The following is an 854,888-nucleotide window of genomic DNA, read 5'->3' as shown; positions in this document are numbered from 1 at the left end:
ATTTGAGGCCTGTATTTAGGCGCTGGGTGACAGGTATGGGTTTAGTGACAGAATTAGACTTGGAAATACACAGTAGCGGGTGTGTGTGAAGTTATTCTGAATGACCCTATGTGCACCTTCAATATTATATACCCTTTTTGGGATAGATTTCAAATAGCTCTGATATAGCAGGAACCACTAAATTATGAAATTGCTAAATTGGGAATTGTACTTCAACCCAGAACAAAAAATGTGCTTTGACGGACACTAATATCTTGCCCAGCAACAACAGTACAGCGGTGGGTAACGAGAGATTTAGAGGGATTTAAATTTGAGGCCTAGTATTTAGGCGCTGGGTCACCGGTATGGATTTAGTGACAGAATTAGACTTGGAAATGCACAGAAGCGTGTGTGTGAAGTTATTCTGAATGACCCTATGTGCACCTTCAATATTATATACCCTTTTAGGGATAGATTTCAAATAGCTCTGATATAGCAGAAACCACTAAATTATGAAATTGCTAAATTGGGAATTGTACTTCAACCCAGAACAAAAAATGTGCTTTGACGGACACTAAATATCTTGCCCAGCAACAACAGTACAGCGGTGGGTAACGAGAGATTTAGAGGGATTTAAATTTGAGGCCTAGTATTTAGGCGCTGGGTCACCGGTATGGATTTAGTGACAGAATTAGACTTGGAAATGCACAGAAGCGTGTGTGTGAAGTTATTCTGAATGACCCTATGTGCACCTTCAATATTATATACCCTTTTAGGGATAGATTTCAAATAGCTCTGATATAGCAGAAACCACTAAATTATGAAATTGCTAAATTGGGAATTGTACTTCAACCCAGAACAAAAAATGTGCTTTGACGGACACTAAATATCTTGCCCAGCAACAACAGTACAGTGGTGGGTAACGAGAGATTTAGAGGGATTTAAATTTGAGGCCTAGTATTTAGGCGCTGGGTCACCGGTATGGATTTAGTGACAGAATTAGACTTGGAAATGCACAGAAGCGTGTGTGTGAAGTTATTCTGAATGACCCTATGTGCACCTTCAATATTATATACCCTTTTAGGGATAGATTTCAAATAGCTCTGATATAGCAGAAACCACTAAATTATGAAATTGCTAAATTGGGAATTGTACTTCAACCCAGAACAAAAAATGTGCTTTGACGGACACTAAATATCTTGCCCAGCAACAACAGTACAGCGGTGGGTAACGAGAGATTTAGAGGGATTTAAATTTGAGGCCTAGTATTTAGGCGCTGGGTGACAGGTATGGGTTTAGTGACAGAATTAGACTTGGAAATACACAGTAGCGGGTGTGTGTGAAGTTATTCTGAATGACCCAATGTGCACCTTCAATATTATATACCCTTTTTGGGATAGATTTCAAATAGCTCTGATATAGCAGGAACCACTAAATTATGAAATTGCTAAATTGGGAATTGTATTTCAACCCAGAACAAGAAATGTGCTTGAACGGACACTAAATAACTCGCCCAGCTACAGCACTAGGGACAGATTTAGCTGGATATAAATTTGAGGCCTAGTATTTAGGCGCTGGGTGACCGGTATGGATTTAGTGACAGAATTAGACTGGGATATGGCCAAAAAATGAACAGACTATTGCTGGTTAAATGCACTTGGTGTGACAGCTTCACCCTGATGTAGGCTTTAGCCAAAAAACAACCACACCATTGAGGGTTAAATGCACTTGGTGACAGGCGCAGCTTGCCCCTGATTTTGTATATGGCCAAAAAATGAACAGACTATTGCTGGTTAAATGCACTTGGTGTGACAGCTTCACCCTGATGTAGGCTTTAGCCAAAAAACAACCACACCATTGAGGGTTAAATGCACTTGGTGACAGGCGCAGCTTGCCCCTGATTTTGTATATGGCCAAAAAATGAACAGACTATTGCTGGTTAAATGCACTTGGTGTGACAGCTTCACCCTGATGTAGGCTTTAGCCAAAAAAACAACCACACCATTGAGGGTTAAATGCACTTGGTGACAGGCGCAGCTTGCCCCTGATTTTGTATATGGCCAAAAAATGAACAGACTATTGCTGGTTAAATGCACTTGGTGTGACAGCTTCACCCTGATGTAGGCTTTAGCCAAAAAACAACCACACCATTGAGGGTTAAATGCACTTGGTCGCAGCTTGTGCTGGCGCACCACAAGACACAAAATGGCCGCCGATCACCCCAGAAAAATGAGACTGACAAACGGTCTGTGCAGCCTAAAAACAGTGAGCAATTGAGGATCAGCAGCTCAATGATCCACAGCTGCAGATCGATCAGTTAATCAAGTCCTTTGGAGGAGTTAATCTGCCTAATCTCGCCCTACTGTCGCAGCCGCAACCTCTCCCTACGCTAATCAGAGCAGAGTGACGGGCAGCGCTATGTGACTCCAGCTTAAATAGAGGCTGGGTCACATGGTGCTCTGGCCAATCACAGCCATGCCAATAGTAGGCATGGCTGTGATGGCCTCTTGGGGCAAGTAGTATGACGCTTGTTGATTGGCTGCTTTGCAGCCTTTCAAAAAGCGCCAAGAAAGCGTCACAAAAGCGCGAAGAAAGCGACGAACACCGAACCCGAACCCGGACTTTTACGAAAATGTCCGGGTTCGGGTCCGTGTCACGGACACCCCAAAATTCGGTACGAACCCGAACTATACAGTTCGAGTTCGCTCATCCCTACCCATAACTTTTTATATTTTCATGTACAGAGCTGTGTGGCTTTATTTTATGTCGGGTGAGCTATAGATTTAATTAGTACTATTATGTTATATGTACAGGATGAGGTAATAAAAAAATTGCATTTTCTAAAAGCAACAATACCAAATATGTCTATTTTTTATTTTGTGTTTATTTTTAAATGTCAAATTTAGAAAGATTTAAAATGCTAATATTGTTGGGTATTTTTATATTTTTTAAACTTTTTTTTTTCCAGCCTTTCCCCTTAGGGTACTTGAACATGTGATTGCTTATACCAGGGGTGGGGGAGCTTTTTGCTGACAAGGGCCATTTGGATATTTGTAACATCGATCGCGGGCCATACAAAATTCTCAACTTGACTGCTAAATTTGTTCTAACATATACAGTCAGGTCCATAAATATTGGGACATCGACACAATTCTAACATTTTTGGCTCTATACACCACCACAATGGATTTGAAAATGAAACGATCAAGATGTGCTTCAACTGCAGACTGTCAGCTTTAATTTGAGGGTATTTACATCCAAATCAGGTAAGTGGTGTAAGAATTACAACAGTTTGCTTCTGTGCCTCCCACTTGTTAAGGGACCAAAAGTAATGGGACATAATAATAATCATAAATCAAACTTTCACTTTTTAATACTTGGTTGCAAATCCTTTGCAGTCAATTACAGCCTGAAGTCTGGAACGCATAGACATTAGCAGACGCTGGGTTTCATCCCTGGTGATGCTCTGCCAGGCCTCTACTGCAACTGTCTTCAGTTCCTGCTTGTTCTTGGGGCATTTTCCCTTCAGTTTTGTCTTCAGCAAGTGAAATGCATGCTCCATCGGATTCAGGTCAGGTGATTGACTTGATCATTGCATAACATTCCACTTCTTTCCCTTAAAAAACTCTTTGGTTGCTTTTGCAGTATGCTTTGGGTCATTGTCCATCTGCACTGTGAAGCGCCGTCCAATGAGTTCTGAAGCATTTGGCTGAATATGAGCAGAAAATATTGCCAAAACACTTCAGAATTCATCCTGCTGCTTTTGTCAGCGGTCACATTATCAATAAATATAAGAGAACCAGTTCCATTGGCAGCCATGCATGCCCACGCCATGACACTACCACCACCATGCTTCACTGATGAGGTGGTATGCTTAGGATCATGAGCAGTTCCTTTCCTTCTCCATACTCTTCTCTTCCCATCATTCTTGTACAAGTTGATCTTGGTCTCATCTGTCCATAGGATGTCGTTCCAGAACTGTGAAGGCTTTTTTAGATGTCGTTTGACAAACTCTAATCTGGCCTTCCTGTTCTTGAGGCTCACCAATGGTTTATATCTTGTAGTGAACCCTTTGTATTCACTCTGTTGAAGTCTTCTCTTGATTGTTGACTCCTGGAGAGTATTCTTGATCTGGCCAACTGTTGTGAAGGGTGTTTTCTTTACCAGGGAAAGACATCTTCGGTTGCTGCTGAGCTCACCAGTGCGTTCCTTCTTTTTAAGAATGTTCCAAACAGTTGTTTTGGCAACTCCTAATGTTTTTGTTACCTCTCTGATGGGTTTGTTTTGATTTTTCAGCCTAATGATGGCTTGCTTCACTGATAGTGACAGCTCTTTGGATCTCATCTTGAGAGTTGACAGCAACAGATTCCAAATGCAAATAGCACACTTGAAATGAACTCTGGACCTTTTATCTGCTCATTGTAATTGGGATAATGAGGGAATAACACACACCTGGCCATGGAACTGCTGAGAAGCCAATTGTCCCTATACTTTTGGACCCTCAACAAGTGGGAGGCACATATGCAAACTGTTGTAATTCCTACACCGTTCACATGATTTGGATGTAAATACCCTCAAATTATAGCTGACAGTCTGCAGTTAAAGCACATCTTGTTCGTTTCATTTCAAATCCATTGTGTTGGCGTATAGAGCCAAAAATGTAAGAATTTGTCCTAATATTTGTAATGTGTAGTAAGTAAGTTACATAAACTGCTGTTTAATAAATAAAAAAATCGAGCGCTGTATTTCTGGAGCACAAAATGGTGCCTGCACTATCTATATTATATATAGTACAGGCACCATTTTGACCACACATAGCAGTCTAATTTTTAAGTTCAGAATGTTATGTATTTAGTTCTTTATTTGGCATTAATGGCAGCCAAGCTAAACCCAGGGGGGTATAGAAAGAGGCTTAACGAGCTTTGACGAGCTTTGACTCTCTCTGCCACCGTCCCTGCCTCTTCCTTCACAACTGTCCCTGCCTTTGTCCCTTTCTCAGCCTCAGATCTGCACCCCCACCTCAGCCTCCTATCAGACCTACCAGCCTACATCAGCCTCAGATCAGACCCTCATCAGACCTCCCAGCCTCAGATCAGACCCCAATCAGACCCCCCAGCCTCAGATCAGACACCCAGCCTCAGATCACACCCCTCAGCCTCAGATAGGAATCCCATCAGGCCTCCCAGCCTTAGATCAGACCCAGATTAGACCCTCCCCAGCCCCTATCAGATCCCCAGCATCCAATCAGATCTCAGATTAAACGTTTAAAGCATAACTGTCATATTTTCATTCAAAATTCAATTTTCATATATGTTGTTGCTGCTGTGGTGATAATCACTAATTATTGTGTTCACATACCACTTGTTTAATAAGATTCCGTCCATAGCAACCGCTCCTCACAAGACTTCTTTTTTGACTTGACTATCTTCTCAAGATGGCCGCCGATGCCCTTACCCTAAGGCTTAGACCTCCCTCCTTAACTACCCAGAATTAATTCGGCTCATCTCGGGAACGAGCAGCCTCACCCCAACCAATCGGCTTTCTCCAGACTTAAACACGCCCTCTTCCTCTTGAGTAGTGTTGATCACGAATATGCTAATCGGGAATTTTTATCGCGAATATCGGCACTATCCTGGTTCGACGGGAGCGTGCACGCAGCGTTTGGGACTGCCCACTACTACATTCTCCGTCTTCTGTATATAGAAGATAGGAGATGAGGACACCTAACAACGCTGTTTTAGCCGCACCACTGAAATTCCTGAGGGAGGAAAGAACATGCTGCAATAACTAGGTAATTCAATACCTGTACAAAAGTATTAACTTAAACTTAGTCAGACCAATCCAATTATATTTTTTTTTTAAAGACAGTTACCCTTTAAAAAAATAAAATAATAAACTTACCTCTCCAGCCCCGAACGGCGCTGCCACTCGGCAGATTCATTTACCCTCCCTGGTCGTCTTCCCGCTGCGCTGTACTGTGACCAGATAGCGCACAGCGTCAGGTCATAGTGCGCGTCTATATACACTACGTCCTGGCACTATATGTGTCAGGACATAGAGCGGGGCCGGAAGAAGACCTGGGAAGGTGAGGACAGCCAGTAGAGTGCTGTTCTCATATCCCTGTGCCTCCCGCCTGCTAGTGACCGCTTCCATAAATGAAGCGGTCATCAGCATTTTCATTGTGTTCTGGCAGGGAGCCTGGGGCCACATGAGATGATCCCGCGGGCCACATACGGCCCCGGAGGTTCCCTACCCCATACTTATACTATAGACTGCAATAGCATACAACTGCAGACTATGGGGATGATGCTGTCTTACTATTAAGCCCTGGGATACTCAGTGACTGACAGCCTTCCCCTTGTGAGTGAGACTTTCATTCACTGAGTAAAACCACTCATCCGGCTAGTAAGCCAGGAATGATCAGAAGTTTAAATGAGAGAAGGTAGGTTATTGGTGGCTCACCTGATCAATACAATGTGTAGGTGCTCTGGTTCTGGACTGATTCACCCAATCAGAAAGGAGGTTTATAACAATAAAGGTATATAGTGGAAAACCGGCACTCTACATCTATCAGTAATGCTAAGGAGGCAATATACACGTAGGATAGTAAAATATGTATTTATTTTTATAAGGGTACGTTTTAAGAGTGGAGAATAAAAAGGTAGAGGTTCTAAAAATGTGGAAGTCCCAAAAAATGAGGTTCTCAAAAATAAAAATGATGTTTTGCAATATACAGCATTGAAGGTGCACAATAACAAAAATAAAAATATGCAGAGTGGAGATGTGACAATGCAGTGATTGTCTGGCAGCAGTTTCCACCTTCAGTGGGTGCAGTAAATGGCTGTGTCCATTTGTGTACAGTCTATAAAAATTGTCTGTCTGTGACCTGGTGACCTCCCTCTAAAACCTGCTAAGAACCTTATCCTGGAAGTGCTTCCGAATAACGAATTCCATCTGAATCCTCCGGATCGAAAAAGACCACCAACGAAAATCTCAAAACCAAGTCCGGCAAAGACACGTGAGACGCCGAAGAAGTGACGTCATATCCACGTGGCACGCCGAAAAGACCGGGAAAACAAACACTGCAGAGCGCAGCAAAGCTGCTCCAACAGCCAGGACACCTCGCAAAGAAGGTAAACAGTCAGGGTGCAGTCTTCTTTAATGTGTGGGACGCCACACTAAGTACAGCACCCGACTGACATACCACCTATATATATTTTTGTATTTTATATTTTTATCCTTTTTACCTTTTCATTGCTCTATCCATATACTATATACTTTCTATGTGACCAACACCGGTGGTACAGACAGACAATTTTTATAGACTGTACACAAATGGACACAGCCATTTACTGTACCCACTGAAGGTGGAAACCGCTGCCAGACAATCACTGCATTGTCACATCTCCACTCTGCATATTTTTATTTTTGTTATTGTGCACCTTCAATGCTGTATATTGCAAAACATCATTTTTATTTTTGAGAACCTCATTTTTTGGGACTTCCACATTTTTAGAACCTCTACCTTTTTATTCTCCACTCTTAAAACGTACCCTTATAAAAATAATACATATTTTACTATCCTACGTGTATATTGCCTCCTTAGCATTACTGATAGATGTAGAGTGCCGGTTTTCCACTATATACCTTTATTGTTAGAAGTTTAAATGAGTATGTTCCAATTTATAATGAATCTTCCCCCCCCCCCCCCCCAAAAAAAAAAAAATCTCTGCTCAGCTCTTCCTCCTCTACAACATGCTGCTAGCCACATGGACTGCAATTTCAATGTGTCAGGCTCCCTTTAAAGGAGTTTTATGAGATTTTTAGTTATGCAATGTCTCAAACGAAATGAAAAGCTTTATTTACTCACCCCTTTCTCCATTACTGTTCTTTGTGACTCTCTTCTGGTATTCCCACTGTGGCTTGTTTTTAAACAGCATGTAACTAGAGCTGCAGCCAATCCGTGAGGACAGCGATTGGCCACAGTGGTGAGGTCATGGTGCCAAATGAAGGCACGTCACTGTGCACATAACAGTAGTCGGTGACATGTATAGTTATGTACCTGGATTTGGCACCTCATCACTGCAGCCAATCATTGTCCTGGCTAAGGCAGTCACGTGCCGTAACCAGGCATGTCATCACTTCTGTTTGAAAAGCGCTGCAGAGAACGGTGCTGGAGTAACGAATGAGTATATGATGTTTTTATTTTAAGACATTGTAGGGTTTGTCCAAGATTTTAAACCCTTTAAGAGTTTGGAAAAAGCCCTTTTTTCCCTAATTGATTTCTAAGTTTCTTATTAGTGTTGAACGAAGCGAGCTTCGGATGCTTCATACGAAGTCGCTTCGTTCAAAACTTCCGAATAATACTGTACGGACTGGTTGTCTCCATACAGTATTAGAATGTATGGGCTCCGTTGAGCCGAAGTTAGTTATTCACGAAGTTGTACGTGACTTCGTTGAATAACTTCGGTAATTGATTTTTAAAATGGAAAACTCCTTTAAAACTTGAAACCGAACTCGGATTTGGGTCCGAGGTATTAGTTGGAACCGAAGCCGCGTTCGGTTTCAAGTGTTGAAGAGGTTTTCCACTTTAAAGATCAATTATCGAAGTCTCCGTACAGTATTATTCTGAAGTACAGAATTATTCTGAAGTTTTTAACTAACTGATTTTGGATGAAGCAGGCTTTGCTCAACATTATTTCTTATCCTTTTAAAAGTTATACATGCCCAATTCATTAACCATAATAAAAAAAAAAATTCCCCTGGCATTCTTTGCTTATGTTTTCCCCAGTGTGTTTTCTTAGATATGGGTGATTCCATGGGGCAGCATTTTCAGATTATTAATTCTTGCGCTTGCTACCCAGTAGCTGAATTTTCAGTTTGAGTGGAATTTAGTAACTGAAACTATATTACACAGCATTGCTTTGCGGGGGTTCAGCATTCTTTCTCAGTTGGCAGGGCTCATGATGGTTTTAACATCACTTTCCTCGCACCCTGCTGAGGCAGGCAATGTTCACTGGAAAATTATTATTCTGATACCAGTGGCTCACAAGCCGTATTTGCTGGATTCAGACGATGACTACTGACCATAACATGCCTTATAATATATTATAATATACATTTATAATATTATAAGAAATGCAGAAGCCATTCATTGCAGATTTCCTCCTATACCCCATGACTTATTCTAGTGGATCCCCAATGGACAAGTGTAATGGATGTGGAGTTTTTACAGATTTGTATATGGCGATATACTCGTTGGTAGAACACGAAAGAAACATCAGTTGCATATCCCGATACCCTGATAGAAAGTAAAATATGAATTTGTTTAGTGACTGGTAGTCTGTATGATGTAAACTACTTCACCTCCACATCTGCTTATAAGGCTACTTTCACACGTTTTGGCTTTCCGTTTGTGAGATCTGTCATGGGCTCTTACAAGCAGTCCAAAATGGATCAGTTTTGCCCTAATGCATTCTGAATGGAAAAGGATCCGCTCAGAATGCATCAGTTTGCCTCCGTTCAGTCACCATTCCGCCCTGGAGGTGGACACCAAAACGCTGCCTGTGTCCGTCCTGGCACACAATGTAAGTCAATGAGGACGGATCCGTTTTCTCTGACACAATCTGGCACAATAGAAAACGGATCCGTCTCCCATTGACTTTCAATGGAGTTCATGACGGATCCATCTTGGCTATGTTACAGATAATACAACTGGATCCGTTCATGACAGATGCATGCGGTTGTATTATTGTAACTGATCCGTGTTTGCAGATCCATGACGGATCCGCCAAAAACGCAAGTGTGAAAGTAGCCTAATTCTCCAGGTCTGAGGGCTTTTGTCCTCAGTCGTAATATTAGGCACTGTTTGCCCTTCATTCACTGTAGCTATGGAAATTAGCAAAATGTAGGCAGTAAAGGCAATGCCATTGTGCAGTACCCCAGACCTGAGGCTGCAAAGTTTGGTTTGTTATATAATGTTTGTAATTATAATGCTATGTACTGCACACTCAGTTGTTCCAACATGAGCCAGGAGTGTGGGCTGGCTCCTCCCCCTACTTCCAGAACATTCCAGTCAGAGTAGCTGTAGAGAGGGAGAAAGAAGGAGCAGTCTTCATATGCTCCTCTCCCATATACTCCAGCTTCAGGCCCTGGAGCCTCCGTCACCTCGATGAGCTCCAGGAGATAAAAGCAAGCAAGAACTAAAGGAGAAGGATTTGCATGGCTACAGTGAGAAAGAGACAGCAAGATAACCCAGCTTAAGATGATCCAAACCCTACTGCTGCAGAGGGATAACAAGTTAAGACACCCCAGAATAGTGGACACTACAGCCATTGTTGCCATAGATCCCTATAGCAGCTAGCCAGAGTAATCTGATGGCCAATGCCTTATTCATCTGCTTAGCTCATGCTGGGACATCTGGGAGGACTTTACATTGTATACAGACTACTGCTGGATGTACAATTGTAATCCTGCATACAATAAAGAGAGACTCTTGTTAAGTTTCTCTGGACTGGTATCTGACTCTGTTAACACCACATGCTGGCCATTGTATCTCCTACATATGACCTGCCTAGAAGTCACATGGACATTAACACCATGAACACCCCAAAACCACCATCAGGCAGGGGCTCACAGCTACAGGGAGTGCCCAGAGGGCGGCTTTGGTTTCAGGCTTGTGTGGTAGTACATGTCACTCATGATATACTCTCTTCTTTTTTTTTCGTCAGAGCGCATTGAGCCAGATGTTGTAAAGTGTGATTCTGGATGGCAGAATTATGGCACAAACTGCTACCGTCTGACTAGAGAGAAAAAGAGCTGGCAGGAAGCAAAGAAGACATGTGTGCGGAATGAGGGCAACCTCATCAGCATCCATAGCCTACTAGAACTGGAATTTGTCACCAATCAGATAAAACAAGGTAATTATCCTGAAAAATGCAAAACTTAGTTCTTTGTTAATCTGCAACAGTTAGTTTTTTTGCAGTTATAAATGCATTTTTAGGGGGAAATTTCACTCTTTTAAGGGTGTTTTTCATCAGAGACAATCCCATTAATCTGATAGCTGGCTCGCTAATACCGTTTTTAAGGGGGCAGTTTAACCAGTTATGCATTTTCCCTGCAGCGGAAATGTAGTAATACATGGAGGCCATTCAGATGAATAAGCGTCCAGGTTGTTCCTGGAAGCCTTAAAGATGCATGTAACCTCTCCTGACATGTCTGTTTTAGAACAACTTGAAGGTTACCAGTTGGGGTGTGTCTGATATTATCCAATCAGTGCCGCCAGTGGCGGACTGTAGAAGGACACTCCCCCAACTGGTAACACCCATCTTGACTGTTAGAAATTCTTTCATAACGTCTAGCAGGAATAATAAAGAAATAATCCACCATGGAGTGATAAGAATAGATGCTCCAGAATTGTTATTACATGGGGAATACAAGTAGTTAATAAAACAGATGTGTCAGGAGAGGTTACAAGTTCTAATGAAAGTCCACCAGGATAAGAGCTGCTGTTGTCAGCAGTTCTGTACTCTGGCTCATGCAGGGGGAGTCACATGAAGATAATAACTTACTTTTGATTTCAGATGTTGAAGAGCTGTGGATTGGACTCAATGATATCAAGCACCAGATGAATTTTGAATGGTCAGATGGGAGTGCCGTCACCTTTACGTCATGGCATCCTTTTGAGCCTAACAACTTCAGGGATAGCATGGAAGACTGTGTTACCATCTGGGGACCGGTAAGAAAGAATATCATAAGGAAACTTACTTCACATGTGGTGTGCAGTGAAACAGAATGATTCACAGTTCTCCAGAATTTGCAACAATTGCTTTTAGTGTTTTCTCTTTTGCAAAATCCAGACTAAACAAATGCATTTGTGTCTGGTATTGCTCCATTGAAATTAAAGGGGTTGTCCGGGCTTTTACTACTGATGACTGAGGATAGGTCATCAATGTCAGATACTTTGAGAAGATGAAGAACCGCACTGTACTTGTTGGGTTCTAGTGCCAATATCAGATAGGCAGGGGTCTGACACCCAGCACCCCCACCGATCAGCTGTATGAGGAGACGGCACGCACAGTGTGCACGTGCCATCTCCCATCTCTCTTACTGCTGCTGCTATGTCTACGGCAAAGCAGCAGTGAACAGGGAGAGAGACAGGAGATGGTGCCGTCTCCTCATACAGCTGATCGACGGGGGTTCCAGATGCCAACCCCCCATCTGATATTGATGACCTATCCTGAGGATAAAAAGAGAGCGTTATGGCAGGATCATTTAGGAAAACGGTGGTCTTGAGATACCTGTGCCAATGCACTCGCCTTGGTCTGTTCTTGCACTGAGGTGAGTTGTGCCAAATTAATTAAGGGGTGCATACATTTTAATAAATTTGTTGCATCTCCAGCTGTTTGCGCGCCAGAGGGAAGACTACACCGAAAGCTGGAGTAGATTTCAGGTGTAACATATTCCTGTTTTCTAGCACAAAGGTTATTAAATGAGTCTAGCAGCAGAGCTCCTGCCCATGGCCAGCTTCCTCCCGTATCTGCCCTGCCTCTTCAAGGTCATCAGAAAACTTTACAAAAAAATCACAAATGTTGTGGCAAAATGGCACTTGTGACAAGGTTTGTGAGTTTTCTACACCAGAAAACTCTATGTAGAACCATAATAAATATATGGTTTCTGTCTTGTATAGACTTACATTAGAGCTTCAATGATACTCAATGGTAATGACACAGCAGGTTTTCCAGACAAAAACAAGTTTCCAAACATAACAACATGGCTAAAACCAGACATTTAAAAGGCAAGGCTGTCTGCTTTTTGGTGGTAAACAAGTTTGGGGTTTTCCCTCCAAAACATGGAGGTGAACACGTCTGGATTTTTCCATCCAAAACATGGTCTTCTTTAAACCCTATGGCAGCTTTGGAAAATTACCAGCTTCTCAATCAAAGCCCTAACAGTCTTTTAGTATTCATTAGCCCTTTCCACAGAGCCATGTAAATACAGTGATAATGATGAACAGGATATACAGACGTGGACAAAATTGTTGGTACCCTTTGGTCAATGAAAGAAAAAGTCACAATGGTCACAGAAATAACTTTAATCTGACAAAAGTAATAATAAATTAAAATTCTATAAATGTTAACCAATGAAAGTCAGACATTCTTTTTCAACCATGCTTCAACAGAATTATGTAAAAAAATAAACTCATGAAACAGGCATGGACAAAAATGATGGTACCCCTAGAAAACACAGAACATAATGTGACCAAAGGGACATGTTAATTCAAGGTGTGTCCACTAATTAGCATCACAGGTGTCTACAACCTTGTAATCAGCCATTGGGCCTATATATATGGCTCCAGGTAATCACTGTGTTGTTTGGTGATATGGTGTGTACCACACTCGACATGGACCAGAGGAAGCAAAGGAAAGAGCTGTCTCAAGAGATCAGAAAGAAAATTATAGACAAGCATGTTAAAGGTAAAGGCTATAAGACCATCTCCAAGCAACTAGATGTTCCTGTGAGTACAGTTGCACATATTATTCATAAGTTTAAGATCCATGGGACTGTAGCCAACCTCCCTGGACGTGGCCGCAGGAGGAAAATTGATGACAAATCTAAGAGACGGATAATCCGAATGGTAACAAAAGAGCCTAGAAAGACTTCTAAAGAGATTCAAGGTGAACTTCATGCTCAAGGAACATCAGTGTCAGATCGCACCATCCGTCGTTGTTTGAGCCAAAGTGGACTACATGGGAGACGACCAAGGAGGACACCATTGTTGAAAACGAATCATAAAAAAGCAAGACTGGAATATGCCAAACTACATGTTGACAAGCCACAAAGCTTCTGGGAGAATGTCCTGTGGACAGATGAGACAAAAATTGAAGTTTTTGCCAAGGCACATCAGCTGTATGTTCACAGACGAAAAAATGAAGCATATCAAGAAAAGAACACTGTCCCTACTGTGAAACATGGAGGAGGCTCTGTTATGTTCTGGGGCTGCTTTGCTGCGTCTGGCACAGGGTGTCTTGAATCTGTGCAGGGTACAATGAAATCTCAAGACTATCAAGGAATTCTAGAGAGAAATGTACTAGCCAGTGTCAGAAAGCTTGGTCTCAGTCGCAGGTCATGGGTCTTGCAACAGGACAATGACCCAAAACACACCGCTAAAAACACCCAAGAATGGCTAAGAGGAAAAAATTGGACTATTCTAAAGTGGCCTTCTATGAGCCCTGACCTCAATCCTATTGAGCATCTTTGGAAGGAGCTGAAACATGCAGTCTGGAAAAGGCACCCTTCAAACCGGACACAACTGGAGCAGTTTGCTCATGAGGAGTGGGCCAAAATACCTGCTGAGAGGTGCAGATGTCTCATTGACAGTTACAGGAAGCGTTTGATTGCAGTGATTGCCTCAAAAGGTTGCGCAACAAAATATTAAGTTAGGGGTACCATCATTTTTGTCCATGCCTGTTTCATGAGTTTATTTTTTTACATAATTCTGTTGAAGCATGGTTGAAAAACAATGTCTGACTTTCATTGGTTAACATTTATAGAATTTTAATTTATTATTACTTTTGTCAGATTAAAGTTATTTCTGTGACCATTGTGACTTTTTCTTTCATTGACCAAAGGGTACCAACAATTTTGTCCACGTCTGTATATCACAACATATTTATAAAATGCAGTTACACAGTATTAAACATTGCAAGTTAACCCTTTTAGGAGAAATAAAGTAAGAAGTTTTAACGTTGCATAGGAGAAATGTCCAAAAATGTCCAAATGTCAAAGTACTCTCCCTGTTCCAGGGCACTACACTTTAAAATGATGTTGTTCTGAGAGATCTCTGTTTCAGGCCAAAACCAATATAATATTTCATCAGATCTCAAATAGTATGTACAGCTTGTTATTCTTGAATATTTTTTCTAACAGGAGGGTAAATGGAATGACAGCCCTTGTAATCAGACCCTTCCATCTATCTGCAAGAAGCCTGGACAAGCCACACAAGGGACCACTGAGGACCACCAAGGTCTCTGCCAAAAGGTACAAACAAAAGTGCTGTTATTTATTATAATAAAGAGGTATTCAACTGTGCAAACTGCCTGCATTGTTCATACTAGGATTGTAGATTCACTTTGGATGAGTCACACCTCATCCAAATGACCAGGAAACATGCCAGTCTTTCTGAGTACCAGCCGCTTACCACAAGCACAAAGCATTAGTGATGTATTAGGAAGTCTGCATGTGTTGAATTGTTTAACATATCATTCCAAAACCTTGGACAATAATATGGAGTTATATTCCCCCTTAGGACTGTATGGGAAGGGTCTCCAGTAGATAATATAGCATTGTTACCATCCATAACCACTTATACAGTAAGGCCCGAATTTTTTGCTTAAACAATTCAGGAATGGTATCTACTGGCTTTGCAGCGATGCCTAGTCTTGAATGTTACAGTGGAGTCAGGGCCGCACTGGGGTTCCTTAGGTCCACCAGAGGAAATTATACTTGGGGCCCAACCCCCGTGTCATCAATAAAGTCTAATAGTTTTTTATATAAAGAAATAGACCCTAGTGGCAATTTATTGTCTCTAAAGGCAGCTCCAAATGTTTTTCTTCTCCTGGACCTTTGGAGCCCACTATAGTATCAGATCCTGGGCCCACCTCTGGTACCTCTGGTACTCTGGTGGGCTAGTCCGGTGCTGAGTGGAGTTGAGTCCGGTCAACCAACTATAGTCTCTCACAACTGCTTACTGTCTCTCTGCTATGTACAGAGGTTCCGGCATTTCATTTCACAAGTCTGGCAACAGCTTCCTTAATGTGAACCCAATCTTTCCTCAGTTTCACAGCTGCTCTTCAGGCAGGCACAGCAGACACATTCATGTGGTGCTGCACCCCAATTCTTCCCCTTGGCGAAAAACACAGGCAACTACATCTGTCACCTCCTGGACTCCTCCTAGCTGGGTAATGTGGTACATGTGCCACATGCCCACTCTGGTGTGCCAAGTCTGCAGTAGTTCCCATAGTGCCTGCCATTGCAGCTAACTAGGTAGCTAACACATTAGAAATGTACTGACTCATCTCACTCCTCCATTACTTTTCACCACTGCATCTCCTACAGGAAACATAAATTAGAGATAAAATTACATGTGGAGACTTATTAACACTTGATCAGTCTTGATCTTGTGTGTGGTTGAGTGAAATTTGCTTAATTTATTAAGAAATTAGGCACATCTGTGGCCCTTCCATGTGCCAGAAACTTGATCTACGTCAGCTAGGGGCTGGCATAGACTTGAGCTTTAACTTAATAAGCATAAAACATATCTAAGTTCCAGTGTGCCGATGTCCAGTGGGCAACCCCACCCTCCAAGACCGCCGGTGGGTACATAACAATCTGAAGATGTCCTGAGAAGTTCTGCTGGGGCAGTGTATTGTACTGCATTGTAGCATTTGTTTTCGCTGGTACACTATATTTTATTGCACTATGGTATTTGGTTCTGGTGGCGCAGTATATTGTACTGCAATGTGGTGTTTGGTCCTTCTGGGGCAGTATATTGTACAGCACAATATCAAAGTGTAGCACACTACACTTCCCCTCTAATCTATTGCTAGTCTCACCTACTTGAGTTGACCCCTCATACTCAGCCATCTTATGTCAATTTGGGCATGCCTACAACATGGTTCCACTTAAAATTTTTTCCAAGGCCACTTTAAATTCCCAGTTTGCACCATCTCAATAGTAGTATAGATAGCACACCTTACGACTAAGTATCCCTTCCCAAATAATATTCCTCGATCTCCTGTTGCCTAGCAAACAACATCCAAGCACCCCAGGTATCCATTCCTTACTGCTGTCAACAGTGGGCAAATGGACTGGCACCAATTTCAGCTAAAATTAATCTTCTTTATTCCATCATGTTAAAACATATGAACCTGGCAACAGCACAAATTAAAATAAAATAAAAAACCTTGCTTATTTTACGCATTTATATAGCGCTACTACTGTATATTCTGCAGCGCTTTACAGCCATTAGTATAAAGCTGTCCCCAGTGGGGATTACAATCTATGTTCCCTATCAGTATGTCTTTTGGAGTGTGGCAGGAAACCCACACAAGCATGGGGAGAACACACAAACTCCATGCAGATGTTGTCCTTGGCCGGATTCGAACTAAAGAGGACCTGTCACCACTCCAGACATACCTGTTTTAATGGCTACATGCATTCCCCATGTAATAACAATTCTGGAGCATCTATTCTTATGTCTCTATGTTGTGCCATTCCTTTATTATTCCTACTAGAAGTTATGAATGAATTGCTAGTAGTCTGCAGTAAGGGTACACAGGGGTGGTAACTACGGATGAGCGAATCGACTTCGGATGAAACATCCGAAGTCGATTCGCATAAAACTTTGTTCTAATACTGTACGGAGCACAAGCTCCGTACAGTATTAGAATGTATTGGCTCCGATGAGCCGAAGTTATTGTTCGGGAAATGTTTTTTTACAGTACAAATTAATTTATTAAATTATTTTGCGAAGTCTCTCGAGACTTTGCAAAGCAATAACTTCGGCTCATCGGAGGCAATACATTCTAATACTGTACAGAGCTTCTGCTCCGCACAGTATTAGAACAACGTTTTTTGTGAATCGGCTTTGGATGTTTCATCCGAAGTCGATTCGCTCATCCCTAGTGGTAGCCAGTTGGAGTTGTGTACCTGCACAGACTCACTCTATCCACTCAGTGCTGCCATTTTCAGACTGTAAGGTACGCACCCCCAACTGGTTACCACCCCTGTGTACCCTTACTGCAGACTGCTAGCAATTCATTTATAACTTCTAGTAGAAATAATAAATCTATGGCACAACATAGAGCCATAAGAATAGATGTTCCAGAATTGTTATTACATGGGAGATGCATGAATCTAATAAAACAGACATGTCAGGAGTGGTGACAGGTCCTCTTAAGGACCCCAGTGCTGCAAGGCACCAGTGCTAACCTCTGAGCCACCGTGCTTATGCCTTTTAGACTGAAAGGAAGTCTGTCACCTCCAAAATCAATTGCAAAGTAAGCATACCACCATCTAGGGTAGATGAACCAAAACATAATCATACATTTCTTGTGAAAATCTGGTCCCCTAATCCTGAGAAAAGCTTCTTTCTATTTTTATGCAAATAAGGTTTTTGGTGCTCTGTGGATGGGGCCACTCCATTCGCTCCACCTGACCTCATAGCTACCAGCTCATGTCAATCAAACAAGAGGAGGAAGTACGGAGTAGGTCATATGGCGGAGCAACCTGAACACCTAAAATTATAAAGAAGGATTCATCAGGATTAGCTGACTAGAAAATAAAAACATTGAAGCAGCCCTTCATAATGTAAAAACCAGATGTAAAACTGTGGTGCCAGAAGTATAAGGCAGCTTAAAAGAGGCACAACACTGGTAACGGCTTGTAGCTAATAGAACCGGTAATGCGCCTGAGCTGCTCTCTTCTGGGTCAGTACGGTCAACAGACCCCTGGAATTTTTGCTTGCAGATAGTAGAATTAGGATCAAGCAGGGCACTCAGTCCAGCAAAACGTATTAAAACAGATAGAAGTACAGTACAAGACAACATCAAAACACATAAGAGAAGTGCGCGCTACTGGTAAATTGCACTGTTGTAATTTACCAGTGCAGCATACTTCCCTTATGTGTTTCGTATTGTTTTATACTGTTCTTTTATCTCCATTTTAATACATTTAGCTGAAATGAGTGCCCCGTTTGAGCCTAGTTCTACTAACTGCAAGGATTACAAGACTGAACTGTACCGGAGAAAAGTGCGGCTATGTTTTGGGGCACAATCGATGAAATGAGGGCAGCACTCCGGTCTTATGGTGAAAAAGGTGGATTTTATTACACCCAACAGCAATGCAGCATTTCAGCTCTCTCAATGGAGCCTTTGTCAAGCTAGTGAATATAGTGCTCACAACATATTTAAACAGGTAGATCTCATCAGTATTACATAATTGGTCATCAATGAATAAATGTAAATATACAGTGAAAAACATGATTAAAAACATAATTTCCAAGTGCTACATATATACAAAGTACAGCATTATTGCAAAGCCATCGTGATTACAATAAATAATCTTTCATATCCATAATTCCGTGTCAAATACATAATTGCCAATAATTCATATATACAGTCATGTGAAAAAATTAGGACACCCTTTGAAAGCATGTGGTTTTTTGTAACATTTTTAATAAAAGGTTATTTCATCTCCGTTTCAACAATACAGAGAGATCAAAGTAATCCAACTAAACAAAGAAAACTGAAGAAAAGTCTTTTCAAGATCTTCTGTAAATGTCATTCTACAAAAATGCCTATTCTAACTGAGGAAAAAGATAGGACACCCTTGCCCCTAATAGCGAGTGTTACCTCCTTTGGCTGAAATAACTGCAGTGAGACGGTTCTTGTAGCCATCTACCAGTCTTCGACATCGGTCTGAGGAAATTTTACCCCACTCCTCAATGCAGAACTTTTTCAGCTGTGAGATGTTTGAGGGGTTTCTTGCACGTACAGCCCTTTTCAAGTCACCCCACAGCATCTCAATGGGATTCAAATCTGGACTTTGACTTGGCCATTCCAGGACTCTCCATTTCTTCTTTTTCAGCCAATCTTTGGTTGATTTACTAGTATGTTTTGGGTCATTGTCATGTTGCATGGTCCAGTTCCGCTTCAGCTTTAATTTTCTAACTGATGGTCTCACATGTTCTTCAAGCACCTTCTGATACACAGTAGAATTCATCGTGGATTCTATGATGGTGAGCTGACCAGGTCCTGCTGCAGCAAAGCAGCCCCAAACCATGACACTTCCACCTCCATGCTTCACAGTTGGTATGAGGTTCTTTTCTTGGAATGCTGTGTTTGGTTTACGCCAAACATGTCCTCTGCTGTTGTGTCCAAATAATTCAATTTTGGACTCATCTGTCCAAAGAACATTATTCCAGAAGTCCTGGTCTTTGTCAACTTTATCTCTGGCAAATGTCAGTCTGGCCTCGATGTTTCTCTTGGAAAGCAAAGGTTTCCTCCTTGCACACCTCCCATGCAAGTTAAACTTGTACAGTCTCTTTCTGATTGTAGAGGCATGTACTTCTACATCAACAGTAGCCAGAGCCTGCTGTAGTTCTCGAGATGACACTTTAGGGTTTTTGGAGACCGCTTTTAGCATCTTGCGGTCTGCTCTTGGGGTGAACTTGCTGGGGCGACCAGTCCTGGGCATGTTGGCAGTTGTTTTGAAAGCCCTCCACTTGTAGACTATCTTCCGGACAGTGGAATGGCTGATTTCAAAATCTTTTGAGATCTTTTTAAATCCCTTCCCAGACTCATAGGCTGCTACAATCTTTTTTCTGAAGTCCTCTGACAGCTCTTTTGCTCTCACCATGGTGCTCACTCTCACTTCAACAGTCAGGAGCACACCAAACTAAATGTCTGAGGTTTAAATAGGGCAAGCCTCATTCAACATGCAGAGTAACGATCTACTAATTATGTGCACCTGGTGTGATATACCTGTGTGAGATCTGAGCCAATTTAAGAGGGAATACATGTGAGGGTGTCCTATCTTTTTCCTCAGTTAGAATAGGCATTTTTGTAGAATGACATTTACAGAAGATCTTGAAAAGACTTTTCTTCAGTTTTCTTTGTTTAGTTGGATTACTTTAATCTCTCTGTATTGTTGAAACGGAGATGAAATAACCTTTTATTAAAAATGTTACAAAAAACCACATGCTTTCAAAGGGTGTCCTAATTTTTTCACATGACTGTAAAGTGCATCTGTGCTTAATCATATATCAATAAAATAGGACAAAGCCACGTCATGAATCCTCACATGTGTATCGTAACCTCAGCGTCTCATATTGGATACTGCGCCTGTGCCGGCATATATCCTAGGAACACGAGATTTCCTCACGTCCCGTGCATGCGTCCCATATTGAGTACTGCGCATGCAGCGGCATATGTCCTAGGAACGTGAGAGAACCCCACGTCCCGCGCATGCGCCCCATATAACCTTGTCCGTCCGTACTGAATATATCAGCTTATGTGGTATACAACAACTGCGCATGTCCAGCAGAGGGATCTCACATTGTTATCATCAAGTAACCATGGTAACCATTATCATGTGGGGCAAGGAAAAAATACACTGGATCGAAGGATGTCTGTTACGGGATCAGCACTAAGCATGAACTTAAGTGCAAATCCCATCGTGGTCGGGGATCAGAGGCAATCCATTGACCTTGTCCCCAGCCACTACATCACTGATGTTGCACGGAATAAGGGGGTGGTGCAAGGTCGGAAATGCTCCACATCGGTGCGTACAACCCAATCAAGGATGTGAGCCTCCGTGCGGAACAGAGGAGAGGGGGGCTTCAACGTCACCTCTCCCCTGCTCCCTCATTCAACAACCAATACACAACTCCCCAACAAAGTTCACGTATCCATGCCATACCACACAATGGTAAATATATCAGTGTCAAATCCCCCAATTCTCTGGTAAATTGCACCCTTTTAATAGAAAACTAGAGCAAAGGAGAAACAGGTTAAAAGGCCTTTTTTGTGGGTCATATTCACATGGAGGCTTTATGTTGGGCGATGTCCTCATGCTCAAGACAACAACTTCCATCCAGATATCCTGAAATAAAAAGAAAAACAGTAAATTAAGATCACCAATCTTGACATACACATTCAGATATAAGGCAGGGACCCCACATGTCTATGATCATACCACCCTAAACTCAACATTCAACCCGTTGGGTTTTAAGGTCTGTAACTGGTAAATCCAGTAAAGTTCACGTTGCTTTAGCATCATTGACCAGTCACCACCCCGGCGTGGCATTGCAACCTGGTCAATGATCCTGAAACGTAAGTCCCTCTCAGTATGTTTTGCTTCCGTGAAGTGCTTTAACACTGGTAGATCCAATTTCTTTTTCCTAATGGTGTATCTGTGCTGATTCAATCTTGTTTTAACATCCCATGTGGTTTCACCCACATAGAAAAGATGACATGGGCATTCCAATAAATACACAACATACGAGGAGTCACAAGTCAGATAATGTTTGATCACATATTCGTCTCCTGTCAGTGGATGTGAAAAAGTACAAACCAGATTCCCAAAAAGTTGGGACACTATACAAATCGTGAATAAAAACTGAATGCAATGATGTGGAGGTGCCAACTTATAATATTTTATTCAGAATAGAACATAAATCACGGAACAAAAGTTTAAACTGAGAAAATGTACCATTTTAAGGGAAAAATATGTTGAATCAGAATTTCATGGTGTCAACAAATCCCCAAAAAGTTGGGACAAGGCCATTTTCACCACTGTGTGGCATCTCCCCTTCTTCTTACAACACTCAACAGACGTCTGGGGACCGAGGAGACCAGTTTCTCAAGTTTAGAAATAGGAATGCTCTCCCATTCTTGTCTAATACAGGCCTCTAACTGTTCAATCGTCTTGGGCCTTCTTTGTTGCACCTTCCTCTTTATGATGCGCCAAATGTTCTCTATAGGTGAAAGATCTGGACTGCAGACTGGCCATTTCAGTACCTGACCCTTCTCCTACGCAGCCATGATGTTGTGATTGATGCAGAATGTGGTCTGGCATTATCTTGTGGAAAAATGCAGGGTCTTCCCTGAAAGAGATGACGTCTGGATGGGAGCATATGTTGTTCTAGAACCTGAATATATTTTTCTACATTGATGGTGCCTTTCCAGACATGCAAGCTGCCCATGCCACACGCACTCATGCAACCCCATACCATCAGAGATGCAGGCTTCTGAACTGAGCATTGATAACAACTTGGGTTGTCCTTGTCCTCTTTGGTCCGGATGACATGGCGTCCCAGATTTCCAAAAAGAACTTTGAATCGTGACTCGTCTGACCACAGAACAGTCTTCCATTTTGCCACACTCAATTTTAAATGATCCCTGGCCCAGTGAAAACGCCTGAGCTTGTGGATCTTGCTTAGAAATGGCTTCTTCTTTGCACTGTAGAGTTTCAGCTGGCAACGGCGGATGGCACGGTGGATTGTGTTCACTGACAATGGTTTCTGGAAGTATTCCTGAGCCCATTCTGTGATTTCCTTTACAGTAGCATTCCTGTTTGTGGTGCAGTGTCGTTTAAGGGCCCGGAGATCACGGGCATCCAATATGGTTTTACGGCCTTGACCCTTACGCACAGAGATTGTTCCAGATTCTCTGAATCTTCGGATGATGTTATGCACAGTTGATGATGATAGATGCAAAGTCTTTGCAATTTTTCGCTGGGTAAGACCTTTCTGATATTGCTCCACTATCTTTCTGCGCAACATTGTGGGAATTGGTGATCCTCTACCCATCTTGGCTTCTGAGAGACACTGCCACTCTGAGAAGCTCTTTTTATACCCAATCATGTTGCCAATTGACCTAATTAGTGTTAATTGGTCTTCCAGCTCTTCGTTATGCTCAAATTTACTTTTTCCAGCCTCTTATTGCTACTTGTCCCAACTTTTGGGGGATTTGTTGACACCGTGAAAATTTGAATCAACGTATTTTTCCTTTAAAATGATACATTTAATCGGATTAAACGTTTGATCTGTCATCTACGTTCTATTACAAATAAAATATTGACATTTGCCATCTCCACATCATTGCATTCAGTTTTTATTCACAATTTTAGTGTCCCAACTTTTTGGGAATCCGGTTTGTAGCACCCCTCAACATAAATGGGCAAATCACACATCCATGGCAAGGAAAGCAGCCCTTCCTTGATGCACCACAATAAGTACTAAACGAGACCTTATTTGTGCCAATGTCTGCCCGCACCAACTGATCCTTAATGTTACATGTGCGCCTATAAGACATCAAAGGAGGATTGACCAGCTCAGGAATATGTTTAAAATTGCTGCCCAAAATGGGCCAGTGTCTCTTCAGAATACCACTGATCCTATCACTGAACGGTGAAACCGTGTAACAAAGGGAATGCATTTAACATCATCTACCTTTGTTACCTCTTTGTCCAGTAAGGACTTCCTGGATTGCAATAGGGCCCTCGCTATATGTTGTTGTATAAGTTTTCTGGGATAGCCTCTCCTGATAAATTTGGTTCCCATCTCTGTCAGTCTAACCACAACATCTTCTCCCCCTTGTACTATCCTCTTAACTCTAAGCAACTAACTATATGGCAATGACCTGACCATACTCCTGGGGTGACAACACAACTGTCATACCTGAGCAAAGTATCTTTATCAGTTACCTTAGTGTATAGATCAGTATACAAGTGATCACCTGATCTGCTCACTGTCACATCCAAAAACTGGATGTCCGTCTCTGAGGCAACAAGTGTAAACGTCTGGGTCAATACTATTGAGGAAGTCACCAAACTGGTTTAGTTCCCCCATAGTGCCGGTCCATAGGAGGAAGATATCGTCTATGTACCGCCCTCACCCCAGAACTAGTCTGAAGTGGTGGCTAACATAGACGTATCTCTCCTACAAGTGTGTCATAAAAATGTTAGCATAATTTGGCGCTACATTTGAACCCATTGCGGTCCCGTGTAATTGAATAAGATATTCATCCTGTAATATAAAATAATTACACGTGAGCACAATCTGTAGGAGTGTGATCAAAAACTCCCTACATTGTATGGAGTAAGATGAATCAATTAGACATCCCCTTACCGCATCAATGCCCCTGACATGTGAGATCGATGTATACAAACTAACTACATCAAAAGATGCCAAAATTACATGTGCTGGAAGATGTATTCTGCTTACTTCATTAAGGAAATGTGTGGTATCCCTTATATATGACTTGGCCCTCTGTACATACGGTGACAGAATCCTGTCTAAGAAGATGGCAACCTGAGAAAAAAGGGAACCATGCCCGACACTATGGGGCACCTACCCTACATAGCGGTATGCTTATATTAAAACTGATTTTGGAGGTGATACAGTAGTGGTGAATACAACAGTAGATCTGAGATTGTGCACCTTCTGCAGGCTTGACGTGGTATCAAAGAAAAATACTGTAGTTTACGGAAAAAGCATTTGCATATTCGGGGTAGTGAGCTTTGTCATTTACACCATGCACTTCTCCTTCTTCAGGGCTGGAGCTGGCACAGTCCATCTTGTTACTGGCTCAGCGATGAGGAATTGACATACAATGAAGCTATTAAATCTTGTTCTGATCGTGCCTCTAGAGTGGTCGTTATCCAGAACAGGTGGGCCTCATGTGATAAAGTTATATGATTCATAACACTAAACGTTTTGCTTGATGTATTTGTATGCATATAGTATGTTTATTATGTCTTAAATCCTTCTTTCTCCTTCCATAGGTTTGACCAGGCTTTTGTTAATAGTCTTCTATATGAGTCTGATGGGAAATATTACTGGACAGCGCTTCAGGATATGAATCGCACTGGAATTTTTCGCTGGTATGGTGGGGAAGAAGTGATTTACACTCACTGGAACAGAAATGAACCCGGTAGGTAACAACATCATGAGAAATCCTATTGATGCCCAAATCCCAGTGGATCACTGGTAATGGTTAGCACAGCTAGTAGTCCCTCTGCTGCTGCCACCATTACGTTGTTTTTGTAATGCTATACAGACTTCATCTTAATAATATGTTCTTCTTCAATTAGGTTACGATAAAGGGGGATGTGTTGTGTTGGCTACTGGAAGGTCTCTTGGTTTGTGGGAGGTAAAGGACTGCAATTCATTCAGATCAAAGTACATCTGTATGCAGACTCTTCTCCCAATGGTCCCTCTGTTACCTGCAGCCCGGCCCACACCTAGCGTTAATGGAAGTTGTCCTGATGACTGGAGCTCTGCACCCAATCTAAGGCATTGCTATAAGGTGAGACAGAATGAAGGCTCTCGCAAAATGGAATGATACTTGAACTGCTTAAATAACTGGATTCGAATAATTGTGAGTACAAGTACAGGGTCGGATTATCCTACCAGGGGATCCTTCAGTGACCCTACTACAAAATGCCCATCAAGCCCTACTGCCATCTGCCCCTGTCACCCTTCCACGTTGTGCCATGTATAATACTGTCTTGATAGGATGCAGGGAGAATGCAGGGCTTCATAAATTACCTCCTATGACTTTTTAGGCTAATTCACAAATATCCCATTTCAGTTACTAATGACAGACCCTCTTTTTCCCATCTAGGTCTTTCATTCAGAGAATCTGAGGGATAAAAAGACTTGGAGATCAGCTCAGCTATCTTGTCGGGAAATTGGGGCTCAGTTGCTTAGTATCTCCAGTGTTGAAGAGGAGCATTATGTTGCCCATCTACTGAACAAAATCTTTGGGTAGGTGTTAACTATTCTGTATTTTCTCCTATTTGCCCAAACTTAGAAATGTAGAGCTTTTTTTGGGGGGGGGGGGGGGGGGGGGAGTTGGTTCACGCCTTTCCAGTGGTTGTCTACAGAATGTGTGCAAATACTGAGTCCGGCCAGCCACCCCTTTGTCTGCATTGTACGGTTTCAGACTGCCATTACCCTACATGCAATATACATTAGCTGCTAGTTTGTGCCAATGAAAAATACAGGGAGTCTCTGAACTGTACCATCCCTGTATTGCATGCCCTGTTAGAGTGTATGGATATGACAGAGGAGGACCCCTCCTCAGCATTCTCCCTCAGCAAAGAAAGGCAGAGGAGCTGCTGCAACTAATGGCATCCACTGTATTGCATAATTTACTCTTCTTTTGACTGTTTTTCATGTACTCATATTCCTCAGATCAGACCCTCAATCTTCATCAAGCCCCCAATTTTTAACAGACCTCAACTCAGACCCCCAATCTTCATCAGACCTTAGATCAGACCCACAATCTCATCAGACCTCAGATTAGACCCTAATCTTTATAGACATCAGACCCCCCAAATTAGACCTTTAATCTGACTCCCAAATCGGACCTCCAATCTTCGCCAGACCTCAGATCAGAAAACAAAATAAATAAAACGTACTTCTTCTGATCTGGACGGTGCTGCCACCTGCGCTCTTCCTGCTGCTTCTGCGCACTATGTCCAGATGCTGTATGCTGTCAGTACACAGCATGGTGCAGTGCCCGGAGAAGACCAGGGAGTGATAAGTAATACCAGCGCTACCCTCACCACTTCCCTATCCTACTGTACTAATAAGCGCTCTCATAATGCACAAACGCATTGACATTTTTCCCTCACTTTTCTCTCCTATAGAGAGAACAATACGGTAAGTCTCTGTTCACACTTTTAGGCCCCATTCACACGACTGTAGTGCCACTGTACCCATATTGCAGACTGCAAACCCTGCACCATGGTGTCGACCCATTGACTTCAACGATTCGGCAATCTGCAAGATGCTGCTAAAAATATGACGTGTTCTATCTTTTGCTGTGTTGAGGCTTGGACACGGAAACACATGGAAGACCTTCACGCCGCAAGAGATAGAATATGTCCTATATTTCGCCACATCTTACGGATCGTGGACCCATTCAAGTCAGTGGGTCCACATTGTAATGTGGAGTTCAAACAGCCGGTGCCCATGTTTTGCAGACCCGCAGTTTGCAGTCTGCAACACGTACACAACGGCACCATGGTCATATGGGGCATCATTCACATTTTCAGTAAGTTTTTTTTTAGCTTTTTGAACAGAATAGCATACAAGTCTATTCTGTCCATAAAAACAAACAGAAACCTGGCCTGTTCGTGCTAAGTCCATGGGATCTATTAGGATATGTTACAAATCAGGTCATAACGCAATCATAAAATTATTCATGGACTACTCCTGGCAATGTCCACTAATCACTGTCTTAAAAGACAATGCTGTCCATTTTGGACAATGACAACCACTTTCATTTTACTGTCCACACTGTGGCATTTTATAGATCGTTATTATAGATGTTACGATCTGCTTTCTCTCAGGGAATCAGATTCTGAAGTCCATGAACAACACTGGTTTTGGATTGGCCTTAGCCGAGGAGATCCCAGTGGTGACCAAAGTTGGGTCTGGAGTGATGGACAAGGGGTAAGTGACTATAAGGATGTTTGTGTGTGCTATTTTGTCATCTTCTTTTTTTATCTTTGATCTGATTTACCAATGATTTTTGTTTAAGCTTTAATTAAAGCTGAAGAATTACTTAAGAATGAACAGCTCATGTAAGAGGAATGTTAAAGGCTATATTCAATGCTACAATACAGTAAATCTAAAATGAAAGTAGCTTGATTCAAAATCTTCAGCTCCTATGCAGATGCATATGTATGATATTGCAGTCATATTCGGTTCCAAATGTCTCCTACTTCTTGCTAAACTATAAAATTGATGTTAGCAAGATGTATTGGACAGATGGTAAGGATGGCAGCAAGGTTAGACTACACAGGGTTGGTGTGTAGTCTGTTACCATGGAGACACAACAGTCTCCTTAGAAGGTATAGATACAAAACTGTTGCAAACTTTAGAAAGTTGCTTGAGCTTTCATTTAGATTAATTTAGAACAGGGGTGGGGAACCTTTTTGTTGCCGAGGGCCATTTGGATATTTGTAACATCATTCGTGGGCCATTCCTTCTGAGGAAGCTGGTTGACCCAGAGATATGCGTGGGGTGTTGTTGTACCTATGCACCATGCCGGCCTATATCTTTTGGCGGCTTACATTTGTCCACATTTAGGACTTGGTAATCATAGGTATGTGTATTGGACGTATTACTTTGTTCTGACAGATGCTTGCAATTGTATACAATGTTTTTAACCTTTGCTTTGTGTTTTTGCGGTTTTGCTTTTTCTATTATTTTTTTTGTTTCATACTAATACCGCGTTTTGCACTATAAGGCTTCTATTTGTTTGGTGTGCCCCCTGATTGTATTCTTTGTCTTTCTTCACAACTGTCCCTGCCTTTGTCCCTTTCTCAGCCTCAGATCTCCCCCCCCCCCCCTCACCTCCATTATCTTCAAATCAGCCTCCTATGAAACCCCCAGCCTACATCAGCCTCAGATCACACCCCCATCAGACCTCCCAGCCTCAGGTTAGACCCCAATCAGACCCTCTATAGCTTCAGATCAGACCCCCAGCCTCAGTTCAGACCCCAGCCTCAGACCAGACCCAGATCAGACCCCCAGCCTCAGATCAGACCCTCATCAGTCCCTCCCCAGCCCAGCCTTAGATCAGACCCCCATAAAAACCCCCAGCTTAAGCTCAGACCCTCCTCAGACCCTCCCTAGCATTAGATCCGGCCCCCAGCCTCAGATCAGACCCTCATCAGACCCTCCCCAACCTTAGATCAGACCCCTAACAGGCCCCCAGCCTCAGATCAGCCCCCCACCCTCAGATCAGACCTCCGCAGTCTCAGATCAGACCCCCATCAGACCCTTTTCCACCCTCCATTAGCCTTAGATCAGCCCCAATCAGACCTCAAATCAGACATTTAAAATAAATAAATAAACTTCTCCATCTCTGGACGGCGCTGCCTCCTGGAAGATTCACTTTCCCTCCCTGGTCCTCTTCCCGCCGTGCTGTACTGTGACCTGGTAGCGCACAGCGTCAGGTCATAGTGCGCATCTACGTGCACTATATCCTAAAGGTGTATGTATCAGGATGCAGTGCGGGGCTGGAAGAAGGCCAGGGAAGGTGAGCACAGCCAGTGCAGTTCTCACCTTCCTGTGCCTCCCACATGCTAATGACAGCTTCCACATGAAATGATCCCGTGGGCCGGAGGTTCCCCACCCCTGATTTAAAAAGATAAAAATGCTTTTGAGTGTATATATACTTCAGTCATTGTACAGTATTAGAGATCTGAAAAGTAGAGGGTAAATGAAACAAAACATAGAACTGTATTAATTTTTTCATTATTTAACTGAACCTGTGCTATCTGTTTAATACAAGGTAGCAAAATTATTAGTGAGCTACACACTAGAGCAGGCATGCTCAACCTGCGGCCCTCCAGCTGTTGCAAAACTACAACTCTCATCATTCCCTGGCAGCCTACAGCTATCATCCTACAGAAGGGCATCGTGGGAGTTGTAGTTTTACAACAGCTGGAGGGCCACAGGTTGAGCACCCCTGCACTAGAGAGAGAGAACATGTTGAGCCTAACTTGTTGGGACTACATGTGGATGATATGATACTTTCTCCTGAATGTTGTTCTAGTCTATAAACTGGTTTACTAAGTAGGCAGCAAATATTACAAGAACTCTTGTCATCTAGTTTGTTTTTCCTTTTAGTATGCGTACCATAACTTTGACCGCAGCAATCAGGAAAATGATGACATCAGGAGATGCGCAGTGTTAGACCTTTCAACCCTGCAGTGGGTGGCTCTTGAATGTGAGTCTCAGACAGACTGGATTTGCAAGCTTCCTAAAGGTACTATTTTATGAATGAATCACTTACATATGTTTTATGTTTATTAGAAGATAATGTATTATGTTGTTGTTATTATTATTGTAAGAGTTATTAGAAACATTTCCCTGAAAGCCTATTCACTTATGAATGCATGTAACACATCTCATCTTTGGCTATTAAACAAAAGTAGCAGGATTACAAAACCATGGCTGCATTCTTAAAAGAACAGTGTTATACCTGCCTCCAGATTATGAGTGATGAGTGGAGATGATCTGCAATATCAGACACAACCCATGAAAAGGTGTGGTGCTGATCCTGGAAGAAAGTAATGACATTTTTCTAATCCTGTACAACCCCTTTAACCAATGCAGTCTAGCATTGCAGTTAAAGGGATTCTGTCACCAGGTTTGGGACTATAGAGCTGCGGACATGCACGGCTAGATCGCCGCTAGCATGTCCGCAATATATGTGTCCTATAGGGCTGTGTGGTTTTATTTTCTTTAAAAAAGGATTTTATAGATATGTAAATGAGTGTTGAATGTGTCCAAGGGGCTGTACGAATCTTACTTGTGTCCAGCCGTGCCCAGCCACGCCCGCCTGTGAAGGAGCCCAGCACCACCTATGTCTCCTCCTTTCATCAACGATAGATAGCCGTAATCTCACGATGCGCGAGCTCGCGCATGCGCAGTTCTTTCCCTGAGGCTGATGCCAGCACAGGGAAGAAACACTACTGGCACTGCGCATGCGCGAGCTCGCGCATCGCGAGATTACGGCTATCTATCGTTTATGAAAGGAGGAGACATAGGCGGTGCTGGGCACAAGTAAGGTTAGTATAGCCCCTTGGACACATTCAACACTCATTTACATATCTATAAAATTATTTTTTAAAGAAATTAAAACCACACAGCCCTATAGGACAGGTATATTGCGGACATGCTAGCGGCGATCTAGCCGTGCATGTCCGCAGCTCTATAGCCCCAAACCTGGTGACAGAATCCCTTTAACAAAGTGCAACATGACTTACACCATGATTTTTCAAACTATAACTCTCCAGGTGTTGCAGAATTACAACTCCCAGTATACCCGGACAGCTGCAAGGTTAAATAGGACTGAGCTACACATAGGCCATGTAACTGATGAACGTTATGTCATTGGCCTAGGAAGAGGCCTCAGTGCTCACCGGGGTGCCACAGCTAATCAGCGGGGGTGCTGGGAGTCTGACCACCACTGATCAGATATTGATGACCTACCCTGAGGATAGGTCATCAATATATCAATCTTTAAATCACAAGGTGGCTAATGGCTATTATCCCTTTTAATATCATTTTTTAATTTCTGCTACCTCTTTTTTTTCTAGGAACAGGTATTAAAGAGCCAGATGTTCCCAAAGGTGAGCTTTGCTTCCTTTCTTATTCTTTTTCCCATATATTATTTTTATTTCTCTTTGTGCTCTACTTCGCATTTCTTCCGTAGTTGCTGGTATAACAGAACTTTTTGCAATGTCTTCCCATCAGGAAACACAGAGTGGGTCAAATTTGAAAGTGCAGAGTATAAGTTTTTCGAGCATCGCTCCACATGGCTGCAGGCTCAGCGGATTTGCACGTGGTTTAAGGCTGAGTTGGTGTCTGTTCACAGTCAGGGAGATCTCGATTTCCTGGGGCAAAATCTACAAAAGGTACAGAAAATATAATGACCTAGAACTGGGTTCAAATGATTTGTACTTTAATGTTACTACTTAAATCTATGTTCCTACATAACAAACACGTCACAGCCAACTCCAGTGGGTAAACCAGAGCACGGAAATGGTGTGGAAACCAAATAAGCAGCAAAGAGAAGTTCCAGCTCCTGGATAAACTCACAAACTCCTTTACTGATACTTCAGAAAGTCCAAAGTTAAGGAGGAAGGACACACAGCGAGAAATGTATCAAACTGGTGTAAAGTAAAACTTGCCCATAGCAACCAATCAGATTCCACCTTTCATCTTCCAAAGGGGCTGTGAAAAATGAAAGGTGAAATCTGGGCAACTAAGCCAGTTCTACTTTACACCAGTTTGATAAACCTCCCCCACAGTGTGGAAAACAGGGAAGCCACTAACAGGTTTCGAGTGAACAACACACGCCGTTCCTGATTTGCACACGGCGCGTCCTTACCTTATCAGGATTAGTAAAGGAGTTTGTGACTTTATCCAGGAGATCTTCTATGTTCCTAGATAGGTGCAGGCAGCGTTGTTCTGAATTTGAGGGCCCACCCAGGGCATAAGCACGTTCACGTTAAGTAATTTTTTTTATCATTGCACATTCAGGTCTTTTCATTAAATGGGGTATTCTGATTACCTAAAGTTATTCCCTGACCACAGGATGACGGATAACTGTTAGATCAGGACAGCTGGGACCCCCACCGATCACGAGAACGAGGGCCTCGTACCCAGTAGAGCCCCCCTAAACAGAGTGGCCATTTGGGCATGCACTCAGCCTCTCTATTCATTTCTATGGGAGTTTCAGAGATAGCAGAATGCTATAATTCACTGTTAATTTTATTTTTGCCCTCTTGGGACTGTCCGGACTGCCCACATTCACCATACAAACCCAACACACAGAAGTTATGCCCCCTTACTGCCCCCACACAATAGTTATGCCGCCTTAGTGCCCCTTTCGTGTGATGTATGGCTCCATAGTGCCTCTTCACAGTAATTATGTTGCCTTAGTGCCCCCAAACAGTAATTATGCCCCCCTAGTGCCCCCACACAGTAATTATGCCCTCATAGTCCTCCCACACACTAGACATTCTTCTTTGGTGCCCCCACATCTCTGGACCACCCTGCCACTGCGGGCTTTGTAGCAGCTTCTACGGTGGCAGTTCTGGACATGTTCTTTATATGTCTTTCTAGTGGTGGCTCCGTTTTCTGATAGATTTACAAATCCTTTAAATAGACATAAAATGTAAATATAAAATGTTGTTACCTGAAACCACCACAAGAGGGAACTTGCTGAATACTATTTCATTATTGAGTTAAGTTTCAGTGTACAAATGTTATGCAGTGACCATGTAAGCTCTCCCTAATAGTGGCTACAGGCATAAATGGGGTTCTCCAGCAACTTCTAGAATGTGAGCAGGACTGGTTGCCTCCATTTGCGAAGCTGAGCAGGAAGACAGAGCCTCACTACATTCTGGCACTTTTATATACTACCTATTGATGGGTTGTCCTGTAAGGCTGCTCAGTCATGATGGCATTTTGTAGACAGTGTAGTGAGGCCTCAACGCTCAGCCCCCTAGGCAGCTTTGCAAGTCCTGGCAACCAGTCCTGCTCATATGCTAGGACAGGCGGCTATTATAGAGCTGGAGAGCCCCTTTAAATAGTTTTTTCAGGGATTCAGGATAGGTCATCAATATCAGATTGGACTAGCACCCGGCACCCCACTGTTCATCTGTATAGGCCAATCACTGGTGCCAAAAATGATACAGTAGACAGAGCAAGGACCAGAGGGTTCCACCCACCGTGTATTAGCTGTGTTGGGGTACTGCAGCTCAGCTGAATGGGAGCTGAACTGCAGTAGGTTAGCGCTGGAAACTACACAGTGGACAGAGCCTTCCATCCACTGTAAAGCTTCCAGCACTGACAGTTGCCCGAAACAGCTGATCGGACTACATCTATGACTGAGATATGATTTATGTATGCCTTTATGCCTTTAATGTGTACTGTCCTGTTTTCTATTGACATGTGCGGATTTTATTCTCATTTCTCTGTCTTGTTTTTTAAAAGTTCTCCCGGGGACAGGACCAGCACTGGTGGATTGGGCTACACACTTATGAAAACGATGCAAGATTTAGGTAAATATTTTTTTCATGTGTAAAGAGTTTATACAGTTTCCATTGTCTGCTATGGAAGCTGTAATCATCTCTTTGTGCTGAGCTCCCCCTAGTGGTGGCTGAAAGAAAATACAATGTTTCCGCTTCGAGAACAAAAGGATTTCAATGCTGGTCCCAACCCCCTGGCCCCCATAGCAGATGCATGGTCCGCCTCCATTTAAAGTATGCCACTGATTATTAGCCCAAAATGAGTAGACGGCTCCATAGTCTTTAAGTTTTCATTGTACGCTGCAGTGTGGTAATGTTATGCTAAGGGTGTCGGGTGTCGGATCCAGCGGAACAGCAGACAAGGGTCTGAATGTTGCAGTCTTCATCAGATCATGAACTGGCCTTTTACGTTTTTATAATCTTGTTTCTATTTTTTTTCAGATGGTCAGACAGGTCTGTGCTCAATTTTGTAAATTGGGCTCAAGGACGGCCAGGTCGCATTACTAGAGAGAAGAAATGTGTATACACAATGGCCAACCGTGGTAAGTAAGGGTGTAACACTCCTTGTGTGACACACATGTGTATAAAATAATCTGTTACCATATACTATAATGTGACTATATTGAAAGCTAGTCTATGGGTATACTGAACAATATACGGCCAATCAAATTTAGCTGTCATCCTTTAGAGAAGTCAGATATAAATTTTTCATAAATGATATTCCTGAACCGAACCAGTCGAGAACACAATGACATGACATTAGATGCTGAACGCACATGCAGTGTTATGTGCTGTAAAAATATCCAAAACCAATAAATACATCCATACATATAGTATATGTGTAAGATTGTACTTAATAAACTTTATTTATATAGCGCCACCATATTCCACAGCGCTGACCTTCGGTCAAAGAAAAAAAGGCCATTATAATGTCCAAAAATGTCCAACATATCACTGACACGCAGGATTATGTTTCTAAAACAGAATGGGGTGATCAGAAATGCATCACTGCCCTGCCCTATATCTGTAAAAGGAGCAACGGATCGGCAACGCCACTACCCACCCTACCACCTCTACCATCACCCAATGCTGGAGGATGCCCGAAGGGCTGGCTGCCATTTCTGAACAAGGTGAGTTATGGAGAACATGAAACCACATGGTTCTCTGTCAGTCTAGTCTAGTGGTTGTCATCTCGCCTTCCCAGTAACAAATCTAATTAAGGAATGACTGGATTTTGAAGATGACAGAAGTGGAAGACACAAGAACTTTCACTGAATCAATCTTTGCCTTGTTTTTATGGTGTGCTTTATATTCCAACTGTAAATGTGTCCCATCTTAGTGCTCATTTGTTGACCATATCCATTGCAGTGTTTTGGAGTGAGGGCAGACAGTAAGGTTGACATCAAGACGTGGCAACAGGCTCGAGATTCCTGCAAAATTCTTTCTGCTGAAATTGCCACAATTGACAACTACTTGGAACAAGGTAAATAGCTCTTTGCTTGTCAAGCAAGTGAGTTCATTGCTCGGGACTTCTAAACAGGTCTTAACAAATATATTTTTCTTTTTCGTCAGCTTTCATTACATCCATTCTTCCAAATATTACCACTGACCTTTGGATTGGCCTTCATAATGGTCGACAAAGATTCCAGTGGGAGGAAGGCCAGCCATTGTCTTATGTGAATTGGGCTCCAGGTGCCCCATCCAGACAGAGCGCATCCAATGGCAAGATGGTCAGCACTATTTTCTTTTCTATTGTGTCTACAGATGGTAGTATGAGATGCAGTATTGTCCATGGAAAGCCTTCTCATGACATGGGTTTTCTCACCATCAGAAGTGATGGCATAATCCTAGGATATATATTTACCTCCAAATCGGTCAGGGCCTGACTTCTTGGACTCCCACCGCTCCTCAGGATTGGCACTGCAGCTTCACAATAGCATCACAGTTCCACTTGAATGGAACTATGCTGTAGTTTCCATCACAGCAGGTGACCAGAGCACCAATATGCAGAGAAAACCTGAAGGAGTCTTGGTTCTCTAGAATATTGAGGTCCAAGAAGTCACACGTCTTAATTTTATGGCAAATCCATGCAATGTTATAACATTATAATATGGTAATAAACATTTTAAAGTTTTTGATATACATTTGGTGGTTTCCCCCACCAATCACTAGAATGATGAGAGAAAAGCGCTCGCATATCATGCTCTGTTTCCCCACTGCAGAAGAAGAAACAAGATGGATTTAATAGAAAGTCTAAAGGCCCGTCTCCATTCAGTCTCCTGCAGTGAGGAGAGAGAGCATGAAATGTGAGTGCTTTTCCCTTCTCGTTCTAGGAATCAGCACTCCGATCACCAGTGATCAAAACTTTTAATATGTCTCTATGACATATCAAAAGTTTTGTGAAAACTTAGTGACCCTTTAACTGTGACAACCAATATTGGGATTAGAAGCTGGCAAAACATAAATGCATTTGTACATGTGGTACTAGATATCTTCTTAATGTGTTTGCAATGTCTTTTATGTGCAGATTAGCTGTGCCGCAGTATGGCATGGTTCACCACCTCTGTTTACCGGACGATGGGAAGACAAACTCTGTCTGGAAAAGTATGGCTACATCTGCCAGATAAACAAAGGTTTGAACTAGTTATTACCTGTTAATGAAATGAAGCATAGAGGTGTATGCTGTAAGTAAACATATCCCTCTCTTTGCAGTGGCCGCTCTCAGCCCTCCTGCAGAGCCATTTCCATTTCCAACTGGCTCTACTCTGCGCTACAGGAACAATTCTTACCTGATTCTGCAAAAACCAATGACTTGGTCAGATGCCCGACTCCTGTGTGAGACTCGCAACGCTACCTTGGCCAGTATCATCGATCCATTCCAACAGGCTTATTTGACCTTGGCAGCCGTCGGTCAGAAAACCCCTCTGTGGATTGGGCTATCAAATGAAGATGTAAATAAACCTATGTATCATGGATTTAGATTTAGTTCCTGTATTTATGTACATCCCAAATTACTGCATATACTTAAGTGACTACATTTAATAAATCACATGGGTCTCTTGTTCTATTTGCTCTTAAAGGGGTTGCCCGCGCCTTTTATATTGATGAGCTGTCCTCCGGATAGGCCATCAATAACCATAATTGGCTAGGGTCCAACACCTGCACCCCTGTCCGTTTAGTTGCAATGACAAAGCTACTGCAGAACTGCTGATCGGCAGGGATGCGGGTGTTGGACCCTAGTCAATCAGATATTGATGGCCTATCCTGCGGATAGGCCATCAGTAGTAAAAATGTTAGAAGACCCCTTTAAAAGGTCACTGAGTTTTCAAAATATGTTTGATATGTCATAGAGGAATATCCAAAGCTTTGATTGGTTGGGGTCTGAGTGCCGAGACCCACACCGATCACTAGAACGAGCAGAGGAGAAGCACTTGCAAAGCGCACTCTCTCCTCACTGACTCTCTCCTCCCTGACGGGCTCAATAGAAGTCTATGGGCCCATTTCAGTTCCGTCCTCTGCATCATGCTATGTGAGCTCTTCTCATTCTAGGGATCGGTGGGGTTCTTATTAGCACTCAGACCCCCACCAATCAAAACTTCTGATATTCCTCTATCTCTCTATAACATATCAAAAGTTTTTGGAAAAGTCATTGACCCTTTAATTAAGGGTCAGTTCACACAGAATTTGCAGTGTACAGTATACAGTATAGCCATACACTGACAAAATTCTGTGCAGACGTATTTCTTAATATCTTGATAATGGTCAAAGCAGAATTTTTCTGTAACTACTACTAGGGGACGCATACTAACTCACTGCATACAGTTCTATTATGGTGTACAGAACTTTATATCTAACTTGGTCTATCCAGGGAATTTGGATCCCTACATCAGAAAAACAATACTCCAACTGTTTAAAGAGATCTTCCGTGATTTTGACACTGATGACCTTACCCTAGGATAGGTCATCATTATCTGATCAGTGCGGGTCTAACACCTGGGACCCCGCCGATCAGCAGAAGGCAGATGTGGTGGCCTTCTCTATGCTTACCAAGCACAGTGCCGTACATATTATAGCGGCTGTGCTTCGTATGGCGCTCAGCTCAAAGTCCGTGCTTGGTGAGCTGCGAGAAGGAGCTCACAGGAGCGCCACAGCCTTCTCATACAGCTGATCGTCAGGGGTCCCAGGAGTTAGACCCCGACCAATGAGATACTAATGACCTATCCTAGTATCAGTATCAAAATCATGGAAAACCCCTTTAAGGATGTTTTCAGTATATGTGAACTTATTGTATTGTCTCTCTATGTTTATTATAGGGTAGTCGAACATACTCTTGGCTCACAAATGATGGGTTATCGTACACCAACTGGAAAGAAGGAGAACCCCAGTATATAAGTAGCTGTGTGTATATGGATGAGCAGGGAACATGGAGCCTGGCCAATTGTGCTCACAAATTGCCTGGAGCTATCTGTAGCTTCAATACTCGTGAGTTTTCCTTTTTTTACGTTATCACTCTATTTTAGTGTTTTATTGTTATAATTTATTTTTTGCTAGTTACAACAAGGAAGGTGTATGTAAGGGCACAATAGGTGAACTAGGCTGGAAGCTAAAGAATTATCTATTATCCTAGTGTCCTCACATTCTCTTTTTCTGGACAGCATCATCCAAACCTCACAAGTGGAGCTTGAATAGCACTTGCCCTAACTCAATAGGTGACTCTGATTGGATCGCATTCCGTGACTACTGCTACTCCTTCCACATGGAGGTTAATGTGGGTCAGAAGGATGCAGCCAAGAGATGCCAGAAAGGTAATTGGTCATTTATACTTCCAGTCTCTCAAGTATTTGAAATATTTACCTACACTGAGCATCACCACATCCGTTATATCTATTTTTGTTAGACATGGATCTGTCAATATCTAAGGTAATATACTGTATGTTATTTCCAGATAATTATTTCTAAATCCTTGCAGAGGCTTACAAAATCCCTTTGGCTCTGAACCACAAAGCTGTAGGCACTCCAACTGCTGTTTTATGGTATCTCTGCATGGCACTCTCCCCTGTTCTTCTAGAGAAGAATACTTCCATAGAACAGAATTTCGAGAATCTAGAGAAAGTTTCTAGAGTCCAGTAGATCTCAGTGACATTATTGTATAGGATTGTTAGAGTGGTGTAGTGAATTGCTGTTTACTGTCTTACAGTCGGAGGCGAGGTGCTGACCATTGTTGATGAGACGGAAAACTTATTTGTATGGGAGCACCTGCAGACATATGAGAGTCAGTCCAAGGGGGCCTGGCTTGGCATGTCCTTCAGCATCAAAGGTATGAGTCTTTTAAGTATCCTATACTGTAACTCTAACCAGGAAAGTAGTAGGAGGAAGAAGGGGACTTGACATCAGCACTGCCTCGATCCACACAGAGGTAAATTGAAATGCTTTATTAGGACACTCACAACAAATTTCGGGACCGGACTAGTCCCTTTCTTATGTACACCAATATATTGGTGATTACCTGACAAAGGGACGGGTGCAGTCCTGAAATGTATTGTAGGTGTACCAATAAAGCCTTTTAACTTACTACTGTCTGGATCGAGGTGGCAGCCCAGTCAAGTAGCTTCTTCATCCTACTAATTTCCTGACTGCATCCAGACCACCCTTGGGTCCTGGTGTGGATCGCAAGCTGCACCTTGGGATTTGACTGAAAGCCTTCTAGGTTGTTGTGTCCTCTATGCAGCTGACTCAGTTGAGCGGCCTGGTTGACTGTTTATCTCCTCCCATTGCACCTACGGTCTATGTTGCACCCTCCCTTGCAGTCTTAAATGTGAATTTTGTGAATGTAGGGATGGAAAGATACATCTTAGTGCCAAGAAGAAAAGATGCATGTCTATGTACCTTCCTATTTTATTTAAGGATACTTAGTTATGCAGCTGACCATGTCTACTGTCAGAAGTCTAGAAGTGATGATGGTCAATGTAGCCAGTGAAGCAGTTGATCCAGATGCTGAAGCAGCCACACAACAGAAACTGCCTTCAGTGTCATATAATTTCTTATGCAACCAGACCAGTGACATCTCGCACTTCTGGCCAGAGATGCAGTCAGCTGCATAACTAGAGATACCCTAAAATAACATTATTGCGCAGCTTTCAGTAGGTGCCTTGGAGAACAGCTCTGTAAATCTTACTGACTAATTTGGACCTGTGTGCCTTTGTCTTTTGCTATTGCAGAAGGTTCCCTTGTATGGAATGATAACACTCCAGTAAATTACTCCAATTGGGGAAGACAAGACTCAGGTCCCAGTCTACTGAGCCCAAACTCTTGCTACTGGATTGAAGGGAGCAATGGAGTGTGGAGCCTGGGTTCCTGCACCAACATCAGCAAGGGGGTAATTTGCAAATTATCTAGAGGTAAGCTAAATGTTTTATTACTACAGAGCTCATGAAGGCCTGATTTGTCTGTCTACTCAATTGGACCATCCATTTTGGGGACTGCTGATGGGTGCTTCTGACTGTTATCAATTAAAACAGATTAGGGGCTCAATACTGGAAAAAACGCATCAGTTTTATCCCAATGCATTCTAAATGGAAAGCAATCCATCTTACCTTATCTCTGTGTAGCCTCCAATCTTTGTTTTGGCTCACAATCACTGGTGTGTGAACTAGGCCTTACCCCAAGCAGAGAACAGCTTTAAACAGTATTACTCTTTGGAAGTCCAACAGCTCTTAAATTTTAGCCCAAACCACAGATTACAACAGATAGTTGGGGTATCATCAGTGAGAACCCTGTTATCAAGTTATTGACCCTTCTAAGAAAAATGGATTATCCATGATGAGAAGCTAAAACATACATCCAAAATGACCTGCATAAATGTTGAGTCAATGTAATGGATCTAAAAAATTCTGCACCACAATTTTTCTCTAATAGACCTGGAGCAAATCTTATACTCATTGTTATACCTGGTGCAAATGCTTTTATGTATAATAATCAGAGACATATTTTGTGCAAAGTATATAATGTATTTAGCAATTATTTAACCTGCTAATTAAGCAGGAAATAATTAGTGATAAGCGGAATATTTTGTAGAATATTCATCATATATTTGCGAGTTTGCTATTATTTTCTTGATTGCGAAAATCGGCAAAGTAATATTTGCGTAATGCGCGCGCAGTACAGGCGTGGGTCACTTTCGCTACATTTTCCAAGCTGCTAGAATTTTCCTGAGACTGGAGAAAATGGTTGATAGATTGCTCCAATATATTCGTGATAGGGCTAATCAGCAAATAATTTTGGCCCAATACATGAAACTTCCCATTTTAGCAGGTCTGACTACATATTACTGATTGGTGCACTAAGTATTGTAGTGACATCATAGCACTATGTCTGTAGCATGTATGTACGGACAGCAGAGAAACAGTAATTCCTATCACACTACCTAACACCCTGCACTGGAACCTATCAGCTACACTATATCAGGATCTAACCTACACTGACTATCTCCCACTAACTATCTGTGTACATATATATATATATATATATATATATATATATATAGTTAAGATATCTAACTATCCATCTAATGCTGTGTGGAAAGCACAGAACACAGCAATGACACTGCTCTCTCTCTCTCAGAACTTTAAAAAACTGCAGAAAATGGCTGCTGGGGAGTTTCTTATATAGTAAGGGGTAGGAAACTTTCCTATTGGTTGCTAGGGATGTTGCTAAGCTCAGACATTGCAGCCTTCTCATTGGCCCACAAGCAAGAAGCATGGAGGGATTATGGGTTCAGATGAAAAAAGAAATCTACAATTTTCGAAAATAAGAATACCAGTATATATCACTATATTCTAAATATTTGCAAATTCTCAAAGTGCCAATATTCACAATTAATATTCTCTATTTGAATATTCGCGCCCAACACTAGAAATAATCAGTGTCTTCTGTATCACTTTTTAGCAGAAGAAACCAAATTGGACAGATCTGGTAAGTAATATATCTGCTTGATCACAATGCATAGACACATTAAAGTAAAAGTTCAGATGTTGTCGCTAATTTCCTAAGAAAGTTGCACACCGTAAGCTGTACATAAAGTATATTTTATTCGACCAGCACAATGTTATTCATATCTCCACCCTCATTACACTGCTCCATATAATGGTAAGAAAGTATAAGCGTAATTCTGTAAAAATCTCCACATGCCACGTGGTAAAGTCCACACATTGTCCAGCACCAGGTTCAGGATCGTGTGTGGACTTTACAACATGGCATGTGGTAGGTGCTGGTGTCTCAATATGTGATGCTTATATATGTTTGTTAGAATTATTGTCGTGACTGCGACCCCACATTTTTATGTATAATTTGCTGACCATGTTAAGTCCATGTCACATTGGTTGCTTTTAACTGGTGTTTTGAAGAAAAAAAAAGATTTTGTACAGCTGCGAATTAATAAACATAGTATAATTGATATTCTGTATATTGCAACAAGAGAGAAATGTGTTGCACATTCGTTAAGTGATAGGGGCAGGTAGTAAATCCAGATGTCTAACTAGTTTTTTATCCTTGCAGTTCTACCACCGCACAGCACTGCAGTGGCGGTTGTAGTGCTCTCCACCTTCGCACTGTGTATCTTAATCGTTGTCATCATCTACCTGTACCGCCGCAGGAAGCTCGCAGCTCAGCAAGGAGCTTTCGAGAGTGCCAGATACAGCCGCACCAGTACCGGCCCAGATGGATCAATCGACAAAAACATTCTGGTGTCGGATATGGAAATGAATGAACAACAAGATTAATAAAGAGGGAGAACAGCCATCAGGAAAAAAAAACTTTTCATTTTTTCAACCACTGAGGTGGTGTTTGATAACAGAGGGTGCAGGATGCCCCCTTCCGAAATTGAATGTGTACATTGTCAGTGTTATTTGGGGGCTGTTGAGCATTGCTGAGCAATGTATTGCAAGTTACTCCGACATCAAGAAGCCATAATTATGGGCAAGAACCCTGAAAACAGTCCCCTTGTGCCATCTCATATCACCCCACATAGGAAATCTAGCTCAAGATGCGTTCACTCTTAGAAGCAAAAGACAATAAATATGGGGTATTGGGGTAAGTCTCACTGGCAGTGTACATGTGTACTGTTAGCTTAGGACCAAAATGACTGCCATATTGCTCTCTATATCATTTTGTAAATTCTCTGTATTTCTTCTCGTCTGTTTACTCTGCCTGTGACATGTCATTATCCAGTAGATTATTCTCTTTATCGTAAGCTTTTTTTTTTGTAAAATACAGACCAAAAATGTGCCTGGTGCCCGTGCTGGGTGGGAAATTTTATACTACACTTTGCCAGCAATTGTATTAAATTGCTCATAGAAGCTAAGAGTGAACGCACCTTGATAAAAGCTCATCTCACAAACCAAATGAAGTGTCTCAGGTGGTGTACGGAGCATGTAGGTTATCTCCTCTCTGCGGTGATGCCATGGCGAGAGAGAGAACGTTTTTCCCCAATACCTCCATCTCCCATTCATGTGCCAATGTTTGGACATCTTCTGGAACAAAGGATCGACATAGTCCAGGGTCCCATATGCAAGAGCACTATGTGCTAAATTCCAGGGGCTTTAGACATAAAGAGGACTATATATGTATGCCCATATGTCCAGGCCTGGCATATAGGTATATGGCCAATGACAATAAACGTGAACGCAATTACTTGTAATATTATCTCTTATTTGTTTGATGCGTGGGTGAATTTATATCCTGTTGCTTTAGGTCTTGTGTCAGCAATGTGACTCACACTTTGCAACATTTTTGTCTCTTCTGGCGAGACAGTGAATCATTTCATCTGAGTATAAATGACCACATAAACATGCTGAAAACTGAATTTACAGCTTTATGTTGAACAGAAATGGATAATACTTTGTCTTAATTTAGCACACAATATTAAATAGAATTACCAAGAAAATAGAAATTCCACAATTCAATACAAGACGCAGTCGGATGTTCATGTTTCACAAGCCACATATCATTCACAACAGTACATTGTTATGTACATAATTAGAATAATTATTCTAACATATATACCATAACAACAGCTTGTGATGGTTTCTAGGCAGCAGATCTGCCTAGAACAGCCCCATTGAAGTGAATGGGTCCGGATTCAGTGCAGGTGCAATGCGTTCACCTGCACGGAAAACTCGCCCGTGTGAAAGAGGCCTTATAAGGGTGCCTTCACACGCTACGGATTTCGTTGCAGAAATTTCTGAGACTGAAAATCAGTTCCATTCATTGCTGAAATTTCTGCAACAAAATCCTCAGCGTGTGAAGGCACCAAAAAGTTCTGCCTTGTAGATACAACATCATCAGTGACCTTGCCTCTCAGGGCGGTCTTCTGCTCATTATTCTGAACCCTGCCAGCTAGACGTGACATCAGCAATGATTAGGGCTCATTCACACGAATGTGTGAAGCCCGTGCCGTGGACCGCAAATTTCAGTCCAAAATGCACGAGACCGTCCGTGGGACAGGCACATGGGGATCGCAGACCCATTCACTTGAATGGGTTTGCGATCCTTTCGTTCCGCAAAAAGATAGAGCAAGTTCTATCTTTTTGCGGTGCGGAAGCACGGAACGGAACCCCAGAAAGCACTCCGTAGTGCTTCCATAGTGTTCTGCATCTCCGGATTTGCCATTGAAATGAATCAATCAGGGGCGTACATAGAAATCACTGGGCCCCATAGCAAGAATCTGAATTGAGCCCCCTAACCCATCTCTGGTACCTTCCACTACTTGTGCCCTGGCCCCTCCCCTGCTCCACCTATGAATTGTGCGTTCTTCTGCTTATTATATAGTGTACCGTACCTCCCATGTACTGTCTGCTGCTGCGTACTATATAGTGTGCCATACCTGCCCAGAGACTATGCCTTCTGCTGTGTATTATACAGTGTGCTATTCCTGCTTAAGGCTTGTTTAACATCTGTGTTAAAACAGATATGCCAAGGGTGCCCAGACAAATAACGCTGCACAAAGCAGTTTTTCCGTCCGGCCGCGTCTTGGCATATTTGCCAGGTTGTGGCCAGATCTCCACTGGTCCCCATTATAATGAATGGGGCAGGACTGAACCTCGGCACCGCATGGTAGCACCCAGTATTCATGGATCTGATGGGCTGTTCCTGGCCGGAACAGCCTGCCGGATCTGTTTTAACGCAAATATGAAACAGGCCTAAAGACTATGCTTTCTGCTGCATATTGTAAAGTGTGCCATACCCTTCCCTCCCCCATGAACTGTTACTTCTGTTGTTGCTGATTTTTATGTCTGTCTGTGCCCACTCCCTCTTGTGACTAAAGTGTGCCCTGGATTCTCCATCTTAGCACCACAACCCCCATGGCACCCACCAGCCCCCATGCACTTTAGTTGTCAGTCTTGACAGATGACTGCATAACACAGAGATCGCTCTCCTGTGCTTCTCCTTCAGCGCGCAGAGCTCAGCAGTCAGGGTCCTGACACTCTGCAGATGACGGAGCTGGAGGTCACGCTAGGTCAGGGCAGGTCACAGGCTCTGCGTGCAGGCAGACAAGTGACATGTCTGCATATCATTCTGCAGCTAAATTGTATCTGCTGAGCAGAAGGACAGAGCGTTCATCAGTGGCCACTGATGGACTTGCAATGAGCAGGACACTGGGTCAGTGGGTTGCTATGCAGTGGGTCAGTTTATATGTGTAAGTTCGTGACGCCAGTTGCAGCTTGCGCAGGTACTGTAGCAGGGCCCTTTAAGATGGTGTAGCTCATAAACTAGGTGAGGAATGCCAGAGGGGGATAATGTCTCTGTATAGCAGATATGGTAGTGTCAACGGTGTCTCCTACCTTGGTACAGCTGGACGCCTGTATCCGGGCTCACATGCAACAAAATGAGTGTTGTTAATAGGAGTTTTGATGGAATAATTAAGATCCAGACAGGAAATATCGTCCAACTCGTCTCTACTTAATGCAGCTTTAAATCCGTACAAGTTACAGCTTTAGTCTTGGGTCCCAGCAGGTTTTGGCAATATGTGGCAGGAATTTATATCTATTCTGCATCTGGTACATACGCCTATAGATCTGGCAGATATCTATCTTCTGCTCTATCTGTATTCTGCTTGGTAATGGGCCTGACTAGCTGAGGAGGTACTTATCTTCTCCTGGTCTTGGGATCTGTACTCACAGGACAGCTCGCAGGGTATGGTGTCTTCTTCCTGGAGATCTATTGTTCTGTGGATGGTGCTTCCCTAGTCGTCCAGCTGAGGTAGATGACTCAGGCTGGGAAGGTGGATCTTGAACCTCAGCCGAGGTTGGATCCAGGGTTGGGATCCCTTGTTCTGGGAGCTCCTATCCACACAACCTACCCCAACAGGGGTGGCTGGTACACTCACTAGACTTCCTACTCCTTCTCATGATACAGGACATGGAAAGGTCCCACTTCTGCTCATACAGGGGAGCCTAGACTGGAATGGACTATTCCAGTCTAGATATACTAAACTGTCCTATAGACTGTCTATATATTGCCGCCACCTACTGGTGTACATAAATAATTACAGCAATTTACATAAAACAGTCATAGAAAATCCAGATAATGCAAATGTAATGTCAGATTACACAGGATGACAACACATTTACACTTTAACATCATGTAGCAGGGTGAACAGAGTTTTTGTGACATACTCTGGCATGTTACAGACTCATTAGGGAGGGGGGGGGGCGATTCATCCACAGCCGGGCCCTCTCCAACCACGGGCCCCATAGCAGCTGCGTGGTCTACGCCACGGTTGCAATCATTATGATGCTGGTTCTCAGCAACCACTTACTTTTAGCTCATAAGTGACACACCGCTGAAATCAGCATTTCTGTCACTAATTTATTCTGCCCTCACTACGGTCAGCATAAAGTTGATGACAGGTTCCCTTTAACCGCCTCCGGACCGCCTAACGCAGATGTGCGGTCCGGAGGCGGCATCGCTGCGCAGACTGACGCATATACGCGTCATCTCGCGAGACGCGAGATGACACGCTATGCCGGCCCGCGCATGCGCAGTTCGGGCCGGCATTTCGTCAAGGAGTAATTCGTCATCAGCTTGCCAGCCAATGATCGCGTCTGGCAAGCTGATGATTTTTAAAAAATCCAATCAGAGCGCCAGATAGCAGATCATATTAGTAAATATGATCTGTTATATGGCTGCCTGCTCCTCTGCTGGTTCTTTTCGTCGGTTGGATCCAGCAGAGGAACAGGCTACACAGTGAGTACACCAACACTACACACTTAGCCCCAGATCACCCCCCTGAACCCCAATTAACCCTTTGATCACCCCTTTGATCGCCCCTGTCAATCACAAGTGAAAGGAGAAAAGTGATCAGTGCAAACTGTCACTTTTTTTTTTCACTGGTATTGATCGTTAGGTTTTAGGTATAGTTTAGGCCCCTTGGTTAGGTAGTTTAGGGATCAGTTAGCGCCCAGCCCACCGCACCGCAGTCCGTTATTCACTGATTAGCGTATCGCTAATCAGCATTTGTACTTTTATAGTATCTGGAAGTGATCAAAACTGATCACGGTCAGATCTATAATTGTATTAGTGTCACTTTAGTTCTCCCTTCACCCAAAACGCAGTGTTTGCCCGATCAGGCCTGATCGGTCGCCCACACGTGCGTTCGCCCACGCCCACCCCACCGCAGTGACAAAAAACAATTTTTTTTTGATCGCTGCACATTCACTTTACACGCACTGCGGCGATAAAAAAAAATCTGTTTTGATATTTTTTATCAACCGCAGCGGCCTCCGGTACTTCGCTAGCCTCCCCTTTGTAAGACAGGCTTGCTTTTTTTTCTTGGGTAGTCTCAGGGAATACCCCTAAATTTAGTTGCCCACATGTCAAACAGGGGGTATTCTTCTGAAGAGGCCTACAGGCTTCTGACCCAGTCGGATGAGGAATGGGAACCCTCATCTGATGAATCTAGCGGGTCAGAATACGAACCTGTAGAAAGCAGTGGCTCTCTGACCCAAAGTTCGGACAAGGAGGCTGAGGTCCCTGATAGCACCAGGCGTATTTGGCCCCGTGTCGCTAGACCACAGGTTGCGCAGGATCCGCTTCAAGAGCAGCAGAGTGGGGCTGGTGCTGTCGGATTACGTGGTGAGGCATACACCAGCAGCCCAGCCCTCCCTGGACCTAGTACCAGCACTGCCGTAGAACATGGTGAAGTAGCGAGCACCAGAAGGGCAGTTGAAGCTGGTACGGTGGCACGAGCAGTAGTGACCCCGTTGCAGCCACCGCAAAGACGTGCCCGTAGAGCCCCTAGAATCCCAGAGGTGCTGGCAAACCCTGATTGGCAGTCCCCAACTTCAGCCGCACCTGTAGTTTTCCCTTTCACCGCCCAGTCTGGAGTTTGGGTTGAGACAGCTCAGATCGGTTCGGCCCTGGGATTTTTTGAGCTGTTCTTGACTGCGGAGCTCTTAGACATAGTTGTGGCCGAAACAAACAGATATGCCACACAATTTATAACCGCCAACCCGGGAAGCTATTATGCCCAGCCTTTCCGGTGGAAACCAGTCCAAGTTTCCGAAATTAAAACTTTTCTGGGCCTCCTCCTCAACATGGGTCTAACTAAAAAGCATGAATTGCGTTCATATTGGTCCACGAACCCAATTCATCACATGCCCATGTTCTCTGCTGCTATGTCCAGGACACGATTTGAGGCCATCCTGCGTTTCCTGCACTTTAGTGATAACAGCACCTCCCGTCCCAGAGGCCACCCTGCTTTTGACCGGCTCCATAAAATTCGGCCCCTCATAGACCATTTCAACCTGAAATTTGCAGATTTGTATACCCCAGAGCAAAACAGTTTGGGACTTGGTGTCACCCTTATTCGGCAAGGGGTACCATCTTTATGTGGACAATTTTTACACAAGTGTGGCCCTCTTTAGGCATTTGTTTCTAGAACGGATTGGCGCCTGTGGTACCGCGCGAACTAGTCGCGCGGGCTTCCCCCAACGGCTCGTTAGCACACGTCTTACAAGGGGGCAGAGGGCCGCACTGTGTAACGAAGAACTGCTCGCGGTGAAATGGAGAGACAAGCGTGACGTTTACATGCTCTCCTCCATTCACGCAGACACGACAATACAAATAGTGTCCTTAAAGGGGTTGTTCAGTATTACTACAGGTAATGTGTGTCATGGCCGCTCAGCCACCAGTGTAGTTAGCCGTCTACACGAGCGACATTTCCCCAATGTCGTTCCTGGTACCTCAACCCAACCGTCACCCCGAAAAAGATGTCGTGTCTGTAGCAGGAGTGGAATAAGGTGTGACACCCGCTATTTCTGTCCTGACTGTCCTGACCACCCTGCCCTATGCTTTGGAGAGTGTTTCCGGAAGTACCACTCACAGGTACACTATTAGCATAGGGATCAGGGCCGGCGTCAGAACCCGGCAAACCCGGGCAAGTGCCGGGGCCCACTGTAAGTTAGGGGGCCCACTCGTCTCCGCGGCGGCCCCTTTAAAATGTTTGTCAGAAATATTTGCGCAGCGCAGCGCAGCGCAGCGCAGCGCAGCGCCTGCTCGCCGTCCGAGCCATAATTATTCATGTTGCGCAGCGCAGCGCCCGCCCCCTCTCTCACGTGATCCTCTTCTCTTCTGATTCCGAGTCCAGGCACCGCACGCCGCACAGATCAACGAATCCAGCGATGATCCTCATTTGAGTCTGACTCACTGTAAGCCCGCCCCCAGCCAGCAGCAGGCCTGATAGCCGAGCCCAGAGGAAACCTGGCGCCCAGCCCAGAGGAAACCTGGAGGAGCTGAATGCTGCTGCTGGACTCGTTTTACATTTAGAATTAAGGTGAACTAGTAACAGTCACATACCAAGACCAGTTCATGAATTTTTGCCAATAAACTGTATAATTGATTTCATGTGTTCTGGTATTTTCTTATAGGAGTTTATATTGTGTTTTAGGCCGAATGCACACGTCCGCATTCCACGGCTGTGAGCGGTCCGTGGTATCCCGGTCTGGCATCCTGCTGAGAGCAGGAGCGCACGGCGTCATTGGTTTCTGCTATGACGCAGTGCGCTTCATGCCGCCGCTGCACTACAGTAATACACTCATATAGATCATACGAGTGTATTACTGTAGTGCAGCGGCGGCATGAAGCGCACGGCGTCATAGCAGAAACCAATGACGCCGTGCGCTCCTGCTCTCAGCAGGATGCCAGGCCGGGATACCACGGACCGCTCACAGCCGTGGAACGCGGACGTGTGCATTCGGCCTAAAACACAATATAAACTCCTATAAGAAAATACCAGAACACATGAAATCAATTATACAGTTTATTGGCAAAACTTCATAAGAGGAAATTTTCCTCTTATGAATTTTTGACAATAAAGTGTATTATTGATTATCATTTTCTTATAGGAGTTTGTTTTAAGCCTCATTCACACGGCCGTTGTGTGCCCATGGCTGTATTGCGGCCCGCATACAGCAGGTCCGCAACGCAATACACGGGCACCGGCCCATGTGCACTCCGCATCACAGATGCGGACCCATTCACTTGAATGGGTCCGCAATCACAGAGATGCAGAACGAACGCATGGATTGGAACCCCATGGAAGCACTATGGAGTGCTTCCGTGGTATTTCTGGCCGTGCCTCCGCACCCCAATAAAATAGAACTTATTCAATTTTTTTGCGGGGGGCGGACGGTTAACGGACCCATTCAAGTTGAATGGGTCCGGATTCGTCCCGGCCACTGCATGGACGTTGCCCGTGCATTGGGGACCGCAACGGATGCACAACGGCCGTGTGCATGAGGCCTAAGGGCTCTTTCATACGAGCGGATGCCGTGCGGGTAATCCGCTGCGTGAAAGAGTGCCAAGCCTCGTCCAGGACAGCAGAGACACGGAGCAGTAACATGATTGATAATGCTCTTTGCCTCTCTCTGACATTTTTACTACAAAATGACAGTGAGATACAGTTGTCACTGTGATTTTGTAGTAAAATTATCACAGAGAGGCAAAGAGCATTATCAATCATGTTACTGCTCCGTGTCTCTGCTGTCCTGGACGGGGCTTGGCACTCTTTCACGCAGCGGATTACCCGCACGGCATCCGCTCGTATGAAAGAGCCCTTATGCCCCTTGCAGACTAGCGTTCCTCCCGCAGCAAGTCCACATCGCAGCACCCGGCCCAACCTCCCAGCGCTGCCGGAGGTCACATAGCATTATATTGATTGATCTAACCCTTAAAGTTCTGGAATGTATTGGATAACTGGCATAATGCTGTTAGTGTCATCTAATACATTCCAGGACTATAAGGGTTACATAGCATCATAAATCAATATAATGCTATGTGAATCCCATCAGTGCTGGGAGGTCAGGCCGGGTGCTGCGATGCGGACTCGCTGCGGGAGGAACGCTTGTCTGCAAGGGGCCTTAGCACAGGGGGGCCCACTGAGGCTTTATCGCCCAAGGGCCCACATGAACCTGGAGCCGGCCCTGATAGGGATCATCTCACCAGGACAGGCACACAGGGCTATTAGGGCCCATTCACTCACACAGCTGCTGCAAACCTCTCCTTTCACCTGGGACAAAGTGCATAACGCACTTCGCCACATCTTTGGGCGATTTGCGCTTTGCACATTGACCCATGGGGAAGGAGAGGTTTGTTCTATAAAGGTAAAAAAAAAAAAAAGCACCAGTAAGCAAAAAGGTTAATGTTCAGTGAAAAAAGTTAAAGTTTATATATTCTGTTCCAAACGTAATAAAATTATTGCGTTGCGGCCTGTTTTTTTTTTTTTTTTACCTTCCAGGTGGACCAACCGATCGACTAGCTGCAGCACTGATGTGCATTCTGACAGAAGCATTGCGCTGCTGTCAGATTACACGCAAGTCGGTGTATGCGGCGCTGCAAGACGAGATTTCTCCTCTGCAGTAACAGATACGTTTGCCAAGGCATACGAGCTGAGGAGGAGGCGGCGTTCCTATGCTTTGGCAAACACTTTGTATGTAAAAAAAAATAAAATCCCGCCAATGATTTATTCATCCACATCGATTGATGTGAATGGAGAAATCTGGTTTGCCAGGGCATACGAGCTAAGTGGGTATGGATGTTGGGCGGAGCTCCTATGTCCTGGCAGACGCCTTTCCCCTCCTTTTTTTTTTTTGGTAGAGATTTTTTCATCCACATTGATCGATGCAAATGAAGAAATCTGTGCCGTTCATTTTTTTCTTTCAGCCCAGAGGCTGAACGGAAGAAAAAAATCTCATTACCCGTATGCTCAATATAAGGAGAATAGCAGAAACTCCTAATGCTGGCCATACATGTAATGATTGCGGAGACCCTCAAATGCCAGGGCAGTACAAACACCCCACAACTGACCCCATTTTGGAAAGAAGACACCCCAAGGTATTTGCTGAGGGGCATATTGAGTCCATGAAAGATTTACATTTTTGTCCTAAGTTAGCGGAAATTGAGACTTTGTGAGAAAAAAAATAAATAAAAAATTTCCGCTAACTTTTTTTTTTCTATAAACTCGCCAGGCCCCTCATTGAATACCTTGGGGTGTCTTCTTTCCAAAGTGGGGTCACATGTGGGGTATTTATACTGCCCTGGCTTTTTAGGGGCCCTAAAGCTTGAGAAGAAGTCTGGGATCCAAATGTCTAAAAATGCCCTTCTAAAAGGAATTTGGGCACCTTTGCGCATCTAAGCTGCAAAAAAGTGTGACACATCTGGTATCGCCGTACTCAGGAGAAGTTGGGGAATGTGTTTTGGGGTGTCATTTTACATATACCCATGCTGGGTGAGAGAAATATCTTGGTCAAATGCCAACTTTGTATAAAAAAATTGGAAAAGTTGTCTTTTGCCAAGATATTTATCTCACCCAGCATGGGTATGTGTAAAATGACACCCCAAAACACATTCCCCAACTTCTCCTGAGTACGGCGATACCAGATGTGTCACACTTTTTTGCAGCCTAGGTGGGCAAAGGGGCACACATTCCAAAGTGCACCTTTCGGATTTCACCGGTCATTTTTTACAGATTTTGATTGCAAACTACTTCTCACACATTTGGGCCCCTAAATTGCCAGGGCAGTATAACTACCCCACAAGTGACCCCATTTTGGAAAGAAGACACCCCAAGGTATTCCGTGAGGGGCACGGTGAGTTCCTCGAATTTTTTTTTTTTGTCACAAGTTAGCGGAAAATGATGATTTTTTTATTTTTTTATCACCGTGCCCCACACGGAATACCTTGGGGTGTCTTCTTTCCAAAATGGGGTCACTTGTGGGGTAGTTATACTGCCCTGGCAATTTAGGGGCCCATATGTGTGAGAAGTACTTTGCAATCAAAATCTGTAAAAAATGACCGGTGAAATCCGAAAGGTGCACTTTGGAATGTGGGTCCCTTTGCCCACCTAGGCTGCAAAAAAGTGTGACACATCTGGTATCGCCGTACTCAGGAGAAGTTGGGGAATGTGTTTTGAGGTGTCATTTTACATATACCCATGCTGGGTGAGAGAAATATCTTGGTCAAATGCCAACTTTGTATAAAAAAATTGGAAAAGTTGTCTTTTGGCAAGATATTTATCTCACCCAGCATGGGTATATGTAAAATGACACCCCAAAACACATTCCCCAACTTCTCCTGAGTACGGCGATACCAGATGTGTGACACTTTTTTGCAGCCTAGGTGGGCAAAGGGGCACACATTCCAAAGTGCACCTTTCGGATTTCACCGGTCATTTTTTACAGATTTTGATTGCAAACTACTTCTCACACATTTGGGCCCCTAAATTGCCAGGGCAGTATAACTACCCCACAAGTTACCCCATTTTGGAAAGAAGACACCCCATGGCGAGTTCCTAGAATTTTTTATTTTTTGTCGCAAGTTAGTGGAATATGAGACTTTGTAAGAAAAAATAAAATAAAAAAAATAATCATCATTTTCCGCTAACTTGTGACAAAAAATAAAAAAGTTCTATGAACTCACTATGCCCATCAGCGAATACCTTAGGGTGTCTACTTTCCGAAATGGGATCATTTGTGGAGTTTTTCTACTGTTTGGGCATTGTAGAACCTCAGGAATCATGACAGGTGCTCAGAAAGTTAGAGCTGCTTCAAAAAGCGGAAGTTCACATTTTTGTACCATAGTTTGTAAACGCTATAACTTTTACCCAAACCATTTTTTTTTTTTTGCCCAAACATTTTTTTTTATCAAAGACATGTAGAACTATAAATTTAGTGAAAAGATTTAAATATGGATGTCGTTTGTTTTGCAAAATTTTACAGCTGAAAGTGAAAAATGTCATTTTTTTGCAAAAAAATCGTTAAATTTCGATTAATAACAAAAAAAGTAAAAATGTCAGCAGCAATGAAATACCACCAAATGAAAGCTGTATTAGGCCTCATGCACACGACCGTTGTGTGCATCCGTGGCCGTTGTGCCGTTTTCCGTTTTTTTTTTCGCTGACCCATTGACTTTCAATGGGTCCGTGGAAAAATCGGAAAATGCACCGTTTTGCAGCCGAGGCCGTGATCCGTGTATCCTGTCCGTCAAAAAAATATGACCTGTCCTATTTTTTTGACGGACAACGGTTCACGGACCCATTCAAGTCAATGGGTCCGTGAAAGAACACGGATGCACACAAGATTGGCATCCGTGTCCGTGATCCGTGGCCGTAGGTTGCTTTCATACAGACGGATCCGAAGATCCGTCTGCATAAAAGCTTTTTCTGATCTAAGTTTTCACTTCGTGAAAACTCATTTCCGACAGTATATTCTAACACAGAAGCGTTCCCATGGTGATGGGGACGCTTCTAGTTAGAATACACTGCAAACTTTGTACAAGACTGCCCCCTGCTGCCTGGCAGCACCCGATCTCTTACAGGGGGATATGATAGCACAATTAACCCCTTCAGGTGCGGCACCTAAAGGGGTTAATTGTACTATCATATTCCCCTGTAAGAGATCAGGGCTGCCAGGCAGCAAGGGGCAGACCCCCCCCTCCCCAGTTTGAATATCGTTGGTGGCACAGTGTGCCCCCACCATCGCCCCCCCTCCCTCCCTCTATTGTATTAAATCGTTGGTGGCACAGTGTGCCAACCACCATCGGCCCCCCTCCCTCCCTCTATTGTATTAAATCGTTGGTGGCACAGTGTGCCAACCACCATCGGCCCCCCTCCCTCCCTCTATTGTATTAAATCGTTGGTGGCACAGTGTGCCAACCACCATCGGCCCCCCTCCCTCCCTCTATTGTATTAAATCGTTGGTGGCACAGTGTGCCAACCACCATCGCCCCCCCTCCCTCTATAGCAGTAACATTGGTGGCAGTGTGCGGTCTCAACAGTAGAAGATTCATACTTACCTGCTTGCTGCTGCGATGTCTGTGACCGTCCGGGAGCTCCTCCTACTGGTAAGTGACAGTTCTTTAGCAATGCGCCGCACAGACCTTTCACTTACCAGTAGGAGGAGCTCCCGGCCGGACACAGACATCGCAGCAGCAAGCAGGTAAGTATGAATCTTCTACTGTTGAGACCGCACACTGCCACCAATGTTACTGCTATAGAGGGAGGAGGGGGGGGGCGATGGTGGTTGGCACACTGTGCCACCAACGATTTAATACAATAGAGGGAGGGAGGGGGGCCGATGGTGGTTGGCACACTGTGCCACCAACGATTTAATACAATAGAGGGAGGGAGGGGGGGGCGATGGTGGGGGCACACTGTGCCACCAACGATATTCAAACTGGGGAGGGGGGGGGCTGCCCCCTGCCGCCTGGCAGCCCTGATCTCTTACAGGGGAATATGATAGTACAATTAACCCCTTTAGGTGCCGCACCTAAAGGGGTTAATTGTGCTATCATATCCCCCAGTAAGAGATCGGGTGCTGCCAGGCAGCAGGGGGCAGTCTTGTACAAAGTTTGTAGTGTATTCTAACCTGAAGCGTCCCCATCACCATGGGAACGCCTCTGTGTTAGAATATACTGTCGGATCTGAGGTTCACGAAGTAGCTCATATCCGACAGTATATTCTAACATAGAGGCGTTCCCATGGTGATGGGGACGCTTCAAGTTAGAATATACCATCGGATTGGAGAAAACTCCAATCCGATGGTATAAAAGAACTCCAGACTTTACATTGAAAGTCAATGGGGACGGATCCGTTTGAAATGGCACCATATTGTGTCAACATCAAACGGATCCGTCCCCATTGACTTGCAGTGTAATTCAGGACGGATCCGTTTGGCTCCGCACGGCCAGGCGGACACCAAAACGACTTTTTTTTCATGTCCGTGGATCCTCCAAAAATCAAGGAAGACCCACGGACGAAAAAACGGTCACGGACCCACGGACCCCGTTTTTGCGGGCCGTGAAAAAAAACTGTCGTGTGCATGAGGCCTTAGTGAGAAGTAAAGGAGGTAAAATACATTTGGGTGGTAAGTTGCATGACCGAGCGATAAACGGTGAAAGTAGTGTAGTGCCGAAGTGTAAAAAGTGCTCTGGTCATTAAGGGGGTTTTAGCTAGCGGGGCTGAAGTGGTTAAAGGGGTTGTCCGAGTTATGAAAAAAAATATAGCACTGAAAATCTGATATATAACTGTGCTAAGCAAGTTTTATGCAAAAAAATATATTTCCTCAATTCCTTGATTCTTTTCTGGCCCTTTGTTTACATGCAATAAAAACACTCTCTGCCCCTCCCCCTGCACTGCTAAGGGAGTGGATATAAGAGCTGCCCTGAGTGACATGTCTGCTGGGAGACTCTGCAGCATGTTGTGTGTGTAGGACTACAAGTCCAAGCTGTATAATGACACTGCTAAGGGAGTGGATACAAGAGCTGCCCTGAGTGACATGTCTGGCTGCTGGGAGACTCTGCAGCATGTTGTATGTGTAGGACTACAAGTCCAAGCTGTATAATGACACTGCTAAGGGAGTGGATACAAGCGCTGCCCTAAGTGCTGGGAGAATCAACAGCAACTTGTATAATGACACTGCTAATACACGTCTGACGTCACTTAGTAACGCTCCTGCTTCCTGAAGTGAGAGGAGTGTTACTTAGTGACGTCAGACACGCGCCGGCCGGATCCGCACCTATAATGCAAACGATGGTATCAGTTCAGAACGGATCCGTCTGCATTATATTTCTGAAAAAAATCTAAGTCTAATTGTTAGTCAGACGGACGCGTCCTGACTTTGCATTTAAAGTCACTGGGGGACGGATCCGTTTGAAATTGCACCATATTGTGTCAATGTCAAACAGATCCGTCCCCTTTGACTTACATTGTAAGTCTGGACGGATCCGTTTGGCTCCGCACTGCCAGGCGGACACCAAAACGCTGCAAGCACCGTTTGGGTGTCCGCCTCCTGAGCGGAACGGAGGCGAAACAGAGCCATACTGATGCATTCTGAGCGGATCCTTATGCACTCAGAATGCATTAGGGATGTACGGATCCGTTCGGGGCCGCTTGTGAGAGCCTTCAAACGGAACTCACAAGCGGAACCCCGAACGCAAGTGTGAAAGTAGCCTTAGACGGTCATTGGATATAAATTTTACTACAGGCCAGTACAAATACATGTCAAATACATATGATTTAAAGAACTAAAAATATACAATTGGATTAAAAACATGGCTAACGAAATCCCCCGTCTTGAAAAAACTCCAAATGATAATAGTTGAAATTCCATAACACGTGGTCATCACAGATGTTGAATTCCTCCATGGCCCCAAACATTAGGCATTTACCGGACAGAAAAGGTCTGTTATGTTGCTGTATTTACATAAGCCCACTCAGAGGGGGGGGGGGGGGAGATATATTAATAAAATATAACTTTTAATTCAATGTGCAGTTAAAACATGTCACAAAAATGCATCGACATAACATACATAAAGAGGGGTCCACGCCTGGTACCCCAATGCTGGTAGAGAATAGAAAAAATCTGCTCCACCTGTGAAGGTGCAAGCAGTCTTACCAGACCACGCAAGCTACTGGGATCGACACGGAGGGACTATCCGCTTCAGTCAGGTATAGATCGGATTGGAAGTTGTCCTGTGGGGGTGTGGCGTCTGTAGTGGCGATATGAAGCTGTACCCTATCTGACCCTAGGATAAGGGGAAGGGGGCTGTTTCCATTCTGCCTATCTATACAGAGCACCAGTCCCAAAAAGGGCGACCCGGTCCGGATACCTGTCCCTATCCAGGACCTGATCCCTAGTGCTGAAAAAAAACAAAGATTGCCAGTTACAATTCCTTTAGACCTCCCGACGTGGCACATTTCTTTCCGTGTCGACTCTTCAGGGGAAAAAGATGGTACAAAGAGGAAAAAATAAAACAGATAACCGCAGGTAAAAAGCCGCAGCAATAACTGGTACAAGTAAAAAATCTTGTGTACTGTGACCCCACGATGTTTGGATGCAATTGTGCAGAGGAGATGATGCTCCACTGCTGGTCGGTCTATGAGGGTATGATAATCCTCAATTAAGTAGTGTCCCTAGTTTGGGGAGATAACGTAACAATCTACCAGCCTCAAAGATACATTCATCTGTGGGATTTAAATAGTACCTAAGCGCACCTTTCCTAGAGGGACCGCCCTTCGATCGTCGGCTCCGGTGTCTGACGTCACACGCAAGTGCCACGCGTGACGTTAGACTCAGGCGCTGCGATCACATGATACAGGCGGACAATCTCAGATGTGGGGCGGCGGCTATAGTGGTTGCCTAGAGACCAGCAAACAGGAAACCACACAGGGCGCGCTAAATCTAACGCGTCCCTAGTAACGCTGCAAATAGAATCGCAGCATGATTATATTGACATTTCTTGCAAGACAACTAAGAACGGGGCTCACAGAAGAGAGATCTGGATACATGAAGTAACGCACCATCCCAACATCGTGGGGTGACAGTACACAAGATTTTTTACTTGTACCAGTTATTGCTGCAGCTTTTTACCTGCGGTTATCTGTTTTATTTTTTCCTCTTTGTACCATCTTTTTCCCCAAAGAGTCGACACGGAAAGAAACGTGCCACGTCGGGAGGTCTAAAGGAATTGTAACTGGCAATCTTTGTTATTTTTCAGCACTAGGGATCAGGTCCTGGATAGGGACAGGTATCCGGACCGGGTCACCCTTTTTGGGGCGGGTGCTCCGTATAGATAGGCAGAATGGAAACAGCCCCCTTCCCCTTATCCTAGCGTCAGATAGGGTACAGCTTCATATCGCCACTACAGACGCCACACCCCCACAGGACGACCTCCAATCCGATCTATAACTGACTGAAGCGGATAGTCCCTCTGTGTCGATCCCAGTAGCTTGCGTGGTCTGGTAAGACTGCTTGCACCTTTACAGGTGGAGCAGATTTTTTTCTATTCTCTACCAGCATTGGGGTACCAGGCGTGGACCCCTCTTTATGTTTGTTATGTTGATGTATTTTTGTGGCGTGTTTTAACTGCACATTGAATTAAAAGTTATATTTTATTAATTATATTCCACCCCTTTGGTGTTGAACCTTGGAATATTAATGAGGCTTATACCTTTGAGCCTCAATTGCATTTTTGTGTATTTACATAAGACAGAGACCAATATTTGTTCTGGGTATTGGCAGATATGTGTGGGCTGGCATGAGGAAATTTAATTAAATGTGGTCGTCACAGGTGTTGAATTCCTCTGAGATCCATGCCTCAATCATTTTTAGAAATGTGAGGTAGTCCACACTGTCATGAGCTAGGCGAGTGCGCTTATCGGTCACGATTCCCGCTGCTGCGCTGAACATCCTTTCGGACAGGGCACTCGACAAGGAGCAAGCCAAGAGTTCCATGGCAAATTGTGCCAGCTCTGGCCACAGGTCAAGCCTGCACACCTAGTAGTCAAGGGGTTCCTCGCTTCTCAGAGCGTCCAAATCGGCCGTTAACCTAATGTAGTCGGACACCTGTCTCTCTAGTCTAGGCGTTACCTGAGGCTAGATCCGGAGGGCGGCTGTCGATGGGTTGGCTGCTAGAATGATCTCATATCCGAAGTGACCAACACATCTTCAAACCGCCCTCTTCTTGCAAGCGCTGTAGGATTGGTACCCGCAACTGTTTCTCTGTGTGTGGAAATTCCTCTGCCAGCGCCCGCAACAGCAGAATGCAGCATCTCTCACAGCAAGGCCTGGAAATGCTGCTTTCTGACAGACCTCTGTGATGCTGGTAACAGGTCCGCCATTTTGTGTTTGTACCAGGGGTCAAAGTACGTTGCCACCCAGTACAGGTCCTTGCCCTTTATGCTTTTTATACTGGGGTCCCTCTTTAAACACTGGAGCATGAAAGCCCCCATCTGCACTATATTGGAGCTGTGGAGCGGCCTGGCTCCTGCTCATCAGCCAGGAGAATGTCGCCCTCGGTCTCCTCCCCCCACCCACGGACAACACCAGTGATCCCAGAAAAGTTTTAAGCCTGCTATTATTGCTCCTCCTCCCCCAGGCACCATCCTGTTCAGACTTCTGCTGACCCCTGGGAATTCATTCAGCATTGCGACTTCCTCATCTTCCTGCTCCTCGATGGCTTGATCAATAACACGACGCAATGCACGCTCCAGAAAGAAGGCGTAAGGAACAATGTAATTGATGGCACCTTGGTTGCGACTGACCAGTTTGGTGATCTCATCAAATGGCCACAGAAGTCTGCATGCATCGCGCATGAGCAGCCACTGGTGCGGTTAAAAGAAACCAAGCTCCCAGAACCTGTCCTGCCACAGAGTTCGTACAGTTAGTCGTTAATGGCACGTTTCTGCTGGAGCAGCCTATCAAGCATATACAAGGTGGAGTGCCAGCGCATCGGGCAGTCACAAATAAGACGTCTGACGGGCAAGCGATTTTCTTCCGCAAGACGTCCTGGACCCCGGGGTATTTGGCAACGAATCACTGCACAACTAAGTTCAGGACGTGTGCCAGGCACGGCACCTGTGTCATTTTGCCCTGTTTCAGCGTGCTCAGAAGATTGACACCGTTGTTGCACACCTCTTTACCAGCTGTCAAATTGAGCAGGGTTAGCCACTGATTGGCCTGTGTCTGCAGAGCTGAAAGGAATGCAGGACTGGTGTGGCTCTTGGCTTCCAGGCCCAACAGCTGCAGCACAGCATGGCAACGTCTCACCTGGCACGTCGAATAGGTTCTGGGGAGCTGGGCTGGGGGGGTGCAGCAGAAGAGGCGGTAGCAGTGGAAAAGGAGGAGTCAGCCGAGGAGGAAACGGAGGCCTGCATGCAATCTGTGGCAGTAACACCAAATCCACACGGGTGCTACGGGTTGCATGCTAGCGACTGATGGCTGACTGCTGCTGGAGGTGGAAGTAGAGGAGGAGGCGGAGGAGGAGAAGTGGGGGTTGAATCCAGTAACATAGCTGCTGGCGGAGACCCTGATGGATGTAGGGTCCGCAATCCTGGGCGTGGGTAGCACCTGTGCCATCCCAGGGTACTACTCACTCCCGGCCTCCACAACATTCACCCTACGTCGATCGGGGTTTCCACCAGCACCTACGTTAGTGGCTCCAACCCCCACTTCTCCTCATCTGCCTCCTCCTCCACTTCCACCTCCGAATTATCCGCATGCAGCACCAGTCAGCCATCAGCCGGTAGCTGAAAGCCACTGCAGTGGGGAAGTGGGCACTGCCGTTTGGAAGCATCAACAGGCTGTGCTGAAGCTGATATGCTTAGGGGACAAACAGTACACCGCCGCAGAGCTGTTGCAGGGGATAAGAGACCAGACTGAGCTGTGGCTCTCGCCACTTAACCTACAACCAGACATAGTTGTATGTGATAATGACTGTAACTTGGTGGCGGCTTTTGAGCTCGACAAGCTCACACACATCTAATTCCTAGCCCACGTCTTAAACTTAGTGGTTCAGCGGTTTCTCAAAACCTACCCCAATTTGCCTGAGCAACTGGTGAAATGCGTGCACATGTCATCGACAGCTTCAAAATGTAGAAATACAAAAAGAGGATTACGGTACAATTTGAACTCTCTGGTCTTAGGAGCGGACCAGGAGTCGCAAAAAAGGTACCTAGAATAGAGGCAATCAGAGGCGCCAGGGGGTGGAGATGAGTTCTATAGAGAACAATATATATATACAGGTCCTTCTAAAAAAATTAGCATATTGTGATAAAGTTCATTATTTTCTGTAATGTACTGATAAACATTAGACTTTCATATATTTTTGATTCATTACACACCAAGTGAAGTAGTTCAAGCCTTTTATTGTTTTAATATTGATGATTTTGACATACAGCTCATGAAAACCCAAATTTCCTATCTCAAAAAATTAGCATATTTCATCCGACCAATAAAAGAAAAGTGTTTTTAATACAAAAAAAGTCAACCTTCAAATAATTATGTTCAGTTATGCACTCAATACTTGGTCGGGAATCCTTTTGCAGAAATCACTGCTTCAATGCGGCGTGGCATGGAGGCAATCAGCCTGTGGCACTGCTGAGGTGTTATGGAGGCCCAGGATGCTTCGATAGCGGCCTTAAGCTCATCCAGAGTGTTGGGTCTTGCGTCTCTCAACTTTCTCTTCCCAATATCCCACAGATTCTCTATGGGGTTCAGGTCAGGAGAGTTGGCAGGCCAATTGAGCACAGTAATACCATGGTCAGTAAACCATTTACCAGTGGTTTTGGCACTGTGAGCAGGTGCCAGGTCGTGCTGAAAAATGAAATCTTCATCTCCATAAAGCTTTTCATCAGATGGAAGCATGAAGTGCTCCAAAATCTCCTGATAGCTAGCTGCATTGACCCTGCCCTTGATAAAACACAGTGGACCAACACCAGCAGCTGACATGGCACCCCAGACCATCACTGATTGTGGGTACTTGACTCTGGACTTCAGGCATTTTGGCATTTCCCTCTCCCCAGTCTTCCTCCAGACTCTGGCACCTTGATTTCCGAATGACATGCAACAGTCCAGTGCTGCTTCTCTGTAGCCCAGGTCAGGCGCTTCTGCCGCTGTTTCTGGTTCAAAAGTGGCTTGACCTGGGGAATGCGGCACCTGTAGCCCATTTCCTGCACACCCCTGTACACGGTGGCTCTAGATGTTTCTACTCCAGACTCAGTCCACTGCTTCCGCAGGTCCCCCAAGGTCTGGAATCGGTCCGTCTCCACAATCTTCCTCAGGGTCCGGTTACCACTTCTCGTTGTGCAGCGTTTTCTGCCACACTTTTTCCTTCCCACAGACTTCCCACTGAGGTGCCTTGATACAGCACTCTGGGAACAGCCTATTCGTTCAGAAATTTCTTTCTGTGTCTTACCCTCTTGCTTGAGGGTGTCAATGATGGCCTTTTGGGCAGCAGTCAGGTCGGCAGTCTTACCCATGATTGCGGTTTTGAGTAATGAACCAGGCTGGGAGTTTTTAAAAGCCTCAGGAATCTTTTGCAGGTGTTTAGAGTTAATTAGTTGATTCAGATGATTAGGTTAATAGCTCGTTTAGAGAACCTTTTCATGATATGCTAATTTTTTTAGATAGGAATTTTGGGTTTTCATGAGCTGTATGCCAAAATCATCAATATTAAAAGAATAAAAGGCTTGAACTACTTCAGTTGTGTGTAATGAATCTAAAATATATGAAAGTCTAATGTTTATCAGTACATTACAGAAAATAATGAACTTTATCACAATATGCTAATTTTTTTAGAAGGACCTGTATATATATATATATATATATATATATGTATAGGAGTTATGCTCGTCTGTCGTTATGGAACAAGATAGGCAGCTCAAGTGTTTCGGTGGGTCAAGGGGTACCCTTGCCCACTTTTGAAGAGATATAGGCGGTGTGGAGAGGAAAAAGAAAGAGAAGCACTTCACACCGGTGGAAAAAAGTATGAAACACGTACTAGGCGCCAAATCACTAGGTCATTAATCGTGATGAAGATACAGATTGATTCTCGTTTGTGTATAAGATATAAAAAAGACCTTCACCTAGGTCTGGTGAAAGAGCTAAGAGTTTAGAAAGAACACCTCAGCTCTATAGTGGTGATGTTAGAGATCATAAAATAATAATAATAATAATAATAAAATCAAATGCACTCACTTCACAGGGGGGGCAGTCATCAGGATAAGCTCAAGACACCTGTGACTATTTCCCCCCCCCCGGCCAGGATCGCATGTAGAGATATAAATAATTGAACGCCGCCTACACACGTGGCTTCTGGTCAATCATTTTAATAATAATTAGGGATGAGCGAACTCGAACTGTATTCGTAAAAGTCTGGGTTCGGGTTCGGGTTCGGTGTTCGTCGCTTTCTTGGCGCTTTTGTGACGCTTTCTTGGCGCTTTTTGAAAGGCTGCAAAGCAGCCAATCAACAAGCGTCATACTACTTGCCCCAAGAGGCCGTCACAGCCATGCCTACTATTGGCATGGCTGTGATTGGCCAGAGCACCATGTGACCCAGCCTCTATTTAAGCTGGAGTCACATAGCGCCGCCCGTCACTCTGCTCTGATTAGCGTAGGGAGAGGTTGCGGCTGCGACAGTAGGGCGAGATTAGGCAGATTAACTCCTCCAAAGGACTTGATTAATCGATCGATCTGCAGCTGTGCATCATTGAGCTGCTGAAATTCAATTGCTCACAGTTTTTAGGCTGCCCAGACCGTTTGTCAGTCACTTTTTTCTGGGGTGATCGGCGGCCATTTTGTGTCTTGTGGTGCGCCAGCACAAGCTGCGACCAAGTGCATTTAACCCTCAATGGTGTGGTTGTTTTTTGGCTAAAGCCTACATCAGGGTGAAGCTGTCACACCAAGTGCATTTAACCAGCATCAGTCTGTTTATTTTTTGGCCATATACTACATCAGGGGCAAGCTGCGCCCTTTACCAAGTGCATTTAACCCTCAGTAGTGTGGTTGGTCAAGCTATCACACCAAGTGCATTTAACCAGCAATAGTCTGTTAATTTTTTGGCCATATACTACATCAGGGGCAAGCTGCGCCCGTCACCAAGTGCATTTAACCCTCAGTAGTGTGGTTGGTCAAGCTGTCACACCAAGTGCATTTAACCAGCAATAGTCTGTTCATTTTTTGGCCATATACTACAAACCGGATTCCAAAAAAGTTGGGACACTATACAAATCGTGAATAAAAACTGAATGCAATGATGTGGAGGTGCCAACTTCTGATATTTTATTCAGAATAGAACATAAATTACGGAACAACAGTTTAAACTGAGAAAATGTACAATTTTAAGGGAAAAATATGTTGAATCAGAATTTCATGGTGTCAACAAATCCCAAAAAAGTTGGGACAAGGCCATTTTCACCACTGTGTGGCATCTCCCCTTCTTCTTACAACACTCAACAGACGTCTGGGGACCGAGGAGACCAGTTTCTCAAGTTTAGAAATAGGAATGCTCTCCCATTCTTGTCTAATACAGGCCTCTAACTGTTCAATCGTCTTGGGCCTTCTTTGCTGCACCTTCCTCTTTATGATGCGCCAAATGTTCTCTATAGGTGAAAGATCTGGACTGCAGACTGGCCATTTCAGTACCCGGATCCTTCTCCTACGCAGCCATGATGTTGTGATTGATGCAGAATGTGGTATGGCATTATCTTGTTGAAAAATGCAGGGTCTTCCCTGAAAGAGATGACGTCTGGATGGGAGCATATGTTGTTTTAGAACCTGAATATATTTTTCTGCATTGATGGTGCTTTTCCAGACATGCAAGCTGTCCATGCCACACGCACTCATGCAACCCCATACCATCAGAGATGCAGGCTTCTGAACTGAGCGTTGATAACAACTTGGGTTGTCCTTGTCCTCTTTGGTCCGGATGACATGGCGTCCCAGATTTACAAAAAGAACTTCAAATCATGACTCGTCTGACCATAGAACAGTCTTCCATTTTGCCACACTCCATTTTAAATGATCCCTGGCCCAGTGAAAACGCCTGAGCTTGTGGATCTTGCTTAGAAATGGCTTCTTCTTTGCACTGTAGAGTTTCAGCTGGCAACGGCGGATGGCACGGTGGATTCTGTTCACTGACAATGGTTTCTGGAAGTATTCCTGAGCCCATTCTGTGATTTCCTTTACAGTAGCATTCCTGTTTGTGGTGCAGTGTCGTTTAAGGGCCCGGAGATCACGGGCATCCAGTATGGTTTTACGGCCTTGACCCTTACGCACAGAGATTGTTCCAGATTCTCTGAATCTTCGGATGATGTTATGCACAGTTGATGATGATAGATGCAAAGTCTTTGCAATTTTTCGCTGGTTAACACCTTTCTGATATTGCTCCACTATCTTTCTGCGCAACATTGTGGGAATTGGTGATCCTCTACCCATCTTGGCTTCTGAGAGACACTGCCACTCTGAGAAGCTCTTTTTATAACCAATCATGTTGCCAATTGACCTAATTAGTGTTAATTGGTCTTCCAGCTCTTCGTTATGCTCAAATTTACTTTTTCCAGCCTCTTATCGCATCTTGTCCCAACTTTTTTGGGATTTGTTGACACCGTGAAAATTTGAATCAACGTATTTTTCCTTTAAAATGATACATTTACTCGGATTAAACGTTTGATCTGTCATCTACATTCTATTACAAATAAAATATTGACATTTGCCATCTCCACATCATTGCATTCAGTTTTTATTCACAATTTGTTTAGTGTCCCAACTTTTTTGGAATCCGGTTTGTACATCAGGGGCAAGCTGCGCCCGTCACCAAGTGCATTTAACCCTCAGTAGTGTGGTTGGTCAAGCTGTCACACCAAGTGCATTTAACCAGCAATAGTCTGTTCATTTTTTGGCCATATACTACATCAGGGGCAAGCTGCGCCCGTCACCAAGTGCATTTAACCCTCAGTAGTGTGGTTGGTCAAGCTGTCACACCAAGTGCATTTAACCAGCAATAGTCTGTTCATTTTTTGGCCATATACTACATCAGGGGGCAAGCTGCGCCCGTCACCAAGTGCATTTAACCCTCAGTAGTGTGGTTGGTCAAGCTGTCACACCAAGTGCATTTAACCAGCAATAGTCTGTTCATTTTTTGGCCATATACTACATCAGGGGCAAGCTGTGCCCGTCACCAAGTGCATTTAACCCTCAATGGTGTGGTTGTTTTTTGGCTAAAGCCTACATCAGGGTGAAGCTGTCACACCAAGTGCATTTAACCAGCAATAGTCTGTTAATTTTTTGGCCATATACTACATCAGGGGCAAGCTGCGCCCGTCACCAAGTGCATTTAACCCTCAGTAGTGTGGTTGGTCAAGCTGTCACACCAAGTGCATTTAACCAGCAATAGTCTGTTAATTTTTTGGCCATATACTACATCAGGGGCAAGCTGCGCCCGTCACCAAGTGCATTTAACCCTCAGTAGTGTGGTTGGTCAAGCTGTCACACCAAGTGCATTTAACCAGCAATAGTGTGGTTATTTTTTGGCCATATCCCAGTCTAATTCTGTCACTAAATCCATACCGGTCACCCAGCGCCTAAATACTAGGCCTCAAATTTATATCCCGCTAAATCTGTCATTACCGCTGTACTGTTGTGGCTGGGCAAGTTATTTAGTGTCCGTCAAAGCACATTTTTTGTTCAGGGTTGAAATACAATTCCCAATTTAGCAATTTCATAATTTAGTGGTTTCTGCTATATCAGAGCTATTTGAAATCTATCCCTAAAAGGGTATATAATATTCAAGGTGCACATAGGGTCATTCAGAATAACTTCACACACACGCTACTGTGCATTTCCAAGTCTAATTCTGTTAGTAAATCCATACCGGTCACCCAGCGCCTAAATACTAGGCCTCAAATTTATATCCCGCTAAATCTGTCGTTACCGCTGTACTGTTGTGGCTGGGCAAGTTATTTAGTGTCCGTCAAAGCACATTTTTTGTTCTGGGTTGAAATACAATTCCAAATTTAGCAATTTCATAATTTAGTGGTTTCTGCTATATCAGAGCTATTTGAAATCTATCCCTAAAAGGGTATATAATATTCAAGGTGCACATAGGGTCATTCAGAATAACTTCACACACACGCTACTGTGCATTTCCAAGTCTAATTCTGTCACTAAATCCATACCGGTCACCCAGCGCCTAAATACTAGGCCTCAAATTTATATCCCGCTAAATCTGTCATTACCGCTGTACTGTTGTGGCTGGGCAAGTTATTTAGTGTCCGTCAAAGCACATTTTTTGTTCAGGGTTGAAATACAATTCCCAATTTAGCAATTTCATAATTTAGTGGTTTCTGCTATATCAGAGCTATTTGAAATCTATCCCTAAAAGGGTATATAATATTCAAGGTGCACATAGGGTCATTCAGAATAACTTCACACACACGCTACTGTGCATTTCCAAGTCTAATTCTGTTAGTAAATCCATACCGGTCACCCAGCGCCTAAATACTAGGCCTCAAATTTATATCCCGCTAAATCTGTCGTTACCGCTGTACTGTTGTGGCTGGGCAAGTTATTTAGTGTCCGTCAAAGCACATTTTTTGTTCTGGGTTGAAATACAATTCCAAATTTAGCAATTTCATAATTTAGTGGTTTCTGCTATATCAGAGCTATTTGAAATCTATCCCTAAAAGGGTATATAATATTCAAGGTGCACATAGGGTCATTCAGAATAACTTCACACACACGCTACTGTGCATTTCCAAGTCTAATTCTGTCAGTAAATCCATACCGGTCACCCAGCGCCTAAATACTAGGCCTCAAATTTATATCCCGCTAAATCTGTCGTTACCGCTGTACTGTTGTGGCTGGGCAAGTTATTTAGTGTCCGTCAAAGCACATTTTTTGTTCAGGGTTGAAATACAATTCCCAATTTAGCAATTTCATAATTTAGTGGTTTCTGCTATATCAGAGCTATTTGAAATCTATCCCTAAAAGGGTATATAATATTCAAGGTGCACATAGGGTCATTCAGAATAACTTCACACACACGCTACTGTGCATTTCCAAGTCTAATTCTGTCACTAAATCCATACCGGTCACCCAGCGCCTAAATACTAGGCCTCAAATTTATATCCCGCTAAATCTGTCGTTACCGCTGTACTGTTGTGGCTGGCAAAGTTATTTAGTGTCCGTCAAAGCACATTTTTTGTTCTGGGTTGAAATACAATTTCAAATTTAGCAATTTCATAATTTAGTGGTTTCTGCTATATCAGAGCTATTTGAAATCTATCCCTAAAAGGGTATATAATATTCAAGGTGCACATAGGGTCATTCAGAATAACTTCACACACACGCTACTGTGCATTTCCAAGTCTAATTCTGTCAGTAAATCCATACCGGTCACCCAGCGCCTAAATACTAGGCCTCAAATTTATATCCCGCTAAATCTGTCGTTACCGCTGTACTGTTGTGGCTGGGCAAGTTATTTAGTGTCCGTCAAAGCACATTTTTTGTTCAGGGTTGAAATACAATTCCCAATTTAGCAATTTCATAATTTAGTGGTTTCTGCTATATCAGAGCTATTTGAAATCTATCCCTAAAAGGGTATATAATATTCAAGGTGCAAATAGGGTCATTCAGAATAACTTCACACACACGCTACTGTGCATTTCCAAGTCTAATTCTGTTAGTAAATCCTTACCGGTCACCCAGTGCCTAAATACTAGGCCTCAAATTTATATTCAGCTGAATTTGAATACAATACATTGGGCCAAATAATATTTTTGTTGTTGTGGTGAACCATAACAATGAGGAAAACATCTAGTAAGGGACGCGGACGTGGACATGGTCGTGGTGGTGTTAGTGGACCCTCTGGTGCTGGGAGAGGACGTGGCCGTTCTGCCACATCCACACGTCCTAGTGTACCAACTACCTCAGGTCCCAGTAGCCCCCAGAATTTACAGCGATATATGGTGGGGCCCAATGCCGTTCTAAGGATGGTAAGGCCAGAGCAGGTACAGGCATTAGTCAATTGGGTGGCCAACAGTGGATCCAGCACGTTCACATTATCTCCCACCCAGTCTTCTGCAGAAAGCGCACAGATGGCGCCTGAAAACCAACCCCATCAGTCTGTCACATCACCCCCATGCATATCAGGGAAACTATCTGAGCCTCAAGTTATGCAGCAGTCTCTTATGCTGTTTGAAGACTCTGCTGGCAGGGTTTCCCAAGGGCATCCACCTAGCCCTTCCCCAGCGGTGGAAGACATAGACTGCACTGACGCACAACCACTTATGTTTCCTGATGATGAGGACATGGGAATACCACCTCAGCATGTTTCTGATGATGACGAAACACAGGTGCCAACTGCTGCGTCTTTCTGCAGTGTGCAGACTGAACAGGAGGTCAGGGATCAAGACTGGGTGGAAGACGATGCAGGGGACGATGAGGTCCTAGACCCCACATGGAATGAAGGTCGTGCCACTGACTTTCACAGTTCGGAGGAAGAGGCAGTGGTGAGACCGAGCCAACAGCGTAGCAAAAGAGGGAGCAGTGGGCAAAAGCAGAACACACACCGCCAAGAGACTCCGCCTGCTACTGACCGCCGCCATCTGGGACCGAGCACCCCAAAGGCAGCTTCAAGGAGTTCCCTGGCATGGCACTTCTTCAAACAATGTGCTGACGACAAGACCCGAGTGGTTTGCACGCTGTGCCATCAGAGCCTGAAGCGAGGCATTAACGTTCTGAACCTGAGCACAACCTGCATGACCAGGCACCTGCATGCAAAGCAAGTGAGGCTGTACTGGACGCAGTTTGGGGAGGCCGACATGAGCGGTTTTTGGCGGGAGGGGGCCGGTAGTGGTAGGGTTAAGTGGAGGTAGGAATTGAGGTGGGGTGGAGCTAGAAGTGGGTGGACTAGGGAGGTTATATTAAGGGGAGCGGGGTCGGAGCCATTTTAGTTTAGAGAATTGTGAAACGGAGAAAACGGCAGAGGCTCACTTACGTGATGGAGGTGGAGGCATTACTTCAGCAGTTGCGGGCAGCGGCGGAGTCCCGGGGACCCGAATGGCTGCAGGATCAGGTGGCTGGTGTGCTGCAGGGGGCGGCGGTGAGTAACGTTAGCTCACCGCCAACTGTTAGACGGCCGCGGCGGGTCCGGCCGCCGGCGCGCCTTAGTCCGGATGTGACCCCCAGGGCTCGGCGCCGGGTGCGGAGCCCCTCCGGGGACCCTTCGCTGAGGGAGGGTGGCGGTGTGCCTGCTGCCAGCTCCTCCCGACACGGGAGGAATCCTTATGCACGGCGGAGCTCCAGAACGGGCGGGCGGATCCCTTCCCCGCCTTCGGCAGTGTGCAGCGGGGATTCTGGACCTGGTGCGGCGGGTGCCCCTAATCCAGGGGAGGCCGCCCGGCGTGGGAGGACTGAAGAGTCGGTCGGGGCTGTGTGCAGGGAGCTGGCGCTGGCACACAGGCCTCTGGAGACGGTTGGGCAGCATGGCGGAGGCTCCGCCCATCGTGTGCGGGATGAAGAGCAAGGGCCGGTGCAGGGCGCATCCAGCAGGCCAGGTGCTGGGATGTTGGTGGCGCATGGAGAAGAGGATCGTGCTGCGGCTGAGGATCATCAGGAAGCAGGACCGTCGGCTGCGGGGTTCACAGCCCCCCGGCAGCTTGGTGAGGCTAACTGGGGTGCTATTAATGCGTGGGCGGGTGGCCCAGGGGGGGTAGGGGTGTCACAGGGGGACCTGGGTAGGGGTTTGGGGCAGCTTTTTCAGAGTTTGGCTGGTTGGGTGTCTGGTAATGGGGCGGCGAGTTCTCCGGTGCCGGCGTGGGGAATGGGGGCCGGGGTTAGTGGTGGAGCGGCCAGCGTGGCGAGCAGGGCTGGGGAATCGGTGTCCGTGCAGACGCAGGTCGGGGGGGAAGAGGATAGGTCAAAGGTGGACGACACTGCGCGGGGGGAGGTGTATGTTTGTTTTGAGGGCCCCTTGGGTGCGCACTTAAAAATGGAGGTGCGGGAGCGCATATGGAAGGGGGAGTATGTGGAGATATTTTCATTGCTCCCCCTGGAGAGGTTTAATTTGGATAAGAGTAGGAAGGAGGATGGCAAGAAGGAGGAGGAGGAGAAGCGGAGGTTTCGTCTGATTCCTCGGACGTTTTCTAATTGGCTTCAGGCATTTGCTATTCTGGCCAGTGTGATAGGAGAAAAGAAGCCGGAGTGTTGTTCGGCTCTTTTTTGCTATATGGATGCGATTGGGGAAGCGTTTAGGGTGTACGGTGGGACGGGCTGGTTGCGTTACGACGAGCAGTTCCGGCAGAGGATAGCGGTGCGTAGTAATATTAGATGGGATCACAAGGACATTGGTTTGTGGATGAGGGTGATGGCCCCAGTGCGGTCGGGGCAGTCCTTTCGGGGGGAGGCGGGGGGAACAGGGCAAGGAGCTTTGTCGGCGGCATCAGCAAAGGGGCTTTGCTTCCTCTTTAACGAGGGCAACTGCAGGTTTGGGGCGAAGTGTCGCTTTAAGCATGAATGTTCCGCCTGCGGCGGGAATCATGGATTCAGTCGGTGTTTAAAGGGGGGGGGGAGGCCGGTGGAAAAGGGGCTGACGCCGGTGCGAGTGGCAGAGATGGGCCCCTTCCTAAGTAGATATCCTGATCAAGGGATGGCTGAGTTTTTGAGGGTTGGATTTACGGAGGGGTTTCGCATTCCCTCTTCTCCCGGGCCGGTGGTTATGGGGGGTAGAAATTTGCGTTCGGCACTTGAGCATCCCGAGGTGGTGTCTGAAAAACTGGCGAGGGAGGTATCGTTGGGGCGCATGGATGGCCCCTTTGCGAGTCCGCCTTTGGTCAATTTGAGGGTATCACCTTTGGGGATTGTCCCCAAGAAGGAGCCGAATAAGTTTCGGCTGATTCATCATTTGTCCTATCCGAAGGGTGCGTCGGTCAATGACGGTATCGATCCGGACTTATGTTCGGTGGGATACACTTCATTTGATGCGGCTGTGGATTGGGTGCGGAAGTTGGGGGCGGGCGCGTTGTTGGCTAAAACGGATATCGAGGCTGCGTTCCGGTTGTTGCCGGTGAATCCGGATAGCTTGCATCTGTTGGGGTGTTACTGGGAGGGGGGCTATTTTGTGGATAGGTGTTTGCCAATGGGACGTTTCGGGTTGTTCATCCATTATTCATTATCTGGATGATTTTCTTTGTTTGGGTCCGGCGGGGTCTAGGGTTTGTGCGTTGTTACTTAGCACGTTGGAGTCGGTTTTCGGTTCATTTGGGGTACCGTTGGCGGAGGAAAAGACGGTGGGTCCCACTACGGAGTTGAGTTTCCTGGGTATTGTTATTGACACTGAAAGGATGGAATGTCGGTTGCCGGAGGATAAGGTGCGGGACTTGCGCTTGGTGGTGGAGAAGGCTCGGCAGGCGGCGAAGATTAGATTGAAGGATTTGCAATCGCTGCTTGGTAAACTCAACTTTGCGTGCCGGATTATGCCGATGGGACGGATTTTTTGTCGTCGGTTGGCGGGGGCTACGGCGGGGGTTACGGCCCCGCATCATTTTATTAGGTTGGGGAAGGAGTTAAAAGGGGATTTGGCGGTGTGGGGTGACTTTCTGCAGCATTTTAATGGACGGAATTTGGTTTTGGGGGCAGCTGTAGATAGTTTCGACTTCGAGTTGTTTTCGGATGCGGCGGGTGGTTCGGGTTTTGGAGTGTACTGTCATGGGCAGTGGTGTGCGGGCAGGTGGCCGGTGACCTGGGTGGAGAGGGGTTGGGTTCGTAATTTGGCATTGTTAGAACTTTTTCCGATTGTGTTGGCCATGTTGTTGTGGGGTGACCGGTTTAGGGATAAAAAGATCCGTTTTCATTGCGACAATTTGGGGGTGGTGCAGGCCATTAATGGTATGACGGCGTCGTCTCCGCCGGTTGTTCGTTTGTTACAGCATTTGGTGTTGGTTTGTTTGTCCCGTAATGTGTGGGTGGTAGCGGTACATGTGCCGGGTGTTTTTAATAATATTGCGGATGCCCTTTCTCGTTCGCAGCTGGAGCGGTTTCGGCAATTGGCGCCAGGAGCGGACGCCGAGGGATTGGCGTGTCCGGAGTCCATGTGGGAGATGTTGGCGGTACCATAGACGTACTCCTTCGGGATTCGATGAGTTCCGGGACATGGTTGGCGTATGGTAAAGTGTGGGGGGAGTGGCTGCGGTGATGCGAGGAGCTGGGGGCTCGTACTGCGGAGGGGGAGGTTCCGTTATTGTTGTTTCTGGGGCATGTGAGGGAATTGGGGTGGTCGGTTGCGAAATTGAATAAGTGGGTGGCTGGGCTGGCTTTTGGCTGCAAGTTGAGGGGTTTGGAGGATGTGACGAAAACGTTCTTAGTGAGGCAGGTTTTGCGGGGCTGGCGGCGCGGGCAGAAAGTTTCGGACAGGAGGAGGCCGGTTTCGTTTGACTTGTTGTTGAGTCTGGGGTCGCAGTTGGAATACGTTGGTAGTTCGGGTTGGGAGGTGAAGTTGTTTAGGGCAGCTTTTTCTTTGGCGTTTTTTGGCGCGTTTCGGTTAGGTGAGTTGGTGTGTCCGAGTGTGCGGGCTATCGGTGGGGGGTTGTTGGGGGGAGATGTGGTGTTGGCTGGGGATAGGGTGGTGATTAAGATTCGCAGGTCCAAAACGGATAGGGATGGTAAGGGGTGTTTTGTGCGGCTGTTCGAGGTGCCCGGCTGTTCGATGTGTCCGGTGCGGTGTGTGAGGGAGTATGCAGCTGCGGGTATCGACGAAGGAAGGCCGTTGTTGAGGCACATGGATGGGTCGTATTTATCACGGTATCAGTTTCTGGCGGTGTTCAGGCGCTGTTTACAGGAGCTGGGTATGGCGGTGGAGGATTTTGCGGGACACTCATTCCGGATTGGGGCGGCTACGGAGGCGGCTAGGTGGGGCATGAGTGACGAGGTTATCAAGAGGATAGGGAGATGGGAGTCTGCGAGGTTTAGGTCCTATGTGCGGGTGGGGTTGTTGTAGATGTTTGTTGAACTAACGTATTGTTGTGTTTGCTTTATCCTATCTTTCAGGTTCCGGTTCGGCGTTGGTTTGGATCATGGGGCACTCATTCGTGTTCTGAGGCGCTTTGAGGGCGGATGTTCGTCGTGAGGGACGGCAGCTGGGGTTTGACAGGGACGTCGCGGTCGTTAGATGGTTGGGGGTGAGAGGTATGTTGTGGCAGGGGGTGTTGCGGGAGGTTCATCGTTATGTTCGGTTGAGTAGGGCGCCGGACGTGTTGGTGCTTCATGTGGGGGGGAACGATTTGGGGGTGCGGCCTGTGAGGGAGTTGTTAAGGGATATTAAGTTCGACTTCCTGCGTTTATGGTCTTTGTTCCCGGGTATGGTTACGGTGTGGTCGGACATCGTGCCTAGACAGGTGTGGCGCGGGGCGCGGTCGGTGGAGTGCCTTAATAAGGCAAGGATCAAGGTGAATAGGGCGTTGGGCAAGTTTATGGCCAGGAATGGGGCGGTGGCGGTGCGGCATTCGGAGTTGGAGCCTGGTGTGGGGGCGTTCTGGAGGGCTGATGGCGTGCATTTGAACACGGTAGGTATTGACTTGTGGTCGTTGGGGCTTCAAGGAGGAATTGAGCGAGCGTTAGGGGTGTGGAGGAACGCGCAATCCTGAGGGTGTTGAGTCAGGTTGCGCGTTGTTGGCGGTGGGAGGTCCTCGAAGTTGGTGGTAAGGAGGCTTCAGGTGAAATGGGAGGGCCTCAATGGTGGGGCTGGACTCCCATGGTTGGACAGTTGGCTCGGATGAAAGGCGTCCGTCAGGTGGTCTCCGAGCTGGTGCTTTACGGCTGGAGGCAAGGCGGATGTGCCAGTTTTTGGGGACTTGTGTTTAAACGAATTTGGGGCTTCAAGGACCTCCCTCGTCAGGGGTAAAAGATGGTAATGTTATTTATGGTTACTGTATTTATGTTAATAAACGGCTGCTGTGGCCATTATAATCCAAGCTCTTGGTTTCTGTGTTTTATTTGGGGGGGAATTCGGGGGTTAAAAGGTGGTCGAAGCAGCAAGTAGGTGGGCCCCCGAGTATATAGCCAATAACCCGCTCATGAACTGCAGTGGAGTAAACACCTTAAAACCAAGGAAGTCACTCAGGCTCCCCCTGCTACCTCTTCTGCTGCTGCCGCCTCGGCCTCTTCTGCTGCTGCCGCCTCGGCCTCTTCCTCCGCCTCTGGAGGAACGTTGGCACCTGCCGCCCAGCAAACAGGGGATGTACCACCAACACCACCACCACCTCCGTCACCAAGCGTCTCAACCATGTCACACGGCAGCGTTCAGCTCTCCATCTCACAAACATTTGAGAGAAAGCGTAAATTCCCACCTAGCCACCCTCGATCCCTGGCCCTGAATGCCAGCATTTCTAAACTACTGGCCTATGAAATGCTGTCATTTAGTCTGGTGGACACAGACAGCTTCAAACAGCTCATGTCGCTTGCTGTCCCACAGTATGTTGTTCCCAGCCGCCACTACTTCTCCAAGAGAGCCGTGCCTTCCCTGCACAACCAAGTATCCGATAAAATCAAGTGTGCACTGCGCAACACCATCTGTAGCAAGGTCCACCTAACCACAGATACGTGGACCAGTAAGCACGGCCAGGGACGCTATATCTCCCTAACTGCACACTGGGTAAATGTAGTGGCAGCTGGGCCCCAGGCGGAGAGCTGTTTAGCGCACGTCCTTCCGCCGCCAAGGATCGCAGGGCAACATTCTTTGCCTCCTGTTGCTACCTCCTCCTTCTCGGCTTCCTCCTCCTCTTCTTCCACCTGCTCATCCAGTCAGCCACACACCTTCACCACCAACTTCAGCACAGCCCGGGGTAAACGTCAGCAGGCCATTCTGAAACTCATATGTTTGGGGGACAGGCCCCACACCGCACAGGAGTTGTGACGGGGTATAGAACAACAGACCGACGAGTGGTTGCTGCCGGTGAGCCTCAAGCCCGGCCTGGTGGTGTGTGATAATGGGCGAAATCTCGTTGCAGCTCTGGGACTAGCCAATTTGACGCACATCCCTTGCTTGGCGCATGTGCTGAATTTGGTGGTGCAGAAGTCATTCACAACTACCCCGACATGTCAGAGCTGCTGCATAAAGTGCGGGCCGTCTGTTCGCGCTTCCGGCGTTCACATCCTGCTGCTGCTCGCCTGTCTGCGCTACAGCGTAACTTCGGCCTTCCCGCTCACCGCCTCATATGCGACGTGCCCACCAGGTGGAACTCCACCTTGCACATGCTGGACAGACTGTGCGAGCAGCAGCAGGCCATAGTGGAGTTTCAGCTGCAGCACGCACGGGTCAGTCGCACTACAGAACAGCACCACTTCACTACCAATGACTGGGCCTCCATGCGAGACCTGTGTGCCCTGTTGCGCTGTTTCGAGTACTCCACCAACATGGCCAGTGGCGATGACGCCGTTATCAGCGTTACAATACCACTTCTATGTCTCCTTGAGAAAACACTTAGGGCGATGATGGAAGAGGAGGTGGCCCAGGAGGAGGAGGAGGAGGAGGAGGAGGAAGAGGGGTCATTTTTAGCACTTTCAGGCCAGTCTCTTCGAAGTGACTCAGAGGGAGGTTTTTGGCAACAGCAGAGGCCAGGTACAAATGTGGCCAGCCAGGGCCCACTACTGGAGGACGAGGAGGTTGAGGATGAGGAGGAGGTGGAGGAGGATGAGGATGAAGCATGGTCACAGCGGGGTGGCACCCAACGCAGCTCGGGTCCATCACTGGTGCGTGGCTGGGGGGAAAGGCAGGACGATGACGATACGCCTCCCACAGAGGACAGCTTGTCCTTACCCCTGGGCAGCCTGGCACACATGAGCGACTACATGCTGCAGTGCCTGCGCAACGACAGCAGAGTTGCCCACATTTTAACCTGTGCGGACTACTGGGTTGCCACCCTGCTGGATCCACGCTACAAAGACAATGTGCCCACCTTACTTCCTGCACTGGAGCGTGATAGGAAGATGCGCGAGTACAAGCGCACGTTGGTAGACGCGCTACTGAGAGCATTCCCAAATGTCACAGGGGAACAAGTGGAAGCCCAAGGCCAAGGCAGAGGAGGAGCAAGAGGTCGCCAAGGCAGCTGTGTCACGGCCAGCTCCTCTGAGGGCAGGGTTAGCATGGCAGAGATGTGGAAAACTTTTGTCAACACGCCACAGCTAACTGCACCACCACCTGATATGCAACGTGTTAGCAGGAGGCAACATTTCACTAACATGGTGGAACAGTACGTGTGCACACCCCTCCACGTACTGACTGATGGTTCGGCCCAATTCAACTTCTGGGTCTCTAAATTGTCCACGTGGCCAGAGCTAGCCTTTTATGCCTTGGAGGTGCTGGCCTGCCCGGCGGCCAGCGTTTTGTCTGAACGTGTATTCAGCACGGCAGGGGGCGTCATTACAGACAAACGCAGCCGCCTGTCTACAGCCAATGTGGACAAGCTGACGTTCATAAAATGAACCAGGCATGGATCCCACAGGTCCTGTCCGTCCCTTGTCCAGATTAGACATTAACTACCTCCCCTTAACCATATATTATTGGACTCCAGGGTACATCCTCATTCAATCCTATTTTTATTTTCATTTTACCATTATATTGCGAGGCTACCCAAAGTTGAATGAACCTCTCCTCTGTCTGGGTGCCGGGGCCTAAATATATGCCAATGGACTGTTCCAATGTTGGGTGACGTGAAGCCTGATTCTCTGCTATGACATGCAGACTGATTCTCTGCTGACATGAAGCCAGATCCTCTGTTACGGGACCTCTCTCCTCTGCCTGGGTGCTGGGCCTAAATATATGCCAATGGACTGTTACAGTGGTGGCTGAGGTGAAGCCTGATTCTCTGCTATGACATGAAGACTGATTCTCTGCTGACATGAAGCCAGATTGTCTGTTACGGGACCTCTCTCCTCTGCCTGTGTGCTGGGCCTAAATTTATGAAAATGGACTCTTACAGTGGTGGGTGACGTGAAGCCTGATTCTCTGCTATGATATGAAGACTGATTCTCTGCTGACATGAAGCCAGATTGTCTGTTACGGGACCTCTCTCCTCTGCCTGGGTGCTGGGCCTAAATTTATGACAATGGACTGTTGCAGTGGTGGCTGACGTGAAGCCTGATTCTCTGCTATGACATGCAGACTGATTCTCTGCTGACATGAAGACAGATTCTCTGTTACGGGACCTCTCTCCTCTGCCTGGGTGCTGGGCCTAAATATATGCCAATGGACTGTTGCACTGGTGGCTGATGTGAAGCCTGATTGTCTGTTACGGGACCTCTCTCCTCTGCCTGGGTGCTGGGCCTAAATTTATGACAATGGACTGTTGCAGTGGTAGCTGACGTGAAGCCTGATTCTCTGCTATGACATGCAGACTAATTCTCTGCTGACATGAAGCCAGATTGTCTGTTACGGGACCTCTCTCCTCTGCCTGGGTGCTGGGCCTAAATTTATGAAAATGGACTCTTACAGTGGTGGGTGACGTGAAGCCTGATTCTCTGCTATGATATGAAGACTGATTCTCTGCTGACATGAAGCCAGATTGTCTGTTACGGGACCTCTCTCCTCTGCCTGGGTGCTGGGCCTAAATTTATGACAATGGACTGTTGCAGTGGTGGCTGACGTGAAGCCTGATTCTCTGCTATGACATGCAGACTGATTCTCTGCTGACATGAAGACAGATTCTCTGTTACGGGACCTCTCTCCTCTGCCTGGGTGCTGGGCCTAAATATATGCCAATGGACTGTTGCACTGGTGGCTGACGTGAAGCCTGATTGTCTGTTACGGGACCTCTCTCCTCTGCCTGGGTGCTGGGCCTAAATTTATGACAATGGACTGTTGCAGTGGTGGCTGACGTGAAGCCTGATTCTCTGCTATGACATGCAGACTAATTCTCTGCTGACATGAAGCCAGATTGTCTGTTACGGGACATCTCTCCTCTGCCTGGGTGCTGGGCCTAAATTTATGAAAATGGACTCTTACAGTGGTGGGTGACGTGAAGCCTGATTCTCTGCTATGATATGAAGACTGATTCTCTGCTGACATGAAGCCAGATTGTCTGTTACGGGACCTCTCTCCTCTGCCTGGGTGCTGGGCCTAAATTTATGACAATGGACTGTTGCAGTGGTGGCTGACGTGAAGCCTGATTCTCTGCTATGACATGCAGACTGATTCTCTGCTGACATGAAGACAGATTCTCTGTTACGGGACCTCTCTCCTCTGCCTGGGTGCTGGGCCTAAATATATGCCAATGGACTGTTGCACTGGTGGCTGACGTGAAGCCTGATTGTCTGCTATGACATGCAGACTAATTCTCTGCTGACATGAAGCCAGATTGTGTGTTACGGGACCTCTCTCCTCTGCCTGGGTGCTGGGCCTAAATATCTGACAATGGACTGTTGCATTGGTGGCTGATGTGAAGCCTGATTCTCTGCTATGATATGAAGACTGATTCTCTGCTGACATGAAGCCAGATTGTCTGTTACGGGACCTCTCTCCTCTGCCTGGGTGCTGGGCCTAAATTCATGACAATGGACTGTTGCAGTGGTGGCTGACGTGAAGCCTGATTCTCTGCTATGACATGCAGACTAATTCTCTGCTGACATGAAGCCAGATTGTCTGTTACGGGACCTCTCTCCTCTGCCTGGGTGCTGGGCCTAAATTTATGACAATGGACTGTTGCAGTGGTGGCTGACGTGAAGCCTGATTCTCTGCTATGACATGCAGACTGATTCTCTGCTGACATGAAGCCAGATTGTCTGTTACGGGACCTCTCTCCTCTGCCTGGGTGCTGGGCCTAAATTTATGAAAATGGACTCTTACAGTGGTGGGTGACGTGAAGCCTGATTCTCTGCTATGATATGAAGACTGATTCTCTGCTGACATGAAGCCAGATTGTCTGTTACGGGACCTCTCTCCTCTGCCTGGGTGCTGGGCCTAAATATCTGACAATGGACTATTGCATTGGTGGCTGACGTGAAGCCTGATTCTCTGCTATGATATGAAGACTGATTCTCTGCTGACATGAAGACAGATTCTCTGTTACGGGACCTCTCTCCTCTGCCTGGGTGCTGGGCCTAAATATATGCCAATGGACTGTTGCACTGGTGGCTGACGTGAAGCCTGATTGTCTGTTACGGGACCTTTCTCTTCTGCCTGGGTGCTGGGCCTAAATTTATGACAATGGACTGTTGCAGTGGTGGCTGACGTGAAGCCTGATTCTCTGCTATGACATGCAGACTAATTCTCTGCTGACATGAAGCCAGATTGTCTGTTACGGGACCTCTCTCCTCTGCCTGGGTGCTGGGCCTAAATTTATGAAAATGGACTCTTACAGTGGTGGGTGACATGAAGCCTGATTCTCTGCTATGATATGAAGCCTGATTCTTTGCTGACATGAAGCCAGATTGTCTGTTACGGGACCTCTCTCCTCTGCCTGGGTGCTGGGCCTAAATTTATGAAAATGGACTCTTACAGTGGTGGGTGACGTGAAGCCTGATTCTCTGCTATGATATGCAGACTAATTCTCTGCTGACATGAAGCCAGATTGTCTGTTATGGGACCTCTCTCCTCTGCCTGGGTGCTGGGCCTAAATTTATGAAAATGGACTCTTACAGTGGTGGGTGACGTGAAGCCTGATTCTCTGCTATGATATGAAGACTGATTCTCTGCTGACATGAAGCCAGATTGTCTGTTACGGGACCTCTCTCCTCTGCCTGGGTGCTGGGCCTAAATATCTGACAATGGACTGTTGCATTGGTGGCTGACGTGAAGCCTGATTCTCTGCTATGATATGAAGACTGATTCTCTGCTGACATGATCCCAGATTGTCTGTTACGGGACCTCTCTCCTCTGCCTGGGTGCTGGGCCTAAATTTATGACAATGGACTGTTGCAGTGGTGGCTGACGTGAAGCCTGATTCTCTGCTATGACATGCAGACTAATTCTCTGCTGACATGAAGCCAGATTGTCTGTTACGGGACCTCTCTCCTCTGCCTGGGTGCTGGGCCTAAATTTATGACAATGGACTGTTGCAGTGGTGGCTGATGTGAAGCCTGATTCTCTGCTATGACATGCAGACTGATTCTCTGCTGACATGAAGCCAGATTGTCTGTTACGGGACCTCTCTCCTCTGCCTGGGTGCTGGGCCTAAATTTATGAAAATGGACTCTTACAGTGGTGGGTGACGTGAAGCCTGATTCTCTGCTATGATATGAAGACTGATTCTCTGCTGACATGAAGCCAGATTGTCTGTTACGGGACCTCTCTCCTCTGCCTGGGTGCTGGGCCTAAATATCTGACAATGGACTGTTGCATTGGTGGCTGACGTGAAGCCTGATTCTCTGCTATGATATGAAGACTGATTCTCTGCTGACATGAAGCCAGATTGTCTGTTACGGGACCTCTCTCCTCTGCCTGGGTGCTAGGCTTAAATTTATGAAAATGGACTGTTGCAGTGGTGGGTGACGTGAAGCCTGATTCTCTGCTATGACATGAAGACTGATTCTCTGCTGACATAAAGCCAGATTCTCTGTTACGGGACCTCTCTCCTCTGCCTGGATGCTGGGCCTAAATATCTGACAATGGACTGTTGCATTGGTGGCTGACGTGAAGCCTGATTCTCTGCTATGACATGAAGACTGATTCTCTGCTGACATGAAGCCAGATTCTCTGTTACGGGACCTCTCTCCTCTGCCTGGGTGCCGGGGCCTAAATATCTGAGAATGGACTGTTCCAGTGGTGGGTGACGTGAAGCCAGATTCTCTGCTATGGGACCTCTCTCCAATTGATTTTGGTTAATTTTTATTTATTTAATTTTTATTTTTATTCATTTCCCTATCCACATTTGTTTGCAGGGGATTTACCTACATGTTGCTGCCTTTTGCAGCCCTCTAGCCCTTTCCTGGGCTGTTTTACAGCCATTTTAGTGCCGAAAAGTTCGGGTCCCCATTGACTTCAATGGGGTTCGGGTTCGGGACGAAGTTCGGATCGGGTTCGGATCCCGAACCCGAACATTTTCGGGAAGTTCGGCCGAACTTCTCGAACCTGAACATCCAGGTGTCCGCTCAACTCTAATAATAATATTAAATAATATTAAAATTATTGACCAGAAGCCACGTGTTATTTATATCTCTACATGCCATTATTTATATCTCTACATGCGATCCTGGCCAGGGGGGGGGGGGGGGGGGGAATAGTCACAGGTGTCTTGAGCTTATCCTGATGACTGCCCCCCCTGTGAAGTGAGTGCATTTGATTTTATTATTATTATTATTTTATTATGATCTCTAACATCACCACTATAGAGCTGAGGTGTTCTTTCTAAACTCTTAGCTCTTTCACCAGACCTAGGTGAAGGTCTTTTTTATATCGTATACACAAACGAGAATCAATCTGTATCTTCATCACGATTAATGACCTAGTGATTTGGCGCCTAGTATGTGTTTCATACTTTTTTCCACGGGTGTGAAGGGCCTCTCTTTCTTTTTCCTCTCCACACCGCCTATATATCGACAGCTTCAGACGGTCTGTCAATGCTGCAGCAGCACTTGAAATTGCCAGCTGTTGTGCGACGTGAGCACGCGAAGGAACTCCACGTTCCATATGTTGGCCAGGCTTTGTGAGCAGCAGAGGGCAGTAGTGGAATACCAGCTGCTACATGGTCATTGCATTTCCAGTCAGCTTCCGCTAATCAGAAGCGAGGAGTGGGCATGAATGTCTGACCTCTGAGGTTTTTAGAAACTTTGAGGAATCAACACAGATGGTGAGCGGCGATAATGCTATTATCAGCATAACCATCCCACTTCTGTGTCTACTCAAACGCTCGCTGCTCACAATCAAGGCTGACGCTTTGCATGTGGAAATGGGGGAAGAAGACATTACACAGGGTGATAGACCACCCTCCATCTGTCTTTTCAGCGCGAATTGCATGATGAAGAGGAGAAGACGGTTGCCTCTGCTACAGAGGGTAGTACCCATGGAAGTTTAATTACATCTGTTTAGCGTGGGTGGGCGGAAGAGGATGAGGAGATAGACAGTCATCCTCCTGATGACGACAGCGAAGTCTTGCCTGTTGGTACTCTGGCACACATGGCTGACTTCATGTTAGGCTGCCTTTCCCGCAACCCGTGTGTTATACGTATTTTAGACAACACGGATTACTGGGTGTTCACCCTTCTCGACCCCTGCTACAAAGAGAACTTGCCATCTCTCATTCCTCAGGTGGAGAGGACGAGCAAAACGGTGCAATACCAGAATGTCCTTGTTGAAAAATTGCTCCAAACATTTCCATTTGACAACGCCGGCGGCAGAGTCCGTACTTCCTTGGGCAACCGAGGAGGGGAGACAAGGGGAACACACATCAGAGGCAGGGCAACACTGTCCAAGGCCTGGGACAGTTTCATGACACCCCGCCAGCACCCTCACCCTGATGCGCGGCCTAGTGTCACAAGGAGGGAAACGTTTTGAAAGATGGTGAAGGAGTATGTAGCAGACGCTTCAGCGTCCTCAGTGATCCCTCAGTGCCTTACAACTACTGGGTGTCCAAGCTGGACACCTGGCACGAACTGGCGCTCTACACCTTGGAGGTGCTGGCCTGCCCTGCCCTGCCACCAGCGTTTTGTCTGAGCGGGTATTTAGTGTAGCTGGTGGCATTATAACAGATAAGCGTATCCACCTGTCAACTGTAAATGCGTACAGATTGACGTCTCGACTCCACTAGAGGAAAGCGGAAGAACATAAAGGCACTTTAAATGTCTTGTTTATAATGTACTGAATATTCTGTATTACCATGCACACCTTCCACCACAAAAAAGGGTATATGTTTGAATCTTCCTTTTCTCCTCCTCCTCCTCTTCCATCATATCAACATGCTTGTTCGTCGCATATAATGTCCTCGTATATGCCTTCACATATAATTTTTTACAGGGTCAGCTCATCCACAGGCCCTCTCATTCAATTTTTTACAGGATCAGCTGACCCACAGGCCCTCAGCGAAAATCTTTTAGAGGGTCAGCTCACCAACAGACCCTCACCCCTAATGTTTTTGAGGGTCACCAGCAGGCCATCAATAATACTTTTTCCGTAGACGGTGTTCGCTGCAGACAGTTAAATTATCAACACCACATCCGCTGTGTAAAGTGTGCGGATATAAAAAAAAAAAAATCTTTTAGAGGGTCAGCTCACCAGCAGGCCCTCAGCAGAAATCTTTTAGAGGTTCAGCTCACCAGCAGCCCTCATATATCTGTGAGATACAGTGTACCTTGACCTAGGACATTCACTGTAATTTTTTAGTACTCATTCCAATGACAGGGCCTCTTAAGTGTCCTGTATTATTTATCGTCACTACCTCCCTGAATCGGGAGTGGGTAACTTGCGCGCCCCCGCCTGCCTTTCTTGGAAGTGGTAGCCGTAGCCTGCCTGATTCCCCGATACCCATGGTCACCATGGTAGGCGCATAAAAAAACATCGAAAGTTGATAGAGCAGACATCCAAATGGGGACGTGCAATCACCCAGAAGTTATCTAGAGTCAACAAAGCAGTAGCAGGCCCTTGCACATAATGTTTGAGAGGGTCAGATCATCAGCAGGCCCTCACCTACAATTTTTTACTTGGTCGACTCACCAGCAGGCCCTCACCTACAAGTCCAGTCTCACTATCCAAGAGTCTGGTCAACGCAATCCTAATCACCGGGGGTCACGTAACTACTTAGCAAGGAGGAGTATCGTGGGTTATCGGAATGAACCACACAAATCGTCTCGATCCACCAGCTCACAACGGCCATGCACCACCACCCACAGAATCGAGAAAGAGGTATCAATCTGTCAATCCTTTCCGTGTCCGGGCTGGGTGAGGTTTCCCGTGCGTAGTACTCCTGGTGGTGCCCTTCCGTCAATTAGTTTAAGTTTCAGCTTTCAGCTCAAAGAGTTTGTTTTCCCAGAAAATGCTCAGCCGGTAATGGGAATAACGCCGCCGAATCGCCTATGGGATCGTCTTCGAACCTCCGACTTTCATTGTTGAAATAATGAAAACATTCGTGGCAACAAATGCTTTGGCTGTGGTTAATCTTGCGCTGGTCCAAGAATTTCACCTCTAGCGGTACAATACGGATGCCACCGGCCGTCCCTCTTAATCATGGACCCATTTCCGAAAATCAACATTTTTGGCTGAACTTGCACTTTATATACAAGTAAATATACAGGAAAGAATGTTTCCTAACAATTTTTACTACAATTGATTTTATATTTTGTTTTGTGCGTATTGTCAGTCTGAAAAAGTGGCATACTACTCGGACAACATTACTCCCAGCAGCGAAAAGGTCCAAGATGCATGCAGACATCCTCTCCATGCTGTTCCCATCAATTTCTGAACTTTTCATTTGAACCAGGCACCCTCCCCTCTTCAGAGCAGGGGGTGCCTGGTTCCTCTTCAGAGCAGGGGGTGCCTGGTTCCTCTTCAGAGCAGGGGGTGCCTGGTTCCTCTTCAGAGCAGGGGGTGCCTGGTTTAATGCTCGGGTCCTCCCATTGACTTCCATTATACTTAGGTGCTCGGCAGAGCACCCAAGCATGCCGATGTGTCACTGTTAAAGGGGTGGTCAATCAATGTTAAAGAGGCGGGCACTGTGGAAGTATCTGTTAAAGGGGCAGGCACTGTGGAAGTCACTGTTAAAGGGGCAGGCACTGTGGAAGTCACTGCTAAAGGTGGCAGGCACTGTGGAAGTCACTGTTAAAGGTGACAGGCACTGTGGAAGTCACTGTTAAAGGGGCGGGCACTGTGGAAGTCACTGTTAAAGGGGCGGGCACTGTGGAAGTCACTGTTAAAGGGGTGGGCACTGTGGAAGTCAATGTTAAAGATGTGGTTACTTTTAAAGGGTCTGGCACTGTGGAGGTCACTGTTAATGGGGCGGCCACTGTGGACGTCAATGTTAAAGGGGTGGCCACTGTGGAGGTCATTGTTAAAGGGACCAGTACTGTAGAGGTCACTGTTATGGGGGATACCGTTGATATCTTTTTATGACACATGGAAACATAAAATGAAATAGACGAAATATACCCGTGCAAAGCCGGGTCCTTCTGCTAGTACACTAAATAGACTACAATTAACCTGTACTAATACAGTATATACTACACTTACCCTATACACACATTACATTTACCCTATACAATAACGTACCTTATTCACAAACTATATAAAATCTACTTACCCTCTACCAACACTATATAGAATATAGTTACTATATACAACCACTATATACACACTAAACTTACCATATATACACTATATAGATTACAGTTACCATTTACAATCTTTATATACAGTAACTTACTCTATTCATAGACTATATAGAATATACTTATGTATACAAACAGTATATAAAACTACACTTACTCTTTGCAAACACTATATAGATTATACTTATCCTATACACACATTATGTAGACTACACACACCATGTACCAACACTTTATATAGCATGTGGATAAGGTAAGAGTAGTCTATAGACTATACTTACCCTATATATACACTTTATCGACCACTTACCCTAAACAACCACTATGTAGAATACATTTACCCTATACAATCACTATATACATTATAAAAACACTATATAGGCTACAGTTACCATATACAACCACTATATACACTACATATATATATATACAGTACAGACCAAAAGTTTGGACACACCTTCTAATTCAAAGAATTTTCTTTATTTTCATGACTATGAAAATTGTAGATTCACACCGAAGGCATCAAAACTATGAATTAACACATGTGGAATTATATACATAACCAAAAAGTGTGAAACAACTGAAAATATGTCATATTCTAGGTTCTTCAAAGTAGCCACCTTTTGCTTTGATTACTGCTTTGCACACTCTTGGCATTCTCTTGATGAGCTTCAAGTGGTAGTCACCTGAAATGGTCTTCCAACAGTCTTGAAGGAGTTCCCAGAGATGCTTGGCACTTGTTGGCCCTTTTGCCTTCACTCTGCGGTCAAGCTCACCCCAAACCATCTCAATTGGGTTCAGGTCCGGTAACTGTGGAGGCCAGGTCATCTGGCGCAGCACCCCAACCCTCTCCTTCATGATCAAATAGCCCTTACACAGCCTGAAGGTGTGTTTGGGGTCATTGTCCTGTTGAAAAATACAAACCGGATTCCAAAAAAGTTGGGACACTAAACAAATTGTGAATAAAAACTGAATGCAATGATGGGGAGATGGCAAATGTCAATATTTTATTTGTAATAGAATGTAGATGACAGATCAAACGTTTAATCCGAGTAAATGTATCATTTTAAAGGAAAAATACGTTGATTCAAATTTTCACGGTGTCAACAAATCCCAAAAAAGTTGGGACAAGATGCGATAAGAGGCTGGAAAAAGTAAATTTGAGCATAACGAAGAGCTGGAAGACCAATTAACACTAATTAGGTCAATTGGCAACATGATTGGGTATAAAAAGAGCTTCTCAGAGTGGCAGTGTCTCTCAGAAGCCAAGATGGGTAGAGGATCACCAATTCCCACAATGTTGCGCAGAAAGATAGTGGAGCAATATCAGAAAGGTGTTAACCAGCGAAAAATTGCAAAGACTTTGCATCTATCATCATCAACTGTGCATAACATCATCCGAAGATTCAGAGAATCTGGAACAATCTCTGTGCGTAAGGGTCAAGGCCGTAAAACCATACTGGATGCCCGTGATCTCCGGGCCCTTAAACGACACTGCACCACAAACAGGAATGCTACTGTAAAGGAAATCACAGAATGGGCTCAGGAATACTTCCAGAAACCATTGTCAGTGAACAGAATCCACCGTGCCATCCGCCGTTGCCAGCTGAAACTCTACAGTGCAAAGAAGAAGCCATTTCTAAGCAAGATCCACAAGCTCAGGCGTTTTCACTGGGCCAGGGATCATTTAAAATGGAGTGTGGCAAAATGGAAGACTGTTCTATGGTCAGACGAGTCATGATTTGAAGTTCTTTTTGTAAATCTGGGACGCCATGTCATCCGGACCAAAGAGGACAAGGACAACCCAAGTTGTTATCAACGCTCAGTTCAGAAGCCTGCATCTCTGATGGTATGGGGTTGCATGAGTGCGTGTGGCATGGACAGCTTGCATGTCTGGAAAAGCACCATCAATGCAGAAAAATATATTCAGGTTCTAAAACAACATATGCTCCCATCCAGACGTCATCTCTTTCAGGGAAGACCCTGCATTTTTCAACAAGATAATGCCATACCACATTCTTTCACTGGTATAACTGATATATGGTATACGTTCCACCTATCAAAATCAAATCACTGTCGTTTGGAACGCTACATTTCTGTTAAAACTGTTACTTTATTAATCAGAAAAACAAAAGGGAAGGGGGACTAACCTATATTAAAATTCTAGGACACCATCCATTCAGTATAGGGTCGATATGAGGACCTATAAGCCGCATACACGGTAATTGCAGCTGCGGATGGGGTCACTAGAAATGCCGCAGGCTAGTGCTATACTGCAAGTGAAAGCAGAGGGCCATGGGGCCATGCTAATTGATTCCACAGAAGTAAGCACTAAGGTGCGGTCAGTGTGCTCTGAATCACTACCAGCTCATGGATCCCTCGACTAAAGTTATGGATAGACTAATCCAGTGATAAACATCTGCCTGCAGAAGCCGATCTCAATTGAATCCATCCGTTCATGTGAAACGGATGTCTAAGAATCGGCCCTGCAGACACGAATCACTGGATCTAAGCTAAGCTGGGTGAAACAGGCAGATCTGGATTGCTGTTGCTCATCTAACTGCAGAGGGCTGAGAACCGCAGACCTCAACTGCAGTGTGAGCGCAAAGCAGATACAAATGAACATTGATTCATCCCCACACCACACTCAACGCGTTTCGCCATAAGGCTCGTCAGGAGCGTGTATCTGTGGTTCGCAGGATAAATATTCAAAGCTGCTGAGCCTCCATTACAGAGGCTGCAGCTGTAAGTACGAGGTGGCCGAACGCGGCCGCTCAGGTGCACAGAATATGAGGAGAGTCCTCCTCCCCTCAACTGAGCCCCGCCTGCAGAACGGCCAATGAGGACGCAGGAGGCACGGCATCGCCGCATCATCCATCCCGCCCCCATTGTGCCGCCCCCTCGATGAGACCGGCCCAGATGAATGTAATAACATTCTACATTAAAGTTAGAGTAAATATATACGGCGACTTACTACCCTGGCAACGTTTGTATAGCTCCGATCGGGACAGGGATCATGAAGTGGTATGAACTACATTGTATTTTTTTTTTTATTTATTTATTTATTTATTTATTTATTTATTTATTTATTTTTTTATTTATTTTTTTTAATAAGAACGTTAGAACGTTATGCTGGCCAGCCTGGATGTTGAGGCCTTGTACAGCTCCATACCCCATGATAGGGGGTGTGGAGTTGTGGCCTCGTTCCTTAGTCAACGTGGCACCCATTGCTGGCAGCATAACGAATTTATTCTTGAACTAATGAAATTTATCCTTGAGCACAACTGTTTTATCTTTGATCATCGCATGTACCACCAGCTCAGGGGAGTGGCGATGGGGAGCCCCTGTGCCCCGACCTTCGCCAATCTCTACCTGGGCTGGTGGGAACGTGAAGTTGTGTTCGCGGATAATCAGAGATGGGCTGACCACATTAATTTGTGGTTACGCTTCATCGATGATGTATTGATTTTATGGTCTGGGAGTGTTGAGGACTTCAATCGGTTTGTTTCAGACCTGAACATAAACACTATGGGATTATTTTTTACATCAGAGATCCAGGAATCTCAAATCAACTTTCTGGATTTAACCATCTTCAGGGACAGGATGGGCAATATTGGCACACGGCTGTTCCGCAAGGAGACTGCAACAAACAGCCTCCTTAGTTGGGACAGTTGCCACCCCCTGCCCCTGAAGAGGGGAATTCCAAAAGGGCAATACCTTCGGGTAAGGCGTAACTGCTCCAGTATGTCGGATTTCAGAACGGCATCCAGTGATCTACGAACCAGATTTAGGAGTAGGGGGTACCCACAACATGTACTAACTAAAGCGTACCAGCATTCACTGGCACAAAACCGGGATGCCCTCCTTACCCCTAGGTCGGGATCGGCTGGAATGGACCAGTTGCGCATCATAGCCACATATGATGAAGCACACAACACAGTGCGTGACTTGCTGACGACCTACTGGGGTATTCTTAAATCAGACCCAGATATTGGGGATATGATAGGCGATGTACCTCTAATCACGTACAGACGTGGACGTAGTTTGAGAGATCGCCTGGTGCACAGCTTTTTTCAGGGCCCGACTACATCCACATGGCTGAGTACAAACCTCAAAGGGACCTTCCGCTGTGGCAGCTGCGTGGCTTGCCCTGCAATCCAGACTGGCGCTACATTTATCTGTAGCGTCACTGAACAGAGATTTACTATCAGATCATTTGTCAATTGCAAAACAAGAGGCCTGGTATATTTGGCCACTTGTGTTTGCGGAAAGCAATATGTGGGTAAAACCACAAGAGAATTCCGTAGAAGAATAGCAGAACATCTAAATGACATCCGCAAAGGGGCGGATACCCCGATTGCTAGACACATATCGACCATGCACAACGGTGATGTGGATGTCATCAAATTTCAGGCTGTGGAGGTGGTCAGAAGAGCGCCAAGAGGAGGCGACTTTGATAGGCGGTTATTGCAAAAAGAGACACAGTGGATTTACCGCCTATGTGCGCTCCAGCCCCAGGGACTAAATGAGTATAATTCCTTTGTGTGTTTTCTCTAGATCCCTGGAGCTGAGGTGCAACGGGGGAACATTAGGGGTGATGACATACTGCCCACGATCCGTGTGTCTCAGCGGCATGGACTACTAATGACTCTATGTCATTAGATCACCTAGGCAATTGAGGGGGCTAGGAGATACCAGGGGTGTGATAGTGTAATTATTGGTTGTGGATTACTTATACCACATTATACCATACACTGCCCCTTTAAATCAGCCTGATCACAGTATTGCCGTCTAGTAAAAATGCTGCTGGGTCCTTCCTGACCCTCCTGTATTGTCTCCACCACCACCGATTGATGTCCTCAATTAATTAAATTAAAAAAAATAAATAAAAAAATAAATAAATAAATAAATAAAAAAATACAATGTAGTTCATACCACTTCATGATCCCTGTCCCGATCGGAGCTATACAAACGTTGCCAGGGTAGTAAGTCGCCGTATATATTTACTCTAACTTTAATGTAGAATGTTATTACATTCATCTGGGCCGGTCTCATCGAGGGGGCGGCACAATGGGGGCGGGATGGATGATGCGGCGATGCCGTGCCTCCTGCGTCCTCATTGGCCGTTCTGCAGGCGGGGCTCAGTTGAGGGGAGGAGGACTCTCCTCATATTCTGTGCACCTGAGCGGCCGCGTTCGGCCACCTCGTACTTACAGCTGCAGCCTCTGTAATGGAGGCTCAGCAGCTTTGAATATTTATCCTGCGAACCACAGATACACGCTCCTGACGAGCCTTATGGCGAAACGCGTTGAGTGTGGTGTGGGGATGAATCAATGTTCATTTGTATCTGCTTTGCGCTCACACTGCAGTTGAGGTCTGCGGTTCTCAGCCCTCTGCAGTTAGATGAGCAACAGCAATCCAGATCTGCCTGTTTCACCCAGCTTAGCTTAGATCCAGTGATTCGTGTCTGCAGGGCCGATTCTTAGACATCCGTTTCACATGAACGGATGGATTCAATTGAGATCGGCTTCTGCAGGCAGATGTTTATCACTGGATTAGTCTATCCATAACTTTAGTCGAGGGATCCATGAGCTGGTAGTGATTCAGAGCACACTGACCGCACCTTAGTGCTTACTTCTGTGGAATCAATTAGCATGGCCCCATGGCCCTCTGCTTTCACTTGCAGTATAGCACTAGCCTGCGGCATTTCTAGTGACCCCATCCGCAGCTGCAATTACCGTGTATGCGGCTTATAGGTCCTCATATCGACCCTATACTGAATGGATGGTGTCCTAGAATTTTAATATAGGTTAGTCCCCCTTCCCTTTTGTTTTTCTGATTAATAAAGTAACAGTTTTAACAGAAATGTAGCGTTCCATACCACATTCTGCATCAATCACAACATCATGGCTGCGTAGGAGAAGGGTCAGGTACTGAAATGGCCAGTCTGCAGTCCAGATCTTTCACCTATAGAGAACATTTGGCGCATCATAAAGAGGAAGGTGCAGCAAAGAAGGCCCAAGACGATTGAACAGTTAGAGGCCTGTATTAGACAAGAATGGGAGAGCATTCCTATTTCTAAACTTGAGAAACTGGTCTCCTCGGTCCCCAGACGTCTGTTGAGTGTTGTAAGAAGAAGGGGAGATGCCACACAGTGGTGAAAATGGCCTTGTCCCAACTTTTTTGGGATTTGTTGACACCATGAAATTCTGATTCAACATATTTTTCCCTTAAAATTGTACATTTTCTCAGTTTAAACTGTTGTTCCGTAATTTATGTTCTATTCTGAATAAAATATCAGAAGTTGGCACCTCCACATCATTGCATTCAGTTTTTATTCACGATTTGTATAGTGTCCCAACTTTTTTGGAATCCGGTTTGTAAATGATGGTCCAACTAAACGCAAACCGGATGGAATAGCATGCCACTGCAAAATGCTGTGGTAGCCATGCTGGTTCAGTGTGCCTTCAATTTTGAATAAATCCCTAACACTGTCACCAACAAAGCACCCCCACACCATCACACCTCCTCCTCCATGCTTCACGGTGGGAACCAGGCAAGTAGAGTCCATCCGTTCACCTTTTCTGCGTCGCACAAAGACACGGTGGTTGGAACCAAAGATCGCAAATTTGGACTCATCAGACCAAAGCACAGATTTCCACTGGTCTAATGTCCATTCCTTGTGTTCTTTAGCCCAAACAAGTCTCTTCTGCTTGTTGCCTGTCCTTAGCAGTGGTTTCCTAGCAGATATTCTACCATGAAGGCCTGATTCACATAGTCTCCTCTTAACAGTTGTTCTAGAGATGTGTCTGCTGCTAGAACTCTGTGTGGCATTAGATCTCTAATCTGAGCTGCTGTTAACCTGCGATTTCTGAGGCTGGTGACTCGGATTAACTTATCCTCCGCAGCCAGGGGCGGGCTGGGCCGGGGGGCAGGGAGGCAATCGCCCCCCAGGCGGCCCTAAAAAAACGGCCGCTGGGCCGTCTTTAACAAAAAATTATTATTTTTTTTTTAATTCCTCAGGGCCACACCGACTATCACCACAGGCGGCGCGGCCCTGGATGTAATTGCGGCTGTGTGCTGTGGGGCAGGGGAGGGAGAGGCGTGTCCCTCCCCTGGTCTTCTGATAGGCCGCAGGCACTAATGCCTGCAGCCTATCAGAGGCCGGCTCAGGCAGCGCGATGACGTCATTCATCGCTGCTGATGGAGGTAAGTATTAGTGTTTTTTTTTTCTTTGCGGGGGGAGCTGGCACTTTGGGGGAGCTGGCACTATGGGGGGGCTGGCACTATGGGGAAGAGGGCTGGCACTATGGGGGAAGAGGGCTGGCACTATGGGGGGTTGGCACTATTGGGGGGAGCTGGCACTATGGGGGTGGCTGGCACTATGGGGGGGCTGGCAATATGGAGGGAGCTGGCACTATGGGGGAAGCTGGCACTATGGGGGGCTGGCACTATGGGGGATCTGGCACTATGGGGGGCTGGCACTATTGGGGGGCTGGCACTATGGGTGAGCTGTCACTATGAGCCGGGCAGCACACAGCAGGGACACAGGCCGGAAGAGGCCTTCATCGCTGCTGATGGAGGTAAGTATTAGTGTTTTTTTTTTCTTTGCGGGGGGATCTGGCACTTTGGGGGAGCTGGCACTATGGGGGGGCTGGCACTATGGGGAAGAGGGCTGGCACTATGGGGGGAGCTGGCACTATGGGGGGAGCTGGCACTATGGGGGAGCTGGCACTCTGGGGGGCTGGCACTACGGGGGGAACTGGCACTATGGGGGAGCTGGCACTATAGGGGGAAGAGGGCTGGCACTATGGGGGGTTGGCACTATTGGGGGGAGCTGGCACTATGGGGGTGGCTGGCACTATGGGGGTGGCTGGCACTATGGGGGGGCTGGCAATATGGAGGGAGCTGGCACTATGGGGGAAGCTGGCACTATGGGGGGCTGGCACTATGGGGGATCTGGCACTATGGGGGGCTGGCACTATTGGGGGGCTGGCACTATGGGTGAGCTGTCACTATGGGGGGAGCTGTCACTATGAGGGGGAGATGGCACTATGGGGGGAGCTGGCACTAGGGGGGGCACCATGGGGAAGAGAAGCACTATGGGGGTATCTGGGGGCACTAAAGGGCCTTTTTTTAATTATTGGCACAATATGGGGGCACTATAGGGGTGAGAGGCACCATGGGGCATCTGGTGTCACTATAGGGGCATTATTTGGGGGCACTATGGGGAAGTGGGGGCTCTAAAGGGGCCTTTTTTATTGGCACATTATGGGGGCACTATGGCATTTGGTGGCACTAAGGGGGCATTTTTTACTGGCACATTATGGGAGGCACTATGAGGCATTATCTGGGGCACTATGGGGGAGTGGAGCACTATTGAGGCATATAGTGGCACTAAGAAGGGGCATTTTTTACTGGCTCATTATGGGGGAGAAGAACACTATAGGAGCATCTGCTGAGGGCACTAAGAAGGGGCATTTTTTTACTGGCACATTATGGGGGACACTATGGGGAAGGGGGAGAGTAGCACTATGAGGGCATTTACTGGGGCACTATATAGGGGTATTTTTTACTGGCATACATTATGGGGACATTAGCTCAACTGCGGGCACTAAGCGGGGGTATTTCATGTACTGTCATATTATAGGGAGAATTAGTACTACTAGGGGGTATTATGGGGAGCTTTACTACTACTGGGGGATATGAGGAACATGATTACTAGTATGGGCACTATAGGGCCATTATTACTACTAAGTGTGCTCTGGCAGATAATTATTTCTATTGGTGGGATTTTGGGGAGCACTGTTACTTTGGGGGGCACCCTGGCATAGTATCAGCTTAGCACAATTATTTTTGGGGGACATTATCTTTATACTATTAGTGTCTGGGCTCAGTTATTTTTTAGAGCACTGTGTGCCAATAATTGTTGAATGGGGCACTATCTGTGTGGTAGTAGTATTCCCAGGGGTACTGTTTCTGCAGTATAGTATTGGGGGCATAGCGGGGACAGTATTCGGGCACTATCTGTGTGGTAGTAGTATATCCAGGGGGACTGTTTCTGCAGTATAGCATTGGGGGCACTATCTGTGTGGTAGTAGTATTTCCAGGGGGACTGTTTCTGCAGTATAGTATTGGGGGTGGCAGGAAAGGGTGTTCAGAAGATGTGAAGATGATGGAACTGTGGGAAACTAATGTCTGTTTCTCAATCTCTGCAGAGATGGGAGATGGCAGAAAAATCATCATGGCGGTCTGGTCTGAATGGAGAAGATGAGGAAAGAGAACGTCTACAACAAAGGTGACATCACTGGATGTAAGAGGTATGTGGCGCTATGTAGGAGAGGAGATGCTCCGGCTCCTTCCCCTGCCATTTGCAGAAGGAGGATTCAGAGCTGGGTGAGGACGGCCAAAGGGTGCAGCAGGCCACAGGCGGGTGGCAGATGGTGAGGGGAACCACAGGCCTTGAGCAGGATCTGGGGAGGGAGGAGAGCGGAGGAGCTTCCTGGCTGTAGCCTGCTGTTTATTGTATAATGTGAAGCAGGCAGTGCAGCCAGGGCAGACCTCCCCCTCTCTCCGTATGATGTGTAGAGACAGGCCGCAACTATAGAATGTCAGCTGTACAGTGTTTGTTGGGAGTGGCCTATTATATGTAGGAGGGGCTTTTAATAATGGGCGGGGCTAAAATTGGGCCACTTGACTGGATTTGCTCCCCAGGGCTAAGGCTGCCAGCCCTCCCCTGTATGTTGGTATTATTTTTTATTTTTTTGTAGAATTCACTTTTCAGCGAATGGTAGCATTGTAATTGTAAAGAATAAAGTTAGACTAAACCCGACAGACCCCAATATAGTTCATTGGGCTCCATTGGGCACTGTTTGTGTCTGTCATATAAAGGATCTGGCACTGCCATTTTTCTATTATTCTGTTCCTAGAATGGAGCAAAGAAACCCCAAACAATGAAGATGTGACCACAGCCTTAAAACATCATTTATGCAACACAGTGAGTGAGTTGATAAAAGTTAGCCAATAAGTTATATGTAGCCCAAGTTGTGGCATTGAAGAATGTAATTAATTCGGCAAACAATAAGAAGCCCTAGTACAGCTATGAAAAAAAAAAAAATTACAAAAAAGTTCTTGCTCCTGAAATACAATGATAAAAAGAATAAAAAGCACTGCTAGGGTGTTGATAAAGTCACTATACATGGCCCAAATAATACCGCCACAGTATGACCCACTACCATTTCCACTAAATGGTGATTTAACAATTTTACCATACTGTTACTAAATAAAAAACACTATACAGTATAGACATAGGGGGTCATTTACTATGCTTAAATACACCCCGCTCTACACCACTAGTGTGTGTTTTAGGATGTGTTAAAGTTCAGCCAGGAATGGCAAAGAAGAAAACGGCCATTATGCGTGTTTTATATCAAGCCAGGAAAAGTATTGCACAACATTGGATAGATCCAAAATCACCTACATTGCAAGAGATAGTAGATAGGGTTCACACCTTGGTAAAGTTAGAAAGGTATGTCTATCAGAAGAGAGGAGCGGTCAAAATTTTTTAAATAGTATGGTTCTCCTGGTTGAGATATTACAACATTATTTAACAGTATATTGGGTGGAATATGTCCAAAATATTGTATGTTGGATTAGTTTATTTCCTGCCTGTTAGGAAGTATGGTGACCATTTATATGTTGGATGGATGAAAGATGAATATGTGGTCTGTTGAGGACAGAGGATAGAATGGCGGTCACGGAAGACATATAGGAGAGAGTATGTTAATGGTGTATGGTATTACAAAGTGTATCACGGAGATGATTCTGGACTTTAATTGGTCGCAGGACTGGAAAAGGGGTGGGAGGGAAGAGGGGGTGGGTGGTTGTAAGGGGTTGTTACTTATTATTGTAATAATATATTGTTTTTATGAAACTCAAATAAAAATTATCTGATTAAAAAAATATATATATACACCCCGCTCAAGCCAGGTCTAAAATTGTGGGTGGGGAATGGGATAGGCCGGCAGGCCCATCTGATTAGCCTTTTTTCAACGCCTGTTTTAGGTGTAGAAAAAGGTCTAAATGTAAGACCACTTAGAAGCGCCTATTCATAACTTCAGCGGATCCACCACCAGTTTAGGGGTTTATTAAGACCGGCATCTAAAGTAAATTAAAATGGAAAAATGAACCAATGTTAATTTCCCACATCTGAGGTGCAGTTGACATCTAAGCACAGAGATGAAACTGCTTTGCAGTACCTTAGATCTACCACAAGATGGCGAGTTAATTACGAGCATCTCTTCAGCTCCTGGGGTAGGTTTGTCACCTTACCAGTCTCCTCTACCTAGATTCATTCAGACTAAACTAGCTCCTCAAACAAATGGCACATTCACGTGTCTAAATTGTGCCCAATGCACTCATGTTAAAAAAGGCAATATTTTCACACATCCTCACTCAGGGAAAACGTATAATATTAGGGGCTATTATACTTGCATATCATCATATGTAGTCTATATGATTAAATGTCCCTGCGGCCTGGCATACATAGGTGAAACCTCACAATGCATTTGCGACAGAATCTCTAAACATAAATCGGATATTAGATGTAAAAAAGCAGAACTCCCAATACCATACCATTTTCTTCAGATGCAGCATAGTATCAGCCAGTTGCAATTCCAGGTCATAGATCATGTTCCCATGCCCAGGAGGGGTGGCAATCGTAAGCTTTTATTACAAAAAAAGGAGTCCTTCTAAATCTATGAGCTCAAAACACTATCACCACACGGGCTCAATCGTGATTTTGAATTATTATTGTGATTGGAATTGTCATTAGAAGCAGACCACATTGATTGATCACCCAAGTACAATTAATGTTCGTCTGTTCATACATATTGACTGTGAAATCAGACTGTTTCACTAGGTAACTTACATTGCATATTGTTGCATTTCAACCATACCTTCTTTCTGACTGTTTATTTCTATTTTTTATTCAGACACGCTGATGCACAGGTATAGGTATTTAATAATTTCTTTATTGTTATAATTGTACTAATTTGATTATTTTCTATTTTATAATTAACATACTAACATAAATATTGTAAGTAACTTTTTATACAACATGACACATATGATAACCTTATGGAATATACGGCGATGCCTTTTGGCTGTTTGCTAGAATACTCCATATGAATATGACCCCCTCATCAAATACCTTGCTGGAAATATACGTTTTTGTTTCACTGAAATAGTGACTATTATGCTCGGTGTTGACATAGAGAAAAGCGCTGCGCATATTCCATACGCTTAGAGACAATGACGATACATATTCCATGCGCATCCCCCTCATGGAACGGCTTGCGTTCCACAACCAACCAGACACATACTAATGACGTCAGACGCCGACACACGAGGCAGACGCGATATAAACTGGCGTCCTGTAGCCAGTCTCTCTCTATGCCACCAACGAGTATACACTATTTCCTTATGATAAGGTATGTCTATGTATTGTTATTAGAACTTTTGTTACAGGATATTGGATGTTCAGTGGCGCGGGTGGTCATTTCGTTAAGGCCCCATATTAGATCTTTGCAAAGCTTCTTATTCAAGTGTCCGATATGGAGATCTCCATTATGATATTCTTTATCAATGAACTTTTTGAAGCGCTCTGAGAATCTAACAGATACTTCCTTTCATGTATTACTTATATAATTTGGCATTTACCCTCTTTATTTTTTGACTAAACTGTGTATGCATGGGCTTATTGTTTCAATTGAGTACCTTTGAGATGTACCCTAAAAAATACAGGATACACTTGGTTCTATATATACTGATTCCTATGAGACATTTCATTAGATTACTTTGTATGTTTTATATTATTCTTTATTGTGAACCAATATTCTACTTATACCATATATTTATTTGTATTATTATAGGCGGTGATCAAGGTCCCGGGTGGACCGAAACGTTGGCCCTGACTTTTCATGTGATGGCTGTAGTTGGTATTGGCAAACACAAATAAAATACTTATATCATTGAGCAAAATTTATGAGTGTGCCGTGAATATAATTGATCCTCTGCCCAGTACACACAAATTTAGCAGTCATTTTGGCAGGTACATAGCGAAAAGATGAGGGTTTATCGAGTCATACAAACAACTAAACTACTACTCACCTCAATCCCACAGTGACAACTGCTGTCTGCAATATTAGGACAATATTACCTCAGGAAAAACAGCAACAAGTAGCAACAGTATTAATAGTCATAGGTTAGAGGGCCACTAAACTCAGAATCCAAGCAAAGAAAAAAGAACAACCAACAAAACGTAACACAATCCTCTTATGTGTCTTTGTTATTCGCTCTTATTTCGTCAGATATCACAATTGCAGACAATGAAAATTAAACTAGAAAAGCAGTGTATTGTTCTCTCAGGCTGTAGCAATGTCTTCTATCCTATCTGATACTAGTGCAGGCGAGCCAGGAAGAGGGGGCTAGGTTTAGTCTGGATCATTTTTGTCTAGCTGGATTTTCTAGTCAGGAGCCTGGAAAAGCTGAGAAAGAATCCCCATGGCACTGCAGCATATCTAGACAGATTTGTCATTCAGGGTTCCGGGAAAGCCTGGTAATAAAATTAAAGGGGTTTTCCAAGATTTTAAAACTGAAGACTTATCCTCAATATCTGATCAGTGGCAGTCCGACACATGGGACCCCCGCCGATCAGCTGTTTGAGAAGGCACCGGTTCTTGTGTGAGTACCATGGCTTTCTCCATACTAACCAAGCACAGCTCCGTACACTACATAGCGGCTGTGCTTGGTATCACTCTCTGCACTATTTACTTAAATGGGGGTGAGCGCGATACCAAGCACAGCCACTATACAATGTACGGCGCTGTGCTTGGTAAGCTGCGAGAAGGCTGTGGCGCTCACAGGAGCATCAGTGCCTTCTCAAACAACTGATCGGTGGGTGTCCCAGGTGTCTTACCCCCACCGATCAGATTCTGATGACCTATCCTAAGGATAGACATTCAAATAGTAGACGACGGCAGCATCGTTCTCCATTAATTATTTTTGTTGTTAATCCATGAAATATGTACAAAAAAGACCAATAATAGCAGCAACGTTTAGACTACGATGTAGTCTTTGTCAAGCCTACTACGTTGCTGCTATTATTGGTCTTTTTTGTACATATTTCATGGGTTAATGACAAGTAAAGCTCTAAACGTGTGTAGGCTTATACAGCACTCCAGTGTCAATAGGCAAATAAGCCCCCTAGAGGGGGAGGAGTATCACTGTCTAAAATGTAACTTTTAATTCAATATGCAACTAAAACATACCACAATGATGCAATATCTAAAAAACATATGGGGTCCAGGCCTGGTACCAGTACTGGTAGCGAAATAATAAACCTGCTCCACCTGGTGAAAGGTCCGAGCAGTCTTACCAGACCAATGGAAATACTGGGATCAGTGAGGGTGTCCAGGCAGATCTATCCAAGGACATCAGGTATATACCGGATACGAGGTCACACTATGGGGTGGCGTCTGTAAAGTTGATGCAGAACTGTGCCCTAAAAGACCCTATGAGAGGGGAAGGGGACTGGTTTCATTCTGCCTATCTATACAGATCACCCGCCCCGATAGGCGCGACCCCGTCCGGATACCTGTCCCTACTTCGGGCCTGATCCCTAAATCTAAAGAAGAACATGGCCAGTTAATAAATTCCTAGTGACCTCCCAACGTGGCATGTTTCTGTCTGTGTCGACTCTTCAGGGGAAAATTGCAAAAAGGAAAAAAGAACAAAAAAGCCGCAGGTATATACCCTGCTGCCGTCATCTACTATTTGAATGTCTATCGTGGGCGACCGTGGATCTGGTGCCTGAGACAGGCTGATGCATATCTCCTGAATTGAGTCAGTAAGGTACAGAAGTGCTGCTCTACATACAAAATTACCTGTAAAGCTCTACAGTATAGGTTGGCACTATGTATGTGGGTAAAATAAATAAATTATACAGACCTGTAGTAGGGACTGCTAAATAAGAAGTCTACCTAAATAAATTATTCTCTTTATTCCCAAATAGTGACATAGCTAGGCAGATTCGCTTTCCAGGATGCTGGGAAAGATGAGTTACAACCATGTGGAGCGGTAATAGACTGAAAAATACTAAAGGTACCAAGATAAATTCCCCTCGCTCTACTAAATAGTGCCACAGAGACAGATTTATCTTTCAAGGGCTAAAGAAAACTGGGTTACCACCATGTGGAGCTGTAATAGAGTCTGAAGAATACTAAATCTACCTAGATAAATCCCCCTTCACAATCCTAAATAGTGCCACAACTAAGCAGATTTGTCTTTCAGGGTCCTAGGAAAATTGAGTTACCATCATGTGGAACTGTACTAAACTGCGGAACACCAGGTCTATTAAGATAAATCCCTACTCCTAGCCATGTAGGTGGATTGGTACTGTCTAGTATCCTTACACACATACTGGGGAAGTTTTGCAAGAAACTGCTGATGTTTTGCAGCTTCCTTGTCTTATACAGAGCTCTAAATGTCAATTGAAGTGAATACATTGTTTTAAACCCTTTCCTATTCCAAATTTCTTGTTTGCCTGTCTGCTAATGCTAGAGTCAGTATTCAGCTAAAGATGGAAAAGGAGGGGAAAAAAAAGAAACACTTCAAAGACTGCAGGATATCTGTTTAACTGCTTCCTGCAGCCGTTTGCAGATTTCCATAAAGAACTAAAGACAATAGTTCCTGAGCAGGTTATGCTTTTGTTTTTCAGGGTTTAGTGTCCCTTTAAATTTGACAGAGATAATTCCACAGAACATGGACGTTTTCCATGGCGTCATCTGCATTAAAAACGCCACCAACAGCTTCCCATTGACTGCTATAAGAAAAACAAGATCATGCACACATGGACCAGCTTCAAACATTCTTGTTAGGACGAGTTAACACTTAAATTATTTGGTCAGTTATTTCCATCAGTTATTGTGAGCAAAACCCAGTAGTGAAGCCTACCCAGAGATAAGGTATAATGGAAAGATTTACACCTGTTCTGTGTTTTTGAAGCAAACCTGGTTTTGGCCCATAATAACTGATGGAAATAACTAGGGTGGCCACTGACTTCACCCCAGAAAGCCAGACCTTACCAGCCACGCTCCCAAACTTCTAAACCACGCCCTGTTCTTGGCCATGCTCCATTAAACCACTCCCCCGCCCTGTTAAGCCACACCCATTGTTGGCAAAAAATGTGGGGGGAGAACTTTCAAACCGGAAGGTGAGCTGGGGGTAGCCCGGGGTGCTGCTCTCACCCTCAGTCAGCCACAGAGAGCCATGTCTGTGTGCTCTAGTGACTGACTGGGGGTGAGAGAAGCCGGTTAGTGAGTCAATTGTGCTGGCAGCACCCGCTCAGACAACACAATGCTGCTGTCTAAGTGTGAGCTACTGAAAAGGAGGACATCCCTGCATCCGTCCATGCCCTGCGCCAGACGGAGGACAGGGAGGCTGAAAGCCGCACTGTCTGGCCTAAAACCGGATGTCTGGCCACGCTAGAAATAACTGACCAAATAACTGAAGTGTGAACTTGGCCTTACTTCTTTCAAGCCGACGGCATTCCCCATTAAAGTCAAGGACAAAAGTCTGCATTTTTTTATTCATTTGTAACGTTGCAGATAATGGCGACAATAACACTAAGGCAGTTGGTGCAATTTAACAGTTCTTGATTCAACAAGTGAAGTGTCAGATTTATCTCGCACACACTTTAAATGTCTTTTTAAAGTTCTGATTTTAAACTAGACACTATTCCGTTGTCAGGGGCAACCACAGCAATGTAACTCAGTAAATATTCTCTTTGGGAAACTGTTCAAAAGTTCTTACACCGGATGCCCTTTATACCTGATGACTTAGACTCACTTTGAGTTGCAATCCAGCGCTTATGTTCAGACTGAACCTCTTCTTCTCTGGTTCTGAGGCTAGCATATAGCTTATGCTCAGCTCTGTGTCTTTGCTCACAGCTCTTCCTCTCTGAATTCAGCAGGTCACACTTTCTAGGTCTGTAGATACTACTATACTAGAGTTGAGCGAACACCTGGATGTTCGGGTTCGAGAAGTTCGGCCGAACATCCCGGAAATGTTCGGGTTCGGGATCCGAACCCGATCCGAACTTCGTCCCGAACCCGAACCCCATTGAAGTCAATGGGGACCCGAACTTTTCGGCACTAAAAAGGCTGTAAAACAGCCCAGGAAAGAGCTAGAGGGCTGCAAAAGGCAGCAACATGTAGGTAAATCCCCTGCAAACAAATGTGGATAGGGAAATGAATTAAAATAAAAATTAAATAAATAAAAATTAACCAAAATCAATTGGAGAGAGGTTCCATAGCAGAGAATCTGGCTTCCCGTCACCCACCACTGGAACAGTCCATTCTCAGATATTTAGGCTCCGGCACCCAGGCAGAGGAGAGAGGTCCCGTAACAGAGAATCTGTCTTCATGTCAGCAGAGAATTAGTCTGCATGTCATAGCAGAGAATGAGGCTTCACGTCAGCCACCACTGCAACAGTCCATTGGCATATATTTAGGCCCAGCACCCAGGCAGAGGAGGGAGGTCCCGTAACAGAGAATCTGTCTTCATGTCAGCAGAGAATTAGTCTGCATGTCATAGCAGAGAATGAGGCTTCACGTCAGCCACCACTGCAACAGTCCATTGGCATATATTTAGGCCCAGCACACACACAGGCAGAGGAGAGAGGTCCCGTAACAGAGAATCTGGCTTCATGTCAGCAGAGAATCAGTCTGCATGTCATAGCAGAGAATGAGGCTTCACGTCAGCCACCACTGCAACAGTCCATTGGCATATATTTAGGCCCAGCACCCAGGCAGAGGAGGGAGGTCCCGTAACAGAGAATCTGTCTTCATGTCAGCAGAGAATTAGTCTGCATGTCATAGCAGAGAATGAGGCTTCACGTCAGCCACCACTGCAACAGTCCATTGGCATATATTTAGGCCTAGCACACAGGCAGAGCAGAGAGGTCCCGTAACAGACAATCTGGCTTCATGACAGCAGAGAATCAGTCTGCATGTCATAGCAGAGAATGAGGCTTCACGTCACCCACCATGTCCACGACCATGTCCACGTCCGCGTCCCTTACTAGATGTTTTTCTCATTGTTATGGTTCACCACAACAACAAATATATTATTTGGCCCAATGTATTGTATTCAAATTCAGCGGGATATAAATTTGAGGCCTAGTATTTAGGCGCTGGGTGACCGGTATGGATTTAGTGACAGAATTAGACTTGGAAATGCACAGAAGCGTGTGTGTGTGAAGTTATTCTGAATGACCCAATGTGCACCTTGAATATTATATACCCTTTTAGGGATAGATTTCAAATAGCTCTGATATAGCAGAAACCACTAAATTATGAAATTGCTAAATTGGGAATTGTATTTCAACCCAGAACAAGAAATGTGCTTGAACGGACACTAAATAACTCGCCCAGCTACAGCACTAAGGACAGATTTAGCGGGATATAAATTTGAGGCCTAGTATTTAGGCGCTGGGTGACAGGTATGGGTTTAGTGACAGAATTAGACTTGAAAATACACAGTAGCGGGTGTGTGTGAAGTTATTCTGAATGACCCAATGTGCACCTTGAATATTATATACCCTTTTAGGGATAGATTTCAAATAGCTCTGATATAGCAGAAACCACTAAATTATGAAATTGCTAAATTGGGAATTGTACTTCAACCCAGAACAAAAAATGTGCTTTGACGGACACTAAATAACTTTCCCAGCTACAACAGGACAGCGGTAACGAGAGATTTAGCGGGATATAAATTTGAGGCCTAGTATTTAGGCGCTGGGTGACCGGTATGGATTTAGTGACAGAATTAGACTGGGATATGGCCAAAAAATAACCACACTATTGCTGGTTAAATGCACTTGGTGACGGGCGCAGCTTGCCCCTGATGTAGTATATGGCCAAAAAATGAACAGACTATTGCTGGTTAAATGCACTTGGTGTCACAGCTTGACCAACCACACTACTGAGGGTTAAATGCACTTGGTGACGGGCGCAGCTTGCCCCTGATGTAGTATATGGCCAAAAAATAAACAGACTATTGCTGGTTAAATGCACTTGGTGTGACAGCTTCACCCTGATGTAGGCTTTAGCCAGAAAACAACCACACCATTGAGGGTTAAATGCACTTGGTGACAGGCGCAGCTTGCCCCTGATTTTGTATATGGCCAAAAAATGAACAGACTATTGCTGGTTAAATGCACTTGGTGTGACAGCTTCACCCTGATGTAGGCTTTAGCCAAAAAACAACCACACCATTGAGGGTTAAATGCACTTGGTGACAGGCGCAGCTTGCCCCTGATTTTGTATATGGCCAAAAAATGAACAGACTATTGCTGGTTAAATGCACTTGGTGTGACAGCTTCACCCTGATGTAGGCTTTAGCCAAAAAACAACCACACCATTGAGGGTTAAATGCACTTGGTGACAGGCGCAGCTTGCCCCTGATTTTGTATATGGCCAAAAAATGAACAGACTATTGCTGGTTAAATGCACTTGGTGTGACAGCTTCACCCTGATGTAGGCTTTAGCCAAAAAACAACCACACCATTGAGGGTTAAATGCACTTGGTGACAGGCGCAGCTTGCCCCTGATTTTGTATATGGCCAAAAAATGAACAGACTATTGCTGGTTAAATGCACTTGGTGTGACAGCTTCACCCTGATGTAGGCTTTAGCCAAAAAACAACCACACCATTGAGGGTTAAATGCACTTGGTCGCAGCTTGTGCTGGCGCACCACAAGACACAAAATGGCCGCCGATCACCCCAGAAAAATGTGACTGACAAACGGTCTGGGCAGCCTAAAAACAGTGAGCAATTGAGGATCAGCAGCTCAATGATCCACAGCTGCAGATCGATCAGTTAATCAAGTCCTTTGGAGGAGTTAATCTGCCTAATCTCGCCCTACTGTCGCAGCCGCAACCTCTCCCTACGCTAATCAGAGCAGAGTGACGGGCGGCGCTATGTGACTCCAGCTTAAATAGAGGCTGGGTCACATGGTGCTCTGGCCAATCACAGCCATGCCAATAGTAGGCATGGCTGTGATGGCCTCTTGGGGCAAGTAGTATGACGCTTGTTGATTGGCTGCTTTGCAGCCTTTCAAAAAGCGCCAAGAAAGCGTCACAAAAGCGCCAAGAAAGCGACGAACACCGAACCCGAACCCGGACTTTTACGAAAATGTCCGGGTTCGGGTCCGTGTCACGGACACCCCAAAATTCGGTACGAACCCGAACTATACAGTTCGAGTTCGCTCATCCCTATACTATACCTCTGTTTCTGCTGTTTCTCAGTCCACCTTACAAATTCTCTCTCTGCTTCAGTTAAGTTGCTGTGGTGCGAACCGTAAAAACTTCCCCAACTGTCTCCTGAACTTTGATTTCACCTCCTTCTTGCTCACACACAGACCAAGGATGTCAAACTCATGGCCCTCCAGCTGTTGCAAAACTACAAATTTCCATTATGCCCAGTCTACAGCAATCAGTGCATGCTGGGAGTTGTAGTTTTGCAACAGCAAGAGGGCCATGAGTTTGACATTCCTGATGTAGACATTTTGCCAGGCTATGCATGCAGGGGGAGTGCAGCTTCTCTAAGCGTTAGATGTTTTTGGCAGTATTTCCACTGCCAAAAATGCAATGTTCTCAGAGGCAGATCAGCCTACTCCTCTGCCACTGGCTTGCTCACACAGATTTTATCAGATTTTTATTAACATGACTACGGTAATTTTAAAGGGGTTGTCTCACTTTAGCAAATTGCATTTATTATGTAGAAGAAGTTAATACAAATCACTTGCTAATGTATTGTGATTGTCCATATTGCTTGTTTGCTGGCTGGATTTGTAATACCCCACTACTGTCTCTAATGGTTAACATACCGTATTTTTCGCCCTATAAGACACACTTTTTTCCCCCCAAAAGTGGGGCGAATGCTGCATTTTGCCGAATTTTCAATGATACACCTGCCGCGATGCTGCGCGGCGGGTGTATCAGCTAAAAGGGAGGAGGGGCTGGGGGCTGGCATCTGCTTTTATAATGACAGCGGGGCCCATGCAGTGACTGTATTCTACTACACGTATAGTATCTGTAATAGTTAATTTGTTATGTATATAATTGGGTAATCAGCGCCTGTATACTTACAACTACAAGCGCTCGGTAGCAGAGAGGAGGGAGGAGGCAGGCCAGGAGGACGGGTGCTGGCAGCGTGAGTCATACGTCACACGTCTGTGCCGCCCACTTTATGAATGAAGCAGGCGGCGTGGGCGCATGACATAGTGACTCACGTTGCCAGCGCCCGTCCTCCAGCCCTGCCTCCTCCCTCCTCTCTGCTACCGAGCGCTTGTAATTGTAAGTATACAGGCGCTTATTACCCGATTATATACATAACAATTAACTATTACAGATATGATTATATACAGTGAGCGGGGCCCGTGTAGTAGAATACAGTCACTGCACGGGCCCCGCTGTCATTATAAAAGCAGATGCGACCCCCACCCCCTGTATTGAGGGTTATTCACACTACAGGGACACTATTATGGAGGGGATCTGTGGATGACAAATAGCATAAGATGCTATATATGTGTCATCCACAGATCCCCCCCCATAACTGTCATACACAGATCCCCCACAGATAACAGTGCCATCCAGAGACCCCAATAAGAGCCATCCAGAGATCCTCATAACAGTGTCACCCACAGATCCCCCATAACAGTGTCAGCCACAGATCCCCATAACAGTGTCACCCACCAGTGGCGTAGGGATAGCCATAGCAACCATAGCAGTGGCTATGGGGCCCTACGCCACTGGGGGCCCGTCCCGGACTGCATTCATTTTTTATTTTTTTTTACACAGCCGGGCAGCCAGGTGGGCGGGGCTCACCCACAGATTCCCATAACAGTGCGTCACCCACAGATCCCCCATAACAGTGCGTCACCCACAGATCCCCCATAACAGTGCGCCATCCACAGACCATCATTAGTTCAAAACCCACCAAAAGCACAAAAGCACACCTTTTGGTTCAAAATATTTTTTTTCTTATTTTCCTCCTCAAAAACCTAGGTGTGTCTTATAGGGTGAAAAATACGGTAAATGCCATCTGTGTATTTATTTCCAGGTCCTTCACATGGTGCATTTAATAATCTTGCTATGTAACTGTTATGTTTGTGTACTGTGCCTGGTTTGCCAGCAGGTGGCAGCGTATATAGCAGATAGATCCTTAGATAGAATGGAACTTACCATTCCATTCTCCCCCTTTTGGGCAGAAGTGGGCTAGTCCTGCTTCCCACCAGAAGGAAGGGTTGCAGTCCTAGTTTATTCCAGTTTAGACTCAATAGTGGAGCTGAGAAGACATAAAAAGATGTAGCAGCAAGAGGAAAATGTTCTCTGGCTGTGGCAGGAGTCTCTCCAAAGAGAAGTAGCTCATATAGCCCCCTGACTCCTTGCTAATTTACTTACTGAGTGTCAGGAGGGGGACAACAGCCAACGGCACCCCAATCCAGGTATACCAGAATCGACCGAAAGTCCAGTAACCAGACCCAGGCTGAGTTTAGCACAGCAGAGAGAGAAAGCAGAGTTATTAATTGTGCCTGCCAGTTTATGCCAAAGTCTGCTGGGACCAAAGAAAGCCTGAATATAAGAAAAGCCTGAATATTGTCTGGATGCAAGTTTACCCAAGTAAAGCTGTTGAACTTTTTAAGTGTCTGGACTCGACTTATTCTCCACCATTAATCATCCCCTTTTTTTTTTTCAGAACCTAACCCTGGGGAGCGATGGTATCCATGTAGGAGCACCGTGACACACACAGAAAACTGTTGGGGCTGCACCACACCACTCGGCATTCCTATAAACCTGGGACACGATCGGCCCTGGGGGGGCGGCACATTGCAGATTCATTTTTACGTCATATTACACATTACTCGTTTTCATGGTTGCGACCACCCTGCAACCCAACAGCGGTGGTTGTGCTTGCACACTATAGAAAAAAACAGTAGCATATGCCCACTCCCACGGTCCCGGCCACCACAGAGGCTATGTTTTTTCCCTTTAGTCTGCAAGGATGACCACCACTGATTGCAGGGTGGTAGTAACCATGGAAACAAGCAGTGTATACTTTTATGGAAAAATGAATCAAGCCAGCAAAGGAAGCAATATGAGACAATCACAATACATTAGTAAGTGCCTTGTGTTAACTTTCTCTACATAATAAATGCCACTTGCTGAAGTGAGACAACCCCTTTAAGCACTTTACATTCTATGGTTGGGTGTCCCCTTAGGCTTCTATATATAATAATTAAAACCACAAGTACAGAGACATTGTACCACACAATATTTCCCCACTAATAGTAAGGACATTTTTTCCTGCAAAAATCTTATCATGGATGTTCTCACATTACAATATTTATATGGATACCTTATATTAGGGAAGTGTGATTTATGCCGATGGTGAGATCATATTTAGCCCATTCCTGTCAATGGTTATAGTCTGTGAGCTATACTGTATGAGAAGAGAGCCTGTAGTTTGTTTTTCTATGCAGCAGACCACAGGAAAAATAATAAAAATGCACTACATGATACACACAGTTTTTTTTTTCTTTGCATGTCTGTGCCATGATATATTCAAGTATAAGACATTCACCTGGCAGAGCTTTATTTTTGGGGTGCATGCCAAACGTAGACCCATAACTCAATATGAACACAACCTAACTAACAGGAGGGCTCTTTTCTTTGTGGACATCCTGAACTGTGGAAATGGTGTACATGGTTTCTAAAGGTCACATTGAATTCTGTAGAGAATGGGTGTTCATGTTCAAGGCTGAACCATTACAATCTATGTACATCAATAAAGTATAAAACATTTTTTATCATGAGACAACTCCCTGAACGTTCTTGCTGTCTGCAGTCACCCCTGATGGGAGCTTACTTTATATGATTTTAAACGTGGTTGTCCATGGGGATACTTTTTTTTAAGAACAGAATGGGTTAAACAATAAAAGAAGCATTACTAACCGATCCCCAGCTACTTGTGACCTCTATCAGGTACTTGCCTCAACCAGTGACTGACTGAGTAGGCATCTCCTGGCATTTGCTGTATGTTGAGCCAGGACCAAGAAGCAGCAGGGCATCATTGAAATGAGTCATACTGCTTCTTTTTGAACAGTACTCGTTCATATCCCTTATCTAAAAAAGTTTTATTCTGCCAAACAACCCCTTTAAATATTGCCCGCTCAATAATAAATTCCTTTGCTGTAATCATGTAAGTTTTGGCTGGTGATGGCTGCAGGCCCCCACAGTGTTATCATTTAAAATATTTCTGGGGCGAAAATTGATGGCCTCTACAATATCAGATTGATGGGCCCGATTCCAAGTGAATGGGACTGAGTTGCAGATCAGGTACATCCACTTTTCAATATTCAGAGTTATGCCTGGTAAATCATGAAGGTGATGCACCATTTGCTTCAGCCCTCTCAATCAGAGGTGCTAGGAGTTGGACCCCCACCAATATACAGTCATGTGAAAAAATTAGGACACCCTTTGAAAGCATGTGGTTTTTTGTAACATTTTTAATAAAAGGTTATTTCATCTCCGTTTCAACAATACAGAGAGATTAAAGTAATCCGACTAAACAAAGAAAACTGAAGAAAAGTCTTTTCAAGATCTTCTGTAAATGTCATTCTACAAAAATGCCTATTCTAACTGAGGAAAAAGATAGGACACCCTTGCCCCTAATAGCGAGTGTTACCTCCTTTGGCTGAAATAACTGCAGTGAGACGGTTCTTGTAGCCATCTACCAGTCTTCGACATCGGTCTGAGGAAATTTTACCCCACTCCTCAATGCAGAACTTTTTCAGCTGTGAGATGTTTGAGGGGTTTCTTGCACGTACAGCCCTTTTCAAGTCACCCCACAGCATCTCAATGGGATTCAAATCTGGACTTTGACTTGGCCATTCCAGGACTCTCCATTTCTTCTTTTTCAGCCAATCTTTGGTTGATTTACTAGTATGTTTTGGGTCATTGTCATGTTGCATGGTCCAGTTCCGCTTCAGCTTTAATTTTCTAACTGATGGTCTCACATGTTCTTCAAGCACCTTCTGATACACAGTAGAATTCATCGTGGATTCTATGATGGTGAGCTGACCAGGTCCTGCTGCAGCAAAGCAGCCCCAAACCATGACACTTCCACCTCCATGCTTCACAGTTGGTATGAGGTTCTTTTCTTGGAATGCTGTGTTTGGTTTACGCCAAACATGTCCTCTGCTGTTGTGTCCAAATAATTCAATTTTGGACTCATCTGTCCAAAGAACATTATTCCAGAAGTCCTGGTCTTTGTCAACTTTATCTCTGGCAAATGTCAGTCTGGCCTCGATGTTTCTCTTGGAAAGCAAAGGTTTCCTCCTTGCACACCTCCCATGCAAGTTAAACTTGTACAGTCTCTTTCTGATTGTAGAGGCATGTACTTCTACATCAACAGTAGCCAGAGCCTGCTGTAGTTCTCGAGATGACACTTTAGGGTTTTTGGAGACCTCTTTTAGCATCTTGCGGTCTGCTCTTGGGGTGAACTTGCTGGGGCGACCAGTCCTGGGCATGTTGGCAGTTGTTTTGAAAGCCCTCCACTTGTAGACTATCTTCCGGACAGTGGAATGGCTGATTTCAAAATCTTTTGAGATCTTTTTAAATCCCTTCCCAGACTCATAGGCTGCTACAATCTTTTTTCTGAAGTCCTCTGACAGCTCTTTTGCTCTCACCATGGTGCTCACTCTCACTTCAACAGTCAGGAGCACACCAAACTAAATGTCTGAGGTTTAAATAGGGCAAGCCTCATTCAACATGCAGAGTAACGATCTACTAATTATGTGCACCTGGTGTGATATACCTGTGTGAGATCTGAGCCAATTTAAGAGGGAATACATGTGAGGGTGTCCTATCTTTTTCCTCAGTTAGAATAGGCATTTTTGTAGAATGACATTTACAGAAGATCTTGAAAAGACTTTTCTTCAGTTTTCTTTGTTTAGTTGGATTACTTTAATCTCTCTGTATTGTTGAAACGGAGATGAAATAACCTTTTATTAAAAATGTTACAAAAAACCACATGCTTTCAAAGGGTGTCCTAATTTTTTCACATGACTGTAACACTGATGACCTATCCTAAGTCTGCAGCATTCACAACTGCATTGTTATTTCTGCTGGTCTGATCTCCAATAGGAGCAAAACGAAAATAATGGCGCTAGTGGATCCATTATACATTAGCTGACAACTGTCCCAAATTTGATGGGACTGTCCTTGCAAATTCGAGCTGTCTCGAGCTGAAAATGTGCATGGCTAAAGCTAACCTCGCCCATAAGTGGATGTTCTTAGGCAGAGTCGTGGTGTTCCCTGGGAGGGTTTTAGATGCTCCAAATTTACCAACTTAAATGTGGATAAGTATGCATCATATAACAGACACCAATGGTGCCGGAAGTTCCCCTTGACTACAATGGAATTTGGTTTCCGCCCTGATATCAGTAATTTTGCTTACAGAACAGCACAGCACGCATATTTCACAGAATCTGAGACAGACGGTTCCAATAGAGCCTCCACGGTAGATGGGGATAAAGCTTTAGTCTCTGACTATACTGTGTATACGGAGCTTTCTATCAGAACTAATGAGCTCCATTCCATACATAAACCATAAATTATAACATTGTCAACCACAGAATGTTGGTTTTAAAGACTTAAAAACAAAATATTGTTGAAATGTGATGAAAAGTGAAAGTAGTGACCTGATTGGATGCCATGGGGAACTACTCCACTGCTGCTTTGATACAGTACATTCTATCCAGCATGAGGCTAGGTGTACTTGACTTTGGAGACTATTCATATTATCACCACTAGATGGAGATATACCTCTAGCATTCAGAGACCTGTAGCATAACATTTTAAATAATGTCTATCAGGTATACCTATTACTGCACCAACACCTTTTTACTTAACTTACAATTAAGTGACCATATTATACTTCAACCCACATTCATTTACATATCATTAACAGCGCTTATAGTAGTTTAAAAGTCTTGTCAGCTCAAATGATTTCTATGGGATTGTTGGTGTGTATTTATATGCATAGGAGCAAGTTATTGGAGGGGGAGATATTGGAGGGGGGGTGGGGGCGTTTTATCTCTGCATATGCGTGGACATATTTTCTAGGCATTCTTTTACGCAGCTTGATTTTGCTATTGCCGACCATATTAATGAAATAGCTGCTGGCTGAACACCCACGTAGCCAACCATTATGGGGCAGATTTCTAAAGACTGGCGTTTTAGACGCCGGTCTTAATAAACCCCTAAACTGGTGGTGGATCCGCCACAGTTATGAGACGCAGGACTCTACATCAGTGTTTCCCAACCAGTGTGCCTCCAGCGGTTACAAAACTACAACTCCCAGCATGCCCGCACAGCCAAATGCTGTCCGGGCATGCTGGGAGTTGTAGTTTTGCAACAGCTGGAGACATACTGGTTGGGAAACACTGCTCTACATAACTTAGGCCAATCCTTCACCGCTTCTAAATGTAAGAAACATTCCTTTCTGCCTTACATTTAGACCATTTTATAGGCCTAAAACAGACGTAGAAAATGGTAAATGAGACGGGCTTTCCGGGCCCTTTCCCCCCACTTTTTAGACTTGGTATGAGTGAGGAGAAGTTGCAGATTGTCCCGCAAAGAACCGTTTCGTCATAATCTGTGCCAGAAATACACCTAATTTAGGTGTATTTCTGCTTCATAAATGACCCCCTATATCTCTTGAGTGCCTCATAAACACACATGCAGGGATCTGCCAAATGTTCTTCAATGAGCCCTTTGCAGTGAATAGAGGAAACAGCTGTGCCACTTCCTCTATTGGACCTGTGTCTTAGGGCTCATGCACACGACTGCATGTATTTTGCGGTCCGCAAAAAATGGATCTGCAAAAAATACGCATGACATCCGTGTGCATTCCGTATTTTGCGGAACAGAACAGCTGGCCCCTAATAGAACAGTACTATCCTTGTCCGTAATGCGGACAATATTAGGACATGTTCTATTTTTTGGCGGAACGGAAATATGGACATACAGAAATGGAATGCACACTTCAGTTTTTTTTGACCCATTGAAGTGAATGGTTCCGCATACGGTCTTTAAAAACAAAAACGGAACGGACATGGAAAGAAAATACGTTCGTGTGCATGAACCCTTAGTCATAGGAGCGCTCCGTAGACCATGATCAGCTCTGCCTATGTGCATGCAATGCCCCCAGAGAGGGCTGTTTTCTTCTGTAACAGGGCCTTTAGTGGATCCATAGTGGAAAAGTGCAAAATAAAAAAAGCTTCTGTGCCGACCTGAGTTTTTTTTTATGACTTCTTGGGGAGCATACACTACATGCAGAATTATTAGGCAAATGAGTATTTTGACCACATCATCCTCTTTATGCATGTTGTCTTACTCCAAGCTGTATAGGCTCGAAAGCCTACTACCAATTAAGCATATTAGGTGATGTGCATCTCTGTAATGAGAAGGGGTGTGGTCTAATGACATCAACACCCAGGTGTGCATAATTATTAGGCAACTTCCTTTCCTTTGGCAAAATGGGTCAAAAGAAGGACTTGACAGGCTCAGAAAAGCCAAAAATAGTGAGATATCTTGCAGAGGGATGCAGCACTCTTAAAATTGCAAAGCTTCTGAAGTGTGATCATCGAACAATCAAGCGTTTCATTCAAAATAGTCAACAGGGTCGCAAGAAGCGTGTGGAAAAACCAAGGCGCAAAATAACTGCCCATGAACTGAGAAAAGTCAAGCGTGCAGCTGCCAAGATGCCACTTGCCACCAGTTTGGCCATATTTCAGAGCTGCAACATCACTGGAGTGCCCAAAAGCACAAGGTGTGCAATACTCAGAGACATGGCCAAGGTAAGAAAGGCTGAAAGACGACCACCACTGAACAAGACACACAAGCTGAAACGTCAAGTCTGGGCCAAGAAATATCTCAAGACTGATTTTTCTAAGGTTTTATGGACTGATGAAATGAGAGTGAGTCTTGATGGGCCAGATGGCTGGATTGGTAAAGGGCAGAGAGCTCCAGTCTGACTCAGACGCCAGCAAGGTGGAGGTGGAGTACTGGTTTGGGCTGGTATCTTCAAAGATGAGCTTGTGGGGCCTTTTTGGGTTGAGGATGGAGTCAAGCTCAACTCCCAGTCCTACTGCCAGTTTCTGGAAGACACCTTCTTCAAGCAGTGGTACAGGAAGAAGTCTGCAAGGTAAGAAAAACATGATTTTCATGCAGGACAATGCTCCATCACACGCGTCCAAGTACTCCACAATGTGGCTGGCAAGAAAGGGTATAAAAGAAGAAAATCTAATGACATGGCCTCCTTGTTCACCTGATCTGAACCCCATTGAGAACCTGTGGTCCATCATCAAATGTGAGATTTACAAGGAGGGAAAACAGTACACCTCTCTGAACAGTGTCTGGGAGGCTGTGGTTGCTGCTGCACGCAATGTTGATGGTGAACAGATCAAAACACTGACAGAATCCATGGATGGCAGGCTTTTGAGTGTCCTTGCAAAGAAAGGTGGCTATATTGGTCACTGATTTGTTTTTGTTTGGTTTTTGAATGTCAGAAATGTATATTTGTGAATGTTGAGATGTTATATTGGTTTCACTGGTAAAAATAAATAATTGAAATGGGTATATATTTGTTTTTTGTTAAGTTGCCTAATAATTATGTACAGTAATAGTCACCTGCACACACAGATATCCCCCTAAAATAGCGAAAACTAAAAACAAACTAAAAACTACTTCCAAAAATATTCAGCTTTGATATTAATGAGTTTTTTGGGTTCATTGAGAACATGGTTGTTGTTCAATAATAAAATTAATCCTCAAAAATACAACTTGCCTAATATTTCTGCACTCCCTGTATTATGTGCCAAAAATATAAATAAAAAGTTAAAAGAATATAATAAAAGAAATCAAAAACACCAACTTCAAACGAAACAGTCAGCATAGTCATGCAAAACTATACATATTATAAAAGACTAACAGAAAATAGGGAACCCATATAAATCATTTATTTGTGTGCCAGTTTGTATATTTAAAAAAAATAAAATCTCTAAGTGTCATGTAAAAAATGTCACTAAAATGATTTCGGTAGTCCGCAAATAAAAAAAGTTAGGGTTATTAAACCACCATGTGCAGTAAATCACAAAAAAAGTGTCTGGTCATTAAGGCCTTTTCACACCTGCTCATGAAAGGGTTAAAACCCCATGTTCAAAACTGTCAAAAATAAGAGGAGGGAGGCTCTTGGCAGCGTTACTGGTGAAACAACGGAACAGTCCCTCCTAGGGTCCACTGAAGACCTTATTTGCATACAAACTTTGAAACCAATTTTGGAGGTGACAGACTCCCTTTAAAGGGAAACTGTCACCAATTTTATGGTGTCCTAACTAAGGGCAACATAAATAAGTGACTGATTCTCTTAGCAAAATGCTGGGTCACTTTCTTTAATTGACCCAGTCAATCTGCCAACATCTTGTATTGAAAAGCTCCAGCTGATAATGATGAGTCATGAATATTCATGAGCTCCTGACTCTCCCCGCCCACCTGCTGCTGAATGACAGTTATTTTCCATATGAATCAGCAGCAGTTGAGCAGGGGAGTGGCTATAGCTCTGAATTAAATATACGCTGGACTTAATGACATCACGCCGGACTCCAATCAGCTCATTAGCATGCGGCATGCGGCATCTTTGTGTGTATATTATGAGATAACCATCTGCCACACCAGTAAGTGAATATATCTAAGGCACTTTTTAGTACTTAATGATTGTATATAATTAGTTAGATTATAATCAAATATCCACATGACAGGTTCTCTTTAAGTCATTGGACAGATGCATCCAACTCTGTCACGTACAGCTGCAAATGATTCTTTTGCATTCTGTTTATTGCTTGTCTGCTGGAAAGAATGTATACCTCACATGCCTAATATAGGGCCTGCAGCCATTTATCATAGTAATTTCTACCATAGTAATTTGCTCTAATAAATCTCTTCCAGATGTCTACGGGTGAGGTAAGTTATATAGCGCTATGTGAGACATATTGTACCACATGTTGCTGACATTCTTGAGGTGTGTTTTTGGTAAACAGATTACTATGGGACTATGTATTAAAGACTTATAACATGCAGTGGTAATTTCAATACATTACATTTACGTTTTAAAAATGTAGAGGTTGTGTCTACATTTGTAGCCATTTTAAGGCTAAGGCTACTTTCACACTCGCGTTTCACGGAAACGGATCAGTCGCACAAATGACAAAACAGAGGCGACCGGAACCCATTAAGATGGATCTGTTCAAATGGATCCGTCTGCAAAGCGGATCCGTTCTTCACATTTGTTTTTGTTTTCACTTCCGTTTAGTGGATCCGTTTTTTAAGGAGGAGCCGTGTCTCAAAGTTTCCACCCACTTTTACAGTGTATTTAAGCAGGGAAACCTCCATTCAGGCTCTTTTGTGTTTTGGGACCATGTTGCCTGCATACATACATCTGCGATTGAGCTTACTAATCCACAATTATATGCGCATGTGTAACATCCCAGACTATGTCACTAAACTCTGTCTCCCTGCTACCATATGTTAGGTGTGTATGTATTATCATCTTGTGTAATCTAACACTGCATTCTCCATTATGTGCATTTCCTATGCCTGTTTCATATAATTGCTGTGATTTCCATGTACACCAGCAGGTGGCAGCAATGTGTTTAGCATAGACTTAGACGGTTTAGCATAGCTAGACTGGAATAGTACATTCCAATCTAGCTCCCCCTCTTTGAGGAGGTGTGGAATGTTCCCACTTCCTGCCTCATGGGGAGGAAAGAAAGTTCTAGTCAGTGTACCAGCCACCCCTGTTGGGGAAGGCTGTGTTAGTAGGAGCTCCCATAAACAGGGATCCCAAGATAGGATTGAGTCTCGGCTGAGGCAAAGATCACCCTTCCCAGCCTGAGCCATCAGCCTCAGCTGTTTGACAAGAAAAGCAGCCACCTCCAGCCTCCAGGAAGAAGCATCACCTGTGAGCCAAGCTGTGAGTACTGTGAGCTGTTACGCCTTCCTGCGGGGTTGTTTTGGGCCGAAACAGGTACACTGACACCTTTGTAGCTTGTGCGTCACACTGTTGCTAGTTTATTTTGCAAGTTGCTCAAATTAACAAACAAAACCAAAAAACAACAACAGCCGTCTGGCTCCTGCCTATCTCACTCGGCAGCCCTAGCTAAACTCATAACACAAAACACAAAGAGCATTTTCAAGGGGAAAACAGAGCAACTTACAGTTCAGTAGTTAGGTGGAGAAGCCAACCGCTCTCAGAGCTCCTGGGCTTGCAGCTTCTCAAACAGACTGCCAGAGAGAGAGCTCCTGGGTCAGGGCTGCTGACTTAATTAGTACATCTGTGTGAGCAGTCCCCCAGGGAGGTAAAACCCGGACTGGCTCCGGGTGGTCAGGGAACCCACCCAACTCTTCCCTGACCGGCTCCAGGACCCTAAACTGGTTTTCTTTTTCCCAGAAAGCTTCTGGATACAAAGAAAACCAAACCTTCCTGGAGCCTTTTAACACATGAAGTGCTGGAAACTTGGTGCAATGTACACACCATCCAGAACTTTCTCTGCAAAACATTGTGACACCCTGTCACATACCCCCTCCCTCTGTTCGAACCCGTGGGTACGGACACTTTCCGAGAACATACAATGAGTTCGGGAGAGAGCGTCAGCATTGGCCTGCAGCTTTCCTGCTCTGTGCTCCACTGAGAAATTATAGTCCTGTAGTGACAGGAACCAGCGGGTCACCCTTGCATTATGATCTTTGGCCCGTGACATCCAGGTAAGAGGGGAGTGATCTGTCACTAACTGAAATTGACGGCCGAGCAGATAGTATCGCAGAGTCTCTAAAGCCCACTTGATGGCCAAACACTCACGCTCCACAATACTATAGTTTTTCTCAGCTGGGGTTAGCTTCCTACTCAAATATATCAGTGGGTGTTCTTCTCCATGCACCAACTGTGACAACACGGCCCCTAGGCCCACATTGGAAGCATCTGTTTGAACAACAAACTTTTTTTTGAAATCAGGAGCGATCAAAACTGGCCTACTGCATAACACCTCCTTGAGTTTACAGAACGCAACCTCAGCATCTTTGTTCCAAGAAATTCCCCCTGAGCTTTTGCCCTTGATTAGGTCCGTAAGCGGAGCAGCTATGGTGGCAAAATCTGGAATAAACCTCTGGTAATACCCTACCATGCCCAGAAACGTCCTCACCTGTTTTTTTGTGCAAGGTTGAGGCCACTCCTTAATTGCCTGTACCTTTTGAGCCTGAGGCTTGATGAGGCCTTTACCAATAATGTACCCTAGGTATCGTGCCTCTTCAAGGCCCAGGGCACATTTCTTGGGATTGGCCGTCAGACCAGCCTGCTGAATTGAGTTTACCACCGCTTGGACCTTGGGAAGATGACTTTCCCAATCCGAACTGAATATCACCACGTCGTCAAGGTAGGCCGACGCGAAGTGCCGGTGTGGCCTAAGGACTTCATCCATCAACCTCTGAAAGGTGGCAGGGGCCCCATGAAGCCCAAACGGCATTCTCACATACTGGAATAGGCCCTGAGGAGTAGTATATGCTTTTCCCTAGCCGTTGAAGTAAGTGGAATCTGCCAATAACCTCTGGTTAGATCCAGGGTGGTAATGTACCTGGCTGGACCTAACCTTTCTATCAACTCATCCACCCGTGGCATGGGATAAGCGTCAAACTTTGAGATATCGTTTAATTTGCGAAAGTCGTTGCAAAACCGCCAGGACCCATCCGGTTTTGGTACCAACACCACAGGGCTAGACCAATCACTATGGGACGGCTCAATAACACCTAGATCCAACATTCTCTGGATCTCACCGGCTACTGTCTGTCTGCGAGCTTCAGGAATGCGATATGGCTTCAAGCGAACCCGAGCTTGTGGATCTGTAACAATATCATGCTTAATTACATGAGTGCAACCTGGCCACTCTGAAAACACATCAGCATTCCTAAGGAGGAATTCCTTTACCTCTTGGGCTTGTGCCCTTGACAAAGTCTCCGAGACCTTCACCTCAGTAACTTCCCCCTGAAGTTTAGGGCTGAGAGGCTCAGCTGCCATAGAAACTAACGGTTCCTTCCAGGCCTTTATTAAATTGACATGATAAATTTGCATTTTTTCCGTCTGTCAGGTTGGTGGACTTTATAATTCACCTCCCCTATCTTCTCTACAACCTCATAGGGCCCTTGCCATTTCGCTAGGAATTTGCTTTCGACGGTGGGAACCAGAACCAGGACCCGGTCACCCGGCTGAAAAACCCTGAGTCTGGCTCCCCGATTGTATATGCGACTTTGGGCCTCTTGAGCCTGTCTCATATGTTCTTGTACTATGGGCATTACAGCTGTGATGCGATCCTGCATCTGTAGAACATGTTTCACCACGGAGCGGTGGGGAGAGGGCTCCTCTTCCCATGACTCCTTTGCAATATCCAAAAGCCCCCGGGGTTGTCGCCCATACAAAAGCTCAAACGGGGAAAATCCAGTAGACGACTGAGGCACCTCACGAACAGCAAACATCAAGTAGGGGAGCAGGCAATCCCAATCTCTCCCGTCTGCCTCAACAACCCTTTTTAACATTCTCTTGAGGGTTTTGTTGAAGTGCTCAATCAACCCATCAGTTTGAGGGTGATAGACAGATGTCCTTAACTGTTTTATACCCAGCAGCTTACACAAACCTTTCATTACGTTTGACATAAAAGGCGTTCCTTGATCCGTCAGGATCTCTTTTGGAATGCCTGTTCTAGCAAACATATGAAACAGCTCCCGGGCAATTGTTTTAGCTGACGTGTTCCGCAGAGGAACCGCCTCGGGATACCTAGTGGCATAGTCTAAAACCACAAGAATGTATTGATGTCCCTTTGCAGATTTCACCAGGGGCCCCACCAAATCCATTGCAATCCGGTGAAAAGGTACCTCAATGATGGGTAACGGTACCAAGGGTCCCCGGTAATGAGGCGCAGGGGACGTCAACTAACATTCTGGGCAAGACAAACAGAATCGTTTGATTTCTGCAAATATGCCAGGCCAAAAAAACCTCTGGAGTACCCGTTGCTGCGTTTTCTCGGCTGCCAGGTGTCCTCCCATGGGGTTTTTATGAGCCAGGTCAAGTACCACTTTCCTATGCGATTTGGGAACAACTAGTTGCTCTACGACTTCACCCCTTATATTATCAACACGATAGAGAAGATCATGCTTGACAGCAAAGTGAGGGTACACCTTCTCCAAGCCCGTACTGTGGTCAACCTCATTAACCACAGCCACATTTTCCCAAGCATGAGCTAACGTTGGGTCCCTCAGTTGGGATGTGCCAAAGTTATCTTGAGAGCAGTTTATTTCTGGCATAGGTAACTCTTCCACAGACTCTTGTGGTCTCTCGGATTCCCCCACTAGCACAGAGAAGGGGAACTGGTCAGGCTCAACTGGGGTCAGTCCACCGGCCGGTGCTTCAGAACCGGAATCCCCAAAGTTAGGCAGGCTAGCCAGAGTTTCATCTCTCGCACTTAGGGAAACTTGAGGTGGAAAGTCGACCGCCCACAGGTCCCAGAACAAAGGAAAGTCCCGCCCTAGTATGACACTATGCATCAGGGATTTAGACACTCCAACCTCATGGGATGTCACACCAAACTGAGTCTCAATGGGGACCACCGCTGTACCATAACTTTTTTAATCACCATGTATGCACACAACACCCATGCACTGGTTTTTAAGCTGGTCTGGAGCTACCAGGTCTGAGTGTACAAGCGTAACGAGGCTCCCAGAATCCAGCAAGGCCTGGACACTCCTTCCATCCACTTTGACTTGTGCCATGTGAGCCAGCGCAGATGTCAGACATGCTGGATGAGCAAAGAAGGAAAGGCGCCGAGAGGCTCCTCACTCCATAGGTACTGGGACATCAGGACATTTAGCAGCCACATGCCCCCGGGCTTTGCACCTCCAGCACTGGACACGGGAGCCTGGTAGGGTCTCTTTAAGCAGCCTAGTATCCATGTTGGTCTTCACCCACGTTTTCAAACCAGGATCAGCATTTAAGGTTGAGGCGCCTCTCCCCGCCACTGCGGGCAGATGCCGCTTTACAGGCAAGTTCTCGGGGTCAGACCCCCCCTGCCAAAAAACCCTCTGCTGCGAGGTAGCGTTCAACCATCTCAACTAACTCATTGGCAGACTTTGGATCAGCGTGACTGACCCATTTTCTTAATTCATACGGCAGCGCCGTCAGGAAGCGATCCATTGTGACCCTTTCGACAATCTGGGGTGCCGTGAGTATCTCAGGTTGCAACCACTTTCGTACCAGATAAATTAGGTCATGCATCTGTGACCTGGGAGACTTATTAGGTTGGTAATTCCAGCGGTGCACGCGTTGGGCCCGCACAGCAGGAGTGACCCCCAAACGGCAGAGAATTTCTAGCTTTAGCTTCTCGTAGTCCTGGGCATCCTCGGCAGACAAATCAAAATACGCTTTCTGAGAGTCACCAGTTAGAAATGGAGCAACCAACCCCGCCCACTGAGGCTTAGGCCACGCCTCCCGATCTGCGGTACGTTAGAAAGTATTCAGAAACGCTTCCACGTCATCGTGTAGGGTCATTTTCTGAAGAAAATGGCTTGCTTTGATCAACCCACTATTGCTAGGTCGATCCGGATGCGTATTCGCCAGCTGCTGCAGAACCTCTGTAAGAGTTTCTCTGTCTTTCCGAGCGGCTTCAGCTTGCATTTGCCTGTCTCTGCCCGCATCCTCCACCAATTTGTGAACTGTTACGCCTTCCTGCGGGGTTGTTTTGGGCCGAAACAGGTACACTGACACCTTTGTAGCTTGTGCGTCACACTGTTGCTAGTTTATTTTGCAAGTTGCTCAAATTAACAAACAAAACCAAAAAACAACAACAGCCGTCTGGCTCCTGCCTATCTCACTCGGCAGCCCTAGCTAAACTCATAACACAAAACACAAAGAGCATTTTCAAGGGGAAAACAGAGCAACTTACAGTTCAGTAGTTAGGTGGAGAAGCCAACCGCTCTCAGAGCTCCTGGGCTTGCAGCTTCTCAAACAGACTGCCAGAGAGAGAGCTCCTGGGTCAGGGCTGCTGACTTAATTAGTACATCTGTGTGAGCAGTCCCCCAGGGAGGTAAAACCCGGACTGGCTCCGGGGTGGTCAGGGAACCCACCCAACTCTTCCCTGACCGGCTCCAGGACCCTAAACTGGTTTTCTTTTTCCCAGAAAGCTTCTGGATACAAAGAAAACCAAACCTTCCTGGAGCCTTTTAACACATGAAGTGCTGGAAACTTGGTGCAATGTACACACCATCCAGCACTTTCTCTGCAAAACATTGTGACACCCTGTCACAGTACTTATCCAGAGTCCAGGAGATGCCAAATCCCTCCTCAGCTAGTCAGGCCTATACCAAGCAGAAGACAGACAGAGCAGAAGAAAAATACCTGCCAGATTCTCCAGGCACATAGTATAGAAGCAAAAGAGGCATTAACCCCTGCCATACATTGCCTATACCTGCTGGGACCTAAAGACTATTGCTGTACTCATATGGATTTATGCTGCAACCATTAAGTAAAGACAAGTTGGATCATATTACCTGTTTGGATCTCATTAATTCCTCAATTACTCCTATTAACAACACTCATTTTATTGCAAGTGAGCCAGGATCCAGGAGTCCAGCCGTACCAAGGTAGGAGACACCGTTGACACTACTATATCTGCTATACAGAGACATTATCCGCCTCTGGCATTCCTCACCTGGTACGTGAGTTATTACATCTTAAAGGGCCCTGCTACAGTACCTGCGCAAGCTGCAATTGGAGTCACAAACTACTGCACATATATCCTGACCCACTGCATAGCTGACCCACTGTACCGGTGTCCTGCTCATTGCACATGACTGTCGAGAGTTATGACCAGCTACTGCAATGCATTTTAACACGCATCGAAAGACAAGATACCCGTTACAGAAGGGCAATTTCTCTTGCAGAGCGGCTAATGGTAACAATAAGGTAAGGCTTGTCCTAATGTTTTTTTTGTACAGCTGTATATATATTTTTTTTATATATAATCTTGATGGCCATTGCATATGCTAATTACCGGTTTGTTGCCGTTGACATTGGCACTTATGGGTCGACAAATGACTCCATGGCCTTCAAAAACTCAGCAATGAGACACCTCCTGTGTTCAAAGGACTTTGGATTGCCACCTCAGTGACCTTTGCCAGGTACTGATGGACCTCCATTGCCATTTGTGGTAGTAGGGGACGAGGCGTTCCAAATGTGTGAGAATCTCATCAAGCCATACTCTAGCCATGACTTGAACACTACAAAGCGCGTGTTTAACTATAGACTGACACAAGCTAGACGACTGATGGAGTGCGCCTTTGGCATTTTAGTTTAGTTGTCATCAAAGCGATAAATCTGAAGATTGAAACCATACACAATGTAGTTAAAGCTTGTGTAGTTCTATCTTTTATTGGAGGAACCATTGCGCCTGGACCCGCAAGAGGTTGATTGCACACTCACCAGGCTGCAACATCTGGGGTACCGTTCAACCCTTGCCGTGGCCGAATGAGGGATAGTTTTGCCGAGTATTTTGTTTCTGAAGCGGTGAGAGTGAGATGGCAGGATAATGTTGTTTATTTGTTAAACTGTTTGATCTTCTATTAAATAAAAATTTTATACACCTTGTGTTGTCTTCTTTTTTAATCAGCCCCAAGAATGCTTGTGCTACACTGGTGATATATTTTATTTTTTTCCCACAAGCTAATGCCACGCATGATGTCTGGATTTTGTGCATGACATAGTTCATGTTGCAGCATCACTATTGTGAACATGTGCAACAAACCAGCCACAGGGGATAACTTGTGAGGTGACGGTGTACCGAGATCATTGGTGATTGGATCTAAGGTTCTTCTTAACATTAGTCCTTTTTGCATAAAGAGTTGCTTTCGGTGTCTCCATAGCTTGAATAACTCTGGGTCTGCATTTCTCCTGCGTTCTTCCACTAGTGAAGAAATCTTGTAGTACACCTAAGACTCTGCTTTCTGATTGCAACTTAATCCAATTTTCTTTCTCAACTTGGGATTTTGGATCTGTCTGTTGTTGGAAGTGGAGGTCTTTTTTACCCTTAATGGTGACGACATTGTGGGGCAAAATTTCGGTAGAAGGGGGGCATCTCTACTTCTTCCCATATGTCCATCTGTTCAGTGGAATCTTCTCTGGTAGGCAGTCGGGATAAAGCATCCGCATTTTCATTGGACTTGCCTGTCCTGTACTTCACTGTGAAATTGTAGTTGGTAAGACGTGAGGCCCCTCTTTGATCTAAGGCTCCTAACTTGGCTGTGTTGAGATGCGCCAGTGGGTTATTATCCATATAGGCCACAAACGGTGCTACTGTGAGGTAGTCTTTACATTTTCCAGTGACGGCCCACACAAGTGCGAGTAATTCCAACTTGAAGGAACTATAGTTCTGGTCACCTCTAAGAAATCTGCTAGCATAAGCAATTACCCTCTCTTTACATTCTTGTACTTGAGACAGGACAGCTCCCAGGCCTTTCTTACTGGCATCAGTGTAGAAATGGAAGGGTTATTGATAATCTGGATAGCCTAAGATAGGTGGTTCTGTCAACCTCTGCAGGAGTTGGAAAGCGATATCTCTTTCTTCATTCCATTCAATCAGTATCTGGGATTTCTGGTACTTCTTAGGATGTCCTCTCAGGAGTTCTTGTATCGGTTCAGCAATCTGGGCGAAGTGAGGGATGAAACGTCTGTAGTATCCTGCAAAACTAAGAACTTCTCACCTCCTTTACTGTGGAAGGAGTAGGCCAATTCTGGACTGCAGTTATCTTTCCTGGGTCTGGCTTGACACCTTCGGAACCGACAACATGTCCCAGGTACTTGACATCTGATTTTAGTAGGTAGCACTTAGATGGTTTGATTTTAAGTCCATGCTTGATGAGGACTTGTAAAACTTCTGCAAGATGTTTTAAGTGGTCTTCATAGGATTTTGAATAGATGATTACATCATCCAGGTATAGCAGGACAGTTTCAACGTTTTTGCGGCCTAAATATCGTTCTATTAGTCTTTTGAAAGTCCCAGGGGCATTGCAAAGTCCAAAGGGCGTGCAGTTAAATTCAAATAGGCCCATAGGGGTAGTAAATGCTGTTTTTTCACGATCTTCAGGAGCCATACTGTAGGTACCTGCCAGTACCCACTGGTTAAATCCAGGGTAGAAAAGTAAGCTGAGGATCCTAATGCTGTGAATGTCTCTTTGATTCTTGGTAAAGGATAGGCATCCTTGTGGGTGATTTAGTTAATCTTCCTGTAGTCCACACAGAATCGAATGTTACCATCTTTCTTTCGGACAAGGACTAGAGGTGCAGCCCATGGACTATGGCTGTCTTTGATGATGTTTGAATCTTTCCTCTCTTGGATCATCTGTTTCACAGATTGGTACATTGTCGGTGGTATAGGCCGGTACCTTTCCTTGATTGGGGGGTATGAACTGGTAGAGATGGTGTACTTGATTACACTGACTGTGGCGAAACCAACCTCGCCACTGGGTTTTGGAGGGGGCTGTTTGAAGGCCTCTTGCCTCAGGATTATGGCCCATGCTAACTTTTGAACCCCTGAACCTATTCCAGGGAATTTTGGATAGGTTTGTCCCCCAAGTTATACTGTTTAAATTGATGTAAGTTATATGTATGGACAATGTAACCTCACAAAGTTATAACAACTTATAATAAGTGTAACTTGTCAGCTTGGGAGGAATATGCTGGGTGTGGTTCTATTGTCCCATTGTGTGTTTAAATGGTGATGTCTGCCCTGTTGTCTCCACATGTGTATTGGTGATCTCCCCTTTGTCCTGAGAGATAATTGGATTGTCTTCGGTCGTCTCCCAGGCAGAGAGGAGGAAACCATGATGCATTGTGGGGATATGTTGTATCTGTTCTGTGTCGCAGTCTCCCTTCTGGTCCTCTAGGGGGCGGGAACGATTGGTTGCTGTATTTACATTGTGTGTTGTGAATTACTGATTGGTTGGATTTCAAAACCCTGTGGGCAGTACTATGTTTGTTTTTTTATCAATAAAAGAGGCTGTACTTGACGTACAGTCAGAGCACTGCTTGACCCTCAACACGGAGCCTTGTCTCGTTATTGGGGGGATTCCCTGTATGCTGTTGGAGACTGATTGCCAGGAGTGTAAGCTGACTGAATGCTTTTCCTGTTCGTCTGCCGGCAGCTATCCGCGAGGTTCCAGCTTGGAGTGCTATTTTGTATCCAGTTCGGGAGGTTGGTGTTCTGCAGTAGCTGTGCCTGTCTCTCGGAAAGGGGCATATCGCCTAAACGGATTTTAACCCCTTGTCTGCTGAAACGGTGCCGTTACATTGGTGGCAGCAGTGGGATCGTTCCTACAGCCAGAAGTACAGCTACAGGAGACACCATTTCTTTGGATTCTACAATTTAAGGGCAACGCATGTCCCAGTACAGCGACCCTAAAATCACCAGGATGGAACCAGCAGTGTTATACGAGGAGGAGGACCTGGATGGCCGGGATGCATTAAGGAAAGGCATCTGGTACCAGGCCCTGGATAATGTACAATACCAGCGAGGTGAGAGTCTCCCCAGTGAAGAGCAGCGGTTGCAGAAGCAAGTGGCCCTGCGGATGTCCTTCCTGGGAGAGCAGCCCCTGGAGGAATGGGTGAAGGAACTAGAGCACCGGGTATGGCAGGAGCTATGGCTGGAGGATGCCTACCAGGCGCTTTGGTGGTATGTGGCACAGTTCATACCCTGGACAGCTGAGCATGACAAGCCAGAGGGAGAGGAGTTTGATGGTCCTGGCTTGTTATGGGAGTCCATTGCAGAGCCTGACTTCGGGAGCCCTGCACAGTCCAGACTTCAGGACATTTTCTATGAGAGGGAGGCTAGGCATGAGTGGGATGACCCCCATGAGGTAGAGCAAGACCTGGCTCACCTAGCAACCCTGGAATGGGAACTGGAGCAGGACTACAGAGATCTCTTCCACTCCATTGGGAAGGCTCAGCAGGACAGCAAGAAGTCAGACCCAGGTCCAGAGCCCTTCAGCTGGGAGGATATTGTTGATGTTTACTGGGAAGAACCCCAGGTGGCCGGTGGAGATGGGACCGAGGTCTCTCCACCGGTCCTGCAGGGAATTGGGAGCCTAGTCTCCATTCCCCAGCGGCAGGCTGAGTTACAGGGGGCAGAGGTAGTTGTTCCTGCCCCCCAGCAGCAGCATGATTTTTTGGGAATTGGGAGCCTAGTCTCCATTCCCCAGCGGCAGGAAGAGTTACAGGGGGCAGAGACAGTCAGTCCTGTCCCCCAGCGGCAGAGTGTCCTACCGGGAATAGAGAGCCCAGTCTCCTTTCCCCAGCAGCAGGACACTGTATTGGGAGCGGAGGCGGTCGGTCACCCTCCCCAGCGGCTGGAAGTATGTATGGGAGAGGAGCTCGTTACCCCCTCTCCCCAGCGGCAGCTTAACGCACCAGGGGGAGACAGTAAGCCCCACAACTGTGCAGATGGGACCGTGGTCTCTGCACTTACAGCACAGGGGGTAGGGACAGTCGGTCCTGTCCCCCAGCAACAGGGCTGTTTAGACAAAGGGGAGACAGTCGGTTTCCCCCTCCAACAACCAGACTCCAACCAGGCTTCTTCCATGGTAGCGCTGGTACCAGGGCAGAGTCCCGCTGATCCCTGCCCACAAAGCAACCTCCACTCCAAGCCAGGGAGCAACTCAGAGACCGGGAGTACCAGCTACCAATATAACCTTGGTGGATTCACTGGACAGAGACAGCCTACTAAATTCAACAGGTCCAGTATTTTTTTGTGGGTGGGCTGCCAGACTAACTCAGGTACCGACCGGCGTGAGGTCAGGTATCTGGTTAGTCTTCCCTGGGGGGGGGAGATGTGTGGCGAAACCAACCTCGCCACTGGGTTTTGGAGGGGGCTGTTTGAAGGCCTCTTGCCTTAGGATTATGGCCCATGCTAACTTTTGAACCCCTGAACCTATTCCAGGGAATTTTGGATAGGTTTGTCCCCCAAGTTATACTGTTTAAATTGATGTAAGTTATATGTATGGACAATGTAACCTCACAAAGTTATAACAACTTATAATAAGTGTAACTTGTCAGCTTGGGAGGAATATGCTGGGTGTGGTTCTATTGTCCCAGTGTGTGTTTAAATGGTGATGTCTGCCCTGTTGTCTCCACATGTGTATTGGTGATCTCCCCTTTCTCCTGAGAGATAATTGGATTGTCTTCGGTCGTCTCTCAGGCAGAGAGGAGGAAACCATGATGCATTGTGGGGATATGTTGTATCTGTTCTGTGTCGCAGTCTCCCTTCTGGTCCTCTAGGGGGCGGGAACGATTGGTTGCTGTATTTACATTGTGTGTTATGAATTACTGATTGGTTGGATTTCAAAACCCTGTGGGCAGTACTATGTTTGTTTTTTTATCAATGAAAGAGGCTGTACTTGAAGTACAGTCAGAGCACTGCTTGACCCTCAACACGGAGCCTTGTCTCGTTATTGGGGGGATTCCCTGTATGCTGTTGGAGACTGATTGCCAGGAGTGTAAGCTGACTGAATGCTTTTCCTGTTCGTCTGCCGGCAGCTATCCGCGAGGTTCCAGCTTGGAGTGCTATTTTGTATCCAGTTCGGGAGGTTGGTGTTCTGCAGTAGCTGTGCCTGTCTCTCGGAAAGGGGCATATCGCCTAAACGGATTTTAACCCCTTGTCTGCTGAAACTGTGCCGTTACACTGACTTTACCATAATCTGTAGGACGTTTACTGAAGGCATGATGATGCTCTTTCACAACTTTTAAGACTCCTTCAATTTGTTGCTCAGGTGTAAAAGTATCTCCCATGTTGAGTTCTTTCCACCATAATGTATCTGAAGTAATGTTTTGTGAATTTAGCTTCTGAGCAGACTGTTCAGTGATAGTTGTACGTACACTAATAACATCTTGGAAAGTGACTTGTAGCAACTGAGCCACAGGGCAGTGCTTTTTCAAAGTTATACTGTTATCACTTAAATTCAGAAGATGAATAGGCACTTTACCTTGAGATACAGTCACTAGGCTTCTTGCAGCTCAGACTAAAAGATGGTCTTCTAGGGTGATGGGTTCTCCTAGAGCCTGGTAGTCTTGACCTTGGATTCAGAGAGTAGCTCGGCACCACAGGAGTGTTTTAGTATTTGGTTTAAGGATTACTGGTTGGTTACCTCAGATGCAGGTACAGCAAATCTCTCCTTTCTCATTGGCAAATTTCTGTTGTGCACTTAACACACGGATAGTCTGTTGTATCACCTTTTTGGAAGCAGGTGCCGCGGTAGGCATAGATTTGTGCAAAGCTTCAAGCACTTCAGTATAACAGTTCCTAAGGATGTCCATTCCTAGGACTACCGGAGGGTTGTTGTCTTCCCTGACCTGCACAACAATGATACCTTGTTGGGGTAGTGTAGTTCCTCCCACTAGGAGAGTTGGCTCCCAGTAACCATGCACTGGCACGGGTTTGCCGTTGCTGGCTATAAGACTCATCCAGTATTCTGGTGGTTGTGTAAACTGGTTCTGGTCCCAGTATTTCTTAAATACAGTCTGTTGAATAGTTGTGACTTGAGACCAATAAGGCAACAAAGGGAACCCCATTTATTCGAAGAACCATTCTGGACGGGATCCTACATATCTGGGCATCCAGCGGGGATATTCTGGACCTACTGGTTTACCTCCCGAGGGGCGGTCCTTGGCCTCGAGGGTCGCCCTTTTAACCCCTTAAGGACACAGCCCTATTTCACCTTAAGGACCAGGCCATTTTTTGCAAATCTGACCAGAGTCACTTTAAGTGCTGATAACTTTAAAACGCTTTGACTTATCCAGGCCATTCTGAGATTGTTTTTTCGTCACATATTGTACTTCATGACACTGGTAAAATGAAGTCAAAAAAATTATTTTTTTTGCACCAAAAAAATACCAAATTTAACAAAAATTTGGAAAAATTAGCAAATTTCAAAGTTCCAGTTTCTCTACTTCTGTAATACATAGTAATACCCCCAAAAATTTGGATGACTTTACATTCCCCATATGTCTACTTCATGTTTGAATTATTTTGGGAATGATATTTTATTTTTTGGGGATGTTATAAGGCTTAGAAGTTTAGAAGCAAATCTTGAAATTTTTCAGAAATTTACAAAAACTCAATTTTTAGGGACCAGTTCAGGTCTCAAGTCACTTTGCGAGGCTTACATAATAGAAACCACCCAAAAATGACCCCATCTAAGAAACTACACCCCTCAAGGTATTCAAAACTGATTTTGAATACGTTGTTAACCCTTTAGGTGTTGCACAAGAGTTATTGGCAAATGGGGAGGAAATTTGAGAATTTTATTTTTTTGTCTAATTTTTCATTTTAACCCATTTTTTCCACTAACAAAGCAAGGGTTAACAGCCAAACAAGACGGTATCTTTATTGCCCTGACTCTGCCGTTTACAGAAACACCCAATATGTGGCCGTAAACTACTGTACGGCCACACAGCGGGGCGTAGAGTGAAAGGTGCGCCGTTTGGTTTTTGGAAGGCTGATTTTTATGGACTGGTTTATTTACACCATGTCCCATTTGAAGCCCCCTGATGCACCCCTAGAGGAGAAACTCCCTAAAAGTGACCCCATCTAAGAAACTACACCCCTCAAGGTATTCAAAACTGATTTTACATACGTCGTTAACCATTTAGGTGTTGCACAAGAGTTATTGGCAAATGGCGATGAAATTTGAGAATTTCATTTTTTTGCCTAATTTTCCATTTTAACCCATTTTTTCCACTAACAAAGCAAGGGTTAACAGCCAAACAAGACTGTATCTTTATTGCCCTGACTCTGCTGTTTACAGAAACACCCCATATGTGGCCGTAAACTACTGTACGGCCACACAGCGGGGCGTAGAGGGAAAGGTGCGCCGTTTGTTTTTTGGAGGGCTGATTTTTATGGACCGGTTTTTTGACACCAAGTCCCATTTGAAGCCCCCCTGATGCACCCCCAGATTATAAACTCCATAAAAGTGACCCCATCTAAGAAACTACACCCATCAAGGTATTCAAAACGGATTTTACAAACTTTGTTAACCCTTTAGGTGTTGCACAAGATTTAATGGAAAATAGAGATACAATTTCAAAATTTCACTTTTTTGGCAGATTTTCCATTTTAATTTTTTTTTTCCAGTTACAAAGCAAGGGTTAACAGCCAAACAAAACTCATTATTTATGGCCCTGATTCTGTAGTTTACAGAAACACCCCATATGTGGTCGTAAACCGCTGTACGGGCACACGGCAGGGCGCAGAAGGAAAGGAATGCCATACGGTTTTTGGAAGGCAGGTTTTGCTGGACTGTTTTTTTTTACACCATGTCCCATTTGAAGCCCCCCTGATGCACCCCTAGAGTAGAAACTCCAAAAAAGTGACCCCATTTTAGAAACTACGGGATAGGGTGGCAGTTTTGTTGGTACTAGTTTAGGGTACATATGATTTTTGGTTGCTCTATATTACACTTTTTGTGCGGCAAGGTAACAAGAAATAGCTTTTTTGGCAGCGTTTTTTATTTTTTTATTTACAACATTCATCTGACAGGTTAGATCATGTGGTAATTTTATAGAGCAGGTTGTCACGGACGCGGCGATACCTAATATGTATACAATTTTTTTTATTTATGTACGTTTTACACAATGATTTCATTTTTAAAACAAAAAAAATGTTTTAGTGTCTCCATAGTCTAAGAGCCATTGTTTTTTCAGTTTTTGGGTGATTATCTTAAGTAGGGTCTCATTTTTTGCGGGATGAGATGACGGTTTGATTGGCACTATTTTGGGGTGCATATGACTTTTTGATCGCTTGCTATTACACTTTTTGTGACGTAAGATGACAAAAAATGGCTTTTTTTACACCGTTTTTATTTTTATTTTTTTACGGTGGTCACCTGAGGGGTTAGGTCATGTGATATTTTTATAGAGCCGGTCGATACGGACGCGGCGATACCTAATATGTATACTTTTTTTTATTTATGTAAGTTTTACACAATGATTTCATTTTTGAAACAAAAAAAATGATGTTTTAGTGTTTCCATAGTCTAAGAGCCATAGTTTTTTCAGTTTTTGGGCGATTATCTTAAGTAGGGTCTCATTTTTTGCGGGATGAGATGACGGTTTGATTGGCACTATTTTGGGGTGCATATGACTTTTTGATCGCTTGCTATTACACTTTTTGTGACGTAAGATGACAAAAAATGGCTTTTTTTACACCGTTTTTATTTTTATTTTTTTACGGTGGTCACCTGAGGGGTTAGGTCATGTGATATTTTTATAGAGCCGGTCGATACGGACGCGGCGATACCTAATATGTATACTTTTTTTTATTTATGTAAGTTTTACACAATGATTTCATTTTTGAAACAAAAAAAATGATGTTTTAGTGTTTCCATAGTCTAAGAGCCATAGTTTTTTCAGTTTTTGGGCGATTATCTTAAGTAGGGTCTCATTTTTTGCGGGATGAGATGACGGTTTGATTGGCACTATTTTGGGGTGCATATGACTTTTTGATCGCTTGCTATTACACTTTTTGTGACGTAAGATGACAAAAAATGGCTTTTTTTACACCGTTTTTATTTTTATTTTTTTACGGTGGTCACCTGAGGGGTTAGGTCATGTGATATTTTTATAGAGCCGGTCGATACGGACGTGGCGATACCTAATATGTATACTTTTTTTTTATTTATGTAAGTTTTACACAATGATTTCATTTTTGAAACAAAAAAAATGATGTTTTAGTGTTTCCATAGTCTAAGAGCCATAGTTTTTTCAGTTTTTGGGCGATTATCTTAAGTAGGGCCTCATTTTTTGCGGGATGAGATGACGGTTTGATTGTTACAATTTTGGCGTACATGCGACTTTTTTGATCACTTTTATTACCTTTTTTTGGGAAGTAAGGTGGACAAAATTTCAATTTCATCATAGTTTTTTATTTTTTATTTTTATGGCGTTCACCGTTCGGGTAAAGTAACATGACCGTTTTATAGATCAGGTCGTTACGGACGCGGCGATACCAAACATGTGTAGGGAATTTTATTTTTTTAATTTTTAATCAGTGATAAATGTGTTTTTTGATTTTTACCTTTTTTTCACTTTTTTTTTTACCCAGACCCACTTGGTTCTTGAAGATCCAGTGGGTCTGATGTCTGTATAATACAGTACAGTACAATATATATTGCACTGTACTATATTTTACTTACACTGAACAGATCTATGCTTTCAGCACAGATCTGTTCAGCACCATGGACAGCAGGACGCCTGAGAGGCGTCCTGTTGCCATGGGAACCTTCCCCGTCTGCTCAGTTATGGTCAGAACTGCGCAGACGGGGAAGGGTAAGGACGGGGCTCTGGGGGGGCTGTCTGGGGGCTCTCTCCCTCTCCATTGGGGGGCTGCAAAGGCACTGCAGCCCCCCGATCGGAGAGGGAGGGAGCTCCCTCTTACTGTTAACTTTTTCCATACAGCGGTCCGTACGGACCGCTGTATGGAAAGGGTTAAACGGCTGACATCGCATCACCGATGTCAGCCGTTTATACCAGGGTGCCAGCAATGTGCTGGCACCCTGGTATACCCACTGTACACCAACGATTATGCAATAGGAGGCGGGCGGGGGATCGCGATCCCGCCTGCCGCACCGCCCGCCTCCCGCACCGCCCCCACCGCCCGCAACACCCCCCCTGCACCTCCCACCGGGCTAAAATCATTCAGAGGTGCAGGGGGGGTGATAAATATATATTTTCGCCACACTAAAGTTTCTGATCGCCGCGGTCAGGGACCGCAGCGATCAGAAACTGCAGAAAGCGCAACAAACCGCAGGTCTGAATTGACCTGCGGTTTGTTGCGATCGCGGACATGGGGGGGTCACGGGACCCCCCCGCGCATTTAGCCGAGGTGCCTGCTCAATGATTTGAGCAGGCACCTTGTTCCGATCACAGCCGGCCGCACGGCAGTGATCGGAACAACACATGACGTACCGGTACGTCATGTGTCCTTAAGGACTCGGGAAACATGCCGTACCGATACGTCATGTGTCCTTAAGGGGTTAACGGCCAGCACATCATTCCTGTATGGCCTGGCTTGTGACAGTATGTGCAACTGTATCGCCTCTGAGCATTGAAGCACTCAGGAGGGCGTCCACCAGAGTTTTTGGGATATATTTTTTTATGATCAGGAGGGAAATGCTTCCTTGGTAATGGCGTCTCATCCTCCAGCACTTAGGGTTTTCAAACTGTTCTAGTTTTTTACATACTTTCAACTTACTTTGACTTTTGGTCAGGAAGTTCTCTGTCAAGGCAGCAACTGCATCAGGAACTGGAGCTTGGGTTGCCTGACTGACTGTAGGGCAACATTTTGGAGATACAACTGGCTTATCCATATATATTTCAGCAGGCCTAGTAGGCTCTTATTGTGGGTTTCTTCCCAGAATACTGATGGCTAACTCTTTGAAGTCTAGGAAAGTAGAACTTGAGTGCTGAGCAGCTAACATCCTTAACTGACTCTTTAAGGCTTCTGTACTAACATCTTCAATGAATTGTTCTTTAAGTGTCTTATCCTCGTTTTCTGCCTCACGGGGATCTACTTATACAACAGCTCTGAGGGCTTCCTATAATGATAATGCAAAGTCTCTGTGTGACTCACCAGATTGCTGTTTCTTGCTAAAGAATCTCATCTTGACCTCTGACACAGTCTTGGGTTCAAAGGTTGTGTAGAGTCATTCAAATATCTGCTCCAACGTTTTCCTCTCTCAGCTTGGCCAGGATTTCACTTCTCTGAGGGCAGCTCCTTCCAAATGCGCAATAAGAATTTCCATTTGTTGTTCTACTGACACAGGGTACAACCTGAATACAGCAAGATTTTTTCTTTAAAGTCTCTTAAAGTGTGAGCTTCCCCAAAGTATCATGGGAACCAGGGTGCCCCAAAGTAGTAAGGCATTGTTAAAGGCATCATACTTGGTGCTGCAGCGGCTGGTGATGCTTTAGGACCGGCTGAGGCCACTGCGGGGGACATGTTGAGGTCAGGCTGCACATTATCTTCCTGTACCGACATAGTAACGGCAGGTGCTCAATAGAATGTAGGTTAAACACGGCTTTGCACACTTGTTATGTTACGTTGCTATGGGCCACCTTTATTTTGTGGGTCTATGGCCCTTTAAGAATCGCAGTGCCGGCTGAATAGGGTGCTCGGTAGGGTAGCTTGCATTCCAAACAGTCCCGACTAGAGTTAATCTCTCCTAAAATCACTACTTTAGGTACCTGGTAGGTCCTTAGGTTTGCAGGTGAGTTGGAGCACTATGATATGCTCATTCCATGGAGGATGGCTGGTATCCGTCTTCCCTTTACTTTACTCCCACTTGGTTACACGCGTAGTCTCGCGTCTTTTTCGGGCGTGTGCACGCACGTCACGCTCCCCTCTTGCGCCGGCTCCTCCCTCCAGTGCGTCTGACAGACAGGAGAGGTGGCGCAGTGTTTTGCATACAGAGTCGGCCTTCCCGGATCACTACAATGGAGGTGTAAGGGGCCGTCTAAGTTATTTTGCATATAAGGGTGGCACTTAATTTTCCCACCAAGCGGGGCATTTTGCAGAGTAATAGGGCAGCAGTAATTAGAAATATACTTCAGGCGGCCATTTTGGGTGCAAGGAAAAAGCCAATTCAGTCACAGCAAGCAGCTTTAGTGACACAAAAATCAGCGAAAAATCCAAAATCCTGTTCATGTCGCCAATTTTTGCAACACACCAGCCACAGGGGGATAACTTGTGAGGTGACTGTGTACCGGCCAGGTGGTGATCGAGGTGCCCTTGATGGTGATTGGATTTTCTGCGGCTGGGCCCCTGAATTAGGTAGTATCGTGATGCCAGCACCTTGGTGGTGCAAAATGATGAGAGTGGTGGTAATATGCAGATGGAAAAATGAGGCAGGGTTTGAATCCAACTCTCTCTCTCTCATATATATGGAACTTGAATACTGTAAATCCAGGTAACAGGCTGTATATGTGGCTATATCTCAGGCTATGGTAGGAGGTTGTGTACTCACAGGTATTTAGTCCTGAATCTGGTCCTTATTCCAGCTTATTAATGGTGAGGCTGCCGGAAGCTAATAAATCCTTCACCTTGAATCCAAAGGTCCTTAAAGCCTGGTAAAATGACTATTGTCCTTTGTAACTTTATCCACTCCTTCTCACTTGAGCTGACTTCCACTATCACAGCTATCTACTGCACTCTCACTCCTTCAACTACTACTCCTCTGCCTCCAAAACTAGGCCTGAACTGAGGTATATATACTTTGGTGCTATCCCCATCTAGTGGTGGAATATGTGTAATGCACCTAACAGCCTGTTAACAGGGATCTTTATACAAAAGTGCAATACAGCATGATACAACATATAATATAACAACTTTGCAGTACCCACGTACACGAGTGGGACACTGCACATGCACACGGTCCAGATCCTCCTGGGCAGCATTAGCTTTTGTGAAATAAACGTGAAGGGTAGTAGCCACACATATAGTTATTAAAGGGGGTGTCTCCTCTGAGACATTAGGTGCACTAGGATATTCCCTCCTTATAGCTGTGGGTCCCAATGCTGGGACTTGCACCTATATCGGTGACATGGCCACACAAGTTAAGTGTGCTGGAGGAGTCCGGTCGGGCCACCACCAAGCACTTTCTCCATTGAACTGAATTGGAGAGCACAACACATGACCGTCCAGTGCTCCCATTCATTTTTATGGGCCCGATGGAAACAGCCTATACAGCGCACAGCTATTTTTGGAGGACCCATAGAAAAGTAAGGGAGGGGATGATGTGCTTGTGCAGTGCGCTCACCAGCACTTTCATGTTCTCAATATAGGTGCATGTACATGCGCTGGTACGCAACTATAAGCTATAAGTCAATGTTGGCATATCCTAGCGATATGCCCCTATCGTCTTTGTTGAGACAACCCCTTTTAAGCTTTTGGCCCTTCCTCAATATTGCAAGGCACATTTGTGTTTTTGTTGTTTGACAACTTCACACAATCTGCCTTGTCACGAGAAATAATGCTAGTTAAAGGGGTTATCCAGGTTCAGGGCTGAACCCAGACATACCCATATTTTCACCCAGACTACCCCACTAAGCTCAGCGGAATCGCGCAGGACAGAGGCATTTTTGGAGATTCGGTAACGTACAGGGGTCTCCATTGTGTTGCCAGGCGGAGGCTTGCGCCCATCATTGAGCCCCGTGACGTCACCAGCACTGATGGGCCGGCTTTAGCTCTGCCCTACCCTGCAAAACAGCTAGGGCAGCGCTAAACCCTGCCCATTAGAGCTGATAACGTCACAAAATACACTGGCAGAATTCTCCACCAATTCTCCAATGTTCTCTAAGGGAGGACATTGGAGCTTGAAATGCTCCGTTGCTGACATCAGGGCGGCTGCCCAGGTGCAATTCTGTCTATGTCTGGCAGGGCCGGCGTCAGCATCTGGCATACCCGGGCAACTGTCGGGGCCCACTGTTCCTTAGGGGGCCCACTTGTTTCCGCGGCCTCTTTAACCACTTCAGCCCCGCTAGCTAAAACCCCCTTCATGACCAAGCCACTTTTTACACTTCTGCACTACACTACTTTCACCGTTTATCGCTCGGTCATGCAACTTACCCCCCAAATGAATTTTACCTCCTTTTCTTCTCACTAATAGAGCTTTCATTTGGTGGTATTTCATTGCTGCTGACATTTTTACATTTTTTGTTATTAATCGAAATTTAACTATTTTTTTGCAAAAAAAAATGACATTTTTCACTTTCAGCTGTAAAATTTTGCAAAAAAAACGACATCCATATATAAATTTTTCGCTAAATTTATTGTTCTACATGTCTTTGATATAAAAGAAAATGTTTGGGCAAAAAAAAAAATGGTTTGGGTAAAAGTTATAGCGTTTACAAACTATGGTACAAAAATGTGAATTTCCGCTTTTTGAAGCAGCTCTGACTTTCTGAGCACCTGTCATGTTTCCTGAGGTTCTACAATGCCCAGACAGTAGAAAAACCCAACAAATGACCCCATTTCGGAAAGTAGACACCCTAAGGTATTCGCTGATGGGCATAGTGAGTTCATAGAACTTTTTATTTTTTGTCACAAGTTAGCGGAAAATGATGATTTTATTTTAATATTTTTTTTTCTTACAAAGTCTCATATTCCACTAACTTGCGACAAAAAATAAAAACTTCTAGGAACTCGCCATGCCCCTCACGGAATACCTTGGGGTGCCTTCTTTCCAAAATGGGGTCACTTGTGAGGTAGTTATACTGCCCTGGCAATTTAGGGGCCCAAATATGTGAGAAGAACTTTGCAATCAAAATGTGTAAAAAATTACCGGTGAAATCCGAAAGGTGCACTTTGGAATATGTGCCCCTTTGCCCACCTTGGCTGCAAAAAAGTGTCACACATCTGGTATCGCTGTACTCAGGAGAAGTTGGGGAATGTGTTTTGGGGTGTCATTTTACATATACCCATGCTGGGTGAGAGAAATATCTTGGCAAAAGACAACTTTTCCCATTTTTTTATACAAAGTTGGCATTTGAATAAGATATTTTTCTCACCCAGCATGGGTATATGTAAAATGACACCCCAAAACACATTCCCCAACTTCTCCTGAGTACGGCGATACCAGATGTGTGACACTTTTTTGCAGCCATGGTGGGCAAAGGGGCCCACATTCCAAAGTGCACCTTTCGGATTTCGCAGGCCATTTTTTACACATTTTGATTGCAAAGTTCTTCTCACACATTTGGGCCCCTAAATTGCCAGGGAAGTATAACTACCCCACAAGTGACCCCATTTTGGAAAGAAGACACCCCAAGGTATTCCGTGAGGGGCATGGCGAGTTCCTAGAATTATTTTTTTTTTGTCGCAAGTTAGTGGAATATGAGATTTTGTAAGGAAAAAAGAAGAAAAATGAAAAATCATCATTTTCCGCTAACTTGTGACACAAAAAAAAAAATTCTAGGAACTCGCCGTGCCCCTCACGGAATACTTTGGGGTGTCTTCTTTCCAAAATGGGGTCAGTTGTGGCGTAGTTATACTGCCCTGGCAATTTAGGGGCCCAAATGTGTGAGAAGTACCTTGCAATCAAAATGTGTAAAAAATGGCCTGCGAAATCCGAAAGGTGCACTTTGGAATGTGGGCCCCTTTGCCCACCATGGCTGCAAAAAAGTGTCACACATCTGGTATCGCCGTACTCAGGAGAAGTTGGGGAATGTGTTTTGGGGTGTCATTTTACATATACCCATGCTGGGTGAGAGAAATATCTTGGCAAAAGACAACTTTTCCCATTTTTTTATACAAAGTTGGCATTTGAATAAGATATTTTTCTCACCCAGCATGGGTATATGTAAAATGACACCCCAAAACACATTCCCCAACTTCTCCTGAGTACGGCGATACCACATGTGTGACACTTTTTTGCAGCCTAGATGCGCAAAGGTGCCCAAATTCCTTTTAGGAGGGCATTTTTAGACATTTGGATTCCAGACTTCTTCTCACACTTTTGGGCCCCTAAAAAGCCAGGGCAGTATAAATACCCCACATGTGACCCCACTTTGGAAAGAAGACACCCCAAGGTATTCAATGAGGGGCCTGGCGAGTTCATAGAATTTTTTTTTTTTTGCATAAGTTAGCAGAAATAGATTTTTTTTTTGTTTTTTTCTCACAAAGTCTCACTTTCCGCTAACTTAGGACAAAAATTTCAATCTTTCATGGACTCAATAGGCCCCTCACGGATTACCTTGGGGTGTCTTCTTTCCGAAATGGGGTCACATGTGGGGTATTTATACTGTCCTGGCTTTTTAGGGGCCCTAAAGCGTGAGAAGAAGTCTGGAATATAAATGTCTAAAAATGTTTACGCATTTGGATTCCGTGATGGGTATGGTGAGTTCATGTGAGATTTTATTTTTTGACACAAGTTAGTGGAATATGAGACTTAGTAAGAAAAAACAAACAAAAAAATATATATATTTCCGCTAACTTGGGCCAAAAAAATGTCTGAATGGAGCCTTACAGGGGGGGTGATCAATGACAGGGGGGTGATCAATGACAGGGGGGTGATCACCCATATACACTCCCTGATCACCCCCCTGTCATTGATCACCCCCCTGGTAAGGCTCCATTCAGACGTCCGTATGATTTTTACGGATCCATGGATACATGGATCGGATCCGCAAAACACATGCGGACGTCTGAATGGAGCCTTATAGGGGGGTGATCAATGACAGGGGGTGATCAGGGAGTGTATATGGGTGATCACCACTCTGTCATTGATCACCCCCCTGTAAGGCTCCATTCAGACGTCCGAATGATTTTTACGGATCCATGGATCGGATCCGCAAAACACATGCGGACGTCTGAATGGAGCCTTACAGGGGGGTGATTAATGACAGGGGAGTGATCAATGACAGGGGGTGATCAGGGAGTGTATATGGGTGATCACCCGCCTGTCATTGATCACCCCCCCTGTAAGGCTCCATTCAGACATCCGCATGTGTTTTGCGGATCCGATCCATGTATCCATGGATCCGTAAAAATCATATGGACGTCTGAATGGAGCCTTACAGGGGGGTGATCAATGACGGGGGGGGGGTGATCAATGACAGGGGGGTGATCAATGACAGGGGGGTGATCAGGAAGTTTATATGGGGTGATCATGGGTTCATAAGGGGTTAATAAGTGACGGGGGGGTGTAGTGTAGTGTGGTGTTTGGTGCGACTTTACAGAGCTACCTGTGTCCTCTGGTGGTCGATCCAAACATGGGGACCACCAGAGGACCAGGTAGCAGGTATATTAGACGCTGTTATCAAAACAGCGTCTAATATACCTGTTAGGGGTTAAAAAAAATCACATCTCCAGCCTGCCAGCGAGCGATCGCCGCTGGCAGGCTGGAGATCCACTCGCTTACCTTCCGTTCCTGTGAGCGTGCGCGCCTGCGTGCGCGCGTTCACAGGAAATCTCGGGTATCGCGAGATGACGCGCCGATGCGTCCAGGAGGAGTAAATCAACCACCTCCCGGACGCATTGGTGCGTTAGGCAGTCGGGAGGTGGTTAAAGGGAACCTGGCATGTGGATATTTGATTATAATCTAACTAATTATATACAATCATTAACTACTAAAAAGTATCTTAGATGTATTAACTTACTGGTGTGACAGATGGTTACCTCATAATATACACACAAAGATGCTGCATGCTAATGAGCTGATTTGAGTCCAGCGTGATGTCATTGAGTCCAGCGTGACGTAATTTTTTAAATTCAGAGCTATAGCCTCTCCCCTGCCCACCTGCTGCTGATTCATATGGAAAAAAACTGTCAATCGGCAGCAGGTAGACGGGGAGAGTCAGGAGCTCATGAATATTCAGGACTCATCATTATGAGCTGAAGCTTTTCAATACAAGATGTTGGCAGATTGACTGGGTCAATTAAAGAAAGTGACCTAGCTTTTTGCTAAGAGAATTAGTCACTTATTTATGTTGCTCTTAGTTAGGACACCATAAAACTAGTGACAGGTTCCCTTTAAACATTTTGACATACTTTAACTTTATGCTGCTGCTGCGCTGCGCTGCCATCTCACAGGATCTCCAGCAGATCGGAGGAGGACTGGAGGAACGTGCACGTGAACACAGCAGGGGCGGAGCAGAGGCGTAGCTGATCAGCAGCGGGAGAGTAGCTGAAGACACTGAGCGCCGAAGAAACCAGGAGCAGGGCAGCCGTCAGTGTGAGATGTGAGTGACTCTGACATGTGACCACTAACACCACACACCAGTAACATGAGGGGGTGGCTGCAGGGCTAATGCATGGTGTGGTGCTTTAATGCATGGTGTTGTGTTTTTGGGGAGGGACCCCCCCCAAACCTCTTTGTGGGGGAATTCTTTAGACCCCCCCCCCCCCAGTATACCTAACCTCAGGCTACCACATCTAATGTAATGTATATGGATGGGAAATGCACAGCAAGCAGTAAAGCAAATATTCCTAAAGGCTCAGTCAGCAGCATGTCCAGCCTTAGTCAGCGGTGAGTGAGTCTGTCATTACTGATAACTTCAGTGATAAGTTATCAGTAATGACAGACTCACTCACTGCTGACTAAGGCTGGACATGCTGCTGACTAAGCCTTTAGGAATATTTGCTTTACTGCTTGCTGTGCATTTCTTTTCCTTGTTCATATACATGAATTTACATAATGTGGCAGCCCCACTCACTATGCGGTGCTGAGACAATGGATGGAGCAGACTGCGGCCGTGAGCCTGCCCCATACACAGCAGGTTCTGTGGTGATCTCACCATCGTATAAGTGTCTGTCCATATGTATGTGTCTGTCCCTGTGTGTGTGTGTATGTGTGTCTCTCCATGTGTGTGTCACCATCACCATGCCCACAGTGTTCCTATGTCTTGACGCTGCTGCATCAGGACATTCTGTGCGGGGCAAGAAGAAGAAGGAAGAAGAGGCAGCGCTACCAGCATGGAAGTCCCGTGGGAGAGGCACAGGGAGGCACACTAAGGACGTAAGTAACACTACCCCATGATCTACAGTAGTGTTATCTGTGGTTTTACATAGGACTGCAGGTAATACTACCACATTATCAGCTCTAGTGTTAACTGTGGTTTTTACATAGGACTGCAGGTAACACTACCACATTAACAGCACTAGTGTTATTTGTGGTTTTACATAGGACTACAAGTAATACTACTACATTTTCTGTACTCAGATAGCATCACTGTGTTGTCTGTGGTTTTACATAGGACTGCAGGTGATATCTACTACAATATCTGTACTCAGAGAGTTATAACTATGTAAGGGGGCCCACTGAGACTTTATCGCCCAAGAGCCCAAATGAACCTGGAGCCGACCCTGATGTCCAGCTTCAGCTCTGAAACCCGGACAACACCTTTAGGGTCTATTCACACGTCCGTTGTTTGTTTCCTGATCTGTTCCGTTTTTTGCTGAACAGATCTGGACCAGATCTGGACCCATTCATTTTCAATGGGTCCTGAAAAAAAACGGACAGCACAATGTCAGATTTTTTTTCAGGACCCATTGAAAATGAATGGGTCCAGATCTGGTCCAGATCTGTTCAGCAAAAAAACGGAACAGATCAGGAAAGAAACAACGGACGTGTGAATGGACCCTTAACAGCAGCATGTCCCTTGCGTGTCCCTTGTGCTAATCACGCTAGTTATGTGAGAGCGATATCTGGAAATCATTAACTAAAGAATGAAATTTAAATTTAGCGCTCTGTAGTTAAGGAATTCGTGATGATGCTGATTCACATGGACCGTGGCTCATGTGAAAGGGCACAAGATTGACCGATGAACAAGCATTTGCTTGTTCATGTGCCAATCGGAGGGAATACGATCAATAAGGAGCTGAAAGATAGCCCATTATTGATCGTGCAACATGACATGTTCAGGGTTCAGCCACCTTTGGCACTATTGCCGTTTTGAAACTAAAACACCCAAGGGCGTTTATAATAAACGCAGTGTAGTGATCCGATGGGAGATTTACTTTCACAGCAGCTGGAGTGCCCAAGGTTGCTGATCCCCTGTGCTGGACAAAAAGCACACACACAGTCAAGTAAACTCATTTTTTTTATTCCTATAAAAAATAACAATATGTATATATAAATAACAAAAAAATATATATATATAACTGCTGAAACTTTGAGGGGGAGGTGGACCGTCGCGGTGTGGCCTGTCTTGAGCTGGCAATGCTAGCCCTCTGTGTAGGCTGAATAAAAATGACGGGCCTCAGGAAAGGATGCAGGGTGGATTTGTAGGGTGTGGAAAGAAGAACGGTCTGATCTAGAGTGTTTCCGAGCATGTGTGGAGGAGGGAGTTTGGAAAGAAGTGGAAGGAAAATAGTGTGGAGGAGGAGAAGAAGAAAGAGAGGCAGGAGGGGACACATGCTCAAGGGTGTGGAAATGGGATGGTGTTCGGGAATAGGATGGTGTTCTGGAATAGGAAGGTTGCCAGGAATGGGAAGGTTGCTGGAAAGGGGAAGGTTGCTGGAAGTGGGATGGGATTATGTGTGGTATAGAGTTAGGTTTGGGATGGGAGGCAGGGTTTGGCTGGGGACAGGTGCAAAATTTCCCACGACCTCTTCTTGAAGTAATGCAGCTGCTTGGGCAACATTTGGTCCATCACAGGGACAAATGTTAGCGCATAATGGTAGTTGGGGTTGAGATGATGCGCTGACTCTGCCCCCTCCCAGCGGCAGATCAAGTCCTCCCTTCCTACCTTTATTTCTTCTGCAAAACCTTCTAGAGCGTCAGACATGACCTCTACAAGGTTCACATAGTCTTTGTGATGGCTCCTACTAGATCTCTGGCTGCTCAACGGGGCTCTCAAATGTGGTCTGAAACTTAAGAGCCTCTGTTGAGCAGAGGGACCTAGTAGGGGACCGGGACTGTCCTGAGTAGGTGCATGGCAGACAGGAGGGCTTGTGTTGGTGGTTGATTCTGGGTCCGCCTCAAGAGGTTGTTCAGGCTCTCGAGTGCTGCTGGCAGTTCTGTAGAAAAAAAAAGTAAATAATTGACCTTCAAATACTGCATCTAAGTTCTATGCTATGGCTGCCTCCAACCATAGGGGGCTGCCCGAAACAGAGGGGCCAAACGCTCTTCTGTCTCGGACAGCCCCTTGCACTCAGAGGGAGAGAACTGCTGTCCCTCTGACCATAGGGGGCTGTCCAAAACAGAAGAGCCAAACGCTCCTCTGTCTCAGACAGCCCCTTGCACTAAGAGGGAGAGAACTGCTGTCCCTCCGACCGTAGGTGGCTGCCCGAAACAGAGGGGACAAACGCTCCTCTGTCTCAGACAGCCCCTTGCACTCAGAGGGAGAGGAAAGCAAATGCTTTTTCCAGGACTTAAAAAAAAAAAAATTACCTTCTTAGCAGCAGCGTCCTTCTTAGGAACCCCAAGGCCGCACTATACATATAAGGCGGCCTTGAGGTTGCTCTGGATCCATTCGGTGCCTGAACCTCCTGGATGTAGTCCCTCTTGAAGCGGTCCTGGATAGACCGCCACCGAATGACAACAGTTTTTACTGTGAATTATTTTATTTATTTTTTATTAGCATGATGTTAGGTTTACAACAATAGGAATGTTCATTAAAAAAACATATTGCTGTACTGACCACATTGCCTCTGAGCCGCCGCGGTCAAATCCCCCCATCTAGTGAACAACCTCACACTAATCTCCCTCCAGAGCCGCTGGGTGCGATGATGGTCGGCATGGTGGCGGTCAGTGTGGCATATAAAGCGGGACGCGGCTCCACCAGTTGGATGAGAAGTTTGTTGTCGATGTGAGGGACAACGAACTCCTCATCTTCCCTGGCGGAGCCTCTGGAACCCTGAAAGAAAAATAAAAATAAAATTTAGTTAAAAGTCCAAAAACCAAATGCAAATTAGAAGTACTTATTCAATACTTACACATCACTGACTGCCACGGGCTCTCCCACGAACTCTGGAGGAGACTGGGGGATCCTGCCTGGCGGCTCTAGGTGCTGGTTGCTGAAAAAAATTTATTAAAAAATTGTAAACCATAATTTTATTTTTTTATTTTTAAAAGATATTTTATTGATGCAGCGAAAGTCACAACACTTTATGCATTGTCATTACACAATACGGAGAAGCATACATTGGAATCATCATATAGAGATGTACAGTACAATGGAATATTGTGTCAGATGTTAAACAGACAATATAACAATATTTTAAACAAATTTTCATGTCTTGAGTACCTTCTTCTGAACAAATAACAAAACATTATAATAACGTAAACTGATGCAGCCTGGTGGAAGGGAGGGTCAGGTAAGTACTTATACACTGTTAGAGTAAGTAATTAAGTGAGGTTCCTACATTTTTTCCAGGCACCCCATGTACCTTCAAAGTGAGGTGTTAAATTAGACTCCCAGTGGGCCATTTGTTCCATACGGTAAACCTGGTCACATCTGTTGAGCCAGTGTGAGATATCTGGGAAAGCGGTTTATTTTCAGTGCGCTGCAATTAGTATTCGCGCTGTCGCTTACTTGTGTTGGCACAAGCATTCCTTCTGTTTCGAGTGTGTGGTGAATGGGATAATCCCCAGAAGGCAGAACTGTGGTGATTGGTTTACCCCATTTTTGAAGAGTTTAGACAGAGTCTCACATACATGTGTCCAATAAGGGACACGACCACCAAATGTGCAAAAATTTACCTGTGTCTTGGAGGCATCTCCAACATGTCTGTGGAGTTGTCGGAAATAGTTTATTTATTTGTTCTGGTGTGTAGTACCATCTTGTGAGAATTTTGTAGTAGTTCTCCTGCAAGCGCACGCACCTCAATACTCTAGGAGTGCGCGTCAGTAGAGACCTACTGTCGTCTTCTGAAAAAGGCTGTTTCAAATCCTTTTCCCAGTTTGTAATAAAAATGGATTTCCCAGCCTTGCTCTTGGAGAGAAGGGCCGTATATATTTTAGAGATTTTCTTTGAAAGTTCATTAGCACCCATGGCCATCCATTCAAAACATGTGGTTTCCATCTCAGTAGGTGTCTGAAGCTTTCTAAGAGCATGGACGAGATGTGATTATGAATGGTAGATAGGCTCTGAAGTGGAAAATCTTCTATGTTGGGGTCTGCCGTACTAAGGTCATTTCTTAGTATGTCCCATATTACACCTGCGTTATCCTTACAGGCCACTGTCAGTGTGGACCTAAACTCTGGAGTGGAGTCCCATAGCACATCCCTAACTTGGAGTAATGGGGATAGGGGGTTTGTTAGTAGACACCTTTCCAAACTTATGTGCCAGAGCTTAGCCGTGTTGCGTGTTAGCGGGTTATCAACATTTTTGAGAATGTCTTGTTTGTGTGTCGTAGCTAGAATTAGGGAGCGCAGGGGTATTTTGACATGGCTTGTTCAAGGGATATATCCAGTCTCCCTGGGATATTTCACATCCACTTTAAAACGCTAAGACCCTGTATAGCTCTGTAATACTGAAAAAAGTCAGGAACCCCCACTCCCCCTTCTTTGGTTGATTTAATTATTTAGGAGCATGAGAGTCTAGGTCTGCGCTTGTCCCAGAGGAATTGGGCTATTATTCTTTTCAGTTGTGTGAAAAAGGTGCTCAGTAGGGGTATGAGTAGGACCTGCAAATAGTATAGAATTTAGGGAGGATGATTGTTTTACGTAGTGATCTGCATCCAAACCAGGAGGTGAATGGGACATCCTATGATTTAATAATATTGTTGTTTTTGTAGTTTTCCTGGTATAGGTTTTGGGGATTTGGTTAAGGTTTATGCCTAGGAAGGGTATACTATGTGGTGCCCATTTGAATTGAGAGCTTCTTTCTATTGCTACCTGGGTTAATGGGTCTAAAGTGATATTTAGGACTTTTGATTTTGATAAGTTCACTTTAAAATTGGAATATGTGCCAAATTGTTCAATTATTGCATGGATCGCAGGGAAAGCCTCTGTAGGGTTTGACACTAACAGCAGATCATCTGCGAACGCGGCTTGCGTGTGAACCTCCCCCTGTATTTTTATCGCCTGTATCCTATTATCTAGTCCAGTGTTTCCCAACCAGTGTGCCTCCAGCTGTTGCAAAACTACAACTCCCGGCATGCCCGGACAGCCTTTGGTTGTGCGGGCATACTGGGAGTTGTAGTTTTGCAACAGCTGGAGGCACACTGGTTGGGAAACACTGATCTAGTCTAAAGGCCTGCAGCAACAACTCCATTGAGAGGACAAACAGGAGTGGGAATAATGGGCTCCCCTGTCTGGTTCCGTTCCCTATTTTGAAAGAGGGTGACAGGGTACTTTTTACTAGTACCCGGGCAGTAGGGTGTTTGTACATAGCCAATACCACCTTTATGAAATTTTCTGGGATTTTAAAGTGGAGCACGGCTTTTGACATGTACGCCCAATTGACCCTATCAAAAGCCTTCTCGGCGTCGGTGCCGAAAAGGACTAGGGGTGTGGAGGTGCGATGTGCGTAGTGGATCAGGTAATCCGACTTGTGTTCATTCTCCTTTCCCGACTGCTAATAAATCCTACCTGTTCTGCATGGATTAGCCTAGGGAGGAGCGGTTGTAGCCTTAGGGCCAGCATCTTTGCCAGCAACTTTAGGTCATTGTTGAGATATTGGCCTGTAACTTAAGCAGGAAGTAGTATCTTTACCCTCTTTTGGTATGATAGTAATTTGAGCTGTCAGCATGTGAGGATGTAGCGTTTTTCCCTCCCAGGTAGAATTACATGCTAGAAGGAGTCTGGGAAGCAACAGGTCAGGAAAGGAGTCATAATATTTCATAAAGAGGCTGTCTGGGCCCGGGCTTTTGTGTAACAGGGAGGTTTTAAGTGCCTGCTTAAGCTCTATAAGTGTTAATAGTCCACTTAAGGAATCTGTTTGTTTTTTGTTAATCTTAGGGAGATGGAGGGATTTGAGCCAGTCTGTCATTCCCAGGATCCTTGTCTTCTCCTCTCGCTCGTCTACGTGTGGTCTAATATTATAAAGTTGAGAGTAATATTCTGTGAATCTTTTGGCTATCTGATCTGTCTGTTGGAGTGTCTGACCTGCAGCCGATTGAATGCTATGTAGGTATGAGTGGACTTTCCTCTTTTTTAGTTGGGAGAGCATAAATTTTGACGCCTTGTCTCCATGTGCGTAATAACGAAATCTAGCTGAAAGGTATAGTTTTGCAGTTTTTTTGTTGAGTATAGTTTTAAGTTGCGATCTGAGGTAACTGGTGTAGTGTGGAGCTCCTTTTATGCAACAACTCTAGTGACTGGATTTGTGTTTGTATACTTTGGACCTCCGCTTCTCTTTTTCTTTTGGTATATGCACCTAATGAAATAAAGTGACCCCTCATCACTGCCTTGTGAGCGTCCCAGATCACACTTGGAGAAATGTCTTGGGACTCATCGAATGTGAAATACTCCTCAATTTTCCCTGCAATATGTTTCAGATTGTCAGGATTATTTAGCAGCATCTCGTTCAGTCTCCAAATCATCTCCCTCTTAGGGGAGTCAGCAAGGGTGAACTGTAGGTAAATAGGGGTGTGATCAGATAGCACGATTGATCCAATTGAGGCCTGTTTGCAGCATGAGAGGAGTAGCGTAGATACGAGAACGTAGTCTAGCCTTTTGTACGTGACGTGGGCTGGAGTGTAGTATGTAAAATCTTTTTCTCCCGGGTGAAGCGCTCTCCAACTGTCTACTAAACCTGCTTTAGTACTTTGAATGCGCAGTAGTGCATATTGAAGATTGGAGGATGTACCATTGGATCTGTCTATTTCAGGAAACAGTGCAACATTCAAGTCACCTGCCAGAACTGCCAACCCCTCTGTAAATTATTAAAAGCTTCCAGTGCTTTTTTAAGCCATGGGGCTTAAGCTGTGTTAGGTGCATACACACATCCAAAGGTGTATAATTGAGAGCCCAGGGTCCCTTTGATGTATTTGATGTATCTGCCCTCGTCGTCCGTAAGCATGGAGTGCAGCGACCAAGGGAGTCGTCTGTGGAAAGCAATGCTCACACCCTTTGAAGCAGAGTCAGGGGATGTGCTATGGTACCATTGGCTGTATATAAGGTGTCCCAACCTTGGGACATGCTTAGTCTGGAAGTGTGTTTCCTGTAATAACAGGACGTCCACCTTTTACTTATTTAACATGTTGCAGATCTGACTCCTCTAATCGTCGCCATAGTAAACAAAAAACAAACTGAGCACAGCTCTAGGTTGAAGCTGCAACCATGTCTCATACATATAACTATGCTACGGGCGTAGGCTCCCACCAAGAGGATCATATTGGGATGAACGGGCAGATTCAGTACATGGCTAAACCTCAAACGTAAATCTTACAAAGAGGGATGGTTATGAGTAGGAGAAGAGTAATAGAATATCTGACAGAATAAAAGAAAGAAATGTTTGTTGCTGGTAGTCCAACATATACAATAGCATTTCACCCATCCCTTTGGATTCTGAGGTAGGTATGGATTGGGTGTTCAAGGAGAATCTCAGTCCTTTTACGTAGCACTTTTTCGGTTGACTGGTGTCCCATATTTTCTCTGTTGCCTAAAGCGTCTCCCTGATCCTGCTGGGGTCCAGGTGGAGATCATGGGTAGAACAGGTAACTTTGTTAGCTCTTGTACCTGGTTCCAGTCGTGGATTTGCAGGTCTGTCACTTCAAGGAAGTCATACAGTCATTTAAGATCAACATACACTTGCACCACCATTTTCCTCTCTGGTGTGTTGACAAGCAGGCCAAAGGGGAATAGCCACTTGTATGTAATTTTACGCCTTTATAGCACATCTAATAGTGGTTTAAGCGCCCTTCTCTTCTTCAGCGTTATTGGCGAGAGGTCTTGATAGATTGAGATAATCTCATTTGAATATTTTAAAGGTGCAGCTTTCCTAGTGGCTTTGAGTATCATTTCTTTAGTTTGGAAGCTAGTGAGCTTACAATATAATGTCTCTCGGCGGTTCCGTTGGGCTTGGCAGAGGCCTCAGGGCACGGTGCGCCCTTTCCATCTTTATTTTGTCTGCCATGTCTGCGCCTAGCAGTTCAGCAAAGAAGTCCCGCAGCACATGTAAGAAGGAGTCCACTGTTATAGATTATGGGAACCCCTTCAGTCTTAATTTATTCCGCCTACCTCGGTTATCTTGGTCCTCCAACTGATTGTAGAGGTAGTTCAGGTGGGCTTGGGTATAGTCCATATTGTGAGAAATCACTGTCTCAAACTCCACTATGGCCGCCTGGGAGTTCTCTAGTGCATCCACTCTATCCCCCAGCTGTTTAATGTCCTGCTTGAAGTCTTTAATCTCCTGCATGAGAGGGTCTAGTGCTTCAGCTAAAAGCTGGCGCATAAATGCTCTTGAAACAGGTTGGTGTTCCTGTATAACAGGTGCTGCCGCTACACTTCCCTCCTCATCTTCTGAATCAGTATCTGCTGGAGGCTGGGTCAGCTCTGTGCGCGGTGCCATATTAGCTGGGGTCCTTGCGGTAGGTGTACTCGCTTTTGTGACGAATCTGTCATGGTCTCCTTGCCCAGATGTCCCTTTAATTGTGCCCGGAGTGTCTCTGGATCGCTCCTTGTTGATTTTACCCATGTTTATTGGGTTTTGATATTTTTTTTATAAGAATATAACTATATACTGTATACTTGCTTCTTGCAAGCCTTGGTCCCTGCTCGGTCCACCTCCCCTCGGTGACACCGAGGCCCCAGGTGGTGAGCCGGCCCCAGCAGGTGAGCCGGAGGATGTTGAAGAAGACGTCTAGAATAAAAGCACATACTGATTAGCAATGAATCAAACAATATTACAAACTCCAAGCGTTGCTTATTATACTTACCGGCTGCCTTATGCGACGGCGCCTTCTGGGTGGGCTTCTCTGTTAAGATGGTGAAGACATCTGTAATACTAGACCAAACGCAGATTAAAAAATGTTATATGAACATGTTTAGAGCAACATTGACAGAGATATCAAATTTATAACATATTTATTTAAAGAACTTACTTTGGAGGAGATAAGCTGGTGCTTGCCCACCACCGAAATTTCTTATAATTAAGGTTTTTTGGAAATGCTAAAAAAAAATATAAAAAAATCTATTATTCCAATGATCATGTTTTTGAAGTACAAATAAAAAAAAGGAGTGTAGATGTGAGGCAAGGAGGCAGATGTGAAGCACGGTGGCAGATGAGAGGCACAGTGGAAAAAGTGAAGCATGGCGGCTGAGGAGAGGCATATGGTGGCTGATGAGAATCACAGTGGCCATAAGTCTCCCCACAGTGCCATAATCTCCCCCACAGTGCCATAAACCTCCCCATCCCATAAGCCCCCCAAGTGCCAGCAGCCCCTCCTCGGTGCCATAAGTCCCCCCAGTGCCATCTGCCCCCAAGTGCCATAAGCCCCCCAAGTGCCATCAGCCCCCCAAGTGCCAGCAGCCCCCCCAGGTCCAGCAGCCACCCAAGTGCAATAAGCCCCCCAAGTGCCAGCAGACCCCCAAGTGCCAGAAGCCCCCCTCAGTGCCATAAGCCCCCCCCCCCCTCAGTGACATCAGCTTCCCCCATAGATAGATATATAGAAAGTGTCACGGACGTTCCCGTGGCAGGTACCAGGAGATCGGAGAGACTGGCAACTTGTGGGTTAAATTGACAAGTTCACTGTGGATCTTATTGTGTCTGTGTTTTGGTGAATGCCACACCCCTTGCTTGAGGTGTTGCTTGTTGGTAATTTACTTTTCCCATAAGTAGCCGCTTCTCACTCTTGGAGGTGCAGTTTATAGATTTTCTTCCTGCCTTCTAACTAGTGCTTCTGGAATTGACAGTTTTCTACTTTCAGATAAGTCTTGTCTTTTCTTATTGTTTTGTGTTTGTTATATTCCCTGTTGTTTGTATCTGGGCCTGAGACAGAGACTTCCATTCGTCTATCTGTGGAGGAATGGGTTGTCTCTGGTACTAACCTCCTTCCAGAGTCTTATAGGGATATAAGGGCCTAGGTATGCAGCATATGAATATTCCTACCTTCAAGGTCTATTCATATTGATAGGTATTTAGGGCCCGGATTAGGGTTGTTTAGGAGGTGACCTGTTCCTTCAATAGTTTCCAGGCCCAGTTACTGTTCCCCTTCCCTCCTGTGTTTAGTGTGGAGTTTTTTCCCCAAACTGATCGTGACAGATAGATAGCGGAGATAGATAGATAGAAAGAGATAAAGAAAGATAGATAGATAGACATTATAACGTCCTATACTTACCAGTTTCTTTCCAAAGTTGCTTATCCAAGATTGCCGAATCAAAGATGGATGCTTGGGGAGGGGACAATTCATGAGCATGCTCAATTAACAAAATGTTTTGAGACGGATCCGCTTTAAACGGAGCCATTACATACGGATCCGTCCCCATTGACTTCCATTGTGTGTCAGGACTGATCCGTTTGGCTCCGTATCGTCAGCCGGACATCAAAACGCTGCAAGCAGCGTTTTGGTGTCCGCCTCCAGAGCGGAATGGAGAGGCAAACTGATGCATTCTGAGCGGATCCTTTTCCATTCAGAATGCATTAGGGCAAAACTGATCCCTTTTAGAATGCTTGTTAGATTCCATGACAGATCTCACAAACGGAAAGCCAAAATGTGAGTGTGAAAGTAGCCTTAAACACATCTAAATTGACAAAGAAATGTTACAAATTACTAGTATTTTAAGTCTACAGCTCTTCAGATTTAAGTATTTTATGGTTACAGACTTCAAACATACATGCAGTAGGTTAGCAAGATTTTAAAGAAAAGTCTAGTCAGAAAAATCCTGAAAAATATATACTTGTTTTAAACAATTGGTCATTTTTTGATGACACATTCCTTTTAAGCAAACAGTACTTTCAGAGCTTACTGAGGCATATTGGCTAAAAACCGGGATGGCCACAGACCTAACAGGGAAATGTCCCGGTAGGCCCAGCAACAATATGGGGGCCACTTTTAGTCTGCCCCTGGCTAAAAAAGAGGTTATCCAAGACTAAAAGAGTGGCCCAGACCTGCCCGACTCAGGGTTTGGGTGATGCTGACTTGATCCCGCTACTGCATCACGTCTGTTGGGCTCCCGGGCTAGCAATTCTGCTCCCACGTGTGCTGAAGACAACAACCATTGACTGGGGCACACGTGAATGTTGCAGCCAAATCCAATCACAGGTCACAGTAGTGACCTGATCCTCCTATATCACATGTGACATCTCGCTTTACGCAAAGGAAGCAGGTCACCGTTGTGGCCTGTGATTGGCTGCATGTGTGTCCCATAGATAAATGTTGTCCTTGGTGCATGTGGGTGTGGAACTGTTGGCCTGGGAGCCCAACAGACCAGATCCAGTGGTGGGGTCCAAGTGAGCATCACCCCCACCCTGGGTCGGGTAGGTCTAGACCACTCTTTTAGTCCTAGATAACCCCTTTTAACTTTCATTCAAAATATTTTTATCCCTTCCAATATAAAAATCTCTTCAACTAGAATGTAGAAATAGTTTGTTAACTTTTATTTAGCATTTCAATTAATTTTATTTGCCAGGACAGAAGTAAAGATGATTCATGTTGTGTTATATATATATATATATATACGTATATATTTTGATATACATATACAACAACCTGTTCTCTTCTGAAATGTTGGACTATTGACCCATGTGTAGGTTAATGGATGCAGATGGATGAAGCTGTATCTTGCTCAGGCCTCTGTGCACAAAAATTATAGGTAGATAGATACGTACACAGATAGACATTAATTCACGTAAAATAAAACTTAGGAATCCTGTTCGTTGTCTCTTGAATCTGAAGAGAGAAAATTATTTAGAAATTTTAGAATTTACAGAAGTAGTCTTCTCGAGAAAGAAGATAATGAAAATGAAATTGCTTCACTTACGTTCACGTGTTCCTAAGCTTAGATGTAAAAATCTTCTTGAAAGCTATAAAATAAATAGAGCTTATTAACAGAATGATATTGTTTCCCAACCAGTGGCTCACAAGCTCTGGTATTGGGCTAGTAGCAACTGATTGGCGTTCCCTACTCTGTGGAAGTCCAAGACACACCCAGAGACAGAACAATACAGAGACAGAGTCATACAGAAATAGGTCGGAACAGAGCGGACAATACAGCATCAAATAGCGAGACGGGGTAGTCAAACAGCCAAGCCGAAGTCAGAACCAGACTAGAAACACAGCACCAAAACACGAGACAGAGAGTGGTCAAAGGCAAGCTGAGGTCAATAATAGAAGCAATCCAAACGAACACAGAAACGGAACCAGGAGCAAAGCTAGGGAGTCAATGACTATCACTGGCAAAGGTGTATTGCCAGCAGGGGATTTAAATAGAGTGCTGGGTCCCTGGATCAGAACCTCATAGGTCCATGGACTAAGCGCTCTATAGGACCAGAGCACAAGTTGCATATCCATAGGATGACTGGGCTGTCACTCGGCCCGCAGAAATACCAGACACACCTAGAACCAATCCCCTACTAATCTCCCCCAGCATACACTGCGGGGAGAAACAGAGCATTGTGCTCCATAGCTATGGAAGCGACCGTGTCACCGGGGTACGCTTGGGGCTCGGCCGGGCAGCACGTCACTGGGACATGGCACGGCCACAGCCAGAGACCGCAGCACTGGAGTCCAGACTGGTAAGTTCATGACAGATAATGTCTGTGTAAAGTCTGTGTTGCATCCATTTATTATTTTTTTTGTGGACCCTTTGACGTCTATGAGTCCATGGTCCGCTTTTTAGAAAGGACATGTTCATCTTTTGCAAAAAGATAGAACATGTCCTATACTTGGCCACTAAATGCAGACCCCACACCCACAGAAGCCAATCAGTCCGCAAATAAAAATGGATACCACACGGACATCACATAGATATCATGTGTATTTTGTAGATCCGCCTTTTGTGGACTATAAAATACATACAGTCGTATGCATGAGGCCTTAGTCTAAAAAGCGCAATTTTGGCTTCCTATAAATATAAAACTGGCAGCGTGCACTTCTAGATTAAAGGGGTTGTGCAGTTACAATACTATGAAAAAAAGGGGCATTGCTGCAGTGATAATGAACCATTAAACATCTATCCGCTGGAAGATATGGGTCCATTAGAGTGAAAGACCTGTCATTTGGGACCCCAGTATATTACATCTTGATGCTCTTTACACTTACAGTGCACTTACTAGTAGACACTGCACGGTTCCACTGGAAATTGTCATCTGTGCATGTGACAAACTGCAGTTTTACTGGTACTACCTGTCTGATTGCTATCTGTCACCGTGCTCCTTTGGTTCCTGAACTGCTCTCTTGTACCACTAGACTTCATCCAGCTCTTTACACTCCTGTGTCTACACTCAGGCATCTGCCATCCATGTTCTTTGTTCTGGTTTTTCTGACCCCCTGTTCTCTACTTTTGGAGTCTTCTACTCTACTGTATAGTTACAAACTACACTGATACTCCACCCATGGCCCTGCTGCGCCTTCCATGTTTGTTCCTGGACAGCCTGATTGTCTTACTGTTTGTTCCTGTGTTCACACTTCAGTCTCCTGTTTTGATGTTGTTGCATCTGCCAAAGGATTCACATTCCTCATCTTGTAATGTTACTTAAAGGGAATGTGTCAGCAGAAAATGACCTGCTGCTTAAATCATTTTTTTATGTTTAACATATTTTTAAATAATTTTGGTGATGTTATTTTTATGTAAACAAACAAAATATCCTGCAGTTTTTGCACTTGCCACTATGTCTAATAATTGGCGCCACTTCTTGGTTTGTACAGATTACTGCAGTTAACTTGTTCTAATACCACCTCTGTGTATAGATAAGACAGGATCCACCATTTACACGGAGATTGTGAAAGCTTATCAATTCTTTCCCTGTACAATGACCTCTGCACAGGTCACAGAGCATGCCTAGAAAACTCTCCCATAGAAGTCAATGAGTTCCCCTCCTGACCATTGTGTCTATGGACCATGGGGCTGCCGTAAAGCAATTTTGTTAATGCTTTGTAAATGCTGTTAAGAACGGCTCAGGCAAGATGGCAGCCCCCATAATAATGTTCAGGAAATACAATTAAAAAAATCTACAAACAAAAATATAAAAACAGATTAGGAAAAAGGATGTGTGTTACGCTCTGATTTTAAGGGAGCAGATACATTTTTTAGTAATATCTTTCCTTTAAGCTAAATCTTAACCTCTTGCCTTATGACTGCATGTTCTATCTGCAGCAAAGTAATGTTTACCGTAACAGTGTATAACTGGTTCCAGGAATATTTTATTATCATTGGCACCAGAGTATGGATCAAATTAGTCAGTGGTGTTTGGTTCCTGGGCCAAAATCATACATCATGAACCTTAAAAGAAGGCTGAGAAGTTTGGGGTTGTTTGTTCTAATTTTGGGGTTGTTTGTTCTAATTTTAATCAGTTACTATTTACTAATTATTTTGGTCCAAATTGGTGAATACTGATCCTAAATTCATTTCTTTTTAGGAACCACACTCCTTATGTAGTCATTAACCACCTCAAAATGACAACTGACATGTCATTAAATCCAGGCTCTAAATATTTCACTTTGCTGTGCAATCAACTCTCAGATACACAGTAATTAATGCTTCTTAATATTTTGCTTTCTAATGTTTGGTATTGAACCCCGTCATTTCCACAGCGTCTTCTGCACTCAGGAAGTATATGATTATGTAGTTCAGAATGATCAGAAATTAGCGGGTAATGTCTATTTTCACATTGTTATTACTGTTCTTGTGGGAAATCTCAAGCTATACTTCTGTTACCTGGATGATTATTCTGCTATAATTGGTAGTAAACTGTACGTTTATATCTCAAATAAACTGTAATAAATGAAGTAAACTGGTCTTACTGTGTGAAAATAGCATTTTCTAGATAGAGTGCTGTAGGAGCTAGTAAAGCATGATACAGACATGTTCTGCAGAATTGCTAAATCCATCACTCACTGTACATGTGGATCTGCAGAGTAGGTTACTTATCGTTCTTTTTATGCAATGTACTAGAATTTCTCTACCAGTACTGTTTTTTTTCCGCCCCATAAGATGCACTTTTTTCCCCAAGTGGGGGGGGGGCATCACTGCGTCTTATGGAACGAATACTATTGAGCGCTCATTAGTACCGGAGCCCGCTCTCTGGGCTCTGTACTCACCGCTTCCTGTTCCTCGGCCATCAGCTGTGCTGTGGCTGCGGACAGCGTGAGGACGCTCTGTGATCTCACGCTGTGCGCATCATATCACAGCACAGCCGACAGCAGGAAGAAGAAGAGCACTGGAGGTGAGGAGAGGCAGAGTCCCGAGAAGGAGAGGTAAGTGGATTTTTTTTATTTAATCGGATCTGAGGCTGGGGGCCACTCTGAGGCATGGGGGCTGATCTGAGGTCTGAATGGGGATTTTATTTATACTGGGGCTCTTATATGAGGTCTGATTGAGGGTCATTCACATTGGGTTCTGAGCTGAGGTCTGATTGTAGTTCTGATCTGAGGTCTTATTAACATTGGGGGTCTGATCTGAGGTCTGACTGAGGGTCTTCTTAATATTGGGGGTTTGATTGGGGCTGTTAGCTGAGGTCTGATTAACATTAGGGGTCTAATTGCTGGTCTGATCTGAGGTCTAATTAAAAAATTTTCTTCTTATCGCCCTCCTTTAAAACCTGCGTCTTATGGGCGAGAAAAATATTGTATGTGTTATGGCATGTCATAAAACATTGATCAATGGGCTCTGACTACTAGGATTCCCACACAGGGCCGGAGTCAGCACCAGGGCAAGTGACGGGGCCCACAGCTCCGGGGGGGGAGGGGCCCACTGTGCCCGCTCACTCCTGCAGATGTGTCCTGGTCTTCATTAAACTGCCTGTTCTTAATTCTAGGGCAGCTTACCCCAGCAATGCAGAACAGGGTAGATGGAGTTTCCTACCAGGCTAAAGGACCTTCCTGATGTCATCTGCCCATGTGACCAGTAGGGGAGGAGCCAGAGGAGCAGAGAGCTGTATTACTGTACAGAGAAGAGCAAGGCTGGAATGTGGTGAGGCCTAGCTGTATGTGTGTGTGTCTGTTTGTCTGTCTGTGTGTGTGTGTGTGTCTGTGTGTCTGTGTGTGTCTGTGTGTGTGCAGGGCCGTCTCTAATATTGATTAGACCCTGGGCAGGAATTTACTTGGGCCCCTTGGATCCCGCTTTCCCACACCCCAGCATGCAGTCACGCCCTCCACCACAACACACACGCGCACACAATTTCAGTCAGTTTTGTCTGTGATTGCATTGCGTTGTTCAGTTTTTTCCATGCGAGTGCAAAACGATTTCCACACGCGTGATAAACTGAATGTTGGTACCCAGACCCGAACCCGGACTTCTTCACAGAAGTTTGGGTTTGGGTTCGGTGTTCTGTAGATTTTATTACTTTCCATTATAACATGGCTATAATGGAAAATAATTGCATTCTTTCATACAGAATGCTAAGTATAATGTCCATTGAGGGTTAAAAAAAAATAAGGATCAACTTATATTTGATGACTAGATTTGCGTTATGCGAAATTCTATACCATTGATTAACTGCCTGAATAAATAGAACGCTTAAAATACCATTTTTTTTAATACTACTTTTTAAACACTAGATTTACAAAAACAAGCTCAATGTGAGAGGGCGGTATTTGTCCACAAATTATAAGGACACAGCAACCATTTCACTGTTATCTCTCACACATTAGTATATAGTTGTCCACTGTGGGAGATGTGTGCCAATATTGTTTATTTACAGTGTCGGTGTATATCAACACACAATGTATTACTTTCCCTTTAAAGTGGTGTCTATAAGATACTATGTTGTCCCAGGATCACTCATTCATATGCAAGCGCTATTGTTTTATGTGCCAAATCTGGCCACCAGCACCATACATCCAGGATGTGACCAGGGATCTGCTGAATGAAGATAGAAGGATCTTGTATCTTCATTCAGCAGGACCTGCGCTGACGTTACCGCGCTCACCACGCGATCAAGCGGATGAGGTGAGTAATTATTTTAGTATTTTTTAACCCTCAATGGACATTTTACTTAGCATTCTGTATTAAAGAATGCTTTTAAACAATGTCATTGGTCATTTGTGGGCAGTGGCCAGCGGGGCTCAAGAGGCAGTTGCCTTTTGCCCCCACGATCAACTGGGCCCGGGGCAGCTGCCCCTTTTGCCCCGCGTTAAAGACGGCCCTGCGTGTGTCTCTGTCTGTCCCTGTGTGTGTCTGTCTGTCCCTGTGTGTGTGTGTGCCCCATGTGTGTGTCTAAGGAATTGCTTAGACTCCACACCACAGTCTATAACCAGTGCCTAATGGGTTACAGTTTAGACCACCTTCTGGTACATGTTAATAATTCCTTTTCAAAACCCCAGTCCATGTTCCCTGAGTAATGGGAATCAGTGGGAGTCATATTAAAAGGTAACAAAAGGTTAGAGCATAACTAAGGGTACTTTCACACTTGCGTTGTTGGATTCCGGCAGTCAGTTCCATCGCAATCCTGACGCAAACGGATGCATTTGTGAGACGGATCCGGATGCGGATCCGTCTCACAAATGTATTGCAATACTGGATCCGTCTCTCCGGTTGTCATCCGGAAAACGGATCCGGTATTTATCTTTTTCAAATTTTTAAAGGTCTGCGCATGCAAAGACCGCAAACCTGGATCCGTTTTTCCAGAACACTTAGGGCTGGATCCGGCATTAATGCATTTCGATGGAAAATAATGCTGGCATTCCGGCAAGTGTTCTCGAATTATGGACGGAGAAAATACTGCAGCATGCTGCAGTATTTTCTCTATCCAAAAACCATACAGTGACTGAACTGAAGACATCCTGATGCATACTGAACGGATTGCTCTCCATTCAGAATGTATTAGGATAAAACCGATCCGTTTTTTTCCGGTATTGAGCCCCTAGGACTGAACTCAATACCGGAAAAGAGAAACGCTAGTGTGAAAATACCCAAGGTGGAATTCCCTTTTAATGTCCCCTAAAGGTGGCCACACACATTAGATAGAACTTGGTTGACGATCTCACCATCGCATAAGTGTCTGTCCCTGTGTGTGTATATGTGTGTCCCTGTGTGTGTGTGTCCCTGTGTGTTTATCTGTCTGTGTGTGTGTCTGTCTGTCCCTGTGTGTGTATCCCTGTATGTGTATCTGTCCCTGTGTGCATTTGACCATCCCTGTGTGTGTGTGTGTGTGTGTCTGTTTGTGTGTGTGTATTTGACCATCCCAGTGTGTGTGTCCTTGTGTATGTGTGTGTCCCTGTGTGTGTCTCTTTCTATGTGTGTGTGTGTCACCATCACCATGCCAACAGTGTTCCTCTGCCTTGACGCAGCTGCATCAGAACGTTCTGTGCGGGGCAAGAAGAAGGAAGAAGAGGAGGCAGCGCTGCCAGCATGGAGTCCGTGGGAGAGGCACAGGGAGGCACACTAAGGACGTAGGTAACACTACCACATGATCTACACTAGTGTTATCTCTGGTTTTACATAGGACTGCAGGTAAAACGAACACATTATTAGCACTAGTTTCATCTGTGGTTTTACATAGGACTGCAGGTAACACTACTACATTTTCTGTACTCAGATAGCCATCACTGCTATCTACTATATTATCTGTACTCAGAGAGTTATCATTGTGTAAGGGGGCCCACCGAGACTTTTATCGCCCAAGGGCCCACATGAACCTGGTGCCGGCCCTGCTCCCACATTTCCAAGAATGGGACAGTCTTCTCTGGTGAAACAGCCTGCCGGAATTTAAACACTAGTTATGAAAGTAGTCTTATAGTATTTGAAAACTGCTTATTTTAATGTATCTATGTAGTAAATCACTGATGCCATTTCCATTGCCACGATATAACCATTTGGGAATATAAAACACAATTCCCAATCACTCACCACATATCGCAAATATTATATAATGTTTCTCATTTAACCCCCTAACAACCAGAAACATTTTTTGTGATTTAGTGCACACAGTCACAGTTTACAGGCTCTAACTTTTTCATATGTAAGGGTATCAAAATACAGGTATGTCATGGCTTTCCATTCCTTTTTAGTTTTATTTAGTAAGAAATGTGTAAAAACATAAAAACGCTTTTTTTTTTTCAAACTCTTGCTCATTGTTTTTTAAATATCCAAATTGGTACAAAAATAAATGATTCAAATGGGTTCCCTATTTTGTGTCTTTCATTTTTTCATTTTGGTATATAATAAGTATAGTTTTGGTATCTAATAAGTATAATTTTCTGTTTACAAAGGCAGGCAGTGGGAATTAGATATAAAGTAAGTATTCCTAGAGGAGCTTACACCCTCACAAATCATACATTCATGGTATATCATAGTGAAAACTCAGTTCCTAAAATAGTAGAAAAAATAAGATACACCTGTGTGCACAGGGGTATTGTGAATCAAATAGCCTTGCAGATTTTTTTTAACATTAGCATTTGTCTCACCTGTGTGACATTCCATCAATATAATGAGATTACAGTAGTGACTAAGACTTAGATGTGTATTTGTTGCTGTCAATTTCCTGTAATTTTTTATTGGTGCTTACACAAGTGATTTACTCACCTCAGATACTCTGGAGTCTCGAGTGTTTGACAGTCGCAGCAGTTCCTCATATCTTTGCTGATATAGATGAAGAAGTAACGCCAGATACAGACTGGGATTTAGTGTGGCCTGTATACATGGAGAAAAAATTAGATTGTGTCTGGCCATGTCTGGGCATCTTTAAAGAGTCACTGTACTTTCATATAAATTCATTTAATATAGAATGGTGTATTTAGCACATTTCACTTAATTTAAAAAAAATCTGCCTGCATCCACCTAAAAAAATGTGTAAAATCATGGCCACTAATTGTTACACTTCCACTTGTAGTCCACTACCTGTTAGGCTAGATTCATCTCTAGTAACAGAGACGGAAGACAGTTCACAAGAAATAGGGGCATGTCAGAGCTAGCTGAGCTCCTGAACCTGATCGAAGAACTGCTTCTATACTGCTTCTGGGGGGAATGTGGCTAGCAGCAGAACAGCGAGGACGCCATTCTCTGGAGCTCCCACCGGCCGGATCTAATCCTTTGGCATCTAGCCTGTAAAGGCTGATGAGGGAACACCGGACCCCACCAACAAGCCTCTCTGCTTTGTGGCCTACGGGGGAAGCCATCTTGGAGGCTCTGAAACACTCAGGGACCAGAGATACATCTGAGGCCTGGCACCACACTCACGATAAATGGCTACAACACCCCCTACTTAGATATTTTTAGGGGCACCAGACAAGATTGCCCTCTTTCCTCTCTCCTTTTTAATATCTCCTTAGACCCCCTTTTACATCATCTACAACCACTTAACACCTCCTTGCAAGATAGCTGTTCTCCAATCGCCATAGTCGCATTTGCCGACGATATACTGTTAATTGTCACAGATCCTGAAACCACACTTCCACAAACATTACAAGACCTCATAGATATCGGACAGCTTTCGGGTTACACCCTTAACCTGGATAAATCCGAAGCTCTGCTCCTCAAAGGCCTCACAAGGCCGAGATGGACTGCTCATTTCCCCTTTCAATGGTGCTCCCACTCTATATCATACCTGGGGGTACATTATATATGTACACTAGAGGACACGCTAGCAGGAAACATCTCTCTTTATCGTACATGGGACGGGCATACCTTCTTAAGATGGTGGAATTTCCCCGCCTGCTATATCTTCTGCATTCCCTACCAATATACTTACGCCCCAGAGACGAGAAAAAAATTAACTACTTATACGTAAACTCATCTGGCATGGTCGTCGCCCCAGGATACCTTACATTATTTTACAACAACCTAGGTTGAATGGGGGGCTGAACGTTCCCAACATCAGGGCATATAATATTGCAGCTTTGATGAGAATAGCAATAGACTGGATACACCACACATCCATGTTCTCAAACAGATGTCAAGAACAGGCCTTCATACCTAGACTGGCTCTGGCCAATTTACTCCATGCCCCACACAGCGAGATCCCAGAGCGAGCCAGAGAGAACATCCTGCTGATGTCGACCTGGTGGGCCTGGCAAAAGATGAGGCTTCTTAAAAACCTACATCCTCACTGCTCATTACAAATGACCCTCCTGGGACACCCACATTTCCAAGAAGGGTCACCCCATAGGGATTTCTATGATTGGCATAAAAGAGTACTAACTCTGATCAGTCACTTGGTAGACCACACCACACACAAGACCCTGGCATTGGATTCGAGATGGATTTTTCTGCAACTGGTGGTGCAACAAAATGTTGTGCAACAAATGTTGCAGTGCAGTTGTGCCCTATCTGTCGCATGACAAATGTCGTCGTGTAGACCTAGCCTAATTGCTTTAGTGTTTTTTTTTTCTTTCTTTCTAGAAATGGTTTGTATGCACTGCATCTGGACCCTTAAACCCCCAGGCACCCTCTCTCAGCTTATGTTGCCAGTTTACCTGAGTCTCCTGATGTCTTCTGTAATGCTCATTCAAGTTAAATCCTTCAATTTCGAACTCCACCTTTTGTTTGCACATCTCGCATGTTCTCACTGTGTTCAGCTCTGCCCCTGAAATAGACATGCGTGTGTCAAGGGTTTTTTGCCCAATAAAGAGGAACCTGTCAGCCACTAAATACTTTCAAGCATCCGCTCTTAGAATACTACATTATGGTATTCCTCTGCCTTTCCTTTTGGAAATATAGAAATAAGGCTAGGGCTACACTGCAACTTTTTGTAGCACTGCTGATTGATTTGAACTATGGAGTCACATCTGCTGTCTGAAGGAATCCATTAGGCTGTATGAAATCTTGTGGACTGCAGCTGTCACTCAATAGTTAAAATCAATAAGTAGCACTACAAAAGTCTCCCAGCCTAGGCCATAATTGACAGCTGAGACTTACTTTCCCTAAATAGCGTGTGCCCCTACACGGTCTGACACTGTCAGCACTTATAGGACAAGGTCAGGGTAAAACATATGGTCTGGCTGCTGTGTGCGGCTGAAACCCCCCCACACCTGTAGTGGCCAAAGATCACATGATTTTGAGGGCTGTTACGAAAGTTTTACCTGCAAAGTCATGCAGCCACTACAGGACGGTAGATTTTTGGCCATGTGCACAACTGTGTAGTTACAATAAGAGCAGGGAGGGATATGCGCTATTGTCAAGGGAATGGTAACATCTAGTTTATACATTTCAAGAAAAAGTAAGGCTACTTTCACATATGCGTTTTTGCCTGATCCGGAGGGATCAGCAAAAACGCTTCTGTTTTTGATAATACAACCAATGAATGGGGAAAAAAACGGATCTCAACACTGGAAAAATAAAATGGAGGAACATCAGAAAGCAGAATTATGAGAACAGATGTTCCCGCATTGGTATTTATGGTAAAACATCAGGAAAGCTGACATATCCTCTGATCATATGCTCACATCATGTTTGTAATACAAGTCTGCCGTATACTTGCTTTGCTGTACCCATGGACTTTCATTGGTCACATATGGAAACTATGCCAAAATAGTGACATTTAACTAGTATACCTTTTTTGCTAAATTTTCAATATTTTGTGCAAAAAAATCAAGAAGCATATGAACAGGGACAGAACTATTTCCATAGTGGCTGCTTCAGGGCCCACAATATCAGGTTAGGCCCAGCTAACACCTGCCAGCACACACACAGCTAGGAAGATAGAGTATAGCCTGACTCCCATAGGTGCTGTATTCTGTCTTTTATGTCTCTGGTGAGCTTGTATGGAACCATAATATATTTTTTTTCCCACGAGCCTTTAGCAAGGCTTTTATTTAGGAATGCACTGTGGTAGCTGTATTTTCTCACCTGATTTAATTTTAGCCAGAAGCCATTTCTTCATGCATTCAGTGTGAACACACTTTAAACTCCCAGAGCATTGACAAGGTGCAATGAGATGGTTTTCTGTGGTTTCACCTCCCATGAGACAGATCCTGCAAAGATCCCCTTCTTCTTCTTCCGAGTCTTCCTGTAGTATACTACAAAGTGTGAAAAGAAACATGTTATCTGACATTAGCTACATGTAGTTCTGTATTGAAGTCTACTCAGCACAAATTGTTTCTCAGTAACAGATAATTAACTGGGGTTGCCCCAGTTAATTAAAAACTTCTCAAAAATCTCTTAGGCCCCTTTCACACGAGCGAGTATTCCGCTCGGGTGCGATGCGTGAGTTGAACGCATTGCACCCGCACTGAATCCTGACCCATTAATTTCTATGGGGCTGTTCACATGAGCGGTGATTTTCACGCATCACTTGTGCGTTGCGTGAAAATCGCAGCATGCTCTATTTTGTGCGTTTTTCACGCAACGCAGGCCCCATAGAAGTGAATGGGGCCGTGTGAAAATCGCAAGCATCCGCAAGCAAGTGCGGATGCGGTGCGATTTTCACGCATGGGTTCTAGTTGACAGTCTATTCACTGTATTATTTTCCCTTATAACATGGTTATAAGGGAAAATAATAGCTTTCTGACTACAGAATACATAGTATAATAGTGCTGGAAGGGTTAAAAAAATAAAAAAGTTAACTCACCTTATCCTCTTGTTCCCGTAGTTCGTTCCCGGTCTGTTCTTTGCTAGCTGTGGGCTTGGGCTAAAGGACCTTTGATGACGTCAGATCACATGCTCCATCACCATGGTGATGGACCATGTGATTGGAGCATGTGATCTGACGTCACCACAGGTCATTCAGCCCAAGCCCACAGCTAGCAAAGAACAGACCGGGAACGAACTACGCGAACAAGAGGATAAGGTGAGTTAACTTTTTTATTTTTTTAACCCTTCCAGCACTATTATACTATGTATTCTGTAGTCAGAAAGCTATTATTTTCCTTTATAACCATGTTATAAGGGAAAATAATACAATCTTCAGAACATCAATCCCAAGCCCGAACTTCTGTGAAGAAGTTCGGGTTTGGGTACCAAACATGCGCGATTTTTCTCACGCGAGTGCAAAACGCATGACAATGTTTTGCACTCGCGCGGGAAAATTGCGCATTTTCCCACAACGCACCCGGCTCTTATCCGGGCAAAAAACATGACGCCCGTGTGAAAGAGGCCTTAATGCCTTTAAAAAAAAATATATATACTCACCTGTTACTCCCCTGTGATTTCCAAGGCCGCAGCTTGGGTTCTCCTTGAAGTGTTTGTGTATAAGGCTGCAGCAGTAACAGTGCCATATAAGAGCACATGACTGCTACAGCCAATCACTGGCCTCAGTGATATATGGCATGAGACCACTGACGACAGCGACTGGCTGCAGCGGTCATGTGCATTTTACAGTTATGTCACAAGCACAAGGAGTGGGACTAGAGCTGCAAGGCTGGAAACAACAGGCAAGGAACAGGCTTTTGGTAAGAATTTGACATTGCGGACAAGTTGCAGTAAAAAAACTGATCCATTATAAAAAATTTATGTATTTTTACCTAATTTGCTGTGGCTATGCAATGTGGTAATTAAAGGTGAAAAATGTAAAGTGGTACCACCTACACATGTATAAAAAAACACGTGGAGATTTACTGTATGGCAAAAGCTAAGGTAAAAATGCACACATGTTGTTTTTGTCGCAGTTTTTACCACAACTCACCCACAATGTGAAAACCTAGCCTAAGGTGATTTAAGGACAGCACACATGCCCATTGACTTTAATGTGTGTATTCACACATCAGTGGTTTTCCATGGACCATGGATCCATGGTGATTCCATAGAAGCATGCCCTATTTTGTCCATGATTACGGATCTCTCACACACTTTATATTCTATGGGTCAGTGAAATCCACAGACACAGCACAGATGCCATCTGTATTCTGCAAGTGGTTTTTATGGACCATTGGTAGGAGATGCTCTGGAAACTATCATTCAGCTTGGCAGCGTCTATGGAAGCGGAGGGCATAAAATGGACACGTGTAATCTTCATAGACATCTTCACGAATGTCATCACAGACATGGGCATGTGAAAGAGGCCTAGCACAAAATAATGTTACCATCACAAGTGTTTTGGCCACTGTATATTTACTTGCCTCTCCTTTAGCTTCTTCAGCTTCTCTGGGTCCGTTTTTGGCTTTTCAAAGTCTTTATTTTGTGATATGGGTACAATATTTTCTAGATTTCTTCTTTCAGATTGTCTTTGCATTGAGAGAGTGTGAAAGACCAAATCCAAGTTTTCACGTAAAAGTATAATGTTGGGAGCTATAGAAGTCATACTAAGTCTCGGAGGGGCAGGAATACTGGAATTAGCAGAGTACTCCATGCTAAGTTGTCTATCTATCTCTCTGCCCCCAAAATCTCTAAACACGTTTTGGGGTAGTTCAGGGTTTTCACGGTTGTGCATATTAGCATTTGGACTAGCTTCATGAATCTGGGACAGTGTTATTGATGTATTACTCCTTGGGACCTCTACTGTATCCCTCAGATTTAGAGGAGCAGATGGGGACTGGTCTGATACGGCTGTCACTGTTGTACTGATACCTTGCAACTGTCTTGATGCTTGCAGTGGTCCTAGGTTGGGTCCTCCAAAATAAGAATTATTTGCTGTGCTCACATCCAAGCCATGTGATGTAGAATGTAAAATCTCTGTGCTGACTTCATCTTCTTGTCTGAGAGTACTTGAATGTTCTTCATTGTCACTGTTGTTCTCTTCAGTTGAGTCTGTATCCTCTTCAGCTGAGTCTGTACAGTCAGAGCCTACAGTGTACAGGGACGTATTAGGTGTTTGTGCTCTTATAGGTATTGGCAATGGTAATGTAATATCAGAAATACAAGACAGTTCATCTTCATGAAAAGTGTCATCGTCTTCATTTGTGCTTCTTTGTGTTTGGCCATTAAATTCATCTTCAGTTTCCTGTAAATGAGACCAGCTAAAACTTGATGGTCTTGTATTTGTCTGAGGTTCTTCTGTTAATTCATGTGAATTTAATAGTAGAGAACTTGGTGGACCATGGTGATCCACATGGTGATCATTCTGTGTGGAATTTAAGTCATTAAAGGCTACATCTGTGAACTCTCTTTTCTTTAGTATTTGTTTCTGGTTTTTAACTAAAAATAAAACAAACAGTAATTTTTTTGACCCAATAAGAACAAATGTATTCTTCACAGTAAGGCTTCATTCAGACTGTGTATTCTACGTGTGTTTGGCTATGCATTTTATGGCTGTAACAGCATAATTTGTTAAATAAGTTCAGTGAGTGTCCAAGTGTTACATCTAGACTTCATATACAGTACATAAGTATGTTACCTATCTGAAAAAAGACTAAGAGGTTTACCTAATTAAACAGAAATACGCCTACATTAGGTGTATTTCTGATGCATATATTGGTGCAAAGGTCCTTTGCACAGCAATCTGCGACTTTTCCCCGCTCAAGCCAGGTCTAAAAAACTGGGCGTGGTGTGGGTGGGGAAAAGGATGGGTTTGCAGGCCCATCTCATTTACCATTTTCTACGCCTGTCTTATGCATAGAAAAAGTTCTAAATGTAGGACAGCCAGGAAGCTGTCTTACATTTAGAAACGGCAGTGGATCTGCAAAAGTTATGTAGAGGCTGGCGTCTCTACATACCTTCAGCGGATCCACCGCCAGAGCAGGGCTTTATTAAGACCGGCGTCTAAAACGCTGGTCTTAATAAATGTGCCCCTAAATGCATTTTACACAGGCTGATGATCAGCTGAACAAATTTTTGTATGAATTTGCATTCCCGATCATTGGCCAGTGTAAACATGCCTTGCAATCAAACGACAAATGAGAAAATGTTCAGTGATTACATCTTTTATGTAGACATAAAAATGATTGCTTGTTGGCAGGACTTGTATAAACAGGGGATTTTTTGCCATCAAACAATGTAATTCTATGAGAGTAGGGGGTTGAACAAATGATCGAAAGAATGATCATTCGTTCAAACACCTGCCAATAATTTGCAAGTGAAAATGAGAGTACAAGAGCGCTGATTGACTTTCTATATTGTCATTCACCACCAGACGTGAAAGGACTTTTAGCCATTAGATAGCAAGATGTAATAAGTGATTTTCAACTATTTAAGCATGCAAAACATCAGAATCAGAAACTAAAAGTGAAAAATTCCATGATTACAAAATGACAGTTTGAGAAAAATGTCTGTACTTCCTGCTGCAATTTTTTGGTAAAATGGCCACTGTGACAAAACAGAGGTAGCATGCTGGTTTAACTACTTCTACTTTACTGATATATGTGCACTTTTATTGATTTGGGTGGAAATTCCTTGAAGGAAAAATTTTTTATGTGAACTGTTGTTAGATATTACCACAGCTAATGATATCTTAAGTACTTGACTATGTACACCTTTGGGGGTCATTTTTTATTATCGCATTGTACTGATTTAGAGCTAAAAATCATCAATTGCTTTATTAAAAATTTTGAGCTCCCTTCTCTGTACAGCCTTGTGATTCTCTATTGCCAAGCTCTTTATTTTTAATGTTTCCCCGTCAGTCAGCTGAGCTGATGGCTCCTTATCTCTGAACTTATAAACACTCATTATAGCTCAGTTCTATCTTACTGATAGGAATGTGGCTTAAATAAGTGTTTATTAACTTTTAGTAATTAAAAAATCTGGTTTATTAGATGACCTGCACAAAGTGAAAGCAAAAGTATGATTCACACAGCTAGAAAAACAGTTAACCCTTTATGACAGAATGGCTGAATAAAAAATAAATAAATGATTTGTAGCCCAAAATGAGCAAAATGCAATCATTAAAAAATTGTCCCCGAAGGTGTACTTAGCCTTTAATAGCTGAAAACATATATACTCAGAGGTCTTGTATCAGAGCTTTAACTCAATATACCCAATATGGAAAAAAATATTGGGGCACCTACACATTACACCTACGGGGCCTTTTATTGCATTCAATTATGAAACCGTAGGATTTAATTTAGCTGACAGCTATTGAATGTGTATGGCAAGCCTCTAGTTCAATTCTTCAAAAACACACCACAGCATTATCTCTTACCCACCAAACCTTACAGTTGCATGTCCATCAGACTGCCAGATAGAGAAGCATGATTTGTCAATTCAAAGAACACATGGACGGATTGGCCATAGACCTTACTGGGAAATTTCCCGGTGGGCCAATACCCAGAGGGCCGCCAGGGCCCTCCTCACAGCTGGCCAGTAGAGGTTTTTGGGGATGCATTTTGTGCTGCTGGCAGTATTTTGTGATGGACTGTGGTATTTGGCTCTGTTGGGGTGGTATAATGTGCCACAATATGGTATTGCTACCACTGCCTTCCATGAAGCAAGTTTTAGTATTTTTTCCAGGGCCACTTTAAGTTCCCAGTCCGCCCCTGACAGAACACGTTGCCACTGCTCCAGAGTCGCTCCTGGCGCACATTTTTTTAATCTTAATGCCAGAGGAGGTTTGTAACTCTACACTTATTAAGTCAGCAGAGCATTGTTGACTTTTACGCACACCTCATCAATAGTGTTGATCACGAATATTCGAATTACGAATTTTTATCGTGAATATAGGTACTTCGAAAATTTGCGAATATTTAGAATATAGTGATATAGTCGTAATTTCGAATATTCAATTTTTTTTAATTGCTTATTTTTGTAATACAAATTTTTAAGCGAATTTTTTTATTGCCGAATAAAAACATGATTCCTCCCTGCTTCTTGCTTGTGGGTCAATGACTTTAAATGGGAAAAATGATGAATATTCTAAAAAACAAATATATAGCACTATATCGAATATATTAGTTTTTTTTAATATTCGTAATATTCTAAAACAAGAATATATAGCAATATAGCGAATATTCGAAAAAAACGAATATAGAGCAATTTAACTAATATAGTGCTATAATATTCTTTGTCTAATAGTTGTAATTTTTTTCTCATCTGAAGTTCAGATTGGAAAAAAAATTCAACTATTGAAAAAAAAGATTATAGCACTATATTAGCTAAATTGCTCTATATTCGTTATTTTTTCGAATGTTCGCTATATTGTTATATATTCTTGTTTTAGAATATTACGAATATTCGAAAAACAAATATATTAGTTTTTTCGAATATTCTTAATATTCTAAAACAAGAATATATAGCAATATAGCGAATATTCGAAACAAACAAATATAGAGCAATTTAGCTAATATATTGCTATAATCTTCTTTGTCTAATAATTGTAATTTTTTTCTCATCTGAAGTTCAGATTGGAAAAAAAATGTAACTATTGAAAAAAAAAGATTATAGCACTATATTAGCTAAATTCCTGTACATTCGTGTGTTTTTTTGAATATTCGCTGAATTGCTATATATTCTAGTTTTAGAATATTACGAATATTCGAAAAAACAAATATATTCGATTTAGTGCTATGACTCTTTGGCCCACAAACAAGAAGCAGGTAGGAATCATGTTTTTGCTCGGCAATTGAAAAATTTGCGATAAAATTTTGCATTACAAAAATTTGCATATTACGCGATAATTACCTTGACGATTATTCGAGTAAAAAAATATAATGAATATTCAAATTCGCGAATATTCTACAAAATATTCGCGAAATATCGCAAATTCGAATATGACCCCTTCCGCTCATCACTACTCATCAATTTAGGAACATGGTCTGCAACTTCGTGGCTAAGTTGCTGTGGTTCCTAAACACTTCCACTTTGCAATACCACTTGCAGTTGATGATGGAATATATAGGAGGGAAGAAATTTAATGAAACTGACTTGTTGCAGTGACATCCTGATACAGTACCACCTTTAAATTCAGTGAGCTCTTTAGAATGAGCCATTCTTTTAAAAAAATGTTTGTAAAGATAGTCTGCATGACTAGGGGATGGATTTTATACACTAGTGGCAATGGAACTAAATGAAACACTTGGAATTGATTATTAAGAGGTATGTCCCAATACGTTTGTCTGTTTTTTGTTTTAAAAACAATACAGGAAAAAAATCTAATTTAAAACAATCACAAACTAACCAAACACAGAAACAACAACGAAAGTAAAAGATCTTTAAAAACTGTAGGATCAGAGCATTTCTTGGCTGCATGTTGAAAGGAAAGCAGACTGATGAGATGTAGACAAGTAGACACGTTAACCAGTAAGAAACTCACCTGGTTTCTTAGGCATTTTAGCTTTTGACTGCAAATTAAGTGCATTTTTACTCACTGCCATTTCTCCAGCCATACGTGTAACACCAGGCTTGGCAGAAATCTGGTGGACATGTAATCTTTTCTTTTCCACTGTGATCCGAGGCTGTGACACTAGCAATTTGAAAATTGTACAGAAACTTCAATGCTAATGATGCTGCTATGTCACTATATAGTTACATCCCTAGGCCAATCACATTATACCTCCCGTAAATTAGAACAGTGACACATGTTCTTTCACTTACATTACTAAAGTGTCACTTGCCAGAGGCTAATTTAAAGGCATTCTGTAGTGAAAACACATGAAATTCATTTTAATGACCATTTATCACCATGGAATCTTAATTTAATATATAACATTCCTCACTTCCTAACAGTTCTTAACCTTGTCAACATACTGGTGCTTCATGGAAGTGGTCAAGCCTAACGCATCCAGTCATGCAATTAGCACTATAGAACTTTTTCGCGTCTTGATTTTACCAGCCTTGCTATACCCATCATCCTGCTATGTTATAGAAGCAGCGCAACAAAAATGACCAAAGTAACAGATGCAGCATATGACTAAAACCAACACGGCTGGACAGACCATGGTTCATCGGTCTTCTGTTATAAGAAAGATAGAGCATAGATATAGATAGAGCCGCCTGCTAACAATTCTTTGATCCTTCGGTGATCAAAGCCTATGAAGATTGTCAGGGATAGAAACCTGCATTGAAATCACTCTATTATACCGTTCCATACGCCAGTCTTGTTCTAAAGTCCGTGGGACTGAAATGTGCCAAATTTATTAAATTTCCTAATAAATCTGGCACATCTTCTGGCGGTCTATGTGCCAGAATATCAAATCCACACCAACTATGAGCTACAATTTACTTGAGCTTCTGAAGTAAATTAAAGCAAATCTGCCAGGCAGCGGCTGGCTCTGTTTCTCCCACTAAGCCCCGATACTTCCATTAACTTTTGAAAAGTAATGAGAAGTTTAACAAGTATCAAATGACAGCACAATATGGCATGCACTATAACTATATGTCATAAAAGTCGTAATTTTTTTTAAAAATCTGCCCCACTGTCCGAGCATTAAATACAAAGTGCATTGATTTCAATGGGCACTGTGCAATTCTTCACTTCCCCATGGTCTATAGCTTCTATGGAGTCCTATATGTCGCCATAGTTACAGACAACATCCAAACCCTGTGGTCTGATCCTGAAGTCATACCCTCTTTCATCTATCCTTTAGGTCTTGCCAACCTACCTAAGCATCATATGTATATATGTAAGTCCTCGTAAAGGGGTTGTCTTTTGTCACAGTCCCGACCAGCATCCACATCCTTTAAAATCTTTTTTTTTTTTACCTTTATTCATCCTATGTTCCATTCTGGCCTGTAGTCACATGATCATGTCCATGCAGCTCTTTCTTATTTCCTGTTATGTTATGTCCAGGGGTGGGGCAGTGATAGGGGAGTGTTTATGTAAATAGCTGTGTGGGAGGAGCTATAAACTAGCTGGGTGTTGTTAGGGGCGGTGCTGGAGCTGTGGCAGAGAAAGGAGAAGTGCATCATGGGTTCGATTGGATGCAGAAACAGGAAGTGCCACATACAGGATGGAAGTGAAAATGTATGGTACATGAGCATATCTGTTGAAAACCACTGAAATCCTGGAAAATCCCTCTAAAGCTAGGGCTAAATGGTGATGTGTGCAACATCAAGTCTTAGAAAAGTTGTGCAACCAAAAACATATGCGTGACTTGTCTGCAACTTGCCGCTGTGCGACATTTTGGGTTGTGCTTTGGCTTTAAGAGAAAAAAAATCCAAATTGCAGGCAAGCAGTGACGGACACAACTTGCATTATGGTCTGTGACAACAAAATCATGTTTAACTTGTCACCTGCTAACAAAAATCCAACAGTATTGAATTTTTAATTATAAAACATGTCGTAATGTAGTCCCAGGCTAATACAGTAGTATTTGAGGACTATTGAGAAATAATTTTTTCCAGTCCGCCGGGATCTGTCCCGCTTTTTGGTTTATAAACAAATGAAAGATAATATGAACCTGACATATACTAGTGAAAACATAGTTACTATTGATCCACATATCTATTTACCTGTCATCATTGTGTGTGGTTCATGCGCTGTTTGAGGGTTGTAGATGGCCCTCTTACTTATTATGTACTTGTCCTTCTTTATAGCAGGAAGCTTGGACACTGTGCTTTTATACTGTCGTTCTCTGTTTTGTTTCTCCTCAAGTCCTGACACTGCTGATATCTTTTCAGAATAACAAGAAAAAAAATTATGAATAATAGTTGAGTAATAACTGATATTAATGTCTCTTCACGGCTGGCCTGGCCGACAGTAGAACATAATGGCTGTAGCACAGCAGACTCGAAGGTAACCATGTATAGTTAGGTATTTAAAGAACACTTGTTCACACTGCATCATTGGTGTGACACTTTCTATTAGAGATGTAAGAATCGCTCAAACTTCAATTCAGGTTCGATTGAAAATAGTTTCTACTCAAATTGAAAGTGCTCCAATTGGCTTGAAGATTTGTGTATGACACTCTGAGGTCCCTTAGGACTTTTTTTTCGCTCTTGTTTCTGACTTTTTCTTTTTTTTGTGTTACAAATTTTTATATCTTACCCTCTCCCCATCTCCAAAATTTGCCCAAACTGAAATCAGCAAAAAATTAGGTTCAGATTCACCTTCAATTTTTACAGAATTCAGGTCAAATTATCAATTTCTAATTCCTATACATTGAATAGATCAGTGTTTCCCAACCAGTGTGCCTCCAGCTGTTGCAAAACTACAACTCCCAGCATGCCCGGAAAGCATTTGGCTGTGCGGGCATGCTGGGAGTTGTAGTTTTGTAACAGCTGGAGGCACACTGGTTGGAATACACTGGAATAGATCATCTGTGTCAGTAAATTAGTTTTTGCCAGCCCTCTTTTTTTAAAGGAATTTTCAGAAAAAATGTTTTTAACAAGTTTCTACAGTATGGCCCCTGAAACAGAAGATTCATACTTACCTGCTCCATGCCACTCCGGTGGTCCATGCTGCCTCTACTCTCTTCATCTTCCAGTCCCAAAACTTTTCACATCACATGCACGGGTCCAGCCAATGACTGGCTTGAGCAGTGATGTAGCCACAAGCAGCAAATCACCACTGAAGCCAGTCATTGGCTCTGCAGGGGCCAGAAGTTGTATAGAGACGAGGCAGCACAGAGGACCAGAGTGGCATGGAGCAGATATGTATGAATCTACTGTTTCAGGGGCCATGCTACAAGAAATTGTTAAAAAAGTATTTTTATCAGAAAACCCCTGAGTTATCCCAAGATTATTGTAAAAAAATTAAATCTGAAACTGTATCGTACAAGACAATCTCTTTCTAACAAAGCTAGAACCATCCCTGAACTTCACATGGATCCAGAGGTCTCTCCATTAATTGCTCCAAGTGTTCTGCTAGAATTATTTCAAGTGGCAGTTCAGAGGACATGTCCTTTCTGAGAGGGCACATTCCTTTTTGCTGCAGCTCTCCCTGTAAATGTCATAAGATCTAACAGCAGATCGGCAGGTTGAAGTAGTAGGATGGAGCTGATCATGTGCGTCCACCTGACCCAGGTGGACAGAAAAAAAAGGAAAATAAACAGCAGGTGATGCTATACAGATACATTTTACAGAAAAACTCAGTGGCTACACAAAATTTTTCATTACATCCAGTATTCCGATCCAGGTGTTGGTTTGAAAAAAAGTAGAATACTTTTTATGGGACAACCCCTTTAAAAGAAAATTGTCCATGTGACAGTCTTGCATTCTGATGGACTAAGCAATAGATTCTTAATTTCCTTAGGGTCTGGGGAACAGGACAGCTTTGGAGATGGAGTAATCATTAAAAACTATCTGTCATCAGAATATGTTGCCCTAATAGCTGCTAAGAAGGAACATAGTAGACTCTCCCAACCCCTTCATCAATGATTGACGGCCACTATGCATATAAGCAGATGGATAAGCGGTGATCAATCATCATTAGGTGGGAGGGCACTGGGTTCATAAATACATGGAGGTTGTAAAAAATTTAAATTTGTAGTTTCGGTTAACTTTTGTGTCATATCTGTGCCAACTATAGAGTCCACCATCGTGAATTTAAACAGGCGATCTGATGCTTCATAAAATATCTTATTGATTTCTTAATAATTTGTTAATCTGACAAACTCATCTGTGACAGGTTTCTATAAAACTCACATCTATTTTAGTCTCATGCAGTTATCACAAAGAATTTACTCCAACTGTGTCACTAAAGTTCATTTTATTTAAATTTATACTGAACTGAGTTTACCTTAATGAAAAATAATATGTAACTTTTATTTTTCTCTTGTTAAAATAAGTGAGACAGTATTAATAAGAATCTTCTGTACGCACTACTGTACATATTTCTTTTGTTAATGGAGGGGGGCTCATTTGCAATTGGCCCTGTTATCTTGTAGTTGGTTTGCCATGGGGGTAGCTTAGCAGGGTACAGTTTACTTGGAGTGCTTTCTGGTCTCTGCTCAAATCCGCCAAGTTTTACTGACCCTCACCATCTGGTCTAAAGCGGATAAAGACTGACAGGCTGTAGTTGGAGCACTCGCCCTGAAAAGAGCGACCCCCAGCCGCTGTAACCTCGGGCCTGATCTAGTAATCCCTCTCCTCTCTACTACTTACTAACACCCTCCAACGCGTTTTGCCATGATTAAATGGCTCATCAGGGAACGATTTGTGCTGTGCAGAACGTCTGTGCAGTGGCCACGCTTCTGTGTTTGAAAACAAAAACAGGCATCTCTTTAGAGCCTAATAAAGAGTTCTATTTTCTACCACGCAATAAATTTTTGACTGCTAGCAATCACAAGTGAGGTTGTGCGAATCTCCTTTAAACAGGGAGGGAACAGATGCAAATGAGCTCTTAACAAGCTCTGCCTCTAATGCCCCCAGATGTAAGGCAGCTATCCTATAAGTCAATGTTCAGCTCTTAAAATAAGCCTTGAGTCATGACTTATAGGCCATACATGCTCCTCTGGAATTCTGGGAGGGAAGGGATGCAAATGAGCTCTTATCAAGCTCTGCCTCTAATGCCACCAATGCTAATGTTCTGCCTCTAATGTCTTGAGACATGACTTGGATATTAAATAAGCCAGCACCTCATCTGCAGGGGTGATTGCCCCTCATCAGTGCAGAGCAGAGAGTACTGGCTTCCCTCCCAGAATTCCAGAGGAGCATGTATGGCCTATAAGTCTCCTCACACTGATTAAGGTGCCCTCTCCCTATGGAGAGTTAATTCCCCCCTTACCTGGACACAGGCCTCTCACACAGTTAAGCCAGTACTCTCTGCTCTGCACTGATGAGGGGCAATCACCCCGAAACAGCAGTCTGCAGATGAGGTGCTGGCTTATTTTATATCCAAGTCATGTCTCAAGGCTTTTTTTAAGAGCTGAACATTGACTTATAGGATAGCCGCTTTACATCTGGTGGCATTAGAGGCAGAGCTTGTTAAGAGCTCATTTGCATTTTGGAGGCGGACCCCAAAATGCTGCTAGCAGCGTTTTTGTGTCCCCATGGCCTTGCGGAGCCAAACGGATCCTTCCTATGGAGAGTTAGTTCCCCCCTCTCCTTTAAACATGTATGATTGATGCAGCGCACATGCTCAGCCATCCCTCCATGCAATTCCTTCCCCCTACTGTCGTCCGTATGAGGAAGGACAAGGTTTCCCATTATCTATTGATGCTTCCCAGCAATGGAACCCCCAATGATCTAACACAGGCATGCTCAACCTGCGGCCCTCCAGCTGTTGCAAAACTACAACTCCCAGCATGCCCGAACAGCATACAGCATATCAGTCTACAGAAGGGCATTGTGGGAGTTGTAGTTTTACAACAGCTGGAGGGCCGCAGGTTGAGCATGCCTGATCTAACATTTATTGCCTATCGCATAAAAACTGCATATGTAGCTTAGTCCTAAATATTGTGAAACCTCTCCAAATGACCACCTCCTTGATCAGTTCCACCATATATTATATACATACTGGCCATCGTCAATGCAATTTTTGTTCAAGCAAATGAGAGAATGTATGCAGGTTTTTCTTCCTTTGTAATTTATCTATTTGGATGTGACATGTAGTGATTCAACTGAGGTGAATCAGCACATTTGGAAAATGATAAAATCCTCTGGAACAAAGAAAATTAAAATAAAAACCTCTTGTTGACTTCTCTGGAATAAATGTGCCCTTCACTACTTTCTTTAATAAAAGTTCCTCCTTTTCATTTCCATTAGCAGTAGATTATTTGTCCTCCCTCTTTTGTGCTACTGTCTCCATCTATAAGTCAATAGTTTATCTGTAATTATTATATTTGGCACAGTGGTTGTTATCCTCATGCATTTGCATTCACATATAAAAAGCAAAATCAAGAATATACTAAATTACACAGTGGGGAAGACTGAAGTACCTTAAGTGCCCCCAGGAGATGACTGATAGCTCATTTTCTGGTTATACAGGAAACATCATTAAATATGACTAACATAATAAATGCAAAATAACCTAAAATAGATATAAACTAGAGTTGAGCGAACACCTGGATGTTCGGGTTCGAGAAGTTCAGCCGAACTTCCCGGAAATGTTCGGGTTCGGGATCCGAACCCGATCCGAACTTCGTCCCGAACCCGAACCCCATTGAAGTCAATGGGGACCCGAACTTTTCGGTACTAAAAAGGCTGTAAAACAGCCCAGGAAAGGGCTAGAGGGCTGCAAAAGACAGCAACATGTAGGTAAATCCCCTGCAAACAAATGTGGATAGGGAAATGAATTAAAATAAAAATTAAATAAATAAAAATTAACCAAAATCAATTGGAGAGAGGTCCCATAGCAGAGAATCTGGCTTCACGTCACCCACCACTGGAACAGTCCATTCTCAGATAATTAGGCCCCGGCACCCAGGCAGAGGAGAGAGGTCCCGTAACAGAGAATCTGTCTTCATGTCAGCAGAGAATCAGTCTGCATGTCATAGCAGAGAATCAGGCTTCACGTCAGCCACCACTGCAACAGTCCATTGTCAAAAATTTAGGCCCAGCACCCAGGCAGAGGAGAGAGGTCCCGTAACAGACAATCTGGCTTCATGTCAGCAGAGAATCAGTCTTCATGTCATAGCAGAGAATCAGGCTTCACGTCACCCACCACTGTAACAGTCCATTTTCATAAATTTAGGCCAAGCACCCAGGCAGAGGAGAGAGGTCCCGTAACAGACAATCTGGCTTCATGTCAGCAGAGAATCAGTCTTCATGTCATAGCAGAGAATCAGGCTTCACGTCACCCACCACTGTAACAGTCCATTTTCATAAATTTAGGCCAAGCACCCAGGCAGAGGAGAGAGGTCCCGTAACAGACAATCTGGCTTCATGTCAGCAGAGAATCAGTCTTCATATCATAGCAGAGAATCAGGCTTCACGTCACCCACCACTGTAAGAGTCCATTTTCATAAATTTAGGCCCAGCACCCAGGCAGAGGAGAGAGGTCCCGTAACAGAGAATCTGGCTTCATGTCAGCAGAGAATCAGTCTTCATGTCATAGCAGAGAATCAGGCTTCACGTCAGCCACTACTGCAACAGTCCATTGTCATAAATTTAGGCCCAGCACCCAGGCAGAGGAGAGAGGTCCCGTAACAGACAATCTGGCTTCATGTCAGCAGAGAATCAGTCTTCATATCATAGCAGAGAATCAGGCTTTACGTCAGCCACCAATGCAACAGTCCATTGTCAGATATTTAGGCCCAGCACCCAGGCAGAGGAGAGAGGTCCCGTAACAGACAATCTGGCTTCATGTCAGCAGAGAATCAGTCTGCATGTCATAGCAGAGAATCAGGCTTCACGTCAGCCACCAATGCAACAGTCCATTGTCATAAATTTAGGCCAAACACCCAGGCAGAGGAGAGAGGTCCCGTAACAGACAATCTGGCTTCATGTCAGCAGAGAATCAGTCTTCATATCATAGCAGAGAATCAGGCTTCACGTCAGCCACCAATGCAACAGTCCATTGTCAGATATTTAGGCCCAGCACCCAGGCAGAGGAGAGAGGTCCCGTAACAGACAATCAGGCTTCACGTCAGCCACCAGTGCAACAGTCCATTGGCATATATTTAGGCCCAGCACCCAGGCAGAGGAGAGAGGTCCCTTAACAGAGAATCTGGCTTCATGTCAGCAGAGAATCAGTCTGCATGTCATAGCAGAGAATCAGGCTTCACGTCACCCACCACTGTAAGAGTCCATTTTCATAAATTTAGGCCCAGCACCCAGGCAGAGGAGAGAGGTCCCGTAACAGACAATCTGGCTTCATGTCAGCAGAGAATCAGTCTGCATGTCATAGCAGAGAATCAGGCTTCACGTCAGCCACCACTGCAACAGTCCATTGTCATAAATTTAGGCCCAGCACCCAGGCAGAGGAGAGAGGTCCCGTAACAGACAATCTGGCTTCATGTCAGCAGAGAATCAGTCTGCATGTCATAGCAGAGAATCAGGCTTCACGTCAGCCACCACTGCAACAGTCCATTTTCATAAATTTAGGCCCAGCACCCAGGCAAAGGAGAGAGGTCCCGTAACAGACAATCTGGCTTCATGTCAGCAGAGAATCAGTCTTCATATCATAGCAGAGAATCAGGCTTCACGTCAGCCACCAATGCAACAGTCCATTGTCAGATATTTAGGCCCAGCACCCAGGCAGAGGAGAGAGGTCCCGTAACAGACAATCAGGCTTCACGTCAGCCACCAGTGCAACAGTCCATTGGCATATATTTAGGCCCAGCACCCAGGCAGAGGAGAGAGGTCCCTTAACAGAGAATCTGGCTTCATGTCAGCAGAGAATCAGTCTTCATGTTATAGCAGAGAATCAGGCTTCACGTCAGCCACTACTGCAACAGTCCATTGTCAAAAATTTAGGCCCAGCACCCAGGCAGAGGAGAGAGGTCCCGTAACAGACAATCTGGCTTCATGTCAGCAGAGAATCAGTCTTCATATCATAGCAGAGAATCAGGCTTCACGTCAGCCACCAATGCAACAGTCCATTGTCAGATATTTAGGCCCAGCACCCAGGCAGAGGAGAGAGGTCCCGTAACAGACAATCTGGCTTCATGTCAGCAGAGAATCAGTCTGCATGTCATAGCAGAGAATCAGGCTTCACGTCAGCCACCACTGCAACAGTCCATTGTCAAAAATTTAGGCCCAGCACCCAGGCAGAGGAGAGAGGTCCCGTAACAGACAATCTGGCTTCATGTCAGCAGAGAATCAGTCTGCATGTCATAGCAGAGAATCAGGCTTCACGTCAGCCACCACTGCAACAGTCCATTTTCATAAATTTAGGCCCAGCACCCAGGCAGAGGAGAGAGGTCCCGTAACAGACAATCTGGCTTCATGTCAGCAGAGAATCAGTCTTCATATCATAGCAGAGAATCAGGCTTCACGTCAGCCACCAATGCAACAGTCCATTGTCAGATATTTAGGCCCAGCACCCAGGCAGAGGAGAGATGTCCCGTAACAGACAATCAGGCTTCACGTCAGCCACCAGTGCAACAGTCCATTGGCATATATTTAGGCCCAGCACCCAGGCAGAGGAGAGAGGTCCCTTAACAGAGAATCTGGCTTCATGTCAGCAGAGAATCAGTCTTCATGTCATAGCAGAGAATCAGGCTTCACGTCAGCCACTACTGCAACAGTCCATTGTCATAAATTTAGGCCCAGCACCCAGGCAGAGGAGAGAGGTCCCGTAACAGACAATCTGGCTTCATGTCAGCAGAGAATCAGTCTTCATATCATAGCAGAGAATCAGGCTTCACGTCAGCCACCAATGCAACAGTCCATTGTCAGATATTTAGGCCCAGCACCCAGGCAGAGGAGAGAGGTCCCGTAACAGACAATCTGGCTTCATGTCAGCAGAGAATCAGTCTTCATATCATAGCAGAGAATCAGGCTTCACGTCAGCCACCAATGCAACAGTCCATTGTCAGATATTTAGGCCCAGCACCCAGGCAGAGGAGAGAGGTCCCGTAACAGACAATCAGGCTTCACGTCAGCCACCAGTGCAACAGTCCATTTTCATAAATTTAGGCCCAGCCCCCAGGCAGAGGAGAGAGGTCCCGTAACAGAGAATCTGTCTTCATGTCAGCAGAGAATCAGTCTGCATGTCATAGCAGAGAATCAGGCTTCACGTCAGCCACCACTGCAACAGTCCATTGTCATAAATTTAGGCCCAGCACCCAGGCAGAGGAGAGAGGTCCCGTAACAGACAAGCTGGCTTCATGTCAGCAGAGAATCAGTCTTCATATCATAGCAGAGAATCAGGCTTCACGTCACCCAACATTGGAACAGTCCATTGGCATATATTTAGGCCCCGGCACCCAGACAGAGGAGAGGTTCATTCAAATTTGGGTAGCCTCGCAATATAATGGTAAAATGAAAATAAAAATAGGATTAAATGAGGAAGTGCCCTGGAGTACAATAATATATGGTTAAGGGGAGGTAGTTAATGTCTAATCTGGACAAGGGACGGACAGGTCCTGTGGGATCCATGCCTGGTTCATTTTTATGAACGTCAGCTTGTCCACATTGGCTGTAGACAGGCGGCTGCGTTTGTCTGTAATGACACCCCCTGCCGTGCTGAATACACGTTCAGACAAAACGCTGGCCGCCGGGCAGGCCAGCACCTCCAAGGCATAAAAGGCTAGCTCTGGCCACGTGGACAATTTAGAGACCCAGTAGTTGAATGGGGCCGAACCATCAGTCAGTACGTGGAGGGGTGTGCACACGTACTGTTCCACCATGTTAGTGAAATGTTGCCTCCTGCTAACACGTTGCGTATCAGGTGGTGGTGCAGTTAGCTGTGGCGTGTTGACAAAACTTTTCCACATCTCTGGCATGCTAACCCTGCCCTCAGAGGAGCTGGCCGTGACACAGCTGCCTTGGCGACCTCTTGCTCCTCCTCTGCCTTGGCCTTGGGCTTCCACTTGTTCCCCTGTGACATTTGGGAATTCTCTCAGTAGCGTGTCTACCAACGTGCGCTTGTACTCGCGCATCTTCCTATCACGCTCCAGTGCAGGAAGTAAGGTGGGCACATTGTCTTTGTAGCGTGGATCCAGCAGGGTGGCAACCCAGTAGTCCGCACACGTTAAAATGTGGGCAACTCTGCTGTCGTTGCGCAGGCACTGCAGCATGTAGTCGCTCGTGTGTGCCAGGCTGCCCAGGGGTAAGGACAAGCTGTCCTCTGTGGGAGTCATATCGTCATCGTCCTGCCTTTCCCCCCAGCCACACACCAGTGATGGACCCGAGCTGCGTTGGGTGCCACCCCGCTGTGACCATGCTTCATCCTCATCCTCCTCCACCTCCTCCTCATCCTCGTCCTCCTCATCCTCCAGTAGTGGGCCCTGGCTGGCCACATTTGTACCTGGCCTCTGCTGTTGCCAAAAACCTCCCTCTGAGTCACTTCGAAGAGACTGGCCTGAAAGTGCTAAAAATGACCCCTCTTACTCCTCCTCCTCCTGGGCCACCTCCTCTTCCATCATCGCCCTAAGTGTTTTCTCAAGGAGACATAGAAGTGGTATTGTAACGCTGATAACGGCGTCATCGCCACTGGCCATGTTGGTGGAGTACTCGAAACAGCGCAACAGGGCACACAGGTCTCGCATGGAGGCCCAGTCATTGGTGGTGAAGTGGTGCTGTTCTGTAGTGCGACTGACCCGTGCGTGCTGCAGCTGAAACTCCACTATGGCCTGCTGCTGCTCGCACAGTCTGTCCAGCATGTGCAAGGTGGAGTTCCACCTGGTGGGCACGTCGCATATGAGGCGGTGAGCGGGAAGGCCGAAGCAGCAGGATGTGAACGCTGGAAGCGCGAACAGACGGCCCGCACTTTATGCAGCAGCTCTGACATGTCGGGGTAGTTGTGAATGAACTTCTGCACCACCAAATTCAGCACATGCGCCAAGCAAGGGATGTGCGTCAAACTGGCTAGTCCCAGAGCTGCAACGAGATTTCGCCCATTATCACACACCACCAGGCCGGGCTTGAGGCTCACCGGCAGCAACCACTCGTCGGTCTGTTGTTCTATACCCTGCCACAATTCCTGTGCGGTGTGGGGCCTGTCCCCCAAACATATGAGTTTCAGAATGGCCTGCTGACGTTTACCCCGGGCTGTGCTGAAGTTGGTGGTGAAGGTGTGTGGCTGACTAGATGAGCAGGTGGAAGAAGAGGAGGAGGAAGTCGAGTAGGAGGAGGTGGCAACAGGAGGCAAAGAATGTTGCCCTGCGATCCTTGGCGGCGGAAGGACGTGCGCCAAACAGCTCTCCGCCTGGGGCCCAGCTGCCACTACATTTACCCAGTGTGCAGTTAGGGAGATATAGCGTCCCTGGCCGTGCTTACTGGTCCACGTATCTGTGGTTAGGTGGACCTTGCTACAGATGGCGTTGCGCAGTGCACACTTGATTTTATCGGATACTTGGTTGTGCAGGGAAGGCACGGCTCTCTTGGAGAAGTAGTGGCGGCTGGGAACAACATACTGTGGGACAGCAAGCGACATGAGCTGTTTGAAGCTGTCTGTGTCCACCAGCCTAAATGACAGCATTTCATAGACCAGTAGTTTAGAAATGCTGGCATTCAGGGCCAGGGATCGAGGGTGGCTAGGTGGGAATTTACGCTTTTTCTCAAATGTTTGTGAGATGGAGAGCTGAACGCTGCCGTCTGACATGGTTGAGATGCTTGGTGACGGAGGTGGTGGTGGTGTTGGTGGTACATCCCCTGTTTGCTGGGCGGCAGGTGCCAACGTTCTTCCAGAGGCGGAGTAAGAGGCCGAGGGGGCAGCAGCAGAAGAGGCCGAGGCGGCAGCAGCAGAAGAGGTAGCAGGGGGAGCCTGAGTGACTTCCTTGGTTTTAAGGCGTTTACTCCACTGCAGTTCATGCTTTGCATGCAGGTGCCTGGTCATGCAGGTTGTGCTCAGGTTCAGAACGTTAATGCCTCGCTTCAGGCTCTGATGGCACAGAGTGCAAACCACTCGGGTCTTGTCGTCAGCACATTGTTTGAAGAAGTGCCATGCCAGGGAACTCCTTGAAGCTGCCTTTGGGGTGCTCGGTCCCAGATGGCGGCGGTCAGTAGCAGGCGGAGTCTCTTGGCGGCGGGTGTTCTGCTTTTGCCCACTGCTCCCTCTTTTGCTACGCTGTTGGCTCGGTCTCACCACTGCCTCTTCCTCCAAACTGTGAAAGTCAGTGGCACGACCTTCATTCCATGTGGGGTCTAGGACCTCATCGTCCCCTGCATCGTCTTCCACCCAGTCTTGATCCCTGACCTCCTGTTCAGTCTGCACACTGCAGAAAGACGCAGCAGTTGACACCTGTGTTTCGTCATCATCAGAGACATGCTGAGGTCGTATTCCCATGTCCTCATCATCAGGAAACATAAGTGGTTGTGCGTCAGTGCATTCTATGTCTTTCACCGCTGGGGAAGGGCTAGGTGGATGCCCTTGGGAAACCCTGCCAGCGGAGTCTTCAAACAGCATAAGAGACTGCTGCATAACTTGAGGCTCAGACAGTTTCCCTGGTATGCATGGGGGTGATGTGACAGACTGATGGGGTTGGTTTTCAGGCGCCATCTGTGCGCTTTCTGCAGAAGACTGGGTGGGAGATAATGTGAACGTGCTGGATCCACTGTCGGCCACCCAATTGACTAATGCCTGTACCTGCTCAGGCCTTACCATCCTTAGAACGGCATTGGGCCCCACCATATATCGCTGTAAATTCTGGCGGCTACTGGGACCTGAGGTAGTTGGTACACTAGGACGTGTGGATGTGGCAGAACGGCCACGTCCTCTCCCAGCACCAGAGGGTCCACTAACACCACCACGACCATGTCCACGTCCGCGTCCCTTACTAGATGTTTTCCTCATTGTTATCGTTCACCACAACAACAAAAATATTATTTGGCCCAATGTATTGTATTCAAATTCAGCTGAATATAAATTTGAGGCCTAGTATTTAGGCGCTGGGTGACCGGTATAGATTTACTGACAGAATTAGACTTGGAAATGCACAGTAGCGTGTGTGTGAAGTTATTCTGAATGACCCTATGTGCACCTTGAATATTATATACCCTTTTAGGGATAGATTTCAAATAGCTCTGATACAGCAGAAACCACCAAATTATGAAATTGCTAAATTGGGAATTGTATTTCAACCCAGAACAAAAAATGTGCTTTGACGGACACTAAATAACTTGCCCAGCCTGAACAGTACAGCGGTAACGACAGATTTAGCGGGATATAAATTTGAGGCCTAGTATTTAGGCGCTGGGTGACCGGTATGGATTTACTGACGGAATTAGACTTGGAAATGCACAGTAGCGTGTGTGTGAAGTTATTCTGAATGACCCTATGTGCACCTTGAATATTATATACCCTTTTAGGGATAGATTTCAAATAGCTCTGATATAGCAGAAACCACTAAATTATGAAATTGCTAAATTGGGAATTGTATTTCAACCCAGAACAAAAAATGTGCTTTGACTGACACTAAATAACTTGCCCAACCAGAACAGTACAGCGGTAACGACAGATTTAGCGGGAAATAAATTTGAGGCCTAGTATTTAGGCGCTGGGTGACCGGTATGGATTTACTGACAGAATTAAACTTGGAAATGCACAGTAGCGTGTGTGTGAAGTTATTCTGAATGACCCTATGTGCACCTTGAATATTATATACCCTTTTAGGGATAGATTTCAAATAGCTCTGATATAGCAGAAACCACTAAATTATGAAATTGCTAAATTGGGAATTGTATTTCAACCCAGAACAAAAAATGTGCTTTGACGGACACTAAATAACTTGCCCAGCCACAAGAGTACAGCGGTAACGACAGATTTAGCGGGATATAAATTTGAGGCCTAGTATTTAGGCGCTGGGTGACCGGTATGGATTTACTGACAGAATTAGACTGGGATATGGCCAAAAAATAACCACACTATTGCTGGTTAAATGCACTTGGTGTGACAGCTTGACCAACCACACTACTGAGGGTTAAATGCACTTGGTGACAGGCGCAGCTTGCCCCTGATGTAGTATATGGCCAAAAAATGAACAGACTATTGCTGGTTAAATGCACTTGGTGTGACAGCTTGACCAACCACACTACTGAGGGTTAAATGCACTTGGTGACAGGCGCAGCTTGCCCCTGATGTAGTATATGGCCAAAAAATAAACAGACTATTGCTGGTTAAATGCACTTGGTGTGACAGCTTCACCCTGATGTAGGCTTTAGCCAAAAAACAACCACACCATTGAGGGTTAAATGCACTTGGTGACAGGCGCAGCTTGCCCCTGATATAGTATATGGCCAAAAAATGAACAGACTATTGCTGGTTAAATGCACTTGGTGTGACAGCTTGACCAACCACACTACTGAGGGTTAAATGCACTTGGTGACGGGCGCAGCTTGCCCCTGATGTAGTATATGGCCAAAAAATAAACAGACTATTGCTGGTTAAATGCACTTGGTGTGACAGCTTCACCCTGATGTAGGCTTTAGCCAAAAAACAACCACACCATTGAGGGTTAAATGCACTTGGTGACAGGCGCAGCTTGCCCCTGATGTAGTATATGGCCAAAAAATGAACAGACTATTGCTGGTTAAATGCACTTGGTGTGACAGCTTGACCAACCACACTACTGAGGGTTAAATGCACTTGGTGACGGGCGCAGCTTGCCCCTGATGTAGTATATGGCCAAAAAATAAACAGACTATTGCTGGTTAAATGCACTTGGTGTGACAGCTTCACCCTGATGTAGGCTTTAGCCAAAAAACAACCACACCATTGAGGGTTAAATGCACTTGGTGACAGGCGCAGCTTGCGCTGGCGCACCACAAGACACAAAATGGCCGCCGATCACCCCAGAAAAAAGTGACTGACAAACGGTCTGGGCAGCCTAAAAACAGTGAGCAATTGAATTTCAGCAGCTCAATGATGCACAGCTGCAGATCGATCGATTAATCAAGTCCTTTGGATGAGTTAATCTGCCTAATCTCGCCCTACTGTCGCAGCCGCAACCTCTCCCTACGCTAATCAGAGCAGAGTGACGGGCGGCGCTATGTGACTCCAGCTTAAATAGAGGCTGGGTCACATGGTGCTCTGGCCAATCACAGCCATGCCAATAGTAGGCATGGCTGTGACGGCCTCTTGGGGCAAGTAGTATGACGCTTGTTGATTGGCTGCTTTGCAGCCTTTCAAAAAGCGCCAAGAAAGCGTCACAAAAGCGCCAAGAAAGCGACGAACACCGAACCCGAACCCGGACTTTTACGAAAATGTCCGGGTTCGGGTCCGTGTCACGGACACCCCAAAATTCGGTACGAACCCGAACTATACAGTTCGAGTTCGCTCATCCCTAGTATAAACTCCTGCATCAAGTTGCCCACTTTTTTCGCATGGGGTTTCCACTACTGGACGTCTGGACTTCATGTCCTGGCGGACCAGTCTGAGGCTGATTACAGGTCATTGTCATTTAAAGGTAACTACAGTTCAGTTCTTTAAAAGGAATGTGTGATAATAAAAATGACCTATTGTTTAAGTTATGTTTTTATGCTAACATAATAAAAAAAAAAAAATTGGGTGAATTAAGGTACTTTCACACTTGCGGCAGGACGGATCCGACAGGCTGTTCACCATGTCGGATCCGTCCTGCGTCTATTTCGCCGTGCTGCCGGACCGCCGCTCCGTCCCCATTGACTATAATGGGGGCGGGGGGGGAACTCCGGCGCAGCACGGCGGTGCACGGAGAAAGCCCGCCGGACTAAAACTACTTCATGTCAGGCTTTTTAGTCTGGCGGCTTTCTCCGTGCACCACCGTGCTGCATCGGAGCTCCGCTCCCCTCCCCATTATAGTCAATGGGGACGGAGCGGCGGTCCGCGGGCACGGCGAAATAGCCGCAGGACGGATCCGACACGGTGAACAGCCTGTCGGATCCGTCCTGCCCCAAGTGTGAAAATAGCCTAAAGAAAAATTTCCATGTCACTAAAATCATGCAGCTTTCACATGGACGGTTAAGGCATGTTTCACACTGCTGGCAGGTTGTCTTGGCATAAAATGGCGGGAATCAGTCAGACAAAAAGCGCTGCACGCAGAGGTATTTGTCCTGACATTTCTCAGCATATTTGCCAGATCGTTAATAGGGTCGGACAGCATTCCGGCAGCATCTAGCAATGCCAGATGCCACAGGCTGTTCCCCGCCGGAACAGCCTGCCGGATCAGCAGATGCAAGTGTGAAACAAGCCTAACTTTTTCAGTAGTCATCTCATTATCATCACAGGCATAATTACAATAACATATACCACCTTTGTATAGATAACACAGGAACCACTATTCACACTAGGTGATACAGCATGTCTAGCAAACTCTCCCATAGAAGTCTATGAGGTCAGCTTCCTTTTATTGTGTCCATGGCCCACATGGCTGCTTTCCAAGAAAAGGAAGTCTTGATATATTATAGGTCTAATGGCCAGTGCAAAAACTGCATGATGTTAGGATCTTTTTTAAATATAAATAGGGACATGGCCTATTTTTGGCGTATTTCTGGCACTGCAATCTGCGGCTTTTCTCCACTCACGCCGTCTAAAAAAGGGGGAGTGGCGTGGGTGGAGAACGGCCGGCAGGTCTTCTCATTTATCATTGTCTACGCCTGTTTTAGGCGTAGAAAATGGTCTAAATTTAAGCCAGCAAAGAAGATGGAGTAGATTTAGACCAGCGGTGGATACGCCAAAGTTATGTAGAGGCCGGTACCTCATAACTTCGGCAGATCCACCATCAGTACACGGGTTATAAAGACCGGCATCTAAAAATGCCTGTCTTAAAAATTAACTCCCTTAATTTAAACTATAGGTAATTTTCTGATGACACATTCCCTTCAATAGAAAACTACATTACCTCAGTTTTTGTAGTCATCCCGTTCTGCCATGGCTTACTGTAACTTCTTGTGGAGTAAAAGTTGAGAACATTTGGGGTGTGTTGGGAGGCAGCTCGTTTATCTCTTAGCCGCTCAGTATTCTCTCTCACCCGCTCCTGGTGGCGTAGGTGGGCCTGCAATGTAAATATCTGACATCGTTGCAGTAAATAAATTTACTGATATGCTCATATTACTTCAACTAAATGATAAAATACACATTAAATAAAGTTTAATTGGCTTCTTACAAAATTTATGTTGCCGGTTGATAATTCATAAAGAAGTTTTGGGGTAAAGAATGAAGCCATCCATAGACATTAGCTTTATTTCAGCAGCTCCAACCACTTTTGGTTGGATTTGTTGACTACTTGATGTCCAGGTCCACTGCCTCACTCCTCCCATTGGGTATAGCTACCAGAACACTGACCTGCTCTCCCCTGGTGTCTGTCCAGTGGTCCATGCTCACCAGTATTTTGCTACTTCTTCCCAGTGGATCAGGCTCCTGAAGCAGCACTATTCTGTCCACTACACACACGCTGAGGCCTGTTTCTCACCTGCTCTGTCTCACTGCCAGTAGGGAGCACATCGTCTTGCTCTTAAAAGGCCAATGCCTGTGTACTTTCACAAGGAACTGACAAAAATAAGCTATTGCTTAGGCGCCCTCCTAAAGGGAAAGATGCCTTAAATACCATGAGGTGGCCAACCATAGGCATGAGAAGATTAATCTTCCCATGCCTATAGTTGGCTTCTTCAGAGTAAGAAAATGTGTCACCTATAAATGTTATCTGCCAGTTAAAACCAGATATCCTTTTTTCTAATCTTTTTTAATTTTCTGATTGTAGATTTTATGTTTTTTTGTTTATATATTGACATTGACATGGAAAATTAAAAATAACATTAAAAATTATTTAAAAATATGTTAAATATAAAAACGTGATTTAAACAATAGATAATCTTCTGATGACACATTTCCTTTAAGGCACCGTTCCCAGTTGGAGGGGGCCTAAGCAAAGGTGAACTATTGTTCTGTTTGATCACTTGTTTGCTGACTTCTGCTTGTTATCTGGATTTGGCCCTTTGCTGCCTTATCTCAGGGCTCCACACAGGTTTCTCAACTCCAGTGGATCAGCAGTCAATAAACAGAGACTACTGCAGGAGGTAGCAGCCTGGTGGTTCACTGCAGTGGAGTCCAGATGCCTGTATAATGGGTTAAATGGTGGAGATAGGGGGCCTTGGAGAGTGCCCTTAGAAGTAGCTTTAAGTAAAATCTGTACAGTGGTACAGAAGATCCACATGCACTTCCATAATAGTTTGCTCAGACCATGGATCCTGTCATGATGACATGCAAAGTGATGTGCTGGAATCAGGCACATCACTGCGGCAGCCAATCACTGTCCTCTGTGGTTGACGGCTGATGACAGTGATTGGCTGCAGCAGTCGTTTGCCACATCCAGGCACCTCACTACTGTTGTCTGTAAACACACAGCGGCAGGAGAATCTGACCAGCACCACAGAGAATGGAGCTGGAAAAAGGGGTGAGTACAACATGTTCTTTATTTCAAGTAAGTTTAGGGCTTGTCCAAAAAATTTATTATCTCAGACCACTCTGATTTTCAATGGCATAGTATTGCCAAATTGAAAAAATAAAAACAGCTATAAACTGCTAAAAAACATGAATATTGGGGGAGATTTATGAAGGTTTCTGTACCACAAAGTTATAAATTATGGCACATGTGAAAATCTACGCCAGTTTAAATTATGGCTCAACTCTACGCCAGTCTGTAGCTGGCACAGATTTAAGTTTCTGGCACAAAGAAGCCCAGAAATGCACCTAATTTATTAATAGGCATTACTTTTAATAAATAAGGTGCGTCTCAGGCCAGCGCACAAGAGATCAAGACTGGTGTCAGAAAAAGCTGAGTTTTAGAAAAATACCCCTTTCTGATGGAAGTGCCCCTTTAAAATTGTCACAGCATCAAACTGTATGCCTGTAATAAGAAAAAGTGTATGAGATACTGTATACGCTATGAAACTGTTTTTTCCCCCAGCCTACATCTCTCCCTAACTCCGCCAGTAACGGGTGGAAAAAAAAACACGCAAATCACTCAAGATCTGAAGCCCTAGATTAGTTATTCATCTTTCTATTATTCCCAAATAGAAAGTAATGTAACAAAACATTTAATGCTAACATAGGCCCTTATTAGCCATCTAAGGATACATCGCTAATGGCCGAAGATCTATCAGATGTCAAGGTCCTCATCGAAAACGATGGACAAACAACAACATTCCCAAACACCAGTCCACTTGATGTGTACTTTAATAACAGATTTTCTCATAATTCCTCGCTATTTTACCAAGTTTCCCCAAGCAGTTGATTGTCCTATATCCGCAGAAACAAATCCCATATCATCTGTTAAGCATTAAGTTAACAGGACAGTAAAAGATGCATCATTCATAGGAGGACATAGCCAGTTAACATCTTCTGTCTTACTTGCCTGTGCCAAGGTAGCAGACAGCTTGTGCTAGTACAGATATTTGCCAAGCAATTATGGCCTTATTTATAGCTGACTCACGGTTAATGAAGTCCATTATACAGGAAAATGCAAAAGCTACACCTACTGTAGTTATTTTACAATGGAGCATTAAGTGCATAAGCAAATACCTCCTAATTTGCATTATGTAGGGTTGCATTGGCCTTCGCTGTCTTTATGGATCAGATGGAAAGAATCCATAAATTACGGTACTAAATTATGCTTTGGCACCTTATTCCTTCATTGACTCCTACAGACCATGGTGTGCTCCATTACATTCTATACCTTATCACAGTTATTACCCTCTAAATGCATTACTTCTTAGGCTACTTTCACACTGGCATTTCTGGGTCCGTTTGTGAGATCCGTTTCAGGGCTCTCACAAGCGGCCCAAAACGGATCAGTTCAGCCCCAATGCATTCTGAATAGATAAGGATCCGTTCAGAATGCATCAGTTTGGCTGCGTTTGGTCTCCGTTGTGTTTTTTAGCCAGCTTGCAGTGTTTTGGTGTCCTCCTGACTATACAGAGCCAAACGGATCTGTCCTGACTTACAATGTAAGCCAATGGGGACGGATCAGTTTTTCACAAACACAATATGGTGCCATTGAAAACGGGTCCGTCCCCCATTGACTTTCAATGTAAGTCAAGACAGATCCGTTTTGACTTAGACTTTTTTTTTTTAATGAAAACGGATCCGTTATGAACAGATACAAGCGTTTGCATTATCGGTGTGCATCGGTCTGTGCAGATACAAGACGGATTTGCAACAAACGCGAGTGTGAAAGTAGCCTTAGGGAAAATATGGTGTGATACATAAACAGGACCTTACCTTATACTCTGAATCCATCTTTTGTTGCACATCCTTCATATGATGTCCATTGACAAGGGATCTATGTCTGTCCCAGTTCTTATCCATCACTGATTGTAATTTCAACCTGTCAGTACAAAATGAAAAATTCTGTTTTCACTCACTTATGAACTTGAACCATGACCATCTCTTCTTTTGTAAATTTTTCATTGTACTATGCTGCATATAGAGCCCAGTCCAAAGCCTGCTAGGTTTACTATGTTGGGATGCAATATGTTTTTTGAGCATAGCAGAAAATCTATGCAGACATACAAACTCCGTGGGGAAGGGGGTGTTATCATTTGTAGGTGTATTGGAGGTTACTTTTTAGATTGGGGTTGCTGAGTGCACCCATGTCAAATTTATGAAAATGGTTGCACCTATTTCAGTAAAAGTATGCCTGAGAGATGCTTGTGACTTACATAAATGTGTCACAAAAGTGATCTACTCTGAAATTCTGACCAAATTTCCATTCCAAATCTGTAGGTGGTGCTGTAAATCTAAGTGCTCAAAAAGCCCCAAAAAGTCTCAAAGCCCCTACTTTTGGGGCTTGAAAAATTCCCCCACATTTCTAGTTACTGCCTATGTTGTTTTCTAAGGGTAGATTCACATAATTTCACTATTGTCCCACTGATAGTCATATGCAGTTGTCTACATCTACCGTTGACAGCTATTAAAAAAATGTTACACGTTTTTTTTAGATAAAGCTGCAAAATCGGCTGGCTAATGGACACTTTAGAGACAAAGGGGGTCATTTTACGCTTGTCTTTGATATCCCCATGCTGCCGGAGGATGCACTTAATTTATGACGAAATGCAGGCTTAGTCATAAATAAGGTGCATCCTCCGCTAGTCTGTGCGCCTAGATTGAAATCTACTCCAGCTACTGTCTGGAGTAGATTACAATCTTCATTTATGCCAGTTTCCTGGCATAAATGTAAATTATTTTATTGGGCCTGATGGCCCTGCCCCTGCCACACTCTCGGCACACCCCCACACTGCCCCTGCCACTTCTCAGTGTCAAGGGTGGTGTAAAAATGATGTGTAAGCCTAAGTTTATGCAACTTTTTTTACACCAAAAACTGGCATAGATGCTCATAATAAATAACCCCCAAAATGTGATGTGAACCCTGCCAGGATATGCTGCAAGGCAACAGTGCTAAAGACTAAGCCACTACGGTGCTTGTAACCAACTAGTTAATCTTTTGCGTACAAGAGCTTTCATTTTTTCCTGTCAAAAAATTGATAATGGTGTGATATCCTTAGGCATAAAAGAATATTGTTAAGACTGCAGTGTCCTGACAATTTAATTTGTTACATAAGTTGGACATACACATAAGACAGTTGCCAACCAAAAAGTCATTTGAGGGAATTTACTAAGACCAGCATTTCATACACCAGTCTTAATCCATAGGACGCTGGAGTAAAATGCACCAAATTTATTAAGATTCTCCCTGACATGCACATTACCGGGGTTGGTCACCTTATTACAATTTTCCAAAAAGTGCTGTAAATAGCGCTGTAAGCCACTTAACTAGCCTGAGGACCTTAAATTTCAAGTTCCACCCCCTTGTTTCAGTACAGTGTTTTCATTGACTCTATGGTGCTCCAGTCTGAAACATGGCCGCTGATAGAGGGGCACCTGACCAGACCCACAAGTCAGTGGCCTCCATTGAATAACACTGCATTCGGGCATTACAAACTAGCACATGCCGTCCCTCCTTCATGTCCACCTTACGATGGGCTATTCTGATGAATATCCCCCTGTGATTCTCACCTATGTTTTCCATTTTCCCCTTGCTGCCCTTTAATTAAGGGTTCCACTCCGATGCAGTGATGAGTTTTATATGTTGCAGTCATTCCCGCAGAAGAGATTTCCTCTTGACAGTTTCCTATTACTCTCCTTCCCTCCCTCCAGGAGTGCCACACAGTCAATAAAGAAACTGTACTGAAACAAGGGGGTGGGACATCCCATGAGGACAGTAAAGCAGAGTCCCTTGTAGCATCATAGGAGTAGAAAATAAGAAAGTGAGAAAATTGTTATACAGTGGCAAACCCCTTTAATGCTACAGTATAACTGCAAATCAAATCAATGTCCCGGAGCTCCTTATATAACAGAGTTACAGGGCCATAAAAGTTTTCCCCACTGCCCTGGTACGTTTCTTCAGTATAGCAGGCAGTGTACGTTCCTAGAACTTTATGCAAGTGGTCATCTTTATTCTGTGTCCCTCCACTCACACATAATGGGAGTTGTTTGGCGAGTACTAGCAGTACTACACCACTTCTTCCTCTGCTCTTGCAAACTCACTCAAGTTCAACACAGTCTCTGTCTTTGGTTCTGCCTTAATCTGCATTGAAAAACAACAGTCACAGAAAACACATAGATTTGCGTTCACATTTAGTGATCCTATGTGATGGGAAGTACCCTATATAGCAGTGGTGGTGAACCTTTTAGAGACCGAGTGCCCAAACTGAAACCCGAAGCCCACTTATTTATCGCCAAGTGCCAAGCCAGCAATTTAACCTGAATAGCAATATAGTATATCTTCCATGTATCATTTAGCTATAATAGCCTGCCTACATTCAATGCACTGCCTGTGCCTCTCATAGTACTCACTGCGCTGATGAAGGACAGGAAAAATCTAAGGCATATTAGTACGTCAAAGACTTTTTCAAGGGTACAGGTGCCCACAGAGAGGGCTCAGAGTGCCGCCTCTGGCACCCGTGCCATAGGTTCGCCAACACTGCTATATAGTGACATACCCACTCAGTGTACATAAGCATACACGAACAAAGGATAAACTGAGACTAGATGGGTATAGTAGCAAAAATGTACATATACTTTATTAGACAATACATAAAAAAAAATATATATATTTTGTTGTGTGATATATCACATCAGATAAAAAGGTGGACTACACCTGAGGGGACATATCATGATAACATACAAAAAAGGGGCAATGAGGTCAACACTCAAGATTCACAAATAGCCAGAAAAAATGTGCAAGTGCATGTCTCGAGATTTGTACACATATATATACATACACACATAGGACCTGTTTCACATGCAAAAAAGGGTTCTCTATATATATCACAAATATCCACAGATTATACTGATATACACGTATGTATCTCCACTGCCTGTGCATCAAATTAGGACACACACGTGTAGAGCACAGGGACCCATCCCCTTGTGGGAAGAAAGGACTAGTGCCTTAAACTCAGCAAAAAAGTGCATATGTGCATATTGTCATCCGTTATAAAAAATAGAAATACAGAAACAGAGTCCCATGAGGATGCATGAACATGCATGTGCATGTCACCTCAGGGGCAGATGAAATAACTACCAGTGCCCCAAAGGTGGAACCATGCAAGGATATGCACATACGAATACATGCACCCTAGGAGTCGATCGACTGACTAACTATATCTGAGTAGATACAATCAAGACATCAAAACATCACAAAGATCGATTCCTGCACTAAAAAAGAAGTAACTGAAACATGCTACAGAAACATTAGCTATCAGAGCAAAGAGTAGCCTCACACTATGAAATTACAAACCCATATGATAGAGACAGTCCAAACTCAGGAGAGCCACGTACCCCGACGCGCGTATCGGCTGGGATGCCTTCTTCTGGGGGATCTAAACTAAGTATACAGACATGGAGAGCGGCACCCAGGGATCTCCCTGCACTTACTATTATCCTTGGGCGCCGCTCCGTTCTCCCGGTATAGGCTCCGGTATCTTCAGATTTTCAGCTCAACTGGGAGGAGCCTGCTCTTGATCTCCTGGGCGTCTCCTTCTCTCAGGCTATGAGCTGAGCGCTGCGATTGGCCAGCACTCTAGCCTGGGAGAAGGAGATGCCCAGGAGAACAAGAGCAGGCTCCTCCCAGTTGAGCCGAAAATCTGAAGATACCGGAGCCTATACCGGGAGAACGGAGCGGCGCCCAGGGATAATAGTAAGTGCAGGGAGATTCCTGGGCGCCGCTCTCCATGTCTGTATACTTAGTTTAGATTTTTTATTGTGATGAAAGGTCCTCTTTAAAAAAATGGCATAAAAAACACCTAAACAGGTTTTAAGTGTAGAGTCACACATACTCAGTAAATTTGAGGCAGATTTTCCTGCAGGTTTTTCAGCCTAAGGCCTCTTGCACACAAACGTTGTGTGCCCGTGGCCGTATTGCGGCCCACATACGGCAGGTCCGCAATACACGTTCACTGGCCCGTGTGCACTCCGCATCACGGATGCAGACCCATTCACTTGGGTCGGCAATCACGGAGATGTGGAACGGAATCACAGATTGGACCTGTTCGTGCCTCCGCACCGCAAAAAAATAGAACTTGTTCTATTTTTTTGCGGTGCGGATGGATCACGGACCCATTCAAGTTGAATGGGTCTCGATCCGTCCCGGCCACCGCACGGTCGTTGCCTGTGCATTGGGGACCGCAAATTGCGGTCTCCAATACACGGTACGGATGCACAACGTTCGTGTGCAAGAGGCCTAATTGATTTGTAAGGAACTAGAAATATAAAGGAAGGATTTATACTTCTACTTTCTGCTGGATCCACTTTGGGCTTTGGCTCAAAACCTGCAGGAAAATCTGCCTAAAAAATAAATAAAAAATCCACGTGAACCTATCCTTAGGGTAGGTTTCATACAGAGTTTTTTGGAGAAGGTTTTAAAGCAGATTTTCCTGTAGATTTTTCAGCCTAAAGCCTCATTCACACGACCGGATCCACAAAAAATACGGATGATGTCATGTGCATTCCGTATTTTTGCAGAACGGAACAGCTGGTCCCTAATAGAACAGTCCTATCCTTGTCCGTAATGCTTTTTCCTTGTCCGTAAGTTTTTTTGCGGAATGGAAATACCGAAACGGAATGCACACAGAGTAACTTCCATTTTTTTGCGGACCCATTGAAATGAATTGTTCCGCATAAAGTCCGCCAAAAAACTGAACGGACACGGAAAGAAAATACAGTGGATTCGGAAGGAACTAGAAATGTAAAGGAAGGACTTTTTGGTTTTGGCTCAAAATCCTGACGGAAAATCTGTCTCTAAACGTCCTCTAAAAACTCCATGTGAACCTTCCCTTAGGGCTGTTTCACACGAGCGGATGCCGTGCGTGGCATCCGCTCCGTGAATGACAGCTAAGACCCGATGCAGACTGCAGAGGCACGGAGCAGTAACATGACTGATAATGCTCCGTGCCTCTCTGTGACCTCTTTACTACGAAATCACGGTGACAACTTTATCTCACTGCGATTTCGTAGTAAAGAGATCACAGAGAGGCACTGAGCATTATCAGTCATGTTACTGCTCCGTGCCTCTGCAGTCTGCATCGGGTCTTGGCTGTCATTCACGGAGCGGATGCCACGCACGGCATCCGCTCGTGTGAAACAGCCCTTAAGGTGCTGCCACACAGGTTTTTTAAGGAAGTTTTTGAAGCCGAAATCAGGAGAGGATCATAAAAGGAGAGAGAGAAATTATGAAGGACAGATACTGAGACTATTTTTTTTTTAATCTATTCCTGGTTTTAGCTTCGGAAACTGCATCACAAAACTCAAAAGTGTCGCAGCGCCCTAAAAGCTTGTGGCCTGTTAGCCGCAGCTCTGAAAAAAAAAATCATACTGTACAGTATTCCCATAAATTGGTGCCGTTTTATATACATTTTCATGGACTACATTGATCGCTTCATATTATTACATGTTATCCACATGACTTTATATATATTATACATTATTTGTGTCCTAATTGAAACTAGTAATCTATTCCAGCATGTACTACATTGCCATCGCTATTAGTTTTACAAACCCAGATAATTAGATTTATAAAACACTACTATAAAATTGCTTTACTACATTACAGACACACACTGCACCATGCTTAGACAAGTAGTAAATGGGGTTGCTCCTGACCATAAAATCCACATTACCAATGCATTGTTCCCATATGCCAGCCTGGCACTTACAGTAGCCGCTGTGTGCACCTCAGCTCTTCAGCATGATTCTGTGCTACAGGTTTTGTTCAGCAGGAAAACACAGCGTCCCTGAGTCTCCATGACAATGGTAGGGGGAGCTAGAAGGAATGGAAGGAGCTATCGTCTCTATAGCAACGAGGCCTGGCCTGATTCGTGCACACAAACAGCCTGTCACAGAGTGAACAGTCAGGGCTGTGTCAGCTCCATTACACTATCACATATCTTATTTGTGCATGCAAATAACCAGAGAAATACTAATGCATGTGTAGCAGCTATTATAGGTTTAATTATGTCAAGTGTCTGAAAAATAATGTGATATTCCTAGTGCGAAGAGAAAAAACACAGGACGTTTTCATCCTGGCACCATGTAACTGCAATTCTATACCGTATTACATTATCAAGCTATATGGGAATGCTGATCATACTAAACCAGCATTATCAGCCATACCAAATAGCTTCATACAAAATAATTGCCTTACTTAAAGAGGACCTGTCAGCAGGATCAACCCTAGTAAACTAGGCATACTGTCTGGTAGGGTTGTTTCCTGATGATTAAAACAATACCTCTATCTATAGGGCTTCAGTGCACTGCCCCTAGTCCCGTGGTGCACCTCAGCTACTCCATTTTCCAAGCCCCTCCTTGATTGACAGCAGTAATGGCCAGTTTGCCGTGTTCGCCCGCGAACACATGCGGGCTGCCATCTTAACTCACAAGTCCAGCGATGCACAGGTAAGCTCTTACCTGTGCCTGCACCGTGAGCCGGTCTGAAACAAATGCGGTCACCGGGAGCAGGCAGTTCCGAGAACAGCCCGATGAAGGCCCCCGGCGGCTGTTCACGGAACTGCCTGCTCCTGTTGACCGCATTTGTTTCAGACCTGCTCGTGGCGCAGGCACAGGTAAGGGCTTACCTGTTCCTTGACGGACTTGTGAGTAAAGATGGCAGCCCGCATGTGTTCGCGGGCGAACACGGCGAACTGGCCATCACTGATTGACAGTGCCAAGCATCACTGTCCTTTCACCTGGTCCTGTATTAGCACGCCAAGCCCTGTGCACCACAGTTTAACCCCTCCAGCCCTATTGTACTATGCATTCTGTATTAAGAATGCTATTATTTTCCCTAATAACTATGAAGGTTGGCTGTTTGTGCCTGTAAACTTCAGGCTCAGAGTAATACAACAGTTGACATGATTCTAAGTCGGTCGGGCATTATCTGGGGATAAAAAAGACCATGTCCCTTTGTAAACGTCATGTCTGGTGGCCTAAAATGTTTTTTTATATCAAAGCCTACATTCAGGCATGTAGCATTTGTGCTCGATGTAAACCGCCTCGGTCCACTCCCTCTGGTACTTTGCTTCAGCTGCCTATTTTTACGGCCTCATGGACCCATGTGTCCATGGACTTCATAACAGATCTGCCTAGGTCTTCTGGTTGTACAGTAATTTGGATAGTGGTGGATCGTTTTAGTAAGATGGCCCATTCCCCGTATTGCCATCGGCTGGAGAGCTGGCAGATCTGTTTGTCAAACATGTCTTCCGATTACATGGGGCGTCGGAGGATATTGTTTCAGATAGAGGAGTCCAGTTTATCTCCTGGTTTTGGCGTTCTTTCTGTTCTCGGTTGGGGATTAGGCTGTTATTTTCATCTGGTTTTTACCCAGAGCCCAACGGGCAGACAGAGAACGAACCAGACTATAGAACAATATCTCCAGTGTTTCATGTCAGACTGCCAGGAGGAATGGGCAGCTTACCTCCCCTTTGCGGAGGTGGCTTAAAACAACTCCGAACATGCCTCTACCAAGATGTCTCCGTTCAGGTGCGTGGGGGGCAGGAATCCAAGACTCTCCTCTCTGGTAGGGGCCTCCACTGACTCACCTGTGGCGGACCAATGGTTCCAGGATAGGCAACCCATTTGGTTGTTGGTGCGGCTGAATCTTCGTAGTGCGGTGGCGCGACAGAAAAGATTTGCTGATCGTTATCGCACTGCGGAGCAAGAGTTTAAGGTAGGAGATCCAGTGTGGTTCTCCACCCAGAACATTCCCTTGTGCCAACCATCTGCCAAACTGGGGCATAGATTCATTGGTTCATATTCGGTGACACAGAAGATCAATCCGGTGACTTACAAGGTTGCTCTTCCTCCATCGATTCGAGGAGTGAACACCTTAAATGTTTCACTGCTCAAATCAGAAGCCGAGTCAGCTCCCTGCAGTCTTCTGAGCTGCCTGCTAGGGGGGGTTAATGTAAGACACTCTCCTGTTTCGAGGGTCCACTGGGACCCCCAGGAATTTTCCTGGGGCTCGGCCTGCAGGGGACCCTATTGGAGTAGCAGGACAGGTCACGCATATGCCTGCGGAATCTTCGGTTCCGACTTCTTTGCGGGCGGACGCGGTTCCGGTGCCCCTGCCTAGGCGATCGCGTATCCATGCTGGGAGGAGGTTCGCAAAGGGTTACTCAGCCGAACGTACGCGCATCTTATTCGCTATGCCGGACACTGACGGGGATTATACCTGTACATAAACTCTAGTAGATTAGAGGGCAGGCATGGGTTAAGAGAACAATGACCAGCCAAGGCCGCACAAGTGTCAGGGATTAGGATAATCATATGGCCTATGAGGAATAGACACATGGCACTCTGTGACTGGCTAGCAGGTGTTTAAGAGGTGATCTCCCTGGCTGGTCAGTGTCTACTGTTGTTTTGACAACCCGGGTGTATGTTGCTGTTCACATTCTTCCAGACTACCTGTGCATGACCTCTGACTTCCTCAATCCATCTCTAGAGACTGCTTGTGGGAAACTTCTATGCGGAACAGTTTGTCTCGTGTTGGACCTCGGATCGGACCCTGGAAATGTCTCGTCCCTAGGGCCTATGTTACACTGACTATTTCTGTGCATATGAACTTTGGTCTGGCTGTCCCTTGTGAGTTTTCCTGCACAAGTTATTATTTGGATTGATTACCTGCATAAACTGGTCTGGACTGTACTGCCGTCATTTAATAAATCCGCCATTGTTTAAACTCTGTCTGGTTGGTTGGGGTTCTGCACCATTACACAAACATCTCACAGATTGTTTGGAAAAGTTGAAACACAGGCAGGGGTGTAACTAAGCCTATGGACCATAGTACAAGAGTTCAGCTTGGGCCCCCCTTTCCTCAGTGCTTTGTGGCCAGGGGCAGGGAAGCACATAGCCTTTGTGCTGTCTGAGGCAAAAAGTGAAACTGCACCCCCCCCCCATGCCAAATTCTTGATCTAACCCGTTGCCTACCTCTGCACCCCCTATAGCTACGCCCCTAAACCTGGGTTCACCAAACCTTTTGGACCTCCTAGTAACTGGCATAATCCACTGAAAGTGAAGTGTATTGCAACTGTAAATGCTGACCACTAGTGTTGATTGAGCATACTCGGCCAAACACCAGTTCGGTTCGAGCATCTCGATGCTCAGCACATGGCGGTATTAGGCCGAATACCGCATGTGCTCCAGCGCAATGCTCGAGTCTACTCCCCGCATGTTTGTTGGCAGCCAATAAACGTGCAGGTAAGTACTGCCCTTCACTGTAATGCCGTAGCTATGTTGGTTACTGGCATTACAGTGATTGGCTCGCCGAAAAAGCGTCATCGGGTGCTATACAGGTATAGCATATTGTGATAAAGTTCATTATTTTCTGTAATGTACTGATAAACATTAGACTTTCATATATTTTAGATTCATTACACACAACTGAAGTAGTTCAAGCCTTTTATTGTTTTAATATTGATGATTTTGGCATACAGCTCATGAAAACCGAAAATTCCTATCTAAAAAATTAGCATATTTCATCCGACCAATAAGAGAAAAGTGTTTTTAATACAAAAAAAAAGTCAACCTTCAAATAATTCTGTTCAGTTATGCACTCAATACTTGGTCGGGAATCCTTTTGCAGAAATGACTGCTTCAATGCGGCGTGGCATGGAGGAAATCAGCCTGTGGCACTGCTGAGATGTTATGGAGGCCCAGAATGCTTCGATAGCGGCCTTAAGCTCATCCAGAGTGTTGGGTCTTGCGTCTCTCAACTTTCTCTTCCCAATATCCCACAGATTCTCTATGGGGTTCAGGTCAGGAGAGTTGGCAGGCCAATTGAGCACAGTAATACCATGGTCAGTAAACCATTTACCAGTGGTTTTGGCACTGTGAGCAGGTGCTAGGTCGTGCTGAAAAATGAAATCTTCATCTCCATAAAGCTTTTCAGCAGATGGAAGCATGAAGTGCTCCAAAATCTCCTGATAGCTAGCTGCATTGACCCTGCCCTTGATAAAACACAGTGGACCAACACCAGCAGCTGACATGGCACCCCAGACCATCACTGACTGTGGGTACTTGACACTGGACTTCAGGCATTTTGGCATTTCCCTCTCCCCAGTCTTCCTCCAGACTCTGGCACCTTGATTTCCGAATGACATGCAACAGTCCAGTGCTGCTTCTCTGTAGCCCAGGTCAGGCGCTTCTGCCGCTGTTTCTGGTTCAAAAGTGGCTTGACCTGGGGAATGCGGCACCTGTAGCCCATTTCCTGCACACGCCTGTACACGGTGGCTCTGGATGTTTCTACTCCAGACTCAGTCCACTGCTTCCGCAGGTCCCCCAAGGTCTGGAATCGGTCCTTCTCCACAATCTTCCTCAGGGTCCGGTCACCTCTTCTCGTTGTGCAGAGTTTTCTGCCACACTCTTTCCTTCCCACAGACTTCCCACTGATGTGCCTTGATACAGCACTCTGGGAACAGCCTATTCGTTCAGAAATTTCTTTCTGTGTCTTACCCTCTTGCTTGAGGGTGTCAATGATGGCCTTCTGGACAGCAGTCAGGTCGGCTGTCTTACCCATGATTGCGGTTTTGAGTAATGAACCAGGCTGGGAGTTTTTAAAAGCCTCTGGAATCTTTTGAAGGTGTTTAGCGTTAATTAGTTGATTCAGATGATTAGGTTAATAGCTCGTTTAGAGAACCTTTTCATGATATGCTAATTTTTTTTAGATAATTAGGGTTTTCATGAGCTGTATGCCAAAATCATTAATATTAAAACAATAAAAGGCTTGAACTACTTCAGTTGTGTGTAATGAATCTAAAATATATGAAAGTCTAATGTTTATCAGTACATTACAGAAAATAATGAACTTTATCACAATATGCAAATTTTTTGAGAAGGACCTGTATAGAGTCAAAGGGCAAATTACGTGTGACAGTGTACGAGTCGTATTCATGCTGGAGTGCCCTTGGGGTCTCCAGTATGTAGGTCGCACAATGAGAAAACTAAAAATTCGGATACAGGAACATATTAATAATATCAAAAAGGGACTGGAGACTCATGGGGTATCCATGCATTTTAAAAAAGTCCACCCAAAAAATCCTAAAGGGCTTGCATTCACTGGATTAGAAGTGGTGAAAAATGAATGGCGGGGAGGAGATGCGGTTAAAAGGATAGATCAGCGGGAGGTCAGCTTGATCTATGAGCTGAATACTATCCAGCCACAGGGACTTAATGTCGAATTGGATTTAAAATCATGCCTGGTGAAATAAAGTACCCGATTCTGAAAAAGTAAAAGATCGATCGCTGCTAACCAATTAAGTGAGGGAGGTGTTTCATTGAAAGAAGGTATGACAATCTAGACCAATCAATATAGGGAGGTGTGTATTAGGGGAGTGATTAGAACGTATTGTCATAGGATAGTAAGTGAATGACTAAGAGCGGATTCATAAATGAATGAACCTGAAATTGAACGCAAGTGGAAAGTGAAAAAAATATACAGAGGATGTGACTATAGGTGCTGATGGAAAAAGTTTTTAACTGGTTATAAGTGTTTTACGAATTTGACAGATTTGAAAAAGACAGCCTTGACTGCTTTATTTTATCTTATGCTTGTGAGTATAATAAATATTTTATACAACTACTTGCTAGCGGTGCTTCACTATTGGAGTAATCCTTGTTTTAGTGGTGGTGAAGAGACGTGGACAAAGGAGAGCCGTGGAGCTATATCATATGCCTACAGTGCTGCCCAGAATTATTCATACCCCTGGCAAATTTTGACTTAAAGTTACTTTTATTCAAGCAGCAAGTTATTTTTTGATGGGAAATGACATAGGTGTCTCCCAAAAGATAATAAGACGATGAACAAGAGGCATTATTGTGGAAATAAAAAACATTTCTCAGCTTTTATTTACATTTGAGCAAAAAGTGTCCAGTCCAAAATTATTCATACCCTTCTTAATAATCAATAGAAAAGCCTTTATTGGCTTTTACAGCAATCAAACGCTTCTTATAATTGCAGACCAGCTTTTTGCATGTCTCCACAGGTCTTTTTGCCCATTCATCTTTAGCAATTGCCTCCAAATCTTTCAGGTTGGGGGGTCTTCTTGCCATCACCCTGATCTTTAGCTCCCTCCACAGATTCTCAATTGGATTCAAGTTTGGACTCTGCCTGGGCCACTCTAAAACATTAATGTTGTTGTCTGCTAACCATTTCTTCACCACTTTTGCTGTGTGTTTTAGCTCATTGTCATGCTGAAATGTCCACTGGTGCCCAAGGCCAAGTTTCTCTGCAGACTGCCTGATGTTGTTGTTGAGAAGCCTCATGTATTGCTCTTTTTTCATGGTGCCATTTACTGTGATTAGCTTCCCTGGTCCATTGGCTGAAAAACATCCTCAAAGCATTAGGTTCCCACCACCATGTTTGACAGTGGGGATGGTGTTCTTTGGGTTGAAGGCTTCTCCTTTTTTTTTACGCCAAATGAAGGAAACATCATTGTGAACAAACAATTTAATTTTTGTTTTATCTGACCATAACACAGAAGACCAGAAGTCTTCTTCTTTGTCCAGATAAGCTTTTGCAAAGGCCAAGCGAGCTTTTGTGTGCCTTATCTGGAGTAGTGGAGTCCTCCTTGGTCTGCGTTGTGCAGTGTCCATTGGATTGTCTGCCTTGAGACATTGCCACCAGCAGAGCCCAGATTCACCAGGATGGCCTTGATGGTGATCCTTGGATTCTTTTTCACCTCTCTAACTATCCTCCTGGCCAGCACAGATGTCACTTTTGGCTTCCGACCACATCCTCTTAGATTTTCCACAGTGCGGAACATCTTGTATTTTATGCTGAAATGTAAATAAAAGCTGAGAAATGTTTTTTTTCCACAATAATGCCTCTTGTACATAGTCTTATTATGTTTTGGGAGACACCTATGTCATTTCCCGTCAAAAAATTACTTGCTGCTTGAATAAAAGTAACTTTAAGTCAAAATTTGCCAGGGGTATGAATAATTATGGGCAGCACTGTATATGTCAAGCTGCGCTTGTGAGTACAATCACACAAGGAATTGTTTGGTGATCTGCAGTGCTTCACTATATGCAAACTTTCTGATATCCCACAGGTGCCTTAGAGTGTTGGCAGTGGGGACCTGATTTATTTGCCTGTGTCACAAATCTTGGATGCCTCAAGATTGAAGAGGTGTAACCTTCCGCATAGGGAACGCGCGGTCCCTCAAAAACGCATGGTCTGAACTGTGATCTGTACCTACTTCACAATTGGGAACCGCTGTGATTATATTGTCATACGTATCTGGACTTTTTAAAACATTTTTTTGCTATATAGCACCCGATGACACGTGTTCGGCTCAGTGTTAGTCAGGGAGAGCTGTGCTGAAGAAGAGAAAGATAGAGTAGAGAGTGAAATTTTCTTTTTTTTCATTACAAAATTTTAAGGACTATTGTTGTGTGTGGCAGCAGCAATATATATTTTTAGTGCAACCTGTGCTAATTTGCTAAAACTTTACAGACCCAAGAGTCCTTTTAAGGACTATTGTTGTGTGTGGCAGCAGCAATATATATTTTTACCGCAACCTGCACAAAATTTCTAAAAGGACTGTTGTGTGTGGCAGCAATATCTATTTCTAGTGAATCCTGCGCTAAATAGTGTGCAATAGTTAGGCTGCTGCAGACAGCGACATTATCTGTGCTACATCTCCTGTGTAACGTGTGCACATCCAAAAAATATCAGTGACATCCAGTGTACTTTTTCCGCAGACGGTGTCCGCTGCGGACAGTGAAATTAGCTGTGCTACATCTCCTGTGTAACATGCGCACATCCCAAAAATATCTGTGACATCCAGTGTACTTTTTCCATAGACAGTGTCCGCTGCGGACAGTGACATTACCTGGGGTACATCTCCTGTGTAACGTTTCCACATCCAAAATACCTGTGACATGCCCTGTAATTTTAAATTAGCCGCTGCTGACATCAGCAATAGTTAGGCCACTGCAGACAGCAATATTATCTGCGCTACTTCTCCTGTGTAACGTGTGTGCATCCCAAAAATATCTGTGACATCCAGTGTACTTTTTCCGTAGACGGTGTCTGCTGCAGACAGCGAAATTTTCTGCAGTATATCTCCTGTGTGACGTTTCCACATCCTAAATACCTTTTTTAATGTTTTTGCGCATACACTTACAAATCCTACGTTACTGTACGTGTGACATACTTTCAGGCATATATAACATTTAATATGAAGAAGGCGAGCAGTAAGGGACAGGGAAGTGGCAGTGATGCTGATGGTACACGCAGGGGCCGTGGCCCGGGGAGCGTTGAAACTGGGCCTGCTGCCAGAGCACAAGAAAAACAATCATCCACGATACCTAGCTTCATGTCCCAGTTTGCAGGGCAGCACAGGACAACGCTCCTGTCGGTTAAGCACCACCATGTCTTCCACCAAGTTCAGTCTCCGTAGCCAAGAGTCTGGTCAACACAACCCTGATCTTCCTTCCTCCCACCATGGAGAGTCTTGCCAAACAAGTGATCCCACACTCTGATATTCCGAGGAGCTCTTTTCTGCGCCATTCCTTCATTTGGGCCTCTCCACAAGCCCGCTTGAAGAGGGACATGAAATCTTGTGCCCTGATTCCCAAACTTTTGAGCATCCACAGTCACAAGAAGAAAGACTGTGGGGAACGGCAATTAGTGTTTTACGAGGTGGATGACAATGATGAGACATAGTTACCAATAAGTCAACGGCAATTAGTGTCTCGAGGTTGATGATGAGGATGAGACACAGTAGTCAATAACTGAGTGTTAAGACCTACAGTGGTTATGGTACTGCGGCCTTCTATTCCTTTCCCAATAGCTGAGCATATGTGATTATAGCTACCATAGGAAATAGGGGACTAGGGTCGATGAATGCAGCTTCCAAGATGATTCTCCCCAGCAAATGGAATATTTCCCAACCATGAGCCTAGACTTCATGAAGGGTGTAACAGGACCACTTTTTATTGATAACACACTGGCTTTTATGAGAAATCCTCCTGCAAGAGGTTCTCCCACAGTAAACAAAGGACAATAACCAATTAACATATAGAGTTACAGTAACACCCGCCCTCTCTCTGCCTGGGAGCTATTGAGATAAGTTAAGGGATAAATCAATTATCTCCAGGCAGAGAGCACACAATTCTCCCAAACGCTGGAACACCCTTTTCCCCACAAGTTATCCCCACAATTTACATATCCCCTGATAGCCCCGATCTGGGGGACCAACATATCCAAATTTTACCCAGATTGGTTCAGGGGTTCTTAAAAAACATGGAAGTCACAAGTTACCGACCCCACACGAGGCTCCTGCCCAAAACAGTTTCATGAATTCCGCGTGTGCGGTCGATCAATTCACAAAAAGGTAAAAACCGAATAAAGTCTATTTTCTTCACACTGAGGTTGTTGTTAGGTCAACAAGTCAGGAGGATGAGCAGAGTGAGGAAGTGGAAGAGGAGGTGGTGGACGATGAAGTCACTGACCCAACCTGGGAAGGTGGCAAGCCGAGTGAGTACAGCAGTACAGATGGGGAGGGATCTGCAGCACCGCAACAGGCTGGAAGAGGTAGTGGGGTGGCAAAGGGGAGAAGGCGGGCCACACCAAACAGGCTCACAACTGTTCCCCAGAGCACACCCTTGCAGAAATCTCCCTTGCCAAGGGGTAGGTGTTCTGCAGTCTGGCACTTTTTTGAGGAAAGTGCGGACAACAAAAGAATTGTAATTTGCAACCTGTGCCTTACAAAAATGAGCAGGGGCGTGAACACTATCAACCTCACCACCACCAGCATGATCCGTCACATGGCATCAAAGCACCGTAATAGGTGGGTCGAACGCCTGGGTCCACAATCTGTGTCTGCAGGTCACACCACTGCCTCCTCTTCCCCTGTGTTACGTGCTGGCCAATCCCCTGTCGAAGGCGCAGGCCCAGTTGCCTCACGCCCTGCACCTGGACCTTCGCAGGCACTATCAGCGACCACATCTACTTCCGTGTCCCAGCGCAGCGTACAAATGTCCTTACCCCAGGCATTTGAATGCAAGCGCAAATACCCAGCCACCGACCCACAGGTCATAGCACTAAATGCGCAACTTTCCAAATTACTGGCCCTGGAAATGTTGCCATTTAGGCTTGTGGACACTGAGGCCTTCCGCAGCCTGATGTCGGTGGCCGTCCCTCATTACGCAGTCCCCAGCCGCCACTATTTTTCACGGTGTGCCGTGCCCGCCTTACATCAGCATGTGTCTCGTAACATCACCCGTGCCCTGACCAACGCAGTTACTGGGAAGGTCCACTTAACCACTGACACATGGACAACGGCACACTGGTTGAACATTGTGGAGGCCGGGAGCGAGTCGTACCCTGGGATGGCATAGGTGCTACCCATGCCAAGGATTGCGGACCCTACTTCCATCAGGGTTTCTGCCACCACCTACGTTAGTGGCTCCAACCACCACTTCTCCTCCTCCGCCTCCTCCTCCACTCCCACCTCACCACCTCAGAATTATCCTCTTGCAGCACCAGTCAGCCATCAGTTGGTAGCTGGAAGCAGTGCAGCACTGCAGTGGGGAAGCGTCAACAGGCCATGCTTAAGCTGATCTGCTTAGGTGACAAACAGCACACCACCGCAGAGCTGTGGAAGGGAATAAGAGACCAGACTGAGCTGTGGCTCTCGCCACTAGTGTTGAGCGCGAATATTCGAAAAGCGAATTTTTTTCGCGAATATCGCAACTTCGCGATTTCGCGAATATTTCGAATATAGTGCTATATATTCGTAAAAACGAATATTCGTGTTTTTTTTTTTGTTTTGTTTTTTTTCCCCCCCACAAAATTACAGTACACATATAATTGATTGTTTCCCAAAGGTCCAAAAGCTCAGATCTTACTCACATTGCCTAGAAAGTGATTGAGGCGCGAATCTTCGTAAGGCGATTTTACTAGCGCAAATGCGAATATCGGCACTTGTCCCAGAACAGAGGCAAAGGGCTTTGCATTCATACATTAGTGAATTGAGTTGCGAATCTTCGTAAGGCGATTTTATTAGCGCACATGCGAATATCTACACTTGTCCCCAGAACAGAGAGGCAAAGGCCTGTGCATGTATATAGTATAGCACCATATTCGCGAATACTTCGAACTTCGTAAAATTCGATTTACGAATATTCGTATTTTTTATTTTAGTTTCCACCTTACAGATTACATTGATCTGTACTCTGTCAACTACAGTCATCACCCCCCACTGTATCTCGATTTATTCACAAAAGTCCAAAAGCTCAGATCTTACTCACATTGCCTAGAAAGTGATTGAGGCGCGAATCTTTGTAAGGCGATTTTATTAGCGCACAGGCGAATATCAGCACTTGTCCCAGAACAGAGGCAAAGGGCTTTGCATTCTTACATTAGTGATTGAATTGAGTTGCGAATCTTCGTAAGGCGATTTCATTAGCGCACATGCGAATTTTGCATCTCATAATATGTATTATGCGATGCGAAAATTCGAATTATCGCATATGCGAAATAATAACGAATTCGAATATTCGTGAATATTTTACGAATATTCTTTCGAATATTCGCGAAATTTCGCGAATTCGAATATGGGACATGCCGCTCAACACTACTCGCCACTCAACCTAGAACCAGGCATGGTTGTATCTGATATTGGCCTTAACTTGGTGGCGGCTTTGGAGCTTGGCAAGTTCACACACATCCCATGCCTAGCCCATGTCTTCAACTTAGTGGTTCAGCGGTTTCTCAAAACCTACCCCAATTTGCCTGAGCTACTAGTGAAGGTGCACCGCGTGTGTGCCCATTTCCGCAAGTCATCGACAGCTTTCCCCACGCGCTGGAGCTCCACGTTCCACATGTTGGCCAGGCTTTGTGATCAGCAGAGGGCAGTAGTGAAATACCAGCTGCAACATGGTTGTCACCTTTCCAGTCAGCTTCTGCTCTTCACAAGCGAGGAGTGGGCATGGATGTCTGACCTCTGTGAAGAAACTTTGAGGAATCAACACACATAGTGAGCGGCGATAACGCTATTAGCAGCATCACCATCCCACTTCTGTGGGATCCCACTTCTGTGTCTACGCTCGCTGCTCATAATTAAGGCTTTGCATGTGGAGGTGGAAATGCGGGAAGACATTACACAGGGTGATAGCCAGACCACCCTCAGTTCATCTTCTCAGCGCAAATTGGATGATGATGAGGAGAAGGAGGAGCAGGAGACGGTTGCCTCCGCTACAGAGGGTAGTACTCATGGAAGTTTAATTCCATCTGTTCAGCGTGGATGGGCAGAAGAGGAGGAAGAGGATGAGGAGATTGAGAGTCATCCTCCTGATGACGACAGCGAAGTCTTGCCTGTTGGGACTCTGGCACACATGGCTGACTTTATGTTAGGCTGCCTTTCCCGTGACCAACACACATTTTGGACAACACCGATTACTGGTTGTTCACCCTTCTCGACCCCCGCTACAAAAATAACTTCTCATCTCTCATTTCTATGGTGGAGAGGACGAGCGAAATGGTGCAATACCAAAAGGTCCTTGTGGAAAAATTGCTCCAAATATTTCCAGCTGACAATGCTGGCGACAGAGTACATAGTTCCTTGGGCTACCAAGGAGGGGAGACGAGAGGAACACACAGCAGTTCCAACAGAGGCAGGGCAACACTCTCCAAAGTCTGGGACAGTTTCACCCTGATGCGCGGCCTAGTGGCACAAGGAGGGAAACATTTTGGAAGATGGTGAAGAAGTACGTAGCAGACCGTGTCAGCGTCCTCAATGCCTTACAATTACTGGGTGTCCAAGCTGGACACGTGGCACGAACTGGCGCTCTACGCCTTGGAGGTGCTGGCCTGCACTGCCACCAGCATTTTGTCAGAGTGGGTATTTAGTGCTGCTGGGGGCATAATAACTAATAAGCGCATCCGCCTGTCAACTGAAAATGCTGACAGGTGGACTCTTATAAAAATGAACAAGGCCTGGATTGCCCCTGACTTCTCTACTCCACCAGAGGAAAGCGGGTGAACATAAAGGCACTTTAAATGTGTTTTTTTATAATGTACTGAATACATTGTATTCCCATGCACCCCTCCCACCACAAAAAAGAGTATATGGTTCAATCTTCTTTTTCTCGTCCTCCTCCTCTTCCATCATATCAACATGATTATTAGCCTGCCCCCGCTCCTAATGTTGTAGAGGGTCAGCTCACCTGCAGGCCCTCACATATACTGTTTTAGAGGGTCAGCTCACCAGCAGGCCCTCACCTACAATCTTTTAGAGGGTCAGCTCACCAGCAGGTCCTCACGTACAATCTTTTAGAGGGTCAGCTCACCTGCAGGCCCTTGCATATAATGTTTTAGAGGGTCAGTTCACCAGCAGGCCCTCACGTACAATCTTTTAGAGGGTCAGCTCACCTGCAGGCCCTCGCATATAATGTTTTAGAGGGTCAGCTCACCAGCAGGCCCTCACCTAAAATCTTTTAGGGGGTTAGCTCACCTGCAGGCCCTCACATATAATGTTTTAGAGGGTCAGCTCACCAGCAGGCCCTCACCTATAATCTTTTAGAGGGTCAGCTCACCTGCAGGCCCTCGCATATAATGTTTTTGAGGGTCAGCTCACCAGCTGGACCTTGCCCATAATGTTTTACAGGGTCAGCTCACCAGCAGGCCCTCGTCCTTAATTTTTTCAATGGTTAGCTAAGCAGCAGGCACTCGCCCATCATTTTTTCAAAGGTCAGCTCCGCAGCAGGCACTTACCCATAATTGTTTCAATGCTCAGATCAGCAGCAGGCACTTGCCCCTAATATTTTAGAGAGTCAGCTCTGCAGCAGATCCCCACCCCTAATGTTTTAGATGGTCAGCTCAGCAGCAGGCCCTCGCCTGTAATGTTTTAGAGGGTCACCAGCAGGCCCTTGCTCCTAATGTTTTTCAGGGTCACCAGAAGGCCAGCAATCATAATTTTTCAAGGGTGTATGATGCCCACCTTTATGTGTAATAAAGTACATAGGCTTTATGAGTGTAGGAGTCCCACTACCTGAACAATTGTACCACAATGTGAATGAGGCCCTCCATTATGTAATATACAGGTTGTATGGGAGTGCCTCTTCCGTGTAATTTTTGGCAGCACTTGCACTTTATATACAAGTAAATATACAGGAAAGAATGTTTCCTAACAATGCTTCCTCTAAAATCGATTTTATCTTCGGTTTGGTGCGTATTATTGTCTAGTCTGTATAAGTGGCGTACTACTCGGACAACATCGTTCCCAGCAGCGACCTGGGAGTCCAAGATGCATCCAGACATCCTCCCCATGCTGTTCCCGAACCATTTCGGTGGTGTTTCCATCAATTTCTGACCTTTTCTTATGAACCAGACACCCTCTCCTCTTCAAAACAGCGGGATCCTTGTTTAATGCTTGGGTTCTCCCACTGACCTCCATTGTGCTCGGGTGCTCGGCAGAGCACCTGAGAATCCCAAGGCCTTCGACCCGAGCACCCGTACACCCGAGCACTTTGGTGCTCGATCAACACTACCGACCATTTATGCCCTTTTCCCTACTGAAAAAGGCTGGGTCTGTATGATGACCTTGGCCGTGACTCCCACTGTGCGACCATCAATCACTGTATAGCAGTGCAGCCACTGAACTGAATGGATGCGTAGCGTGAATTTCAAGTTGCCGCAACCCTAAAATCACAAAAGAACAGTAGTGTTTTATTTATAATACATCAGATTACCATAAATCTCCAGAGCAAGCTGTGAAATGTGAATGCAGCTTTGGGTAAAGACAGACATATTTAAAAAATATATATATACTTCTATCAATCATCTCAATAGCATTTTTTACTTTTACCGATCACTACAATCCTGTGACTTATCCATAACATTAATGCTCTCCAAAAATTAAACCTTCCCCCATTCATATGCTTCTGGTTTGCAGTCCATTATATATTCTACATTTGCCATAAAAATAGTTAAAAAATTAAGGTTGTTCATCCTTGGTCTCCATTGCCGTGATCACCATGGAAACCAGCAATAAAATGGGATACCTGTATCACTTGGGAATCTTTTCCAAACTAGAATCTCTTATCCAGTTACCTAGCAACTGCCATCCATGTGGTTTCAAGTTTAGGCCGTGTTTAGCCTGTGCTTAGAGGCCAAAATTACATGGAAATATAGAATATGAGAACCAATAATAACGATGCGAAAATGCTTCTAAATAACCTGTAAACATGATTTTGTTCCCGAGAGTTTAACATGGCTGAAAGATATTAATATTACAGACTCACACACTTGGTATATAAAGGTTACCTGCTAATATGAAGAGTGAATACTAGAATGGAGGCAAATTATGAGAATACTGCACTTTGAGCCCTTGAATTGGACAGATTCTCTCCAACATGATCCATTTCCTTTGCCTCTTTCCCCTTTTTTATCTCTCTTTTCCTCTCTCCATTATTCCTTTCTTGCTCTTGCTTTTGCAGCAAACTGGAGGGAAAGCAAGGATGGGTGGTGTGGTAGTTCACAGTAGCTTTCTGCACCCTGGCTCTCCCTACAGCCATGCAGTGACTAGAGGTTCACTGCATGGCTGTAGGGAGTTCTGAACTAAGTTCTGAAATGATTTACCTTTGCCTCATTTTTTTACATCACAGAAACCTGACATTTTAACAGGGGTCTGTAGACATTTTATATCCACTATATAAATATATATATATATATATATATATATATATACAGTACAGACCAAAAGTTTGGACACACCTTCTCATTCAAAGAGTTTTCTTTATTTTCATGACTATGAAAATTGTAGATTCACACTGAAGGCATCAAAACTATGAATTAACACATGTGGAATTATATACTTAACAAAAAAGTGTGAAACAACTGAAAATATGTCATATTCTAGGTAGCCACCTTTTGCTTTGATTACTGCTTTGCACGCTCTTGGTATTCTCTTGATGAGCTTCAAGAGGTAGTCACCTGAAATGGTCTTCCAACAGTCTTGAAGGAGTTCCCAGAGATGCTTAGCACTTGTTGGCCCTTTTGCCTTCACTCTGCGGTCCAGCTCACCTCAAACCATCTCGATTGGGTTCAGGCCCGGTGACTGTGGAGGCCAGGTAATCTGGCGCAGCACCCCATCACTCTCCTTCATGGTCAAATAGCCCTTACACAGCCTGGAGGTGTGTTTGGGGTCATTGTCCTGTTGAAAAATAAATGATGGTCCAACTAAACGCAAACCGGATGGAATAGCATGCCGCTGCAAAATGCTGTGGTAGCCATGCTGGTTCAGTATGCCTTCAATTTTGAATAAATCCCCAACCGTGTCACCAGCAAAGCACCCCCACACCATCACACCTCCTCCTCCATGCTTCACGGTGGGAACCAGGCATGTAGAGTCCATCCATTCACCTTTTCTGCGTCGCACAAAGACACGGTGGTTGGAACCAAAGATCTCAAACTTGGACTCATCAGACCAAAGCACAGATTTCCACTGGTCTAATGTCCATTCCTTGTGTTCTTTTAGCCCAAACAAGTCTCTTCTGCTTGTTGCCTGTCCTTAGCAGTGGTTTCCTAGCAGATATTCTACCATGAAGGCCTGATTCACACAGTCTCCTCTTAACAGTTGTTCTAGAGATGTGTCTGCTGCTAGAACTCTGTGTGGCATTGACCTGGTCTCTAATCTGAGCTGCTGTTAACCTGCGATTTTTGAGGCTGGTGACTCGGATGAACTTATCCTCCGCAGCAGAGGTGACTCTTGGTCTTCCTTTCCTTGGGCGGTCCGCATGTGAGCCAGTTTCTTTGTAGCGCTTGATGGTTTTTGTGACTGCACTTGGGGACACTTTCAAAGTTTTCCCCATTTTTCGGACTGACTGACCTTCATTTCTTAAAGTAATGATGGCCACTCGTTTTTCTTTACTTAGCTGCCTTTTTCTTGCCATAATACAAATTCTAACCGTCTATTCAGTAGGAATATCAGTTGTGTATCCACCTGACTTCTCCACAATGCAACTCATGGTCCCAATCCCATTTATAAGGCAAGAAATCCCACTTATTAAACCTGACAGGGCACACCTGTGAAGTGAAAACCATTTTAGGTGACTACCTCTTGAAGCTCATCAAGAGAATGCCAAGTGTGTGCAAAGCAGTAATCAAAGCAAAAGGTGGCTACTTTGAAGAACCTAGAATATGACATTTTCAGTTGTTTCACACTTTTTTGTTATGTATATAATACCACGTGTTTTAATTCATAGTTTTGATGCCTTCAGTGTGAATCTACAATTTTCATAGTCATGCAAATAAAGAAAACTCTTTGAATGAGAAGGTGTGTCCAAACTTTTTGTCTGTACTGTATATATATATATATATATATACATACATATATATATATATATATATATATATATATATGTATATACACACAGTTGCAAGAAAAAGTATGTGAACCCTTTGGAATGATTGAATTTCTGCACAAATTGGTCATAAAATGTGATCTGATCTTCATCTAAGTCACAACAATAGACAATCACAGTCTGCTTAAACTAATAACACACTAATAATTAAATCTTACCATGTTTTTATTGAACACACCATGTAAACATTCACAGTGCAGGTGGAAAAAGTATGTGAACCCTTGGATTAAATAACTGATTGAACCTCCTTTGGCAGCAATAACTTCAACCAAACATTTCCTGTAGTTGCAGATCAGACGTGCACAACGGTCAGGAGTAATTCTTGACCATTCCTCTTTACAGAACAGTTTCAGTTCAGCAATATTCTTGGGATGTCTGGTGTGAATAGCTTTCTTGAGGTCATGCCACAGCATCTCAATCGGGTTGAGGTCAGGACTCTGACTGGGCCTCTCCAGAAGGCGTATTTTTTTTGTTTAAGCCATTCTGTTGTTGATTTACTTCTATGCTTTGGGTCGTTGTCCTGTTGCAACACCCATCTTCTGTTGAGCTTCAGGTGGTGGACAGATGGCCTTAAGTTCTCCTGCAAAATCTCTTGATAAACTTGGGAATTAATTTTTCTTTCGATGATAGCAATCCATCCAGGCCCTGACACAGAAAAGCAGCCCCAAACCATGATGCCCTCACCACCATACTTCACAGTTGGGATGAGGTTTTGATGTTGGTGTGCTGTGCCTCTTTTTCTGAACACATAGTGTTGTGTTTCTGCCAAATAATTCAACTTTGGTTTCATCTCTCCACAGAATATTTTGCCAGTACTGCTGTGGAACATCCAGGTGCTCTTGTGCAAACTGTAAACATGCAGCAATGTTTATTTTTGGACAGCAGTGGCTTCCTCTGTGGTATCCTCCCATGAAATCCATTCTTGTTTAGTGTTTTACGTATCGTAGATTCGCTAACAGGGATGTTAGCATATGCCAAAGACTTTTGTAAGGATATACCTGTTTTTGCTATTGATTCCACTCCACTTTCTCAGAAATCGTTAAAGGGCATAGTTCACAATATCCGTTTGATTGTGAGTAATACTCATGTTGAGGATGTGTCATGTTTCGTCCTAAGCGGGTTGCCTACTCCTCTAGTGTTGAGGCTACCCTGGCTCACTAAACATAACCGAATAAGCTTATTTTATCTGTATTTTATTTGTACTTGCTCCTGAAGAAGGGGTCTGCATACCCCGAAACACGTTGAGCCTTTTATGAAATAAAAAAGAAGCCAAAGTCTTCAAACAATACCACTGAAGTGAAGCCTTTCCTTTTCCTACTGGGCAACTTTCAGTGTGGACAACTCTACAGGCACTCCGGATTGGGGGGTATTGGTCCATGCTGGTGTCTTGAGCTTATCCAGCCGGCCACCCCCCGTGAAGTGAGTTGATTATTATTTTTGGCTTTTCTAATATACCCTCATAGGGTGATTATATGTGAATACTTTTACTTATTGTTGACTACAGTATGCTATAGTGGTCTACTGTCCACTGACCTCACCTTCTTCTCCTAGTTACCCTGATCTGGGTATATGACTTACCACACCTTTATTGCATACAAAAATTTATCTCCAATATACCCTGTTTTTTTGGGGGCGATTCTCATAGGGGTGTAAGCTTTATGACTTATTATGACTTTATGAGTCACTTTCCTATATCCTTTCCCACACACCGAATTCTTTCAGTGTGAACACCCCTTCCAGCTGCCTCCCCTTTTACATTCTTTTCTCCTGCCTCTGCCTTTTTACCTTTTCTTGTTCTCCATCCACTGGCGCCTCTAGTTATATCCTGTCTCTTGGAGTCTTCCACTAGATTGGAATAACCCTCGCCTTTTTCTTTCTCTCTATACCTGCATTTCAGGGAGCTGAACAGTATCACAATTCGTGACCCTTATCCGCTTCCGCTGATCCCGGACCTGTTTAACCAGATTGTTGGGGCTAAAGTTTTTTCCAAGTTGGATCTAAGAGGGGCATACAACCTGGTCAGGGTCTGAAAGGGATTTTCATAATCTTACTTTTGATACATTACAGATTAGACACATATTATACAAGCCTCCTCTCTTGTCAAATGCAGTACCTCGCATTAACATATCTCACACCCTCTGCCAGTCCTGGACACAATAGCAGCCTTCCTGACCAAAAGGCTATTTAACATCTCACCTCACATACATTGACAGGAACCTGTGATTTCCTATTTAACTTGTTAGCATGGAGAGAAAAACCTGTTCAATGTAAAATAACCCTTTCATGTATTGTATATAGCAGATGTCAGCATTGTTTAGCAAAGTTTCAACTGTATATTGACAAACACATGTTTCCCAGGGCCTGCTGGGTTCTAGGAGGATTGGTGCAATTGGATCTGGAAGGACACTATGTTCCCACCCCCAACAAGCCCTATAAACTATGTGCTGGGAGAATAAAGATTTCAGATATTGACAACCTATGTTGAATCAGGGCTGTCTTATCTCTCTGATCAGAAGCAAATGGGATATTCGTTGCACAGGGAAATATTCATGGGTTTGGAGGTCTGAAGCCTCATCATATAACCATCATAACCTGCCTGAGAAAAACCGCTAACAGTTTGGTGTCAGAAGGTGGGATCCGCCAAAGCAGTATCGGGAAAGTGATTCTATATTTAAGATATATATTATTACTGCCCTATACTGTAAGAGTGGATTATTTGAACCCGGTAAGCGCTTCTGATAAGCGTCTCCCAGGAATCTGATATTCCTAAAGTAATAGAGGGATCTGAAATCCCAGAGGAATCTGATATTTCTAAAGTAATAGAGGGATCTGAAGTCCCGCAGGAATCTGATATTCCTGAAGAAAAAATGGGGTCTGTATTCCCCTAATTTGAAAAACAGTATTGTGTGCAACGAATATCCTTTGCTAAACTTGTATATAGCTGTATAGTTGCTTAAGCATTTTTAGTCGTTATATATATGTATAAGGTTGAATTTTACTGTATAGACTGTGTATAGATTATGTATAGATTGTATGTGAGTTCATGCTGAAATTGAAGGTATAAAATTGGCCATCAATAGTTTAAAAATCTGCCATAGATTCAGGAGTAATATGAGCCTGAATTAGAAGTAATACCATCCAGAATAGTTAAATATCTGCCATAAATTCAGGAGTAGTTATGAACCTGAATTAGAAGAAATAGGATAAAAAAAAACACATAAACTGATAAGCATAAGGTTTATCAGTAAGTATTTTCGCACTGAACACAAACATAATTATCCTTAGATAAACCTTCAAATTCAGCTGATCTCACTGTATATTTTAGCTAAGTAAAAAATGGGCAATTCTTATGGTAAGAAGGATCCCATAAAGAAACAGAATTTTAAAATTTGGAACTGAAAATCATGTACCCTAAGTCTGCTGCAAATCTCTATGGTGAAACTGTCTCCTAAAAATGAATTGGGGGAAAGTCTAAAAAAAAAAAATGTTTGTCCAGAGGTGTTTAGGTCCATTTTATACTGATCCTTGGGTTGATAATATGTGTAAATGGACAGAAGGAATGAAATGTACTGACCTGTTCCCAAGAGAAGGGTCTTTTTCAGACTTTCATATGGCCATGATCAAGAGCCTGTGTCTGAATGACATAGACACTTTTCCATGGTACAAAGGAGACCCTCATTGGAATAAAATGTATATGAATACTTGCGGTTAAGCATGGCTATGTGCAAAAGTTTTGGACTGACTTGTGCAGTTCAAATACAAGACAGCAAAAGTGAAACCCCCTTTGTGACTCCAACTCCTGCCCCACCCCCATATGTGCCATTGTATCCCGTAGCAACAAAATTAACAACAGAATCAGATGATGAGAAATGCGCACACTTGACTCTACCACAGGTTTCTGGCTTTACAGAACCTGGGGAACAGGTTTTGTCTGAGCATACTAGTCAGCCTATTGTACAGTCTGCACAGCCCAGTAGAACAATATATGCAAGGGCATCAAAGATTCAAGGGATGACCAAAGACGCTAAATGGTCTATGCTCAAAGGGAGGAGTAGTATGGGCAGACCTTTCCCAACCCCATGGACAATGAGTCCATTAATTCTGATGCCTAGATACTTGCAGCAGATACAAGAGGAATATATGACAAAACTGATTGAAAAAAAAAAACATTGATTATGATGATATTTCGCTTTTGTTTCCCTTGCCAACAGGTGCACCAACCCAACCCTCGTCTTAGAGGAAAACATGGCACTGGATTATCTTTTAGCTTCTAAGGGGGGGTTTCTGTGAGTTTATAGGAGAGGACTGCAGATACCAGGGATAAAGTCCAGGCCCATATGGATAAGGTCACTGTAATTCAGGGCATAGATAGGGCTATTACTAATGGGAGATAGAATCCTTTCACAGCTTTGGGTGGTTTTGGAGATTTCCTGATTTCCATAGGTAACTGGTTGAAGGAAATAGGAATATATATCCTCATGTTGTTGTTTTTCTCTTTATCATGTATTATATCCTGGTGAGATGCTCCTGCTGTTTGATCGATCGGATCGCCCAGTCACGTGCGGATAATCACATCCTCATCGCAGCTCCCAGATGCACCACGGATCAACCTATGTCTTTGAGGGAAAGGATGTCCAACTAAACGTTCATCACCACGTCACACCTTACCACATCAGGGCTCAGAGTCAACTCCCTGAAGAATCGAACCGAAGGATGGAGCATCATCATGGAGGCAATAACACCCAAGGAGCACCACAATCGACGAGGGCAAGCTGAGGAAACCGAAGATTCAGCAAGAGATTCAAAGAACACAGGGAACATATTACAGAGAGGAGGGAATTGTCGTGGAAAGTTTTATTAAGTATAGGATGACTATAGTAGACTTTCTTTTTAGCTTAGGAATGGTATGTAGGTCTATCGATCAGCACTCTGGTTCCTACTTCCCATGTGAAAGCCGCCACCGTTGGTTTGAGAGGTATCTAATGGCTGCTAGCTCTGAGAGCAATGTTCTTAGTGAAAGCTACCAGCGGGTCCTCATCAGCAACGGTGGGGTATGGCACGCTGATGCCAGTCTCACTGAACCATGGGTGCCCCAACATGAAACATTGGTTGGTGAGACTGGTGTCCATGTGAATGCTATATCACCTTTCTTGGTCGACCCTGTTTTAAAAGAGCTTCCTCAGGGACTGATCCCCCCTTTTGGAACCATGTCTAACAGAGATTCACTGTGGGTTAGTGGCATCTTTGTGCCAGATTGAATAGATGCTGTCCGATTAGGGCCACATTTGTTTAAAAAAAGGGCTGATTCATTTGGGAGCATTTGCGCATGTGCTGGGTGTGGTGGTGGATGGTGAGTGTTTGAGCGCCACCCACCGTCACTCTCGGGAAATGTGCGAATGAGTACCTTCCAGGTCTAAAAAGAATTTCATAGGCATAAGGTGGAATGTACCTGCATATCTGCAACTTTACTGGGCAGCCATGTGCCATAGAGGGCGGGGTTAGCCCAGTAAAAGGTCTAACCTGAATATCCTATCTATGTGTAGAACTTGCATGCCTTATGTTTTTTCTTACTTTTCTTTCTTCTCTCTTTTCACTATGCAGGAGATTTTTTCCTACTGTGCGCCAAATTACACAGAAGGTTTTTTTCATCTCCTTCATAGTCTTTATTGTCTTCATGTGTCACACACACACACACACACATATATACATATATATATATATATATATATACACACACACATACATACATACATATACACACACACACACACACACAGCCTTAGATGGAGGAAAACATACAGTGATCCCGTTTTTATATATATATATATATATATATATATATATATATATATATATATAAAAGTTGGGATCAATGGTTGGATTGAAAGGGATTTTCATAATCTTACTTTTGATACATTACAGATTAGACACATATTATACAAGCCTCCTCTCTTGTCAAATGCAGTACCTCGCATTAACATATCTCACACCCTCTGCCAGTCCTGGACACAATAGCAGCCTTCCTGACCAAAAGGCTATTTAACATCTCACCTCACATACATTGACAGGAACCTGTGATTTCCTATTTAACTTGTTAACATGGAGAGAAAAACCTGTTCAATGTAAAATAACCCTTTCATGTATTGTATATAGCAGATGTCAGCATTGTTTAGCAAAGTTTCAACTATATATTGACAAACACATGTTTCCCAGGGCCTGCTGAGTTCTAGGAGGATTGGTGCAATTGGATCTGGAAGGACACTATGTTCCCACCCCCAACAAGCCCTATAAACTATGTGCTGGGAGAATAAAGATTTCAGATATTGACAACCTATGTTGAGTCAGGGCTGTCTTATCTCTCTGATCAGAAGCAAATGGGATATTCGTTGCACAGGGAAAATATTCACGGGTTGGAGGTCTGAAGCCTCATAATATAACCATCATAAACCTGCCTGAGAAAAACCGCTAACAGGGTCAGAGAAGGAGACGAATGGAAGACGGCCTTCAATACCCCTGAGGGCCGTTTTGAGAATTTGGTTATGCCTTTTGGTTTGATGAATGCTCCAGCCGTCTTTCAACATTTTGTGAACAGCATTTTTTATCATTCAATGGGGAAATTTGTACTAGTGTATCTAGATGACATTTTGATTTTTTCTCCTGATTTCAAAACTCATAAGGACCACCTTCGTCAGGTCTTGCTCATCCCGTGGGAGAATAAATTGTACGCTAAACTGGAAAAATGTGTGTTTGCGGTTCCAGAAATTCAATTTCTGGGGTTTCTTCTCTCCGCTTCTGGTTTTCGCATGGACCCCGAGAAGGTCCGCGCTGTGCTTGAGTGGGAGCTTCCTGAGAATCAGAAGGCGCTGATGCGTTTTTTGGGTTTTGCCAATTATTACAGGAAGTTTATTTTGAATTATTCCTCTGTTGTTAAACCACTCACTGATATGACTAGAAAGGGGGTAGATTTTTCCTCCTGGTCGGTAGAGGCGCGTAAGGCCTTTTCTAGTATCAAGGAGAGTTTTGCTTCTGCTCCCATCTGGGTACAACCTGATATCTCTCTGCTCTTCATAATTGAGGTGGACGCTTCTGAGGTGGGTGTGGGTGCGGTCTTGTCTCAGGGTCCATCTCCTGCCAAATGGCGACCGTGTGCCTTTTTCTCGAAGAAACTCTCCTCCGCAGAGAGAAATTACGATGTGGGAGATAGGGAGTCGTTGGCCATCAAATTAGCTTTTGAGTAATGGCTAGAGGGAGCCAGACACCCTATTACCGTGTTTACCGACCATAAGAATCTGGCCTACTTGGAGTCAGCCAAGCGTCTGAACCCGAGACAGGCCAGATGGTCTTTGTTCTTTTCAAGGTTTAATTTTGTTGTCACGTTCCGCCCTGGGGTTAAGAATGTGAAGGCGGATGCCCTGTCACGTTGTTTTCCGGGAGGTGGGAATTTTGAAGACCAGGGTCCCATTTTGGCTGAAGCTGTGGTGGTCTCTGCTCTTTATCCTGAATTGGAGGCAGAGGCTCCTGATCTTTGTCCTCCTGGGAGGTTGTTTGTGCCTCTCGCTTTAAGACACAAGGTTTTTAAAGAGCACCACAATACTGTCCTTGCTGGGCACCCGGGGGGTAGAGCCACAGTGGATCTCATCGCTCGGAGATTCTGGTGCCCGGCGCTTCGTAAGTTGGTTGAGGGTTTTGTGGCAGCCTGCGAGACCTGCGCTCGTGCCAAAGTCCCTCTTTCACGGACATTAGGTCCTCTTCTTCCGTTACCCATTCCTTCCCGTCCTTGGACACATCTGTCTATGGACTTCATTACGGACCTGCCTTGTTTCTCTGGGAAGACTGTGATTCTGGTGGTGGTGGTGGACCGTTTTAGCAAAATGGCGCATTTCATCCCTTTTCCTGGGTTGCCCAATGCTAAGACGCTGGCGCAGGTATTTATTGATCACATTGTGAAATTGCATGGTATTCCTTCAGACAGTCTCTGATAGGGGCACGCAGTTTGTTTCCAGAATCTGGAAGGCTTTCTGTTCTCGCTTGGGGGTTCGGTTGTCATTCTCTTCTGCTTTCCACCCGCAGTCGAATGGCCAGACAGAGCACGTCAATCAGAATCTGGAGACATATCTGCGCTGTTTTGTGGCGGAGAATCAGGAGGATTGGTGTTCTTTTTTGTCCCTTGCTGCGTTTGCTTTAAATAACCGTCGTCAGGAGTCCTCTGATAAGTCACCATTTTTTGGTGCATATGGGTTTCATCCGCAGTTTGGGACATTCTCTGGAGAGGGGTCTTCTGGTTTACCTGATGAGGACAGATTCTCCTCGTCTTTGTCATCTATTTGGCAAAAGATTCAGGATAATCTAAAGAGCATGAGTGAGAGATATAAGCGTGTGGCGGATAAGAGACGTGTGCCTGGTCCGGACCTGAATGTTGGTGATCTGGTGTGGTTGTCTACTAAGAATATCAAATTGAAGGTTCCCTCCTGGAAGTTGGGTCCTAAGTTTATTGGGCCTTACAAAATCTTGTCCGTCATTAATCCTGTTGCCTACCGTCTTGATCTTCCTCAGACTTGGAAGATCCATAATGTTTTTCATAAGTCCCTATTAAAACCTTATGTCCAACCCATTGTACCCTCCTTTTTGCCTCCTCCTCCGATTGTGGTTGATGGTAATCTTGAATTTCAGGTCTCTAGGATTGTGGATTCTCGAGTTGTCTGCGGTTTTCTCCAGTACCTCGTTCATTGGGAGGGTTATGGTCCTGACGACAGGATGTGGGTCCCAGTGACGGACATTAAGGCCACTTGTCTCATCAGGGCTTTCCATAGGTCCCATCCTGAGAAGGTGGGCTCTGAGTGTCCGGAGTCCACTCGTAGAAGGAGGGGTACTGTCACCGCCAGACATCTGAGAAGCTCTGACAGACGTTCTTCAGAACCTCCTGCTTGAGGTTCTTTTGTTTTGCTTTCGTTTTGTCATCTCATTTCCCTCTCTCAGCTGTCATCTAGTTGCACTGATTGCATCCCTTTAAATCCCCTCCCATACTGCATCACTTTGCGGTTTATACAACTTCCTGGAGTGTGTACATGCTAGATGCTAAAACTGATGCTTCTACAGATAACTCTGTGTCTTCCTGTTTGCTTGATCCTAGGTGACCCTGACTCCCTCCGTATTAAGTGTAGGGAGCCGGTGGTCGTGTCCCCTTACTATTATAGGGTGTTCAGGTGTCATACAGTCGAGGCACGAGGGCATGCAATTTTCTATCATAGAGACCTTTGCATGGGCTGAGAAGACAGGGAGAGTTTCAGGGCTTAAATAGGGGTCACCCTTTTGTTCCTTAGTTTCGGATCAAGCCAGTCGGATCCTTATTTTTAACTTCTTGTTTTCTGTTACACCATCCGTGACAAACATTTAGGTTGGTTTATAAATCTGGAGAAGTCCCGGCTGCAACCAAGAACGCATCAATTATTCCTAGGTCTCCTCCTGGATTCCAGATCCCAGAGGGTGTTTCTTACAGAAGCAAAATTTTCAAGGATACAGGGAAGCTTCAGATGTTAAGATCTTTAAATCACCTGTCCATTCGGAAGGCCATGTCTCCGCTGGGGTCACTGACATCTTGTATCTCAGCAGTAGCGTTCGCTCAATACCACACTGGAGCCCTACAAATGGAGATCCTGTTCGCCTTCAAAGTCCGGGGAAACTCAGAGACAAAAATAAATATCTCATCAAAAACTCTGAAGAGTCTGGAATGGTGGCAGGAGAAGTCAAATCTAGATCAGGGAGTCCCTTGGAATGTCTCCACTCCCATGGTACTGACCACGGACGCCAGTCCCCTTGGGTGGGGGGCTCACTGTCTAGACCAGGTCTTTCAGGGGACATGGTCTCCAGTTCAGCAGACTTTCTCCTTAAACAGGAATGAATTGTTAGCAGTCTGACTTGCCCTACAAGAAGCAGTCCCTCTAATCTATTCAGATCACCTAAGAATATTATCAGACAATCGTGCAACAGTGGCATATATAAATCACCAGGGGGGCACAAAATACAGATCCCTCATGAGGGAGAGTTCCCATCTGTTTCAGTTTGTGGAGGGGAAGATTGGACAGATCTCGGCTCTCCACATAACGGGGAAAAACAATGTCCAGGCAGATTTCCTGAGTCGCCATCAGCTAAGACAGGGGGAATGGTCTCTAAATCAGGTTATCTTTGGAGAAGTAGTCAGTGCATGGGGCCACCCGAGCAAACAGGAAAGTGAAATGCTTCTGCTCGCTCAACCCAAGGGAATCCCCATTTGGAGTGGATTCTCTTCTCCTGAAATGGAACTTCCCCTTGGGCTATGCATTTCCTCCCTTTCAATTAATTCTGTCAGTGCTAAAAAAGATCAGGGACGATCATGCGACAATCATACTCATAGCCCCATTCTGGCCAAAGAGAGCTTGGTTCTCTCTCCTAAGATCTATGTCGATTTCCGACCCGTGGATCCTTCCGGAGATCCCGGACCTTCTCAAACTAGGGTCCTGTTTGCCATCCAGACGTCAGAGGTTTAAATCTGACGGCCTGGAATTTGAAAGGACGCTATTGATTAACCAGGGGTTTTCTGAGGCGGTAGTGTCCACCTTGCTAAAGAGCAAGAAAGAGGTTACCGTATCCATTTACGCAAGAGTCTGGAGGAAATACCTTGAATTTCTAGGGATCAAATCAGGCTCTGTCCCTTCAGAAATATCTATTCTCCAGATTCTGGAGTTTCTACAGAAAGGGTTATCTGGAGGGTTAACTAAAAGTACCCTAAAAGTCCTGGTTTCTGCACTTTCTGCCCTTTTTAATAGGAATTTTGCTTCCAACCCTTAGGTAATCAGATTTATTTAGAGCATTAGTCAGGATATTGCCATTAAAGTCGCCTAGTTTTGCTCCATGGGATTTGAATTTAGTTTTAAATTCCTTAACCCATGAACCCTTTGAGCCATTATCCTCCTGTTTAATAAAACTTCTCTCGTTCAAGTTGGTTCTGTTGGTAGCCCTTACTTCGGCCAGAAGAGTAAGCAAAATACAGGCCCTGTCTATTAACCCTCCTTTTATGTCCATCGCTGAAGGTAGAGTAGTTCTGACACCAGATCTGGCCTTTTTGCCAAAAGTTCCATTTAGAGTTAATAGGCTTCAGGAAATTGTACTGCCTACCCTTTTTGCTGACCCTAAAACTCAGGAGAATTGATTACACTGCCTGGATGTCAAAAGATCCCTTTTTCCGTAACTTGAAGTAACAAGGGAGTGGAGAAGGTCTGTTATATCTCTTGCCTACACATTGTCTGGCAATCCTCCTCCTATCACACTCAAGGGACATTCTACTAGATCTATTTCTACCTCCTGGGCGGAAAGATATAATGTTTCCATTGAGCAGATTTGCAAAGCTGCCACCTGGTCCTCTCCTTCCACCTTCTATAGGCACTATCGTTTTCAACTAAATTCCCCTCCTTCTTCAAGCGATGTCCCCACCCATAAGTAAGGGTGTTCTCTGTAATCTCTTTGTGGTGCTGTCGTGGGGGAAGGGAAAAATGATGATTACTTACCGGTAATCGGATTTTCCAGACCCTATGACAGCACCCTTCCTTATTCCCTCCGTTTGGGTTCTTCCTGGTTCTTCTTGTGCACTGGGTGTAGCAGCAAAGAAAAAAAAAGTATTATATATGTAGATATTATTTGTGTTGGATAAACAAACTTGGGTTGGAGTCTCTCTCATGCTCTGTATACCACAGAGGTGGGAGAGGGGCTCCTCCCTTTTATTTCTGCAGGTTTCCTGTCCCTGGGGGTGGATCCCCTCTCAATTGTGGTGCTGTCGTGGGGTATGGAAAATCCAATTACCGGTAAGTAATCATCATTATCCTTAAGCCACTTTGTAACCAGTTTGGCAGTATGCTTCATTGTCCATTTGGAAGGCCCATTTCCGCCCAAGCTTTAACTTCCTGGCTGATATCTTGAGATGTTGCTTCAGTATTTCCACATAATCTTCTTTTCTCATGATGCCATCTATTTTGTGAAGTGCATCAGTCCCTCCTGCAGCAAAACAACTCCACAACATGATGTTGCCACCCCTGTGTTTCACAGTTGGGATTGTGTTCTTAGGCTTCCAAGCTTTTCCCTTTTTCCTCCAAATGTAACGATGGTCATTATGGTCAACAAGTTCTATTGTAGTTTCGTCAGACCACAGGACAGGTCTCCAAAAATGTAAGTCTTTGTTCCTGTGTTCATTTGCAAACATTAATCTGGCTTTTTTATGTTTCTTTTGGAGTAATGGCTTCTTTCTGTTGATACAGTACTCGTTTCACTGTGGATATTGACACAATCTTACCAGCTTCCACCATAATCTTCACAAGTAGGGATGAGCGAACTCGAACTGTATAGTTCGGGTTCGTACCGGATTTTGGGGTGTCCGTGACACGGACCCGAACATTTTCGTAAAAGTCTGGGTTCGGGTTAGGTGTTCGTCGCTTTCTTGGCGCTTTTGTGACGCTTTCTTGGCGCTTTTTGAAAGGCTGCAAAGCAGCCAATCAACAAGCGTCATACTACTTGCCCCAAGAAGCCGTCACAGCCATGCCTACTATTGGCATGGCTGTGATTGGCCAGAGCACCATGTGACCCAGCCTCTATTTAAGCTGGAGTCACATAGCGCCGCCCGTCACTCTGCTCTGATTAGCGTAGGGAGAGGTTGCGGCTGCGAAAGTAGGGCGAGATTAGGCAGAATAACTCCTCCAAAGGACTTGATTAATCGATCGATCTGCAGCTGTGCATCATTGAGCTGCTGAAATTCAAATGCTCACTGTTTTTAGGCTGCCCAGACCGTTTGTCAGTCACTTTTTTCTGGGGTGATCGGCGGCCATTTTGTGTCTTGTGCGGTGCTGCGACCAAGTGCATCCAAGCTGCGACCAAGTGCATTTAACCCTCAATGGTGTGGTTGTTTTTTGGCTAAAGCCTACATCAGGGTGAAGCTGTCACACCAAGTGCATTTAACCAGCAATAGTCTGTTTATTTTTTGGCCATATACTACATCAGGGGCAAGCTGCGCCTGTCACCAAGTGCATTTAACCCTCAATGGTGTGGTTGTTTTTTGGCTAAAGCCTACATCAGGGTGAAGCTGTCACACCAAGTGCATTTAACCAGCAATAGTCTGTTCATTTTTTGGCCATATACTAAATCAGGGGCAAGCTGCGCCCGTCACCAAGTGCATTTAACCAGCAATAGTCTGTTCATTTTTTGGCCATATACTACATCAGGGGCAAGCTGCGCCCGTCACCAAGTGCATTTAACCCTCAGTAGTGTGGTTGGTCAAGCTGTCACACCAAGTGCATTTAACCAGCAATAGTCTGTTCATTTTTTGGCCATATACTACATCAGGGGCAAGCTGCGCCCGTCACCAAGTGCATTTAACCCTCAGTAGTGTGGTTGGTCAAGCTGTCACACCAAGTGCATTTAACCAGCAATAGTCTGTTCATTTTTTGGCCATATACTACATCAGGGGCAAGCTGCGCCTGTCACCAAGTGCATTTAACCCTCAATGGTGTGGTTGTTTTTTGGCTAAAGCCTACATCAGGGTGAAGCTGTCACACCAAGTGCATTTAACCAGCAATAGTCTGTTCGTTTTTTGGCCATATACTACATCAGGGGCAAGCTGCGCCCGTCACCAAGTGCATTTAACCCTCAGTAGTGTGGTTGGTCAAGCTGTCACACCAAGTGCATTTAACCAGCAATAGTGTGGTTATTTTTTGGCCATATCCCAGTCTAATTCTGTCACTAAATCCATACCGGTCACCCAGCGCCTAAATACTAGGCCTCAAATTTATATCCCGCTAAATCTGTCGTTACCGCTGTACTGTTGTGGCTGGGCAAGTTATTTAGTGTCCGTCAAAGCACATTTTTTGTTCAGGGTTGAAATACAATTCCCAATTTAGCAATTTCATAATTTAGTGGTTTCTGCTATATCAGAGCTATTTGAAATCTATCCCTAAAAGGGTATATAATATTCAAGGTGCACATAGGGTCATTCAGAATAACTTCACACACACGCTACTGTGCATTTCCAAGTCTAATTCTGTCACTAAATCCATACCGGTCACCCAGCGCCTAAATACTAGGCCTCAAATTTATATCCCGCTAAATCTGTCGTTACCGCTGTCCTGTTGTGGATGGGCAAGTTATTTAGTGTCCGTCAAAGCACATTTTTTGTTCTGGGTTGAAATACAATTCCCAATTTAGCAATTTCATAATTTAGTGGTTTCTGCTATATCAGAGCTATTTGAAATCTATCCCTAAAAGGGTATATAATATTCAAGGTGCACATAGGGTCATTCAGAATAACTTCACACACACGCTACTGTGCATTTCCAAGTCTAATTCTGTCACTAAATCCATACCGGTCACCCAGCGCCTAAATAGTAGGCCTCAAATTGATATCCCGCTAAATCTGTCGTTACCGCTGTCCTGTTGTGGATGGGCAAGTTATTTAGTGTCCGCCAAAGCACATTTTTTGTTCTGGGTTGAAATACAATTCCCAATTTAGCAATTTCATAATTTAGTGGTTTCTGCTATATCAGAGCTATTTGAAATCTATCCCTAAAAGGGTATATAATATTCAAGGTGCACATAGGGTCATTCAGAATAACTTCACACACACGCTACTGTGCATTTCCAAGTCTAATTCTGTTAGTAAATCCATACCGGTCACCCAGCGCCTAGATACTAGGCCTCAAATTTATATCCCGCTACATCTGTCGTTACCGCTGTCCTGTTGTGGCTGGGCAAGTTATTTAGTGTCCGTCAAAGCACATTTTTTGTTCTGGGTTGAAATACAATTCCCAATTTAGCAATTTCATAATTTAGTGGTTTCTGCTATATCAGAGCTATTTGAAATCTATCCCTAAAAGGGTATATAATATTCAAGGTGCACATAGGGTCATTCAGAATAACTTCACACACACGCTACTGTGCATTTCCAAGTCTAATTCTGTCACTAAATCCATACCGGTCACCCAGCGCCTAAATAGTAGGCCTCAAATTTATATCCCGCTAAATCTGTCGTTACCGCTGTCCTGTTGTGGATGGGCAAGTTATTTAGTGTCCGCCAAAGCACATTTTTTGTTCAGGGTTGAAATACAATTCCCAATTTAGCAATTTCATAATTTAGTGGTTTCTGCTATATCAGAGCTATTTGAAATCTATCCCTAAAAGGGTATATAATATTCAAGGTGCACATAGGGTCATTCAGAATAACTTCACACACACGCTACTGTGCATTTCCAAGTCTAATTCTGTCAGTAAATCCATACCGGTCACCCAGCGCCTAAATACTAGGCCTCAAATTTATATCCCGCTAAATCTGTCGTTACCGCTGTCCTGTTGTGGATGGGCAAGTTATTTAGTGTCCGTCAAAGCACATTTTTTGTTCTGGGTTGAAATACAATTCCCAATTTAGCAATTTCATAATTTAGTGGTTTCTGCTATATCAGAGCTATTTGAAATCTATCCCTAAAAGGGTATATAATATTCAAGGTGCACATAGGGTCATTCAGAATAACTTCACACACACGCTACTGTGCATTTCCAAGTCTAATTCTGTCAGTAAATCCATACCGGTCACCCAGCGCCTAAATACTAGGCCTCAAATTTATATCCCGCTAAATCTGTCGTTACCGCTGTCCTGTTGTGGATGGGCAAGTTATTTAGTGTCCGTCAAAGCACATTTTTTGTTCTGGGTTGAAATACAATTCCCAATTTAGCAATTTCATAATTTAGTGGTTTCTGCTATATCAGAGCTATTTGAAATCTATCCCTAAAAGGGTATATAATATTCAAGGTGCACATAGGGTCATTCAGAATAACTTCACACACACGCTACTGTGCATTTCCAAGTCTAATTCTGTTAGTAAATCCATACCGGTCACCCAGCGCCTAGATACTAGGCCTCAAATTTATATCCCGCTACATCTGTCGTTACCGCTGTCCTGTTGTGGCTGGGCAAGTTATTTAGTGTCCGTCAAAGCACATTTTTTGTTCTGGGTTGAAATACAATTCCCAATTTAGCAATTTCATAATTTAGTGGTTTCTGCTATATCAGAGCTATTTGAAATCTATCCCTAAAAGGGTATATAATATTCAAGGTGCACATAGGGTCATTCAGAATAACTTCACACACACGCTACTGTGCATTTCCAAGTCTAATTCTGTCACTAAATCCATACCGGTCACCCAGCGCCTAAATACTAGGCCTCAAATTTATATCCCGCTAAATCTGTCGTTACCGCTGTCCTGTTGTGGATGGGCAAGTTATTTAGTGTCCGTCAAAGCACATTTTTTGTTCTGGGTTGAAATACAACTCCCAATTTAGCAATTTCATAATTTAGTGGTTTCTGCTATATCAGAGCTATTTGAAATCTATCCCTAAAAGGGTATATAATATTCAAGGTGCACATAGGGTCATTCAGAATAACTTCACACACACGCTACTGTGCATTTCCAAGTCTAATTCTGTCAGTAAATCCATACCGGTCACCCAGCGCCTAAATACTAGGCCTCAAATTTATATCCCGCTAAATCTCTCGTTACCGCTGTCCTGTTGTGGATGGGCAAGTTATTTAGTGTCCGTCAAAGCACATTTTTTGTTCTGGGTTGAAATACAATTCCCAATTTAGCAATTTCATAATTTAGTGGTTTCTGCTATATCAGAGCTATTTGAAATCTATCCCTAAAAGGGTATATAATATTCAAGGTGCACATAGGGTCATTCAGAATAACTTCACACACACGCTACTGTGCATTTCCAAGTCTAATTCTGTCACTAAATCCATACCGGTCACCCAGCGCCTAAATACTAGGCCTCAAATTTATATCCCGCTGAATTTGAATACAATACATTGGGCCAAATAATATTTTTGTTGTTGCCGTTCTGCCACATCCACACGTCCTAGTGTACCAACTACCTCAGGTCCCAGTAGCCGCCAGAATTTATAGCGATATATGGTGGGGCCCAATGCCGTTCTAAGGATGGTAAGGCCTGAGCAGGTACAGGCATTAGTCAATTGGGTGGCCGACAGTGGATCCAGCACGTTCACATTATCTCCCACCCAGTCTTCTGCAGAAAGCGCACAGATGGCGCCTGAAAACCAACCCCATCAGTCTGTCACATCACCCCCATGCATACCAGGGAAACTGTCTGAGCCTCAAGTTATGCAGCAGTCTCTTATGCTGTTTGAAGACTCCGCTGGCAGGGTTTCCCAAGGGCATCCACCTAGCCCTTCCCCAGCGGTGAAAGACATAGAATGCACTGACGCACAACCACTTATGTTTCCTGATGATGAGGACATGGGAATACCACCTCAGCATGTCTCTGATGATGACGAAACACAGGTGCCAACTGCTGCGTCTTTCTGCAGTTTGCAGACTGAACAGGAGGTCAGGGATCAAGACTGGGTGGAAGACGATGCAGGGGACGATGAGGTCCTAGACCCCACATGGAATGAAGGTCGTGCCACTGACTTTCACAGTTCGGAGGAAGAGGCAGTGGTGAGACCGAGCCAACAGCGTAGCAAAAGAGGGAGCAGTGGGCAAAAGCAGAACACCCGCCGCCAAGAGACTCCGCCTGCTACTGACCGCCGCCATCTGGGACCGAGCACCCCAAAGGCAGCTTCAAGGAGTTCCCTGGCATGGCACTTCTTCAAACAATGTGCTGACGACAAGACCCGAGTGGTTTGCACGCTGTGCCATCAGAGCCTGAAGCGAGGCATTAACGTTCTGAACCTGAGCACAACCTGCATGACCAGGCACCTGCATGCAAAGCATGAACTGCAGTGGAGTAAACACCTTAAAACCTAGGAAGTCACTCAGGCTCCCCCTGCTACCTCTTCTGCTGCTGCCGCCTCTGCCTCTTCCTCTGCCTCTGGAGAAAGCGTAAATTCCCACCTAGCCACCCTCGATCCCTGGCCCTGAATGCCAGCATTTCTAAACTACTGGTCTATGAAATGCTGTCATTTAGGCTGGTGGACACAGACAGCTTCAAACAGCTCATGTCGCTTGCTGTCCCACAGTATGTTGTTCCCAGCCGCCACTACTTCTCCAAGAGAGCCGTGCCTTCCCTGCACAACCAAGTATCCGATAAAATCAAGTGTGCACTGCGCAACGCCATCTGTAGCAAGGTCCACCTAACCACAGATACGTGGACCAGTAAGCACGGCCAGGGACGCTATATCTCCCTAACTGCACACTACGTAAATGTAGTGGCAGCTGGGCCCCAGGCGGAGAGCTGTTTAGCGCACGTCCTTCCGCCGCCAAGGATCGCAGGGCAACATTCTTGGCGTCCTGTTGCCACCTCCTCCTTCTCGGCTTCCTCCTCCTCTTCTTCCACCTGCTCATCCAGTCAGCCACACACCTTCACCACCAACTTCAGCACAGCCCGGGGTAAACGTCAGCAGGCCATTCTGAAACTCATATGTTTGGGGGACAGGCCCCACACCGCACAGGAGTTGTGGCGTGGTATAGAACAACAGACCGACGAGTGGTTGCTGCCGGTGAGCCTCAAGCCCGGCCTGGTGGTGTGTGATAATGGGCGAAATCTCGTTGCAGCTCTGGGACTAGCCAATTTGACGCACATCCATTGCTTGGCGCATGTGCTGAATTTGGTGGTGCAGAAGTTCATTCACAACTACCCCGACATGTCAGAGCTGCTGCATAAAGTGCGGGCCGTCTGTTCGCGCTTCCGGCGTTCACATCCTGCTGCTGCTCGCCTGTCTGCGCTACAGCGTAACTTCGGCCTTCCCGCTCACCGCCTCATATGCGACGTGCCCACCAGGTGGAACTCCACCTTGCACATGCTGGACAGACTGTGCGAGCAGCAGCAGGCCATAGTGGAGTTTCAGCTGCAGCACGCACGGGTCAGTCGCACTACAGAACAGCACCACTTCACCACCAATGACTGGGCCTCCATGCGAGACCTGTGTGCCCTGTTGCGCTGTTTCGAGTACTCCACCAACATGGCCAGTGGCGATGACGCCGTTATCAGCGTTACAATACCACTTCTATGTCTCCTTGAGAAAACACTTAGGGCGATGATGGAAGAGGAGGTGGCCCAGGAGGAGGAGGAGGAGGAGGAGGAGGAGGAAGAGGGGTCATTTTTAGCACTTTCAGGCCAGTCTCTTCGAAGTGACTCAGAGGGAGGTTTTTGGCAACAGCAGAGGCCAGGTACAAATGTGGCCAGCCAGGGCCCACTACTGGAGGACGAGGAGGACGAGGATGAGGAGGAGGTGGAGGAGGATGAGGATGAAGCATGGTCACAGCGGGGTGGCACCCAACGCAGCTCGGGTCCATCACTGGTGCGTGGCTGGGGGGAAAGGCAGGACAATGACGATACGCCTCCCACAGAGGACAGCTTGTCCTTACCCCTGGGCAGCCTGGCACACATGAGCGACTACATGCTGCAGTGCCTGCGCAACGACAGCAGAGTTGCCCACATTTTAACCTGTGCGGACTACTGGGTTGCCACCCTGCTGGATCCACGCTACAAAGACAATGTGCCCACCTTACTTCCTGCACTGGAGCGTGATAGGAAGATGCGCGAGTACAAGCGCACGTTGGTAGACGCGCTACTGAGAGCATTCCCAAATGTCACAGGGGAACAAGTGGAAGCCCAAGGCCAAGGCAGAGGAGGAGCAAGAGGTCGCCAAGGCAGCTGTGTCACGGCCAGCTCCTCTGAGGGCCGGGTTAGCATGGCAGAGATGTGGAAAACTTTTGTCAACACGCCACAGCTAACTGCACCACCACCTGATACGCAACGTGTTAGCAGGAGGCAACATTTCACTAACATGGTGGAACAGTACGTGTGCACACCCCTCCACGTACTGACTGATGGTTCGGCCCCATTCAACTTCTGGGTCTCTAAATTGTCCACGTGGCCAGAGCTAGCCTTTTATGCCTTGGAGGTGCTGGCCTGCCCGGCAGCCAGCGTTTTGTCTGAACGTGTATTCAGCACGGCAGGGGGCGTCATTACAGACAAACGCAGCCGCCTGTCTACAGCCAATGTGGACAAGCTGACGTTCATAAAAATGAACCAGGCATGGATCCCACAGGACCTGTCCGTCCCTTGTCCAGATTAGACATTAACTACCTCCCCTTAACCATATATTATTGGACTCCAGGGCACTTCCTCATTCAATCCTATTTTTATTTTCATTTTACCATTATATTGCGAGGCTACCCAAAGTTGAATGAACCTCTCCTCTGTCTGGGTGCCCGGGCCTAAATATATGCCAATGGACTGTTCCAATGTTGGGTGACGTGAAGCCTGATTCTCTGCTATGACATGCAGACTAATTCTCTGCTGACATGAAGACAGATTCTCTGTTACGGGACCTCTCTCCTCTGCCTGGGTGCTGGGCCTAAATATCTGACAATGGACTGTTGCAGTGGTGGCTGACGTGAAGCCTGATTTTCTGCTATGACATGCAGACTGATTCTCTGCTGATATTAAGCCAGATCCTCTGTTACGGGACCTCTCTCCTCTGCCTGTGTGCTGGGCCTAAATATATGCCAATGGACTGTTGCAGTGGTGGCTGACGTGAAGCCTCATTCTCTGCTATGACATGCAGACTAATTCTCTGCTGACATGAAGCCAGATTGTCTGTTACGGGACCTCTCTCCTCTGCCTGGGTGCTGGGCCTAAATTTATGAAAATGGACTGTTGCAGTGGTGGGTGACGTGAAGCCTGATTCTCTGCTATGATATGAAGACTGATTCTCTGCTGACATGAAGCCAGATCCTCTGTTACGGGACCTCTCTCCTCTGCCTGGGTGCTGGGCCTAAATTTATGAAAATGGACTGTTGCAGTGGTGGGTGACGTGAAGCCTGATTCTCTGCTATGATATGAAGACTGATTCTCTGCTGACATGAAGCCAGATCCTCTGTTAAGGGACCTCTCTCCTCTGCCTGGGTGCTGGGCCTAAATTTATGAAAATGGACTGTTGCAGTGGTGGGTGACGTGAAGCCTGATTCTCTGCTATGATATGAAGACTGATTCTCTGCTGACATGAAGCCAGATCCTCTGTTACGGGACCTCTCTCCTCTGCCTGGGTGCTGGGCCTAAATATCTGACAATGGACTGTTGCATTGGTGGCTGACGTGAAGCCTGATTCTCTGCTATGACATGCAGACTAATTCTCTGCTGACATGAAGCCAGATTGTCTGTTACGGGACCTCTCTCCTCTGCCTGGGTGCTGGGCCTAAATTTATGACAATGGACTGTTGCAGTGGTGGCTGACGTGAAGCCTGATTCTCTGCTATGACATGCAGACTGATTCTCTGCTGACATGAAGCCAGATCCTCTGTTACGGGACCTCTCTCCTCTGCCTGGGTGCTGGGCCTAAATTTATGAAAATGGACTGTTGCAGTGGTGGGTGACGTGAAGCCTGATTCTCTGCTATGATATGAAGACTGATTCTCTGCTGACATGAAGCCAGATCCTCTGTTACTGGACCTCTCTCCTCTGCCTGGGTGCTGGGCCTAAATATCTGACAATGGACTGTTGCATTGGTGGCTGACGTGAAGCCTGATTCTCTGCTATGACATGCAGACTAATTCTCTGCTGACATGAAGCCAGATTGTCTGTTACGGGACCTCTCTCCTCTGCCTGGGTGCTGGGCCTAAATTTATGACAATGGACTGTTGCAGTGGTGGCTGACGTGAAGCCTGATTCTCTGCTATGACATGCAGACTGATTCTCTGCTGACATGAAGCCAGATCCTCTGTTACGGGACCTCTCTCCTCTGCCTGGGTGCTGGGCCTAAATTTATGAAAATGGACTGTTGCAGTGGTGGGTGACGTGAAGCCTGATTCTCTGCTATGATATGAAGACTGATTCTCTGCTGACATGAAGCCAGATCCTCTGTTACGGGACCTCTCTCCTCTGCCTGGGTGCTGGGCCTAAATATCTGACAATGGACTGTTGCATTGGTGGCTGACCTGAAGCCTGATTCTCTGCTATGACATGCAGACTAATTCTCTGCTGACATGAAGCCAGATTGTCTGTTACGGGACCTCTCTCCTCTGCCTGGGTGCTGGGCCTAAATTTATGAAAATGGACTGTTGCAGTGGTGGGTGACGTGAAGCCTGATTCTCTGCTATGACATGAAGACTGATTCTCTGCTGACATGAAGCCAGATTGTCTGTTACGGGACCTCTCTCCTCTGCCTGGGTGCTGGGCCTAAATTTATGAAAATGGACTCTTACAGTGGTGGGTGACGTTAAGCCTGATTCTCTGCTATAACATGAAGACTGATTCTCTGCTGACATGAAGCCAGATTGTCTGTTACGGGACCTCTCTCCTCTGCCTGGGTGCTGGGCCTAAATTTATGAAAATGGACTCCTACAGTGGTGGGTGACGTGAAGCCTGATTCTCTGCTATGACATGAAGACTGATTCTCTGCTGACATGAAGCCAGATTGTCTGTTACTGGACCTCTCTCCTCTGCCTGGGTGCCGGGGCCTAAATATCTGAGAATGGACTGTTCCAGTGGTGGGTGACGGGAAGCCAGATTCTCTGCTATGGGACCTCTCTCCAATTGATTTTGGTTAATTTTTATTTATTTAATTTTTATTTTAATTCATTTCCATATCCACATTTGTTTGCAGGGGATTTACCTACATGTTGCTGCCTTTTGCAGCCCTCTAGCCCTTTCCTGGGCTGTTTTACAGCCGTTTTAGTGCCGGGTCCCCATTGACTTCAATGGGGTTCGGGTTCGGGACGAAGTTCGGATCGGGTTCGGATCCCGAACCCGAACATTTTCGGGAAGTTCGGCCGAACTTCTCGAACCCGAACATCCAGGTGTTCGCTCAACTCTATTCACAAGGTCTTTTGCTTTCGTTCTTGGGTTGATATGCACATGTCAGACCAAAGCACATTCATCTCTGGGACACAGAACCCTTCTCCTTCCTGAGCGGTATGATGGCTGGACATTCCCATCTTGTTTGTACTTGCATATAATTGTTTGAACAGATGAATGAGGCACCTTCAGGTATCTTGAAATTGCACCTAACATTGAGCCAGACTTGTGCAAGTCCACAATTTTCTTCCTGATATCTTGGTTGATTTCTTTAGACTTTCCCATGATGCTACATAAAGAAGCAGTGTGTTTCAGGTGTGCATCTTCATCTAAATCACAACAATAGACAATCACAGTCTGCTTAAACTAATAACACACAAAGACTTAAATGTTACCATGTTTTTATTGAACACACCATGTAAACATTCACAGTGCAGGTGGAAAAAGTATGTAAACCCCTAGACTAATTACATCTCCAAGAGCTAGTGGTTGTTGGTTACAGCTGCCCTGCCCTATAAAAAAAACACATCAGTTCTGGGTTTGCTTTTCACAAGAAGCATTACCTAATGTGAATGATGCCTCGCACAAAAGAGCTTTCAGAAGACCTACGATTAAGAATTGTTGACTTGCATAAAACTGGAAAGGGTTATAAAAGTATCTTCAAAAGCCTTGCTGTTCATCAGTCCACGGTAAGACAAATTGTCTATAAAAGGAGAAATTTCAGCACTGCTGCCACTCTTCCTAGGAGTGGCCGTCCTGTAAAGATGACTGCAAGAGCACAGCACAGACTGCTCAGTGAGGTGAAGAATAATCCTAGAGTGTCAGCTAAAGACTTACAAAAGTCTCTGGCATATGCTAACATCCCTATTAGCGATTCTACGATACGTAAAACACTAAACAAGAATGGATTTTATGGGAGGATACCACATAGGAAGCCAATGCTGTCCAAAAAAAACATTGCTGCATGTTTACAGTTTGCACAAGAGCACCTGGATGTTCCACAGCAGTACTGGCAAAATATTCTGTGGACAGATGAAACCAAAGTTGAGTTGTTTGGAAGAAACACACAACACTATGGGCCAGATTTATCATTACTCTGACAGCTCACTCCACTTTCACATATGGCTAAAGTCAGTTTTAGCCAAGTCAGATTTATGATCGGCCCTTTAAGACTGTAATAAATGTGGTTTGACGGTAGCAGTTTATGTGTCAGTAAGCAGCTTTACAAAAGTCGCACATCCTTACAAAAAAGTCGCATGTTCTATTAAAAAGTCTCATAAGATAAGCATGGTCCTCACTGGAGTGAAATTGAGCATTTGTTTGCGACTTTTTTGCGACTTTTTAAATAGTCCCAATAGTAAATCTGTCTAGAGATTCATTTACATAAGAAAACACGCCCACTTTCAGAAAACTGGCGAGCATAGTGCAGAGCAGAAAAAAGTCGCAAATTTGTGAGCAGTTTTAGCGTTTGCGCATTTTTTTTAGACTTTTCACACATTATTCTGACTTGAGCTAATGATAAATCTGGCCCTATGTGTTCAGAAAAAGAGGCACAGCAACCCAAGATCAAAACCTCATCCCAACTGTGAAGTATGGTGGTGAGGGCATCATGGTTTGGGGCTGCTTTGCTGCGTCAGGGCCTGGACGGATTGCTATCATCGAAGGAAAAATGAATTACCAAGTTTATCAATACATTTTGCAGGAGAACTTAAGGCCATCTGTCCACCAGCTGAAGCTCAACAGAAGATGGGTGTTGCAACAGGACAACGACCCAAAGCATAGAAGTAAATCAACAACAGAATGGCTTAAACAGAAAAAAGTATGCCTTCTGGAGTGGCCCAGTCAGAGTCCTGACCTCAACCCGATTTATGACCAATTCGTGCAGAAATCCATATCATTCCAAAGGGTTCACATACTTTTTCTTGCAACTGTAAATACATCCACAGGTGTGTCTCTAATTAACTCAGATTTTGCCAACAAAACTAACAGAAGCTTTCAAACACATGACATCATCATATGGGCAGTCCAGAAACTTTTGACATTGCAGAAAGTAATAAAAATGCCTTAAAACTTTCTCTCTCATTATTCTGGCATTTGGCAAATAATAATTATGGTGATCCTAATTGACCAAAAACAGGTAAGGTTTATTCAGATTTCATGTCAGATATTGAGAAAACATGCATATTTATCTTTTTATATAGTGTATGTAAACTTCTGGTTTCAAATGGCTATACATATATATATATATATATATATATATATATATATACAGTCAGATCCATAAATATTGGGACATCGACACAATTCTGACATTTTTGGCTCTATACGCCACCACAATGGATTTGAAATGAAACGAACAAGATGTGCTTTAACTGCAGACTGTCAGCTTTAATTTGAGGGTATTTACATCCAAATCAGGTGAACGGTGTAGGAATTACAACAGTTTGCATATGTGTCTCCCACTTGTTAAGGGACCAAAAGTAATGGGACAGAATAATAATCAAAAATCAAACTTTCACTTTTTAATACTTGGTTGCAAATGCTTTGCAGTCAATTACAGCCTGAAGTCTGGAACACATAGACATCACCAGACGCTGGGTTTCATCCCTGGTGATGCTCTGCCAGGCCTCTACTGCAACTGTCTTCAGTTCTTGCTTGTTCTTGGGGCATTTTCCTTTCAGTTTTGTCTTCAGCAAGTGAAATGCATGCTCAATCGGATTCAGGTCAGGTGATCTGCACTGCGAAGCGCCGTCCAATGAGTTCTGAAGCATTTGGCTGAATATGAGCAGATAATATTGCCCGAAACACTTCAGAATTCATCCTGCTGCTTTTGTCATCAGTCACATCATCAATAAATACAAGAGAACCAGGTCCATTGGCAGCCATACATGCCCACTCCATGACACTACCACCACCAACCTTCACTGATATCATTTGGCAAACTGTAATCTGGCCTTCCTGTTTTTGAGGCTCACCAATGGTTTACATCTTGTGGTGAACCCTCTGTATTCACTCTGGTGAAGTCTTCTCTTGGTTGTTGACTTTGACACACATACACCTACCTCCTGGAGAATGTATTTGGTCTGGCCAACTGTTGTGAAGGGTGTTTTCTTCACCAGGGAAAGAATTCTTCGGTCATCCACCACAGTTGTTTTCCGTGGTCTTCCGGTTCTTTTGGTGTTGCTGAGCTCACCGGTGCGTTCCTTCTTTTTAAGAATGTTCCAAACAGTTGTTTTGGCCACACCTAATGTTTTTGCTATCTCTCTGATGTTTTTTTTTTTAGCCTAATGATGGCTTGCTTCACTGATAGCGACAGCAACAGATTCCAAATGCAAATAGGACACTTGAAATGAACTCTGGATCTTTTATCTGCTCATTGTAATTGGGATAATGAAGGAATAAAACACATCTGGCCGTGGAACAGCTGAGAAGCCAATTGTCCCATTACTTTTGGTTCCTTAACAAGTGGGAGGCACATATGCAAACTGTTGTAATTCCTACACCGTTCGCCTGATTTGGATGTAAATACCCTCAAATTAAAGCTTACAGTCTGCAGTTAAAGCACATCTTGTTTGTTTAATTTCAAATTTATTGTGGTTTTGTGTAGAGTCAAAAATGTTACAATTGTGTCACTGTCCCAATATTTATGAACCTGACTGTATATATCTATAGTGACACAGTGAGAGGTTTGGTCTGGGAAAACAGGTATTTTCTTCCCAGCATGTGCGGCTGGGCTGATTTACAGACAGGTGAGGTCAAATACCAGGCCGGATTTTAAATGCTGGTCCGAGTTTTGGCAGCACCTGGCTGTCCTTAAATAGGCAGCTAAGCTCAGAAGCCATGTCTCTGTGTAGAGATCTGGGAGCCTTGTGTCTGGATGAAGGCTTGCTACCTGTTTGCCGTGAAAACAGGTTGGTGCAGCTATCAGCAAGGACTCTTTGAGGCAGAATTCCCGCATGGTGTGAATTACCACCAACACTGCAAGGTGACTTTTTGTTTGAATATGACTGCTCATTTTGTCACTTGCCAAAAGTATGAATAAAACACTAAACTGTTTGATCCAAAGAACTTGTTGTTGCCTCTATACTGTGTCCGCTAATCCTGTCTACCAGAGCGAGTCCCCACTATATATATATATATATATTATATAGAGTGTATGCGTATCGTGCCAGGTCAACGATGAGTATGCTTCACAGCCAGTTTGGTCTCCAGCCTACCTCCACATTTGAGAATATTTTGCCTTTATGTATAAAAAAATCAAAAATTTACCAAAATTTGGTAAAATTCTCAATTTTCAAAATTTCAATATCTCTGCTTTTAAAACATAAAGTGATACCTCATACAATATTTATTACTTAACATATGTCTACTTTATGTTGGAATCATTTTGAAAATGTCATGTCATTATTTTAGGATGTTAGAATGCTTAGAATTTTAGAAGCAATTCTTAAAATTTTTAAGAAAATTTATAAAACGCGCTTCTTAAGGACCAGTTCAGTTCTGAAGTCACTTTGTGTGGCTTACATAGTGGAAACCACTCATAAATGACACCATTTTAGAAACAACACCCCTCAAGTTATTTAAAACTGATTTTACAAACTTTGTTAACCCTTTAGGTATTCCACAAGAATGAAAGGAAAATGGAGATTACATTTCTAAATTTCACTTTTTTGGCAGATTTTTAATTTTAATCTATTTTTTCTGTAACACATCAAGGGTTAACAGCCAAACTAAACCTATTTTATAAAATATAAAATATCTATTACCCTGATTCTGCAGTTTACAGAAACACCCCATATGTGGTGGTAAACTGCTGTAAAGGCACACAGCAGGGCGCAGGAGGAAAGGAGCGCCATATGGTTTTTGAAAGGGAGATTTTGCTGGAGTGGTTTTTAGACACCATGTCCCATTTAAAGCCCCCCGATGCACCCCCTACAGTAGAAATTACCAAAAAGTGACCCCATTTTTGAAACTAGGTGACTGTTTTATTGATACTATTTTGGGGTACATATGATTTTTGATCGCTCTATAATACTATTTTACAATGTTCATCTGATAGGTTAGATCATGTGCTATTTTTATAGAGTCTACCTTTTTTGTTTGTTTGTTTCAGTTTTACATAAAAAAGCTTTTTTGAATAAAAATTATGTTTTAGTGTCTCCATTTTATGAAAGCCATATTTTTTTATTTTGTGGACGATTGTATTATGTAGGGGCTCATTTTTTGCAGGATGAGGTGATGGTTTGATTGGTACTATTTTGGGGTACATATGACTTTTTGATCGCTTAGTATTACACTTTTTGTGATGTAAGGTGACAAAAAAATAGCTTTTTTTGCCAGTTTTTATTTTATTATTTTTACAGCGTTCACCAGAGGGGGTAGATCATGGGATATTTTTATAGAAATGGCTGTTAGAGACACAGCGATACCTAATATGTCTACGTTTATTTTATTTATTTTACTCCTAAGCTTCTGTAAAAGACAGGTCGTGATGCCTCTGCAAGGCATCAGGCTGTCTTCTCACTGCAGAGCGGGGACCCGATGGAAACCCTGACTGACCGCAAACACCTTCTATGTTGCGGTCAGCTAATCCAGTGCCTGCTCAATCCGCATGATGTAGTAGTACATCAAATTGCGGGAAGTCACTTCCCGCTATGACGTATTATTACGTCATATGTCGGGAAGGGGTTCATTTGTAATGAATTATTATTAATTTTTTTTTATTAGTTAAAGGGTTATTTGCATCTCGGAAATCCTTGCCAAAATGAGTCAGTGAGGGGGCGCATGCGCGCGGCTCACGAGGAGGACATGCTTCAGTGAGCTCCGCTCCGCACATCGAGAAAACCCTAATCAAAGCGCCTATTATCGGGCTCCATTTATCCTGAAATTTGATGCAGGGGTCCCCGAAGATGACCCGCACCAAGGGGAAAACTAAAATACCGGGCACTCCGGTCCCGTCACAGACTTTGCCGGAGATCGTCCGAATGACCAGGCAGACTGTCATGGCGGACGCACCAGCTACTCCTGTCAGCCCAGCTTCGTCGGATGGTGGTGATCCACCCCAAGAAACAACAGACCGACAGGTGGGTCAGGAGGACTTATACAAGAACACTGCGGCTCTATTTAAAGCTGAGTTATCCCAAGCTGTCTCGGACTTTACGCGCCAAATCCAAGATCTGGGTAACAGAGTCTCAGACCTGGAGACGAGAACAGACGACTTGTCTGACGCACTGGGCCGTGACCGGGAGGACATTAACTCCCATGAGAGTCAACTGACAGAGTTGGAACTTAAAATAGAAGACCTCGAGAACAGGTCCCGGAGGGGTAACCTCAGAGTTAGAGGTCTGCCTGAATCGTTTACCGATCTGCAATCCACTCTGTCTGTGTTGTTCGCCACCTTACTCCCTCAGTCAGAACCGCATTTTCTGAAAATGGATCGCGTCCATAGATCTCTGGGTAAACCGCGGAACCCGGACCTTCCTAGGGACGTAATCCTTAAGTTCCACCATCCTGACACAAGGGACAAGGTGCTCGCAGCAGTGAGGGACAATCCTGACCTACCTGGTCTTCCACAGTCAGTCCACCTCTACACTGACCTAGCGCCATCCACTCTCCGTAGGCGCAGGGAAATGAGGCCGGTTACGCAGGCCTTACAGAAGAGTAATGTCAGATACCGGTGGGGGTTTCCCTTCAACTTGTCTTTCCAGCTGAACTCACGCTCTCACACTATCCATACAGTGGCGGAGGGCCTGGAAGCACTACGGAGGGCCGGGATCCCATATGACCATCAAGACTTACCGTCTTCTTCGCCGAAACCGCAGAGACCAGCAAGAGTCTGGACAAAAGTTCCATCCACCTCAAATGGTTCAACCAGATTGCGGAATACCTGACTTTTCAACTTAGCTCATCTAGAGAGCGGTAACAGTTATGTTTATCTGCAATGATCGCTGACGGGGTCTTTAGTTCTATACCCCCTAAATATTTCATCAGGCCAGTTTTACTGCTACAGGGTCTCGATATTGCGGACTTTCATGTTGTCCTTGATTATGAGATATTGCGAGAAGGTGATGCCGGCCGTTAATAGGCTGACTCCTTTCTCCTATTTCCCGCCTTGTTCAATTTTAAAGATGGGGCCTTTTGGTCCCACTTTACATTTCCTGTTCACTCAGGATGTTATGATGTTTTACTGTATTGATGTTTTACTCTTGGATTGTACTGTCATGAGTGTCAATGTAAGTACTGGAGTGAGAGGGAGGGCCAGGGTGGAGGTATCTCGGGGAGTAGGTGACGTCAGGAGATACCACTATGGAGATTTGTTCCTCATAATACTATTATGTGTAAACTAATAACTCACAATGTAAGGGGTTTCAATTCCCCTAGGAAAAGGAAATCTGCCTTTGCAACTTATCTTAAACATGCTGTCACGACTGTGACTGATCCAGACAGGTCTGGGAGGAGAAGGTTGCAGCTACTTGCTACTCGCGATAGCTTGTGAGTTTGCTCCGTGGTTCAGGGTATGTCATCCGGGTTTTGCCTTGTGAACCTTTTTGTCCTGACTGGGAGTTTGTAGGCATCCTTCTCAGGTGAGTCCTGTCTGCCACTCCCAGCTACTATATTAGTTTCAGTTTCACTTGCAGTCATTGCCAGATATAGTCCTTACTTCCAGTGCTATTCTGACCTTTGAAGGAGATTGTTTGACGGTATTGCTGTGGAGCTCTTGTCTGGCGTGGACTGTCGTTATTGGGATCACCTGCTCTGCTCGTGACTGGATAAGTCTATCTATGTTATAGATTGTTTGTTTGTTTGTTGCTGTCTTCCCCTGTTGTTCTCCTAGACATGAGTGATGGTGACTAGTGCTCCCATCTGCCTTTCCCCAGTTTAGTCTTGTTAGGGTGACTGAGGGTTTAGGCATCCTGCTCGCCGCACTGGTTCACACCCCGTCTAGGGTATCAGGGCAGACAGGTGCCAGCTTAGGGTTAGTCAGGGGTGACTGTTCTATTTCCCATCTGTAGATAAGGGTCCCCCTTCCCCTCCGTCTGGTGCGACACGACTGCTGCTGGGATAGCGGTCGTGACAGTATATCTGGCCTTTTAAAAAAAAAAAATGACATTTCTTTTTTTCTTTTTTTTTTTTGCTTTATATTTTTCTGTTCCACTATGGATCCGGTTACGGTTTTGGCGAAACAATTACAGGGGTTATCCCTTGAAGTGGCAGGATTAAAAGCAACAGTGCTGCAGCAGCAGCGGCAATCCTTGGGTTCCACCGTTGCTACGGGAAACCAGGGTACTCCTGAGCCAAAAGTGGCTTTACCTGATAGGTTCTCAGGAGGGAGAGACCAATTTGTAACCTTCAGAGAAGCTTGTAAATTGTTCTTCAGGTTACGCCCTAGATCCTCTGGCGGTGAGGAACAACGGGTGGGCATTTTAATTTCGCTCCTGCAAGGAGATCCGCAGGCTTGGGCTTACTCCCTACCATCAGACTCTCCGGCCTTATGATCAGTGGAGGAGTTTTTTGAAGCCCTGGGTCTCGTATATGATGACCCGGACAGGGTCTCACTGGCTGAGTCTAAGCTACGTAGACTTCGGCAAGAGAACCGGTCTGCTGAACTATATTGTTCCGAATTCCGTAGGTGGGCTACTGATACATTATGGAACGACTCGGCCCTTAGGAGTCAGCTCTGCCAGGGGTTGTCTGAAAAATTAAAAGACGTGCTGGCGGTATACGAGGTCCCTGGGTCTCTTGAGGCTGCTATGTCTCTGTCCATAAGAATCGACAGACGACTCAGGGAGAGACTATTCAATTCTACAGAGGCCTCTATAGGGCAGGGATCAGTTTGTTATGATCCAGTCGAACCAATGCAATAGGGGGCGCCACTAGACGGGTGAATCCTCCTAAGGTCCGCCGTAGGTCAGAGGTTTGCTTTCGTTGTGGGGGGAGGGGTCATTTTGTAAAGGTATGCCCCTCAGAACCCAAGAGACCACAAACAAAGGAGCCGCCGGAAAACTAGAGTCCCCAGATTGTGCGGAGGATAACAGTCTGGGCGTATTCGTTTCCTCCATACGCATGTCTCAGTTTTTGTTGTCCGCTACCGTTGAGGCGGGCAATAAGACTGAGATCTGTTCCGTCTTTTTGGACAGTGGGGCAGGGGTCAACTTGGTGGATTCACGGTTTGCTCAGGCTCTGGGTTTTACTCCGGAACCGGTACGCAGAACTATTCCTGTTTTTGCCATCGACTCCTCCCCTCTTACTCAGAGAGAGTTAACTCAGATCATCCATAATATCCATCCGCAGGTAGGGGACCTCCATAAAGAGCATATGTCTTGTTATGTCCTGGACGGTCTTCCGGCTCCTATGGTATTGGGGCTTCCCTGGCTGGTGACTCACAATCCAGTGGTGGATTGGCAGGCCGGGGAGATAGTGGAGTGAACATTGTAAGGACAACTGCTTGAGTAGTAGGTGCGCTACACTCTCTGTAACATCTCTACCTGCCTTTCTGTCAGATTTTATGGATGTGTTTTCTGAGAAGGGTTGTCAGGGGTTACCACCTCATCGTCCATATGATTGCCCGATTAATCTTTTACCTGGGGCAAAACTACCTAAATCCCGGTTATACAATCTTTCCGGCCCGGAGAGGAAGGCTATGAAAGATTATATTTCGGAGAGTTTGGCTAAGGGACACATCAGACCCTCTTCTTCACCCGTGGCTGCAGGGTTCTTTTTTGTTAAAAAGAAAGATGGGGGCCTGCGTCCTTGCCTGGATTTCCGGGAAATAAACCGGATAACTATCCGAGATCCCTATCCTCTTCCTCTCATTCCTGACCTCTTTAATCAGGTTGCTGGTGCTAAATGGTTCTCCAAAATGGATCTCAGAGGAGCCTATAACCTGGTTCGCATCAAAGAGGGGGATGAGTGGAAGACGGCTTTTAATACTCCGGAAGGGCATTATGAAAATCTGGTCATGCCATTTGGTCTTACTAATGCGCCTGCGGTGTTCCAACATTTTGTCAACAATATTTTTAGTCACCTTATCGGGAGATTTGTTGTGATATATCTTGATGACATCCTGGTCTATTCTCCGGATCTGGAGACACATAAGATCCATGTGAGACAAGTGCTGCAGATATTAAGGGCCAACAAATTGTTTGCTAAATTAGAAAAATGTGTGTTCGCCGTAAAAGAACTGCAATTTCTGGGGTATGTGTTGTCAGATTCAGGTTTCCGCATGGATCCAGAGAAAGTCCGGGCGATTATGGACTGGGATCTGCCTGAGAACCTGAAGGCATTGCAACGCTTCCTGGAGTTTGCCAATTTTTATAGAAAGTTTATAAAGAACTATTCCTTGGTGGTCAAACCACTGCCTGACATGACCCGAAAGGGATCCAATTTTTCCAAATGGTCACATGCAGCCAAAACTGCCTTTACATCTCTGAAGGAGAGATTCACCTCTGCCCCTATTCTCGTACAGCCAGATGTCTCGCTTCCTTTTATTGTAGAGGTTGACGCATCAGAGGTGGGGGTGGGAGAGGTACTTTCTCAGGGCCTGTCCCCTGGTGAATGGCGTCCGTGTGCTTACTTTTCGAAGAAATTGTCTACTGCAGAAAGGAACTATGATATTGGCAACAGGGAACTTTTGGCTATTAAGTTGGCCTTTGAGGAGTGGCGTCATTTTTTGGAGGGGGCGGTTCATCCCGTCACAGTGATTACTGATCACAAAAACGTATTATATCTGGAGTCTGCTAAACGTCTCACTTCTAGACAGGCTCGGTGGTCGTTATTTTTTACTAGGTTTAATGTTGTAATAACCTATCGCCCGGGGGCAAAAAATACTAAGGCGGATGCATTGTCTCGAAGTTTTCCTGGAGGGGGTGATGTTGAGGTACCAGAGCCTATTTTGCAAAAGGGGGTGGTGGTCTCTGCATTACACTCAGGTTTAGAGGGGAGGGTGTTGGAAGCTCAGGGGGACGCCCCGGCCTCCTGCCCCTCGGGTAAACTGTTTGTGCCAGAAAATTTACGCCTGGAGATACTAAAAGAACACCATAACTCCACACTGGCAGGACACCCAGGTAGTAAGGCAACCTCTGAATTAGTGTCTCGTCGGTTCTGGTGGCCTAAGTGGCGCCAGGAGGTGTTTAATTTTGTGTCTGCATGTGCTACCTGTGCTCGTTCTAAGGTAGATCATACTCGTCCAGCAGGGCGTCTTTTACCTCTGGCCATCCCCAACAGGCCTTGGATGGATTTCAATGGATTTCATTACGGATCTACCAGTATCAGCTGGGAAGACTGTTATTCTTGTAGTTGTTGACAGATTCAGTAAAATGGTGCACTTTATTGCTCTTACCGCATTGCCTAATGCTAACACACTGGCTCAGATTTTTATTGACCAAATCGTGAAGCTTTACGGGGTCCCTTCCGATATTGTTTCGGATCGTGGTACCCAATTTGTTTCTAAATTTTGGAAAGCTTTTTGTTCTCGTTTAGGGGTTCATCTGTCGTTTTCTTCATCTTTCCATCCACAGTCCAACGGTCAGACTGAACGTACCAATCAAAACCTAGAGACATATTTGAGATGCTTTGTTTCCGAAAATCAGGAGGAATGGTCATCTTATTTACCATTAGCCGAGTTTGCCATTAATAATCGTCGTCAAGAATCCACCGATAAGTCACCATTTTTTGGTGCGTATGGTTTCCATCCTCAGTTTTGTACGTTTAGTGAGGGGAGGCCGTCTGGGATTCCCGAGGAGGAACGATTTGCGTCTTCACTTTCATCAGTGTGGCAGAGTGTGCAAGAAAGTTTGAAGAGAATTGGTGGTAGATACAAACGTGTGGCTGATAAGAAGCGCTCTGAAGGTCCGGACCTTGGGGTGAATGACTTGGTGTGGTTGTCTACCAGAAATATCAAGTTGAAGGTTCCCTCGTGGAAATTAGGTCCGAGATTTATTGGTCCTTATAGGGTAATTAAGATCATTAACCCGGTGGCTTTTCATCTGGAGCTACCTCAGACTCTAAGGATCCATAATGTCTTCCACAGATCTCTGCTTAAGAGATATGTAGAACCTCCTGAACCATTGCCACTACCGCCTCCACCGGTGGTTGTTGATGGCAGTCTTGAGTTTCAGGTAGAAAAGATTGTTGATTCACGATATGTTCGCCGCTCTCTTCAGTACCTGGTGCACTGGAGAGGTTATGGTCCCGAAGAGAGAATGTGGGTGCCAGCATCAGAGATAAAGGCGGACAGACTCATTCGGGCTTTTCATAGGTCCCATCCGGAGAGGCCTGGTCTTGAGGGTCCGGTGGCCCCTCGTAGAAAGGGGGGTACTGTCACGACTGTGACTGATCCAGACAGGTCTGGGAGGAGAAGGTCGCAGCGACTTGCTACTCGCGATAGCTTGTGAGTTTGCTCCGTGGTTCAGGGTATGTCATCCGGGTTTTGCCTTGTGAACCTTTTTGTCCTGACTGGGAGTTTGTAGACATTCTTTCCCGGATGAGTCCTGTCCGCCACTCCCAGCTACTATATTAGTTTCAGTTTCACTTGCAGTCATTGCCAGATATAGTCCTTACTTCCAGTGCTATTCTGACCTTTGAAGGAGATCGTTTGACGGTATTGCTGTGGAGCTCTTGTCTGGCGTGGACTGTCGTTATTGGGATCGCTCTGCTCGTGACTGGATAAGTCTATCTATGTTATAGATTGTTTGTTTGTTTGTTGCTGTCTTCCCCTGTTGTTCTCCTAGACATGAGTGATGGTGACTAGTGCTCCCATCTGCCTTTCCCCAGTTTAGTCTTGTTAGGGTGACTGAGGGTTTAGGCATCCTGCTCGCCGCACGGGTTCACACCCCGTCTAGGACATCAGGGCAGACAGGTGCCAGCTTAGGGTTAGTCAGGGGTGACCGTTCTATTTCCCATCCGTAGATAAGGGTCCCCCTTCCCCTCCGTCTGGTGCGACACGACTGCTGCTGGGATAGCGGTCGTGACACATGCGCCTGACGTCGTCTGTCTCCAAGAGACGCATTTCACACCAACATCACACCCGAAATACTTCCACCCACAATATTCTAGCTTTCATTCCTCCTCCTTTACATCTAAATGTAGAGGAGTTATCACTTTACTAAGAAATTCTTTTTCTTTTACTGTGACTCAGACATGTATTGACCCCAACGGGAGGCATGTGATTTTGGTTAGAACCCACCAAGAAGAATCCTACTGCATTGTTAATTCCTATGCACCCACAGATGACCCTATCCACTTTTTTGAGACTGTAAGCAAGGTAATCGAGACACTTGCATTCCAGAAATTAATATGGTGTGGGGATTTTAATTTCACACTCCATCCAGTATTGGACCATTCTGTTCCCCCCGCTGCTCCTCGCCCGGCAGCTAAGGTGAAGCTGATTGATCAGGTTATGCATTCATTATCTTTGGCTGACACGTGGAGGGAACACAATGGTCCACAGAGGGGATATACATATTACTCACCTGCTCATCAGCTCTATACTCGGATTGACATGATATTAGCATCCACCTCCATTTTGCCATACATGTCTTACTCTAGGCATGTTGTATCGTCATGGTCAGACCATGATCTAGTTATTTCAGAATTTATGACATCCTGTCAAATGAAGGCCCCTTACCACTGGAGGTTGAATGAGTCTACCCTTACTAACCCGACCATATTTTCCCAGCTACAGGAAGATCTTGAAAACTTCTTCACTGAAAACAATACCCCTGAAATTAACCCTATGACACTTTGGCTGACTCACAAAGCCTTTATGAGGGGGAGGTTAATAAGAGTTGCCTCCAAGAGGAAGAAGGAAAGGACCCAAGTGCAGTTAGGGTTGGAGGCCAAGATGAATAGGTTGGTCTGGGCTCACCAAAGATCCCCTACGTTATACCTACTCAAAGCAATAAAAGATGTTAAACAACAACTGAATATGGTTCTCTCGAACAATACTGAAAAAGCTCTTAGGTGGACTAACTCCTTTTATTATAAGTATGCGAATAAACCGGACAAACTACTAGCAAACCAACTTAAGTCTAAACAGAGGACCAACCAGGTTTTTCAGATACGTACCAGGCCGGGACAGATCACCTCTAATCCAGACACCATCTATACAATCTTCCAAAATTATTATAAATCCCTTTACTCTGCCCCGGAGAGTGGCTCCAGCACTCAAATTGACAGTTTTCTATCATCCATTCGACTTCCCTCGTTAACCCCAGAAGCTCAATCTGAACTGAGTAACCCTATCACTGCAGAGGAAGTGACCTATACCATTAACTCCCTAAAATTAGGCAAAGCCCCAGGTCCAGGCGGGTATTCTGCATTATATTATAAAGAATTTAGCCACCATCTTATCCCCCATGTAACAAATTACTGTAACCAACTAATGCAAGGTTCCACTCCCCCAGAAGAGTTTCTAAAAGCGTCAATCACGGTTATCCCCAAGCCAAATAGAGACCCACTACTCCCATCCAATTACAGGCCAATTTCTCTTTTAAACATTGACAATAAAATTTTCACCTCTATATTAGCTAATAGGCTTAAAAATTTCCTCCCATCCCTTGTGCATAAGGACCAGGTTGGGTTTATACCAAGAAGGGAAGCCCCTGATAATATCAGGAAGATCCTGAATGTCATACATTCATCTAACAAGAATAAAACCCCTTTAGCACTCCTAGCACTTGATATTGAAAAGGCCTTTGATACTGTCACCTGGACCTATCTTTATAAAGTTCTCTCAAAAATGGGAGTCAATGGTCATTTCTTGGCTGCTATTCAGGCACTCTACTCTAACCTGGAGGCCTACCTTAAGCTCCCCACCACTAGACCCTTTCCCATACCCATTAACAGAGGTACGAGACAGGGGTGCCCTCTTTCCCCAGCTTTATTTGCCCTAGCCATAGAACCCCTGGCTATTCATATTAGAACACATTCTGACATAACGGGTTACTCAATTGGGGGATCGGAATACAAACTTAGTCTGTTTGCAGATGATCTGTTATTAACTATTACTAATCCCATAGTTACTTTCCCCTCCCTCTTAAAACTACTGGAATCTTTCACTAAAGCATCAGGCCTAGCTATTAATCACACCAAGTCCGAATTACTTCTGTGCAATACCCCTGACTCTACTAGGTTGGCGTTACTGCATAGTTTCCCCTTTCAATACAGGCCTCAGCACCCCACTTATCTAGGGATCCAGATGCCAAGTAGTCTGGACTCAGTCTACAAAATTAATTACTTGCCCATTTACCGCAGGATACGACAGGACTTATTGACATGGCAAACCTTACAGACATCTTGGATAGGTAGAATAAACCTAATCAAAATGGTGATTCTGCCTAGGCTGCTATATCTATTTAGAACCTTACCAATACCAGTCCCTATAAGGGACCTTGAGTCCATACAGAGGGATGTGCTGAGGTTTGTGTGGGCAAATAAACGGCATCGTATATCTTGAGCAACGATATGTAGACATAGATCCCAAGGGGGCTTGTCTGTACCTGATTTTGTGAAATATTATAGAGCAGCGAGATTGGCCCAGATGTTTCTGGCCCTTCTTAACCCACGAGAGCACCCTATCTGGATTGGGCTGGAACTTAACAATTTTAAACCCTACACTTGTAAAGCCTTAATTTGGTCAACCTCTCCCATCCCTCAAGTTCTGCATGTTAACTCTATACTGTCTTACTATTCTATACTGCTTTGGAGGTCGGTCCGATTTAAGTTTACATTGCAGGCCAAACCTTCGCCATTGGAAAACCTGTTGGGAAACCCTGCTTTCCTGCCGGGTACTCAACCTTACATTCTAGATTGGTGGGTGAACAATAACTTATGTTCACTGCTCAAGTTTCTGACTAAAGGCAAACTGATCTCAATTACGGATTTTAAAGAGAAGTTCTCTCCCCCCACTAGGGAATACCTTACCATGTACCAAATTTTTTCATTTTTTAGATCAATTCTGCCATCGGACCGCCCTGTAGAACTAACATCATTTGAACGTTCAATTAATTTTTCACTATACAGACAGGGGTTATTATCCAGTTCCAGTAGATCATAAGATGCCATACATGAGGGCTTGGGAAGAGGATTTGAACCGAGAGTTTACACCCTCCAAGTGGTCTGAACGCTCCATAATCCTTATGAAGGGTTCTTGGCCGGTCACTTTGGCCGAATCCTCGGTAAAGGTACTTCATAGGATTTATATGATTCCTGCCCGCCTGCACTGTATATACCCAGAGGTTTCCCCACTGTGTTTTAGAGGTTGTGGTGAGGTGGGGTCTATGCTACACACGTGGTGGTCATGCCAAGTAGCTAGGAGGTTTTGGAGCAAGGTGACTAACCTAATTTCATCTGTTTTAGAATGCTCCTATCCCATGACAGTGACCTTCTGTCTACTAGGAGATAAACCTCACAGACTTTCCTATGCCAGATTCAAACTCGCCCAATTCATACTTATGGCAGCCAGGATTCACATCGCCTTTAAATGGCGCTCAAACTCATTATCCTTTCAAGCTGTTTTGGACAGGGTCAATAAAATATTATTATTTGAAAAGCTCTCAGCCATTCGCACTGACACATTCGCCACCTTTGAGAAAGTGTGGGAACCCTGGATAGCTTCCCCTCACTCTCCAGATATCCGATACAGTATTTCCCTCTGATTTTGTGTGATATCAGATTGACTTATGAAAATGATGCTCTTTTCTCACCACATATAATTATTTATGTATTGTCTAAAAATTCATTGCTTACTGCGATGCATACCATGTATAACTCCAAGAGACATTCTTGTTTTATGTTCTTTGTTTTATCAATTACCCATGTAATTGCTTTTTTGCTCAATATTCAATAACCCAATAAATGCTTTTTGAAACTAAAATGAGTCAGTGAGGTACAGCTGACTGGTGTTACTGTGTGTACTACTACTGATACTGTTGGTACTACGGTTGGCAATGTATTTATTTCATATTATTGGTAACTAAGAGATTATTTCCAACAAAATGGCCACATTCATTGTGTATACAATGTATAAAGCCTAAACCGAGCCCCCTCCCAAACTTCCTGGATCACGTGCACTAGTATCAGAGGAGGGAGAGAGAAGACATGGCTGCAGCCTTAGAGAATAATACACTGGTTTTCAGAAAATGGTCCATGGCAATCAGTGCTGTTCACCTTCAAGTGCCATTTTAGATTGGTATATAATTTACATAATAGGTTGAGTAACTTTGTAAATGCATTAATATATCACCTGCAAAAATGTAGTAATCTGACATGACTAAGGTCTGTAGGGCAGACTGACAGTTTACTGTATTGGAGGAAAGGAAGATTGAGCTTGATGGATTTCAAAGTATGAACTGCTTTATTCTATTGGTAGATACACAACTGCCAGAATGCATGTATTCCAGGTGTCATAAATTGTGCTATCACTCTCTCCTGCTATTCTCTCCCGCTGGCTCAATGCCTTTTGTCACTGATGGCTTAGATCTGCTCTACCAATTAAATGGGTTATCCAGGAAAATATATTTATGACTTATCCACAAGATAGATTATCAGTATCAGATCTGTGGGGGTGTGACACCCAGGATCCCCACCGATCAGCTGTTAGAAGGGGCCTTGAGTCCGATGCACTGATATTATACGATGTACGGCGCTGTACTTGGAAAACTTCCGGAAGCCTGCATCACTCACCAAAGCTTTGGTGAGCTCAGCGGTTCCCTGAAACAGCTGATTGGTGGGGGTGCTGGAACTTGGACCCCCCGCTGATGTGATAATGATTACCCATCCTGAGGATAAGTCATCATCATTTTTTCCAGGATAACCCCTTTAGGCTTTGCTATTCTGGCTATATCCAGCTCTGCTATGTCTTAACCCCACACAATGCTACACCAGGAAAGTATTGAGTAAACTTGTCCCTGGTTCTGCCACAACGCAGTTTCAAATGAGTTTATCAAGATCTTTAAGATTTACTATAAATATCCAATCAGTTCCCTCATTCAGGGCTTGAGGATCTATGTACATTTCACACGTATATTCTTATGCATACTTGCACATTGTTTCCTTTTGTATACTATTATCTGATATATTGCAACTCATATAGCTTTATATGGATAAGTCAGGGATAAAAATCCTGACTCTGCACCTGTTGGAAGCTGTGTGAGGGGCTTACGTCTGCCCCTAGATTGTAGAGTTAGCTGAGGAAGTGAAAAGAGCTACATGTTCTCACTCCTTGGAGCTTTGTATCAAGAAATCCATCTCTACTTTACAGTGGTCCACAAAAAGAGAGAGAAAGGAAGAAATAGAAGGTCCAGAATCTGCAAGGCGAAGCACTGGAGTCAGTGAATAAGGTATTCCCTATATAAGGCTGGTAAAGACTTTACAGCAGTGAGAGGGACATTGCTAATACACCTTACACACTTTGACACGGTCCTGGCCAGCCGTATCTTAATTCTGTACACCTGAGGTGGGAATTATAGGCAAGTTTGCTAAAACCTTATTGCCAGCCTTAGAAACTACAAAGAGAGTGACTTTGGAAAGCTAGAGAAGTGACCAGTCACCACAGACAATGGCATATCGACGGCCAGCTTTAATTACTGGATGTAGTAAAGAATACAATAAAACTTGCAGAATCATCGCAGGAACTTTGCCATCTTCTCTTTGGTTAAGATAAATGCCTATGACCATTAGTATTGGGTCATTTTTGCATAAACAAGTTTGCTATGATGTTCTCATTGCAATAGATGACACCACTGATCAGAATTTCCAGGGGCGGATTGGCCATAAACTCTACAGGTAAACTTCCCAGTGGGCCAATGCCCATGGGGCCGCTTGACCCCTTCTTTTAGCGAACCATTGGCCACTTTACGTTCCCAGTCCACCCCTGAGTATTTCTATGGGGTTTTTTTCCGTTTGCTTTGTTAATGTCTTTAGAAAAAGCTTTTACTCCTTATGCACAGTCAGATTTCTTAACTATTTAACAAAAATGTTCTTCTCAATCATGGAACAGTTAGACTTTAGCTGCTATCAGGTACCTTGTATGGGTCATGACTGAAGTGGTCAGAAATGAAAAGTGTGAGCTCTCTCTTGACTCTCGATAAACATGTTCATTGAATAGTGTATGCTTTACTGATTAACTGACAACCAATTCCTGCAGGTTTACAGACTTAAGTCTTTACAGTTAATATAGTCAGGTATTCAAAGCTAAATATCAGAAGGGACTGCCTATGAGCCCACAGGGATCTCCAATCATAAGTAGGCATTTAAGATATGTAAAGACCAATATTTACCGAAGCGGGCAATCAGAATGTGCATATTAATGGTGTTTACAGTGATATGTAATTAAGGATTAATCATTGTTTAATGAGAAGTTCGGCAACTTTCAAACATTCTTTGTTTTACATCCCTAGGTTGAAAACTTGGCCTGAAAATGTTCTTAAACAAGAGCATAGTTTATTTCCCTGTATCAGAGCGCTCCCTTCAGGAGCCCAGCCGCTGCAGGAGCAGAACTAGGGCAGGTCCGGTTTTCAGCCTCTAAATGTACGTGATTCTACACTTATTGTGCACAATTATTAAAGTTTTAAGAGGTTGAGTAGTGTGGACACCCTCATAGCATAAACCATACTGTATATGATAATCAGGATCACACTCTCAGGATCATATAAAAGAAAAACACCGGGCACCACCAAAATAATGATGGGTGCAGTCTCCGTGCCAATATAAGACTTAAATGCGAAGAGATAAAATCGTATGCCCAAAATAGACGCACACCAAAGATAACATGAAATGTATATTAATCAAGATCGTCAAAGGGGGGGTATACGGAAAAGATCTCTACATGCATCGCAGTCCATATTGAGACAACTACTGAGATGCAATAAAATACATGACTGAATATTACATTATACACAACAAATCATCAAAATTTCAAATCACATAATCACCAAGAGTCAAAAATTAAAAGAAAATTGTGCTAAAAACATCTAATTGCTAAATTCCATGATTACAGAATAGAAAACTGTTTGTAAACATGATTACTAAATATATATGGGTCAATCACATGTGCAAGTAACCAAATAAAGTGCTAGTTCAAAAACTGATAAATGGTGCAACTACTTGGCAAAATAGCTTGAAGGTATACGATGACCTGTACAATGTAAGCATCTCAGTAGCGTTGCTGCATGTGCTGATTCCCCACACATATCACCATCATTAGATTAGGCAGCTTCTGCTGGGGTTTATCCACTCAGGTTGATCCACTCTGACTAAGGTTAGTTTCATATATGCTGCAAAAAATCAGGCAGAGTTCCAGCAAAGAACTGCCTGCTGGAGCTCTCTGGTTGGGCATTGTCAGATGGTACCGGAATGGATGCCAGCCCCATTAATTATAATGGGGTCAAGCAGAGATCTGGCCACTACTGGGAAAATATGCTGATAATCAACTCGTCAATAACCGATTCATGGAAGTCACTTCACCGAATTAGGTCCCCTAAAAAAACGTAACTTTTACCAGGTTGTAAAAACAATAATATGTACTCAGCACCAGAGACTGCACACAAGAAAATTAATCTAGCCAGGGACAAACAAATCTCTGATTAGAGAACAGTGTAGTAATTGTACTGTTTTACCACTTCCTGCATTGACTTTTCAACAGTCCAATCCAGAACATGTTGCAGATTTTCAACCAGTTAAAGGGTTGTGCTTCTGGATTCTACTATTTACAGGAATCAGGTATTTCAATAGTAGCAATATTATACAGAAGGGGGGTGAGGGTGACAGTACTCTCCAGGGCTGTGGAGTCTGACTCACAGCAAGTTTTGGGTGTAGTCGGAGTTGATAGAAATGTATTGACTTCAACTACAGCTTAAAAAAAAGTATCTGTTACTAATATTGTGTAATTCTATTTTATCAATATAAGGCTCTTTTTTAAAATCAAAAATAATGATAATTCAGGGTGTTCTAGTGGTGATTGAAAATCAATTCTTACCTCTCCTGTGTTCTCCCCTGTCCCTATACTATAATCAGTGATAAGGAGGGTGTTCTAGTGATGATAGAAAATCAGTTTCCACCTCCCATGTGTTCTCTTCTGTCCTTATACTATAATCAGTGATAAGCAGGGTGTTCTAGTGGAGACAGAAAATCAGTTCTCACCTCTCCTGTGTTCTCTTCTGCCCCTTATACTTTAAACAGTGATAAGCAGGGTATTCTAGTGGTGATAGAAAATCAGTTGTCACCTCTCTTGTGTTCTCCCCTGTCCCTATACTATAATCAGTGATAAGCAGGGTGTTCTAGTGGAGATAGATATTCAGTTCTCACCTGTCCTGTGTTCTCTTCTGCCCCCTATACTATAAACAGTGATAAGCAGGGTATTCCAGTGGTGATAGAAAATCAGTTGTCACCTCTCGTGTGTTCTCCCCTGTTCCTATACTATAATCAGTGATAAGCAGGGTGTTCTAGTGATTATAGATAATCAGTTCTCACCTCTCCTGTGTTCTCTCCTGCCCCTTATACTATAATCAGTGATAAGCAGGGTGTTCTAGTGTTGATACAAAATCAGTTCTCACCTCTCCCATGTTCTCTCCTGTCCCTTATACTATAAACAGTAATAAGCAGGGTGTTCTAGTGGTGATAGAAAATCAGTTGTCACCTCTCTTGTGTTCTCCCCTGTCCTTATACTATAATCAGTGATAAGCAGGGTGTTCTAGTGATGATAGCAAATCAGTTCTCACCTCTTCTGTAATCCCCCCTGTCCTTATACTATAGGTATACCAGAAGATTCAGTCCCAGAAAAAGTACCAAACTGAGGGTGAAAACCATATGCGCCAAAAAATGGTGATTTATCAGTTGACTCCAGTCTACGGTTATTCAAGGCAAACTCAGCCAAATACAAAAACAAGGACCATTCTTCCTGATTCTCAATGACAAAACACCTCAAATAAGTCTCCAGGTTCTGGTTAGTGTGCTCAGTTTGTCCATTCGACTGAGGATAGAAAGCCGAAGAGAAAGACAACTGAATACCCAGACGAGTACAAAACGCCTTCCAAAACCTGGAGACAAATTGCGTCCCCCTATCAGACACCACATCAGAGGAGATGCCGTGTAATTTCACGATGTTATCAATAAACACCTGAGCGAGAGTTTTAGCATTGGGCAAACCTGATAATGGTACAAAGTGAGCCATCTTACTGCAGCGGTCCACCACCACCAAAATGATAGTTTTCCCAGAGGCACTTGGTAAATCAGTGATGAAGTCCATAGACAAATGCGTCCAAGGACGAGATGAGATGGACAACGGAAGAAGAGATCCTGATGGCTGAGTGTGAGCCACCTTAATGCGTGCACGGGTCTCGCAAGCTGCTACATAGCCCTCAACACATTTACATAAACCTGGCCACCAGAATCTCTGGGAAATAAGATCCACAGTGGATCTACTCCCAGGGTGCCCAGCAAGGACAGTATCATGATGTTCCTTGAACACCTTGTATCGCAGTTCTGAAGGATCAATAATACTTGTCTTAAATGATCCTGATGAGCCTCCTGTCACGGACGGTGTACAGGAAACAAGACAATGCAACATGCATATATGACTCAGTGGATCCAAAGCTAAGGAACCAAAAGGGAGACCCCTGCACAAGACCTAGCACTTTCCCTGGCTGCTCAGCCTATGCAAAGATCCCAAAGGTGGATGGTTGCATATCCACGTACCTCGACTATATAACCCCTGAACACCCTACAATAGTGAGGGGACACGACCACCGGCTCCCTACACCAGACACGGAGGGAGTCAGGGTCACCTGGGATCCAGCAAACAGAAAATAACAGATAAATGTACAGCACTTAACTTTGTAGCAGACTGGGAAACAGGATCAGCATGCACACACACTCCAGGAAGTAGTATAAGCCGCCCAGTAAAGCATTATGGGGAGGAATTTAAAGGGAAGCAATCAGTCCAACTACATGACAGCTGAGAGAGGCTAACGAGATGAGGAACTGAATACCACAACAAAGAAAACTCAAGGAGGAGGTTCTGAAAGGCCTCTGTCAGAGCTTCTCAGCTGTCTGGTTGTGACAGTACCCCTCCCTCTACGAGTGGACTCCGGACACTCAGAACCCACCTTCTCAGGATGGGACCTATGGAAAGCCCTGATGAGACGAGAGACCTTAATGTCCGTCACTGGGACCCACATCCTCTTCTAAGGACCATAACCCTCCCAATGAACAAGGTACTGAAGAGAACCGCGGACAAGACGAGAATTCACAATCCTAGAGACCTGAAATTCAAGATTCCCATCAAGCATAATCGGAGGAGGAGGCAAAGGCGAGGGTACAATGGGTTGAACATAAGGTTTCAATAAGGACTTATGAAAAACATTATGGATCTTCCAAGTCTGAGGAAGATCAAGACGGTAGGCAACAGGATTGATGACAGACAGGATTTTGTAAGGCCCAATAAATCTAGGACCCAACTTCCAGGAGGGAACCTTCAATTTGATATTCTTGGTAGACAACCACACCAGATCACCAACATTCAGGTCCGGACCATGCACACGTCTCTTATCTGCCACACGCTTATATCTCTCACTCATGCTCTTTAGATTATCCTGAATCTTTTGCCAAATAGATGACAAAGACGAGGAGAATCTGTCCTCATCAGGTAAACCAGAAGACCCCTCTCCCGAGAAAGTCCCAAACTGCGGATGAAACCCATATGCACTAAAAAATGGTGACTTATCAGAGGACTCCTGACGGCGGTTATTTAAAGCAAACTCAGCAAGGGACAAAAAAGAACACCAATCCTCCTGATTCTCCGCCACAAAACAGCGCAGATATGTCTGCAGATTCTGATTGACGCGCTCCGTCTGGCCATTCGACTGCGGATGGAAAGCAGAAGAGAATGACAACCGAACCCCCAAGCGAGAACAGAAAGCCTTCCAGAATCTGGAAACAAACTGCATGCCCCTATCAGAGACTATGTCTGAAGGAATACCGTGCAATTTGACAATGTGATCAATAAATGCCTGCGCCAGCGTCTTAGCATTGGGAAAACCAGGAAAAGGGATGAAATGCACCATTTTGCTAAAACGGTCCACCACCACCAGAATCACAGTCTTCCCCGAGGAACGAGGCAGGTCCGCTATGAAGTCCATGGACAGATGTGTCCAAGGACGGGAAGGAATGGGTAAGGGAAGGAGAGGACCTGACGGCCGTAAATGAGGGACTTTGGCACGAGCGCAAGTCTCGCAGGCTGCCACAAAACCCTCAACCGACTTACGAAGCGCAGGCCACCAGAATCTCAGAGCGATGAGATCCAGTGTGGCTCTTGCCCCGGGTGCCCAGCAAGGACCGTATCGTGGTGTTACTTAAAAATCTTGTGTCTTAAAGCGAGAGGCACAAACAACCTCCCAGGAGGACAAAGATCAGGAGCCTCTGACTGGGCTGCCTGCACCTCTGCCTCCAATTCAGAAAAAAGAGCAGAGACGACCACACCTTCGGCCAAAATGGGACCCTGGTCTTCAAAATTCCCGCCTCCCGGAAAACAACGTGACAGGGCATCTGCCTTCACATTCTTAACCCCAGGGCGGAACGTGACAACAAAATTAAATCTTGAAAAGAACAAAGACCATCTGGCCTGTCTCGGGTTCAGACGCTTGGCTGACTCCAAGTAGGCCAGATTTATATGGTCAGTAAACACGGTAATAGGGTGTCTGGCTCCCTCTAGCCAATGGTGCCATTCCTCAAAAGCCAACTTGATGGCCAACAATTCCCTATCTCCCACATCGCAATTTCTCTCTGCGGAGGAGAATTTTTTTCGAGAAAAAGGCACACGGTCGCCATTTGGCAGGAGAGGAACCCTGAGACAAGACCGCGCCCACACCCACCTCAGAAGCATCAACCTCAACTATGAAGGGTAAAGAAATATCAGGTTGCACCAAGATGGAAGCGGAAGCAAAACTCTCCTTGATATTAGAAAAAGCCTTACGCGCCTCTACCGACCAAGAAGAAAAATCTACCCCCTTTCTGGTCATATCAGTGAGTGGTTTAACAATAGAGGAATAATTCAAAATAAACTTCCTGTAATAATTGGCAAAGCCCAAAAAACGCATCAGCGCCTTCTGATTCTCAGGAAGCTCCCACTCAAGCACAGCGCGGACCTTCTCGGGGTCTATGCGAAAACCAGAAGCGGAGAGAAGAAACCCCAGAAATTGAATTTCTGGAACCGCAAACACACATTTTTCCAGTTTCGCATATCATTTATTCTCCCGCAGGATGAGCAAGACCTGACGTAAATGTTCCTTATGAGTTTTGAAATCAGGAGAAAAAATCTAAATGTCATCCAAATACACTAATACAAATTTTCCCATCAAATGATAAAAAATGCTGTTCACGAAATGCTGAAAAACGGCTGGGGCATTCATCAAACCAAAAGGCATAACCAAATTTTCAAAATGGCCCTCAGGGGTATTGAAGGCCGTCTTCCATTCGTCTCCTTCTCTGACCCTGACCAGGTTGTATGCCCCTCTTAGATCTAATTTGGAAAAGACTTTAGCCCCAACAACCTGGTTAAACAGGTCTGGGATCAGAGGAAGCGGATAAGGGTCACGAATAGTGATACTGTTCAGCTCCCTGAAATCCAGACAAGGTCTTAAAGAACCATCTTTTTTCTTAACAAAGAAAAAACCAGCGACAACAGGTGACTTCGAGGGTCGTATGTGTCCTTTTCTCAGACTCTCAGAGATATAAGCACGCATAGCGATCCTTTCAGGTTGGGAAAGATTGTATAAACGAGATTTAGGCAGCTTGGCGCCTGGGATGAGATTAATAGGCAATCGTACTCCCTGTGCGGGGGCAAATCCTGAACTCCACTCTCAGAGAAGACATCCGAAAATTCAGAGAGAAAAGATGGTACAGTCTTAGTAGCAACCTCAGAAACAGATGTCGTGAGGCAATTCTCTCTGCAAAAGTCACTCCAACCATTTACTTGCCTCGCTTGCCAATCAATGGTGGGGTTATGTTTAGTGAGCCAGGGTAGCCCCAACACTAGAGGAGTAGGCAAACCGCTAAGGACGAAACATGACACATCCTCAACATGAGAATCACTCACAATTAAACGGATATTGTGAACTATGCCCTTTAATGATTTCTGAGAAAGTGGAGCGGAATCAATAGCAAAAACAGGAATATCCTTTCCCAAAGTGCACACCTGGAAACCATGAGTTATTGCAAATTGATTATCAATGAGATTGACCGCTGCTCCACTATCCACAAAAAATGCTCTTGCCCTCTAGCGCCACCCTAGCAGGCAGGACAAAACGGGAACTACAAGCAAACGGAAAACCTTCAATTTCCGTCTCAACCCTGCCAATAGTAACAGACGGAACATTTTTAAAAGATTTTTTCCTCTTTGTTTCTTTATTACTCCCAGAGAACTGCCTGAATCTCCTAGAGGGACAAACATTTGCCAAATGATTTATACCTCCACAACAAAAACAAACCCTCCCATGCGGGCTGAATATTCTATTGTCAGAAGCAATCAACCCCAGCTGCATGGGCTCCTGCTCAGAAGGGGCTGACAGCGACTGAGACCCCTGCGCACAGAATGGGACCGCTGCACTGTCCTGGGACTGAGTATGACAGGAAGGAGAGATCTCTCCTCTCTCTCTAAGACGCCTGTCAATACGAACGGACTGAGACATAGCAGAGTCCAAGGAAATAGGCCTTTCATGAAAGGCAAATGCATCTTTCAATCCCTCTGAAAGACCATGGCAAAATTGACTTCGGAGTGCAGCATCATTCCAACCAGTATCAGCTGCCCATCTCCGAAATTCTGAGCAGTATATCTCTGCGGATTGTTTACCCTGGCATAATAGACGTAGTCTAGACTCAGCCAGAGCAACATGATCCGGATCATCATATATCTGACCCAGGGCTAAAAAGAATTCATCCACTGAACGGAGGGGCTGTGCCCCCTCCGGCATCGAAAAGGCCCAGGACTGAGCGTTACCCCTGAGCAGCGATATAATGATCCCCACCCTCCGTTCCTCATCACTAGAGGAATGGGGAAGAAGGCGAAAATGGAGTTTGCAAGCCTCTCTAAAACGCACAAAATTCTCACTACCCCCGGAAAACGTATCCGGGAGCGAGATCTTAGGCTCAGAACAAACTCCATGAACGCCAGCTGAACCGGTCACTTGAAGCTGAGAAAAAGTCCTGCGGAGATCAGCTACCTCCAATGAAAGACCCTGAAGGCGTTCAGCCAAAAGTGAAACCGGATCCATCTTGAGACAGTTTTGGCGGCTTATAATGTCACGGACGGTGTACAGGAAACAAGACAATGCAACATGCATATATGACTCAGTGGATCCAAAGCTAAGGAACCAAAAGGGAGACCCCCTGCACAAGACCTAGCACTTTCCCTGGCTGCTCAGCCAATGCAAAGATCCCAAAGGTGGATGGTTGCATATCCACGTACCTCGACTATATAACCCCTGAACACCCTACAATAGTGAGGGGACACGACCACCGGCTCCCTACACCAGACACGGAGGGAGTCAGGGTCACCTGGGATCCAGCAAACAGAAAATAACAGATAAATGTACAGCACTTAACTTTGTAGCAGACTGGGAAACAGGATCAGCATGCACACACACTCCAGGAAGTAGCATAAGTCGCCCAGTAAAGCATTATGGGGAGGAATTTAAAGGGAAGCAATCAGTCCAACTACATGACAGCTGAGAGAGGCTAACGAGATGAGGAACTGAATACCACAACAAAGAAAACTCAAGGAGGAGGTTCTGAAAGGCCTCTGTCAGAGCTTCTCAGCTGTCTGGTTTTGACACCTCCATATTGGGTGAGTAAATCAGTATGTCATCGAGGTAAATAACGATAAACCTCCCCACAAAATGATGAAAACTTTCATTGATAAAGTACTGGAAGACTGCCGGGGCATTAGTTAAACCAAAGGGCATAACCAGGTTCTCAAAGTGACCCTCAGGGGTATTGAAGGCCGTCTTCCATTCATCTCCTTCCCTGATTCTTATCAGATTATAAGCTCCTCTTAAATTCAACTTAGAAAACACCTTGGCACTGACAATCTGATCAAATAGATCCGGAATCAAGGGAAGGCGATAAAGGTCGCGGACAGTAATGAGATTGAATTCCTGGAAATCTAGGCACAGTCTCAGGGACCCGTCTTTTTTTTTTACAAAAAAGAAGCCCGTTGCCATAGGTGATTTAGATCTAATATGTCCTTTTTACAAACCCTGGGCAATATACTTCTGCATAGCTACTCTTTCAGGTTGGGAAAGATTATATAACCGAGATTTGGGCAATTTAGCTCCAGAAATAAGATTGAGCGGACAATCATACTCTCGGTGGAGAAGGAGCAACTCCTGATCTCCACCCTCCGTGAATACGTCCGAAAAATCCGAAAGAAGTGGAGGTAACACCTTAGTGGATACCCCAGAAATAGATGCGCCGAGACAGTTGCCCATACAAAAATCACTTCAATTACGGATTTGTCTAGTTTGCCAATCAATGCTATGGTTATGTTTGGTCAACCATGGTAAACCCAGAACCAGCAGAGCAGGCAAACCTTTAAGAACAAAAAAAGAAATGGATTCAACATGAGAATCACCCACCCTCAAATGAATATCCTGCACAATATGAGTTAGACATATAGCAAACACTGATATCTTTTTGCTTAATGCGCTAGTTCTAAAACCTTGACTCTGAACAAATTGATAATCCACAAGATTAACCCCTGCACCACTGTCAACAAATACTTCTAATTCAATAATTTCAGAGTCTAGCACCACCATGGCAGGCAGGAGTAATCGGGTACTGCAGGTAGAATACAAATATACCTGTTCTGACTCTTCATTCACGCTACAAAAAGTGAGGGAACTTGTTTTTTCTTTGAAAGAACCCTCCTTTTGTTTTTTGTCACCCCTTAAGGCTTAATAAAAGATAAAAGGACACACATTAACGAAATGTCCTTCTTTACCACAGAAATAATACAGTCTTCCTTGCACTCTAGGGTTCCTATTACCAAGGCAAGAAGAGACCTGACCTAACTGCATAGGTTCCTCTCCTGTCGCTGGTTCAAGTGTCACTGTACCCCGAGGGACAGGAGGGACGAATTACCCAAATGACACTGCCTCCTGCCTGAGGGGAACCTTGCACCTCTCTCTCAAACGTCTATCAATCCTTACGGCTAGAGCCATGGCCGCCTCCAAAGAATCAGGATTTTCATGAAATGCAAGGGCGTCTTTTAGTTTCTCAGACAGCCCCTGACAGAACTGACTACGGAGTGCAGGGTCATTCCACTCCGAGTCAGTCGCCCATCTTCTAAATTCAGCACAATATGACTCAGCAGTATGTTCCCCCTGACACAAGCTACGCAGCTTATATTCGGCCAGAGAGATCCGATTATAAATCAGAACCAGGGCTCTGAAAAATTCGTCCACCGATCTGAGGGACTGCGAACCGATCGGCAGAGAAAAAGCCCAGGACTGAGCATCACCTTTTAGCAGAGAAATGATAATCCCCACTTTTTGATTTTCGTCTCCAGATAAAATCGGATGCAGACGAAAATATAAATTACAAGACTACCTGAACCGAACAAAGGTATTACTTCCCCTGGAAAACCTATCTGGGAGAGCGACCTTTGGTTCAAGGCTGACCTGGTTCCCACCAGCGGTGCCAGACGGCAGAGATTTCTGACACAGTGCAACCGAATTGCGGAGGTCAGCAACCTCCAAAGACAATCCCTGCATGCGATCCACCAGTGCATCAATAGTTTCTATTTTGCACAGAGCAATGAAAAAAAATTACGGTATAGGCGGTTTATAATGTCTGGGTAGGTGAGGGAAGGGAAGCAAACAAAACACAACAAAATCAAACAAAACAGCAGGCTAGGCCCCACAGCTAGGGAACAGGGAAAGGTCACCTCCTGACAATCCCTGAGCCTTTCCCTGACTGCTACTAACATGAACAAATCTCGATGGTAAAAGTGTTCATGCACACCAACCTAAGCCCTGCTGCAACTGACAAAAACCCTCAGCTAGGGAGCAGGCGAAAAGACAACCGGTTCTTTGCACAAGATGAAGGAACCAGCATCTACCTAGGGCCTAGCCAAAACAAACAACAGAAGGGAAGGAGGGAGGACTTAACTGAAGACGAACTGGGAGCAGGATCTCCACCAAACACCAGCAGAGATCTCCAGGAGAAACTATAAACTGCAAGGGCTATAGTGAGAGGCAGGTATAAATAGCATCACTAACTTACTAATAAGCAGAACCTGTGAAGAGGTGAGATCCTGCCCAAAGCCACAAAAAAGCAATCTGTCAGATATATTCATGTGCAGCAAGTCTGACAGATCTTCTCAAATCACTCACAGGGCAGGGTCCGTGACACCTGTGTTCTCCCCTGCCCTTATACTATAATCAGTGATAAGCAGGGTGTTCTAGTGGTGATAGATAATCAGTTTTCTTTAAAGACCAGAGGAGGAAGTTCACTACTGGACATTAAAGGGGTTGTCGTGGAATTAGTAACTTTTCAAAGGAGCCCGCAGCCTGCCTTTGATATGTCAAGAATCATACTTTCCTATTCCCTGCCACTTTGGTCCTGTGCGCCGGCTCCCGTGTGTCCATCTTCCAGTCCATGTCTTGTTTAATTTGTACCTGGCACAGGCATGATCATCCGCTCTGCTGCAGCCAATAACATATGTCATCGCTGAATCCAGTCATTGGCTGCAGTAGGACAGATGATCATGCCCATGCAGGAGAGGAAGTAAACAAGCAGCAGACCGGAATATGGACACATAGGAGCCAGTGCGCAGGACTGGAAGACAGACACACGATGGCTAGTACACAAGACCGGAGTTGCAGATAGCAGGTAAGTATGAATATTTCCATCGCAGAGGCAAGCTGCATCACCTCTGAAAAGTTACTTATACCCAGACAACCCTTTAATGGCAGCACAGAATATAGCAGCTGCCTCTATTTATTTATTATTTTATATTATTTTTTATCTTATTCCCATTTAGGGTATTTTCACACTAGCATTATTCTTTTCCGGTATTGAAATCCAGTAAAGGATCTCAATACCGGAAAAAAACGAATCAGTTTTGTCCTAATGCATTCTGAATGGAAAGCAACCCGTTCAGTATGCATCAGGATGTCTTCTGTTCCGTCCCTTGTACGGTATTTGTCCGGACAAAATACAGCAGCTTGCTGCAATATTTTTTCCGGCCCAAATCCCAGAACAATACCACACTTGCCGGATCCGGCATTAATTTCCATAGAGATGTATTAATGCCGGATCCGGTACCAAGTGTTCTGGAAATTGCTGCATCGCCGGATCCGGTTGTCCGGTCTGCGCATGCGCCGGGATATAGGAGGAACTACTTTAGCTTTTGATCTTTGAAAAAATGTAAATACCAGATCCGTTATTCCAGATGATACTGGAACTGCCTGCCGGATTCTAACAACGATAGTGTGAAAGGCCTTTAGATGAGCACATGATTCTCTGCATTTCCAGGACGTACATACAGTATATAGTTTTTCTAAAATTTTCTAAGGACAAATTCATAGATTTCTTACAATTATTAAGCGTATAACAGTGATTTCCAGTTATTAAATGCATAGTGCATTGTATAGTTACTATTTCAGGAATTTCAGAAATTAAATTTCAATAAATGTGGTTTAAGTTCAAAGTAGTCTGATTACTTAAATGATTGTAAGAAAAAGCCCAATTTCACTATTTTACTATTTGTTCTTACTAAACTATTGGCCATTTCTGAAGGAGTCAGAGACGGAACTGGAGTTGCAGTGTGAGGAAATGCAGAAGTTGGAGTCAGAATTTGGCTTACCAACTCCACAGCCCTGGTACTCTCCCTGCAAATGGCCCTTTGCATTGTATGCTTATTTAGTAGAATATTTGCCCAGAGAAGAGCAACCCCACTGGCGCACTTCCCCTTACTATTGTCTGTTCTACCCTAAATCAGTCCACCATCCCCCTTCCCCTTGTAAAACAGTGTCATGACATAACAGTACAGAAAATATTGAACTGGGAGGACCTGCAGCTTCCACTCTGATGCAGGAGGTCTGACCCTCCTCCTTTAGAACCAAATAGGGTCCTCCGCATAATTAGGGTCAATGTAGAATAATAGTACCAGCATTCTTACTATCTATCTTGCTACTCGCTATCACTCTCTACTTCTTCGCGTGTAGTCACGTATATCACTCTGCTTGATAATGTTAATCATCAAACATACAATATAATATGGCAATTACCGTATTTATCGGCGTATAACACGCACCTTCATTGGGAGATTTCAGGAAAAAAATTAAAATTTCAAATAAAGAACTTTGAAGCAAAATAAGGGTAGCTCAGAACTTTTTTTTATTAATATTATTACCACTTAATTCGTTAAGTTGTTACGCCGTACATAAAACCCCACTCCAGTTTACTTCACTACTTTACTTGTACCTGACGGGTACAAGTTCTCCTGCCTCAGACAGCAAACTCTCGCGAGTCTGCAAACTGTCGCAGTGCAGAGCATTACCGTGGTTACGCTCCGACGGCCGCGAGAATTAGACGTGAGGCAGGCGCGGGTTGCCTGGGCTTGCCGTTGCCTACTGATTGCCGTTACTCACACTCCACACGCTGCTACTGATCCACTCGCTGCTGTGCGGTATGTACATTATATACGGTATATGTTGGACAATGGCAAAGTCGTAGCTCAGACGAGATGACAACCCTTGTTTAAGTATTACCATAGTACATAGCTGCTGGGATTTAGTGGCTGCAGTGTGGTGCCCCCTAAGATTGTATTATGGAGATCCTCCCCTAGAAGAAATCTGGCATCTGTTGATATTTGATAACATTTTTCGTCTGTTGGATTCCTTTGTATAAAGTTGGAGATGTACAAAATGGCCCATTTACTGCTATGGCTGCCATATCAAGAATCTGTTCAACTCAGACGCAGACCACCCAAGTGTCCTTCTTTTGGGGGGACAGTCCCTATTTTTTTACCTAAGTCCCTCTGTCCCTCTTATCGCCTTAAATGTCCCTCTTTTAGATCTGAGGTATAGATTTGCATTGCTTTATTTACAATATTGATCAAGAAAGTGTTTGTCTGGTTCCTGTCTTTAAATTTGACCCCACCTTGTATATTATTTCATTACTTGATGCAATTTTGATTTTAGAAATATCTATATATAATTCTTATAATTCTTATAAATTCATATAATTCCTGCGCTATTGTGCGCTAAGAAAACTATTTACTGTATTTTCATTTTATAAGATGCCCCCCAGTGCATCTTATAAAGCAAATACTAGTGATCGTGCTCATGTAGCATGCATTAGGTGCCGCTGGTCTTCTTGCTAGGGCCTGCGCTCCACTGTCCTGACACTGTACAGCGTCAGGACGTAGTGAGCACACTATGACCTGATGCTGCACACAGTCAGGTGACAGTGCAGTGCGGGCCGGAGAAGACAGGGGAGCATGACGCCAGATCCATAGCGGAGCAGCGGCGCAGGAGAGGTAAGGACATTTTTTTATTTTAGTCTGATGGGAGTCTGAAAGAAAAGGGCTGTTCTGAGGTCTGATGGGGGTCTTAAAGAAAAAGGTCTGATATGAGGTCTGATGGGGGTCTACAACAAAAGGGATGATCTGAGGTCTGATGGGGGTCTAAAACAAAAGGGCTGATCTGAGGTCTGATGGGGGTCTACAACAAAAGGGCTGATCTGAAGTCTGATGGGGGTCTGAAAGAAAAGGGCTGTTCTGAGGTCTGTTGGGGGTATGACATGGAGGGCTGATGGGGTTCTGACTTGGAGGGCTGATATGGGGTCTGATGTGATGTGATGATATTTATGGGGGTCTGATCTGAGGATCTGATATGAGGTCTGATGAAAAATATTTGGGGTTCGTCTTATCATTGGGGGCATCTTATAAAGCGAAAAATACGGTAAATGTATAAATATGCAGGAAAAATTTACTTTTACACAATGAACCATAACTGACCCTCTTTGAATGTCTAAAAGGTTGGGAGGTATGCAGACGTACAGTGCCTTGAAAAGGTATTCACACTTTTCCACATTTTTTCACGTTACAGCCACAAAGTTAAAAGTATTTTATTAGGATTTTATGTGATAGACCAACACAAAGGTGTAGGTATATGTCAGGGCTGGCCAACCTGCGGCTCTCCAGTTGTTGTAAAACTACAACTCCCACCATGCCCTGCTGTAGGCTGATAGCTGTATGTAGACTGGGCATGCTGAGAGTTGTAGTTTTGCAACAGCTGGTGAGCCGCTGGTTGGCCATCCCTGGTATATGTGAAGTGAAAAAGAAATGATACATGGTTTTCAAACTTTTTTAATAAATAAAAATCTGTGTGGTGTGCATTTGTATTCGGCCCTCTTGATTTAATACTTTGTAGGACCTCCTTTCAATGCAATTACAGCTTGAAGTCTTTAAGGGTATGTCTCTACCAGCTTTGCACATCTAGAGACTGACATTTTTACCCATTCTCCTTTGCAAAAATAGCTCAAGCTCAGTCAGATTCAAGGGAGAGTGTCTATGAACAGCAATTTTCAAGTTTTGCCACAGATTCTCAACGGAATTTAGGTCTGAACTTTGACTGGGCCAGTATGCTTTAATGTAAACCTTTCCATTGTAGCTCTGGCTGTATATTTAGGATTGTTGTGCTGCTGGAAGGTGAAGCTCCTCCTCAGTCTCAAGTCTTTTGCAGCCTCTACCAGGTCTTGCTCTAAGATTGCCCTGTATTTAGCTCCATCCATCTTCCCTGTCCCTGCTGAAGAACAGGTGTGTTCAGGGTGATTTGCAGTTTTAGTTTTCCACCACACAAAGCATTTTGCGTTTAGGCCAAAAAGTTTAACTTTGGTCTCATCCAGAGTACCTTCTTCGAAATGTTTGCAGTATCCCCCACATGGCTTGTGGCAAACTGCAAACGGGAATTCGTGTGGCTTGCTTTCAAAAATGTCTTTCTTCTTGAGATTCTTCCAAAAAGGCCAGATTTGTGGAGTACACGACTAATAGTTGTTCTGTGGACAGATTTTCCCACCTGAGCTGGGGATCTCTTAAGCACCTCCATAGTGACCATACGCCTCTTGGCTTCTTCTCTGAGTAGTGTTCTTCTTGTCTGGACTGTCAGTTTAGGTGGACGGCCATGTCTTGGAAGGTTTGTAGTTGTGCCATACTCCGTCCATTTTCGGATGATGGGTTGAACAGTGCTCCATGAGATGTTCGCAGCTTAGGATATTTTTTTATAACCTAACCCTGCTTTACACTTTGCCACAACTTTATCCCTGACCTGTTTGGTGTGTTCCTTGGTTTTCAAGATGCTGTTTGATCTCTAATGTTTTCTTACAAGCCTCTGAGGCCTTCACAGTACAACTGTAGTTATAGCAAGAATAAATTACATACAGGTGGACTCTATTTACTAATTAGGTGACTTCTGAAGATAATTGGTCACACTGAATTTTATTTAGGGTTATCAGAGTACAGGGGGCTGATGCACACCACACTTTTCAGATTTTTATTTATTAAAAATTTTGAAATCCATGTATCATTTTCTTGTCACTTCATACATACTTGCTACTTTGTGTTGGTTTATCACATAAAATCCCAATAAAATACATTTAGGTTTGTGGGTGTAACTTGAAAAAAGGGGAAAAGTTCAAAGGGTTGGAATACTTTTTCAAGGCACTGCAAATACAGTTGATATGCATTATATTTATTGCAATAGATACTGGGGGGAATTTAGCAGTCAACCCACGCTGGTTTTTGGGAATAATAAAGAAGCAAAGCCGGTTTTCTGCTTCAAAAGAAAATTTAAATCTATGGCAGTTTGCCACATCTTCCAGCAGTGCAGAGTATATCAGAGACGAGAGTAAAACTGATAAATTCCCCTCACTGTGTATTAGGCATGCACAACAAGGAGTGACACATCATGGTTATCCCATGATTAATACAAAAGACTAAAATTAAATATCATACATACTTGTACCGCCCAACTTTTTGGATTGTCAAAGAGGGACATTTATAGTTCATTGTGTGAAAGTCCATTTTTCCTCTATACTTACACACTTTAATAATTGTATTAGCGTACAATAGCACAAAAAATATCTGAATATAGAAATTTCTAAAATTCAAATTGCATCAAATAATGAAATAATATACACGGTGGGGACAAATATACAGATAGGAACCAGACAAACACTTTCTTGGTCAATATTGTAAATGAAGCAATGCAAATCTATACCTCAGATCAAAAAGAGGGACATTTAAGTAGCAAGGAGGGACAGAGGGAATTGGTTCCAAAATAGGCACTGTCCCTCCAAAAGAGGGACATTTGGGAGGTCTGATCATATAGTACATGACAATCTTTTTTCAACAAATCTAGAAACAGTCCTGTATCTCATATTGATCCACACATTAATTACTCTAATTGTTTTGCTACATTTATTTCAAGCTGACAACTCTGGGGGCGTATTCTATCTACTGCAGCCACCTCCCTATGACAGTTGAAAGAGGCATGTCCTGTCTGCTTCAGCTCTCTACCTATCACAGCTCAGGGGGCGTTTTCTTTCTGTAGGAGCTCTCTTCCTGTAACTTGTCACATCTTCTAACAGAGGATACAGCTGTTGGCAGTTAAAGGATGAAACTGAGTATGTGTGACCACCCAAGCACAGTTACTAAGGAGGACAGAGAAATAAGAAAAAGAACAAACAGCAGATGGTGCTGTAAATATTTTATTGAATATCTTAGTGACAATACAACATTTTGAATTACATGCAATTACAAAAGTATTCAGATCCAGGTTTAAAAAATATAGTATTTTTTTTTTTTTTTTTTATGGGACAATCCGTTTAAGCTATCATTGCTCCTTTTTAAATAGGAGTCGATGTAGTATGCCAGGAGAAGACTTACAGTCAGGTCCATAAATATTGGGACATCAACACAATTGTAAAAATGTTGGCTCTATGCACCACCACAATGGATTTAATTTGAGGGTATTTACATCCAAATCAGGTGAACAGTGTAGAAATTACAACAGTTTGCATATGTGCCTCCCACTTGTTAAGGAACCAAAAGTAATGGGACAATTGGCTTCTCAGCTGTTCCATGGCCAGGTGTGTGTTATTCCCTCATTATCCCAATTACAATGAGCAGATACAAGGTCCATAGTTCATTTCAATTGTGCTATTTGCATTTGTAATCTGTTGCTGTCAACTCTCAAGATGAGATCCAAAGAGCTGTCACTATCAGTGAAGCAAGCCATCATTAGGCTGAAAAAACAAAACCAACCCATCAGAGAGATAGCAAAAACATTAGGTGTGGCCAAAACAACTGTTTGGAACATTCTTAAAAAGAAGGAACGCAACGGTGAGCTCAGCAACACCAAAAGACCCGGAAGACCACTGAAAACAACTGTGGTGGATGACCGAATAATTTTTTCCCTGGTGAAGAAAACACCCTTTACAACAGTTGGCCAGATCAAGAACACTCTCCAGGAGGTAGGTGTATGTGTGTCAAAGTCAGCAATCAAGAGAAGACTTAACCAGAGTGAATACAGAGGGTTCACCACAAGATGTAAACCATTGGTGAGCCTCAAAAACAGGAAGGCCAGATTATAGTTTGCCAAATGACATCTAAAAAAAAATTCACAGTTCTGGAACAACATCCTATGGACAGATAAGACTAAGATCAACTTGTACCAGAGTGATGGGAAGAGAAGAGTATGGAGAAGGAAAGGAACTGCTCATATTCGTAAGCATGCCACCTCATCAGTGAAGCATGGTGGTGGTAGTGTCATGGCGTGGGCATGTATGGCTGCCAATGGAACTGGTTCTCTTGTATTTATTAATGATGTCACTGCTGACAAAGGCAGCAGGATGAATTCTGAAGTGTTTCGGGCAATATTATCTGCTCATATTCAGCCAAATGCTTCAGAACTCAATAGACGGCGCTTCACAGTGCAGATGGACAATGACCCAAAGCATACTGCAAAAGCAACCAAAGAGTTTTTTAAGGGAAAGAAGTAAAATGTTATGCAATGGGCAAGTCAATCACCTGACCTGAATCCGATTGAGCATGCATTTCACTTGCTGAAGACAAAACTGAAGGGAAAATGCCCCAAGAACAAGCAGAAATTGAAGACAGTTGCAGTAGAGGCCTAGCAGAGCATCACCAGGGATGAAACCCAGCGACTGGTGCTGTCTATGTGTTCCAGACTTCAGGCTGTAATTGACTGCAAAGGATTTGCAACCAAGTATTAAAAAGTGAAAGTTTGATTTATTATTATTATTCTGTCCCATTACTTTTGGTTCCCTAACAAGTTGGAGGCACATATGCAAACTGTTGTAATTCCTACACCGTTCACCTGATTTGGATGTAAATACCCTCAAATTAAAGCTGACAGTCTGCAGTTAAAGCACATCTTGTTCGTTTCATTTCAAATCCATTGTGGTGGTGTATAGAGCCAAAAATATTAGAATTGTGTCAATGTCCCAATATTTATGGACCTGGCTGCATCTTATTGTTAGAAATGAATTGCAATTTTTTTTTAAATACTATTAAAGTAACAATATAATGTCTTGCGTGTAAAGAGGACATAGGCATCAGGCATATGCACACCTATTTGTAAAACTCATTAAAAAGATCTAATGTTTTATTGTCATCCTGGCATTTCTTTCATCTGACTGTTTAATATTACAATATGTTACAGACTGACTTTCTGGTCTATAATTCAGCTGACTCTCACATATGTCTGTCGTATTTTAGGAAGCTGTGTGCACTGGGTCCTGCTTGTGGTCTATGATGAATTATGTATACAGAGGTTAAACCATGGAACTTTGTGTTTTTTCCTTTTTAGAATACGGAAGTTTAAGCTCTGTGGGAACAAGCTTCAGAGACCGAGATGTGAAACTGGGCAGCAAAGGATAGAAACACCACAACAAGCTGTCACAGGCACTAAATAAAATGAAGAAGACAGGCAATGACAGGGGCAATTGGTCTGTGCCGTTGTGTAGCGTCTAAACTATTGTACTTTTTCCCTACTGGCTGGAACAATTGATTTGGTCTTGTGGTTTATTCAAGGCCATTAATCAGTGGTGGTGACGCCTGCCCCTGCCATCTCTACTGTGAAGCAGCTCACTTATCACACACCCTGTGGGATGATGTGTAAGTGGCACAGACTGAAAAGACAAAATATGACATGTTCTAAACCTACATTATTCCACGTACAAAGCTAAAAAAAAATCTTTGTGTATGCTACCGTTACAACTTGCAAACTTTTTTTTCCGCTGAGTTGCTATATCACAAGGCCTCACAGACTGTTTTAGTAGCAAAAAAAAAAATGCCAACCTTGCTTATATTTGCTTTGTATTGAAGGTGTATTTTTTTTTATTTCAATCATTATTTTTGAAATTTTACAAGGTGCATCTTACAAAGTACTGAAACATTTCATCTGTTAGGCTTCACATAGTATGAGAACAATGTACCGGTGTTTACAGATGGTTATATAATAGAGAAGTACATTGCTTTTAAATGCACCAAAAAAAACTAAAGAAACCAAAATTAACAGAATAAAACAGTATAGAACAAAAGTCTCAGATGCTGTTAGATTGACAGACTCTGTTGGTTAGACGTGTTCTGGGACATAACTGACAACCAGGTTCCCCAGTGGCAGGCAAATATATCCATGTGGTGCTCACTGTATGCCATAATCTTCTCATACAAGAAATTATTGTGTACTCTAATTATGATTTCTGATTTCTGCTGTCTTAGGAATGGTATTGGATTTCCAGTACCTGGTGATTGCCATATTTGTTGCCAAAATAAGTGAGCCACAGGCCCTCGGCTATTTACGGTATAGTGTGCATACCCATAAAAAGGAGGGCCCAACATGGAGATATTTCAATAGTGATACCACAAAATCAAATATCTCTGTGCATAATTGTAGCACCAATGGGCATGACCATAGCACGTGCAATAAGGGGCCTCTATTCCCGCAACCGCGCCAACAAAGATGTGTGGTGCTAGAGTAAATTCTGCTAAGCTTATCAGGAGTATAATACCATCTTAAACAGGTTTTAATGGCAGCTTTATATAAAGAAGTACTACAGAAGATAACGGTGAGGAATATAAATGTTGTTACCCAGTCCACTTCAGGGATGTTCACTTGTAATTCTTTGTCCCACGCAAGGAGTGGAGTGGTTATGGAGACGGTTAATTTAGATCCCAGAGCCATTTATAATGGTCTGATACCCAGTTTAGTATAGGGCTGTGTCGGAGTGACCCAAAGCTCAATAATCTCTTTGTTGGCTATCACCTGGTATGGAGATTTTGATTGAAGCAGGTGGCGTACCTGCAGGTACTTGAAAAACTCCCCTCTGGAAACACCAAACTTCTGTTGGAGGTCAGTAAAAGATTTGATGTTGCCATTTTTATACAATTGGCTTATAAGTTGGATTCCCAGTGAACGCCACTGGACTAGGTCTGTATCTGGGAGGTAGAACTTCACGAGCTGTAATGGGGACATATCCATCAAAGAGAAGGGTTGTTGTTTGCTCTTTTGATGAAATGTGCACCAGTGATGGACCGGGGCCGGTAGCATAGCTGGTAGAAGAGGTGTTTTGAGTTGGGAACTTTAATAGGGACAGAAGGAATAGAAGTTTTGGTAGGATTAGCATTTCAAAAGTCGCTATTCGACCTAACCATGAGATTTCCTATTTGTTATACATAGTAGTATCCTGCTTGATTGTATCTAGTAAAGGGATATAGTTAAGATATTATAATCATGACATCACCGATGGAATAGCAATTCCTAAGTATTGTATACTGTCCTGTCTCCAATCAAAAGAGAAGTCCAGTTTTAAGGAATTTAAAGTTTGGTCTGGGATGTTCAGTGGAAGGATTTGGGATTTAGTCTCATTGACCTTGTAATATGATAAGCGCCATATTCCTTGAGTAGGGAAATGGCTGCCGGTAAGGTTGTCTGAGGGGAGGATAGTGTCAAGAGTACATTATCCGCATATAAGGATATGCAATGTTGTTTACCCCCTATGTGGATATCGGGTATATCCGGGTGAAGTCTGATTGCCTCGGCAAGGGGCTCGATCGCTAAAATGAAGATCAGGGGCGAGAGGGGGCACCCCTGGCAAGTACCATTTGTTAAAGGGAATGATGGTGACAAGGCTCCATTTACGAACACTCTGGCTGAGGGCTTAGAATAAATAGCCCATATGTCACTGTCCCTTCTTTGACAGATGTTAGGAGATCAAGGAGACTGGCAGATTGTGGAGGAATCTAACAGCCTCTTTGATTACTCTTTATTCAGTGTTTATTTGTGACCTCATCCTCTGTTTCAGGTGTAGCTTAGTACTCATTACTATACCCTATTTAGTGTTTCCCCACCCTTCTGATGCGTTTGTGTTTTGTTTTCCCTTCCTTGCTTGTTGTTACTAGGCCTCAGGGAGATGCCTGTTCCTTCATCGGGGAAGGAACGGGTTGTCTAAGCCCTGACAATATTCTTAAGGCTCTCTAGGGTCTCCTGGGTCCCAGGTTCCAGGGTATGGGCATTTCTACCTTCAAGGGGTGCCGATACGGTTAGGACCAGGAGTAGGGTTACTAGGAGGTGACTTTTTCCTGTCCCTAGCGTTAAGGCCTAGTGGCTTTCCCTTTCCCTCCTGGTTTTGAGTTTGGTGTTTCCTCCTATACCTCATCCATGAAACCATTTAGTGGTTATAAAGGCCCCTCCCAGGCCCATAGTCCACAGTACCGAGAAGGCGAACGACCAGTTCAGTCGGTCAAACGCCTTCTCGGCATCAAGGGTCACCAGCAAAGCCTCATCTCCCTTACAGTTAATTAAATCAACCAAGTTTAGGGCCCGACGGGTGTTGTCTGTAATTTGTCGTCCTTTGACAAATCCTGTCTAGTCAGTATCTATTAAGGAGGGTAAGATGTTTGCCAATCTAGTTGTGAGAATCTTGGCGTATAATTTTAGATCCGTGTTTAGGAGGGATATGGGTCTAAAATTCTGGGGTCTATCAGGGGGTTTGCTGGGCTTCGGTAGGGCCACTATAGCCATGAGCATCTCCTCCGGGAAAGACCCTTCCTGGAATGCCTTGTTATATACTGGTAGTAAGTGGGTTGGTTTTGGAAAGTTTTGAAGTATAAATTACATAGACAATTTGGGCCCGGGGATTTATGTAGGGGGAGGGAGGAAATAGTATTAACAATTTCAGAGTGAGTGATAGGATGGGATAATAAGTCCCTCTGCTGGGAAGATAGGGATGGAAGGTTCAGATTTTTCTAATAGGTATAAATATCTGAAGGGAGTGTCAGCAGAACCTTGGAGGTTGTACAATGCAGAGTAGTACTCTACAAATTGGTCAGTCACTGCTTTCGGGTCATAGATCTTGCTGCCACTGGTTGGGTGCATGAGGTGGGGAATTCTAGACTTTGCTGCGTGCATTTTAAGGCGGCGAGTGAGCAATTGCCCAGCCTTATTTTCCTGAGAATAATATTGAGCTTTCACAAGTGAAAAGGAGACATTTCCTAAGTTGTGTTCTCAGAGAGTGAATTTGAGTGGCTCTTTCTGGAGAGAAAGAGGTCTTTTTTAGGGATTCCAGGGAGGTCAGCTGGGAAAGTATAGCTTGCATCTTCTGTTCCCTATGCTTTTTTGCCTGATGGCCTAGTTTGATAAATATTCCCCTGACAAAAGCCTTATAGGCATTCCATCCATAGGCGATAGGGGCTAGAAACCGAGTCTCTGTTTAACCGGAAATACTCAGCTATAGCCTCTGCCAATTCAGCCTTATAAACTGGGTTAGAGATAATATAGGGGCTTCAGTGCCAGAGGTTGTCCCTAATGTTGAAAGTTTCTTGTATTAAAAGAAATATAGCGGTGTGGTCAGACCACTTAAAGGGGTATTCCCATCTTGCTAAATGAGCCAGAGCCGCAGTTACAGCAGAATTAACTTCCTGGTTTTCTGCAGCTAAGGCTGGGCGGACAGGCAGCTAGAGTGAAGGCCGGCCACGCCTCCTTATGACATCACACTGAAAGCTGAGTCCTGCTTGCTAGTTCATGTGAAAATTATGACTCATCAGTCTGGCAGCCTGCAGTGTGTGTGAGGGGAACGGTCACTCAGAGAGCCATGTGAAGTGAGCTCAGTGCACAGTAACACGTGGCTGTTCTGCAGTTTTACACACAAAATCTCTGTCTGATCTTTTACAAACCCATTCTGTGCATCAAAAACTATAATTCCATATTATACATTAGCTCAAAAGCTTGACCAACCCCCACCCACCAGCACTGATGCAGATTTGTTTCCATTACAGCTGTACTCCAGTTGTGTATAAACCTTACACTATGTATCTTTATAGATGCATATACAGCCCAGCTACATGTGTCTTCTCCAGTCCCCTAACATCACTTTGGCTGAATGGCTTCCTATACAGCCCTGCTACATGTTTATTCTACTCCCCCGCTAGCACTGGGTTTGAAAAGCTTCATATACAGCAGCTCTGCTACATCTGTCTGTTTATCTCTTCAACCAGCACTGTGTCAGAACAGCCGCATATTCAGCTCTGCTACATCTGTTTCTCTCTTCCACCAGCATTGATGCTGACCCGCCACATATACAGCTCTGCTACATCTGTCTATTCCCTTCCCCATTAGAACTGTGTCTGAACAGCAGCGTATTCAGCTCTGATACATCAGTTTCTCTCTTCCACCAGCATTCATGTTGACCCGCCACATATATAGCTCTGCTACATCAGTTTCTCTCTTCAACCAGCATTTATGCTGACCCGCCACATATACAACTCTGCTACATCTGTCTATTCCCTTCCCAATTAGAACTGTGTCTGAACAGCAGCGTATTCAGCTCTGCTACATCAGTTTCTCTCTTCCACCAGCATTCATGTTGACCCACCACATATATAGCTCTGCTACATCAGTTTCTCTCTTCCACCAGCATTGATGCTGACCCGCCACATATACAGCTCTGCTACATCAGTTTCTATCTTCCACCAGCACTGATGCTGACCCGCCACATATACAGCCCTGCTACATCTGTCTATTCCCTTCCCCACTAGAACTATGGCTAAACAGCAGCATATTCAGGTCTGCTACATCCATCAGCCCCCCCCCCATATGCCTCCATCAGCCCCCCATATGCCTCAAACAGCCCCCATATGCCTCAAACAGCCACCATAGTGCCTCCATCAGCCCCATAGTGCCTCCATCAGCCCCATAGTGCCTCGATCTGCCTCCATTGTGCCTCCATCTGCCCCCACTGTGCTCCATCTGCCCCTATTGTGCCTCCATTAGCCCAAGTGCCTCCGTCTGTCCCGATTGTGCCTCCATCAGCCCTATTGTGCCCCCATCAGCCCAAGTGACTCCATCAGCTTCATTGTGCCTCCATCAGCCCCATTGTGCCTCCATCTGCCCCCATTGTGCCTCCATCTGCCCCCATTGTGCCTCCATCTGCCCCCATCAGCCCCCATTGCACCTCTATCTGCCCCCATTGCGCCTCCATCTGCCCAATTGTGCCTCCCTATGCCCCCATTGTGCCTCCATCTGCCCCATCATGCCTCCCAAGTGCCTCCATCAGACCCCCATATGCCTCCATCAGCCCCCAAGTGCCTCCATAAGCCCCCCAAGTGCCTCCATATACTTACATGTGCTGTGACCCGACCCTCTTTCTTCTTGTAACTCACCGGTCTGTGCGGTGCATTGCTTATGCCTATAGCAATGCGCTGCACAGACCTGTGACGAGTTACAAGAAGAAGGAGCACCCGGCGGCCACAGCGCATGTAAGTATGCTTCAGAGTAACTGACTATGGCAGCCAGGACTTCAGTAGCGTCCTGGCTGCCATGGTAACCGATTGGAGCCCCAGCATTACACTGCTGGGACTCCGATCGGAACTGCCGCTGCCACCAATGATTTTGTTGGGGGGAGGGGGCGATCCCTAGACCGTAACACTGCCACAACCAGCTTGTGTTCGTTCAGCTTTGGTTGCTGGGTATTTGTTCTCTGATGTCTCTCGCCTGACACGTTCAGGCGCTCAATGGAGCAGAAAACGTGACTGACCAGAGAAGGCAACCCTTTGCCAATCAGCTAAAGGTCCAAGTTCCATACTGCAACAAAAATTGAAGCTTTTTCTACCGATGCAACTTTATTAGCAGAGGTGCGGTGATCATCTCCTCTGCTTCGGAGCTCAGAGGGCTCACTGAACTGTTTTGGACACACGTTTGGTAGCCCCGTGGTTCATTTTGGTGATCATTTGGTTCACCTCATTTTGGTGATCATTTGGTTCACCTCCCATATCAATTCCTGCCACCTTTTCCCATCTATACCTCTTTTGGCTGGTACTTACGGCCAAAAATGAAATACATAATAAAACAATTTGAAGATACCTCCAGATCTATGGTACTGCACACATGCGACAGCAAATCTGTTTACACAAGGGAATGGGCTACTGACAAACAATAATTTCTATGTCTTCATAAAAGATGCGATCAATGATAACCGAATAAATTACAATTGTTCATTCACTTGACATGTTTATAGTAGCCAATTATCTGGAGGAATCCAGAACCAGTATCATTGTTTGGGTGATAATTGCCTTGTGTAAGACGTATTATCCATTTTTCCTCTGTCATATTTAATGAGACGGTAGTATCAGTCACGTACATGTGATCAAAAGCTTTTCAAATTCTTTATTTATTTATTTTTTCCGTAAGAATTCAGTGCCCTAGATATTTGCTGAATTGAATGGCAGGGGTCCTGTACTGTAGAGCACATGGGGCAGCAAGCAGAGACCTCCTTTTGATGTATGTGTATAGAGAGATTCGAAAGTAGGCCAAACATGACGACCATTTAAAATTGTCTTTGAAATTATTACTAGTATATGAAATGAATACGTTCTGGTGGCTAGAGAGATCATATACTTTACACTGTCTAATTAAGCATTGGAACATACTGACCAATTGTTAATAACCAAGGCCATTCAAACAGATGGTCTGTGTCATTCAGTGAGAAGTCTGTCAGTCTCAACATGGCATCCAAGAATAGCATGCAACAGTTACGCTAGGTTCACATTGCGTTTTAACATACTGATAAAATGCCCTTTTTTACCATGTCAAAAAATATGAACACAAGATTTAGCATACTATTGCCAAAAAAAAAAAAAAAAGATAATATTGCACTAACAAAATACAGTTGTGTTCAAAATAATAGCAGTGTGTTTAAAAGTGAATAAAGCTCAAAATCCTTCCAATAGCTTTTATTTCCATACACACAAATGCATTGGGAACACTACGCATTCTATTCCAAATCAAAACATGAAGAAAAAAATATATCACATTTGTGTTGTTCCTCTAAATAAATTTAAGAAAAGTGAATATTAGACTGTTCAAAAAAAATTGCAGTGTTTGTATTCTTCTTTTCAAACTTAAACATTATATAAACTATCACTATATAAACTGAAAAATGTTTGAAGATTTAGCTTTCCTTTGAATCACTTTACTAATATTTAGTTGTATAACACTGTTTCTGAGAACTGCTGTACGTCTGTGTTGCATGGAGTCAACCAACTTCTGGCACCTGTGAACAGGTACTCCAGCCCAGGAAGATTGGACTACATTCCACAGTTCTTCTCTATTTCTTGGTTTTGCCTCAGAAACTGCATTTTTGATGTCACACTACAAGTTTTCTATAGGATTAAGATCCAGGGATTGGGCTGGCCACTCCATAATGTCAATCTTGTTGGTCAGGAACCAAGATGTTGCACGTTTATTGGTGTGTTTGGGGTCGTTGTCTTGTTGGAACACCCATTTCAAGGGCATTTCCTCTTCAGCATAAGGCAGCATGACCTCTTCAAGTATCCTGATGTATTCAAACTGATCCATGATCCCTGGTATTCGATAAATAGGCACAACACCGTAGTATGATAAACATCCCCATATCATGATGCTTGCGCCACCATCCTTCACCGTCTTCAGTGTACTGTGGCTTGAATTCAGTGCACAGGAATGCTACTCCCAAGATAAGAGGAGTGCATTCACACTTGAAGGTGCCACTCCCTCAAGCATATACTACATAATAAACAAAAAATCACTGAAAAAACATCCTGCACTGTATGATAAATAAATATGCGGATGTCCCTGGCCACATTCACACAAAAAAATCACTGAAAAAAATTATAATAATGCCCTAACAAAATAGATGCAAGCATTATATATGGACCAAGCCCTCACTCTGATGTAATAAAATCCTTAGCCTTGACTCTTAGCCAATATATTTTGATCAAAACACATCTTTGCCCACCTACCCAGCGCCAAGGTGGTGTCAGGTCAGGCGGGTCCTACGCTAAACCTTGAGGGAGTGGCACCTTCAAGTATGAATGCGTTCCTATTTTATCTTGGGAGTAGCATTCCTGAGCACTTTTGCCCTTCCTAACAAACAGACCACCTCAATTAGGTGGTACATATAGGTGTTCTTGTTCCTCCTCTCATTGGTTGCTTGATGCACATAGAGGTGACTAGGAGCAGCACACCATATGTCCGGAGTCTGCGCTCCTGAACATAGAAGCCCAATGGCTTAGGTAGGTTTAGCGTAGGACCCGCCTGACCTGAGACCACCTTGGCGCTGGGTAGGTGGGCACAGATGTGTTTTGATCAAAATATATTGGCTAAGAGTCCCAGATTTTATTACATCCGAGTGAGGGCTTGGTCCATATACACTGCCTGTCCAAAAAAAAGTCGCCACCTGGATTTAACTAAGCAAATAGTTATGAGCCTCCTATTGCATAATTACTGCATGGGCGATTATCTTTCAGCAGGCAACAAGTTATTTAACCCCAACTGATGCAATGAGTTGCTTCTCATTTCTTAACTAACCATGTCGAAAGATACATCTCGTGGTCGTGGAAAAGATGTTAATCTGTTTGAGAAGGGTCAAATCATTGGCATGCATCCAGCAGAGAGAGAGCATCCCATCGTATTCAAGGAAGAAATGTGGCGGGGAAAAATCCTGAATGATCTTGATCGGCGATCACTTAAACGTTTGGTGAAATCAAATCGAAGAAAAACAAAAGTAGAACTCAGGGCTATGTTTAATAGTGAAAGTAAGAGCATTTCCACACGCACAATGTGAAGGGAACTCATGGGATTGGGACAGAACAGATGTGTAGCTGCAAGCAAACCACTAATCAGTGAGGCAAACCAGAAAAAATGGCTTCAATTTGCTAGGGAGCATAAAGATTGGACTCTGGAGCAATGGAAGAAGGTCATGTGGTCTGATGAGTCAAGATTTATCCTGTTCCAGACTGATGGGCGCATTAGGGTAAGAGAGGCAGATGAAGTGATGCACCCATCATGCCTAGTGCCTACTGTACAAGCCTGTGGGGACAGTGCTATGATCTGGGGTTGCTGCAGTTGGTCAGGACTAGATTCAGCAACAGTATGTGCTCCAAGAATGAGGTCAGCTGACTACCTGAACATACTGAATGACCAGGTTTTTCCATTAATGGATTTTTTCTTCCCTGGTGGCATGGGCATATTCCAAGATGACAATGCCAGGATTCATCGGGCAGCAGTCAGACTCTACCATCATCAATGCAAGATCTTGGTGAAAAATTAATGCAACACTGGATGGAAATAAATCTTGTTAAATTGCAGAAGCTTATCTAAACAATGCCACGGCGAATGCGAGCCATATTCAAAGCTAAAGGCGGGCCAACCCGATTGAGATGCTGTGGCATGACCTCAAGAAAGCGATTCACACCAGACATCCCGAGAATATTACTGAACTGAAACAGTTCTGTAAAGAGGAATGGTCAAGAATTACTCCTGCCCGTTGTGCACGTCTGATCTGCAACTACAGGAAACATTTGGTTGAAGTTATTTCTGCCAAAGGAGTTTCAACCAGTTATTAAATCCAAGGGTTCACATACTTTTTCCACCTGCACTGTGAATGTTTACATGGTGTGTTCAATAAAAACATGGTAACATTTAATTCTTTGTGTGTTATTAGTTTAGGCAGACTGATTGTCTATTGTTGTGACTTAGAGATGAAGATCAGATCACATTTTATGACCAATTTGTGCAGAAATCCATATCATTCCAAAGGGTTCACATACTTTTTATTGTAACTGTATACACTAGTGTTGAGTGAACTTGTGGTTTCAAGTTCAGCGTACAAGGTTTGGATTATCTAAGAATTCCGTTATGGATTCCGCTACCACAGACTATAAGTTATGGTCCGTGTTAGCGGGATCCATAATGGAATTCTTAGGTAACCCAAAACCGAACATTCTACGCCAAACTTGAAACCACAAGTTCACTTAACACTAGTATACACCACACATGTATTATATGTACTATATACAGTATGTATACACCACATGTATAATATATATACACCAACTACGTATATACAGTATATATACACCACACTGTGGTAATGTGAACAGTGCTGGAAGGCGTGTATATCCCACTCAGGTACCTCAGATGGGTGAGACAACTAAAATCCAGAGAGTGGCAGTGGTCTCAGCAAAGCATAGTTTAGTGAGACAGTTTTGTTTATTAATTCTGGGCTGGATTTTAATGGATTGGCTGTTAGGCTTGGCAGTGGGATCTGCCAATCCACACCCTTCCGGCACGGGTATTCCCTTCTACCTGAGGTGATCGCAGGTGAGGCCTGCTGTAATCAGGCTGGCATAAAGCACCTCCCAGTATGTCAGTCTGGGGAAAATGTGTGTGATCCTGGAGCAGAGGCTCTGTGTGAGTGGTCTCAGATGGGTTGTCTGAGGGGCCATTAAGCTAGGTGATGACTAAAAGCCTGAATTTGGATGACGCAGTGACGCCTATAAAACAAGGATCACGAGGCCAGAGTCGGGAGGACTACTGGGCCACAATTCCCCAAAAGGTATTGAAGTGTCATAGCCTGGAGGTTGCTGGACTATATGGCTGAGGAAAGCCACATTTGTGTTCCATGTGTGAACAGGGCTCTCTAGGTGAGTCAGGGATACGTTTAAGTGTTTGGTTAGAGCCTAGCCGGGCAAGGGTTTGTTATTTTCTGTGGAAGTCACAGGTGATAAGTTGAAGCTGCGACTTCGTAACCTGTGCTTTGCTGAAGTGCATGAAATAAAGCAAGAGTTTGTACATTATAACCGTGTCTGCGAAGATGTCTGTGAGTGTGACCCCCTGAAAAGAGATGATCCCTTACAACATGTATAATATATATGTATACACCATGTACTATATGCAGTATATAAACACCACACATATAATATATATGTATACACCACACATGTATATACAGTATAAATACCAAATGTATAATATATATGTATACACCAACCATGTAGTATATACAGTACATATACACCAAACGTATAAAATATATATGTATACACCATGTACTATATGCAGTATATAAACACCACACATATAATATATATGTATACACCACACATGTATATACAGTATATATACCAAATGTATAATATATACAGTATGTATACACCAAACATGTAGTATATACAGTATATTTACACCAAACGTATAATATATATGTATACACCACACACAAACTATATACAGTATATAAACACCACACATATATTTATACACCACACATGAACTATATACAGTATATATACACCACGCATATAATATATATGCTGTAGAAATGCCAAACATGTATATACAGTATATATACACATGTATAATATATATGTATACACCAACCATGTACTATATACAGTATATAAACACCACGCGTATAATATATATGCTGTAGAAAGGCACAAGGGACCATCATAGATGGAAGATATGTGTCACCGAGGTTCCTGGCCTCGGTGAAGTAGGAGCCAGTAGTGTATATGTCCGCAGCAGTTGCTGATGGACACTTTGATAGTTAGCATAGCTGTGAAAAGCTAATCCGGGCCGGCTCTTACTGGGAGCAGCCAAAGTGCAGGGTGGGTTCGCTGTTCCCCATGGTCCAGGCCGGGTTTTGACAGGCTTACAAAAAGTCAGCCAGCAGGGTCAGTGGTGTGATTACCTGGCTGATGGTGGAGCTCTGTGTAGCTGTGTGTTTTTGGAGCCGAGTGAAAACCAGAGGGTCTCTGCTGAGAGACAAAGGACAAAGCAAGGTTCCCATCCACTCCGTGGGGAGTACGGTACTGTGCCCTAAAACTTTCTATGTGATTTTTCAGATTCAAGACTGAATTGTTTTTCTTTAAGTATCGGCTGAAGTAAGCTGATCACTACCACCTGTTGAATTGTGGTGTGCCAACAATAAAATACATTTAAATTACTTTGATTTCCACAACTAAAAGGCTACTGTGTATTTATCTGAAGGCTACCATTTGGGAAATCCCTACAATTGGTGTTGGATGCGGACACACCCAGGATTGCTTGAAGCAGCAACAAGTTAAATGTCAGAAGCAGTTTTTTTTCTCTCTGGTTGGACTCTTAAAGGGCCAGTAGCCTAAATTACTGAATGGATTTTTGTTGAAAGGAAGTTTTTCAATTGATGTCCTGGGTTAAAGCAGCAGCGGAGCTTCAACAAGAGTCAATTAAAATGGAGGATCTTATCAAGCAGATGGTGCAGAGCAATCTACAGCAACGGCAGGCTAATGCCCATCAGCAGGAGACGAACCGCCTACTGGTGGAGCAAATTGCAACCCTAAGAGAGAGGGTGGCAGCACAACCAGCGGGGTATGTGGCTGAACAGAATGTGGGCGGAAGAAAAAACGTGCTATCTGCCTTACAAAAAATGAAGGCAAAGGATGACGCAGAAGCCTTCCTCACCGTCTTTGAGTGGATCGCTGAGCGTGAGAGACTACCAGCTGACCAATGGGCCGAGGTGCTGGCCCCCTTCCTCTCAGGCGAACCCTAGAAGGCGTATTATGACTTATCATTGCAGGATGCACGGGAATACTCCCGACTAAAGGCAGAAATATTGGCACGTCTGGGGGTAACCATCACCGTCTGAGCTCAGAGGGTGCACCAGTGGGGGTTTCAGAGAGGCAAGCCTCCCAGGTCCCAAATGTTTGATCTACTGCACCTCGTCCAAAAATGGCTACAGCCAGATGTCTGTTCCCCAGCCAAAATGGTGGAGCGAGTCGTAATGGACCGATTCCTGCATGCTCTCTCTAAGCCGGTACAGTGCTGGGTAGCACAAGGAAATCCGCAGACTGCAGATGACTTAATAGGCTTGGTAGAGAGGTACTATGCTGTAGAGCCAACCATAGCTGCCTCAGGATCCTTGAACTCCCCCTACTGGAAGGCACGGATTGACACTGAAGTGCAGAAAAAGGGACTAAAACCCCCAAGGGGTGGACGTTATGAGGCCAAGAGTCTATCAGAACCAACGCCACTGCCGTCCTTAAGAGAGGTCAGCTACTGGAGGTGCCGTGGCCTGGGACATATGGCAGCCCAATGTCCCACCAGCCCAGAACAAATGGACTGTTCTGTGGGGAGACGAACCTCCCTGTTTGCGTGTAGTGCGGTTCCTAATGTTGAGGGAGGACTCCCTTTTTGTACAATTAATGTGAATGGCAACCCCACAAAGGGACTTCTGGACTCTGGGAGCTTGGTCACGCTGCTAACGGCCCGTATTCCTCATAAGTTGGTTCCTGAGAAGACCTTGGTAGTCACCTGCATTCACGGTGATACCAAGGTCTACCCAATAGCCCAGGTGACCTTAAAAACAGAAGAGTGTACGGTATACCACCAGGTAGGGGTAGTGCAGGGGTTGATGCATGAGATGATCATTGGCCAAGACTGTCCTGTGTTCTGGGACCTATGGGCCAAGGCAGTACCGCAGCAACGCCCTGGTGCTGCAGACAGCCCCGTGCTCCTTGACCCTGAGATGGACCCTGGCTTTCCGTTCTCGGCCATGGTAGGTGAGAATGAGAAAGAGTCTGCCCTTGAGACTGTCCCTGACTTATAGGTGTCTCGGGGAAACTTTGGGACTGCTCAGTTTCGAGATGAGACTCTAAAAGGGGCCTTAAACAATGTGGGGGTAGTCAATGGGGCACCTCAAGAGCCAGGGGCAGACGAAAGGTACCCTCACTTTGCAATGAATGAAAACTTGTTGTATCGGGTGACTAAAATCCGGGAAGAATTAGTTGAACAGCTCGTGGTTCCTAAAGCATACCGACGCATGGTAATGGACCTGGCACATAGCCATGTATTAGGGGGACACTTAGGGGCTGATAAAACTCTTGAAAGGGTTTTGCAGAGGTTTTATTGGCCCGGGTGCTACAGAGAAATTAAGGATTACTGCCAATCCTGCCCTACGTGCCAAGTAACCTCTCTTGTCGCAAACTTCCGCAGCCCTCTAATACCATTACCAATTATCGAGATGCCATTCGAGAGAATTGCAATGGATTTAGTCGGGCCTTTGGTAAAATTCGCAAGGGGGCACCAATATTTATTAGTGGTAATGGATTATGCTACCCGATACCCTGAGGCAGTGCCCTTGAGGAAATCTACCTCTAAAGTTATAGCCAGAGAACTGTTTCAGATTTTCTCCAGAACAGGGCTGCCCAAGGAGATCCTGACTGACCAGGGGACCCCATTCATGTCCAGGGTCATGCAGGATTTCTGTAAAGTATTAAAAATTAACCAGTTGCGTACCTCAGTGTACCACCCACAGACAGATAGCCTGGTGGAACGCTTCAATAAAACTTTGAAGGCCATGTTGAAAAAAGTGGTTGAGAAAGATGGCAGATATTGGGATTACCTGTTGTCTTATCTACTGTTCTTAATCAGAGAGGTACCCCAAGTGTCAACAGGTTTCTCGCCTTTTGAGTTGTTGTATGGAAGGCATCCACGAGGCCTGTTAGATATTGCCAAGGAGACCTGGGAGAGTGAGGTCACGCCTTACAAAAGTGTCATTGAACATGTGGCTACATTGCAGGAGCGAATAGCTCAAATGACACCTATTGTGAAAGAGCATATGCTCCAGGCACAGGAGGCGCAAGCGAGTGTATACAACAGGACGGCCCGTCTTAGACAGTTCAGTCCTGGGGACCGTGTTTTAGTCTTAGTCCCCACAGTGGAGAGCAAGTTCCTGGCCAAGTGGCAAGGGCCCTATGAGATAACTGAGAGGGTGGGCGAAGTTAATTACCGGGTACATCAGCCAGGTAGGAGAAAGCCCTATCAAATCTACCACATCAACTTGTTAAAACCATGGAAGGATAGGGACCCTCCTGAGAGCCCATGTCTGTTGACCCAACCAGACACCACCATCGACAATGTAAAAATTGCCAAAACCCTGTCCCCTTCCCAAAAATACCAATGCCAGCTCCTGTTACAGCAGAATAGGGACTTGTTTACAGAAACCCCTGGCTTAACCAAGGTCGTGGAACATAAAATTCTAACGGAACCTCAGGCGCTAATAAATTTAAAACCGTACAGGATACCTGAGGCCCGAAGGGAGATAGTTTCCAAAGAGGTCCAGAGAATGTTAAAACTGGGGGTAATTGAGGAATCCAAAAGTGGGTGGTCTAGTCCCATAGTGCTAGTCCCGAAGCCCAATGGAGAATGGCGATTTTGTAATGACTACCGAAAATTAAACGAGGTGTCCAAAGTAGATGCTTATCCCATGCTCCGGGTGGATGACCTCATTGAGAGACTAGGGCCAGCTCGATACACAACGACCCTGGATCTTACAAAGGGATACTGGCAAATTCCGTTGTCGAGAGAAGCTAGGGAAAAAAACTGTGTTTTCTACACCGGAAGGGTCCTTCCAGTACGTTAGGATGCCGTTTGGGTTGCAAGGGGCCCCCCCCACCTTCCAGAGAGCTATGGACCAAATCTTACACCCACATCGGGAATATATGGCTGCTTACTTGGATGATATAGTGATCTTCAGTCAAGATTGGGAGAGTCACCTCAGTAAAGTTCAGAGCATCCTAGATGCGCTACGAAAGGCTGGATTCACTATAAATCCAAGTAAGTGTGCCATGGGGTTGGAAGAGGCTCGATACTTGGGATATAGCGTAGGAAGAGGTATAATAAAACCCCAAGTAACTAAAGTGGAAGCTATCCCAAAAATGGCCCCGCCCACTTACCAAGAAACAGGTCAAAGCCTTTCTCAGTATTTGTTCCTATGTTTGCAGAAATAGCAGTACCCCTGACTGACCTTACAAAAGGGCGGAAGTCTGCTGTGATCAAGTGGTCCCCGGAGGCTGAAGAGGCCTTCCAAAAACTTAAGTCCGCCCTCTGTAGACAGCCCATCTTGGTAGCCCCTGACTTCTCCCAGGAATTTATTGTTCAGACAGATGTTTTAGAAGTAGGCATAGGGGCAGTAATGAGGTCCTAAATGAGGAGGAACATCCCGTGTGTTACCTCAGCAGAAAACTGTCCCCGGCAGAGCGGAATTACTCTATAATTAAAAGGGAATGCTTAGCCATTAAGTGGGCCCTTGATTGTCTCAGATACTATCTCCTGGGACGGAGATTTACACTGGTCTCGGATCATGCCCCTCTGCAATGGTTAAGAGAGAAAAAGGGTAAGAATGCCCTGTCACCCGTTGGTTTCTAGCTCTACAGGACTTTAGGTTTTCGGTAGAGCATAGGCCGGGAAGGCTACAAGGAAATGTGGATGCCGGCTTTGGGCAGAGGGGGGGGGGGATATGTAGAAAGGCACAAGGGACCATCATAGATGGAAGATATGTGTCACCGAGGTTCCTGGCCTCGGTGAAGTAGGAGCCAGTAGTGTATATGTCCGCAGCAGTTGCTGATGGACACTTTGATAGTTAGCATAGCTGTGAAAAGCTAATCCGGGCCGGCTCTTACTGGGAGCAGCCAAAGTGCAGGGTGGGTTGGCTGTTCCCCATGGTCCAGGCCGGGTTTTGACAGGCTTACAAAAAGTCAGCCAGCAGGGTCAGTGGTGTGATTACCTGGCTGATGGTGGAGCTCTGTGTAGCTGTGTGTTTTTGGAGCTGAGTGAAAACCAGAGGGTCTCTGCTGAGAGACAAAGGACAAAGCAAGGTTCCCATCCACTCCGTGGGGAGTACGGTACTGTGCCCTAAAACTTTCTATGTGATTTTTCAGATTCAAGACTGAATTGTTTTTCTTTAAGTGTCGGCTGAAGTAAGCTGATCACTACCACCTGTTGAATTGTGGTGTGCCAACAATAAAAGACATTTATTAATTTGATTTCCACCACTAAAAGGCTACTGTGTATTTATCTGAAGGCTGCCATTTGGGAAATCCCTACAATGCATACACCACACATGTGCCATACACAGTATATATACACCACACATCTATTTTATATATATATATATATATATATATATATATATATATATATACCACACATGAAATATATACAATATGTATACACCTCACATGTATTATCTATGAATACATCACACATGTACTATATACAGTATGTATACACCACACATGTATTTTATACAGTATCTATCCACACATGTATATTATGTACAGTATGTATCCACCACACATGTATTATACACAGTATGTATCCACCACACATGTATTATATACAGTATGTATACACAACACGTGTACAGTGGGGTTTTGTGTCCAGTCTTAAAAACAGATCCGACACTGAAAACAATGTATGTCAACTGGTAACGATCCATTTTTTTTAAGAGCCCCAAAATACTGATTCGTCACCTATTGACTTTTAATGTATCCGGATCCGGTTTTTTTTCCGTTTAAATTTAACACAACTGCATTCTAATGGAAAGGATGCATCCTGATGTGCAAAATCAAAACGGATCCGTTTAATTCCACTGTTGAAATCCTCTGCTGGATATCAGTACCGGAATTAACAACGCAAGTATGTAAGTAGCCTAAGCAAGCACAGTGCCGTGCTAGCACTTTAATAGGACTTGGCTGCGTTTAGGCCACGTGACTGATGAACGTAACGTCACAGGAGTGCCAGTGCCTTCTCAAACAGCTGATTGTTGGAGGTCCCAGATGTCAGGCCCCACAAATCAGATACTAATGACCCTGTAACTGGCCACCTAAGACCTGTCCTAGGTTGCTAATATAGCTTGTGTTTTTATACAGCTAGACCTGCCAATAACCTTAATACAGTTCCTATGTTTGTGTGTTAATGGGGTTCTGCACTTTGTTTAAACTGATGATCTATCCTCTGGATAGATCATCAGCATCTGATCGGCGGGGGTTTGAGAAGGTAGCGGCGCTATAGCAGAGCCGCGGCCTTCTCACTGTTTACTGCTGGCCCAGTGACGTCACGACTAGTATCAACTTGCCTGGGTGCGGCTAAGCTCCGTTCACTTGAATGGAGCCTAGCCCCGCCCAGAAAAGTTGATACTAGTCGTGACGTCACTAGGCCAGCGATAAACAGTGAGAAGGCCGCGGCGCTGCTATAGCGTTGCTGCCTTCTCAAACAGCTGATCGGCGGGGGTCCCAGGTGTTGGACCGATCAGATGCTGATGATCTATCCAGAGGATAGTTCATCAGCTTAAAATAAGTGCAGAACCCCTTTAGAGACAAAAGCAGAGTTATTTACAGTGACTCTTTGGATGCCATGTAACTGTTGTTGCTGGGCAGGAGTCTAGACCAATCATAGCCAGCCTCACACACAGCAGAAGTTTTGACCACTTTTAGCCAGCCTCACACACAGCTTGTGTGGGAAATTCCCCTAGCAGGAGCTGCTGAAATCATTATTCACCAGAGAGAGGAGCTGAACAGACACACACTCCACTAAGAGCTGTGTTTTATGGAAGCAAGAGGCCAAAATAGTTCCACCATACAAATGAACTACTGAGCCATACAATCATACAATCCAAACAAATTGCATACAAATGCGAACTGCTCATACCAGATCATAAGCAATTGTATAGAGCAAACTGCAAACCAAGTAGAGCAAGTGAACTATTGGTTAACCTCACATATACAGTACAGACCAAAAGTTTGGACACACCTTCTCATTTAAAGAGTTTTCTTTATTTTCAGGACTATGAAAATTGTAGATTCACACTGAAGGCATCAAAACTATGAATTAACACATGTGGAATTATATACATAACAAAAAAGTGTGAAACAACTGAAAATATGTCATATTCTAGGTTCTTCAAAGTAGCCACCTTTTGCTTTGATTACTGCTTTGCACACTCTTGGCATTCTCTTGATGAGCTTCAAGAGGTAGTCACCTGAAATGGTCTTCCAACAGTCTTGAAGGAGTTCCCAGAGATGCTTAGCACTTATTGTCCCTTTTGCCTTCACTCTGCGGTCCAGCTCACCCCAAACCATCTCGATTGGGTTCAGGTCCGGTGACTGTGGAGGCCAGGTCATCTGGTGCAGCACCCCATCACTCTCCTTCATGGTCAAATAGCCCTTACACAGCCTGGAGGTGTGTTTGGGATCATTGTCCTGTTGAAAAATAAATGATGGTCCAACTAAACGCAAACCGGATGGAATTGCATGCCGCTGCAATATGCTGTGGTAGCCATGCTGGTTCAGTATGCCTTCAATTTTTAATAAATCCCCAACGGTGTCACCAGCAAAGCACCATCACACCTCTTCCTCCATGCTTCATGGTGGGATCCAGGCATGTAGAGTCCATTCGTTCACCTTTTCTGCGTCGCACAAAGACACGGTGGTTGGAACCAAAGATCTCAAATTTGGACTCATCAGACTAAAGCACAGATTTCCACTGGTCTAATGTCCATTCCTTGTGTTCTTTAGCCCAAACAAGTCTCTTCTGCTTGTTGCCTGTCCTTAGCAGTGGTTTCCTAGCAGATATTCTACCATGAAGGCCTGATTCACACAGTCTCCTCTTAACAGTTGTTCTAGAGATGTGTCTGCTGCTAGAACTCTGTGTGGCATTGACCAGGTCTCTAATCTGAGCTGCTGTTAACCTGCGATTTCTGAGGCTGGTGACTCGGATGAACTTATCCTCCGCAGCAGAGGTGACTCTTGGTCTTCCTTTCCTGGGGCGGTCCGCATGTGAGACAGTTTCTTTGTAGCGCTTAATGGTTTTTGTGACTGCACTTCTATTCAGTAGGACTATCAGCTGTGTATCCACCTGACTTCTCCACAACGCAACTGATGGTCCCAACCCCATTTATAAGGCAAGAAATCCCACTTATTAAACCTGACAGGGCACACCTGTGAAGTGAAAACCATTTCTGGTGACTACCTCTTAAAGCTCATCAAGAGAATGCCAAGAGTGTGCAAAGCAGTTATCAAAGCAAAAGGTGGCTACTTTGAAGAACCTAGAATATGACATATTTTCAGTTGTTTCACACTTTTTTGTTATGTATATAATTCCACATGTGTTAATTCATAGTTTTGATGCCTTCAGTGTGAATCTACAATTTTCATAGTCATGAAAATAAAGAAAACTCTTTGAATAAGAAGGTGTGTCCAAACTTTTGGTCTGTACTGTATCTCTCAGAGAGATCATAAAGTGCTTAAATAACTTAAAGTGAGAGTACAGATACTCAACAGAGAAATATATCCACCATTTTATATTGAATGACAAGATTGAACAGTTGAACCACCATCTTATGCATACTGCCATTTTATGATACTTTATTCAACATGTGTTTTTTACATGGACTATCTGCTGCTGAGGCAGCAGTGTTATATATGAAGAAAAGTTGAAAATAATAAATAAGTTATTTTTAAGCATTTGGTGTGCTCTTTAAACCTACTGTTTCCATAGAACAGCGCTAGAAGAATTACAGAGTAACAAACAGGCTGGTTGGACTAAAAAGTTAGAGATATCAAAATTCTTCTAATGCCACAGTGCAAAAGGCACTTCATAGTGATGGGCCTGCCACAGTGGAACTATTACCCTCAGAAGGCGAAGCGATAGCGCTCCTCAACTTGCACAGTAAAGAGCGCATTACAGCAGCGGCGCGCCAGCATATACCGCCGCGCAGCAACCGTTCCCTGAATGAGCAAGCAAAGACACCTCAGCAGAGCTACCATCGAGGCCATAGAACGTGTGCATTAGTCAAACTGCAGCCGACTCTTAAAGTGGCAGAACGGCAAAGGCAAAATAGTCAAGGAAGAGCACCAACCCTCCTGCGATCCCTAGAGAGAAAAAGATGCATGGTGGGAGGCCAAAGTCCAGAGCTAGAGTGCCCGCACCGCTATCCACGGAGAGATCACCTGCAGCAGCGTATCTAAGTCATCGCAGAGCATCGCAAGTCATTGCAGAGCATCGCAAGTCATTGCAGAGCATCACAAGTCATTGCAGAGCATCACAAGTCATCGCAGAGCATCGCATTATCAAGAAAAGACACGTCTCCTTTAAGACTGACATTTGTTCCTGCTCTTCAGAATAAGGTCAGAGCTTTCCTTCTATTACTTATCATTGCACATAGGTTTTGTGTTGAGGAATAAAAGACTTTAAAGTAAAACAAAGGACAGTTTGTAGTACATGGACTCTTAAGTATTTAAAGTGAAAGTCATTTATTGCCTGCATTTATTGCTATTACATTTAAAGTGAAAGTCATTTATTTCTGCATTTATTAATATTGCATTTAAAGTTAAAGGTCCTTTTAATATTCGTATTGATTGTTATAGCATTTAAAGTAAAATGTCTGAGCCTAGTATTACCATGCCACTGTTAGAGGATACAAAGATAGATAGGGTAGAAATGTCATGGAACCATGAACCAGACGTACAACGGAGATAGGTGGAATAAGAAGGCTTTATTGAAAATCAAGCCGTAGCTAAAGTCCAAACGGATGGCTAAACTGAAGCAGGGTCTTGCGTAGACGGAGGTCAGGAACCAGGAGGGTAGTCAGACGTAGCCAGGATCAGGAACCAACGGGGTAGTCAGACGAAGCCAGGATCGGGAACCAACGGGGTAGTCAGACGAGGCCAGGATCAGGAACCAGAAGCAGCAGCAGTCTTTGAAGCATGTGCACACAGGAGGACCAAGCAAGGAACTGAAGCCACAGACCTTCTATATATATGAGCTAGGCATCCAGCTCCTCCCAGTGGGAAGGAGGAGCCGCAGGGTGGGAGGCTACAAGAAACCCAGAAACCAAGATGGCCGCCAGCACATGTCAAACGAAGGAGAACAGTGAGAAGGTATGACCATGACAAGAAGGTGAAGAGCAAGAGAACCTGTAAGAGTTAGAGTCTAATGTAGCACTAATCTTGCCTCAAACAAATTTAGCCCAAGCAGATGAACTAAGATGTTCATCACATGCAAGAAAACCAACCCCAAAAATGCTGTAAATTTTGGAACAAGAAGCAGCACTGAAAGAGAAAAAGTTCGCCTGGATGTATAGGTGGAAATCATACATTAAAGACATTCGTAGAAAGCTAAAGCAAGAAGGTATAAAACAAGAACTTGAGTGACATGGTAGAGATGGTAGAAGAATCTGAATCAGAGCTTATGGCAGCATATGTCAACCTGCGGTCATCTATGACTCCTTCCCAGGATATTGTAAGGAACATGGACACATGTACTGCAGTCACTAAAGATTTAGTAAAGCTCATAAGAGAACTTTCATCTGCAGCAAACTATGATGAAGTTAAAGCAAGAAAGAGAATGAACAAGCTTTTTATGAGAGCCTATGCTAGGTCCTTAGGGGGAACCACAATCTCAAGTGTGACTTGCTTTGCTAGCAGAAGTGCCGCCCACATATCAGAGTCCTCAAGTACTTCAGCCAAAAGAAAGGAATTAGCTGAACAACTTGCTGTCAAGAGAGCAGAAAATTGAGATGGAAGCTGCCATTGAGACACAGAGCTATCAAATGGAGGCACAGTGCCATTAAATGAAAGCTGAAATGGAGTCACAGCGCCAACAGATGAAAAGTCTGGAAAGGCAGAAAGAAGTTAATATCATAGAAGCCAGACTCAGAGTACACGAAGAGGATATGAATCAGAGTAGTCATAGGTTCAAATCTGTACCAAGTGAAGAAACAGACTCCTACTTTCCTTCATACGCCCAGGAGGATGGAAGGGAATCTCCAGCATGTAGTGAAGAAATAAGTTATTATCCTTCCATCCCTGCTCAGAAAAACAAAGAGAGGCCTAGTCCAGTGTCAGGAAAAAGGTGTGTGATTTTACCCTCTATCTCTACCAGAAAAGATAAAGAAAAGGACTCACCTAATTCAGAACTAAGTGAGAAAATAGAACAGGATGATTCTATTCCTAGATGTCACGGCAATGCTCAGGAGAGTGTTACAACTATTGTCCCAGCAAGACAACAGAGAACAGTCCTAGCTAGACTTCCCGTTCCGGAACCCACTGTATTTTTGGGAGAAGTACTGAGTGGAAGGCAAGCTTTGAAATGATAATTGAGCATTATTGCTTCAGTCCAGTTGACAAGTTATTCTACCTTCAGAGACATGTTGGTGGAGAAGCCAAGGAAGTTCTTGAAGGTAACTTCTATAGAAAAGTCGAAGAAGCCTACGAGCAAGCTTGGAAAAAAATTAAATGCAAGATATGGTCATCCTTTCTTAGTACAAAGAGCTTTTCGAGAGAAATTGAATAACTGGCCTAAAATAGGTCCTAAAAAACACTTCAGACTCCAAGAGTATGGTGACTTCCTGCAAGCATGCAGCCATGCCATCCCACATGTTCAAGGTCTACAAGTACTGAACGACTATCTAGAAAACCATAGGATGCTAGCCAAGCTACCTGAAGTGGCTTCTAGATGGAATCGCTATGTGACTGAACAGTTAGATCTAGGCAAGAACTTCCCAAGTTTTAAAGAGTTCTCTGAGTTTGTCAATGAAGAAGCATGGATAGCATGTAATCCAGTAACATCATCTTACATCTTAAAATCCTTAAAATGAAGACCTGCAAGAGAGATAAGACATGCAATAGCAACTAGCTTTGAAACCAACACAGCAGCTAATGGTCCAGATACCTACGAGAGCAAGTTCAAAGTCACTTCTGGGATCAGTAGAGAGACAAAACCGACACATCTTCAGACTACCTTCAAATGTATGTTCTGTGGAGGGAGCCACTCCATACACAAGTGCCAACAATTGAAGGAGAAGTCCCCAGATGAAAAGAAAAGGTTTGCACTTAAGAACCAACTGTGTTTCGGTTGTCTAAGAAAAGGCCATGTTACTAAGGAGTGTAAGAAAAAGGCCACATGCAGCATTTGCAAAGGACGCCATCCTACACCACTACATGAAGAACGTCCAAAGAAAGATAAATCCTCAATACCTAAAGATACTGAGGAAGAAAATAAAGTATCGTATTCTCTTGCAGAGTGAGGGAAGGAGAAAGCAACGGCACATAAATGGTTGTACCAGTGTGCATTTCAAATCCTACAAGGAGAAACAAGAAGGTATACGCCTATGCACTACTGGATGCCCAGAGTGACGTCACCTTCATTGATCAAGAAATTAAAAGTGAGTGGCTACAGAACCAGTGAAGCTCAAACTCACCACAATGATGGGGAAAGACACATTAGTGAACAGTCAAAGAGTCAAAGGACTGAGAGTTAGAGGACTTCATTCAAACTTCACATTAGATATACCTCCAGCTTATACAAAAGACGATATACCTCTAGATCGAGATCGCATACCTTCCTGTGAAACAGCCAATAAATGGGAACACCTATCTGTCATATCTCATAAAATGTCCCCCACTGGGGAGTTTGGTGTTGGACTGTTGATAGGCTACGATTGTCCTGAAGCCTAGATACCACGAAAAGTAATTACAGGAGGAAAGGATGAACCCTACGCTGTTCAAACGAATCTAGGATGGGGTGTTCTTGGAGGAAAACAGCAGATCACAAACTCGTGACAGGATTGTTTCATCGAATATCTGTCCAAGAGTTACCAACTGTAAGTCCAGCGAAAGTAATCCAGATTCTTGAATCCGACTTTGCAGATATAAGTTCTAAAGAAAAGAGTTTATCCCAAGAAGACATAAAGTTCGTACACACTCTAGAAGAAAGTATTCAGCAGAATCAACAAGGTCATCTTGAAATGCCCTTACCTTTTAGAGAATGACCTCGTCTGCCAAATAACAGAAATCTTGCCCTAGCAAAATTGAAATGTTTGAAGAAAAGGATGGTAAGAGATCCCAAACTAAAGAATGATTATTTGAAGTTCATAGAAGGCATCCTTGAAGAAGGACATGCAGAGAAAGGTAATAATCAGCCTAAAGAAAGAGAAGTGTGGTACATCCCACATCAAGGTATCTACCACTCAAACCAGATAAGACTAGAGTGGTCTTTGATTGCTCAGCAAAGTACAATGGTGTTGCATTGAACGATCATCTACTAAAAGGACCAGATCTTACTAACGCTCTGCCTGGAGTACTCTGTAGATTCAGAAAGTATCCCGTAGCAGTCATGTGTGACGTTGAAAAGATGTTCCACCAGTTTCATATAAAGAATGAAGATAGAGACTTCCTGAGATTTCTATGGTGGGAAGATTTCTAAGGTGGGAGGACGGAGATACAGATTCAGAGCCAGCAGAATACAGAATGAAAGTACACTTGTTTGGAGCAGCATCGTCTCCAGGTTGCTCCAATTATGGTATGAAGTACCTGGCCAATCAGAATGAAAAGGATTGCCCATCAGCAGCAAAGTTTCTGAAGAAAAACTTTTATGGAGATGATGGTCTTATAAGTCTAGAGTCCACAGAATCTGCAATCAAACTACTGAAAGAAAGCCAAGAGTTATGGGCAAGAGGAAACTTGCGCCTTCACAAATGTATCTCAAACAACAGAGAGGTACTGGAATCCATCAGTGACTCTGAGCGTGCAGCAACAATAAAGAATGTAGATCTCAATTATGATCATCTTGGAGTTCAGAACATACTTGGATTGGGATGGAATGTAGAGAATGACAAGTTCTTCTTTGAAGTATCTATTGAAGAGAAAGTTGCAACTAGACGCACCATTCTTTCCACAGTGGCTTCTATATATGATCCATTGGGATTCTTGGCCCCAGTAATCCTCAGAGCAAAATAAATACTACAAGAATTATACAGACAGAAGTTGGTATGGGATGAGCCCATACCTGAAAATTTGAGGCAAAGGTGGGAGAGTTTGATAAGAGACTTGCAAAACTTGAGAGAAGTTCGGATACCCAGATGTTTTGTACCTCATGATTTCGGAAAGTACAAGAAAATAGAACTTCATCACTATTCAGATGCCAGTAGTTATGGTTATGGTCAGTGCTCCTACATCAGAGTGATAGGAGAATAAAATATACACAGTGCCCTGGTTATGGGAAAGGCCAGAGTTGCACCTACCAGTATTCAGACAATACCAAGACTTGAACTGACAGCAGCCGTAGTTTCAGCATCAGTAAGCAAGTTTCTAAGAGAAGCATTGGAATTGAAAATAGATGAAGAATATTTTTGGACAGACTCACAACAACGAAGCTCGAAGATTACATATCTTTGTTGCCAACAGAGTTGAGAAAATTTATGAAATAACAAATCCAGAACATTGGCATCACATTGACACAAAGCATAACCCAGCACATAATGCTTCAAGAGGCATGAATGTGACAGAATTGAAAAGTTCTAACTGGTTCACAGGCCCAGAGTTCCTTTGGGAAAAGGAAATCACGCCCAGTAAAGGTTACACAGAATTGTCTATGGGTGATCCAGAAGTAAAAGTTGTACAAACATTGATCACTGCTGCCAAGTGTCAAGATGATATACTTGAAAGACTAGCCAGATGTTTAAAATTGAATACAGTCATAAACGTAGTAGCTCAAATTCAATGTTTGGCAAAGGGAATCGGAAAGAAGGAATTGTTGAATATAGAAGAAAGAATGAAAGCTGAAGAAAGTCATAAGACTCATTCAACAGAGATTCTACAGTGAAGAGTTGAAGAGACTTGGTCAAGAACCTAAAAGGCTTCTAAACAACCACCTATTGTCCAAGCTTAATCTTGTTCTGCAGGAAGGTATACTGTAGGTGGAAGGGAGACTGGAAAATGCATCGTTACCTAGCAGAGTGAAGCATCCATAAATTCTACCTGCACAAGATTGATTACTGATCACTAACACAACAAATCCTTGCATCAAGGTAGAAGTTTTACCCAAAGCTGTTTGATAGAAGGTGGTTACTGGATTGTGAAAGGAAGCATAGTTATAGCAAAGTATATAAGTAAATGTGTAGTCTGCAGAAAGGCACTTAGACCAACAGAAGAACAAAGAATGGCAGATTTACCGGCAGATCGTGTAAACCCATCACCACCATTTCTTTATAGTGGAATGGATTGTATTGGCTCATTTATCACCAAACAAAACTGCAAGGAGTACAAGAGATATGGACTAATATTTACATGTCTAAGCTCCAGGGCAATTCACCTGGAAATGTTAGAAGATATGTCAACTGACGCATTCATCAACACCTTGAGATGTTTCACAGCCATTAGAAGTACTGTCAGAGAGCTTAGATCTGACCAAGGATCTAATTTTGTCAGAACAAAGAATGAATTGAAGAAAGCTCTAAAATAGATTGATAAAGAAAAAGTATTTGTTAGAGAAACAGTGTGATTTTGATATGAATGCTCCACATGCAAGCCATACAGGAGGAGTTTGGGAAAGACAAATCAGAACTGTAAGAAATGTGTTAAGATCAGTGTTAAAAAAAGAATGCCGGAAGAAAAGATGATGCTTCACTTAGGAACCTATTATATGAAGTAATGTCTATTGTTAACAGTCGTCCACTTACAGTTGATAACATGCAGGACTTTCGTCTCCGCTCAAAAATCATGTTCTGAGCGGACACCGAATGGACCCCATTATAGTCTATGGGGTCTTTAGGCTCTGTTACGCTCAGTTGGGGCTCAGTTATCTGCATAATCCGTCCTTTCCGTTCTCCTGCTCCTCAATGGAGCCAGAGTACGGAAAGGAGAAACAGTGATGTGAAAGGAGCCATAAACTGCTGTTGCGGGGAAGGAGTCTAGACCAATCACAGCCAGCCTCACACACAGCAGGAGTTTTGACCAATTACAGCCAGCCTCACAGGAGCTGCTGAAATATTATTCACCAGAGAGAGGAGCTAAACAGACACAAACTCCACTAAGAGCTGTGTTTTATGGAAGCAAGAGGCCAAAATGGTTCCACCATACAAACGAACTACTGAGCCAAACAATCATACAATCCAAGCAAATTACATACAAATGCAAACTGCTCACACCAGATCATAAGCAATTGTACAGAGCAAACTGCAAACCAAGTAGAGCAAGTGACCTATTGGTTAACCTCAGATATACCTCTCAGAGAGATCATAAAGTGCTTAAATAACTTAACTGAATGACAAGTTTGAACAGTTGAACCCCCATCTTATGCATACCGCCATTTTATGATACTTTATTCAACACGTGTTTTGTACATTGGCTATCTGCTGCTGAGGCGACAGTGTTATATATGAAGAAAAGTTGAAGTTAATAAAGAAGTTATTGCAAGCATTTGGTGTGCTCTTTAAACCTACTGTTTCCATAGAACAGCGCTAAAAGAATTACAGAGTAACAGTCTAGTTGGTCTAAAAAGTTAGCGATATCAAAATTCTTCTAATGCCACAGCGCAAAAGGCACTTCTACAGACCCATCAGTATAAAAAAAAGTTGGAAAACCCCTTTAAAAAGAGGAGTGTAGAGCATACGCTGATCAACATTCAGAACTGGAGATTGAGAAGGACATTCTGGCCATTCTGACCCTATGAGATCTAGGTTTAGTTTAGCAGAACTGCGTCTGCTGTGACTGGAGAGGTGGCGCAGAGGAGCATCTGAGCTTTTCATGCTGCCCTTTTCATGCTTTTCTTGAGATCCAGTGATGTACCGGGCTTTCCATGGGTAAGCTAGACAGAGGATTTTGCCTAGCAGTGAGCCTGGTGACGTCACCGGCACTAATGGTGGTCTTTAGGCTAGGGCAATTCTGAAGACCGCCCATTAGAACTGGTGACGTCACTGGGATCACTGCTAGGCGGAGGCTTCCAGATATAAACAAACAGCTCTTGCCCCGCACAATTCATCGCAGGGCAAGGGGGAGCATCTGAGCATAAAAAGATCCGATGCTCCACTCATTCATGGTGAAGGAGTGCAGATTGGGTTGTGTCCAGGTTCAGCTCTGAACCCGGACAACCCCTTTGAAGGAAACTGCTGAGTAAGCTATTATAGAGGTGATTGGAGAGAGCCTCGCTTGGGCAGCCCCCTGTCCAGTCATGGCAGCCGCAAGGCAGGGTCCCCTTCCCGAGATAGATGTACAATACAGTGCAAACGTTTTATGCAGGTGTGGAAAAAAATACTGCAAAGTAAGAATGCTTTCCAAATAGAAGTGTTAGGCCCCTTTCACACACGTTTCGTGACGTTTTCACACGCGTGACGTGAACGCATTGCACCCGCACTGAATCCGGACCCATTTATTTCAATGGTGCTGTGTACATGAGCGATGTTTTTCACGCATCACTTGTGTATTGCGTGAAAATCGCAGCATGTTCTATATTCTGCGTTTTTCAAGCACCGCAGACCCCATAGAAGTGAATGGGGCTGCGTGAAAATCGCATTGCATCCGCAAGCAAGTGCGGATGCAATGCGATTTTTACAGATGGTTGCTAAGGAGATGATAATAAATAGGGATGAGGTCCATTCACTTTATTATTTTCCATTATAACATGGTTATATTGGAAAATAATAGCATTCTTTAATACAGAATGCTTAGTAAAATGTCCCTTGAGGGTTAAAAAATAATAAAAAAATTACTCACCTCATCCACGTGATCGCGCAGCCGTTATTGTCTTCTTTCTTCTTCTTGCAGGACCTGCAAAAGGACCTGCGCTGATGTCATCGCGGTCACCACGTGGTGAGCACAATGACGTCAGCGCAGGTCCTGCAAGAAGAAAGAAGACAATAAGAGCTGCGCGATCAAGTGGATGAGGTGAGTAATTTTTTTATTATTTTTTTTAACCCTCAAGGGACATTTTACTTGGCATTCTGTATTAAAGAATGCTATTATTTTCCATTATAACCATGTTATAATGGAAAATTATAAAATCTACAGAATACCGAACTTCAGTGAAGAAGTCTGGGTTCGGGTCTGGGTACCACATTCAGTTTTTTATCACGCGCGTGCAAAACGCATTAAAACGCTTCTCACTCGCGCAGAAAAAACTGAACAACGCAATCGCAGACAAAACTGACTAGAATTGCATGCACACTTGCGCGGGTTTCCCGCAATGCACCCGCAACGCATCCGGACAAAATCCGTGAAGCTCGTGTGCAAGGGACCTTAATACAGTGCCTGTCCCAAAAAAAAGTCGCCACCAAAAATATTTTGTTGGACCGCATTGTTTTGATAAGCTTCTGCAATGTCACAAGATTTACTTCCATCCAGTGTTGTATACATTTTTCACCAAGATCTTGCATTGATGATGGTAGAGTCTGACTGCTGTGCAAAGCCTTCTCCAGCACATCCCAAAGATTCTCAATGGGGTTAAGGTCTGGACTCTGTGGTGGCCAATCCATGTGTGAAAATGATGTCTCATGCTCTTTGAGCCCGATGAATCCTGGCATTGTCATCTTGGAATATGCCCGTGCCATCAGGGAAGAACAAATCCATTGATGGAATAACCTGGTCATTCAGTATGTTCAGGTAGTCAGCTGACCTCATTCTTGGAGGACATACTGTTGCTGAACCTAGACCTGACAAACTGCAGCAACCCCAGATCATAGCGCTGCCCCCCCAGGCTTTTACAGTAGGCACTAGGCATGATGGGTGCATTACTTTATTTGCCTCTCTTCTTACCCTGATGCGCCCATCGCTCTGGAACAGGGTACATCTCGACTCATCAGACCACATGACCTTCTTCCATTGCTCCAGAGTCCAATCTTTATGCTCCCTAGCAAACTGAAGCCTTTTTTTCTGGTTTGCCTCACTGATTAGTGGTTTTCTTACGGCTACAGAGCTGTTCTGTCCCAATCCCATCAGTGCCCTTCACATTGTGAGTGTGGAAATGCTGTTACTTTCACTATTAAACATAGCCATGCGTTCTACTGTTGTTTTTTTTCTATTTAATTTCACCAAACGTTTAAGTGATCGCCGATCACAATTATTCAGGATTTTTTCCGCCACATTTCTTCCTCGAATACGATGGGTCCCCACTATCCTTCCAGATTTTAATAATGCGTTGGACAGTTCTTAACCCAATTGTAGTAGTTTCTGCAATCTCCTTAGATGTTTTCTCTGCTTGATGCATGCCAATGATTTGACCCTTCTCTTTTCCACTACCTCGAGATGTGTCTTTCGACATGGTTGTTTAAGAAATGAGAAGCAACTCATTGCACCAGTTGGGGTTAAATAACTTATTGCCTGCTGAAAGATAATCGCCCATGTAGTAATTATCCAATAGGAGGCTCAAAACTATTTACTTCGTTAAATCCAGGTGGCGATTATTATTATTTTTGGACAGGCAGTGTAGTACATGTGTGGTGTATACATACTGTATATAGCATATGGGTTGTGTATACATACTGTATATAGTACATGCGTGGTGTATACACATATAACACACGTGTGCGGATAGATCCATATATAATACATATGTGTGGTGTGTGCATACTGTATATAGTACATGTGTGGTGTGTACAGTATATAATACATAGATCCATGTATAATACATGTGTGGTGTGTACATACTGTATATAATACATGTGTGCGGATAGATCCATATATAATACGTGTGGTGTATACATACTGTATATAATACATTGTGTATAGATCCATATATAATACATACGTGTGGTGTGTACATACTGTAACTGTATATAATACACGTGCGCAGATAGATCCATATATAATACATACGTGTGTGGTGTGTGCATACTGTATATAGTACATGTGTGGTGTGTACAGTATATAATCCATGTGTGCGGATAGATCCATGTATAGTACATGTGTGGTGTGTACATACTGCATACACATATCTTACACGTGTGCGGATAGATCCATGTATAACACATGTGTGGTGTATACATACTGTATATAATACACGTGTGGTGTGTACATACTGTATATAATACATTGTGTATAGATCCATATAAAATACATACGTGTGGTGTGTACATACTGTAACTGTATATAATACACGTGTGCAGATAGATCCATATATAATACATACATGTGTGGTGTGTGCATACTGTATATAGTACATGTGTGGTGTGTACAGTATATAATCCACGTGTGCGGATAGATCCATGTATAACACATGTGTGGTGTATACATACTGTATATAATTCACGTGTGCGGATAGATCCATATATAACACGTGTGGTGTGTGCATACTGTATATTGTACAAGTGTGGTGTGTACAGTAAATAATCCACGTGTGTGTGGATAGATCCATGTATAATAAGTGTGTGGATAGATCCATATATAATATATACATGTGGTGTGTACATACTGCAACTGTATATAATACACGTGTGCGGATAGATCCATATATAACGTGTGGCATGTGGATACGGTATATAGTACATGTGTGGTGTGTACATACTGCACACACATATCTTACACGTGCGCGGATAGATCCATGTATAACACGTGTGGTGTGTACATACTGCACACACATATCTTGCACGTGTGCGGATAGATCCATGTATAATACGTGTGGTGTGTACATACTGCATACACATATCTTACACGTGTGCGGATAGATCCATGTATAACACATGTGTGGTGTATACATACTGCATACACATATCTTGCACGTGTGCGAATAGATCCATGTATAATACGTGTGGTGTGTACATACTGCATACACATATCTTACACGTGTGCGGATAGATCCATGTATAACACATGTGTGGTATGTACATACTGCATACACATATCTTACACGTGTGCGAATAGATCCATGTATAATACGTGTGGTGTGTACATACTGCATACACATATCTTGCACGTGTGCGAATAGATCCATGTATAATACTTGTGGTGTGTACATACTGCATACACATATCTTGCACGTGTGCGAATAGATCCATGTATAACACGTGTGGTGTGTACATACTGCATACACATATCTTGCACGTGTGCGAATAGATCCATGTATAATACGTGTGGTGTGTACATACTGCATACACATATCTTACACGTGTGCGGATAGATCCATGTATAACACGTGTGGTGTGTACATACTGCACACACATATCTACACTTGTGCGGATAGATCCATGTATAACACATGAGTGGCGTGTGGATACTGTATATAGTACATGTGTGGTGTGTACATACTGCATACACATATCTTGCACGTGTGCGGATAGATCCATGTATAACACATGTGTGGTGTGTACATACTGCATACACATATCTTACACGTGTGCGGATAGATCTGTACACAGCCCAGCACCTACAGGTTGTGACCTAATTGCAGATCGTATTACTAGATAAAGGGGCGTGTCCACGTGTCACAGCTCGTGAATATGTAATGCGGCTATGGGCGTGGCCACAGAGGTCCTGGCTGTCGGCGGTTCGGTGAGGGCTGTCGGTTCGGGAGTATCTGGAGGAGGTATCACAGAGAAGAGGCTCGGTGCTGGCCACAAGTGACAGCAGCCTCGGACGTAGGGAGGCCCCGGGGCTGTCACATCGCCACGGCCGGTTCTCGGCACTGCAGAGGGAGCCGGCCTGGGGAAGCGGCTGAGGAGACTGCCAGGAGGGACGTGGAAGAGGCGGCAGCTGCAGGTGAGACAGAGCCCTGTGTAATGCCACCATTATGTCATCCCGAGAAGAGCCTGCTGTCACCTGGAAATCTGCATGTGTCACCAGCCCTGCGCCCTGGATACGCCAGGAGCCATGTGCAGCCTGCATAACCTTCATGTAGGGGTGCTGTTCTGGGGCCCCTCTGATTGTCACAGCATGGCCCCCAGGAGGGCGACTGGAGTCAGCCTGCAACTTCCACACATCAGGACCAGGGATGGCACTCAGTAGCATTAACCCTTAGTAAATCTCAGCCCTGTGACCTATTTCCGCGACACTATACCTGCCCTCGGCAGAGCGGTTTCTACACTATACCTGCCCTCGGCAGAGCGGTTTCTACACTATACCTGCCCTCGGCAGAGCGGTTTCTGCGGATTTATGTGCGGATTTCGCTGCATTTCTGCACCAAATCCAAATCATGTGTCGCTTGCGGATTTTGAGGCGGATTTTCTCCGATCTCACACTTTGCACTAAAAATCCACACAAACAATTGCCGTACGCTGAGGATTTCCGCATCATGTACGTGAGATTTGGAAAATCTCATGAACTTTGTTGCTACTGTATTACGCTGCATATAATACACGTGCTTATGTCCTTGGCGTATGTTCACATGGAGACTTAGGCCGTGGAACTTTGGCGCGGACACCCGCACTGAAATTTCACCGGCGGCCATATGGTTTCATTTATTTCAATGGGAGACCGGATCGTGGAGTGGAAGCTTAAAGCAATGGACGCGCCGAGAAGGGACGTGCCCGTCCTTGGTCCTTTAAAAAAGCCACTGCTCGCGATCCTCAGTCTGCCTCCCATTGAAATAAAAAAGGGAAGCAGAAAGGACGCGGCGGCCAGCAGGATTTCGGTGTGGTGGTCTCCTACGTGTGAACGGCTCCCTACGCTACCGGCACACGGGCACCACTTTGCAGACAGATTTTCAGTGTGGATTTCTCAGCGTTTCTGCACCAAAATCTGCGTGTGTTACTTTGCACAAACATTATGCCGCAGATTTCTGAATCTGCACAGCAGCAATTTCCGGAAAGAAAAACCAAAGCGTGCATGAGATTTGTCTAATCTGGTACACTTTGCTGGTACCGTATTACACTGCGGCTTTTCTGCACGAGAAACCACGCAGAAAATAGGCGCAATCTGCAACTTGTGCAGGTAGCCTCAGGATGGCATAGTACATTTCTGATGCTTGTCTGCCAGGCGGTGCCAATGTCAGACATTGACTAGAGTACTAGGACAGGGTTGTGGCACAGGGTAATGTGGGTGCATGGCTCAGCATTGACTTTCACGTATGTGGCCTCTAATGACTCGGGCTTTAGGATTAGACTGCATTCTTATTGTATGGCAGCGGAGCTGCTGCCTGGTCTGTAGATCTCTGCAGTATACAGACATGAGATATATACAGGGCTCTGCAGTATACAGACATTATATATACAGGGCTCTGCAGTATACAGACATTATATATACAGGGCTCTGCAGTATACAGACATGATATATACAGGGCTCTGCAGTGTACAGGGTTCTGCACTATACAGGAATGCAGTATACAGGCACGCTATATACAGGGCTCTGAACTATACAGACATGATATATACAGGGCTCTGCAGTGTACAGGGTTCTGCACTATACAGGAATGCTGTATACAGGGCTCTGCAGTATACAGGAATGCTGTATACAGGGCTCTGCAGTATACAGGCATGCTATATACAGGGCTCTGCAGTATACAAGCACGCTATATACAGGACTCTGCATTATACAGGCATGCTATATACAGGGCTCTGCATTATACAGGCATGCTATATACAGGGCTCTGCATTATGCAGGCATGCTATATACAGGGCTCTGCATTATACATGCACGCTATATACAGGGCTCTTAACTATACAGACATGATATATACAGGGCTCTGCAGTGTACAGGGTTCTGCACTATACAGGAATGCTGTATACAGGGCTCTGCAGTATACAGGCATGCTATATACAGGGCTCTGCAGTATACAAGCACGCTATATACAGGACTCTGCAGTATACAAGCACGCTATATACAGGACTCTGCATTATACAGGCATGCTATATACAGGGCTCTGCATTATACAGGCATGCTATATACAGGGCTCTGCATTATACAGGCATGCTATATACAGGGCTGTGCATTATACAGGCATGCTATATACAGGGCTGTGCATTATACAGGCATGCTATATACAGGGCTCTGCATTATACAGGCACGCTATATACAGGGCTCTGCAGTATACAAGCACGCTATATACAGGCCTCTGCAGTATACAGGCCTCTGCAGTATACAGGTTCTGCACTATACAGGCATGCTGTAGACAGGCGCGCTATACGCAGGGCTCTGCTGCATACAGACATGATATATACAGGGCTCTACAGTATACAGGGTTCTGCACTGTATAGTCATGCTGTATACAGGGCTCTGCGTTATACAGGCATGCCATATACAGGGCTCTGCAGTATACAGGCACGCTGTATACAGGGCTCTGCATTATACAGGCACGCTGTATACAGGGCTCTGCATTATACAGGCACGCTATATACAGGGCTCTGCATTATACAGGCACGCTATATACAGGGCTCTGCATTATACAGGCACGCTATATACAGGGCTCTGCATTATACAGGCACGCTATATACAGGGCTCTGCAGTATACAGGCACGCTATATACAGGGCTCTGCAGTATACAGGCACGCTATATACAGGGCTCTGCAGTATACAGGCACGCTATATACATGGCTCTGCAGCATTCAGGCAACGCACAGGCATCTGCGATCTCATTGTACAGTAGTCAGCACTTCTGTCTTATGTACGGTATGTCAGGAGGAGGAAGAACGTCTAGGAACGATGGGGTATGTCTGCATGAGACAATGTACCATGGGTTGTAATAGACTGCGAGCTGTTTATAAAGAGGAGGATCTGGGGACGGTGTGACAAGGACCGTTGTCAGTGTGTATAACACTCTGTGTGACCCCGGGCTGCTGCCACCACCGGGAGCAGGTTCTTCAGGCCGCAGAGGCCATTCACGTGTGGAGAGACATGCCGGATCATACGCTGCACATGTGGCCATTGCTTACGTGCCGTGTGCTGTTCTTTTATTCCTTTGTCGTCTTCTCTTTGGCACTGCAGTCTTTTATGATGTAGCAGCCAGAGAAAATCTATGATGTCTCTTCACACGTTGTATTGTGTCCCCTTGCATTGACTGAGGAGATGCCTCTCACTGTGCTGGGCCAGGAGTCGTCGTTGTCAAGACTTTGATGGTACACTGATTGACAAAAAAATAATGAACCAAGATGGAGTTTTTGGAATGAATGAAACTTTCTATGTCTGAATGTAATGATGATATATGTAAGTGACTACAATATTAGAGCAAAACGGTACGTTTATTGGGTTAACTGTAGGCTCTAGTTCTCTGTGAAGACACTTCTGGCCTGGGTACAGGATGAGATACGGTTGGCCATGGAGGCACACAGGTTCCTTATGGTATACCGTGGAACATTTGTCCACAGATGTTACAGCTGGGCCTGTAGATCCTGTACCTCCTAGGTTGCTGAAGCTGGTGTCCCAGCAGGTCCCATAAATGCTTGACTGGTGATAAATTTGGTGACCGTGCAGGTCGAGGAAGTGTTGTAATCTGGTGGAGACGTTCCTGGGAAACCCTTGTTGTGTGTGAGAGAGCATTATAATGTGGAAAATACCAGTTGGAAGCCCTGCCATAAGAGAAAACACATGTGGCCACAGGATGTCCTGCACATATCTCTGAGCTGTTAGTGTCCCCCGTATCACTACTAGTGGTGACCGACTGTCATATGCAATGGCTCCCCAGCTCATTACACCAGCAGTTGGGGCAGTGTGTCACCCCACAGCAAAGGCAGGATTGAAGCACTAACCATGAGGCCTCCATACTCAAACTCAAACAGAACCTGGATTCATTGTTAACCCCTCAACACATGATGCCATACATGTGTGGCATTATCCACGTGCAATAGTACTGAGCGGGCTGCTGCGGTGAGCCCACTCCATACACAGCGGGCGAAGGCTGTATAGTATGCACCCGGCCTCAATGATGGGGAACAGCGATCGCTCCAAACCCCGTCATATAACCCTTCAGATGCTGTGAGGTGAGGGATGCGGCTCCCTCTGCTTTCTGATCGGAGCCCCCACAGTGAAATCCGATTCACACTAATAGAATCTCTGTTAGGGTGAAAAGGACAAGGGATCAAAAGATCCCAGGTTATAGCCCCCCCTAAGTGGGCTAATAGTTAATAAATAAAAAGTGGAAAAAAAAAAACACCAAAAATATTAGAAGTTGAAATCATCCCCCTTTCACAATCGTGCATATAAAAAAATATAAATTTAATTTTTTTTCATTTTTATTTTTTATTTTTATGTATTAAAATAAAAAGTATACAAGTTTGGTATCGCTGTAATCGGATTGAGCTGCAGAATAAGGATGTCATTTGTGGTGTCAAAACCCCCAAAACCTTGGAGGAATTTTAAATTTTACCCCACAAAGATTTTTTTTTTCCCCTTTTCCAAAATAGGGGACATGGTAAAATAAATGGTGCCATTAAAAAATGTTCCGCATCTTGTCCCCCAAAAAATAAGCCCTTGTAAGGTCATGTGAATGGAAATAAAAAAGTTATGGTTATTGGAATGTGGGGAGGAAAAATAAAAAGTTAAAATGGGCCCGATCTTTAAGGCATTAATGACAATACAGTCCTTCTCATGTACCGGCCCTGTGCCTATACATCCTTTTTGTTCTGCCACCATCTGCCCCAGCCCTTCTCCTATGATGGGCATCTGGAACGCACTTCCGGTGATGCGTTCCACACAACGGAAGTCCCTCCAGCTGAGCCCGTTCTCAGCCATAGGGTCCCTTGCAGCTGTCCATACCGGTAACAGTATCGAGTAAGACTACTCTAGAGGGGCACACTCTGTTTGATAGATATGTCGCTTCATGTTTCTATTATTTCTATTATTTTTACATTGTGTATTTACCATGATTGATGTCACTTCCGGTAATGACACCCACCACTGTTTTGGCGCCAAACACACCTCCTTTTTCACTTTTGATTCTGCTATATATGGTTGTATGTTTTTTTTTATTCCTTGTATAAACCTATTACTGACTCTGCTCCTGAGGAAGGGGTTTATGTGTCCCCGAAACGCGTTGAGCCTACCTGATTTATTCATCAATTAAAGGGATTATACCTGAAGACCCTTGGTGTGGACTGCCGTATTTTCCTACCACTCTACATACGAACCAGGCGAGGGAGACGACTGTATTGGGTGTCTTGAGTTTTATCCCTCTACACGCCTCCCTGGTGAAGTGATTTTCGGTGTTGTTCACCTTTTACTCTACATTCTTTTATATTAGGTACTCCTCGTGACCCCATAGGGGCTTTTTATTAATATATCTAACAGTGTTTCTTCTGCCGTATTTTGAGATACCCTACACCATAGCATTCACGACATGTTATCAGCAGTTGGCGCCATTTGGTGATTTTTTTTTTCTTCTTTATCCCAATACAGTTCCAGTCATTAGTAGTACAAGTTTGTTGTTCACAACACCATGAAGGTGATGGTAGCTGGCTGTCAATGGCAGGACAAGTAATGTGCACCATGACACCAAATTTCCTTCTGCTAAAGGCCTGGAAATGGTCTGGGCAGCTGTCCAGGCATGCTGGGAGTTGTAGTTTGCAACAGCTGGAGGCACACTGGTTGGGAAACACTGGATTAAACCATCCTCTCTACTCGTGGTCTATCTGGGCCGTCCAGGACTTGTTTGCAGTGTGTGCATGCCCACATGTAACCACTGCACCCAACACCTCCTAACAGAATAGAAGGCGATTCGGCAAAACTGCCACCCTGCTTCTTTCAGCCCAATGATGTGTCCCATTTGTCAACTGGGCAAAATGTCTTCTAGTGCATTGTGGAGGCATGTGTAGTAGTCATTGATCTCTCTCCAAGAGGTACACTATGCAAAAGTAGCCTCTGAAAGCCTTTTTATGGGGCAGAGGGGGGACGACACTTATGCCCTATTGTGGCAAGACCCAGTGTCTAATCAGACCACACCTGTAAACATTTACATTTTTTGCCAATAAGTTTATATTCAATCACCCGCACTGACTCCTGACCCATTGATTTCCATGGGTCTGTGTACATGAGCGTTTTTTTTTCACGTATCAGTTCTGCGTTGCGTGAAAAAAGCAGCATGTTTTTTATATTCTGCGTTTTTCACGCAGCCCTGGACCCATAGAAGTGAATGGGGCTTCAGTGAAAAAATGCCTTGTATCCGTCAGCAAGTGCGGATGCAATGCGTTTTTCACTGATGGTTGCTAAGAGATGTTGTTTGTAAACCTTCTGTTTTTTTTATCACGCGTGTGAAAAAATGAACGCAATCGCAGACAAAACTGACTCAACTTGCTTGCAAAATGGTGCGAGTTTCACTGAATGCATCCGGACCTAATTCGTCGCGATGGGAACAGCCCTTTAAATGGGTTCTCTAGGACTTCAAAAGCGTTGTCATAGATAATAGGGTATTCTGCTTATGTTACGTTATCTCTCTATCCACGAGTTAGGGGATAACTATTAGATTGGTGGTGGTCCTACCACTGTGACCACCACAATCATGTCCCCCATAGTGGCCCCCAATATCCCCCATAGTAGTTTTTTTTATTTTTTTATTGGCAGAAAAAAACAAAACACTCACCTTATTCACTTGTACGCACAGAGGCACTCTTCTCTTGATTGTGAAGGAACTGCAAAGGACCTGTGCTAAGCGTGATGATGTCATCATTTACTGCCAGCATGATCGTGGCAGGTCCTTCACAATCAAGAGAGGAGCGACTGCCTCTGCAAGTGGATGAGGTGAGTCCCATTGATTTCAATGCGGCCGCTATTCACTGGCCATTAAAAAATGACCATGAGAATAGCTGTCACGGTGGGGAGTGGGGAAAACCCCCCCCACAGTATAATGTAGAGGGATAAAGGAGAAGCAGCTACGCCAGGATGCCAGAACTAGGTCACCTCCTAAAGCATCCCTAATCCTCACCATATGAGCGGACCTGGATGGTAGGACGGCTCATACCAGGATACCTATGGCCCTGAGTCGCCCTGATAATCCCTCACATAGGAGCAGGGGAGAGACGACCTGTTCTTCCCAGACACGGATGAACAGGAGTCTCAAATGGCCTAGCAGCACGGAAAGGGAAAGACCATATGCAGCAAGAGGATCGGCAGGTAAGAACAACAACACAACTCACTTACCTGCTGAAGCCTCCACAACTGGAACCCGTGCATAAGTACAGGAGCCCGAACACACAGCAGGCCACAGTATAAACATCCAACACAGGAATCCAGCATACCAACTCTGCCAGAGACCCCATGCTCACACAATGCATGGCAGCACCAAGCAGCGCTGCATACAGACTTATGGTTCACCCCTTGGGAAACCAGCCCCCTCACGGAGGTACAACACACACAGGGAAAACGTCTTGCACACATGCAGGGACAAACGCCAACAACAGCCTAGACATGTAACAACAAACAAGACGTACAACAAACCCTGAACATAAACCCACACCAAACATACAAGTGAGGTTGGGTACATAGAGGATAAAAGAGACAAAGGAATGACATTGATGTCCTTCAAGGTGGCCCTCAAGGACTGGGCAGATAGAACACCCTGGACTGGAGCAGAGCTCCAGCATCAACCACAGCTGAAGTACAACTGACTCCAGCCAGGAAGCCACAGGAGATAAAACCCAAGTGACCACACCCAGTCAGGGAGTTAACCCTTACAGCACCAGACAGGGGAAGGCTACAACTTAAAGGGGAGGTGCACACTCCAGCCAACACATTGCCACCTGCAACAGCATGCATGGCAACTATGTCACGGTGCACACAGCCAAAGCCGAGACACTGCCACCACATACCAAAACAGCAACACGTTGCCACCGGCAACTGCAAGCATGGCACGAGTGTCACGGCGCACACAGCAAAGGCCATGACAATAGCTTTAAAGTGCAAAATAGTAGAGTGTTCATTGTCCCCCAACATTCTTTTTACGACCTCTTAGGGGACATATTATGTGGAAAAAATATATTTAAATAATAAGTAATAAATCAATTATAAAAAAATACAATAAAATATTAATAAAATATAAATGACAGTAAAAAATAAAAAGGAAAAAGTGAAAAATTAACAAAAAGTGTTTGTGTATATTAAAAATTAAGTTAAAAAAGATAGGAAACAATTAAATACATAAAAGAACCACACCAACCAAAACTGTCGCCATTATTGCCCCATTCACGTGAAACTATACATATTATATAACAAAACAACTGACACAAAATAGGGAACTAATTATAAAAATGTATTTTGGTGTCACATTGCATATTTAAAGAATAAGGAGCTATAGTTAAAAATACTTTTTAAAAATGTTTTGTACAGTTTCCCCCAAATAAAACTGACAGCCGGCAGTTTGGCTGGCTTTGCTGAACTCTCTGCATAAGCGCTGTCAGTCACAGCGAAGGGGCAGGAAAGGGGGCGCGGTTACCATGACTTGAAGCAAGGAGGCCGCTGCCCCCTTGACGTCAAGCATGTGTGGAGAAGCGCGCCGGCAGGGGATAAAAGAACGTTTTCAGTACTTTTGCTGCATCTGCCTTCAGGAAGAAAGGCATCATCAGAAACACGCTGCTGGCTGCACGCAGGTACTGCTGGTGGCTTGGGATGGTTTTGGAAGGTGACAGGTTCCCTTTGAACTAGATGTGAACGTTACATGACTGCATTTATCAGCAGTTTCCCCTCTGCAGGCTGCATCTCTGTTTAGTTTGTCGGTGGAGACTGGATCGCGTACACAGTACACAGAGAGATCCTTATCCGCCATCTTTTTCTCTTTCTCACTCTTGTGTATGTAGGAGAAGGAGAATAGGTGGCAGGAGAAGTGGAGAAAAAGACAGAAAACATACTACAGTTTTTTTTTTAGCTTCACTTGTACTGTTGATTTATACAAAACCTTTTTGACCATTTAAAAAGGACCTGTCACCACGCAAGGCAATGCAATGCAATCTGCTCAGCTCCTCCTGCTCTATAACATGCAGATTACACTACATTTTGTGGTGACAGGTCCTCTTTAAAGGATGTGTCTCATTATAGATTGCAAAGAAACCCTGTGTAGTATGATCCTGCACTCATACTTCTTCATCTGACTTCTGGACATAGAACATTGATCCAGGAATCTGTTTGCCGGGCCTGATGCCAGGTATGAATTGTAACCTGTAGTTGAGTCAGGGCTTCAGTTACTGTGGTTAGGTAGAGCCCAGACGGGCAGGCTTTTATTTTGTACTGTTTCTGTTCGTGCTTGTGCCGCAATAAAGCACGGTTTAGTTATAAAAAATACGTGGTCTGAGAAAAAATCTGTAAGCGTGACCCCTGGAAGCGAGCTAACCCTCACAATATACATATACAGGTCCTTCTAAAAAAATTAGCATATTGTGATAAAGTTCATTATTTTCTGTAATGTACTGATAAACATTAGACTTTCATATATTTTAGATTCATTACACACAACTGAAGTAGTTCAAGCCTTTTATTGTTTTAATATTGATGATTTTGGCATACAGCTCATGAAAACCCAAATTTCCTATCTCAAAAAATTAGCATATTTCATCCGACCAATAAAAGAAAAGTGTTTTTAATACAAAAAAAGTCAACCTTCAAATAATTATGTTCAGTTATGCACTCAATACTTGGTCAGGAATCCTTTTGCAGAAATGACTGCTTCAATGCGGCGTGGCAGGGAGGCAATCAGCCTGTGGCACTGCTGAGGTGTTATGGAGGCCCAGGATGCTTCGATAGCGGCCTTAAGCTCATCCAGAGTGTTGGGTCTTGCGTCTCTCAACTTTCTCTTCCCAATATCCCACAGATTCTCTATGGGGTTCAGGTCAGGAGAGTTTGCAGGCCAATTGAGCACAGTAATACCATGGTCAGTAAACCATTTACCAGTGGTTTTGGCACTGTGAGCAGGTGCCAGGTCGTGCTGAAAAATGAAATCCTCATCTCCATAAAGATTTTCAGCAGATGGAAGCATGAAGTGTTCCAAAATCTCCTGATAGCTAGCTGCATTGACCCTGCCCTTGATAAAACACAGTGGACCAACACCAGCAGCTGACATGGCACCCCAGACCATCACTGACTGTGGGTACTTGACACTGGACTTCAGGCATTTTGGCATTCCCCTCTCCCCAGTCTTCCTCCAGACTCTGGCACCTTGATTTCCGAATGACATGCAACAGTCCAGTGCTGCTTCTCTGTAGCCCAGGTCAGGCGCTTCTGACGCTGTTTCTGGTTCAAAAGTGGCTTGACCTGGGGAATGCGGCACCTGTAGCCCATTTCCTGCACACGCCTGTACACGGTGGCTCTGGATGTTTCTACTCCAGACTCAGTCCACTGCTTCCGCAGGTCCCCCAAGGTCTGGAATCGGTCCTTCTCCACAATCTTCCTCAGGGTCCGGTCACCTCTTCTCGTTGTGCAGCGTTTTCTGCCACACTTTTTCTTCCCACAGACTTCCCACTGAGGTGCCTTGATACAGCACTCTGGGAACAGCCTATTCGTTCAGAAATTTCTTTCTGTGTCTTACCCTCTTGCTTGAGGGTGTCAATGATGGCCTTCTGGACAGCAGTCAGGTCGGCAGTCTTACCCATGATTGCGGTTTTGAGTAATGAACCAGGCTGGGAGTTTTAAAAGCCTCAGGAATCTTTTGCAGGTGTTTAGAGTTAATTAGTTGATTCAGATGATTAGGTTAATAGCTCGTTTAGAGAACCTTTTCATGATATGCTAATTTTTTTAGATATGAATTTTGGGTTTTCATGAGCTGTATTGTCATGGTCTTACCTTCTCACTGTTCTCCTTCGTTTGACATGTGCTGGCGGCCATCTTGGTTTCTGGGTTTCTTGTAGCCTCCCACCCTGCGGCTCCTCCTTCCCACTGGGAGGAGCTGGATGCCTAGCTCATATATATAGAAGGTCTGTGGCTTCAGTTCCTTGCTTGGTCCTCCTGTGTGCACATGCTTCAAAGACTGCTGCTGCTTCTGGTTCCTGATCCTGGCCTCGTCTGACTACCCCGTTGGTTCCCGATCCTGGCTTCGTCTGACTACCCCGTTGGTTCCTGATCCTGGCTACGTCTGACTACCCTCCTGGTTCCTGACCTCCGTCTACGCAAGACCCTGCTTCAGTTTAGCCATCCGTTTGGACTTTAGCTACGGCTTGATTTTCAATAAAGCCTTCTTATTCCACCTATCTCTGTTGTACGTCTGGTTCATGGTTCCATGACATTAGGACCAAGCCATGAATTCTGACGGTACAGGGCCATCCTCGCTACCTACGCTGGTTGCCAGACTTGATCAGCAGGATCACCTGTTGGGTCGGTTCGCTGTGGCGTTACAAACCCTGCTTGAACGCACGGCTCATTTGGCTTCCGTTGCCGATGGGTCGGTTGTCGCTCCTGGGCCCGCTCCTACTGCCGCTCCGGTTGTTGCGCCAGAGTCTACCCCGACACCTGTTGCTGCACCTGCGGTGTTTCGGGGTATGACCGGTTCTGCCCCCCTTCCACAGCGCTTTGGGGGAGAGCCAACTCAGTGCCGAGGTTTCCTTAACCAGGTGGCCATTTATTTCGAGTTGCTGCCACATGCCTTTCCTACTGAGAGATCAAAGGTGGGCTTCTTGATCTCGCTGCTCTCGGACAAGGCCTTGGCCTGGGCCAGCCCTTTATGGGAGAACAACAATCCGGTGGTTGCCGAGTTTTCCGGTTTTGTTGCTTCTCTTCGGAAGGTATTCGATATGCCGGCTCGTGCTGCCTCTGCTGCGAAGCTCCTTATGTCCATCAGACAGGGTTCACGATCCGTAGCTGAATACGCCATTGAGTTTCGTACCCTGGCAGCAGAGGTGGGCTGGAATAATGAGGCTCTGGTCGCTGCTTTCTCTCATGGTCTCTCGGATGCCTTGAAGGATGAGATTGCAGCCAAGGACCTACCAGTGGAGCTCGAGTCCCTTATTTCTTTCCTGATTTTGATTGACACCAGACTCAGGGAGAGACCTTCCTTTAAGGAGAGCCTGCGGAGGCCTTCTAACAGATTGGCGCCTACGTTTGCTGTCCCACCCGTGCCTCCCTCTCCTCCCACGCCTCCTGGGGATGACTGGTCTGGGGGTCAACCCATGCAGCTGGGGGTTGCTCGCCTGTCCGAGGGGGAGAGGGTACTCCGGAGACGCGAGGGCCGATGCATGTACTGTGGTCTCGGTGGGCATTTTCGGTTAACATGCCCGAACCGTCCGGGAAACGCTCGCACCTGAGATCCTGTCGGGGGCAGATCTTGGGTGGAGTCTCCTCGTCCCCGGTTTCCCGTGTTGACAAACCACTGATTACTGTTGTCCTCTCCTGGGTCGGGGGCTCGGTGACGACCCAGGCGTTGGTGGACTCTGGTGCTGGTGGCTTGTTCATTGATAGTGTGTTCGCCGCCGCCAATTCCATTCCTCTGCAGCCTCGAGGTTCCCCACTGGCTCTTGAGGCGATAGACGGCAGACCCCTTCTGCCGCCACACGTGACTCAGGAGACCCTTCCAGTGGGGATGGCCATTGGTGCCGTTCACAGAGAGTCGGTCTGTCTCCAGGTTATTTCGTCTCCACACTACTCGGTGGTCTTGGGGTACCCCTGGCTCCAGAAGCATAATCCGACTTTCGATTGGAGATCGGCCGAGATCCTCTCGTGGTCACCGCAGTGTGGGGCTAGTTGCATCCATGGGCCTGTCAAGTTGCTGTGTACTTCCTCGGACTCTCTGTTGCCTCCTGAATACGAGGAGTACCGGGATGTATTCGATAAGGTGCGTGCGGTTGCCCTACCTCCGCACCGCCCATACGATTGTGCCATAGAGTTACAATCTGGTGCCGTTCCTCCTCGTGGCAAAGTCTATCCACTGTCGGTAGCGGAGAATGAGGCCATGGAGGAGTACGTGAGGGAGGCGCTTTCACGCGGACACATTCGCAAATCCTCGTCCCCGGCAGGGGCTGGATTTTTCTTTGTGAAAAAGAAGGGCGGTGAGTTGAGGCCTTGCATCGACTACAGGGGTCTCAATCGCATCACGATCAAGAACGCTTACCCGATACCCTTGATTTCCGAGCTGTTCGATCGCCTCAAAGGGGCCACGGTCTTTACCAAACTCGACCTGAGGGCGGCATATAACCTGGTAAGGATCAAGGCGGGCGATGAGTGGAAGACCGCGTTTAACACCAGGACCGGTCATTATGAATCCTTGGTTATGCCCTTTGGGTTGTGCAATGCGCCCGCAGTCTTCCAGGAATTCATCAACGATGTTTTCCGTGACCTGTTGCAGCAGTGTGTGGTGGTCTATTTGGATGACATCTTGGTATATTCTGCATCCATGGAGGCCCACATTCTGGATGTCAGACGAGTGTTGCAACGCTTACGAGAGAACAAGCTGTTCGGTAAGCTTGAGAAATGCGAATTTCACCGATCCCAGGTAACCTTCTTAGGTTACATCATTTCTGCTGAGGGGTTCTCCATGGATCCTGAGAAGGTTTCGGCTGTCTTACAGTGGCCCCAGCCCAGTGGGCTTCGTGCCCTGCAGCGCTTTTTGGGCTTCGCCAATTATTATCGGAAGTTCATCAGGGACTTTTCCATGCTAGCCAAGCCTCTCACGGATCTGACCAGGAAGGGCAGTAATCCTCAGGTCTGGCCGCTCGAGGCCATCCGAGCTTTTGAGGCTCTAAAGTCCGCCTTTGTGTCGGCTCCGATTCTGTCGCATCCCAACCCTGGGTTGCCTTTTGTCCTCGAGGTGGACGCGTCTGAGACGGGAGTAGGCGCCCTCCTGTCTCAGCGTAGAACACCAGAGGGTCCTCTGCTTCCTTGTGGGTTTTACTCCCGGAAACTGTCTTCCGCGGAGTGCAACTATCAGATTGGTGACAGGGAGTTATTGGCCATCGTGCAGGCCCTTAAAGAATGGAGGCACTTGCTCGAGGGCTCGGTGGTTCCGGTTCTCATCCTGACGGACCACAAGAATCTGACCTACCTCTCTGAGGCCAAGAGATTGACACCACGTCAGGCCAGATGGGCTCTGTTCTTGTCACGTTTTAATTACGTGGTCTCCTACCTACCCGGCTCCAAGAACATCAGAGCGGATGCCTTATCACGGCAGTACTCCGAGCTGTCCGGGGAGGAGTCGATTCCGACTACGGTCATACCCCCGAATCAGATCCTGGCTGCTATTCGCACCAGCCTGACCTCTCCTCTGGGTGAGCAGATTTTGGCAGCTCAATCTGGTGCTCCCTCTGGGAGACCCAACGGCAGATGTTTTGTGCCTGAGGAGTTGCGCACTCGGTTGTTGCGAACCTACCATAACTCCAAGGCCGCGGGGCACCCTGGAAAGAATCAGCTGTCCTGGGCGGTTTCACGTCTGTTCTGGTGGCCTTCTCTACGTTCCGACATCGCCGCATATGTAGCGGCATGCTCCGTTTGTGCCCAGAGTAAGTCCCCTCGGCACCTTCCGTTGGGCCTTTTGCAACCCATAGCCACCGGGGAGCGTCCATGGTCACACCTGGGGATGGATTTCATTGTGGACCTTCCTGCATCCCGAGGCCATACGGTCATTCTCATGATTGTGGATCGGTTTTCCAAAATGTGCCACTGTGTTCCTCTCAAGAAGTTACCCTCTGCACAAGAGTTGGCCTCGATTTTTGCCAGGGAGGTCTTCCGGTTGCACGGTTTGCCCAAGGAGATTGTGTCGGATCGGGGGAGTCAGTTTGTGTCCAGGTTCTGGCGCGCCTTTTGCTCCCAGTTGGGGATTCATCTCTCTTTCTCCTCGGCCTACCACCCTCAGTCCAATGGGGCCGCAGAACGATCCAATCAGGCCTTGGAGCAATTCCTTCGTTGCTATGTCTCCGATCACCAAGACAATTGGGTTGACCTCCTGCCTTGGGCTGAGTTTGCCAGGAACACGGCGGTGAACTCTTCCTCTGGGACGTCTCCCTTCATGGCCAATTATGGGTTCCAACCTGCCGTGTTACCGGAAGTATTCTCTCCCCAGGATACTCCGGCTGTGGAGGATCACCTTTCCGTCCTACGTACTTCTTGGGTACAGATCCAGAGGTCCCTTGAGGTCTCTGCGCAACGCCAGAGACTCCAGGCTAATCGCAGACGAGCGCCCGCTCCTTCCTACCAGGTCGGAGACCGTGTATGGTTGTCCACCCGCAACCTCAACCTTCGAGTGCCCACTCCCAAGCTGGCGCCTCGCTTTGTTGGTCCCTTCCGAGTGCTTCACAGGGTAAACCCGGTAGCCTATGCCCTTGCGCTTCCTCCTGGCATGCGGATCTCCAACGTGTTTCATGTCTCCCTGTTGAAGCCATTGGTGTGTAATCGTTTCACTTCCTCGGTTCCTCGGCCCCGTCCGGTCCAAGTGGGCAATCGTGAGGAATATGAGGTGAGAAATATCCTGGACTCACGCCTGGTCCGCGGTCGGTTGCAGTTTTTGGTCCATTGGCGTGGTTATGGTCCAGAGGAGCGTTCCTGGGTTCCCTCCACAGATGTCCATGCTCCTGCGTTGCTCCGAGCCTTCCACGCACGCTTCCCTCTGAAACCGTTCCTTACTCCGCGGAGGAGGGGCCCTTGAGGGGGAGGTACTGTCATGGTCTTACCTTCTCACTGTTCTCCTTCGTTTGACATGTGCTGGCGGCCATCTTGGTTTCTGGGTTTCTTGTAGCCTCCCACCCTGCGGCTCCTCCTTCCCACTGGGAGGAGCTGGATGCCTAGCTCATATATATAGAAGGTCTGTGGCTTCAGTTCCTTGCTTGGTCCTCCTGTGTGCACATGCTTCAAAGACTGCTGCTGCTTCTGGTTCCTGATCCTGGCCTCGTCTGACTACCCCGTTGGTTCCCGATCCTGGCTTCGTCTGACTACCCCGTTGGTTCCTGATCCTGGCTACGTCTGACTACCCTCCTGGTTCCTGACCTCCGTCTACGCAAGACCCTGCTTCAGTTTAGCCATCCGTTTGGACTTTAGCTACGGCTTGATTTTCAATAAAGCCTTCTTATTCCACCTATCTCTGTTGTACGTCTGGTTCATGGTTCCATGACATTTATGCCAAAATCATCAATATTAAAACAATAAAAGGCTTGAACTACTTCAGTTGGTGTGTAATGAATCTAAAATATATGAAAGTCTAATGTTTATCAGTACATTACAGAAAATAATGAACTTTATCACAATATGCTAATTTTTTGAGAATGACCTGTATATATCTCTAGCCCTTCACTGGCTCCCAAATACATCTCTGAGCTACTTTACCGACACATCCCCACGCACAATCTCCGATCCTCACAAGACCTCCTCCTCTCCTCTTATCACCTCTTCCCACAATCTCCTCCAAGATTTCTCCCATGCATCCCCCACACTCTGGAACTCGCTACCCCAACATATCAGACTCTCACCTACAGTGGAATCCTTCAAAAGAAACCTGAAATCCCACCTCTTCAGACAAGCCTACAACCAGTGACCCTGCTGCCTCTATACCGCCATGACCAACTTCACCTGCACCTACTGTGTCCTTCTCCCATACCATGTACATTGTAAGCCCTCACGGGCAGGGCCCTCTCTCCTTCTGTACCAGTTTGTAACTCGTCTTGTTTATGCTTAGTGCAATTGTCTGTATTATGTATGTGTACCTCTTCTCATATGTACAGCGCCATGGAATGAATGGCGCTTTAATAATAATATATATAACGGAATTCCTACACCACCTAAAACCCGAACCTGTAAGTTTGGGTTCACTCATCCCTATTCAGGACATAGGCCTCTTGCACATGACCGTATGTATTCTGCGGTCTGCAAAAAACGGATCCACAAAAAATACCTATGACATCCGTGTGCATTCTGTATTTTTGGGAAACGGAACAGCTGGCCTCTAATAGAACAGTCCTATCCTTGTCCGTAATGCTGACAATAATAGGACATGTTCTATTTTTTGTGAAACGGAAATACGGAAACGGAATGCACACGGAGTACCTTCATTTCTTTTTTGCGGACCCACTGTAATGAATGGTTCCGTATACGGTCCACGAAAAAACCTGGAACGGACACGAAATGAAAATACGGACGTGTGCAAGAGGTTTTTTAGGGTCCATTCCTCACTTGAGGCAGAGCTGTTTTAGGCTAGTTTCACAGCTATGGCAGAGCTTCCGGCAGGCTGTTCTAGTAGAGAACAGCCTGCCAGAGTTCTCTTGCAGATACTTGCGGATACTGACCCCATTGCCTATAATGGGGTCTATCAGAGATCTGGCTACTACTAGGCAAGTATACTAAGAATCGGACAGACAATCCCGGCATTGTCTGTCGGCTGGAACACCCAGTCACATTTGTGAAGGTAACCTCAGAGGCACAAGAGGAGCAGTTTAATGTTATGGCTGATTGGTATACATTTAGTATATATAGTAGCTGGTACACAGAATCATGGGGGCAGCTGGAGTTGGCAGCATTTATAGATATGCTTTTCTGCAGCCACCATAGGCCATAGACTCAGTGGACAGGAGCTGACCTGATTGGCTTGTATGGGAGAGTTTTCTAGGCATGCTGTGTGACCTGTGCAGAGGTCAGGAGGGAGTAGCTGAGCTGTGATAACACCTGTTGTGAATGGTGGATCCTGTTTAATCCATATGTAGATGCAGGATTGAAGGATTTTTTTAATACAGCGACATGGAAAAATTAATAATATCACCAAAATGTTTTAAAAATATGTTTAACAAAAACTTTATTTAAACAGTAGGTCCCTTTAAGACTGCAATAAAACAAGGTAATTGGTAAGTAATAAGGGTGGACCTTCCCTCTTTCATGTTTTACTGTGTTCTGCTTTAAGCCTCATGCACACGTCTGTATCCGTTTTGCTGTCCACAAACCACGGATACGCATACAGTCTGTGTGCATGCCGCAATTTCCTTATAGAAATGCCCATTTTTCCACAAAATGGACAAGAATAGGACATGTTCTATCAATTGCAGAATGGCCACACAAAAAAAAGCAAATCTGATAAGGACCCAAAATACATCTGTGTGCGTGAGGCCCTATCCACTGGGTAAACACATATTCAGTATTAAAATAAAATCTGTTTTCTTCACCGCCACCCGTGCTGCGGAAGGTGGTGCGAAAACCAGCCTGCTTGTCAGGAATTATGACCATATAAATCATTGGTCCTATCTGTTTTTCTGCTGTTTTTGTGCCTTGGGTTACTAATCACAAAGCACATTATCTTGTCTATTTTTACTACTACTCTACAGTGAGAGGCGGCCTCTAATCTCTTATCAGTCAAAACAACTGCTGGCATAATTAGCATGTACAAACCTAAGCAGAAAGGCGCTGCGCTCACCGTACGCCTTCACTTTATTTCATTCTGGAGACTTGCCTCAGGATTTTTATGGTTTATTTGGCTAGTGATAGGCTAGTTTCACACCTGCGGCATGTAGAATCTGGCCGCCTAAAGCCTCATTCACACGTCCGTGCTCAAATCTGAGAGCAGGTGGTCAGTGATGCAGTCCGTGAAGCATCCATGTTGGGTCCGTGTGTCCGTTTTTTGCTGTCCGTGTTTCACTGACACTGAACAGCTGAAAAATAATTTTCAAAGCATCTCTTAATGATCCGGGAAACACAGATGCAACACGGATGGCATCCATGGTTTTCACTGACCCATAGACTATAATAGGCGTGATGGATCCATGAATACGGACAAAATAGTGCATGCATCAATGCTAAAAACACCCGGACTGTGCTATAACACTGATGTCTGAATACACACATTAAAATGAATGGGGACGTGTGCTGTCCGTGGAGAACACGTACAGTACACGTCCGTGAAACGCTGACATGTGAATGAGGCTTAATTCCGCAGACAATCCTGGGAATCGGCCGGACACAAATCGCAGCGTGCAGCGGTTTGGGTCTGGCCCATTTTCTACATTTTTGCCAGAATGTGGCCTGATCTCTGACGGACCCCACTATGCTTAATGGGACCGGAAGGAATTCCATTTGTATCCGGCAGTGCCGGATCTGGAGAATTCTGACAGGCTATTCTCTGTCAGAGACTGGACAGTTTTCACACTCTCAATGGGTTGTGGTTGACCTCATGCGTGTAAAAGGCCATAACTGACCTCCCATGTTGTCACAATCGCACGTACACACACACAAGACAGGACATGGGGGGCACTTTGGCATTCACTGCGCCCTTGACCTTGTATATGATTGTAAGGGGGAACTCTGCGCACAACTTTACTTTCCAACTCGCCTAAAGGTCTCTTAACACTGGTAGATTTATCAGATTATTGTCTGAAAAGAAGTGTTCCTTTCTGACAGTCGCCTGCTCGTCGGTGCGAGAGACTAATTGCTCGTCCCCATACAGAAACATTATTTGCTGGCAGCAGAACATGTTTAGACGGCACGCCGGCAAACAATAATTTTAGTGACCACACAAGCGTTAATATTCGCTCGTTCATTGGGTAATTGGTGGCGGCACCTTTACACCGCTCATTAGCGATTTATCTGACTGATTCTCGGCCAGTGTAAAGGGGCCTTAACGCACTAGGCTACCATGGAGAGAAGAGACCCCTCCCCAAACACATCCACACACAGCGCTGCCACCATCCATCCGTACTGCTGACAGTTACAGACGCACAACACTCACAGGAACACACTACGTTCTACCATATGACAAGCAAACCTCTAGCACACTGGTCTTCAATGGTAACACAGCAAAGCGGTACTTAGAGGATCGACTTATTAAATGTACCGTAATATTCAATATACACAAAAGGCAAAAAAGAACGTATAGACAAGCAAATAGTACGAAAACGAAATGGAGATAAAATAATGAATCGCATACTAATTAGATCGGTGAGGGATCCACGCTGGGAGAACAGGGAAAAGTTGGCCAGACCTACAACTAGGTGTGAGACCTGAACCCTGTGTGGTTTACAGTATGCACTTTTTACAGGGTTTTATCTGGACCCCGCTTTCATCCTCCTCTTAGTCATGTGACAGGACGCTGGCTAACTACATGCAAAAAGTGGAAGGTTGTATGGCATAATTCTAATTGGAGCCAAAACTTCTTGAAGTTTTCTCTGAGAAACATGATATGACCGTCAAGTTTTCCAGAATATGTTTACGGACCCAGGCATATACAGATACAAAATATGATGATAAGTGCCATTTGCCGAAATGAGACAACCCCTTAATGATGTAAATGCTCTTATTACTTTGGTGGCTACCTACTTTATCTGCCTGTTTTCATTCAGAGGTTCTGAGCCATGTGCCATCAGATATTGTATCTAGGCTTCAGCGAATGGACCTTCGGATCATAGATCCAAAGTCGATTTGTTCACCTACCCCGATTTTTAATGCTGCTTCTGTACAGCATGAAAAGGTATTGCCTCCGTGGAGCCAAAGTTCGTCTAACAATCTGAAGTGGGCTTTGGTACCGAGGTACCAGCTAGTGCCAAAGCCCACTTTGGATTGCCATTTTAATTTGTTTTTAAATATGCAGATCTGAATACAGTAGTAATTCACCAAAGTCTCGCATGCCAATACTTTTTAACACTGTACGGAAACAGCATTAAAATCGAAGTATTTGAGCGAATCGACTTCAGCTCTATGATTCGAAGGTCGATTCGTTCAGGCCTAATTGTATCTCTAAAATATAATTTTCTGCACCATACAGAGGAACCATATGGGCACACGTGAACCTTTTCTTGCTGTGAAGTGCGGACCTCCATGTGCTTCCAGAGAAAATTTCATTGGTGGTCTTTTTTAGATTTAGATTTTTTTTTTTGATTTTCCGTCATTGGCATCCATCGTACTTTTCATAATCAGACGTCGATGCCAGCGCTCTCTGTATTATAATTGGTGATTGTGGAAGAAAGCTCATGATTCACCATCCGAGGTTTTCCAGGTGGTGTAAAAGTGGGTGGACCTGCTGCTCAATGTCTACCCATAAAGTATTTAATTTTATATTTTCAGCTCCTTTTAACCTTTGGCAGGAACGTCAACGCTTCTTCTGCCGATACGTGTGAATGAACGTTAAGCTGCTTGTACCCTAGGGTTTGTCTTAATGCTGCACTGAGGATATCTCCTCTACTTTTAAGATATTGCTGACAAGTAAGTCTGATTGCCTGTAGTGTGTGTATATTATGCCGCAAGATACGCCGGTCCCTATTGATTTTTATGGATTATTTTTTCAGAAAAGAGCGCAGGATTTCAGTTTCAGTCCGGCCCTCATAATAAGGAATTAGTGATGATCTGGAATTTGTGCCGAATAGTCCATAGTTCATTAAATACACCAGAATCAAATAAATATGCACAATGGATGAAAGAGACATAAAAAACCCCATGAATCAGAGAAGACAAAGAGGAGGAATTTACTAAGAGATTATTGGTCAGTGGTTAGGATGCTGCTACACAATAGTTTTTTTTTAATGCAGTTTTTAAAGCCAAAACCAGGAGTGGATAAAAAATAAATAAAGTTGTATCAGTCCTTTAGGCCCCATGCACACGACGAAATCTGTTTTGCGGTCTGTAAAATACGGACGTGGTCCGCGTTGCATCCGCATTTTTTGCCGAACCCATTAACTTCAGTGCGTACAAAGTCCGCATTTTGCGGACAGGTGCTTTCCACATTTGTATGTCTCTTCCGCAAAAAGATAAACCATGGAGGTTCATTAATAAAAAATAAATACACCTATATTAGTTGTATTTCTTGTAGGTCATTTTCTCTGCTCGCGCCAGGTCTAAAAAAGTGGACGGGGAAGGGGACGGGTAGGCATAGAAAATGGTCTAAATGTAAGACAGCTAGGAAACTGGCTTACATTTCGAAGCAGCGCTGGAACTGCCGAAGTTATGGGGAGGCTGGTGCCTCTACATAACTCGAGCAGATCCACCACCAGCGCCGGGGCTTATTAACCACTTCCCGAGACTATAAATGTCCTTGGGAGATCAGTTTATCTCTGAATGGACGTTCTGACAGACATATTTGGTATCACTGCATCTGCAACGACTAGCTCTATAATAATATCTAACCCATCAGATGAACGCCGTCAGAAAGATAAACATTGCGCCAAAACAGATTTTTTTTTGTGAGCTCACCTCCCAAAAAACATAATGTTAATCAATCAAAAAGTCGTATGTACCCCAAAATGGTAGCAATAAAAAAGTCACCTCATCCTGTAAAAAACAAGCCCTCACACAAGACTATAGCCAGAAAAATGAAAAAAAATATGGCTTTAAGAAAAACATGATTTATTTTTTTTCTAAAAATGTTTTTGTTGTGTAAAACGTAAAAAAAAAAAAAAGGGACATATTTGGTATCGTTGCATCTGTAATGACCGGATCTATTACAAGTGAACTGTGTAAAAAATAAATTAATAAAACAAAAAATGGAACAATGACAGTGACTTCACCTCTCAAAAATGAGATAAAAAGCAACCAGAAAGCCAAATGTACTCCAAAATGGTGCAAAAAAACACTACAGCTTTTCTCGCACAAAATAAGCCCTTATGCAGCTCATTCAACAAAAAATAAAAAAAAGTTATTGTTCTTAAAAACCATGACAGAAAATTCCATGTTAGAAAATTCAGATGCCACTCCTTCCCTTCTGAGCCCTGGCGTATACCCAAATAACAGTTTACGACCACAATTGGGGTTTTACTGTATTCAAGAGAAAGTGAGTAGCAAATTGGGGGAATAAAATAAAGTTTGGGCCTAAAGCACCATTTTCTTGTAAAAAATAAAAATAAAATTATTTATCATTTTCACACCCAAGTATTACAAATTCTACAAAACAGCTGTTGAGTGAAGTGCTTGCTACACCCCTTAACCCCTTAAGGACACAGGGCGTACCCGTACGTCCTGTGTAGTTCTAATGATTGGAACTGAGTGCCAGCCGAATTTATTCGGCAGGCACTCTGGCACAATGCCTAGGGGGGTCCTGTGACCCCCCCCCCCCCCCCCCCCGCATCGGCGATCGCAGCAAACCGCAGGTCAATTCAGACCTGCGGACTCGGAGGTTGCCATGTACAACTCTTTTGTACCGTTCCAGTGCGCTGGCAACACAGGGAAATTCCTCCAGTTCTATGAGGCAGTCCTCAAGGCCCTGATCTTTTCGGACCGGGAAAGAGCAGGCCAAAGTACCTCGGGAACTGTAGGCGCCTGGATCGTCCCTGGCCAACACTTTCCAGGTGTGGTCCCCCATACTGGAAAGATGGGACGGACCCCAAAAAAGTGCAGAGTGTGTCACAGGAGGGGGATACAGAAGGACACCACATCTCAATGTGACACTTGCCCCGATCATCCGGGCCTCTGCATTATTGGTTGCTTCAGGGAGTACCACACTTCCATGTAGTACTAAATTTATAATCCCCTTTTATATTTAGCCACTGACAATCAATAAAAACTATGGTTCTCAGACTTGAGACACCCAAAATAAATTGTTCAAAAAGTTTGTAAAAATAAAATAATTTTAAAAAGTATACAAATTAGGTACCACCGCGTTGGTAATAATCTCCTCTATAAAAATACCCCATGACCTAACCCCCCAGATTTACACAATCCCAAAAAACGGTGCAAAAAAATATTTTTTTTGTCGCCTTAGATAACAAAAAGTTTAATAGCAAGTGATCAAAAAGTCATATAGCCCCCAAAATAGTGACATTAAAGCATCCCCTCATTCAGTAAAAAATGAGCCCCTACCTAATACAATCAGCTAAAAAACTAAAAAAATAAGACTCTTAGACTTTAGAGATACAAAATTATTTTTTATATCAAAAAGGATAATCTAGTCTAAAACCTAAATAATTGTAAAAAGTTGACTTATTAGGTATCGCCGCGTCTGTAAGAATTTCCTCTATAAAATACCCCATGACCTAACACCCCAGATTGACACGGTCCAAAAAAAAAATTAAAAACTGTGCCAAAACAGCTAGTTTTGGCACTTTTCCATTTCAATCAATTTTTTCCGGTAACAAAGCAAGGGTTAACAACCAAACAAAACTTAATATTTATTACCCTGATAGAGCAACCAAAAATCATATGTACCCTAAAAATAGTCCCAACAAAATCGACACCTTATCTCGTAGTTTCCAAAATGGGGTCACTTTTAGGGAGTTTCTACTCCAGGGGGGTTGAAACAGGACACAGGTGTAAATAAACTAGTCCATAAAAATAAGCCCTCCAAAAACCACACTGCGCTCCTTTCCCTCTTCGCCCCGCCGTGTTGCCGTACAGTAGTGTACGACCACATATGGGGGGTTTCTGTAAACGGCAGAGTCAGGGCAATAAAGATGCAGTCTTGTTTGGCTTAACAGCCTTGCTTTGTTAGTGGAAAAAATATGTTAAAAATTGAAAATTTGGCAAAAAAATTTAATTCTGAAATTGCATCTCCATTTGCCAATAACTCTTGTAGAGTACCTAAAGGGTTAACATAGCTTGTAAGATCAGTTTTGAATACCTTGAGGGGTGTAGTTTCTTAGATGGGGTCCGTTTTAGGGAGTTTCTACTCCAGGGGTGCATCAGGGGGATTGAAACAGGACACAGTGTAAATAAACCGGTCCATAAAAATCAGCCCTCCAAATACCACACTACGCTCTTTTCCCTCTACGCCCTGCTGTGTGGCCGTACAGCAGTGTACGACCACATATGGGGTGTTTCTGTAAACGGCAGACTCGGGGCAATAAAGATACAGTCTTGTTTGGCTGTTAACCCTTGCTTTGTTAGTGGAAAAAATGGGTTAAAATGGAAAATTTGGCAAAAAAAATAAAATCTGAAATTTCATCCCCATTTGCAACACCTAAAGGGTTAACAAAGTTTATAAAACCAGTTTTGAATACCTGGAGGGGTGTAGTTTCTTAGATGGTGTCACTTTTATGGAGTTTCTACTCTAGGGATGCATCGGGGGGGCTTCAAATGGGACATGGTGTAAATAAACCAGTCCAGCAAAATCAGCCTTCTTAAAAAACATACGGCGCACCTTTCCCTCTACGCCCTACTGTGTGCCCATACAGTAGTTTACGGCCACATATGGGGTGTTTTTGCAAACTACAGAATCGGGGCGATAAATATAGCATTTTGTTTGGCTGTTAACCCTTGATTTGTTACTGGAAAAAAATAGAAAATTTGCCAAAAAATAGAAATTCTCAAATTTCATCTCCATTTGCCAATAACTCTTCTGCAACACCTAAAGTGTTAACGGCATTTGTAAAATCAGTTTAGAATACCTTGAGGGGTGTAGTTTCTAGATTGGGGTCATTTTTGGGTGGTTTCTATTATGTAAGCCTCACAAAGTGACTTCAGACCTGAACTGGTCCCTAAAACATGGGTTTTTGAAAATTTCTGAAAAATTTCAAGATTTGCTTCTAAACTTTTAAGCCTTGTAACATCCCCAAAATATAAAATATAATTCCCAAAATGATCCAAACATGAAGTAGACATATGGGGAATGTAAAGTAATAACTATTTTTGGAGGTATTACTATGTATTATAGAAGTAGAGAAATTGAAACTTGTAAATTTTTTTACTTCATTTTTGGTAAATTTGGTATTTTTTTTTATAAATAAAAATATCTTTTTTTTTTACTTCATTTTACCAGTGTCATGAAGTACAATATGTGACGAAAAAACTATCTCAGAATAGCCTGGATAAGTCAAAGCGTTTTAAAGTTATCACCACTTAAAGTGACACTGGTCAGATTTGCAAAAAATGGCCTGGTCCTTAAGGTGAAATATGGCCGTGTCCTTAAGGGGTTAAAAATTCCTTGGGTGGTGTAGTTTACAAAATGTTGTCACTTTTAAGGGGTTTTCACTCTGGGGGTACCTCAGGGTCTCTTCAAATGCAACATGGTGCCTAAAGACCATTCCAGCAAAATCTGCCCTCCAAAAACCATATGGCGCTTCTTTGCCTTCTGTGCCCTGTTGTGTGCCCAAACAGCGGTATATGACCACATATGATGTGTTTCTGCAAACTGCAGAATCAAGGTAATACATTTTGAGGTTTGTTTTGTTGTTAACCCTTGATGTGTTCCAGGAAAGAAAATATTAAAATGGAATATCTGCAAAAAAAAGTGGCATTTTGAAATTTCACCTATATTTTGCTTTAATTCCTGTGGAATAACTAAAGGGTTAACATTTCTAAAACCAGTTTTGAATAGTTTGAGGGGTGTCATTTCTAAAATGGGGTCATTTATGGGTTAGTTTAAAAAGTCACAAAGTGACTTCAGAACTGAATTGGTCCTTAAAGTTGATTTTGGAAATTTTTAAAAAAATGTCAAATATTGCTTCTAAAATTCTAAACCTTCTAGCGTCCTAAAAAAGCAGACATAAGGGGAATATCTTATGAGGCATCACTATCTGTCTTAAAAGCAGAGACATTCAAATTTAGAAAACAGTGAATTTTTTCATTAACTTTTGGATTTTTTTTTATAAATAAAGGTAAAACATATTGACTCAAATTTACCATTACCTGAAGTACAATGTTTCACGAGAAAACAATCTCAGAATGGCTTTGATAAGTAAAAGCATTCCAAAGGTAATCCCACATAAAGTGACACATGTCTGATTTTCAAAATTAGGCCTGGTCAGGAAGGGGTAAATGGCCCGGTCTGGAAGTGGTTATGATCGGCGTCTAAAACGCCGGTCTTAATAAATGTGAACCACAGACCCATTGAAAACATGGACTGCATCCATATTTTGTGGCTCCTCAATTTGTGGACTGCAAAACGGATATGGTTGTGTGCATGAGGCTTTATACTTTCTCTCCTTTTATGATCCACTTCTGACTTTGGCTTCAAAAATGGCATTAAAAAACTGGAACATGTGGCACCACCTTTAGGGTACATTCACACATGCCTGAAATTTCAGCGGAAAAGTCTGCTGCAGTTTTCGCTGCGGTTTCAAGGCAAATGCCACATGTATTACCATGTGGTGTTTGCTGCGGAAGTCTCCATTGGAAAAGGTGAAATCAACGGAGAAGATCTGCAGCATATATTGCCATGCTGGAGATTTGAAATCCGCCACGGTTTTTGTACCCACTTTGTGGATGAGATTTCTTAAAATCACATCTACTTTGTCTGGTACTGTACAATGCTGCGGATTTGCCGCACAAAAGTCTGTGACAGCACACTCGCTGCTGATCAGTCACGTGTGGACATAGCCTTAGGCCTCATGCACACGACCGTTGTGTGCATCCGTGGCCGTTGTGCCGTTTTCCGTTTTTTTTCGCGGACCCATTGACTTTCAATGGGTCCGTGGAAAAATCGGAAAATGCACCGTTTTGCAGCCGAGGCCGTGATCCGTGTATCCTGTCCGTCAAAAAAATATGACCTGTCCTATTTTTTTGACGGACAACGGTTCACGGACCCATTCAAGTCAATGGGTCCGTGAAAGAACACGGATGCACACAAGATTGGCATCCGTGTCCGTGATCCGTGGCCGTAGGTTGCTTTCATACAGACGGATCCGAAGATCCGTCTGCATAAAAGCTTTTTCTGATCTAAGTTTTCACTCTGTGAAAACTCATTTCCGACAGTATATTCTAACACAGAAGCGTTCCCATGGTGATGGGGACGCTTCTAGTTAGAATACACTGCAAACTTGGTACAAGACTGCCCCCTGCTGCCTGGCAGCACCCGATCTCTTACAGGGGGATATGATAGCACAATTAACCCCTTCAGGTGCGGCATCATATCCCCCTGTAAGAGATCAGGGCTGCCAGGCAGCAGGGGGCAGACCCCCCCCTCCCCAGTTTGAATATCGTTGGTGGCACAGTGTGCCCCCACCATCGCCCCCCCTCCCTCCCTCTATTGTATTAAATCGTTGGTGGCACAGTGTGCCCCCACCATCGCCCCCCCTCCCTCCCTCTATTGTATTAAATCGTTGGTGGCACAGTGTGCCAACCACCATCGGCCCCCCTCCCTCCCTCTATTGTATTAAATCGTTGGTGGCACAGTGTGCCAACCACCATCGCCCCCCCCCCCTCTATAGCAGTAACATTGGTGGCAGTGTGCGGTCTCAACAGTAGAAGATTCATACTTACCTGCTTCTTGCTGCTGCGATGTCTGTGTCCGGCCGGGAGCTCCTCCTACTGGTAAGTGACAGTTCTTTAGCAATGCGCCGCACAGACCTTTCACTTACCAGTAGGAGGAGCTCCCGGCCGGACACAGACGTCGCAGCAGCAAGAAGCAGGTAAGTATGAATCTTCTACTGTTGAGACCGCGCACTGCCACCAATGTTACTGCTATAGAGGGAGGGAGGGGGGGGGCGATGGTGGTTGGCACACTGTGCCACCAACGATTGGCACACTGTGCCACCAACGATTTAATACAATAGAGGGAGGGAGGGGGGCCGATGGTGGTTGGCACACTGTGCCACCAACGATTTAATACAATAGAGGGAGGGAGGGGGGGCGATGTTGGGGGCACACTGTGCCACCAACGATATTCAAACTGGGGAGGGGGGGGGCTGCCCCCTGCTGCCTGGCAGCCCTTATCTCTTACAGGGGAATATGATAGTACAATTAACCCCTTTAGGTGCCGCACTTAAAGGGGTTAATTGTGCTATCATATCCCCCAGTAAGAGATCGGGTGCTGCCAGGCAGCAGGGGGCAGTCTTGTACAAAGTTTGTAGTGTATTCTAACCTGAAGCGTCCCCATCACCATGGGAACGCCTCTGTGTTAGAATATACTGTCGGATTTGAGGTTCACGAAGTAGCTCATATCCGACAGTATATTCTAACATAGAGGCGTTCCCATGGTGATGGGGACGCTTCAAGTTAAAATATACCATCGGATTGGAGAAAACTCCAATCCGATGGTATAAAAGAACTCCAGACTTTACATTGAAAGTCAATGGGGACGGATCCGTTTGAAATGGCACCATATTGTGTCAACATCAAACGGATCCGTCCCCATTGACTTGCATTGTAATTCAGGACGGATCCGTTTGGCTCCGCACGGCCAGGCGGACACCAAAACGACTTTTTTTTCATGTCCGTGGATCCTCCAAAAATCAAGGAAGACCCACGGACGAAAAAACGGTCACGGATCACGGACCCACGGACCCCGTTTTTGCGGGCCGTGAAAAAAAACTGTCGTGTGCATGAGGCCTTAGGGTAAAAACACATTGCAAAATCTGAACTGAAGACACTTAGGCCTCATGCACACGACAGTTTTTTTTCACGGCCCGCAAAAACGGGGTCCGTGGGTCCGTGATCCGTGACCGTTTTTTCGTCCGTGGGTCTTCCTTGATTTTTGGAGGATCCACGGACATGAAAAAAAAGTCGTTTTGGTGTCCGCCTGGCCGTGCGGAGCCAAACGGATCCGTCCTGAATTACAATGCAAGTCAATGGGGACGGATCCGTTTGATGTTGACACAATATGGTGCCATTTCAAACGGATCCGTCCCCATTGACTTTCAATGTAAAGTCTGGAGTTCTTTTATACCATCGGATTGGAGTTTTCTCCAATCCGATGGTATATTTTAACTTGAAGCGTCCCCATCACCATGGGAACGCCTCTATGTTAGAATATACTGTCGGATATGAGCTACTTCGTGAACCTCAAATCCGACAGTATATTCTAACACAGAGGCGTTCCCATGGTGATGGGGACGCTTCAGGTTAGAATACACTACAAACTTTGTACAAGACTGCCCCCTGCTGCCTGGCAGCACCCGATCTCTTACTGGGGGATATGATAGCACAATTAACCCCTTTAAGTGCGGCACCTAAAGGGGTTAATTGTACTATCATATTCCCCTGTAAGAGGTAAGGGCTGCCAGGCAGCAGGGGGCAGCCCCCCCCCTCCCCAGTTTGAATATCGTTGGTGGCACAGTGTGCCCCCCCCTCCCTCCCTCTATTGTATTAAATCGTTGGTGGCACAGTGTGCCAACCACCATCGGCCCCCCTCCCTCCCTCTATTGTATTAAATCGTTGGTGGCACAGTGTGCCAACCACCATCGCCCCCCCCCCCTCCCTCCCTCTATAGCAGTAACATTGGTGGCAGTGCGCGGTCTCAACAGTAGAAGATTCATACTTACCTGCTTCTTGCTGCTGCGACGTCTGTGTCCGGCCGGGAGCTCCTCCTACTGGTAAGTGAAAGGTCTGTGCGGCGCATTGCTAAAGAACTGTCACTTACCAGTAGGAGGAGCTCCCGGCCGGACACAGACATCGCAGCAGCAAGAAGCAGGTAAGTATGAATCTTCTACTGTTGAGACCGCACACTGCCACCAATGTTACTGCTATAGAGGGGGGGGGGGGGGCGATGGTGGTTGGCACACAGTGACACCCACGGTTTAATACAATAGAGGGAGGGAGGGGGGGCGATGGTGGGGGCACACTGTGCCACCAACGATATTCAAACTGGGGAGGGGGGGGGGGGTCTGCCCCCTGCTGCCTGGCAGCCCTGATCTCTTACAGGGGGATATGATGCCGCACCTGAAGGGGTTAATTGTGCTATCATATCCCCCTGTAAGAGATCGGGTGCTGCCAGGCAGCAGGGGGCAGTCTTGTACCAAGTTTGCAGTGTATTCTAACTAGAAGCGTCCCCATCACCATGGGAACGCTTCTGTGTTAGAATATACTGTCGGAAATGAGTTTTCACGGAGTGAAAACTTAGATCAGAAAAAGCTTTTATGCAGACGGATCTTCGGATCCGTCTGTATGGAAGCAACCTACGGCCACGGATCACGGACACGGATGCCAATCTTGTGTGCATCCGTGTTCTTTCACGGACCCATTGACTTGAATGGGTCCGTGAACCGTTGTCCGTCAAAAAAATAGGACAGGTCATATTTTTTTGACGGACAGGATACACGGATCACGGCCTCGGCTGCAAAACGGTGCATTTTCCGATTTTTCCACGGACCCATTGAAAGTCAATGGGTCCGCGAAAAAAAACGGAAAACGGCACAACGGCCACGGATGCACACAACGGTCGTGTGCATGAGGCCTTATGCAGTTTTTATAGCGGTTCTTGGTTTTGGTGAGATCTGCTGCAGATTTGTGTTACAGAGTCCAGGGCAGAATGTCAAATACCATTGAGGTCTATGAATATATAGGATATGCAGCGGCAAGCATTTGGGCAGCAGATAACTTGCACTTGGAAACTGATTTGCAGTTTTTATTTTGCTCATAGAATTAGATGGCTAAAATTTCCACTGCGTTTGCCCTATATCTGCAGTCGTTTTTTTTTATTTTATTTTTTTATTAAGGAGAACATAGAGAAATGCACTTTTGCCCTGTATGCATGCACGACATGCACTTAATCCCAATTAGTCTTGGCTTTAGAGAGCCTTCACACAAGGAGGGTTTTGTTGCAGAAATTCAGAAATCTGAATGGGGTTCTTTTGGTGGCAAACTCATGGATTCAGATGAATCGAACTGACTTTTTTTTTCTTCTGCCCTATTAGATCTTGATGATCTGAAAGGCAGTAGAGGCCCCCTTGGAATCACATCAAGTGTCCCTTGAAAACAGCTGATGTCCATCCAACCACATAACTCCTCAATGCTTCAGCTATGTAGGTCCTGTCCTCTATCTCACATTGGTTACAGCTATCATATGGCCCTTTTCCATGGGACGAGGATCGGGCCAGTTATTTGGAACAAACGCTCATACAAAGGCTCATTACTGATAATTGCCCTGTGTACATTTCCTGCCGACTTGCCAAAAACAAGCAAACTACGGTAAATGAAAGACAAACAGTTGGGATAACTATCACTTGGCTAGGGGTGGGCGATATGGCCTAAAATCTATATATTGCGATATAATTTTAAGCATGTGCGATGTGCGATATGCGATATATATTGCGATATATTGTTTTCTACATTGGGGGGGTGTTTAAACATTTATTTATTTATTTATTTATTTATTTTTTATTTAACTATTGGCCTCCTTAAGGGCTAGAACTCTTGTCATATTCACCCTAATAGAGCTCTATTAGGGTGAATAGGACTTTACACTCTCCCTGCTGCCCTGTGCTTTGTACACACAGCAGGGAGCTGACCATGGCGCCAGCCTCTCCTGTGCCCCCCCAGCCTCTCATGTGCCCCCCAGCCTCTGATCTGCCTCCCCCCAGCCTCTGATCTGCCTCCCCCCAGCCTCTGATCTGCCTCCCCCCAGCCTCTGATCTGCCCCCTCTGGTAACGCAAACCCCCCTCTCCCTCCCCAGTATTAATCATTGGTGGCAGTGGCCACAGGGTCCCCCCCCCCCATCATTGGTGGCAGTTTGCAGTGTAATGCTGGGGCTCCGTTCGGTTACCATGGCAGCCAGGAGTCACGCTACTGAAGTCCTGGCTGCCATGGTATGTTAGTGAGCAGAGAGCAGCGCATTATACTCGCGTGCGCTGTGGCCGCCGGTCGCTCCTTCTCATAGGTCTGTGCGGCGAGCATTAGCAATCTGCCGCACAGACAGAAGAAGGAGCGACCGGCGGCCACAGCGCACGTGAGTATAATGCGCTGCTCTCTGCTCACTAACATACCATGGCAGCCAGGACTTCAGTAGCGTGACTCCTGGCTGCCATGGGAACCGATCGGAGCCCCAGCATTACACTGCTGGGGCTCCGATCGGAACTGCAAACTGCCACCAATGATGGGGGGGAGGAGGGGGACCCTGTGGGATATGGCCGGCACATTCATTGGTGGCGCAGTGGCCACAGTCCCTCCCCTCCTCCTCCTACTCTGTCCTCATTGTGGTGTTCAGCGGCAGCCGCGCACAGTGGGGAGGGAGGGACTCCCTCCTCCTCCCTCCGCTGTGCTGGCCGGCTCAGGAGAAAATGATCATATCGCGGTCCGGCGATATAAGCGATATGGCGAAAATCCATATCGTGGCCCAAATTCATATCACATATCGCCTATACCGCCCAACCCTACACTCGGCCACCATTCACTTTGCATTGGGCTGTGAAAAACCCTTAAAGGGGTTTTCCTAAACTTAAATACTGATGACCTATCCTCTGGATAGGTCATCAGTATCTGATCAGTGGGCGTCCGACACCCGGGACTCCCAGCGATCAGCTGTCCGAGAAGGCAGCAGCGCTCGCAGTAGCACAGCTGCCTTCCTGGTTCTTTTCTTAAGCTGAGTGACAACATGTTCATTGGTCATATGGCCTAGGAGCAGCTTGCTTAGTCTCATTCAGGTGAAAGGGGCTGAGCTGCAATACCAAGCACAGCCACTATACAATGTATGGCGCCGTGCTTCGTGAGCAGAGAGAAGGCCACGGCACTACTTTGAGCACTGGAGCCTTCTCAAACAGCAGATAGATGGGGGTCCCGGGTGTCGGACCACCACTGATCAGCTACTGATGACCTATCCAGAGGATAGGTCATCAGTATTTTAATCTCAGGGAAAACTCTTTTAAAGCAAATGCAGATCCACCTCTATATTGCTCGTCGGCACTTGTTATTGGCCTTGCATCGGGGCGTGTAACAAGATCTATAGTGCCGTATCACAATTTGCCTCCCCCAAAACTTTTCTTGCTGCATCTCTACACTACAATATAGTACCACTGAAAAAAACTGCTGATACATTGAGCAAACATATCTAAAGGGGGGAAAATAAAAAATAAAATGTTTTAATTAATTTTGGTGTTGGTGGTGGTGGTGGGAGTTAACTTCCTATGGGTCAGTGTCTGATTTTTTATTTTATTTTTTATTAGGCTACCTATGTAAACTTGGTGGTCACCACAAGCAAAAACTTTATTCCAAAAGACTGAGGGGGTCATTTACTATCAGATATACACCAGTTAATTTATAGTCTAAAATAAGAAAAGTTACCCCCTTTCTCCCCTGCTTCTTCCATCACTTCGCTCCTCCCTGCCACTGGTCCCATCTTCCTGGCTGCGTTGATAATTTTCCGTGCACACAGGTCACCGTGCAGCCAATGACTGGATTCAGAAGCGCAGTGGACGTAATCGCTGCAGGAAGCAAAAAGCAGCGAGGAGGACTGGAGTGCTGGAAGAAGCATTGGCGAAAAGGGGGAAGTATCAAATCTTTTTGTTATTTTACACCATTTTATGGAGCTGCCCAAGTTCATAACTTGGACAACCCCTTTAAGGGAAAAGGTATTACTGCCAACATGTTCTACAGTGCTTTACAAGCAAGGTAGGCAGGAAACATACTCCGGAGAATGTATTATTGTTGCGAGTCAACTGGTGTACAAAAGCTTCAGATTTTGGCATAAGCCCAAATTGCACCAAAATTTGTGACTTTTTAACAATTTCAGACACCCTTGTCACTTTTAAAATCTATGCAAATGACTATAGCTCTCCTCCAGAAGGAAGAAAACTATATCATATCACCCAAACCAAACAAGTGACTGGTTAGGCTGGTATTAGTGTTTCCCTCTGCAAGAGATTTAGGGCTGATTCACACGACCATGATTGGTCCAGGAAACACGGTCCATGTGTCAGCCGTGTCTCCCAGACTGAACGCGGCTCCCCTGACCCGAAATGACTGCATCATAGTGCTTTATGATGCAGTCAGTTCCTATCGTATCACAGGTCTATTATACTGTACTCTCATCATCATGTGAGTACAGTGCAATAGATACATAATCAGATAGGAACTTACTGCATCATAAAGCACTATGATGCCGTCATTTTGGGTCCAGGAGGTGCAACCAACACACGGATTGTTTTTTCCTGACCGAATACGATCTTTTGAATCAGCCCTTAATTTGCATACTTTTTTTCCCATGAAGCATTTCCTGTAAGTAAGGCTCCATACACCACCTGGATCTCTTCAATGGGAATAAGTGCAACCTGAACTCCTTAAAGGGGTTGTGTCTCTTCAGCAAGTGGCATTAATTATGTAGAGGAAGTTAATGTAAGGCACTTACTGTCACGGCTGAGAATGGGGTAAACCCTCAGCCGTGCGATGCCAGAAGATGTTAGTGGGTGCTCGGCCAGAACAACAGAATTAGGGAGCAGGTCACCTCCTAGCGCATCCCTAATCTGACCCTGACTCCTAGCTGTATGAGCCGACCTTGATGGTAGGAGGGCGCATACTCGGGAACCTCAGATCCCTACTGACCCTCCGACAGATCCCTGAGCTAGAAGCTGGGTAGACAACCTGTTCCTCCTGGACGCAGAGAAACAGGAGTCTAAAGTGGCCAAGCTACATAGAAAGGGGAACCTAAACAACTTATGGCAATGGCAGGTAAATGCAACAAGAATAACACCTACCTGCCACAGACACAAAGTCTGGAACCCATGTGCAAGTGCTGCTGTCCACACCAAATATAAACGGACACAGCCCACACCACACATCACACAGGAACCCAGGACCATAAGCTGCAATAGAGAAGCATACAAAAGACACACCTTCATAACATCATGTATAACATAAACTTAAACTTATGACCACAAGGGTGGCCCCCACTGGCAGATGGTATATAAGTAGGAGGATGACTCCAGCAGACCATGGCTGAAGTACCCCTCTGACTACTGCTCTCAGCAGAGGTTAAATAGGCCATGTAGCCACACCCACACAGACACACCCAGTGTTCACACACACAGAAGGGAGTTAACCCTTCCTACACCAGGCATGGGAGAAGGCTACTGAAAAGGGAGGTGTACAAACAACATCACACAAATAAACCCTGTGCACACCAAACAGGGAAAGTGCAGACAAACATAAGTTGCCAGCGGCAACCGCATGCTGTGACAGTGAGCGCCTAGCAACCGCTCAGGCCGCTCCACTGCCAACAACCTTATGTTGCCAGCGGCAACCACACGTGAGGCAACAAATCCAAAGCCCTCTCCTGTGGTTGAAAACATAGACCAAAACCGCTGACAACCGCATGCGAGCAAAGAGTCACGACCATAACCATGGTCGTGACACTTAGTAATGTACTGTTACTACCCATATTGCTTCCTTTGGTGGCTGGATTCATTTTTCCATCACGGCTCGTATCCATGGGTATGAGGGTGATTGATCCTTTGTACATTGCTTATTTATACCTGTATAATTGTGAGTATAATAAAACCAGGTTTACTCCAATTTGCATGACTGTACTTCACTATTGGCTGCATTTTTGGTGTTCCATAGAAGCTTGGAAGGGAGAGGAGGAGAGGCTTCGATTGGCCTGTTTGCTTTCCCATGTCCGCGATTATTTGACTGGCTTCGAATGTGGAATTTCTGCGACTTCTGAGGCAGCACGGTCCAACAAAAAGAAACGAATGAGCACCCTGCAGTCCATTGTCCATTTGTACATTGTCATTGTCTTTTATTTTTATTTTATTTTTATCGTGAGTTTGGGTGAGTCCAGGGTTGCTGCATACCCCCTTTTCCTGAATCTTTTGTGTGCTTACATTTTCCACCGCACCTTATGTTTAATTGCTGGCAGAATGGAATAACCTCTTTATGACTTCTCCGTCTGCTGAACAAATCATTAATGAATAGATTTCATTAAGATGTGAAAATGAAGGAGTGGCTGGGTGTTGCTTTGGAAGCTTCTTAAGTGATTGAAATCTTTCCTAGTAAGGATTTGTTACTGCATTTGTTCTTGAGCTAAATTAGTGTTTTATTAATAGTTATTATCTTGGTTTTACATTTAAAGGAATATTAACAAGCTATGTTTTTCCCCTTGAGTTACTGTCTATGTAAAAAAAAGTATATGATTTATACATTTGGATAATGGCAACGTTTCATTGGCAGTATATGTTGGGAAGGTTTCCTGACGTATTTCACTTTCAGTGGCATACAGTATATTGATTCCAATTTAAATATACACATGTTATATACACATTTCCCTCTAAGTGCAGTCTTATGTTTTTTATACAGTTGAAAAAAGGTATACTGCTGCATAACACCCTGATGGAGGCCAAAAGGACACTATTTTAACCTCCGTCAGGGAAATGGACTCATGGATATAGTTAACCTCTACAATGGGAACTTTTCCATTTTTAAAGAGTCACTGTATTTTCATACAATATCATTTATTAGAGAATGGTGTAAATAGCAAATTTGTTAATCGCTTCATTTAAAAAATATGCCTGCATCCTAGAAAAAAAGCAGTAAAGTCGTGGCCACTAGGGGTCTCACCTCCACCTATTTGCAGTTGACTGCCTGTTGTCAGGCAAGATCCATCACTGTTAACAGAGACTCAGAAAACGGGTCACAGGAAATGGGGGTGTGTCAGAGCTAGCTGAGATCATGAGCCTGATAGAAGCACTGCTTCTACGCTGCTTCTGAAGACCAGAGAAGCTCCTGTAATTCTGATCTCTTTAGCACTCTTTCTCTTTAGCAGATTTCGGAGCTTCTCTTTGGAAATAAACATAGTGGGAAGTGAGGGAAGTGAAGTCACTGCATGTATTACTGGCAGATTCAACAGAAGGGAGACACCCACTTCTTCTGAGTGATATGCATCTAGCTGTGCAGCTGAAACAGGGTATAATATGCCTGAAAGAGACTTTAGGGAAGCCCAGAAACACCAGTTCCTTCACAGTTATAATTTTACAAAGTAGCACAACCATTATGCAAACTTTTTTTTTTTAAAACTCAAGTACGCTTTAAAGGGTCACTGAGTTTTCAGAAAACTTTTGATATGTCAATCGAGACATAGCAAAGGTTTTGATCAATTGTGGTCTAAGCGCGGAGACCCCCCACCGATCGCTAGACCGGGAAGAGAAAAGCACTTGTATATTGTGCTCCTGCTGCAGAGGACAGAATCCAGATGGTCCTATAGACTATTGAGTCCATCTTCTGCAGCTAGGAGAGATAGTGAGCTATGCAAGTGCTTCTCTCTCCTCATTCTAGAGATGGGATTTTAGAGAGATTGGTGGGAGTCATAACGCTCAGACCACCATTGATATGTCTTCATGAAGCCTCAGTGACCCTTTAAAGGGGTTCTCCGGTAATAATGCAATTTAGCCAATTACCAGCATCGTGCCCCTCTAAGCTAAGGATTCATACTTACCTGCTCCACGCTTTTCTGGTCCTCCGTGCTGCCTCCAGTGTCTCCATCTTCCACCGCCACTGCATTGTTACATGCTCCACTTCAGTGGTGAAGCCTATAATTGGCTGCAGTGGAGCATGTGACATCCGATTCTGCCGCGGATGTAAGCCGTGCAGGGACAGGAAGATGGAGACACTGCAGCGCAGAGGACTGTAGCAATGCAGAGCAGGTAAGTATGAATCCTTAGCTTAGTGGGACAGGCTACTGGCACTTAGTAAAATGGTATTATTAGCCCTAGAATCCCTTTAAGGTACACAATGAAACTACCAACGGTGTAATATGTTACTTTTAGGGTGCCATTGTGAAAAAACATATACTGCACAGTACTGTATGTTTTTGTACAGTGGCCATATGTATAAAAAAAAGCAGTCTTTTGCACTTTGTAAGACAATAAAAAAAATAGTGTGCTGTTGCATCCCACCCAGCAAGCAGAAAGGGCATTCTTTTACCCTCTGTAGGGTGACTGAAGCCATATGGATACATTTAACCACCTCCCGACCGCTGTACGCGTATATGCGTCCGGGAGGTGGTTGCTTTATTCCTCCTCGACGCATATACGCGTCTTCTCGCGAGACGCAAGATTTCCTGTGAACGCGCGCACACAGGCGCGCACGCTCACAGGAACGGAAGGTAAGCGAGTGGATCTCCAGCCTGCAAGCGGCGATCGCTCGCTGGCAGGCTGGAGATTCGAATTTTTTAACCCCTAACAGGTATATTAGACGCTGTTTTCATAACAGCGTCTAATATACCTCCTACCTGGTCCTCTGGTGGTCCCTTTTGTTAGGATCGACCACCAGAGGACTCGGGTAGGTCAGTACAGTCCCACCAAACACCACACTACACTACACCCCCCCCCCCCGTCACTTATTAACCCCTTATAAACCCCTGATCACCCCATATAAACTCCCTGATCACCCCCCTGTCATTGATCACCGCCCTGTCATTGATCACCCCCCTGTCAGGCTCCGTTCAGACGTCCGCATGATTTTTACGGATCCGATCCATGTATCCATGGATCCGTAAAAATCATGCGGACGTCTGAATGGAGCCTTACAGGGGGGTGATCAATGACAGGCGGGTGATCACCCATATACACTCCCTGATCACCCCCCTGTCATTGATCACCCCCCTGTAAGGCTCCATTCAGACGTCCGCATGATTTTTACGGATCCGATCCATGTATCCATGGATCCGTAAAAATCATGCGGACGTCTGAATGGAGCCTTACAGGGGGGTGATCAATGACAGGCGGGTGATCACCCATATACACTCCCTGATCACCCCCCTGTCATTGATCACCCCCCTGTCATTGATCACCCCCCTGTAAGGCTCCATTCAGACGTCCGCATGATTTTTACGGATCCGGACGTCTGAATGGAGCCTTACAGGGGGGGTGATCAGTGACAGGGGGGTGATCACCCTGATCACCCCCTGTCATTGATAACCCCCCTGTAAGGCTCCATTCAGACGTCCGCATGCGTTTTGTGGATCCGATCCATGTATCCATGGATCCGTAAAAAATCATGCGGATGTCTGAATGGAGCCTTACAGGGGGGGTGATCAGTGACAGGGGGGTGATCACCCTGATTACCCTGATCACCCCCTGTCATTGATAACCCCCCTGTAAGGCTCCATTCAGACGTCCACATGCGTTTTGTGGATCCGATCCATGTATCCATGGATCCGTAAAAAATCATGCGGATGTCTGAATGGAGCCTTACAGGGGGGGTGATCAGTGACAGGGGGGTGATCACCCTGATTACCCTGATCACCCCCTGTCATTGATAACCCCCCTGTAAGGCTCCATTCAGACGTCCGCATGCGTTCTGTGGATCCGATCCATGTATCCATGGATCCGTAAAAAATCATGCGGATGTCTGAATGGAGCCTTACAGGGGGGGTGATCAGTGACAGGGGGGTGATCACCCTGATTACCCTGATCACCCCCTGCTGGGTGAGAAAAATATCTTGGTCAAATGCCAACTTTGTATAAAAAAATGGGAAAAGTTGTCTTTTGCCAAGATATTTCTCTCACCCAGCATGGGTATATGTAAAATGACACCCCAAATCACATTCCCCAACTTCTCCTGAGTACGGCGATACCAGATGTGTGACACTTTTTTGATGCCAAGGTGGGCAAAGGGGCACATATTCCAAAGTGCACCTTTCGGATTTCACCGGTCATTTTTTACAGATTTTGATTGCAAAGTACTTCTCACACATATGGGCCCCTAAATTGCCAGGGCAGTATAACTACGCCACAAGTGACCCCATTTTGGAAAGAAGACACCCCAAGGTATTCCGTGAGGGGCATGGCGAGTTCCTAGAATTTTTTATTTTTTGTCGCAAGTTAGTGGAATATGAGACTTTGTAAGGAAAAAAGAGAAAAAAAAAATCATCATCATTTTCCGCTAACTTGTGACAAAAAATAAAAAGTTCTATGAACTCACTATGCCCATCAGCGAATACCTTAGGGTGTCTACTTTCCGAAATGGGGTCATTTGTGGGGTTTTTCTACTGTTTGGGCATTGTAGAACCTCAGGAAACATGACAGGTGCTCAGAAAGTCAGAGCTGTTTCAAAAAGCGGAAATTCACATTTTTGTACCATAGTTTGTAAATGCTATAACTTTTACCCAAACCATTTTTTTTTTCCCAAACGTTTTTTTTTTTATCAAAGACATGTAGAACAATAAATTTGGCGAAAAATTTATATATGGATGTCGTTTTTTTTGCAAAATTTTACAGCTGAAAGTGAAAAATGTCATTTTTTGGCAAAAAAATCGTTACATTTTGATTAATAACAAAAAAAGTAAAAATGCCAGCAGCAATGAAATACCACCAAATGAAAGCTCTATTAGTGAGAAGAAAAGGAGGTAAAATTCATTTGGGTGGTAAGTTGCATGACCGAGCGATAAACGGTGAAAGGAGTGTAGTGCCGAAGTGTAAAAAGTGCTCTGGTCATGAAGGGGGTTTCAGCTAGCGGGGCTGAAGTGGTTAAAAGGGTTATCCAATCCTATGAAAAGCCCCCCTTATGCCGGGCCCCCCCACACTGCAGTCAATGGCAGGAGGGGATGGGAAAGAGCCTCCCTAGTGTCACCCGCAATGCTAGGGAGGCTCATCCCGTCTGCCGTTGGCTTCTCCTGCTTTTTATGTATAAAAAAAAGCAGTCTTTTGCACTTTGTAAGACAATAAAAAAAATAGTGTGCTGTTGCATCCCACCCAGCAAGCAGAAAGGGCATTCTTTTACCCTCTGTAGGGTGACTGAAGCCATATGGATACATTTAAAAGGGTTATCCAATCCTATGAAAAGCCCCCCTTATGCCGGGCCCCCCCACACTGCAGTCAATGGCAGGAGGGGATGGGAAAGAGCCTCCCTAGTGTCACCCGCAATGCTAGGGAGGCTCATCCCGTCTGCCGTTGGCTTCTCCCCCCCAACACCTGATGTTTTTATCTGTGCATGGGGAGAAGCGGCAGCAGCGGCGGTGCGGGTACCAGGAGTGGCGCAGGGAGCGGGGACCCAGTTAAGTATATTCAGTGTGGGGGGCTGGGCATATGGGGGGGACATTTTATAGGATTGGATAACCCCTTTAACATGTATGCCATCTTTTCCCAGGCATATACGCTAAAAGTAGAAGTCTGACGCAGTGTGCATTCAGCCTTAGGCTGGGCACACATTTAGATTATTAGATTATTAGAAATACATTACATTCTACATAATTTGGTCCCAAAGAAGGTTTCCAATCTCCTCTTTACAGAAATCACATTTTGGCATAAAAACAAGATGGAAACCTGGACCAGAAATAAGTAACTTTAAAGCATGACAAATCCAGAAAATGAATTCAAGGAGGGCTAAAAACAAATGGTGCATCTTTCATAGTGCGGCACATTGTACTCACTTCCTATAGCTACATCCCTGAATCAATGGGGCACATCCATAGTACTTTTCCCTTCACCCACAACCGCACCACAGAGACAGAGAATCCACTCGTAGGTGCAGGAAACTTCCGAATTGTCCTCCCGCTTCAGTGCTTTTCTGTACCTAGAGTAGGAAGCCCACAGTGGTGTCTGGATGAAGACGGCGCCAAAAGATATCTTACCTGGATATAGGATAACATCATTAGTCCCCTAAAATATCAGCCCTTGTAAATCTATATCGAAGACCTAAAAATAGCCATAATGTGCTTAAAATGGAAGCCATAAGGCACACAGCTGTAACACCAGTACCTTTATGTCAACAATCATGCCTGAACCATAGTGCCCAATAATACTAGCTGTAGTGCCATTTACTTATGCACCACCATACATGTCTCGAGCCACTCATTGACCACTTACAGGTGACATTCTGGTCGAGATATCAGCCCAAACCAAAATGGCTTTGCTGACTGTCAGAAAGTGAATCGGCAGCTCTGTTGGGTATAATGTGTGTACACGTTATCTAGCATTTTCACCACCATAGGCAGCAAAGGCTTGAGAGGTTTAAATGTGCCTCCAGTGCAAATGTAGAAGATGTGCTATTCTCCGTATGTATTTTGCGGTCAGCAAAACACGGATCTGGAAAAAAATACGGATGACACCAGTGTTGCATTCGTATATTTTGCGGATCCATTGTAAGAATGCATATCCTTGTCCGCAAAACGGACAAGAATAGGACATTTTCCTTCTTTTTTACGGGGCTACGGAACGGACCTATGGATTCAGACACATTAAAATGAATGATTGAAAAATATGGTCGCCTAAATAGGGCCTAAACCTGAGACCTGCTTCAAACCAATGGAGAACGTTAGTTGTATACAGTGTATTGCCTGACACTGATCCGTTTTTTTTTAAATCTTCTGCAACATAAATCTAGAAAGATCAGGGTGTCTAATGTAGAAGAGCTCTGGTGGCTTAGATTTTTTTTTTCTCATAAACTGTATGATATTGCCTCTGTGCTCACCTGAAATTCACCCTGCTGAATTTACATAAGGCAGGGAGGGAGAAGAGACCACCCAAGGATTTGCAGTCGCCTACCAGGCTGTTGCAGGCCCATCTGTTACTTTGTTCTCAGATCTACAGAGAGCGACCTGCCGCAGCGCTCGGTGTTGGTCACCCTTCTCCCTCCTGTGCTCAGTGCTCGCATTACATCACCCGATTATTCAGCACTCTGCTGCCTATGTATTTCTATGAAATCAGACGAGGTGCTGCTAGAGACGGCCTCCGTGCGGCAATCAGGCTGCTCTTTTTGTTAATTATCCCGCATTATGGGTTTATGGCTGATTGGTGTATTCTGTGTTTCTCATTTAATGATGTTTCATTGCAGAGAATGACTGTAATTTAACTGTATACCAGTGAAGACCTGTCCTCTCCATCGCATCAGTATATGAAAGGACTATTCTTTAAAAAAAATTATAAAAATTATATTTTTTTTCAACCTGTCGTTTAACTGTTGACATCAATGGGGAAATGCGTCATCCTCAGCAGCTGTAACCATGGCTGATAAGGGTTGCAGAGGCCCCTAGAAATAAGATTTGAGAGCCCTTTGAGTGTGAATTAATCAGATCAGGATATGATGTCAGTTTAGTGAGTATGAGAGCCGTCCCACTGTTGGGAGGAACGAGGGCAAGGTTTTTTTCGTAGAGCCCCAGCCCCTTCAGACAGAAAAAGAGCCACAGCAATCCTGAGAAGATTATTGCACAATCATTATGATCATACATTGATGGCCTATCCTTTGATTTAGACGCACTAATAATCATCTAGATTATTGGTTCCTGCGAACAGTCGTTCCCGATCATCTGGCCGTCTAAATGTGCCGCCAATCACCCGATGAACGAGAGAAAGGATCGTTCATCGGTGATCCTGTCTTTCATGAAGGCACCACCAATAATGGCTTCTGTATGAGGACAAGGGATCGCTATAGTGATTCCCCCATCCTCATACGGTGAAGGAGATCGCTGCATCTAAATACGCGGTCTCCTTCACTGAACGAGCAGCCGACTGGAAGGAACATTCAGTCAGCCCATCTAAATCCACCTTTAACAATAATCCATCATCATATACTAGAATACCACTTCAACTTGTCTGATCCGTTGCACAACCAGGAGATAAGAGGCCAGAAATATCTTGCATCTACCTATACCCATAGGGTCCTTTACATTGACCTATAATCGGCCAAATGAGCGATTGTTCCTGATCGGCCCATCTAAAAACCCCATTGATTAGCCGACTAATGAGCAAGCACATGATAAGTCTTACTGCTGGGTGTTTCTGGGACAGACTGGATGAAACTGGTGGTGGAGTAGCGTTGACAGTTGCCCCTTTTGCCCTTTCGATAACTGGTTCCAGTCCTCAAAATGTACAGCAATGGACCACATAATAATAATATTTAAAAAAAAATCCTCTTAACCAACACATAATGAGTGCTGCTGGCTTCTGTTACTCCAATAAAAGATACACTCTATTAGTAGTGAGGATTTATGATGCGGTAGGATACCATGAAACCTAAAGGTGACCATGCACATTATTCTAAAGTTGATCAAAACAGACGATGTCCACCTGAATGAATATCCGTGTATAACAGAAGAACATGAGATGGCGCTCGCCAAAGTTGTGAATTCTTCTTTTATTCAAGGCAGATACATACTTACTATGCTTGTCCACCCCTGCTTGATGTAAGCATGGATCTGCCTTTGGTGAGTGCCGCCTCGTTTTCTCTTGTTATGCACCGATAGTCTATTGAAAAGGCTTGAGCACCACTCTAATGGATAAAGTAAGACCCGGGTTCCATATATCTATGTGACATTGGGGAAAACTAGCAGTGCCACCCTATCTGTGATCTTTATCTAGGGGTCGCTTCCACCTAAATCAATGTTTGTAGGTTTAAATTTAACAATGAACAATCGTTTTAGCCGACTGATGACGGAGCATTATCATCAGAAAATAATTCAGCTGTGTTTAATATTTTCATTCAGCAAAAGAACAATTTTCTTCGAGAGAACATACCCAGAAAGTTCTTTTATTCATTGCTGTGATTTCATGTATGGCCAACTTTGAAGAGCTGTAACGGCCAACATGGACCATCTTGATATGGCCGTGTCTGCGAAGGAACATTCACCAGATATGTGTTTAACTGACAACCATCAACCAACTTCTGTCTAATGTGTATGTCCACCTTAAGTGTTGTCTTTTAACTATAGTGTAGTAATTATGATTGTTTAACCACTACGTTGAACTGGTCTGCATATAACTCTGCAGAGATGTTTCTAAATGTCTCTGCAGTTTCTGCAACTGTATGGAAATCATGTAGCTGCAGGGCAGGTAGACTGACTGTCAGACACCTGGACTCCACATGGAGGCAGAAGCATAGCGATCGTAGTTGCAGAGGGTGCCACCAAGACATTACCTGGAAGGGAAGGGGGAACCGCTCCGCCAGTGCACGTCAAGCCTCCAGCAGCACTATCATCTCACTCACATACAGGCTACAACTCAGGCACTGAAGGAGAGATTGTAGTCTGGATCAGTACTGGGAATATTTACAATAGACTGTGGACTGAATGGCGGTGGTTTTTAAAATAGACTGTAGATTGACTGGTGGCATTTACACTAGATTGTAAACGGACTGGTGGTGATGTTTACTCTTGATTGTGTACTGATCTGCGGAGGCATTTACACTAGACTATGGACTGACCTGTGGAGGTGATTACCCTAGACTGTGGACTGACCTGCGGTGGCGTTTAGACTGTGGACTGACTGGCAGTGGTGTTTACACCAGACTGTGGACTAACTGGTGGTACCGTTTACATTAGGGCTGCACGATATTGGAATTTTGTGCAATTGCGATAACGATATGCGATGCGATATTTAAAGGGAATTGTGCTAGAGGTCTATTTGCTTGGATTTTCAAGGCAAAAGTGCACACAAATTACTGATAATGCTGAAATGAACTTATTTTTAACTCAAGAACTGAAATGCAGTGTTTTTTTTTTTCAAAATAAAACATCTTTTACTAAATTAAATAACATATTTGCATTACTGCAAGTGCAAAAGTACAAAACTTGCCATTGTCTTAATAGCACTGACATAAATAAAATAGATAAGAACATGTGTTCAAGATTTTCCAAACACTGACCAAACAGGAACTTTTTAAAGAACACCAAAGTCAGCTCAGCAGCAGCAATACAAGATTATCTTAAAATGGTTTTCTAAAAGCTATGTGCCCAGTGCCCAGTGCCCACTGCCCAGGCTAGTAATATAAGCCTATGTAATATGTACCTCCTTCACTCCCTGCTGGGCCTTGATATTAGGGAATCCCGTCAGAGGCTGCAAGCACTTTGGCTTCTCTTGATTGCTGTCAGATCATCGTAGCATCAGCAGCTGACACAGGTCACAGTGCAAGTCTGCCAATCTCTGGCCACAGCGGTGTCACATGCGACCACAGTCAGTGGTTGGCAGAGTGGCATTGTGAGCTAGGTCAGCTGCAGCTGCTACAATCTGCAACCCAGAGAAGCCAAGTAAGTGGACTGGCAACAGATGGGACACCCTAATATCAGAGCCCGAGGGAGGGAGGTATGCATAAGCTTTGTTTTATTACAAGGCACAAGCCCCAGAAAGTCGGGGACATAATTTATTTTTTAAAATCTTTTATTTTTCACATTTTGAAACTAGAAACTTGCATCAAATAGTGGATTACAAAAGCATTAATGATTGATTGTTTTTCAAATTCTCTGATATTAGTGTCCCACCGAAAAGCATATGTTGTATTCTGTAATATATGCTTTTTTGTGGGACAGTTATATCAGAGAATTTGAGAACCATCAATCATTAAAGATGACCTTGCTTTCACTACCATAAAAAATCTGAACTAAGTACATTGTCAACATGTAGAGCGGCGCGCAGGGATCTAGTTACTATTATCCCTGGGCGTGCCACTCCGTTCTCCCGGTATAGACTCCATTCTCTTCAGATTTTAGGCTCAACTGGGAGGAGTCTGCCCTTGTTCTCCCGGGCAGAGTGGGAGAAGGAGACACCCGGGAGAACAAGGGCAGACTCCTCCCAGTTGAGCCTAAAATCTGAAGATACCGGAGCCTATACCTGGAGAACGGAGCGGTGCCCACTGCCCAGAGATAATAGTAAGTGCAGGGAGATCCCTGGGCACCGCTCTCCATGTCTGTATATTTTATATTTTTTACGGTAATGAAAGGTTCTCCTCTTCATTTTCATGTAATACTCTACTTGATGCAACTTAGTTTCTTCCTATTTTTTTTAAATGTGAAAAATAAAAAATGTATATAATATCCAGATGGGCAAGACGAGCGACGCCAGCGGGAGTACCAGCGACGTCCCACGCAGTGCACGTCTAAAGCAAAAAAATGGCCAGTAGGCCAAAGACAGTAAGAGTGTTACAAAAACATAAAAGTGCCATAAAAGGAAAACTAATCATAACAAGAAGTGCCCATACATTATGCAATCGCATAGGTGTGCGGTGGGTGCGGGGAGATCACAAAGGCCACACGCCCCCAAGAGGGGGACATGTGACAACACAAGACTATTCCCCCGCAGACAGCGCACACCCTGCGGGACATCTGTCTAGCATGATGCATCCTAACAAACAAAGATAAGAGAACTATCCCTTCCTGGGGAGTGGGGACATAAAGTGAAACCCTTTAATGAAGCAGTTTTTGGTCCTGGACCGTCCTGCACCCTGAAACAATTGTACTCTGGGCCTGCAGAATTTCTAAATCCACAAGCTTTTTTTTATAAGTACTTCCTAAATCCTATTTTGAAACACTTGCTGAGAGGTTCTTTGACAAAAACACCAGCATATCCACCTTGTCTGGTTTCAGACAGGACCGATGGTTAGATACAATATTACCACTGCTGCTAAAAGCCCTCTCTGACGCAGAGCTTGTTGCTTGGATACACAGATATTTTTGTGCTAATTTGCATAGCCTAGGGAAGTTGATCTTGTGAAACTTCCACCATTTCAAAGGATCTTCTCCATGATCTATAAGTGGCATATAAATGTAAATATTGAGTTCTGCAGCCACTGCTTCTCTAAACTGTTCTATGGGATCAAATGCAGTGTTGCCTGACAGTGGTGCTGCTGCAGCACGTGTAGATTCCTTGAAAAAACTTGCAAGACTTTTCTTCTTGGTTTTCGCAGCAGGTGGGTTTCCCACATGACTATCCCCCTCCATCGCTGCAGTGCTTTGGGGTTCAGGCTGATGCTGCTGAAGTTCCTGAAATAAATGACATAAAAATGCATGTTTTAGAAATATGTTACATGAAATTCTAACCAGTTGAGCAGACCGGTTTCACTTACCTGCAACTCAGCGATGACTCGATCTTTGATGCTCTGGGTCTCATCGGCTGACAGGTACTGTGTTCTGAACCGTGGGTCCATAAAAGATGCCATGTTTAACAGGTCTTGGGTGACTTCATATTTCTCATTAAGGTACTGTAGAATTCTTGGTTTTAGTGACTTGGTTAGGTCAGTGTCCTCTTCTTCTTCAACCAACACAGAAGTGTTCAGGAGATTGAGAGCAGCTTACATAACTTTCACCTGATAGGGCATCTGTGAAATCTTGTAGTGGACTGAGGGCCTTGTTAACAGATTCCAAAACCTCCAGGTCCTGCCATGAGGGCAGTAGGTGTCTCACTTTACGGTCTGTGGAGACAGAGCATTTTGCTGCTCTATGACTCATGCTATCATTTTCTGAGTGGAACCCCATCTTGTTGAGCAGTCGGTCACCATAGCATGTTCTAGAAGGTCAAGTTCTCTTTGTGCCTCCCTCAAGGCCACCCTCTTCTTCCAGCTATGGGAGAAGTGGCCCACCAACTTTCTGCATATCCCAAGAGCCCTGCTGATACATTGTGCATGCGCACTATTCTTCATGGCATTTCCTGTGAATGATAAGATCACAATAATATATTACATTTAAAACAAGTAAAGTAATCCCAAATTCCCAATTTTAGTTAGGAGAAAAATGACAGCAGTAGTTAACCATAGAGTTTGGGACTTTGGGTGTAGTTGTAATAACGTGTACCATATTATTTAAGAATGTTAAATAGATGGTACAGCTACCCCAAACCCAATGAATAAATTGCTGCTCAGAGTCCTCCAAACAGGGCAGTACAGTAATAGTAGAAAACACAAACAAGACAAAAAATGTACTTACCAATGGCCAGATGAAGTCTATGCCCAAAGCACTGAAATCTTGTCCACTGATTAAGCTCCACAGCTTTTACTACATTCGTTCCATTGTCTGTTGTGATAGCGACCTGATGATCTTTACAGAGGTTCCATGCAGCCAATGCCTACTTCAAGCCCAAGGCTATGTTCTCTCCTGTGTGGTCATCAGGAAAATAGGATGTTTGCAGGCAACGGCTTTTCAGTTAAAACTCCTCATTGACAAAGTGCACAGTTAGACTAATATATGGTTCAGTTGTTCTGCTTGACCACAAGTCCGTAGTGGTGGAAAAGAATTTCACCCCAGCCATTTCCTGTTGAACTGCATCACGGCATTTGCTGTAAAGCTCGGGGATAGCTGTTTGAGAGAAGTAGTTTCGTGAGGGCAGCTGATACCTCTTGTCCAGAGTGTGGATCAGTTTCTGAAATCCCACTTTGCTAACTGTGTATATGGGCATCATGTCTTTTGACAAGCATTGGGTTATGGCGTCAGTGATTTCTTTATGTCGCTGTGAAGACTTGGCATATGGCGTGATACTCGCAAATACATCTTTAATTATGCTCTGGCTTGTTCGGCTGGGTTGTTCTTTGTTTTGTCGAGCGGCAGCCGCTGTGTCTTACTCTGGCCTTTCAGTGTCATGCATTCTTTATACTTTTCTCCATGCTGTTTTAGGTGCTGGTATAAATTTGTTGTGTTGCCACGTGACGTAGCAACTCTGACTTTGCAAGTTTTGCAGTGTACCTCTTTTTGCTCGGTGTCGGTTCTCGTAAAGCCAAAATAGCGCCATATGACAGAGGTAGCATTTTTTGGGGGGACAAAATTAAAAAATTCAGTGTCTGTCTCGCTGGCAACTACTGCATCCATCTTCAGTGCCTGGTCTTCTTCACTTTGCAGAACAAGCGGACTGAAAGGAAAGTTAAACATGATGATTATTAACTATTCCTAATTCTTAGCCATTCTAAAGTCATATTAACAAGAATGAGACAGTACTACTGAGTCTGACAGACCTGTTGAGAGGGGAAGAGCACAGAATATAAGAAATTCGGAATCTGAATTGGCACAAACCACAAATACCTGTTTCCTAATCCTTGCCAAATATAGGTGAATAAATCTTTGGTTTGCACGTCTTTTACGGTTCTCTTCCTCTTTTTTCGCCACCTATAAGAAATTAAAAACTGTCAAAATCTGATTCTAAGCCAAGCAATTGTGTTAAGAACATTACCCAATAATTATGGCATTGGTACCTTTTTGATTTCCAAATATAGGGGAACCACAATGATAAGTCTGCTGCCGTTGTACTGCTTGAGTTTGGCTTGTCCAGTTTGATAACTTTTGTCACCTGGAAAGAGTAAACACTGTTGCCCAAATGCCCAATGTAAGGAAGGGAACCACGTGTCGTTGACAAATCTGAGGTTGGAGCGTCGCTTACCTCTTCCTTTTTCTTTTTTTAACTCTTGTTTTGCCAGTGACACCTAGTAGACAGACAGTAAAAAAATGTTGAGACAGAGCTAAGCAACACAGGGGTAAGAATAACCTAGCCCTTCATTGGTCATTTGGAACCAGTACCTTTTTCTTTGACAAATCTAAGGAAGGGAACCACGCGTCGTTGACAAATCTGAGGTTGGACTCGGAGCGTCGCTTAGCTCTTCCTTTTTTTTTTTTTTACTCTTGTTTTGCCAGTGACACCTAGTAGACAGACAAGACACAAAGACAGTAAAAAAATGTTGAGAGCTAAGCAACACAGGGGTAAGAAGAACCTAGCCCTTAATTGGTCATTTGGAACCAGTACCTTTTTTCTTTGACAAATGTAAGGAAGGGAAGAACCATGTGTCGGTGACAAATCTGAGGTTGGAGCGTCGCTTGGCTCTTCCGGTTTTCTTACTCTGTGTCACTGAAAAAAGGAAAAACTGTCAAGTTGTTACCTATTTGAGGCCGCGCCAGCCAGGTAACGGGATGAGAAGAATCTAGCAGTCTAACCCCCCCCCCTCCCTAGCCTGAGATTCCCACCCCCTTCATAATGCCATGCCAGTTCCCCCACCCTCATATTCCAGCAAGATCCACTCCTCATATGCCAGCAATGTCCCCCTCATATGCCGCCAGGTAGGTAAACCCCCCCTCATATGCCAGCAGGCAGGTAGGTCCCCCCCCCTCATATGCCAGCAGCCAGGTAGGTAAACCCCCCTCATATGCCAGCAGCCAGGTACTAGGTTAACCCCCCCCCCCTCATATGCCAACCAGAGCCAGGTAGGTCCCCCCCCTCATATGCCAGCAGACAGGTAGGTTAATCCCCCCTCATATGCCAGTCAGAGCCAGGTAGGTCCCTCCCCCCCCCCTCATATGCCAGCAGCCAGGTAGGTTAATCCCCCCTCATATGCCAGCAGCAGTATTTACACTACACTATGGACTGACTGCAGTATTTACACGACACTATGGACTGACTGCAGTATTTACACGACACTATGGACTGACTGCAGTATTTACACTACACTATGGACTGACTGCAGTATTTACACTACACTATGGACTGACTGCAGTATTTACATTACACTATGGACTGACTGCAGTATTTACACTACACTATGGACTGACTGTAGTATTTACACTACACTATGGACTGACTGTAGTATTTACACTACACTATGGACTGACTGCAGTATTTACACTACACTATGGACTGACTGCAGTATTTACACTACACTATGGACTGACTGCAGTATTTACACTACACTATGGACTGACTGCAGTATTTACATTACACTATGGACTGACTGCAGTGTTTACACTAGACTATGGACTGACTGCAGTATTTACACTACACTATGGACTGACTGTAGTATTTACACTACACTATGGACTGACTGCAGTATTTACATTACACTATGGACTGACTGCAGTATTTACACTACACTATGGACTGACTGCAGTATTTACACTACACTATGGACTGACTGCAGTATTTACACTACACTATGGACTGACTGCAGTATTTACACTACACTATGGACTGACTGCAGTATTTACATTACACTATGGACTGACTGCAGTATTTACACTACACTATGGACTGACTGTAGTATTTACACTACACTATGGACTGACTGCAGTATTTACATTACACTATGGACTGACTGCAGTATTTACACTACACTATGGACTGACTGCAGTATTTACATTACACTATGGACTGACTGCAGTATTTACACTACACTATGGACTGACTGCAGTATTTACATTACACTATGGACTGACTGCAGTATTTACACTACACTATGGACTGACTGCAGTATTTACACTACACTATGGACTGACTGCAGTGTTTACACTACACTATGGACTGACTGCAGTATTTACACTACACTATGGACTGACTGCAGTATTTACACTACACTATGGACTGACTGTAGTATTTACACTACACTATGGACTGACTGTAGTATTTACACTACACTATGGACTGACTGCAGTATTTACACTACACTATGGACTGACTGCAGTATTTACACGACACTATGGACTGACTGCAGTATTTACACTACACTATGGACTGACTGCAGTATTTACACTACACTATGGACTGACTGCAGTATTTACACTACACTATGGACTGACTGCAGTATTTACACTACACTATGGACTGACTGCAGTATTTACACTACACTATGGACTGACTGCAGTATTTACACTACACTATGGACTGACTGCAGTGTTTACATTACACTATGGACTGACTGCAGTGTTTACACTACACTATGGACTGACTGCAGTATTTACACTACACTATGGACTGACTGCAGTATTTACATTACACTATGGACTGACTGCAGTATTTACACTACACTATGGACTGACTGCAGTATTTACATTACACTATGGACTGACTGCAGTATTTACACTACACTATGGACTGACTGCAGTATTTACACTACACTATGGACTGACTGCAGTATTTACACTACACTATGGACTGACTGCAGTATTTACACTACACTATGGACTGACTGCAGTATTTACACTACACTATGGACTGACTGCAGTATTTACACTACACTATGGACTGACGCAGTATTTACACTACACTATGGACTGACTGTAGTATTTACACTACACTATGGACTGACTGCAGTATTTACACTACACTATGGACTGACTGCAGTATTTACACTACACTATGGACTGACTGTAGTATTTACACTACACTATGGACTGACTGTAGTATTTACACTACACTATGGACTGACTGTAGTATTTACACTACACTATGGACTGACTGCAGTATTTACACTACACTATGGACTGACTGCAGTATTTACACTACACTGGATTACCTACACTATGGACTGACTGTAGTATTTACACTACACTATGGACTGACTGTAGTATTTACACTACACTATGGACTGACTGCAGTATTTACACTACACTATGGACTGACTGTAGTATTTACATTACACTATGGACTGACTGCAGTGTTTACACTAGACTGTGGACTTTCCTGCGTTGGCATTTACACTAGACTGTAGACTGACTGGCGGTGACATTTACACCAGACTGTGGACTGACTGGTGGTGCTTTTTACATTAGACTGTGGACAGACTGGCGGTGACATTTACACTACACTATGGACTGACCAACTGCAATGTTTATGCTCGACTGTGTACTTACTGGCGGTGGCGCTTACACTAGACATTAGTAAATTCGGCATATTAAATGTCTCCCCTTAACCAATCTAAAATTCGTGCCCAGGTCTCCAGGTCGGTGTCACTAATGACATATTTGTAAGTGTGATGCATGTCTGTGTTTATGGAGCGGAGCTTGTCCAAAGCTTGTTCTGGGGATCACAGGACTCTAGTTTTATCACTGCATAGAGAAGGAATATGCAAGCTTTGGCACTCCAGTTGAATTTGCAACTCCCGCCATGCTCCATTCATTTTTGTGGGAGTACCAAAGGCAGAAGAACAAGTGTGCATGATGGGAGTTGTAGTTTCACAACAGCTGGAATGCTGGAGGTGGCTGACCCCTGGCATAGAGGATGCAGAGACTGTTTATTACCATCTATGAGAAATATGAAATGCAGGGCAGACATGCAGTTATTTTTGCATAGTGGCAGTTTTTTCCCCCAGTTGGTGGCGTTTTTGTGTTGCTGTTTTTATTCTTTTAAATGCAGCGTGTTGAAGCTCTTGTCCTTTTTAAGTTTTTTTTTTCATCCTCTTCATAGTTTTTTTGCCAACTATAAACAAAACATCCCTTCTATTAAGCCATTAAAAACTACATGTAGTATGGAAAAGAACGCAGGCAACAAAACACCAGAGCAAATTCTCTATTACACTGAATAGGAAAGGCAGAGATGAAGAAAGGAAGAGCTTTCATATGTTTTAAATATGTATTTAGTTCTATGAAAAAAGTGAGAAAATATGGAAAAACAGGGCCAATCATTAAAATAAAGCACCATGTATGACAAAAGAATGCAAAAATTATATAAATGACTGAATCTGAAAAACTGTTTCAGTTTTTAAAACCTTCCGTACTAAGAAAGAACTATGCCTGGTCACTGATGGGAAGATATGTTAGGGCCATCCTGTTAAATTCCCCTCTGTCATAAAGCAGAAAACGCTGAAGGGGAACTGATCCAATGGTTCTCTATGGTATTGTACATATACATTAGACAGCCATGCTCAACCTGCGGGCCTCCAGCTGTTGTAAAACTACTACTCCCACAATGCCCTACTGTAGGCTGATAGCTGTAGCCTGTTCGGGCATGCTGGGAGCTGTAGTTTTGCAACAGCTGGAGGGCCGCAGGTTGAGCATGCCTACATTATAGGCATCAGTTGTGACGCTGCATGTACATTTTTTTTTGTCCGGCGCTATCGGTGTACAGACATCAGATCTGCGCACTGAAGTGCAGTACACGTATATCAGTTGTATTTTGCTCCCAGCCTAAAATAGGTGGCCAGACACCACTGATATATGTGAAGTGAGCCTTAGGCCCCTTTCACACGAGCGAGTTTTCCACGTGGGTGCAATGCGTGACGTGAACGCATAGCAGCCGCACTGAATCCTGACCCATTCATTTCAATGGGTCTGTGTACATGAGAGTATTTTTTTTCACGCATCAGTTCTGCGTTGCGTGAAAAACGCAGCATGTTCTATAGCCCTGGCCCCATAGAAGTGAATGGGGCTTCAGTAAAAAACGCATTGCATCCGCAAGCAAGTGTGGGTGCAGTGCGTTTTTCACTGATGGTTTCTAGGAGATGTTGTTTGTAAACCTTCAGTGTTTTATCACGCGCGTGAAAAACGCATCAAAACGCATTGCACCCGCGCCGAAAAAAACGAACTGAACGCAATCGCAGACTGAACTTGCTTGCAAAATGGTGCGAGTTTCACCCTGAACGCATCCGGACCTAATCCGTATCGTTGGTGTGGAAATGCCCTTAGGGTGCCTTCAAATGTCGCCCAAAAATGCCAACCCCCATTTTGTAGTATATTGGGCAGACTAGATGGGCCAAATGGTTTTTTATCTGCCGACACATTCTATGTTTATCCTATGGGGCTAAAACGTTCCAATCCCTGCACTGTGTTCTGCCATGGAATTTACATTTCACAGTGTAAAGAATGATTTGTTGCAGTTTTTCTGGAGCTGAATGTCTGTATTCATTTCGAAGGGAGCTGTAATCGGCGTCATAATTCACATAGCAATCCGCGGCCTATTGTGCGCAGAAAAATCCGCAACAAAGTCCGCACCATAATCCGCACCTTTGTAATACATCTGCACTTTTTAGATTTTCTGGCAGAATTTTCCATCACGTGTGAAGGCATCCTTAGTTTCCCACTCATTTACAAACCCTGTGGGGGTGGACACTTTTTTGGCGTCATTCGCATAAGAATTTTAGTGCATACCATTCTAGGCACATTTATTATTCAGATGCGCCAAAATGAATGACATTTCCCACATCCTCGCTATTTCCTGGTTTTAAACTAGAATGTGAGTGTGGACACTGACCAGCTTTTGTCTAGATACATTTCCTCAATTCTGGCACATAAAAGTGGCCTATATTAGATCAATTTAGAGTAGGCATGAAGCTGTTGGTGGGCAGAAGTTTGGCGCAATAAGCGGACATTTTTGCCCTAAACTAAGCCAACAAATAAGTGGTCTAAACTAGACCAGCCTAAGGATGCACCAGATTTACCATCCAGCATCAGTCACTATGATCAAACAGACAGGGTTAGTAAATGACATATAGTCCAGCAATTATACGATGAAGGATTATAATGGGTCAAAAATTAACAACCTAGTCCAGCAATAGAATCAACCCTTATAAAAATAAGTACTTTTATTGAAAATCAAACACATATGACATACTCCACTACACTGTTAGGTAGATCTTCCAATGGCTGGGTGAGCTGATAATGGGTGGGAAAACAGCTACACCTCAGCCCAGGGACACCCCCTGATGGTGGGGACTCCCTGTCCTCGAGCCTAGACTACCACCTCCTACTGTTCCCTCAATATGTGACAGGTGGTGGATCCACCACCTGTCACATATTGAGTGAACAGTAGGAGGTGGTAGTCTAGGCTCGAGGACAGGGCGTCCCCACCATCAGGCGGCATCCCTGGGCTGAGGTGTAGCTGAGGGTATCAGTGTAGGGATAGTTTCCCCACCCATTTTCAGCTCACCCAGCCATTGGAGGATCTACCTTAAACAGTGTAGTGGAGTATGTCATATGTGTTTGATTTTCAATAAAAGTACTTATTTTTATAAGGGTTGATTCTATTGCTGGACTAGGGTTAGTAAATGACCCCTAGGTTTCAAAGGTTCCTGGTTGTTAAGTTGAAGTTTTTAGTCATAAAATTCCATGACTCTGACCATGAACCAGCGCATGTCCTTGTGGAGCCTTTAGATGGGAGTTTGCTGCCTGACATGAATCCTTTGCAAAACATTTTTGAAGTCTGCAATTACTGACATTCCTACTTGCAGATGTTTGTCAGGATACAAGATGAATTGGAGCCAGGAGAGCTACACTCTTCTAGTATTCCACTTTCTTCCTCAAGAACATGTTGACTTTAAAGCAATCTGTAAAAGTACTGAACTTTCGATCATCTAGTAATGTGAAACTAAAGTAAAACTTTATTACCTTAGGTTATGTTCACATCAGGGGTGCACCTAGCCTTTCTGCTGAGGTGAAAACTGAATGCCAATTTCTTAACCTAACCCCTTTATCTCAATGAAAGCGCTCATTGCCCATGGCCCTTCCGCTGACCTCTCTTGCCTCTACCTGGTGCTGCCTGAGGCGATAACCTCATCTGGCCTCATTGGTGGTGCACCCCTGGTTCACATATCCATTTACGAACCCTGGTAGTCTGTTTAGGCAGAGAACAGACCACTGGAGTTTAACATATCCAGCCTAGTCTGATACTGACACACACCTGTGGATCTTCATTGACTATAATGGGATCAGGACGCTTTTCAGCATAAATGTTGGCTTTTGGATGGACAAAAAGTCCTGCATACAGGATGTTTTGTCCTTTCAAAAGACGGCATTTATGGAGGAAACCGGATGGATCCCATTATTGTCAAATGGGATCTAGTGGTGTGCGGCAGTATCCAGCTATGCCGGATACGTTAAAGGGGACTTATTCAGGAAATGATAATTATAACCTGTCCTCAGGATAGGTTATCATTGTCACATCGGCGGGGATCTGAGTCCTGGCACTGCCGCCAATCGGCAGCTTTAGGAAGCCGCCACGCTCACTGGAGCTCTGGTGAGAATTGTGGGCTCCCAACAGACTTGAACTGTATGTTTTTGTAGGGTCATCAATCATCTGCATTGCCTGTACCCAACCAGTTCCCATTTCATTTCTCAGTCAGTGTTTCCTTTGGAGTTCCTTCAGATCTTCTAGTTTATATACATTCTTCTTTGCATCCCGTTCACCTAGAAGCGGGAAATGTCTTTTCATCATATGATCTGTTTTCTCCCATACCTGGAAAACCATGCGAAGAATATTTAGCCATCGTTATCTAGCGTATTAACCATTTGGATGGCCTCACGTTTTTGCGGCCTGCTGTCCTGTCTTGTTGCTGAAGACTTCATTATCACATAAAATGAAAACAAGACAGAGATCTTGTCTGTGTCACTCCTAATTCAGTCATCTGCCCAGAGGCTTCCGTTTGATGTGCGGATTATGGGGTGACAGATGGGCAGTTTGCTGAATCATGTTTATGAGGTACAAATATAAGCGGTGATTAAGTGCTGAGAATCATCGGTATTAATCTGTCAAAGCCCTTCCACCAACTCCTCATAAATGGACTACTTGCTCGTAAATGGAGAATTTTCCGATCAAGTAAACCAGATTCTCTCCACCAGTTTGTCCCTTGTACAGTCCATTGTAAATCACTGTCTGTTTTTGGTACTTACCCAACCTCCTGACGGCTCAACAGTCCATCTCCAGACGTTGCCTGTTTAAGCTCTTTTTTTTTCATAAGCATATTTCATTTTCTTTAGAACAATGAACTATGTCTTCTAGGTAGCTACCCCCTCCTGAGATGAGTTTGTAAATTAATTTCTGTGCCCGAGGCTCGGGGACATAGTGAACTGTCTTGTCCTTCCTGCTTCAGACTTGATATCTGTCATTGCCTTTACACTTTTTCTTTCTCAAGATGTCTGTATATATGTCTAAAAATAATTGGAATGTGGAGGAACCGTAAATCTATATGTTAGATATGCCTGAGCAAAACTGATGTTCTTTGGCTCCTGGCAGTATTTGCATACAACATAATTTTTTTTGTTCCCAAGATGGCCGGAGATGTACTTGTCATTCAATGGCTTACCTAAGTATGAAACATTTTCCTGGGTGTGAACAGTAATGAATTTTTTGGATCACAAATGTTCATAGATAAACTGATAAAATACTAGATGATCTTCACATGTGCATGAATAGTGCATGACTGCTGAGGCCAGTGACTGGCTGCAGCAGTCACCTGAGCTATGAACAGCACTGGATCATTGCAGGCTCAGTAGAGATTGAAGTGGTGAGGGCCTATAGTGGTGGCACATTTAAATGGCCTCTGTCAGCAGATTTGTACCTATGAAACTGGCTGACCTGTTGCATTTGCATTTGGCAGCTGAAGGCATCTGTGTTGGTCCCATGTTCAAACAATGTTTAGATATATGCAAATGAGCCTCTAGATGTAACAGGGCTGTTGCCATTACTCTTAGGCCTCATGCACACAACAGTGAATAATGGCCGTGTGACGGCCGTCTAAGGGTCCATTCACACATCCGCAATTTAGTTCCGCAATCTGCGGAACGGAATTGCGGACCCACTCATTTCTATGGGGCCGCATGATGTGCGGCCTGGCTCTGGACTCGCACTTCTGGGTCCGCATTTCCGTTCCCGAAAAAAATAGAACATGTCTAGGCATATTCTATTAGTGGCGGCGATGTGTGGTCCGCAAAATGCAGAACGCACATTGCTGGTGTCCGTGTGGGTGCCGTAACAGAAAAAAATAAAACCACGCGATTCAACTTTTTTTTTTTTTTTGTCAAGTCCCCCTCCAAAAATAGGATAGGACTGTTCGATTATGGGACAGACGTTCCATAAAATGCGGAATACACGCGGCTTTTTTGGTGTTTTATTTTTTTCCGCGTGGTATTGAATAATATGGAGTATGGCAATACTTTTTTATTGTATAGAAATCAAATCAGAATTTTGGTATCGTGACAACCCTAGTCTGCTGCAGCCTGCCCTGCTCATCATATTGATATTTATTGGGCATTGCGGGCACAGGGGCAGGCAGCAGCATAGTGCTATCAGCATTCATATATGAAATTTATTTTCATATTCAATGTCTGTTTCTCTTTAGAGGGTGTACAGTAAAATGAATACTGAGTATACCTGAGGGATTAAAAAGTAGGGGTATAAGGATTGATTCACATATATCCGCTCCGTAGCGTGTTCTGTCTATTGTATTTGGCAACATCTATAACACATGCAGCTTCATTGCCGTGTCTGTTGTGCAAAATGCCACAAGGGGGCCCACTGAGGCTTTATCGCCCAAGGGCCCATGTGAACCTGGAGTCGGCCCTGGCTATTGCATTGTTTTTTCATAGTTTTTTTTCTCTATATTGAAAAAACAACTCAGCGTACCACATTTGCTTTGAAAAAAAATAAATAAATAAAAAAGTATTCGCTATGGAAAAAAAGACCCCCAGTGGTTTCTCCATTTTTTTTTATGTTACTAAAAACGCCAGAATAGATCTATGTGTGAATGAAGCGCTCTGGTTTCCTATATAGTGGATCTCATAGTGCCCATCAGTTTTATGAGTGGCAGCTACAAGATATGCAGACATCACTGGCAAGCCACCCCTGCACTCTCATGGGTTAACACTGGCTATATAACCAGCAAGGTTACATTTTAGTTATGGGACGTAGCTACTGTATAAGGGGCACAGTGGTAGCAGTCACATCGGGCCCCCTTTGCTCCACAGAAAGATGCTAGTGTGAGAGAAGCATGTGGTAGGTGGCCCAGGATTTTTAAAGAACACCTGTCACTAGACCAACTCTATTAAATCAGGCATGGTAGGGTTAATCCAGCTGATTAAAGTGATACCTGTCTTATGAATATCAGTTGTGGTGTTCCTGAGGAAAATTACTATTATTATTTTTTTTTATGCAAAAGAGGGTTTGTGCTCCAAGGGGCGTGGTCAACACTGGAAAGGTTAGGCTAAGCCCCACCCCTTGGTACCCTGAAGCCCTCATTTGCATGAAGAATGGAAAGGCCCTTTTTTTTTTTTTTCCTCTTGAATGCCACAGACTATTTTCACAAGATGGGTATCATTTTAATCAGCAGGATTAATCCTGCCAGGCAGTATGGCTGGTTTTATAGGGTTAATCTTGCTTCTAAGTTAGCCTGCACTGGAAATACCAGAAGCATATGTTCCCCCATTACCTTCTCCTGATATCCTTTCCTTTGGGGTCATTTATCAAACTGGTGTAAAGTAGAACTGGCTTAGCTGTCCATAATAACCAATCAGATTCCACCTTTCATTTTTCAAAGGAGCTGACAAAAATGAAAGGTGAAATCTGATTGGTTGCTATGGGCAACTAGGCCAGTTCTGCTTTACACCAGTTTGATAAATGACCCCATTTATGTATAATTGCTAACAACATGGACCAAATATGGGGACGGTCTATTATAATTCTTGGCGGTTTGATCAGTGTCAGTGGACCCCAGGGTTCGGTGCTAACCATCTGGATTGATCTGAGGTTTGGTTCTGCGCCTTGTGGTAGTCTTCTATGACCACACCTGTGTGCACACAGACGATATTAGCATGCATTACGCTTCTCTTATTGTCATTGTTACAAATAACCTCTGGTTTGTGTCATGTCCTGGTCCTGGAAATGTCTGCTTCATTCCCCCTCGCTTGCATCAGATAAAGACACTAAGTTTAATTAATTTGCTCAACGGGTGGTAACCTTTAGACAGACCACTATCCGTGAAGTGAAAACTGCTCAGTGGGTGAGGGCATTGATAGTACAAAGGAGTGTAGACTGCCAGGCACGGTGGAAATAAATGTCACATTTATTAAACACGAGCCTTCGATAATTCTTCATTAACCTTGTGTCTGCCGGTACAGCACAGGCCAATTTATCGGTGAACTCCGCCCCTACCTTTATTACATGCAGAAGCTCAAGTACAGTGTCTGGGTCATTTACGTTATGATTGTATGTAGGACGCCTGACTTTAGTTAATAGTTTCATCGGTGCTGCTGATTCCACTTCATTGTTGGAGCTCATGCTGCCCATTCCATGCATTGGGGACTGCAAATTGCGGACTCCAATGCATGGGCACCTCGTTGTAGCCTGTGCTGGCGGATGTAGACCCATTTATATTGAATGGGTCCGTGATCCGTCTGCACCACAAAGTTCTGGATTGTGGACCCATTCAAGTGAATTGGTCTGCATCCGTGATACGGCGCACAAACGGCTGGTGCCTGTACATTGCAGACCCGCTGTTTGCAGGCCGCAATACAGGCACCAGCCAACAATGCTTGTGTGCATGAGCCCAGCCCTTAAAGGGGTTCTCCAAGACTAAAACAAATAGAAGTCAGCAGCTTACTGTTGTTAAAGGGATTCTGTCACCCGGTTTGACCCCTGTCAGATAAAAATATGCTGATGTTTAGGGTGTCTTCACGATTCCTAATGTGGGCTTATAAATGTCATCTGTAGGCTCCTTTTGCTAAAAAAAACAGCTATTACTAACCTGTCAGTCAAAAATATAAGGTGCCCAAGGGGATGTCAATGGATGCATGGTGCTGGCCGCACCCGCTGCCGTTCGTGCCCAGCGCCGCCTTTCTTGACCTCTGCGCCGCCTCATAATCATCTGTGCCGCCTCTCGCTCTCCCTCCCTCCCCCTCCTTCTGCTGTAAGATCTCGCGCTTGCGCACAGGGCTCTACCTGATGCGCCCGTGCGGACTTCTCCATTTGGATTTATACAGCGAAGTGCGCATGCGCCGACACTTCGATCAACCCCTGTATGTGCGAGATCTTACAGCAGGAGGAGGGGGGGGGAGGGAGAGCGAGAGGCGGCACAGAGGATTAGGAGGCGGCGCAGAAGTCTGGAAAGGCGGTGCTGGGCATGAACGGCGGCGGGTGTGGCCGGCACCTTGCACCCATTAACATCCCCTTGGGCACCTTATTTGTTTGACTGACAGGTTAGTAATAGCTGTTTTTTAGCAAAATGAGCCTACAGATGACATTTATAAGCCCACATTAGGAATCGTGACGACGCCCTGAACATCAGCATATTTTTATCTGACAGGGGTCAAACATGGTGACAGAATCCCTTTAAATTGTGGATAATAGCAGGTGTTATCGGAGACTAAAAAATGACCCCCATATGCCCGGGCCTCTCACACTGAGTCTACTTACCTGGCTTCCCGCTCCCTGCGCCGCTCCTGGTCCCCACACTGCCGTAGCTGATTCTCCCTGTGCGCCCCTGTCTGACTTAGGGTGGCCAGAAAATTAGAATGGTTAAGAAAATTATATTTCAGTGAATTTATTTGGAAATTGGTTTGAAAAAGTTTTTGGCCTTCAGCTCCAGACTTCCCACTTTTCAGCAAGGTTTTGAATATAAAAGAGATTTTCTGGGCAGTTATTGAGAACATATTCTGTGCAAAGTCTGATCAAATATTCTAAAGTCTTTCAGTATGTGTTAACCCTGAAAAGATTATAGTGGTCATCGCATCTGGATCTTTCATGGCTGAGCTGGGAATAACCTACAGGAAGTGCAGGGCCAGGGTGGCTGGAGTTACAGAAATGGCCAAAAAGGCTGCTTGGTCGTTTCTCTAAGGCTACTTTCACACTTGTGGCAGCAGGGTCCGGCAGACTATTCCGGCGCTGCAGTTTTTGTCTGCCTGCCTCTCTGCTTGTTTGACCACCGACCCGCCCCTCTTATAGTGAATGGGGCCGGAGCGGATTTCCGGCAGCACTATGAGCTAGCGTTAGCATGGATCCGACAGGCGGTTCCCTTGCCGGAACAGCCTGCTGGACCCTGCTGCCGCGAGTGTGAAAGTAGCTTAACTCTGCCCATGTGGGACAACCCTTTTAATGTTGACACCCTGTGGAGAAAGAGGGCCAGATATACCATATATGGAGCAAAGCACATGTTGTTTACTTTTTAAATGTACAGTACATATTATTTTTCAATAACATGGTTCAGATGTTCTATAAAAGATTTTACATATAATATGTAGTATATTGATACATAAACATCCAAATCCAAATGTGAAACTGTATTCAGGACTTTGTAGAGAACTCGAGTTCTTCTGTTTTAGGGATGAAAAAGTTTTAAAATAATGTGGCCATTAGTGCACCCTCCCCCGCCACCCCAATATTAAAAACATTAGTGGCGCAGTGCACCCTCGCTCCCCCCCAGTATTAAAGTCATTGGTGGCGCAGTGCGCCCCCCCCCCACTCAGTATTAAAATCATTGGTGGCGGTGGCCACAGGGTCCCCTCCTCCTTATTGGTGGCGGTGGCAGCTTCTGATCGGAGCCCCAGCTGTGTAATCCTGGGGCTCCAATAGGTTACCACGCTACTGAAGCCCTGGCTGCCATGGTAATCTCCCTGCTGCTGTGTGTACTATGCACAGGATAGCAGGGAGAGTGTAAGATCCTATTCACCATAACAGATCTCTATTAGGATGAATAGACAAGGGATTAAAAGATCCCAGGTTCTAGCCCCTAAGGGGGGAAATAGTTATTAAATGAAAAGTAAAAAATAAAATAAATAAATAAAAAAACACCAAAATATTAAGGCAATTTAGCTACTAATGGCCACATAATATGGCATCAACGTCTGATACAGGGATGCCCTACCGATTGGGAGAGCGGTGATCACTCGATTTCCGTTCCACTAAATGGCATGGTTAATGGTGGCTGCATTAAGACACTGAAAGAATGAAGAGGTGGTGTTTATAGGAGTTTGGCCTCTTGTACGTGGCCTTTACTGTACCTCTGTAAATGGCATCCTACAAAGTGTTTTATAGTGGAGTTTCTTGGCACACTCCATCGTGTTGCTTCAAAGGGAGATTAATTTATGTACATATGTCACCAATATAGCAGCACACAGAGGCATTTCGAAGCTGTATGGACTCCGTCCACTGGCATACAGGAGTTGCTATATGCATAAGTGTGTTCACCCTATGGTGAACCGTTATCAGACATTTTATGGCGTATCTTTGTTTTGATGATGTTTTTTGGCTCCTCAGAGGCTACTTTCACAATGGCGTTTTGGCTTTCCATTTGTGAGATCCGTTTAGGGCTCTCAAAAGTGACCCAAAACGGATTAGTTTTGCCCTAATGCATTCTAAATACGAAAGGATCCACTCAGAATGCATCAGTTTGCCTTCGTTCTGCCTCCATTCGTCTCTGGAGGCGGACACCAAAATGCTGCTTGTAGTGTTTTGCTGTCCGCCTGACGATGCAGAGCCAAATGGATCCGTCCTGACACACAATGTAAGTCAATGGGGACGGATCAGTTTTCACTGACACACTAGAAAACGGATCCGTCCTCCATTGACTTTCAATGGTGTTCAAGAAGGATCCGTCATGGCAATGTTAAAGATAATACAAATGGATCAGTTCTAAACGGATGCAGACGGTTGTATTATCGGTGCGGATCGGTCTGTGCAGATCCATGACTGATCCGCACCAAACGCGAGTGTGAAAGTAGCCTACCCCCCCCCCCTTAAGATAATAGGGAAGCCAAACTTCAGCATGCTCTTTAAGCAATGTGTACCTGTTCATTATTATTTTTTTCATTTTAAGTCCTGTATTTCTTAAACTAAAAGATCACCTTTGGAACAGCTTCTTTATATAAATAGCTGCAAAACAAGAATCGAAGAGACATCTAAATATAAAACCTTATATCCGACACAGCCTTATATCCGACACAGCCCTCATGTATTCTGTGGATCCACAATTGCGCCCTTACTCTATATGAATACCTTAATTAACCCACCCTCAGACTCCAGAAAAATATGTATAAGGGAAGTAGGAATTGTAAAAGGACATCTTTATATGCAAGAAGACGCTTTGCCCACATAGGAAGATTGGGGAGAATAAATCGTTAGAAAAAGTCGTGTGGAAAAAAAAAAAAAAAAAAAAAAAATAAATAAATTTCTTGTGGAAACACAATGAATAATAGATAAAAAAAAAAGACAAATCCCAAGAAATTGTAAAAATATTAATAAATGAAGTGAAATTTTTTTCGTATAAATACTAATTCACATTTTTGATTTATGTTTATCTGTAACAGATAGGGCATAGGTCAGTGGGGAGGGAAAAGCACAACATTTAAATCCAGTAGAAATAAAAAGTAGGATCGAAAACCGCATGCATACCGCAGGACACATTGAGTTTATGTTGTAAATAAAACATTACACAAAGACGATTTGCACTGGATTTATGCAGGCATCGGAGTATTTGTAATATATAAGTAGTGTGCCATTATATAAGTAATGTAGTTATTATTGTGATATAGAGGATCGAATAAAGGATGCATATAGTGACAAACAATATATGAGAAACATAGACTAATCGTATGGGAAAATGGGTGATTGGGAAGTCCACCTCAGGTTTTGAAACAAGAGACTGATTCACACAGCAGAGGATGATTATCCAATTACCAAAAGACTACATAAAGAAAGGCAGAAGGGGGTAGCATTACCACTGAGGAAGGGGTAACAATAGACCCCGAAACGCGTTTGGTGCTAGGACCCCTGGATGGACTTGGACTTTGTGCGCTATTACACCGCCCGCATCAAAATCATTCCTGTCTTCAACTGCAGACCCTACACGCACTTCTGAGGACAGGCTGTAAGAGTCTATCACGCTCACCTATACAGCAAGCTCAGCGTGGTACAAGGAGTCTGTAAACTTACCCAAGTGCCGGCTCTTAGATCTACGGAGCGGCGCCGGGAAGACAGCTAAGGGATTGCGACTATCAGCGAACATCCCTGAATTACAACACGGATATAGCGGCGGATGCACAAGTGTACAGCGAAACAGTGAGTAATTGCGGGACGCCGCTTTAATAGATCACTGCAACTATATCGCTATTTCGGTCTGTGGAGGACTTATATAACACTCCCATAAACGACCTTTCCTACATCCAAATTTAAGTTGGAGGGACAGCAAATTGGAGATCCTGTTTTACCCCTCAAACACCCAGAGACTTTCTCTATAGATTTTTATCTATATTTTATTTGTTTTACTTTATGTGTGATCGGTACCAATCATTTAAGGAATCTTTTTTATTGTATTACATTTTTGTATTTTTATTGCATGTTTTATTATCTTTAATAGTGAAGTATTAATTGTTTATGTGTGGTATTATCAATAAACTATGAGGTTCCTATATTAAGAGAGTGCCCAGTATCTGTTTTATATTTTTCTATTTTATCAAAGGAAGGGTGAGTCCTTTTTACTGAGAGCACCTCTCCAGCTGTTAGCACCAATCCAGTGCGCCACTTCTTTTCACTAAATATAAAACCTGAATGCGGCGGGGAACATTGTTCGGTGGTCTTCGTCTGTGTTCACCTTTGTGTGCCAGTGCATTAGCGGTGAAGGATAGGCTGGAACTTGGTTGATGTTCACAAGTAGAACATTCTGTTTGTGTGAGAAGGTTTTTAGCTACTAATGTAAAGCGCCTCTGGGCTAGAATGTAGGTATTATAGGGCCTTTCATTATTATCCTCTGGCTGTTTTCATAGTGCAGAATTATGCCTGTTTCAGTGATATTTTATATCCTTCTATTAAATGGTCATGACAGTTAAAATTATTTCTTACTTAAAGGGGTATTTTATTTTATTTATTTTATGAATATTTGCAAGTTTTCCTATTTCATTTCAGTCGCACTATGTCATTGAAAATGAAAAACCAAATCTTGTCCTTCTGTACATCAACACAAATGATAAAACCTCCTACATAGATGGGTAATCCATTGTCAGTCTATTGTCAGTTCACTGCTGCTGCTCGGAGAAGCTGTTATCTTTAAGATAATCCTCATGCTAATATTAGATGTAGAATTGGGATAACAGTATAATGGCTCTATTGTTCTCTTGATAGGCCTAGATAAAGATGCCCAGAGAAGAGCATTACGTTGATTAGTGTAATGTGTAAAAGGCCTTATGGAGGGGCAGAATGGCTATAGACCCTACAGGGAATATCCACATAATAGGGGATAACTATCAGATCCGTGGGGGTCCTACTGCTGGGATCCCCACTGATCACGAGAACGGGGGCCCCGTACCCCCTGAAGGCCGGCTGCTGGTCCCCTGAAATGACCGGAGTGGCCAGTCGCACATGCGCGCGGCCGCTGCATTCATTTCTATGGGAGTTCCGGAGATAGCCGACAACTCTATTTGGATAACTTTTACCTACTGGAATACCCCTTTAGCTAGATGTGATAACTCGCCAAGTGTGACTGGTAACTCTGCTACTGTACATCCGTAAGGGTGTAAATAAGTGATTTGGACCACCCACCGGACTCCTAAGCCAAGAGTCAGCAGGGATTTAGAGCAATAAATGACAAGTTAAACTGAACCCTCTTCTCAGCTCCTTCCTTTGATGTGCCTATGTGAGTTGGCTCATAGATTAATATTAGCTCTGTATGAGGCTTCATACACACAACCGTATCCATATTGCGGTCCCCAAACCACAGATACGCAAAACATGGATTCCTTCTGTGTGGAAATTATGTCTGTTCTTGATCGTAAAGCAGACAAGAATAGGACACGTTCTATAACTTGAGGAATGGCCACACAGATGCAGACAGCACGTAGATGACATCCGTGCGTTGTATGTTAATGTGTTGCGGTCATAGTGTGTTTTTTGCAGCAAATAAACAAGGAAAAAACCTAGAATAAATCTCGTGACTACGCCATAATATTAGGGAGGTGAAATTCTGTCTTGCCATTCTCACGGTATCATTTACTACGTTCTGTCTCCAAACGGGTAATGTAATAGGTGGTATGGTAAGGTGTTGCAGGCCTAATATTTTACACAGCCAAACCCTCCCGTGATCATTTAGGCTGGTTACCGGGGTTTCTGACACCGCAATGTAATAGTAATTGTGTGGCTCCGGAGTGGATTCTGCAGCAATACTTCTTCCGATCCGTTTGCCAAGTCTGACAGCTTTTGAACAAGGTTGTTTTCTTTGTGAAATATGTTTCTCTGGAGTCGTCCTTTTGATTTCCATGCCTATAACTGACTTCCTGCGTCCAAGCGTGTGTCGCCGAGCGTCTCCAGCCTCTCTTGGCATATGCACTTTTCATAAACAAACAAAAAAAATCATTTCATTTTCCGCAAATTCTCCTGCTATTTATTCCACCCGTTCCTGTAATCATCTGGCTCCTATCACCTTGCACAGAGCCACGAAAAACTCATTTGGGACAGGAGAAAAGGAAGGATTACTTTGCAGTAACCACAAGTGAAAATGCGTTTATAAACCGCCATATGAGCCTTCTCCATTCAAATTGATTTTCCTAGGGCCTGGATGTAGTAGAAGATTGAGAAACCAGATGCAGTTTTCATTTCCACCTTATTCAGGTTTCCTGATATAGTATGCATTTATTTAAAGGGGGGCCGCCATCTCATCTCATCGTTTATTCCTGCTGAAGGTAGTACAGGGAATGCAGTAAACGGTCAACCTTAGCAAATTTCTAAGCATACTGGAAAGGATGTGTTAAAACTGGTGCAGAGGGAAATTTGATTTAATCTGATTTAGGCTTCTTTCACACGAACGTAATAGTACACGGGTCCCCAGCCGTGTGCATTCCGCATCACTGATGCGGATCTATTCACTTGTTCTATCTTTTTACAGAACGGACAGATCGCAGATCCGATTCAAGTGATCCGCATGCAGCTGCCCCAAGGTCGGTGCCCGTGCATTGTGGACTGCAGTTTGCGGTCCACAGCATGGGCCCGGCCAGCACACGGTCGTGTGCAAGAGGCCTTAATCTTTCTTGCCTGACCTCCACTTTAATGAACTGTACTGATGGCTTTATGTGAGTACAGTTCATTACAGCCGGGGTCAGGCAGGAACACACAGCATTATAAATCATTATAATGCCATGAGTCCGGGTCACGAGCAGCGTTCAGGATGGGAAATAATGCTCACACACGGAGTGTGTTTTTTGGAGTGAACACACGCATCTGAAACTAGCCTTACCGGAAGCCTTCAATTACTTCACTACTTCAGCTTCGTTCACATCAGCATCCAGCCTTTCCGTTCTCCTGCTCCGTTTAGGAGCACGAGAATGGAAAGTACGGATTTGACACATAACTAAGCCGAACTGAGCCTTTGGACCCCATAGACTATAGGTTTCCGCTCAGAAGATAATTTTGGAGCAGAGACAAAAGTCCTGCATGCCCAACTTTTGTCTCCGCTCCAAAATCATCATCTGAGCGGAAACTTAACGAACCCCATTATAATCTATGGGGTCCAAAGGCTCCATTCTGCTCAGTTATGTGCCGAATCCATCCTTTCCGTTCTCCTGCTTCTAAATGGAGCAGGAGAACGGAAAGGCTGACCGGTGATATAAACGAAGCCTCTTCACATAATCACAATATTTCATTAACCACTTCAGCCCCGCTAGGTGAAACCCCCTTCATGACCAGAGCACTTTTTACACTTCGGCACTACACTCCTTTCACCGTTTATCGCTCGGTCATGCAACTTACCACCCAAATGAATTTTACCTCCTTTTCTTCTCACTAATGGAGCTTTCATTTGGTGGTATTTTATTGCTGCTGACATTTTTACTTTTTTTGTTATTAATCAAAATGTAACGATTTTTTTGCAAAAAAATGACATTTTTCACTTTCAGCTGTAAAATTTTGCAAAAAAAACTACATCCATATATAAATTTTTCGCCAAATTTATTGTTCTACATGTCTTTGATAAAAAAAAAATGTTTGGGCAAAAAAAAATAATGGTTTGGGTAAAAGTTTTTACAAACTATGGTACAAAAATGTGAATTTCCGCTTTTTGAAACAGCTCTGACTTTCTGAGCACCTGTCATGTTTCCTGAGGTTCTACAATGCCCAAACTGTAGAAAACCCCCACAAATGACCCCATTTCGGAAAGTAGACACCCTAAGGTATTCGCTGATGGGCATAGTGAGTTCATAGAACTTTTTATTTTTTGTCACAAGTTAGCGGAAAATGATGATGATTTTATTTTTTTATTTTTTTTCTTACAAAGTCTCATATTCCACTAACTTGCGACAAAAAATAAAAAATTCTAGGAACTCGCCATGCCCCTCACGGAATACCTTGGGGTGTCTTCTTTCCAAAATGGGGTCACTTGTGGCGTAGTTATACTGCCCTGGCAATTTAGGGGCCCAAATGTGTGAGAAGAACTTTGCAATCAAAATGTGTAAAAAATGACCGGTGAAATCCAAAAGGTGCACTTTGGAATATGTGCCCCTTTGCCCACCTTGGCAGCAAAAAAGTGTGACACATCTGGTATCGCCGTACTCAGGAGAAGTTGGGGAATGTGTTTTGGGGTGTCATTTTACATATACCCATGCTGGGTGAGAAAAATATCTTGGTCAAATGCCAACTTTGTATAAAAAAAATGGGAAAAGTTGTCTTTTGCCAAGATATTTCTCTCATCCAGCATGGGTATATGTAAAATGACACCCCAAAACACATTCCCCAACTTCTCCTGAGTACGGCGATACCAGATGTGTCACACTTTTTTGCTGCCAAGGTGGGCAAAGGGGCACATATTCCAAAGTGCACCTTTCAGATTTTGCAGGCCATTTTTTACACATTTTGATTGCAAGGTACTTCTCACACATTTGGGCCCCTAAATTGCCAGGGCAGTATAACTACGCCACAAGTGACCCCATTTTGGAAAGAAGACACCCCAAGGTATTCCGTGAGGGGCATGGCGAGTTCCTAGAATCTTTTATTTTTTGTCGCAAGTTAGTGGAATATGAGACTTTGTAAGGAAAAAAGAAAAAAAAAGAAAAATCATCATTTTCCGCTAACTTGTGACAAAAAATAAAAAATTCTAGGAACTCGCCGTGCCCCTCACGGAATACCTTGGGGTGTCTTCTTTCCAAAATGGGGTCACTTGTGGCGTAGTTATACTGCCCTGGCAATTTAGGGGCCCAAATGTGTAAGAAGTACCTTGCAATCAAAATCTGTAAAAAATGGCCTGTGAAATCCGAAAGGTGCACTTTGGAATATGTGCCCCTTTGCCCACCTTGGCTGCAAAAAAGTGTCACACATCTGGTATTGCCGTACTCAGGAGAAGTTGGGGAATGTGTTTTGGGGTGCCATTTTACATATAACCATGCTGGGTGAGAGAAATATCTTGGCAAAAGACAACTTTTCCTATTTTTTTTATACAAAGTTGGCATTTGACCAAGATATTTTTCTCACCCAGCATGGGTATATGTAAAATGACACCCCAAAACACATTCCCCAACTTCTCCTGAGTACGGCGATACCAGATGTGTGACACTTTTTTGCAGCCTAGATGCGCAAAGGGGCCCAAATTCCTTTTAGGAGGGCATTTTTAGACATTTGGATCCCAGACTTCTTCTCACACTTTCGGGCCCCTAAAAAGCCAGGGCAGTATAAATACCCCACATGTGACCCCACTTTGGAAAGAAGACACCCCAAGGTATTCAATGAGGGGCCTGGCGAGTTCCTAGAAATTTTTTATTTTTTGCATAAGTTAGCGGAAATTGATTTTTTGGGTTTTTTTTCTCACAAAGTCTCACTTTCCGCTAACTTAGGACAAAAATTTCAATCTTTCATGGACTCAATATGCCCCTCAGCGAATACCTTGGGGTGTCTTCTTTCCGAAATGGGGTCACATGTGGGGTATTTAATCCTGCCCTGGCTTTTTAGGGGCCCTAAAGCGTGAGAAGAAGTCTGGAATATAAATGTCTAAAAATGTTTACGCATTTGGATTCCGTGAGGGGTATGGTGAGTTCATGGGAGATTTTATTTTTTGACACAAGTTAGTAGAATATGAGACTTAGTAAGAAAAAACAAAAACAAACAAAAAATTTCCGCTAACTTGTGCCAAAAAAAATGTCTGAATGGAGCCTTACAGGGGGGGGGTGATCAATGACAGGGGGGGGGTGATCAATGACAGGGGGGGGGTGATCAATGACAGGGGGGGGGGGGTGATCAATGACAGGGGGGGTGATCAATGACAGGGGGGGTGATCAATGACAGGGGGGGTGATCAATGACAGGGGGGTAATCACCCATATAGACTCCCGGATCACCCCCCTGTCATTGATCACCCCCCTGGTAAGGCTCCATTCAGACGTCCGTATAATTTTTACGGATCCATGGATCGGATCCGCAAAACACATGCGGACGTCTGAATGGAGCCTTACAGGGGGGTTATCAATGACAGGGGGTGATCAGGGTGATCACCCCCCTGTCACTGATCACCCCCCCTGTAAGGCTCCATTCAGACATCCGCATGATTTTTACGGATCCATGGATACATGGATCGGATCCACAAAACACATGCGGACGTCTGAATGGAGCCTTACAGGGGGGTTATCAATGACAGGGGGTGATCAGGGTGATCACCCCCCTGTCACTGATCACCCCCCCTGTAAGGCTCCATTCAGACATCCGCATGATTTTTTACGGATCCATGGATACATGGATCGGATCCACAAAACACATGCGGACGTCTGAATGGAGCCTTACAGGGGGGTTATCAATGACAGGGGGTGATCAGGGTGATCACCCCCCTGTCACTGATCACCCCCCCTGTAAGGCTCCATTCAGACATCCGCATGATTTTTTACGGAACCATGGATACATGGATCGGATCCACAAAACACATGCGGACGTCTGAATGGAGCCTTACAGGGGGGTTATCAATGACAGGGGGTGATCAGGGTGATCACCCCCCTGTCACTGATCACCCCCCTGTAAGGCTCCATTCAGACATCCGCATGATTTTTTACGGATACATGGATCGGATCCACAAAACACATGCGGACGTCTGAATGGAGCCTTACAGGGGGGTGATCAGGGAGTGTATATGGGTGATCACCCGCCTGTCATTGATCACCCCCTGTAAGGCTCCATTCAGACGTCCGCATGTGTTTTGCGGATCCGATCCATGTATCCATGGATCCGTAAAAATCATGCGGACGTCTGAATGGAGCCTTACAGGGGGGTGATCAATGACAGGGGGATGATCAGGGAGTGTATATGGGTCATCACCCGCCTGTCATTGATCACCCCCCTGTAAGGCTCCATTCAGACGTCCGCATGATTTTTATGGATACATGGATCGGATCCACAAAACACATGCGGACGTCTGAATGGAGCCTTACAGGGGGGTGATCAATGACAGGGGGGTGATCAGGGAGTGTATATGGGTGATCACCCGCTTGTCATTGATCACCCCCCTGTAAGGCTCCATTTAGACGTCCGTATGCGTTTTGCGGATCCGATCCATGTATCCATGGATCCGTAAAAATCATGCGGACGTCTGAATGGAGCCTTACAGGGGGTGATCAATGACAGGGGGGTGATCAATGACAGGGGGTGATCAGGGAGTGTATATGGGTGATCACCCGCCTGTCATTGATCACCCCCCTGTAAGGCTCCATTTAGACGTCCGTATGCGTTTTGCGGATCCGATCCATGTATCCGTGGATCCGTAAAAATCATACGGACGTCTGAACGGAGCCTGACAGGGGGGTGATCAATGACAGGGCCGTGATCAATGACAGGGGGGTGATCAGGGGTTTATAAGGGGTTAATAAGTGACGGGGGGGGGGGAGTGTAGTGTGGTGTTTGGTGCGACTGTACTGACCTACCTGAGTCCTCTGGTGGTCGATCCTAACAAAAGGGACCACCAGAGGACCAGGTAGGAGGTATATTAGACGCTGTTATGAAAACAGCGTCTAATATACCTGTTGGGGGTTAAAAAATTCGGATCTCCAGCCTGCCAGCGAGCGATCGCCGCTGGCAGGCTGGAGATCCACTCGCTTACCTTCCGTTCCTGTGAGCGCGCGCGCCTGTGTGCGCGCGTTCACAGGAAATCTCGGCTCTCGCGGGAGGACGCGTATATGCGTCCACCCAAAAGAGCAGGGCCGCCGGCAGGACGCAATCCTGCGTACGGCGGTCCTGTAGTGGTTAATGAAGTACTGTTCTTCGAACAATTAGCTGCCTCAAAGGGGTTTTCAGGATTTTACTATTGGTGACCTATCCTCAAGATGGACCCCTGACAATCAGATACTGATTTTCTAACACCCCTGCTAATCCGTAGCTCTGGCGCTGACTTACTACATCGCTCTCTCCCTGTGTAATGGACAGAACTTGTTACTACAGTGCTGCTCCCGTTGAAGTGAATGGGAGCAGCACTGGAATAACTAGCCCCGCCCTCTACACAGTGGGCGGAGCTGTGCAGTTTTGGTGCTGGGGCTACTACAGAACAACTGATCAGCAGTGGTGTGGGGACATCCCCTTATTTACAGGGTGAGCACACAAACTGTCACCTGAAACTCACTCAAAACATAAAAACTTCTAGCATCCCTTCCTGGCATGATAAGCATACTTCTGGCCTAGTTATTCTGGTCATGCATTGAGGTGGAAATGCTTTTTTAACTCTTCCAGGACACAGACCATTTTTGATTTTTCTTTTTCCATTCACATAGCCATATGATGTCTAATTCTAGGTAGGACAAGTTGTGTTCTAAATGGCACCATTTAATTTACCATATCTAGAAATGGAAAAATGAAATTTTTAGCAATTATGCTATTGCTTTTTTTGGGTTTTGTTTTTATGTTATGACAACCTTATTGTGTGGGTCAGTTCGATTTACAGCGATGCCACATTTTTATAGATTTTATTATGCTTTAGTTAGTTAAAAAAAAAATCTCTTTTACCATGTTCTGACACCCACGAATTTTAATATTTCTGTATATAAAGCTGCGTGAGAGCTTGTTTTTTGCAGGTATGTATGACTTTTTGATCCCTTTTTTTAATATTCAATTTTTGCAGGGGTAAAGCTAATCAAAAATGGTAATTTGGGCATTTGGATTTTTTCTATTACAGTGTTCCCTCTGCAGAAGATAAGTACTTTTATTTAAACTATTAGTTTGAATATTTTCAGGGTTATGTTAATCAAAAGTGACAGATTTCCCTTAAGACAGATATTGTTGCCTTATAAAATAGTGTAGGAAGGCGCAAGGGTCCATCGTTGACGGAAGGTATGTGTCACCGAGGTTCCTGGCCTCGGTGGAGTAAGAGCCAGTTTTCATGTGTCAGCAGCAGTTGCTGTTTGACAACTAGCTATTTAGTATAGCTGTATAGCTGATCCGGGATGGCTGTTACTGGTAGTAGTCAAAGTGCTGGGTGGGTGACGACTCCCCACGTTCCAGGCTGGGTCTTGACTGGCATATAAAAAAAAAACACTTGGCAGTGTCATCTGGGTGCGATTACCTCTCTCTGACAGAGGAGCCCTGGCAATCGCTGGATTGGGATCTGAGCCGTGTGCTAGGCTGGAGGCCTGATTTTTGGAGGTCTGCTCTGTCCTGAGCAATGCCGATCGGGTGTGAACTAACACCTAGGATAACAGGTGACTGTTTTGCTGTCTGAACTGTCTAGGTGTGAACGAACACCAAGACTGCAAATGGACTGTCGTACTGTTTTGTTGCCATAAGTGTGAATAAAACACTGACGTTTTTTTTTTGTTACAAACTGGTCTTTGCCTCTATACTGCGTCCGCTTTTCCTGTCTACCAGAGCGAATCCCCTCAATAGTTATTAATTAACATTCACCATATGTCTACTTTATGTTGATATCATTTTGGAAATATGTTCTTGTTTTAGGATGTTAGAAGCATTTCAGAAGAAAATTTCCAAAACTCATTTTTTTAAGGACCAGTTCAGTTCTGAAGAGGCTTTGAGAGGCTTACATAATAGAAACCACTAATAAATACCCCATTTTATAAACTACACCCCTCAAATTATTCAAAATAGATTTTATTTTTTATTTTGTTGTTAACCCTGTTCCACAGGAATTAAAAGGGGAATTCAAGTTTTTAAATACACAGGGGTGTTCTCAATCACTATTATAATGACCAAGGTCCTAGTTATATGGGGGAATGACTTAAATGTTAACCCCCTCCTGATCTCCACCATACATTTACAGTCTATGGGAGCAGCAATCAAATGATCACATGTTAGAGAGTCCCCTAGGGTGACTTAAAAAAAGTGAAGAGAAATAAAAAAAAAAAAGGTTTTAAAACTATAACAAATTTATAAAAATTCTAATTAGCCCCTTTTCTTATATTATTAACAAAACTAAACAATACAAATTAAGATCATTGTCATTGTTGCTCACAAAATGCCTATACTATAAATATATATTTATTTATTCCATACGTTGAACTCCATAATGGGGAAAAAAAGAACAAAACTGCTGATGAAATTATCTAAAAGTCATATTCCAAAATGGTGTCAATAAAAACTACAGATTGCCCCACAAGACCACCTACTTGGCTTGACCTCACCGTCTGCTACTTTTGGCTTCGCCACCTCTACGATCTTTGTTTCAGGGCCACTTTGAGTTCCCAATCCGCCCCTTACAATAATGGCACCGCCGCTCATTTTGCAGCAGTACCCAGGGTGCCACCCAAGTCCAGACAGCTTGTCCACATGTAACATCCAAGCAACTGGACATCTGCATTTGTGACATCCATCCAACCACGTCAGCAAGTGGCATCCAATTGAAACTGGTGACCATTGGTTTTGGCCTGCTTGAGAAGCTCAGCAGATAAGACCAACCCTGGTTAGATGTTGTTTTGTTACGATTTTTCTGCGATATTACATGTCGATATCTGTGTAGTTGTACACACCTGTGGCGTTCTTAGATTTTTTTGGAATTGCTTACCCCCTAATATTTTAAGTAATGTCATTCAAAGTTTTGTTTCAGATGTTTCACCCCTCTCTGTTATTGGTTCCGATGTGTTAGGGTTTTTTGCCTGCACCTTTACATGGTTCAGTTGGTTCTGGCTACTTTACTTTAACGTCGGCAGCAGATTCCTTGTTTACACGTGGAGATGTGCTGCCGACCAGAGATTATTTTTCTGATGATCGGATCATCTCGTTTGTCAGCAGGCCTATTACATAGACCAGTGATCGGCAGAGAACATTCTTTTCTACCAGTAGTAGGCCCTTTACTCCTAGATGAAATGTTATGAGCTTGCTCCATCAATCATACGCTGAGTGTTGTGCTTGTCCCCGACAGGCAGTATTTTGGTTTAAAAGTTTAATAATCTTTGGCTGGAGGACAAATGCTGAATTTCAGCTTAATGGACCATAGAAATGAAACACTTCGAGGATAGAAATGACGCTTATCATTATACGATAGGGAATTTATAATGGACTCCTTTCTGTTGTTAATATTCTTCCTTTCCAATTAATGTGGCTTTGTGACAGTGGAATAAATCAGGTGGTTTATGATATTATTCTTGCAGAGATTCATGATCACATGTTCCGAGCAAAGTGTTTTGTTGTTAAATCTGATAATTGTATTTTTACAATGTGCATATCTGAAAGAAAGGCTGTTAGATGAATCGGCATTCAGTGGACATTTATGTAAGGTGTATGGCCGCTCTTTGACACATAAGGGGTTGGAACAGCATTTTTGGTTTTTACAGTGCCCATTAACGGAAGCTACAGTCAGCGTCTTCCCAAACTGAAATGAATGGATAACATGAAAGGTTGTTTGTTTCTTAACTCCTTTCCGCTCAGCGACAACCTATTTGGCAGGGCCTAATAGGGTGCCTGGCAAAGTTATGCTGAGAGGTATAGTACATTTCCGTACAGAAGTTTTGCAATGTGTTATTTGTGTGATCAGACTCATAGACATTCATCCCCAAATGGGACTAAAATGAAAAGTAAAAAAAAAAAGTCATTAAAAAAGCAAGTGCGGATGCGGTGCGATTTTCACGCACAGTTGCTACGAGAAGATCGGGATGGAGACCTGATCATTATTACTTTCCCTTATAACATGGTTATAAGGGAAAATAATAGCATTCTGAATACAGAATGCATAGTAAAATAGGGCTGGAGGGGTTAAAAAAAAAATATTTAACTCACCTTAATCCACTTGATCGAGCAGCCGGCATCTCCTTCTGTCTTCATCCACTTCGTGATCAAGTGTATTAAGGTGAGTTAAATTATTATTTTATTTTTTTAACCCCTACAGCGCTATTGTACTATGCATTCTGTATTCAGAATGCAATTATTTTTCCTTATAACCATGTTATAAGGGAAAATAATACAATCTACAGAACACCGATCCCAAGCCCGAACTTCTGTGAATTGCGAGTGCAAAAAACATTACAATGTTTTGCACTTGCGCAGAGAAATTGCGCATGCTCCCGCAACGCACCCGCACATTTTCCCGCAACGCCCGTTTGAAACCAGCCTTAGAGATTTGGCTGAATGGTCATGTGAACGATTCATGTGATCGAATCGATGACCAGACTTTCAAAACTGGAATGGAGGGACCTTTAGCAGAGAAATTAGGCTTTTCTCTTTCTTTTATAAGCCTGCCTGCTCTGCTGATAATTTTTTTTTTTAACAAATCTCTTTTTATTTAAGAAAGTATATACAGCATACAGAATGCAAATGGCAACATGATGATATCACGTTAACATCAGGTATCAATTCAATTGCATTAGCGAGATCAGATATGAAGAGATGATGGTAGGAGGGGAGGAAGGAGGGAGGGGTAGAAAGGTATAGGGAGGAGGGATAGGTAAAAAGGGGGGAGGGGTACAGTGTACGTATTACATACAACACCAGAATCATATGGAATTAAGTTGAACGAACAAAGATAAACAGAGATAACAACTCAGCTTATAATATATTAGTATTATTACAAGGCAATGTACTAAGGTTACATGATACTTTTGGGACACTCCGAACCGGTCAGTGACAGCTGATAATTTTTAAAACAGTAGGATGACCCCTTTAGATTAAATCAATTAATACGTTATATGCGCCCTAACTTCTTGGATTGGAAATTAGAGCTTATCTGGCCAAGAAATGGCCCTAATATGATTTCTACGTTGCCGGATATATAAAAAACAAAAGTTATGGATTTTAAAATGAGGCAATGATAAAAACAGGAAAAAAATTGTGTCCTGAAGGCTCAATAGAACCGCATCCCCATGGGGTTAAATCCTGCTTCCAGTCAAAAGATGAAAACTCTACCGTTCTTATATATGCTTGTGTGCAGTATTTTTGTGAAGTCTTTCCCTTCAAATCTCAGCAGTTTGTGCTAAACACACCTATTTTCTCCAAATTTAGTAAAGTTCTCATTATCTTCCATGTACAGATACAGTGGAGCTGCAGTCTGGTCACGGCCACTATGTTTGGTAATTCTAGATTAGAGACTTGAGTTTATACATTGAGGTCTATGCCATATGAAAAATGTTTTTCATTGAAGGTACCTGCTCAGAAATTGATTACTATAGATTTATGACGTTTGTAAGTGTGGAACTGAAAACGACACCGCAGTCAAATGCAGGGATTATAAGAAATGCTATTTATCCAAACTGAGAAAACTTTGCTGTGCAAATTACTTCATACACACATAAATGAGCTTTTCTTACATTCTGCCTATTCTGCAAAAATCTGTACTTATTTCACATACTGGTTTCAGACAGTATATTTCTACATTACTTCCTTAAGAAAGAATGTGTCATAAGAAAATAACATTGTACACATTTTTATGGTAAACATATTTGTCCATGTAGCTGTATTTAAAAAGAAAATCCTAAAATCATGCAGTTATCGCACTGACCACTAGGCCTAAAATGTATCGACTTCCTGGTCTGTACAGGTAACCTTTCAGTAGCCATGTCATTATCATCACAGGCAGAATTACAATGACGGATATTATCTCTGTATAGATAAGACAAAATCTATCATTCACAATAGGTGATATTGAAGCTTATCTACTCCCTCCTGACCTCTGCTCAGGTCACAGAGCATGCCTAGTGACTTTACTTTACATCGGTCACATGGCCTAGTTGCAGCTCAGCACCATTCAAGTCAATGGGGCTGATCTGCAATACCAAACACTGCCACAATTCGATGTATGGCGCTGTCCTTGGAAAGCTGCCAGGAGTTTGCATCGCTCAACCATAGCTTTAGTGAGCGTAACAGCTCCCTGCAACAGCTGATGGGCGGGGATGCCAGGACTTGGATCCCTATTGAAGTGATAATGATGAGCTATCCTGAGGATAGGACATCATTATCTTTTCCAGGATAAAGAAAAGAACAAGAGCAAGAAGTCTCAACATATTTTAAGCCTAGTGGCCAGTGCCACTGCATGATTTTTTATTTATTTTTCTAAATACAGTGACAAAAAAAATGATCAAAAATTCAAAAAAAAACACATATGTATAAGATTAAAAGTAGATTTAAACAATAGGTAATTTTCTGATGAAACATTCCCCTTAAGATCCTTTTTATTATTGTTTTTATTAGGGAAAATCTGCTAAGGAGTTTACAATCTGTGCAGGCTTATTATATATTTTCTTGGGTATGTTTCATAAAATTGTGTGCATTTAAGTTTGTTCTATAAGGTTCAAATTAAAGTCCTTTTACATGGACCAATGATCTGCCAGATTATCGGGGATGAGCGTTTTTATAAACATTTGTTCCCAATAATTGGCCTGTGTCAAAGGTGCCGGCGATCACCCCAATGAATGTTCATCGGTTGATCGTGCCATTCTGCTGGCACCAAATTGTTTCTGTGCAGGAGATCATACTGTCTACACAATGATCTGCTGGGAACAAACAATGGCTGTATCGATTGCTTGTCCCCATACAGCGGAGGTGATTGTTGCATATACCGGTATTTTTCACTTTATAAGACGCAACCCAGGTTTAGACAACAGAAAATTATAAAAAATATTTTCTAGGTCCGTTTTGAAGGACACGTGGTTTACTGGTGTTTTACTGAAGTGGAAGTGTCAAGGTCAGTAACTTTAGGGTGTGGTGTAGCAGAGCCGCTAGGTGTAAAGGCAACGCCCTTGTTGCTCCTAGAGGCTCATTTGCATGTATTAAAACTTCATTTTTCTCAGTAATGTGGGCAGATATGAACATGGGACCAACACCGATGCCTTCAGCTGCCAAGCGCACATGTAACAGGTCAGCCAGTTTCATAGGTCCAAATTTGCTGACAGATACAACAAACTCTTTTTTGAATTCACTCCTGGTTTTGACTTCCATAACAGCCTCAGGAACCCTGTCCGTATGGCCATACCTTCAGAGGGCTGGACAGGGGTGGAGCTCCAAATGAATGTTTGCGCCTCTACAGCCTTTCTGGACAGTACATATGGGTGACACTTGTGTGGTTGGGTACAGTTCTCACTGTTCATGTGCGGGGCATGGGTGGTTCTTTTTGTGAATTTTATCTTCCACTTATCGTGTTCACACCGATGTGCAGCACCGCTGTTATTCTGCTTCTAGATTGCCTTCATGGATAATTCAGCACAGAACCTTCCTGCGCAGTTCAGCTCTTTGACAGCCAGGATTGCTTGTTTTGCCGGATGGAAAGAGAATTAAAATGGCAAAGATAACAGGATCTTGTGTGCGCTGGAATATTTGTGTTCCTCTTCCTTTGATGTAACTCATGACTGTTTTTCATCTCTGGTTATCTCCTAATATATGCAGAAGGCAGGGTGACATTGCCAGTGTATCAGGAACCAGCTGTCACAATCCAGACGGCGTCCCGTGGAGCAGTGTTGCCTTTTTTTTACCTTATGCAGTTGGAATTGGAGAGTAATGAGACATATCTATCAAATTGCTACCATGTGCAGTGGTTGTGTTCGTAACTGATTGGGATGTTTAGCTTAGATGTAATGAAGCAGTTCAGACCTCACCGGTAGAAAGCTATGACCTCGTACCGAGAAAGACCGTAGAGTAATACAAGCAAAAGTAGTCCTTTCACGATTTTCAATGTGGTTGCAGTGTTAGAGCTCATGCACACAAGCGTGGTTTCGGTCCGCATCCAATTCGCATTTTTTGCGGATCAGATGTGGACCCATTCACTCCAACTTTCAGTTTCCACCTCTAAAGGCTAGTTTCTCACTAGTTTATTCACTTTGCGAACATTGTTCCTTTGACATGAACTCACGCTATCGTAACGATTTTTGATGCTGTGTGTTTCCATCTGACCGCAGGTCCACAGAACTGTAGTCACGGCATTATGCGAGTACAGTTCAGTAGACTTGCGGACAGGCAAGAATGCACAGCATCTTAATTCATTATGATACTGTGAGCTCATGTCAGAGGAGCAGTGTTCTTCCCAGGAAATGCAGCCATCGCATGGTTTCCCGTTCCCATGTGACATTGGCTGTAAGTTGCGACCGTGTTAAAAACTGCATCAAAACAGCATACCTGTTTTTCTCATATGATTTTAACCACGCCTCAACTGCTATGTGTGAACATGCTCTTTATAGTTTATCCACTGCAGATTTCACAAACCTGCAGCATAATTAGAGTGTATGACATGCGGCTTTTGCTGCAGATTCATCACGCATTTCACCCCACTTCACTGAAATGGGTCAAGTATGTGGTCTGCAGAAAGATTTGTTATGCTGTGGATTTAAAATTCAAAATCTACACCTCTGTGCCAATTTCTGTGCTGTTTCTTTTGCCGCAGCCTGGAGATTTTGTCTGTAGCATATCCGATAATTGTGGACCCTACCCTATCCTTTAAATGCCTTTAAAGTGGTTGTCCCACCTTGCCACTTCCTGTAAAACAGCCTAACGCAGCTCTAAAGCCCGCCCATTAGTGCCGGTGACGTCACCGGGAAAACTGTTAGGGAGAAGCCTCCGCTTAGCAGTGGAAAAATGTAAACAAACAGCCCTTGCCCTGCACTATAGAGCGCAATGCAAGGGAGAGCAGCGGAGCATGAAATGGGGCTGGAGGGGTGAAGAAGGGTTCAGAGCTGAACCAGGAAAACCCCTTTAAGGGCTCTTTACACAACAGGCAGTTATTGGAAACTAATGTATCATTCCCAGTAACTGCCTGCTCATCAGAGTAGGTGAGATCTGCATTTAGATGTAGCAGTTGCCTCCGCTGTATGGAAATGAAGGATCGTTGCTGCAATCACTTGTCCGCGTAGAAAATCCGTGTTTGTGAGCAGCAGATTGCAGTTTAGACAGCACGATCGGCTGCCCAGAAATGATGATTTTGGTGATTAGATAAGTGATGCTTTCACCTGATGTTTGCCCGTTCATCGGGTGATCAGCAACATCGTTACAAAGGGCAATTATAGGGAGCGGGCATTCCTCGGAATGCTTCTTTCTAAAAATTGCCCAATCTATAGCCAGTGTAAAGGAACCTTAATATTATAAGGTGCAATAGATTCTAGTGCAGATGATCTGTTGTTTTTTTACTATAAACATACCCTGAATGAATAGGTTACGTATTCACAACTTGCGGATATGCTGTAAATGTCTATGGTGAAAAATACCCTTTTATATAGGCCTTTAATATAGTTTTAATACCTGTGTTATGTATGCATTTCAGTTATGATGGACCCCCTCCCCCCCATATTGGGCAGTTCCTTGATGAGACCCAAACCTCTTGTTTCTATAGTCTTTTCAGATTTGTTACAATACCAACCTATTTAATCCACCTAAAATATTCCTTAAACCCTGACTTGATTTTTTAACATCATCTTTTTTTAATCGGATATATCTGGTAGCTTTAGTTTGTCCCACTTTTGTCACTATCTTGGCATGCATCATGGAGTTTATTTTTGAGGGACAAAGATAGTCTTGCAGAAGCGTTTCATAATAGAAGAACAAAGAATTTTCTTTCTTAGTGCTGATTTTACGCATTTTTTTTGGGATCACATTGAAGACCTTTTCTGTCTGGAAGCTTATAGATAATGACAGTTTCTTTGTGTGGTGAAAGAAATGCTGATATTAGCACCATTTTTATCACCTTCGTCAGCTGCTAAGTAGCAGTGAATCTGAGTTGTTCTCACTTTGAGGCTTCATCTCAGTCCTTAAAGGGGTTGTCTCATTACAACAACTGATCCCATATCCACAAGATATGGGGGTCCGACCACTGGGACCCTACGCCCATCACTAGACTGATCATGAGCCTGCCAGAGATTGCTGTGTACAGACACTCAGCTATCTCCAGCAGTCCCATTGAATGAGGCATCAAACTGCTCCTTTATTCAAACAAATTAACATGGGCCCCCATTCTAGTGATCTGCAGGGGTCCCAGTGGTCGGATCCTGACAGTCTGGAGGTAAGTTCGGCCAATATATTTCCTATGTGTATGGCAAGGTTAAAGGGGTTATCCCATCTCAACACTTATGGCATATTGTTAGGATATGCCACAAATGTCAGATAGGTGTGGGTCACTCCTCTGGGGCCTGCTCCTATCTCCAGAACGGGACCCCCGAAGTTGAGGAGAGCACCCCACACATTTCTCCATTCACTGCTATTGCACTGAAAAGAGCTAATTGAGTGCACTCTATTTTTCGCAAGTTCCATAGCAGTTAATGAAGTCCAAGCTGTGCTACCGCAGCCACCTCTCCATTCATCGCTACGGGACTGCAGCAAAAACACCAGTCAGGCTAATTTCAGAATTCCCATTACAATTAATGGAGGGTGGTTATGCATGCACTGCTGTTTTCCTTTCACTTTGGGGGCCCGAGATGGTAAATGCTGGAGATATGCCATAAATGTTGAGATGGTAATACCCCCCCCCCCCCCCCCAACCTTAATTTGAGAATTTAAAGGGAATCTGTCACCTAATTTTATGATATTTAACCCATGGCAATGCAATGTATGCTGCCTGACATAAGTAATACCATACCTTTGTTAGCATTATCCTTATTTCTGAGCCTCAGAAAATGAACTTTGATTTGTATGCTAATGAGGCCTGAAATGCCCAACAGGGCGTCGACAACTGTTCAAAGAGCCCAAGACCACCTCTTTCCAAGAGCCCAAGACCACCTCTTCCAAGAGCCTAAGACCACCTCCTCCAAGACCGCCTACTCCAATTCATTTCTGCCCGCGACGCATGCGCTCTACCGAAACCTCACTGCATTGCGCAAGAGCAGGCTGATTTCTGGTCTGTGCCTGCGCGAAATTTCAATTAGATGCTGCCACTCACAGTAGGTGGAGCGCATGCATCGTGGGCAGAATTGAATGAAAATAGTGACATCGCAGAAAAGGGTTGGCCTGGAAGGAGCTAAGGAGAGGTACAGGCAGTGGCATACATAGAGAAGTAAGGGCCCCATAACAGGAATCAAACCAAGCCCCCCACACAGGACAGAAGGGTTTCTGCCTAGACCCTTTTCAGTGACCCTTGGGCCATTTTTTCCACTGCCTCATTTGCTAAAAGTTGTTACTTTAGAGGGTAGAGTCCTGACCAAGTTTTTACCCCCAGTAGAAGAGGGGATAATCCCAACTGGGCCCCCTCTTGCCCTGGGCCCCATAGCAGTCACATGGTCTACCGCTATGGTAGTTACGCCCTTGGGTATAGGGAAGAAGTAAAGAGGCGATCTTAGGCCTTTCAAGGAGGCGTTCTTGGGCTCTATGCACAGTTGTTGACACCCTCTTGGGCACTTTAGGCCTTATTAGCATACTTACCAAAGTTCGTTTTCTGGAGTTCAGAAATAAGGATAATGCTAACAAAGGCTTGGTTCTTATTATGTCAGGCAGCCATACATTTCATTGCTATGTGTTAAATATAGCAAAATTAGGTGACCGATTCCCTTTAATAGAACTTTATCGTTTCCCGGTTTCTAGTATGAAAGTTCACCTCTCAGTAGTGGAACTTTCTGTATGCGTTCATTGCGTCTATACAGGTCCTTCTCAAAAAATTTGCATATTGTGATAAAGTTCATTATTTTCTGTAATGTACTGATAAACAGACTTTCATATATTTTAGATTCATTACACACACAACTGAAGTAGTTCAAGCCTTTTATTGTTTTAATATTAATGATTTTGGCATACAGCTCATGAAAACCCAAAATTCCTATCTAAAAAAATTAGCATATCATGAAAAGGTTCTCTAAACGAGCTATTAACCTAATCATCTGAATCAACTAATTAACTCTAAACACCTGCAAAAGATTCCTGAGGCTTTTAAAAACTCCCAGCCTGGTTCATTACTCAAAACCGCAATCATGGGTAAGACTGCCGACCTGACTGCTGTCCAGAAGGCCATCATTGACACCCTCAAGCAAGAGGGTAAGACACAGAAAGAAATTTCTGAACGAATAGGCTGTTCCCAGAGTGCTGTATCAAGGCACCTCAGTGGGAAGTCTGTGGGAAGGAAAGAGTGTGGCAGAAAACGCTGCACAACGAGAAGAGGTGACCGGACCCTGAGGAAGATTGTGGAGAAGGACCGATTCCAGATCTTGGGGGACCTGCGGAAGCAGTGGACTGAGTCTGGAGTAGAAACATCCAGAGCCACCGTGTACAGGCGTGTGCAGGAAATGGGCTACAGGTGCCGCATTCCCCAGGTCAAGCCACTTTTGAACCAGAAACAGCGGTAGAAGCGCCTGACCTGGGCTACAGAGAAGCAGCACTGGACTGTTGCATGTCATTCGGAAATCAAGGTGCCAGAGTCTGGAGGAAGACTGGGGAGAGGGAAATGCCAAAATGCCTGAAGTCCAGTGTCAAGTACCCACAGTCAGTGATGGTCTGGGGTGCCATGTCAGCTGCTGGTGTTGGTCCACTGTGTTTTATCAAGGGCAGGGTCAATGCAGCTAGCTATCAGGAGATTTTGGAGCACTTCATGTTTCCATCTGCTGAAAAGCTTTATGGAGATGAAGATTTCATTTTTCAGCACGACCTGGTACCCGCTCACAGTGCCAAAACCACTGGTAAATGGTTTACTGACCATGGTATTACTGTGCTCAATTGGCCTGCCAACTCTCCTGACCTGAACCCCATAGAGAATCTGTGGGATATTGGGAAGAGAAAGTTGAGAGACGCAAGACCCAACACTCTGGATGAGCTTAAGGCCGCTATGGAAGCATCCTGGGCCTCCATAACACAGCAGTGCCACAGGCTGATTGCCTCCATGCCACGCCGCATTGAAGCAGTCATTTCTGCAAAAGGATTCCCGACCAAGTATTGAGTGCATAACTGAACATAATTATTTGAAGGTTGACTTTTTTTGTATTAAAAACACTTTTCTTTTATTGGTCGGATGAAATATGCTAATTTTTTTAGATAGGAATATGGGGTTTTCATGAGCTGTATGCCAAAATCATCAATATTAAAACAAGAAAAGGCTTGAACTACTTCAGTTGGTGTGTAATGAATCTAAAATATATGAAAGTCTAATGTTTATCAGTACATTACAGAAAATAATGAACTTTATCACAATATGCTAATTTTTTTAGAAGGACCTGTATGCTTGGTTCATTCATTTCTGTGCATTAATGATGCAGTCGAATTAAAATCCTTAATAGGAAATTGTTCCTTTATTGGACAAATAAGGTGTCTGAAATTTCAGCCTGGATGAAATATTAGCTTTAATGAGACTCTGCTTAGATAATAGCATAGGATTCATAATTTGCTATATTTTATTTTGCGTTAATATGGCCATGCCTTGATCTCAGTGCTTGCCATGACAGACACAACCTTGCTGGTGAAATCTTCCTGTCATTTTTTCTAAATGTACCGGATGGATTTTTAACTATAGGTACAGGTTCTTCTGATTATGCCTCTTAGATCTGAAATATGGAAATGTAATAATTAGACTCCTCTCAATTCTCAGCCACCTCATCAAACACAGGGAACATTTCAGAGGGTATGCGGCTGCAGTGGCCTCTCCTTCTTTGAAGCGGAATGAAAGTACTGTAGATAGATGGAATACTTTGTCTGATAGCCTTTTATTAGACCAACATATGGCTGAAATTACTAGTTATACAGTCACACACCGGAACGGAAACGTATTTTTCCCCTTCAAGAGAGATTTATGCTTTTCCAAAGAGAAAGTGCTAGTGAGCATGAGACCGTGTTGGGAAATTTGGAAGAGAAAGGGGCACGAGAAATGAAGAATGCCAAAGAGCCATCATCTAAATGTGTAATTTTTTTTGGGATCCTTACACTTTTTTTTTTTCTTTTTCTTAACTGAAAGGGAATCTGTCACCACATACCTCATTCAAATAAACCCTTCTCCTTGTATACTTGTGCGTTACTCGGCTTATTCCAGTACACTTTGTGCCATCTTAAGGGGTATTCCGGTAAAGTATCTTAGTTTTTGATAAACTGCCTTAAAGGGGTTGTCCGAGTTATGAAAAAAAATAATATAGCACTGAAAAATCTGATGGGCAGCAATATATAACTAAGCTAAGCAAGTTTTATGCAAAAAATAAATAAATATATATATATATATATACACAGTACAGACCAAAAGTTTGGACACACCTTTTCATTCAAAGAGTTTTCTTTATTTTCATGACTATGAAAATTGTAGATTCACACTGAAGGCATCAAAACTATGAATTAACACATATGGAATTATATACATAACAAAAAAGTGTGAAACAACTGAAAATATGTAATATTCTAGGTTCTTCAAAGTAGCCACCTTGTGCTTTGATTACTGCTTTGCACACTCTTAGCATTCTCTTCATGAGCTTCAAGAGGTAGTCACCTGAAATGGTCTTCCAACAGTCTTGAAGGAGTTCCCAGAGATGCTTAGCACTTGTTGGCCCTTTTGCCTTCACTCTACTGTCCAGCTCACCCCAAACCATCTCGATTGGGTTCAGGTCCGGTGACTGTGGAGGCCAGGTCATCTGACGCAGCACCCCATCACTCTCCTTCATGGTCAAATAGCCCTTACACAGCCTGGAGGTGTGTTTGGGGTCATTGTCCTGTTGAAAAATAAATGATGGTCCAACTAAACGCAAACCGGATGGAATAGCATGCCACTGCAAGATGCTGTGGTAGCCATGCTGGTTCAGTATGCCTTCAATTTTGAATAAATCCCCAACAGTGTCACCAGCAAAGCACCCCCACACCATCACACCTCCTCCTCCATGCTTCACGGTGGGAACCAGGCATGTAGAGTCCATCCGTTCACCTTTTCTGCGTCGCACAAAGACACGGTGGTTGGAACCAAAGATCTCAAATTTGGACTCAGACCAAAGCACAGATTTCCACTGGTCTAATCTGCATTTCTTGTTCTCTTTAGCCCAAACAAGTCTCTTCTGCTTGTTGCCTGTCCTTAGCAGTGGTTTCCTAGCAGATATTCTACCATGAAGGCCTGATTCACACAGTCTCCTCTTAACAGTTGTTCTAGAGATGTGTCTGCTGCTAGAACACTGTGTGGCATTGACCTGGTCTCTAATCTGAGCTGCTGTTAACCTGTGATTTCTGAGGCTGGTGACTCAGATGAACTTATCCTCCGCAGCAGAGGTGACTCTTATTCTTCCTTTCCTGGGGAGGTCCGCATGTGAGCCAGTTTCTTTGTAGCGCTTGATGGTTTTTATGACTGCACTTGGGGACACTTTCAAAGTTTTCCCAATTTTTCGGACTGACTGACCTTCATTTCTTAAAGTAATGATGACCACTCATTTTTCTTTACTTAGCTGCTTTTTTCTTGCCATAATACAAATTCTAACAGTCTATTCAGTAGGACTATCAGCTGTGTATCCACCTGACTTCTCCACAACGCAACTGATGGTCCCAACCCCATTTATAAGGCAAGAAAACCCACTTATTAAACCTGACAGGGCACACCTGTGAAGTGAAAACCATTTCAGGTTCTTGATTCATCAAGAGAATGCCAAGAGTGTGCAAAGCAGTAATCAAAGCAAAAGGTGGCTACTTTGAAGAACCTAGAATATGACATATTTTCAGTTGTTTCACACTTTTTTGTTATGTATATTATTCCACATGTGTTAATTCATAGTTGTGATGCCTTCAGTGTGAATCTACAATTTTCATAGTCATGAAAATAAAGAACACTCTTTGAATGAGAAGGTGTGTCTAAACTTTTGGTCTGTACTGTATATTTCCTCATTTCCCTGGTTCTTTTCTGGCCCTTTGTTTACATGCAATAAAAACAACCTCTGCCCCTCCCCCTGCACTGCTAAGGGAGTGGATACAAGAGCTGCCCTGAGTGACATGTCTGCCTGCTGGGAGACTCAGCAGCATGTTGTGTGTGTAGGACTACAAGTCCAAGCTGTTTAATGACACTGCTAAGGGAGTGGATACAAGAGCTGCCCTGAGTGACATGTCTGCCTGCTGGGAGACTCAGCAGCATGTTGTGTGTGTAGGACTACAAGTCCAAGCTGTTTAATGACACTGCTAAGGGAGTGGATACAAGAGCTGCCCTGAGTGACATGTCTGCCTGCTGGGAGACTCAGCAGCATGTTGTATGTGTGGGACTATAAGTCCAATCTGTATAATGACACTGCTAAGGGAGTGGATACAAGAGCTGCCCTGAGTGCTGGGAGAATCAACAGCAACTTGTAAGTGTAGAACTACAAGTCCCACTTGTATAATTACACAATGCTCTCTCTAGTCTGTCAGATCCGGTGCCCAGAATTGTCACTGCTGCAGCTAGCCAGTATGTGCAGCTGAAGGGGTTAAGAATCCTAGCAGAGAGCAGACGGCAGTGAAGGGGGGGGGGGGAGGCGGGGGCAGCACAGTGACGTCTCCTTTACAGGCTTGTAAACGACCTTTATCAGAGCAGGGAGAGAAGCTGACATCACAGGTCATGTGACCCTCAGTGAAATCTGAGAAACCAGCCACTGGAGATAAAGTGAGTTAATTGAAAAGCTGTTACATTTGCTTAGTTAGGAACATAGAAAGAACAAAATAATTACTCGGATAACCCCTTTAAGGCTGCAACCAGAACCTATACCTATACATATAACCCGAGCTTCAATCTACCTTGCATTTAACCATGCAACACACTGAGCGTAACATGGCGCCAGGCTCGGACTGGCCCACAGGGGTACAGGTGATTCCTACGGTGGGCCCCTTGTCTTCCACCCCCTGCACAAATTACATACAACACAGTACACTTCCTGTACTACATATAGACAGGCAGTGTAGAGCACCTCAACCAGTCTAAGTTCATATAAAAAACTGGGAAGAATATTTAAGAAACTCCCCAGTTTATTATTATAGACGCGTTCATGTGACTGAGATGACTTCTAGGTACAGAGGCAGGACAGCCAGTGTCCTACTGTCCCAGGGACCTTTCTTCTCAAAGTTGCTGCAGGGACCCCCATAATCAATAATCTTGTACTGTCTTGCTGCTGTGTGAGCATGAAATATTTGGGTGTATCTGTTTGATGGGCCCCAAAATAAATTTTACCGGTGGGCCCTAGACAGCCCAGTTCGACACTGATGGCGCCTGATCTTCCATTACAAAACTACAATCTCCACAATCCCTAGCTTTCCTGCTGGGAGCGTTGATGTTTACTGATTAAATGCCTGATATACAGTCCGGTCATGCCCCCTCTACTCAGTAATCCCCAGCTAACTAACGCGCACTTTGTTTCACAAGACATTTAGCTAGAGAACTGATAGCAACACACTGAGCATGTGTCACGGCAAATGGGGATAAGAGGAACACCAAGTAAACAAACAGCAACAGGTAAACAGACTAGGCCCCAAAGCTAGGGAGGAGGGAATGGTAACCTCCTAACAATCCCTGAGCCTCTCCCTGACTGCTGACAGTATGAGCAGGTCCTGATGGTGAACAAACTCATACGCTGGAACCAGGCTCGGACTGGCCCACAGGGGTACAGGTGAATCCCCCGGTGGGCCCCTAGTCTCCCACCCCCTGCACAAGTGGCGCATAAGGGCTCTTTCACACTTGCGTTCTTTTCTTCCGGCATAGAGTTCCGTCGTCGGGGCTCTATGCCGGAAGAATCCTGATCAGGATTACCCCTATGCATTCTGAATGGAATGAAATCCGTTCAGGATGCATCAGGATGTCTTCAGTTCCAGAACGGAACGTTTTTTGGCCGGAGAAAATACCGCAGCATGCTGCGCTTTTTTGCTCCGGCCAAAAATCCTGAAGACTTGCCGCAAGGCCGGATCCGGAATGAATGCCCATTGAAAGGCATTGATCCGGATCCGGCCTTAACTGCCTCCGGACCGCCTAACGCAGATCTGTGGTCCGGAGGCGGCAGCTCTGCGCAGAGTCACGCATATACGCGTCATCTCGCGAGAGCCGTGATTTCCTGTGATCGCGCGCACACAGGCGCGGAAGGTAAGCAAGTGGATCTCCAGCCTGCCAGCGGCGATCGTTCGCTGGCAGGCTGGAGATGTGATTTTTTTTTAACCCCTAATAGGTATATTAGACGCTGTTTTGATAACAGCGTCTAATATACCTGCTACCTGGTCCTCTGGTGGTCCCTTTTGTTTGGATCGACCACCAGAGGACACAGGTAGCTGTGTAAAGTACCACAAAACACTACACTACACCCCCCCCTGTCACTTTTTAACCCCTTATGAACCCCTGATCACCCCATATAGACTCCCTGATCACCCCCCTGTCATTGATCACCCCCCTGTCAGGCTCCGTTCAGACGTCCGTATGATTTTTACGGATACATGGATCGGATCCGCAAAACACATACGGACGTCTGAATGGAGCCTTACAGGGGGGTGATCAATGACAGGCGGGTGATCACCCATATAGACTCCCTGATCACCCCCCTGTCATTGATCACCCCCCTGTAAGGCTCCATTCAGATGTCCGTATGATTTTTACGGATCCACGGATACATGGATCAGATCCGCAAAACACATACGGACGTCTGAATGGAGCCTTACAGGGGGGTGATCAATGACAGGCGGGTGATCACCCATATAGATTCCCTGATCACCCCCTGTCATTGATCACCCCCTGTAAGGCTCCATTCAGACATTTTTTTTGGCCCAAGTTAGCGGAAATATATATATATTTTTTTTTTCTTACTAAGTCTCATATTCCACTAACTTGTGTCAAAAAATAAAATCTCACATGAACTCACCATACCCCTCACAGAATCCAAATGCGTAAAATTTTTTAGACCTTTATATTCCAGACTTCTTCTCACGCTTTAGGGCCCCTAAAATGCCAGGGCAGTATAAATACCCCAGATGTGACCCCATTTCGGAAAGAAGACACCCCAAGGTATTCCGTGAGGGGCATATTGAGTCCATGAAAGATTTAAATTTTTGTCCCAAGTTAGCGGAAAGGGAGACTTTGTGAGAAAATGCAAAAAAAAAAAAAATTTCCGCTAACTTGTGCCCAAAAAAAATAATTCTATGAACTCGCCATGCCCCTCATTGAATACCTTGGGGTGTCTTCTTTCCAAAATGGGGTCACATGTGGGGTATTTATACTGCCCTGGCTTTTTAGGGGCCCGAAAGCGTGAGAAGAAGTCTGGGATCCAAATGTCAAAAAATGCCCTCCTAAAAGGAATTTGGTCCGCTTTGCGCATCTAGGCTGCAAAAAAGTGTCACACATCTGGTATCGCCGTACTCAGGAGAAGTTGGGCAATGTGTTTTGGGGTGTCATTTTACATATACCCATGCTGGGTGAGATAATATCTTGGTCAAATGCCAACTTTGTATAAAAAAATTGGAAAAGTTGTCTTTTGCCAAGATATTTCTCTCACCCAGCATGGGTATATGTAAAATGACACCCCAAAACACATTCCCCAACTTCTCATGAGTACGGCGATACCAGATGTGTCACACTTTTTTGCAGCCTAAGTGGGCAAAGGGACCCACATTCCAAAGTGCACCTTTCGGATTTCACCGGTCATTTTTTACACATTTTGATTGCAAACTACTTCTCACACATATGGGCCCCTAAATTGCCAGGGCAGTATAACTACGCCACAAGTGACCCCATTTTGGAAAGAAGACACCCCAAGGTATTTTGTGATGGGCATAGTGAGTTCATGGAAGTTTTTATTTTTTGTCACAAGTTAGTGGAATATGAGACTTTGTAAGAAAAAAAAAAAAAAAAAAGAAAATCATAATTTTCCGCTAACTTGTGACAAAAAATAAAAAGTTCTATGAACTCACTATGCCCATCAGCCAACACCTTAGGGTGTCTACTTTCCGAAATGGGGTCATTTGTGGGGGTTTTCTACTGTCTGGGCATTGTAGAACCTCAGGAAACATGACAGGTGCTCAGAAAGTCAGAGCTGCTTCAAAAAGTGGAAATTCACATTTTTGTACCATAGTTTGTAAACGCTATAACTTTTACCCAAACAATTTTTTTTAATCAAAGACATGTAGAACAATAAATTTAGCGAAAAATTTATATATGGATGTCGTTTTTTTTGCAGAATTTTACAGCTGAAAGTGAAAAATGTCATTCTTTTGCAAAAAAATCGTTAAATTTCGATTAATAACAAAAAAAAGTAAAAATGTCAGCAGCAATGAAATACCACCAAATGAAAGCTCTATTAGTGAGAAGAAAAGGAGGTAAAATTCATTTGGGTGGTAAGTTGCATGACCGAGCAATAAACGGTGAAAGTAGTGTAGTGCAGAAGTGTAAAAAGTGGTCTGGTCATTAAGGGGGTTTCAGCTAGCGGGGTTGAAGTGATTAAGCTAAACGTCATTTCGGCGCATTGCCGGATTCGACGTTTAGCTCCCAGGGCGCTCCAGAGTGACGTCAGGGCGCCCCAAGCGCATGGATCACGTGATCGCATGGCACGTCATCCATGCGCATGGGGCGCTCTGACGTCACTCTGGAGCGCCCCGGGAGCCGCGCGGACTGTAAGTATACCGCTCCCCCGCTCCTACTATGGCAACCAGGACTTTAATAGCGTCCTGGGTGCCATAGTAACACTGAAAGCATTTTGAAGACGGATCCGTCTTCAAATGCTTTCAGTACACTTGCGTTTTTCCGGATCCGGCGTGTAATTCCCGCAAGTGGAGTACAACGCAAGTGTGAAAGAGGCCTTACACAGTAAACTTACTGCACTACATATATATTCAATGTACCGCACCTCAACCAGCCAATGTTTATATAAATAACCTCAATAGATTATTAAAGAAACTTCTTGGTATAGAAGAAAGCTAGCCAGTATCCTCTTTTCCCCAGGACCTACCTTCTCAAAGTTGCTGCAAGGACCCCATATTCAATCATCTAGTGGCATCTTGCTGCTGTGTGAGCAGGTAACATTTGAATATATCCCTACGGTGGGCCCCCAAAATACATTTTACCGGTGGGCCCCAGGAACCCAGTCCGACACTGGCTGGAACCTAAGCCCTGCTGACACTGAATCAAACCCTAACTTAGGGAGCGGGAAATGAGACCTAGAAGCAACACACACACAAAGGAGAAAACAGGAGGACTTAGCTTGAGACGAGCGGGGGGTAGAGGATCCACAAACAACTAGTATAGAACTCCAGAAGGAAAATATCAACTGCAAAGTCAGCAGTAAGAGGTGGACTTAAAGAGAGCCTCTTAAACAGCTAACGAGCAGAACCTGCGGAGAGGTGGGATCCTGCCCACAACAACAAACAGAAGGGAAACACAGAAAGACCTGTCAGATAGACTCACGTGCTGCAAGTCTATCCGATCTTCTCAGATCTCTCACAGGGCAGGCAGTGACGGCATGGTCAACCTAACAAAGGCTCATAACTACAGGTCGATGCCATGGTAATTTATGAGGAAACACAGTGGGAAGCAGAGGAAGAAAACTACTTTTATAACTACTGAACCGTAATTATTTAATTAGCTTAAAACATAAGTTATATTTAGGCAATCGGAATACCCCTTTAATTTGTGGCCCTTATTTAGAGAAATTACCTTTCTTAGTTTATGTTAATAAGCACCTGGGTGCAACAAGGGTGTTGCTGTTGCACCCAGAAGCTCTGATCCTTTTCTCTGCTGGCCACGCACCCACCACTTTTGGCAGGGTTAGGCAGTGTAGAGGTAATCGCGCCTGGCACACCGGGGAACATCCACAGAGTAATAGAGTACTAGCTAAGTAGATGAGATTTTTATTGTTCAAAGTGCAGAGAGATTTAAAAAAATATATATAATAATTTCCTGTGGTGCATTTTCTGAAATCCGATTTTCAGTGCAGAATTTACCTTTTTCTAATGCAGAGTGGGAGATCGAAGACAACTCTGCGTCAAAATCTGCAAGTAACACATACACATTTTGGGGTGGATATATTGCAGCCATATAGTAAAAACCACAAAATCCATGCAGAAAATCTGCATAAACCAAACTGCTGTGTGCATATACAGGGTGATTATACAAGAAGAGGAGACTCCATGTGAGCGCAACTTCCTCTTCATTACGCCGCCACTGCAAGGGAAAGGACGCGTAGTGTAATGAAGAGGAAGCAACGGCCTCTCTTCAAGCAGCTGGCTGGCGGGTATGCCAATCCCCGGACCCCCGCCAATCAGATATGGATGATCTATCCCGAGGATAGATTATCAATGCATACTGCCTGCTCAACCCCTTTAAATTTAAAAGGCACTGTTTATCCAAGTTTTATCTATACACTAGAAATGTTCAATGTGAGCTCCAATGGTGACACGGCAGATGTCTGGGCGGCAGTGCAGTTCTGTCCAGACATGTGCCAGCATATCCTCGCATATGGACTCTCCTCATTGATGCGTCCTTATTATTATTTATTTAAAAGCTCCATTAATTAAATGGCACTGTACATCTAAGAGGGGGTATACATACATAACAGCACAAGTACAGTGTGCATGAACTTAGTAACAGAGGGGGAGAAGACCCTGCCCACGAGACCTTACAGTCTTCAAGGGAAAGGGGAAGGACACAGTAGGTGAGGGTAAAAGCTGCTTGTCTGACTGTGTGGTGGCAGCACAGGTCGTTCAGATCATAGCTGGGGGGGGGGTAGATACACTTGATGTTGCCCCACAGAAAGAAGTCGCAGGGTGTTTGACCTAGTGATCATGGAGGCCAGCGCAATATTGGTGAATAATTTATTCCACCATGGTCGATCCATCATTCCGGTAAACTGTCCTTCAGGTATCAGCGAACATCAACTGGAAATGCGGAGGAGCACCTTCCCCCTAATGCACTACATTTGGCAGATCTTCCTCTATCTGTGGCATAAGCCTTTTCCTTAACATTTCCAGGTAGGAGCGGCCAGTGACACTATCCTCAGCAAAAAAGAGGGACCATAGACTTTGAGCCTGCTCATTGTACAGAACACGTTTACTTTGGGTGAGTCCCTCATCTGCTTGATAAGAGCCCCAGATTCTAACGTTATGTTGACTGACCTTCCCACTGAGGCGAAAGCTAGCCTTATTGCTGAACATGAGCCGATCGGGGAATTCGCCTTCTTCCAATCTGCCCCGCAAATCGATGCAAAAGTCACAGCTTTACGGTTTGTTGTCCGGTTTCATCTCCTGAAACGTTTTTGTAAGATACGCCATATCACGGTTTGTGACACTTTGTAGTTCCATACTAGTCGGCCTGGTTCCACTTTCTAGGACATAGCTTGAATCCTGTTCACTTTCTCTTCCAAACTCTTTTTGGTGGTTTGGACTTTTTCCCAGGACATAAACATCCAGTGGTTTCAAACTGCTTCACCCAACGTGAAATGGGATTTCTGTGGGGAGCACATTTGCCAAATTTATTCAGAAAATTTCGCTGTCCTGTCACAGCTGTCCTCGTTCTTGCAAATTCCAAGACACAAAAAGCTTTTTCTTGCTGTGATGTTCATCCAAGAGGAGAACAGAAAATGTAAAACTTTTAATAAATATGCTTTATGGGTATAAGGTAGTCGCCACTATCCCTGCTTGTATAACACACTAACAGATCAGTATACGTAAAGGAGGAAAATAGACCAGCACAAAATAACCAAACCAGTTGAATAAAACTTGAGACTATATACGCTCTTCCAATTTTATTTATTTGATATATATTTTTCAAATTTAATATTTTAGCGTTTTCAGGCTTTTATCACATAATTTTATACATTATATTGGGGGCAGTATTATATTATATTTATAACGGCTACTATTTTTTGCCACCTTTCTTCTGTCTTCTATTCTGTTGCGTATGTGTGGCTACCCGGCCATGTTACGTGATCGCTTGTTTACGGTTATGTGAATAGACTGGAGCTCTCCCTTCTGGATATCTTCTGGAACTGATTTGCATTATGGCGCCATCACCGAACGTAATTAAGGGTAAGGAATGTGAGTGGCTATAATGTGATTTCATCATTTAGTACATGTGCAGTATATTGTGTCGGTTTCTGATTGGCTCCAACTCCTTTTTAAAGAGTGCGTCTCCCTACATGCAGATTGCCCCTGAGGAAGCAACTGCGAAACATGTGTGGGGCGTTTCTGTTTGTCATCCAGCTTCTCGGTATTCACATGTACTTGTGCCTTGGGGATTGTTGTATTGATTTTACTTTAGGCTATACAGATATATTTCGGTGGGAACATTAATATGTATAGGTTTATAGCCCCTGTTTGAATGTATATTTATATATTCATTTTGCACATGTTATTATGGACTTTATACCATACCATGGTGAATGACCTTGTGTTATGTGGTTTATCTGTTTAATATTACCAGTGCTATATGTATCATTTTTAAGTGATGGGTTAAATAAAATGTATACATATATATATTTTTTTTTAAATGGCAGTGGATGTTATTTTTAATTGGTGGTTATGTTCTGGTAGACACCTACTTGGCCATTAAAGAGGCCTGTGTTTTGAATAGGTGTAAGTATATATACACACCCATATCTAGTATCAACGACCACAGATGTAAGTCAGACTGATGAAATGGAGAGGTCTTACCATTTCCTAAAAGGTTTTCCATGATAGGATACCAGTGCAAGTTTTTGTGTTCGAGGCATATAGCTCTGGGACTGGGTCTGGGTGCTTGTGTCTCCTGTCACTGTGATAGGTAGGTAGGAGAGATTTAGATTCCATACCATACGGGTGGAGGATCCTAGTATACCCTGCCTATCTAAACAAAGAGTATCTGCCCTAATAACGGTGACCCCATGTGGAAACTTCTCCTAGAATAATGATAATCTTTATTTATATAGCACCAACATATTCCGCAGCGCTTTACAATCAAGGGGATGTACAAACAGAGTCATAAATAACAGCAGCAAACAGGTCAACCATTAAAGGGGTTATCCAACCCCTATAATGCCCCCCAAAATACCCTGGGACCTCATACAAGTTATACCTACCCCACTCCCCTCACCTGCCTCGCTCTTGATCCCCGTCATGCTGATCAAAACATCAGGCAAGAGGGGGCAGTAAATAGAAGGCCGCACCGGGGATGAGCCTCCCTAGAATCGCGGATGACTCTAAGGAGGCTTGTCCCCATCGCGGCATGCTATTGGCTGCCCCACCCTGGCGCCAGATGTTTTGATCCACACAAGGAGATGCAGCGGCTGCCGCGCGGGCATCAGGAGCGACGCGGGTGCCGGGGAGTGGGGTAAGTATAATCTGTGTGAGGCGCCTGGGCATTTTGGGGGGCATTATAGGTGTTGGATAACCCTTTTAAAACAACAGGAATGAGGGCCCTTCTTGCAAGAGCTTACAATCTATGAGGAAATGGGGGTGACACAATGGGGGAATAGATATAAGGCTGCATGAGCCGTCACCAGCTGATATCTGTAGTGCTCCTGAGTGCATGGATTGTGGTGGATACTGATAAATCAGGTTTAGAGGAATCTTCTGAAGGGGGGGGGGGGCATGGATGTTATGGATTAACCTAATTGCTTGGGGAAGGTCATTCCAGAGAACTGGTGGAGCTTGGGAGAAGTCTTTTGAGATGGGGATCAGAGGTTTGGATTACGGTGGATTTTAGTCTTAAATCATAGGGTGAATAGAGGGCACGGTTAGGATGGTAGACAGAGATGAGGGAGGAGATATATGGGGTGCAGCACAGAGCTTTGTGGGTGAGAATGAGCAGTTTAAATTGGATCCTGTACTGTTTGGACAACCAGTGCAATGACTGGCACAGGGCAGAAACATTGGAGTAGTGGTTAGACAGACAGATGAGCCTGGATAGACTGGAGAGGGGAAAGTATGGTGAGGAGGAGGCCAATTAGTAATGAGTTACAATTATCTGGGCGGGAATGGATCAGGGCACCAATGAGAGTGGCACTGTAACTCTACTCTGCCCCTCATTCCAAAGTGACATGTTTCTGTCCACAGTCACAGGACTCATTAGGGGATTAGGAGTTACTAAGGAAGCCACAGCTTATAAGCAAAAGAGGGGGCATATTGGCAGCCGCCCCTCAAAAATGTATTTGGAGAAAAGGTCAGTGCTCTATACAAATGCATACAGGACAGAGGGCTACAACATGCACAATAACCTAACCAATGAATAGCATCTTACTAGCAGCGTTGAAGCTAGTGACACGATGTCTAAAATGATGTGCCATAATTGTGCCACAATCACCATGGCATCTGCCCATCATGTCATCACATCAGTGGTATATGACGGAGCCCCACTTACAACTCAAACCTGTAAAGGGAAGATTACTTACCTGCTTCCCGGTGCTGGCTGGCTTCCCCGCTCCTTCTCCTCCAAGCCTGCGATGCTTCATCCTGTTTGACATTGCTGCAACCAATTACTGGCTACGACAGAGACTGGATCCCCTTGTGTCATGTGACCATTTGTCATTATGTAAGGGGAGCTGATCACCGTCTCGGCCAGTGATTCTCTGTGGTGATGTCAAACTGGATGTTTACAGCTAGGGAGCCCAGAGGAGCATCTCAGACCTGGAGGAAGTGGGTAAGTAATCTTCCCGGTAAAGTCTTGGAAACCCATTTTAAGGTTTGGCTTGGCTATTTCCGGAACTCCTATAGAAGTGAATGGAGAGCGCACTGCACAAGTGTGGCCACCTTTCCATTTACCTGTATGGAAGCGCTGGAAATAGCTGAGCTGGAGCTCGGCTGTTTTCTGGGCTCCCATAGAAGTGAATAGAGGGTGGCTACACTTGAGTGGCACACCCTCATTCACTTTGGGTCCCCATTCTAGATAGAGGTGCAGGTCCTAGAGGTGGGACCCGCACATTTTGACCATTGGTAGCATATCCTAGCGATATGTCACCAAAGTGCAAGATGGGCCAACCTCTTTAAAAGATGCTCCACATGAGGGGGTATCTTTTTTATTTATTATTTTTTTCTGGGAAAAGGTTTTTGCCGTTATCGTAAACCTTCCCTTTTTTTGTACAGGTTTCAACTAACGGAGTATGTTGCCCACAGCAACCAATCACAGCACAGCTTTTATTTTACAAGAGCTGAATTGGTTTACTTTTAACGATAAGCCTTTTACTTTTGCATTATCCTTTTGAGTTACCCTGTATGTAAAAAGGAAGTTCCGGTTATTGGTCCCAAAAATGCGCTATGACATCACTTACAAACCATTGGATGGATTATGATTGAGCATGGCAACTGTTGACTGCCTAGTAGCAGTACCATCAGCTCACAATTGTTAAAGGGGTTATCCCATGACTGACGTAAAAAAACTGGAAATCAGAGATCATATAGTACATGGCGATCTCTCTGTAACAAAGCTAGAACCAGCCGTGTACCTCCCACGAGTCCAGAGATCTCCACATTCATTGCTCCGTATCACAGCTCAGGAGACGGTTGAATGATGAAACTGAGCATGTGCGACCATCTCAGTGAGCAGGACAAAGGAGTAAGAAAAACAAACAGTAGGTGGCGTTATACAGATATATAGATTTTATTGAATAACTCAGTGGCTCTGCTAAATTTTTAATTACATGCAATTACAAAAGTATTCAGATCCAGGTGCTGGTTTGAAAACTGTAAAACTGTAGACTTTTCGTGGGACATCTCTTAACTGCTAATCCCAAACCATTTACATAGATTTGCAAATATAGCCCCTCTCCACCCCACCAGCGCATTTTTGTAAGATGAATTGCCTTGACGATCACAGGATAATGAGTATTCCGTGTTGTTAACATACGTGTTGTGCCTGCGGTTTGAACATCATGTGAATAGTAAACACAGGAGAGGGGATGAGATGGTGAACACCTGCTCATATGAGCTACAGCACAAGCCCCGGGGCTCCTCACTCCCAGTCCTGTCTCTTTCATACAACCGTCTGTCACGTTTTCCGTCTGCTGCCTGTTTCTGGCTACTTGTTAGCGCCAGCACGCCTACACTGATCTCCTTCCATCTCATGGGAGGACACTATGGTGCCATAGGAGAGAGGTTATATGCAGTATTGTCTCTGACTGTGCTGCCGATAAGTGACGGGAAGAAGCGTCTCTGATTCCAGGTTACCCTCACAGGATGACTACCAAAACTGAGCTTTACTTTCTGTAGTGAAGCTGTCCATTAGGGTCCATTCACACGTCCGCAACGTGTTTTGCGGATCCGCAAAACACGGACAGCAGCAATGTGCGTTCCTCATTTTGCGGACCGCACATTGCCAGTACTAAAAGAATATTCTTATTCTTGTCCGCAATTGCGGACAAGAATAGGACATGTGTTATTTTTTTCGGGAACAGAATTGCGGACCCGGAAGTGCGGGTCCTGCAATTCCGTGTCCGGCCAGCAAATCGTGCTGCCCCATAGAAATGAATGGGTCCGCAATTCCGTTCCGCAAAATGCGGAACGAAATTGCGGAAGTGTGAATGGACCCTTAGGCCTCATCCAGACTACCATATTTTGCACCTAGCACACTGACCCATTTGCTTTTATGGGGTCATGGACCCATCCATCTCTTTTTCGGATCTGCGTGGTCGTTCTGCGAATTATACAGTAGAACATGTCCTGTTGTGGTCCATATTGCTGATGAGAATAGTCATTTCTGTTGATGGGAGTGAGAAAAATGCAGAATGCACACAGAAGGTATCCGTACTTTGCTGATATGTGGTTTGCAGACGGAAATACGGGCCCGGCCGTGTACATGAAGCCTTACCTACATTGTCATATTTATGTGCGTGCAATTGCCTTTATGAAAAGGTGATTCTTTGTGCTTATGGTCATCAACTTAAAGGGGTCTCCAGGACTGAGGCGTTGATGGCCTAACCATACAATAGGTCATCAGTATCAGATCGGTGGGCATCTGAGTCCTGGCACCCCTGCTGATCAGCTGTTTACCCTTAGCTGTGGCACTGGCAATGGGCATTGGAAGTACACAGCTCTGTGTGGTGGGTGAATCTTGTCCTAAGTCTAGGTCATCAAAACTCCGAGAACCACTTGGAGCTCCTGTAGATTTCCGTCTGGCTCACAGGATGCCCTCATCATAAATTGGGCGCATCCTCTGGAAGTCCAGTCGATATCAAAGACCAGAGTAAAAAAAAAAAAAAAAAAAAAAAAAAAATCCCCTTTTTGTGATCAGCTTCTTGTCAGGGGAACCTTCTAAAATCTATGGGGGAAATTTATCACGAGGGGAGTATCTGAATTCAGTTTTGCTGAGTCTGTGTTGGAGTACTTTATATGTCTCATGATGTTTGATAATTTCTCTTAGGGTCCATTCACACGTCTGCAAAATGGGTCCGCATCCGTTCCGTAATTTTGCAGAACAGGTGCGGACCCATTAATTTTCAATAGGGCCGTAATGTGCTGTCCGCATCCACACTTTCCGTTCCGCAAAAAAATAGAATGTCCTATTCTTGTCCGCAATTGCGGACAAGAAAAGGCATTTTCTATGAGAGTGCCGCCGATGTGCGGTCCGCAAAATGCGGAACGCACATTGCCGGTGTCTGTGTTTTGCGGACCCACAAATTGCGGAACCGCAAAACATGAATGGACCCTTATTCTTAGGCCTCTTGCACATAAAGTTTTTTTTTCCATTCCGTTTTTTTTGTGTTCAGTTTGCGATCCGAATGCAGAACCATTCACTTTAATGTGTCCGCCAAAAACTTACTCCGTATGCATTCCGTTTTCGTATTTCCGTTCCGTTCAAAGATAGAACATGTCCTATTATTGCCCGCAAATCACGTTCCGTTGCTCCATTTAAGTCAATGGTTCCGCAGAAAAAACGAAAGCATACAGAATGCATCCGTATGTCGTTTTTGCGGAACCATCTATTGAAAATGTTATGCCCAGCCCAATTTTTTTTATGTACTTACTGTTTAAACATTATTGTATTCTTCCGTTTCCGTTTGCGATTCGCGGAAAAACTGAACGGCAAAAAGGAACAGAAGTGGAAACACTACTAAAACAAAAAATGGAAAAAACGGATCGCAAAATACTGAAAAAAACATAGTCGTGTGCAAGAGGCCTTCAAGGGCTTCTGTCACCCCCCAAAAGTCATGTTTCATTTTTGGGCTAATTAAAATCCTTATAGTGCGATTATTCAATATATAGTGCTCTTACCTTTTTCTGTGGCTTAGTTTCTTTAAAAACCGCACTTTTATAATATGTTAATTACCGTACCTCGCTACCAGCAAGTAGGGCGGTTACTTGCTGGTAGCCGCCGCATCCTCCTTTCAAAAAAACGCCTCCTCCTCCTGTTGGTTGACAGGGCCAGCGAGCGCTCTCCTCCTCCGGCTGGCCCTGTATGCAATTCAAATCCCACGCCTGCGCCTTAAGTGTCTTCATTCAGTGCAGGCGCTCTGAGAGAAGGACGCTCGCTTCCTCAGCAATCCCTCAGTGCGCCTGCGCCGATGACGTCACCTCTAAACCCGAAAGAGAAGACGTCATCGGCGCAGGCGCACTGAGGAAGCGAGCGTCCTTCTCTCAGAGCGCCTGCACCGAATAAAGACACGTAAGGCGCAGACGCAGGATTTGAATTGCATACAGGGCCAGCCGGAGGGGGAGAGCACTCGCTGCCCCTGTCGCTCAACAGGAGGAGGGGGTGTTTTTTTTTTTTTTTAAAGGAGGTTGTGGCGGCTACCAGCAAGTAACCGCCCTACTTGCTGGTAGCGAGGTAATATTTATGTCCGTTCAGTTTTTTTTGATGACTTGCATGCAGAACCATTAATTTCCATGGGTCCATAAAAAACTGAAGTTACTATTTCCGTATGTCTATTCCGCAAAAAAATAGAACATGTCCTATTATTGTCCGCATTATGGATAAGGATAGGACTGTTCTATTATGGGCCAGCTATTCCGTTCCGCAAAATACAGAATACACACGGACGTCATCCATATTTTTTGGCGGCTCGGATGCAGACCTATTCACTTCAATGGGGCCGCAAAAGATGCGAACAGCACTCCGTGTGCTGTCTGCATCCGTTGCTCCGTTCCGTGGCCCCGCAAAAAAAATATAGCATGTCCTATTCTTGTCCGCGCTTGGCGGACAAGAACAGGCATTTATATTGAAGCCTGTCTGTGACGTTCCGCAATTTGCGTAACGCGCACGGACGCCATCCGTGTTTTGTGGATCCGCGATTTGCGTACTGCAAAACACACCACGGTCGTATGCATGAGCCCTTAAGCTGTATTCACACTAGTGCCGCTGTTCTTGGTGTCAGAAATACCTGAAACCCTCAAGGAAAGGGGAAAAACCCATAGGGGATGTTCACATGTGATGGATGCGCTGTGCGTTTTCTGCTGCAGAACTGAGGGTGGAAAATCTGCATCGTATTTCAGTACAAGCAAAGAGGATGAGATCTGACAAAATGTCATCCTCACACTGCAGAAACAATCTGGAGCATAAATTAAACTGTGGTGTCAATTTATGCTGTGAATTTCCACTGCTTATTTTACCCTTTGCAAAACATAGGATGTAAAACCTTCGATAATCAGCGACAAATCTGCATGTAATAACAATTTCCTTATACGTGAGTGTGGTGCTATTCCTCTATAATTCCTAGTGCTGTGCGCATCTTTTGCGGACCCGTTGAAATGAATGGTTCCGTATATGGACCGTATGCGGAATGCATAAAACTGTCCGTATACGAAACGCAAGATACGTTTGTGTGAACGAGCCCTAAGGCTGGGGCCACAGCGTTCAGGTGCCATAACATTGTTGTGTAGCATTGCAGCCATTGAACTGAATGGGGTTGAAGCACGACCCGCAAGTTCCTGCAAATGTGAAAAAATTCAACACTGCTGAGTCTTTCTGCGACGCTGGGTTAACGGTCGTGTCAGCGTGTACTGCCATCCCATTCTGTTCAGTGGCTGCAGGGCTACACAGAAATGTTTAGGCACGTGACAGGCTCGTTGTGTAGTCCTAGCCTAAATGGACTTATAAATGATCAACTGGGTATTACCATTCCCTGCATTCTCTGCCACTGGTAGGACTGTTTAGGACGGTGTTGCAGGGACACCCCCCTACTGGTAGCACCCAGATGTCAGTTTATTCATAAATGTCTAATAGGAATAATAGAGGAACAACGTTGTCATAAGAGATGCTCTTTAATCCCATGATTAATGTAAAACATGAAAATCGGACATCATACAGAACATGACAATTTCTTTCTAACAAAGCTAGAACCAGCCCTGTACCTCACATGGATCCAGAGATCTCCCCATTCATTGCTCTGCTAGATTTATTTCAGGGGGCGTGCACTTTATAATGAGGTGTGTCCTTTCTGCTGCAGCTGGTGCCAGTGGAAGGAGCTGTTTCCATCTCAGTGAGAAGGACAAAGAATTTAGAGAGAGCAAACAGCAGGTGGCGCTATACAGATAGATTTCAGTGAATGACTCAGTGGCTATCCTACATTTTACATGCAATTACACATGCCTTCAGATCCAGGTGCTGGTTAGAAAAATCTAGAATTAGTTTTGTGGAACAGCCCCTTTAAGTGCCTTTATGTTCACATTTGTATCTTGCGTGTTTTCCTAGTGAACTCATCTTGCGTTGGATCCCTGTCTTCTGCTAGGAATGTGTTTTTTTAGTTGTCTGCAGCTTGTTCTCCTGAGAGACGTCTTGTGTGATATTGATGCTGCCGTAAGACCTTGTGTGGTTTGGGGCTTACTGGTTAGGTAAATGGAGACTGCTAATGTATATGGATGTTGTCTTTACTGGCTGGTGTAGCCCTCTTTGATCCACGGTATGAGGCTATGCTTTATCTGCAGAGGATTTTTTGGGGAGGAAATATTAAGAGTAACCCTTTTAATGACTTGCTTTTGTTGTCATTTTATTGCTATGAACATAAATACTTCATCTTGTCTGCAACCACTTTTACAATCAGATCTTTAAAGTGGCTTTTTCGAGACTTTAACCCCTTTAAGGTGTTTTCCGGGTTGTCCAGGGCTAAACCCGGATGTAAGCTCCTCTTCACTCCTTTACCATGTAGAATAGGGGTATTTCCTTGCTCCGATTCCCCCCCCCCCCCGGCCGGCTTGCAGACCCATGTCTCACAACAAACAGACCTTGCCCTACGCGTTGTCCTGGGTCCCATGCTCCACTCCTACATGGTAAAGGAGTGAAAGGGAGATTATACCCAGACAACCCCAGGCCCATTTTTGGTTTTGCATTGTCGTTTTTTACAATAGCCATAATTTTTTTTACATTTTCCATTCAAATATCTAATATAACTCTGGCAAGGTTTTTGGGGTTTTTACATCACGGCGCTCACTGTGAACTAAAAATGACATGATGTACTCGTTCCGCGGCTCAATCCGAATACGGCGATGCCAAGCGTTTTTTTTACTACTTATTTTCTTTGCATTGCCATATTCTGACAGCCAACTTTTTTTTTATTTTGGTCTAGAGAGTTGTATGGGGGCTTGTTTTTAACGGAACGAACTGTAGTTCTTTTTATACCATTTTACGTACGACTTTTTGATCACAGTTATTCAGTTTTGGGGGGGGGGGGGTGAAGGTGACTAAAAAATGGCAAATGGTGTGTTTTGTGTTCACCGCACAGGAATAAAAAAAAAATATTTTAATAGTTAAGACAAGGGATGAGCGAATTGACTTCGGATGAAACATCTAAAGTAGATTTGCGTAAAACTTTGTTCTAATACTGTACGGAGCAGGAGCTCCATACAGTATTAGAATGTATTGGCTCCGATGAGCCAAAGTTATTGCTGTTATAACTTCATAAATTAATGTGTACTGTAAAAAAACATTTTGGAACCGAACCTGAGTTCAGGAAATTGTTTCATCCAAAGTCGATTCCCTTATCCCTAGTGAAGACTTTTTCTATCCTGAGGATAAGTCATCAGTTAGGCGACTTTCACACCTGCGTTTGGTGCGCATCCGTTTGATTAGTCTTTGAAAAAAAAGTCTAAGTCAAAACTGATCTGTCCTGACTTACATTGAAAGTCAATGAGGTACGGATCCGTTTTCAGTTGCACCATATTGTGTCAGTAAAAACGTTCCGTCCCCATTGACTTACATTGTAAGTCAGGACGGATCCGTTTGGCTCTGCATCGTCAGGCGGACACCAAAACCCTGCAAGCAGCGTTTTGGTGTCTGTCTCCAGAGCGGAATGGAGGCTGATCGGAGCCAAACTGATGCATTCTGAACGGATCCTTATCCATTCAGAATGCATTGGGGCTGAACTGATCCGTTTTGTATCACTTGTGAGAGCCCTGAAACGGATCTCACAAGCGGACCCAGAAACGCCAGTGTGAAAGTAGCCTTATAAAGTTTTGAAAACCCCTTTTAACTGATTCCATCAGGTGGTTAGCGTTACATAAAGTCTGTCAGCAGAGAATGCGCCAAATTTTATTAAAGGGCTTTTATTGAGTATAATATTGATGTAATCGATTGTATACACAGTGTCAGGCTGATCCCGCTGAAATGATCGGTTCTCTTGTCAGATGAAACTTTAGTTCCCCATCTACTCCATTAAAGCAATGATGACTTTATGACGTCATCAGCGTCCACTCGTCACAGGGGGCAGGAGAGTAAACTGTGAAGAAGAATGTGTGTCCTCATCCCGAAGTTCACAGATCACACCAATAGTGGCTGACTGACCGCCAGAAGCCGTGTGTTACTTTACCTAATATGTTATGGCTCAGACACCTCTCAGCATGTCCTCTGGGTTAATAAGGGACATGTGGACTTAGTCACAGCGCCTAATGTAGAATGGTAAGGAGAGAGACATGTACATTCCTGAGCCATCAGCCTGTATAATGCCCGGCTTGACTGGTAAAGCTTCGATGATGACACTGGTGGCAGAGTAGATCAGACGGAGGAGGAAGACTGAAAGAAATCTTTAGCTCCAGACAGTGAGAGAAGCCGGCGAGATTAGCAGAGCTGGGGAGGATTCCAGATTGGGAACCTACTTTTTAAAATAGGATAATATGTGTCATTATCCAGGGCCAGATGTAATGGGCGTCTAAGCAGTCGCAACAGAGCTGCGGCGGCTAGCTCAAGGGACTCAGATGACACCGTATCGCACCTCTCCTTGAGATGTTTTGTTTCCAGTGGTCAAAATTACCCCTTTTATTCTGCAAAGAAGGCCGTTTATGCTTTTTCCTGCTTCTTCCGCATCCATATGTCCGTTCCACAAAAAACGTCATCTTTTTTTGTTGTAGTTTTTTTTGTTTTGTTGCAGATCTACATTTTGCAGCCTTCAAAATACATACTATTGTGTGAATGCACCGTAGAAGTGAGAGATTTCAAGCTACGTAAGTGACGTATGAAGCATGACACACTGGCTGGGCCTCAACATCCACTGTGCCTAAAATGTTGAGAAACTTTTAACGTTAGATGCTTGGTGCACTGTTCCCGCACTGCTCCTGCTGAGCACACTCCTGGTCTTGTAATGTTTAAATGCGGTAGAAAATATAATAAGAAAATAGCTTTTTGTGATTTTTACATATTTTGGGGGTCATTTGCTGAGGTCGGCATTTCACACACCAGTCTAGTAGGCAACATAAGTGATGCCCTCGCTGCCATCACAGCATTCGTTTTCAGGAAATATGACATGGGCTCAAACAGCTGTAAGAAGGCTGCAGTGTGAAAAGCACATTTCCCTTTTTTTTTTCCCTGAAACATTTATCATAGCTCTACACTGGTTTTCTGGTGTAGAAAACTCACAAATTTTGGTGCTACAAAATTTGCAGCTTTTTAGCCTTTTCTGACACATTCACCATTTTTCCAAAATATGGTTTGGAGGGTGGGACATCCGCTGCCTGACTCATTTAACAACATATGTGCTGGATTTGCACACATTACAGCAGAAATATAGTAAAAGATTTAAAGCGTACCCAAGTTTAAGAAAAAAAAAAAAGTTTGCATAATGGCTGTGCATCTTTGTACAATTGTAACTGCGAAAGAACTTGTGTTTTTTAGGCTCCCCTTATGTCTCTTTCAGCCATCTTATTCCCTGTTTCAGCTGCACAGATAGATGCATTTCACTTAGAAGCAGTGGGTGTCTCTCTTCTGTTAAATCTGCCAGTATTGTATGCAGTGACCTCCCTTCCCTTACTTGCCACTATGTTAGTTTTCTGCTAGGAAGCTCAGAAAGCTGCTATGGAGAAAGAGATCAGGCTTACAGACACAAAAGGAGCCTCTGTGCTCTTCTGAAGCAGTGTAGAGGCAGTGCTTCTATAAGGTGCATGATCTCAGCTAGCTCTGATGCTTTCATTTCCTGTGAACCGTCTTCTGAGTCTCTGTTACCAGGGACAGATCTTACCGGACAACAGGCAGTGAGTGGTCTGCAAATTAGGTGGAAATGAGACCCCTAGTGGCCATGACTTTAGCTTTTTTAAGGTGGATGCAGGCATATTTTTTATGAAGTGATTTAGAAATTTTCTAGTTATACCATTCTCTATTAAGTGTAATTGTTTGACAGTACATTCACTTTTTTGGGCGCACGGACAGCAGAAGATGCAACAAATTTATTTAGAGGTGTTCCCCTCCCCTCCCCCCCCCCCTCCCTGACACTGATGTTTTCATCTGTGTACAGGGAGAAGCAGCAGAGGCGGTGCGGGGACCAGGAGGGGAGCGGGGTAAGTACAGTATATTCACTCTGAGGTGACCGTCACATGGGCGGGCTGTTGTATGATGTTAGATAACCCCTTTAAGTTCACCAATCTTAACTCTACAACCAGTTTAAATGTGGCTTCACTCACTATATAAACCAAGTATGAAATTGCAGTTATTATCAGGACACTCCTATATTTAAAGTGGGAATCTGTGGTTATAACTTTTTATTCTGTTCCCCCTTTGGGTCATGCGACCCTTGGCTGCCATGGGAGGTGTGTGGCTTGTCACCACCTGACTGTCCCCTTATGTTTAGTACTTTTAAAATTCTCAGTATTCTTTCACTTATTATAAAGCATTTTTTTATTTGAATACATTATATTGAATAATGTATATTCTCCTTTTTTACTGTTATGAAGGGAAAGAGTTCCGTTTTTTTACAGGAAGATTATCGACCCCATGTCTGTTTTTTCTTTCTTGACTCGGAGAACACCTGTTAACTGTGGATTGCCTTGTGTTGAGTGATTGACCATTGAGATATTTAATAGATGCTCTTGACTAGGATCCAGCAGGCACAACAGGTAACATGTTATGTTAAGGTGGAATTTTTTTAATTTTTTTAAAGGTGCTGTCTGAGGGAGCCTGTTAAAATAATAAAAATAATCATCAAAAAAATGCCTTACATTCCTAAGCCCTCTCCAATGAAACACTGCTGCTCCGTCGTCTTCACCAGGCTGCAGCCATGATGTATTACTTTGGCTGCAAGGGTAACATCTTAACTGCAAGCAATGACTATTCACCTTGCTGAATGGCACTAGACCACTGAAGCCAGTGATTGGCTTCAGCAATATACGGGATGTCACTGCTGCAGCCAAAACGATGTGTCACTTCTGCAGCATGGTGGAAAGCATAAATCAGCGGGACTGTATCGGAGGAAGAGCGGGTAGGTAAGTTATTTGTTGTTATTATTTGAACAGGCTTCCAGCATTTTACAACAATAAAAATAGAATTCAGACAAATCTTTAAGGCTGGAACTACCTAGCAACATTTGGTCACAATAAAATGTCAGGATTAGAGTAATCTCAATTTCCAAGTAAGAAACCGTGTTACAGGCGACCTTGTAAATGTCACTAACCGTCTGAAATGGTATTCCGCAATCCTACTGTGACTTATGTGAGGATAAATGTCGCCAAGTAGCTCTGAAGCCTCAATGTAACAATTAGAAGCTGTTAATAACGATTATCCAGAGAGTAAAAGGTTTGGTTTTGTCTGATCGAAATCTGTTCCATTATTCAGATTTTTTTCAGAATATTTATTAGATTATTAAAGTCCGCTTACACTGGATGATACAGCAGCTAGTTGTTGAGAAGGAGGCGTTCCTTCCCGACAATCTGCTGCTCGCTGGTGGAGGAGACTTCTGCATTTACATACAGCGACCTCCTCCAGAGTATGGCCAGGAGAGATCGCTAGGTCCATCACTCGTCCCCATAATGACTCATTGTTTGCTGGCAGCAGATGCTGTTTACCCCGCACGATCTGCTACAGGCAAACGATAATTTTCGTGACCGCACAAACGAACTATTACACGATGACGAACACTTTGCTTGTTCATCGGGTAATCGGCGGTCTATTTACACCGCCAGATAATCTCTCCACTCAGGGGAGATTTTCTACTGCATCTTCCAGGATGTATTACAATTAGCTCTTGTTAACTTCTTCCTCCCCTGCATGGAAAGTAGTCCTCACATATAGCACTACGCATACATAGGGTATGTAGTGCCCCCACAACTTCCATCTGCACTGTCTAAAGAGATAGCTGTAGACTTGAATGAAAGGTGTGTGGACTGCATTACCTTCTTCTCTATGAGATCACTGTGCCAGCGCTGAGGGGATGGAAAGTTCTTGAACATATTAGTCCACCTCTGAATACAAGAGAAGGTGGTCCAGGATAAACAGCAGGGGGCGCTACCAGGGAGGACAATGTAATGTGTATAACAAATGAACAATATTCTTATTGCACATGTATTGTAATAATACTTCAGATGAAATGCCCTATTCAATACATAGTAATACCGTTTGTGGGAGGCAGTATATATTGATGACCTATCCTCAGGATAGGTCATCAATATCTGATCGGTAGAGGTTCGACACCTGGAACCCTCCTCAATCAGCTGTTTGAAGAGGAGGTGGCACTCCATGTGAGCACTGCTTGCTCTTCATTACACTGCACCTTGTCTCTTGTAGCGGTGGCATGGTGTAATTACAAGTACTCGCTCCATTCAGGTGAATGGAGTACATGTAATCACAGTCACTTCTGAGATGATGGCCAGTGTCATGAAGAGAAAGCAATGCTCACAAGGAGCCGCGCCTCCTCTTCAAATAGCTGATTAGCGGGTATGTCAGGTGTCCTGAGGATAGGTCATCAATATATACTGCCTACACAACCCCTTTAAATTTTAATAGACAACTGTAGATCAATTATAAATATAAATAAATATATATATATATAAATAATGTTTCTGTCTGTTCTTTATGCGTGACCAAACGACTGAACCGATCTTCACCAAATTTGGCACATAGGTACATCAGGTGTCCGGGAAGGTTTTAGAGTACCCAATTCCCCAAAAATGACCTGCATTAGCCAATACAAGCCTGCAAGTCTTTCTCTTCAAATCCCAACTGCCATACACACAGTTTTACTCCAGGTTTTCATAACAACCCAGCCATTTTTCTTCACTGCTTTAGGTCAGCTTTAGGCTAGGGCTACAGGATGACAATAAGTCGCACGACACATAGGGTACGACTACGCGGCTACATGCATCCATCTTGGATGGATTTTTTGCGTCTGTCGCAGCATGTCGCATGCCGCAGTGCGACACCATAGCCTGTCATTATAAAAATTATTGAGACAAAATGTTACGCAACACATGTCGTCGTGTAGCCCTAGCATTAAACGGGCAGGGTGCTGTGGAGGTCACTGTTAAATGGGTGGGCACTGTGGAGGTCACTGTTAAAGGGGTGGGCACTATTAGGTCACTGTTAAAGGGGCGGGCACTGTGTAGGTCACTGTTAAAGGGGTGTTCACTGTGAATGTTACTGTTAAGGGGGCAGGCCGCTGTGAAGGTCACTGTTAAAGGGGTGGGCACTACGGAGGTCACTGATAAGGGGGCAGGGTATTGTGAAGTCACTGTTAAGGGAGCGGGGTACTGTGGAGCTCACTGTGTATATATATATATATATATATATATATATATATATATATATATATATATACACTGCACAGTGGCATTAATAAGTGAATCTACACTTTAAGCCGTGCCCATTGCTGGTCTAAAAACCTCCTGTATTCTTCCTCGTTGACTCAATAATTGCAGACCTGATGATAAACACTTTTCATTCCCCTCCTCTATTGTCTGACTCTACATTGTATGTATTTTCTAAGAGGAGCGTATTTTGCTGACGGAGTAATAGTCATCCCAGGCATATAAAGCTGTGCTGATATATAAAGTGTAAGATATAATTCTGCCTGTCAAAGCCGGTGCCACCGTTTCCTCCGCTGCTTAACGAAAAGGATTAAATGCTTATTGTTCTGCCGAGGAGCTGGTAGATTAGCCGGCTCCGTTATTTCCAGCAACTGCATTTACAGGGACACACATTCCCTGCCTCTTTCTTAGTTATTCTTGATGTTTCTCTAGCATAGGCCTACTGGCCATAGCCCTACAGGGAAATTGTCAGGTTGGCCGACGCGCAGAGATCCGTCCAAGCCTCGCTCTTGGCCATCAGCCGGGTAAACAAGGATCTGATGCTCTCCGCATTAGGAGCATCAGGTACTTATGGCCACAGGTGCCCTCCTGAATTCAACTGTATCGCCGCCCTCAGGACTATTCAGTTTTTATACTGTGGTGCAGGCGGCAGTATTTTTGTGCTGCACTGTAGTATTTAGTATTGCAGAGGAAGTATTTTGTGCTGCACTACAATATTAGTTTTTCCCCAAAATCTATCAAATCAAGTAGAGCCGTGTCCATGACTCTTCTGTGTGCTGCTATATGCTGCCTCTATATAGCGCCATATTGTGTGGTATAACATTGCTTCTAAGGGAGACTATATCCGTGATATATAGTATTGGATAGAATAGTCTGTATGAAGTCGATGGCTACATACTTGTACATGTGGCATTTTATGGCACTGTTCAGCTCCGAGCTTCCGTGGAGCTGTATTGCAGCTGTGTGCATGTTCCCTAAAGCCGCGCACATAGGGTGCATTTTACACATTCATTTTCTTGTGGATAATTTGTGCGGATTTCGCCCTTTTCAATGTCAGGGCGAGATCTGCAGCAAAACCGCATCCAATCCACACCAAAATCCGCAAGTAACCTGTGAGGTTTTTCAGCAAATTTGGTGCAGAAATGTACTGAAATCCACATGGAGATATGTGTGGATTTTCTGTTTGTAGACCTGCATCCATGTGCAGGTAGCCTAAGGCCTAGTTCACACGAACGTATGGCTTTTATAGTTTTTTGCGGTCCGTTTTTCACGGATCCGTTGTTCCGTTTTTGAGTTCCGTTGTGTTTCCGTTTCTGTTCCGTTTTTCCGTTCCGTTTTTCCGTATGGCATATACAGTATACAGTAATTACATAGAAAAAATTGGGCTGGGCATAACATTTTCAATAGATGGTTCAGAAAAAACGGAACGGAAACGGAAGACATACGGATGCATTTCCGTATGTGTTCTGTTTTTTTTGCGGACCCATTGACTTGAATGGAGCCACGACCCGTGATTTACGGCCAAATATAGGACAAGCTCTATCTTTCAACGGAACGGAAAAACGGAAATACGGAAACGGAATGCATACGGAACACATTCAGTTTTTTTTGCGGAACCATTGAAATGAATGGTTCCGTATACGGACCGTATACTGAACACAAAAAAACGGCCCGTACACCCGCAAAAAAAACGTTTGTGTGAACTAGGCCTAAGAGGCATGCCTCATAATAACTTAGGCACATTGTACTCCACCTCAAGAGTGACATATGGGAACGTCAGTCTTAATAAATGTCCCCCATTATGTAGTAGACAGAGCTGGTAACTGTAACGCTGCTCCCAATTCACTTGCAAACAGCGCTGCAGTTATCAGCTCCAGATTGCTAGAATAGAGACTTAAAAAAAAAAAATATATATATATATTATTTTTAATATCATAACCCAACTCGTGGCCTTAGTAAAAAATTTATAGCACTCTGCTGTAAAAATACATTTTACGGTACTACTGCAAATTCTGAAATCTCATAGTGTAAGAAAACATTGTTTGAATTCCTGCGCTGCACCAGTCCCGACCACCTAGGCTGGAAGCACGTTCCGTAAATCTACACCACTCGCTCTGGTGATGTCATGCTGTTCAACTCTGTAATTCCTTGACTCGCATATTAGTGTTTTTCTTGTCTACATCCCAAGTGAGTCATTTCTTGGGAATGCAGGTTATTCCGAACCCTGTACAATTCTACAGAACGTGCATGGGGTGGCATCAGAGGTTTGCCATGATAGCTGCCACATTGTGTAGGAGAGGATAAAAAGCAGATTGCGGGGCGCTGCCATTCGATCAGTGATTTATTATTAAAATCGGGATAAAATGCAGGGGGGTCAGAGATCATGTGGCCGTGTGCATGTGGCCTTATCCTGATTTTCTTAATAAATCACTGATCGAGGGCAGCGCCCAACAATCTGCTTTTATCCTTTCCTACTCATCCAGCTGTGGATCCAGTCCGGATACCATACAGAGGGAGCAGCAGCCATTCCTGGAATCCGAGGCATGCTGGGAACTGTCAGCGCCCACATGTGCATTTGGCGGTTCACAATTTTTATTTGGTGTGCCGCTACAATATCTTGTTTGCTTTTTTTTTCTCCGGGTTTTACACTATGAAGCTCTTTTATGTTTTAAAACCACCACATTGTGTAATGGAATAACGTGTGTATTAATGGATGTTTAAGCAGGGCCCCTAGTTACAGTGTGTTCAGATCTGAGGAAGTTGTTGTCAGTGCAGCCTCGTAACACACGCAGGCGGTGTCGTTGCCAGACACCTTTCTGGTCTGCGAAATAATTTGCTTTATTTCTATTAAGGGTGGTTTAATGCATATGTCCCTTTAAAGGGCATCTGTCCGTAGATTTGTACCTATGAAACTGGCTGACCTGTTACATGCAGGCAGCTGAAGGCATTGGTGTTGGTCCCATCTTCATATGTGTCCACATTGCTGAGAAAACTGAAGCTTTAATATATGCAAATAAGCATCTAGGAGCAATGGGGGCGTTGCCTTTACACCTAGAGGCTCAAATCTCTCTGCAACTGCCGCTCCCTCTGCACTTTGATTAACAGGATCAGGCGTCATAATGTCATTGCTCCTAGAGGATCAGAGATATCTATGGATGGACCATCCTTCATGAGCTGAGCTGTAGTACTGCATAAAGCATGCATGTATGGATGTGCTGCTGTGTCTGGAACAAAGTTGAAGGGGCTGGGGCAAATTGGTTATGAATTAAAAAGCCTTTTAAAGAGGACCTGTCTCCTGACATGCCTGTTTTAATAGTCACATGCATCCCCGTGTAATACCAATTCTGGAGCATCTATTCTTATGACTCTATGTTGTACCAGACCTTTATTATTCCTATTAGAAGTTATGAATGAATTACTAGCAGTCTGCAGTAAGGGTACAGAGGAGTGGAAACCTGTTAGGGGTGTACCTGCACAGTCTGAAAATGGCAGCACTGATTGGATAGAGTCAGACTGTGCAGGTTCCCCCCCCCCTACATGGTTACCATCCCTCTGTACCCTTACTGCAGACTGCTAGCAATTCATTCATAACTTCTAGTAGGAATAATAAAGGAATGGCACAACATAGAGACATAAGAATAGATGCTGCGGAATTGTTATTACATGGGGGATGCATGGAGCTATAAAAGGGCATGTCTGGAGTGGTTAAAGAAGACCTTTCACTATTCTGCACATATCTTGTTTAGTAAATAATACACATATTCCCCATACAAATTACAATTATAAGAGTAGATGCTCCAAAATTGCCATTTTATGGGATATTTGCAGTAATACATGAGAAGAAGTGCACAAATGGAGTCCAGATCTTCATTTATTATTTTACTACTGCCCCCTGTTCCCCTGCTATCAGCGTTTAAAGCTGCACTGTAATACATTGTGGGGACTGCTGTGCATGCGCAAATGAGCCCTCTCTATTAGGTTTGAGTGCAGCTTTGAGTGCTGACAGCAGGGGGCAGTAGGAAAATAACTAATAGCGACCCGAACTCCTTATATACAGTACTGCACTTGTATTACTGTAGATACCAGGATCGTGGTGACAGATTCCCGTTATGGTTTGGCATACAGGGCAGACTTTTTCACTATTTTTTATGGGACCGACCCAGCCTATTCCACTGACATGGCCTGATGTTAATTGCAGCTAAAGCATTACACTTTCCTTTTAACACTTCTCATACCCTTGGTGCAATGTCTTGAAATGAGCTTCCGCAGGGAGAACTGTGTTAGGGAAAGTGTGAATCAAATTCCTTCTGAAAAACCTGAAAGGGAAATGCAGGTTTGGAGAGAGAAATCCCTGCTGTTCTGGAGGGATGCTGCGAATGTCAGCAATTAGGGAGAGTAACAGGCCTTTTGTCAGTTTTCCAGTGCGGTTGTGTAAACCTCAGGGACCTCTTCCCTGATGCTCCTCAACCTGAAGATAAAGCGGTTCACTTGTTATTGATAGGAAATGAGGGCCATGGAGAATAAGACGCTACAGAACCACAACGCTGAGTGATGGTAAGACGTTTTGTAATGGAATGGTTGTAATATATTAAAAAAAAATAAAAAAATAAAAAGTTAGTATTTATTCAACTTGTATGGGCATGACCTAGAGAAATAATTGCAGAAATCAATTTTATGTCTAGGTCCGGCCCAGGGATAAAAACTACCACCCAGTATGTAGTCAGCGGTCCTCATTGATTCTCAATTCACTTGCATAGAGAGAGTTAAATTATAAAATTCTCACTGTCTGCAGCCACCACTAGAGGGAGCCTTGCAGTTCTTTGGATGCTGTACTTCAAGTACATTGAACTTAAGGGGGTTGTCTGACTCACTAATTTTATCCACCGCTACTTACAGCACTGCTACTCCAATCTTTCCCACCACTGCAGCCATGATGTCATCTTATTGCCGGCAGTGATGCCATGTCCACATGCAGTGGACACAACTGCAGCCAATCACAGGCATCAGCAGTATAAGGACATGAGATTGAGGTCAGTGATTGGCTGCAGTAGCCACATGGCATGTACAGACACGTCATCTCTGGAACCAAACAAACAAATGTTGGTGGGGAGGATTGGCGAAGAAGCGGGGATTAAATTATTATTATTATTATTTTTTAGGTTTAATTTTCTGGCTTTGAGCGAAAAGGGTGAACTATTTCTGTAGCGTCTCCACTTTTTGACTATGACACTTTGCATAGGGAACCTCGTTTATTGGTTTTGGTGAGCCTCCCCAGCAGTAGTTGCAGAATATACACTGAGAAAAATATTAATGTAACACTTTTGGTTTTGCTCCCATTTTGCATGAGCTGAACTCAAAGATCTGAAACATTTTCTACATACACAAAAGACCCCAAAAAAGGGGAGGGGGGGGGGGTGTCAGAAAGCCAGTCAGTATCTGGTGTGGCCACCATTTGCCCCATGCAGTGCAACACATCTCCGTCGCATAGAGTTGATCAGGTTGTTGATTGTGGCCTGTGGAATGTTGGTCCACTCCTCTTCAATAGCTGTGCGAAGTTGCAGAATATTGGCAGGAACTGGAACACACTGTCGTATACGCCGATCCAGAGCATCCCAAACATGCTCAATGGGTGACATGTCCGGTGAGTATGCTGGCCATGCAAGAACTGGGATGTTTTCAGCTTCCAGGAATTGTGTCCAGATCCTTGCAATATGGGGCCGTGCATTATCATGCTGCAACATGAGGTGATGGTCATGGATGAATGGCACAACAATGGGCCTCAGGATATCGTCACGGTATCTCTGTGCATTCAAAATGCCATCAATAAAACGCACCTGTGTTCGCTGTCCATAACATACGCCTGCCCATACCATAACCCCACCGCCACCATGGGCCACTCGATCCACAATGTCAGCAAACCGCTCACCCGCACGACGCCACACACACTGTCTGCCATCTGCTCTAAACAGTGAAAACCGGGACTCATCCGTGAACAGAACGCCTCTCCAACGTGCCAGACGCCATCGAATGTGAGCATTTGCCCACTCAAGTCGGTTATGACGACGAACTGCAGTCAGGTCCCGACCCCGATGACGACGACGAGCATGCAGATGAGCTTCCCTGATAAGGTTTCTGATAGTTTGTGCAGAAACTCTTTGGTTATGCAAACCGATTGTTGCTGCAGCTGTCCGGGTGGCTGGTCTTAGACGATCATGGAGGTAAACATGCTGGATGTGGAGGTCCTGGGCTGGTGTTACAAGTGATCTGCTGTTGTGAGGCCCGATTGGATGTGGTGCCAAGTTCTCTGAAACACCTTTGGAGACAGCTTATGGTAGAGAAATGAACATTCATTAGAGGGGCAACAGCTCTGGTAGACATTCCTGCAGTTAGCATGCCAATTACACGCTCCCTCAAACGTTGCGACATATGTGGCATTGTGCTGTGTGATCAAACTGCACATTTCAGAGTGGCATTTTATTGCGGGCAGTCTAAGGCACACCTGTGCAAAATCAGCACCTTGATATGCCACACCTGTGAGGTGGGAAGGATTATCTCGGCAAAGGAGAAGTGCTCACTAAGGGCTCGTTCACACGACCGTACCGTTTTTTTGTGGTTCGCAAATTATGGATCTGCAAAACACGGATGGCGCTTGTGTGCCTTCCGCAATTTGCGGAACGGAACAGGAGGTCTGTTATAGAAATACCTATTCTTGTCCGCAAAATGGACAAGAATAGGACAGGACTCATATTTTTTGTGGGGCCACGGAACAGAGCAACGGATGCGAGCCTTATGCAACGCGAACGCAGAAAATGGCCCGTATACGGAACGCAAAATACGTTCGTGTGAAAGAGCCCTAACACAGATTTAGACAGATTTGTGAACAATATTTGAGAGTAATGGGTCTTTTGTGTATGTAGAAAATGTTTCAGACCTTTGAGTTCAGCACATGCAAAATGGGAGCAAAACCAAAAGTGTTGGGTTTATATTTTTTCTCAGTGTAGATATTTATCAAGACCGGTGTATTGTGTGCCAGTCTTGATTAGGCTACTTTCACACTTGCGTTCGGGGCTCCGCTTGTGAGTTCCGTTTAAAGGCTTTCACAAGCAGCCCGAACGGATCCGTCCAGCCCTAATGCATTCTGAGTGGATGCGGATCCGCTCAGAATGCCTCAGTCTGGCAGCGTTTGGCCTCCGCTCCGCTCAGCAGGATACCTGAATGCTGCTTGCAGCGTTCGGGTGTCCGCCTGGCCGTACGGAGGCAAACGGATCCGTCCAGACTTACAATGTAAGTCAATGGGCACGGATCCGTTTGAAGTTGACACAATATGGCTCAATTTTCAAACTGATCCGTCCCCCATTGACTTTCAATGTAAAGTCTGGACAGATCCGTCCGAGCTACTTTCACACTTAGAATTTTTTTTTAAATATAATGCAGACGGATCCGTTCTGAACGGATCCCATTGTCTGCATTATATGAGCGGATCCGTCTGTGCAGACACCAGACGGATCCGCTCTGAACGCAAGTGTGAAAGTAGTCTTACCCTGTGCTGCTGGAGGTTGTGTCACTTCAGCGAGTTGCATTTATCATGTACAGAAAGTTAATACAAGCCACTTACTAATGTATTGTTTTCATCCATATTGCTTCCTTTGCTGCTTGTATTCATTTTTCCACCATGTTATACACTGCTCATTTTTCACGGTTACAGACCACCCTGCAATCCATCAGCGATGGTTGTGCTTGCACACTATAGAAATAAGCACCAGCCTATGTGAGCTCCCACGCTCCCGGCTACCAGAGAGGCTGCCACTTTTTCCTTTAGTGTGCTTGGCCCGCCCTGTAAGCCCCTTGCGTCATCCAGTGTACTGGCAGAGATCCAGCATCGCCCCATGCAGTGCGCATGCGCCGGCGGGATCTCGGCCAGTACACTGGATGACGCAAGGGGCTTACAGGGTGGGCCAAGCAACAGGTTGGGGAGGAGTTATGTGAGAAGAAGACAGAGCGGCCTGGATACTTACAGCCTGAAAACCGCCCCTAGGCAGTTGCGAGCCTTCATTTACATATGAATAAGGCTACATGCACACGACCGTATTTTGTTTCAGTGTCCGATCCGTTTTTTTTGCGGATAGAATGCGGACCCATTCATTTCAATGGGTCCGCAAAAAACAAGGACAGCACACAGTGTGCTGTCCGCATCAGTATGTCCGTTCCGTTGCTCCGCTAAAAAAATAGTGCATGTCCTATTTTTTTCTAGTTTGCGGACAAGGATAGGCATTATTACAATGGATCCGCAAAAAAAAAACGGGTGCCATACGTAACATCATCCGTTTTTTTTTGCGGATCCGCAATTTGCGGACCGCAAAACACATACGGTCGTGTGCATGTAGCCTAAAACAGCGTTTTTGCCTCTGGTGGACATAAAAATAAAATAAAAAACAAAGGTACCACTTGACTCGTGTATAGTTCTGCTACAGAGCTATGTAAGCGGTCTATAATGTCAAATTGTGGTGACAGACTCCCTTTAAGTGACCAAATTGGCGACCTATTTACGCCACTAAAGTGGCGTAAATAGGTTAGTAAATGTCCCCCATTGTATTTCGTGCTGTGCTTTTTGCTGGAATGCATGTGTATGAAAGTGAACTTTAATTTTGACCCTAAAACGGAAAAACGCAGCTACAGCCATTCTCCAAACATGAGTATTTTTTGCATTCTTAGCATTTTCCCATTAGTTATATATCAGTGGCTAACAGGCAAGACAGGCAGACGTGTCAGTGATCAGGCAAACAAGTGATATGAGTAATGTTTGCTCCCGATCATTGCCGTGTGTAAATATGCCCAGCGATCACCTGACACGGTAGCAAACACTTGGATGGCGGCTGATCACATTATCTATGCAGGCATAAAAATCACCCCCCCCCCCCCCCACGTAAACAGGGATGTGCTGCTGTCAGATACAAACGATCACATTAATGATCATTCATCCCTTATACACTAATGATGACTTATCTGTTTGAATAGAGCTTAAAGGGGTGTTGACATCTCAAATATTGGTGGCATATCACTAGGATATCGCCCCCAATGTCAGCTAATTGCAGGTCCCACCTCTGGGGCCCGCTCCTGTCTGACATTGGTGCCATATCCTACCCATACGCCTCCAGTGTACAACCCTTTAAATCAGAGCATGTGCCCCTGCTTCCTCTATGGAGCTGTATAGTGGGGGAAAGTATTTGTAAAAAAAATATAAAAGCACTGTGCAAAAACATTATTTAAAAAAACCAACCAGTGGATGTTTATGGGGCAAAAAAGCCAGGCAATAACGCTGGGTTCACACCTGAGCGTTTTACAGCGCGTTCCTACAGGCAAGAACCAATGATTCCCTATGGGAATGGTTCTCACCTGGGCGTTTTACAGCGCGTACGATCGCGCTGTAAAACGCCCGACGCTCAAACAAGTGCTTGAGCTTTTTTTTGGGCGTTTGTCGCGCGTTCCCGCACATAGAAATTCGGGAACGCGCGACAATGTGTGAACGCCAGTCTCTGTATGCGCGATTGTAAACGCCCGTACAATCGCGCATACAGAGCGCTCGTTTCCGAACGCTCAGGTCTGAACCCAGCGTAAGGGAGGAAACACATGCAGCGGTTTGAAAAAAAATACAACTGATCCTTGTGTGAAAAAGCGGCACTGCAAAAAATGCCAGTTTGGTTTAATATCTCCAGTAGACTTCCATGACGCCTTTTGAGGCTGCCATTTTTTCTTTTTCCTAAGGGGCACCTGCAAAAAAATGAAAATGAACCAAAAACTGCAAAACACCACAAAATCCTATGTGAGACACCAGCCTTAGGACATCAAGTACTGTTTGCCTGCAGGCTCCACCAACACTAGTTCAGCCCTGTATCAAGTACATATCTACAGTTCTCGTCACGCCACCTAGTGGCCATGCCCGTAAAGTCTACACAGATAAGGCTTTGTGCTTTCACATTGGCGTTTCTGGGTCCGCCTGTGAGATCCGTTTCAAGGCTCTCACAAGTGGCCCAAAACGGATCAGTTCAGCTTTAATGCATTCTGAATGGATAAGGATCCATCAGTTTGGCTGCGTTTGGTCTCTGCTGCGTCTTTTAGGCGGTCACTAAAACGCTGCTTGCAGCGTTTTGGTGTCCGCCTGACGATGCAGAGCTAAAAGGATCCGTCCTGACTTACAATGTAAGTCAATTGAGAAGGATCCGTTTTTCACTGACACAATATGGTGCAATTGAAAACGGATCCGTCCCTTATTGACTTTCAGTGTTAACGGACGGATCCGTTTTAACTTAGACTTTTTTTTGAATGAATAATGCAAACGGATCCGTTCTGAACGGATACAAGCGTTTGCATTATTGGTGCGGATCCGACTTTGCAGATACCAGACGGATCCGCACCGAACGCAGGTGTGAAAGTAGCCTAAGTTTTTAACATGGGAAGAAGAAGGCAGAAACATAAGCTCTTTGGGGTGGATTTATCAAAACTGGTGTAAAGTAGAACTGGCTTGGGGTACTGGTACACCAGCGTTGTTGGATTTTGACAGGCAGTTCCGTTAATCCGGAAATCCGTATGCAAACGGATAGCATTTGTTTCTGTTTGGATCCGGATCCGGCTGACAAATGCACTGAAACACCGGATCAGTCTCTCCGGTGTCGTCCGGAAAAACGGATACGTTTTTTCCCCCCACATTTTTAAAGGTCTGCGTAGATCAGGAAACTTGATCATGTTTTCCAGAACACTTAGTACCGCATCCAGCATTAATACATTTCAATGGAAATTAATGTCGGATCCAGCATTTCGGCAAGTGTTCCAGAATTTTGGCCGGAGAAAATACCGCAGCATGCTGCAGTATTTTCTCCGGCCAAAAAACATAAGAGTGACTGAACTGAAGACATCCTGATGCATACCTGATTTCTCTCCATTCAGAATGCATTAGGACGGAACTCAATACTGGAGAACTTTAACGCAAGTGTGAAAGTACCCTAAGTTGCCCATAGCAACCAATGGGATTCCACCTTTCATTTTTCAGAGCTCCTGTGGAAAATGAAAGGTGAAATCTGATTGGTTGTTGTTGGCAGTTCTTCTTTACACCAGTTTTGATGAATTCCACCCTGTGTGTCTTTCAGTCATGTGTGTCTTGGATGTTTGCCTTCAAGATGAATGTCCCGGGGAGGATTCTGTCAGTGAAATGGTTAAGGAGGGATGACAGAACCAGCAGCTCTGGTTTGTTTCTCCCCAGACTGACCAAGCAGCAGCGACACCATTGTTTTCATAGAGAGGAAAAAAAAACATAGGAGCTCACATTTCGCTGAACATACGCTGCTCTGACTTTTCTGAGTTGTATGAGCGCCGCATTCGCCCCTGTGCTTCACCCTGGAATATTCTCTTTATTGACCTTCAGTCTGCATAAGTGAGTACGGGGGGTTTACAGTACTGTGGGTACGGCTGAAATATTTGGGATTACTCGGGCAGCTTTGGAAGCGCACATTAAAGTTAGGGCGCTAGATTATATATATATTTTTTCACAGAAACAGTGCCACTCTTGTGCATGGATATGTTTGGTACTGCATCCTCGTTCCTTGGAAGTGAACCAGGACTGAGCTGCAGTACCAGACTATACCTGTAGACTAGGGTGGTGCTGTTTCTGAAAAAATAAATAAATATATATTTCTAGTCTTAAACTGCCCAAAATTGGTCCCTAAAATATGCTCCCTCCTTGAAAAGAATAGCATCTTATTTGGAAGGCTGATGTTATTTCTGTGTGTGCCCCATGACTCCAGTAACAGTGATCACCATAGGTGTTGTATGGCGTTTTATTGTGTTTGTGTATGTATAATGTAACGACCTTCCCATACGGAGCCATTAATGTGTAACACTGCACTGACAGAAATGAGATTCTGAGGGATCAGATCAACGTGATGACATGAATGGGGGAGGTGTAGTCCTAGCTCATAATTGCTGATGATTTTTTAGTTATGGCTTCTGCGTTCTTTAAGCTAACGCGTTTCTACACAGACCTAGAAATGAGAATCTGAGTTATCAGATCAATTAATGTATTTCATGCAATGACATGAATGGGGGATATACTATAGTTCATGACTGCTCATTATTTTTTTATTCTTTACTTTTATGTTGTAGTTCTAGGTCATGACTGCTAATGTTTTTTTATTTATTTTTTCTACTTTTCTACTATGATGCACTGTTGCCAAATTAAGGCTACTTTCACACTGGCGTTTTGACTTTCAGTTTGTGAAATCCGTTCAGGGCTCTCACAAGCGGTCCAAAACGGATCAGTTTTGCCCTAATGCATTCTGAATGGATAAGGATCCGCTCAGAATGCATCCATTTGCCTCCATTCCGCTTTGGAGGCGGACACCAAAACGCTGCTTGCTGCGTTTTGGTGTCCGTCTGACGGAACTAAGCCACACAATGTAAGTCAATTGGGACGGATCCGTTTTTCTATGACACAATCTGGCACAATAGAAAAAGGATCCATCCTCCATTGACTTTCAATGGTGTTCAAGACGGATCCGTCTTGGCTATGTTACAGATAATACAAACGGATCCGTTCTGAACAGATACAGATGGTTGTATTATCTGAACGGATCGGTCTGTGCAGATGCATGACAGATCCGCACCAAACGCGAGTGTGAAAGTAGCCTAATGCGCTTCTATACTGGCATCTGAGGGATCATATCAATTCATGCATTTCGAGTGATGACCGGAATGGGGATGTAGTTCTAGTCCAAAATTGCTGCAGATTTTTTATTTTCTACATTTTTATGCACTGCTGTCAAGTTGTGGCCCCTACACTCTTTGACTAACGCGTTTCTAAACAGACATAGAAATGAGAATCTGAGGGATCAGATCAATTAATGCATTTCATGTAATGACGTGAATGGTTGATATACTGTAGTTCTAGTTCCTGACTGCTGCTGATTTTTAATTCTTTACCGTTTTCTACTATGATGCACTGTTATCATGTTGTGGCCTCTGCACTCTTTGAGCTAACGCGTTTCTACACAGACATATAATGGGGGGTGTTCTAGATCATAATTGCTGCTGATGTCCTATTTTCAACTTTTTTTTAATGCACTGTTAAGTTGTGGCACTCTTTGAGCAAACGCGTTTCTATACGGACATAGAAATGAGAATCTGAGGAATCAGATAAATGAATGCTTTTCCTGTGATGACATGAATGGGGGAGATAGTTCTAGTTCATGACTGCTGTAGTTTTTTTATTTTCTACTATGATGCACTCTTATCAAGTTATAGCCTCTGATCGCTTTGTTCTAATGCGTTTCTACAGTGATATAGAAATTATTATCTGCGGGTTGGTTCTAGATCATAATTGCTGCCGTTTTTGTTTTTGTTTTTTTTTACTCTTTTTATACTCTGCAGTGTTGTCAAGTTGTGGCTTTGGCTTATGCTTTGGCCTAACGCATCACATAGTGTTATAATAATATATATATAGATAATTACTTGACTTCATTAGTTCTAGCAAAATCTGAGTGGCTTTTGATTGGTCCATTCACACAGGGATTATTATACTGTGACAGAGCGCAACAAAATTCTCACTGGTTAGATGCGGATTTTGACGCAGAATTTGCTGTGGAATAAACAGGTTTTACCCCATGCAATGCAAAATATGAAATCTGCTGCAGCATAAACTGATGTGATCCAAATCTCAACTTTATGTCCGTTTCCGTGAGTATGTGGCATGTGGGTAAGGTTTCTTTAAATCTCATCCACGTTACTGTCCAATGCAACGGATTTTACACTTGTCATTCTCCATCAGAAGATCAGCAGCCTACACGTCCCGCATCGGTGTGCCTTTAAAGTGATTGTCCAGTATTAGAACGAGAAGGTCTTGGTTATAGCCTGCTATTATAGCTCATCACCATTCACTGGAATCCTGCAGTACCAGACACAGCCCATTCTGCCATTTAAGGGTATGTTCACATGGCAGATTTTTCTGCCGGAATCCAAAGCCGACCCGCGATTTTCCATTCCGCGGATCCTCCTGCAGATTTGGCTCCATTCAATAGTGCTAGTCCACATGTCAAGACTAGATACAGTTTCCCTGCCACATGTCCATTCTTCGCGTGTTTTGAAATATCTGGAGGGGGGGGGGGTGTTCTGGATAAATCTGTGACCATATAAAGGGCAGTATGGGTACCCATTGAAAACAATGGGGGGTGGAATCTGCAGACACAGATTGCATAGATTTTGGTGCGGAGCCACACACAGAGAATCCGCGATATAAACAAGCTGTAAGCATTCCTGGAATTGTTTCTCCAAACCCTAGTTTTCGCAATGAATGGGTAAAGCTTGCCAAATGAAGCGTCGCCCATGAAATGAATGGGATTATTTTGCTGCTCGTCCTGTTGTCACCTTGGTTCCATAGCTGTATCGCCATATGGCCTGGCTTGTTGGAGTTAAAATGATTTTGCTGCAAGCTGTTTGATGAGATAAATAACTTTTATGGGGCAAGGTAATCTCTGCACACATTCCTGCTTTTCAAGTATTTCGGGTGTATGTGTTGTGTAAGTAGCTGTTGGCCTTCTTTCACTGCCTCGGGGGGCTGTAGAGTTACCGACTAACAATTGTCCAAGCCAAAGGTGGTGGTGACACCAGCTGAACAACTCGTCTGCTTCTTGACAATGTGACGTTTTAGATTATTATTCCTAAAGTGTATAACGACAAAATAGTGTTTCAGACCTTTATTTTTCAAGATCTCTGCTTGCTCTCAGTGAATCTAAATGGGGCATATTTATGAAATGAGTTGTCTAGGATTTTGATATTGATGGTCTATCCTCAGATATCAATGACCTATCCTGATCAGTAGGGTCTGACACCACCACCGATCAACTGTTTGAAGAGCTCAGGCCTATTCACTTGGATGGTACTGAGCTACACCTAGGTCATGTGACCAATAAAAGTGACATCACTGTCCTAGGAAGAGTCCACAGCGCTTACTGGAGAGCTGCAGCCTCTTCAAACAACTGATCAACGGGGCGAGATGGGAGTCAGACTCCCACTGTTCTGACCAATTCTAAGGATACACCATCGGTATCAAAATCCTGGACAACCCCTCTAATTCTGCCTGTTTAGAATTAGACTAGATGTGCAATTTTTTCACAGCTGCTCCTGTATGATAAATTTGGCGCATCTTTATTTTATGTGACTCTATGCCACTTTTTTTTGCACCAAATTCTTTCCTCCAGTCTAAACGCTTTTGTTGAGTGAGACACAAAAAAGATTATAAAACACTAAATATGCACGGGATGTGCACCATGCTGGGTGCCCTGTACAGTGGTTATTGTGCAGGGAGGGGTAGGGGATGGGCTTTGACCATCTCCTATTGTGATTGATGGATTCTGTATTATCTGTAGGCAATACCTTTCATTGTAATTCTGTCTATGATGAGATGAAAGAGAGCTCCACAGAACTGAGCCTGATCAGCATATGATCAGGCTCAGTGTGAAAACAGCAAGATTTCAAGATAAAAAAAAAAAGATAGTTATATGGGGGGAAAAAATAAAAGAAAATCACCAACAATTCCCAAAATATGTTAAACATAAAACCTTGATTTAAACACTCATTGACACGCTTTCTTTGAACCTGCCAAGCCGTAGTTTTTCAGTGTTTTTGCCTCCGGTCTTTGTCAACACCAAGATCCTTGCTTTCACACAAGAAGGCATAGACCTGCTTTGCTTCGTTTTCTGGCATAATGGTGGTTGTCTCTCTGTATTACCAGTGGTACTATAATTGCTATGGGAAATTTATCACTTAGATCTCTGAATACACAACAGAAAGACCTTATCGCAGGAGAGATTAAGTGATGTTCATGATTGCTTTGCCATAGCACTCTGCAAAAAGGTTATCTCCTGATTGACTGATTCATCTCCCATGTGAGATAATGCTGCTCCCTTCAGTGAGTGGAGCAGGGAACATAGCAGCATGCTCACCTTTACCAGTCCATTGTCAGCAGAATAAAGTGTCGCTCCGTGATTCAGAGAGAGACTCTTCAATATAAGGCTACATGCACACTACCGTATGTGTTTTGCGGTCTGAAAATTGCGGATACCCCCCCCCCCCCAAAAAAAAACAAAAACGGATGCCATACTTTTTTTTTTTTTTTTTTGTGGATCTATCGTAATAATGCCTGAAACGGACAAGAATAGGACGTGTTCTATTTTTTTTGCGGGGCTACGGAACGGACATACTGATGCGGACAGCACACTGTATGCTGTCTGCATTTTTTGCTGACCCATTGAAATGAAGGGTCTGCATCCTATTCTGCCCCCCAAAAAAAAAACGGAACGGACACGGAAACTAACAACATTATTTATTCACTAAAATAGTGCATGGTCTTTTCAAGCCTTTTCGGTCACTCCATGATTGTAATAGGGATGGAGAGAAAGACCTGGAATTAATTTCCTTTTTATGCTTTTTTTGTTTGGATTTCTTTTAAGGACATTGTATTTAGAGGTTATACCATGAAAAGTATAATTATGCAATGAATAGGGTCTTTTAAATGAAGTATTACTGCAGTATACATGCAGTAAAAATATTGTTTCATTTCTTATGTACATTACATTCTCCTCTTTACTATTGCCCCCTGTTGTCCTTCTAGTCCACCTTCTCCTGCCTTCAGAGGTGGACTGCCATGCTCAGTAGCGATCCAGGTATCTTTTATTCATTCCGACTTCTAAATTCTAAGTTCTTTCACTCATGTTTTTACCCTTTTTGACCTGACAATCCAGAATATCTTTACTGCACTGGGTGGTTGATCCATCTCCGCTCACTTATATTACACTAAGCTTCCAGTCGCGAATGCGAGGGGTTGATCTATCTCCACTCACCTTTATATTGCACTAACCTTCCAATCAGGCTGCAAATGGAACATAAATCACTCCCCAGACACAGCCCACCCACCTCCAAATACACGCTGCCACCATCCATCATTGGAGCCTGATGAGAAGCTGATCTGTTAACACCACGAGTACCCACTGACACACACTGCCCAAAGACTCTCTGAAAGGCTGTGGATTTCTAGAGCATACGAGAACTAAACATTACAAAATATAAAAGAGAAAAACTAAAATAACACGCAAATAGCAAAACAGGTGTAAAATAAAAGGGAGAAAATAACAGGAGACCTAATCCTTACAAGCCTCTCTCAGACCTTGAGGGCAGGAGAAAACAATGGACCAACACCCAAACATGTGGCCTCAATCGTGTGAACCCCAATTTATTGTTCCAGTCATTTATTTTTATTTTTTTATATGTTTGGCCCTTGGTATGGTTTTCAGTTAATTAAATAGTGTTCATTCTGGTTAAACGATAACTGTCATGTTTTCATTAAAAAAAAAAATGTTACTGCTGCCACTGCATTATGCATAAAGCAATCTTTAGTTTCTTCACATACCACCGTTTGAGTTTTCCCCTTAGTTACGGCTGTCTTGAATCCTACAATATGAGGATCTTCTCTGCCAGTTCTCTGAGGCCAAAACTGCTTTCCCTCACTTCAAATACACACTTGCTGTAGCCAGCAGCTTCCTGCCAGCCAATCAGATTGGATTACTGAAAGACACGCCTCCTCACTCTGAAGCCTAATGCAGGCATGCAGTGGGATGGACCGCCCCTCTGTCTTCTGTTTACATTAAGTTGGGAGACAGATGAGCCCTAGCAACAGTCTTTTAAGGGCGCATTGGAAATGGACAGGAGACATTAATGAAAGCTGTTATTATTAGGTAATTACAGATCTTTTAGCAATCATTGACAGACTACCTCAGGTATAAATGCCCAGCTCTAATAAACTAGCAAATAAAATAAAAAATATGACAGTTATCCTTTAATTATCCAAATCCATTGTATGTGACTGGACTGTAATTTAATAAGGGGGTGTATCTGTGCCTGAATTCTGGTGTAATTTTTACCAAACTTTTTCAAATTTTTGGGGCATTTTGTACGTATTTATGAAGCATGTAAGCCAAAAAGAATAAACCACTGTGTCTCGTCTGCCAAGAGGGTGTAGTTTGTAGGAAAGGATGTAGCTTTGCAGGAAAAGGAGGTGTGACTTAAGAGGCACCATTTTGTGCAAAATGTTTTTGCACAAAATGTTATCACGAGGTAAGCCAATCAAGAGTTAGTAAGTTCAAATAAGACAAAAATGTCTGCCCATGCATCCAATTTATCTTGGCATCTCTTTAGGCTACCTGCCTCTTAAGTCCCTTTACATGGCTCCATCTACAGGCAATTATCGGAAACAAACTGACCCTTCCCAATAATTGCCTGATCTTTGAGTAGAGGTGAGAGCTGCATTTACATTCAGAAATCCTTTTCTCTGTATGGGGATGAACGATCGCTACTGCGCTCATTTGTCCACATACAGATTCACTGGGTGCCAGCTGCACATCATTGTGTGCACAGGAAGATCTGCGATCGGCAAGTGAAGATTTTATGTTTCAAATAAAAGATGCAATCACCCGATGAATGAGCCGCACATTTACACCGAGCAATTATTGGGAACGAGGCTACATACCCACTCATACCTGATAATTCCACATTTTAAACATGATTACCCAATCTTCCCCATTAAGCTGTTTTTGGTAAGTCCCAATGGTGAGGGAATCTAGTGAGTTGTTTTCTTTTATTTAGTGTGTGGAGTTTTGCTGATTGACTTTCTCTTTCACTTCTGCGGCATGTATTCCCAGAATGCTCCGGATCCGGCACTGCCAGATGCAACCAAAATGCCTGCCAGCTCCATTAAAGGGGTTCTCCAGTAATTAAAATAATGAAAATACTTAAATATTATTTTATAATAAATATATTCACAAATACCTTTCATTACTTGGAATGGCTTGTTTTGTCTAGGGAGCAATCCTTATGAGAAATAAAATGGCCGTCGTCCTACAGTACACCTAAAACCTGTCCTAATCACACAGATGGACAAGTTACTTCTCCACAATGAGCCATAGTTCTGCCTCATCCTCCTCTGTGCTCTGCTTGTCAGGAATCATGATACAGGTGAATCTCTGTGGGAATGGAGACGATGAGGAGACATGAGAGGAGGGTGAGGTATGGCTAATGAGCAGCAGCACTTGTTTACAGTCTCCATTACCACAGCCTGTCCAGTCCATCATCGCTGTACTTCATGTCTCCTCGTGAACTAAATTCCCCAGAAATTTAGCTAAAGTTTTTATCTGTATTTAAGATCATAATTCCAGGCAAGTAGAGAGGCGGAGGAGGATGAGGCAGCTCTTTATCTCAGTGTTGTAAAGTAACTTGTCCTCTTGTGTGATCAGGACAGGTTTTGTGTGAACTAATGGGACAGCGGCCATTTTGTTTCCCCTAATGATTGCTCCGCAGACAAAACAAGCCATTATAAATAATAAAAGGTATTGTGGCAAAACTGACCTATGCCCTTCATTCTCTGTGTCAATACGATTACAATGATACCACATATGTATAGGTTCTTAATAGTGTAAAAAAAAAATATAAACTTTGATTATTTTTAAAAATTTTTTACATCACCATATTCTGACCCCCATAATTTTTTATACTTATGTCTACTGAGCTGTTTAGGGGCTTATTTAATTAGCCGCAGATTTCTGCTGTTTGAAACTGTCTGCCGGCCATGGCGCCTGCTGCAAGTGCGAGCGGGCGCCATGTTTACACATCGATCCAGCGCCATGTATGTATAACACTGGTATCGAAAGGATTAAGTATTTTCATTTTCTTAATTCCTGGAGAACTCCTTTTAAGTATAATGGGGTGCAGCAGAGATCCGGCCGTATTCCGGCAAAAATTTGGAGAATCTGCCGGACACCAACCTCGTACGTAAGGTTTGTGCCTGGCCGATTCCCCCACATTCTCTGCTGGAACCGGCGGCCGGGCTGCAGATGTGAAAGTGGCCTTAGGCTATGTCAATGGAGTTGTGAGGCCTGAAAAGTTTAGTATATCTGGTAATTTGTCAGTTGCCAGACTAAGGCCCCTTTCACATGGGCAAGTATTCCTCGCGGATGCGATGCGTGAGTTGAACGCATTGCACCCGCACTGAATCCCGACCCATTCATTTCTATGGGGCTGTTCACATGAGCGGTGATTTTCACGCATCACTCTATATTCTGTGTTTTTCACGTAACGCAGGCCCCATAGAAATGAATGGCTTTGCGTGAAAATCGCAAGCATCCGCAAGCAAGTGCGGATGCGGTGCGATTTTCACGAACGGTTGCTAGGAGACGATCGGGATGGAGACCCGATCATTATTATTTTCCCTTATAACATGGTTATAAGGGAAAATAATAGCATTCTGAATACAGAATGCATAGTAAAATAGCGCTGGAGGGGTTAAAAAATAAATAAAAAGAAATTCAACTCACCTTAATCCACTTGATCACGCAGCCGGCATCTTCCTTCTGTCTTCATCTTAGCTGTGTGCAGTAACAGGACCTGTGGTGACGTCACTCCGGTCATCACATGGTCCATCGCATAATCCATCACCATGGTAAAAGATCATGTGATGACCGGAGTGACGTCACCACAGGTCCTGTTACTGCACACAGCTAAGATGAAGACAGAAGGAGATGCTGGCTGCGCGATCAAGTGGATTAAGGTGAGTTAAAAAAAATAGATTTTTTTTAACCCCTCCAGCGCTATTTTACTATGCATTCTGTATTCAGAATGCTATTATTTCCCCTTATAACCACATTATAAGGGAAAATAATGCAATCTACAGAACACCGATCCCAAGCCCGAACTTCTGTGAAGAAGTTCGGGTTTGGGCACCAAACATGCACGATTTTTCTCACGCGAGTGCAAAACGCATTACAATGTAAAATCGCGCGTGTTCCCGCAACGCACCTGCACATTTTCCCGCAACGCCCGTGTGAAACCAGCCTTAGCGCCCTATCCCGACACTCTGTGCAGTGTCCTATTGGATTTAATGTGTGTGCAGTCTAATTGCACTCTTTCCTGAAATGCTCTCTGCATTTTATGTACTGTATAAATGAGGATCAGATGTCAGTCCTGTTGTTTGGGGCTTGGGGTTCTTCTTGATGTAAATTAAATATTGTTTTTCCCAAACACATTTTTGTGGCTGACCTATCCAGAACTTTCCATAGCAAAATTATGCAGTTTTTATTTTTATCCTGAGTTTATTTTTACCCTGGATTTACAGTATACATGGTTATCAGTTGTTAAAATAGATATTGGTGCATTCTAGAATACCTAAACTGGATCAAAAGTGCGTAGTACCCATATATACTGTAGTTATTGTTTCCATCGAGGGTTTGGCTGACAGCTATTGAGGGTGTATGGTCACCTTTATCTGTGTTGTCTCTGGATTAGAGGCAGGAACTTCTTTAGATTTTCCAGTAATAAAGGCGAAGAGAGACTACATTCCCTTTTACGCTTGTCAGTGCACAGGCATTTATCCGGAACGGACTGTTCGTTCAATGGGCAGAGGGGAGATGAGGAATGGGCAGTTTGACTACAACATGCCTGACCCTTTTGTTCTCAGTAGGGCTGTTTGATTAATTGCAGTTTTCGATGCTGACTGCTTAAAGTGGTTGTCTCACTTCAGCAAATGGCATTTATCATGTAGAGAAAGTTAATACAAGGCACTTACTTAATGTATTGTGATTGTCCATATTGCCTCCTTTGCTGTCTAGATTTTTCCATCTCCTTGCTTGTTTGCATGGTTACCACCACCCTGCAATCGATCAGCAGTGGTCGTGCTTGCACACTATACAGGTCCTTCTCAAAAAATTTGCATATTTTGATAAAGTTCATTATTTTCTGTAATGTACTGATAAACATTAGACTTTCATATATTTTAGATTCATTACACACAACTGAAGTAGTTCAAGCCTTTTATTGTTTTAATATTGATGATTTTGGCATACAGCTCATAAAAACCCAAAATTCATATCTAAAAAAATTAGCATATTTCATCCGACCAATAAAAGAAAAGTGTTTTTAATACAAAAAAAAGTCAACCTTCAAATAATTATGTTCAGTTATGCACTCAATACTTGGTCAGGAATCCTTTTGCAGAAATGACTGCTTCAATGCGGCGTGGCATGAAGGCAATCAGCCTGTGGCACTGCTGAGGTGTTATGGAGGCCCAGGATGCTTCGATAGCGGCCTTAAGCTCATCCAGAGTGTTGGGTCTTGCGTCTCTCAACTTTCTCTTCCCAATATCCCACAGATTCTCTATGGGGTTCAGGTCAGGAGAGTTGGCAGGCCAATTCAGCACAGTAATACCATGGTCAGTAAACCATTTACCAGTGGTTTTGGCACTGTAAGGAGGTGCCAGGTCGTGCTGAAAAATGAAATCTTCATCTCCATAAAGCTTTTCAGCAGATGGAAGCATGAAGTGCTCGAAAATCTCCTGATAGCTAGCTGCATTGACCCTGCCCTTGATAAAACACAGTGGACCAACACCAGCAGCTGACATGGCACCCCAGACCATCACTGACTGTGGGTACTTGACACTGGACTTCAGGCATTTTGGCATTTCCCTCTCCCCAGTCTTCCTCCAGACTCTGGCACCTTGATTTCCGAATGACATGCAACAGTCCAGTGCTGCTTCTCTGTAGCCCAGGTCAGGCGCTTCTGCCGCTGTTTCTGGTTCAAAAGTGGCTTGACCTGGGGAATGCGGCACCTGTAGCCCATTTCCTGCACACGCCTGTACACGGTGGCTCTGGATGTTTCTACTCCAGACTCAGTCCACTGCTTCCACAGGTCCCCCAAGGTCTGGAATCGGTCCTTCTCCACAATCTTCCTCAGGGTCCGGTCACCTCTTCTTGTTGTGCAGCGTTTTCTGCCACACTTTTTCCTTCCCACAGACTTCCCACTGAGGTGCCTTGATACAGCACTCTGGGAACAGCCTATTCGTTCAGAAATTTCTTTCTGTGTCTTACCCTCTTGCTTGAGGGTGTCAATGATGGCCTTCTGGACAGCAGTCAGGTCGGCAGTCTTACCCATGATTGCGGTTTTGAGTAATGAACCAGGCTGGGAGTTTTTAAAAGCCTCAGGAATCTTTTGCAGGTGTTTAGAGTTAATTAGTTTCAGATGATTAGGTTAATAGCTCGTTTAGAGAACCTTTTCATGATATGCTAATTTTTTTAGATAGGAATTTTGGGTTTTCATGAGCTGTATGCCAAAATCATCAATATTAAAACAATAAAAGGCTTGAACTACTTCAGTTGTGTGTAATGAATCTAAAATATATGAAAGTCTAATGTTTATCAGTACATTACAGAAAATAATGAACTTCATCACAATATACAATTTTTTTTAGAAGGGCCTGTAGATAAAAGTCTTGGACTGTACACACTCCCGCGGTCCAAGCCACCAGAGAGGCCGGCGCTTTTTTCTGTAGTGTGCAAGCATGACTACCGCTACTGGATTACATGGTGGTCGCAACTGTAACTGATCTCCTGGCACCCCGACTAGGTACCTTGATGCTCTTAGTGCTTCCGGAGGACTCCAAGCATTCCGCTTGACACCGTAAGTACTGCCGGCCCCACAAACCGCCGCAGCTTGGTTTGGATCTCGCCGTCTTCTACCCACCCTGGACCTACGACAAGGCTTCCAGGTTCCAGTGGGTGCACCTCTCTTCCTGCAGAGAGCGATGCAGGAACAGGAACAGCTCTTATTTGAGATAGGGATTGTGGTCTGGAGAGTATAATGATTATAGCAATCCCCAGAGTGTAGTTCTCCAATCCCCCAAACATGAGCCCAGACTTCATGAAGGGTAGAACAGGACACTTTAATAAGACTACATGCCAGCCTTTTACTCGTTTTTTGAACGAATCATCAGAAAAGTTCAAAGAACGTCAGTATACATGAAGGTCAATAAGACATTCAAATACATAAACAGTACCATATACATACCAATATCAATAGAGGTGGAGTGACAATTCACGTATGCATTGCATGTACAGAGCAATCATATTTGACAGGATACATGCTTGTAGTGAGTACATAACCATCTTATCCTAATACTGCGTTAAGATTATCTGAAAATCTAGGAGCTGAATACATAGTTTGCATGGACGAACACCAGGGTCCCCATACTTTACTGAATTTCTGAGGAAAACCCCGATTCTTGAATACAATATTCTCATAGGATACCACATTATTCACAAGTACTTTCCATTGGTTAAGAGAAGGTCGTCTATCACCCATCCAACGAATCGCAATAGCCTTCCGTGCGAGAAACAATGTTTCTCTTAAGAGTATTCTGGTATGGTGAGGATATACCTCTTCATCCAATATACCAAACAGGCATACTTGTGGGGTTAGTGCTACCGGAGGGTGCGTAAGCGTAGAAAGAAAGCTTATGATGTCCCATATAAGATGCCAGAAAGTTGCCCCTTCCTCGTCGCATCTGTGGCACCTAGAATGTGACAATTTGCCTATCTTTTGTAACCGGACGGGTGAGAGATAACCTTGGTGAATAATACATAGCTGTATAAATTTATTATTGATAGATGGGGAAACCAATACAGGAGATTCCAATAGGTCGTTAATTTCTTCATTTGTAATACCCGGTATTAGAGTTTCCCATTTGGATAATACCAAGAGGGGGGGCCTTGTGCATTTTGGTACTCAGCAAGTGAGTGTAAAGAGCAGAGATAAATCCCTTGGGGCCTTGGGAGCATATGACACCGATCAGTGGGTAATCAGAGATTGATATTGTGATATCCCTAAAGTGAGTGCTCATAGCATGTCGTATTTGAAGGTATTTAAAAAAGGTGGTTCTAGGTAGGTTATGGCATTCTTTCAATTGTTCAAAGGTGTTAAACACATTGCTAGAATATAGATCGCCCAGGACTGTAATCCCATGATCCTTCCAGAACTGCCCATCTTTTCCAGTATGAAGAGAGGGGAACATAGGGTTATCACACAAGGGTATATCAGGGGCCAGTCCTGTATAAGAGTGCATTTTCTTGCCAGCATCCACACTAATTTGTGTATGGGTAGGAGTGTTCGGCTAAAGAGTTTTGGCTGCTCCAGCCAACTGCCTTTCTGCTCTAATCAGAGCACCCTCCGAGGAGATCCATGACCTTAGCTGCCTTACTTGTCCCGCCAGATAATACAAATATAGGTCAGGCAAGGACATACCTCCCTCACCTCTAGGTCGACTCAGTACGTCAATGGACAACTTAGGTCTATTATTTCCCCAAATAAATGGAGATAATAGAGACTTATAACGCTGAAATGTCTTTTTCGGAACAATGAAAGGTGCATGCTCTAACACATATAACCACTTAGGTAGAATGATTAACTTAATCAGATTTATTCGACCCGGGACGGATAATGGGAGGCCCACTGCATACCCTAAATTTGTCTGCACTATAATTCAGGAGAGGCTGTATGTTGAGAGTATAAAAAGAGGCTGCGTCTTTGGTAATATGGATCCCTAGATACTTAAATTCAGATACTATAGGTAGCTCGGTATTAAGAGAGGATGAGGGTAGGGAGTATAGCGGAAATAGAACAGATCTAGACCAATTTATCCTGAGACCGGAAAATTGACTAAATGTTTCAATGAGATAGGTAGCACGAGGTAGCGTAGACTCCACGTCTGACATAAACAGTACCATGTCGTCCGCATATAGTCCCACTCTGTCCTCTTGATCACCTATAAATATTCCCTTGAATTGGCTATCAGATCTAATACGGATAGCTAAAGGTTTGATCGCTAAAGTAAATAATAGTGGCGACAGTGGGCATCCTTGCTTGGTCCCACGACCCAGATCAAAGTTCGCCGAGCACATACCATTCACCAGAATACCAGCCGAGGGTCGTTTATACAAAACTGATATCCACTTAATAAATGCGGGACCTATTCCAAAGCATTCCAGGGCTGCCAGTAGGTAAGGCTTTTCTACTGAGTCAAAGGCCTGGGCCGTGTCCAGGGATGCTAGGGCCCACTGCCTCCCCCATTGAAGGCCTATTTGTGTGACAACCTGCACTCTGCAGATATTATCTGTTCTAGACCTACCAGTCAAGAATCCTGACTGATCTGGATGAATAAGGTTTAAAATAACCCCATTCAACCGCTGTGCCAAAATCTTAGCCAAGATTTTGTAGTCCAGATTTAATTGTGATATGGGCCTATATGACCCACAATCAACTGGATCCTTGCCTGGTTTGAGGAGTATCACAATGGTAGCTTTGTATAGTGAAGGTGGTAGGATACCTTTTAAGAAGGAGTCATAGTGCATTTGCAATAAAGGAGCGACTAATTGGTCAGCATATCTAGAGTACACTTCTAAGGGTAGCCCATCTGGGCGAGGGGATTTAACCACCTCCCGACCGCCGTACGCGTATATGCGTCCGGGAGGTGGTTGCTTTACTCCTCCTGGACGCATATACGCGTCTTCTCGCGAGACGCGAGATTTCCTGTGAACGCGCGCGCTCACAGGAACAGAAGGTAAGCGAGTGGATCTCCAGCCTGCCAGCGGCGATCGCTCGCTGGCAGGCTGGAGATCCGAATTTTTTAACCCCTAACAGGTATATTAGACGCTGTTTTCATAACAGCGTCTAATATACCTCCTACCTGGTCCTCTGGTGGTCCCTTTTGTTAGGATCGACCACCAGAGGACTCAGGTAGGTCAGTACAGTCCCACCAAACACCACACTACACTACACTACACCCCCCCCCCCGTCACTTATTAACCCCTTATAAACCCCTGATCACCCCATATAAACTCCCTGATCACCCCCCTGTCATTGATCACCGCCCTGTCATTGATCACCCCCCTGTCAGGCTCCGTTCAGACGTCCGCATGATTTTTACGGATCCGATCCATGTATCCATGGATCCGTAAAAATCATGCGGACGTCTGAATGGAGCCTTACAGGGGGGTGATCAATGACAGGCGGGTGATCACCCATATACACTCCCTGATCACCCCCTGTCATTGATCACCGCCCTGTCAGGCTCCATTCAGACGTCCGCATGATTTTTACGGATCCGATCCATGTATCCATGGATCCGTAAAAATCATGCGGACGTCTGAATGGAGCCTTACAGGGGGGTGATCAATGACAGGCGGGTGATCACCCATATACACTCCCTGATCACCCCCTGTCATTGATCACCCCCCTGTCATTGATCACCCCCCTGTCATTGATCACCCCCCTGTCATTGATCACCCCCCTGTCAGGCTCCATTCAGACGTCCGCATGATTTTTACGGATCCGATCCATGTATCCATGGATCCGTAAAAATCATGCGGACGTCTGAATGGAGCCTTACAGGGGGGGTGATCAGTGACAGGGGGGTGATCACCCTGATTACCCTGATCACCCCCTGTCATTGATAACCCCCCTGTAAGGCTCCATTCAGACGTCCGCATGCGTTCTGTGGATCCGATCCATGTATCCATGGATCCGTAAAAAATCATGCGGATGTCTGAATGGAGCCTTACAGGGGGGGTGATCAGTGACAGGGGGGTGATCACCCTGATTACCCTGATCACCCCCTGTCATTGATAACCCCCCTGTAAGGCTCCATTCAGACGTCCGCATGCGTTCTGTGGATCCGATCCATGTATCCATGGATCCGTAAAAATCATGCGGACGTCTGAATGGAGCCTTACAGGGGGGGTGATCAGTGACAGGTGGGTGATCACCCTGATTACCCTGATCACCCCCTGTCATTGATAACCCCCCTGTAAGGCTCCATTCAGACGTCCGCATGCGTTCTGTGGATCCGATCCATGTATCCATGGATCCGTAAAAATCATGCGGACGTCTGAATGGAGCCTTACAGGGGGGGTGATCAATGACAGGGGGGTGATCACCCATATAGACTCCCTGATCACCCCCCTGTCATTGATCACCCCCCTGTCATTGATCACTCCCCCCCTGGTAAGGCTCCATTCAGCCATTTTTTTTGGCACAAGTTAGCGGACATTTTTTGTTTGTTTTTGTTTTTTCTTACAAAGTCTCATATTCCACTAACTTGTGTCAAAAAATAAAATCTCACATGAACTCACCATACCCCTCACGGAATCCAAATGCGTAAACATTTTTAGACATTTATATTCCAGACTTCTCACGCTTTAGGGCCCCTAAAAAGCCAGGGCAGTATAAATACCCCACATGTGACCCCATTTCGGAAAGAAGACACCCCAAGGTATTCCGTGAGGGGCATATTGAGTCCATGAAAGATTGAAATTTTTGTCCTAAGTTAGCGGAAAGTGAGACTTTGTGAGAAAAAAAACAAAAAAAATCAATATCCGCTAACTTATGCAAAAAAAAAAAAAATTCTAGGAACTCGCCATGCCCCTCATTGAATACCTTGGGGTGTCTTCTTTCCAAAGTGGGGTCACATGTGGGGTATTTATACTGCCCTGGCTTTTTAGGGGCCCGAAGGTGTGAGAAGAAGTCTGGGATCCAAATGTCTAAAAATGCCCTCCTAAAAGGAATTTGGGCCCCTTTGCGCATCTAGGCTGCAAAAAAGTGTCACACATGTGGTATCGCCGTACTCAGGAGAAGTTGGGCAATGTGTTTTGGGGTGTCATTTTACATATACCCATGCTGGGTGAGAAAAATATCTTGGTCAAATGCCAACTTTGTATAAAAAAATTGGAAAAGTTGTCTTTTGCCAAGATATTTCTCTCACCCAGCATGGGTATATGTAAAATGACAGCCCAAAACACATTCCCCAACTTCTCCTGAGTACGGCGATACCAGATGTGTGACACTTTTTTGATGCCAAGGTGGGCAAAGGGGCACATATTCCAAAGTGCACCTTTCAGATTTCACCGGTCATTTTTTACAGATTTTGATTGCAAAGTACTTCTCACACATTTGGGCCCCTAAATTGCCAGGGCAGTATAACTACGCCACAAGTGACCCCATTTTGGAAAGAAGACACCCCAAGGTATTCCGTGAGGGGCATGGCGAGTTCCTAGAATTTTTTATTTTTTGTCGCAAGTTAGTGGAATATGAGACTTTGTAAGGAAAAAAGAGAAGAAAAAAAAAATCATCATTTTCCGCTAACTTGTGACAAAAAATAAAAAATTCTAGGAACTCGCAGTGCCCCTCACGGAATACCTTAGGGTGTCTTCTTTCCAAAATGGGGTCACTTGTGGCGTAGTTATACTGCCCTGGCAATTTAGGGGCCCAAATGTGTGAGAAGAACTTTGCAATCAAAATGTGTAAAAAATGCCCTGCAAAATCCGAAAGGTGCACTTTGGAATATGTGCCCCTTTGCCCACCTTGGCAGCAAAAAAGTGTGACACATCTGGTATCGCCGTACTCAGGAGAAGTTGGGGAATGTGTTTTGGGGTGTCATTTTACATATACCCATGCTGGGTGAGAAAAATATCTTGGTCAAATGCCAACTTTGTATAAAAAAATGGGAAAAGTTGTCTTTTGCCAAGATATTTCTCTCACCCAGCATGGGTATATGTAAAATGACACCCCAAAACACATTCCCCAACTTCTCCTGAGTACGGCGATACCACATGTGTTACACTTTTTCGCTGCCAAGGTGGGCAAAGGGGCGCATATTCCAAAGTGCACCTTTCGGATTTCACCGGTCATTTCTTACACATTTTGATTGCAAAGTTCTTTGCACACATTTGGGCCCCTAAATTGCCAGGAAAGAAGACACCCCAAGGTATTCTGTGAGGGGCATGGTGAGTTCCTAGAATTTTTAATTTTTTGTCGCAAGTTAGTGGAATATGAGACTTTGTAAGAAAAAAAAAAAAAAAAAAAAATCATCATCATTTTCCGCTAACTTGTGACAAAAAATAAAAAGTTCTATGAACTCACTATGCCCATCAGCGAATACCTTAGGGTGTCTACTTTCCGAAATGGGGTCATTTGTGGGGTTTTTCTACTGTTTGGCCATTGTAGAACCACAGGAAACATGACAGGTGCTCAGAAAATCAGAGCCGTTTCAAAAAGCGGAAATTCACATTTTTGTACCATAGTTTGTAAATGCTATAACTTTTACCCAAACCATTTTTTTTTTTGCCCAAACATATTTTTTTTAATCAAAGACATGTAGAACTATAAATTTAGCGAAAAATTTATATATGGATGTCGTTTTTTTTGCAAAATTTCACAGCTGAAAGTGAAAAATGTCATTTTTTTGCAAAAAAATTGTTACATTTTGATTAATAACAAAAAAAGTAAAAATGTCAGCAGCAATGAAATACCACCAAATGAAAGCTCCATTAGTGAGAAGAAAAGGAGGTAAAATTCATTTGGGTGGTAAGTTGCATGACCGAGCGATAAACGGTGAAAGGAGTGTAGTGCCGAAGTGTAAAAAGTGGCCTGGTCATGAAGGGGGTTTCACCTAGCGGGGCTGAAGTGGTTAAGGGTAGTCCATCTGGGCGAGGAGATTTAATGGCTTAAGGTAAGTATGAACTGTCTCCTTGGTGTAATCTACTCGAGCCTCATACAGATCTCGATAAAATTCCCAGAAACGGTGAGCTATGGCCTCCGGGTTCCACTACTATAATGCCCTCCCCATCTCGAATACGCAGGATAGCAGGAGATGCCTGATTCTGGTGAACGATATGTGCCAGCAACTTACTAGACTGGTTGCCTAATTCAAAATTAGATTGTTTAGTAAAAAACATTTTGCGCTGGGCCTTTTCCTGTAATAAAGTAAAGTATCGCCTCCCAATTTGTAACCACCTCTCCCTATTCTGGGAGGTTGGATCTGCAACATACAGCCTCTCCATCTCAGCACACTCCTCAGCTAGGTCTTTTTCTTGTTTAGCAGAGTTACGTTTGATAAACGAGATAGAGGATCTCAAGCACCCTCTCAGATATGCCTTCAGCGTCTCCCACACCACTGACCTATCATGATAAGCAGCGTGGTCGGACAAAAACACCGACAATTGGTCCGGAATACGGTCCGAGGGCGGAAATAAAGTAAGCCAAAAGGGGTGCATCCTCATGGAGGGCCCTGTGCCCCTTGCAGTCATCAATAGGGATAGTAGGATAGGGTTATGGTCCGACACCCCTCTGGCACCATACTCCACCTGATAAGGGAGTGAACACACTGTGGATCTACCAAAGACATAGTCAATGCGGGACAAAGAGTTGTGGGTAGCTGACTGACATGAGTAAGCCCGATCAACCGGGTGCTTAAGGTGCCATAAGTCCACCCACCCCACCTCCGTCATCAATTTCGACAATGGTGATTCTGATTGATCACTCCCACGAGGCTGCTCCTCCCCATAAAACCTGTCCAGTAGGGGGTGTAGGGTCATGTTAAAGTCCCCCATACATATAACCCGCGCTGTGGGGGAAAGTGGCTGCGAAACATATCGCTTGGTGTATTACTTGGAGGGAGGAGGGACATAAATCCCCAGTATAACATATAGTATTCAATTAATATATGCTGCCACGAAGATATACCTTCCCACATTGTCTACCTGTAGCTTCTCCACCTCACACCTCAGGGACTTGTGAATCATAAGAGAAACTTCCCTAGCCAGATTAGAGTAGCATGAGTGACGAGACCATTGGACCCAAGGTCTTGTCAGGGAGTAGGTGGGTCTCTTGTAGGCACAAAATATGAGGGTTAGGGTCCATTCACACGTCCGTTGTTTCTTTCCTGATCGGTTCCGTTTTTTGCGGAACAGATCTGGACCCATTTATTTCAATGGGTCCTGAAAAAAAATCTGACATTGTGCTGTCCGATTTTTTTCAGGACCCATTGAAAATGAATGGGTCCAGATCTGTTCCGCAAAAAACGGAACAGATCAGGAAAGAAACTACGGACGCGTGAATGGACCCTAAAACTGACCGATCGCTGAGAACACCATGGTACGCTTCCTAACACTCCCAAGGCCCCTGACATTCCAGGACATCAACCTTATGTCTGCCATTGTAACATCATGGAATATGCATGTCGCTCCCCACACTCTACTACGTACTGCCACCTCCAGTCATACATCTTTATGTCTTTCACGTAATATGATGGTACATAGATAAGCATGTAATGGTAGTTAAGAACTAGGAAAAACCAAACATTTAACAGTGGTTCATTAAAGGACTTCGAAAAAGCGGATCCAGCACCAGGCATCCGGGGCATTACAGGTATGCAACGGGATACTCGGTGGTCGATCCTGTGTGGCACAACAGTATATGGGGTGTGCTATTTGTTGACTTAACCCTTCGCATTGTAATTAGCTAAAGTAGCAAGAGAATTTGTACACTAACTTTGTGGTTGTATAGATACACTTATCTGAGGGAGAAGCCCCTCATCCTTATACCGACAATCATATCTCCTCCCTTCCATAGCAGTAAGTCTGCAGGGTACTACAGGCTGCGCTTATCATATATGCTGCTTCACAGCAGTTAAGGCAAGACAACAACATTATGTAACAATGCAGTGCTATAAAATGCATGCTATGCAATGAGCAATAAAGATCAGATGTTAGAGGGACAAAACATGAGTAACATCAGACTATAAGGTAAGTAAGGCACACAATTGGCATAACATGTCTTCAGTAAACCCCCTGCAAACAAGAAAACCTTGACAGGTGACAGCACCTAAAGGGTGCAGTGAGTGTTCATTTCTGGGGTCTCGCTGGACGCGGCTTGCCCTCCAACCAGGCCGCAGCTTCTGCAGGAGTGTTGAAGAACTTAATGGAGTCTCCGTCTACTACCTGTAGCCTGGCTGGGTAGGCCATTGCGTACGGGAGATTTAAGTCCCGAAGACGTCTCTTTATCACTGTAAACGTCGCTCTGCGCTTCTGAAGCTCTGCGGAGAAATCCGGGAAGAGCATGATATTTGCATTTTCAAAGCGAAGCTCTTGCTTGCGACGAGCCAACTGTAGAATCAGGTCTCGATCTGCAGACGTCAGTAGTCGAGCCAATAATGGCCGCGATGGTGCTCCAGGAGGCAACGGTTTGGCCGGTACCGTGTGCCCTCTCAACAATAAAGGCAGAAGAGAAGGCGGCATCAGGGAAAGTGGCTCGCAGCCATGTTGACACGAAATCACACGGGTTATTACCTTCTGCACGCTCTGGAAGTCCCACTATACGCAGGTTGGTGCGACACGTGTGATTTTCGTAGTCGTCGCACTTTTGCCGCCAATAATCCACTTTCTTTTCCAAATCAGCCAAGCGAGCTGGTAATGGGCTCAATTGATCTTTCGCCGTGAACACGCGGTTCTCCACCTCCGCAATACGCTCACGCATTTTTTGCATGTCGTATCTCAGGAGACCGATATCTATCTTCACCTCCTCCATCTTCCCTGACAGAGAGGAGCGGCAGGTAGCTATCGCCTGGAGTAGTTGATCGGTTACCTGTTTAAGGGACGGCTCAGTGTCTGGTACGCCATCCTCACTAGGAGCTGGAGAGGCACTCCGGGAGGTCGCGGCTTGCGCATGCGGCCCAGGGCCGGCGCCATCTTGGGAATCAGACCGGGCAAACTCTCTAAACTTCTCAGCCGCCGACAGCACCTTGTTACGTGCCATCCTGGTTCTGCGGGAACGTCCCGATCTTCTCTCCTCCGTGGGTGATATGATTGCGGTCAATAAGTTCAGGATAACTGCAAAGTTAGGGCATCAGTGACGGAGCTCAGCTAGACACGTCCGTCCATATTGCGCTCAGGCCACGCCCCCCATATGCCAGCCTTTTATGCAGGTCTTCCAGCAAGGGACACCCCCCATGGGGACATTGTGGAAGACAGACAGTTTTAACATAAACCAATCACATGCAGTTACAGGCAGAAAACACACACATGTGATGCAATTAATCAACACAATGGGATAACGTAATCACTCACAGGCAGACAACACCCACCTGTGATACAATTAACCAACACAATGGGATAACGTAATCACTCACAGGCAGAAGCTACCCATTTTTCCCTTTGTAGAATAATGAGCCATATGATAGATAGCATGGTATTTACAGCCCATAAACAACATAAAAAGAGAAAAAACGCAATATTCCCCCCCCTAAAAAAATTTTTTTCATCAGTAAGTCCCATGTACCCCAAAATGGTACCAATGAAACCACATCTTGTCTTTGTTATGACCTTTGGAATACGACGACATAATAAAAATATTTTTGTTTTTGCATGAAACAATACATATTTGGTTTTGCCATCATTGTACTGACCCATACAATAAAAGTAAAAATGTATTATGTTCCATAGTGAACATCATAACTTTGAAATCCAGAAAACAATTGTAAAATGGCAACTTTTTTTTTCCATTACCACACTCCAAAAAATAATAAAATTTATTCAATGCTATATGGTGTTGCTTAAAGGGAATCTGTCACCAGTTTTATGGTGTCTAGGCCTCTTTCACACGAATGTGATGCGTTTAGTGAAACTCACACCATTTTGCAAGCAAGTTCGGCCAGTTTTTTCCGGCACGGGTGCAATGCATTTTTGATGCGTTTTTCACGCACATGATAAAACTGAAGATTTACACACAATATCTTTTACCATCAGTGAAAAATGCATTGTATCCACACTTGCTTCCGGATTCAATGTGTTTTTCACTGAAGCTCCATTCACTTCTATAGGGCAAAAAACGCAAAATATAGAACATGCTGCGTTTTTCGCGGAACTGAGGCATGAAAAAATGTACACAGACCAATTGAAATGAGTGGGTCAGGATTCCGTGAGGGTGCTATGTGTTCACGTAATGCGTTGCACCTGCGCAGAAAACTCGCTCGTGTGAAAGGGGCCTAAGGGCAACATTAAAGGGAACTAGTCACCATGAAAATGCAAGGTGAGCTACAGTCAGCATGTTATAGAGCAGGACGAGCTGAGAAGATTGATATATAGTTTTACGGGAAATTATTCAGAAAAACTCATTCTGGGCTTTGAAGTCAAGGAGGCGGTCCTATTAGTGATTGACAGCTATCTCTGTATACACAGTCATAGGGGAAGGCTGTCAATCACTGATAGGACCGGCTCCTTGACTTATAAACCCAGAATGAGCAGAGATATAAATTAATGAACTACAAGTTTTACTGAATAATTTCCCATAAAACTATATATTAATCTGCTCAGCTCCTCCAGCTCTATAACATGCTGCCTGCAGCTCAGACACAGTGTTCAATGTGACAGGTCTCCTTAGAAAAAGGCTGGGTCACTTTCTTCAAATGATTCATCTGTTTTGCCTAAATCTTGTATTAAATAGCTCCAGAGCGTGCCAGATGAATCCCCATATTCATGAGCTCCTGCCTCTCCCTGCTCACCTGCTGCTGATTCATATGGGAAAAGAAACCTGTCAATCACAGGCAAGTGGGCGGGGAGAGGCAGGAGATCATGAATATAGGGACTCATTGACATGCGCTGGAGATGTAAGGACAGCAGAAAACTGGTGACAGATTCCCTTTAAAACTTATATTCTACAGAAAAATAAGTCATCGCCTGAATCGCCTGAAGAAAAAAAAAAGAAATTGAGAAAAATTGCTAATCATCCTTAAATTGAAAATAACCCAGATTTATTTTATTTTTTTGCATAAGGCACTGCCAGCAGCGTTTTCCCACGAGCATGTTTACCTTACATTTCACATAGAAAGTTAACTTTACAATTTCAATATTTTCTTAGTGACCAAGATACACATCCCGTCTGTCAACCAAGTGTCACTGGCCGCATGATTGTAGTATTGGCACTTAAGCCTTTAGTGACACATTGTAGAACGGGAAAGACAGCATAGCACAGGGACGCTGACACTCGCTGGCTCGATGTTTCGCTGTGGGATTAGGATGGGATGTTCAGAGACGTCAGAAGGTTTAATCAAGTGTTTGATTTATTTGTATTAAACTGCATTTAATTTAAATGTAACTACTAAAATTTATCATCATTATCATCTCAGATTGTGTGCCAAGGCAAGACCACACCACTCATATACACAGAGGCCACGTCATTATTTAACACTTCTCATCCCATCATCATCTAATCTGTCCTCATTAGCTCCTGACTGTTAGATAATATGTGGTTAATTGGAGTGGGCTAGTTAGCTCTCCTCCAGAAGAAAGGAAACTGTCTGTCTAGTGCCACCTATAGCACTTAGGATATCAGCCAGACCAGACCTGTACAGATCAGGGTAGGCCGGAATTGGGTCATCTATTCTTGGTTGGCTAAGGGCTCATGCCCACGAGGGTGACCACAAATAGAGGTTCGCAATGCACAGGCACTGGCCGTGTGTGGATGCAGACCAATTGACTTTGATGCAACACTGCAAGTTACTGGTTCTTATTGAGGAGATCCAGTTGAAGGTATGGAGTTGTAAGGGCTATTCTCTATGGGAAATAGTTATTACCTGTTAGCATGGGCGTCCGCAGAAATTTTTCCGGGGGTGGGGGCATAATTTTATTGACATCCATGCTCTGCTTGTTTCTGAGAATGTAATGAACCGGAGGGGCATATTTATTATCGCAAAGTATAAAAACGCATGATCTGTGCAGTGGTGGATCCAGAGCCTGGTCTCGGGAGGGGCACTTCCAGATTATTTTCTGTCCGCCGCCACAAAACAATGGTGCTTATAGAACAGACTACACAGTGTAGAGGTATACTGTATATTGTGTGGCACAGTGTATGCTATATGTGTATAACATAAACATATTTCACATGAAAACTTACAATTACTTGGCCCTTGGGGGTCTCGGACGCCACTTCAACACTTGGCTGGGGGCTCGGTGGAGCTGATGTGTTTTATCCTAATGAGAAAGATTTCATAATAAGGATTTGGAGAAGAGGCAGAGGGATAGCAGAGCAGGGAGAGGCCGGTGCTACTACTAGGGGGTCATACCATGGGGGAGTAATAAAGCCCACCATAATGCCCCCCCAGTAGAAATAATTCTCCTTATAATGTGACAGTGCAAAAAATACCCCCTTGTAATGCCCCCAGTTGAGCTAATGTCCCCATAGTGCCATCATAATGTGCCAGTATAAAATACCCCTATACAGTGCCCCCGGTAAATGCCTCCATAGTGCTCCTCTACCCCCTTCCTCCTAGTGCCCCCATAATGTACCAGTATAAAATGCCCCAGTAGATGCCCTCAGTGTCCCCCATAATTTGCAAGTATAAAATTTCCCTTCTTAGTGCCCCCGTAGATGACCCCATAGTACTCCTCTCCCGCCTTCCTCATAGTACCCACCATAATGTGTCCTAGTATAAAATTCTACTGTACAGAGCCCCCCATATAAAACACCCCTTCTTTGTGGCCTCAGTAGATGCCACTATAGTGCCCCCAATAATGTGCCAGTAATAATAGGCCCCCCATCATGTGCCAATAATAACAGCCCCCCATCATGTGCCAGTAATAACAGCCCCCCCATCATGTGCCAGTAATAACAGCCCCCCCATCATGTGCCAGTAATAACAGCCCCCCCATCATGTGCCAGTAATAACAGCCCCCCATCATGTGCCAGTAATGACAGCCCCCCATCATGTGCCAGTAATGACAGCCCCCCCCCTTGTGCCAGTAATGACAGCCCCCTATTATGTGCCAGTAATGACAGCCCCCATTATGTGCCAATAATGACAGCCCCCCATTATGCGCCAGTAATGACAGCCCCCCATTATGCTCCAGTAATGACAGCCCCCCCATTATGCTCCAGTAATGACAGCCCCCCCATTATGCTCCAGTAATGACAGCCCCCCCATTATGCTCCAGTAATGACAGCCCCCCCATTATGTGCCAGTAATGACAGCCCCCCCGTTATGTGCCAGTAGCCACCAGTCTTAAAAAATAAATAAAATAAACACTTATACTTACCTCCTTGGCAGCGATGTGATGCAGGCCTCTTCCGGCCTGTGTCCCGCGCTGTACGGCTCAGGCGGCCTCTGATAGGCTGCCGGCCTAGTGCCTGCAGCCTATCAGAGGAAGGGGAAGGGACACGCCTCTCCCTCCCCTGCCCATTCACTCTCGCATCACAGCCATCTGTATCGTGCCTCTGTACCGCAAAAAGATAGAACTTGCACTCTTTGTGCGGAACGGACGGATCGCGGACCCGTTCAAGTGAATAGGTCTTTGATCCCCATGCGGCTGCCCCACGGACGGTGCCCATCCATTGCGGACCGCAATTTGCGGTCCACAGTACGGCTTCACGCGGTCGTGTGAACAAGCCCTAAGAGCAATGTTTCTTGGGGAGGATAGCTCCATAGTTTGGCATCTAATGGAGTTTTAGAGGCTTACAGAAGTAGTAGATGCATCCAGAGGAGCTGGATATGTTGATGTCCATAACGTCTCAATGGAACTGTGTCCGAGGCCTCTTCCACACGTCAGTGAATCGTTAATGCGTGCTGGCCGTGTTCTCTACGAACTGCACACCTACTAATTTATTTTAGTGTGTTTATTTACACATAGGTGCCGCTCTATTCATTCTCTATGGAAGCGTAGGAGATAGCTGAGAACTCTGCAATCTCTGGCGCTCTCATAGAAAATGAATGGAGTAGTAGTGCGCATGCAAGACCTGCCGCTTCCTCAACACGGGAGAATGGGATCCCTGTTCTTGTGATCGGAAGGAGTGAAAGCAGCCATACTTGGTGTACATATTAGCCTCCCTGGTGTGGTTATCATCCAACCTGAGCCAACGTGATAAATCTGGTGCAGGTCTAGACATTGGGAGTTACACTGGCTTTTTACTCCAGCTTTAGATGGCCCCTGCACTGCTGGAGGAAGACTCACTTCTGGCAGTCCATGTGCCTGGAGTAAAAACTATGCCAACCCCTGACTGGTGTAGTTTTCACTCCTCTTTGATGCACAAATGTTAGCAACTTTCCTGATCTGGAGCTGGCCTTTTTGCCGCAAAAAAAAAAAAAAAAAAAAAAAAATATATATATATATATATATATATAAAGCTGTGACAAAAACGCAACTAAAATGCATAAGTATACAAAAAACGGCAGCAAAAAAATAAACCTATGAAAGCACCCTAATAAAAGTATTACTGGTAAGGGAAAAATGTAAGAAGGAAATAGACCATGACAAGTCTTAGTGGTTCATTGCCTTCAAGATTATGACAGGGAAGTTCACTGCTCAGCCAGACCCTGGCTTCTTCTGAATAGTTCTTACATTTAGTGTTCTCATGACAGTCCTGTAAAATAAACTCTCTCTGTGATTTGTGAAATTTGAAAAGAAAAATATTGGTGAACTATACCCTAACTGCAGTGTTTCCTTATGACCCATAGGCCATCAGCAAAACTTCAGCTGTAATAGTGAGGCTTTTGTCACCTTTTAGGAGCCTGCTCTAGTGATGATCTTGGCTGAATTCTGAGGACTGGATTCTGAGGAGTGTGGGGAGCTATTGGTTTGCTAAGGCTCTTTCACACTTGCGTTCTTCTTTTCCGGCATAGAGTTCCGTCGTCGGGGCTCTATGCCGGAAAAATCCTGATCAGGATTATCCCAATGCATTCTGAATGGAGAGAAATCCATTCAGGATGCATCAGGATGTCTTCAGTTCAGGACCTGAACGTTTTTTGGCCGGAGAAAATACCGCAGCATGCTGCGCTTTTTGCTCCGGCCAAAAATCCTGAACACTTGCCGCAAGGCCGGATCCGGAATTAATGCCCATTGAAAGGCATTAATCCGGATCCGGCCTTAAGCTAAACGTCGTTTCTGCGCATTGCCGGATCCGACGTTTTGCTTTTTCTGAATGGTTACCATGGCTGCCAGGACGCTAAAGTCCTGTTTGCCATGGTAAAGTGTAGTGGGGAGGGGGGGAGCAGTATACTTACCGTCCGTGCGGCTCCCGGGGCGCTTCAGAGTGACGTCAGGGCGTCCCACGCGCATGGATGACCTGATCGCATGGATCACGTCATCCATGTGCATAGGGCTCTCTGACGTCATTCTGGAGCGCCTCGGGAGCCGCACGGGCGGTAAGTATACTGCTCCCCCGCTCCCCACTACTACTATGGCAACCAGGACTTTAATAGCGTCCTGGCTGCCATAGTAACACTGAACGCATTTTGAAGACTGATCAGTCTTCAAACGCTTTCAGTTCACTTGCGGTGTTACGGATCCTAACAACGCAAGTGTGAAAGAGGCCTAATTTGAGACAGATTTTTACGCCAGAATTATGGTGCAATTTTGTTGCAAAATGGTGCATCTTAGGCCCCTGTCCTTTCTAGAGAAGCTCCACCCCTTCCTGATAAGCTCTACTTCATGTCATAAAAAAGTAAACTCTAGATGCTCCAATTTGTGCCACTTTTTTAGACAGATTTCTGGCACGGGCATATTAGAAAATATGCGCAAGATGCTTTTCTACTTTTGTACAGCTCCCATATGTTTTTACATATGTGTGTTGGAGGCTACATTAGAGGCCTCTGCAGTACCTTAGTTATATACAATTGTATTAGTCATTCTAATAGAGAATGGTGTAAATAGCAAACTTCTAAATCACTTCATTCAAAAAAATATACCTGCATCCACCTGAAAAAAAGCTGGAAAATCATTTCCACCTAATTGGCAGTCCACTGCCTGTGGTTAGGCAAGATCTGTCCCTGGTAACAGAGACTCAGAAGACGGCTGAGAGGAAGTGGGGGCGTGTCAGAGCTAGCCAAGATCCTGAACCTGATAAAAAGAACTGCTTCTACACAGCTTCTGAATTCACAATAAACTTCCTGCCTTCCTGTAAGTGTGATCTCCCCCTCCATATCTGTTCTGTAAGCTCTGGAGCTGAAAACAAACATAGTGGGAAGTAAGGGAAAGGACGTCTCAGCAGTACAGTGCTGGCAGATTGCACAGAAGGGAGACACCCCCTGCTTCTGAGTGAATTGCATCTAGCTTTGCAGCTGAAACAGGGAATAATATAGCTAAAAAAGACTTAAAACACCTGTTTGTTCATAGTTATGATTGTACAAATAAGCACAGCCATTATGCAAACTTTAAGGCTAAACAGGGACATGTGTCGCACCAATGTCGCACAACATTTCTTGTAATGATAGTCTATGGTGCCAAAGGCTGTCCAGGCATGCTGGGAGTTGTAGTTTTGCAACAGCTGGAGGCACACTGGTTGGGAAACACTGCCATAGACTACCATTACAATAAATGTCCTGCAACACGTCGCAATGTAGTTGTCATGCAACAAATGTCGCCGTATAGCCCTAGCCTAAATTTCCACACAACCAGCCACCATACCTTATCATCTGGTGAAAGGAACGACACTTTGTACTCAATACTGATGGATGCGCCACAAGTTTTATTTTGCACTAAGTAAAGAGAGACGTTTATACTTTTACTTCTGGCCTGATTCTTCAAATCACCTTTCCACTGACCGATCCCCAGGGAGCAGCGGCCTGAGGAAGTACACCATGACACAACACCTAATCAGGGCCACTACCACTCTCATCCTCTGCATCGGCTCCTCAGGGTCTCGCTGCATCTCCATGGCAGATTCTCTAAAAAATACAGGAAAAATAGTGCATCATGCTGTGTGCCATTTTGCCTGGTAACGGAAACCTAGCAGACCCCATTATAATCAGTGGGGTCTGCCGGGCACCATTCATGTCAGACGGAGCTTCCATTCTTTTCATTGTTCTGCTCCTTTAACTAACAGTCTTCTGATGAAGGTCTCAGGACTTCAGGCTGACAGCCGGTTTGGAAGTTTGTTTTAAGTTGATAGCTGATAATTATGTGGTTTTGGCGCAGTTTTATTTCTTTGCTCTAGTTTATTCATGATGGTGGATTTCACTCTATTCCTTCAAACAGAAAGAGACCAATATGCAGACTGAACAGCCGCCCCTGGTTCCATGCTGGGTTTGTAGCACATTGCAGACGTTTGTATTTGTCAGTTTTAGTCGTACTCCTTTTTTTAAAGATGGTGTGGAAAGGAAAAACTCTGCAATGTCTGTAGGAATGCATGGACTCAGCGCCACGCAGAGAATTTGCATTAAATGAGATCCATTGTTTCTTGATGAAATTATTCAAAACAGGTGTAGGGAGCGGAGAAGCATGGGACAAGTGCCAAAAATCAGCATTTAATTTCTCTCTTTTTCTTTTTGTATGTCTGCTAGGATTTTTGCAGTGTATGGAGGGAGTTTCAGAGTCTCACAGACACCATCTGGATCACGGTTTCCAAGGTAGGCCTTGCATGAGATGAGACATCTTTTTCTGCTTTCTGCACAAAATTGATTTACTATGTATTTCCTTTGCACATTGTTAATGTCCACTGGAAGGGTTTCACATTTTATTGCCGTTATGCTGCCGTTTTGCAGAATTGCAGCTTTTCTGACATAGTTTTGAGAAAATTATGAATCAAACACAACTTGTGAATACACCAAGGAGGGATCACTCTCTGAAGGTATCGGGTGAGGATGCAATGTAATGGGCACTATACATGAGGTCTGTGGTCAACTGACAACTCTCCTAACTCTCTGGCAAAACTGCAATGGTCTTTTAAAATTTGGCTGAGTGGTTTAGAACAAAGGATTGGGGTTATTAATTTTCATCTTGCCTGACCCTTCTTGCCCCTGCCATCTGCCATCAGGGAATAGTCAGGAAACCACATTAGATATTGGGGCTGTCCCACCAAAATAGGTGAATTTGGACTTTATTTTTGTATGGCCATCTTTAGGCTCCTTCATCCCTGTCCATCTGACTGTACAGCCGTCCTCCTCCACTACACCTCACTTTTACTGACCACAGATAACTCCAGTGATCAAGGACTGATTTAGAGATAATGGGGGTCATTTACTAACAGCACTACACCAGTTTTTGATGTAAAGAAAGTCGCAAGGCCTCTTTTTTTTTACGTATTAATTGCCAGTACAATTTTTTTTTGTCTTTTATGCAGTCCCCGCCACTTGGGAGCATGGTGGGGTCAGGCTGGGTGGGGCTCGGCCATCGGCCCCAGCAAATTCATTAACATTTACACATGGTAAAGTCGTAAAAATAAAGTGAACATTACTCTAGTCAGGACTCCAGTCACAAGGACTGCCAAAGGTGTGCTTAATTTAAGACCAGTCCTGTGCCTCCGGCAGCACAGGGGCTATCAAAGACTGGGGTAAAAAGCTGGTCTTTGATAAAGGCCCCTCATTTTTATTTGTATTGAAGAAAGTGCGTGATCACTCAGAATCTGCTAGGATTCTGTGGAGTGGATCATCATGGATCGTTCATATACAGTTGCAAGAAAAAGTATGTGAACCCTTTGGAATGATATGGATTTCTGCACAAATTGGTCATAAAATGTGATCTGATCTTTATCTAAGTCACAACAATAGACAATCACAGTCTGCTTAAACTAATAGCACACAAATAATTAAATGTTACCATGTTTTTATTGAACACACCATGTAAACATTCACAGTGCAGGTGGAAAAAGTATGTGAACCCCTAGACTAATGACATCTCCAAGAAACCAAAGTTGAGTTGTTTGGAAGAAACACACACACTATGTGTGGAGAAAAAGAGGCACAGCACACCAGCATCAAAAACTCATCCCAACTGTGAAGTATGGTGGTGGGGGCATCATGGTTTGGGGCTGCTTTGCTGCATCAGGGCCTGGACGGATTGCTTTAATTGAAGGAAAAATGAATTCCCAAGTTTATCAAGACATTTCGCAGGAGAGCTTAAGGCCATCTGTCCACCAGCTGAAGCTCAACAGAAGATGGGTGTTGCAACAGGACAACAACCCAAAGCATAGAAGTAAATCAACAACAGAATGGCTTAAACAGAAGAAAATACGCCTTCTGGAGTGGCCCAGTCAGAGTCCTGACCTCAACCCGATTGAGATGCTGTGGCATGACCTCAAGAAAGCGATTCACACCAGACATCCCAAGAATATTGCTGAACTGAAACAGTTCTGTAAAGAGGAATGGTCAAGAATTACTCCTGACCGTTGTGCACGTCTGATCTGCAACTACAGGAAACGTTTGGTTGAAGTTATTGCTGCCAAAGGAGGTTCAACCAGTTATTAAATCCAAGGGTTCACATACTTTTTCCACCTGCACTGTGAATGTTTACATGGTGTGTTCAATAAAAACATGGTAACATTTAATTCTTTGTGTGTTATTAGTTTAAGCAGACTGTGATTGTCTATTGTTGTGACTTCAGATCAGATCCCATTTTATGACCAATTTGTGCAGAAATCCATATAATTCCAAAGGGTTCACATACTTTTTCTTGCAACTGTATGTTGTGGTTCCTGTGAGAAAGCCATGCTGCCAGTGTGAACAGTGCCTGACTACTTACCATCAGCTGTTATATGTGGTCCAGACTACACAGCAGATAGGAGGTTACTCCTTTATGGTGAGCGCTATTCCGTTTTTTTTTTTTGGTTTAAATTCTCTTAGGCTACATGCACATGACAGTGAAAAATGGCAAAGTAATGGACGTTTTACAACCAGTTAAAGCCTATGGGGCTATCCACATGGGCACTTTTTTACAGCCAGGTGGACCCCATTTAAATCTATGGGCACGTTTTTAACGGCCATTTAAACAGGAGTGCACCTGTCTAACGGCCATTGAAATAGGTACACTGTGAAAAAAGTGCCTTTCTGAGGTTAAAATGGAATGCACTCCAGGCGTGATGACATGATCACAGGTTATCACGCTTCTGCCTCCAGTGAGGAGCGAGTGTTCCTGGAGCGCGCAAGTGGTTTGATGTTTTGTTTATTGTTGCCACTGTACTGGTGGCCACTAAGAGGAGCATTAACTATACTTGGGGCCATTAAGAGGGGCATTATATACTCCTGGTGCGCACTAAAGGGGGCATTTGATGTCCATGGGGCATGATGGGAGACTTTAGATATACTGAGGGCACTGCAAGGTTTGGGTTATTTAAAAATCCAGTGAAATATACCATATTTTTCAGACTTCAAGATGCGGAGGTAAAATGGCAGTGCATCTTATAGTGCGAATGTTATTGACCGCTTCCATTACGGAAGTGGTCATTAGCATGCAGGAGACGCAGGGAGCAGTGAGAAAAGTGCTGCACTGGATGTACTCGCCTATCCTCTGATCTGAGGAATGAGGAGGAATGGGGATCTGAGCGGAGATCGGATGGAGCTTGGGAGTCTGAACTGAGGTCGGAGGAGGAATGGGGGGTATGAGAAGGGTCTAATCTGAGGTCAGAGGAGGAATGGAGGTTTGAGGTCTGATGGAGCTTGGGGGTCTGATCTGAGGTCTGATCAAGCTTGGGGGTCTGATGGGGATCTGAGCAAAAATATATATATTTTTTCTTATTTTCCTCCTCTATTTCCTAGATCCGTGTTATGGACCTGTGCATCTTATAGTCCGAAAAAATACGGTATCTATTTTTAATGGACAATTTTAATGAATGTTAAAAACTATATTGAGGGCCACATGACCTATATTGGGGACCATTAAAAGGGGCATTATATATATACTGGGGCAACTAAAGGAGACATTTCATGTTCAGGGGGCACTATGGGGGACTTTAAAAGCCAATGAAATCAAACTTTAATGGCTGTTTTTACTGCCGTTAAAAATGGAAGCACGGGCAGAAAATGGATGTACAAATGGTTAAAAAAAATTTCCATGAAAAACTTTCCACTTTTAACAGACGTTATTTTTTCACCTTCTTGTGGATGTAACCTTAAAGCAGAGCAGATTTTCTTACAAGTTTACAATTTATTATTTGTAGTTTTTTTAATATTATATGGAAATTAATGTGAAGTATTGTCTGCCTTTTACATGCTGCTCACTATTTTCCTGACATAGCGCTAGGAGACAGGGAATTTATTTATACACAGCAGGCATCATGAGCAGTCCCTGCTGGCTCCATCTGCTCACCCCTTACCTACTCCCTCCACCTCCGGTGCTCCTTCACTCTATACGATTGCATGATAAATCACAAAGGTACCTCTGTGCCAGGCTTGTGGTAGTGAAGGTGTTTTTTACAATAGGCATGATGATGCCACAGGCCTTATTACGGTATTTATGATTTAGCTAATATAGCTATACACATCCAGAATGCCGTGCCTGGTTAAAAGGGTCCTTTACCCCTGGACCCGTATCTGCATGGTGGGTAGCAAGGAAACGAGCGCCTCCATGCACACTTCCCTGTCAATTGTGATAAACTAGAGCCTGTAGGTTGTAGATGCAGGGAGCGTGCAACATTCATGGCTCAGTGCACATAAGTTATGAATATTCCGTAAGCTCATGTAAGGTGAATTAGTAACAGGAGGTGTCTGGCAACAGATTATTCCCTGTATTCAGTAACATTGCCAGGATTTGGGGAATACGATAACTACTTATGAAGAACGCCTAAACGCTGTGAGGAGTTTCTTATAGATCAAATCATGTCTCAAGGCTAAGATATAGCCCCATTGTCTGATAGGTGCGGGTCCCACCTCTGGGACCCTCACCTATTTTGATAACGGAGCGGGCCAAAGTGATGGCTGAAGGACTCCGGTCCGGCCACGACCAAGTGCCCTCCCCATAGAAGTGAATGACCGCGCATGACCGGCCACAGCGCCCATTCACTTCTATGGGCCCGACGGAAATAGGCAAGCCAGCGCTTGGCTATTTTTGGTGGCTCCATAGACATGAATGGAGTGCAGATGCGCATACGAAGTGCGCTATCCGCAACTCTCGGGGCTCCGTTTAGAAGACAGATGTGGATCCCAGGTGAGACAACCCCTTTAAAAGTCGCACAGCGGTTGATGAATTAGACTAGGCATCTTTTTATTAGTCTGACCTCTGGTGGTTGTTTTTTTTAGTTAGACAGGTTCATAGTCACTTAGACTGGTCTCATTTATTTGCGCATGAAAAAAATTACCTCTGTGCGGAGAAAAGTCACATGTCTCCCGGAAAGTGTGACTTTCAATACAAAAAAATAGTTGTAACTCCCCATTGAAAACAGACGAAGAAAAGTACACAGGCCCTGGGGTAGAGTACAAATTAGACTGTTTTTGCGAAAAATTCAGGTGCAAAAAAAGGAGCACCTACATAAATAGGTCCGAAAATAGTCGCAAAAGTTGGAATACTTCTGAATTAGTCAAAAAAATCTAAATAGTTGGATGAGGAGCAAAAGCCTCCGAAACAGACGCAATTTCAGAAGTAAATGTGACAAAAAATTGTCTAATAATTGTCTAATAATTTTTTTAACTAAAAACAGGCGCAAACACTTTGGTAAATGTGCCCCCATTGACTTATAAGATGGCTGCCTTACATGCAGTGGCATTAGAGGTAGAGCTTGTTAGGAGCTGATTTGCATTCCCTCTTTCCTGAACTAGCCATACACGCTCTGCCGATCCCAGTGTTCATGTTTGGAGAGAGAGAGATGGCTGTTGGCTGCGCAAGCGTTTCAGATACCGCCACCAATCGGACATTTGATGACATTGTCTTGTGCCGCTGGTGTTTATGGTAAGCAGAGCGCTGATTGTTTCGATTGAATGGGGGAGAATTATTAAAATGGTGTAAAGGAAAACTGGCTTAGCTGCCCATGTCAACCAATCAGATTCAACATTTCATTTTCCAAAGGAGCTGTGAAAAATGAAAGGTAAAATCCGATTGGTTGCTATGGGCAGCTAAGCCAGTTTTCCTTTCCACGAGTTTTGATAAATCTCCCCCAGTGTGCCCATGTAGATGAGGTGAATAAACACATTAGGGATCATTTACAAAGACCAGCATGCACCATGCTCTGGCCTCACCGCTAACAGTCTGTGTGCCTGGAGTAAAAACTACTCTAGTCCCTTACTTGAGTAGTTTTCGCTCCTCATTTCCGCTCGTTTCCAGGCGTAAAGGATAATAGATGTATTAGGCCCGATGCCCTGTTTTAGCCCCTGCCACACACCCATCACTACCTCGCTACTTGGAAAACATGATCTTGCAATGTTTTTACACCACAAATTGGCGTAGCACGCATTGTAGATGACCCCCATTCTTCAGAGGTTCATGATGATCAGTTCTTATATATACTTCACGTCTGCAGGGTATTAACTGGTGGATGGCGCTCTGCGAGCTAATTGCAGGCAGGCCCAGCAGCATGTGGTACTCATATTCCCTTCCTGACTAACATGCCTGATCCATTAACCCTAAAAGTGCTTGATTTTGTGACTTCTTTAGTAGTAACGTGATGTGATTTGTCGCAGTGCTGCCCAGTACGTCATGGTGATGAGCTTTTAATTCATTTGGAAATCTAAAATGTTTAAAGGACCTGTAGTGGACTATAAGGCAACGCATTGTCACTATGCCACGCAGTAAAAGCAAACGGAGTTGAGTTTCACCTGTTCCTGTGAGACTACATCTGAAAGGAATCCAACCCTTCTTTATTTCTTGAGTCTGTATTGCCGTGGCAACCCAGAAGTCACAATGCGACTCCATTCACTTTCACTGTGATGTAATGTGACTAACAAAAGTTCGTTTTTCGTTCTCGCGAAGGATATCGCAGCCAAGAGCGATCCGTTGGCCCAGCATTAACTGTAATAGGGATTGCTGAATACTAAAGCTTCCTAAGGCCTCGTTCAGACAACGGTAGTTTTGGTCCGCATCCAATCTGCGGATGGAATGCAATGCAGACACATTCATTTCAATGGGGCTGCAAAAGATGCTGACATCACACCGTGCAGCCCCCCAAAAAAATAATATACATTTTCTATTTCTGTTACGGAAAAGATTAGGCATTTCTAACAGAGGGCAGGACGTACCAATCCGCAAAATGTACACGGCCGTCATCAGTGTTTTGCGGGTCCGCAATTTGTAGACCGCAGAGGCCGATACGGTCATGTGCAGGGGGCTTAAGGGTGATTTTGCACCCTTAGGACTCGTGCACACGAACATGTTTTTAGTCTGTTACCATTCTGGTTTTTTTGTGTCCCGTATGTGGAACCAGTAACTTCAACGTGGCCGCAAAAAAATGGAAATTACTCCGTGTGCGTTCCATGTCCATATTTCCGTTCCGTAAAAAAAATCAAACGTGCTATTATTGTCCACATTACGGACAAGGATAGGACTGTCCTATTAGGGCCAGACGTTCCGCCAAATGTGGAACGCACATGGCTGGTATCGGTGTTTTGTCGATCCGCAATTTGCTGACTGCTATTAGGCAGCTTTGCTAATATTATTCTATTTTATTTTTTGCATCTTTCTGGTATCTATGGGAATTATTAAACGCAGGAAAACATGTATTGGTTTTAGTGCCATTTTTTTCTTCACTTGCCTTTCGTTTATTTGGGTCAGTGACTTATTTTTGAAATTGCAGCACGCAAGCGTTTTCTACCTTCTTTTCTAGCGTTTTTGTGTCTCAGACATCGATTGGTCTTTTGGCCCTGCCTTAAGAAAAACAAATGGCAATATGTTTTGCATTCTTTTAATCTTTTTTTAGGTCTCGCTCCTCTGTGATCCAGGTTCCAAAGATAATGCTCATCTGAAAATTAATTTCCAGAGCATCTCCTACCAATGGCCTGTGAAAAGCCACCGCCAAAACATGGATGCCATCTGTGTTGTGTCAGTGTATTTTCACCGACCCATAGACCTCAATGAGCATGTTTGGTCCACATCGTAGACCAAAGTGGTGCATGTCTGTGATTTTTCCACTTGCCAATGGTCAGTGGAAAACCACTGATGTGTGAACACACATATTAAATGTCAACGGGCACATTTACGAAGACCGTCTTTTTACTCCGGTCTTAGTTTCCCCCTCTGCACTGCCACTAGATATGTCTAATTTTCGACAATTTGTGTGCCTCGTCATAAATTAGGTGCATCTGTGGCAGTCCATGTGCTTGGAGTAAAAACTAAGCGGACCCTTTGGTGGTGTAGTTTTTAGCTTACATTTGTGCCTGTTTGCAGGTGAAAATGTATGTGAATTTGCTGAGGCACAGCCCCAGCATGGCCCCTGACATGTCCCTGCCCTTGTCACGCCCAACTGGCATACAAAGTCCATTGTTGTCCATACACCAAAATTGGGTCGCAAGTCTATTAGTAAACGTGCCCCAATAGGTAGATGTCCATAATTCACTGAGGTGTGAAGAGGGCCTAACATTGCTGCATTTATTTTAACTTTTTTTTTCCATCCTGAACTACATCAGAGGGGGGATGCATACTTTTTTTTTTGTAGAAAGCTGGATAACCTACCATGTGGAGCTGTAATAGAGACTGCAGAGTGCTAAATCTACTACGAGAAATCCTCCTCCTTATTTCCAAATTATGCCTTAAAGGGAACCTGTCACCAGGATTTTGTATATAGAGCTGAGGACATTGGCTGCTAGATCGCCACTAGCACATCCGTAATATCCAGTCCCCATAGCTCTGTGTGCTTTTATTGTGTCAGAAATGGGCTCCGGAAATGTTAGTAACAGCTCCTTGGGCTTCTTACTTGCCTCATTTACATATATATAAAATCTTTCTTTTTTTTACACAATAAAAGCACACAGAGCTATGGGGACTGGGTATTGCAGATGTGCTAGCGGCCATCTAGCAACCCATGTCCTCAGCTCTATCCCCAAAATCCAGGTGACAGGTTCCCTTCAACTTCAGTATTTCCGCTCCAGATTTTTGCTGATTTACTTTTTTTAAACTTTAAATGACCGGAAAATGTTTTCTTGTAAATTTCACACAGCTGCTGAAAACAACTACCCTGATGGTAAATGAAAACCGCAGTCATATAAAACTCACTTATGCCAGGTCTAATCATTTCCTTGGCAGTTTACAGCTCACAGACTCCATTGTAGTCCACCCCTTTCCCCAAACCTCCATCTCAGTGACTACAGTTGGCACACTTAACAGGGCACATTCACTAAGACCGGCCTTGGTTTCCCCCTTTGCACTACAGTAAGAGCTGTCTAATTTATGGCGAGGCGTGCGTCTCGTCATAAATTAGGCGCATCTTTGGCAGTCCGTGCACCAGGGGCTGTTTGCAGGCGCAAATGTAAGTAAATTTGCCGGGTTCTGAAGTCCCAGTACTGACACTGCCCCCGACTAGGGTGACCACATTTCCTAACTGCCATTCAGGGACACTTACATTCACAAGTGCATTTCGTCAAACTTATACTTGAGACTGGCAAAAACATATCTGCCTGTGCATTTTTCTGTATTTCTGCACATTAACTGGCTACTTTGCTGCCCTAAACCCAAAGAAGAGGCAGACATCATTATTCATTGCAAAGTTAAACTTACATTTCGCCCTCTTTAATGCCGATAACGGCCGCACAGTTACAGGCACAGTAGAGATCCCGGCCAGGCCGACGTCACGTGAGTCTAAGGCCTCGTTCACACTTCAGTGTTTGGTCAGTGATTTCCATCAGTGATTTGTGAGCCAAAACCAGGTGCAACTCTAAACACAGAACAGGAGCAGATCTTTCCCTTCTACCTCATGTCTGTGAAGGCTCCACTTCTGGTTTTGGCTCACAAATCACTGATGGAAATCACTGACCAAACACTGAAGTGTGAACGAGGCCTAAGATCACACGGTCGCGGTCACGCTACTCGGCCGCGCAGCAAGGCAGTGGAGGAGCCACACACACATCGGCATCGCATAGTACTGTCCTATCTGATTTGGCGATCGCATAGTATAAAGAAGTGACTGTCACCAGGGCCGGTTCTAGGTGAAAAGGGGCCCTGGGGCGAAAAACAATAAGGGCCCCCCCCATGACACTTGACTTTTACAGAAGAAACTGTACATTGTGTGGCAAAGTGTATGCTATATGTGTATAACAAACATATTTCATATGAAAACTTACAATTACTTGGCTTGGCCCTTGGGGATCTCGGACACCACTTCCACACTTTGGCCGGGGGGCTCGGCGGAGCTGATGTGTTTTATCCTAATGAGAAAGATTTCATAATAAGGATTTGTAGAAGAGGCAGAGGGATAGCAGAGCAGGGAGAGGCTGGTGCTGCTACTAGGGGGTCATACCATGGGGGAGTAATAAAGCCCACAATAATGCCCCCCAGTAGAAATAATTCTTCTTATAATGTGACAGTGCAGAAAATGCCCCCAGTTGAGCTAATGTCCCCATAATGTGCCAGTATAAAATACCCCTATATAGTGCCCCCAGTAAATGCCCCCATAGTGCTCCTCTCCCCCTCCCTCCTAGTGCCCCCCATAATGTACCAGTATAAAATGCCCCATATATAGTGCCCCAGTAGATGCCCTCAGTGTCCCCCATAATTTGTAAGTATAAAATACCCCTTCTCAGTGCCCCCATAGATGACCCCATAGTACTCCTCTCCCACCTTCCCCATAGTACCCACCATAACGTGTCCCAGTATAAAATGCCCCTATACAGAGCCCCCATATAAATAACCGTTCTTTGTGGCCTCAATAGATGCCCCTATAGTGCCCACCAATAATGTGCCAGTAAGAAGTGCCCCCATAGATGTCCCCCAATAATGTGCCAGTAGCCAGAGCCCCCCCACCATTATGTGCCAGTAGCCATAGGCCCCCCTATAATGTGCCAGTAGCCATAGACCCCCCTATAATGTGCCAGTAGCCTGAGCCCCCCCCCCCCATCAACATGTGCCAATAGCCATAGGCCCCCCTATCATGTGCCAGTAGCCATAGGGCCCCCTTATAATGTGCCAGTAGCCATAGACCCCCCTATAATGTGCCAGTAGCCATAAGGCCCCCCCTATCATGTCCCAGTAGCCATAGCCCCCCCCCCATCATGTGCCAGTAGCCACCAGCATTAACAAAACAAAAAAACACTTATACTTACCTCCTTGGCAGCTATGTGATGCAGGCCGCTTCTGGCCTGTGTCCCGCGCTGTACGGCCCAGGGCTCAGGCAACGCGATGACGTCATCGCGACGCCTGCGCTGGCCTCTGATAGGCTGCAGGCACTAGGCCGGCAGCCTATCAGAAGAAGGGGAAGAGACACACCTTTCCCTCCCCTGCTCCACAGCCATCTGTATCGCTGTCCTGAGGACGGCGATACAGATGACTGGAGATGAGCGCTTCCACAATGGAAGCGCTCATCTCCGGCACCTTGCCTCTATGGAAGCGCCAGCCCTGACTGTCACAACAGCAGCGGTCGGCGGCTCAGGTCATTCCGGGACACTGCATTGTCCCGGAATGAGGGTGACCGGGACCCGGGACAGACTCTCCAAATGCGGGACTGTCCCGGGCGATCCGGGACACGTGGTCACCCTACCCCCGACATGCCCCCACCCCGATCACAATATTGTTGAACAGCCAGACAGAAAAGGGGACACTTTTTACTAATGTTCCCCAACCTGTCTCCAGAAACTCTTCCTTGCTTTTGCAGCATGCTGTACCTCTTGCAGGATTGGCCTCATGCACGCGATTGTATTTTGCATCCGTGTCCGATCCACATTTCTTTGCAGATTGCACATGGACCCATTCATTTCTATAGGTCTGCAAAATAAACGGACAGCACCCGGATGTCCTCTGTGTGTGTTCGTTCCACCAATTATAGAACATGTCCTGTCCTTGTCCATATGGGAGTGATACAAATATAAATTGCACATGCAAGATGTCAGTGGTTTGCGGATCCGGTTTGCAGGAGGGCAGTACAGACACGGTCGTAGCAGACCATAGTTCTGCAGGTTCATACAGGTGGACCGTTTTAAACGCGTAACTGACATAAGTGACTAGTGAATGGATAAAGAGGTTGTCTTTATAATTCTACCCATGAGCTGGTATTTGAATTGGCAGTAAATGCAGTATAAGAGAACAAGGGATCGGTGGAGTTACTCATACGGGTGTGTTTGTGTACAGTGTCCACATAAAGATGTTACAGTAACAGCTCTATGTGTGCATGTGCAGTACCCGGCTTAACTGTACCTGTCTGAAGAGATAAGGTGCACAGCGATGAGATGGTTGGAGAATACAATTTCCTTCCAACGTTCACTGCTGTAGCCAACAGCCCTATTCTGCTAAAATCCCCGAATCTGGCGATGGATGGAGGCTTCAAGATTTTTACCATTGTCCTCTACAGAAGACTATGCAAAGATCTATCTCCCAGGGACAGAGAACCATCTCACTAGCGCCACCTTCTGGAAGCGGCTTCCTGTGGGTCAAAGTCCAACAAGACAACATCTAAATACCCATCCATAGACAGCTGTTTTGCCCCTCATCAGTACGGATTAGGATTCTGTCTGAGTGAGTTCTCTACAGAGGACAGGAGGCTAACTAGTGCATCCAGAATCTGAATGCAACAAAGATGGCTTTGAACTATCCACAGATATGGACTGCTGCTGGAGGACTGTTCTACACCGTTTACCATAGACATCTGTTGCTCTGCAGTCTGAAAGGATTATAGTCACATTCACAGTAGATAGGCTGATTGTCTGAAGTGCCATATTGTTGCAGCCACTTAAGGAGTTGATGCTACTTTTCTGGAGTATAAAATTCACCAATCTTGGCATGTGCCACCTTTGCGACTTTTTTTTGTTGTTGCCATTTTGTACTCTTGTCACTTATGACAAATGTGGGAGGGGTTTAGCAGGTGGGTGTGGCTATTGACATATTTACTAGGGGTGGGTGATATAAACGATATACGATAATATCGTCATCAATTCGGCCGACGATGTAGATTTTAGTTATATCGCGATAGATGACCACGGAGTGGTAGTGAATTGAAGAAGCTAAGTTCTCACTCACCGCTCCGTGGCCTCCCGACTCTGTACCGTGCTGCAGGGCCTTGCGTTCACACATCGTCAGAGTGCTGGCTGACTCTGTGTGACGTCAGGTCCCTCAGTGCATGCTGGGAAGAAGACGCGGCCCGTCTCGTCTCCTGTAAACTCCATCTGCCAGCCGTGCAGGAAAGGTAAGTAGCAGCAGGTGCACGAATCTACCGGGGGTGGGGGGGGGGGGTCGTTTGGTGGATGGCTATGGCATGGGGCTAATTATGGCTCTGGCTAGGGTACATGATGATGGTGGCAATGGCATGGCGCTGATGGCGCTGGCTGGGGGACATGATGATGGTGGAAAATGACAATGGCATGGGGCTGATGGCGCTGGCTTGGGGACATGATGATGGTGGCAATGGCATGGGGCTGATGGCGCTGGCTGGGGGACATGATGATGGTGGCAATGGCATGGGGCTGATGGCGCTGGCTGGGGGACATGATGATGGTGGCAATAGCACATGGCGCTGATGGCGCTGGCTCGGGGACATGATGATTATGGTGGCAATGTCACATGGGGCTGATGGTTCTGGCTGGGGGACATGATGGTGGCAGTGGCATGGGGCGGATGGTGCTGGCTAGGAGACATGATGGTGGCAATGGCATGGGGCTGATGGCGCTGGCTGGGGGATATGATGATGGTGGCAATGGCATGGGGCTGATAAATAAAAATATTGTTTTCATAAAGCAATTTTAGCAATATGTTGGTTTAAGGTTTAGAGTACTCGATTAATACTCAATTGCTAAAATAATCGTTTCCTGCAGCCCTAGATGTCATCAAGCTGTGTGCCTGTTTTGGTCAACTCGCAAGCATGTAGGAACTTACATGTGTGGAGAAGGAGGAGGAGGTGCTCATAAAGAAGACCGGTGCGATGTTGGTCATATGGACCTGGTTTGGGTTTAAGGAGTCAGATGTTGAACAGAAAAATATAATCTGCAAACTATGCTGGGGGAGAAGAGCGATGAGGGGAATACAACAAATTTGTTTTATCACCTCAAAACGAAGCGCGTTTTGGAATACGAAGATAGCCAAAAACTGCGCCATCCTCCACAAACGCCCAGTTAGTCAAGTGGAAACCAAAAAGGTGGCCCTGCCCCTACACACAAACTTAATCTTTTAAAAGCATTTTCTAAAGGCAAAAGAAATCGGCAATGGATTGATATTACAAATGCCATTACCCTGTACCTGTGTAAGGACATGGTACCGTTTCTTACAGTGGCTTTCAGAACATGATTAAGACACTCGATCCATGTTACGAGGTTCCTAGCCGCAAACACTTTACCCAAACTGAAATACCCAAACTGTATGACAAAGTCCGTGAGCAAGTGAAGAAAGAACTCCGAAGCATAAAACACTATTCAACTACTATGGACTTGTGGTCCAGTCGCACAATGGAGCCTTACATTAGACTCACAGTCCACTTTATCAATGACGAGTGGAAGTTGTGCAGCAGATGCCTACAGACAGCTTATTTCCCCGAGGATCATACGGGTGAACTGATATCTCAAGGATTAAAGGAAGCGCTGGACTTAAAGAAGAGTTACAAGTCTGCATAACAACCGACAATGGCTCAAATATCGTGAAAGCAATGGAAATTAACGGATGGGCAAGAATGCAGTGCTTCGGCCGCAGGCTCCACCTCGCCATCGGTACGTAAACATTTCTTTTAGTCCTAGACTAGTTCAACATTATGCGGGGGTATCGTGCTAATAATATCTTCAAATTTTGTCCTTAGAGAGAAGTGTGAAAGATACCCGTCGCAAATGCAAGAAAATAGTGAGTGCCTTTTCTTACACTTGGAATAGGAACAGAGAAATGGCTAATGCACAGGCTGAGCTAAACCTGCCTCCTCACCGCCTCATCACGGAGACACCAACAAGATGAGGGTCTCGACAACAGATGATTCAGCGGCTGCTTGAACAAGAGAAGGCCATATCACAGGTCCTGAAAGCAGACAGGAAAACCAGGCACCTGGTACAAACTTGGCACCTGTGCTCCACCTTCTAAACACCACAGTTCTTCCTCTAGCTGATGATGACATTGACACAGACCTGACGAATGACATTAAGACAGCCATCCTCAAGTATTTAAATGAGAAGTACTCAGGCGCTGCAACTGATGACCTCCTGGATATGGCCTCCTTTGTCGACCCACACTTCAGATCATCATATATAGAAGATGACCGAAGAGAGTTCATCTTCACAAAAGCAGCAGCAGAAATTCGGGCACTGCTAGAGATGCTAGCTGTCTCTGCCACAGAGTCACCACCATCACACGCAAGCACAGAAGCTGATGGAGAAGCCCAGAGAGAACCCAAGTGGAGTAAACGAAGTCTGGGCAGCTTTTTCAAAAATGTATCCGCTCAGCCTGGCCAAGCTGCCTTAACTGACAGAGAAGCAATTGAAATTAAGCTTAAATGGGTTGTCTGAACCCAGACATACCCATAATTACACCCAGGCTCCGATGCTTCCGATGCACACACTGCCGGGCGGAGGCTTCTGATGGGCGGGCTTTAGCGCTGCCCTAGCTGTTTTACAGGCTAGGGTAGCGTTAAAGCCCGCCCATCAGTGCCGGTGACGTCACCTGGCTCACTGCTGGGAGGAAGCCTCAGCCTTGCAACCCTAAGGAGAGCCCGGTAAGTCAACGGAACTCCCGAAAACGGCTTTGCCCTGCGCGATTTAGAGCAGGGTAAAGGCGAGCATCGGAGCATGAACTGCTCCGATGCTCAAGTTAGGGGGGCTGTCTGGGTGAAAATGGGGATATCTGCCTTTGCATGTCTGCCACGAGTGCCCCCTCAGAAAGGGCATTCAGCACCAGTGGCAACATAGTAACATGCCACCGATCTCCACTGAAGCCCGACACTGTGGACAAACTTGTGTTCCTGGCGAAAAATCTTGTCTGATGTGCAAAAAGTTTAAAGGGGTTTTCCCATCTCAGACAATGGGGGCATATCGCTAGGATATGCCCCCATTGTCTGATATGTGCGGGTCCCACTGCTGGAACCGGCACCTACAATGAGAACGGAGTGGGGAAATGAACGGAGGGCGCACTGCGCATGCGCAGCCGCCCTCCATTCATTTCTATGGGGCCTCCGAAAATAGCTATTACCGTCTGCCCCATAGAAATTAGTGGGAGCATGGGCCGTGCATGCGCTGTGCGCTCCCATTCACTTCTATGGGAGCAGCGCTTGGTGGTGGACGGACTCCAGCCACAGCGCTTCCCGCTTCCTTCTCCTTGTAGGTGCAGGTCCCAGCGGTGGAACACGCACTTATCAGACAATGGGGGCATATCCTAGCGATATGCCCCCATTGTCTGAGATGGGAATACCTCTTTAATCACAGCACGCAAGGAGCATAAACACTGATGTTATTCAGTCATGTTTATATTTGCACTACATATTGCAAACAAAGTTTGAAATTTGTTGTATATTTACAGGGAACCTGTTATCAGCTTTATGCTAACCTAGAGGGCAGCATAAAATATTGACAGAAATGCTGATGTCAGCGGTGTGTCACTGATGATCGAAAAGTAAGTGGTTGCCGAGAACCAGCATCATAATCATTGCAGCCTAGGCCTGGAAAAGAGTCACATCTACCTGAGAAGAGTCCTGGTTATACATAATCTCCTGCTCTCGCCCATCTGCTGATGATTGGCAGTTCCCTAGAGATATAGGGAGAAAACCAGGTAGAAGCCTGTCAGTCATCAGCAGGTGGCAGGAGATCAGGAAGTCATGAATAACCAGGACTCTTCTCAGGAGGCCGTGACTCTTTTCCAGGCCCAGTCTGCAATGATTGTGATGTTGGTTCTCGGCAACCACTTACTTTTAACTTGTAAATGACAGACGGCTAAAATCAACTCGCCTGTCTCTACTTTATACTGCTGTTAGTATGGGCAGCACAAAGTTGATGACAGGTTCCCTTTAATGGAAAAGAAACCTGTTGAACTTGAAGGGTTTTTAGTTCAAATATGTGCAGCTTTATTTTTGTGCAATATAAATAAGTAATCAAGACAGCAAAAAGAAATGTCATGTTTATTTTTTTACATTTTGCATTTTATTTTAAACAATTTTGTGTTTTAGGGTACTTTCACACTTGCGGCAGAGGATTCCGGTAGGCAGTTCCATCGCCAGAACTGCCTGCCGGATCTGTCAAAACATATGCAAACCGATTGCATTTGTCATACGGATCAGGATCCTGATCCGTCTGACAAATGCATTGAAATGCCGTATCCGTCTCTCCGGTGTCATCCAGAAAAACAGATCCCGCATTTTTTTATTTATTTTTTTTGCGGTCTGAGCATGCGCAGACTGCAATGCCGGATCAGTTTTGACAGAACACTCAAGGCTGGATCCGGCATTAATGCATTTCAATGGGAAAAAATGCCTTAGCAAGTGTTCCCGAATTTTGGACGGAGATAAAACCGTAGCATGCTGCGGTATTATCTCTGTCCTGAACGGAATGCTCTCCATTCAGAATGCATTAGGATAAAACTGATCGGTTCTTTTCCGGTATTGAGCCCCTAGGACGGAACTGACGCTAGTGTGAAAGTACCCTTATTAACACTTCATCTTTACATTGTTTGGAAAAAGATCTGTTACACAATGTACATCTTAAAAATTTCGCAAAGTTTTGTAATTTGTATACATACAGAAGAAAATAATATATTGTGATATGTCGTTATATCGAACATGCTTCAAATTATATTGTGATTCGTGATATAGATTTTAGGCCATATCGCCCAGCCCTAATATTTACCCTATCTTCTGTTGGAAGTTGGCGTCATTCATGGAGTGGAAGCTTTGTTCATAGCAGGCATGGATTTGCTTTTCTGGCGCACGGACAACTAAACTGCGGCCGATTTTGTTAGGTCTGCGCAATACCAAGCATGGCAAAGTCTATTATTTTTTTTTATGCTGTAGAGTGCCAACCACATACTAGGTGACCTTCCCAAGTCCACCAGAGGGATTGCTTTCTGCTCTGACTACGGGTGGCCATACACGATGTGGCCTGGCCGTGGGATCCGCTTGTGAATTGCCTCTAATTCAGGCTGGTATTGATGTTCTACCAAGTACAGGTGCGGCCTGGGAATTGGCAGTAATCCGCCTGTCGATCCCTGCCAGACCGCACCATGTATGAGCACCCTCATGGAGAAGGTCCATATTTTCTAGTAGAGCATGTCAAAAGATGTTGGGGGTCATTTATTAATGGACTTACAACTACTTTAGTCCTAAAAATAGTCGTAAGTCCCTTTTTTTTCAACGGCCGTGAGACAATATAAAGTCGCATAACTTGTGTCAAAAAGTTTTCGACAGTTGAGCGGGATGGAGGTGGAAAGGGGATGTGTCATGGGGCGTGCCAGGGGCCGACCCTTGCAAATTTTCTTACATGTAAGCCTGGAAACCTGGGGTGTAGCTGGTGTAGTTTTTCCGGCAGGCTGCCTTATATTAGCCTAATTTATGATGAGGGGCACGGCCTCGCAAAGATTGGCGTAAAAACAATTACCTCGTTTTATCTCCTCCCTTTGAACCATGTGCCTGGTGATATATGCGATGTGTATCTCTATTTAATATGATGACGATGTGGATGGCTGCATCACCGCTGTGCGAACGCGTCTGACCTAACACGCTTAGGTTCGGGTTCACCGTTTGTGGTGTTCAACCCTCCACCCGTGGATATGTGCGGCCAGTCCCTGGTTAGGTGTCTTTCTGCTCTACAAATTAATATAACCCGGTAGCATTTACCTTGCTTTCTACAAAATACAAAGCATTTGACTCATGCGCTCGGCAAAGTAGCTGCCATTTGACCTCCTGTCTTGAGTACGTCAGTGGCTCTTCGGGTGGATTGTTACAGGACAGATCGGCAATGGCTGACCTTTAATTATATATTCATAATTTAGTAGTGCAAAGTATTATGTATCACCTCTTTTGTTGTGCCGCTCATTACCGTGCCTCAGGGGAGAAGGGAAAACTGCTCTTTTCTTGGCAGGATTCCAGTGCCAACACCTGCCACTTCTCAAACCTGCTTCCCTCTCCTGTCCAAGGAGTGATGTCATGGCATTTAATATGGGATTAGCCAGACTGACAGAGGAAGCGATGTTCTGTCGCTGGAGAAGAAAGAGCTGCAGACATTGTTTAAACCTCTTTCAAAAAAATAAATAGCTGCACTTTTCAAGCTCTGCTCCTCTATTGTATTTTCACTTGGAACGATGACAAATGACAGCTCAATCATAGTAAATTCCGGCAAAATCCATAAAAGAACTTGAGTATTTAATATTTTCTCTTTCAAATTTCTTTTTATTATTCAGCAACATTAAGTACATACATGACCCTTAATTACAGTCACATATCATGGGCCTAGTATAAGTATACAAAAAGAATGAAAATACACGTTTGAATATGTGGTCGCATATCATCCAATATCACATAAAGCATATTCTATAATTACCCGTAGTATTATGCATTATACTCTTGTTACTGCCTTTCCTTGAAAACATGTGGGAGGAATAAAGGTGGGAAGGGGATGGGATGGGGGTGGGGGGTGGGGGGGGGGATAAACAGTGTGTGTGTAAGCGAGTATTTTATATTTTTTTGGTCCATAACGTTAAAATAAAAATCCTTAGTACTGTTACCGACTGATAATGGTCCACTACTGCTGTTCTCCTCTTTCCCCCACCGCTGTTCTTCGTGATGCTGTCCATAATGGCGATCCATCAAATGATCGCACCGTCCAGCGATGAGCCACTGCGGTCACATGACCGGTCATCGCTGGACCTGTGGGATGCAGAACTGAAAGCCACAAACATCAATAGCTCAAAATCCGTCTCCGCTCCTTTCATGCAGGAAAATGGGCCTTCAGATGTTTGACCTGAGCAGAGATGCAGATTTCGGATTTTTCACCTGTAGTTTTCTCCAATGATCGATATAGCTGTAGAATCCTATTTAAAGGGAACCTGAACATGGTGTCTGAGCCGAAGGCAGCATGTTAAGGACATGAGGAGCTGAGCAGATTGATACATAGTTTTATGGCAAAAGATTCAGTAAAACTTGTAATACATTTAAATTTTATGCACATTCTGGGCATTGAAGTCAAGGAGGCTGTCCTATCAGTGATTGACTGTGTATATTCCCCCTAATACTGTGTATACAAAGATAGGTTCCCTTTAACCACTTCAGCCCCGCTAGGTGAAACCCCCTTCATGACCAGAGCACTTTTTACACTTCGGCACTACACTCCTTTCACCGTTTATCGCTCGGTCATGCAACTTACCACCCAAATGAATTTTACCTCCTTTTCTTCTCACTAATGGAGCTTTCATTTGGTGGTATTTTATTGCTGCTGACATTTTTACTTTTTTTGTTATTAATCAAAATGTAACGATTTTTTTGCAAAAAAATGACATTTTTCACTTTCAGCTGTAAAATTTTGCAAAAAAAACGACATCCATATATAAATTTTTCGCCAAATTTATTGTTCTACATGTCTTTGATAAAAAAAAAATGTTTGGGCAAAAAAAAAATGGTTTGGGTAAAAGTTATAGCATTTACAAACTATGGTACAAAAATGTGAATTTCCGCTTTTTGAAACAGCTCTGACTTTCTGAGCACCTGTCATGATTCCTGAGGTTCTACAATGCCCAAACAGTAGAAACCCCCCACAAATGACCCCATTTCGGAAAGTAGACACCCTAAGGTATTCGCTGATGGGCATAGTGAGTTCATAGAACTTTTTATTTTTTGTCACAAGTTAGCGGAAAATGATGATGATTTTTATTTTTTTATTTTTTCTTACAAAGTCTCATATTCCACTAACTTGCGACAAAAAATAAAAAATTCTAGGAACTCGCCATGCCCCTTACGGCAGTGGTCCCCAACCTTTTTTGCACCAAGGACCGGTTTCATGCGAGACAATTTTCCCAGGGACCGGGTGGGGGGAGAAAGGGGGCGGGGCTTAGGGGGTGGGCGGGGCTGACTGATTCACGCACATAACAAAACACAAGGTGCATATTAAAATATATAACACTATATAATGACTATATAAACTGACTATGGTCTCTGCTGCACTGGTCTCTGCTGCACTGGTCTCTGCTGCACTGGTCTCTGCTGCACTGTACCATATTTTTCGCCCTATAAGATGCACCTAGTTTTAGAGGAGAACAATAAGAAAAAAAAAAAATCATTACACCTCAGATCAGACCCCCAATGGCTCAGATCAACCCCCAAACCTTTAGCTATCTATCAGCCCCCAATGTCAGCCATAAACCCCCCCAATGTCAGCCATAAGCCCCCCAATGTCAGCCATAAGCCCCCTATTAGCCCCTCGTCAGCCATAAGCTCCCCATTGCCCCCTCATGTCAGCCATAAGCCCCCCATTACCCCCTCATGTCAGCCATAAGCCCCCCATTAGCCCCTCATGTCAGCCATAAGCCCCCCATTAGCCCCTCATGTCAGCCATAAGCCCCCCATGTCAGCCATAAGCCCCCCATGTCAGCCATTAGCCCCTCATGTCAGCCATTAGCCCCTCATGTCAGCCATTAGCCCCACATGTCAGCCATTAGCCCCACATGTCAGCCATTAGCCCCACATGTCAGCCATTAGCCCCACATTAGCCCCTTATGTCAGCCCCATGTCCCCCAGGTCAGCCATCAGCCCCCATTAGCCCCTCATGTCAGCCCCATGTCCCTCATGTCAGCCCCATGTCCCTCATGTCAGCCCCATGTCCCTCATGTCAGCCCCATGTCCCTCATGTCAGCCCCCTGTCCTTCATGTCAGCCCCATGTCCTTCATGTCAGCCCCATGTCCTTCATGTCAGCCCCATGTCCTTCATGTCAGCCCCATGTCCCTCATATCAGCCCCTAGCGCAAATAAAATAAAATAAAAAAATCTCTTACCTCTCCTGCTCCTGGTCACCATCGCGATCCTCTTCATTCTGCTGTCGGCTGTGTATAGCGGCGCACAGCGTGAGGTCACAGAGAGACCTCACGCTGTGCGCAGCCCTGCACAGCCGATAGTCGAGCCGTGGACCAGGAAGTGGTGAGTACAGATCCTTCACCGCATCCTGGTCCTTCTGTACTAATGAAGCGCTTCCATAATGGAAGCGCTTCATTAGTACAGAGTTAAAGACTGCCATGATCGCCGCGGCCCGGCTAACAATCCTCCGCGGCCCGGTCCTGGGCCGCGGCCCGGCGGTTGGGGACCGCTGCCTTACGGAATACTTTGGGGTGTCTTCTTTACAAAATGGGGTCACTTGTGGCGTAGTTATACTGCCCTGGCAATTTAGGGGCCCAAATGTGTGAGAAGAACTTTGCAATCAAAATGTGTAAAAAATGACCGGTGAAATCCAAAAGGTGCACTTTGGAATATGTGCCCCTTTGCCCACCTTGGCAGCAAAAAAGTGTGACACATCTGGTATCGCCGTACTCAGGAGAAGTTGGGGAATGTGTTTTGGGGTGTCATTTTACATATACCCATGCTGGGTGAGAAAAATATCTTGGTCAAATGCCAACTTTGTATAAAAAAATGGGAAAAGTTGTCTTTTGCCAAGATATTTCTCTCATCCAGCATGGGTATATGTAAAATGACACCCCAAAACACATTCCCCAACTTCTCCTGAGTACGGCGATACCAGATGTGTCACACTTTTTTGCTGCCAAGGTGGGCAAAGGGGCACATATTCCAAAGTGCACCTTTCAGATTTTGCAGGCCATTTTTTACACATTTTGATTGCAAGGTACTTCTCACACATTTGGGCCCCTAAATTGCCAGGGCAGTATAACTACGCCACAAGTGACCCCATTTTGGAAAGAAGACACCCCAAGGTATTCCGTGAGGGGCATGGCGAGTTCCTAGAATTTTTAATTTTTTGTCACAAGTAAGCGGAAAATGATGATTTTTTTTTCTTTCTCTTTTTTCCTTACAAGGTCTCATATTCCACTAGCTTGCGACAAAAAATAAAAAATTCTAGGAACTCGCCATGCCCCTCACGGAATACCTTGGGGTGTCTTCTTTCCAAAATGGGGTCACTTGTGGCGTAGTTATACTGCCCTGGCAATTTAGGGGCCCAAATGTGTGAGAAGTACCTTGCAATCAAAATGTGTAAAAAATGGCCTGCAAAATCTGAAAGGTGCACTTTGGAATATGTGCCCCTTTGCCCACCTTGGCAGCAAAAAAGTGTCACACATCTGGTATCGCCGTACTCAGGAGAAGTTGGGGATTGTGTTTTGGGGTGCCATTTTACATATAACCATGCTGGGTGAGAGAAATATCTTGGCAAAAGACAACTTTTCCTATTTTTTTATACAAAGTTGGCATTTGACCAAGATATTTTTCTCACCCAGCATGGGTATATGTAAAATGACACCCCAAAACACATTCCCCAACTTCTCCTGAGTACGGCGATACCACATGTGTGACACTTTTTTGCAGCCTAGATGCGCAAAGGGGCCCAAATTCCTTTTAGGAGGGCATTTTTAGACATTTGGATCCCAGACTTCTTCTCACACTTTCGGGCCCCTAAAAAGCCAGGGCAGTATAAATACCCCACATGTGACCCCACTTTGGAAAGAAGACACCCCAAGGTATTCAATGAGGGGCCTGGCGAGTTCCTAGAAATTTTTTATTTTTTGCATAAGTTAGCGGAAATTGATTTTTTTGGTTTTTTTCTCACAAAGTCTCACTTTCCGCTAACTTAGGACAAAAATTTCAATCTTTCATGGACTCAATATGCCCCTCAGCGAATACCTTGGGGTGTCTTCTTTCCGAAATGGGGTCACATGTGTAGTATTTATACTGCCCTGGCTTTTTAGGGGCCCTAAAGCGTGAGAAGAAGTCTGGAATATAAATGTCTAAAAATGTTTACGCATTTGGATTCCGTGAGGGGTATGGTGCGTCCATGTGAGATTTTATTTTTTGACACAAGTTAGTGGAATATGAGACTTAGTAAGAAAAAACAAAAACAAACAAAAAATTTCCGCTAACTTGTGCCAAAAAAAAATGTCTGAATGGAGCCTTACAGGGGGGGGGGGGGGGGGTGATCAATGACAGGGGGGGTGATCAATGACAGGGGGGTAATCACCCATATAGACTCCCGGATCACCCCCCTGTCACTGATCACCCCCCCTGTAAGGCTCCATTCAGACATCCGCATGATTTTTTACGGATCCATGGATACATGGACCGGATCCACAAAACACATGCGGACGTCTGAATGGAGCCTTACAGGGGGGTTATCAATGACAGGGGGTGATCAGGGTGATCACCCCCCTGTCACTGATCACCCCCCCTGTAAGGATCCATTCAGACATCCGCATGATTTTTTACGGATCCATGGATACATGGATCGGATCCACAAAACACATGCGGACGTCTGAATGGAGCCTTACAGGGGGGTTATCAATGACAGGGGGTGATCAGGGTGATCACCCCCCTGTCACTGATCACCCCCCCTGTAAGGCTCCATTCAGACATCCGCATGATTTTTTACGGATCCATGGATACATGGATCGGATCCACAAAACACATGCGGACGTCTGAATGGAGCCTTACAGGGGGGTTATCAATGACAGGGGGGTGATCAGGGAGTGTATATGGGTAATCACCCGCCTGTCATTGATCACCCCCTGTAAGGCTCCATTCAGACGTCCGCATGTGTTTTGCGGATCCGATCCATGTATCCATGGATCCGTAAAAATCATGCGGACGTCTGAATGGAGCCTTACAGGGGGGTGATCAATGACAGGGGGGTGATCAATGACAGGGGGGTGATCAGGGAGTGTATATGGGGTGATCATGGGTGATCAGGGGTTTATAAGGGGTTAATAAGTGACGGGGGGGGGGGGGTGTAGTGTAGTGTGGTGTTTGGTGCGACTGTACTGACCTACCTGAGTCCTCTGGTGGTCGATCCTAACAAAAGGGACCACCAGAGGACCAGGTAGGAGGTATATTAGACGCTGTTATGAAAACAGCGTCTAATATACCTGTTAGGGGTTAAAAAATTCGGATCTCCAGCCTGCCAGCGAGCGATCGCCGCTGGCAGGCTGGAGATCCACTCGCTTACCTTCCGTTCCTGTGAGCGCGCGCGCCTGTGTGCGCGCGTTCACAGGAAATCTTGCGTCTCGCGAGATGACTCATATATGCGTGACTGTGCGCAGGGCTGCCACCTCCGGAACGCGAATCTGCGTTAGGCGGTCCGGAGGTGGTTAAAGGGCATCTGTCAGCAGATTTGTACCTATGAAACTGGCTGACCTGTGCACATCTGTGTTGGTCCCAGGTTCATATGTGCCCGCATTCCTGAGAAAACTGATGTTTTAATACATGAGCTTCAAGGAGCAACAGGGGCGTTGTCATTACACCTAGAGGATCAGCTCTCTCTGCAGCTGTTGCACCCTCTGCACATTGACTTTACGAGAAGTCAGGGTCAGGTGTGATTACATTTTCACTGCCTGCCCCTGTCAATCAAAGTACAGAGGGAGCAACAGTTGCAGAGAGAGCTGAGCCTCTAGGTGTAATGGTAACGCCCCCGTTGCTTCTTGAGGCTCATTTGCATATATTAAAACTTCATTTTCTCAGCCATGCAGGCACATATGAACATGGGGCCAACACCAATGCCTTCAGCTGCCAAGTGCACATGTAACAGGTCAGCCAGTTTCATAGGTCCAAATCTGCTGACAGATGCCCTTTAAGCTCAATTTACCAACACACAATTGGGCAAGCATCTCCTCTCTAGTGCCATCAGCAACATTGGGCACCCTATAGTATTAAACTAAAGTAAGGTATGTGTATCAGCCTTGGGATATTAACACGAATGTTCCCACTTAATGACATAAGGTAGATATCCTGAAAATAGAGAGAAAATGAACACAGACCCACATTTACTTTTGTGTCTGGGCCTGAATTCCAGTGTAATTTTCACCAAAACTTGGCATAATTTGGCGCATCTTATTTTAGACATATTTGGAACACAAGTAAGCAAAAAAATATCCACTGTGCCTCACTTGCAGATGGGGTGTGGCTTAGCGGAAAAGGGGGACGGCTTCACTGGAAAGGGACGTGGCTTAAAGAGGTTTTCTGGGAGTATAATACTGATGACCTGTCCTCAGAATAGGTCATTAATATCTGATCAGTGGGGTCCGACGCCTGAGGCCTGATGTTACATTCATCAGACACATGGCCTCGGCACGGCTCAGTTGGATTGAAGTGAATGGGCCTGGACTACAATACTAAACACAGCTGCCATACAAGGAACAGCGCTGGTGGTGGGGGTGGCATCGCAACTCTACAGATCAGATATCGATGACCTTTCCATTATTTTCTTCCTGTAAAAACCCCTTTGAAATGTGCCATTGTGTGCACAAAATTCTGTCATATAGTACGCCAACTAGTGGCTGGCATAAAGTTAGACAGAAGTGTTGACCCCAAAGATATATAAAAACTACCAGAGGGTTAAACCGGACAATTGGCCCATAGCAACGGTCCAGTGTAACCTTCGGTAGTTTTGATACCTCTCCCCCAGTGTGTACGTCTTCTGTATGGACAGCGCCAGGTTGTGTCCTCTTGTCATAGCTCCATTAAGTACCGCAATCTGAATGTATATCTGGTTCTAGCTTCTGCTGCTGTACTGACACCACAAGGACTGTAGCGCCTCGCTGGGGGAAGAAGCAGTGTCAGCGGCAAAGTGACAGCTGATTAACACATTAAATCCTTTGGGCTTTTCCCCTGTGATTTGTCACTGCCTACCTTCTGCTTTGGAACCTCTTCTGAGCCCTTCTTGAGTATTTGTGAAAGGATCAGCTCACGCCTGTAGAATATCAGCCACTTGCTTGAAAAAGATTTATGCAGCGGGATTACCATGGATGGTGTGCGGAATCTTACATGACTGTGTCGCTGCTTAGAAGGGGTTTAGCATATGACTGGTGACAAACCATGACTTTTACGGGTTATAGAAAGGGTGCTTTGCTGTATTTATGGCAGTACTAATGATGGTTTTATATGTGTTACTATGCGTGAAAAGCAACCTCTTTTAACCCGATTTTCTCTAGATTTCCAAGTTACTGAGTTTTCCGTCCCAAACATACTTATGGCCGCCATCCCCTTAAAAACTCATTTCTTCACTCATGATTGTAATAGCATTTCATATACTCTTATTTAGTTGACTGCCACTTTGAATCTTTCCCGTTACATCATGACTTTCAGCTTAAAGAGGTTTTCCAAGTGTTTTATACCGATTTATCTGAGTGGCAGGTGACTGACTCCCGGATCTCAGCTGTTTGAGGAGACAGCGGTTCTCGTATCACAGCTTACCCCATTCACTTGAATGGGACTGTGCTGTGCCTAGGCCATGTGACTGATGAATGTGATGTCACTGGCCTGAGGTAAGCTGCGAGGGGGCCGCAGAGCTCACTGGAGCGCTGCAGCTTCTTCAAGCAGATGATCGGCAGGGGTGCTGTGAGATGAACACCCACTGATCAGATACTGATGATCTATCCTCAGGATAGACCATCAGAAGACAAATTGTGGTCCGCAATACACAGGCACAGACCATGTGGCTGCTGCCTGCAGACGCGGATCCATTCACTTGACTCATTGGGTCCACGATCCATGATCCGCATCCGGCGGTCCCCACCACAAAAAAGTAGTGCATACACTACTTTTTTGCGGTGCAGAGGCACGGACAGAAAACCCACGGAAGCACTGTCTAGTGCTTCCGTGGGCTTCTGATCTGTGCCTCCGTTCCGCACCGTATCTCCCGGATTGCGGACCCATTCAAGTGAATGGGTTCGCGTCCGCAGACAGCAGCCAAACAGCTCAGGGGTACAGCTCTCTCCCTATCATAGCTCAGGGGGAGTGTCCTTTCTGCTGCTGCTGTCTCCCTGTAACTGCCCCAGCTTCTAATTGTAGATGCGGCTGCTGACAGTTGGTGTGGAACTGATGTTCATCCACTACAGCAAGGTGGACAGAGAAATGAGGAAAGAATAAACAGTGCTATGTAGATAATTTTTATTGAATAACACAATGGCTGTACTATTTTTTTTTATTGTAATCAAATACAAAAGTATTTAGATCCAGGTGCTGCTTTAAAAATGTAGAATATTTCTAAATTGGACTGATCACAGGTCTGTTTTGGCGCATGGATCCTGGGGGAGCGGCAGCTGAGCATACCTGTGTTGGTTATATCACAACAATAATAAACATTTGACTTATGTTCTTCACTTTCTTTGAGCACTAGTAGGGTAGAAAAGCTAAAACCAGAACACCAAGACCTATGATAGTGCCAGGGCTAGGCTTCAACTGTTCCCATTCCTGGTCAATGCCAACCATCATTTCTGTATCAAAGAACAGGATCTGGCAACAGGTTAATACATGTCTTAGGTCTGTATATATATGTGTCTTCACTTAGGGTTTCCAGTAAACTTTAAGAAAAATTAAATTTTTTTATTTTTACATATATTGAAAGTTTAAAGGTAATGTATTATCAGATAATGACCTATTTTCTAAATAAAATTTTTATGTAAAACTAATTAATTGGTTGATGTTATTTTTAATTTTCCATGTCTTCATATTTAATAAAAAAAATAAAATAAAAAATCCTGCCCAGTTTTTACGCTGGCCACTAAGGCCTCTTTCACACTTGCGTTGTTCGGATCCGGCGTGTACTCCACTTGCTGGAATTACACGCCGGATCCGGAAAAAACGCAAATGTACTGAAAGCATTTGAAGACGGTTTCAGTGTTACTATGGCACCCAGGACGCTATTAAAGTCCTGGTTGCCATAGTAGGAGCGGGGAGCGGTATACTTACAGTCCGCGCGGCTCCCGGGGCGCTCCAGAGTGACGTCAGAGCGCCCCATGCGCATGGATGACGTGCCATTCGATCACGTCACCCATGCGCGTGGGGCGCCCTGACGTCACTCTGGAGCGCCCCGGGAGCCGCACGGACGGCAAGTATGCTGCTCCCCACTACACTTTACCATGGCTGCCAGGACTTTAGCATCCCGGCAGCCATGGTAACCATTGAGAAAAAGCTAAACGTCGGATCCGGCGATGCGCCGAAACAACGTTTAGCTTAAGGCCGGATCCGGATCAATGCCTTTCAATGGGCATTCATTCCGGATCCGGCCTTGCGGCAAGTCTTCAGGATTTTTGGCCGGAGCAAAAAGCGCAGCATGCTGCGGTATTTTCTCCGGCCAAAAAACGTTCCGTTCCGGAACTGAAGACATCCTGATGCATCCTGAACGGATTTCACTCCATTCAGAATGCATTAGGATAAAACTGATCAGGATTCTTCCGGCATAGAGCCCCGACGATGGAACTCTATGCCGGAAGAAAAGAATGCAAGTGTGAAAGAGCCCTAAACCTAATAATAGGTGCCACTTCTTGGACTGTACAGATCACTTTAATGCAGTTATCTGCTTATCATTACAGACAGAGTTACAATGATGGATATCACCTACTGTGGGGATTCGATATGGTAGAGTATGCGGACGCCGTACAGAGGCAAATTAGCAGTTCTTAAATCAAGCTTCCGTGTTTATTCACACATAAGGCAAAAACAAAACGTTACTTTGCAGTCTTGGTGTTAGGTCACACACAATGGAAAGTCCACATAGCAAAAATCACCTTGTTGGCAGTTCTATCTCCAGCAGTCCATAGCAGGCTTTTAGGGGGCCTGTTTCCCCTAAACACGGGTCTCAGCCCTCCAGCACGGCACAAGCCTCAGATCCCAGCACACACCTTGCTGCTGAGCCCAGCTGTCTTTTAAGGACAGCTAGGTGCTGTCAAAACCCGGACCGGCACTTAAAATCCAGTGCGGTGTTTGACCCCACCTGACTGCAAATCAGCCCAGCAGCACATGCTGGGAGGAAAATACCTGTCCTCCCAGACCATACCCTTCACTGTGTATACTGTGTATACTACGTATACAGATAACACAGGATCTGATCTACCATTCACAATAGGTGATATGACAGCTTCTGTCCCTATCTGGTTTTAATTGGCAGAAAAAAGAAATTCTGTGACACAATCCCTTTAAAGGGGTTATCCAAAGTATAAAACATGTCCCCCCCCACCCCCCCATAGCAGGCCACAATAGGGCCGAGCCTCCCTAGCATCGCAGGTGACGCTAGAGAGGCTCGCCCCCGTCGCGGCCTGCCATTGGCTGCTCCCCCCCGTTGCCAGATGTTTTGATCCATGTGAAGGGGAGATGCAACGGCGGCCATGCTGGGATCAGGATAGACACTGGTGCCAGGGAGTATAATCTATATGAAGGGCCCGGGCTGTTTTATACTTTGGATAACCCCTTAAAGTTGCATTGGCTTTTTATAATATTGTCTTTCATCCATGCTACTGCTTAAGAAAACATGATAGTAAATTGGCAGATGATTCTTTATGATGGAACAATACGCTGGTCGTGCTATTATCCTGTCCCATAACCCTTCTACAAGTAATGTATTCGTTATTCTTCATTGATGTGTCCTAAACAATGACAAATATGAGATCCTCTTGTTAAGAGGACTATTTTACCCTACTTTAGGCAATGATTCTGCAATCATTATCCCACCGAACATAATGGCCATAAGTAATAATGGCTACGGTTTGTAGAAAGGAATTATGCTGGATTTAACTCTCCACTCCCTGAAGACCTCGATTCTGTTTGATGTGAGCAGGTGTAACAATCCACATGAAAGGTATAACAAAAAAAAACTAACTGAATAAAAGGTTAAAGTAGAACAGAGACATTGTGGCTGCACAAGATTTTCTCTCTGGGTTAGCTAGTGTATGCTTTGAACTAAGTCTTTCCATTAAGAGATTATCCAGTCCGGTTGGCGGTAATCACACATGATGTGAGCCGCCTTGATCAGATTTTCTATATCTTCGATTTCTATAGCTTATTTACTATATTTTAAACTTATTTTTCTACATGACTGGGAAACTTGTAAGCAGGATACTGGCAGAGATGTTGGGCTTTGGGTATTGTGAGACATTGGGTTGTAGATATACTTTAAATGGTCACTAACTTTTTAAAATGTTTGATATGTCATACAGAGCGACTGAAGAGAAGCGTGCGCGTATCACGCGCTCTCTCTCCTCGCTGCTGAGTACTATGGAGCCCATCTCATGTGGCAAGGAGAGGGTGGGGGTCTCAACATTCGGACCCCTTCCAATCTAAACTTTTGATATGACATATAATTTTTTTAAAGTTAGTGGCCCTTTAAAGAGAGTCTGTCAGCAGCTTTGACCATGTTAAACTGCTGACAGCACCAGGAAAGGGTAAAGTAGAGGCAGAGCTGACGGAGTTATGTGATGTCACAGCAGCTTACCTTACTTAGAGGTGTGTGATGTCACTGCAGCTTACCTTACTGAGAGGTGTGTGATGTCACAACAGCTTAGCCTACTGAGAGTTGTGTGATGTCACAGCTACTTACCTGACTTAGAGTTGTGTGATGTCACAGCAATTTACCTGCCTGAGAGTTGTGTGATGTCACAGCAGCTTACCCGACTGAGATTTCTGTGATGTCACAGCAGCTTACCTGACTGAGAGTTTTGTGATGTCACAGACTCACAGCAGCTTACCTGACTGAGATGTGTGTGATGTCACAACAGCTTAGCCGACTGAGAGTTGTGTGATGTCACAGCTGCTTACCTGACTGAGAGTTGTGTGATGTCACAGCTGCTTACCTGACTGAGAGTTGTGTGATGTCAGTTGTCACAGCAGCTTAGCTGACTGAGAGTTGTGTGATGTCACAGCTGCTTCCCTGACCTGAGAGTTGTGTGATGTCACAACAGCCTACCTGGCTGAAACTCTATAAGGTATCACATTTTACCTCACCAAAACAAGTTGTAATTTCACAGCAGTTTACTTGAGTAACAGATATTTTTATGTCGTCTCATGGTTCCTCACCTCAACATTTGTGAGGTCACATAAGTTGTTTACTTGACTGAAACCAACCATGTAACTTGTTTAGGGTACTTTCAAACTTGCGGCAGAGGATTCCGGCAGTCAGTTCCGTCGCCGGAACTGCCTGCCGGATCTGTCAAAATGTATGCAAACCGATGGCTTTTGTCAGACTGATCAGGATCCTGATCCGTATGACAAATGCATTGAAATGCCGGATCCGTCTCTCCGGTGTCATCCGGAAAAATGGATCCGGCATTTTTTTTAATTTTTTTATTTTTTGCGGTCTGAGAATGCGTAGCCCACAATGCCTTATCCATTTTGCTGGAACACTGTGGGCCGGATCCGTCATTAATGCATGTCAATAGGAAAAAGTGTTCCGGAATTTTGGACGGAGATAAAACCGCAGCATGCTGCGGTATTATCTCCGTCCTGAAAAGTCAAAATGACTGAACTGAAGACATCCTGATTCAGAATGCATTAGGATAAAACTGATCAGTTCTTTTCCGGTATTGAGCCCCCAGGACGGAACTCAATGCTGGAAAAGAATAACGCTAGTGTGAAAGTACTCTTACCTGACAGAAACACAGTTGTGACAAGGTAGCAGTGCTCCTCTTGCCTGGGGCTCCCTGTCCACCAGTTGTGCAGATGACATGTCAGCTTTTGAGTCTTAGTCTAGCAGATCGACCTAAATTTTGCAAGCAGAGTGGCAGAACTGTAGTGAACAATAAAAGCTCAGAATCTTATTCAAATTATCTAAATGTCACAGAACAGAAAATTTTCATTCAAGACAAATAGTGCCTTTATTCTAGAAGCTGGAAATAGTTTTCAACTGTTTGTCATCAAGTTTCTTATGGCAAGCAGATAATGTTCTTCACAGATTCAATATGCACTGGTAATCTCTACTCATTCAACTTCAGACTCCAAATACAGTACATCCAAGTGGTATTATATCTCTATTGAAGGCATCAATTCTTGTCTTTTGTCATCTTCTCCTGGTGGAACCTGGTGATTTTGATGGGACTGCCCAACCACCTAATGTGTATGGGGACCCCATGACCCTCTCCCTACAGGAAATCTCAACGGAGTCATGGAGTTGAAATCAAGTGCCTGATTCTTTGGTTCACAAGTCTCTGCTTGTGTATGAAGGAGCTGGGATCGATGGTTGTTGGCTTATGGAGTGGTCAAGACGAGTGTCCAAGACTAAGCCACAACCTTTGTGTACGCTCCTCCTCTTCCAACACACTAGCCAAAACTAGCCAAAAATTGTGAAAACCAATCTGTGAAATATCACCATTTCTCAGCCAGTTGTTTTGCACACATTTTACAGGGAGTGCAGAATTATTAGGCAAATGAGTATTTTGACCACATCATCCTCTTTATGCATGTTGTCTTACTCCAAGCTGTATAGGCTCGAAAGCCTACTACCAATTAAGCATATTCGGTGATGTGCATCTCTGTAATGAGAAGGGGTGTGGTCTAATGACATCAACACCCTATATCAGGTGTGCATAATTATTAGGCATCTTCCTTTCCTTTGGCAAAATGGGTCAAAAGAAGGACTTGACAGGCTCAGAAAAGTCAAAAATAGTGAGATATCTTGCAGAGGGATGCAGCACTCTTAAAATTGCAAAGCTTCTGAAGCGTGATCATCGAACAATCAAGCGTTTCATTCAAAATAGTCAACAGGGTCGCAAGAAGCGTGTGGAAAAACCAAGGCGCAAAATAACTGCCCATGAACTGAGAAAAGTCAAGCGTGCAGCTGCCAAGATGCCACTTGCCACCAGTTTGGCCATATTTCAGAGCTGCAACATCACTGGAGTGCGCAAAAGCACAAGGTGTGCAATACTCAGAGACATGGCCAAGGTAAGAAAGGCTGAAAGACGACCACCACTGAACAAGACACACAAGCTGAAACGTCAAGACTGGGCCAAGAAATATCTCAAGACTGATTTTTCTAAGGTTTTATGGACTGATGAAATGAGAGTGAGTCTTGATGGGCCAGATGGATGGGCCCGTGGCTTAATTGGTAAAGGGCAGAGAGCTCCAGTCCGACTCAGACGCCAGCAAGGTGGAGGTGGAGTACTGGTTTGGGCTGGTATCATCAAAGATGAGCTTGTGGGGCCTTTTCGGGTTGAGGATGGAGTCCAGCTCTACTCCCAGTCCTACTGCCAGTTTCTGGAAGACACCTTCTTCAAGCAGTGGTACAGGAAGAAGTCTGCATCCTTCAAGAAAAACATGATTTTCATGCAGGACAATGCTCCATCACACGCGTCCAAGTACTCCACAGCGTGGCTGGCAAGAAAGGGTATAAAAGAAGAAAAACTAATGACATGGCCTCCTTGTTCACCTGATCTGAACCCCATTGAGAACCTGTGGTCCATCATCAAATGTGAGATTTACAAGGAGGGAAAACAGTACACCTCTCTGAACAGTGTCTGGGAGGCTGTGGTTGCTGCTGCACGCAATGTTGATGGTGAACAGATCAAAACACTGACAGAATCCATGGATGGCAGGCTTTTGAGTGTCCTTGCAAAGAAAGGTGGCTATATTGGTCACTGATTTGTTTTTGTTTTGTTTTTGAATGTCAGAAATGTATATTTGTGAATGTTGAGATGTTATATTGGTTTCACTGGTAAAAATAAATAATTGAAATGGGTATATATTTGTTTTTTGTTAAGTTGCCTAATAATTATGCACAGTAATAGTCACCTGCACACACAGATATCCCACTAAAATAGCTAAAACTAAAAACAAACTAAAAACTACTTCCAAAAATATTCAGCTTTGATATTAATGAGTTTTTTGGGTTCATTGAGAACATGGTTGTTGTTCAATAATAAAATTAATCCTCAAAAATACAACTTGCCTAATAATTCTGCACTCCCTGTATATGTAGTAATTAGCTGCACACCTGGGACAAAGGCGGGCAGCTGGGATAAATTTTTTGTGAAATAAACTTGTGGTGTTGCGCCACTTAAAATCTGTAACTTACCTTTTATTAAACTTTATTAAAAAATGTTCTAAATGACCTAAACATAATTTTTGTAATATAATTTATTAATTCTGTTTTACTGACCAAATAGGCACCTGAAGTCCTGGGTTTTGGAATCGGTACACCGCTGTCATGTCTGTACTGGTGGAATGGAAGCCGGGCCAATGCTGTACAGGCAGGAGCACACATTGCTGCCTCTGCTTGTGCCCTCTCAGCTTGGCTAAGGCATAGCTCATCGATACCCTGTTTGCTGCCCTAGATGTGACGTCCAATTTCACTTGCAGTACAGGATGGATTGCTACCCACCATTCTTCTAAGGGTGCATTCACATGACCGTGCCATGTTTAGCGGTCTGCAAATTGCAGATTTGCAAAACACGGATGCCGCCTGTGTGCGTTCCGCAATTAACGGACGGCCTATTATAGAAATGCCTATTATTTTTTGTGGCCCGTGGAATGGAACAATGGATGCGAACAACACACGGTGTGCTGTCTGCATCTTTTGCGGTCCCATTGAAATGAATGGATCTGCACCCGCAAAATTACAGAACGGATGTCATTTATACAGTCGGGTTTATGAGCCCTAATCAGGAGATCCATCCATGGAGAGGTTCACCTCTGTGCATTTCTTGCTTTCAATCCAGTTTATCATTGTTCTCCCAACCACCGGGACGCGCTTCTTTATGATGAATCTTAAGGAAAATGTAAGCAGTGCTTTAAGTGTATGTTCACACAAGGAGGATATGCCATGGATTGCTGTTCCGGATTTTCATGCGGCAGATCTGTATCATTTTACATGAAGGCAAATGACCCATTTCCGACTTAATAACTAAACCATAATAAATACTAAAATAATGACATGACACCTTGTGTTGGAATAAAAATGGCCACAATGCTTTATTAAGGTTAATAAATTAATAAATAATTGAAACTTCAAATTCATAAATAAATAACCATAAAAAATTCCAATAATTACCGAAATCCACTCAGCAATAGCTGAGTGATACAGCCCCTCTAATAAAGCAAAGCGACATAAGCATAAGAATAGGGAGGGAGGGCTGAGCGACGATCCGGTCTTGATAAAACTGGCCCAGAAGCGCCGCCGAAACCCTCTTTTTAAGGACTAAACTTTCCCGCCGCTGGCATCCACACCAATCAGCTGTCCAGAAATCTCCCCCAGCAACCAGCTGCGCCAATCAGAGAGGACCCCTGCTTGACATCCAAGGCTCAGGTGAGACTGGCTAAAACCAGCTGATTCTGACAGGACTTAACCCTTTCATAAAAACCTGAAATAAAAGAGCGGGAAAGCAAGAAAAGGGGGGGAGAGAAAAAATTAGCAAAACCATACTAAAATATACATATTAATGGTGTCATTGCCCCCATGTGTCCCCCAACCGAAACGCTCTGGGGGGCCTGAACAGTACCAGCAAAGTGGATAATATTTTAAGAAATCTCATCCACACACTGTGTAAAAATTTTCGTGCTGCGGATCTCTACTACGGATTTAATCCCTTGCCACGGAGAGAGTGGAATCCACAGCCATTCCCATGGGAAAAACCGTACATAATACTTCTCGGCTGTATTTTCAGTCACGTGTGGACGTATCCTAATTGTGTCCTTACAAATATGCTATGTAGTACAAAGATGATCGGATCATGTCTTTTTCTGTGACTAGAGAATGATCAGAGGGGATTGTATCATTTATGGGACTGATGTATCCGGGTGACTTTCTGACACAAAGCGCTCCATTATTCCCCCCTTCCACACCCACAATGTGTGGTTGTCCTATTGGGTTGGGTATTTAAAGTTCAAAAGGTTGTTTTATTGAAAGGGATTTTTTTTAGGCTATGGCTGCCAGTATCATTGCAATCTGCTGTGATCTTAAAGGGCATCAGTCAGCAGATTTGTACCCATGAAACTGGCTCACCCGTTTCATGTGCACTTGGCAGCTGAAGGCATCTGTGTTGGTCCCATGTTCACTTGTGCCCACATTCCTGAGAAAAATTAAGTATTAATATATGCAAATGAGCCTCTAGGAGCAATGGGGGCGTTTTCGTTACACCTAGAGGCTCTGCTCTCACTACAACAGGTCAGCCAGTTTCATAGGTACAAATTTGCTGACAGATGCTCATTAACATTTCCCCATATGGAAAAAGGTGCAAGCGAACTTGTAACCAGATTCACTACTATAAGAGTAGACCGGAATGTCTGTGTGAAGGCCAGCACTGAAACTCCAGTTTCTTAATCACCTGAGAAGGGCAGAGGTCCATAGCTGAAACGCGTAGTGCTTTTTTGGTCTTTAAATGTGATTTTAATTTCCATATGTTGCCTGTATTATTATTTTTTTACATGGACTCGAGTCTGACGGAAAACAACAGGTCCCTCAGCCTCAGAGGAGGAGACCAGCACAGTACCATGAATGGTGTGAAATAGTTACAGGTTTTGCACTGGAGTGCAGAAGGTTATCTGTGACCTAATCTAGCCATAGTCACAGTTTGACATTTCTAAAGGGACTTGAAGTTTGTTGTTTTCCCAATTTATTGTCAGTGGTTATCCAGCTTTAGTAAGTGCTTATTCTCCTCAGGTCCTCGAACACCACTGTCTTTTAACTATGATGGTGTGGTCCCTACGTTGTGTTAACCTTGATGATTTGGCTGAATCTGCTTTTGTCGCATGAGCGTTTCCACTAGTATTGACAAGACTCTCTGTCAGAACCAAGTCGCCCACTGAGAAGGAAGCGCTGGTGTAAATGGAGAGGCGGCCTCCGTTTTTGGTAAACAGCAGCTGCTTTGTCAGTTTGGGGTGCTGTCATCTCTGATAGTTGAATATCTGGCTTTATTCGCGACCCAACACAAAAAGCCTTTTGGAAGTGCGAAGCCTTGATGTCGTTCTTTCTCAGATCTCTTTTACCAAACACTCCCCCTATTCACTGCCCGTACAATGCTTCTGCCTGTCACTCGCCTGCAGATATAAAAAAATCACCCAGCTTTTTAACACTTAACAGGACATGGAGCAATTTGGATTCCAGGAAATGTGCACTGTAAAACATGTTGAGGACAAAAAAAAATATGTTTTGGTTTCTCCCTATGTAGTATATCTTGGGCGAACGCTGTAATGTGAGGGCTAACACCTGTGAATGAATTAAGCTTTTTTGCAGCCAAGTCAAGTTCTCGGTATTGAAAGTTTTTACCGCAGTGATCGTTTGCAGTGATGACGCACTGAATGGATTGACCAGATGATGGAGAATGATCATAATATTCCATCATCGGATTGTTTTTCACCCAACCAAAAACACATAGGAAACCAAAGTTATCACCAATTGGGTGCATTCACCAGTATTGTCAGATGAATTATAGTTTACAAAGGGAGAGTTCATTAATCAAGTTTATCAAGATGGCGCACTCCACATAATGCATTAGGTGTAATTCACGGCATAATAGACACACTTCTCCTCTTTATGCCACATTATGACTGTCCTATATGAACTTCCAGTATGTTGTAGCGATAAAAAAAACTGTGACCCTAGCAAATTCTTTTCCTGCCCTTTTAATAAACAGATTGCCAAGCAACTTTAAAAATGGTGCAAGCATTTTCCAAAAAATGATAGTTGCATTATTTGTCTAAGGTGCCTTGCATCCTGCCGTGTTCCGTTTGTGTGTTACTAGGAATCCTGCAAAAAGTACTTCTTCCGCAGTCTACAAGAAAGGCAGCTTAGCAATGTGTTAAAGGAAATCTGTCACCAGCGACCTCCCTATCCGACTGTTTGCATAGACATAAGGCTTTTGTTCACCTGATTAAAACGCTGTTTTTCTTTTGTTGATCTGAGGCCCCGTTCCTGAGTTATGAGACGTTTTCTTATTAGATCCTTGGTGCAATGAGGGCATCACCGTTGCTCCACCATTGCGATTTCATCCTCTAGCCCTCTTGGGTTGGATGCCTCAATGATTGCACACCTGGATTTGGGGATTTTCTGCAATTCTTCTCTGCAGATCTTTTGAGGCTCTGTCAGGTTGGATGATGGCCCATCAATGGACAGCCATTTTCAGGTCTCTGCAGAGATGCTGAAGTCAGAGCTCTGGCGGGACCACTCAAGGACATTCACAGAGTTGACCCTAAGCCCTCGGCACAGTCTGAGGTCCAGAGCACTCTGGATCAGGTTTTTATTAAGAATATCTTTGTATTTTCAGCTTTCCCTCAACCCTGACCAGACTCCCTGTCCTAGTCACTGAAAAACACCCCCACAGCATAATGCTGCCACCACCATGCTTGACTGTAGGGATGGTATGTTGCAGATGATAAGCAATGCCTGTGTTCCTCCAAACAAAAGTTCAGTCTTGGTTTCATCAGACCAGAGAATCCTCTTTCTCACAGTCTTAGATTCCTTTAGGTGATTTTTTTTGCAAACTCCAGGCAGACTTTCATGTGTCTTTTACCGAGAAGAGGCTTCTTTCTAGCCACTTTGCCATAAAGTCCAGATTGGTGGAGTGATGCAGTGATAGTCAAGCTTCTGGAAGTCTCTCCCATCTGCCCACAGGATCTTTTGCGCTCAGCCAGTGACCATTGGTTTTTTGGTCACCTCTTTTACCAAGGCCCTTCTTCCCCAATTACTTAGGTGGGATAGCCAGCTCTAGGAAGAGCCCTGTTTGTTCCAAACTTTTTCCGTTTAGGAATTATGGAGGCCACTGTGCTTTAGGGAACTTTCAGTGCAGCAGTGTACTCTTTTTCAATTCTGTGACTCTACACAATCCTGTCTCTGGTTTTTGCTCTGATATACATTGTTAACTGTGAGACCTTATACAGACAGGGATGTGACTTTTCATATCCTGTCCAGTCAACTGAATTTACCACAGATGAACTCCAGTCAAGGTATAGAAATGTCAAAAAGATGATGAAGAGAAATGGATGGCCTCTAGAGCAAAATTTACAATGTCACAACAAAGGGTATGAATAAAGTGCATGCAAAACGTTCGTTTTTCCTTCTTAATTAATTTGCTGAAAAATCTAAAATTCTGTTTTCACTTTCTCATTATGGGGTATTGATCACAGATTGATGGGGGAAACTTGAATTTTTTTGATATTAGGACAAGTCCGCAACATAACAAGGCTTTCCAAATGCACTGTATGTGTCGATGTAAATAGTTGATTAGTGAGGTTGCTGATGACAGAGTTCTTGTGCGAGAATACTAATTTGGATGTTAGAGTTCTGAAATAGCCAGTCATACACCCGCTATCTGTAGAGGAGTTAATTACACCAGATTGAACAGTGATGACCCAACCAAATTGATCAGTAATGATTTCAGGGCCTAAACAAACTTCCCACAAAATTATTTTGCTCAATTGGATAACATTCTTGTCCTCCCACCCATAGTAATAGATTAAAGGGTTTAGGAAATAGATTAGGAAGAAGCCAGTTGCTTCCTAGCAATATGTCTTGTGGCTTTTTTAACCATCAGTAAAAATATTATACTATTAAACTGGATCGACACCACCAGTGCATGCAAGGGTGTACTTCCTTAAACTATTATCAATTCAGAGATCAAGTAACAAAATACCCAATATAATAAAATGTATTAAATTCACATTAAAAACATACATACATATATACAGACATGTGGAAACAACATAAAGTGCCAGAAGCGACAGCTCATGTATATCCTGTGAGACTGAGTATAAAATATGACATGGACTACTATCTAGAGAGCGTGACGATCTACGCATCTATAAAAATCTCCTCTCAGATAGTCCTAAACAGCCAAGAAATCACATACTTCGGTGCAGACTAGCTGATACCCATACATTCCAAGTGCGTGGAAGGGAACACAGCAATCCATATAAGTCAATGACGACACATACATAAACTGTGTCCGAGGAATATGGTATCTCAGATCTAATCCTCTCTTACCCGATGCCCCAGGTATGTGTCAAACAGGATTAACGGTCGCTACCTGGCTTGCCCCTCTACGCGCGCTTTGCGTTTGCTTCTTCAGGAGGAGTCAAAATATTATGTTACATATTCCAAAAAAACTGAAGTCTATACAAATTTTTGCTTAAAGGGGTTTTACCATCTGAGACAATGGGGGCATATCGCTAGGACCCGCACCTACAATGAGAATGGAGCGGGGAAATGAACGGAGGGCGCACTGCGCATGCGCAGCCGACCTCCATTAATTTCTATGGGGCCGATGAAAATAGCTTTGCGCTGGCTCGGCTATTTCCGTCTGCCCCATAGAAATGAATGGGAGCAGAGGGCTGCACGTGAGCGTTGCGCTCCTATTCACTTCTATGTGAGCAGCGCTTGGTGGTTGACGGACCCTGGGAAATCCGGGGTCCTCCAGCCACAGCTCTCCCCACTCTATTCTCGTTGTAGGTGCGGGTCCCACCTCTACCTATCAGACAATGGGGGCATATCCTAGCGATATGCCCCCATTGTATGTGATAGGAATACCCCTTTAAAGCATACCTAAATCTTCAGAATAAGGTGCCGTGTGTACAATGATAGCGCTATAAGTGCCCATTATATGATTTGTATCTGGCATTTTTAGCCATTAATTTTTTTTTTTTTTGCTTTGCATGCTGCATCTCTAATTCTCATTTATCTCTGAGCTGGGGGGTGGAAAGTAGCTTTTATAATTTCTTCCCACCGCGTACACATAGAAATGGGGGATTCTACTCCCCAAATTACACTCATTCAAAAGTACCATATAGGACATTATAGGTACTGGGCAGTAATGATGTGACTAAAGCACTTGAAATGAGATAAAACCCTTTCTAAAGATGCATTTACATGCGCCGACTGATCAAACAATTATGGGGAAGGTATTGCTTTTACCTGCAGCAATCACCTCTAATGTTTGGCTACCGCAATCGCCTGTCCTCAAAGAAATTTATTGTTTCTGGGTAGCAGATCGCTGCTTACACAGCATGATCTGCTGCCGATAAATGATTATTTAATGTGCTGCATAAACTAATTCAGCTAATGAACGGGTGTTTTACTTGTTCATCGGTTGAACGGCGACATCTTTACATGGGCCACTTATCATAAATGAGCGTTTAGATCCGATAATTGGCCCAATAATAGTCCCATGAAAAAGAGACTTTAGCTACTGACTCATGTCTGTCTCCCTTGGTCTCACTCTACCTGCAACTCCTTCTCCCCCTACCCTCTCCAGATATTACTATGGGATGTCATCAAAGATACCACAAATTTCAGACAGAAAGTTGGTTTATAAAAGATGGGGCACAGCGGATAAATTTAGGACAAAGCATTTTGCTCTGATAAGATATAGTACAAAGTTTCTTATATTTGCTTGTACTTTTAATTTATGCTAATTTGTGTGAAAGTACAGTGACCATTTAGATTCATATCTGGAACTTTATAATAAACCATGGATTTGTTGAATGTGATAACTATGGAGGTAGTTATCCAATTACCAGTCTGTTTCGCCTATTCTTTTTGAAAGGTTTAAATAAAAAAATATGGCATATTAGGAATTTCTGAGGAACGCATTGGCAGCACCTTCTACTTAGGACCTCCATCTATTAGGTAGTATTGGATACAAACCATGTTGGACTGGGGTTCCTGCTGCTACCAAGAGGAAATTATTCTCAAGGCTTAACCCCTGTATTATCAATAACGTTTAACAGGGTTTGAATCACAGAAACAGACCCTAGCGGCAAGAGATTAGCTTCAAATGTTTTTTTTTTACTCCAGGATCTTTGTGTCCCATTTTAGTATCTGCGTGTGCCCACTGTAACCAGGTTTGGACTGGCCCACCAAAGTACCAAAGTGGCTCTCATTTTGGAGGACCGGCACATCTGTACATGACACAGACTGTCCAAAGATTTCAGTGGGCACCATGTAATAGTTTATTCCTCCAGTGGGGGTGCTGCAGTGGGGCTGAACACTTACAACAGGAGTCCATCCCAGATTACCATTGATCACTGGGGATTCCGGTAGCCCTGTGATTCATTTATCGTCAAGGTATCCTTCTAATTAAGCAGAATTGTTCAAAGCAGACAACACTTCTAAACCTTATGGTTGTAGCAACATTGACAGTTTAAAGGGAATCTGTCACAAAGATTCTGGATTGTTATCTTCAGTACTTCATGACTGGAACTGTACATAAGGAGTCCAGATCACTTTTATTTTACTATAAAAATTTATAAGTACAGTGCATAGTACAAGTGACCAAACAACCGTAGGTTCAGATCTGCTAAAGGAGTTCTAAAAAAAACATAACTATCAATTTTTTTTTATCATGCGTGGTAAATGCTGAAAAAATAAAAATAACAAAATGCCAGAATTGTAAAAAAAAAATCTGCCATGCCGCCTCCTCCCCCTCACCACCTCCATAGAGCTGAGGTTTCTGATTCTATGTTTCCGCAACATGTCCAGCTTCTGTAAACTCGGTAGTAACAGTCCTGCAGCTTCTTGGAAATTGGTAATATTGTATAATGCTCCTATGAGGATATCTCATGTACTCTCTACCCTCACTATTAGGGCCAGTTCACACAGAGTTTTTTGGCGATGATTTTGGAGCATTTCAGCCTCAAAATCAGCGCAAAATAGCCTCAAAACAGCCTCCCATTCATTTCAATAGGAAGCAGCACTTGCTTCTTTTTTCCATGTGGACCCTGTAAAAAAAAAAAAATGTGTGCTAGGTAATTAAATTGCCTTGTAGGCATCTCCTTCCATGAAGCACGCAACCATTGTTTTCAGACTATCCTACCATTCCTGTAATTAATACTGTCAGACTGAAGTGATGAAGACTGTCTTCAGGGTCACCACCATGTATACATGTAATATCTATATACTCTGTGCTGCCTATTACCGCTGTATAAAGTGCTAAAGACGTAGAAACATCCCCACTTCCTGCTTGTTAATGACTAGGCACCATATTTGTACGGTGTGTGGTTCCGGGCTTGTAAATGTACAGTGAGGGTGTAATGCTCCTGCTAGATTGCGGGAAGAGGTCAGACAGGAGAGGACCCCAAGGAGAAGACAGAAGTTTTTTTTTTTTTTCTCTCTTCTGTCTTCTCTGTTGCAGCTTCCATCCTAATCAGTCCTGTGCAGTGGATAGTCTTGCTGCCTCTACTGGACCCGGCATTTATGTGATCATCAGGTACATTCAAGCATGGCAGACCCCTATGGATGCCCCAGCTACAGCGGAAAACTGCAAATTAAAAATTTTGAGTGATTGTCCCTCCCTTTAGCCAAATTTATTTAAATGTTTATTTAAAAATGTTCTGAATGAATTTTCCTTTTTTACTGTATAAATGGACATCCAAAGTTCTGGGTATCCTAATTTGGAATTGGTACAGTCGTACGCTGTCAGCAGTGTATCTATTCCACTGTGTTGCTGGATTATGGGCTGCAACAAGCTATGTACAGGCAGGAGCACACATTGCCTCTCTTGCTTGTGCCTGCTTCACTCAGCTAAATCCTGGCATACCACACTGGTACCCTGTAATGATGTGCTATGCCAGGATTTAGCCAAGCGGAGTGGGCCTCTGCCTGTACCTGCTCCACGCACATGTGCGAAAAATATTGGTTACAACAGTTTTTTTTTCTCCTTTGCTGCGTTCTTGGCTTGGCTCCAGCAATGGACATCTATGAATACTGACCATACCATCTGAAATGCACCAGAAAGTGACTATTATGCCATCAACTTTGCTTGTTCGGTTTGGCTCCTGTGTAGAACAAGCACAGTCTCACCTGGAAGAGTCAGTGCATGGACAGCAGTGAGAGAATGATTATAAACTCTCTAAAGGGTCCTCATACATGTTCTATAGCTGTCAGCCACCTTACTGATTGAACCGTATAGCTGTCAGCCAAACAATTATTTGGCAGACCGCTATCTAGCCCAACCCCATTCTGTCTCCCCCATACACAAATATGTTAGGCTGGGCCGAACGTGTATTCAATTGGGAGAGGGGAGAAAGCCTCTGCCAGACATCTCTTATCTTCACTGTTGGCCGAACCCACTGAGAACGGCAGGTTCGGCCAACAATTCATTAATGTGTATGGGGGCCTTAAGTCACCAGTGACAAATGATTATCTAGTACAGTTACTAACGCATACTGAGCCCCATTATGTTTGGAGAAAAGTAATAAGCAGAGACAAAATTGCAGCATTATTGCCTTATTCAATATTTCCATTGCCAAGAAGACGTCCTCGATAGCAGTGCCATGAGAGTGCTTCTTTTGAGAGTGACAGACACAGGGGGCAGTTGTTCCAGGCTGCCAGGGCACTGCCAAGACAGTACTCAGGCCCAGAATGGGAATATAACATATTGGGCAGTTTCCCGGTATGCCGGACTTTCAGGAGACTGCCTGAACAATAACTGCACTAATGATTAGAACCCTGCATCATTAGTGCAGTTTGAAAGTCCAACCTCAGATAAATAAAAATCAACACCCCTCTCCTTTTCCGGAAGCTGCTGCCCCTGAGATCCAGCACACTTCCTGCTCTTTCTGCTGTGATGTGCTATGACCCGACGTTGGACAGCATGAGGTCACAGAGAGCGCCTATGTCCTGACTCTGTGCGCAGGTCACATCACAGTGTGCGGAGCCTGCAGGAGAAAACCAGGAAGCGGTGAGTACAGAGCCAGCAAGCACAAGGAGCTCCCCGGTCCTATTGTACATGATGGAAGCTCTCATTAGTATTCGCCCCATAAGACATACTGACATTTTTCTCCCACTTTTGGAGGGGGAAAGTGCGTCTTATAGGGTGAAAAAAACTGTATACCTCTCCTTCCTGCTGGCTTTAGCTAAAAAACCTGCAGAAAAATATGACTCAAAATGTGCCTCATATCCTCATCTTAAAAACACTATATGGACCTACCCTAAGTTGTAAATTATCTCGCATTTTGGTTATGTTCTATCACATTCAGCAGAAGCTGAGTAAAATAAAATAGCTTGTTGCATAGTGAATTATGTATTTTATGTCTACACCTTTGATGGAAGTGTCATGTAGTTATTTTCTGTGTCCCAGGTACCAATTGCAAGATGATCCTAATAGGCAATGTCTGCTGAATGCTTTCCATCCTGTAAACTGGTATAGTGTTTGTGCCCTTCAGAGAGATGAGCTGCGAGGACCAGAAGTGTAATTCTCTGGTTACTGCAGCGCAGTCTGTACAATTGTTTTCTCCCTTATTGCCTTCTCACTATATGAATTACAGCAGATGGCTGGCCGCATTTTGAATTTGATATAATCCTCGGTGAGGAAAACAATTCACATGTGTAATTGTCTCCCGGAGAGATCTGTTCAGGTCTTTTAAAATGGTGTCATTTGCAAGGAAGCTTCTTATGTGTCTTTACCTCCACATTGTGAGAAGGTGTTGAGGTTCATCTGCTTCGTGCCTGTCATATTGAATAAGAATTGCCAAGAAGAATATAGAAGTGAGTTTTCTGTGGCTGATTCTCTGTGCTCCATGAGATGTGTTTTTTTTTTTATACTTTTTTTTTATACCTGCATTAAATGGGAAATGAGGGACAACATATGCTGCAGTTCTGTGCTTGGAAGCTTAGAGCTAGTTCACATCACCGTTTATTTTCTGTTATTCTAGACCACATTCTAAATATAAGTACTGTCTATAAAAAAATATATATTTTTGTTTTGTAATGTGAGCTTTTTTTCTGATATCCCCACTTTTTGAAAAAGGACCTTTGCAGCCCGACTCATTTAACAATACTACACCAAATATCTACTTGAGCCAGTTCTAGGGCATGGATAGCAGAAGATGTGACCATGGGGTTCCTGCTAAGACTGGTATGTGAGATGCTGGGCTTTAGTAAATGGCCTCCATTGTACTTTATGGTAAATTTTTGACAATATATTTTATTTAAAAAAATACACAGGTTTATGAAAATTTTGCAAAATGTGCACTTCAGTTTTTCCAAATGTGAAATTCCAGTTCTCCTGAAACTTGATATTGATGGCCTATGCTTGAGATAGCAAAAAAGGGGGTTAGTCAGCACATCCTAATGCGCAGGTGCACGCTGCCATGGCTAGAAATATAGAGAAAAAAGACAATGCAACAGCACTCTGCAAACCAGATAAAGTACAATAATGCCATAGTCCCAAAAAATATTTAAGTGCTAATGCTACGCTTATTTATAAAGTGAGATGCTAGGCAAATGCATTTTGTACAAAACCATTTGAGTCCGTCTTCCAATAGTCAAGGCAATCTCTGTAAGACGGGAACCTAACACTAAATACTACCTGTTATGCGCCATAATGGCCGCCATAAAGTTCAGGAAGTATTGGTTCCACATGCATGCTGGGTCCACTCTGCCTTTTACCATTTTTGGTGCCATAAAGGACTCCATTACTTACAGGGGATGCAGGTACCAACATGCATGCCGAGCCCACTCCATACCTCTCCTGGCGCCAGACGGCTTCCAATGAATGTAGTGAATAGCAGGCCACAGCTTTATACTGAAACTAATTAAAATCAGCCTATGGGTCAGACAGGCTAGTCAGGAGTGCACGACTCGCTGGAGTGCCACACCTCCAGCGCTGTAAATCTGCAAAAAAAAAGGGGGTTAGTCAGCACATCCCAATGCGCAGGTGCACGTTGCCCTGACTAGATTTACAGCGCTGGAGGTGTAGCACTCCAGCGAGTCGTGCACTCCTGACTAGCCTGTCTGACCCATAGGCTGATTTTAATTAGTTTCAGTATAAAGCTGTGGCCTGCTCTCACTACATTCATTGGAAGCCGTCTGGCGCCAGGAGAGGTATGGAGTGGGCTCGGCATGCATGTTGGTACCTACATCCCCTGGAAGTAATGGAGGCCTTTATGGCACCAAAAATGGTAAAATGCAGAGTGGACCCAGCATGCATGTGGAAGCAATACTTCCTGAACTTTATGGCGGCCATTATGGCGCATAACAGGTAGTATTTAGTGTTAGGTTCCCGTCTTACAGAGATCACCTTGATGTTTGGCAGACGGGCTCAGATGGTTTTGTACAAAATGCATTTGCCAAGCATCTCACTTTATAAATAAGCGTAGCATTAGCACTTAAATATTTTTTGTGACTATGGAATTATTGTACTTTATCTGGTTTGCAGAGTGCTGTTGCATTGTCTTTTATCTCTATGCTTGAGATAGGCCCTCAATATCAGATCAGCGGGGTCCAACTGTCAGCACCCCCTGCAGATCAGCTGTTTGAAAAAGCTTTAGTTCTCCATGAGTGAGAAGGCCTCTTCCTAGGTCAGTGATGTCTTCGCACATCGGTCACGTGGTCTAGGCGCAGTTCAGACCCATTTTAAGTAAATGGGCCTGAACTTCAGTACCAAGAACAGTTGCTATACAATGTACAGCATTGCTTTTGGTAAGCTGTTTGGAGGGCACAGCGATCAACAGAGCTCTGGTGAGCGCAGCAGCCTCTTCTAACAACTGATTGTCAGGGGTGTCGGACCCCTGCTGATCTGATTTTAATGCCCTATCCTAAGGATAGGCCATCAATATCAATTTCACAGAAAATCCCTTTAAGACAGTCATATTTCTAAAATAGTTAATTTACCATTTTTGGTGCCATCATTTTTCAATGTACTTTTATTTTGGAGATGTTGCCATCTGGTATAAATGGCATGATAACTTTATTCTGCAGGTTAATATGATTACGGCAATGCTAAATTTGTATTGCTTTTTTTATTTTCATTTTGAATACTTTTCCATCAAACTAATCTCTTTTTTAAAATTAATAATTTTTTGGGTGTCGCCATACTTTTTTTTTATTTTTCCATTGAGGCAGGTGTACGAGTGCTTGTGTTAGGCTTTCTTTTGCCATGGTCACCATTGGGACCCTGCGTTTGTGTTGTGGGGTCCAGATGGAGTATGGCTTCTTCTCCCATCCACTTGAACGGGAGAAGATGATGTAATTACACTGCACTTCAAGCTAGACACTGAAGAAGGCGCAGCACTGTAGCCTCTTCAAACAGAGGATCGGTGGGGGTGCTGGTACTCGTACCCTGACAATCTGATATTGATGACCTATGCTGAGGATTGGTCATCAGTATCTTGACATTGCACAACCCCTTTAAATTTATACACAGGTTGTTGCCTATACACCTTGTTCAGTCGATAGCTATCTCTCCAGACTCCCCCATATACCGTATATACACTCTTGGGTTAGCCTAGTATGTATGGGGGTCTTTAGACTGTAATGTTTTGATGTCTTTCTTGGTCAGAGAGTAAAGACGTCGTCAGTGTGAAGTGTCTCATCATCGAAGGAACGGTTCCAACCTCCCATGTCTTAGGAAGCAGAAATGAAATTGACAAAACAAATGTAATAAACATTGGAAGAGATATTATGTGAATGAATGCATTGGTGTGGTGCAGCTCAGAATCCCCCTTCCCTTGAGACACTCCAGAGTGATGGATGGAGGAACATCTACAGAACTGGATTTGGCAGCAGAGCTCATTAATTTTATTATCTGTCTTCCCCACCCCTCCCCCTTTCATTAAACTGTGTGTTCAGTACGAACAATGGAAAAACTGCAGATTATCCAGCAAAAAGTAATTAGATTTTGATGTCTTCTCTTTGTAATTTGGGTCCTTTTAAAATCCTCTTAATTATGTTATTTATTTCTCTACATATACACAATGTAGCGCCGTTATTATTTTTTTTATAACGCGCTCTGTGCTATATGCGATTATTAAAAGTGCTAATGTAATTATGACCAGCTGCCTGCTTTGTTACTGATGTGTCCTAATATTACGGTTACTTGGTTATTTCTATTCATTGCTTTTATGAAAGGAGCAGGAAGAGAATATGCTTTGTGACTGGGAAATCATTAATAGGTGGGGACCGATAGCAGAGTTAAAGGGAACCTGTCACCTGGATTTTGGGTATAGAGCTGAGGACATGGGCTGCTAGATGGCCGCTAGCACATCCGCAATCTCCAGTCCCCATAGCTCTGTGTGCTTTTTATTGTGTCAAAAAGATGATATATATATATTATAAGTTAACCTTAGATGAGTCCTGTCTCCTCTATGCTTGAGAGATGAGTCCAGCGTTCTCTGACTCTGTGCCCAGCACCGCCCACCGTGAAGGAGCCCAGCACTGCCCCGCATCCTCTGAATCGCCTCCTGGCTCCCCGACGTCACAAAGCTAAAGCGCCGTAATCTCGCAATGCGTGAGCTAGCGCATGCGCAGATCGTTCCCTGAGGCTGATGCCAGCACTGGTAAGGAACAGTATTCCAACACTGCGCATGCGCTAGCTCGCGCATCGTGAGATTACGGCGCTCTAGCTTTGTGACATCAGGGAGCAAGGAGGAGATTCGGTGGATACGGGGCGGTGCTGGACCCCTCAACCTCGTGGATTTTTTACACAATAAAAGCACAAGAGCCATGGGGACTGGATATTGCGGATGCGCTAGTGGCAATCTAGCAGCCCATGTCCTCAGCTCTATACCCAAAATCCAGGTGACAGGGTACCTTTAAAAAGGACCTGCCGCCACAGAATGAAATGTAATATATAGATCAAGAAAAGCTGAGCAGATTGATATATAGTTTTGTGCGAAAAGATTCAGCAAAACATGTAATTTATACATTTATATCTCAGCTTTTTCTTAATTTAAGACCAACGCTGTGTACAGCTATCTGTAATTGACAGCTATCTTCAGGAGTTTTGTGAGGGTCTCAAAAGATCCGGGGCCCAATCCTCAATGCAAATGTTTCAAATTCTCAAAATACACAGGCCTCAGGCTATTTTCACACTTGCGGCAGTGTGATCCGGCAAGCTGTTCCGTCGGCGGAACTGCCTGCCGGATCCGCCGATCTCGATGTGACTGAAAGCATTTGTGAGACGCATCCAGATGCGGATCCGTCTCACAAATGCATTGCAAGAACAGATCCGTCTCTCTTTTTTCACAGACTGATCCGGCATTCCAGTATTTTGAATGCCGGATACGGCACTAATACATTCCTATAGGGAAAAATGGCAGATTTCCGCAAGTCTTCAGTTTTTTTTGTCGGAGATACAACCATAGCATGCTATGGTTTTCTCTTTTGCCTGATCAGTCAAAATGACTAAACTGAATCCTGAGCAGATTACTCTCCATTCAGAATGCATGGGGATATGCCTGATCAGTTATTTTCCGGTATAGAGCCCCTGTGACGGAACGCTATGCCATAAAAGAAAAGCGCTAGTGTGAAAGTACCCTTAGCAGTAAAGGCATATATACAGCACTACATACCTATGACATCTGCTGCCTGAGGATAGGTCATCAATATTTGGAGCCTGGAAAATCACACTGATTTATTTGTAATGGCTTTTTAAGACAGTTACCTAGTGTTTTGTGCTCCCTTGGTGTTTTTTTAAATCACAGCATACTCTGAACGTGGAATTTTTTCAGATTGTTTTTAGCAGAATTCTCAACAAAAAAATAGTCTGAAAAAACACCACCCGAAAAATATGCATGGCAGCAGCTTAAAGGGGTATTCCCATCTCGGACATTGGGAGTATATTGCAATGATTTGCACCCAATGTCCAATAGGAATGAATGGAGTGCGCTGCTCCCTCTGGAACCTTGCGGCTCCGTTCAAAGTACAGGAGCAGGTCCCAGAGGTGGGACCTGCATCTATCAGACATTTTTTACCTGCTACAAATACCCATATAACATTTTTGGGGAAATATGTTTTATTCATAGATTTTATTGTTTTTCTAACAAAACAGCTCTTTTCAGTGCAGCACATACAGAATCCATGCAGCATAGCCATGTATGCAATATATGGATTCTGTGTTCTACAATATGCTGTCCTCACTATGCTCTGCTACAGCCTGGCATATATATCCTGCACCGATGTATTGTGCGGAGGGCAGCACTCTCTGCAACGCATGTTGTAGAACACAAAATCCGTATACTGCATACATGGCTGTGGTGTACAGATTCTAGAAAATCTGGTAGAAAAACAATAAAATCGAATAAAAAAAATATTACAACAATTATTAATAGTACCATTAGTATTTGTATATATTTGAAGTTTTAGGTACACTTTTTAAAAGTTTTAGGCTATGCCACTCCTGATAAACCACAACTACTTTTTTTCATTGTTGGCAAGCATGGCATAGCAAGTGATTTCCCCCCCATCCTTAATTTTTGCCTAAATTGTGATGTTTTACCACATTTCCAACTTTCTAAAGCCAAAGAACTGGTTGATAAATTCCCCATAGACCCTATGCTGATGTAGCCATTGAAACAAGCAGCTGCACACACAGAATGGCCAACAATTGCTTTTGAATCTGAATTGGATAATAAGGGTACCTTCACACGTGGCAGAAAAATCCAGCATAAAATATGCTACACATGGGGTTGTAACGTGTCAATCGCTGCCCGATGTTCGGCTGCGGAATAACATTCTGATGTGTAGATAATGATGTGTTGCAGATTTTCTAAAGAAGAATGTCTCCCCTTCATTTTAACGGGCGATGTAATAATAATAATAAGATTTATACAGCGCCACCATATTCCGCAGCGCCAAAACAAAAGACATCACAACGTAACTGACTAATATACTGAAATACTAGGAGTGAGGGCCCTGCTCGCAAGAGCTTACAATCTGAGGAATTGGGGGTGACACATAATAGTCAAGCCATTTATTTTCCTGAAAGCAGTGGTGTAGGCCAGGCATGTCCAAACTGCGACCCTCCAGCTGTTGAAAAAATACTACAACTCCCAGCATGCCCTAATAGCTGTAAGCTGTTGGACATGCCTGGTGTAGGCCGTATCTCATAATCTGCGCATAGAAATTCGCACCGTAATCCACACCTTTTGTAAAAATCCTCAGCTGTGTTTTTTCTGGCAGATTGGAAGTGAAGACACCCTGCGAGTATGGTCACGCTGTGCAGAAAAGGTGCCAATTTTCCACAGTGGAATGGCATGCTGAATGCCCACAGTGTATTACAGTAGCAGAAAAGTCAATGAGTTGTTTACAAAATCTCCTCCTCCTTCTGTGGACCCATTCATTTCTATATGGGACCTCAAAACATGCAGGCAGAACATGGATGTCATCCGAGGGCTGTCCACTTCTTTGCCGCCATGTCGCAAATGATGGCATGTGATAGAATAGGCATATCTACAATGGGGCCCACAAAAAGTTCAGGATGCACACGGACAGCAACATGGATGTGGTTGTGTGCAGTACCTGCTGAATCTACCCTCATTAATCATCATTTCTTTAGGAATCTCCTCTTTTGCACCCACTTTTATCTATCCTGATAGACATCACATGTAGTGACCGCTCGGCACCACAGCTGAAATGCTGCCACGTTACTACCAGGATCTGCAATGAAGAAAGAATTGCTTACTAGTCCATGCAATTTTGCGCAGTTTTAGAAAATGTAGTTGTACATGTGGTTTGTTAGCAGCAGGTAACGGATTAGTGTGACTGAGCAGCCGCTGTGGCACTTTTTGATGCTTGATCTGAACCTAAGAGCTTCTGGAAAATTGCAAAGCGCAAAAGAATTTTGAAAGCTTTCAACTCCAAAACATGAAGTAAAACTGCTTATTATGTTCTGTTCTTCATATTCTTACCGGCTATAAAGACGGAGACCTAGAGGACGAAAAGACTACATTCTTGATTTTATGTTCATACGTAAAGGACTCTGTTATCTTTGCTTTCTCTGTGAGGTTCTGTTACATTTTATTAAATGAGGTCCACCATGCTGTTTAATTCATTCAATTTAAGAACCAAAAATGTGTTTCTTTTTAATGAAAAACTGAGAAGAATTGGAGAAGAAGAAGAAATAATTGAGATCATATTTTATTTTGCCTTTGCCGTCTTTCACACGTCAGTGCATTACCGATGTGTTCGGTCTATGGTCTCCACAGATAGCAAATGTACTCATTGACTTTAGAGGCGTTGTCCCACCTCAAACATAGGGGGCATATTGCTAGACTATGCCCCCAATGTCTTATAGGCACAAGTGTGGCCACCGCTCCATTCACTTCTTTGGGGCTGACAGAAATGCTCGGCTATTTTCAGCACTTCCATGCACATGCGTGGTGTGCTCTCCTTCACTTTGCAGGCTCCATTCTAAAGCTAGAGAGGTAGGACCAGCACCTATCAGACATCCTAGATCCTAGTGATATGCCCCTATGCCCCCAATGTCTGAAGTAAGACAACCCCTTTAATATGTTTGTTCACACATTAGGGGTTTTCCATGAACCATGACGCCACTGAAGCATGCCCTATTTTGTCCATGAAACCCTGCATTCCTGATGTTTTTGCACTGGCCACTAGGCCTAATAATAGGCGCCACTTCTTGGTCTGTACAAAACATGTTGCTGCAGTTACCTGCTTATCTGTAATTCTAATCCTGCCTGTAATGATATCACCTCTGTGTATAGATAAGACACAGTCCACCATTACCTGTCAGTAATTGTCATAGCTTATCTATTCTTTCCTTGTACAATTACCTCTGCACAGGTCACAGAGCATGCCTAGAAAACTCTCTCATAGAAATCAATGAGGTCCCCTCCTGACCGTTGTGTCTATGGACCATGTGGCTGCCGTAAAGCAATTTTCTTAATGCTTTCTAAATGCTGGTAACCCCTTAAGGACCCTGCCATTTTTTCACCTTAAGGACCAGGCCATTATTAGCAAAACTGACATGTGTCACTTTATGTGGTAATAACTTTAAAACACTTTGACTTATCCAGGCCATTCTAAGATTGTTTTCTCGTCACATACTTCATGACAGTGGTAAAACTGAGTAAAAAAAAAAAATCATTTTTATTTAAAAAATATAAAATTTACCAAAAATTTGAAACATTAGCAAATTTCCAAATTTAAATTTCTCTACTTTTGTAATAAATAGTAACTCCAAAAATAGTTATTACTTTACATTCCCCATATGTCTAGTTCATGTTTGGATCATTTTGTGAATGCCATTTTGCAATTTCCAAACCCCTTTTTTTAAAGACCAGTTCAGGTCTGAAGTCACTTTGTGGGGCTTACATGATATAAACCACCCAAAAATGACCCCATTTTAGAAAATACACCCCTCAAGGTATTCAAAACTGATTTTTACAAACTTTGTTAACCCTTTATGTGTTCTACAAGAGTTAATGGAAAATGGAGATGAAATTTCCGTATTTCACTTTTTTGGCAGATTTTCCATTTTAATTTTTTTTTCCCACCAACAAAGCAAGGGTTAACAGACAAACAAGATTGAATATTTATTGCCCTGATTCTGTAGTTTACAGAAACATCCCATATGTGGTTGTAAACTGCTGTACGGGCACACGGCAGGGCACCGAAGGAAAGGAACGCCATATGGTTTTTTGAAAGCAGATTTCACTGGGATAAGCTGCCATGTCACATTTGAAGACCCTCTGATGCACCCCTAGAATAGAAACTCCAAAAAAGTAACCCCATTTTAGAAACTACACCCTCAAGGTATTAAAAACTGATTTTACAAACTTTGTTAACCCTTTACGTGTTCCACAAGAATTAAAGGAATGGCGATGACATTTCAGAATGCCACTTTTTTGGCAGATTTTCCATATTAATCCATTTTTTCCAGTAACAAATCAAGGGTTAACAGCCTAACAAAACTCAATATTTATTGCCCTGATTCTGTAGTTTACAGAAACACCCCATATGTAGTTGTAAACTGCTGTACAGGCACACGGCATTGCGCAGAAGGAAAGGAATGCAATATGGTTTTTGGAAGGCAGATTTCACAGGAATAATTTCAAGCTGTAGACCCGCTGATGCACCCCTAGAGTAGAAACTCCCCAAAAATGACCCCCTTTTGGAAACTACGGGATAAGGTGGCAGTTTTGTTGGTACTATTTTAGGGTACATATGCTTTTTGGTTTGGTTTTTATTTTTTGTTATTTACAATGTTTATCTAACAGGTTAGATTATGTCGTATTTTTATAGAGCAGGTTGTTACAGACGCAACAATGCCAAAAATGTCTTTGTCTCTCCATATTCTGAAAGCCGTATTATTTTTATTTTTTTTGTGCGACGGTCTTATATAGGGGCTCATTTTTTTTTTTGCATGAGATGACGGTTTGTTTGGTACTATTTTAAGGTGCATATCACTTTTATTACACTTTTTGTGATGTAAGGTGACAAAAATGGCTTTTTTTATATACTTAATTATTATTATTTTTTTTACGGTGTTCATCCTACACAAGGTAGCAATTATGTGGATGTGAGAACCAATATAACAATCTAATAGCAACAAGGACAGGTGCACTCTGCGATCTTCCTAAGACTCCTCGCAGACTCCTCCCTCCTCCTATTGCTAGCATGGTTTTATGCTGGAGGTAACTGGTGAGTTGTCTGTGAGTCGGTCCTCACACTCCTGTAATTCGCCCACTGGCCCCTCGTATTGCCCATATGGCTCAGGTAGGTGAGTGTTAGAACCCGAGCTACTTGACAAACCTTGGCGCTGTGCTCGGGCTCAGATATGTCCTCCTAATAGGACATGTTTGCTAATCTCTCAATTTTAACAGGTTTGAGGGCTTAGGAAGATTGCCGAGTGCACCTGTCCTTGTTATTACATAATTTTTTAAACAAAAGAAAAAAATTATGTTTTAGTGTCTCCATAGTTTTCTTTTGGGGCGATTGTCTTAGTTAGGCTCTAATTTTTATGTGGGATAAGATGATGGTTTAATTGGATGGATTTTGGGGTGCGTATGATATTTGATCGCTTAGTATTACACTTTTTGTGATGTAAGGTGTATATTTTTTTTTTTACGGTGTTTACCTGAGAGGTTAGGTCATGTAATATTTTTATAGAGCAGGTCATTATGGACGTGGCAATACCTAATAAATAAATATATATATGTAATATATATATATATATATATATATATATATATACTTTATTTATTTATTTAAGTTTTACACAATAATATCATTTTTGAAACAAAAATATATAATGTTTTAGTGTCTCCATAGTCTGAGAGCCATATTATTATTTTTTTGGGGGGGCCGATTGTCTTAGGTAGGGTATAATTTTTGTGGGATGAGATGACTGTTTGATTGGCACTATTTTGGGGTGTGTATGATATTTGATCGCTTGGTATTACACTTTTTGTAAGGTGACAAAAAATAGGTTTGTTTACACGGTTTTTAGTCATATTTTTTACGGTGTTCACCTGAGGAGTTAGGTCATGTGGTATTTTAATAGAGCAGGTTGTTACGGACGTGACGATGTCTAAAATGTTTAATTTTATTTACTTAAGTTTTATACAATAATATAATTTTTGAAACAAAACATAAATCATGTTTTAGTGTCTCCATAGTCTGAGAGCCATAGTTTTATTTATTTTTTTGAGCGATTGTCTTAGGTAGGGACTCATTTATTGCGGGATGAGGTGACGGTACTATTTTGGGGGGGCATATGTCATTTTGCCCATTAACCAAAAAGAAAACTTCCCTCCCTCCCTTAGGTGCTTATTCTGTCTGCTCGTTCTCTAACTTCCCTTAGTCAACCTGTAGTCTTCCTAGCTGGTTTGCGATCTTTCTCTTCAGGTACCATTCTGAGTGTAAAAATGGTGTCCTCACTTCCCTCATTTCATTGTCTGCAAAAACAATTCTAATAAAATCTTCCCATCTGTGAAAGAATGTATTGGTGTGTTTTCTTTTTAATCATTCCGCTTCTGTTTTTCCATCTCAAAACATAATTTGAGATGAGTGAATACATCATACATCTTTTTGATCGCTTGGTATTGCACTTTTAGAGATGTAAGGTGAGATATTTTTTTTTTTTAGCACATATTTTTATTTTATTTTTTGACAGTGTTCACCATGTGATATTTTTATAGAGCCGGTCGATACGGACAAAGCGATACTTAATGTATCTACTTTCCTTTTTTTCCCCTATTTTTCACTTTTTTTTTTACTTTATTTTGGGACTTTATTTTTTAAAGGGATTCTGTCACCTCCCCTAAGCCAAAAAACGATTTTAAAGCAGCCATGAAGCACAGCTTACCTGGATTAGGCTGTGCTCTTTTATCTTGCAATCCGTCCAGCAGTTACTGCAAAAAACGACTTTGATTGATATGTAAATGTGTCCTGAAGGTGCCCAGAGGGGCGTTTTTTTCTTCTTAGAGAGCCCAGTACCGCCCCTCTTTCAGTGCCCAGCCCGCCTTCCTTGTACTGTCTAACCGCCGCCTCCAGCCTGCCGCAGCCTCTCCTCCCTCTCCTCCCCCTCCCTCACGCCGAACGAACTCTCGCACAGGCGCAGTACCCACTGAGGGCTGCGCCTGTGCGATCAGCAGGAGACTGAGGGCAGGAGCTTCATCCTCGTCACTGGGCATGCGCCGAGCCCAGTGACGTCCGATGCTCGCTCTTCCCTGCTGACTGAGGGAAGAGCGAGCATCGGACGTCACTGGGCTCGGCGCATGCCCAGTGACGAAGATGAAGCTGCTGCCCTCAGTCTCCTGCTGATCGCACAGGCGCAGCCCTCAGTGGGTACTGCGCCTGTGCGAGAGTTCGTTCGGCGAGAGGGAGGAGAGGCTGTGGCAGGCTGGGGGCGGCGGTTAGACAGTACAAGGAAGGCGGGCTGGGCACTGTAAGAGGGGCGGTACTGGGCTCTCTAAGAAGAAAAAAACGCCCCTCTGGGCACCTTCAGGACACATTTACATATCAATCAAAGTCGTTTTTTGCAGTAACTGCTGGACGGATTTCAAGATAAAAGAGCACAGCCTAATCCAGGTAAGCTGTGCTTCATGGCTGCTTTAAAATCGTTTTTTGGCTTAGGGGAGGTGACAGAATCCCTTTAATTTCTTTTTTTTTCACTTTATTTTTGTCCCACTATGGCAGTGGTCCCCAACTTTTTTTGCACCAAGGACCAGTTTCATGCAAGACCATTTTCCCAGGGACTGGGTGGGGGGGGGAAGGGGCAGGGCTTAGGGGGCGGGGCTGACTGATTCACGTGCATAACAAAACACAAGGTGCATATTAAAATATATAACACTATATAACGACTATATAAGCTGACTATGGTCTTTTTCGACCCTATAAGATTCACCTAGGTTTTAGGGGAGAACATTAAGAAAAAAATATTTGTCATTACACCTCAGGTCAGACCAGCACTTAGACCCCCAATGTTAATCAGACCTCAGATCAGACCCCCAATGGCTCAGATCAACCCCCAAACCTTTAGCCATCTATCAGCCCCCCCATGTCAGCCATAAGGCCCCCAGTTCAGCCATCAGCCCCTTATGTCAGTCATCAGCCCCTTATATAAGCCCCCCCCCATGTCAGCCATAAGCCCCCCATGTCAGCCATAAGCCCCCCATGTCAGCCATAAGCCTCCCATGTCGGCCATAAGCCCCTCATGTCAGCCATCAGCCCCTCATGTCAGCCATCAGCCCCTCATGTTAGCCATATGTCAGCCCCTCATGGATATGTGTTGCTATCTGGTTCTAATTGGCAGATAACATTTTTGGTGACACATTTCTTTAAGCAAATGTTTAGTACCTGTGCCAAATTTGTGCTATTAGGCAATTCTATTCATGCCTTAGGTTTTTAAATGAGCTGGGAAAAGCATGTGGCTAAGACCCATTTCACATCAGCGTTTTGCAGATCCAGCATGCTGTGCCGGACAGTAATCATTATAGTGAATGGGGCCGGCGAGCTCTAGTGACATCTATGGCAGGCTTTTCAGTGTGAAACTAGACTAAGAGGAGATGCAAATTTCTCCCAGTTTCTTTCTTTTTAGCAGAAAATCTGTGGATTTTTACGCTGACCATGACGCAAGGAAGACGTGTCTCATGCCTTAGTGGTCTCATGTCATATACCCCTCAGGCAGGCAATTTTCTGCAGCAATATAAGAGATGTCACCGCTGCAGCCAAAACAGTATGTTGTAGCTGCAGCCCAGGAAGAGAAAAGAGTGACGTTGCTGTATTGGAGTATAATAAATCTCAGCGGGCGTTTCTTTTTCTCAATTCATTTGCTTTTATTCCATAGATGGATAAACTCACATGATAAACATTCAAGGACGCGTTGAAGGCTGGTCCTTGAATTGTTATCCTGTGAATTTATCCATCTATGGAATAAAAGCAAATGAATTGAGAAAAAGAAACGCCCGCTGGGATTTATTATACTACGTTTTGGAAGTTTTCTTCTCCTCGTGCAGGCTAAGTGCAAAGTCAAGTGCTCCTTGTTTCGTTGCTGTATTCGTAGTAGCTCGTAAGGTGTTATTTTATTTATTTTTTATATTACAACCCCATTTTCCAAAGACTATATCTCTGATGGTATGGGGTTGCATTAGTCATGTGTTCCCATCCAGACAAAGTCTCTTACATGGAAGGCTTTGCATATTTGAGCCCAATGTTAAACCACATACTGCATCCATCACAACAGCATGGCTTTGCAGAAGAAGAGTCCGGGTATTGAATTGGCCTGCCTGCAGTCCAGATCTATCACCAACAGAAAGCATTTGTGTCACGATCTCTCGTCCGTGTACTTCGGAGTTAAGTGTCTTTTCCTATTTCTAGTTTGTTGTATTCCCCTATCTTTTGGTATTAGGTCTGAGGGAGTCTATTGTTCCTTCAGCTAGGAAGGAACAGGTCATCTTTGTCCTGACACTATTTCCAGGGCCCTTTAGGGTCAGATAGGGCTCTAGGTTCCTGCGTATGAACATTCCTACCATCGAGGTCTGTTCATACTGATAGTCAGGGCTCGGATTAGGGATTCACTAGGTGGTGACCTTTCCCTAGTTTCCAGGCCTAGTACCTTTTCCCTTATCTCCTGTGTTCAGTGTGGAGTTTACCACCCACACTGCGCTGTGACAATTTGGCCCATCATGAAACAAAAAATCTATGAAAGAAGACTCAGGACTGTTGAGCAGCTAGAATTCTACATAAGACAAGAATTGACATATTCCTCTTCCAAAACTCCAGCAATTGGTCCCCTCACTTTCCAGATGTTTACAGGCTGGTGTTAAAAGAAGAAGGGATGCCACACAATGGTAGACACAGCCATGTTCAAACTTTTTGGGATATGTGTCGCTGCCATCAAGCTCAATTTTTTTTTCCTGAAATGGTAAATTGTCTTACTTCCAACATCTGATATGAATTCTATGATGTATTGTGAATAACATATGGGTCTATGGGATTTGAAATCATTGCATTCAGTTTTATTTATATTGATTTACTTTTTACTGTGTCCCAACTTTTTGGGATTGGGTTGTATTCTAACAGGTTCCTCGGCACTTTACTATGAATAATAAAAGAACTCGGAAACCCCTATTTTTTTTTATCACTTTAGTATTTCAACAGACATGGGACAGCACAGATCTTACACCCAGAAAAAAAAAGCTTCAGCTGACCTGTGGTTGACTTTCCCCTTTCATTTTTGTGGTAGAGTTTCTCAGCATAGCAGTTTCAGGTTACAGTCTCTCTCAAACTGACCAGCTCAGCATCTTCTTATCCTTCTCCCTCTCCAGCCAACTCTCCTCACCCCACAGGCTGTACCCTTGTCTAGAAATAGATGTTTTTGCTGTTTTAAGGCCTCTCCCGGGGAGCTAATTACAGTTCTGTAAGCCTACAAGTGCGTGGCTTGTTGACATGAAAGGGCTGTTGTGGATCCTAGGGTCAAGTCGTATAATGTATCTATCAAACAACAAAAATCCATGACATGATGTGCCACTTAGCGCTATTTAAAGTGTTTTATTACATTGTGGTTCTGAAATAGGACTATACAACAGTAACAGCTTTCAGGGTATATCAGATATAGCTGTCCAATTCTCTTGTGCTGTTCTCACATTCCAGCTTGCAGAAAAATGCTATACCTAAACCGTGCTGCATTTTTATAAAAACTATGATGATCCCATGTTATGCAAGCGGGTGTGGACCCACTGTACCACTGACCAGCTATGCCTAAGTAACTACCTGGTCTTCACTAGAGCCTCAGATGGTGAGGATAGGCTTGGGCCATTAGGGTAGTTACCAGGTACCACTCCAGAGCAGTCCCCGGGTCAGTGGCAGCTGACCAGGGAGTCAGAGATAACGATGCAAGCACTGAAGGGAAAGACGTAGTCAGGAAGTACACAGTCAGGGCAGGCAGCGATTTAAGCAAAATCCGTAATCGAAGTCCAAGGTCAGAGGCAGGTGGCAAACAAACAAGCAAAATCCGTTAAATCGAGAAGCAGGATCTGGTACACAGAAAAGTAGAAACTTCCAAACACCTTCACACTAGACTAGAACTAGAGTAGCTAGTGACCAAGATTGCTCAGGCACCTTCCTGGGGCAGGAAGCACCTTAAAATCCTTCCTGCAACCCTACCATCGGCTGTGAAGACAGAGGGCATGTATGCCTAGGGAGGAGAGACACGCCCGTGTACGCCCTAACAAACAGTACAGGACTTGAACAGGAAGTAAGCTCTGGCACGGAGCAAAGATACAACAGTTAAGCTGCCTGCACTCGTTAGTACGGCATCTGGCAGCAGGAGTGAATGAGGGAGCCATCAGGGCAGACACGGAGCGCTGAGCTAACATCCCACAAACCACAATTCTGCACTTTTTTTTCATTTTTTGAGAAATTTGAAAAATGTCACCAACACGTTGTGGGACAGATACTGTGTTTGATGCCTGTAGCACCCAATCACAGCACATAATTCAATTACTGTGCTTTAATTGGTTGCTGTGGACAACAAAAAGTTTCTCTTTTGAACAGCTTCATAAATGTGAAGTGAACTGACGTGCATTACATTTTTTGGTATATTGACCATTTTAAATACATTTCGTATGATGCTTGGTAACCATCAGCACTTCAAAGATCACCTAATGGAAAGCCCATTTAGAAACCATATAAAGAAAGCATTTTTCCAGATGTACATAGCAAACAATTTTTTTTTGTTTTCAATCAAAAAATGATGGCATATGGCCTCAGCTAAAATAATTATATGGCAGATGAAACGATAACATAGATTACTGTAGATTACTGAGTCTTTTATATCATTCTGATGCTGTAATAAGTGTTATATTCTAACCGCTAATCCAGTAACGGCTGTAAAAAATAAATATATTTAAGATATTGGTCATACATATATAAGATATTGGTCATCTAGCCAAATGTTAAAGGGAATATGTCAAGTGTATTTTTTCCTGCCAGTGAAAAGCCAGGGGATGACTGGCCAAAGATTCTACAGGGAAATTTCCTGGTGGGCCAATGTCCAGGTGGCCACCCAAGCCCTCCTCAGGGCCACCGGCGAGGTACATAACAATCTGATGCACTCAGTATTGAGGTGCCCTCCTCAACTCAACTGTATCGCCATCCTCAGTATTTTATGCTACCCTGTTGTGTTTGATTTTGCTGGGGTAGTATTTTGTGCTGCACTATGGTATTGCTGGCCGTGTCTACTGTTGCCCTGCCTTCTGTCACTTGCATACAACAGGGGTCCACTTTTAGGTTATTTTCCGGGGCCACTTTTAGGTTATTTTCCAGGGCCACTTTAACTTCCCAGTAACACATACCTTTATTTTTTTTCTAGTCTGTGTTTATCTGTTTTTATTTTTTGATTGTCCTGTAGAGTTTTTTAATTCTGTTTCCTGAATATGATTATGGAGGCTGCCATCTTGCCTGTTGTCCCAATGCGCAGGTGCACGTCGCCTGGAAAGCACTAAAGCAAAAAGAAACAATGCAACAGCACTCTGCAAACACAAATAAAGTAACTACAATAGTGCCATGCTCACCATAGAAAATTTACTAATTCTAATGCTATGATCGTTGTATAAATGTAAGATTCTTGGCAAATACATTTTGTACAAAATTTGCATTTGTGCCTGTCTGCCTCGGCAAGATGATCTCTCTAAGACAGGAACCTACACTAAATGCTACCTCTTTTGGTTCCATACTGGCCTCCATTGAGTTCAGGGAATGCAGGCTCCACATGCATGCTGTGCCCACTCTGTATTTTACCTGTCCTGGTGCCAAATGGCCTCCAATGAGTACAGGGCGAGTAGGCTACAGATAGGAGTGCATGACCAATGGAGAAATTTACACCTCCAATGCAGACTGCAAAGAAAAAAAATGGGGGTTAGTCAGTACATCCCAATGTGCAGGTGCACGTCGCCATGGCTGAAAGCACAAACGCTAAAACAATACGACTGTCTTCTGCAAACACAGATAAAGTAAGTGCAATAGTGCCATACTCACTATAGAAATATACTAATGCTATCCTGAGCTGTTGGTAAGTTGTTAATAGCATTTTGAGATATGCTTTACAGCAACCACCGTGAGTCACATCAACACAGTAGACTGGAGGGGACCTCTTTGACTTCTGTGGAACAGTTTCTAGGCATGCCCTGTGACCTGTGTAAGGAGAGTAGATAAGCTGTGATATCACTTCCTGTGATTATATACATATATATATATATATATATATATATATATATATTATTTGTGGGAGGAGCTAAGCGAGGAACAGAATAGGCATGCCTACGGACTGTCCTAACCCGACTGGCTGGAGTGTGCCCGGCGCCAGTGACGAGGTAAGGCCTGAATAGTGGGCCACCTAGGAGGAGAGTATGAGAAAAGGGGATGGGAGGGAGGGGCAACAACGGGCGCCCTCCTGCTTGTAGGAGGGGGTTTATAAAGGGTGAGCACGCTCCTCCCACAATTACAGGCTGCAAGCAGCCTTCAACATTTGTGGGAGGAGCTAAGCGAGGAACAGAATAGGCATGCCTACGGACTGTCCTAACCCGACTGGCTGGAGTGTGCCCGGCGCCAGTGACGAGGTAAGGCCTGAATAGTGGCCAAAAGAGAACCGGTACGTAGCAGGGAGTGAAGCATTTATTGAAGCATAGTGTGAACTATAATGCCAAAGAACAAAGGCTCTGGAGATCTCCGCCCGTGGATTCGGAATGTACCTTGTGAAGCAGGACGACCGCCAACGACCCATCTTGCGGATGACATGCGCCGGTACCTGGTGACTTGATGCTGCGGATGCGGCCCCTATGCGGAAGGTGTGCCCGGATATCGTGCTAGGGTTGAAACCCAGCCCTGCGGCCAGGGTACGGATGTTGGAGATGAACAGGGTTGAAGACAGGGGCCTACCGTTGATCGGGAGCAACGGGTCGTCTAGATCGGAAGATTGAAGGGAGGCCAGGAGCTCCTTGAGCACCTTGATAGGACACCAGCAGGTGGCCGTAGGGAAAATTCCACCTGGATGACTGGATGCTGCGGAAGCGGCCCCTACGTGGGGGGAGTGCCCGGATGCCGTGCTAGGGTTGAACCCCAACCCAGCCGCCAGGGGGCGGATATCGGAGACAACTGGGCCGAAGAAAGGGGCCTACCGTTGATCGGGAGCAATGGGTCGTCTAACGCGGGAGACTGGAGTGAGGCCAGGAGCTCTTGGAGCGCCTTGACGGGACACCAACAGTTGGCCGTAGGGAAGAACTCTACCTCGGTGGGAGGACCAGTATAAGGTGGACCGAAAGCCAGGCGAGATGTCGCCTGAGCAGGGTTGCACGGTTGACCGTGCCGCGTGTGAACTCCCCGGGTCTAAGAACCCATAGGACCCTAGGTACATGGCTGCTTGGTGATGATGCTTGCTGAGTGCCCAAAAGGGAGACCGTCTAGGGCTACGGACAATCTGCGGAAAGCTCGCCTGACACGGGTTGCCTACGCACCTGGACCGCCGCGCTAACCCTGAGGGTGGCTTTTTTTTTTTTTTTTTGGAGACTGAGGAGCCGGGAAGTGACAGACCTGCCCTGGGCATGATCGTAAATGCACAGTTGAGGAACCCTAACAGGGACTGGAGCTCCCACTTGGACAGGACCCTGGAAGAAGTTGCGGAAGAAACGGCGGCCTGGATCTTAGCCAGCTTGGCGGCCGCCACGGGGGCCTCAAGCCTGGCGAAAAGCTGGAGCAACTAGCCCAGACCAAGGGGACACCCTGAGGTCCCCTGATGATCAGGAATCAGGGTGCAGACTGCCCAGGTGAGACTGAGCAAACCATGACATAGCAAAGAACAGGAGAATGCCGCTTGAGTGGGAGCAGAGTACAATACCTGATGTAATAACAACTGTCAAGATAATGGGTGACCATGTCCAAACCCCCGTTATGCACCCGGATCCCATGCAATCAGGGATTCACACATGCGGAACCCGAACCGGGTAAACAGGAACCACTGGATACTGCCGGAAAAACCCAGAGCGTTTCAGGCAAATATAACGGATCCAGAGTGATTCAGGCAAATGTGTACCACCAGTGGGAAAAGACCTGAGCGATTCAGGCAAATGCGAACAACCTGTGGGAAAAAGACCTGAGCGTTTCAGGCGAATATAACGGATCCAGAGTGATTCAGGCAAATGTGTACCACCAGTGGGAAAGACCTGAGCGATTCAGGCAAATGCGAACAACCTGCGGGAAAAGACCTGAGCGAATCGGGCAAATGCGAACAACCTGCGGGAAAAAGACCTGAGCGATTCAGGCAAATGCAAACAACCTGTGGAAAAAGAGCTGAGTGATTCAGGCACATGCGAACAACCTGTGGGAAGAAAGACCTGAGCGATTCAGGGAATACGTAACCTGAGTGAATCAAGGAAATACACACAACCTAGAAATACCGCCAACCTGAAAGAGACAGGAAAATACAAAACCTGAGTGATTCAGGGAAATACGTAACCTAGGTGAATCAGAAAAACATACCACCTGGAAATACCGGCAACCTGACAGAGACAGGAAAATACAAAACCTGAGCGATTCAGGGAAATCGTGAACCCTGAGTGATTTGGGCACCTACATGAACCCGGGCGAATTTGGAAACATAACCTGAGTGATTCAGGTAAATACATGAACCCGAGTGTTTCAGGGAAATGCATGAACCCGAGCGATCCAGGAAACATGTAAACCCGCGCGACTCCGGGGAATTAGACCTGGGTGAATGGGTAAATACGTGAATTTTTGAGCTAATCCGGGGAATACATGAACCTGAGAATCAGAAGGAAACAGGAATGAACATGGTATAGAAGGATCGCAACCTAACCGAATCAACGGACAGCGCTGCCGACTCCGGCGATACTGAAGACCTAGGAATGGCGGCTCGTGAAGAACGAAGGAAGGCTCTGAGCTGCGGAGAAGCGTCACGCCGCTACTCGGCTGGAACTTACCTGAAACCTGGCCCCGTGGAGTGACCGGGCATGGAGGAGCCCTGCGACACAATTGATGATGGATCGAAATTCCAGTGGCCTGAGGCCTTGCTTACCCGAAAATAAGCTTCCGTTGGTACGAGACCCGGAGAGAGGTGAGATCTGGTGGCACTGGAAGCGGCGACGGAGAACCGGGATGCAGCCTGGGCGCCATGGCCAACTGCTGGGTAACCCTGGACAGCCAGAATAAGAGCCCGAAGTCGCGCCGCATGCAACAAACCTGCGGAAACAGAAATCCAGGGAACACACAAGACCCGAGCGATCCAGGGAACATTACCCCTAAGTGAGTAAGGGGAGGCATAATATCAGAGCAATCCAGGGAACCTGGCCCCTGAGTCACTTAGGGAAGACATGACACATGCAATTTGGGAACATGACACCTGTGAATTGGAGAAAACATAACCCTGAGCGATTCAGGGAAGACATGACACATGCGATTTTTGGGAACATGACACCTGCGATTTGGAGAAAACATGATGCCTGAGCGAATCCGGGAAGAGAACCACGCTACTGACTTCTGCAGTGAGATGAAGACCTATGAATGGGAGCTTGTGAAGACGAATACTTAACGCAGTGACAGGGTGTAACAGCAGCCTCGTGGCTGGATCTTACCTGGACAAGGAGGAAACCTTGGCGCAACGACAGTGGCTTGCTTGCAGCTCTGGTGGCCGAGGCCCTGTTTATGCGAAGAAACAAGCTGTGTTCGGACCGATACCCGGCGAGGGATGCGAACAGCTAGACCCTTGGGCAGGGAAAGGGTGCGTGACCCCGACCCCAGGGCACTTGGGCCGGAATCGGGTCGGAGTGACCCAGGGAACACATGACACCCGGGTTTGTACTGCCCGTGACACCTGACCCAAACACGGGGAACACATGCCCCTGAATGAAACAGGGAACACATGAGCCCTGAACGCACAGGAGCACCAGAAGCTCAGCCAACCACGGGGATCCATGAAACCCGAGCGAACAGGGAACACATGACCCTGGACGAACAAGGAACACCTGGCCCCTGATTGACCCAGTGAACATGTGACACCAACATGAAGCTGGGTGGACATCATTCCTGAATGATTTGGGGAAACATTACACCTGAATGATTTGGGGAAAAACATTACACCTGAGCGATTCAGGGAGACATTACACCTGAGCGATTCAAGGAGACATTACACCTGAGCGATTCAGGGAGACATTACACCTGAGCGATTCGGGGAGACATTACACCTGAGCGATTCGGGGAGACATTACACCTGAGCGATTCGGGGAGACATTACACCTGAGCGATTCGGGGAGACATTACACCTGAGCAATTCGGGGAGACATTCCACCTGAGCGATTCGGGGAGACATTACACCAGCGCGATTTGGGGAGACATTACACCAGCGCGATTCGGGGAGACATAACACTTGAGTTATTCAGGGAGACATAACACTTGAGCGAATCAGGGAGACATTACACCTGAGCTATTCAGGGAGACATTACACCTGAGCGATTCAGGGAGACATTACACCTGAGCGATTCAGGAAGACATTACACCTGAGCGATTCAGGAAGACATTACACCTGAGCGATTCAGGAAGACATTACACCTGAGCGATTCAGGAAGACATTACACCTGAGCGATTCAGGAAGCCATTACACCTGAGCGATTCAGGGAGACATTACACCTGAGCGATTCAGGGAGACATTACACCTGAGCGATTCAGGGAGACATTACAGTCGAGCGATTCAGGGAGACATATACCTGAGTGATTCAGGGAGAATCACCGGCGAATCAGGGAGGCATATGCCAGAGCGAACAGGGAGACCTGTCCTGGAGTCGTCGCCCCCCCCCCCCCGGGTGACCCAAGGGCAGCCGCACTGGTGGGGCCCAGGTACCGGACCCCTGATCTCAGCGAACGACTGCCCCTGAACACCCAAGGGGCGAGACCGGATACTGCACCGGCGTGGCTGAAGGTTGCCCAGCCTGGCATCGCAACCTATTTCCCCCTCCTTACTATAAATTTATTTCATTCATATTTTTTTTTTTTTTTTCAGGGGTTGACCAGGAAATGGCCAGCTGCCAGGGAGATCATGGAAGTGCTCCATTCTACTTCTCCTTCCCTGCCGGGGTTGACAGGAGCATGCCAAGCCAGGACAAGCATTTATTTTATTTTTTTACACAGCAGTGCGGGGGTTAATGGCAGCAGGCCGGCACCCGGGAGCCGGCCGTCCCGGACCTCCGCACTGGGAACGTGGCACGATGAGCAATTTATTTGCCAGTGGCAGGGGGGGGGGGGCTAGAAGGCACAACCTGAATGCCTCTGCCCCTACTGCCAGGGACACTTCCGCAGGGAGAACCCCGCTCGGAGTAGCTGTGAGCCGACAACCCGACCCCCCTCCCCCGCCAACCCCCCCCGCGATGCAAGCGCCGGAGGATCTGTAGCAGAGGGGGGGGGGGAGCAGAGGAACCCGGAGCGGGGGCAGGAGAGGGGAGGCCCCGCACTGGATACAGACCGGGGCGCAGCGGCGGCCGGGCAGAGCGGGGGTTCGAGGGCAGCTGCGCTGCCACCCAGAAATACGAGGTGCCGGTGGCGGCGCGTCCGGTCAGCCGCAGAGCGGCAATACTCACGACAGGGAACGCGGCTGGGAGCACGAAGGGGCAGCGTGGAGAACACACCGACGGGAGACGCACCCGGAAGTGACGTCAGGCGCTGAGTTGCTGAAGCCAAACGACAAAGCGAGCAACAACGGGCGCCCTCCTGCTTGTAGGAGGGGGTTTATAAAGGGTGAGCACGCTCCTCCCACAATTACAGGCTGCAAGCAGCCTTCAACATCTGTCATTCTAATCCTGTGTGTAATGATAAGCAGATAACTGCAGTACAGTGATCTGTACAGCCCAGGAAGTGGTGCTTGTTATTAGGCTTAGTGGGGAGTACGACAACTGTAGGATTTTAGGATTTTATAAAAATATATTGGCATGAAAAATTTAAAAATGTCATTGGGGCTCACTTTTCAAGTGTAATGCAACAGAAAAATGAAGTTGTTTGGGTAAAATGCAGAAATAAGGTGTGTAATTTTTCATTTTTCTCTATAACATACAGCATGTCACAGAAAATGAAAAAGCATGAAATAAGTAAAAATAATTGTAAATGGTTGTGCCAAAGTTACTATGGCCTAGCGGTGTTTTCTAGTGAAGAATTCAGCCATTAAATCACCCCTAATTTGGGCATCCTTGGTGTAAGGAATGACGACAACTAGCAAAGTAAATGTATTAAAGGGGTTGTCCCACAAAAAATATTCTACAGTTTTCAAACCAACACCTGGATCTGAATACTTTTGTAGTTGCATTTACTTAAAAATTTTGGATCGCTGTTAAGTTATTCAATAAAATGTATCTGTATAGCGCCACTTAATTTCTTATTTCTTTGACCTGCTCACTGAGATGGCCGCACATGCTCAGTTTAATCTTTCCAACTGCCTCCTGAGCTGTGATAGGAAGAGCATGGACACGCCCCCTTAGCTGCAGCAGAAAATACACTCCCCTTGAGGTGTCAGCTTGGTATAACTCTAGCAGAGCAATGAATGGGGAGATCTCTGGATTAATGTGAGACACGGGGCTGTTTCCAGCTTTGTTACAAAGAGATTGTCATGTACTATAGGATGTCTGATTTTCATTTTTTACATTATTCATGGGATAACCCCTTTAAGTGTGATAGGCATGAGAATTTGTCTGTAGTACATGCAGCTTGAAATTGTGCTGTGACTTCCTGCTGAGGGAGATGGTAGAGAGTTACTGTGTATATTCTGGTCACGGAGCCTCTCACAGCAGTAGCTTTGCTTGCCACTTGATTACACTGAGAATAGAGACACTAGGAATTCTTTTTGAAACCTAGAACATTTATGTATTGTTTTATTTTTATTTTTTGTGCTGATGGGGTTTTGTAGCAATACGTGAGCAATTGAAAGCCAAAGCATTAGAAGAGAGCTTTTTTTCTACAGTAATCACTTCACATGGCGTTAAAACGTGTGTCGGAGAAGATAAAAGTTTCCACTGTGCATGTAGTGACTGCTGTCAGTACGATGTACTTCCAGGAATGGTGTGAGTAACTTGATAGAGATATTGGACTAGTAAAGGATTTTCCCTTGATGGTACAAGAAATTCCTTCCCAACTTTGATACAGAGAAATTTTTGTGGCCGCCTGTGTCAAGGGAAGCATAACACAAATATGGTGGTCACATTTTCCACACAATTTTTAAAGGAGTATGGACAGTTAAATGTTCTGCAGTATTTTCTGATAAAGACAGTACAAAAAAAGGACCAGGTTGGAAATTTTCCTTGATTTTTTTTTTTTACCCCTATTTTGACATTCGTAATGTTTGACCTTTTTTCACATTTAGACATGCTGCCAGCTAGTTTGCCGTGCTGGAAATATTTTTTTCTTATGTGAAGAGAGTCAAGTTCAGGCCATAGTTTAAATCCTACAGAGAAGCCCTAACAATGCAGACAACCCCCTCCTCCTTCCAGTTCATACAGTGTGTCACAGACACCACTGACAGCGCCATCTTGTTAGGGTTCAATCAGACACAGCTGGATGATTTCACAATGTGGTTGTGTTTAGATATGAGAAACCTAGCTGTATGAAGCGAATGTGCCTTAAAGGGTTATCCTGGAAAAGATAATGATAAGTAGTCATTATCACATCAGCTGGAACCAAGTCCCAGCACCCCTGCTGATCAGCTGTTTCAGGGCGCCACTGCGCTTGCCAAAGCTCTGGTGAACGATGCAGAATCCTGGCAGTTTTCCATTGACAGCGCCATACATTGTATAGTGGCAGTACTTGGTATTGCAGCTCAGCCCCATTGACTTGAAGGGGGTTGTGCTGCAACTAGGCCATGTGACCGATCTACAGTGAAGTCACTGGCTTAGGAAGAGGCTGCGGTGCTCAAGGCCTCTTCTAACAGCCGATCCCTGGTCCCAGGTGTTGGAATCCCCCCCACCCCTCCCCGGGGAGATCTGATACTGATGACCTAGCATGAGGATAAATCATAAATATATTTTTCTGGATAACCCCTTTATAGAGAATAGGGGAGATTTCTTATGACCGGGTGGCATACACATCATAAATTAGGCGCAGCATCTGGCAGTCCGTGCCCCTCAGCTGAAATCTACTCCATCCCCTGGTGCAGTGTTCTTCTATGCCAGAAAAGAACAGTCCAGGAACCGAAACGGCATGGAGCAGGTATGATTCTTCAGGGAACAGGCTACAGGCGTTTGCTAAAAAAAATATTTTTTCTGGAAATCCCCTTTAAAAGATAGTCCAAGGAGATTCTTAGGTGTTTTGAGCAAAAAATATTTTCCCTGGATTTACTAAAAGTCTGTCTCAAAGTAAGCCAACCAATAGTTGTTATAGAGTCAGAGCCGCTGTGAAAAATCGGGTGCAGGTTTAGAAAGCCTGTCTATTCTTACGCCATCTGTAGGGTTAGTAACTCTGGGCCATTGTCCTTATTGTTCTTGCTCTTTGAAACTGAAGTTTTGCCCATTGCAGATGTGCAGTATCTCATTCTCACTGTTTGTCAGAGTTTGTTGGTATTAACAAAACCTTGGCATCATTTTATAATTACTTACTGGATCCGTCTGCTCTCATGACATGTTTTATTAAATTCTTGTACTTGGTACACGCCTCTGTTATTCCTCCTGGAAATCCATGAATAGATTTTAAATAAATTAATGTTTTACTAATAACCGAATACTGTAATCCAGATTTTTTTTGCCCATGGGGGTATGCAAGCATTTTCTAGAACGTCAGGAGACATGTCTGACACGTCTTCTTAAAGGGGTTATGCAGCCAGTACATATTGATGTCCTATCCTCAGAATAGGTCATCAATATCTGATTGGTGGGGGTCGGACACCCGGCACCCCCACTCATCAGAGGAGGTGGTGCTCATGCAAGCACTACTTCAAGATTACACTGCATGCCGTCTAGGAAGGCTCAGCGGCGCAGTGTAATTACCAGTGCTTGTTCCAGTCACTTGAATCGAGTGAGTACTTGTAATTACATTGCGCCACCACCGCAAGCAAAACGACACGCAATGTAACGTTGAGGAGAAAGTAATGCTCGTATGAGCGCCACCTGATCGGTGGGGGTGCCGGGAGTTGGACCCCATGATCAGATATTGATGACCTATCCCGAGGATAGGTCATCAATATGTACTGGCTACACATCCCCTTTAAGAGGAGAAATTGGACAATTTCAGCTTTCTTGAAGGGTTGGTATTGTGGTAAGCCTCTTTCAATTTAAGAGAATTCTACGCATACATTGGCATGGCCGTCTCTCTGCATGCTATTGGTTTAAACGCCGGATATCATGGATTAGATTTTAAGTACAGATTAGGTCTTTATTTCTAGAAGCCATTTATGAAGAAAACTTCTTCTTGAAAAGAACTTGTGATTCTGCCTCCACCAGCTGTGTTTTTGCTTATTGAATAATTATTTTACCAGATTCCCTGAAATTTTCCATTCCTGTTTATTTCTCAGAGGAGAATCCCGTCTAATTTGGAAATCACTGTGTCTTGTTTCTGATGAGCGTAATCTTTACTAGTTTTATAATAATGTAAACATACAGCCTTTTTATGAGGCTTTTCGTGTAACGAATGAGCGCAAATGAGGTTGAAAAAAAGTCATGATGTTCCACATATACCATATAGTGATTTTAATAAGAAACTGAACAAGGGGCAGAATCTGAAATTAGCTGGGGGAAAGATCGGGAGCAGTGTCGGAATATTATCTTACTGGAAGGGAAGTAGATGCTTGGAACAAACTTGCAGAAGATGCGGTTGGAAGACGAGAAGTAAGTTAAAGGGGCTATCCCATGACTAATGTAAAAAATGAAAATCAGAGATCATATAATACATGACAACCTCTTTCTAACAAAGCTAGAACCAGCCCTGTACCTCACATGGATCCAGAGATCTCCCCATTCATTCCTCTCTTCTGCTGCAGCTAAGGGGGTGTCCATGCTCTCCCTATCACAACTCAAGAGGCAGGTGAAGGATGAAACTGAGCATGTGCGGCCTTATCAGTGAGCAGGTCAAAGAAATAAGAAAAAAACAGCAGGTGGTGCTATACAGACACATTTTATTGAATAACTCAGTGGCTATGCAAAATTTTTAATTACACTCAATTACAAAAGTATTCAGATCCATGTTCAGGTTTGAAAACGAAAGAATATTTTTCATCGGATAACCCTTTTAAGTTAAAGAGGACCTATAACCTCTCCTGACTTGACTGTTTTGTATCCCTCATGTATTAACAATTCTGGAGCATCTATTCTTCTGACTCTATGATGTACCGTTCCTTTATTATTCCTGATTGAAGTTTTCAATAAATTACTAGCAGTTTGCTGTGAAGGTCCAGATGGGTGTTACCAGTTGAAGATCAATCGGGTCCGTGTATAAAACAGTGCTCCTCTTCTACTAAGGGTACTTTCACATTAGCGTCAGGGGACTCCGGCAGGCTGTTCCGGAGAGTGAACAGCCTGTCAGATCCGTCATGCCGCTAGTTCACGTGTGCGCCCGTGACTATAATGAGGGCGGAGTTCCGCCAGCGCATGGCGAGAGGCAGTCGGGCTAAAAGTACTTTTAGTCCGGCTGCCTCTCGCTGTGCGCTGCTGGAACTCCGCCCCCATTGTATTCAAAGGGGACGGAGCGGCAGTCCGGGGGCACACGTGAACTAGTTAAAGGATGGATCAGACAGGCTGTTCACCCACCAGAACAACCTGCCGTTAGTGTGAAACTAGCCGAATACCTTTTTGAGAACTGCTTACTTACGGGGACAGGGAAGCCAAGATCAAACATGGCGTCCCTTAAAAACCTGCTGGGGTTTCCTTAATACTTGTGAAACAGGTATTTAGGGATCGAGGGGGTCACTGGTGGACCTAATTCCCTGACTAGGAATATAGTATAGGATAAAGGAAGCAAAATGGACCCTGTAGCTATTCATTTAATATGAGAACAAAGTCGAGATTATTCTGTTAAGTTGCACTTCCCCTACACCATGCTATGACGTGTCCTCAGCATCTGTTGTGGAGCTCCTAGTGTCCCCTAATACTGGGGAAGCACAGGCTGCCTAATGTGATCTGATGTGGAAATCAGATGTGATGGCCCTGCACTCGGCATGTGAATAAGCAGCGAGCAGTATGGAGCTGGTGCTCCACGTCAGATGGCTCTCTGCAGTGTTTTATACAAATTATCATTTTACTGGTTTGTTCTTGACAGGATGTTGTTCCCGGCCTACAAGCTGCACAATTAACGGCAGGGTCCTGGGTTTTTCTTGAAAACAAATTGTGCTGTTGCCTGCTGTGCGCACAAATTGGAGTGATTGTCGTACTGCATCTGTTGCATTATATTTTAAGATACAAATGCGGCTAGAAACATGAAGACTGTTGATTACTGAAGTGCATAGCAAATTCACTGCTGATCGAGTCAATATGGCATTTGTTCCTTTTTTAGATATTTATCATATGGATGGAAATTCACGATGGTTTGAGTCTCCTACTCTTTCCTGTATATGGGTGATGTGATGCCACAATCGCTTTGAAGGCAGTGGAGGAGACTGGCATTCCACAGAGGTGCCCTCTAGTACAGGGTACCACATTTATTAAGAGGCGCCTTGACTCTTAGTAAACTTGGTTCATCTTTGGCTATCTTTAAAGTCCTTAAAGTTGTCCACCAATTTTACAAGTCATGGCCTATCCTCAGGACACCCCATGCCTCCACCGATCAGCCGTACTGCAGTTGTGCTGGATCTACACAGCTCTGTGCAGAAAAGGGCATGGGCCGAATAACATATTATACATTGTCTACTGCTGCTTTATAAGATGGAGCTTGAGGTTCTTAGTATCCACTTTGGTCTAACTGTATAAGCCCACCTGCCAACTTCAGTGACCTCTTTCAAGTGGTTACTTATGCTATTGGGTGCAGGCAGGTTGATCCTAGAGGGAATTTTCCTGATGGGCCAATGCCCGTGGGGCCACCTGAGCACTCCTCTCGACCGCCTGCTATGTACTTGACAATCTGAGCACCAACTATGTATGCACCTGCCCTAACGGACACCTGCCCTCTTGAATTCAACTGTATTGTATTGCCGTCCTGAAGAGGATGATATAGTTAATACTGGGGCGAGGGTGGCAGTATTTTTGCGGCACTGTGGTATTTGGTTCTGCTTTGGTGGTATTTTGTGCTGCACTAAGATATTGCTGGCCCTGCCTACTTCTGTTGTCCGTGCCTACCTTTGTTGCCCTGCCTTCTGTCAGTTTGGATTTGCCTACAACATTGGGGCCGCTTCTAAAAAAAAAATTCCAGTGCTTATTTAATTTTTTTATTAAGTTCCCAGTCCTCCCTGGCAGCACTGCCTGGTAAGTGCCACTGCCCAGCACCCACAAAAGTAATGGGCGGCCCAACAGCTCTCCTGCTTCCAGGCTTGATGCCCGTGGCTCTGGGCCACCCCACAGGCACTGCGCCACTTAAACAAGATCCCCTCCCCATGCAGCATCGCAACATGTTGACTCCTTCCACCCTCACTAAGGCTACTTTCACACTAGCGTTCGTCGGTCCGCTCGTGAGCTCAGTTTGAAGGGGCTCACGAGCGGACCCGAACGCTTCCGTCCAGCCCTGATGCAGTCTGAATGGATGCGGATCCGCTCAGACTGCATCAGTCTGGCGGCGTTCAGCCTCCGCTCGCCTCCGCACGGACAGGCGGACAGCTGAACGCTGCTTGCAGCGTTCGGGTGTCCGCCTGGCCGTGCGGAGGCGTGCGGATCCGTCCAGACTTACAATGTAAGTCAATGGGGACGGATCCGTTTGAAGATGCCACAATATTGCTCAATCTTCAAGCGGATCCGTCCCCCATTGACTTTACATTGAAAGTCTGGACGGATCCGTACGAGGCTATTTTCACACTTAGCTTTTATATGCTAATATAATGCAGACGGATCCGTTCTGAACGGAGCCTCCGTCTGCATTATTATGATCGGATCCGTTCAGAACGGATCCGATCGAACGCTAGTGTGAAAGTAGCCTAAGCCCTTTTTCATTCAAGGGCAAGTCACAAATCATAGCGCAAATATGGTGTGCGCCATGTTTTGTGACTTTGTAATACCACAGAAGTGCCACAAATCGCTGGATACATTTCCTCATTCTGTGCCCTGAGCTTTGTGGGTTCTGATTTCGTAGCTTGACATCTTCTGGGGCTGGAACGGCAGGGATTCCGTTCAGGAAAGTAGCCGTTTTGGTCGGGACATGAGTGATTGGCCTATGCGTGCTGTCATCTCCTGTCAGAGGGGATTACACGTCGTCTCAGGGGCTGAGCGCTGATCCTGTTGCCTGTGCTGTGTGTTCAGTTTAAGCCCTGGCATTGAGCCTAAAGAACTGTGTCCAAAGGAGGCGGCACAGTAGTGACATAGTCCCTAATACTGAAGGGTTTCACTTAATCCCCTTTTTACGGCACACGAGAGGTGTGACTGGCAGGGATATCTGTGTCATTGATCCCTCCATTAATGTTCTGTTTTTTAAAGATCACTGGCTATGTAATTACACCTTACAGGCACACGACCAGACCAGGAGCTGACATCTTAGGATTTGAAATTTCTTTATTTTTTTTTCTGGATTCTTTATAACGTCTAAGCTGTGAGGCACTACACAGTTGTTTCTGCATTTTATAGGCAGCAGGACCCCCCAAATCAGATGGCCTCCTAAGGATTAAAAAACATAGTAAAGCAATAATAGATTTAGAATAAGCATGTATCCTATGCATTCTTCAACACATGAAAATATGAAACTTTTGAATGGTCTCTTGTTTGTTTTTAGATTCCTGCCTGACGTGAGACTCGTAGTGCAGTCATGTTCCGCAACAGTCTGAAGATGCTTCTCAGTGGTGGAAAATCGAACAGGAAAAATCGTTCCAGTGGTAAGACCTCAGCAGTAGTCACTTCTTTCCCTTTTTTAAGTTTAGAAGTCTGCAGAAAGCCATGATCTTCAGGGGGAAACCAGGTAGCAACTGTTCACTTTCCATGCAGCGCCACCACTGAGGAAAAGAAGTATTGCACTTTTCTGAACTTCAGTGATTTTGCTGCCCAAGCAATGTATGGATGTGCTGGGTACTGCAGAGCGACACTCTTTGTAACCACTCTTTACTCTAGCTAATAGAGGAAGGTCTCGGATATGGCATCTTCTTCCATCCTAATAGGGTATTTAAAAAATAACCTGTCACATTGAACATGATGTTGAAGATGCAGGCAGCATATTATAGAACACGAGGAGCTGAGCAGATTGATATATAGTCTTGTGGGAAAAGATTAAGCACAACTTGTAATTCGTATATTTAAATTCTTGCTCATTCTGGGCTTTTGAAGTCATGGAGGCGGGGAAGTCAGTGATTGACAGCTAGCTCTGTGTACATAGTCATAGAGGGAAGCCTGTCAATCACTGATAGCACCGCCTCCTGGACTTCAAAGCCCAGAATGAGCAGGAATTAAAATTGATGAAATGCAAGTTCTTCTGAGTCTTGTCCTACAAAACTATTTACCAATCTTCTCAGCTCCATCTGTTCTATAACATGATGCTGGCAGATTCAACTTCTTTTACATGGCTAAAGGTTCCCTTTAAATCACACAACCCCTTTAAGCTGTAGGTTATGATTGGATTTCCTAAAATAAAAATGTCAACCTCTACTGATTCATTACCCTCTCTATTTTGGTTATATCGTATAATTTTCTCTGGATTTGACCTGGTGGAAGGGGCAACCTAGGTACTATTGTGCTTCCATAATCACAGAGAACAGGTGAGCTTGGTCTCTCCATGGTACTTAGTGAGATTCTTCGTAAAGTTCTCTTGTTCTGAATGTCTGAAATATAATTTGTTTTTAAGTATTTTTGCTTTTTTGATGTGGTATTTGTTTTTACTTTTTGGCTTGTATATACTGTACCTCATCTGAGCTTGTATAAACCTTTACTTTAGTGATTAGATTTTTAAAGGGATTGTTTCAGCAAAACAACCCCTTTCTCAAGCAGCACTTACACGAGCCAATAATAGTCCAGATTATCGCGAACGACCGTTCCTGCGAACAGTCGTTCCCGACAATCTGCCCTTGTACCTGTGGGTAGGTGATAAATGTTGTTTATGGTATAAGCCCTTTAAAGGAAATGTCTACTGTTATGATATTGACGGTCTATAGGTCAATATCTGATTGGCGTTGGTCCAACTCCTGGCACCCCTGCGATCAGCTGTTTAATGAGGCCGCACTGCTTTTGTGAGCTCTGCAACCTGTTCGTAGGGCAATGACGTCCCGTTCATTGGTCACATGGTCCAGGTGGGGCTCAGTTCCATTCAAGTAAAAGGGCCTGAACTGTCGTACCAAACATAGCGAATGGACAGTAAGCCAATGTGCTTGGTAAGCGGTGAGGAGGCTGCAGTGCTCACCGGACTCTTCAAACAGCTGATTGGTGGGGGTGCCGGGAGTCAGGCCCTCACTAATTAGATATTGGTGACCTATCCTGAGGATAGGCCATCAATATAAAAATCCTGGAAACCCTTTAAATTCTGTTTTTTTTTGTAACTATATACATAATGAGATTAAACATTGACTTTGATAGAAGAATACAAACTTCAAATGTATTTCTGTTCTCTCATAAATGCAGAGTAATAAAACAGAATCTCTTCAGCTGTTACATAAAATGTCTCTTGGTAATTCCCTCCACTGTCCAGTGGGAGGCAGCATGCTGCCATTTCAAATTACCTAGTCACAAGCACTGATTTTAAGGATTCTTGCCTATTTGTCACTGCGTACATGTTCTATAGCCCAGACAGCATGTTCATGTCTGGCATCTGATCGGGACAACAAATAATGCTTTTTTTGTGTAACTAGACAGTTTAGTTATTCCATTGAACATCTGTTCCACATTTAATGAGGAGTTTGTGATTAATAGGAAAGGCTTCAAGTCCTGACTGTTCACATATAATTATAAATGGGAGATTTCAATTTCTCTTACTCGCTTCTATGGGCACTGGCTTTGGTGCTTTGTTAGGGTCCATTCACCCTAATGCAGAATCTGTATCCGGTCCAGTGACAGTCCGCATGTTAATGCATTGTTGTAACCCCATTCATTTGCTCTGGAAAAAAAAAAATCTTATCAGATTTTTGTACGTGACGCAGACAATTTGCAAAAATCTGTAGCATACTACTTAGTCTTGTGAATTCCACATGGAAAAGCTGGTGGATTACCCCACGCAGATTAGCAAGAGTGCATGAGGCTAATCCTTGCGTCAGTCTCAGATTTCCTCCACAGATGCTGTAGTGAATTTGTCTCTAATTTGCCCATGTTAAAGAGGACCTATCACTGTATTAAAAGATGCAAACAATTTATATGGGCTAAATAGCGCTGCTTCCCTAAGCATGCCTAAGCATATTTTATCTATCCACACCCTTTTTTTGAGATGTGTGTCCCTAAACTTATGGTGCCAGATATACAGATTTTAAGTGGGTAGTTCGCTTCCCTGCAGGAGGAGGTTTCTTCCCCACTCTGACACGCATGCCGGACAGTGTTAGAGTGGCCTGCCGCAGCATGATCTCGCAAGATATCGCAAATATCACAATACAACACTGAATACTAACTTCATCAGTCTTCTTACTCTGACCAGAGTGAGACGTGGCCGCCACCACACAGAGGAACCTGAAGCCCAGCCAGATGTTAAAATACAGTGTAATCTGGCAAGATTTGCTACATCTCACAATATCATGCTGCAGCAGGCCGCTCTGATGCTGGACAACATCAGAGCAGGAAAGACACCCTCCTTTTGCAGAGAAGCAAAGTGGTTGCCTTCGTGGATGACCACTTCAAATTTGGATATTGGGGGCTGTGTCTCACGGAAAGGAGAGGGGAGGGTGAAGGCAAACAACTAAACAGTACCTTGCTCAGGAAAGCAACGCTATTTAGCCCATATAAACTGTCCACATTCTATATTATGATGACAGATCCTCTTGAAATCCATGATCTGTGAACCTACCCTTAGAGTGAGTTACTCTTTGAAGGACTTGACCCTAGCATGCATTTCATGGATGGCAATTTACTTAAATCTATGCCATATATTGCTAGATTTCCCCTTTAGTGGCTGCTGCGGGAAGAATGAATAGCCCCTGGACCATTAGGAGGGGGACCCATGGCAGAATTGGCATTAAGCCTTATTTGAACTTGATTTGACCTTAGGTGAGGAGGTTTGTGTTGGTAGGCAAGGAGGGCAGATAAAGATGGATTTTAGGCGGGAAAGTTTCCCGCTGTTTTGGTTAAGGTTCCTGGGCTGATGTGCTTTGCCCAGCAACCTTAAGTTGATTGGTTTTCAGGTGGGCCTGTAGATGCTAGGGCAGTTTTCTCTTGGCCCTGGAGATGGGGCTCTAATTGGTCATGTGAGTCCTCTGGGTTTGGATAAGAAGGTGGGAGACACAGGCTGCGGTGCCTTTTGAACTGACCTACGTCTGTCAAGCGGACCGTTCGTGCCCCGCCCGCCCTCCCAATTTATTAGTCAAATGTGATAGCGTTGTGATTGGGCCATGTGCACTGTGGGTGGTGAGGATAGTCGTCCCCGATATGGGGATGGACTTGTTTATGTGTACATTTGATATTGAACTGCTGAAGGTAAGTCCGAGTCTATGACTGGACTTGGTTATGATTATGTTTTAAGTTATAATGTTATTTATTAAGTTAATAAACAGCCCATGGCCTTTAACTCCACTCTCTGTCTATGTGTATTATTATAAAAAAAACTAAAAATCATATATGTATAGGTATATGGGTCGTTTGTTTGGTGTGAATGTTAGGGGCGATCTGTATGGCATATTCTGCCATGTTTGGCCACACTTGTCTTGTCTTCCCGGTAACAGCTGATTGATGAGCCATCTTCTATTTGAAGACAACCTCGTTAAAACTCAAATTATTTGCATGTCTCATTTTAACTTTGCAGAATCCATCAACAAAAAGGTAATGGCGGTCCAGCTTTATTGGCTATATAATCATCCCTAATCCCGAAATAGTAGTGGCCATTTACCATTCAAAATGCACTAACGTTCTGGAATAGTTGGTGGAAAAAAAAACTGGCATACATGCTTTGCACCAAATTTATCAACCCATTTAGATACTTTTATACATTTTTTTGCGACTTGTCCAAGAAGGGAGTGTGACTTAGTGGGAAGGGAATGTAGTTTCATGAGAAAGGGTGTGGCTTGGATGCAAGACTTACCCATTCACTTGAAAGGGGCGTAGCAGTTGTAGTTTCACTTTCATCACCTCTGCAATGTCAAGGACATGCCAGCAAATAGTGAAGAGTGCCACATCTCTTTAAAAAGCTGATCAGCAGGGGATCGCGGGAGTCATCTAGGATAGGTCATCAGTATGGAAAAACCAGAATACCCCTGTAAGGAAAACTCAGCCAACAAATAGGTGGTATAAAATTAGACTAAACAGTCTAAAGGTGCATCACATTTATCATCCAGAGTCACCAACTGTGATAAATCTGTTGCTTGTGGATTTAGACGGGCCGACAAGCAGCAGATTGTCGGGAAGGAAGCGTTCTTTCCTGACAGTCAGCTGCTCATTCAGTGGTGGTTTACCGCTGCATTTACATGCAGTAATCACCTCCACTATTGACATCACTCGTCCTCATAGAGAATCATTGTTTCTGGACCGCGTGATCTGCTGCCCAGAAATTATAATTGATGTGTCTGCACGAATGACCGGATCACCTGATGAACGAGTGTTTCATTCGTTCATTGGGTGATCAGCTGCACCTTTAACCCCTTGGATACCGGAGATTTTTTCATTTTTGCGTTTTCATTTTTCTTCCCTATCTTCCTTTAGCCATAGCTTTTAAATTTTTCCGTTCACATTGCCATATGACAGTGGGATTTTTTGCAGGAAAAGTTCTACTTTCTAATGCCACCATTTATGGCATACAATGTAGTGAGAAGTAACATAGTAACATAGTACATAAGGCCGAAAAAAGACTTCTGTCCATCCAGTTCGGCCTGTTATCCTGCAAGTTGATCCAGAGGAAGGCAAAAAAAAAAAACACCTGTGAGGTAGAAGCCAATTTTCCCCACTTTAGGGGGGAAAAAAGGGAAGAAAGAAGAAATTCCAAATGAGGTGGAATTGGAAAAAAAAAAAACGCAATTCCTCCACCGTTATACAGGTTTTGTTGCTCCCTTTGCGGCAAAACGGACCCATACCTTTCATTCTCTGGGTCAGTTCTATTACAATGATACCACATATGTATAGGGTTTTTTATGTGTAAATAGTGCAAAATAAATTAAAACTCTGAATCTTTTATTTTTTTATTCTGATTCCCATAACTTTTTTATAGTTCTTTTTAATAAGCTGTATGGGGGCTCAATTTTTGCGGGACGATCTGTGGTTTTTATTCATACCATTTTGGAGTGTGTGTGACTTTTTGATCACGTTTTAATAAATAAAAAATTGGGTAAGAGAAGCGATAAAAAAATGATGATTCGGCCATTTTGACCCCTTTTTTCCATTGCGCCGTTCGCCGTATAGGAAAAATATTTTTATATTTTAATAGTACAGGCGTTTTCAGATGCTGTGATGCCCATGATGTTTTATTATTTATGTATTTTTTTTTTTTATTCTACGTAAAGGAGGTGATTAAATTTTTTTATTTTTATATATATTTTTTTGCATTTTTTTTTACTTTTATTTTGGTTTTGTAGCTCATGTTTGAGGCTACTAGACAATCTTTTTTTATTCTTTACCATTATGTTTCTTTTAGATCCATAATGGTACTAGAATTACTCATTTCTTATGTTGGACTGCCACCTGCTGGCCAAAATAAGAATTGCAGCTCCAATACCCTGGGTCTCTTCAGAGATACCCCGCATATTGAATTCAATTACCGGCATCCTCATTGGCCGCAGAGGATGCCAATGAGAAGGCCAGAAGCGTGAGCTTCCTGATTTTTTTTTAGCTTTTAAATGCCATGATCACGCTTGATCATAGCATCTAAAGGCGTGAAACAGCGGAGACCAACCCGCCATGGTGCAAGCGGGAGCGGATGCCAAGTTTATCCAGTGCTGTACATGTACGGCTCTGGTAGCGAAAGGGTAAAAAAATGGCCATATTGTTGGCAACAAGCGTTTGCAGGAATGTTTGTTCCTGATAATCTGCCTGATGCACCACGCAACAAAAAAAACTTTTCGTCTGCTACTGGGCAAAAACCATTTGTCCTATACTAAATTGAGTGTGCGGACTATAAATCCAAAGTAAGAATTGTTGTAACACGTCACAAAATTTTGCTATGCATAAGTATGCCTAAATGAATTAAGCACTTGGAAAGCATTGAATACATTTGAACAGAATTAGTTTTACTCCAGCAATTACCTGATCTACTTCAAAGTTTGCATAGTAAACAGTGTATGAAAATTTCAAAAAGTCTTGTTTTTCAGTTTAAAAGTCTTACTTGAACAAGGCCCAGTACTGTTAAAAGTGTTTCAGGCACCTGCTTTTGCGTTTGTCATATGTTCCCGTTGCAAAAACCAGCAGTAGTCCCCCATCATGTCGGGATTCCAGCGGCCTTAATACCTGTTCTTCATTGTAGAAATATCTTTGTGGAACCGCTTTCCATGTTCGTCACTTACATGTCTCAAATTGGGTTGGAAAAAGTCTAGATGGGAATGTAAGAATGCACTACTAGCACAAATGCATCCCAAGCTGCAAGACGCACTCGCTTTGTCAGATTATTGCGCTGATCAGAAGTAGTGTATTTGCCACATATGTAGCAGAAATTGTCTGGATCGTTAACACACTTGCGTTTATCCATCTTAAGTTTCAAAACTGATAGCACTATAACAGATCACTTTAGCAAAATCTGTCCAAATTGCCTTATATACTTACTGCTGACATCAGCCTGAGTGCGTCCGAACAGGTCTGGACATGTCCATTGGAATATCTCCAATATAATGCATTAATATTATAACTGAATAGGCTTTGCATGTATAACTTAACCCCTTTAATCCTTAACCCTTAATGACGTACATGTACGACGGAAGTCAGGTCCCCAAACATGGCGCCCATTCGCATATACAGCGGGCGCCATAGCTGCCGGTTTATGTTGTTTTAAATAGCAGAGACCCATGGCATATGTATGCGATCAGCTGTAAGGTTGATCGCATACATTTTCCCTTTCAGATGCCGTGGTCAAATGTGAGTACGACATCTGCGCAGTCCGGAAGCGGAAGTTGGCACTTCCGCTCCGGTAACATCGTTCCCCGGCTGAGATCGGGGATCCTGTTACATTTTTCTAATAGGCTGAAGCCTCAAGCAGGCTTCGGTGCCTATTAGATGACTATACCAATAACAGGCCACTAGGTGGCAGAATTGTATTGGTATAGTGCAAATGAAGTGTTCAATGGTGTCTATATAGACATCAATGAACACAATAGGCAATCTAATGATTGCCAGTTATTGTCACCCAAGGTGACTTAAAAAAAAAAGTTTTAGCAAATATAAAAAAATAAAAAAAATAAAAAGTTCAAATCACCCCCCTTTCCTTAAACTAAAAATAAAAAAAATAAACATCATGAGCATCGCCGCGTGTGAAAATGCCCATACTATTAAAATATAACAGTATTAGACTACTTTTATACTTGCGTTCAGAGCGGATCCGTCTGGTGTCTGCACAGACGGATCCGCTCCTATAATGCAGACGATGGGATCCGTTTAGAAAAATTCTAAGTGTGAAAGTTGCTCAGACGGATCCGTCCAGACTTTTCATTGAAAGTCAATGGGGGATGGATCCGTTTGAAATTGAGCCACATTGTGTCAACTTCAAACGGATCCGTCCCGATTGACTTACATTTTAAGTCTGGGCGGATCTGTTTGCCTCCGCACGGCCAGGCGGATACCCGGAAACGGAAACTCGCAAGCGGAGCCCCGAACGTTAGTGTGAAAGTAGCCTTAATGGCATACGTCAAATACGGGGTAACGGGAAAGAAAATAAAAACAGCCAATTTGCCATTTTTTGTCACTTCAACTACCCAATAATTTTTTTTATAAAAGTGATCAAAAAGTCGCACACACTTCAATTTGGTATCACTGAAAAGAACAGATCGGTCCACAAAAAAATTAGCGCTCACACAGCTCCATACATATAACTACAAAAAAGTTATAGGGGTCAGAATATGGTTACAAAAAATAAAATAAAAATCTCAAAAGTTGTCTTTTTTTTTCAGTATTAAAATGCAAGAAAAAGTGTGGTATCGTTGTAACCGTACTGACCTGGAGAATGAAGATTAACAGGTCAATTTTACCACACAGTGAAAAAAAAAAAAAAACCTTTATCAGAATTTCCTTTTTCCCTTAGGCCTCTTTCACACTTGCGTTGTCCGGATCCGGCGTGTACTCCATTTGCCTGAATTACACGCCGGATCCGGAAAAACGCAAGTGTACTGAAAGCATTTGAAGACGTCTTCAAAATGCTTTCAGTGTTACTATGGCACCTAGGACGCTATTAAAGTCCTGGGTGCCATAGTGGGAGCGGGGGAGCAGTATACTTACCATCCGTGCGGCTCCCGGGGCGCTCCAGAGTGACGTCAGAGCGCCCCATGCGCATGGATGACGTGCCATGCGATCACGTGATCAATGCACCTGGGGCGCCCTGACGTCACTCTGGAGCGCCCCGGGAGCCGCACGGATGGTAAGTATGCTGCTCCACCGCTCCCCGCTACACTTTACCATGGCTGCCAGGACTTTAGCGTCCCGGCAGCCATGGTAACCACTCTAAAAAAGCTAAACGTCGTATCCGGCAATGCGCCGAAACGACGTTTAGCTTAAGGCCGGATCTGGATCAATGCCTTTCAATGGGCATTCATTCCTGATCCGGCCTTGCGGCAAGTCTTCAGTTTTTTGGGCCGGAGCAAAAAGCGCAGCATGCTGCGGTATTTTCTCCGGCCAAAAAACGTTCCGTTCCGGAACTGAAGACATCCTGATGCATCCTGAACGTATTTCTCTCTATTCAGAATGCATTAGGATAATCCTGATCAGGATTCTTCCGGCATAGAGCCCCGACGACGGAACTCTATGCCGGAAGACAATAACGCAGGTGTGAAAGAGCCCTAAGTCTACCCCATTTGGAAAAAAAATTCCTGCTTCCTACTACATGGTATGCAACCGTAAATGGTGCCATTAGAAAGTACAACTTGTCCCACAAAAAAATAAGCCCTCACAATGCTATGTGAATGGAAGCATAAAAAAAGTTAGGACTATGGGAAGGCGGCGAGTGAAAAACGAAAACGCAAAAATGGAGAATCCCAGGGTCCTTAAGGGATTAAAATCTAGATGTGTCAGGCAAATTCCGAGTTCAGATTTGGAATCGGCGAGCTCAATTTAGTATAAATCACATGTTTTTCTCTCAGTAGCAAAATCATTGTTGCTCTGCCCGTCTAAGGGTAAATGCACACGCTCGGATTTATATGCGGAGAATCCGCACACTGAAATCCGCCGATGTTCTCGGGGAAATCCGTATGGACAATCTGCATCATTTGGTGTAGATTTTGAAGTGAATGGAGAAAATCCGGTCAGGAAAAATAAAATAAATTGACATGCTGCAGATTTTAAAATCCGCACTGCAGGTCAAAAGCCGCATGTAAAAAATCAGTATCATGTACATGAGAATTTCCAATTCTTATAGAATACAATGTACATGACCTACGGTGCGGATTTTCTGCATGTAAATCCACTTGGAAAATTAGCGTGCAATCCTGATCGTGTACATTTAGCCTAAATCCACCTTAAAGAGGACCTTTCACTACTGTATAAACTAAAAACTAACTAGATCAGTGGGCAGAGCTGCGCCCAGGGGTCCCCCTGCACTTACTAGTATGCCTGGGCGCCGCTCCGTTCGCCCGGTATAGGCTCCGGTGTCTGCGCTCCCTCTGACTGATTTCTTGTAGGAGGCGTGTCCCTTGCTGCACTCCTGGCCAATCGCAGCGCACAGCTCATAGCCAGGCTATGAGCTGTGCGCTGCGATTGGCCAGCAGTGCAGCAAGGGACACGCCTCCTACAAAAAAATCAGTCAGAGGGAGCGCAGACACCGGAGCCTATACCGGGGCGAACGGAGCGGCGCCCAGGCATACTAGTAAGTGCAGGGGGACCCCTGGGCGCCGCTCTGCCCACTGATCTAGTTAGTTTTTAGTTTATACAGTAGTGAAAGGTCCTCTTTAAGCTCACACTGCCTTACTATTAGGCTACAATCACACTGTCAGTTTTTTATAGCCATTTTTCAACCATTTGTGCATCCATTTTCTGTCCGTCTGTCTATATTGATGGATCCCAACATAGTATATGATATTGAGCTGCAATACGACACCATTTTTTTTGTAGAAAACAGGATTATGTTTGTGACCTTTAATTGGAGCACGTGTTGTTCCACATTTATTCTGCCGGTGTCACTGTTGTCATTGTTGCATTTGGCAGCATCTTGCCAATGATTTATCTCTGTTCATATCCAGCACTGGAAACACTGAACCCTCTGATAACAACCTTGTAAGTGTATATAATCTAATATGGCAGGGTTGTCATGCTAGAAGGCCTCAGCAGGATGCTTCCCTCATTCTTCTGCTGGTTATGGTGTGACCCAATTTTGTCTGCACAGAGCATTTTATTTGTCAGCAGTTTAAGTGGTTTCCATAATGTCCATTTTTCTCATTGGTTTGCCACTTAATTAGCAATTAAATGGGTTTTGATACTGATGGCCTATCCTCAGGACGCACAAACAATCATCAGCCACAGCACACCAGACTTGAAAAAAGAGCACTGTTAGCTCCGAAACGCGTTGTCTACCTTGAATAATGAAAAGTTTATATCTAATACTTACCTGGTCGTCCAGTTGCGCCATTAGTGTCTCTACCAAGGGTGCGGACCATCTCACGGGCTCCATCCCTTCCTATTGTATCAGGATAGGTCATCAGTAGGTGGTCAGCAGAGGTCTGACTCCTGGCACCCTTGCCGATCAGTGGTTTGAAGAGGCTGCAGTGGTCTGGCTCAGCTTACAAAGCACAGCGCTGTACATTGAGTTTGCTTGGTACTGCAGCCCTGGCCCATTCACTTGAATAGAACTGAGCTGCACCTTGGCCACTTGACCGATGAACATGATGCCACTGGCCAAGGAAAGGCCGCAGATGTGGAGGAGGGAAGGGGTGCCATCAGTATCCCGGACAACCCTTTTAAAGGTTGTTTTTTGTATAGTGACGGTTTACAGTTTTCCAATATGTTTTCTCGATCAATTTCTCACCGTTTTTAAGTTCTCTACTTCCAGAGATTTTATTGGAACCTTCACAGTTTACATAGCAGGAATGAAAAACTGTCCAGGTCCTGTGACTATCACGCAGGAGCTTGTTAGGCCTCTTTCACGCCATAACTTTTTTATTTCCTGTAAACCTTAATCTAACCGAAAAACTGGATGCGTTTAACCAATACATAGACTTTTATAGCAAATATGTATGCCAAAAGTGCATGCATTTTGCTTTCCTGACCCTTTTTTTTTTTTTTACTAGATGGGAAAAGGCAGATGTCTGTGCTATTGCGTCCCACAAAAAATAAATAAAAAATATATATACATATTAGGAACGGTGCAAACATATCCATTTTTGCTGGATCTCTCTTAAAGGGGTTGTCTAGCTGTTAATATTGATGACCTGTCGTCAGGATAGGTCATCAATATCTTATCGGCTGGGGTGTTAAAGAAACATGTATAAGGAGCCTTATAATCGTATGAGGAATATGAAATATTTTTAATCCTAGTGAGGCTGGGTTCACACATTGCAGATACACTGCGTTTCAGGCCTGCTCATTTGCAGCTAAAGGCAGTTTTATTATTAAAGAGAACCTGTCACCATAAAATGCAATGCACTCTGAAAGCACCATGTTATAGAGCAGGAGGAGCTGAGCAGATTGATATATAGTTTTGTGGGTAAAGAGTCAGTAAAACTTGTAATTTATACATTTATATCTTTGCATTTTCCACCAGCTATCGGTACAGGGAGGAGGTGTTATCAGTAATTGATAGCATTGTGTATAAGTGTGCATAGGGAGGTGGCTGTCAGTCACTGGTAACTCCTCCTCCTTGTACCAATAGCTCTTCACAGGAGGTGGAAAAAGCAAAGATATAAATGTATAAATTACAGGTTTTATTGAATCTTTTACCACAAAAATATATATATTGATCTGCTCAGCTCCTCCTGCTCTATAACATGGTGCTTTCACACTTCATTCAATTTTGTGGTGACAGGTCATTTTTTATATACTTTCTTTCAGCTGCATAACTGTGCAGCCAGTAGCAAAATTTAAATTGCTTTTAGCTGCAGTCAATTAAAAAACATGCAGATCAGCACTGTTCCAGTCACATTCCGGGCCTAAGGACAAACTTTCTGTGATCAATCCCGATGCTGCTGCAGAGGATGTGCCACAGATTTCACCCTATGGATTCCAAAGGGTGAAATCCTCTAGCTCAGTCCACAGAGAGGATTGACATACTGCGGATTTAGTCTGCTGTATGCCCATTTCCAGGTGGATTTTTTTCTCCACAGTGTGTGGATGAAATTAGTTAAAATCATACAGTAATACACTGCCGATTTATCAAAAAGCAGTAATCAAAGCAAAAGGTGGCTACTTTGAAGAACCTAGAATATGACATATTTTCAGTTGTTTCACACTTTTTTGTTATGTATATAATTCCACATGTGTTAATTCATAGTTTTGATGCCTTCAGTGTGAATCTACAATTGTCATAGTCATGTAAATGAAGAAAACTCTTTGAATGAGAAGGTGTGTCCAAACTTCTGGTCTGTACTGTAGATAACTTAATGTCTTGTGCCTACACTTAAGATACAACAGTCAGTGTAGTGCATATACTATATTAGAAAGCAACAGGGACAATAAACAATATGACACCTGCACATTTGATAAAGCATAGAACATGCAGTTAAATAACCAGAGGTTGTTGTTGTAAAACTCATGGTTACTTGACACCAGGTCATCTGTGGGCTAGCAGCCGACAAGGTGGGGTGGGGAAGGTGTACTCTCCCTAAATTGTCAATAACAGCTACCCCTGCCTAGAAGGAGAACACCTGCCCCGATAGGGGGTGACCCCACTTATCGGTGGCTAAACCCTTCAGAGACCCTGGGTGTCCCTGCTAGCTTTTATACTCTTCCCGACGCATTTACCCAAAAGGAGGTATCCAAATAGTTCAGCACTTAGTTGGTAAATAAGTGCTGCAAATGGTAAAAGAAAAACACATGATGTGAGCACCAAGATGAAAAGGAACGCTTTTTCACATGTCAAGACAGCTTTATAACCATAGTGAGAGGCTTAAAGCTGCTAGAAAGCGTTTTTACTTAAAAAAGAATAACTTTTATTAGTTGAAGCACAATTGCCCTGCCCTGTCATTTTTATGTTTGAAAGTCCTGCATTAAAGCGTACCTCCCTTTATCCTTTATAAAAAGGACTTTCCATAAATGAATAGTACAGATGAATATAAGAAACTTTGTAATATATCTTGTTAAAGAAAAATGCTTCTATCTGCTTTTATCCGTCTGCTTTGCACTTTACTGCTTTTAAAATTAAAGTCTAGGAGAAGGAGGCTGCTCGATGAGAGGCACACAAATTGCATTAAAAAAATAACAATAATTTTTTATAGCTCTGTTGCACTATATCTGGCTAGTGTTACACTAAATTCAGTTTGGCTGTTCCTGCAGTCAAACAGTGGTGTCCGGCTGATTCTCCGCATTGTCTGCCGGAAAGTGTACGGATCTCTGCCAGACCCCATTATACCGCTCATTTAGTGAAGGAGACTGCTGCATTTACATACTGCGATCGCCTTTACAGTATGAGGACAAGGGATCGCTATTGCAATTGCTCGTCCTCATACAGAATAATTGTTTCTGGGCAGCAGATTGCTGTTTAGACAGCTCGAGCTGCTGCCCAGAAATGATGATCAGTGGTGCTTGCATGAATGACAGGATCACCCGATGAATGGGCATTCACTTGTGCATCGGGTGATCGGTGACACGTTTAGATGGGCAGATTGTCGGGAACGAGTGTTTACAGGAACAGTTGTTCAAGAAAATCTGCCTCAAAACCGGGCAGTCTGAATCCACCTTTAGGCTCTAACACTATGTGAGGTAATATATAACTTATGTGGGGATTCGCTTTGGTAGGCAGGGTAAGCGGACGCAGTACAGAGGCAAAAAACAAGGTTTAAATCAAAGTTCAGTGTTTATTCACACATAGCCAGAAAACAAGCCAAAAGAAAGTGTTCCGTCTTGGTGCCTGTTCACACCACACAAATTTCACAGTGCAAAAAGACGTCACCTGGTCAGCAGATGATTTTCACCCAGAGTCCGCAGCAGTCTTTAGTGGCCTGTTTCCCCAGCCTATGGCTCACACAAACAGATCCCTCAGTGTCTCAGACCACAGACTCCTCAGCTCCTCCGTCATGGAGGATAATCCACACCACCTGAACATGCTGGCTGGGTTTTTTATATTCCAGCCAAAACCCGGCCTGGAACCGTGGGGAACAGCCACCCACCCTGCTCTTTGGCTGCTCCCAATAAGAACCGGCCCGGATTGGCTTTACAGCCATTCTGACAGCTGAAGTGTCAGACTGCACTACAGAACTGACACTTCAGGAAGAAAATCCGGTTCTTACCTCACCGAGGCCAGGAACCTCGGTGACACGTATCTTCCGTCAATGACGGCTCCTTGTTCCTTCTTACATACCTCCCCCCTTTGTTCAACCCTGAGGGGGTGAACACTTGCCAGACAGTGTACGCGGGACAGGGCATCCGCGTTTCCTTGTAACCTGCCTGCCCTGTGTTCCACGGAAAACTTAAAATTTTGCAAAGATAAGAACCACCTGGTGACTCGAGCATTCCTCTCCTTGGCCTGGCTCATCCATTTCAGGGGGGAGTGGTCGGTCACCAGACGGAACCTTCTCCCTAAAAGGTAGTAGCGGAGAGACTCGAGTGCCCACTTGATGGCCAGGCACTCTCTCTCCACTATACTGTACCTAGTCTCAGCTGGGGTGAGCTTCCGGCTGAGGAAGACAACGGGATGCTCCTCCCCGTCAATATATTGAGATAGTACAGCACCGAGACCTACCTCGGAGGCATCGGTCTGCACTATAAACTCCCTTTTGAAGTCGGGTGTCACCAAAACCGGGGACCCACACAGGGCCGACTTCAAAGCGGAGAAAGCCTTTTCCGCCTGCTCATTCCAGTGGACCGTCACTGACTTGCGTCCCTTCAACAGGCCTGTCAATGGTGCAGCGACTGTAGCAAAATTGGGGACAAACCTCATATAGTACCCCACCATACCCAGGAACGACTTTACTTGCCGAGTAGTGACAGGTCGGGGCCAATTCCTAATTGCCTCAATTTTGTTCACCTGAGGTTTGATCATTCCGCGCCCAATGACATACCCCAGGTACTTGGTCTCTTCTAACCCTATCGAGCACTTTTTCGGGTTAGCGGTTAAGCCAGCTTTCCTAAGGGAGTCCACTACAGCCTGTACTTTAGGTAAGTGACTTTCCCAGTCGGTGCTATGGACAACAATATCGTCCAGGTACGCCGAAGCGTACCGACGATGTGGACGGAGTACAATGTCCATTAACCTTTGAAACGTGGCGGGAGCGCCATGTAGACCAAATGGTAATACCTTGTACTGATACAGCCCCTCTGGTGTGACGAAAGCCGTTTTTTCTTTGGCAGCCTCCGTCAAGGGTACCTGCCAGTACCCTTTGGTGAGGTCCAACACAGAAAAATACCGGGCTTGGCCCAACTTTTCAATAAGCTCATCCACTCGGGGCATGGGATACGCGTCAAACTTGGACACCTCATTAAGTTTGCGGAAGTCATTACAGAACCGCAACGTCCCGTCTGGCTTGGGTATTAATACTATCGGACTGGCCCACTCACTTTTTGACTCCTCGATGACACCCAGCTGGAGCATTAGCTGCACTTCCTCCGTGATGGCTTGTCGCCTAGCCTCGGGTACCCGGTAAGGTTTTAACCGGACTTTCGCCTGAGGCTCAGTGACAATGTCATGCCGGATTACGGACGTGCGTCCAGGGAGGTCTGAGAACACATCCGTATTCCGACTAATGAACTCCCTGGCTTCCTGAGCCTGTTTAGAGGAGAGGCTGTCAGCAATTTTCACTGTGACAGCCGCTTCCCCTGCTTCAGACTGAGGGGCCAAAACCGCTTCCCCTAGGAACCCTGGTCGTGGGCTGTCTTCCGTACAGGTTTCCCTTTCCTTCCACGGCTTGAGCAGATTCACATGGTACACCTGCTGCGGCTTTCGCCTCCCTGGCTGGTGTACTTTGTAATCTACTGGTCCAACTTTTTCTAGTACCTCGTAGGGCCCCTGCCACCTAGCTAGGAACTTACTATCTACCGTTGGTACCAGAACCAACACCCGATCACCCGGGTTAAAGTTTCGGACCCGAGCCTGCCGATTATAGACCCTACTCTGGGCTCGCTGCGCTGCCTCCATATGCTCCCTAACCAGAGGTAACACTGTTTCCATCCGTCCCTGCATCTGGGTGACATACTCAACTACACTTTTGTGCGGTGTGGTTTGTTGTTCCCACGCCTCTTTGGCGACGTCTAATAAACCACGAGGGTGTCTGCCGTATAGTAGTTCGAAGGGCGAGAACCCGGTAGAGGCCTGGGGCACTTCTCGCACTGCGAACATGAGATAGGGCAGAAGAAGGTCCCAGTCCTTCCCATCCTTAGACACCGCTCTTTTCAGCATATTTTTTAACGTCTGGTTAAACCTCTCTACCAGGCCATCCGTTTGCGGATGATACACGGATGTCCGTAACTGTTTTATTTGGAGCAACTTACAGAGTTCCCTCATGACCTTGGACATAAATGGGGTCCCTTGGTCAGTTAGAACCTCCTTAGGCAGACCCACTCTAGAAAACATTTCCATTAACTCCTTAGCTATGAGTTTGGCTGACGTATGACGCAATGGCACCGCCTCCGGGTACCGCGTGGCGTAGTCGAGGATGACCAGGATGTGCTGGTGCCCTCTAGCTGACTTCGGTACTGGGCCTATAAGATCCATAGCGATCCGCTCGAAGGGAACCTCAATAATCGGGAGAGGGACCAGAGGACTACGGAAATGTGGCTGGGGGCTGGTTATCTGGCAGGTTGGGCAAGACTTGCAAAACTCTTCTACCTCTCTGAACACACTGGGCCAGTAAAACCGCTGTAAAATCCGGTCCTGCGTTTTCTGCTGGCCCAGGTGTCCCCCAAGAACATGTTGGTGGGCTAATTTCAACACGAGCTTGCGATATGCCTGGGGCACCACCAGCTGTTCAATATGTTCACCCCGTAGTTTATTTACCCGGTACAGCATCTCCTGTTGAACCACAAAACGGGGGAACATAGATTCGGCCCCCGGTTGTTGCGGCTCACCCTCAACTACTACCACATTTTCCCAGGCTCGAGATAGAGTCGGATCCTGGTGTTGTGCTGTACCGAAATTATCCCTAGAGACATTGAGGTCTGCCAGCTCAGGACCCGGCGGCAAATCCTCTACGTCTCCCACCATCACACTTAACGGGGTTGTCTCCCCCTCTTCCACCGAAGTGGCGGTCACCCCTACAGCTGGTCCTTCTGACTCCGGTTCCCAAGGTTCTGGCCTCCCCCCTGAGTCAGGCCACTCTGCTAGGGGTACATCTGTCTCCCAGGTAACTTTCGTATCCGGCCAGAGTGCCGGGAACCCCGGGAAGTCTCTCCCAATGATCAATTCATATGGTAGCTTTGTGGCGACGGCCACCTCATGCATCCACCTGCCGGCCACCATTGACAGAGAGACCCGGGCGGTGGGATACTCCTTTAAGTCCCCATGTATGCAAACAACACCGACTTTTCGGCCAGTATACTCAGCCGGCCGCACCAGGGCAGCTCTTACCAGGGACACCAGGCTCCCTGAATCCAGCAGAGCCACCGCCAGAGTGCCCCCCACTTCCACCTGGCACAGGTGGCTATTGTCCATAGTCTCTGAAGTTCCTGTGGCACACAACATTCTGGCATATAATGAGTGGCGGAAGCCATAGTTGGTGTCCATGGGTTCCCCCCGATGGGGACAGTCCGCCCTTATGTGTCCAGGCTCCTGACAACGCCAGCAGACCACCGGGTTTAGGTCGGCAGGGGGTACATCCCGGGCGGGTCTAGCTGGCACCGGCCGCCGGGTCTGGGGCGGAGTTTTCCGGGGTTTGACTGGCCCCCTCCCAAAAGAACCCCCCTGTAGATTTCTGGTGGCCTCATAGCGCTCCACCAGGTCGACCATCTCCAGGGCATTATTCGGAGACACCTGGCCGATCCAGTGCTGGAGAGGGTACGGCAAAGCCCTCCAAAACACATCCGCCAACAGCCGATCCAACATAGCAGTGGGAGTCAACATGTCCGGCTGCAGCCATTTTTGCAAACGGTGCAGCAGATCATAATATTGTGGTCTAGCGGGTTCAGCCGGGTTAAATTCCCACCGATGCACCCTCTGGGCCCGGACCAATACATTCACCCCGAGTCTCGCCAGGATCTCACCTTTTACTGTCGGGTAGTCGGCCGCCTGATCATCGGGGAGATCAAACAATACTTGCTGGGGACCGGACGCTAGGAACGGAGCAACGACCTCAGCCCAACTTTTCCCTCACGGCCACTTTTTCGAAGACCGCCAGATAGGTCTCAAAGTCATCCGAGGGGGTCATCTTCGGAATCGCCGCGCGGACAGCTTTCCGGGCATCGTGGACATTCTGGGACGCTCCTGACGCCTGCAACGCCATCACATGTTGCAATAGCAGCTGGTTCGTTTCTTGTTGCTGCTTGTTAGTCTCCCGCTGCTGCAAGTTAGCCTCCACGAGGGCCTTCACGACCGCCTCCATTTTGTCAGGGGATACGGGTCGTAACCTTGCCGGCTTAATGTAGGACATGCACTTGTGCCCGGATAAACAAAAAAACTTTTCGGCCTTCAGGCCTGCCTCACTGCGTTTGCCCGCATTCTCCACCAAATGTGGGGATTCGCTTTGGTAGGCAGGGTAAGCGGACGCAGTACAGAGGCAAAAACCAAGGTTTAAATCAAAGTTCAGTGTTTATTCACACATAGCCAGAAAACAAGCCAAAAGAAAGTGTTCCGTCTTGGTGCCTGTTCACACCACACAAAGTTCACAGTGCAAAAAGACGTCACCTGGTCAGCAGATGATTTTCACCCAGAGTCCGCAGCAGTCTTTAGTGGCCTGTTTCCCCAGCCTATGGCTCACACAAACAGATCCCTCAGTGTCTCAGACCACAGACTCCTCAGCTCCTCCGTCATGGAGGATAATCCACACCACCTGAACATGCTGGCTGGGTTTTTTATATTCCAGCCAAAACCCGGCCTCGAACCGTGGGGAACAGCCACCCACCCTGCTCTTTGGCTACTCCCAATAAGAACCGGCCCGGATTGGCTTTACAGCCATTCTGACAGCTGAAGTGTCAGACTGCACTACAGAACTGACACTTCAGGAAGAAAATCCGGTTCTTACCTCACCGAGGCCAGGAACCTGGCTCCTTGTTCCTTCTTACACTTACTAGACAGTAGCAGCCTCTTCATCCCCCCTCCTCTCCCTATAGACCTTTGTGTGTAAGGCTGGAGACAGAGACAGGAGCTACTAGAGAATAGAGGCTAAGTGAAGGGAAAGAGGAGGAAGGAACCAAGGAGGAGGCATAATTATATTTCAAAGTTTGTTATATTCACCTGTACTATTCATTTCTGAAAACATTTTTTATAACTGGAGGTACACTTTCGGTACTACATGTAGTTGGATGCAATAAGTTTTATATTTTATTGTGCGATTATGTTCATAGTAACCTTATGAAATCCAGCAAGATGTTTAAGGAGAGGAACAGCCTGCTGGAGTTCACCGTATCCAGCATACCTGGATGATACTGGGAACCACTGGAACCCCATTGACTACAATAGGATCCGACAGGGATCCAGATGCTTTTCGGCATGACAAAAAGTCCATGCACAACTTTTTCCCACTGAAAGCCGGCATTCTGCCACAAAGAAGACGGATCCCTGCTGGACCCTATTGTAGTCAATGGTGATCTGCCGGTTCTCAGGATTATCCAGCTATGCCAGATAGGCCTCTTTCACACGACCGTATGGCTTTTTCAGTGTTTTGCGGTCCATTTTTCACGGATCCTTTGTTCCGTTTTTTGTTTCCGTTGTGTTTCCGTTTCTGTTCTATTTTTCTGTTCCGTTTTTCCGTATGCCATATACAGTATACAGTAATTACATAGAAAGAATTAGGCTAGACATAACATTTTCAATATATGGTTCTGCAAAAACTGAACGGATACGGAAGACATATGGATGCATTTCTGTATGTGTTTTTATTTTTATTTTTGCAAACCCATTGACTTGAATGGAGCCACGGAAATTGATTTGTGGGCAATAATAGGACATGTTCTATCTTTCAGCGGAACGGAAATACGGAGCCGGAATGCATACAGAGTACATTCCTTTTTTTTTTTTTTTTGTGGAACCCTTGAAATGAATGGTTCCGTATACGGAACGCAAAAAACGGCCCGTAAACGGAAAAAAATAAAACGGTCGTGTGAAAGAGACCATACAGTGTGCTCTGGACAGCTATTCCAATGCCAGAATAACCTGCCTAATTTCAGAACGCCACTGCTAATATATTTTAAGCCACAGGGAATTAGATCTACTAAAATGTAGGGAATCATTTTAGTTCTGCAATAAAAACCCAGCTAGCAAAATATGGATTTAGTTCAGAAGCAATCAGTTCCTATAAATAAGCTTGTTTTCATCAGTGCCTTCAGCCCCCCCTTTTCCCCAGAGTTTTATCCACTTAAATTGGTCCTTTCTGTATCGTTTCTGATCATCAGCTTCAGGGTTTAATAGCACAGACTTGTTTATAGGGCAGAAGTGGTAACAGACAAAAATCTCTGCTTCTGCTACCAGCCAGGACCAGCACAGCTATAATTGTCAACAATTCACTGAGGAAAATGGGTCCTTGGTCATACGTACCGCCTATTGTTGTCATGAATGGTGAAATTTCTAATAAAGGCCAAGTGCTGTATCCTGAACATCCTGTCTTCACTGTCCTAGTCAAACACAGCAAATGGGGCAAATAAAAATATCACTTGCCGGTTGACTGATCCAGAGTGTCTACAAAGGTTAACATGGATTTTTATAGCTTGCCTAAAAAAAGTTCAGGGCAACAAAATGCAGTGCTGGAAACTAAAATAGCCATCTGTTCATTCGTATGGGCTTGGCCCTTTGTACAGTTGTGTCTGGATTCATTTCTTTCCCCTAGAAATGTCACCTTTTGTGTGACTCTCTTACTCTTAAACTTCCCCTCAAGCTGTCATTTCCAAAAAGATGTGGTTTGGCCTGTATGCAGTCCTGTCTGGTCACTTCATATCACGGTTTGTTAACCTGTCCCCTATTCTTTGCTTCACACCTGTCAGACTTTATTACTGGTGCTGTAGACCTCAGGGAGCTTCAGTTTTCTAAGTGCCTTCGGAACTTTTAAAGGGGGTGTCCAGGCAACAATAAGTAGGGCTCATTTATGTTGTGCACTTATATAGCGCTGACATATTCCGATACACTTTACAGACTAGCCTCAAGCTGTCCCCAATAGGGCTCACAATCTAAGTATTTTAATTTGTATAGGCCCTTGCTTAACTTTATTTTCCTTTGTGGTCAGTATCTGTAGATTGGACCTCCGGTCATGTGACCCCCGTCCACTAGACAATACGGTCCATTTGCTGACGCCACGTGCCACTGCTCTCAACTAGAGATGAGCCAAATTTTCCAAAACTGATCCTAATTTATTTGCGGTGAATCGTGTTAAAAAAAAGCTAGAGAGCCTGTATAGTGGTTTAGAACACTTGCAGTAACACGCATAAGGAGTCTGCTGTGGTAGTGAAACACTACTGTGGTTCAGTGTGACACGCAGAGGACAGGTGTCTTAGAAACACTGTACACTTTACTTATTTGGGCAGTTGCGGGGCCAAAAGTGACCAAATAACTCAAGTGTCAACTCAGCCTTAGAGGTCGATGTTAGCGTCAAGAAGAAGCGCACTCCTTTTACACCGTTGTCAGCTGATTCCACATAGATGTCTACAGAACCTGTTCTATTAAATGCTAATACAAGTAGAGCCCCCCGACAAAGTAGAGAGGGTGTCAGCAGTAGGTTTGTGTTGACGTCACTGATTATTTTGACCTTCTTCTGATCTGTCAGAACAATAACCCCCCAAAGATCCTGTCTGTTGAGCATCCGCCTTCACTCGGTCAGCATTTGGTCAGTAATCTATCAGTATTGCTAATGCCCCCCCAAAAAAAACCAAAAAAACAGGAGTGGACCCAGTGACATAGTGTTGAGGTAGCAGCAGCATGAGTAGGCCACAGAGTGGCAAGGTGACATAGCGTGGAGGTGGCAGCAGCATGAGGAGGCCACAGAGTGACCCGGTGAAAAGAGTGGAGAGGTGGGTGGCAATAACAGTACCCACTGATGATGGTGGGTATAAGAAGGAGCACTTGGCATCAGATGTGTGGCAGCATCAGAATAGTAGCTGAGGCGGGTAGCCAGAAGAAACCGGTCTCTTTTGTCAAGGTTTGGTTGAGGTAGCATGGATGATCTAATCTGATGCATCAGGCATTGGTGGGTGGAAATCCTGGCTGATCCACACCTGATTCACCTTGACAAAGGCCAGTCTCTCCACATTTTGAGTGGACAGGCGAGTTCTCCTTGGGGTAACTATGGCCCCCACCGCACTAAACACCCGCTTTGATGCCACACTACTGGCCGGGAAGGACATCTTTTTCAGGGCAAACTCGGCCAGTTGCGGCCACAAATCCAGTTTGGCTGCCCAGTAGTCCAGCGGATCTTTGATGACCGGTGGCAGGGTGCATTGCAAGTATGCCACCACCTGTTTATTCAGGTTCTGCACTATGTCTAGCTGCTGGTGAGTAGATTCTTCACTATACGGGTGACGAAAGCTGCTCATCAGCGACTCTAGACTCAGGCTGCTGCTGATGGAGCTGGTACTGCTTCTGCCATCTCCCCCCCCCCCCAGCCCCCCAGCAGCCATGGCAGTGGAACATGTGCCCAGATGCCCCCCCCCCCTCCCTGTCAGACCTACGAGAGGATGGAGGATGGCGCAAATAGACAGCGGCCAACTGACTACATAGGATGTTGCTATAGTAGTTCAGTTTGTCCTCCCTCTCAGCGGGTGTAAAAAAATAAAATAAAAAAAAAAGGCCCCCATTTTGGACTGGTAGAGGGGGTCTAACATGGTGGAGAGCCAGTAGTCATCCCTCTGGCGAATGGTGACAATTCGGCTGTCATTACGTAAGCAAGTGAGCATGCATCGGGCCATTTCTGCAAGTGACTCGGAGGGACTCCATCTCCACTGCATACTGCCACGGTGTGTCTGGGTCCTCTGCCTTGTCTTCCTCATCGCCCTGTAGCTTCTCTGGCTGCTCCTGCTCCTCCTCTCCTGTCACCTGTGTCGAAAAACCACTCATTTCGCTACACATTGCTTGTGCTCCAATGTCGTCCTCCTCCTCCAGTTCAGCCCCCACAGGGCTCATGTGGCTGTGAGATGTAGGCGCCATGTCTCCAGTCCCCTGACCAGACAGATTTACCAGTATCTTTTCCAGGATATGAATTAGTGGAATGACGTTGTTAATCCCTTAGTCCTGGCGACTGACAAATAAAGTGGCCTCCTCAAAGGGCATGAGCAAACGGCAGGTGTCACGCATGAGCTGCCACTAGCTAACATCAAAGTTACACAGGGGAGTACCTGTGTCCGCTTTGATCATCAAGAAATCGTTTATGGCCTTTCTCTGTTCGTATAGTTGGTCTCACATATGGAGGGTGGAAACATCGCATATCAGCAATGTTGGGGGACGCGGTTCTGCCGCTGCAGCTCAAGGAGGGTGTGCTTGGCAGTGGATGAAGTGCATGCAAAGTTTCCTGGACATTTTTATAATGTCTTGCAGTAGGGTGGAAGACTTCAGGAACCTTTACAACCAGATTGAACACGTGCGCCATGCATGGCGCATGGCTCAGCCCTCCTTGACGCAGCACCGACACCATGTACTTTCCGTTGTCTGTCACCAAGGGTCTGATTTTGAGTTGTCGCCAGGATTTGATTTCTTGATGAAGGACATGGAGCAGTTCCTCCCCTCTGTGACTCCGTTCGCCCAGGCAGACGAGGTGTAGAACAGCGTGACACCGCAGTGCCCTGCACATGTGGTATGCTGGAGGAGCACTGTGAATTGTTCCTGCAGTGGAGGCTGAGGACACGGTGGAGGATGAGAAGGCAGAGGCAGACATTGTTGCAGGACTAACGGTGTGAGAACGTGGAGGCGTAAGCAGCGTCACCTTGCCAAGTTGCTGGTGTGGCTGGGAAGGAACCACATCTACCCTGTGGGCCGTAAAGTACATATGTTGTCCTTGACTGTAGTTGCAGCTACCAACCAATTTTCCCCAAAAAGGCTGTTTCACAAACAAATTTCACCACTGAATGGCTAATCGACAAATTGTTAGTCCCTATGGAAGATACTCTACAATCACCCATCATTTTTCCCAAAAAAGACTGTTTTACAAAAAAGTTTCACCACTGAATGGCTTTTCGTCAAATTACTCAGTCCCTACTGAAGAAAGTCTACATTCACTGACCAATTTTCCCAAAAAAGGCTTTATCACAAAATAATTTCACCACTGAATGTAAATTCACCGCAGAACGGCTAATAAGAAGTCCTTAGTTTTCCTATTAATAAACATCAGCAATGGCTGTATGACAATGTAAATTCACCGCAGAACAACTAATAAAACATACTTATTTTTGCTATTAATACAGCGCAACAATGGCTGTATGACAATGTAAATTTGCCGCAGAACGGCTTATAACACGTACTTACTTTTCCCATTAATACACCCCAACAATGGCTGTATAACAATGTTGGTTCACTGCAGACCGGCTAATAAGACGTATTCTTTTTTCCTATTAATACACCCCCAAAAAATAAATATAACAATCACAATTCACAGCAGAACGGCTAATAGACGTATGTATCTATCCTATTAATACACCCCATAAATGGCTGAAGTACAATGGAACTTCACTGCTGAATGGCAAATAATTTATTTATTTTTTGTCACTAATACACGACAAAAAAAGACTTTAGAACATATAACTGCGGGTGTGAACGCAAATAATACTTTTCTTTGCCACTAATACATGCCAAAAAGGTCTGTAATTTTCTCACTTCAACACGTTGTGGCTAATAAGCCCCTTCTCCCCCACCCCCACGAATACATGACAAAAAAGGCTTTAGAAGGTATACTTTATATACAGTGGGATGCGAAAGTTTGGGCAACCTTGTCAATCGTCATGATTTTCCTGTATAAATCGTTGGTTGTTACGATAAAAAATGTCAGTTAAATATATCATATAGGAGACACACACAGTGATATTTGAGAAGTGAAATGAAGTTTATTGGATTTACAGAAAGTGTGCTATAATTGTTTAAACAAAATTAGGCAGGTGCATAAATTCGGGTACTGTTGTCATTTTATTGATTCCAACACCTTTAGAACTAATTATTGGGACTCAAATTGGCTTGGTAAGCTCAGTGACCCCTGACCTACATACACAGGTGAATCCAATTATGAGAAAGAGTATTTAAGGGGGTCAATTGTAAGTTTCCCTCCTCTTTTAATTTTCTCTGAAGAGTAGCAACATGGGGGTCTCAAAACAACTCTCAAATGACCTGAAGACAAAGATTGTTCACCATCATGGTTTAGGGGAAGGATACAGAAAGCTGTCTCAGAGATTTCAGCTGTCTGTTTCCACAGTTAGGAACATATTGAGGAGATGGAAGACCACAGACTCAGTTCAAGTTAAGGTTTGAAGTGGCAGACCAAGAAAAATCTCAGATAGACAGAAGCGACGAATGGTGAGAACAGTCAGAGTCAACCCACAGACCAGCACCAAAGACCTACAACATCATCTTGCTGCAGATGGAGTCACTGTGCATCGTTCAACCATTTGGCGCACTTTACACAAGGAGATGCTGTATGCAAGAGTGATGCAGAGGAAGCCTTTTCTCCGCCCACAGCACAAAAAGTGCCGCTTGAGGTGGGCTAAAGAACATTTGGACAAGCCAGCTTCATTTTGGAATAAGGTGCTGTGGACTGATGAAACTAAAATTGAGTTATTTGGCCATAACAAGGGGCGTTATGCATGGAGGAAAAAGAACACAGCATTCCAAGAAAAACACCTGCTACCTACAGTAAAATATGGTGGTGGTTCCATCATGCTGTGGGACTGTGTGGCCAGTGCAGGGACTGGGAATCTAGTCAAAGTTGAGGGACGCATGGATTCCACTCAGTATCAGCAGATTCTGGAGACTAATGTCCAGGAATCAGTGACAAAGCTGAAGCTGTGCCGGGGCTGGATCTTTCAACAAGACAACGACCCTAAACACTGCTCAAAATCCACTAAGGCATTTATGCAAAGGAACAAGTACAACGTTCTGGAATGGCCATCTCAGTCCACAGACCTGAATAGAATTGAAAATCTGTGGTGTGACTTAAAGAGAGCTGTCCATGCTCGAAAGCCATCAAACCTGAATGAACTAAAGATGTTTTGTAAAGAGGAATAGTCCAAAATACCTTCAGCCAGAATCCAGACTCTCATTGGAACCTACAGGAAGTGTTTAGAGGCTGTAATTTCTACAAAAGGAGGATCTGCTAAACATTGATTTCATTTCTTTTTTGTGGTGCCCAAATTTATGCACCTGCCTAATTTTGTTTAAACAATTATAGCACACTTTCTGTAAATCCAATAAACTTCATTTCACTTCTCAAATATCGCTGTGTGTGTCTCCTATATTATATATTTAACTGACACTTTTTATCGTAACAACCAACGATTTATACAGGAAAATCATGACGATTAACAAGGTTGCCCAAACTTTCGCATCCCACTGTAACTGCATCGCACAAGGGCTAATAAGACCCCAATAACAAGAACGGTTTGCTGGAATTACATAGGTATTGCAAACCTGAAATGAGCAGCAGTATAATGGCAGTTTGGATACGCAGTCAGTGCAGCAAGGTGTAATAAGATTGTTCCTATTACCCAGGCTGTACACTCTCCTATTGAACCCTGTTCTGCTTCAATACTGTGGAATAATTCCTCCCTAACCTTTCCCTACACTTCTAATGCTTTTCCCCTGAACGTCTATTGATCGAAATATAAGTTTTAAAGTCTTTCCTAGCACTGTCCCTAGCGCCTGCTAACGTCTCTCCCTGCACTAAGTACACTGAAAAATGGCTGAATCCAAGATGGCTGAGGCTATTTATAGGGCTGTGACATCACAGGGCTGGCTGGCTGCTGATTGGCTGCATGCATGGCATTGTGGGCAATCCCTCGTTCCCAGATTTCCTTGCTCTATGTCCTAGAATGTGCAGCAGCCAAAAAATGCGATTCGTTACCACAAAGCATGAGGAAATTCGGATTTGGTGCGAATCAAATAATTTCAGAAATTCGGATTGAATTTCACTTAGTCAGCTTAGATTCTCTCAACCTCTGCCCTCCGGTCCGAAAAGTTTGAGTGTGCCTCACCACCTTACTAATTTGCATGCTCAGTAGATGGTGCCGAAATCCTTAACACCCCTCCCCCACCGTCATGGGACTCCAGAATAGCAGTGGATGTGATGTTGTTGCCTAAGTTCAAATCTATGGATACAGATCACAAAAGCAACTAAAGTACCGTATATTAGAAACCTAGAAAGAGCTATACAGATTAAAATCAATGAACACTACTTATTGTTGCCAAAACAACCCCTTTAGGTCACCTGCACACGTTGTGGAATATGTGTGTTTTTTCTATGCAGAAAAACTACAGCGCAGTACAGTACCAGCAACAAGTCTCATGTACACGTTGCAAATTTTTTCTGTGCGGAAATTGACCTGCCGTCTGGATTTCCAAATCCCCTTTCACGCTTTTCTAATAAAGGGTGAGATCTGCAGCAAAACCGCAGCAAATCTGCACCAAAAACTGCTGTTAGAAATTGGGGATTTTGGTGCAGGATTGGTTCGGAAATGCACAGAAATCTGTACGGATCTTCTGCATGTTGACCTGCATGGGTGCAGGTGGCCTTAAAGGTGTTAAAAGGTTCTACAGTTTTTAAACTAACACCTGGATCTGAATACTTTTCTAACTGCATTAGCATAGCCACTGTTATTCAATAAAATGTATCTGTATGGCGCCACCTGCTGTTTGTTTATTTCTTTGTCCTGCTCACTGAGATGGCCGCACATGCTCAGTTTCATCCTTCAACTGTCTCCTGAGCTGTGATAGGGAGAAAATGGACACGCCCCCTTAGCTACAGCAGAAGACACTCCCCTTGAGCTGTCAGCTTGATATAAATCTAGCAGAGCAATGAATGGGGAGATCTCTGGATCCATGTGAGGTACAGGGCTGGTTCTAGCTTTGATTGTCATGTACTATATGGTGTCTGATTTTAATTTGGGGGGTACTATCGCTCTTTGGAGAGAGAGTGCCTCAATCGGTGTCAGGAGACTTACAGCCCACACATGCTCCTCTGGAATTCTGTGAAGAAAGGGATGCAAAGGAATTTAAAAAATTTACATTAGTCATGGGATAACTCCTTTAAGCTGTCAATAAACATTAGAAATGTGTAAGGGTTGGGGAGGAATATCTGGGCAAACAAGCATTTGTCTGACAACTGTCTATTGTGCATAGGTGCTTTTATGCACAGTTGAAAAGTCATTAGGTCCAACTACCCAGTGCCTGAAAAAGAAATAAGACCATTTGAAAGATTTTCCATTTCCGTGACTAGATTCTTATCTTTTCAGGTACCAGGTAGGTTATGCCACAGGCAACATAAATGCTGTGGATTCTCCAAAGTGGCATTTTAGTAGTGAATTTGTGGAAATCTGCAGCATTTACAAGCAAAGTGGATGAGATTTCAGAAATCTTATCCTGCAGAGTAAACTGCACTATGGGTTTTTAATCTACAGCGAGTCTATTGTTCCTTAGGCGTCACCTGCGGCTTTCAACCTTTGCGTTGCAAGACCATAGAAAATGTTGTTCTTGGTTCAAGCTTCAATGCATTTTCATGGCTCCTTTTCTTGGCTTTCATGTACCTGAACTTGTATGTTGCCTGGTTTTGTCCCCACAAAGAGCACCCTATTCTTCATGGATTGTGTCTGGTATTGCAGCTCCATGACATTATAAAGAAGAGTGGTATTGTAGCTGTGATCTGAGATGCTCCTGACTACTAGCTTTAAACAGATGCTCCTAGATACCATTTTACGTTGTCAGTTACTGCAATGAACTCAGTGTTCACAAGAATGTTGATGATCTGCATATCAATGATCGTCTTAGAAGCTTCATTATGTAGTGAAGAGCTTTCTGTAAAGGAATGGTTCCTGCACCTCTGCAGAGCATTTATCTCATAATTTTACTCTGTAGGATGCGGTGTAAAGGACGTCCCTAATAACTAGCTGCAAACTTGATTTCCATGCTCACGTTTTGTTCTGTCGTCAGATTTGACCCTCCGCAGCACTAATTGTCTCTTCCCCGGAGTAATTAGCAAAGAAGATTACTTTACGCTTTGGATTCATTTTCCATGTAAGTCTACATTTCACGCCTGGCCTTCCCTCATTCTAATGACGTGATGCCGCCAAATTAACACTTGTGTAAATTTGTTTGCTGGGTCCTTCCACCCCTAAAGAGTCCTTATGTTTTTATGTGAAGAAGGTCAGTGCCTCTAACAGATGTAAAATAAAGCAGCAGCTTAGAAGAAACCCATGGAAGATAGCCGAAGCAAAATGAATTCCAGACTCCAAAATCCTGGATAATTTTAATGCAAATAATTTGTAATATTCCTAGAAAGACATGCAGGCTCTCTAGATTTATGTCCCCTCCCCCCCAATATATACATAAATACCATACAGGTGATAAATATTCAATTTATGGCACCCCCATAGATTTCTAGAACGATTCTCCCATTCCTCCTTACCTGCATTATTGTGGTGAGAAGTTTAATGGAACAGTGGTCTTGCATGTTCTCTGCTTTTCCCGTTGAATTAGAATAGAATAAGTAGCACAGAAATCAGGGGCAGAAATGCTACCCTAGCAGCTTTGGTGGCCCACCGGGCTGCAATGGATTTCTGTCATTCATTACTGGGTCTTGGGGCCAGACTGGCAATCTGGTGTGCCAAAATAGTGGGGCCAGCAGGTCTGGCATATTTATCTTCTTTCACGCCAGTTTTCTGGCATAAAAGAAGACTGAAATCTGCTCCAGCTGCGAGCTCAGAATGCTGAAAGGATACGGTGTGCGTAAAAAGCTGCTCTATGATAAATTCACTCTCTAACTATATTAAACATGCATTATGTATTCCAATCCTGCTCCTGTCGTCACAGCTGGATTGGCCATAGACCTTACAGGGTAATTCCTGGTGGCCGATGCCCAGGGAGCCACCTGAGTCCTCCTCATGGTTGGCCAGTGGAAGTTTGTGGGGATGTATTTTGTGCTGCTGGGAGTATTTTGTGATGAACTGTGGTATTTGGCTCTGTTGGGGTGGTGTAATGTGCTAATATTGCTGGCCCCACTAAGGCTAGTTTCACACTAGCGTTCGGCTATCCGCTCGTGAGCTCCGTTTGAAGGGGCTCACGAGCGGACCCGAACGCTTCCGTCCAGCCCTGATGCAGTCTGAATGGATGCGGATCCGCTCAGACTGCATCAGTCTGGCGGCGTTCAGCCTCCGCTCCGCTCAGCAGGCGGACACCTGAACGCTGCTTGCAGCGTTCGGGTGTCCGCCTGGCCGTGCGGAGGCGTGCGGATCCGTCCAGACTTACAATGTAAGTCAATAGGGACGGATCCGTTTGAAGATGCCACAATATGGCTCAATCTTCAAACGGATCCGTCCCCCATTGACTTTCAATGTAAAAGTCTGGACGGATCCGCTCAGGCTAATTTCACACTTAGCTTTTTTTTTTTCCAATATAATGCAGACGGATCCGTTCTGAACGGAGCCTCCGTCTGCATTATTATGATCGGATCCGTTCAGAACGGATCCGATCGAACGCTAGTGTGAAAGTAGCCTTACTTGTGTTGGCCCTGCCTTCCATCAATTTGGAGCCGACTACAAAATGGGGCCACTTTTAGTATTAATTTCAAAGATTTTCAAATACACCGAATGTACACTATAGTAATCCTGCTAATGGAAACAGATAAAGTTGCAAGATGAGCCTGATGATGTCATCAGTATACTTTGACCACTCTGCATGACGTTTACTGTTATTCATAGACAGGAGGATTCCCCAGACTAGATGAGCATTCATCTGTAAATACCATGCAAGCAATCATATTTTTTACTGTCAGAAGCGGTTTACTCACATATCACTTATTATTTTGGTTGGTCAGAAGCAATAAATGCCCATTTTGTGCATTCTGCCACACACACACACACAGGCGACTGTTGTAGGCCATATGCAGACAGAGGTGGTTTGGTCCATGATATAGAATTCTGTGGGCCCTTACTGTACTCCCGTTTGCCCAATTGAACATAGAAATAAGCAGACGTTTTTTCTTTATTATTGCATGAGCTCCTACTCAGTCTTTGCATTTGTATGTAAAATATATAGTTAACTTTCTTGGTTTCCTATATGGAATCTGACATTTTTTTTTTTTATATATAACATGATGTTTGTATATAACATAATATAATGTGGTCCTTCAAAATACAATTGCCTCAGGATACAATATTTTCAGCCTACAATGGTTTCTCCTACATGGTAGACTCAAGATACAATGCCCCAGACTCAGATTCGACCAATAAGCATGGTCATTTCTCTGGTAAAACCCCTATATTAGTTGAGTAATAGCTCTTCTTGTAGTAAGTGCGGTACTACATGTCCTGTACTGCCCTCTGTCTGTACCAGGAGAGCTGCTCCTTTGGATGACAGGTGTGGGCGGCTCTGTTATTTTTCGGGTACACTGTACTATTACAGTAGGGACCCTGAAGAAGCTCCTGTCCTCATCATACAAAGTGATTTACAGCTTCTAACATCCCTTCCGGACTTGCTTTATCTGCCTTGGGTATAGCCATTATATGATAATATGCATGAGCCCTTACTCTGGAAAATTAATTTTTACGTTTAGGTATGAAGTTTAGGTATTCATTATAGTGTGCTGGGAAAAAAAGGATTCTCAATATCAATGATAACCAGACTTCAGCAGCCACCTTCTCTATGTCTCCATAAAGAAACCCCACAATTTACCAAAGATTTTCTTGCTTTTTGTCTATAAGGAATTAATGCTGACGATATTTTGACAGTTTTTGGAATACGATTGTTTTCATATTAACCAAAAATAAACTACGTTTATAATGATCAGTGGTGAGCGCCCATCACGATTTCCCAACACAATCTGAGCACATTCCCATCACTACTGACTCACACAACCGTGGCTCAGCGTGTTGTTTTTGGCCTTACTCCCGCGGCCCTAATTAAAAACCCAAAGCTTTGGGTGGAAGATGTGACATTCTGGTGCCTGGGACGAGCTTCAGTCTTTATAACCTTATATTCGAGCCCTACAAAACAGATGTTAAATTTGTTTGAAAAAAAGGATTCCTGCCGGTAGCTTTGTCCACCAAACTTTCACATCCTCTTTAAAGAGGACCTTTCACCGATTATGACACTGTGAACTAAGTATTCAGACATGTAGAGCGGCGCCCGGGGATCTCACTGCACTTACTATTATCCCTGGGCGCCGCTCCGTTCTCCTGCTATTCCCTCCGGTATCTCCGCTCACTAAGTTATAGTAGGCGGAGATTTCAGTCACTAAGATATGGTAGGCGGAGTCTGCCCTTGTTCTGCTCTAGCGCTGGCCAATCGCAGAGCTCACAGCTTGGGAGGTTATTTTCTCCCAGGCTGTGAGCTCTGCAATGCGATTGGCCAGCGCTACAGAAGAACAAGGGCAGACTCCGCCTACCATAACTTTGTGACCGGAGATATCGGAGGGCATAGCGGGAGAACGGAGCGGCGCCCAGGGATAATAGTAAGTGCAGTGAGATCCCCGGGCGCCGCTCTACATGTCTGTATACTTAGTTCACAGTGTCATAATCGGTGAAAGGTCCTCTTTAAGTATAAAAGGTGCCTTTAGTGTCTGTCAGAAGGTAATCATCTACATGCTTTGATCGTGGTCAGTAGACTTTGCTCAGGTGAAGTAAGATTAATATTGGCAGATATAGAATTATTTAATTATCGGTTGGAAAAGATTGTAGAGACAGATCTGCCTCTGAATTCTTTACTTGAAGGAAGAACCACAGCAGCGAGGAGTCAAGATATTTGTTCATGAAGGTATTATCTGTCTTGAAGATTCACTTCAGGTCATTCTGTTATCTTATGTGTGCACATAGCAAATAGAGTGGGGTCACTGCTCTACCTGGGACACCTCTAAACATTTGGCTTGGCAGCAGAAAAGATTTTGGGGTTAAAATCCAGTATAGTGCTAGTAATATTTAGACCATACACTCCCCTTTGTTATAAGGAGTAAAAAGTGCCTAGATGGGCCTGGATATGTGAAACATAGTTTAATAATTGATGTCCTCCCGTGCTGGCTTCAGGTATTGTCTGCTGCATTTTCCTATCTGTCTGCTATGATAGAAAAGATTCTGCTTGTTTACCCTCTTTGATTAATGACATCATGCCCCATTCCCTATGATGTCATTCATGGGTCTTCCCAGAAGTCTACATCCTGTTTGTAGTACTATATGATAAGATCACATCTCAGCAAGATTAGTAGAAGAGCTCTGACAAGTATCTATGAGATTGTGAGAGGAGAATGGTATTAATTGGTGAGATCCTGACCGGGCCATAAGTAAGGCTACTTTCACACTCGCGTTTGGTGCGGATCCGTCATGGATCTTCACAGACTGATCCGTTCAGATAATACAAACGTCTGCATCCGTTCAGAACGGATCCAATTGTATTTTCTTTAACATTGCCAAGACGGATCCGTGTTGAACACCATTGAAAGTCAATGGAGCACAGAGCCGTTTTCTATTGTGCCAGATTGTGTTATAGAAAACGGATCCGTCCCCATTGAATTACATCGTGTGTTAGAACGGCTCCGTTTGGCTCAGTGTCAGTCTGCAAGTGGCGTTTTGGTGTCTGCCTCCTAAGCGAAATGGAGACAGAACGGGGGCAAACTGATGCATTCTGAGCGGATCCTTTTCCATTCAGAATGCATTAGGGCAAAACTGATCCGTTTTGGACCGCTTGTGAGAGCCCTGAATGGATCTCACAAACGCCAAAACGCCAGTGTGAAAGTAGCCTATAAGTACAGTATTAGTTTTAATACCCGTAAAAAAAGCTAAACAAAAATTTAATTATGTTGTTTCAAGGATCCCCAGTGGCTAAGTGAATGAAATTCCTCAATGTACTGTGAGCTATGGAAGGAAACTCATCTGTATATATGGTAACATCATACAACTTCCTGCAAGAACATTTTCTGGTGGGCCAATGCCCAGGGAGCCACTTGAGTCCTCCTGAAGCCGCTAAGTACGTAATGATCTGACACACTCACTCCGCATGAATAATGATGGGGGAGCATCAGGTACTTGTGTACCCAACCGAGTATGACAGGTGCCCTGCTCAATTCAACTGTATCACTATTATCAGGATGGTGATACAGTTGAATACTGTGGAGGGCACAGGAGCCCATGGCTTTTTGCCCCATCATTCACCCTCATAGGAAACAGGGCACTAGGCATGAACCCTATACAGACAACACAGGGAAGTAGGCCTCTCAGACCGAGAGGCCTGTGGTCTGCACTGCAAATGGTATGTCTGACCCTGCCTACTTGTGTTGCCCCACCTTCTGCAAATTAGGTTGGGCCACTTTTAGGCATTCGCAATGGAAATGTTACAGGAAGTTTCCCCTCTCCCATGTGCTGAGATGCAATAAAAAAAAAAACTAAAAATGCATATAAACGAATGTTCTGTATGTGATGTGCAAGAGGCCTATTGTGGGACTGTGTTCATTTGTTAAAGAGTAGAGCTCGATGATGACGCTCAAGTTGTCCTTGTAAAAATAAAAATATCTACTTTTTTTAATGAAACTGTTATGTTCTACTGTAAGATAGAAGGTGCTGCTTGATTGTTGACACACTTTCTTGACCCTCCTTCCATCCGCTCCATGCCAGTCCACCATTACCTGCAGACTTGTGTAGTCTGGTTTCTCCAGAGCTGCTTTTTGGTTGTAGCTGTTCACCACCACGTTCCTAAGCAGAGACATGCTGGAATACCTGTGTAAATCAATGGCGCAGGGTTATGACTTGTAAGTCATTCTGCTTTTTGGGCGCCTGCAAAATGTCATAGGTAATAAATAGGGTGTTTGGGATGAACGCCATTCTATTTTTTTTTCAATGCTGTGATGCCATAAAACTGTCATAACTGCATTGATGGATCTGTCCCAGTGTTCGTTGATTCAGATTATCTACCATGCCTGGAAATTTGATGAAAAGTTTTCCTGTTACAGTGACAATTAGAACGCTGTGTTCTTATGAATGTCTGACTCATGGAACATGTCACTGTCATTAGAACATTGTTCAGAGCTCGTTTAAAGAAGCGATCTTTTCTAATTGCAATCGGATCATTTTAACCTTGTATGTCCCTGTAGGATAGAGCTACGAGCTTCAGTCACGTGTCTCAGTTTGTCCTTTCCATCATTTGCTGAGGAAATTTTACCTCTGTATACGTGTTAGGGCTCAGTAGGTCACTTTTGTGAATCTTCATAGTTGCCGGTTGGTGCAGGCCAACGCTGGTCTTCCAATGTGCTGTATGTAAGTGCTAAACTTCATGGGCTAGAATGTACTGGGCCTTCCAAAGGAAGTGACTAAGGCCTGACCCTACTGCTATTTAGAACATGGACCCTTTTTTCAATATGGATTGATAGGTTATTTGTGAAGCTAACAGAGTTTACCCTGTAGCAAATCCTATGTACCAGTACAGCTCAGCAAACCCAGGCAAATGCCAAGGCCCACTGGGCTTGAGGGTCCCATGGCACCTGGGTATACATATTCTTATGGGCCTTTAGCACAGCAGATGATCTGGTGAACAATCGATCGACATTTCAAATGCTCATCCCAATCATTACCCTGTGTAAAGGTGCCCAGTGTTCAGCCATCACGAGCAAACACATTTAAAGGGTTTGGCCACTTTTTGGTTACAGTTGACCAATGTGTTTGTAAGATGTTTATATGGCATTTACTAACATAACCTTTAGTGAAATTCAGTGCCATTTTCTGTATTTCATAATGTATTCCCCTTGTTGGTGAAGTCTTTAGTGCTGTCCACACAGAGATCTTGTCCATAAAATGGCTGCTGATGGAGGGTCATGTCAGGCAAATTACCTCCATGTGATATCTCTTCCATTTAAATACATTGCACCTGTCATCTGCACTTGTTCTGTTGGGAGTTCAGTGTGTTTGAATGCAGGAAATGTCACATGGAGATGATTTGCCTGGTCACGTAGCCCTCCATCAGAAGCCATCTTGCGGACATGACCTCTGGGTGGACTGCACAGAGCATTTGCCGAACAATGGGGCCTCGGCACAGAATATCAACAAAGGCTATGTTAGCAATTGCCTGAGGATAGGGAATTATAAAAATCTCAGAAAACCCTTTTAATTTGTAAAACTAAGGTAGGGTAGACAGGGGGAACACAAATGCCCTCTTGCCCCTGGAGTTGGCATTGGTACTGAGTAAAGCATCTGTCGGTGACTGCATTCTCAATAAATTTGATTTATCCATAGCTATTTTTTTTAATCGATTGGTCCCACTGACGAAGGTAATAATAGCAGAAATAAATGTGGAATTAAGTGAAATTAATTGTGTGACTGGTTTGAAAAATGGTCACCTATCCATTCCTAGTTGTTAGTGTCATGAATAAGAACGTTTTAGTTATTGTCTTGCTGTTTGATATCTGTGTGTTGGCAGTGGTATTTCACCATCCCACGTTCAGGAACCTTGGAAGGGTGATCTGAAAGAGTGGATTTTACTTATTTTGGGATAAAAAATAAATAAATAATTTTTTCAATTGGTCTTTATTAAAATGTTTAGCAGCGTTTTCGAGTGCGTCCTGGGATGTGGAGCAAGTCGGATCCGTCATGACAATGTAAGTCAATGGTGACTGATCCGTTTTCTCTGACACAATAGAAAACAGATCCGTCCCCCATTGACTTACAATGGTTTTAGAGACGGATCCGTCATTGCTATGTTCAAGATAATACAACCGGATCCGTTCATATCGGATGCAGATGGTTGTATTATCATTAACTGAAGCGTTTTTTGCTGATCCATGATGGATCCATCAAAAACACTGGTGTGAAAGTAGCCTAAAATGCTACATTAAAAAAATCACCTGAAGCACATTGAAAATATACGTGGCATTGAGCATGTCAGCTGCTTTGAAATAGTAAGGTAAGATGTGAGGGAAATAGGTAGTAGTTTGTATTTATATGAGAAATGTAGAATCTGTAAGTGTTAGATACAAATTCTAGATATGTACTTACTATATTTTCTTCCTAAAGGAATTTAAAAGCATGATTGTGTCTCCCATTGATGTATTTGCTGCAAATTGGGTCCAAGCACCGACATTTCGGGTCTTCCGAGGCTGTCAGTGGTTGGAAGAGGATGCAGTATAATTAATCCACCTTGGCTTTTACATTAAAGTATTGTCTGAGTTAAATAGAGCTTGGACAATTTTTAAGTCTTTCGTGATGTCAAAATGTTTCTATGTGGTATACATACGCTACTGAAAGAAAGTTAGGGATATTTGGCTTTCGGGTGAAATTTATGGAAAACGTAAAGTTTACGCTACAGTGATATTATATCATGAAAGTAGGTAATTTAAGTAGAAGCATGCAGTGGTGATTTCCTTATCTCAAACAACTTATTGAAACAGAAGCCAACAACAGTGGTGGGCAGAGGTCGCAATAACGCCTGTACAAGCGTCTATGACGCTTGTTCAGCTGATTTTACTCCCTGAAAAAAGTCTAAGGTGTACCAATACGCCTTAGACTTTTCCCCCACATTCATCAGTGCAGTGAGCGCTGTAAATGGCACAACCAGCTCAGCGATGCTGCCTGTTCCTGAAATAGCCAATAACAAAGCTCCTTACAGCAAGGAGCTTTGTTATTGGTTGGGTATTGGTGCGCCAGAGTGATGCAGGTCAGATCAGGCAGCGGAAGCTGGAAGGAGGAGGGGCCAGCTCCTAGGGGTAGCTGTAGTAAGGAGAGCAGGGCGTGCTGCCCAAGGACCCCGGGAAACATGACAGGGCCGCTGGAGAGCTAAGGAGCCACAGACTCGCGTGACTGATCTGAGAGAAGAGCTTCCCTCGGGCCTGTGAACCCCCCGGCCGTGTTGTGGCAGTGAAAAGCACGTCCTATCAGTCTTCAAGTAAGTGATTCCCCCCTCCCCCAATCATGGTTCTGTTCAGTCTCCCAGTTCTCTGCTCCCCCTCCTCCTGTCACCCCACTAGTAACCCTTCTCCCCCTCCTCCTGTCACCCCATTAGTGACCCTGCTCCCCCCTCCTCCTGTCACCCCACAGGGAGGAAGCTGAACAGACTCTGCCAACTATGATGGGATCCATTCAGTGTCCTGTCTTTTTACCAGACAAAAAAAGTGCTGCATATGAAGCTTTTTTGTCTGGTCTTTCAACAGAATCTGCAACAGAGGCTCCAAATGCAGCCTCCAACACATATGTGAGCGAGTGCAGGCCTATGTATTACCATATGTATGTTAATTACCGTAACTTTCGCACTCCTCCTCAGGTAAAAATACTCTTCAAAAATGGTCAGAGGAGTATTTTTACTCTTCTGCGACCTCTGGTGGTGGGTAAACCCCAACAAAAATGTCAATGTCTCAGTTTAGAGAAGGTCACATTAAGTTCCCCTGTAAAGGTTAGAGTGCATTTTAGGTTCATCCTGAAATTTCACCCACAATACAAATATCCCTAACTTTTTGTGAGTAATGTATATTTTTGTATGGTTTTGTCTACCATGACAGATTTCTAGTACTGACGGCCCTCCAATTCACGGTTTAGCATGTGCCATATATTGCATATGCCAGTGAGACTATACAGTTGATTAAAAAAAAGTCTACACACCCCTGTTAAAATTTCAGGTTTTTGTGCTGTAAAAAAATGAGACAAAGATAAATCATTTCACAACTTTTTCCACCTTTAATGTGACCTATAAACTGTACAACTCAATTGAAAAACAAACTGAAATCTTTTAGGTGGAGGAAAGAAAAAAAACTAAAAACTAAAATAATGTGGTTGCATAAGTGTGCACACCCTCTTATAACTGGGGATGTAGCTGTGTTCAGAATTAAGCAACCACATTCAAAATCATGTTAAATAGGAGTCAGCATACACCTGCCATCATTTGAAGTGCCTCTGATTAACCCCAAATAAAGTTCAGCTGCTCTAGTTGGTCTTTCCTGAAATTTTCTTAGTCGCATCCCACAGAAAAAGCCATGGTCCACAGAGAGCTTCCAAAGCATCAGAGGGATCTCATTGTCAAAAGGTGTCAGTCAGGAGAAGGGTACAAAAGAATTTCCAAGGCATTAGATATACCATGGAACACAGTGAAGACAGTCATCATCAAGTGGAGAAAATATGGCACAACAGTGACTTTACCAAGAACTGGACGTCCCTCCAAAATTGATGAAAATACGAGAAGAAAACTGGTCTGGGAGACTACCAAGAGGCCTACAGCAACATTAAAGGAGCTGCAGGAATATCTGGCAAGTACTGGCTGTGTGGTACATGTGACAACAATCTCCCGTATTCTTCATATGTCTGGGCTATGGGGTAGAGTGGCAAGACGAAAGCCTTTTCTTACGAAGAAAAACATCCAAGCTAGGCTACATTTTGCAAAAACACATTTGAAGTCTCCCAAAATCATGTGAGAAAAGGTGTTATGGTCTGATGAAACCAAGGTTGAACTTTTTGGCCATAATTCCAAAAGATATGTTTGGCGCAAAAACAACACTGCACATCACCAAAAGAACACCATACCCACAGTGAAGCGTGGTGGTGGCAGCATCATGCTTTGGGGCTGTTTTTTTCAGCTGGAACTGGGGCCTTAGTTAAGCTAGAGGGAATTATGAACAGTTCCAAATACCAGTCAATATTGGCACAAAACCTTCAGGCTTCTGCTAGAAAGCTGATCATGAAGAGGAACTTCATCTTTCAGCAACGACCCAAAGCATACATCCAAATCAACAAAGGAATGGCTTCATCAGAAGAAGATTAAAGTTTTGGAATGGCCCAGCCAGAGCCCAGACCTGAATCCGATTGAAAATCTGTGGGGTGATTTGAAGAGGGCTGTGCACAGGAGATGCCCAATATGACAGATTTGGAGTGTTTTTGCAAAGGAGAGTGGGCAAATCTTGCCAAGTCAAAATTTGCCATGCTGATAGACTCATACCCAAAAAGACTGAGTGCTGTAATAAAATCAAAAGGTGCTTCAACAAAGTATTAGTTTAAGGGTGTGCACACTTATGCAACCATATCATTTTATTTTTATATTTTTTCTTCCCTCTACCTAAAAGATTTCAGTTTGTTTTTCAATTGAGTTGTGCAGTTTATAGGTCACATTAAAGGTGGAAAATGTTCTGAAATGATTTATCTTTGTCTCATTTTTTTTACATCACAGAAAGCTGACATTTAACAGGGGTGTGTAGACTTTATATATCCACTGTATGCAGGGGCGTAGCTATAGGGGATGCAGAGGTAGCAGTCGCTACCGGGATCAGGAGCCTGAGGGGGCCCAAAGACCCTTGTGCCACATAAGAAGACACCGTTATCATAGAAAGTACTTGCTGGTCAAGTTACACCTCTTGCTGGACAGAAGGTGCTAGGTCAAGAATTTTGGTGCCGTTTCAATTTTTGCCTCAGGCAGCACGAAGGCAATGTGTTTCCCTGGCCACAAAGCACTGAGGAAATGAGGGCCCAAGCTGACCTCTTGCATCGGGGCCCATGAGCTTTTAGCTATGCCCCTAAATATATGGGATCACCATACCTTTCATGAGCCTTTCACACAGCAAAATACGTGTCAGAAAAATGTGTTTTCTGTGAAATCTGTAGTAAACATCTAAGCTGACCCTAGGATTTCAGCCATGGATTTGTAGTTTATCATGGCAAAGATTAGTAGGGCTAATCTGCCTGCGGCACCTGCACAGGAACTGTGCCAAGAAGGGACATGTCGCTTTTTCCCACCGAAACTTCTGTATTACTTATAGTTTATTTTTTGTACTGAGAGAAATCCTAGAAGTGACAGTGGTACCAGCTATTGATGGATGAACCACAGGCTCTGAGGCTGTCACTATTCATCATGTGGTGCCCGCAGGATTAACATTCAGCTGGATTCCCTAATTGTATGTTTGTCATCTATCCAAACCTGTATGCCGGTAGGTGCAGAAATGTTGTGTTCCATAAAGTGATGAAAAAGCTTCCAAAATACAACAATTCTACATTAAGAGAAAAAGATTATCATGGAGGGAAGACGTACTGAGCAGTGCAGAGGTGACTCCTATAAATGTATGGATTATGATTTGAGATGAAGATTGCAAAACGGAATATTCAGTTTCAAAAGGAGGTACTTTTTTGGTGGAGGGGGTGGAAGCAGAATCATCAGCGTTAAATACTTTGGCTTCTTTGAGAGGATTTGTTGTGACTTTTTCAACTACAGCATTGCAACTGGAATAATTCTAGTCATTGTTGCATAAGACTTTTGGAAGGCATAGGTTCCCCATTCAGTACATCTGTGACTTCCTGATCACTAAGGGTACGGCCATGTGTACAGGTTTTTAAGCCAAAAGTAGATCATAAAAGGAGTAAAAGTATTAAAGATGTCCTCCAGGATTTAAAAAAACGAATTGGTCGAGGTCTGACACCCTGCCGATGAGCTGTTCAGAAGTAGCTCTGGAGCCTTCTATTGTGAGCTGGTTACTACATTGTTGCTCCCATTAAAGTGAATGGGAGGAACGCTGCAGTTACAAGTATTGACCACTAGGCCATCAATATTAAATTTGTGGAAAAAATCTTTCATTCCCATAGCCCCACTATAGGAAAAAATCTATAAAAAAAAAATCCTGAAACCTGCATCACTCATGCATATAGTATTTAGCTAGAAATGTAAAACTAGATCTTAAAGGGGTTTTCCGGGATTTTAACATTGATGACCTATCCTTTGGATAGGTAATCAGTATCAGATCGGCGGGGGTCTGACTGACACCTTGCACCCCCTCCGATCAACTGGTTGAAGAGAAGGCTGCCCTCCGTGCGAGCGCAGCCTTCCCTTCATTGTTTACCTGCTCGCTATCGACATCGCAGCGGTAAGCAGGTGTAGTTACAAGAATCCGTCCTTTTCATCTCTTTGGGACGGCTCTGCAGTATACACGTGAATAGGGCGGCTTGTAGTTACACCTGCTCGCTGCTGCACTGTCGACGGCGAGCAGGTAAACAATGAACAGAAGGTTGCACTCGCACAGAGCGTGGCCGCCTCTTCACCCAGCTGGGGTGCTGGGTGTCGGACCCCCACCGATCTGATATCGATGACCTATCCAGAGAATAGGTCTTCAATATTAAAATTCTGGATAGCCCCTTTAAGGTACCCATAACCCTTTCAAATCTGACACCCAAATGCTTGTTCGACCGACAACAATTTTTTTTATTTTTGCAAATCGCCACTTGGCATAGAGCGTTAGTACGTGCCCCAAGTGATTTCTATTAAGTTCCTGACATTTCACGGATATGTATTTGTGAGTATTGAAAGCAGATTTTTCCCATAAAGCCATGTAGCAGTCTATGGGGGTTGATCCTGGGTAAAGTTGTCATTATTTCTGGCACGATACACGTCGGTCTGTTGTCTGCACATTGTACTCCCCACATCAGGATTCAGCTGTTTTCGCCTATTTAGAAATGCTGAGACGGGGAGAGGAGTTGTAATTGCTCTTCATGTCTCAGGGTTATTATAATATTGTATCTGTTTTGCTTTGATTAATTGGCTGTCTCCCTAGTGGGAAAGAGACAGTGTGCCATTAATTGCTCTCACAAAAATATTTACAAGTGGGGAAAAAAGGCTAGGTTTTGTCAAGCCAGACATTAGTATTCCAGCACTGTCCTGTTGCTGCCTGTCTAGAAACTCCTGCTTATCTGCACTCTCATACGCCTTCCTACAGTCAATGCCTGGTTTCCAGTACAAGCATTTCTGAAAGATACTGGGCTAATGTGTGAATGCAGACAAAAGCCTGACCGGTAGAATAGCTGGCAGGAAAGTTGGATGTCTCTGGTGATGCATTTAAAGGCGCATTTACATTTGTCGACTGAGCGGGCAGTAACTTAGCAGGAACCCTTTTTTTACTTAGGTTTTCCAGGATTTGACTACTAATGACTTATCCTCACAATAGGTCATCAGTATCTGATCGGTGGGGGTCTGACACCTGGGACCCCCGGCGATCAGATACTGATGATCTATTGAGAGGATAGGCCATCTTTATCAGAATCTCAGAAAACCCCTTTAATGTGCAGCATGAATGATGATTTCACCTGACGAACGAGCGTTTTTCTCATTCATCTAGTGATCTGTGGCACCTTTACAAGGGCCAATTATCGGGAACAAGCGTTTGTGCTAAGCTTAAATACAGATAATCAGCCTGACAATTGCCCCATGTAAATCTGCCTTGGGACCCCCAACGATCACGAGTATGGGAGCCCTGTACCCCTTCAGGCCCCCTGCTGCTGCACATGTGCACGGAACTCTGGAACTCCCATAGAAATGAATGGAGCGCCATGCACATATGCGACTGGCCACTCCAATCATTTCAGGGGAACAGCAGGGGTTATGGGGCATCTGTTCTTGTGATCAGTGGGGGGCCCTGCTGTAGGACCCCTACCAAACTTTTATAGTCCCCATAGTTACAGGGCAAGTTTTACAGAAATTGGGGCTCTGGCAACAGTTTTTTCACCATAATCATAATCGAGATAAAATCACCTTCCTATGGCCAGATAGAGCCCACTTAATACCACCATATATTGCGGCAAGTAATATGTAGAATCCAAATAGTACTGTGGCCAGATATAGCCTACTTAAATGGGTTATCCCGTGATTAATGTAAATAATGAAAATCCGACATCATACAGTACATGGCAATCTCTTTTTAACAAAGCTAGAACCAGCCCTGTACCTCACATGGATCCAGAGATCGCCTCATTCATTGCTCTGCTAGATTTATATCAAGCTGACAGCTCAAGGGGAGTGTCTTTTATGCTGCAGCTAAAGGGGCGTGTCCATGCTCTGCCTATCACAGCTCAGGAGGCAGTTGAAGGATACAGCTGAGCATGTGCGGCCTTCTCAGTGAGCGGGACAAAGAAATAAGAAAAAGAATGAACAAAAATTTTTATTACATACAATTACAAAAGTATTCAGATCAAGGTGCTGGCGTGAAAACTGTATAATATTTTTAGTGGGACAACCCCTTTAATACCACCTTCCAGTGCCTAAATAATATGTGGAATCCAAATAATACTGCTACATGATTCTGACATAGTACTTACATATAGTTTCATAATACTAAAGTTCAATTCCCAAATAAAACCTCCACACAATGTTTATTAAAGTAGATTTCCCTTTTCGCTGTCTCATGGCTGAGATGGGAATAACTACCGTAAGCAGCAACCAGTTACGGCAGTTATGGAGACATCTGACCGGCCATTGTTTCGCTCTTTCCATAACTCGCATAGCAGTGAATAGGAACTACGAAGACAGCATAGCACAGCAAGCTATGTTGTTTCCTTAACCCAGGAGTTATGGGAACATCATAGCTTTCTGTGCTATGCCGTTTGACAGAAATGGGACAATCCCTTTGAATAATGTAAAAAATTTAATCATACATAGACTAGTACATGGCATCTTTCTAACAAAGCTAGAACCAGCCCTGTACCCCACATGGATCCAGAGATCTCCCCATTCATTGCCCCAGTTGTTCTGCTAGATTTATTTCAAGCTGTCAGCTTAGCGGGTGTGTTTTTTCTGCTGCAGCTGGTGGCAGTTAAGCGTAGAACTGAGCAGGTGCTTCCATCTCAGTGAGCAGGACAGAGAAATTAGAAAAAGAGCAAACAGCAGGTGGCGCTAGACAGATAGATAGATTTCAGTGAATAACTCAGTAGCTATAATTTTTAATTACATGCAGTTACAAAAAGTATTAAGATCCAGGTGCTGGCTTCAAAACTGTAGGATATTGTTTGTGGGACAACCCCTTTAATAGTGGGTGGGTTTGGTTTGCTGTTTAGGCTCCTGTCTTGGGGTGCTCTAGGAAAATGAGCCCTAGACAGTTGCCCAGTTTGCCAGTCCCTGGCTTCCATATTTTTAAATTGTGTCTCATACCAGTGAATATCTGTAAAGCTCCTGATTTCTAGTTCTTCGTTCATAAATTTCCAAATTGACGTTTGCTTGGGATAAGCACACACGGGCAGGTTGTCTTACTGCTATTAGGAGACGTTTTGGAACCAAACCATTTGGACAGATTTACTAAACTTGTCTAAAATGTAGAAAGAGTAAACCTAGACAGATGCGCCAAATTTGCCATGGTGGCCTATGCTGCACGATATATTGGTGCACTGCTAGACAGTTTTGACTTTATTATACCACTTTGTTGTTGGCTTATTTAGAGCCAAAAATTTGTCCCAGAATTTTGGCAGAGTTTGGGTGCCTCTTAAGCCACTCCTCCTTTCTACTAAGCCACATCCTATTTCCCACTAACCCACGCCCCCTTGGTGAGTTTGGCAAAGTGGATATCTCTTTTTAGTGCATTTGCTTTATAAATGACATCTTGGGGTAATGTGGCTCCTCAGCCTAAAGCCCAGGAACACTGATTTCCCATAAGTGCCCTGTGTCAAGATGCCGCTGATCACCCAATGAATGAGCAACTGCTCATTCATCGGGTGAAAGAATCACTGATGTGGGCACTAACACCATCTTTAAACAGGGATCTGCGGCCTAGAAACAATGATTCTCTATGGGATCAAACAGTGATCGTTCATATCCATACAGAGGAGGTGACTGCAGCATGTAAATGCAGTTCTCACCTCATCTGATGAACCAGCAATTGTTGGGAACATATTCTACTCTTACAGAAATATGTATCCCTTTATATTTTGCACAAATATGATTGACAGGGATCTACAGGGGCGGACTGAGAACTTAAAGTGGCCCTGGAAAAAAATAAGTGGTCTCACTTTGTAGGTAGGTCCAAATTAACAGAAGGCGGGGCAACACAAGTAGGTGGGGTCAACAATACCATAGCGCAAAATAGCATCCCAGCAGAACCAAATAACACAGTGTTGCACAATATACTGTCCCAAACGCTGTCCCTCTGTGGTGGCCATCAATACCTACCATCTTCTGTCCTCCTCCTCCAGTTGTCTATGAAGCAGGGGGCTTAGAAGGTGAGGTTCAGGCCAAAGCAGTTGAATTCAGGAGGACATGTGCAATATCTGTCTGGGTACATGGGTACCTGATTATCACAGCGTTAATTACTGTTGAGAGCTCATTATGTACCTGGTCAGCTGCAGAGATGGGGGCTTGGGTGGCCCCCTGAGACATCAGCCCACCGGGAAATTTCCCTGTAGGGTCTATGGCCAATCTGCTCCTGGTAATCTATGTGAAGAGTCATACCGGTCCAAGACAGTGTTGCATTAAGAGACAGACCTCCCTCCTGCAGAACTGATAGAAGGTAAATGGCGTATTTATTGCTCTGTGAACGCTGTCCATCTAGATTTTCCACAGGACACAGTCTGCACCGCAGCATTTTACTTGTATATTTTTGTTGATATGTTTAGCATTAACATTTTGTCGGTACAGAGTACGTCTCCTCTTAAGTGATCCCATAGGGTATTTGAACAGTGAATGAAATATTAGGAGTTCAGCATTACATCACCATTGAATACATTTTTGGCAGTAGTATGAACACCATAACTTTATGCCACATACTTGAATTTTATTTCTTAACTTTTACCCTGACCCTTCTTTTACGCTGACCCTTCTCCATTTCCGCTGCAGTTATCATCACTGCGTATGCAGTGTAGAGGTCTCACTTTGCTACTGCCCATCGTCTGTTCTTGGTGGTCCTCTGTGCATAGCATAACTACCAGTGACCACAGCTATTAGTCTATTATGTACAAACATAGTGTAATCAACAGCATAGGAAGTCATTAAGAAGAGCAGGAGAGGACTGGCCATAGACCTTACAGGGAAACTTCCTGATGGGCTGATGCCCAGGTGGCCGACCAAGCCCTTCACACGGCTGCTGGCCACGTACATAACGATCTAATGATCTCAACCTTAATTAACGTAGGTGCATCAGGTACTTATGAACCTGGCCAGCAGGTGCCCTCCTGAACACAACTGTATTGCTGTCCTCAAAATGGCGATAGGACAGTATTTTATGCTACACTGTTGTATTTGGTTTTGCTGGGGCGGTATTTTGTGTTTCACCACAGTATTTCAGGCCCTGCCTACTTCTGTTGTCCCTGCCTACCTATGGCTTGTGTTGGCCCTGCCTACATGTGTTGCCCAGCTTTTTCTCAATTTGGCCTCATCTACAACGCGGGGCCACTTTTATTTTTATTTTTTTCCTAAGGACACTTTAAGTTCCCAATCTGCCCTCGGAGAGGAGGAGGAAGCATAATACGAAGAAGGGATTTACCTGGGAAGATGGTAGCGTGCTACAGGGTACTATATTGTTTATGGGTCAAAGAAAGGTAGTTGATTAGTGTTTGCATTTTTTAGCAAATGTCTCTACTACCTACAGTTTAATACACTGTCATTTTCCTGTATTTGCAGTTTTATATGGCTGAAGAGCCTGATGCCATTACACATGAAGAAAGGGTATTGGCACATTATACGTTACTGGGTCTGGGGAAGTGATCAGCATAATGGCAGTTTCAGACCTCTTAATTGGCAGTAGTACTGTGCCGGATGTAATAAAGCATGACCAGTTCTCATGTTAAATAATTCAGACTGCAGTAGAAACAAATAAGGACATACACATTAGTTGGATTTGTTAATTCAGGTTCTGCCACCAGGAGTAAAATGGGCAGAAGGGCATTTACCCTTTTAAAGTGCCATCTAACTCATGTGTTAAGATGATATTAATGTATATAGCGTAGGCAAATCTCTTTTTGAGCTAAAGCAATAACCGTTTTTTGACACTAGTCACCAGGGGCGGACTGGGAACTTAAAGTGGCCCTGGAAAAAAACTAAAAGTGGTGCCCATGTTGTAAGCAGGTTCAGATTGGTAGAAGGCGGTAGGCAGGGTCAACAATACCATACATAGTGCAGCACAAAATACCACCCTAGCAGAAATAAATACCACAGTGCAGCACTAGATCCTGCCCCAGCAGCTCTCCCTCAATGGTGGCCATCAATAGCTGCAGGTTCTGTCCTCCTCCAGTTGTCTCTAGTTAAGATATGGAGCCACCAGCTGAAATGCCCTGCTGCAGTACTCAACTCTATCACCGTCCTGAGGACAGCCATGCAATTAAATTCAGAAAGGCAGCTGCTGGCCAAGTACATGAGTACCTGATGCTCTTTACATCTCTTGGGTGTTCCCCACAGGAATAAATAGTACCCCCTTGATCCCTGACAAAGGCCTCTTATCCAGTTAAGCCAGTGCTCTCTTCTCTGCACTGATGAGGGGCAATCACCCTGAAACAGCTGTCTGCAGATGAAGCACTAACTTGGCTTTTATCCTAAATTACGTTGCAAGGCCTATTTAAAAGGTTGAGCGTTGACATACTGTATAAGATAACTATTTTCCAACTGGTGGCAGCTAAGGCACAGCTTTCATTTCTTTTTTTTTTGGAAAGAGAGCTAGTTTACCTGATCCTGCTGAAAGCGATCCCAAACTGGATAGTTAAAGGGGTTCTGCAGTTTGTTTAAACTGATGATCTATCCTCTGTTCACTTGAACAGAGCTTAGCCGCGCCCATGCCAGTTGATACTAGTTGTGACGTCACTGGGCCTGCGGTAAACAGTGAGAAGGCCGTGGCACTCCTAGAGCGCCACTGCCTTCTCAAACAGCTGATCGGACCCCCGCCGATCAGATGCTGATGATCTATCTAGAGGATAGATTATTAGTTTAATAAAAAACTGCAGAACCCCTTTAAAGGGTTTGTTCGAGATAATTAACAATCTCGGATAAGCCCTATAATGTATTAACATTTAAAAAATGAAAAGAAAAAAAAAAAACATTATATACTCACCCCTTATTCCAGCACCGTTCAAGTGATTATATCTTAGCAGAGATTATTGGAAATGGTTTTCACATTTGTATTGTGCACTAAAGTGGCTTTTTTTTTTAACTTTCTCCTGATCAATTTTAAGTGCTGACCAAACCAGTTGATCAAAGTCAGTATGATATGTACATGCTATATATGCTATATGTAGTATAATACATCGATATGTCATCCGAAGTAGGGTACTCATCATATTAGTACTAGCGATGAAAATCTTTCATGTAAAGGGGTCTCTACTTTGTTTGGTCTAACATAGTTGGAGGCAAGATATTTCACAAGCCGGCTGGTCACTTGGAGAACACTTACACGGACAGTAGCTGCTACTTGCTTCTCGACTGGACAGGTTTTCCGCCTGACACCTTCTGTTTTTCATATCAGACTGCAGTCCAAATGAGCTGTAGATCTGGTTATTGGAAACAAATCCAGGTTTTGTGGCTTGGACAGGGAGCCTGCTGAAACGATGAATGCTCGGCAGTTTCCTTTTTGAACACTTTCCTGCATTCTCTCAATAAATGGGTTGTCCGTGGGGCCCTGTAAAAATGGGGGAAGTATTGCTTCTCCATTGACTTTGGAACTGATTAGGCTAAAAACTGGCAAACACTGTATTATATTAATAATCTTGGATGTAACTAGAGTCTCTGGCAGCAAAGGGGTTTTCTTTCTTGCATAAGTATGCATTTTTCTTAATATACCTTTATTTAATCTCTTAATCCTTTAGGTCAATGGTCTACAATTAAGGACTTCTGGAAATCAATTTTACTTAAGACGAGGCTTCCCAAATTCTGTATATTTGAGCCTGTATTTGGGCAGTAGATGGTGTTTGAAGACTTTTACATTGACCCAAGAAGCCACTTAACTTCTTCTTACCATATATATGCACTGAAGAGGATGATGACTGCTAGTGCAGTCTACTTTAATTGTGGTTTTTAAGGAGGACCTGTTTTTAAGGAGCACCCGTCATCAGATTTTACATGTTCCTTCTAGAATACCTCCTCCCCTGCTGCTGAAAGTGTCTTTGCAGTCCTTGCTTCTTGCGTCAACATCAGTTTCAGTGTGGAATTACAGCATTTTACTCAGTTTGCTGGTTTATTTGACTGCAGACTGCAGCTTGCACTGACCAGTGTGAGATGTCAGCAGCAGGGGAGGAGGAACACTGAGAGGAACTTAACAATCAGAGTTTAGCTTGTGAACGGCCCAGACTCACAAGCTACCTCACTCACCAGCAGGATGCATAAACTGCTCATCGTTACAGACAGTGGGTGTGCACCCACTGTGCCAACTAACCACTTTGGCTTTGGGCTAAACCTAAGGGCGTTGTCCTGGTGCTTTTCTGGTATTCATCCTTTAACCCCTGAACAAGGATCCGGACTTTGCAGCAGGGAACCAACCAAGCTGCTACCTCCTGGTGTAGCTGGCTGCTGACCCACAGGGGTCAGAGACACCAGTGCAAAGCACCAAGGACACAGGCAAAAACATACTCTGAATACAATCCAATAGTCAGGACAGGATGAGTACTTGCGGAAGATAAGCAAAGTTTAATATACAGATATCCAGACGAGATCACCTTCACTGGTTACAATCAAGGAATTAACTCAAAGCTTAGGCTAGGAGGTGGAACCACAGCCCAGCTACATATGGAGGCTGATCGTGGGGCAGGGGGAAAGCATTAACTCTCTCAATGCTGAAGGAAAGTTTACAGAGCTCTAATCCCAGTTCACACAGGGAGAGCAGAGAGATGTCCACACCTGCCCGGGATAGCAAGACCACGGCGGGGTGGACTGCCAGCGTGACACTTATGTTAATATCTCCAGTCGGAAAACTTTTCAAAAGGATTATACAGATATTCCGACATGGATTTTTAAAGTAAGTATACCGGCCTCATCAGGTCTAGCAGTTCTAATTAATAATGTATGCATTGTGAAATCTGGGGGCAGATCCTCTTTAAAGCACAATATAATGCATAGGAATGACATTTAAGAAAACAACATGCAGTGACAAAAATACTAGGACTCCAGTGCATGCGGCAGATTTTCAGATCAGTAGCATGCCCTTTCTGTCCTGATTATAATTTATTTTTTTCTGATTTGCCTTTAAGGTATGTAATGGGTCAAATAGGCAACAAAATCCACATCTGCTAATTTCACAATGGATTTTGCTACGGATTTCAGGTCACTCTGGAGCACATGTCCCTTATCCTTTTCTGTTTCTGTGTGGAAATCCGGAATGTGGAATAGTCTATCACCTCTCAGGCACGCAGAGTTTAAAGGTCTGCACCTAGGTCATGTGACCATCCGTAGTCGCTTTGTTCAAAACTTCGGAATAATACTGTACGGAGATCGGTCTCCATACAGTATTAGAATGTATGGGCTCCGATGAGCTGAAGTAAGTTATTCACGAAGTTGCGCATGACTTCGTTGAATAACTTAGGTAATTGATTTTTAAAGTTGGAAAACCCCTTTAAAATTTGAAAACGAACTCGGCTTCTGTTCTGAGGTATTAGTTGGAACCGAAGCTGAGTTTCTTTTCAAGTTTTGAAGAGGTTTTCCACTTAAAAAATCAACTACAGAAGTTAATTAACTAAGTCACTCGCAACTTCGTGAATAACTTACTTGGGCTCATCGGAGCCCATACATTCTAATACTGTACGGAGACATATTCCGAAGTTTTGAACGAAGTGACTTCGGATAAAACATCCGAAGCTCGCTTCACTCAACACTAGTCATGACGTCACAGGCCTAGGGTAGGCAGCGAGAAGGCAGCGACGCTCACAGGAACGCCAGCTGATCAGGATGGGTCCTACTGAAGACCTATCCAGAGGACAGGTCATTCGTTACAAAGACTTGGATAGCCCCTTTAACATCGGATGCTGACCAAACCTGCTAAACATATACAGGTTGTCTGTTTATGCAGTTTTAGTTGAAGCACGTTGTGGTCAGGAGCAATGCTGGTACCTGTGATACGGTTTTTTCCGCTCAGCTTCTGAGCTTTACTGATGTTCTCCTCGGCATAGGCCTCAGGAGAAGTAAAGGATACCCCTGGGAGAGGTCCCGCTCCGATATTCCTGTGTAGGGTTGATCACACAGATACATGAGAATATGCCCGAATTCCTCTTCCACTGCTGTGCTGGAGAGTAGGAGCCAACAGTGCATGTGTGGACACCCGTCTGGTGAATCTACACATTAGTGACATTGGTAAACGACAAGAGCACCTCTACACCTCAGTCATTTGCAGAAATGATCATTATTAAGTACAGTAGATACATTATATTTGTTTGAACCATTTGAGGATTCTTAATGTACAATACCAAGAGAAAACTTGGGGTGCTGGTATCACTTTAGATCCATCAGCCCTGGCTCTGGGGATATGATTATTTCTAGGCCATTCTACTAAGTTCAACAATGCAGGCAGCAATGTTGTGGTTAAAAGAGGGGGAAAAAAAGTTGAGTTTGTCTTTCCGCACACTCCATTCATTTCTCAGGGGTATTAAAACTTTGTTTACTTGCTCAAGTAAGAAAGGAAATGCTCTGTTCCCAGGCTTCAGCGCCCCGTCTTTCCATACTTACTATTCTTGCTCCAGCATGCACGCTGCTGAATACAGATAAGAACTGACCAGACAGATCCCCTTGTGTGTGATATACCTGCTTATGATGAGTTATAATGTACATTTTGATTGCACTTATTACGATTGAGGTGAAGGGCCTATTGGGTGCTCGAAAAATTGCATTGTGAACAGTTTTCTAATGTGATATTCTTGGCACAGACTAGTGCATTCCTGGTAGTTATGCATAGCAGATGTGAGAAATATATACAGCCATACACCTTAAAGGGGTGTTCCTCTTATCATCCCCTATCCACTATTAGGGAGGGGGGGGGCACAGCGGAAATAACTGAGTGCTGAACTCTGCTATTTCCGCAACTCCCATAGAAATGAATGGAGCGGCTCATTCCCGACCACACGCTCCGTTGATTTCAGGTCGGCTCACAGGGATCCATCCGGAATACTCCTTTAAGGCCCTTTTACACAGAACAATATATCGGCCAATTAAATGTTCCCGATAATTGCCTGACTGTCAGCCGAGATGAGGGCTGTACTTTACACGGGCTGAGAATTGCACAGATTATCGCTAACGAGCATTCAAAGTAATGCCCGTTAGCGATGATCGGCCGACGACCCCATGAATGAGCGAAACGCTTATTCATTGGGTAATCCCATCATTCATGCACGCAGCAAAGATGATTGTTTACCTATCATGCAGTGTAAACACGATCCTGCTGGCAAATAACGAGTCCTCATGGGGAAGAGCGATGACATTAGTGATCCTCCTCCTCATCCTCCCCATATACTTTTTTTTTTATTGTGACTTTATTAGGGCCCTTTTACACAGTTGGATACACATACAGTTATCTGGAACAAACCTTTTATTCCCGACAACTGTCTGATCGCTGATCCAATGTAGAACTACATTTGCTTGCAGCAATTATCCTCTCTGCAAGGGGATGAACAATCGCTACTGCGATTGTTCATTCACCTACAGAGTCATTGTTTGTAAGTAGCAGATACCTGTCTACACAGGACGGTTATCAGTAGCCCTAATTTCCAACAATAGCCCTGATCCTTGGCCCACGGAAAAACGGCCAATACAATTTAGCGTTTAAAGAGATTTTTACAGATTTTATGTTGTTTGTCATTAAAAGGATTTAAAACTATAATTAAAAGAATTTAAATTATAAAAATAAAATAAAAAATGTCCAGACGCAGTGTACTTCTGGCGCTGGAGCTACTGCAGAACAGCTGATTTTAGGGGTGTTAGATATTGATGGCCTGAGGATTATCCTTTAGTATAGGGGCTCATCAGACGACCGTTGTTTGGGTCCGCCTCTGAGCTACATTTTTTGTGGCTCGGATGCGGACCCATTCACTCCAATGGGGCCGCGAAAGATGTGGACCATACTCCGTGTGCCGTCCACCTCTGTTGCTCCATTCCGTGGCCCCGCCTAAAAGATAGAACATGTCCTATTCTTGTCCATTTTGCAGACAAGAATAGACATTTCTATTATGGGTGGCCCGTTCCATTCCACAAATTGCAAAACACACAGGGTTTGCATCCGTGTTTTGCGGATCCGCAATTTGCAGACCACAAAGCACGGTGCAGTCATGTGAATGAGCACTAAAAGGAGTGGACAACCCCCTTAAGGGCTCATGCACACGAACGTATTTTTCTTCCGTGTCCGTTCCGTTTTTGTTTTTTTTGTTTTTTTTTGCAGACCGTATGCGGAACCATTCACTTCAGTGGGTCAGCAAAAAAAAAATTTAAGTTACTCCATTGTGCATTCCGTTTCCGTGTGTCCGATTGTTCGTTCCGCAAAATAATAGAACATGTCCTATTATTGTCCACATTAGGGACAAGGATAGTACTGTTCTATTAGGGGCCAGCTGTTCCATTCCACAAAATACGGAATGCACACGGATGTCATCCGTATTTTTTGCGGATCTGTTTTTGCGGACCGTAAAATGCATACAGTTGTGTGCATGAGCCCTAAGGGGTATGCTGGTAATGTAAAATCTATTCTACAAGTGCAAATGCAATAGTAGGAGTTTATTTTCCTAGACATTGTACAGTAATTGCCTCTTTAACCAGCAGTATCCCAGTAATGACAATTCTGGTTGCATCGGGGGCACACTTGTTTGGGGGCGCACTCTTTTCCGTTACTCCCTCATAAACGCTTCACCTCATTTTACTTTCTCACAATTTTTGCTTATAGCCCCCATTCCAGGACGTATCATTGCTGTTATCGGGGTTCCTTTAGGAGGCAGGTTGTGCTCTGTAATCTCCTCGGAGCTGAAAGATGCTGATTACGTTACATAAACAATGAACGGCTTACACAATGAGGAGAGACACCCTGCCGCACAGTAGGGGCCTTTTCCCGTCATGTACCATTCAATTAGCATAAATGATAAGAAGTTACTAATTGTATCTCAAGACTGAAAGGCCAGACTACAGAAACAGAGAGCAGTGATTAGGGTGGTCTCAGCCCCCAGGGCAAATGAAAATCCAATCTGACCCCTCTGAAATCTCCCAGAAAGAGCCACCCATTGAGATCAAGTACATTCTTGATGTGGCCCATCTTCAGTGATGTCCTTCTACTAAATGCAGTAGGTAGTCCACTTTTAGATATGTAATGTGATAGTAGAGGCTTTCCTTCTCTGGGACACACGCCAAATGGAGGAATTAGGGTCCTGTGATGTCTTTATCATTTTTATTGGAATGCCCTGATTTAGAGAGAGAGCAGGCCATACACATTAGGTTAAAGGGGTTATGCAGGCTTTTTTTCATTTTTTAATTAATGACCCCCCCCCCCCCTCGTTTGATGTGGATTATAACTTCCTTACCGCGCATGCGTATGCCCCCGTACATTGCAGGTTGTAGCCGGGCTAGGATCATGACCAAATGTATGGCACATGATCCCGGAAGTACTGGGAAGCTCAGTGCTGACGGTAGGGAAACTCTCAAATAACCCCTTTAATGTTGGCCAAACCTGCCAAGTTTGGCAAGATCGGCCGACCGTCTAATGTGTTTGGTGGGGCCTTCCAACTCATCCCCGATGCCAGGCATCAGGGGAGAAAAGGTTTAGACAGTTGAATTTCAACATGCCCGATCCTTTTGTTTTTAAGGGAGATAAGCCGCCATCGGAGGTCTCTGGGAGTGGCTATATATGGGTGGGGGGTCGGGAGGGGTAGCTGCTGACCAAACAAGCATTTAATCAACAGCTATCTAATGTGTATGGCCAGCCTAAAGGCCCCCATACACGTTAGAGCTCATTCACACGACCGTAGCATTTTGCAGAACGGATGCAGACTCAATCATACGGCCATCTGAATGAGCCCTTAGGCTTATTGCACACAAACGTGTGCGCCCCCGTGGCCGTATTGCGGACTGCATTTGTGGATCCGCAATACACAGGCACTGTTCCGTGTGCATTCCGCATCATGGATGCGGACCCATTCACTTCAGTGGGTCCGCAAATCCGGAGATGCGGAATGGTGCGTAACGGAAGCACGGAACTGAACCCTACGGAAGTACTACGGAGTGCTCCCGTGGGGTTTCATTCCGTACTTCCGTTCCGCAAAAAGATCGAACATGTCCTATCTTTTTGCGGAACGGCCGGACCACAGACCCACTAAAGTGATTGGGTCTGCGATCTGCTGCGGCTGCCCCATGGTGGGGCTTGTTCACACGAACGTGTGAAGCCCGTGACCGTGCTGTGGACCGCAAATTGGGTACCGTCCATGGGGCAGCCGCTTGAGGATCTCCGCGATCCGTCCATTCTGCAAATAGATAGAGCAAGTTCTATCTTTTTGCAGTGCGGTGGCACGGAATGGAACCCCAGAAAGCACTCCGTAGTGTTCCGTTCCATGCTTCCATTCCGCACTGTTCCGCCTCTCTGGATTTGCGGACCCATTGAAGTGAATGGGTCCACATCTGTGATGCGGAATGGACACGGAACGGTGCCCATGTATTGCGGATCCGCAAACGTGGTCCGCAGTTCGGCAACGGGCAGTAGTGCAGTAGGCCTTAGTGTATCTTCGTCCGAACCCGCTGAGAGCAGTAGGGTTGTCCGACAGTCCTTTTTGTATGGACGTCGGGAGTGATAGCTGTCACTATAGAATTTTGTATGGCAATCTTCACTGTTACTGCTGTTTAGGTGACAACTTATTGTAGTCCAAGCAGAGAATGTGAACATGTTGTAAATGTTTCCACTGTTTACTACATGTTGAGATGACATTTTCCAGACCGGAAACGCGTGACGACACTGTGGCGCATTGTCTCTAATCCTCTGTATAAAGACAGGTTACATTACCCCTTACTTTTCATAAACCCCAGAAATGGGCGGATAACCCATTTCCCTCTATCGCCCCACACTTATATAATGTTGTCCTTTTTTATGTTGGTCACATTTCTACACCTGCATAATAATCCGCAGCGCTTTACCACAAGAGGAGACACAGAAAATACAAATGTCACATAAATAAAAGGAAACGACATTGTCACTGTGCCACAAACAATGAAGTGAAAAGCAGCAAAGACACCGCCAGCTGGAATGAATACACGAGCCAGAATTCCAGCCAAGGTGTGTAGGATTCCCGTGAATGTCTGTTCCAAGGGGTCAGGGATCACTTGGGGGTCTTCCAGCAGGTACAGTAGGCAGAGGGTCAGGCACATTGTGTGCGCTCACCGAGGAGACAGTGAACAAAAGATGGAGGGGAGGAGGATGCTGGAGGGGGAGGGGGAGGTAGAGGAGGAGGAGGGGGGTGACAAGGAAGAGATTCCTGCATTTCCTTGCCCTGCCTGTAAACCAGCATGCTTAGCCAGAGAAAGGATACAAAGCTTTGCATGACTTCAATGTCTTCCTTACTTGTTGGATTTATCTGTGCACGTTCTTCAGAGCCACTTTGCTGCTTGCAGAACTCCTGCCCTCACAGGCCTTGTACGGTAGGTCATTGGTGGGCACTTGTGATGGTTGAGGGGCTGGCATGGGGTCCCTGAGAGCAGGTTTGTGCTCTAATAGATTCATGCTGGTTGGCTTCCTGGTATTAGAGCTATGCACTAAAGATGTCTGGACTATACAGTGTAGCAGGTACGGGTTCCTTCCTAGAATTATGCCGCATAACTGGAATATTTTCCCTGGAGTTGTCCACACCACTGGGAGAAGATGTCCGTTTTCATGGAGCTTATGAACGCTTACTCCCTCCCCCACAACACCAACTTTTGCACTTTTGATATCAGCGTGGCATGATTGATACATTGACATTATGGTATTTCTGTGTTTTTGTGGTGAAGTTCCTAAGCGTTGGGCTACTTTCACACTTTCGGCAGAGTGATCCGGCAAGCAGTTCCATCGCCGGAACTACCTGCCGGATCAGGCAATCTGCATGCAAACGGACAGCATTTGTAGACTGATCCGGATGCGGATCCGTCTCACAAATGCATTGCAAGAACGGATCCGTCTCTCCGTTTGTTTCTGTATTTTTTTTTTTTTTTTTTTTTACCGGTCTGCGCATGGACGGATCCGGCATTCCATTATTTTTACACTAATACATTTCATTGTAAATTAATGCCGGATCCGACATTCCAGCAACTGATCCAGAATTTTGGACGGAGACAATACCGCAGCACGCTGCGGTATTTCCTCCGTCCAAAACGCCATTCAGTGACTGAACTGATGCATCCAGAACGGATTTCTCTCCATTCAGAATGCATTAGGATAAAACTGATCAGTTCTTTTCCGGTATTGAGCCCCTAGGACGGAACTCAATACCGGAAAAGAATAACGCTAGTGTGAAAGTGCCCTAAGGTTTTACTCCCTTTGAAGCTTGCAGAGCTGTAATTGGATAGCGGCATGTAGTATTAATTGGAAACCATAATCAGTGGAACGCCTCATGAAATGTCACCAGACTAGTATCTGTAGTGCGGTGCATCCGGTGCTTGAGGATCTTGAAACGCATCCTTATGAGCCCATTTGTCTTTAGTGCGGTATTATACATGACATTATCGTCGTATGCAGCAGCTACTGAATGTGTAAGAGCAGTTTATTGCTGGCACATAAAGTTTACAGGTAGCGATGTTCCAGCATGCTATACGGCTGCTAATTGCATGGTATTGTGCACGTCACCTGAAGGCGGTATATGCTGCAACCTCTCGGCGGATGTTACTAGACGTTTGTTGTAGTTGTGTGGAATTTTATGTGAACAGCTGGGGCTTGACTTAATGGGTCTAGTATTGTTGAGGAGACGTTACACAAGAAGATGGACTAGTCTGGAAATGACCCAACTGGAAGATCCCTCCCGTAGGCAAGTCATGTGTGACAGATCCCGAATACATCATTATTTGGCTACTCCTTCCATTCCTCAATGGTAACAATGGCTTTCCGCACGTGGTAGGATTTAAAGGTTGACTCTTCTATTATTTCAGATCCAGATCTAGTGCGCCGTACTGGATAGTGTAGAACTGTGCACTTAAATTGGTGACATAGGAGAGAAAAGGCAACAGGAGGAACGTGGGGCAGCATGTGACAGTGCGAGGTATCCCCTAATCCTGACCTGCACCACGCAGAAGCAGAGAACAGCAGGATACCATATAGAAAATAATTTATTAAAACAATAAAATCTGCAACCTGACCTGGGCACTGCAGCACTCCATCATGGTAGAGGGTGGACGTGACATTGCATTGTACTGGTGACATGTGCTTGGTGGTGGCGCAGTGGGGTGTGTACAGTGACTGTGCATGTGCTCCGTAAGCCTCTATAGAAATATATTGCCACTTCTGTTTGCAGTGGCCATATCCGATATCCCTTCTGGGACCAGCGTTCTGCTGTAGACGGGCACTAGGGACGTTATGGGGGGTAGGTGCTCTTTCTTTATTGAGTTTATTCTGCTAACGAAGACATTAGCTGCTCTACAATTTACTAATCGACTGACTGCTCGGCAGTTTGTCACTTTTTTCTGCTTTCAGCTTTAGCTGCATTTTAGAAGATCAATTTGCATCCAGTTCACTGATCGCAGGAAATAAAAAAACATCTATCGTGCCACATCTATGGGAGTTTTTTTTTTTACATGATTGATTCAAGGATGCATAAGCAGGACTTCTGATTGGGTGCAGGCAAAGTCTTGTGTCTGGGGCTACAGCTGGTCATACACGATCAGGAGGAGCTGTTCCTCTTGTTCCACCTATACACATGCTTTCCTGCCTCAGATTGTGTTTGCAGTGGGAAGAAGAGAGTAAAGGTGGGCATACACATTAGATTTATGCTGTCATCTCTACTCCCCCCTATGGCTGATTTTATGAGAGATGAGGATTGGGCATGTTGGATTGCAACTGCCCCATCCTTTTGTTCGTGGGGAGATACGCTGCGGCCAGCATATGTATGGCCAGCTTAAAGAGCATGCTGCCTGGTAGGGTTGATCATGCAGAGTAAAACGGTACCTTATTCATGCCTCTACGATACCCCATTCACAAGAAAAGTATTTTCTTATTAATATGCAAATTGCCTTCTCGGAGCACAGAGGGGCCGCCCAGAGCCCCCAGAGTCTGTTTGTCAACACCCCACAACTATTGTCTCTCACCTTTCCCTGAATTGACATTGCCAGACATCTCTTCTTGGGAAGCAGTAGCGGATCCACTGCACATGTGTTGAGACAGAAAATCACTGCGCAGGCGCTTGAAGACAGGACCGGATGAGATATTTTGACTTTTGAGCTGTTTGTGCAGTAGATTAGCCCCATTTTGGAGAAGGAGATTTGTGTATGTCTTATGGATTACCAGATGGGTTTATGACATGAATCCGTCTAGGTGTTGTACTCATGTAGCCGCCATCTTTCTTGTCCATTCAGGCTGTGGCTATAGACACATTATACCAGGTTGCTCTGTATAATGGGCCCTTTTCTAAAGCTAGTGTGGGAGTTTTTTGAAATTTTGGACAGGATATAGTCTTGCAGATTTTCCGCTCTTTATATCCTTTTATCTTTATTGCTGGCTGGTTCTGATAGTGTCATCTTATAGAGGTATTCTGATTATTCAACTTTATCTCCAATCCACATAACTCTTATTGGTCCTACCCCTGGAACCCCCGCCGATTTACAAGAATGGGTGCCCAGTACCCCAAGGAGCCCTCTGCAATGAGGGGAACAGCCGGTCAGACATGTGCATGGCCAGTCCATTCATATGGGAATTCTGGGAGAGCTAAGCACTGTCCTCGACTATCTGTGGAACTCCCATAGAAATGAATAGAGCGTGCGCGCGTGCCTGACCAGCCACTCTATTCATTTCGGGTGCCTCCATGGGGTACATTACCCCCGCGATCTAATAGTTATCCCCCATTCTGTGAATAGGGGATACTGTTGAATAGCCCTTTAAATTGCTAATAATTGGCAGATCAGTATCTATCTTGTCCTTTGACCAGGAAGGGCCTCCATTGATCGGTGGCACACGTCATTTGTCCTGCACAACTTTCCAAACCTTGTCCAACAGCTGTAGCTGCAAGGACAGAAGAAAAAAAATCACAGTATATTGACCTTTCCTTAAAAACCAGCTTGTGGTGGGTGTTTTTCTCACATAAAGGCACCAAATGGAAAATGGCCATTTCAGCTATCTGAAATCTCTACAGCAGGGATCTCAAACTGCGGCCCTCCAGCTGTTGCAAAACTACAACTCCCAGCATGCCCGGACAGCCTACAGGTATCAGCCTACAGCAGGGCATTGTGGGAGTTGTAGTTTTGCAACAGCTAGAGGGCCGCAGTTTGAGATGCCTGCTCTACAGTATGGCTAGCAATAATCTGAAACATCTGTGTCATCAGAGGCTCAGGCCCCCAACTTCACCCTTCTCTATGCTTTACACTGCAGGTCTGTGAAATGACAAGCAGATGTGGCAGACAATATGTAAATGACTGTGTAGAATGTCTGGGAATACACTGCATGGTAATGCGCCAGTTCTCACATCTCTAAATCGCCAAAAGCAGAATCGGGCCATCATCGGTTTAACATTCTCATCTTGAGACCGAGAGCATTGAATTTCCCCTGCCTCCGCTGTAAGTTCATTAGATCCAGCCCCCGATTACAATTGACTGTGTATTATCATTTCTTCATCTTCCTTGGAAATATTGGGTTAGTTCTGGCCTTACAGCAAGAAATACCGATCATTTGAATTCCCATTAATGTTCTATGAGTTTCATTGCTGGAGCAGGCTGCCGTAATCACCCGCAGTGCCTAGGAGATAAATGAGCGGCGATCATCTCTCTTATCATCTGCAAGTCATTTTTCTGTGCCGCACGTTCCTCTCTCAGCAGCTTGTTGTTTTTTTTCTGTGCTTCATAGATTTGGAAATTTTTGCTTTGTGTCTTCCCAGTGCTGCCATAGGCTGATCCCTTCCAGGAATAAAATAGTGAAGTGCTTTTTCTAACTGCATTGAGTGGAAACGACTGATTTATGCAGCATTCACTACACAGACATTGCTGCTTTCATGTTCAGATGATTTGATCCACGCTTACCACTGATGTGCTTAGAAATCTATTATATTCGAGAAGACCTGCATGAAAACAATGTAAAAAAAAAGGCTGTTTAGTAAAGATGGGAAACCATTCTTTTAAAAGTGTTTTCCGGGACTTGAAAGGCGTTGTCTGAGATTTTGATATTGATGGCTTATCCTCGAGATAGGTCATCAGTATCTGATCGGTGGGGGTCTGCCTGTCAGCACCCCCGCTAATTAGTTGTTTGAAGACGCTGTGGCACTCCGGTAAGCGCTGCGGCGGCGGCCTAGACCATGTGACATCACGTTTATCATTCACTGGTCATACATGTTAGAAACCTTCCACTGAATGCTTGTTCTGCAGATAGAGGTCTCTCCCAACCTCCCATACACATGCATGCTCTTCTGGCAATGGCTTATCTTCCCATGAACAATAGGACTGGGCATGTTGATATCCAAGTGCCCTATCCTTCTACATCAGAATACCATATACATTAGAGGGTTGGCCGGTCCTGCTGAAATTGACAGGTTCGGCTGTCATTAAATAGAGTCTGTCCCCAGCGACCTTCCTATCTGACTATCCGCATATACATGTAGCTGTGGTTCATCTGATTATGATTAAAGCCTGGTGTTTCTTTTGCTGATCCGAAGCTCCGTTCCCTAGTTATGACATTTTTTCCTTATATGTAAATTAGACGTTTGGTGTAATGAATGCGTCACCATTGCTCTAATGCACCCAAGCTCCGCTCCTTTCTGTGTCCGGCAGGTGAAAGCATTGTTGATGCAGACACCAAGATCATTGTTCCGGGCAGTAGATTTTTTCTGTGTAGGGGAACTCCCGGGAGACCCTTAAAATAATAATAATACGAAAAAACTTCTCGCCTTCCTGTGCCCAGCGCTTGTCCTCTTCCCTACATTGCAGCAGTGCCCTGAATACCCGTGGTCCACATGCAGGGTGAGCAGAGACTTGAAGGTTGAAGTAGAGGGTTTGGAGATGCATATTGTATAACTGGGACTTCAATTACAGAACGGATGGCGTGGTAATGCTCCAGATTCTGGTTGGTGGTTGTGGTAAAGTTAGATCTCCAGCCTCAATTCATTAGAAGTCTCAGGGATGGGGGCGAACGTGCGAAAACACTTGGAATTAGTTTCTTGTGACATGGTAGTGTGACTCAGGGGGAGGCTGGGTGTCTGTGCTGCAGTTATCGTCACCTTAGAAAACGTTATGGAGGTGTCTGTATTGAGACTTCAGAGCGTGTTCTCTAAAATAATAGCAGAGAAAACATTGTTCTACAAATGGCTGAATAGAATTTTTGACACCCAACTTTCCCATGGTGACGAATGGCAGATTGGCCAAGGTAGGCAGCAGTATTGGAGTTGAGGGACGTATAACCAGGCAGGGTATAAACTGAGTCACTGCAAGAGCTGTAATCACACCCCTGTGGGTGGTCACCCATTTTTCCTAAAATGAACTTGTCAGCAGATAACCTGAGGAATTATTTTGGGTAGAGGACGCCTTGTCTGGTGATCGGATGGTTTTAGGGAAATCTCTGTAGGAGGCCTATATATACAGTATATAATTGTAATTTCCCTTCTTCATTTTGAAACATGTGATCCAGTTTTGAGTGGGAGAGATTCTTATTGATAAATCCAATGTTCATTTTCTCCAAGGCGAAGATCTCGACTGAAACAAATCATTTTTTGTTTGAAACAAATTGACGTTTTCTGGCCCTTAATTAAATGAAAGTCTTTGTTGTATCGTGATTGAACAGAAGTTTGAAATCAAAGACGCCTCGCTGTTTTATTGCCCGCAGCACTATCGATCCTCCCAACGGCCCCGCAGCTGTAATTATGCAGAATCTCTGTCGTAACGATCAAAAATAAGCTATTTCTTCTTGCACGGGTAACAAGTGGTCATAGATTTGGATACGTACTGGAACTATTTATTGATGGCGCACAATCCATCTTAAGTATTCAGATTGACATATTCGGTGCGAAAAAGCTCTCCTGTTTTGGTCGGTGATGTAGATGTCCTGTCTATTCAACGTCTTATTTTAGCAGTTGTGAAATGTCAGTGTATTACCTCTTTTTGAGTATAAGGTTAAAAAAAAAAACTCTTTTGCAACAGGTTTTCTGTACAGGTAGCACATAAATAATAAGATAGTGTAATGACTAATGTTCTGCGCTGTGCTGCTGGAGACTAGATAGGCAGGATCATCACCAAAAGCAGAAGGGAGTTATGGAGTAGGTGGTACTTCTCTACAGTCTGCCCCCTGTTGATTGGTACTCTCGCCTGTAATAGAGTAACACATACATTAGTCGTCTAAAATATTGGTTATTCTGGGCAAACTATTGACTTTTAATTTTGACCAGATTGTTTGTCCTGCAGCAAACTGATCTGTCTAGACCAGTGATGGCGAACCTTTTACAGACCGAGTGCCCAAACTGCAACCCAAAACACACTTATTTATCTCAAAGTGCCAACACGCACTTTAACCTGAATGCCAATATAGTATATCTTCCATGTACTTTATCATGTAGCTGTAATAGCTTGCCTACATTCAGTGCGCTGCCTGTGCTGTTCATAGTGAGCCCTGCGCTGATGAATGGCAGGAAAAGTCTAAGGCATACTGGTACACCATACCAGGGAGCGGGTGCCCACAGAGAGGGCTCTGAGTGCCACCTCTGGCACCCGTGCCATAGGTTCGCCACCACTGGTCTAGACAAAGACTAAGGATACTATTACACTGGCCGATGTTCGGGCTGGACGAGCACCCTTCGACAAGAAACAGGTCGATCGGTGCTTATTTGCATCGGCTTATTCCCCAGCCAGATGCAGAGTGAATGAGGGAGAAACAATTGTTACCACTGTTGTTCTTCCCCCATTAACTTCTACTGATTATCGGCAGCACATCCCTAATTACACATAGAGATGCACTGGCGAAAATTGTCCATATTTCATCCATTACGAGACCAGTTTTTAGGAATGAGCATTCCTATGAGTGCTTGTTCCCGACAATTGGTCTGAAAATTGTCCAGCCTAAGGCTACTTTCACACTAGCGTTTTTTGCGGATCCGTCATGGATCTGCAAAAAACACTTCCATTACAATAATACAACTGTATGCATCCATCATGAACGGATCCGGTTGTATTATGTCTTCTATAGCCATGACGGATCCGTCTTAAACACCATTGAAATTTAATGGGGGAGAGATCCTTTTTCTATTGTGTCGGAGAAAACTGATTCGTCCCCATTGACTTACATTGTGTGTCAGGACGGATCCGTTTGGCTCCGCTTTGTCAGGCGGACAGCAAAACGCAGCAGGCAGCCATTTGGGGTCCGCCTCCAAAACAGAATGGTGACAGAACGGAGGCAAACTGATGCATTCTGAGCGGATCCTTTTCCATTCAGAATGCATTGGGGCAAAACTGATCCGTTTTAGACCGCTTGTGAGAGCTCATGACGGATCTCACAATCGGAAAGCCAAAATGTGTGAAAGTAGCCTAAAGAAGGCTTTTACAAGGGTCGACCTTGGCTGGTTCCCAATCATTGCCCCATGTCTACTTGCTGCTGATCACCCGACAAACAAACGATTTTCTGTTGGTTAATCACATCATTTATGCATCTTTTATCCGGTGCCAAAAGTCATTGTTTGTCAGCAGTACATCGTCCAGTATAAACGGGATGTGCTGCAGGCAGGATGCAAACCATGTGGGAATGTATGATCATAGTAATAATTCTTTGTACCGCATTCACTTTGCATTGGGCCGTGTAGGGGGCCTTTTAAATGAGCAACTTAGTAATCTTTATTTATATAGCACCAACATAGTCAAAAATAGCAAACAGTTCATCAACTCAAACAAGACGAACAAGGACCTTGCTCGCAAGAGCTTACAATCTATGAGGAGATAGGGGTGACACAAAAGGTAACAAGTGCTTGATTTGTATAATGATCCACCCATCTTACGGGGGAAGAGATATAAAGCTGCAGGAGCCAGTCACCAGCCGATATCTGTAGTGCTTCTGAGTGCATGGGGTGTGGATGTTTGATGGATCAGGTTCAGAAGAATGATGCTATAGGGTAGAAGGATGGTGAATGGAGGATAGTTAAGCTTATATTACACTGGCAGATCACACAGGTGATTTTCGGGAGGGACGCGTTCCTTTACGGCAATTGCTTGCTCATCGGGGGAGGAGACCACTGCTATTACATGTAGCGATCTCCTCTACAGTATCGGGAGCAGTGATCGGCAGCAGATAGTGATTATACAGCACGATCTACTGCCGGCAAACAAGGATTTTTAAACCTGTTGAAAGATTCCAATTACCTGATGAACAAGCGTTTGCTCGTTCGTCGGGTAATCGGGGGCAGTATTACACTGCCAGATTATCGCTAACGAACGTTCATACGAATGCTTGTTAGCGATGATCTGAAAGGTTATCTGCCCGTGTAATATAAACTTTATTTAGATCAAGGGGTTGCGATAGGCTAGCCTAAAAATATTTTTTAGAGAGCACCTAAAACTGTGGATGTTATCAATTATCTTGAGATAGGACATTCCAGAGAACTGGTGCAGCCCAGGAGAAGTCTTGAAGACAAGAGTGGGAGAGTTCCGATTACGGTAGATGTCAGTCTTAAGTCATTGGCTGAACAGAGAGCACGGGTGGGGTGGTAGACAGATATTGAGGGAGGAGATGTGTGTGTGTGTGGTGGGGAGGTGCAGCACTGTGAAGAGCTTTGTGGGTGAGAATAAGGATTTTAAATTGAATCCTGTACTGTATGATCAACCAGGACAATGACTGGCACAGGGCGGAGGCATCGGAATAGCATCGGGTTAGACAGATAGATGAGCCGCCTTGTATATAGTTGATCACTACTCGTTCAAGGCAGAAATGGCCCGTGTAAAAAGGATCCTAAAGGCCCTATACACATAAGTCTAATGTGTACGCAACAAAGGATGACATCAAGGGAGAGCAGGATCGGGCAAAGTGAATATTTTTGCCCAATCTTCTTCTCCTGGGAGATAAGCTGCCGCCAAAGGTGTCTTGCAGCAGTCTTTCCCCCTCTCCCCATTGAATACACACACATTCGGTCGTGGAGTCTGGAAAGATAGCTGTTGGACGAATTATTGTTTGGTCAACAGCCATTAAATGTGTATTGCCACCCAAACAGTTTAGGATAAGTTCACATCTGCATCTTGAGGCTCAGTTAGGGTTTCCACTGCAAATTCCATCAAACATTTCAGACCAAAAAGTCCTGAATGCAAGATTACCCAACTTAATCCCGACGGATCCCATTAGAGTCAGTGGGGTCTGTCCATTATTTTCGTTGTTGTACTCCAATAACCCAGCAGAACTCTGGAAATCGATAGTGCTGGTGTGAAAGCACTTAGGCCCCTTGCAGACGAGCCTTCCTCCCGCTACAAGTCTGCATCGCAGCACCCGGCCTGACCTCCCATCGCTGCCGGGAGTCATATAGCATTATATTGATTTATGATGCTATTTAACCCTTACAGTTCTGGAATGTACTGGATAACACTGGCATAATGCTGCCAGTGTTATCCAGTACATTCCAGAACTGTAAGGGTTACACAGCATTATATTGATTTATGATGCTATGTGACTCCCGGCAGCGATGGGAGGTCAGGCCGGGTGCTGTGATGCGGACTCGCTGCGGTAGGAACACTCGTCTGCAAGGGGCCTTAGCATTATTTTCAAACTATTCTCCAAGTATTTTCCTTCCATCCATCTCTAAGTTGGAGTAGTAATTAGGACTCGTACACACGACCGTTGTTTTTGTCCACATCCGATTTGCATTTTTTATAGGTCCGATGCAGACCCATTCACCTCAGTGCTGTCCGCATCCATATGTCCGTTCTGCGGCATCCGCAAAAAAAATAGAATGTAATACAGACAAGTATAGGACAGTTGTATGCATGGCAGGACTTTCCGTTCTGCAAGATGCGGAACGCACACGGCCGGTATCTTTGTTTTGCAGATCTGCTACGGCCATATGCATGAGCCCTCCTGTGATTTTCTGGACGCGCAGCACCCTAGAATAGTTGTGATTATAGATCTTCTGTGCACAGTTCTGACATAGTATGACTATATCATGGCTTCTCATTAGAGACTGTAAAAGGAGGTCGTATGCTTTCGCCATGTTCCCCTCCACACGCACGTAGACACATGCATGCACATTCCAAAAACCTTATGTAATAGACGTGCTAGGAAATTGACCCTTGTGTATATGTGGATGCTACGAAAAAGGAAATAAGATTATGGGCTTGTATGGGTCAAGGGGGTCACATTAGTGTCTTTTTTGTATGGTGATGCTGAATATGTTGGTGCAATCTAAATAATGAATGGCAATAATAAGAAGAGAAATATCTAGAAATATGAGGCTTAAAATCAGTAGATGTTAAAGACGTAACTGTTGCGGCTGTGTATTGCGACTTGTGGTTCAGGGCCTCGTGATTCATGCTTTAATATGCTTGGGGACATTTTTATCTTCCTCGCACACAATATTGTTGCCTGGTCTTTTTATTGTCTGTTTTATGTTCAGGGTACAGACTTTCCACGTGATACCTGCATGAAGACAATGAGTTGTTCTACCATTCACTCGGTGTGAGATTCTTCATTTCTAAAATCCCTCATTTAAAGAGAAGTCTGTTAAATCTGCCAATATGTTATGTGTGATGGAGTCTTCCCAATCCTACCCAAGAGATGAAGAAAAGAACAATTGATCATGTTACATTTCCACGCCCGATCCTTTTGTTCTTAGGGGAGAGAAGGCACCACCAGATATGTCTGACAGCAGCTTTCTGCCCTCTCCCCATGAATTCTACTCGGGGTGCTGGTTTACTGACTACTGATACACAGACCATAGCTGCTATGTGAATGAGGTCAAATGGTCCTTTTACATGGACCGACAATCTGGCCAATTATGAGGGATGAGAACGTTCGTTCCTGGTAATGGCCATATATAAGGCGCTAGGAATTCATCCGAGTCATCGGTTAATCGCGTCTTTTGACCGGCAAATAAAATGATCATTTCTGTGCATCAGATCAGCCTTTAAAAACATTGATGAATTGGTATGAGGACAAGTGATTTCTGATCCTCATGCAGAAGAGGTGATTGCTGCATGTAAATGAACATCAGGCAATTACCGGGAACATTTTGTTCCCTGTTGATAATTGCCTGCTAAATTGGTTTGTGTAAAATGACCTTTTAAGGTGCCCATGCACATGTGCTTGGCCAACTTCTCCAGATGCCCCCCATAGACATGTACAGTCAGCTCACATGAGCATGCATATGTTCTGAATGGGGAGAGAGGCATAAGCTACTTCTAGACACCTCTGGCGTCGGATTATTGCCCCGAGAACAAGGGGATCAGGCATGTTGAATTCTAACAGCCCGATCCTTATATCCCCAAAACATCAGCTATTGAGACTCGGATAGTCTCCATGCACATTAGATGGTCAGTGGGTCCTGCCGAATTGTCAAGTTTAACCGATATACAGCTAATTATTTCCAAATGAGAAACAATCTACTCCATTGGGAATCTATAGTATTTCCTATCTTCATTTTATAACTAGCGCTCCACCCGCCAACTGTCTTCAGGATGGTCCATTATAATATTTTTAGCAAAGCAGACGGGCTTCTTTGAGCTGCAGTATACCTCCCCTCAGGTAGCGTGTGGGTTCCTGCGAAGATTTGCTTAGTTATACCAGTTGGCTATGTGTGTGTGAAAGAGTTGGCGTGTGTTTCATGCCCTGTGTTTCCCTTCTGCTGCCCACAGGCATTTCCCATCATTCTTTTCGCTTGATGAGATGAGGTTATGCGATGCATCCGCTCAGGGTTCATATATACAGCTGTTTGCACACCAATTAGTTCTTATTTTTCAGAATTCTTTGGATGCCCTGCTGGAAATCACATTAGGCCTCCATTAATGAGGAGAAATGTTCTTTTTTAATGAATGAATGGAAGCTCATTTAATGTGTTAAACTGATCGGAAGAAACCTTCTTCGCGTAAATTTAATTATTATTGGCCAGTGGGTTTTGTGGCAAAAATGACCACAGTCGAAAGTACTTGTAATTAAGAGCATTGAATTTTCACTGAGCAGCATGGTGCAAGGTAGCTGTACAATACCAGGTATGGAATTGGAAAAAAGGAATTGTGCAGGCATCATCTTCGCTGCAGTGCTTCCGTCATCACCCGCTAACCTCTTTATCATGTCTGGTTATGGTTGACCTCTGAAGAGTTAATCAGGATTATTGGCTGGGATCTTGGCTGCTTTTTAGAAATGTAATGTAATATAGATTGATTGTGAGAAGCAACCAAACCACCAGTAGAGGCCTCCATGCACAATAGTCTCTTGTCGTGCAAATCTGCCATTTTTAAGGAATGAGTACCTGACTCTTCCTGACAGATGATAGAATCAGGTGTGTTGAATTTCAATGTCCAATCCCTTTCTTCTTTGGGAGGATAAGCCACCAGAGGCGTCTGCCAGTGGCTTGCTTCTATGTGCCCATTGACAACACATACATCCTTGGCCAGAGGCGTATGTGTATGGGCAGTTGGAAGTAATAGCCGATTGAGCTATTGAAAGTGTATGGTCAACTTTAGAGACTGTGAATTGGGAGATCCCCTTCAACTCCTCAACAGAAAATGGTGGCACTTTGTGTGATAGTTACTGAAAATACCACTGTCTGTATTAGTCATGGAAGAATATGTACATGTATTATGAACATTAGGCTGATGTTCATGAGTAAAGTCTGTATTACACAGCTCAATTTAACAGGCAATTTTCGGGAAGGAAGAGTTCCCTCCTGGCAATCGCCTGCTCGCTAGCGGAGGGGAACGCTGCTATTATATGCAGTGATCTCCTTCTCAGTATAGGGAGGAGCGCTTGTTATGCCATCACTCTTACCTATACTAAATCATGATATTTTTTTTTACCTGTCAAAAGATTTGGATTGCCTGATGAACAAGCATTTGCTCGTTCATCGGTCAATTGGCGGAAGTATTACACTGCCAGATTATCTCTAATGAGAGTTTGTCAAGAAAGGGAGGGAAGAGTGCAGCCCTGAAATCCACCCGCACCTCTATCCCTACCTACTTGCGCGACAGCACGACCCGTCCTAACTGACGGTGTACAACATGGCGGCAGTCCCTAGCTTATACGTGCAGGGGCCTAAAGATGATAAGAGGAAAAACCGTGAACAGAGTCAGGGAAGCAAAAGGTCAAAGCCAGGAGGTCATGCTGGTACACAGGTAAAAACACAACAAGGTCAATACAATCCAAAGTCAATAGCCAAGAGGTCACGTCAAATCCAAGAAGGTCACAAGGTTGAGGTCAAAAACAGCTGAGGTCAAAACGCACAGAGTACATAATATAACAATATGCTGGTGAGGGTAGCAAGACCAATCACAGGCAACATGTGGCCAGCAGGCTGCCTGTTTAAATAACCCCTACAGGTGAGTCATGTGACGTGGCCATCATCGTGTGACTCGTATTGCTGATAATACAGCTGAGCGCCAATTCATTATTATCGGTGCTCAGATCTCCTGCTGCTCGTTGTCTAGGGGACGGAGGACGCCGGCCACACTAATGAGGCATACGTGGCCCCCGCCCCCTAGTCACGCAGGATGCTGGCGGCGCTGCGAAGGAAGAGCACTCCACCGGATTCCCGTGACAGTACCCCCCCTTCCACGAGGGGCCACCGGACCCATAATCACTAGAGTGGGTTTCTCCGGGTGAGCTAAATGGAAATTTTTTACCAACCTCTTAGCATGCATCTTGCAAGCTGGTACCCAAGACCTCTCCTCAGGACCATAACCCTTCCAGGGAACCAAATATTGCAATGAATTCCAGAACTTTTCTCACATCAAGGATTCTAGAAATTTAGAATTCTATTTGGCCAGCAACCTCCACTGGCGACTGAGATTCCTGAGTAGGGGATGCAGGCGATACATACTTTTTGAGTAATATCTGTAAAGAATAAATCAAGGCAACTGGACGTACCGTAGATTTCCTGGAAACGTTTCACCATGACCTGGATAAATGAGAACCTTCACAGACTTTTTGAGTAATGCTTTATGGAAAACATTATGGATACGAAAGAAGTCAGTTAACCATAACTTAAAAGACACAGGGTTAATGATTTAAATGATTTCATAAGGACCAATAAAGCGCGGTGCAAATTTACTTTAAGGTTCCTTCAGAGACAAATTCCTGGTAGACAACCACACTTTCAACCCAAAATCCACTCCTCGCGAGCGCCTCCTGTCAGCGTTGACCTTTTTTATGTCCTGAGCTTTTTTCAGGTTCAACTGAACCTGAGCCCAGACTGTGCACTGTTCTTTAACTACTACATCAGCTTCAGGAACCTGCAAGGAGGATGGCGAATTCTGCCACAGACAAATATTCCACCCACCGATGTTGGTTGTCGTAGACATAACACCTCAAATATTGTTCTAGAGATTGATTTAAATGTTCAGTTTGACTGTTGGTTTCAGGATGAAAGGCCAAAGAAAAAGACAAAGAGATATTAAACTTATGACAAGAATTCCGTGTAAGCATATCACATGATCTACAAACAGGGAGACCAAGGTCTTAGCATTGGGCAGCTTTGATAGAGGAATAAAATACACCATCTTACAAAATCTGTCAACAACCACCCATACCACCGACTTGCCCTCTGAAACCGATAGGTCGGAGATGAAATCCATGGAGATATGGGACCAAGGTCTACTAGGGGTGGGCAGCGGTCACAACTTGCCCACCAAACGGGACCTAGGAGTCTTGGACCTGGCACATACCTCACATGAGGACACATATAAATGGACATCTCTAGACAAAGTGGGCCACCAGTAAAACCTGGAGACGAGTTCCTTGGTGGCATTAATACCCGGATTTCCACTAAACACAGAATTTTGGCACTCACCCAACAGTCGGAGATGTAAATGACCGGGGGCAAATAATTTATCAGTAGGGAATTGTACCGAAACCATATGTTGTCCTGCAGTTATTTCGGTTGACAGATCGGAGGAGACCGAAACCACAATGACACCCGCTGGTAATATCTGTTCTGGTGGAGTATCAGGAGATTGAAAAGCACAAAACTCCAGGATAAGGCATCTGCCTTGATATTTTTACTTCCTGGCCAAAAGTTAAAATGTGTAAAGAATAATGCCTACCAAGCCTGTCTGGGATTCAAACGTTTAGCAGATTCCAAAAACAGTAGATTCTTATCATCCGTAAGAACCGTAATACAATATTGAGCCCCCTCCATAAAATGACGCCATTCTTCAAAGGCTCATTTAATAGCAAGTAACTCTCGGTTTCCAATATCATAATTTTTCTCAGTGGAAGAGAACTTACAAGAAAAGAACGCACTGGGCCTCAGATTAGTGAGAGTTGACCTCTGAGCGAGTACTGCTCCTACCTGACCCTCTGAGGTATTGACCTCAACTACAAAATGTACAAAACTACTTGAATGTTTCGAAAAACTTTTATGGCCTCCGGCGACCAGCTCACTAGATCTGCCCCCTTCCTGGTTAGGTTTGTGAGAAGTTTGGCAATAACATAAACATTTTCGATAATAATTAGAAAAACCCAAAAAGCATTGTAAGGCTACTTTCACACTAGCGTTCGTCTGTCCGCTCGTGAGCTCCGTTTGAAGGGGCTCACGAGCGGACCCGAACGCAGCCGTCCAGCCCTGATGCAGTCTGAATGGAGCGGATCTGCTCAGACTGCATCAGTCTGGCGGCGTTCAGCCTCCGCTCGCCTCCGCACGGACAGGCGGACAGCTGAACGCTGCTTGCAGCGTTCGGGTGTCCGCCTGGCCGTGCGGAGGCGTGCGGATCCGTCCAGACTTACAATGTAAGTCAATGGGGACGGATCCGTTTGAAGATGCCACAATATGGCTCAATCTTCAGGCGGATCCGTCCCCCATTGACTTTACATTGAAAGTCTGGACGGATCCGTACGAGGCTATTTTCACACTTAGCTGTTATATGCTAAAATAATGCAGACGGATCCGTTCTGAACGGAGCCTCCGTCTGCATTATTATGATCGGATCCGTTCAGAACGGATCCGATCGAACGCTAGTGTGAAAGTAGCCTAATGCTTTAAGAAAGAAGGGTCTTACCCATTCCAGAATAGCCTGCACCTTCCCTGGATCCATCTTATAGAATTGGGGTTTTCACAAAGAACCTCCAGTAACTGTCTAATGTGGCTAATGTGAGAATCCCATTCAGGTGAATAAATCAAAATATCATCCTAATACACAATCCTAAATTTCCCAATAAATTGTCTAAAAATATAATTGAATAAATGTATGTGGGAGTAGGACGCAAAAACAAAATAACGGATACTTTATTAAATTGTCTTAAAATTAAAATATAGGGGTATCTACCCAACACTGCACAAAGCAGCAACTGAAATCTTCACAGATTTATGGGACCACCCTCATAATGGCCACATAGATGGCAGTAAGGCCAACTCGGGATAAATGAAGGGTGGATCCCACAAACTGAAACCCACCAACACTTAAGATGGCTAAGACACCACAGGATCCTATGTGTGTGACCTGGGTGAGGTACTATCTAGGTGGATATCTGGTACCGTTAGGACACCAGGTATCACTCCTAACAGTGAATGTCAGCGCGCAGACATTCACTGCACTAACATAGTACAGGTGCAGAACTGTGGCAGAGCAACACCCTTGGCTCCGTTTGGTGTACTTGGAGCAACGATTGCCCTAACGCTTTCCTCAGTGGTACATTCCACAGTTCCGCCTACCAAAGGAGTAGAGGCAATAATATGGATAGGGTTAGGAAGAGACAACATGAGTACCCCAATGGAAAGTGCTAAATTATGGTGAATAAAATTAGAAGCGGACCCCGAGTCAATAAACGCCTTCCCAGAACCCTTACAAGATCCCAAAGAAATAACCACTGGTACTAATACTTTCTCTTTAACTACTTCTGAGAGTACCTTATCGTTCAAAATGTCCGGCCGTGAGGATCCCTGGGAGAGAGGAATCTTAGGGCATTGTCGTACCCAGTGGTCAAATTTTCTGCAATAAAAGCAGGCACCCCTTAGACATCTCTGATCCCTTCTGGTCATTCCGAGCTGCATGGGTTCTTCGGGATAATTCTCACCCATGGGAGTCAAGGTAAAGGAGTCTGGCTTGACCACCACCTGTGGAAAGGTCAGATGTTCTCGTTGCCTTTCCCTAATACGTCGGTCCAGTCTAACAGCTAGAGTCATAGTCTGTTCTAAGGAGTCGGGGCAGGGATAACTGACCAACATGTCCTTATGATTTTCAGAGAGTCCTGATCTAAACTGGCACTTAAGCGCTGGCTCATTCCAGCCAGAGGGAACACACCACTTCTGGAACTGAGTGCAGTATTCCTACACCGGTCTGTCCCCCTGAGTGAGAGACTTCAACTGAGATCCTGCCACAGTCGACTTATTGGGTTCATCATATAGTACCGCTAACGCCTAAATAAAGGCTTCCACAGAAGCTAGACAAGGCAAGTCCGTGGGGAGGGACAACAAAGAGATAATTAATTATTCCTTCTTTTTGCTGTTCGGAACCCGAAAAATGAGGGCGTAAACTAAAATATAACTTACAACTTTCCTTAAACGTCAGAAAATACTTACGATCCCCGGAAAAACGATCAGGAAGCTTAACACAGGGTTTGAGATTCAGAAGGGAGGTGGCCACCATAGGTGGGGGCTGAACCAATTCCTGCTTCTGCGTCCTCGCACCACTATATGTGAGGGATGGCGGCGGCGCTGCAAAGGAAGAGCTCGCCGCTGGCTCCCCGTGACAGAGTTACTATGAATGCTCGTTCACAATCATCCGCCAAAAAATCAGCAGGGTTAATACACCCTTAAAGGGGTTAGCCACTTTCTGGTTACTGTTGACCAAAGGGTTTGTGAGATGATTATATGACACTTACTAATATAGACTTGTTGAAATTCTGCACAATTTTCTATATTTAGAATGTATTCTGTGCATAAAATGGCTGCCGATGGAGGATCATGTGATCAGGCAAATCATCTCTAATTGATATCTCCTCCATTCAAACAGGTGCAGTGTATTTGAATGGAGGATATATCACAGGAGGTGATTTGCTTAGTCACTTGACCCTCCATCAGACCTCCATGTGAACAGCACAAAAGACTTTGTAAACAATGGAGCATACCTCATGAAATATTGAAAATGGCACATCATTTCAACAAAGACTATATTACTAAGTGACATATAATCATCTTACAAACACATTGGTAACAATAACCAGAGAGTGGCCAACCCCTTTAAGTATTTGATCTTTTATTGCAAAGGAAGATAATCCTCTGTCATAAGTGAAATAAATGTTGATTTGCATGTTTATAGGGGAACAGTGATGCATGAGCTTTTCCTATCACTTCTGGGGAGCTTTTTTCTATGTAAACTAATGGACTGTAATTTCAAGTCATCACTTCTACCTTTATTATGAAATTATACTTCAGTATTGCTTACTTCTTGTTTGGTAACGTAGTACAAGTCTTCCAAAAAGAACCAATTTGCCAATCCCTGAAGACCCTCTTTTTGAGTTGGAAAGCAGTCGTTCAGCAAGGCAAAAAATGTAGAGTGGAGCCAAAGGTGCACAGGTCTCATGACACAGGCCACCACTGATGTAAATTTACATTAATAGCTTAGATTATTTGGACAATTGAAATATCAGCCATAGTGTCTTATCCTTAAAGAATTTCTCTGTGTATACAAACAAGTCAAAGCATGTGTGCTAATGGAGCCCGGGAAGATTACATCATGGAATAGCCAAGATTGATTTTGTGTCATCGAGCTTGTTTTCTCTTAGTAAAACGGGGATTAAGAAAGGAAACTTTTTTTTTTTTTTTTTAAAGAGGATTCTGGGCTGAGATCTTACGATAAATCAGAGCTTAGAAGATGACCTCACTTCACACAAGATTCTGTTATTGATGACTTGGCTTTGAACAATCCTGTGAGTTTGCTACTGATGGCATCTGGCCATCCTTTCTTAGAGTCTCATCCGGCTTCCAGCAGCAATGAGCAGCCGGTTGGAATCGTTCTCATACATCTTGGCTGGAAGCGATGTCCCTGGCTCTCCCAAGTTCTTCGTGAGATCAGTTGAATCTGTCTCGAACTCTTACAATCAGGACAGAGCACACTAGAAGTACAGAGTACTTTTATCAGTCAGCCTTGTGAATCACTGGCTATGGTTTTGATCAAAAAAACATTATAGCTTAGGAGTCTTCAAGCTGATGCAACCCTGGCCCACCGTGGCCCATATGGTCCAGGAGCACAAAGATTTTCATTTTAACAAAAATGCACTATTTGTATATGAAAATTCATACAGTATGCTGCCGCAGACAATGAGAGCTTTATAAAGTTAACAGATATCAAGGATCAGTCTTAGGGCTCTTTCACACCTGCTTATTGTCTTCCGGCATAGAGTTCCGTCGTCGGGGCTCTATGCCGGAAGAATCCTGATCAGGATTTACCTAATGCATTCTGAATGGAGTGAAATCCGTTCAGGATGCATCAGGATGTCTTCAGTTCCAGAACGGAACGTTTTTTGGCCGGAGAAAATACTGCAGCATGCTGCGCTTTTTGCTCCGGCCAAAAATCCTGAAGACTTGCTGCAAGACCGGATCCGGAATGAATGCCCATTGAAAGGCATTGATCCGGATCCGGCCTTAAGATAAACGTCGTTTCGGCGCATTGCCGGATCCGACGTTTAGCTTTTTTAGAGTGGTTACCATGGCTGCCGGGACGCTAAAGTCCTGGCAGCCATGGTAAAGTGTAGCGGGGAGTGGGGGAGCAGCATACTTACCTCCCGGGGCGCTCCAGAGTGACGTCAGGGCGCCCCAAGCGCATGGATCACGTGATCGCATGGCAGAGGCCTTAACTGATAATGTAATGCCAAGTGAGGGGTTTGAAGGGTGGAGCATAACACAAGGATTCACCATTTGATGTTCTTCAGATCCTGATTTGGCAGTGTAATGGTGAAAATGCCTCCAGCATATGGAGCAGCTCGTTGCCAAGCTTAGACTGGCCATACTTATTTGATCACTGTCAGCCGAATGCTGGTTCTGCTGCTAGATATCCCTTGGCCGTCCCCTCCCCCATTCACATGCACGCTTGGCTCAGCCAAACATGCATTTGTTCTGAAAGGAAGGAGTGGGGTATGCTGCCGTCCATCAGGTTTCTGGATCAGGCCTGTTCTACCTTGTAATTTCTAACTTGCTCAATGTGGAGTATTGATTCCCTGACCTCTAGTCTTCCCTCTTATTCTTTCCCCGTAGTTTATTGAGTTATTGCTCTATACTTAAGATTTTGCTGTTTATTTCCAGTAAATGCAGAGGTGAAATCCGCACCAAAATCTGCATCCAACATGTTTGAGTTTTGCCCTTGATTTTCAGAGGATTTATGACAAAATCCTTGGCTCATCTGAACTCGTCCACACATTTTTATCTATTAGGCCTCTTGCACACAAACGTTTTTTTTTTTCCGTCTCCGTTCCGTTTTGTTTTTTTGCGTTCCGTATACGGAACCATTCATTTCAATGGATCTGCAAATAAACTGGAAGGTACTCCATATGCCTTCCGTTTCCATTTTTCTGTTCCGTTCAAAGATAGAACATGTCCTATTATTGTCCGCATAACGGACAAGGATAGTACTGTTCTATTAGGAGCCAGCTGTTCCGTTCCGCAAAAAACGGAATGCACACGGACGTCATCCATATTTTTTGCGGATCCGTTTTTTTGCGAAAAGCAAAATGCTGAAAAATCCATACGGTCGTGTGCAAGGGGCCTTATGTTGTTGCTTCCTTTTCTGCACTTTTGGGTTGTAATAGTTTTGTTATAAATCTTACAGTTTGTCCACATCTGCGTTAGGATATTCCGGTATTCTGTTCCATCAGCAGAGCAGAATACCGGAATTGCTGTAATCAGCATAGCGGATCACCGCTGGGCCATCCAGATCCCTGCTCCCTATAATGGGATCTGATTTCTGGTATTCTACTCTGCTGCCGGAACAGAGTACTGGAATGCCCTAATGCAGATTTGGACGTAGCCTTAGTAGTTTTTCCTTTAAAGATGATGACTGAGGAAACAAATCCTCTCTCTGCTCTTCCACATTCTGCGCCTCCTTTATGTGGTTAAAAAGAATTTTGCATTTCCCTGTCATTCTTTCTTTACCTCTGCTCTGTGTTTAAATGTGCTGCAGTGACAGAGATTTAGTATTGCAGTAACCTATTTTTCCTGAAGGTTTGTTTATTCTAAGCGGTTTTCCCTTAGGTAAGATGGTTACTCAGTTAAGATGCTGCTACCGATCATAGTCTCATAAATCATGTAATTTTGTTAAAAACAGTGCAGCTTCATGTGCATCTATCTATCCATAGAGCTCTCAAACTATTGATCACCTGATCTATTTATCCTTCTGAATCAGTTGATCTATTGAGCCATTTTGATCGCCTGATCTGTCAATCCCTCTCAATTGGTTGATCTGTTGAGCCCTCTCGATCGCCTTATCTATCGATCCTTCTCAATTGGTTGATCTATTGAGCTCTTTTGATCACCTGATCTATCAAGCTCTATCGATCTCTCTAAATATATCAAGCCCTAGCGATCTTTTGAGAACTATATTTTGACTGATCTATCGAGCCCTATCGATCAGTTGATGTATTAATCTATATCGATCAATTAATCTGTTGATCCCTATCAATCCCTATTGGTCATTCTATCTATTGATCCATATCAATCTATCATCTTCCCCCCCCCCCCTTCCCAAACATGTTTGAGTTTTTTAGGTCTCTGTAGAACTCTAGTGATAGATGTGAAGGTGCTGCCAGTGTTTTTCATGGAGCCCCAGCTGCAGTATTTTTCACATAGTCCCAGCTGCAGTGAAGATGCTGAAACCAATGGGTTAATGGAAAACCGAAAGTATCTACACCTCCTCCTGTCCCCTCCATCCCCTTGCGGAGGAGGCACACTGTGTGTCTGCAGCTGTAAGGCTGGTGCCTAGATACCTGTGCATCTGCTTCAGTGCACACACTGCAGTATGAGGCAGGCACCTAATGTGCTGCTCTGTCTTTCTCCTCCTTCAGCGTCCTTCATGAGCCCAGCAGAATGGTGCAGTGTTCCCGTCAGTTTTTACTGAGGTGAGAAGGTACTTTTCCTCTATGCTGTCCCTGACTTTCTGATGGTGTCCTATATGTATGAATGGATTGTGTGGTGTATGTATAATTGTTCTTTGCCTGCTGACCTCGAGAAGCTTCCCAAGTTGGTAATTATGCTGATGCAGATATAAAAATGCCCACAAAGCAATATGTTTTCCTGAGAAGATTCTTTGCACAATGCTGCACAATTATCATTGTCTGCTTGGAAATGGTCTTTATGTGTTGGTTGCATAGCGCTCCAATCTTGATTCCTGCCATCCCAGAAGAATTCACAAGATAAGCTGATGTTTCTCCTTGTGTTGGCGTTCACCACAATCCATCTCTCTATGTCACAGCTGTTTTGTAACAGAAGAATTTTAGTAGTCCATGTCTGGACGTTTATGATGAGTGCCCTCTGACAGTCCCCAAGGGTTAGGAATGGGACTGCTAATTTCCATTTGTGATGGTTCCAACTATGGGGAACTTGTAGAATTGTCTTAACATTTAAGGTTACCTGTAGAGTTTATTTTTGCCTTGCATTATAAACCTATATTCTTGGCTTTGCTCTGCACAGTCTGGATGTCCCCTTCAATCTTGCTGATTCACCAGTCCTTGTGCTTTGGATCACCAGTCTGGAACCAAATCTCCCCGACTGTCTGCAGTTGCCTCTTCTCAGCATGAAACTATTTGCTGTATGAAGGGCTATGCAGAAGTGGGGCATGGGACAACCTCACTGTGCTTGTGTATATGTCCTAGGAGACATACGTCATGGAGATGGCTGATCTGTACATTCTCCTTGTTGTCAATGGGATATGCAGGTTTAATAGGATTGCTTGAACATTTTGATTTATTGGCATTTTGACTAGCTAGCGATTGACTGGTAAGAGCTTTTGACTATGTCAAGAAATCTATCATATAAAGGATCAATCTAATCACTGAAGGGTTTTATCATGTACATATCCATTTCAGAGCGGCTGATTGAGTGATTAGAATCATCACTGGGATGTGAGTCACTGAGTGACTAATAATGATTTCATATGTTTCATATAAACTAATGTGGTTTCTATTTGGGTCTCCCTAAAGCTGGCCATACACATAATACTTCTGTTGGCCGACCCTACTGTGAATGGCAGGTTTGGTGTGGGGAGCTTTAACTCTCCCCCGACAGATGATGTTGGGGGAGACAAAGATTGGGCAAAATGAATATTTTTGCCCAATTCTCTGTTGACAATGTTTAGCTGTGGCTTTTTCAGCTCTCCTCATAGTATACACAGATGCGTTGGCCAAGCCGAACGTGTATGGGGAAACCAGGAGGGGAGAGATAGCGGTTGGCCAAATATTTTTTTGGCCCACAGCTATTGAATGTGTTACACAGAAAGAAGTTGAACAATCTTTGAACGAATAATCATCTGGTGAACAATTATTTTGCTGATCTAGCTATATACATTTTAGTCCCTATGGGCCATTACAGATGTTCGGATGGTCCAGACACGCTAAATGACGTTGGATGAAGGATGAACGATCTTTCAGAAACGTTCTTTCAAAGGAACAAATTAATAATCTTTCTTTGAACAAAAGTTCATTCATTTGATGAGTCCAACCTTGAATGAAATTTCAAATACAGCCAACTTTTCAAACGATGATGGTCAGTCTTCGGTTGGCTAAAATGAACTTTTTGGTTGAAATTGTCCATTTTGACCATGTAATGTGTATGGGTACCTGATTTGGCTGCCTCCAGTGCATTGATCCCCCACCCTTGTAGCATTTCATAGTTAGCACATATACCATTTGGAACTGTGAGCAAGCTAGTAGGAAATGGAAGGAAAGCCAATAGTGGTTGCCCATTTTGGAAACAGAGAATGAATTAAAGTTGCCCATCACTCCCAATCTCCCTAGTAAGCTACACATTCAATTAGGCAGAACATGCATAGTAAAGACTACTCGGGGTCCTGTATTTACTGGCAAAATTTGCATTTTTCATGTCAATTTTACTTGGAATCTAACGTGTTTCACCGTTTTAAGGAATCGTCACCTAGACAGTTCTGTCTATATGTTTGGATATCTTAAAAGGGTCACCAGGTTGGGACTATCATCTTTTAAAGACCGAAAACTGCTACAAAAATATATTTTCTCTGGCGTACTTGGAATGGTCATACAGTGAGTGTATGTACTTATCAACCAGTACTGGTGAAATTTTGTTTATTTCTTATGGAAAGGAGGCACTGTTCTCTTATATCTTTTTTTTTTTTTTTCATGTTTCCTTCTTCTTGTATAAAGACACCCTAGTGGTGGTGGGGATCTCTGCTGCATAATTTAGCAAAATGTATTATTTTTCTATTAACATTTGTTAAGAAAGGGATTTAATCAAGAGGGATTATGCTTTTTTTACTGAAATGTTAATTGTTTTAATGCATAATCTCTCTCAAAACTAATTTTTGTTCCTTGGAATATTAACAATTTTTCTCAATTCTACTGCAGTAGAAAGACTATACTGTCCATACAGAAACGTGCATGCCCTACACACAGAAACAGTGCTAGACCGCACTCGTGTCCAGAACATCTTCGCTCGTTGGGATGAAGCCGAAGTGCGGTCTAGCGTTGTCAATCAAAAGGCGGGGTGGGGGTTCATGATGAAAAGCAGAGGGGCGTCATTATGGAGCACTAGTGGCATCGCTGGAGTGGTGCTCGAACTGCATAAACCCGCCTATTTGAGTTCGAGTAGTTCATTTGCTTCATTCTAAAAGTTCATTTTTCTTATTTTAATCAATGCTGTATGCCTGGTAGGATAGGGTTGATTCGGATGACAGAGCTGCTTTAAAGGGAACTTGCCACAATGGAAGTCTACTGTAAACTGCAGGCAGCAAGATATAGAGCAGGAGGAGCTGAGCAGATTGAGATATAGTTTTATGGGAAAAGATTCAGTATAGATTGCATTTAATACATTTAAATTCCTGCTCATTCTGGGCTTTGAAGTCCAGGAGGTGGTCCTATCAGTGATTGGCAGCCTTCTCTCTATGACTGCATTCACAGATAGCTGTCAATCACTGATAGCTCCGCCTCCCTGATGTCAAAGCCGAGAATGAGCAGGAATTTTAATAAATTACCGTATATAGAAGTTTTACTCAATGTTTTATCACAAAAACTACATATCGATCTGCCTGCTCTTTAGCATGCTGCCTATAACTCAGTCATCATGATCAATGAGACAAATCTCCTTTAAAGGAAAAGTCCAACTTCAAAGAACAATTGACAGCATTGCACAGGAGAAATGTAGATAATATTCTTTATAAATAATTGACAGATTTTTTTTTTCATATCATTCAAAATTTCGCTGATTTCCTGTTTGCATAGAATAGTGCATTGTGAGGGTTCAAATGAGAGTTACAATTATTATACCACATGACCGGTGCACTTTCCAAGGGCCGAAAGTCAGATTGTGAAATCAGCTACCAGAATGGAGAAAATGGCGTGAATAACTTAAAACTATACAAGCCCATTGAAGCACAGTTATTACGTCTGTAAGGACTTTAAGGTGGGAAATGGCTGCTACTTGAGTTGTCTCATAAAACACCCCACCATGACATCCACAAAGCTGCTGACCTGGCTTCAGAAAAAACTGTGATCAGATGTTATTGCCGGTCAGTCATACAATGCAGGAGAAATCTGGTATCTGCCCGCTGACCAGTCTGTCTACATAATTCATGGATAGGCTAGATCCACCAAAGTGAAACACTTCTGCTTGGTGGATCCTTTAAAGGGAAGAAATAATCCAAAGACAAAAAAAAGCAACCAACAAACACACAGGGAGATTATGTTAGGTTTTGTTTCTTGCTCATCATTAGATATCATAATTGCAGACCATAATACGATAGAAAAGCAGTGCGTTGTTTTCTCAGGCTGCAGCCATGTGTGCAACCCCTCCCCTTCCCCCTTAGTGCAGGCTGCTGTGCCTTCTTCTCACTTTACTCCTTCCCAGTCTCTGCCTTTGCCCAATCGATGAGGCAAGAGACTTGGAGGGCGGGCAAAGGCAGAGGCTGGGGAGGAGTAAAGTGAAAAGAAGGCAGAGCAGCCTGGGCACCTACACACTGAACGCCGCCCCTGGGCACTTGCGAGTGCTCATTTGCATATGAATTAAACTTAGTTTTTCCTGCTTGTGCAAGTCTAAAGACAAAGACAAAGGTACCGTTACATGCCTGTATAGGTGTGCTACAGAGCCATGTAAGCACTGTATATGGCCATATGGAGGTGACAGACTCCCTTTAAATTCCTCTGTAGTGCTAGTTATTACTCAAGCATGTAAGGCTGTTATGGGGCATCAGTGGACATTATAGGGAAAAGGGTATTAGAGGAGAGAACTACAACTCCCAGCATGTTCAGACTGTTATTATTGGGTGTCAGTGACATTACATAGAGGGGAATATGAGGAGAGAACTACAACTCCCAGCATTTCTAGGATCTTTTGGGCTATCTGAGGACATTACAGGAAGTGTGGATAAGGAAAGAACTACAACTCATAGTATTTGACAGCTTATAAAGGCAAACACTAATCTCTCTCATACAAACACAGAGCACATTTCACCCAGCCATTCTGTAGCCGAAGATGGAGTGTGGAAAAGAAAAGTTCTATGTCTGCAAGATATCTACTACACTGCTTATGAAAGCAGTTTGGGCAGCACCTTATAGACACAGCTGTGGGGTTTAGTTCCCCTTTAACTATTGTGCTTATTCATAGTAGGGATCATACAGTTACATCTGGCCTTGATAAAATATCCATCCAGTTGACGATTGTAGAGAAACGGGAAAGGATTTATTTTGCTACCATAGGGACAATTTTTCTTTTTTCCATCTTGGCAAAATATCCTTATTGTGTAGATGACAGATGAACATCCTAGTGATTTATTATTACTACCATCTGATGGCGTGGAGAACCATGTATTTAGTCCAAGCCTGAGTAGTTAAATGACGGCAGCAGTCAAGCTATGCATTTGTTCACATTTAGACGGTGACCCAGTAACAGCTATGCACATCTGCAAATTATTCTGGAACTAATGACTTTCTTGCTCTGAGTTTTCTTCATTTGCAAAAGCCCAGGGCAAAAGGCCACACTGCCTGGCTGTAAAACCGCTACTGGCACCTTGTATATACTCTTCAGTTTCTGTGAACCTATACCCACTGATGATTAAATACACAAACATCCCAGTGCGCTGCGGCATGTGTCAGTCCATTTCACACATTACTGGGCAAACTCTCATGTAGGAAATATGGCTAATTGTGACTAAGAGGCTACAAAGCCGCCTGCTTCTCTATAGCTGCCAAAGTCATGCCTGTTCTCTATTATTTGCAGTAAGCAGACATTGCCCTGCAGTCAAGCCTAGAGAAGTGTATCTGCCTCTGAGAAGGGCAACCCCTATGAGAGGAGGCATAGGCAGACGCCAGCCCTTTGCCATTCATTATTTATGCCAAGCTGGCAGACTTGATTGTAATTACTGCGCAGCCGCTGTGCTCCCCTTGGCAGAAGGCTTTGAAATATTTACAAGGTAAACTTGCAGATCTTGAGAGGAACTTTGCCAAGCATGACATCTTTTTCCCTGTAATGCCTATTAATTGAGCTGGCAAGGAGTAGTGGCAGAGCAGGTGATCTTAAGAAATTCATTCACATTTTTAGTAAATAACACTTCTTGAGGCTCTTTTCTTAGAACTTTGAAGTGAGCTCCCCCTCTGTTATTCTTCCTAGAAATACATGGTTAAAATGACCACTGGGTTCTTTGTTAACAGGGCATGTCTTAACGCACTCCGACACTGTCCAGTCTCTGTTAAACTGTTGACCAGTTGAATGGTGATGTTCAGTTGTCAATTTAAGAAGAACAGAAGAATGAGGCAACACAGAATTGTAGGAAAAACTGCCTTGTTGTCACTTCTTTGGGACATACAAGTATTTAGTAAAATAGGCATGTCAGGTCCTTTGTAAGGATAAATGCTGGCCATACACATTAGATGCACGTTGGCCGAACCCGCGGATTTCGACATGCAGATGTTGGGGCGGATAGGAGAGTTGGATTTCAATTGCCCGATCCTTTTGTTTTGAGGGAGATAAGCCGCAGCCGTAGGTGTCTGTCAGCTGCTTTCTTCTCTCTCCTCATTCAGTCCAAGCCGTGTTTGTGTGTGTGAAGGGGATATTTAGGAGATGTGGCTGTCTGCCAAACATGTCGTTTTCAGCGGGACAGGTTGGCAGTCTAGTAGTTATGGGAAGCTCTTGACTGACTTCTCTTCCCATTGAAAACAGATATATCCTCAGCTGTGCCAATTGTGTATGTTGGAGTTGTGAGAGAGAGCCGAAAGCTATTGAAGGTGTATGCACACCTTCAAAACCATGGTCATATTGGTAGCAGACAAATTCCTAGGAATATATTTAAAGGGGTTATCCGGGAAATTATAATGTTGACCAAGTCCTGGCAGCCACCACCAATAAGCTGTTGGAGGGAGACACTATGCTCACTGGAGCTCTGGTCAGTGCTGTGGCCTCCCAGCAGCTTACCAAGCACAGCGATATACATTGTATAGTGGCAGTGCTTGGTATTGCAGCTCTGCCCCATTCAAGTCAATGCAGCTAGCCCACGTGACTAATGTATGATGATGCCGTGGTGGTCACTGAGCGCCCAGCCTCATCTAACAGCTGGTCAGTTTGGGTCCCATGATAGGTGCTGAGGATAGGGAATCATTCTCTTCCTGTTAAATCCCTTTAAGTTGGCCATACAGATTAGATAGAAGTTGGTTGATGGTTGAACAGCAGTTGAACAAACATCTGGTAAACGATTGTTTCACAGGTGCAGCCATACACATTTGAGTCCGTATTGGCCACTTTGATGCCCATACACATTTAAAGTGGCCCTAAATAAAAATAAAAAAATAACTAAAAGTGGCCCCATTTTGTAGTCTGTTCCAAATTGACAGAAGGCAGCTGCCAGATGTCATATTCTGTCCTCCTACTCCGGTTGCCTCAGGATAGAAATGCAATTAAATTAAGGAGTCAGGAGAGGAGAATCCCCCTGGGCATCAGTCCCATCAAGAAGTTTTTCTGTAGAGTCTATGGCCAGTCCGCCCCTGGTGGCTTATCTCCCACGAGAACAAAATGATCAGGCATAAAAATATTTACTTTTCCCGATACTTCTCTCCTGTTGACATCATCTGTTGAAGTAGCACTACCACAATTTTTTTTATTCTCTGACCTGTTAGAAAGGTACATGATGTAAACGGTAGTGAATGTAATCTTCTCACTAGTGACTGTATTTGTGATTTATAACCTCCCTTCTGATCCTCAGCTGTATCATGTGACTAGCTCTCTGATCTCCAACGAACACAGGACTGGAAGTTAGTTACTTCTGTATTCATTCCTATGAGATTGACATTGAGGCTGAGTGACACAGCTGAGGACCAGAAGGGAGGGGGTGACTCACAAATACAGACACTGGTAAGAAGATTATCTTCACTGCATTTTACCTGTACCTTTACATATACCTTTCCCTTTCCACAGGTCAGAGAATAAAAATCTTTGTGGGAGTGCTTTTTTTAGTGCGCCGTAATCTCGCGCATGCTCCCTGGATCCACTCGTCCCGGCCCGTGCAGTGTCATGGGCTGCAGTGGTGCAGGTGACCATGCCCAGGCCAGAAGCAAAAGCAAACCAGAGAACAAAATATGGACAGACGAAAGTGCACAGAACCAGAGCGGAGCTGAGCGCTTACATATGAATCGTTCCATCCATCTAATCTTTAAGGTCTGTTTCCTCAGGAACAATCATTTAGATGTCAATATAGGTGTTTGCTTGTTCATCAGGTGATCAGCTGCACCTTCACTTAGGCAATTATCAGGAATGGGCGTGTCAAGCTTATGCATTCATTTTTGGCGAGCACAAGCAGGGAAGTCACAATGTCCTTGATGTCTACTTTGTAAATAAATAGTGGGTTTAGGGTGGGTTCACACTAGCGTAAGGAATTCCGTTATGGCTTTCCATTATAACATGGAAAGACAGATGCCCAGACAGAATGCAAAACTGAAGCCTTTAAAAGGCATTCCGTTTACTTTCCGTCCTAATAGAAGTCTATGGGAAAGCATAACGGATCCATCTGGGTCCCTTTATGCAAGATGGAAAACATAGTCCTGTCGACAGGACTTTGTTTTCCGTCTTGCATAACGGGACCCAGACGGATCCGTTTTTGATTCCCATAGACTTCTGTTAGGACGGAAAGCAAACGGAATGGCTTTTAAAGGCTTCCATTTTACATTCCGTCATAATAAAAGTCTATGGGCAGAAGAACGGATCTGTCCTTCCGTCTTATGGATTCCGTTATTTTCCGTTATAACCATGTTAAAACGGAAAGCTATAACGCAATCCCTAACGCTAGTGTGAACCCACCCTTATCATCTCCTAAGGTCATCTCTGTGGACTAAAGGGTTTAGATAAGTTCCTTCTACTTCCAACTTATCTCATGCTGAGATGTGATGACATTGATCAGGTCTCAGATGTTGTTACCTGCAAAGGTATTTGCCAAAAACTAGTTTTTTATGTAAAATGGTTAAACAGCCTGCTATTATTCAGCAGTAGTATCTCATGAATCATTTGCCGCTCTCTCACTGCATTTTCTTGTTGCTGATTGGAGACTGAGTCACCTCCTTTTCCCTGCTTTAGATTTGGTGTTTCAACTTTGTTCACAGTAGTGAAATCACTGAGCAATATCTGTAGGCTTATTACATGCTCCACATCCGCAGTGCATCCACAAGCAAAGGTTAGCAAGTCTCTAATCTTAAGCTGGTCATACACAGTAGCCTCAGCTTGATCAAAATGGACGATTTCAACTAAAAAGAACGTTCGTCATTATTGTTTGAAAAGAAGTCGGACATATTTTTTCATCCAATAGTTGGATGAAAGCTCTTTTGTTAAAAGAAAGATCGTTCATGAATAAAAGATCTTTCTTTGAAAGAACGTTCCACGAAAGATCTTTTGTCCATCGCTCCAATATCATTGGACATGTATGGGCAGTTTGATCGACTTTAACGGCAAATATGGACTAAGATGTGCATGGTCATGTCTGTGAAACGAACGCTCACCAGATGTTTGCATGTTCAACTGGTGTTCAACCATCAACCAACTTCTATCTAATGTGTATGGCCAGCTTTAGTCTTTGATTGTGGGACTTGATATCCCTGTGAAACAGTGGACCGCCTTACACAACACAGTGTGAAAACAGACCGACCTATGTCATGTATTGTGTGGGCAGCTTATTGATTTTATTGGGCATCGTGTAATTCTTAATTTGCCGTCTGAGGATATTGTTGGGGATGGATCACTTGCTGCTAGGTTCCCTGCACATTATAGCTGATCACTGGAGGTCCCAAATGTGGGATGGCCTTTGATTAAAGGAATTGCTTTGGATTTTGATATTGATGGGTTATCCTCAGGATATGTCATGAGTATCTGATCAGTGGGGGACTGTCTTCTGGCACCCCTGCTGATTAGCTGTTTAAAGAGGCCATAGTGAGTCCAGTGACGATACATTCATCGGTCATATGGCCTAGGTGCAGCTCAGTCCTATTCAAGTAAATAGGTCTGAAATGCAATACCAAGGACAGACACTATACAATGGGTAGTGCTGTGCTTGGTAAGCAGTGAGAAGGCTGCAGCACTCGCCTCAGCCTCTTCAAACAGCTGATTGCTGGGGGGGGGGGGGGGGTGTCGGTAGTTGTACCTCCACCTATCAGATATTGATGACCTACCCTGAGGATAGCCCATCAATATCAAAATCTCAAGCAACCTATTAACTATTTTTTGTTGGAAGTGTTCCCTGAAAATGATTGTTTTGAAGTGGACAAGAACCAGCATTAGATGATTGTCTTGGGATTTCCCCAGATAGGTCCTGGAAGCTTTTAGAGACACAGCAATGTATGGAGACATCATTTTCAGGCAGTGCTCTGTGGGGAAAAAAGTGCAAAATATATCATACCAGCCAGACCAAAGACATCCATCTATAGACATCTGTTTAAGGATTCTTGTCCCTCATCAGTATAGAGCTGGTTCCCAAAAGTTTTGATCGTGCCACTAGACGAGACAAAAAAAGTTAAGATGTGGTGCCTTCATGAACGACAGGATAACCCGATGAATGAGCGGCACATTTAGATGGCTAGATGATTGGATGATTGGGAGCGGTCATTCCTGATAATCTGGACGATTATTGGTGCGTCTTAATCCACCTTTAAGGCGATATGAAGAAAAATCTGTTATTTTTTTTGTTTTTGTGGCCTGAAGATTGGAAGTTTTTTTTAAAAAAGTGTATGAATGTAATGATACTATCAGATACAGCATCCTGAGCTTAGTGCCCTGGAATGGCTGGAATTTCAATGCCTTTTAGGGCAGCTAATGTCATAGAATGATCTTCTAGCCTCAGGTACACTGGAACGATGTGTCCACCACCAGTCCTAGGTTTCCTATTCCTGGCTTGCTTAGTGAATGGTTCTGGTACCTCTGTGCTGGGTACCGATAGTAAGGAAAGTGCTTGGCCTGCAGCATGCTTCTGTGAATAATTATTGGCCGAGACACACTGATTTATCCGCATTAATATCCCTGCTGTCCGTTGGACGTGCAGTGACGCCGGGCATAAATATATTGAATATGAATATTTATGAGCCTGCCACATCAGATTAGTTCTGATTTAAAGGGCTCTGAGTAGGCAGCAGCTGGAAGAGTGTTACATATTCTGGCAGATACAGCCTCCATGGGCCACGCTGTCTGACCTGTCTCCTGACCCTGTCCAACCTCCGGACCTAATTCTCTGGCTTTCAGAACAGGTTAGACTTGAGACAATGAATGCATTTCCAGATATCTACAGAGCTACGAGTTACCTGGTAATTCCAGCGCTTATTAAAAAGGATAAGTGTACAATGGAGTTAATCTTAAGGCTTACATATAGTGACTATCATTACATTTCCAGTGATTTGCAGCATTAATAGCGATTAATGGCTGTTTCACAAGGCAGAGCCACACTGTGGAGCAAACGGCTGCTTATGGTGCCGTCTGGTACCATATTATGGAGTAGTGCGCCGTAGATTCTAGGGGAAAATGCCTTCTTAGTACATAATCTTTTTTCTCTATAGAATTCTCTATGTGTCAGTATGAAATCTGAGCCATACGGAGGGGCAGTAGTGCCACATAATCTTCTATGGGTGCCATAGACTTCTATAAATGTCCTATTATGGATCATACAGTGAGGTAGTAAGTGCCACATAAACTTCTATGGGTGCCATAGACTTCTGAGTGTCCTATTATAGTCCATACAGAGGTGTAGTAGTGCCACATAAACTTCTATGGGTGCCATACTTTGAGCCATACGGTGGTGTAGAAATGCCACATATACTAATATGAGTGTCGTATTATGGCCCATAAGGAGGTATAGTTGTGCAATAAAGACTTCTATGGACCATGCAGAGGTGTAGTAGTGCCACATAAACTTCTATAAGTGCCATATTTTGGGCCACGCGGTGGGGTAGTAATGCCACATAGACTTCTATGGGTATTGTATTATGGCCCATACAGAGGTATAGTAGTGCCACAAAGACTTTTATGGGTGCCGTATTATGGAAAAAACAAAAGTGTAGTCGTGCCACATAGAATTTTATGGGTGCCATATTATGGACCATAAGGAGGTATAGTAGTGCCTCATAGACTAATATAAGTGTCATATTATGGGCCATACTGTTCTGTACTATTACTACATAGACTTCTGTGGGTGTCGTATTATGGGCCATGCAGAGGTATAGTAGTGCCACATAGATTTCCTTGGTGCCATATTATGGCTCTGTACATGAACCCTAAAATTACAAAATGATCAACAATAAAAAAAATCTCTCAAAAATTGATGGTCCACAATTAAAAATGGGTATGGACATAGAAGTGGACTGTCCTGGGGTTTGACCCTACTGGATAAGGTGAGGGTCTTTTTCCAAACTCCCCAGAACGAGAGCTAATCTTTGAACAAGTTAGTTACTCTCATTTCCATGATGCATATGAACAATCGTTCGTGCATTGATTCGATTTCCCCGTCCTTTCCACAGTTGACATCTATCATGAATATTTCAAGTCACCCACAAGGCTTGGGATCCACATAAATGTAAAAACCTGATACGGTCTCACGGATGACTTATTTTGGGGATGTCTCCTCTTCATTACGTCAAAGAGACACAGGAGAATGGGTGAAAATCATGCGGGGTAAAAGGCCCTTAAGCCTCCATCTCACAACTTGGGAAAGTCACCTTGACCCTCATTAGACACGGGTTGGGATTTCTGACCTTTTACGGTGTTTCATAAAATTGTTTATGGCCAGTGTGTTTGACATGTCCATACTGTCTTCCAGGAACCTTGAGGAGCTCACATAATGAGACCATAGAAGTGACATATTAAGCTAGAATTGGAATTAAGAGTTTGGAATAAATATATATTTGCCTGATTCAATATTGAAGATATTGCTAACCCAATATTTTGAACATTTTTTTGTGGACCTGTGTAGTCTCAGTCACACAGATTTTAATCCAATTATTACGCCAGCGCAAACACGTTACAGGCAAAGTTATCATTGGTAGACAACTAATGCATCACCAGATGGTCCATTATCGTAGATTATATGCCCCATCGAAATGATTATATCCAATGACTGAGGAACAAAAGAAGAACATTCATTACGTTATGAATGTTTATTTTTTTTACAGTTTATCTTTCATTTTTTCAGTTCTGTATAAAAGCATTGCAGTTTTGTGAATATCATGCCAATCACACAAGACTAGGGGGGGAAAATCGCACTTCGCACATGACTTATTCTTTTGCAGAAAAATCTATTCCATACATCTAAATGTAATTTCTGCTGCAAGTGCATAGATTTCTCCAAACTCCCAAATCTGCCACATTTGAATATAATCCCTATGGAACATCCACGTGGGATAGAAATTCTGCGGAGCTCACGTGTGGAGTTGTGCATGGAGAATCTGCGCCGGATTACTGTACTAGCCATGTGGATGAGATGTAAATAATGTAGCAGGAGTGAAATCTGTTGCAAAGTCCTCCACAAATCTGTGGGTTACGCCGGTGGATTTGCAGCAGATTTTTCTCCTTCCCATGTGAATATACCCTAACGGTATATGCACATGGTACGTGTTTATATGTGGAAAGCTGCATGAAAAACCATGAAATATAAAGCCTGCAGTTTTTGGTGCTGATTTTCTGTGTGTGTTAACAATCCAGTTGAAGAGGTTGTTGCATGATTAATGTAAAAAATGAAAATCAGACCACATATAGTACATGGCAGCCTCTTTCTAACAAAGCTAGAACCAGCCCTGTACCTCACATGGATCCAGAGATCTCCCCATTCATTGCTCTAATTGCTCTGCTAGATCTATATCCAGCTGACAGCTCAGGAGGCTTGTCCTTTCTGCTGTGGCCCTCTGAAGCATGTGTGGCCTTCTCAGTGAGCCGGGACTAAGAAATGAGAAAAAAACAGCAGTAATAAAAAAAAACTAAGTGGGTATGCAAAATTTTTATTACACACAATTACAAAAGTATTTAGATCCAGGTGCTGGTTTGAGAACTGTAGGATATTTATTTTGTGGGACAACCTGTCCGTCATCACAAAATTCGTTATGTAGCTGGCTGACATTAGCGATGTGCTAATGTCAGTAGTACATAACTGTGTAACTTTTATCTGCCTACATGCCGCCGTTCGCCCAGAAAACAAACTTTTAAAATAGGCAAATAAGCCTCTAGGTGCTATTGGGGCGTTGCTGCAGCACCTAGGGGCTCCGTCTCCTCACCGTTCGGCACGCCCATTTTGCTTTGATGGACATCTCTGCTCTGCGCTTTGAAAGTAAAATCCAGCGCCGGCCCGTTTAGTGTTCGGCGCAGTGAGTGAAGGACACTCGCCTGCTGCCAGCTATCTTCACTTCCAGGGAGCTCTGTGACGCATTCGACGCAGGCGCAGTGAGAAAGCCGGCAGCAGCCGAGCGTCCTTCACTCACTGCACCTGCGCTGAACACTGAACGGGACGGCGCAGGCACGGGATTTTACTTTCAAAGCGCAGAGCAGAGATGTCCATCAAAGCAAAATGGGCGTGCCAAACGGGGAGGCGGCAGGATGCATGGGACACTTCTCAGCATCTGAACACAACGGGACCACTGTCGGACTGTGCCTCCTATGAGTTGGAGTTGATGTGACACTTCACTATTTAACTTCAGTACTATATTTCCCTGATGAATCCTATGATGAGGACGAAACGTGGCATGTAGGGATTAAGTGAGGGCAAGCATAGGGAATAGGCCCCTAACTAGAGACAGGTCCCATATGGGGTCGCCCCTGTGGGGGCGGGTGCTCTGTGTCTGCTAGGCAGTTAAATGGACTAGTTCTCCTCCTTAGTATAACTGTGAGGGAACCTTTGATTAGGGTCACTAGTTGTTGCTGCTCATGTGCAACCAAGCACCCGTCCTTATTATCCTTGGCCACTGCATTGAAGGATACCTTTCCAGTACACACCGTACATCCATCTGCAATCTACACGTCCGGAGGCGGTAGGACTGTATATTACCCTTTTTCTATCTTTGGGCAATTAGACGGTATATAACTAAGTTGGATGTGCTGGTAGTGGTTCACTCTATCTGCTCACCGTCGTTTGGTGTTTTTTAACTCGTTGAGTATTTTATGGCATATCTAGTAAAAGTTATGTTTTAATGAATAAGTATACCCGGTCAACAAAGGAATTTGATTTATATTTGGGAGTGTGACTACATACCTCTGCACGTTCAGGTGCACTTAGGTGTTGGATTAGCCATTGTTATCAATGGGAAGCCTCGCTGCCATTCTTGCCACCACGGTTTATCTTCCGCAACCCGTCAAGAAAGTACATGTCCTTTCTTGGCGCCGGGTCTATTGCTGTGCAATACATGGCAAATGTTGCCAAAGTCCGCTGTGTGTACTAGCCCTTAAAAAACATTACACCCAGAGCAAACTATGAGGTTAGGGAACGCTGGGAATTGTAGTTGTTGCTGGAGAGCCTCTACATCAAGCATGTCCAAACTGTGGCCCTCCAGCTGTTGCAAAACTACAACTCCCAGCATGCCCTAATAGCTGTAAGCTATCCAGGCATGCTGGGAGTTGTAGTTTTGGAACAGCTGGAGGGCCGCAGTTTGGACATGCCTGTGTCTACATAGTGTATGATATCTACAGTCCTTTGCTTCCTTTCCAGCAGTTGTTCCCCAGAGTCTTCAGAGTTCATATAGTAGACTTTTTCTTGTGAAGTTAAATTTCTCTGAAATATTCATGCAGTAATGTTTGATCTAAATCTGCAATCTGATGAGAGAGGAGGTCAGGTAAGGTAAACTGTGCAGGGGATAGACATGTCATCTGACTTGAGCTACAACAAGGGTTTCCAAGGTTTATGTGTAGGCTGTGTCTGGACAAGAAGGGTGCAGTTTGGATAGGACCTCTTTTGCCAAAGATGTGTTGCTTTGGCCTAGTATGAGGTGACAAGGCGAAAGGAGAAGCAGAAGGTGGAATTTTCAGTCAAGGTGGCAGAGGAGAAGAGGAGGACATTTTGGGCAAAGAGAATTGTACCTGCCATCACATGCTGTAGAAGAATTATGAGCAAGACTATGAGAATCTCGCTGTAATGTGGCACTGTCACACAGCCCTCATTTATGCTAATCAGATTTCTCTGTGATGCAATTAGCAAATGCTAACGAGAAGCCTTTCCTGACAAGACATCACACGCCTGACGAAGAAACTATGCTCTTCGGAGGTCTTTGGGGGTGATAAAGTGAGGCTGGGGTGTCGTGGCGTGTAGAACCTGTGATCCTCCTATGACTCAGAGACCTGGGACAATAGTGCAGCAGGTTTTGAATGCTCTTAATGTATGTTCCTCCATCTCCTAATAGCTTGAAGCTAATGATTAGAATTACAAGCTTTTTGTTTTCAGCGCCCTTTTAGAAGCCCAAAGGCTTTTACACCTTTTGTGCTCAGGTTCTTCTGATTTTCTCATCATCCTTCCAATTACAGTCACTTTTATGACAAACCTGTTCTGTAGCCTAACTGTATACAATGGTGCAGATTTACTAATCCTGTCTGATATTAACACAGTGAAAAATTAAACCAGGCAGTCTAAAGATGCACCAAATTGTTAAGGCATAGCTGTTCTGAAAATCCGCCATATGTTCTACAGCAGCAACCGTTTGTATGCCGCTGAACTGCTCATGTGTGAACCCCTTTACATGGAGCTAAACCACAAACTGATACCCGCCATGGCGTCGATCTGGACACCACACCAAGAAAAGGCATGTCTTTTCTTGGTGTGGTCGCGTCAGTGGGGTCTCCTGTTGGAAACTATTGGCGACTTATTCCGTGTAGACATGATGGGCTTTTTGGTTAGGAATCGGATTTACATACTTCGAGACCTGTGGAGAGCTCCATACTAACCTGGTCCCTGCCTCTCAATTTCTGTTCCCAGGCTGTCATCACTGGATTTTTGATCCCTATTTTTGAGTTTCCTGCATAGATGGGGCAACATGTTGATCTGCAGCCAATGACTAGCCTCAGCAGTGATATTGTCCCCACACGGCACGTCACTGCTGGGTCATGTGCAACTTTGGGACATGTCAACGGCGAGGGCAGTCATTGGCTGTAGCAGCACACGTGTCTCCCACCTGTGCGCAAATTATAGAGAGTAGTGACACCTTGCATATTAGATGGTCAGCCAGTCCCCCGAAATCAGTGGGTTCTGCTAATCTGCATGTGTTTTATGGACATAATTGTCCCTAAAATATGTTTGTGTAATATCTATGCTTAGCTGCTAGAACTTGTTTGTGATATAGACAACAAAAAAATTCTCAGATTGTAGCAGCTCAGGAAACAAGTGTATAATCGCCTCATTTATTCCTCCTACAATCTCTTGTGATAATGACGTAAGCTTTTCCAGGTTCACAAGTGTTTACGTGCTTTACTTGTGGGGTGAACTGGGAGCTGCCTGAGTCATGTAGTCCTCATGGGCATCATGCTGTGTGTTGACATGGTTACTGTGACATCAACAGATCATCTAGATAGGATGGAGGAACTGCCTTGGGGTAAAGCATCCATCCCCTCATTTTTCTGTCACAGGTTTGTGTCTCCTGCATCCAGTCTAGCCTAATCGATTAAATTCTTGCAGATAATGGCAGCCCTCCTTCAATGACTGTGTAAAGTTTAAAAACACGAGTAGCATTCAGTGAAAATTTTGTCAGAAGTCTCATGCATTAAGTTCCCCATACACGACCACTGTCGGCAGGTTTGGCCAACACTATGATGTGTATAGGGATCTCCCAACTCTCCCCCAATAGATGATGATGGCGGAGGGGATAGAAGGATCGGGTAAAATGAATATTTTCGCTGGATCCTTTTTTGTTCTCCTTGTAGATAAGACCCCCCACCTTTCTCCGCTTTTCTCATAGAATACACAAAACCATTCAGGCAAGCCGAACAAGCATTAAGAATGTATTACGTCGGCCGATGTTTGGGCAGCGCGAGTGCTGATGGATGATACCACATCCATCGGCACTCATTTGATCGCCTCGTTGCTCATTATTGGCTCCCACATACAGCACACCTATGATTACACAGGGAGATGTGCTGCCGAAAATCGGGAATGCCCACCAGCTGCTCCTCGATAATACAAGCCAATTATCAGAAACTAGCTGTCTAATAGGGCTCTGAAAGGTGTTGTTCACTTATGACTAATATCTAGATTGTAGTAGCTTAGACCCCATTCACAGTTGTGTTTGGAATCTGGTTGCCTGATCCGGCTAAAGTCAGGCTCCTGGAGCTCACCGGTAGGCTCAACAGTTTTTTCTGTTCAAATCCTGGCATATTTGCTGGGGAGTGTCCTGATCTACGCCGAATACCATTATAGACAATGGGGATCTAGTGGAACACTGTTGTATCTGGCAATGCCCGATACAGTGAGCTCTGATAGCCTGATCCTCAGCAGGATCAGGCTACTGGATTCCAAACGCAATTGTGAACAGGGCCTTACATTGGTCCTTAGAGCCACAGATGATAAGGTGAGTTCACATGTTATGGTTGCTCTTTTGCCTGCAATTTGGACAAAATTGTGGCAAAATTATATAGCTTTGCTTTGATGTAGTGTTAAAAATTACAAAAACTGCAGTTTGATTGTGATGTGTAAATTTTCCTGAGGGTTTATTTATCCGTCGAGGGTACATTGCTTCAAATTTTCAGTTGGTTCTTCAAGAAAAATATTCTGAATCCTAAATACTGCAGATGACCAGAGGACGGCGGTGTCCTTGACTGATGTCTAGAAACGCTCCTGCACGGAGAAGTGGTCTTCAGGCCGCTCTTCATCTGTAGATTTACTATTCAGTAATAAGGAATGTTTGCATCGATCTGAAGTCTGCAGCTCCCGGCCAAAATCTCAGATACCTATCAGATAATTAATAAATGCTGCAGTGTGAAGGCTGGAAATTCAGGTGTCTGGGCAATATGATCATTTTAATTGATTGCATATGTTATTGCTATGTATGAACGACCACGATCCAAATCTAACCCAGAACCAGTAATGGTCTTAAAAGGCAGAAAACATAGTTGTATATGTCAAGCTGTAGGACACCGCCATCACCAAGTTCTTTGTTCTCTGCATGGCCAATGAGCAAGTCACTTCCTGTCGATCCGTGTCTTCTCCGGAGGTTCAATGTTGTATATTATTCAGCGGCTGTAAGAGCCGAGCTATAACTGACGTAAAGCCTCACCTCATCTTCGCCTCTGGATAAGGTGGCAGAACACGAAAGATGGGGGGGTGGAGAGAGGACTCATTGTTTCCTCCGCAGACCTTACACAAACTGCTTAGTCACTCGCTGCAGGCTCAGGATTAGTTTATATGGTTCAGTTAAGCTTGTCTCGTTCTCTTTCTTCATGTGGTCCTCGCCGTTCCAGGAAAAGGGGCTGTCGCTGCCTGCCGACACGCTGACCTTGCAAAAAAAAAGTAAGGGGTAACAAGGCAGCTAGTACTCAGCCTGCAAGCCCTGGGTCTTCAGTGGTCTGGAATACATCCAGATGTATTAGACGGCTCAGGTAGAAAGGTAGGGAGCCAGAAATGCCTGCGAGATGAAATCCACAGTAACCTAAACCAAGAACACGTTGTATCCTCTCTGACCGCGCATGCCATCGGAGAAGAGTCTTATGTTCTTGTACTGTGCGGTTTCTTTAATTGTACCACTTACCCAGATGAGGGAAAGCGAGGTGTGAGCTGTAATTTCTACTGTCGCTTCATATTTCTCCGCTAAATGACTTTGGAAATTGTGCAAAAATAGATCTGATCTAATCACACAGCCTCTTTCACACAAACGTATTGGTTCCGTTCCGTGCATTGGGGACCGTAATTTTAAATGGGTCCGTGATCCATCCGTTCCGCAAAAAGATAGAACAAGTTCTATTTTTTTTGGGCGAAACGGATGCACGGATCAGAACCCCACAGAAGCACTCCGTAGTGCTTCCGCGGGGTTCCGTTCCTGCTTCCATTCTGCACCGCATCCCCGGATTTGCAAACCCATTCAAGTGAATGGGTCCGCATCCGTGATGCGGAATGCACACAGCCGGTGCCCAGTGTATTGCGGAACCGCTGTATGCGGCCTGGAATACGGCCACGGGAGCACTACGGCCGTGTGAAAGAGGCCTTACAACCTCAAGTCAAGATGATGTGGCAAACCATGTAGTGTCTTGAGAGGTGGAGATTTGTAAATGGTAGGGATCAAAGGTTTAGATGTAGTCCTCTCCTGCAACTGGATCTCTATGTATGGATCTTGGTTGTTATGTCGTTCAGCTGCCTCATGGAGCAAATCCAGGTTCAGGTGCATCTTTTGTGCAAGCTGTGCCCAGTAGACCTTTTTCAAAGGTACCCTTTAGGCTACCTGCACACCATGTGGATTTATGAGCAGAAAATCCGCATGAAAACACCATGCAGAAACGCAAGAAAAAAATGCACATAAGGCTGCACCATTTATTGCTGTTTTGTGCGATTTTTGGTGTGGATTTTCTGTTTGTTACCAACCCCATTGAAATCTATAGGGAAAACCACTCTATATAAGGCGTGGAATCGTACAGACAATTGACAGGCTGCAGATTTTTAAATCCGCATTGCAGGTCAATTTCATGTACGAAATATGCAATATGCATGTGAGATTTGGCAAATCGTTTACTTTGCTGGTACCCTATTAGAGCTCATGCACGTGACCGTTGTTTTAGTCTGCATCCAATCCGCTTTTTATTTTCAGGTCGGATGTGGAGACATTCACTTTCATTGGGGCCGCAAAAGATGCGTACAGCACACCGTTTGCTGTCCGCATCCGTATGTCTGTTCTGCGGCACTAGCGAAGAAATAGAACATGTCCTATTCTTGTCCATATTATGAACAAGGATAGGACTGTTCTATTATGAGCCGGACTTTCTGTTCTGCAAAATGTGGAATGCACACGCCCAGTATGCGTGCTTTGCGGATTGGCATTTGCGTATTGCAAAAATGGCTACGGCTGTGTTCAAGAGCCCTGACTGAGTTTTTTTTCTTCCAAAAGCAAAGGGTGTGACGCTCACCTGCTGCCAATCATATAAGGAAGCTTGTTTTTCTGTATGAAAATCCTCACAAAAAAATATTGCGTGCGGTTACCCTTATGATCTTGCCAGCTGCATAGTGTCAGTAGGAGGTTTGGTTGTCTAGTTAGTTAACCATCTGACATGAGATGCGTCTCATGCGAGAGAGGGTTAATTTTTAGAGGACCTGTCCCCTCTCCTGCCGTGTGTTTTAGTCATTACTTCCATTTCCATGTAGTAGCATCTGGAACATCTATTCTTATGACTCTATGATGTGCCATTCCTTTATTATTATTGCTAGAAGATATGAATGAATTACTAGCAGTTTGCAATGAAGGTCCATCTGGGTGTTACCAGTTGGGGGTGTGTCCCTGCACAGTCTTACATTATCCAATCAGTGCAGCCAATATTAGACTGTGCAGGGACCCCCCTCCCCTAACTAATGCAGCGTAACTGCTGGGCCATCCAGCTTCCAACAACAAATTCACTTGTTTGCAAGGAGTTTGAAAGGGGCTGTCCTGATGAGACCACCCATTTAAAGGGATTATCCCAGGAAAAGTATTTATTTCCCATCCACATGATAGGTGATAAATGTTGGATCACTGAGAGCCCGACACCTTTATTTTCAAGTAGCATTGAGCTTGCTGGGTATTATATATGGTGATTGTCCATCAAACACATCTGCAGTATGGACTCCATCTTGCAGAGCAGCCACCTAGTACATGGGAGGCGTAACATCTACAGAGAAGTGTATATGCAGTTCTCCAGCTTTATTCCGGTCTGCTCTCTATTCATATAGTGATTGAATAGTGGTTGAAACGCGTTACAAGCAAAAGGAGCCTAAAGCTGGCCATACACATTAGACAGAAGTGGTTGATGGTCTAATGTCAGTGGAACATCTGGTGAACGTTCCTTTCACAGACAGGGCCATACACGTCTTGGTCCATATTGGCCCATACTCTTTCAATGGAACCGGGCGATGGAGGAAAGATCTTTCTGGGAACTTTCTTTGAAAGACAGATCTTCATGAACGATTCCTCTGAGTGAAAGACCTTTTGGCGACTATCAGAGGAAAATATTAAACACGGCGGACTTCTTTTGACATAATCATGCTCAGTTGGCTGGCTAAAACAATCGTTTCTTGTTAAAGTAGCTTTTCAGGATTTTTTTTTTACTGATGACCTATCCTCTGGATAAGTCATCAGTATCTGATCGGTGGAGGTCTGACACCAGGGACCCTTGCCGAGCAGCTGCCTGAGAAGGCGCTCCTGTGAGGGCCTCTGCCTTCTCTCTGCTCACCAAGCACAGCGCCGTACCTAGTATAGTGACTGTACTTGGTATTGCACTCGGCCTCATTTACTTCTATGAGGCTGAGCTGCTCCTAGGCCATGTGATTGATGAACATGTCTTCACTGGTTTACAGCTGATCGGCGGGGGTCCCATGTGTTGGACCACCATCGATCAGATACTGATGACCTATCCAGAGGATAAGTTATCAGTATAAAAGTCTTGGCATTAAATTACAACGGACCTAACGTTCATTATGGCTGAAATCATTCTTTTTGAACAACCTTAGACTTATTTGTATGGCCACCTAGACACCTAGCTGTGGCGATTGTCTCATAAGTGACAGAAAGGCTTCATGGGAAGTGTGAATCCGATGGGGTTTATCAGACATTCACCTGCTGACATTATGGATTTTAGGGTGAGAACGGTTGCAGATGATTGAAGTCGTCTGGGCAGTAAATGTGACTGGAGTGCTCACAAATGTCAGATGTCCCATTACCACCGGGTTGTCATGATTGTGGTGGCGCTCAGCAGAGGACTCGCTGTGGTTTATGATGGACTTGTGCTTTTATAACGTTATTGGGCACGGAGCTAGATCAGAAAGGGTCATCTCTGTACGATATAGTGTGAAGTCCCTGTTGCAGCTGAGTGTGTCCTGAAAAGACTCGGGTGATGAAAAGGATTACACGTCGTCTCCTTTCTGCTCCTTAAAGAGAACTGGCAGGCTCCAGAAAAACACATCAAACTGGAGCAAGAGAGCAAATTAGTGACAGCTCAGTAATGAATAATTAATGGCTGTGCTGACTTGCAAGGGCTGCTCCTAACAAGAATGCTAACCGAAAAGCAGGCAACTGTACTGCCTGCAGAGCAGCGCGGGGCCCATACCCAGATCGCACCCGATATTGGCCATCTAACTGCTATAAGGGAATATAAGCCTTATGTCTCAATCTGATCACTTTAACATTAGGAGCTAAGTGTACCGCACTATAGTCGTACTTTAGTATTGGCTTTTACTTCAGTTCAGCTCATAGATCAATGTACTGCAGTGGTGACCCAACTTTTAGATGAAGGTACTGTCAAGTGTATGCCCCTTTTCCCACAATGCCATTTTGCTACTGTCAGTAAATGCTACGTTGTACCATTCATGTAGAATTCTTTCTAGAATTTAAGAATGAATTGACAGCAGTTTGCAATAAAGGTCCAGCTGGGTGTTACCAGTTGGCAGGAGGGTGTCTTGCACAGTCTGACATTATCCAATCAGTGCTGCCAGTGTCAGACTGTGCAGGGACAAACCAGCCGGACGTTCATTGCAAACTGCTAGAAATTCATGCGTCATTTTTAGCAGGAGTAATAAAGGAATGGCACAACATACAGTCATAAGAATAGATGCTCCAGAATTGTTATTACATGGGGAATGCAAGTTCTAAAAACAGACATGTCAGGAGAGGGGACAGGGCTTCTTTAAGCATAGGGGCTGTATATGTCTTCTATAGTTAGAATATGTACAGGTACTCCCAACATGCCCAAAGCCTTTAAGGACATCCTGGTAGTTGTAGTACAAAACTGCAATATCTACTATAGTATTATGACATCTGGCCTTTAAAGGACCTGTCCCACGAAAAATATTCTACAGTTTTCAAACCAGCACCTGGATCTGAATACTTTTGTAGTTGCATGTAATTACTAAGTTATTCACTGAAATCTATCTGTATAGCGCCACCTGCTGTTTGCTCTTTTTCTAATTTCTCTGTCCCGCTCACTAAGATGGTAGCACCTGCTCAGTTCCATTCTTCAACTGCCACCAGCTGCAGCAGAAAGGACACTCACGGTGAGAAAGTGCACGCCCCCTAAGCTGTCAGCTTGAAATAAATCTAGCATAACAACTGGAGCAATGAATGGGGAGATCTCTGCATCCATGTGAGGTACAGGGCTGGTTCTAGCTTTGTTAGAAAGAGGTTGTCATGTACTAGACTATGATTTTCATTTTTAAGATTATTCATGGGATAACCTCTTTAAGGATGATTATCTTCCTTATTTAACCCTTTGATTGAGTTGATATCCATTAACAGAACAATGCTGGATTTTCAGGTTTAGTAAATCCTTTGTTTTTCTCCTCTGGGATAGCACTCCAGCCATGTCCTTGTTGGGTGGTTGCCATGGTCCCTATTCAGTCCCAGAGCATGAACTTTTGATTCTGTGGAAATTTCCTGTATTCTGTAGCTGACATTATTCGATTGCCTCCCTTCCTTCCAAAGTGGAAGATATTAAGGCTTTCCTGCGCTGTAACAGTTGTTCTGTACAATAACTAGATTCCGGGCCGGATGAAGGTTGGTGGAGGCCACGCCCTCTTAGTAACAGTGACATGTAATGCAAGGCTAGACATAGTATATCATTGTCAGCGGGGTCTTTGGGTGGGAGCACCTTTTCAGTCCTCAGTAAGCAAGAACGATGGAACCCCGAGGGGGGGAGTGACAATTACTGAAACATACGGTATCTTTTACTGATATATATATATATATATATATATATATATATATTAATATATATATTAAAAATAGAACAAAACCAATGTGTGATGCATCAATAATTAAAACTGAGGGTCCAAGACTGGTACCCCAACACTGGTAGAGAAGTAGAATTAATATATCCTTCTCCACCTAGGAATAGGTGCGAGCAGTCTTACCAGAACCAGTACACGTAGTGGGACCAGATTCTCCTGGGGGTATCAGGGATGGCAATTCCGGATGGACATGTGGTGTAGGTCTGGTGGAACAAGCCAGGGGTGTAGGACGGGGTCTGTGCAGATGGAGGAGCTCTGTACCCTATTGAGCCCTATTTGAGGGAACTGGTCTATTACAGTCCTACCTGTCTATACAGAGCACCCGCCACGAAAGGGGCGACCCTGTTTGGATACCTGTCCCTGCTCGGGCCTAGTCCCTGGTTCTAGATGCTAATGAATACCTTAATGAGCTCCTAATAACATCCCGACGTGGCACGTTTCTGTCCGTGTCAACTCTTCATGGGATATATTGTACAAAGGAACCACCGCAGCCAAAGGTTGTTAGACTGCAGTGAGAAAATTCTATAACTCAAAAGGTCAGCACCTCGGGTGAGAGGAGGCACCAGAAAAAGGAGTTGGGGGAACTAGGGAACCCCCAACTACCAGCCTAGTTCCCCCAACCATAGGTGATATCAGTAGCCAAGTATTAGCATAGGATTATCAACTCCTTTTGCTGGTGCCTCCTCTCACCCGACGGGCAGGCCTTTTGATTTATAGAATCTTCTCACTGCAGTCTAACAACCTTTGGCTGTGGTGGTTCCTTTGTACATTATATCCCCTGAAGAGTCGAGACAGACAGAAATGTGCCACGTCGGGATGTTATTAGGAGCTCATTAAGGTGTTCATTAGCATCTAGAACCAGGGACTAGGCCCAAACAGGGACAGGTAACCGGACGGCGTCGCCCCTTTCAGGGCGAGTGCTCTGTATAGACAGGTAGGTAATGGACCCCCTTCCCCTCAAGTAGGGCTTAATAGGGCCTAATAGGGTACAGAGCTCCTCCACCTGCACAGACCCCGTCCTACACCCCTGGCTTGTTCCACCAGACCTACACCACATGTCCATCCGGAATTGCAATCCCTGATGCCTCCAGGAGAATCCAGTCCACTACGTGTATTGGTTCTGGTAAGACTGCTCGCACCTATCCCTAGGTGGAGCAGGATATATTCATTCTACTTCTCTACTAGTGTTGGGGTACCAGTCTTGGACCCTCAGTTTTTATTATTGATGCATCACACATTGGTTTTGTTCTCTTTTTAATATATATCCGTAAAAGTTATGTTTTAGTAATTGTCACTTCCCCCTCGGGGTTGCATTGTTTTGAATTTGGAGTGCTTACTGAGCTTGCACACTACATTGCTCTCATTAGTGATTTATACCTCTGTAAGCAAGGACTGATCATGTTATATTTTAACATACTTTGTTATCTATGGTGGTAAATGGAGGTGCAGCATATGCCAGGCGCTTATCGTTTATCCTCCTACGGTAATAGACATAGATGCTGGGGCACCAGATTACTTTTAGCTGGTAGAACAGACAAATACTAGTTACACCTGCAGAGCCATCTCTTCTGCTGCATATGACATCTTTATATTTTTTAGGTACATTACAAAACGTCACATTCTTATATTTTGATGCTGAAAGTGCCTAGAAAGAGACTGAAGGAAGTGTAAGGTAGAGGTCCATGGGCACCTGCCCCTTTTACCATCCAATCCCAATAAAGGATGAGTCTCCCTATACTGTTGTAGGATTGTGAGAACCCCTGAAATCAGTATTTGCCATTTTTGTTATTTTTATTTGGTTGAATTCCCCATTGCTTCCTGCTACCTCTAGATGAGTATTGAGTATGTAAGCATCGGCGGATACTATACTCCTTATGGAAAGCGTCTAAATGGCTTGAGAAGTTTTATAGACCAGGCAACGTTCCTCTGGAATTCTGGGAAGATGGTATGCAATTGAGCTCTTAGCAAGCTCTGCCTATAATGTTACCCGATGTAATGCAGCTATCTTATATGTCTGCAGATGAGATGCTGGCTTAGCTGTTATCCAAGTCATGTCAGATTCTCAGCATATTTGGATATCCAAAATGGGGGGTGAACGGCAACGCTGTAGCATCCCGCATTGCCTGCCAGATGAACAAGTGCTAGTGTGAAACTAGCCTTATACCTAAATGTGAGACTAGGGAAACTTAGAAGTGGACATGGTGAATAGTAAGGTGGTGGCGACATCACAACAACCCCTCCTTACCATAAGCCCTACTACTCATATGAGAGGGTCCTCTATAACAGCCATAGGGACCTTTTCTAGGAGTCAAAAGGGAGAGGAGCAACTTCCCTCAGCCACAATAGCAGGTAACCTGGGGGATTCTAAGGAAATATTCTTCTGACTCTGTGCCTTGAAGAAACTTCATAAAACAGCGGCACTGGTATTTCCTGGTAATATTACATTATAGGAAAATCTCTAGAGAAAAGACATTTAAAATTTGATTCTAATTATCTTACACGGTAAAGCACATTCTTATGATATCTGCCCTTCAATGGCAAAAGGAGTAAGCGGTATCACATTGTATCCCCCACCCCAGCAGCTGGAACACGTGTTACACGCAGATATGTTTTCTGTACACAGCCCCCACCAGTTGTCCTACTGGAATATTGGTTACTGTTTGCATGTAAACAGCAGACGTTGCATTTTCTACAAGTCTCAAGGTTAACCGGGACGTGCAGTCTGTATGCGAAGAAATAGCCACTTGTTTAATTTTTAAGTATGTGACCTCAGTGCGCTTCCCGTGAGACGTCCACTCCCCATCTGCATCTCCTTTCTCTTAAGCATTACTCTGCAATTTTATGCTAAAATCACAGCGCAAGACGCAGCGTGCAAAACAGATTACATTTCAGGAATAGGCAGTCATAGAAATTCCACACTGGCAAAATGTGTTCGCTGCGGAACATCATTAGCATTTTCTCAGCATTTTTTATGCTCAGGGTTTAAATTGTTTTTGCGCGATTATCTAGAATTTTCTTTAATGACCCACAAGTTTGATTGCCTTTTTGTATGTTGTCTTATTGTCAGGAGTCAGTGACTAGAGAACTAAGAGTGTAAAGGTGTTGTATGAGGTTAGGAAAAAAGATCCGTTCCCTTCCCCCAACCTTCCGAAAGAGCGTCAGGTATTGGACCGTAGGTTAATTCCAATCATGGGAAGCCTATTCAGGTGAATGGTGCTGGGCTTCAATACCAGACACCTTCTTTTGATGGAGTTGGGTGTAGACCCTTCTTTCAGGTCTCTTACAACTCCTTTAAGCAGCAGAACTAACAGAGGCAATTAATTAGCATTCTTTAAATTTGTGGGCTCCAGTCAGTCAAGTCCAGCTTGTCCTGTGGCAACCAGTTTTCAGTCAAGGATCTGGCAGTCATTGAGCAGTCTATTCCAGATCAGGTATGCTAATTCCATGCTGATTTTTTGTCCCTCTCCATAAAGAAGCGTCACCGTTACGACATGGTTTGGATCTTTTGTTGCGTCTAATAGAAAACCTTTCAATACTTAAAATACTTGATGAGAAGCCAAAACATAAGTGAAATTTGTGTAATTATTTTTTACCTTCAGAGGCATAGGTATAGGGGTTCAGAAGGTGTAGGTCTATCTGATTTCTGGTGTCCCTCTGCCACGTATGAAGACTGGTATTAAGTGGCGGTGGGAGGGGGGGCATGTTACAGATTTGCATTGGGTCTCTGTAGGTTCATGTGGTGCATCTGGCTTCCTTCAATCTGAACCCTCCTGGTTGATTGCTCAGTCAGTCTTACCACATTTCGACACTCTGGCATGTGAGCAATTATATCTTAAGGGGTATATCTCCAAATATCACCATGGCTTTGAAAGTCTTTCTTATATACGTAGACACAGGAGGAAACTGCAGCAGCAGAATAGATTAGGCAGACTGCACTGCAGAGTTTTTGTGCATAGCCGTGGTCTCAGGCTATCAATCAGCGCTCGCCCCTCCACCAGGCAAGCTCCTTTGTAGGTTTATCGCTGCTGTGTTCATAAAGAAAGGGGCATTAAACTTATTATTACTAAGCAGCAATGCAGCGTATTAACCACGAGTCTCATGTAGACATGTATTTTCCTGATATTTTGCTGATCACTAATTACTGCCCCAGTCCATTTTAATTATTAACCTTTTTGTATGGTATTGAGGGTTTGTTCAAACAGGTTGTGGACCTGATTACTTTATGGCTGTAACAACTTTGTGATGACCTTTCAGGAGAACACAACTTGAGATATATTGGTGGGGTTAGCTGAGCTAGTGTTTATGGTACCTGATCACTGAACTTCACGGTGTCATAATCTCGCTCAGTGCCCATGGTCTTGATCTAAAAGTTGTATATTGTTCCAATCAAGCCAGGAAGCACGCCCGGCCCTTTGATATACAGTTTATGGAGTCTCAGCGTTTGCTTCCTGTTTGCTGAAGACGTTCTTGACCTGAATCTTCAACGGTACTATCTAATAGATCATCAGAGGTGTCTGAACATGTTCCTCAGATTGTTGATCCAGAACCAGTTTAGACTGAGTAATAGTAGACGTTGGTTTCACATTTTCCAGTTACTGTATTTCATGGAATGACGTGTCTCTATTTTGGGGTGATACGTTGTATCCTGTTCGCTCACTCTTTTCTTCTCTTCCAGATGGGGGGAATGAGGAGCCACAGGAGCGGAGGCAGCACAGTGTAGACTCCCGCCACGGCCGGGCTTCACAAGGTAAGAAATTAAGAACTTCATTCATTTTTGGCACTGAACAACCGTCATGATCTCAGTGTGCATTTTTTTTTTTCCTGAAACGATTCATAGGAACTACTTATTCAACACGCCCACTTATACCCTCTCCCATGAACTGAATTGTGCAAGCCACACAAAAAAAAATGAATGCTAAGTTTAGAAACCTGTCCTTAACGATTCTAACACGTACCTCTTTTCTCGCTCTCTGCTTTGTCTGCTTTGGTATTTGACTGTTCATTCTGTTCTCTTTTTGTGTGTAGATTCTCTGTATTCCCTTAATAGATATGTCCAATTTTGCAACCACTTATATTGCTCCACTGCATCTAAAATGGAAAAAAACAATCTGGAACTTTGCAACTAACCTACAGTTTTGTGTATACGTCATCCGTGCCGACCTATGTGTCTCCACGGTTACAGACTACAGACAGACCAATGTAGTCGGATTCCTTGTACTTGTCCCTTATTTCTTGAAGCCTACTGAATGGAGGCTGACAAGAAGTAAAAGGAGCCTACTGTAGTTTGCAGGCAGAGGCACAAATTTGGCTTTCATGCCTGCTTTTTGCTAAACCGTTTTGAGATCCGTCACAGGATATCAAAACCGCAGCTAAACGCTTGTTTTCTCCCAATTCATTTTCAATGGGGACAAAACTGAGCGAACTTGAATAAAGTGCAGCAAGCAGCGCCTTTTGTGTGTCATGGGATACTGAGCAAGACTGATCCGTCATGAAACACAATGTAAGTCAATAGAGACGGACACAAAGAAAAAACTGATCTGTCCCCCATTGACTTTCAATGGTTTTAGTGACTGATTCATCTTGTTCATTTTGGAGATAATACAACTGGATCCATTCTGAATGGATGCAGACAGTTGTATTATTAAACACATTTGTTTTTGCTGATCCCCTGACTGATCCAGCAAAAACGCGGATGTGAAAGTAGCCTATGTTTGAGTGCTGCATGAGAACATGGAAGCTTGTTTTTACGTGCTCCCTTTAATCTAAAGGCCCCTATACACATTAGTGTATTGTCGACAACCTTAAGTGTATGGGGAGCTCCCGACTTTCCCCCAACAGGTAATGTCAGGGAAGCGAGGAACTGGGCAGAATGATAAGTCTGCTCCAGAAGTGTCTAGCGGCAGCTGTCTCCTCTGTCTCCCATCGGGCCAAACCAAGAGTGTATGTTTATGTGTTGTACATATTGTACTTGTATGTCCAGCTTTATGTGTCAGCTAACCATTCTGATCTTAAAGGGCTGATTTCATTTGTTGATTTCGCTGTGCAAAAGGGTGAAATCCAACAAAATCGGCATTCAGATCTACATGTAATACATTCACATTTTTCTTTAGATTAGTTAGGCTCACAGATGCAAACAGAAAATCTGCATCATATATAATCCTGTGTGCATGTAGCCTTAAAGGGAATCTGTCACCAGGATATTGGACTATTATCTGCAGATAAGGAGTCCAGATCACTGTTTGTCATTTACCTACTTCTCTCCGTTCCTCTGCTATCAGCGCTCATAGCTGCACTGAAATACATGGTCAGGACTGCTTCGCATGTGCACAGGAGTCCTCTCTATTATGTTGGCACAACAGTCCGGACTGTGCATTTCAGCGCAGCTTTGATGGCTGCCAGCAAGGGAAGGGGGCAGGAGGGAAATGGTAAAATGTAAATCTGGACTCGTATGCAGTACTACTCATGTATTTCTGCAGATAATAGTCCACAATCGTGGTGACAGATTCCCTTTCAGAACAGCAGGAACTGCAAATCCCTAGTCATGCCCGGGGATGCCCTAATGTATTAGCAGGGTTAATAGACAGAGCGTCTGTGATCATTCAGTGCAATCCAAGACTTTACTTCTCGATGCTCATCCATCATCCGGGACTCGCAATAATTGGGTTACCCTTCCTCGAGATATTTTATGAAGCAGTACTGAAATGTAATCCCAGTCATCTACTCTCCAGGAATTTTACGCTGTTATATTCATCGAGAACCTTACATTGTAAAAACCATCAAACATACCATTAGATATATGCATTTTTCCATAATTATATTCTCCCCGCTTTTAAACCGTTTATATCCTCAGAAAAGTGCGATTCACCTGCCACATTTTTCACAGACTTTCAGCTGGGCAGATTGAGGCATTCGTCTTCATTATTAGCAAAATTGCCCAAAGGGATGTAATTTGCCCCAGTTTGACCAGTGTTATAATATTTTTCATTATGAGGAAGTTTGCATACGGGTAAAGCTACTGGTAATATAACATGAAGGGCTTTATTGATGACTTTCCCGCTTTCCCTGTTGAAATCTGTGGATGTAAATGTGTAAGATGTCAATGGATATACTGATGCAAAATACATAGCATGCATGTAAATATGTCTTTAGTCAGTATATGTCATTTGGGTAGAAAAGGAAACAGGCAAATCATTTTAGGAAAGGATATACTTCATATGCTTCTGACATCTGCAATGCTCACCGGAACGCCTTGGCCTCCTCAAATAGCTGATCAGCAAGGGTGTCGGGAGTCGGACCCCCACCGATTAGATATTGATGACCTACCCTGAGAATGGGTCATCAATATTAAACTCCTGGACAATCACTTTAAAGGGCATCTGTCAGCAGATTTGTACCTATGAACCTGGCTGACCTGTTACATGAACGCTTGGCAGCTGAAGGCATCTGTGTTGGTCCCATGTTCATATGTGCCCACATTGCTGAGAAAAATGAAGTTTTAATATATGCAAATGAACCTCTAGGAGCAACGGGGGCGTTGCCTTTACACCTAGAGGCTCTGCTCTCTCTGCAACTTTTGTGCCCTCTGAACTTTAATTGACAGGACAGGCAGGTGTGATGACATTTTAGGTGCAGCCCAGTCTCATTTAAGTGAACAGGGCTGAGTTGCAAAGCCAAGCACAGCCACTGTCCAATAGCCGCCACTGTGTTTGGAAAGCTGCGAGGTGGCGCCGCAGCCATGGGTGTCAGACCCCACCAATCAGGTATTGATGACCTATCCTGATTATACACTCGCCTAAAGAATTGTTAGGAACACCATACTAATACGGTGTTGGACCCCCTTTTGCGTTCAGAACTGCCTTAATTCTACGTGGCATTGATTCAACAAGGTGCTGATAGCATTCTTTAGAAATGTTGGCCCATATTCATAGGATAGCATCTTGCAGTTGATGGAGATTTGAGGGATGCACATCCAGGGCACGAAGCTCCCGTTCCACCACATCCCAAAGATGCTCTATTGGGTTGAGATCTGGTGACTGTGGGGGCCATTTTAGTACAGTGAACTCATTGTCATGTTCAAAAAACCGATTTGAAATGATTCGAGCTTTGTGACATGGTGCATTATCCTGCTGGAAGTAGCCATCAGAGGATGGGTACATGGTGGTCATGAAGGGATGGACATAGTCAGAAACAATGCTCAGGTAGCCCGTGGCATTTAAACGATGGCCAATTGGCACTAAGGGGCCTAAAGTGTGCCCAGAAAACATCCCCCACACCATTACACCACCACCACCAGCCTGCAAAGTGGTAACAAGGCATGATGGATACATGTTCTCATTCTGTTTACGCCAAATTTGGACTCTACCATTTGAATGTCTCAACAGAAATCGAGACTCATCAGACCAGGCAATATTTTTCCGGTCTTCAACAGTCCAATTTTGGTGAGCTCGTGCAAATTGTAGCCTCTTTTTCCTATTTGTAGTGGAGATGAGTGGTACCCGGTGCGGTCTTCTGCTGTTGTAGCCCACCTTTCTTTCCCATTCTGACATTCAGTTTGGAGTTCAGGAGATTGTCTTGACCAGGACCACAACCCTACATGCATTGAAGCAACTGCCATGTGATTGGTTGACTAGATAATCGTATTAATGAGAAATAGAACAGGTGTTCCTAATAATTCTTTAGGTGAGTGTACATCATCAATATTAAACACTCGTAAAACTCTTTAGAAGGGGTTCTCCGGGAATAAGGATCTAATGCTCTCAGCCTGCTTCAGTAAATCGAAGATTCATACTAACCTGCTCCGGTCCTCCATGCTGGCTTCCGCATGTCCATGGTCTGGTCCCTGGAGTGTTTACATCTGGCGCTGCATGGACATGGTCGCAATTGGCACATGACTGCAGAAGCCAGTTATTTGCTGCAATGGAGATTGTGACCATTCAGTGCCGGCTGTAAACACTTCGGAGACCGGAACATGGACACGTGGGAACCAGCGGGGAGCAGGCAAGTATGAATCTTCTACTTACAGAGTCCAGTAGGTGTTCCTATCAGTGATAGACAAAAGAGCAGACTTTGAAATGAATAAAATACAACTTATCAGTTAAAGTGAATCTTTTCCCAAAAAACTGTACGTCAATCTGCTTAGCCCCTCCTGCTCTATAACTTGCTGTCTGCACAATATGGCGGATTCCCTTCAATCCAGCCCTGGGAAGTCCTCATTTTCAAAAACGTCATTTTAGTTTTTATTGTATAACATTTACATTTTCTTAAAGCCCAATATATGATCTACTGAAAAAGTGTGATTACTATATTCTATGCATTATCTTTTAAATCAGGGGTAGGGAGTCATCATCACATGATGATGTGAGCACAACACATTAAACCCACAATCAGATAGTAACTAACAATATCATAAAACACCATGATGCAGTCTGTTTGGGTCAAGGAAGCCGCGGTCGGGCCGGGACTCACGGTCTAGTGAATCAGTGATTAGACGCAGTCACAGGTGACATCTTCTCAGCTTCTTCATTCAGGCCAGGCTGCCATGAATACCTCTTACGGCCATAACTCATCTCTGCAGATACTGCGCTCAATCAGCAATTGTGACCACAAAGTAACTGTACCCATTGGAGTGAACCCAAATCTATATCACCCAACTTGGGAAGTTGGAAACATTATATGGCAAGTTTTTTTTTCTCCTTGAGCCACGCATCTAGCTATGCCCAATCCTCACACAAACCTACCCAAGCTCCAGACCAACTTTACAGACCGCCACCGAACTTCAGGTGGGAGAAGGATGCAGGCAGGATCTGAATTTTCACTGTGTTCCATCAGACAGCTAAGCTGATGGCTCCTTTTCTTTTATCTCATACATTTTCATTATAGCTCAATTCTTATTTTACTGTGGCTAAAGCTGGATTTACACAGGCCGACTGAGGGCCCCATTGTCAGACAGTCAGCTGCTCGTTCAGTAAAGGAGAGCGCTGCACCTACTTCACTGTATGAGGATGCGGGCTCGCTATATTGCGGTCCCTCGTCCTTATACAGAATTATGGTTTCTGAGCAGCAGATCGCTGTTTATACCACACATCGGTGGTGCCTGCATGAACGACAGGATCACCCGATGAATGAGCGAGCCACTCGTTCATCGGGTGATTGGTGGCACATTCACACGGCCTGATTGTCAGGAACAACCATTCCTTCCCGATAATCTGCCCCATTCTTTGGCCATGTAAATGCTCTTTTAAATAACTGTTAATGACCTTTCAGTAATTGAGAGATAAGGTTTATTAGATGCTAGAAAACCCTTTGTGACAGAATGGCTCAATAGGCAGCACGGTGGCTCAGTGGTTAGCACTGTTGCCTTGCAGTGCTGGGTTCGAATCTGACCAAGGACAATATCTTCATGGAGTTTATATGTTAATGTTCTCCCCATGTTTGCGTGGGTTTCCTCCGGGTACTCATCCCAAAGAGATACTGATAGGAACCTCAGATTTGAGCCCCATAGGGGACAGCTTGATGCTAATGTCTGTAAAGCGCTGCGGAATATTTCAGCGCTATATAAGCGTGTAAAATGAATTAAAAAAAAATATATTTAATAAAGACGAATTGAAAAAAATTATTTTTAGCTCAAAATTACTAAAATGCAATCATAAAAAATTGACCACAAAGGTACCGTATACTTAGCATTTACATAGGTTTTCTGAGACTTAAATAATTCTGACCTATCCTCTGTATAGGTCATCAGTATCTGATCGGTTGGGTCCGACACCCGAGACCCCCACTGATCAGCTGTTGAAGAAGGCACCAGCTCTCACAGCTTTTACTAGGCCTGTGACAACACGATCATCGGTCTTGTGGCCTAGGTGCAGCTCACTCCATAGAAGTGAATGGGACTGAGCTCCGATACCGAGCACAGCCGCTATATAATGTACGGCACTGTGCTTGACAAGTATGGAGAAGTCCGTATTATCATGAGGATAGGTCATCAGTAGTAAAATGTTGGAAAACTCTTAAAGATTTCCAGACTGCCTTTCTGTGATGGAAGATCCTAGCAGATTGCAAGGATTACGTTTTTCTTTGTCCTGCCCCCCGACTTCATGACTGTTATCTGCTTCAGGCCGATTAATAAACCTATGATATGTTTCCCGCCCGGTCACTATCTTTAAGTGCTGTGATGTCATGAGTTCTACTCCTGCTTCTCTGTACGACTGGTAAATAATATACTGCGGACTGCAGAGCTCAGTTGTACTGCCACCTAGTGGACGTTTATGTACTTGTCACCCGTTTCGTACTAGCTAAGAAGGACAGCGCCTTTACAGCTGGCCAAATATACTGCATTTTACTTGGCACAAACTACCTACTTTCTTTTGATAATAGCCTAATATTTGCCATTGGAAAAACAATGATCAGACTTTTTGGATTTGTTACACCCGCCTCATCTGAAAATGTACCATACAAGAGCTATATGGCTGTGGCTTGTTTTCTAAAGCCATTGTCAGAATTGAGCAGGCATATTAGTCGGGGAGTCACTGACGAGCAGGAGATCATAGTCCATTGCATCAATAATTCAGCTGATAGGATGGCTAATTAGCCTCATACAAGCGATGTATGTGGATGTATTAGTCCTGGTGGATGTATGCTGGAGATTCCTTCCCTATGTCAGGCTATTTATCAGACTTGCCTAGCAAACATAGAATCCTATAGATTTTTTCTGCGATCTGTAGAGTTCTCTGGATAAATAGTTTAGATCATAGACCGACTTATCTGCACGCATGTCCTCTCAGAAGACACCATAGACCACGTTCTTCTGTCTGAGTCTATGGGCAGCTACAGTTATGTTTTTTCAGCACTAGACCCATAGAACCTTCTTTATGGACATACCTGTGCAAGCGACCATAGAACCTTCTTTATGTACATACCTGTGCAAGCCACCATAGAACCTTCTTTATGTACATACCTGTGCAAGCGACCATAAAATCTTCTTTATGGACATGCCTGTTCAGACAACCATAGAACCTTCTTTATGGACATACCTGTGCAAGCCACCATAGAACCTTCTTTATGGACATACCTGTGCAAGCCACCATAGAACCTTCTTTATGGACATACCTGTGCAAGCAACCATAAAACCTTCTTTATGGACATACCTGTGCAAGCCACCATAGAACCTTCTTTATGTACATACCTGTGCAAGCGACCATAAAATCTTCTTTATGGACATGCCTGTTCAGACAACCATAGAACCTTCTTTATGGACATACCTGTGCAAGCCACCATAGAACCTTCTTTATGGACATACCTGTGCAAGCCACCATAGAACCTTCTTTATGGACATACCTGTGCAAGCAACCATAAAACCTTCTTTATGGACATGCCTGTGCAAGCGACCATAAAACCTTCTTTATGGACATACCTGTGCAAGCGACCATAAAACCTTCTTTATGGACATACCTGTGCAAGCGACCATATAATCTTCTTTATGTACATACCTGTGCAAGCGACAATAGAACCTTCTTTATGTACATACCTGTGCAAGCGACCATAAAACCTTCTTTATGGACATGCCTATTCAGACGACCATAGAACCTTATTTATGGACATACCTGTGCAAGCCACCATAGAACCTTCTTTATGTACATACCCGTGCAAGCGATCATAAAACCTTCCTTATGGACATGCCTGTTCAGACGACCATAGAACCTTATTTATGGACATACCTGTACATTGACCATAGAACCATCTTTAAGGACATACCTATGCAAGAGACCATAGAACCTTCTTTATGTACATACCTGTGCAAGCGACCTTAGAACCTTCTTTATGGACATGCCTGTGCAAGCGACCATAGAACCTTCTTTTTGGACTTACCTGTGCAAGCGACCATAGAACCTTCTTTATGGACATACCTGTTCAAGCGACCATAGAACCTTCTCATATACACAACTGCATCTGATCTGCATTTTTTTTTTGCAGATCAGGTTCGGACCTATTATTTTTTTCATGTGCTGTCCGCATCCGTATGCCTGTTCCGTGGTCCTGCAAAAAAAAAAAAAAATAGAGCATGCCCTACTCTTGTTCGCTCTTCGGACAAGGATAGGACATTTCTAGGCACATTAAAAAAAAATGTCATTCACCAGGCCTGGATCCATGTTTTACGGATCCCCGATTTACATATTGCAAAACGGATACAGTCCTGTGCATGAAGCCTTATGGACATACCTGTGCAAGTGACCACTACCTTATCCTGCAGCTAGAGTCCCCTTCTGTATGTAGAGCTTTGCGCCACATTTGGCATCCATTTGGATATGATGCCGTATCATACTTGGATGCGTGCAGTTCCTCAGTGATAGAACTGTCATCCCTGTGGCATTGATTTTGCTATCCCTTTAATACAAGGCTCCCGTGAATACAATAGTAAAATTGGTAGTCAAGATGGGGTTATAATGGAAGGAGAAGATTAACCAAGCACTTGGCCGAGTTCCCAGACTGCTGCTATAGCAATGACTTGTCTTATCTTCCACAGAAGAAAGATAAGACTTCTGTGTACAGTCTTCTGTAGGCTATCCATATGTGTAGTTATTTGCTATCAGCCAACCTAAATAATCCCGTACGCTGCGCCTAGATGAGGGCGGTACTTTTGTTGGAGGTGTAAATATATCTACAGTGTGTTTGGTGCAAACAGGATTGTTGCTTATTTAGCAGGTGGTTCCATGAACATAAGGACTTTTGTTTCTTATACTGTTTATGGAACAGATGGTGGTTTATCTGTCTACAAACAGAAGATATGAATCTTTTTTATTTATATTATTAAATATAATAAATATTATTTAATATTAGTTTTCGTGTTGCCGAGAAGATATTAAGTATGTCTAGTTTCTAGTTTTGGTGCATCTCCTAGGGCTTGTGGACATCATAGAGAAGTGATAACCCTGCCTCTGTAATACATGCCCCCAGCAGTAGGCCAGACATGACGTGCTTTTTAGAAGCGGTTATCCAGTTACAACAGTCCCTTTGACGTGTTAGCCTACTTTCACCCCTGCGTTAAGTGCGGATCCGTCTGGTATCTGCACAGACGGATCCGCACCTATAATGCAAACGCTTGTATCAGTTCAGAATGGATTTGTTTACATTATGAAGAACAAAGTCAAAACGGATCCGTCGTGACTTGCATTGAAAGTAAATGGGGGACGGATCCGTTTTCAATTGCACCATATTGTGTCAGTGAAAACGGATCCGCTCCCATTGACTTACATTGTAAGTTAGGGCGGATCAGTTTGGCTCTGCATCGCCAGGCGGACACCAAAAGTCCGCATCCAGAGCGGAATGGAGGCGGAACGAACCAAAACTGCTGCATTCTGAGCGGATCCTTATCCATTCAGAATGCATTGGGGCTGAACTGATCCGTTTTGAACCGTTTGTGAGATCCCTGAAACGGATCTCACAAACGGAATTCAAAACGCCAGTGTGAAAGTAGCCTTACACATGGCGGCAGACATTGCATTTTGCCACTTTGCCTTACGGGCCGCCAAGTGCAGCACTGTTTCCGTCAACCTCATACAGTTTAAAGGGATCTGTCAACTCCAACCCCCCCACCCCAAACAAGAGTAAGAGATGTATAGTGTAAGTGACGCCGAGTCCAGTTATGTCATTTTTATCTTCATACTCATTTGCATTCCGACATGGTGCTCCCCCAGACCTAGGGTGCCACGTGTCCCAGTCCCGCATTTGGAGAGTCTGTCCCAGGTCCCGGTCACCCTCATTCTGGGACAATGCAGTGTCCCGGAATGACCTGAGCCACCGACCGCTGCTGTGACCAGGGCCGTTTCTTGGACCGGGCGGGCCGGGTGGCCGCCCAGGGCAGAGCGCGGCGCTGTCAGAAGGGGGGCGCCGGCAGGGCACAGCAGTAGATGAGCGCTGCGCTTCCATTGTGGAAGCGCTCACTCATCTCTATAGTCATCTGTATTGCCGTCCTCAGGACGCCGATACAAATGTCTGTGCTGCGGCAGCCGGCAGGGGAGGGAGAGGTGTGTCCCCTCCCTGTTCCTCTGATAGGCTGCCAGCACTAGGTCAGGACAGCACTAACGTCATCGCACCTCCTGAGCCAGCGAGGGACACAGGCCGGAAGAGGCCTGCATCGCATCCTGGAGGAGGTAAGTATAAGTTTATTTTATTTTATATATATGTACAAATTCATAATTAGAGGACCTCATACAACACAGTTTCAGGACTCTTGAGAAACCGATCATCTCCAACTAAGAAAATCATTACCCCATTGTGGTTATATTTACTTTAGTGTTATTTTATAAAGTTATTGTTTTAAGAAGTTTTATATGCTATTATATACATTTTTATTAATTCAAATAAATGTGTACCAAATGGTAGAGTGCTCGTCCTTACACCTTTGATCAAAATATGTACAAATTACAATATTGGCACATAAGGGGGGCTACTGGCACAGACATAAGGGGGACTACTGGCGCATAAGGGGGACTACTGGCACATAAGGGGGGCTACTGGCACATAAGGGGGGCTACTGGCACATAAGGGGGGCTACTGGCACATAAGGGGGACTACTGGCACATAATGGGGGCTACTGGCACATAATGGGAGCTACTGGCATATAAGGGGGGCTACTGGCACATGATAGGGGGGCTACTGGCACATGATAGAAGGTTGCTGGCACATAAGGGGGGCTACTGGCACATAAGGGGGGCTTCTGGCATATAAGGGGGACTACTGGCACTTGATAGGGGGCTACTGGCACATAAGGGGAGCTACTGGCACTTGATAGGGGGCTACTGGCACATGATGGGGGGCACTCAGGCTACTGGCACATGATGGTGGGGGGGCTATTATTACTGGCACATGATTGGGGGCATATCTTACTGGCACATGATTAGGGGGCATCTATGGGGGCACATCTTAATGGCACATTATTGGGTGGCACTATAGGGGCATCTACTGAGGCTAAAAAGAAGGGGTATTTTATATGGGGGGCTCTGTATAGGGGCATTTTATACTGGGACACATTATGGTGGGTACTATGGTAAAGGGGGGAGAGGAGCACTATGGGGTCATCTACGGGGGCATTGAGAAGGGGTATTTTAAATTGGCCCATTATGGGAACATTAGCTCAACTGGGGGCATTACAAGGAGAATTATTTCTACTGGGGGGGCATTATGGTGGGCTTTATTACTCCCCCACGGTATGACCCCCTAGTAGCACCACCAGCCTCTCCCTGCTCTGCTATCCCTCTGCCCCTTCTCCAAATCCTTTTTATGAAATCTTTCTCATTAGGATAAAACACAACATCAGCTCCGCCGAGCCCCCGGCCAAAGTGTGGAAGTGGTGTCCGAGATCCCCAAGGGCCAAGCCAAGTAATGGTAAGTTTTCATGTGGAGTATGTTTATGTTATACACATATAGCATACACTGTGCCCCACAATATACAGTATACGGTATAAATCTATTTCTTAAGAGATGTCTAAGTAGCCAGTTAATGTCTGCAGAAATACAGAAAAATGCACAGGCAGATATGTTTTTGCTAGTCTCAAGTATAAGCTTGACGAAATGCACTTGTGAAAGTAAGTGTCCCTGAATGGCAGTTAGGAAATGTGGTCACCCTACCCAGACCAGCAGTAAAATGAATTGAGAGGACTTCTCTTTGAGTCCTCTCCATTATGTACATGAGCTCAGGAGTCCTCTCAATGCATTTTATTGCTGGTTTGTGGGAGCACAGTGTCAGAATGCAAGTGAGTGTGAAGATAAAAATGACATAATCAGCCCAAGCACCACTTACACTATACACCACTTACTCTCATTTGGAGGTGTTTCGGAGCTGACTCCCTTCCCTTAAACCCTTTAGTGACCACCCATACACCTTTTTGTGGCATTCACTAAGGGGCCTTAGGCTAGGCTTTTCACGGCGGCCCAGTCTAAGCATTGCATGGGTCCCCAGTGCAGCGGAGAGCAGGGGCTTGGCTCTTACATGAGACCCGCAATCCTGCTCTAACAGCCCAGACCAGCAGGAGTGCCAATCTGGGCTGTTTTAACCCCTTAAGTGCCTCTGTCCCCCATTGGAACCCCGCAAATGTGATCTCCGGGTGCAGATGCATGTATAGGCTGGCTGGGACCTGATGTAGGCCTCAAGCCTACCTTGAGTGTTCCCCAGCAGGCTGTAAGACTATTAAGTGGTTAAAAAAAAAGTTAAAAACAAAAACAAACATTTATTAAGTTAAGCAATACGCTTTTTTTTATTGAAAATATGCTTTTCAATGAAAAAATTGCAAAAATAAAATCTCTAATATCACACGACTAAATTGCTATAGTCAAAGCTTGGTGGCTGTATCAGCAGCCAAAATAAGACAAATTGATATCACATGGGGTAGTAAGCGGATATTAAAACTTAACATTTAATAAATATACATTGTAAAAAATATTAGCCCAAAAATAGTTTGATCGTGCAATGTACATACAATACATATATAAAGTTATGCCTAGTCATCCAGAACTGTATGATGGATAAATGCGAGTGGGAAGGAGGGAGTAGCAAGGACAGTAGTTAAGAGATAAGGTAGCGGGTCTTTGTCCCTATATATCCTTATATGCTAATCCTCAGACCCATAAGACTAAAAGTCCCTACCTCTCACTCTTGAAAACAGGACAGTGACTGCCCAGCTTCGTCAAGATGTATAAGGAAAGGAGAGGAGAAACAGTAGTAACTAAAGGTGTTCCAACGCATTTCTTTGACTCACACCAAATCATCAGGGGACAGATACATCGAATGATGTTACACATACAAAATCTATAGTATAGATGATTGTTCAAAGCGGGGACTAATCGCTTAAGAGGACTACTTGGCTGTCCGATGAGGTCCAAAGTAAAGGTCCGCTGTAGCGTTTCAGAGGTCCTGCGTATGACAGTCCATAATGGCCTTACTTACATTTATAGCGTGCGCCGGCCCGCTCTTCCCACGGCCCCTGCGTCACATGACCGGTCACGTGATGCGTCACCTGACGCAGCGGCACACGTGACCAGAAGTGTGCGGCAGTCTCGATCTTAATAAACCCCTAAGCTGGCGGTGGTTCCACCGAACGTATCCTTCCTAGTTGTCTTGCATTTAGAACTTTTTTTTTCTATGCCTGAAACAGGCGTAGAAAATGGTAAATGAGCAGGCCTACCGCCCCGTCCCCACGCACGCCAAACCCATTATTTTAGACCTGGCATGAGCGAGAGAAGTTGCAGATTGCGGCACAACTAGGCGTATTTCAGCTTAATAAATGACCCCCTACATGTATTTGGTATTGCTGTAATCGTACTGACTCAGAGAATAAAGAAATTCTGTTATTTATGCAGAGAAATGAATGCTGCAAAATTTATAAAACTCAGTGGCAGTATTGTTGTTGTTTTTTCACATCTCCCTCTCAGAAAGGGTTGATAAAAGTTATGTCTAGCTCAAAATGGCACCATTAAAAACTACAGGATATGGCTACATAGCAGAAAAATAAAAAAAAGTTATAGCTCTTGGAAGGCAACGATGAAAAAAGGAACAAAAATGCTTGGTTAGTAAGGCCCAAATCAGGCTGGTCACTAAGGGTTAACCCCTTAGTAACCAGCCTGATTTGGGCCTTACTGACCAAACGCACACACAGCGGCAGCACACATGCTCTTTGTCACTGTTGTTTGGAGAGGAATAACAGAGGACTTGGGACCCCAGTTTAACTGGTGGAAGTTCAGCATTGAGATCCACAGGAATCATGCATTAAATGCATCTTTCTCCACTTGTATAATGCTTCTTCTCCTCCTTCTGCCTCCTGAACTGATCATTCACTCTCAATTCACAGCTGAAATCTGTCTTGAGAGATTAAATGGACTATCAGCTTATTGGGGGACTGGATTACTTGCTGCCATTGAAGTCCATGGAGGAGGAGACCAAGGCACAGACAGATGCTGGAGTCCCCCCCCCCCCCATCCCTTCCCAGTGATTGATTCACAGCAACACTGCTCAGTACTGTTTTTTAAAGAGAACTTGTAGCCATGAAAATGCAAAGTAATCTGCAGGCTGTGTGATGTAGAGCAGGAGGAGCTGAGAAGATTGATATATAGTTTTGTAGGAAAAGATTCAGTTTTTCATTCATTTTAATTTTTGCTCATTTTGGGCATTGAAGTCCAGGAGGCGGTCCCAGAACGAGCAGTAATTTAAATGTATAAATTACAGGTTTTATTGATTTTTATTTTCCCCACAAAACTATATATCAATCCGCCTGCGCTCTTCAACACTATTTTCAACCTTATAGGTTGCATTTAAAGGGGTTCTCCGAGAATGAAGACAATGAAAATACATAAATATTACTTTATTATAAATATTTTCTCAAATACCTTTTTTATTAGTTATAATGAATTGTTTTGTCTGTGGAGCAATCATCAGGGGAAACAAAATGGCCGCCGTCCTATTAGTGCACACATAACCTGTCCTAATCACACAGGAGGACAAGTTACTTCACAGCACTGAGCTAAAGAGCTGCCTCATCCTCCTCTCTGTAAGGAATTATGATCCTGAATACAGTTTAATATGATCTTCAGCTGAATCTCTGGGGAATGGAGTTTATGAGGAGAGGAAATGAGCAGCAGTTCTTGTATGCAGTCTCCATAACCACAGTCTGTCCTGTCCATCCTCTCTATACTTCCTTTCCTACGGAGATTCAGGTGAAGATCTTATCATCTGTATTTAGGATCATAATCCCTGACAAGCATCGCAGAGAGGAGGATGAGGCAGCTCTTTAGCTCAGTGTTGTGAAGTAACTTATCCTGCTGTGTGATTAGGACAGGTTTTATATACTAATAGGACAGCGGCCATTTTGTTTCCCCTGATGATTGCTCCCCAGACAAAACGATCCATTATATCTAATGAAAGGTATTTGAGAATACATTTATAATAAAGTAATATTTAAGTATTTTCATTTTCTTAATTCCCGGAGAACCCCTTTAATGTACTATAAAGAGATAGCAGAGCAGAGTCTCCTCTTCTCTATGTAGAGTGGAGCTCACGGGGAAATAACAATTTGAGACTGAGCTTATAGAGGGACAAACTGGTGATTAAATACAAAATATAGGTATGTAATGGGCAGAAATAGTGCCACTCCTCATGTACACAGAATACCTTAGTCTGAAAAATCACCTGAAATGACAGGTATGTCCAACCCTCAGTTGGTTGGGGCATCGCTATCGTTGGGGGTCTGACATCCTGTACCCCCTCTGATCACCTGTTGGAACTACACGGCTCTGTCTGTTGTGCAATGGATGGAGCTGGTTAACGCAGTGTCGATCCCATTCACGTCAGTAGGAGCAGTGCTGCAGTGCTGTCCGTCCACAGCTCAATAGGTGGAGCTATATAGTTCCCACGCTGGAGATACTGCAGAACAGCTGATTGGCAGGGTGCAGGACGCCAGGCCCCCATGATCAGGTAGTGACTCGGGATCACCATCACTTGTAAAGGGTTGGACAACCCCTTTAAGTCCACAGCATGCCTATGTTCTTAGTGTATAATGCATGTTGTTGTTATGATAGAGAATGTCTTTCATTAATAACTGCTTGTATCCAACAGGTGGCTCCTCTTCTGAAAACGACTGTGCGTTTGAGCCGGATTACTCCATCACCTCTCTCCCTGTGCCAGAGGGCATGCAGCATATACGTATGATGGAGGGCATGTCCCGCTCGCTGCCCTCCTCGCCCCTTCTTACTCACCAAGCCATCAGTGTGCGGCTTCAGCCAGTCAAGAAACTAACTGGTAAGGGCAGTTCCTAGTAATTAAGACTTCTTCAAAAGTACTTGCCGACCATTATCGATGATTCATCCAGGTATGAAGGCCAGGAGGGGTTCAGTGATGCACATGTTCAGATTGTACAGCACGTGGGAGCCTGGCATTGGACCACATCCTTAAAGGCTTCAATTGTACTTCCTAGAGTTTTTCTTGCTTTTCATTTCATGTTTGAGTTTGGCCATTTTCAGATGGCCATAATGCAGCTGCATTTTAGTATCCGTTACCCCTCAGTCCTAGACTTCTATAGTAATCCACTTGGTTCAGAAGAACCTTAGCATTGAAATTTAGGTAAAAAAAAAAAACTGGCCACTTTATGGCTGTCTGAATGTGGTCTTATGTTTATGAATCGTTCCACATATGAATGTTCCAAATGTTTTTGTGCCCTATTCAGACAGTATGCAGTGCCTGCTGGTGTTCTAGTTAGCATCGCTATATCTTCCATGCAAGGTTCAGCCTTTGGGCCTGGCATGTAGGTGTCAGCTTGGTGACCGGCACATTCGGCATTACATCTACCTCCCTTTACAAAACACGTGCTTCTACCTCCTGTATCACGAGACGCATTCCTATTAGGCCGTCTGTCTAGACCAGCACTAGATTTATCAACCAGGCTCAGCCTGGATGATAGATCTGCTGCAGGGATAGACACTTTAGTCTAATTCTATAGCAATTATTGGTTGGCTTACTTTTAAACAGAATTTATTTTGTGGCGCTTTGTAGGTCCCACCATTTTTTCAGCAAAGGCTTGCCCTGTTCCCACTAAGTCACTCCAGCTTTTTGAAAATGCCAGAAAATTCGGTAGAAATCCTAGTTGTACCAAATTGTGCCACTTTTTAGACAGAATCAAGGCACAGACACATTAGTAAATCTGGGCCGCAGGGTAGGAGCGTATATATGTCTATTAATACGGTAGTATGGCACAAAGCTATGACAGAAAATAAGCCAAACAATAGCAAGACTAGAACAGTGTCTAGCCCTGCACAGGGGTGCACCTAGCCTTTCTCCTGCCTGAGGCGAAAACTGAAACGGCGCCCTTAGATGGGTGTATTTCAGCAGTGCCTATGTGATTTGTACATTTCACCCTCAGGCTTCCGAGTTCTGCATTGGTTCCTCAGATTGTCTGCTTTTGGAAAGTGAATCATTACTGAGTAACATACGTGTATCTCCGCTTCTTTGTATACATGTACAATGCACCTATATTTCTGTATTAAATTATTAAGAGCTGCTGAGCGGGGTGAGAGACCATTGTGATTCATAGGAAGGCTCACTGACAATGTGTCTTCTGTCTGAGCGCATGAATAATGGACGAGCACCTCATACAGGTCATTATTATATAACATCCCTCTACGCCCCCGTCAGGGTGGCACATGGACATAGCATGGTTACTAAGCCCTGGAATAGTTGGGGTTTTCTTATACTAAGTGACTGAATACTTTAGGGGAGATTTATCATCCCCTTTGGCCACTTTTCCAATGTAAAAAAAACAAACAAACAAAAAAAAAACGTGATTTTTTTTAAATGCCATTGATTCTAAATCTATGTGCAAGTGACATTTCCACACTGCCCTCGCCACTTTCCGAAATGGGGCACAGCAGGGCCACTAGCCCTGGCAAACTTATTATCAGTTATGCCAGTTTTCTGGGGGGAAGGAGGTTTGTTGCAAACGTCGGTCTCGATAAATGACCCCCTTGCATTGTTCAACTAGTGGCAAACATAAAAAAACTTAAAGCCTGGGATTACAGCTTAGCCTTCTTCTATTTAAAGGGAACCTGTCACCATGAAAATGCAATGTAAGGTACAGGCAGCATGTTATAGAGCAGGAGGAGATGAGCAGATTGATATTTAGTTTTATGGGAAACGAATCAGTAAAACTTGTATTTGTTTTATTTACTTGCTGATTCTGGGCTATGAAGTCCAGGAGGCGGTCCTATCAGTGATTGACAGTTATCTCTGTATACACAGTCATAGGGGAGAGGCTGTCAATCACTGATAGGGCCGCCTCCTGGACTTCAAAGCCCAGAATGAGCAGGAATTTAAATGAGTAAAATAAGTTTTGCAGAATCTTTTCCCGTAAAACAATTTAGTCATCCATGTCATGTCGACAACACGTGGTCACTGCAGCCAATAACTGGCCTTGTCAGATGCACTGCTGAGGCCAGTGATTGGCTGCAGCACTCATGTGTTGTCATTGTGACGTCACCCCTGAAGCTGGGTAAATAGAGCCTGGCCAGAAGAAATGGAGTAGCTGCACAGAACTGTCAGGTAAGTACTTACCTGTTCTTTATTTCAGGTGGATCATGCGGGTTGTCTGGTTTCCTGCTGAAACTGGACAACACCTTTATTGGGGGTGTTAGACACAGTCCATTGAAAAGAATGGGACTGGTTCTGGAAAATAGCATTTTTCAGAATACCCCTGACATTTTACCGTCACACGAGACTCCTATTGTGGACCACACCCACATGGAGGAGACTTCTCCCAGTCATGGCTACACATGCCCATTGTTTCCAGTCATAACACAGACTTTTTGTAAATGTGCAAAACTGGGTTGTGGTATTGGGTCATCCAAAGATAAAATGGCAGCTTCCTCTGCCTGCAGACAGGAGCACTATGAACCATGGCAAATGTGCACCTGATCATGGGCTAGTGGGCGCCATGTGACGCTGCTGCTGTATTAATACCCATCTTCTTCACGCCGTTAACCCTGACTAGCGTTGGTGTCTATAGAGCAGCTGCTACTGTACGATTCTCGATGCTGTCACCTTAAGAGGCTTAAAGACTTGCTTATTGAGTTAACTGGCTTGATTGTCTAATGAGGCTCTGCAGGTCTGACTCACACAGCGAGCCCAGCGTTATTCGTCTCCCAGAGGGGCCACTACGCCATAAATTTTGCTTTAGAGATCGATGCGGACTCTGCAAACCTTCATCTATTGCAGCAAGGCAATGTGTTATGTAAGTGGCGTGTGCTCCTTTCAGACGGCATTAAATTCTTAATGTGGTAGAGACGCCTGTGTATTACAGGGCCATGATGATTGCGTAGACAAGCTGTACAGCTCGGCCACCTTTTTAGCAGTATGTATAGTAAAATGTTTGCTGTTAATAAAGTTATAAGAAGCAGAGGAAAACAACGCAGCTTACAAATCGTAGCGCAGTGGGAACCAGCCCTTACATTACATCCTCCACTCAGATATTAAAGGGGTTTTCCGAGATTTTGATACCGATGACCTGTCCTTCGGGGACCCCCGCTGATCAGCTGTTTAAGAAGGCACCAGCGCTGTGAGCGCCGCGCCCTTCTCTCTGCTCACCAAGCACAGCGCCGTAGACTATGCTTGGTATGGCACTCAGCCCCATTGAAGTAAATAGGGATGAGCTGCAATCTAAGCACAGCCGCTATACAATGTACGGCACTGTGCTTGGTGAGCTGCGTGAAGGAGCACTGGTGCCTTCTTAAACAGCTGATTGGCAGGGCTGTCAGATACTGATGACCTATCCTGAGGAAAACCCCTTTAAAGGGGTTGTGCAGGATTAGAAAACCTGGCTGCTTTCTTCTAGAAACAGCGCCACCCCTGTCTAGGGTTGTGCCTGGTAATGCAAGTAGGCTTGCCTAGAGTGAATGGGGCGGTACTGCAATACCACACCCAACCTGTGAACAGGTGTGGCGCTGTTTTTTGCAATACAGCAGCAAAGCCTTCCTAATCCAGAACAACCCCCTATTGTACTAATAATCCTTATGTATTATGATTTCTATTATTTTACTAGAATGCTCATGACAGCAGGTTAAGCTATTCCGATGCTCAAAAACGGATGGAAACCCGACGAGGAGAGCTGTCATAAGTTACAGACCTAGTGTAACGGTGCACACGCATGTACCATAGAGGAGATTCACTACTCAAAATGCAGTTTGTGCCAAAACCTTGTGTCCGTTCGTTGGACCCCATTTTGTTACCGTTTTAGACACTGTTAGTGTTGAGCGAACTTGTGTTTTAAGTTCGGCGTCTAAAGTTCGAGTTCAGGTTATCAAAGTATCCCGTTATGGATTCTAAATTCCGTTATGGTCCGTGGTAGCGGAATCCATAACGGGATTCTTCGATAACCCGAACTTTAGACGCCGAACTTAAAACACAAGTTCGCTCAACACTAGACACTATTATACAGTTTTTGTGACTTCTACAGAAAAGGGGGTCTGGCTTAAATGAGAAAAGGGGAGAGGTGTAAATTTGGACTAGACAGTCTAATAATGCACCAGATTTATCATCATCATCATCATCATCATGTGACTAGAGTACAATAGACCAGTGGTCAGATTGGAACTCACTGCATCATAAATCACCAGAATGCTGTGAGTTCATGTCAGAGAAGCTGCTGCCAGTCCAGGGGATACAGACAACACACGGGCAGTGTTTCCCGGACAGCACGTGGTCGTGTGCGTGTGGCCTAAGACTGACTAACAACTGATTAAAGGAGTTGTCAAAAGCCGTTTTGCTGACATCTTCAAGAGCAAATGTTGGACAACTTCTACATGGTCAGAGCAGCTGTACATATTCAAAAAGTTGCAGAAAAAACTACGTAGCATTTACAGCGATTCGGTAAGTTAGAATTTGGCATATCTCACTTTTTACATATGTGCCCCAAAATTTTGCACACAGAAATGTTGTGAAAATATATGAATGATGTTATATAACATTGATCTCAGTTTGGTGATGGTCAATGCAATGTCCACTCATTCAAATCAGATGACCTCAGATTGACTGGTCACACTTGACGGTAAGGCCTGTCTGATGACCAGAGTACACAACTGATTGAAGAGGTTGTCCATAATGATAAAACATCTCAGACAAGCTCTAAAATGGCTTAAAAAACATCTACTCCTCTTGTTCTCCAGCACTATTTTCTGTGGTGCTGATCCAGTTCTCCAGGCTCTACTTGTTGAGAGTCGGCAGTGGTGATGTGTCTGGTGCTGTATCCTGGGATGTCACAGTGATGTCACAGGATACGGTACCTCATTGCTGCAGCCAATCGCTGTCCTCAGACCGCTGAGAACGGTGATTTGTTGTAGTGGTCACGTGACTTACAGTATTCAGGCATGTCAACCACTCCAGGAGAACCGGGTGGTGCCACAGAAAATAGCGCTAGAGTAACAGCTGAGTGTAAGATGTTTGCTTTTATTAATTTTAAGTCATTTTAGAGCTTGTCCGAGATTTTTAGTTATCTTGTGCGAACTCTTTAAAACCAGAAATTATGATCACAAACTCTAGATGTCATTTACTCTCAACAATGATCACTAGATATGATTGGAATCCATAAAATTGCACAAAAATGTGTAATGTGGAAACTTGTTCAGTCCACAACTATCTCTCCCGACTTAAAAAAAAAAATGGAGCTATAGAATTCACAGCTGTTGTACACCTCTGCATAGGAACAGATGAGGGATAATTTTAAAATCCTACATCTCTGATCCTCGTATCCCCAACATTTTGCTGTCAGTGGACAGTTGGGAGTCCACTTTTGTACACATTGGCCAATTACACCAAAAGTAAAGAGTCTGGACAACGTTATCTGATGTGTATAAACCACTAAAGTAAGTGAATTTTTACATTGTGGTGATGAAATATCTCTAGGTGTAATTGGTGCCCAGGGAACTACTGTACTTTGTCAGCTCGCACACAGGGTTGACCACCAACACCTATAGTCCATGAGATACCTCCTGGTTCTAAACATGACCATACACACAGAAGTTGGGCGATAACTGAACAGCTATTTTGTTTATCGGACAAAAATTTCAAACATGGCCAGCTTCTTATCAGACGACAGTGGTCTTGCATCATTCGGCTTAAACAATCGTTCATTGTTAAATTTCAGACGATGAATGATCTTGGTTGAAATCGTCTGTTTTGATCAACCTTAACCCAAGGGTCTATTCACACGTCCGCATGTGTTTTGCGCAAAACACGGACACCGGTAACGTGCGTTCCGCATTTTGCGGACCGCACATCATCGGCACTCTCATAGAAAATGGCTATTCTTTTCCACAATTGCGGACAAGAATAGGACATGTTCTATTTTTTGCGGAACTGAAGTGCGGATCCGCAAATGCGGATGTGGACAGCACATTCCGGCCCCATTGAAAATTAATGGGTCCGCACCTGTTCCGTAAAATTGCGGAATGGATGCGGACCCATTTTGCGGACGTGTGAATGGACCCATAGGTGTATTGCGACCGTTAGACTACTGCAGAAGTAGCAGGAGACCAGTCTGTTTCTTTATGTAAAAAGTTGCTACAATATATTCACTATACTGCAGTATATTTTATTCTTGTACCAAATCATTAGGGGGAAGATGCCTTACTGGCTGTCATTCACTGCTGTCAGTCTTTGCAAAGTGAGGATGAAGATAAATACCTTCCACCAAAATCAAAATTTCATCTCATACATGCATATTACAATTCATTGACAAAAAAATATATAACTCACTCAGATAGAAATGTTGGATTGCTGCAAAACTCAGCATGTATTTATGTCTCAGCCAGATCTGTAAATGATTACTGGCGGAGTCTGATTAGACACTGGGTCTCCTCCTAGAAAAAGGCTTTCAGAAGCTACTTTGGGGCAGTTTACTTTTTTGTTAGAGATCGTTGACTGCTAGACATGTCTCTACAATGCACTTAAAGACTTTTTCTCCAGAAGACAGACTTTGAGAGGGGGCGCATCATTGAACTAAGAGAAGCAGGATGGTTATTTCGATTAATTGCCGGCCATTTAGTCCATTTTGACTTACACCAAGGTTTTGGGATCAGTAGTTACGTGAGGGCATGCACACACGAGGAACAGGTCCTGGACAGCTCAGACAGACTGCCAGTAGAGAGGATTGTTTGATCTCCCTACAAGCACGAGCTCCCAAAGTTTTGTTGTCCACCATCCAGACACAGGTAGCATCTTCATTTCACACCCCTTTGTCTGCCCGGACCATGACCTTCATTTGCAGTAGTGTCATGAAAGAGAAACTGGAACTGTATCATCTTTGGCGATAAATCCATGTTTTGTTTGGGATTTGATTATGGTTGGGTATGAAGGCCTGGTGGTGAGCGCTTCAATCCTGCCTTTGCTGTGGAGTGACACACTGCTCCAACTCCTGGTGTAATGAGCTAGTAAGCCATCACATATGAGAGTCAGTCACCACTAGTAGTTACACCAGGGACACTATCAGCTCAGAGATATGTGTAGGACATCCTGTGGCCACATGTGTTGCCTCTCATGGCAGGGCTTCCAACTGGTATTTTCCAGCAGGATAATACTCACCCACACAAGTGTTTCCCAGGAATGTCTCCACCAGATTGCAACACTTTCTTGCAGTGTCAGACTGGGGTGCCTAGGGCCCACCAGTAAAATTCATTCTAGGGGCCCACTGTATAACTGCATGTAAATCCTACCTGCTTGCACTGCAGCGGACAGCAGCAAGACTCTCAAGATGATTGATTATAGGTGTCCCTGAACGATTTTGAGAAGGCAGGTCCCTGGGGAAGGAGGGTACCTTGTTGGCTACCACCAGATGTGTCGTCTGTAATAATAAACTGCTTAGTTTTTTAATCTACCCACTTTTTATATGGATGCCTAGGCAGGTTGAGATGCTGTCGGCTGCCTCTCCTTATGTAGTGCAGTTAGTCTGTTGTGCCATGTGCCACTAATGCAAGAGGTGGAGGACTTGGAGCCCACAATGCTCACGGCACCACCGGTGGATTCCCCTGTCCCCATGTGGGAAAGTCTGAGCCTGCTTCCTTTTTCCTGTTTGGTTATCGGATTTATTAGCAATTGAGCATTTGTAGGACCAGCTAGAAATCCAGCTTCAGTAACCTACGAGCGTGCAGGATCTACAGGCCCATATGGAACATCTGTGGGCAAATGAGCCACAGGATATCTGCCTCAAACCCTCCCCACGCATGCACAATTCAGTAGAGCGTGCATGTGTTCTGAATGAGGCTAGGGGAGTAAGTCGCTGTTAGACACCTCAGCAGCTTATCTCCCCAGGAACAAAAGGATCAGGCATGTTGAAATCCAACTGTGCTCCGGCGAATACTTTGTCTATGGCCAGCCTGACCAATAGTGACACAATCTATAACTTATCACCACCGGTTTGTATATGGAACATATAATACTGCATATAGCACTTTAGTATGTTTCATGTCTGTGAGCTACAGATGTGCGCTGCTGTGAGCATTATTGTAGTAGTCTATCTGCAGTGCCAGTGCTGAGTGGGTAATGTTGTGCTGGCATAAAAAGCCGCAGTACATTGTCAGCAGAGCCCTTATGTCAAGGTGAGATTAATGCATTGTTCGTTTAATCCGCCGGCTCCTGTATGGCTTATTAAACATTCTGCCCATGCCCTCTGCTGAGCAGCAGGCTTTGCACACAGTGCAGGGTCGAGAAGATGTGTGAGGAATTAGCAAGACATGCCACGCTACAGAGCGTCAGAGTCAGGAGGAGTGACGTGCCGATTTCTAGCTTTGCGGCTAGCTGTGGGTCCCAATGACGTGCATGGGGGGCGTTGTTGCTGCTGTGGTCCCAGACATACAGATGCATCGCACACGCACTCTGTGCTTCCACAGCAGAGATCATGCACCATCCAGACATGTCCCTGATGATCAGAATTCTGGGAAATGATTGCTGCTATGTCTGCTCTGCACAACACCATCTCGTCTTGTTTTATACCTTCCAGGCTGTAAGTCGGAGACATGCAAATCAGTTATGAGGCGTATGAGGAGCGCGGCTTGAATTGTGCCAGGCTGTTTTCGTTGTTTCTTAGGTTTTATTTTAGCATGGGAGATTAGGAATAAAGAGCCCTTATGTTAGGATTTATGTATCTTGACAATCCTGCTGACTGAGACGTGCTCTAGTACTGCCATACATTTCTAGCAATTTTCAATACGAGGTCAGGTAGAACTTCCCAGGCCTTTCCAGTGACGTTTTGGGTCAGAATTTACTGTTAATGTAAAATTTTCAGTGCGCATCTAATTGCATTTCTTTATTGTATACCCAAAGTACATTCTGCTGTGTAGCCTTATGAGCCCATACTGTCCTCAGAGGCCATCTTCATGGCTTCCATGGGGTCAGATGGGGAAAAAAGGAACCCTGTTCCAGTTCACTCTTTATTCTGACAGGAAACAAGGGAACACACTGAAATGAATGATATAAGTAAGCAAGAAACATAGTTGCCTTCATTTTTATTTATTTTTTATAAATTTTATTGAGGGAAGAGTTATACAAGTTATTACTTGATTACAATAGTCGGTGTATACATGTACATTACAGATCTGTCATTGCTTACAACTATCATCCTATAAAAAATAAGTTTTTCTGCAATAATTGAGCAACAATTCCCATTTTATTATTTTATTACCACTTTTCAATCTTTTAACTCATAACATGTTAACCTTTTAACATCCCCTGCTCCATGACTGTATCAAAACCCTGTTGTCCTCCATCTTTTTATAGTCTGTTAATAGTCATTAATTTCCTCGTTGGGAATTAATCTCCCCAATGTCCCCTTCACTTGTTCCATAAGGTACCACTTACTTTCTTTGAACGGTGCCACCGCCTCCTCTAATTCCTTACTAGACATAGAGTGTAGCATAAATGTTTTCCATTTGTGGAAAAAGTACTTGGTCGCCTTTTCTTTTTCTGTGTCTAGTCTCTTTGTTTCATAGTACCAATCACTCAAAACTAGGAGATGTGGGGGATAGCCAGTGTCTCAGTATATTTTTTTTAACCGATAATAATAAAAGATGTACTCCCTTGATACCTATTTCCTTTGTTGAGTTTTCAGTAGGTTCCAATAATATAGCGGAAGAAGCATTGTTGTGGGGAAAGTGGTATATCTACAGTATGTCCCATACCTTCTTAATATATTCAATAGCTGCTTTCCACAACTGGTTTAAGTTGGGGCATTCCCATAGACCATGTAGTAAGTTAGCTTTCTGTAGATGACATTTTGGACACCATTTAAGGTAATGTGCCGGGGCATCCCTGTATGAAAGGTCAAAAGCCTATGTAGCTTTATGTATTATTCTAAATTGCATGCTACTGATAGCTTGTCTTACTTTTTCCATATCTGCCCTAATTTAAGGTGTTAAAGCAGGATCCCCTAACTCAGTCTCCCATTTTTTGAATACTCCTCTCCCAGTAGAATTGATTGTATATTCAGAATTTTCCTATATAGGATAATTAGCCTATTTTTCCCTCCTTACCCATCAAGGCCTCAAACCACACCATTCTTTCATGGTCCCCCAAGTTATCTGCTTGCGCTTTGCAATATGAAGTTAGTTGTCTGAAAGGCAGGAAATGTGAATTCGGGAGCTGGAATTTACCTTGAAACTCCAGCCAAGAGAGTATCATTGTTCCTGACGGTGATAAAAGTTGTCCCAACTTGTTAATACCTTTTATCCCTCCATATTTCAAACTTTTTGGATTGTCTCCCTTGCGGGAATGCCAGCAAGGCCCATAGTGGCATATATAGTGTAATATACATAGGTAGTCTATATATTTTCCTGACCGCCCTCCATGCTGCTGTTGTGTCTTTTATCAGAGTATAAGATTTGACCAAAGGTGGTGTGTCTTTAATTCTGGTATGTAAAAGTGCCACTAGGTCCCAAGGGGCCACCAGTTCCCTTTCCAAAGGAGTATTCAAGAACTTAGATGTATCCCAAATCCATTCTCTAACATGTCTAGTGAGGGCTGCCAGATTATATCTCCTTTTGATGGGTAGTTGTATTCCCCCCTCCCACTTCAGCAAGCATAGTTTTTCATAAGCTATCCTAGGTCTTTTCTTTTTCCATAGGAACAAAATAAAGGCTCTTTGTAGTTTAATATCTATGTGTCTTATTAATAAAGGTATTGTTTGCATGGGATAGAGTAGCCTAGCGAAGCTAACCATTTTTAAGAGATGAGCTCTGCCGAAAAGGGAGAGCGTTAAATTTGACCATCTTTCCAGCTCCTGTTCTATTTTCTTAAGGGTAGATAGTTCAACGCATATAGTGAAGATGGTTGTTTGCCTATCTCAATGCCCAGATATGTCAGATGTTGTGTTTTCACCTCTACTTCCTGGGAAAAAATGGGGCCACCCGTAGGCCCTCGGAGATATAGCAATTGACTCTTCTTTACATTGATCTTATATCCAGTGACTTCCCCATAATATAGCATGGTTTCCAGCACTTTTCCCAGGTGTTTGCTTGGGGAATTCAGAAACAACAAAATGCATCTGCAAAACAGGTAAGTTTAATCTCTTTTTCCCACTTGAATTCCTCGGAACGTATCTGATTGGATCATAAAGCGAACCAGTGGTTCCAAAGCCTGGAATGCTCACTCTTGCTTTTGGCCTCTCGTACATACTTTTCAGCATTCATCTGAACAAGCCCCTGCTACCAAATGCATCAAGAGTCCGCCTAAGCCGTTCCCAGTTCACATTATCAAAAGCCTTCACCAAGTCTATAGATAGAAGGGCGGAGTGGCTATTTTTTTTACCTGGTTGTGGAGAAGGAAGTCCTGAACTGCTAATACCATTCTTATGTTTGTTACCGCCGCTCTCCCCTTTGTAAATCCAACCTGATGTGGTCCTATAAGTTCTGGCATATAATCATAGGTATGTTTTGCTGTCACCCACTTAGTTTTGTTCAACTCTGTGGGCTCTGCTAAAAAGGCTGTATGTGTATTTTGTACCTTATCAGTAGCTTGTTTATAATGGACTTGTATGTTTTTTTTTTTTTATCTATGTGTACGAAATTATATTCCCTCTTATGACTACTTTTGCTGTCTCCCAATATAACAGATATTCTTCTTTGTGAATTGCGTTATTGTCCGAGAATCCTCAGCACCATCCCCTCAGTCTATCTATAAATTCTTCATCAGTGGCTAAATAGCTAGGGAGTCGCCATATATAGTCTGTCCCTCTAGGTGTATTTTCTGTTATCTCCATAAGTACCGGCACATGGTCCGATATTATCCTATCCGTTATTTCTGTCATGTTTGTTTTTCGCATAAGTTGTGGTGAGGCCAATACATAATCTATCCTCGGCCATAACTGTTGGGCATGAGAATAGTGTGTATACTTTCTTTGTCGGGTTATAGAATCTCCAGACAACTGTTAGGTTTGTAGAGGTCAGGAATGATTCAAGTGTGTATGTCACTGATGGTCTTGTGTATGTCCCTCGTCTATGGTGTCAGCGGTCTTCCTGTATATTTCGTACCACATTAAAATCTCTCGCCACCAATATTTGCCCCATATATTCCTGCAGGATTGCTGTTTCCAGTTCCCCAAAGAAGGGCACCTGGGCTGAATTAGGCCCATATACATTATATATAGTGAGCTGTCCTGCTTCTGTTTCTATTTTCACCTTCACATCTTCCCTTGTCATCATGCTGCACTAAAATTATTTTATGGCTTAAACGTTTCATGTGCCAGAAGTCGGCCTCCTCCAGGTGTGTCTCTTACAGCAGGGATGCTCAACCTGCGGCCCTCCAGCTGTTGTAACACTACAACTCCCACCATGCCCTGCTGTAGGCTGATAGCTGTAGGCTGTCCGAGCATGCTGGGAGTTGTAGTTTTGGAACAGCTGGAGGGCCGCAGGTTGGGCATCCCTGTCTTACAGTAATGCAATATCTACATTTAGGTGTCTAAGAATCATTATTCTTTTTTTTGGTGCCCTTAATCCTTTTACATTCCCCGTCACTATTTTCATTTTTTAATATTAATACAGAATTTGTTTGGATTTCGACCTGGAGGATACTTTCACTTCCTGAGCACACACTCCCATTACTCTACTGTACAGCCATGGAGCGTAACAAAACATATAACTTTACCCCCTTCCCTTATTCCCATGAACGCAATCTAGACCCCAGCATCTTACTCTTTTAGACTTCACTTTTTTGGCACATTTCTGACCAGAATTGCAGAATTTTTATTCACCAGAATAAATCATTTCTTTGTGTCGCTACCCCCTTTTTTTTTTTTTTTTTTTACCTGTTCCCTCACTTGAACTCAGATATATACTTCTTACTCCATATCCCATCTAAATCCCAGATAGGGTCTTATTATCCATAATATCTAGAAACGGCTATAACTCGTGTGTTTCATACTCTACTCGACCTCATCCTTTATATGATAGAGACGAATTATGTCCATCTTTGACATCAGAATTTCGCAGAAGTTGCTTGTCTATGTTTCTTTGTCTTTTCCCTCAGTCCCATTCCAGGTTCGCTTCTTGGCTCGATTTGACTCTGTGTTCGAGTTAGGGGGGGATCCATGTGATCGTTTACGGGACATCCCTTGATGGTAGTTGCCTCTTGGTGAGCCATAGCCTCTGGAAGTCGTTTCTTCAGTATCACTCTTGTGGGTATAATCCTCCTCTATGGTGGCCATTGCATCTTTTGGGGTTGAATACGTATCTATAGTACCGCTTTCTGAAAAATCTTAGTATTGCTGGATATATCAGTGCAAATTTTATTTTCCTCTGGACTGTGTGCAGTTGGAGGAGAATGCTCTTCTCCTTCTGGCCACTTCTGCGGAATAGTCTCCAAACAGTAAAATCTTGTGGCCCCTCACTATCAGCGGCGGGGTTGTTCGTCTGTATTTTGTCAGGAGGTATTCTTTCTCCGCATAGTTGAGATATCTTACTATTGTAAGTCTAGGCCTCCGTGTGGCTGTTTCTGTTCGATGATGTCTCATAGATCCCACTCGGTGGGCTCTTTCCATCATTAATGGGCCCTGAATTCCCAATGTTTGGGGTAGCCCCACTGCACATATCTGGGCCAGCTGGTTAGGGAGTATCGATTCTGACAGACCCACTATCCTGAGATTATTTCTTCTTGATCGGTTTTCTAGGTCTTCAACTTTATCTTTTAGGGTTTGGTTCGTCCTAAGTACTTCCCTAACCTTAATTTGTTCTTTTTTTTTCAGCTCATCTTCTATAAGCCCAACTCTTTGCTCTAGTTCCTGGATTTGCGCTGAGTGCTGCGACACCTCGCTTTGTATGAGTTTGATGGAGGAAGCGATGGTTGCCTCTAGCGTGGCTTTTATGTCAGGCACAAGTAGTCTAGCTACTGCTATCGCAATCTCCTTGCAAGGTATTTCCAGTCCTTGTAAATTCAGGGGGACCTCGTTATCCTCGGTTTTAGACTCACCAGTAACTAGCTGAGGAGGCGGTTGTGTCGAGGATGTCGTGAGTCTCTTGTCTTCTGTCGGACATCTTGCCTTTCTGTGGATTGCCATTCTCTCGTTGTGGGAGAGGAGATTCTAATGATGGGGAGCTGCTGCACATTATAAACTTCTCCATAATTAGCCGCTGGGCTGCGGGTATGATTTCCGGAGTATTGATCCTCCGATCAGTGGCTTTTACCAAGGGAATTGAAAATGAGTTCACAGAGCTCTTCTCCTGCACGTTCTCACATGTGCATGCCGGAACCGGAAGTCTTCATTTTTTATCAACCAGATAATTCTGGTGTACAAAGGGGTTAAATTCCAAGACATCTCTTTTATGTTGTACTGGACTGCTGGACTGGCTGAGGGCATGGCTATACTGGCAGTTGGTGCTTAGCCGGTGGGCACGGCTTCATCTCAACCTTTTTTTTCCTCCTACTGCAGAACTGGTAAAGCAGGGAGGCTCCAGCCACCAGGTGTCCCACAGCCAGATACAGGACAGTAAGGAGGAGGCTCTCTCCTGGGAACAGAGTGAAAATGTCTTTATATATTTCTCAGTTTAACATGAAATAAAGTAGGGCCAAAGGAGAGGGTAAAAGTGCTGCAATCTTTCATTGTTTATCGGTGCCTTTCTCTTAAGGTGGCACCAGTTGAACCTGCTGATTTTGTATGGGGGTATCCAAACACTCTCCTCATAGTAACATAGTATATAAGGCCGAAAAAAGACGTTTGTCGGCCTGTTCTCCTGCTAGTTGATCCAGAGGAAGGCAAAAAAAAAAACCTGTGAGGCAGAAGCCAATTTTATCCACTTAAGGGGAAAAAAATTCCTTCCCGACTCCTAATAGGCAATCAGAATAACTCCCTGGATCAACGACTCCTCTCTGGTAGCTATAACCTGTAATATTATTACACTCCAGAAATACATCCAGGCCCCTCTTGAATTCCTTTATTGTACTCACCATCACCACCTCCTCAGGCAGAGAGTTCTATAGTCTCACTGCTCTTACCGTAAAGAATCCTCTTCTATGTTTGTGTAGAAACCTTATTTCCTCCAGATGCAGAGGATGTCCCCTCGTCACAGTCACAGTCCTGGGGATAATAGATGATGGGATAGATCTCTGTACTGACCCCTGATATATTTATACATACTGTAGTAATTAGATCTCCCCTCAGTTGTCTTTTTTTTCTAAAGTGAATAACCCTAATGTTGATAATCTTTCACTGTACTGTAGTCTCCCCATTCCAGTTATTACTTTAGTTGCCCTCCTCTGGACCCTCTCCTGCTCTGCCTTGTTCACAGGAGCCCAGAACTGTACACAGTACTCCATGTGTGGTCTGTCTAGTGATTTGTAAAGTGGTAGGACTATGTTCTCATCACGGGCATCTATGCCCCTTTTGATGCAACCCATTATCTTATTGGTCTTGGCAGCAGCTACCTGACACTGTTTTTTACAGCTTAGTTTGCTGTTCACTTAAATTCATAGGTCCTTTTCCATGTCTGTGTTACCCAGTGTTTTACCATTTAGTATGTACGGTTGACTTGCATTATTCCTTCCCATGTGCATAACCTTACATTTGTCAGTGTTAAACCTCACCTGCCACTTATCTGCCCAAGCCTCCAATCTATCCAGATCGCTCTGTAGTAGTATACTGTCCTCTTCCGTGTCAATTACTTTACACAGTTTAGTGTCATTTGCAAAAATTTATATTTTACTGTGCAAGCCTTCTACAATGTTAAGATTTCGAGGGCAAAGAAGGATGTTGGCTTTTCAACATGTCTGATCCTTTGTTCCTGCAGAAAAAAGCCAGTGTCAGAGGTGTCTGGCCACCTTTTGTGTTTTTAAAGGTGAGAATTGCACAATTTTCAACAGTGCTTTAACTATTACAATTACCAGAACTTTAATAGAGGTCAATCACTAGGGTCAACTCGAGATTCGCTGTGATCTGTTTAAAAACGAATCCAGCTTTATGGAAGCTATGACTAGTGTGAACAGAGCCTTATCCATTGTGTATGTGAATGCGGGATATAAATGTTTTGTTTTTTAACAGCCGACCTGCAAACACAGGAGAGCACTCAGGTATAGACACGTGGGCATACATTTCATTAAATATACTATTGAGACAACGAGCCTGTGATAATAATGCTTTCCTAAAGCAAGTTTGTCAGCTGCACTCTGCTCCGTACGCTACCGGAGCTTGATATTCTTCTCCTATCTAGTTAATGATAATTCTGCTTTATCTCCAAATTAATGTCCCTGGCTGTAGTGGATCTTCACACAGGAACTCAAGAGAGAGAACAGTTTGGGGAGAAAGGAGGGGGAGAGGAAAGCAAAAATAGTACAGGAGTGGGCGGAGGGAGGAGAGCGTTTTATAAGCAAGTGGTGGGGTCCCTGCGACATTGATGAATGCAGAGTCACAGTTCTTTGTTGCCTTACATCGGGGGGTTTCATATCAGGTGTGGCTGAACTACCACACTCAGCACTACTTTCCACTACATCCAATGTGTATACATGTGTAAAGGTAGGTTCACACCACCGTTTAACTCTGTTCAGTCTGCCGGAGTTCACCAGATCCAGCCTAGCGAGATGCGTCACCGACAGACCCCATTAACTGTAATGGGATGTGGCCACTTTCTGGTGAAATGCGGCTTTCGGACCGAGAAAAAAACATTGCATGTCCTTATGCTGGAAGGCGGGCGGATCCCTGCCGGTTCGCATTCTATTCAATGAGGTCCGGCAGTATTCGGCTAGGCCGGATCCGGTGAACTCGGGCAGACTTTTCTCTGCTGGTACAACCTGCCGGATCCATTAAAAGCAAATGTGAGCCTACCCTAAGAAAAGTATACGTGTCTAGACAGGTGTGGGCATACTACATGGTAAATGGCTTACAGAAGGCCAGCCCATGCAGGGTCCAGCAGACCCACTTATAGCTTCGCCGTTTATTGCACTGATTACAGGAACGCGGGATATCTCACTAATGCCAATGGTTGGCTCATCTTTTCAGTTCAACAGATATTGAAGAAATGTTCCCTACAGGTACAAGTGGATCTCCCACCGTTTGTCTTGCCTTTCCTGAAGAGTCACATATTATGGTTCTTGCCTATTATTACTTCTAAGGGCTGATTCACATCTGTGTTTAACTGATCCGGCAGAAGAACAGCCTGCCGGAGTTCACCAAACTTATATAGCTGGATTTGACTGTAATAGGATATGGCGTCCCTTCGTCCACTTTCTGGCCTAAGTGCTGGACAAAAAAAACCTGCATGCAGGCAAGTTATGCCAAAACCAGCCAGATCACTGCCAGTTCCTATTATAGTCAATGAGGTCCAGCGGTGCATGGCTGTGTCGGGCTATGCCGGATCCGGTGAACAGATAGCCAGATCAGTTAAATGCTGAAGGGGTTGTGCACTTTTGGCCAAACCAGTGAAGTGAAGCATGCTTACCTGCTTTCCGACACTGGCTCCTGCGTTCTCCGGACTGAAATCTGCAGGTCTTCGCAGGCCAATCCGTGCGATTAATCTGCATCAATTGGTCCGGATTTGCATGCAGATTTTGTGTAGATTTTACTAAGTAAGTGAAAACCATCCTAAAATAAATTGACATGATGCGGATTTTAAAATCCGCACCGCAGGTCAAAGTCCGCGCTGAAAAAACCTGCATCGTGTGCATTGAGAATTTCCGATTTTCCGCACGCAATCCTGATCGTGTGCATTTAGCCTTAACCATTGGGCAGCTGCCAAAGCTTTGATGACATTTACATCCCAAACCTATGAAGTATCATAATCCTTTCTTGCCCATTGGGGGGCCCAGTAGGGTTTTTCTCCCCAGGTATCACTGTCTGCTCCTTCAGTACCTTCTTCCCCAGCCAATCCGCCATTGTTTGCATTGAGATTTCATCATTGATTACAGAGACTCACATTCCGTTAGGTGCTGCTAATTACAGGGTAATTAAAAAAGAACTGGTTGTAAATTTCTTTTGATGTAATTACTGTGATGTATACAGTGACTTTAGCTTCTTTGTGCTTAGGATTTCTTAATTAAGCTAGAGTCCTATGGGAACCTGAATCCAGCGGTCACAGACAGAGATCCATGATGTGCTTTCTCTCTCTTATTCGGCTTTCCAATAATTGTCATAAATAAGAGTGGGACGTGCCTGACATCATCTTCTACCCATTATTGACCAGACGCAGGTCAGCAGCGTTGGTTGTATCCCCCCCTTCTGGAATTAGGGCATCAAGAGAGCTGAAGTTTGAGAACATGTTGGATCCCTTTAACGGAACATATACCTTTATGGACAATCAGGAGGCCCCCATACACATTAGGTTGTCAGCCGATCCCACAAAACCACCAGGACGACTTGTGTATGGCCACCTAATGATAGGATGGCAGACATTTTGAATATGACATATGACATCTTCACAGAAAGGGCATGTGAACTTTATTTTCACTTAAAGAGGTTATGCCATGTAAAAATGAAAATCAGACATCATATACATCATGGCTATCTATTTCTAACAAAGTTAAAAGCAAGGCTACTTTCACACCTGCGTTAGGTGCAGAGCCGTCTTGTATCTGCACAGACAGATCCGCACCAATAATGCAAACGCTTGTATCCGTTAATAACTGATCCGTTTGCATTAATCATTAAAAAAACGGATCCATCTTGACTTACATTGATAGTCAATGGGGGACGGATCTGTTTTCAATTGCACCATATTGTGTCAGTTAAAAAACAGATCTGTCCCTATTGACTTACATTGTAAGTCAGGACGGATCCGTTAGGCTCCGCATAGTCAGACGGTCACCAAAACGATGCAAGCTGCGTTTTAGTGACCGTCTAAAAAACGCAACGAAGACTAAACGCAGCCAAACTGATGCATTCTGAGCGGATCCTTATCCATTCAGAATGCATTGGGGCTGAACTGATCCGTTTTGGGCCGCTTGTGAGAGCCCTGAAACGGATCTCACAAGCGGACCCAGAAATGCCAGTGTGAAAGTAGCCCAACCCTGTACCCATACCTCCCAACTTTCTAAATGAACAAAGAGGGACAGATCGTACGGTAAACTTTTTCCGCACTAGTCCATGCCTCTAACTCCGCTCAAAACATAACTATGCACCTAATCCCAACCAGTCCTCTTAATGCCCCCACATAGTAATTATTCCCCCTTCATGCCACCGAACAGTATTTATGCCCATATTGTGCCCCCTCACAGAATTATGCCCACCTGTGTCCCCAGTAATATGCCCAATTATGTGCCCCAATTAATATGCCCAGCTGTTCCCACAGTAATATGCCCAGTTATGTGCCCCCAGTAATATGCCCAGTTATGTGCCCCCAGTAATATGCCCAGCTGTGCCCCCAGTAATATGCCCAGCTGTGCCCCCAGTAATATGCCCAGCTGTGCCCCCAGTAATATGCCCAGCTTTCCCCCGTGCCCTGACAGTGGGACAGCCACTGAAATCCGGGACGGTTGGAGGTATGCTGTACCTCCTATAGATCCAGAGATTTTCCCTTTTCCGTGCTTCTATTGTTACTGCTAGATTCTCTTCAGGCTGGCAGCTCAGAGGGGGTGTATTTTCTCAGGGGCAGTGTCCTTTCTGCTATAGCCCTTTCCCTGGAACTGACACTGCTTCTAACAGAAGTCATGGCTGGTGAGAGTTGAATATTTAAACGGAGCGTGTGCGACCACCTCAGGCAGGTAGTAATATAAGGAAAAGAACAAACAGCAGAGGGCGCTATACAGATGTGTTTTATTGAATCGCTTAATAACTATGCTCCATTTTTAATTACATACAATTACTATAGTATTTAGATCCAGGTGCTGGTTTATAAATGTAGAATATGTTTTGTGGCACAACCCCTTTAAAGGAATCCGGTGGTGTCCAGCTATCGTTGTTCTGTTAGCCTGCTCCTCTACCATAACTGACTGCTGGAATATTGTACCGCAGATGTGAACCTAAGCTTAGAAGTCTTGACACAAGATCCCCCTGTAGGTTGCTGGGGGAGCAGTAATGAATCGAGTCCGGTAAACAGCCCGCACTGCAGTCCTTCTACATCAGTCAGCGAATGACTTCACCAAACACAGGGGTCACACCACGACGTATGGAGGACCACCAGTTTATTAACACTGGCTTACCGTCAGTGGGCGAAAGCCTCCGTCACTCTTGCTGAATAATTTACTGAGTGCAGTGTTACAGCAAAATGAGACATGGAAGGTTTGTGACCTGGGAGAAATGAGGAGCGTAGCAGCGCGCAGTGAATCGTGTGCGGCGAGGTATTAATCAGCTCTGCCTCTAATGCTGTTGTGTTATTTGTCTCCTGTCACCTCCTCACCCACACCCTTTTCATAAACTACTGGCGCAAGAGCGCTTTCTGTGACGTGGGGCTTCCTTTATTACACATACAGCTTTGCACTCCATTGTGTCGCCTGTATTTTGCTTTCATTTCCTTTGAGAATTGCTGTACAATTGTTATGTAATTATTATGTTAAGAAGAAGAATCCAACAAGTTTAAAGAGGACCTGTCTGTTTTAGGAACTACTTCCATTCCCTGTAATAACAATTCTAAAGCATCCATTCTTATGACTCCATGTTCTGCCGTTCCTCTATTATTCCTCCTAGAATTTAAGAATGAATTGCCAGCAGTGTGCAATTGAGGTGCAGCTTGAGGTTATCAGTTGGGGGGGGGGGGTGTCCTTGCAAACTATGCAGGGACACACACCCAATTGGTGCCAGCCATCTGGATCTTTATTGCAGACTGCTGGCAATTTATTTATAAACTTCTAGAAGGAATAATAAAGGATTAAGTACAACATACAGTCCTAAGAATAGATCCTTTAGAATCGTTATTAGATGGGGAATGCAAGCCATTCCCAAAACAGACATGTCAGTCGAGGTGACAGGAAAAACCTTTACCCAGCAGTTCATCTAGAGGAAGTACTTATGTGTACAGTATGTTTATTATGTCTGTGCTTTTATGTTTTGTCAACTCGGTGGGAGGTGAGCTGCAGAAACCTGGTACGACACATCCTCAGTGGACGGAGCTGTCTGTTGCCGGCTGCGTCCACTGTGTTTTTCCAGCGCAGGCGGCTGCTGAGAAATGACGATCGGTGACGGTGTCAGGTGCTGGACCCCCATTAATCTAATATTGATGAATAATCCTGACTTGGTTTTTACAGGGGCATTTCCAAAGCTATAATTATATATCATCTGCAAGAACTGTGTAAAGCTGCGGAACCACTGCAGTGGAACTGACCAGTTGCGTGCAGTTACCCAGGTGATAACAGGTGATCATTGAGGTTACAGAAGCCAGATCCATGGCAATCGGTAAAAATGTAGCTAAATAGATTCTACATATAAGGGGTTGTCTCATATCGACGTTACTAAGGCACAGACACAGTCCCGACCACCTCCCGGTCAGGAAACCACAGAGCGCTCCGGCGCTCGTTGTTTTAGCAGCTCCCATTGCGGTGCGGGCAGAAACTATGGCCTTGTGCATGAGCCCTAAGGCCACCTTCACACAGTCCGTGTTTGATCAGTCATTGTGAGCCAAAACCAGGAGTGGAGCCTCCACAGACATAAGGTATAAGGGAAAGACATGCACCTGTTCTGTGTTTAGAGCGGCAGCTGGTTTTGGCCTGTGTGAAAACGACCTTAATATTAGACAAATTTACTATTCTGGTGCATGGTTCTTTGTAAATTTGGAGTATTTACGCTAGAATTCTGTTCATGCCCCAGAATTTTGCCTGTGCACCTAAAAATGTTGGTGTTCTAAAGACCACCCATTTGTGTTGGTGATGTCACTGGGCTCACTGCTAGGAAGAAGTCTCCGCCTAGCATACCCATGTGAAGTCACGGTAGTAAAGAAAAAGGGAGCATCGGAGCAAGATGCTCTACTCGTACACGGTAAATAAGTGAAGGGGGGCTCATGTCTGGGTTCAGCTCTGAACCCAGACAACGCCTATAATTCAGATGGACCCTCCATCCAGTGGGTGTTTGTCCAGTCCCAAGTTTTCGAATGCATGATGGCAGGTGATGTTGTCAAACCTAATGTGTGATACGGTATACATGCTTGGTAGACCTTGTGGATGCCTGATCATCATCCAGTATAGCTGAACAGTTTCTTCCGAATATATCCTCTTTTATGCTTCTCTTCTGCAAAATTGGATTTTCGACGACACTGATAAATAGAGCCTCCCTCTGTGGTCTGCCAGTAGCTATTTTTGTAAGTTGCTGATGAGAACCGCAAAGTGCATTCCCATAATCTGCATATGGAAAAATATGTATTGCTAGGATTTTTATATTAAATTGTTCAATATTGCTTTAATCTCTTCCCCTCAAAATACTGCCTTCTTCAGGCACAAAGAGGTACTCCTTCCTGGATGGTGCACCCTGACCTTAAGGCAGCTTTGGGTCAGTGGCTGCAGTGTTGTTGCATAGCATGCAATGTAATATCTGCTATCCCAGTCACATAATTCACTTAGCTTGCCCTCTCTGACTAGTTTTCATGCAGAAACTACTTTTATGTAGGATCTCATTACAGACTAGGAGAATCTTCATATGACATCACTTGGGCTTTCTATCATCTGCAGATCTTACAATAAAAAAAATATTCAACAGTTTTTAAACCGGCACCTGGATCTGAATACTTTTATAATTGCATGTAATTATACATTTAGTATAGCCAATAAAATCTATCTGTATAGCGCCACCTGCTGTTTGTTCTTTTTATTTTCTCTGTCCACCTCATCAGTGAGGTGGACACACGTGCTCAGTTCCATCCTTCAACTGCCACCAGCTGTATCTACTGTTAGACGCTGTGACAGTTACAGCTGCAGCAGAACGCACACACCCCCTGAGAAAGGACACACCCCTGATCTGTGATTGGGAGAAAGCTGCAGCCAACCTTGAGGAGAGGAAAGACACGCCTCCTGAGCTGCCAGCTGGAAATAAATGTAACAGGGCAATTGGAGCAATGAATGGGGAGATCTCTCGATCCATGTGTGGTACATCCCTGTTCTAGCTTTGTTAGAAAGAGATTGTCAAGTACTATATGATGACTGATTTTAATGTTTTACATTCATCATAGGATAGCCCCTTTAAATGTGCAAAATAGATCTCGGCATAATGGAGTGTTTTTCTTCCTCTGTAATTATACGGATCTGTATGGTTAATCGAATAAATTTACTTCTAAAAGGAATTGATTGGCTGAGAGTGCCTTGTGGTATATGCATACTGTGACACTATGCCCACAATTAGGATGCGATTTATGGAGCACTGATTTTCTTTAATCCCTACTTAAGGGTAACATATGATCCATAATAATCGCCACTTTAGTTTACTCCTGGTTAGTAAGAGGTTAAAATTCTTTCAGCTTCATTGTGCGGTGGACAGGCTGCTTCTTCCTGTCATTGGGCCACCTGTCGCAGAAACCCCCCCCCCCCCCCCCCCTTTCATGCTATCGCTCCCTTCTGATCGCAGCAAGGCCTTGCTAGCACACACAGCCATGCCAGGATGTGCGCGGTCTACCCCGCTTTAGATCCCTTAGCAGCACCGTTCTGCCGTCAGTGAATTAAAATTTGTGTCAAACATTCACGGAGCGTACATCAGCAGCTTTCTTTCTTTCTTTTTTTTTTTTTTTTTCCCTTTTTATTTTATATATTCTAATTTGTTCCCAGAATCCATGTCACCTCTCCTTATATGGCGATGATTTTTTTCCTCTTATCGTTTCCATGACAACAAGAGCACTGCACCATTCATTAGCTCAGGACCGAACTGCATCCCTACGCCGCCTTTTGCATCTCTCTCTCCGTACCGTTCTGCACCATCCCACATCTCACTCCCTCCCGTGTGCTACCCTAGGAGGAGGGGAGTAACGAGGACTTGGGGGGGACAGTAATACACATTTTGATGCCCTCCGCAGCCTTGCTGGAAGAAGAGTGCTAGCTAGCTGTGATATGACGGAGAAGAAGAGAGGAGGGATGTGTCTGTAGGTTGAGCATCAGTGCCTGCTCTGACAGTATTGACTCCTGGGAGGCCAGGACACAGTTGGACCTGTGACAGAATAAAACCTGTACATGTACTACACATGAAGGACAGTGTATTATCTGCACCGTAGCTTCCAAAGTGCTGCTGGAAGGACAGAGCAAGTGGTGCTATTCTGGAGCTTGGGATTTTCAAAGACTGCTGTAGCCATGGTTCATGTAAGTAATTTTCCTAGGATAGCGGGGAGGGGGGGGGGGGGGGGGGGTGAAGCTACGTGGGAAAAGGGTCTGCTGAGATGATGGATGCCTTGGTGTTTCATGCTTGAGTTACATCCCAGTGGTGGTTTGTGCCTCTTTACTTGTAAGAAAGATCTTTTTCTCGAGCTGCGGTCTTCTTTTTGCCTTCCTTGTGCTGATTTCTTCTCTTTATGGTGTATTATTGAGGTGGGGTGCACAGAACGGTAGCGCAAGGCTTAACGTTAAGGAGGCCATCGTGGAACAGAGATGCTTCCTAGTGACCCCATGCTCTGGAGGACCAGAATGCACTGGGGTGCGGCACGCAGGAGTCATTACACTTGGTTGATCTGTAAGCAAGCGCCTACCGACCTGTAGATCTTGGTAACCTTGACCATGTTGTTATTGACACCCACTTGTTCAGGCCTTGACCGGTTCATATATGAATTTCCTCTTGTGTTCGGCACTGCAAGCCAAAGTGAATTGAGAATCGCCTCAGTCTTGTCATATTGCAGCCTAATTGGAAAATAGCCAGCCTTATTGGTACACGTCTACCCCAGGATTTTGAGGGAGCGATTTTCTAAAGCAACATTTATTTCCTCCTGCTTATTAGAAGACCCTGCAGCCATCTTGTTACGCCTCAATGGGCCAAGGTGATTGAAGTAAAGGATGCTTTGGTTGCAATTTGTCTTTTAGGTATAGATTTCATAGTATTATGTTTTGGTTGCCAGAACTGTACTGTTTTTCTGTGTCTATGTTATGTAACACTGCAGTGTTAGTATATGTACAAAGCTTCTGGAGGAAGCCATTTTATTAACCTCTGACCTCTGTCCTGTTGCAAAAGAGGAACCTAATCTGCAACTGCAATGTAAAAGATGGCTGCAACCAACAGGACCAGAAGGGCTGTGCAAATGGTCCTTTTTTGACTGAGGCATGAAGAGGCTTTAGTGTCAGTCATTCTCTTTGACCGTAAAAATGTTATAATATACATATTGTCTATATGGAAGATTGAGAAAGGTCCTGTGATAGGACTGATATGATAGATATATACAGATATATATAGATATAATTTGAGCTCCATACTCCTTAATATGCCATGACTGATATGGCCTGGAGGCTGAAATTACGTTTGGTATGGTGATGGATGGTTTGATGTTCCTCTAGAGCAGTGATTCACCAGTGAGGATTGATGTGCTCCTTGTGCACCCTTACGATGCATTTGAGCTGAGCCACAGCTTGTCGAGATGATTTGATACCTGGACATTTGAAAATGCATATATCACTTTACATATTGACGTGGTATTTTCATGTCCAATGTGGATAAACTAAGGACTGGCTGAGTGATCAAATGCTCGTAATATTCTTTTATTGTTAATTAGTATGATATATGAATGATGTCAAGACCATTCGTTTCCCTTATGAGCTATGCATCCAGCTTTTTATTAAATTTTATTTAATTTACTCCATTATTTTCATCTAGATGTTGGCACCATTATCCATCTAGGGATATAGTACTGGTTAACATAGTCCACAGTGTGTCTGTTCTACAGTACCACTTGTGACCAATAAGTGATGCTCAGTCAAATCATGTATCTTGGGCCTCATGCCCATGGCCATATTATGGATCTACCCGTCTTTTGGACTATACTGCAGCGCTATATGCTTCCGATGTTGAAGCACCCCATTGTATGGAGAATATGATGTCACAGGGAGGGCCAACGGATTTGTAATACAGAGACATAGAGACCCAGCGACACCATCCAGGCTCTATGCACATGGCTTTGCCAAGTTCATGAGGCCTTGGATCTTGTCCACATTACTACTGGAATAGCAAACCAGGTTTTGAAGGAATGAAGGCTTAAGGCTATAAGGTTCTGTGGCATCTTGGCAACACTGACTGGGCACTTACCTGTTGTACCCTATATTTAAAGATTTGCCTATTTCATAATGACCTCATATCAGTAGACCGGGTTCATACTTACTGTCCGTACCTTCACTATTCCTTCCTTGGCTGCACTACATGCCACTCAGTTCTAGTCTAATGGTATGGGCAGGGCTGCTATTTCTTTGCACCTGTTTTCCCTCTATGTGCCCTGATGTAGTTAAATCTTCTGGAGTGGAAGTTCTGAGCGCACAGAGAGCAGTTCTCATTTCCAGTAACCAGTTCAGGATTTTACAGTTCCCGTAAGACGTGGACACATTGATCTTCGCCCATAAACACTTGCTGAATGTTTGTAAATGTAGCTCATTGATCATATTGAGATACAAGAAGCGTGACGCTGGCGGAAAGGCCACGTGACTTTTATCTATCCAGCCGGCAACACAGACCGGAGAAGAGCATTTAGATGTCCATTTATAAGTCAACCAATAACTTGGGATGCTTTAAATCTTTCAAACCAAATTATTTCAAAATAAATAGGAGATGAATGATCCGTTTTCTTAGTTATTCACCTTGATTCTTGTTTGGCCTCATTAAGCTCCTCTGCATTACATCTCCTCGCTGCATTCTCCTGTATTACTAACCTGTGCCTGTTGTGTGTCATTGACTTCATATTAATTATCTATGTCTATGTTCCAGGAGACGTGCTCTCTTTATTCTGAACATCAGTGAGATGGAGTCACCATGTTGTGGCATAAAGATTCTGGTTATGTATTATGAGGTTTTTTATCATGGGATCTTCTCGCTGTATTTGCTATGTTAAGATGTTCTCCAGGTTATTCAGACAAGTTCATAGGTTACACAAATACAGACACGCACATTAGCCTATTGTTGGACGAACCCAACATGCTAATGTCAACAGATGATGCCAGGGGAGAAAATCGGCATGTTGATTGTGAAGGCACAATCCTTTTGCTCTTCCGGCATCGGCTTTCTCATCTCGCCCAATTGAAACCGCATACACGCTTAGCCAAGCCAAACATGTATGGATTAGTCTGGGGAGATGGCTGTTGGTTGAGTATGTATGTGTATTAGCATAGTTTCCAACTGTCCTGAATTTGCTGGGACTGTTCCTGGGAAATTTGGGCTGTCCTAAGACATAAAGTGCTGGCACACAGGTCATAATGTATATGCATGATGTATACATTAAGACAGATACCTATGATGGAATCCATACAGTGTCCCATTAGAAAATAAAGTATCCGTTTTCCATCTTTTTATTAAAAAGTGCAATATACTATGTTTTTTTCATCCATTTTTCTTGACGTAAAAGGGGACCTGAATACATTACCTTATTACTTCAAGCATGTTGTCCCACATGGTTATTCTGCTTTTGTGTTACATGGAACATGTTACATTGAAGTCAAGGAGTCTGGATCTTACAAGTCTGTTTATGTGCTCAAGCAGGAAAGTACTAAAACCTAGCGCTGTACACCAAGCTTTACTGTGCAGGCGCCGTGGAGGAGGTTGATTTGTTTTTTTTCCTGCAACCATGACATACAAAAGCAGAGTAACGTCACCATGGCCCTTTGTAATCAACCATTCTGGTAAAGCAGTGACATTCTCTCCCGCGGACTCATCAAGGTTGTGGTTGCTCCTAGCAACAACTTTACTGCACCTCCGCACTTCCTCTCTAGGACTCCGGACACAGTCGCAGGGAAGATATGCACTCCTGAGAACCGCACCGCTCTCCGTCCTCTTTATCTTCCGGACGGTTGCCCTTGGCAACGGCACATCTTTGCTTTTCCCCTGATAGTCCTGGCACACCACCAACCTCTTGGAACTTTGTACAGGGTCCATACAGTGTTGAGAACCCATTTCTCAAGGCCAGCTGCAACTGTGCCTCCAAAGCCTCTCGCTCTGCATCAAATTTCGCCAATTCATTTTTAGTGTAGCCAATTGCTATGGCCATTTCTTCTGCCTGCTGTATGCGCCAGCGCTGCCTGACATACTCTTCCCCGAGACCCATGGTAGCAGGAAAAGCTTTCAGCCACAAGTCCACTTTTGCTGGGCTACTGGCCCTTTAATTCACTGCAGTTTTACTTGCACCACAGCAAAAATAGTTTACACTCTTATGAGCAGCACCTGCTCCACTGGACAAAAAAAAGCTTCCGTTCCTTTAACGCCACACACGGCAAAAAACAGCATTTAGCAGCACCTGCAGTCTCAGCGTTGCCCCTAGCAACCGACCGTTGCCCTTCTCTCATGGACAACTTGCCGCATCCGACACCAATTGTAAGGGATCGCCTCTTATTTGGGGGTCATTCTCACAGATACGACTTTAGGACACCAGGTTTTAGGTCCAAACCATGCATTTATTGTGCACACTCCAACCAATACAGGTTATCGTGAAGTCGCAGCTTCACCTAACACATGTGACATCCACATAAAATAATAAACACTTGCCCGGCTAGGCTCTAACTAACACAGTTTCCAGACTCACCTAAGTCCTTGTTCACACCCTGTGAACACGTGCGGCTTTCTGAGCCAATGTCCCACAGCCTCCTGGCTGTACAGGGCACAGTACGCCCACTGCCTCCAGTCCAGTGTCTCAGCACACATGGGGAATAGTGGTCTCTCAGCCCTCCTGGCTTGGACCACACAGAGCCTCCAGGCCTCTGTCCACAGGCAACACACTCCCCCCTTGCTGACATCCTGGGAGGTGCTTTGTGCCAGCCTGATTACTTCCAGCTGGTCTCAGCTGTGGTGGAATAGGGGTGTGGACCGAAATATCCACCCCTTCCTTGCCTCTAACCTGCGTGAGACCTGTCACTGTCTCACACTACCCAACCCCTCCACAATATGAAGTATAGCTCACCTATACCTACCTAGCCCTCTACACAATATGAATTACAGCTCACCTTATACCTACCTGGCCCCCTCCACAATATGAATTAGGGCTCTCCTATACCTTCCTAGCCCCAATCCACAATATGAACTACAGCTCGCATATACCTACCTAGCCCCCTCCACAATATGAATTAGGGCTCTCCTAGCCCCCATCCACAATATGAATTACAGCTCACCTTATACCTACCTAGCCCCCTCCACAATATGAATTACAGCTCACCTTATACCTACCTGGCCCCCTCCACAATATGAATTGCAGCTCACCTTATACCTACCTAGCCCCCTCCACAATATGAATTACAGCTCACCTTATACCTACCTGGCCCCCTCCTTTGACATGATCTAAAAATTCTGTAGCATTCCAGGAAATATAGATTCTCTCATCTGTGGGACGTTGAGGAGTTGGCTCGCCCTATTCTACTTCAACTGCTGCATCTTGACTTAGCAGAATGTGCATCTTGGCATCCATCTATCCATGTGGATGTGTGACTGTGTATGTGCCATCTGCGGTTTTTCGGTGATGACATGTGCAGTTGTCTTATATTTCTGTATGTTTTCATGGATGTATATATAAGACACATACCACCTGTGTGTGTATCTCATATCCTATATGATCTGCACGTTGGGTGATCTGTCTTGCTCCGTTCACCTCACGTGGTCTGCCATACTCCCTGAACTGTAAGCAATTAATTAGTAGCCATGAAGCCACCTAATGTTTTGTAACACTGACGGATGACAAGCCTTTGTTACTGGGCCACCGAAGCTTTAAGAACCGCAGCTGAGGCATGTTGCCCATCTATAGCTAAAATAAATCCATGAAGAATGTAGATTGTGTCTTCAAACAATACAGTCATCTACCCTCTGGAAAAGCTGCATGTACAAATTGATATACATTAGAAAGTGTCTTTTCAGAGACACTAGCTCTTGGGCTAGTGTCTCTGAAAGGTTGCTAGTGGTTCTCCACATATAGCTTGTTCTTTGTCAACCAGCTTTACGCCAGCATTTCTGGTTGTCTGCCCTTGGGGTGACTTGATTTAGGTCAGGGCCTGGGATGCAAGCCTGTGTATGAGGGTGGGTGGGGGTGTATAGAGAAGACTGGAGCTGAGATGTAGGTGGAATTATTGATGCAGTGAAAGAAGTGAGTGGGCAGAGATTAGTATAATAAGGGTTGCAGACTGCAGTAGCTTTGTGGACAAGCATTGTATGTTAACCTCTGAAGAGTCTAGAGTGTAAGCTTCTTGGCACTGCTTCCCAACGCAGAACAGTACATGTTACATGGGCTTGGTTCAGAGGACAGTGCACCTAATATATAGAATATGGGCTTGGTTCAGAGGACAGTGCTCTTGATTATATTAAGTATGGACTTGATTCAGAAGACGAGTGCCCCTGATATATAGACTATGGGCTTGGTTCATAGGACAGTGCACCTAATGTATAGAATATGGGCTTGGTTCAGAGGACAGTGCTCCTTATATATAGAATATGGGCTTGGTTCAGAGGGCAGTGCACCTAATATATAGAATATGGGCTTGGTTCAGAGGACAGTGCTCCTTATATATAGAATATGGGCTTGGTTCAGAGGACAGTGCACCTAATATATAGAATATGGGCTAGGTTCAGAGGACAGTGCTCTTGATTATATTAAGTATGGACTTGATTCAGAAGACGAGTGCCCCTGATATATAGACTATGGGCTTGGTTCATAGGACAGTGCACCTAATGTATAGAATATGGGCTTGGTTCAGAGGACAGTGCTCCTTATATATAGAATATGGGCTTGGTTCAGAGGGCAGTGCTCTTGAATATGGGCTTGGTTCAGAGGACAGTGCTCTTGAATATGGGCTTGGTTCAGAGGACAGTGCACTGGATATATCGAATATGAGCTTGGTGCAGAGAACAGCGCTCCTGATATATAGAATATTGGCTTGGTTTAGAGGACAGTGCTCCTGATATATAGAATATGGGCTTGGTTCAGAGGACAGTGCTCCTGATATATAGAATTTTGGCTTGGTTTAGAGGACAGTGCTCTTGATATATAGAATATGGGCTTGGTGCAGAGAACAGTGCTCCTGATATATAGAATATGGGCTTGGTGCAGAGAACAGTGCTCCTGATATATAGAATATGGGCTTGGTGCAGAGGACAGTGCTCCTGATATATATTATATGGACTTGGTTTAGAGGACAGTGCTCCTGATATATAGAATATGGGCTTGGTTCAGAGAACAGCGCTCCTGATATATAGAATATTGACTTGGTTTAGAGGACAGTGCTCCTGATATATAGAATATTGGCTTGGTTCAGAGGACAGTGCTCCTGATATATAGAATATGGGCTTGGTTCAGAGGACAGTGCTCCTGATATATAGAATATTGGCTTGGTTTAGAGGACAGTGCTCCTGATATATAGAATATTGGCTTGGTTTAGAGGACAGTGCTCCTGATATATAGAATATGGGCTTGGTTTAGAGGACAGTGCTCCTGATATATAGAATATGGGCTTGGTTTAGAGAACAGTGCTCCTGATATATAGAATATGGGCTTGGTTCAGAGGACAATGCTCCTGATATATAGAATATGGGCTTGGTTCAGAGGACAGTGCTCTTGATATATAGAATATTGGCTTAGTTTAGAGGACAGTGCTCCTGATATATAGAATATGGGCTTGGTGCAGAGGACAGTGCTCCTGATATATAGAATATGGGCTTGGTTCAGAGGACAGTGCTCCTAATATATAGAATATGGGCTTGGTTTAGAGAACAGTGCTCCTAATATATAGAATATTGGCTTGGTGCAGAGAACAGTGCTCCTGATATATAGAATATGGGCTTGGTTCAGAGGACAGTCCTCCTGATATATAGAATATGGGCTTGGTTCAGAGGACAGTGCTCCTGATATATAGAATATGGGCTTGGTTCAGAGGACAGTGCTCCTGATATATAGAATATGGGCTTGGTTTAGAGGACAGTGCTCCCGATATATAGAATATAAGCTTGGTTTAGAGGACAGTGCTCCCGATATATAGAATATAAGCTTGGTTCAGAGAACAGTGCTCCCGATATATAGAATATAAGCTTGGTTCAGAGGACAGCGCTCCTGATATATAGAATATAAGCTTGGTTCAGAGAACAGTGCTCCTCATATATAGAATCTGGGCTTGGTTCAGAGGACAGTGCTCCTGATATATAGAATATGGGCTTGGTTTAGAGGACAGTGCTCCCGATATGTAGAATATAAGCTTGGTTTAGAGGACAGTGCTCCCGATATATAGAATATAAGCTTGGTTCAGAGAACAGTGCTCCCGATATATAGAATATAAGCTTGGTTCAGAGAACAGTGCTCCTGATATATAGAATATGGGCTTGGTGCAGAGAACAGTGCTCCTAATATATAGAATATGGGCTTGGTTCAGAGAACAGCGCTCCTGAAACCTAGTTCATTAATTACTGCTGTTATCGTCCCTAGAGGCTTATAGAGAGTGGTAACTAGTTGTAATTAATGTGCAGCTAACAAAATGATGGCTTAGGCTACTTTCATACTTGCGGCAGAGTGATCTGGCAAGCAGTTCCGTCTTAAAAATGCATTGAAATGCTGGATCCGTCTTTCCGGTGTCATCCGGAAAAACGGATCCGGCATTGAGATTTTTTTCACTTTTTTTTTCGGTCTGAGCATGCGTAGATCGGTAGGACAGATCCGGCATTCCGGTATTTTGAATGCTGCATCCGACCCTAAAACATTGCTATGGAGAAAAAAAATGCCGGATCCGTCATTCAGGCAAGTGTTCCGTTTTTTTGGCCGGAGATAAAACCGTAGCATGCTGCGGTTTTATCTCTGTCCTGATCATCAAAAAGACTGAACTGAAGACATCCTGATGCATCCTGAACGGATTGCTCTCCATTCAGAATGCATGGGGATACACCTCATCGGTTATTTTCTTGTATAGAGCCCCTAGGATGGAACTCTATGCTGGAAAAGAAAAACGCTAGTGTGAAAGTACCCTTAATTCTCTTCCCAACAGGTAAAGATGCTGTTTGCAGTGTCCTTGCAGTGAAGGGCTGATTTAACTGTCCTGGTGCAGACCATACATGAAGGGAACAATGTGGTCACCAGCACATTTTATTTCCTTGCAATACATCAGGGTCGAGGGAAACCTGGCTTTGGTTCCGATGCCCTGCTGAGCGTCACCTAAAGTTTCAGTGGTTTTCACTTTGCGCTCTCCAGCTAAACCAGTCCCTCAGTTTAATCCTGCAAGAAGCTATATAGATATGAACCTTATGTACCTCTGTATATGTGGTCTAGTGGGGTCATGAGTGTTTGTGGTAGGAAAACCCCTTTAGCTAAGTTCTCAGGGTTTCAAAGAAATTCTGAGGTTTTCCATGGTGCAATTTTTAGGAGCAAACTGCAGCGATGTAGTTAATAATAAAATAGTGCAGTCCGTGAGGTGTTGTTTTGGCTGCAGCGTCACAGGCCTCAGCGGTCTCATGTCATACACCACTGCAGTATGCCACTGCTACGGCCTGGTGGAGTGGAACAAGCAGCAGCGCTGGATCGGAGGGGCGTCCTGGAAGTTGGGTTTACGTTTGTACCCCTGCAGTTTGCCCTTAAAAATTGCAATAATATGATATGATTGTAATAATATTACCTGGTTATGCCTCGTGGTTGAACGTGCTGCACCTGATATAACCACGTTTTCATGCAGAAATAGATCATCTGATATTTCCACCTGTTTTGGATAGTGAATTTCTACATATCAGTATATAATTTCGGCTACACCGCAATCTAGGCTGAGACATCTCTCCTGCGACAGATCGCTGTGCAGCCTGCAGCCATAAAAATGAAAAAACTAACAATTGAACAGGGTTGGATATTTTTGCGATCCTGGTGGTCACAGCAGCTGCAACCACAGGATCGCAAAGAAATCCAACCCTGCTCGATTTTTATTTTTTTGCGATTCTAGGGCGCAGTGGCGGCAGCTTTTGAGTCGTTCTGTGACCCCATTCATTTCTGTGACTGCGGGCTTCACATGATCTTTGATCGTGCCACAGGTTCGTGGCCAAGATTGCCATGTAGTCCCAGCCTAAAGCTGCGGCTGCACAGCAGCATGACTTGTCTGCAACTTGCTTTCTCGCAGCTGTTTTCAAACTGAGATTTGGCTGTAAGGCGAGTCGCATGTGATTTACATTAAAGTCAATGGGGGTAAAAGTTGAATGCACCTTGCGACCTGCGCCACAAAATCCATCAGGTCTGGATTTTTTGCAACTGTTCTTTCGCATCTGCAGCATGTCGTATTGCGACAAGGTTGGCGGCCATTATGTGGGCTGAATGAGGTCATGGGCTGATGGTGAGACCTCAGTCAGAAAGGAAGAGATTTTAGTATAATGGACCAACTCTAAAAACAGGACAGATGAGTGCACTCACCTGTCACATTGCAGTTAAACCCCTCCCCCTGTTTCCAGGACAGGTGATTCTTCTGGTCTGCGGTCCCTCTTTCTCAGCCGGTTGAGGATTATGGATGCAGGGAAGCAGTTAAGGCCTCTTGCACACGAATGTATTTTCTTTCCGTGTCAGTTCCGTTTTTTTTTTTTTGCGGACCATATACGGAACCATTCATTTCAATAGGTCCGCAAAAAAACGGAAGTTACTCCGTGTGCATTCCTTTTCTATAGGTCTGTATTTCCGTTCCGCAAAAAAATAGAACACGTCCTATTATTGTCCGCATTACAGACAAGGATAGTACTGTTCTATTAGGGGCCAGTTGTTCCGTTCCGCAAAATACGGAATGCACACTGACATCATCTGTATTTTTTGAGGATCCGTTTTTTGCGGACCGCAAAATACATACGGTCGTGTGCAAGAGGCCTAAGGGATTGATCTGCTTTATTGAGGTAAGGACTCGTTTACACGACCATATGTCTTTTTCAGTGTTTTACGGGCGTTTTTTTTTTGTTTTTCCGGTTTTGTTTTGTTTTTCCGTTCCGTTTTTCCATATGGCATATACAGTATACAGTAATTACATAGAAAAAATTGGGCTAGGCATAACATTTTCAATAGATGGTTCCACCAAAACGGAACGGATACGGAAGACATACAGAGCACATTCCGTATGTGTTCCGTTTTTTATTTTTTTTGCGGACCCATTGATTTGAATGGAGCCACGGAACGTGATTTGCGGGCACTAATAGGACATGTTCTATCTTGGAACTGAAAAAACGGAAACAGAATGCATACGGAGTACATTCCAATTATTTTTTTTCGGAACCATTGAAATGAATGGTTCTGTATGCGGACCGTATACGGACCGAAAAAACGGCCCGTATACGGAACGCAAAAAAACGCCCTAAGGCTACTTTCATACTGGCGTTTTGGTTTCTGTTTGTGAGATCCGTTCAGGGCTCTCACAAGCGGTCCAAAACGGATCAGTTTTGCCCTTAATACATTCTGAATGGAAAAGGATCCGCTCAGAATGCATCAGTTTGCCTCCGTTCTGTCACCATTCCGCTTTGGGGTGGTGTTCGTCTGACGAAACTGAGCCAAACGGATCCGTCCTGACACACAATGTGCTAGTTTCACACTAGCGTTCGTCAGTCCGCTCGTGAGCTCAGTTTGAAGGAGCTCACGAGCGGACCCGAACGCCTCCGTCCAGCCCTGATGCAGTCTGAATGGAGCGGATCCGCTCAGACTGCATCAGTCTGGCGGCGTTCAGCCTCCGCTCGCCTCCGCACGGACAGGCGGACAGCTGAACGCTGCTTGCAGCGTTCAGCTGTCCGCCTGGCCGTGCGGAGGCGAGCGGATCCGTTCAGACTTACAATGTAAGTCAATGGGAACGAATCCGCTTGAAGAGGTCACCATATGGCTCAATCTTCAAGCGGATCCGTCCCCCATTGACTTTACATTGAAAGTCTGAACGAATCCGCTCAGGCATCTTGCGCACTTAGAAAATTTTCTACGTTATTAATGCAGACGGATCCGTACTGAACGGAGCCTCCGTCTGCATTAATATGATCGGATCTGTTCAGAACGGATCTGATCAAGCGCTAGTGTGAAAGTAGCCTAATGGGGACGGACCGTCCATGATGTTTTGTGCGTTTAATACTGGAGGAAATTCTGTTGTGCTTCTATTTGCAGATGGATAATGTCATTATTTCTAAGGTTATGGCAGCATTTTTTGTTTCCCTGCCACAGCTGCCTTCCTCTGGTCTTGACTCTAGATTGGCAGGGTCTAAACATGCTTTTTTTTGGTGCTTATTCCACTATCATTGGCAGTGGATTCACACATTTAAAAACCCCTCTCCGTAACAAGCGTTGTTGATGTGTCCAGCACACTCCAGGCTGCACGGTTTACAGACGACAGGATGACATCGCCTTGTCCTGAACACGATGCGTGACAGGCCTCATTAAATCCCACCAAGGCAAATGTCTCAATCATTCTCCCCATTTTGATATGGTTGGTGAAGCGGATCTAGGAAACACTGGGCTGTGTGAGGGCCTGGCAGAGGGGCCGTCATGTCTCGCCTCCATTACGGCTCAGATGGGCTGTGTAGAGCCAGCTTTTTACTTCAGGATGGTGCTGGGGGTGAGTCAGTACTCTACTGGGTAATACTGGACACTTTGCCAGCTCTCCCTGGAAGAGGCTGGTGTCCTTCCATGACCTTTCCATAGCAACAGGCTGCGGTTTGTAATACAGACCCCCTCCTCCTCTTCCTTTCCGTTATCAGCTTGGCACTGGGATCCTCTCCATATTATTGTTCAGCCCTTCACAGTATCTGAGCTCGCTGCAGCTAGACTTGCCCGTACCCTATTATCACACCTCGGAGAATGTGAATTCTGCCACACGCCACATCCTTTTACACATGAAGCCTGTCAGATCTTGCTGGCACAGGGCAGAGAGGAAGCAGCGAAGCGTTCCTCTAATGTATGAGTTTATACTACTTGAAATGTATGTGTCGGACTGGGAGATCGGTTTATTAGCTGTCATGGCCTATTCGTGTAGCCCCCTCTAAGTTATGTAATTCGTTAAAGATCACTTTGCCCCTAAATAAATAAAAAAATTGAAAGAAATCCCCCGTCATTAAGCTGTTAAACGTGTAAGCCATTTTATTTCTGATTCTGAGAACGCTGTACAGGTCAGGATGACCGCGATTACGGCCGCCTCAGGAAATCCAGCGGTTTAGGAGGGTTTTATGTATCCCTTTTTACTATAGCACTGCATTATGTGCAGATTTGCAGGGCTCTAAGAAGCAGCGAGCTGCCTCTGTGGGAAGTGTAATGGCAGCCATATTAGTTGACACCGCCCCCACCCCTCTAGATAAGAATGTAACTAAGGCCACATTTGTATCACCGTCTTGCATTCTGTTCTTCTGACGGATCAGAAATGTAAAAAAACGGATCTCAGACAGAACTGACAAAAATGGATGCAAAATAAACACAGCTGATGCGCAAAATAAAGGATCCGTATTTTTTTACTTTTCTGTTCTTCTGACGGCTGAGAAGAACGAAAAACAAAACGGTGATGTGAGTGTGGCCAAAGAGGATCAAACATTTTTTGACGCTTTTTTATTTTAGGCTACTTTCACACTGGCATTTCTGGGTCCGTTTGTGAGATCCGTTTCAGGGCTCTCACAAGCGGCCCAAAACGGATCAGTTCAGCCCCAATGCATTCTGAATGGATAAGGATCCGTTCAGAATGCATCAGTTTGGCGCATCATTCCGACTCCATCCGGTCAGACTGATCTACCACAGTCTTTCAGAGGAAACTGTGGGAAACTGTGTTTTTGGTGTCCGCTCTGGAGGCGGACACCAAAACGCTGCTTTTGGTGCCCGCCTGACGATGCAGAGCCAAACGGATCCGTCCTGACTTACAATGTAAGCCAAACGGATCCGTTCTGAACGGATACAAGCGTTTGTATTATCTGTGCGGATCCGTCTGTGCAGATACAAGACGGATTCGCCCTGAACGCAGGTGTGAAAGTAGCCTAAGAAATGTTGTTGTTTTTTTGCTTTCTGGATAATATGCATTTTTTTTTTGTCTGTAATTTTCTGTGCTAGAACTATCACTTTTTCCATGTATATGTAAATATATTGTATGTCATATTTGCCAAAATTGCTTTGAGGCTATAGTGCAAATAAATCTACTTTCACACTCTGTTTGCATTATTTATAAAAAAAAATAAGTTTAAGTCAAAACGAATCCGTCTTGACTTACACTGAAAGTCAATGGGGGACGGATCCGTTTTCAATTGCACCATTCATAGTCAGACGGTAACCAAAACGCTGCAAGCTGCGTTTTAGTGACCGTTTAAAAAGCGCAACGGAGACCAAACGCAGCCAAACTGATGCATTCTGAACAAATCCTTATCCATTCAAAATGCATTGGGGCTGAACTGCTCCATTTTAGGCCGCTTGTAAGAGCCCTGAAACTCACAAGCGGACCCAGTAACGCCAGTGTGAAAGTAGCCTAAGGTGTGATGTTTGCTCCTCTTTGATAATTGCATAAGGTAAAGGGTTTAAAAGTACGTACCTAACACTACAACTTCATTTTCTTTTAAGGCACATTTACATGGGCAGGCAGTTATTGGGAAGGGGCCATTCCTTCCTGATAATTGCCTGCTAGTCAGTGGAGGAGAAGAATTGCATTTATATGCAGCAGTCACCTGCACAGTATGGGGGTGAGTGATGACTACTGCAATCACACGTCCTCAGATTGATTGTTTCAGGGCAGCAGATTACTGTTCACACAGCACAATTATGCTAGAAACAATAATTTAGGTGTTCGCATCATTCCACCTTTACATGGGTTGATTATCGAAAAGGAGCCTTCGTTCCTGATAATCGGCCCAAGAATTGTGCTGTGTAAATCCACCTTTAGAACCCTATTAGACTGAACAATTTTTTAGGCCGATAATCAATAGAACTGAATGAGGAACGAATGACTGCAGAAGTGATCATTTCTCCGACATTCACGTTGTGTAATTGGCCAAGGACATGTTTATTGCACATCAGCACCCGTCCTTCCCAAACATTAGGCAGTCTAATAGGGTCCTCAGACAGGCCTGCATCACATTTATCACAGGGGATCAGGCTGGATAAATCTTGTGCAGGGAAAGACTTCTGTCTAACTCTATACCAACTATCGGTCGGCTTACTTTGCAACAGAATTTGTAGATCTGGGCCTTTGTGTTTGAGTTTTTTGTCTGCACCCCTTGTCATAAAATGTTGGTTCAAGATGTTTTTACACAGAAGGTATTGGTCCAGTTTTTCTAAGGGGTCTGCACCTAGAATATTTCTAAAAAGTGGAGCAAGTTGGTGCAACTAGGGTTTCAGCAGTTTTTTCCAATTGCTTGGGTCTGGGTCGTAGATGGAATGTATAGGCTTTTAGGGAAAGGGGCGTGGCCTAAGATTAGTTGTTTTATCCCAAAAGTATCTATCCCTGTACCACCGCTATCATCCAGTCTGAGCCCCTGTGATAAATCTGACACCTTGTCTAAAAGTGGACTTACCCTGGATGAGGAGAATCCGATTGTAGGGAAGGAAGCGTTCCTTCCCGATAATTGCCTGTCTGTTAAGTGGTGGTGAAGCGCTGCATTTACATGCAGCGATCACCTCCATAGTATGAGAGCGAGCGATCACTGCTGCGATCACTCGTCCTCATATAAAATCATTGGCTCCTGGGCAGCTGTTTAGACTGCCCAGGAACGAAGATTGAGGTATCCGCACCTTTGATCATTTCACTCAATGAATAAGCTTTTTGCTCATTCATTGGTTGACCTTTACAGGGGCATATTATCGCGAACAAGCATTCGCAGGAACGTTTATTCCCAATAATCGGCTCAATGCCCTGCTGTAGGCTGATACCTGTAGGCTGTTCGGGCATGCTGGGAGTTGTAGTTTTGCAACAGCTGGAGGGCCGCTGTTTGAGGATGCCTGGTCTACACCATTTATTAGATTAGTAACTCTTGGCCATCAATGACCTATTGATTTGATATCCCAACAAATGTCTGATCTTTTTCACCTAAACTGAAATTAAGGACACTATCCATTGTGGTCTGAGCAGTAGCGACTGCTTGACTGTTTCCTTATTTCCCATAGACATTAATGAAGCAAAACTGTACCTGCATGATTCCATTTCCACTAAGTGGTCAGACTGATCTGCCACAGTCTTTCAGAGGAAACTGTGGGAAACTGTGTTTTTGGAGATAATATATTACAAGTTTGCTTTCTTTTCTCTCTGATAAGTCCTGTCCTGGTCTCCATGATGGTGGACAGACTTGATGAGTTATGCCAGCAATGATGAAATTCGTGTTTCAGGACAGTCTGTCGGTCATTAGAAATGGTTTGTAGGCTGTCTCTGTGGGACTTCGGTGATGCATTCCCTGGGGAGTGCTGGCTCGAAGTGTGAACAAGTGAGTCTCATTTTGCTGTTCTTATGTATTGTGTTGGTGGGTGGAGGCGGATGAACGGGGATAATGGGAAGAAGGAGGTTAGTCATTACCTAGAAAGTGGTTGGAAAGAGAAGATGAGCTGAATATCAATCTCTTCATGCAAAAATGCTTTATATCTATTCTTCTCATCTCTAGGTGGTTGGTTGCTTTCAAACAGGGATGAAGGGTGGGCTCCACATAAATGACTCATGGGTCTTATCACTATGTACTATGAAGAATGCAGGCTCATCAGCAGACAGCACTAGTTTTCATCTGTTTGTAGGTTGGATCCGGAAATTTGGACTAGAGGAAATGTGTCAAATATGAATCCTCTGCAAAGTAGAGCTACCCTTTAACTGGACTTGTGTATACCCAGCTTCTTTGTATGGTTGTATGCACCTTATGAAATATTGGCATAGAGAATTGGTTGTGTGTGCAATCCCTCTCCACTAAAGTCTGACAGATGGAGAATCAAATCACTGTGGGTTTCAGTATGATGTATGGTCCCCTTCCATCCAGATATTGGACTTGCACTAATCATACCAATATGCCATCAGTTCTACTGGTGAGTTCTTAAAATTCTGAAGGGAAGGGGTGCGTTAATCATCTCGGATACATAACCCTTTTATACATGACTTGTCAACGGCATTTTTCAACCATACCATTTATGTTGTGTGTGTTTATATCTGCTTTAGGCCTCATGGACTCGACCGTAATTTTTTAGAGTTTTATTTGGGGACCGTAAAAAAAAAAATGCGGACACGTGCATCTATGTGTCCATCCCGCAAAAAAAAAAAATAGAACATGTCCTAGTCTTGTCCCTTTGACTGAGAAGAATAGGCTTTTTGACAATAGAACCCATGGAAATTGGATGATGCACACAGCTGGTATCTGTATTTTGTGGACCATACAGTCATGTGCATGAGGCCTTATATGTATACATGGCTGTAGAAGAGCACAATTGTGCACAGATTGTCACATATTGTGATGAGTCAATCTAGGGCCCACCTAGGAAAGCTGAAATGCGGATAGTACATGTGCTTGCCGGAGCTGTGTAGATACTTGGTCCTTCCACTGCCCAGAAAATGCACAAGGTAAAGGTATTGTCCAGTGTCAAGAGGAAGCCTGTAATGAAGAAAAGATAATTACTTACCTGACAGATCCCGTTTCTTCCATATGGTTGCAGGAGTGATGTCACATCAACAACATGTGACCACTGCAGCCAGTCACTGGCCTCAGAGGTGCACTGAAGGTCCACTGATTGGCGGCAGCAGTCAAGTGTTGTCGATGTGACGTCATTGCGGCAGCCAGGAAAACAAGAGACCTGCCTGGAGAACCGGGGGGCAGCACAGGATCTGTCAGGTAAGTAATCTTCTATTCTTTATTACAGGTCGATCCTCCAACTAGTCCTCTTGAAACCGTTGAGCCCTTTACAATATTGATTGTCCCATGTATAGCTAGCGGTGGGGTGGCCATTTTCTGTTTGTCCTGTGTAGTACCTAGATGATGACATCACAGGTCGCAGTGTTGCACTGAGACTCATGACGCCGCCGAACATCTAGCAGCTCATGGCTGCTCTGTGTGTATAACTAGAGTCCAGTAAAAGTCCTGATGATTGCTGCCTTGTGCCTTCACAGAAGGAAGCACAGTGGTGACTGAAGCGGTCATAAAGCCCACTCAATAACCTGCATTTACCGGTGACCATCTTGGTTACTATGGTTATATAGGATTCTTGTTTATCTCTCAAGAAGGTGATTAGTGTCAGCGGCTTCTGTTAATAACACTGCTGCCTGGGTGACCACACCGGCTTAAGGTGTTTGTCAGACCAATCAATTGTGTATTTTTACCTTTAGGGTACTTTCACACTTGCATTGTGAGGATCCGGCAGCCAGTTCTGTTCCTGAAACTGCCTGCCGGATCCGGAAATCCGTATGCAAACGAATATCATTTGTAGACGGATCCGGATCCGTCTGACAAATGCATTGATATTCCGGATTTGTCTCTCCAGTGTCATTCGGAAAAACAGATCCGGTATTTTTATTCTTTCCCATTTTTAAAGGTCTGCGCATGCGCAGACCGGGAAACCGATTCCGGTTTTCCAGAACACTTGGTACCGGATCTGACATTATTGACATTTCAATGGAAATTAATGCCGGATCCGGCATTCCGGCAAGTGTTCCGGAATGCTGCGGTATTTTCTCCGGCCAAATACCGTAAGAGGGACTGAAGACATCCTGATGCATACTGAACGGATTTCTCTCCATTCAGAATGCATTAGGATAAAACGGAAGCGTTTTTTTTTTTTCTGGTATTGAGCCCCTGTGACGGAACTCAATACCGGAAAAGAATAACGCTAGTGTGAAAGTACCCTTACCTATTTTTTTCTGGAACCCTAGTGGTAATTTTGCTGCTTCTTTTTTTGTTACACGTGTACTGATCTTGGATGAATAGTAAAATATGGAAAACATACTGTAGTAAAATGTGTGTCTTGGTCTCTTTCACACAAGCGGATTAAAATCTGTCCATATGACGGTTCCGGAATACTCATGGATTCCAGATGATGTGCCATTCAGATTGTCATCAGTATTACTTCAGTAATTGATCCGGATATACACGTGTATTCCTTCCTTCCTGCATTTTTGATGGGCGTATTTGGAAGTAAATATGCACAAATCTAGAACATGTAGTATATTTCAAATATTGAGGGAAATTATCCGCCAACGTGAATAGCCCTATTTATTAACATTAGCAGCGGATTCCAGTACACAAAATATGCGTCATATAACGTGGATCTAGGGAGCCACTTCCAATAGGTGGCACTAGCGAGATAGTTCTGTTTCTTGGGAAATACCTCTTGGCATATTTGTTGCCCATAGAGCAGGGATGCTAAACCTGCGGCCCTCCAGCTGTTGCAAAACTTCAACTCCCAGCATGCCCTAATAGCTGTAGGCTGTCCAGGCATGCTGGGCGTTGTGGTTTTGAAACGGTTGGAGGGCCGCAGGTTGGGTATGCCTTCCATAGAGCATTGCCAATAAGCCTCCATATCATGGAGCACTTCAGTAATTCTCCATACAGGGTTGGTCTCTTTTAGGAGATTCGGCACCCTACCTAAACAGACAGAATAACAGAGGGGCAGTGTAATGCGGGACTGCACGATGGGAACTTAACACACCCCATTATAGTCAGTAGGGTCCATTAGGTGTCACCCTGTGCTTCCGTTATCTTTGTTTTGTTGCTTTGGCGGAGCAGAGCAATAGAAAATAAAACTAATGGTGATGTGAACAAAGAATTTTACTTATTAACAAGTGTTTTACACAAGTTTCTATTTAAAACCTAAAAATCTCTCACTTCTCTTCAGCGACTGGGGTGATAATATCACTCATTAATGAATCATTTGAGCCAAATCTTTTATAAATAGGCTCTTAGTAATACAATACAGGATGTCAAAATTTGGTTTCTGAAGGAACCCTGTGGTTGCCGTAAGACACACACCTCTATAGGCAACTTACTATTGTATATAATCTTAAACATTTCTGTCCAGGTTTTCTCCATTTCTGAAGCTATGCCGCTTACCATCCGAGTCTTCTCCCTGTACAGGCTACCACTAAAGCCTGTATTACACCTGCCGATCTTTTGGCAGATTATCGCTAACAAGAGTTCATATGAACACTCGTTAGCAATCGTCTTGCAGTGTAATGCTGCCACCAATTGCCCGATGAATGAGAAAATGCAGATTTATCGGGCAATCCAAGTCTTTTGACATGTTAAAAAATTATCGTTTACAGGCAGCAGGTCATGGTGTCGATCTGCCTTCGGCAAACCACTATACGGCAATACAGCATGGGGACGAGTGATGGCATGGCGATCGCTCCTCCCCATGCTGCGGAGGGGATTTCTGCATGTAATAGCAGCATTCTCCTTCGCTAGCGAGCAGGCGATTGACGGGAGGGAACGCTTCCCTTCCAACAATCGTCTGCCACAAATGGCCGCTGCTCATAATGCAACCTCATTCATCCTTCGCCTCCCATTGAAACAGACTCTGCGCTTGCTCTAGTTTCCTTACTGGGCGCAGGTGGTGGACACCTAGGAAACTGGCGGAGTTCATTTCACTGGGTGATGCTGATGGATGATGTCAGATGCCCCTCCAGTGAAAAGACTTAAGCCTTGTATTACACAGCCCAATGAGGCAGACCATTGTCAGGAGGGAAACATTCCCTCCCGGTAATCGCCTGCTAACTAGTGGAGGAGACTGCTGCTATTACATGCAACGATCTCCTTTGCAGCATGTGGAGGAGCGATCGCTATTCCATCACTTGTCTCCATGCTGTATAGTGGTTTGCCGGTGGCAGATTGTGATCAGACACCACGGTCTGCCACCTGCAAATGATAATTTTGTAACATATCAAAAGATTTGCATTGCAAGATGAACGAGCATTTGCTCCTTCATCGGGCAATCGGCAGCAGTATTACACTGCCAGATGATCATTAACGATCATCATACAAGTGCTTGTTAGCGATCATCTGCCGAAAACTCGGCAGGTGTAATACAGGCTTTAGATGGCAAGTGAACGTCGCATCAGTAAGGGAGAAGACACGGTAGAACTTCCGAAGACTGCATATTAATAAGTTACCTATTTCTCTGTTACCCAATTTTCTCTTCTGATTATATGTAAGATGGTCAGCCCCTTTAACTTTCCTTTTGACTCGAGATACCTTGAGATTAATGGTATCAGATTACCAGCTTTAGGGAAAAAATGCGTTAGTCTTTCTAAAGTTATTTGTGCTAAATGTGCCTTTGTTAGAATATATTGACTTTTTATCATGAGATATTGGAGTCTTTACAGAATTTTCTGTATAAGAAACGACAATAAATGGCAGGATAACTTTACTGAGCTTTTTATGCGTAAGGAATCATGGATCAATCACTATCTGCTTGGTACTCATTTGACCGATGAGCAGATCTAGTCTCATCACTGAAATAGCACCACTAAGGTTGCTGAGTGGGCCAGGAACGGGAAGCGGTTATGGCCTCATTTCTGTGTCCTTGTGCTGTGATTGCAGAAGCAGTACATTCATCATATTTCTGTAGTGCCTTCTGTCGTTCTGAGGTTGTTGGGGCACCTTGGACATCAGCATCTGGAAAAACGTTTAAGTTCTACTTATAACATTGGGAGCTAAAACAGTAACTGCCCAACAGAGTCCTTGGCAGGTAGATTGATGGCTTTCTGGTTTCATGCTCCGCTTATGCACTTGGCATTCTTGGCATTGTCACGCGTGTCTGCTGGTGTACGTCAATCTGATTAATCATTTCTTGTTTGCTGAGCTTTCAGTAATGACTAGATAGGCATGGTTCAAGAGAACAATGCCTTGTCACATCACCCTTTTACAGCGAGGGATCTATACTTCATGGCCAAAGAAGATAAACACCTAAAAGTCACATGTATAAGAGCTACTTGAACAAAGCATTCCAAATTCATGGGCGTTTTAAGTTGGTCCCTCTTTGACTGCTCTAATAGTTTCCTCCTACTGGGAAGGCTTTCCTCTGCAGCAGGGATCAGCAACCTCTGGCACTCCAGCTGTTGTGAAACTACAACTCTCAGCATGCTCTATTCACTTCTTTGGGAGTTCTGAGAACAGCCAAGTAAGTGTGCATGTTGGGAGTCGTAGTTTCACCACAGCTGAAGGGCTGATTGTTGCTGACTCCTGCTGTACAGTTTGAATCAAGGCTGCAGAAAATTCATGATCATGCAGTCCAAGGAACATCAATGAGATTGGAAACTGATTGCTAAGATCTTTGGTTTGGATGAGGTCCCATGTATGCAGACCTTTAAAGTTCTTCCACACTTAACCCAGAAAACCAACACTTATGGACTACTCTATTGATGCAGTTCAAAAAGTCCTAAAAGTACTATTTCCACTTAGTTCAAACCATATAATTCTGTAGCGTGATACCCTATTTAGGACAGACTATAGTAGAGCAAGAAAAATAACTCAGGATACTTACTTATTTTTTTCCAATCTTTAGTTTGAAGTTCATGGTTGTCACTATACATTGATGCAGGAAATGTTTTCTTGGCATTCCCCAAATTCAATGTCATCCATCAGACTGCCAGTTGGTGAAGCCAAAGTCATGTCTCGAGTCCAGTAGTGGTATGGGTTACACCACTTCAGCCACTGGTTAATTTTGTGAGTGGATGTTCATGACCACAGGAGATCAACTGTGTTCAGAGACGGTCTGGAACTTGGTAGAAAATGTTTGGCATCGTTGGCTCTATGCACACTACCATTCAGATCATCTATGGGGGGATTATGTCATGGTTTCCATCACTTCAAGAATCATACAACATAGTATTTTTACCATAAAAAATGAAGATAGCTTATTAAAGTCAGTTGGGTCTGTCTGTGACTATTTTGGATTTATCAAAAGAGTGAGCAGTCCCTGCATCATAGCCATGATGCCAGTATGAACATAGCTAGACAATTTTTACTCCATACATGCTTTAGCATTGAGGAGCCCTGGTCTGTGGTCTTCTGTGGCTTACTGTTCCATAGTTTAGATGTTATTACTTCTTGATTTTTTTTTTTTCCACTTCACAAATACAGTTTACCAAGTCAGTTCTAACAGAGCAGAAGTGTGACTAACAAGCTTGTAGAAGAGGTGACACCCTGTGAAAGTGCCGTGTTGTAAGTCACTGAGCTCTGTGTGCTAGTTTATTTTAACCTGCTCTTTTATATGACTCTGATGCAGATTTTAGGTTTGTGAAAGTGAGGATCCCAATGTCATGTGATGATGGTCGCTATTCCTGGTAATTGCCCACCCGGTGGCATTAGTATTGTATTGTAGGAGTCAACCATTCCCACTCACCATAGCTTCAGCTTACTTTCATTATAGCATCAGGAATCCCCTGTGTGTATCTGTATCAATTTCTTAGCTCCGTCAGGCGAACTTCATCAGCATGTTTTCCAATCCCAGCAGCCATCTGTAGTGTGAACATGAACATTCTCTTCTCCTACACAGCTCAGGGCGACTGAATCCCTGACAGGTGTCTGCTGCAGGAAAGGACCAAGCTAGAAGATGTACAAGCTACCAAATATGTACAGGATAAAGTACTCCTGACGCCTACACACACCGGAGGCAGCCATTTTGTGATTGCTACCCGTCAGTTTAGCAGAAATGTTGTTCATCAGAAATGTCTCTGGCTTCTAGTAAATGGATTTTAAAGAAAAAAACATGTGAAATCTGTTCAGCCTCACCTAAGAAATATCAACTAGTATCTGTTAAAAGTCTTCATTCTTGCAAAAACACAATGTCAGTAAGGCCTCTTGCACACACATTTTTCACGTCTCTGATGCGGACCCATTCACCTCAATGGGGCCGCAAAAGATGCGTTCCGTGGCCCCCGCAAAAATTATAGATCATGTCTTATTCTTGTCCGTTTTGCGGACAAGAATAGGTATTTCTATAATGGGCCGTCTGTTCCGTTCCGCAAATTGCAGAAGGCACATGGGCGCAAAACATGGCACGTTCATGTGCAAGAGGATTTGGAAGAGGTGGGTTTCATATTTTTTTCTGTCACGTCTAGGTTTGTTTTTCTTTTAAATGATACTTTGGACAACATATGTACGTGGTCTTACACTATGTCTAGTAAAGTGCTTGAGGAGGAGGAGCATCAGATAGGGATCCTCTTTTTGTCATGCTCCACCCCCTCAGGCCTTGCACGAGGCTTACCACAGCTTTTTTGTTAATTATTACAATTTACTGGACATCAGGCATTAGGATTGCACTTGAAGGCTATTACACATTCACAATTTTATTAAATTAAGCAAGGTACTTCCTGGGTTAATTTGTATAAAGCCTCTATAACCTACTTTGTAGACTGAGTGAATATTATTTCTTTAATAATTAATATCCATTACTGTATTAGTGCAGCATCTAATGCAGTATTACTTCCGCAGGTACATCTACCCACCAAAGACAATAAGTGAAGTTATATATCTAAGTGACAAAAATATGAACGCTCAGATTATTGAACACTATGGAATTTACAGAAACTTACCAATGAGTTTAGTTGTGATATTTGACTTCCATTCATTCAATGTAGAGGGCACGTGCATAAGTGGGCAACTCTCTACTAACATTGAACTCTAGGACCTGCTTATTCTAGAACTTAGTGAGACTTGCCAGATGTCCAATCACATGACTTTTATCCCATGTCCATTTGGCATTTCAGATATGTGAAACCTGCTTCGTAGACCTCTGTTAAGGCCCCCATAAACATCAGGGTTCGTCCAACACTCCAACACAGTATGTGGGGATCTCCCGACTCTCCCCTACAGATCAGGCAAAATGATTAGTTTCGCCAGACCTTTTTGTTCTCTTGGGAGATGAGCTGCAGCTTTTTCCATAGAATACACATACACGTTTGGCCAAGCCCTAGCCTAGGGCATGGAGAGGTAGACAGAAACATGTGAGAATCAGAAATGATGTATTTAAAGGGTTTGTCCACTCATTAGAAGGTTTCTCATCGTTAAGCTAATCACAGGGTGGACTGAGACCACCATCAATAAGCTGTAATGTTCAGGGAAACCCAACAGTAATTGTTTAATTTTTCTGCCACCACTGCAGGTAAAATAAAGCATTACTTATGTATCATCTAAATCAGTATGCTGCCAGTATAACGTGTGGACATACCAGGTGGTCCTCCAGAGCAAGAGATGCCCTCTGTAGTAACTCTCTGTTCTGGCAAAGACATAACCCTCTGACAATGGCAGAATGAGTGGTTGGGCATTGAATATTTTTCAGTGGACTGGTATTTTGTTGGGCTCCTAGTCCTCAATTTCACCCGATTCAGACATTAAATACACTATAAAACCTACTCTGCAGACTTGAATATTATTTAATAATTCATATCCATTCCTGTACTAGCTCTGGACTGTCGCTACATGGGAACAGATCACTATTTCACGTGTCATCAAGATGCAACTGATTGACATCACCAGAATCTGTTGGAGGGGGTTCTTTTGGCCTCACTTTGTATCAGACTTTAGCCAAATGTATTCCATGCAAAGTTGTCCAGTAAAAAAGGATAACCAGGTGGAATATATATATTTATTTTAAAATAGGCACCTATGGAGGATAGATGCTCAGTGGCATTCATTATGGGTAAGTTTACCGGATGCACCAGGAGCTTCCCTGGTGAATATAAGGGATGCAAATGAGCTCTTAACAAGCTCTGCCTCTGATGCCACCAAATGTAAGGTGCTGGCTTATTTAATATCCTAGTCATGTCTTAAGGCCTATTCATAGGGTAGAACATTAAATTCTTATAGGATAGGTGTCTTACATCTGGTGGCATTAGAGGCAGAGCTTGTTAAGAGCTCATTTGCATCCCTTTCTTCTCAGAATTCCAGAGGAGCATGTATGGTCTATAAGTCTCCTCATGCCGACTGAGAGATAGTACTCCCCAAATCCTGGTCAATTAAATAAACCAACACAAAGGGCTAAAACTACTCTAGATGGTTATTTATCCAGCTTGGCAAGCTTACTACAGGACCACTAACAGCCCCATGATGGTTTCCTTTGCTCACATCTCTTTTAGATCTCTGTTCTTTGCTGATGGAAATCCTAAGTGATGCCTTACGAGTCTTCGAAATTGTTAACTCGCCAAAAAGGATATAGAGTTTGATAAGCAATTGGCCTGCACATGGTGATTAGCGAGTAACTGCCTTTAAATACCAGTTATCTGTTTGAGGATATTCAGGATCAATGACACTGCAGCACTTAAACTTTTATCTTGGAGAAGAATGCAGGATGTAGTGCTCTCTGCTGAATTAGTGCAGACATTTAGAGGGCAGCAGTGGCTGGAGTAAGCAGTCATATTGGGCAATAAAAGACACTCTTCACCTCCATCTAGGTGATTTATTTTACATTATATTAGGAGAAGAGCTATGTACCAAGATGTGTCACTACCAAGCAATTTAAATTCTGCTCATTAATAAAAGTAATAGCAGCTTGGACACGTTCCTGCTATGTAGTATTTTGTATTCTAGCAGGTTCAGGCTATGTAAGGTGGGCCTGAAGATCATTTTTCTTTCTGCAAGTTGCAGTAACCAAATATTTTTACATTCTGTGCTTAAAATTTTATGCATATAGTTCATGGGGTTGTCTACTCTTTATTAAGCGATCCTAGCAAAGTCAGTGGGAGCAGTACTGCAGTGACTAATGCTGTTCCATTACAAAGTAGACAGAGCCACCTGCATCTGGCGCCAAAACTTTTGCTGCAGAGTCCTCCCCGCCGATCATCTAGTGATGGCCTATTCTGAAGATAGGCCATCACTTTAAAGGAACCTGTCCCATTGAACATGTTGTCTCATCTGCCAGCAGCATATTATAGAGCAGGAGGAGCTGAGCAGATTGATATATAGTTTTATATAGTTTTATGGGAAAAGATTCAGTATAACTTGTAATTTATACATTTAAATTCCTGCTCATTCTGGGCTTTCAAGTCAAGGAGGCGGAGCTATCAGTGATTGACATTTGTCTTTGTATACACAGCCATAGAGGGAAGGCTGTCAATTACTGATAGGACCGCCTCCTTGACTATACTGAGTTATACTGAATCTTTTCCCATAAAACTATATATCAATCTGCTCAGCTCCTCCTGCTCTATAACATGCTGCCTTCAGCTCAGACACAATGTTCAATGTGAACAACCCCTTTAAAGGGATATTCCATGCTCCTGATTGATGAACTATCCTCAGGATAGGTCATTAATATCCAATCAGTGAGGGTCTGACACCCTGCAGCCCCACCACGGAACTATCTCTTGATAGAACAGGGTGCACATCTCCATTTAGAGTGTAGTGCTTGTGCTGGGTTACTGCAACTTAGCTCCTATTGAAGTGAATGGGAACTAAACTACAGTAAGCTGACATGGCGACTGTGCTTCCTGTTCAGAGCTCTGTCAGTGCTAGAGGCTTCAGGAAGCATAAGATTTGGCGGGGGTCCTATTGCTGGGGAGTGAAGCTCCTAGTGGAGCTTCCCTCAAATGGACGGAACGGCTGGTCGGAAACGGGCGCCACTGCTCCATTCATTTTATGGCAGCGAGATAGCTGAGCACTGTACCATCAGCTCAAGCTCTTATAATGTGCTGGTTAGACTGACTCTGAACAAGAAGGGTACTCTGACAGATTTATGTTATGTTCATACGTGGCACACCACAGATTTTTTTTGATGCGTAATTGCAGGCACAAAATCCATAGAATATAACAAGTGGATAAAATAAAATAAAAACTCATCCACACAGTGCAGTTCTTAAATCTCTAGCATGTCAATTGATGCTGCAGATGTCACCCTTTGCCGTTTCTGTGGCTTCTGTCCACATCTTTTGCAGCCCCACTGAAATGAATGGGCCCGCACCCGATCCACAGAAAATGTGGATTGTGTGCAGAGCAAATATACGGCCATCTGTATGAGCCCTAAGGGATTTTTTTTATTTATTTCTGCACCAAAATGCTGAAAATAAATGTTATAACAAAAAAAAAACACATTTAGACAGATTTTTGGGATGAGAAGAGTTTTTATTTTGTCATTTATTTGCCTAAACCGTTTTTCTGTTGTGAGCTCTCCATAAGCAGGGACAGCACCTGCAGAAACGGCATGTCATGTCTTACTTGGGGCGTGCAGCTAATCATTTTCTGTCCTTACTGTGCAGTTTGCTGTAAATGGATATTACTCATTTGCGTCCCTATCCTAGTGATTTGTGTATTTTCAATATCCAGCTTGCGTTGGCCACAAACCGCCCTCTTGTTGATAAGACTCAGTAAATTGGAGACAACTGTTGGTGAGTAGGTTCCCTGGCTACCCCTGCCTGCCCCTACTCTGACTTCCAAACTGATATGCATATGGTGAATGAGAAATGGCTTGGAATTAAGAAAATTGTGTTACCGCTGCCTCACTCAGAAGCTAAGGGAATTGGTTCTCTTTTTCAACTTTGTTTATGAATTTTCTGGTGACTTTTAACTGTAGCTGAATGTGATGACTTCTAATGGAGTATTAAAGGGGTTGTCTGGGAATTTTAAGGGGTTATCTGGTAATTTGATATTGATGGCCCTTGCTCAGAATAGATCATCAATATCAGATTGGCGGGGGTGCCAGGAGCACTTAGGCCTCTTCCAAGGCCAGTGACGTCACCGTACATTGGTCATGTGGCTAGGTGCAGCTCAGTCACATTCAAGTGTATGGGGGTTAAGCTACAATACCAAACATAGCCGCTATACAATGTACAGCACTGTGCTTAGTGAGCTCCGGTGAGTGCAGCGACTGGCAGGGGTTCCGCAAGTTGGACCTCCACCAGTGTGATATTGATGGCCTGTCCTGAGGATAGCACCGACCAAAGCTCCATGGCCTTTCCAACAGTTGACTGGCTGGAAGGACCCTCACTGATCTCATACAGATGACTTACCCTGAGGATAGGTCTTCAATATTTCACTCCCGGAAAAAAACGCTTTAAGGATGGTGATCCTCTGGGAAGGGATAACGTTCAATACAAGTGTGCATTTTAATGCACATAGAATGACACTGTGAAATCCAGAATAAGGCTACATGCACATGACTGTGGTGTGTTTTGCGGTCCGCAAATCGTGGATCCGCAAAAATCGAATGGCATCCGTGAGCGTTACGCAATTTGTGTAACGGCACAGACAGCCTTTAATATAACTGCCTATTCTTGTATATTTTTTTTTTTTTTGCGGGGCTACGGACCGGAGCAATGGATGCGGACAGCACACAGAGTGCTCTCCGCATATTTTACAGCCCCATTGAAGTGAATGGGTCCGCATCCGAGCCGCCAAAACTGCAGCTCAGATGCGGACCAAAACAGCGGCCGTGTGCATGAGGCCTAAAGCTGCTATTATCTACTGTCCTTTGGTTTTGTTGTTGTTTTAGACCCTCTTTACTGTATGTCCTTTGTGTCTGGCTAGCTATTTTTTGGCTGGGAGCCAGACACAACTGTACAGCACTTCAGTGTGCCGATCCACCATCTATGTATTGAGCATGCAGCATTTTTCTGCCCTGTGCTATTTGGCATTAGGCATCACAACGGATGCATCACAACTATGGGACCAGTTCTAGCTTCAGTTCCCCTCCAGAGTTTTCTGCTTCATGCCAGAAGGACATCTGAACCAGATCACCAGACACATGTGAAGTGGCCTTATGTGAATTTTTACCAGTGAAATTCCAGAATTCCATAAAATATTCCAGAGTATTGTATTTTGTTCCTGGGAAATGTTATGGCATGTGCATATTTCAGCTGAGGAGCAGAGCTTAAAATGATTGTTCCCATGTTCTCTATGATTCCATTCAGATGTCTAGGAAAGCTGGGCAACAATGCTTGTAATGGAAGCTCTATACCTGTAAATAATTTGTGTGGATGAAGACCACAAGAGAAACTCTAACAGGATCCAAATTCCTCCAAAGTCCTCATCGCTCATCGGACACAAGGTTGTTGACAATGCTCTTGGCTCATGTAAAAGCCTCTTTCCATTTGTCCTGGTATTTTTTTTAGGCAGAAAGTCCTATAAATAATTGTGGGGGTCACCCGAGGGCTGGGATGGAATGTTCTCATCAAGATGGAAACAACTTCATGGAAGCTGAGAAGATTGAAAGGAATGGCAGGCGACTACTGTGTACACATGTGTATGGACAGGCAGTGTAGCGACCAGCATTCATACATCTTCAGTCCTGAAGATACATGGACACCGTCTGTCTGCAATGCATCTGCCATATGTGAAGCCTCCATTTCTTTCATTAATTCCTCCTTTTTCCTTGTGAAAAAAAACATTCTTTAGTTCAGCTGATGAAGAATTTTGGAGGGAGGTTAGTGTAATGATGTCACTGAATCGTGTTCAGTCTCATGAGGGCATTATATGGCTAATTCTTGTGACTACCGTGACTAGACCTTGACAATGAACTTGCTCTGAGGTATTCACCGTGTGGCATTCCAGTCATCCTCGAGCAAGGAGCTGCACATGCCTTACCAATTCTGTGTTGTGCCGCAGGTTGCCACCCTCTGCCCTATAATTAGCTGTGAATTCTGGCACTATATTTAACTTTTCTTCCATTGCTATTTGACATTTTGTAACAAAACAAACTTTATTTAGGCTGGCTTCCTATAATCTAACAGGCAAGCAATTCCTGCCGTCTAAACCTTCTGTCCTGCTGTCTTCTAAACCTTCTGTAAGGCTGGAAAAGAAATTTATAAAATGAGCATAGTTGATCTCTAATCAGATGGTCTGGCAGAATCTTCTGAGATGATGCACCCACTTATATTTGATAGTAATTGGTGTTGATCAACCTTGAAGCAACATCTACAGGGGGTATGGTGAGTAGGCTTCATTGGAAGGGTGTGGGCATTTTATTATATTGAGCATTAAGGACCATGTTTGGAGAAGTAAAAAGTTCTGCAACTCCGTAAGATTTTTATAGAGTAGAGTGAGATAGTCATGTTGCTCAGACTGGGGATGTGTCTGTAAAGAAGTTTTGAGGAGCGAGGATTTGATGGAGACTAAAAGAAAGATGGCTAGAAACACGAAGAAAACACACAATGCAACAGCACTCTGCAAACACAATTAAAGTACAATAATGCCATAATTATGGAAAATATTCTGGTGCTAATACAAGGTTCCCGTCTTATAGAGATCGCCTTGACGTTTGGCAGAAGGGCCCAAATAATTTTGTACAAAATGTATTTGCCAAGAATCTCAAATTTACAAAATAAGTGTAGCATTAGCATTTGTGTTTGCAGAGTGCTGTTGCGTTGTGTTTTTTTTTTTTTTTTCCAGCTTTATGCTTAGGAATGAGTGGCTGTAATCTACTGTTAAAATGGCAGATTTATTTATTCAGGGACCTTCATGAAATATTGAACTTGATGAACGTTAGTCTTTATTTTATTTCTTAACCCAGTGATTACTTTAATACATTATAGGGTCCAGTATAAATGTTCCTGTCAGTGGTTAATAGACCGGTGGTTTCTGCAGACTCTAAGACCTGGTGTTTCTGCAGGATGAGGATAGTAATTGCTCATTGCTCTCACTCTGCTGCTTAACGTTAGAGATGCTTTTATGTGTTCTTAATGCATTTGTATCTTCATTGAATCTGTGTAAACACAGTACATTTGAGGTTGTGCATAGATCTTCCCATCTCGCCAGTCATTGATGGTGGTCTCAAAGAATTGACCTAGGTCATATGAGGGCTGTTTTATTTGTGATTCATCCCTTTGTCTTGGACTCTAAGATTATGGTGGGGTTATTATTTATATCTGGCAACGCGTGGTCCGTGTTGAGAAATAATAAGCGCACTTTGTGAACTGCCACACACATCAGGTAGTTTGCGTAGGGTTGTGTCCTTTGTGGTGTGACCCCATGTACATTTTGTCTGATCTCAAGTGACATCTCTAATGTTTCTGCATTATTTGTCATGACAGAATCTCATGGTGACAGTCATTTTGTCATGTTACACATTAGTCTAATCATTTTACAGAATTTACGTTGCTGATCCTTATGGTTTGCCTTCAACATTTGCTTTTAGTGTAACTGTAGAAGAAAGACTTGGACTTCTTTATGGTCTGCCGGTTGGCATTTCTCAAGAAAGGGCATTTGAATTTTCTTGTCATTAACCTAAAGCTGGTGCCAGTCTGCCCTTCTAAAGGCCACCGTAAACATTAGGACATTGCTTTGTTGAGATCCTGTCTAATTTTCTCTTCCTGGCAACAGAAAATGAGATTGATGATCTGGTAAGGTTTTGTAATGCCATTACTTGTATGAGAATGATAGTTTGTGCCCAAAAGAAGCCGATAGCATGTTCAGAGCATGGGGTATATTATTGATACTGAAATATTGGTGTTACATACAGTGTTGTGAAAAAGCACCATATTTGCCTCCTTAGAGATTTCTTTTGTTTTTGTACATTTGTCACACTTAAATGTTTCAGATTACACCACGCAACAAAAAAAAACTTTTTGTCTTCTACTGGGCAAAAACCATATGTCCTATACTAAATTGAGTGTGCGGATTACAAATCCGAAGTCAGAATTGTTGTAACACGTCACAAAATGTTACTATGCATAAGTATGTCTAAATGAATTAAGCACTTGGAAAGCATTGAATAAATTTGAACAGAACGAGTTTTACTCCAACAATTACCTGATCTACATCAAAGTCTGCATAGTAAACAGTGTATGAAAATGTAATGGGATACCAAAATTTCTAAAAGTCTTGTTTTTCAGTGCTTCAGGCATCTGCTTTTGCATTTGTGAACCGTCATATTTTCCCGTTGCAAAAACTAGCAGTAGTCCCCCATCATGTTGGGATTCCAGCGGCCTTGATACCTGTTCTCCGTTGTAGAAATATCTTTATGGAACCGCTCTCATCACTTATGTGTCCCAAATTGGTTGGGAAAAAGTCAAGATGGGAATGTAAGAAATGCACTTTCAATGACATTCGGCAGCCAAGTTGTTCATCTGCTGTAAGCATGTTGTCTACTAATTCAGCATAGTTTGCAGCTCGTCTGTTCCTAAGGAAGTTCTGCACTACTAGCACAAATGCATCCCAAGCTGCAAGACGCACTCGCTTTGTCAGATTCTTGCGCTGATCAGAAGTAGTGTATTTGCCACATATGTAGCAGAACTTGTCTGGATCGTTAACACACTTGCGTTTATCCATCTTAAGTTTTAAAACTGATAGAACTATAACGGATCACTTTAGCAAAATCTGTCCAGCTTGCCTTATATACTTACTGCTGACATCAGCCTGAGTGCGTCCGAACAGATTTGGACATGTCCATATTATAACTGAATAGGCTTTGCATGTACTTAACCCTTTAAGGATCCCCGCCGTACATGTACGTCAGAAGTCCGATACCCAAACATGGCGCCAGCTCGCACGTGCAGCAGGTGCCATAGCAGCCGGGTTTCTACTATTTTAAATAGCAGATACCCGCGGCACATGTATGCGATCAGCCATATGGCTGATCACATCCATTTTCCCTTTCAGATGTAGTGGTCAAATGTGACCACGGCATCTGCGCAGTCCGGAAGCGGAAGTCGCACACTTCCACTCCGGTAGCAGCGTTCCCCGGCTGAGATCGGGGAACCTGTTACATTGATCTAATAGGCTGAAGCCTCAAGCAGGCTTCGGTGCCTATTAGATGACTTTACCAATACAGACCACTGCAGCATTGTATTAGTATAGTGCAGGCATGCTCAACCTGCGGCCCTCCAGCTGTTGCAAAACTACAACTCCCGGCATGCCTGAACAGCCTACAGCTATCAGCCTACAGCAGGGAATTGTGGGAGTGGTAGTTTTACAACAACTGGAGGGCTGCAGGTTGAGCATTCCTGATATAGTGCAAATAAAGTGTTCAGTGGTGTCTATATAGACATCAACCTTTTTTTTTTTTTTTTTTTTTTTTCCAGGCCATTCAGAGGTAGTTCACAGCCGGTCCCATTCATTTTAATGGCAGGCGAACATGAAAAACCTTCAGCTCATTTTTGAAGCCAAGAAATAATTACTAGAAGTGCACAAATTGTCCCACAACATGGACAGTGACATACCAGATGTATTATGCGAATTTGTGATCTCCATTCATAATTTTTTTCTATGCAAAATATCGTCAATATAATTTTCGCGTACGCGCAAATGCACTAAACAGTACCCAAATACACTATAAAGAAAGTATATTGGTATATAACACCCCGCTTCAATCAGTTTTTTTTTGGGGGGGGGACTGGTATATCACACCAGTAGAAATTATTTGTTCCAATAACGCTTGTCCCTCTATATACCTGCAGTATCGCAGCAGAACTGCACACAACTGCCGCACAGTACAAATGCACTATAATATACTTTCTAACATAGAAAGTATATTATAACATTGTACACGGAAGGCAATCCATTAGAATATACATAAACCTAAAACGTAACCTTTAATAATGTTACTATGAGGGTTCATTCACACTTCCGTAAGTGTTTTGCGGATCCGCAAAACACGGACACTGGCAATGTGCATTCCACAATTTGCGGACCGCACATCACGGGCACTATAATAGAAAATGCCTAATCTTGTCTGCAATTGCGGACAAGAATAGGACATGTTCTATTTTTAGGCGGAAACGGAAGCAAGGATGCGGAAGTGCGGATCTACAAGTGCGGATGTGGACAGCACATTACGACTTTTGTGGAACGGATGCGGACCCATTTTGTGGACGTGTGAATGAAAAAGATATCCCTCAAAATGAAAATAAATTAAATTATTAAAGTTAAGAGAATCCACACAATCCAGGGGGTTCCAGTGCACATCCATAACTCCTGGAGGGAAAGCAAAAAACATCTATCCCAGGGCTAGATGATGATGTGGTATTGAAGGACAGGGTGTGCAAAGAACTGTCCCTGATATTGCCCTACAGGGGGGTGCTATTCTGGCCCTGATAGCCTAACCACCGACCACCCGCCCTGATAAGAGCGACCCCGGAACCTTACCCTATATAAAAATGGCCCTAGTAAGCCCCTGCTCCACACAGCAACCTCTCCCTACACTGGCAAAACACTGAATGTAAAATGGCAGCCAGATCAGTTTGGGTTATGTCCATGTGCTGAAACGTCTCAATTGGCTGTCCTGTACCACCTGATGGATGTGTCATGGGTCAAAGTTCATCACAATGTAAAAGAATATGGCTGGCGCGAATATGTCCATATGTTCGCATGTTCAGTGAATCACGAACACGCAAAGTTCGCAGGTGGACTTGCTGGTGTCCTTTGGATCATTGTCCTGTTGTAGGACCCAAGTATGATTGAGCTTCAGGTCACCAACTGATGGCTGGACATTCTCCTTCAGGATTTTCTGGTAGAGAGCAGAATTCATGGTTCCAATTACAGCAAGTTGTTTAGATCCTGAAGTAGCAAAGCAGCCCCAGACCATCACACTACTACCACCATGTTTGACTGTCTGTATGATATTCTTTTTCAGAAATGCTGTGTTAGTTTTACACTACATGTGATGGGACACACACCTTCCAAAAAGTTCCACTTTTGTCTTGTAAGTCCACAGAATATTTTCCCAGAAGGCTTGGGGATTAACGAGATGTTTTTTTGGAAAAATGACCTTTGTGTTGTTTTTGGTCAGCAATGGTTTTCCCCTTGGAACTCTCCCATGGATGCCATTTTAGCCCAGTCTTTTTCTTATTGTTGAATTATGAACACTGACCTCAACTGGGGAGGGGGGGGGGGGTGAATATTTTTTTCACATAGGGTGAGTATGTTTAGGATAGCTTTTTTTCCCTTATAAATTAAATCAACAGCTTCTAAGCTTAAAATGAATGAAGTAGGGGCTGCTAATGTGTCAAGATCTATTAATTGAAGTATATGGGAGTTATACAATAAGCACAGTATTAAGGGTCTGTTGATCGATGGGTCTTGTCTTCTGAGACCTATCCAATGATGGTTGTGAGAACAGCTGATTTCTACCTCGGCTGCTGTGCTGTCATTACTTGATCGTCTTCGGCCCAATTTTTTTTTTTTTTGTAAGTATGATTATAATTTGGGTTTTGTCATACAGGTCAATACAGATAGTAGAATACAAGATCTGATGAATCCACAAGCGTATGATTACTTGACAAGTATTATCATTACAAAAGGAATTGAACCTGTAAGGAATTTGCATAATAAAGCTATTCCACAGAGGCACTTATTGTATTTATCAGAAGTGTTCAAAGTCTTTAGGTAGACCCCGTTTTCTAATGTGCAAGATTTTGAGAACTTGCTTCTCAAAATCCTGCATGACCTTGCCAGTAGGTTATTCCTCCACATGCTACAAGATGTTTGGTAACGGTATAGATTGGAAAACGTCTGAAAGTTTTCAGCAATCAGCATTTTACACTTTTAAGTGGAATAAAAATATCTTTTAAACTCATCTTGTAGACTGCAGAACAGTTTTATTTAGCCATTTACCTGTTGGAGAATTCCATTAAAGCAGGGTTTCATGTAGAGAGTAACAGGGCCGTGCACCGCAGTAGGAAAGAGACATTTCAGGGAAAATGTCTGTGCTGATAGCCTTTATAGACAGTACTCATGCACGCCATGGATTTTTGAAGCATCACACATGGTTTGTACCACACGTATGCAGCTTCATAGAACCTTAAAGCTGAAGAATGGGATATATGGGATGTACCTGTAGCAACCAGTATGTTCTTTCTGGGCAGCAACATTATTAGGCCTTTTTCACACGTGTGTCATTGAAGATGACACAAGCCTGGTCAGTGGTTCATGCGTGAAGGATCCGTGTTTGGTCAAAGTGTCTTTTTTTTTGCCCTCTGTGTGTCATCTGTATTCCTCAGACTCTGCTAGTGTCACGGATGATATTGCAGATAGCTGGAAGTTATGGATAAACATCTGACTGTCTTGATCCCAAACTAAGGAGCATAAAGGTGACCCCTGTAAAACCCTAAGAGCTCACCCTGACTGATAAGCACATACAAGGGTCTCAGAGGTAGACTATTGCATGTCCTCGTACCTAGACTGTGTGACCCCTGAAAACCCTATAATAGTGAGGGGACACGACCACCGGCTCCCTGCACTAAATACGGAGGGAGTCAGGGTCACCTAGAATCAAGCCAGCAAAGAAACACAATACATGAAAGGACTTATCTGAACAAGCAGTAACAGAAGTCTCCAGCAGTGATCACTTCAATCCAGGAAGTAGTATAAACCGCAAAGTGAGGCAGTATGGGAGGGAATATAAAGGGAGGCAATTAGTGTGAATAGGTGACAGCTGGGAGAAGGAAAAGAGATGACAAAGTGAAACCAAAACAAAGAACATCATGCAAGAGGTACAGAAGAACGTCTGCCAGACCTTCTCAGAGAGCTGGCGGTGACAGCTAGGCTAAAAATGAGTTTCCAGAGCATCTCCTACCAGTGCTTGGTTTTGTGTTAGTGGTTATCATGGACCCACCAACTACATCACAAAACAAAATGGTGCATGGACCAGTAGTGCATGTCTCTAGGGTTTTTCCACTGACCCACAGTCAGTAGAAAATCACTAATGTGTGAATAAACACATTAAAGGGGTTGTCCAAGTGTTTAATACTGATGACCTATCCTGATTGATCGACTCCCCTGCCGATCAGCTGTTGGAAAAAAAACACGCAGCACTCCGTTGAGCACTGCAGCTTCCATGCACTTTACCAAGAGTATAGTTTTAAACACTTGGATAACCCTTTTAAAATCAATGGTTATGTTTGCTGTCCATGTGGAACATGGACTGCACACATCCGTGATTCACTGACATGTAAAAGAGGCCTTAGCCTTTGAGACAAGTGACAAAACTGTGGTAATTTGATTTTACGTAAATAACTCATTCATTGGGTAAGCCTCCATGTACGGTATTTTACATCTGGCGTACTTCTCTGCTGCTTTTCTCTGTCATCACTCCCTTGTATTCTCAGGGCTGAAGCTGGAGAGAAGAGTGAGGCTTCTCATTAGCCAGGAGGCTTCAGCATGCACAGCCAGAATAAAATAGTAATTTTCCATGGCTGCAGGAATCTTACGACTTGTCATGCAATAAATCCAAATGAGTGACAACTCATTCGAAATTGCAGTCACGTGTAGAGAAGATATGCCCTATACCACCTATACCAGCACTAAGATCTTCTCCTTGATTAATGAGGTAGAGGAGAATTCCTGAAATTGTACACTTCCAGCTATATACATATATATATATATATATATATATATATATATATATATACACACATGAGGGTCGTTCAAAATGTCCATATTCTTGATCACTTCTGACTAACGTAGATGTCTGAAATTGTGTGTGTATATTTTTATATATATATATATATATATATATACTGGTATATATTATATAAAGCTGAGTTTATGTATGTGTGTATGTATGTCCGCTAAAGGAATCCGCACCGGCTCATTTACAATCAAGAAATTTGGCACACAGGTACATCGGGTGTCCGGGAAGGTTTTAGACCAGGTCTCAGCTCTCTAGGATGTACCGTTCCTGAGATATTCCCAAAAATGCATTAGTCAATAGACGCTTGGTCATATAACCCTTATCAGCCAATAGAATCTCACAGGCCATTAGCCTCCACAGGCTGTCCAGCCTAAAACTGGACCTCTGGCTACCCTAGGGGCAGGCTGCTATGGAGGTCACAGTTAAGGGGATGGTCCGCTATGGAGGTCAGTGTTAATTGGCATATTGCTGTAAAGTCCACTGTTAAGGGGGCGGGCCCCTGTAGAGATCATTGTCAAGGGGGTAGTGTGCTGTGAAACTCACTGTTAAAGGGGCAGGTTGCTGTGAAGGTCAAGGTGAAGGGGGTGGGGTGCTGTGGAGGTCCCATTTTAAGGAGATGGGGCACTGTGGGGCGGTCAGTGTTAAGGGGTGGGGGGCTGTGGAGGTCACTGTTAAGGTGGCGGGGTACTGTAGATGTCACTGTTATGGGAGGATACTGTCGATATCTTTTAATGACACACAAACATTAAATGAAATAGATTAAATATACCCGAGCGAAACCGGGTCCTTCAGCTAGTATATATAAAAGGTGAGTGTTTGTGTGTGTATGTATGTATGTCCACTAAAGGAATCCGCACCGTTGCATTTACAATCACGAAATTTGGCACACAGGTACATGAGGTGTCCGGGAAGGTTTTAGACCGGGTCTCAGCTCTCTAGAATGTACCGTTCCTGAGATATTGACCTACATTAGCCAATAGAAGCCTGCAGGTCTTTCTCTTAATATCACTCACGGTCACATGTCCCTTATCAGCCAATACACACAGTTTTACACCAGATTTTTCTTCACTGCTGCAGGTCAGCTTTAAAGGGACAGGACACTGTGGATGACACTTTTAAGGGAGCGGAGTGCTGTGGAGGTCACAGCTCAGGGGGCAGGAAGGGTGGTCTTCAGGCCACCCTCAAAAGATGGACTTAAAAACCCTGTCCCCAGGTCCTGCTAAGCCACCCCCCCAATACGGTTAAGCTACACCCCCTCCCAGTCCACAGCCAACAGAGATTGAAGAATGAAGGTAAAAATCAACTTCTGTCAGCTGAAGGGGTGGGAGGGACGTTGACTTTCTCCCTGCAGCTCATGCTCAGACAGCACAGTGCTGCTGTCTAAGAGTGAGCTGTTCAAAAGGACATCCCTGCGTGAGATATTCCCAAAAAATGCATTAGCCAATAGAAGCCTGGTCACATGACGCTTATCAGCCAATAGAAGCTCGCAGGCCCTTAGTCTCTACATAAACACAGTTTTACACCAGGTTTCCATAACAAACCAGCCATTTTTCTTCACTGCTGTAGGTCAGCTTTAAAGAGGCAGGGCTCTGTGGATGACACTGTTAAGGGAGCGGAGTGCTGTGGAGGTCACAGTTCAGGGTGCAGGTATGGTGGCCATTCAGGCCACCTTAAAAAGATGGACTTAAAAACGCCCTCCCCAGGTCCCGCTAAGCCTCACCCCCTCCCACTTTGCAGCCGACAGGAGTTGAAAAAATGAAGGTACAAATCAACTTCTGTCTGCTGCAGAAGAGGGAGGGACAGTGACTTTCTCCCTGCAGCTCACGCTCAGACAGCACAGTGCTGCTGTCTGAGAGTGAGCTGTTCAAAAGGACATCCCTGTATCCGTCCAGGCCCTGTGCCGAACGGAAGACAGGGAGTCTGAAAGCCAGACTCTCCGGCCTAAAACTGGACCTCTGGCCTCCCTAGGGGCAGGCTGCTGTGGAGGTCACAGTTAAGGGGATAGTACACTATGGAGGTCAGCGTTAAGGGGCAGAATGCTGTAGAGGCCACTGTTAAGGGGGTGTGGTGTTGTGGAAATTACTGTTAAGGAGATGGGGTACTGTGGAGGTCACTAATAAAGGGGCGGCCGCTGTGGAGGTTACTATTAATAGGGCGGGCTGCTGTAAAGGTCTCTGGTAAGGGGACAGGGAACTGTGGAGGTCACAGTTAAGGGGAGGGTCTGCTATGGAGGCCAGTGTTGTGGAGGTCACATTTTTGGGAACAGAGCTCTGTAGAGGTCACTGTTAAGGGGGCGATTTATTGTGGAAATCACTGTTAACGAGACGCGGTACTGTGGAGGTCACTAATAAAGGGGCAGACGCTGTGGAATTTTACTGTTAAGGGGGCAGGCTGCTGTGGAGGTCACTGTTAAAGGGGTGGGGTACTGTAGATGTCACTGTTCTAGTGGATACTGTCGATATCTTTTAACGACACACACAAACATTAAATTAAATAGATTAACTATACCTGAGCGAAGTTGGGTTCTTCTGCTAGTATGTATGTGTGTGTGTGTGTGTGTGTGTGTGTGTGTGTGTATATACATACAGTGGAGGAAATAATTATTTGACCCCTCACTGATTTTGTAAGTTTGTCCAATGACAAAGAAATGAAAAGTCTCAGAACAGTATCATTTCAATGGTAGGTTTATTGTAACAGTGGCAGATAGCACATCAAAAGGAAAATCGAAAAAATAACTTTAAATAAAAGATAGCAACTGATTTGCATTTCATTGAGTGAAATAAGTATTTGAACCCTCTAACAAAAAAAGACTTAATACTTGGTGGAAAAACCCTTGTTTGCAAGCACAGAGGTCAAACGTTTCTTGTAATTGATGACCAAGTTTGCGCACATTTTAGGAGGAATGTTGGTCCACTCCTCTTTGCAGATCATCTCTAAATCCCTAAGGTTTCGAGGCTGTCTCTGTGCAACTCTGAGCTTGAGCTCCCTCCATAGGTTTTCGATTGGATTAAGGTCCGGAGACTGACTAGGCCACTCCATGACCTTAATGTGCTTCTTCTTGAGCCACTCCTTTGTTGCCTTTGCTGTATGTTTTGGGTCATTGTCGTGCTGGAACACCCATCCACGACCCATTTTCAGTTTCCTGGCAGAGGGAAGGAGGTTGTCGCTCAGGATTTCACGATACATGGCTCCGTCCATTTTCCCGTTTATGCGAATAAGTTGTCCTGTGCCCTTAGCAGAAAAACACCCCCAAAGCAAAATGTTTCCACCCCCATGCTTGACGGTGGGGACGGTGTTTTGGGGGTCATAGGCAGCATTTTTCTTCCTCCAAACACAGCGAGTTGAGTTAATGCCAAAGAGCTCTATTTTGGTCTCATCAGACCACAGCACCTTCTCCCAGTCACTCTCTGAATCATTCAGGTGTTCATTGGCAAACTTCAGACGGGCCTGCACATGTGCCTTCCTGAGCAGGGGGACCTTGCGAGCCCTGCAGGATTTTAATCCATTGCGGTGTAATGTGTTTCCAATGGTTTTCTTGGTGACTGTGGTCCCTGCTAATTTGAGGTCATTAACTAACTCCTTCCGTGTAGTTCTAGGATGCTTTTTCACCTTTCTCAGAACCATTGACACCCCACGAGGTGAGATCTTGCGTGGAGCCCCAGAGCGAGGTCGATTGATGGTCATTTTGTGCTCCTTCCATTTTCGAACAATCGCACCAACAGTTGTCACCTTCTCTCCCAGCTTCTTGCTAATGGTTTTGTAGCCCATTCCAGCCTTGTGCAGGTCTACAATTTTGTCTCTGACATCCTTGGACAGCTCTTTGGTCTTTCCCATGTTGGAGAGTTTGGAGTCTGCTTGATTGATTGATTCTGTGGACAGGTGTCTTTTATACAGGTGACTAGTTAAGACAGGTGTCCTTAATGAGGGTGACTAATTGAGTAGAAGTGTCTAACCACTCTGTGGGAGCCAGAACTCTTAATGGTTGGTAGGGGTTCAAATACTTATTTCACTCAATGAAATGCAAATCAGTTGCTATCTTTTATTTAAAGTTATTTTTTTGATTTTCCTTTTGATGTGCTATCTGCCACTGTTACAATAAACCTACCATTGAAATGATACTGTTCTGAGACTTTTCATTTCTTTGTCATTGGACAAACTTACAAAATCAGTGAGACAAACTTACAAAATCAGTGAGGGGTCAAATAATTATTTCCGCCACTGTATATATATACCGGTATATATCTATATCTGTGTTCACATCATGTTTTTGTCGCACGTTAACAAATGCCTCAGACAGATGTCGTAGAATGGAATCCACCACCTTAGAGTTCCATTGTAAAAAAAAAAAAACTGTATTCTTTTAACATAAACCTATTTTTTCTGGTCTTTGCAGGATAGAATAGCATTGTAGGCTGTGCTTTTCCATCCTTTATTCTACAGCGTATATGTTAAATGTAGAACAAAAAAGTGATGTAAACGCAGCCTTACCGAGATAAATATAGATAGACTAATTAGTTGCATTTGGTGCAAGTCACACAGTGAAAGTCTATTCCTGTGTGCCAGCAGAATTTACTCACCGATGCTCTAAAAATCGTACATTGGCACTTAGAGCATTACACATCAAATTGTCCATCAAAGAATTTGGGCAGAGACACAAATATTGTGCCCTTCCTTCTTAACGGCACCTTGCATAACCCTTGCCCTCTTGTGGTAGCTGACTACGCTGGCCCCCTGCAGATGACTGCTTAAGCTGGCCCCCTTCTGATGTCTGCCTAACCTGGCCCCTTTCTGTCGGCTGCCTAACCTGGCCCCTTTCTGTCGGCTGCCTAACCTGGCCCCTTTCTGTCGGCTGCCTAACCTGGCCCCTTTCTGTCGGCTGCCTAACCTGGCCCCTTTCTGTCGGCTGCCTAACCTGGCCCCTTTCTGTCGGCTGCCTAACCTGGCCCCTTTCTGTCGGCTGCCTAACCTGGCCCCTTTCTGTCGGCTGCCTAACTTGGCCCCTTTCTGACGGCTGCCTAACCTGGCCTCTTCCTGACGGCTGCCTAACCTGGCCTCTTCCTGACGGCTGCCTAACCTGGCCTCTTCCTGACGGCTGCCTAACCTGGCCTCTTCCTGGCGGCTGCCTAACCTGGCCTCTTCCTGGCGGCTGCCTAACCTGGCCTCTTCCTGACGGCTGCCTAACCTGGCCTCTTCCTGACGGCTGCCTAACCTGGCCTCTTCCTGACGGCTGCCTAACCTGGCCTCTTCCTGACGGCTGCCTAACCTGGCCTCTTCCTGACGGCTGCCTAACCTGGCCTCTTCCTGACGGCTGCCTAACCTGGCCTCTTCCTGACGGCTGCCTAACCTGGCCTCTTCCTGACGGCTGCCTAACCTGGCCTCTTCCTGACGGCTGCCTAACCTGGCCTCTTCCTGACGGCTGCCTAACCTGGCCTCTTCCTGACGGCTGCCTAACCTGGCCTCTTCCTGACGGCTGCCGAACCTGGCCTCTTCCTGACGGCTGCCGAACCTGGCCTCTTCCTGACGGCTGCCGAACCTGGCCTCTTCCTGACGGCTGCCGAACCTGGCCTCTTCCTGACGGCTGCCGAACCTGGCCTCTTCCTGACGGCTGCCGAACCTGGCCTCTTCCTGACGGCTGCCGAACCTGGCCTCTTCCTGACGGCTGCCGAACCTGGCCTCTTCCTGACTGCTGCCGAACCTGGCCTCTTCCTAACATCTGTCTAACCTCACCCCCTCCTGACGGCTGCCTAACCTCACCCCCTCCTGACGGCTGCCTAACCTGACCCTCTTTCTGACGGCTGCTTAACCTGCCCCCTTCCTGACGGCTGCCTAACCTGCCCCCTTCCTGGCGGCTGCCTAACCTGACCACTGCCTGACGCCTGCTTAACCTGCCCACTATGTAAGCTGCAGTAAGTAAGAGGTGTATCATAACCCTGCAGTACTTTGCTCTTGTCTGTTTTCAGCACATTTGCAATACAGCATTTTTTATGGGATTTTTGAATGATACAGCATTATAGAGGTCGCTGTATAGTATGAGATGATGCTATTGTAGCAGTTGTTGTCATTCTCCATGTACATTACTTTATACCACAACATCTCCAGAAGGAAAATGTTAATTTTCTGTGTGTACCTCAATATGTTCAAATCTGGTTCTGTCTCCAGAGGGCTAAAGTGACGCAGCAATCCTGATCATGATGCCTTTTAGAACTCTCTTTCTTTGAAACCGTCCTAATTAACAGTTCCTCTTGATGTTTCTGTACAATTACACCACTGCCACTCCTACCTCAGAGACATGGGGGGTTGGAATCGTTCTTCCTTCACTATGTACCCATAGAAAAAATGCAGAGCTGACAATGTTATTTTTTCCAGTACACAAAAGAAGGGGAAAAATTAGGGGTAACATGATCTTGGTTGGACACTGCTTGCATGCCGTTAACGGTTTCCATCTGCTGACTATTCTAGTAACTCAGAGCATTTTCTTTTCTTTCCTGTCTCTCTCCTCTGCCTCGCTTCTTTTTCCACTTCTTCTCCTCCATCCATTGAACATATGTCATCTGCTGCTCCGCTATCCTCTCCAATGTCCCCCCCCCCCTACTTTTCTTATCTGTACCCCTCAATCTCTACATCCGCACTCGCAGCCCCACTGAGGAAAGCAAAGTTTGTGGAGAGCCCCAGAATTCCAGAATCTGAATTGGGATCCCCAACTCTTGGCTCATCCCAGAAACTGGACGCTGATGCCTACCTGTTGGGTAAGTGAGATCCCACTGAATCTGCTGGAAAAGTGCTGCCATTTTGAGAATAATAATTAAAAAAACATATTGCGTAAATTACCAATCAGGCCCATATATTCTGCACACATACTATAGATTATATTACCAATCAGACCCATATATTCTGCACCCATACTATAGATTATATTACCAGTCAAAGCCATTCAGCACCCATACTATAGATTATATTACCAGTCAAAACCATTCAGCACACATACTATAGATTATATTGCCAGTCAGAACCATATATTCTGCACACATACTATAGATTATATTACCAGTCAGAACCATATATTCTGCACACATACTATTATATTACCAGTCAGAACCATATATTCTGCACACATACTATAGATTATATTACCCGTCACAACCATATATTCTGCACACATACTATAGATTATATTACCAGTCACAACCATATATTTTGCACACATACTATAGATTATATTACCAGTCAGACCCATATATTCAGCACACATACTATACATCATATTATTAGACACATATTCTGCACACATTATAGATTATATTACTGATCAGATACATATTATAGATTATAATATCAATCAGACCCATATTGTATTAGTACTAGTCTCTCTCATTTTTGTCTACCCCCCCTTTCCCCATATATTCGAAGCATGCACTTCAGACTATACACTGGATTATTTTCCACTATGAAGGGTAATGATGCCACAAGAGAACATCCAGATTAATACTGGGGTGAGAGGTGGGACAGCAGGCGAGAGAACATCACGTTCCTCTCTTTATAACTTTTATACGCCTCGAAAGGGCCAGCTAGAAAAGGCGATAAAATAGTCCATCTATGTGACTATGTCTGGAAACTGGAGCAGAAGTAGTGTAGATCCTATCATTACAATGGACGGTCACACGGTATAGCGTCAGTACGTCGCTGATTTATGTGCACCCCACATTTATAAATGGCACATTGACTTTTTCATTGCTGGATCAGCACGTAACGTGAAGATCTTTGTCCTGCAGCTGGCGCACCTGCCAGCATTCACAGCCTCCCACCTGGAAGGGAAGTATTGTTGGAACGGACACATCCCGTCCTCTTCTTCCCGGCTCACCCCAGCCTTTTCCTTCTTACCAACAGCTTGCTAAGTGAATCAGCATAAAATATGCAGAGTTTCTATGGCAACCTAGCAGCGGTGGGCACTGAGGCATTCTGGGAGATTGCCTGCATGAGGTAGCGGCTGCTGGGAAGACAACACCCAGCATCTGATTTTTGTAAGGATGATATGCCTCCATCTAATAGAATGGAAATATGGGATGATTTGCAATTTACTTTCTGTTACTTGATTTTTGTTGTAGGAGAGGAGGGGGTGGCATATGCTTGTCTTGTAGGTCAGGTACGGTAGACCTTGCTGCAACCAGCGAGATAGCTGTAGAGATGTCGGTGTCACCGACCTCCATAAATTGCCAGCAGCGAGTGATTCCGACTTTCCTGACCGATCATCAGTCATTCGACCTGCAACTGCTGCAGGATTGAGTCATCCTGCATTTTAGACAGCTCGCTCATCTTTGGCGTTGGAGGATGAACATATTTCAAAAACTACAGCCATGTGATGCCCGTAACAGATTGCAGATGTTAATATCCTTATTGCTTCTTTGTGAGAGACGCCATACAGCGACTGTGTAGTGTGAAACTGTAGGCACTTTTGCACATGGCACCTCCTTGGGCGTGAAGCCTTATCGTCAGCTTCTGGTGGGCTCGGGAATCACCTGTGCCATCAAACAAAGGTCATAGTTGCCAACTGTTCCGAATTTGCAGGGACTGTCCCTGATTTTCATACAGTCCCAGCAAATTCAGTCTGTCCCAGGTTGCAAATCGGTCGGGCTAATAATAACCCTGCCCAAATAACCCTGCTTTCCAGGCGGAATCTGGGGATTCTCATGGGCGGGGTTTTTGGATGCCCCTATTTTACCAACCTAGACGTTGGTAAGTATGAAAGTGTGTACTATTCTTCTGTCTTTGATATTCCATTGTACTCACTGGAGCCATAATTTTGCAGTCGTGAGACCGTCGACAGCTCAACTTGTATCAGTAATCTCAGCAATCAGGCACAATCAATGGCTGCCATTTACAAAAGCAGATTCTCTGTGGCAGAATCACACGTGGAGTGGTTGAGGTTTTAATAAATCTCATCTCATCCACACATATCTTGACTTGCGGTGTGGATTTTAAATTTGCAGCATGTCAATTTATGTTATGGATTTTTATTGTGTTTTTCACTCTTGGCAATGAGGCAAATTGGCAACATGTCCGCACAGAAATCCACAGCAAATCCAAATTTGGACCCACAACATGTGGCTGTACCTTCACAAATTATCCGAGTCTGATATTTTCATCAGGGCAGTAGATGCCTTCAAAAATCAAATCGATCAAGGGTATTTACCAAGCACCCCATTGGTAGTAGATGCCTTTAAAAAATCAAATCGATGTGAATGTTTCATACATGTGATTATTATACCCGGATGCTTGGCCAAGAGGTCATTCAGAATACACACATTTACTGAGCACCCCATTGCTAAAACTAGTCACCAAAGCTACTGCATTGGTCAGGATGATAATGAATGATGTCTATGTTCTTGTTCCTAGGGGAAGAGGAGTCTGTCTTGGGCCCTCCTCCATCTGTTGATGAGGCTGCCAACACCCTCATGACCCGACTGGGCTTCCTCCTGGGTGAAAAGGTCCCCGACGTCCAAGCTGCAGGTCCCCAGTACAGCATGGAGGGGCAAGAAGAAAACCAGGTGAGAAGGAGGGGTATAATGGTGATTGTGGCTCAAATTGTATGTACTAAAAGTTATTGAGGAAGACTAGAGTGCTAGTTTCAGCCTGCTGTGTACTATTCAGACTGATGGACGTCACTGACAGCAAGCAGAGATCTTCGAAATTATGACAGTCTATAAGAAAGTTATAGAATAATGAATAATTTTCTTTGTTTACTAATAAGTATGTTAAAAGCCAGCGCTAGTAGCCTCCACCCCTTATGGATGTTTGTCCCTAAAAATAATGAACCTGGTTATGATAGTTACACAAGCCAATGTGAATGAAGAAGATCTGCAATTAAACTATTCCTTGTCAACAGTCCTGTTATCACAAGGCATTGCTGCTCATCACATGGCTTTCAAGATGACTGTCACCAGGTGACACGATGCTTCCTCACCAATGGCTGAGATGTCCTGTAGAAATGTTCATCAGATCCTTGGGATTTACATTAACAGCAATCATACGTCAGCTATTTGAAGAGGACACAACAGTCCAGTGGGTGCTATGGCCTCTTCACAGCATACCAAGCACAGCGCTGGCTGTGGCCTTGCTTGGTATTGCAGGTCCGGCCCACTCACTTGAATGGGACTGAGCTGCACATAGGCCATGTGACTGATGAATGTGACATCACTGACTAAGGCCTCTTTCACACTACCGTATGGCTATTTCAGTGTTTTGCGGTCCATTTTTCACGGATCAGTCGTTCATTTTTTTTTGTTTCTGTTCCGTTCCGTTTTTCCATATGGCATATACAGTAATTACATAGAAAAAATTGGGCTGGGCATAACATTTTCAATAGATGGTTCCGCAAAAACGGAACGGATACGGAGGACATACGGATGCATTTCCGTATGTGTTCCGTTTATTTTTTTGCAGACCCATTGACTCGAATGGAGCCACGGAACTTGATTTGCGGGCAATAATAGGACATGTTCTATCTTTCAACGGAACGAGAAACAGAAATGCGTAAGCGGAATGCATACGGCGTACATTCTGTTTTTTTGCAGAACCAATGAAATGAATAGTTCCGTATACGGACCATATACGGAACGCAAAAAACGGCCTGCAAAATGGGAAAAAAAAACGGTAGTGTGAAAGAGGCCTTAGGAAGAGACTGCAGCACTCACCGGAGCACCAGGGTCTCTTCAAGCAACTGATCGGCAGGGGTGCTGGGAGTCAGACCCCCACCAATCAGATATTGATGACCTATCCCAGTGATGGGCAATCTGCGGCTCTCCAGATGTTGTAAAACTACAAATCCCATCATGCCCTGCTGTAGGCTGATAGCTGTAGTTAGACTGGGCATACTGGGAGTTGTAGTTTTACAACAGCTGGAGAGCCGCAGTTTGCCCATCCATGACCTATCCTCATCAATATTGTACTCTTGGAAAATCTCTTTAAGCAGAGAGGAGTAACAGAGTAATCTTCTCCTGTGTATGGGAATGAACAATCGCTATTGTGAACGCCTAGCCCCATCGAGAACCACTCTTTGCTGGCAGTAGATTGCTGTTTACACAGGGCAGTTATCAGGAATGAGCATTTCTAGGAATGCTGGTTCTCGATAATTGCCCCGATCATCAGTCTATGTAAAATATCTAACCTCCCACAATCCTTACAACCCCCGTCCTTTTATTGTCTTGTGCGGAGGATGGTTTACACGATAACCCATGCTGATCTTTCAACACTGTTGCCATGTTTTCTATGTATATGTAATACATAAGGCTTTTTGAATGTTTTACCCTTGGTGTGACCTTTAAAAAATTAGTTGGTGAGGTTACTAGATATTGCTGGTTCCAGAATGATGATTGTATTGTTCTTGATCCTTCCCAGGGCTCTGCAGTAACCCAGCGGATTAGTCCATGTTCCACCTTAACCAGCAGTACAGCCTCTCCACCTGCCAGCAGCCCGTGCTCCACCCTCCCTCCCCCCAACACTACTGCACCCACCAAGGATTGCAGCCCCACTTCCACCCTGGAGAGCAGGGACAGTGGCATTATTGGTAAGTGGACAATCATAGGAATTCAGTGCATGATGCCCCAAGTGGCATCAAATAGTTATTAGCTATAGTAGTATTGTCCTTCTCACTGCTTAGATTGGTTTCTAGTGGTTCCTCATTCCTGTACTCTTACTTTACACAGTGCTTAAAGGGGTTTTCCCATTAATACCGTACATGATAATCTCTTTCTAACAAAGCTAGAACCAGCCTGTACTTCACATGGATCCAAAGATCTCAACCCTTTCATTGCTTATTTTGCTACGCTAGAGCAAGAAGATCTTGCTGGTGGCACTGAAATGATGGCACTGAGCATGTGCGTCCATCTCGGCAATGTTAATGAGATAGAAGGAAATAAGGAAAATAACAAACAGCAGGTGGCACTATTCAGATAGACTTCATTTAATAATTTGGTGGCTATAATACATTTTAATTACATGCAGTTACAAAAGTATTCAGATCCAAGAGCTGCTTTAAAAACTGTAGTGTATTTTTCGTTGGACGACCCCTTTAACTAGCATTGAACTATTGTATTCTGCTTTTATCCAGCAGCCCCTTTCCTGACCTCAATCCCTGCACATTATATCTTCTGCTGACATTAATAGTCTGTCACGGCGGTGTCACGGTCTCGGTGTTGTTCACCGTGACACGATAGCCGGGCATGCTGGTTGCCTGGGGCAACGTGTTGTTTTTTTCAGCATATGTGTGAACTGCTCCTGTTTCCCTGTTCCTTCCCTGTCTGGTGCTGGATGGATTAACTTCTTGGCTAGGTGTGTTCTGCGTGTGGCCTCATGGCTCTACTTAATCTGGTGTTGTGAGTACGAGGTCAGTAGTTCTCCAGCCTTGGTGTGTGCTGGAGCTATGCTCCTGCCCTGGATATTCCATCCGTCCAGTGTGAGAGCCACCTAGTTAGACATCGAGGTCATCCAATGTCATCCTTATTTATTTTACCCTTCCTTCCCTTATATGTTTGGTGAGGGTTTATGTACTGGGTGTGTTGTTATGTCTAGTGTTGTGTTCCATGTTTGGTGTGTGGTACACCATGTTTGCTAGACATTCCCCTGTCTGTCTGTGCCCAAAAAAAAAAAAGGCCAAGAAGTTGACCCCACCAGCACCAGACAGGGAAAGAACCAGGAGAGGGGGGAAAGCACAAACATGCTGCACAACCAGCATGCATAGCTAACGTGTCACTGCGCACAACAACCAGACCAAGACACAGCCGTGGCATAGTCTTAGTGCATATGTCCTATCTCACTCTGAACAGTCTCACTGAGTGCTGTCTGACGTGGAAGGCAAAAAGCAATCCTTTTCCTCCCACAGAGAGGTCTACAATATATGATTGATTTACCTCTGTCAGAGGAACATGGGTCTGCTGAGTAACCCCTTCCTACACACGGCAAGACCCATCATTTTGACCAGGCGTGCTCTTTCTACTCTGGGTATATTTTTTAATGCCCCAGGTTTTCTTTCTTATTTCTTCTTCCTAGGCCACTGGTATCACTTTCATCGGTCACGTGGCCTAGGCACAGCTGTCACATTCAAGTGAATAGGCCTGAGCTGCAATACCAAGCACACCTGCTATACAATGTGTGGGACTGCTTAGTAAGCTATAAGGAGGCCATAGTGCTCACCGGAGCGCCGCATCCTCTTCAAACAGCTGATAGATGGTGGTGCTGGGAGTCGGACCCCTCCGATAAGATATTGTTGACCGATCCTCAGGATAGGTCATCTATACTATACTTCCAGAAGACTCTTTTAATTAAAGGAAATCTGTCACCAGCATAATCGCTATTGAAGTAAAGCCATAGTCTAATATCACTTAGTACCTTATTTCCAGATGTGCCTTTGTTTTAGCAATAGATGTTTTCTATCTACTGAAAATCCAGTTTATTTGGTATGCAAATGAGCCAGTAATGTGCCCAGAGGGGCGTTACTCTTGCAGGAAGGAGCCCAGGCACGCGTCCTGCTAGTGCCCAAGCCCGCCCTCATGCTGGACGACCCCTCTATAAGCTCAGAAATCCCCAATAGTGTATTTGCAAATGGGTTTTCAAAATCCTACATATAATGCCACTCCCTGGTGAACATTCAGTTGTAAGAGCTACATGGCTACCAGGCAATCCTTCAGACTTAATGGGAACCCGTCATCAACGTTATGCTGAGCTCACTGAGGGCAGCATAAAATAGTGACATAAATGCTGATCTCAGCGGTGTGTCACTCATCAGCTAAAAGTAAGTGGTTGCCTGAGAACCAGCATCATAATCATTGCAGCCAAGGACCTGGAAAAGAGTCACATCTACCTGAGAAGAGTCCTGGTTATACATAATCTCCTGCACTCTCAGCCCATCTGCTGATGATTGGCAGTTCTCTCCTAGAGAGAATGGGACAAAACTAGGTAGAAGCCTCTCAGTCATCAGCAGGTGGCAGGGAGAGCAGGAATTCATCAGTAACCAGGACTCTTCTCAGGAGGCCATGACTCTTTTCCAGGCCCAGTCTGCAATGATTGTGATGTTGGTTCTCGGCAACCACTTACTTTTAACTTTTAAATGACAGACCGGTGATATGAACTCACCTGTCTCTACTTTATACTGCTGTTAGTATGGACAGCATACAGTTGATGACAGGTTACCTTTAAAGGGCACATGCCCTGAGGAGCGATTTCTTCCTGTATGATTCAAGTCTCTGGGATTTCCCCTTACTGGGGCTTATAGGTCTCAATATACTATTATTTACCTAAGGTTTATGGCATGAAGTGGAGGCTCCCAGTTATGTCAATCTTCAGTGTGCCCACCCCTCTAGAACCGATTGGTGCAGCTCGGTCCCATTTTTTTTGAAAGTCCATTTCTACCACAAGGAAATTCAATATCTTTCACTCATTCGATACTTAAATGGAAGTTGTAAGTTGTACTTCCAAAAGTCACCGTTTGCTATAAGCAGTGGCATCAGTTGTATGGTCTCTATCTCGGAGACTCTTGGAAGTACTTATTGTTCCATTTGGATTAAGGAGTAGAAGATGTGAAGATTTTGTATTTCCTTGTGGCGAGTCTGAAATCTCACAAAAAACCTCCTGGGCTGAGCTGACAAATTTAGTGTTTTGGTGAGAAAGTAGAAATAACGCCACCATACTTGTTACTGCACAGCGCTCATTATTCTTGTCATCATCTAAATTCCACCGGACCACCATTAGTTGCTGCTGATTTTGTCCTGCTGTTCACCAGTTGAAGACATACGCCATGCATGACACCAGACATAACTGATTTGCATATTCATGAGGCTAATTTGCGTACATTGTCACACTTAAATAGGCATGAGATTAATTTATACGCCCAGCTATTTTAATTTCTTATTATTTTGCATTGATAGAGGGAAATATAATTTTAACTCATTGGAGCAGAGAGATATGTCAGAGCCGATGTCTCTGTACTAGTAAAGTATTTCACTCTGGTATACAACATGATTGTATATTTGCACAGTTGTAGGAAAGGATAATGTTCCAGCTTTGTAGTTGGAAAGCCAGAACTTACATATCCTCGTGTGTTTTAGGAAGAAGTGATACTCATTTGTTCTGTCGCCCGTGTGTTCAGAGAAGTCTGAATTCTGTGTTTGGAGAACATTTGAGATACATGGTCAGGACTGTGGTAGTCGTGATGGATTTTCATCCTAGGTGTTAGTATATTCAAATGCATATATGTCTTTCCAGAGGAGGATAGTGTAATCTAATGTGATGTAATCGTACAAACTGTGTGTTTTAGGCTCATTTATACAGAGTGTTTCCACTTCCTATGCTAGATTATTGCTTCCTGTGCTTGTCAGAGGAGTGCATTGTATTAGAATGATGTCAGAGGAGTGCATTGTATTAGAATGATGTCAGAGGAGTGCATTGTATTAGAATGATGTCAGAGGAGTGCTTTGTATTAGAATGATGTCAGGGGAGTGCTTTGTATTAGAATGATGTCACAGGAGTGCTTTGTATTAGAATGATGTCACAGGAGTGCATTGTATTAGAATGATGTCAGAGCAGTGCATTGTATTAGAATGATGTCAGAGGAGTGCTTTGTATTAGAATGATGTCAGAGGAGTGCATTGTATTAGAATGATGTCAGAGGAGTGCATTGTATTAGAATGATGTCAGAGGAGTGCATTGTATTAGAATGATGTCAGAGGAGTGCATTGTATTAGAATGATGTCAGAGGAGTGCATTGTATTAGAATGATGTCAGAGGAGTGCATTGTATTAGAATGATGTCAGAGGAGTGCTTTGTATTAGAATGATGTCAGGGGAGTGCTTTGTATTAGAATGATGTCACAGGAGTGCTTTGTATTAGAATGATGTCAGAGGAGTGCTTTGTATTAGAATGATGTCAGAGGAGTGCTTTGTATTAGAATGATGTCAGAGGAGTGCTTTGTATTAGAATGATGTCAGAGGAGTGCTTTGTATTAGAATGATGTCAGAGGAGTGCTTTGTATTAGAATGATGTCACAGGAGTGCTTTGTATTAGAATGATGTCAGAGGAGTGCTTTGTATTAGAATGATGTCAGAGGAGTGCTTTGTATTAGAATGATGTCAGAGGAGTGCTTTGTATTAGAAGTGCAGATCCGCAATTGTGGATGCAGACAGCACATTCCGGCCCCATTGAAAATGAATTGGTACACACCTGTTCCTTTAAAATTGCGGAACGGATGCATACCCATTTTGCAGACGTGTGAATGGACCCTTAGACCTCCTGCACACTAACGTGTGCTGCCGTTGCTGTATTGCAGACCACATTTGCGGATTCGCAATACACAGGCAGCGTTCCATGTTAATTCCGCATCACAGATGCAGACCCATTCACTTCAATGGGTCTGGAAATCCGGAGATGCGGAACGGAAGCACGGAACGGAACACTATGGAAGCATTACGGAGTGCTTTCGTGGGGTTTCGTCCCGTACTTCCGTTCCGCAAAAAGATAGAACATGTCCTATCTTTTTGCGGAACAGCCTGTTCACGGACCCATTAAAGTGAATGGGTCCGCTGCGGCTGCCCCACGGTCGATGTTCGTGCATTGTGGCCCGCATTTTGCGGGACGCAGCATGGCCACGGGGCGCACATGTTCGTGTGCAGGAGGCCTTAGAATGATATCAGAGGAGTGCTTTGTATTAAAATGATGTCAGAGGGATGCTTTGTATTAGGCCTCATGCACACGACCGTATTTTGTTTCCGTGTCCGTCCAGTTTTTTTTTTGCGGATAAGATGCAGACCCATTCATATCAATGGGTCTGCAAAAAACGCCATGTGCTGTCCACATCAGTATGTCCGTTCCGTTGCGCCGCAAAAAAAAAATATAGTGCATGTCCTATTTTTTTCTAGTTTGCGGACAAGGATAGGCATTATTAAAATGTATCCGCAAAAAAAAAAACAGATCCGCAAAGAAAAAGGATGCCATATGGAACGTCGTCCTTTTTTTTTTTCGGATCCGCAATTTGCAGACCGCAAAACACATACGGTCGTGTGCATGTAGCCTTATAATAATGTCAGACGAGTGCTTTGTATTGGAATGATGTCAGACGAGTGCTTTGTATTAGAATTATGTCAGAGCAGTACTTTGTGATAGAATGATGTCATAGGAGTGTTTTGTATTTAAATGATGTTAGATGAGTGCTTTGTATTAGAATGATGTCAGAAGAGTGATTTGTATTTGTATGATGTTAGTGGAATCCTTTGTATTGGGCCTCTTTCACACAGACGAGATTTCTGCGCAGGTGCAATGCGTGAGGTGAACGCATTGCACCCGCACTGAATCTGGAACCATTCATTTCTATGGGGCTGTGCACATGAGCGGTGATTTTCACGCATCACTTGTGCTTTGCGTCAGAATCGCAGTATGCTCTATTTTGTGCGTTTTTCACGCAACGCAGGCCCCATAGAAGTTAATGGGGCTGCGTGAAAATCGCAAGCATCCGCAAGAAATTGCGGAAGCGGTGCAATTTTCATGCATGGTTGCTTAATCCACTTGTTCGAGCAGCCCGGCTTCTCTTCTTTCTTCTTCTTTGCTGTGCAGGAGCAAAAGGACCTGTGGTGACATCACTGTGCTCATCACATGGTCCGTCACATGATCCATCACCATGGTGATGGATCATGTAATGGACCATGTGATCAGCGCAGTGAGGTCATCAAAGGTCCTTTACCCAGGTCCTGAAGAAAGAAGAGAAGCCTGGCTGCGCGAACAAGTGGATTAAGGTGAGTTAAATGATTATTATTATTTTTTTTAACCCCTCCAGCCCTATTTTACTATGCATTCTGTATTAAGAATGCTATTATTTTCCCTTATAACCTTGTTATAAGGGAAAATAATACAATCTACACAACACCTAACCCAAACCCGAATTTCTGTGAAGAAGTTCGGGTTTGGGTACCAAACATGCAGATTTTTCTCACACGCGTGCAAAACGCATTAAAATGTTTTGCACTCGTGCTGAAAAATCGCGCATTTTCCCACTACGCACCCGCATCTTTTCTGGCCAAAATCCATGACGCCCGTTTGAAAGAGGCCTTAGACTGATGTCAGAGGAATCATTTGTATTATAATGATATCAGACGAGTGCTTTGTATTAGAATGATGTCACAGGAGTGCTTTGTATTACAATGATGTCAGAGGAGTGCTTTGTATTAGAATGATGTCAGACGAGTGCTTTGTATTAGAATGATGTCACAGGAGGGCTTTGTATTAGAATGATGTCACAGGAGTGCTTTGTATTAGAATGATGTCAGAGGAGTACTTTGTATTAGAATGATGTCAGACGAGTGCTTTGTATTAGAATGATGTCACAGGAGTGCTTTGTATTAGAATGATGTCAGAGGAGTGCTTTGTATTAGAATGATGTCACAGGAGTGCTTTGTATTAGAATGATGTCACAGGAGTGCTTTGTATTAGAATGATGTCACAGGAGTGCTTTGTATTAAAATGATGTCAAAGGAGTGCTTTGTATTAGAATGATGTCACAGGGGTGCTTTGTATTAGAATGATGTCACAGGGGTGCTTTGTATTAGAATGATGTCACAGGGGTGCTTTGTATTAGAATGATGTCAGAGGAGTGCTTTGTATTAGAATGATGTCACAGGAGTGCTTTGTATTAGAATGATGTCACAGGAGTGCTTTGTATTAGAATGATGTCACAGGAGTGCTTTGTATTACAATGATGTCAGAGGAGTGCTTTGTATTAGAATGATGTCACAGGAGTGCTTTGTATTAGAATGATGTCAGAGGAGTGCTTTGTATTAGAATGATGTCAGAGGAGTGCTTTGTATTAGAATGATGTCAGAGGAGTGCTTTGTATTAGAATGATGTCAGAGGAGTGCTTTGTATTAGAATGATTTCACAGGAGTGCTTTGTATTAGAATGATGTCACAGGAGTGCTTTGTATTACAATGATGTCAGAGGAGTGCTTTGTATTAGAATGATGTCAGAGGAGTGCTTTGTATTAGAATGATGTCAGAGGAGTGCTTTGTATTAGAATGATGTCAGAGGAGTGCTTTGTATTACAATGATGTCAGAGGAGTGCTTTGTATTAGAATGATGTCACAGGAGTGCTTTGTATTAGAATGATGTCAGGGGAGTGCTTTGTATTAGAATGATGTCAGAGGAGTGCTTTGTATTAGAATGATGTCAGAGGAGTGCTTTGTATTAGAATGATTTCACAGGAGTGCTTTGTATTAGAATGATGTCACAGGAGTGCTTTGTATTACAATGATGTCAGAGGAGTGCTTTGTATTAGAATGATGTCACAGGAGTGCTTTGTATTAGAATGATGTCAGAGGAGTGCTTTGTATTAGAATGATGTCAGAGGAGTGCTTTGTATTAGAATGATGTCAGAGGAGTGCTTTGTATTACAATGATGTCAGAGGAGTGCTTTGTATTAGAATGATGTCACAGGAGTGCTTTGTATTAGAATGATGTCAGAGGAGTGCTTTGTATTAGAATGATGTCAGAGGAGTGCTTTGTATTAGAATGATGTCAGAGGAGTGCTTTGTATTACAATGATGTCAGAGGAGTGCTTTGTATTACAATGATGTCAGAGGAGTGCTTTGTATTAGAATGATGTCACAGGAGTGCTTTGTATTAGAATGATGTCAGAGGAGTGCTTTGTATTAGAATGATGTCAGGGGAGTGCTTTGTATTAGAATGATGTCAGAGGAGTGCTTTGTATTAGAATGATGTCAGAGGAGTGCTTTGTATTAGAATGATGTCAGAGGAGTGCTTTGTATTAGAATGATGTCAGAGGAGTGCTTTGTATTAGAATGATGTCAGAGGAGTGCTTTGTATTAGAATGATGTCAGAGGAGTGCTTTGTATTAGAATGATGCCGAAGGTATGTACGATGTTAGAATGATGTCAGAAGAAATAGATTAGAAGGATATGAAGGATACACTGGATTTAACTGGCGTCATATGGATCATCGGAGTACAATAATTTCAGGGAGTGCATCATATTGAAATTGTTAGAGGATTGTGTTGCATTAAATGATGTCAGAATTGTGCAGTAATAGGGAGATGTCAGAATTTCACTTCTCTCTGCATCTTTCCTCAGCAGAAGGTTAGAGGGACGTGCCCATGATGCCTCTATTAGCTTTACTCTATATACTGACGTACGCAGTGTGTCCGTGGTTTGGATGTATAATGTCTGTGCCCCTGTCTGCTATGCTTTACTGCAGACAACTGTTATTTCAACAAGGAAACTGCCTTCAGATGCCATCGATCTGCCTTTCCACCGGCTGCTGCTGGAATGGAGGGGGAGAGGAATGACAATATCTCCTTCTCAGCTTCATGTTGCAGAAGAAGATCGAAGATTATGAATCGATATGTCAGATTCCGCCATAGCCCATTATTTTCCTTAGGCAATTTGTCAATAATAAGAACTCGGACATGAAAGTCATACGCATGGCTGTGTGCCTTACTTATTAGCTTTTAATTTCCATTTGCAGGGTTCCCAATTGAATGTGCTCTGCCAACAACCTGCAGTGCAGGTATAACAGTTGTACTGCTGGGAAGAAGGAGCAGGACACTGTAAATCATGTGTGTGACAGTTTCCTGCCATAATGCTGACTCTCTCCCCTTACCGGCAGCTACCCTGACCAGCTACTCGGAGAACGTGGACCGTTCCAAGTATGGCGCAGACAACAAGGAGCTTGGCTCTCGAGGGTGTGTGAAGCAAGGCCAGAAGTCAGTGGATTCAAGTCTCTACCGGGTGGATGAGAATATAATGGCCTCTACTTTCAGCTTAAATAAAATCCCAGAGAGGGGACTGGACACTGGACTCTCCCAATCCGTACAGTCCATCCCACTCTACCTCATGCCCCGCCCCAACTCCGTCGCAGGTAAGGAAATGCGTCGTGGTGCGGTTTAGTTTCACTTATTTACCGTATAACGTGTAAAAGTTAAATGGAGTAGCGCCGTTCTCGGAAGTCACTGTGCTTGTGCCTAGAATGTTAATGCTGCCTACTTTCCGTGGGTGTAAGGGGGAGTGAGAGAAAGATGCAGGACTGCAGAAGGTGGGAGGGATGCGAAGCGAGCTCAAAGGAGCCATTACTGTTAATTGTTCTGCTGCCCCCTTTGGCAGTGAAAAGGTTAACAAGGAGCACAAACCTCTTGAATTTCTGGTTCCTTAGAAATTGCTTGGTCCAGGGTACTCTTTCTAACTGGAAAGGGTGTCTGTGGCTCAGCAAGGGGTATGCGGCAGTGCAGATGGATGAAAGCACTAACGCTCTGCAATACCCTCGGCGTATAGTGACACTGCTTGATTAAAGGACTCCCCACCCCCGACTAGGGATTTCAAACACTGAAATGCACCTAGCTTGCTTTTAAAGCATTATTAAGAATTCTCCTTGAAGCCCCACTTTGCATGGTACATGAAGCCATGCCTCCAAAATCCTATACAGGCACAGTTTAGGGGATATCCTTTAGTGGACTTCAGATAGTGATTCTCATTGTTATAAAATTTGAGACAGTGCTGAACTCTTGCACAAGGCTGCAGGACCGTTTGTGTGTCCTAGTAACGTCTAGTACAATGCACGTTCCATAACCTTTGGCGGTACATTTTGCCCATGGCCTCTTCCCCTTCTGCTCTTCTAACGCTTCCTTCCTCTATCCTTTGATTTTCCATTTGCAGCCACGAGCTCTGCCCACCTGGAGGACCTTGCATACCTGGATGAGCAGAGACATACACCCTTGCGGACCTCCTTACGAATGCCACGTCAGACCCTTGCCGGACCACGTACCCCACAAGATCTCCGAGGTCAGCGCAGGATTTATGTCTCTATTTTTGACATTATGGTCTTTAATATTATTGATCGGTTGATGGTTCCTTGTAGAGTATATTAGTATTTCAGTGTACAGGGCTGATGACAACGTAGCCCAAATTTCTATTTTTTATGTTTTTTTTGTGTAGTCCGCTTTGCGCCGTATCGGCCGCCGGACATCTCCTTGAAACCGCTGCTCTTTGAGGTGCCGAGTATCACAACAGACGCCACGTTTGTTGGTCGAGATTGGCTTTTCCATGAGATTGATGCACAACTGCAGAGCGAAGATGAGAGTGTGAATCGGGGTGTAGTGATCTGTGGCAATATTGGGTTCGGCAAAACTGCTATTATCTCTCGGCTGGTATCTCTTAGCTGCCATGGGACACGCTTGAGACAGCTCACATCCGACAGCCCCCATGCATCACCAAAGCGTGAGTTACTGTTCAATGTTCTTTGTGTTGTCTCACTAGATTTTCATCCATGTTTACATCTGGATTGTCAGGCGTATGTTCTCCCATGGTGCAGATACAGTTGCAGGGAAAATTTGGAGATAAAATACAGCTTTTCATAGATTTTCCTTGAAATATTACAGCCTCAGGGATTGTCGGAACATCGTCATATACAGTATCTTGTGACAGTGAAGAAGTCACCGCAGAGTTTTACAGGAACACTATAGCATGGTCACACCAAAATTCCTCCTAGTCTGGACTGGGTTAGAAAGTAATTACTGGAGAAGACCTGGAATAAGGATTAATCTCCCCATGGGTGGAAAAAAACAACTAAATGATCTAATTTCCCAAGTCATTGTATTCAATATAATAATCTATGGACGGGGAGGGGTTAAACATGGATGCTTTTAGACAGTACAGGTCCCACAGGGAATGATATTAATCACATGCAGTATTGTACAGTAAGGTCAAAATGAGAAAAGCAAACTGCATCTGTGTGCCTTCAGAAAGAAATTGGAGTTTTGGATTGATCCTGACCAAAGTTCTAATATCAGCCCAAAAGAGACGCAGTGAAAATAAAATAAGTTCATGCAAAATACCTAACACACTGTGTCTGCCATTTAACATGGCTTTTACTTTTTCACATAGATGAAGTTGGGGTAGAATAACTTTTTTTTTCTCACTTAAATTGTGTATTTCTTCAGGTCTGTTTGTCTGTAAAAACTATTCAGTGTAACAGACGTACAACTGGAAGAGGTCATACTTTTTTTTTTTCAAAACAGTTAAAAACCAGTGAAAAACTTTAAATTCACAAGTGTCTTTAGCAAAGTGAAATAATACTCCCCTCTACACGTCATAGTCATAGGTCTGGGAGGACGGTGCAGGAGGACATATTCAGTGATGTCCGCACACGGAGGACGTGCTCTGTGTTTTCGGATATATTTTTCCATTTTTTTCACCCACAGATTCTGAGGCTAATCGTGAATTGGCACAGACAGGACAGAGTCATTCTGGAATCTCTAGTGGTAGTTGCCCAGGAACTCCTGAAATGCGTAGAAGACAAGAAGAAGCTATGCGGAGGATAGCAGCACAGGTATGCCAGTGACCTAACATGATGATCTTTAAAGAATAAACTCCAGAAACCCCTTCAGTGATTTCACCATTTAAAATAATAATTGGGGACTGGAGCCTAAGGAAGAATGTAACCAGAACAATAGTCCTTTCTTTTACTTCTTGCCAGTCTGTGAGCTGAATGTCCTCTCAATTAATGGACCAGTTATAAGGTACCATCCCAAGTCCTGTTCTGTGACTTCTTAGGTGGGATTTAACAGCTTCCCATGAAACGAAAAGACTTTGTGCACATAGAGACCAACCCTAAAGCGGGATTACACACTCCGACCAGCAGCCAGTTATCGGAAAAGTACCGTTCCTTCCCGAAAATCGGCTGCTCATTCGTTGGAGGAGCAGAGCTGCATTTAAATGCAGGCCTCACCTCCACAGTATGAGGCCAGGTGGTGGCTGCTGCTATTGCTCGTCCTCATACAGCTGCATTGTGTCTGGGCAGCAAAACCTGCTTCTCAGAACTGATAATTTACTTTTCTCCATCAACGATTGTTTCACCCGATGAATAAGCAATTTGCTTGTTCATCAGGTGATCAGCGGCACCTTTAGACGGTGGTATTATTGGGAAAGTGCGTTCATATGAACGTTCATACATGATAATCGGCCAAAATATAAGGCAGTTTAAAGGGACCTTAAAGGGGTTATCTAGTAAGATATAGTGATGACCTATCCTCAGGATAGGTCATCATTATCAGCTCGGCAGGGGTCTGAGTCCCGGCACCCCCGCTGATCACCTGTTACGGGGAGCCGCCGCGCTCACCAGAGCTCTGGTGAGCACCACCAGCTCCTGGGATCTCTCCGAAGCTCAGCGCTGTATATTGTATAGTGGCTGTGCTTGGTATTGCAGCTCAGCCCAGTGAACTTGGGGCTAAGCCGCCACTAGGCGATGGATGTGACATCACATGGCCTAGGAAGAGGCATCTTCTAACAGCTGATCTGATATTGCGGACCTATCCAGATGGTAGGTCATTAATATAAATTACAGGATAACCCCTTTAAGAATGGGTGCGAAGGGGGGATAAAAAAAAACCTGTGAAATCACAACAGTGAAAAGCTACTTTTGGTCACTCAGAGCTGATATACTATAATATTTTATTATTCTAATCCAGTGTTATTGATTTTTATGATTTATTTACCATGTCCCTCTGTTTTTCTCCTCTAGGTGGTGGCGTATCACTACTGCCAGGCTGACAATGCATATACCTGCCTAGTGCCTGAATTTGTTCACAATGTGGCTGCTCTGCTGTGTCGTGCACCCCAGCTAGTAGCTTACCGGGAGCAGCTACTACGTGAACCACATTTACAGAGCCTGCTTAGTCTAAGGTCCTGTGTTCAAGACCCAGCGGCATCTTTTCGCAGGGGTGTTCTTGAGCCACTAGAAAATCTATACAAAGGTAAGTGACCCTGTACCATTCATTGGATCCAAACAGTATGGGTGTCCTCTATCAACAATTTTACGCCACGCCGTATTTATGTGGCAGATTTTGTTCCAAAGGTGTTTCGCAGCAAAATCTGCAACTTTTCACCGCTCACTCTAGTTTTGCAAATTGGCGAAAAAAGGGTGTGTGACATGGGCAGGGATGAGGGCAGGCCCGCATATTTATCTTAAACTACCTTAGCTATCTTAAAATAGCTTAAAGCATGTCACACAGCCAGCAGTAGCAAGTGGCAAAGTTATGTAGAGGCCGTGCCGCAACATAACTTTGGTGCATCCACCAGCAGTGCAGAGGGATTAAGACCTGCTTAGTAAATGTGCCCCTATGTATTTTAGTTTTTTAAAGGGGTCCCACCCCATTGAATGTCGTCACCTTTATTATATAGCCTCCTATTCTATCCTTTCCTCCTTTTCATTGCCAACCAAATTGCAGTACATGACTGATCTGGATCTACCATTCTAGTGATTTTAGAGGTTCCAGGAATGAGACCCCCCACTTTTCATAAGCTGACAATAAAAATGAGAACTGTTCATCTGACAGCTATGTCTCCCAATCACCCCATACATATGTATGCGCAAGCGAGCATACATATGTATTGAACAGGGAGAGGGGATAAAGCCGAAGCCAAACACCTGACAGAACAAAACGGATCGGGAAGTTGAAATCTAATGTGCTGAGTCCCATCTCTTCCAACATCAGCTGTAAGGGAAGAGTCTGGAGCTCCCCATGTACATTAGATGGTCATAGACATAGATCTATTGTGTATGACGAGCTTCGCAGGTATCCAGAACCTGTCCGGCCAGTGCAGTGCTGAATTCGCCAAGTTTCTATAAATATGTCCAAATCTTTTGTTCTTCCTATTTGATTGCCCCATCACGTTACAATACCTTACAGCATGTCATTGTTTCCAATCTACAAGTTGTATATTGCGAAAGTCGTTTTCCGACACTTTTTAACTGCTCAGTGGGGTCTGACACCCGGGACCCCTACCAATAAGTCTACTTTTACACTGTCGTTTTGGCTTTCCATTTGTGAGATCCGTTCAGGGGTCTCACAATCTGTCCAAAACGGATCAGTTTTGCCCTAATGCATTCTGAATGGAAAAGGATCCGCTCAGAATGCATCAGTTTGCATCAGTTCAGTCTCCATTCCGCTTTGGAGACGGACGTTTTGGTGTGCGTTTGATGAAACTGAGCCAAACGGATCCGTCCTGGCACACAATGTAAGTCAATAGGGACGGATCCGTTTTTACTGACACAATCTGGCACTATAGTAATCAGATCCGTCCTCCATTGACTTTCAATGGTGTTCAAGACGGATCCATCTTGGCTATGTTAAAGATAATACAAACGGATCAGTTCTGAACGGATGCAGACGGTTGTATTATCGGTGCGGATCGGTCTATGACGGATCTGCACAAAACGCGAGTGTGAAAGTAGCCTAAGCTGTTTAAAAGGACACCAGCTCTCCTGTGAACACCACGCCCTTCTCTCAGCTTTAGCCTAGGCCATTGATGTCACTTTTATTTGTTGCATGGCCTAGGTGCAGCTCATTCCCATTCAAGTGAACGGGGCTGAGCGCAATACCAAGAACAGCTCACAAAGCACTGTGCTTTGTGAGCTGTCAGGAGGCTGTGGCACCCACTGGAGCGCCGTTGCCCTCTCAAACAGCTGATCGGCAGGGGTCCAGGGTGTCAGACCCCCACCGATCAATTCGATAACTTGGATGAGAGAGAAGACACCGAGCACCCCCATGATTTGGCCTGTAAATTGTGCAGAAGGATTAATCAAAGTGCATAGCATCTGGATGTTTCTGTGCCAGACAGGAATACAGTTTTTGCAATTAGTGTTATTTAAATGACATTTTGACTTTATTTTCACTTTTATTTAGAGAGAAAGATTCCAGATGAAGATTACATTATCCTAATAGACGGGCTAAATGAAGCAGAGTTCCACAAGCCAGACTACGGCGATACCATTGTGTCCTTCCTAAGCAAGATGATAGGAAAATTCCCCCATTGGTTGAAGCTCATTGTTACTGTGAGGACCACCCTGCAGGTGGGTGAGAGACTGGTCATTTTTCTCTCTAGTGCCCCCCATATTCCTCAGAGCTTCCTGGATTTTATGCTCTAGTTACAACCATTACACATCGTCATAATGGGCACCAGATAAGTGATTACAGATGGGGTATCTAAAGCTTTTTTGTACCATATCTGATGTACCTATATATTCTTTTCTTACAATACACTAACAGGAAATCACCAAACTTCTTCCCTTTCACCGAATTTTCTTGGATCGATTGGAAGAAAATGAGGCCATAGATCAGGATCTTCAGGCCTACATCTTGCAACGCATACACAGCAGCTCTGAAATCCAGAACAATATCTCACTCAATGGTAAAATGGACAACACGACATTTGGAAAACTCAGTTCCCACCTCAAGACTTTGAGCCAAGGTTCCTACCTATACCTGAAGCTTACATTTGACCTCATAGAGAAGGGCTACTTGGTACTCAAGAGCTCCAGTTACAAAGTTGTTCCTGTTTCGCTGTCTGAGGTGTATCTCTTGCAATGTAATATGAGGTTTCCCACACAATCCTCCTTTGAGAGGGCCCTTCCTCTTCTCAATGTTGCTGTGGCTTCTCTCCACCCATTGACAGATGAGCACATCTTCCAGGCCATCAATGCAGGTAGTGTGGATGAAGGTTTAGAGTGGGAGGACTTTCAACAGCGTATGGAAAACCTTTCCATGTTCTTGATTAAACGGAGAGACCTGACCCGAATGTTCGTTCATCCGTCCTTCAGAGAATGGTTAATATGGAGAGAAGATGGAGAGAAAACCAAGTTTCTTTGTGATCCCAGGTGATGCTCCTTTGAGATTTTTTTGTTGGCTGCCATGGGTGGGCATGGCTTAGTCGCCAGCTGCACCATGTGGTTGTACCGTTAAATGTTTTCCTATATATGTTAGTGTGTACAGATGAAGCATGTGTAGGCTAGGTACAGCCCATCAGTCTAACGCTATAACCATGGGGAAATCCCAAACCAATTTTCCTTTCTCCCGGAGCCCCTATGTCCATCCCGATCTTGAAGCGGTGGGTACAGCATTCTCTAATTCTTGACTAACACTATATTCTGGCTAAAATATGTTACCTCTTTGACAGGTCTAAATCAGTTTGCCATTTTTTACTTTAAAAGTGACCAGTCATGCTGCTATGGAATCCTTGACCAGAGTGACTAACCCCTCGTGAACCCTTTTGGGAAATAATGGCTCTGATAGAAACTGCTGAGAAATTCACTATGCACACTATGAACCACAATAGCCCCGCAGCAATGGAACATCAATGATCAGACTCTACTGCAGACTGGGCTACAGACTTCTCACTCTGTGTATAGCCCTAGACTTAAAGGGGGTCTGTCGGCTAATTTTCTCCACTCAAATTGAGTTCACAAATGCTATCCTGTTTCCTGCGTCTGTGATGCTAATAAAAAATAACTTTGAAGTGATATGCTAATGAGCTCTCAAATGCCCACAGGTGTTCTCTGTTGCTCCAAGTGCCCCCTCCTGTTGGCATTACTGGTCAATACCTCCTCCCTTGTCTTTCTGTAAGCCAACCCAGTGTCCTGCTTACATCACTGTCTCTGCTCCTGAAACACCTGAGCACATCCCCTCTAGGCCCACGCATGCCTGTACAATACCCTTATCTTATTTCGCGCCATCAATTCTGCTGCCCAAGGTGGGTATTGTACGACGCATGCGCGGACCCGGCGGTGAGATCTGCGGAAATTCCAGAGCAGAGACAGTGACCTAAGCAGGACAACTGGGGCTGGCTTACAGGAAGACAGGGGAGGGAAAATTGACAAGTAACACCTAGGGGACAGGGCAATTTCAGCAATCGAAAACGCCCCTGGGCACTTGCAAGCTCAATAGCATAACACTGCAAGGTTCGTTTTTTTTTAGCACCCATTTGCAGACAGGGGAAACAAAGGTACTATTTGTGAACTGTGTATGAACTACAATGTGATTCAAGCAGTTTGAGTTGAGAACATTAGCTGACAGACTCCCTTTTAAGGTGTCCATGTACTAGAGATTTTGGATGTCCAAAAAGCCAGATTGCCACAGGTAGACTTTCATGCTGCGAATGAAGGGGGCAGATGCCAACCAACGGTAGATATCTGTTGAAAGTTGATCTACCGGGTTACTGTTTTTTTTTTTTTTTTGTTGCTGTCTGGTGCTGTAGCTGAAATATCATTCACGAGGCACCTTGTATATATTTTGGTCAAAGTGCATGGGCCCACTCAACACGTCACGGTGGCCTCTTTTGATTGGGTCCCTACACTAATTTGGTGCACAAGGTCGACGGTGAGCTCCAACAGCTCATACTCACAATACTATTATTGATATTCAATGTTTAACGCGAGTATGAAAGTGTCAATCGATTTCATTCTCTATTATACCATGATAAATGCAGCATCCAACAGATTATGTGATGTGCATAGTCCTCCATGAGTACACCAACGCTAGATAGACACGTATTTACACCGCAGCCCCTGTATATGTGCTCGACGCAGCAGGTCACCTGTAAATGGCTAAAAATAAATAATTTTGTGGTTTAAGTGAACAGCGAAGAGTTTTCCTTCAGCTGTAAATGACACTGTATGTTTTACCGGAGTCATCCAGTAGGCCACGAGCCCAGCAGAGGAGTGGAGCGTTCACCGTTTTAATCTAACTCCCTGTTGTGTTAATGGTCGCACCATCAATCTGGTGCCTCACTCCACATACCGCCATGCTGAGCCTCTGATGGATGTAAGTGATAACCCTACCTGTTGTCCTCAGGAACGGACATATCCTGCTGGCCTTCTGGTTTTCTCGTCAGGAGGGGAAGCTGAACAGGCAACAGACCATAGAGCTCGGCCATCACATCCTGAAAGCACATATCTTCAAGGTACGGAGCCCGGGGTGGCGGGTTGCGGTGGGAAGTTACCAGACCTATTTAGCACAAATTAATGCCTGGCTATGTTATTCTTTTTTTCTAGCCCTTTTATAGCCACCTGCTCTTTTCTAAGTGTAACCTTAGCATTATTGCAATGGGGTTTTTCTGTATGAATGACTTAAAAGCCTCATGCAAACCGCGGATTTGCAGATCACGGATACTGACCGTGTGCTTCCAGTATTTTCCCTTCCGCAGATCCCACAGGATGTTACAAAAGCCTAAACTTGTCCGCAAAAACGGACAAGAATAGGACATGTTCTATTTTTTTCCGGGGCTCAGATGTGGTTCATATGTTTTGTGTCCCCATTGAAATGAACGGGTCCACATCCTATGTTACTATGGACAACATGTATCTAAGTATGTATGTTCACGTGTGCACCATGATTTACATTCCCATATCTTTACAATATTGTCTAGGGTACCCTCCTGTGTGCGTAGAAATATATTCCACATATAAAGATTCTCAGAATTTATCTTGTTCAGTAAAGATATAATATTGTTAAATGACAGAATTAACTTCCTGGTGGTTGTGTTCAGTACCTTGCCTTCTGTCACTGGGATGCACCAGCGCCCCCTACTGCATGACCACAGGAAGTGTCTCTGTGTAATCCAGTACTTACTGAAATGTACAGATCTATTGTAGACCCTGTGTATCTGTGCACTGGTATCAGCCAGCAGGGACCTAAGGAGGGTAGAGAAGGCAGCTGCAAAAAGTTGAAATCTGGAGGGGGAGCAGAGCGAGCAGGCAGGAGTTTACCAATGGCAACCATACCAAGCTTCAAGCCTGCTGCAAACTCCCATTATAATTAATACAGGCTTTGCATCCATTTCCCTAGATACACTACCGCCCACTCTGCCTTTACCTGGAAAATGTACTTGTTTTGCAACTTGCCTGATCCTTACTGTTTAAGATAAACTTTTCAAGATGCATTTTAGAGTTGGTCGGGTGTTCAGTGCACATAAAGCACCTCCTACAGTTTTCAATGGGAGTTTGAAAGGAGGTGTGCTCGCGGATTAGCCCCACAAATATATCCAAAGCTGAGAGCTGATCCGCTGCATTCAAAACCAAAGGGTTCTGCCATGCCATCATTTACAGATGACGTTTACACTGCCTGGCCCTTTCAGTCAAAGTGCAGAGGGTGCAGCAGTTGCAGAGAGAGCAGAGCCTCTAGGTGTAAAGACAACGCCCCCGTTGCTCCTAGAGGCTCATGTGCATATATTAAAACCTAATTTTTCTCAGCAATGCAGCTGTTCTGCTATATTCCTATATCTTGCCAGAATGCTATACCCGGAAGTGACGCCGCCGCAGCAATCAGCTAGAGGAGGGTGTGTGTGGATCTGCGCAAAAATAATTGCACCGCCGCGGGAGAAGCACCTACTTAACTTGCATGCGCAAAACCGTACACCGCGTGTGCACACTCAGGGACCGCGCATGTGCACTCAGGGGTAGGTAGATTTTCAAGTGCAAAATGTTCCATCAGATCTCCCTACCCCTGAGTGCTCACGCGTGGTGTACGGTTTCGGGCATGCAAATGAAGTGGTGCGGTTTCGCACATGCAAATAAAGTAGGTGCTTCTTCCACAGCGGTGCAATTATTTTTACGTATCCAGTGGATTTCTGTGCGGCCGCGTCACTTCCGGGTATAGCATTCTGGCAAGGTATAGGAATATGACAGAACACAGGCACATCCATGGCACTAACACCGATGCCTTCAGCTGCCAAGTGCACATGTAACAGGTCAGCCAGTGTCATAGGTACAAGTACAAAATTGCTGACAGATGCCCCTTAAAGGAACACTTCGATCAATTTTTTCTCACATAGTAACAAACGGTATGTAAATATTCTATGTAATTTTTTTTAACAAAAAACCTCCCCAAAAAAATGGGTAGATGGTTTTCTGGATATAACTGTTTGAAGTCACTCCATGCATTCTACTTCCTGTCCTGGCTCTTTAACTTCCTTCTGTGTTTGGACGGCAAACATCCTCGGTGACTTTCTCACTCTCCATTCACTGCAGCCAGAGACGGACGGGGGATGAGTGACTCAATCAGAGCATCGCACAATACACTGAGTGCACTGCTCTACTGTGGACAATCTTTACCGAGATGTATCAAGAGAACAGCAGAGCTGTCATGTTGTTGTCCCAGTTCTACTAATCTACTATTTTACTAACAGATAACATATTTCCCTCGCAGCAGCAGTAAACTAACAATATATTTTCTATATATTTAATTAGGACAAAGGTTTGTATGTCATTTTCAGTGGTCTAGTACTGCCAAGGAAAATACATAAGATAAACCACTAAAAATGATAAAAGAAAATGTTTTCAATGAATATTAAGTTTGAAAAAAAATACCCCTTTCTGAAGGAAAGGTAAATTAATAATGCAGAAACTAGGGTAAATCCAAAGTGCCAAATCCAAATCTTTATATGTCATATTTTGTGTTGCTGTGGAATATTTGTAAAATGTGAATGCTATTTTGATATTAAAGGGGTTGTCTCATCAGGAACAATGGGGGCATATCGCTAGGATATGCCCCCATTGTCTTATAGGTGCAGGTCCTACCGCTGGGACCCGCACCTATATCGAGAACGGAGACCCGCAAGGTGGTGGCTGGAGGACCCCGGTCTGGCCACCACCAAGCCAGCTCTCCATAGAAGCAAATGGGAGCGTACCGCGCATGCGCGGCCCCCGCTCCCATTCATTTGTATGGCCCCATAGAAAATGAAAGGAGGGTGTCTGCGCATGCGCAGTGCTCCCTCCTTCTCTTGCGGGGCTTCGTTCTTGATATAGGTCTGGGTCCCAGCGGTGGGACCCGCATCTATAAGACAATGGGGGCATTTCCTAGCGATATGCCCCCATTGTCCATGATGAGACAACCCCTTTAACATTAAAATAGCATTCACATGATACATTACACAGGTTTTCTGAATCTGCTAAATCTAATTCTCTTTACACAGGGTCTTAGTAAGAAGGTTGGTGTCTCCTCATCTATCTTGCAAGCACTGTGGATTTCCTACAGCACAGATGGCCTTTCCATGGCACTAGCATCTCTAAGAAACCTCTACACTCCTAATATCAAAGTAAGGAACTGGCCATCATGGGGGACTATTATTTTAGTGTCTTTGCGCAGAGACCTGATAACAGTTCTGATATTTCGTGATGTTGCTTTCTATTATAAATATCTCCTGTTGGCAAAAAAACGCCTAGTACAGGAGACCTCTACATAATGCAAATGGTGAGGAGGAAATGTGTCCCTCTTTATTCATTTACAGAGTTGGGAGGTACGGACGCCCAGTGTTAATTAGACCCCAGCTCAGACCCCCAATAACACCACTGATAAGATCGCCAATGCTAATAAGACCTCAGATCCGGAAAAAAAAATGAACTGGCCTCTCCAGTTCCAGATGCCGCAGACGCTCCTGAGATCCAGTGCTCTTCCTACCATGCTGTGACTTGTTGTGAGTCCATGGTGCGCACCTATGTCCTAATGTTGTGCGCAGAAGAAGACCACGGAGCAGTGAGTTCTGCCAGCACAAGGAGCACTGTATTCACTGCTCCCCGGTTGTACTGTTACTAATGAGCGCTTCCATAATGGAAGAGCTCATCACTATTCGCCCCATAAGACGAACTACGATATATCTCCCACTTTTGGGAGTTCTTCCTTTTTTGTGCATCTTATAGGGTAAAAATATGGTAGGTAAATAAAAATATATATAAATAATAATAAAAAACAATCCAAGGAGAAATGGAAGCTAAAGTAATTGATGAAGATACATTAGTTCCCAAAACCTTTAGGTGGTTGTTGGGAACTATTGATTGTAGGATGCCATTACAGGATAGGTATCAGTAACAGATTGGTGGGGGTCGACCGTCTGACACCCGACCCCCACCGATCAGCCATTTAGGGCAACTGCTGGAGGTGGAAACTATACAGTGAATTGCGCTGCAGCTAAACTCCCTTTCACTTGAATGGGGGCTAGGCTGCCTTACCCAGACATGGCCACTACACAGTCTGCAGAGCTGTCTGCTTCCTGCTCCCTACACTTTGTAGTTTCTGGCTTTGGCTGCCTGGAACAGCTGATCGGTGGGGGTTCCCGGGGTCCTTCCCCCACCAGTCATCAATATCATAGGTTATCAATATCAAAGTCCTGGAAACCCCTTTGTTCCATAGGATACTATTATGGAGGTGTTTTTCCCTAGAAACATTGCTAGAATATCTAATAAGGCGCTGAAGGCACCATCCCCAGCCATGTACTGCCATATAGAGGGGTCTGTGCAGGAGTCCTTAGTTTTAAATAACAGTCCTTTCTGCTATTCTGGTACTTGCTGGATTCTCTGGTGCACCCTCTTTATTTCTGGTTGATCTCCTGGAAACTTTTTGCTTAAAAGTGATCAAACTATGATCCTATGGGTCATATAGCAAAAGTTGTCATGTAGCAGATTTGTGTATACAATGTGCAAAAACCTGGCAAACTAACGATCAGCTGAGCAGTCCTTTTCCCTGCGTTTCTTTTTCACTCTCTTGTCCCGCTGATTTCCTGTTGGGACTGGACACACGGACAGGTTTTTTTTTTTTTTTTTGTTTGGTCATTTCAGTCTTGTGCAATTCATGGCCACAAAGGTTCTTCCTGTGTAATTAACAATATAAGGCTACTTTCACACTTGCGGCAGTTATCCGGCAATCTGCATGCAAACGGACAGCATTTGTAGACAGATCTGGATTCTGATCCGTTTTACAAATGCATTGCAAGAACGGATCCGTCTCTCCAGATGTCGTCCGGAGAGACGGATCCGTTATATATTCTTTTCACATTTTTACCGGTCTGCGCATGTGCAGACCGGAAGGACGGATCCGGCATTGCGGTATTTTTGCACTAATGTAAATTACACTAGTTTTACACTAATGTAAATTAATGCTGGATCTGGCATTCCTTCGTCCAAAATGCTGTTCAGTGACTGAACTGAAGACATCCTGATGCATCCTGAACGGATTACTCTCCATTCAGAATGCATTAGGATAAAACTGATCAGTTCTTTTCTAGTATAGAGCCCCTAGGACGTAACTCAGTGCCATAAAAGAATAACGCTAGTGTGAATGTACCCTAAGATCATTACATTTAATTCGTCTGGGAAGGTAATCTCCGGATTATGTGGACATCTTATTACGAGTCTTCGCATTTATGTAATGTACTGGAAGCTCTGTACGCATGCGTGTGAGTACATTCAGTAAAACAGGACTCCACAGTGTGGCTCGGTTCAGTTCTGCAGAGGTGTCAGCTCTGCATGCGGGGGTGCTGTGTTTCCCATCCATCTAGGATTGGGATTATCAGGCAGTTCTTGGAATTACTGGACGGTTAGATAGTAATCTTTCATAGCATGATTTCTCATCTATAGGACCTCATAGATACAGGATTATTACTAGACTATTGGATGTCATAGTAAAGTATATGAAGACCACTTTTAAAGGGGTTGGCACACTTTTGGGAGTTTTTTTTTTTTACAACCCCACCCCTGTTCCTGGGCATAGCTGCAAAGAGAAACATACTTACCTGCTCCCTGGCTCCTTTGCTCCCCGGCCTGGGCTGCCTTGCTTGGATCCCGCACTGTCAACATCCTCTTTGACACCACTGCAAGCAATCAATGCCCGCAGCGGTCATCTTCTCCCCTTGCATCATGTCAATTGGTCATGTGATGCAAGAGAAACAGGTCACCACTGTGGGCAGAGATAGCTTATAGTGGTGCCATAACAGATGTCAGCGGGAGACCCAAATGAGGCAGCTAAAGCCAGGAAGCAAAGGTGCCAGGATTTCCTAAAAAAACCCTATAACCATGGCCAACATCAAAAGGGCGGTCCTACTCTGTGATTGACAGCCTTTCCCTGTACAGATAACTGCCAATTACTGGTAAGACCTCCTACTTGACTCCAAAGCATAGAAAGAGCAGTTCACTAATTTACTAAATCTTTCCCCACAAATTATATATCAATCTGCTGCCTCCAGATGGCACTGGATTTTGTGGTGACATGTATTCCTTTAATGACAGTTTTGTGAACCTTTGCATTTTTAGTCACATTTTTGCACCTGCAGTTTTTGGTGGATTTTTGCTGGGTTATTGCTGTTAAAAAAACAACCGCTTGCTTCAGATATTAGCTCAAGGTCTAGAGCAGTGTTTCTCAACTCCGGTCCTCGGGACCCACCTACCGGTCATGTTTTCAGGATTTCCTTAGTATTGAGCAGGTGATATAATTAGTGTCAGTGCATCAGTACTTACCAAAGGTATTCATTCTGTGGGATATTCTCAAATCCTGACCGGTAGGTGGGTCCCGAGTACTGGAGTCGAGGAAATATAAAAAATGCAGAACACACAAGGTTTTTTTGTTGTTGTTTTTTGTTACTAGTGTTTTTTGGGCCTCTATTGAAGCTGTGGCATTTTGACAGTTACTTCTCTATAGGAAATAAAAAAGGCAAAAAAAAATATATGGTTCACACAGTTGTTTGGAAAAAGCAAAAGCCACAAAAAAACTGCCATTAAACTTACACACACTATGATAAACAGTGAGCGTTTTCTTTGGGGGGGTTTTGTGAAACAAATACCAGTGTAAATGTTCTAAGTGTAGGACAGAAAATGATGAATGAGACAGTCCTGCGGGCCCTTAAGGCTGACTTACGCCTAATTTAGGCATATTTCGGATTAATAAATGACCCCCATCGTATATGTGTGTGTGTCTATTCTCCTATATAATGTATATATTAGTGGTGCTTCCTCCAGTTCTTTACATCCACGTCTTGACTCTCTTGCAGGTGAGCCGCCTTCTGATAATGGGTGGAGCCAATGTAAACTACCGCACTGAAGTGCTGAACAATGCCCCGATCCTGTGTGTTCAGGCCCATCTAGGGTACACTGAGATGGTGGCACTGCTGCTAGAGTTCTCCGTTAACGTTGATGCCAGTTCGGAGAGTGGCATGACCCCTCTAGCATACTCTGCAGCCTCAGGTCATCTGACAATTGCCATGTTACTGTGTAAGAGGAGAGCCAAGGTTAGTATGTCAGCTGCCACCCAATAATGAGTCTACAGAGGTCAGTCCAATTACAACAATCAGTGAAGGTTCCCTTTAAACTTAAAATTAGATATGTTCTGTATAGTGGCTCTTATATCCCACCCCGCATATAAAACAATTATCAATACCTGCCTTTCATCTTTAATGAGGCAAACATGGTAATTATATGGTGCCATGGGTTAAATAGACGGTTTGTTTTATTGCTGTGCTGCTGTATTATATGTGCCTTCCACATAAGCCTCTACTGATGGCGGGGCCATGGTGGGAGTTGGAAGGGTTATATACAGCAGAGGCATTCGGTCCTCTCCCCCGCATGTCCCAGTGTCTGGGAACCTGCCCAAACCTGTCACTTGACAGTTTACTGGCTGCCAGACAAGGTGACGACAGGGGAGAGAACAAGGAAACACAATAGCGTTCAATCTTTAGATCATGTTCTGCGTTCTAATGCCTTCTTCTGCCTTATGCCGTTCTCTGCTGTATCAATAGGTGGATCTTCTGGATAAGAACGGACAGTGTGCGCTAGTGCACGCTGCTCTGCGGGGCCACCTGGAGGTTGTAAAATACCTTATCCAGTGTGACTGGACAATGGCTGGACAACAACCTGGAGTCCTAAAGAAAAGTCAAGCCATACAGCAAGCGCTGATTGCAGCTGCCAGCATGGGATACTCAGAGGTGAGAAGGAACATGACAAAACACTGGTGATTGCCGTGCCAGGAAGGGTTTACATTGCTTGTCTATTGTCTGCTTTTTCTGGGCTCCCCTGGTAGATATATAGAAAGAGTGAAAGAATAATCAGGCCTGCCCAAGACGCATCCCGCTGCTTGCTCATGCTGGCCATGGTGGGAGAGGCAGCCGTACATTCAGTAGCAGAAGTAGGCACACAGGACTCATTTCCACCTCCTGAGATCCTAATAGCTGAACAATTGAAAACAAGACAGAACATTTCTTGTTCTCGGTCTCCGCAAATCTATAGCGACATGTCCCTCTAAACTTAAAGGAACCTTACTCCTGTGAACAGATTCTATTTTGCTTTGTGAGCTAATGAAATGTCTAGTAAATGACAGACATTTTTCTTCCTAGATCGTCTCTTATCTTCTGGACCTACCAGAAAAAGACGAGGAGGAGGAACAGAGAGCTCAGATTAATAGCTTTGATGGGCTGTGGGGGGAGACGGGTAAGTGATGTGAAGATGGAAAGAGACAAGCCATTGCAGTAGTTCATGTGATACCACCTCTCATATGTCCGTCAGCACAGTTCTTCTCCATTCAATTCTTTGTACATCGGTCCATCTCACATGATTTCTTCTGATTTCAGCTTTAACAGCTGCTTCAGGTCGTGGAAAACTTGATGTTTGCCGCCTACTTCTTGAACAAGGAGCAGCTGTATCCCAACCCAACCGGAGAGGTGTTGTTCCAATATTCAGTGCTGTACGACAAGGACACTGGCAGGTAATTTCAGAATTTTGTTACTGTCCTTGGTGCTTACGGACAGAAAAAGCAGAGAGAGGACAGAACAAACTTTTTTTTTTTTTTTATAACAGATTGTGGACCTGCTGCTTACACACGGTGCAGATGTTAACATGGCAGACAAGCAGGGTCGTACTCCATTAATGACCGCTGCATCAGAAGGGCATGTAGCCACTGTGGAGTTTCTGTTGGCACAAGGTTGGTGTTCACATAGGTTTATAATACTGTTAGATTGGAATCAGAGCATTGTGGGTTAAATTATTATTTTTTTCTTACGCTAAACATCAGTCATGTAGATATGCTATCAGTGTCTGACATTCAGTGATTGTCAGTTCGCAGTGTTCGCCAGCGAACACATGCGGGCTGCCATCTTGACTCACCCGTCCGGCGATGCACAGGTAAGCCCTTATCTGTGCCTGTGTCGGGAGCCGGTCTAAAATCAAATGCGGTCACCGGGAGCAGGCAGTTCCGAGAACAGCCGCCGGGGGCCTTCATTGGGCTGTTCTCTGAATGGACGTCAGAGACCAAGTCAGCAGACAAAGGCGAGGTCACCAACTAGCAATACAATACAGTGTCCAGTATCCAGGAGGTCACGTCAGAGGCAAAATCAGAATACAGTGGTAAAGTCAGAAAAAAAAGGGGAAAAGGTCAGCGATCCAGAGTAACGAACACAAAAATAGCTAGTGAGGCAGGAATACCAATCACAGGCAACTGAACCATTGGGCAGACAACATCAAATTAGAGGCTAGTGTGTAAAATCTCATGTCTATGACCAGCTTAAATGCATCCCTACCCTCACTGAGTGGGCCATGTTATAAAAGTTTGACTAAATCGGTTCCAGTCTTGGCAGTGACAGTGAAGAGAAAAAGAGGTGGTCGTGTCATTTCTATCCTTTCACTGATTCTACTTTTAAGGGTCTTCCATTGGGCTTATGGACAAAGAGGGACTGACAGCTCTCAGCTGGGCCTGCCTCAAAGGGCATCTTGCTGTGGTGAGGTTGTTGGTGGAAAATGGAGCAGCCACTGACCATGCAGACAAAAATGGGCGCACACCGCTTGATCTTGCAGCTTTTTATGGAGATGCTGATGTGGTAAGTGGCATTCTGTCTTTGATAACGATGGATAATAAATTGTATTGGATTCAAAGTGGTTAAGGATCGTCTTTTTGTGTCACGTAGCATTAGTAAAGCTGGTCTTTGTATGTCTGCAGGTGCAGTTCCTGGTAGACCACGGTGCAATGATTGAACATGTGGACTACAGTGGGATGCGACCCCTCGACAGAGCCGTGGGCTGCAGGAACACTTCCGTTGTGGTAGCCCTTCTGAAGAAAGGGGCCAAAATAGGTATGGGAAAGTGCAGTGACCTCCAACCGCTGCCACCCTCTCTCTGGGGGAAACACAGTTGTCCAGATGTTAACTTTCCCATTCTGTTAAATGTCAGTATACGCGGGCTTGCATGTCCTTGTCAGCTTCAGCCGCATATTGTGGATGTGTCTCAGTTTGGTCCGAAGACCAGAAAAGCGGCTATTAAGTACAGCCTGGAATGCATGACGGCCAGCAGCGGCCCCAAGCCCCTTTACAATTGACTAAATCAGTGATTGGCTTAGCAGAATGAGATTCCTCGTTAATTTCACTGCTGCCAGAATCTCTGTTCCTGCGTGTTGTAATGTCCGCCACTGGTTAGCTGCGTCCCCCTCGTCACTGCTGCTTGTTTATTATCTGCTGCTCAGACATTAAGCTTCTGTGCTCGCTGCTTTCTCACTCCTGCTACATGGTTTGTTTTCTCTCCTTCGTCACTCCATCCGTTGTTACTCCCCACGCTCCCTCACACTACTTTTGTCACAATTGCTTTTTGACACCACCTTGCCCCTTCCATTTTTTCTTCTTGCTCTCCAATTTTTGTCTTCTACAACTCCTTTGTCCGTTTTCTTCAATCCACCCCCGTTCTCTGTGCTACAAATCTCCGGTGTCCTCTGCCTGTTCTTTCCACTCCTTTCTACTGTGTCTTTTTGTCTTACCATATTGCATTGCTCTCTGTCACCTTTTTGCCCCTCCTGTCTTATTACTCTCATTTCTCACCTCACACTTTTCTGTCACCCCCCCTTCACCCCCACCCCGTTGTATATTTTTTTTCTAATTGCGCCCCTACTTGCTGCTTTAAGGCTGTCAGACCTTACCAAGCCGCCCGAAAGGTTAGAACGTTGCTCATAGCTTTGCGCCGCATGCCTTACCAGATATGCACATTAACTAAGCGCCCATTCACTAAAAGACTAACTGAGCTACTCATTAACCTCCTGACGTAGGAGCAGCATTTAGTGCACCAACCATATGCATTGTGATATGGTAGCACATGAACTCCCTTCAGATACTCACTTTGCATGTTGATTTAGGTCCCCCTAGTGGTCATAGTGTTGTCTTGCTCTGTCGAGATAACAAAAATATATTCATTAGGCCTCATGCACAAAACAGTATTTCTTTCCGCATCTGATCCTCATTTTTGCTGAATTAGATGCAGACCCATTCATTTTAACGAGACTGCAAAAAAAGCTGACAGCACACTGTGTAGTACTGTCCCCATCCGTAGGTCCACATGTCCGTCCTTCAAAAAAATAGAACATATCCTATTCTTGTTCGTTTTACCAATATCTGCGGGCCATAATAATGGGGCCCGCAGATATTGTGGAACGTGCATGTCCAATATCTGTATTTTGTGGATCAGTGTGCAGACTACAAAATCCATACGGTCGTGTGCATGAGGCTTTATTATTCCTGCCAAGAGTGCCTAATACTCATTAGTGTTATAATCAGCTTTGATACCTGTAGTGTATCATGAATATCCTGAAAGAGGCGTTGTGGATAAGTAATCATCAGTAGCACAAGCCTTTCTGTATATGGCTCCTCTTGTTTTATAATCTTTCAAATATCCCATGATCCTACAAAACTGGAAGACCGGAGTCATTTCCTTAAGTAAATAACCCATATATTAATATCCCACATCCCATTGTTTGAGTTTCAGACATCCTTAGCTTTTCTTTGCACAGTATCATTCTAGAGGTGGCGTCGCAGAAGGGTTCCTGTACTTTGGAAGGAGGGTAGAAAAATGTCATCAGAATTATGGTCCAAAAATGTATTTTTCTCCCTTAGTGGTGGACATTGTCCACTTCTTTCTTTATCATTTGCTTGCCATAGTAACATAGTTTGTAAGGCGGAAAAAAGACATCCGTCCAGTCTGTTGTACTGAAAAATTAATCCAGAGGAAGGCAAAAAAAAACATGAGGTGGAAGCCAATTTTCCTAATTTCAGGGGAAAAATTCCCGTCTCCAATCAGGCATTCAGAATAGCTCCCTGGATCAACAACCTCTCCAGAAATCTAGTTGCCCTCCTTAGTATATTAAGACCACTTAGGTTTCAGCTATAGTTATACCCCAGGTTCCAGTATTTTTATCTCTGTACCATTCTGCATCTTGCCCTGGTCTCTCTTGTTTCACCTGGTCCTCTCTGTCTCCCATTTGTATGACTCCCAATGTTGTATCTTCTTCTTCCTCTTGATTTTTCTTTCCTCTCCTGTTTGGTTCTTCCCTTGCATTGTATTAGTTTTTTTACCCATCATGCATCCTGTACACTACAGGTCCAGCCACCTGGGCCATGGCAACGTCCAAACCAGACATCATGGTCATTCTGCTGAGTAAACTGATGGAAGAGGGCGACATGTTCTACAAGGTGAGAAGACTAGGGGAGGGTTAGGGAAGATACAATGTATAAGGTAAAGGTTGGTTTACACACTACAGATTTTTCAAACAACTGGCCAGTAATCGGTGGTCTGTAAAATCACTTGCAAGAATCTCATGTACATTTCCACCAGGATGATTCCAGCAGGGAGGTCAATTGAGGAAGGGCATTGTTGCCCAGCAATGGCTGATGAGATTGTACTGCAAATATCTCCGAAGCGCCATTTAGTGATCATTTTTACAGCAGCACAATCAGTCGAGATCAACGATTTTCATTACTGATCATCTTCATTTCTTCTGGCCAATTATTATAAAAAGTGAATTGTGAAGATGATAACTGACCAGTGTAAATGCGCCTAAGGGTACTTTCACACCAGCGCTTTTGCTCCTGGATCCGTCATGTATCAGCAAAAACGCTTCCGTCATAATAATACAATCGTCTGCATCCGTTCTGAATGGATCTAGTTGTATTATCTCTAAAATAGTCTCTAAAACCATTGTAAGTCAATGGGGGACTGATCTGTTTTCTTTTGTGTCCAAGAAAACGGATCCGCCACTATTGACTTACATTATGTGTCATGACGGATCTGTCTTGCGCCACACCACATCGCGGACAGAAAAACGCAGGAGTGAAAGTAGCCTTAATGGGGTTCTCTGATGAATGATTTAAAATGTCCACAAGCAACCTGACCTACAGTTTAAGCAAGAGTGGTTGCCTCTATTTGCAGAGCTGCCTAGGTGGGGGAGGGGGTAAAGCGTTACTATACATTACGCTCTCTCACTTGCATGTACTACATATTGGTCAGTTTTCCTGTCAGGCTGCTCAGTCATGATGGCATATCGTAGGCAGTACAACATCATTACCAACTATTTGTAGAGCTGTGTATTGAAGCCAGAGGCGAACTGGCCATAGACCCTATGGGGAACATTTCCAGTGGGCCGAAGCCCAGGGGGCTTCCTGAGCCCTCCTCATGGCCACTGGCCAGGTACTGGTACTGGTCTGCCTGCTTTTGTTGGTCCTGTCTACTTGTGGCCCGCCTTCTGTCAATTTGGACTTGCCCACAAAATGGGGACATTTGTAAGTATTTTTTTCCAGAGCCACTTTAAGTTCCCAGTCTTCATTCTGCCCCTGAATGAAGCCCTGTCCCTTTACTGCCCACCCCCCTTCCTAGGCAACTCTAAGTGCTGGCATTCTACGAAAGGTTGCTGGTGGCTATTTTAACTCATTCCTGGAGAACCCCTTAAAAAAGTTGTACAGGATTTGACAAATACGGCTGCTTTCTTCAGAAAACAGTGCCGTTCCTGCATTTTACAGATCAGCCCCATTCACTTCAGTATAGCTGGGCTGCAACACCAGACAACCCATGTACATATGTGGTGCTGTTTTTTAACCCTATACAACCCCTTAAGACAGTAATGAGAAGCAGGGAAGAGGAGAGCAAATATCTTTTAGTTAAAATAACTTCAGCCCAGTAGTTATTAGGATTTGTATTAATTAATGAACAGTGAAAATGGAAAATAACAGCAATAAATAATAAAATTATCCATCATGCCATTTACAAATTTTCACCGTTGCGACCAGTAAATGCCAGACATCACTTCTAGTACACGGCTCATGCAGCAGCCAGTGTTGTAACAGTGATGCCCCCTGCCCTCTAGTGAGGAATAATCTGATAGAAATGTCGATCAGATCCCTGCCACATGACTTTTCAAACTGCCAACTAGTTGTCATTGGTATACAAAGTTGTCCCATGTAAAAGGACCTTCAAGGGATTGTCCTCTCATTTTATATGGATGGCCTATCCTCAGGATAAGCCATCATTAGCTGATTGGTGGAAGTTGGACATCAGAACTGCACAGCTCTGTCCATTACTTGCTGGTTATAGTAACATTGCTCCCATTCAATGCAATGGGATCAGCGCTGCTGTAACCAGCATCATCCACCACACAGTGGACACAGCTGTGTAGGCTGGAGCTGCTCGGGAACAGCTGATCAGCAAGGGTGTGGGATGTTGAGGAGGCAACCCCTTTAATAGGGTTATTCCCAACTTATTTATACACAGGATAGGTGATAATTATCTGATCAGTGGGGAACTGACTGCTGGAACCCCCCATGATCATGAAAACAGAATCCCGAAGAGTAGGAGCCAACAGTTGCGTGTCTACCTTGGCACTCCATTTATTTTTATGGGACTGTTGAAGGGAAGCCATGTATCTGGCAGTCTCACTACCATCGAGCCATTCTCTTCAGGGACTCAGACCCCATTCTTGTGTTCGGTGAATGTCCCATCGGTTGATAGGTGATAAGTTCAACCCCCTTTAAGTGACAAACCTGAGAGATGAAGGGGTGAGGGAGGAGGCATGGTGTAGAGGAAGAAGATAGAAGAATGTATAAAGAGGTTAGGCTCTGGTCACATCACATCAGAGCCCTACACTTGCAGTACACATCGAGAATACACCAGTAATGATTGATAAATGAGCTCCATACAGGTAAAGCAACCTGAAGCAAGCTTAGTAATAAAGGGGGCGGGAAAATTTTTAAGTGGACCATAATTTTCAAATGGCTCAGGAAGTAGTTGTATTTCTAGAGAACATAATGTTTGTGAGATCGAATCTCTTTACTCCCTTAGAAAGGGAAAGTAAAAGAAGCTGCTCAGAGATACCAGTACGCCATGAAGAAGTTTCCTCGGGAGGGCTTTGGAGAAGATTTAAAGACTTTTCGAGAACTGAAGGTGTCACTTCTACTCAACCTGTCCCGATGTCGTCGGAAGATGAACGTAAGTGTTGTTCTTCATACCATAAAACTTACAACTTGTGTTCTACAAAAAGTAGAATTAGTCACTAAAATTACTAATTTACTGCATTGCTAGCAAATCCATAAATGGTACAGTGCCTGGTTGGAATTTGGAATAATAAGGGCAGAGACTTGTGGTGGTCAGTGTGCCAGCTGATAATTTGAATTTACTATGGTCAAGTAATTATTTTATCCCCTTCAAATGCAGAAGGTTTACCCCCTTAAAGGGGTTGTCCAGGTTCAGAGCTGTACCCGGACATACCCATATTTTCACCCAGGCAGCCCCCCTAATGCTAGCATCGGAGCATCTCATGCGCCGATGCGCTCCCTTGCCCTGCGCTAGGTCGCCCAGGGAACGGGCTCTATTGTTTACAACAACACACTGCCGGGCGGAAACTTCCACCCGGCAGTGTGTTCGTGACGTCACCAACTCTGATGGGTGTGTTTTAGTGCTGCCCTAGCAGATTTACTGCTTAGGGCAGTGCTAAAGCCCTCCCATCAGTGCCGGTGACGTCACCGGGCTTCCTGGCAGTCCCATGGAGAGCCCAGTTCGTCACCGGAACTCTTGAAAATGCCTTTGTCCTGCACGATTTAGTGCAGGGCAAAGGAGAGCATCGGTGCATGAACTGCTCCAATGCTCAAGTCAGGGGGCTTCCTGGGTGAAAATGGAGGTATGTCCCGGTTCAGCTCTGAACCCGGACAACCCCTTTAACGTGTTATGCCATGATTGTCATGTACTATATGATGTCTGATTTTACATCAATCTCTGTCTAACAAAGAACCAGCCCTGTACCTCACATGGATCCAGATATCTCACTGTCCATTGTTCTGCTAGATCTTCAGCCTGGCAGCTCAGAGACATGTGCTTTCTGCTGAAGCTCTCTCCCTGTAACTGCCACAGCTTCTAACAGAACATATGGCTGGTGGCAGTTGAAGACTTAAATTGAGCACGTTCAACCAGCTTAGGGCTCTTTCACACTTGCGTTCTTTTCTTCAGGCATAGAGTTCCGTCGTCGGGGCTCTATGCCGGAAGAATCCTGATCAGTTTTATCCTTATGCATTCTGAATGGAGTGAAATCCGTTCAGGATGTCTTCAGTTCCGGAACGTAAAGTTTTTTGGCCGGAGAAAATACCGCAGCATGCTGCGCTTTTTGCTCCGGCCAAAAATCCTGAAGACTTGCCGCAAGGCCGGATCCTGAATTAATGCCCATTGAAAGGCATTGATCCGGATCCGGCCTTAAGCTAAACGTCGTTTCGGCGCATTGCCGGATCCGACGTTTAGCTTTTTCTGAATGGTTACCATGGCTGCCGGGACGCTAAAGTCCTGGCAGCCATGGTAAAATGTAGCGGGGAGCGGGGGAGCAGCATACTTACCGTCCGTGCGGCTCCCGGGGCGCTCCAGAGTGACGTCAGGGCGCTCCACGCACATAGATGACGTGATCGCATGGCACGTCATCCATGCGGATGGGGCGCTCTGACGTCACTCTGGAGCGCCCCGGGAGCAGCGCGGACTGTAAGTATACCGCTCCCCGCTCCTACTATGGCAACCAGGACTTTAATAGCGTCCTGGGTGCCATAGTAACACTGAAAGCATTTTAAAGACGGATCCGCCTCCCTCCTTATCCTTGACTTGTCCCCACTGTGTATTAGCGCTCTGTTAGATGCTGCTTGGCTGAGCTATGTGTCTCTCTCAGCTGGTTCTGTGTCCATAAGACGCAGAGACAGCTGATTGTAATGGTGAAGCAGGAAGCCGTCCTCTCACCACTTCACCATTCACCTAAGCAGCCGGCTCTCTCCAGGAGCTGCAAGATGTACTGTCACACATCGTAGAAGGAGCAGTGCCGGCTGGGAGTCAACTGTGTGACAGGCAGTGCAGCTCGAGGCGTGGGGGGAAGCATGTGACTGTCGACAAACCAGTTTACATGACTTGTTTGTAAAGTGAGCAAATGGAGCAGAATAGGTAATACAACTATATTAGATATATGTTAGTATGGCCAGGGCATGTTTAATGGAACATAAAAGTTTAATCCCGGAAAACCACTTTAAAGAAGCACTACCACAAAAATATTTATTTTCTGTTCCATTAGAAAGGTGCATAATGTAATGTAGTGAAGGTAGTTATAACCTCCCTGCTGATCCTTAGCTGTATTATGTGACCAGCACACTGCATTTCCAATTGACACAGGACATGAAGTCAGTTTCTCTATTCATTCCTATGATACTGATATTCAGGCTCCCATAGGAATACATATAGAAACTGTCTATATAAACATAAGATGCTGTGTTATTTGGAGAGTTAATGTTGGTCACATGACACAGCTGAGGATTAGAAGGGAGGTTGTACCTTCACTACAGATTACTCATGTACCTTTGTAACAGGTCAGAGAATAAACATTTTTGTGGAAGTGCTTCTTTGAAAAAAAGGTTAATCAGTAAGTTTTGTATACCCCAAAATGGTGCCATTAAACACTACAACATGTCCCGCAAAAAAAATGCGCACTCATATGGCTGCGTCGGAAAAATAAAGGCGACAATCCCAAAAATTCAAAAAAAAAATTGCCTTAATATTCATACCAAGGGAAGGGGTTAACCATAAATCCTACTGATACACTCCAGTCTCATTTGACTAATAAATTGCTATAACCAATATGAAATAAAGGATTTTCATATATTCCCAAAAAAGTACTGTCAATAGTCTACTTGAATCCAGTAGTTGCTATTAATCTTGCTTGCATCTGATAGTAACTTTAAAGAGGACCTGTCACCACTCCTGACATGCCTATTTTAATGGCTACATGCATTCCCCATGTAATAACAATTCTGGAGCATCTATTCTTATGTCTGTATGTTGTGCCATCGCTTTATTATTTGTACTAGAAGTTATGAATGAATTGCTAGCAGTCTGCAGTAAGGGTACAGAGGGGAGGTAACCAGTTGGGGTGTGTCTCTGCACAGTCTGAAAATGGTAGCACTGATTGGATAGAGTGAGTCTGTGCAGAGACACCCCCCGAACTGGTTACCACCCATGTGTACCCTTACTGCAGAATGACAGCAATTCATTCATAACTTCTAGTAGGAATAATAAAGGAATGGCACAACATACAGACATAAGAATAGATGCTCCAGAATGGTTATTACATGGGGGATGCATAAAACTATTAAAACAGGAATGTCAGGAGTGGTGACAGGTCCTCTTTAACCCCTTAAGGACTCTGCTCTATTTCACCTTCTGGACTTGGCCATTCTTTGCAAATCTGACCAGTGTCACTTTAAGTGCTGATAACTTTAAAACGCTTTGACTTATCCAGGCCATTCTAAGCTTTTTTTGTTACATATTGTACTTCATAACACTGGTAAAATGAAGTAAAAAAACCCAACATTTTTATTTATAAAAAAAATACCAAATATAAAAAAATAAATTAAAAATACCAAATTTACAAGTTTCAATTTCTCTACTTCTATAATACATAGTAATACCTCCAAAAATAGTTATTACTTTACATTCCCCATATGTCTACTTCATGTTTGGATCATTTTGGGAATTATATTTTATTTTTTGGGGATGTTACAAGGCTTAGAAGTTTAAAAGCAAATCTTGAAATTTTTCAGAAATTTTCAAAAACCCAATTTTTTGGGGGACCAGTTCAGGTCTGAAGTCACTTTTCGAGGCTTACATAATAGAAACCACCCAAAATTGACCCCATTCTATAAACTACACCCCTCAAGGTATTCAAAACTGATTTTTATAAACTTTGTTAACCCTTTAGGTGTTCCACAAGAATTAATGGAAAATAGAGATACAATTTCAAAATTTCCCTTTTTTGGCAGATTTTCCATTTTAGTAATAATTTAGTATTCGTATTTTCCGCTTTATAAGACGCACTTTTCCCCCCTCCAAAGTGGAGGGAAAAAGTTAGTGCGTCTTATAAAACGAATGTGGCCCAAATGTGTAACTTAATGCAGCTCAGGAGCTCTCACTAACTGCTCCTGAGCTGCCATAAAACAATGGGAGAACGGGCGGGAGGACGGGCTGGCGGGCAGCACTCACGGTACCTTTTAGTGAAGCCGCCAGCCCGTGCATACATTACGGCACTAAGCAGAGGCTGGCTGTTTCACTGATGACCAAGTGCTGCGCCCGATTTCCTCCATGTGAGCTGGTCCTGGAGTGTCCAGACCGGTACCATAACTGTCTGCAGGCTGGCGGCATCTCTGTATGCCATGTAGTGCCGCCAGCCTGCTGTATCCAAGTACAGGTCCTGACACTTTCTCCTCCTCTCCAGACCCCCCCCCCCCCCCCCCACACACACACACACTTTCTCCTCTTCCCCCCAGGCAGGCAGTTTCTCTTCTCCCCCAGGCAGTTTCTCCTCTCCCCCTGGGCAGTTTCTACTCACCCCTACTCTACTTGTCCGGTGCTGATTGGTGGTGAGTCCTGCTCCCCCTTCCTCCACCAATCAGCTACCGGTATACTGTTCAGTGCCACATGACATACCCCAACCCCCCTCTGGGTACCATAGATTGCTTTCTAAGTCCCAAGGTGAGGACATCTTAAGGCAATTTATGGTACCATAATTAAAAACTGTGTGCCAAATATGACTTTAACCCCCATCATCCATAGAAATCCACCCATATACTGCAGTACATGGGTGAATTTCTATGGATGTGGGGGGTTATAGTCACATTTAAAATAAACACTTCTGTAATAGTCATGTGTCTATATTAAATATGACTACAACCCCCCTCATCCATAGAAATCCACCCATGTACTGCAATATATGGGTGGATTCCTATGGATGAGGGGGGTTATAGTCATATTTAATATAGACACATGACTATTACAGAACAGTGTTTATTTTAAATATGACTATAACCCCCCACATCCATAGGAATCCACCCATATTTTTTAGTTCAAATTATTTTTTTCTCCAGTTTCCTCCTGGGTGAAAACTGGGTGCGTCTTATAAAGCGAAAAATACGGTAATACTGCTATTTTACCAGGGACGTGGCCTTGATTTGTTGGATCGGAGTCTGAGGCATTGTATGTTGAGTCTAGTTTCAACTGATGATGTGCCAGATAAGACCATTGTATGTTGAAATTATTGTATCCTGAGGCCATTGTATCTTGAGGGACCACTGTATATACAAACTCTTACCAAAGCCACACAATCACCCAACACTATGAATATTACATAAAAGAAACAAAATAGAAAACCCATTCTGATACTGTATTTTAGTGTCAATTTATTACTTATAGGATAAAGAATGTAAGTTTTTAGACATTTTAGCTAAATAAAATCAAGAAAAGTGTCCCAATACACACTGTTAAGGAGTTAAAATGGACTTGTGTGTTTTGATGAAGTTACCTTTCAGATATGGATCATGAGCAGCAGCTTTGCACATCATGTATGGTTAGCTAGTACCATTTTTCTTATTTTGTGATGTGGTCTCATGAAAGTGCTAAAGGATAGTGACAAAAAATAAGAACTACAACTCATCCTGCAAAAACAGTCATGGAAATAAATGTTTGTTAGGGCTTTTAACAAGTTTACAAAATAGTCATCTCTGACTTTTTTGATCATTATATGAATGATCTGTTATTTTTGTCCTTCCCTCTATGTGATGTGATGTCCTTCCCTCTTGTTATTCAGATTATTATAATCTCTTTTTTATCATCGTCTTTCTTTGCTTTCCTCGTGTGCAGTGATTTTCTGCTGGTTATTCTTTTTTGCTGTACGCCAAACTGTTATGGAAAAACATTGACATCACAACACTGTTTGATGTTGCAGGACTTTGGAATGGCAGAGGAATTTGCTACCAAGGCATTGGAATTGAAACCAAAGTCATATGAGGCGTTCTATGCTCGAGCAAGGGCCAAACGGAGCAGCAGGTAAGACTAAACTGGATCCATCCCAATAATATAAAATCCCTGTGCACGCAGCAATCTACAAATGCTTCAAAATTGCCAAATGAGGTGAAAAATATTTTTTTTAAAATACAGACAGTTAGGTCTTGGTGATTCTGATGTGATAAAGCCTCCCCTGCATTCCTAAGTCAAAAGGGTATGTCATAATTCATACAGTATACCTAAAAAAAATACAACAGATTGCAAGTGCAAAGTAGCAACGATTACACATATATGTTCCCACCACTAGCTATGTTAGGTCCAGCTCCACACTGTCCAACATATCTTATATATGTTCCCGATCATTGCCCACTTGTAAGCTGCCCTTACATACTTTAATGATTGGGATTGTTACTATTGTCTGTGTCGTTCGTCTTCATGCAGCTTCCTCGTTCATTGGCAATACATTCCTGTTTATACCGGATAATGTGTTGCCAACAAAGTTGGATTTTAGGTTCCACATAAAAGATGCAATCACCCAACAAACAAGGTGTTTGTTGTGTGAACAGCGGCACTGATACACAGGGCAATTATCAGGAACAAGGGTATGTACAAATGTTCATCCCCATAATTATCATCTCTAGCCCATGTAAAAGGGCCCTTTCTCTGATGAAATATATGTTCAAGCTTTTTTTTACTTATGTCTTAATAAATTGTTTTATATTCACATTTAAAGACAATTTACAGAAGCCTTGGAAGACCTGAATGAAGCAATCCAGCTCTGCCCAAACAATCGAGAGATCCAGCGGCTTCTTATGAGAGTGGAAGAGGAATGCAGGCAAGTCCAACAAGAGGAAGAGGTCCAGGAGCTTCAAGATGAACCAGAGGCAGAAGTACAAAATGAAGACATAGATTCTAACCAGGAAGACATCTATGAGGAAGAGTACCTGGAACAGGACTTAGACAGTGTTCCTGTAGGATTGCAGAGTGAAGTAAGACAATGTCAGGGCCTTCCAGGCTTGCAAAGTCCTCCACAGTCTCCTGCTCATCGGGATTCTAGCTATATGTCAGGCTCGCACCAAGTATTTGACTTTCGATCAAACAGCTCTGTTGGCTCTCCTACACGGCAAGGTTATCAATCCACATCTCCATCCCTCTCTCCAACACACCAGAACTCTCACTATCGTCCTAGTCCTCCCCAAACATCTCCTGCTCATCAGAGTTCTTCCTACCGCTTTAGTCCACCTCCTGTAGGAGGTCAGGTCATGGACTACCCTAGCCCACCACCCTCGCCATTAAGACGGGCCCCTCAGTATAGAGCTAGCCCTCCTAGCGAAAGTATTGGTATGTATAGACAACAGTCTGGTTCTCCAGTTAGGTATCAGCAAGAGCCATGTGTTAGTCAGCATCCTGGAAGACCAAAGTCTCCACTGTCTAAGATATCTCAGCGGTCTTTCCAAATGTCACAGCTTCCCACTGCAGTTCCACAACCTGCACACAGATTACAGCCAGCTAAGGCACAAATTGTACGTAGCAACCAACCCAGTTCTTCAGTACACTCTAGTGCAGTAATTTCTGGAGGTACATATGGACAGGTGGCACATGGTATGGCTAGTAAATACCAGACATCATCTGGAGAGATGAGTCAAAGCCGATTAGTATATCAAGCCTCCCTTGGTGGTCTTATAGCTGATGGACGTCCAATGCAGCATGTGCAGGCCAGTTTGAGTGCAGGAGCCATTTGCCAGCATGGTGGAATTGCCAAGGAAGACATACCCCAGCGGCCAACTTCAGCCTATCGAGGTGGCATGAGATATAACCAGACTCCTCAAATTGGCCGTAGTCAGTCTGCATCATATTATCCAGTATGTCACACCAAGCTGGATCTTGAGCGCCAGCAAAGCCAACTAGGTTCCCCAGAAGTTTCCCATCTTATAAGAAGGCCTGTGAGTATTAATCCTGCAGAAATCAAGCCTCACCCACCTACTCCAAGACCACTATTACACTCACAAAGTGTAGGACTTCGTTTTTCTCCATCTAGCAACAGTATTTCATCCTCTTCCAACCTGTCTGCCACTTTCCGACCATCTGCATCCATACAACAGATGGAGATCCCACTTAAGCCAGCATATGAAAGACTCTGTGATGAGTTATCTCCTGTATCCCCACCCCAAGGAGGTTACCCTAGTGAGCCAACACGCTCTAGGACCACCCCCTTTATGGGTATAATTGACAAGACAGCACGGACTCAACAGTATCCCCACCACCATCAGCAGAGTCGGACATGGGCTGTCTCCTCTGTTGATACTGTTCTCAGTCCTACATCTCCTGGCATCATGCCCCAACAAGAATCCTTCAGTCCCCCTTCCTCTATCAGCAACATCGCCTTTTATAACAAAACCAACAATGCACAGAATGGGCATCTGCTTGAAGACGACTACTACGGTCCGCATGGTGTGCTGGCTAATGGCTCTCGAGGGGACATATTGGAGAGAGTCACACAGGCCTCCTCCTATCCTGATGTCAAGGTGGCCAGAACACTGCCTGTTGCACAGGCTTACCAGGACAACCTGTACAGGCAACTGTCTCGGGACTCTCGGCAGGGCCAGACTTCGCCCATCAAACCAAAGAGACCCTTCGTGGAGTCTAATGTGTAGGACAATATAGTTTCCCATCCCTGTTCCCTTTTTTCCGATACAACTCTTTTCCTTCGCTATATGAATACCTCCCTAAAAAAAAACTGGTAATTGAGCAACTTTTCTTAAAGGTTTCAGACTCCTCTCCCAGTCCCTGTAGTGTTCTCCTCTGACCCATCCCATTGGGTAGAGCTGGTCTTTTAGTACTTTAGGTTGTGCTATGTTTAGCAATGAACAGTTTGGGTCCCCAGACTATGTTTATGGACACTTTGTCTGCTTTCCCAACCTCCCAAGTTAATTTGGGATTTTATATTTCAATTTCAAGTAATTGCACTTAAGTCACTAGGATATTCCTGCAGACCTGGGCCCCTCTAATCCTAGTTGGAGTGAGACCATGTTTTCTTCATACTTTAGCAGGCAGTATGCTTCAGGCTTGCTTATAACCCTGCACGTTGGGAACATGGAAAAACAAAGGCCACATGCGGCACAATAAGGATCTGGAAATCAGTAAACAAAGGGCTCTATACATTGTAACATTAAACTTACATGTCATTGCTCCACAACAGACTTTTAACTATATGTCTACATGTAGTGTGATTTTTTTTATTTTTATGATGTTATTACTGGGTCTGGTTCTTGCATCACAAACCCCAGTCTTTCTAATTGGTGTCTGTGTAAGAAATGTAGACAAATGTGATATCTTGTGACATAGACTAAATGGTGATGGAGCAAATCATGCGGACAAGTCTGTACTCACAAAGGAACAGAAAGAGGACAGCGCTGGGCGCTATATAGCGTAGTATAGTTGAGATGCACCAAAGGATGTTACTTGCAGCTTAAATTATATTGCACTCACATTGTAGGGTTGTGATAAGCCACAACCAAATTCTGTAATACTGTGACACGTCGGGAGGCCACTTTATAGTTTGCCTTGACATATGTACACTGTACACATAAGACTATTGTTGGAAGGACTGGCCAACACTCTAATGTATATGGGGAGCTCCCGACTCTTCCCCAAGAGATGATGTTGGGGGAAAGAAGGATCGGCGTATTGAATTTCAATACCCTATTCTTTTATTCTTCCTAGTAAAAAGTCACTGCCAGAAGGTTCTGGAATTAGCTTTGTCCTCTCTCCCCATTGAAAACACACACACACGGCTTAGCCAAGTGTGTATGGGGAAGTCAGGAGACATAGCTTTTGAAAGTATGGGAACCTTTAGGTCAGGGTCATACACCTCTGTTAAAATGGAGAGCATTCTCCTCCTACAAGATCAAATCTAACAGGTAAGAGAGAGGAACAGTGTTCATTTTATACCTCACCTACCTGTTGTGTTTGTTCAGTCTTTGGCCACATTCAGATGCCCATGGCCACATTTTAGTGACCTTATCAGTCACAAGATTTGGACGCCCTGTGGTTCAAGTGAACCAACTTGCATAGAACCCTATGTTGATCTACGTTTGGTTTACTATAACCATGCAGGGGTAATGGGTCTTGTGGATGCTAAAATGTAGCTGCAGCCTAAGACTATGTTCAGATCAGTGTCAGGACCTCCTTCACACAGTTTGTCAAAAATAGTGGAGAGAAAAGTCCTATATGCGAAAAAAAACACCTCCCACGTGGAAACCTAACGGATCCCATTATAGTTAATGGGATCTGTTAGGCGCTGTTCCTGTCAATCATGTGCCGAATCCAGAACTTCCATTATTTTCATTCCCATAACTGAGCAGAAGAACGGAAATAAATAGTGCTGGAAGCACCTTAAGCCAGGAGAAATCCCAGTTGACCAGTATAAATTTACCTACAGTTAGACACACGATTTCCTGAATCACAAAATTCAGTCTGTCACAAAAGCACAGTGTAACAAAGGACAATAATACTATCTAAATTACTTGCAAAATTTAGATTTTGGTGTCCTCAGAAGAATACTGAATATGGTGTGCTGATGTTTAGTGACAGCTCCTTTTTTCTACTTCTAGACTTTGACTAAAATATTTTTGAAAGGAAGGGGTTTGTGAAACAAGATCCAGGACGTCACCAGCAGTCTGGTGTCCTAGGACAGGTAAACATGGTCTAGACAGACAGATGGAGTGGATTATTTTACTGGTAAATAATCTGCCCAGACCTGATGCATAAACCAAGGGATGAAAGAGCCACATGCGGCCATCTTCATGACACAGATACAGCTCCAGCCCCAACATGGTTTTCAGCTTGGAAGCATCAGTTTTCTCAGGTGTCTAGTTACCTTTCCACAGACAGCAGCAGGTTATCCTAAGCGTTCTTGGTTGCCTGCAATCAGAGGTTCAACAAGAAGGGCTTACGTGTTCTGAGGCATCTTTACTGCAGGGCCACAATTTGATGACACTTTCTACCAGAAGGAAGACCTAAGAATAAAACCACTTCAGTTCCATGATATTTTAGGACAAGTCTAATTTCCATACACCATAAAGAAATTAGTGGGGGGTAGGTTGTATTCAGTAATTGTATGTTAAAAAAGGGGACGTACCAAAGCATTATCAGGAAAATTTGTCTGCAAATGCTGACATTTTTATTGTTCTTCCACAAGTATTGGCATTTTTCTACACAGTTGCAGTGAACATTTTTGCAAAAGTGAATAACCATATTGGTTATCACTTTTGACTCCTTAGTGACCATCAATGCACCTTTTTACGGTGGTCACTAAGGGGCCTTAGAGTATGCCGCCTTTTTACAGTGGCCTTGTGTATGCGCTGCATGGGTATCCTGTGCAGCGGAGAGTGAGGGCACAGTCCCGATTGGCAGAAGTGGTCATTTACACTGTTCAAGCCCTTAGATGCCACAGTCAATAGCGAGCGTGGTATCTAAGTGGTTACAGAGGGAGCGGACTCCCTCTGTCTCTCATTGGCATAAATGAAATTGTGGGGTGCCAATGTCTGTGCACAGCACATGCAAAATTTAGAACATAAAAACGAAGTCACTATATTGCTGTTTTTTCTTCTATCCCCGCCCACCAGAAAGAGGTAATAAATGTTAATCAGTAAGTTATGGGTACCCCAAAATGATGCCGCAAAAAAAGCCCTCATACGGCTGCATTGATGGAAAAATAAAAAAGTTATAGCTCTTGGAATGTGATGATGAAAAATTAGCTTAAGGCCCAAAACAGGCCAAATTAAAGGGGTTCTCCGGGCTTTTAATATTGATAATGACATATCCTCAGAATAGGTCATCAATATCAGATCAGCAGGGACCCGACACCCCCGCCAATCAGCTGTTTGAAGAGAAGGCGCGCGCCGTGCCAACGCTGTCACCTCTTCACTGTTTACCTTCTCGCCGTCGCCTCTGCAGCGGTGAGCAGGTGTAATTACACGCAAGCCGTCCCATTCCTTTCAATGGGACTGATCGCTCCTATTGAAATTAATGGGACGGTTAGGTGTAATTACACCTGCTCACCGCTGCAGAGGTGACGGCAGGAAGGTAAACCGTGTAGAGGAGGCAGCGCTGGCACGGCGCGCGCCTCCTCTTCAAACAGCTGATCGGCGGGGGTACCGGGTGTCAGACCCCTGCCGATCTGATATTGATGACCTATCCTGAGGATAGGTCATCAATATTAAAAGCCCGGAGAACCCCTTTAATTTTGCTTTACTAATACATTTATGGTAGTAAATAGTTTTCTAATTAAGACAGTAGTAGGGCATGCAGTCCTTATTAAAGGGTGGTCTGCCACACACAATGGAAACCTGCTTTGGTGGCCATACAACACTACATGTCCCTTACAGCATGGGAAATGTCTGTCTGGCACCAGCCTCCACTTGCAGTATCAGCTTTTTGCTGGGGATGCCGGGAGCTGGCCCCAATCTGAATGGGGTTGTCTATAATTTAAATGACACTATTATTTATAAGCAACAGTGGAGGTGTATAATTAGGGCTGATTCACATGAGCGTGCTCAGGCCAGGAGAGGCGATCTGTGTGTTGGCTGTATCTCCCAGACCGGCTACCGCTCCCCTGATTCAAACTAACTGCATCATACTGATTTATGATACAGTCAGTTCCTACCTGATTACAGATCTCTTGTACTGAACTCACATGACCATGAGCACAGTACAATAGACCAGGAATACGATCTGAACTATGATGCAGTCAGTTTGGGTCAGGGAAGACACGGTCTGTGAGATGCAGCTGACAAACAGACCATGTTTCCCGGACCGAGCACGATCAAGAGAATCAATCTTCGTGAATCGATTCAATTGGGGAGTCAAAATCACAACAATAAGTTCATGTTCTTACAGCACAGTGATCTCCCAGGGAGGGATAGAACGTCTTTGTACTGCTCTCAGAAGACATCTTGGAGAATGGAATGATACTGGCGAATGTTTTTCTTAAATGAGCAGTTTGTCCTGGCCATAAAAACATCCAGCTATAAAAAGTATTTACCCCCTCCTCAATACTATCAAGTCCCAAAAAATGGCAGATGTGTCTGACGATACACTTCACTTTTCACCGATTGCCTAGCAAATCTCATATTCCATTTTACTGGCTTTCAGAGATACCTATACATACCTGTGTATTAAAACCCCTTGAATTACGGTGTTTTCGTTGTCCACCTGCGCTCTGTACAGTATTATAATGTATTGGCTCCGATGAGAGACTTTGCATAATAACTTCATAAATTAATTACTACTGTAAAAACCATTTCCCGAACTCGCTCCATAAAGTATTCAAAGTATTATGTGAATAGTCTTCGGATGTTACATCTTTATTCGATTCGCTCATCCCTATCCACAATTAAAGAGGGTGGCCAGGACTAGAAAAAATGGCTTCTTCCTTCCAAAAACAGCACTAGTCCACAGGTTGGGTATGGTATTGCAGCTCAGCGCCATTCACTTACAGTAAATACAAATTTGCTGATTGTTGTCAGCAGTAGAATCTGCAGACATCAAAGGAAATATGTTTTATACTTTGGTGCGTTCCCTGATGCATACAATTCTAGACTGTAAAAGCTGTTCTCTTTAAATAAACAGGTGCCAGGGAAGGTACCCAGACAGCGCATAGGTTTCCGTGCCATATTGCTATTGGGTAGTATTGGCCCTCACTATACAGTAACTCAGAGTTCACAGTTCAGGGATTTTCATGGTTGTTGCAGGGTCCTTTTTATGTAATTCCTTCAGTAATTTACTGAATTCAAAACTGCACCCAGCTTCTGCTTGTGACACCCATGCCGAGGGTAGACATGATTTACTTGACATAGGAAAATAAGTTGCCTTCATGGTAGGCACATGGCGCTCCACACAAGGTCCATGACACAATGTTTCATTTTACTTCTAGTTATCTTTCTAATTCTCCCAGGCTACGCCACCCCCAACACTCCACCCCTTGCCCTTTCTCTCTGCACACCCCTTTTGCCTTCTTCTCCATGCTGCGTCTGTATTGCACACATAAAAAAAAAACCTGAAGGAACCTTGTGAGGGGTGTGGGGCATCCTTCCCACGGCCTTCTCAACCCCAATTCAGAAGGACTCCTCTCTGTACAGTGTATTTATTCAATGCATGGTCCGTTCTCTTAACAATATACGGAACACAACCATTGTTTAATATATATGTATATAAAATACATATATATATATATTGTGCAGTGCTCAGGTCACGGGGTTATTTGCATCTTTAAGATTTTTCTTCCTTTAAGCTTTTTTTTTTCATTTTGTCTGTTAGTTTTTTTAATTTTATGCAGTGACCCCCCCCTTTCTCTCCCAGACTCCAGAGGGGGAGCACCGATTTGAGCACTGAACTTGTAAATACGAGTAAAATGGGGGAAAAAAATGAAGAAAAATATTTCTGTTCCATTTTATTTCTGTTCATTTGTTGATAACCCCCTTTTGCTTCCAGAATGTCCTGCAATGCAGAGCAGTCACTGATGGCAAAGGAGGGGGGAGGTGCACTCCAGGTGCTAGGTATCGAAATACCCACTTTATCCTCCCTCGACACTTCTGGGGTTTTATTTTTTGTTTTCTCAGTTACACTGTATTTGCTTGCTCTGTTTTTTCTCGTCTGTACATGTGAGATGTGAGATAGATGTGAAAAGTCTTTCCTACCCTCCCCCCAAATTCACCTTCTCTATACAGACTTTAATTGTAAATTTAATAAGAAAACTGTATGAGGCAAAGAGAAAATGTACTTATTTATAAATGGTTAATTACACTTGAAAACTACTATCCGAGTCTGTCGTAATTGTCAGGAAATGATGAAGAACGGATTGGACATATTGTTCACGAGTTCAAATACTTGCAAGAAGCCTTGAGCAAACCTGTAAAAATTGATATCAGGGATGGGGGGGAAGGGGGTCTTCACCCCTGATCATGGTACTTGTAGGCAGTGCTCTGTCAGTGGAGGGGTGCAGGATGCCTCTAGTCATATTCCAGGTGAGTGAACGCTTTAAAAATAATATTATATAGAAAACCGATTAGAGATTTTTCAAATTTGAAGGACCTTTCATGGATTTTTTTTTTTAGTTTAATTAAATAACTTTCCTTCGGGGGCCTGTTTTTTTTTTTTTTTTTAAATATCACTTGTACGCTCCGCTGTGCCCCACTGCTGTTTTCCCGCCCAGTATGTTCAAATTAAGCATCGGTACAGGGAGGAGGAGACTCCAGGGTTTCTCAATGGGCGTCTCCTTCTCCCTGGCTGTAGCGCTGTCCAATCACAGCAGAGAGTGTCGCAGCCAGGGAGAAGGTGAGCTTTTTTTTTCTCCCTGGCTGTGACTCTCTCCGCTGTGATTGGACCGCAGCACAGCCAGGGAGAAGGAGACGCCCATTGAGAAACCCTGGAGTCTCCTCCTCCCTGTACCGATGCTCAGTATTAACATACTGAGCGGGAAAACTACAGGAGCGGTATTTAAAAAAAACAGGCAGGGTGGCAGCATCAGGAAAGGTATTTATCTAAACAAAAAAAATAAAATCCATGAAAGGTCCTCTTTAAGATAACTACTACAAACTTAAAGGGGTTGTCCCAAGAAAAATATTCAACGGTTTTCACAACAGCACCTGTATCTGAATATTTTTGTAATTGCATGTTAAAAATTAAAAATTTATTATAGCTACTGAGTTATTTACTGAAATCTGTGTGTATAGCACAGCCACCACCATTTCCCTTTTTCTGATTTCCCTGTCCCGCTCGCTGTGATGAAAGCACATGTTCAGTGTCATCCTTCCACTGCTACTAGCTGCAGCAGAAAGTGCACACCCCCTAAGCTGACAGCTTGAAATAAATCTAGCAGAACAACTGGAGCAATGAATGGGGAGATCTCTGGATCCATGTGAGGTACAGCGCTGGTTCTAACTTTGTTAGAAAGATGTAATGTACTAGATTATGTATGATTTAACATTATTCATGGGATAACCGCTTTAAGACTGATAATGTATATCACTGTTATGTAACATCTGATTGCCGATGTCTAGGAGGGTTCTGTTCACCTGTCATTTTTAGTTCATGTTCAGCATCTACGTGGGGAAAGTTCCTATCACGCATAGTGAATGTATTCATAATCCGCCATGCACCCATTGTATGCCAAGAGTGTAACTACAAGTGTAACCTGCTATACATTCCTATACAGAGGACGACAAAAAAAGTATCCTGCTTGGTAGAGCTATCCTACTACATGTCCATGCAGTAGTAAAGGTCAGAGTTACATGTCAGGGAATACTCCCAACTAGAGATGAGCAAGCTTCGAATGCTACGTCCAAAGTCGCTTCGCTCAAAACTTCGGATTAATACTGTAGGGAGATCCTTTTCTGTACAGCATTAAAATGTATGGGCTCAGATGAGCCGAAGTTAGTTGTTTGCGAAGTCGCGCATGAGTTCGTTGGATAACTTCGGTAGTTGATTTTTAAAGTGGAAAACTACTTTAAAACCGAATTAAGAGTTTCTTTGCTTCCCCGTTTATTTCTATGAAATGCTCAGTCAAATCTGCTTCCAAGAAGTTAACATGTCACTTCTCAAGCGCTTTTCAAATCAGTTACTGGAAAAAAAAAAAACTCTACCATCTCACACTGTGTGCACAAGGTGGGGTTTTTAACAGTTAAGTCAATGGGAACACTGTTGGTGAATTTCGAAGCTGAATACGCACATTTTACATGGGCTGATGGAGTAGCTGATTGTGGAGAAGGAAGCGTTCCTTCCTGACAGTCGGCTGCTTATTCAGTGAAGGCGACTGCTGCATTTACACGCTATTACGATCCCTCGTGCCCATACAGAATCATTGTGTCTGGGCAGCAGATCACTGTTTAGACCGCATGATCTGCTGCCCAGAAACGATGATTGATGTGCCAGCACAAACGACAGGACCACCCAATGAACGAGCGTTTTGCACATTTAGACAGCCAGATTATCCGGAACAAGCCTTTGCAGGAACGCTCCCGATAATTTGGATGATTATTGGTTCGTCTAAATCCACCCATACCCTGTGGCAAGTGCTCCGAGAAAACTGAAGAGTGAACAAGCTGAGAGCAGAAGAAAACCACAGTTATGGCATCTGACCACTGAAATCTTTTTTTATATTGATAACATTTATTTGACCCTTTAGTCCACACTATGCAGAATGATCATTCCCAAACATTTTTCTCCTAAAACTGTATTTCATCCCAGCCAAGAAAAGGAACAGTCCATCACGTATCATGGCTTTTTTTATTTTATTTATATTTTTTTGATTACCTTTGTTTTGTCATAGATGCAGGATAAGGAAAAACCTCAGAAGTGTCTGATCAGGCACGGTACAGTCAGATCCCACTGACTGTAATATAGTGCATCAGGTTTCCTTCATGGGGCCTGGCATTTTACTGGACAAAATAGTGCGGCATGCTGCATTATATTGTCTGGCATTTTTTTATCAGATCTGTGATGGAAGATCTTAATGGTTATGAACACAGTCTGCAAAGCATGAAATTTATTAAAACAGCACTTCTTCAGAACTTCTCAATTACTGGGTATAGATGCAGATATCTTAGAGGTTAAAGAGGTGTTCTATTTACACAAAAAACTACCACCACCAGCATTATTATAAGTCAGATGATGAAGTGCATTTTGACTCCTCCACCGTGTGTGATATGTGACCAGCACCCTCTGTTTACATCCCAGTGCAAGACTCATGGGGAGTGTCTGTAGCATCAAGTCTCTGCCTCTCCTTCCCCTCCCATCTTGGACGTCACAGATCCAAGCCTGCAGGAAAAAGCATCGTTGCTGACATCACATCTACAGGGTAATGGCCCAGGAGAATGAGCAGAACACCACCTTCAGAGGCAAGGTCACTGATGATGTGTCTATAGAGCAGAGCCTTGCTGTGCCTCAGATGTAGGCGTGATGTCATCGGGATAGGGAACCAACACAGAGGAAAATGTCATATGACCACGAAAGAGTGCAGGAAAACGGGGCACTACAGATAATCACTATTAGTAAGGCTACTTTCACACTCGGAACTGCCCACCGGATCCGCTGATTTGGATGTGACTGAAAGCATTTGTGAGACGGATCCGTCTCTCAAATGCTTTCAGTCACATCCATGCTACGGTTTTATCTTTTGCCTGATCAGTCAAAACGACTGAACTGAAGACATCCTGAACGGATTGCTCTCCATTCAGAATGCATTAGGATAAAACTGATCAGTTCTTTTCCTGTATAGAGCCCCTGTGATGGAACTCTATGCCGGAAAAGAAAACCGCCAGTGTGAAAGTACCCTAAGTGATAACGTGTTGTTTCCTGTCAATTGATGCTGAAAATTGCAAAACCGAAATAACCCTTTAATGAAAACAAGTGACAATGTGTGTAGAAAGGGTATTTTCTCCTGCTTTAGTTTTACCAGGGATGTTCTGGTCTATTTTCATAGGATTCACTTATCAATCGTCCACTCACTACTTAAGTTCGAGGTTAACCTATGAGTGATCATAAGATCTCCACATGCATACAGCACCTCAGCAATACATGGCAGAGAAAGTCTGAACAAATACCAGGTGTAATTTGGTGCAGATGTCATGCCAAAAAGCGGCTGGCAGCACTTAGTTTATAGCCACGACTGCACCAAGAAAGGACAGGTCCTTTCTTGGAGTGATTTTTAGATGGACGCTGCTGAAATAGAGTTTTTTTTTTAACCTGCCCATTGTCGCAACTGCAGCGGTGAGCAGGTGTGTTGACAACGCCGCTGTCCCATTCCCTTCAAATGGGACGGCTCCTTCCTCTTCAAGTGAATGCTGCTTTCTTTTCAAACACCTGATTGGCAGGGGTGCTGAGAGCTGCCGGAACCCCTGCTGCACCCCCCAAATGGTAATAAACAGATGGACCTATTTTGTCAATTCATTCATAAACTTTTAGCAGGAATAACAGAGGAATGACAACATAGATATATAGCAATGATGATCCATGATTGTTAGTTCATATGAGGAATTCAATTAGTTACTAATTCAAACATGGCAGAAGGTCCTCTTTAATGCCCCGCTGTTTCCAGGGCTGCTGCTCCGGTCCTCACCACTGACCTCTTGTGCTGTATACAGCTGAGGCCAGCGATTGTCTGCAGCCCCATGACCGCTGCGGCTTGTACAGACAGACCAGAGGTGAGGACCGGAAATGATGGGGTATTCACTGGTGTGACTATATGTTCTTTAATTTTAACACACTTGGGAGCTTTTCATATATAGACAACCCCTCTAAGGCTCTGTCCTCACTAGTATTATCCATGACAGATCCTAATATCACTCACTTACAATAGGCCCATCAGTTTTGTGTCCTTTTTACTGGGCAGAACAGAAATTATCCCCTTTCTGTTCCTCCAGAGCAATGGAAACCTGATAGAACCAAGTCGTGACATAGGGTGTGACATACTTCTATTGCCTTTTGTTGCCTTTATAAGTCAGACGCAGCTAATAGAGCATAGCTGTCATGGATAACATGGTGGGGGCTCATGATCACGAACATAAGGGCTCTGTGTGGTCCGCAATGCACGGGTACAGGCCATGTACACTCCGATGGGGATCCCATGCAAGACAATGGGATGCAGACCATTGCCTTGAATGAGTCTGCAATTCGAAAGACATGTCTTATCTTTTGCGGTGCGTAGGTACAGACCCGAAAGTACTTCGAAGTGTTTCCATAGGCTTCAGATTCGCACCACTATTCCAAAAAAGATAAGACATGTCCTATCTGCAGCTGTATCTTGCGGATCGCTGACTCATTCCAGTCAATTGGTCTACATCAGCAGCAGAGTGCCGCTGGCAGGTGCCCATATTTTGTGAACCCGCCGTTTGCGGTCTGCAACACGGGCACAGAGCTCTTACGTTCGTGGGCATGAGCCCTTAAAGGAGAGGGACTGGTGTGCAGCACATTAGCAACAGGAAATCAGCCACTCCCAGATGTGCTTCACTACTGACATTGCAGTTTCCTACTACAGAGACAGGTACCTGTGCTTTACAGACACTTTAGATCTCACATTATGCAATCAAATTTAAACCGGGCTTAGGCTATGTTCACATCAGCATTAGGAACAGCCTGCTGGAGTTCACCATATCTGGCATAGCTGGATAAGGCCTCATGCACACAAACGTATTTTGTTTCCGTGTCCGTTCCAGGATTCGGACCCATTAATTTCAATGGGTCTGCAAAAAATGTGGACAGCACACCGTGTGCTGTCTGCGTCAGTATGTCCGTTCCGTAGCCCCACAAATTTATTTTTTTTTTAAATATCCTATTGTCCGTTTTGTGGACAGGGATAGGCATTGTTACAATGGATCAGCAAAAAAAACTAATGACGTACGCATGTCATCAGTTTTTTTTTGCGAAACGCAAAACACATACGGTCATGTGCATGTAGCCTAATGCTGGGAACCACCAGATCCCCACTGACTACAATGGGATCAGACAGGGATCTGGCCGCTTACCGGCATAAATGCAGGCTTTCGGTAGGACAAAAGGTCTTGCATGGGATCCCCATCGGATCCTATTGTAGTCAGTGGGGATCTGGTGGTTCCAGCATTATCCGGCTATGACAGATACGAGAACTCCAGCAGGCTGACCTCTTGACCGGATTTCTAAATGCTGATGTGAACGTAGCCTAAGCCCGATAGATGGGAAAGTTTTTATTTTATTGCATAATGTGAGATATAAAAAGTGTCTGTAAAGCAGGAAACAGCAATGTCAGCGGTTCTCTAAGGCTATAACTGAAGTAGCTTACTTTACTAGTGAGGCAGATCTGGGAGCGGCTGCTTTCCTGTCTGGTATCATCAGGTTCCTGTACAGAACATTATGGGGGGAGATTTATCAAAACTGCTGTAAAGGAAAACTGGCTTAGTTGCCCATACCAACCAAAGGAGCTGTGAAAAATAAAATGAGGTATCTGATTGGTTGCTATGGGCAACTAAGCCAGTTCTACTTTACACCAGTTTTGGTGTTCAGAGGAGAAGCTCATCTTGGCAGCACAGAACATGTAGTACCGCACCGCACTGTACTGTACTGTGGAGAGGCGCTACAGCCAGCCAATGAACCAGTGAAATGCCCACATTGATTGGCAGGATCTTCCAGTCACACAGATCAGGACTGTTCCTGGCACTAGATATTGAATGAAAGACTGTGCATACAGTAACTAAATATACAAAACATAAGAATATACATACGTATAATCAATGCACTCAACACAGGAGCCTTGCCAGCTATACATTTATTATCACAAATCCAGTGTATACATTTGGCACAAATAATTAAGACAGAGAATAAGTCACTGCTCCAGCAGGGGCTGCATTACATGATCAGGTTTCACTTCACTGTATTTCAATAAGAGCAAGCTGGAAACCGACTGAGGTCATCTACGAACAGTCCGTATGCCACTTTTAGGCGTAAAAATAAAAGCCACGTTTTGCAACACAACATTTCCATGCCGTCCTTGACACTGGGGAGTGGTGGGGGCATGGCAGGGGACGGGCCATCAGCCCTGGCAAGTTCACGAACATTTACACCAGGAAACTGACCTAAATGATGCTTGACGCCTACTGTAGTCGGGGGCTGGAGTAGACTTCACATAGAGCGCAGACTGGTGGAGGATGCGCCTGATTTATGACAAGGCCTGCACCTAGTCACAAATTAGGCGCATCCTCCAGCAGCGCAGGCGGTCACAAATGACCCCCAATTCTTCAGTGTAGTATTCTAGATGTCTTATCTAGATGTAATGGGGCAGATTACACAGAGAATATGCCACATTTATTACAGTGGCAGATGATAAACTGACAGTCTAGTCCATGTTGATACCACCTCTTGCTATAGAGCAGAATTTTGTTGGATAAGGGGGGCGTTTCTTAGACTTTTAATAAATGTCAGTGTTTAGGCACAAATGACCCCAAAAAACTAGCGTATTTTTATTAGTAAATTTCCTACATTGCATCTTAAGCCACACCCCTTTCCGGTCGGCTACTCCACTTGTCAGAGAAGACAAGAAAATGTCTCACTTAATAAATGTGGTGCAAAGCTGGTACATCTGTTCGTCTTTTTTAACACATTTTGACTAGAAAATTTCCCCATATACGTCTTACGGCTGGATACAATGATAACAGAGGCGCTTGCTTTTTGGTGGGTTGATGTGAACTCACACAAACCTTCTAAATAAAGTCCTCTTCCTTTAATGAATCCCTTTAAATTCTAAAAGACAGGAGGGTCTGTATCAAGCAGACAGCGCCATGCCATGGACATTCAATGGTTATCCGCGCTGCCAGTATAGCCGTCTGATGACACAGACACACAAGCTTGTGGGACGGTGTTAGGTGCTGACTATGTGGTAGGGTTGGATATGGATACTTCTACTGACCTTTAATAATATAACATAATATAATATTCAGTGGAGATATGGGCTATTACACCGTAAACATTGACCACTTTGAAGGAGGCTAGGACCATCTGCCCTCCTTCCAATATTTAGTTAAAGGCGATGTACACCTTCAGGGGCATTTTTTTATTACATTTTACTCATTTTGGCCTAAAAATCTTTTTTTTTTTCTATTGCTCTTTATTAAACCCATTTTCAACAGTTTTCATTCTAGAGGTACATTTCTGTCTATCTGCAGAGCATCTTACTTTCAGTTTTCCGAATTCCTAAAAGCTCATAAACACTCATTTAAGCCATAATCTTGTCAGTTTGATAAGAATTTAGCTCTGAGCTGTTAGGAATTCAGTGTAAAGCTGAAAGTTAGATACTCATAAGCTAGACTGAAACTTAAAGGGGTTGTCCGGGTTCAGAGGTGAACCCGGACATACCCTTATTTTCACTCAGACAGCCCCCCTGAGGCTAGAATCTGAGCATCTCATGCTCCGATGCGCTCCCTTGCCCTGCTTTTGTTTTCAATAACACACTGCCGGGCGGAAACTTCCGCCAGCAGTGTGTTCGGTGATGTCATCGGCTCTGAGGGGCGGGCTTTAGCGCTGCCCTAGCCGTTTTACTGGCTAGGGCAGAGCTAAATCCCGCCTATCAGTGCTGGTGACGTCACCGGAGTTCCTGGCAGCCCCATGGAGAGCCCTGGTATGTCACCGGATCTCCAAAAAATGCCTTTGCCCTGCGCAATTTAGCGCAGGGCAAAGGAGAGCATCGGAGCATGAACTGCTCTGATGCTCATGTCAGGGGGGCTGCCGGGGTGAAAATGGAGGGTTGTCCGGGTTCAGCTCTGAACCCGGACAACCCCTTTAACCCTGTAGAACAAAAACTGTTGACAATTTTAAATAAAGACCAGATTTAAAAAAAAAAATTGCCCCAAAATGAGTAAAATGCGATCACGCAAAATTGTCACCAAAGGTGTTCACAGCCTTTAAGGCAATTGGCCCTTGTGTACTTACTACAGATTGTGCATACGCTGACAGCCATCATTACTGAGCACAGGAACCCGTAATTCCCTATGAGAGGTAGTGGCTCAACAAAATCACCTGTATATTCTGTGCTTGTAGTGTGGCTAACAGGATAATGCAAGCTGGGTATCCTGACTCATTTTGGTGGAAGTACACAGTAACAGTGCCTGCACAAAAACAAAAATCACTGTAACAGCAGCTACAACTCCCCGTATTCCCTAATAGATGCAGGTTGGGAGTTGTAGTTTCACCATTGCACACCAATGATGTACATACTGGTCAATGTGGTTACCAGGTTCCACAATAACCACATTTTAAAATATGGCACTATACAGACACAAATGTCAAATATAAATTATGTCTAGCTGTAAATTCCCTTTTACTTGCCACGACCAAGGCTGTGATGGCTAACCTCCGGCACTCCAGCTGTGGTAAAACTACAACTCTCAAGATACACACTGGCTTGGCTGTTCTCAGAACGCCACAGAAATGAATGGAGCATGCTGGGAGTCATAGTTTCACAGCAGCTGGAGTGCCGGAGGTTAGCCATAAGGTGTCTGTGCTTCTCGAGATGAACATATAGCAGCATTATTCATGTACTCCAGCCACAAGAGGTGGAAATGCTGCATATAATCCTCTAGAAGCATTTACAATTACCCCAAGCATTGCGGTTTTGCCTGTGTCATCTCACAGCAGCTCTAGAGAGGAGTACAGAATTACTAATATGTGGCATTTAAAGCGTTGGCATGTCAGGACCCATGGGGAGGGTACAGTTTTTGAGCCTCTCCAAACTACACGAAAAAAAGTCTTAGACGAAGCCTTCCAAAACAGCAAGTATCACGAGTTACAATCACAAGCACTGCTAAACAATAGCTCACAATATATTACGGTTCTGTTGGGCTCTCCCCCTGTGTTAGAGTTCTGAAGTCAATGGATAGAGCCTGCTCCTCTGGCAATAGCGGTCGCCTCCATTCTTCTCGTGTAACGATATAGGCAATTACCAGTCCAAATGCCACAAGAAGCAGTCCCAATGAGTTTACGAGGACACCTTCTGCAGGTAGCTTGGCGTAGTCGTCCCTATAAAGTATTGAAATGAAAGACTTTACAAATACAGAATGCTAAACAACATACATTGTATTACTGAAAAGTTATATTGATGGGAGACATGGGGCACATATACAATGATTGACATTCCATACGCCAGTCTCTATAAAGTCTGTTGGTACAAAATGCACCAAATTTATTAATAGACACAAGACTCAATAAATTTGGAGCATCTCCCGGCAGTCTGTGCAGCAGAAATTCTAATTTATGAAAGCCATGAGCTGTTGTACATAATTTACACCATTTTTTGGTGTAAATTGCAGCTATTCTGATGGGCCATGTAGGCTACGCCCTTTTTACAAACTGGCAAGGCAATTGGAAAGTCGCAAAGTATGCCACAAATATGACGGGCGCCATAATTTGCCACTACGTCGCATAAACCATTTGATGAATGTGCCTCAGTTTGTTTTTCCAACATCTGGCCACCTGCTGGAAAGATGACAATTCCCAGAATGCAAATCACCAGAGAAAGCTCAGTACATATACAGTACAGACCAAAGGTTTGGACACACCTTCTCATTCACAGAGTTTTCTTTATTTTCATGACTATGAAAATTGTAGATTCACACTGAAGGCATCAAAACTATGAATTAACACATGTGGAATTATATACATAACAAAAAAGTGTGAAACAACTGAAAATATGTCATATTCTAGGTTCTTCAAAGTAGCCACCTTTTGCTTTGATTACTGCTTTGCACACTCTTGGCATTCTCTTGATGAGCTTCAAGAGGTAGTCACCTGAAATGGTTTTCACTTCACAGGTGTGCCCTGTCAGGTTTAATAAGTGGGATTTCTTGCCTTATAAATGGGGTTGGGACCATCAGTTGTGTTGTGGAGAAGTCAGGTGGATACACAGCTGATAGTCCTACTGAATAGACTGTTAGAATTTGTATTATGGCAAGAAAAAAGCAGCTAAGTAAAGAAAAACGAGTGGCCATCATTACTTTAAGAAATTAAGGTCAGTCAGTCCGAAAAATTGGGAAAACTTTGAAAGTGTCCCCAAGTGCAGTCTCAAAAACCATCAAGCGCTACAAAGAAACTGGCTCCTTGTGTTCCTTAAAAGGCCATGGACACTTTTGGGTCAAATTTTTTTTATTGCATTTTACTCATTTTGGGCTAAAAATAATTTTATTCAATTGGGCTTTATTAAAAACGTTCAGCAGTTTTTGATATACAAGGATAAAAAAAATCTATGAAGCCTTATCTCTGATCTCCTGACCTCAAACACTCATTTAAACCATATTCTTTTAAATTTGATAAGATTTCAGCCATAATGAGTGTTTATGAGGTTGAGAGATCAGAGATAAGGCTTCACGTGAGCCGTCAGCTAATGGGACTGAGAAGTGATACTGTGAAAACTGATTTTTAACCTTTGTATATCAAAAACAGCTTAACATTTTTAAAACATTTTTTTCAATAGTTTTGTTTTGTTTTTAGCCCAAAATGAATAAAATGCGAGCATGGAAAATTGGCCCGGAGCTGTTCACAGCCTTAAATGTGTTCTTACCCAACCTTACACTCTTCATCCAGTCCTCCCCATACAATATATGACTGAGGCCTCATGCACGCGGCCGTGTTCCGCAGCCGAGAGCGGACCGTGGAAACCCGGCCGGGATTCCTGCTGACAGCATGAGCGCACGGCGTCATTGGTTGCTATGACGCCGTGCGCTTCATTCAGCCGCTGCTGTACCGTAATACACTAGTATAGTGTATTACTGTACAGCAGCGGACACTATACTAGTGTATTACTGTACAGCAGCGGCTGCATGAAGCGCACGGCGCCATAGCAACCAATGACGCCGTGCGCTCATGCTGTCAGCAGGAATCCCGGCCGGGTTTCCACGGTCCGCTCTTGGCCGCGGAGCACGGCCATGTGCATGAGGCCTTAGGCTACATGCACACGACCGTTGTGTGTTTTGCGGTCCGCAAATTGCGGATCCGCAAAACACGGATGGCGTCCGTGTGTGTTCCGCAATTTGCGGAACGGCACGGACAGCTATTGATATAACTGCCTATTCTTATCCGTTTTGCGGACAAGAACAAGACAGGTTATATTTTTTTTGCGGACCACGGAACGGAGCAACGGATGCGGACAGCACACGGAGTGCTGTCCGCATCTTTTGCAGCCCCATTGAAGTGAATGGGTCTGCATCCAAGCCGCAAAAACTGCGGCTCGGATGCGGACCAAAACAACGTGTGCATGAGGCCTTACTCCTAATATTCATACAAAACTTAAGTCTACATGTACTGACCATACACTTTAAGGGTCCATTCACACGTCCGTAAGTGTTTTGCGGATCCGCAAAACACGGACACCGGCAATGTGCATTCCGCAATTTGCGGACGGCACATCGCCGGCACTATAATAGAAAATGCCTAATCTTGTCCGCAATTGTGGACAAGAATAAGACATGTTCTATTTTTTTGCTGAAACGGAAGCACAGATGCGGAAGTGCGGATCGGCAAATGCCGATGTGGACAGCACATTCTGTCCCCATTGAAAATGAATGAGTCTGCTCCCGTTCCCCAAAATTGCAGAATGGATGCGGACCCATTTTGCGGACGTGTGAATGGACCCTAATACTGCGGGGGTGATCTAACAAGGGTCAGTCCACCAGTGACCCTGTTGGGTGTTGTCTACAAGGGAAATCCTTAAACTCTGACTTCTTGGGGCTATTTGAGTACTGGAGTAAAGGCTTTTATATGGGTGAGAGCGCGGGCAATGATCAAAAACAAATGTTCTTATGACTGTTCCCGATCAATGCCTGCTTGTTATTCGTATTTACATGTGGCAATCATGGATGGTCGCTACAGACATCCCTCGTGCCCAGTTTCTACTGTTTGCTGGTAGTCGCTTTCCGTTAACAAAGGATGATGTCCTGTTGACAAATGAGGATCTTATGTGCCACATAAAAGATGTGATCACTAAAGAAATGGGTGTTTGATTGTCCGTCGGGTGATCATAGTCACCTCTACATAGAGCGATTGTTGGAAACGAGGATTTGTAAAAAAACATAACCCCCCCAATAATTGTCATTAGCTTGTGTGAAAGGGCCTTGACACATATACAAAGCAGTGTTAAATTTTGGAGTACCGCACTCCTGTTTGGTTTACTGGTGCCTGCAAGGACTTATTCAGTCATACTATAATAGTAAGGAGATTGCAGCACACAGTTTTTCGTGTTGCTAATAAATTTTAATTTCACTTTTTTTTTTTTTTTGTGAAATTAAAATTTATTAGCAACACGAAAAACTGTGTGCTGCAATCTCCTTACTAACATATACAAAGCACACACAAGTGTAGACATTACTTCTGTACAGTGTGTGGATGTGTAGATGACGGGTGGGTTACACCGTGGATACTTACGGTAATGAAAACAGCATTTTCTCTGTGAGGCCAAGCAAGCATGTGGCAATGGTGCTCACCAGTAGACTTAAACCCAGGAAGACATGTATCGGCTTAAAGCGATTCTTGTATGCAAAACCCACACCAGGCAAAAAGAACATAACAAAGCCAAGGATCCACTGAAGAAAGAAGAATTAATAGACACAGTTATACAGAAGGTCTACAAAATCCAGCCAGCAAAGGAACAGGTCATCAGAAAGTAACTAGTGATAAACTGAAGACACTGAAGCATCTGTTAGGCTGGTATAACACAGCTTTTTGTGACCAAAGCCAGAGGTGGATCTAGTAAGAGAAGTAGAGAAGTCCTTGTTTTGTATTTCTCATTCCTTTCCAACCCTCTCCTGCCTTAAAAAGCTGTGTGTGACACCAGCCTTACCCTTGTTCCACATCTACATGTGACTGGGTTCAGAGCCAAGGTAGTCATATGACAAAGCTGACAACAAATACACACAACCTGTACAGAGGCAAGAATGGAAATGACTTCGTAGTCTGCTACAAGGAGGCTCCTCTAATGGTCCTTACCTTTACAAATATGTTCTCATTTTCACTACTACCAATTTGACAACTCTCTACCTAACTGCTCAGGCTACTTTCATACTTGCGTTGTTACCGGAATTAAACAGATCAGTTTGGATTTTGCGCATCAGGATGCATCTGTTCAGGATGCAGTTGTGTGAAGTCAAAACGGATAAAAACGCATCCGGCACTAAATACATTGAAAGTCAATGGGTGATGGATCCAGTTTTTCAGGTTCCTAAAAAAACTGATCCGTTATCATTGACTTACATTGTTTTCAGTCCCGGATCTGTTTTTTCCGTTTTTATGACCGGACACAAAACCGCAGCTTGCAACAGTTTTGTGTCCAGTCACAAAACGGAATGCTGACGGAACTGAAGACATCCTGATGCATCCTGAACGGATCTCTTTCCATTCAGAATGCATACGGACTACACAGAAAGGTCTTTTTCCAGTATTGAGATCCTCTGCCAGATCTCAATATCGGTAAACAACAACAACGCAGGTGTGAAACAGGTCTTATAGAGTAACTCCAGTAAAAGACGGCATGGTGAGGAGAGGCGTACCTGCAGGAAGTAGAGTGTGAATGTGGTAATGCCCAGCCAGCTGTGCAGACTGTACATGTCATTGATGTTTTTCTTCTTGTGGTACTGGAATACAGCGATGATTCCTGTGTACAAAATACAGAAACAATCCTATTCCATAAATCAAACTTCAGGATGAGAGACAACTGCTTTGATAATGTACATGTGAATGGGTTATCATCAGTAGGTCATCAGATATTGTGTGCTGATCCATTCCTTGGCCGCTTTTACAGTCAGTGTTTGATCAGTGATTGCACATCAAAATCTGAAATACAGCCTACACAGACATATGGTATAACTGAATAATTTGCACCTGTTCTGTGTTTTTTTTTTACCTGTATTCCGGTTTACTGATGAAAAATCATTGACCAAACACTGACTGTGTGAACGTGGCCTTAATTTATCTTCATTGTGGTCAGAGTTCAAGTTTCTGATGGAGCTCTCTATCTCATAGATAGATATTTTCTGAGGATAGGTCATCAATATCAGATCAGATCAGTGGAAGTCACCCGGCACCCCCACGATTAGCCGTTTCAGGAAGCAGTAGATGGAGCCGAAAAAAGGAGGCTCCATCCACTATACAGGCCGTTCCCGTTCAAGTGAATGTTTGCTGACATGCAGTACGCAGGTGCCAGAAACTACATAGTGTATAGAGACCTCCATCCACTGTGTAGTCTCTGGCCGATGGCTTCTCAAACGTTTGATCAGCAGAGGTGGCGGGTGTCGAACCGTCACCAGTCTGATATTGATGACCTATCCTGATAATAGATGATCAATATCCCATAAAACTATTTAAATTATGTTACATGTTCAATGTATTGACACTACGGCGTAAACACTTCAACTTGCTCTGTATTTAAAAGGGTGGATCCAAGATTTAAACTTCTGCCCAGTTTACATGATAGAGAAGAAGAAGTGTCTGATAAATAATTAGGGGCCCAATCACTGAGCATGAGAATGCAGTTTTTGTGCTGCCCCCATCCTTATATTAATGGAGCAGTAGTTGGGCATGCAGGCTGCTCTGTTCATCTCCATGTGACTGTGAGAGACAGCAGAGCGCTGTACTTGGCTATCTCCATGAGTCCCATACAGAATGAAAATTATTAATTCTGCTGTTCTCTGGTGGAAATGGAGAACATTTCATAATTAGAGACACGCCTGAATTTTTTCATCTCCCCTTGTCTGCTTTATGGAGGAGCAATACTCAACAGCTAACCTCCCCCTCCCATTTATGTAGAAAAACATCTGCTCTGTGACAATTAAGAGTCTTGAAATTAGATTGACTTGTTATGTCAAGGTCAGAATACAGCCAGCGGCAAGTATGTGACCGATAAATAATGTGGATGTCACAAGAAATAGAGCTCATCATGTGTCTATCTCAGGAGGAAGTACCAGGCTTACAGTGTTAAAGAAGGAGAAGGCAACTTTAAGCAGAGTTGTGATTTAAAGGGGTTGTCCAGCAGGGTAAAGCTTATACTAAAGAGCTCAGAATGGTGTAAAAACAATAAAATAAAAAAACTGATGCTTTCCTCACCGATCCCCTGCCACTGTCATTGTGAAGCTCACCAGGTTCCCAGTAGTCTCCACTTTCTGGTACAAGTTCAACACACAGGAAATAATTGCTCAGCCAATCACTGACTGAGGCTGGTCACCACCAGTGATTGGCTAGGAGGACATCTCCTGCCACATCCTGTATAGGCTAAGCTTGGACAATGAAGTGAAGGACACTGGGCACCTGGTAAGCATCAGAACAACAGTGAAGGGGAGAGTCGCTGAGGTGAACATCGATAAAAAAATAATAATAAAAAAAACATTTTGAACACTTTACTAAAATTCTGCCCAGCTGGACACAACATAAAACTGCCCTAGAAATATTAAGTTCTGGTAGGACCTTACATTATGAAACGTACAAGACATACAAATTACACCTCCATGCAGAATGTCACACCTACCTACAAGAGATATGATCAGCGCCAGAATATGCAACACGCCATGCAGAATCTTGGTTGCTTTTTTGGTTTCATGTCTGAAAACTCGAAACACCAGCAGTGCTATGGAAAGAAAACAAGTTGCCAGGCATCATACTGGGTCTAGGGATCTCTCCTGGTGAGAGATGCAGCACCCAGACAGTCATGAGATCATATTTCCTACACTGAACTTTACACTTCAGTCGCTAATGTGTTTACCCGACTCTCTCCAAATGTCGAAACATAAAACCTCACCCCATATCATTCTTTACTCACCATCACCGCACAAGAAGACCATTCCCAGCACCATGCAAAGGGGGTGGACATTAAATTGCTCGGTGCCATCCCAGGAAAATCCGCCTCTGTACTGCGATAGCCAAGTTCCTGTAATGGCTAGTGCCGCCACCCCTAGGATCTGAGATGCAGCCACCAGGTATGGCATCAGGCCAATGTTCTCTCGAACAAGGGAGTCATCCATGATACAGAAGGAAGGAATTCAATACTTACTGGGAGAAAAAGGGAAAATATCAGAGTGAACTGTCTCCCCTCACAAATCATTCAGCAAAAAAACTGTACAGATATTGTGGGTATTCAGATTCCTACACCCATTATGATGGACAGGATGGATGGACAGATGTAGATACAATAAAGTGTGAATGAGATGCAAAAGGTAGACATGTCACAAGGAAAATGTTTAGAAGTTAGTCCCAGAACACAGACCTAGTGACTATGCAGCATCGTGGCTTGACCCTATAGTGCACTAGGCACTACCATTATATACTATCATGACCTATGGCCTGTAGATGCACTGCTCTAATACTTCAGGCGATGCACTTCACTAACAATACACGACTATTACACTGCTGTACATGCTGTCCTTGTCACTGATAAGGTTAATTGAGAAGTGCATGGAGATGACGCAGGTAAGACAGAGCCAGGGGACAACACGTCTATCAGCAGCAAACACCCTCCGTGTGTGCGGATAAACTGATTACATCTTCCCTCTATTGCATTATGCAGGCCAGACGGGAGGTGGCAGTGCCCTGGGGCAGCTATTAACATTCAACAGTCAAGACCAGGCTCCACTATATGAAAAGCTGGAAGGGTCTGAGCTGCTTTTAGAGTGAATTCGTCTTCTCATGAGAACAAGAAGAATCATCCTGCAAGACAACCAGTAGTTATACAACAAAGCTCAAGAGACTTCCGTGTACACACCATGTAAACATGTTCTGTACTGTAATGAGCCGTGAACGCCAACAAGAAATGATCAGGATCTGAGGCTCTGATGTAAACAACCTTTCCGTTCATTGACAGCAAGCCAGCATGTTGGAAACAGACTGACACACATAGTATATTAGAAAGACCTCCCTCTCGCATACGAAAAAAACTGTGCCTTGCAATGAACCAGCCTTGCAGCATTACTGCCAGGGATGAACATGCATTATTCCACTCTCTAGCGTCAACTCTTGGAAGTGGCTCCTTAGGAGTCAAAATACGACTTTCCAACATGCCTTAGGATGCAATACGAGAATATAGCCAAGCCAGATATTGAGCCACTACCAAGAAGTGGAACAATCAAGATGGTTCTCCTTCTTTGGGAGATACATCTTTGCATATTGTTCATCCATGGAGCATTATCAATAAGTCTCCATACCCTGGAGTACTTCCAGTAAGTCTCTATACGGGACTGTTCTCTTTAAGGAGATTCAGCACCCTACCCAAGCCGCTTCCAATGCACTGCGCTGAGCCAGCCAGAATCCTACTCCGTACTGATAAGGAGCAAGCACCCTGAAACTGCTTTCTACAGAATGATATCTGACTTGGCTATAATCCCTTTTCAAATCCCAAGGCTTGTTAGAAAGTCGGATCTTAACTTAGAGGGGGGCACTTTCAGTAGGTGGCGCTGGAGAGATGGTTCTTTTTCTTGGGAAGTATCTCTTTGTAACATGGAGCATTTCCAGTAAGTCTCCATAAGGAACTAGTCTCTAAGGAGATTCAGCACCTTGCCTAAGCAATCAGCGATGGACAAAAACCTTTTTGCGTTTTAGGCGCCAGTTAGACCAGTCCAGGAATTTCATTTCAGTCAGACACCAAAAGAAAATGAGCTTGGAGACCACACCATATTTCTAGGCATATTGGTCGCCGTCCTCCTGGGGTTTGTCAGTTGTGGATACAGAAAAGATGATAATTACTCTTACCGGTAATTTGATTTTCCTTTAGCCTCCACAATGGCACCTCCTGGAGGGTTACCCCGCCTTCTCAAGGACAGGAAACAATTGTGAGATCAGTCAATAAAAGGCCCCCTCCCTCTTACTTTCTCCAGTTAATAACCTAGGACCCAGAAGTTAATGCCACAGTTTAATAAGGTTCAATATACAACAAAATAAACGATTGCACCAGAAAAAAGTATACAACAGAAAATCTTTCATAAGGAACAATTGGGCGGGAATTCCTTGTGCCGTTGTGGAGGCTAAAGGAAAAACGAATTACCGGTAAGAGTAATTATCATCTTTTCCCCACGCCTCCACAACGGCACCACCTGGAGGAATAACAAAGAAAACATCAAGGGGGGGGACAACCACCGGCAAAACCTTTCTACCAAAGGATAAGTCTAAGTTGGCTAGGACATTTATAGTGCTTGAAGAAAGTATCAGGGTTAGACCCGGTGGCCGCCCGACAAATGTCCTCCAGAGAAGCAGCAGCGCCTTCAGCCCAAAAGGCCGCCAAAGCTCTGGTGGAATGAGCCCTTAACTTATCCAGAGGAGAAATCCCCTTTTTTCTTAACAAAGAGTAAAACATGACTAGCTGCTTTCCCCCAATTAAGTCCAAGATACTGAATCAGAAGCTGGTTTGAATTCCTCAAGTTCTTAGTTGACTCTAGATACTGGAGCACACATCTTCTGACATAAAAATTGTGGAACAACTTCTCCTTTTCAGACCTCGCCTGAGAACAGAAGGAAGGAAGAGATATTTCTTGTTGACAGTGGAATTTTGATACAACTTAATGGAGAAATTATGTAGCATGTTTTAAAACAATCCTATCTTCCGATATTGTTAGGTAAGGTGGCATGATAGAGAACGCCTGAATCTCTCCTATTCTCCTAGCTGTTGTAATGGCCAATAGAAAAGATGTTTTTATGTCAACATTTTTAAGGTAATATCAGTGATGGGCTCAAATGGGGAATGCATTAAAACAGACAAGACTAGATTTAAGTCACACGGAGGAGCCGAAGATCTGAATTTTGGGCGTAACCTACATGCTCCTTTAAGGAATCTCCTGATAAGATCCAGATCTGCTAATTTTGTACCCATAAAAGCACTTAGAGCTGAACCCCTAAAGTACTCACTGTCAGACCTTTGTCAATGCCTGTTTGTATAAAGTCTAGGATGAGACTGATGTTTGGCGACATGAAGGAGTCCCAGGTGTCTTTTGCAAACCAAAGGAAAGCTTTCCAGGACCTTAAGTAAATTGTTGACGTCACCAACTTTCTGCTGTGCATCAGAGTGGTGATAACAGCATCAGAAAGACCCTTCTTCCTCAAGATGGTCCCCTCAGCCTCCAGGCGGTCAGGCGGAGCTTAGGAATGCTGGCATGAATAACTGAAACCTGTGACAAAAGTTCCAGAAGGGGAGGGAGAGACCAGAAATCTTCCCCTGCCAATTTCTTTATCATCGAGAACCAAGCCCTCCTGGGCCAGAAAGGTGTTATTAATATGACTTGGGCTTTCTCTTCTATTACTTTCGCTAGTACTAGCGAGACAGAGAGTAAAAGTTCTTCACTTTCCTGTTCTCCCTTGATGCAAACAAATCGATTTTTGCAGGACCCCATTTTGCACAGATCTGATTGAACACTATCGGATTCAGATTCCAAACTCCTTCTTTTAGACGTTTCCTGCTCCGAAAGTCTGCCACTAGATTTTCTTTTCCTCTTACATGGACCGCTGTAAGGGGCAATAAATGCTCTTCGGCCCAGACAAAGATCTTTTTTTGCCAGCAGAGCAAGAGATCGACTCCTCGTTCCTCCTTGTTTGTTCAAGAAGGCTAACAGGGTGGTATTGTCGGAAAAAATCCTTACATGATTTAACCGAATCGAGGGAGCGAAGGCTTTTAGGGCCTGCCACACTGCATTCAGCTCTCGACCTGTTGGAAGAGGCTTGCTCCATATCTGTACTCCATAGCCCCTGCTTCATGGCACCCTTCATGTGTGCGATTTAGTTCGCAATTGTAGCGCTATATAAGTTATTCATTCATTCAACCGTTCTTGCTTGCGTCGGTTGGTTTGTTTTGACGCCATTTTACCCCCCCCCCCCCCCCCCCCCCCGGGACAGGTTTTCCTGCTTTGTCCACCAGGACAGAGAGATCTTCTTGTCCCATAACTGTAACAGGAAGGACTGAAGGTCCCTCGAGTGGGCCTGTGACCACTTTACTGAAGGGATGGTGGACGTCATGAGCCCTAGGATTGTCATAATTTCCAGAATGGAGGCTATTTACTGTTGCTGAAATCTTAGAATCTTCCGGCTTAATGCCTCCTGTTTCTGGGCTGGAAGAAACGCGGACATCTGATTGGAGTCTAGCAGTACTCCTAGAAAAATCCTTCTTTGCTGTGGAAGATGACCCGATTTTTGTAGATTTATGATCCAGCCCAACTGAGAAAGGGTTTCTGATACTGACTGGAGTTGGATCTGCAGAACTCTTTCCGATGGTGCTCCAATTAGGAGATCGTCCAAGTATGGAATCAGTAAAATTTCTGCCAGGTGGAAGAACTTTGCTACATCTGCCATAATTTTCGTGAAGATTCTCGGTGCTGAACAAAGTCCGAACAGCAGGACCCGAAATTGAAAATGATGCAATGTTCCTCAGAACCAAACTGCCATTCTCAGAAATTTCCGGTTGTCTCTGTGAATAGGCACATGATAATATGCATCCGAGAGGTCTATTGTGCTCATGAAGCAGTCTTTTGTCAGGAGATTGATTACTGATTTTATCGTTTCCATCTTGAACTTCTTGTACACAATGTATTTGGCCAGATCCTTCAGGTTTATTATGGCTCGTAAGGAACCGTTTGGTTCCTTTAGAGGTTTTCCAGGAAGAACTGGATTTTTTATTCAGGTCAAATCTAGGACGTCTCTGGCCGCAAAAGGAGCGTCTCTGGTGGAAGAATTTCAGAAGCTTTCTCCAGGATGTCATCTAAGGCAGTTCCAAATATCCGGTCTCCCTCACATGGTAGGGAACATAAACAATTTTTGGACGCTGTATCACATGACCATGACCTCAACCAGACTGCTCTGCAGGAGGAGTTGGATAGAGCCGCCATCTTAGCTGAAAGCTTCACAATGTCCGAAAAGGCATCCGCCAGAAAGTTAGAAGCCTGTTTAAGCATCGGTATTGACGCAAGAATATCCTCCCTGGGAGTGCCAGACTCTAAGTGACCGAACCACAAGGATGGCATTCTAGCTGTGTAAGTGGCAGAAATTCCTGGTCTTAACAAAGCAGTTGAAGACTCCCAGGTTTTTTATAAGTAGAGATTCACATTTCTTATCCATGGGGTCTTTAAGCAACCCCAGATCCTCAAATGGCAGTGAGGATTTCTTGGAAATTCTTGCCACTGGAGCATCGGCCTTAGGGGGTCTGTCCCATGTAGATGAATCTTCTTCAAACTGATATTTTCTTTTAAACATTTTGGACGCTGGATGTCTTTTTTCTGGGTCCTTCCACTCATTATGTATAAGGGATTTAATGTTGTTGTGAACTGGAAAAACTATTTTTTTCTCTGTCTGGCAGTCCCAAAAACATTTGGTCCTGCACGGATAGGGGTTATTTAGATTCTTCCAAATGTATTGTAGCCCTAATTGTTTTTAATAAAGATACTGTATCCTCAATGGAACAGAGTTGACGTCCTGAAGCATTTTCTCAGATATCAGAGCTTGCATCAGAGAAAACTTCCCCTTCGTCAACGTCAGAGGCCTGTTCTTCCAAGATAGGGGCCTTAGGCCACTTTCACACTAGCGGCACGGACCTCCGGCAGGCTGTTCCGTCGGGTGAACAGCCTGTCGGATCCGTCCTGCCGCTAGTGACCGTGTGCCTCTGGACTGCCGCTCCGTCCCCATTCACTATAATGGGGGCAGGGCCGGAGTTCTGGCGAGGCACGGCAACGCACGCAAGAGGCTGCCGGAATAAATGGCGGACATGTCGTAGTTTTATTCCGGCAGCCTCTCGCCGTGCCTCGCCGGAACCCCGCCCCCATTATAGTCACCCGACGGAACAGCCTGCAGGTCCGTGCCGCTAGTGTGAAAGTAGCCTTAGATGTGGAGGTTCTAAGAGAAATGGCTGAAAGCTGCTCCAATCTCCTCTTTAATCATGGCCTTGGTTAGGAGTTTCTTCCAAGACTACCTTATTGGCACATCTTGGGCACAAAACTTTTTTGGAAGAAGAGACCCTTTTTACATATTGCACATTTCTTCTTTTGGGACGGTACTCCTTTATATTTTCTAGGGGAGAGAAATTATTAATGTAGAGGGAGACCCCTAAGCAGATATTACTTTTAAGCCAGAACCGTCACCTAAGAAGAAATAGCCCCTTGTGTACAGATAAAATTTGTGACAAGTACAAATTTAACAACATGTAGGAGGCTTACCGGGCTGGAGATCCTGGAGTTATCAGTGGTCTTGCGGGTAGAATCGCTGTCCGCCTGTAGAGACATGCTGTTTGCAGGAGTCGAGCTGAATCAACCACACACCGGATACCATCTGAGCTCCGGTGTTCTTCATTTTAAACCTGCTTCTTTAAAGCGCACTGAAGTCAGAGTTAGAACGAGTTACCCACTTCATCATGCGATGCCTGCGTCACTCCGCCGACGCCGCGACCTGACGTCACTTCCTCCGCCTTGGGAATGCTCCCCGACCCTCATGGGAACGCTCCCTACCACTGCTTCAAGCGGTTCCTTCACCGGAACACGTATAATGAGCCCAGGGTTGCCAGCATGCGCCGTACCTACACTGAGAGGAGGGAGGCGCGATCCACTTTGCTCTGTAACCACTCTTCCTGCAGCGGCCCTCCGGAAGAACCGGAACAACCTACCAACAAGGCCCTGCGTTCCACGCTGATCCCACGATCCTGCCTTCAAAGGGACAGGAAACTGGAGAAAGTAAGAGGGAGGGGGCCTTTTATTGACTGATCTCACAATTGTTCCCTGTCCCTGAGAAAGCGGGGTAACCCTCCAGGTGCTGCCGTTGTGGAGGCGCAGGTAAAATAAAGATTATTATAATTAGAGATGAGCGAATTTTTATATTTTGAAATTCGTTCACGCTTCGTTTGGTGCTAAAAGCAGAATTGCGTTATGGATTCTGTTACCACGGACCATAATGAAATTCTTTAAAGGCATTCTGTTATTCATTTCGTCATAATAGAAGTCTATGGGCTGCAAAACTGATCTATCCCGTTTCCATTATGCAGGGGGGGGGGGGGGGTCCTCTCCTGCATAACAGAAACAGGACGGATCAGTTGTATTCATATTGAAATATGGCAGACCAACATGACTGCATCACTAGTCAATGCCACCACTGGTCACTGTACAGAGTCTAGATTATAGAAACCATCTTCTCATGTTAATTCCTTAACTTTTTGTTTTATACTACATATAACACAAATATATAATACAAAACAAATATATTTGTCTTATATGTATTATAGTATTGTTATATATTTGTGTTCTATATTTTATTGTTATATATTTGTCATATATTCTATATTTGTTATGTGTATTATATAAATTTGTCTTATACAATACACATAAAACAAGTATATAATAGTATAACAAATATATAATATGAAACACAGATGTATAACAATATAACATACTGTGTAACAAATACAGTATATAACAATATAATACATACTGTGCAACACAAATACCATGTACAAGGCGAGGCAAAAGTCAGGACACACCCTTTTAACTGGTGTGATATGTAAAATTGTGTGAAAAGTATTAATAGACAGGGAGGCTGCATTATTTGGTGGTGGAATAGTTTTCAGATGCACATCTAGTCTTCTTGAAGAACCGCAGAAGATACTTCACAGCACTGTAGGATTTGAGCCATATTGTGTATTTTTTCCGCACACACAAAGGACATTAACTGACCCCAGAGATAAAAGTCCAAAGGCATTAATTCGGCGACCTTAGAGGCCATTCTATCCGACCTCTACGCCCAATACAGTGCACATCCAGCCACAGCAAAGGGTGTATGCATAAAAATACACAATGAAATGGAGAATCTCCTGCGGTTCTTCACTGTGTTCACAAGGACTGGATTAAACATTTAACCACATGCATCCGGCAGAATGGCGGACACGGTATATAAAGCACTTTAGGACATTTTCATCTCACTTTACTCCTAAACAGGTAAAGATGGGTCAAAATAAATAAATAAAAAGGTTAAAAAAACTAAAAGTAAAAAAACAAATACTAAACGTTTCAATCGCCCCCTTTCCCAATTTTACATATAAAATATATATATATATATATATATAAACAATAAAAAAATAAACGTATTAAATATCAACACGCCCGAAAAAGTGTGAACTAGTAAAATATTTTAAAAATCTCCTATGCGGTGAACACTGTAACAGGAAAAAAAAAAAACGCACGAGTCGCAATTTTTTTTTGTTACCTTGTCCCCCCCCCAAAAAATAGGATAGGACTGTTCTATTATGAGTCAGATGTTCCATAAAATGCGGAATGCACACGGCTTTTTGGGGGTTTTATTTTATTCGCATGGTATCGAATATCGCAATTTTTTTATGGTATTGAAATTGAATCAAAATTTTGGCATTGTGACAACCCTATAATATAGTATATAATACGTGCTGTATAAGGCTACTTTCACACTACGGATCCGGCAATCTGCAGGCAAACCGATACCATTTGTAGACGGATCTGGATGCGGATCCGTCTCATAAATGCATTGCAATACCACATCCGTCTCTCCGGTCGTCATCCAGAAAAATGGATCCAGTATTTATCTTTTCCACATTTTAAAAGGTCTGCGCATGCGCAGACTGCAAACCGAATCTGTTTTTCTGGAACACTTGGGGACGGATTTCAATAGAGAATAATGCCGGACCCGGCATTCCGGCAAGCGTTTCGGAGAAAATACTGTAGCATGCTGCGGTATTATCTCCGTCCTGAAAAGTCAAAAAGACTGAACTGATTACATCCTAATGCATCCTGAATGGATTGCTCTCCATTCAGAATGCATTGGGATAAAACTGATCAGTTCTTTTCCGGTATTGAGCCTCTAGGACAGAACTCTATGCCGGAAAAGAATAACGCAAGTGTGAAAGTACTCTAACATGAATATAGTATATAATACAAATTGTATAAGAAACTTATATAATACATACTGTATAACATATCATATATAGTACAATCTGTATAAGACTAATATAGTAAATAATGCATACTGTATAACATCAATATAGTAAAGAATAGTATATAATAATAAATAATTCAAATATAGTATAGAATAGTAAATAATATATTGCATAACACAAAGATAGTATATAATACATAATGTATCATGTATAGTAAATACAAATATAGTACAGAACAGTATATAATACATAATGCATAACACAAATATAGTATAGAATAGTATATAATACATAATGTATAGTAAATAACACAAATATAGTATAGAATAGTATATAATACATAATGTATAGTAAATACAAATATAGTACAGAACAGTATATAATACATAATGCATAGTAAATAATACAAATATAGTATAGAATACAAAGGCGAGGTTGCTTTAAGCTGAGGTAAACACGCCTCCTGGTTGTCGGAGTCCTGACTACTGCACACGGACATGTACAGGGGTCGGTTTAGTGTGTATATGACAGTACCTCAGAGAAAGCTCGGTGCCAGGCTCGCACAAGTCGTCTCCAGCAGGCACTGTCAGGGCAGAGATGGCACAGTGACGGTGGAGGAGCCTGCACACAAGCACAATGACAGCCATGTCACTCACCGGTAACGTCCGCCCGGGATCCTGCTCTGCTCAGTCCCGCCAGTCCCCGCGCCCATCTGTCTATACGCCGCCGGTCCCAGTCCCGGAGCCCATGTCACACAGGGTTTTCCAGTTTCCGGGCTGTGTCACTGGTAGGAGGATCCTCCGGCCCCAGCGCTGAGTACACTGGGGTGTGACCGTGTTCACACAGTGCTGTGCAGATGGCCCTCCATATACAGAGTAGTCTCATACAGGCCCTGTGTGCCTCCAGTGTATCATGGCGCATTCTCCTCAGGATGGCAGCATACAGCACAGAGAGACCCAGGAAGGGCTCTTTCACACCTGCGTTATAGTCTTCCGGCATAGAGTTCCGTCGTCGGGGCTCTATGCCGGAAGAATACTGATCAGGATTTTCCTAATGCATTCTGAATGGACAGTCCGTCCTTCACGATGCATCAGGATGTCTTCCGTTCCGGTACGGAACGTTTTTTGGCCGGAGAAAATACCGCAGCATGCTGCGCTTTTTGCTCCGGCCAAAAATCCGGAACACTTGCCGCAAGGCCGGATCCGGAATGAATGCCCATTGAAAGGCATTGATCCGGATCCGGCCTTAAGCTAAACGTCGTTTCGGCGCATTGCCGGATGCGACGTTTAGCTTTTTCTCAATGGTTACCATGGCTGCCGGGACGCTAAAGTCCTGGCAGCCATGGTAAAGTGCAGCGGGGAGCGGGGGAGCAGCATACTTACCGTCCGTGCGGCTCCCGGGGCGCTTCAGAGTGACGTCAGGGCGCCCCAAGCGCATGGACACGTCATCCATGCGCATGGGGCGCTCTGACGTCATTCTGGAGCGCCCCGGGAGCCGCACGGATGGTAAGTATGCTGCTCCCCGCTCCCCACTACTACTATGGCAACCAGGACTTTAATAGCAGTCCTGGGTGCCATAGTAACACTGAAAGCATTTTGAAGACGGATCCGTCTTCAAATGCTTTCAGTACACTTGCGTTTTTCCGGATCCGGCGTGTAATTCCGGCAAGTGGAGTACACGCCGGATCCGGACAACGCAAGTGTGAAAGAGGCCTTACTAATCTGTCTAAAAAGTGCAGCAAATTGGCTCATCTTGGGTTTCAATACTTTTTTGCGAAAGGTTCCACGAGGGGGATTATTGGAGATGTGTCATTTTGCGACAAAATTGCGCCTCAATTCTGGCATATAAATCTGTTCTGGCTGAACGTGAGGAGGGCTGGGGGTCATACGGATTGTCTGTATTGGGACCTGGGAGACCATGACAGATCCCCCTCAGCCTGATCATACATTGAACCACCAGTATGGTGCATTTTATGAGGCCTGAGGCACAGGGACTTCTGGTTAGACGAAGACAGGACTGGTTTACAAACTGGTCGGACAAATCATCTGCACAGGCTTAGCTGTATACATCTGGTCTACTGATATTTGTATCTCCACCTTCACATTGAGCCCAGAACCCCAGGAACTACAAATGGGGCTTGTAGGTTCTAGAACTCATCAGTGAGCCCTGCACCTAGTACATCAGGTGTTCTTCTCATAGAGAACAGCTGCTCCCTGTCTATGGCCATTGCTTCCTCTATGGTGGCCTTTGTACAGCAAATCCTGATCTGAGGGTTGTGGCAGTGTAAAATGACGACATTCCCATCAATGTAATCATCGTGTTATGGCTGAAGGGCTCTTTACTTGGGTTGATGGTCAGGAGAACACCCATTCTCGATCACTGGTCTTGTAGAAGGCCCTGCAGTCATCCAATAAATGTGCAAACTGGTTCTGTCGGATCCTCGTGTGAAGAGGGGATGAGCTGCTGAGTGTTTAAACCTGCACCAAATGACTTGTTATATTGTCAATTGTGTGGTCATGTAAAATAATCCTTAGGGCTCATGCACACAAATGTATTTTCTTTCTGTGTCCATTCCGTTTTTTTTGCAGACCTTGAACGGAGCCATTCATTTCAAAGGTTCCGCAAAAGAAGCAGGAGGTACTTCATGTGCATTCCGTTTCCTTATGTCTGTATTTACGTTCCACCCAAAAATAGAACATGTCCTATTATTGTCCGCATTACGGACAAGGATAGTACTGTTCTATTAGGGTCCAGCTGTTACGTTCTGCAAAATACCGAGTGCACATGGACGTCATCCGTATTTTTTGCGGACTGCAAAATACATACGGTCATGTGCATGAGGCCTTATAATGATGTCAATTTCTTTGGGGACAAGGGACCCCATACAGAGTTGACGCTGGTTGTCTGTGCCCACTGGCATCTCAAGTCTCCCATTAGGCACGGCTGCCAGAGTACTCACCCTCCTGCTGCTCCATACCCGCATGCCGCTTCTGCCCTGTTTGTGGTGCTTTCTCTCCTGGGGTATATAGCGAGCCTTCCCCTACAGGGCAAAGGCTCCAAGTTTGTCTAGTCTTGCAGAGGTGTGCTATTGTATTTGTTTGACCTCCCTCATCCCTTCCTGTTTTATTGACCATGTGCTGCCTGTCTGTTTACTGCATTGCCTATCCTGACCTTGGCTTGCCCTCTTATCACTCTTATGCCTGTCCCCTTGGTGCCATGTACCCGCCTGGGTCAGCAACCTCTGAACAGAGACTACTTCTAGAGATAGCGACCTGGTGGCCCTTGGATGAAAGGGAAAAACAATGGGTCCACCTTGACAACACCCTCAGGACTAGCCCCAAGACAAATCCATTCAGCAGCTCTAAGAAAGTCCTTGACCAAATATCCAGATACAAACCTTCCATGGAGCAACCATAAAGAAACGTTGAAGTGCAGTATTGTTCCCAGAACCTTCTATGTGCAGAATCTGCACTGCTAAGTCACTGTATAGGCCAGTGGTGGCAAACCTATGGCACGAGGTGGCACTCATAGCCCTCACTGTGGGCACCAGCACCTTAGAAAAAGTCTATGGTGTACAACTATGTCTTAGACTTTTCCTGCTATTCATTAGCGCAGAGCGCACTATGAGCGGCACAAGCAGCCAAATGATAAAGTACATGGAAGATATACTATATGAGACTGTAGTATTCAGGTTAAATTGCCGTGTCGGCACTTTGCGATAAATAAGCGAGTTTTGGGTTGCAGTTTGGGCACTCGGTCTGTAAAAGGTTCGCCATCACTGGTATAGGCAATATACCGCTATAAACCAGTGAGGAGCCAGTAAAGATCCCAGTGATAGAGAACACACCATCAGATGTTCATGCAAGAGACTCATATCCTCCTTTACATACAAATGAAAACTGGAGATTATAAAGTTATAATACATATCTCCAGTATAAACATCATATTCTGATGATTATACAAAGGAGCGTGGTGCAACATAGACTCTGCTTATCTCTTCATGCAGAAGCAGTCCGTCACAGATCACTTTTGTAATACCTTCTTTTTCCTGTGCCAACAACTTATTGACAAGAAGTTCAGCAGCAAGAGTGTGTATTATCCAATGCTGTGCCTCGGCTGCTGCAGAACATCATCATAATACACACCTCAGCTGCTGCAGAACATCATCATAATATACACCTCAGCTGCTGCAGAACATCATCATAATATACACCTCAGCTGCTGCAGAACATCATCATATTGCACACCTCAGCTGCTGCAGAACATCATCATAATACACACCTCAGCTCCTGCAGAACATCATCATAATACACACCTCAGCTGCTGCAGAACATCATCATAATGCACACCTCAGCTGCTGCAGAACATCATCATAATACACACCTCAGCTCCTGCAGAACATCATCATAATACACACCTCAGCTCCTGCAGAACATCATCATAACACACCTCAGCTTCTGGAGAACATCATCATAATGCACACCTCAGCTGCTGCAGAACATCATTATAATGTACACCTCAGCTGCTGCAGAACATCATAATAATACACACCTCAGCTCCTGCAGAACAAAATCATAATACACACCTCAGCTGCTGCAGAACATCATAATACACAACTCAGCTCCTGCAGAACATCATCATAATATACACCTCAGCTGCTGCAGAACATCATAATACACACCTCAGCTGCTGCAGAACATCATCATAATATATACAGTGGTGAAGAAATGAATATGCAGCGGCACTCACCAGTGTGATGAAAACCAGACGGGTCTTTTATTTCAACAGGCAGGAGACAGTCAATTCTGAACACGCATAAGAAGAGCAGCGACGGCCGTTTCGCGCTATCAAGCGCTTCCTCAGGCTCTGCGTCGGCGCATGTGTTGCGCATCACCCTTTTAACTAGCGGCACTGATAATTGTCAATGCAATTGACAAAACAGCTGTGCCTTCCTTAAAGGTATGTACAAAGGTAAATACAAAACATGCAATACAAAAAACAACAAATAGCAGGCAATATAGTATGGTGACACCGATGAAAGTATTTGTAACAATGTGTAGTTACAAAAAGGAACTTAGATCGTTCCTATAATTTAAACCCAGTTCACCCAGGGCTTGGGTACGCAGGATGCACCTCGCTTCCCTCTGCAGGAGGAGACAATGTCTGTCCCCCCCCCTGCAGAGGTGTAGACACAGTTTCAAGCCCCATGAAGGAAATACAGTCAGTCAAGGTTGTCTGATAACCTCTTGGAGGCATTTGATAAGAGAATAAATAAAAAGCTCACAATTATACAAGCTGAAGTAAAGGAAAGAAAAAAGGATAAATTTGTGAGGGACAAACTGGATTACGAGTCGGGCCATATATTCGACTGGAACATAGGAAAAAAAAAATAGGAAACAGAAGAAAAGACCAGTTCGGTATCAGAATAATGATTATTGGACCACCAACTCCGATTCCAGCATGTCGGATGAGACCAATCAAGTGTTGATAGGCACCGAAGGAGAGATAAGTGACCCTTTAGAAAAAAGATCAGACGGGGTCGCGGAAAGACCAAGAAGAAAAGGAGTCAGGAAATCAGAGAGAGAGAAGAAGCAGGTGTCCTGGAGGAAGTAACCACCTGATGAGAATCTTGTCATTAACCTCACAGAACATGTGTTGTCTCCCGGTTGTATAAAGGTCCTCAGCAAAGGACTAGGTTACAGCCTAACAGAACAATTCGATGTCACATTTGAATTAGAACTGTTCAAAGCCACTCGCAAGCTTTATTTGCACAAATTATTCAGGGAAACACCACAGAAAGTTGTGTACAAACAGGGAGAGATCCCCCTAGCCCCTGACCCCTTAGGCTTCCACATATCCACGAGATTTGACATAGATGAATTGACTTGCCTAGAATTCTTCATGGGTAGTGAGACTGCACTAGAACCTGCTAGTGACGTACCTTTGGATCCGTTTACAGGTGCAGTTAAGTCCACCTTTTGCCCCCCTATGTCCGCCGGCAGTAGCATCGATATATTTCAGCATCAAGTTATGAGGGACATCAGAGCTGTTATATACTCCTCAGCACAATAATATCAGCCCTGAGGAGAGTAAAGCTCTGCAGTGGTTGTCCTCTAGAAGTGATGTGGTGGTAAATCCGGCGGACAAGGGGGGCAATGTGGTTCTCATGTCCTGAGATTATTACATAGGGGAGGCCCTAAGACAATTGGGGGATTCCCGTACTTATGAGAGGATACGGGGGACCCCATACCCAGTACCCAGCAGCTGCTTAGATCCCTTGTAACTAAATATGTAGAGGCAGATTTTCTCCCAAAGAATATGTTGGACAAGCTTATTCCCTCATCTCCAGCAAGACAGTCTTGGTATTTCCTACCAAAGGTTCATAAGTCGCTGAGCCATCCCTCGGGACGCCCCATTGTCGCAGCAGGGATTGGCTCAGTGACGGAACCTTTGTCTAAATATGTTGATTGGCTTTTAAGACCAGCTCTGGTAAGCGCCCCTGCGTATCTCAGGGACACCAATAACTTCTTACTGGCCCTTAAGGATTTACATTGGCAGGAAGGGTACCAGTTGGTATCTCTCGATGTGGAGAGCCTCTCCACTCGTATCCCACATGGTGCGGGTGTGGAGGCGGTCCTTGACATTGTTACCAACCTTGGAAAAAGTCCGATCTTTTGTGATTTCATTGGTGAGGCACTTGAGTTTATTCTAACCAATAACGTGTTTCAGTTTGGAGATGAGTGGTATAGGCAAAAGCTGGGTACGGCTATGGGGACCCCCGTATCTTGTACGTTCGCTAATATGTACCTTGCCAGGTTGGAGGACAAATATGTATATTCTATGAGCAATCCATTTTTATCCAGGTTGAAGGCGTATTTACGCTTTGTGGATGATGTGTTCATAGTGTGGGAGGGTACAAGAAATCCAATGTGAAGATTTTGTTAGGTATCTCAATACTAACGACATGGGAATGACATTTACCCTCAACTTTGGGTGGAGGAGCCTACAATTCATGGATGTGGCTGTCGTGGCTGAGGGCAATGAGTTGGTCACGGAGGGCTTACGCAAGCCCATGGCGACCAACTCCTTGCTCCACTACGACAGTTTCCATCCATGAAATGTCAAGAAGGCCGTACCTTACGGCCAATTTATTAGACTTAGGCGTATTAACAACAGGAACAGGCACTAGATTTGAGGCAGCGTCTATTGGCCAGAGGCTATCCAGAGGATTTGCTCAATTAAGATATGAAAAAAGTAGAGCAGTCCTTTTCCCAGGAGGATCTATTGAGGAATAGTGGATGTAGAGAGAGGAAAGGAAGAAAACAGATGGGGGAAATCAGAGGGGAGCCGAGGTTTGCATTCTCTTTCAAATACAGTCCCATGGTTGAACGTATACGTACAGTGACACACAAGATTCGGGAAATTTTGAGAAGGGATGCAACCCTGGCTGAACTCACTAAACAGAAACCCATCATATCCTTTAGAAGAAGTCACACAATGAAGGATAGGCTTGTAAGGAGTAGGTTTCAGACTGTTAAAAGTAGCAACTGGCTTAGGAGTAACATCCCAGTTAGCAACTTTCGATGTGGTACCTGTTCACTGTGTGCAAATAATTCTCAAAAGAAATATGTTGAATTTGGTTGTATGCAACATAGAGTCAAAAGCTTCATTAACTGCAGGAGCACTTATGTAGTGTACCTCTTGCTGTGTGATTGCGGTCGATTCTATGTTGGGAAAACGATCAGGTGTCTCTTTGAAAGAGTTCGAGAACATTTTAATTCTGTGAAAACGGGTAAAGGCTGCCCAAGGTTTATAGAACATGTAAGCATACATGGAGGTAAAACTGATTGTATTTCCTTCATGGGGCTTGAAACTGTGTCTACCCCTCTGCAGGGAGGGAGGGGGGGGGGGGGGGGGACAGACATCGTCTCCTCCTGCAGAGGGAAGCGAGGTGGATCCTGCGTACCCAAGCCCTGGGTGAACTGAGTTTAAATGATAGGAACGATCTAAGTTCCCTTTTGTAACTACACATTGTTACAAATACTTTAATCGGTGTCACCATACTATATTGCCTGCTATTTGTTGTTTTTTGTATTGCATGTTTTGTATTTACCTTTGTACATACCTTTAAGGAAGGCACACCTGTTGTTAATTGCATTGACAATTATCGGTGCCGCTAGTTAAAAGGGTGACGTGCAACACATGCGCCGACGCAGAGCCTGAGGAAGCGCTTGATAGCGCGAAACGGCCGTCGCTGCTCTTCTTATGCGTGCTCAGAATTGTCTGCCCCCTGCCTGTTGAAATAAAAGAACGTCTGGTTTTCATCACACTGGTGAGTGCCGCTGCATATTCATTTCTTCGCCACTGTATTTGTGATTACCTCTCTGCTATTAGCAGCTGAGCACCACCGTCAGTGTGAAGGCTCCGGGCGGCTGAGATACTGCTCCCTGCTGTTTGAAATTGGACTGTGTATGTAACTGTGCCGCCCCTGTTTCTCTTTCTTGCTACATCATCATAATATACACCTCAGCTGCTGCAGAACATCATCATAACACACCTCAGCTGCTGCAGATCATCATAATACCTCAGCTGCTGCAGAACATCATCATAATACACACCTCAGCTGCTGAAGATCATAATACACACCTCAGCTCCTGCAGAACATCATCATAATACACACCTCAGCTCCTGCAGAACATCATAATACACACCTCAGCTCCTGCAGCACTTCATCATAATACACACTTCTAAAACAAGTAAATAGTCACAAAGTAAAAGTCTCTGATACGTTGCCTGGAATCTTGGCGCTGCTGATCCTAAGAAGTGACGTGGGTCAAAGTTACCATGTAATTCGCTGTAAATCTTGTATAGGACCGCGCTGCCAAATTTCTCTCATCCGATTCCTCTTTACACCATAAGGCTCATTTCTGGTAACCCGGACATGGAAAAAAGAACTTCAATTCACCAGACCTGACTCCCCCACTCCACACAACCTGTAGGATACCAAGGGGTTTGCAAGATAGTGAAGCACTACCTCGTCCGGTTTAGATAAAATGGTTTATTATACTCACAAGTATCCACTTGTAACAGGCATATCATAAAGGTAAAAGATAAAGATCTCCACGCGGCCCGACCCGGGTTTCGCAATTAAGCTTCGTCAGGTGCTAGACTGATAATATTCTAATAATTTACAGGATTGGGACATTACTACGCAGCTAAGGCACTGGAAAATTGATTTAACACCATGACCATTAGATTAGAATTTATATCCATTACACTCATTTTTAAGGAAGGAGGTCCAGTACAATATCAATAGAATGTAGAGCAGATCTCCGCTAATATCTAGTTGCATGGGTGGGCTGGGCATAGGCTGTGTCAGGGGGAAATCATGGTGGGCCGGTAAGATTGGGATGCAGTTAGGCCTTCCGTCACTCTAGTCCTGTATCTCTTTTCCAGGTTCCGGCTGTATAATGCAGGAAGCACCTGGCCGCAATGACCGGTATTGGCGATGACGCTGAATCCCGTCATCTAACCCCTAAGATGCAACGGTCAATAGCAATTGCAGCATCTGTGGAGTTAGGCAGAGGGAGGGGCTCGCTCTGCCTTGCGATCAGAGCCACTGCAGTGAAGTCGCAGGGCTTTCGATCGGTTACCATGACAGCCTAGGCCTGCTGGAGGTTCCAGGCCGGTCATGGTAAACTGGCTGTACAGCCCAGCAAGCAGAGTGATCAATTCCCAGGTTCTAGCCCCCTAAGGGGGCTAAATGTTATGTTGGGGGGGAAAATTACAAATATAAAAATTTAAATCGGCCCCCTTTCCCCCAAAAAATAAAGATAACGGGCATCACAGCATAATGTCCAGACTATTAAAGAGAGTCTGTCACCAGTATTTCACTTACTGAGCTGTTAACATGACCACATCAGTCTCCACTATTATATTGCAATCTACTAGTATTACTGCCCTGTGTCTTGTAATTTGTCTGTAAAATCGCTTTTATTAATATGCAAATTACCTAAATAAGGAGCCGAAGGGACTGTCCCTCCGGCTGTTGGAGCCCAGCTGTACCCCTTCTCCTTGAGCCCAGCATTGCCCCACTGCTAATTTATTCACTGCTCATCGCCGAACTCATACCGAAATTAGTGAGACAAAAATTTGTGTAGCTTCAATACTACACAAGCCAAGGACGAGAGTGGAGCTGTTTCTTGAAGAAAAACTACTTTAAAATAAAAAAGCAAGCTAAAGAATATAAAAAGTAATATAATAAATGTTTGTAGCACTACTCACTGTACAGAATATTTGGTGCTCTGGTTCATCTCCCTTAAGTTACAAAGTTACTAAAACCTAGACAAGGAAAGGTAAGAAAAACAAGTGCTCCTTCCAATCTCCTCCCTTCTGTATCCTGACACCTCTGCTCCACCCTACACCTCAGCACTACCAGAGGGCGACAGCACAGCAGACTCCCCTCTGCTATTCCAGCACTGCATGTACACAGGACAATAACCTGCCCTGTGTCGTATCCAGTATGCTGGACTGGATATTTGGAAAAAGGGTATTCACCTGGTGGCTACATTGTATCTCTGTTTATTCAGAACTCAAAGATGAAAACTATGTATAGATATACCGTATTTTTCGCCCTATAAGACACACCTAGGTGTTTGAGGAGGAAAATAAGAAAGAAAAAAAATTTGCACAGCATCTCACCAGGGCCACTACCACTCCCATCCTCTGCACAGGCTTCTCGTGCTCACTGCACAGCCAATCACTGTCCTGTTTAGTAAGGGCCACTACCTCCATCCTTAGGATGGTAATACAGTTGAATAATGTGAGGGTCACAGTATTTTGTACTGCACTGTGGTATTTGGATCTACTGGGGCGATATTTGTGCTACACTACAGTATAGCAGGCCTCACCTACTTCTGTTGACCCTGCCTACTTGCGTTGCCCCACTTGTGTTAATTTGCACCTGCCTACAACACGGGGCCACTTTTAGTTTTTTTTTCAGGGCTACATTAAAGGGGTTCTGCACTTTGTTTAAACTGATGATCTATCCTCTGGATAGATCATCAGCTTCTGATCGGCGAGGGTCTGACACCCGGGACCCCTGCCGATCAGCTGTTTGAGAAGGCAGCAGCGCTCCAGCAGTGCCGCAGCCTTCTCACTGTTTACTGCAGGCCCAGTGACGTCACTACTTGTATCAACTGGCCTGGGAGGGCCTAAGCTCCATTCAAGTGAACAGAGCTTAGCCGCGCCCAGGCCAGTGATACTAGTTGTGATGTCACTGGGCCTGCGGTAAACAGTGAGAAGGCCGCGGCGCTGCTGGAGCAACATGTCCAATCTTTTTCTTAAGAAACCTCTATATGCAAAGTTTTTTGTAATCCACTACACGATGGATCATCTTTTAAGTATAACTGTCATATTTTTATTTTATTTGCTAGTTTATTAGAGCTAGGCATGTATACCTGAGTTTGTCAATGATTGTCAAAAGATTTGTAAATACCTTATAATAACAGCTTTCATTAATGTCCTCTGTCCCTTTCCACTGCTCCCTTAAAAGACAGTTGCTATGGCTTGTCTGTCTCTGGCTAAGAAGACAGGACGACAGAGGGGCGGTCCTTCACACTGCATGCCTGCATTAGGCTTCAGAGTGAGGAGGCGTGTCTCTCAGTAATCCAATCTGATTGGCTGGCTCCCTGCTGGCTATAGCAAGTGTGTATGTGAAGTGAGGGAAAGCAATTTTGGCCTCACAGAACTGGCAGAGGAGCCATCTTAAGAAGGTCCTCATATTGCAATTGTTTAAACAGCTGTAACTAATGGAAAAACTCAAGAAAAACAGTGATACGTGAAGAAACAAAAGATTGTTTTATGCATAATGCTGCAGCAGTAACATGCAAAAAAAAAAATAATTTAGGAAAACATGACTGTTACCCTTTAAATATGTTATCAGGAGCAGTTATCTAAAGCACCAACAACTCTGCAAACAGCAGATCTGTGAAATAGTTTGAGGCAATGCACGATAACAAGTCACAAGACACACTAGTTAAATAGGATACACATGTATCAAACCCAATGTGTAATTTGAAAGACAGATTTTTTTCACCTCCCCCTTGTTCATACTGATAAATTTATGAACAAATGGCATAATGACAGCAATGTGATCAATCATATTAAACAAGAACAGAGTGCAAAATCAACACTGCAATATAGAGAGTACACATTAATGTCATCCATGGATTCCTTACACAGAATATAGCTGGTGTACCATACACCAGCTATATTCTGTGTAAGGAATCCATGGATGACATTAATGTGTACTCTCTATATTGCAGTGTTGATGTTGCACTCTGTTCTTGTTTAATATGATTGATCACATTGCTATCACATGACTTAACCCCTCAGATGAACACCGTAAAAAACAAAGAAAAACTGAGTAAATAAAAATCAATTTTTGTCACCTTACATCACAAACACCAAGTGATCAAAAAGGCATATACCCCCCAAAATAGTACCAATCAAACAGTCACCTCATTCTGCAAAAAATGAGTCCTTACCTTAAGACAATTGGTCAAAAAAATAAAAAAAGCTATGGCTCTCAGACTATGGATACACTAAAATATCATTATTTCGGTTTCAAAAATGCTATTATTGTGTAAAACTTAAATAAATAAGAAAAAGTAGACATATTAGGTATCACCACGTCCGTAACGATCTGCTCTATAAAATAGTCACACGACCTAATCCCTCAGGTAAACTCTGTAAAAAAAAAAAAAAAAACTGCGCCAAAACAACAAATTTTTTGGTCCCCTTGCCCTATAAAGCGTAATAATGAATGATCAAAAAATCATATGTACCCAAAAATTGTACCAATAAAAACTTGAACTCTTCCTGCAAAAATCGAGCCTCTGCACAAGACGATCGGCAGAAAAAAAATACAAATAGGGTGTTCAGAAAATAGAGATACAAAAACCTAATTTTTGTTTTCAAAAATGCTTTAAGTAAAACTGAAAAAAAAATCATAGAAAGTAAACATATTTGATATCATTGCGTCTGTAACAACCTGCTCTAAAAAATAGCGCATGATCTAACCTGTCAGATTAATGTTAAAAATAAAAACGGTGCCAAAACATCCATTTTTTGGTTACGTTATATAGAGCAATTAAAAATCATATGTACCCCAAAATAGTACCAATAAAACTGGCAATTATCCGGTAGTTTCCAAATTGTGGTCACTTTTTTGAGTTTCTACTGTAGGGATGCATCACGTCTTCAAATGGGACATGACATCTAAAAAACAGTTCAGCTAAATCTGCCTTCCAAAAACCATATGGCTTTCCTTTCCTACTGCGCCCTGCCGTGTGCCCATATAGCAGTTTACCACCACATGTGGGGTGTTTCTGTAAACCGCAGGATCAGAGTAATAAATATTAAATTTTATTTGGCAGTTAACCCTTGCTTTGCTACTGGAAAAAAATTGATTAAAATGTAAAATCTGCCCAAAAAGTTAAATTCTGAAATTTCATCTCCATTTTCCATTAATTCTTGTGGAACACCTAAAGGGTTAACAAAGTTTGTAAAATCAGTTTTGTATACCTTGAGGGGTGTAGTTTCTAAAGCCTTCTAACGTCCCCAAAAAATAAAATGTCATTTTCAAAATGATCAAAACATGAAGTAGACATATGGGAAATGTAAAGTAATAAGTATTATATGAGGTATCACTATCTATTATAAAAGTAGAGAAATTGAAATTTGGGAATTTTTCAAAATTTGGGGTAAATTTGGGATTTTTTAACAAATAAAGGTGAAATACATTGACTAAATTTTATGACTATCATGAAGTACAATGTGTCACGAGAAAACAATCTCAGAATAGCTTGAATAAGTAAAAGTGTCCCAAAGCTATTACCACATAAAGTGACACATGGCCTGGGCAGGAAGATGAAAACAGGCCTGGGGTTGAAGGGGTTAAATGTAATAGATGAAATATACCCGTGCAAAGCCGGGTCAATATATTATATAATATATATATTATACTAGCTGAAGGACCCGGCTTCACATCGGTATATTTAATCTATTTCATTTAATGTTTGTGTTTGTCGTTAAAAGATATATCAACAGTATCCACTATAACATCTACAGTACCCCGTTCTTTAACAGTGACCTCCACAGCGGCCTGCCCCCTTAACAGTAACATCCACAACTCCCTCCCCTTTAAAAGTGACCTCCACAGAATCCCACCCCCTTAACAGTGACCTCCACAGCGTCCGCCCCGTTATTAGTGACCTCCACAGTACCCCGGGAGCGAGGTTAGGCAGCCGTCAGGAGGGGACAAGGTTAGTCAGCCGTCAGTAGGGGGTGAGGTTAGGCAGCCGTCAGGAAGAGGTCAGGTTAGGCAGACGTCAGGAAGAGGCCAGGTTAGGCAGACGTCAGGAAGAGGCCAGGTTAGGCAGACGTCAGGAAGAGGCCAGGTTAGGCAGCCGACAGAAAGGGGCCAGATATGGCAGCCGACAGAAAGGGGCCAGATATGGCAGCCGACAGAAAGGGGCCAGGTTAGGCAGCCGACAGAAAGGGGCCAGGTTAGGCAGCCGACAGAAAGGGGCCAGGTTAGGCAGCCGACAGAAAGGGGCCAGGTTAGGCAGCCGACAGAAAGGGGCCAGGTTAGGCAGACATCAGAAGGGGGCCAGCTTAAGCAGTCATCTGCAGGGGGCCAGCGTAGTCAGCCACCACAAGAGGGCAAGGGTTATGCAAGGTGCCGTTAAGAAGGAAGGGCACAATATTTGTGTCTCTGCCCAAAATCTTTGATGGACAATTTGATGTGTAATGCTCTAAGTGCTAAGGTACGATTTTTCGAGCATTGGTGAGGAAATTCTGCCGGGCACACAGGAATAGACTTTCACTGTGTGACTTGCACCAAATGCAACTAATTAGTCTATCTATATTTATCTCGGTAAGGCTGCGTTTACATCACTTTCATGGTGAACGCCATAAAAAATTAAAACTATGATGAAATTGAAATTTTGCTCACCTTACTTCGAAAAAAAAGGTAATAAAAGTGATCAAAAAAGTCGTATGTACGCCAAAATAGTACCATTCAAACAGTCGTCTCATCCCGCAAAAAATGAGCCCCTACATGAGACAATGGCCCAAAAAAAAAAAAAAACTATGGCTCTCAGACTATGGAGACACTAAAACAAGTTTTTTTGGTTTAAAAAAATGATATTATTGTATAAAACCTTAATAAATAAATAAATGTACACATATTAGGTATTGCCATGTCTGTAAGAACCTGCTCTATAAAAATATCACATGATCTAACCCCTCAGGTGAACAACGTAAAAATAAAAAATAAAAATGGTGAAAAAAAGCCATCATTTTGTCACTTTACTTCCAAAAAAAGGTAATAAAAGTGATCAAAAAAGTCGAATGAGACCCTAACTAAGACAATCGCTCAAAAAATTAAAAAAATATGGCTCTCAGACTATGGAGACACTAAAATGATTTTTTTTGTTTCAAAAATATTATTGTGTAAAACATATTAGGTATCCCTGCATCCGTAACAACCTGCTCTATAAAAAATAGTACAAAAATAGTCAGATGAACGTTGTAAATGATAAATAATAAAAACTGGTGCCAAAACAGGTATTTTTGGGCAAATTTTCCATTTTAATCAATTTTTTCCCGTAACAAAGCAAGGGTTAACAGCTAAACAAAACTCAATATTTATTGCCCTGATTCTTTAGTTTACAGAAACACCCCATATGTGTTCGTAAACCTCTGTACGGGCACACAGCAGGGCGCAGAAGGAAAGGAATGCCATATGGATTTTGGAAGGCAGTTTTTGCTGGACTTGTTTTTTGACACCATGTCCCATTTGAAGCCCCCCTGATGCACCCCTAGAGTAGAAACTCCAAAAAGTTACCCCATTTAAGAAACTACACCCCTCAAGGTATTCAAAGCTGATTTTACAAACTTTGTTAACCCTTTAAGTGTTCCACAAGAGTCAACGGCAAATGGAGAATTTCTATTTTTTGTTACTTTGCTTCACAAAAAGTGTAATATAGAGCAAGCAAAAATCATATGTACCCTAAAATAGTACCAAAACAACTGCCACCTTATGCCGTAGTTTCCAAAATGGGGTCACGTTTTTGGAGTTTTTGGGCTTCAAATGGGACATGGTGTAAATATAACCACACAGCGTTTCTTTCCCTCTATGCCCTGACGTGGGGCCGTATAGTGGTGTACGACCACATATCGGGTGTTTCTGTAAACCGCAGAGTCAGTGCAATAAATATAGAGTTTTCTTTGGCTGTTAACCCTTGCTTTGTTAGTGGAAAAAATTTATTAAAATGGAAAATTTGGCTAAAAATTTGAATTCTGAAATTTCATCTCCATTTGCCATCAACTCTTGGGGAACACCTAAAGGGTTAATAATGTTTGTAAAATCAGTTTTGAACACCTCGAGGGGTGTAGTTTCTAGAATGGGGTCACTTTTGGGTGGTGTCTATTATGTAAGCCTCACAAAGTGACTTCAGACCTGAACTGGTCCCTAAAAAGTGTTTTTTTTTAAATTTCTGAAAATTTTCAAGATTTGCATCTAAACTTTAAGCCTTGTAACGTCCCCCCCCAAAAAAATTGGCATTCCCAAAATGATCCAAACATAAAGTAGACATATGGGGAATGTAAACTAATAGCTATTTTTTTTAGGTATTCCTATGTATTATAGAAGTAGAGAAATTGAAACTTGGAAATTTGCAAATTTTTCCCAAATGTTGGTAAATTTAGTATTTTTTTATAAATAAAAAAGTTTTTGTTTTTTTTACTCCATTTTACCAGTGTTATGAAGTACAATATGTGAGAAAAAAACTATCTCAGAATGGCCTGGATAAGTAAAAGCGTTTTAAAGTTATCTCCAAATAAAGTGACACTGGTCAGATTTGCAAAAAATGGCCAAATCCTTAAGGTGAAATAGGGCTGAGTCCTTAAGGGGTTGAAGGTGACATCCACAGCGGCCACGCCTTTATTAGTGACCTCCACAGTACCCCGTCTCGTTAACAGTGATTTCTACGATAATCCGCCCCCTTAACAGTGACCTCCACAGAGCTCCGTTCCCTTAAAATGTGACCTCCACAACACCCCACCCCCTTAACAGTGACCTCTACAGCACCCTGCCCCTTAACACTGACCTCCATAGCGGACCGTCCCCTTAACCGTGACCTCCACCGTTCCCTGCCCCCTTAAAAGTGACCTCCACAGAATCCCGCCCCCTTAACAGTGACCTCCACAGCAGCCTCCCCTTTATTAGTGACCTCCACAGTACCCCATCTCCTTAAGGGCTTATGCACACGACCGTTGTTTTGCGGTCCGTTTTTTTCCCCCTCTGATTTAAGTCCTCTTTCGTTCCATTATTCCACAAATCATTCAAGCAATAAAAAGATAGAGTCTCTGTTAAATACACCAATATCCTCGAGCGCTGCAAGTCTGAAGACAATGTGGGAAAAGTCTGTTACTTGACGAAAATATACGGAAAAAGACTGCGCTGCAAGAGGAAAATCTTCTCTGTGTATAAAGTTCACTTTTAAATCTTCAACTAGTAGAATCACAAGCCACCTCACAATCCAACATTAGTGTGCAAACCTGTGGATAATGAAAAAAACGCACTATGGTGTAGCAGGTTCCAAACGACTAACGCTCCATGTGAACAAATTTATACTCACAAGATCCCTTGTAAGTGAAGGCGTGTATAGATATCGATGATGTCAAGATAGAGCTCTGTGGAAAAGAGGACTATAGCGTAGTATATCACAACACTTAGAATGCCTGCAAACAGATTATACTCACAGGGCTTCACTTGTCAGGTGCGCATATGAGATTTTCTTTAGGTCGCTCAGATCTTGGATTACAACCATACTGGATGTCCAAAAACTCTCAGGGGAAAAGGCCACAAGAGAAGTATGTGCGTACCAGAGGTCAGGTAGAAAACAATTTAATATTGGTAAAAATTACAGCTAAAACATATAAAAATCAGGAATATAGCCCGACCCGGGTTTCGCGTTGATGCTTCGTCTGGGGCGTTAGTTGGTAATTGCAAACCACTGTGTTTTAAATGGACAGGGAACCTCCCCTGGATGACATCATAGGCTCTTCCAAAAATACAAGTTAAAACAAATCATACACACAAAATAAAACTAAAACATTAAAAGGACTGGGACCGAACCGGACAGCTGACGGCGAATATATTAAAATAAACAATTATTAATGTCACATTCGATATTCAAACCTTGTGGTTGAATGGTGCCCATACGAAACATCCACTCAACCTCTTTTTTAAGAGAGGCTTGGAGAAGGAAGTTTTAGATAAAAAAGAGTATGAGTACCTCTCTTCAAAATGCCCAGTTACCCCGGTTATATACTTTTTGCCCAAGATCCACAAGGATCCTGTTAGTCCACCAGGGAGACCTATTGTTTCGGGGATTGATTCCCTGAACAGTAGAGTCTCCGAATACATTGATTCCTTCTTACAGAAGCATGTGATTGTGGCCCCCTCTTACTTAAAAAATTCCTCTAGTGTGATTGACCTCATTGAAGAAATCGGCGAAGTGCCTGGATCCCTGTGGTTAGCCACGGTTGATGTGTCTTCTCTATACACCTGCATTCCCCAGCATTTGGGGATGAAAGGGGTTAGAGAAGCCCTCAACAATGATTTAGAAATGGGGGCTGACCAAAAGAATTTCATTTTGGAATGTGTAGATTTTTGTCTTACCCACAACTATTTTTTATACAAAGACACTTTTTATCTTCAACATTCTGGCGTGGCGATGGGGGCGAAATTCGCCCCAAGCCTCGCCAACCTTTTTATGACGATGTGGGAGAGGGAAAATATAGATCAGATCCTAAAAAAAGATCTAGGAAAGGGGCAGCTTTTTGTATGGCGAAGATATATAGACGACTGCCTCCTCATCTGGTTAGGTGAGAGGGAGGGTCTAGAAAGTTTTTTAGCGGATATTAATGTCAACAGTTTTAATCTCAAATTCACTCATTGTATTAGCGACACCTCTGTAGATTTCCTCGATTTGGTCATTTTTTTGGAGGATGACAGACTAAAAACTAAACCTTTTTCAAAGCAGTAGATGTGAACACATACATAGAGCTCAAGAGTTGTCATCATCCTTCTTGGCTTAAAAACATACCCAAAAGCCAATTTCAACGCATCTCAAAAAACTGTACCAAATTAGAGGACTACAGAGAGCAGGGGCAGATGGTCAAACATAGATTTTTGGAAAAAGGCTATGAAAAAGGTTTTTTAGACCATTGCAAAAATGAAATAGAACAGAAACGTATTGAGAATAAGCCCCCGATTGATAAAGTCAACAAGGCAACAACAAAGAAAGATTTTAGGTACACTTTTCTGACCCAGTATAATAGCAAAATAGGCCATATTAAAAATATGATTCAAAAAAACTGGCACATTCTTCAAAATGACCCTATACTTAGTAAAGATTTACCATTGAAACCTCCTGTAGTTTTTAAAAGAGCAGACAATCTCTCCAATAAATTGGTCCGTAGTGCTAGTCTCGCTACTAACAAAAAACGCACCAATACTAGTAAGGGTAGGTTCACATGGTGCGGCTTTTGCTTACCTTGCAAAAACCGTACCCTGAAACAACGAGAAAGATGTGTGGATCACGTCATATCCAAAAAGACAAAAGAGACCATTATTAAAATTAAGGGACATTTTTCTTGCAATAATGTTGGAGTCATTTATCTTTTGGAGTGCCCTTGTGGCCTCCAATATGTAGGCAGGACTACACGGAGCCTTAAGACTCGGGTGCAGGAGCACATTCGTAATATCAAAAAAGGTCTTGAGACCCATAGTGTTTCGCTGCATTTTAAGATCCACCATGACAAAAATCCGAAAGGTCTCCGTTTTACTGGATTAGAATTAGTGCATACCCCCATTCGAGGGGGGGACTTTGTTGCCTTAATGAATAAAAAAGAGGTTGAGTGGATGTTTCGTATGGGCACCATTCAACCACAAGGTTTGAATATCGAATGTGACATTAATAATTGTTTATTTTAATATATTCGCCGTCAGCTGTCCGGTTCGGTCCCAGTCCTTTTAATGTTTTAGTTTTATTTTGTGTGTATGATTTGTTTTAACTTGTATTTTTGGAAGAGCCTATGATGTCATCCAGGGGAGGTTCCCTGTCCATTTAAAACACAGTGGTTTGCAATTACCAACTAACGCCCCAGACGAAGCATCAACGCGAAACCCGGGTCGGGCTATATTCCTGATTTTTATATGTTTTAGCTGTAATTTTTACCAATATTAAATTGTTTTCTACCTGACCTCTGGTACGCACATACTTCTTTTGTGGCCTTTTCCCCTGAGAGTTTTTGGACATCCAGTATGGTTGTAATCCAAGATCTGAGCGACCTAAAGAAAATCTCATATGCGCACCTGACAAGTGAAGCCCTGTGAGTATAATCTGTTTGCAGGCATTCTAAGTGTTGTGATATACTACGCTATAGTCCTCTTTTCCACAGAGCTCTATCTTGACATCATCGATATCTATACACGCCTTCACTTACAAGGGATCTTGTGAGTATAAATTTGTTCACATGGAGCGTTAGTCGTTTGGAACCTGCTACACCATAGTGCGTTTTTTTCATTATCCACAGGTTTGCACACTAATGTTGGATTGTGAGGTGGCTTGTGATTCTACTAGTTGAAGATTTAAAAGTGAACTTTATACACAGAGAAGATTTTCCTCTTGCAGCGCAGTCTTTTTCCGTATAATTCCACAAATCATATCCATATGGTTTCCATATGCAATTTGTTTTTTGCGGATCGGAAACGGAAACAGTAACTTATTAATCACCAAACACATGAGCAATATGGGCTGGGCATAGCATTTCTACAGTATGGATCCGCAAAATACGGATGACATACGGATGTGTTAGCCTGGGTTAGAATATACCAGTGAGATTGTGAAAACTCAAATCCGATGGTATATTCTAACCCCCAAGCGTTCCCATGGTGACGGGGACGCTTGCCTGGGGGTTAGAATATACAGGGCCACGCCGCTCACAGGAGTACATTTAAGGGGGATCTGTGGATGTCACTGTTTAGGGGGGGATCTGTGGATGTCACTGTTTAGGGGGGGGGGATCTGTGGATGGCACTGTTTAGGGGAGGCGGATCTGTGGATGGCACTGTTTAGGGGAGGGGGATCTGTGGATGGCACTGTTTAGGGGAGGGGGATCTGTGGATGGCACTGTTTAGGGGAGGGGGATCTGTGGATGGCACTGTTTAGGGGAGGGGGATCTGTGGATGGCACTGTTTAGGGAAGGGGGATCTGTGGATGGCACTGTTTAGGGGAGGGGGATCTGTGGATGGCACTGTTTAGGGGAGGGGGATCTGTGGATGGCACTGTTTAGGGGAGGGGGATCTGTGGATGGCACTGTTTAGGGGAGGGGGATCTGTGGATGGCACTGTTTAGCGGGGGATCTGTGGATGGCACTGTTTAGGGGGAGATCTGTGGATGGCACTGTGTAGGGGGGGAGATCTGTGGATGGCACTGTTTAGCGGGGGATCTGTGGATGGCACTGTTTAGCGGGGGATCTGTGGATGGCACTGTTTAGGGGGGGGATCTGTGGATGGCACTGTTTAGGGGGGGATCTGTGGGATGGCACTGTTTAGGGGGGGATCTGTGGGATGGCACTGTTTAGAGGAGGGGGATCTGTGGATGGCACTGTTTAGGGGGGGGGTCTGTGGATGGCACTATTTAGGGGGGGGATCTGTGGATGCACTATTTAGTGGGGGATCTGTGGATGGCACTATTTAGTGGGGGATCTGTGGATGGCACTATTTAGTGGGGGATCTGTGGATGGCACTATTTAGTGGGGGATCTGTGGATGGCACTATTTAGTGGGGGATCTGTGGATGGCACTATTTAGGGGGGATCTGTGGATGGCACTATTTAGGGGGGGATCTGTGGATGGCACTATTTAGGGGGGATCTGTGGATGCCACTGTTTAGGGGGATCTGTGGATGACACTGTCATGGGGAGGGGGATCTTTGGATGACACTGTCATGGGGTGGATCTCTGGATGACACATATAGCATAAGATGCTATATAGTGTCATCCATAGATCCCCCCCATAGCAGTGTCATCCACTGATCCCCCTCCCCATAGCAGTGTCATCCACAGATCCCTCTCCCCATAACAGTGTCATTCACAGATCCCCCTCCTGATAACATTGCCATCCACAGATCCCAGTCAGTTCCCTGGACTGGAGAAGATTGTCTTGAAGGCTGGGCATTCAGGGGTAGTCTTATACGGCGAGTATAGCCCAACTTTTGCGTCCGCACCTTGCCGTTGTGACGTCACACGGAGGTGGAGTCATGGGTCGGCAACGCTAGGGTGAGCTTTATCTCCTCCAAGTGCAGAACGGATCCTGCACACAGTCACAAGGGGTTAAAACGTAATCTGTAAAATACATTTGTTAGAAGTTGTGCTTTTTGAATTTTCAGAATAATGATACAGCAATTTTATTTAATGTATTTGTGCTAATTTCTGTGCTGTTGGAAGGGGCGTGAGGGGCAGTATTACACAATCTTTATATATTTTTTTATACATATACAGATTGTGTAATACTGCCTCTCACCCCCCTCCAACCAACACAGAAATTAGCACAAATGTATTAAATAAAATGGCTGCCTGTATCATTATTCTAAAAATTTTAAAAGCGCAACTTCTGACACACATACTTTGTATTTTCCAGATTTTATATATTTTTTATACATCTTCAAAATACAAAATATTTGTGTCAAGCTAGGAATGTGCATAGTTTATATATTTTTTTAATAACTTTTAGATGATAGACATTTTATTTTATTTCATACATACATTGGTGATGATTCTTTTACAGAAAGGAAGATGTGAAGCTCTAACAGGAAAGGGTGGGGCCTAAAGAGGAAGGGGTGGGATTTATATAGGAAGGGGTTTGGCCTTGACAGGAAGGGGTGGGTCAGGGGTGGGTCAAATTTATATTAGGGGGGTGCCCGAGTTTAGTCTCGCCTAGGGCAGCACAAAACCAAGATACACCACTGGGTGTACCGTCATATCTGTGTGGCTCCACCATTACAAATCCAGTATGTATGATCACCAGCACATAATAATCATCAAGGTGGAGGTGACATCTGCCCCATATGCCCTGCAATGGCCGCCCAGCTATCACTGCTATCCAAATAGGAGACATGGAAAACTTTGAGTCCACTTTGACAATAGAACAAAACTCACACCTCTTATAAAGAATCACTGTATCCTTTAGGCAATATTGTTGCTATGGGTTGCCATTGACCGTAATGTGGTGGCCACTCCACCAAATTCGAACTGTTGATTATAACATGCTAGCTTAATAAAGAGAATGCCAGTATTGCTATATTCTAACTTCCCAACATTAAAAATGTAAAAATTGGGACATTTAAAGGGGTTATGCAGTAAATTATATTGATGACCTATCTTCAGGATAGGTCATCAGTATCTGATTGGCAGGGGGTCCAACAACGCTGCGGTCTCTTTCTAGTCCATGTGACGTCACTGTATCTCAGTCCCATGGCCTAGTTGCAGCTCGACCCTATAGAACTAAATGGGGCTGTCCTGGAATACCAAGCACTGCCACTATACAATGTACGGCGCTGTGCTTGGTAAGCTGCCAGGAACCGGCTGCGCTCCCAGAAACAGCTGAATGATGGGGGTGCAAGGACTCGGACCCCCGCTGATCTGATAATGATGACCTATCCTATGGATAGGTCATTATTATCATTTGCTGGATAACCCTTGTCTCTTGGACCACACAGGAACCCCCACAAAACTCCCACTTTTGGGCATACTTAAATAAGCCCTTCCCCTCTTGTGGCTCTATTCACAGTTGTCTGAGAGTGAGCTGTTCAAAAGGACATCCCTGTGTCCGTCCAGGCCCTGCACCGGATGGAGGACAGGGAGTCTGAAAGCCGGGCTGTCCAGCCTAAAACCGGACCTCTGGCCACCCTAGGGGCAGGCTGCTGTGGAGGTCACAGTTAGGGCTCATGCACACGAACGTATCTTTCCATGTCCATTCAGTCTTATTTGCGAACCGCATGGGTCTGCAAAAATTACGGAACGCACACGGAACACATCCGTATGTCATCCGTATTTTGCGGATCCATACTGTAGAAATGCTATCCCCAGCCCATATTGCTCATGTGTTTGGTGATTAATAAGTTACTGTTTCCGTTTCCGATCCGCAAAAAACAAATCGCATATGGAAACCGGATATGTTTTATGGAATAACAGAACGAAAGAGGACTTAAATCAGAGGGGGAAAAAAACGGACCGCAAAACAACGGTCATGTGCATGAGCCCTTAAGGAGATGGGGTACTGTGGAGGTCACTAATAAAGGGGCGGCCGCTGTGGAGGTCACTGTTAAGGGGGTGGGATTCTGCGGAGGTCACTTTTAAAGGGACGGGCGCATTGGAGGGTCTCTGTTAAGGGGGCAGGGAACGGTGGAGGTCACAGTTAAGGGGACGGTCCGCTATGGAGGTCAGTGTTAAGGGGCGGGCTGCTGTAGAGGTCACTGTTAAGAGGGTGGGGTGTTGTGGAGGTCACATTTTAAGGGAACGGAGCTCTGTGGAGGTCACTGTTAAGGGGGCGGATTATTGTAGAAATGACTTAACGAGACGTGGTACTGTGGAGGTCACTAATAAAGGGGTGGCCGCTGTGGAGGTCACTGTTAAAGGGATGGGCTGCTGTGGAGGTCTCTGTTAAGGGAGCAGGAAATGGTGGAGGTCACTGTTAAGGGGGCACGGTGTTGTGGAGGTCACATTTTAAGGGAAAGGAGCTCTGTGGAGGTCACTGTTAAGGGGGCTGGTTATTATGAAAATCACTGTTAACGAGACGGGGTACTGTGGAGGTCACTAATAAAGGGGCGAACGCTGTAGAGGTCACTGTTAAAGGGGAGGGAGTTGTGGATGTTACTGTTAAGGGGCAGGCCGCTGTGGAGATCACTGTCAAAGGGGCGGGGTACTGTAGATGTTATAGTGGATACTGTCGATATATATCTTTTAACGACACACACAAACATTAAATGAAATAGATGCAATATACCCATGCTTTGCACTGGTATATTTAATCTATTTCATTTAACCCCTTCAACTCCGGGCCTGTTTTTACCTTCCTGCCCAGGCCATGTGTCACTTTATGTGGTCATAGCTTTGGAACACACTTACTTATCCAAGCTATTCTGAGATTGTTTTCTCGTGACTATAGTTGAGCGGACACCTAGATGTTCGGGTTCGACGAGTCAATGGGGAGCCGAACTTTTGGGCACTAAAATGGCTCTAAAATAGTCCTGGAAAGGGCTAGAGGGCTGCAAAAGGCATCAAAATGTGCTTAAGAGCATGGCAACTGTTCTGCAAACAAATGTAGATAGGGAAATGACTTAAAATAACATAAAATACAGAAAAATTAAAAATAATCTGGATCTAGGAGTAGGAGGTTGAAGAGGCGGTGGATGGGTGGACGTGGCGGTGTAGGTGGAAGTGGCGATGAAGGAGGAATAGGTAGCCAACACTGATTTGTGTTATTTTTTATTTTTATATTGGGACATATAACAAAATAAAACAAAGAATAAGTGCACTTGAGTACAAGAATGGATGGTTAAGGCTGGTATAAATGTCTATTCTGCACAAGGTACAGACAAGTCCTGTGGGATCCATGCCTGGTTCATTTTAATAAACGTAAGCTTGTCCACATTGGCTGCAGCCTGTGATAATGCGCTCTGCCGTGCTAAACACACGTTCACACTATACACTGGCTGCAGGGAAGGTCAGCACCTCCAAGGCTGACAAATCTTTTCCACATTTTAGCCATGCTAACCCTACCTTTTCAGGTGCTGCCAGTGCCCCAGCTGCGTTGGCGACCTCTTTCTCCTACTCTGCCTTCGCCTTGTGCTTCCACTGTGCCCCCGCTGTCATGTGGGAATGCCATCAGCAGCGTGCGCTTGTAGTTGTGCATCTTCCGATCAGTAACAGATGTTTTCACTAAATTTAGTTCCCTGTCAGCAATGCAGAGCAGGGGTTCATTCACGGCAAAAGGGGGTTCATGTCACCCAGCAATAGAACAGAGGATTTTGAGAGAACGAGGCCCATGTCACCCAGGCACAGAGAGGGGTTCATTCATGGCAAAAGGGGGATCTTGTCACCCAGCAATAGAACAGATGATTTTGAGAGATTTAGGCCCCTGTCACCCAGGCACAGCAGGGGTTCATTCACAGCAAAAAAGGGTTTATGTCACCCAGCAATACAACAGAGGATTTTGAGAGATTTAGGCCCCTGTCACCCAGGCACAGCAGGGGTTCATTCAGGGAAAAAGTGGGTTCATGTCACCCAGCAATACAACAGAGGATTTGGAGAGATTTAGGCCCCTGTCACCCAGGCACAGCAGAGGTTCATTCACGGCAAAAGTGGGTTCTTGTCACCCAGCAATAGAACAGAGGATTTTAAGAGATTTAGGCCCCTGTCACCCAGGCTCAGCAGGGGTTTGTATACGCCAAAAATGGTAAAATGTCACCCGACAATTGAAAAATTGGCACTTTTTTGCATTAAAATGGCTCTAAAATAGTCTTTGAAAGACTAGAGGGATGTAAAAGGCAGTAAAATGTGCTTATGAGCATGGAAAATGCTCTGCAAACAAATGTGGATAGGGAAAATAAAATAACTAAAAATTACAAAATTATTAACCTGCAACTCAGAGGAGGAGGTGAATATGGAGTCGGAGGTTGAGGAGGCCGTGAATGTGGTGTTGTAGGTGGAGGCAGCAATGGAAGAGGAGGAGGTAGCCAACAATTTTTTTTATTTTTTTTTAATGGGGTAGGTAGCCCCCAAAATATTGGGACAAATAAAAAAAGAAAACAAAGAATCATTGCACTTGACTTGAGTACAAGAATGTATGTTTGATGGTGGTATAAATATCTATTCTGCACAAGGTACAGACAAGTCTTGTGGGATCCAAACCTGGTTCATTTTAATGAACGTGAGCTTGTCCACGTTGGCTGTGGACAGGCGGCTGCACTTGTCTGTGATGACGCCCCCTCCAAGGCGTAAAGGGCAAGCTCAGGCCATGTGCCCAATTTAGAGACCCAGAAGTTGAAGGGGGCAGACCCGTCATTCAGTACGTGTAGGCGTGTGCACACATACTGCTCCACCATGTTGGTGAAATGCTGCTCCTGCTAAGACGTTCCATAGCAGCTGGTAGTGCTGGTTGTTGTGGCGTGCTGACAAAGCTTTTCCACATTTCGGCCAGGCTAACCCTGCCTTCTGAGGTGCTGGCGGTGCCTCAGCTGCGTTGGCGACCTCTTCCTCTGCCTTCGCCTTGTGCTTCCACTGTACCCCCGCTTTCAGGTGGGAATGCCATCAGCAGCGCGTCTACCAGTGTGCGCTTGTACTCGCGCATCTTACGATCATGCTCCAGTGATGGAATTAAGGACGGTGCGTTGTCCTTGTAACGGGGATCCAGCAGCATGGCCACCCAGTAATCAGCACAAGTTAGAATGGGGGCAACTCGGCGGTTGTTGCGGAGACACTGCAGCATGTAATCGCTCATGTCTGCCAGGCTGCCCAGAGGCAACGAAAACCTGTCCTCTGTGGGAGGTGTATTGTCTGTGTCCTCTGTATCCCCCCATTCACACACCAGTGATGGCCATGAGCTGGTCTGGGTGCCATCCTGCTGTGAACATGGTTCCTCCTCCTGCATCTCCTCATCCTCCAGAACTGTGCCCTGGCTGGATAATAGTGTACCTTGGGTTTCTGGGTGCAGGAACCAACCCTCGGAGCCACTTGGGAATGACTGGCCGGAAACCCTACGAAATGATCCCTCTTCCTCCTCCTCCTCCTGTGCCACATCCTCTTCCATCATCGCCAGGAGCGTTTTCAAGGAGGCATAGAAGTGGGATAGTAACGGTGTTATAGGCACTGCCCATGTTGGTGGAGTACTCGAAACAGTGCAACAAGGAACACAGGTCTCGCATGGAGGCCCAGTCATTGGTGGTGCGTGCTGCAGCTGAAACTCCACTATCGCCTGCTGCTGCTTGCACAGTCTGGCCAGAATGTGCAAGGTGGAGTTCCAGCTTGGGGGCACATCGCATATGAGGCGGTGAGCGGGAAGGCTGAAGTTACGCTGCAGCGCTGACAGGCGAGCAGCAGCAGGGTGAGAACGCCGAAAGCGCGCACAGACGGCCCGCACTTTATGCAGCAGCTCTGACACGTCGGGGTAATTTTTAAGGAATCTCTGCACCACCAAATTCAGCATATGCGCCAGGCAAGGGATGTGCATCAAACTGGCTAGTCCCAGAGCTGCTACGAGATTTCGCCCCCTTATTATCGCACACCACCAGGCCGGGCTTGAGGCTGACTGGCACAAACCACTCATCGGTCTGTTGTTCAAGGCCCGTCCACAGCTCCTGCGCGGTGTGGGGTTTGTCCCCCAAACAGATAAGTTTTAAAACTGCCTGCTGTCGTTTACCCCTGGCTGTGCTGAAGTTGGTGGTGAAGGTATTACGCTGATCGGATGAGGTGCTGGTAGAGGATGAGGAAGCAGAGTAGGAGGAGGAAGCAACAGTAGGCAAACTGAAGCGCCATGCAATCCTCGGTGGTGGAAGGACATGCGCCAAACTGCTATCCGCCTCAGGCCCAGCCGCCACTGCATTTACCCAGTGTGCTGTTATGGAGATATAATGTCCCTGACCGTGCTTACTGGTCCACGTATCCGTAGTCAGGTGCATCTTGCCACAGATGGCTTTGCGCAGTGCACACCTGATTTTGTCCTCTACTTGGTTGTGTCCCCTACCTGCTGTGTAGCCTTTCAAAAAGCGCCAAGAAAGCACTGAACCCGAACTTTTATGGAAATGTTCGGGTCCGGGGTTCAAAAATCCTAAAGTTCGGTACAAACCCTAACTTTACAGTTCGGGATCGCTCAACCCTACTCGTGACACATTGTACTTCATGATAGTCATAAACTTGAGTCAATATATTTCACCTTTATTTGTGAAAAAATCCCAAATTTACCAAATATTTTGAAAATTTCCCAAAATTTTCAAATTTCTATTTCTCTACTTTTATAATAGATAGTGATACCTCATATAATAGTTATTACTTTACATTTCTCATATGTCTACTTCATGTTTGGATAATTTTGAAAATGACATTTTATTTTTTGGGGGACGTTAGAAGGCTTAGAAGTTTGGAAGCAAATCTTGAAATTTTTCGGAAAATTTCCAAAACACACTTTTAAAAGGACCATTTCAGGTCTGAAGTCACTTTGTGAGGCATACATAATAGAAACCACCCAAAAATGACCCCATTTTAGAAACTACACCCCTTAAGGTATACAAAACTGATTTTACAAACTTTATTAACCCTTTAGGTGTTCCACAAGAATTAATGGAAAATGGAGATGAAATTTTAGAATTTCACTTTTTCCGCAGATTTTACATTTTAATCCATTTTTCCCCAGTAGCAAATCAAGGGTTAACAGCCAAATAAAACTCAATATTTATTACCCTGATTCTGCGGTTAACAGAAACACCCCACATGTGGTAGTAAACTGCTGAACGGGCACACGGCAGGGCGCAGTAGGAAAGGAATGCCATATGGTTTTTGGAAGGCAGATTTAGCTGAACTGCTTTTTAGATGTCATGTCCCATTTGAAGCCCCCGTGATGCACCCCTACAGTAGAAACTCAAAAAAGTTACCACATTTTGGAAACTACCGGATAAAGTGCCAGTTTTGTTGGTACTATTTTGGTGTACAAATGATTTTTAATTGCTCTATATCATGTTTTTTGTGAGGCAAGGTAACTAAAAAAACGCATGTTTTGGCACCGTTTTTATTTTTAACAACATTCATCTGACAGGCTAGATCATGCGCGATTTTTATAGAGCAGGTTGTTACAGACGTAATGATATCAAATATGTCTACTTTCTATGATGTTTTTTTTTCCAGTTTTACTTAATAAAGCATTTTTGAAAACCAAAATTAGGTTTTTGTATCTCCATTTTCTGAACGCCCTATTTTTTTTATTTTTCTACCGATGGTCTTGTGCAGGGGATCCTTTTTTGCAGGAAGAGTTGACGTTTTTATGGGGAAAGAAGGAAAAGCTGGGAGGAAGGGGGGGAGGAAAGGTGGAAAATTGGGGGGACACGCCTATAAATTTTGGAACATTGCCCTGATCACTTTAAGATCGATAACGTGATTTAATTACTTTGTTTCTACTTTATGTTACCGCAGCCTATGCTGCTTTTCATACACCTCCTTCCCAGCCTCTACTCCTCTTATCCTATATTTATCCTATATCTATTGCCCTCTGTGTCGCTTCATCTATATGCGCGTATATTTGAGCATTGTCCGCTGTTTCTCTGCCTAAAACTTAAACATTCCTACACTCTGCATCCCGACATGTTTCCCTGTGTTACCAACGTCTTCAGGGGATAATGCATGTGTGAGTGTTGGGGGCACAGACCATCTCTTAATGACTCCTATTTGGCCACGTGGTCCTATGCACCAATGGTGTTCCAGTAAGTCATTTCTCCTCTCCTCCTTTTGCCGCGCCCTTTGTTTCCCAATTAGGCACTATTCGTCATGGTAAAATGACTCATAGTGGTGCGACGCGATTTAGGGAGGTTCGCGCATGCGCCCGAACTTACATGTTTCCTCATACTTTCGATCGTCTTCTCGCGATATTACTCTTGTTTTCGCGCATGCGCGCAGACTTTAACATTCATTTTTTAGCGTCTGTACTCTCGCGATGCTACCTTTCCATATCTCGCGCATGCGCGGGTACTTTGTGTCTTTGCGGTACTTTTAGTGTTCCTGCACTTTGGAATTGCACACGCGCAGGCGCAAGAACTTAGTGATTTTCTTCTCTCTTTTGATCTTGTGGACAGGTACCGATGCTCCATTCTATTTTAACCCTGGACCCACTCATGCATAAGTCCTGCACATTTTGCTACTTGCACCATTTTATTCATAGTGCCTATATGTTTATATAGATTTCTTGGTGAATCCATACTGTATCGAGGCGTCTTTTTCTGATCACTTTAAGACTTCTCTTGTTCATCATAGATACTTCTTCCCATGATAAAGGTCTATATAGATGTGTGGGGGCTATTTTATTCATTTCTCCTTAAGGGATTACATTATTTGGCATTGATTTAACTAATTAAGTAGGTGTATTATTCTTT

General features: G+C 44.2%; 5 protein-coding genes and 1 long non-coding RNA gene across 14 annotated transcripts; 2 read left to right on the top strand and 4 right to left on the bottom strand.

The window, feature by feature from the left end:
- Nucleotides 1–6,021: 6,021 nt before the first annotated feature.
- LOC122942053 (C-type mannose receptor 2-like) lies at nucleotides 6,022–43,927 on the top strand. The gene is made up of 25 exons (XM_044299547.1): nucleotides 6,022–6,064; nucleotides 10,710–10,898; nucleotides 11,562–11,716; nucleotides 14,908–15,018; nucleotides 25,097–25,212; nucleotides 25,327–25,475; nucleotides 25,636–25,850; nucleotides 26,169–26,311; nucleotides 27,904–28,006; nucleotides 30,194–30,332; nucleotides 31,669–31,701; nucleotides 31,826–31,986; nucleotides 34,073–34,140; nucleotides 34,549–34,649; nucleotides 35,092–35,237; nucleotides 35,476–35,590; nucleotides 35,680–35,837; nucleotides 36,635–36,740; nucleotides 36,820–37,058; nucleotides 38,421–38,589; nucleotides 38,763–38,912; nucleotides 39,305–39,424; nucleotides 40,326–40,505; nucleotides 42,052–42,078; nucleotides 42,661–43,927. Exons 1-25 carry the CDS (start codon nucleotides 6,022–6,024, stop codon nucleotides 42,882–42,884), a joined length of 3,360 nt encoding a protein of 1,119 aa, XP_044155482.1. The 3' UTR covers nucleotides 42,885–43,927.
- Nucleotides 43,928–146,134: 102,207 nt separating this feature from the next.
- Nucleotides 146,135–147,883, bottom strand: LOC122942607. Its single transcript, XR_006390601.1, has 3 exons — nucleotides 147,579–147,883; nucleotides 147,329–147,488; nucleotides 146,135–146,955 (listed from the first exon to the last, which is right to left on the bottom strand). It is a non-coding gene; the product is annotated as an uncharacterized LOC122942607 (long non-coding RNA).
- Nucleotides 147,884–156,560: 8,677 nt separating this feature from the next.
- On the bottom strand, nucleotides 156,561–198,280 carry MARCHF10 (membrane associated ring-CH-type finger 10). The gene is made up of 11 exons (XM_044299546.1): nucleotides 198,198–198,280; nucleotides 196,404–196,509; nucleotides 193,027–193,194; nucleotides 177,173–177,332; nucleotides 175,035–175,184; nucleotides 169,975–170,989; nucleotides 167,768–167,937; nucleotides 166,396–166,505; nucleotides 164,507–164,614; nucleotides 156,806–156,848; nucleotides 156,561–156,714 (listed from the first exon to the last, which is right to left on the bottom strand). The coding sequence occupies exons 1-11, from the start codon at nucleotides 198,278–198,280 to the stop codon at nucleotides 156,686–156,688; spliced, it is 2,142 nt and encodes a 713-aa protein (XP_044155481.1). The 3' UTR covers nucleotides 156,561–156,685.
- Nucleotides 198,281–315,408: 117,128 nt separating this feature from the next.
- TANC2 (tetratricopeptide repeat, ankyrin repeat and coiled-coil containing 2) lies at nucleotides 315,409–794,972 on the top strand. Of its 7 annotated transcripts, none has more exons than XM_044297173.1 (28): nucleotides 315,409–315,616; nucleotides 472,481–472,546; nucleotides 549,875–549,974; nucleotides 659,955–660,026; nucleotides 675,879–676,061; nucleotides 745,126–745,236; nucleotides 747,881–748,032; nucleotides 749,882–750,050; nucleotides 759,143–759,394; nucleotides 760,186–760,311; nucleotides 760,465–760,746; nucleotides 761,730–761,857; nucleotides 763,049–763,280; nucleotides 765,213–765,379; nucleotides 765,576–766,183; nucleotides 768,156–768,264; nucleotides 771,274–771,396; nucleotides 775,117–775,353; nucleotides 775,861–776,046; nucleotides 776,455–776,548; nucleotides 776,689–776,822; nucleotides 776,915–777,038; nucleotides 777,755–777,930; nucleotides 778,050–778,182; nucleotides 780,467–780,558; nucleotides 783,197–783,343; nucleotides 789,147–789,247; nucleotides 789,939–794,972. In XM_044297173.1, the coding sequence occupies exons 3-28, from the start codon at nucleotides 549,908–549,910 to the stop codon at nucleotides 791,857–791,859; spliced, it is 6,126 nt and encodes a 2,041-aa protein (XP_044153108.1). In that variant the 5' UTR covers nucleotides 315,409–315,616; nucleotides 472,481–472,546; nucleotides 549,875–549,907; the 3' UTR covers nucleotides 791,860–794,972. The 7 variants fall into 7 exon arrangements, with proteins under 7 accessions (XP_044153108.1, XP_044153110.1, XP_044153109.1 ...); XM_044297174.1 differs by lacking the exon at nucleotides 315,409–315,616 and adding an exon at nucleotides 441,831–441,892; XM_044297175.1 differs by lacking the exon at nucleotides 745,126–745,236.
- On the bottom strand, nucleotides 363,439–364,081 carry LOC122942051 (E3 SUMO-protein ligase ZBED1-like). Its single transcript, XM_044299545.1, has 2 exons — nucleotides 363,987–364,081; nucleotides 363,439–363,903 (listed from the first exon to the last, which is right to left on the bottom strand). Exons 1-2 carry the CDS (start codon nucleotides 364,077–364,079, stop codon nucleotides 363,439–363,441), a joined length of 558 nt encoding a protein of 185 aa, XP_044155480.1. The 5' UTR covers nucleotides 364,080–364,081.
- A 12,484-nt stretch (nucleotides 794,973–807,456) lies between the features above and the next one.
- On the bottom strand, nucleotides 807,457–833,995 carry LOC122941042 (transmembrane ascorbate-dependent reductase CYB561). Of its 3 annotated transcripts, none has more exons than XM_044298027.1 (6): nucleotides 833,901–833,995; nucleotides 814,524–814,753; nucleotides 814,233–814,331; nucleotides 812,263–812,366; nucleotides 811,142–811,299; nucleotides 807,457–807,745 (listed from the first exon to the last, which is right to left on the bottom strand). In XM_044298027.1, exons 2-6 carry the CDS (start codon nucleotides 814,723–814,725, stop codon nucleotides 807,553–807,555), a joined length of 756 nt encoding a protein of 251 aa, XP_044153962.1. In that variant the 5' UTR covers nucleotides 814,726–814,753; nucleotides 833,901–833,995; the 3' UTR covers nucleotides 807,457–807,552. The 3 variants fall into 3 exon arrangements, with proteins under 3 accessions (XP_044153962.1, XP_044153961.1, XP_044153963.1); XM_044298026.1 differs by lacking the exon at nucleotides 833,901–833,995 and adding an exon at nucleotides 824,273–824,430; XM_044298028.1 differs by lacking the exon at nucleotides 833,901–833,995 and adding an exon at nucleotides 824,273–824,429 and having other exon boundaries at nucleotides 814,524–814,749.
- Between the last annotated feature and the right edge of the window lie 20,893 nt (nucleotides 833,996–854,888).

This window comes from Bufo gargarizans, chromosome 6 (genome assembly GCF_014858855.1).
Source record: "Bufo gargarizans isolate SCDJY-AF-19 chromosome 6, ASM1485885v1, whole genome shotgun sequence".
NCBI classification, from domain to species: domain Eukaryota; kingdom Metazoa; phylum Chordata; class Amphibia; order Anura; family Bufonidae; genus Bufo; species Bufo gargarizans.
Note: the sequence above shows the minus strand (reverse complement) of the source record. Positions and strands in the feature narration are given on the sequence as shown.

Bases quoted from the DNA above. Each gene is read 5' to 3' on its own strand.
- MARCHF10 (XM_044299546.1), bottom strand. From the start codon at position 198,280: ATGACTGCAACATATAAAACTCATCACTGCATCGGAGTGGAACCCTTA. The intron at 193,195-196,403 runs GTAAGGTCCTGT...CAACGATGTCAG, and splicing joins AGATGGATTCAGAGTATAAG to ATATTTACATTGCAGGCCCA. The intron at 156,849-164,506 runs GTGAGTAAATCA...TTTATTTTATAG, and splicing joins GAGACTCCAGAGTATCTGAG to CTTTCAAGAAGATTTTTACA.
- LOC122942053 (XM_044299547.1), top strand. From the start codon at position 6,022: ATGTGTCAGGACATAGAGCGGGGCCGGAAGAAGACCTGGGAAG. The intron at 10,899-11,561 runs GTAATTATCCTG...TTTTGATTTCAG, and splicing joins CACCAATCAGATAAAACAAG to ATGTTGAAGAGCTGTGGATT. The intron at 35,838-36,634 runs GTCAGCACTATT...TTTTATGTGCAG, and splicing joins GCGCATCCAATGGCAAGATG to ATTAGCTGTGCCGCAGTATG.
- TANC2 (XM_044297173.1), top strand. From the start codon at position 549,908: ATGTTCCGCAACAGTCTGAAGATGCTTCTCAGTGGTGGAAAATCGAAC. The intron at 765,380-765,575 runs GTGGGTGAGAGA...ATACACTAACAG, and splicing joins CTGTGAGGACCACCCTGCAG to GAAATCACCAAACTTCTTCC. The intron at 776,823-776,914 runs GTAATTTCAGAA...TTTTTATAACAG, and splicing joins TACGACAAGGACACTGGCAG to ATTGTGGACCTGCTGCTTAC.
- LOC122942051 (XM_044299545.1), bottom strand. From the start codon at position 364,079: ATGGCATCTTTTATGGACCCACGGTTCAGAACACAGTACCTGTCAGCC. The intron at 363,904-363,986 runs GTAAGTGAAACC...CATTTATTTCAG, and splicing joins GAGTCATCGCTGAGTTGCAG to GAACTTCAGCAGCATCAGCC.
- LOC122941042 (XM_044298027.1), bottom strand. From the start codon at position 814,725: ATGGATGACTCCCTTGTTCGAGAGAACATTGGCCTGATGCCATACCTG. The intron at 811,300-812,262 runs GTACGCCTCTCC...TTCTTTCTTCAG, and splicing joins TCACACTCTACTTCCTGCAG to TGGATCCTTGGCTTTGTTAT. The intron at 807,746-811,141 runs GTAAGTATCCAC...AATACTTTATAG, and splicing joins AAAATGCTGTTTTCATTACC to GGACGACTACGCCAAGCTAC.